Genomic DNA, 1,104,513 nt, shown 5'->3' on the forward strand with positions numbered 1-1,104,513 from the left:
TCTTTTTTTCTTCGAGTACTTATCCAAATATTACCTAAATTAGTTTTCGGATCCTTATGTAAACCAGTCCATATTTGGGAAATGCGCCTTAACAAAAACATCAATATCTCGGGAACACCTCATCGTAATGACTTCAAATTTTGGCAGGGGAGTTTTTACAATAAGGGGTAAAACATATCTAACAATGAAGAAAATCTTAGATACTTGGTTTGAGGGCTTGGCTGATTTAATTTGGAAGGACTAGATGGATTACAGAATAGTAAAGGTGCATGATTGCTAGTGATGTGGGCTTCTCGAGTTGGAACCCTACTTCCATTAATTTTGCGACCACAACTGCTGAGTTATGAGCTGTTACATTATTGTGATGGAAAAGGACTATTTTGTGTGCCAATCGTGGGCGTTTTTCTTCCAACTCGATCAGCTAACGATTAATAATATGCACCTGTAATAATTTTACCTTTTCCCAGATAGTCAATGAGGATAATTCCTTGCGAATCGAAAAACAGTCGCCATAATATTTCCGGCTTATCCTTCGATTCAAACGAATAGAAAATGTTTTGATTAACTTCTTCAAATTTTCCGACTGACTTACTATTTTCCCGGCTATAGGGAGTCACATCTTCCCATGGCTACGGCCCTGCTTAAAGGGGCTTCCACAGAGTTAAAAGCTATCTTAGAAATTTGGTGACTTTTTTTATAAAAGATAATTTTGTGAGGGGGTTTAGGTAAGAAATTTAAGGGTTTTGTCATCGGTGGGCCAATTTTTTTATGTCATAGTGGAATTGTTAGCACTGTTTTCAATATTTTTGCACTATAGTACTAATTTAAATGCTTCAGTACCGCGGTGCCACTAAAATCTCTATACTGAAGCCTCAAAGTATTTATTTTATCAGTCCGAATTTGAAGTACAGGGTTGATCTTATCTAGTGTTACACATTATATTTTATTTTATTTTTTAAGAGCAAAATTTAAAAGAGGATTTATGAGGACGTTTATTTTACAAAATCATCTGAAATAGTGCTCGTCACAACTTTTATTAAATATGTGAGCCCTCAGCTCTAACAATTGACTCAATACGAGGACAAAATCCATAGTAGCCCTAGACTATGTAGTAAGACTCGAGCTTGGTCCACTTATTCTTGATGGAAGCCTCTAGATACTGGACACGCCTGTGAGGAGTAACACAGACCCTCTCCTTCAGAATTGCCTAGATTGAGTAGTCCAAGGGGTTCACGTCTGAATAGGAGGGTTGAAGTCTCTCAGATAAGGCCTGGATATTAGCGGCGCGATGACACGGAGTGAAGTGAAAAAAAAGTTTTCCCAAAACTTTCTTTGGCCGAAGGTAGCACTTTCTTTTCCATAAGTTAGATGTAAGCATCTGCATTGAAATGTTCCTTCCTGTCAACAAAAATGGGAGGGCAGACTCCCCAACGCCGAAGAAATTGGTTCCTGCTAATTTTTTTGTTCTAAAGTCATGTCTCACTGAATTGAAGACATTGTCTGGATGTTCGGTTGTGATGTAGCGGATGTTCTGCTTATTCACAGTGGCGTCAACGGAGGGGAACTTTTCCCGATTTTTTGTTGCCCTTGAGAAAATTTAGAACCTTCTTGGTTCTTTCCAAGTGACTCAGCTTGCAAAGTCCAGAAATAAGATGTATTGTCTTCCTACTCTATAATTTTTCACTAACGTCATTCCGGATTCAAAATAATTAAATGTGTACAACTAGATAAGATGAAACCTGTATATCCATTATGCCACAAGCCTAATAGATCAAGATTCTTCATTTCTAAAATTAGGATATTTTCTATTAAAATACAATATGAATAAATTAACATGAAAAAAAAATTATAACATGCATGGGCTTACAACGTTATTTTGAGCATGGCCGCACTCGTAACGACAAATCAGATGAAAATGGCAATGTGAAATTAATTTTTAACTCGTTCATTCAGAAACTAAGTAGTTTCTATCATAAATAAATACATATATCAATGTGACAGATTTTGGAAAGTTCATCTTTATGTATATTCGATCTAAAAATATTTTTTTATCATTAAATAGTTTCTAAAAATTACAACTTGATGAAAAGTTGTTGAAACGATCAAGGGGTATCATAGTGAATAAAGAGATGTGATCTTTACAAATAACTCAAGAATCACAGAATGAACAAATAGCTTCATTTAATTGTTGAATGTTGGAATGTATATTTTGTGTAAAAAAAAATTGGACCACTAAATAATTATGAAATAAGTATCTGAAGTAATAATGCCATAAGCACGATTTTGTTATTGAGCCGATTTTTTTTATAACTTCCCCCAAGTACATTATACATTTTAAGATTTCGAATAACTTACTTGGAATCCCTCTTTCAGATGGGTATAACTTAAAAGCTGAGTCCATAATTTATTATAACTAATAAGGATATAAAGAAAAGCATTATTTTTCCTCATGTTTCAGTGATAAAAAATAATCTCACATATCTTGAACAAGATACAGAAACTGTAAAAACATTTTTGAAATCAGTAAATACTTTAGCATATAAGCTTTTATGTTTAATTTTATTATTGCTTTAGTTGTGCAAAATGACTCTGAACAATATTAGTTCCGAATAAGCACACATCACAGGGTTACCTCAAGACATATAAATTTACATTGTACTTTGTCGTCAGCTATCCATTTTTTACATATTTTCTCCTTATCAGTGTTCCAGGGGTTGATTGGTTGAATTTGAATTAGCGTTTGTTAAAGTGCTGTGAACAATGGGGCATCACCATAGAGATAAAATACATAGATTAATGATGTGAATATGTAGTTGACCCCTTATAAAAAAAATAAATAGTTGACCAAAACATTTTAATTGTAAAAGTTATGTATGTTAAAACATAGACTTTCTCCATCTCCCTAACTATATGAGTTTAGAGATGTCAATTAGTTAATATAGTATTGTTGATCAGATTATTCTATGAACTATACCAATATTTTATTACAATTTTCAAATTTAAAAATAATTTTATTCAGTCTTTCAAAATATTAGTGATGGATTTGAGAGATTATTCTGAATATATCTCAATTCAAAAGAAACAATAATGATTGATTCTGAAATAGAATAAAATTCGTGAGTACTGAGTATGCTCCCAACTTTGGTCCCCTGAATCCTATCACTTTCATGTTTTCCAAATAATATAGTTTTATCACTACACAATATTTTGAAATAGGTTTAATTAGTATGAATATATGGTTTGATTCAGGAGAATAATCAAAGAGATGATCATTAATATATTGCAAAATTAATGTTGTAATTATTTTTCTTAAAACCAATATTTTGCGAAAGTTGCCAATCTGGAGGTACAATTATAGGGCCCACAAGTCGGCATGTTTAACGTGGGGCTATATAATACGCGTGTAGTAATGATGTGTGGATTGATGTGATGTAATGACCAATTAGATGCAAATTATGACTATATTTAGATGATTGTACATGATAAGATGGCCGGTCAAAATTTACTTGCGGACCAGTGGTTGCCTACGTCTAGTCTAGAAAGAAAGGAAACATTTGGAAAAACATATGAGAGCTAGCCTTCAGTATTTTTCTTTTGGCCAACTGTTAATTATTATTATAAACATTGAAATCGATAATTTTATCAAAATAAGAATCAATGTCAAAGTATGAAATGACACGGATTCTAAACGAGGGCCCTTGATTGATTTAAATTAATATGAAATCCAAATCCTATGTGGTACCATTTTTGAGCTCATAATGTGAGTCAGCTACCTTAAATCATGCAAGAGTCAATTTATGAAAATTAATGAAAACATCTGAAAGGAAAATATACTGCAGCTGTGGTAATTTAAAAAGCGACCCGTGCATGAGCACTGTTTCCTTATATTGGTAAATAAAGAAGGCTTCAGAGAGTGGCGGTGTCTTGCAGCAAAATAATACAACTGATGATGACCCAATGTTACTAGAACATTGGGTGTGACAGTCCCTGATTATAATACATGAATTGACAAAAGGTCCTAATATTAAATCAAGCCCTGTAGATATGCTGTATACAGCCTAACCCATTGCCCGAGCATCAATTTGTGTCTCTGGAAAGGATCTCGGAAGATAATGTGGAATTTATTATTTCAATGATTTTGCACATCTTTTTCAGTTATTATGCAAATTAAAGGTCTTTCTCAGTTATTTTGCAAATTAACGGTCTATTTCAGTTATTATGCAGATTAACGGATTTCTTACTTTAACTGCAACTTTTTTTTTTTTTTAGTTTGTTTATCATTAATAAAAGATAACACAAAAAATGATAAAAAGTTGTACAACTCTGATCCCAAAGTTTCTTCAAACAAACTTTATTCACAAACATAATACTGTACCTAATATTTAATCCAACCTAATTTGTCTTAGTTTATATACTTTTCTTATCAATATAAGTTTAAAAGAAATGAATCCTTATTTTCTTCCATGCAAATATAAATATTGTACTGCAGTAAATTGCAAAGAATGGGCACAATGTCTATTTTACTGATAAGGAATAGGAATATTTTCCTTTTTTTGTTATAATGAAAATGAAAAATGCAGCCTAGGCCAATCAAACTTTTATTTCTTATCGCCGAATCAGACCGTAATCATTTATAAAAGTATCTCAGTTATTTTGATTCAAAATTTAGGGAGTGAATACAAATATTTCATATGATCAATGAAATTATAACACATTAAATTCTGTTATCATTGATCTAAATAAACTTCAATAAATGAATATTGGAAATTTGAGTAGATTTGTTTGTTAGTAAATTCATCCCTCACAGCAAACTAGTTTTTTTTGATTTTTTTTTTCAACAAAAGCTTAAAATTATTGAGCTTTTATATCAAAAGAGTTACAAAATATTTGATAGACTGAAAGGTTTAAGTCTTTTTATTTGTTGGTTCCCTTTTGACTTACAATTGATAACTATTCTCCTTAATATTAATGAAAAGTGGAGTTTCATTGTTATAAAACTTGGTTGAATAGGTCCAACAATGCTGACATCAAGAATGCTAACTTCATGCTACTACTTCTGTTTAATTTATCTACATAAAGGTGGATACAAAGAGATAAAATTTGTCAGACATAAAATTCCAAACGAATTACAATTTCTACGTCTCATATTTACATATAAACTGAAAATTACTTGGTTCTTATGTATTTATGGACAATATATCTGTGGGTATTTGAACTTTATAGTGTGGCACATAATAATTATAAACTAGCAAAAAAAAAAATAATAAAAATGTTAAAAATTACGTCATGAATTGTATATTTACCATACATGGAATATTCAATTGCATTATTATCACCACTCGTACTCCAAACTCTTCATCCCATTTGTACAGCCTGTACTCGACATATATGTACCTTTAAAGCCACAAGTGTCTGGTTAACGATTGTGCAAAAAAAATTGCATACAACATCTTTAGTTTAATATCGCTGCGTGGTAAAATCGTGGTGCACATTATCATTGTGAGACAAATTGTTGAAGGTATTAATATCATCGTGAAACAACATCATTGTAAGTAATATGATTGTGAAACAACATCATTGTAAGTAATATGATTTGAGTAATTTCATTGCAAGGCAATATTAAAAGTTGTTTTAAGGGTATAAAACGGATTTGCTTTTGGAACCTTGGTGTATTAAACCCTATTATAAGGGTTCCTTAATGCTTTGAAATGCAGTGGAGTTTAAACTAACTTAGGACCTAGTATTTCACCTGCACAACCTGAGGGTCGGGATATATTTTTGGATATTAAAAAGGGACCATGATACTCAAGGAAGGGGGGCTGCAGTTAATTTTTTTTTATCATTCAATAGTTTGATAGTCCAAATATGTATTAATCTAATTGCAATGAAATCGCAGATCAAAATATTGTCTTGCAATGAAATTACTCACAATCATATTGCTTTCACTAAATTTGTTTCACGATGATATAACCCAGAACAATTTTGTCTTACAATAATAATGTAAGCCACGATATTACCTCAACAATTTTTATCGTAACCTTTTTACCGTGCAATCCTTTTACAGTGAACCAAAGCCACTACCTTAAAAAATCTTAACGTTAGCCTTTTAGTATTTATTGATATAACTTTAATGTAAAAAATGAAGAAATTTTATATCCTTTTTCTTGTAAATATTATTTGTATTTGTTGATGTTAAGAGAGAATTTGAGACTCTAAATTAGTATAAGGTTTAGATTCCTTCTTGGGTGTTTTTAGTATTGCTGACCATTGGTACCTTATGGTATCAAAATAACATGAATAGTTTTATATTTCATACATATGGAATTAATAAATTCAATTATTTCCATTTCAAAGATATGCCCAAAATGCCAAAATTCACCGTAACTCATATTGATCATTTGAATACCGACGGAGATAACGTTTGAAATTTGATTTCTAACAAAATATCATAAGGGATATTAAGTAGTTAATCATTCAGAGCATTTTCACTGACGTCATGAATGGCATCATAATTGAAGGATACGCCAATTTAAGGGCTCAAACTTAAAATTTTAATATAAAAAATTGATAAACTTGATAAAACTCCATAAATGGTTTCATGAATAAAAAACAAAGACCCGCATTGAATACTACTTGATGCCAAGGCTGAAATATATTTGAATTAAATCAAAGTAATATTTACTGAAAATTCCTAAAAATGACTAGATTTGTACAATTTTCTTTATATGAATTTGGAACGAGAAAAGTAGGATAGTTAAATAAAAATATCTTATTTAATCACTATAATAGTTAATTTCATCTACAACACGGAAAAAAGATTGTATAACCATATAATGACATAATTTTAATCCATTTTAGGGTCAGATAAATAATAAAACTAGGCATCAAATTTGGATAAACTCTAAGGTGTATTTGTTTGGTCCCATTTTGAGATCCAATATTTTCTTTAATATTTATGAAAAAAGGATTTTCAATATTAAAAAAATTGGCTATTAAGGTCCCCAAAATAGACATCAAAATTGTAACTTCAAGTGAAAGTGTTCTATTGAGGGTGATCTCATTTGGACACAAATTTATTGTGAAATTGAATAAAAATGAGGTGGGCAGCTCTGCTGGCCACCACTTTTTGAAAGAGTTAATGGCTACTACAAATATGGAGGCCCCACTTATTCATAAGAGTATAGTCTTTATAGGGATTAAATGTGAAATTATCTCCCCCTCTAAGTCTGAAAACCTAACCACACTACTGATTATAACAAAAGAAATGGTTTATACCAGTAGTGTATTAGAAAAGGAGAAACAATAGAAAATGTCTTTGATCAAATCATAGTTTTATGGTTAAAATAAAATATTTTCTTTTCAAAATGAAATAGTAATTTATTTGAGGATTTAAAGATTCTTTTTATACATTCAATATAACGGAAAGTATATCTTTTTCTATCTTTTTTTTCTCTAAAATCATGACTATTAAATACAAAATAAGATTGTTATGATACTTAGTATCATGAATTCAGAAACCCCTTTAGGCACTGCAGACAGACATTGCCTCCTCACGTTCTTCGCAAAGTTCCTTAGCAGTTGTCTCTAATTTAGCTTTAGCAAAGTCAGACATGGAAAGTCCCTGAACAATCTTCCACTGCTTGGTATTTCCATCAATTTGTACAGGGAATGAGAACATAATCCCAGAAGGAGTATTATATGAGCCATCAGAAAATACTCCCATTGATACAAATCTACATAAATAGATAAAAAAAATAAAACCCTTCTAAAATACGCATATTAGTCTGTACTTACTCTCCAGATGGAGTACCACTCCACCAGGACTTGACATGGTCACAAGCTGCCTTAGCTGCAGACATGGCTGAGGAAAGCTTCCTTGCAGCAATTACGGCAGCTCCGCGTTTCTGCACTACTGGAAGAAAGGTTTCCTTGAACCAAGCATCGTCATTGATGACGCTACATGCGGGTTTTCCACCAATTGTAGCATGAGATGCGTCAGGATATTGAGTGGAGCTGTGATTACCCCAGATGATGGTGTTCTTAATATCTCCAATTTTAACACCTTCGAAATAAATAAAAATATTACAATTTATACATGACACTTGCTATTATATCTTAAAAAATATCTGAAAGGATGGGATGTATGTAAAGAAAAAACCAAGTATACCGATTAGAAAAAGAACACAATTGATGAATAAGCTCTTTCCTCTTTTTTGTTCATTATTTAATATAATGGTAATATATATCAGGATGACTAGAGTAGTTTTGCCGGCGTTAGCCGGTAAATTAAGAAATTAAAATTAATGAAGAACTATTTTACTTAATATAAAACAAAAAATAAAGACCGTAATATTTTAAGAATTATCCTCATGTTGGTTTTATGTGTATAAGTATACCAATATATGTATTATATAGGCACTTTTCTTTCACGCGATGAGGAAGTTATTGCTATATTCTGGGTCACACACTGAACTCGCAGACTCCTGTCTGAGCATCTAGGAAACTTTCTAATATCCCAAAATACACCCCGGCTCTCAGGTTGTACATGTGAAGTAACAGGGCAAAATACAATATAAACTCTACCACAGCCACGTTTCGAGGGACCAAGCAATCCTTATAATATTCTATAATACACCCCCGCCCACGGGTTGTGCAGACAAACTGCTGGGCCTGAGTCAGGTTAAATTTATCCGCCGCTGCTTCTCTGAGCATCAAGAAACCCTCCTAATATCCAAAATACACCCTGGCCCTCAGGTTGTACAGGCGAGATACTGGACATAAATAAAGTTCAAACTCTACCACTGCCTTGTTTCTAAGCACCAAGAACCCCTTCAAATATACTAGAATACACCTACTCCTATGGGTTGTAGGCTGCTGGTCCCTGAGGGAGGTTAAATTCTTCTACCAGCGCTTTTCTAAACATCAAAGAATCCTTATAATAACCAAAATATACCCCAGCCCTCAGGTAGTACAGGCAGAGTGACAAAGATGTTATTTAAAGGCTGCCATGGTCCCAAGGACCCAAAAAAAATGTTACCAGAACAGTTTCTGGAACCATAAAAAATTTCAGTAAATTCCATTTATTGGTTCGGCCGTGATTGAAGGACATAAACACAGAAATTCACATTTAACATATAGATAATCCTAACTTTACCTGCTTTAATAGCCAACTGAGCAGATGCACGGTTTTGGTCCAATCTGGTCATGGCGGAGAAATTTTCTTTTGGAATGGAGGGTGCGTAGTGTGAACAAATAAGTGCATTAGTGTTGGCAGGATTACCGACGACAATGACTTTGACAGTCTTCTTTGCAACTTGGTCCAGAGCTCCACCCTAAAGGAGACAAAAATGATATTGTTTCCAATATTTAATCAAATAATCTTTACTTGAGCCTTGAAGATTTTAACATTGGCAGCAAGGAGATCCTTTCTTTCCATACCCTCACGCCTTGGCATTGCACCAACTAAAAATGCGGCATCAACGTCTTTGAAAGCAACAAGAGGATCATCACTAGCAATAATATCAGACAAAAGAGGTAGAGCACAGTCGTGAAGTTCCATCACAACTCCATTGAGGACACCCATGGCAGGTGCAATATCCAACAATTGGAGAATGAGGGGTTGATCATAGCCAAATACATAGCCAGATGCGATTTGGTAAAGAAGAGAGTAACCGATTTGTCCGGCAGCTCCGGTGACAACAACTCTGATGGGATCCTTTGCCATTTTAATTAGATATAATTTAGGAAGAGATAACTACAAAATAGATATTATGTATTAAATAAAGTTGAGATACTAGATAGAATCGAGAGTAAACTTAAAACTATCAGGTAGTGAGAATGGATCACAAGACTAAACTAAAACCTATTTTTTCAACTTGGGAATAAAATCGTATTTTTTTAATAAAAAAAGGGACAGGAACGAACATGTGACTTGTAAGAAATAAGAACTGGTTTCCTGAATATGCTGTGGTTTATAATTTGGGATGTATGCACGAGTAGCAACTTGTATGATCACATTAAACAAGTTGAAATTTCTTCGTCTTGAAATGCATTATTTATTCATTACAATATTCTTCATTCTAATTACCAACTATTAATTATACTATCATTTCATTTTGATATATTAAAATTACAGTATGTATTTATGAGTAATATAAGTGTGGGCATTTGAACTTTATGATGTGGGAGAGAGTACGTATATATTTGTATTAAAATAGTCAAAACTTAGACCTCTAATATATATGGAACATCCGTGGAATATTCAATAGCCGAATGACCTTCATCCCGAGGACTGTCAATCCATAATTTAAAATTATTCATCTCATTTTTGGGTTGCACTTTCTACAATTTGATTGTACAAATTACAACTTGTGCAAAATAGCAACTTGAACAGAACCCATATGTAATCAAGTCATACAATAAGTGTTCAAGAAAGACGTAAATAAAAAAAATAGTGTCTAGTTATTACATCATACAAATGCAAGCAAAGATCCGAATTAAAATGTTGTCAATAAATAGTTTGACTTTTCAATTTTAATAGTCTTATGACATGTCAGGCAGTTTAAATTAAAAACTTAAATATCACTCATTATTTGCCAAAAGTGCAATTATCATTCTATTAACAAATAGATTATAAAAAAATTAATTTATATATTTATAGGCTCAAGATACTTAACAAGATTGCTTAATTTAGCAATCTATTAAGCATCTATTATTAACTATTAAGTCAAAAAATAGAACTGCTAAAAAATGGTTTATTTTTTATATCTCTTTTTTTAATCAACTGCATCACGAGTAAATATTTTCGACGTAATACGGTCAAAAATATTATAATATTTAACACATAATTAGTTAAATTGAAAAAAAGTTGCATCATCTAATGATAAGATAAAACTTTACATTATTTCAATATGGCGTCTTGCATAAATAAATAATATATATATATATTAAAAACAATTCTTAACACTTTGATATCTTTGATTGATTTTAGTTAATAATTAGAAAAATAATAATAATGAGATCAGGCAAATATAATTGTGTCATGTGGTATTAATAAAAAAAAAGGAAATATAACTTACTCAGAATAAATACAAATATGGGTCTTTCAGTAATGACCTTCAGCTACTGCTTGAAATTAAAAGAACATTTTAGTCTCTGTACTTGTAGAAAACTCTTATTTGTTTGACTTTCACTCCATGACATCAGTTGCAGCGCTGGGATTTGATAAATACAGAACTTAACTGCTGCAGCAGAGAGTAGGCGTGCCCGCTTAATATTATCAGCTGTTTCCATACTCACTTATCGATTATTTATATTAATTATATTCAATTATTTGTTAGTAAATTTTGAACAGAGCTGATAAAACGTCAAAGTAAGAAAAGTTGAATGAAATTATGGGAAAATGACGTAACAAAATAAATTTGACCAATCATAGCTCTTCATATATAGAGGTAGCAAAAGAGAAAATGTACAGAAGTCACGAGGGAGAGGAAAAGATATTCAGAGACTATTTTACGTAGAAATAAAAGAACCGAAAAATGTTAGCTTTTTCTTTTAACATCATACTTCTCAGATAATTTTTAATTTAAATATAAATCATGTTTTAGGTAAATTTTTCATACTATTTCAATAAACGATTAATCATAGATTTACTAATTAATAATAATTATTAAAAATAATCTGTAACGGCTGGTAGTGTAAATAAACAAACATGGCGCAATAATTATATTTTGAATAAACACTAAACCTATTTGTTTACATTTGCATGAGGATTTGATTTCGGCTAAAGGATCTTCTTTTTTCCCCCAGAAAGTGCATTAAAATAACATCTAATGAATCATAATTAATTATTAGGTTTTTTAGAATTGAATTAGTGATGGGCCATTATTAATAGTGCAAAATCAAGAACTGAAAATGGCATATTGAACCTAAAATTGAAGTTGTATATTCTAATTAATTAGTAAACTACTAATATTTAATTAAATATAATATTAATTTAAGTTATTAGTTATCGTGCTAACAATGAATAAAGTATGCCCCTGGTCTACTTCAATCCATGCTGCAAAGCAGTTGTTTAAAAGTGGCCGCCAATCCACGAAAAGTGCATCCCTTGTACGACCTCACTTCCAATTAGATAAGTCTGACCAAGAGATACTCCATAATTTAACATCCAGAGGCTGGCCTGAATTCCCCATTCCTCTTCCGACACTACGAGAAAAATTCCACGAATGGCAAAATCTCAAAAATTCTTCTTCTCGTCTTGATAATAAGTCAAAGAATCAAATGTGGGACATTGAAGAGGAATTCCTTCCTTTTGTACTCGCCATTCCGAATGATTTGTGCGAATTCACACTGAGCCATGACTCCCTTAGCTTTAGCCATGACTCAACCTGTAAAACCACGCCTTTTCAGGGAATTGAGCCACTAGAGTATGAAGATTACTTGGCAAAGTTGGAAATTCGAATTTATAATGAGCTACAGGAAAGATTCGTTGTTCAAGAGGGCTATTTCTCCATTTTAGGACCGGATTTTATTAAAAAAACAGTTGATATTGGCTTTCAGTCCAATGTACCCTTCCAACTGGATCATTTGAATGATTTACTTATTGCTGGAGGGGCTTCAATTCACTCATTAGTCGGTTTCTTAATCAAAAATGAACTTTATTCCGAATTTCCACCAAAGTTATTTGCATTTGGACGTATATATGATGCTGGACATCCTTTTCCTCAACGAAGTATAGCCTCGACTCTTTGTTTGAGTTATAGTCAAAAAGAATCATTACATGATAGAGAGGAAATTGTGGAATCCTTAAAGGAATACTTCAATGTTAATCATAATATTTCCTTCGATATATTTTTTAAAGGTGCTCCGGATTTGACGGGATGTGAGAGTCACTCTCTCGTCTTTAAGACAAAGGATGGAACAATTATTTCAGAAATTAGTACATTTAATGACTATCTTAGTAAGAGGTTTTCCATCATGAATCAAAATGGAACTTTTTGTCACTTGGTGGGTGGAACTTTGTGTGATGTGACTTCCCTTCTACATTCTTGTTATTAGGATGGATAAGTTGTGTTGTTCTTTTCGATACATTTCTTGAGTGGATAATGTGCATGGTTGTTTTTATTAATTAATTAGACCGTGTTATTATGTATCAAAGGTATATCCTTGTTAGTTAATAAAGTTAAAAAAAATATGCTAATTATAATTATTTTTTTAACATGGATACTTAAGAAGGAGAACTAGTCTAAAATTAAATTTAAAAATTTTCATCATATTAACAGATATCAATTCTTTAATATTTTAAATAGTAATAAAACATACCATTTTGCTATCAGGGGCGCCCGCAGGATTATATTTTAGGGGAAGCTTGGTTTTTGAACTTTGTTTTTTTGAAAAAAAAATTTAAAAATTAAATAGTTATTCACAGAAAATTCATTTTTTTTTTAAATTAAATTTCAAATATTAAACAATATAAATATTACATTTTCTAGTAAAAATTCTTTAATTTGGGGGATGGCATTTTTTCATAACTTAGAAAAGTGATATATAATAATCGGAATCCCAAATTAAACATAATTTTTCCAATGCCGATGCGGATTCCAGAAAAAACACCCGATTTCGATTAATCGTCTCATCACTATTAATTATATATTTAATAGTTAAGTCATGGACCATAATAGCCCAGACATGTTCTATTTTCACATTCTGTCCGGCTCTTTTGGTACTTTTTCATATGTTAATGATATACCCGATAATAAGTGGAATAAATAGTGTCTGTTAATAATCTACTTAAGAACAAGGAAAATCAATGATCAAATTTCTTAATTTGTTAATTTCAACATATTAACCATCTTCTCTCTAATATCCTCACTGATTTGACCCTTTTTGGAAATTAAAATGTATTATATTTAACAAAGATGATAGTGAACTATTTGATGTCGAAATTAGGCCAACAACTAATACTTTATCCTCTATCAAAAATATATCGCTCTATTGCCTAGTTTTATTATAATTTAAACATAAAATATTTTTTTAAATCGCTATACAATCTTATTTCCATATTTTAGATATAAATTAACTTCAATAATAAAAAGAATAAGATATTTTTGTCAAACTACCCTACTTTTTGTGTTCCTAATCGATCCAAAAAAAAAAAAATTGTAGAAATTTAACAATGTTTAGCGCATATTAATTGGATTTAATACATTTTTTGTGTTCATTATCGGTATAAATTAGCATTCGCTCCAGATTTTCCTATATAAAATTGACAAATTTCCTATAAAGCTCAATCAAATGACTATGAATGAAAAGATTTGGATTGAATACTACTTGATATCTATGATGAACAGTGATGTTTGAATTGAATCAAAGTAATATGTACTGAAAATTCCTAAGAACGCCTAGATTTAAAAATATATACATATCTATATTGTTAAGGGACGAGAAAGTAGGATAATTATAGAATAGTATCAATTTCTTTTCAATATTTCATCTTTATCTTCAACACGAAATAATATTGTATAACGATGTAATAACACATTTTTAATACATTTTAGGGGCATATTAATATATTAAAGCAATACAATTAAGCAATGAAAATTTATAAAGTAAGGGTCAAGTCCTTCTATTTGTTGATCCCATTTTGACATGCAATAGTTCACTTAATATTAATGTAAAAAGGGTTTTTATTGTTATAAAACTGGGTTTGTAGGCCCCAGAATGGACGCCATCAAAATTAAATTATGATATCAGATGAAAACGCTTTGTTTAAGTAACAAAGATCAGGAAGAAGTCGCTCAAACCAAGTTACTTAAAAATTATAGAGAATTTGAATAAAATAGTTTATTTTTTTCTTGGATGGCAACAACTTTGTTATTGTTTTTTTTTCTTCTTCTCTCGTTTGAGCTACTGCCGCAGCTTATTTGTTGGTATTTTCTCCTTCTTTTTCCTTTTTCGTTTTGGATCTTTCCTTGCTTTTCTGATTGTTATTATTAATTCTTTTTGCAGCAGACTCACACTGCATTGAATTTTGTGGAGGGAACAGATTAGGCAATGTCAGCATCGAGTAATTCGGGTGGTGAAGAGGGGGCTAAGGAGAGTCGGAGTAAATTTTCCATTCTGGCCCCCTCAAAGTTTTCCTTCGATGGTTCAAAGTCCGTGTCCTCTGGATTCACGGGGCTCAAAGCAAGCAAGTTCAACTTTGGAGCCCCTCAGAAGAAGGATGTTCGGGACTTTGGAAAGGAGAAGGAAGAGGAAAAGAAGGAGGATAAAAGTGAGGCTGATAATATGAAGAAAGCTGATTCTGTGAGTTTTCTTCCTTTGACAAAGAATAATGAATCCTCAGATTCCTCATCTCATAAAACGGATGGCGATGATGGCCCTTCAATTGGAGGAGTCTTCACCTTTGGCGAAAAGATTGAGTCTCGCATCGAAAACACCTCATCGAAAAGTGGATTTACCTTTGGGGAAAATCTAAAGGACCGCTTTGCAAAGGATGCTACTATAACAATGGAGGAATCCCTTTCAGCCCCTGACACAACTGCAGGAGCATCCTCTGCCACGACTACACCTACAAAGACGACTCAACCCCCAGAATCCAACTACTTCAAAACATCCGGTACAGCCTCCTCCTCCTCCAACATCACAAACTCCCCCAACGCCTTGAAAAATGGAAGTAAAAAAAGTCTAAGTGAGGCTGCTGCTGACTATGAAGAGTCTCACGCTATCAAACGGAAATATGAGGAGGTGACTGTTAAAACAGGGGAAGAGGATGAGTCCAATATTATTCAATTACCAGCCAAACTTCATACATTTGATAACGCTAAGCGGAACTGGAGTGAAAAGGGTCGAGGGATTTTACGCCTTAATGATATGAACGATACATCACGACTTGTGATGCGCTCCGTTGGAGTTCTTAAAGTGACTCTCAATACTAAACTTTTTGCAGGGATGTCTTGGGAAAGACCGAGTGAAAAGTCTATTCGTTTCTCAGGGGCGGATGACGAGGGAGGTGTCAAAATATTCTTGTTGACTGGTTCTGCTAAAGATATGGACCGCTTATTTCAGCTCACGCAAACACGACTTAATTCCTTACAGAATAAGAAGGCTAAACAATCTCCTTAAGCTAATTTGGTTATCCTATCACGGTTTTTATACTTTTCAACGTCTTGGTTACTATCTCAATAATATCCCGTCACTTTTTTTGTCCGTGAATAAAGAACAAACAAAAACTCAAATAGTGTAGGACATTAAAACATCCTCTCTCCTACTAACTATGCATTTCACTCTCAAACTTCTTATCCCCCCCTCCCCCACCCCCTTCTATACAACAAGGCTGTATGTTCCTCTTAAAGAATACAAGATCATAAATTGAAGTTGTACTGTGTGAAGCTTCCTGGATGGTCGTTCAGAAAATATATACTAATATATTAGACATATTTATTTAAAACTATTTGTGTAACGTTTTAAAACAAGGAAAAGTTTACTACTTAGCTATTAAACAACAACATACAAAGATAAAATTTGTTTCTATGATGTGCTCACTTATTCCGTTCAACTTTTTATTTCCCCCCTCCCCCGGAAGCTTGAGGCTTTATTTGAATGTACTTATGATGCTTGTTTGATCATATCACCAATTTTTTCTGTCGAAATATTAAAATTTTACTTTTTTGAATTAAGAGTTTTATTCGGTGTAATTGAACATATTACACATACTCTGGATTTGAATTTTACATTGTGTAATGTCTGTGTGCGTAGAACAAAAGTACTCTTTGAGAGGGAATCACATTTCAAACAACTTTGTATTCGCACAAAATATCTTCAAAATGCAAAAATAAATTATGAAATGGGTGTTAGTAATAATATTGTACAATTATTATAGCGTAAAACTATTTGTAAAAAGTAAAAACATCAATTGAATTGGTTTGGGAATATATCTTTTCACAATCTGATGTATAAGATATTTTTGAATTCCTATAAGCTCGACATATGGAATTTTACAATAACAATATAATATTTTGAGGGGTTTATTAATAAATCAATGTTTTGATCAGCTCCATTAGCTTCAAGTTATTTCTAAGCTAGTCTTGATGATTCTCTTCTTGAAATCAATTTCGAAAATTATATTCGTGACTACATTTGCATTTTCCATAATACTATTTTTTTTTTTTTAAATAATTTCATTATCTAAAGCTCGATCCATAAATCAGCAGAATGATTACATTATAGACGGTTTGAAGGTAATTGGATAAATTTTGTCGATTATTCTCGCTATTTTTTTACCTTTCAATACAAAAAAAACGAGTATGAATATCTATATACATTAATTATTTATATATATATTAGGGAATAATCTTATTTTGGGGTATTTGTTGCCTTTTGATTTCCATCAGCCTTGCTTTCTCATGATAATATTCCATTGCTAGTATAAGGAAGGAAATTTAGTGTTCTAACATTAAATGCAAGTAACTTTCCTATTTTGATATAGTTTTTAATTATTGACAGATATATCTATAGGCGGAATTTGTGGGAGGGCCCTCAAGATTTATTAAATTTTATTTATATATTTGGTATATGAATTTAAAAAAATTGGCCTTCCAGAGCAAATTTCAAACTCCGGCTATGATGAGGGGGAGATTGGCCTCCCAAATAAAGCAAATTCGGCAAATTAATTGCCTAAATATAGGTAATTAACTTTAGTTTTGAATTTTAAACAGGGAAAAAATCAATAAGTTGTTTTCTATAAAAAAAAAAAGTCATGGAAAGGTGTCTCGTAGAAAATAGGTCAAAAAATATATAAAACCCTGGTACATAATATGTTGATATGTAATTATACGCGTAGAAAACATATCACTGTTAAACTTTATATCTAGATTAGTGAACTTTAGAGGGAGTAGAAATTATAGGTTAATCATTTCAAAGTACATGGGTTGATCCTTGAATTGCAAATACAAAAAGACTACATTATCAATATAAATTTAACATAATACAATACAAAATAATCGAGGGATTATTTTTAGTAGACATTGACTAGTGGTCTTCTAAAAACAAACTACAAATCCGTCTTTTTGTGGATTCAGAGTAATAAAACAACAACATAATAAACTTGAAATTTTGCATCTATACATGTGCTATGGACTTCCTCAAAATGTATTTACTGCATCCATAACATTTATAATATTGAGATCTCCTGATATTATAGAGAGTAATTGTTGAGAGATGAATGACTGAAAGAGATTAACTAATAGTACGTAAATAATTATTTATAATATCTACATACATAATTTGAAAATTTTAATTGATATTAATGGTTAATTAATGAGCTATATATATAGGTATTGGATAAAAGCTTTAAAACAAGGAAGAATATAATATAATGAATTACTACATTTGATTCGTTAATCCACACTAATATTAAGAAGGAAGCGTAACAGTTAATTTATGGATGGGAAGTTAATCTTTTCTTAAAAGGAGAATTTCATTGGAATGTAATCAAATACTCAACCTTATAACCTTATAACCTTATTTATAATATCTTATAAAGCTAATATACATATATGTAGTCTGACAATACAAAAACAATCTAGAATTATTTTTCTAAAAATAGAGTTTGGATTAAATTTGTGTTCTTCAGCAAATTATCTTCTATTTCTATCAAGAAATTATTATGATTAATCTTTGGGATGTGCCTCAAATTGCACTTAGAGTAGCAAAAATTCATGGTTACATTCAAAGAATTAGAAATTTATAGATTCTATTTAAAAAGCCAAAGGAATTTGGATATTACTTATTTCCTTGATTTTTTTACAAGATTGATTTTGTGTTGACAGTCAATATGATATAACTTATAAGGATGCATCGAGTCATCTAGATATATTTTCAAAGCTCTCTTTCCTTCCTTGTCTTAAAAAACCAAGTTCTTACTTACATATATACTGCGAAATAGGTTCGCTCTCTTTTGATCATGCCGATCGGGCCTTTTTTTTTTTTTTTTTTGTACCTTTGATTCAAAGTTAATAATATTTTTTTGAACACCTATCTTAGGCTTATAACCTTGGTTGTTAACCTACGCAAACGTCCATGTATTATTGTAAACCACTCCACCACCTTCAAAAATACATATATACTTTTTTTTGTACCTGAGGATCGAGTATGTAGGAAAAAGGAGTCATCGCAGGCAGTGTATATTTTTAAGGGAATCCAACATCTGTTGCTGTGATATTTAATATACAAATAATAATGTAATTGAATTATTGAAAAGGGTGAAGGAAAACCAAGAATAAGATTTAAGAGCCCCTGTGTTTTAGGGCATCCTCGATTTGCTGTGCTTTTGAAGTATCTAAAGTGTTTAATTGTACAAAAAAAAAAGCAGATAATTCTCAAGGTTAATCGTCAAGCTGCCATATTCTGATAGTGTTACAATTTATAAATATCCCTTCACATCTACTCAAGAAAGAAGGATGATGTCCATTCTAACTTATATGACGATATACTTTTCTTCTTTTCCTTCACGGATGCCTTATCCAATTACGATAGACAAGGAATATCACAAAACTACACAGAAGGCCTTCCCGAGTTTGCAGTTGTCAATGGCTTAGAGTCCAACTTGGGAGACATTCCTAGCGGAATAAAATTGAATAAGACACAAGTCTATTTGGATTGTAGTTCAGATTTTATGAACATTACTCTAACCTTTCAACAAAAATTTTATGGAATTGTATATGCTGACTACAATAGTAAAAATAATGATTACGATAGGACATGCACAATTAATGGAAATGGTGAATTAAAAAAAGAACTCATTTTGTCTCTCAAGGGATGCGGAACTGTGCAAGTAAGTTGATCATAGGTTTTTTCTTCTTAGAACAGTTATATTTCTTTCTTTATAAAGGCATTTCGTTTTCTTTGTTTGATAATATGCCTACATTCACCTCATTTTTTGCCTTAAAAAATTTCATGTTCGTCCCACGCAAAGAATTATGCCAGTCACAAATTATGGAATAGAAAATTTTGCATTCTGTTACTCTGACACAAAGTTTGTTGAGTGAATAATATTTGAGAAAATACCATTTGGCAAATGACACTTCTTTTTTGGACATAAAAAAACCATGAAAATTATTTAACATCAACAGATATTTAAATATTTCCCTTGTAAACATAAAATGTGTAGGCGGTTAGGTACCCTAAAGATACACGTATTGATGAAAAAATTGTATTTATAATTGATCACTTGTAAAAATGAATTAAGGGATAGGTTCAATGAGATTACAAAGGCCGTTGACCTATTCTATTATTACCAATAATAATGTATCTTATCTTAGGCCTTGATAACTTTTTTTTAAATCTAGTTCAAAATATCTGGGGTCACAAAACGTTCATGACATTTATTTTTTAGTGATATTATAAGGAATAAAATCGATTTTTATGATTTTTCAGAGTCCTGCTCGAGTTTTTATGAACAATATTATTGTTAGATTTCATCCTGGTTTAGAAATGGATGGAGATGAAGTCATTACCACCATTTGTCGTTATCCAGAGCCTAGAGTAATCACTCATCCTGCACTCCCTAGTAGTCTAAAGTAGGAAGCAATGATCCCTAATTGGGGTTTAAACTAAAATGTTATTTCATAATTTATTTTTTTACTATTACAGAGCAGGAAATTTGGTTCCCATTCAAACTTTTCAGCCCTTAAGAGATTTTGAAGTGCTTCTCATTATATGTGCTATTATATTTTTGGCACTTCTTCTTCTTGGATTTGGATGTTCCTATTACTGTTTGAAGAAGAGAAATATTAAGGTTGTTAGAAAGAGGCCTGCATCAACTCTTGGATCCGAAATTACAAAGATGTCTGATCCGATGTCAATGTTCAGTGGTCTTAAGATACCTCGTGCTCATGCTGTAGAAAGCTCTGGATCAGAACAGTTGACCGAGTCTATTCATACAGAATATAACTCAGAAGAAGCTAGCGGAACATCAGAAGAAGAATATCATAGTACCTACTCTGATCAAGCTTGTGAAATCTCAGAAGGTGTCATTTTCTCTCAAGTTAAGGATCCATCTATGCCTGAATTTGATGTGAAAGCCATTATTAAACGTAGTGAAATACCAAGATCACCTGAAAGCTCAAGAATGAGCTCAGACTCTGAACTCATTCTCAAGGCACAAGAACAATTTTTAACCACCATTTTGGAAAGAACAGAAACAAATACTAAGGAAACTTTGGAGCGTGTTCGACGTCTCGAAGCTAAAAAAGGACCCCCACCAGTTCATGCACGAATTAGAGTTCATAACAAGCAACTTTCGGATACGTCTGAAATGGAATCTGAGTCTGAATTTTCTCAGGTACAAAGTGAATACTACGAAGATGATATGTGCTTAGAGAGTAGAGATACTACGAATGCCCTCATGGAACAAAAGAACGAATTTGATGTCAACATAAAAACCCGACCTAAGGAAATACATTACACCACCGATGAAGACTCATCTGTCATGTTTTCGGATAATGAAAGTATTCACCCCTATAGATCAAATCAAACTGTACTGTACCCTCCAACCGTAAAGATCCCATCCGATATGTCCAATACAGTTACTCAAACAACTACTAAATATAGTTCCAGAGAGCCACCACAACTGCCACCTTCAAGTTCTCAAACGACTACCCATACAAGAACAGACTATCATGTTAGATCCAGAGAGCCACCCCAACTGCCACCTACAAGCTCTCAAACGAATACTCATACAAGAACAGATTATGTACTAAGATCGAGAGAGCCACCACAACTGCCACCTGGAGAGCCTCAACAATTGTCGGCTGGTGAACCTCAAACAGGGGTTTATACAAGAAGCAACTACCCAGGTAAACTTAAGGAGCCAGAGAAACCAACACTGCCAAGAACAACTCATCATACTTCAACTTCTACGAACTACACAATTAATGAACAAAATCGAACCCATATTGAAAATTTGAATATTAGCCCTCGTCAACCCGATGAAATGTCACAAATTACCACTTCTGGTTTGAGCATTACGGATGTACATGCACGTGACAGATTTGACGTGTTTATTCGTGTATTGGATCCACCAGAGTATACTGATACTTATGATGAAATTTCCTCTATTTTCACTGAAGATGAAAGAATAAGAATCAGGGAAGTTATTTTGCAAGATGTGAAGGTACAAAAACTCATTGAAACTGCGACCACAACCAACGATTTCATTCACATTAAAAACCAAAAGAGTCTCCAAAGCGTTGTTGAGCCACAAAAATGGGATGTATTAATCCGAATTCTTCAAAATCCTGTGATTTATGACGATCAATTCGAGAGAGAAAGCTCAAGATCTACAAAAACTGGTTTCTCTAATCAGGAATTAAGGTAATATTATGTTCATAAAAATCAAAAGATATTGGTATTAAGTATTTATTTCAATTATTTACTAGGTCTCTTAGTGAGGTAATGGTAGATTTAGATCGTAGAAGCATCCCTGGTAGCTCTCAAATTAATACACCTACTGTCATTTATGATGATCCTCATGGCCAGATGCTGCCTCCATCCAGCGGATTAATGATTCCAGGAGGAGGTGTAAGAGATAAGCCTCAAGGAGGAAGATTAATGCCTCAAGGAATGAGAGATAAGCTCGAAGGAAGAAGAGATATGCCCCAAGGAGGAAGAGATATGCCTCAAGGAGAAGTAGATTTGCCTCAAGGAGCTCATTATGTTGTAACTGATACTTCTAGGCCCGGAATGACTTCACACCAAGTCAATTACTACTCAAGTTCTCCAACTCGTTCTCAAACTATTATGAGAGAATTTATGAGTGGCTCTCAACAAATCCAACATAATCCATTTACTCAAACTACTACAACTACCGGAGTAGATGGAACTACTACGACTGTTCGAAGAGAAATTGTAAGTAACGCTCCAGACGTTCTCGCTCCCATAGTTCATCGAGAGAATGATGAAATATCTTCAACAATTCAAAGAGTACTCCAAACTGTTTCTCAACAAGAAGGATTTGATATTCGCTATGGATTCCCAGATGGAAAGGATCCAAAGTCATCAAAATAATGTTTGCATGAATGATTTGTCGGGTGGAGGATAATTTTTACTTAAATATGCGTGATAATAAATTCATTTTATGTACTCATCTGGTCTTTAAGAAAGCATTAATTGTTATTTCGTTAATTTTTATAGCCATTTATGTTAATCAATTTATTATTATTAATTGAGCAAATACACATACATATTATATTTATACTAACTAATTATTATATTATATAGACTTTATTACGAAAAAATAATCAAAGGAAATTTATATGCTCAATAGTCCATTAGCCTACATTTAAAAAAATATATGTTTCTTGCCATTTGACTCCAAACCAATAATGTAATATTCATTGTATTTTTCATATCAGCCACACAACATATTCTGTACTTTTAAGGCGATTAAGCTAACAATTAATTCTGTCTCATTAATTAATTATGTATGCCGTATGCTATTGTTTAGATATTATTAAAATAAAACTATTATTGTGTCAACTTTTTGTGGTTTTGCTTTGAGATTGAACGGAAAAATGAATAGCGTTCATTTCCTTATTGTCTCTTAGAGATCGTTATAATAAGTAAACGAACTAAGTAATAATTTATAAGTGGTGATGAATGTCATGTTTATTTTGGGCATGTTAAAAAAAGAAACCGAAACTCAACATGGTAACCCTGACACTTTGAAGAATGTTTTGGAGGAGAGCAGCTTAGCTTTCATGACGTTTCATTAGATCAGCTACAACCAACTGTGAGAAGGGAGGGAGGAGTAGAAAAAAAAACCAAAGACATTGGCAAAAATTACTACGATGTCTATCTCATTTCTACTCTGAGTTCAGCAAGGACTAACTATTATAACTCTGCAACAAATCCACAAGGTTACTCTCCTTCTTTTATGAGCACACACGAATGTTTAATCAGTTTTGGAATGTAGTTGGATAGGAAACTCAATACTCGGGAGTTAAAATAATAACGACAACAGATAAGGAAAAGAAAGATCATTGTTTAGATTACTAATTCAAAAAAACCAGACAAGGTAAAAAATACACATGATTTACACCAGTAGTTATGACTTATAAAAAAAATAAATTATGAAATACTAGCCCTGAGTCATGACGTATCAAGTGAGACGAGGAAATCGACAACTAACAACAAAATAGACAGGATATATTTATGTTAGCAAGGTAATACCGTGAAAGACCCCTACTTAATCGTCGTTATATCTCTATTTTTTCCAAAGATTACTACATTTCTTTCTTCTGATTATAGCTATAATTATTATCTTTGAGGGTGCAAAAAATAAAATTAAATATATTGCAAAATCATGGATCTGATTTTGTGTCTACAATTATCAATTATTGTGTACATAGATTATTTTATTTGAAATGTCACTCATTTGCAATCACTGGAATCTGGAATGGTCTTGCCTGAAAAAGGTATTCTAGGTTAGGTAAAAGTGTCATTTTCTACGTTCCCATTCATTTGTTATTTATCTTGCTATATATTTAATTTAAGACAATTTAATGTATGTAGTGTTAAATCAACCAAATTCAAGGGATTCTTGTAAGCATGTAAGGTAGCAATTTATTGGGGCCCCAAAGTGATTGGTCTCAGATTATATATTATATTAGGAATAGACAAGGCCTGATATATCGGATCGAAATCGAAAAACAGATATATCGGGGAACATATCCAATATCTACATCGTATCTGTATCCAAGAAAATTCTTAGAAAATTCGATATTTGCTCCAATATTTTATATAATACGATCAAAAAAATATGGGGGAATGGAAAATAATGCAGTTTAATTATACTTAATAACGGTGCTACTGATCCATAAGAGATGTCCTGCAGTATGTACAAATAAAAGAAATAGAAAATGAACGTGTTAATCTGGACGATTTGAAGAATGCTTGAGAGGAGAGCAGCTAACCTGTCATTATGTTTTATTAGATCAAATGCAAAGTGTCCGTCAGAGAACAGAAATAAACACAAATCCCAACCGATATATAGCAAGGACAAATATGCTGGAATTACTTCAATTCAATTATATTATGAGTCAAACAAGGACTTACACTTACAACCAGTGATGCTAATCGGAAGCCTGTGGGCATGCTAAAAAAAATCCGAAAATTAACATGGTAACTCTGACAATTTAAAAATGTTTTAGAGGAGAGCAGTTTAACTGACATGAAATTTCATTAGATTAGCTACAAGCAGCTATGACGAGGAGGAAAAGGAAATAAATAAGGGCATAGACAAAAATTACTCCTACGTTGATCCTCAATTCTACTCTGAGTCCAATAAGGAATTTAAATACAATTATAACTCCGCAACCAGTCCTTCCGTTTTTTATGAGTACACACAAATTTTGCCTCGGGGTTTGTATATAATTGTATGTAGTGGAAAAGGAAGTTCACTATTTTCATTATTTTATTTTTTAATAATAATTTTAGTTAGAACTCATATTTCACAATATAGAGTTTAATAGAATATGTGTTAGCCTAAACACCGGCAAAATTTAATTCATTTTTACATACCTTTTTTGTACAACTTTATGTATATTGTCAGTTTTTGATAGAGATGTGTTTTTTTTTTTGTAAGAGTGTAAGGAGAAGGCGGGAGCGAGACATTTGGTATTAATGTATTAAGACCATTGTAAATATCAGCTGCCAGTTATATGATTTCGGGGGTAGAAAATGAATTACTACTATAAAGAGAAGATCCTCCTACATTTAAAATAGCATTAGTGTAAGAAAAATTTTATAATCACATTTGAATTCATATACATTTATTTTATAATACATTTTTAAATCAATTTAGACCAAAGATAGGTGGAAATTCTTCTTGTAGAAGGGTATGTTAACATCCCTACAACTTATTAAATAATGAACAAAAAAGAAGAAAGAGCAGAGACAACAGCCGTTTTTCCTTTTCTAATCAGTATATATACTTATTTTTTTCTTTACAAAAATCCCATCTTTGGTTATTGATATATATGTACTCCCTTTTCTTTTTCTGTTCATGTGAACCTCACACTCGATACTAAATGCAGAACACATGAAAGATATAATTAATCATTTATATGACTACATTGTTATTTCTTAGATAAAAAATGACTGTTTGTATATATACGATTACATAATTCTTTTTTTACTCAGTACACGGCTCTTAAGTTGAATAATTTTATTTTTTAAATACTTTTTCACGCCAAATAGCAAGATTTATTCCAAAAGAACAAATGTTTCACTCAATTCAGTCAAGTTGTATTAAATCATAGAATACTCAAATTGTATGTCATGGTCACATAATGAAATACCCTAATTTCCTTTATGAAACATCTGTTTCGATTAAACGAAGCAAGAGGTGATGTTATTACCATTACCCAGGAGTGGAATTTATACAGTTCCCAACAAAATAACAAAATTTCCTTAATATCCTACATTTAGAAGAATAAATATCTGGAATTTTTAAATGATTAATCAATTTCCAGATTAAAATATAAATGATTGCGAGTATGTCGGTTGAATTTTATAACTTTTAAATGATCAGATCGGAGGGGGAAGTAAATTTTTAATTATATGAATTTATAAATATTTTGATATAAGGGAAATAAATTAAATTTTGGGCTTCAAAATAATATAATAAAATATTTTAATTCCTACACTTCCCATCTGAATCAAGTGGCTCTGAACTAAAAAAAAATTTACGCTATTTACTGTTATTAAGGCTTCTATGCTCTGAATATCACTAAGCAGTTGCAAAAGAAACCCAAAAATAATTGTCGGCTACAGTTTCCAATTTTTTACTATAGGTTTCAAAAAATATATATTAAGGGGTTTCTTGAGAGCACTGTATGCATAATATACAGTGCTCTCAAGAACTGTATTTACATAATGTAAATAAAAAAGAACCCGAATTAATAAAAAAAAACTCTTTAAACTCTCAGGTCTTGCTCATTATGGCCAGGGCTTTACCTCCAGAGGCCCCAAACGCAAATACTATAAAACCTGTATTAAGCTGTAAGGCGAGTGAAACAGAAAAATTGACTACTTACTGCAAGTAACCTTTCAAAATCGGTTTTCTATTTTGTAGCCATTCTAAATTTGAGAACTGTATATGACCGCTTGATGAGGTGACAAGTCGTTAGATCAGGTTTTACTGATATTTTTTTTTATGAAACACTAACAAGAGTTCCATAATAGGAAATTTATGAATATTATGTACATGATATTGACCAGCTCCGAATTTACTGGACTTGTTGCCTTGTACTCGTAGGAACAATCATTTTTACCGTTCTCACAATATGTTTTTTTTTTACATGTTTTTTCCACAGTCCAAAAATGAAGGGGAAAAAAGTGAATGAAGGAACGGGGAAAAGTTGGAAGGTCCATATTTAGTTATTAATTTGCTTCTGTCTGTTTGTATGTTCGTCACCATAATTAAGGCAGCAGCTAATGATCACTTTTTTGGTAATAAGATTATTTTATCTAATTATCTTAATTTTATCGTCCCTAATAAATAAATAAAATAATAATTATTATTGTACAAATCTAGCTATTTGAAAGGGGTTATTGGTACATAATACTTTGATTGAATTCAAATATCAGTGTTTATCATTTGCATCAAGTTGTATTTAATTTGGATGTTAAATATGTTTAATATTAAATTCAACCTTGCCCCCCAAGATGGTGTCTCCCTCAATTATGATGCAATTTATGTTGTCAATGAAAACACTATTCCATTGCCGTTTGTTTCTACAACAAGTAGGGGAGACAGGATTAGTTACACCATGGAATTATATAATTCCATAACTGTCACTGACAACTATGGACAACTTGTCACTCACTCTATATTGAAGTGATAGGATTTTTATTGGAATGAACTTCTTCCATAAATTAGATTTTATATCCTTATATATCAATAATGTTAGTATAAAATTATGTTCTCGAATCCACAAGTATTATCTAAGATTAATAGAAATGCAGTTATACCATCACGCTTTTACGACTGATGTTTGACTACCACCACGCTTTTTATTAGTGACGTCATAGAGTATAACTGTTACAAAGAGTTGTTATATATCGTCTTCCTTTATTGTTACTGTTAGAGTATCACTATTATACTCTATGATTTCAAAATATGAATATCTTGCTTAGTAGTTGGTATGGTAAATCAAATTGAAAATTCTAGCAAGCTCGACTACATGATGGTCTAATCTTGTATTTCTATTAACCTTGGACAATACTAGTGGAATTTGACAACGGAATTTTATCAAATTATGACTCATGACAGTAATAAATTTCAACTCCTAGAGTAATTTTGTAAGTAACAGGTTCATAATGATAAGAACACGTTAATTTCGTACTAAATAGTAAATTTTTAATCTTTTATTCTGTCCAATTATTTTTTGCTCAGAGTGCCGAATCGAAATTATTAGCATTTCATAATACAGGGGCGTCTCCAGAATCCAGGAGGGGGGGACAGATGCTGGAGGGGCTGTAGTCCCTCTCCAAATCTAGGAATTTTTGAAAAATTATGGATATGAAATCAAAAAATTAAATTATTGATGTTGTAGAAAAAATTATCAGGAGAAAAGGCAAAAAAAAAAAAAATTTAGAATGATTGTTTAAAAAAAGGTCAGTCAATCAAATTATGACCCGGAGCAAAAATTTAAATTTCTAAAAACCAAGCCCCTGAGGGCTGGGGTACATTTTGGATATTAGAAGGATTCTCTGATACCAGGGAAGCGGCAGTGAAGAATTTAACCTGCATCAGGGACCAGAAGCCCATAACCCCTGGGAGGAGTGTATTATAGTATATTAGAAGGGGTACTTGGTGCTTAGAAATACGGCAGCGGTGCAGTTTAAACTGTCCGAAGGCCCAGTAATTCATCTACAAAACCTGAGAGCCGGGGTTTATTTTGGGATATTAGGAGGGTTCCTAGATCCTCAGGAAGGGAATTTTAACGTTTTTATTTTTGTTTTATATTAAGCAGAATAGTTCGTAATTAATTTTTAATTTCTTAATGTCCCGGGCAACGCCGGGCAAACCTACTCTAGTATATATTATTTTCAAGCTGAACCAAATCATAATTAATACACATTATTGTTGCAACTGTCTCTAACAGCCAACCACATGGCCAGTGTATATATGTTTTCAGATTTAAAAAAAAATACTTAAAATTAATGTTTCATGAAGAAAATACATCAAAATTGGACTCTAATAATTTGTAGATAAGACATTGAAGTATCGATGAATTAAATTTCAGGTCGAAGCCAGGCCATTTATTGTCATAGTCATTGAATATATAAAAAATATTACAACCAACCCTGTCCACCCTTACATTAAAAATATCCTTGAATGACGTACCTCTCTTTTTAAATATTGAAAGAACTGGCTAGTATTATGTAGCTTTTGTTTTAACAGTACTTATCTATTGTTAACACTTGTTTAAGTGCTAGAAAAAATATTATTTTTAATTATGTAGTATATAATATTATATTATTGTATTAAACATTGTACACGGATCGTTTATCCTAATTCTTAAATGTAAAATATCATCTATAATAAAAGTTCAATTATTAAATAATTACACTTCAACTATTAATTCATTAATATGTATTTTAATTTATAAGTAAATAACTGTGGTTAATATCAATTTATATCTAATAATATAATGAAGAATTAAAGAATTTATTTTATCATCAATAATAATTAATTAAGATCGAATTAACCACAGAATATTTATAAATTCATTCATTGTATCCTTATAATGTAATACTTGTATAAATACTTTGTACTATTTATTAAAAAAAGATTTGATGTGTCTAGATGAAAGACATTGTCCGATCAATCTCTTTCCAAATCTAAATCTTTATCTAGTAGCTAAAAGAAGATTTGAATAACCTCGTATGGAAGAGCGTGCACGTAACCTCTTTGTTCTATTTTGAAAAGAGGGGCACAGTGACACAGCTCAAGAATAACATCACCTACGTTAACATGAGGCAATAATTTTTTCCTCTTCAATTGGCGGGAGATTTCGTATTATTTATAATCTTAAATTCTTCCTAACATAAAAGGGGATTCTTGATTCTCAGCAGTTTTTACTTTCCCATTATTTAAAACACGACCATGGTGGATGTGCTTGATACTCGTGTTGAATCCTTGGTTTCCCTTCTTGTCGAAACATTGGACTCTGATGAAATACACTGTGGTTTATCTTACATGTCCGAAATAGGGAAAACACTTCGGTTCCTTGATTTTAAGGATACAATTCATCTCGACTATATAAAGGTACGAATTGAAAGATTTCCTTTACATAATTCATTATAATTTATATTAAAGTTTCATCTGATTTTTTAAATAAATTTACGTTTACCTAGGTGGCTTTAAGCCAATTGCACCCAGATAAAGTCATCGTTACATGTGAGCACACCAAAACGCGGAATGCTGTTTTAAAAGTCCTTGGTATAAGAGGGATAAAATCTGTCGAAATACCAATTCCCTCAGATGACTATGACAAAGATGAAATTACAAAGCGGATCAAAACCCTCTCCAATGTTTATCCTTTTAAAGTTGATCTTAAAAAGACTCCCCTTGCATTTCATTCATTTAAATATTTAGACGCTAATATGTGTGATGATGACGAAATTCCTGAGCAGTATGAAGTTTCATTTCATCCTTTGGAGGAATACATGACTCTGGGTGAGCGTGCCATACAATCTCTGGATCTATTTAGCGATATTCCGGCTAACCTTTCTCTTTATAAATTACTGAACAAGTGTCGAACACGTGGTGGAGAGCGTTTGCTTAAGGATTGGATTCGGCAACCTTTAAAAAATGAGGAAAGTATACGAGTAAGATTAGATATTGTTGAGTTATTTGTTGACAACACGGATTTAAGGGATACTCTTCACAATGAAACTCTTCGAAAAATTCCAGATTTTGAAAATTTGTCAGTTCGTTTAGCTAAAAAGAATTGTAAACTACCTCAATTATTTAATATTTTCACGGGTGTATATGAAACAAAAAAAATTATAGAACAACTTGAGCCTCTCTCAGAAAAGTGCTTAAAGACTAACTTTCTCAGCACATTAAAGTCAAATGTCGATAAAATGAAGGGATATCAAGCCATGATCAATAAGTCTCTTGATTTTGAAGCCATAAAGGACGGTGAGTTCTTTATTAGACCTACGTTTGACGAAGGAATGGTAGAGTTGAGAAATCAAATGAAGGATTTGAGAGGTGAAATGGAGTCAGAAAATGAGACAGTGATTTCGGATCTGGAAATGGATTCTACAAAACATATGAGATTGGAATATAGTGATACCCATGGTTATCATTTCAGAGTTACTCTTAAATACGAACTAAGCCTCCGAGATCATGAGGATAATTATAACATTATTGAAGCGGCTAAAAATGGTATTAAATTCCAGACCAAGGCATTAACGAGAATGAGTGAAGACTATGAAGCCATGAAGGCACAGTACAATGTACTTCAAGAGAGAATCCTTGAAGAAATCCTCGACATAGCTTTTGGCTATTCAAAGTTCATATTTCGTATAGGACAAAGCATTTCTAAACTTGACGTTTTAGTTTCATTTGCTGTGTCAGCTCTTGCATCTCCCATCCCTTATATTAAGCCAACTATTCGTGAACCAAGCTCTCATAGAATCATTAAGATGATGGGAGTTAGGCATCCAATCTTGGAAATAGCTGCTTGTATGTCATCATACATCCCTAACGACATTCATTTTGACTCCATGGTAAATCGATTTCACATTCTAACTGGACCAAATTTGGGAGGTAAGAGTACTTACATGAGGAGTATTGCAGTTTCTTTGGTGATGGCTCAAATTGGATGCTTTGTACCTTGTGATGAAGCTGAATTTTCCATTGTTGATAAAATTCTTGTCAGAGTCGGAGCAGAGGATCGTCAATTTGAGGGTGTTTCTACTTTCATGGCAGAAATGTTGGACGTTGCCAACATACTCCGTAATGCAACAAACCAGAGTTTAGCAATCATAGACGAAATTGGGCGTGGAACTTCAACATACGATGGAATTGGCGTTGCATATGCTGTAGCCGATAAAATCATAAGGGAGATGAATATCTTTACTATTTTTGCTACCCATTTTTTTGAACTTACAGAATTGGGGGATATTCATGAATCGGTGAGGAATTATCACGTATCCGCAGATACAGAGTCTGGTGTATTTACTTTGTTATATAAAGTTTTGGAAGGGAAGTGTAACAAAAGCTTTGGGATTGAGGTAGCCAAGTTATGTAAGCTTCCAGATAAGGTAATTGAAGAATCCGAGGAAATTTTAGAGAAATACGAAAGAAATAGTAGCATCGGAAAAATGTTAAATTTTGACGACGATCAACTTATTGAACTTGAAAATATCCTTGAATCGTTACCTTCTGGTTCGGAGGAAAGAAAAAAATGTTTAAAGAATGTCAAGGAAAATTTCTTTAGTGAAGAAAAGTGGAAAAAATTAATGGACACTATTAAATCTAATCAATAATTATTTTTATAGGATTAATCCCCCCAAATTGCTTCATATATAAAGATATAGCCAATAAGTGATTGTGACTTTGAATTTAGGTGCTCTCTCTAATTTAAATCGTGAGATTTTCTTCAAAAGACTCATTGACTTTAGTTTGTGTTATATTTATATAATAATATAGAACCAAAATTAAAACTTTTATTCATAAGTTTTTTTCTATTGTGTAAAATATATAAAGACGATAAAATCAAATTAATTTCTGTATATCTGACATTAATTATTAAATATTATTATAATTTATCCAATAGTGACACCAAATAGGGTATCTGTGCGCTGTCTAATGCGGCAGTGTTCCTCTTGTAAAACATTGGACAATCTATGCTAACACACTCATTATTAAATTTGTTCAATTGAGTACATTTCAGACATTGAAGCATGGCCTGAGAGAGCTCTCCACTCCATTTATTCATCTTTCGATTAAGTATAATCGCAGAGCTTTGTGGGTTGAGTTTACAGGAAGAGCAAATCCCATCAGAATTAGACATGCTTTTATCACAGACAGCACAGAAAAAAGCCGTAAAATATCTTAAAATAGCTCTTTTGTCCTTATCACTACCCTCTAGTCCTGTAAAACGGGGCTTAAATCCCTTTGGTAAGTCGTTATACCATGAATGTATATCCACTCCTAATAGAGAAAAACATCGATCCAATGGAGGTCCAATTACTTTGGAAACATAGTACGTAGAGTTCGGTCTTAAGCCTGACTCCATAACTTCCTGAGGAGATCGAACAGATTGAATCAAAGGGCGACCCGGTTCTCCATATATTATTATGTAAGGTACTCTTTGTCCTATTCGAGGAACGTTCATTCTATCCTTTTTCATAAGGCGCCTATAGAATAAATATGTATTTAATATGCATTAATTATAATGGATTAATTAAGAATAATGACCTTGTTAATTCTAGTGAAGGAACACATGCTCCAGGTCGATACCCCTTCAAACCCCTAAATTCTTTTGCAAATGTTAGATCTTGTAGAGGAATTTTTCCCGAGAGAATCTTATGAAATTGTCTTTGTACATAAGTTCTTACTTTTATCACGTCTTTTGTTTCGAATAAAATTCGCAGTGATTTCTCAAGTATCTAGGGGACAAGAAAGAAGAGAGGTCACGATAATTAACACGAATGAAACATTAGTAACAATACACCTTGGACATTAGGCACAACTCATTAAAAAAGATGTGAAACATGAAGTCAAATAAGTCAATAATAAATAATTATTTTTCCTACCATGAAATTTATTTAGCATAGATATGATTATTAAGGTACATGAAGTCCTTCGAGACAAAGTAATTATACGGTAATGATATCATAAATGAGTGTTACAACGCAGTACATGAAACGATCCCTATTTATTTAATAAAAAAAGAAATTTATGCAAACAAAATACGAGGAGATAATGTAAAAAGATCCGATTTGAGAATATTAGAAATATATTTGAATATAAAGAGGCGTGCCGAAGATTCCTAATGACCATACTTTTGGAACTCCCAATCCCGGTTATCTAAGGGACACACTTGACGTGTTTTGAGCCAACGCGAAATGCAGTGGAAATGGAAGGCATGATTACATACGCCCCAAGCAACAGTACATTCGTCAGAGGTAGCAGAGGCCTGGTTCGCCTGGCACTCGATGCAGAGATCCATGATGTGATTACGACAAATCGCGCAATTATCAACCACGATATCCCAGGCCCAGAGTGCTACTGCATTCCACTTCTTCACCTCAAATCTCTTCTTATCGTTCCTACATCCACTAGACGTGGGGATTTGATCCTCATGATCCACTTCCATGGACATTTTGTGGAAATGAGAGAGCGACCTAAGTTTTTAGTCCAATATTAAATTAATATATAAATATGCAGCTACTCGATCTTATTCACCAAAGAACTATCGTCTAAAAATGACAAAGGTTTGAGCAATCATTCAATAAATCAGAGGGAGTTCAATGTGTTTTTATGACGTCATAAATTAATAGTCTAGGATTAACAATTTTCCCTGTACGTCATATTTTCTCTTTCTCTCTCAAAATTGGAGACAACAAAATGAGCAAAATGAGGAAGTTGAAACTCAATCCTCGCAACCTTTTCATAATAAGCGAAGCGGCGGTAAGTAAGAAGAGAGGGATCTTGACTCTTCCCAATTATTCAGACATTTAGCACTTGAATAGATTGTTTTATATTCATCATGCAATGTATCACGTTTATTTCTTTTATCTATCATGGACCATGGACCACCCATCCGCCTGTAATGTTCTCCTGTCTTGAATAAAAATAATATATTTCCTCCTTATTAAGAGGTTGCAATGATTGAATTGCAACATTCACCTTACGCTGTCTCCAATTTCAAGATGGAATGATAAAATATGACGTAAGGGCCAACTCGTAATCCATACCCGAGAAACATTCCATCTCACTTTCCATTCGCCGTCTTTTTAATAAGAATTCAATTAAAATTTAAATCTCTCGTTAAACATGGAAGGGCCCATTAAAGTCTTGGAGCTATTTAGTGGCATTGGAGGAATGAGATATGCTCTTGAAAAGGCTCTCGAAGGAAGAAGGGGAAAGGCCGTGTTCGAAGCCTTAGAAATCAATCCATCCGCAGTGGAGGTCTACTCTCACAACTTCCAACCCATACGGAGCAAAAACGTTCATGGACTTTCTAAAATGGACTTGAGGCAGGACATAAGTATTCATTTTTAGTATGGCTTAAATTCTATTGATTTGAAAGTAAGCATCGCTAGTTAGTAAATACTAAATATTATGGAAATCAATATTTTCAGATCCTATGACATTCTTCTCATGAGTCCGCCATGTCAACCCTTTACGCGTCAGGGACATCAAAGAGGCCTTCAAGACAAACGAAGTGAGCCTTTTATCCAAGTCATGAATATTATTCCTAAACTAACGAGTCTAAAAGGGGTTTTGTTGGAAAATGTTGCCGGTTTTGAAACGTCCGAGGCACATTCTCTTCTTTTATCAACGTTTTCAAATTGGAAAATAAGAGAATTTCTCATATGCCCAACATCATTCGGTATTCCCAACTCACGTCTAAGATACTATTTCTTGGCGGTTAAATCCGATCAAGATTTTACATTCGGATCTCATAATGAAATAATGACTACACTACCTGAACAAATTACGGCTATTTGTTCCCTTGGAGATTTCTTAAAGGAAATAACTCCTTCATCCACAGAAGACTACCTCCTAAGTGATAACATTTTGAAGAAATACGGAGAGGTTCTAGATATTGTCACTTCCACCTCTGTTAGAACATGTTGTTTTACAAAAAGTTATGCTCGTTATGTAGAAGGAACCGGATCCGTACTTACCCCAATGACAAAAGAAGATGTTAAACGAATATACATGGATGCTAATTCCAACTCAGATGAATATCTAGACAATTTGAAGAAGCTTCAACTACGTTATTTTTCACCAGAAGAGATTGGAGCCCTCATGGGCTTTCCAAGTGAACACTTTGAATTTCCAAACTCAATTTCGATTGCTAGTCGTTACAAACTATTAGGCAACAGCCTTAATGTCCAGGTTGTTGCTCACCTTTTAGGCTATATACTAAATCTTTTAAAAGTATAAAATTGATTACCTTTGCTACTGCCGGACAACCATCTCTGCGAACGGTCTCAATACCTTTGGCATCGTAGATTGGGTCTGATTGGTCTCTGCTTTCATACATGTAGCCTACATATCTCTTTTTGGTTTGTAGGATACAACCCATATATACCTGAAATTATTTTAATTATTATCTAATATTTGAATGAGATTACTATAATAAGATAAATATTACTTTTTCAAATTTAAGTTTCACTGGTTTTGGATTGTCTAATGTGACTGCTTTTGCCATTTCATCCCCGATATTAAAAGCTTCTTCTTTTGTACGACCCTTGAGTAAAACAAAAACCGAGTCTGTGTCTCCATATACAACCCTTCCATTCCAACTTGGATGACTTTCTATTAATTTAATACATCTTTCCAATGTTTCCCTTCCTTTGCTCACCACACTATCCCCAACCTTTAAAAAATATTACACAAATGTTTCAATAACCCTATTAAAATAAATATACTTTATAACTCACTTCAATACAAGGCATTCTCCCTGAAAAGTTTGCAGATGTGTAACCATAAGTGACGTTTGCTATTAATTTTAGTCCCAATTGTCTTGCATGTAATGTTCTCTTGAGAATATTGTCATCTCTGTATAATTTCATCGATCTCTTTACCATGACTCTTGTATCCAATATCTTATGTAACATCTCTGGTAGGATTCCTTTCCTCACAGATGCTTTTAAAAAAGCAATTCCTCCTGGTGAAAAGGTCAAATGATCTTCAAGTCTAGCTAGTTCTGATAATGTTGGATGTGGAAGCACACTGCATCCAAATTCATAGCTATCCTCATTGTCTTGGCTTTGTAGTACACGTCCCAAACAAGTTGTAAAACAGTAATTGTAAGCCATAATAATTGAAGGGTACAAGCTCTGAAAATCTAAAAGAATAACCGGATCAGTGTAAAATTTAGACTCAGGCTCCATTACTAAAGGAATGTATTCCCCTGATCTCATCCGAGCTCTTTGACGAACTGAGGGAGATAAGGAAACGTAATTTTGGGACTTTGCTAAGCGTAGCATCATTGATTCAACTCTGAATTGAGACCCTCTTGAAATTACTTCATAAAATTGAATACCAAAAAGACGTGCTAATTCAGAATTACGACCAAATAAATCCAATTGTTCAAGGATCGAAACGTTCCCTTGAACTCGTTTTATAAAATACTCAATGACTTTCCACCGATTACAACCATAGTTCCACCATGAGCTCAACATTTCATCATCATATTTTGGAACACGCTTATGTAGAATATGAAACATCATATTTTCGAATGTATAGCTATATAGAGAAGCTTCTGAGCGAAGGAGTTTCCAAATATTAAGAATGATTCGACCTTCTATTTTAAAGTCCATTTCGTATTCGTTTTCTCCTTCATATAGGTCAATAGTTTTTTGATCTTGCTCTTTAATGATTCGTGATAGAGCTGATATTAGATCTATGTTGATAAATCGGGCTCTCTTGATTATGTAGCCCCAAGATAATTGATGTGTTTCATACCCAGTTATCATGTCTGGGTCGTGTTCATAAACTATCTTAACAAAATCCTTTATCAAATCATATTCTGAAGAAGAAAAATCTATGCTGATGTTCTCCATGTTTGCTTCTAATTTGATTTGATTATCTTTATCCGTGGCAAGAACCTGAAGTCCTATAAAACAATCATAATGAGCTCAGTGAAAACATATTTATTAGTATCATAGGTTTTTGTACCTGTGATTTGAGTATTTCCACTCGATTCTGGTATATCATTCATTATGTGATAGAAAATAGCTCCTATCTCGTCAAATTCTGGATCTGGCTTTAATTTAGGACGCGATCGTACGTACACTTCCACAGACATAATGGTCAAGTGTTGATACTAATACAATTTTAAGTATCATAGTTAATAAATTGGTGAATTTATAAAATATAATATACAAACCCTATGAAAAGTATGAGCGTTTTGTAAATTATCTAATGGAATAGCAGGACAAATTGAAGGAGCATCAATTAATTGCGACTCAATCAATGACGATTTTCCACTATTAAATGACGAAAACTTTTTTTTTTATAGTTAGTATTCATAAGTTTTCTTCTTAAAAGAATAGAGGAACGTGAGAGTTGAGGAGTGGAACATTCCATTTGACTTGATTGAATGATATCATCATCCTCACCATCACTCGAAGGAATCTCTTTTTTGTCTTTCAACTTGTTTATGGGCGTAGTATTTGGAGATTCAATGACACTCCGTTCTTGAGACATTACTGGACTAGGGGGGTGAACAAGATAGTTCACTACCCAACGAATCTTCCGAATTTTGTCTCACTCTTAGTACACGAGTTGTGTTTAATTGAGTAGGCATGTCTTCTTCATTGTCTGAGCAATCCTCCTTGGCTGTTGTTTCCTTATTCTTTGTCTCAAATAATATTCTCTTCGCTTTGATCCAATTTGTAATATCCTTGTTCGTCGGTGCTTTGTCAGGAGGTTGTAAAACTCTGAATTTCTTAGAAAACATGGATTTAGCCTTTGAATCATCAATTCCATAAACATCTCTTACTGACTTTCGAAGCCCATTGAGAGATTCATTAGATTCGAAACTTGAAATAAATTCAGGCGCATTGAACTTATCCTTTTCATTTAAAATCACGGGTACTTGTTTAACTTTAGGAATACTGAAGTCAGAGAGGGATGCGCGTATTTCTGAGCTGAAGGGTCCTCGAGTTGGAGGTTTAATAACTTTTTGAGTTATTTCAAAAATGTCCTCATATTCTTCATCACTCTCTCTAAAGTTAAAATGAGTCGTGGAAAAGTCGTAGAAACTTTTGATATGAGATGTTTGGTTTAGTAATTGATTCGACTTATCCGTGAGCAGACTCTCATTTGAGCTCCTTGCAAAAGGTGATGTGTCCCTATTTGGTGAAGATAGCACTATGTCATCTTCATTGTTTGAAAGAGAAGGATTGCTTATTATACTAGCTTCTGAGTCTATAGTTAGACTCCGAGAATGCGACGGAGTCTTCCTCAGTTTTTCCGTTGTTAGACTACCTACTGCCTCATTCTGTGTATTATCTAATGGAGTTAACACAACTGAAAGTTGTTTACACTTTAAGAGCTTCTCCAAATCACCATCACTCAAACTATCCTCAACCCAATCTACAACAAACAATTTTTAGATATTTTTAACAAAACTTAACTAACCATAAAATATTGACCTTTGTTCCGTGATGAGGATTTCCTCCTCTTTTGATTACTTGACATAACTACTGGATCATTAATATTGTAAAATTTTGATCAAACTGTAATAGGAAGAAGAGTAATACTTAAATAATATGTGCGGAAGTTTTTTAAAATATACTATAAAAACATTCTGATTAGTGTTTTTTTATTCATCGATAAAGTAACAAGCACGTTTTAATAGAATAATACAACCCGAATGTGTATTTCCCCTAAATATGTATAAAAGTTATTTAGGATCCAAAAAGTAGGGAACATCTGGCTTTCCAAGTCTTGCCGTTAAAACATCCGCACCCTTACTCGTAACAACCATAGTCTGTTCAAATTGAGCAGACAGCTTGCCATCCGTAGTGACCGCAGTCCAACTATCCGGCCAGGTCTGATCTGACCAAACCCCTTCAGAAATCATGGGTTCTATTGTAAAAGCGTGTCCTGGTTTCATGAACCCGACTGCCTTATTTTTGGCATAGTGAGGCACATTGGGTGCACAATGGAAAAGTCGATGAATACCGTGTCCACAGTAGCCTCTCACGACACTGTAACCAGAATTTCCAGCATGTTTCTGAATCACATTCCCCACTTCCCTATATTTGACACCAGGTTTCACACATTCTTTAATAGCCTTATCCAGGCATTCCCAGGTATTTAAAACGAGGGCCTTGGCGGTTGGAGTGGGCTCTCCAGCGAAGAGGGTTTCATTTAAATCCCCATGGAACCCCCGGTGAAAGACTGTCACGTCCACATTTACAATGTCTCCTTTCTCGAGGACTCTCTTGTCTGGGATTCCATGGCAAATCACTTCATTCACACTTGTGCAGCAGGACTTGGGAAAGTTGTAGTATCCGAGTGGACTTGGGTAGCAATCCCGCTCTATGCATGCCTCGTGGACCACACGATCGATTTCCTCAGTGGTAACTCCAGCATCTACCACAGCGGCGGCCTCGTCTAAAACTTGTCTCCCAAGTCGACAAGACACACGAAGAGCCTCAATTTCCTCCTCGTCCAGAATGCGCACGTACGTGTTGCCCTTCATCTTGGTTTCACTCAGCGGAATGCCATCCGGGTGCACCGCGTAGTCTGGCCGAGGAATCTTCTCGGGTACAAGACGCTTGGGGGTCTGTGGGAAGGGTCTCAGATTGCCAGTGAATTTAAAACGAGGCCAGGGGTTGTACGTGGATTCTTTGGCGCGTTTATGAATGAGTTTATGCGTGTTCCATGAGGATTTAAAACAATCCTGGGAACAAAAGAACGTGCCGTGTCCAAGACCCAGTTTGATACAGTTGGGGCATTGAAGGCTGGCTGGTTTGTTACAGCCCACCGTCTCGCAAATCCGTTCCGACATCCTCCAAGTCAATCGAGTACGGGTACCACAAGGAGGAGGGGAAAAATACTAATAATAATTATTTATCAATGCTAAAAACTAATGAATAGATTTGAGCAGACGGGGTGTTCAATTTTTATTCAAATCTCAAAACCTAGTACCGGTTTATTAAATTGCCATTACGTCATTCCAGCTACAGTACTAAACATACATTGTAGAAATATATTCAACTCATTGCTCTCCTCCCCATTGCCCATCATTTACATATGCTAAAGGATAGACTGTCTCCATAAAAGAAAAACAACACCTATTAATCTTGAAATGATTCCAATATGTTGCTTAAGTACCTAGTCAAATACTTTTTTAAATGCCATGCATAAACATAATAGTTATATAAACACACAATAATTTGTAGATGCTGTACCTCGTGTAAACAAATTGTACAAGTTACGCTTTGTAATTCTTAAAGTGTCTTATTTAATAACAATATTTGTTTTTTAATTACCAACTTGAAACTATCTTTTATTTTCATCGATCAAAATTACTTATTTATTATGGTTTTACCAGTGAGATTATTAATAATCTTACTAGATGACGTCATAATTTTAATGAATCGTTCAACCACGAGCAGTTATGATCATCATTAGAGATTTGGTTTTAAACAATGACTCAAGCAAGTCCTTGTTGGACTCAAATTAGAATTGAGGACCGACATCGGAGTAGTCTATTCCTATATCTTGTTTATTTCTATCTCATCTCCCTCTTCTTCACAGCTGCATATAGCTGATCTAATCAAACATCATGACAGCTAAGCCACTCTCCTCCAAAACATTCTTTAAATTGTCCATGCTGATTTTTGCCTCCTATTGACACAAGCTGCTTGTAGCTGATCAAATTCAGGAAAAATATCATAATTATATTAAAGTTTATATAAATAATTTTTTATAAGGATTTTTCAATAATTTACACCTAAGATAAGCAAGAATGCTTACTTTAGGGGGAGAATTTAACATCACGACTACTTATTTAATAATGATTAAAAAAAGGAAGAAGAAGAAAGAGCAAACGCAGCAACCGTTTTAACTTTTTCAATTCTAAACTTTGTTTTTTCATAACAAACATGAAAAAGTTTATAAACATGTACCCTATTTTCTTATCTTTTTAAATATGACGCGCTGAGTTTTGTCAGACTGCTTCCAAATATTCTGAAAAAATACATCGTTCAATTCGAGGGCTGTTGATCTGATTTATTTGACTAAAATCCCATTTTTTTTATTAAATTTTATTTTTATGAAGCAAATTGTAACAACAGTAATAATAATATATTTATTAATTAATTAAATATTGTTATTCACACATTCACAACACAAGATACTAGAGCTGGGGAGTCGGAGTCTAACTTGCCCGGAGTTGGGGCTTTACCCCGTATTCGAAGTCGGACTCGCTAGTTGTTGTGTAACTCGTGAGTTTGAGTCCGAATAAACCTGTGTGGTCAGTAACCTCGTAAAAACAACAACACAATCATGGCTGTTGTAGCAAATCTATTATTTTAGTTTAATTTTACGTTAAATACCTAAGTTAGCAAAGCTACAAGTTTGTTCTTGTTCATTTCGGTTCTTGTGCCAAACAAAGGAAGAGTATAAAGTACTTTTCATGATCCATTCACACCTATAATAATATATTTCCTATGAAGAGTGATTAACTCAGTGCCTCAGTTCCTCTTGAATCACACAGTAAGAATGCCAACTGTGCAATTAACCCTTCTGCACCAAAGTGTGTTCCAGTTTGGCAATATTTTGACAAATTACAGCAACTGGCCAATTTTTTCTAATTGACACTGTAGACACATCAGGCAATCCTCACACTGCTGAGTACCATCTACAACTTGCACAATCTTCTATCAAGAAATGTGAAGATAATTTTGGTTGTATTGATGGCAGTATCGTGACAGACAATGCAGCAAACGTTATCAAAATGCGGAAACTACTAGAAGAATCAACAGAACATAGTATAATCTCCGATGGTTAGGGTTGTGGGAATCGTGTTTTGAGCAAGCGAATCCGCAAATACAACTTCAACTATACTTGATGGCCGATGGTTAATTTCGAACATACTTATAAGATATCTCAATTATAATTTTTTTAACATTACAACTTATCTGAAAATTTACTAGAAATAGCTTTCCTTCACCAAAATATAGCTTTACTTGGTAATATTTAATCAAAATAATATTATCTAGAAAATGTCTTAATGCTAGTTATAATTTATTGTATGATACAAATAGTATTAAATATTAATTGTCATAATATAAAAACTTTGGTATGCAAGTATAGAGAAGCACAATTAAGATTATTTGATGATGCAAATAAAATATGATAAGTTAATGGAGAATAGTAGAAACGGCAAAGAAGAATCAAAATAGTCCAAATGATTTAGTATCAAAGGGTGTTAACGCAAATACAAAGTCATGTGGATTCAATATATATCAAAGAAGTCAAAGTTGTAGGAGATCGTGGATCAAGAGCCAAGAAAGATTGTGTAGACAGTGGTTTCGAATTTCCTCATAAGAATAGGAAAGTTTGCCTTCCAAAAAGCGTCGAATGCACAAGATTTGGTAAGAGATGCCACTATGCTAGAGTATGCAGGTGTCTAAAAGAAAGCTCTATTTCGATCAACTCAATTCAAAAATTTGAACTGAATAAATTAACCATCGATGCATTGAATGCCCATGGAAGTTACTTCAAAAATATAATATCTTCGTGTTTAATCCTCCTAAAGTCAGCTCCTATTTTAAAAACTTCAAAAAAATATAATAGGTACATATGAAAGTGGTGCAATTGTACCTGTCGCTGGATCAAGAGTTCAAAGTAAATATCGATTCCAACCCAATTAAAAGAGTATCGTATAGAATATATCTTTAACTTAAATTATTAATTTATTTACACATGAAGAGATTGTTGTATATTATTAATATATAACTTCCCTATAAATACCTTTATAAATGTATATTATATTCTGTAAATTTATGCAAGACAAAATATATTGTTAGTTAGAGAACATCAAACCCATCATTACAGGAAGTGTAAACGTAACTTCTGAGTGACCACTGACCATAAAGGATGAACATATAACTTTGGCACGAAATCTAAAGAATAGAAATGAGGCAATAAAGTAACAAATTATTTAAAAAATATTGTTAATAGTTACGTGCTGACAATTAAATGATAAAAAAACATTCATTCCTTTTGATGATCAACAATTCCCTCAAATCCTTATTACTTAGTTTGGACCTCCTTTTCGTATTGATAATATTCGTCATACTAAAGACTCTCTCAGCATCACTATTGACAATTGGAGTATTTTTGTATACAAAGTTTTCACTTGTTGGAGAGTTCCTTTAGTTTTGTGTAGCCAGGATTCTTTTGAAGCACTTCTTTTAACTTGGTCTTGAATGGTTCTTCCTTCAAATCTTGAGTCAGATTTTCTACTATGATTAGGCTGGTAAAAAGAGGAAATTTTTCCTCAAGTGCAGTTATTGCCAAAGGTATTTGAGGAAAATTTTCCTGCATAAATACGACTTCTTCTCTTAAGGAATCAATATATATTACTTCTTGTGCTCTTCTGGTTGCTGCCAAATCATCATCAAGGCTGTTTAAATATTCTCTGAAGACGTCAAAGTAACGGTAGTAGTACTCCACTGCTTTTAACCATGTTCCCTCTCTTGTTATAATTGGTGATGGAGGGAGGGGAATTTCGTATGAAGCAGTAAATACTCTCTTTCTTCTTCCAGAATTCAAAAACATCTTCTTCACATTGGAAATAAGTTCGTTCGTTGGAGGAAACTTTTGTTGAACCATAAATACAACTCTATGTAATCTATAAGCAATACATTTAATGTGAATCAATTCCGGATTTTTTTTTTGGAAGATCTTCTCCTGCTTTGAGACAATACGAGGCGGTATCATTGATGAAAACTTTAAGTCTACACGGGACAAAATTTTCTCAAAATAACTTATAAACTGAGCTTATGACAATGTTATTTACATTGTTTGCATTTGCAATCTCAATATCAATCAAGTCAATAAGGTAAAGTCTCCCACAGAAATGTCCGTCCAGAGGATCAATCAAAATTGAAGTCATTGACGATGATCTCTTGTCTCATCTAGTACAACGAAAACATCTTTTTCTTCCACCTCTTATTTATTCTATTCAAAACTCCTTGACATACTTCCCCAACCAAGTTGTTAACGACCCATTGCCCTGGATAAGTTTTTCCAGTATATTTTTCAATAAACTTGGAGAAATTAGGATGATCCAGAACATTTAAAGGGATGTTACACGACACAAATAACTTTGCTACGTCCAAATTGAATGATGAAACGTTTAATTCTCCTTCAATCTTGTGTTTAGTGAAGACTTTTAAGTTGTTGATGTGATGGGAGGTTTTGGAGTGGCGGATTACTTGCCATAAAGAATGAGATGGCCACGAGAAATTGCAAAACCGGCAAGATATACTTTTATTTCCAAATCATAATTCCACATATCAGTACCTCCGTTGTTAGAAACCCATGGAAAAAGGCACGTTTTCTTCGGCATGATGATGATGCACGTGAGAGAGCAGTAGGGGAAGTTGCTTTGCGGATGATTAGTACGATACTGAGGAAAAGTCGTTTAGAAGATGGAATGATACCAACGTATTTTATTCCTTTTTTTATATAAACTCTTCCAACAAATCAAATTCGTTCTTTTTCAACGATTCCATCAACTCTACCTTTGGGTTTTGCAACACACCATCTAAATGAACTGGCTCATAGTCATGATTCATGACTCATGAATCACGACTATAGTTCATAATAAAAGTTGATAATATTGTAGAGAAAAATGCGTACAAGGAGAAGGGGGGGGGGAGGGGTTATTCATTAACATAAATACTAAAGTTGCTGTCAAAATATAACAAGACTGGAGAAAATAATCATGTTCTTCTTGGCTTAATACACGTAAATCCTTAAACGACCAAAACACTTTTAACAGAACACTCCTTCATTTGAATGTACTATCCTGTGCTGTAGTCGAATCCATATTTCTCGAGTTTAAGTTATTTTAAGGATTCCCAGAGTACTCTAAGTTACCATGCCTTCTTGTGTTCCTGCTATCTTGTCAAGTTGAGTCTTGTTAATTATATGCCGGGTCGTCGGAAAAAATTCCTCCACAACTTTCTGGCTTTATATCTTGGGTTCTAGATTAATAAAGAAGATTTGTGTAATTCTAAAGAAAGCTCCGAGGATTCTGAATATATTTTTTTTGTCTATTACGTTAGTACGACTCGTTTTTACGATAGAGTTCCGACGAGAAAAGATCTCCGCCGTTTTCTGATTTTGTCTTTCCTATTTTTAGATTGTTTTAGCCCGTAGGAAATGAATAAAAACGACATGAGTTCATTTAATGACAGTCCAATTATTAAGAACAGCTCGAAGCTGTGAGCAAATTGACAAACAGAAAGAGAGCTCTATAGAAAGTTAAGATCCAATACTATTTTTTATTGAAGAATGATTCAGATTCATCAGTTTACTCTCACTCCTAATTGATAGTTGTTAATTTATTTTATTGATCATACATTACATAGGCCACGTCACCATCTTTCAAAAAATTCCCTTCCTACGATTTTTAGAAATCTTCAACATGTTTAATTTGAAAACTAATCTCTAGTGTAATGGCAAGAATGGAAGTTTATATGTTAACTTCAGATACTACCTTCTTTGCATCGGTTACAAGACCCCCTCCCCTCGACATTCACCAAGTCCTATTTACCCTCTAGAAAAAATGATTGTATAATTAATTAGCTTTTGTTATTTTTGACAAAATTCAGATTAACATTTATCTATTTGAAATAATTGTTCCACTATCGTAAAATTGCATAATCCTCTATTACTTAGATTTCCATAAGAATTATGTAGGATGAGTGTTTTGATAAACCAAAATTGGATTGGTTATAAGTAACTATGTATGAGAAACCGACTTTGCTTAAGGGCAAGTGAGATGAATCCATGAAAAGTGCTTCACGTGTGTGAGCTATTAAATCTTATTGATACCAAAAGTAGATACGGTAGTAGAAATAAGAGGCTACCCAACATCTTTGGACAAGCTATGATTCATCAATAAATATTCCTTTCTTTCTTTCGATGGAGCTTCTTCCATTTCTTCAAGCCTCAGCTAATGCCAATACTACGATTCATTTAAGTGCCACAAGTCAACGAGTCCTTTCGAAAAAGACTCATTATCCCGGATCCTTGATTTCTTATTCCTTATTAAGTATAAACAGTAAAGATTTCGGATTACTTCTTTATCATTATTTATGAATTATTTCATAAATATTTTTCTTTTTCTTCTTCTCCTAGTTATATAATTAATCTGATCCAGATACAACGGTAAAGTTCGAACCGATTACTAAGGGTGATAATTTTGGTAAGAATAGAAAAGCGTGCGAGGAGAAGAGAAGAAATACTTATGGCATCATTAATTAAATAATATACATCTTCTATCAATCAAGAACGTTATCATTCCCACCTTTATTATTCAATATTAATATAATATTAGATGGTGATAATCGATAGAGAACTGAATAAAATGCATAAAATAACGGCGCCTTCTGTCTGGATTTCTGAAAATGGAGGCCCAGGAATTTGGAAAATACTTACCGATGAGAAACAGATGGTTTGTCGGATTTGTCGATATAAATGTGCCTTTAGTCCCCTGTCTAGAATTACACGCCACTCATTATTCTCATCTCATATCATGAGCATGGATATTCATCTAAAAAATCAAGTTAATGATGAATACATCAAGTCAGACTTTAACTCTGATCTCACAAAGATGATTATTGCATGTATATACCCTTATCCATTGCTGATCATTTACGTTCAAAAAATCTATGGAGAAATACACGGGTAAACCTATCCCTTCCCAAGGAACCATCATTAAATTAATGGAGGATGTTGGTACTGATGTCATTTATAGAAATACATTTAAAAATGTTTTGAGTCATCCACACCAAATGACGATCAAGTTATCAGTAAAAAGTATTTACTAATATCGAAATGGAACTCTGAATTTTGTACTATCTCACAGTAAGTATTTCAATTTTTTAAATCTAACCATAAAATATGATTCTATTTTAGCTAAACATATCAAGGATTATGATACACAACTCATTAAATGGCAAAAATAACTACTTAAATGGTCACAACAACAGGGGTAGTAGCTTTGTATGGTTTGCAACTAGTTTGTCTGAGACTAGTTTCTTCGCTTAAACACTTAGGTATGATCATTAGGTTTTCCAATATTACATAGTCAATAAATATTATTTTTTTATCACTTAAGGCTTAGCTATGGTTGATAGGCTCCAAGAAATAGTGTTCAGAAAACTCATAAGAGGCAAAAATAACTGTTTAAATGGTCACAACAAGGGGGGTAGTTACATTTGGTGTTGTATTATAATTAACAATTGTCTATATCCTTCATGATAATAGTACGTTGTTATATAAGCATAAATAACGGGGAATAAATCTTTTTTGATGCTCTTAATAAGGAGTAATATCGCCGGACATTACTACATAATTCGGTTTTGCTCTAAATCTTTAGGATGGGCTTATTTCTAACATTTTTTTTATTAGTATATTTATTGTCTAATTTTATGATTTTGACATTTACTTTATTATTAATAATTAGTTAGATCTCATCGGGTGAGATATATCTATCCTGTGCACAATTGTATATAGCAACTTCCACATGAAGAAGAGGGGTGGATTATCTTTTTGATTAAACTCCACGTCTCGCTTGTGTCTTGCAAGCTAAAGTTATGACATATTTATCTGAATTCCGATGTTAAAACAAGAAAAAAATTATCTGGATCAATCTATTATTTCAATATTCTGTATTTATAATTTATTGCGATTAGTTATATGATTCCAATTGTTTAATGTTGTATATTTAACATAAATGTATGTGGCGTATTTTTTAGTATGTAGATTATATTTCATTAAAACCTTCTCTTTTAAACCTGGAACTTCAAATATATTTCGAAATACTCTACTTTGTCGTTTCATTTGTTATTATTATGAGAATAAGGTTCATAATGAATTACAATTTCATGGAGTGTGACGTTTTCAAATCTACTGTAACGGATAAAAAACGTCTAAGTCAATTATACGTAGTATATCTTCATTAACCATTTTGCTAATAAATACTTTCGTTATACCCTCAAAAGTATAATAAAGCAGGCAGATGAAAATCAAATCAGTATTTTAAACAATGATACCATATGTATTTTTCCCCCCTTCTCCTTGCACGCGTTTTTCTCTACAATATTATCAACTTTACCGATGACATAAAAACATGTCAAACGACAAAATCTCCAAAATGTATGGTGAAAAAATTTAGGGGGCGGAAATGTTAGCGACAAAATTACCTAGAACCAAAATATTGGGATGTATGTAACAGTGAGATACTTAAAATCATGGAATTGACTTTAAATCAATCTGTATAGGGTGAATATTTTGAAGTACGAGATTACGTTATTAAAAGTAAGGACTATTGGGATTCCTGTTCATAAACAATATATATATATATTTAAATCAACAGGTGCCAGCATGGAGGCGAAAATGAAAATGCAAAGGTGAGTGTTGAGGAGATCATAAAGGTCGTAGGGTGCTCCCAGAGTCTAGTTTAAAAGATTAAAGGGAAGGTGGGATCAGAGCCTGGAAAGGTATGTGGAGGATTTAAGGAAGGCTTCTTATGTACGACGACATCAACAACTGCTTTCAACTGCAATCAAAGCCAACCAGGACAAGAGAGACAAGAAATGGTTTTGGTTAAAGCATAATGGGTTAACAGTTCTCATCTCTTCCCCAGATTGTTCCACTTGACTATGGCGCTTGAGGGGTAGTCGAGAAGAGAGCCTGTGCTACTCCTCACCGAGATTTGGACTACCGCAAGGCCTCCGTCGAGCTGCAGTGGGCGGCCAGATTTGATACCTTCATCAAAAAGTACTGAGGCGCCTTTAGCCCAGGTTGTAGTGCAATTCATAAAGCCTCAATGTTGTACTCCTTTTCATTCTTGCAAAAGTTTACCCTAATTTTTTGTTATCTAAAAGTACATGATTTTACCTCGCAGACAGTATATGAAGGGAAAAAAAATACGTTGGGAATTTCTCTTTTTGTGTTTTTTGTTAAACATTGTTTTCATATTGACACACCACATATGAAGGTACAAAAAAAATATACTTAGTAGTAGCATATGGATGGAATCTGTATAATGCTCTGACATATTACATAAGTCAAAACTAAGTAAGAAAATAACTTTTTTAATATAAAGTAAGGAAAGAAGGTTGCGTTAGGAAAATTTGATTATAGCTATAACTGAGTCTTAGTTCTTTTTTTCTTTACTATTATAAAAAAAAACCGCGCATAAATTAAATGAAGTACATAAACAAACTAACTAAGTAAGTAAATAACTAAATGAGACAATCTTGAAAGGAATATTGCTGCAATTCATGAAATACATTAGCAAACAACACAACAACCTGGTACGTTGTACACAAAATTTGAAAACTTAGGGGGGTTATGTTGATTCTATTTTTTTTTCATCCCAGTCCAGTTTAAAGAATAGAAAAATACTATTTTCATTGGAAGGGAAGAATGATGATAAGAGTTGTATAAAATATGACCTAAACGCCAACGAGATTCTTTCTTAGTTGGTAATCTGAACTCTGAAGAGTTTTTTTTATTTTTTAAAAGGTGTTATCATTCAAGAATCATCAAAGTGTCAAGTAATTACTAGTTGTTGTACTCATGGATGATTTAGAGTAACTCTGAGGATTCGTTGGTGAGTTATAATTGATGGACTCAGATTAGAGTTGAGGATATACATAGGAGTAATCTTATAATTGTCTATATCCTTGTTTATTTCCTTCTTTCCCTCGTCATAGCTGCTTGTAGCTGATCTAATATAACGCCATTACAACTAAGCTGCTCGCCTACAAGACATTCTTCAAATTGTCGGGATTACCATGTTGATATCGTATTTTTTTTAACATGCCCAAAATAAACACGTTTTTCATCACTAATTATAAGAAATTTTGATTTTTTATAAAAAGATACATTGAAGTAATTTCTACCCATGTCCCCGCTAGATATATAGTGGGATTAGCGTTAACTGATGTACACTCTTAGATTATTGCAGCTAATCTAATGAAATGACAGCTAAGTTGATCTCCTACCAACCATTCCTGAAATTTTCAAGGTTACCAAGTTGATTTTCGCTTTCTTTTTTATACAAACCGGCAGGTTATATTTCTCAAAACTCTATTTATTTTAGTGGTCTCTGTTCTATACGTAGAACTCGCATTCTTCGAACTCATGTAACTCCCAGTTCGGTTATATTGTCGGAGTAAACCCTCTCATTACCACGATAATTATTGGTACTGCAATGTTTGTCACGCCTTATTAAACTTAATTACATAATATGATAAATGCTATAACTCATTGCGTTAATAATCATTAATGAACTTAATTGTTCTCTATACATAATACATACACTTTATGAATTACTATTTATAATTTATTCAATAATGTACCTGTTAATAATATTAGTGTATTTTTTCCACACAGAATATGATTTTAAAATGAATTTAATTTGGTGTGGAAAAGGTTTGAGCATTAATATTGTTTGAACAAAGTAGGTACGAACAGGGACGGCACTATAATTTTTCTTTTGATGGGGGATAGTCGAATATTTTTTACAAATTTTCCGACTCTCATATATATAATGACTTAAAAAAAAAATATGGACCCTTTATTTTTTCAAAAGGCAATATAGAAATAAAAGAACTTCCTTAACAAGATTTCTGTTAATATTTGTCGAAGGAGAATTTTTTTTAATAAATGAATATTTAATTTAATTTTTGAGCCTTTTTAATAGGATATGTATTATTTTTTTTTGGGCTCAAATATTTTATTAAAGTGATATTAAAAACTTTTTTTAAGTCATTACATAAATACTCCAATTTTTCCAAATGCCATTCCATTTTCTGATTCTGTTAATCGATAATCAATTTTTTTTTCTGTAGCTGTTATTATTATTCTTTCATTATTGAGTACATAGAATTTAAGTATTGAGTAATTACGTTTGAGTGTGCTCTTGGAAAATATAAAGTAACTCTAAGGATATCTTGTGGAGTTATCTTTTATATTATTAAAACAAAGCTCGTTTTTTTACTCGTCCAGATGGTGGTAAAAAAAACTAAACTAATCATCTAATTTTAATAAACACAAATGCAAAATGAAGGCTGAATAAAAAAAATATTATTAGTGTCAATAACGGCCTAGACACAACCTCGTAAGCAGGAGCAGATCCTTATGACAGTCTCCTTTGATAGATTCCGGTAAGAACTCAGTAATCCTGAGCATTAACTCGAATTTTGTATTGTAGGAGGATCTATTAGTCTGTTTCTGAACAAAATCCGTGGGGCTTAGTTTCAGTGAGCTTGCAAGCCAAACACTGTGTCAGACAAAGTCCAAAAAAACAAAACTGTTTTTTTTTTTTTTTTTTTTGCAGTGTGACATGGAACCAAGTCTTGCTGTCACCTCCAGACCCTTCTAGTTCCTTCCTGACTCTCCAGACAAAAGATTTGTCTAGTTTGAAGCAGTTTGCAATCTTACCAGGTCCTTGTCCGGCCCAGATTGCAACTACGAATATAGTGTAAATAATTGGTTGATCGATGGCGTTTTTTTAACTGACGCAAAATGCTTTTGGCTACTTGTTGTCAAAACAACAAACCTAGCAACTGTCACAGACGCTCAAAAATCGTTGTTAAACAATAGCTACACGCTGTAAATGGAATACGCACCCTTTTCTTCTTTTCATTTTTTTCACCAAATAAGCGTGATTTTTTAGAGAAAAATGGTTATGAAAGGAAAAAGAAAAATGGTTATGAAAGGAAAGAGATAATTAAATTAAAACAATTGTTTTATGAATGTTTTAAGGAATTAAAAGATTTTTGTTTTGTTTAATATATTTTCATTTTGGTTCAACATAATAATAATTGTAAAATAAAAGTTTGTTGAATTCCTTAAGACACTCTTTAAACTACTGCTTCAGTTCAATTTTCTCTTCATTTCATAATCATTCTATTTTTGTAGAAAATTAGAAAAAAATAGCCTTTAGTTGGTCAAAAAAAAGAAAGAAAAAAAAAAAGGAAGGGAACAAAGATTGCACATTCAATAAAGTATGTCTTGGTCGAATTAACATATCAAGGATCAGTAATTTTACAATTTACAATTTTTTTATTATTTACGTCATCAGTAATATTATTAAAGAAAAGTATATTTGACTATATGTTTATAGATTTATTTGTGTGTCAAAATGAGGACACATTTTTAACAAGGTGCCCATATTTAGAAATAAATGAAAAATGAAGTACATATATAATGTACAAAATTTTGAATGTGAATTAATGTTAGATGAGGTTTAGCAACGAGCGTGTCCTGGTAAAGTACAACAGTGAGCGTTCTAATGATTTAAATATTCCCTGGCTTGTCACATCATATTTAAAAATATATTTAGCTGTTAATAATAATATTTCATTCTTGAGGAGAGACCATCAAAGTATTAAGTGGCTACGCGTGAGTGTGCTCATGAAAAACGCAGTGTAAGACTCATAATTTGTGAAGGGGTTACCTTAAGTGATGAAAACCCAGCGTATTTATTAGCTTACCCATTTTTTTGGAGTTGCCAATCTCAAGAAAAAAATAATATACCTCAGCTGTTGTCATTATTGTTTAATTGCTGAGTAATGAACTTCCTTTCCTATAGCATTCCATTATATTTAAGGCCTGATTGAACATTTGTGTGTACTCATACAAGACGGAGAGTAACCGAGAATTTTTTGTAGAGTTATGCCTATTTGGATGTCCTTGTTGGACTCAAAGTAGAATTGAGGATCGGCATGGGAGTAATGCATACCAATATCCTTATTTATTTCCTTCTCCTCCTCGTCTTAGCTGATTGTACCTAATTTAATGAAACATCATGAGAGCTAAGCTGATGTCCTCTCAAATATTCTTCTAATTAATTGATTTTCGGTTTCTTTTTTAAAACATGTCCGAAATATACAGGATTTCCATCTCAAATTATTCTCTAAATCATAAAAGCAAAGTTAGTATGCTATTCAATGCATATTTACTCTAGTCCATGCTGGGTATTATTTGATGGATATTAACTAATTAAATTAAATTAATTGATTGTTCATGCATGATACTATGTAGCAATTTGTGAATAAATGATAATAATTATCAAATTGTGATAAAGAAGATTGGTTGAATATTAAGCATTTTTTTGGTCGTATCTACAATAAAAAGAAAGACGATCTCTCTATCGTATTTAGATATGTTTCAATGACTGTCTACTGTGCTCGCACCTGATATTATTGATAAATAAATAACATCAAAAATAAAAGGTATAAAAAGGTTTTTTTAAGCTTGAGGAATAAAGCATTTTCTCCTTTATTTTTTTTAATAGTAATCATGACAAAATCATTAACAAGTCCAAAATCATTGTCAAAAATAAATAAATATATATAACCCTTAGTCCCTTAAAAGGACAGATATTTCAGACAAACATCAATTTTTATGTGTCAAATTTATATTTAAACATTAAAATATTTGATATATTCTATTGAAAATCCTTTTTTTTTTTCACATTAAAAAAATAAACAAAAGTGCAATTTACACTTGCCTCATCGTCTGAGTATTTTAATTCCAAATGTGTAGCCAAAGAATATATATTCTCTTTTTTTACCACGTATTACGTGGATTTACTTTGATGTTTCACTTCATTTTTATTACTAAAATCTCATTTTTTGATATAAAGTGTAAAAAATTTTAGTATCAAATATACTGTTGTGGATCCTTTATGCCAAATAAGATAACTTATTTTACCAATTTATAATTTTGGACTAAGAAAACTCTCAATTAAACTCTTGAAAATACGACCATAAATTTATTATTCCTAAATTTCTAAGATTGATTTGTTTTTATTTAAGCATATTTTTATTTTTATATACTATGAGTTTGATATTTTTCATTTATTATGCATATTTAATTCCTTTTTTTCGATAAACTTTCAAAAAAGAAACTATGAATAATTAATTGCTCTATTTATTTTTTTGTTTCATTAATTGGGGAAATTAAACGTAATTTTAAAATTGCTTTCATATAGCCTTTCTTGTCTACAAATTTGAGCTGGAGTGTTAGTTAGTTCTTTACTGCACGTTCAGAACTTTGTCTGTGGTTTGGCATTTTTAGAAGTCGAAGCGGTGAAGAGACAAAACTAATCTGTTGACTTACAAGAATGACTACTGTGTTAAAAGGTCCAGTTGTGATGTTCCAATTCTGGATATTAATAATTGAAGTAGCATCCCAATGGAGGTTAGGTGAACAGTATAGCAGTACACTGATATCTCCCAAATCACTTCCATCTCTTATGTCTCTTATTTAGAGCTTAATAGTAAACATACTCAGAGTGAGCATACCACACACCTTTCTCCACAAATTTCATGGCGATACTTTTTACTTTTTTTTGAAAGTGTATCTTTTTTTTTGTTATTTTTTACTATGAATTAATTGTATTTTATGTAACGTATGTGATGGACCAGTTAAAATATTTAAATCTACTTTAATTTGGAACAACATATAGAAGCAAAAATTCACAATAAACTCGACTATAACGTTCAATTTTTTTGTTTTGTATCAAGCAAATGGCAGAATATTTGTAACTAAAATACTCATACTATGAGGCAGGTTAGAGAATGATTGTTTAAATATTGTTTCAAAATATATGTGTCATCTATAATACTTAATTATATAAAAATCCTGTAGCTGCACTCTAATTAAGAACCATTGAAGGACCATTTTTTTGGACGTGTAATAGTTATTTTCTCATTTCTCATCTCATGACTTTTGTCATTTTGGTACAGTCTAATATATATACAGATACTAAATATTAGGAGTGTATCAGCCCCAAAATTTTGACATCCCTTCCGGTCTCATCTTAGATTTGTAGGACGTTTCCGAATCCAATTAAAAACCGTATATGGAACAACCGTTACTAAATGATGTCCTTATTATAGATATTCGCTAATGACGCCATCATGTAAAAATAATAAGTATCGTATTGCTAAAAAACATCTTTAGAATCCTGTTAACTGATGTACTACTTTCTATAGCCTGATTATCTCGCATTATAAAAAGGATGTTATTGTGTTGGACCCTGTAGTTTAGCATAATATTAGAGGAAATAATGCCTTGCAAATACAAAAGGCGTTTTAAATTTTGAGACTTTTTTCAAAGACCGATACCTGGAGTGGGACAGCCTTTAAATTCCATCCTAAAACTGATACAACTGTAATAAATGAATTCAGACATGGAGCCTTTCCACCTTTTCCATTAATTAGAAAAAACAAAAAAAAAACAAAACAATTTTGACCTAAGAAAGTTAGCTACGAAAAAAACCTTTTCCCACGCGAGATGTTGGTTTTGAGCTACCAAAAGTAATGACGTCATTTAAACATCTGACGTATGGAATTTAATTGAATTTCATAATAATCGATTTAAAGGGTTCATTTATTGAGATTGCGTGGTTATAGTGTATTAATTCACGGTACATTCAGCCCCCCTAGTGGACTCAAAATAATTATCATAGCAAACAAAAATTTAGACAACAGTTGTTGTCGCTTTTGTCTTGGGATAAAATATTCTTTTGAAGAAAAATAAAAAAGAAGGAAGAAATGAACGGTATAATGAAGGCTGTTCAAAGATTTTTCCGTTCAGGCGCCCCGGCGTTCAAAAATGAAGATTAACATTGCTCATTTTCTGGTCAATATTCAAGGCTGTAAATAATATATAAGGACATTAATAATAATCATTAAGACAATGAAGCAATTCGTCATGGAGGTCATTTTTATCATATCTAAATGATTTTTAATCCTCAGAGTATCAATCCAAAGTACCAAAGTAAAAGTATAAATAAAGTAGATGAGAATAGATGTTTGAATATCAATAAATTTCAAAGAATCAATATAAAACTCCTTATCCCTATATAGAACGTAGGGAGATATCTATAATTGGTTACACATTCCTGAAGATACTTTAAAGAAGATGAACAAAAAAAAAAAAACTTTAAGAACTTGTAACCATTTTTTTAAATTAGATGAACATGGGTAAATATTAAATAGGAATAAAATATAGAAATAAGTAGGTAGGGTTGAGGGAGAGGTATGGGGTTTCAAAATAATATGTACAGCCTTCCCTATTTATTGTCTTGTATATGCAGTAGTGTTAGATCGTTAGGGATGAACGAACTTCAAATGTTGTCGATCGACAAGTTTAACTAAATTCTAGAGTTATTTAAATCTTTAATAAGATAGTTCGAAATAAAATATATGAAATGGGTACGTCCTAGAATTATTATAATATTATTTATTTACCATCAAATTTATGGATACAAATATTAATTTCAGAGGACGTTTTATTTATGTTTCAGTTTGTTGTTAACTCTGTGAATGGTACGAGTTAAGTAATTAAGGATCGACTCGAGTGGATCAATTAGAATAGGAAAATAGAAAGATACAAAATTTAGTAGCTGTGCATTATCACTCCCCTTTATTAATTTCTATAGGGACTATTTAACGTCCAGCTCGATTTATCTTCAAATCCAAGGCGTAAGTATCCCGGATTATTATAAAAGAAAACATTATGAAATGTGAAAAATCCAAGCTTAAGGCAAAGTTTGTACCTATCACAAGAAAATGATACCACGGAGTAATTTGAATTTTTGTATATCAAACGATCACTATAGGTGATATATTTGTAAGAAAAAAAGAGCGCGAGGCGAAGGGGAGAGCGAGATATATGGTACTATGGCATTAAGACCCTTGCCAATATCAACTACATGTTATAATAGGCGAAGTAATAAGTTCTGAACTCTTTTTTGCTTTATTTAGACAATAAGACTAATATATTAAGGATTATCCGATTTAGATGGTTTCAATCGGTTTTCTAGGTAATTTTTAGTTCCGGGGCAGAGGAATAAGTGCTCACATGCTGGTCCAACTCGACGATTTCTATTATTATATCAACATCTTTGACGTACATATTACAAGAACAGAATCGTTGGAACTACCATTTTGCAGTTTCATTCAATATTGTGTTTGGTCGATAAGCAGAATAAATTTTTTTGCCCGCCTGCACCACTTTTTCACCATGCTCCTATTGATACTTAAGAATGTACCCAATTTTATCTTTTTACTTCTTGTATAGAACGCTATAACGCACAACTGGCTTCACCAAACACAAAACTGAAAATTAACTTTTTTTAAGTGTACGATTAACCTTTAAGAATTACTTTATTAAATGTATTAATCCTGAGATATGGCTCACTCACGACATATAGCAAAAACGGTCAGAACTTTTAATTTAACCTAACATGATTTTTAGGGAGAAAATGAAGAAAAGAGGAGGACCTTCAATATTAAAAATAGTATTAGTGGAGGAAAAATATTATAATGACATTTAAGTTCCTCTATTTTTATTTTATGATACATTTTTATTAACAATTTACATCAAAGCTAGGCGAGAATGCTTACTTATATCAGGTGAAATGCTAATACCTCGATGATCTAATAAGTAATAAACAAAAAAGAAGAAAGAGCACTCGCAACAACCGTTTTTCCTTTTGTAATTTGTAAATGTAGTTTTCGCATCACAAACTACTCAACTCTACTTATATGGACTGTTTGATGTACATTCTACACAATTAGTTATTAGGATTCCCTCTAACCAATCAGAACTAGACAGTATGTCGAAATTTAACCATTAAGAGAATGCCAATTTTTTGTCGAATGTTTAAAATTACTCTATGTAAACTTTGCATTGAGCTTGTATTTCTCATATTTCATAATGTTTTTAGTGACGTTGACGTCAAACAGTTCAAATTCAATGAATTGTTTTAATTGTGTATTTTGATCGTGCAATTCGTTAAAAAATCTTTGGTATATATCTAGTCTGTCTCCCTGGAGATAAGAATAATAACATTAGAAATTGTGATTGTATGATTAAAAAATGAGATAATACGTTATCAGATTATCTAAGTATAATTGCAAAACTTAGACCCTGTAAACAATATTTGGGCAAATAAAGATGGCTACGGGTTAACTTTTTGTCCGCTAGGGACGTTGAGTAGACTTGAATATTACTCTTTGACTAATCTAATCAGCCTCCTTGAATTTGAGGAGGTTATCAAGTTGAATTATACAAAGGGAAGTAAAATTGGCAAATTTCATGAGCATAGATATAAAATGCATAGTGCGAAGAAGAATTTGTCAATCTTGTCAACTGACCAAAACATTCCAATTGTATTAGTAATAGACAGGTATTAATAAGACAAGGAATCTACTCAAGCTAACAGGTGCGTTTCGCTACAATGTTGTATAGCTTTGAATACACCTACATTCGGTTTGACATGATTCAAGTTTACTTAACGCTATTGTTATATCAGTCTAAGATATATTTTATTTCTCAAACGTCAAATCAAATTAATACTTCTCCTGAAACAGAATATAAAAACTCTACATAATGAAAACGAAAGATACGTTATTCAAATCTACTTTCATCAAGTCCACTTGAAGAAAAAAACACCAACAAAAAAAACACCAAGGTGTCATAATACTCCTCCGAAACAGGATTTTTTTCCTCCTTAACATTGATTTTCTAAGAATTGAATGATTCACTTATAATACAAATTTACATATTGATTAAAAAAAAAAGAAAGATTATAATTCAGATATTGAAAGTTTGGTTCTATTTTACATAAAAGACAAGTAATATATTCTTGAATACAAATGATTATAAAATACACAATGCTCTTATTAATTAAATGATTGTAACAATTTAAATAAAAAAAAATTTTCACATAGTAAAAAAAAAAATATATATATTTGTCACTCATTCTTTTTACACTTTCAAAAAAATCTCAAATGTATTCATTCAATTAATAAGAACATTGTTTATGTTATAATCCAATTGTTTTGCTTTTTGAAAATTAGCGGGAAAAACAAAAATTTGTTCAAATGCAGCGAATTGCACAACAACCATCTTCACAAAAATCTAGGAAAGGATCAATCTCCTACATATATTTTTACATCATAGAGCCTAATATTTCATAGGCATATTTCATTCAATTATAGCCTTTGTATTAAAAATTATGGGATAAGTTAATAAAAATTTAAAAATTTTATTATATTATAAAACATTTTTCGTAACATACTAAATTTCATTTTTGGCCCCGATTTAGTCTTTGAAATATAATCCATCAATTTCTGATTATTTCATTGTAACTATGAACTTTTACAACTTTAAATAGTGCAATTTGCGGTGCCTTCAAAGGATTAAAAAAAATTGATAATATAAATTGACGATAATTTGTTAAAGAATCCAATTGTAATCCGGGCTCAATCGTTAAAAAAAATAATTCCAGCTTGTTTTTGTGCTAACGGGCCACATATATATAAATAACATTTATGTTAATAAAGTAAAGTTAATCTGTATAAATCTTTGAACCAAATGAATGAATTTTTGATCTAAGACATAACAATGTAGTCAATGTAAACCTCATAGTTGCTTATCATGTATCATCGTTGTACTGTATATAGTGATCCTTTATGTATTTCAGTTACATATTTTTGACCTCAAAATAACAATATAGTCGTATTAATAAGATATTGCAGACTTTTCTTTGTAGCATTGAGTGTTTTTATACATATAGCACAGTTTTATTAAGTGAGTGCTCTAGAGACTAAGTTACTTCCTGGCTCATCTGTCATCTCATCATATACATATCTATATTTTTTCAAACTCTTAATACTATTTTATTTTTTAACGTTTCTTTAATTGGTTTGTCGGTGTTCCACTGATTAAGTATAAGTAAACATTACAATTACTCCATCTGAACTAGGAAACAACCAATCAACGTTCAAAAGACTGATGTTTGGGGGAAAAACAATCATCAACAATTGACAACAAAATACATTATATATCTTTTTATCTTAGTGAGATAACACCATTTTCTACAAGCCAGACACATTTGAAATCACAGAAACTTTTAATTATATTTATTTAAAAATTATATTACAGATGATTACAAAAACTATATTCTTATTTTTTGAATTTATCCCTTAACTTCCTTATACTCAAAAATTGATATCAAATCTTATGAAATGTCGGAGAAGCACAAAAAATAACTTGATATTAGAAGAAATTCTAAATTTGTCTTAGATGTGCCAATTTATTTGTAGTAGGGGAAACTGGAGACATGATTTTAGTAAATTTGCGTATCCTTTAATAAACATTTCAACTTTTGTGCATGTAACGACAGTTGCGACACGCGAGAGTTGCAACATACCCCTTTTCCCAAAGCATCCAAAAGTCTATAGTTACCTAATATACATTATAATTGTATAATTTGAATATTTTTTTTCGATAATATGTATAAAAACTGATTTTGAGTGGTAGAAGCAATTATTTGGAGTAGCAATATTTTTGTTATAGTAATGAAATCAGTTTTACAATGTTATTACTGTAAAATGTATCCTATAAATGATGAATTGTTTTTCTATTATTTGGTATTATTGATAAAAAATCAAATTCACTAATTGAGGAGAAATTTGAGATATTCTTACGTTAATTACAAAAGTGTAAGTTATGAGTATAACAAATATTGTATTATTTGAGGGGAAAAAATGTATTTAATATTTAATTACTTTGTTCATAAGGCATATTTAGCCCTGGTTAAACTAAGTCGAGTTAAATTTAAGTAATCTTAAATGAAAATACATTAAATGTTTCTGGTATAAATTTTTAGTCGAGTTGCTAACAACATAAACACAGTATATTCCTCCTCAAAAGAGGAACTTTCCAGGAAATCTATCAATTGGAAATAGATTGAATACAAATCAAAATATAGAGAATTAGTTTGCTACAACCGTATTTTCATAGAACTCTCTTGAACATTCATATCAAATAGGAATGTAGCGCTATCTAAATTTGGTTTTATCCAAGAACACGTCCGAATCAGACGCAAAAGCCGTTCCCTATAAAAATCTTTGATAAATGATATCATTATGGATAATTAGGTATAAGCCAACAGACTCATCATCAATCAACCTTTTTCAATATTTTTAATCCCATTAGTAAAGATGGGATTTGTGTAAAGAAAAAAACTAAGTAAAGTGATTTAAAAATGAAAAATAGTTGATACTTGCTCACTTTTTTTTTGTTAATTATTTATTAAGTCTTGGTATGTTAACATTCCCCTCCGAAAGAAAGAATTATATCCCATTTTTGTTGTAAAGTGATTTAAAAATGCTTGATGAAATAAATATATATTAATTTAAATATTATTATCATATTTTCCCTGTACTATTGCTAATTAAATGTAGAAGGTTCTATTCTTCATAGCAGGAATTCATTTTCTCCCTCAAAAATCATAAAATAGGCAGCTGATATGAACGAGGGTCCGAATTCATGTTTACCATATGTCTCCCTCCCGTCTTTCCCTCGCGCTCTTACAAAAAAACCCATCTCTATTCATACCTTAACAAGAGCTCCTTTGAATTAAGAACTGAGAATACTGGTAAGGAGAAAATATGCAGAAAAATCGACAGCTGACTCAATATTAAAGTCCAAAATTGTGTGATAATAATTATAAATTTGATAAAAGTTGAATTATAGACACATGTAGGAGAAATTTGAGAAAAATAGGACGCTTCTTGAAAGGAATGTAATTTGAAAAATATAAAAAGACTAGCGGTAGTACCTGGTATGACCCACACTTATTATCCGTCAAGTAACAGACAAACGTTACTTTAATAATATAGAAGATAACTCCCCAAGAAATCCTTAGTTTTACTTTCTGTTTTTCTTGAGCATACTCAAACGTAGTTACTCAATATTTAAATGTTCTCTCCTCAAGAATAAAATAATAATAACAGCTTCATATTTTTTTTAATATGACGTGGTAAGCAAGGGAGTACTTTAATTTGTTGCCCGGCCTCATCTAAATTACAGTTAGTATTATTTTTTATTATAAGTTGACCTAAACGCCTGCAAGATTGATCCACTTTCATATATTGTTTTTATATTTACTTTTTTAAATATGATTCGCACTCTCGATTGAATAATTATTTCTTAGATCAAGTATTTAATCTCAAAATTGACTTACAGATAGATACAGACAAACCTTACTTTATTAATATAAATAATATTTCTTAAAAACGTGATTAAATCAAAAATAGAGACAAGAAATATAAAAGACCAGTCCTTTTTAACAAAAAGGTAAATAAAAAATAAAACAAAAACACATTATTTTCATAAAGGTTATTCGTCATTCAATAAGCTTTTTATTAAAATTTGATTGAAAAGGATCGTTTGAGAATTAATTATAGTCTAAAACAAACAATTTTGGATATTGTATTAAAAAACACCATCAAGTAATGCATTTTCTAAAAAAAGTCATCCTAGGGAAGTCTCCCCCTCCCCAAGCTCAGAAAAAGTTTAAAATTTTTTTTAGTAACAAATATTTGGACAAAATTAGAATACCCCTCTTCCAAAAATGTATGTAGAGGACTTTCTAAAGTTTGGGATGTTAGTCAATGAGCAATAACAGTGAGACAGAACCGATCGTAAGTCTAACAACCTAAGGATACAACCCTATTAATAGCTGTTTCTTACAATTACAACAAATGTGGATAGTACCAATTGCAGGCCATAGATTAAATTGCTTATATTATTAGCGAAATAAAAATGTTTGTAAGTATTATTATTTTATTTAACAGGTGCATAACTTTTATTCCTCACAATTATGACATTGAATACTAATAATATTATTAGGCTAAAAAATAGATAGAAACATGTATGCAAAAAATCAACTAAATAGGATGTATGTATAACAATAAAATCAGGCCCATTTGATATGTATACTTTAAATTGAAATAAAATTGTCATTTTTTAAGAATGATTAAAAAATAAAATAATGAGCAACAGTTACAATTGTAGTCACTCAATGTAGTATCCGTTGGCTTCCATAACGACCTCAATTCGGGTCTTGAACGGCGTGCAAGCGCTGTAAACTAGATCCTGATCTAATTATTGCATTCTAGGACGATTAAGTCGATAAGGGACGTCTTGGCAGTGTGATAATCTCTATTGACTTTCCGACTCAAAGTAACTTTGGACAAAATAATCCATCGAATTGAGGTGAGAAAGCTTCGGGCCAAATACCCTTGGAATTTAGTTATAGCAGTGCTCCTGGAGCCAATCCTGAGTCTTTTTGTAGGTATGGTAGGGGGCAACATCGAGTTGTCAGACTCCCGTCAATTCCTGTATATCTTTGAGACCTTGGTATGGTAAATATCCAGGTTGTTGTTCACTAAAATCATCACAACAACGCACTTGCCTTCTGCCTCTGAAAATGTAATAGGCTTGAAATCTTCTGTTATTGACTCCATGCCGTGTTTTGGCTACTGAGTAAAACGTTTATATATATATATTTCACTACATAATAGCTATGCTCAATTTTGTAAACATATTTGCCGGAAATATTCGGAAATCTGAAGCGCCGAATTTCATTATTACTTCCTGTATATATATATATATAACCATAACATAAACATCATTCACTTTCTTATTTTTTACTAGAGCCTAGACATGTAAGGTCTTCTTGAATAACATGGTTATGTTTGTGTTATTCACAAAACGAGCTTTAATTTGATGCAAAATATGATGAGGCTTAAGCGTAGAGATGAAATACTTAGAGTGATACTGATCAATAGCTAGGGAAATTTTTTTGACGGCAAGGACAGCAGACGAGAAAAAAAAAGATAGTTCACCAATATAATAAATAATATAATATTAACTGCTATAGCTTTATCTCCAACAATTTTATAGTATTAGTATAGCCGTTGTAAAAAATATGGGTCTTAAGAAAAATAATTAGGGCTTTCTATCTATTAATGATCATTTCTTAAATTCCTTTCCTCAATCAAACCATATATTAACACTAATTAAATCTATTTCAAAATGTTACGCCGACATAAAATTATATCATTTTGAAAGCTTGTAAGTGAAAGGATTCAAGGAACCAAAATTTGGATCATACTCACACATTTTATTCGAATTAAGAATATATAGTTATTGATTTTTGAATTAAATAATAGTCAAAATATTTTCCCAATTCCATCATTAATGTTTTGAAAGGCTATATAAAATTATATTTTAGTTTTAAAATTGTAATAAAATTGAATATACTTAATTAAATAACGTGTTAAAAATACTTTAATAACCTATTGAAATATATAAATATATGTAGTATATTATTATTGTTAAAATGAAAACTTAAAAAATATAATATTTGAAGCACTATATATGTTTTTAACATACCAAACTATAACAACTCGAGTGTTTTGGTCAATTATTTCTTATTCTTTGACGGCGTCAACTACTTTCACATCATCACTCCATGTATTTTATTTCTATTGGTATAAGGTATGATGAAATATATACATATAGACGACAAAGCGTTTTGATTGGTAGTTTGGCATAGTAAGACTTTAGTAGGTTAAAATCTTGAGTCTGGAGCAATTAACTTCAGGGGTGGCAAAAGAGAGAAACAAAAGATCCAACATACTTTTTTTAAAGATACGAGCTGATCCAAAGTTGGAGACGGAAAAAACTTAATTTTTTTGTTATTTCTTTGGGATAAATTGCTTTACTAACGAACTCTGGTTTAGGAACAAATTAAAGTCGTATATCAAGGTATAACAGAATATTATTTTATCTCTGGGTATAAATATGTATTACAACTAGAGTTGATATCGTTGTAAGGAAAAAAATTGATGAGATGGTCTTCACTTTCCAGTTCTTTCCATACAGACAAAGCACGTAGATCTGATGTCTTTCCACTTGCTTAAGTGGGATAGAAAATACAATTTCTAGTGTAGGGTTGTACAACGAGTCTCAATTTTTCTCTTCCGAGCTTGATACACTTCGACTTCGGCTTATTAGGTATAGTATGGGTATGTTTATTTTATTTGATCTTTTTTTATATCGACCACGTCAATATTGATAGAAGAAGTCATGAATTACCTTCTTTATGTAACTTGGAGGCGTCCCAATAATGCAAGATGGTCTGCAAATTCATGTCCTGGAATGTGTACCATTCTAGATGTATATTTTTCTTACTCATCCCTTTGATGTTGGTTTCTTTACATTTTAAAACTTCTTTACTAGTACTAAGTGGATTAAAGATTGCAGAAATTACTGATTGGGAGTCCGATCTGATGATTACATTGTTCATTGTTTTTTTGTACTTGAGAAAAGCTTCTACAACTTCTGTTATGGAAAAAATCTCTGCTTGAAACACAGAAACCTCTTTCTTCAATGAAACCATTGAATGAAAAATTAAAGCATCATCTTTGATAAAGGCCCAGTGTTTCCGTATTCGTCTTTAGAACCATCACGTAAGAAATACTTCGTTCTTAATCTTGATTTCGTTGCGTGTTCCTTAATGTATATTTCCAGATGAGAGCAATACCCAAAACTATCTCCGTTCCTGCGGTTGGTGTTGATCAAAATGTATGAGTCATTGTCAAGAGTGCTTTCCTTTGAATGGTGTTTAATATTTTCTTTGCACTTTTCTTTGTGGAGGTTGTATGTCCCCATACTAGACACCCATTGGAGATGATAGGTCTGATCATAGCTTTATACAACCAGATAACCTTGTCTGAGGTAAGTCCCCATTGTTGTTCTATGATTGTCTTGGCCATATTCGATATTTGAGAACACTTAGATGCTTCTTTTTTTCAAATGCTCTGTCCACGTGAGTCCTAGATCAAATGTCACACCTAGACACATCATATGTGTGGCATATTCCATTACTTTGCCATCCATTTCTAATTCTGGAAAGTTTATAAGCATTCGAAAAGACTAGCGCTTGATTTTGATGGGTTAAAGGTAATACCATTTTCTTTATCCCATTCAATAACAGTATTGAACTCCCTTTGCATTGCATTGTCAAGGGTGTGGGGATATTTATTATATTTTAATTAATAGGAGGATGTCGTCAGCGTAGATAACGACCTTGATTGCTTCTTTTTTAAGTATTATAATTATTTTTAAATACATATTTTATTATGTATTTTTAAATCAATTTACACCAAAAATAGTCGAGAATTCGTAATTCAGAGGGATAAGTTAACACCCCACGATCTATTAAATAATGATCAAAAAAGAAGAAAGAGCACACCCAAGAATTAATTTTTAAACATAATTTTTTCATTAGAATCTAATCATAATAATCTTTAATTATTACTTACATGTCTGCTAAAGGAAATAAATTCACTATTCCTTACACAATCAGAGGTGAATATTATTTTTCTAGTTAAAAGCCGACTATTAAAGTAAGAAATAAAAATGTTACATCATAGTATACTCTTTTTGTCAGCGGATACGTTTTGCTCAATCATTCGCGCATCAGGTCTCCTTTATGTATTTTTTTCTCTATGGTTTAAAGTAAAAATAAGAAATTTAAGGATGGCTTTGTTATGGCTGCGAGTATAAGAGAGTTTAGAAGCCTTTTTATGATTACACATAACTACCTCCAATTCTCCAATCTATTAGCAAGTGTCACAAGTTTATATATTTATAGCCAAATGATGTAATAGCAAATGCAATGCTACAATTATAGACAATTAATATCGGAATTCAAGCGATTAGTAAATATCGCAAAAACAACAATGTATGGATGTAACAATAAATTAATAGGTTTTGTTATTAATAATATAATTCATTGCTGTTTTACAAGAAGGAAAGAGACAAAGCAATTTCTGTGTGTGTGGTTTTTTTTATTTTTGCAAAAAAAATAAATTATATAATAGTTATTCCAATTTGTGGGACTTCCTTTGATTTGAAAAATGTGTATATTTAAAAAAATATTCAATTTTACGTGACGTCATCATTAGAAATGTAAAATGGGTCGAAATCCTGGCGAGCTTAATTAATATATACACAAAATGTCCTTGGTTATTGTAGTTTTTGGGAAGAAGAAAAATCCACGTAAAACGTGGAATTTTTTTGTACTAAAACCCCAAAATTATTTTACAATGTCCACTTTTTTCTATTTTAATTTTTTGTAGTATGGTCAGCATAATCCGAAAATTTTATTCATTATAAATTAATTTAAATAATGTATGCCAGACAAAACAATTTTTATTGACTTGCTTTTTAATTTGGTCATTTAAAAACTGTATCAGTTATAGAATCGGAACTTAACCAACATTTATTTAGATATTTTTTCAATTCCGAGTTTCTATAATAATTAATAACCATAAGTTTAAACTATAGGTATCGAATCAAATACTTACAGCACATGCCCTCCTCCCCCTACGCAATATTATATGCTTCCAATATATCCATATTATTAAAAAACTAATCAACAACTACAAAAATTCTTTTTTACCTCAATATATAGTATTTTATAGTTTATCATCATAGTATTAAAAATGCAATATGAAGGGAATATACGAACATATATGGGGAGTCAGAATAATTCCAAATAGCACAACGATAGCGAGATACGCAGTGTTTGAAACTGTATTATGTGGGGACCTCCTGTATATAACATATTGGCTTAAAAGTTCTGGGCTTCACAAAGGAAATACGGGTTTTTTAATCTTTTTTAAATTATTGTGATTATTATTATTATTTTTTTAAAAATTATCTTTATAGACCAGAGTCCCTTATAACACTTTTCATGCAATGGCTCAGCTTGAAAGGTATTTTTTTCTATCAAGAAGGAGTGTAAAATTAAAACAGGAAATTGTTTTTGATCCATTGTTCTGGAAATAACAAAAGTAGCGTCAAACTTAGTACAATAACTTACTAAATAAAGCACAGATTGTTATGAAAATTTAACAGCTGCCTTTTGAAGATTAGTACTAAAAATAGCGCAATCCATATGAAAAGTCTTTTACTTTTCAGGGCATGTTTTATGTGTTCAACCAAATATCAGATTTTTTTTCTTTTTTTTGAAATTGGAAAAAATCGAAAAAAATAATTTTTTAAATATATTTTTAAACTTATACATAGTAAGAATCAATACAAACCCATGTGTTTTCTTTTTTTACAGTACAATATTGGGAATAAATCTAAAATAAGATCCCGCAATGAATAAAGCACTTTTCTGCGCTAATTTGAATAAGATTCGTAGAAACCTGTCAATCATTGGAATAAAAAAAGGAGATGCCCACTATTTTTTCTTTGTTTTGAAAGCTTTTACAATCAACATGGTATTTTGAAATATTCGTGTTTCTAAAAACGAATGAATAAAGACTCCACACCATGCTGTGCACCACTGTATGGTGGATAAGCTGGATATCCAGTTGTCGCTGCATACACGGGAGCGGCAGTTGGAGCTTGTTGACCTCCTACTGCTCCATAATAGCCGGAATATTGGGCAGGATACACCTAACCACCAGTTAGAGATGGTGTTGCACCACCAGCCACTACAGTTTTGGTTTTCATTTGTATTTCAATAGCTTCAGCTGCTTTTACCTTCCCTAAAACTCTATAATATTCAGCCCATTCACTGAATAGTCTGTAATTTCACCAAATGTCATAATTAATATTCTTAACTAAAATAAAATTAGAAACTCAATATTTTTGCTTCTTTAATATTTGTAGAGTTGCAAATTTTAAGCATTTTTTATGGTACAAGATTTTTTGTAGATGCCGATCTCAACAGTGTATTTATAGTTTCCATTATTCTGTAATTCTTGAGTAAAGAATATCTAACTATAGAGTAACTACACGTGAGTTATAAGTATAATTTCTTTTTAGACTCGGAGTAAAAAGATCAACATCGGAGTAGTTTATGTCTATGTTTTTTCTATATAGGGAGGATGATTTGTGTTTATTTATTTCATTTTACAGCTGCTTGAAACAAATTCAATAAAACGTGTTGAGAACTAAGCTTTTCAACCACCGAAAATTCTTCTAATTTCTTTACATTTCGGTGCAGATCCGATTTGAAAAAATCACTTATCACTCAGTCTCAAAACTACTTTTCACGTGACGTCATCATTAGAGATAAGAGAAAGATTAAGATCAGGGCGAGTGTATATCAAAAATTTATGAATGATATATTTGAAAAATGTCCCTTGTTAATTTAATTAAAAGGAAGAATTCACTGAGTTTGTATAGCTACAGAGTGTAGACCCAAACCTTACAGTAGTATGAATAAATTACAAAAGATGTGATTTTTATGAAATCAATAAACGACACCACAAAGCTAACTTTTAATGTGTTTAAATACTATACTTACTAATATTTTTTATTCTTTATTACCTCTATCACAAGAAATAATAGCCTGGATATTCCCACAAAGAGATTGGCTGCCCTTGACTATGAAAACTGTTTTTATAGCGTACCACGCTATGATGATGGCAGCTTAGAGGGAATCCAAATGTGGAGAAGAGTTGCAGCAGAAATTATTCTCCATGATACGTAAAACTGCAAAGTGCAGGGGGTTGAGGTCAGTGCTGGATGAGGGCCACAAGGAGGCTGTCCTGAAATCAGCCTTATAGTTGCTACATAATTTTTGTTCCTTCTCGGCTATATAGGGCTGCAATGGATTTCTTGATGTTGTGAGCAGTCAGAATAGCGATACCAAGAGTATTTGCGGCCTTCTCAGCACTGGCAACTGACACCAGAGCATAGGTCTGTGCTAGGAGGCTAGGAGTACAGTGTTGGGAGGATCAAGCAAACTCAATATTTGATGCGTTGTGCAGGGAATTAACAGGAAGCTGGTCTTGGTAATTGTCTTCAAAAGCCCTGTGGCCTCCATTCGCACCTTTGCTGCTCTGGGTTGGGCGCCTTCGATCCCTTGAAGTAAGTGGATAATGTTGTCAATTGATTTCAGGATCACCGTCACTGTGGCCAGGTGGCCTATCCATCGTTGCTCAAGCAACCTCTTTAAGTTCTCTCCCGCGTGTACTGCAGCCACTGTAGGCTTCTTGAAGTACTTCTAGAGTGAGGTGCTTACACTGAAAAAGTTTTCCAGTGCAAAATAACAAGAAATGGCGTGCTGATGATTAAAGTAGTGTACGTATGGCACCTCTCTCTGGAATTCTTCCTACACAATTTTCTGCAGCTGAGTCAGAGACTTCGCATCACATTGTTTGGTAGTGACCATTGAGACAAGTCGCTCCCTAACAGTGTGCTCCTGTCCACGTAGCGAAGCACTATGGATATATTTTCGCAGCCAGTGGGATCTCTGGTTCCATAAACCTTCAATGTGTTTCACTATTTCCTCTGTGATGATTGCTCTCATGATTTCAGTAATTTCATTTTGTATGTGATGTGGTGTGTATGTGATATTCGCAGGAATATTGCTAAAAATCCTAACAAGGTACATCTCCTTTTTAAGAGTATAGTCCGTCAATGAAACAAAAATGCCACTGCCCACCTCACCTCTTGCATCCAAAGCGGTATCTGAGCCACGAAAAGGCAGCTGCTTTAAAGCTATAAATTGAATGATGTCAACAATAGCTGCTACATAAGTGCAGTTCCTCTCCAGTTATGCTGTATTTACAAGTGTCGAGATCTCTTTACCAGTCACACTCCTTGTACGCCTCTCCTTCCACAATGCCACTAACTAGTGTCTTCTCATCCCCTTTTCACGTACTAGAGCATGGCCTCAGTTGTTGTAACAAGTAATTGGGAAATCCTCAATATTGTTTTTATAGCTGATGTTGATACAAGCCAAAGTAACGTCAACTGTTCCGGCTGCCGCGTGCCCCACATTGTCTACATCCTCCTCCCTGCTCTGGTTAATATCTTCTGCTATGTTCTTTTTTAGCCATTTTCGGATATCTATTTCTAAATTGATATCCAACGGATATAGAAATGTTGCTCCCGAAGAAGTTCAACGTCACTACCGTGCACGCCATAGATATACTATCGGTGCTCGCATTTTGCAAACGACGCTGGCCAGAAACCAATGACAGCAGCGCTGATAGCTGATATAGAGCGACAACATTGCAACCTCAAGTGTGATATTGCTTTACAACACAGTATAAAGCAAAATATCTACTAGTAAAATGTAATTCTTTTTTTTTTGTACAGAAGTACAACAACTTTATTCTAATTAACTAAATTTCTGTAAATACAATATAAACATTTGATACAAAAAAACCAACAAGTTAAACACCTTAAAGTGAACAAATGTCTGCATATTTAAGCGTGTCAAGCGGGTTTTTGTACATTTAAATTTATAAAAAACCATAAAAACTTTTGAAATAAAATAGTTAATTTTTTTTTGGTAGGGGCCAATATAAAGAAAAGCAAAATGGCCAGTTCTTAAAGTTATTATATATTTTTCGTATACTATTTGAATTTTGTATTCTTCTGCGGCACAAGTAAAATGTACTTTTAATAATAATAATTGACAATAGATTGTGATTTGTTTTTTTATTTAATTATAAACGAATGAAATTGCTCCCGGCAACAAAAATAGATTCCCACGGAGCGGAAAGTTGCCAAGCAACATATGTATAAACAAACACCATATATAAATACGGACTAATTTTGGGATATTTCAATGGCATTTAATAAAAATTATCACAAATCCCAATAGAAAAAGGTTTTGTGAGCAAGTATTTTCATATTTTTATCATATTTATATTAAGAAATATAATTGAGGGTGCAAACAATTTTTTTGAGGGTACAATGCATGCTTATGCACCCCCGTAGTCTGGCTTGATCAGCGCGTATCGAAAGGTTCTTTGGGAGGGGAATAATTTTAAACTGAAGTGTTTATTTAGGTTTCTTATAACTGAATTTCTCTACCTACACATTTTATATTATTATATATTATTAGTGTTTATGAGCCTTTATAAAAAATCCACAGCAATTCACAAAAATTAAATTTTTTGAAAAGAAATCCAAAAATTGTAAACTTTCGGAAAAAATTTTAAAATTATATTTTTTTTGAAAAAAAATAGAGAAATTAAATTTTTTGGAAAAAAATTTCTAAAATTAAATTTCACATATGAAATATTTTGAAAAACAAATTTCAAAACTATTCACAAAAATTTACATTTTTGGGATTTTTTTTTTCATAATCCACTGGTATTCACAAAAATTTCAAAAGTTCATTGTCAAATATAAAATTGTTTGAAAAATAAAATAAAATATTAAATTTTCTTGTAAAAAGAATAAAATCCTTAATTTGGGGAGGGCTATAGAGCCTCTAGCCCATCCCGCGTGGGCACCCCTGAAATATAAGTTATATCAACGATTTTGTTGGTGTAGTTCTTAAAAGAACCTGGTCCATATAGGGTCAGAGACATGATATAACAACACAACTTGCTTATTTTTGTTTCAGGGTTCGTTGGGTTGTGTAATGAAGCCTCTTAATTAAAAATAAGGGGAATAAAATCGTAATTAAATATTACAGCAAGTTTTTTGTCCTTACTTTGTAGTTATAGGATAATTCATGATACTCTTAAGGTCCCTAGTGGATAAAAAATTACTCACGTACTCAACTAAATATGGCCAAAACCTGATCCGGTGCTCATTTTTTCGTTTTTAGCTTTGGACCTAACCTCATTATAAACAATATGCCCAATTTACATATCATAATCAAGCTTTCATTTTTTATAGACACAAAGTCATCGTAATTAGGATTTAAGTACTCTTTTTCTTGAAGTACTTTAAATATCTCTGCCAAATCCAATCCCTTAAAGACCTTGCTGAGATAAACATTGCAAATCATACTGAATACATTATATTTTGATAGTACATATAATCTGTACATATTTGATGACTATATTGTACGTATAAACAAACATGCTTGTATGCATAAATATTATTTATTGAATCATCTCATATAAATGTTTTTTGGCAATATAAGTCTTACTGCATTCGCATTAAAAGTTTCTTCATAAAATACAAAATATTATTGTTCACATAAATGTCAAATAAAATATTTGTATCATTCACATTGTACACTCGAGTCATTCCAATCCTCAAAATCAAATGTTCTCTGTGTTTTTCATCAGTATAGTTGATATTTCTGGTGTATCAACATAAAAACAAGAAAATCCCAAGTATTTTTTTATTTTACATGTCATTTCAGTTCATAAACATCTTTGAGTGAAATATAGGCTTCTTAATCAAATTTGGAGGATGAGATAAGATAGCCAAGAAATTTACATATAGGTTAGAAACTTATTTGATTTAAGTGACTCATATAGTTTTTGATATAACCCCTTTCAAAGAAAATGAATTAATGTGCCATTTTTCATAGTAGAGATGAATTTATGGTAGTATAAGTGTAATATGAGCTATTCCAGAGGGTTAATAAGTGTAATTTTTTCACAGAAATTGACTAGAATTAATAAAAGAATACAATTGCAATCCGTACTAAATTTTGAGAAAAAATATTCTAGCTTGCGTTTGTGTTGATGGGTGGAGATGTGACAATGATAATGATACCAGATGATGTCTTTAAAATATGATAACCCTGAAAGGCAACATATTCGTCGACAGAGATAAATCTAAAGCAATTTGTAGAACGACGTATCTCAATAGACAACACACTCGGGGGAAATTATTCTCTTAAACTCAATGTGGTTCAAATAGGTTCACGCGCCGGTCGTTCCTAGAGAAGGTAATATACAATATGGATAAGAATACTAGTATGAGCTTGTCCGTTCCTCCGGATCCGGGGGGCACAGACACACACGACACATTTCGATTACAAAATGCTGGCTGTATATACTGTATTATTGTGATACTTCTACAATTACGCCTGTATGTTGCTATCATCAATAAATTTTACGATTTTTTTGTTAATGTTTCTTTTTTTATAACTATAAATAAAAAGTTTATATTATTACAATGTATTATAATGACCTCTGTTTGCTAATTTTATGTAAATTAAACCCTGTTTAATCCAATGTTAATAAACTAACCTACTCCTAACTTGCCTTGTCACAAATTTATACCAAATTGAGGATCGTTTAAACATGCAAAAACTACATTTTCTCTTCTCCGTCTTTGTACAACTGGAAGTATTTGCCACCACAAAAACAAACAAAAAAAATGATTGTCTAACAATTCTCAGACCGTATGAAAGCGCATTATAGTCCTGATGTCTGCTGATGTTGTTTGAATCTTCAAAATAAAGAAGATTAATTAATAAAAACAGCAATATTTTGATAAAAAAATGGAACAACCTCCTCGATCGAGCCTTGAAAATAAATAATTATTCCATCATATAACAATTATAGAAGTTAATAATTCATTCCTTTTAAAAAAGTATAAAACATGAACGCAGAGACAGGGACTTATTTCATCGTCCATTAAAAACCCTCATTTTTGATTTATGTAATCAATTATGGAATTGTGGATCGTCTGGTGAAAATTTTTGTCAGAAAATTTCTTTTTTCGAGGATGAAACTCCAAATGCAATTATCAAGTATGTTTAAATTCTGTCGAAGAAAGAGCTAATCATTTATACAAGATTTCGCTCTGTATAATTCAAATCTAACTTCTGATCACAGATCTCCTTTATTGATGAGTATAGAAGAATGACCTCTTATTAAACCTCATTGGAGGGAGACATTTTTTCAGGAAATATCCAGGACAATGTAATGAGATTGTCCGGTTCTTCGTAGTTCATAATATTTCTCTTATATTGGAGTAGAAAGTCTCTTGATGAGCCTGTTTTCATCTATCGATGACTTCCCATTAAGTAATTGATGTCTCAACTCTTGTAACATTGATTTGATCTACCTTTTTTAATTGATTATAAGGGCTAAAAATAGTGTTTCTGATTTGAATTTTATGTTAAGTCAGAAAATATGTTTGTGGTTCATTTTTAAAGAATTTATTATCAAAGATGCCTCATCCTCCCCTTTAGATATACATATATTAAGGATATCTGCTTGAACATGTACCTTTAACCTCATAAATTTTAAACTTATACTATAGATTCAGAAACTAAATATGAATTACTAAACCTGTTGAACATAAATTAGTCCATCTCTTGCTTATTTTAATGCAACAAATCGTTAACATCGCTACTACTCATATTGAAAACAGGCCACATAATGAAGTTGAGTTGATATTTCTTTCAATAAAAATTGATTTCGATAATTTATTGTCACAGAAAGTTCAACTTTTACTTTCGGATATATAACTATTATATTGTATTTAGATATGACTGACATGAATCTTTTTCCCTTGGAATAACTCATGATCACATTAATCAATAATCACTCGATTTAGACTAATTCACTTATAAAATAACATGTTATGATAAACTTTTATATTATTTTTCAATTTCATAATAATTATTTTTATTTGAAAGTCCTATCTTGGATTACTCAAAATCAGTGTTAAGTAATCCATAATCCTATTTATTATAAACATTGATACCTAGTCGTAAATTTTTTCATAGATTTTAACTTCATTCTTTTTCGCTGGGATGTAAAGTTTTTATTTTTCTAGAATGAATAGACATTTCTCTTATTTTCTCATTTTGTGGTACTAATTTCTTTACCCTAATATTAAAAAATTTATTGGATATTATAGACAAAAAAAGAAGAAGAAAATAAATTGCCTGATTTACAGTACATGGAAAATATTTGGCAAGGTGTAGGGCAAGGCATAATAGCTAAAACATAAGATTTAAAAAAAAGACGTAGAAGGAATGGAAAACATAGTAATATTTGGATGCATGATATTTTTTCAAAAATATCTTATTATGAAGCTTCATACAAGATTAATATTCCACCCAATCTACTCTTATTTTTGTAGGTACACAATTTATTTATAATTTTTGTTTGAGCTCCAACAAATTTGAAATGTCATCTTCTCTCAAGAACTTTTTCGCCCTTAATTCTATTTCATTACTTTTCCATTTACGCCTCACCTCAGCCATTGACATTAAACAGCTCCTTTGTTCAATTGTCCCTTCTATTTTTAATCCTAAAAGAGGGTAAAGCATTTTTTGTTATGATACGTCTTTTTAATTCTCCATTTGTCTATTTAGTTTATGTTTATAAATCTTCATGTTTATAATGAAGAGAGCAAACAACTTTTTTTCAGAGTTATCAACGGATTTACCATTTATATACACAATAATAATTGTATATAAACAAGCATCAGATCTTAATAGAATAAATATATGTATAGTATTTTTTATTAGCTATATAATAAATGGGTAGAGCTGATTTCCATTTATTGAAAATTCCCAGGTTTTAACTAATTGACAATAAAATAATATAACCTACTGAATAATGGTTATTAATTTATTTTCTACCAGCGGCGATAATCAAAACCTATAAAATTCAACTATATGTATTGTTTACATAATATAAAAATTATCATTCTTAGTAAAAGTGATGCATTTAAGATACGAATATTAATTTGTCTTAAATAACGTAATAGTGCAAAGATAAAATTATCATAATAAAATAAACCCAAAATTTAAATTATATAAATGTATTACGCAAAAAAAAAAAAATACTAAAAATTGTTTGAGGTCAAGATAACTTCCCCGGGAAGGCATAATGTATAGAGTTCCAAACACTAGTCGATCTATAATAAAAACTATGGCTTCAAATGTTTAAATTTGGTTTTGGGAGATAGATGGTGCTGTAATCAGAAATTATTGTTTCATGGGGGGAGGGGTAGCCTTTATTTAGTATCCAGGGTGAGGGAAATTGGTGTATCTTTTTGTTTAAAATTTGGTGGAGCTTAACAATATCCTTAATAGTATGTCTATACCACAGAGTATTGATGTTTAAGTCTTTTGATTTTGCATTGATATTTGTCGTTATCTCGCAATGAAAGAAAAAAACAACACAAACCTAGCTCGCACCACGTAGTTTCTGGAAGGATTCCAGATCTGAAATCTGTACATTTAACCCGGTATGACATAAAGTTCTACCATGAACGAAGGCTTACGAGTTTTGATTTTTTTTTAATAATTCCCAAGTTTCAATTGTCTTTTCTTATAATGTAGTGTACGATTAAAAACTTCTTAAATCTCAGATCTCGAGAGATCTAAATTCCTTAGAGTAAGTAATAATCTGTAACCATAAGGCTTGGGGGATGAACTCTTTTTTGGAGAAAGGAAGCAGAACACATTTATAGCCATTCCTGAAATAACACTCCAGTGAATCAATTTGGTATAAACATCACCGACAGAGTTGAAATCAGAGCAGATGATTTTCGTATCATCCACGTATAAGAATATATCTTCCGAAAAATTATTCTCTAAATCGTCAATGTAAATGTCAAAAAGTAAGGGTTCAAGTACGATACCTTATGGAACAGATGAAAAAACTCCACAAAGCTAAGAAATAGTAGAATTGATCAGTACATTTTATATTCTATTCGTCAACTAGGGCAACTACCGCTATACGAACTGCTGTATACACTTCACGGTACGTGGTTTGTTACCGTATAATAGTAAAATGTTTTTTAATAGAATTAATGTAGTTTTTTGAATATTTTATTCTTCAATAATTTATTTTCTGTACAAATAAATTATTCATAAATATACTTAACTTCTCTAAAAAACAAAGATGATATAAAATATACATAGCTTACTATTATTCATGAATTTATAAATTTTTTACTGAAATTTTTTGCATGTCTACATTTTCCGTTAATAAACAAAACCAATTAGCAGTCACAATATTGCAAGCTGTCATAAAAATTATTCCACTTGATAAAAATGTAGCTGTAGTTTTGAATTATTGTGAATCTAACATGGAAACCTTGGTAAATTTATTTAAATTATCCCTCCGCCATTCCACTGGGGTTCGTCAACATGGATTAATTTTATCATTTTATAAGTCATTATCTTTACTTCTATTTATTTAGGTTGTTGTTTTATTTCTTTTGACTCAGATTCGTAGGTGTAAATATCGATACTTAGGGCGGGCGTAATATACATTTCAGACGCAAAATGTATGTTCAATTTTGTAAAAAATAATCAACAACGGAATTGGTCCGGTTTATTTAAGTATGTACGTTATGTGTAATATATAAACCAAATAAAGAATGATAAAAAAATATATCCAAAATTTTATAATTTTCAAAATTATAAAAATATTGAATATGTTATTAATATCCAGACTGAGGGTAAAAACGTACCAAACAGTAAGGGTCCTAACAGACCGAACTGCGTTACAACTCCGTACGGTATCAAACCTTGTAACAACCGACCCTCTATACCAATACAAAGACAATTTCAGTATTTGTTGCAACTTATATCTTTAAAGACTATCAAAATCTGACTGTGTGTACTATAAAAAAATATGCTCCTCCAAGATTTTAATACTACCCCTCAAAGTCAGTTTTTATCAATTATATCTACTAGAGTAGTTTGACTAAAATTATTGATTTTTGTCTTAATAGTGTTATGTTTTTTTCTATTCAAGCGAATTGTAATCGTGGAAAAGGTTGATGATACCACAATAGTTTTCATCATAAATGCAATCATCTATGAATATTTTCAGAAGGGAGTTCATGTGTAAATTTGAGCTCTTTGTTAGGTGAGTCTGATTTAAAAAAAAAAAAAAAATTCCGATCTTCTTTCGATATGCTGTCTGTCCCCTTCATATTTTTTTATGTTTCTGGGCGACGGTTTTTTTTTTTAAATGTAATGGCAAGTGAAAGTATTCCAAATGAAGCATAAAATTTTTGACGAACTTTGTTTATTTCCAACTTTTAAAAATACAAACTACTATCACACAAGAGTGGTAAGATAATTAGAGTTTTACTCTGTTAATTGTAAAATGATTTTTTTTCAAAAATCACAGATATTAAGGAGAAGCTGGATAGAACATACATACTTCAGGAGGCATTCATGAAATATCAAATGAAGAATAGAGAATTTATTTTGCTCTATTTAAATACGATCTTGTTCCTACTAGTTTATTTGGCTTGAAAGTAGAAAACAATTTTTCTTATTCGATTTTGCCCAATAGTTTCCCGTTATCTAACATCCAAGTGAATCATATTTTTTCTTCAAATATCTTGAGCCGTTTGTCCAATGTTGGTCTCATTTTTGCATATCTAAAGTCTAAATCAGGTCAATCCGAATCGGCATCAAGTTTAAATTATGCAATTAAACTTTTGGAAGACTCCTTTAATAAGAAAGAATTACATATCCTCAATCATCTTGGATTCTTTATTGAATAACTCAACTTGTTCTCTGTCGGAGTGAGAACTGAAAATTGATTTACAAGTTTAATCAAAAGGGTTTTCCCCTCAACCGATCGAAAGTACAATTGTGGATTTGTGACTGAGGTTTTTCCACGCATCTACTATTAACACCCTTAATCATTATGCTTCACAAAGGAAAAATTTATAAATTTCAAAGAAACAACGTTAAATACAATATCCAAAAGAGGGATGTTCCTTTATAACCCATATCTGATAATCAAAGAGAGTACATACATTTTTAATGAACTTTGCAGAATGGATTGAATGCTGGGGGAACACTCTAAGGAACATGGAAGTGGACTTTCTTCAGACGTGTCTTGTTAAACTTCAACTAGACCTGCTCATTTATCTAATTATTTGTTGGATAAAAGGAGGATCAAATTCATTTTTCTTCATAAATCAAGTCGGAACCAATAGAAAGACCCTTTGGATGGTACAAAACACTTTCGGGTGGCAATTACTATATAAGTAGTAGACAATTCTTTGAAGGAGAGAAAAAAAAACGAATCTTGTCAGTCAACTTTTAAAAGTGGAGCGGAAGTTTCCTCATTTCGATCCTTGATGATTTCGCATAGTCAAATGGAACTACCATCTCTGGATGTAATGGAGCCATTTGTTTATTTTAAATGTGGTTACGTCGTTCACTCACTTATAAAAAAATAGATCGCCAATGTTGCAGCAATCTTCTGATGAGGACATTCATTTTTCAATTGATGAAATGGTGCAATATCAAAAAATATAGTTTTTCATAAATCAAATAGATAGAGGAGGGCTTAAGAAGCCTAGTGATGTCCTTTACTTTCTTGGAGGACACCTTTATGTCTTTTAAAATGAAATTTTCAAAAATGAAGAAATTTACTATACAATTTTATCCATGGATGCTCCAAGATTTACCTTCATAGAAGATTTAAAAATACTTTTATCTGATCATAGCACTAAAAGCTGTATTTTAAATTCTTTGTGCGTTAATAATCACCCTCTCTACGATTTCTTAATCAAATTGCATCAAAAAAATTTAATATTTTTTCCAAAAACTTTGTTTCGGATGCAATTTGAATTATGGTTTGACTCCATTTTTCGCCTTGCATATGTATATGTATATATAATTAGAAATTTATATATACTTCTATAAAATAAATTAAGTAATTCATATTAAAAAATAAATAATCTTTTTTACTTGGGAAATTATTCTGGGCAGTTTTATTTGCGAATGTGATTTTTAAGATGTAATTAGTCACTTTTTATTGATTAAATTTTTTTTTCAACTCTACTATATATAATTATTCATATTGATTTCAGAATTTCCTGGGTAAAGCGAGGATGTGTGTAAAGGAAAAATTGAGAAAGTGATTAGAGAGGGAAAAGGGTTGATGTGTGTGCTCTTTCATCTTTTTTATTCATTATTTAAAAAAACTTTGGTGAACAAACATCTCCCTCTAAATGAAGAATCCTATTTTTATTGTAAATTGATTTAAAAATCCATAGTAAATATATGTGTTTGAATACAATTAGGATATTTTCCTTACAGGAATGCTTTTAAAAAAATAGAAAGTTCTCTTCTCTATAGCAGTAATTCATTTTCTTCCCCCAAAATCATATATCATACAGCGGATATTAATAATAGTCTTAATTCAGTAATACTATATATATCACTCCTGCCTTCTTCTCGCACTCTTACCCAAATCCCATCTCTAGGGTTGTGGGAATCGCGTTTTGCATAAACGAGCCCGCAAATACAACTTCAACTATCTGATTCCTCTGTTTTCTTTCGGACATAAACAAACTTTTTTTTCGTAAATCCTACTTGATGGCCGATGGGTAATTTCGAACATACGTATAAAGATATCTCAATTATGGCTTTTTTAACATTACAGCTTATCTGAAAGGTTACTCCATATAGAAGCTTTCCTTTACCAAAATATAGCTTTACTTCGTACTATTTAATCAAAATAATATTATCAAGAAAATGTCTTAATGTTAGTTATAATTTATTATATGATACAAATAGTATTAAATATTAATTATCCTAATATAAAACTTAGGTTACGAATATCAATATACAAGGTGGATCTAATCATCGTTAGACCTGAGATACAAGTATATAACTTCTACTTGAAATAACATTCAAGGATGACGCCTAACAAATTGACTGCATGTATAGAGAAGCACAATTAAGATTATTTGATGATGCAAATAAAATATGATAAGTATATATTAATGGAGAATAGTAGAAACGGCAGAGAAGAATCAAAATAGTCCAAATGATTTAGTATCAAAGGGGGTTAACGCAAATACAAAGTCATGTGGATTCAATATATACCAAAGAAGTCAAACCTGTAGGAGATCCTGGAACTAGAGCCAAGAAAGATTGTGTAGACAGTGTGCTTTCCAATTTCCTCATAAGAATAGGACAGTTTGCTTGCAAAAAGCATCGAATGCACAAGATCTGGTAAGAGAGGCCACTATGGTAGAGTATGCAGGTGTCTAAAAGAAAGCTCTATTTCTATCAACTCAATTCAAAAATTTGAACTGAATAAATTAACCATCGATGCATTGGATGTCCATGGAAATTACTTCAAAAATATAATAGCAACATATGAGAGTGGTGCAATTGTATCTGTCGCTGGATCAAGAGTTCAAAGTAAATATCGATTCCAACCCTATTAAAAGAGTATCGTTTTGAATATATCTTTAACTTAAATTATTTATTTATTTACACATGAAGGAAGAGAGATTGTTGATTAACTTTGTCAAAGAAATGAACAACCTTATATATTTATAATATACCTAGGTCTATTAACATTGAGATCGCTTTAATTTCTTCTCTTAAAGTCGCAAGTATAACCTATTTTAAAAGAGATGAGATCCCCCGAATGAGACGTAAAGAGGCAAATTCCCTTAAAGAGAACATGAAGTTGAAGAGAGGATCACAAGACTTGTAGCTAGAATATCCCAATTGTAGAAATATGAACCACTAATCCCATTTATTGCAATTCATACATAGGGAAATTTTCTTAATGCATATCCGAAATATTATTCATCATATTCAATATTGAACTAAGGAAGCCAAACTATAGATCTTATATTAGAGGTAGATGTTATCACATCAATAGTTTAGCAAGTAATGGAGACAAAAGAAAAAAGAGCACACACTACACTGTTTTCCTTTTCTAATCTCAAAAAAGTTATTTATCGATACTTCTTGCCCGGCCTTACGGTAATAAGTAGTAGGTAATATCCTACATATGTATAGGTATATAAAATTTCTAATTCATATTATTTTATTTTTGAATAGTACGTTTAATGGGACCTATCTATCGAGTATCTTCGTGAATCAATCACCTTTCTCCTCTCATCGCTGCATTTTTGTGTGTCCAAACATTAATGTCGTGCCAAACGGTCTTACATCACTAATAGATAAAAATACAGTCTGGTTTGTTGTCAGCTTCTTTTCACTCAATCAGTGTTCTGAGTGTTGATTGGTTGAATTAGAATTAGCTCTTTTTCAGTTGTGAAGAATTCATAACAACTATCGAGTTATAGTTCATAGTTAGGAAGAAATTGCGAACAGGTACCAACAGATTTTATGACTGAGTACTCATTTTTTTGGACTTGTATACAAAGTACCCATCCGTCCTATTGCTGATTGCCCTGGGCTAGCTTCTATACGTTTTTTTAGTTTTTTTCTTTCTATTTTGTGAGTGGAAGCTTCGAGTGGACATAAAAACTTGATATCCTTATTGTTTTTATCTCAATTCCGATTTACAAAAGGGAAAGAAAAAATACATACGGTAGTTAGTCTTCTGTTTTTTGTCCCATTTTGACATCGGGTCGTTCGCTATTTTCCTTAATATTACCGAAAAAAGTTTTTTTATTGTTTTAAAACTTGGTTGCTTAGAAGCCCCAAATCGCTGGCGACAACTGACATCACATGAAAACGCTCGATAGAAGAATCAGCAAAAACATTTTTAAGTTTGCAAGAGTTGCGTAAATTACAATTATAAATTAACCAATAGTCTTTTTCTGACCCCACGTAAATACAACTGTCGACTCTCTTGATACGTCTTGGCTATTTCATAATGTATTCTTTTTGGTAAATATATAAAGTATTAAGTTATACAATTCTATGAATAAATTTTGAGTATCATATAGAAATACAAATGTATAGCTACGCTTTTAATAAAATATTACGAAGCAATATTTTAATACAGTATCTAATGAAATGTAGGATTTTAATATTATGAAATATATATTTGTAGTGTTGCGTCAGTCCTTATTTAGGACTGAAGGCCGCAGTCTCTCAGTCTAGTTCAGTCATTTATATACATATCTTAAGACTGATAAAGTTCGATCCTTGATGACGTTACTCAACTTTATTTCTTCTTTTTTCAATCACTTCTAGCACTGAAAGTCCTAAGGTCTATCGAAAGAAAGGTTACATGATTTAATATAGGCAAAAATGTGCTACTACGTATTTATAAAATATATTTTTTTTCCACATATGTAGTCACATATCACAATTTAACATCTTTTAAATGTATTATTCTTATTAAGTGTTGCTATAAATAAGTATAAAAATATATATTACAAATGAAAGCATATTTGTTTTTAACTTTTCTATTATCCTTCCCCCTCCCCCCTTACCTCTCTCTTCCCTCTAACATCAATAAACAAATATTGCAAAATAAATATTTAACCCATAAAAACACATACAAGAAAATCTAAAAAAAAAACCTCCATAAATAATAATTTAGAATTATTATTCCTTTAGAAAATTTGTTAAAAAAATATGTAAGGTATACATTATATGAATATAGTTATACCTTTATAGTTTATGTAAAGCTGTATATATGTATGCTATTTGCGATAAAGTTTGCAATGTATTAGTTTTGGATTGGAGTAGTACTCGAACTCGAAAAAAAAAACCCTTCAATTTTTTTACTAAAGCTGACAATTATTTTAAAATTACTGGAAGTCATTACTTGAAAAACAACTAACTTTGAGCTCCAATGATCAAAACTCAAAGTATTCGCTTATTCGGTAATGCCATCTCTAGTCGAAACGCACAATAAAATCCTATAAACTAGAATTGCCACTCGGTGGAGTGGCAAAACCTACACCTAAAATCAAATTGAATTATCTATTTCAATGCGTCCAGTTCATTGAGGTCCTATACAATACTGGTCACACTTTTCGGTCCTTTAATAAGATACAAGTTTGCTTCATTTTATTCGATTAAATAGTGGTAAGTTGATTAAATTGCATCGTTTGATAGCTTAGTAGTTTTTTTAGACATTTGATATGTTTTATTCATGATTATGACTGATAAATAGTAGAAATTGAGCATTAAATCATGAAGTTACCCTAAAAACTTTTGTCTCCTTTCAAACTCTGATTTAGATGTATGACCTTAAGATGATATGATTGGATAATTAAGTTATACATTGATGATTTACTTACCATATCCCAATTTCGATTATGAATGGTGTGGAAAAATTTCCATATGGAATGAAAATGACCTTTACAAAATTTCAATTTTCTATGGTGCCATCTTTAGGTAGCACATCTTGTTCAAAGTTTGACAGAAGACAAAAGTGTTTTATTTTGCCAATAAGGATTAAAACTGTTGACTCCTTGCAGTCTTCCATTCTCAATGCAGTGGACAACATAACAAGGAGTTCCTCATAATGCTCAGTTCCAGTTTCGAGGTTTGGACTAAGCTGGAGTTTGTGATTGGGTTGAGTGATTTACTTCACTATGAAGAACAAAAGATTTGTAAGCTGCTGAATTACTTTTGGGAAATAAATTGTAATATGGATTATCCATAAATTTTCTGGATTTAAAATATCCACCCTGTAAATTACTCGGGTTGCAACATTAAATTGGTTTTCTTGTAGCTTTTGGGGAGAAGTGGTTATCAGGTTGGCATACACTTAAGATATCTTGTATCCCACTTGAAGGCAATTTTCCGAGAAATGATATATCCAAATATCTTCCTATCTAGATATAAAAAACCCTTCTAAAACAATGTCTATCTTTAGAAAAGAAAGATTATGTCCAACTCTCTAGTAAATAAATAAAACAATTTCTGTAGGTATCTATATACCATATAAAAATGTGAAAACAAACGAAGAAAGAGAAGAGCACGTAATCCTTTGAATACTCTTAATCCAAAAAAAGGCGTGAAATATTTTTGTATTTAACATTATTACATAGACCATTAGGTTTAGTGCTCCTGAACTTCCACCCTTTTATATGACAAGAAAAGCCATACTTTTACCATTCTTGGTGTGCTTGTATGTATTAGTAAAAAATAATTACATTCATATACTGAGTGTAACGTACAAAAAGTATCACTTATAAAAATCTACATAATTTTTTTTTCTTAAACTTCCTTGCAATCATTTGTACTTTTCATAATATTATTTTTCGAGGCTAGTTTAGAAATATATATTTATTTAAATATTAATAAAACTTAATAGTGACAGGCTAATGAAACACCATGATTATAAGATCATCGATGATAAGTCGTCCATTTATCCAATAAACCTTCATTAGAAAGGAACAACGTAGCTCAATACACTTGGGATACATTATTCTCATGAAATCAATGTGTGTAGGTTCTCCCTTGGTCGTTCTTAGAGAGCTCAGGCAGCATAATTGTAATACTATAATGTTTATTTATACTTAATCAGAGCAACTCCATCTGACCAATACAAGGAACATTTAATTAGAGGCTTAGCGAAATCAACTTTGGAAGAGTTTGATCCATGTTCATTCCCGGAAATATTTTTCCACAATCCACTTCAATGATTCAGAAACGTCTTTCAAGTACAATTTCTCATACAAGCATTTTTTGATCCTAGATACTCCAACTAAAAGTTTATAAGAGAAGCAGAAACGGCCATTTCCTTGCAGACAATGTTTTTAAATAATGAGATAGTGGATTAGTCACTTTGAATGCCATAAAAAGACTGAAAGATGTCTGTATTAGTCTCTCAAAGCCTTAAAAATCCATTCTTCATTTGAGTGAGGTCGGATAATTGTTCGTTTAGCGAATAGATCTTATTATGAGCGGAAAAGTTGGAACTGATATACATGTGGAAGCAACCAATGTATCATTTTATCATCCCAGTCTGGGCGTTTTTCCTTTTGGAGTGAGTTTTTGTGATTTCAGAGACACAATTGACTCTGAAAGGGGCCTTCTTGCTCCAATTATAGATTCACAAGAAACTTATTGGAATGTTTATGATTTCAATTATTTCCACCTTAATTCTTTTAAGCAGCATTCTGTTTGAAATAACCTCAATAAAGAAGAAACAATGTATACGAGCTTTAATTGAAGTAATTTATGAAATGTCCTTTCTGTTTTGGGGTTTCGTTGTTCAATGTGATCATTCAGTTAATATTAAGCAAATGTTATGTATAATCAATAAGTTTGTCAGATGAAAGATGTCTGAAGAACACAACATAACAATTTGTATGTAAAAATTTAACTATGGGTTAATGACTCCTTCAGAGAGCACAAAGCGTGTAGGAATAATCAAAACTATATTTAGCAATGTCAAAGGAGGATAGCCATACTGGCTCTAGAAGGAAGCTTAAATTGGACTCCAAGGTTGGGAAGGGAGTTATCAAGGACGCCCAACTGAAGAGTATCATTAAGATAACTTCAATGTTTCCAAGCTGACAAAGTCCAGAACCATAAAAAATAGGTTTGAGAATTTGCAACAGGTTGGTGTACAACTCAACACTTCAAAAGTGCCCAAGAATTTCTTGAAGAACAATGTGCCTTTTGAAGTATAAAATTAGAATTAAAAAAAAAAGATGTGATCCTCTTGGATTATGCCTTCTGGTCTCAACTAAGAAAAAAGCCAAGAAACTTCACCTCTAAATGTTTGAAGGCCAAAAAGAGCACAATCTATGAGATGTGGGTAATGATGTCCGGAACCTATTTCAAGGCTTATACTAATTTACGGGGTAGGGTAGCAAAACGTGGACTGTTATTTTATGTTTATTTTGTCAATAATGTGAAATTTTATAGTTAGAATTTTTTTATATCCTGTTTCCGCCGGCCTTATTACATAAACAAACTATACTAATCATTTAGTCATTTCATCATCATGAGCGAGTAACAAGTAAAAAGGCCGTGCATTTCAGATCTTCTAGATGCTGGAGTTGATGGGATGAAGATTACAGACATTGTTAAGTGTTCTAGAAGCCTGGTTTTTAAGTTGGCCAAGATTAAAAAATAAAAATAAAATAAAGAAGACCTCTCCAGGATATCAGAAAGTAGAAGGCATAATTTAAAAAGGGATACGAGTTCTTGATAAGTTTGGAAAAGAGTAAAAGAAAGATCCTGCTAAATCGATAAATCACCTCGCCAACGACTTCTCTGTGGCTCCTAGTACCATCAAGAGGGCTATAAAGCAGAACTTGGGATTAGTTTCTTTTACAAGAGCCTCACATCACCATCTGACAGAGAAATGAAAGCCAAGAGGTTCGAAAGGTGCAAGAAAATAATCACATGGATAAAGGCAAATGTGTCAATTGTGAAAATATTGTCTGACAAGATCATTTTCGCAGTTGATCAATTCCACAGCCACCGGAACGACTGTTGTTTTGAAAAAAAGAATAGAAAAGGTCTAAGGGGATTATCACACCGAATATCCGGCCCAAACAATTGTCCCTGGCGTTGTGGCCTTTGATTGAAAGAAGATGCATCCATTTTTTTTTCAAGGATGAACGGAAAATCGCCCGGGAAGTATATTATAAGGTTCTTAGGTACACCATCTTGCCAAGACCGAAAACCAACTACCGAGAGAGTAACTATGTGTGGGCTCAGGACGGCGCCCCTTCACACGTCTACCAAATGCCAAAAGTTCTGGTCAGATAATGTGGCTCAATTTTGGCCCACTTCCTCACCAGATTTGAACCCACTGGACTTTTCTGTATGATGCACATTGGAGAGGGAAAAAAACAGGACCTCACACCTAAATATGGTCTCACTGAAGTCCTTCATAGTGGCTGCATGGGACAACTTGAAACATGATTTGTCAACAACTCATGTATGTCCTTCAGGTGACGTGTAAAGACTGTGATTGATAATGAAGGTGGCCATATTGAATGAAAAAAGTTTTGCATAAACCTTGTCTATATATTTTGTTCATATCATTTTTTTGTCTATTATTCAAAATATAAAATTATTGATGTATTTCAAGATCCTTCTCTCGAGTCCACGTTTTTCTACCCTCCCTTACTCAAATGATCAATTTCAATGTTTTTATTTTCTATGGTTTGTTGTTTTTCATGAAGTCAGAGCGTAATTTTTTTCCGTCTACACCCTTTATGTACAATACATATATCGACCTTTTTTATATTTTGCTTTAAAAAAAATTACACTTTTTTTTCACAAATCTCTTCAAATGAGGAAGAAGTTCTTAATTTTTTTCTTTTCTATTTAAATGGAAAAGGCTTATACAGAATAGTAATTTATGATGGGATTAATTATTATTATAAACTAATCTCTTTAGTATTTAATAGTTCTATTAAAAATAAATTGAAATTGTATGTTTAATCCAAAGTGATTAAATTATTATTATTATATGTAAAAACAAAATATTTTTATAAAACTTTCTTTTGATTGTATTCACCACAGTGAGGCTTTGATTTGAATTTATGTATGTAATTTGCATGCAAATAGGAGTTCATAATCCTTTCCATCTGTTGATATATTGAAACAATGTAGGAGTATTTAACTTGCACAAAATAGACTGTAAACGCTTCCTTGCTATTTCTCGGATCGTTTCGTGGTTCTAAAAAAAATATACTAGTGTAAATGTATGTATTGTACATTAGCTACAAAGCCACAAACCAAGTTGGAAAACGAGGATCAACGTGATCAATATGTGTTCATATATAGCTGTCTCCAACCTTTTTCGAACTGCAGGACGGTCAACGGTTGACATGCAGACCGGAGGGAGGGGTGAAATAATAATTAACGTGTATAATATGGAACTTTATTAGCATATTGATATAACATTTACAATGCTACTATAAAATAAGGAAAAAGTAACTTCATTATCACTCAGACTGGGACTTACTACTTACTCACTCTATGGTTGGTAACGGAAGAAGATATTAAATTTGACTGTAAATAACGCAAGAGGGCGGAGAATATGTAGTAGAGAATTTAACTTTTTGCCTTTTAAATCTGATGAGTCAATTAAAAATTAGGAACCCAAAAATAATTAAGAAATTCGTTGCATAATTAATTTTCTTTTGTAATTTGCATTTATAGTTAATATTTTTTTCTTTCTTACCAAATGTAGAAAAAACAAAATTATTTTTGATATTTATTTCCAGAAATTTCAGTCTTTTGCTAAACTTTAATGTTTCAAGTTTAATTTTAGAAATTTTTTTCCAAAAAAATTTATTTTTGAGTACTACTCCAGATTTTTAAAATTTTTTGCTTGTATAAGTGTAGATTTTTTAAAATTTTTGTCGGAAAATTTTATATTCTATATATTTATATATGAAATTTAATATTAGAATTTTTTTGTAAAAAATTAAGTTTTTATAGAATTTTTAAATTTTTTATAAAAAATAAATTATTTTTTTTCTGGAGGCTTCGATCAAGAACGAGGGGAGCAAGCTCGAGTCTGACTACATAATCAAGGATTTTGTTAAATAACTATCCTCAAAAAACCTCTCGTTTAAATTTTACTCTTGAAATTAATAAAAATGTACAACTAGATAAGATCAGCCCTGTATAAGCTGTACTTTATAGGAGCTATTAAAACTATTAAATCGACAAATTTGAAAAGACAAAATCTGAAATTGATAAGCGTAATGAGTAAGTATAAGAGTAATAAGCGTTTATGTCCTTTAATATAACTTTTTATTTCAACACTAATATATATATAAATTTTTAGTTCTAATTGACCTACTACCCTCGTTCTTGATCGAAGCCTCCAGAAACTGTATATTTCTTCAAGGAGTAGCACATAACCTCTACTCCTGATACAGTTAAAAAAAATCATCAGAAAAGAGCTAAGCTGTGCCGGAATTTTTGTTGACCTTGAGAAAATTTATAATCTTCTTTTGCTCTGTTCTGAGAGAAGATGTTTTTTTTCATTTATTTTCGTTATTATATAAAAATTCGTATTGTCATCTTCAATCTCAGTGATATGTAGTCTTAAACTGGAGAATTTTCGAGAATATTTATATATGATTCAGATAATTCATAGCCTTATGGTTCATTGGAGTGTCTTTTGAATACAAATAAATCTATTCGACAATAATCTTCTTAATTCAAGGGAAGACTCCGTAGGAAAATTCTAATAGACTAATCATGAAAATGCAATGATCACCTTCTTGAGTACGAAAAATAGTCCTATTTTCCATTAACATGTTTAAGAATGACATTAAGAGTCTAATATCGTCTTATACTTTTTTCATCAAAAAAAGAGACTCACAAATTGAACTAATAACTATTATGAATTTGGTTGTGAGAATTGAAGTGTACTGGATGTGTAATTGTCCGTGCGGACTGTATTGCACAAATTCAGCCTTACAAATGGAACTGATACCACTTACTAATGTGCTCTAGATGATAATTTCTTTGTTTTGTGTATCTAGGGCTCTCAAATTGATTGATATTGTTTTCTTAGGGTAGAAAACAATGTATAGTTGAATTTCAGAGGAATAGATTCAGGCGTTTCAATGAAGAAGGTGGAGGATGATAACTCCCTCTATTTCTTACTGGATTTTTATTTCATTGATCTGGCTCTATATTAAATACATCCCTCCTCAGTAGTCAGTTTTAATAGGAGTATAATGTATTTTCACAATGAATCATCTTTAAACTAATGGAGATGAGAGCTAAGAAGTAAAGCAAAGTCCTTTCTCTCATGGAGGAAACCATGAACATCAAGTTGAAAGTATGAAGCGGGCTCTTATAATAATCAAATGAAAATATATGAATTCATTACAGCAAAGAGTCAATTCATATTCATACATAAGAATGTTCCGTCTAAACAATCCATATATATATATACAATAAGCCGATACACCAGAGCAGCCAAGCAACACAATTCAAAATCTTCCCTCTCATAATCATACACAAAACGTATTTTTGCCATATGAGGTTTTGTGGCGATTCACACTCCTAGTTACTAAAATAAAGATAAAAAATCCTTACGTGGGGATGAGCCTAGCGAATTATTTTCTTTCATTAATACAGTTATCCCTACGAGTGGCCGTAATGAATTGGAGCAGTGTTTTAAAGTTTTCAAATCTGTTATAATTATTCTTTAATTATTACGAGAGAAAACACTCAAGTAAACCACACAATAAAGGTGTATGTCCTTTTTTGGACTCAGAGTAGAATTAAGGATCGACATTGGAGTCATTCTTGTCTATGTTCAATTTTCATGCTAGATACAGAGTGTAATTTGTGTTTATTTTCTTTATCCCATAGGTGACCTGCAGTTAAAAAAAATGAAACGTCATAACAACTAAGCTGCTCTACTCCAGAACATTCTTCAAATTGTCAGGGTTACCATATTTGAGTTTTTTTTTTTATAAACTGGCATTGCTATAAAACAAATTGATGAAAGAACGATCATCTGTTCAATTTGTTTAAACATTTTTAGTAGTAAGCTATAAGACCCCCTTTTTGTCCGCAAGTAAATTGACTTAAACAAGTATAAAAAAACATATCTATAAATTTATATATGATTATAATATTGACGTGCTCTAATTGCTATTATAAACGTAGAAGGTTCTCCTCCTTACAATATTAATTCATTTTCTCCCTTCAAAATTATAAAACAGGCAGCTGATATTAACAAGGATCTTAATATGGCTCGCTCCCGCCTTCTTCTTGAGTTACATGGACTACAGCATCAGAAGTCATCAAGTTAATTTCATCTATGGGATCCAACAAGGGAAGAGTTTTTAGCAGAATAATCAAGAATTTAGGAAACCTTTGTCATAGTATTATAATTTCATCGCTTAATTTTATGTATTACATTTAATTTGGAGATTTTATTTTATTTGATGAATTTGTTCTGCATGTATAATTATAGTAGATGTGGTTCAACTCCGGGCACTAAATTTAAACTGTATTTTTTTTTCTTTTTGTATCTTTACGTAATTGCCCTGGACTTTATTATTTTTGTATTTATAATATCTTTTTTGTTTATATATATATATATATAGTACGAAGGAACCGAATAATAAACAATATATGTATGGGCAAAAAGATTTATTTTGATGCTTTTCGAGGTAAAAGTAATCCGCAACACCTCATCTCAATCCAAGGGGAAAAATAAGGGACTAGTGCAATCAAACCATAATAAATCTAGTAATTTTAAATCTTGACATTATTTTGATTTTTGTTCGATATTATTAATAAAATTGGAAACTTGTGAATTAAAAGAAAGTACAGATGCATTTCATTTGGAGAATAGAAGTCCTACTTTGATTGGCCGAGCCGATTTTCCAATATTTTCTTTACCATCGCATTTATGCATTTGTAATTGTCGTTACATATAATCAAACAAGTGGTTAATTAGCACAAGTTAACCAAGCCCATGAATACGGTGTATGGAGGTACTGACTTTGATATTAATTTAACAAATTTGTCTATAAGACTACATTACTTGTGCCGATTTGATCTTAAAACTTTGTATATGTTATTGAAATTATAATTGAAAAGTGTCTTAATTACAATGCAACATCTGCTATAACTGAGGTAATATTCAAAGTATTAAAAATTGCCATTGATGAATGAAAGGATTTTGTCTTTGCACACATTTTCTGATGATATTAAATTTATCAATTACATTTGGATAATAAAAAAATAGATAAAAAACATCAATAAATGTTATCTGAATGGTTTTTGATGGATACATACATAAAAAGAAACGTTGATGACAGATGTCCAAGTCATATCAATCAAAAGGAAATGTTTTTGCGATTCATCTTGCAAGTTTATTTTTTAGTCCTTTTGAAGAATCACACCATTGATGCATTATAAATATTTCAAACAAATTTACATCATGTGGCAAGCTTTAGAATGGAATATGATTTTATTTTTTCTAAGTAATTACTCTACTTTTCTATTTTACTAATATCCATTTAAATTTACAAAACACATTGTAATCACAGTCAAATTTATAGGAAAAATGATTTGTTTATATAAATTGAGGATAGTTCACCAAAGAATACAAATTTTATCCAGACTCAATTTTGAAAAAAATTTATCAGTTCTTATAACATACTTTTAAATTAAACCAGTTTAATATACTTATATTCGGTGGCTGGCCCACGTAATTCATCTGCAAGGATAAAGTAAATACAAAAGAAAATTTCAATTAAATAAATATTTGTAATACTACTTGGAGCCAACAAAGAATTCAGACTATGTTTTTACTTAATTAATATAAGGATATATTAATATCAAATTATTAAATCACATGTTTCCCAAAAAAAGAGGGAACTAATTTGACTGTTGTAAGTAAAGGTGAAAATCCAGTGTGAACTGGGCATGTTAAAAAAAAGAAATAGAAAATCATCATGGTAACCCTAACAATTTGAAGAATATTTTGGAGGATAGAAAGAATAATACCCATCACGTTTCATTATATCAGCTGGAATCACCTGATACAAGAGAGGAACGAGAAAAGGATATAAACAAGGAGATTTGCTAGAATTGCTCTGATGTCGACCCCCAATTCTACTGTGAGTCCAACAAGGACTTACAGTTATAAGTCCGTGACAAATCTTCTGGGTTACGCTCCGTATTTTATGAGCACTCACGAACGTTCAACAGATTTTGAATGTGATTGTTATTTCGGAAAGGATGTTTACTACTCAGGAATTAAATTATAAAGGCAACTGCTCAGGAAAAGAAAATTCCTTCTTTATAATAAAAATTAAAAGCCAACTAAAAAACACCCCAGATTTACATCATTGGTTATAAGCAATATATATAGATATATATTATAGTTGGGAGTGCTATGCCATACCCTCCACGAAGAATTGTCTGATGCCAGACTGAGCAAATGGAAAATAATACAATTAAATAGGTTTAGTCCTTCTTTTGAGTTGCACCTCTGAAGTATGTTCCCCTCGGCCACATGGTGGAAGAATGAAATATGTTGACTCATGAAAAACGTCTTCCTAGTCTTCGTACGTTGATTCTTAGAAATAGGTAGAATATAATGTATTCAAATTTTCGCTGATCTTTCAGAGTTGCGTTATTCCCAAGTTTTGCCCACACTTAATAATTATTAATGATAAACTAGCACTTCTCAACGCACTCAATCAGACATGATAACAAAAACAAAAAAACATAAATAGACAATGATTAAGGTACTTTAGGTCTGAGTTCGTGTTAATTAAAAGAGAAAAGGAAGGACGGCACTGTCCTCCTTTGAGATCTTCTTGGATTAGCTTCAAATGTATCATTTCTTTTTAAAATACAGTGTCGAAAGCACATTTTTGTTATAAGGGGGGCTGCATGGAATGAGTATCGTTGAATCACTATTAATAGACTGATAAATCCTACTAGTGAAATAAATGGAGGGGGCGGAAGGCCCCTTGCAACTGGTGATTACTGCTCTAAAGTATGAAAACATACAAATTGTAGCAACGAAATCTAAAGCTCCAGATAGCCGTATTTTTCTGGTATATATGATGACAAAATTGTGCAATGTTTTTTTTAGTTACAAATATTAAATTTTTTGGAGAAAAATTTCAAAAATCCATAACTATTAATAAAAAAATTAAATTGTAGGAAATAAATGTGATAAGTTATTTTTTGAAAAAAAAATAATTGAAAAACTAAATTAAACTTCATATATTGAATTAAAGATCATGTTTTTTTGTGGGGGCTACATTTTGTGTTAATTTAAAGTAGATAGATCAATAGCACTCGCTGCTATACTCTGTATAAACTTTCCGGAAACCCACTTAACGAGGATTTTCTGGGAAAATGATACACTCTAAAAGAGACACTAATATTCAAAGAGAATACATTTTGAAGTAAAAATAAAATAAAAGATTCGAAACTCCAATCTACTCATGGAAAATAAATGTATATTTAAAAAAAAAAAAAATTGTTCATCAAAATAGATCACGTAGACTCATCTCATAGCAAGGCAAGTACAAGACTAACTCATATAAATACTAACATGAGTAATTGAGAGAGAAAGAGAGAGAGAGAGATACGTTCATTCAATCCTGCTATAGGTACATTTATTTGTATGTGTAAAATTTTAATTGAATTTCAAATGATGTAAAAAAAAGAAAAAAGCGCAAGGTTTTTTACTTATTTATAAAGCTCCACTTTCTTTTATACCTGGTTCAATTTTTGTCTATTTTTTTTATTTATTCAATTACCAGTTCATATTTCGTTTGTATTTTTTTCTACTTTATATATTTATAGTACTATCTATGTAAATTAAAACAACTACAGAAATAAATTGATACCCCTTAAATGTGTACTTCTTTTTTCAAAAATAGAAAATACAGCTTGCTTGTAAAATTAAAATGAGTCGATCTAATATCAATATAAAGATTAATTAACCTAATAATATATTACTTTATATCTAAATATACCGGGTGATCCATTAAAATCTGAACAACTACTAATTTAATAATGAATGAAAGTTCAGGAATTGAAATTAATTCATATTTCGATAGATTAAAGTCTAAACAATTATTTACCAAAAAAAAACGACAAAAAATTCTAGTTTTCTATCTTACGTACAAGTCGAGAAAAGGACACTTGAACGTGATCGATGAATTTTCAGTTGAATACTCCAGGCAGCGTTGGAGTGGAAAAAGGTCTATATCAAAAAGGCCAAACTAGGTCCAGAGGAGTGAAATAAAACAGCCAAGGCCAAATCTCTCAAGCCCATGGGGCAAGAGATCTCGGGGTTCACACCAGACTGTCCAAAGAAATATACAAAAAGTTGGTGAAAAGAGCCTTGTGAGGGTGGAGAGGCCCCTTATGACACCTGCAATGAAAGAAACCTATCTTCTTCTGTGCAAGCCTATTTTGAAAGAGTCTTTTGAATTCTTTTTCGATACTTTTGTCCTCCTTACATCCCTAATGCCAATACCCTCGACTACTTTTTTTGAGTGCATGTCAAGAGGAAGGGCTGTAGTGTCCCTCATCCAAGCACCAAGGCCCTCAAAGCCACTGTCAGCCAGCACTGGGATGCCTTGACAGGGAGGGTACCAGAATTTCTGCTGCCGTATTGAAGCCATAATTGCCACTAAGGGTAGGTACATTGATTATTAACAAAGCTCAGACACACATCTAGTCATAGTATAAATTCTATTGTTAATTGATAACTTATATCTTGTTGAAGTTTAAAATTCAAATTGCTCATATCACATTTGAAATCACACAACCTTTCTAATGTAACCTTGCTGCTTTGATTGGATTATGTAAAAGGTAATACTATAACTATTTCATGTAGACTAGTAGATTTATACTTACATTTGCCAGCCTAGTTGAACGAAGGTTATGTTTTCACCTCGGATGATTTGTGATTATGGTTAGGAAACTCGTTACTACCTATTTTGATACAATTTTGTAAGAAAATTATAAAATATCGGTCAATAAGTCCCGAGCCTAACTACCAGATGGTGCCACTAACAAAATATTTTTCAGAAATGCAATCATTCAAAAGGTTACTGTCAAAATTTCATGACGTTTGGTTTATTATTTATCTAGTTACAGTGGTTTAAGTGACGGTACTTTTGTGATTCTTAAAAACGATGGATTCAAAGAAATTTTGTGTGTTGATTTATCATTGCTTTTTGATGGGAAAAACACCATTAAAGCCCAAGCTTGGCTTGAAAAATGTTATCCGGATTCTGCTCCATCGAAAACAACCATCAAAAAGGTTTTAATCATTGACTAATTGGAACATGGAAAAATAATATGCAGCGACTATTATATCGGTTTAATTGGATCATTTAAAGGCCGAAATTACCCAGAAAATACCTCATTTGAAGAAGAAAAAGGTGCTATTTCACCAAGACAATGCATCGTGTCACAAGTCAATAAAAACAGCCGCAAAATTGGTCAAATTGGGTTTGAAATTGCTACCACACCCACCGTATTCTCCAGATCTGGCCCCCAGCAACTACTTACTCTTTGAAGAACTCAAAAGGATGTTCCGTGGAAAGAAATTTGGCTCAGATGAGGCAGTGGTTGTCGAAACTGAAGCATATTTTGAAGGTTTCGATAAAGTGTTCTACTCCCGTGTTACAGAAAGATAGATAAACTTTGGAATGATTGTATCGTTTTAAAAAGAGATTATATTGATGAATAAAAATGATTTTTGGTAAAAAATGTTGTTTTCCTATCTAGGCCCGGGATTTATTGACCGATGTTTTATATGGTAACTGTGAACGGTGATTAAATTTTGATAGGGAAAGGTCAAAGGTAAAGGTCACTATTACAAACGCATAATCCACTATAACTTTGGAGCAAATTTAGATACGTAACTCAAATAAGTGCCATTTACTAAATATCTATTTTAATAAAAACAAGGCCAAGGTCAAATTTTTGACCAATAAAATACAACAAAAATTAATGATAATTTTCATTTATTTATGTTTCTCTTATTTATCAATTCCCTTCCTTTGACGTTCATATAAATATCAATAGATTATTATTGGCCTATTATGTATCAACAATTTTAAAAACGAATTACATAAATATAATTCGTAATATTAGACCCTATATAGTATTTCATTTGATAGTGTATTATAACATTACTTAGTATTATTGTAACAAAAGCTTAGCTTTACAGTTGTATTTTTATATGATTATCAAAATGTCTACATAGAAATAATAAGATGATAATTTTTCAAAAAGAATAAATTATGAAATAGCCATGACCTACCAAGTGAGATGATTGAATCGACTGTTGATAACAAAAAATACCCTGTTATGTGCTTAGTAATTTATGTATAGTTATACCTAAGTATTTAGTGATAATTTTTCGATGATCATTGATGAATAGCTCAATTTTATTTCTATTCATACTTGGTGAAGAAGAATAAGAAATGTGGTAAGACTTTTTTTGTGACAACTTCTCTATTTTAACTTCTCATGATTATTTGAAAAAATGTCAATTTGGTACATTTTGAACTAAAATAACTTGACCAAATAAGATATTATGAAGCAAAGTATACACTAAGTAACTAAGATATACACTCATTATCGTTCAACAAAACTAGAAACTTTATAATATTCAATTTCATTGGAATGGGTACATTAATACGGATATTTCGTTAATATACCTATGAATTTGTAACAATAAACTATGTTTTCCCCTATGGCATAGCTGCAAAATGAGCGTCTGATGTCAATATCATGACAATAATGATAGAGAATGAACTAATTCATAAAGCATCAAACTAAGGTCGATTGGATAGATACTAAGTAACTAATTAATTACTTAATGCTCTTGAGTTATGGTCATTGATACACCAAACCTGCCGGTATGTAAAACTAAAAGAAACCATAAATAATGTTTTAATACAAACAATTTGAAGAATGTTTGGGAGAAAAGTAGGTTAGATATCATGACGTTGTATTAAAGCAGCTGTAAGCAACCGTGAGTTGAAGGAAATAAACACAAGTCCCACTCCGTATATTGAAATGACATATAATCTGGAATTACTACGAGTCTAGCATGAACGTACTCTTATAATTCCAAAAGCAAACCTTCATTATTTCTCTCCGTCTTTCATGATCACAACCTCTAGCTATTACTTGAATGTTTCCTTCTCAAGAATTAAATAATTATTGTATCAGCTTTGAAAAATAAAAAGCTTGTTCAGATTGCCAACTAGACAAAGCCGCTTCCGCTTACTATTACATATTTTATTCCCCTCTGCTTATATGTTCTCTCTACAAAAATAAAATAATAATGATAACAGCTGTGGAAAATTCAGGTATCAACTAAAAAAGGCCACTCTCTTTTCCATGATCATATTTTTTCATCTATACTTCCTTGGGTGTTCTTTTTTGTAGATGCTCATAGCACGTCATATGCACAATATTATAAAGAGGAAATTGATTTAAAAAATTATGTAATCCACGTTGTCTCAAGAAATTAAAAATAACTTTTTATTTTAGTTTGATAAAATAAAATAAACCGTCCGTGGATAAAACGTCGACCGTCAAAACGTCCAATAGACAAAACATCGACCGTAGGCCCCTAAATTTGGATCAACCCCACCACTTTTACATATTTTGAAATCTAATATTTTCTGGTCGATGTTCTGTTGGTCAACATTTTGTACATTCGATATTTTGTCGTTGGACGTTCTGTAAGTCGACGTTTTGACCTATCTATCAAATAAGTAGATCAATCCAAGAAAATATAATTATTTCTTAAGAAGTTGATTACACTATTGTTTAAATTTAATTTCCTTTTTCTTTTAATAACTCTTCCACTCTAAAAAATAGCCCAAAGTTAGTCAAAGAAAGAAAAGGAAAAAATAATGTGTGTTACTTGGTTTAGTGGATTTATGTAGTAGGAATTAAAAAGAGATGAACATAAAATCTTCGTAGTCAACGTTTAGAAGTACATTTATTTATTCAATATAAAAAGAGCTGTACTAAAGAAAAATAAATTGATTTTTGGAAAAGGGTTTATATAATGTGCATCAATAAAGTACATAATTTTTATTTATGCTTTTATTCCAAATTCACATTATGAAATTCACTATATAGAGTTGAGACACAAAATTTGCAGTTGCATTTATGTAAAATTTAATCCCCTATATTTTGGATTAAAAGGTTAAATTACACAACTAAACGACAGCTGAAACAAACAAACAAGTTTTGTTTTTATCTAATCACTCTATGTTTAAAAATGTTGGAGCAACATTAAAAAAGGCAACACGTATAAAATCTCCTCTGCGCCGGGGTCATTGATAAGATGGCTGCAAAAATCGTTAGAATCTCCATCCGGATGACCCCAACATCAAGAAGTCAATTACAGTCCCATAAAGCAAAGAAGGACTAAAACTTCTGTTGCAACAATATGGCTGATTTCTGGCCTGCTTCCATGCGGCTCTCCTGAATTCCCTGAACGTTGTAGTTAAGGCGTTTTGTATAAGAATGTCTTCCACACCTCTCATCGAAATACGGATTCTGCCATCAACTCTCAAAGATCATAATAATTATCCTCATAATGAAGAAAAAATAATTGTAGTAATCTTTAGAAAAAATAGTCACAAAATGACCTCTTAGAGACAATGATAAAATGAACAAAAAGTGTAAACACTGTTCATTTTCCCGTTCAATTTTCAAGCCTGGGTAAATAGTTACATTGTATTTTACTAATTTTATATCTTTCATTTGCCCATTCTTCTTACTTACGACCATAAGCTATTTTAAAATGCAGAGTAGGTTCATCCCTGTCGTCGGTTTTGTTCTTATATTGTGTGCGAACGTCCATATTTATCTCTTTAATTTAAATATATCCGAAACTCTCGACACCAGTACTCTAACTTAATTGAACATCTGTTTGCAACCAAACGTCATTCACTGTCTTCCTAAAAAAATATAGTTTTTGAGAAGCCTTCTGCTGTTTATGTGTACAATTGTACAATTCTACCCCCATATCATTAACATTTTTCAACAATCTATATATGGCTACGATCTTATTATTTCCTACACCCATTTCTAGTATACCACAGTGTGTTTTGAGAGGATAATTTCTCATTATATTATTATGACCTATATATTAAATACGAATGTCTGTGTATTTGAAAGAGTCTTGGAATCACGGTCAAACCAATTGATGCATTATCCTAACAAAATCATGTATGTTTTTAAGGCTCGAGAAATGGTTTTGGTAACATTTTTTTGGCCTTCAAGGCCATGGTTGTATTAAAAAAACATATTTCTAAAAACGATTTTTTTAATCTAACAAACGACTATTTCATATCAAACAAAAAATAAAAAAATTTTAAGAATGATTTTCCCTGCATAATGTTATTTATATCTTTGAGCACTTTCTCAAAAGGATATTATATGATTTTGTTTAAAAAAAAACAAGAAGAGAGAACAGGGCAAAGGATTTTTGACAATAATATGAAAGATGAGCGAACAATAGTTTAACTTAAATATTTTTTCTTTATAAAACTTATAATCTCCTTTAAAAAAAACCAGTGGAGTCCATAATTAGATTTAATTTTTTAATGTTCCTGGCAATGCCATGGAAACTTACTCTATTTCCTTATAAAAAAGGCTGCAAAGATACAAACTATCACCAACATGCAGCGAGAATCATTCCTACAAAATTTGAAGGGATTTATTTTCTATTTTATATTAAGCAGAAGATTTCTTAAATAATTGAAATTTATCAATGTCCAAGAAAACGCTGGGCAAACCTCCTCTTGTGTTTATAAAAGCTTAAAACCATGTTTTTATAATTTTTTTATATGTTAAATTACTTCTAAAATATATTTATATTCCATATCCGTATGATGGATACATTTAATTTAGTAAACATTCTAGCTACTTAAGAATTAAATATTTTTGTTGCACAAATAAAACATAAAAAAAAAATTAAAAACAACAACTTTATATATAATATTTAACTTAAATGTGTCAAATTACAACTTTTTTTGATATCTGAAACAAACTTGTTGGTAAGTGTGAGTAGATATTAGTATGATTTTGCATTCGAGAATCCGCTGAGTAGGTAATTATTAATTTAAAAGAAAAAAAAAATCCATTTTTTTCCCCGTTATGTTACTTCTAGTGATAAAATTATTTTAAGGCCAAAAAATAAATAAAGCCCTCCAGGGTTAATAGGCTACAAATGATCTTATTCAACTTATTTGATCCTTCAATTTTATAAAACTGGTTACATTTTCTTTGTTCCTGTCTCCTGAATATAGAGCTTACCAAACTCTCCTATGCCGTTATTTTGGAAGTTTGAACAAAGGATAAGATTTCCTCAACTCAAATAATAGACGTTTAAAATAAATAATTAAATTAAATACATGGCCATGTGTAACTCTCCAAACATTATTTGATAGTATTTATATACGTAAAAGTAAATTAGAATGATTTTTATTTTAATTTTTTTCGAAATGTTGGTGAAACACTGTCCTAAAATGTTTGTTTATATAAAAAATAAAGCAAGATAAAGTTTGTGCTAGTTTGATATGTTTTTAGAGGTTGAGTGAATCACTCTTGCACTTGAAGTCTCTAAATTTCACATTTTTGATGTTGAGAAAGTAGCACCAAAAATAGTCAATATAAGTCAAAGTGGAGCATTTTACAAAAAAAACAAAAAACAACAAAACTATTTCTGAAGAATAAACAATGTTTCAAAAGTTTCTTTTAAATAATCTCCTGAAACGAATATTTTTTTAATGAAAAGACGAAAAACAAAGAGTTATAGTAACGCGTTAAGCACATAATTTTTGATTTAACCTATTTTTTTTTTTTTTAATCCTTTCTGAAAATAAAAAAGTCACTATTTTTATAATCCTTTTTATTTGATACTGTTCCTTCATTGATCAAGCGATAAACATTTTTTTGGTTGATGTAACATTATTATCGAACTGTATAATTTAATAAAAATGTTTAATTAAATAATAGGGATGCACCGATAAGTCATTTGGACGATTACCGGGTAATAGACCGATTATTTATCAATTTTTCTATTAAGTAATAAATATCATTAAAAGAAACCCAGTAAATAGCAGTAATACTCATAAAATAGTAATATCTCACTACAAGTACGATACTATATCTCAATTACTTACTTTCAAGCTGTGCTCATGAAAGACAGTGAACTTGTTGGAGAGTTATAAGTGTTAGTCTTTCTTGGGCTCAGAATAAAATTATGAATCGGTATGGGAGTAATTCCTCGGTATGTTCTGGTTTATTCTTCACGATCACAGTTGTTTATAGCTAATTTACCTCACAAAAAAAGTTAGAGAGGAGGTATATTAGTCATCATTGTTTCAACCGTGCTAGTCAGATCTCATGAAAAGAAGTAAATAAGTTGAGCGTTCTATAGCCATTGATGAATAGAACATATCCTACCAGTATTTAAAAATAAAAGAGATCGAAAATGAATGTTCAGAAGGAAGGTAGCTTGGCTGTCATGACGTTTTATTAGAATGGAAATTAACACAAATCCCTATTCTTAATGCTCCGATGTCAATCCTCGATTCTGATCCCGATTCTCGGCTCATACATCCCGAGGAGCAAACTCTCATTGTTAAAAATCTGTCTTTCACGAGCACACACATTAGTTATTACTTTATACTTAGACGTTCCTTCCTCAAGAAATAGTTAATAATTATAGCAGTTTGGGAAAATACAGAGTGCGACAGGCAAATTTCAGCGTCGTTCAAATTAATTTTTTTACGCTAATTAAGGTTTTAGGTTTTATCTCAAGCAATGTTCTGATATATGTGAGATTGTTTTCATTTGATCAAAATCGGACAAAAAATAAGTGAGCAGGAAGAAAAAAAGGCGAAGGGTTTGATCCAAAAAGAATTTAAGACAGTGTCGGCGTGACCTTGAGGACAGTCCGGAACATCCGGGTGGCCAAAGAAAATGGGAAAGAAGTCAAAAGGAAGACAGGTAGTGGAGGAAATGTTTTGAATCGAGATTACATATTTCACTGGAGGCCAAAATCAAGGGAGATCCAATAGCATCAATGCACCACTTAGCTGATGAGTTCATCGTGGACAAGATCACCATCAGAAGCAAAATTCATGATGACATGCGCATTAAGAGCTTGGTGAGGACTCCAAGTCATCTCCTCATCTACAAGATGAATGCCTTTAGGCTTGAGAGATGCAAAAAAGTCCTTAATTACCTGAAGAGTTATCTATCGACTCTGAAGATCTTCTCAAAAAAGAAGATCTTCAATGTTGACAAGGTTTTGAACCACTGAAACGAGCATCACCTGAGGAAGTTAAGGACACCTTCAGGACAAAACATCCAGCCCAAACAATGTACTTGGGAGCTGTAACCTTTAATGGGAAGAAAATGGATTCCTTCTTCATGAAGCCAAATGAAAAAATCGGGGTAGAGGCCTAATATAAGGTCATAAGGTAGAAAATCTTGCCCTGGATGATGGCTAACTATCCTCAGAAAGTGTATGTGTGGATCCAAGAAGGTGCCCCCAGCCATACGGCCTTGAAGACTAGAGTCACAAGACGTTTTGGCCATCTTCCAGTCCTGATCTCAATCCCATTGAGTGTGGCGAGTGTCTTATAAAGCAAGGTTACGAAGATTTAACACATAAATTTGCGGGAGCTCAAGGCCACCATCAAGAAGCAATGGACCATCATGTCGGATTGATTTGTGGCAACCTACACCAAGTTCTGACATCGTGTAGAGGCTGTGATATAGGTTGGAGGCGTGCATATTGAATAATTCTTCCCAAGATTGATTGGTAAAAGTTTTTTAAATAAGCTTTTTCATTATTCTTCACTAATAAAAAGTTATTAAGGTTTTGATATTGCTTCTTGATCGTAGAAAATTTTCCTGTTCAGACACCTTCAGACACCCTATGCACTCGATAAACTATATAATGTTCCTTTTTTTATATGTGTAAGATTTATACTTATTACATCACAAAATAGCACGGCTTTTGTATATTTGTTTAATAAAAGCAGTGTCTCTGATATACATTTTCTAAGCAGCTTGATCAAATGAAACGTCATCTTTAAAGCAAAGTGACCCATTCGAATAGTAATCAGTGGCTCCCTGTTATGTAAAAAGGTAAGAACCACTCTAACGTAAGTATACTCATATTTCATAGGAGACTTAGATATTTATGTCAATATCGTCAAATACTTCAGTATTTTCGTTTACATATGTTTGTTATATTTGAATAAATGTACTTGAGACTTTCTCCAATTAAAAAAGAAAAAAAAGAAGATCATTACTTTTTAATAGTCTTGTATTTGTTCTTTAACTATAGAGTTCTAGTAATTGAATATTGAGCCTAGTTGAGATCAAGTTTTGAGCATTGTGCCAACTATGTTTGATTGGATCTCAATAAGACTAAAATCAAATAATTTATGTTTTCGTATATCGTTATTGTAACACTAGTAAAATACTGAGTTATCTTCAAGAGGGTTGAAGTGAAATTCATTTACTTAATTTATTGGGCCTTAGAGTATGATGAGCATTTAGGATTTCAAAGCTATTTTTAAAATAATGGGGTATAAATTAGAGAGTGTAGTTTATGTAAAATTTGGGGGAAAAATTGTTTTGTAAATTTGAACATTATCTATTTATAATCAATGAATGTCTTAAGTAAGAATTATGAAAATATCCTTTATAAAGTCAATTATTTTTTTTGATAGGATTTTTTTTTTCAATGAAAAAAATAAGTAAAATTGTATATGAAGTTAAAGAATTTCGTGACCGGGTGTACCATTATTACCAATTCTTCTTTTTGCTTTCGATTTGTAAAATTCAAAAAGAAGAAAAAATAAGGACCAATTAGATAAAAGAAACAAAGACGGAAATAATCAATAAAAAAGTAGAAACACATGAAGATGATATTATTTAATACTCAAATATTTTAAGTTGTTAAATTATTATTTTCAAGCAAGTTTGAGTAATTTTCCGAAAATAGTCGACTTTAGTAATAAAGTTGCGTTATTATTGGAGTTAGAGTATTACTCGAATCTGACACTAATTTCCTTCACTGGATCATATATTAACATGCAACTTGTACAGTTTATATTCAATTAGTTCAACAAAATATGTAGTAATTGTTTCATAATTAGACTGGAAAATTATGTGTAATATCCGTACATGTGGACTTGTATCTGGAACTTTAATAAAAAAATACCTGTATATTGACTCTGAATTAATTATTTATTCAATTTTAACACATACAACCAGTAATAAAAATCTTTTCTCGATGAAGTATCAAATAAAAGGACAAGTACTTTCTTTACTTATATTTACATATTTAGAGACATGATTTATTCAGCTCCAATTATAAAAATTTTTATATAATTTTATTTTCAAATCAGTATCTTGATAATTTTTTATAATATCATATATATAAGTAATTTCTATTTTCTTACTGTAAGTTTTAGACAAATGCTAATAACTTTTGTAAAGTATTTTCTTATTGGTGTTGGGGTAGATCCTTCAATGGCATTCCACGAATTGTATAAGACATTGAAGTTGTGACTCGTCATTTCTTATTAACCCACTATAATCTGTGATGAGCACCACTCATTTTTCAGCAAGATCATTACCTACATGGAGAGAAGCAACTATTTCTAATGCCTCCATTTAGTCTTCCCTACAACTTGTCTAGTATGCACAAGATAGGTGTAAGTGGGTCAATTTCTAAAAAAGTAACAGGCAGCTCCACAATTTCATGATTTTTTTTTTTTACTTCTTCGTGACAAAGTCTTCAATATTTTTATGCATAAAATCAATGGTTAAGTTATTTGTCCTCCTGTGCTTAACTTCGAAAGAGCTAAGCATTTTTCTTTTTGTAGTTAAACTAACTGTATCATCGAATAAAGCGAGTCGAACCAGTTCCTCCGACAAATACCATAAATGTTTGGAAAATTTGCAAAAAGCGGATTTGTAAATATGTCTATTAATTGAAGAATATTCGATTAACAACTTTATTAAACTGAGATCGTTCAAATGAGAATTTGAGGCTTGAGATACATTAACTCAAGTTTTGATACATAATCTTATAATGGAAACACAAACATCACGTAATCTTCGTTCTTTCCTTGGAGTAAATCTGATTTCTTATCTAAATATCCTATTATTGAGACTATATATCACTTTTGAAAGCCAACAGATATAAAACATTGTACCAGGCGACATGAAATTAACTCCACACTCAGGGACATCACTGAGAAATGTAATTAATTGTTTAAATAGTTCTCTATTTTCGTCTCTTTAATATCTTGTTTAAGATTATCTTTTATAAATTCAACAGTACTATCTCGCATGTCTTCCAAAAGACTGGCCAGCTCTTCATCTGCGGTTCTAGGCTTAAAGTTAGTTGTGTTAATTAATGACCATTTTTCTTAGAATATTTTGAACAAAGGAATATCTGGTGACGATGTGGCACCCATACACTCTTGGAAAACAGTTCCAATAACTAATTCCATTATATGGTGTCTTCAAGTAAATGGTAAATTTTTTTTTGCCTAACAATTTTTCAAGTAGAACAGAATTTCCATTATTGTTGCCAGTATTTGAACTTATAGCATAAAAACACTTTGCTTTATTTTACTAAATATGTATGTACTCTTTGTTCAATTTAAAACTGGCTCATCATTTATTTGATGCATAATTAAGAACAAAGAACAAAAACGTATCCAAGTGATATATTTTTTTGTAGTTACCATCTTCGACTAGGATGACTTATATTTTTATTTATAGTTTTATATGTTGGAATTGAATTAAAATGGTCACTTGTCGTGAAAATATCATAAAAAGGTCACTAAAGCGATGTTTATTAAAAATTTAAATTTTTTAGCTGAATTTAATCTGATTTAAACGTAATTACCAATTTTCATATTTATTAGTCCAATAGTTGGGATGCAATATGCTGAAGAAAAAAAAAAGAAGTGCAACGAGCTAAATGTCAATCAACTTCAATTGGCGTTATTTTGAACATATAAATATTATTTTTGTTGAAATAATATTAAAATATATTTTATTATACATTTAGTAAGTTCAATTTATTGTTCTTACAAAAAGCTTTGATTTGAAGTATATGGACAATATTCAAGAAAATACTCAGTTGTTTCTATAAAAATGTAAATTTTTAAAACTTTAGGGCTCTTGACCTGCCTTTAAATATTTTTAAAACTGTTGAAACTTTCCTTTAATGTTTTTTTTGTACAATTACGAACCATTTTTAAACCTAAGCCATTTACTTTTCCAAAAAAAATGATTTTATTGTCACCCTATTGTGTATTCTATTTATGTTTGAAAAAACTGATAATTTGAGAGCTATTGTCCATTCAATGCATGGGGTTCAATATATGTGAACTACATAACTTTGGCTAATTATGTCGTAAGTACTTGATTTTTTCTAGACAAACTAATAAAGAAATAGCAGTATCATAATGAAATATACTGCTTATTTTTAGTCCTATGAAATATATTTTCCTCATTAACTTAATGGATCAATTATGAAGTTATTGGATTATAAAAAACGAAATTTTTTCAACAAAAAATTAATATTTATTTATTGAAGGGCTAATTAGTTCTATCAGCGTCCAAAGTTAGGGGAATCAAATAGTTTTCTTAAAAAAAACAGACTCAAAATTTGATTTTTTTAAAATTGTTCTTTAAATTGGGTAGATAGAGTTGCACTGATTAACCATATGTAAGTAAACATTATAGTATTACAATTACTTCCTCTGACCTAGGAATTGTCTTTGAAGTCCATATACATTAAGTATATTTCCTTTTCTAGGAAAGACTGCGATGCTCCTGAGTGTGTTGTTTCTAGAGCTGCATCGTTACATTAATTTGATTAGATGCTCACTTCAAGGGAAATAAATTGTTCAATTTTTATTAAATTATGTTTGTGTGTAGATTTATTAGAATATTAATTCCAAGTTTGTTAATTTGTATGAATGTAAAAATATAAAGTCCTTAAACTATAAACAAAGTTGTAAACCACTTAGTTTAATTAGATTCCTTGTCTACATGAAAATTTATACCTTCCCAAGATTTTGCTTCAAAGAGTTTAAATTGTAAATTATATCAAAAGGGTGAATTGATTGAGATTGTGTAGTTAGCTTTTCCACGACGTTTTAAAAAAATATACATTGTAGGATAAATAACAAAATTATGAAACAAAAAAACCAGAAAATGGAGTATGAATCATTGGCAACGAGAATGATTGGCGAATGTGAACCCTTTTTCAAAATCTTACTCCACGAAGACCCATTGATCTAAGGGTTTGGAACGGAATATCATACTCAATAAATTTATCAAATTCTTCCATTCACAGAAACAAACAGAGTTGGGAAGAAATCGGACCAGAACCTCAGTTCCTCTTGCTAGACTTCTTCTATTTGATTTTTAACACCTCCCTGATAAAACATGACGTCATTTATATGTTATACGTATACCATGCGTCACTGTCTGGACAGTGTCGGAAACGAACACTGAGAAAAAAGACCATGATTATGCGTGTCAAAAATTGTCTAGCTAGAAATCCAGGGAAGACGATTCGCAGAATGGCCAAGAAGATAAATTTGCTCAAGGTTTTGCTCCCATGGATAATTAAAGATGACTTAGGAGCAAAATCAAGAGCAAGGAGAAAGAAACATCACATTAGGACTGCCACCAGTGAGAAGAGGTTGCCTAGAGCCAAGCTTCTTTTGAATGTGTTCAAGAACATCAAGCCCCCCAGTTCTCCTTTTCTCAATCCTTTGAATGATTTCATCTAGGTATAGGTCGAGGGTGCTGCCTGCAGCAAGCCTCATGGGTCAGTCAGATCTTTGGAGTCATCCATCAAGGCTGCATGAGCTAATTTGTCAGAAGACTACCTCCTTAAGATTTCTGTGGCTTTCAGAAAGAGAGTAGAAGTCTATATTATGACTGATGATGGTCTTAATGAACAAAAAATGTAGATTTAAGTTATAATTCACTGTAAATAAATTTAATTTTGTTTTCATTGTCTTCAAGGACTAGTTTTTTAAAAAGTTTGAAGAACAATCTGAATCGTAAACTTAAATATGACACGGGAGGTATTGTGTGGGAATGTTCCTCAATTACACCCCTTTGAAATGAGAGTACACAAAATGCTTTAAACCATGAAAGAATGAGACATGAATAAACGATATTCAATTATATTCAAGAACCCGTGAAGAGAAAAAAAAGTGAAGCACACGCCACTTCTTTAGAAAAATATTGATCAAGTGATCTTCATTTCGTCATGAATTGATTATTTAATTAAAAAAACCTGTCATACATTTTATCTTTTTTTAATTTCAGAGAATGAAGTGAAATACTTCATTTTATCTTTTTTTTATGAAAATATTCTCTTTCAGAAAATTAGAAAGTTTTTTTTATCACTTTATTGAGACCTTGAAAAAGATTATAAAAATTCTTAATTTTAAATTTTCTCTCTTTCTTTTTAATAATAGTAATTTGATAAATATTACAACTTAAACCATATTACACTTGTTAATGAAAAAAACAAATCTAATAAGAGACTTAATTTAAATACATAAATAATATGCCTAAACTCTGGGCATGTATGGGGATATTAAAAAAAACCTTAGAAAAAACAAAGGGAAGCTCTTTATTGCATTTATTCAGAGATTTAGCGAGTTTAAAAATAAGTTGGTACTTTAAAACAAAAATATATGATTAAAATTTTGATCAAAATTGGAGGCTATTCAAATTTTAATTCTAGTAATAGTGATTTAATATTCAATGTTTGTTTTTTAACGTTGAAATATTAAATAAAAGATATATTAATTACCCAGAAATTATATGAAATTCAAATTAAAAATAATCGCACAATGATTTCAAATCTCATGTTTATTTATTTATACAAAACACTACTCGTATAATTTTTGGTCTGGGATTGAAATCATATACTTTGATTGCTTTTACCTCAAGAAACATGAAAATGATATTTATAACCGTAAATATCTTGTATAAATTATTATTATTATCTGATATAAATTATATTTAATACATTATCATAGTTAGAGCTGTAAAAAATATGACGTTAAGTGAGTAAGGTAATTTATTAGTTACAGCATGAACATTAATTTTTATTCCGAAAGCTGTTAGGATTATTGTTTCATTCTTAAGGAGAAAAGATTTTAGTATAGAGGTGCTATTTTTTGTGTGTGCTCATGACAACGAAATAATTTATGCTTTGTTTCAGAGCATTAGTCCACTCAAGAAATCCTGAGCACACTCCGGCTCAGTTACTAATTTTGTGAGTGGACTTCCACTCGTTTTTAAAAGCAATGAGCGCTCCCACTCAATTAAAAATCGTATATGTACATATATTTGAATTTGACAACTCTTTATAATTGCAATTAAATTCAATATATATTTCAAGTTCAAGTGTACTGTAAGATTTGTGACAACCATACATTATTTGCAATAGAATAAAATAATCAAAATGATTGGTTTCATAAAAATGGGTATCTCAATAAATATTTATTTGTCTTTTGGTGTGCCATGGCACAAAAAGTTAAGGAACCACTGTCTTAGGAGACATGTATTTACGAGGTTTTGTGTAGTATCATCTAATTAAACCTCATAATTAGTTTGATCTTGTATGTAGATTTCTCAAGTTTTTGAACTTATACTTGCATGAGATTTCCAGATCTTATGTCAATTTACTATGTCGTAAATCAGTTGGGAAGATTCGTTAACATAATAAAGATTTATCTTGCGACGGTATCTAGACACAGGATGGAGCTGGCGGTATCTTTGGGGGAACCGATATCTATGTTTTCTTAAAGTGGCTAGCTACATGAAAGGTAAACTTGTCAACCGAAAACAGCAGAAGGTCACAGATATAGCATGGAATTCAATTTTTAAAATAATTTATTTCTCAAATATTTTGATGTTATCTCATAAGAGGTAGAAACCGAAAAAATAATACAAGCTTATATAAATAAGCGAAATTTTGAGCAATTTATCGCTCTTCTGAAATGATGAGTGCACTACCGGAAAAACCTAATCTGGGACGGAGTTACCTATTGCAGCTAATTAAAGTTATAATTTTTCTCAGGTAACTTTTTTTCCATTAAATTAATAATTTATTTTTTCAGCCAAATAGAAGGCATGTTGGAAGAGTGGTCCCTTGAGCCCACAGTGGGAGTAAGTGACCGAAGGTCGGTCCTGAATCTCCTAGGTAAAAGTTTTAAAATTATACAAAGTATAATATAAGTTATTTGGTTATTATGTATTTCATTGAAATGTTTCCCATTGCCCTGAGATAATCTTTACCTTTAGTTGATTATGATGAACAAGGAGAGGTCACAACTGATAATGGGAACGAATGATGTAATTATGATCATTTTTATAATAATTGTGTTTTATTATACTCTTAAGCTATAGGCATTGAGTCATCAAACATGTCCTACCAATATGTAAAAATAAAAGAAACCGAAAATGAAGGCGGTTATCTTCTCAATTTGAAGAATGTTTGTGGAGTAGAGCAGCTTGGCTATCATGACGTTGTATTAGATTAGCTACAAGCAACCGTGAGTGGAAACAAATAAACACTGAAAACACTCAGAATATTGAAAGGACATACAGGCTGGAATTACTCCGAGTACTGCAAATACTTACACTTATAATTACCAAGGAGCAAACCCTCCATGTTACTCTCCGTCTTTCAAGAGCACATGTACTAGTTATTAATTTATACTAAGATGTTTCCACTAAAAAACTAAATGGTAATGATAGTAGCTTCATAAAATTAAAATAAACTTGCTCAGATTGCTAACTAAAAAAAGGCCCTCCAGCTTTATTTATGAATGTAAAATTAAGATATATTACTAGTATCAGAATAATATTCAAAAAATATAGTTATTTAAAATCCTTAAAACAATTATCTAGTATCGATATATCTTCTTCCCTTTGTATCAGGGCTTATCAAATCAAGCAATCCTCAGATATATGTATATGTACTTTATTCTTCTATATGCACCTCATGCTTCAAACAAAACAAAAGCAAAAAAACAAAAACAAAAAAAAAACTGTATATAAAATTTATATGCAAAAACAACATAATATCGGAATATTAACAATAATAATTGCTAAATATCTCAAAAAACAATATATCGGAATATCAACAAATATCAATCACTCAATTCTGAAAAACAATTATAAGATGATTAAATTTATCTTTCATATAATAGAAAAATATTATAAATAGCCTTAAGTACGTCAAAAAAAGGTATAAGAAATATGGAGGGTGTATAGATTATTCCTTGCTAGAGGTTAATTCATTATCTTTTGTTTTTGGTCCATTCAACGTTTTCTATATTTCCAAATTGATTATTTGGCTTTGGCTTTGTATTTTCATTCTCATAGTCCTTATCTCTCAAAGTCTGACAAAGATTATTTCCTGGATTGTCCAAATCACAGCAGTTTCCAGTTCTCGTATTACATTCCATCTTTATTCCTGAGACTTTTAAATTTATGTAAAAAAATAAATTAGGTTTTAAACAACATGATTACAACATAACTTTTCCATACTCTCCGTTTGAATTACTCGTTTGTAGGTAGGATTATTATATACGCCATATAGAACCTCTCTTAGTTGACATTGAAAAGCATAGGGGCAATGTAATCCTTGTTGACAGGGATCTTTCACATGTCGACACAGATCTACGCTAGGATTTAACGCGTAGCATACTCCCTTATAGCAACTAGATCTCACTCCAACAACTGTATATGTATATAAAACATACGAGGTCTCTATAATCAGCTATTTCAGCTCAGTACTTACTCACTGCAATCCCTGAATATAATAAAACATTTGTACACGTCAAATCACATTTAAATGGAGCCTCATCATCCATGCAGCCTCCCCTTTGAGCATGATGTCGTATCCACTCCATATAACTCGTAATCCGTGTATACACCCCAGGAAGAAATTTTTTGACGCAGCCAAAACCATAGGAGACTAGACCAATCAGTGTACAACGGCCGTTTTCATTCAATATAAGTGGACCTCCACTATCTCCATAACAAGAATCCCGATCCCATCCATAGCCACATATTTTTGAGGATCGTGTAGATTTTAAAGTTGCAGACTTGCAATACTTATGACTATTTTTTAAAACAGTTAATGCAGTTTTTCGAAGAATATTGCTGACTGTGTTGTTGACACTTGTATTTGTCTTCCCCCAACCAGACACTATGTATTATAATTATGTATTAAAGTTATTGATTAATAAATACTAAATTATTACCAAAAGCTATACGTTCTTCGTATTTCTCTTCCAAATTTGAGGGTAAGCAAATTGTTTGTATAGCCATACTGATTTTTGGTCTACTCCTTAATTTTATTAGGGCTATATCATTTGAGACAATTGATGCATTATACTGGTGATGAGGTATGACTTCCATAGCCTTTGTTACAAACGAATTATTTGTTTTTACAAAGAACAGAAATGTGCCCAATTGTACCTACAATAATCCATTATCCATTTTTTATATTAAAGACTAACATGGCTATAATACACATAGAACCTACATGGACCTTTGATGGTTTAGCAGTCACGCCATCCCGCTGTACACAATGTGCTGCAGTTAGCACGAACCACCTATTAATGAGAACTCCCCCACAAATGGAATAAAGATCTTCCTGTTGTTTTACAGCAACTAGGGCCGACCATGGCATTTCAAAAGGACGTGCCACTTTTCCACCAATGATTCTAGATAGGGAATCACACGACGATTTGCCATATTGTGAATACCCACATCCTGTAAATTTAATAAGGACGAATGACGTGGAATTTATTTTTTTTACTAAATAAAAGAAGAGAAAACTTACCACATTGATCCAAGGATCGTGATTTGACTGCTTCCCTTTCTTTGAGTCGTTTTACATCAAGTCGAAGTCCAAATGTACATGATACTACTATGAGAAAAAATATAAAAGTTATGATATCTTCAAGGATCATGTTCAAATGTACCTAAGTTTATATACATGTGTTTTTTAATGTCGTCTACATGAATAGGTACTTTATAGACAACTGTTTTTCAGTATTTGACAGTGCTTAGAATGACTCGCAATAATTATTTTGAAAGAAGGATTACAGTTAATAAAGGCCTCTCAGTATAAATTCAACATTTTTTTAAATGTCCTATTTGTTATATTTCGATGCTTAACCCTTATAAAATTTGATAAAAAAGCTGTAAACAAAAAATAATCAAAGTAAACCTACAAACAAGAGCGTCATAACCAAAAACATGGAACAGTACAGAGCTGCAATTCTGGAGCTCTACACGAGTGCAGAATGACTACCAGAGATGTCTAAAGGGTTGGGTTGTAACCGAACATGTACTTTCCTTTCTTTTCTTTTTTTGATCAAATAAGGCCGACTTTTTTTTAATACTTATGAAATTAAATAGGGAATATAATCGTGAATTTAAATATTATTTTTAAAGTTGAGTTATGTATTTTATGTTATCAGAATAAAAGTTAATAAATAAAGTTACATAAGACATTCATTACACGGGAGGCTTTAAATAAATACCCTCTTTCATTTAATAACTATTCTACCAATCCTTTGAAAAACTTTGTAAATACCTAAAAGCCTTAATATCTGAATATACTTTGGACCTATATAGTTTGTTTGCTCAGCCTTTATATAATTATAAATCAATTTTGCAGCGGACGAATCTTAGAAGTTGAAGCTCATATATTGTTATTTTTTATCGAAATTCAAATTTTTGATATTTAATAAATATTATTCATTCTAAAATAGTTGATTTAAAATATAAAAAGTTCAAACTATCCCAAATATATTATTGATTTATGACGTAAATTAGAACATGAATTGGAATCGATAGTATTGCTATTTCAGTACTTTTCTATAATTTAGACAAAATATTAAAACAACCAGAATGGATAGAGAGCAAAATCTTGGCCTTAAATCAAATTGAGTAATGTATCTCAATTTGTATCAAAGTTGTGGTAGAGTATGTACTTTTTACATTTTGTGCTAGTTTGAACTTTGACCTTGACCTCCCAAAGTTTAATGGTCTCTTTCCGTGAGGCCGTATTTAGAGCTCAAACTGTATTGGGTTTTTCAAATTATACTTTGGACGAGTTCGAGTAATTTACAAAATATTTTATTTACTTTTGACGAGTTCGAGTCATACTCGAATCCAACTCTAGTTAAAACTATGCAGGGAAAAAACCCACTTTGTAAATATATTAATATTAGAATTATTATTTTTTGTAATAGGATTATGAAATGAAGGAAGACATTGAATTAAAACAATTGTGTAATGAACAGTGATGGATAATAGTGTTGGATCGGTCCATTATCGGTCTGAGTCGATCACCTGATCAACTCAGTGGGACAGTCTAAAAAAATGAACCGATAATAAAAGTCACGTGATTCGATTCTACATTGGTTTGCGGAAGGATGACGTAAACCACAAAAAAATAGCTTTTAAAATTATATAACGGTCCTGCAGAGACATATGAATATTCTATTTGGAAATAGCAAGGAAATTAATTATCATAATTCATATAAATACAATTTGAAAAAAGTGAGTGACGACACATATTTTCCTTTTCTTATTTTTGTCGGTCCAGACTGCAGTTCATCGACTCACTCAGTTTAGACCGATGGATAGCCGGTCCGGTTTATTCGGCCCTGACCGACCCATCACTAGTGGATAAACCATATGCTGTGGGTAATTATAAATATAAGAAACCGAAAATAAATGAATGTGGGCATCTCCTCAATTTGAAGAATGTTTAGAAGGAGAGCAGCTTCGCTGTAATGACAGCAATATTAGATCATTTTTAAGCAACTGTAAGTGGAAGGAAATAAACACAAAAACTACTCCTTATATAGCAATAACATATAAGCTGGAATTACTCCGAGTCCACCAAGGACTTACACTTATAACTCTCGAGCAATCCCTTATTGTTACTCTCCGTCTGTCTGCCCAATCCAACTAGTTATTACTTTATAATTACTACACTATCTACCCATGTACGTGTCTATTATTTCAAGCAGCATTAAGCAGGGCTGTCAAAATTCTGCAAAGAACTGTCGCCATCAAATTCAAGTGTCTGCAAAATAGACCTTTGTATTTAATCAAAGCTTCTATACTCTTCGGATTATCATAAAGGAAAAAACAGTCTCCACAGAAGTCTACAGCCATTTATTTTGCTTTATTAAAATCTAAGGCATTAATTGATGGAAAGCTTACATCCTATGAGCCAATATACCCTTACGAACTTAGAACAATTAATTTTTTTAAATTGAGGACACTTAACTTCCCCCCACTAAGATACGCTGCTCAATGAAATAGACTATTTTGTGTGCTTATTTTTCAACTGGCCTCTTTGATATAAATTTTTGAAAGTTCTCATATGAAGGAATAACTTGAAAGTATAATGTTTATTTATGTAGGTGCTTTGTACATATAAAAGGAACAGTGATACTTTCAATATAACTCATTTATTATGAAGATTAGTAAGTTGCTTGAACGTAAGAGCTTTTATTTTGCTAACCTCAGTGTCTTCCTAGCGTAATAAACAAACAAACAGTGAAATCCTGCAGGAGTCAGAAAGAAAATCGCTGCGCGTATTAACGCTGGGGACAAGATCAAGGGCATTACCGAGCGTTTCTGTGTCTCCATAATCCTGGTGTACAAAGTCAAGAACAAATACAATGCCACTTAGAGCTTTTCCGATCGTCCTCAGAGTGAGAGGCACGTTCAGGAAGTACAGAAGCCAAAATTAGTGCAGTTAAGACAAATTTGAAGATGTTCCCTTTAGTAAGATCTGTCAGATTACCAGGGAGTTAAACATCGACAAAATGTTGCGACCTGCATTGTGAGGCATAAAATAGGCCTCAAATCAAGACTCTTTACAAAATTTCAAAGACTGACTTCCCAACAACACGAGAAAAGACTTGAGAGATGCAAGAAAATTATTAACAAACTAAAAAGAGGCCAAAGTTCTTTTTTGGTGTTCTCTTATGAAAAAACAAAAAGTGTTGCTGCAGTGTCAAACTCAAGAAGTACTGAAGATTTTGTAAAGAGACCTAAAGATGTAGAGGCATCCATTTGCCATGTTGGGAAGACAATACACCCTGTTTCTAGCATGATTTTGGGTATTGTGGGTTCTGACGGAAATATGTTTCCACCATTCTGGACAAAGGGACAATTGATATTGTGCAGTACTAGAACTTGCTGTGCACACGGTCTTTCCTGCCCTTAACGTAATTTATAGGGTTGGTATTTGGTGCTGGTATAAAAGGGGCTCCATGTCATTAAAGCAGGGCCACACAGAAGTACATCTTGGACGAATTAAGATACATGGGAGGTTGTTATTTAGAGGTTTGACCACCTAATTCACCAAACCCGAATCCCTTGAATTACTTTATGTGGAGCACCGTAGACTCCAATTCCTGTGCAGCCTACCAAAAATACCAAAAGAAATAAATTAAAAAATTATTAGTGGTATTTTTTTTTTTGAATATTTTTTGGGACATACTTATGGTACACCCTTTAGTTGTTGTTTTCTCAATAATTAAAAAATAATTCTATCAGCTTTGCATAAATAACTTTGTTCAGATTGCCAACTAGAAAAAACCTCTCTTACTTTCTAGGACATATTTTAGAAACCTCTGGTTATAGTTTTGGAATTGCATATCGCAGAGCGAAAAAAGAGAAAAAGTATTGAATACAAGCATCGTGTATTGTGTTCACTGCCTACTCTTAAATTAATTTAACGGAGGTTTAAGTGTTTAGAAACTTATGGGGGTGTCTTTTCCTAGATTTTTTGCCTTTTACTTCACTTGAAGAGGATTCCTGGGCTCGTTTTTACTATTCTAAGATTTCCTTGACAAGGTTGTGTTGTCCCACAATTTCTTCAGACGGAGATTCATCTTTCTCATGAAGCATCTTAATACATTAAAAAAGAACTTATCTATATAGGTTCTATTAAGATGAATAGAATTACTATTCATCTTAAGTCTTTACTTAGCTAACCCATGGTTATTGACGTGGAAATCATCCAATTTGACAAACTATAGTCAGATTGGAGTATGACCGAAAGAGTTGTGTGTTTCAAAATATACTGTTTATTGATATGATTAAAGAATTGGATATATGAGTTAGCTTTGCCCAATGTGAGGATGAACTTATTATCCGGATTGTTAATAGTAAATTCAAATGGTTGAAGGGCTCTATAAGACGCTTTAAGGCCCAAAAAAAAAGATATGGATTAGTTTGGAGCTGCAAATAAAATTTTTTTTTGCTCCTAAGACGTGATCCCTAATATTTTTAAGTATTTTAAGTCTTTGTAAAGATAAGGAGATCAAGGATAAGATTCCCACGTCCCTTACCAGAGAAAGATTAGCTCTAATTATGAAGGAAGCGAATGTTAAAAAACACAGCCATTGGGGAGAAAAAAAATATGTTTCACTCATTGCTATTAATTTTACAAGGTGTTTGACACAATTTCCCATTTATTCTTCCATAGAGTTTTGAATGAATACTTCCTAGACGTTTTTTCGACCCCATGGTGCTCTTTTTATAATGGAACATCAACCATCACCATCAATGGAATACAGAGTAAATCGAATGAGTTAGGAAAAAGTTGTAGACTCTTCTCTTATTTTTTGTATCAATGGAATTAATTACTTCTAATTTATTACGTAAATACCGAGGCTTTTGTACCTTCCTGGGTAAGAAACGCCATTTAGTCTATTTGTGATATCACCCTTATGGGGGAGGTGAGCTCAAAATTCAAGTGGTGAAGATAATATGTATATATTCTCCTTGCTTTCTTCAGTTCTAAGTGAAATCAAGATTGAAAATCAATGAGAATAAGACTTAAATTATCCATTTACACTAAGGGAGACCGTTAAAATATTTTGTTATCAACACGTGTAAAGTGAGCATTAAGGTGAACATTTTGGGGATATTCTAGAACTTTGAAGTACCTTATCCCCCCTAATAGGTCGAACTAAAGTTATTTTGCACAAAGATTTCGATCTGAATGGCATAAATTTAACTTCCAAAGATGAGTCAATCCATATAATACCAAGCTTGTTTCTCAAATAATATATGTATCGGCGGCCATTCTCTCAGTAACTGACAAAGCCATGAAAGGGTAATAAGTTTGGCTGAAAATACTTTTCCATAATATATATATATTTGGCTTAAATATTCTGCATAAGCAATTGGGAGGGGCTTTGGAAAATAGAAAGACTATTCTATTATCATATTTTTCTCATATAGAACTATTTAAATAATAGGAAAAAAAATCAAAAATTTCCGTACGTCTTTGACTAGTGAAAACTTTGAATATCCATTAAAGTATTTATTGAAATACCATGAGATTTTTATAACATGTTCTTATAAGCCTTAAGATATTATAACTCATAAAAATTTAAAGCAAAACTATATTTTAAAATATTAGTTAAAGTATTAAAGATTCAGCATTGGGAATTTTACAATAATCGCGTCGGAATCGGCATCACGTTTTTTTTAGGATCGTCCCATTGTTACTGATTACTATTTACTCCATAATCCAATTGACAAGGAAACGAATTTATTAAAAGGAACAATAATATGAACATATTGCATCTTTGGCAGAAGTATTAAAGAATATTATTTGGAATAATATCTTATATTTTCTATTGAATCCCTACCCCTTTGTTTCAGTATCCGGAAATTATACGTCACATAACGGAAATGTCTGTATATTAGGGTGTTTTTTTTGGTTCATTTTGAGTAAGTTACTTTTAAATATGAATGTTCATTCAAGCATATGAAATAAATTGAACCAAATTCATTAGATTAACTGCATGCAGATATAAAATGAAAGAAATAATAACAAATCCCAGACTGTATCTAAAAGAATCACTAGGTTGTCGATCTTCAATTTTTATGGTATGAGTCCAACAAGGACAAACAAATTTTATAAGTTATAACTCTCAATTAAATAATCAGTTTTACTCTCAGTCACCCATGAGCACACACTTTTTGCTAAGATGCTCCCTCTTCAACAATGACAGGATAATGATAAAAGCTTAGGATAATAAATAAAAAACACTCTTCAGGTTGCAACTACAAAAAAGTATCGCCTAACGTCATATTTTCTACAGCTCCAGTTATAACAAATCAAAAGTAACAGCTATAGGGAGTCCTCAATTATTGAGTAGCATATAGTTCATATTTTTCTACTTATTCTGAATAAATAAATTGAGCTTTTCACTTATAAAATATACTTTTTAGAACCCTTGGTATCTAATATATATCTAGGGCTTTGCATTAAGTTTTCCCTAACTTATCCTACAGAACAGGTTATAAATTTGTTTAGTTTCTCTAGCAGTTTGAAAATTATTTGTGCTTGACGCATGCACAAGAGCTATAAGGAGGAAATAATGGCTCTCGATGTAGATTTGTTAAAATCAAGCAGAATCTTATGATTATACTATAATACAACTATGTCACATATCAAAACTAACTTACTTTGGGTCAATTGGGACCCCTTGTACCTTTGAATAGCATACACCCTGTATTAACCTCTCCGACAGAACAATATGTCTTTCCCAAACGGTCGGGCAAATATTAATATAAAGCCCTGATATCCAGTGAGAAAAAGGCAATGTTTGTGAGCGAAAAAAATAGTTAAAAATAGTGTAAGCCCAGTAAAGCCTCAGCTTTGATCCCGAGTCAAGTTCTAAATTTTTGGTTTTAGGCACTAGTTTAGTCTTTAAAGTACAAACTTGTATCCAAGCTCTTATGTCTGATGTTTATTGAAAGAAACAAAAACTTAATAGACGGAAAAACTTTTAAAATATTTATTTTACACCAGGGGTGTCGATTATATGGGTGAATATTAGTGTAGTTTAGTGTAGTGTGTATTATAATAACTATACAACCTCAACGAATTAACCCAAGTTGTAACTGAATTAACAAGGTAAAAGCTACGAAGGGAAGAAAAAGTTGCATACAACATAAGGAAAAGCACAAAGAATGATATATAGTTACATTTTCTATGGTTGCATAAATATTATTGCTAGGACAATTAATCGGAAAATAACCCCCTCCCCCCAAATTACGGAACTTTTACTTTTTAATAGAAAATTTAATATTTAAATTTTTTTTCTGGAAAACTTAATTATCTTTGAATTACTATGTATTTTTGGAAATTTTTCTACAAAAACTTTAATATTTGAATTTGTAAACTTTTTAGTATAATACTCAGCTTGTACATAGAAGTGATATTGAGATCATGAGTTCTTTATTTTTACATCTTTAAAATAAGCTGCAACAATTTTATACGAATTTCATAACAAAATATGTGGCAATTTTTTGAGTATTGATTATCGATAAAAAATAGCGCATATTGATATAATTGAAACAAAATTTAATATAACCAAAAATATGTGCATCAAATAATCTAATTAACATACATTATAAAGAAATAAATAAAAGGAGAAAATAATAAGTTAAACATAAACTTATGAAACATATTTACCGTGATATCACAATAGGTTTACATAAATTTTAAATATTCCTTTGGAGGATTTTTGTCTATATGGTTTTTTTTAGCCGTCTAAACCTAGCTGCGTGAGTCAACTTCCCATCTCAGATAGCTATTATTTGACTTTAATCTCACTGATCACCTAACCAATGAACTCAATTAATAACACAAACTAATAACAAATATGTAGATTGCCATGGTTTGTTTTTTAAATTATGCTCACACTTGAGTTTTGAAAGAAAATTAATGAACATAAAAAATTGTTAATTCATAAAATTAGTCACAGCTCAGGACTGAGTGCTTTCTAGTGCTTAAAGGGGTCAAGCCGCCATCTTTAAACAAAGAAGCCTGCTAGGCTATAATAAAAATCGCCTTTGATATTTTAAATACACAAATTGACTATTGTCGATTAATATAGTGTAATTTATGATAAAACTATGCAAAAAAGTTCAGGTCTAGGAATACCCTCCGGTTAAACCACATATCAATTAATGTTATTGAAGCCATAGAACACAAAAATAATTTTTAAAATTTACAATTGTGGTAGATTTAGACTTTGAACCTTTTTTACAAATCACGTTTTTAGAATATCATTTAGATTCAGAGCCATATTTCGAAATAAAATAACTATTGAGATAATATAATTTTTAAATTGAAGGAATAAAAAATTTGATAAACACATTCGAGTATTCATTAAGTTATCTTGAATACGCTTCCAACAAAATGTGTCCTATCATACAAAGATACAGTTAAATGAAGGATCATATGTGGAAATTAATATATTTTTTTTCAATAGCATTATATTATGCCTAAAACAAAATAATAAATCGTATATTACAACTTCAAAAGATTTGCCTTTAAAAAAAGTTTAAGTTTGACTGATTTTTTCGGTTAAACTTTTAATTTTCTTATAGAATATTTAATATATCAGTAATTTAAGTTTGCTTGAAAATGTTTTGAAGTTAAATATAATTATGTCAATTATTTCAATATTTTTAAAAAGAAATGAATAATTTAAAAGCAGAAAAAGTTCAGAAATAAAAAAAAAACAAATAATCCGACTTACATCTAATCAATAAATATTAATTAATTACATTGGTTAAAATATTAAGGGAAGAAAGTTTAGGAAAATAGCATCTTTTCATAACAGTTAGCTTGTCGACATCGGTACAAGGCTGAGTTCCAAGACTGTGATTCTAAAACTCTCCTCCCTGGAAACCATGATTTATTTATTGAATACTTTTAAAAAAATAAATAAGAGATGATTGTTTATTTTGACTTTCAAGTTTATCAAATAGAAAACATAAAAAGTATCACTGTTTGTGTTTGGATATTATTTATTTGTATAATTACTCCGTATTTACTTATAGGACCCTGTATATTAGAATATTCCCTTTAAAAATTTGTTAAGTGTAATAAAACTATTATTTTATTAAGTACTGAGCATAACATTAGATACATATCAAGGAAAGAACATTAGTGAAAGTTGACAGGTAAGTGGATTATTGAATAACGAATGTACAACAAAAAAAAAAAAAAAAAAAAAAAAAGGTGTAAAAGCATTGTATTATTTTAGAATAAGGAAATCCTAGAGGCTTTTTCTCTCATTTTCCACTTCATCTCTTAAGAGGGAAATCCAGTTATTATCTATGCTTAGTTGTATTGTGATAGTAGTAAGGAACTTGATTAAAGAAAAATATATGTATGGCAGTCGGTTCATAATAATATACATTTTATATACTGACTCGGTGCTTTTTCTTCTATCTTATATAATGAAAATATAATCATTTTTGACCCTGAAAAAAGTGATGATTATATAATTGAGATCATCTGAAATTTTACTTCCTTCTTTTTCACAAGAAGATGGTTCTTTTAACATATTCTCTTCTTGACTCCACGATGTGAGGATTAATATGTTTGCTTAGGTACTGGGGCACTAGGACATGGTTAGAAATAAAAATATTATAAGGAAGAAAAGAGTGCAAGGAGGAGGCGGGAGAGACACATATGGTACTACTTAATTAATGGTCTTGTGAATATCAGCTGCCTGTTAAATGATTTTGTAGGGAGAAAAGGAATTATAGTTGTTAAGAAAATAACCTTCTACATTTAAATAGCATTAGTGCAGTGAAAATATTGTAATTATATTTAAATTCATTCATATTTATTTTATTATGTATCTTTAAAACAATGTATATAAGAGATGGCAAAAACTTTTAATTCAGATGGAGAAGTTAACATCTCAACAACCTATTAAATAATAAACAAAAAAGAAGAAAGAACACACACAAACAACTGCTCCTTTGCTAATTTTTAAACATAGTTTTTTATTACAAATATGTCAACTCTAGTCATTACTCATGGAAAAGTAGGACAGGATCAAGTATCATGAGTCCTTTTTTAACTATTAATTTTTAAATGCCATTGCAGCCTTTTATGGCTTTATTTTATAAAACCAACATACCTCCTCTTTATACATTATCGTTTATGTAAATCCGGACCATCTTTAACTACAACTGAACAAGTAAGAAAGCATTTAACTCGGTTATTTCAATTTTAAAGTTAGAGGGTGAGCCTTAGCTATAAGTTAGTTGCGCAATTTTTAATTCAAAACAAGTATTTACGATGTAGGAGTCTGGGAGGAACTCCATAATTGAATTTACTTGCGCAGAACATAGCACCCTTTTTTATACCCTTATAACTAAGTTTTATTAATTGTACTTTTAATTTGGGGATTGTCTTAAGAGTAAAATATTACTCTGAACAATTACAGTCCCAAATTAATATCATCCCAGATATTTCAGAATTCAGATGACTGAGAGGAAAACTGAGATCAATTTGGGATTTTGTGCTCATGGACAAATTCTGCCATTGTCTTCAATTCATTTCTACAAAGTTTGTAAACCCATCACCTGTGAGTAGCGCCCCATTGTGGAAAAATAATAAGCCTCATTGTACAATAATTATTATTATCCAGCCAAAGAATACTAGCTACTAGCTAAAGAAAGACTTCAGAGAAATTTCAGTCACCTGTTTACAAAAGTCCTTTAGTTTTATTACTCATTATTATTACTTGAGACTTTATGAAAGTGATTTTATTAAGTGATAATAAAGTATTCTTAACTCAAAGTGGTTCTTCCAAAAATGAGTTGGACAGCCCAAGAAGTTAGTTTCGAGAATCTACTCTTTTTAAGAAATAAGAAACGTATGAAGTCCTTCTCAGTTCTTGCTAGTAGTCCTTGAATTACAATTTGGATTTAAATCCATTACAACTAATTCGTCTATTAGTCAATGTTACTATTACAAGGTTAGGCAATCAGAAAATGGTTTTTTTTTCTTTGGAAAGAGTTTCTAGATGAGTATGGACCACCTCTCCTCATTTCGATGTTAATATCAATTAAGTTAAATCCTCGGAATCTATTTCTTTAGTGAGCAAGGACTGACTCACCAAGATAACTAGGAGGTATCATCCTTTTAGATAAGGATCTTTCAAGATAATATGAATGTAGTCAATTCATAAATTGCTCATTCTCATGTAGTTGAGGCAAGATAATTTTTATTGAGGAATGATTACTTTCTTGCTCCTTTAAATAAAGACAACAACAGTCAACATCTATAAAGAATTTATCTTCATATAGTTTATATAAATATAAATACTAGTATGTTTATGGGAGCCCGCTGATCTCTTATGCAATAGAAAGACATAACTATTTTTTAATATTTTGATGTAAATTCTCTAGTATTTTTGAATTAGATACTCAGGATTCATACTTATCACTTCGACTTTTCTTTTTTTATGTTAATATTTCATGCATACATGATGATATCCATATGGTCCTTATAAATATATTTTTGTATTCTAAAATACATTTCAATTAATCAATATAGTATTTACCTTACAATTGTTATTATTAAGTTAGGAGTTTAAATGCAATTATTTATTTTAGAATCCATTGGTTGTGGCTAATACCAAATTATTTGATTTAAGTTTATTTAATCCCTTGTTTAAAAAAAAAATAGTGATTTTCATACTACGCATACAGTTTCATAATTTAGGAAGATGAAAGGTATCATGAAATTGATGATGAGGATTATAACAGTTCTTTTAAATATTTTATAAGAAATCGATGAGATCCAAGATCATAATCGTATTTGGAAATTTTGATACTACGATAACTCTTCATCAATTGGGTGCTACGAGAACTTATCTTTGACCTAGTACCTTAAGAATTCCACTCAGACTTGAGGTTAAAACTTATCCTGGATTAACTATACCTAAATTATGTGCTACGAGAACTTATCTTTGACCTAGTAGCATGAGGACTCCACTCGGACTTGATTTAATTATAACCCATCCTATCCTCATTGCCTACCCTTGCAGTAGATTATATTTACTTACTCAAATATCTAAATAAATATATACCCTTTTTGTTTCAGAATCGATATATTCAAATTATTTGAAATATTGAAGATATTCTGATAATAAAGTCTTCCTGCTTACTCGCTGTTAAGTTTTTTTTTAACTTTTTTGATTGTTTATATTGATATCCAATTCTTTTCTTGTTCTCATGAATTTTATAATATACATAGAGAAGTATTTTTTGCCATATAGTTGAAAATTTTACATGCTATACTTAAAATATATTGGTTAAAAGTATGATTCTCCTCACACTCTACTTCGGCAATGCCTGAAGAATAAGGATCATGTTAAAAAATAATTTATTTGATTAAATATTGTCCGGTTATTTTTAAATTTGAAAGAGTTTGAAAAACATAACAGCAAGTTAGTAAGGCTAAGTCCATCAAAAATGGTTGATATCGACCTCATCCAATAATTTTTGAGACATTATATATAGTCCACTCGATGTTTGTTTAGCTGTTAAAAACGTATCATTGGCGATACTTCTTACTTTGTCTCTGAGTTTTTCCTATTCAACAGGCCAACATGATAAATCTTTTAAAAAGTGAAGCTGAGAGCTGTCCATGGTAATTGGTTTTTTCCATTCATTACTCTTGGTAACTTCCAATTCGGGGAGATCGTGTATTTACAATCATCCACCACGTCCAAAATACTGCCAATAAGTCCGCCGTGACAAGCCAATCTTTTGTCATTTCTTTCTCTATAATATCTAAGTGCAGTGATCGTTGACTAATGAAACAAACTCAGGGCATCTTTGCGGAGCTCTCCGTATAAAGTCATTGAAAAACTTTTCCATAACATAGACAAGGCATACATCCATATGCTGTACCTTCTCTGCAAAGAATCTTTTGATGATGTTTTTCAGTAGTTGAAATGAAAGTTCCATGTTCCTGTACCTGAAAAATAGAAATATCATCATGATCATTAATGCATGTACATTTTAAAAGACTAAAATAATAACCACATTCTAATTGATAAGCCTAAACTAACTTTGTCACACAATCTGATGAAAAATCCATGTGAATCCGAAAATTTAAAATCATGAAATATCAATGACTAATCAATGGAGTCAAAGCGCTCATAAAATCCATCGGGTAGGCGAGCTCTGTCCAGTTTTAAATTTAGTTTTGATATCGAAGAAATAGTATCGGGCATATTGAATGCATGAATCTTATTCATAATATTTTCTTTTTCTTTTAAGATCCGAGTGGAAGAGAGATATGCATTGCTCCTCCCTATTTTGGCTGGCTTGGAAATTTAGGAAGGTATGTTTGGAAACTGTGTTGATGTATCATCCTTGTTTAATATTTTTATAGAGATATCCTTTTCGTGGATAGTTATTCTAATCCTCAGATTGAATTTTATAGTTGGAAGATAAAAAATGCGAACCACATATAGCAGAATATTTTGAAGGCTCCTAATGACTAATTGTTCAAAGAGAGAGCTTTGATCCATAGACTTCGTAATTTCTTATCATTTGGAAAAATATGGAAATGTGTTTTGGTGGGAAGAGGATCCTTCTTCTCAGACTTACTTAGCCTGTAGCCACTAAGGAATCCCGGCGTGATACAAAGTTTCCCCATTACTTGGATGAACTTTTACTTAAACAGTTTACTGTGTAGTCAAATTTCCTCCGTGAAGTAAAAATGAATCCTACTTGGTAGCCTTGCATTGAATGGTTGCGAAAGTCTTCCCGTCCTTATCTAAGAATAAATTGTTAAATCAATAATAATTAATAACTATCTTATTACTTATAAATACCCCAATATTGCAATTTGTAAAGATGAAATATTATTAAAATAGCTAAAAAATACGCTGGCGTCAGACAACAGTAATCTTAAAAGATAGTAGCGGCCTTTAGCAATCCGGCCTGATATTAGGCCAAGCAACAGTGAGTAACACCCTTGGCGAATAATGTATATTTTTTTGTTTGCTTGTGCCCTCTTAAATTATGTTAGTTTAATCCGACGGAACAATTGTATAAAACTAACGCAACCTCGAATCTATTAAATGTATGGAGGTTCAATGCACATGCTATAGCGTTTTATTATTTCTAATATAGTTTCTATTTATTTCAACTACCTTTAATGTTTTTGTTGTTTTTAATAATAATTATATTATTTTTTATATTTTCTTTATTAATTTATACCATCGATATTGGATTACAATAAATGTCAATTTAAAAAGAAAAATAACTTGGAAATGACAAATATTTCCGTTAAATTTCAATTTTTATTTGTCAAATTTATAGTTCATATTAAAACTAAATTTGTATGAACTGACATTTGTATGAAAAGTTATATATTATGGTGAACTTTACATAATAAAATCAGGTGTCAATATCGGTAACGCTGTGACCAAACCTTTACAAAATTATAGGATTTGTAAACTATTTTGCATCAACGATGCAGATTTACTAACGTCTTTTTAAAAAAACGACTTGATTTAGGAGAATTTTGGCTCTTGCATTTTTTTTATAAAATATATTTCGTAACTTATTTTTGTTTCCTAATATTTGCTTCTCTTCTTTCAAATTAGGCCTCCCCTCTAACCATTGGCGTTGATTCGTCACAGGAGAGGCTTTTGGTCCTACACCCCACTTCCTGATACTACACCATTGATCAATATCAATTCTTCAAGCCGATAAATATACAAGAAGTGCTTTTTTTCCGACTAGCCCTGTTCCCTCTTAGTACAGCAACAATGAAACGAACAAACTTATAAAATAGGGAGTGAAATCACAGTCATCTCTTTAATTTTAATCTAAATTTGTAACTTGTTCTATTTTTTATTTTCTGTTCTTAATCTCTCTTTTTTGTAACTCTACATTTTCCACATCATATTACTTATTGTAACAATTTGTAACCATCTTTTATTTGGGATTTTGAAGGTAATGGAGCATTAAAATAATGACTTCCATTTAAGAAAAAGAGAGTTAAAAAAGTTAACCCAAGTTTGTTACATAATAATATGTATGCATGCATCTTTTTCTTTTATGGTTACCATGACAATTCGAAGAATTTTTGGCATAGAACACTTTTCATTGGGTTATCTACAAGTAACTGTGGATGGAAGGTTATAATTATAAGTCTCACTGCGTATCAAGCATAGAATTAGAAACGAAGGACTCCGAGGGTGATCCTCAATTCTACTTATGACCCAACAAGCTAGTCTGGCGAGTCGGATTTGTTTTGTGATTCCGAAAATATCTCTGAATTGACTTATGTAAATAATTCGACTCTGACTCCGACCATTTGAAATTATGTTACTCCAACATCGTATATTGGATTTACCTAATCAAGAAAAACGGATTTAAATTCGAAGATAAGTCGATCATTCAGTAAATACTCGTCCATCTTGTTGCTTGATCAATGTATTATTGCACGTTTCTTGGCTCTTCTTTTAATAATAAAATCCGTTTTAGGAGTGTATGTGACGTCATAGAATACAATAATAGTAGATGGAATCTGTTCTTGTTTCTGAACCTCTCTTGGGCCCTTTCAACTATTTAGTATTATACAAATCCGGTTCCAAACTTTGTAGAATTCAACGACTTCGACTCCAGCACCGACTCATCGGCTTAGACTCATTTTAAAATTATGCAACTCGATGATTCCAACTTCAATTTCATAAGCCTGCAAACGAGGACTTGCATTTATTGTTCTCAAACAAATACTAAATGTTACTCTTCCTGATTCATGAGCACAATCCCTCGTGTTACACTTTATATTTATATGTAGGGCTGTAAATCCTAAGCATATTTTAGCATGTAAGTTCATCTCACCTCTTTTTGCTGTTAATTTATTAAAACGTGATGAGAAGGGAGCTGCTCTCCTCTCAAACTTTTTTCTGTTTTAGGGGCTATTGTGAACTTTCCATGCCTCCGTGGTAGATTATCAGAATCCACAAATTTTAGATTTAAAAAAATATTTATAAATAAATTAAAAAAAAAAAAAAGGATTCGAGATTACTTCATAAAGAAAAAGGTACCTAATTTATTTTGTTAAAAAAACAAAATTATAAATCAAATTTAGCAAAATAAAATAAAGGGGGACAACACATTTAGCAGGTTCTGCTCACGATAAAACTAGCGCGGCTATGCATTGGGAGGCTGATGGAGAATATGATTAGACTTCTGTTTGGCGTCCGATATGATGATGAAGTTGATTTTGTCGTCAGAGAAATCTGTAAGATGCGATTGATTACTGAACCCAAGAACAGTCAGACTCAAAAAATAATGGAATTATGAATAAGTTTTGAAGTCGTGGTTGATAAAAAGGAATAATAACAATACATTGGAACAAGTTTCTTCACGTTGAAATCAGAGTTTCCTTAGCAAAGTAACTGAGCAAAAATGGAAATAATATTGAACGTTTTACAGCTTTCGTGGCCCATGACCACAAAGCCAAGAACATTTGAAGGGATGGACACTTAGGTAAGACCAATATGTACGAGGTGAAGGAACTTGAGGATTTACGAGAATAATTCAGTTACAAGTAGGGGATGCCCTACCGATCAATTAGGCCTGGAAGGTTGCAATAGTGGCCACTGTGTAGGAAACACCCATACAGCTTGCTCAATATTGGCTATGGCAGTTGGGACGTCAAAGACAACTTTCTGGCAGGCTATGAAAGAAAGTGATCTTAAATGTTATGTTTCTCAACAATGCCAGCTACTTTCTGCAGGATCCAAGCATTTTTTTCATTAAAAAAAAATACTATTTGGGTCTAACTGTCATCGAGTTAGACCCTAACGGCCTGAATGGTGTAATTAATAGCGTTTGATAGATTTTCCTCCCGAAAGAATCAACTTAATCCTGAAATCAATTGCCAACGAGTAGTTTAATTTAAATTAATATTGCCTTGTAAGGAATTAAAGTAATTTTGTTGATGTTGAATCTTCTATTTTTTTTATGTAATATGAATGATAATTAATAACAACAGATATTTACATTTCCTATAAATGTTCATGACACGATTTTTTTAATTCACTTATCTCTATCATTTCATTACTATTCTACAAATGAAAAAATAGCATTTCGTTGGTCAAAAGTTAGGAGGGGAGCAAAGAGTGGGCGTTCCATGCATAAAGTATTCATTGTCTAAGTACATATAGGCAATTTTATAATTTTTATTATTATCATGCCTTCACATCTACTAAATTCGCACAAAAGATCATTAATAAAAAATAAAAATAAATAAATAAATAAAAAATAAAGTTTATTCAAGTTATTTAAAAGAGCATCATAGATTCCAAAGTTATTAAAAGGATGGGGTAACAATCCCCTTTATAAAAATAAAATATAAAAAAATTGTCCTGTTTAAAATTCCATTGTTTCAATATATCTTTTGACTAGTTTGTTAAGCCTGCAGGAAGTGGAGTCCTTTTTGTTCTACAGGCGTAAATAATCGTGAGTGTCTTTGCAACTATTGCTTCGACTTTAAAATAGTTATCTCCTTTCTATTTAAGAGGAATGAGCCAGTCTGACGCCTTTAGAGCTATGTTAAACTTATTGGTGATTATAGTCTCTTCCATCAACAATAGAGGTACATAAATAAACATGATCACATAAACAAAATAGGTCGAACCAAGATTCTACCACTTTTTTTGTATTTTGTCAATAATGACAACTAAGTCAAACAGTCTACCTTTTTTGCTTGCTTTATACCAGGTCGTGCAAAATGGATGTATGCCTACTATAGATTAATTTTTCGAGGTATAGTGTTTGTAATTCATAAATTTCCTATTTTCTCGCAACAGCTGACTTTTAAGCTTTCGAATGAGCTATTGCAATCCCTTCTATCACTTTTGTAAACAAAAATGGAAGAAAATTGATTTGAACCTGCCACAGCACACCTGAAATTGTCAAGATTGTTGGAATCGAAAAGCACATCTTCTACAGGTTCAAAAGCTCATGAAAGAAGGGAAACCCTTAAAATCAAGCCCAGTATTGGAAAGCCAGCCAAACTGACCCTCAGAAGTGGGTAAAAAGGCATTTGAGGCCTAGCCCAGCATGCTAATGGCCAAATTTGCCAAAAATAAGTCAGTGGCTCCCTCCTTCGTGTCCAGGGCGACCAAGGTCGACAGAGGAAAGTCCAAGAGGTATATGGAAAGCCCATTAATGACTCAACAGCTACAATATGTCCTTTTGGAGTGGACCAAATGCCTTCTAAATGACCTGAGACATCATGACAAATCATTTGATCTTCTTCTTGGATGAAAAAGAATTCACTGTCGACCCCTTCTTCAACAAGTAGAACAATCGGGTTGTTTGCTTTGAATACACTTCTGAAGACCTCCACTACGTGTCCAAAACGGGTGGGCGGTTGCCCCATCCTTCAAGAATACAAAGGACCCCTGCCAGACTTCTTCGAGATCATGGTACCAAGGTACTCCCGTAAGTCCTCAAGATCACCAAGAAGTCAGACAATGCGTCCTACGTCTTCCAGAGAGATGGGACATCCACCCACACAGTTAATGTCGTGCAAGCCTGAATGGAAGAGAACATGGAGTGTTGGCACAAGAACTTCTGGCCTCCCCAGAGCCCGATCTGAATCCTTTGTATTATTCTATCTGGTGGTAAGTCGAGTCCAAGGCCTGCACATCATGCCACAGCAACGTCACCGACCTGAAGTCCTCTGTGGAGAAGGAGTAAAAGCTTATGAGAAAGGGAATTCATTGCCAGAGTGGGTTCCACCTTCCGTGGCTACTTAAAGCCCGTCATTGAGAGTAATTGACGTCAAATTAATCTATAGTATATGTCATTGTGTGCTTAATAAATGTCTTTAAATAATCTATCACGTCTGACTTAATTGAGACTCAGGAGGGGCAAAAGCTTTCTCATGTTGATTAGTGGTACATACATTTCGCACGACCCCGGACCTTGTAACCACAAACTTTTCGATCATATATATCTATAAATAGCTGCATACATGCTTATACAGTTGAACAAAAATAAAAAATATATTGCACCTCAAAAAAAAAAAAAAAAAAAAAGGAAATGAAACAGATTTTTCCTTTAATTTGATAATAATTTATTCAACTTTTTACTTAAATTTTAATTAAGTTTTTAACTTTTTTTAATTAAAGACAACGAACGTATTGAATCAAAGAAAACTTATGGTTTAATAATGATTTTTTCTAAAAACTTTTATGTATATTTTTATATTAATTCAATTTCTTTTTGATATATACAGTTGAATAACCCCCTTTCATTTCAAGGATTGAGGGAGATAATCATTTTATAATCCATTTTATGGGTGCATATATCATCAAATAAAATATGACAAATTTTATTTCATTATAAAATGTAATATTAAAAACTAGGAATGTAGAAATACTACATTTTCAGCCGATTCCTGCTGCAATTCTGTTACAATGTTTATAGATATTTCTGATTCATTTTAATGTATGCAGGAATTTCATAAACAAATATCAATCTTTTTTTAATGTGTAACTTTTTTTTTAATTATGAAGAAGAAAAAAAATATATAAATTTATCAATAATCACTAGCCATTAATAAATTTAAATTGAAAAAAGTTAATTACTGTTCGTGCTCAGGAGTCAATTGATTTCTAGTTAGCTCATATTAGGGAGTTTGACGCCTCTCCTTTCTTGGATATTTAAAGTCAACCTCCCCACCCTTTGGCCTCTGATCTAATTTCAACTGCCTCAATGATAATAGGGCCTTTTATAAAAATTTTACTGGTTTGTCCCAGATGATATCAAGTGGTCTTGAACTGTCTCCAGCTTCTAACTGAGTTTTATATGCCTGCTCTACGAATTTAAATATTCATAAACCAGTGCTTGAGTCCGGATTGTTGTATTTTCTAATGGACCTGGGACGGATACTGATGACTCGAGTTTGACTCAGAAAATATGAGCTCGACTTCAGTTTTGCTATAAACAAAATACACAACGAAACATTTAGTGCAAAAGTTGCTGAATAGTTTAAGAGTAAACCGCTCAACCCAACTCCTGTCGTTAAGGACTTTTTGAACGACTCATGATACAATTCAAATGTATGAATCACTAAAAATGTAGTTATTTCTAAATTGTTACATTCAAGCAGATTTCCTGTAGAAACCTGGAAAGTTGAATAATCTCTCCTCCCTTTTTTTGAACTTTTCTGGACGACGTCATCTAGTATAGCTATTTTATTGATTTGTAACAATAATTTTGTCTCCAAAAATGAGCTCAAATTAGTCATATTATCAATATAAATAATTCTACAAAGGTATCGGTGTAATCGGCAGATTTGAGCCAATTCCTATTCCAATACTTCAAAAAAGGCTGATTCTTGATTAAAAACGTATTTTTATGCGTTATAGATTGTGTACCCTGACCCAAAATATTTTATCTAATTTAACTACTCTAGAAAATTTGAAGAAATGTAAAATATTGAATCGCATTTACATTCAGATATGGGTCCGGGAAAGGCATTAATACGTCTTAAAATACCACAAGATATACAAAAATTTGCTAATTTAGAACTTCTTATAAAATACGAACAACGTATATCACGAAGATTGTTTTCAATTGATATCAGAAACCTTAAAAAGGCTATAGATTTTAGGCTAACTAAAGCTTTTAAATTGCAACTATTCAAATGTGTAGGAAGAGTAGAGGAAAATGATTTAATTAATACCTTGAAACTTTTTGGGGAAGACGTGAAAAAGAAGGATATGTTCGATCGGAAGTAAATTGGGAAAGTATTGACATACATCCATCCCTTAAGGGATAAGAAAATGTTATAGGGAGTAGTTCATTCGTATTTCAAGTGTCGGGTCAGCATAGAACACATAAATCCAAACATCATTTTGAAGAACCCATTAACCGACACACGTCAAAAATGGCTGAGGTACAGACTGGGGACGTCTAGTATTTTTACAAACAAGTTCCAGAAAGATCTTAACTAGAGAAAGTGTTATTTTTGCCAAAAAGAATTGGAGAACTCTATGTTTAAAAATTATAGTGGAGGAACAAGTGTAGAGAATGGATTTACATGTGAGATGGAGCCCCTCGGATTGTCTCATTGTAACATCCTCACGATATAAGAATATGTGGAAAATTGAGTGGTTCATCTCTAAAATACAATGTATAATATACGCATTGAAGGTCAAGAACCAAGAGCTCCCTTCGTTGCTCCATGATTACGTCTCTGAGGGAATAATAATCCCAATTCCTTCTCCATCGATGTGAGATATTAATACACTATGTTTTAGAATGTTTAATAATAATTATTTGTTAGCACTAGCTCAAGAACCTCCCTTCATGATATTATCAGATCTCTGGATTTGACAGTTTTTCTTATTTGTTTTTTATCCTTGTATCGTACGACCTAATATTAATTAAATATGCAGTTGTTATTTCTTCTTTTTATGCTTTTTTAAAAAAATCAAAACGTGATAATAATGTTTCCATTGTTATATAAATGTATTGTTTAAAATGAATAAATATGTTTAATCTTTAAAAAAAAAAATATATATATATTAATGACGTCATCTGTTTTTTCAAAATTATGAACAATAAACTACAATTACGTCATATGAAGATTATTATGTTGTACAAATCATAAATCATCAGAATATTGGAGAAAATAGGTCCTTAGATTGAGACGGAAAAAAAATATATGTATACGTTTTGAAAACAGTTAAATTTCTATCAACTGTCCGAGATCACGGTATGGACCATAAATATAGGTAAAAATCCCTTACTCTTAACTAAATAAAAAAAATCGCTTTCTGATCTATTCTCAACACTAATCATTACCCAAAAACTTTTTTACTTATAATGAAATACTTTCTAAATTCTTTTTTTTTGTGGGGCATAACTTTTTTTGTCAATGTACTTTCTAACCTCCCACAATCTATATATCAATTTATCACATTAAATAGTAGATCTATGTAGCTCTGTTAAAATGCGCCCGTAAGAAGTTATTCTCTTGAAATTAATATGCATAGGAACCCTCCACCCTCAAATGTCACAGTCAATGTTTCTTTCGTAAAAATTCCCGTTACGTCATGTTCAAGACTATCTTTTCTATTATTGAAAAAAATAAAATAATGTGTGCAAAATTCAATGTGTGGCATAAAGGATGGATTTGCATGAATTTCCAACCTATTGTGTGAGATCCCATTGGGCTGGAGTTGAGACGCTTTTATTTTGCTTGAGTTTATAAATAATATGAAATATGTCATTTAAAGCTTAGAAAAATATAACTAATAAAACTTGACGAACAAACTGATTCTTATAGGAACTCTGGGGTTGGAAAAATGCAGTACACCCAATCCGTCCGTTAAAAGTGAACCTGCACATCACTTTGGACATACAGATTAGGGATTTTATATCCAGAACAAGTTCAGACCTCAATATATTGGCAACCTCGAGATCTATGCTTATGAAAGTTTCTTGATTAAAAACGTATTGTTATGTGTTCTTCAGATTCAACCGACAAAACAGTATCAGAAAAAGTACAAAATATATAGTACTTTGAGAAGTCCTCCAAATACGAACGCCGTGCAGCTGCTATTATGTACGTCTGTGTTGGGCGTACGCCTAAGGAGATTATTGGGTTCACGAAGCTGATCAAATAAACTTTTTACGATGCTGCCGAGGCTTTCAAATAGTCTGATGGGTCGGGAACATCTGCAAGGAAGAATCATGATTGTTTTGAGGGCAAAATGCACTCCAGACTTCCTTTTTTTGGACTCCTAGTTTTGCCGGATCTGAACCCCTTGCAAAACTATGTGTGTGTTTATTTTTTATTTTTAGAGAGAGAGAGAGTCTAATAAACGTGCATATAACACTGTTTACTTCTTACAAGCTTCAATTTTGAGCCAAGTTCAAGGCTATATTAGAGGTTGAGATGGAGGTTGTGGGGTCCCTATATACCTTTTGATTAATATCAAAAAATTTTGGAATGCTTGAATTTATTTTGAGAAATAAATTGTAATATACATTATTCTTAAATTTTCCGGATTTAAAATCCCAACTCTGTATATTTAATTTCTTATTAAAAAAATAAGTCTTCTATTATGCTATGATATAACATTTTATTTCAGTTTGATATTTAGAAGTCATCAGCAAAACACCAAATAATATTCGGTATGAATTTCTTTGTTCTACTAAAAGTATATTTTTGTCTTTGAATTATGTAATTTTTTTATTATATGTTCAAGAAGAGATAGAAAAACCCCGAAATTAGTTGGAAATTAGTCTAGGTAAAAATCCCAAGGGAGATATTATTCCCCTCTTTATGAGAGCCATTCCCCTTCCTTTCAAATAATTTGAGACACAATTAACTGGGGGTTACTTTCCCTTCGCATCGTAACCTGAATACGTCTGTGGGGTTTTTAAACATTCAGAAACAAAAAGTCTTATAATGAAAAATACTTTGACACTTCCCCCAAAAAAAAAAAAATAATAATAATAAATAAATAAATACATTCTACAGATATATGGCATAAAATACTAAAATTGAGTTTCGTTTTTTAACATGTGTTTTGTGATTTTTTCTATTGTTCAAATATTTGACTAATCCTACATTGGTGTAATCAAAACTTAAACTTATTGGTCAAATCCTATTTTTGATTATGTTTTTTAAGTAAGGTGTTTTTTTTCTCTTATTTTGTGATTGCTTAATTTATATTTAGTGTCAAATTATAATAGATTTCTTGTAATTCCTGTAAACTGACTTAGATTATAAATGTAAGTCTGATGGCTTGTTAAAAAACATAATCACCAAATAAATTTGGGAAACAAGTCAGAATTGATTTTGAAAAGACTCTGATAACCGTTCTTTTTTATCAGAGTAATATATATATTGTATATATATTTAATTATTATTTTTATGAATACCCTTCCTAAGACTCACATATGTTGCTTTACGACATCTATAAAAGAAGAATATAAAAATCACCTTAAAATGTATGTAGATATATAATATGAAATAATGCAAGAAATTCACCCAAAATATACTTTACTGTAAGAATTAATATATAAAGCAACACACTTGATTCTCTTATATTAAAAAAAATAAACCAACTTATTAATTGCTTCCTTCAAGGATGTATATGTTTTTTTGTCTTCTTCTCTATTTTTGTGTGGCAGAAGGATACAAAAGTTTAATACATTTTCATTTTTATAAAAATATAAGAGGTTGTGCGAAATTGTAAATTGTTGTCAATTTTATTTTTGTAAATGTAGACTGAAACTATAATGGGCATTCGGTAGATTGCTAAATCTCCACTTATAATCAAATTTAGTTATTTTTTTCGATTAGTTCCAAAGTAATGGTCGATTATGCATTTTTACCTCCACCAACGAAGTTGGCCAGAGATTATGCTTTTGCCTCTCCTTGTTTTTTGATAGGTTTTTTGTTTGTTAGTCAACAGGATTACGGCAAAAGTTACATATAAAACTTAAAAATACGATTATATATGGTCAAAGTAAGACACCATTAAATTTTGAGATGTTAAGGGTCAAGATATCACAAAAAGTTAAAAATTGCACAATCAACCATAACTTTGTAACAAATGTAGAAAAATAACTCGATTAGATTTTAGGCGGAGGTTTTGTGCTCTACCGAGTATCCATTCTTGTTTACCAAGTTCGATCAAAATCGATCTGTAACCTTTGCCATAATCCTTCTGATTAACAAAAAAAAAAAAAAAAAAAAGACGCTAAAATATAACTTTTGTTCAACTTCATTGCAGAGGCCATTATAAAGGAGGTGAAAAGCGTTTCTATGGGGAAAAAATCTCCTAAACTTGAAAACTTTTTACTGTTGATTAAATTTTGCTCTGTGTCATTAGTAGATTTCAGATTTTTGTAGATAAAAATTACAGTTTTATTCTCCTTGTACTTTACAAATGTCCCAACTCTAATCACTGTTTTTCTATTTTTGATCAAAGTTGACTGAGTGAACATAATTTAGGTACATTTTTTTCGACTATATTGTCAACTATTCCCTTAAAGTATTTTAAAACAGTTATATAGCCCATTTGTTGTTGGGTGGCATCCAGGGGCAGTGCTAGTTTTAAATGTTTAGGAGGGGAGGAGGGGGGAGGTTCTAAGGCCCGAAAATTATCAACACCGTATTATAATTACTAATATAAATAGGTTTATTTATAACAATTTCGACTGGAGGGTTCAGAAGTTATTGAGGACTGCAAGGCTCATTTCTAGCAAAATATTGACTCGATATAAATGATGCAGATGCTTCGATTTTACAGAGATATCAAATACAAATTATATGGTAAATTGTGATTAGAAAGCCTTCATAGCACGGATGGGCAAGTTCATTGGTACTTTTGCGTAAGTCTTATAGTTTTTTTTACTCATACTTAAATATTCATAAACCATAATTACTGATACTTGGCTTCAAAAGCAATAATTATGAATACTTTATTACTCCTAAGTAGGTTGATAATTTGGACAAAATATAATGTATAATAATTTCGCTTATTTCGTATAAAAATATTTTCAAACAATTCATTTTTTTAGGAAGACATTTAGTCTTAGACTAGTTGCGTTAAATAGACAATATCCACAATTGCTACTGATTTGTAGAAAGTTGAAAAGTGGTTTCAGTCTGACAGTACCATAACATAAAAAGGAATTCTCAGCTTAAGATGATAAGATTTGTTCTCTCCATTTTGAACGATAAATGGTCTTCTTTTCAAAAAAAATTCCTTAGCTAGTTTCCAGTAATTTAGTTCTGATAAATCTGAACAAACTTATCAGGGACGTCTGCAGAGTTTGGGCTGGAGGGGCAGAAACTCCCAATCCCAAATATTAAAAAAAATTATTCAATTTTTATTTCTAAAAATTACATTTTCAGTCAACAGCTAGTCTTTCTGATTTTTTCCCGCAAATATTTTAATATTTCAATTTTTTTCTTCAAAAAATTATATTTTTCTATTAACAAGGGAGAATTTTAGAAATTTTTATAGAAAATAATTAATTGTGTGTTCATAGATAGGGATTTTTGAAATTTTATTTTTTCTGTGTAGTGTATTTTTGAAAAAAATATTAATTGAAATTTCACTTTCAATTTTTTTAATAGTTATATTGTTTGTCTACAGCTGTGGAATTTTGATTTTTTTTTCTCAAAAGTTATTAGTTTTTGGTTTTTTTCCAAAAATTCCCAAAATCAAGCCTCTCCTACCTATATATTCCTGCGGACGCCCTTGTTTAAAAATGAGGATTGACACACAAGAATCCGTAAATATATTTTAAATACTTAAATACCTCAAAAAATAGCCCTAATATTAAAATTAAATTTTAGTAAATAAGATGTACTTAGCTTAATTATACTTGGCCCTATGGACCCTGTTTAAATGGTTGTAAAATATTAATGGTCATGGCATTATTATGCCATCACTAGAGAAAGGATAATTAATTCAAATTCATTATAAAAATTAACTCATCCTCTTGATGACATAAGAAATGATATGACAGCTCATTTGCTGTAGACGTCAAACTATGAAAGCAAGGGCTATCACCGTATTAGGAATACCTCTTAAGATAATTACAAAGAATTCTTCTCCTCTTTTCCCTTGGAACTTTGATCTCAGGGGGTATATTGCACAGTGAACTTTTGTTGTATCTTTAAATCTTTATCTTTGATGCTTCATAAAAAAATGTAGCTTGGGGATGTATCCATTTTCTTCCACAGATTTGAAGGTAATGTATTTTACAAAAAAAGTCCATTTTAGAAAATGAAGTCCGCCATACTTACGATGACCATCTTTATAAAACTCACTTGTCGTTAAACATCACCCATATCAACTACAATGATCTCCGTAGGAGATAGAATGGTGTCATAAATGACAAAATCGATTAAATTTAGTAAAACCTTCTTGCTGAACAAAATTTTTACAAGAACACTCTTTTGTAATAGTCCAAATTCTGAAATTTCCACAACTTTACCTCATGGAATAACTTTTTCTTTTGTGTAATAATATATATGTACTTATACATCTTTATGGATTATATAAATATCACTTTTATTTCTTAAATAAACGAGTCTCATTTCTTATAAAAAAAAGTTTTCCTCGTTCATAATAAGTTATAAAAAATAAACCTTTGACTGCCTTAAATAATAACTTCATAACGAATGAAAAGTGTTTTTAAATTATTCTGAGAAGCAAGACAAATATAAAGTTCATGAGAAATATGTACATAAATTAAAAAGAAGAAAAATTGAAAACCATTTGAAAGTTTGTTGAACATTTATCATATTATTTAAATAAATAACCATTTTGATGTAACTCAAATCCCATGTTGACAAAGTTTTTAAGATCTGTGAACTTAGAAACTTGACTATGTCTGCCTATATAATGCTATATCATGTCTTCTTCTATCACGGTACTTTAACTTTATCAAAAAAAAATTACACAATCTTTTGTTGACAGCTGTCGATTTCTTCGTTTTACTTAAAGTTATAAAGTAACATGGCAAAAAAAGCTGTTAACTTGAGTAGATTCCTTGTTATATTAATATCTAGTGATGATGCTGCCCCGTTTTTTTTTTTTTTTTTTTGAATTGGAAATTTTCTTTTCCTCAGCTGTCAACTTCCTTTTCTTCTACATTCAAAAAGATTATAAGACTTGATAAAACATTTGTGTGTGCTTATAAAAGACGGAGAGTAACCATGGGGATTTGCTTGGGATGAATTGTGATATCCAAGAATGTTAACTATTGTTTAAACATCGTGTGGTTTGTACTACTTAATTTGTACCATATATGACCTTTAAAATAAATTCTATCAATTTCTAATTGTTTCATTATGACAATGAATTTGTTTAACTTTGATTTCAATATGTTGCATCTTCAACAGAATAATCAAAGTATTTTGTAGATGGAAATTAAGGATAATTCATCGAAAAATGCAAATAAAAGTTAGATTTGATTTAAAGAAGAATCATTATTGCTTGCTTTTGTTTTGACCTGTATTATTTTATTATTATTTCAATAAAAGTATTTGGGAAATATATTCTAATTATGAGCTATGCACACTTAAAACCCGTCTTTTAATTTGAACAACCTTCGGGCTTATTCCTTGAAATACATTGTCCATACCACACTTTTGTCGAAAAATACCTTAACTTGAATAATTACTTAATTTGTATGATATTCATTAGTGAACTGTAATGTTAAATACATCAAGATTTATTCAAATAGTTTGATTCTACAGTTGATCTGCAATTTTAGTTTGTTGTTTTAATATGCTCATGAAACTTTTAATTAGATTATTTGCACTTCTAAATTTATTTTGATAATGCTATATTTAGTATTTAGTCGTATATTTACAAATTTTTAATTATGGTTTTGCTAATTTTTTTTTTTTTTGCTTCTAAGTTGTTCCTTTGTTTTTCTGTTCGATTTTTCTTTTCTCCAATGTAAAGACTGAAGCCTAATACGTTCGCTACTAAAAAAAAAATACTGCATCTATTACGTTATACTATAAACGCAACCTAATCAAAAATGATAAAATCCACTAATTTGATTATCAAAATTCGGATAAAGAAATAAATATTTCTTAGAAACTTTGGTCAAAAATAAAAAATTACCATAAGAATAATACATTACGTCTTTTTGAAACCGAAACTTATGTTGTGAAGATTTTTTAAAAATAAGGATGTTTTACGATATTGAGAAAAAAATATTTTTAGCATTTTATTTTACGTTTGCAAAATTGATAGAATTGTTAAACAAGGGATACAAAACTTAAATGATGGACTTATAATGATTGATCAACTGTTTATCATGAAATTAAATACATTTTATTTTTAGGGTATTTGTATACACATTTTACTATCCGTGTTATAAAAAGGATGTCCACTAACGGAGGGTTAACAGCGATAACAAAAATTGATGGGATAGTCTTATTAGGCTAAATACTTGATGTTGGGCATTTTTTTTCTTTCTTTTTAGATGTAGAATAAATGGAAACAAGATGGAATATGTTGAGGGTGAGGACTCAAAAATTAGAATCCTCTTCAAGCTTGAAGTCTAGTGATAAAAGTCTGCAATTGTTGGCCCAATTCGAAAGATATCACAAGAAGCTAAACTTTAATGTTTGTTTGGTTTTTGTGCGATCAAAAATGTTCGAACAACAAGAAAAACGGCTGAACACACTCCTTTGTACACAAGACAAGAAGATCTTCACACTGGACGCTGTTCTGAACAGGAGAAATGCTCTCTTTTTTTGATGAATCAAGAGCTCAGGTCGAGGGAACCTTCAGGTCAAAACATTCATCTCAGTTATGGTGCTCGACATCGTGGCATCCCACAGCAGCAAGATGTCTCCCTACTTCTTCAGGGTCAGTGAGAAAGTCAACACAGAGGTCTACTGTAGTCCAGTAGACTGCAGTAGGACTGTTTGTCCCCGTATTGAAGGCATCATTCAGAATGGAGGGGGGTATATTTTATAAAAAGTATTAAAAATGGTTAAATTACTAACTTTTGATTCTAAAGTTTGCCATAAAAATTGTGCAAAAAATAAAAAGAGAAGGAAACAAGGCTTTATAATTTTTAGTCCTCACCCTGTACAAAATGAAAAACGCTTTAAAACTACACCAACTTTTTTTTGCATGAAAGGGTGAAAATACACATGTTAGAAATTGTTTTTTCTTAACTTTATTATGTACGCATAAATCCCTACTTATCAGAAAGAGATTGACTTGATTAGATTTCAGTGGGAAAAGATGTTGAGGACAGACAGCAGTGTCGTAATTCTTTTCTTGAGTGATAAAAGTAGAATTGCTTCTTCGTAGATACTTATATGCAGGAAGTGTATAAAACTTATAAAAGTATTAATCAATAAGCTTGAGAAATAGAGACTAAGAAAACTTTTTAGTAAACTTTACCTTCTTTTTATGTACACTCATAAAAGTACGGGGAAAAAATAGATGATGAAGATTTTATGGACCGTACATGGTTTTACCTTGCTCGGATCCAGTCTTTATGATCACTTTTAAAACAGAACTTTACATCTTCATAACATCACATGTAATTGGCTTATTACATGTTTTCACCTCAGCTCTTTTTGTTTGTAATTAGGACTACTGAAAAAGTTAGAATTCGATTTTGTTAAAACTTTTTACGAAGGTTAACAGTAATATGCATTAAATTTTGGTAGGTCATGGTTAAAAACAAAACAAATTGAGACTCATAACTCAAATTAGTATAATTTGTTGATAATTTTTAGAGGAAATTGGTTGAGACGGAAGATAGTGTATTACTCTATTGAGTGCTTATTCTAGTTACTAGTGTTTTGACTTTGTTTGATACCAACTTTTTGTGGCTTTATTCTTTTATTTGGAAATTGTTTTTTTTTCATGTTCAATTACTTAATGTTTAGAAGTTTTACTAATAAGGAGAATATAATTAAAAAATCTACAGTTGACTAAAACGTATAAAGTTCAAACCTTTTATAATAGCGGGATAACGCTGTAGTAATAGTCGAAGATAAATTGACAGTTACTAAGAAAATATCAATTACTGATGTTTTGAGCCACAAGAAGTACGGCGCAAGTGGAGCGAATAAATATTTTACTCAGGCGGAAGCGGAATTTTTTACATCCTTTCTAAAATATCTTTAGTCTCAATTTAGAAGACAATGAAGGGAACTACACTCTCGTCACCTCTTCTCTCTCTCTCTATTTTGGGGTTACCAACTTGTGAGCCATGAAAGTACATATTATGGAGTGCACTAAAGAGTTGCAGAAGTCTTACCTTAAATTTTACTTGAGTTGTAAATTCTAAATATTTAATTGGCAATAAAATTTTAGTAGTTGGCAATCTGGGCAGGGGTATTATTTTCCCATACTGTTATCATTATTCTTTCAAATCTTGAGGATTTACATCAAAGTATAATGTAACCAGATATAATGCGCTCATAAAAGACATATATTAGTTATTCTTTGTTCTTTTTTGGAGAGTTAAATACAGAGTAATATTGAAGATCGACATTGAAGTCATTCCTATCTATGTTCTTGCTAGATACGGAGTGGGATTTGTGTTTATTTCCTTCATCCAATATCCCCCCGGCTAATCTTAGAAGTTATTTTCTTGCCATCTCTGTTCTTAAAAAATGATAAAAAGGCTATAATCAGTTAATAGATGTTAAACAATTATTTCTTTCAATGATAATCTTCACAGCTTAACAAAACACAATTTTAATTCAACCAATCAACGATGTTCAGAACAACACTAATAAGGGGGCTGGGGAAGCAGAAACATCGACAGCTGATAATAAACTACAGTATAATTTTTTTTTGTTATTTGTTTTGTCTGTTACACCGAATCCTAGATATTTTTTTGTCATGGGGGTTCTTAGCTCTTCTATTGCAGCTACAAAGAGCAGGGGGCCGAAGGACAATCCTGCCGGCAACTTTTACTCAAGTAAATCGGTCTTTTTACTTCCAACAGTAACTGCCGATGATTCTGTAGCTAGCAATGCCATGACAGGGTTAAAAAACGGCTTGGTAGTAGTTTTTTCACCGATCTCAAAATGTGAGAATGAGAAAGGAAATTGAATGCTTTTGAAAAATCTATCGCAATAATAGCTCCAAAACGCTTGTTCCTCTCCCCTGCTTCAATTGCTGTCTCAATATTTCGGGAAATGTCAGATATTTTTCTTCCTTTTAGAAACACTTTTTGCGCTGGGCCTATCTTTTTATTAAAAATAGGTTCAATCTGACTTGCTATCCCTCCTGAAAGTATTCTGTATGCTTCGTTTAGTAATGTCATTGGTCTCCAATTGTCAAGGTTTAAGCTTTTAGGGGATTAAAACTATTCGTCTTTTAGTTATAGCTTCTAGCAGATATCTCTTTTTTTCCATAAAGTTTCCCATTTTATATAAATACGGGACGATCTCTTCTCTGCCTGTTCTAAATATCTTTTCCCAAATTCCAGCTGGACCAGTCGCCTTATTATCTTTAAAGTTTTTCCTCATATATTCAGATAATATCTCGTTAGAGAATAAAAAGGTTCTTTTCCTTTTAGGGAAATTACTACTGAACCCACCAATTAACTTCTGGAAGGTTTTACGAAATGCCTCTGCAATGTCCTCCTGCTTTTCTAAAGTATTACCCTCATACTCTATTCTCTTTATTACTATAAAGTTATTTTTCGTTGAAAAAGTGAATCCATGTTCAAGGTACGTTCTAAATTATTGTTAAAATCATCCATCAGTTTTCTCTTTTCACTAATGCAGCTTTTAGCAGTACTATGTATTGTGAGTTTAAGGGAAAAACTAATTTGTTTACAGAAAATGAAGAATTAAAACTATTTGCAATGTTAATAGTTAAGTCAATCAAATTTAATTCAAATATAAGTTTCTCCAGATATTTTTATTTTGATATGAGTTGATGACATAATGTAGGTCAACGTTAAGGTCTCCTACGAGTGAGATTTGTAAGTTATTACCTTTACAATTGTTAATAATGACCTGGAAGAATGATTGACTCTTTACCTTAGGACCATAAACATTCATTAATTCAAATTTAGCCTGTTCAGTAGATATTAAGATTTTATGCCAGTCACTCGCACTTGAGTTGTATTTGGGACATGTGGGATCATCAAGAGATTTAGAAACCAAGTACAGAACGCCTCTATTTGAACACGAGCTGGTAAAGAAATAGTTATACTGTCTTGAAAGAAAGATGGCGCAATCATACTTACATGACGGGGATACTTTAGTAATGATGTCCTGAAAACATATAACATCTGGATAGAATGATAATAGTCTTTTCAGTAAATCTTGGCGTGATAAGCGATTCTTGCTTCTTCTCGTATTTAGCGATAGGATCTTTCCAATGCCCATACTCTTTTCAATATTGCTATTATCAAACTACTATTATCAGCCATTTTGGTATTACTCAAGAGAGAATAATTTAAAAAAGACAAACAAACTCAATCAATAAATAAAAAAAGACCACCTCTCATTTAATCCGAGCTCCTCAATTGCTTAAGGCAGTTCTCCTTCTTACTTGGTGATGGCAATGTATCCGGCTAATTTCGTTTAACAACTGATTCTGAACGAAAAAACTGGGATAAAATTTGTTGTTTATCAATATCAAAAAGAGGATTTCGAGGTTTATTCTCCCTTTTCTTTTCATTTGGGTCGTTAGAGCTACTAATACCATCATAGATTGAACTAAATCCTTCGGAAATATTCGATACTAAAGTGATTGTTTTATTACCATTTGTCTCTGTCAGAGTTGTATTTTCGCTTATTGTAACCTCTTCTTGGTCAGTAAAAGGGTTTTCAACAACAACAACGGAACCATTATCAATTTTTTTACTTGTTTTATGATTATCAATTGCACTGTCTTTGGATAAAACGTCCTTAACTGACTTAAGATAATCTTCCCATTTGACAAACTGATTGATACAATTTTTTGCTGAAAGACCTGTTTTGTAACATTTTGCACATGTAATTGATTGACCTGTTTAGCTAATCCGAGTCTTTAAACCTCTAAAACCTAAAAATCCTGGAAGGTCACGCTTTGGTATCAATTCAATTACAAAATTCCCCGTAATTAAGGCCCCTTCATCTTCCATCAATAAAATCAGTCTTTTTTGCAGGTTTTACTATTTCGCTTTAAATACATCATCTATCTCACAGGGTGCAACATCCTCTTCAGGAGAGTGAATAGTTATTTTCTTTTCAAACACAATAGGATTTCTAGACTCATATTTATAATGGGTTCTTAACCCTCTTACAACTCCTTTAATTCCCCCTTCCCTGTCATTGGATTCCCTTATTGGAAAGGTATCCTCTACGTAAGAAAAGGCAAAACTAATATAGAATTATTTTGTTAGTACTGTAACTACAATAAGGCGAGAACCAGGACAAATATGAATTCCTTGAAGAAGGAATGTGTCTATCTTCGAAGTTCTCAACTTCTGGAACAGTTTAGGAATGCGACCTCCATCATTGCTTGTAATATCAATGAGTATCTTTCTTCTAATTGATTTTGAAGCCAAATCTTTTTTCAATGCATTTAAATAGCTATGTTGCCCACTAGATGATTATTATTATATTATTGCCCATTATATGATGATTAAAACGTAAATTTCTCGGAACTTTTTCTTCTATGAAGTGATAAACAAATATATGCAACCTCTTACAACCTGATCGATGTTAATAAGAAGTTATAGATGATATGTGGAAATTACAAAATGACTTTTTTTTCTCACAACTATTGCACACTGTACGATATGTATCCCACTAAAAATACACACAATATAACTAGGGTCTCACTTATGCACAAATTCAATGCAAAATCACATTATAATTATATTTTGAAGAATAAAAAATCAGATCCCCAAATAATATGAGTAGTTACTACTCTTTTCTTTTCTTCTTTCCCGGATTTTAGAAAATGTCTTCCATAAACTTTAATTTTCAATTTGAACTTTCAAAAAAAAAAAAAATTCAGCGAATATGGATTTTTGAAATTTTTTTCCTAAAAATTTAAATTTTGTGAATAGCTATAAATTTTTTCCAGGGAATTTTAATTTTTCGTTTTTTTTTACAAAAAAATTCCAAAACCTAAGCCCTCTCCCCCCTTAAAAAAAAATATAATCCTGCAGACGCCTCTGTAGACTGTCCTGTTTTCGTTGAACTCTTTTTGGAGACTTTTGGACGCCCTAAAGCCCTGACGCCAACACCCTCGACTACATCTTCTGGGTGCATTTCGAGGCCTTCAGTGTCCGTCATGCAAGCACCAATGCCCTCAAAGCCACCGTCAGCCAGAACTGAGACCCCCATGAAAGAGGACCACATCTGCAGCAGGTGCTAGTACTTCCGCCGCCACCTGGAAGCCATCATTGCCACTAAGAGTGGGTATATTAATTAGTCAGAGAGCTCAGACATACATCTGTTTATAGTATTAATTTTGTTGAAATTCAATTGTTCATTCATAAATAATATCTTGTGGAAGTTTAAAATTAAAAGTGTTCTGATTTTTATTGACCATTTGGTGTAATTAGACTATGCTGTTTTAGGGTTAATATTTTTCTGCTCCTGCTATAAGGCCTTTTCCGCTGGGGAAAATCGAAAGATGAATTTAACAAAATTTGATGCATTTTGTTCCATTTTTGGGGTGGTACATACCTTTCAGTTAGACAAATTGTGTTTTTGGGTCAATGTTCAGCTCTTTTAGGCCTCTTGTACAATCTAATTTATGATTAGGTTTATCAATTAAATATATTGTATACATTGTTTTTAATAATTTAATTGGTCTGAGATGTGCTCAATGATTTTCGGTTTCCCTGTTGTATCCGACATAATACAAGATAATGTTTCTTCTTCTTGTTAAACATCCAACTTTTCAACTAGGTTTCAATTTTGTCATTTTATATTAGGTTCTAGGGCACTTTGCCGAAGAAAATAATAAATATATTTAATGATAAATGAGGCTGCATTACTATGTAATTATTTAATATACTACTCCAATTACTTTGGGATGGAGAAAATTATATCAGGGCTTAACCAGGTACATTAGAACTCCAACACATTCTATCCAAGCGATTGATTAATTGGCATTGTCCTTTGAATCTCAATCAATTAAGCAAAAATGGGAATCATAATTACATGGTATTGTAGTTTGAATTATCATCAAATACATTTCTTCTTTTTTTCGGCAAAGTGGTTTTTCGGCAAATTGTCCAGACAGGGCTATCTTAGTTGGGTTGTGCCAGTCCTTATTTATTCGGTAAATTCCAGCCCTAGGACTGGCCTTTTAGACTATCAATACTAGAAATGAAAAAATAAGGGAGAAACATAGTTTAGTAACATCATCAAAGACAAGAAATGATAAGTTTTAGGACTCATTTGAAGAACTGAACTGCACCAGAGCTAAACCTAAATGGAAGGGACTACAGTTCCCAGTCGTCCTAAATAAGGATCGACAGAAAAGTATACGTTAGACCTCTTAAAGTAATTTTAAGGGGCGGATGGGAGGAGCTAATTCATGAAAATGACCATATTAAATTTTACCCCAACTTTTCGGATGCAAGAAGATCTGTTACGTACTTTTGAAAATTAAAAAAAAAAATTCGTTCTGCAACCCCTCCCCCAGAAAAGTACTTTTTCACCCATGAATGAGTATTTTTTTATTCTATTTTCAAACTAATAAAAAAATACTTACCAATAACGTGATCATTAAAGCCTTTCTATACTTAAAGCAATAGTTTTTTAATATTTTAAGTTCAGAGAGTATAGTTTAAGGTCACAAAAAAGGTGAAAGGTGAAACTTTTAAACTCTTATTTGAGCGTGTATACTAGGGTGTCCAATTTTAGGTTACCTGTTAATTCGATTATTTGTTGTATTTTAATGAAAAAGTTATATTTGTAAAGTTTCAGTCTTCAAAGAGGTTTTTTTCCTCTACAGCCATTTGAAAAGGATTTTTGTAAGTGACATTCTCTATTTGTAAAGGGATTCAAAAGTTTCAATTTCAAAGTTGTGTTACTGAATTTAAGAAGTTTGGTTTTTAAAGTTTTGTTGTTGAAATTCAAAAGTTTTGTTGTTGAATTGCAATAGTTTTGTTGTTGAATTTCAAAAGTTTTATTAAAGTTCCTTTTCTCAAGTTATACATAAGTCATATTGAAGAAAAACAAATAGTAGCACAATGAAATACTTTGGATACTCAAACGATCAGAACTTCTGTGCTTTCCTCCGATTAGCAAAATCCATAAATCCTGGTTGTAAATAATTTTTTTTATTTTTGACAGTGATTAAAAGATGCTTTTGCATCAGAAAAATTGGGTTAATTTTGAAATGAATTTTAACAGCCCCCCCCCCAAAAAAAAAAAGTATAAGTTTTTTTTTATTAGAATCCAAATACTAAACAACATAAGATACAATTTGTAAAAGGAACAAAAGACCCAAAAATGCCCAATTGTGACAAAAAATTAAAATGATACGTACTACAGATATTTGATTGTCTTCAAGGACTCGAAGACATTTGAGGGCGAATATTTATTTCGTAAACAACACGTAGTAGTTTTAATAAACTACTACGTGTAGGGGCCTAATAATGACTCAATCTCAAATTTCAAAATTTGGACAGTCTAATTTACATAATATTACATATGTATATAGGTAAAAAATAAAATTTCAGCCCATTTTCTGTCTTCTTTCTTGTTGTTTATGGTAGCAGTCATTTATTTATATTATACTTATTGTAGACACAAGATAGAAATATAAATATATTCTTCTCATGACAAAAAGTTGCCCAAAGTAAGGCGTACAAACGTATACTATGTAGCTATATAAATTGTTCTCTAACATGCAATCAACATAATCATACTTTGTAGACGAAAAAGGGAAATAAAGAAAGAGATTTTGCACATTTATTTAGAACTAAAAAAATCGTAATTTTCGATTATTTATTGACCTATTACTTATTTATAATTTTCTATCCTTTTTCGACCTCTTTGAACAGGAGGGAGGCCTAAGTATAGGATGTAGGCTCATCGTTCTATGCCTTCGTTTCAAATGTATGTATACAGAGTGCTTCAGTATTAGAGTCCCATTAAATTTGACGTCTGTATTATCAGGGTATGCCCCCGCACTGGGGCTGGAAAGTATTTGATAATCAGTGGAGGAAATTATATAATTTTGAGCGTTGGTATAAAATTTTTAGGGGGGGGGGGAGCTTGGCAATTTTAACATTTTTTTTTTTATAAATGACAAATTACACAAATAACTTTTTTTTAATGAAGAGACAAATCACTTATTAAAAAAAAAAGCGATTAAATAATTTTTTTGGATATAATTTGAACGAAAGATTAGGTGTCTGAAATTTTTTCAAAGAAGACGAACACAGTTTTTCCTGATAAATATATAAAACTTTTTAAAAAGTGGAGCTCTATGGTTCCAACGCCACTAGGCCCGAGCACTCTCTTGAAGAATATACATCATATTCAAATCGGAGAACATGCCTTGCGTCCTTAGTTAAGCTCCCTTCAAATCGGCAACAACCCATTTAAATTGACCCCAAATGGAGTAATTTAGAAATTTTTTGGGTAATGGAGCACTATTTCTTAGTGTTAAATAAAATAAATAAGATGCCACTACAGGGGTGTCCACAGGGTATGGGATGGAGGAGCTGTAGCCCTCCGCCCCCCCAAAAACAACAACAACCTAAAATTCAATATTTGAAATAAATAAAAAAATATTTTTTTGAACAACTGTGGATTTTTGAATTTTTTTTTTAATATTTTGAACTTTTTTTCTAAAAACAATAAAATTTTACGTGAAGTTATTTTGGGATAACGCTAAAAAAGTTATCCGATCTCTGCCTTAGACTAAAAGTAGCCAACTATGGTACAAAAGTGGCTATATTTGGAGTACATAGTTTATCATAACTATATTACGTACAGTGTGGTAAAAAATTAGAGAATTATTTTCTTTAACTTCATTAAATTAAGAGTATTATGTGTAGAGATTTCATTATCCAGTACAGAAATATTAATGAGAGTAGGAGGGCCGAAAACTTCCGTACAATTGAAGTGCAAAAATGGTGCAAAAAATTTAGACCCCATTTTCACTAGACCTGAACCCCTTGACTTTACTATGTAGAGTCCTTCAGTTTCAAACCAAGGGCAATCCAGTTTCCAGGTATAAATTCAAGTAAACATTGTTTATACTAGCACAACAATGATATATAGATTAATTGTAGGGCAATTCTAGGTATTTTTCCCGCATAGATTTTCGCCTGTAGAAATTTTACTGTTTAACAAATTCGCCGCCTTTTTATGTTTTATATTTTAAGCTCAACTTTTACATTTAGCTTTTACTATTGATACTTTTCTTATATCTTGTTTGGTAAAAATGATTTGCGGACATTATTGTGCTGGAAAAATTCAGTTGTAAATTATCGTGCGTCGAATATGGAGGTCTCAAATGAAGATGAAAATTTGGCCTCAATGGAGACCTGAAAAATTGATTTGTCCGTGTTTTTGTAAATATGGACAAGGGTTTCTAAAAGAAGGGCAGTATGAAGTTGGATTCTCGTTGCCAACAAGTTATCAAACAGATTTGGGCATATTTGACTTAAATTGGGTGATTGTAACAAAAAAAATTGAAATAAAGTGAAAAATACGAAATTACTTATTCCCCAATATATATATATAAATAAATAAATTTGATATATTTCAAGGGAAAGTCATTTAGACTTTATTAAATTTTAATTACTGAGAAAATAAATATAAATATAAAAAAAAAAAAAAATTCATCATATTTTGATTTTCGAGAAAGATTAAAAAAACACCTTTCATATTAAATGTACTAGTACATAGGTATACAAGTACTTATATAATATATGTACATAATTGTATACATTTTCTACTGTGACCAATATATGTATGTATATATACCTATATAGTTCATGATTTTTTTCTCCTTTGAAAAGGCACATTAACTTGAAGTAATTTATATAACATGTATATTATAGGTATACTCATTTAATAAGTACTTATACTTTTTTACCGAGTGATCCATTAAAATCTGAACACTTTGACTTTAAACTTCAAAAAAGATATAATTGATAAATTAGCAATAAAATTAATACAATAAATAGATGTTTGTTTGTTTGTCTTAATCAATAATGTAGCCTCCTTTAGCATCAATGATGTCTTGCAGGCAGCGCTAGAAGGCATGGCACCCGCTGCGGATGTAGTTCTCTGTCATGACGTCCCAGTGGTTTTGAGAGGGGCTCTGTGCTTGGATAACAGATACTGCAGGCTTTCCCCTTGACACGATCCCAAAAGGTATAGGCAAGGGGGTTTACATCAGAGCTGTAGGATGGGGGCAAAAAGTGGAAAAGACTCATTTAAACTCACTCACAAGAGTCTTGCAACGGAAGAGATGGGGTTTTTTCATTGCTGATGTCAAAAGTGGCCTCTTCGTCCTCACATTGCTCTTTCCACCCACTTTTTGATAGCTCTCTGGACAGTCTCATGTGAAATCCCGAGATCTCATAGACTTGAAAGAATGGACCGTTTTCTTAAACTCATCTTTGTAAAGTTTGGTCTTTTTGACGGAGTCCTTCATCTTATCCAGCGTTTTGGACTTGCTGACGGTGTAGACAGTGGTCCAGGAGATGCCCAACTACTTGGAGTGAGCGAATGGAAATTCGTCGATCTCGTTCAAGTGTCAATTTCTCCACTAGTACGTAAGCTAGAGAGCTAATATTTTTTGTTTTAAAATTAATTGTTTATGCTTTAGTATATCAAATATGAATTAATTTGAATCAGTCAATGTTCATTAAATATTGAATTAGTAATTGTTCAAATATCAATGAAACACCCGATATAAACCTAGCTGTATATAACTTTTAGCTTCCAGTATATCCTACTTATATAAAGAAGAAATGACTCATTTGAGATTTAACAAGTTTTTATTCATATTAATTACCATGGGATTATTAGTTATAAGAACTTTTTTCTTGAGGATCTTAGCTTTTTATATATTACATCTACTTACCTCAGTCTGTCTATGGAATAAATAATCCACTTGAATATTCAAAATTTTTGAAGGGTGAGGGATCTTTATGGATGTTATCTCTCCATGGGGTTCTATATTTAAGTGTTCACATATTTATATAGAGAGTAGGGTTTTTAAATATGGAACAACTCAGAGCTCCATATCTTAGCAATCCTGAGATCTATGTATCTCAAAATGTGCTCATCAGATTCAGCTGACAAAACTGTTTAAAAAAAACTAAATTTTTGAGATAGTCTTCAAATACGAATGCCGTGTAGCTATTATTGTGTCCCTCCCTTTTCCCAAGGAGATTATTGAGTTTACAAAGATGCCCAAATCAACTGTTTATGATCTTGCCAAGGCTTTCAAGGAGTTTGATGGGTATGGGAATCCTACAAGGAAGACCCATGATCGTTCTGAGGGCAAAAAATGAACTCCACACTACCTGAAAGCCCTGCAGGACATGTTTTAGTCAATATAATCGTCGGATCTGAACCCTTTGGACTACCATGTGTGGGTTTTCTTGGAGAGAGATATATAAACATGCATATAATACTGTTAACTCCTTGTTGGGTTTTTTTTTCTCGAAGCAGTGACCAACAGAAGCAATTAGTTCCTTATCAAGGTCTCTACCAGGGTCAGAGATAGGTTGGAGGCTGTAGTTGAAGCTGGAGTTGGTTGGTTTGAGTGATTGACTTCACCGTTGAGCCCGTAATGTAAGAACAAAAGATTTGGGAATGATTTAATTAATTTTGGGAGACAATTTGTGAAATATATTATTTTTATATTTGCAGGATTTAAAATGTGTATGCAGTGTAAATCCAAAAAAGTTGGATGAAGTATTTTAAGTGACCGATTTATTGTTTCAGGGATGAAAATAATGAAATAATAGAAACTGTCACATGAATGTTAGATATATTGAAAATGTAATTTATGTCTTTTTTGACGAAACTTATTAATTGATAGTTCATGCCCAGAGTTATATTATCAGTGATACAAATAGAAAGAATTTTAAGCATGTTAAAAAGGAAACCAAAATCAACATCTTAACTCTAATAGTTTGAAGAAGTTTTTCAAGGAGAGCAGCTTAGCTGTCTTGACGTTCCATTATATTATCTTCAAACCGCTGTGACAACGGGAGAAAGAAATCAGCAAGAACATATGCAATAAGTCATTTTTGGACGTCGATCCTCAATTCTACTATAAGTCCAACGAGGACTTAACAATTATAACTTTGCAACAAATCCTCAAGGTTATTTTTCATCTTTTATGAACACATATAAATATTCAATTTGGTTTTGTATATAATTTTATGGAGTAGAAAAGGAAGTCCACACCTCTGGAATAATCGAATAATGAAAACAGCTTAGGAAAAAAACCTTTACTCTTCAGTTTGCCAATTCCAAATTACAGGTGTACCTGATTTTCATCACTTTACATTACTTATAAATACATAATAACAAAGTAACTTTCATAGGTCAAAATAAAATGTACATATTTTATGATTATCAGTTTTTCAAGAGTACAATTTAGTCGAAAGGTTTTGTGAAGACATTTACTTGACAAAATCATTGGAAAATAATACTAACACAACTTTTATTGAATAAATGATATGTCAAATAATTGCTTCAATACGATAACTAAATCCCTTGCAGTCTTTGACAATGTAGTCGGACTCGAGCTTGGTCCACTCCTTCCTGATGGGCACTTCTAGAGACTAGACACACTTGTGAGGAGTAGCATACACCCTTTTGTCCAGACGCACCAACATAGAGGCATTCTCCTTTGGAAAGGAGGGTGCTCACATGTTGAGCTCCCAAAAGTCCGGAAAGTTATCTCTCTGGAAGACCCTTCCGAATCCGAATTTGAACATCTTTTGTTATGAATGATCCAATTTGAAGTATGTTTCTTCTATTGCCCCGATTTTCCTTTTACGGAGTATGAAGTCATTATCATTACATTGAAATGGTAAACATGATTAAGATAGTATTGCATATTTGCTTGTACACTCTCATAAAAATAGGATCACTCAAAAGAATAGAAAAAAACAACTTTTCAGCCTAAAAATGGAAATATATGGAGTTCAGAATAAATAAAACACTTTTTAATGATAAAAAACACTTTTACTTAAGTTTTATTAATCCTATTTTTAATTTGAGGATTGTGTTAAGGGTAAAATATGACTTTGAATGATAAAAGTCCCAAATTACTATATTACAGGATATTTCAGAATCCAGATGGTTGAAAGAATAACTGTGATCCTTTTTGGATTCTGGACTCAAAGTTAAATTTCTTTTTGTTTTGAATTCATTAGTACAAATTTTTTACAGATTCTTCTCCATTTTTTAAATTTTTTTTTTTTTTAATATTTATCTCCTTGGAAATAAAAAAACTGTCTCAATGACGGTTGGCCTCGACAATTTTCATTATTTTATCCACATTTTAGACTATTGGCCTCGAGTCTTTGACATCAAAAGTACCAGAACAGAATTGACCCACCAAAATTCTGCGTGATTGGCTGATAAAGTTATACCATAAACCCTATTCACTTTTTTAGCAGTATGGCTAGAAAAACTGCAAAATATGGCGTATTTGATCTTCGCTGGTGTCCATCTTTGATTTGTGTTCAAACAATACAGAGTGGAATAATGACATAACTGTCATTTAATTTATTTTAGTACAAAATATTATCTTTATATTACCCCCTGCCGTAAACCGATTTCAATTATACAACGCGACTTACACATTACTAATGTTATCTATTTGAAAAAAAGGGATTTTCTTTTACTACTCATATATATTACAAAAGGTTCAAATTAATTTAAAGTAGTATTGAATTCTTCTCAATAATGATACTTTTCTTCATTTAGTAGTATGGGTCTGTTTTAAAGCAAATTTTATTCAACCAATCAATACAGTGATTAACTGCTGACAAAAAATATACAAGAATATCCCTATTCATTAAAAAATCTAATTCGCTCTGTTTAGAACGACGTAATTGGTGATTTTTAACTCCAATTTAGAATCAAACAAAGTCAAGAAAAACTATTCTTAATGATATAAGTATATTTTTGAATAATTTCGTAATCTTATCTATTAATTCGTCGTCACAAAAAAAGTTTCTTTCATTCTATTTTTAAAACTATATCACAAGGGTTAAAATTGTAAAGTGTAATTTTGAATATGATGGTTTTAAAATATAATTAATTAAATTGTTATAAGAGACTCAAAATGTTTGATCGTAAACTTCTTATTTCTAACATGTTGCATCCACATTATAATCGTGGGACAATGCATTTCTTTATGAGCAACTTTTATTATGCTCACAATAAACTTATTTGTAGAAAAAATGAAAATAGAAAAAAAAAAGTACAAAGAAGTAATCAAATCGTCCAATAACAAAAATGTCATTTCTCCTGTTATTTGAAGGATCATTAACAAGGAATTTGCAAAAAAAAACTCTTATCTGAACAAAAAAATGAGCATAACTGCATGGTTTCAACTCAGATAATTTATAAATCATTTGAGAGCCTAACTAAAGGTGTATTTAAATTGCAACTTCAGCCTTGACTCGGTCTTCAAGTGAAAACACTCACGACTATAGATAGGATGGGTCGTTGACCTGGATCTGAAGTACCCGGGTATGGTAAAAGAAAACTTTAATATTTCGAAAAAAAAAAAAAAAAAAAAAACGATACCCGAACTGGCTAGGAGTACTTGAACTTTTACACATCTTAAAAAAGATCCAAGTGATTTTTCTTATCTTAAAAAACTTAAAACTTTTGCATAATCCTAGTTTAAAAAAATATATATTTTCAATATTAAACGTTGTATTTCCATTTATACTTTTTAGTAATGGGAGCTAATTTACACAAACAGTTATGTCGTACACATTGTTACCTTTTTTGTATCACACAACCTCTATTTAAAAAAAAACAACACAGAAAAAAGGTTCAAAATTCATTGGTAGTTACAAGTTAGCTTATTGTTCCCACTATGTAATTTTTATTCAATAATTGTTGATAATTGTTTTTTTAAAGCCTTTAAAAAAATCAAGTTTTTAGGGTATAGCTACGATTCAGTAGAAAAAATTATATACATGAAAATCAAAGTAAATATCAAATTGATACAAATATTCAGCATTTGAAATATTAATTATTTATTACTTTATCTTGATCACAATAAATAAAAATGTATATAAACGCTAAGAAATCGAGTAAAATGAAGGACCTTACTTAGAAGTGAATATCTTTTTATTTTTTCTGTATGTCCATTATTTCCTAGCTGAAGTTATAGAATATACCTTACATTAAAAAAAAACACTAAAAAAGGTTTGATTTTGATTGCTTTTTGGTCGCTTTAGTTTTTAATATTAATTAAGAAATTTTTAAAGTAAGCTAGTTAGGTTGTGTGAATATATATTACTATAGTATTCTAAGAGAAATATCTATCAATTAATCAATTATTTTGAATAGGAAGTATCTATAAACTTATTTAGAGTCCCTTACATATAAATGATTTATCATATTCGTATATATTATTACTTAAAAACTCATGGAGAGTTCAATTTTTTCCCCCGGAATATTATACTAATCTATATTCAATGCAACCTAACCAGCTTATTTTATGAAAATTCCTTAATAAATATTTAAAACTAGATTGACCAAAAATAAAATAAAATCGACCTTTTTTAAAGACAATTTAAGAAAGAATAAAATGTAAAGTCTATTCTATAACTTCCGCTAAGATATAAAGCACTTGAATAAAAAATAAAAATATAATTGTTTCTAATTAAGGTCGTTTATTTTATTCGATTTTAGGCCAAAATAAATCGGATTAGCACTTTTTGAAGTAGGAATGAGTTATGACGAGATCTCCAGCATTGTCTCCTGCTCTAAGAGTCTCATTATTAAAATTAAACAGCCGAAGGATGACAACAAGAGAGAGAAATCTAGAAAGTGATGAGCAAAAGCGGTTAAGAACATCGGACGCTTTTGTTTACTAAGGACTTCAAGATTGGAACCAATGTGTAGGGTGAAATTTGGTAGGAATCCTCTGAGCTAGGATAGAGACCATGTTGGAGACCAAGGATGGGTACTTTGAGAATTAATTTTTTTATAAAAATCTCATTGTCTTTCAGCTTGTACTTTTTGAGATCTTGATAAAGTTGAGTTAGGGGAAATTCGTTCACAATTTAGAGCAATATATCGTATAGTAAACTTGATGCATTAATATAGATCCTCTAAATAATTATTTTTCATATCATATCAGATTTTGAATTAAGTTTATCTCAAGAGATTTCAAATTATATCAATATAAGTTCTGAACCAGGGCATCTAGAAGGAAATATTCTTTAGAAAATAAAAGTTGAAATACTCACGCTTCAAATAAATTCCATTTGCTCTTAAATAAATGAAAAACGAAGACATTTTATTCATCCCCTATCAATAGACTTAAAAAAGTTTTTTGACCTGTATATTGCTTTTTGTTTGAACTGAATAATCTTATATGTATACCATAAAAAAACCTTTTTTTAAATTAATTTTAAACTTTACTGGAACAAATAAATATACCATTTTTGTGATATATGTATAATTTTCTTCCTCTTCAATAATTGGTTCAAAACAAAGAAAACATTTCAAAAACAGAGAATAATAATATTGGAAATGGTCAATAGCTTACTCGTACCTGGTACATCAATGTACAAAAATACTCGTATATTACCCGTAAAAACGGGCATCCTAATTACTCATTGGCTGGTAAAATTTTAAAAAAGTATTTGGATATTTATTTTATTTTTATGGTAATTGTATTTACATGGGTATTACTCATGTATCAATCACTATTGACGGATAAGTTTGAATCTTTCTTTTTTCATCGGAAGTCTTTTATACAACCAAGGAAAACTAAAGAAAAGGACAACAACTACCAATTATTCTTTCAGGAGGGCTTACTTAAGGGGGATTAGTTATTTAATCTTGAAAAGTTGATATCCTCTAAATTGAAACTTTTATCTTTTAAAAATAGTTTCATCTTCATTCTTTTTAATCTTATTTTTTACTTTTTTAGTGATACATAAACAAATATTCGGGTTGGAATGGTAAAGAAATGTCATGTTTCAAGATGTGAGAGATAAATTATACCTTATCCTTCCCAAAAAATCATTTGATAAATTTCCAATCACATATATTTCAATATTAATATGAATTCGAAGAATTTGTTGATAATTAACGTAGAAGCCATCTAAATATTTCACCGTTTTCTCCAGGTGTAAGCATTTTATTGAAGAGGATTTACTAAAGAGAATTAAGATTCTCTTACCCAAAAGAAAGTCTAAAGAAATAATTATAACAATATATCCTGGAAAAGAAATCTTTGCTCAACATCCATATATGAAGGGAGTCAATAACTACAAAAATTAGTAGAATCAAGCATTTCAATACATAAAATGAAGCTTTTAAAAGATAGAGAATGTAATCATCACTCAAAAGTTTATATTTCTGAATAAAGAAGACAATCTCATCTTCCAATATTTAGCTGAGGATTTACAGGGTGAGGACTCAAAAATTAGAAAATTTTAAAAGTTGTTTACACTTATACAAATTTTTCTTTTGTGCCATTTCTATGGGAAACTTTTCAAGTAAAAGTTGGTAATTCAACAATTTTCTACACTTTTTATCTAATATGTCCCCCTCCATTTTGAATGATGGCTTCATTACAGGAACGAACAGAAGCACATCTGGCCTTGACGAAGTCCAAGGATAAGTTGTTCCACTCCTTTGTGATCACAGCCTTCAGGGCATCGACATTCAGCTGATAAGTTTTGTTTATCTTACCTTCGAAGATGTACCAAATAGCGAAGTCCAGAGGGTTCACGGCGGGTGAGAACGAAGGACAAAAGTATGCCGGCCAGAAGGTAGCCATTTTCTCCTCGCATAAATACTGCACCTTCTTGAACGTGGGTGCCGGGGCTGTCTTGGGTAAACATATAGTTCTCCCTGGGGAACGTGGTCTTCAACCATGGAAAGACATGGTACCTGACGACCTTGTAGTTGACTTTCTCGTTGGCCTTGAAGAAGTAAGGAGGTATCTTGTTGCCGTCGGATGCCGCGACGCCAAGAATCATGACTTGAGCTGATTTTTTTTCTCAAGAAGGTTCCCTTAACCTGAGCTCTTGATTCAGGCAAGAAGCGATCATTTCTCCTGTTCAGAAAGACGTCCACTGTAAAGATCTTATTGTCGGAGATCGACTTGTGCGCGGAGGATATTAAACACCCTAACTTTTTTTTTGTCGCTTGAACATTTTTGATCGCACAAAAATAAAACAAACATCAAATCATAGCTTTTTGTCAGTTCTTTTGAATGGCCTCAATCGCAATATTGTCAGACTTTTAGAACTAATGCTAGACGGCCAACAAGAGGATTCAAATATTTGAGTCCTAGCCCTGTAGATATCCCCAAAATATTATATTTAATTTAAGCTAATTTACTAATCACTTCTTCCTGCCAAGGTCTCATACGTTTCAGGAACGTACTGGCCATTAAAAGATTATATGATATCCTTTATTTGAAATCGATATCATAGAGCTATCTACAGGTAATTATTCAATTCATACGTAATCTCCATGGAGAACGTAAGTATACCCGCTTCGACTGCAGACCATTAAATCGTATGATTAGTAATATCCCCCCATTCTATGAAAATCCTATCTTTTTAAGAATATTCACGATTTTCTGTATCTGTAACTAAATAAATGTCCTCACTTTTAGAAGCCGAATTTTTGGTCTGAAAACGGCACAGAACTGAGCCCATGCAATTTTTATTTTTGGTGGAGGGTTGAGCGTGAGGCCTGTGTCAAGTATGTCGGTAGAGGCTCTGAATAAATCCGTTAACCGTACAATTGCAAAGCTGGATCCCAACGAGGTCGTCTAGGCCTGCCAAAGTTTCCAGCGCCGTATGGTCAAGGCTTATAATAAAAGTGGATCTCATTATGAGTAATTAAATGTAGCTTTCAAAAAATAAAATAAGATATAGTTCGACCTCAGGTCATTCGTTTGTTATAAGACTTCATTAAAAATATTTTATGAAAAAATAATTTCATCAGATCTATACCGGTCCGTACAAAATTATTTACCAATGATGTAAATATACTTTTTAAGAGGTTTTTTGGCAACCAATCTGATTGTTTCGTATTTTTACTGTTAAAATAAACAAAAATCCTTCCTGTGAGAGCGTAACAACTTCCACACGTGAGACCATGTCCAATCAGGAAACAAAGAGGATCGAAATTGCAGCCCTCTTCCGAGCAGGAGTGCCTCATAACAACATTAAGGAACAGGTTGGGGCATTGTTGAAGACAATTTACAAGCGCTTGGAGGCTGGGGGTGATCTCAAGCATCCCCCTAGGGCTGGCAGGAAACCCACTGTCTCAACAAGGCAAGTAAAGGCAGTGTTCAAGAGGACTCCCAACAGGTCCATTGCCAACATGGCCAGAAAGATGGGAACGTCGAGATCAACTGTTTCAAGGGCATTGAAAAGGGCTGGAGGAAAGTCCCTGAGGCGTACTGAACGCCCTCTGCTAACTGAACGTCAGCTAGAAGTCAGACTTGAGCGTGCCAAGAAAATCTTGAATGATATCAAGATCTCATCTGGACGCATCATCATTTTTTCCGATGAGAAAACTTTTACGGTCGATCCTGTTTTCAACAGACAAAATGACTGTGTTGTGAGCTTTGAGATGTGCAAGATAAGCACCACTATGTGGCAACAACAAAGCACCCTGCTTCGGTGATGATGTTGGGTTTCGTGGCCTCCAACGGGAAGGCCATGAAGCCGGTATGGTTCCCCACTTGCTACAGATTAACAGCGGAGGATTATGTGAAGATTCTGGCGTCCAAGGTCCTTCCGTGGATCAAATCCACGGATTTGGCAACTCTCCTTGGGGTTTTCAACAAGATGGAGCACCCGCCCACGCTTCCAAGAAAGCTCAGGAGTGGCTCAAGGACAACATTAACTTTTGGCCCAAGGACTACTGGCCCCCTCAGAGCCCATATCTGAACCCACTAGACTTCTCTATCTAGGTGCACGTAGAGACCAAGGCCTGCAAAAAACGACGCAAGAAAATAAATGCCTTAAAGGCTGCTGTCAACAAGGCTTGGGCCTCCATGGACGCCGATTACATCCAGCAAGTCTGTGGCAGCTTCAGACGTTGCCTTACCAGTGTCATTGAGTCAAATGGTGGCTATATTGATTGTATTTGATCACAAACTATTTTATTATTCTAAAAATGTATGAATAAATTCTTTCTCAAGTCATTCGAAATGTCATTATTGTCCGCGATATGTTCTAAACAAAAATCGGTAAATAATTCTGCACGGCCCGGTATAGTCATATCAAAAATAGCAAAAGACAATATTTATACCAGAAAAACTTTAACTTATCCTGTTTGTGAAAATAAAAAGAATATTTTTATGTCTTCCCTAATAATAACTCATTTTATTGAACTACTCATAACTTTATAAAAAAATGTTAATAGACAATGTTAAATATATTTATTTGTAGTTATAACTCTTCTCTTCTCATGTAATATTTAGTTCCCCTCTTGTGTACACATGTAAAAATGCTTGATGCCCTTCTCTGGTGTTGCCCCTGTGTACAATTTACACAAACATTTTAGTTTGTCGACTATTGTAAAGTTTCATCTGTCATAAAAGTGCCTAGAGTTTCGTCACATATAATTGTGCATGTGGGGAGAGGTTTGTCTAATGATAATGACACCCATATATTGTTGGCAACATAATCCCGTAACTTTTCATTGTTATTGTATTTCATAAAACCTTCTAATCCCACATTTTTGTGTGGCCCAGGTTTATAATTCATTACTTGCGATGAAAATACGGTGCATTTTTTTTACCTTGCCCGTTTTTTTAGGAGGTGGGAAACGGAGAAGCAAAGCTGACGTTATTAATATTTAATTCCAGAGGAGTGAACATCCTTTTCTACTACATTCAAAACCTGATTGAACATTCGTGTGTGCTCATAGAAAATGGAGAGAACCGTGTAAATATGTTCCAGAAATATAATTGTAAGTTCTTGTTGCACTCAGAGTAGAATGGAAGAATTACTTTAGTGTAATTCTTGCGAATGGCCTTGCTTATTTCCTTCTCGCACTCCCCTCCCGTCACAGCTGCTTGTAGCTGATCTAATGAAATCTCATGACAGTTAAGCTACACTCCTCCAAAACATTCTTCGAATTATAATGGTTACCATGTTTATTTTTGGTTTCTTTTTTTTAACAAAAGCCCAAAATGATCCCAATTAGGAACAGCAAAAGCAAAGACAAAGAATAAAATTTAATGTGTTTTATTATTTTTTCCAAGGGGCAACTCTGAATAGGTTCCTGTTGGCCTATTAGAGGAAGACAATCAAACATTATAATAAATAAAGAAGCCAAATTATCAATATCTAAACAATAATGTAATTTAGGCCTGTGTTCGTTGAAAAGAAAAGAAGAAGAACTGCACTGGTCTCTTTTTTGATGTTCTTGAGCAATTATGTCAAAATTTTATAAAAAAGGAGACCTTTGACTTCAATCACTTAATCGTTTCAGCATCGAGGTTGTCCTCGAAACTTCCATCTATTTTCCAATTCTTCCCATGGACATCGTTAGATCATCTTGGTAGGTCCTTGGAAATCCGTACGAGATTTACATTTTGCTTTCGAATAGCTGACAGTCTTTTCATAGTCTTTTTAATTGTTATGCTTTTTTGATCAACTGGACAGATCCGATATTTACTTTGTTAATATTGTTAATCGTACAATTTGACCATTGTGCATCAATCAATTTAATTGTCCACTGCCTTTGATGTGTTGGCGTTAACATTTTTACTCCAATTGGAATATCACCGGGAAGATGAGAGCCTCAAAAATGCAGTATAACAAATATTCGTATTATTTTAATCTTAAAAAAATGCCACTGTATGTGGGACACACTGTACATTTATATAAACTTTCCTAACTACTACCAATTTCCTTTTTTTAATATAACTTTTTGAGTAATTTCCGGTTTCAGCTTTTTTTTTCTCTCTCAGTAGACATTTGAGACGGGTTCACAGTTAAAATTTTTATTCTTTTTGTGTAAAGATATACATATTACGTTAATTTAGTAATTTTTTATATAAAAATACATAGATACATTGTATTTATCATAAAAAGTTCTCTTTGTTCTTAGATAAATTAATTTTTAATACAATTTTTTGTAGAACACTGAACTGACGGTATATGTTTTTATAATTTTCAAGTAATCAAAAAATTTATGCAATTAACACAAAAACACACCTTATCATATATTTAATGATAACTGTCAAAGGGGAAGCCATTTTTTTTGTACAGAAAGGTCACGCTCCCCTCTTTTTATTTTAAAAAGGTAACCTATAGTTCTGAATTTTGATAAAAGAAACAATAATTACTAACCCTTTGCTAAGCATGAAACTTAATTTTAAATCATTTCAGTTGTTTTAATACTTTGAAACAATTTAATCTAAACCAAAATAAATTCAAAAATTTATTTTTAAAGGAAATAAAAAAGTTTGAACTCTCTCAAAAAGAAGTTAGTGACGCTGCTTTGTACGAAACTTCCTCAGCATTAACCTTCTACCAGATGAAGTTGAACCTTCATTTAACCAGAAATTTTACAGATTCTTATAATTGGATTCGAGTCAAATTTTTTGAGTTCGACCTTATTAGTTCTGCAACTACTTGAATTATTGTTGATACAAGCTACCAATTTTTGAGTTCCTTGAAGTTCTATTTTTTAAGAATTTTGCCATATTCATAGGTAATATGTTTTCTCCGATCTATTTAACAAAATATTTAGTAAGAATGAAGCGTATGTAGACGGTCTAACATATAAAACTGACAAAGTTTGAGTTCATGAAGACGCATTTCAGTCGAGTCAATGACAATATATAAACATTTGAGAGTCTTAGTAACCATTTGATGTCAATATTGCTGCAAAATATCAATACTAACTATGGATGCATCACAAAGAGAGGCAATTGCTGAATTAGCTCGAACAGGAAACAGTGGAAGAGATAACTTCGACATTACGGCGTACAACAACACGACTGTCTACGATGTTCTAAAGTACCTAATGATTCGTGAAAAATCACCAGGGGGCATTTAAAGCTCGGAAGCGACAAGTAAATGACGCTGACAATCCAGGCCGGACTAAAGAGGTCAATTGGGGCAAATCCAACGAAATCCATGTAAAATCTAGGGATGGACAGCACTGTAAGCACAATGACGTTAAATAGGGCCGTAAAGGGCTTTGGTCTCACCTCTTATATTCAGAGCCCGACTCACCTCTTTTCGGCCGAATTCAATAATAAAGGGCGTAGACCTTAACCATGTTAATCTCGATATTCATTAAATCAGATTTTGGATTCCATGAAAATTTCGCAGAAGAAAATTGTCAGCGAAAACTACCATCGGGGAAAATTGCAATTGGGAAAATTTCTCGTCATTTACTAACAAAATTACAGTGCCTCGGACCAAAATTTGTAATGTGCAACAGCAGAGTAACCAATCAAGTTAAAAACCACCTCAAACACTTCACAAATCATAGAATCCCCCTCCAAATATTTCGAAAAAAACTCTGGGCAAATGGGGTGATAAAGATTGCACCAAAGACACCAAGCAGGTTAAAAACGATGGACCCAGGGCTCATTTTGAAAATTTTTGAGGGAGGGTAGTTGCTGTGTGAAGTTTTGGTAGTGGTTTTTAATTTGCTGGGTTGGCCTTGCTGTAGTCTTAATCAGCCCTTGGTCATGTTGCTTTTTTTTAGCTTTTGAAAAGGATATATACGACTTGTGATGCAGCGTGGTGGCTTTTAACCTGCATGGTGTACCGGCCGTAGTTTTAAATAACCCATGGGCTTGAGATTCATTATGAAGTATTCTGAGGGGCTTCAATACTTTGTGAAGTGACGGAGTTTTTTTTAACGTCCTTGGTGTCCCTGCCGAAGTCTCAAAACACCAATGGGATCGATGTTCATTTTGAAGTTATGGAGGGGACTAAATACTTTCTGAAGTAGAGGTGGGTTTTTTTAAGCTGATTAATTTCCCTCCTGTAGTCTTAATCAACCAATAAGCACAGGGTTTATTTTGAATCGTTTGGAAGTTGTATTTACGGTTTATGAATCAGCAACATTGGTTTTTAACTTGCATGATGTACCCGTTGCATTCTTAAACAGCCCATGGTTAATTTTGACGTATTTGGAGAGTCTTTCATTACTTTGAGAAGTTGCAGTGGTGGTTTTTAGCTTTCTTGGTGACCCTGCCATTTAAAAAAAAACAACTTTTGGGACGAGACATTATATTTTTCTAGTAAATGACAAGAAATTTTCCCAATAACAATGATTATTTTCCTCAGGTAATTTTTTGTGCATCCAAATTTTGTACAGGGTTATCTGTTAAATCCTGTATCCATCTTTTTATTGTTCTGTTTTGGGTGATACAATAAATTTTGATAAATTATTATTATTCGTACGTTTCGAGTTTTGATGATGACACTAGCCAATAAAATTTCAATTTTTTTGCCCTTTGATTAAGATGGTGTCTAACAGAGTTCTTTTTTTCTGAAAAATATGAAAATTATATTTTTAACAAATGTTTCCATAAAACAGATAAGCTCATACTAGTATAGTAAAAAAATAAAATATATCAAAATCTCGGCTAGTATACAAGAGAGTCGAGTATTTACTCGTAACTCGCACAAACTGAGAATTCACTTTTTTTTTTTTTTTGAGTACATTATAACTTGGAAATCCTCCTAGAGTGACTACTTTTTAGAAAAATTAGAATTATGTTGATTGTTGTGCAATATGTACCCTCAGCCCAGTCCACAAAGCAACATTTTCAAAACGATTTTTTATTTTTTTTGTTTGGATTTAAAAAAATTATGTTATACAAAAGGCAGACATCTGCTTAATTTGATCTGGTTAAGAAGATTGATGTATCTAATGAGAAACTTTATTATTATTTATTAGAAAATGCTTTCTCATTGTGAGCTATTATTTAAAAAGTAAATGTTAGCCGTTTGAACACTATTATTTTTTGATAATCATTATACATTAATATGCATTCATATTCATAATCAACTATGCTTCTAAAAATATATTGGTTATATCTAGATTATAGTAAAAGAGTGACACCTTTATTATATAAACTGTTAAATTACGCTGATGACTATGATTTTAAGATTATGAGTTGAGATAATTTTTAAATAAATCTGTTCTACATAAGTTATGGGGACAAAGTTGAATTTGATATTTTTTTAAATCTTTTAAAAATGGATTTTTTGACTGACTACTTTTTAAGGAGCAAAATGTCTTGGGGTGAGTAACGAGTATTGGAAACAGTATCAAGAATAGCTCATAATTCACCGAGTTTTTCTTATATATTTTAATATACTTGACCAGCACAATTCAGCTTGTGGTACATCACTAATTTCTAAATTAAACTTTGCCGTAAATATATATTTGTTGCCTAAACCAAGGAAATTCCTATATTTCCATTAAAAAACTATGTTGTGTTATCTACATTAAGTTTGAACGTCCATTCTAGCAAGGTGTGTCCAAAAAATGTTCAAATTTCACTTTGCACCATTTTTGCACTTCATTTGCAGTGAAGACGTGAACCTACTGTACCAATATTTCTAACTTATTCACTACCTCAATATTTGACTGTGGCTTACATATATATTCAACGACAAATTATCGTCAATTTCGATGGAAAAGATTGACAGTCATTTTAATAGGATAAAACATTGAGGGTTATTATCTAGAAAGTAATATCGAACCCAATTTAACTCTATTAAATAAGATAAAGGATCTAAAATATAGCTAAAACTATTAAAGATTGTAAATCATCCCACAAATTGAAATAAAATGTCTATAATTTGCTCAAATATTGGGATGTATTTACATACAAGAGATGTTTGCAAAGTCCGTACAAATTCTGAGAGATCGCACTATTGGCGCTCTTGGCGCATATCAAGGTTATGTTTATTTAGTAGCATCTCTTGGAAGAACACACACCTACTTTCAGCTAGGTCGGTCTATTTCTTTCTGTTTGGCATTCGATGAAACAAGGAATCGACTGGAAAGATTATGGCGACTTTCTTTTGGATTCCCAAGGAGTAATTTTCATCGACTATCTGGAAAAATGTAATACTATTACAAATGCATATTATGCATTGTTATTGGACCGTTTGAAAACCGAGATGCAAGAAAAACGCCCACCATTTGTCAACAAAAAAATCATTTTATATCACGTCAATGCACCAGTTTACACCTAAACAGTTGTGGTTGCAAACTTAATGGAAATAGGGTTCCAACTCGAGATGTCCATATCAGTAACAATCACTTGTAAATCACTCTTTTATCATTCATCCCCATATCATGGATTTATCAATGATCTCTAGAGTAGTAACTTCAACAAAGCGTCCAGAACATTCAGCGTCACTTGTGTCCATATGACCACTTCGAAAATTTTGAAACCACTTATAAACTAAAGAAATCGAAGGTGCAGAGTCTCCTTGATGTTAATCAGGCTTCTTTTTAGTCTCTTGATGCGTTTTGCTTTTCTTAATGAAATGTTTAATCAACAAACGAAATTATTTTTTGTCAATATTTTTTGAAAATCACTCACTCCACTTCCTCTATTCAAACAAATACAAAACAGAAAGAATTAGACTGATCTGGCTGAAAGTTGGTGTGCGTTCTTCCAGGAGATGCTACTAACTAAACACAACTTCGATATACGCCAGTAGCGACATATATAAAGTAAAAAAATAAATTGGGATTTACTCCGTTGCTTGATTTTTGTTTAATATTGTTTTTATGTTGACGTACCATCTATCAATTATTATTATTTTATTTCACCATTATTCGATCAGAAGTAATTACCATGATTGACATTCCACCTTGTTCATTTACTACTTTCCTTACTTGTATCTATAAAAATAGGTAGAATTTAAAGAACTCCAAATTTATTTTCTTCTTTGTCATTTGTAAATTACTCTGAATAATTCATTTCTTCCATTCTTCGTTATTTTTTGTATAAAATATTAAACTCAAATTGTTCGAAAAAAAAAAAAAAAATCTCTCGCTTCAGAAGAAGTAACAACAACTTTAATAACAACACTGAGTAAGGATAAAATATAAACAGCTCATAATAGAGGCAAAAGTAAGAAAATGAAAAAAAATACATTTTTAAATCTCATCATTTCTATTCTTTCATTATTGTACATACGAAGGCTCAGCTCAGCTAACTCAACATTTACATGCATATATTATTTAGTTTGTACATTTATTCATATAAAATATATGAACGTGCTTTCTCTTTTTTTTTTTCTCTCTCTCTCTTCCAAACATCACGATGACTTTAAAATTTAATATAACTTCTTCTTTTTTATTGAATAAGTATGTAAATATTAGGTGGAAAAAACCTCAGATGGGAACCTGGACCTGGCACCAAGTGACTACCATGGCCAACGCACTTGGAGGTGTATAAATTTGTCTTTAATATAGGACTGTAAAAATTGGTAGTCCGAGTTTTTTTGCCAATAGGATCAATGACTTCTACAAGAAGGGCATTGAGAAGTTGGATTCTCCTTGGCAACAAGTTGTCTAACCGATGGGTGCATACTTGGTTTAAATTGGATGATTTTAAGACTTTCTGTAATTATTGAAATAAAGCGAAAAATACGAAATTACTTTGTCCCCAACCTATTTTAAATTTTTTATTATTCTTATTTTAGTATTTATATCATAGATTTAAAAGATATAACAACCACAATATATGTATATATAATATGATAAAAGGGAGACTGGAAAGACTTGCGAAATGAAACAATTACAACTGGCCTATTTTTTTGAAGTATCAATAAGTCTGCGATTGCATTAAATCGACCAAATTTTTTTAGAGAAGTGTTACTTTCATGAGTAGAATTGACGATCGACCTTCCTGTTATTCCTGTCTATATCATTAATATATTTGGATTGGGTTAGTGTTTATTTCATAGATACTTGTCCATAATCTAATCAAACGTCATGACAGCTTAGTTGCTCTCCTTAAAAAAATCAGACTCTCAGGTTATCATAAAGCTCAATCAAATCAAAACTATAATCATCAGTTATGAAAAATATAACATGAGGAATAATGATAATTTTTGTAATTAAAAAATAATAATCTTTTTTGTATTTTTGAAAGCTATTATCATTATTTTTGAAGATAGAAAATCTAGGTATTTATAAAGTAATTCATATTGCGTAAAAGGTAAAGAGTAACACTTATGATTTGTTTGATAATGATAAGTGAAAGTACAAGTGGACTCGGGGTATAATTGAGAATTGACAATGTTGTGATTCCTGCCTATATCATTGCCAGATATGGATTGGGGCTTCAGTTGATTCCCTTGATCTCATAGCTTCATGAAAATAGTAAAATGAAATGTCATAACAGCATAGCTGTTCTCCATCAAAACGTTTTTCAAAATGTCAGGTTACCATGTTACAAATACAAATTCAAAGCAAATCAATTATAATGATCAGTTGTGAAAAATATATGACAATGAAAAAGTGCGTGTCATTTTGTAATTTCAAATTTAATAGGTTTTTTATCACTAATATTTAATACTTAAAGACAGGACATCTAAGTATAAAACAATAACGAAGGCTTGTGCTCATGAAAGACGTAGAGTATCAATGAGAGGGTTATAACTGGGAAATTATAAGAGTAAGTCCTGGTTAGACTCGGAGTAGAATTGAGAGTCGAACATCGTTGTAAGCCCTGCCAATCTCATTCAGTTGCGTCCACAGGGGGAGGGCTGGAAGGCCTATAGCCCTTCCCCCAAATCAACAAACTTTTGATTTTTACTAGGAAATGTAATATTTGAAATATTTAAAAAAAAAATTAATATTTGAAATATTTAAAAAATAAATTTAATATTTGAAATATTTAAAAAATAAATTTAATATTTGAAACTAATTTTAATTTTCCATTATTTTTTCCATAAAATTTAACTGTCTGAATATCTATAGTTTTATGAAATATTTTCTCGCAAAATTTAATATTTGAATTTTTCTTTCAAAAAATTTTATGTTTGAAATTTAATTTTTGAAATTTTTTCTGAATTTTTAACAAAATTATTGGATTTCTGAAATTTTTTTCCAAAAAAATTAAATTTTTTGTGAATAAGTATGAATTTGCAAAAAATTCGGAAAAAGATTTAATTTTGTTTAAGTAGCTGTGGGTTTTTGAAACTTTTTTCCAAAAAATTATTTTTGAAATTTTTTTTCTAAAAAGATTGAAATTTTTGAATTCCAAAAACCAATCCCCCACATAATGTAATCTTTGATACTCCCTTGTTCTATATAAAAAGTGGGTGTTGTGTCTACATCCTTCATCTCATAGCTGCTCGGAGTTAATCTAATAAAAAGTCATGCCAACTAAACTGCTCTCTTTTTAAGCATTATTCTAATTGTTCGGATTAACACTTTTGTTTTTTTATTTTTACATTGCGGAAAGAGAATTATTATGTATCACTGGCTGTTCCTATACAAAAAGGAAAATTTACCTACGCTCACCATTGTGTCAACCTATTATCAAAACAACTCTGAACAATTTAGTCAACAACAAAAAGTGTTCTAAATGTCTCTGGTCTTCCTTAGTACTAAATTGAATATATATTTATAAATTCCGTCAAGAGTGATGTTTAATGAAATGAATAGAGCTATTGTTGTTGTACAAACAATTTAAGTATTATTATACAGAGCAGATGTAAATATATAATATAATTAAGTATAATTTTTTTCTTATCTTTTCAAGTATGAAAGTACCACTTTTTGAGAGTCAACATCAAAGATACATTTATGTAATATAATATAAAGGTTTGATAACACAATAGTGTGTAGGTCTATAAGTGGAACATATTTTGTGACAGGGAGAAAAAAGTGCGTATGAAGTACTCAACATTAAATAAAATATATAACTAGATAGTTTATTTTATTTCGTTTTATTATAAAAAGAACAAAAAGTGTACATACATATATGTAGTACGTCAAAATAAAAACAATCTTGTAATAGAATCAAGAAAAAAGAGATGTCCAATCTATTTATTTACATCTTATATTTTATATATTAATGCAGATTTTAAATCCAGAGCAAGTTTAGACCTAAATATCTTGGTAACCCTAAGATTTTTGTTTATAAAAAGTCTGCTCATCTTTATTTGCTGACAAAACTGTATAATATAACATACAAAATCTTTGAGATATCTTACCAATATGTACAACTTGCGTCCATTATTGTGTGCCTCTGTGCCAAGCGCACACCACACGAGATTATGGATTTTACGAAGCTGTCAAATTCGAATGATATTGCCCAGGCTTTCAAGGAGTCTGGAACACCTGCAAAGAATACTCATGATCGTTTTAAGAGCAAAAACGGATCCCAGACTTCCTGATGGCGCCTCCTAGCACGTCGATTATGAACCTCTTGGACTAATATGTGTGGAGCGTTTTCGAGAGAGAGTGGAATAAACGTACACATATCATTGTTGACTCCTTGTATGCTTTTATTCCCGAGGCAGTTGCGAGCATGGACAAGGAGTTCCTCATCAAGGCCAAGGTTCAGGCCCAGGTTGGAGGCTATGGTTGATGCTATTGGTGGTTGGTTTGAATTATTTACTTCACTATTTTTTTTTTTTTTTAATTGCTTAATTAATTTTGTGAAATTATTTTTGATATACATTAACCTTAAATTCTCCAGATTTAAAATCCCCACCCTGTATATACGATATACATACAGCAAAACATTTTATAGACATATTTTGCCCGATTACTGATCTTCTTTTCAAATTTTTGGGAGGAGTCAAGATATACAAGAATATGAACTATAATTTAAATCAGACATGGCAATTTTATTACAATGTGGCCCGGTTTCTTGTAGTTGGTAACTGAATGCATGTTCTTTATTTACCAAAGCTATTGTCATTATTATTTTGACTATTAAAGATCGAACATCTAAGTATAAGATAATAACTAGTGCTTTTCCTCATGAAACACAGCGAATAATACAGAGTTACAAGTGTAAGTCTTTGTCAGATTCTGAGTATGGTTGAGGATCGAAATCGCTGTAATTGCTACGTATATCATTGTTCGATATAGAGTGCGGGTTCTATTTATTTACTTCATATTAAGTAACTAAGTTAATTAAACGTCATCAAAGATTAACTGCTCTCCTTCAATATGTTCTTCAAACTGGCAGGTTATTAATTTGCTAAATCAAATAAAAAAAATACCAATTATAGTTATATGTATGAGAATAGATAATGATCATTTTTTGTGGTTGTAAACTGAACAGTGTTTTTTTTCAAAGCTATTATCATTATTCCTTTATTCTTGCAGAGATAACTTCAAAGTATAAAGTATTTCTTTTTGCGTGAAAGACAAAGAGTAACACTGATGATCTGTTTAATTTTAAGTAAGAATAATTTTTTGGGACCCAACTATACCGAAATTTTCCTTTGCACCGATTTGACCAATTTTTTCAATAGGACCTGTCCTTTTTTTTCATTCAGCACAATCTACATAATCTATTTTTTTATGAGACCGGTCTAGACCGAACTTTTTTAAAGGACCTAATTAGTTTGGTCCAATAAAATTTATAATGTTCTCAGACATGTAAGGATACGTTGCGAGAGTCAGAAACGTTATAATTGATCACTACACTGGAGCTGATCCCCATCAACCAGGAACGAAGGCACTCTAACAATAGACCCTCTATACTGATGTTGAACAATCTAAAGAAGAGTTCCCGGTGGGCACTTTATCGAAAGCGTTGCTGAGTCGATGTATATTACACCAAAGTCAAGATTACTGGTGCTTCAATTTATGATAGCGTTACAAAAAATTAAATGGTAACCACAAGACATATTAGAACAGCATCTATGTTGCTTACTAGGGATAAGTTTATTACTCTAAAAAAATGATAGTAGCTTTTGGTTAACTATCCGCTCCATTACTTTCCAACATGGCTGGTAAGGGGCATAGGTATACAATTAAAAGGATGAAGAAGATCTCCCTACTTAAAGGTGGGAACAACATTGGCACTTTTCCAATCATTTGGCACATAACCAATTTGGAAAGAAAGATTAAAGAGCATAGATATAGGGAAGGCAACCCTATTAATAGCTTTCTTCAAGGACAATGTGTCAGTCCTGAGGAAAAAACAACAACAGAGATTTAATATTACGCAACAAAACTTCTCTGTAGAAAATAAACACTCAGATAGGAATTATGTGCTAGGAATTGCATCAAGAGGATCCAAATGCAAAAAAATCATTTCAACTTGATAAATTGATGCAAAATAGGCGTTAAAATAAGAAGCTATTCCATCATCATCTTAGATGAGTAGACCTTTATTATTTCTTATCAAACCAATTCCCTTGTAATCATACTATATTCTTCATGTTATATGCTTACAAAAGTTTGATATTAGAGTGAAACTTTTTGTTAGTAGCTCAATCTCATTTTTAATTTTCTTTTGTCGCATAAGTTCCACAGCATTCTTTTCATATTTTTTGTAGCTAATGAGATTGTCTTGACTTGGAAACGATCTGTCATGATCCCAAGAGTGTTGTTTTAAAATGAAATTTCTACAGTGTTATGAAATATTCAATGTGCTTATCTTTAATTATGCCCATCTCTAAAAAAAACTCACCAGAACCTAGTTTCAGATTTTACACCCTGTCTGTAGGTAACATGTCGTAATTAAAATGTTTAGGTGGCCCGTTTCTTTGGAATTGGTAATATGAAAAAACAGCTGGTGTCATCATTACTTAACTCCTGTGCAGTAAGGTTCCTTGTCTACTACATTAAATTATATTCAAACTGATTGAACATGCGTGTTTGCCCATGAAAGACGGATAGTAAACTTGAGGATTTGTTGTGGAGTTATAATTGTAAGTCCTTGTTCGACTCGGAGAAGAATTGCAGATCAACATCGGAGTAATTCTTGACAATGTCCTTATTTATTTCCTTCTCCCTCCTTCTCCCTTATCACAGCTGATTGTAACGAATATAACTAAGCTGCTCTCCTTCAAAACATTTTTCAAATTGTCAGGGTTACCATGTTGATTTCGGTTTCTTTTTTGAACATGCCCAAAATACGCACGGGGTTCATCACTAAGCATATACCTGTATAAGATAATATTAACGTTCATGAGCTGTATTGCTTTTCCTGAAAACAGTACCACTCTCAAATGTTTTGTAAAAAAAACTAATATACGTAAAAAGCACTGATGTCTAGTATTGTGTCGATCCTTATTTAGGACTAAGGACTGCAATTCTGTTCAGTTCAGTCTCGGTATTATCCAGTTAAGTCCTGTAAATCATTGTTTAAATTTATAAAGTTTTATCTTTCATTACGTCACTCAAATAGTTTTTTTTATCATCAGTTCTAGTACTGACAGTCTGCAGGGCGGACAGTCTTAACGACAGGTCCCAAAGACTGATATGGCTAGCCCTAAGACTGGACTGGATCCAATAAATCAGGACTGACACAACTTTACTCTTGCCCCATTATAAAAAACAAAATTTACCCCTCCCCCAAAATACGACAACAAAATTTAAAAGGATTAACTGAATAAAAATGTAGAAGCAATGGATGATATGATTTACTAATACAGACTAGGGCAGTAAAACATGGACTCGAGAGATGGATTTAGATTAGAAATATATCAATGATTTTATATTTTCAATAATAGGCAAAAAGTTAATATGAACAAAACATGAAGACAAGGTTTATGCAAAACTTTTTTCATTCAATATGGCCACCTTTATTATCAATCATAGTCTTTATACGTCGCCTGAAGGCCATGCAGGAGTTGATGACGAGCTCCTGTGACAAGTTGTCCCATGCATCCACTATGAAGGACTTCCTTGAGTCATGATTTGGGTGTGAAGTCCTGTTGGTTTCTTTCTCCAACGTGCATCATATATAGAAAAGTCCAGTGGGTTCCAATCTTGTGAGGAAGAGAACTCTCTTTGGGAAATAATCGAGCCATGTTATCTGTTCAGAACTTTTTGCACCTGGTGGACGTGTGAGAGGGGGTGCCGTCCTGATTCCACACATAGTTAACCTATGAGTATTTGGTCTTCAGCCATGGCTAGATGTTGTACCTAAGCGTCTTATATTAGGCCTCCTCGCCAATTTTCTGCCTAGCCTTGAAAAAGAACGGATGCAACTTCTTTCCATCAGAGGCCACAACGCCAAGGACCATTGTTGGGCTGCATATTTGGTGTGATAAGCCCCTTTGACTTCTTTTATTTTTTCTGCTAGCTAGCAGTCATTCCGGTGGTTGTGGAATTGATAAACTGTGAAAATCTTCTTGTCTGAGAATTTTTTCACAATAGACCCATTTACCTTGGTCCATGTGAGTATTTTCTTGCACCTCTCGAGCCTCCTGACTTTCATGTCCTCTATCAAAAGGTGGCGTGGGGTCCTTGTGAAAGAAACTAATCCCAAGCTATGATGGTCCTAGGAGCTACAAAAAAGTAGTTGGCTTAGTAGTGTCCTCACTTATATATTTCTCCAAACTTAACAAGAACTTTGTACCCCCTTTCAATTATGACTTCCACTCTCTGAAATTTTGAAGAGATCTTCTCCATTTTTTTTCAAATTGGCCAACTTAAAAACCAGGCTCCTACGACACTTAACAATGTCTGTAATCTTCATCAAATCAATTCCAGCATCTAAGAGATCTACCTTTTTGCTTGTTGTTTGCTCATTATGGTGAAATGATTAAATGATAAGTATAGCTTACTTAGGTAAATAGGATGGCAAAAACAGAATATCAAAAAATGATCACAAAACTTTTTCATAGTAATGAGAAAATAAACCTTAATTAACAGTCCACGTTTGCTGCCCTACCCTGTATATGAAGAGTTTTGATAAGTTGAGTTAAGTCAAGTTTTTCTATTATTATTATGGGCGAGTTCGAGTAATTTTTTTATCCAACATTAAATTAACAAAACATCTTCATAAATAAAAGTTTATTTCTCAATTCATAAATTCCTTATGGGTTCATGTTATTTTGCTTACTTTTTCATTGCAAATTAAAACTACATAAGAAATTATTATATATATTTGTTTCATCAGAAAGGCACACAAATATTAAATTCAAGGCCATTGTAAATATTATACTCATTTACTTGTAAAGTATGTACAACTCAACTTTAATTAAAATATCTACCTAGAAAGCTTGTCTAATTGGATTTTTATATTAAAGGAATGAAATGTATACTAGAACGAAATATACATACATATATATATATATATATGATGCGTCAATATAAAGTCAATCTTGAATTAAAAATTTAAAAAGTGATAAATTTTCAAACTAAGAGGCCTTTTTTTATGTCCAAAATATAAGTGGTCCAATATTTCATTAACTTAATATTTCCGTTAATTGTCAACTTTATATTCAAATTTATGGGATGGTTTGAAATATTCAGAGCTGTCAAGTATAGCATTCAGTCTATATTTGCCTCCAATCTAGACTTGACTTGAAAGAAGATTGGTTTCCTTGAGAGTTGACACGGATTTTCGATTTGAAATATCGCACTTAACTTGAGACTTAATTTAATTCCTTGTTTAATCAAACAAGGCAAATGACTTACGTGTGACTTGGTCCACTTTTTGCCGATAAAGGAAACAAAAAGCTCCTTTTCATGATCTATCGAAAGAATATAAAAGATTCAGTAGTGTACAAGTGCTTCATTACGTGCTATATATAAAAAATTTATTTATCCAATACATCTTCCAACTATTTATTTTCTTTTTGGAATAAATCAATACTGAAGGAGCTATTTATTCTAAATCTGTCTCCATCTAAACATAATTTCTTTTGCAAATAAATTACCTAATATTGCCTATAAGTTATAAATACATACAAATATATACTACTTACGTTTATTATTTCCTATTTTGGCGATTTTGTTTGGGATATAAATCCTTAGATATTTAGATCCTAAGCTTAAAGCTAAGACTATGCTTTTATTTTCCCACAATCCCTTCATTATTTTCCTCATTTCCGTAGATTTACCCTTTTTTAAAACATATTAAATAAATGTTGGTTAAAAATATGCAAAGTCTTGTATTGGCGTGAAACGCAATAACAATCTTATTTAAAAAGATATCAAATTAAAAGTAAGACGAAGATAGACAACTAATGAATTACTGCATGCCCCACTCAATCAAAATAGTTTTCTTAACTACCAATCTGCTTCCTAAAATAAGTGAAAGCCTTCTTCACCAGAGACCTTTTTATTTAGATAATTTTCTTTTTAATGAATCTACCCACAGATGGGGCCTACTGGTATGAGGATGTCTATTGGTATGATATTCATGATAGCTCCACGCAAAAAAGTACTGAAAAAATAACACGTGGGGTGAAAAATCTCGGCCTTCACACAATGATAAGGTTTTTTTTTTAAATTTACCTCATTATCAGTTAGTACCAATTTTCAAAAGAGAGCCCTTAAAATTTCACAACAATCTTTGTTTGTTTATATTCCCTTAATTGGTCAGATACAGCTGGAATGACTAAGTATAAGTTAACATTATAGCACAACCTTTACTCCATCTGACCTAGAAATCTTCTTTGAAGTGATGATTTTCTTCTTTAGAAAGGGGCACGAACTTACGGACATTGAGTTCAAGAGAACTATTTCTCCTGAGTGTGTTGCCCATTGAGCTACGTCGTTCCATCTGTTCTTTATTGTACACATTGTTCGACGCTACTTTTGATATTTCCCAAATCAATAGATTAAACACAATTTTGTGTTTTAATTTTACTCTGTTTTCTGATGAAAAAAATAATAATAATACCAGTGAAACTAAGCAATGCCTTGAAAAGTGTTTTTGGGACTCTGTTCTATATAGCAAAAAAAAAAAACATCTTTAAAAAAAAGTCAATCAGGAAAAAAAAATATGTTGTCTTTCTTCAGCCAAGTACTTTTCAGCCAATGTGTTAGGTGGCCATATCTCCGTACCAATCATGTCAATCCAGTTTTCTTTAGTCCGTAAACATCCGTTGTGCCTTCGAAGACTTTTCATTTTTTGCTTCTTAAGGGCGCATATTTCAGACACCTCTTTGTTGTATATTTTCCCTTCCTTGGTTACCAAAATCATAGTCACGATAGTAATTCTTATTCATTGAATTGAATTTCTTCTTCCTTTTCAAATACTCGTGCAATTTTGACAAACTAAATATTCGTATAGAGCTAAGAAGCTACAATTTTTAACAACATATTAAATGGATTTCTAAATGCTACTTGCTATGAAATAGGTATTATGGATAAAACTTTACACATATTTTGTTCCAAGACCCTGTATTAACCTTACTCCAAAAAGTTAAATTGCTAAAATTATGTATGGGTATATGTACGAGTATATTCCTGCTAAGAAATTGTATAATATATAATTGTATATTTTATTTAAAAGTGAGGACCCTTCTTACAGATTTTTTAATATATAAATAACATATGAATGTAAATGAAAAGGGGAGTTACCCCCCTCCTTCTCCCCTTCAACCTAGATATTCATACAATTTTTGCATAAAATATGAATATGGTCCGTTTAGAAACACAGGCAAATATTTTTTTATATGTACAGTGTACATATTTATATGTAAGTTAATTATTATAATGTTACCTTTCTGTCTTGGAACTCTTATGGAGGAAAATATATTTTTGTGGAATTGATACCATATACTGAAGTTAAAAAAGTTTTAGACAATTTTTAAAAACTAATAGCTCAGGGTATTCTACAACTATTTAATTTTTTCTTCTTATTTAGAGAGCCCGGATAAGTTCAAAACAATATTTATTATCATGTCGCAAAAACAACAAAGGCAAATGATTGGAACCTTGATTGACGTTGTAATGCCCCAAAAGCAGTTATTGCGGTCAAATACGGCTCAAAAACAACCGTCTAACGTGTCAAACAGTGCATGAGGATCTCCTAAAAACCCGCAGGAGTGGTCGTCCAAGAGTTCACCACATCAAAATACCCTGGATTATACAGGGCAAGTAGAGTCCTAGACAGGGACGAAGACAGGGAAAAACAGGAGAAGACAAGGGGGTCTCCAATTTTCTACATCTAAGAAAAAAAATCACTTTCTATCATCTTTTCTCCATTTGAATCTGATTTTTACATTCCTTTTCATATTTCTATTGATGTAGTATTCATTTAAATATCAATTAGATAGCTTTGACATTGAATTAACAGGTCGTTTCGATACTTCCAGCACATGAAGTTTTGATACCTGAGTTGAATTTTTGAGGCAACTTCTTGGGAAATCAATTAATTATATCATATTTTTAGTTATATCTCTATGGAACAAATAGCTTCAATAAATGGCTTTGTGATTTTTAGCTTGTTATGTATTGAGAGGTTTATAAAATTGTCTCCAAATAAAGAGGGATTTTATATTTCTCTTTGCTGTCCTAGATGCCAAGTTGGTTGTTCAAATCAGTGCTGGTTCATAGTACTGAAGGAATCAATAAAATAGTTAGTTAGAAAACAAAAATAATTGAAATTACTTCAGACAATAGCTGTATACGGACATAACTCTCGGAAAGTTGGACAAATTTGGTATCCAATTTGATTTTTCCTGTTATTCTCTGATAAAGTAGTTTAAAGTTATCAGTCATGACACTTACCATGTAAGGTATGGGCTGAGGATCTTTGAATTACGATGCTTGCCCTTGAACTGCTGTGCTATGTACACAAAGTATGTAACTCACTGAACTGATGTCTACGCAACAAGTTAAAAAAGAACAATCGGTTGCAGGCTTACCTCTTGAGTGGCCTGGAAAGAGCTAGATCTTTGAACAATAAATATTCAATCAGATTGAAAGAGATTATGTCACATAGTTCTAACTTTTACTTTGGCATTTTCTTGTATTGATACATCTTCATCTATGCATAAAACTACTCAATAATGATAACCTTTATGTAATGGTTGTATCATGATGATGTAGGGGCGTGCGAACAGATGCCTCTTTATCTCAGGAAGGAAAGAGGGGGTTAAAACGCCTTCTCGAGTTTCCCAAAAGCTTAAGTTGTTAGTTGGGCACACAATCCTGTCTCCAGCTTTGTCCCAAACCTGCATCACAAACGTTGAAGACTTCAAGAACTTTGTCAATGAGGAATGTGCTGTCATGATAGAGATCAACATTAAAAGTCCCTGCAGCAAATTCCATTGCCGTCTAAAATCTATTATTTCTGCCTACGGTGGTCCTATTCAATATTAATTCTTCTTAATATCTTTATTATAAATTATATGAATAAAATTGTTTAGGATATTAAATTATTGTTTAAGTTGTAGATTTGTAGTTTCAAAACTTTTGCGCTACCTGGTATGTTCAATATAGTAGATTATTTGACATTCTCAATGTCCACAAAAATACAGTTATTTTTGGTTACTTAAACGATCAATATGACTACATTATTATTCAAATATAGCCTTTCTTTTTTTGTTCTATCAATCACTTCAATCTACAAAATCAAGTTTTCTTATCAACCATTTCATCTGATAATATTGCCATTTCTTCAAATTTCTACATGCTAAATTTCACAAATATAAATTATTTTTTTTTGTATAGAAGGGTGGTTATGAGATATTATAAGTGTGTTTAGTAGAGCAGTTTATATTTTTTTTTATCAATTTCGATTACGACTAGTGCGGAAAAGTTGTCATATCGTAAGAAAACAACCTATACAAAATGTCATTGACATATGATGTCATCAAAAGCTTAAACATTTTGAGTAAATTATAAAATAAGGGGGAAAAAATTATATATTTAGTCAACAAATAACAAAACCAAATTTTGAAGGAATAGTTTGATTTTTTCTTTCTGAAATGTATGAAAAGATGTCTGCTATACACAAATCATCCCAATTTCCTTGAGTTATTCTCTCTTTTTTCTCCATTCTATGATTTCAAAAGAAAACTTCATAAATTAGAGTAATGTCTATCAAAGTGATTTACTGCAAAATAAAGAATAATATTTTGATTAAATTATTATTAACTAAATACATGAGTTTTGCTTTTTTCAAACTTTGATTGACATATGGGATCTATGGACGACATTATACTGGGTGGTCCATTGAAGTCTGAGTACTTAGTGTTCAAATATCAAGGAAGGTTGAGTTATTAAAATTAATTCATAGTTCGATATATTAAGGCATACACAATTCGTTATCAAAAAAAAGTAACCTGAGCTCCCTAGCTTACGTAAAAAATTGAAAAAAAATCACACTTTAACGTGATCGACGACATTCCATTCGCCAGGACGACTGTCTATCTTGTCAGCAAGTCAGAAACGTTGGAGAGGAAGAAGGGATCTGTCCAAAAGGGAAGACTGGACCAGGAGGAGTTGAGGAAAACATTCCATGCGAATTCTCTCAAGTATATGTGGGAACATGCAAGAGATCTTGGGAGTTCACACCTGACTGTCTGAAGAGATTTCAAAACAGTGTGTGAAAAAAGTGCCTTGTGATGGTTGAGAGGCCATCTTTGACACCAGCAATGAAATACACCTTTTCCAAGACTTTTTTGAATGAGTCTTTTGAGTTCTATTGAACTCTTTTTGCCAAAGTTGCCCCCCCCCCCTACAGATCTAGTGCCAACTCCCTTGACTACACCTTTTTGATGCAAGTTGAGGGTAAGGCCTGCAGTAGCCCTCAGAGGTGCCAGAGCTTCTGCCGTCACCTGAACGCAATCACCGTCTCTAAGGACGGGTAAATTCATGATTAAGAGAGCTCAGACACATACATATTTATAGAATTTATGTGGGAATCTTCATTGGAAAACTGTTCAAAATTGCCTCATACAAAATAGTCCAAAAGGTTCAATTTCGGCAAGTTAGGAGTTCAAAAAATCAGCCCTACGTATAGCAAATTATCAGAATCAAGAAAGTCAAGTGTTCTTTTGGTGGTTTGACAGGGTGCCCCCTCTTGCTACCAGATGCAAGGTCGGTCTTTCATGATGCTGTAAATCCAAGGAAATACTTTGTTGTGCAAAACATTTATATATACCTTGCCATTGCATTGTCAAACCATGTATTGTTCCTCGAGTTATGCTTCTGGGTTTTACAGAAATTTTATCATCTGAAAAAAAAAAAAAAACCGACAAGATCCATGATGGGAGTACTTTGTTTTAGCTTGATCAAAGGCTCAGTTCGGGATTCACTTTTCTCCATATTTGACGGGTTAGAAGTTGTCCCTGGCTATGTTCATAGCTGTGGTGCCGTAGGTGTTCATTGATGATACGATGGAGAGCTGAATGTTACGCTACGTCGATGTTGTAAGTAATTGCTTTCATCAATTGGCTAGGATTCTTCTCAATATTTATTTTTGTCAACACAGCAAAACTTTGCACGATTTTGGCGGCTTTTGGGTCACAAGGCTTTCGAGAAATAATTCTCAGTGGGTACTCACCATCCTGCTAGACATATTTCCTAAAATGTTGGACAATTCAAGTATACCAACGACTATATTAGTTAAAAACATGTTGTCTCTTTTAACATTTAAATTGCACAAAAATAAAAAAAAAAAAAAATAATACATAATGTTTTTGTACAGAATTCAAAGGAGACGGTGGTATGTTGTCGTAAAGAAGCAGAATGAGCAACTGACGTGGTAGAGTGACATTTTTACATGACTTTCTCTCCATTAGTGTGTGTTTGTATTTAAACCTATTTGTAGGGGAATGGGATGAGACCACATAAATTTGCAAACGTTTAAATGAGCAACCCTTAAAATAAATGCTTAAATACAGATTTGTGAGAGGGTTTGTTAACCGACCATGAAATGTTTAGTGACGCATATACAATGTGTTTTTATTTACTAGTATGAGCCTATCTGTTCCAAGGACGAGTGAGGCGGAGACGCATTTCGACACAAAATGGTAGTGGTCAAACAATTTAAAAATCATTCATAAATAATGTTATTCATAACTTATGTTTGTCTATTTAAATCGTATGTTAAAGTACCTAATTTATTCCAGAACAATAATTTAAAAACGCAAGAACACATTTTTTTTTGGTAGCCTTCTAGTTTTGATAAAAAAAAGACGGTTATATTCGTCAGAATTACTCCTAAACAGGTATTGTTACTCCCACAGTTACGCATGCATTGAAGACAACCGAACAAATTGCAAAGATACCAAAAAATCAGTAAAAATAAAAAATCAACAGATAGGCTACGTAACAATCCTCTAAGTATGTTGCTAAACCAAATTTATGATTAATAATATTTTTGACTTTTTGTTCATGTTTTTTATTTCATAAATACAATGTTTATTATATTTACCCTTGTAAATTAAACCTTGTTCAATCCCATGTCCATAAACTAACCTAATCCTAACTTGCCTAAGGTGAAGATCCCTTAATACATGCAACAATTACAAAACAACTTTAAAATTATTTTACCTCCAAATAAATTAGTATCCTGCATAATATCCAATGCTTCCATAGAATGCTCTTAAGTGTTCATTTGAATTGTAGCAATCCAAGACGAATTAACTGGTTAATGCAATTTCTCTTCATGTTATTACCTAAAAAGTTATTGAAGAGATTGAATTCTCAGAATCAACTGGCTAATACAATCTTTTCTTCATTCTTATTTTTAATAGTAGATAGAGCTAGAAGAAAACAAAAACTGTTGCTAGGCACGAAAAACGTAGGAGTATGATAGATATGTTTATTTTTGTATATATAAGATTTTCCTTTTATGTGAGACTACATATATGTTAGTGCATACATTATACACAACCCTATCCTGGCTTAAATTGTCAAAAAAAATGAAATAAACATACCCTACTTTTTAATGCATGAAAATAGTGCTGATAAAATCCTTTGTATTACATTAGAAGACAATAGGAGGGAGACAGAAAAAAATAATTTAGTAAAATGAACTTAATTATTTTGTGATGTCACGATTAAAAGAAATCCTATGCCGATTCCAATTATTTAATATTTTGAATAGTAGTTAAAAAATACCATTTATTATGAGAGACGTCGACTGAATTAATCTATAATATTTTTTTTTTTGGGAGGCTAAGTTTTTGGAATTTTTTGGAATTAATTAAAAAAAAAAAAGGAAGGATCCCTGCAAAATAAGTAAGTACAGGCATATTACATTGTGAAATAAGTCCTACAAAATACTGCTTGGAATATTGAACGATATAATTTTAAAATTCCTCACTTTTATTATTGGTGTGGATCAGAGAGGTTGTATCAAAGGCTCTTTGCCAGAAGACATCTCCCAATCAATTCAGGATACAATCGACCAAATCCAACACAGTGGAGAGGACTACTTAACTTTACTCATAGATTTTCAGAGTGCATTCGACACAATCTCTCATAGATATATCATTGAACAATTTGACATGTACAAGTTTCCCCTCAAGTTCTTCAACATGATTTCAACAATCTTACGGTAATCACACTGTTCTTTTGACTTACCAGGGAAGAACATTAAAAAATTGAATGTGGATGTCTCCAAGGAAGTCCAATGAGTGCAACACTATTTCTCAAAGCAGTTAATGGTCTTAACGAAAAAATATCTTCTTCTGAAATAATAAAAGGAATGAGTTCTGATATGGGAAAAATCAAGGCTCAAGTATGTGCAGACGAGTTAACCTCAGGTACCCCAACCGAAATCAAGGACTCAATTGAAGCCCTATTAGAGATAATGAATAATATCAAAAACAACTCCTATCTCAAAATAAATAAAGAAAAAATATAAGTTGTAATATCGTTGAATTCTTATGTTAAATTTTTTTTCCGAGTTTTGCAGTAGTAAAACATGCAACATTATTTGGGATTTCGATCCCTTACAATATCATTTCATCGTTCGAAGAGAATGAAATATAAACATATTTTAAATGTATCGACGTGCAATTACCACCGTATACTTTTTTACTATTCCTAATATAGTTTCTATTTATTTGAACTGACTTTAATGTTTTTATTGTTTGTAAAAATAATTATACTTTTTGTACTAAAAAATAAAAAAGTTCAAAAATCCACTGTTTCTCACAAAAAATTAATTTTTTAAAAATCCACAGCCGTTCACAAAAAATTAAATGTTGAAAAAAAAAAAATTGTGAGTTAAATTTAAAATATAATTTATTTTTCACAAATGTTTAAAATATTAATTGCTTTTCAAAAAATTTTCAAAAATTAATTATTTACAGAAAATTTAATTTTTTGAAAAAAAAAGTTGGAAAAATTAAATTAAATTTTAAATATGAAGTTTTTGATGCAGAAATTCAAATTCAAATTTTTCTTGTAACAAGTCCTTAATTTGAGGGGGGTTGGGTTCAAAATGTGTGGGTTCTCTTGAGGTTAGTTTGACTGGTCTATCATTTCAAGGAAGATCCTTGAGGCTTGGCTCATCTTCCAGGGCCTTACAAATAAAGTGGATATTATTGCTGTTGACCATAAGCTGCTTGTCCGAGGTATCATTGCCAGTGCAGATCAAAGTTATAATCTGCATCCTTTTTGTTTCTATCTTTGTTAAAAAGTGTGATATATTTGTTTGCAATAGCTAATTTAAAAAATAACAATAACAACTTCTCATTAATGATCGACTTGATGATTTAAACTCTCTAAACATTTCAAAATTACCATTTAAAGCGATGGTGCAAGGAATATTTACTGCCTGTAACATTAGCAAAAGTAAATGTTCCTAAATATTTAATATGAAAGAACTTCAAAAGACTCAAAACAACTCAGAAATATAAAAAGAATAGAGTATTATTTTTTACATTTTCTGAGAAATTTGCAACGACATGCCATATATAGATTATATTGCTCCAAAATATGAAGCCATTAACAGAGAGATTGGAAAATTGTACAAACAAGAACAATTACTAAAATTGTAGGTCACATACACAAACACATATTTAACCTATTTTTTCCGCAATTTTTTTTTTCAATTCCTAACTGTATTTTCGTCTTTTTTTATGCAAGACCGTGTGCAAAAGGGGAAAGGACAATATTAATTACCCTGTCCATTGGTAGGTTTTTCCCCCATGCTCATACAAAAATATGACTAGGGTATAATTAATCGTTTATGCAATAAATTATCTCTTAACAATGTTGTTAAAAAATCATTCGAGTTTACCAAATACATATATATATATATATATACAGGGCGTCCACGATAAATTGGAACTACTTTAAACTTCATCCAGATCCATAATGTTGATATTCGGGGTTAAATCATACAAATATAAAAGGTTGCGTGAACAATACACTATAAATTCCACCACAATTTTTTTTGACAACAAACAATAGTTATCATGGAACAAGCAAGGAGAGACGCCATCTTCGAATTGGCTCGCGCACGACACAAGCCCTCTGCTATCTACAAGTGTACCGGGTCTTCAATGCCTGGTAGGTTGAGGGGAAGGTCTGCTCCAAGGCCTACAACATGAGAAGTGACCGAATCCGCACTCCCCACTTCCTTGAAGGCCTCCGGAAGTCCATCAAGGCTTCGCCAGGGACTTCCTTGTCCAGGTTGGCTAAGAACCGTGGAGTGAGCAAGCAGCTGGTCTCCAAGGCTGTGAATGAAGACCTCGGGTACAGGTCATACCGAATGGCCAAACAATACATCCTCACGGCATCCATGAAGGCCATCAGGCCCACCAACGGTAAGCGTCTCCTCAATGACCTGAAGAGCCATGGAGGAAGAATCATCTTCTCCGACGAGAAGAACTGGACTGTCAATAGAACCTACAGCGTCCAGAATGACAGGTGGCTTGCCAAGGAGAGAGAACAGGTCCCTGCGGTCTTCACCACAAAGTTCCCGGCCTCCGTGATGACCCTGGGTGTTATCTGCAGCACCGGTAAGGTGATGCCTCCTTTCTTCTTCAATCCCAAGGAAAGGGATAATGTGATAAGGTAATGCGAAGTCATGGAGGAGTTCGTCATCCCCTGGATGAAGGATACGGCCGCTGGGAGGGAGTTCATATTCCAACAAGACTCAGCGCCCGCACACATCGCCATGAGGACCACGAACCTCTTCAACTCCCACGACATCCCTTTCTGCGATCGCAACACCTGGCCCTCCAACTCACCCGACCTCAATCCGTGTGATTACTACTGGTAGGGGAAGTTGGAGAGGGAGGTGTGCAAGGTCAGCCAAAAGAGCATCTCGGCCCTCAAGGGATCCATTACGAGGGAGTGGAATGCTGACGATTACGCGGAAGTCATCAGGGCATGCAAATCCTTAAGGGGCAGGATGGAGAAGATGGTGGCTGCTGAGGGAGAACATGTTCAATATATTTATTGTTTAATATCATTATTAACTTTTTCATATTAACAAATACACTCCATATTCCATTTTTATCAAGTAGGTTGAATTTTAAGATAGTTCCAATTTATCGTGGACACCCATGTAAAGTAGGGTAGCAAAACGTGGACTGGTAATTAATGTGTATTTTCTTTTTGATATGAAAAAGTTCACTAATTATTTTTTGATATTCTGTTTCCTGTCCTTTTTATATAAAGAAACTATACAAATCATTAATCATCATGAGCAAGTAACAAACAAAAAGGCAGCATATGTCCGATCTCCTATATGCTAATGTGATGAAGATTACGGGTATTGTTAAGTTTTCTAGGAGCCCGTTTTTAAGTTGACCAAGTTGAAAAAAAAAAAAAAATGGAGAAGAACTCTTCAGGGTGTCAGAGAGTGGAGGGCATAATTTAAAGAGGAACACAAAGTTCTTGTTAAGTTTGGAGAGGAATATAAAGGAGGATCTCACTATGTCGATGAATCGCCTGGCCCAAAAATATATATAGGTATACATACATTTTTTGGCTTTTTTCCTAGAGATTCAAAGTTTTTATTTTTGTGTTTAACCTTCTTTTTATTCCTGTTATGTGAGAGCACATATTATAAGTATAAACTTTTTATTATTTTTCTGTGCACGACCTTTGTATTTTTTTTAAACATTAACTTTTTTTTTATCCAACATCACTTTTTTTTATCTCTTATGTTAATTTTATTTTGACAAAATATCCATCGGATAAAACTACTACTGTAAACCAGGCCCTATACCGTCTTTTATTATTTATTTAATAATTATTTTAGTATGTATGATTTTTTCACTTCAATTTGATGCTAGTGCAGAGGGGTCGCCCCAGATCTTAAGTTTTACTTTGGGTTGTTAGGCCTTAGATTAGAAAAAGTATATAATTGTTGGTTTTTCTTTTATAATAAGCTTATAAAAACAATAATGTTACTTAATTTGTAAATATGTTTTATTTACTTATTAGATTCAAGCTTACAGCGGGTAATGATTTTAAATTGGATAATTTGAGGATGTTGTATATTACAATTTATTTCCCAAAATTAATTTAGCATTTCACAAATCTTTTACTCTTACTACTAGGGATCCATAGCGAAGTCAATCACTCAAACCGACCACCTCCACTTTCAACCACAACCTCCAACCTGGTCCTGAATCTGGCATAAGCCTTGATGAGGAACTTCTTGCCATGCTGGTCACTATCTCGAGAATGGAAACCTGCAAAGAGTTCACAGTGTAATGCTATGCTTATTGGACTCTCCCACCAAGACGCGCAACACATAATAGTCTGAGCTATCCACATAAAATATTTTATTGTCAGAATAGAACCGAATCATCATGCTTTGCTTCAAAGAGATTGACCTTCAAAACCTCCAACAGAATCAGCCTGACTTGAAAGCCACACCTGATTTTATAGGGACGGACGGTGGTTGAAATGTTTTGTGAGACCACGTTCTTCCTGCCAGTCGGCTTCCTCATATAGATGTGGAGGTAATTATCCATCATGTCCTATAGGCCTTTTGGACGTCGGGAGTGCGTTTTTTGCTCTCACAACGATCATGAATCTTTCTTGTAGCATTCCCAACCCATCAGACTCCTTGAAAGTCTTGGAAATATCGTAAATAGTTGATTTTGGCAGCTTCGTCTACTCAATCATTTCTTGGGCGTACACTCGGCACGGAGGCACACATTAATTACCACACGGATTTCATTTTAATGTGGACATCTCAAAGAAATTGTATTTCAATTTGGAACTGTTATGTCATCTGTATCTGATGATCATAATTTGGTAAAAATACATCTCAGGCTTGCTAAAATTTTAAGGTTTAAGTTGTTCCAGATTTAAAATCTTTACCCTGTACCTATCGTGGATACAGTTTTGTGTTTTATATTGCATACACGAATGAAACCTTTTCCAACATGTATGTTTTAATGCGTATTGTACAAGGATACACTTTTAATTAATCGATTTGAAACTATAGTGATGCTAAGATACTTTTCAGACTTTAAGTATTCGTTTTACTCTGATCACTATAAATACACTCATATTGCTTGTTAATCATCTGGTTAAACTAATAAATAAACAACCAAAATTTTAACACTAATTTTTGCAATAATTAATCCTCATCAATATGACAGATGAAAACAGACTTCGTCAATTACATAGATTGATATATATACAGTGTTTTAATACAGAACGGTAAGTTGACACTAAATTTAAAGACTGGTCATTACAAGATAAAAACGATGTTGATTTTTGTTTTTGTTGTTTCGTGCTGTTACTCTAAAAAACGCAAATAAAATCATGCTTATGAAACATAAAAATTATGAAAAACATCGCATTTTTTATTTAGTTAAAATATTGTAAATATAACATAATTTATTACCCAAAAAAATCAACCGAAAGCAAACCAACTGCAAAGAGTAAACTAATATTTGCTGCATATTTTGTTAACAAAATATCCTATTTGCTAACATGGAAAATCTTCTACTACTTTGTAAATAAGCATTTAAATTTAGTAAAATAACTCATTATTAGGGGTTGGACAGTACGTTAAACCAGCGTTTTGGACGACCGCCGTACATATTTTACGGTACGCGAGTTGGTACGGAATTTTGTAAAATATTTTTTTAATAGAATTATTGTAGTTTTCAAGTTTTCTTCGATATTTTATTCTGTAATAATTTATTTTCTGTACAAATAAATTTAATATCTCTAAAAAAACAAAGCTTGTTATATAATACTACTATTCAAGAATTTATAACTTTTTATGGAAAAAGATGAGCTAGTCTTCATTTTCCGGTAATAAACAAGACCAATTTCTGGTCACAATATTACCAGCTATCGAAAAAATGATTTTGCTTGATACTGATGTGTCTGTAGTTTCAAGGTATCGACCATCTAACTTGGACACAATGTAAAATTTATTTGAAGGATCCTTCCACTATACCACTGGGTTTTTGTCAACTGGGATGTATTTTATCAATTGTGAGTCATGATCTCTTTTTTTGGATAAAAAAATGTATAAATTATTTGTTATATAATAGGATACATATGGATTAAAATATTAGCTCACTATCTAATTCTATTAATCGAAGAAATAACCAAAATTTATAGCATCAAAATATTTAACATATGATTATATATTATTATTATTTTTTAAATTTTGGGTTATATATAGCTAGGTCTGGGGTTTAGTTGGAAATTTTAACGGCATTTCTGGCCCTGGTTAAATAATTTTAGCAAGGATTTTAATTAAATTAGGAGGTCTTTTTCTATTTTTTTATTTAAATTCTTTAGCCTTAGACAGGTTTTTTACTTTATGGTTGTATTTTTTCTATAAGGGGAGGGGATAGTTTACATATTAATTTTGAGTTATCTTAGTATTAAAAAAACAACAACATAAGTTGTAAATCTAATGATTCTATTGCAATTATTTTATTATATCCATAATTTTAATCTAGAAAAAGGGCTTAAGCCAGCAAAAATAATATTCTAACATATTAACGACGTTATCAAAATGAATAAGAGAAGGGCATGTAAGCTAAAAATCCCAGAAATAACGGTTACAAAGTTCGGAGACATAATTATAATATAATTTTTTTGATGTTTTTTTGTGTGGTAGTTGAAAGAACATAATTTGATATTTGATATTAAATCAATGCTATAATTAATAAAATAATAAAAACCATATGAATATCAACAATTGAAATATTGGACATCATTTCTGATAAAATATTTATAGTTAGGGACCCTTTTATCTTGAATGATTCTTTCTTGACCAATTTTGGTACAGTAGGTAGTAGGAAATATTGAACCAAAATATAAATATAGGTACAATTTATTTTTTTAGATGTAGTAAGATATAAAAAAAATATTACAAAATCAAAACTATTCCATTTTATCTAAGAACTGCTTTTGAAGCCCTTATACATAATTTATAATAATGCATTTGTGTTTTTAGGCCGCTTTTTTTAGGGTGGGTGGGTATTGGGGGAATCGGTGATCTGAAGTAAAGGTTCAATTTTCTTTGCTTTTGTTAATATTATTCAACTATAGTGTTTACCCTATACTTAATCATTGCAATTCCATCTAACTAATTAAAGGACCATTTAAAAAATTAAAAAATTGATTTCCTTTTCAGATACTTGCAATTATATTCAAAACCTATTTGAACATTCATACGTTCTCTTTAAGGACGGAGAGTATCATCAAGGATTTGTTACGGAATTACAATTCAATGAGCTTGTTTATTTCATTCTCCCCTTGTCACAGCTGATTGTAGCTGATCTAATGAAACGTAATGACAGCTTAGCTTTTCTTCTCCAAGACATTTTTCAAATTGTCGGGTTTACCGTGTTGATGCTCTGTTCCTGTTTTTTAAGATTCCCAAATTACACAGGATTTTCATCAGAAATAATTGATATTTTTTTCTCCAGGATGGAGCAAATATCAAACCAGCGCACATAGAGTGTCAGAGAATCATTTCTCTCGAGTATGTTGCTCATTGAGCAATGTTACTTTATTCAAATCTCAGGTTACAGTTCAAACAGCGGTTTGGACTGAAATATTGGACCAAAGAAACACTAAAAATTGATTAAAAAAACAAACCTGGACCAACTTTCAACACTACTACCTATATATTTACAGGGTTTGGTTGAAGTATCCGGACAATATTTACATCTTTCTTGTTAAAACAGGACATGTTCCCTTTCAAAAGAGCTTCAGGGAAATCAAGGAACTATTTTAATCTTCATTTACCTTCCTTATCAGCTCTGACCACAACTAAAAATCAGACGGGTGAAGGTCAGGGCTGTGTGAACACCACACATCAGCTTTGATAACGAAGTGCAACTGCTGGCGAGGTAATGTATGATAGTTTGGTAATATGACAAGGTGCCAAGTCTTGAATCTGCATTACCATTGTTTCTTGAAGGTATGTGGCTTCCATCCATGGTATCACAGCATTCTTAAGAAGGTCCAAATACATTGAGGAGGTCAACTTGTGAAAGTTGTCAAAAATCTGAGCCGACATGACATTCCCGTCACTGGTAATCAACCCAAACACCATTACGTTGGAAGGGAACTTGATCTTCATCAAAGGAGGAATATAATCACTGTCCTCTGCCACTCAGCGGTCATTCTTTGGGCTGTAGGCCGCGTCAAATATGAAGTTTTTATTTTTTTAAATGTTCCTTAAATTAGTTAGATGGAATTGCACGGATTAAGTATAAGTAAACACTATAGTATTACACTAGCTACATCTAACCTATGAATCTTGTGTGAAGTCTATCTACATACTATATGTCTCTTGCTAGGAATAACCAGGGCAAGAACCTTCGCACATTGAGTTCAATAGAATAATTTCTCCCGAGCGTGTTGCCCATGAACTACACCGAGTTTGACTCATCACTGAATAATTTTATGATGAATGGATTTGATTTACAAACTTGGTTGAGGTTATTCCTCTTTGTAGCGTTGAGGTTATTCCTCTTTGTAGCCTGATGTCCTTTCATTATTGTGGTAAAAAGGTGATGCCTTCCACTAATGTAGGACTTCAAGCCAAGGTTGTCCTTGATGGCCTTGGCCACCGTTTTCCTACTGATATACCTTTTCTAAAAATGAGTAGCCATTGAGATTCCAGAATTTGCTTTGAGGGCCTCTTTGTGTCCAGCCAGAAGATGGCCAGTCTGCTTTTTGACTTTGTGTAATCCACATAAGGAATGCAAAACCCCTTATCTGCATTCAGTCCTTTGTAGACGTTATTTGCACTGCTCTTGCAATTTATTGTGACTTTTATTATTGCCTTAGCAATAACTGACCTAAAATGACTTTAAATTTGTCCTCTTGATACTTCTTGGTGAAAATGAACAGATTAAATATAAAAACTAAAGTTGTTTCAATAAACAGTATATTCAGACGAAGATACAGCTCAGCAAGATAAACGAATTAACTTAAAAAAACCAAAACAAAAGAACAACAACATTAGAAATATGTCTAGATACTTCTGCTCAACCCTGAACAATACATGCATCTGTATCTAATGGTATATTGGTAGAGGTGAACTCACTTCTACTCATATAAAGAAACTTGTTTTGATCTCCATCTTAAATTTTAATGGAGCTATGTTATTATTACACAAAGAAAGCCTCACTTATATTTTTCTCTCTCTAGCCCTCTCTCTTTTAATTTTACTTTACTTTTTAATTTAAAGATATTATCTTATTGTCAAGTGTTTTGAAGTACAATTAATAAAAATTCTTGTTTCACAGAGGGCAAAGAACCATGGCTTTAAAAAAACCCAAATGAATAAATCTTACATAATAATAGCGACCCTTCATCCATACAAATGTTAATTTTTTAAAGACTTTTTAACAAAACCTCGCGTTTTCAATAACTTAATGTATTTTCTTCTCCTTTGAGAATAAAAAAGAAAAACGTCAAACGAAAATTAGAAAAAAAAATAGAAGGTTTAGATAAAATTGGAATGCTTTGATTGGTTTAATGTACGAATTAGTGTGATTTACTCACAAATACCAACCCCTTGGGTGGTACATTGATGTAGGGGGCGGTAATGGGAAAAGGGACGATTGAGGGCGGTAGAGCAAAAAAGTGGTGATTAAATATTATAGTATAAAAAACAAAATGATCTACAAAATTAAAAAAAAGAACTGATTATATGGTAGCAGCAATGAATATGTTGAGTATTATTCGTTTGATAGAATAGAAGTATTTTATATCGATATATTATTATTGTACTTCATTATTAATACCGTTATATTTTATCCTACACTCAGTATACTATTATTACTCTCCAATCAAAATAGACTACTCAGAATAAATACTTATACTTTAGATAAAAACGCCGGATTACAAAAAAGTAAGACCCATAAACTAAAACTCAAATTTTATACCTTAAAACTTCATACAAGTACTTAAAGGACGTCCCGTTATTATAGGACTGTATTTAGTTATTTTTTGTATCAATAATCTATAAATTCTTAACTATTTAAGCAAAATTCCCTGAGATTCATGAAAACTATTACTTTGAAAAAAGTTAAAGACATGAAAAACTATTGGAAATATGGTTTTAGTCAGTTCAAAACAATCCACTAACGGTTTCCGTGCTTCCTAAAACATATCCTTGCTAATTGCAAGATCTGGTAAGGCTTACAAAATTGGGCAGTAAGAAAAACTATGCACACAGTTGTACATCAGTCAACGGGCTAAATTAAGAAGTCTATACCACTTACTAATAACTCAGTTCAAGGAAGAATATAATAAATGGCTGAAAACATAGAAGATAAATTGTGCAGTATTTTTGTTTCAGCATAGTTACAGTTAGATGAGTCAATTTTCCTAGGAAAGTAATATGTACTTATTGCTTATGTTTATTTTTGTCGAAGGTAAGGAGTTGGTTCAAGATACGATATTTGTAAGAAATCTTTTAATAAATACTTAAGGAGAATCAGTATTTGATAATCATTGATACTTATTTCCATGAAGGGAAAAAAACCCACATGGTGACATTCTTGTGGTGTGATAGATTATGCACCATTCCTGATAGGTCACCATTGTTGCTTCATGGGTTTTTTGAAAAACCATACCTGGTGTACTTGCAGTGATTTGTTCAATCCATAGGCAGCATCTGATAACATAAAATCTTAATGGTCGACTTCAAAAATTAATTTATACTGTTATCACAGAAGTAAACAAGATCCCGTTACCTTCCCACAATGCCAAACAGTTTCTACAGCTTGGCATTGATAATGATAAAGAGTTTAAATGTATATTCCTACAGACAAAAGTTACATGTCTATCAAAAGGAAACTTCCTGAAATTTTTTATTCTTTTTTTAAACTATAAAACTGGGATTTGTATTGATATAAAAAAACAAAATGAGTTGCTGATTGTCAGATATATTAACAAAATTAAACGAAATTAATTTACAGTTGCAAGGAAATTATACCAATCATTTCTAAGTTAGATCAGTTATCTCCACTTTCCTATCTAAGTGTAAGTTATTCAAAGGAAATTTAGCCCACCATGAGCTTTACCAGGTTCCAAGCCGTTGTGAATTGGATAAAGAAAATAAGATATCAGATTATCACCTTCAATTGTATTGTGTTCTCCTGGAAGAGTTGTAAAATAAATGTCGGAATGATATTAGGATTTTGTATAGATAATAGTACCAGACCGGGCTTTCAATCCATTCTTAAAAGTATGCAGTGAGGAAAAAAGAGAGGTAAAACAAGTATGATTTTTAATCAAGAATGACGAGTACATTGTATAAGTCATACTTTCACTTTATATCTAGAAATTGGAGACAACGACGGTGGATAGTTGAAATTCAATTATTGCAACCTTTTAATGATAAGGAAATTAGTTTGCAAAGCGAATAATATATTATAATTTCCGGAGAAGAGAGATCTCGACTTTTTTAGGGATCATGAAAGTAAATGGAAGGTCGCATTATGTGGAAGAGGGTATCCTTGGACTGAGGAATGAGACTGCAGGAGATCATATCGAATTAAGGAAATCACTACTTCTTTTTCTTGTATCCAACATTACAAGATGCATGTAATTGGTATCACAAAGATGAACTTCTATGTTATCAAATCCAATCCCGCTCTTCCTACTCCAATAATATATTCTTCCTTTAAAAGTTATTTCGATTCATTCAAAGGTTGCAATAATTGATTTTAGGCAATCCTTTGTCATTGTCGTCAATTTTGAGAAAGAAAGAGAAATTATATCGTGCGGGGAAACTTATACAAGGTACCAAAAAACTACATTGAGCTAAGACTAAAATTTAAGATATAATAATAAAATTTTTGGCTACAAAAAAAAAGTAGCTGACCTTTATTGGGTATTATGAAATAACCTGAAAATATATTTAATTACATTTCCAAAATCATATTTGGTAGAAGGGGCCTTCAGTTTAATTACTTTTTAACCAAGGAATTACTTATGAAGAAAGTGAAGAACTCTTCACTTTCTTCATGAGTCGAAACTCATCTTAGAGCTCTTTCTGAAGAAATAGGAAAACTGAGGCTAGGAGACGAATAGAGAGAATCTTTTTGGCAGGTATTTTCATGAATACATGAGATAAATCCCCAAATATGATGTCTTTTGGTCGAATAATTAATTAAATCACTACCCATGGCCATAATCTTATGAAATAAGTATTGTTTTTTTTTCACTTCTATGCTTTTTGTATTAAGCAAAGGATTTATTTGTCTTATAATGACAAGTTTCGAACTAGTGATTAAACCAATCAAAAACGTTTCAATTTCATCCTAACCTATTCTATTTTAAATTTCCGTGCGTTTATTTCACATGAGGAAGAAGAAATCATGAGAAAATACTTGAAATTATTGAAGAAGGAGAGGTTTTGTCAACAATTCTTCAATATAGAAAAAGCTATTGCAGTAAAGATGGACTGAAGGATAATAATATCAAAAAGAGAGAAATTATGGGGGTTAAATGAGTGCTTAAGCACTTTGGTAAACCCACCTTAACTCTTTAACAAAATATCTTCTAGTTATTTTAACAAAAATTATTTTGATTCACATTTTGAGAGTGAACTCGGATTTTCTATACCACAAATTTTATAACATATTTTAATTATTTTTTACAACCTCGTTTCCTTTATTGTATCTCACAACCTTTCCTTTAAAAAGAATGGGAAAAGAGGCACAAAATCATCTCGCAGGTATCCAATTTAGCAAATCATAGCAACTTCTATTTATCTCTGAAGTACTCCCAAACTACTATTGTCGTATTATTACTTTACAACTTTTAAAATCAATTAGAGATATATATTATATTTCATAATATTAAAATCCGAAAAAGTTTTCACTCGATACTATATCATAATATTGCTTTCTCATATTTTATTGCCATAAAATGTAATAATATAAATAATAAAATGGACAATATTTATATATATATGAGGGATCAACATGAAAGTTTGGAAACAGAGCATAAATATACTAAGATATTTTCCTTATATATATAAAAATAAATAATACCCTAGCATATCAAGTCAGACGTGAGAATGGACTGCTGACAATAAAATACATTGGGTATTTTTGTGTTAGCGAAGGTAACACCGTGTAGCTATATTTTAAAGTCATAACTTTTTATTAACTCCCGAGTTTTAATTAAAAAAAATGCATTTATTTTTGTTATGTGTAAAAATGTCTTACCTTAAAATTATTTTGATATATTTTGCAATTTTTAAATAAGGTTGAGTGAACTTAATTGACATATTTTCATTAAAATAAATATATATATTCTTTATAAATAGAGACTATTTGATGTACAAGAATGGATGCTAGTGCCCCCTCTATCCACTCAAAACCTGAGGGGATCTCAAATTTTGACCATTTAGAAAATGTTAAAACTCTTTCAAAAATTCAAATTTGTCTTTGCCTCATTTTCATAAAATGTAAACTATATACTGAGCTTGGATTTGTCATATTTCGTAATATTCATTGTCATAATTGTCGTTTAAAATCGTATTGAGTTTTTTCCCGCCGTACTAGAGACAGGCATCTGCAGACAAGTCATACCAGATGTTAAATAATCCCGATGTATATATGCCGCATGAATTGCTTCTAATAAATAAAAATGTTCTTTAATATAGCCTGTGCAACATCAACTTCTTTAAAACCCAAAATTTCTTAAAAATAACAGAATATTTTATAGAAATGTTTATGTTAAATGATATCTTTGTAAATTTGTAGCACGTTGAGATCTCAAATAAATGTTGTTACTATTTATTGTGGAAAAAATGATTTTTTCACAATGCTTTGGTATACTGAGACCCAAGGATATTTTATTTCAAGTTCCAGCAAATATTAAGTATTTTATTTCGAGATTTACTAACTTTGGATCGTCTCGACATTTCGCATATATCATCTCATAAGGTAATTTTTTTAGAGAGCTTTTGAATATTAAATACCTTCATTATCCGTCCCCCTCCCATATTTTCTTTAATCGAGGTATAAATTGTCCTTAATTGCTGTACAGTGAATAGATATATTAATTATTCAATGGATTAATTAATTATTCAAATTTTCGATTATTTTTCCACAGCCCATTTATAAAAGATCCTCGAACCCCTATTGTCTTGCATGGCACCTGGTAAAAAACACTTCAACATAGTATAGCTAACAATCCAGGGTACTTCAATCTATCTCAAAATATTTGCATATAAAGCACTAAATTAACTAGAATCAATATTAATGAATCAAAGTTTGTGGTATATTGACGTTTGAAAAGTGATCCTTTTTGAGCGTGTACTTAATATCTTAAAAACTGGTGGCTACTTGTTCTAAGATAAAAATCAGTCAAACAACTAGCGTGTAGCTAAAGCTCAGAGTGTCATATTAAAAATAACACATAACATAGATACAAATAAAACATTAAAAAAATCATGGTTAGTTAGTTACACGTTGCATCCCTTAGTATATATTTAAAAAAAAGAAATACATATCGTCTTTATTAAAAGACCAAAATTTGTCTGTCGGTCTGTTGTCGACGCTGAATAATTCCGATCAATGGAGGGTAACCGTACTACTATATTTATAAAGTAAGGCAAAATATATTTTTCATGATATTGACAATTTTTTCTTTTTTCATTTTGTGTTGATCGCAGTGAGCCGACACAAACGGTGGCAAAATCAGGATTAATGAACAAGAAGATATTTCAGTGTATTTGGTGGGATTGGAAGTGAATTATCTACTATGAGCTGTTGCCAAACTCTTACTTCAGAGTTGTACATTGAAAAATTAGACTGTTTGAAGGAAGCAATCGCCCAAAAGCGTCCATCTTTGGCCAATAGGAGATGAATTGTGTTCCATCGGGACGGTGCCAGACCATACAAATCGACATTGACTCGCTGTAAGCTCTAGGCGCTTGTTTGGGGGGCTCTTATGCATCCACATTATAGTTCAAACCTGGCACCAAGTAATTACATCCCAGTTATTTGCTAATTAGGCTAACCGGTTATATGAAAGAGGTATTAAACAATTACCTTCAAAATGGCAGTAATCTATAGAACAAAATGGTCTATATTTGACCTAAATTGGATAACTCTATCAATCCTAAGTGAAACATTGAAATTAAAGAAGGATTTCTTTTTACTAGATCTTATATTTCTGTAATTATGTCTAATAACATAAAAAACTTTACTTTTTGATTATAACAAATACAAACCATTTTATAAAATTCTAGACATGTAACATTTACTTCATTTTTTCCCCTCCTTTTTGCTGTCCAACTAAATGCTATTTTTTTCTATTAGTAATTAAATGAAAGAAAGAATTTAATGAATATAATCTTGTAATGAATATTCCCAGGAAGAATTAATATAATTTGTTTTATTAATTATGACTCTGATAAAAGAAAATAATTAGATCGATAAAAAAAATCTTATAATTCCTTAAGAAAGGGATTTTCAATCTTTTTTCAGTGATTTAGCACTTGTGAAGTCTTTTTCCAGCCCAGTATTCTCAAACCAGCACAAATTATAAAAGAAATCAGCGAAAGAAGACGTAGAATACTGTGTCAACACTTTCTGTTTCGTAGAACTTTCAATACTTATATATGAGTCATACTCATTCGAAATTTAATTGTTTGGAAAAAAACATGGAAAAGTCATAACTCATCATAAAAATTATTTTTTTTTTGAAAAAAATGTGAAAAAATATATTTTCTTACATTAATAATGCAAGGGTTATTATTTATTTCAACTAATGTCCAAAGTAAAATATACGGATATTTTTATTTAATATTGACTAATTGTCTTGAAAATACTAAAAATCCATTTTGTTTGCTCATAACTCAAATCTACATATGCGTCTACTCATTTATAGTACAAATAACTCATACCTATAATTAAAAAAAAAAAAACCATTATGATGGAAGAAGGGTCGCATTTTTGTAGTTGCTACAGGAATATCCATATATTTTTTCATTTTCCAAAAGCTATTGTCACTTTTTTTAATCTTATTTTGTTGAAAAGTATAAAGTAATGACTAGTACGTGAAAAATGAAAAGTAACACTGATGATTTGCCTTAGAGTTACTTGTCCTTGTTGGACTCGGAGTAGCATTGAGGATAGCCAATGGGGTAAATCTTATAGTGTTTTTTTTTCTCTGGAGATAATATTACTTTCATAGGTATATCCTTATTTTCTACTTAATAAAGCACGACATATTAATTTCGTGAATTATCATGTGAACATAACTATGACTTTTGATCTACAAAATCAAACTTTCCTTTGTTTCACATATAGGAGAGGTTTTGTGAAAATTAAAGTAAAATAATGATCTAAAATTCAATTGATACAAGAAACTAATTTTGAAAACACATCAGCCTTTTTATTTTGTCTTCAAAATTTTATCCCCAAAACAGTTTTTTTACAAAAAAAAAAAAAAAAAAAAAAAAAAATAAGCTGTAATCACAAACTCCCTTATTTTGTTAAAGATATAGAAAGTTTAGTTTAATCTAAAATTTAAAAAAATAGAGAGTGCTTCAAATTATATTCCTCATTTAGGTTAAAAAGTTATAACACGATGTTTTAATATATGAAAACAAGCTATAATTTTATACAGCGTGTAAACTTTTGGCCAAATTTATACAAAAAAAATGTTGTTACACAAACTGGAAATTGGATCAAATTTAAGATATTTAGGGGAGAAAGAGGAGGTTTCCGACGATTAAAATGGATTTGTATATCATTGCAAATTGATATGCAGTATTTTATCTTTTAATATTTATATATCAAAGTATCCCTTTTTTTTAAAATATTTTTCCACTGTTTTTCCAATCGATTTCAAATCGTACTGAGTAATTATGTCCAAAAGCACTCATATATACGTAAAAATTGTAAAGGGTAATGTTATTCGCTAGAAAGTGTATCGTAAGCTTAGATATGTATGTCCTTGGTATGATTATAATTTTTAATGCTAAAACGCTAAATAAGCAATAAAATATAAAGTTTTTTACATTTTTTAAAACATTTTGTACATACATCAAGATTCATGAGTCTTTGGGAGACATCAGACAGTGTACAAAAGCACCACTATACCTGTCAGATGTAACCTTAATTATAAAATAATAATTAAATTATAAATACTCTATCAATTACTCTAAGCTAGGCAAATTACACTATGACTCACATATGATTAATGATTTTAATTAAAAAAATCGATATATACTTGATAGATGAAATATGAGGGTGACGTGATATAAATAGTAGTGCTTATGTATTTATTTTTCTTTTATTTGTTAGTAAATATGACAAGACAAACATGTAACAAAACAATTTTTGTACTTTAGGCCCATTTTTTAAAAATTATCGTCTTATACTAACCTTGTCCCTTCTATCCCACCTTCCCATACATCCCCCCACTCTCATATCTCTCCTCTTCTCTTTGAGTCAAATGCAAGATATTATGCCTACCATTAATCTAATGAGTAATGTGACATATCTTTAGACTATAATGTCCAAAAAAGATTAACCTGTTTTGAAACCGATCGTAAAACACGTAAAAAGTGTCGTAGTGATGATTTGTTGACATAAAAATGATATTATCGCAAGCCAAAGATTGATTGTACCTACATCATAACAAACCATGATTTCATATTACTTTCTGAGGGGTTTTGGTATAAAATAACAAATAATAACTTTATTTTTTTTCAGGCAACATTTCATTCGAAATTTTAAATCCTCTATCTGCAAATCGAATAAAACTTGTGTAGACAGACCAGTATTCAAATATTCCAATAATAGCTCTAGTCACTATTGTTTAGCAGAGTGATAAAAGTTTATATTTTCTTCAAGCAGCTGATTGATATATACCCTGTTAAAGTTAAAACAAAGTTTTCATTAGGAAAATACATTTTTTGAAGTTTTGACCATGTTTCTTTTTTATTTAAAAAAAAACAAAAACAAAACTTCACTTTTCATAAAGTAAAAGATTTGTTATTTTTCTACATTCGTCAAAATACTCCATTGTTATCATAAAAGCCTTATTTAAGGATGACAATTTGGGGTTGTGTTTAATTTATTCATCTTGAACGTCCTTTTTTTATGAACTTTTTTTTTCTAAATAGTGAACTTATACAATTTTTTTCTTTAATAAGTGATCAATTGTACTCTCTAAAACCTTAAACAGAGAGGGACCCATAACTAGAAGTAGCATGACTAAACTTTAAAAAACCGTGATTCGTATGGAATCAGGAAAAAATAGCCACATTTCAATGTTCAAATATTATAGTTAGCTATATTATTTATTCAATATGTTAACTTTCAAAAGTAATAACATCCTCGACACGCCAGTAAACAGATTGGTAACTCTTGAGAATGAAGTCCATATCTATGGACTAAGTAGCTTGGATCAAACCCAAATTTGGATGCCAGGTGCAGCAGACATCCTTCTCCAAGACCCCTCAAACTGCAAAGTAAGTCCAAGGGTTTGAGGTCAGGGCTGGAGCTGAGCTGTACGGAGGCAGAACAGAAGTCAGCCATATTGTTGCTGCGTAAGTTTGGGTTCTTCTTGGCTGTATAGGACTGTTTTGAACTTCTTGATGTTGTAGGCAGTTCGGATGGAGCAGCCAACGGTCTCTGCAGTAACCTCAACATTGAAACCGACAAGGAGATCGCACACATGTTCCTTTTTTTTGTAGCCCCGATATTTTTACACTTAGAAACATAGGTTTAAAACATTATTTATTTATTATTATGGCACTTTTAATGAAAAGTAATGGGGATCAAGTCGTAATTGAATATAATTGTAAGTTGTGGGCCCCCACAATAAGAATAAGATCATATTTGGGTCTCAGGAAAATAATTTATATTTCAGATTAAAATTAATATAGCCTCTAGACCAAAACGTGATTGCCATGTCTCCATTTAGTTATTTTTTAATTTTAATCCACGGGGGCACTATGAATACACAAATATCTTTAACTTTTTTTACAATTATCCATGGTTTATTTGTTCAGTTATAAAACTAGAAAACCAAGCGTGAAATATCAATTAAGCAGTCATATTTTCACTAATATGTATAAATAACTATTGTACAACTTTTTTTCATGATTATTTATCAAAATTAAATATTTTAAAAGACTCAAATAGAACCCTTATTAAATAATCAAATTCAAAACTAATAATAATAACCAATTGTTCCATAATTATATGTGTAATTTAACAATGCTTGTGAAAGCTCATAGAGTAACTTTAATGGAATAACCCTCAACAAAATAAATATTAATTACTATTTTGCTAGTCATTTTTTGATTATTTATTTTATTCAAAAATTTAGAAAATCCGTTGTGAAACTTCAATTAAAGAATCATGTATATAAATAATGTTTTATGACTATTGTACAAGCTGTTTCATTATTTATTCATGTGATTTCGAAGCTTTATAAAGCTACACATGTGACCACAAATGAATAATCATATTCAAAATTAATCGGTATGACTTGTTCAAATATCGTTTAAATTCCAAATTTAGTAATACTTGACACGCATTTACTGAATCTATATATATTTTTTTTTCATATCAAATCTAATTTAAGATATTTTATAAAATATTTTATTTTATGATATCTAAATTTATTCAAAGAAGAGTGAAATTATACAATTACAACATAATTAACAAGACAATTCGGAATAAAATAAATTCTATACACAATATGCATATATCAAATAGTATAAATATAAATAATTATAAGGATCACCGTTTTCCGTTGCTAAATACCATTTTTCCTCTATAAAAAATGAAAAGAAACAAAGGTTACCTTCTTTTTTTCTTTCCTCTTGACAACCACGTTAGTCCGGATAAACTGGTATCGGACCCTATAATTCTCCGAATGGGCTTGTCATAGGACGAATAACTATACACTACACAAAGCGCACAAGTCCTCTTGAAAAGTAATACGAAAACTATTCATCCAAGAAATCCAAACATCAATAGCGGATATTTGTGTGTTAGCAAAGTAACACCGTGATTCATTAGATTTTTTTATAAATATTTGCTACAACGGTTCTACTAACGGGTCGAGCACACTGTTGAAACATCCTAATAATAAAATCATTTCATAATTATTAATTAATGAACACTTAATAACTGCAACTCGTGGCTTATAATTAGTAAGCACATTATCTTGTAAAATTGGAGAAAAATGAATGTTACTCAAAGCTACTTAGTATTGCAGCATGAATCATAATAATATATACATAATATTTGTTTCGGCAATGTGGTGTTTCATTAAAAAAAAAATGACGGCAATGTGTCTGCGCAGATTAGAAGATAATTCAAACATAAGAAATTACTAACAGACCATATGTCTTATATAATCATAAATATGTTCACTTTTGTAGCTATTTATAGCGTATACAATTCAAATTTTTAGAAAGGCCCAAGTTTGTACTTTAATTCAACAGTCAATAAACTATTAGTTTGATATGTCAGCAACATGACGGCTCTTATTATTATAGCTATTCTCTATAAACAACAACAATGAAAAATCAAAATATTTTTTTCTATGTAACATTAAAAAAATGTTACATACGTTGAGTTAAAGAATACAAAATGAAATATTTTTGTATATGCACAAAGTCATGGACAGTAAAAAAGAAAAAAAAAAAGAAGGCCCATGTTGAGTTATCTATATCTATATATTCTTCACCTTTGTGACTCAAAACCATATACTATGCACACACCATATATAAAAAGAGGATAAATAAGAGAAAAGGGATATATATATATAGATATAAACCCTGAGGTAAAACAATATACACACATATCGAATCAACATTGTAAGGAGGGTTGTAGAAGGTGATTTGTGGAAGAAGTATAGCAGCAGCAGAAGCAGGAGAAGAAGAAGATGTGAAAGGAGAAGACACTCACACAAAAGAGGAAGAAAGGAAGAACTAGAAAGAAGAAGAAGCGCCTTACAGAGTCATTTTTTTCTTCTTTGCTTCTCCGCTTTGTTGTTTCCCCCGAGTGCTCCTTTCCCTTCTTTTCACCCCTTTTTTTGGTGTGTGTATTTTTTGGAATGTTAGTTGGTTCTCGGATCTTCAAAAGATAGAAGAAACAAAACGAGAGACGCGCCTATTATTAATATACCTATATTATGTGTACAATAAATTTATAAATAGAAAAAAAAAATCACATTTCTTGAATACGTCACATATTCATCTCAACAACACTGTCTTTCCTTATTAGAGCCTCTGCTGCTTTTTGTACGTTGTTTTGTTTTGTTCAGATATAGAAATATCAGAAATAATCATTACAAAAAAAAAAAAAAAAATGTTAACTCTTATTAAAAAAAGAAGATTTGTGTTTTAATTTGCAAAATTATCTACAAATAATAATAGATAACGCGGCATCTTGTATCCAACGTGTCTTTCAAAAGTCTGAAACGTATCCTTTATTTGTGTATATTATTTAGTAAAAATAGTTTTTATCTCATAATTAACCCATTTACGTAATATTAGCATAATTAATTGTGCATCATAATAAATCACCTAATAACTAGCGGGTAAGAGTCTATTTATTTATTGGTTAAAACCATACTTTTTGTATCAAAATAAATATTAGAAAGCACTCAATTTTGGATGGATTGTCAAATTATTAATGTTTTATTTTATTTTTCAATTGCCCTGTGTCGATTTAATTCCTTACATTTCTCTCTATCTTTATTTCCTTCTCTCTCCCCCCTCCCTCCCCCACTGACTAAGCAAGAGCAACCAAACGCGACTACCACCACCTCACCTACCAACTACCTATTTCTTCTTCTTCAGCTATCGATATTCCTTTTCCAATACAGTCACTTCATCATCAATTCAGACTCAGTTACTATTGACTCTACCCATTATTCTGTGTGTATTACTTTTCTCTGCCTTCAGTGATAAATATTGGGTTATTTACATTGCTACATAATATGTACCCTTCTTAAAATTAAAGAAACCAAAAAAATTCAACAAGTTGGCGTTTGACTCGACATATTTCTCTTCTTTAACCCCCCTTGTCCGTTGAATACATATATAGTGAAGAAATTACATTTTATAGTTCCGCACTAAGACGATTTCTTCAAACCATGCTAACATAAGTAAAATAAAATAATAATAATTATTGTGATAAAGTTATAACAGTATGACTTTTAGAAAAATAAAAGAAAGAGTGAAAAAAGAAAACGAGGAGAGGAAGGAAAAGTGAGAGAGGAATAGAGAGCTTTGTATGCCTGTTGATTTAAGCAATGCATAATTTTGTTTTTTATATTTTATACATATGATTTTTCGGGGGTTTGTCTCACCAACACGATCCAGGATAACAATATATTCTTAAGCCTTGGACGTTTTGAGTGAGTCAATTATTCATCAAAAATGTTTATTAAAGTTAGATTTGAGAAACATTTTATTCAACCATTTTTATAAGACAATTAATGAACAGAGTACAAAAGAAACTCCCACCAAAAATAAAACGTATTGATTAAAATATTAATCAAGTTGATAATTATAATCATAACGTCATTTAAATTTTGTATCACTTTTCAAAACTATTTTGTACTCGTAAATTTCAATTCAAATGCTAAAAAAACTGATATTAGAATAAGACATCCAGAAAAAACAAATCCTTTTTTTTTAAATCATGGGTTTTGATTTCAACAGATAAAATTTGTTATTGTTATAGTAAAAAAATTATATTTTAAATGTTGATTGGGTTTAATGAGATTGCATTTATTATATAAAATAATAGCTATAAAATTAAAGTTTTGTAGCTCTTGTTGTAAAGAAAAATCCTAAAAGTCAAAAGAAAAATAGTTAATCAAATTAACTAAACCTCAATTAAAAATTGCTAAATATATGAATAACTTCTAAAGAAGGCATTACCAAGATTAATAAAGAAATTTATATAATGATATTTAATGTTGTGGGATTGACGATAAAAAAATTAGATTAATATGAATAAGTGTATACCTTCACAGTTCACTAACGGAGGGTTAAATATATTAAAAATCTCTAAGAAGTGACGCATTTAAATTTTTACTTTACATTCATAGGAAAAAGTAAGTATAAATAGAATATTTAATCAGAATATCTGAAAATTCAAAAAAATAAGTTGTATACATATATTAATGAAGAGCAATCATTCAAAGATTGAGCCTTCAGTCACGACGCATATCTCTAGCCTGAAGTGGACCATATCTGAAGAATTTAATGTTTTTAAGACGTCAATATTGGAACAATGGACTTACCAAAACTTCATTTCGAATACACCCCAATTATAATCTAAAGAAATAACTCACTGACCTTGAATTTTGTTGTCAATAAATAACTTTTCCTGGAGATGTGGGATGGACAGTGAGGCAAATGGCTAACATTTTGGGCATGTTAAATACAACATAAAACAACACGGTAATCATGGCAATTAATTTTTTTTTGGTGAGAAGAGTAACTTCACTTTATAATGACGTTTCATTATATCAGCTTGAAATAATTATGACGAAGGAGCAGAAGGAAATAAAAATATTAAAGGCAAAAACTTCTCCGATGTCGATACTGAATTCCATTCTGAGTCCTACAATGACTTATATTTATAACTTTGCAACAAATCCTCAAGGTTAATCTCCGTCTTTTTTGTGCACGCATGATTTTTCAATCCAGTTTTGAATGTAGTAGAAATTTCTCAAAAATTAGAAAACAATGACAACAGCTTTAGAAAATAAAATTTACCCTTCAGTTTGCAAGGCCCCAAAAAACAGTCGAACTAAAAAATAAAAACTTTTTAAATTTTTATCACTAGGGGTTTGCTAACAAACTTACCCCTCAAATTTCTTTGATCCTGGATAAGATGCCTTCTTTGGGGACTGATACGTTGAAATTAGAGTTCCTTTTTGGCCCATCCACCGTTTCCACAATTATCTCATTCGAATTATATCTTCCTAGAAATTCCAACTTTTTTTTTCATCCTAAGAACTCTGTTTTATTCTTTTCAACTTCTTTTAGTTAATCACAGATGTTTATTACTCTTTTGAGGTTCATTCTCATGATGTTTTTCTCCAAAATGAACACAGGTGTAAATCAATTGACGATCCTAATTCTTTATCTGGAACGTCAAATTAAGAGAACTTCACCCTAATCAAAAGCTTGTATCTTTAGCTATCAAGTCACGTAATTTTAAATTATATTGGATTATTATTCCTAAGCGTCATCCTGTACATTGTACATATCTTGAAAAAGAATTCAATCTCTCTGCATAATATAACAATACCTTAACAACATACGCGTGCAAATACAAATACCTATCTATGTGAAAAAATATACACATCATTGAAGCCTCCAGCTAAAAATAAATAATCATATAAATGTTGAAAAATCCTACGAATTTACAATATATAATTTGATTTTTTTGTATACATTCATAATATACTATCTACGTAATATAATATTTTATTTGACGACTCTTTGGTTTAATATTGGAACTATCGTTTTTTTGTTTGTTGAGGGAGATTTGATCAAGATTTATCACTTTTTAAAAAAAACTACTGATTAGCTTAAAGACATTTTTATTCGCTTCTTCTTTTTTTGGTAAAAGTAATGGAAAACACAAAATGTGAAATGATTTCAGCAGTAAAAAAAATGTATGTAGTTACAAAAGTTTATCATTGAGTCATCAATACGGGTTTATATAAATACAGTTTTAAATTGTAAGCAATTTTGGTTTTAAAAAACCGAAAACTAACATGGTAACCTTTGACAAATAGAAAAATATTTAGTAGAAGAGCACTTTCCATGAAATTTCATAAATTCTTCTGCAAGCTGCTGTTTGAGAGAGAAAAAAAAATCAATCCATATCAATCTAGGGTATAGGCAGGAATTGGATCCGTTCTTGATCCTTAATTCTACTCCCAGCCCAACATAGATTTTTTACATATAATTACTAAACAAATCATTAGTTTTACTATCAATTATTCATGAGTACTCACACTTGTAATTAATTTATGCTTATATTTTTCCTCTATTATCATTAAAGAAACCCAATGATGATGATAAATGAATAATAATAACAGTTTTATAAAATAAAAAACACTTTGAATTTGCCAAAAACCACAGTAAAAGATTTTCCCTCCTAAATAATTAAAGAAACCTAATGATGATGATAACAGCTTTGGAAAATAAAATAAAACATTTTTCAGGTTGCCAACCACAACAAAACTTGCACACAAATAATTATTAAGATTTACAGCTCATCATATATACTTACACGTTCTTAGATTGAGTTGAAAATGTGAAGGATTTTTTGTTTGCAAGTTTTGTTGTGGTTGGCAACCTGAAAAATGTTTTTATTTTATTTTCCAAAGCTGTTATCATCATCATTAGGTTTCTTTAATTATTTAGGAGGGAAAATCTTTTACTGTGGTTTTTGGCAAATTCAAAGTGTTTTTTATTTTATAAAACTGTTATTATTATTATTTAATTATTAAGGAGAGAAAATTTAAGCATAAATAAATTACAAGTGAGTATCCTCAAGAATGATGGAGTTTATAACTGATGATTTGTTTAGTAATTATAAGTATAAGTTCGGCGAAGAATTGAGGATTTTTAATTTTATTTTTTTATTATTGAGGGGAGAAGATCTAAGTATAAGGTGTAACTATGAGTGAGGTTGCCCATGAATGACGGAGAGTAAATAAATGCTGAAGGTTTGTTGGGGAGTTTTATACGTAAATCTGTGTTACACTCAGTTTAGAATTGAGGATAAAAACGGAGTAATTCCCGCCAATGTCCATGCTTGATACGGAGGGAGATTTGTGTTCATTTTTTGTCTCTCTTATCTAATAGCAGCTTATCTAATTAAACATCCTGATAGATAAGCTCCTCTTTCCAAAAATTATTTAAATTGTCTTCGTTACCATGTTAATTTACAGGTTTTTTATTTTTTCATACCACAAAATCTTATGATTTACAGCTATATTAATAAACACTGTGTACAAGAAAGGAGTTTTACAAGTTGTTACATGCATAAGTAGATTATACCAGTTGAAAAAAAAAAAAAGTATCGAATAACTTTTTTATGTCCGAGTTAGTGAACTGGTTGTAAAATGATTCCTTTAAAATAAAACGAATTTTATAACACAACCACATATTAGACATATATTGAAAATAACATTATTTAAATTTGTTATATGTTCATTCATTTTGCACTCGTAAATATCAACTCAAATGCTAAAAATACGTGTATGAGCTCAAAACATAAAAAAAATGACATCCTATTTTATGAATATAAATCTAAACAACATTATTTTTACTCAAAAAAATAAATAATTTGTTATTATTATTGTCAAAGTATTATTATTTAATTTTTGGTAAAAGTTTCATTTTGTACATAACTAACAGTAGTTTCTGGAGTTATTAGGTTGAAAAACAGACAAACTTTGCTATAATAATATAGAATATAACTCCCCAACAAAGTGTTAGGGTTCTTCTCCATTTTTCAGAAACACAGCCATTCGTGATTTTTACAATACCTAATTGTTCTCTCCTCAATATTAATAAATACAGCTTTGGAAAATAAAAAACCACTGTTCAGGTTAAAAATATAAAAAGTATCACTCTCGTTTAAAGTCATATGATTTAAAACTCTATTGATCGTCTATCCTGCCTTTACTTAACAATCTTAACTTTTCCAAATGATGATTGATTAAATTCGAATAACTTTTGATCAGTTGGGAAAAACTCCTTATAACTATTAAAGTCCCACAATTAGGAGAAATTGGAAACTCCACAAACTAATTTTCGGCCATTATAACTGTTTCTCTCTGAAGGAAATATTAAAAATGTAACAACGGATAATAAAATGTTGTCACTGAAGTCCTAAATTGTACAAAATAACCCCAAATTTCACCTTATTGGAGGTCTAGTTATTGATATGATCAAAGCTTCAGGAAAAATAATTAATATGTTTTGATGAGCCAAAAAGTTTTATATATATTTTCTAGAGCGTTCCCTGGCTGAGATTTAGTAACACATGCTCGTTTATAAACTTCATTGTATTAAAAATGCACATGCTTAATGCTACATGGGAAACACCATCAAGATGTCATTAATATCACTAGATTGTTATTAATTAGATCAGAAATGGCTCTACAGATTACAGGAATAAAAACATATATATAGATAAACTTTGATTTAATAATTGTAATGAATATAATATTTATTACTGGAGAACATTTTTAAGTATTGTAGTAATGACGATATAAGCTTTATTATGTGGGATATATAAAATAATAGCTTATATTACGTTACTTGTGTACGTATCACATTGAAAGCTGATTAAGGAAAACCAACTGCAAAGAAACTAATTAAGTTGCCTATACCTTTATTAAAATTGTAAATTATACGACTAACTCTTATAAATGACATAATTACAACTACAAAAATAAAAACTGTATCTATTCTTACTGGGCGTTTTCATGACATACTATTATTTTAAATTATGGCAAGTCAATGTAGTTTAAATAGAAGAAGAAGTACTTATAAAATTTAGAGTATATATAAATAGTTAAATGAATCAAAGTGAACTTGGGTGCAAGTAAGGAAATCCCATAGCTGCGAATTATTCTATAAATCCTTTGTTATTTCGGATAACGGACAATGATGTATTAAAAAACAAGGATTACTGAATACGTGTATACTTATTCAAATGACCACCAACTTCTACCATAATAGTCACTAGACAATTCTTAGAAATAGCATCCATCATGGAATTATGTAGGCTTCTGAAAGGATTCGAGATATTGTCGGCCAGAGAATAAATGTAGGAAAATTGGAGCTGATATAGTAAATGCTAAATCAAAAACAAATTGTGGCAAGATTTTTATTTGGATGAATGCAATAGAGTCCACTAAATAAAAGATGATTAATTGGATAAAGAAAATCAAAATATAATTAAGTATTATTGTTTTTATAGCGAGTACAAATCTTAAATTCATTTGTAGATGCAAAACTCAACAATAACTCATATTTTACAAATATGCATGTTTGACTACAAAGTCTGCTCAGAGATAGATAAAGTATTCGTAAATCTTCAACGTAAACGAAACATTTAAAAAAAAGTATCACATCTCCCAATAACTTGGAGCTATAGAAATCAGCACATTTGGAAGTATTTTTTAGCGGAGTGGATTTTAAAAATGTTTAAAAAAAAGGATTTTTGAGCAGTTTTATAAAATTTAGAGTAGCGATAAAATGTTAAATAATATAATTAAAATGACTCATAGGTAGTTAAACGTAACTTGTATAATTTTTTTATATAAGTTACAGAATGTTCAAAAGCCCAACTTGTAGTATATAAATATTTACTCCAATAAAGTACTTTTCTTAACACAAGAAAATCTTCTCATAAAAAATTCATACTCCTCTCCTTTTTCAATTTAAAATTCATATTCTGTCTCAAGGACTATGACTTTTTTGTCCTTTTTTTCGTTAGAAAAAAGGATTTTTTTTAAAGGGTATGATTTTTTTTGTTTTTCTTTCCTTCTAAAAATAAAATATGTATAGATAAATAAATAAATTTTGTTCATAGAGAATAAATTAGGATAATATACTGTGTAGGTGTATAGATGAGTCATTTTAAAGCATATTTGTGTCTTGTCAACACAAAAGGAAGCTGGGATAATTTTTCTCTCAATTTCTACCACCGAAATAGTCGGATCATTCCTTTGGTGTTGGTTCAAATTGCATATTAAAATAGAAAATGTCTACACTTTTGTAAGGGAAACAAATTTCTTTATTTTGGAGGAAACAATTTTTTTCTTTACAACTTAGAAAAGTAACAAAAACTAAATACCAGTAATAAATAAGAATCGGAATCGCCAATTAAAAATGATTTTGAAATGGGTGCCATTTGACCGAAACAAGGCCTTAAACCTCTTGACAGAACTGGTATGCACCATGTCCTCAAGGTGGGATGTTTCTCCATTCAGCCTCAGCTGCAACCATTAACTGGTATTTAATGATTCTTGAGACAGCATTGGTCTTCTTCTAAGCTATTGCCTACATTGTTAAATCCAGGATATTGCAATTAACCGAGGAAAGAGGCCAAAATTATTTTGGTAACATTCTTTCGAAGTCCACTGTTTGGATATTTTTGTTTTGATTAAAATGATTTTTTTAATAATACAACCTAAGGATATGCGAAACAATTTTTTATTTTTTTCTACACAAAAAATAACTTGTAAATGATTTAGAGGGCATTGAACTGAATGCTTCACTATTTTAGAACAACCCCGTATACAGGGTGGGGATTTTAATAAAGGGAATATTTAATGATAATATATTCTATAATTTATTTCTCAATATTAATTCAGTATTTTCACAAGTATTTTGCTCTTATATATAATTTATCATTTCCATAGTGAGGTCAATCACTCAAACCAACCCCCTCCAGTTTCAACCATTACCCCCTTTCTGACCCAAAATCTGGCACAAACTTTCATGAAAAGCTCCTTTTCTATGTTGGTCACTGCCTCCAGAATGGAAGCCCGCAAGTAGTCGAGAGTATTATGTACATGTTTATTGGACTCTCACTCCAAGACGCTCCACACATAGTCGTCCAAGAGTTTCAGATCCAGGTAGCTGGAAGGCTACATGGCCTGTCCCCAGAACCTAAAATTCTTCAAATGATAGTTACACAATAATGACCATATGGCATTCGTATTCTGAGATCATCTGATGAATTTTTCATTTTTCTTAAACAATTTTGATAGCTAAATCTGAAGAACACACTTTCATATACATAAATTTCGTCCCGTAGCCAAGATATTGTGCTCTAAACATGTTCCAGAACTAAAATCCCCACCTTAAATATCATAAAATGTTCATAAATTTTACATTTTTACTTTTTCTTCAAGATTGTTTTTTGTTGACACACACAGTTATTTTTTTAATGTCCAATATTTTTTATGGATTTACAGCTGTCTAATATAATTTTGAAAGTTTCCATTTGGCTAAGATACTTACAAAGTATGACGATTTAAAAAAAGAAAAAAATTCTTCTCATGAGTCAAAAAGATATAAAAAATATATCTCTCATCTTACCTTATCATAAAATTCTTTCAATAAAGTATTGTATTCATTCCTTCATATATATAGACTCTATCATGGTACAAAAAACTTAATTTTTTTAATATAAAATAAGGACGTTTCAAAGTCTTTTTTTTTTTTTTTAAAAAGACTGTTGAGTTATGAAATAGAATTTCAAAAAATTTAATATTATTAAATTATTATTTTTTTTTCTTAAAAAATTTAATTTTGGGATTTTTTTTTGAAAAAATATTGAAAAACCAATCCCCCCCCCTCCCAAAAATTAAATAAATAGATTCCTACGGACTCCTCCACTGTTGCTGAAGCTAAAAATGCTTTGTGAAAGAAGGGAGATACTTGTGTGAAATAAATATTTTACAAGTGGTATACAACTAAAATAAAGTTAAAAATCCCTGATATAGGGAACACAAACAAGTTTATAATTAGGGATAAATCATAATTTGCGTAGGTTGTAGTGAAGTTGATTAAAAATTGCCCCCCCCTTCTTTGCTTATTGTATCAAAAGTTTTTTGCAATTTAATTAAATTTTTCTTTCTCCAAAGAGGGAAAACAATCATTTCTATATAAAATGAGTAAAAGTGAGTTACCATATTTATAATTGGTGTACCCCAGATCAGTTTTTCTCAAACTTTTTCAGTCACATCACCTTTTAGTAAATCTCAAGGCACTCCAGGGTAAAATATGACCAAAAATGACTAAATACAAGTTTCATTTTTACTTAAACAAGACAGAAATGATCAGATCAGTATATACGAACTTTAAATAATAATAACATAACCCTATAAGACCCAATATGTTTTACAAGCTTGCTTGACCACCCATGCCCATTCAAGTACCCAAAAAAAAAAGACATTGAGAACACAAATTAAATACCAGAAGTAGATATTAAGCTCAATTTTACAGAAAGTCATAACTGGTTCTTGATGGACCCTTCTTTTTAGAAAACGATTCATGATGCAGTTGCTTGTTCCTTGTACTTTGTGAAATCAAATGTATTAAATGTGTAAAAAAAGTGTACTTTTTATATATTTTAGTATTGTTTTAGTGCCAATAGCACTTATTTATTTTTCAGAAAGATGCAACAATATATATCAGTTGTAAATATCAAGTTAATTACATTCTCTGTATTCCAATCTGAAAAAAAAACATTTTAATTAAAATATAAATACGATACAAAGTTGAAAAATGCCCAAACTTTTCATAATTTTTAGTATTTAGTTTATCAGTTAAAAATATTGTTCAACTTGATTTTAATAGATGAAGGGGTTTAATATTTCCACTATGAATGATTTTCAGTATACTTAAATATTGCACAAGATAATGAACTTTATATTTGTTCAACAGCTGTCACGTCCTCTATAATGCAATTCTGATTTGTTATGCTTGATAAAAGAAGGAAAACGCAAATTACTGAGTATATATTAGCGATTAAAACAAAGTGGCAAAATCCGCCTGTTGGAATGAGTAGATTCATGTTCTTTGATAAAAAAAAATCTTCACGCAAGATTTTATTTATTAATAAACCAAGGACGACGTTACTCTTTTATTTTTTACATTTTCTTATTGGTCTATGAAACTTTTAGTTCCCTTTACATATTTTACATTGTTAATTCTATTAATCGAGGAATTCATGGATGAATAGTAGTTATAAATTAATATCCAACGCTTTTTGCGGACAAACAAATGTGTCACTACACACATTATCTGGATCAAATATTGGTAACGTGATTTTCATTTAGCGACTTGGTCTATAGCTTTAGTCTGTTCAGTGTTATGTGTATAGCGAATTTATTTCTATGAACTTTATTTAACACAATCTTTACACCTCGAAAACTCTCCTTTTTGGAAGGAAAAGGTTTTGTGATTTAAAAATGTACATTTTTTCTAAGAATGAAATATCATAATAATTTTAAATTGGAAAGTACGAAGGAATATTACGTGTTATTTTCTTTCCCCCAAAACTAGACTCATTTTAAATCACAGAATCTCTCTATATGAAAAGGAGAATGGTTAAGTTTTGAAGATTACAAATAATATGCAAAGTTCTTAGGAATAAATTTTGTGTACATAAGTGTATATTTGGTAAGTCACTTTTTTAGTTATGTCAGAAGTGACAGAATTCCATCTTCCTTAAGAAATCAACATTCCTTGCACGGAATCTACCTGATAGTTATAGGTCCCGCATAGTTTTTTTTTCAAAAGGAACCAATTGCAAAACGCAAAAATAGATAAACAACTCTTTTTGACAACCTATTCAAAAAGAAATGCTCTTCAATTTATGTACTTTTGAGTACAATCAGTACACTGATAATGAGTAAATAAACTGAAAGTCTACAACTGGCAACAAAAATAAACCATATGCTTAGATATTGAAGATGATAAATCATAAAATACCTTCCATTTATTAAAAAAATATAAGGATAGGTCATTCGAGAGACAGAAGTAACATTTTGTAATGATGCTCTCTAGTTACCCTTCTACAGTGTGTCTCGGCAAATCGTGAACAAATTTTCCCAAGCTCAACTTTATCATGATTTAAAAAAGTACATATGGTAAGACATTGAGATTATATATTTTACTTTTAACTTAATATAAGCAATTAAATCTCAAAAGTGAGCACGCTTGCCCCTCATTATGGCCTCAATCTTGAGGCTTCTATTCTTCATGTATTCCCCCAACATGTCATCCCACTCCTTCTCCATGATAACCTTTAGGGCATCCACATTCATTTCAAGCCTTCCTCTCGATGATACCCTAGATCCCATAGTCACGAGCATTGCAGTCTGGTGAGGACAGAGACCATATTGACCAGAAATTCCCAAGTTGTTCACTACTTTTGAGTTGTTATCTCGTAATAATTCATTCCCGTTTCATGAAACGCTGACACACGAATTTAAAGTTGACCTCTATCTTTGCCTGATGAAGAAATTTGTTTCACAAAGATTGTTTGTCTTATTGCTCTATCAATTTATATCAGTTGTTTTTTGAAGGGTACATCAACCATTTCTATAGATGGAGTAAATAACAAACCAGTAATGTCGAATAAAAGCTGAAGGCAGGGATGTCATTTGACTAAATTTCTTATTATTCCTGGGATAACAGCTTGTAATAGAGATAAAAAAAGTATGGTAGTTTTAGAGTATGTTCTGAGGGACATAAGCATCTTATTTACTTTGATGCAGATGATGTAACTCTGATAGTGGTCAAATTCAAAGGTTCAACCAATAAAGAAGCAATAAAACCTTTCTAAAGTTTCAGTCACGATTCGTTGATACACGCTTCATTTTCATCATATATCGAGAGTAAATAGAGAATACATAAAATACTAGTTTGGCAAATTTTCTTAATACAATAAAATTTTTATAGATGAGTTCCATTTTATATTAGAGATACGAGGTATATTCAAAAAATAAGGTAACTTTGTATTTTTAGCGAAAATGTATATTTATTCTGCAATGTTCTATGTTATCCCCTTCATATACGTACACTACACTTGTGCCTACGTTTTTTTCGATCCTCGAACCCTTTTGGGTATAGGTATTTCGGGAACTTAACAAATGTATGTTAGCCTCAAATTTGAAAAGTCACCTTACTTTTTGAACACACCTCGTATGACAAAACTAAAACACTATGATAGGAAAGGGGCAGCCTAAGGAGTCTTGGATCTCTAAAAGGCACTCTCATAAAGTTATAAGCCTGATAGTTTACTAAATGATGGAGAATTTCCCTTGAACTGAACATTTCATTAGGGGCAATTAAAATATTGATTTTATTTGTCGATCTTTTCCCAAGACATGATCTGTATCATTATTTTTTTTAAATATATCTCTGTATTCATAGCTAAAGATATACTATTTTGTATGATAATATTTCAATTATATAATTAAACCATCTAAAGTTTTGGGAATCATGTAATCATAGTAAATAGAAAACTTTTATGTTTAAATTTTATTTTTCAAAATAAAAATAAATCTTTCTATTCTTGGTCATGAATACTACCGCACATAAAAAAGTATTAGCTATGTACATATATAAAAACTAATTTACTAAAAAAGTAAAATAAAAGTTTTTTTGACATTTTTTCTGCTTCGAATTGATTGATAAATGATTTTTTTGTTTGAATGAAGCAAGTTAAACTCTGGTGTAGTGCTTTTTTTATTATATACCTAAAGATATTTTTCTTTATTTACATCAATTAATGCTATTTATATCATTATACATAATTTAATTAATATTTGAAGAGCTGTTCAAATGAACAGTGGGTTTAATTTAGTATATATTGTATATATTTTGATGTAAACAATACAGTCAAGCCTGGTATAACGGCCATCCGTTTGAAGAGTTTCATTGCACTAAGTAGTCATAGTCTTCAAATGTAGAAATGGTACAAAATAGGGAACATGGTTTATGAGGTCACTTGGAGTAAGCAGTTGCTTTTTCAGATTTTATTGCCAAGCCGCTTTTTATAAAAGTTTAACTCTCTTTACAATGGGTAAAAAATGTGAAATGAAGTTATATGTATAATAGTAAATATCTATCTATATATTTCCAGATTCCATAATATAATGTTAGGATTACGCTTTTTTGCCTTGAAGAGTACACATTTTGTCAATATTGTAATGGATTAAAAATTAAGGAAAGTGAAAATGGTATACGGAAGATGGCGTCACTGTATTTAGCTATAATTAAACAAGCTACAAATAATTATATTAAAAAGAATTTATTTTATGTATATAGTTTCAAGCTGTCCGTTGCAAGACGGTGCCACTAATTGCAGCTATGGAAAGACACTACTATTAAGTAAAGAAGATACAACCCGTGTTGTAAAAAAAAAAAGAGAACTGAAAATTAACATGGTAACATACATAACTGTCATGACGTTTTATTACATCAGCAGCAAGCAGGCGTAAAAATAAATAAATAAACACAAACCCTTAATCGGTATTTAGCAAGGATATATATCCAGGAAACACTTCAATGTCGACTCTCAAATCAACTTTGAGTCCAACAAAAACTTACATTTATTACTCCTTAACAAATTTTCAGTCTTACTTCCCATCATTAATGATTATCCAAATTATTAGTTTCTTTGTATTGCGATATTTTTTCCTCATTAATTAAAGGATAAATATATATAAAAGAAAAAACAGCTTCAATTGTCAATTACAAAAATTTTACGAGCGAGTAAGGACAACCAATCTTACCACTGCCCCTTTACTCGGACTGTTAATACCATTGCTGTAATTTGTCAATATCTCAGATTATAAATGATATTGAATAGTTTTTTTTAAAAACTTTAAAGTATGAGTTAATGAAATATACAAAAAAGTGAGGAATTGAATCTGTCTTAGGATCTGCAAATTTGCAAAATGTATATAATTTCCATACGATTAAATAAGAACAATTAATCAAATGTGAAGCATATTTTATGTAAATACCATTAGTAGCTAAATACTGCAATGCATAAAACTATTGAACCATAGGGAGTAATCTATAGTCAATAATAATGGGTTATAAACGATTAAATATTATACTTTAACACGTTCGTTGCGTATAATGAGTACACATGACATATATATACATAACCCTATTACGCCCACTATGTTAATGTGTGTTAAAAACATACATATTTAGTTTATAAGAAGAATATTGTTTTACTTTTTTGGAAATTGGTCAAAACCAAAGACATTCTATATTTTTTTAATATGGTCTTATTTGTAAAAAAGTAAATGATTTTCTTCCTATAATCCTACCTTTAAAATTGAATGGATAAATATCCAAAAAATAGTAGATTTAGTACTTTTTATTTCAGAAAAAACTTTTGCAACAATGGTGGTCATAAGTAAGAAATTCAATTCTTTGCTTTGTTAAATGATCCATTGATTATATATCTGTAATTGCATTCATGAAATTATTGATTCAAATTCTTTGAAATGGTTTAAATTAAAAATTTGAGACCTCTTGTATCAAATATGATACGTATTGGGTTGTAGCTAGAGTTAAAATATCAAACACGAGTATTCTTGTTTTATTTGTTATAGATAAATAAAAATTTAATATACGTAAATATACAAATTATTCATGGCAAATTAAATGAATGTGATTGATTCAATTGGTCAAATTTTGGTTTGATTGTTTTATAGCTTCAAAATTTATCAAAAAGCATAGGTATAAGTGCTTAGTGGATATTAATATATAGTTGTAGTTGTAGTTTGTAAGCATTTTCGGTATGTATGTAAATAAAAAAGAAACCAATAATCACAACTGTTACCATTGTCAATTTAAAAATGTTTTAGAGGAGAGCAGCTTATCTATCATGACGTTTCATTAGATTAGCTGCTAGTATATATTAGAGACAGAAAATATACATAAATATCACTCTGTATAAATCGAGCATGGATCTATTTAGCAATGCTCTTTTCGTCATAGATGACTTTGGCCTGCTTCTTTTTAGACGCAATAAGATTTTGCCGTAATTGAAATATATTCCAAATATCATAAAATAACTTTATTTTTTAATAGGAAAAAGTTCAAAGGAGACTAAATATACATGTTTTAATATGATTTGATATAAAAAATATTTAAAGCTATCCTTAGTTAATATAAATTAACAAATTAATAAAAGCATAAATACTTTGAACATATTATAACCCGATGGAAATGGTGTGAAATATAAAATATTTTATTAATGTTAATCTGTGAAAATTAACAGAAAGATAGATAATATTGATTACCTGAATAGAAGACGTGCTAAAAAAAACCTGCTTCTAAAAAATAATTCTGTAAATGAATGAGCACTATAAGCTTTTCTTAATGGTAAGTAACATCTCATAGTTCATATCTAAATTTGGAAAAAGTTTATTAAGAAAATAACTTGTCATATGATTAAGTTTTTCTTTTAAAAAACAAAGGAAGAAAGAAATAATCCTAAAAAAAAATAATCTGATAAAATCTTTTTTTAGGAATCATAAAAAGTTATATAGAAAGTCTAATTTAGAAATTTTGGCATGTGGCATAGAGAGAAATTTGTGGTTATACACAAAATCCTTCCAATGCTTCTCTACATATTTTATTATATTATAATTTTTTTTGACTTAATATATATATATAAATTAGGGTGAGTCATTTTTAGGAGATTTTCTCCATTTTTTCGAATTTTGATATCGGGGGTTCTGAAAAAGTTGTACATATGTTCGGTAAAAAATAATTTGTGGTAAATATGAGGTCAAGGGAATAGGATTGCAGAGATTCCCAAAAACCATATACACTTTAAAAACATCTATATTTATATTAGGTTTAATGCTATTGCAAATTTCCCATCATCAATTTATCAAATTCTATATTTCCACCCACTCTAATATATATACAAATAAAATCGACATCTACGAACTTCTGTGAAAACCATATTGCCTATATTCATTGCATCCTTATTTTGTTGATCGTTAAAAAATAGTAATATCTAATTAAAACTATTACTTCAGATATATCAGAAACACTCCGTGTCACTTACAGTAATTTTCTTTATGAGTCAACTGTTTTATAAAAAAATAATTAAATAAATATAAATTAAAAACCACTTTCTTTTTTTAATTTTTAAAGTTCTGTCTATTACACGTTAAAGTTTGTTCAATATCAAAATCAATATACTAGGGTTTATCTATCATATCCCGGGACACATTTTTAAATTTCGGGATCCTGGAAAAAATGGGATCATTTGAACAAATAACAAATACTGAGTAAGTTGATTTTTTTTATTGCTTTTATATTCTCAATTCTCATTTTCTTAGTCTTGAATTGTGATCCCTGATTGTGCAAGGATTTTTTTAAAGGCTCGGCCTACTTATTAAGTATTAAGTGATGAAATAGCTAATTTTTTGTAGAGCTGGGGATTGTATAGTTTTGGAATGCACAACCCAATCCACGAGCTAAACGTCAATTTGGTAAATATTATCTATATACTAAATGCGAATGTCTTTTTGTATGTGTGAAGGATTCACGGTCAAACCAATGAATGGGGGTTTCCTGAAATTTTTAATATAGATTTTTAAGGCTCTAGAGACGGTTTTGGTAACATTTTTTTAGGCATTTAATGCCATGGGATCCTTAAAATAGCATCTTTCTATAAAAAAAATTGACAAACAAAAAAAAATAAAGACTGTCAAACTCTGAGAATTGTCCTTGCTCAATGTTGGTATGTATCTTTGCACACTTTTTTACAAGGAGATTATAGGTCTTAGAAAAGATTTTTGAACATAACATAATAGTTGAGCCAACTACAGTTTAGAGGTCGGTGCTTCAAGCCCGTAAAGTGGGATAAATTATTTTTCAAAGCCCACTTTGAACTATTTTTCCTTTTGATTTTGTGTATGATTAGGACGATAAAACATTTCATTCATTACAGATTATTTTAAATAATGTATCGCAAACAAGAAATTATAAAATAATAGTCATATTTAAGCATTATCAATTATTTACTTGATTTTTAATCCTGTCATTTCAATACTGTAAAGTTTAAATAGTTCATAAAAACTTCCAAAAAAAAAAAAAAAAAGCAAACCTTATAACTGCAAGTTTGTCTAATAAGTGTCATATCATTCCAAGCATTCTTCAAACTATTCCAACACTCAATCTTACTTTTGAGGCACTGTTCTGTCTAGGTGTTCCCAAAATACCTATAAGGTTCAAATTAGGAGATTGAGCTGGCCATTGCACAATAGATAAGATGTGAGAGGCTTCTATCTTTTCCAATAAGTTTTGAAGAGCTTGGAAGTATGTATTGGGTCGTTGTCTTGTTGAAAAAAAAGTTGTGGAACATTTTTGAGAATGCTTGGAAATGATATTACATCTGCCTATCTTGAAAAACTAACAGCAAGAATACCAAAATTCTGTAAAACAGTTTTAGTGGCAAAGGGAGGATTTTTTGATGAAGCCAAAATTTAAACAAAAATACTTTGAACATTTACAAATAAATGTTTGTACCCATATTAGACCTTAATTTTTTTTAAATACATTTTAATAGGCTAATTACTGTGTTGATGGGAAAATTTATGGAATAACTTTTATGCCGTTTTAGTTTTTGAAATTTATATGTTTACGAAAAAGTTTATTTCTTATCAGCTGACATGATATCATGCAATAATAGTGTGCGTTATCAATCTATATTTATCTATGGAACATATACATTGTTATCGGTGACTATTCTCTGTGGATTTATTCATATGAAGGAAGGTTCAATATGGCTTTTTGTATGTTAATACAGAAACACTCTAGTACATTACATCATTTGATAGTTAAACGAAGGGAAATAATGAGAAGAGAGAGAGAATAAAGAAAGATAGAGACAGAAAGAAAGTAAACCGACATTCATCTTAAGAAAGAAATATGAAATAAAATAAAATCTTTATAAATTATTCAGATGTCAAATACAGGAGAAGTAGACAGTATTATGTACATGTACATATATATGATTTTCTTTTCTTTCATACCCAAACATACACACGTTCGTGTATATAAGTACGTTTCTTAAATGTATAACCCCAATAAAAATAAACAAATATGTAGAGCACTTGAGGCCATTGTGATGCCAACAAAGGGGCGTCCGCAGGATTATAAATATATATATATTATTTTTTTGGGTAGGGCCTTGGTTTTTGGAAGTTTTTTGAAAAGAAAATCAAAAAATTAAATTTTTTCGTGACAAAAAATTTCAAGCACAAAAAATAACTGCTTTGAATAAAAAAAATAATTGAGAAACTAATTTTTTGGAAAACAATTTCAGAAGTAAAATTTTAAGAAATTTATTGTTTTGGAAAACAATTATAAAATTAAATTAAAAAAACAAAATTTTTGGAACAAAAACTGAGAAATTAATTTTAAAAAATTGAGAAATTAATTTTTTTGGAAAGGAATTTCAAATATAATTTTTTTTTTCTTTAAATTAAAAAATTTATTGTGTTGGAAAATAATTATAAAAATTTGATTTCAATTGCAATATTTTGGGAAAAAATTTAAAATTCAAATGAAACTATTAATTTTTTTTAAATGTACAGCTATTCACAAAAAATGGAATGTTTTGGAAAAAAAACCTATAAGTGACCTGAGAGGCCTCAAATTTTCCCAAAGTCAGTTTATATTTAATTTTTTCTAGTAGGAGTAAATCATTTTTACCCAAATAGGGGAGAGCTTCTTATAAATTTTCTTAGAACATATGTGCAAGATCTTTTCTAGTTGTGAAATCTGTGTAGTGCTTATATTTCCATAGCCTTTACTTCTTTTATTTAATTTTTGAGTATAATATTTAAATATAATATACATATGCTGGCAGGGGCGTTCGAGGGGCTTGAGCTAAAGAGCTGTCACCCCCCCCCCTATATTTTTGTTATTTACTATAAACTTTAATATAAACTTTAAATTTGAAATTTAATTTTTGAAATTTTATAAGAATAACTTTGGTTTTTGAATTTTTTTATCCATAAATTTTATTTTCTGTGAACAAATGAGGCTTTTTAAAAATTTTATCAAAAAATTTTTTTTTTTTTTTTGAAGAGTTGGGATTTAATTAATTTTTTTCTAAATAGTTGTGGTTTTTTGAAAAATTTAAATGTTAAAATTTTTTTCCAAAAATTAAATTTTTGAATTTTTTTTCTCCAAAAATTCCAAACTTCCCCCCTAAAAATATGTATACAGACGTACCTGTCTTGTGAAAGAGGGACAGTAACACTAAGGATTTGTTGGGGTGTTATAATTCTAAGTCCTTGTTGGACTGGTAGATAAATTGAGAATTCGCAACAAAGTCTACCTATGTCCTTGCTATATACCGAGTGAGGTTTTATTTTATTTGGTTTTTCTCAAAACTGCTAGCAGCTTATCTAATAAAATGTCATGACAGCTATGCTGCTCTTCTCCCTAATTTTTCTGGAAAGATAATTTATTTTTTGGGTGCTTTTACAACTCTACCAAATATATACACAAAATTTTTATCCCTCCAACTTTAAATATTGTCGAGTCATTTTGGTTTCTATACAATATACATTCAAAGAAGAATAACTAATAAATGAATTGACTTCCAATCCCTTCATCCACTTATTTCTTTCAATTAACATCTCATATAAAATTCATGTGCTTCCTCTATACACAACATCATCAAACACATTCACGAAGAAAATCTCCTCATTAATTCACTTGAGCCACTTCATAATGACGATTATAATAATAATAAAATTATACAGCTTTTCTCTTTCTTGCCTTACCCTATATTTAAGGGTTTTCTTGTAACGAGATGTAATGTAATTTAAAAAGGAAAGAGAGTAAAATAAGGGATATGGGTATGTATCATGAGCCTGTGTATAGGTGATAATCGTAGTAAAACAGGAGTAAAGCTGGGTTAATATATCGTAAAACACGCTTGAATTAATAAACTAAGTCCAAGTCCCTGAGATGTGGGGACTCCGATATAGCAATTTAATTTGATTCTTATTAAATTGCAATAACATCATACGCCCTTAAATTATATTTAATTTGAGCTGGGGTAAACCCAAACTATAAAATATTGATGAAACGAAGACTACTTGAGGGCTTCGGTGTTTATATTACAGACACTGCAGTCCCTCCCCTCGACATGAATCCAAAAAAATTCGTCAAGGGGGGTTGGCATTCGGGCTGTAGGGAGGCAAAAATGGTCAAAAAAGAGTTCAAAAGAACTGGAAAGACTCATTCAAAAGAGTCTTGCAAGGGATGCAATGGGTTTCTTTCAAATAGGATGTCATGAGTTTCTTATCTACCCTCACAAGGCACTTTCGATCTACTTTTTTTATAGCTCTCTGGGCAGTCTGGTGTGAAATACCAAGATCTCTTGCATGGGCCCTCTTGGTCTTGGGGGATTGGCCTAAGTTGTTTTATTTTACTCCAGTTTGGTCTATTTTCCAGAGCCCTTCTTCCTCTCCAACGTTTATAGACGTGCTGAAGGTGTAGAAAGGGGTCAGTGGGAAGCCTAACTACTTAGAGTGGGCAAATTGAGATACATTGATTGAGTTCAAGTGCCATTTTCTTGACTTGTACGTAAGCTAGAGAGCTCAAATTTGTTATGTTTTATAACAAATCTCGGTGAACAATTATGAGGAACTTTGTCTTTAATATTGACTTTTTTTTGATACCTCTGGAATCTTGAGTAGGATTCTTATAAATCCCCATCCTCCTACTATCTATTTCTCCCCTTCTTTTATTTAAAAGATGGGGAGAAAGGTGGAGGAACAAAAGATAAAAAAAAGAGTAAGGATTGTTTATCAATACAATAAAGTATGTAGCTCTGTACATCAATTTTAAACGAAGGATCTTCGTTGGTAGTTGTATATATATAAGATTAACCAAAAAAGGCTGTTATGAATCTTTGTACCTTGGTTTCTTAGTTAAATATACACACCAATGTACTTTTCTTTACTAAAGATAGTTGAAAATTCGAAAAAATAAAAACTTTGTAAAAGTTTTTCCCCTTATTATTTTATGATTATAATGATGATTGAGAAAACAAGAGAAGAAAAAAACAACTTCCGTTAGTAAAGAATAAATAATAAAGTTTTGGTCACAGAGAGAAAGAGTTGAAGATAATAAAAAAAAAAAAAAAGAGTGGAAAAAAATACCCCAAAAAACTTCCGTTGATGAAATTGATGGGAATTTAGGTTTATAATTGTATGTTCTCTTAAATAGTAAGGAGAGGACAACGACTCCGGAAATTGCATTGATTTAAGAGTTTGTAAAAGGAAATAACTTTTACGTATGTCTCTGACATTTCAAAGAACTTTCACTGAATACCAACGTTCCTTTTCTCTCTCTCTCTCTCCGTCTGCTCATGACTTTTACGAATATTTATAGAGATAAATAGGTATACGTAACTTGTTAGTAAGGATCCTTTCTATTATCGTCTCATACCATGTATTGATCCTTCAAAAACGTCTCAAATTTTTAAGCACCCTCTACATGACATCATTTTCAATAATATGATAGTAAAATATTTAAATTTATCGGTTGACTCGTCGTAATCTTTATTGAATCACGCATCTTTCCTCAAAAAGAAACCAAAAAAGGCCCAAAATCATCTGCTTGTTAAATCAAGTTAGACAATCATACCACCACCTGCTCTTTATGTCCTAAGTACTCCATTAACTGTGTCATTGTGAAAATGGACAAAACGTAAAATAAGTTCGATTTTTGGGGCCGGCGAACTAGATAAAACGCAGAACCACCAATATACGCCCAAAACAAAAATACAATGCAAACAGCGGACTGCAAATATTTTCGTTAAACGAAGAGGCTGTCACCTTCATGAATAATTATTTTGCAGAGAAAAACGCGAAGTACTGATTGGACGTGATGCAGAGATGAGAGCATTACTGGAAGAAGTTACAATGAGACTATATATAAGAAGATAAAAAATGTCTTCTGTCTTTGTTGAGTCCGAAACTATTCTTTTCTACGTTAAATAACTATTTTCGATAGCCTGTTTAAACATCTCAGTATTCAAACTTGTTTAAACATTAAATTTCGCAATGAATATTTCTGATTTGCTAACCACGTTCATGATGATCTAACATTAACTTCTTTTATTCTTCTTTAGATATAAAGTACTTTAAAAATTAATACTTGTAGCTTTATTCAAGGGATTTAAATAAAAAAAATGGCGCACTCAACGCACGCATGAGGATACTCTTTAAAAATCTTATTACATTTTATATTGGAGTAGTTGTGCATTATGTGTACAAAATATGAAACTTATAGAGAAAATTTAATTTATAAAAATATCATTTCAGTAGAAAAAGTTATTATCAAATTGCATCTAACTTGGACAATAATTTTTGCAATTTAAAAAAAGAAATATACTACTTTTTTTATCTAAATTACTACAATTAGAATAGTCAACGAGTTTGCGTACAAATATTGAGCAAAATGGATTCAAATTATTACAAAAATATATCATTTCAATAGAAAGAGTTGTTGAAATATCTAAAATCTTTTGGATATTTGCCCTTATTGGGTGTTAACCTTTTGCTACAAACACATGTTGTTAAAAACGTGTGCTCTTCATAAAATTAAACTTTTCTTTATTAATGTAGAGACCCATATTAAACAACTTTATCAATAGGTTTTTCTTAATTATTTCTTTATATACAAATTTAAACTTTAAGGATTGATGTAAAATATGTTCAATTGTTCTTAATCATTATTTTACTTTATTTATATATCAAGAAGAAAAGCTCAAAATTCACCACGTTTTGTATCTTGTTCTACAAGAACTTAAAAAGGATTGAGTCATAATAGCAAAAGTGTTACAAAATATCCTTGTAGAGTTTTTTTGTATGGTAGCGAGTTTTTTTTTATATACAGTAAGTTGTCAAACGGGGGAGAGGAGGTCCATAATATTTCCATCCTCCAAAATTTCCTAAATCTTGTAAGAGTTTGTGTACCAATAAAAGTAAATGAAGGGAAATGATTCTAATTATCATTATTTGCTACAATTTCATGGGTTGATTCTAAGAAATGGATTAGTTCGTGGTACATTACATTGAGAAAATAATTATGTAAATAGTTAAAGTCATATTAGGTTGATTTTTGACGATGCAATGGGCAAAGGAGAACATTGACTCATTGCCCTATGGAACATACCCAATTGTTGGTATCGTTTTTCGTTGAGTCTTTAGGTCCATTTTTGGTGAAGTATCGGGCAAAAAGTAGAACTATGAGATCATACTCTACAAGATCCAAGATTAACGATACAGACAATAGAGAAAGTCCATAGCACCATAAGACATGATTCTACTTTGCCCCTTGCTCCACCAAACCTCCACAATAACCTAACATTTCACTACTAAATTAATTTCAACATTTAAAAACACTAATAATAAATAAGTCTACGATCACCAAGAAAAAAACTTTCCGTTATATCATTTGGGGCATTTATTTACCACATGAGACTGAAATGTCTTTGTGTATCTTGTACGTATTATATTTTTCCTGTACTTTCTATATAAATTCTTAATTTATTACATACTTCCTGTATCCATTTGTTGGGAGGATAGTAGATCATTAGCTTATGATTTATCAAAAAATAATGGAATTAATTATAGAAGCTTCAATGAATGTTATAATGCATTCCTATCATTTGTCTATCCCAACGATGAATATAAAAAAATAGCTTGAAGGAGAGTGGGAAATTTTGTATAGAACATGTTTTGTATGCTGATAGTTTTATAGTTTATAAATATTATATCCTCTATAAACTACAAAATGTTTTTTTTTTCATAATCTACCATTGTAAATTTTGAACTTACAATAATAATGGTAAAATATATTTTATTGGTTCACTGAAACTTGCTTCTCGTCTCATACATAACTACAGCTAAAAGTTTTTTAATTTGCCTCCCTATGAAAAAAAAAAAGAAACATACTTAGGTCTAAAATAGGTGTTTGTCAGTTTTGATTTAAGATACCCAATTCTAAAAAGAAGAAGGATGGTTATTAATTCAAAGAAACAAAATATTTTTAAGTCATTTTATTTAATGTTAAAAAGGTCACAAACATATTAAATTAAATTACTAATTCCGCCTTGACAAAAATATTATGTTTGTTTGAAAAAAGTAAGTATTTTGTGGCTATCTGAAAAAAAATAAAAATATACAGTTGCATTGCTCCTCCCTCTCAATTTGCTCCTCGATAAGGAAATTGTGCTTATCCAGCTCCTGCTTTTAATACCACAACTATGGTTATGTCTGGAGCAAATTTTTGTCATCCACCTTACTTTAACAAGAGAAGGACATTCTCCCAGAATATTTATTTGTTCCCATACAAATATTTTTAAACAATTAGAAGTAGTATATGACAGTATGGTTACTAATGACACATATAGTTGGCTAATTGATGCCGTAATTTCATTTGTATTTGCCGATATTGTCGCCACTTTGAGGGTAGGCAGTACATTTTTTTTCTTTTTTCATTTTATGGCAAATTATATTTAGACTTTGATAAATTGACTGTAATTAAAAATTGCAGTCAATGAAAACTGTTGCATTTTTACGACATGGGTTTCATAAACCTTTCTTTTTATGTTCATATGACCTCAAAAATGTTTGTCATTCATTTGTGATTATCTTGATTATTGAAGAAAAAATGGTGTCAAGTTCAATGATATTTCCTATGAATTTAACATTTTGTGCTTGGAACTCACGTCCACAACTTGTGTTGTTCCGAATTAAAAAAAAGGATGTCTCCCTGGATCTGTGTTCCCTATTTCCTTAAGAGATGCTTATATTTTTCTTTCATTGACACTTTGCTTGTTGCGCGCTCTATGAAAAGGATGCGTACCTTTTTCTTCAAGTCCGTCACTAGGATTTCTAATAAAAATTTTTGAGAGTTACTTTTTGACAATTTTTGGAATAATAAAACTGAATTTGTTTGAATTACTTTTGTTTTATTATAAAAGTCATGTCCTTTATGTCCTTTGACAACATGTATTAAAATAGTTTCCAATTAATTCCCTAATTTTGAGAAACAAAATTTCATTTTTGAAAATAATGTCCGTTTTTTACAAAAAATAAAAAAATATTACAAATATAACGATAAAATTTTATAAAAGAAGGGAAGTGCTTTCTCTTTCCAAAATTAGTGGATCCTTATGTTGGAAGAGACTTCAACTATTATTGTAAAGGTTAGGATATATATTATAGTTAAAATATGTCTAAAAAGAAAGCTGTTGGTGGATAAACGTAGCAATAAATGACCGCTACATCACTAACCATAAAATGCAGGATGAAAATCTACGTATAATGTTGTCTATTAGAGTTTTTATTTATGTGTTTAGAGGGGCATTGAGTTAGTGGCATAAAAAAAAGGAAAACCTCATTACACCAATTTGAAAGAAGCTCTCCAACAAAGTACTTTTTCCCTAAGTACATATATAATATAAAGTGTAGGAATACATTTGTATGTACAAATAAAACAAATTCCCTCTTCCCACAAACAAATCATTATGAATTCCCCAGCATATTTTGACGTCCTGTAGTTCATTCGAAGGGACTCTCTTCTTTTTTGTTTTTTTGTTTTTAGATCCTCTTTGTTTATTTATATGATGATGAGAGTTAAGGAACAAAGAAGGAAGAAAAGCTAACATCTCCATGATTTTTTTTTTAGGAAAAAGAAATAATCCTATATTTATCTTCATTTCCGTTTCCTTATGTGTTATTTATGTGATATAACTCTCATTCAACCATTCCTCTCTCTCATTCTCTCTTCCATTCCCCCATGCTGTGTCGTACAAAACGACGACATAATATATTAAGAATTATACTCGTCTTATGAAACAACAAAAAAGTGAGTTATGATTTCTCATTACCTCCCTCCCCCCACCTCATCATCATAATTGTCATTTCATCATTATTACTTACACACATTTATATACAGAGAGTTGTGAATTGTAAACAATTTGAGTATGAAAAATAATTAAGAAACACTGAATGAACAAACAACAGTGACATTTTTAAAAATGTTCATGGTGAGAAAGAACTAAGCTGCCATGACGTTTTATTAAATTAGCAGGCTGTAGCCGTAAAAAGAAGTAAATAAACAAAAGATTGGCAACATGATCAATGTTTGTGGGTCTTCTCAAGTTGTTATCGATATTAAAAAGGCAAAGTATTTCTGTATCAATGCTGAATGTAAGGAAAATTGAGGATCAAAATAGGGGCAACGAGGTAAAAAAAAAATCCTTCCAATTGTCAGAGTTACCATGTCAATTTTCTAATTAGACACTCAAAGGTGCCTAGAATTTACAGGGTTCGGAAGCAAAACGTGGCTGAATTACTGATTTTAGAAAAATGTAAATAATTTTATTTTTTGATAATTAGTTTTGAAATTTTTTTTAAACAAAACTTTGAGACACAACCTTTGTGAGCATGTTCAATCAATATGATACCCCTCAGCAGCAATCACATCCTCCACACGGCGACAGAAAGCCTTGTAGGAGATAATGATGAACTTATCGGACAAGTTATTCCACTCCTTCACAATGACCGCCTTCAGGGAGTTCACGTTCCAGTGGATATCTGGTTATTCTCCCTCTCCAAAGTGCACCACACAGCAAAGTCCTACGGAACACTTCCTTAACCGCCTCTGGTGATCTACCAAGCCAACGGTCGTTCCGTGGTGAAAATCTTCTCGTCGAAGGAATTTTTTACTGTGGATCCATTTCCCTTGATCCACGCACTAACTTTCTTGCACCTCTGCAGTCTTTCCGTCAACAGGTGGCATGGAGTCCTTGTGTAAGAGGACACCCCAAGTCCTCCTTCACAGATCTCCTGATTTTCCCGTCATTGATTCATGGATTTTGTGGGGTCCTCCTTGATGGTATTCTTCAGGTCCCCCAGAAACACAGAATCCCTTTTCAAGTTGTGTCCCCCACTTCCTTCTTTCCTTGAGAGGTACTTTCCATCCTTTTTTCATCACACCCACCTTGAAAATGAGGCTCCTGGAGCGCTTCACAATGTTCATAATCTCTTTCACCTCAATTTTGGGATCCAGAATGTCTGAGATCCTCTTCCTTTTTGGTTCTTGCTCACTCATGATGAGAGATTTGAGGAATGTTTCTTATTGTTTACTTATACAGAAAGAACAGGAGATTCTGAATATGCAGGAAAAGTCACAAAACATCTCTATTTTAATTTCATAATTAACATTAACTATCAGTCCACGTTTTGCTTCCGAACCCTGTACAATTCTATTTTTTTGCAATATAATTGACAGTTAATGTTTCCCAATATGCTGGAGTTTAAGTAATGGTGACGTCCTGTATTCATACTTAATATTGTTGACTTTATGACGTTTTCGAAAGCAAAGGACCCTGTTTCAAAGTCTCAGAATGTCTATGGAATATTATAATTAATTTTAATCCTTTATTTGTTAGCAAAGTTAATCTTATAAAGGAATTTTATATGATTGCATGAGGGGGGCGGGGCAAAAAAGGAAAACTGTGAGCAACAAACAAAAAAAAAAAAGGGGGGGGGGCTCTTTATATTTACAAGAGCTTAATTAGGAGAAGAAAGATGATGAAAGAAAAGGAGAAAAAAAGAAAAGAAAAAACACATCATACAAAATATAGAAAAAAATTAGCAACTTTTTATTATTTTGCTTTCTATATTTTTAACAGAGTAGGCTACTTAGGGTTAATTAAATAATATACTTGTACCATAAAAAACTCACCTAAAAAGAAGTAGAGTATCGACAATCAAAATGCATTGGAAGATATACCTGTAAATTCTAAGCATGTAAAAAAGAATAAAAATGGAAAGTTTCAGCATTAGTTTACTCATTACCAGTGATGTAAATCTTTTGCATTTGAAGAAATGATTTTCTTTTCTACAGCTGTTGTCTTTACTTTTAAACTCCTGAGTAGTGAACTTCCATTTCTCCTAAATTCAATTATTACTAAAATCTGATTGTGCATTCGTCGTTGCTCATAAAAGACAGATTTTAACCCTGACGATTTGTTGTTGAGTTATTATCGTAAGTCCTTGTTGGACTCAGAGAAAAATTGAGGATCAAAATCGGATTAATTATTGCTAATATCCTTCTTTCCGTCCTCCCTTGTCACAGCTGATTGCAGCTTATCTAATGAAATGTCATGACAGCTAAGCTTCTCTCCTTCAAAACATTTTTCACATTGTCAGGCTTAATATGTTGATTTACAATTTTTTTTCTATTTTTAACATGCTCAAAATGAAACGATTTTCATCACTACACGCTAATACAGATGAAAATAAATGGTCATAATTGTAGTTGCTACCCGAATATATTTTTTTAAATTTCCGATAGCTTATATCATTATTCTTATTTTATTGAAGAGAGAGAATATACCTTATAAGTATAAAGTAGTCACAAGTATTTGAGAAACGAAAAGTAACACTGTTAATTTGTTGCAGAGTTATAAGTTTAAGTCCTTTTTGGGCTTGGAGTAGAATTGAGGATCGATATGTGAGTAATTCCTGTCTATGTCATTGCTAGATGCGGAGTGGGGTATGTGTTTACTTCCTTCTTCTCACAGCTGCTTGTAGCTGGTCCAATGAAACGTCACGACTGCTGCTCCTCTCTCTCATATTTTTTAAATTATGAGAGTGACCACGTTAATTTTTAAACAAACCGGCGTATAATCTTATACATTACCCTCAAAAGCCGTAATCAATTCAACACCAATACGGGGATATTCCTCAAATGTTCTGGAGAACAGTATGAAGAACCTGAAAAAAACCAACTGTCTCTCCTCTACTATATTTTGGATATTTGAAAAATATTCGAAAATGGATTCAAGAAATCTTAATAAATATCTTATTCATGATCTTACAGATAAATCTGAACAGACTAATGTTTTGCTCAAATAAATCATAACTATATTTTTCTCAATATCAACTAATTAATTGGTATTTTTTTTGGATTAAAATGCATAAGAAGGCCTATCTTCAGACAGTATGGCCTTCAGATGCAACAACTCTATGAACGCTTGGATTGGCCATAATCAGTGATGAAAATAATATCATTGTTGGTTCAAAATGAATTTGAAATTTAACAAAGTCACCCTGACAATTTGAAGAATGTTTTGAAGGAGAGCAGCATAGGTGACATTTCGCTTCATTAGATTAGCTTGAAACACTCATGAAAGATAGAAAATAAACAAAAATTCAATCGGTATTTAGAAAGGACATACGAAGGCATAAATTATTTTGATGTAGATCCTCAATTCTGCTCTGACTCCAACAAGGACTTCCAATCCCCCACTAATTCTCAGATTAATACACTGTATTCCATGATCTCACGTACACTTTATAGATTCGATGTTCCCTTGTCAATAATTAATGAAAATAATTGCTACAACTTTGGCAAATTAAAAACACTGTTTCGATTACCAACTACAAAAACTATCACATGAGTTTTAAGTTATATTATATAAAAGTCTACTTATAACTTCTCCAAAAACTTTTTAGAACACAAACAATCGGAGTTACTTTATATTTTTTCTTCTCTTATCTAGAATAAAATAATTATTAAAACAGCTTTTGAAAATACAAAAATCAGTTCATTTTGTCAACTAAATTTTTTTTAAACACATATAAATGCTTAGAGTTTACAACACTACATATCTAAAATAGAAACATTGTATATGATTTGATCACACTCCGACTTCTGAACCCTAAATTAATTTCCTTTAAGATACTAATGTAAAAGCATTCGTAGAGGTCTTTATACACTCCCAACGCAGAAAGTAAATAAATCATCACATTGATATTCCAGATTATTGTATTATTACAAAATATGAACATTTTCGACCCTCCATCACATTTATTTTTCAATTTTAAAGTTAATTCAGATTGGCATATTATAGGGAACTATATATATTTATATATTGGATTATTAAGAACAATAAACATATCAATGTTTGTTGGTGTCATATTTCTGAGAATAGACTTTTTAGAGAGTTCTCATAATTTTTATAAATATATTGTACATATATTTGGTATACAATGATATAATCAAATAAAAAACAGTAAAATATAGTAACTTTGATATGGATCTAATATTGAATGGAACTCTTCCTTCAGGATCATATTTATCACATCTCTTAATTCATAAATAATCCTTTCAGTCTCCGTCGAGTACTTTCATATCCTATACTGATTATTATTATATACGATTAAAATAGCTTCCTCAATAAATGTTCCAAAATATCGTTCCATAACCTTATAGCGGTATTCCATTGAACTGATGAAGGTCGAGTGATTGACATTTATTCATATAAAACATAAAAAATTAATTACAAAAGAAAACAAATCTGGGCTTTCTAGTTCACGTACTAGTCAAGAAAATGACACTTGAACGGGATGGACGATTTTCTTTTTTTGCAATTTTATCAGTTGGGTGCTTCAGGACCAACGTCTACGCCGTCATCAAGTCCATAACGTAAGAGAGAAAGAAGGGTTTCTGCGAATCTGCTCAAGTTTATGAGGGCACATGCAAGAGATCTTGGGGTTTCACACCAGATCGTGCAAAGAACTATCATTAATGTACGTAGAAATAGCTTTGTTAGGATGACGATAACACTTTTGACACCAACAATGAAATAAACTTATTTCCTTCGTTGCAAGACTCTTTAGAATGAGTCTTTTGTGTTCTTTTGAACTCTTGTTCGACACTTTTGGCCTCTCTACGGCTTGATATAGACCTCCTTGACTACATTTTTTGGATGCATGGCAAGTGGAAGTCCTTCAATGTCTTTCATCCAAACACCAGCGCTCTCAAAGCCACTGTTAGCTAGCCCTGGGACGCTATAACAGAGGACTACATTTGTATTGGGTTCCACTCCTTCCCCTGCCACCTTAAAACCATCTTTAGTGCTAAGGGCTGGTACATTTACTATTAAGAGAGTCCGGACACACATCTATTTACAGTAATAATTTTGTTAAAATTTTATTCTCTGTTTATAAATTATATTTTGATAAATTCATTGTAATCAGATTTTTTTTCCTCATCAGGAAGGTATTTAATTCAAGAATGTTTGTGTTCATGTAAAAAAACAAAACATAATTAAACATTATAGTTTAAAGTTAATATGTTAAAATCAAACCTTATTATTCATAAATTTAGGAAAATACCTATTGAAAAAATAAAACAAAAGCAATCAAAACTTCAATAGGGACAACATCATCCACTAATGTGCATTTTATATTGACGAATAATTAACTGAGGGATTTTTCAGTTACGAATTTATTTTAATTATTATTTATAAAGGCTTTTTCTCAATTACTTTGATAGATGTAGTTTGTAGTTACACTAGCAGTACTTGAACATTTTATTCAGAATTTTAAACTAGATTTTCGTATTCAAACTGGTTTACAAGAATTTTCGAGGAGGGAGTTTCAAACACGTTTGTTAGAATTGGTGTTTAAACAGACCCCACGAAAGCCATACAGGGTAAACTAGAGTAAGTACTTAGAAGAGTGCAATCCTCCCCATAGATTCATTTTTCTAAAAATTAGCAAAAAATGGTATTCATTTAAGTTATATATCTCAATTTATTTTGTGTGACTTTTAACATGGACCCCTAAAAATGTAATTCTAGTTTTATATATCTCAAATTTGATCTTTGGTGTTTACATAATGTGTGATGTTGACTTTTTAAAATTTAATGACGTCTTACTTTTTATAATTATAAACTTCCTACAAAGTTTTTACCAAATTCAATTAGTATTTTGATCCGTAAACCTAATTTAAACATAAAAAAGTAACGTTCTGTGATACCTTGACCTTTCAAAGTTGAGTGGGGTTGTACTGTTATCTTATACAATTATAACTGGATAATTGGATCTTCTATTTATCAGATAAAAACTTGACCTTACCCAGATTTTTCTTTCATCCGAAGTATGTAAAAAAAACAACTATTTTTGGATAATTATGTAAACAATCTAATACTAATAAATTTTTAATATGCAAATGAAATATTTATTTTGGATATTTATGAACTTTTTTGCTGTTTTGTATTATTATTAGTGTTTTTTGGGAGAAACTTATAAAATGAAGTGTGATTGATTAAAAGGTAGTGTGAAAAAGTTAATAAACAAAGAAACAAGTAGAAAAAAATGTTAGTACATTTTCTTACAATTTGTAGCTATGAAAAAGAAAAAAATATCATGGGAATCCTTCTTTTCAATGTTTTCGATCAGACTCATGAACTCCTATGAAGTTTAGTATCATAAAAGGGAAGAACAAGTCACTGTAGGCGGATTTTTTTTCTTCATGTTTCATCCTTGTTACAGTGTTATTTACATATACAATTTATAGGACCAGCATCAAGAGCAAGTTCTTCCAACACTGGCCATGCCGTGGCATGGTCCTTACCATTACTATATGCTAGTTTCAGGAATTAGCTTATTTAGCAGGTCACTGATTGGCACTATAAGGAGAATAAACTAAAGAAAAAGAGAGAAAAGAAGGATATGATGGACGGACCGAATATAGGCAAACACAGACAGAGGAAGGTATGAAACGGGATTTCCCGATCATTCACCGACTATTTTGGATATTATCTGCATTTCCTTAACTTAGTGTAAGGATGTATGCTTATTCTGCATGATTGGACAAACTTCCAGAACCTTTTCCTGCAACATAAAATTAGAAACTATTAAAAAAAGTGGCTGTCCGAAGCGCCATTCAAAAATATAGCATTCGTCTTCACTTCCAAGATGGTGATATTAGTAATAAGGATGATTTTGATGGTTTTGAGAAGTTGAATAAAAATTTAACTTTAATTTTGGGTCACTTTTCATATTTAAAAAAAAAAAAAAAAAAAAAAAAAAAAAAAAAAGTTAGCAATGATGTATCTAACTGACGGCTAATTGAAACAGTTTGTTGAAATGAATTCCAGAAGGCTAGCATGACGATTGTCGACAAATAGCCCTTCTGGATTGAGCCAAAACAGCTGGTGAAATCCCTTGTCGCACCAGATGATTGGTAAATAGCATAGTAAGTACCAGAATTACTTTACCAGTAGTTCTGGAAATCAAGAGGATTGTGCATATAGTCCAACTAATGATGACTATCACACCCATGGAGTGGGTGGATGGTCTATTCTGGGTTATACAGAGATATATTTTAGCAGTATTTAACATCATAGAGCAAATAAAATGTATGAATAATGATTATAGTAATGGTTTTTTAGTGGTAGATCCTATACTTTAGGTATAATATTTTTTCTAGGAAGAATTCAGTGTTACTATACACTCCTTACAAAAAAAAAGTTTGATTGATTTCTCAATATGATGTATGCAATTAATTTTCTCATTTATTTAAGTATAAATGTACACAAATACAATTATACTTAAATTGTTAAAAAAAGTATGAGATAGTGTATAAAAATTGGTTTCTGAGAGAACTTTGACTAAAACCGTTTTTTTTTTAAACACAACTTCTAAATGGAAAATCGATCTGTAACTTTTTCTATAATAACTTACAAACAAACACACAAACAATTCGAAACAGAAATATAGTCCCCGTTCAACTTTGCTGGCGGAAGTAAAAACGATTTTTTCTTCTAAATATTGTCCACCACCTTGGAAATTTTGATCATATATTTTGTTTATTTTTTCGAACCCTCTATTCTTTTGTATGTATTTATGAAGCATAAATGAATAAATGGAAAGATATTGCTCCCCTTCCATACACTTTTTTCTTATCATTGAACACTATCTTAACCTTTTAAAGAAAGAAAGAGAAAATCACGTTCCTTCAATAGCAGATGTCTTGGCATAATTTTCTCAAAAAGTAAAAAAAATCCCCTTGAATTCATTTTGCTTAAAATTAATTATTAATGCAACCATATCTACAGACCATTAAACTACACATAAAATATAAAAATTTTAACATGAAGGTTAATTGATATTCAATGCCTTTCTTCCTTTCATTTTTTCCACTTCCTCTTTATTTGAAGGTTGCCCTGATGGAAATGAATTTATATTTTGATGTATTTTATAAGTTGAAATGGATATCCTAAAAATCCCTAGAGACCAAGAAGACTTTTAGTCATTTCTCAAATAAAAATATATATATATGAAACTTATGAAAAAAAAGTTGTAAATTTTGGTATAGATAAAAGGATGCTTTCTAATGAATTTGTATATTGAATGAATATATGAAGTGTAAAATAGAGAAAGTTATTCGTTTATAGATACAAATCTTTTTTTATTTTTTTTCATGTAGAGTACTTTTTTTTTAAATAGATATATATTCATAAATCGTATATTGAAATGGTAAAGTTACAATTTTCTTATATCCATGCTATAGAACCTTCTGCTGATTTTGTGCTGAGATCTAAATTTGTTATTGTTAATATGATAAAAGTTATAGTAAATTAGTAGTTTTAAAAAATCAAATAGCTTTGGTACTGTTTGGTAATTCATTATTTTCCCAAATAAATTGAAGATTTAATTAAAAGTAGTGTTATTTATTCATTTTTTCGATGCTTCCAAGCTACATAAAGAAAGGGATTCATGACTTCTTCTATCAATATTGGTGTGACGGATTTAAAAAAGATCAAAGTATTAACCATACACATACTATGCTTAATAAGCCGAAGTAGAAGTGTTTCAAGTTCGAAAGAGAAAAATTGAGACTCCTTGTTTAAGCCTACACTAAGTATGGTCCTTTTCTAACCCACCTAAGCAAATGGAAGGACATAGTACAATGTCTGTATAGAAGAATGGCAAAGTACAGAACATTTCATCGATAGATGTCCCACCCTATCTTAAGAGACACATCACTCAATGAATGAGGAAAACAAAGACTTTCGTATTTTAAAATATATGAAAAATAGAAAACAGTATTCAACAAAATTTTAATGTAAGCTAGGTTTTAGATTCTACTGTAGTAGCAGAAATACACCATTCTGTGGTCTAGTTCGTAGCCTTCTATTTGTACAATTTTATTTTATGTATGTAAGGCAAGCAGTAATAAATATTCAACTTACTAGGCTTTATTTAGTATTGAGGACGGCGGTCTAGTGTAGTTTTATCCAGTTCAGTGCCACTTGTTGGTCCTAAAAGAAGGTAAACCAAATTCCTCTTGACGTCATTCAGGTTATTTTTCGATTTTATATATTTTTTTTATACTACCGTACCCAAACTAAAATTTGATTATATGAAAATTAACAAATTTAGTTGCCAGTGAATAAATTATGATTAAAAAAAAAGAAGATATAATTGAATTATTATTATTTTTTTAATTTATGTTAATTAAATTGTCACATATTCTATTGAGCATATTCTTTTTTTTTTTTGATTATGTCATATTGAAAAAAAAACTGTTTATTTTGAAAAAAATTTACCTTTTGTTCTAATATTTGTAGTTTTACTTAGATTTTAATAAAATTTGTCCATATGATTTTATTAACTACATATGTGTACAACTTTACCTGCAAACAAGTATTTGTTTTCCTTTTATTAGGTAATATATGAAGTCAGTCAAATCGTCTTTAACTTAACTTGTTGTATTACTTTCAAGATAAATATATAAAGTATTGAATTGACATTTAAATATTATATATCCATAACTTTAAGATTTTCATTGATAATTAATTATGTGAAAAGCCATATTTAAATAATTTGTCAAAACTAATATTTTCCATGCCAAGAAAATTAAAGCCATTAAATCAATATTTATCCTAAAAATAACTTATCTACATTAATAAACTCTTTTGACATTAAATGATCAATAAATCATTTATAATTGAGTTGCTTTCACTTTTAATAGAATGAAAATAAGATACGTTATATTTTCTAAGAAAATTATTTATGAAATAGTAAACTTTATTTAAAAATTTCGGTTTATAATCAAATAAACTAATTTCTGAATATATATCCAAAAATATATTTTAAGCTATAACAGGGGAAAAAGTTGTTTAGAAGGCTATTAAATTAGTTCCAATCATAATATGACTTGTTTTAATTTGGAGGGCATGCCAAACTGTGATTACTCCTAGATTAATTTACAAAATTTGGCACTTCTTTAAAATTTATTTAAAAAGAATATAATAAGATTTGCATACTTCTTATATCTCTAACAAATATCTACACTATTTGCTATCTCCTAGAAATTGCAATGCAGGGAAAGGGGTTTTAGCGCCCTAAGCTCAAAATATTGACCAAATATCAAAAAATTAATTTTAAAATCGTGATCTATGTTCCCAATACAATTTGCATAATATATTGAATGTTAAATATTTACAAATAAGTAAAATGGGGTATTGAAATAAAATAAAAGACCAATTGTTGCTTTGATCAATTTCAATAGTATTGTATAATATTTATTGCCAACACCAGTGACCACTTAGAATGAAAGAAAAGAAAAAGATAATAATTGCAGGCCTATTCACTCATCTAAAAAAAAGTCGCAATACTTACTATGAATAATCTTCACTAAGGTCTGTTTGAGAGTAAAAATATCCTATTTGATCTTTCAAAACTGTTCAAAGGATGCAAATTAGATTTTTGGGTCTCTAAAATATACCCTGGTTATTAAAAATGGGAGATTATACCATTAATACACGCTCCAATTATATAAATAATGAATCATTTTTTCAACACACCGTAAAAGATGACCTTAATATTAACGTAGACTTAAATGAGAAATTTGGCGAGATAGGGAATTAAAAAAACACAAAATAGAATTGAGGATCGACATTGAAGTAACTCCACTCGTGCTTATATCATTACTCTAAATAAAGTGGAAATTTGTGCTTATATCCTTCTGCTGAAAGCAGCTGTAAGATGAAACATCATGACAGCTAAGTTCAAAATATTATCAACTATGACAGCTAAGCTACTCGTCCCCGAAGAAAACATCGGATTGTTTAAGTCAGGGATTCTCAACCTTTTTTTTAGTGATGCACCAATTGTAAATATTGATATAACCCAAAACAAAAATTCTAAAAAAATAATTAAAAAATCCATATCTATTCACAGAAAATGTAATTAAATTAAAAAAAAAAAGTAATTATAAAATATTTTTTTGTAAGATAAGTACTAAAATGTCTTATTTTTTGGGGGAGGTGTAGGGCTACAGCCCCTTCAACCTACTTCCTGAGGACGCCCCTGAGTTATCTACCACTTGTAAAATATTCTTTCAAAATCTCAAGTACCCCCATTTGAGAACCACTGGTCTAGGTGACCACGTTAATTTTCAGTTTCTGTAGAGTATTTATTTAGTATGTATATTTATGTGACGTTAAAGGGATGTCAAAGAAACTCAGGGCTTCATAACATTTAGAACGTGTAAAATGTTAGTCAAGAATACCTGGGTTACGATACAGTTTCTTTTTTCAGCATATTGACAGATCCTATTATTTTCAGCTACTGCTGCCGTGGACAACAACTACTGTGTGCTAGAGCATATGTGTACACACATATTCTAATATCTTTGTAATGTATGCACATTACAAATTCTTTATGTAAAATAATAATAAAAAATCTACAACATAGGTATACATATCCAATTTTATTTTATATTTACGCCGCTTGTTTTTATTTTTTATTTTTTTTTATAATATACAAATTTCATCTTTTTTTTTTTTTTTTTTGGACCTATTTGTATAAGTGTATTATAGGAAAATATTTATTTATACATATGAATATTTACAAAAAAGAAAAAGAAAATACCCTGTCCACTTTTCCTGGATATGGTCAAACAAAATACTTACCCTCCCCCCTGTATGGTATGGACAATAAGAAACTCTCAGAAGTAGATTTGTAGCCCTTTTTTCCTCTCAAGGTCAGGGATTTCCCCCTTTTACATACTTAATTTATTGTTATTTTTTACTTTATACATATATTTGTGTACGTTGGTTTAAAATACCTAAATACAATCCTTTTTTCCAAATAATTTGGTTTATTGTCCATATATAACAATATTATTATCTATAGCAAATTATATAGTATTCATAGTCCAAATATAATGCCATTAGAAGAATTCTGGTTAAAGTTGTATACATATTATTATTTAGTAGAATTGATTCATTATTCAATGGTTTTTCTTCACGCAAGTTTCTGTCATAAACAACATTAAAATAATGATTCAAATAATATATATTAAAGGAGGAGCTCTTTTTCAAATTTGGCGCAGCTACTAAAAGGAGCTCTTCAGTGATCCATCATACAATATGTCCTGTTAAATTACGAACTTTTGTTTCAAACGTTTACCTTAAAAATGGCACAAAATAAAAATATGTAAACGCGAAAACGGTTAATTTCTAATTTTCGAGTCCTGACCCTGTTAGTACTCAGTTTCTACACAAGATCACCTCTATTTTGTTAATTTTTTGCATACACTTTTATAACACCAATCGTCGCATTTGAGAGAATATGTAAGAAAATTTATGATCATTGTAGGTGGATAAGACAGTTTCTCTTTTTTATTGGCTCAAGTAATATAATACATTGAAGTAGGAATCGACCAATATATTTGTCAGTTTGCTAAATTGGAATTTCATTGGCCCCTTGAAAATAGTCGGCAATAAGAAAAACACTTACCTAGTATATTTAAACCAATATTTTATTTTATTTTTTTATTAACAATTGCTTTATAAAAAATGTTCCATTTTTTAAAAAATTACTTTACACTTTATGAGTTATATTTATATGCATTAAATAATTTTTTTTTTCTTTCATTTATTTGCCTATATATAGCGCAATAAAACTATGGAATAATTTTCAATCCAAAGTTTTGACTTTCCTTTCAATTGCGACGTATTATTTAATATAAAAATATCTGAAAAATGAATAAAAAAATTTATAAGGAAAATGTATAATTTAATATTTTACTGAACCATATACAAAAAATCAATGAAGGATATTTTTTTTTTTTTTTGTAATACGAATCACGTTTTTTCTTATTTCGTCATTCTAACCAAAAGTGTTGTGTCCCTAATCTGTATGTGAAATAATTTTCCCCCTCGCAAATTTTGTTTTATGAGACTGCAGATGACGTCAATATGACATTATTCTTTATGTCGCATGCAACCGTTTTCCCTTTTCACAGAATTCAGTTTAAGGGTAAATTTATGGAGGTAGCATAATTAGTTATAAAGTAATATTCAATGTATACTAAGAACTTTACCCAAACTAAATTATCGCTGACATCATTACTTTGCACAAACACTGATTAAGTGATCTTTGTTTTAGTATTTGAAGTATAGATATATTTATAAATATTCTAATAAAACATTATGATAGCCTAGCTACTCTTTTCCAAAATATTTTTCTAATTGTCAGGATTATCATGTCAATTTTCGGTTTCTTTTTTATTTACATGTCGAAAGTGCTTAGAATTTACAATTTTACATATACCCACATCTCTCAGAGATCAACAGAGGGGAAACCAAGTAGTACTTTAATAATGCTTATAAAGACAAGCAGTAAGTAATTACATTTTTTGCTTAGATAATGTGTTTAGATCATTAGCTCCCTGCTTTTTTGGTTTTTTAAATTCATGTTTTTCATGCTATGTATTGTATTTTTGTAATTATCATATTACCTTGTGTATATTTTGAGTTTAAACACCATTTGTATAAAGTAATTGGACGATCATCTCATAGGTGATACAGTCATTTAAATAATTATTATTTAAATGCATTTTCTATTAAGGATATTAATAATGATTTGATAGCTATAATGAAAGGATATGTTTTGAAACCCATAATTAGTAGGTGATATCATCATTTTTTTTAAAGCTTTCAACTTTTAGTTTATTCAATTAGTATTTAAAAATTTAGTTTGATTGTCATGTGATAATATAATCGACAAAATGTCAGATTAGAATTAATTTTATAATCGATTTGAAGGCGTACTTTATTTTATGAAGTTTTTTTTTTATAAATTATTATTATTATCCTTCCACATGTACAAAATTCCTACTAAAAATTAATAAATTAAATTATAAAAGCAAATCTATAAAAAAAAGTGTTTTTTCAAGTTATTTTATAAACTAAAATATAAAATTTGTCCGGTTTAAAATTCCATTGTTTCAATATATCTTGCAATTGTTTTGTTTAGACCTACAGGAAGAGGAGTAAATAAATTCAAGGATAATACGGAGTACCATCGTAAATAATCGTGAGTGTCTTTGCAACTATTGCTTCGACTTTAAAATCATTCTCTCCTCTCAATTTTTGAGCAATAAGCCAGTCTGACGCCGTTAGAGTTATGTAAAACCTATCGGTAATTATATTCTCCATTATCAACAATAGAGGTCTCACTCGATCCCTGTTGTTTAATTTATACGAATAGAATACTAAATATAGAAGTGGATGAAAAGGCATATTGATTCGTTTTTAGTCATTACTGCAGTTTTAATGAATAATTAATTCTTGTGAGTAATTTCATACCTTGTTATTTGATTGTTTAAAAATACCTGTGTATTTTGTTTATATGATTCATTCGTATTTTAAATTACAATATTTAAATTTACAATTACGATTATCCACTTCATGTATAAGTTAATCTAGCCAAACGATTTGTCAATGGTGAAAAAATTGTAGCAAATAAGAAATACTTCTATCATAATTAAAGTTGTAAATACAAATAATTTATGTGACATTTTTTATAATTGCCAGTCTCTAATGCATTATTTTATTCTTTAAAACTCTTATCATTACTTATTAATGATGAAGGAGAGGACATCTAATTATAAAGTAACTGCGTGTATTTGTGAGGAAGAAAGACGGAAGTACATTGAGGTACTTGTTGCATTCAGCGTAGAATTGAAAATCGACATCTGAGTAGTTCCGACCTATACCATTTCTAGATATAAAGTAGGATTTGATTTCTTTTTCTTCCTGTGATAGCTGCTTTTACCTAGTCGAATAAGAAGTAATGACATCTAACCTACTTTCCTTTCAAATTTGTCAATTTGTTAGGGTTACCATGTTGGTTTTTTTATGTTCCTTTTGTTGTTGAAATAGAGTTACATTGATTATGTTAAAGTAAACGTTATAGTATTACTGTTATTCTATTTAACCTAAGAAATTACTTCGAAGTGCATTTATATAATGGATATTAAATTCGAATCTATGTAAATTGGATTCAAGAAAATAGTTTCTCCAGAGCGTGTTTTTCAATGAGCTACTACATCAATCCATGATATCATGTTTTTTTTTAAATTTCCGGCAGTGCTTAAAATTTATATTTCCAAACATCATTTGGCTCTATGTAATTTCAGTAACGATTAGTTCAAAGTCATTTTTTTTTATGAGTAATATGAAATTACATTATGATTTTAACCTATTAGTATAGACCGTTTCCACATGAAACATTAATTTCGGAAGTATTTCATCTTGAAGGCGTAAAGTATTTTATCTTTTAAGGAATAAAATATAGTTCTCCCCTCAACAGTTTCCTTATTTTTTTATCATTTTTGAAAGCCATAAAATAAAGCTATAGTCACTTTGTTTGATGACCGTATATATGTATAAAAAATTACATCTCCCAGATTAAAATTTAAAAAAAATCCTAATATTACTTGTTGTTACTGTTGTTTCTGGACATTATTATGAGTTATTTCTATGTTTGGTTGGTAAAATCTGATAATATAAGATATAACATAAATATATCCATCATTTTTTATGTTTTTTTAATTTTTTTTATTCTCTTTGGGGAATCAAAATAGTGCTTAACTGATGATGGGACTCGAAGATTTCCATTATTTTATGTACATTTGTGACAATTGGGGTTGTTTGTAGGGCATTTTGGACATCGAAATTACTAGAACGGAATGAACAAAACCAAAATTGCTCCTGATTAGCTATTACAGTATCAGGACTACCTGGTCTGCGTTTTCGCCTTTATCAAGGAGAAACTCTAAAATATAGCGTACTTTCCCTTTTTTTGGTGTCTATCTTTGATGCATGCTTAAACAATACGGAGTCAAACAATTCCAAAAATATTAAACAAGTTTTGGAAAACGTAATTTCTCTTTATAACGCCATCTAGTGTAAACTGATTTTACTAATATAATGCAAGATACACATTACAAAAGCAATCCAAGGGAAATAAAAGTCTATGTATTGTTAGTACATTTATTATTTAAACCTAAGAGTAATTCATTACAATGATTATTAATTGTTTGTTACTTATATACAGATCGAATCTTACAAAAAAAAAATTTTTTTTCAGTTGAATTTAATAACTCCATTTTTTAGTTGACTTTTTTTATAATCTTATAATTTTGATTTCATTGTTTTAGAATGATTATTATTTTGGATTTTCTATATAGAATAACCAATTTCTCTAACTTAAAGTGTACTTCTTTTTTTTTTAACGCTAATTTTATAATTTTTGAACTCTTAATAAGTAAAATTATTGCATTTAAAAAAATTGTGGTCCAGATGCACACGAGCTATTTTGAATTAGTATTATAATTTAAAAAAGATAGTTATACTTACTATTATAAAATATAAGAGGACAAAAATACTTTCATTAAATATTAACCTTGAGATTAAACTACTATTCAGAAAAGTTTTATCAATATATGAATTATTGAGGTTGTTTGGACCCCTTGTTAGTGTACCATATTTATTTCTATTGTTCTTTTAAAAAACTAAGTTATTTCAGAAAAAAATCTATTATCACATTTTTTCTGGAAAAGTATTATTTAAAAGTAAGCATATTTCATTATTGTTGAGATACTCTGAGCAGTCCCTTAAATCTCTTAAAAATGCCTTTATGCTCTAATTTCTAATGAAGCCCCTAATAAGTGCTTTCTAATTAATTTTACTCTCAAAATAACAAAATTTATACATATTTCATAAATTGTCATTGACAAGTGTAAAATCATATTTCATCTTTTATTTTTAACATGAAATAGTTATAATTATATTTTACATCTTTCACAAAAATATTCATATATTTATATACATTAAATTTATAATTTACTATAACTTTTTTATTCTTTTCAGATCTTGTGTGTGTGCTTCATTGAAATTCAAGTTACAAAAATAACTACAAGAGACTTTATTAAATTAAAATTAATTAAAAACAACGTTTAACAATAACGTTGTGAATATCCCACTCATTGCCTTTCATCAACAATTTTCCTTACAATTTTTAAACAAAAATTGTTTTAAGTTTTTTTCTATAGTGTATTTCTTTGACTTTTGTGTTTTTTTTTAAAAGTAATAGTTCACTAATTATCTATCTACATGTTCCCCTGTATATTACAAGTGTTCTTCATTTAAGAAAAATTTAAATTACTACCTTATTAATTTTAACAAAAGACTATTTTTTTCCTTCAAAAAATATTTGAATAAATCACTTATGAGGAAAACCATCATCAAATGCTTGCATCAAAATATTTATACTTTTTGAGGACATCTTATATCTAAGCACGTCAAAGTGTTCGCTGTAGCTTCTGTTGGTCTCTTTTTGATTTTGTTAGCATTTCGTATTATCATTTATAATCATACGGTAAGGGATTTATATTTTTTCTTACTTATAAATTAATTTTGTTTTTATATTTTAACTTGTATAAGCAAATTGTACAAGTTGCAACCAAAACAGTGATCTAAATGAATGATTTACAGTCTCTGAAATGAGAATAATGCAATGATTGAATATTTCACGGAATATTTATTTAAATAAAAATTACTAAAATATTAATATTATATGGCCAGTTAGTGTCGATGGTGTGTTTAACCACTACAATACTCAAACTAGTTTCAACATAAAATGTTTCCTTAAATATTTTTTTTTTGCTAACCATGGGATCAGGGATCAGCAAATTGTAGCTCCGGCATCGCATGCGGCTCTTTTTATCCTGATACTGTGGATTTTGGATGAGGTTAAGTAAATAGTAACATTTCAGGTTAGTATACAAATAATTGGTTTTTTTTTATTCAAGCGCTGATGCATGTCTCAAAACGCCCAATGGATGAGAGCTAACAGCATTTTTTTGTTAGCTACATATATAACTTGAATTATTGTCCAACTTTTTTATTCATTAAAAAGATATTTTAACATAGGGTTTGTTATAAGTTTTTTAAAGAGTAAATCGTAAAGTTAAAATAAAAGAATTATTAATGCATTATATACTGTCTTAGGTTCATTTTAGATGTCAAGAAGTATTTGCGTTTCTCAGTTTTTTCATTTCCGTTGTAAACGGGTCCAAATGGCTCAATGAGTGTAAAAAGTTGCCAGCCCAACTTTTCAAAATAATATTTTTTTTAAATTGTTTTTAAGTATGAAGTAATTTAAAAAATTAATATTTGCAAGTTTATTCATGGGATTTAACTAAAAATATGGCACGCCTGAACGTGAAAGGAGACTATTTTTTTTTGGGGGAATTCGTTTTTGTCTCTTTTTACATTTTATACTAAAGGTAGAAAATTGGAGACGTATAGATCAAATTTTGGAATACAAGAATGTCATTTCAATCGTAGGAGTTGTTATTAAATTTTATCTAATTTGGACAACATTGTTTCTAAAAAATAAATTTGCAAACAATATATTGTTATACTATTTACTACTCTAAAAAAAGTCAAGGAATATTTTTACTAATTTTGAGATATTTAAATAACTTTTTTGTTATAGAAAATATCCTTTCAATAGAAGGAGGTGTTAAAACATGTAAAAAAAAAAAATTAAAACTATCGACACTAATAGGTTATAAAGTTAAAATACGTATGGTGATACCCCTCATAAATACATAATAAAGACGTAATTTTAATAGATCAAAATGAAATGATAATATTTTTTAAAATTTGTTAACCAATGTTGTAACTAAAGAATGTATTTTAATACGAATACATTGAAACTTGTACAATTTGCTTAGACAAGTTGCAACTTGTACAGATCATATATATTTCATCATTTTTATTATATATTAATACTGTCTTTATTTTAAACGTTTCAAATAGAAGGATTTAATAAAAAACTTTTTCCATTAATTTAAAGTTCATTTTTGCTATGTGATTCAAATCATATGTACTTTTGTAAATAAAATATTTATGTAAAAATGAGATCAGAGGAGTATTTTACCTCCAAAACTTGATATTTGCTTAACTATCTCTTTCTATATATATATGTATATGTAAATATCCGTCTATGTTTACACTTATATTGTATGGAAAGTCCTTAGGCAAAAAAGTGAATTAAATGAATAGACTTAACAAAAAGATATAGATATATCATATATAAAAAAGAAAGCTTTGATTATTATATTTGAGATGAAAAAAAAAGAGATCCAATTATTAATACATTTTTTTGAGCTCTGCTTTCACCTCTTTGTGACTAGACACTTCACATATTGTACATAGAAGAAGAGAAGGAGAAACAAAACATAATCTAACTCCTTATATTTTATTATAATAGGTGGAGAAAAAAAAAAGTATAATCGTCCGATTTAAACCGAGTATGCCTTTTTACAAGAATAGACATTTATAATGACCTTCTCGTAGAACTGTTTGTCCCTATTGGCAAAAAACTAGGAAATCAAATTTTTACAGAAATCTATTATAGACATATATGTACCCCCAAATGGCGTTGGCCATAGCATGGAACAAGTTGTAGTCACTTGGTGCTAGGGTTGGCCTGTAGGGTGTATGCATAAGAACTTTCCATCTGAGCTCTCGGAGTTTCTGGCGTGTCATCAAAGATGTATGGGGGCTTCCCTTGTCTTGATGATGTCTTTTTGTCTCCCGTTCGCCAATGCCAGCTGGTTCTGTTTGATCGCCTCTTTCCAACGGTCGAGATGTTCACAGTAGAGGACAAAATTGTTTTGAGAAAAAAATTGCTCGAGCCTCTGCTGTGCAACACTAAAAACAACACAAAGAGTACTCGACCCTTATACATCGTAAATTTTATTGGTTGCTTTTGACGTGTTTTTCCCTTTCAGGTAGTAAAAATGTAAAATATGGTGAATTTATTCCTTTCAGGCCCCTATAAGTTATGCACAGTAATTCACGACTGAACCAGCCAGCCAGCCAATACTGTGCAAAAATAGTTCACACCTTTTCAACACCTTATCGTATGATCCAGTCTTACCGATAATGAGCAATATCTCTGGGTTTTTTTTATATATATAAAGAGTAGAAAATACGTAATTACTGTTTCCTCTACCTAATAAAACATATATATATCAAAAAACTTTGATTCAAAAGGATCTCTTAGCAATGTTGATTCAATGTTTGTTATACTGTGTACATAAATTGTGAACATCCAAGACAAAAGTGACTTAAATGTATTTATAATAACAACCAAAAATTATTTCGAGTACCCACTATCATTTTTTTTAATGTTTAACAAATATTAAAAGAAGTATAATTTTTTTGTATAAATACAGTTTGATTTCTTGTATAACTTTGTCATCTAATTTGTGTTTTAACTATTTTGAACTTACTTATGTATAGCCAAATCTTACAATATTTTCAAGTCCACTATGACCACACTGTGAAGACTACAACCAATGGAAATCCTACTAACAATGTAACAGATACGTTTTTATTCAATAAATATATTGTCTATATATAAATTATCCTTCTACTAAGATTTTCCCCTACCCTGAAGTAATGATATGTGCTAACCATATCTAATTTTCCTTATAGTTATAATATCAAAATTTACAGAGCAGGGACACAAACCTTCAGTAGTATTTAATTACGATTATATAGGTTACATTATTTTGAACGATGAGGTTTAATAAAGCTACCAAACGACACATGAAACAAAAGTAAACAAGTTTTGGTGTTATACCATGTCTCTAAGTGTAAAAATTTAAGAGACACAAAAAAAAGGGAATGTTTATGCGATCTCACTCGCGCCAGTTTCATTGCCGAGAAGGTTGCAAATACCCTTACCGTCTCGGTACATCATCTGGAAGTCCATTAGAGCCCCGTACAGCAACAATATGAACGACATCTGGTCTGCCTCCTTGTGGCCTTCCTCAAGTCCTGATCTCAACCCCTGGACGTTCCAGTTTGGAGCGTATTGGATAAGAATGTCTCAGCACTTCTCATTCCAATTTGGATTGCCCTGAGCTGCTATCATGACAGTATAGTACGCCAAGGACATGACCTTCAAAAAGATGCCAATTTGTTTGTCAACGTGTAGAAGCTGTTATTGGTTCTTAATCAAAAATAGATAAATAGTGTATTTAAATATATTAGAAACTGGTTTTTAGTCTTATTTTCTTGATTCCATTAAAGTCATGTTGTTGTAATTCAGTCATTCTACTGGAAGTTTTGGGCCATCACTTTGTAGTGTTATTGTGTCTGAGAGTAAACTATTTTTTAATAAAAAACTAATATCTTGGAGATTTAAAATAGGCAAGAATCCAGTTCAGTGTAAAACCTACACTTGAGATAATGTCCTAAGAAAATGGAGTTACGATATATCTGATGACAATGATAAATAGGGCTATAGAAAATTAAGTTGAATTCAAGGGAAACGAGAAAAAAACAATTAGTACTCGTACTTTGATCTATTGTATCTTGATTATCTATTAGGTATTGTTTGTAAAAACATCTTAAACTGAGAAACCAGATAGCAATTGCAGGCGTGCTCACCCACTTCAACAAAACTATCAACCCTAGAGATAACTAGAGTCATCCATGTCACCTGATGACATTTCAATTTTAGAAAATAAGAAGGAATAATAAAATAAATCAAAATATTTAGCACGTTGCTAATTTATGTACTTTTTTTATAATTTATACTCGCTCGAATTTCGCCTTTTTAACATGTCTACAAATTTCCCCAAGTTTATATCTTTTATTTAATCTATAATGATTACATCTCTCCGTGGAGTCGATCTGAAAGGGCTATCTCTAGTACATAAAAGGTTTGCCAATAGGATATCCATATTTCTGTTTCAATAATTTCGATGTCTAATTGAAAATTTGGATAAAATGTTGGAAATCGTCCAGTTCAAGTGTCATTTAAGAACTGTTTTGATTGTCAAGAAGATAGACTTTGAGGAACTAAAACAATCTGATAAAAATAAAGGATTTATTTTTACTACACCTTAATTTAAAGATAATTTTTTTCTTAAAAATCGAGAAAATATCAACGAATAGTTCATCTATTAAATTGGCTAGTGACTATATGTTACCACAGTTAATTAAATGCCCACCTGCTGTTTAAAGTGTTTGTTTTCATAGTGAAAGTAAAAATTAAACTTTTTTCACTCTAATAATAATAATAAATAATATAATTAGTAAATTAATATTTTCATTGTTAATTTGATATTTTTCCTCGTCTTCAGCAGTCACCTGCTTTTCTTTTCTTTCTTTTTTTCTCCATAATTTATATTTTCTATTAATTATTCATTAATAATATTTGGATTATGGCACCCAAATTGCGACAGTTTTAAAATAAATACAATTTCTTGATGGTTATACGTACATAATAAAACATAAAAGGGGTATAAATATGACTTTAGGGAATTGGAAGAATTAGGTTAATTAGTAAATTGTCATTCATGACAGAAAGAAAGAAAAATGGGCTTTTATACTATGTATAAGCAAATATCAGAATATAGCATATAAAATACTTTGTTTCAATTTACCAACGTGGGCTTTTGTAATATGAAATGTCATTCTAATATTTTTACGTTATCAACTATTTTTATATTTAAATTTATTTGTGTTTTTACTCTAAACGAGGGTCATACTTTTTGTATTTACATCTTGAACACTGTTTTTATTTTATTTCCCAAGGCTGTATTCATTTTTAATGAGGAGATAATATTTAGAAGTAACTACTTGTGCATGCGTTCATGAATGTTGGATTTGTTGATGAGTTAAAAGTGGAGCTGTGAAAATTGTAGAAATCTTTGACTTTGATACTCGACGTATCTGTTCTCAGAGATAATTAAATACTATGGTTTTTTTTTATCGTTAATACGTTTGAATTTTAAAAATAGAGATAGATAAATACTGAAATAACCTATATCTGGCAAGCCACAAAAATATACATGTAAATATAAACTCACTTGGATTTTGATGATTTTTAAAACTCTAATTATAAGGGAAAACTCTTGTTCGACTTGGAGTAGAGTTGAGTATCCACATCAGAGTAATTTCTATCTATGGCCTTGCTGTTAAATACACAGTGTCCTTTGGGCTATTTCCTTCTTCTCAGGTCGACAGACCATATTTTGTACAGGTCAAACGTCAAAAGGGAGTTATGAGATAATTTTTTTAAAGCACTTTAACAACAACTATTCCTTTTTTTTCCTTCAAACATACCTACATATATGCATTCATTTATAATTAATGAGACCCGTTAATTATTGCAACTCTATTAAAGAATGCACAAAAAAATTAGAGAAATAATGAAAAATATTAATTGTAATTAATTTTAATCATCATAATTCGAAAAGTATTTTAAATTTATGCATCGGAAGATCATATTTATCTGCTCTGAAAATATCAAAAAAGTCATTTCTTCTTTATTAGAATATTTGACTCGTATAAGTAAGCTCTTTCATCTCATTTTTGAGACCGATAATACATATTTATTCATATAATATAATTCCCATCATCCAAAATTCATTACAAAAAAATTTATTTATTTGAATATTATCGGTAATTTGTATTGATACGCCAAACTCAGAAACCCAAAGACTAAAAATAAAATAAAAATAAGAGCCACTCTTATCGTAATCAAAAGCATAGCAATAGTTAAATATTGGCATTTTGGGCCGCTAAATCTTTTTGATCAACACATTTTTGTATGTATGTTATAACGTTTTAATCTACTCAAAAAACATATGACACCAAGTTTTAAGATTTTGTACTTTGAGGCTGATAACCTGTGATACTAATCGATAGCTTTTTAGGGATATGAAAAAATCTCAAAAATGACCATGGTAACCCTGATAGTTTGCATAATGCTTGGAGGAGAGCAGATTAGCTGTCACGACCTTTCATTGGATCAGTTACAAGTAGCTTTGACTTGGGGGGCGGGAGGAGAGAATGAAATAAACAAGGAGATAAGAAAAAAACCCTCCACCATCGACGCTTAATTCAACTATGAGTCCAACCAGGACCTACAATTATAACTCTAACTTAAATCCTCAGGGTTACTCTTCGTCTTCAATCCAGTTTCGTATGTATCAATCATAGCTTGTTTATTGTAGATGAGGAAGTTTACTCAACATAATTTAAATAATAATGATAGTATCCTAGTAAATTGACGTTTCATGTAGTTGTCAAAAAAAAAAAAAAAAAAAAGATAATCAATTAATTCATATTTATTACATATTACAATTACAAGCCTGAAGCAATAGTTGGGTTAAACCATGAAAAACACACTTCTTTTTTTCCTTTTCTTTTCCTTTCCCGTAGTCAATTTTGTTCTTTACGTTAGACCCATGAACAGGGCAACTGCATGTTCTGAAAAATATCAAGTTGGTTCGAAACTGCACTCTCAGTAAATTAATCAAATGAAAATTTCCAATTTTTCCAAATAAACTCTCAGAATAGCAATATATATATTTGTTTTTGACAAAATGATTGATGAAGAAGCCATCATTTTTATAGATGAGAAATAAAGCAGCGAAGATTTACAGCAACTTTTGTTTTTGACTATACTTTTTGAGGCCTTTTATGTCCTCTAAATGAGTTACAAAGTTTAAGTAATTAGTTTTTTTTTAAAATCTGAACTAGTTATCTCTACTTGTAAATAATAAATTGTCTATTTTTTCACATAAATATATAGAAATTAATTTAAAGAAAAAAAAAACCTTTTGTTTTCTTGGCAGCCTCTGTTACATAGCTTTTCCTCCCTCCCACTTATATAATTGAGATATAATCATAGCAAATAAAAAAAAGAGAAAAAAAGTTTAATAATACCATTACCATATATGTACATCTTTTTTTTATTGTTTAGTGAGGGGCTTTTGAAAACATCATCTAATAATGATAATACCACCACAAGCCATATTATTTAGCCTCTTTTCGGAACTAATAATATTGGTTCTTGGCAAATAATATATATCTATTAAAATTTATGTAAATTGAAGTAGTTTCTTTGCATAATTGTCCTCCTAACGTGACTTTATCTTTCGTTAATAGATGTTTAGATATTTTGCAACATAAATTTGGCCTCTGCAAAAAGAGAAAAAAAAAGATTTTTAATCCTACATAAATAATCATGAGAAGTTTTTGAACGTAAAAACTTTAAAAAAAAGTGTCAAAAATTTCATTTAATGTGCAAAAACAAGTTTTTCTGTTAAATTGAATTTCTCTTTTATCGTAATAAATCTTCAATATTATTATAGTAGTTGGCAAAATTTTAACGTTTCTTGCCTTTGGATTGCAATTATCTCAAGAAACATGAAATGGATCTTTATTTACAAATTTTGGGCGGTGTAGTGGCTCATGCAGAGCTAGTTTTTAGTATTTTATCAATAAACCTTATTTGCTTAATAAATATACAGAAATACTTTTTAGGTTATTCTTCGTCAATAACTTTTACAAAATTCATTTTTAAGATTTTTTAATTTGAAAGCATCTTATATATGTATAAGTAAACTTTAGTAAACTAATACAAAAAAAAATCTCAAACAAGAATGCAGAAAGTGAAAAATGTCCTATTTACTTTTTTATATCATATATACTGTCCAATAATTCATAGAAATAATTGTACAATAAATACTTTGTTGTTAAATTTCCGTAATAACTACATATACTCAAGAATGTAGGCTATAGTTTACAACCACCATATAATATATACAACTTAATTTGCACCTGATATGACCCTTTTCAAGTAAAATCTATAAATTTTGGAACTCTTTTATTATGATGATGAATTTTTCCTACTTAATGATCCGGTTTCCTTGACTCAATTTAAATTTAATACCGTTTAATTGTCGAGATTCATTATTTCTTCCCTTAAAATTAAGTCGAGTTGGTGGTTAGTTTTGCCCGCTGGGAGCGTAAATTATGAAAGGTGTTGTAAAAAGAAATTCATTCTTATCATGGATTAATTTTTTTTTAAATACCATAATGTTATCTCATAAGTAATCAAAATAGTCCTTATATGACGGTCAAACCGTATCCATCCTTGACTTGCGCTCAACCTATAATTTTGTCTAAAACTTACAAAATTGTCTAAAAACTTTTTTTAAGGCGAAAATACTATCTTTGTAACGTCATTTAGCATAAACCAACCGCATATATAAAACGCGAGATACACATAAAACCTATTATTTAGTTATTCTACAGAACTGGCTTTAGAGCATCAGTGAATTCACCCTTTTAACTGAATTGATAAGGTGAATTCTGCGAAAGGAAGACAAAGCTGCATATGACATCAGAAAAACAGACAAGAAATGATTTAGTGACATTATCTGTAAAATTATAAATAGCGAAATCTTGCGTGAAAAAAACAACAACTAACACCATGACCATGAATCTTCTCAAACAAACAGGTGTATTTCGTAATTTCATTTTAAAGCTTTATATTTACCAACCCTTAGATAAATTATTAGGCCCTTCAAGTCACTAATCGTAATAATTTGTCCATAAAATTGACGAAAATTCGGCAAAGAACATAAATGTAATCTTGATTCAATTTTCAAAAAAAAAAAAATCATCCTAACTGTTTTGTTGTTGACTGGCCACATTCTACTTTATTTGACTTATTGACACAACTTTATTAGGGATAGGAAAACCCTCATATATTTTTGGGAAAACAACAACAGCTATAACCATTTTTTTTTTATCCTTTTTGACTCATTTTGTTTTTTTTCGTCCTTTTTTTGAAAGATTTATTGACCTTATTTTGTTTCTAAACTAATAGAAACACACACACTCACTTATATATTATACATATATAATATATGAAAGTAGAATCAAGATGAAAAAAAAATATAAATAAATAAACCATCAACTTCTGAATAAATTATCAACTAAAATATATAACAGACATTTATGAAGGCTCTTATATGTAGTAGTACTGAGTGAATAATAGTAAAATAGGAAAACAAATTGACGTCATTAGAACTACATACTTATATTCAGACCCCCCCCACTTCCCCCTACATTCTTATATATATACATTATACTGTGCTTGTGTGAATACTCCCCCCTCTACACATATATTAGAGTTGAGACACGGATCGACACCAATTTTTTCTCTGGTTGGCTTTTAAGTTATTTTTCTACACCAAAAGTTCAACAGAAATTGTAAAAAAAAATCATCACCATTATTATTTCTTCAAATTACTTTTTGTAAGTGGATCAGATGGAATTTGTTTATCAGCCAAGTTTTACTACGAAAGCAAGACTTCCAAAAGTCATATGTAGATACATAGTGATGTAAGTCTGGTGTATTTTTTAGATGTGCCGTTTTTGGAAATTTGTTAGCTGAAGAATGAATCTTCTTTTCCTCTGATATTGTCATCTTTATTTAACTCTTGATTACTGACTTTTCTTTCATATTACATTAAGTTATATTCAAAATTGATTGAACATTTGCGTCTGCTCAGAAAAGACGGACCGTAACCCTGAGAATTTGTGCGGAGTGATAATTATAAGTCCTTTTTGGACTCAGAGTAGAATTGGGGATCGTCATCGGATATATTCTTACCAATGTCCTTTATGTTTATTTCCTCCTCCCCTTCTTCCCTTATCGCAGATGATTATAGGTCTATCTCTATACATACACACGCCCAACCATTATGAGGGATATTCAAAAAAATTATAGCCAATAACCAAAAATTACAAAACTGATTTGGTGTTTTATACCCCACCAAATACCATGTCTTGAGGTAAAAAGGGGCGGGGCGTTCATGTGACTGACATCCAAAATCCAGTGGTTTTGGGTGGTTTAAGCCTTCCCCACATTAAAATTGCCTCAATCGTCCAGATCACTAAGGGTAGCGTGCCAGAGCGCAACTATTTCAATAAAACGCGTCCCATTCTAGCTTCATCTGTCTCGTGGCCTGAGATAGTACCTCTCTCTTATGAAAATTGTAGACATTCATATTCAGATCAAATTTGATCAGTCTCTACATGGCTTTTCGACAAATTCAATAGTTTTTGGCCATTTGGTGCTTGCTGCAGTTGGGTTTTCTCCAGATCTTCTCATTGATGCACTTTATGAGCTTAGGGGTGCTGACTGTCCTAAGTCTATGTCATTTAGATTTATCCTCAATTGTACTTGTCTCCTAAAACACTTAAAAAACCTCACAACTGTCGATGTCTACTTTAGAACCCTCCTCCCAGTCTCACAAATTGAGAAATCCCCATTTGACACATGTATTATCTTTTCTTTTGTTCGAATTATGTCTACCATTATTGTCTTAGAAACTTGAAAATTTCGATATTAACGGGTGAATATATTCAAAATCAGCTGATATAAAATAAAAACTAGCTCTCTCATTTCATAGGAAATGATATGAACAAAAAACCAGGTTTCTTTTTTCAATGGAGTCACCTTGTAGATATTTATGTACATTTGTTTTTTTTAACTTAGAAAACTTGAAAAATCCAAATGTTCTATTAATGTATCAGGAATTACCTTTTAAAAAGAAGTAGTTTAGAAAAGATGTCTTTTTTTGCCTTTTGTTATACTTTTTTTTATTAACGAGGTTGAGTATATGTAGAGTGACATCTCCGATAAGATATAAGTGTGTTTTAGGAGGATTTTACATACATCCATACTGATAAGCTAAATTATAAATATATAAGTTTCCATACTGAGAACTTCTAAATCATCATAGGTATTGGTATAAATATGTTTAATTAAATTAAATTGCTAAATTAAAGCTACACGAGTTGCTATTATTATATGTGTTTTCTTTCTAAAGCTGTTATAGATATTCTTGATTCTTGAGGAGAGACCATCTATTTATAAAGTGTAAGGCTATAAAATATTTAGGGTTTATAACCTTAAATATACTTACTCTCCTGTTCTTTTCTTTTTATTATGACGCACTGGAATTGTCTATACTCGCTCGTTGCTCCTTTTTATAATTTAGATCACGTTGTTACACTCAAAAATGAGGTACTGGCAAACATACAAACATCCAGACAGATTTTTTTATGTAGATGTGTATTTCTCTGTTCAATTATATAAATATTGTACAACTAATATCTCAAAGATTGCTACGAAAATACTTATATTGTAATGCAAATTAAAGAAATATTGTTCAAATATAGTTAAAGGATAAACTTCAGATGAATAATATAATATCTCATACAAATAATGAATTTCAACTCAACTTCCTCATATAAGTAAATAAAAAAGTGTAAAAATAATCTTAATATTCCCTCTGAAATTTGTCATGTAATACCAAAATCCGAAATGTTGTTATTACGTTAATCTCTAATATATATTAATATATACACATTAGATTCATCTTACATTAGTTTAAAACACATGTGGAGAAAATGCCATGACAATCATATAAAATATATTATGCCAGTATTGATTGAAAAATATTAAAGACAGTCCATATCTAAAAAACAATTCAAGTAACTACATAAAATTATTCTTTAAAATCCTAATCTTTGTTAAATTGCATAGCAATCAAAGAGGTATCTCTTCATTAAAATTCTTGTTGATGGTAACAAAAAAAAAATAGTTTTCTGTAGGTTAATAACATGAAAGTAACAAACTCTTCATTTATAATTGCAAATTAGAGTGGTCCTTAAATTAGTACTTTTACAAATGTTTAAACGACATAGTTCAAAAAGGTTCCAGTTAAAATCATATTGGTCTAGGTTCAGAGATAACATATTGTATTTGAAGTTTCTATGTTTCCCAATTAAACTAAACCAAGTAGCATATAATAGATAATACTTTAAAACTAGCTAAAAGCTATGACACTAAGCAGAAACGAGGACTATGCAGTAAGTTGACTCTTGAGTCAATCCAAATACAAAACTTAGGTTCCCTTTCGCCATACTTCTCACATTGTTGCATTCTTTCATTCCCAACTTTTTGAGGCCTGTAGGAAAATTGCACTTATTTGAACTTGAATGTAGGACTTTTGTAATGATTAGTTTTATTTTAATCATTTTTCATCAGTCATAAAGATCAATGATTGAAACAAAACCTTCAATTATGTTTACCATGTTACTTACTTTCGAACATTCGTAAAATAAATTAGATTCGGCCACATTTGTTTATTCTAAGAACACTGTTATTTCCTTTTTCTTATTTTAAACCAACTAATGGCTATTTTTTCTATTAGTAAAATAGTTATGAAATCAAAATGGTTATCGGATTAAAACAGTCGTTTAATGAATCGTTTAAAGAATTAAGATATGTTTCTTTTTATTAAATATTGCATACAGGGTGCACAATCCATTTGTACCGCTGGTGCACCATTTATATATCAAAAAATCCATATTTCATGGGGAAAATTATGAAAGGAGTAGCTGCATATCTTTAAGCCAAACATACCCACGTAAAATAGGTTTTAGAATAGAAATGCCGGGTTTCATTCGGCCAGTTATAACGATAAGACTTCCACTCACAATGAACCTCACTAGCACTTTGTGGAATCTTCTGAGGAGTTTGTTCACCTATTAGGTATACTATAGTCGTTACTTCTTCCGGTGTACTGTATAAATAGTAATTTTGTTATTATATAAGTGAAATCTGTGTGAAAGCAGTGTCATTACAAGCCAATCTTCAATTCCTCCATATATTTCATAACGAGTCTATCTATAAAATAGCTTACTGTAGTCAAACTAAAATGGAGCAAATAAAGAGTGCATATCATTGAGTATTCATTGTTTAATGTGAGATGGTGGAGTTAGTTTTTTCCTCTACTGTTTTTTAGGCTAAATGAATACTAATAAAAATATATTTATATAACGATTACTGTAAACTCAAACACATATTTATAAAGACTTGACATGTACCATATAACACCAACAGTAATTCTTTTAAGGTGTATTATTGAAATATATGCATAAAATATATGTGTATGTACCTACGTATACATATATTAATGGTGCATAACTGATGGCTTCAATTTTGGATAGGAATATATCCTCGTTTTCTTTTTTTCCTTTTATAGAAATATTAATAAAAAGAGCATGTTATTTTTACATAGAAAGCCCAGAGAAGAAAAGAAGATAACAAGAAAGGTAATATCCGGTAGGTATCAGCAAGAGTTCTATTCCTCACATTTAGTATTTTTTGTTTTCTTCTTCTTGTTTTTGTTATTATTGTTTTGTAGGGGTTTGGACTAAAAAACAAAAGAAAGTGTAAGATGTGAATTTGAATTAGAATGAAAAAGACTCACGTCTTCTTTTTGTGTTCCTTCGTCCCTTTTTAATATAATTGTGGGATGTAAAAGCATAGTTCATACCAAAGTTTATCAAAGTGAGTCAGTCCCCTGGCAACTTGGAGTACTGTCTGACCGTTCTTAGGTAGGCTACGGAGTTGGTACATCAAATGCCGACTCCGACTTCAATACTTTTGATATCTCACCTACTCCGACTCCAACACACAATTTGTTATTAATATATTTTGTAGCCTAAATAAGTACAATTGAGTCATTTGAGTCTAGAAGCTATAAATATAGATTTCATAATTCATAGCTATAGATAGTTATTAGTAAAATATAGTAAATAATTGTGCCAGGTAGAAAGCAAATATTTAGAATATAATAGATGTATAAGAACAAATGAAACTTATTAAAATCTATTTATTGCTAATTTATTCATTTCATAACGTAATTTATACATTCTAATTTAGACTTTAGAGATGTTCAGGAATTGTATTAACTATGGAGCAGTTTTGAAATTTGTAAAAGTAAACTAATTATTGAGTTAAGTTTCAAGTTTCATAAATTAATACTACATTAAATAATATCTATAATTATTAAGCATTTAGGAAAAAAAAATACTTGTATGATTTGGATTATAAATAAGTTAGATTTATATAAATTCTAATAATTTATGTAGCCCGAGTCGGTACAAATTTTGTAACTCCTCCAAAGAGGAACTAACTTCGACTCTGCAGTGATAGTTTCAGGGGTGCATCCAAAGAATTACCCATTCTGACATTGGAGAAATCTCTTCTTGTCATATGAAATTGTGTGGCTTTATATCTAAACTCACACTCTGGCCTTTCTTTGTAAAACAAGCAGGAAAAATAAATTTTCCCCGTGGAATATCCATGTAAAATACATGCAGTTGTAAGCTTGCACTTTTCTATGTTATTTAAAGTTAGTAAAAATATTTACATCCTCTGTTCCTTAATTTCCTGCTTAAATAAAGAGAACATTTTACATTGTTACTTTAATCATATTTGACATAAGGGTGCCTTGAGATTTTATAGACAAATAAATAGTACCCTGATAACAAAAAGTTTGAGAATCAATGGTCCATACAATCATTTTCGAAATGGTAAAATACTGTCTTTTTTTTACTGAAGTACAATTATATTTCAACTTATTATTGTATAATGAACTACACACTATGTGGAGGTAAACTTGCACCCACAACCTAAAAAATTACAAAAAAGAAAGAATTACGTTGCTATAAAAATCTTTTTATGAATCTATCAATAATTATCAGGCAATAGCGTTTAAGTGGCTCTAAAAATGTATAAGATGCTCCGAAATATTTGTGGCAATAATATTAATTTATTTTTGATTAGGGCCAATATAAAAATATGGTAAATTTTTAGTATTTAATCTATATTAAAGTAGGTTGGCCGGCGTTGTCTAATTAGTTATTAAATTAAAATTTATTAAGAACTCTACTGCTTAATAAAAAATAAAAAATAGATACTGCAAAATATTAAGAATCATTCTCATTTTAGTTTATTAGTAGGAATATATTAAAAAATAGAAATTATTTAGTGACTCTTCTTTCATGCAATTGCTTTATTCTGTGTCTGACAATGTGATTTCCAACATATGACAGTCTATTTCCCCTCCAGTCCTGACCTAAACGTAATGGAGTACTCCGCGTGGTCCATTCTTGAGAGCAGAGCCTGTGTGGCACCCAGCAAGGATTTGGACCAACTGAAGCCAATCTGGTGGCTGCTTGGGACTCCATCCCCGTGGACATGGTGTGTGTAGCATGCAAGTCCTCTACAGACAGACTTCGGGCTGTGGTCAAAGCTAAGGGTGCCCATTTCGAATAAAAGTTCTATCACATATTTTTGAAACTTGTTTTTACCTATGGATATAATTATATGCAAATTTTGTAATTAGTTATATCATTAGTACATTAATAAACATTTAAATGAGCTTTCCACAGACCCTGTACATGTCAAATTGAGCCTGCTTTGAGAATAGGTTATTAGAGGTTTGAATATATACCTGAGGATAAAGTGACTCCAATAAGAGGTAAAAATAATAGTTAATCAAAAAACATCATATCAATTATTCACGTACCTTTGATCAAAAAATGATTACGTATGGGACACGAATTGTATAATGCGGGGAGAATATAACTGTAATATTCTGTATTTACAAATATCCCTTCTCTAACAATACCGTGAGTTAAAAGATATTCATCACCCAAGTAACATAGAAAATTGAATATCCATCAGTAATCAATATATCCTATATTCAATTGAATACATATTCGCATTGCAAAATAAAAGGAACATTTTTAGTATTTCAATTGTAACTATCCTATTTCTCTTTATGTTTCAAAGTTGAATGGTCTTGGATACTTTTTTCAATTATTTTAGAGCAAATTGAGTCCAAATATTTGACTTTATGGGTAAAGAGCTCAAATGAGTTACATATTTCCTTAGTGGATAACAAAGGATCCTTGGTCTAAAATCCAGAAAGGTTTGATTTCTAATATACTTTTCATTTCAAGTATGTCAACACAAAACTCTTCTCTTGTTGAATTATGTTTTGGTATATTAATGGAAACTTGATATTTTTAAACTTAGAAATGAGATAAATAAGCTTCACGAGACCTAGAATGGCCCTTCCTGGTCCCATTTATGTATTTAATTAAGAAATATTGTATGGTGGAAGATCGAATTTGTTGATGATAATTTCATAATTATACTGAAATCCGGAAAGGAGCCGTCCAATTTTCTTATTTTTAATCGAACAAAACCCCAATTACCTTGGCATCCTGTTGATGGTAATTTTACAATTATACTGAAATCCGGAAAGAAGCCGTCCAATTTTCTTATTTTTAATCGAACAAAACACCAATTACCTTGGAATCCACTCAAGGTCATCTTCATTTCAGGCCTCGTCTTCATTATCCCTGGAGAGCAGTTCAGATTCTTCACTCTGAGGCGGGATGAAAGGGTCCCGATTTGGAGGCAAATCCTTCATCGGGGAAGTTGAAATTATCTCTGAGGTTGATGGATGATCAAGTTATTACTTGAAGGAGAACAATTCATTTGCTCTATCTCGTCTTAATTAATTAGGAACAACAACAAATGATCAACAAACACGACGAGTATTGAACACAATCAAAAAATTAATATTAAATAATTTAAAAAAAACTAACTTCATGAATGTAATTTGTGTTATTTTTGTTCAAACAAACGTAATGTGTCAACTGAACCACAGTTTTGAACAAAAATCAAGAAACGGACAAAAGCCTATATAAAAACTACGCAATATTTCATAGACATATTAAAAGTACATTTTAAACATTTTATTCAAATTTGTAGAATGTATGTAGAAATTCAAGAATTTTATCCATAACTTATAAACTTTATTTGATTTGATTGCCCCAATATGGACTTTTAAAGAAAAACTATATTTTATTAAATTGGTCGAAAAATACAAATTCAATCCACACTCACTTTTGAAAAAAATCTTACCTACTTGCTTTTAAGTTGACGGGCTACAAATTTTAACTTCCCAATTACAAGAATGAAATTAATCTTTCAAAATACATTTTCTAAAAAAAGTATTATAAACATACACATAAATTTTTTATCAAAAATATATAAACACACAATTTTTTAATATATATATTTTTTGCAAAGTTTTTCCTTCAAAAACTTTTTTCGAAGTTTTTTTTTACTTCAGAGTAGTAAACTTCAAATAATAATACTTCCAGTAACTATAAATATATGTTTTCATTCATATGAAGACGTCAAACATAATTTTTTTTTAAGTAATAGCATAGTAAAAAACCGAAAAGCTTAAAACAGGAAGGTTTTTCATTATCAAAAAATATAATCTGTAAGAATATGTTTACAATATTCTTTTCTTTTTATATAGTATGAAAAAGAAGAGAATTCTATTCATATATCGATAATTGAAAAAAAAATGTTTAAATAGTAATAATAAACTTTTTTTTAACCTTGTAAGAGATTGTATAATATGCCTTAAGGAATCATATTGAGAGCTATGAAAAAATATTATTTATAGCGCCTACGAGATTTTTCGTTGTAGACCATCGGAACAGTGTTTTTTTATTTCCCAAAGCTGTTGAGAATATCTAAAATCTAATTACAAAGTGACACAAAAAAACCTCCAAAAGGAAAGAAAAAGCTGGATAAAGGCTTTTTGGAGTCTATAAGTATCAAGCAGAAGTTACTCAACTGCTAGAAGCTTACTATAAAAATGAAGAGTGTCAACGAACCTACTTTCCAACTACTCCTATTCCGCTAACCTCAGCTTTTAAGATGTTTACCAAGAAAACTAATGATCTAAATTGGGAAACAGAAGTTATGACAACTATTGAATAAATGTGTCCACTTATTTTACATTCGTAATACCTAGAGAGACATACTTATATATTGAAGTATCTTTAGAATTAAATTCATTAGATTCATGATGAACCTGATACTGTCAATAGTCATAGCTGTTATTACAATCTGTGTTTGAGAATGTAACTTTCCGGGTGGAAGGTAATTAAATGTATGTACGAGAAAAGTTGGTTAAACAACAATTCCATGGCAAACTTTTCCTACAAGAACGTGTAAAACTCTTGATAATTTGAGAAGTATAGTCTGCGATGCTGTTATCATCATTACATGCCCCATACTTTCCATAGAAACTTGTGTCTTATAACTAAGTGACACAGATGAAGTTTATATTCATGTTGGAGATGGAGCTGTCTTCAAAGAAAGGTTCAAACATCTAAGTATAAAGTATCCACTGACGTGTTCATTTGCTCATTAAACATTCCATAAATTGTCATAGTAGTCGTTTTTTTACACACCTGATGGAATAGTTTTTACAAATCTACTAACATACAAACGACATTTCCCACCCTTTACCCTAAGAATTAGTCTCATCATTTTGGCTTCTACACAATATCAACTAGTAAAGCAATAACTAGAATTGCTTGATACAGAGTGGCATTTGTGTTTGTTCACAGACAATATAACAAAATATCATAGCAGATTAGTTGCTCACCTACTATTGAATTCAATTTTTGAGGGTTACCATGTCAATATATTTACATCACCTTTTGATGATGCCAAATACAATATGTAGATTTGGTCAAGTGACTAGAATCCTAGAGAACATAAAAACGTCGCATGAGATAATAAAAAAATGGGCTTCGTCTTCTATCAGAACGAAATATTTGCTCATCAAAATAACTATTGTGTTTAATATCCGCGGATAAAGTTTGAATTTTCAAAATAAGGAGTTATCAATCTTTTTGTATATATTTAGATATCTAACAATTTAGTAATCATCAGAAAAATCATTTTTTGTATTTATAATATAGAAGGCTAAATAGGTATATCTGTAAGAAATGTTGAGATAGATTTTAGTATATGAGGAAAGAAATAAAACAGATGGTAGGGATATTTTGATCAATAATATTAATATTGTTTATAATTTATTGTCATTAATAAGTGGCTCATAGAGTGACACAAAGAACCAGATAGCAATTATGAGCGTGCTCACTCATATTAATAAATGTACAACCCTAGCGATAGGTTATTCTTTAATCAATTTAAATTGATTACATGTAACCAACTGACAATATTTTTGAAAGCATCTTTGCTCACCGTGAATCTTCTTTTTTTTTTTTTGACAACTTTATTTATCATTCTACAAAGGAAATAAAAGAAAAACAATGATCGTATAGAAAGTTTTATTTTTCATACATATCACGAACAAAATTGACGACTCGCCCCATCAAAAAAGATTGTTTTTTGACTTCTATTATATGTATGAAGCAATTATTAAAGAAAATATTTTTTTTAATATTTCGGACATGTTTCTTTTATAAAAATGATATTTGTAATAGTTTAGGAAAAAGGTAATTTAGTATTTCCTGCACTTTTCTTTTTAACATAGCACATTTTGTGTATTATTAGCCACATCAGAGCATATGATATAGCATTGTAATGGTGTGCGTGTATACTACAAACGCTTTGGACAATTTGAATGATCATGCGTCCAGTATGGAGGTCTCAATGGAAGGAAATATTATAATATTTGCAATGTCCAAAGGGCCAATACACTTTCCCTTCGTGTTGCACAACAGTGCTTCGACGAATTTTGTTTTGGTGTATTGGAGGTGAATGATGCGCCACGCACTAGGAGTCATGTCGCCAAAATATCGAGATATACCCTCATTTTAGCAGTCGAAGAATCGCTAAGGAGCTGAAAATCGATCATAAAACCGCCTGTGAAAATGGGCTGGCCGAGTTTTTTTGGCAATAGGGACAAAGGCTTCTACGAAAAGGTAATTATAGAGTTGGAATCTCATTTGCAACAAGTTTTCAATTAGAACAAAACATACTTTGCTTCAATTGGATGATTATAACATATCTTATAAAACAATTAAATAAAGCAAATTATACAAAATTACTTTTTCTCTAACCCATTATACAAAATTAACATATGTATGTACCTTTCGTCAAAAAAAAAGATCACAATTTGTTGAAAGAAAATAGATATAAGAAATAATTTAAAGGAATACCAGATATTTTAAAGATATATGAATGTACTTATTATTGATTTAATATCTACATTAATGTACATAAATATTAAATTATAAGAAGTTGAAAACATATATTTATATATACTAAAAAAAGGGGTTATAAAAATGATTTATATAGGACTTAAAAAGTCAACGATGAATAATTTCATGCTCCTACAAAAAATAAATCTTGTCGTAGTATCTTTATGATTAATATATATTGAATGAGAATAATATATTCTCATATATTTATTTCACTTACAAAATTTGGAATGACTTTTCTTTTTTATGGATACAGATCAAAGGGGTAGCCCCATATCCATGAAACAGCAATAAAAAAGTCCAAAATGTATTTATAAGTAAAGAAAAAAACTATTTTTTTTTTCAAATCACAAATAATATTTGCTCGTATTGGAAAAGGATGATAAAATGTTAGAGAAAACCTATTTTAAAAATTCTAAAACTGATTGGTGAGCATGAACCTTTGGCTTTTAATCACAGACTCCCAACTGGTGACGATAAAGCGTTCCAAATATGGTGTGTGAAGGATTACAGAAAGTAGAGACAGGAAGCCTTGTTCTCGACTTTTTTCATTAGTTGTATAGTGAATAATGTCACAAAATCATCAAAGAGAGTAACAGTATCACCACTGACGAATTATTACATTTGATTGAAAAACATCAATAAGAAACATATTCGGAGGAGTATCCCAGTAAAAGGAAACATATTGTATATATTTGGTTCACTTGTCTAGGTCTCTCCAAAAAAGCGGTCTGTTGCAACATTATTTTTTGAAATCTATTTACTACAACAATCCAAAAGAGGCTGCATTGTCGAATTGCAACATTGTCTCTATCTACCAACAAACCGTACTCTGAAGGAAGAAGCAAAACTTGCTCTTTCTGCCAAAACAATATTCAAATTTTGTTAGACTTACTGTTTTTCTGTCCTATAGTAAATACATTAGAAAAACTGGTTAGAAAGCAAGGATAGCAGATGTTTACCGATTCATAGGAACAATTTTACACATACTTTCAGAGTAGAAGTGACTCTAATCAAAATTGAAGAAATATATACAATTAGCTTCAAATGTAATATATACAAAAAAGTCTAAAGAGCTCAATATCAGGGTTTACTTCTTACCTAAGATTTCCTACATCCTAGTATTAGAAAGTAGTATGAAAAATTCTGCAGTTTTACTAAATAATACAGGCTATAATTTATAACATATTTTTCCATTTATCTCCATGTCTAAATATCTATTCTTTAGTTTATTTTTTACCAATTAGTGATGTCATGTTAATTATGTTTATTTTTAATAATTTTCAATAATAGTTTATTTTTTATATCTTGGTATTAGTATATTTGGAATACATATTTTTTATTAGAGAACAAATTTAAAAAAAAATGTGTTTAAAAATTGGGGAATTTAAAAAATTTGAAATTTTCAGTGTTTATACTCTCAATCGACTAAAATATTCATCTTATCTCTTGTGTGTATCATATTTTTCCTCCAACATCTACATATGTAGCTTTTTAATTTGTCATATTATATTTTTAAAACAGTACCCCAAGGATTTCTTATGTGATAAACAAAGCTCTATAATTAATTATCGAAGTTTCCCTTAATGTTTTTTATGTGTTCTCCTTATTTATTTATCCCAACGATGAATATAACAAAAACGATATGAAAGGAAAGTGAGATATATTTTATATGATATTAAAAATGTATGATTTATCAACATAAAAACAAGCTAGATAGAATTGACTTAAAACTGAGTCTGAATACATTTGTATTCATTCACAAACTACCGTCAACTTCTATAAATACAGTACGCAGATGAATTGCTTACTGGGACCAGAAGTTACACATAAACTACTAAAAATTTATCATCCCAATGAAATAATTATAAGTTAATGAAATTTATTTAAAAGGCTATATTAGGGGAATATCAAGTAATATAAAGACATAATTAAGAATCTACACGAATTTGAATATCTATACTATAATTGACCAAAATATTCATATGTTTTTGTTATGATGTAAAACAATAAATGGACATGTGTTCTTTTCTGTATTTTTGTATAAATTTTTCTGTATTAACTCATAAATTATCATGGTGGATAATAATTTATATCAAAATGCCCAGCATTATTTGCTGGTTGATATTTGTTCGAGTTGAACGATTGTCTTTTTAATTTGAATGACTATGCTCCCCAATACTTCTTTGCTCAGATTATTTTTGAAACTAGGGCTTTCTGTTTTTGTTTGCAGTAAAGTATACATTGCTAGCTGTATCACTTCAGGATTCCTAACAATCTTTCACTTATTGAAAAAAAAATATATATATTTCTTCTCCATTAAGGTACGCAGCCTTTTTTTTAAGGATTCCCAGTTACGATGAAAGAGAGTGGAACTATATCTGATGACTTTATGTTAGTCTGTTTGTTTTAAGTCATATTATTTTCTTATTGTATATACTCATATTTCGTAGAGCTGGAGTTTAATAGACTTTTACATAGTTTGTAAAACATAGATCTTAATATTGAAGGGTTTGGCTTTGATCTAAAGGTTTAATTTGAAACTAAAACGATTATTTATGATTAATGTTATCACAATCTCTCTTGATGTATTTTATTATTTGATAATCTTTATGTCTTATAACCATATTGATAATTTAATGAAAAGCCCCATTCATAAAATATTATGTTCAATCATTTTGAAACAATCTCTGCACTACATACAGTATATAAATTTCACATTATTTCCTCAAACTACTGCTTTTATCTATAACCTCAGAAGTACAGAAAATACACTAGTAAGATAGTATTGAATTTGATGACTGACAATTATACTGTCAATCATTTGTAACAACTACTGAGCGAAATAATTTAAGATATTTATTTATTATTTTTTGTCGTGTAGTAATTTAAGAAAAAAAAAATTAAATTTTTATAAATTTCTCCCTGTAATTTAATTATGTATGTATATAACTAAAACCTAATGTATTTTATTATTACCTTTCCTTCATATTACCTCATCTTTTTTCTTACTTCTTTCATTTTTCTCACATATCCCCAGAGAATGTATATGAAATATAAAAATAATAAACATTTATTTCTCTTTCTCGCTCTCTCTTTCTCCTGGATAAGAAGAAACAAAATACTGATGTAGAAAAAAAAAACATGGCTCAACACAATTAAGTTAATAACCACAAAAAAACCATTTTCATGGTAGGTTATCTCAGTAAAAAAAAATACCTTCAAAAAATAAAATTATAATTTACTGCAGAGAAACAAAACTTTTTTTGGGTTTTTGTGGGCAGGATCAATCATTGTCATATTTTGTTTTGTAACAATGTTTATCCCTTCTTGTTATGCTGAATAAATCCCGAGAAAAGTATTTCCCTCGGGTATTGAGCCACACCAAAGCTAAAATTTCATTTTAGTAATATACAACAAAATTTGTACTAAAAAGTTGTTACTTAGGTTGTATCCATCCCAAGGCGTCCCTGCCCAAAATTTTAAAAAAACATGTCCAAATCAGAATCAAAAGTTGTCACGAAGAACTACATTTTCTATATGGTGGAGGGCCTTATTGATACCAGGCAGTAGCGTTATCCTCAATCAATCTTCAATAATTTTCATACGGATAAAAAAACTGGAAACATATTCTTGTACATGAAATGTATAGATAGTTAAGTCTTACTACGCTAATTCCAGATGACAGTTGTTAACTTATTTGTGGTTTTTTTACATACCCAAGGATTGTAGCACCACCTTGCGTTAATTATAGTTAACTATTAATGTGTATGCTAATTACGATAACTTAGTAAATCTTAACCTATCTTTTAAATTTGCTCAAGTCCTATTTGGGTCACTCCATGTCAAATGAACGAAAATAATTAAAAAATGTCACCCGACTCCCTCACATTTTGATGATTTTTTGAGATATAGATTCTCTTCTCTGACCATAATTTTCCAGGACGCTTGTATGTCTTTTTACACTACGCTTCTTTTTCTTTTTTGATCCTCTTGAAATTTGGTACTTAACTATTTTGAAATGTGAGGATTCCAAAAATGAAGTAAAACTTAGAATATTTAAATTTCTTATAACTTCAATTTTGATTTAAAAAAAAAATCTGAAATACACTAGCAGGTGCTTGATCAAAAAGAAAAAAAATTGCCAAACTCATATGAATATGAAAACTTTGGGAACATATTTTACAAAAATAGGGGTCCCAAAAATCGTGTTGGCTTTTTTATTATGTCTCTCAAGCTGGGATCTCAAAGTTGGGTTACTTTTCTGCGGAAATTCGGTCAATTTTACTTACGTTTTTGTATCTTAAACTTATTTTATGATTAAGAAAAAAAAGAATAAAACTGAGCTACTATAATTCAAATTATTGATTAGGAATTAACAAATTAAAAAAATACATATATATGAGTAGTTTATAGTATATCACTTATCTATTAAGGGTTCAGGGGCTTCACTCCATTAAAATAATTATGGAATCCTATGCAATTGAATAAGATTAGGCATAAATAAGAATAGATGCTGTTCCTTAATGAGGCGTCTTCCTTTAAGCCAGAAAATGTACGATTAATCGTAATCCGAATCGGCATCGAGAAAATAATATTTAATTTGCAATTCTAATTCATAATTATTATAATTTCTTACTGGTATTTAACTATTTATTACTTTTATAAGAAAATAAAGTTAAAATAATCGTTCCATTGCTTATTAAAATTGTTAATATTAATTGAAACATCGAAAAAAATACAAACCTTTTAAAATTGATTTCAAAATTTGCTAATAACACAGAAACTAATGAATAGAATAAAATAAAATTTGATAATAAATAAATAGTATATATAAAAGATGTTACAAAAGTATGATATTTATAAATAATTACATGGACATTTCAGTCATTCGGGTTGATGAACACCCAAAAGTGTTTAAGGTAATCATTTTGTAGTTTTTTAACATGTGAAATATTATTTTATAGAAAAATATTGTTATAATTTATTTTCTGCCATTCTTTGAATGAATAATAAAGTAATCTAATATAAATTGCACAAGAAAAAAGAGGGAGAGAGAATAAAAGAAGAAATAAAGCGTTGAAACTTTATTTTTTATCTTTATTTTCTTCTTCATCTAAAAAATAAAGGATTTTCTTAAAGAAAAGATGAAAGAAGGGAGAAGGTTGGATTTGTACAATTTTGACTTAGAATGTCATAAACTGTCAAGATATATAAATGAAATAGAAATGTGTACTATATTTAAAATGAAGTATGTAGTCGTTAAAACGAATGTAAGGCTATGTAAGAAGACATATGTTCATCTTATGAATACTTAGACATATTCATTATCAATGATGTACAGTAAAATATATTTTTGTTTTATGAAAAATAAAACAAAAATAAAAAAAGCTGGAGTATTACATATTTTGCATGTCAGCATAAAATTAAGCTGGTGTGAGTTTTTCTCTTAAATACATATATTTCATTTGTAATTTTCGACGAATTATTGTCAATTTCCACCAATTTGCACATTAAGTAGTCAAAATTGATTGTCAAAATAAAGGAAGGAGAAGTTAAGATATTTCGTTTGGAAGGCCTTACCGGAGCGAATATAAGTCTCTGAAATCAAATTGAGATTATCAACTATATTTTAAATTTTGGTGCATTTTAATTCATCCCAGAAACTTGAATACGAAGCCTATAATTCACTCAAATGTGTCAAATGATATATATGAAGTAAAAAAATAAATTGGTTTTTTTTTCTGCATTATTGTTCAAGATTGCTTATATATTATTGCATCACCTTTTAGTAAAACGTGTTATTTATATAAAACCAAGAAATGCTTTGCAATATAACAATGCTAAAAAAATTGTTTTTTTCACAAATTTGACTCCGAACATTAAATTTTTTCACTTAAGTCCTTTTCTTTATTTCTTTATTAATTAAACTATACTGTCACAATAATTTGCAAAATATTATTGTTATGATTAAAACATAAACAATTAGTTACAATCTAGCTTACGTACAAGTGGAGAAAATGATAGTTGAATGTGGTCAACGAATTTCCAATCACACAGCTCAAAAAGTTGATCGTCACCAGGACGACCAACTATCCCATCAGAAAGTACAAAATGTTCAAGAGGAGGAAGGGCTCTGTTAAAAAGGCCACAGACACAGACGAGTTAAAGAAAGCAGCCCAGACCAATCCCCTCAAGACCGAGAGGGCCATGCCAAAGATTCCGGGATTCACACCAGACTTTCCAGAGATCTATCAAAAAGTGGGTGGAAAGAGCCTTGTGATGTTGGAGATACCACGTTTGACACCAGCGATGAAAGAAAACCATCTCATCTGTCGAAAAACTCTTTTGAATGAGTCTTTTGAGTCCTTTTGATCTCTTTTGATACTTATGACCCCCTTACAGTCCTAATATTAACCCCCTCGATTACACTATTTGGATACATGTCGAGGGAAAGTCCTGGAGTGTCTGTCATCCAAACACCGAGGCCTTCAACTGTCGCCTGAAATCCATTATTGCCGCTAAGGACAGCTAAATTAATCATTACTCGAGCTCAGTTATAGATCTATTTATAGTATTAATTTTGTTGAAATTCTATCTTTCATAAATAAGTTATACTTGTTAAGTTTTCAAATTCAAAATTCTCATATTTAAATAGACCACTCAGTTGTTTGAACCAAAAAAAAATTAAATTGTTTCAGACAAGTCTTGGGGTTTCGGACGGAAACTTAATATTTGGATACATCATAAAAAAATATTTTACTTATTAAATCTGCTCTCTTGATATCATATATGCTCCAACATAATTAATAAACTCAGTGACAACGTGCTTGGGAGAAGTTATTTTATTGAACTTACAGTTCGCGCCCATATGATTCCTAGAGAAAGAAATATACTTAGTGTATATGGAAAAGATTCAAACAGATTCCTAGGTTTGATGAAGTAAATATAATACTATAATGTTTACTTATAACCTTTTTTTGTAACTCCATCTAACCAATTAAAGGAACATTAAAAAAAGAAAAAACTTTAAGAGGTGTTGTGATTATCTCACCAACAAACATCTTTAATAAAGAGTAGCATTAACTTAAGGAATTAATCTCAATATAAAATTAATATTATCCAGAGCTTCCTTCTTATGCATTAATTATTTAAAAGCATTGATCACAAGAAACAAAATGGTTTTAACTAAGGTGACCATTTGTTGATCTTTTAGCAGTATCTAAATAAATAAAATGCCCTACCAATTACGTATTTCCTCATCATTGGCTGTCTGAGATTTAACTGTTAATAAGTGTATTTACAAGGTGCACATATCAAGTCCACTGAGTTTTGAATTTCCTAGCAAAAACCATTTACATAACAGAGAGAGTTACTCGACCTACATTAGGTTATTAATCTTCATTGACCATATCATAGTGTACAGAGTGCTATTAAATAAAAACTATCCAATGATAAGAGTATAACCATGATTTTATTTCTATTTGGTTGTGACATTATTCACTTAGCATGTTACAAACAAAAAATAAAAATGCAAAACTTTGACAGTAGGAACCAAAAAAAAAGAAAATATATAAAAGTTGTATAAATTTTTTTTCTGTGAGGAAAATGTCAAGAACATATCACCCATAACTGACCCCCCCCCCTCCTCTCTACTACCCTCTTTCAACCATGAACCTCCATTTACATCCATATACACAAAAACAAATATTAATTAGTGGAACTATCATGTAACTGGAAGAGGGGATCAATGTCTCCCCTGATCCTACAAACATTTCTTATTTTCTAATTTGTTTCCTCTTTTGTATGTAAGTAAAGTTGATTGATTAAACGATTTTACATAAAAGGGTATCGTGACAACAAACAAAGAGATATCATAAGATGAAAGGTGCCAATTGGCAATATGTAAACTTGTATGAAAATAGATTTGTCGAGGATGATCATGTGAATGAACAAAAATGCTTTATTATTAAGATTTTTATTTATATCAACCAGTTAAATGCCTATAACGGTCGACTATTAATTATAACTAGTAAGATTTATAATTTTATTAAAGTACCGTTTCAAAAACATCAATTCCCCTGGAGTTGTTAAAACATAAATATATTGAACAAAGTAAAATGTGTTTCATTTTTGATATCAAAAAATAAAAAATATGTTCAAACTTACAAATATATGTAAAAATACCAATTACAACAGGTGTAAAAAAAATTAAGATCCAAAATTAACAAATTTTTAATTTCATAAAAATTAAGTAATTAATTTTTTTAATGTTAGAAAAAATATAATACCATTAACTAGTTGAATTAATGAATTGAATTTTTTGTTTTAAATTTTTACATAGTTATTTATGAAATATTTTGTAAAATAAATTTCTATCTAACACACACGAGAAAAAATTATCATTATTGTACATAGAAAAATTATTTACATATAAATAAAGTTTCTCTTATTCATATAAATAATATTATTTTTGATAAATGGAAAAAATAATTTTTTTGATGTTTTCAAAATATTTCATTATTTATTAGTATAAATAGCCATAATTTGATATTAGAACCCATCATGACTGATATACAGGTTAAATCTATTACAAAGTAGTCTGTAGTAATGGTTCTCAAATAATAAGAAAACTACCTCCGGAAACTTATTGAAATCTGTAAGTACCTCTATTATGACTAAACTGAGAGAAAGTTAGATGTATTCCTCTACCTACCACTAAATAAATCTCGCATATAAAAGTTTGAGAACCACTGATGTGTTGAAGTAACAAACAAGAATAAATTTTTTTATTTAATATGTATTAGTATTAACTTCGTCAAATATACATATGATTATATGTTGCCTTTGAAAGTTGCAAAATATTTCATTCGTGCAAAATAATTGTTATTTTATTGGCTACAGTGCAAATGTTGATTTATGATATAATAGCGTATTTTTTTAAATTAATATTGGGGTCTTATATATATTAAAGCTTAGAAAAGTAGTTTGTTAAGTTAAGTTCTTTTTATTTCTAAGTCCCATTTTAACATTCAAAACCACGGACGTAATTCACCGTTCTTCTTAATCTTAATCTGAATGATAAAATAGTAGTAATTTTTTATAATTTATTTGTTTAAACCCCCCCCAATATAACTTAAATAAATAATGTTGATTTTTAGTAAACTGTGTGGTTTTTGGACATGTTAAAAATACGAAACCAAAAATCAACAGGGTAACCCTGACAATTTGAAAAATATTTTGAAGGAGAACAGATTCAATCCGCTCTGAGTGGAAAGGAGGGGGAAGAAGAAAGAAACATAAATTGGCAAGAATTACTCTGATATCAATTTTCAATTCTACTCTGACTCCAAGAAGGACTTATAATTAGAAATTGGCCTCAAATCCTCAGAGTTATTTTTCGTCTTCTGTAGCAGACACGAATATTCAATCAGGTTTTGAATATAATTAAAGGATGATCCCTTCTGAGGAATGTACTAATAATCATAACTGCGAAGGAAAAGATAATTCATACTTCAGATTAACATATCCAAAAAATAGGGCAACTAAAAAATACACAAGATATACATAACTTCTGATTCCACATTTAAATACATAATATATGTCTAATTTAAATAAAAAAAATTACACATGTAGTGTCTTTTGTTTCAAGCAAATGCCATTATGGAAATGTCTACTACAAACATTAGTTATATTTTTAATATAGAATATATAATCGATATTTAATGGCTATTCTTTAATAGGATATAAATTACATGAGAGATGACTAATAACAGGATGTGTATAAGGTGCTTCCTTCTGTTGATGTATTTCTAGGGAATCCTTTATACTATGACGAGAAGATTTCTTAAGTTGCATTCGGCACTGCGAATAGGATAATACTTTCAAAGTAATTTGAAGATTAACCCCAGATGTTCAATATAAAAGTATTTATTTGGTTTGGTCTGGTACTAGCTTACTTATTACTGCTAGATAATATTGAAAGGTTATTCAACCGTGCAATACAAACACAAGAAAATTAATCTCAATCTTAAATACTTTTCATAATTTGTGTAACACAAACATGATGGTATTTATTTCAAGTCAGCATTAAATCATAGAATAGTATATGAATACAAGGTGTAGCATCATAGTTTGCTTCATTATAATGCTGTGCAATCAGTATGTAAAAGTAGTTGCAGGATGGATGTGGTTTCATTCTAGAAGCAAGATTCTGAAAAAATATTGGAAATACGGTTAGTTGCTATCAAGTATTGGAACAGTGAAGAACCTGCATTTGCCGTCGAAAATAAATATTCACAAACACTACTATAATATAATATTATAGCGTTTGTCTGCTCATCTAAAACCTTGGTCATTTATTTCAAAAAACGTAGAGAGATACATAATTTCGCTATAAAATAAAAGTTGGTCAGAATTCTGAGTTATATACCAAAGGCTATTTTTCATTTTGATTCGACCAGATTTCTGGTCTCTGGAGGGGGAAGTTTGTTTTTCCTCTATTTTTTTTTTCATAGACACAAGCTCGATTTCCATTGTCTCAAAGTTTTTTAAAGGCATGGGTTAACGATTTGAAAATATACAAAAAAAAAAAAATGATAATGTACAAACAGAAATTTGGAGAACGTTGAATATTGAATACGAATTAAAAAAGAGAATTAGGGAAAGGATTAGCAAGTTAGTCTTAGTGAGTGTCTTCATTATGGTTGAAGGAGGAACATATTTCTAATTATTATGTTGTCTTTTTACAAGTTTTATTAAATTCTTGTTAATTAAATAATTCGAAATAAAATATATATAACACGGCTAAGTCCTTTTATTTAATAAAATAAAACTTATTACAATTTAGCATCCAAATTTTTGTAAGTATAATTTATGAGAATCAGAGGATTGCTCCAATGTATAATTTACAAAAAAACTACTAATTAAAATCACTTTTATAATTTGAAATTGACAAGACTCTTTGAATGCAAATAACTCCACAAATAATTATGTTAAGCCGCCATTACATGCATTTATTCTAAATTGATGTGGTTTATCCAAAGCAAGGTATTAGAGCCAACATTTCCAAGAATTTTTCAACGTCGTCAAAAACTAATAATGTAACTATAAATCAAGATAAGTTGATAATATAATTTCCTATCTTTTTATATAAAAATATTATCCCTTACAAAATTTCTCAATTAAAACTTATACCAAAGTTTGTTGTATGGACAATGGGAGACGTAACACTCCTGATATGTTTCTCAAAACTCTATGGAACAAAATTAAAAATGTAAATTATTATTATGAAACAAAATATAACTGTTCTTATTTATAAAAATTGTTGTATTGTATTTTTGAAAGAGAAACTTATGTTTTTTGCCCCTTTCTTAATACAAAAGAATAATACACAATTTCGTTAATATCGAATGCCACTACACTACCAATAAGAAGACTCTATAATTAAGATTCTAGGTAAAAGTAATGGCATTACCTGCAACATTCTACAAAATATAAGTATAAACTATTCATTACATCATTAGAGGTGTTATCAAGATATTATCCTTAGATAATATTTAATTGAATGCCATTATGTGGATAATAATTGATATAAGCTTTTTTTTTGTAGGTTTATGCGATACCCTTGTTAGATTTTTATGCATGAAGGAACTTTATAACGAAGTTTCTACTTTTCTCCCCTTCTCCATTTCGGTTGGGTTCTTTTATATGAATAAATGATTAAAAAAACAACAACAGAAGAGATAATTGATCAACCAATCCCGCCATAAATGGTAATTTATCATATTCGTAAATATTTTTAAAAGTTCCATAATTTGTAGTATTATAATACAAATATAATATCCGGACATTTCAAAAAAGTTGAAGAGAAGCAAAATAAAATTTAAATTACTGATTTAAAGATTGACTAAATAGGACATTATTACACGTCGTTATCTTTATTTTAGTTCCAAATTCTTTCCTTCAATTTTTCCCAACAACTGAATTGTTATGCATAATTATTATGAAGCTATAACCAAATATCTTAAATTTAACCAATCAACATTACAAACATTGATTATGGTAAAAGAAACTTAAACCTCGACAGCTAACAACATTATACATTTTTGAGCAAGTAAGGTTGAGGTTGACCCTGTGATGCTAAGAAAAGTATTTGAAAATATTTTTTTACATATCTATAAATGAAGAGATAAACTGAATATGAACAAGGCAGAGATAGCTCAATTTTTCAAATTCGGCAAGATATAAAATTTGTATCCTAAAGCAGCAAATGGAGGATCATCATCTTAATGTTTTTTGAAGTATTATAGGAGAAAAATAAAAACCTTCAAATGTTACAAAGGCGGTAAGAAGGTAAGGAAAGAGATACAAAAAGGTATAGAGAGATTTCTGATACGTTTAAAAAATATTTTATCTTCCCCCTTTCCTCTCTAAAAAATGTGTATATATTGTACCCAGATAATTGAAATGGTTATACGTACTACATTCCTTTATACATAAGCTTAAATGCAGTCAATTAAAAATGATGTTAATTATTTTTACCAACAGAGTGGAGACCCAAAACTTGCAGAAGCATTTTCATTACAATTTTATCCTCCTTATTTTTAATTACAAGGTTTCATTACTGAAACTAAATGACAGTTGTGACAAAATTAAACAAGTTTTTGCTTTTTACCACATGTCTTTAAGTGTAAAATTGTAAGAGGAAAAAAAAAAAAAAAAAAAAGGCAACGCGTTTTCAATTTCCTCTGAGCCGTTGTTAAAGCCGAGAAGGCTGCAGAGACCGTCGGCAACTCCATCCAGACTGCCTATAATATCAAGATACCATTATATCACTATACAGCTCAGAAGAACCAAAACTTTTGCAGCAACAACATGGATACCTTTTGACCTTCCTCCTTGGGACCCTCTTCCAGCCTTAACCTCAACCCCCTGGACTGTGCAGTTTTGGGCGTCCTAGAGAAGAATGTCTGTTACACTTCCCATCCAAATTTGGATTTGCTCTGAGCTCCCATGATGATATGTAGGTACGCCATCGACACTGCCTTCAACGCAAGGAGCTATCAATCGCTTCAAGGGTGTGTTGAGGCTGTTACTTCTTGTGAAGGAGAACATATTGAATAAAAAATAAAGCTAGATGAAGTTTTTAAGAATTTCCAAATTCGGTTTTGGGTTGTATTTTCTTGATGAAATACAAATTGTGTTTTTGTATTTAAGTTTGTTACAAGTTTTGGGTCACCTCACTCTATACAGTCAAATCTGGTCTAACGGTCACCTCATATAAGTGTTTCACAGTTGTTAAAACTTAAATTGATTACAACAAAACAAAAAAAGTTAATTATAGATTATAGTATAAGGTTTTGATTAACAAAGAAATTGCTTCGAATGAATGGATGCGATCCAGGTTGCTGTAAAAAGTGTTTACTATTTACAGAAAAAGGAAGTTACAACTGTTTTCTATAAATAAAATATACAAAGGTGAGCAAAAGGGATTACCCAGGGAACGCCACAAGTAACCGTCCATGGACTTATGATCAGTGATGAGCATCGTATGTATAATGAGTATATTTAGCGTGGTAACCCTGACAATTTGAGGAAAGTTTTGGAGGATGTCAGCTACAATTGCATGGCACAAGGAAGGAGAGGAAGAAATAAATAAAACAAAACAAAGCAAAAATAATACCGATATTAATCCCCAATTCTACACGGAGTCCAACAAGACTTATAATTTTGACTGTTCAACAAATCTTCAGGGGTACCCTTCGTCTTTTATGTGCACACACAAATGTTCAATCAGGTTTTCTATATAATTGAATATATTTAAGAAAGGATGTTCATTAACTAGGAAGGGAATAATAGTGACTACTGCTAAGTGAAAAGTAAATTCCTCCTTTGGATTACCAATTCCAAAAAAATGGGCCAGATAAAAAAAAATGAGAAGATCTCTACTTATAATAGACCTTCTCTTGACGAGTTAATAATACATATTGAATTATTTTCCCACATCACTGCCGTAATTTAATTTTTTAATGTGTTATTTTACGCTGTATTTCAGCCTTTGAACTGTTACGAAATAGGAAACCTGGCTTAAGAGGCTGCTTGCACTAATCAGTCACTTTTTTAAGTTTATTTTGACTGACTGTTTAATATAGATTTGATTATAATTGTAGTTTGCAAAGACATATTTATTTAGCTCCTAACAAAAAAAAAAAAAAGAGTTCCATGAAGTCAATGTAATTATAGAAACGTTATAGATAAAAAATAAAGAAGAAAAAAAGCCTGGCTTTTTAAAGAACAAAAAAACTTAAAGTTTTATCCAACTTAAGTTGTTTTTTGTTATTGTTGAACAAAGTTTGTTTTTCATCTCTTCACTGTCACTGACATTTTCATGGTCATTCTGTATGGGTTCAATTGAAAATACTTTTTTCATTTATACGAAAAAAAAAAGATCCAGAACATCTAATATAATCAAAATAGAAATAAATTTTAATACTCTTTGACAACATTTATTTTTTGTTTATCTGTTCTTTTAGACCTTGTTTATCTAAGAGTAAGAATTTGAGCTCTATTTACAGGGCAAGGGCTCAAAATTTAGATTCCTCTTCGAGGCCATCTAGCCTCAGTTTAATTTTCTGATAATTTTGTACTTGTCGTCATTCGAAAATAGTGACAAAAGCTACAATTTGATGTATGTTTTGTTTTTTATGCGATCAAAAATATCAGTGCAACAAGAAAAACGGCAGAGGATTTGCAATCTCCTTCTCGCACAAGTTCACAAGTGGACATTGTTCTGAATAGGAGTAATGATCGTTTTTTGGTTGAATCAAGAGCTCAGGTCCAGGGAACCTTCAGGACCAAACTTCCATCTCAGGTCATGGTCCTCGGCGGCATCGTCGCGTCCGACGGCAGCAAGAAACCTCCCTACTTCTTAAATGCCAGTGAGAGAGTCACACAGACGTCTGGTACCAGGTCATCAGGTATCATGTCTTTCCATTGTTAAAGAGCACACTCTTCAGGGACACGTATCTGTTTACCAAAGACGGCGACCCAGAAAACACGTTCAAGAAGGTGCAGCATTTTTGCAGGGAGAACTTCTGACCAGCAGACTTCCATCCATCGTCTTCACCTGATATGAACACCCTGGACTTGGCTCTTTGGTGCGTATTGGAGGGTAAGACGAACAATTCTTGTCACCCGAATGTAGATGCCCTGAAGGCTGTGATCACGGAGGAGTTGACATCTTGTCCTCGTACCTCATCAATGTTTGCTGTGCTTTTGTACCTCCCCGTATAGAAGTAAATTAAATGAGGAGATTATTGGCCGTTGAATCGTTATTACTAATTGGCCATTAAGTATCAAAATGTTCAACAACATTTGTACCTAAAAACCAACTAACAATAAATGGTTTTCCAAAAAATCTGATTTCCAAAAAAAAAGGGAATATAAAATATAATATATATAACTTTTGATCAATTAATTTAAAAAACCCGTAAAACTTCCTTAAAATAGGACACATCAATAAATGCAAAACAGACTTGTGTTCTATGTAACAATTACTTTACATATAATATGGTAAATTATCAATGAAATGATATGAAGAAAATTAATATTAGTTTGCCAATAGTCAATATTCGTAATAAAAAATTACTTTTTTCTTCAATCTGGAAAAAGTCACATCATATTATTTTAATGTGGTCCAGTAATATAAATATATTAAAGATAGTGTTACAAACTTGCATGATTATTTACATATTGTTAGCTCACCTGGAATTATATCATTTCTGTAAAATGAAACGGATATTGAGGAAAACTGAAATGCACGTCAATGCACCACCAAAGTTTAAATTTCGACTAAAATATTGTGCCCTTTTCTGATACATTACTATTTAAAAACGAAGACAGAACATGTTTTTTACTATTTTTTTCTGTAAAAACTTCTGCAGGATTATATTTTTTGGTTTTTTTTGCAATAAAATTTAAAAGAAATTAAAGAAATGAAGGTTAATTAAAAAAAATATTTGCAAAATTAAGTTTTTAATATTAATTTTTTTGGGAAAAAAAATCCCAAAATCCATAGTTACACATAGAAAAAAATTAATTTTTTTTGAAAGATTTTCCAAAATTACCAAGTATTCGCAAAAAATTACAAAAATCCATAGTTATTGAACAAAAATTTCAATGTTAATTTTTTTTGCTCTGGTGCATCTTTTGCCGGAATAATAAAAAAAATTATATTAAAGGATAAATATCCCTTAATTTAGGGGAGGCTATAGCCTACCCCCTGTGGACACACCTTATCTGTTTGTGAGCTCAACTCATTTATATATTCAGGACAATGGTATTTATTTTTTTAAGAGTGGGAAGAATTCGTCATATACGGGCCTAAAGGGTGAAAGGCATTTAATTGCAAGGACCAATGTACTTGTCCCTGATTTAGTACAAGTATAAATGTAGTAAATCCTTTATTTCTTTTTATTTTTTTACCAAGAATTCATCTTGCTCTTATTCCGTCAATCTGATTGATAATGACTCCTCATGGAGCCAAAAGCGTACATGAGGAAATATATATAACATATTTGTTGAAATCCTTTTGAACATTTCCTTCCGGAAAAATCTGAAGAGCACTTTGTTGATAGGCTTTCCTTTATTTTTTAACATCCTTTCTTTTTTAACAAATATATGATGTAATTGAACTTATAACAAATTATCCTTACTTATTAGTATTATTAGTAATAGTGTGTCGAGTAGTATAATACAATCTACATAAATTAATATAAAAACTTTAGTTTATATTCTCTACTTAAAAATAATGGCTACTACTACAGCTTTCTGGGACATTTATCTCTCCTTTATCTTCTTCTTTATTTATTTTTTGGGAATGTCAGGGGATTAATTCAAAAAGCTTTAATCCCGTTATTTGTTAAATTGTTCTATGGATTAGTTCCATTACTGATAACGAATGAGAGAGAGATAAAGTTAAAAACGAGGAGGAAAATAAAAAAAATCTTTATAATCAAGAAATATAAAAAATTATGCAAGATTTATTACCTATCTCTTTACATAGGTGGATTGACCTATATCATAAATATTCCCTAAATTTATCATTTTACTTTTTCTTATCATTCTTATTAAAGTTAATAGATTGAAGATAATATTTTATTAAATCATAAAAATAGTACAAAGAAAAAATTAACAAAATAAAATAATCCCATAAGGATTTTATTATAAAATTAAAAATTTCTTGCGGTCAGCTTCACTATGGTTGAAAATGTCAAAATTTGATTTTGGGATGTAAGTGGTGGTGTGAACAGAGAGTTTCATTTCCTGGAATCTATATTTAATGTCCAGGGTAAGGGGAATTAGTGTATCTTTTTATTTAAAATACGGTGGATCTTAATAGCACGTCCATGATACAAAGTGATAATGTCAAGTCTTTTGATTTTCTTTGATATTATCTTGTTCTGATCTTAAAAACAAACATAAAAAGGACAAGTGCCAACTACATGATTAATTAATATGAGGTCAACGACACAAGAATAAAAAACAAAAAACCGGCAAATTCAGAGATCTGATAAATAAATCATATCATGAAGGGAGGATACTGAGCTAGTATTGACAAATAGTTATTAATAAACATTCTTAAAAATTGTGTATTAGTATCTTCCATGGATGGAAAAGGAATTCAGGACTATTATTGCCTTAGAGATATAATCATGGAGCCAGGAAAGGAGGTCTTGGTTCTCGTGCTTTACTGCGTAGATTATAAATTGAAATGTGGAGATGAGCCTTTTCAATCATTCTCCTATCTTTATGTCCTGAGGATGTTCCAATGAGTCAATCTGAGAGACTCAATCTCACAGGAAAATTATTCATCCACCATTCCAAAGATCCAGGTAATTTATAACATTGGTAGAATTCTTTTTGTAATAAAATAACAATTTTCTCCTTATGATCTTCCTAAGACTTGTCATTATGTAGGAAAAACGCGACAAACCTAGCTAACAATTTTTTAAAGGCCTTAATCAAATTGCTTTTGGAAGTATTCCAGATCTCAAATCCATACATTAAGATCGGGAGGACATAAATTTTTATCATAAACAAAGGGTTACAAGTTTTGAAACTTATTTTAATGATTCCCAAGTTTCGACTGGCCTTCCTTTTAATGTAGTGTATATGCTTTTTAAATCTCAGATTACGAGAGATGTAAATTCCAATGTTTAAGTAATCATATACCAACTTATATATTTTTTATATAATTTATTTATTTATTATCTACATACCTACATAGATTGATTGTCCTTTATCATAAACCAAGAATGGGAAAAAGTGAGCACATGGTGAAGTGAAGAAAATCCCCTAGAACCATTTTAAATCCATCAAATAAATTTTAACAAAAAAACAATATGTTTTAATTAATTTGCTCAGAGTCTTCTTACTTCATTATTTATTCGTATCGTATGTATATATAAACCCATCCACTACCACCCATTCAATTAGTTAAATTAATGAACCTACCTTTCTATATATAGTACCTATATCATACTCTTTTGCATAAACGTACATGGTACATACTACCTCATTTTAACAACCAATAATCAAATTAACGACCTCACATTGAGTTGGGTTGTTTTGTTTGTTCTTCAACTTACATGAAACAGCAACAACATGTTTGTATAGGCTCATACATTAATTCATTAAACATGTTGAAATAATGGAAACATACATTTATTAATTACTCTCTTGGACATGATAATAATTGTCTTATATATTTAAAAGTGTTGTGACTCGGTGCAACACCGAATTTGTTTTATGTTTCGCTTTTAAGTGATTGTTTTTATATAACCGACTTTTTGGTCAGGAACACAATGTCAGACCGTCGGCCTATGATTTTTGGTCTTACTCAATGAATCAATTTTGTTTTTCGTTCTCATATGAGAGACACAATTTCTTTTTTTTTCGATCATTATATTAAACAAAGAAATTATAGCCTTTAACCTCCTTTGATGTCTCCATACTCAATGCACAATAGTTCACAACTGAACTTGCTAAGAGAAATACTATGAAAAAGTGTTTGTAATATACAGTCATACCTTCACAATAATTTATTGAATGATGCAATGAGACCATTAAGGAAGAAGATATACTTTGTTTGAAAAAAAAGCGGTAAATACGAAATTACTTTTTCACCTATCTATTGTATATATTTTCGCGGGAAATTGATGATTTATCTACCTCAGCGACGAATACGATAAAGGGAGCTAGAAAGGGAATTAACGGGGTCAAACTAAATCAAACAGTTGTCTTTATTGTCCCTATGGATGCACCGATAAATGCTCTTGAACTATCCAAAATTGATTGTCATAATAAAGGAATAAGAATATAAAATATTTCCTTCGAAAAGGGCATATAATGTAGAATATAAGTCTCTTAAATCAAGTAAAGTTTTTAAAATATAGCTAAGATTCTTGAGCATCTTAAGTCATCCGACAAATTTGAATAATAATACTATAAGTGACTTAAATAATTCTACAAACTATTCAGCTGTGTGTTTGTATAAATTATGCAAATAAATAATTTGTCATTTTCTCTTTTTCTTGATTTTGTACAAGATCGTTTAATGTTGATGCACCAAATATATAAAATATAATAATAAAGTATTTAATTTCTTCATTGTTAAATATAGCCAAAATCCTATGTTTCAACTTTATAGAGGAAACAAAGGTTTCTTTAGCTAAAATATCCACTTTGAATTTGATTGGCAGCAACGATATATTTTCCCTCCAGACTGGATTCACAAATTAATTTATTATATCAATCATTTCAAAAGGAAAAAGCTTTAACAGAAAATGCAAATCAATATTTCTATAATAAATAAATTACAATAAATAAGACATGTTACATATTGTTGTAATACATTTACAGAATTTGTCAAAGCTTGTTCCTAAATAAATATATATTTTTTTTTAAACGCATATGTAGAATAACAATAATAGTATTATTATTATATGAAACAATTCTGTTATTTATTACTTCTGTTTTGTTTTTTCATTTATTCGATTTTTTTTCTTATTCGAAGATTTTCTTTTACTTCCGTCTGTATACAAATAATAAAAACAAGAAGAGCACATAGAAGTACATGTACTACATATTAAACTGTTCTCAAGACTAATGACATAATTGTATCTGTTTCAAGAAGAAGAGGAATAGAGAACCTAAGCGTTGTTTTTGAGGTTTTAATACACGGCTCGCATTTTCAAATCAAGAAAGACGTTGCAATATTGGACTCGACGTTAGTCGACTTCGACTCGACGATTTTCATTATTTTATACATACTGTTTACAGATGGCTTCCAGAGCGTGGGTACATCTTTAACATCAAAATTGCCGAAACGAAGTGGTCAAAATCAAAATACTGCATGATTGCCTGTTACACTATCAAAACCATAAAAAACGTTTTGCATAATTTTATCAACCTGACTTAGTTTTGCAACGTTATCGAAGAAAAAAATATAAAATATGTAGTTTCTTCTCTTCGATATACGCTCCTCAAACAATACAGAGTCAATCGTAATGATCATACATGTAAATCCAGTGTGTGTTTTAGATGGGACATTACTTTGTAAATGGTAGTATAAATAACTAATTTTCCTTTCCTTAGCAGTTGTCATTATTATTTTATTCCTGAGTAGTGAAGATCCTTTCCTAAATAGCTGCAATTATATTCAAAACCTGATTGAACATTCGTGTGTGCTCATAAAACCCAAAGAATTTGTTGCAGAGATATAATTTAGGTCCTTGTTTGACTCAAAGTATAATTAAGGGGTAACACTAGCAAATGCCATTGTTTATATCATTTTTTCCTTCCTCTCTTGTCAAAGCTGATTGTAGCTGATCTAATGAAACGTCATGAGCATTATTCTAGCTAGCATATGTTGTTTTTTTCCAAATTTTTCCTCTCCCTTTTAAGAATCTAGGTTGATAGTGTATAAAAAGCTAGTCGTGATCATAGAAAAAGAAATTCAAAGCGACAAAAAAGATGGGCAACTGATTGAATTAAGATATCAACAGACAATAGGGCTATAATGTGACGTTACATATGTTTGTTTTTGTACCATTAATAATAGGCAATCCCTTTATAAGAAATATCATTCAACTCTGATTGACTTTGATGTTGTAATTAAAAAAGTTAACATATATACTTTTGACTTTAGCTGACGTTGAAATAATAATACATCTTTATGCACAGCCATAAAATAAAATAGAGTAACACTTTGTAATATAGTTATGTAAATAACTAATTAAAAGTGGCTTAAACTGGCTCCGTAACCAACTCTCAACCAGCTTGTATAGGGTCCGCAGTTGGAATCTGGACACATATAAAGGAGATAAATAAGAAAAAGATATAAGAGGAATGGATCATTCCTCCCAACAGCAGACAACTGTGTATATTAACAGGCCCATCTAAAATAAAATTACACAATCAATCGAAAAATGGCTTCACAAAGGGAAAAAATGATTGAGATTGCTTTCCATCTTCTTGTGGAACACGCCAACAGTGATACAAGACTTGATTTGGGTAATTAAACAACATCAAGAAGTTCACTAATGACATTATTGGCATCGTGACTAGGTTCCACGATATAGTGTACCAGGACACACAGCAAAAGTTACAGAAACTATTCTGGCCAAAAACAATGTTACTATCATACTTGCCATATCACAACCCTATCAACTTTTCATTGTGGTTGCATATTGAGTCCAAATAAGGGGACGGAAATCTGAAAGCTCTCGAGGCTTCAGTTGAAGAACTCTGCAACTCCATGATTCTCAATTACATTATTATCGTCTGTCAGACTTTCGAGTGGTACATCAAGATCATTATCTAATTTGATAGAGACTAAATTGAAGATTAAATATGACAAAACATCTGCCAACATCTATAGAAAGTTTAGTTAATATAGCTCCCTGGTTTTGGAATCAAACTTATCAAATTTCCCGATTCAAATCTATAGTTTTCAATTCAGCACCCAGTATCATAGTAAGCATTCGAATGTTAAGGCAATCCTATCTTTGTTTCTACCCTTTCTCATAGCTGATGTTCATTTTGCATACTGAAGATTTTAATCACACGGCCCACCGAAGTAGTTGGCACTGTAATGTTCTAATATTGAAGTATAAATTAGGACAAAATAAGTTTCTCGGGGAAGAACATTTGTCATATATCGACTTTTTTCTTTGAATATTTTTTGGAGAATTATATGTATAAAGCACATTTATCAAGTTGTTAAAATGGGCTGCTCAATAAAATGGTAATATACATATTACATAGGTACTTTGAATTTTTTTTAAACGGTCGAATATTTTATGGTTATTGTTTGAGCAATAAAATAATTTATTTTATATAATAATTTTGAATTTATTACGTCATTATGACGTAGAAATATGTATTTGTAAAAATTATTCAAAACTGTATTTCAAATACTTTTCCAAATAATTTCACTTTTCCAATCCCCCTTCCCCCCCCAAAATAGACTTGCCATGTTGGAAGAAAAATTGATTAATTTGGCACATACTTTCTTTGCTATTGTCTATCTTAAATGCTGGCTTAAATAATCCGGGATCAAACAATGACCAAACCGTCTTACAAGTTTTTTTAGTAGATAATGTAATCTTTTTAACAGCATTTAGGGTAGTAAGTTTGCAGATATACAACGCGTTATACACATTACTCCAGGCATTTAATTGAAAAAAAAATGAATTTCTTTTTACTACAGCTATTATAAGAATAAACCTCGGAAAAATGATTCCTTAAAAAGGATAATATGATTTTTTTACAGACCATTATGCACCTTTGTATAAGAAAATATTATTAGACCCTATTCAATTCTTAAATGCTAGGATTTGAGCATTTCTATAAAGTTTCTCATTTAAAATTTAAGCCTATAGAAGTAGCGGTTTTTTTAAATTAGAGGCAATATAGTTCCATAGTTTATATTATATATTGAATTTTGGTCACATTAGCAATATCAACACACGTTGTGTCCCCCCAAATGAATCAAATACATTTCTAATGTATTTGATTATTTTAGCTTACTGATCAACTTTCACAAAAAAACAAAATAAATTCTAACTTGCTTTTATACTGAAACGACACTTATATTCAATTGTAGTTATAACTTTTTTTAAAGTGTGGTTAGTAACGACTTCAAAAACACATTTTAATTTTAAGTATTAAAATTTCATTTAGATGAAGAAACCCAATAAATAAGCATTAAACAATTCTAAGCAGGGATATTTTTTAATAATACCCGAATAAATCATGTTTGGGCATATATAAAAAAAAGGAAATTATTTTTTTTGTGTTTTATTTATAATGGTTCCAGTAATAAATTCCTCTTTAAAGCATAAAAAATTTAAATACACATATTTTAAATTGAGCTTACATAGAGATAAGAAAGTATGGAAGAGTAGGGAACATGTTGTAAAACGGTTGTTGTTATGTACAGAACGTACTAAATGTTTTTTGATGGCACACATACTTTGAAACAGAGAGCCTTTATGTGTAATTCCAAAGTTTTATAAAAAAAGAAAAAAATATGGTAAATGAAACTTTTCCCATAACTTGCGTTTTAATTAAGAAGAAAAAAAAATACCAAAAAAGTTTTTTTCTTTGGTCGTTGCTGTAGGGAATGGCTTTTTGGATGAATGAATCACACGTACAAATATGATCTAAAATCGTCAGAGTGGGTAACAAAATAACGTCATTATAAATTCTACAAAACAAGTTAATAATTTTTTTTTACAGATGTTACTTTAGAGTTAGTCAAGGAATGACTTATACATTTTCTCAAACAACTTCGGGTTTTAGAGTAGTATAGATATTTAATGAAAAATGGAAAAGTTTCCACATTAACTATCAGGGACAACATCTCTCGGCAAGACCACACAAGTAAATTTAAGGTGGCTGCGAGAGAAACAAAAAGAGTACAGGAATTCATCAAGCGCGTTTTTTGGATCCTATCTCACACCAAAACAAATGTACTTGAAATATTGTATCTTGTCTTGGGTCTTTTTCACAAAAAGGCTCTTCAAGGGGGTCCAGGCAATCTGCAAGGAATGTAATCAAGAAAAAAAACACAATATCGCCTAATTTCATTGTATCATGCAATAAATTAGCCAGGGTGTAGAGTCAAAACTGGGTAAGAAGTGAACCACGAACTTTGGTATGGTTTTGGGAGAACTAATGGTCTTGAGCGAGTGTCCTCGAAGGTCGTAAGTACCTTGCAGAGTTTACTATCTGTACCGCAAGATCATATTGCTTGTCTTACGAGAAGTTTTGCATTGGCTGCTCTAAACAAGTTTATGTGGACAAAATTGGCCGAGAGAAGAGAAAAAGATAGAAAGAGAAATGAATAGAATAAGTAAGATAAACTATTTTTATCATTGTGGCAGCTAGGCGTCTAGGATTTATATACTAAGAAAAAAAGAGTCATTGAATAAAAGCAATCGTCTTATAAATGTTTTTTGAAATTAAACTATTTTTTGGAGTTGATCTATTTTTTTATCTTATCATATTTTTAGTTAATAAATAAATTTCACCTACACTTTTTGTTATCACAAAGGCAGACTCTGTGATAACAAAAAGTATGTAAAAAAATATATATTTCAACTGATAAACAGACTCAGTTATAAAAACGTCTTACCTAATTGACTTTATAAATAAGGATTTTTTTAAATGTACAGTTGTTCTAAAACAAAACAAAAAAACAAGAAAAACAAATTACCCCTGGGCTTTGATAGACATTTGAATGTTCTTTTTCAAATCTTCCGAATATTTAGTAAATACGGTCAAAGTCTGTTTGGGGATTACACACGTCCAAAGGAGTATGTTTTCCTCTAAATATTCAATTAGAAGCATTGTTAATGAACATTAAACACGCGGTCTACCAAATAATAATAAATTAAAAAGGATATTTTTTTTGTAATCTGGAACTCTATTCTAACAATTATCAGTTGTTTTATATATTTTTTAATATATTGATTTACTTTGATGAAATTTGAAAAAAAAAACGAAAATATGGTCAGTTATTGTATATAATATTAGAAGGAACTTTATAAATAGAAAATCCATTTTACTAACAGAATTTGTTGGCTGACAATGACTTATCAATATGATTTGACATTATGAATAATAATGTACTCAATGGAGTCATTGTCCAAAAACTACTAAAATAAAATCCACATAATAATGTCTAAAATCCGAATATAACAGTTAAGACAATCGGAAACATTTTAAACGGTTTTGGAGGAAATCAAGAGCAATTTAAAACATATATTTTTTAAAGTGCCACAAAGTACCTCGGCAGTATTTTTTATAGATATATTGTATTATTTCAAATATTTTGAGCATTTGATTTGGTATTTACGAGTGCAAATGGATTAAAAAGTTAAAAAAGGCACAAGTGACATAATTTTTATAAACTTTCAACTTTTTGTCATGTAATTAAATATGTTTTATATACTAGATTTATTTTATTCCCATCTGACTAACCATGTTATAAAATATATGTTCACTAACAGAGTGTTAAACAAAAAAAAATTGTGTTCCACTTATAAAAACAAACCATTTTTACGTTTAAGGTTCAGATGTTGTAATTTATGCATAACAAATTACAAAGAGTATATATTACCGGGTTATTTCATTGAAATCTGAAGACTTATTAATTCAATTATTAATGAAGATGGTTGATTATACCTATTGTGTACGTGTCGAAGAAAAACCTGCAGTGTTTATCATCCAAATACCTAGGTCCTCAATGCCACTGTCAGCCAGCAGTTGAACGCTATAACAGATGACTATATTTGCAGCGGGTGCCCTTATCCCTTTGACTACACATTGTTGGTGCATGTCGGGAGGGAGCTATGCAGTGTCCTTCAAACTTGCACCGATACTCTGAAATTCACTATCAGTCAGAACCGGACACCATGCCAGATGGGTGCATCCACAGCAGGTGATAAGTCTTACGATGCCGTCCAGAAGCCATCATTTCTGCTTAGGACGGCTAAACTAATAAATCTATTTATAGTATTAGTTTTGTTGAAGTTCTATTGTTATTTAATAAGTTATATCTGGTTAAAGTTTGTCAAACTTGTCCTTCAGCTAAACTTTGAATGAAAAAAAAAAGTCACAATATCACAGATACAAAAAAAAAATCAATTTTTCCTTTTACTCAAATACTTGAAATAAAGAGGAAATATATCCTTAACTATTCCTAAAATTAAGGCCTGTAACTGTAATATATGTGCAATACATAGTTTCTTTGCTACAAGTTAGCAATCAATAAAAAAATTCTAACTTTTATAGCTAAACTTTTCTTATTAGAAACAATTTCGAAGAATGTAAAGATCTTTTAATATAATAAGTTATTTTTTGTTGTACATGTGTACGTACATATGAGAATCTAAAGGGATGAAAGCCAGAAATAAACTAGTTTATTGAACAAAATGAATATGAAAAGATACACAATAAGATGATTTCAACGGTTTAGTGTTGACATAATCATTTGGTTAATCTAGAAAAAATATATTAAGCTTAACTAGTTTTAAAATATTTCTTTTTTATTCTTCCTTTAACTAGAGATATAAGCTAATATTCATGAATTTATACACATTCTCTAGTTTTAACTGATTTAAATCATATTTAGATGAATTTAATGTATTTATTTTGAGAATATAACTGATGACATTTTGGAAAAAGTGGCGTATAACTATAAATATTACATTTTGTATTCTTTTATGTCTTTTTGTTGCTTTTTTTGCATAATATAATTTAAAATATAATTCATTGATTAGAAAGTCTTAATATAATTTTTCAAATTTTTTTGATTTATTACAAAAATATGGAATAGACTTTCAAAAAATATCAAAATGTTTTTATTTAGCTCTATAATACATTTTTTGGCTAATTTTGTTTCTTTTCTGACTTTTCTTGTCTCTTCTATTCGGAGATTTAGTCATCAAGAGTGAAAAACTCCTTTTTAATTCTAATAACAGAATAATTCTTGTTCGAAAGGTCTCTTAATAAATTTAAATTTAATTCAAATGATTTTTCCTTGGCTTTTCCAAATCTGCGAAATTATTTTTTAATTAATTTAGTCTATTTACCAAAGCTCTTTTGTTCCTTGGCCCTTTCATTAAGAATTTGGATGTAAAGAGTGAGACAAATTTTTTTAATAGCTAAAAAGGAATTGCCATAGAAAAAACGAAGGTCAGAAAATAAATTAAGAAGAAAATAGTGATGGAGCTCACTTCTTTCATTTGCAGTGTGGACTTGGGAAGGTCAAGGAAAATGAAATCTTTGAAAACCAAAGATTAGGAACAACTTTTTAAGCAATTTTTTATTAAGTTTTAACCTTCAAAATAGATAGACTGCAGAAAAAAATTACGTATTTCCTGCCATTTTTTTAAACAAAGTATATTTTGTTTATTATTGATCATATCGGATCATACGATACGTGTTGTAAGGGTTTGAGTCCATACAACAACAAAACTTCTTGAACGTAACGAGAAAGGCAGGTTCAGTCTTGAATTATTGTGTGAGTCGCAATTTTTCATATTTTTACTTCCTGAAATAAAAATAAGGCCCTGTAAACGATCAAGAAAATTTGCAATGTATACATGGCCAATACTCTTTCTGTAAGTACTGCATAACAGTGGTTCGAGCAATTCCCCCCGCTCAATTCTACCCTTTACTGTTAACAACTCGACCGTATGAAGCTGGCGATCGAACAGAAGCAAAGAATAGGAGACAACAAATATTTGAAGACTCCATAGAAGCTCCGGGAGCTAGGTTGGGAAGTTCTTATACATCTACCCTACAGTCGGAGGTAGAACCAAGTGACTACCACCTCTTATTCTCTATGGCCAACAGGGTTGGGGTACAAATTTGTCCTCGATAGAGGTCATGTGAATATTGGTTGTGCGAGTTTTTTGGCCATAGGCACCAGTGCTTCTAGGTGTAGGGTATTATAAAATTGGATTCTTGTTGACAACAAGTTATCAAACGGAACGGGGCTTAAATCAGATATTGTAAGACTTCTTATAAAGCATTGAAGAAATTACCAAAATTATTTTCCTTCAACCTATTATTTAATAAAAAACATTCAAAAGCTCAAAAATGTAATTGGTATAGTTTTTTTTCACTTTTTCCAAAAAATTTATTGACTCTATACTCAAGGTTAATATGAATACCATTCCATCAAATTACACAAATATGTTCATTCAGTCCATACAGAATACCAAAAAAACAAAAACCCGTTGCGACATTCCTTCCAATTTGTATTTCTGTTCAAGATTGTTTTAGTGTTAACTTACCAGATATGTATACATGTTTTCATCATGCTACAAGAATAGCTATTTTCTGTATTCCTTTGTACATGACTGATTTATACAAACATCTAAGGATATGTTTATTTTTAACTTTGTATTCTTATATAGACATTTGTCAAAAGAACAACATCCTTTATTTTGTTCTTATTCAAAATCAGCCCTCAAAAGATTTTTCTAGTTGTATTGTATTCACACATTTATTTCGAGAAAAAGATAAGATGTAGCTTATATTTTTATGCATATACAATATATATATAAATAGCTGCCTAGCATAAGGAGGGGAAAAAGTAAGAAATTGAGGGGGGAGAATAGAAAGAAAAAGTTATTTTTATTCATAAATAAAAATATATTTATTTAAAAACTCTTTTGAAAATATCAACAGTTCTCTGTTTGCAATTTCAGTATAAATATCGTTAATATAATATTTATATATACATATATAATAACAATATATTCTTTTGTTGAAGTTAGAGATTAGAGGGAATTTATCAGAGGGGGGGGGAGAGGGCAAAAAGGTATTGCATATGGTCCCATCAACACAAAAACATTGTATAATTTTTTTTTCTTTCAAAATAAGGTGTGAACTACATTTGTATTCTTAGAAGGAATTATCTTCAATTACTAACAACAACTGTTTCTCATTAATTTTAGAATGCAATGTAAATTTCATTTGAAATAGCCAAAATTTATCTATATAAAAAAAAATGATAGATTTTATTCAAAAAGGCTATATCAGGCCAATTTTGCTTTCATAAAGCAAATAAAGATTTTAGAATATAGCAATAACTCTTGGGTATCTTAATTCATCCCACAACATTGAATGTTACGCCAATAATTGACTCAAATATCGGGCGGTATGTATATAGGAAGTAAAAGTAAAAAATGGGATTATCTCCTTTTTGATCAGGATTGTTTTTATGTTGACACAACACCTTTGTGCATAGTATCAGTAAAGTTATACATCACAAACAATTTGAAAAACCAACATAATATTTTCTTTTATTAGCTGCTAGCTGTTATTAAAAGTAGGAAAAAAGGCAAATCCAAATTAATATCTAGTAAAAGTATAGACAAAAATTATTCCAATACGTAACTTCAATTCTAATCTGAGTAAATATAGTACTTTAACCAATTAAACGATGTTTATATATAGAAGACCTATTTGAACATGTTAGTAAATGACGAGAAGTTAATTCCAAGACTAAGTATTTCCAAATGGCCTCTCCCCTGTTCAAAAACATACCAGACTGCCTAAAGAGACTAAAAGGGAAAGAGGAGATAAGTTGTTTGAAATAAAAATTAAACAAAACTATGTACAGGAGTCACGTAACCTTGAATTTAAAAAATTATATATATACTATTCGTAGATGATTAGGGGTATGCATTTTTGTTTTCAAATAACTTTGATAATTTTTTAGAGGATAATTATGATTCAGATACTATGAACTATGGTTTTAATTAATAGTTTATTTTTCTAATTTATTCTAAAAAAAAAACCCTATGCTAAACGTTGACGTAAATTTTAATTACATTAGATGAACCTTAATCAAAAAACGTGATACAACAATGAACTGCACAAGAGACGAAAAAGTGTATAGTCAAATTTTTGACAAATAATAATTAGAGATAAGAAAAAACATTCTTTATGGATATACACGACGCCTCTTTCCCTTATAATCTCTTTAAAGATGTCTAATAAAGTTCAAAAGTAATGTTTTAATTGAAAAACCAATAAAATTGTCATCTTGACAATACAGATTTTAATATCCATGTGGTAACATGGAGAAAAACATGAATATAAAGTACAGATGATATTTGAATCTTTGAACAGATGACAAATATATATATATATATATAAAGAAAATACCAAATACACAAAAATCATGCAAATGACAACATTTTTATTTGATATATTTAGTCTCAAAAATATCAAAATACCCATACTTATTTTGGCACCAGAACTTGTAAGAAATTATTGGTATCGTGATAACAATTTAAAAAAATTATCTAGGGGATAAATATTGTTATACAAATAGATGCAAAATAAAATGGGCAACATATCTTATTTTGTAACAGTAAATGATTCATAATTGCAGAAAAGTCTTAAAAATATTGGGTTTTCCAGTATAAATATAGTTTCAATTACCCAACTTACATATTAATTTAGAATTCGGAAATAACTCTAGATCTGATTGGTTACAACTGTAGCTCTCTCAGATTATTATATATTGAGTGTTTCTAGTTAAAAGGACTTTGCAAATTTCAAATCATGAAAATGAATTGAAAAACTCATTTCTTTTATAAAAAATTGAAGTAACTAACTGATTTCTATAAATCAAAAAGTTAGATGCTAAATTGCAATAAAATATTCTGTCAAATAAATTTTTGACAATACTGATTTTGATGGTAAACACACGTTTCTTACTACTCCAACGCATGATATTAACAGACTATAATCCAAAGAAAATATATAACCTTACCTCTAAAATGAAACTAGGGCAACCCCACTACTAGTTCTAAAGCTTGGTTGCCATACAATATAAAGATGGGCCATGTATAAGAACCGGGAAAACTTGAATAAAATATTCAAACCCTTCCCAAAGAGAAAGCCTACCACGGGCCTTGTGTCTAAGCTATGGGTGCAATGAACCAAAGTTGAGTCCTTGTACATATCTAACGTTAGTACTTTCCGACATATCCAAATTGATATTTTGTCGAATTAAAATTACATTGCCGTTAGTGTTTGCTAATTATGTTACCTACTACTTTAATCATGAGCGTATTTCTGATGCCGGAATCCCCTCTGGAGCACAATTTAGTTGATAAATAAATGATAATAAAGCTTTCACTAGGAGGAAATAACAAAAAAAATAAAAAATGTATAATAATTCCTTTGTTCCACCTTTTGACTACTCATACCAATAGTATGCACACCATATATAGCACACAGTATTTAAGGAAATTCCTTCATCTATAGTAGAGCATACATGTAATATATACATATGGAACTAATGACACATATATGTACATAAAATAAGGACCTCTGAATGTTATTTATTCATCTTTAACAACAAGAGTTATTTATTACTTATACAAATACGCATAGAACATAACATATGTCTGTTTGGTTCACCCTCCTTCCAAATATGATGATGGTAATGAGGTGCCAATCAAGTCTCTTGAGAGCCCCTTTCCCCTCTTAGAAGCTGAATAATTTCTGACATCCATCCCCATTACTGTAAAAAACAAATATATGTACATACATTTGTTTCCAAACATATGTTTGTAGAACTGCTGAATGCAAAGTAAAATCGTGGATTTGACAATCAATCTGGATACTTTAGGGTGAATATTTTAAAGTACGAGGTTGGCTTATTAAAGGTAGATACTAATCCGGTTTATAAATAATAAAAAGCAAATTTTCAAAATTCAACACTTTTCATGTATCGATGAGTCTCACGCGAATAATCAGATGACCTACGTTAAATTCATTGGAAAAAAAGAGGAATCAAAGGAACTTAATATCAACTTGTTTGGCATGCTTTACGTGGATCTCCTTTTATTTTTACTTGAAATTTAAACTTGAAAGTGTTACTGGGGATTTTTCTCATGACAAGATATTCAGATTAATGTATTTATGTCTATTAAAAAAACAAAACATAAACACTTTTTAATTCTCTATCTAATTTATTGTTTGATCAAAAGTATTTTTCAGATTTTAATAGTAAGCAAATGGAACATTCTAGTTGTAATAATGGTATTAGTTGATTGAGAGGTTTTTGTGATCACTGCCTCATTTATATATCAAATTCGTATACTTTTCTCTTTGGTTATTTCTTGTTAATTTCAAATCCAAAGGTCAATTACTATGGAAATACTCACTATTTCTTTTTCACATAACCTCCATGAGAAAGCACCAAAATAATGAATAATTAATTCTTAATAACTACTGTAATATTTTAGATAAAGGCAGGAAACTAAATGTATGTAGAATAATGAAGATAAAACAGGAATTTCCGGTGAAAACGGAGGAGCAAAATAAGTGTATTTTCTTATCATCATAAAATATTAAATGCTGCTAATTAATAATTTTGTCACATGCGATAAACATAGATTATATCTTTTTTGTTGGCTTTTTTTCCTAGGAAATGAAGAGGAGTTAATATATTATTCAGATTAACCTCAAACAAAAATACCACCACAAATTGATCATAGGTAAATGTAACAATGTTCCCTCAACCAAAATTAGGTAAACAAAAAGAATATTTTATTTTAAAGGCCATATCAAAAGCCAAAAAATACACAATAAATCAATTATAGGCTTTAGATTAATAAAACTATATCAAAGCCTATTCCATAAATATGAATATAAAGACGGAAATTGACTCAAAATTGATTTAAAAAAATATGTATAGTTTTTCGTTTTCTTAATTTATTTTACCTTATATGTATATATTTTTGTGAATATTTGTCGAAAAATATCATCAGTCAAAAGAAGACGCCAAACAGTTTGTTTATATTACATTTATAGTCACAAATTTAAACCATACATAATTTCTTTACTTCAATTAATTTATAAATTACAAAAAATCTTAATATCCACGGATAAAATAATACTTGGGGAATTTTAAATTTGGAACAAGTTTATTCTTAATATCTTGGAAACACTGGGGTCTATATTTATGAAAGTATGCTTTTCAGATTTAACTGATAAAGTTGTGTAAGTAAATATAAAAAATCCTTAAGATGTTCTCTGAATACGAACGCCGCATGGCTATTATGGTGTGCCTCCGTTTCAGGTGCTACAAATAACTTTATAAATAATTATACTATAGAGCTTAAAGTGATGTTAAGAGAAACAATATCATGCTAGAATTTTCAATTTTGCACTTTCTACAAATTGGGTAGTTGGAAACGAAAATATTTCAGAAAAACCAACATTTTTAAAGACTTAATGTTTTGGACAAAGAAAATATGGCCTCCTAGTTCACTGTATCTGATCCCCTAGAACTACTACGTGTGGGGTGTCTTGGAAATGGAGTCCAATAAACGTATAAATTCCACTGTTGACTCTTTACGGGTTTTTATTCTAGACACACAGTGGCCATGATGGCCAAGGAGTGTCTCAACAAGATCAAAGCCAGGTTTATGACCACTTTTGAGGCTGTGGCTGAAGACGGAGATGGTTGGTTCGAGTGATTGACTTCACATGGAAATATTTGTGCATTAATTTTTGAAAATAAATTGTAATATACATTTTGCATAAATTTACCGGACTTATACTGTGTAACGAAAAACGTTAGAATAAGAGTTTAATTTATTCTTTACCGCAGTTCATATTTCAAATCAATTTATCTATACAAAATTACTAAAACACTTCAAATGCCTATTGGATTCCTTCTCCAACTCTCGACCAGCTCGTTTCTAATACAAATTTGTATGTTGTGGCACTTGTTTATCAAGCTATTACAGTATCTACCCTTTGCATTATGATATGTATACTGCTACATAATTGATATTTTAGACTAATACTATCCTAAACTGACAATCAGATTCCCTTTGTGGTGTCTTTGTATTTTTATCTCTATAATTGAGTTGAGTGGAATTAAAGTTTAAAAACTCCACTGAAACTTTGTATATTAAAAGATAACACATATAAAAACCCTTTCAGAATCCTTAATTATCAAATTGTTAATTATTACATCCTTTAGTCTCATAGCCAAGTGTTTATTATTGATTCGATAATAATTTAATGTATAATAATCATTTATACATCTATTAGTAATATATATTTCATACACGTCCAATGAGAAAGCAACATAGCTATGCTCATTACAAAAAATAGGGGAACAATATAGTTATTTTTTTTATTGGAATTCAATATTATATAAGAATGTATATAAATATATAGAAAATATTTGAAATTATATATTTCAGTCAGTTAGGAAGAGGACGAAAGGTGTTGAATTTATGATTATATATACTTATAGTAAAAATATACAAACTTATATTTTCATTAACATATTATTTTAATACTTTTCAGATTTCATATTTTATTTTTGCCTAATATATTCATATTTTTGTTCGGAAACAATTGTGTATTTTCTAAATAAAGGGTTATTTAGATTCTTCAAATTATGTCTTTATTTATATTAAAACTAGTTGTTACTTTTTTAATGTAGTCATGAATCCCAATTCCTCAAAAAGAAATATATTTTCCACTCCTTATTCAATATAAATTCCTTTTATTTCTTCATAAATCTAAATTGGATCCAATCCCTTGGTATAATATCTCTTAATTCCCAACTATTTATACCATCCAGGGCTCTCAATTTGTTTATTAAATAAACACGTACAGGGTGGTTGAAAATAAATGACTTTAATACAAATTTAGGACATCTGGCAAAGCATTTTTTAGTTTAAATATTTTTTTTTATTAAACTTTTATAGAAAAATAAATGAGCTACAAAGTTTCAATACGCTCTCAAAGGGTTAATTAATACACATTCATTGACTTAAAATATCTTGGGAAGTGAAATCTTTTTTTTATAATGGTCATTATAGGATCTTTTTTTGTGTTTGGGTGTCACAACCCCCATAAAAATTTTTATGGTTAAAACATTTTCAAATATCTATGTAGGCGATAATTAGTAAAAAAAATGTATAAATGATTATGAATGATTTCCTCGTCACATTTAAAGTCAAATTGCACACTGGGCAGTGTATCAAATATGTAATTCAAAGAATAAAGACTGTTGATTATTCAATACGGTTAGATTTTATTATAAAATTTATTTGAGTTTTTTACATTAAATGCTTTTTTTGTATATTCTTATGGCGTAAAGAGATAAACCCCAATTTTATATTTTCTTCGTTATAATTTCCTTTTTCGAACAAAAATTTACAATTTGAAGCTTGCTAATGAAAGGTAACTCATTCGTGTAGAAAATAAATAAATATGAAAGCCTTAATCCCCTCCCCTTTTAGTCATTAATCATTATAAATTTTAATGCAACAACTAAATTATCCATATTTTTCCCGTTTCGCTCCTTCTAACAGGATGAAAAAAAGTGGGCATTTATGTCAATTAGCTACACTATTTGAAGAAGTTTACATTACTTTACTCCCAGAAATATTAAAGAATGTCTTAAATACATAATAAACTATTTTAATAAAAATAAATTTATCAGTAAATTTAGAAATTTGCTTTCTATTTTTGACAATTTATAATTATGTATATACTAGGGATAGTACTGGCAAAACTAGAAGTTATTAGGCGTCGACGAAAAAATAAATATAAGGACTTAAGCAGTGGATTTTTTAGTTAGATTGTTTAAACCAACACCAGTTGGAAAAAAATGAAATTATTTGACGAATTTGTTCTCTTAAATATATGGAAAAGGCACGGAAACCTCCTTGGATTCTGCACCGGGAGCGAGAAAATAACAATTTATCGAACTCTGGGATTCAGTGAGACGCTTGTTTAAGGTTATGAGGGAATTGGATGCCTTTAAAGGACTTGACTCCATGCCACACCTCGAAAAAGAGTCTTTCGGACGACTTTTTCTCGCGTGATTTTGACCTCAAACTTTCAAGATCTGATCGACAAACCAACCGAGCCCCCTGGAACAACAAAGATAATCAGTCATATACAGAAAGAATTCCAGAAAAACCAAGTTGAGTAGTTGTGCTCAAGCTTTCGGACTTGCTTAGACACTTTGATTAAAACTGCAGGTTGAATGAAATAAACCAGAATCCAACAAGCCTTGAGACTATGATTTCATTTTTTAAATTTGATAACTGTTTGGAGAGAGAATTGAGTTTGAAAAAAAATCATTTTTGCAGCCCAGATAGCTAGAAAATCTAAATATATGTATATTCTTTTTCTTTTTGAGAGTAATTTGAGATTCAGGGAAATAATAAAAAAAATATCAAGTAATGAAAAAAAAAAAAAATATTTCACTAATGGATTTAGAATATTGTTTGACAATGGAGTAGAATATGAAAAGATTCATATATGTACACCATTTGTCTTCTTTCTTTCTGTTCCTCCCGTTCCCCTTCTATCCATTCGTTTGCTTAAGATGGAGAAGATATGAAAGCCTTCACAATATACATCTATTCATAACTACTAAATGTATTGTATGTATTCGTGATATATCGAATGTTTGCATTTGCTGATAATACTTATTTTTGTCATATTTGCAACCGCAGAAGCCATATATACAATATTTGAATTTGACACACTGTTAACCAAAGATAAATAAATAAATGAATAAAGGTGGCAAGATGCGTTAATGATTGAGAAAAATTTTAGCTGACAAAAAATGTATATTATGGTGTTATATTTCTTCATTTTTCTCCCAATTTCTACCGTAGAAAGGATAATCAATACTGATTACATCTGATGTTCAAATACATAGTTTATCAATTAACTTGTTTCCTTAATCTGATGTTTGAATTATAATACAGCTTTATAAAAATTACCGTAGCTTATCGCAGTTGCCAAATTAACATAGCCTAACTTTATTGATTTATCAATCAAAAATCTTTTGTTGTTTTTATGTCTATATTTCTTCTATTGGAAACTAAAATAAATACTCAAATTGGGGTCGGTTATTTAAAAATGTAGATTTTTTATCTAACTTAAACAAAGGCATCATGAATAAGCGAGAGTGAATGAAAGGAAAAAATCGCCAATGGCCATGTCTACAACAGTCCATTCGATCATCAACAGCTGTATTGAATATTCTTGTTGACTTCCATATTAGACATATTCTCTTTTGTATCTTCATCGGAAATACATTCCAAAAACACATTGGCAGTTTGAAAATTCTCAGTGTGTTAGGAGATAATGCCCTCTTATTAATCTTAATCACAATATGATAACCACGGAAATAAAAAAATATTGGAGATATCAGATAGTTTGTTAGGGAAATAAATAACGGAAGTGCGTTTGTCTATAAAAAAATATTAATATCTAAAGTGCAGATTATCAAATGAAATAGTAATGGAGTACACAGGGCTTGTTGGTACTCTTAAACTCTGATCTACATTCTATACCCCTTTATTAATCCGCAATTTATATATGATCGATATTGCAATATAAATATAATAATAGCATCCATATAGTTATTGGCTCTTAAATTACATATAAAACGTATAACATTGTTTGACTATATCAGATAAAAAAGTTAGAAGCTGAACATACCCATTAGGCTCTAAAATATTATCACCTTTAACCAGATATGCATGAAAGGTTCGCATTTCATATCATAATTATTTGTATTTTATTTATGTTGAGCGTCAACATAAAAACAATCTTGAACATTTGTTCATAAAAAAAATTTTTGAAGTAAATTTTAAAAAGCCATAGTTTCTCACAGAAAATAAAAAAAAATGAAAAATAATATTTCTTAGAAAAAAAAAATTAAATTTTTAATATTAAATTTTCTTTTAGAAAGCAAAAAAATTTTTTTTTTGCAGAGTCCACCCCTTGCAGGAGCCCCTTAACAACTTCATATTTTTGTAATATTTATTTGATTGATTTGGCTCCTTTTAAATATAATTTGTTTCATTAAAATTACCCATTTTGACTACTTTAAGGGCAATTTGCAGTGTACCTAAAAAGTAAATATTCATTATTTATTAGTAGAAATTCCTTAAGAATACAATTGTAATCGATACTCAATTTTATCAACAAAAAAATGCCGTCTTTTTTTTTGTACACAAATATTCCAAACTAGATTCTTAGATGTCGGATACATCTCTACAGTAATAGTGAAATAACATTGAATCAAGGGATTCTTACAAATATATATCTTTGTATGTAAGTGATGCAATATATCTTACAAATGCATTATTCCCCCCCCCCTCCCTCTCTTTGCTACACACATGGCTACAAAACATATCTTGAATATATTACATGTAAAAATTACTTATCTGATAACTCATTACACAGGAGATATAGCAAAAAAACCAACAAAAAAACACTAATACTGTACCTACTAAGGAAATATAAAAAATATATATATAGCAGGAGAAAAACACAATTGTTGCAATATGAGAAGGACAATCCGGGAATACTATTCAAAGAAAGATGGTAAAGAAGGAGGATTTGGGGGGGGGGGAGAAATGAAAGCTATGGTTATACTTTAATCTTTAAATGAGTTTAATAGCTAAATATGTGTTATTGTAGCTGTTGTTTTAAAGTATGAGAATGGAAAAAAATGGGCCGACAAAGAGGAAATTAACTTTTTTCTTGATTCTTTCTTATACACACAATTAATATGTGTAACATAGAACAAGAAAACTATAGAGGTAATAATGATTTTTAGATTGCCGCTTGCCTAAGTTAAGAAGATGGAAAATATATATTCTGATCTTGATATGTTCAATACAGCTGTACTTTTGGGTCAACTCAAAGAGTAGATATTATGTTAAAATCCACTTATTAAAATGATGGAAGATACGGCAAAATACTATGCTCTAAAGTCAAGGTTTCTCAAGAGTTTATGGATGTTAGTAAAATGAAATGAATATATCATCTTGCGGCTATACTAATGAAACCTCCCCGAAAAAGAAGAAATATAAAGTTTCTAAAACATCAGCATTGTGGACATAGAGCACCTGTGTAAGGCATTCAAAGTAGCAAACATGACAGACAAAGGATAGCTCTTCTTGAGGAGTCACCATTCATTTTAATAAAGGCTCCTCTTATTCAGATCTACAGACAGTGATGAACATCGGGTGCATTTTGGGCATGATGAAAAAATATAGAAAACCAAATGGTGAATCTTAATATTTCAATAATGTTATAGAGGAGAGGAGCTTAGCTTTAAATACGTTTATTTAGATCAGATTTGAGCAGCTGTGACCAGGGAGGAGGTGGAGAAGGACATTGGCAAAAATTACTCTAATGTCAATCCTCAATTCTACTCTGATTACAACAAGGACTTACAATTTTAACACAACAAAAAGTCTTCAAGGTTACTCTCCGTCTTTTATGTGCAAACATGAATGTTTACTCAGGTCTTGAATATAGTAGGAAAATAAGTTCATTACTAAGGAGTTAAATAATATGGACAAGAACTGAGGAATAGAAATTTAATTTTTCAATTTATCAATTCCAATTAAGCGGGCCAGTTCAAAACAAACACGATTGACATCAATGGCTATAAAACATAATTATTTAAATAAATTGAATCTTAGCATGTCCGTATCTATCATAAATAAAAATATCTTAACATACCAGAAAACTATGAAATCGATCGTTTGATCAATTTTACTTCTGAATAGTTTAGTGTGGAGGTAATGTTGATTGATGTAAAGACGTTTGATGAAAAAAGTTGGAAAGTTGTAAAAAACCATTGTTGGGAATTTATTTACCTCCTCCTTAGATTATCGGGTATTGCATGTCAGTTTTGCCATAAAAACAAAATTTAGGTTTGTTATATTAACATCACGTGCATCAATTCATACACATATTTTTGCCCTTTTTTAATTATTTATTATTATTAAATAATTTACGCGGTCACATGATGTGAATCCCTGCCTTAATCATACTAAAGTTAACTACAGAAGGTAACAGCTCTAGTCACCTCTATACTTTTCTTCTACTCACAAATTTGAAAAAAACATTTTGATCACGAATCTCTAATAATTATATTTTAAATATATGACCTAATCTTGTTTTAAAAGAATATATAGTTTGAAATACATTTTGAATAACAAAAAAGTAAGTTACCTGCATAAAAATATGAACCCTTCTTTGTAAAATTATTTGTTATTTTCAAACATGAGAGTATATTTTATGTGGGGTCATCAAAAGTTAAAAAAAAATACTACCTTCATATGATGGGTGGATATAAGTTTGCTATAGTACTCTTCATTTGATAAAAATATGATACAATAGTTGGTGGATTGATTAAAGAGTTGATTTTAGGAGCACATCTAATGAGCAATTAGTAATCTCCATGATTAGTTTTTGATCAGTCTAAAAAGGCTGTAAACCCTTCAGTCTTGTTCAGAATAATTTTGCCAGTCCTAAGACAGGTTTTTATTTGTTAAATACCATGGCTAACATGACATAGATACAAAATGTCTTCCTTTGAGCCGCTAAAGTTTTATAATGGCCTCTTTCAAAGAAACGAAATACCTTAATTTAAACAAAGTAGAAAGTGTGTGGCTAGAACATATTTATTATTCTCATTCTTATGAGCTCAAGCTATTATTCATTATTTTTCATTTCCTTCAATTCTAGCTAGAAGTGATGAAAATAAAAAAATAGGTAGGACTGTAGGATTGAAGGAAATACTTTTCGATCCTTTGGGCTGATGAATGGTGAAATGGGCATTTCGGAGTAAAACTAATTAGAAAAACAGCCTTAGGACTTGTCAAACACTATCTACGATACAAATATGACTCAGACCATGCGATACATAGTTTGAATTCTAACGACGGATTAGAATACTTAACAGTTCTTTCAGTGGTGTAATTACTTGGAAACTGTTGGTAGAGCACTGCAAGTTTTTCCATTTATATTTACATAGCAAGCTTTATGTAATTTTTTTGATTTACGAGCACCTTTCTAAAAGGGATGTATATCACATAAACAAAGTATTTATTAGGCATATTTTTTATTGTATCAAAATCAAATATTTATTGGCTAATTTTTCATATGAAGTGTCATAAAATTATCTATGTTTTTGAATATGCCTTAAGGAAAAGAAAAAGGGGAAAAGTGCTGAATTTTAATGTATAGTTTAGAATATTTTATTTAAATTATGTAAATATTATACAAAATAGTTAGATTATATATATGTATAAGTTATTAAAATTAAAGTTATGCATATTTGGTATTTGTATCACTTTTTGAACAGAAAAAGGTAGTGGGCTATTTTAATTTTTTAACCCGTAATAGCTTCATGTTTCAACAAAAGGCAAAGCTGCCATATTGTATAAAAATTACACATGCCAAATTTCATTACCATGTGAGGTGCTCTGCGACCCTCTTTAGGTGGCACATCTTTATCAAATAATTAAGTAATGACAAAAACTCTTTATTTAGTAAATATATAGATACTAAAAGGACATTTTTAGTTAATTGCATTAAGTAATTTTAAAAGAGATTTTTGTAAACTATAAAAAATGTAAAACAGTTATTTTCTAAAGCTCTCCTATGGAACAAATATAGTGCAAAAAGTTTAAGAAATTTAATGATTAGCATTACGTGCAAAACCTTATTTTCATATTTAAAAAAAGGAAAAATACAAAAATTGCTTTAATTATTCTCCTTCCTTGATCCATGGAGTACCCGTTGGAAATTTTTGTTTTTTAAAGGTAATAATAATGCTTATCATAATTTATTTATGCAACATGATGATTAATGATGTATTTTAATCTTTATTGAGAAAATGAATAACTTTTATCTCCTTTCAAACTTTGAACTAAATGTGTTACCTAAAGATGAAATTGGGTTTTGGTTATTATCGGACCAAATCACAACTTTATCTAACTTGACGTAATAGAAATTCCAAAAAAATGAACAATAAACTGTCTTACTGTATACTAATCTTAAGTAAATCAAAGTATGTTTATCTGTGTTCCACATTTATTCTTATTTTTAGAAGAGGTAACTTTTGTAACTTTTAGACGTTTACCACTAAGCATACTACCTTTTTTAAGGAACTAATTATATTTATGTACTTATTGGATGTACGATGATAATTTGTATGTTTTGAAAAGGATAACATAAGCCTTTGGAATTTAAAACTTTAATATAATGTTTGACAATACTGGTTTACTTTAACGATTTCCTCCAATGATTGTTGTATGGGACACTAGTCAGGTGATTCCAAGAAAAAGGCTTCTAAATTCTTATAAAAAATATTCTTAAATTAAAACTCTAATATTTAAACTATATATACTTTTTTAAAAGTCGTTTCTCCATGTTTTTTATAAAAAAATTTGATTGTGTTCCATATAAAAAAATTTAATTAGTTTCAACTTCCTCCCAATTTAATCATTCAATTTTTTTTTTTAATTTTGCATCATTTAAAATACTGGCATGGTAATTTTTTTTTAAATTTTGAAACAAAACTTATTGAAATAACCTAACGTAATCCTATAAATAACTGATTATACAGAGTTTTTATACTTAATATATTTTTTGGCAGAGGGAGTAGCTAATTTGGGCAGAATATTAAGGTTATTTTTTTTAAATAAATTTTTTCATGATCTTTTTGTAGAATAAAAATATTTCTTGATTACCTGACAATGTCCTAAAGGATTCACCATGGAACCCCATTTAGAATTGCTTCCCAAATACTACATAACACGTTTAATAATAAGATATAAAACAAGATCAAGAAGTCCATCATGGAGCACCCCTAACTAAGAAGATCCAAAATTTAAAGATGAAGGTTAAAATTCTGCAGGAACAATATGCCTGACTTCTTGACTGCTTCTATATGGATATCCTCCAGAAGGACGTCTAGAGCACGTCTCATTCAAAATGGGATTAACTCCGAGCTGGCATTATGAACGTGCAGTACACCATGGACACACCATGGATGATTGTCAACCAATATATTAATAATTCAATTATACATGACAGCTTTAGTTTCATTAATAATTTCACTACTTAGTGTACTGTTTCAATATTCTTTATTAACCCACAGTTCTAATCATTTTAACCCATATTTGAACCTCAATCCCGCAAGTTCTACTTATTTTCTTTCATTTCCTTCTCTGCATCGGTGATGTACCTCTATGATTTAGACTGGTATACACAATTCTACATTTTTAAAAGTACAGTTTGATTGGCGGTGTTCGGAACCATCAAAGAGAAGACAGCACTTTTTGCAATAGTTGTGATGATCACAACTCTTGGCAACAAAGTTTCATGATTGCATGTGTATAATTATGAAGTAAATTTTTTTAGGAGAGGGATAATTATAAAATAAAATGTTTATTTATGTTATTTTTTTACATAATCCTTTTTCTTTCATTTCTTTCTTATGACATTTGTGCTTATAAATGAAAACCTCAATAAAAATAAATATATGTTATCAAAATTTCCAAAACAACTTTACTCTACCTTTCGTATTATATAATACACTTGGATTTCAGAGGTTAAAATAGAAGAGTTATTTACCTTTTTTTCAGTAGTATAAATATAGGAAATATACTGACAGGCTTTAGATTAATACAAGATAGTCGAAATAATGATAGATTAATATAAAATTATATCTGTATATTCATTTTCCTTACATAATAAATATATATCCAGCTATAAATATTATCTTATTTTTATTCATTTATTGAATTTCATTAATTTTGTCCTTATATATGTACATATATTCAATTTAGGCAGACTTTTATTTTTTGCATATTTAAGTAGCTTTCTAGTTGGTGAAGGATAAAAAAGAGAATAAAGAGTGGGAGGGGGATGTGATAAAAGTAGATATATGAAACGGGGGTGTGTGAGGGGGGACAAGTTTCTGACAATAGATTTACACTCTTCATCCTTATAATATTATATGTAAAAACGATATTAACAAAAGAGAATCAGCTACATATACATACTGCTTGGAATTCTAAATATAATAGTTTTCCTCAATTTTTCTTAAAAAAGAAATAGCAAAAGAAGAACCTTGAAATGAAAGGTTATGACCATAAAGAAAGAAAACATGAGGCGTGAAAATGTGGAATAGGTTTAGAAAAGTGTTGAGGTGACAAAAAATATATGATATGACGCCACATTAGTTTCTCATTTTTTTTTTTTTTTTTTTTTGCTTATTAGTCACTAAGTGCAGGATAAGTTACTGAACTATTCAAATCAAACTTGGTAAAATGATTATAAATAGTCCACTTTTAAATTTTTCATGGTCAAAGGTAAAACTGAAACAAAAAGATTACTAAAAATGCATAATTGACCATAACTGTAGAACATATTTAAATACAAAGCTCAAATTGATTGCATTATGTATGTTTATTAAAGATGTTTCATAGAGCAGAAAATCCAATTTAGGATATATGACGTTTCACCTAGTTTTTTCACATTAATAGCATTACTAAACAAATTGTTGAGATTTTCACCTCTCATATTAATATTCTGTGTTTCAGGTTGTGTTTACCTCGAGTATCATGAAAAATCTATGGCATATTCACATTTTATGAGCTATTAATACCCTTGGATTTTCAATAAAATTAAAGCAAGGGGGATTGCATGGCCGCTTCAGATCTTTTATTGTAGATTCTTTTAATAATTGTTGGTTTTCTTTGATCTAAAATACGAAAGAATAACATGTTTATTAAGCAAACAAAGATATTGATACTATACAAAATGTCGGCCCTTGTAGGTCACAAAAACCAGAAATTTTGAGGTTTAAAGTCATATTCATGTTTCTCGATGTAAAAAGAATCGGTTTTTTTTTGCTTTCTCCTTTTCTCTCTTTATCCCCCCGCCCCCTTATAACCCCTTTTGCTGTGAAAAAAAGAGATATTCATTTCAAAAAGTTCTTCATCTATTAAGAGAATGAAAAAAAACTCCCCCTAATGAATTGATTAGTAGTTTCTTATTTTTAAGAAATTTTCCTTCTCTGAGATTGCAGGACACTAATTTTTAAAATTTGGTATGAGATTTAGTAAATAAAAATAAATTAGTTATTTGTATACAAGAGGCTAACATTTATTGCCATAATCTTTCTGGCCGATTCTTCTATTCAAACAAATCCCAAGCAGAAAGAAATTGAGTGATCTAGCCGAAAGCTGGTGAATGTTCTTCCAAGAGATGTTACTAACTATACATAACCTCTGTACGTGCCAATAATGCCATCTCTCATACTGTGCAAATACTTTTCAAACGACTCTCGTATATATTTACAGATGTAATATGAATTGCTTATAGGAATCTTTTATATAACTTTACTCATGAATATGAATCATCTAATATGATGCAAGATTATAAAAAAATTCAAATCTCTAACTATTGTTCTATATTGCTATTATTATTATTTTTTTTAGCTTTTTTTTTGCCTAAGCTTCCTACTAAATAACACAAAAATCGTTGTTGGAAGTTAAATATATAACAAAGCTCATAATTTAAAAATTTCATGATAAATAAATAATCATAGTTCATAACGTTCCGGCGGTTCTTAGATGCCACTACTAAGCATCTATATATTATGTTTGTTATAATAATCACATGAAATATTATACCTAAAGAAAATACAAAGAAGAAGTAATGTAAAATATAAGTATTTGCCTTTTATTATACAAGAAAAACATATACAAAATATTAGACTGAATGTGTTATAAATCTTAAAAAATATATAAAGGAAAAATGTTTTATTTGACAAGAAATACTGAAATATAATAAGTTTAGGATAAAAAAAATGTTACAAATTTCATTTTGTATATAAATCATTTAAGTTAAATATATTATTTTGTTTTTGCTACACCAAATATATATTTGGTACTTTTCTTTATAGCTAAGGTAGACTAAGGAAAGTTTTGGACACTTTGAAGTCTTTATTTCATTAAAACACGCCAATATTTAACAGATTATATCAATATCTGTCTGCTATTTTTTGAACAATTGTGTGTATCTCAACATAAATGGTAGCACTATCGTTACCAGTTACACTAAACTGCGAAATATTAAATTTTCGTTTGCTCAAACGCCTCTTTAAGGCCTGTTGTCCTTGCTAAATATACTATGTATTCTAATAGAGCGTACATTTATAAAAAGTTGTAGAATAATGAAAAGCAAAGCATTAAAACTATCCCTAGTGACCTGAGTGTTACATACCCTCAAAATTATGCTTAATAGATGGGTTTTGATTTTTGATCAATTATATTAAATGATAGGAAAGTATCTAATAATTATCCATGTTATACATATTATATGGCAAACAATGAAATACTTACTACATCATTTCAAAAACATAGCTCCTACAAAAATAAAGCAAAACAGTTTTTATCTGTTTTCTCCAAGAAAATTTATTTATTTTCCAATATAATATTGTGGTTTTGACATATAAATTTTGTTGTTATAACTAGGAAAACTAAGACTTTAAGGAAAGAGGAGACAAAAGACAGTTGAAATACTAATAGAGTCTAAATTTGTATCTTAATTATGTTTGCTCATTCACATGCGTTCAATCCAAAACATAACATGGGGTAGGACATTTGTAGAGTGCAACAAAAATAAGACTACATTGTTACTCTACAACAAAACCTTCCAAAAATGATGCGAACCATAAGATGATAAGTAGACAATTTTATACCTATCAGTATAAAGGGTGATATTTTTTTAACCTATAAATAAGTATGTTTGGCGCCTCTTTCCTTAGAGTTTACTTACCATTGAAAAACGTAGGCTGTTGAAACTAGTAATTAATTGTCCTTTGTTTCAACTGTCCCTGTCTCCCCCCTACAAAGTGAGGAATTAAAAATTGTAGAAGCATTTAATTACGATTTATTCCTATTAATTTTTGAGCTAAGTTTAAGTTTTGATTTAAACGCATATCTTTAACTGTATAATTATTGCATCAATAAATAAAAAGAGGCAAAGCATTTGCAATCTTTTCGGCGCCGGTGCCAAGAAAGCTGCAGAGACCGTTTCCATCTCTATTGCGACTGCGTTCAACATCAAGAAGTCAATTAAGTTGCACCCTTTCCCATACAGTCAAGAGGACCCAAAAATTATGCGCCAATAAAATGACTGGCCTATCTCCATGTGACTCTCATCAGCCCTGACCTTAAACCCAAGGACTTTGCAGTTTGGTGTCTTGCAAAAATATCCTTGACTCACATCTCATTCAAATTTGGGTTCGCTCCGAGGTTAAACAAAAAATATTGGAGCAGGAACTAAGCGGCAATGCGTGTGAGATCTCCTCCATACCGTTGTAAGTACAGAGAAGGCTTTAGTGAACATTAGCATCGTCATTTTATTACAGTTTTTTTAATTATTACATGTTGAGGCTATCAGCCCGAGCAAATATTTACATATAAATTTATAATTATTTATATTAAACCCCACTGCGTAAATCGTAATTACACAATCATTTAAATTTATACTTCACTAAAACTTAAAACACCCCACTGTCAACGGACTATCCTGGGGAATACGGCTAGGTGGATGGAGCAAGGTATAAAACCAGTATAAGTGGAATTGGGTTTATAGAGTTAAAGTATTTCGCAGTTCCGAATACTTCCAACAAGAAGATTTATATAAAGCTTCAGGTCTCTATCTACTTTATCTAGAAAGGTGAGCAAATTTGTTAAGCTCTGTTGGGCTCCCTACCTCTGATACTGATCATCCTTTGAGCTCCTCACTGATCCTACTTTTCAATGCCGTTTATAACCCGGACTTCTTCCTCTCCCTTAGGAGTACTTCTAATAATATTATTAGATTTTCTGGTGAAACTTCCAATTTTCTCACTACAACTATGGCTACACCTGGCTCATGTCGAAGCACCATTGGGATGCCTTCTGGCTTGCCTCCATGTGGACCTTGGCCAGCCCTAACGTGAACCCTTGCATATTGTAGTTTGGGGTATCTTGGAGAAAAAATGTCTGCCTCACCTCTCATCCAATCTTGGATTTGTTCCGAGGGGCCATCACGACAGAGTGATACGCCATGGACACCGCCTTCATTGTCAAGAGCTGTCAATTTGTTTGCAAGGGTGTCGAATCTTGGGAAGGAGGATATATTAAATACACAATTTATTTAAAGATCGTATTTAAAAATATTACTAATTGGTTTTTAGTCTGCACTCTATATTTTACATTATATGAATAAATTTATAATCTGCAAAAAAGAAAATTAATGATACACAAATCCACAAAGAAGTTGATGGGTATTTGTACATATCTTCAAACTGGTAATTGATGACGTTAGTAGTATAAAAAATACATTTTGCATGATTTCAAATGTATTTATGTGCTATATAGAGGGAGAAAAAGAAATAACCAGTCAAGTCAACATACTAAAGAGTCATCCATCACCTCTTTTTCTCGAAAAAAGAAAAGAAAAAAAGAACCTAAAAATGCAATGATTCTTTGAGTACAATATTATAAAATATATAATAAGTAGTTATTATTTCTCGGTTACTTAAAGAAATAACGTGTTTAAAGAGTTGAATAAGTTGTGTACATACATAGTATATATAAAACTTTAAAGCATAGCTGGAGGACCCCCCCTCCCTTCTCTTTTTCCTTTCATTCATTCCATACTCTTTTTTCCCAGTTTCTGAAAGGGGGGTGAACATCTGGTGTCATTTTTCTTATATAATTTGTTACAAAGGGAACATTCCTTTAGGGGCATTCGAAGAATTTTTTTCTTTTTACTAGAAAGTTCAATATTTAAAAAAACAAAAATCCAAAAATTCAATATTTCAAATTTAATTTATGTTTTTTATCCTTAAAATCTAAATTTCCTTATTTTTTTTCCATAAAAATTATTTTTCTATTAAAACTATAGATTTAAAAAATATTTTTCCTAAAAACATCCTCAAAACAATATTTTTCTGTTAATAGCTCTGGATTTAAAAAATATTTTTGCAAAAAATTGAATATTTGAAATTTTTGGAAGAAAATTTTATATTATAAAATTCAATTTAACTTTTTTTGAACTGTAGATCTTTGAAATTTTTTTCCAACAGACTTGATTTTGTAAGAATAGTTATGGATTTTTGAAATTTTTTTCAAGAAATTAATTTTCATCATTTTTTTCTTTTTAATCTAAAAATAAATATGTAAACTTTAAATTTCGTATCTTACAAAAAAAATCCTCAATGTTGTTTAAAATCCATATGTATCCAATTGCTACTTTATTTTATAGAAGAATAAATTGTGCTGTAGTTAGGTTAATTGAAAAATATTTTTTATGCATGTTTATTTTTCCATCTACTCCCGGTATTTTTCAACACTCAACAAAAAATATCATATTATGACAGTTTGAAACTTTTTATTCTAAATCACAGTATGTTTATTGATCAACAATTTAAGCATTTCTTAACTTTGTACCTCATTTTCTTTTGAAATATAAATGATATTTTTTGATTTTAATACAAAGGATGTAGTAACATGATATTTACAACTGTTTTTAAATTAAATATTCTTGTGTCTTTTAGATAAAAAATATTATATTTGGGCAAAAGTATTTTTCTCAGTTTCTTAAAGAAAATGTATGCCAAAATTTGTATAATGCAGAATATGTGGATGAAAAAATATTCCAAATTTGTTAAAACGATTTTTTAATAGCTATTTTTCCAGCCGTACCAATGAAAATTGTAAATAATTATAGAACGAAAGCTACAACCAATACAATTGCATTGCAAAACTAGCTTAGTATTTTTCTAAGTAAGGGGGTCCGTTTTTGAGGGTAGTATATCCACATTTTTTACATCAGTATTCCAGATACAAGCATTACTCACACCCATTTTTAGGTACCGGGTGGTACATTGAAATCTGAACACTTACTAAGTCAATAATCAATAAAGGTTGAACTATTAAAATTATTTCATTTTTTGATATATTAAAACATAAACAATTTTTTACCAAAAATAACAAACTTGAGCTTTCTTGCTTACGTACAAGACGAGAAAATGACACAAAATTCAATTAGAGCACTCTAAGCAGTTGGGGGTATTAATTCTATATATATATTCTAGATTGATTTGTTTCAACAGATCTAATCTACATTTGAAATGTGTACAATATTTACTAAAATTGTTTATTGAGTCTTTTTTTTAAATAAACAAAACAAAAAATGCAGTTAATCAAGCTTGAAATGAGTTTCTTCTGCTATTTTTAAAATATGAATAATCCAGGGAGTGTTATTTTTTTTCCTCTTCATAAAAAATCTCTTAAAATATATTTTTTTCTTGTAGCTGTCACTAAATTGTCTTATTTCAATATAAGTAAACTCATAATTTAAAAAATCAGCTATATGAATAGTCTGATTTAGTAGGGTAATTGGTTTTGCACAGATATATCAAACAATTAGAGTCGTAATTATTTGAAATGATATGGCTTGGTTACACTAACTGACTTCAATTAAAAGTGAGTAACAATTACGTCACGAAAGTAAAAATATTATACCTAATTAAAAAGCTATGAAATAGCCAAATATAACTTGTTTTCCCGATTTTTGGTATGAAAAAAAACAACAACACCAAAACCTTTGTATGTGTACTTCAATTTTTCAATGTTTGTAGACTTTTATTTTTATTAAAAATTAGCTGTGTGAAGATAAAACACTTAAAAATATATTTGCTTTAATGTGTAGAGTCGCAAAGATGTGGAATTAAAAGTAATGGTGTGATGTATAAAAATCATAACTTCCTTTTTATCATATTTTTTCGTACATTTATTCTTTATTGCTATGCACCTTTTTTTTAAAACATAAATGAAGTTAACATTTTGTTCAAAACGGACTCATATTGTATTTATATATTTTTGAGCATAATATGCATATTTGAAACATTTTATTAAGAGTATCTTGGAGAAGTAATAACTGGTGATACAAATTGTGTGTATTTTGAACATATTAAAAATAAAGAAACCAAAAATCCACATGGTGACTCTAACATTTTGAAGATTGTTTTGGAGGATATCAGTTACCAGTTGAATCTGTCTATGAAATGAAGTTCGCTAATCAAGAGTTGAATAATAATTAGAACGATAAAGTAAAAGAAAACTCATTCTTCAGATTACCAAATCCAAAAAAAAAAAAAAAAAAAACGACCGGGGAAAAAATAGACAGGCTTTACATCACTGCTTATGATTCTAAAAATGTGAAGGATCTATTTTTTCATATTAATCTACTCAATTCAACAGAAACTTTCCATTGAATAATTATTACTTTAAATCTTGATTAATGTTTAATGGTATGAAGTAAGTTTTTAAGCCATTTGGTTGGATTATATATCTATAAAAACAAACGATTAGTAGGGAATGTTTATTTTATTTTATAGATAAGAACATGTACCTTCTAAGCTAATAAATTCATATATATAAGAAAACTCCTAACTTGCCTGAAATATCTATTCTACGGATATGAATCTACTATATATTGTTCAATAAACGTAATATACTTTTCTACCAACCTTGGAAAAATACGTAAATTATGTGTGTTTTTTTACTCTAAATAAACTGTAATAATTTATATATTAGTAGAAATGTATCATTCTGAGTTGGACTGGTATTGAAATCATGTCTGCTATAAGGAGATTAAATTAAATAAAAAGTAAAACTTTCCTTATTGTACAAGGGAAAGTAGGGGGGGGTACCCTCTGGCGGCTTCACTTGATGTAGTTTTATGTCTTTTAATATATAAAAATATAAATATGACTACGCTGCAAAAAAACGACAAAAAAAAACATGAAACAAAACACATTTAATATCTTATTTATTTATTGATTTAAAAATAACGAATAGTTGACACATCAGCTTCTTGGATTGCATATATGTATGTAAATTGTATATATATTTTTAAAGGCTGTTTATAAATTCCCTTTCTCTAAACATAAAACAAAAGTATCATAATGTTAAATCCCTCTTTTGTGAAAAGAAAGAAATATAATTAAATATTGGATTCAAAATGCGGTAAGAAAAACTCTTGATAACCGAACATAAATACAACAATCATCCTCTCTTTTAAGACACAAATTTTGTTTAATCAGTCTTATTCTATTCTTCTTGAATAAATTGTGCTATTCAATCGCTGCTGGTCAAATGGAAAGAGTGAAAAATTCTTCGTTGGAACATATGTTGGATGATCCTAAAATACGTCAAAAATTGGTACAAAGATTATTTCTGAATCCAAATGAACCTACATCGGAAGCACTTGAGCGAATGAATCAACTCCTAAGGAGGCGTGTTTACAACACTTTTGTTCAAAGGGGAAATAAGGAGATGGCAGATAAACTTCTTTTACGCTATAGAAGAAATCATATTTCTAGGTTCAATGCTAATTCAATGTAAACCTGGGTCTATTATATATGTACACTAGATTGCTCATTAAATTATCAAAAAATGTTTTTCTTGATAAAAAAGTATAATATTTTAGTCATATTGATCCACATTTAAAAGTTGCACATCGTAATTAAATACTCTAAATTTCAGAATGTTTTGGAATAAATAGTTTTTTTAACGTAAAAAAGCATATAGAAGTATAATATTAAATTACAAACAATTTTAAACAAATAAACAACTGTTCTTAAGTTTATGTATAATTCTCCCCTAAAAAGATATTATTCAAAACCAAATGATAAATTAAGTTTTCTTGTATCCCATATAGCCTGCAATTTTTCCCCTTTATCTATAATATAAGATCTTAACCCGTTTTTGACAGCGATAACTGTCAAAAACCTATATAATATACATTGATCAATATGGCTCAAATTGAATGGATTTATAATATTTATCAAAAAAAAAAAAAAAAAAAAACATTTTTGAACTTTTTCCCTTCAACATTTAAGAAACCAATTTTTTTGCACCACTTTTTGTACATAATAACCCTATTTAACTTGCTTAACAATTAGAAGGAATCGTAATAATCGAAATTACACAAGAATTGATGACACAGCCATGCATATCAGCTCTGAAAAAGTAAACATTTAATACAAAACTGGGTATATTTGAACCTTAAAAACAGTTATTTGACCCTTAGACAGCCAGCGAAAAAAATGAAGAAGTAGAAGAGTTGCACATGCAGAAAAGGTAGAATCGATTGCATTTTTTTATTCTCTACAAAGGGTATACCCTTATTCAATGATCACCAAATCTAGGCCTCGCATTCATACGGACCCGATCAACCCAGTAAATCCCATTTCAGAAGACAAAAAAATAGATTTAATTAACTCAAATGAGGGAAATAAAAACCCTGTTCCAACAAAAGAGGGAGATGCAGTTTTTGACGAAGCAGCCACAAATAAAATGATGAATAATAACCGTAGCCAATTCTCCAGTTTAAACAATAATTTCACCCATCAACCCATAGTGAAGTTGAATCGTAAGTGTTTATTTATTTCTTCTTCTTCCTACGTACCTTGATATCATTTTACTAATTCGTAATTTGAGAAAATGTTTTTCCGAATCCAGTCAAGATGCCAGAAAATAGTTCTCAAAGTGAGAGTATTGATTCGAAGGAAAATGAAGAAACTACGAATAAACCGTAGGTTGAAATAAACTTATATATTGTTTTTGAATATATTTCTTGTTCAAATGGAGTTTACTCTGATTTCCAGTCAATTCATGGATATAAAACGTTTAAGAAAGCGTTTGCAAATAGGCAGTTTGAGACGATTTAAAAAGGTGTGTTTACTTTCTTTGGAAAATAAGTTTTGTGGACCTAGTTAGTAATATATAATTATAATTAAGTTTCAGCCACAAGTGTACAATTCAGCAATAGCGATTAAGGATAATAGTTCCAAAGATACCATAACTATAAATCATGTATGTGTCACATACTATAATAAAAGTTTTATATCAACCTAATTTAAGCTGGAATATATGTTACATAGTACTCATATTTATTATAAAAATACATTTTTATGTACTAGGGAGTAAAAGAAACAACAACGAATTTTCTTGTAGAAAAGGTTTGTCTATGTAATTTTTTATTTATTTGCTAATTAAAACTCTTAGTTAGGAACAAAACCTTCATTAACAAGAACATCTACCTCTCAAGAAGAGTTTATATCTGAAGAATCGTTAAATACTCCAAAAAGCAATTGTAAATCTTACTATTTGTTAATAACATAATTATTATCATTCAATTTTTAAGCATTAGAAACAGTTTCGACTACAAAGACAGGGTCCCAGACGAATGGTAGAAAATCCACGTCTCTTCAAATGACCACAATAATAACAGATGTTTCAACAGAAACAACTACGGTAAAGGATGCAGAGACGTCAAGAGTATCAAAGATATGGGGAAATATTCCTGTATCGTCAAAAACGCAAGGAACTACCACAATTGAAGGTGGAGATACAACTGAGAGTTCTAAGGTAAAGGCATACACAGAAGCTGAAGATGAATCAAATGAAGTGACTACAGCCTCCTCCACTTCTGAAACTCAATCCACGCATTCATCCACCACCAAAACAAAAGGCACAAATGAAATAGAGTTTGATACAAGGGAGTCAACTACCGAATCAACAATAAAATCTACTGAAGATGAGACAACAACCGATTCAACTCACGATACTCAAACGACTCATTCCACAACATCCACTACAAATGAAGATGAAAAAGAAACAACGACAACAACAGATTCGACTCATGAAACACAAACAACGACAACAACAGATTCGACTCATGAAACACAAACAACGACAACAACAGATTCGACTCATGAAACACAAACAACGACAACAACAGATTCGACTCATGAAACACAAACAACGCCAACAACAGAGTCGACTCATGAAACAAAAACAACTGAGAGTGAGGAAGGAAAGGGCACATCTGATGAGCAAACTGGATACACAACCTTCAACACACTGAGTACAGCTACTGTTAATATTGTACGCAGCAATATGAGAAAACTTGGGATGCCTGATTTTATGCTTCAAAGGTTTTATGATTTTTATACTCCTAGTTTGATTTATTCTATCATTTATTCTTCCTTCAACGCAATTGAGTAGAATATACTCTTCTAATGTGAATAAGGTAAATTTTGTATTTAAATTTAGTGCTGTATGCTCTTACATTATATGAACAGGCAATCAATAGTGGCAATTCAAGTTCATCGGGCAATAATATAAGTAAATGATAAAGTTTAAGTTAAACATATATTATATTAATTATCACTAATTGAATCATTCAGCCTCAAGATTATCTAATTCCTTTGATCAAGGAGCCAATGTACAAAAATCATTACATCCAGATAAATCCTCCAATAGGACAAGTTCTAAAGCAGAAAAAAACAAAGGGATAATTAAGTCATCTCCTCCAGGACACAACAACAACAAGACCTTAACAATGCTCCCCCAACAAGAAAAAAATAATATTAACGACTCACCTGTGTCCTTAGCGTTAAAGAAAATTTTTAACAGCTTTCATGTGTAAATCCTTTACACGTAAGGGAGAATTTCCACATCAATAAGACGTGTGGACGTACGCCAAATTTTTAATTTAAGAAGGCAATAGGTCAATTTATTCCTAAGAATTCTACATGTTACAGAAACATTAATTTACTAACATAAAATGAAGACATTAGTGTCAATTTTTCTGATTTTCCCCTTTTTCATTGTTTGGTTGCGTTTTAATTCGCTACTTTTAAACTGTGAGTAATTTCCAACCATGATGAAATGATAATTCCATGATTGGGAAGAATTATTGGGGCTTTATATGTTTCTTTTTGATTTAGAGTTTACAAGGAACGATAAAAGTACATGTAAGATCTACATACTTCAGGCAGTTCTCGTTTTCAATAGAAAAAGATTTGTTCCATGTTTGAAGCTTGTTTGTAGGAGTGGAAATGCAACGATAAATTAAACTTTCGAAGCACAAAAGTACTAAAACGTACACAAATTTATTTTTTCACAGTTCCTCTTTATTGAAAAATCATCATTATTGAGATTTGAAATTTATATGTAATATGCATAGTTTAATAAATACATTGTCGATTACAATACACGCCATGACTTGTAACGTCCAATGTATGTGGAAGCTCACCTATAACTTTCTAAAAGATATAAATTGTATATATTTTCTTTCTTGTTTTCAACAGATCCAAAGCAGATGTGAGTAACTTGAGCCAACTCCTTGTTCCATGGACTCCTTCAACAACAAAAAATAAAAATATTTGAGGATATGAATAATTGATAACTCCTTTTACATCCCCCTCTCTCCCTTTTATTATTTTTTCTTTCTAACTTTTCCGGATGGTGACAAACTGCCCGGATGTTAGTAATGCCTCTATTTGCTTTAGATGTTGTTTCTTTATATATATTTTTTTCATACTATTATTAATAAACAAATTTACTTTTCTATTATCAATAATTATATTTGATACAACAGTTTATTGAAAAATTACATTTATATTTTTTTTATAATGAGGAGCTTTCTCTTATTGATTGTATTAAGAATATTACACATTAATATAAGGGTCAATAACTTATATAAATATCAATAAGTACTTGTATTCTTGTTAGTGTTATTAATGTTATATTTTAGTGTTACTCCAACTTTTAAAAAAAACATCAGCTTTAAAGTCGATAATTTTCTAAAAATCTGAATTATTTGAACAACTACTCTAAATTTGAATGATCAAAAATCCAAAAATAATGAGGTGTATAAATAGGTCTCAGAAACAGTTTTATCTACATTTATATTTTATGATTCTTTTATTCTGAAAGGGAGTGTTTTTGAGATAAGAATATTTTAATAGTCAAAGTTCAAAATTTTGCTAATTCTATTTTAAATGTAGAAAGTTCTTCTCTTTATGGCAGTAATTCATTTTCTCTCCAAAAAATAATATAACAGGAAGCTAAGGGTCTATATTCAGTAGTACCATATATCTCACTCCTCGCTCTCTTTTTTTCTTTACAAACATTTCAACAAAATGCATAATGATGTAGAAGTTAGATTTAAAAAACAAAAAAAAAGTTCAATTCCGTAACTCGAACAAAACTAATCCATATTAATAACTATATCATTGTTGAATATTTATAAACCTACATAAAATAACATTAGACCTTCTCATCCTTTTAATGGTATTATATACGTATATATTAGGGTGTTTCAGTACATACACACAAATATTAAAATGTAAGAAAGTATAAAACCTCATTGATTAGCATGTTTTCTTGCCTCCAAATAAACTAGTCTGAGCGCATTTAAGCTTGAATTGAATACATTTAGGTGCCCCATAAACTATATACCTTCTATACATCTATAAAGGGATGTCTTTATGGAGCATCCTAATGTATATATATATATATGAAGATGTTCGCGTGTATGTATTTATATTTTCGCATATATTTATATCATTCATCATTTTCATTATTCCCCCTTGTGTATTCTTAGACTGACAAACATTATAATTAAAATTAATTATTCTTCATTCATAATAATAATGAAAAATTATTGCATAAATTTGTCATTCAATTGCATAGCAACTCTACTACAATGTAGTGGTTTAATGATACCAATATTTTTATATTTTCTTCGAGAAACCATAAAAAAAAGTTCTTAGCACAGAAATTTAGAGACTACATCATTCGCAAATTATAGCGTAGTAGTCGGTAACAAGTGTATTGCCAGTTTAGTACAGTACCGTTCATATATGTCAAAACTCCCTAAACACTATAGGGCAGGTATACCGAACAAAACTACTGCATTGTTGTGACACTCGATCTGTGATAGATTTTTTCTATGTTCCTTTAATTGGTTAGATAGAGTTGCACTGATTATGTATAAATAAACATTGTAGTACTACATTTACTACATCTATCCAGGGAATTTTGTGTGAAGTCCATATACATTAAGTATATTTTTTTGTTTGTTTAGGGATCACCTAGACACGAACCTATGCACACTGAGTTCAAGGGAATAATTTCTGCAGGAGTGTTGTCCATGAGCTATGTCGATTCCACTATATCTTGAGTTTATAATTGAATTATTTTTATAAATTAGTTATAACCTTTATTTTGATAGAAATTTGCTAACTACAACCGTGAACCGATCTTGGTCTCACTGTATAGATTGAATATCTCCCAAAAAACCTTAATTATACAAATTGGACTCATATTAAACACTTTTTTACCTTAATATCTTAGGTATAGTATGTGATAATGAGTTTTGAAATACTAGAATTCCAAAGTGAAAAAGTATTTAAATTTTTTTTAAATCATAAATTTCTGACAAATTAACAAAATGAGCATTACATATAGAATTAAACTTTATTTTATGAATTCATTCTACCGATGTTTAAATTTTGTAAATATATATGAGGTCATTAATAATTCATCCATATATAAAATCTGTATATGCGGAATTGAAATTAAACCTATCAAAACAGATCTATGTCAAACTTATTTAATGGATCAAATGAGTTCAGTCAAAAAAATATCTATAATGGTTTCAGATCAGTCTTGAGTTTTGAGGTCGAATTTCAAATCTAATACTAGCAGTTCACATGAGGGTTGCTAGAAAAGTATGTGCAAAGTCCGAGAGACGCCACTACTACACTATTTCTTTCTGTTTGGCGTTACTTTGATTGGAGGAATGAGCTGGAAAGATTATGGGGACTGTCTTTTGGATTCGTAAGGAATAATCCTCATCGACTATTTCGAAAAGGGTAAAACTATTACATGATCATTTTATTCATCGTTATTGGACTGTTTGAAACTAACATGCAAGAACAACGCCCACGATTGTCTCGCAAAAAAGTCATTTAATTTATTTATTCATCTTCTTCAGAATAAAAATAAATCATGTTCAAAATAGATTGCTATATATTTAATAAAATACGTATTGGAGAAAATACTCCATAATTTTTTTTATGGAAGTAAAAAAGTTATAGCCTTGTTCTGTGCTAATTACTCATTAACTATATTTAAATAAATGTATTCTTTATTCTCTTTTTTCTCTAAAAATCTTGTTTTCTATTATAGGTAAGTCTATCAAAATTTTACCTTTGACGTAAGTTCTTCATTTTTATTCGGGACATCTCTAAATTGTACGAGTTAATCATAGCTAATTTAAAGCTCAAATTAATGATTCAAGCTATGTAGGAGAAGATCCTAAATGATAGCAGAAAAATAAGGCTTACATTTACAACTTCTACAATTTTCTACAATTTCAAATCGACCTTTCTCTCATGACATTTTACTAAAAAAAAGATCATCCGCAACTGAAAACAAATTTTTATGACGTTCAGAACAATTTTGTTTTACTTTTTAGATAAGAGGAGTCGATTGCTAATATTGTAAATAAAATTTTACTTCTCAAATCCAGAAAAAAAAAAACTACAAAGAAATTGGTAATACAAAAATGTCACCATAGTTTTTGTGAATCAAGATAAATACCACCTAGACTCAAAAAAACTATCAGTAATAGTTGGATTATCAACTTTAGATTGATTAAAAAAACATCGAAATGAGTTTAATTTGGTAATAATTATTTTTTTTTAATGTTTAGTTCAACTATATCTGCACTCAAGTATACAAAATAGATTTTCTAAAAGGTGGTATAGTAAGTTTAAAATAAATCAGATCTAAAAGAACGAATTGACAAATTTAAATTTTTAATAAATTTTAAAGATTAATATCTGTAACAAAACATATATATTTACAAATATAATTCAAATATCCACCCTGTGCTTTGATGGCGGTAGAAAAACGCTTTGATTCGCTTTTGGATGTAGCCTGCACCACAGTTTTTCCTTGGGCTATGTACCAAAATGTATTTTTATATGTAGGTTCAAAGACTGCCTTTGTTGGTGTTAAAAACATCCTTACTCTTTCTCTAAACTATTTCATACAGAGAAAAATGAAGGGAGGACCTGTTAAATAAGGTGAACAGTTAATTAAGTTTAAAAAATTTGTAGATTCATTTTTACACGAGGATTGCACTTTCAAATCCATATGAGCAAGCATTAAATTCAGTTAAGGGAAAAAACATTATTAGAGAAGGTTCAACGGAACCATGATAGTACACTTGCCTTTAAAATCCCCTTGTAGTGTTTTTCACTGTATAGAATCAGATGTTTGTAGACTATCATTACTTCATATGCTAATCTTTCACCTTCCATATAGACTCTTTTGTCCATTTTATATAAAATACATTTAAATGGTTGTGATTTTATCAAAAAATCTTTGTTATGAGGCCAATTAAAGCGCCAATCTTTTTATTGGTGGTGATATTTGTCATTCAAACCAAGAGTCAATTAAAAAAGCTACCCTCTATATCACTCTTTATTGAGCATCCATATTTTTAAGTACAATGTAAGTATACAATGCTTTTGGGCATAAAATTCCTTTTACCAAATTTTCTATAATCCAAATAAGGTGATCAAATCGAACTTTATATGTAAAATCCATGCAAAAAAACGAAAAAAAAAACACCCACACACACAAACTAACTATATGACGATAAACTAAAAGATAAAAAAATGAAAAAATTGTTAAAGCAAGGCAAAGTAAAAAGAAAAAAAACTATTATTATAATAGCAATGTCACGAGATATCTTCATCATTCTCCACTGTTGTTTTTGTTATTATTTTGTTTAAGTTATTATTATTGTATTTTTTGATGACAAACACACAGCAAGAAGGGAGAAGAGAAGAAGATCATTCCTCATGACGCAAAGGTAACTCCTATTTTCCTTCCTTTTCTTACTACCAACTTATTTTTCTTTTACAATCTTAACATTCTAATATAATATCTACCTATAAAATATATGAGGCCCTGGAACACAAAAGTAAGCTAGGGCTTTTACTACTCCTGAACTAAAAACCTCTTCCCAGCGTTTTCTTACATTTTAGAGGCAAGGACGTGCCTAATTCACAACACAAATAAATTAGTGGACCGTAATTCTAATTTTATTAAAAGCGACCACATGCCACCTTCAACAAACATACATATATATATATAGCGTAACTCAGTCGTGTACATATCATGAAAAAACGATAACAACATCAAAAGGAGACATATTAAATGAAATGAATATAAAGGATACACGGAAACACCAATGTAACGAATCAATTGTTATGACTTCGCTATCCAGCTCCAAAATAAATTTGGATTATCTAAACTCTTCAACTCATGGGACATAAATAGTATTGTTTACTTAATAGACAATAATAATGGCACCCGCTTACCGCTAAGAGATTGAAACAAAAGGATAAGCCCTTCCCCCTTTTTTTTTGTCAAATGGAGTTGCACACACTAGGCAGACATAAATTAGTCAAAGGCTGATAACAAAATATTTTTCAATTTGATATCATTAATAAATATTTCCTGATTTGATCCAATACTTTACACATATTTAAATTTGTTTTATATAATTTGTATAGTCTAGAGGGTTTGCATTAGGGTTGATGGGACACAAAGGTGTAAAAATAGAGTTCAAAAGAGTCTTGTAACAGAGGAAATGAGTTTTTTTATTCTTCGTGAAAAAGTGGCTTCTCAGCTCTCACAAGGCTATTTTCATCTCCTTTTTTATAGCTCTCTGAACAGTCTGGTGTGAAATACCGAGATCTCTTGCTTGAGATACATAACTCAGCTAGATTATCGGTGCAGGTTTTAATCTCAACTGAATACCCATTGAAGGATAAATATAGAATTTTATATTAAGTATAATTATTCTAGTATACTAACACTACAAAATTCAAAGCAATCTTACTCTATTCGATAAGGATCACCAACTAGGACAGTTTCTAGCAAGCATATAAGGTTTTTTTAAGGATCAAGGATTTGTTTAAAAAAGGTTATTTAAAATAAAATGAATTTTAACTTATTCAAAAAGCAGTATTTGATGAAATATGCGTATCATATATATACAAAAGGTTGTTTGAGATAAAAAAGTTTACATCAATTGAAAACAAGACCCTACATCATATATAATTAAAAAAATAAGTGAAATATTTTGTTGTGAAAAAAGACAAAAAATAAAATATGTAAAGAGAGAGAAAAGCCTTGCACATTTTCCTTTCTCCTGAAGCTAAAAACTTCCCTGTGACCAACTGTCCAATGTTTTTTATTGAAGATTGTTTTTATGTAAACACATCACAAGTTGTCATTTTTTTTGTTCTTGATCTTTGTTGTTACATAATTGAAACTACGTCTTTGCAAATATAAATGCATAATATATATGCAATCACTGCTATATCTTTGAAGGTTTCTTTTAAATTATATAAGTAATAATTTAAGTTATGATTTTTGAGACAAAAAATCGAAAAGATATCACGTAATCAGATGTTTCATAAATAACATTTGTAAAAAAGGATATTAAACTTTATATTTTTACTTGACACTATTGTCTCAAATGAATTGCATCAAGAGATGTAAAGAAGTCTGTAATATTTGTAAGGGTAAATTATATATTTTTTAGACAATGGTCCCATGTTAAGGAACAAATAAATATCAGAGTCTGCAATGAAAGGAAATATATATATTTTTTTTTTTTTGACATACAATATTTATCAAAGCTTTGATTTAGGATATTTCTGTATATATTTGTCATAATTTTTTATTCCGATGCGAAAAACGATGAAAAAAAGAAAAACAGCTTTAAATTAAGTTGCTCAAAAAAATCTCTTCCTTCATTTCATACTCAACAGCAGAGTATCAGCTTAAATGATGCTCCTAAAGTTTATCATTAGAGTTGTATAAAAAAGGACCTGTGCTTACATGTGGCTTCTGTATTCTGTATATTGACGGATTTTATTTAGCTGTTTTTGATTTGTAATATGTGCGTAATCATTAGGTAGGTTTTTTAGGGGAGGGCTTTCTAAACTAAAATTTGTATTTATGTTATATTTTTAGTTGATCCTTTGTTTATTTCTTTTACAGTTTGTGTATATCAAAAAATTAATAATAAAAACAAACGTCATGACAGTTTAGCTGCTCTCTTTCTAAACTTTCTTCAATTTGTCAGGGTTGATTTTCATGTGTTTTTTTTAACTGCCCAAAATATATACGATTTTCATCACTTCTTATTTCTTCCAAACAAATCCTTAGTGGTTCTCTCTTCCTGTCATGAGCACACACACACTCATGGTTATACTTTACTACAGAATAATGATAAGAGCTTTCAAAAATATATAATACACTATTCTGACTGTCAATTACACAAACTTTGCAGACCTTTTACTTTATATGATTCTTTATAGCATGAACATGGTTTCCACACTAATTGGGAAATATTTTTTTTTACATCTCTACTCTAACATAGCATAGCATATATATAAGGATGAATCATATATATTTTGTTGCTGTTGTCAATGAGGATAAGTAGACTGTAAGGGAATTACTAATTATATAAGGATATTTGCTTATACAATGGAGGATAATAATATTGATGTGATGGAAGAAGGGATTTGATGTCTTCATATGAATGATTAATTCATGTTTGTGGCATTAAAAAGAAAGGTTTTTTTTCATATAATAACTAAATGTCTATACAATTATCTCATTTCTCCCCCCCCCCTCGTCTTGTGGTATTAAGTTATATATAAATATACAGAAAGAGATAGATGTTGGAAGGAAGGTTTTTTGCTATGTAGTGCTTGGTGAGGTAGGAGAGAGAGAGAGAGAGAGAGAGGGAGAGAGAAAGACTGGAAGAAGCGAAAAAAGAAAGAAGATGAATAATTTTCATGAGAAAACTAAGGTAAGAAAAAAAAACATAAATAAGAAAGGAAAGTAAATCGAATCACCTTGCCGTACCCATATATATATATAAAATGGGGTATATTAATATATTAAGCATATCCATGAACGTATATGTAGTGAACCCGCTTTTTGCAAAGACTGAAAGACTTCAATGAATCATGAAAGTAAAAGAAATACCAGAGGTGGTAAAATATCATTATGGGACAAGTCCAAATTAAGTCTCAACTCTTTGCTCACAAGTCCTAGATCGATAATGGATTTTTTTTCTATGAATGATCATCTCCTTGGCGATTAAAACTGTGCTTAAGTGACGGTTGGACTCGAAAATTTCGATTATTTTATCCACATTTTTGACAATTTACATTCCTGAATGTGGTACATCTTTGACATCAAAATTACTGGAATGGAAATTACGAAACTACCGTGTGATTGGCTGTTACATTATCTGCACCAAAAATAATATTCACATTTTCAGCCACCTGGCTATTGTTTTATTTTCATTTTTAACATTATCGAATAAAAACTGCAAAACATAGTGTACTTTATTTTTGTTTGTGTCCAATTTTTTTTGGCTATTAGCCGAAATAAAAAATGAAGTTATAATATCACAGGCCCTCCTTATGAAAAATTTGCTCTAATTTTAATTGGAAAGTAAATAATGTAAATATGATATAATTAACATTGGATATTTTTATATAAATTCGTACACATTATAACACTAATGATTGTAATTTACTCGTGAATGCGGATCCCTCTTTTTAAAATTTGCCTCCAAACCAGGGAAATGAAGTTTAGTATCCAGACTATAGTTTGAAAATATTGATAACATGGTCTTTATTACGCTACTTGGTTGATATATTTGACTTATATTAATTTGATATCTCATAAATACTATGAATTAAATAAATCTGTAGTATATTTGTAATACTTTATCTTGATGTATGTTGTATTACATAAATATGTACTAAAAAAGGAAAGTTTGTCCATCTGTCTGTTTATCTATATTGCCAAAGTAAAGTTGTTCTGTTCGTCAAAATAATTAGTCTGGACAATTCTGGGTACAACCACCAGTATATTACAAAAAGATGAAAATATTCCTTTTATATTTCGATTCTTTTAAATATTTTTCAAAAAAACCGTTCTTTCTTGATGAAATAATCTTTTTTTAAATAAAAAAGAAAGCTAAAAATACTTATTATAAATGAATGAAGTTATTATTACAGCCTTATTCATATGTACATTTCATTTTTAGTGCTTTGAACTTACTTTCTCTACGAACTTTATACGTCATTTAATTAAATAAACACTTTTATTTACATATTTTATAGCATCAGAAACAAATAAGGTTTTTATACTCAAATAAATTCGATTGTGTATAGCGAAATATGGATTTTTAACTGATATTTATGTATCCCCAAAATTAGTCATAATATACTGATTTGTTTTCAATGACATTCGTGGTTCATTTTTTAATACAAAAATTGTTTTGAATTTTTTATAAAGCCTATCGAAATCGAAAAGATATGAACAATAACTTTTTTTCAAATCGATATTTTTGAGTTTTTTGGTAACAACTAAAAATATAAATTTTTGTATATTTGTAGTTTTTAGAACTGATTTTGTTTGGCTAATGTTTTCAAAAACAAGTGAACTACTTTTACAATTACATTTTCTAGCCAATATTGTGGATCCCAATAAATCATAAAGGATACAAATGTTATTAATTAAAATATAAGTTCGACTTAGAACTCACATAAACTCTGTGATCGAACATACAACTTACATAATTATACTTAAAACTGTCATGCAAACAACAAGTGACCTGTGAAAAACATAAAATATCTTATGAGTGTAGATAAAAAGATGATTTCATATATTGACGATTGTTATAGATAACTTGACATGGTGTCAAATAATATTACATTTTTTTCATATCTTTTTTCTTTATTTATAATATTTTACGCAACATTTAATTTATTGTATACATGAACCCATGTTGACGCTTCAAAGATAATATTTGTTTGTTTAGTTATGGATATGAGCCAGATTCCTTCAATGTGTAGAAGGATTGAAAGAAAATATTATTTTCAAAATTCAATTGATTCTCACAACTTAAAGATGCGCCTCATATTTAAAGCGTAGAGCAATTTGAATGTGTGAAAAATAAACTTTCTATTATGGTGGTACTTCTAGATTATACTAACAAAGAAATGACTGGTTCAAAATACAGAAGGCTCTTTAATATAATCACTACAACTTTTAATCTTAAATATTAAAAGCATATATACTGTAAAAAATGGTTAAATTAACAACTTTGGATGTATTTTTTTTTTGCAAAAAAACAGATATTACATAATGTTAAATTAGTTAATTTTAACTACTCAGTTTTATGTTGTAATACAACAAATATATTTTACCTTTTTTTCTAAAAAATTATATCTAGTTCACACAAGAGAAAAAACATTAAAAAAATATTTTTCTTGTACAATATTGATTGAATAATATTCATTTTTATACCAATCCAATTAAAATTTAATTAATTAAACAAAAAAATAATGAACGCCAAAAAACACACATGTAAAAAAATACATTTAATATATCCCTGATGTATAATTGTAATGTTCCCTAGTAGTTCAAATATGCTTCAGTCTATTATACTAAATTAGACAGGCATAACTAAAAGGAATTAGTCGGACATATTTGAACAATTTGTATATAATTATATACAGTAAACGTCAAGTAAACGTGGAATATCATATTTTTCATAATTGTACATATTTAAATGAGTATAGTTATGGGTTGGAAACATGGATTATTTATTTCTAAGAACCTGATATATTATTATCTTCAAACCTTCCAATTCCTTTCAATATACAGAATTTTTGTCACTAAAAATATTTTAGTTTGTGGGAGAGAACAAAACATGATAAATTAATGGATGTGGTAACCTAACTTAATTCAAATTTAGCAATACTATCTGGAATGTAAAATTCCTTCCCACATTATTGCGAAATATTTGCTTCTATCTCTAATTTTTTTTTAAATATAATAGGTTGTCAATATTGAATTTATATTTCTTCTCTTTCTAAAGCAGTCCCAAATCACGAAATTTTCTTTAATGTAAATGTATTTTGAAAATATGTTGCATGTTTACAAAAACGCAAGGTAGAAAGATTTGATTAGATTTAATTCCACCGGGCAGTTAGAAAGTCATTGAATATATAATGAACGTTTAAAAGTTAATTACACCTAGCTGTTCTCATTGAAATTTTATGTATGTAGAACTTGTTTATTACTTATTAGAAAACATTATTTATGAATTCTAGCACCTTCAGCTTCAATTACACGCTCAATGCACCCACGGAACACTTTGTCCACGTTGAGAACGTAGTGATACGACATTGATCGCCACTCTTTCTCAACCAATGGCTTTAGGGACTCAATACTATTGTCACCTTGTCGAGAGGCCTTGCTTTCAATTTGCCACCAGATACTGTAATCAAGGGATTCAGGTCGGAGCTCTTCAGTGGCCGGAAGTCATTTGACAGAACGTCCCTTTTCATTTGCCATCCAGTCTTGCACGATTTTTGCCGTATGATATGGAGCCCTGTCGTCTTCAAAGCAATACTTGATTGAAGCATTGATTGCTTTGTCATCTTGTGAACCTAGGCAAACAATTTTGTTGTTAAAATTATTCAGTTATCATTGTTAATCAACCAAAGTGGCTTCATTTTATTAAATTTTGGGAAATATAAAACAATGCATCATTACTGGGTCCGGATGTTTGGTGGTGGACGCTTCATGGAGTTTGCGGCTAACATTTCCAAAAACCTACAAAAATTGTCTATTGTACACTGGATCCACAGTAAATGCCTTTTTGTCCCAGAACAACAAGTTCGTTTCTGTGATACCTCAGATCATTGTAAAGTTTTTGCATCAATCAAACCATAATTGTTGTTATTGCTTAGTAAGCAAGGTTCGTTCAATATGTCGGAAAGACCTGCCACCAGATTTTTTACGGCATTGGACACGTGGAACGACTCATCGAGCACATTTTCGTTATGAAGTTATCTTGATCTTCAGATTTAAAAAAAACAACACTGTTTTTACCGTTTCAGGCTTTAATTTGATCGGCCTTCCACTTCTATGACGATCACTGATGTCATCACCATTGTTTACCATAACCCTGATCCTCCAAACGGTGGTTCTTTAGACATAAAGGGTATTTACCATATCAGAATTGCTAAATCCGGTGCGGACTAGACTAGTCACTTTTTGCCTTTTTTGCTCTATTTTCATTGATAATTATCCAAAAGACTTACTAAATTAGGAGTTCAAGAGGTCAACAATCAGTTATTTTTTTTTTTGTAAACGCAACTTTTGAGATAAAATTAACCAAAATATCTCAAAACTCTATTTAAGTCATGTTTTAAAACTTTTGACAGCCCGGCAGATAAAATTCAAATAATTAGCGTTCATTTTTATTTATAAGTTATTCATTGCAGACGTCGTAAATTATGTATGCTTAAATCAACACAAAATTCATTGTTGCAATCGAATAGTAAAAATTTGATAACTTAACATTGAAAAGGACATATATGTTCTTATAAATCAAATGAGAGTTTCAAACTTTCAAAGCCTCAAAATGACTCAGTTATGTTTATGAAATATTGGATTGTATTTTTTTAGGATGCAGAAAAATAAATAGGGAATAAGGAATAATTACTTTTCTTGATTTTAGTTCAAGATTGCATTAATTATCCACATATTTATTTTTATGTCTTTTTTTCAACTTAAAAATTCCTCAGTTGACTTAAGTTTATAATACACAATTTAATTTGTAGAAAAAGTATTGAAATACAAGGGCATAACGTTTTCGAGGCAAGTCTTTATCTGTTGTAGGTCCTCCCCTAATTAATAATATTATTTTTTTAAATTTTGGAAATACTACTTGAGAATGTTATAAAAAACAATTAAGCCATTAAAAGTTTTTTTTTTTTTTATATCGTACAAGAGGAATAATTCCTGATTGATTTTATATGGATGAAAGGCCGAATAAGAACTGAGGGTTGAAACTTTTTATTCATTAAGGTCACAATCAAAATAGAGGCTCTCTGATGGAATTTAGACAGATAATTCGGTCGACATTTTCAGTTTCCTACCAAAGGTTGAAATTTAATTGTCCTTATGTCGTATTTATAATAATATCATTGAAAAACTACATTCGTGGAAACATTTCTAGTAATTTATGGCAACTCTAGTTATCAGCCTTTTCTCTTGTCTGTCTTACTTTGATATTAAATTTGTCATTATATCACCCATTAGTGCCGATGGCATGTTTAAGCACCCATGTATTTAATGTAGTTTAAACATTAAATTTATTCATGAATTTATTTTTATGGGTAACGACACTCAGGATAATCTAGATAATTCCCTTTTCTTATCTTCATTATTTATGAAATATTTAAAAAATTATGTTTCTAGCATTATTCATTGGATTTATTTAAAAAAATAATATGGTGTGTATCAACGTACAAGGATACTTTTTCAAAAAAAACTAAACACAATCTTTCAATATACAGAATTCGGAAGAGTCATACAACAAAATATTTATATAACAGAGTAATTAAGCATTTCATTTTGATTATCATCTCATGGCGAAACCCCATTTAGATAACGAAGATTGAGCAGATGAGATCTTTTTAGACCTTTCTCGCCGAAGCAAGATTTCGACAGAATTGACCAATGACTTTTGTGTTTCCAGGAAAACTATCTATCGGATCTTGGAGATAAAGGAATTCTAAGGCTCCTAAAAGTGTTAGGATACGTCCAACAAGACCAGATGTGAGTGTAAAGTCTGTCAAAAATGCCACTGAGGAGAAACAAGAGAAGGTCACAATCAATTGACTCTCACAAGAGTTTGACAATGACATGAGTACTTTGTAGAAGTATGGTCATGAGGATCTAGAGCTTATGAAATACAAAAGAACACGGATACAAGCCCTGAACCCGATCGATTGCAAGAAAAGAGTTACAGCCGGAAAAAAGGTGCACAAATTAGATTAAGAGAATGTAGTGATGCCCTCAAAACTCACCTGAGGCTTCACCAATGAACTCACAATATTTGGGCATTTGAAAGGAAGTCTCAGTATCATCCCTTTAATGATCAAAGACCAGTTGAAGGCCCCCGTAATTGACACTTAAGCTATTTTGGACCAAAGCTTCATCAGGAATAGCTGTAAAAAGTACATAGTCAAGTTGGAACAGAATATTGCCTTCAACGGTGGATGGAGTTAGTGAAAATGGTTTATCTTAATATGCAAAATGAAATAACAATGTATTTTACAAGACAAAAAACCAAGAATAAAAAAGAGCACACCTGTATCATTAAAAATCTAAATTAGTAGAAACATTTATTGTAGTTAATGGCGAGTCAAGTTATTATTAATATTCGGTTATTCCATTTGTTGTTTAAGCCACCACATATAAAATGGAGTATTTCACTACTACCTGGCAAGAAAATATTTATTTTTTTCTATAACCAATGATAAATTCACAACATATAATGCTCATACAAAAGAATATATATAATATGTAGAGAATGAACTGGGGAGAAGTAGTACCTAACAGCGAGGGGGAAAAAGAGATTTTTTTCTTTTCTTCTTCTCTTGTGTCTGTGTGTATTAGTTGGAAGAAATGAAAGACAGAAGGAAGATAATGTATCAAATTTTTCAAAAAAAAAAAAAAAAAATGAACTGATTACAGTTTAAGAAGAAGAAGGTAGAAAAAGATCTTTTCTATGTACGTTCATAAATCCTTCAATTCTTACTCTACTTATATCTATGTATGTAGTGTGTGAAGAAAAATGATGTATTCAATATGTCTTCCTTTACAAACGATATCAGCTTCTACAAACTCGCAAACAGGCTGGCAGATATTGACGATAAAGCCCCTATACATGGCGTACCACACCGTCATGATAACAGTTCAGAGCGAATCCAAAATTGGATGTAAGGTGTGGCAGAGATTCTTTCTATGACAGCCCGAACTGCAAAGTCTAGACTGTTGAGATCAAGGCTCGAGGAGTGTCACATAGAGGGAGTCCAAAAGTCATCCATACTGTGACTGCAGAATTTTGGCCTTTTTTTGTTTGTATGAGGTTATAATGGACTTCTCAATGCTTTAGGCAGTAAGGGTAGAGATCCAAATGGTTTCTGCAATCTTTTTGGCACGTGCACTGGGGGTGCCTTTTTTATTGTTGCTCTCACAGTCTTACCAGCAATAACAGTATCCAAACACCCGCAAACAGATTGGTAGCTCTTGCAGATGAAGGCTGTGTCCATGGCATAACATACTGACATGATATCAGCTCGGGCTGAATTCAAATTTGAATAATTGGTAAAGTAAATATTCTTCTCCCAGGCGCCCCAAACAGCAAAGTCCCAAGTTCTGTAGGTCAGGAGAGGACGAAGGCCACATGGAGGTAGGCCAAATTCGCCTTATCGCTGTATTGACTTTTTTTGTATTTATGATCATTTATATCTCTATATAGATGACAAGCAGACGTTCATTAACATTGTAGGTAAACACAGATCAAAAAAGAAAGAAACATAAATAAAATATACATGAATAAAAATAAAAGAAAAAATCTTCCTTCCTTTTTTCCCAAATTTGATAAATTGGCTATACAGGCCCATTTTTTATCACCCTTAGTCAATCAGTCAGATAGGTTCAGTCTCTCCTTATAATACCTCCATATCTCAGCCTCGACACTTTCACCACAGGGGCGATACAAGAACCAAAATAGAAAAGGTGGAAGTAAGTCTTAATGTTAGTAGAACAAAATGTAATGAACCTCTTGATGTTGTAGATAGTCTGGATGGATATGCTAATGTGCCTTTTCGGCACTGATACATAGAGACGAAGGATTAATCCCAAACTTGCATATTTTGTTTCAGCTCTCTATTGCTTGTGTAAGGAAACTTCACTATGAAATATATTGTGGATAAAGTCGAAATTAAATGCTACTGCAATTTTTTAATCTCCACACTGTATATATATACATATAAAACACACAATGACACTCTTAAAATATCAACAGCTTCGCTGTTTTCTTTTGACAGCAGTCGGTTTATATAATCAATCGTATAGATTAAATATATGTAAATAAGAACTTTCCAGTGTGTCACAATCACTCTCCAAAATCATGTTAATTGACGAGATGTCATAATTATTATTAGAGTTGTCAATTCTAAACACTTTCGATATCTATGAAAAAATGCAAAAGAAGTGATTTAGTAACTTTTACCTTGTGTAGTTTTTTTTGGAGGAGAGTAGCTTAGCTGGTGTTATATTTTATTGCAAGGAGCAGATACGTGTTGATACATGGAAGTATATCGACAAGAATAAGATTCCCCCCCCTCTTGAGTAATAGATCTTTCTACATACACTTTCAGTCCTTGGATACATTTTTTGGAGGTAATTTTTTTGTTAATAAACCCATTCAACTATATTCCTGGTAGGTAATGAGTTTTATTTTTAAAATTAAAATTTATGTCCAAAAAAATTGTTACAATTAAAATTTGTAAGAAATTTTTTTTTAAGAAATCTTATCTTTGTTAAAATATAAAAAAATATTAACTGAATTGTTTTAATTTAATATATTATTGTATATATTAATTGGAAAATGACTCATTAGGGAGTAGGGAAAATAAAAAGTGTTAATTCCAGAGATATAGAGTTCCATCCGTATCTAGCAATTGTTATTACTGTTATTATTGTCTTGTTATTACTCCAATATGGATCTTCAAATTCTAATGTGAGTCCAACAAAGACTTACATTTATAAACCCACATCAAATCTTCAGTGTCACACTTCCTTATTCATTTGCACACACACTCCTGCTTACTGTATACTTTTACGTTCTCTTTTCAAACATGAAAGAAAATTGACACGTAACAGCTTTGGAAATTAAAAAAAAACAGTTCAGATTACCAACTACAAATTAATAATAAGGAGTGGAATAGTAATATCATTGTTACCATATTTGTGTTAAAATTATCTGAGGTGTGGTTTTTTATGATCAACGGGATTCTTGTAATTTTCACATCTATCTATACATACTCGTAGATAGGGATTTCATCTATTTGTATTAAAAAATTATGATAAGAAAAAGAACAAAAATTGACACTCTTTTTTGTGGAGAAAAAATTGTTTTTAATAGATTGGTTTCATGGAAACATCTTCCTCTAAATGAAAAATTAATGAATTTCCACCCTTTTATTTGAAATTTACTTAAAAGGGCATGAAATAATCAATATATATATACTTCCGTTCATACATTAGCCTTGAACTAATGCTACTTCAAATGTATAAGGCTCTCGTTCCTATAGCTGTAACTCATTTTCTATTAGCTTAAGATATATAATCTTTTTAAGCAACCAAATACATATCCATATGATAATGTTCTGAATGTTGAATTTAAATGAGATCTAGCTTAGCTCTGAATAAGTATTTTATGGAAAAAGGTGAAAAAAGTGAGTACACTATTTTTATAAATTTGCCTCGATGTCATATTTTCTCTTTTCATCTCAAAATTGGAGACAGTTTTACTTATCGAAGTCATTTCCGTATTATGAAAAGTTTGTTATAATTGAATTTCAACTTTCAGCTGTTACTGTGTCTAATTTTGAGACAAAAAGAGAAAGAATGACATGTTGACAAAGTAATACAGTGTACCTCTTAAAAATTTTCTTTTAATTGATGGAGCATTCTTAGTATCTTATGAAGAATTGGAATCATGAGGCATCGTAGATTGCTAATTATACCAATATTGCATACCCTTACTCTTTTAATTCGATGTTGAAAGTTTCATAGATGCAAGACTGTATGTGTAACAATATTTATATATATTTGAGAACATGTAGAAGCTCCTATTTACTAATTAAAATACACATATCAGAGTATGAAAGAATATTAATATAGATAAATTTCCTCTCTAACACGACAATAACTAAATAAACGTAACAAAATAATTAATCTATACTGTTTCTTTTTTTTAATTAAATTTTTAAATCTTTAATATAATTATGGAAAAAAAAAATATGTGCACCTAGTTTGTGCATTCTCTTGAAATTTAGTGAATCAGAACGACAATAAATTGGTTTTAATTGACATACAAAAGTTCTTTATATATATATATGTGACATTCATTAGAGATACTTATTTTTTTTGTAGTAATTAAATAGGGTTAAGTAATTAATGGGACATTATTACAATTTTTAAATATATGTATGTACATAATAATTGCTTTCTAATTTTCTAAATAAGATATTCAATTTCTATATTTTAATCTTTGGTTATTTCCCTTCAAATCCAAATGCAAGTACTTTTATTGGGTGGTATAGCCATACCAATCCTTTGTATTCTACAAAGTTGTCTAATTGGTAAACTTATAAAAATTATACAAAAAAATAATTTATTTCTCACTCACAAGAATGATCAGAAATTAGTACATGACTTATTCATTTAATTACATATGAACAGAGTGGGACCCCAAAACTTGTAGTAGCATAACTAGATCACAATATATGTGATTTTTATAGAATTAAGAAAAGAGAACTTAAAAGCAATTTCAGATATGTTTAAATATATAATTTTTTTATGAAACATACACTCCTTTACAGGCAATAACAACCTCTACGCACCCACGAACAGATTGATATCCCTTAGCAATTAAGGTCGTATCGATGGAGTAACACGCTGTCATGATATCAGCTCGGAGAGAATCCAAATTTAAAAAAGTGTTGCAGCATACATTCTTCTTCTAGATACCCCAAACTGCAAATTCTGGAGGTATGACGTCAGAGCTGAAGGAGATCCTTATGGTGGCAAGTAAGAAGCTGGCCATACTGTTGTTTCAGAATTTTTAGTTATTATTGGATGTATGGGATTGTCTTATACTTCTTGATGTTGTAAGCAGTACAGATGGAGATGCCAGCGGTCTCTGAAGTCTTCTTGTGTGATAGCGTGGAAGAGATCATAAAAACGTTTTGATTTTGGTTCTTGCTCATACATTTTTATGCTCAGATACATTTGTGAAAAGCAATATTGTTTATTTTTTATTAAAAAATGAGGATGAAATCGTAAAAAAATGATACTGCAAGTTTTTGGTTGGTCCTCTGTGCAGTCAAACCTGTTTGTGAAGCTACCTGTTTTAAGCTTGTCACTGTACTAAGCTGTCATATCCAGTTTTCCAATTTAGAAAGATTACTTTTAGTTAGGAAACCTTATTTAAGAGGTCACCTGTACTAAGTAGTAGCTTTGTTCAGTGTCCTTTGGCTAACCACATAATACAAGTTTGACTGTTGATAAATAATCTATGATTAATTATTTATTTCGGCTCCATTGCAAGCTGCCTTTAATTCCCTTCAAACTCTTACAAGAGTACTTCCCTACGCTGTTTTGCCCCTTCAACATTAATTTGGATATTTTAACGATATGTAACTCTATTTGTCTTTAGTAGTTGTTGAGTTTGATACATAGTATTATTAGCAGTGTACAAATAAACTACTTATGTAACAAAATAATTAATGCATGTAAGCTCATACTCCAAAAATAGTAGTTGAAGAAGTAATAATAATATAACCCGTAGAGAATATATAATTTTTAATTTATTAAATTACTACCAAACACAACATGATCAGGACATTCATTTCCTTTTGATGTACATACTAGATAAGTAAAGGAACGCAGTAACTTAATCAAAATTGGAAACTTCAAAAATAAACAATTTAAATAGTTTATTTATAAAATTAAGTAAATCATGTGATTTTAAATCAATTCATATAAAATATTTCTTCTTACAAATGATTATTATAAAAATTTATTTATCAACCATAATCTTTTATTTAATTGAACCATTGTTTGGATTAATGTTACGAAACCCATAAATTATCAATTTTACTAACTAAGCAATTCCCGTAGTACAATATAAAGCCTGACAATATTAGAGTATAACCATTATTACTCCTTTACAAAGAGACCAATTATAAGGAAAGAAAAATTTGTGAACAGATTAAACCACTCATATTGATTAAAAAGTATTTTCAATCTTCAAATGAAAATATTTAAACATTTCGAAATTAAATATTTTTAATCACAAATGGTGTCGGTAGAATTATTCCCTTATCAAACCCAATGATTCAACTAAAACATTGGTTGCTTAACCAAAGAAACCAAAAAAACATGCATGATTCAATTTTCACAATAATTATCCAATTTAGGCCGAACCATTAAAAGATTTGCATAAATACTTACTAATATACCAATAAAAACCATTCAATGTTACATTTTATTATATAACTATATATACACTAACTAAACCTCTTATATCTGTCATTCTCATTCACCTACCACTTTAATATTTTTTGTAAGTTGTGTATTGACTTGATTTGGTTCTTATAAGTTTTTTTTAATCAAAGGTTATGATGTTTGCCATATTTAAGAGTAAATAATACGGTCTAAGTAAATCATATTTTTTTATAACATTATAAAAAAAGTAAAAGGTACTAGTTGCATAACTCAATAGATAGTAAATAATGTATTATAATCGTATGCATCTATTAGATAAGTAATTTACGAACTACAATCCAAAATGCAAGGCTCTTGGAGTCGATTTTAGATCAAATTGTCAAAGAAAAGGAGCTCATACATGGTATTTATATTACATTTTTTGGAAAAAAAATTCACAAATCCACATCTCTTTACAAAAAAAATGAAATAAAATTCAGAGAATATTTGGAAAATATTTCATACATTCATTTTTTATAAACCAATTTCAAATATCTAATTATTTGAAAAAATAGTTTGGCAACCTACAGCAATTCACAAAAAATTAATTTATAAAAGAAAAAATCAAATATTAATTTTTTGGAAAAAATTTCAAAAATCCACAGCTATTCATAGAAATTTCAATTTTCTGAAAAAAAATTTCATTAAATTTAATATGGCTGTAATTTTTTTTTAAATATTAGATTTTTGTTGTAAAAAGCAAAAATTACTTATTTTTTTTATTGGGGGAGGGCTACAACCCCAATAATAGGATAGTTGATATATTAAATTTAATTCAGATCGATAAAAAAAGAAAAATCAGTTTAAATTTTCCATGAAATAACCCATATATATAAATACAACGAGTGGCCGTTATTTAACAACAGACTTTGACCACATGCGCATGTTGGGCATTGTTTGTAGTTTTGGCGTCAGTTAAGAAAATGTCATCCATCAAAGAAATATTTATTCCACAATAGTGAAAAAGTCAGAGTGTCATTATTGCAATCTGCACCGGACGAGATAATGTTGAGATTGCAAACCTCCTGAAGCCAGGCATGCATTGTTTCTTGAGAGTCAGGAAGAAACTGAAAGATTTGGGAGGTGATTATGAATCAACAGAAAAGAAAACGTAGACCTGGTTGTGATTATATTTTATAACTTTATCGTACACAATGCTTGGCATCTAAGCTCATCGGTACACCACTCTTTCTACATCAAAAAATTTGTACAAAGGTCAAGGATCTGTTATAAATTTTAGAATCTGCCAATAAAGACTGTCATCAAGTCCTCCTCCCGTTTCCCAAGTCAATTCAAGGTAGTTATTGACGTGAAGGGCAATTATACAGAATAATACTTTAAAAAAATTGATTCAGCTATGATTGGGTATGATTTCCATTAAAATGATTTACTTTTAGTTGATTGTAAAATAAAGTTGGCTCCCTGTTAATATTAAAAAAATATTTTATTTGCCTTCTATTTGTTCCAATGGGCTGTCTAATTTGTGTTTTTTAAAGAAAAGATTTACAACGATTTATTTATAAATAATTATAAAGATTAACTTTTATTTAATATATTGTTTTTTGTTAAAATATCGATTTATGTAGGTATTCATGCAAACGAGAATTAAGATGTACCCATCACTAAAGTATTTACTTCATTAATTTCACTTTTTTTTGTTTAAGAAAAAAGTGTACACAAGAAACAAGTGAAATAGTTTTAAAAATAGTTTATTTTTATTTTTTTTCTTTAAAAAGTTGCCTTCCTAAGCAGCACAAAGATTGCATGTCTTTTAATACTTTTATTTTTCTTCTTGATTCTTCAATTAGACTGACTCTTGATAGTTTTTTTTTCTTTCGTATTGCCCAAAGAGTTTGAACTACATACAATAACAAGAGGAAAAAACTAAAACAGTTATCATGAAAAGTTTTGTGAAAAGTTTTACGGAGGATATAAAGTATACGAAATAGAGTTGTCTCTGAGTAAAAGAACAAAAACGTTCGGTAATTTTTTTTTTTTCCAAGTAAGAATCAAACACGATTTGTTGGCAGGTACAAAATTAATTACTAAATGCTATTCGTGTAAGAGTGTCTCGTTACTATTTTCAAAATAACTGCTGAAATGCTAATGGTCTTTGAAGTATTTTCATTTTATCAAAGAAGCTTATTTTGAGGGTGATCATGAGTAAAACATACTCACGGTTAGTGAAAAATACTTGTAAGCTAAAATGATGACCAAGACAAGATTTTCTATTTGTAGAGAGGGTCAAAATCATTCATGATTTATCTCAAAAATGGTGAGACTAGACTAATCTTTATAAACGATACTGTTGTATTAAAAACTCAATGATAAATTACAAGACAGCTATCTATGTTAATATATTATAATTATTTTCGAACTATGTATATTTGAAATATGAGATAACTTTTTTCAAAGACAAAAAGACAGGGAAATTTTTATATACGTACGATTATATTACATAAATACATATTCGTATAGGTTAAATAACTATGTAATTGAAACGTGAACAGTGTTATTTTTTTCCAATGCTTTTAAAAATTATTCTTCAATTTCTGAAAAAAGAACATTTGTATAATTAATCACTAATGCGTAGAAGACAAAGAGTACACTAAGGATTCATGCAGTATTTATTGGTGTAAGTCCTTGCTTGAATTGAGGATCGACATCAAAGTAATTCCCACTTATATTATTGCGGTATACGGAGTAACGTTTGTGTTAATGTTCATAGTTTAATATCGTTGGATAGCTTAACCCTCATAACAGGTAAACAGATCACCTCCCAGACATTCTTCAAACTGTCAGGGTGGCCACGTTAATTTTCGTTCCTTTTTTAAACATACAGTCAGATAATGTTGTGTTAGCCTATATTTCGGACTGCTGACTGAAGTCCCGACCATTTTCGTTTTCAGTACGGTCTAGTTCTGTCTTAATTATCAGATATAAAAACTTATTAAGTTTGATCCTTGATGATGTCACTGAACTTTATTTATTATTTTTTTGATCAGTTCTACACTGAGGGTCTAAGGAGAGGTTCTAAGACTGGACTGTACCAAAAAAATAAAGAACAACACAACACTGTTTACTGGTCATAATATTTGAAACCATACAATAATGAACTACTCATTAATACGTAATAATTAGGAGAAGACATGTTTTTATTAGGATTTTTTCTTCTGTAATGTCATTAGATAAAGTTTTATACATATAAATTAAGTATTAATTTTCCATTTTGCATAAATATATAAATACCTTCAATATTGTGTTGTTTTATGTTTATCATGCAACGTTTGACATCAGAGGAAACGCTCTATTCTACTCAATAGGAAATAGGTCCAGTTAGACATATTCAAATGATTACATAAACAGCTCCAGAATTTTGTAGCAACTTGGGGTCTAGGATCCAACTACAACACTTAGAAGGCCCCAATTGACCACTTGAATAATCTTGCTATATTCGATATACTAAACAGATATTGGAGCTGTTAATTGGAGTTCCACTACGTGATACAAAAATTGGCCTTTAGATGATGTCACCTCTCAAATTTCGGATCCCCTACCAGAAAAAAAATATACATTAAAAAGTTCATTCAATTTCTGAGCTAGCCTTAATTTAACATAAATAAAAAATTTCAAACACCCTTTTAAATGCCTGTCAATTGCCCTAAACGACCTTTTTGCTTTATTTTATTATTGGAAAAAGTATCAAATAAGTACGAAAGTATCAATATCTATATTCAGACCAAACTTGTGACGAAAATATTGATATCATGGCAATACATCTCTATTAAACTTTATATATTTTTAAATTACCACACCTATAACATCAAATAAATTAACTTTTAAAGTACATAATATATAGAACACTTTATAGTCTTATATAATTAATTAATTGACTTATTAAGGGTTAACAGAACAAATATAACCTTATTTATATTATAATATATATATAAATATATAATTAATGGATTAAACATTCCTGGATATATAAAAAAGTTTTATTGAAACATGAACCCTCTCTAAATAACTTTGACCTCTTTTGAAACCCTCTCCTTTCTCTCAAATATATGCAAGTACTACGTATATTGACTTATGTTGTACTTTCGACGTCTAGGAGTACACCCTTTTGTAAAGGTAATCTATAAATGAAAGTTGGGGAAAAAGCTAATTTATTGACTCCAGCTATCTCATCGTGTCTTCTTGTTATCCATGCTGTCTACTTGGGAAAGAAATATGAAATTTTAATCAAAAAATGTTAAAAGAAGTACTTGAAGTCTCCTTCTACATATATTATTATATGTATAAGACTGTACCGAAATGACAAAAGTTCGGATCCTGATATCGAAGGATTTGAATAGTAAAAAAGGAAGAAACGAATCAAAATATATGGACAGGAATCGCTGTACTAAAAGAGTATTTTTATTTACTTACGACATCTTTAAGACTAACATATCATTATATGAATCAAATTTGAGCAATGTTGTGCTAATATTTTTGAACAATATCCTTTTATTCAATAATTCTTAAGTTTATTAAAATTGTTTATCTCGATTTAACATGATAATTTCTAAGGAACAAAATGATTTTTTTTTTCTCGATATGTTACAGATTTTGAAATCAGAATGCGTCAATGAAATATTTTTTTATGGGTAATTTAAGGTTAATTTCTTGTTATAGTGTATAAAAAGTAAAAGAAAAAAAAAATTGGCTTTTAACAAATATCGAACTTTTGTCATGAATGTATAGTCTAATCTAGTATATATTTTTTTGACATATATTGTATAATTTTCTCATTCGAAAATTAAAGTCATTAGTAATAATGAAAAAAAAATTATAAATTTTATATTCTTCAAATATTATATTTACATGTCAGATATAAAAAATAAATCATTTTATTTTTAAAATCTGCTAAGGAAAATATTTAGGACGAATATTGATTTAAAAACACAGAGTGTATATTAAATCATCAATACACTTTAATTATTTTTTTGCTTACCAAAACATTTTCAGGTATTTTTTAACTAACAATTATTTACCAAAAACCTATTTGAAAAAATTTAATTTCTTTAACTCAATTACTCTAAATTATAGCTATTTAAAAAATGAAAAGTCACATTTTAATTATCAATCATTTGTAGAGTGTTAAAAAGTTGTAAATATTGTTCTGTCATATCAGACCAATAATTTGAACCATACTTATAACGCCTATTTGATTAAAAAGTAATAATACTTTTTTTAAATTAAGTCTTCGAGGGTTTGAATTTTTTATAGTTGAATTTTTTGAGTTAGTGTTTCAAATAATTTTAATGGAATTAGACTTTCCCAAAAGAAAGAACATGTAAAAAATAACCATAATCTGTTTTATAACGTGTTTTAGATTAAAAGAATATTTTTTTCCAATGGCATGTTGTTATAGTATTTTTTCAATAAGGCAAAAAAGTTTGTAACACTTAGAAGTAATTTCTCTATATTAAAACATATCTGTCTCTGTATAGAGACGGATTTACCTAATTGGACGGCCTATGTAAAATTACGTCCTTTCTACTTTGATTTATAAATTCAATTCAACAATTGATATCACACAAAAACAAGAAGTATCATAAATTTTCTTCTATGAAAAATTCCTCTTTATGGCAATATTCAATCATCTTGGGGAAAAAAGGAAGCATTTATTTAGTTTAATATAAAACAAAATATATGTTACGAAAATCATCCTTTGTACTTGATACAATAGATAGTACGTATTGGGAAAGGAATGGTATTCATATTTCAAGAACCATTGTTCAAAGAAAACATGAAATCTCTCCTTGTCAGTAACAAAAGGTGGGATCTCTAGTGATGGGTTATTAATAACTGTTATATCATTAAATTTATTTTTTTAAGATAATTAGATTTTACTTATATATGGTACAAACAGAGGTGTACATTAATACAATGGAACCCGCATATAGCATACTATTTTTTTGTGGGTGTAGAGGGGGGGGCTTTAGCCATCATAAATGTTTCAGAAGCCCTTTCAATTGACCTCTTCCTTGAACATTAAGGACCCTTTAGAATATTTTTATAATAAACTGTGGCCCACATAGTGTACCAATTGAACTTTATGTACAATATAGGGTCAAAACTCCTCACAACTGTCGTTTCCCTAAACCTCAAGGACCGGTTTAATAGTCCTATAACACCCCCCCGGGTTGTGTAAGAGACACGGACGTCTAAACGTTTGGTCATTACCCATATATTTTATTGGAGATGGAGATAATCGGGGATGGTGGGAATTGTACCAGGTTTAATGCAAGTAGGGTATATTATAAGGGATCCTTCATGACTACATGTTTAGTTTAAAAAAAATGTTCGGAGGATTAAACGCTTTCATTGGCTGATTACTACATGGTGCGTGGACAAAATCTGCCGCTTCAAAAAACAACAACTACAAGATTATTTTATAATACTTATTGATAAAATAAAAACGAATATCTTTATTAGGATATAGAGCAGCTATCTATTTAACGTAGTCGCCTTCTGCGGGCAAAATCCGCTCAATAAGGCTACGAAACCGAGAACAGGCATTTTGGATCTGCGCTGCTTCTATGTCTCCTTGGTGCAGGTGATGAGAGACTGCTTGGTGTTATGGGAGGAGCGGTTGGTTATGTTCTCCACGTAGCACCTGACAAAGTAGTCCAACGGGGTCAAATCCGGTGATGAGGGAGGCCAAGAGGAGAAGGGTACGAACGCAAAAGCATTGCTTTTCAGCCATTTTTACGTCCGCTTAGCTTTGTGGGGCGGAGACGAGTCATGCTGCCACCTCCACGGCCTGTCGCTGACAACAGACTTAATCCACGAAGATGTGGGGTGGCATGACATGACCCTCACTTTTGAACAAGTGGTAAACAATAACTGAAGCCTATGACCCAGTAAAATTTTTAACACCACAAACAGACGGATCAGACATCAGCTGATGGAGTAATGTCGTCTTTAAAATGCGGCAGATTTTGTCCATTTTGTAAAATATTTACCATATGACTGTTTTATTTAATTTTTTTTGCTTGTCTTATTAAATTGATTGATTATCTTTAGTTCTAAGACATGCCTAGGAGGTATATTTTAAACTAAAATGCTTATTCATTTATTTGTAACGTAATTCCTTTAAACCATTCATATTATAGTATATCTTTTTTATATATCTACATGTACTTATGATATGAATAATGATAATTCAAAAAAGCAAAAAAAATTATTATTATTACTTTTTTTAAAAGAAATTGTCAATAAATTGTAGTTTTTTGCTCACAATATCCGAATCAATTATTAAAAAATAATCAGAATTTGGACTTTTTGTCACTATAAACGGTTGTTACGTTACAACAGAGAAGTTTGCAGAAGATAGATAGGAGGGGACCTAGCCCCTCTCACAAATTAAATACTTTTTGCTTTTCTACAATGAAGTTTAATATTAGAATTTTTTTCCCAAAAAAAATAATTTTACGTAAATTGCTCATTGATTTTTTTTAAAATGAATATTTGAAATTGAATAAAATGTAATCCTGCAGACGCCCCTAAAGACCTTCCGTTGTTTATTTTGATCAATAAATACATTCGAACTTTAAAGAATAGAGATCCTTTTCAAAAACCTCCGAGTCTTATTTAATTCCCTGACACTTCACGACTCCACAAAACCATTCTCTCCTAGTCAATAGAATTTGGAACAAATCAAGTATACAAACTTTTATCCATTGTAACCCAATTCTTCTTCCAACTTACCAATAGAATAATTTAGAAGTACCTTTCAACTCTACCCTATCAATAAATATAAATTTATCTTAAAAAGTGAAGAAGAAGGAAGTTCAATGGTAGGATATGAAAGAAAAAAAAGCATTGTTGTAGTAAGGACTAAAAAATTTATTAACATTATTCTATTTGTACTTTTGCAAAAATAATTTTGCATTTTTATCAGACATATAACAAATTAACATTTGCAAAATAATAAATTATTTGAGAAAGGAAGAAAGTGTAAGCGAAAAATAACTGAATCTTTTTATTAACTAAAGTAATTGAGATTGACGATTCAAATTGTATTAGTGTACAAGGCTGGCCTGAAAAGTTTCCGACCTGTACAAGAAGATGGCAGCACTCATTTATAAAATCTAGTCACATTTATCTTGTACCTGTTGACAGTTACTCACTAAAGTTTTTGCCATTTTGGAGGGGCAGATGATATGTAACTGTCGTTTGAATGAGTAGATCGAGTGTTTTGGTTAATATGGAATAAATTGAGGTTCAAATTGTCATTAAATAATTAATTTTGACAAGGGTGCTGAGTCGGTACATAAAATTCCCAACTCTGACTTCATTATTTTGAATGTCACTGACTCCAACACACATAAATATTTATGAACAATTTGTTTTAAACCCTATATTAATTCTATTGAGTCTAGAAACTATTAATATAGAATGAATTTATAGCTATAAGTAGTTATTAATTAAATGTATTAAATAATTGTGCCAAGTATTATCAAAAATATTTGAAATATAAGATTTTTAACAATATGAACGACATATGAAATTGATCAAAGTCTATCTATTGTGTTATATATAGGGTATCTTGTATAAGTTACACGTCCTACTTTCTCTTTTTATTCCCAAATTGGAGACAGCGACTGAGGATAGTTGAACTCCTACTATCGTAACCTTTTAAGAATAGGGAAATAAATTTGTTAGTCAACCGTAGGGACGCGAAGTGAAGGGAAAAATATAATTGGGTGAGGAAGAGAAGACGCACAGTGAAGCGAAGAATACATTGATCTCGACTTTTTCGAGTTATTTGGTTAATTAGACCTTCAAGGGGTCACGAAAGTAGATGAAAGATCTCATCGTGTGGATGAAGTTGTGAATTTGGTTCTCATGGAGTAATCGGAGGAGGGGGGGTTCTTTCGGTGTCCATCTGTTGACTGAGAAACAGGCCGGATATTTAATTATGTAAGGCATTAAGACTTTTGCATATATCTACCATGATCATGACGGTTGAAGTAATTTCAGGAATATTTACGACGGGAGTCGTAGTGTGCAAATTCGTAATATATTCTTCACTTCGCGTCCTTACGCTTGACGGATCAAATTTATTTTTCCTTATTAAAGGTTGGGAGAACTGAACTTCAACTATCCTCTATCCCCCTCTTCAATTTGGTAATAGAAAAATACAGTATGTCGTGTGGGCCAACTTATACAGGATACCCTATACATATATTCAAATACATTCATAAGTTTTTGATCATAATTTACGCCCTCGTAACCGAAGAGCAGCAATACACAGAAGATCTCTTTTCAATATTTCACTTTTTTCTCATAACTTTGACTATTTATAAGACTAAGACTTCCCAACATAAAAATTAAATTTTTGAGAATTTCCGGAAGTGTGATTGTAATATCCATAGAGGGCTATTGAAATTTGTAAAATAAACTTATAAATGAGTTTACTCTCAAGTTTCATAAACTAATAGTACTTAATATTTATAGTTTATAACCATTAAGAAAAAAAACTTTGTTAGGTTGGAAACAGTTCAGACCCTCCTCGTATCAGTACACTGACTTAATCAAGAAGCCAAAGCTGTAAAAAATAGATACTTTTAAGTTTAACTGTTTTTGTGCCACGATTTTTGTAGATTTTCTTGCACCCCACATAAAATTCTACAAAACCTTTTTTTACTTATAATTGTGATATATTCTGCAGGTTTGTGTTGGTTACTAGTTTTTATTAAGTCTCTGGAGAATAAATTCAGGATTATTTTCCCCATAGGCAGTACTAAATTCCGACCGCCACCAATTTTGGCTAAAGCTACCTATTATAACAAAATGGAAGTGATCGTCACCATATTCAGCTGAAGGTGTTCAGCCAAACTAGCAAAACGGTCCAACATTTCTGAAAGTTAAAAAAAATCTGCATTTTCACAAAAACCAATCACTTAACATCTTTCCATTTTAAGTAATATACATTTTTCACTAAATAGCTCCATTAGCTGCATTTGAAGGATCTAATCTCTTTCGAAAGTCATTGCCAACATCATGGCTCATTGCTCATAATCTGTATTAAATGTAAAGGTTTTTTCTCTTATCAGACCACCTTTGTATTTTTTTCCATTGATGAAAAAAGGTTAACTGTTGAGTTTTTCTCCCCTTTCTTTGAAAATTTCTTTTCTTTTTATATCCATATAAAAGTACTTGGAGTGATATTGGAGAATCCATAATTCACTGTATCGTCTTTCCCAAAGGTTTTTTTTTTTTTGAGGGAGAAGGGATATTATAGAGTAACTTCAAATGTACCAAATATGTACCCTACATACTTACTATAAACTACTTCCACCCTACGTAGGACATTCTCATCTCATACATAAATAGATTGTGAAAGCCATTTACAAAGGTAGTTGATCTGCAGGCTTTCATTTCATACGTATGTATGTATGGTACATCTACATGTTTAAATGTTTCAAAGACATACAAGAGTACGTCTCTGCATACTTACAAATATATGTATTTCTTTTTTTCCCTTACATAATACATTTTTTTTCCATATTTAGCTCTAAAAGAAAATGATTCCGAGGGCTGTAATTGAATATTCTTTATGTAATTTAGTTCATTTAATTTTTGAATCATTTAAAATAATGGTTTTAACACGGAAAATACCATAACGTTTTCAATTGCTTATGAGACCACAATCCTCATTTTGATGCCTCTTAATTACCTCCTGCAACGAAGTTGAACTAAAATTTTGTTTTTACCTATGTTAGTTTATTAGACACAAGGATTACGTCAAAAGTTACATATCGGTTTTGATCAAACATTGTACGAAGATTATCTGGTCATAGTAAGAAGGTAAATAAATTTCGAGAGGTCAAAGGTCAAGGTAATACAAAACCTAAAAAATGCATACTCGACTTTTACTTTCGAAAAAATTGAGATACATAAGTTCATTTGATTTTAGGTGGAGGTTTTGGCACTCTAATGAGTGCAAATTCTAGTTTTCTACTTATTCTTGTGTATTGTAATCAGAGTTATTAAGCTGGAGTCGTTAAATAAGAACATTTTGTAAGGAATATTAGATTTTAAATATTTGGAGTAGCAGTCGTATAATAATAATAATAGGAGTTGGCTAGGGCTAAAGATAGCTTCAAAAAAAAAAAAGATTTCATTTCTTATTTTAGTATATATAGACGTCACAGACACTCCTTAAATTGATATTATAATTAAAAAAAGAGACAAGAAGGGTGCAATAATGAATCAAGCAACAACCAGGTGGATTACTTACTTTAATGATCGACCGTATCCTCGAATTAAAATCAATTTTCATTGATATGGCAAACACGGATTTGACAAAAATTTCAAAAAGTTGACCTTAGTGTCAAATAACTTCCAATAGCTGGAGTTTGATTTAACTAAAATCATGTTTATACTTAAACGGTTATTGAAATTTACTATTGTGTTTTATATTGTGTCTACAAGTTTTAACACATATTAAGAAATTATACAATTTGCAGCCAAAAAAAGAATAACTTTTATATTTCATAATATCAAATGGATTTGTTATGAGAGTAATGCAATAGTTGAATTTTGTAGTTTTTATCAAAAAAGTCAAAAATGATAACGCGTATTCTGCTGCACATTATAACATTAACATGCAAATAATCATGTTAATCGTAATAAATATTTCAATTTTAACTTGTACAAACAAATTAGGATAAATGAAAATACACAACAAAGAGATGAAATTATTTTACATGAAAAATTTATATTAGACTAATAGTTAGGATAATGAAATAGTTTTATTTTCCTTGGACGCTAAATATATTGATGGTGTATTATTTTTATTTCTTGAGGAGATAACATCTATTATCTATGTACAAGTGTGTCGATGAATAACGTTGAGTAACATTATTTTCTTGTGTAGCTATCTTCTACATTTTAAAACAAAGTTTGACGGTTCGACAACGCCTAATAACTCTTAGCAATCCCATGTAGTACTGTTAGAAAAAAATAGATGATTTATTAGACCAAAAGGAAATTATAGCAGCCATTAGTTATGAAAACCACTGATTTGATAATTAATTAAGACTTTATATGCCGTTAGAGTTGTAGCTTGAACAATTGGATTATACAATTTAAAAAATGTGCATAATATATAATATTCACAACGTTTTGATTACAAAAAAATTCAGTTTATATGTATAATTGTTGTTTTAAAATAATTGTGTTTTTTTTATTCTTTTTTATTCCTTTTCGTAAGTTATGATCCTTTTTTTTCAACATTACATCACTTAAAAAAGGATTCCTTTTAAATTTCTTTGTCATTTTTATATTCTTATAAGCTTTGTTTTGATAATTTGATGGTATTTTTATTTGTGAGTCTTTAGATAGAAATTATTTTTTGGCTAAAATGCTATGTGACGTTATTATAATGAACTTCATTTTCCATAAAGGTATTTATAACCCATGTCGTAACATTTAAGTTTCCATTGAAAGAAATGCTCATACCTAGAGTTTTGATAGGATTTTTTAAAATATAAAAGTGAGGTAGCATTATACTAATTGAATCATCAGCAATAGTTTTTACTCATATATAAGCTTCTTTGGAATGAGTCCCAGCTCCTCCCAATCTTAATTTGTTAGATTATTAAACATAAGGAATGTTGCTGCCTTCAATAAGCTTCACAGATCTCTTAGATTCCTCCATTAAGGCTACATGGGTTTACTTGTCATAAGAATATATCCGTGAGGTTCGGGGGGCATTCAATAAGAGGGTTGTCATTGAGGCTGAGGGAAGCCTTATTGAATATAAATTTTGTTTTCAGTATAATTCACTCGGTTCATACTGTCTTCACGAAATATTTTTTAATAATGTTTGAAAAATAAGCTTAAATATAAATGTAAATATGAAGACGGGCATATGCTCAATAATTATTGTTAAAAATTTTGCTGTGTGAATAAAAAAATATTTTTTCAAACCATTCATTTTTATAAGAAAACTACTTAATTTGAAAACAAATATAATCATGCCCTTCGTTTGGCTGATTAATGGGAATGTACTAATTCTAAAGTATTAATTGTGTAATAAGATAAAAAAAATTGTAACTTAGTAGTATTAATTTCAAGTATAATTACAGGCCAATACACAGTGCGAATAAGTGTTGTCAGAATGACAGTTTTTAGTAGATTTAGTCATAACCATCTTATAGTTTATAATTCTTATTAAGATATAATTTGAAGTGGGATTTCAAAATTATCTAGAAAATGTAAAAATTTATTGTAACAAAGTAAATTTAAAAACTCTCAAAATAAATACTATTGTTGTTCTAGTGTTAAAAAGATACTAAAATGAAACATATACAGTGCATAGATACAAGTACCAATAACTAATATCGGATCTTATTTTCATGTTAGTTCGTAGTTATAGTAACATTGTTATAAAAAGCTTTCTCTAAATGATAAAAAAATTGTTTATACCCACATATTTAAAAATAGACATTACATATAATCAGAGAACTTAAAGAGCTTTGAAGACTTACTTGTTAAGTTGTAAGTGCAGTGAATATAATACAAAACAAAGAGACTTAAGCCTCCTTTCAGCTTTAGTGTAATATGTATAAATATTTTGAATATGATGTTGATATATTTATATATACGTTCTGTCAGTACAAGAACGTTTGGTAACCGTCGAAACTGCGCATACATATACAAGGGAAGTCATTTCTAGATATTAGGTGGCAAATAACACAAACAGTGTTTTTTTATTATCTATAAAATAATCAATTGTTAGAATCCAGGTGATTCTTCCTGGTTAGAATTTTATCAATATAGATGTATAAAAATACTTAATAAATATCCCTGTAAAATAGTAATAATATATTCAGTTGGTAATTTGCATACTTTTTTTTTCTTTTTTCTGTTCTTGTTCATATCATTGCTTAACTTTAAAAGCAATAAAAATAAATTGTTATTTTTCGACTAAGTCTTATATATACAACTATACAACAAAATCGGACTGTTTTAAGCACTAGAAAAGCATGTCTCCATTTGATATAGTTTTATCCTGTATGGATTTGGCCTTAATTTTTTTCTGCTAGCCCTTAGCCTTCAAAAAAAGGCTATTTTTAAGGTACAAATCTTTTGTATGCACTGGATGTTGAACATAAGAATACATTCTGATAATATATTTAAGAGGTCAATGTTAAAAAAATCTAAAACTATTTTTAAATTATTTGTATCATGCCTATAATCCAATTTATCCTTGTTTAAAGTTGATAATAGTTGCTTTTTATGCAGAGGCCCATAGTTACAAAACGAATATATTCAAAAAGTTTAAAAGTATTTCATTGGATAGCTTAAAGTCTTAACTTTAATTTTTAACAAAGCCTCCCCAAAAATGCTCTATATAGTCGTCAATTTGAGATAAGGCCACGACAATGTTTCTAGGACAAAACACATTTTAGAAATGATCTCATAATTTATGTCCACATATTTGCATGACCTAGCTGCAGAAAATAAATAAAGGGAAATTATTTTTTGCAGACCCTTAGTGATCGAGGGATTCCAAGAGAAGGAAATTCGACGGAGTTTTAAAAGCAGACCTTGCAAAAGGAAATCCCAGCGGCTAGAGACTGTTCAAAAGGAATTACATACCGTAAATGCACCCCCTTTCTTAATTGATGAACACAAATCCCGAATTCGGGATGTTATTCTCAAGAGAGTTAAAATTGTCTTGTTTCTTTTTTCTCTATGCTTCTCTTTCTCTCGTCTTCTTCTTTTCTTTTCCAGCTTGGGCATGCAAAGTTATAAACTTTTCTTATGAGATCAATTAATATTTATTATTCTTTTAAAAGCATCTTTATTTATTTTTTGTGTAATTATAATGTTTGATAATGAAGCCTTTTTTTGAGTGAGCTGTTATTTTGTCAAAACAAAGTTATATTATGCAGCTATGCATATAAGCATGATGTATTAAAGTTTGCAACTTCATAAGTCAATTTTATAAAGTATTAAAATTGGATGTACTTTGAACCCTGCAGCCCTCAAAACTTTATAATTGCATGATGTACCTAATTTTAATCTAAATAAATTCAGAGTTTTATGCAAATCAATAACATAAATTTCTCAAGAAAATCAAAAAAATAACAAATCTAGCTATATTTAAAGTAATTATATATACATATAAAATAACAGTTATTCAATTTGAATTTAGCCTTTTAATTAATTTTGATTTATATGAATCTGTCAGCAAATATGGAAAGTATGAATGATTCAAAAACTCCTAAAGGGTGTATACATATATAAGAATGGTAAAATCTGTAAACCCAATACGCTCTGATAAAATTGGGGTTAAGAAACTGAACATTTATCTTCAATCTACATCCATTTGCTTAATTTGGCCGAAATAATAGGAAAATGTTATCTTCCATTAAAATCCAATCGTGATTTCAAGTCTGAAACAGTCTTAAATAGAGTGATTTCAAATAAAAATGTAAATAAATATAATTTTCAGTTATATTCATATAAGTATATGTATTTCTAAAAAATAAGTTTTTTACAAAGTTAGAAATGTGTTTTTAAACGTTCAACCAAACATTTATTTATTGATGTATTTTTTTCTAGGTAAGTCAACCTCAATTAACCGTAAGAGAAAGTGATCAATTTATATAGGTATGCGTTATGTATAACTAGTAAGAAACAACAAGGAATATAAAAACACAAATGTTTGCTAAAATGATTTTTTTATAAATAAACATTTGTGTTCTACTGCTATTTATCGATAAATGTTATACTCAAATTATTCTTATTAATCCTTAAGTTGTGTCGCAAATTTCACTTAAAGAATTAAAAATTCATCCTCACATAATAGGTTTATTTGAAAGACCATATTGGTGCCAATATAAAGTATTTAAAGTCAAATAATGATTCTAACATATATCTAAAATTATTGAATATTGTAACTTGTCCACAAAAATATGAATAAAAATCCTTTAAAAGACTCAAATATATATATGAATTATTGGGGTAAATGTATATATACCTTTTCTTAGGTTTTTTTCAAGATTGCTTCTATATTGGCATAAGTTTAAAGTAATTTTTTTATATGATACACACAACATAAAATTTCTTTCTACAACTCCCCTTGCATTCTTACATCCATAACATATTAGAAAAAGAATGCAAAGTACTGAAATAAACAACAATAATTTCCATCCGAAAATGAACCGAAACAATAAAACTTTCCCTTTGTTAGAAACTTTTCGTCGAAATAATTACTTTCTTGTGAGTGGATTCAATTGTATCTATTCATGGCAGGTAAATGTTTTATTGACTCTTTACTTTTTATTTCGCCATATGAAATATTAACTATCACTACATAATAGCAGTGTCGTTACGGTATCAATATTTCCGTAGTAGTATTTTGATACTTTTTCAACTAAAACAGTGTACCAAGATGTGTGTTTGAGACATGAACTTACATGAGTATTTTGTAGGATTTTGACTTTGGAAAAATTGCTAAGGCACCCGTTTTTATAGCAATAAATTTATGAACTGATTCCGAAATTCGTGTATTTATGTCGTAATGATGATGCAATTTTCAGTTACAATGCTGATTTATTATTGTATCATTTTAAATACATCAGTACCCATGTAAAACTGTTGAACATCTAAACTAAAGAATCGGCACGGAGTGTAGGATTAATTTTTCGAATGATAAGAATCGATAACTAGCTAAATAGTCGATTTTTTTTCTTGAAATTAACCTTTGAGTAAATATAACAAAAGGCACTCATCTCTAATTAATAGGTGTATAACTTTTGATTCATTAAAAAATTAAAACCAGATCGATAATTATCTGCCAAGTTCTTAAGAAATAATATTCTGAAAGTTTTTTCCCTAAAAACTTTGCTTTATGGATGAAAGATGTCGATATAAAGTGTTGGAGATTAGATTGTTTGAATAAAAATAGTTCCCCTTTTTGTTGGTCCAATAAGAATACTACTTGACCAACTTTCTAGATAATGTTTTCATTTTAACTCACACAAACTTAGAACACATTTATGTTCTTTAAGTATATTCTTAGATAATTAAAACACCTATAACTATAAAATTACAATATTTTGCCAGAAAAAAAAACATTGTTCTATAAACACATGTCAGTTGTTGATATTCTTTAATCAAGCAGTTTTCCTTTTAATAGATGTTCCTTCCTTTGTTCGATGTAGCAACTAGGTTATGACTGCCACATCTATAGCATGACGTCTAAAGTTACTATGCTGAATCCATAACAATTCATATCTTTTTTAATTCATCAAAAGACCAAGTTCATTTTTACATGCCGGATCAGTTGAAATATCTTTTTTTACATTTACTGTGTAAAATTTTAGACGCAGAGTAGAATTATGGATCAAAATTTTGTTAATTCTTGCTTATGTCCTTGTTATTTATTTTATTAATCTCATAGCAGCTTGCTGCTAATGTAATTAAGTGTCATGACAGCTATTCTGCTCTCCTCCAAAGAAGTCTTTAAATAGTAAAAGTTACCGTCAATTTTTGTTTTCTTTCTTATACACACCAAAATTGTGTTTATACGACACTCTAATATGGTATATAGATGAAAATCCAGTGTGGAATGGGCATGTTAGAAAAGAAACAAAACAAACTAAAAATTAACATGGTAACCCTAACAATTTGAAGAGTGTTTTAGAAGAGATAAAGATTAATCCTCACTACTTTTCATTAGATCAGCTACAATCGGCTGTGACAAGAGAGGAATGAAAAAAGGATATAAAAAATGACATTTGCTAGTATTACTACGATGTCCATCCCCAAATCTATTCTGAGTCCGATAAAGACTGATAATTATATCTCCGTAACAAATCCTCAGGTTTACGCCATTTTTTATCATCGCACACGAATGTTCAATCCGGTTTTGAATATAATTGAATCTATTTACGAAAGGATGTTTACTACTCAAGAATGAAATAATATTGACATCGGCTAAGGAACTTAAAATTCGTTCCTTAACCTACAAATTAACAGGCCATCTAAAAAACAAACTGGATTTACATGTATGGATATAAATCCAATTTACCTAAATTAATACCCTCTTCTAATTATCCTATTTATACTATAATATCTAATTAGGTATGTGAGAAGAAGGGAAAATAAATTTTCCTCAGGTATTAATGATGTATTTGGAAGATAACTTAATTAGAGGATATTGTAATTTTAGAAGAACCATGTTGTTCCTGCTATTTTTATATTTGAAAATTTCTAAATAGTTTTTCAAATTAAATAACATGGGTTAATGAATTGACGTACGCTATCCCACATAAAGTCCCTATAAACTAGGGTGAGGCAGATGCTCTGACTTTGAAGGAACAATTTCATTAGGCACTATGTATCAGCCTTATAAGACCATTCGTACCATTTTCACTTAAATATTCTAATATTTTCCTTAATATAGATGAGACAAAAGAATGTTAATGAATATTTGATTAGTGAGGTATCGTCAATCAAATTAATGATAAAAAAGTATAATACATCATAAAAAAGCTATTACCTCACTAATTTAGCAAATATTCACAACCTTAATAATGTGGTTATATGATTGCGTGGTAATATGAACTTGTACATTTTGATTATGACACAAAATGATTGCGAAGCAAAATTATCCTTAGTAATATAATTGCTAGTAATATTATTGCAAGACAATTATTATAGTGTGTAATTTGATTGCAATTGATATTTACAATAAAGCACTTGAATGATTAATGTGAACTGCTTGACTTCAAAGAAGGATAAATCTCACCACTGCTGCTTCCCTGAGCATCAATGACCCCTTCTACTACCCCATAATCCACTCTGGACCTCGAAGGAATTGATTTTTGTACATTCAAAATCAGCAGAAGTGGAATTTATCATCCAAGAAGCCAATAAGTTGACCAACACAACTCGAGGGCCGAGGTGTATTATGGTGCATTTGATAGGGTTCTCGAGCTCATGAAAGCATGGCAGTTGAATTTAAGCCCCCTTGAAGCCAAACAGTGCACTTACACAACCCATGGGTTGGAATAGATTATGGGACATTTGAAGGGGTTGGAATATAAGTCGACCTTGATAGGCTTTGTTTATCACCACTGGTCGAAATAAATATAAATATGGTTTTTTTAATCAACATGCAATATTTATTAATTAATTTCTGTTCATCTGTCGTTCAAAATACTTTACTTAATATTATATTCAAATATATATATACATTTATTTACTGGAGAGCTGCATCACTCAAGAGTTTAGCTGGAATTTAAATTGTAGTTTAATTAAAATGGTTGGTTCCAATAAAAGGCAAATGTCTCGTAAAGTAGAAGATCTACATATTAATTTTCAAAATTTATTATTGTTTTTTGTGATTTTTGATGTTTCTTACTATCTTTTTTTCATCATTTTTTAGAATTTTATTTCATTTTGAAATTAGATGATTAGAAAGTAAGCTTTTGCTAGTAGAGTAAGTACAGTAATTCATAAGAACATATTGTTTCTCAGAAAATAGTTTAATCAAGGAAATTTTAGAGACTGCTTTCAAAGATATCCCATTTTCTAAGGCACGAGGATGGAATAGAGAATAGAGAAGAACACAACTATTTCCTGAAAATGTTTCAAAATATAATAAGGACATAGAAGGGGTTGATCTTTAGGATGCAATAACAACTGTCTATAGAGGAAGAATTAGACAAACAGAAGGGTGGATACCTATATTTAACTGGTCAGTAGTGATTCTGCTGTTCAAGTCTGGTGATTCATGAAAGTTAGAGCAAATGTATATTTTTATTGCTTACCATTTTTTCGTCATATTTACGAGGTCTCCATCTATTTGAGACAAGCAGCTGGCAAAACCTTGAGAGGCAAAAATGGGAATCCTCTTATTAAGTCTACCTGTCAGTTAAGAAGTTGCATAGGTTTAATGTGTAAAGGGAAGGCGAATCTTGGATTTTTCAAATACAATATTAAACGAAATCTACATTTCTTTTACTATAATTATAAATCATAGCCAACAAGTTAATATCAAATATGTCTCCAAATTCTATAACCCGTATAATATATAAATTCTATTGATGATGGCAAAAAGTCAATTAATTAACCGTCCTAATCGAGGTCCAAGAGATTACATACAAATGTATATATCCCAAATTTATGTCCAAAGTATTTATCTCATGTAAGGGGTTAAAACAGGAACAAAGGCCTAAAAATGGCAAATATCTTCCCAAAAATTCCAATTTTTCATAAGTAAAAGGACTTGTACTACGCCAAAAATAGCTTAAGTACATGTAAAAAAAAAATCCCTGAAAGAGAGACGGTCTACTATGTTTGATATTCAATCCATAAAAATATAAGTTGGAATGACTGTTTTATTACACTTCCTTACCTATAAAAAACATAGGTATAATATACGTATGTACGTTCATACAATATATGAGAAAAATCTCTGGAATATTAATAATTAAACGTCCCTATACAGCATGTAGTAATAACACAATTCAGTAATAATAATGGTATTTATTCTTTTCTTTTCTTTTTTACGAAAAAAAAGAAAATATTATCCCTTACCTTCAGTCCTTTTTCCCCCTCATTTCTATACTCATTTTTCATGAGTAATTGTCTGTAAAAAGACTCATATAAACGTTACTACACTTTTGTGGCTATATCTATTGATTACATTATTAATCAAGTTAATATTACTTCTGATGGTAGCTTTAAGCTAAAAATTTAAATATTTATTTTCTCGCGTGTAATATTTTTTACAATTGATAATTTCAGTAATATTTTTGTTTTTTCTTTCCAAAGCTGTTATCAATATATTTTTTCATTCTTGAGGGAAAAAAAATTAAGTATAAAGTATTTGTAATATATAAGAGCGTATAAAATATGCCTAAGAGTGCGGTATTTTACACTCCTCTGTCTTTGGTACAAATACCTAATAGTTAAACTTTCTTTTCTCAAGAATAAAGGAATATTATACAATTTTGCCAAACATTTTTCAAATCGTAAGAGTTACCATGTCGAATAATCTTTTTTACCATACTGGCAGATCATATTTTCTACAACTCTGAATATGCCAGTATACATTCCAAGCAACACGTGATAAAGTACATAAGGGTTGTTGTTTAATATTTCCGTTAGTTGCCTTTTTGTTTTATTTTTGTCACAAAATCGTTTGCAATAGTCTTTTATAAGCACAAACCATACTGATAGGTATTATAGAATAAATATATACTTATATAGTAGAGCTCTAAGTAATAAAATGTGTATATGCAAACACTTAAAAAATTATTGTTGCCAAGAAAATCCGAATTAGATATAAGCTGTCTATTGTTAGTTCATTTTTGAAACAAAAAAAGTTATAATTGATTTTTTTTTGTCGATAGTTAAAAAAAAATCCATTTTGGTACCTGGTAGCTATGGATGCATGATACAAACAGTTATATAATAATTATTGGAGTAGTAGCTTTACTGCACAAGGGTCTAATAAAACCTACTCACTATTACTGATAATGATTTAAAAAAACAATGTACAACATGCTCGAGAAAAACTACAACTCAATGTGCGTAGGTTCGTGCCTCGATAGAAAATAAACATTATGTATATAAACTCCAAATAAGATTTCTAGGTCAGATGGAGTAAATGTAATATTATAATGCTTACTAATAATTCATGCAACTCCAACTTGCCAAATAAAGGGACATTTAAAAAAAGAAAAGAGAATTTCTGATATATGTATTAGAATAGCTTAAAATGTTATGTTTTTTAAATAAAAATAAATAGTTAAATAGATTTGTATTTATTTTTTACTTATAAGATTACAGCTTTTGGAATTTTTTTTCGAGAAAAAAATCTAAAAAACGGAATCCCTTTGAAAAGATAGTTAAAATGATTTTTTTTTCCAAAAAAATTTCACTTTAATTTTAATTATACAATTTAATACAAATAATTTTTAAAAAAATTCAAAACTTTCCACAAAAAAATTAAAATGTTTGGATTTTTCTTCTTCAGAAATTGATGTTCCTTCCCAAAAAAATTAAATTTTTGGAAAAATATTTCAAAAATCCACAGCTGTTTAAGAAAAATTAAATTTTCTGGAAAAAAATGGAAAAATGCACAGGTATGCACCAAAAATATTTCTTTTGGAAAAAAATTTCAAAAATCCCAAGCTGCTCTCTACAAAATAACAAAAAAATTCAAAAATAAATCAATAACAGGTCACTTTAATAGAATAATATATACAAGATTTTTAGAAATTGAAAGTTATACCATTATGTAATCGCACTTGCTCGAATTTTCGATTTCATGTATCGTACCGACTGTTGAGCAAGATAAGAAGATTTTGACAAAACACGCAACCACTTATAGACTATAACATAATTATTGCTAGAATTTTCAATTTAATGTATCATACCAACCTTGGATTTATACCATACATTATTATATATATGGACTTCAAAGGCCATTCTTTGGTAAAATGGAGTAATTGCATTACAAATTGCATTTGCAATGTTTACTTATGCTTAATCAATACATCTCAATCTAACCAATTAAAAGTACACTACAAAAATACTATGTCATTATCAAATATATGTTTAGAAAATATTCGCGTATCTGATATTAGAAGAAGAAATTCCAACGAATATTCAGAGTGAGGACGCAAACTTTGAGAAGCATGAATTAATTACGTATTAATTTAATAATTTTTATGGAACCAAGAAAAATTAGATAACACTAATTGGTGATATGTTTCTGTGAGACTTGATGTACAAACACAGTATTGCAATCTCAAGTTGAAGCTACAAGTAATCTGACGTTTCACAGAACGAATGGCAAAGGGATATCAATTTTTATCAAATAGTCTTTCCGCTATAGATTGTTTAACGGAAGAAATTTCTTCCTATAAAAATAGTATAAAAGATAATTCCAAGTTTGATATTACAGATGGATGGATCAAGGGCCATAATAATACCACAGAGAACGAGTTTGCTGATGCTTTGGCTTAGGAGAGTGCTGAAGGGGTACACCAGTCTCTGTCTCCAATTCGGTGTGTGAGGCTAAGGCAGCTCTCAGAATAGCCACTTTGAATGAGTGGCGAACTATCTTGCAACAGATGGATAGCTGCCACCGATCTCATCACTTTATCGTAGAGCCGTATATCGGAATTATGATTTATTTTATAATAATAAAGTTAGAAATTCAAAGATGCACCTCTACTGGCTGATACCTGATTGAGTTCCGGAGTGGTGGGGTATATATAGGAGCTAAACAAACTGACATGTTTCCATTTAATGTTTATTTATAAATTTTGTTATTTATGTCTTCCTTCACAAACAATAACATATACGACACGCCGGTAAATAGATTGGCGACTATTAAGGCTGAATCCCATTTTCATTCCCTGCCAGTATGTCAAGATTCAAGCTTGGAGCTAATACTAAATTCATGGGGCGGAGAAGACATTCCAAACTACAAAACACATTAGATAGTGGGCAATGCTCGAGGAGGTCGCATGAGGGAGGTCAAAAGTGTCTGTGGTGTTGTTGTTGAAAAAGTGTTGATTTTTCTTGGCTGTAATGAACTTTTTGATGTTTTAGGCAGTCCAGACGGAGATGATAACTGTCTCTGTAGCCTTCTGGGCACTGCCACTGGCGCAGAGGAAATTGCCCACGTGATATATTTTATATAGTTGCTCCAACATTTTTACATTTAGAGATATGGGATTTAAACAAAACTTGGGGTTGTTTGTTTCAACTGTCCTTTGATTTTGCCATAAAGCTTCGTAATTAAAATATTGAGGATACAATCGTAATTAAATGTGCTTTGCTTGTTTTTGGTCCTTACTCTGTATTTAATTATTATTGTCTTCAAATCTATTTTTTGTTGGGAACTGTGCAACAAATCTATCATCATGTAAATGAAAGAAGATTACAAATTTTCTATAACATTTATCAAATATTTGTTATTTTAATTTTAAAATTCTTTTTTTCGACCGTAGTTCCTTTCTCTTATTTCATTATTTATTACTTATGGAAAAGAGACAGCAAATAAAGAAGTTAAATGTCTGATTATATTTTTGAGCTGATTTTACAGACCAATTATTTCTATGTACTTTCGGGTTTTTTAACATAACGGTTAATATATTATATTCATTTATACATATCTTATTCATATTAAAGGGCATATCGGCTATGCCTTGCAACTAGTACACACATTGGCTTTCGTATATTTTGCCCACGTTCCATCTGTAACTGCTATCAGAGAGTTTTTTCTAAGCTGCAAACTACAATCGCCCATATACTACAATAAAAATTTTGGTGTCAAAATATAATAAATAAGTCCGTATAACTAACTACTAAAAAGAAATATTTATTAAATTTGATGATAATGATTGGAGCCAATACATAACTAGAAACAACCCAAAATTTGAGCCCCCAGTTTCCTCGCATTTTTGGAGACAAGGAAGAAAACTCAATCACGCCACACAAATTTCTTACAGTTCATTTTGGTCCATTCCTGGATTAAGAAGTCTATGAGTGCATCATTGACACTTGAATGGTGGAAGTAGCAAGTATTTTTCTCGAAGACACCCAAGAAATTGAAAGTCAAAATATTTAGGTCCATTAATAAATGGGGCCACATCTCCTTTGGCCAAAAAATTTCCTAACTGTTCAGAGTAGGACTTATAAAACAGTCCTGAGAGTTTTAGGAAGTTTAACAAGGAGCACCATTTTATTGCAAATCATATATTGCATTTGGATAATTGGTTTCAAACCATGGTTTAATATCGACCTTAAGCAAATAGATGTAGGCATTAGAGTCGATTATCGGCCCATTAAAAGAAAACAAAGTGGGTTGGCTTGACTTTATCATCTGATAAGAAAACATCCAAAATCATAACTTATGCTGGAAACTTAGTCCAAAAAATGCTACATCCGGTGTTTTTATCCCTTATCAAACGTTCCAGACAGTCATTTTGATCACTGTGACGACTTTTATGTAAAATAAACCCACATTGGCGTAGAGTTGATCAACAGTTAGTTTTCTTAAATGTAATTCCTTCAAGATTAGAGCAACTGCCACGTGTCACACCTCTTTTGAAATCTAAAAATTCCAATGACATCAATGGAATTGAGGATATCAACTATTTTACGCCTAAAAAGCTAACTACTTTTTAGGAATTTTTTTATCAAGCCACCCTGTACGACTTTTTTATGTTTCTTTAATTGGTCAGATGCTACTCCCCTGATGAAGTAAACATTACAGTATTACAGTTACTCTAGCTGACCTAGGAATCATATTTGAAGTCCATATGCATAAAGTATATTTCCTTTTCCGGGGAGAGAACCTATGCATAATGAATTCAAGAGAATGATTTCTCCAGAGTGCGTTGCCCACCCTGTATTTATATGTTTTATCCAAAAATTACTCAAAATTGACTTTGCAGGTCATATTTTTTCACTTCATTTATAGTTTGGGCTGGCGTCATATCATGCTGTTACAATATGATTCACAAAACACGCAATACACTTAATTTTATGACAATAAATTATTTGATACTCTAATTTTGGAGCATTTTGTATATTTGAAAAATAAGACACAAAACTATTAAAATTTTTTTCCAGGTAATATATTTTTCAATCTCCTTATTTTTATCATCAAATTTAAATAATTTTTTTTCTTGAAATGACATAAAGTCTTTTAAAATTGAGTTTGCATCAATATAATTTTCCACTTCTAAAAAAAGATTCTTATCACTGTTACTCATCTAAAAAATAAATTAAACTAATTTCCCTTTAAAAAATGAATTAAGAATTTTATTTTTCCAACATACAAACTAGATTACAAATTACGATAAAGTATGTGTATTTACTATAAAAAAGATAGAACATAAGTTGTTTTACTGTTTTTTTTTCTTGAAAATAAATATAAATGTACATACCTTTATGTACATAAGTATTTTTCTTAGATAAATTACTGCACATAGGATATTAGAATAATTATCTGTAATTTTACTTTTTATAAAAAACACTATTTTTTTATAGGCAAAAAGGGTATTACAAATAGAAAATTTGGGTTATAGAATATACAACCCCCCTTTACCTAGCTAGCTATCCATATAACCAAAAAAAATACCAATCAAAAAACATTTAAAAAACAAAAGGCACAAGTGTTATTGAATATCTCATCGGATATTTATTTATTTTAAACGGTAGCTATTGTAAAAGCCTTTAACGGTCGTCTTATAGTTAGTACACCTATTTCAGGGGGGAGGGGGACCTAAAAATATCAGTAACTTGAATATATTACGAAAACCTGATTTTTATAGAATCAAGAAAAAACTACTCAAAATCAATTTTTGAGTTATTTAAATACTATATTTAACTATAAATTTTATTAAATATGCCCAACTTTTCAAGCAATACCAGTCTTAAGACGCCTGCAAACATATTGGGAGCTCTTCATGATGAAGGTTGTGTGCATGACATACCACGCTGTGATGATGTCAGTTTGTTACAAATCCACATTTGGATAAGAGGTAACGGCGGACATTCTTCTCCAAGACATTTCCAACTGTAAAGTCCAGAATGTTAGGATCAGGGCAGGCCAGGAGTCTGGCATATTTTTCTGGAGGAGTTATAAATTCTTAATGGTGTAGGCAGTCCAGATGGAGATGCAAACTGCTTCTACTTTTCTCGGCACTAACACCAGTTTTTGTTCTTTCTCCAACATTTTTATACTTATTAATTGAATGCTACTTCAAGTTTTAGGTCCTACTCAGTGTTGTAAAAACTATGTTCGAAAAAATCCACAAGTATATTTGGTTTTATGAGGTAGATGGTGTTGTGATCAAAGATTCTCGTTTCTTGGAAAGAGGTACCTTTTGTTAAGTTTCCAGGTGTGAGGAGATAGGTTAATCTTTTGTTTAAAGTTACATATATGGTGCGTAATTACATTTTTAAATACCTGTCTATCCTATAGAGTGATGGGGCTAGGTCTTTTGATTTTGCATGGATAGTCATCGTTATCTTCAAATGAAGGAAAAAGCGACACAAACTTAGCTTGTACCTTTTCCAAAGACATAATCAAATAGTTTTTTGAATGATCTCAGATCTGTACATTAAAATTTGAGAGTACATAAAGTTCATAGAGAACGAAGGGTTACCCTTTTTAAATCTTTAATACTTTTTTTATACTAAACATTACCAACTGAAAAACGTTTCAAATGGGTATTATAATTGGAATTAATTATTTTTGAGATTTTCAAAAACCTTTACAAAAGAAAGATAACTTCACAACTTAACAAGCTATTAAATAATGTACAGAAAAGCAGAAAGAGGACACAAAACAACCGTTTCTCCTTTTTTAATTGCTAAACTTAAATTTTTCATTATAAAAATGACATTTTTCATAAAATAGTTGTTCCAGTTGTAAAACAAGTTACAGTATGACAATTTTTTGTTGAATACTATATTAAATATAACTTATTTTGGAATGTGTCATATTTGCAACGTAAATGTATAAATGGACTAACAATAAACGTTCAAGGATTGCAAAATGACAAATCTTGTTTCTTCAAATCCATATAACCCTAAAATATTTTTTTGGATATAGCTGTAATTTAGGATTTTCTTTTTTTATTAATTACTATAATTTTAAAAATGATGAATATGAAGGAGAGCAAATAACGGTAAAATAGCCGTTACTTCCTATAACGGCCAGGAATATAATTTAGCATCACCTATTATATATAGGTTATAAGAGTGATAGACCCGTCAAAGTGGTACGAAACTATTGTTTTAAACCTTTCTCTTCTTATATTTTAGGAAATTATTGTTACAACTACCAATATATTATTTTAAGTGTAATATCATATACCAATGGTTAATATCTACATTATTTTCCATTGCCAAAAAATTGTATAATTTTTATTTATTTTTAAATAAAGATTCTTAAAAAGGAAAAGTTATAATCGGAATTATTTTTGATATTATTTATTACATCTGTATTATTATAATTCTTTCCAATCCAATATAAATCTAAATTTATTTCTTTCTTATCTGATTTCTGAGTAATCCGGATATTCAATTCTGGAGTAATATTATTTAAAGTTGATCTTCAATTCAAAGAAATTTGAAATTTAAAAAAGTATTAATAGATTAATTAACCTTATGTTATTGAACTGGGATATTATATACCATAGGATTTACATAAATACTTTTTATTCGTTTAAATCTAAATTTTATGCCCAATATTTTTCGGTATGTTTTTCAAACATTAAATCATAATCTTTATGTATCTTCATATTGCCTTGTTTGGTATTTATTTGTATAGTTAGAAATTTTAATAAAGGTTAATTGAATTTAATTAAAAAGTTGTTTCTTGGTTTTTTTCATTTATTGGGTTCTTTTTTTCCAAATAGACAACTAAGCAGTACAATGGTACAAAATTATAATACTGTATCTATTATTTTCTGTAACTTACGCAACCTCATCAAAAATTGATAGGTACTATTTTGATTCCTAAGATTCGCACTATGTAATTAATATTTTAAAGACATTTTTATTCCAAATAAAAGTGTTATGTTTTTAATATAAGAATAAAAAGTTAATTATGTATATTTAACCTAAAACTCATAAAGATGATATTATTTTAAAATAAAAATTTGTTTTTTCTTGATGTCATGTATTCGTACAAGTATTTTTATAAATTTTATAAATATTTACATGTGAAAAGTGAATGGAAAAATTAAAAAAATGATTCATAATGGTAAATAATGAAGTTGTTATAATCGTTCAACTGTTGATCCAGTAATTACGTAGGTTTATTTTTGGGTCATCTTTTTTACTTAGTTCACTAACTGCATTAAAAGAAAGATATTCAACAAAAGAGAGTTAAAATTGTTTCACATCTGATTTATTGTTATATTATTTTTTAATTTGACATGTCCCCTTCTGGCATTGAAATATGCTTGTAATATCTTTTGTATATCATATTGTTTTATCAACCTTCCACAATCATTTTAATCTATCATACACTTCTTTTATACCATTTTTTGGGGGAGGTATCATCATTTGTTCCTGAGTAAGTAACAAATTCTGGAATTAATTATCGAGGTTTCAAAGAATATTTAGTATGTGTTCTTATTATTTGTTTACTATAACGATGAATATGACAAAAAAGGAGATGGAAGAAAAGTGTAAGATGCCTTATTAGTATCGATAATGTCTTATTTTTTAATAGTTCACTAATTTAAAAATAAAGTTTATTTAAGATTTTGAAAAAACTTAATAATATATCAACATGGTCATTGAGGAAAGCATAGCCAAAGTCCAATATCTAAGTAATTGGTATATTTTGATACTTTAGAATTTGAAAAAAATGGTAAGAATATCATTCTGCATAAATTGGGCGTAAAAAGTCAAATTTGAAGAGGCCTATTCTACATAAATAAATTCAAATATAGTTTGAGACTAAATGAAAGACTCCAAAGAATGTAGTATAGCTGCAATGATTATTAATGCGTTTACATACTACCATACATAATAATTAATTATTATCAAAAAAATAAAAGGCGTCACCTTTTAATTTTGAATGCAAAAATCTTTAAAAATCTATATCTGAATACTATTAAGCGATAATTCGATTTAAAAAATTCTTTAAAGGCTCAATAAAAACAAAAAATAAAAACTACAATACTGAAGGGGCGTGGTTGTTATAATATATATATCTATAAATAACACTGATATACTGAGCATCTTTTACAGGTTTAAGTATGTGAAAAAATAAACGAGTCCTATTCTAAGTTTTATTTTTGACATTATTTTCAGATATTTTTATTTTTTCTGAATTATATTATATATTTGTTATTTGACAACTTAATTTATGAATTAAATTTCCACTCTACTCTGGGCTATTTATCTATCCCAAAGAGTAAAATATCATTGAAATAATATTTGTGTATCATATTTTTGATCTACCTATGCACATATATATATTCCTAATTTAATCTTATTCTTGCTCTAATTAATAATTTTTGGAATGATACGTCATTAATTTCTAAGTAATTAAACAATTTTGTAATTCACTAAGAATGTTTCAAAAACGGGTTTGAATGTTTCCATATTATTTATCTACTTCCAGCAATGAATATAGAAAATGGAGATGAATTTTCTTTTCCTCAGCAGTCGTCATAGTTATTTAATACCTGATTAGTGAGAATCCTTTGCTAAGGAGATTCAATTATATTAAAAAACTGATTGAACATTCCTGTGTTCTCATAAAAGACAGAATGAATCCGTGAGGATTTGGGGCAAAGTTCTAATTCTAAGTCCTTATTGGATTCCTATAAGAATTGGGGATCTGCATCGGAGTAATTATAGCAAATGTCCTTGTTTATATCCTTTTCTCCTTCCTCCTTATTTCCATCTGATTGTAGCTGATCCAATGAAACGTCATAAGCATTATTTTTTATCTCCTCCAAAACATTTTTCATATTATGAAGGTTACCATATTGATTTTCAGTTTCTTTTGTTGATATGCTTATTCTACAGTGGATTTTTATCATTACTGATTACAAATGGTCAAAATCTAGTTTTTTTATATTTAGCATTTTTTTTTGTAATTAGTGGTCTAAAGAATGAATTTTCTTATCGTCAGCAGTTGTCATTATTACTTAAATCCTGGGTAGTCAACTTATTTTCCTAAATAGATTCAATTATATTCAAAACATGATTGAACATTTATTTGTGCTCATAAAAGACGGAGAGTAAACCTAAGGATTTGTTGTGGAGTTATAATTGTAAGTTCTTGTTGGACTCAGAGTATAATTGGGGATCGAGAATGGAGTCATTCTTGTCAATGTGCTCGTTTATTTCCTTCTTTGTCACAGCTGATTGTAGCTGATCTAATGAAACGTCATGACAGCCAAGCAGCACTCCTCCAAAATATTCTTCAAATGTACAAGATATCATGTTGATTTTGGATTTTTTAACATACCCAAAATGCTCTGGATTAGCATCACTGTCTCTGCAACAAATTCAACATTATTGTCGGTCAATGTTCATAATTTTTTTCTTCAGACTTGAACCCGGTGGCGGGCTTATAATATTGCTTGGATATGTTTCATCCTGCTTTGCCTTATCGATCTTACAGTTCAAATGCATACGTCGACATCTGAATAATTCTTGGCAATGTCCATGTTTATTACCTTCTAACTCTCCTCCCGTGTCACAACTGATTGTAGCTCATAACTTCTAAACCCTTCTTCCAATTTTCAGGGTTACCATGTTGATTTTCCGATTTTTTTTTTTTTTTTTTTTTTGCCTTCTTCATTATCAATTATTTTTTCGTCACTAATTATGGAATTCAAAGACAAATCCTAACTCATATGACGTAGTTGTAATAGAATAATGCTTACTTATACTTAATCAGTGCAACAAAAGGATTAATAAACGTTATAAAAATATTTATTTAAGTGTCTGAGTATAGTACTGTTTTATAAACGTCAGTAACCCGGTTTCAATATATCTAACGAGATTACAACTAAATACCTATGGTGATTTTTTATTTGAAGAAAATACTTTCTATACATATTAATTCATTCAATGTAATAATTTGCTGTTATTATAATGAAAAAGTTTGTTTTTGCTGTGATGATAGAAATCAAGGAAAAAAATATTTTAAATAACAAAGAAAGAGAAAAATGTAAAAACGAAGAAAAGGAATTCATCTAAAAACTTTCTTTATTTCGTTATTTCCGATACCAAAAATATTAAATTAGAATAACAATTAAAAATTGATAGGTAAAATAAAGTTAACAAAGAGAATATAAGGGGGGGATAAACTTACAAAAATATATATCTATATCGTTTGTTTTTCTTCTTTTAGGTAGAAAGGATAAGTTAATCGCTCTCATTTACCTACGAATTTATATGTATTTCTATATGACAAGTTTATATTAAAACTTTGTTTTTACTCGAATGGTTGAGAGAGGATTTATTCAAACCCCTTTCTATTTGATGCATTTACGTACAAGGCAAATTTTCAGTTGTTGAAAATCCTCCTTTCATTTGTTAGATGGAGTAGCACCACTAAAGTATAAGTAAACAATACAGTAACCTAGGAATCTTGTGTAAAGTCAATTTATATAAAGTTTATCTAGGAATTCAATGCACGTACCTACGTGCATTGAATTCAAGAAAATAATTTCTTTTGAGCGTGTTGTCCATGAGCTATATCGATTCCACATTAAAAACAGAAAAAAAAAATCTCGTATGTCCAAAAGACGATGGTCTTTGATGCTCATGTGAGAGCATTATTTATTTTATAACTATCTATGTAATTAATAAGTGAGCGAATACTAATCAATTATTTGAAATATGAAGAATCTTTTTTTTTTAATCCCAGTATATCTAAATTATTAGTTATATAGTTACTTATAAACTCATAAGCAATTCAATTTCCCTCCCTAAAATTCTATATATCCACACAACCTAACCAACTTATTTTATTAAATTTCTTTATAAGATTAAAAAACTAAATTGACCAAAAATCAATCCCAATTAACTTTTTAAAAGTACTTTTTTTTTAAATTGAATAATAATGTGTATTCTATAACTTCAACCATGATATAAAGCACATGAAGAAAAAATAAAAGATATTGCTTGCCTTATAAGTTCTTTTATTTTAGTTATTGTTTTTGGTGTTTAATTAGTAATCAGGATAAAGTAATAAATGATTCATCTTTCAAAATGCAAACTATTTGTATCAATTTAATATTTACTTTGATTTTCATCTATACAGTTCAACAAAGTTAAAATGTGGCACTGAAATACCCTAAAAATATGATTTCAAAAAAAAAAAAAAAGGTTCTAAAGGCATAATCTGTCAAGGTTAAAATTTTTAATGTTCCTTATCGTGTACTACGATTTAAATAACAATAATGAACGTCGTTTTTAGCCTGTGGCGAAATTTTTGTCGCATCCTGCTATTTAAGTCAAAAGTACTTTGCATTTTGTTTCCCCCAACTTTATACACAAATACATCGTAGCTGTCATTGCAGGGGGCACATATGGAAAGGGCTAGTGGCCCTTAGAGGAAAACGTAGTTTAGTCTAGAGGCCGAATTGTGTGTTCTTTGATCCTTTTATATATGTTTAAAATTAAACCCTCTGGTCTATGGTGTTAAAACAAGAAGGAAAGTGTTCACGTTAATGTTTCAGGGTAAGTAACAAAGGTGTATGTGTGCTTGTCAATCTCGTTCTCTCTAACTATGTATCTAATTTAATAATACAAACGTATAAGATCGAAAATGTGTGTACATGTATATGACAATAATTTAACTTATTTGATAAACTTTCGTTTGTAGTTGCAAAATCAAATACTAAATTGTACTTCACACTACAATTTACTTATTCTAATACATAATTTTTTTAAATGTTCTTTTTTCCGCATAATTGTGTGTACTTGTAAAACGTTATTCTTACTTGTAAAAATGGTTTTGTTCAACGAAGCTTCTTAGAATTATAAACTCTTTCTTAAAAAATGAGAAATGAATTATTTATGTACACTTCAAATAAGCTTCTTTTGCCTTTTGAAAAGTTGAATAATTGATGAGTTATTCATCCATCTTTGTAGAAATACCCTCAAAAAGAAAATAATAATTTTAGACCTTATATTTCTTTTTCCTCATAATTAGTTGTTTTTCAAGATTCTTATAAAAAAAATACTTATACAGAGTACATGTAATTTTAATAAATCAAACTAAAATAATAGGATGAATTAATATTTGTTAATTAAATAAAGCAAAATTGACATCATATGATACAATTTAAAACAAAGATATAGCAAAATAAATAATATGATTCTACAAGTTGCAACTTGTACAGAAGAAATATAATAAATGTGTTGTCTCGTCTAATGAAATTGCATAAATGATCCTTGTTATCAATTTCCTTTCTTTAGTTAAGGCATATTTTTCAAAGAGACGTACGTATTCATATGTATGTATGTATAAGTATGCATTAAGGCATATAAAAAGAATTGAAAAAAGTACTAGTTTTAAAGCACATATGTGTATACCATATTCACAGAAACTTGTCACGTTTCAATTTTATGACTAATTCTAATTTTTGCATAGAACAAGAAAATCTTTCCCAAAAATACTACCATAAAAAGAAATAATATTTATATTTTCTCCTCGGTTTTTTTTAATTCAAAAGTGCTGATTTTTTCAAATATATATTTTGTATGTACGTACTTTTTTTTTGGCATTTGCAAATGCTATTATTTACAAAATAATAATATTTGCGAGTCATTAATTTTCTCTTGAGATAGTGCAAAAAAAAAACTCAAACTTTGAAAGTTGTTGTTGTTTGTTGTGTAATTTGATAAATTCAATACTTCAAGTGCTGATTCATAACTTTTTTCATACTTCCCCCTCCCCCAAAAAAAAAAATAGAAATATCTTATTTCTTGTGTTTCCATGAAGATAATTGAATTTAAATTGTTACTTGTGTTTCTATACTTCATACTTTTTTAAAACTAACTACCCTTTCTAATAATTGGACTCTTTTATTAAAAGTTTTAAATATTTTAATCCATGTGTGGATTTGTATAGATTTTTTATTCAAAAAAAAAGGGGGGGGGGAGCCTGATATTATCGTCCTTATTTGAAACCATTTATCCCAATTGACTGAAAATTGATAATCCTTTATGGATTAGTGGAAAGAAGGAGTTCATTCAACCTGTTTTAGTTTGTGTGTGTTTTTAATAATAAGAAGAGACTCAGTAAATTATTTATGCGTCCTGTTGAATTTTTATTTAAATTGTTAAATTGACTGAAACATAATTATATATAATAAATTAGTTATTTCCTATTAGACCACAAACAATTCTAATTTAAATTGTAGTATTGTGATTTAGACCACATTTTCTCACAAGCGTTGTCAACATGGGTCACCTCGGCAACCTTCATACTCCTTGAAACATTATCGGAAGAATAAACACGTTTTTCAAGGGCTTATGAAACGTTTTAGTGTCATCCATTTTCAGGGCTAGTTGCTTGCAAAAACTACGGACCCCTTCCTAGAATATGCTCCGATACGACAACATAAAAATTGTTTGAGCTCTGGGACTAAGTCAAACCTTCGATCGGAAGATTCGGATTGAACGTAAGGGAACATCATGGCATATATTTCAGTATTGGTTACTGTATTAGTATTTCAGTGCTATTCAATACTCTTTTGCATGTTTTTACAGGGGCGTCCGCAGGATTTCTGTTTTTTTTTCTTTCATAGATAAAGTAAAACTTTTAATTCTTTTTTTAGACATTCAAAGTTAATATATTCATCTCATAGGCTCATTGAATCAATAAGAAAACATGTCATAAATTAAAAATAAATATATTTTAAGATATTTTAATACTGTTTAGTATTATTTATTAAAAATGTAGCCACATAATTATACATTACTATATTATCCTCACTTTTAATTAAAATTAATCAATCGACAAATACCCCCAATTAAACATGAATAATATACCTATACAGAGTGTGAGAACTATCTATGCCGCCTCTTTGGCGCGCTCTCTTGGGCAAATGATGGCACTTTAACAGTTGATTTTTTATTTGAAGATGTTGATCAAACCTGCAGAAGTTAAATGCAATGAATTGACGAATTCATTATCCCAAATATTTGGTAAAGACATAAAGCCTTCCTTGAAATCAAATCTGAGAGCGACAACATAACAATTGATCGAATTTTGGGATTTAGGAAAATGTTCTTTCCGAGGTTAGGAGTTTATTTGAGGCCTCTAATCGTACAGATAGCTTTTTTACCAAGTAATAACCTAAAAATGAGTTGTTGGAAAAATCTAAAAAACAAAAATAAAACACTTGAAATCACAGTTGCAAGTTCATAAAATTAAAATAGCCTGTTTTTCATTTAATCCTAACTTGTTAAAAGCTACCTTTACTATTCTAAGAGAAGGGTATACAGTCCTGAAGTGATCGATGCATTAAGTTTAATTATTATTTCAGATGCGACTCCAAATATTTTGTATATTCCCTTAAAACCGTATTGGAGTTCGTGTGAAGAGAAACAACTTCCAATCCCCTGCTTTTTTAGGCCTATTTTTTTTTTTTTTTTTAGGGGGGTATCATATAATATTGTATGGTACATTATCGGGGATTCAATTTTTTAAAATGTTATGAAACTGTTAGTATCCTTTTCTTTTCATATAGCACCGTTTGAAAAGCGACAGTACCATGAATACTAAAGTTGACCTGTCTGTAATGAAAAAAAAAAACTCCCTTTGAAGTAAGCATTTTTCCCTATCTTTAGCGTAAATTGTTTTGAAAAAGAATAATAATGTGAATATAATGTAATGACAATATTTTTTTGCACTAATTCTATTTTAAATGTAAATGGTTCTACTCTTTATGGAGTGTAATTCATATTCTTTCCATAAAAAAATGTAACAGTCCTTAATTCAGGAGTATCATATGTTTAGCTCATTTTCTGTCCTTGCACTCTTTTTTCCTATACCAATATATCAACTCTACTGATCAAACTATAGTACCAGTGTAACGAATAATCAATTTTTTTTTGGGCTAAGGGCACCAAATTATAGCAAATTGACAGCCAAAAGTTGATTTTGAAATGACTATTTAAGTTATAGGGCTTATTTCATAGATACCTTAAAAAATGGAATACAAAAAAAAAAAAAACTTTCCAAAAAAATCCCCAAATTAGGGCCAAATATGTATAAAATTTTAATTTTTATGCATATACTGTCAAGATTCTAATTATAATAGCATGTCATGTTTAGTAATAAAAATGTACTTCAAGATTAGATAAAAATAAATACTAATGTTTTATCAGTTAATTCAATGTTTAAATTATGTTTAATTTATTTTGAATGCTACTATAAAAAGAAAATACTCAACTGGAGATGTCAAAAATGAGACTTTGGTCTTTAGAGGTATATTTATAGATACTTGTTTTTTTTTAGTGGAGCTTCAAACATTACTTTTTATGCTTGCTTAATCTTTCTTCCCATTAAATCATAGTACATTGAACAATTCAAAGGATATATCTGAGTAATTTGGCCTGAAATGTTAAGACAAAAATTATAGAGGAAGGGGGATGTTGATGGCGGATTAAGTCAGAGGATCGTATATAAATAAAATGGACAAGAACAAAATTTTGACATCAATGAATAAACTGTGCTTATACAAAACGCTCAAAATATTGAATCCACGTTTGTAAATATACAGTATAATGAGCAGTATAGAATATACATTTATGACAACTAATAAATTAATATGAATTGTACATTTGCAAATTTGAAAATAAATGTGTGGTGTTATCATTAAGTTATTCTTTTATTATGTGATTTAACTAATGGTGACAAAGTATTCATGATACAAAAAATGGGAAATACTTTAAATTACTATTTATAGATTCCTTAATCCTAAGCAATTTTTAGCTTACGGACTATGTTGTTTTTGTTTATAGTCTCAACAGTGTTTTATATATTCCTATGCTATGATTAACATTCTTTTAATTATTGAGAAGAAAACATCTAAGTATTATGCACGACAAATTATTTGTTTTTTTATCTTTTTGGCAATTTGAATAGTGTTTTATATGTTCCAAAGCTGTTATCATTATTCTTTGATTAATTATTGAAGGCAGGAGATTGAAGTAAAGAGTAATTACAAGTGCGTTTGTTCATGACATATGGATAATAATAATAATAAGGGCTTGTTGACTTCTATAATTGGGAGTCCCTTTTAGAATAAGAATGGAATTGAAGATCAACATGAGAATAATTTCGACCTATTTCCTTGCTTAATACAGAGAGGAAATTTTGTTTATGTCATATTTTTCATCACTGCTTGAATTAAATCTAATAAAACGTCCTGAAAGATAAGCCGCTCTTTCACTAACCATTCTTAACCTGGTCATATATCCTTTCTTAATCAGGAGTGGAACTTGTGTTTGTATGTTTTTCCTTGTATATGATCACAGCTAATCAATGAAACACCATAACAAAAAAGTGGCTTTTCTCTGGAACATTTTCAATCTGTTGGGATTACCATGTTTTAACGTACCAAACATGTTTACAATTTACAACTCTATTGATATATAAAAAGTACTGGCATATAAATGAGTACTTGTTTTTATATAAAATAAAAATAGTATTATTATAACTTTACCCATTGACACTTAATAATATACTAGTTTTTTTTCGGGTAATATGAGAGTATTTTATGTACATTAAGGTTCCAGAACTAAGTACTATCCTGATTTAGCTCAAACATTATTACTTCGAACTTGATTCATGACTTTCAATAGATTAATGATAGCACTTCTATTACTTTACTTCTTCACAAATACTTACTCCTATAATCAACTTTTTCAGTTAATCAAGTTTTATTTTACTCATTATATATATATATATATGAAAATGTAATAGAATCGTTTATTCTTCAATAAAATAAATTTTAATGTAAGGTTTATGCGTTTAATAAAAAATATATGCTTGGCTCATAGAACTAGAAAAAACAGACACACAGAACACAAAAATTGGAGGTAAATGAAATCAAGAGAATTAGAAAGCATATTTTTCTTCATTTAAAAAATAATAGAGGGGCGGGAAAAAGGAAAATAAAGAAGGTTGAAGGTAGGGGGAGTTGTTGTTGTTGTTTTTGAAAAAACAAACAAAAAAACCTTTTTTTTCTTCCACAACTTATTTTCTATAAACATACATCTATATATATTTCTATCAAAAGTTGTGCTTGTTGGAAAAATAAAATTAATTATAAAATATTAAGAAAAGTTCAAGTAAGATATGTTCCAAAAGCATATCCTTCCTGTATGAGGCTACATAAACGAGAGTGGTCTGAAAAGTTTCCGGCCACAACGTGAAGATGCCAACACATGTAAATAAAAGCTTGTCACATCTATCTAACATCTGTGGATAGTAACTAACCAAACTTTCACTCATTTTGGACACACAGCTGTTAAGTATGAAGCTGTCATTCGATATATGATTTTGAAAGGTTATCCTTTGCATAGAATCAAACAATATAGGACATTTAAAAGCTTGATTTGTTAAAATTTGACGCGTCTTAGTCAATCCAACTTGGAGTAATTGAGCCAAAAACAAAAAGTGTGTTGTGAAAAAAAATATTTTGCAGAGAAAAAGACCAAGTAATATTGCAACTGGTTACAGATATGGCAGCATCACTGGGAGAAGAGTGTAGCACAAATAAATATATATATATATATATTAAATATGGGTAAAGTTTTATTCATTTATAATTTCTATAAAATAAGTTTTTACAAAAAAAACCTATAGTGTTCAAGTCATGAATTGTAAAATAAAATAAAAGATACATCTGGGTATTGTAATCCCGTAACCAGATCTCTTTCTACTGGGGAACATTTCAGCTGGAGAGGCCGGAATAAGATTTGATTTTATTCTTTTTTTGACATACTATGATATTTTATAATAGCATTTTTGTACTGCAGTACAACAGTATTTCTGTTTATTTTCTTAGCCTAACATTAGTCTTAAATCTTTTACATATTACTTATAATTTATTTTGTAGGTATCTTACTAAAAAATAAAAATTGTATATTTTTCACTTTAAGCTTACTTTATCGAATAGATAGTTGTAAAAAATACATTTCGATACCAAAAACATGTTTCTATCTTCAATATTAAGAAAGTTAAGATTAATTTCACTCCCTTTTTTCCCTTGAGTTTTTGTTATAACCCACACCAAAATCGGTGATATAATATGATATTTCAAAAAAAGAACACAACTTTCCTAAACACTAAGAAAATTGAATGAAATTTTCAGGAATTACAAATTACAGTATTTTGCAAAAGATATTGCTTTTAAATAGCTGCAATAGCAAAAAAATAAATAATACTAGGACAATGTACTTTTATGGTGTGCAGGAATAAAAATTGAAGGTACTAATGTCGGGTAAAAACTATTTTTCTTAGCATCGACAAATTTCTTTTAAACTTACCAAAATACTGAATACTTAAATGTTTTGACGCCCATTATATCTTTTATTTGATACAATTTACTTCATTTTGTGATTTTGAAGGTTATTCGCTATTTTCCAGAGAATAGTAAGATTAAACAAAACAACCTATTACATTTTGTTTTAGACTGGATGGAAGATTAAGAATCTATTGACATTAAACAAGAACGATCTCCACTTTATTTCTACCATTTAATTAATAAAAGTCCAGTATTTCTGTGGGGATCCATAAAACATTCTTAGACTTTTGTGCACGCTTCCTCCAAGTAAATCGACATTTTGTAACATACTTATATTTTTTAGTATTCTAGCAGCATGTAAAAATAGTGAAGTTCTGAAAGACCAAGGCTCAATTTACACTTAATAAAAAATATCAATTAAAAAGTCAATTATATTAACTATATCTCTACATACGAATAAATAAGTTTGGATGTATCAGATTGCTGTATATTTAATAACAAAATTTATTTCTAACGTTGTCCTAAAATAGAAAATTTATGTTATTATTACCTTCCTCTGTAGCTATGGGTCTCGAGAAGGGGCACATTTGAAAATAAAAAATTCCATCTCCGATCCTTATTGATGTTGTTACAATTCTTTAGTTTTTTAGAAGAATTAATCTTAACTTTTTTATTTACATATATAAAAGTTGAAAGTCAAAGACAGCATTTCATTTTCTTAATCTGTGGGTTGGGTTATATTATAGTATATAAGAAGGGGTTCTTGATACTCAAGATAGCGGAGGTGATAGGTTTTGACACCCCGGGGACCAGCTGTCCACCTGCACAACCTGTTGGCCGAGATATATTTGGTAAAATAAAATGGGGTCTCTCGTGACAATTTCTTGTCATACATTAAATTGATTGTCCGAATATAATATAAATTTGTATCAAAGTTCACAAAATTATCAAATTCCTTGCAATGAGATTGTATCACAATAAAATCCTTAATTATCAAATTACATACAAATATTTTACTTGACAATGTAAATAAACTTAGAATGACCACTCTATTGAAAATTTTATAGACTGCTCTAGCATTAATTACATGGATATAGTCAAATCTGAAAAAAAAAAAAAAGTTGGCTTTGATCAACTTTTTTTTATAAAACATATTATTTTTACTCAATATATCAATGTGCATAAGAGTTACATGAAGGATTGTGCAGGTCCTTATTATGGAGCTGAAAATCCGTGCTATTATACCCTGTACAGTTTTGCTCTTTTTATCAGTCCTTGCCAATAGATATTATGGAGAATAACAGATTAGGCATAATTTAAATTTGTAATATCCACATAATAATTCATCATGTTTATAAAAAAATTGCTTCAGAATAAAAATAGATTATTTTTTTCGAATTTGAAAATAAAAATATCAATACTATTTAATTTATATTAAATAGTAAGTAATTATATGTAATAATGTAATAGTCTGAGTAATTTTATATATATTGAAAAGTTTTTCTTGTTGTTTTTCTTTCTCTTTTGAATAATTTTAAATGTCCAAATACGACATTTTTATTTTTAAAAAGCAAACATTTCAGAACATATTCATACGTGTAATTTTATTTCTTGTACAACTCATAATCATTGTGCAACATATCAGCTGTAGAAGAAGATTATATATAAAAATATAACTGGGGTCATAGAAAAAATATGTCTAAAGTTTAATAATAAATTAAGTTAAAAATTTAATTATTTTTTAAATTAAGTTTTTTAAGCACATTGCTGAAGAACAAAAGTCAGACAAGAACGGCAATGGCATCCAAACTGAAGTCTTGGCCGTAGATTTAGAAAAAATGAATAATTCAAAAAAAAAAAATATTTACTCAACTCTTCTCAAAAAAAAAAAAAAAAAAAGAAGAAGTTGCATTTTATAACTTAAAGTAGAGATTGTAACTGTACAAAACCTCCAATACCCTATTTCAGAATCTAAGCAAACAATTAACCCTTTCTTCCCTCCCCCCCAAAAAAAAAAAAAAAAAAAAAAAAAACTCCAAAAACTTTATGCATTGCTTATAAACGATATTTTTAAGCAAGATCTAACCCCCTTTACTACCGGCTTAAGAAATATTGACCTCTTGTCTTTAATTATGATGCACATATTTTGTTGAAATTGTTTTTTGAAAAAAAATTCCATGTGTCTCTTTCAAATTGGTAAATACTTAATTTTGCATTTTTTTTGTCCAACTTTGCCATGATAATATCAAACCCTACAATTCACGCATACAAAGGGGGTTCAATTTAAGTATTTCTATATTATAAACTGTATAGAAATAATAAATAAAGAAGAATATTGATCTGAGTTTATCTTCATTTCGAAGAAAAACATTAATGGGGAACAGTATGCTGCACATATATGTTTGCAGTAAATAAACGAAATGGCAAATTTCCAAAAATTCTTAAAGAACCACATGAAATGGAAAAAGATGAAGTATCTCATAGGAGTAACGGATTTTATTCTTATAAAATTTGATTGGTGATGCAGTTTCAAGATGGTCAATTTTCAGAATAATTATGTAAGCTAAAAACGCTATATAACATATGGTGAAACTACACAATTCTATAATTTCAGTAAAAGAAAAGAATCGAATGGATTAAATCAACATTTAATATTGTGATATATTTGAAACAAGTGTTTTTAAATGTCATTGATATTCCCTAAAAACTAGTTTAAATATTATAAACTTAACATTAACTGTTATAAACTGGGTTTTAGATTTAATATCGTTGGTTTGTACAGCGGGTAAATACTCTTTTACAATAATAATACTCTTTATAATAATTTTTTTTATTTTTATTATCTAAATGAACAAAATGATGGGGACAAATCAACTCCAAATCGGCTATTTGATTCTATATTGTTGAGATAGATTGTTTACCTTGAACTGCGACGCATCATTACTTTGGAATTATATCCAGATATAGGCAAAATGTCGAAAACATTCTCAAATTTAAGATATGAAAAGGAGAAACGATTGGTCTTAACATATTTATCATTCTAAATCATTCATTTCCGTCTGATTATTGTATATTAAATAACAAGGTATATTCAATCAATCAACATATGCTGAATATATCATATGATATTTTAAATGCTAATTAAAGTTCCCTTCTAAAGCATTAATATATTTTCTACATCCCAAAATCATATAACAGGCAGCTGATATTCACAGGGTTCTTAATTCAGCATTCTCATAATCTCATAAGTCGCACTCCCGCCTTCTTCTTGTGCTCTATTCCATACTCATCCATAGTTTCACCCATTTTATAAAGTATATCAATGACATATTTATTGTTATACAATTTTGAATAAATTTCTGTTGTAAATGAATTAACATACTATATTCCAGGAATGAGCAAATTAAGGAAATTGGTTGAAATTAAATTATCTGTGATTAATCTATGAACAATTCCCTACTATTGCCAGAAATTGGCAGAATTGGGGATGTATACTTATTAGTAGCTTTTTACATACCCTAGGAAGGTAGCGCCATCTTTGTTTATTATGATTTAGTAGTACTGTATACTTACTAATTTAATACGACAACTTAATATATCTGGACCATTATGAGGATATTAATATTTACTCATGTCCTATTGGCTAACAAATACTAACTTTTTTTTTTGGATTAAAATTACTCCTTGTGACCTAGATTGTTTTTGAAGTACATATTTATAATCTATACTTCCATATTAAGGAACAACCGGAGCGTGAACCTACGCACCGGTTGTTCCTTAATAAAAATAACAAAGTAGCTCAATGGACAATGCGCTCGGGAGAAATTATTCTCCCGAGCTACTTTGTTATTTTTTTTAGAATGAAATATATATAAATACGTTATATACTTACATTTAAAACTAAATATTGTAATCAACGTAATATGGTTTTTTTAAAGTTTTTGTGGTGTGAGATTAAATATTTGCTAGGCTATTAGGAACTTATGGCCCGTAATTTATCCAGATCAAGAGTTAAAAAAATATGGAATTTGAATATGTATAATTAGTAGTATTTTATAACTAACCATAGCTACCATCAATAATACATTTTCTTGAAGAGAGTACAATAAGTATAAAATAATAAGTGTGTAAAATCCAAAGAGTAACTCTTTGGATTTGTTGTGGAGTTTTTGTGAAGGTCCTTAATGGACTTCGATTAAAATTGAGGGTCGACATCACGGTAAAAACTGCCTTGATCATTGCTAGAAACAAAATGGGTTTTTTGTTTATTTAATTCATTTCATACCTCCTGGCAGTTAATTTAAAGAAATGTCATGAGAGCTAAAATTATTGAAATTGTCAGGGTGACCACGTTCATTTTCGTTTCCTAATTAACATACCAGTGTTTATTTAATTTGATTCTCTGGACATTATCCAACCTCCTTATATTTACAAAAGAAAATACAATTTATCTGAGGAATGTACAATAAAAAAACTTTCCTATTGTCTAATTGATATTTGCTATTGAATCAGATTACACAGTAATCAATGTACACTAACAAACATTTCTCTGATGTTCTTACAATAAATAGAACTCTAAACTCCATTTTCGTATATGTAATTTCTTGTTACATATATATGTAGGTGTATTTATTATAGAGCTTTCTATTTTATATGTGGACCTTAGAGAAATGCAGACTAGATTTCATATAAGTATATCTATTAATATCAGATTCAGCTTGAATACTTTTCTTTTTTTTCAAATTTAATATTGTTTCAATAAAAAATACAAATATTTGCTAACCAAAATACTTTACTTATTTTATCAATAAAGTTAGAACTACGCCAATTTAATTTTTTTTCTCAATACATTTTATGTATTATAGGTACTTTAAAACATCTTTGTGTAGATAGATTTTTTTGGTTTAAGACAACCAATGGCCGTTATACAATAAAGCAAAATATTGAAAATTCTACTCTCCATGGTTGAAGATGTATTGAAGTTATCCTTTTCTTTTGATATTTCTGTGAGAAGCAAGAATAAAAATATTTCAAAGTATTTCTTTCAAAGATCCATATAAAGTCACTATCAAATATATTGATTTTTTTAAAGGGGTATTATAATGGCTTATTGGTTTAACGTTGAAGATTTAAAAATAAATAGAAAAATAGATTCAGTTTTGCTTGAAGAGCTTATAACAGATACATATTTTGATAACAAATATTTCACCAATATTATCATTTTATTGGATCAAATAAATATTAGAGATGGTTTAAATATTTGTATCCGATAGAACAATACCTGTAATATATTAATATCCGTGTGAGTACTGAAGGAAACTTTTGCATCTGTAGTTTTAAAAGATGGATGCTTTTTTCAGAGACCTAATAAACAAAACTTGTATTAATCTGAGATTCATAACTTTAGATGGAGCTACACTCCAGACCACATATTCTGAGTACCATTTTGCTGAGTTGTAGCATAGTAGAAAAATGACTCAAGCCTATTTTATCATGGAAGTAAGCCAACCTCAGAAATATGGAATTAAATTTAACCAAGATTGAGATCCATATGATAGATTTTTTGTCTACTGCACATTTTCTGATTCCTTTTCTCAGAGATGTAGTAGTATAATGTTTCAAGTGTGTTTTTTTTTTTGTTTTTATCATGGGTATTTACCATATTTGTTAATAATATGGATTTACACTTGACAATAAGTTATTACCTAAAGCAGAGATTTAATCGAGCACATTTGCTCAAATTAAATCCTTATTAATAAGATTCAATCCGAAATCAAGTTCTATAGTTCTAAATACGGACTGGTTATTGAACCAGCCATGAAATTAAAAAGCATATGGATTTTTACTTGATGAAGACTTAAGTTCATAATCTAAAGTTGTAGCCAAGTCCACACATTCTTATGTGTTTAGAGTCACGGGTCGGAGTCCAAACATGTGAAGCCTGATACCGATCTGAGTTTTTTTTTTTCCAAATATGATTCTTTATTAAATTATGGAATGATTGGAAGGTAAAAAGATGGTCTTTGGTTTTCTTTCTATTAAAACATGCTATACATTTACAGCTGCGAATTTTTCTCTAGTTGATAAATATCTATATTCGTATTTGCAATTTTCTGGAAGTTGATTTTCGCATAAAAAAGAACCAGCGATCCAAAAAATATGTCCCATCAGTATATATAAGCATGAAAAAGCAAAAAATATCGTAGTAATTATGAAAATTTGAATAATTATTTGGAAGAGAGCAGTTTAGCTGTTATAATAGTATATTAAATCAGCTGGAAGCAGTTGTGAGAGGAAGGGAATAACCATAAATCTCACTCCTTATATAACAATGACAATAGATATACATGGAAGGAATCACACCAATATCAATCCTCAATTCTACTCCAAGTTCAACAGTAACTTACACTTATAACTCCCCAACAAAACCTAGTTGTTACTCAACGTCTTTCGTGAGCAGAAACTTCAGTTATTACTTTATATTTAGATGTTTCTTTCACAAGAGTTAAATAATAATGAAATCAGCTTTGGAAGATAAAAAAACCGTTTAGATTACAACTTAGTAAAGAAGATCCTGCATTCTACGACGTTTTCTTTACACCTCTGTAGATAAGTTCATTTTTGAGGGGGAAAACTAATAATAATACTGCCATGATCATTTACTTGCGCTATTTAGTCAAGTCTTTTAAATCAAATATGTAAAAATAATCGTCTATTTTGGCATGTTCAATTAGTGTCAACGAGAAAATTAATAATGTCGTTAAATTCGAGAGTTAAACTTGACACACTCTAATATTTTATTATGAATATACATATGTATAAATGAATCGGATTTTTGTATGTAGACACATACATTTAATGTGTAAGATTTGTCAATATTAATAGAGTTTGGAAGTTATTATAGCTTTCGTTTAATTTCTGATTAATTTATTGACATAAAATGTCACCTCTTTTTTTCCCAAATAAATAATATATTTTTTGATTATAATTAATTATTACTTAAAAGCTTTTAAAAAATAGAATTACAGCTTTCGGAGATACTTCTAACAAGCTATTCACATATTTTTGTATATAAAAATTAAAAGGGATGGGAATTTTGTAAAGCGCATTGGAAGACGGGGAGGGGGGGGCAAATTGTATAGAATAATTGATTTGAGGCCTTAAAAAAATATAGAAAAAGGTCATGAAAGGTTTTTAAATAAAAATTGTCATTTTTTAGGATAATGATGGTGCATTGAGGTTTACATTTAAAAAGTTGGTTTTCTATCTATTTTTTTTTTTTGAAAATTACTGTTCTAAGAGTATAAGATGATGTTCTTATTCTGAAGATCTAACAAAGAAGGAATTAATTTCATATAAATAGCAGTAGATAGCATTCTTTTTTTTTTTCATTTCTCTTATAACAAAACTGTAGGTCTTACCTACAAAAGACAATTTCCTATATATTACTGCTGAAAGTCATAGAGATAATAAATCGGCTACAAACTTTTGAAAAGTGTTGTATAAAATATGGACTACAAATATGTAAAATAAAAGAAACTAAAAAATGGCATTATAACCCCGGAAGATTTGAAGCATGTTTTGAAGGGGAGTATCTCAGCTGTCCTAGTTCAACATGGATTACCATTTTTAATTCCCCAACAAATAATTATAGTTATTTCTATCTTTCATGAGTAACCAAACTTTATACTTAGATGTTCCTTCTTCAAGAATAAGAATAACAGATATGGATAATAAAAAAAACCCTTTTCAGATTTCCAACTAATAAAAGTATAAGACGCATTAAGGTCAAAATGTTATGTAACTCTACATTTTAATATAAAAAATCGGATGAAAAATAATAATAATAAAAAAAAAAAAAAGATTAACAATTACATTTTTTTTATCAACAATTCTCATTAGTTTCCCACTTTTTTATATCTGTACTGAGAAGAGAACTCTTCAACTCATACAATTTAGTTTTAACCCTATATTATTTTTCTGGAGTCATTGAAAATCCGAGTTTACAAAAAAAAAAAAAAAATCATAAGGGAATCGCCGTAGCTCATGGACAACGCGATTAGGAGAAATTATTCTCTTGAACTCAATGTATGTAGATTCCGCCCAGGTGGTTCCTAGAGAAAGAAATATACTTAATGCATATGGACTTACACAAGATTCATAGGTTATTTGGAGTAATTGTAATACTATAATGTTTACTTATTCTCCATCAAACAAATTAATTGGAATATTAAAAAAAATCGATAAATACGTGGTATATGTAAGAATAAATCCTTATCCAAGTATGTAGTCATGATTAGTGTTTTGTCGGTCCTTATTTAGGAACACAGTCCAGTCCCGTCCCAGTTATTGTCAGTCCTTAAAGAAAAAGATAAAATCGATCCTTCATGACGTCAATGAGAATAGATTTCTTATTTTTCGCTGAAGTGGCTGAGTGAGTACTAGTGACTAGTGACTTCATTAGAAAGAAAATATGCACCCCTGGCAGTTTGGATCTAAATGCAATAAATTATTGTGTCTGAAGCTATGTTAAATATAAAAAAATCAAACATCTCATGCCATCTCGGACACCATGATTGCCTCTATCAAGGTGACAATGGCCAACACGACATAAACATTCCTGGTCAACGACTGTTCCTCCTTCTAGAAGCGTATCCAAGACACCATGATTAATTATCGACGCGGATACATCGAATGAACTCTTTTTTTTAACATTAAAATGTACAATTCAAGTCCATTACTAAGTAAAGCATCCATGACAATTTAACGATTTTTGAAAAATGTACTGATTTGATTTGAACACCCTGTATAAAATAAGTTGCTTCGATGAAAATATGTTCAATCAATACGTCAATAGTAGGGACGGGTTGTTAGGGAGATAAATTTGTTTTATTTTTGGCTTTCTCCTTCTTCCATAATCTAAACTGTAATTACTGTTTGTACATACTTTCATACAATACAAACATGAGGCCTAAAATTCAATAAAAAGGACTGGGAACTAGTATTTTTTCCCTCCTTCATTTATTATTAATTGTGTTTTTTTGATTCGATAATTAGATATTTAAGAGAGAAAGTCACAAAAATATATTTACCTATGTTGTATTGCTTCCTAGTCTAATAAAAATACTTTCCCTAAATGGTTGACACATACTTTATATTAACAAGTTTGATAATTAATTATTCAAAGAAAAATCAATACATAAATACTTAGAGGGGAAATATGTGTAGCTATAAGTTTTTTATATTCACAATAGATAAATAGAGATGTAAAAAGTATGCACTTAAACACGTGTAAGATTTTTACGGGTTGGGTATCTGAGCAGTGTATACTTTTGTCCAACCTCATACATCATCCGTAAATCCTTCAACGACCGATGTCTTTCAATATTTCTCAAAACAACCGCCCAGGATCCAATTTCCCTTGAAAACATCTAAGTAAACATAAAGCACATGACCTCATAAATCATAGCAAGTAAAACTAATCAATATGTTGTAAATTTGTAAGTCTGAGTCATGGATGGACTAATTACTCTGGGCAACGCCGTGTACTACCGTTTGTAAGCAATAGTTGATTAATTAATTAATGGAAACATTTTGTGGATATTTTTGAAGGATTTTTAAAACATTTAAATTTAATTTATATTGTTGTTCCCCATAAAAAAAATCATCAAATGCAAGTGTATTTGTCATCCCTTTTACAATTGTAGCCATGCACGCTTTAAAACGTGCACATTTACACTTCAGTACCAATTATCTCTCTAACGTACACAGTGAAAGTATTTAGTACCATATAATATTTAATGTAGTTTTAGAATTACTACCTTTTAAGAAACCAAAAAAAAAAGAATAGTAATAATAATACAAATGACAAAATTTGATGCATTAGGGATTAAAATAAAAAAATAATTTTAATGAAACATATATGAAAATATGCTGACATTGTAAATATCTTTTAAAGGTTTTTTTCTGTCACTAACTTCATCATATATATATATACCATATAATGTTTTTGCAAGTTCTTATTTAATTAAATTTATGTTAAAGTAGGAAAAGAAAAAAAATCATTTTTTTTTGTATAAGTGATAAATATGTATATATATATATCAGCTTTCATTACATATTATTTATAATAACCCATTTGGAAATCAACAATTAGTACATAAATATATTTAGCAAAATTCATTCAGATTCTACTCAAAAATAATTTATATGTATATATAATACACATCAAGATAAAAGCAAGTTAGGATGATATTCCCGAAAATATAGTCTGGATTGAATTTGTATACTTTTTATCAACAAAATATTTTGATTAATCTTTTAAAGGTGTTATATTTTGCATTATAGGACCAAAGGTTGATCGTCACAATGAAACTTAGGAATTAATGGATGTTATTTGAAAGATCATGTGATCAGCTCAAATTAAAGTCAAATAAATAATATTACTCAATTAAATAATATTTTATATTCTGGGATATCTCAACTAGTTATATAACAGATACTTAAATTGCAGTTCAGAACTTTATACCCTAATGGTTCTTATTTCTTACCATTTTTGGCATCTCTAATTGGTTTTCGATTCATTTCTTTAATTAAGCTGAATATCAGGTTTTTCCTATTTTATTTTCTGTAATAGTAGTCCGTTATAATATCAGAGACTACAAGTACTGTCATTTGAAGCTTAATTATGTAAAATAATTCTTCTTCTCACTATACACGGAGTAGGATTTCTGTTTATTTAATTTCTTTCGTGGCTGTTTGGAAATTATATCATTTGAGAGCTAAGATATCCATAAGAGCTTCCATATATTCTACCATGTTGATTTCCATTTTTTATGTTTTTACATACCGGCAGTACATAAATATTATTTTTTTTTATCAGCAGTTATTATTATTATTTAATTCTTGAATAGCGAACATCCTTTCCTAAATAGATTCAATTATATTCAAAACTTGATTAAACATATGTGTGTAACCAAAAAAAACGGAGCATCACCATGAATATTTGTTGAAGAGATATAATTGTGAGTCCTTGTTGAACTGAGAGTGGAATTGAGGATCGACATCGGAGTAATTTTTGCTAATGTCCTTGTTTCTTTCTTTCTCCCTTTTCACAGCTGATTGATGCTGATCTAATGAAACATTATGACAGCTAAGCTGCTCTTCTTCAAAACATTCTTCAAAATGTCAGGGTTGCCATGTTGAGCATACCCAAAATACAGTCAATTTTCATCACTATGCATCAGTGGGTAAAACAATATATTGATTTTTTTTGTAAATTCTTCTTTAAGATGTGTATTGTCTTAACATCCACATATACACGCACAAACAATAACAGGAAATACATTGGTTTTATTTGTTAAGAATACCTTACATACAAAAAAGAGACATAATTAGATACCTGATTCTATATTCATGTCTCATTAATATAAAGCAACTAAACATCATAATAATTACAGCAAATACACAACGTTTATACACATCCATAATAAAAGTCTAACAAAACAGCAGCCTAACTATATTTATTTATCATAATATTAATTATAAATATTTCACATGTGTAACAAAGGATGGGGAAAATATATATAATTATTTTCTGTCTACAGAAAACAACATAATTTTAATAACTTTCTCATTATAATCATTTCCATTAATGATAAAATGTAAAAAAAATAATGAAAAAAAAGAGTGATGGATTGAATCTTGTTCAAGTACATCATTTATATACAGTTGTTACTCGGTTTACAAGTTTACATATAGTTTAGGAGGAGAGCAAAGTTATTGTGCGTTCTGGACAAGTTTGAATTCTCCCAATTATTTTTATTGTTGTTCAATTTCATTCGATTTAATTTAATATAATATACAAAACTTCTTCAAAACTGACATACCTACTAATTTAATTCCCAAAATTTAGATAGAATAAGGAATATTTATATAAAGTAGCGGTTAAGCCGATACAGTAAAATGATCTTACACGTTTAGAGACGTTTGTCACGTCTCAGATATGATACAATACGTTTTTATATAATACAAACTTTTGTACTAAAATAACAACTGCATCACTGACTGCATGTGTTATGTTTCTTCAACATGAAAATTGGACAGCTGTTTTTTGAAGATTAGTCCTAATTGAAAATGAGGTGAGGATAAAGAAATATTACCATTTATATGTGAAGCTCAGGACTTTTAATTCAGCCCATGTGGTCAATATATATTTTTTAAAAAGCCTGTTCTTAGAAAAAAGAATTTTCTAATTCTTGTCAATCATTATTTTTTGTATTAATAACATTAATAATGATTTACAATAAATTTTCCACATTAAAGATCCCTTTCTCTTTCGGTTTCCTATAAAAATTCATCTTGGAAGAGGCGGGTACCCCATTTTTACCTCCCACTCTGGCACTTTTTCTGAGAATAGGGACTACCTGACTTTTAATTCTTATTAATTAGAACCTTTCTCCCCTTTTTAATCATAACTTTTTTCTAAAAAAACTTTTAAAATTTCTTGGGTATACTACTATAAGACTAACTTAGTTTGTAAGAGTAAATTAAAAAAATTCTAAATAAATATTGACTTATATGTAGAACAAAAGTTACAAGAAAGCAGGTGGATAAACTGTTGTGTAATAAAATAATTATTTTTTATTAATTTATCGTATCAGACTACTAGCAAAAGTAAATAACATTTAATATTTGAATACAACACATTATATATACTTATATAAAATGCTTCGATTAAATAACGTAATCTAATATCATAAAAGAAATTATAGAGTAATTAATTACGATGTAACATGATAACTAATTAATTAATACTTACACAACATAAAATTATGTTCCTACAAATAGTCATTTTATATTTTTCTAAATTACATATTAGGGCTCCTCTTCTAGGATTCCAGAATTTCTCAAGGCTTTTACAAATACTGCATTTAATCATTGCATAAAATAGGCTTCCTTAATTTATACGTTGAAAATAATACTAGGGGCTGATAAGTACTTAACTATTAGTTCAAAATTGGATTTAATTTTAAAATTTTTATTTTAATTAAACACTTTATGGACCAGAGTACCCCTACACTTTTTAAGCTCTTTCCTAGCATGAACGATATTTTTTCCGCTCAAAAAGTAGTGTAAAATTAAAACACGGAATTGTTTGTAATCCATTGTTTTGGAAATAATAAAAGTTGTCTTACACTTGGGAAAATAATAAATAAACTAAAGAATATATTGTCTTTTGAGTAATGGTATTAACTGAAATTGAGATGAGTAAAAAATAGCGCCTTCTATTTGTGAAGCCTGAAACTTTTTACTCCAAATGTTATTTTAAATGAAATGAATCACTTGGTTGCAAATTTCTACGATTAATGCTTTCGAAACGATGCAGTACATATGGACTGTTACTGAAAATGCCTAACAAAAAGAAGATCTGTACACTTTAAAATAAATAAACCGCGCACTATTAGTGATATTGATAAAAAAAAAATACAATTAGAACATATGGGCTTGTCCAAAGCTAAGTGGGAGAAAAAAATCACATGATCCACATTTATAGGGGGCACAATTTTTTGTCCCCTAGAAGCGTTGACTTTACCGATGCAGTTAACTATATCATCCTCACGTCTTGCATATGAAACAGATATATCTGCAACCATGTATCTACGAACATCGGTCGTTCCTAGATAAGAAATATACTTGATGGATATGGACTTCAAAGACGATTCTTAGGTCAGATGGAGTAAATGTAATAATATAATGTTTACTCATATTAATCAGTGCCAACTACATCGGACCAATCAAAAGAACATTAGAAAATTAAATTTTAAAAGCCCACATTTACATGATACATAATAAATACATAAAAACTATGTCCTTTTAATAGAGCAAAATAAAATGAGTTTATCAACTAAAAGTTGGTATTGAGAACAACAAATATTGTAATCCAATACTGCATTTAAAGACAAAGGAATTTCAATTTGTACAATGTGCTGAAACATTTTCTAAACAATAGAATTAATATGTCATTTTTAGGCGTTCAAATAGTTACCCTAAAAATAGCGCAGCTAATGCATAAACCTTGAACAAGACGTTAATAAGGCACTCAGAGAAGATAAATAATCAATAAATTAACTAATTAAAAAAGAAAAATACAAGGAAACCTCAACTCATTTTATAAGATGGTATTAGCAAATGATGTTGATTTTTTAATTTAAAATATAAAAGACTAGTTTGGCCTTCACTTTTAAAAAATATCCTTGAAATAAGGTAACTTAGTACATAATAAAGGTTTATCTTTTGAGTTCAGGCATGCCATGTTTGATGAAAAACGTTATGAATGAGAAAATGCTTAGTACATGAATTTATATATATATAGGGAAAATCAGATTTACCCCCTCCCCCCTGCTTTTTTTTTTTCTCCTATCTGAGAGCGTAGTAATTGAATTTTCCACTTATATTTTTCTATTTATCTTGGAATGAGTACATATATACACATACATATGTACATTGAATAAGCAAAAAAGTATTTTAGAAATATGGGATAAAATCCTTATCAGTTTGTATACACAGAAGAAAAGTCCATTTCAATGTCTTTTTTTATTTATTTACTGTATAATCAGACATAGATATACATCATTCCTACCCAGTTTGTCGTTATTTTGCAAAAAAAACAACAACAAAAGAATAAAAAAAGAAAAGGATGTTCGATGAACAAACCAATTATAAAAGTTAATGCTTTAGTTTGTACAATTGATAATACATAATGAGATAACTCCCATTTAAATATTAATTAAATAGTGATAGATCTGTCTGAGGACTTTGTTTCTAATACTTTTTTTTTTTTTTTTACTTCAATCTTTTGAATTCAGTCCTGTCTTTTTCCTCATTCATTAGTCCAAAGGATCAATAAGTCAATCTTTCAGCCTTATGCTCCTAGCTCTCTCTTAATTTTCTTCACTCTGTGCTAGGATTGAAGAAAATTAAAATAAAGGCAAGAATGAAAAACAATGGACACTTGATAGGTTATAAAACCTCCGCCTAAAATCAAATTGAATTATGTATCTCAATTGGTTCCAAAATTGTGGTTGATAATGTATTTTTTACGTTTTGTGTTAACTTTTCTGTGATCTTTGACCTCTAAAAAAATGAATGGCATCTTACTGGGACCATTCATAATCTTCTTATAAAGTTTGAACCTAATCGATTAGTAACTTTTGCCATAATCTTGGAGACTAACAAAGAAACTTACAGACTAACAAAAAAAAGAAGAAGCAAAAAGCACCACTTCCGTTCAACTTCGATGACGGAGGTAATTCAAGATAGAACGTATAATACTTCTGTATTACACGTTGTAGGTTCTTTTTTTTAAAAGAAGTTATGATAACAATGGCTGCGTCATTTAACTTGTTCTAGTTACTATTAATGATTATTAATAAAGACTAGCATTATGACTGAAATAATGAATCAAGACTGAGCAGATAAGATTGCAGTCTTTATAGTTTTTTTTTTTTTTGTACAACACTAAAATAAAGTAAACATGACATGTTACATTTTTTAAGTATTACTTATGTTTAAAGTTATATGTAGACAAGCTTGTATATTAAGCAGTTAAATGGTCTAATGACTGGGTGAGGCTAATAGTGATAGCAAAATTGGAATCTTGTAGCTTTCATATTGGCGAAGATATAGTCACCCAAATATTCGAAATTAAATATTATATAAAGTTCTTGTCCAGATAGCATATTTTCGTGCTTAGTCAACGATATGATATATTTAAAGGAGTCTTTTATTGTCCCTATCTAAGTTAATACCCCTAATTTCATTATTATTATTTATGCCTGTAAAGCACATATTTTCAAAACTTTTTTATAATTTTAAAATAATGATATAAGTAGTATTTGTTAACCAATATTTACTTACAAACAAAAAATAAAAAACATGCTACGAGATATACCATTTTTTTTTTTTTTTTTAAATAAAAAAAACTTTTTTTTAATGTTCAAAACTATGTCCCTTAAGGCAAAGGTGAGTAGTTTAATGTTAAACTTTGTTCTTTTAATGTCACTTGTACATATACATAAAATTTTTGGAAGCAAAATGTTTCATATAAAAAGTTTACTTTTTTTATATACAAAATTTATAAAATAAATAGAACATTTTAAAGCATATCTGCCATTTAACTAATTTTTTGTTTGTTAAGGTGTTTTTTTTTTTTCGTGAGCATTTATTATATTTATATTTTGTTCGCCTAACTGTCAAAAAAAGTAAATTTTAATGTACTTTTTATGATTATAAGTAAATATTAATTTAGAATGTTGTTTCCTGAATAAAACTTCATAAAAGATTTTAGGTCCTAAAGATACAGCAACAGTTGATTTGAGTAGCAGTAATACCCGGCGTTGTTCTCAGATATAAGGCGTCGATGAATAGACAAAAATACAGACTAACTTAGCTTTAATGATATGGATAGTATTGTAAATCCTAAGTATTTTTTGTATTGTAGAATATATAACACAAGATACACATTACTAAAACCATTTATTGTAAAAAGAATGAATTCTTTTTACTACAAATGTATGGAAAAAAAACCCCACAGAAACAGAAAATATTTCGTGGTCACATGCCAACTAAAATAATATTTTGGAAGAGATCACTTGAGCTGTCATAACGTTTCATAGATTGTAACTGAAAGCACCTATGAAAGATTGAAATTAACTCACATACCATTCTTTATCTAGTAAGGGTCTAGGTAGGAATTATTGCAATGTCGATTCTCCATTCTACTCTGAGTCAGAAAAAAATTCTCCTCGGTAATTAGACGTCGACTAACAGACAAAATGTGTTTTAATAATATAGAAAAAAAACTTCCAAACAAATCATTTGTGTTACTTTACATAAATATTGACTATGTATATAGTTTGTTGTCAACTAAAACTTTTTGCACTTATTTTCCTGTGAGTATTGCGAAGGTTGATTGTTTAAATTCGAATGATATCTTGTTAGCCATTCTGAGAATAATTGTATAATATTTTCGATTCTGGGAAGACTGACTTTTGATATTTTATTTCCCTTAATTTTAGGAAAAAGAATGCAAGATAAATGTATAACTTTTTATCTCTTTTTCAATTTTGAGCGTGTGCTAAATATCTTAGAACTTTGTGACTATTTGGCCTAAGAAAAACAATGAATCATTTATGACTTTAGCTCAGTTGATCATATTAAAAAAGACAACGGGAGTATCAATTCAATTATAGACCATATGATTAAATAATTTTTGTTTTCTTTGTTCATCGACACCAATGCTCGTAACTCTCCGAGTATATACAAACACATGTTGTATATAGTCAAAGTAATTTTTCTTAAAATTAAGTGTGGATTACATTTTTAATCTTTTTCTAGAATTACCGTCTGCTTCTATAAAAAAATACTTATTTTGAAACCTTTGGAGGCACTGCAATCTATTTTCTTTTTTTTTTCCTTTAATTGATTAGATAGAGTTTCACTAACTCAGTATATGTAAAAATTATAGAATTACAATTACTCCGAATAACCTATGAATCTTGTGTGAAGTCAATTTACATTAGTATATCTTTTTCTCTAGGAATAACCTGAGTGCAAACCTACACAAACTGACTTCAATAGAATAATTTCTGCCGAGTGTGTTGTCCATGAACTACGGTGATTCCATACGTAAATTTTACTTAAAGTCGCCATAATTCATAAATTGTAATGGTAAGGTCATATGGGGGCCATTCTAGGTTTTATAAATCAAATGAAGACTGTAGGCTATAGATAAACTTTTGGGTATCGTACAAACTTGAATACAGAGCTTAGAATGGAGTAAAATATGTGTATGATATATTAGGCCGTTTGTTTATTTAAAGTAAGAAAAACATAACAGGATTTTCAACTCTTTTTGATTTTTATTCCAGATCATTTTCATGTTGACCCAACACATTTGTCATATAAAATATAACGTGTAAACAACAAAGGTAGCTCTGTAGTTTTTTTCTGACGTATTCTTCAAAAAAAATTGTAAGGAGGTCATATGTTTTATGTTTATTAACATTAATGAGAGAAAGGACTCCAAAAAAATCCTGAGGAGTAATTTATAATTCATTTTTCTCTGGAACAACCATTCACTCTCCTATCTGCTTTCTTACATGCTTCGAATATCATAAATTTATTTTTTATGATACGACTTTGACTCAGGAGAGTTGAAAATAATATAGGAATGCTTCTTATTATTTACCTTAAGTATTTTACATTGAATCAAAGAAATGAATCAGTAGTCTGTAATTATTAAAAATTTTAAAATGCGTGCAAGGATACAATTGTACAATAGTAAATCTCTTGTAATTGTCACAATGAAGGTTCTATAAAATATTGTCTCTATCTCAGTTTTCTGGTTAGCAATTCTAAGAGCTATTTTTTAATACTTGAAGAGAGAAAATCGAAGTTTTCATAAAGTAATTAATAGTGCATGAGCTCATAACAAGCTAAAAGTAACACCAAAGGATTTATGGTAGAGTTATAAGCAAGGGTTAAAAAAATATATAATTTTTAGATTGGACTTTTTTTTATGATTGCTACCAAAAAAGAACTTTTTATTCACTGAAGCTGCCATCATTATTATTTTATTTCTAAAGAGAGAACAATAAGTATAAAATAATCACTAGTGTGCATAAGATGAAGAGTAACTCTGATGATAAGTTGTAAAGTTACAAGTGAAAGATTTCTTTGAACTCGGAGTATAATTGTGGATCGGCATGGCAGTAATTTCTGCATATATCATAGCTAGATACGGAGTGTTATTTATGTTATGCTGCTCTCAACGAACTTAATGAAACGTCTTATATCTAGGCTCTTATCCTCCAGGGCATTATCCCATGCAATTTTACGTTATTTTGCTCTTATATACCCGCGTATCATATTATTTGAATCTCTAGTAATAAGTGTGCGTCCCTGTTGGACTTAGAGTAGAATAGAGGATTTACAACAAAGTCATCCTGTCTATGTCCTTGCTAGTTGAATAATTGTTTGTTTCATTCATTTTATCGCTGCTTGCTAGCTAGTGAAACTGCCTTGTTAAACAAAAACCGCACGCTCTATGTAAGGTACGCACTATTATTTATCTTTTTGCCATTGGCGCATATAAACTTTTTAGTCAGTCAAGGAAATGAACAAAACATAAATACGGAATTTTTATTCTGTATGTCTTTTTTTAGCGTGAAATTAGATGGTTAGATAATGCTGTATGTACTCCATTTGGGGTTTAAAAATTTGTCCTTAATTAATGATCCATGAAAATTGTGAACAATTTTTTATATAATATACGTAAAAAAAGGAATATTTGAAAGAACATAATGCGACAGCCAAAAAGATTAAATAATGAAATGCAGAAATATTTGAGCATGGAACAAAAAATGTATCTTCCTATTATAAATAGTACGAGTTGAATTAATTGATATTATTCACTGGCATTGAATATGTATTAGGAAATGAAAGCTTTCTATCGTGACATAATTACCTTTTTTAGTAATATAACAAGTTTTATCAATCATTCAAGTTTTATATTTGTTTGATAATTTAAAGTTTTGTTTTAGACAGTTTTGAAAATAATATTATAAAGGTGACGCCCACATTTTCCATGCACTAAATTTTGGTATTTAAATAACCAGTGATTTATTTTTTTCTCTTTATAATACTTATTTTCATAAATAATAAGTTTCAAAGGGATAGTTATTTTATTTGGGAAAATATACGTTCCTTACTACTCTAAAACAAAATACGTATGCTGCACGTACCATGTCCACGGGGATGGAGTCCCAGGAAGCCTCCAGATCGGCCTTTAGTTCGTCAAATTCTTGTCACACGGGCTCTGCTCTGAAGAATAGACAACTTGGAGTAAACTATGACTTTAAGGTGCGGCTGGAGGGGCCAGACTATTCCAGAAGCCACTCAAATTGGCATCAAAGCACTACTGTGTATCTCTGAATCTGTGGGAGGGATATACATCTTGTTGGATAGTCTATTGCTCATTCTGGAAGGGCCCAGGGAACAAAACCTTACTCCAGGATAGTACCGATGTATTCTTTGATGTTGATCTTCACCTTGGGGGAGCACAAATACCAAGGGGGACTTCCCTGTCTCAGTCAAGGCCACCCAAACCATCACAGACTGTGGCTTCTGCACTCTGTTGACTTCATGGGCATCCAGATCCCCTATTTTGGCCAGAATTGGATCATTTTGGGGGTAAAAGCCTATTCCACAGTGAAAATCTTCTCATCGCTGAACACAATGTTGGGCATTCTTTGATAGCTTTATAAAAGTATAAAAAATCTTAAATAACTTTAAAAATATTAATTTTTTGAATGTAATCTATTTTTTTTTTCAGAAGATGTAGGTTTTTACTTTATCACAAACTACAATTTTTACCATTTGGATAAAAAAATAAAAATATTAAATCTTCTGAAAAAAAGGTTTCATATTTTGTACATTTACTCCAATTCAGAAAAATATAATAAAAAAGTAATTTTTTTTTAACGTATGTATCTACAAATTATAATCTATAATTTCTATATATATATATATTACGCAATAAATACCACAAAATCATGTGGATGTTCTATTGTTTTTATTCCACAAAATCAGAAATTTTGATTACTAAAATAATTAAAATAGAGTATATATTTTTATGCTGTTAAGGTAACGCCATGAATAGAGCGTAATGTCATTATTCAGACATTTGGACATATTAGGAGACTATAAGGATAAAATTTAATAAGAATCAAAACAATTGTTTCTATAATATGAATAAAATTAAAATCAAAAATTAAATCTGATAGCAAAATTCAATCCTCGAATTTATCTATATATAATATAATTATTATCCAAATTATACGATCCTCAAACAGTTTTTGTTGAAATCTTGATGACAATATCCCAATGAAATGGTAAAAAGTAGTTGAAAAAATTTCTAGTTCCATATTTTTAGAGTTGGATGCATTTATTTGTGTGTGAAATTTTTGGAAGTCGGAAATCTAAATAGTGTATTTTAGTTATGTTTATTATTATTTAAAAATCATATAAGAATAAATTTAAAATATTCACAATTGCGTGCGTGTGATCTTAGAAATATGGATTGTAAAAATAGTTAATAGTTTGGTTGTTTTATGAGTATTTTACTCTTTTTTTTTTAATACAAATAGTTTTTTGTTTGAAATATTTATCAATTCTGAGAAAATAAAACACAACAAATATGGCACCTAATTTCTTGAACCGTCTTATAAAGTTTTATATAATATACAAACATTAAATTATACTAAACCTATATAAGATCGCCACTTGTAAAAAAAGTTAACAAATATTAGCTTTGTTTGTATTGATGAACCCCTGTCCCGTTTTTTATCTCATTTTTTTGCATTTCGTTTAAATAATTTATTTCAATATAGTAAAATATAAATTATATTTTTTTCTTGTTAGTTAACCAACTTAGTAAAAAAAAATTTAATATATTTTTATATGAATAATGTCTTATTTATTGAATATTTTAACAAGTAAGCAAATAACTATAAAATTTATATATTAATGAAAATTTATATTAATATTAATACTCTTTTATAATAGAGTTTGTCCCCATTGGCAAAACTTGGAGAGTTGATTTTCAAAAGATTGTATTGAGTATAATTTTTCAAATTTATAGTGTATAGCCAAGAATATGTTGAATGATTTTAATGGTAAAAAAAACTTGTGAATATTAATTGCCTTGTTATTTGACAAGGATTATTATAAACAAATCAAGGAGATAAAAAATAATTCCTCTTTGTAACGAGCTGTTCACACCACCGGCTAAAAGTAAAATGCGAAAACTTCATTTAAATATGCCAAACTAAAATTAAGTTCTGCTTCACGACCTATAAGTTTTAATTTTGTTTTGGATTGCGGGCAGGGTAAGACTTTTACAAAGTATCAGGTTATTGATCTAATTTAATAGACTGAATTCACAAGGGACTCTATATATTTTTTATCTTTACAACTTATTTAATATCCTTTTTAAAATATAGAGATTATGCTAATACAAATGTTGAAGGAAATTGCCACATTTAGTGGCTGATGTAACTCCCAAATTTTCATAATTTAATAGAATATGGATAGTTTGACAACTTTTAGGCATTTATTAAATTTGTTGAGTATATGAAGCTCTCAGGCTAAGCTCACTATATATTTTATTTCTATGAGTGAGATATACAACAGTTGCTACAAAATTATAATATTATAGTTATTATAGAGGCAATCTCATCAAAAACCAGAGGGTACTCATATGATTCCCAAAATTTACATAAAATAATAAATATTTCATAAGTATATTTATCAAATATAAAAATTGAATGTGTGTACTATAAAAGTAACCAATTTTATATTGTTGAAACTATGAATTTATGTAGTAAATATAATTTTTTATGCCTTATATTTGTACAAGTATTTTTAGTATGTTTATTATGTAAATACATAAAATATTTACGCTTATTTATCCAGTTCACAAACTGTTTTAAGAAGAAAGGATGTTCACTAACGAAGGGTTATATAAAAAAATTAAACCTTTATAAAAGAATAAGCTATTAGTTAGGATATTTAAGAATATGCAATTTAGATATTTTGAAAAGTGAAGAATATAGAGACAAATTCAAACAAGATTATAACTTATTCATAATTCACACACAAAGAAAGTTGAAATATTATTCAAAATTGACATAAAGAAATGAAGAACACTGAAGAAAAAGTAAAGAGGTCCAAAAATAGGAGCCAATAGTAACATATGTAAGTTAAAAATTGTATGTGAATACCAATTGGATTTATGTTTTCATTCTGTAACACTTCTGCAATAGAGTTAACTCAGACATTAATCATTTCTGTATACATATAAATATATGCTTAAATTAGGGTGAGTTTGTATTCTTAAACATCTAAGGAGATCTTCTTTCTATGGTACGGCCTTTTAACTATGAATATTTTTATCCAATTTCGTTATTTAAAGTTGTATAAAATATGACCTAAACGGGTATGAGATTTTAATCTAGTTTGCAATTTTTTTAATGTTTTCCTAAGATACTATCCTTATCTTTTAATTCTTGTAGTAAAAAAATCTAAGTTTATAAATACTCATTAGTTTTAGCACTTTTTTATGATACAACAGTACGTTTCCAACACTAGAAGTTCATAAATAAGAAATTCACAATTTTTTTGCTGCATAATCCATTCATAGATTATAATTTTTTTTGATTGTATTCATGATGTTTAGAGGCAAAACAGCTCAATAAAACGATTTTAATGCTCATGTATCAGATATGATATTTATTGGATGAGTGTACGAGGAATTTTTTTGTTTTTTTTTGTTTTTAGACAGAGGGTTTGTTTTTTGGAATTTCTTTTGTTACTAAAATTAAAAAATTAATATCTACAGATAAAAAAATTCAGTTTTTTTGAATTTTTTTACCAAAATCCATAGCTATTTAAGAAAAATTAAATTTCTTAGAAATAAATAGTTCCGTTTTAAAAATCCATAGCTATTCAAAAAAAATAATAATGCTCAGAAATAAATAGCTTCGTCTTAAAATCTATAGCTAGTCACAAAAAATAAAAATTTTAAAAATCCACTTTTATTCATTGAAAAATTAATTTTTTGAAAAACGATACTTAACCTTAAATTTTTGGAAGACAAATTTTAAAAATCAATAGCTATTGAAAGAAAATTATATATGTCTTGGAAAACAAGCAATTCATAGAAAGTAAAACTTTTGGGAAAAAAAATTGATAAATTCAATTTATTAGTAATTTTTTTCAAAAAAATAATAGCTGTTTACCCAATTAAATTAAAAAAATAATTTTAAATATTAAGTTTTTTCAAAAACTGTCTGTCATTCATAAAAAATTTTATTTTTATGATCAAAAAGTCAAAAATCATATTTCAATTATTAGTTTTTTTGTAAAAAAATTTGAAAAATCAATTGTTATTCAGAAAACATTTATAATATTAAATTTTCTGGGAAAAAGTTTTAAATAATAAATTTTTTGCCCTGCTGTATCATTTACCCGAATGAGGAAATAAATTACTAATAAAAAGCAAGAAATCCTACGGATTTTTACATAGAGTTTAAAATACAGTTACCTGTGGGACAAAGCCGTTGTCTCATCCTCACCCTAACGTACATATGGCATAAAATGAAATTTTATAAAAGTATATAAAAGCTTCCAAATATTATATAATATATAACTTATTTAAAAAGACACATCTCATGGGAGAAGAAGGAGATACAAAGAAGACAAAATGTCCCTTTGGTTCATTTCAGAAATTTATTTCTTCTCTTTCCAATTCATATGAAAGATGAAAATATAAATAAGTTATGATTTTTGTATACGGACCCCAACTGTAATTTCTATAAGAGGTAGTTTTCAATTCACCTATGGTGGGCTCCAATAATTAGATTTAATAATCATGAAATTAATATATCAAAAAAAAAAAAGAGAAAACATTTTTAATGTCCTCATTTCAAACCAAACTGTGTAAAGGTAATGTATTAAATTAGTAAATAAGTAGCTTAGAGTCGAGTTAAACTCTTTTTTGCTATATGTTAAGAGTTGTTTTTCTTTTTCTTTTTTTTAAATTCGTTTTAATAGATCTGTATTTTATGTAGTAAGTTTAGGGACTATTGGCTTTTTTATGAAGTAAAAGACTGAAGAGACGAATATTTCTTTTTTCTCCTTCCTTAATTTCTTAATAATTTTGGCTTCTATCATATTTATTCAAGAGGTTGCGCTATTATTATAGTAAAAATGTTGCGTGAATATATAATTATATTTATTTATTTATTTTTGTATTTCAGGGGAGAATGCAACCTGTTCACGTTATTTCAAATCCAGTAGCTCCATCTGTAGTTGAGCCTGTTTACAACTCCGGGTCTGGAGGGAGTGGAGGATCAGGATACTCTACACCAGTCCTTGTACCAACTCATGATCCATTACAAATAACTCAGCAACAACAACAAGTCTCTCAACAACAGCAACAAATTCACATCGGGCAGCAGGGGCAGCCCATTAATCTACAGCAGCAACAACAACAACTAGCTCAGCAGCAACCCCCACCTCCACCACAACAACTACCAAGACAAGCTCAGAAACCTATACAGCATCAATCTCGACCCCAGCATTTACACTCACAAAGTATGAATATCCATCAAGGAAATACTAATACAGTAACATCTACTAATCCTATTATCACAGAAACATCAGTCAATGGGAATCATAATCAGCACAATGGGAATGGAGTCGCAAATCAACAAAGCGCTGTCATTGGAGGTAAGTCCTTTTAAACATCATATAAGATGTAGATACTAGAAAACGGTTACCCGGCGTTGCTTGGGCTCTGGGCAAATTGAACATATTCAATGTTATTTCTTCTTAATGTGTTTACCCCTTCGCTGCAGGCAAACATTATCATATTGAGCCTGTATGATAAATATCACCATTATTTAACATAAAAACAGGTTTAATAAATTTCAAAAACATACCAACACAACATTTGCAAAAAAAATCAAAATTCGCCCAGAAAATAACTTTTTGTATTAATTTTGCAAAAAAAAAAGTAGTAAATGGGATTATTTGGCATTGTAAAGAAAAAGATAAAGCAAACAATATTTGATTTTGTACTTGCAAAAAAAAAAGTTATGAATAATAATGTCGCCGAAAAAATAATCCTCAATAACATGTTCATTTTTGGAAATATTTCAAAAATTACATAATGAAATGTTCCCAAAATTGAAAATGCTACATTGTATTTACAATTTTAATTTTATTTGCGAAATTTATTGTTTTGTGGCATTTCTTTTTTAAAAATTAAAAATTTACGAAGAATAAAAAAATTGAAAAATTATTCGAAAGATGACAGATATTTGTGTAAAACATCATTTTTGATGCATCAAGTTTATATGTATATAAACGAATCTCTAGATACATTTTATCAAACTGTATTTAAACTACAAATAAAATATTCTATTTGAAATCTATTTTTTTCCACCTGAAAAAAACGAAAATGCAATTTTCATGGATTTCTTTTTTAACTTTTTGATTTTGAATAAATTTAGAAAATGTCTTAATTGTATTGTCACTTTTTAATTTATATTCCAAAGGCTTGTCTTCTTGAGCTTAAAAAAAATAATTTTGGTATTATTGTAAAGATTCGCCCCCTTCCCCCCATAAAAAAAATGGTACCCGCCTTTGCCTGACCAGGCTCAAAAGAGGCATCCAATCAAAGGTTCAGTCTTTTAGGGCCAATAGTGTGGGGACCAATTAAGGGACATCCAAACTGTATTTTTTATATATACACATAAGTAGATAGGTTGAGTGAGTATTTAAATAATATATATTCCGTCACTTTATAAAATACTTAGATTCACAAGGTGGCAAGTTACTATCAAAGAAAACATTTGTTTCAATCAGTATGGATATCAAAATAATATACCCACGGATATGCTTAGACAAGCCCAGGTAACCATCTGTGTTACATAAAATTGGTTTTTCTATAACATAAAGTGGAGTATATTTAAACTAATAATCAGCATAGTAATGCTATATTCCAGACCCTCAGATCTCATTTCTATACCACTTCTTCCCCCTTCTATCAAGCAAGATATTAGCCATAGAACTCCTAGACATATTAAAATATCAAATGAATTGGATCCAATAATATTTGAAACAGCCATAGTTCCTCCTTCATTGGCTGTCAAAGCTCTTATCACTAAAACAGAGCTAATTAATTCCGGCATGGAAGTACCAGCGCTATAAATGTAAGACCTGCTACAGAATCTGGTATACCTGTGATATATGTAAGGATTGTGGTCATCCATGTTAGAAGATATGAAAGAATGGAGATGTAAGCAAAATGAACGTAAATGGACTCATAAACTTTTTCCATCCATTAGGTACTCTACTCATATCCGGAATGGTTAATAAGAAAAGCATTCGAAGAGGAAGGAGTACTTATACCTTTCGTATTCTTCGTCTTCATCCGAGTACAAAGGATCGTCAATAACCCTTAGTAAAAGTGTTTTTTCTTAAAATGATACATCATTCGCCAAATATACTGAGAAGTTCTGAGCAACTCATCAACCCAACTGACAAAACCGTCACTTAGTATCAAAAATAAAGTAAGGATGGATAATCCATGAAATATAATCTCTCGTGTGATGGTATAAAATTGAAGCTGAAGAACATGATGTCTTTGACAACTCACTAGACCAATGGTTGCGAATATGATAAATATTTTTAACAATGCAGATCCCAGAATGGTTCCAACTCCAAAATTATCACGGGCCATCACATTTGTAAAGAACTCAGGATAGCTACTACCTATATGGGTGTATACAAAATTATAGAATCCCATTTGTATAAATTTGTTTAAAAACCCTTACTAATTGCCATGAGGGTTGCTCTTACAATATTTGCCTGTATTTTATATTCGGTTCAGACATATTCCAAACAAGGAAAAAATACTCATGACAGAGTATTGTTATTCCAGATACGCAGTAAAATGTCAGCCCGATCGAACCAAGGAAACCACCTGGGAGTAATTGATCGAAGGAGAAAAGTCCATTGGGCTAGTTATCAAAGGCAGGAGGAGTGCAGTTTACTTCATTTGGTAACATTATACAACATAAAGTTCTTTTCTAGAAACACTTAATATTACTATTTTTTATAAAATTGAAGTATCCCTTTATCCATTTAAAAAAAAACATATTTTAAATATGATAACCACAAAATACCTGATAAGGGAACTACTATATACTCAATAATTATAAAATAATACTTTATTTGAATTGAATTCATTGCATACTACATTATTCGTAATTTAACAAAATTTAATTATAATTTTTTATTTATTTATATCTTTCAATTAAAAAAACAGAGGATTTTTTGATTAGTATAAAGATGATTAAAAAATAAGATGTTGAACATAAATTAGATGTTGGCTTTTATTTGTACGTAAAGAAAAGATGCAATTTATCGAATAACATTTTTGCATATAATTTTTGCGATTTATGTACATTAAGGTAAGTTTGGTGTCCTAAAATTCTGAAATTTTGACAGATATTTTATTATTTCATTTATAAATTATGAAATATTCATGATGTATCTAGTGAGACGAGTTAATCGAAAGCTAACAACAAAAAAACCATTTTTGTGTTGGCGAGGTAAAGGCGTGAGAGGAAGGTGTTAACATTAATTACATCTATAAAGGAATGGACAAAAAAAAAAGAAGAGAAGGTTAAACGATAGTATTAACCGTATTTTATTTTCTAATATTAGAACTGTTATTTTTATCGACGTTTTGTCCGTATATATATATGAGTATCACCTGAATATATTTATAATACATACATAAACAGTACTTCAAACATAAATAGTTTTAAATCACCCTGCTTATTTACTGAGCAAAAAGAAAAATAAAAGAAGAATAAATATATATACGAGTAGATCCCTTTGACAATACTCAAACATTAATCAAAGGTGATACATGTACTCATATTTCATATCACTTGCTTCCGAAATAAGTTGGTTGATGTCGTTAGCCATGCAAGTAAATATCGCATACAATTACTGTGAATCCATACATAAATTGAACTTGATGTTCTAGTATTCTCGTAGATACATAAATGGGGTATGTGTTTACATTGTACAAATTTACAGTATGTTCGAACAAATTGTGCAGAATAAATTTGTCTCGAGATCAAAGAAATAAAATAATTCATTTAATCAAAACAATCATGCTTAAAATAGAGAGGTTGTTTAATTTTAAAAGTGAATAGTTTATCCAGATGTTAAGTAATCCAGGGTTTTGTAAAGTATGTTTTTAGACATTCTAAACTTTACTAGAAAAGTGAACATGCAAGAATTTATAAGAGTGTGAGGATACATTATACGAGTGCAAGTGAATTGTACAATTTCATCATCACAAGTTTAAAAATATGCCCATTTTCACTTCTTTAAAGATGAAAATACCAAAAAAGCATCATTTAGATGCAATTCACTGAAGTTTCTCATTTTTCAAGACAATATTTACACAATATCATTTCATTTTTCAATTAATTATACCAATAGACAAATGTTGGGGACAATTTTTTTTTTGTATATATATATCATAAATTGCTTAAATATCAATGTATATTTTAATTGATACGTCCAATTCACGTTTTGGTTCTTCATAGTAATCATATATTGTCGTTGCTTTTAGTGTTAAGTCTTCTGATCCTAACTAAATAGGAAATAACCTCTATGGATGAAAATAGACATTTCATATAGAAGTGGTAATGTTCTATAAATTTCATTAAATACATGATTAAAATGAGTATTCTGTTGAGTGATGAACGTTGCTTAACATTTTTGCACTTATCGCTAGCTACAATTATGAAGTTCACTCAATATATATTACATATATAATAATAGATTAAGAAGTAGAACATAATAATTTTAATAGCCTAACAGGTCATTCGTTTTCCTTTTTTTGGCGATTCATAAGTCTCCTAGTTGCTAATCTACTGACTGATGTAAAAATCTATTTAAGATCAGCTTTCATTATTTTTGAGGTCAATTCCTAAAGTTAATTGTGACACAATTAAGGGCAAACCAAGGGCTATCAGTCCCTTTCATAATATTCTAATATATTTTTAAATTAACAAATTATTCATAAATTTTCAAACATTCTTGAAACAAGCTATTTTTAAAGAAAAACACACACAAATTCTGCTTAAAGAATAAACTGAACGAATAACATTCAAAAATATCAGTAGAGTGGAGCTGTATAAACAACTAGAAGTTTGTTAATTTCGTTTAAAGTTAAATGCTAATTTCAAACAAGTGGACTTTTGATAAAGAAAAAATACCCAATCCAGAGAAAAAGGAAAGCTATCTTGAAAAATCTTACTTTTGGTAATCCTTGGGGAATCAAAACTCATTTGTTTTTTTTCCGTGCATACTATTTTTGATGTTAAAGAAGCATCATGAAAAAGCTTCTTTAAAGAAACCGTCCACATCATTATAACTATAAAGTTATAAAATTATACATGCCTAATGTAAGCATTACTTGGTAATTAGTTTTAGATCAATCATAGTTAACTGTATATAATTTCTGTGTAAATATCTAATCTATGTTACTTTTATATTATTGCATTGGTTAAAAACAATTACTCAACCCAAGAAAAAATGAATTCTTTTTTCCCCTTTATGAAAATCATTAATTATCTACCAAATCAATATTCCTGAACCCAATTATTTTTTACCAACTTTCTACATAACAGTTAAAATATAATCTTATAATTAAGCTACTTCTTAGACTATGGTGATAACAAATCAGCCCCTGAAGCCCTAAAACTTTGTTCTCGAGAAAAATTATAGGCATCGAGGAAACTCTTGTTGTAGATCTATTTTTAAACACAATTAATTAAGTTCATATTCATTTAGTTATATCACAGATAAACAAATAAATCTATTTGATATTGATAAAAAAATTTTTGTTGTCTATAAAAGATTGATGTAGGTAGTTAGGTGACGAAAAAAATATCCAAATAAATTAGTATCATCTGTAGGTCATATATATATATATAAAGGAAAACTGTTTTATATTTTCAGAGATAATGTTAATCACAATCGCTATAATGAAGAAATAGGCTTAATATATTACCAATTTTCAAAAATATGTTATTTACCTTAAAGTATCTAGAATATTTATTCAATATTTATCACATCAATTATATCAGTATAATTTCAAATTAACAAGTTATTTTATTTTATTAACAACTGTATAATGCGTATGTCCTACTGGTTTGATATATAATCTAACAACTTCATCCGCAGTGTATTTATGTAAACACAGGGAATTTAATGGAAGGCACACTCATATACGGGTTACTCTCGCGGGATTGGAGGTCTGACTTCCGCTGTAAATGTATGCCGTGTAAGGGGTGGCTGACAATAGCTTTAAGGGCCTCGCTGTTTGGATGAAAGAACCCGCAGTTCTTCCATCGACCTGCACATAAAAGGTGGATTCGAGGGGATTTCTTTGATTGCTGGTATCAAAAGTGACCTTTTCGCCTCTTCATAATCACAAGTCTTTTTCCACCCACTTTTTTGATAGTTCACTGTGTAGTCTGGTGTAAAACTCCAATATATCTTGCATCTCTTCTTGGAGACTCCCAAATGCTTGGAGACTCCCCAATGCTTGGAGACTTCCGTCGTGGTTTTTCCAGTCTCAAGGAGTTCGCTATTTGAAATTCGTGAATCACGTTCTAGTGTCATGTTCTCGACTTGTACGTAAACTATAGAGTTCAGCTTTGTTTTGTTTTGTAATTAATTGTTTATGCTGAAATATATCAGAATATTTCTATTTCAATCAGTCAACCTTCGTTAATTATTGAAGATATAAATGTTCAGATTTTAATGGACCACCCGATTATAAAGTATACCCTTATGGTTCGTAACCAAATATAGAAGTTATGCCAATATATCCCAGTCTTCCCTAAATATTGATTATTCTCTATTTATATTTTATTATAACATTGAATTATTTTTCGATATTTATCAATATCGAAATTGTACTTTAATATATGGTTTGTACATTGTGATAGGTATAGTGCTTTCCCTACTGGATTCGACCATCTAAAATGAAACCCTTGTTCCAATACAAAAGTTTAGTTGTTGTTTTTTGAGCATTTATATATATTATACCATGGATTACTTAACATCTGGATAAACAATTTACTTATAAAATTACGCAAACTCTCTATTATAACCATCCATTACTGCTTTAATTAAATGAATGATTATTATTTTTATTTTTTTTCCATTACACCATAACTGTAACTTGATACAGAGCAACTAAGTTAAAAGAAGTTAACACAATAGTAATTAAATACATTATTACATTCTAAAACATCTTTTTAGACGTCTATAAGAACATTCTATAAAAATACATACAAATTATAATTTAAAATTTGTCAAAATCTAAATAAATGTATTATGGGTATTATCAAAATGAAAGTCAGTATATGGAACTAAAAGTGTTGCTCTAATGAGTGATGACTGCTTAAATTTTAAACGTGAGAATGAAGAAATGTCAGGCTTAAAGCGTATTAAAAGGCTTAGAGCTTTATTAGAGAGAGAAATGGAAACTTACTATAATACATTATTATAGTTGTAGGTATGTATTTTCTTAATAAAAACGCATAGTGTTTTTATTTGAAAAGGGAGCCAAATACTTACTTAACACATAAAATAAAAGTTGTTTAGAATTTAGAACTACGTACCTAGGGTGATGTTTCATTCTAATCTGACCAGATTCCTGGGTTTCTAGAGGGAAGTTTATTTTCTTTTCTTTGAAGTTGATTTTTCTCATAAAATAAGACCAATTCCCGTGTCTCAAAGTTTTTTTTAAGGGATGGGTTGTCGGCTCGAAAATGCAGTAAAAAAATAAAAAAATCCAGAAGAAGGAATGATTTTACTTACGGAAGAAAGGAGAACGTATATTGAAAATAGAATTAATACACGGAATTAGAGAGAGGATTAACGAGTTTGTCATAGTAAGTATTTTCATTATAGTTGAAGGAGAAACATATTTCTAATTATCCTTATTATAATGGTCAAAGGGACGAAGAACTTAAAATGGTGTCTATCGACAAGTTTTACTAAACTATGGAGTTATTTGAAGGATTACTGAAATAATTCGAAATAAAATAGATAAATACTACGGGCACGTTCTAGTGTTTTACAAGTTTTTAATTATGAACTCAGTCTTTTTGTTTTTTGACAAGATATTTCTTTACAAAACTCGATAATGTTTCATACATTATCGAGTTAATGATCCAATAGATCTTATTAACCTATCTTTTTATTCCTTTAATGATATCCGACAAATAAAATAATTTACTTTTTTCAAAAATTATGAGAGTTAATTTATTAAGAGTCATAAACAATAAAATAATTTATGATAGGACTAAATGTTTTTTTTTCTTAATATTTATTTCTATTAATACTCAGAAATCATGTTGTTATATGTATAATAAAATAAAAAGAAACTGGAAATATATAACAAAGCAGATGAGCCCAGATGTGTTTTCTCTTTGTTTCTCTATAGAGTATGCTGTAGCTTCTTATATCCTTTATTTTTTCTTTCCTTACAATATAAACATAAATATATGTATAAATTATCATAAAAAAACTGTATATAATTTATAATACAAAATCTTGCTTTATTAAAAAAATCTACGCATAAGAGATACAAAATTCATGTTGTAAATGTATTTTCTAGAGCCAAAATTTTTTTTAGAGTTGTTATAAATTTATCAATAGTCTTGGAATGAGATATTATGTAGTATTGGCTATTATTCAAAAATAAATGCAAGAGTAAAAATGAATTTCTTATATATATTGTATTTCATAGAATTTAACCCCAGATAATTTTCCAGGGGGGGTCATTGAAAACCACAGGATTATTTAAAAAGTGCGTGTTTTTGCTTCTTTTTCATCCTATATTCTTAATTTAATTATCATTGTACGCAGTTCCATAAAAATTTAAGAATGTTTTGTTGTCAGCTGGTCATTTTATGCTTCTTTTCCTCTTATCGGTCTTTTGAACGTTCACTGGTTGAATTTGAATTTATTCTTGTTAGTTTGTGAACAATTATGAAATAATTGTTCCATAATTGAAAAGAACAGAAATTCCGACCTAACCATTCGGATTCTTCTCCTTTAGACACATAAGAAACGAATATAATCTGGAATTTTAATATGTTAAATACAACCAATCAATTCTGATGATTATCAGAGGAACAAACTCAACCTTGAATGAAGTTTTATTAGTAGTTTAGTAATATTTGAGGAATAATTCTTTGGTCGAAAAAACTGATATCAAATAAATTTATAGACTCTAATAGAGATTATGATACTTGTAAAATGACCACAATTATACCTTGTGATTATTTATTTCTACTAATGTAACTTAAAGGCTAAAGCTCATTTGCATTTTTATAATTTATATATTTTTCTTTGTACTTTTATTCTAATATCAGTCCTTTGAGTTTTTAATAGACTTTAAAAAAAGTTATATAATTGGAAGGAGTTGGTTAACTATTAACTAATTTAGGCCTTTTTTAATTAAATTTTTGTAATAAAGGTTGTTGGTAGATGCAAGAACGTAACAATGTGTGCATTCATGATGACAAACCGCTATCAAAAAGTAATAAAACATTGACCGCGTGATTAGTTTTGGAAAAATTTTAGCTGGCTATGTTACGACTTTTTTCCCGTTAGACTAGAAAAGTGATGTTGTAAAAAATTACTTTATATTTATTTAAAAAACTCAGTTAATTTATCGTATATTTTCAAAGTAAAAAGGCAAACTTTCGAAGACAATGAAATGTTGCTTATGTCACGATTAATAATGTTTCTGTATATTATTATTTCTTTGGATAAAAAGTTGTATTATAATATCAACTTCATATAATGGAAAAATTTGATTTGGTGATGTAGATATATCCTTTTTCAAATTGATAATAGCTATTACTATTGGGGAGGGGGGGGACGTGACGCCATACTCCACCTCTTTTATTAGCTGATACTATTACTCGACCTTTCCTGCATCTTGCAGCCTCTATTCATTTATTTATTTATCGTTGTAACGTCATTGAGTTAGAGAGCCTTTACTTGAATAAAGGTTCTTATTTGTTTGATTAATCAGATAACTTTGTATTAAGAAAGTAATTGCGAATCTTTTAAATTTATTCAATCGAATATATATACCTAGATATCACCAGCTCATTCAAAATGCCCGTTTCAAAAAAGAAAAATGAGAAGTATTTATTTTAAATGAACGTATTAATATAATGAATCTCAAAGGTTATATGGCAAGCATCCAAGATCAATTACAATATTAATCAAATGAAAAAAAAGAGCACAAATAAAAATACCAAAAAAAGAGATCGTAAAAATGTGTCTCTCATCAATCAATAAGATGCTTTTAAAAGCTTAAATATATTAAAAGATATATCTCTAGAAGTAGAGTGGTCCTATTGTTTATATGTGATTGATACATTTTGAAGTGTTGGATTTCGCTCTGAAAATTACATATTGGTCTAGAACCGTTGTGATTTTTAGCAGACCGAACTAATTCCGTCTTTTCAAGTAGTTTGGTCAGGAACATTCTTACATAAATATTCGACTTATATCTCTGGATTGGTCTTTAAAAAAATGATCTAGATCGGTCTCATTTAAAGACAGATTTTGTAGATCAGAGACCTGTTCACTTTTTTTTTGCGTTACCTTAAGATAAATATAGAAAAAAATTAAGTTCCTTCAAGCTAGTCCAGAGGCATCTGCAGGATTATATTTAAATTAAAAATAAAAAACTTTTGAAATTTTGTTTAAAAACAAATATGGTCAAAAAAATAGAAAAATTAAATTTAATATTTTGGAAAAAAAATTTAACTTTTGGAAGGTATACATCCATTACCTCAAAAAAATTCTAAATTACCCCTCCCATGCCCACACATATCCAAAAAATTACACTCTGAGTGAATTGCTCATACTATTATTTATTACAAATTATTGATATAGATTTTCAAAGTTCTATACTTAGAAGTAAAACAATGAAATCTTCAAAGGCACCCACTCAATTTTTCTTTCTCTAAAAAGGAAAAGAAAAAACGTCCAAAATCAGTTACGGAATACTACACTAAGTTTCAAGTGTATTTTGTTAAGAGCTGTTCATTCCTTTGTCTTCTTCGATACGTCATTTTCTATTTCATAATGTATTATTTTCATGAATAATTGAAGTTAATAGTTTTACTCATCGATAAAGAAAAAGTTTATATTTGACAAGGCAACTTTTCCATTGGCTTGTATCTTTTACTTTAGTATAATTTAGGGATATATTATATATTTAATTTGAAATCGCAGATTAAAAAGTGACTTGTTTTAAAGAAATATATAAATTGTAATGTTTTAAAGAAAACAGTTTGTTTCTCTGCACACAGAGTATTGTTCGTCTTGCCCTCAAAGACACACCAAACAGCTAAGCTCAGAAGGTTCAGGCTGGCCGAGGGCAAAGGCAAGGAGTCTGACGGCAAGAAGGCAGCCCTGTTCTCCTTATAAAAGTGCGGTACCTTCATGGACATTTATGCCGAGGTACCGTCTTGGGTAAATACATAGTTGTCCCTGGGGAACGTGTTCTTCCACCACGACAAGATATGGTAGCGAAGAACCTTGACATTCTCGTTTGCCTTGAAAAAGTAGGGATACATTTTGCTGACGTCAAGGTGGATGTTTGATCCTGAAGGTTCCCTGGACCTGAGCTCTTGATTCAGCCAAGAAGCGATTCTTTCTCCTGTTCAGAACTGCGTCCACTGTGAAGATCTTCTTTTTTGGAGATCGAATTGTGTATGGAAGAGATCGCACACCCCCTGCAGTTTTGCTTGATGCCCATACATTTTTGATCGCACTAAAACAAAACAAGCATCAAATTGTAGCTTTTTGTCAGCTCTTTCGAATGGTTTCAAGTACAAAATTATCAGACTTTTAGAATTGAGGCTAAACGACTTTTCTAATTCTTATTTTTGATTCCTCACACTGTAGATACTAAAGAACCTATGAAATGGGATGTTTTTGTGATTAATTTTGTTTTGTGTCGATTAGGAACGAGAAAATTCGTTTTATTTGTACGTCACAGTAATTTATTATTTTAGTAAATAAAAATGGAAAAAGGGCTTGCTTCTACTAATACAATCATGTTGTTTATGCACAAGGGTGGCCAACATCAACAATGCTGGCTTCACTTTAAAAAAATATTTTATTTATTTCAATAACATTTTTAATTTAGTTGTTTATTTACGTAAATTTAGTTTATACATGCGATTTGATCAACTTATGGGGATAAGAACATTATCATTGTCAGTAAAACATATTTATTAGCAAAATGCATAGATCTTAGATATGTCACTAAACTCATCTAGCTCCAGTTTATGTATGTTATTTTTATATCTGTATAAGCTTATATATATTTTACAAATATAAATATCCAGTTCGTGGAGGAAAGTTCATTTGACCATATGATAATTTTAAAAAGGAAAAGGATAGAGAGCACTCATGTACACATAAATATTGTAAATGTAATATTCATAGGTTGTGCAACACATATTTATTTAGGTATATACAAAAATTATTTTTGATCTATTAGATAAAGCTTCCATTAGTTTTTTGGGATATTTAAAGTTATTTCCAAAAAAGGCTTCGCTTTCAATTCTCTTTGTGTTCAATAACAATAATATTTTTCACAAGGCTCGTCAACAGATCGTTATAACTGACACCACCAATTCCATAATGAGCCAAAATGACACTAGGTACTTTTTTGAAGTATCAGCAAACATTATAGTATTACATTTACTCCAACAATGATCAGAGTTGTCTTTCAAGTCCATATATATAATGTATATTTCCTTTTTAGAAGTAATCATGAATCGAACCTACACATTGTGTTCATGAAAATTATTTATGCCAAATACGTTGTCCACTGAGCTACGTCGCTTCATCCAGATGTCCTACTTTGTATTAATTCTACCTTTGAAAAATCAATATGGCCCCTTGGTACTACTTTTAATATTCATCAAACTTTGTTTTTGACTCTAGCGTAACTAGTATTATTTACCTCAACAAAAAGATACTGAAATGATAAATTCAAGGGCATTGTAAAAGTAATTTTCTTATTTGCTCCATACAGTGTATCACTGCAAATGCTGAAAAGATTTTTCTAAGCTCAACATTATCAAGTTTCCCAAAAAGTGCAACTTTAAGACAGGAAGATTTTATATATTTATTTTACTTTATATAATCATGAATATGGTCACCTTAGCATCCACAATGGCCTCGATCCTTAGGCAAAAGGCTTTAGAGATCTTCTTCGCAGCTTCCTTCGATAAGTTAGCCACTCCTCCACGATGGCAACATTTCAGACAACCATCTCACATGGAGTAGGCTTTTCTCTTGATAGAGTCTCAGATCCCATTAAAATTTAAAAATAAAGATAATAGTTTTATATAAAAAGGAGTTAAGATGCAAAATTGAAAAATACTCAAATTATTTATAATTACATACACATTCATGTGGCATGTTTTTATGTTGATAAAGCCTTTTATAAAGACTCCGAATATGACATTTTCTGTTGGAGTGATAAGTAAACAGGATAAATCTACCACTATTTGAAGGAAAAAGAACGTAGGGTTAAATTCTTAGATTTAATGATGCACGTATTTTTTGAGTAAAAAATTATTGTGCTTCGGTTTTTTTTTTTTTTTTTTATGCGTGCTCATTTGTATTTAGTATTTTAATTGATATTTATGAGCGCAAAATGGATGGAATAGCAAAAAAATATTAAATAATCTAAAAGAGTTAACTATTTTAACCTTTTAACTGTATATCATGCTATTAAAGCATGTTTTATTTGTGGGTTTTTTATACACAGTTTACTGACCGCGTTATAAAAAGGATGTTCACTATCGAAAGAATACACCTGATAATATCCCTAAAACTCATAGTTCGAATTTGTATTTTTTATGAAATATTGTCCATATGATATTTTATAAAGAAATTTAATAAGAAACGAGTTTGTAGCATTGTAATATGATGTGAATTCAATAGTAAGACTTCAACTTTCATAGCTCAATTATCTCAAACAAGTTCAATTCTGTTTTTTATACATGTAAATTTTAGACATTGATAAATGACTTTAATATTTATTCCCCTACATACATTAAAAAACTACTAGTTAGATCAAATATATGTCTTATAAATCACTAAACTACACACTAAAAATATACTGCAATATGTAGTACATAAGAAATGTAAAAAAAAAATCACGAATCGAAATGTGACAAATTGTATTCAAGGTTGATTCGTTCTTCGAAGGCTTTAGCAACTTCTTCACTTCCCTTCTTATAGCAAGAAACAGAGAAAAAATTTTGAGTATCAAAGGATTAAAAACTCTTTGGATTTTTCATCTTCTCTCTAATATAATTTATGCTTTTATTTCCATTTCATTGCCTAAAAATATTATAGAAACCTTAATACAATATTGTTCAAATAAAATAAAATAAAACAAATGAGGATGTTCTACCTTTAGCAAATAAATAATAATTAAATTTCAATAATGCTGTAGATTATTGGTCAAAGCTTCTAAATAAGTTAGAATCGTTCATTTGAAGAATATATTATTATATCGGTTTGCTTATGATACTTTTATTAATTTAAAAAAGTAGAAAAGTTGTTTATTTTCCAATTATTATTGTCATATAACTATTTCACAAGTCAAAATCTAAAAATAACTTCACGCTATTATTTTTCCAAATTATTTACTGGCAAATTATTTAACTTTTTAAATTATGCTTTTAGGATTAATTTGTGTATTTTATTAAATAACTAGGAAAAAATTAAAATAATATAAAATTCCCTCACTTTTAATTGGAATGGATCATAGATGAATAGATAATAAAAACATTCACTCCAAATGACAATTAGTAGATTAAGTTAAAAAAGTTAAATGCGATTAAATATTATTATAATTTTTTCTTGTCCATGGCTTACCTAATATCGGAAATTATTATTGGACCTAAGCTCTACAGTTATTCCTTCCAATATCAACAATAATACAAAGAGTTTTTTTAATGAATGAAATGATTTTTTTATGTTAATGTTTCTTTAATAGGGTCAGGTAGTGTTGTAATAATTAGTTATAAGTAAATATATAAACAATGGAGAATTAAAAAAAAAATTATAATATTTTTATATATCCAAAAAAATGTTTATTAAAATTATATTTTGCAAAATAAGTAAAAAAAAATTCTTAGTAGCAATATTTTACTAAGTAAGGATTTTTTGTCTTTCATCATAATTTAATCGAGATTTGAGGCCTAAAGATGACGTCGTAGGTAATATACAATTGTGCATTGTTAATGTTCATGCCATATTGTAACTTTTTTGCACTTGTGATAATCGAAATTCGGAAAAAGTGGGTGGGGGGGAGCGGGAACTGTCCTAATGTATACGTGCATATTTTTTATTCCTAAATTTTTACTTTAAAAATAATTACCTATTATTTTAAAACTAAAGACTCTACCTATTGTTCGTACATATAATCATTTCATCTCTTTCTATAAATTAAATTTTTATAGAAGAATGAAAAAAATAAGACTCAATGAATAGAAATCCATTCATTATATATTAATTTCCTTATTAAAATAAAACTTAATTTAATATCAATAAAAATATATGAGGAAAAACAAAAATAATAAAATCAAATATGATTTTTTTTTGCAAATATTTGCACATTTCTTTATTAAAATTCATATTATTATAATGATTTACTTATCTACTTTCAAATAAGAATGATTTGTTTGTCTATTTTACTCGTTGGTGATGATTACTTGACGTTTTTGATGATTACATTCACAGAAATAGACTGTTAGTAATATTACTGTTTATGAATTAAAACAGTGGTCCTCACTTTTTTCTAACTGATAATTTTACTTCAGATTAGGGTTGAAATAATAGCAAACGTGAATCTATTGTATCCTCATATTGAACTTTATGAGCGTATTGATCCCAAATTACAATGATAATATAATATTACTTGCACATTGCTCTAACATTATAGCAATACCATCACGTCACAAAACTGTTCGTTATGCTAAATTAATGGGAGTTTGTTTCTTTGCATCTGTATGGTACCGTTTGGAGGCCTTTTTCTTTCTAATTTTTCAAGAAAAATATTGTTTCCGCACGCTGTAGCTAATTTTTGCTAAATATTTTTTATGATTTATGTTTTATTTCAATTAAATAATTCTGAATTATATTTTATTAATTTAATTTGAAAAAAGTTTTGAAAAAAAAATATACATAAATATATTTTTAGGTTTGGCTCTTGTTCATAAAATATATATTATATATCACTAAAAAGATGAGTACTCCAAACAAAATACTTACAATATATATTTTTTTTATTGAAATATGTAGTCCTGATGACAAACTGGCAAAATTTACTATAATTGAAAAAATAGCTGTTCTTTAAGAGTCTTTATGCCTTCTAGCAAATTGTTTTTCATTCGGTAATTTGTATTTAATGCAGCTTTCAACCATTTATAAAAATGGGGTCTCATTTAGATCTTAACATGTTAATCTATTTCAATTACTTACATGCTGTGTTCTATCTTTAGATAATATTATATTCTTCTATTCCAAATATAAGAAAAATTATTATACACTTTTTATCTCATATTTCGATCCACTTCACAATAAAGATATACATAAAAATATTAAAATATTGGGTAAATTGAGTCTCTTGGCTTACATTATTGATCATTATCCACGAGCTTGTAATCGTTCTGCTATTTTGGCGTGCCTTAAAAAAAATCCCATTGAGCAATTAACCATTATTCCTGTTCCATTATGCATTCCAAGATGTTTTTTTATTTGAGATGAAGGACTCATAATACAGGAAGACTTAAAAGCAAAAAAGAGGATTGATATCCAAAACCTTTAGTTTATATTCGAAATTATTGTCAATAATCAAGTTTGTGAACGTTTCATGAAACGTGGGTTCAATTTACGGATCGGATTTTTTTAAATGCTAAAAATGAGATTGTAGCAGTAATATTAGTCGTATTAACATAGGGATGTTAACATTCACCGAATTATTGTTTTAAAAAATCTTGTGACAAAGTTTTCAAATGAGGCTTCCCTGACATTAGCAAATAGAGACTTTTACTTTGATAGTGTCAGGGAATTATTGACTATAATTTCGAATATAAACTAAAGGTTTTTGATATCAATCTTCTTTTTTGCTTTTAAGTCTTCTTGTATTATGAGTCCTTCATCTCAAATAAAAATTCTTTAAAAATTATCGGTCACATCTTGTTTCAAATGAATTACTTAGATGAAAAATATAATTTATACGATTTATAATCAAAGAAGAAATATTGCAACAAATGTGTACGTTTTTGTATCAGAAATTGACTTATATGTCTTGAAATAAAATAAACTTTTGAATGATGTAATTTTTTTTAAATTAAGACATTTTATACGTATACATTCATATATAAAATATCATGTTTATAAATATCTCAAAGTGTATTTGGGAAACAGTTGCTTGCAAAATATGTATACGTGTTCAACAGAAGACGATAGTTCAGGCTATAATCATGTTGAGCAATCAAATTATTTCGTTCATGAACAAAGAGAAATAACTTTCATGGTATGGCAGTTTGAATTAACCTCTGAATTAATTTTCTTTTTTTTGGATTCCCATAAAGTCAAACAAAAAAGTAGTATTCACAAAACTCGTAATGAGTTATCACAAAAACTACATTAAACAAAAATAAAAAATAAGGAAATTGTCCAATATAAACATACTATATGAAAAATATCAAACTTATATAATATATAAATAAAAATAAGCTTAAATAAAAACAAATCAACCCAAAAATTAAGGAATAATAAATAAAAGTTCTTATTTTTACGAGTTTAGTAGACAGTTTTTGTAGTTTTAAATTATAAATTGGTCAAATATGAAGTTGTTATTATTATTATTTTTTTTTTTTGATTAAATGAACAACGAATGTATATTTGATAATAATATACTTTATAATTTGGTATCAAAAACGAGATTTGAGTTGAAAAAAATGAAGAGAAATGTCGAAATAAATCGCGTAATACACGCTATCAAAGAGAATATTTAATTATTGGCAGGAGGTTGGGATCAAAATTACTCATAACATGAGCGAATTAGATAAATATTGTGACAAAATAAATGTTTCATCTATTATACTTAATCAAATAAAAATCATGTAACTGGATTCAAATCGATAGTTTTTTTGAAACAACATCAAAACTTCTTTTTGTTTACATTTTAAAGATTTTTAATCAAAATACGTCCATGAAAGACCATAATTTTGAACGTCTGATGGTTATTTTTTTCTTTAGAGAAATAAAATGTAAAATAAAAAATATGCCGTAATACCAAATTCCTAACATTTGTCATCACGGTACAGTTTAACATAAATATGTATTTATACTCTCCATTATTTGCTTTGAATTGAAGTGTTAGGATAACCTTAGGTATCTTAGATCATTTCCTATAGCTTAAAGCCTTCTTTTGATTTAATTTGGTAATTGGTTTAGATATAGTCTTTCAAATAAATCTATAAATTTCTTTCATTTTTTATTACGATAATCAATTTCTTTACTATTTCAAGTGCAATTTCCGATGCTTTCAAAGGATTTTTAATTGTAGTTTGTCGATGAAAATGGAAGATAATTTGTCTAAAAATATAAATCTACTGCAGAATCAATTTAGTTTATTTGTTTCTACGCCATATTTCCATAACTTTCGAGTAAAAAATGCACAAACTTGAGACAAAGTATAGCAATTATGTTATTATTTATGATTTATAACATCTAAATATTTATTACTAAACTTCATTGTATACATCCAATGCTAAATCATCACATTATTCTTATTTTTGAGATACATTATATGCACACGGTACTTTTAATATAATTATTAAAACCTTTAAAATGTCACATATGCAACATCATCTTAAATTATGTCAAATTTTTGTATTTTTTATTTTCAATATGTTTTTTAAGACTTTTCTCTTTTTTACTAAGGTAAATCTACTTTTAGCCATAAAGAGACACTAGAACGGTTATTTTTGATTATATCATTATAACTTTATTGTATCATATTAATATACATGTGAGAATAAATTATTGTCAGAATGTTACGTTCTCGGTCAGATATGACATCTAAGTACATAAATGTAACGCCTTTGAAAATCAAAGATATATATGACAAAAAACTTAGAATTTACTTTTATTTTTTATTTCAGTTATTAATTATTAATAAAAACTTTAAAAAAAAAATATATATATAACCTTATGAGAATTTTAATAATCAAATTAATACCCATTTGAAATTTATAAGGTTGTTTGTTTAATATAGAAAATGGGTAGAACATTTTTTTTTTTTTTTTCGTAATTACCGATTTACATCTCACATTCAAAAAAATAAGAATGAAAGAAAACGAAAGGATGAACTTTTATGCAAAACAGCCAATTTAATTAACTAAACCTCAACTAAAAATGGGTAAATTGTTAATGTTTCTCTATTTATTATATAAATAATAATTCGAGATGTGGAAAAAAATCCTTTCCGGTGCACTTCAATCACAGCCCCATAATTATTTTTACTGGAAAATTGTATATTAGATACGTTTCTTGTAAAATGTATTAAATACTTCTCCTTAGAATATCCTTACATAATAATTCCTTTATTACATTTAGAAGAAAATTATAATAGTACTCTTTTAAGTTAATTTATTCACCTGAAAAAAGTTATGAAATAAATAAATAAACTACATATATTGCCATAAAATAGGATGACAATTAAAGAAAAAATAGAAACTTTTAAAAAACCCTTTAATTTTCTCAACTTCAAAGACTTTGAGAAACCTTTTTATTTTATTTGTGCAAGGCATATAATAATTTCCACAACAATGTTGACAAACTTAAAGGTAAAGAGGTAACTTTAGCCTGAGCAGGGCCAGGGGTAAAGATCAATGTACAAATCTGAAAATATATATTTTTTTTCTCAAATAACCTTTATTTAATAAAATAAAACACAAAAATGTGTATTGTTATTTTAACATGACCTCCTTTTAGAAAAAGGCAATTCTTTCATTACAATGGTTTTGTACGTCCATATTTTATTTAATTACGTTATTTTTTAAACAAAGGGAAATTCACAAATCCATAGGGGGGAGGGTAGTAAGGCCTTAAACTTAGTCTATGTCTATCTACGTTGCCTTTGAAGGGGGAGGGTAACGAAAACACAGGTGGTTCTAGGGGGGCAAAGAAAAGAACGACATAAAATGATTTAAATAAAAACCATATGGTCTTGGAATTTCCCCAAAAAGTATTTTTATATATTTGTAAACGTTCATTTAAAATAAAAAGACATCAATCTCTTTTCTATTTTTATAGTGTATTTTTAATTTTCTTCTTCTTAAAAGGTTATTTCCAGGACGGGGACTCCTGAAACTAGCCCTGGTAACACCTTTAAAAAAGTTTAAAAAAATTGAATACACACAACATTTTCATTGGCACAGCTTTAATTAATATTCAAGTTAATTTGTCACTCCTTCTTTATTTTAATTTTGTTTTTCTTTGTTTTTGAATATCATAATAGTATGAAACTCAGTATAAATATAACAATGTAAAAAGTTTTTAATGTAAAAGTTGGTGTTTAAATATATTCAAAATAAATTTATATAAAAGTGAAATATCTCTAGAGAATATACTTTACCTATCTACATATATAAGAAAGCACCTTATACATAAAAGATACGAACATATGAAGAAATAAATTTCATTTTTTTATTTTCTCTCTCGAAACTAAGCCAATTTTTACATACCTAGGTTTAAAACAGATCTAGTAATTGCAATTTGCTCTAACAGTTTCCGGGTATCAACTGATCGTCATCAAAAATGAGTCTTTTCTTCTTTAATCGGGTGTTAACTTTTAATCCTTTTTTTTTTAATTTTCTTTCATTTATTTTCACAGTCGACTTCTTGAATTCTTCTTTATTTTTTTTATGGAAAGGACTGATGTTCAGAATGGTTGCTACAAAAACGCAATATTGTAGATATATTATATAATACTTACAACTTTCTAAAAACTTATGGGTATTACCTTAATTCCCAAAATTCAGTATAGTCATGAATATTTCATATATGAATGTATAAATGAGCTCATTTGATGTATTCTCCTCCAGCATCAATCACTACTCGGATCCGGACCTGGAAGAAAAGGCAGACGTTGAAAAAGTAGTTTCTTATTATGCTGATCATTGTGTCCATGATGGAGGCAAACAGAGAGTCCTTGTTGCATGATTCAACATAGATTAAGATCCAAACTGCTGGTGGATCATAATTCCTTCCCAATAAAGACATTACAATGCTCTCTCACTCTCTCCGCCACTTTAGTGACTTGGCTGATACATGTCAAGGTACTGAGTCTTGTTGCCAGACACAAAGCTACACCTCCAATAGTTTGCTGGATCCAAGAGAACACAATTTCTCAATCACCATTGCAAAAGTCATCTTTATGGCGCAACGCCTTTTGTCTTCTGTAAATTCAATATTCTTTATATCTGGAGCAGCTATTGTTATAATGCCCAAAACTTGGATTAAGTTTGTTGATACAGCAACGTTTCTGCTATTTTGGTTTCGTCGATTCTGTTCGAGTAATTTTGCAATCAAAGATGCACCACGCTCTTAAAAGCCAATTACGGAAAACGTGGACCAAAAAATGGAAGTCGTCGAGTCTGAACGTCATTTAAGCACTGTTTTGATTAGCAAGGAGATGAACATTTCAAATATCTATTAAAAATAAAGGATTTATTTTTTTATAATTTAAATTATCACTTAAATCGTGTTTATTTTTTAGCTGGCCCACTTTTTCAGAAAAGGATCAAGTATTATTTTCCTTGCTGTTATCATTAATATTTAACTCATGAGTAGTGAACCTATTTTCCTTCTACGTTATGTTATATTCAAAACTTAATTGAAGATTCGTGTGTGCTTATATAATACAAATAATAACCTTGAAGATGTGTTGTGGAGTTATAATTGTAAGGCCCTGTTGCACTCAGAATAAAATTGAAGATCAACATCGGAGTAACTCTTGCCCATGTATATGTTTATTTTCTTCTTCCCCTAGTCACAGTTGCTTGTAGCTGATCCAATGAAACGTCATAACAGCTAAGGAGCTCTCCTCCGGAATAATCACAACTTTTATCACTAAGTATGCTGATCTTACAAGGAAAAAAATAACTCTAAATCTTGGAGATATTGAGTTGTTTTTCCTTTCAAAAAAGCACTCTGTATACCACAGAAATGTTTCACTAGATAAAAGTAATTAAAGAAAACATCAACCTAATTCAAGCGTTCAAAAATAGTTTAAATTGTGTTGACTAGTGCCATCACAATTGTAATTATACTTTTTTTGTTCTTTTGTTAAATATATGTAGGTATAATTTTGCAAATATATGTTGAATACCGAAATATTTAGCCATAAAAGTAATTGTATCTTTTGTTTTAATTATATTACTTATTTTAGAATAGTTTAATTATTTAAAAATAAACAAATTCTTCGAAAAAGTTAGGAATGGAATCTTTGTTTTAACTTCCCCCCCCCCCTTTACATGTAGATATATACAATTATATTAAGCTACATATATGTACATAGTTTATATATTTAAGTATACATATAAAGAAATGTTCAATCAGTAAAATTATTTCGAAACAAACTTTGATTAAAGTTTAGTATGAGACGCAGAATAAATGCCTTCATAAAAAAGTGAAGTAAAGGAACAAAGGGGAAAAACTGAAGGAAAAAAACTTCCTAACAAAAACATTTTCTTTCTTCATTAATTGATTTCCAAAAGACGACCACTTTTTTAAACATATGTATTGAAGGAGGTAGGCTTCTTATATCATATTACATTTTGATAGGGATCATCATCAAGCTATTATGAACCACAATTAATTATTTATGCTTAATTTAAATTGCATAGAGTGCCCCTTAACATATTTTCTTATATATATTTTTATAAGGATTTATTAATGTATTGAAAGAGTCACATCTTGTGACATTAGTTCCTGTTATTTTATATAGCATTTTTCTAAATTAAATATTTGTTTATATGTACAAACATTCTTATACAGTCAAATCTGGTAGGTCATCTGAAGTTAGCGTGTCACTGCAGTAAGCCCTCATGTCTATGCGCATAGTTCCCACTCAAGAATTGTATAATATAAAAGAACTATAGCCTGCATTTCCCTGCAATTATCACCCAGCGATCCCGCAAATTGTTATATAGCTACTACATAAGTCAAGTCTATAAACGAACCTGCTTTTAACGGTTACTTTTTTAAGCTTATATATACTGTTGACTCCAAATCACAGGAGGAGTGACCAGCTATAGACTTGTATAAAATATTAACTCAACACGTGCAATACTTTTTTCTAGTAGAGAGAAGAGTTCATTTCGCAAGTTGTTATAGTTATTCTTTAATTCTTGAAAAGAGATCACCTAAAAATATAAAGTCACCACAAGACGTGTGTATATGAAATAGGAAGAGTAATACTGAGGAATACTTGGGGAGTTTTAAGTGTAAGCCTTTGTTGGACTCGGAGTAAATTTGTAATTATTTTATTGCTCTCTTGGAAGCTGTCATGAAAGCTAAACGCCTCTTCTCACTCACATTCTTTAAATTGTAAGGGTTACTATTTCAGTTTGCAGATCTTTTTTTTTACTACTCATATTGTATACCCTCTCTTGACAATTTAATGATTGGAGTATGTATATTGAATGTACATAAATAAATATTTTTTCTACATTTATGTGTACGATCTTTTCAGCACCGGTTTCAGTTGTGAGAAGGCTTCAAACACTGTTGGCATCAAACATCAAAAAGTCAATTACATCTCCTATACAGCCAAGAAGAACCAACAACTTTACAGCATAGATATGACTGATTTATGGTCTACCTCAATCTGGCCCCCTCCAGCCCTGACCTCAGATCCCTGAACTTTGCACTTGGGCATATCATGGAGAAAGATTTCTGCTGCATATATAATCCAAATTTGGATTTGCTTAAAGCTGCCATCAAGTAAGGTGGTACCCCATGAACAGGTTATTCATAATCAAGAGCTGTCAATCTGTTCACCGGCGTGTGTAGGTTGTTTTCTAGCTGGCCCGTTAGTTGGTAATATGAAGAAGGAATTTTATTTTCCTCAGCAGTTGTCATAATTATTGAATTCCTGAGTAGTGAACATCCTTCGCTCAATAGATTCAATTATTTTCAAAACCTGATTGAATATTCGTGTGTGCTCATAAATGACGGTGCGTAACCCTGAGGATTTTTTGCAGAGTTATAAATGTAAGTCCTTGTTGAGCTCAGAGTTAAATTTTGGGTCGACATTGGAGTAATTCTAGCAAATGTCCTAGTTTGTTTGTTTCTTCCTCTCCTTCCTTGTCACAGCTGATTGTAGCTGATCTAATGAAAACTTCATGACAGCAAAGCAGCATTCCTTCAAAATATTCTTTGAATGTACAGGTTATCATGTTGATTTTGGATTTCTTTTTTATAACATGGCCAAAATGCTCTGGATTAGGATCACTGTCTCTGCAAAAAATTTAATATTATTGTCGGTCAATGTTCATAATTTTTTTCTTCAGACTTGAACCCGGTGGCGGGCTTATAATATTGCTTGGATACGTCAAATCCTGTTATGCCTTATCAATTTAATACAGTTCAAATGCATACGTCGACATCTGAATAATTATTGTCAATGTCCTTGTTTATTACCTTCTAACCCTCCTCCCTTGTCACAACTGATTGTAGCTGATAACCTCCAAACCCATACTTAAATTGTCAGGGTTACCATGTTGACTTTCAGATTTTTTTGTTTTTTTAGTCTCTTTCATAATAAATTAGTTTTCCATCACTAATTATGGACTTCAAAGACAATTCCTAAGTCATATGGAGTAGTTGTAATAGTATAATGCTTAGTTATACTTCAACTGTTAAACCAAAGGATTAATAAACGTTATAAAAATATTTCTTCTTAATGAATGGTCACAGCTGATTTAGTATATAATTATCTAATGAAAAGTCATGAACATTATTCTATCTCTCCTCCAAAACATTTTTCAAATTGTAAGGGTTACCATGCTTATTTTCGGTTTATTAACATGCCCATTCTACAGAGAACTTTCATCATTACATACTAAATGAAAAATAAAGACTTATATAGTATTTAAGAATACAATAAACTGATTCTAAGTTGTCCTTTCTTGATTTCATAAACATTACGTAATTTGTAATTTTGGGTCTCCACTTTGTAAGTCAAATTTTTAATTTATTTATGATTATATATATAGTATTGAACTAATGATCTTTAGAATAAATAATGTTATTAATAAAATGGATTGTGATCTGTCATACAATTATTTTATTATCAAAAAAAGTCATTATAATTCAAATATATAATAAGCTCCATATACTTTTTTTTTATCTTATCCTTAGTTTTATCCTTTTAGTTTATTATCAAAGTATTTAATTTATAATAAGAAAAAGTATTAATAGATGAAGAGACCATATATTGATATTATTTTACATAACAACCTCTAAATCACTGATTGACATAAAACCATTAAGAATTATTTAAAAAATAAAAAATGATTTATCATCAATGTTTAATACGACATATTTATTTTGTCCACTAATTATTTAAGAAAATTTAACAATGAGACGTATTTGGAAGAATATAAAGAAAAATAAACTCATTTCGGGACTCTGTTATCTCGTGTCCGAGTGATACATTGAGGATACTTTATGTAAGATATTTGATACATTTTTACGTGCGAGAATAAAAAACCTTTACATTTATTTATAGGCATATTTATCAAAAGTATCACCCTGCTATCCAACTAATATAACAATTTATAATGTATGTACTTGGTAACTGTCGATAATTTTCCTTTTATTAATGTACTGAACAACATTGCTAAGTTAAAATCGGAAAAGTTTTAGTATTGTTAAAAGGGGACTTCTTTTTAATGACAGTTCTTGTATCAAAATAAATAAATTAGTTTTGGAATAGCTGAGTTATGTTAAGAAGACGCAGTTTTATTAATTTTTTTATTAATGGTTATTTTGTTTGAACCAAAATCCCTATGACACCTTAATAATTGTACTTTTTTTGTATATGCTCCAATCATCAAAATAAAATTATCAGCTGTGAGTTGAGTTACTGGATTTTTTAAATTAAACTCATTAGAACTATGAAAAAGGGCAAATTAAATGGTAGGAAGCCTTTTTACCGTCCAGATATTTATAGGCAATTGAAGTTGTCTAGGTCTATTGCTTATAATATTATTTTAAAGCAAGGACATCAAAAGAAATTTTGGAAGTGGTAGAATGGCTTTTAATCTGGTTGATCTGCAAACTAACTTTTCTGTTTCTCCTATGGTTGTCGACCCAATACAACTACAATAAACTATTGTTTATTTTTTTTTAAATATATGGTATAGAATGAAGTATTGATATCGTAAACCTGCCCTATGTTCACACATTGAGAAAGAACAAAGTCGTCCTTGCGAGAAACATTGAGTTTTGGAAAAAAAAGATGTACTACCTGTAATTTCCAGATACTAACCCATTGGAATATGTCATAGGCCGCATATTGGAGCCTAGTCCTGTCACGTATGGTATCTACAATCTTACGTTTTTAACTGAATTATTTGTTTTACCAGTTTGACACAAACAATATTATCATTATTTTCATTCACGAATTCATAAGGTAAAAACTTTTTTTACCATTGTTTCAAATGTTATTTTGTTCTAAAGCCGCCCTCGAATAAAAAATTGCTTGTGTTTCAAATAAAAATATTAATCCAGCGTTTAATATTTGGAATCTGTATCAATTATTGAATATTATTTTTTTTTTTTAAATTATCAACAGTAATAATGTTTTAAAGAATAATTGCGTTCATATATATTATTTTCTTGAACTTGATGTGCGTAGGTTTGCGTCTTAGGGAAGAAAATTTACTTAAGGTATATAAAATTCAAGGACAATTTCTAGGTATGATGTATTTGCTTATACTTAATCGGTACAACTACATCTAACCTATAAAAGGAACATGGAAAAACAAAAAGAACGTTATATCTTTATATTTACATAATCTAGTACAATTTCACTATTCATAAATAAAATTAATCAAGGTGCTTATCCAAAAACATAAACAATTAAACCTACAACAATGTAACACAATAAACAGGCTGAATTGTATACAACCTATTCCAATAATTAACATCATTCATAAATGTATTTCCATGTCGCAGCAACATCTGTTACAACTATTTTATCGAATCGGATGCATAATTTTACAATACCCCATCTGATGTAGTGATCTTCAATCAAAGTGCAGTGTACATTGAAGCAGTTGCAATTTTTATAAATCTATTATCCATAAGAGGATTAACTGCGATTCATTATTGTTCAGTATCAGACTGATGGCTACTATGAGACGCATTTCTCCTTCTTGAGAGATCTTGCTCCTTGAGAGGAAACACCAAACATCTTACACGGACTCTTCTTGAAGGTTTTCAATGTACATATAATTGAGCATATAAAATTACTTTATTATTGAAAGAACTGGACAGTCAAGAAAAGGATGGATACGATCTTATAGATTTTTCCACAGTATTTGCAAGGACTTTTAAACTTTAGCAACCATTGTCAACAACTAAGCTGTAAATTTCCTGCCATCTTTATCTTCGACCCTTTTGTGGATGAAAGTGTTATTTTCCTTGTTTATTTTGCATAAGCCGATTACCTCTAATGTCCTTTTTCCCCGTCAAAATAAATAAAATAATTCTCTTTGTGGACGTGTATATATTTATACTTAATCCACCTCCAAAGATATAACTTATTTTTATCTCTTATGACAGGTTTTCATGTTTATTCTCTACTTTCATAACTTTTTTTTTACATTTTAGTTTATTCAAATTCTAAGAGGAGGCTCTTTGAATATCAAAATAACAAGAAGAAAAAAGGTATAAAGAATCTACCTAATTATAGAAAATGAGTATTTATATGAAAAGGCTTTCTATTTACAATGTTCCTTTCTCTCTCTCTGTCTTTCTTTTTTTTTTTTTTTTTCATTTAACGGCAAAACATAATTAATACTAATGATAAAGCATAAAGAAATGCCTCGTTCATTCATTTACTTTATCTCTCAGAGCTCCAAAATAGATAGTAATAATAATAATTATAGAGTGAACAAAATGATAGAAGCTGAAGGATCTAACAGGAGGGATGGGCTAACAAAAAGACAAAAATAAGTCAATTACTTACATGTAGTAGTATTCTAAATGGATAATTTAATTAATTAATCAATAATATTATTTTTCTATCTCTCAAGGGGGATAAATAATGTATATTTTTGTCCATCAAAAGAAGAATTGATAATTCTTCCCATCAGCTAAAAAACTGTATGTATTGACCCCCCTACAAAAACTGAATTCAGAAAGAGACAAAAGAATCAAGATTACTGCTATACTTTGCACTGAACTTACATCAACAGAGAGTCAATACTGGACTTAAGCAAATATGCAAACTATGTTCAACGTAAAGATGGTAATTAATGACAGTATTGTCATCGGGAGATACTTTAAGAAGATAGAGCACGGACACACACAGTCCTTTTTTGAAGACTAAAATTCAATTTATGGCCAAAAATAATGTAGTCTTGAAGCACTCTAGGCTTCTGTTGATGAGCACTGGAGCTCCATGAGTCTGAATTACAAAATTATCACCTCTTAGGGCTTGCAGAGGTGCATCAACATTATAATCAAATTTGATTAATGATAAACTAAATATTTAGTTTGGTAAAGCATGTTCCAACATCTGTACTACATTTTTTCAGTGTAGCTCCCATAGTTTCCCAAATTAAACTAATATAAATTATAAATTCTAAATGTCTAGTGTTCTATTACGCACGTGGGGTTATGTAAAAAGGCGTATATTTGTTATCTTGAAACAAAGAAGTCTTCTGCTGATGAGCATTGGAGCTCCATGAGTCCCAATTACATAATTAAGTATAATCTATCAGGGTTTACAGAGGCGCATCAAGGCTATTATCAATGTAAATGTTGGCTACATTGATACAAGCTAGTAGAAAACGCAAGAGTGAGAGACTTTATACTTACTTTTTATGAAGTTATTTTATTTGGGATAAATTGATTTGACGTATGAGTTCTGTTTTAGGGGAAAAAACCTCGTAGGTCAAGGTACTACCGTATATTATTTTTAATAGTAATTATCGGCTTGATTAATAATTTAGTACCTTTTATCAAGATTTACTTCTTTATAATATAATTACAAAAATTAATTTCAATATATTTTTGGATGGCTGAGACAGTGAGACATATGTTAATGTATTATTATGTAATTATATTAATTGAGAGTTTACAAATTAGGAAATGCTTTCTCAATTAGAAAATAAAAATACTAGAAACTACAAGAAAAAAATATTCTATTTTTTAATACTAAAATCAACGTCTCTAATGATGTGTCAGAAGCAAAAAAAAATCTACTTGACTATTCCCAAGTTTCTGAAAGAATAAACCTAGAGCAATCACGAGTTATAAAATGATTTTCTTGAAAAAATAAATGATTCATTTTCAAAGAACCACAAATAAAGTAAATTTCGTATGATATTAAAGCTTATACTTTCTATTTTATAATGACTAAAAAAATCTAAATATAAGAGATGAAATAAAATGTTAAGTGTGCTTTTTATTTTCCAATGCTAACAACTTTGTTTTTCAAAGTGACTGTGTATTTCTTTGGTTGTTACAAAAATTGTATTTCAAATAAGCTACTACCAAGTTAAAGGAAACAAGTTATTAATTAAACTTATTAAAGCTTTTTTATAAATATAATCATTGATATCCAGACATAAAGATTGATGGAGAAAAAAAGTGTTAATTTACAAATTATAAGATTGTATTAGTTATAAAATGGTTTGGATTTATTCATTCTTAGATGTAGAAAATCTTAGGTTAGAAATATACGCTGTACGTTTTCTGAAAAGTTTTTCACGGATATTAAGCTCCTTTTCTACGACTTTTAATATATGTACCGAGTGGTCCATCAAAATCTGAACACTTTGAATTTTAAACTTCAACAAGGTATAATTTATTAATTAACAATAGAATTTCAACAAAATTAATACTATAAAGAGATGTGTGTCTGAGCTTCTTATTCATTAATGTAACTGCCCTTAGCGACAATGATGGCTTCCAGGCAGGGGGCAGATTGCCTGAAATTTTCTATGAATATAGTCATTTGTCATGGTGTCCCGGTGCTGGCTGATAGTGGCTTTAAGGGCCTTGGAGTTTTGTTGAAGGACACTGCGGCTCTTCTTCTTAACATGCACCCAAAAGGCGTAGCGCAGGGGCTTGGTATCAAGAATGTAGGGAGTGTAATTATTGTACACTTAGTGAGGAGATAATTATCCAGTTATTGTTGTGACGGAGTCCCCCTTATTCTTCTCTTTTCACTGGAGTAACATGGAGCAGCTTCTAATTTTAAGCCAATTAGAATTGAGTACTACTAAGGCCTACAAGTGTATAACCAATAACGAAATTAAACAAAAATTATTCTCTTGTAAATTTGTTCTCAAAAGTTTTAATAAATCCATGTTGGTACAATTCAAAGCAGTATTACGTCCTTCAAGATGTGTATCCCTCTATAACACATAATGAAAAACAACAGCAAAAAAAGTTAAAAACAAAGTTTGTTTATAAAAAAAAGAAACCTCAAAAGATACAATTAGAACTAGATACATATGCTGGTTGTTAAATCAAATTTGTAGCAAAGTGTATAAAATATATATTCTAAAACAGTAGATAAAATTAGTATAGAAACAGTCTTGAAGCTAATCTCTTTCAACTCACTTATTTGTAGTTATTTAGTCCTTCTAAATACTTTTTTATATGTACTAATTTCCATTATTTCAAAGAATCATATATATTTTGTATATCCCCCTTTTTTTAGTCGGGATGGAGCTCAAGGCCCCCTAAAAGTTTCCGAAGCCCCCTCCCTTGAAAAAAGAATTATAATATATATATTTATTATTATTATCTTTTTTGGCTGTTATTTCATATGATACCTAAAATGGTCGAATATACCAGTCTGAAATTTAGGAAGTGGAGGGTCAAAATAACTTTTTTCTCCTTGCTATATAAATTTCTTTGTCTCTGTCCCTTCCCCATTCTCTACTCCCTCTGTCTATTTTCTTCTACCCTCATTCTTTGTTTCTATTCAACACTGCAACGTGGGCACCATCTCCTTTCATATATATATAAATGGAAGGTATTGTGTTTTTTAATGCATAAAAAGTGGTAAAATTTGTAAATGGTTATAAAAAGTATAAAGAAAATTTCACAAAAACAAGTTCCAATGATTTTTTTCCAAATTGAGTTCGAATTAGATTTGTATTTCTTCACAGGTTATTGTCAATTTCCATCAGTTAATTATCTTGTTTATGTATCTAAATTGCTCCAAATTTTGTAGCGAAAACGCATCGTCATAGTGTCATAATTATAAATTGATAGATGTAATAATAACTAATAAGTGGATTTTTTTAGTGTTAAAAACTCATATTCACATATGTTCAGTCAAAAGAGCAATATCTTTTAATTAAGGCCTATTTTCATAATAGTTTCCTATAAATAATGGTTTTACAACATAATTTATTACTAACTATGTGTGTAAGGGCTTATATGAATTATAAACTACAATACTTTTATTTTTACTAAAATTAAAGAGTCAATTAATGATAAATAAGGGGAGAAAGATGTTTTCTATGGTTCAATAAAAAGTTTTTTTGTAGGTATATTTTTTTAAAAGATTAAAAAGAGTTAATAGATCTTTTCTTACGAAAAAAATAAATATATAGTTGTAGATTGTAACTTCTTATAATATAGAAACCTTTGTGTTTTGGGGTACAGTCAGGAATAAAGGAAGTTCTTACATCTACAGAAAAGTAATGTAATTTAACTTGTTTGTGAAACTTTTTGAGAAAAGGAAGTAGAATTGTTCAACTGGAAGTATACCTACAAGTATGTTAAATATTCCAAAAACTTGGACTACACACATAATTCTAATTTAGATTAAAATAAAGCCCCTATTTGTAAGATAGTTTTTTATCATTAGACAAAAAAGAAAAAGTTTTATTTTTGGATCATGTCCAATTAATATCAGAAAGTGGTATGGTCACCTAATATACACGGAAACTTACAGGTTAAGGAAAAAGTACAATATTTTTAGTTTATAAATTCAATCTAATACATTTAGATATTTTTGTAAAAATGGTCCAATTTGTAATATAAACTAATTAGAAAAACTTAAGTTCAAAATAGCAGCTCTGAGCCCGGATTATATGCCGGACAAGAAGAAGCACTTGGACAGGGGCAGCACAAACAGTTTATTCAGAGCTATTAGTCTATTCTTTAATAAAGGTACACTTTAGAGTGTCTTTGGTGGGGTAGTGCTTGGAACTAGCCCTGACCTGATCGATGGATCCCATTGAAAAGTTCATAGGATTCAGCTCGGGGCAAGAAAGAGGCTACATATTTGTTACCTAAAAGCCATAAAACTTTGCTGTTAACTAGTCTTGCATATTTTTTGTAGTGTGAGAGGGTACCTGTCTTGGCTGAAGATATAAAGGGCATCACCTGTTATTTGTCCGGAAGCCAAGGAAGGATTTGTCTACCAACATGGCCTAGTAGACGTGTTGGTCGATCTTCACACCCTCCTTAATCAAAATGAGGGGGTATCTTCTTCCAACTGATCTAAAAGGACCCAGTCCATGAAACTGAACGGCTTCTGGCAACAGGTGATGATGTGTTGCTCCCAAGGGATATTGCCACTGATCTAGCCAAAAACAAAGTCATTTTTGAACGTTGTGGATGGCCTCAACGGTAAACAACTTTGCCCGTGCTGGTTCTGCACTAGAAGCAGAGGCTTATATGCCATGTAAATGGTGGTTATATTGAAAAAATGTTTATTAAATTAATTAATATTACAATTCGATCATTTTTATAAAAGTTCATGCTAATTAATAAGTTCAAATTGAACTTATAAACTTAAACCTATCTTCACAAACTTATTATTCACCCTGTATACAAAGAATAAAAAACATATCTAACACTTTTCCCATGCATCTGCTTTAAATTAACATAAGATAATCATTTTTTAAGATTTCTTATTAACAAAAACTGAGTACATAGAATTCATGTGCCCTTTGTTGGCACAATAACGGCCTCAATTCGAGTACTGAGCCCCACCAAGGCCTAACAACTAGATCTTGGTCAAAATCCCTGGATTTCTGACTAATGGAGTCGATCAAGGATTTCTTGGTGGTGTAAGGACCTCTGTTGGCCTCTGAGCTAAGGGTGTTTCAGACAAAATTGTCCATCAGATTCAGGTCGGGGAGCTAAAAAAGTAAATACCCTTTGCACCCAGTACTTACAGTGCACCTAATTCAATCTTGAGTCTCTTTGGAGATGCACGCGGAGACAGAGTCCTTTGTCAGAACCTTGGACGGTCTCCGTTGACTTTCTTGATCCATAAGAGCACCACAGACTCCAAAGAGTTCACCAAAATCATTCCAACTAGACACATGCGTTCTACCTTTGAAAATATAATAGACGGAAAAGCTTCCGTTGTTGTCTCCATGGCATTGTTTTCTATCACTGGAGCAGTATGCCAAACCACAGTTCGGTATAAAACGTGGTAGACTCTTCACGGTGCGCGGTTTGTTAAAGTATAATTATAAAATATTTTTGTTTTTTTAATTAAATTAATGTAGTTTCTCAAGTTTTCCCTATATTTTATTCCTTAATAATTTATTTTTTGTACTAATAAATTATTCCTAAATATATTCAACTTCTTAAAAAAAAGGTTGATATACAATATACACAGTTTATATAATACTATTATACATGATTATATATATATAATTTCAAAAGATGAGGTTATCACATTTTTTTGTATAAAACAAAACCTATTAAGAGTCACAATATCCATAGCTGTTGAAAAAATTATTTTGCTGATACAAATGCACCTGTAATTGAGAGGTATCGTGTAGCTAACTTAAAAAGATTGGGAAGTTTATATAAATTATTCCTTCACCATACTACTGGTTTTTGTCAACTGGGCTGTAATTTATCATTTTGTAAGTCATTTTCTATTTTTTGTACACAGAAAATATTTCTTATATAAATAGATGTTTCTGGATTAAAATCCTACCTCACCATCTAAATCTATTTATTTAAAAAAATAATCCTCACCAAAATTTTGTAATATCCAAATATTTAATATGTGATTATGTAAATATTTAATATGTGATTATGGAGTTTTATCAAACTGCGGTACAACTCCATAACGTACCAGTCCTAGTATTTTGACTACAAAATGAAACATTTTTTGTATATTTCACGAAAATAAAAAATAAATACGCAATTTTGTCATCACAAATGCTGGAAAAATCCAGAAACCCGGAACACTGAATTTCCTTGTTACATCTTGTTTGTATATACAAACAAAAGGCCAATAATAGAATGTAATTCAAATATGCATGAAATTTAAGTTAGAAAAAATAAAAATAAATGTACAGTACTTATCCTCCTTACAATTGAATTAGCTTAAATTGCCTTTCCAATTTGTCCAAATTGCATGAGGAAATTGTATTATTCTTTTATTAAATTTCATGTTCTATATATTTTCTATTTTGATATGTATATTGAGTTGAATCCAATAGTTTCCCAATGCAAACACGAAATGATAAAATTTCTGTTAAAAAAAATAACACTTGAGACTAGTGTGTGTCAGTCCTTATTTATTCGGTCCCTTTCAGTGTTAGGCACAGTCCTATCAGTTCTTCGGATAGGTCTTTAAGATTGTAGAACTGTGCTAGAACTGACTAAAAAAGAATAAAATAAGTTAATTGACGTCATCAAGGGGACTTTATGAGTTTTACGACTGATATCCAGGACTGAACTGGACGGGACCGAGGTGGACAGGACTGCAGTCTTCAGTCCTAACTAAAGACTGACAAAACACTACCTGAAGTTATGTTTTATTGAAAAAGAGTAGACAGGATATCAAATAATTACATCTGAATCATAAAATAGGATTTAATATCACATTTGCAAATTCAAATAAAAACTAATAATAATTAGTTATATGTTTTTGAATGATTGCTGCATACCTGAAATCCATTTTTCTTCACATCTATACAGATGACTAGAGATATGGAAAAGGTTCAAACCCAATCACTTTAGAAATTAAACCTAAGATAATGTCATAAAAAAATATAAAAAGTAAATCTTAATCTTTTAATATTTGTTGATCTATCAAAAAATTTAATAATACGTAACTGATCAAAACAAAAATATTTAGAAGCATCTTAACATATCTATACCTTTTACTAAATTTAATCTATCTAGGTTAATTAAATCTATAAAGATGAATAGACTACAAGGTTAGGTAATTACACAATTAACATGAAACAATTGACCTTTTTGTTGTTGAATTAAGTTGATTATTTCTGCAAAAAAAATAATGTATACTTCACGAGGATAAATGATATAGTGATGTCAGCTGATGTACTACAATAAGAAACATCTGCAAGTATGTGTTTGTATATATGTAATATAATATTAGACTAAGGAAATTTTAAAAAAACCTGTGTTTCGCTTAATTTATAGAGATAAACAAAGTTACAATATCATAGTTGGCTATGACAAGAGGGGTAGTAGAAAAAAACAATCAAATTCGTAAATGTATCCACTTTGAAGAGTGAGAACAAATTTTGGTATATTATCTCAAGTTGATATGACCAGTTTTTAGGAAATCCTTAATTACCAGTGGGACACGGCCCACAATCTTCCATATACGTATTTATATGTCTATTAATCGTATAATTATGCATTGTCACTCAGTACATACCCCCTATTACAAAACCTAGATTACGACATCCCTAAACCCTCTCTTTGAGAGCAGGGGTATGGGAAGACATTCAAAAATTTACATAATTTTAGTTTACTCTGATTTTTTTATATATATATATTACCTATGATTTTTTTTTTTTAAAAGAAACAAATTTAAAAAAGAATAAATAAATAAATTTCACATAGGTGTCCGTTTTTCGTACATATAGTCAATTTTGGACCTTTCTTTTATTTATAAATAAGTAGTTCTTGGATAATTTATAGATTTAGTGCCAACAGAATAGGATTATTGACAATACGTGTGTTGGGAAGTTAATACCAGGTGCGCCGTTACTTTTTTTAAAAGAGTTCCCTCTAAAAACAAGGATACTTTTTTTTTCATTATTTACCACTTAAAAAATAAGTTTTCAGCCAAGCATGCCGTAACCATCACCAACAATTTTTAATTTCAGTGATGTAAAACTTATAAAATGTTTTTTTTTAATTTTAAGTACCCCTGTAGCACTTTCAAGTACTACAGGGGTACGTGTACCTCCATTTAAAAAACCATCGGATTAAAGGGTACATATATGTATTATTAAGGTATTAAATTTGAATAACCAATAAATGTAGAAAATTTATAATTAAACTACTCGTGAATGTTTTGGGTAAAAACTGTTGGTAATGTGAAAATTGATTACTTATAGCTATAACAAGTGATACAAATCTGCTGTGATTTTTAGCTCGGCTGTTAGCTTTTTCAAATGGTAATTTTTATAATCAATTTTCATTTCACGTACTATTGTTATTTTATTACACTGAGTAGTTGACTTTCTTTTTTACTACATTCAATTATCATTCAAAATCTGATTTAGCATTTACTCATAGAAGAAGAGAGAGTAAAACCTAAATGATTTGTTGCGAAGTAATAATTATAAGTCCTTGTTGGACTCAGAGTAAAATTAAGGATCAACATCCGATTAATTATTTCCAATATCATTGTTTGTTTCCATATTCAGCATCAAAGCTGATCTAATGAAATATCATGTCAGCTAAGCTGCTCCCTTTCTAAAGACTCTTCCAATTTCTAGATTCACCATAGTGATTTTCTGTTTCTTTTTTTTAATTTGCCCAAAATACACTCGATTTTCACCACTAGTTATAACTGTATTTACAATGAGTATTATTAATTTCAAATTGTAACAAATCAAATCCATTCGAAAAATTCCACATCACTATGTTAGTCAGGAGGGAGATGTAAGCCCCTAACTCTGTAGTCACAGACTTACAATAAGCTCAATTTTTCATGTCCGGCTTTACACTATACAACATCATCCGTAGTACCTCAAAAGCAACAGCGTGGGCGGGGTAATTCTTATAATATAAGTAGTATAGGCGGATTTTAATCCAACATATACTTACATATATGTATTTATAAACTTTTTTTTCTTTAGGAGACATGTAGATGCTGCTTCTTGAAGGAAAGAGAGGAGAATATGAGAGAAAATAAAGAATGAAAAGTATGGGAGTATAAGTTTATAAAACAATAGACTTCATACCATATAATAATATTTATATGTATGATGTATATATATGCATCTATTCATTTCTTTGAATAATAAGAAAAGCTACACTTAATTAAATTAATTTGAAAAAAATATATATGTATAAGTTTATAATTTTCTTGAAGGAGGATGGGATGAAGTTTTATTATTTAGAAAAAGTTGGGAGAACGAGAAAGAGAGATTATTTTTCAGCTAGTAAAGAAAACGAACAAATTAAACTGCAGTAGACAGATAACGATTTATTTTCATAGAACAGCTTATTTTTTTAATTATAAAATTAGGAGAAGAATATTTTTTCTTTCCTTTTTTACAACTTAATTGGAGGATTATGGGAGTCCATATTATTTCAGTAATGTATAGATGTCTACTTTTTGGACCCTTAACACGGCGTTATCTCACTAACCCATAAACTCACAGTAATTTGTTGTCAACTATGGATTTTCGGATACTTATTAGTAGTATTATCAATGTTAATTAGTTGAATTATAATTAGTTACGTAGCTCTGAATAATTCCCAACAGTTTTTGAATAATTATTCCATATTTGGGAAGAATTGACAAATTACTAACGTAGTTTGGGCCCTTATTCTCTTTCTTTTTCACTGAAAATAATAATAACTCTACCTTACAATAAACAAGGAGAAAAATACAATAGTATCAATAAAATCAAAATACCACTCAATCGATCAAAGTTTAAACTTCACACGCTTTTATTTGCACACTATCAATTTTAGAAAAGTGTAAATCCGTTTTTTGCAAATAATAATACATATTTTTTGTTATTACATGTCTTAACCATACGTGAACGGAAAATCCACCTCGCCTTAATGCTCCGTTAACCCCTACTAGAACTGAACCCATGTAACTTATACCCTTTAATACTGGGATATATTTTAATCTATAAAAATCACATATATTACAAAAAGAATGGATAAAACCACAACAAGACCCTCAAATAGTCTTTAAAATAAAAGCACCGACTAAAAAAACATCATTGAAATATCCAGTCTTATTTATGGCATCTATCACGAGTAAGATTTCTATTTCAAATAGCCGAGATATCAATATTCCTCATCTACATAATGTTTTCCAGTGCTTCACACTCTGCCCACAAAAGAATTGGAGTATCTCTGCTGTATCTCCATATAGCCCGCATGAGGCATCTTTTTCTATTCCCATGTTCTTTAGATGCTTCCTTGCCGGTATATGCTCTATTGTGAAGCCAATTATAATTGGTATACATATATTCTGTAGTATTATATAGGTACAATATATTTTTAAACCATATTTATCTGATATAGTATTAGTTTTCAACTTGAAAGATGTAAATACAAAAAAAAAGGAATCAAATATCGTTCATAAATTCATTTTTCTATATTCAATAAATCTTTTAATAGTTTATGTATTTTTTCTAAATCGGAGAAAATGAATTTTAAGTACAAAAAAAAAAAAAATTACTATTAAAATACCTTCTCCTTGAAAGTCTAATAAATACTAAATGTTTGATCCCAAGACAAGAAATATTACTTCATATACCGTAGAAACATACAACATTATATTAAAAGACAAATCACCACAAAAAATTAATATGTTAAAAGCAATTGAGGATTTGTTGCTAAAATTTGTTTTGTATGTTAACACAAGGATTAAGATGTATTGATTGTAGATTTATATAATTTTTCTTTTTATAGGGTACCAAGGCAGAATTGTTTCATTATAAAGATCATTTCATTTTTTAAGGTATAATAAGGAGCAAACCATTTCAATCTAAAGTCTAAAATATAATGACTAGTGTTATCAGACTAGGAAGTTTACGTGAATATTTAAAGACACTTTCTTTATTGAACCCACATTATTGTGTCCAGAAATTTATATAATTCCTTCCAATTTCATATAAACTTAGTTTTTTCGTAGCAGTGTATAAAAAAATATTTTGAAGACTTTTGGTACATAAATACAGTACTTATTTATATTCAAAGTGGGTCGTATTTTAATAAAGGACACAATTTGTAATATTAGACAGCCTTCTAATTTGATTATCAAGTATCAAATTTCCATCATTACATCTAAGTTAATTAGGTATACATATATGCATTAATAAAAGTTATTCAGATGTTTTACGAGGTTTTAATGTTTATAGAGCTTAAATGCTCTCCTTTAATATTTATCTTAATTGATTTTTTTAGCATTTAACTCCCACTAAGGTGGAGAGGATGCTATTATTCTACAAAATCTTATTTTGACAGCTAGAGCTTCCCCTTAAAAGTTTACTTAGGTCATGTGGTTTCATTTTTTTTAAAATATGAATCAACATAAATTCCTGGACAAGGGGTGGCGGATACCTCACTGAGGATGGCCCTGTAACCTCTCACCCACATTTAGATATTATAAAGGATTAATTAAATTACTGTTTGACAAAGTTGAATTTGTTTAAACTGATCAGATAGGTCACAACTTCAATGTGGATTAATTAGGATCCTATTTTTTATACACTCAACACAAACTTGTCTATCTTTTCTGCAATGTTCACCCGATTTTTTTGCTCAATCATATTATCATACTGTCAATCATCAAATATAAAGGACGTTTGGTAGAGGTTAAATATTATACTATTTTTTTCTTCAATGTAACAACATTTAATGTCAGGTCAACATGCCTAAAAGTGTTTGACTTCCTTAATGAACCATGACTTTGGATACAAGTCTCGTGAATTTGGTATCGGTATTGCATCAAAAGTAAATGGTTTGGTCAGTCTCAAGGATGATCAATTCCATCAGCTTGACACTGATATGTGATTTTGCTCAGTACCATATATAAGTTGTTGCTTCTTTTCGTCTTAAGTAGGAAGATGTAACTAATCAGCTAGTTTGTATTGTAAGATGATTTAACCACCTAGAGTTACATTTTTTACATGTGCCACATTGAACTACATCTGATACAAGCCTTTCCTTTCTTTGACTAGATCGGCTAAAATAACTTACATCAAAAATATCTAAGCCTTCCAAAACTTACACAAAGAATTATTAGATATAGATATAGATATCTTTTTCTACCAACAGAGGAACCAGCTTTTAAATTATTTTCATAATAGAAGGCTTATAACTGAAAGTAAGAATTAGAGGGTTGCAATTTTATACTTGATGTAGCAAGTATAATTAAACCTCAACTACTTTAAATGATACTTCCTTAATTTTTCAAAGAATTATAAAATCAGAATAACGACATTTTTTTAAACTGGAATATCATGAGTCTGATTAGTAAATCATTCCTTCATATGAACCCCAAAAGTTAGAACTAGTACCCATATACAGTTTGAAGGCAGCGTAGCCTTTATCAACTACGAACTGTACAGAAAATAAGTCTTGCAACTAAGTTATACATTATAATCTCAAGTAAAGGGTATATCAATAGATTTAATTGATGAAAGACTTTTTATTTGATTGAAACCAGCATTCGGAGTCCAAGCTCACTGGATCTCAAGTTTGTAAAATATTTTTTAAGTAAATATGCTCACTAACAAGGCCAACATCTGTAGGTAAAAAACGTTATGGAACACCCATTGTCATTGTTACACTTTTTTCCTAACTTTAATTTAAATCTTTTGTTTAAACATTTATATTTTTCAACAAATTATGCATTATTATAATGTTTCTCCACTTCGTTTCAAAACATATTAACATCTGCATTAAGTACATAATACGAGTATGTATTTTACAAATTTTCTTTATGCTTAAATTTGCATTAAATATGGAGAGAAAGTAAGAGAGAAAAAATGCTGTGTATTTTTATGTGTATTTAATGTGTGTAAAGAAAGTTCAATTTATATAACTGTGTATAAGTTTTCTTTCGATGAAAAAAGATAAATACGGAAATACTAAACTCCATTTATTTGTTGACCAGTTTATTGATGCAAAAAACCATTCATATATACATTGTACATAAAATTGTACAATGAAGAATTTATTCAATTTGTAATTATTTTGAATGATACATGGAGTGAATTGAATCATGAAATATTATAGAGCAGAAAAATGCATTGAAATAAAAATGTTATGATGGAAATTAATGTTTTTGTTTCACATCATTTTTTTTACCGCATAATATTGAGCCATTTGAATGGGTTATAAAAAGATATTTTATTTATACTAATGAAAGAATATTCAAATTTATGGATTTCATTTAATATTTAGGTCGTGTAAAAGTTGTAACTTGTTTAACGTTTTTTCATCTTAAAAGCCAGTATTTAATTACAAAATAGGTATTTATAATTGATACAATCATTTCATTTTGTTCTATTAAAATTAAATGGTCATTATGTATTTATTAAATATATAACTGTGAGTATTTCAACTATATAAAGTGTCTCACGGCGTTATATCAATGAGTACAAAAATATCCAATGTATTATACTGTCAGTTGCCAATCACCTCGTCTCACTTGATACGTCATGGCTATTTCATAATTTATTATTTGTGACAAATAATGTACTATTTAGGATTTTAATATTATGAACTATATATATATATGAAGCTTGTTTTAAAAAAACTTTGGATCAATAGTATCTCAATGATAGTCTGGGTACTGGGTAATGATAGTACTTCAGACGCATTCAGAAAAACTTCAATTCTCCTGATTAGTTGTCTATCTGAGTTTGCAAATAGGGTAATATCATCAGCATACGCATTCAATAAATGGTACTTGGAGTTGAAAGAAATTCCAAAGCCTCCATATTTTCATTGTAGGAACCTCCAAAATTATTCGATTGGCGCAATAAAAACTAAAGGTGACGGAGGGCATCCTTGTCTACAGCTTCTCTTGAGAGTGATTGGTGTACTGGAGTGACCCTCCATATTAATAGTGGATGATCCATTATAAAGCAAAGCTCTAACTGGATAAAAAAGCGTTGTAAGAGAAACTTTTTAACACAACTAAGAATGTGTTTGTGTTCTAAGGAATCAAACACCTTTTGAAAGTCTACCGCAATAATTGCTCCAAATGTATTTCTATCAATTACATAGTCAAGGGATGCTCTTATGTTTGGAGAAATGTCCTTAATTTTTCCATCTCATAAAAAAACCTTTTGATGATGCCAATCTTGGTGTTAAGGGTGACTTCTATGTGTTTTGCAATGACTCCCGTCATAATTCTATGTCCAATTTAAAATTGTTATTGGCTTCCAATGCTCAAATTTCCTTGGGATGAGTGTAATTTTACCAAGAGTTAATTTGGGGGGAAGTTATCCATATTTCTCCATCGAAGCTCCGAATTTAAGAAGATAAGGCATAAATACATTGGGGGAAAGACTGAAAACTTTTAGACCGATTCCATCGGCTCCTGAATCTTTATTACTCTTAAAATTATACCTTATATTATTTAAAATATTTTTTGATGTAAAACAAGAATCGAGCATTGAATTTTCGTTTTTTTTGGGAAATTATATTGTTGTCTGCAATGTATATTTTCAAACTTTTGATGCAAACATTTAAGAGTTTCTGATGTTTCCACAAGAACTCAGTCCTGTAAAATAATTTTTTGAAGTCTGACGGACGAATGAGCGTTCTTAAACAGGAAACCTCTTCTCCTGACAATTGTATCATTTTCTTTTACGTTTTCTTTCCATTTCTCTCTCCGCAATGTCAGATTTCTACTGACCGTTTTTATTATTTCATTTTTTTTCTACTTCTAATATTTGAAATTTCTTAATTTTTTTTTTTAGATCAGAGTACTAAACGATTTAATTTAGAAAATTACACGAGGAGCTCAAAACATAAGGATCGGCACAATCATAACCATAAATTTACAGCCTGTATTACATTACTGTTAATGAGTACACCCCTTAGTGAAAAAGAACTAGTTAAATAAATTAATCCTACCTTCATAAAAAGCTCTAAAGAATACAAATAAGTACATCCAAAAAAAAATTCAAAGCAACAAACTTTTCAAAAACAAATTTTCTAACAAAGGGATCTGTTAGTTATCACCAGAGAATTCCAGTATCATACTACACATTTTTTTATATGATTGGTCAGTCACTTAAGAGGGAATAAACTCGCTTGATTGAGCAAAGCATTCATAAACATCAAATATTTAGTCCTTCTATTGCCTATATCTTTACTCTCTATTAACAAATCAGCGGTGGATAATAGAAACTATACTTTCTTTGCAAGGGATAATTCAGAGTACTTCTTCTACCTAAGTCCCTCTTTGTGGAAATTAATTAGAGGTAGAGAAACAATTGTACTTCAGAATCACGAAGGGTGTTTGGCTGGTGTAAACGGCGTCAACTCACCTATAAAATATCAAAATGAAAGCCTTGGTAGCAAAAATACAGTCTTTTAAACAGCAAGAATTAATAAAAAGGCAATACCTCAGGGGATTGAGAACATGTTAAAGAGAGCAATACCAACAATGGAGAGTTTCAGTGAGAATAGAATGCTAATTACTTATATAGAAAGAACTAGAAGGTGAACGCGCGTCTGCCAAATTAAAGTAGGGAGAACTGGAAAAAAAGAACAGCTGTTTTGCTTTTCTTGGAATTTACTATTCTGAGGAATGAATTTTTTTCATCAGTTGTTGTAACTATTATTGAACTTCTTTTTCTTCTACATTCTATTTCATCCAAACCTGACTGAGTATTCGTGTGTGCTCATAAAAGACGGAGAATAATCTTAAAGATTTGTTGCAGATATATAATTCTGAGTCCTTCTTGGACTCAGAGTAGAATTGTGGATCGATATTGGAGAGTCATTCCTGCCAATTTCCTTTTTTTCATTCCTTTTTTTTTTTTTCTGTTGTGGAGTCTTTAAGGAAGATGTAAAACAATAGTATAGAGATGCAATGAGGAAAGGGAAATTTCTTTGTCCTATCACCTCATTGGCTAATTTTTACTCTGTCTTATCATTTGATTGGCTTAGAAAATCGAAGACTAAATAAAAAATTAATTATGAATATCTGTTTAAGAAAAAAACAAAGAGTGGATAGAAAATTAAATGAAGATCTAAGAGAGGCAATGATTTGGAAAAGTTCTTATTCTGCAAGTCCAACTACAGTCTCTAGTCTTTGCTCACGTATCCAAGTTGATGAACTTTTTATCGAGTAGTTCAGGGCCTCCAAAAAATAAACAATAATTTTTTAGAGTATCTGAAATTAGATCCAGTGACATAATTGAAATAACTTTCATTTTTAAATGGAGTCGTGAGTCTTAACTTTTTTTATCGAGTAGTTCAAGTCCTCCAAAATTAAAAAATACTTTTTAAATTATCTTAAATTATATCCAGTGACATAATTGAAATAAATTTCGAGTTTCAATGGAGTCGTGAGTCTTAACTTTTGAGCCCAAGTCAAATTTTGAGTTTTAGTCTCCACCTTTGGTTTGAGCTCTACAATATAAAAAATCCTTAAGACTTTCTAAAATGAGCAAAACTAGATGCTAAGAATAAAATTCAATTTGATGTAAGAACATGTCAGCTTGAATTTTCTGATTCCTCATTAAGTTGTAGAACATGGAAAGATACCTTAGAGTAAATTGAGATTTCATTCTGATGTTTGAGAACATGTTCTTGACCTGTATATGTTGGAAACTCCAACATCAAATGACATCAATAGACTTATTTCGGAATCACATATATATATATGTATATAGAATCTTGATTAGAACATAAATTTATTATATATAATGAACAAAAATTGAATTTTTTTCAATTATAATAGGTATATATCATATAGTTGTACTTGTAATAGTTGTAATTTTTGGATGATAAACTAAATAACCCCAGTAAAAGTCAAACATACGTAGTATATATATTTTTTGGAAAAGGATGGAAGGATTGTTTTGTTTGTTTTTTTATCTTCATTGTCACTCTCAATCTTAAGTTCAAAAATAGTCCAATCAATTTCTAATCCAATATTTGAAGAACTATTGGAGTCCTCATTATCACTTCTTGATGCAGTTCATCTTCCTATATTTGAAATTGTTTGCATAATGTGAAAATAAAAATGAGATTAATTTTTGCTAATAGTAAACATTAACATATTAAAACAGCTGATCGAATAAACTTATATAAACTAATTTGTAATTAACCACAACCCATGGATTACAAAAAAATGATTATAACTCTGCCTGAATGAAAAAAAAAAAATACATTAAATAAATAAATTTCAATATACAAAAATAAATTTAAGAACACCATCTGGATATCATCATATACGTATTAAATATTCACATTATCTGCAGAAAAATATGATACTCAATCTGATAAGAAGAATGAATCAGAAATTCAAAATTGCTTATAAATTTTCAATAAATGATTGAAACATCGATATTTGCTTCCAATGTCCAAGAGATCAGAGGTATCTGAGAAACATAGTATTTAGATATCTGTAAATTGTACGAAGAGAAATTTCTTGATAGATGTTGGTGTCTGTTTTAGTTGCCTTTTTTTTTAGCTATAAAGTGATTATTCTTCAATAAAATTATCTTTACTTTCTAGAGAAGAAATGCTGCTCACATACCTTCAAGCTCCTCAAAAGTACTGTCATGGAGAAACATTGTTTAAGTTGATCATTCGTCAGTATGTGCCAAGAGTAATTTAGGAGTGACTATATTCATATTCTCTTGAAAGATCATCATAGAAAATTAAATGAACTCTTCTTTTTGTTCGTAAGCCAGTTCTTGATCGGTAAAGAGACAGATTCTGAGAGTTTAACTTCTTTGACATTACTATCTAAATGATAAGAACTGTAAGCATAAATTGAGATAAAAGCTATATGTATAATCGGATGAAATCAAAGAGTTTTCTTAGCCACGTAGGAATCACAAGTATAGCAGTATAGAGGAGTTGATAGTTCCCTAACAGATAACATGATGAGTTGAATAGAATTTATTTCCAAGCAGTTCCAACTCTTTTCTTCTCATCTCTCAACTTCCTTCCTATTCTAGCCGAGTAATTCGAATTTTGTACGAAAAAGGATGATGAAGAGGGTTTGTGAATGAATAAGGGGGGGGGGAGATCGACAGCATCCTCGGTATAAGTAGGCGAGTGACGCACTAAAGTGTCGCAGTCGGGAAAAGGGGAAGAGTTTATCCAACAAAAATTGAAAAGAGAAGAGGCAAACTGGAACATTGATTTTATAGTTCGACTTTTCCTGATGCTCCACCAAAAATTTACATATTGAATTTATAAACTGTGTTTTCGAATTTGGGAAAATTTGATTTTATATTCTTTTTAAATATGTCAATTCATTTTTTGTTTTTTAATCAGATTATTTACATTTGTACATTTGAGTTCAACAGACTCTTAATATTATGCATTTGCTGAAAGATGTAAACAATTAGAATACATGAGTGCTTTTTCTTCAACTGAAAAAAAGGTCTTGAGTATTTCATTCACTAATGACGGCATCAAAATACTTTTATTTTTTAATGTTCAAGTAGTATCTGTTAAAACAAAATACAAAAGAGATCCTTTTTTTTTTCTTCTCCAAAATACAATAGAACATTTGTAAAGCGTTTTTAATGAGATGGCTTAAGGAGAGAAAAAGAGAATATTTTTTCTTATTATAGGTAGTGTGCTTTTGGTTGTGTGTGTTTTTTTTGTTTTTCTTAAAAAAAATGTTAATTATTAAGTAATTATTATTTAAATGTAATTTGCTAGGACAGTACTAATTTAATGGACTGAAATAGAACCACTCATATTGTTATTATTTTCTACTTATTACTGTAATTGTAGATTTTTTTTTGTGAAATAGCCTTTTACAAATAGAAAATTATTAATTCAAAACACAAACATAACAATTGTTATGTCAAAAACGTATTCAACCGTTTAGTACCGAACATTTTTTAAAAGAAGTAAATATAGATTTTTTTTAATTCGGCAATTTTAGCAAAAAATGTAAATAAAATAAATAATAAATGATTTGCTTTTCCTGAATCAAGCGCTTTATATGCTTTAATTTCAGTGTTTTGCATTAGGAAGTGAGGAATACTTTTAATTAAAATAACATTAAGCCCTCATGCTCCTGGAATTCACAAAATAATAAGGCATGAGCGTTGTTCATTTATATTTGTTTGTGAACAAAACGACAGAGACATTGTGCCATCCAGTTACAAAATAATAAAACACCAAAAATGATAATATTGTTGGATATAAATACCATAGATGGCGCTGTCAAAACTCTACTGATCATACATTTTTTTAGAATAAGAAGCTAGAAAATTTCTCACGACTTTGCAGATAATATTTTTTATTAGTTCCTCACATAAACATTATCAAAAGTCAGTTAATTTTGAGATAAATAATATTCCTCGTGGACATATTGATTTGTTTACAGCTTTACCTTCCTTAAAAATGATATCTACACTTTTGCAGTACGTTATGCCAAAATGAAAAATTATTGTATGGAAGATATTTTCAACTCAGTCATATCGTAAAATGAACTTATATGACCATATATTATTTCAAAGTCATTTACAGGTGCGTGCGTCTAAAACTGAACACTCCTTTATTTTACGCCAGGCACATATTCGTCATTTTATTGAGTTGAAACCGATTTATAATTTGAAGCAAGGGGCTTGACTAGTTATAAGCAAAACTCCATCAAAATATAAATAGCAACAGTGAAACAACAGCCGATAATATGGAGAGACGTCGATTCGCAACTTTGGGACTTTCTGCGTGGGGAAAAACTCCCACTGAAATTGCCAAGGTTCTGAACTGCAGCCGCACCACTGTTTATAGTGTGGTAGCCAAAGGGACTCCTGAGGCGACCACAAGATCTAAGTCAAGGCCTCGAAGGTCGGGCGAAATGGTTGCTGCCGTGAAAAAGTCTGTCAAGCCCTTAAGCCAGTAGAAAGGAAGAACGTCTAAAATTTAAAAGAGTGTTCAGTTTTAGACGCCCACACCTGTATAATCAAATTATTGGAACTTTTAAATAACTCATTATTTAATCAAGTCCTTGTTTAACTTTTTGATTCGTACCTCGACAGATAATATTTGAGCTTGTTTTGTTTTTGACTTCCTTATATGATACTTAGCGATAATAAAGAAATTAAGGTATACTGGATGGTTCATTAAAATCTGAACACTTACTAATTCAATAATTAATGAAGGCGTAGATATTGCAATTAATTCATATTTTGACGTATTAAAGCATCAGCAATCAGTTACAAAACAAAACAAACATGAACTCTCTGGCTTATGTACATGCCCAAAAAATGACACTTGAACGTGATTTACCAATTTCCATTTGCATACTTTTGTTCAGTTGTGCATCTCCAGTATTACCGTTTACGCCGTCAACAAGTCCAAAATTTTTGAGAGAAACAAGGTATTAGTCAAAAAGTTACAAACTGCATCCGAAGGAGCTAAAGAAAACAGTCCAAGGGCGTCCGCAAAAGTCTATGAGGACCCATGCAAGATATATCGAGGTTTCACTCCAAACTGTCCAGAAAGGTATAAAAATGGGTAGAAAGAGCCTTGTGCGAGTGAATAGGCCACTTTGAGCACCAGAAATGAAAGCAAACCATTTCCTCCTTTGCAAGACTCTATTGAATGAGTTTTTAATTAGTCTTTTTGTGCTTGTCGAGGGGAAGGCCTGTAGTGTCCGTCATCCAAACACCTAGGTCATCAAATACACTGTCAGCCAGCACTATGCCCCTATGACCGAGGACTAAATATACAGCTGATGCTAAGCTTTTCCCCATCGCCTAAAAGCCGTAATTACTGCTAAGAGCGACTACATTAATGATTAAGAGACACACATCTACTAATTATAGTATAGAAAAGGTTGAAATTAATTAATGTACGTAGGTTTGATTCAAGGTATCTCCTTGAGAAGGAAATATAAAACCCCTAGGTCAGTTAAAGTAATTGTAATATTATAATTAGTGATGCTAATCAGGAGGATTTTGGGCGATCACAACTTTTTTAAAGTAGCTGCATTGACTCTATAAAACCAATACAAGCATACTGAAATTGTAACATACTTAATACATACCAAATCAGCTTTGATCATAACAAACATATAGATAATAAGAGAAGCTGAAAATACACAAAACTAATTTACCAACTTAGCCTATTAAACACGCTATCAAAATAAACATGAAAGCGTTAATCCCTATTTTTAAATTACTTTTCTTTGTATATATGTATTATTAGATCTCAATCCTTTTCGGTTAGATAGTAGTTCATTACTATTCATTTCCTATACATTCATATACACTATTAAAATGTCAATTGTTTCTAATCATTATTATTTCAGAAAAAAATTTATATTAATAATAAAAACTTGATTTGTGGATCTATGAAACTTTTTTATAATAACAAAAATAGAACAATTGGATTCATGTATGTTGTCAGTAAGCAAATCGTACCTCGCCAATTAGAGCTATAAAAAGACATTATTACTAGCAATCAATGTTAGAGTATAAAAAAAATTGTTTTTTTAATTTATAGCCTTTCATATGTTATATTATTAATTACGATGCGTCAATTAACAACGATAATGTAGGAAACAAATTGAATTTCTTCTATGTGCTGTAAAGGAGATCACGAACAATGAGAAAGGCTCTGTTGAGCTTGTTTGAAATGTCAGGAAGCTCATTTACAGTGGTGATAGCCTCTCCAAGAAGACAGGATGTCGAGGCAAACCAAATACTTCTGTTACAGGGTGGCCCTTGAAATTGAAGCCTCGTCATCCAGGACGTGATAAAATAGGTTGTGAAGCCCTGGATCGATCACAACTATTCAGATGGGATTACTCTTGGCAACAAAGCTCAACACCCAAGAATTAAGCCATAACAACACAAAATTTAGCCAAGTAAAACCTCACCAATTTCTGGCCTCACAACTTGTGGCCCCCTCATCACTGGACTGTGGCCAATGCACTATGGCTTCGTGAAGAGCAAGGCAGTCATTGTTCCCTACTGCAATGTTGAACCTGAAAGTATCTGTTGATAAGGATAGGGCCTATTTGTAGAATGACAAGAGGGTGTTCAAGGCTTCAGCCGAGACTAGAGGCCATGATGTTCGTATAAAGAGAAAATTTGGAGAGACAATTGTTGATGTTATAAAAGTTAATTATACAATTAAAATATCCCTGATACTATATAATAGTTGTTGTTTACGAAGTTGATATAAATCTTACAGGTTAGGTTTTTCTAGGAATGAAATGTATGTCTATAATTAGCAATAACTGAGAAAATATAATAAAATTCACAAAATATGTTTCAAGTTACAATCGAATTGGGGGTCTTCAAATTACGTTTAATCTTCCAGAAATTTGGCATTATGGAATAGTCTGTCATAGTATTATAAATTTCTTAATCTCCCCCATCATAGATTTTGAAAATGCTGATTTTCAACCCACTCTAATGTACATCATATATATACATATTCACATAAATATACAGTTGAAATTCAATGTATAATGCAGGTAGTTAATAGTGCATATTCTAGTCATAGGCGTGGATTTACGACTAAATGAGGTTGAATTATGGATATATATTATGGAATGTTATGTATACTTAATGTACGTATAAATCAATTATTTTATTTTATAGCTTATTGAAACTGGCTTTCTCGTAGTGTATATAAGTACAAAAATATACCATGTACAATGTACATTTAAGTCTATAAATATAAGGTTCAAGTAATAATACAATAGCTACTATATTAAGAGGCTGCTTAAAGATGGCAATTCCTAAGTTTTTCCATGGAAATTAGGACGCTTCTATTAACTCCTATAACTTAAGGTTATAAGAACTCCAAGGAAAGTATTTAAACTATGATTGAAAGAGAAATTAACAGAGCGGTCAAAACCTTTTATATTTCAATTTTTTTTTGAAAGTTTGACACACTATTTTAATTTTGAGGAGGACAAGAGATTCAGGACTTTTAAAGATTCATACTCACATCTTCTCAAGTTCAATTTGTACTTAGATCTCAAATTAAAATTACAACTTCTTACACAGATTCAGTATGAAAATGAAAATATTAGGAGATTGACTATCTTGAAGCAGTTTGAACACTCGAAACCTTACTCGAAAACCTAAGCAATGAATGCTAAAGTAGGATCAAAGCTAATATACAAATTTGTCACTTCAACATATGAGGTCAACAAGGGATCATTTTGATATTTGTTAATACAAAAGCAAGCTAGAATTATTTTTCTCAAAATCCAAGTGTGTATTGCATATGTATTTTTTGACGACCCATCGTCAATTTCTATTCAGTAATTATTTTTCAGAATCCTTTAAAGGTAATTCAAATTGTACTCAAAGTAGCCAATATATATCTTCATATTAAAAGAATGAGAAATCTATATATTTTATGATTGAAAAGCCAATTTGGGGTCAACATAAGTCTCTTAAATGAAATAGTTTTTTTAAACTACTGCTAAAAATTTTGAGTATCTGAACTTATCCCTCCAAATTGAAAAAAAAAACCTCTATAAGTGACATCAATATATTTCTGAAATTTTGGCCTCTACGTGTCTATGAAGTACAAAAATATATTGAAGTTTTCTCCTTTTGTTGATTCTTGTTCAAGATTGTTTTTACGTTGACAAGCCACATTCCTTATTGAATTTATGTTGCTTATTAGACTTTAATAAGTCCATATATATAATTAATAAAGCAATAGTCAAAAAAATTGCCATTCACCTATTCATATTGAAACATAACCTCAATTCAATTTCCGAATAAACACTAAATAGTACTAAATAAAAAGTTTTTTATCCGTTATTCAATTTGTCGTATCGTGAAGAGAAAAAAAAATAGAGTAGTCTCTCCAACAAAGAATCATGCTTCAAATACTTATTTAAGTAATATATATAAAATTGCTGCATTAAGATCTAAAGGAAGAAACTCCCTCCTTCATAAGCCGTACTTATAACAAGTGATGAAGATCTGAAGAAACAAAATTGATTTATGGAACAAAAAGAAGAAAATGAGAAAAAATTGTTGCATTAGTTTTATTTTATATATGGATATAAGAATAACAAAAAAGAAGCAAATGGTTTTTGCTTCTTTTTTGTTTTGTTCTTGAAAGTTATGTTGAGCTCAAATACATACATAAATAGATGAAAAATACTTTGTAATTTAATGATAAATGTCTGTGACAAAGACCAGAAATATCTTAATGTCTTTTTTTTACTATTAAAAATTATGAATAATGTATTTATATGTACATATAAAGAAAAACAGAGTCTTACATTAAAAAAAAAAAAGAGACTCAACAGATCTGTTTATCAAAATTTAGCCATTTTTGACAGTTTTTAGATTAATTGCTAATTTCCAAAAGTGGCCCTTCACTTCCAATACTTTATTGTAAATAAAAAAAAATTATTTAAAAAGAATAATAATAAAATGTACAATTTATTAACTATAAAAAAAATGATTACACTTTATCAACTATTATTGAACCTTTAACTCAGCAAAAGTGTGCGTTGCAGCAGCTATTTTTAAAAGTTTTATCACCCTTAAATAATCATTTTAACCCTTAGAAATCATAAAGAAAGAAATATATAAAAACCATAATATGTGCCAATTATTGTGCTGAAAAGCTTCAACTAACAAACGGAGTAAAATATGATGTCATATTTGTTTGTTTTCTAACAATATCCATCGGCAATTACAATTATATAAATGATATTTAACTCTGATCCGATTTGAGTGTGTAATAAATAGGTAATTTAAAAGTAATCTTTAAATTATTGTACACCTTTTTACCTCCAGATGAAATAATATTCAGTTATTCCTTGATATACGATCTTAATTTGTTCATTAAGAGTGTTGGTAAGTGAAAGTGGTTCACCCCCAAAAGAAAAAAATTAGCAAAAATTAAGCTAAAAGTGACTCCTGCGTTCTGTCGCCAACTCTTGACTAACTTGTATTATGATAAATAATTGTATATGGGACTTTTGTCCCAAGTTATTTCTCTATATTTGTGTTACCATAGCTGACGTTCATTTCTGTAGATTAAAGAATTTAATCTGTTACAGCCTTATAAATGTCTTTCTTTGTCTTTTATCCCAATTTAACTGCACTTTAAACAAGGAAAAAGTATAAATATTCAATAGGGCGGCAACATTCATCGAGGTGTTTTAAACATTTTATGCCATGTGTTACCGGCAAATTAAAAAACTTTCTAAAATGGATTTGTCCATTAAAAAGCAATGTTATTCCTTAAAATAACTGATTGACAGTAGATTAAACGGCACACGACTCATCATTGGATCTATGGCCTTTGTTCGTACCACCATTATACAAACCATTATAAATCTTTTTATTTATAACAAAAGATTTATTCTGATAGCCGCCCTTTTGCCTCCTTCAATTAGTCCAAAAAGAAACGTACGCAGCATTTCCTACAAATCTTAACTCCAATATAATATTGGTCTCAAGTTTTCTAAATGTCCATTGTTTTGACAAAAATTTTAAAAATACGAAATTGTAGGTCCAGTTTTTCACATTGAAAGGAGCAGCGATTTTCCAATAAAGTTGTACAATAATAAAGACTAGCTGTTGATTAAGTTTGTAAATTTTGATACACTTCCCGCAATTCTTTTTTTCTGGATCAATTTATTTGTCTCTCAATACTTACAAAAAAATAGTTACTCTGATAATGTTTATTATATTTGGTAAACGGGTACTAAAAAGGTACCGGGATACTAAAACATTTAAAAATGGAATTATACCATACTGATATAGAAACTGGTACTTCAAGTTCCACTACGTCTTAGAAAATTTAATGCCATCCCTCTAAACTTATGATTTCTTTCCCTACACTGAACAAAAATTGTGTGGTTGTTCCTGTTAGTGCATCTCAATTGTTCTTAAGAAGTGTCATTAAGAACAATTGAGATGCCCTAACAAGAACGACCACAGTATTTTTATTCATCGATATTTGTATCAGAAGTAGTATAAATATAGATATTATTATTTCGAAAAGCCCTTAAAATCAAAAATTTAAACTCCTTCATTTAACAACCATTCGAAACATATATTTGCGATGATAACTCACAGTTTGTACACATTATAACTTTCATCCTAATGATATATCGAATGGTTTCATATATCAATGTAGACAGGGTAAACAAGCTATCTGTGCCACGAAAAAGATATTTTTTCAAACGCAAATTTCATCTCCAACCAGATATCAGATTAAAAAAATTAAATTAGATTCTGGGAGTTTGATGGATTTTGATTTATTTTATTTCACAAAATTACCTCCAGTCTTTTTTACAGTCTCTACACGATGATAAAATCAAAAGAAGGCCTTTGCCACTTGTTCCCTTGGCGAATCCTGGAATTCCTTCCTGATCCAAATCATAAGTTCGTCTTTGATTTTGCTAGAGGTTAGGTTTGTTTGTCGTTTGATCAGACCCCACACAAAAAAAAATCAGTGGCCAAAAGTCTGTCGAGATGAAGTTGTTAAAATTGTCTTGTACCCATTTGATCTCAGCTTCCATTGATGTTGCCTCAAAGTATATTGATATCTTGCACACCCTGTATAGTGTATAACATATATATTATACTATCTTTTTAATATTACATTAAAAAAACAAATATTTTATTTTTATTTTGTATGAGGAGTAAGTCTTTATTAGGTATTGAGTATTATTAATAATTATTATGTCAGAAAAGATTTGAAATATTACTATTTTGCTCTTGATGCATAAAGATGAAAATAAAACAAAATTTGATTTATAAAACATATAACTTTTTTTTATATCAATAAAATTTGAAAAAGACCCGTCAAGCTTCTCAAAGAATCAAATTTCTCACAATATTTTTAAAAATAGAAATTTTTTTTCTTTTCAAATTCACAAGATATACATATATAAATAAAGTTTCCACCTTTAATGTACAATCTATTGTACTAAAATTCGGCATTGAATATTCTCTGATAGCATTATACATTTCTCAACACCCCCCATAAAAAAATTAATATAATTTGGATTTTTGGGCCACTCCAATATGTATCCCACAAATGAACATAATATTTTAAAACTTTTATATATCCTCATATTAAAGTTATTGTTCCTCATTTTATGGATAAATATATCAATGGAAGAATAAACTACTTTCCATTAAGGTCCATTGTAAAGTAGATGGAGAATCATTGTCCCTGGACATGAATATATATAATACCTTACAATAGATTTAAGAAAGTTATTGATTGCTCATTAACTACAAACTTGTAGATAAAGAAAAGGAGGATCCTTATCGAAATATTCGGACCGTTAATACTTTAGAGGATCAGGAAAGTAGACGGAAGCATTGAGCTTGAAGAGTCAAAATCTATTTAAGCTACAAGAAAAAGTTGTGGTGTTTTACAAAATGATTTCCTCTGGCCTCATATCTTAGCCCCCCCCGAGAAAATCTACTCACATACTCCTTCACATATCGAGAATCTTCCATCTACTTTCATAATCCTCCAAACTGCTAATTGTCCAAATATCTTAAAAAGTCCAGATCCTCTCCTCCTAATGAAATTATTTTTCTTATTATTAAAAGGACTGCCTTCATTAATTTCAAGTTTCTGGTTATGGGGTTTCAAATTTCAGGACAGAATGAGATAGTTTGACGTGCGGCAAAATTGTTCATCAATAAAATCAAACTAAATCTATAATAAAAACTATTTGACTTGTCTTTTATTATTTTAAATGTGATGAAAAGATTTTAATTTTAATTTTTCAATAGGCAATTAGATTGCTTATCAGGTCTTTAACCCTCTATAATATTATTATCCTCGTCTATATAAAACTTTCCTTTTTTAAAGAAAAATGAGCAAATCATTATTTTTATTTTTTTAAACCTTTATTTATAAAGCAAATAATTTATAAAAATTATAATGATCTAAAATTTGAAATTGAGCTGTGAATTGTCTTCTATAAGCTATTCAGAAAGTCAAATACATAATTTTATGCCTCCCATTACTAGATAAATTTAATTCCTTAATCAATTCATCACGCAGAGTCCTCTTCCGAATTAGAAAAAAATCATTTTCAAACGCCAAGGAATAGGCATTATTTTTTCTCTTAGCATCGTCTTGTATTGTCCATCCTAATATTTATATGCATAAATATATTTGATATTAATTAAATAATTAGGAAAAATTATAAATATATACACTATCCTATAATATATAAATATTGGTTTCTTCCTCTTGAAATTATTAACATAGTTGCAAGTAACATTTTATGTAGAAAGCGAGGAGTAAAAAGAGTTTTTTTGCATCTTAGTGAGAGTACATATATTGTTCAAGAAAGGGGGGAGGGGGCCGAAGCAGCGCTTTGAAATAACTAGGGAGCGAGAAATAGACGCATGATTTGGGGGGCTGATACATTAGGAAAAGAAAAACAACAAACGATAATTTAGTATATTATTGCAAGTCAAGTTCTATTGAAGTTAGATATTATATTGTATATTGTGAAGTTAATTATGTGATGGAAGTTTTTAGTGGTGATTAATTATTTTACTGTTATATCATGATTAATATATATATTTTCTTTTAAAAATAAAGGAGCTATCAAATTTGAAAGTGTTATTGTTATACATATAAAAGCCTTTTTTTGTAAAAACTAAAACAACATAATTTTTGATTTATATAAATTACATTACATTACTAAAAAATCCTACCATTTATAAAGTACACATGCCATTAAAAGCAAGCAAAATACGTATTAGATGTGTTTTTAAAAGGTTTCTAAAATACTATATATGATGCTCAAATATTTACCTTTAATGGTATTAAATGTATTGGAATATACTTGATGATAAAAATTGGCTGATATGAAGAATTTATTGATGCAATATTTTTCTTGGACTTAGGGCACATATAATTTATTATGATCCTTAACTTGGATAGCCTTTTTGTTTTGTTTTTATATCTACTTGGGCCATAAAATATTCACATTTCTAAGTTTAACCATAGATGTTACAGTTTTAATATTCATATATTATGATATCTACTTAATAGTTCATGAAATACTAGATTTTGCAGTTTAAGCAAAAATATAAACAATAAAAGGCTTTTTTTTTTTTTTTTTTTTTTTTTTGAAAAATAAACTTACAACTGATTTTATTATATTTTTAACATTAGAATGAACAAACAGTCATTTTACTGTTGTTCTTCATTTTATATCAATTAGTCGACTTGTTCGATACTTGGTGGTTTTTACTATTCTTGATCTATTGTTACAGTTATTGAAGGGGTGAAAAGTGATTTTAAAAGAAATATGACAATTTCATTTGAAAATAAAGAAATTTAATTTACCCTTGAAAAAAATTATAGTACACTTAATCAAGTGTCCACAATTTTCAATGAAATAGCGTGAATATGTATTTGATACAAATTGAAATGCTGTACAAGTTTTCAATTGTATAAGATGACTGTAAATGTTACAGGTTATTCGTCATTAATTACCTGATATGATTAAAACATGAGTCATTTGATTAACAAATTATACTGATCTATCAATTTACATATTGATTTTTACTTAGCAGTAATACAACTTTGAACCTTATAATTTGCCACAGAAAAAGTATTTTTAATTATTAATTTTCATGTAAAAAAAGTTGATAATTAGACCATTATTATATCAATCAATAAAGTGACTTTCAGTTATCAATTTATCACTGTACGAAGTCATGAGTACATATAAAAAAAATATTCATCAACTTATAAAATTTCAAAGTTTGTACAGACATATGTAAAATTATTGGATTTGGCAATAATCTATGAATTAATAATTAATTAATATTCGTTCGAAATTAGTCGATTTTTAAATAGATAAAAGTAGTATGAATTATTTGCATCAATTATGTAAGACAAACCTACTTAAAAACATTTAACCTACATGCCAGTCAAAATGACTAAACCAGCTACAAAAATTTAGCTGTTCCAACACTTAACAAATAAACAAACATATATTTATTCTTATCGTGTACTAAGGTACTGCCTTAATCCGCATATATATTTTATTGAAAATAGTGGTTTTTATGGTTACTCCTTCCATACCCATTTTAAACCCTTCAATAAATATGATGAATTACCTCTTTTTCTAATATCCATAAATTTTAATAAATATAAAACCAATATTTAAAATTTAGTATATTTAGATGGTTTTCATTCTTTTCTTTCGAAACATTCTACCATATATACATGGATAAAAAAAAGGGTTTATTTTTTAACATAAAACATTTTTTATTTATAAATTTTAAAACTTTTTAAAAGTCATATTTAATTATGTCAATTGGAGTTTTAAAGGATATGCAAAAATAACTAACTTTTTATAATGTAGACTTTAACATTTTCCATTTCTAAAAGAGTTTTTGGGCAATAGTTTTAAAAGAAAAAAACATCTTTCTAATTACTTCTACTACTTTTTAGTGAGTAAAAAATATTTAGATTTTGAACAAAAAAAAACATTAGGCATACATTATTAAAACATTTTATTTGAACTCTACAATTTATATCAAAAATGTCCAAATGGTTTTTATATAAAATGGCTTCAATATTATTTGACAACCGAATAAAATCTTTTAATACTTGAGAATTTTATTCTTCATCTAATATTTTAAAAATATTTTTTCATTTTTTTTTAAAATCATCTATTACCTTTTATAACTTGATGACCAATATGATCCCAAATTTAATATTTTGTGTGTATACTAATTTTACTTTTACCGTGAACAAAAGTTAATATTTTTATTTTAATAATAAGAGATGGAAGTCAATTACGTCTGATATTAAGATTTATAAAACTAATGTTTTTTTAATACACAATGGTCTATTTGTCTTTGTTCTTTTTTTGCACAAGGAATATGCATTTTGATTTTGCTACAAAATAAGTAAACTAAATGTATTTATTATTCAACACTATGTTATATTTCGTTTTATCATTCTAAGCCAGGTTATTTCAAGTTTTTTGGTAAATTTTTTTAAGCTTTATCCGTCAGTATACAAATGATATACACTCTTTTGAAGGCTTAATAAAATGTAGGGGTTTTCCGAAATAAATTCAGACTTTCAAATGTAATACTTGCATTTCAATCACTTTGAATTAAGTGAATAATATAATTAGTCATAAAGTTTTTTGAATATAAATTATTAAAGCCATAACATATATCATCATCTAATTTCAATAATTTAATACTTAAAATAAATAAATAAATCTTAACTCTCCGTTTACTGATCATCATTTTTATAACGTGATTAGTGGACTAGGTAAAAAAGAAACCCCCAAGAATGACACGTATTTAGTTACATTATAAACAGTTGAACAATTATTATAAGTACATTCTTGAAATTTTGTATCATATTTTGAACAATTCCATTCATTTGGCACTCGTAAATATCAATTAAAATACTAAAAATATTTGTATTGGTATAATTCCGTATACTATATACGATAATAGGTACAATATTATGTTTGTAGCTACCATTGTACGACTCAGCCCTTCCATTAAAAAAAAATGCAATAGATAAAGGAAAAAACAAAGAAACGATTTTTTTGACAAAAAAGTAAATGAAATTCACTAAAACTCAATATATAAAAAATAATTGGATATTGGGTTATGTAAATTGAAAAAAATGTTGTTTATGCTATAGAAGAAGGGATTCCTCGAATTACTTACATACCATGTTTTCATGGATGTCTTAAATTGGATCATAATTAAAGGTGATGCCATTTTGGGAGCTCATAATTGATATATATATTACATAAAATAGTCAAATTTCCAATAAATATACATGAAACTTTATCAAATACTACTTTATGCTATTTGAATTTAATAAAAGTATTTGGAAAAGACAATCTTCATTAAATGACTATACTTTTACATTTTTGATGGACCGATTAAGAACAAAAAAAGTAGGATATTTGATTAAATATGTCTAATTTTTCCATTATAATAGTAAATTTATTGTCTTAACTACATAAATAATAATTTATTAGAAAATATAACATATATAAAACTAGATATGAGGTAGATAGAGAGTAAGGCTTAAGTCATTTTATATCTTGGTCCCATTTTGACTAGAGTTGACATGTTTGTATTGAAAAAACTACCCTTAAAAGTTAGAAAAGGGGAAAAAGTTGTTGCGTGTGCTCTTTCTTCTTTTTTGTTCATTTTTTAATCGGTAGTCGTGGGATTAATTTACCCCTTTGAAGTAAGCATTATCACCTATCTTTGGTTTAATATGATTAAAACACTAAATATTAGAATATTTTTCTTGAACTAATGCTATTTTCAATGTAGAAGGTTCTTTTCTTGACAGCAATAATTCATTTTCTCCCAATAAAAACAGATAGGAGTCAGCAGATATTATCTTGCTCAAGCCTTCTCTTTGCCCTCTTTTGTTCCTTTCAAAAATGTCAACTCTAATTATGACATCCGAATATTCAGCAATAATGGACTATTTTCTTTAATATTACAAAAATAACAAGACTCTCATATGACTGACATCAAAAATAAGGAGAATCATTACAGAAGTTACAGAATCTTTATATTTTTTGATAAGCCTTGAATTTCATAAAATGCCTAACAATTCTTCAAAATAAAGTGTTTTTTGATTTATTCCAAAATTGAAGTGTGCAGGATGTTACATACTAAAATCCACCTGAGCATAACTGAATAATGATTTCTAAAAAAATATCGCGATATAACAGTAGAATAACACATTAGAAACTGAAGATAAATGTGCAGTTAAGTAATGATATACTTCATCTGATTGGCTATCTTATTAGTTACAACAACATGTGGAGCTTATAAAACAAGAGTTTATAAATCATTTTTGTAATCACATTATGAACAAAGTTCAGGATATTACATCTACTGAAACAGGACAGCAACAAGCCATGAATCTTGAAGACCGAAGAGCCTCGCGTTTTTCTAGTGGTCCTATGGGTAAGCGTTGATTAATTTATTTATTAGGTTGTGAAAAAATTAATGTCGTATTTTCTGCCCCTTTTTTTAAACAAAATATATCTTGTTCATTATTGGTCACATGGGTTTCATACAAACGTGTTGTAAAAGTCTAAGTTGTAACAACCAACGATTTTTTAACAGTTTTGTGCTTGACTAGTTCAGTCGTAAATTATTGCACGTCGAGTATGGAGGTCTCAAAGAAATTATATCGTTATATTTTACATTTTTACTACCTGAAAGGAAAACGACTAAGAAAATTTGCGATGTATAAGGTGCCGATAATCTTTCGATTCTTGTTGCACAAGAGTGGTTCGAGTGATTTCCCCCCTTTTTCCATTCTGTCATCTACAATGAGCAACTCGACTGTTTAAATCGGCCAACATTGGTAAATGGGAGACAATAAGACATAATCAAGACAATGCCAGGCCGCATTCATCTTTGATGACGCGCTAGAAGGTTTGAGAGCTTGGATGGGAAGGTTTTATGCATACACTTTACTCTCCCAACCTGGCACCAAGTGACATGGTCAATGCAGTTGGAGGTACAAAATAGGTTGTCTCCGTTTTTTGCCAATAGGAGGAACGGTTCAACGAGAAAGGCATTATGAAATTGAATTCTCGTTCGCCATAAGTGAATCACCAGAACAGGGTATACTTGGAATATTCAGATGATTCTAACACTTCTTATAACGCTTTGAAATAAATTGAAAAATATGAAATCACTTTTTCCCCAACCAATGATATACATATATGATTGTATGCCAATGATACGAAGATAAAATAAACATTTTTAAACCTTCGAGAAAAAATATGTTTTTGCTATGTATATTTCAGAGACATTGGCATTTTTAGCTCGAATTTGGACTCAAGTATTAAATTTTGAGTCAACATAGAAAGCAAGCCAGAGTTTTAAATTGACTCTGAATATAATATTTATTAAAAATTACCTCAAAGTTATATCAACAAATGATTCAAATTTAACCTTTGAAGAAGCTAAAAAACCTAAGGCAGGAAAAAAATTCCTCCACAATAAAAGAATTAAAGTTGACATATATTTGATTCCAAAGTCAATAAAGTTCCGAAAGCCTAATCAGGGTTCTAATCTATATTAATCAATATTTGTTATCTCAACTCATACATTAAATTTGAATACAAAGTCTATAATTTAGCAAAATATTTGGCTGAATATATATACTTTGTTAAAAAAATTAATTGAAAATGTATTATTTAAAAGCTTTTCGTTAAGGATTGTTTTTGTATTAATTTAAGACTTCTGTCAAAAAAAAAAAGGAGTTTTAATATATTTATGAAGTAAAATAGAATTTTACATTTTATTAATTTATATACAAGATTGCTTTTTGTGTTCACACACTTTTTACATTTATGATAAAATCATGACAACCCGGTGTGATATGTAACAGATGTGACACAAAACTTAACAGATCCTGTTCCCATATCTTTGTAAAAAATATATAATATATGAAGTAAAAAACGATACAAAAAAAATAGCAGTAACTTTTTTGGCAAAAGGAGAGATTCACAAAAAAAAAGTATTTACTTTTTAATGTACAAGTACCATTATAAATTAAATATCTAATTCATACACATACAAATGAAAAAATAAAACCATTGGATTTGTAACATATTTTAATAGGTTTTTTTTTAATTATTATTATTGAGGCTCATTAACACTTATATTATAATATAAAATAAGCAGGCAGAGGAATTGAGTGATAAATAAACATTTAAGTTTAAAATTATTCCCCTCCCGAAGAACCTTTCAGTACGTGCTGATGGACGGCAATAAATTTGGCCAATTAATAAAACATTGTAAATGTAGTAAAACAAAAAAATAGAATATGACGAGTAAACTAGCAAAAATAATAAAACATTTGAAAAAACAACAACAATTAAAAACTTAGTCAAGAGTCTAAAATCCGTAACCCTTTATATGAAATTTTTCATTACCGAATCAATTAAATCACAAGCAATATTGTCGCATCTGGGACTTGGAAAACCCTAGATTTATTGTTGAAAAACATCTCCATCCTCCACGTGTAACTGTTTGGCGTGGTTTATGGTCCGGTGAGGCTGTTGGATCTTACTTTTTCGAAAATGAGGCTGGAACAATAGTTACAGTGAATCAATTGCGCTATGGAAAGATGATAAATTATTTTTTATGGTCGTAATTTGATGCTATTGGTCTGGACAACGTTTACTTTCAACAAGATGCTGCTACATACCACACAAGTAACCAAACCATCGTTATTTTACAGGAAAAGTTTCCGGATCGTGTTATCTCTCGAAGAGGTGATTACAATTGGCCACCGATAACTTTTGATATAACACCTTGCAACTTCTTCCTTTGGGGGCACGTGAAAGATGAGGTATACGTCAATAGCTAAGTGTCCATTAAAGACCTCAAATATGTAATTCGTGAAGCTATTTAGGGCATACAACAGCCACTTAGCAATTTGGTGATGACAAATTGAATTAAAAGGATACAGTCATGTAAGTGTAGCCGTGGCAGGCATTTAGCTGATATTGTTTTCAAATATTAATGGCATATTTTTTTCTTAACTTTGAAATAAACATCCTATCATTTATCTCATAAAATGTCATTTTTCTTTGAATATCAAAATAACACCTTTTATTGGAAAACCATTCATGTTAAAAAAAAATAGTTTTATGCGCCTTCGACATGTAGGAGACTCTAGACATAAATTTAGGTTATTCTATATTATGTTCCTCACCTCCTTTTATTGGTTGACCATTTGAAATACTAAAAATTAGAAAACAATTGATTTATTTTGTGCCTAATAATGTATAGAAATAAGAAAGCATAGGTATTGTTGGAATCGGTAATATTGAACCGATTCTGATACTTCAAAAAAGACGGATGTTTGGCAAGTCCAATACTGATTCCAATGTCTCTGTACATCCATAGTGTTCTTTTATATTTAAACTGTGGTATAATTGCTAAAATTAACAAACACAGTATGGATTTATATCCATTGCAAAAATGTTGAAATGACACCCCCTACTCCTCAGTAGTGTTTAAACATAAATCAGAATAAAAATTAGATTAAAACATACTTATTTTTACAAATTAAAGTAAAAAGAGATTTTATGAGCATAGTTAGGTATTTTATGTTTGTCTGCTAATGGTTTTAACCTCAATTTCTACATATGTATACCTATGCAAGATTATAATAATCTTTAGGGACAATAAATTTGTCAAGAGGGAGCAAAAAAAAGAGTTGAAAAGCATTATTTTTTTGTTTTTTTCTTCTTTGCATAGTAATACTATTCGTGAAAAACAAATGGAAAGTCTTTTGAAGTGAGATTGATTAGACTAAAACTGAGTTTATTTTTGTAAATAAATTAATCAAAATAAATAATTTATCATGAAAACATTGGGTCAAATCAATATTTTTACTATAAGGTGTTAAATATGACTGTAAAATAAGAATTTTATAGTAGCTGTTGTCATAGTCAAAACAATAAACTATGAAGAAACACTAGTTTCAGTTGAAACTGTATCTTTGGCTAATACAATACTTTACATTATAATAAAATATAAAATAAAGCACTTTAGATTTTCAATAGAAATAATCTTGTTAATAGATCATTTAAAAAAAAATTATTCTTAAAAAATCGCAAGTTTTCTTTATTCATCGAATGAAAAATGTAATTAAATCCGGTCACAATATCCGAGTAAATTTATGTTAGACAAAAATCGGAACTTTGACTTGGTCCCACTAGATTCAGGTTTCTTCTCATAGATAATTATAGACTGCTTGAGGGCGCTAATCTAATTAAGATCACATCAACGTTTTTATACCCCCCTCTTTCTGAATGATTTACTAATACATATTTAAGTATTCTTTTGAACAAAACGAAATAAAAAAACACTAAAATTATAGAATATTTTATCATAAATATCATGGACGTCATCTAGAGTTGATGGCAACCTCCTTAATAAAACTTTGTTGCTCTATATATTATTTATGATTTCATAGTACTATAATGTTTACTTAAACTTAATCGGTGAAACTCCATCTGACCAATTAAAGGACTGATTATGACTTTTTTTTTTTAAATAATTTTGTGTTACGAAACTGTTTTTAATATTTGGAGAAATAATTATCTATTAATATGTATTTACAAACATACAATAAAATGTGTAAAAATTCGGCTCGAGACCAATTTTTTCTACAATTCAGTCTTAAGTGATGTTTTCTAGCTCCGATTTGGACTTATATTTCGGTTGAGACTGCCATCTGAGTCCATAAACTTTTTTATTCAATCGTGAACATATTTCTTCTGTTTTATTCCAAAGATAAATTATCCTTGTTATACGTATAGTGCGCATATGAAATATTTTCGACTTTTTATGATGTCATTGTACCGATGTGTTGCAAATATGAGCCTCATCTTAGCAGAAACCAATAAGAAGAAAAGGTGAAAAGGAGATGAAACAACTTGTTTCTTGTCGTTATTGGGGTCATTAAAAAATATCTGTTAAATAATATATTTTTTAGTCCAGTATGGTGTAAAATAATTAAAGTTGTACAAATATTCCCCAATTTTTTCTTCTTATTCCACAATTTGACTGCAATTTTATTATTTAAGAATTATAATATGGATTTATGCTTAGACATATAAATTATTTGGTGATTTCAGACGCAATTAATCAGATATTTGTAGCCGATTAATTAGTATATTCTGTACATAAAGGACATGAATACATGATTATAATTACATAAGAAATGCAGTCCTACAATGTTAAGAAAATAACATAATCAGCTTTTTTTACATTTCCAGAAAGATGAACAGTTTCCCTTCTATTTGTGATAAGCAAATGCTGCCATATTTATGCCCCAATCAGGTTTTTTTTAGAATGACCAAGTAATAGTTAATTGGATGGTCTTTTATACAGCGTTAAAACTTTTTCAATACAAGATTTTACAGTATTTTTTTCGTCCATTGTTATAGGAGATTAAAATTCAGTATCTCTTCAATACAAAAGCAAGTCAGAATAACTGTTCTATAAATTGAATGCAGATAACATTTTTTATTTTTTGACAAATAATCGTCACTTTCTATCAACAAATTATTCTTGGTTACCCTTTGGGTTTCTCGCAAATTACACATAAAGTAGCCAAAATAGATCGTCACAATAAAAAAATAAGATATTCATCGTTTTTATATTTTGAGTGGCGATTTGGGGAGCAATAAAGTCTCTTAAAACAAATAAAGGTTACAAATTATAAACAAAAATGTATTTAAAATAGCACACAAATGTGAATATACTGCTTATAATCGACACTAATATGTCAGTGACATATTGGGTTCTATGTATATATGAAGTACAATTATAAATTTTTAATCTGGAACAAGTTTATACCTCAATCCCTTGGCATCCATGAGAAATATGTTTATGAAAGGTTGCTCATCAGATTCAGCTAACAAAACTATACATGAAAAAATACAACATTCTTGAGATGTCCTCCGAATAGGAACGCCGTGCGGTCATTATTGTGTACATCCGTGCCAGGCGCACGCCCAATGATATTTTTGATTTTACGAAGCTATACAAATAAACTGTTAACGTTGTTAACTAGACTTTGAAGGAGGAAACACCTCAAAGGAAGACTCCTGAGCGTTGTGAGAGAAATAAAAATGCACTTTATACTTCCTCAAGGCTCTTTAGCGTACGGAAATGTGTCCTTCTAGCTGGCTTGATCTGAAACCCACGGACTACAATGTGTGGGGTATCTTGGAGACAGAGTCCAATAAACGTCTATATAAAAATATTGGCTCCTTACGGGCTTCCATTCTCGAGGCAGTGGCTAACATAGACAATAAGTTTCACATCAAGAACTATACCAGAGCCAAGTTAGAGGCTGTGGTTGGCCTGCTGTTGGTTGGAGAGATGTACTTAACTATAGATCCCTACATCTAAAAGCAAAAGATTTCTGAATTGCAAAATTGATTGTTTTCATATTGATGCTCCACATATTTTATGAAATCTAATGTCTAATGGCGGGATAAATTACTATAAAAAAAAGAAAGCTTAAAGCATATCTATGATTAATTTGCTTTCAATAATATAATGATTTATGAAATAGTTAATCTCTCTTTTGTTTGTCTCAAGCAGATTGAATTTAAATTATATAAGTACTAATCAAAACAATCACTATTTGATATCCTTATTTTTTTAATACTATAATCTCAAGTTGTTTTTAAAACTCTTATTAACAAATTATTAATGTATTTTTTATGTTTATTTCAGGTATGTACTTTTTTTTAAATAGAATCGAAAGAAAAAATATTATGATCAATCCTTCTCTTTTTTTAATATTTTCGAATTATTGATATGATATCAATAATAATTCAAAAATGTAGAAGTTCATAAATTTGTAGGATTGAATATTACTTAAAAAGTATTTTTTGATAAATGCTTTAATTAAAATAAGAATATTGTTTGTACTTATTAGATTTAAAGCATCGACGCATTTTGAAAAGAAGATAAAAATTTATTAATAATTATAAAACATATCACTTGTGATAAATAATTTTTGCAAATTTAATTATAAAGATTTTTTTGTTAAACTTAATTTTCTTTAAATCATGTTCGCTCATAATCAATTTAAACCATTAATATAACAAAAGTTAACAGTAAAAAAATATTTTATATTACATATTCAATTATAGCAGTGTTTGATAAATGGATGATAAATAGTTTCTATAGTTTTTAGTATTTTTACACTTTCTATAAAATTTAATCACCCCTTGATACAGACAAAAATAAGAAATACAAATGAAAAATAAAATGAGGACTCGATAGAGTACAAAACCTCCGCCTACAATCAAATTTAGTTATGTAAAGTGAGCGTAAGTGAAAATGTATCATGGAGGACAGCATTGATAAAAATCATCAAGCGCTCAAAGGTAATTTAGGTTATCACCTTGAATAAATCAATTATTTAAAAGTAAATCCTCCTTTCTTAAAATTCAAAATGTTCACCTGCAGTTCCAATTGCAGCCTCTACGTGAGGTCGAAAGGCATTGTTCACTCTGATTGCATACTCATCATCAATCATACATGACCATCCAATCCCACTCAACGGAGGTCTTCATCTCAAAACTATTTATGTGGTGGACAGCACAGGCCTTGGCCTCTATAGCGTTCAAAATAATATCATTAATTGGGTTCAAATCTGGTGAGGAAGGAGTCCACAATATCAAAGGCCAGAAATTGCCCTTCATCTAATTTTGGAGTTTTTTGGCCTTGGTTAATCTGGTGGCCTTTACCATTGATGTTATGAGCTTGTGCTTTGAGGCTTGAGAATTTCTCTCAATACTGTCTCCCAATGCACTCATGATCTCCTCCGATCTCTATATGGTGTGACCCCCACTCCCAGGATTCTGCTCATAAGCCTCAAGCGCCATATGTGATCCTCTAGAAGGTGGGCCTGTTCACTTTCAAAATCTTGAGCACCTCACAAATCGGAACAACCCATGTGGAGAAAATAAATAACTCTATGTTACTTTCAAGACATCACAAAACGTACTTGAAAAAAAATTGTATGACATAGAAAAGGAAGATCTCAAGACTGTTTTTTTAAAACAATGTATTCCTACTTATCCTACGTTAATTTGTTTGAAATGTATTTAAGTTTTAACCCATGATGCATTTTGCTTACGATCACTGAATCTTAATTTGCTCCAAAGGTATGGTCAATTATACATTGTCAACGTTTTTTGTTACTTTGACCATAACTTTTCGAAATTTAATGATCTTTTACTATAACCATTTATTATCTTCGTACTAAGCTTGATCAAAATCTATCTGCAACTTTTGGTGCAATACTGGTGATTAGTAAACAAACAATCAGAGGTAAAAACATTGCTTATGCTCAACTTTGTTGACGGAGGTAACAAATCAATGTTAATAATTAACTGAGACCCTAAGAAGAAAATAATCTTTAATTAATAAAATAATATTTAAAAACACTTTTTGATTTAAAATGTTTTTTTTACCTTTAAAATGCATTTTCTCATAATTGGAGGATTTAACGAGAAATATAAATCCATATGTCTTACAAATATTTCAATGTTCATTAGCCAAAGTATGTCAATCTTTTGAAAGCTAATTTATTGATATATATCTACTAGTGTTAAAAGGCAAAGACAAAACTATTGATTGTATGCTAGCATTCACATTCAGGTAAAAAAACTAGTCATTTAATTGTTAATATTTGAATGATGAACAATTAACAAATATTGTTAGAAATAAGAATGAAGTAGTTGCTAAATAACACTAACATAGAGTGAATTTTTTTTTTTTTTAAATTCAAAAGTTGGGTGACATCGTTAAAACGGACAAAAATACTCCAAAAATTAAAAAGTCAAAATTTAATTAACAATTTGTGGCCAGCACGGAAACATAATTAAAATGTATTATGTTGTATGTGTTATTAGTCTATTTGACTTCATGAGCTGTATATATAAATTAACTATTTTCAAAAGCTAAAAGTTAGCAGAAAAATTAACTAGATTAATTATATAATCCATAGCATTACAACTATGTTTGGCAAATAAATTTAAGCTATAAAATGTACTTATACATTATATTACTGCAGAAAAAAATTATTTTCTAATAGTAATTAATATAATCAATAGTCTGACAAAAACGCTGTACAATGAGCTATTTTATTATTGGTACCAACAGATTATAAATGGCGTGGATAATTAATTTGAACAGGGAAATTATTAAATAGGAACCCTCTTTTTGATATTAAACATACGAACAATACGAAGTTTTTATTATAAAAAATAATTTGGTATATCATCTCCCTTTTCAGAATGGAGAATAACATATTTTTTACAAGATTTGTTCATATATCATACATATTACTCATATTAATAAACCATTGAACTTTGCAGGATAGATTTGAAGGACCGAGACAATACTAATTACATGCCCAGAAAGAGTTGCAAATCTTTGATAACAAATCTTTTGTCGATTTTTAAACATGTTCTCACAAGTTCAAGTCCTTCAATAATTTAATTTTTTTTTTTTTTTTTGAGCTCCTTTCATGTCCATAATTGCATATATTTTTATTGAGTTAAATCTAAAGTTTTTTTTATGTAAAGTACATATGAATTATAATAAATAAAAGGTAACTTTCACAATCAACTATTAGTTGTGACAACCTTCAATCACACTTAAGTTACAAAACTATGATAGTTAACAAAAAAAAACGAATGTTGGGGTCTGTTTTCATTAATATACAATAAGTACAATACAAGTATTAATTAGCGGCAGTTTATTAAAATAATAAATTTTTATGAATCTCTATACAGTTTGAATAAGTAAAAATCGGTGGTTACAAAAATAATTTTATTACCGTGAAAGTAACATGAGTTGTTTTAAGATAATCAAAATTTAGACGTAGAGCACATTTTCTTCATAAAGTATAATTTGGGCGAGGGGGGGATATATAGACATTGATTGATAATATTTTAAGGCAAAGTCAAAATGATATTAAAATGACTCATGTCATTCACAAATAAAACTAATCAATAAAAAGAAGAAAAAAATAAATAATAAATGTTGTACTTTTCATCTGCTTCATCATGAAAATCAATGCTTTGTTAAAGATTTATAATTATAATCAAATATTTCTTATATAAATTTTTATTGACATTTTCTAAAAAACTTTGTTCTCATATGAACTAATTATAATAAGTACTTTCAAAATCGGTCAACTTACTCAAATAATTCTTCATTTGTTGTAATGCCATCAAAAGAGTTATTATTTTTTTAATAAAAATCAGCAAAAAATAACTTTAATTTTTTTTTTGATAGTTTTATCTCTAATTGATAATAATAGGAAGCATTTTTGAAAGTATATTTTGTATTTTAAATAAAAATTCATACTTTTATTCGAAAAACACGATTTTTGTAGATATTTTTTCCATTAAACTGTAGATCTCAGAATAAAAAATATATGCTAATTAAATGCATATAACATAATTAGACATTAAACAAATAGTTTTACAACCTAGAACATTTTGATTCAAATGTATAAACTTCCGTTAGTTCGATCTACAGCACCTATAATTCCAAAAAAGTTTAGTATTTTAAAATTAGTTAATAATGTAAAAAACACATTATGACTTCACCAAAAGAATCATAACTTTAATATAGAAAAACCAGGTAATTTTTTAAAACAGGAAATAGACTCTCACAATTTAAGGTTTATTTTATCTTGTGCTAGTTTTATTAGTGTGTTGAGTAAAATTCCATTGTTGGTATGAATTTGATATAAACTGCAAACTGATTTAGAGACTTTTTAGTTAATTTGAGAAGGAAAAATTGCAAAACGGAATAAACATAACGACGTGTAGGACTTATTTTGATTTAATTGTTGGAATATTGTAGGTTTTACCAGATTTAATTAAAATTCAAACAATCTACGTCAGCATATCAATTAACATCATTTTTTAATTTCATTACTTTGTTTTATAAAATAAAGTTATTAGTCGTCTCTTCTTGCACCTAATACAAAGACTCATTTATCTCATATAATCAAAGGCTGTTGTTGTCCCTTAATATATAATAACTCTGTGAAATGACATGTGTGATTAATGACAAAGATACTTATGTATCTTAATGGATTTTCCTTTCCAAAAATATATTTACACAAATGAAATAATCATAATTTATAAACAGTGTGGTCACATATTTAGTTATGAATAATGATTCAAAATATTGAAATATGTACATTTAGTTGCTCATTGAGGGGACACAGCATAAAGAAAAACATAGATAGAGCAAAAAGATGTGGAAAAATAGCAGCTGTCAAAAAATCGTATACTTTACCGTCATATTTGTTTCTTTTTCTTATATTAACAGGTTGAGAACTTCATTCATGTAATAGTCAGCAGTTCCAAATACTGGGTGCGATGTTGAAATATGAACCGTCAATAGTTTTAACATTAACAAGATATAATTCCATAGCCACTAAGCATGTACAAAATATTCAGAAAACAGCTGTTATGCTATATTATCTAGTATTATCTTTGATGTAGCCTCATCAAGACGCCTTCTGAAGGCTTGGCATGTCTTTCCTATGTATTCGTTTTATATATTGGGTCAATGTTCGTTTGTAGTGGTCTTCATGGCCATTATGTTTTTGTACCTAAGGGTAGAGGTTCTGAATGTCTAGAATGAGTAGGGTTGTCATCAGATGAATACGAGGCTAAATTTCTTTTGGTCGGACATTGACGTTTTTGTTCAACAATCTTTCTATAACTTTTGTATTATGGCAGGTCTTGTTGCAGGACCATATTATCATCATAGAAGTTATCCCAGACCAACATGAAGAAGAGAGCCACCATATTTTCTTCCCTGGATCAAGAAGCAGAGGATTTTCCTGCGAGTGTCACGTTTAGATGTAATTTCTTTGAAAACGTAAAAAAAGATAAACAAATGAAATTTGTAAACATTGCTATGAAACGTTCAACGTGTCTAAGTTTATACATATTAATATCTGAAAAACTCACCAGACTATCTCAATTTGCCAATAACATAGTGTTTATTTTTCAGCATTGCACCCAGTAGAGGAATGATATTAAAATTATGATTGACTCTAATGCTGTAATAAAAAGTTAACCAATGAGTGTTTTTTGTTTTTAGGTTAGCTTACGTTGAATTTATAATACTAGATGAAAATAGTACTTTTAACTGTTAAGTTAAAAAAAAATAACGGGTTTACAATGCCAATTTGGAACCATCTTATGGAGGAGATCAACTTAGTCAAAACGTTTCAGTAAATTAAGTGCGAGTACCCATGAGAATAAACACAAATCCCACTCCGTATATAACTATGACATAGACAGGAATTACTCCCATCTCGGTCCTCAATTCTACTCCGACTCACTCCAACAAGGACTTACACTTTTAACTAATCTGTGTTACTCTCTGTTATTCTTGAGCAAAGACATTCCTGCTTAAAATTTATTTTATCTTTCCTGAATAATGAGAAAAGCTTTAGAAAAAAACAACATCATGTATTTAAATAGCAAATACAAAAAGATCTTCCATAATAATATCATTTTTATATATTCTCATAAATAAAGGTTAATTAAACATGTCCTAGAATTTGGTATCGTTTTTTTCTAATTTCTTATTCACTAAGTTGGGGTTGGAAGAAAAAGAAAAAACTCTCCTTCAGCGCTATAAACGCATGCTGAAATATCTTAAATATAATCGAAACAGATACATTTTCTTTAGCAATGAAAAAATCATCAATATTGATCTATCTATTACATGCAAAGTAATTTCCTTGATAAATCCCATCAAAATGGGATTTTGAGAGAGAATCCCATTTTTTGAACCTCCAGACTGTCTGGTTGCTGACTGAGGGCTGTGTTAAATTTTTGTGTCTTCAAATCAAATAAACTTTCAATTATCTGTCATGAAGTCTAGCAACAATTACCGGTCTACCTTACAAACTTTTTATTGAAAAAATTATAACTTTTACTACATTATCTTTATGGGATCGTTATTTCTTTTTTTATATACCATATGTATATAATTAAGTAGGAAACCTGCTCATACAGGTGCAATTATATGCACATATACTTATATAAGTCACGAAAAAAAGTGCATTAGTAAAAAAAATGTACCGATAATTAAAAAGATTTTGATGAAAGAAAAAACCTCATTTTATTATTCTATTGACGTTTAAATTTAATTGAGGGAGGTTCCCTAAGAATACAATAACATACCTTTATGAACAATTGCAATTTATATACATATCTAAAAATATCTAGTTCAAAATATTTATGTATATTATTGGATGGAACTAATTTATCAAAAAAAAATATCAATACCCTTTGCAAGTATTCCCATTAGCATTTTTTCCTAATGCAAAATACTCAAATTAACATTTTGAAGGAAAGAAATTTCTTTTATATTACCACGCAAACTTTCTTTTAAAAAAGGCCCTAATTCTATTGGTAGTGAGCCAATTCTTCTCGACTATGGAAGAAGTACTCAAAAACTATAGTGAATTGTATACAGCTTAAAAATAACTTAATCTAACTCAACCAATCAACGCATATAACTTTTTTGTGGACTCTAGAAGCAGAAACATCGAACAAATATTTATTTTCTTGTTCCTGATTGGCTTAAAATTAGTTGCACGTGATGCCAAGGCCATGGGAGCCGAAGAACCATTGTCCTTTCCAACTTTTTTGGAATTTATATATTAAACACAAATAAACATTTACTCGTGTCTTAAAAATTTTATTATATTTTATAATTTTCTAGAAAAAAAAATCATTATTTTTTTATTTATTAAATTATCGTTTAGTCTACCCGATTAACGACTGCCGGTAAATTTTTAATTGATCAAATCGCTAATTGGTTCATGGCTAATATATAAACTTTTCAAAAAAGCTTCATTGCTTTAATATCTCCTTCATTAGCAATAACAGCCTCGACACGCCGTAGAATAAATTAACAGTTATTGATCATAGAGCCGGTTTCCACTACGTACCACGCTGGCATGATGGTAGCTCATAGCGAATCCAAATGTGGATGAAAAGTTTGACAGGCATTCTTCTCTAAGAGGCTTTAAACTGCAAAGTCCAGAGAGTACAGGTCAGAGCTGGATCTGGACACAATGGAGGTAGGTTTTTTGTGCAAACCAATTACCACCATGTATATTTGCATACCATATAACCCATTGATTATAGACAGTAAAGTTAATTGAGAAAATCTTAATGATGATATTTTAAGAACCCTCAACATTATGTACTGGTTTTGCGCAGATTTTTCCATTCTATGTAGAATATTGTAAAGCATTAGATGATTATCCGAATGCATGGAACGTTAGTAGAAGTTTTGTTCTTCCCCTTGGTAATAAAAGCACATTCCAAGACATCATAAACATTGTATTGATAATCTAATGCTCACAATTTCTCTGCGAGTATTTTTCACGCTCCATTGTATAATAGACATCATATATCTTACACATATCCATAGAGTTGACACATTTCTAAACCTTCAACATGATTATATATATATATTTGTTGTTGTTTTTTTACTTATAATAAAAGTATCAATAATTTGGTATTAGATATACAAAAGCCTTCCTCGTTCTGATTGGCTCATCGCTACATCCTCACGATACGTGGAGTCAGGCAAGATATGAGAGCCTCATATCTGAGGGTCCTTTATGTGGCAAGGGCTGTGTGGTCCACAAAAGTATGTTTCTAGGTCTATCGAAAAATTAGCTCATGATGGGCACGGCAGGAGAAGAAAATATGAAGTTGGATTGCATAATAACAGATTTTCTGCGATCAGTTTATCTACATCAATTGGGCAGTAGTTGTCTCATAGCTTCCTAAGTAAAAACATTAAAAAATTACATTCACCTGACCCTACTCAGACGCATCCCTTGTTTTCTCTTATTGTCTGAGATGTATTAAATTATTATTACACGGTCGAAATTAAATTAAATAATATTTTTAAAAAAACTCGTTTTTTCTATGATTGAACAGTCTATAGTCTAAGGACTTTCAAGTTACTAAATTTTTCGTTTCGGTATTTAAACACTTCTTTAAAAATAAATAAATAGACAACCAACAAAAACAGGCTCTCCCAAGGTCGTCTTTAAATTTCTATTTTAGATAGGAGTTATGTAAAAATTTTCAAAAATTTATTTCACAATCCGTTGATAATCATCCTTTTTATAATGCAATTAGGAAAGTGTGTAAAAAAAAAAGAGTATTTATTTACATGAAAAACAACTGAACAATAATAATAATTACATCATTCAATTTTTGTATAAGCTTTGTAAATATTCCATCTATTGTGTATTCATAATTATCAATTAAAATGCTAAAAATATTTATATAAATAGAAGAGACTAAGAAAAACAAGGCTTTATTCTAAAATAATATTTAAAACATGGGTAAAAGTTTTGAAACCCCAATTTTAACATTATATTATTCGTTATTCTAATAGTAAAAACATATAATTTTTTTGAGAAACCAATTAGAACCCATAAGTTTTTGATACGTCATTTCAGCAAAACAATTAATGAAATTCACTCAATCTCGATTGAAAGGGATAAATGTACGAATCAATTCTAAACAAGGGATTTTCAAAATAAATAAAAAATAGTTTATAATCCTATCAAATGTTGTAGAAACATAATGAAAAATATTGGTGATAAAATGAATATTCGATGCAATGAAAAATATTTTGACAACAATGGGCTAAATGAATATCCACAACAAAATATATCTAGCGATGTTAAGCAAAATTTAAATTACAAGTTGAACATAATTTTTTTTTAATAATAAATCTGTTGATATTATAAAAATCAAATAATTCATCTCTTGACATAATTATATTATTAAAAATTAGAGATTGTCAAAGTATTGCTAATTGAAAGCTAAATTCTAAGTTACTCATGCTCAAAAATACGTTTCATAAGGGAGAAAAAGCATTAATTTATTCACTATACAAATTAAAGCGCCTTTTACTTCATTTTCCTTTTTTTAAAATATCATAAATAGAATAAAAAAAGTTTTATCAATAATTTGTCAAAAAGAAAAAAAGTTATTCCAACAACTTTTTAAAAGAAAAAAATCCGTCAATATAAAATATAAAGATATATATTTACAGGAATCAATAAGTTTATTAGGGGCACATATTCATTTTTTACACTTACAGAAATAGTTTTAAGCACTTGTGCGTATAAAAAATTGACAGGGCCTAACTTTTTTAATGAGGTTGTCATTGGATAGAAAATGTATTATTCGTGGGACTAAAGTAACTTTTGTACATTTATATGCAATCTCTATGTAACAACCTACTTTGTTATTTAATATTATCGCCTTTGTTGTCAATAACGGCCTCGCCCGACCTCAAACAAAAGAGCAGGTTTTGATGCTATCTCCTTTGGCCGATTACGTGATTTTTCCTTTGAGGAAGAGCTTATCATATCCATAGATCCTTAGGCGTTTTCTTATTTACTTTATTGTTCTATATAAGCACCTAATACTTCCAGTACAAGGGAAAACTGCACACAAAATATACATGCAAAACAACAAAATATCAGAAAATTCCCTTTATTAATCGCTTAATATCTAAAGGACAAAACAATATATTGGAGTATGAATAATATTAAGTACTCAATTTGAAATAATAATCATTACACTATTCTACTTTTCCTTTATTTTATTGATATTAATCTAATAGAAAAATAGAAAAAAAGGACGGGAAATAGAATAAGTGTTCCATCTATAGAGTCATTTCATTTACTGCAAATTTGGGGGCCCTACTCTGTAAAGTTCTTATAAATAATGGGCCAAAATATGTCTGTCAAATATTTCATTGTTAAGATTAAAAATGTTAAAAATTCATGATTTTACTCTTTTAGTAGATTGATTTTTTGTTAGTGATCCACAAGTTTACACTGTCATAAATAATTATGTTAGCTATTGATTAATGCTTGTCGTTTTGTTCATTGTTATAGAAAAATGATAAAAACGGTACTACCTATCAAATATTTTGTAATTTCTTTCAAGGAATGACATGATGAGAAGTCGATACTCGATAAAGATATGTTGTTCATATCTTTCAAAAATATTCATATGAATATACAAAGACCAAATGTCATTTCCTGGGTGTTGTAAATAAGGAAATACAAATATTTTGTTGAGATATATGAATAAAAAACATTCCAAAGGGGGAAATATACATATATAGGAATACATATATGTACAACAATAAACCAATGGTGTGTAAAGTTAAGAGTTGAATGACTATTTATTTACATGCAAATTATACAAATATAATTTTGTACACCTAAATTTGAAGCAGCAATATACTTGCTACACGAAAATTTTTGACGCTGAGAACTGCTTTCATTAAATATGTTTGAGTAATATGTTTTCTCCATCATTCTATATCTTGACCATCTTAAAAACAAGTCTCCTGGAGCAATTCTCAATGTAAAAATCCTCCCAACTCAGCTCCACTATCTAGGAGATCGAAAATCTACTGCCTTTTGACTTTTTGCGTACTCATGATGACAAAATGACGAAATGCTTATAATTGTTTGTTTATACACAAAGAATACTTGAACCAGAATAAAAAAAATCATAAAAACTTTTTCTATTAATGAGAAAATTAACGTCCCATAAGGTATTATTTAGTTATAACATAAGCCATTTTAATTACCAACTTTTTAGTTATGTCTCAAAATCTAATCTTCATCTACAATATGCATTTGAACTTCATAGTTTGCATAGAGTCCTAATCAATAACTGTTTTCTATCAATATGAAGTGAAAAAATTACAATATTATTTTATTACATGCAGTAAAAAGAAATTCATTATTTTTCATGGATTTTTTAAAAATTAATGTTTATCTTCTTGGCACGTGATGGTGGGACTTGACGATTTGTATTATTTTATCCAAATTTTGACAATTGGCCTTCCAGAGTATAGTGATGCATTTTTGAGATCAAAGTTACTGGAACGGAATCCAAAATTGGGCGTGATTGGCTGTGAAGACAAACAGTAAAATATGACGTATTTTCTCTTTGTTCGTGTCCATCTTTGACAAACACTCAAATAAACCTGATTCAAACAATCACAAAACTGTCTGAAAAGTTATTCTTATCTTTCGTATAGCATCGAGCATAAACTGATCGTATTTATACTATGCGAGATATACATTACTAAGGACATCCATTGGGAAAATAAATTAACTTATTTTTCCTATAACTATTATTAACCACCTACAGAAGAACTCAACTATTACATTATCCTCATTACAAGTCCTACTCTAAATTCATTATTTAAAATCATGCACTTCATAACTTAGATGCAACCTCTACAATATTGCAAATTGTGCAGAACATGTATATGTTAGTATTTCAAAAAAGATTGCAAAAAGGTTTTGAAAAAAAATAAAAAAATTGTTGGTAGGGTAGAGTTTAATCTTAGAAAGTTATTAAAATGTATATAATTAATATTTATTAATATCTCGTCAAATTTATCTCATTCAAAATAGACTAATAACTAATATTTTATTTTTTCCAAAATATGGGCAAAATTTAATGATTTATTTATGTAAAATCTTTTTTTCTTTTCAAACTACATAATATGATTTTTGTGTTATATAACTTTGAGTGAAGATGGGATCTACATAATAAAATATATATTGTATGCATAAAAAAAAGTATTGACAAAGTACTTCTAAAGTACACTCTGAATATTACCATACATATAAATCAAAAAAATAAGTTTCACGTCTATTTTGTGTGGGGGGATATGTGTCTCCTTCATTGTATGACCACAAAGTAAGTACATGCCATTAGGGTGCTGCAAACCTTAAATCCTCTACCCTTTTTCAGGTACTCTCCAATTTGATTAAGTTTAAAGATTGTATATTTTTTAGCTAGCTATTTAAACAAGTTAAAAATAAAAATATATCCATGAATAACGCTTAGCTGAGATGATATTGCATTAAATCAGCTACAACCAACCGTAAGAGACAGGGAATAAACACAAATTCCCCTCCGTATATAGCAAGGACATATAGACCCCGATACCGATCTTCAATTCTACTCTGTGTAGAACAAAGACTTACAATTATAATTATAGATGAAAATCTTGTATATTTTAGTGATGTAAAAAAAGAAAACTTAAATCCAGAAGAACATTGCCAAGATTTAATCCGATGTCGATCCTCAATTCTACTCTGAGTCAAAGAAGGACTTGCAATTATCCCTCCGCCAATAAATTATCAAGGCTACTCTCCATTTTTTATGAGCCCACACCAATGTTCAATCAAGTTTTGAATAAAATTGAATATAACACGAAAAAAAGTAATCTGGAGTTAAATACTAACTTGAACAGTTGAATAAAAGAAAATTAATCTTAAGATTACCAATCAAAAAAAATGAGGGCCCGCTAAAAAAAACACACAATTTATATTACTAGTTGTAACTTCAGAGCCAACCTTGGCTAGTACTTTATTGTAAGATGTTATTTCTTCAATAATTAAATAATAATGACTAAAGTTACAGAAAATATAAAATCCTTTCCAGATTACAAAAAAGAAAAAGCCGTTTTCACCTTATAGAGTATATTTTATACACTTTTAAATATAATTATGAAAGAAAATCATATATTAAAAAAAAAAAAACCCAAATTGTACACGGTAACCTTAGGTAAATCAACACAAATTGTTGTGACTAACGAGCCCCATCCAGGAACGAACTAACATCAACTCGTATATCAAAGTATTACCGTGTAGTATTAAATCATTGAGTATAAAGATTACCAGCCAAAAAAAGCCACTTCCACTTACAATGCATGATACGCATGATAGATGAAGTAAACAGTTGTGCCCGCAGGATATTTATGCATATTTATAAATATATATATATATATATTTATTTTTTTCAAAAAAATGCAATGCCACATGACTATACATTTGAAATTTTGACTAAAAAAAAATTTAAAAATCCAAACCTACTCTCAGAAAATTATTTTTTTTCCGAAAAAAATTTTAAAAATTAATTTAAAAAATCTAATATTATGTATAAAAATATTTTTTTTTGGAAAAAAAAATTCAATGCCACATGTATATTTATTTCTAAAAAAATGTGAAAACTCCACAGCTATTCACCAAAAATTAAATTTCCAATTAATGTTTTTTTGAAAAAATGTGGAAAATTCACAACTATTCAAAAATAATTAAATTTATTCGGAAAAAAAAATTTTTATGAAAAAAAATTAAACTCCATAGCTTAAAAAATTCTAGTAAGAAGTAAAAATTCCTTAATTTGGGGGTCCATAGCTTCTCCAATCTACGTCCTGCGGGCGCTCCTGGTAAACTACATCAATTTTTAAGATTTAATAATTTTCTTGGAACCAGCCTCACCCTAGCAACGGACGGTTATGAAAAGTAATACAATGTCCATTGTACATATGTATATAATATATAGAGAGAAGATCTTGCAGCAAACATAATATTAATGGATCATTGTAATTCATTTGATAATCTCCTTGAATGAACGACTAGATATAAGATATACCCTAGCCTTTGTTACAGTATGATTGTCCTTGAATATTGAGTTAAGTATATTCATAGAATTCATACATTATGTTATATCTTCTTACTTTCATTTGTAAGCCCTACGTAGGGTCCATTATGAGTAAACTCATTCTGAATAGTAACTACATACTTTGATATAAATACGAGGGTCGTTTTAAAAGTACATGCAAAGTCATAAAGATGGCACTTCTGGCACGTATCGAGGTTATGTTAAGTTTGTAACATCTTTTGGATGAACACAGACAATCTTTCAGCCAGATCCTATTATTCGGAAGGGATCAACAAACTTGAGCATCATTTAACAAAGTGTATAAGTCTAAAAGGAGACTATGATGAAAAATAAAAAAGGTTTAGCCTAAACAACTAAGTAGTTTTTATTTTTGTACGGACTTTTCAAACAACCCTGGATATTTTATAATATAATATCATACATGATTTGATGTCCGCTAATGACGTACAGTATGTTTTTTAAGAAAATAAATTAGATACAGACTTTGGACATAAAATAAAAGTTGTTCAGAATTCTGAGTTACGTATCTAATTTTCTTATCATTCCTGATTCCTGTGCTCTGGAATACAAATTTGATTTTACGCTAATAAGTTGACTTTTTAAATTGAACCAGATCGACTCCCCGTTGTTGTTTTTTTTAAAAGGTATGGAATGTCGACTCCAAAATGCATCAAAAATGAAAATCAAAAAATGAGTTATTGTTCAAGTGGAAAAAGGGAGAATGTATATTAAATACCAATTAAAAAAAGGAATTGGGGGAATGAAGGAAGAGGAAGATTAGCGATTTAGTCTTACTATGTATATTCTTTATGGTTGAAGGAGGAACATATTGATAAGTATTTAACTTATAATGACCAAAAGGACGGAAGGACTTCAAATGTTGTCTATCGACAAGGTTTACTAAATTCTGGAGTAATTTAAAGCATTAATAAAATAACTCGAAAAAAGTGTATAGTATAATACGGATACGTCTTAGTATATATGTTGTATTATGAAACGTTGACCAAAATATGGAAATAATTAAATTTTTTGACTTATATATAATTTGTATCTACAGTGGGCACAATGAAAATAAGATTTTTTTTATAAATTTTATTGCTCGAAAACGATAAGGCAATTCTAAAGTATTTTTGAGGGATTCCTGAACTGTCCGAATTTACACAATTTTTCTTAATTTTTATATTTAAATTCTGCTATTATTTGTACTTTTATCAGAGCTGTGTGGTTCCGTCTTGTTACAGAACCAAAATATGATACAGATCCGGAAACATCTGAAAATACCGTACGAGCTAATGTGAAATTTAGTCCGTATCAAATCTACAAATATTGTATTTTAGCTATAAAATTATACCTCTTTATATCTGTACAAGTTTAACATCTCTAAATTTTTTGAATATTCAAATGTTATCAGCAGTCTAGGAACAACATGACACGAACTCTTTTAACAGATATATCGTGACATGAAGTTACTATAGTATTAATGATGTTCTATGGTTTTCCATCCACAGGAATTCTAGGCATTTTAATATATCAAGTCATCTTTTAAAGTTGATATTGCTAGAGTTTCAAATCGTGAGCACATTTGTTATATTGAAAAAAGAAATTTTAAATTTATATGGTAACTTTGACCATTTGATGAATTTGAGTGCAGTTTAGCTCTCATCAAGTTAATTAAACGCAGCTGTGAAATGAACACGAATCCTTCTACTTATTTATCTAGGAAGTACATAGGTAGAATTAATCCTTTGTCGATCCTCCATTATACTTTGAGTCCAACAGGAACTTATAATTATAACTCCACTACAAATCCTCAGAGTCACTCTCAAACTTTCATTATCACATGTGCATGTAATTACTTAATACTTATATGTTATCACCTCAAGAACTTTAAACTAATGAGAGCAGCTTTGGAATACATCAGCCTTTAGAAAGTCATAAAAATATCTTGTTTGGTGTTTTTCCTCATAAAAAAAACAACTGTGCTTTGAATATGAATATAAACCTTCATTTTATTCAATATTTTAATATCCTTCAATGTTGTTGATAAATGAATATTAATATCATTTATAAACATATGAATATTTTAAAAATAGATTCATTACTCATTCTACTAATACTGTTGGTGAATGGCTTTTTCTTAGAGTCTTCAAAGGATACATAAACATTTCCTGAATATAAAAAATGATGCGTACATATCTCTTACATATGTGGAATGAATTTTGTTTGATCAACTTTTTCCCATATAAATTTTCAATATATATTAGTTGATACCAAAGTTTTTGGTTTTTTGGCTCCATGAATATGGGGAGCTTTCACAAATAGTTATTATTGTTCTAAGGTAAATAATATAATAATTCCCATAACAATGGATATACCTGTAAAAAGGATGTAAAAATATTTTTTTTGGGAATAACTATGGAGTATGGATTTTTTCCTATTTTGCTAAATGATTTCCTGAGCTTTCACAAATTAATACTATTGGTTCAATGTCTATAAAAACAATAAGACACTTCTCATAAATATATGAATATATTCATACTATTATTTTGACACATATTGATTACTTTACATATGGCTCTGAATATATATCCGTTATCGGATATACCTCTATCAATTTCTTTTATATACATCCTTCTTTTTGTAATAAAATAGATTTGTATTTTTTTTACATAGGTTAGAGTCATATAATTTATTACATTACTCTCTGCGTAGCCATTTATTTGAGAGTTTGGTAGAAAGCTGTTTTCTTCTATTACTTTGTGGCTATCTAAGAAGTTTTTTATTTAATTTTACCTTTTGAAAGGGGAAAGAATATATTTTTTCGCCAATGATGAACAATCTTTATTAAATTCAGTATGAAAGGATGGGTAGACCTTTTTTTATATTCAAATGTCTTAAGAAAGGCCGCTCTTAGAGACCAGAAAAAGTATTATATTATTATTAATTTATTTTACATCAAAAATAAAAAAATTGTAAAGATTTCAAAGTAAACTATATTTCTATAAATATTTGATTTGACACATTTTATTTCCTCAAAATGGGCTACCATGTTTCATTGGATAATTAATTTTAAAAAATATGAACAAGTACGAACACACCTCTGGTATAGGAAATTTATTACACGGTTCTTCATGTTGAACTTCGATCCTGTTATTCAAATCTTCATTTTCACTTTTCTGTATTCAATTTTGTTTTAACTTTTTTAAGCATACAGAGCAGTTGCTTTTTGAAATTTAGAACTTAACTTTACATATCCTGAATAATTAAAATGGTAAGAAAAAAATACCCTTCTCCCCCTGGGAACGAAGAGAAAAAAGGTCCCAAATTTGAGCTTGCCCATGGAGGAACACCTCCTTCTCAAATAATTTACATCAGAACCGGAAGATTGAGTGAGATTTTATAACTATGAGGGACAGATTATTCAAAATAAAACCAATTATTGTTTGTTGGCAAGTGTTTGGTTACATTTATATACATAAAGGATGTCTCACATATTGTAGGGGTATACTTACAGCATAAATACAAATATGAAAATATATTAATCAATAAAAAGTACTTCATCATGTAAAGTACAATATATTATAGAACGATTTTTATATTATATAGTATTGGCATACGATATGTTATGTTATTATTAACTTATTAGCTTTCTGTGGACATTCATACATTTATTATGTATGTAGAGCTTAATTGAGTTGGATAAACTAATAAATATATGATTCAGGGAGGACTTGCTTTTATATTTATACGTACTGGTGTTGTTTGATATACTGCCTATGTCTGGTAAACAATGTATTGGACTTTAATTAAATTTTACAGGAGAACAAAAACGCAGGTCTAAATTAATCCTATGTTTTGTCTAGGTTGAATGTTAAATTGTATTTACTGGATGGCCCATTGAAATCTGAACACTTACTTATTCAATAATTAGTAAAGGTTGAGTGTAAATTATTCAAATTTTGATATATTAAATCATAAGCAATTAGATACAAAACAAAACAAACTTTAGTCGTCAAGACCATATCCTACGCCGTCAGCAAGTTCGAAACGTTGGGTAGAAAGAAGGGCTCTGTCAAAAAGGCCAAACTGTATCTGAAGGAGATAAAGAAAATAGCCAAGGTCAATCCCCTCAAGTACATGAGGACTAAAGCAAGAGATCTCAGGGTTTTACACCAAACTATCCAGAAAACTATTAAAAAATTAGATGGAAAGAGGCTTGTGAGAGTATAAAGGCCGCTTTGCACAATAGCAATGAAATAAATCCCTCCCTCAATTACAAGACTCTTTTTAGTCCTTTTGATCTCTTTTTACCAAGTCCCAGAAGTACCTTAATGTTTCCAAGTCATCGGTCCATGTACGGTGAAGCTGTACATGGAGTCCAGGAATGTATTATAGGGCCAGAACTAGTCACCCGATGTCCATGAGGACAACCACGTTGAATGAGGCAACAAGGTTGAAGATCATTTGCAAAAAGAAGCGCTCCATAGCTCATGAGGCTGATGCGTCTTGAGAAACGAGCGTAGTGTGCTCAGGGAGGCCCTGAGGATAAAGCCGCATCGTCTACAAAAGTGGAAGCTTCTCAGCAAGGCCACAGCGGACAAGAGGCTGACTGGGCTAAAGTGCTTTTGAAATTCCTCCATTCTTATATGAACGTTTTAATCATTTGGACTGATGAAAAAAATCTTCACTGTGGCTTACAACAGCCACAACGACTGGGCGTTGGGTCTGAGCGTCGAAGATATTCCTGAACTAAATACGCCATGGGATTTGTTTGTATTTCCTACCTTACTCTCTCTTGCTGATATAATAAACTACCATGACAGCCTTGCTACTGTCCACATATTTTCAGAGTTACCACATTAATTTTCACTTCTTTTTTTTTACCTATTTATGAAACTCTAGATATTAGACTAATGTTACATGTTATAATTAAACATGATAAACATATTTAGTTAATTTAACAAGTATCAAAAGAGTTTCTCCAATAAATTCATATAGCCAGGGCTTTCTGTAACTATACATTAATGTAATGTAATGTTTATTTAAAATGATAGAGATATATCTCTGTCTATTTATTCCTGAGCATGATATGGAACAGAGAAAATGTATTTAATGAATAAATAATATCCAATTTCTGTCCTTCCAGAATATATATAGAAAGGCAATTTTTGCTGTTATGTCCATTCATTTGATTTGAGCTATAACTTTGAAAGCCTTCCTTTTTTATGCATGTAGATGGGGGGTCATAATGTATTTTTCAATGGATACAGTAACCAATATATGTATTTATCGTATTCTTCTAATAAAAAGTAATTATTGGATTTTAATAGTTGAATATATATATATATATATTTTTTGTCTATTGTTGTATTTTTCCCCTTCTTCGTTTCCAATAATAGTTTAAAAAACAAAAAAGTTTAGTATTACTTCTTTCTACTATAAATATGTGTTTCTTATATCCTATTGTTGTTTTAATTGATTTCATACATTATATATCTCCATGACATACACTCATTTCTACATACATATCATATTTACAGTGCAAATTAAATATGTAGTATAAGAAAATATATGAAGATACTAATATATATAGTAACTTCAATTTAAAAGTTCCCTCTCAAATTAATTTGTATAAAAATTAGGCACAGATATAGAGTTGTAAGTTAAAAACATTTCCCCGCATGCAAAGTTTCTTATGTAGTTGTCAGTCTAAAGAAAGTTTTTTCTTAATTTTTAAAGGCAGTTATCATTATTTTTTCATTCTTCAAGAGAAAACAGTATACAGTTAGACGGAGAGTAACGTTGGGAGTTAAAAGTGTAAGTCCTTCTACGACTCGAAGTAGAATGGAGGGCCGATATCAGATTAATTCCTTGCTAGATATGGAGTGGAACTTCTGTTAATAAAACAATTTTACGGCTCAGTTGTTCTCCCCTCAAATATTCTTCAAATTAAAAAATGACGGATAAAAAAATTGAACGAGAAAAAAAAAATTTAATAAACAAAAATTTCATTAAGGAATTTTTGCTTTTTACAGAAGCGATTTACTCGTACTAAAAAAAATTACCCTGTTTATTTTTGGGTATTTGTATTTATTGCAAAAGTGCTGCGAGCTCACTGCTCTATACACCTATATGATTGTAGAGATGTAAAATTGGTAGATATCCCTGTGAGCTTACACAACAGCATATCTGCTCACAAAAAAAACACACTTTTGAGCTCCTTCCTTCTTAACAACGTTTGAATGTTCAAAATAGGAAGGGCTAACATAAGAGATAATAAACATTTTGCAAATAACTAACATACACGTTGTATAGTCAATTTGACCCAAATAACTTTTACCTAATTTATAAAAATTTTATTTGGTTAAGATTAGTACTAATTTAATGTTTCTCAAGCTTTAGCTTGTTTTCTTTTTTTTCTGATGACTTACTCTTGATATAGAAGAGAGAAGCATTAAATTGACTTATCATTATAATAATAAATCAGAGTAAAGACTGAAAAAGTCATGTAAAAGTAATATTAGAAGGTTTTATTGATGCTTCAAAACGTAAAAAAATGATTCTTTCTTTAGTTAATAATAAATGGTGTAACCCCACTTGTCAATTCCAATGTGAGGAAAAATTATTTTTTTATACACGTGGGTATATGATTTTTTGAATACAATTATAGCATTACAAGGTCAAAACAAATTAAATTGAACTTTTTTCTTTAAAACAATCAATTAATTTAATATTTTGAGTTGTTTTAGTGTAATTTTTGAACCAACAGATTATCAAATGACTCAAATTGAGGACTCAAAAATAAATATTTAACATAATACGTATGGGTTATAAGGATGAATATATTTAAATGATTCTGTTTTCGGGGCACATCTATATATTTTTTAGCCTGTAAGTAAAATAAAGTACTCAAGATAAATAAAAGCTGAATAAACAACCATCCATGATTGCTAATTGTATCTTCAATTCATTTTTCCCATGACCCAGCATTAAATCACAGTATTTATGTTATATTTAACTCTATATTTAACATATAGAGGGTGCTACATTTTCTGAGCTTCACTTTGCTTTCCTTCAAACGCCCTCTATTTTTCAAATATAGACTGCGTGAGTCAAGTTTATGTTTAACGTGTAATATATACAAATTTACAAAAGAGAAAGATTGTAAAAAGATATAATCTTAACTACCAAGAAAGTATATATGTATATCTGTGTACTACGGATGTTTTTTATTTTTTATATTATTATTATACCTGCAAGTAGTATTGTTATTGGATCGTACTGAATTTGATGGGTATTTTTTGGATACTTTTTTGACCAAAAAATATGAAACAAAAAATGGTAATTCACTTTTACTCCCAGGGGAGACCCCGAGTTTTGGCTTTGAGTAGAGAGTGAAAGGTGATAGTAATTTTGAAATCAGAAGACTATTTTAATAGCAGACAATTGTGATTATTACTAGTATTTTTTGTTCCTTAACAATGTTCACATTGTATTTTTATATTTCTTATTATTAAAGAAGGAAAATAAAGCGCATTCGGCCTTTATTAATTAACTCATCCTATTAAGTCGTACAAGTTACAACATGTAAAAGGCAATTTATTAATTCGATATCCTTTACATAATCGGGCCAGATTATAAAATAATACTAGTTCTTTTTTAAGTACCTATATATCATAACAAGAGTCGTTTAATAAATAATGTCATATTAAAAATAATGATGCATAACTACAGAAGGGAGCTTTGTAAAGAAAAAACTATGTTTACCAATTACAAAAGAAAAATAATTAGATGCGTGTCACTTTCTTCTATATTGTTCATTATTTTTCAGTTTGATGGCGTGTGAACATATTCCTCTATCTTTGGGGTAAATTTATTTAATAATTTGTAATAAAATTAATACATATGTATTGAAATATTTTTCCTGCACTAATACTATTTTGAATAACAAAGGGTCTCCTGTTTATAGCAGTTATTCATTTTATTCACCCAAAATCTTATAACAAGCAGCGAATATTAACAATGGTCATAAATCAGTAATAGCATATGTATTGCACCCACTTTTTACTCGCGCTCTTATAAAAATCCCGTTTCTATGCATACATATATACCTCATCGCTATGGAAAATCAAATAACCAAAAATGAGCATAGTACTCTTGACAATTTGAATACAGTTTCGGAGGAAAGAAGATTAGCTGTCTTTAAATCTTACTCGGTAAGCTGCAAGCTGAACAAAATGTAGCGAGGACATCGACAGGGTGTTCTCGGATATCGATCCTTAATTTTACTCCGACTCTCCCACAAGGAATCGCTTCCCAACAAATCAAAAGTGTTACTCTCTGTCTTTCGTGAGCGGCACACACTTTATACTTCGATGTTCCTTCCTTAAAACTGAAATATTAATGATAATAGCTTTGGAAAATAAGAGAACCACTCTTCAGGCTGTCCACTAAAAAAATTCCACACGAGAAAGTGCTTTGAATTTAGAAATTTATTATTTCGTGTATATTTAGTGTTTTCTTGATAATTTGATGTGCGATTGGGATGAGAGTAGCTTAGCATTCATGATTTTTCATTTGATCAGCTACAACCAACCGTAAAAAAAAGAGATGAAAATTTATATAAACCTTAGTCCGTATATAGCAAGGAGGTATTAAGCTTTAATGACTCCTACGTGGATCATCAATTCTACACTGAGTTCAACAAAAACTTACACTTTTGACTCTTGATCAAAAACTCATTGTTACAATTTCTCTTTCATGAGCACACGTTCTAGTTATTAATTTATACCATTATGTTATGTTGTCAGTAAAAATGACTAATGCTACAGAAAATCAAAATCCGTGTTCAAATTATAAAAAGATGTCCCCAGTTTCTAGTACCTCATGAAATATTACAAATATTGTGACAGCCCAATTAGTTTATTTATGCTTAAGTTGAATAAGTGACTTAATTTATTAGACAAGATATGAAAATAATTATCTACTTATTGAAAGTGAATCCTCATAAGGTAATGTGATTTTTTGAAAGATATCAACATCCTTTCATTCTCTCATTGCGGTGAAAAAAAAAACATGAAGGAAATGATCCTTAATTTCTTTATCTCATGTAAAAAAAAAGTAAAATACTTTTTTTTCCTTTACTTCACTTCCTTTTTATTTTAGTTTTTTTTTTTTTTTTTTCAAAAGTACTTTATTAAAACTTTCTCCCTAACATTTTATTTGATAAAAAAAACGTATGCTAAATGCTTTGAGGGAAAAGATAGAGTTTTTATTTTTTGCCTACAAACTCTAGAGATACTCCCCCCTCTTCTTTACAACATGGAACGAAAAGACGACCAAATTTATAATAAACCAAGAAAGAGAGAAATAAATAAAAAGGTACCCAGACTTGTTCTTTATTCTACTTCTCTCAAAAATATTTCCTGTATCTCTTTAATGTTCTATGTTAGTTTTTATTCGGAATTTCTACCTCTGAAGTTACAATATATACAAACTATGTATGCATAAATATATGTAGCTTGCCCCATCAAGGATGAAAGACAAGGGGTAATCAGGCATACATCAAAAAGACAATTGTCACACTTGGGTTAAAAAGAATTCATATTAAACTATTTTTTCCGTAAATTATTATCCTACAATCAGTAGTCAATTGGGGTTTGATTCGCAAGCGAATTTATTTACTGGTTGAGTAGCTGAGTATAGACAGTGTGTCATACTTACAAAAAATCTTGAAAATTATCAAAAAAATGACCAACTCCCAATATTTTTTACTTCATATATGCTTAATACTTCATAAAGATATTTGATTCAATTATTGGCTTTGTATTCAAATTTGTTGGATCAATTAAGATACCCAGTTGTTTTAGTTATAGTTGAGAACTTTTATTTTATGTAAAAAGCATGTATTGGCCCGATATAGCCCTTCAAATAAAGTCCGTCAGTTCTAAATATTTTACTATGATGATTAATTTTGCCTTTTTTAATAGGAATTTGCAGCACACACCAGATATTACCAAAAATAATTTGTTACTAAAAATGTACAAAATAATTGTCAAAGAATATGAAATATGTAATCCACACTCCATTTGGAGAAGAATCATATTAACTTGCCTTTGTTCAGGTGGGGAGTGTTTTGTTGGTCTTTATTTATGACCGAGGACGGTGGTTCAGTCCAGTCCTACTTCTCGGTTCTTAAAAAAGGAAAAATCGATCTCTCGTGACGTGAGTGTGTGTGTTTTCCCAGATATAATTACTCCGTTATATAGCAGAATAAATTATACAACTAAGTAACAGTATAATTATAATGAAAAAAAATATTTTTTTCTCAAGATATGTGCAATAATCTTTCTGAATATTTCGTATATCTTATTTGGCTTAATAAAACATCGATATTCTTATGAAAAGTCCCAAGGGCCAAACCCCAAAGACCGATGGTCCTAAAGACCGTTAAGACCGGTCTTAAGACCTGACTATCCACATAGTATACGACAATGTTTTTTTGTTTTTTTTTGGGTCTACCTTGCAAAAGGCTTTAAATTGGGAAAGAAAAACTTTTGTTCAAAATTACTGCAAGTTATGTTTTGAGTGGTTATGTATATGTATTAACTCATGGGAGAGGTAAATAGCTTGTATCATATAAATAATCTACATAGGAAGAAAAATGCCATGGATATGACAAAGAAATATAAATTGAAAATCAAAATGTTAATCCTAACAATTTGAAGAATAACAGGAGGATATCAGCTACAATCAGCTGTGACAAAGGAAAGAGGGGGATAAGGCAAAAAAAAAAACACATTGGTAAGAATTACTCAGACGTCGACTGCCGATTCTACTTTTAGTAAAAGAAAAATTTACAATTATAACTCTACAAGAAATCCTCAGGTAATTTTTTGAATTTTTTTTTCGGAAAAATACTATTTTTTCGCAAATAACTATGGATTTTTGAAACTTTTTTTGAAAAAATTGAAGATTTGAAATTAAATTTTTGAAATTTCTTTCCAAAAAATTGAATTTTTTTTTAATAAAGCAACCTCCGACCCCCCCTCACCACCACCACCAAAAAAAAACATATATATATAATCCAACAGACGCCTCCCCTTAAGTTTAAAACTACAGCTAAAAAGTAATATAAATAATTTGGATCTTCCTTCTTTTTTGAGTTTTGACAAACTTGTTTTTATGTTGACGATTCACATAGGTGCATAATTATTTAAACACCTCAATAAATGCCAAATTGTATAGATTTTTTTTATGTCCTAATGCTTTCTATATGTAATTTATACTAATGTATAGGAAATGCGGGAAAATATTATATTTGTATACATATATTTGAAAATTGACACTCTTAAAAGTTATGAATATATTATGTACGTTTGTTGGATATAATATAAAATATTAACGTCAGGTCTTTCAATTCCCATGAGGATCTGTAAGCAGCTTGCCTTTTGTTGTATATATATATATTCACATAATAATATATTCTTTATGACTATTTTTATTTAATACAAAACTTTTTTCAAAACTCTTTCATTTGACAAAACATGTTTTAAATTATTATTGTTGAAACTTATGTTATAAAATACAACATACCATTTCGTTACCTTTAGTGTTACGTTAGTCCTCATTTAGGATTGAAGTCCCTTACACCTCAGTCCGATACAGTTCCATCCTGCTTAAACTAAAGATTACAAAATTTGGTCCTTGACAATGTCACTCAACTTCATTTATTCTTTTTTTAATCAGTTCTAGTTCTGACACTCCAAGGGGCCGACAGTCTTAAGGATATCCCAAGGACTGATAGGAACAGTTCTAATAGAGGATTGGACTGGACCAAAAAATTAAGGTCTGACACTACACTAGTTACTTTTATAATGTCCTCCAACCTTTCTATTAAAAAGAAAAGTTGGTAGATGTTTGCTTATTCTTCTCAATTATGGATTTATTTATTTTTAGTTCCATTAATTGATTGGATGGAGTTGCACTGATTAAGTATTAGTAAATATTATAGAATTATATTTACTCAATTGCGCAAAGGAATCTTCTTTGAAGTCCATATACATCAAGTATATACTTTTCTCTAGGAAGGATAGCCCGAACCCCTACGCACATAGAGTTCAAAAGAATAATTTGTCCCGAGCGCGTTGTCCCTAGAGCTACCTTGTTGAATTTCTTTTTTTTAATTTAAACTTCATTTATTCCAAAACTACAGATGTATTTGCTTTGTTTGTAAATATATATCTTCCATTCCTTGGTATTTCCATTCTACTTTTTCCTCGTCTTTTAAATGATATCTTTTGATAATACCCATATTTTGTAAAATTTTAATATGAGTTCTGAAAGATATAATACTATTATTATTGTAATTTTTTATAGTCAATCTATTAGTTGACCATATGACCACATCTCACGAGTTGCTTCGTATTGCTAATAAATTAATTTTGTGGCTTCAATGGAAACTTAGAATGGTTGATGTCGTCAGGAAAATTGAATTATTGCACAATAATTGTTCACAATTTAACCATTCGAATTCAACCAATCAACGTTCAGAAAACTGATAAGGAGTGTTTTCACCATTATATTCCAAAACAGCAAGATTGGGCAAAAAAAAATTATTGTTTACTTAATCAAAAACGGTCATAAGTATAAAAAAGGGCTGCATTTATTTAATTAAAAAATAAACAATATTTTTGAAAATCAGATTTTAAAAAGAAAAAAGCTTTGCAGATTAATCTTTGCCCAAGGCCTTGCTCATAGCAAAAACCCAACACGTGTTTTAATAAAACAAATAAACAAAAGAAAAATATGATCCAATCAACACACACAAAAAAAAAAGAATCATTAACAATAACAAATTATTTATATAGATAAATAGAACAAACAACAGGTTTCTTTACTAGTTGAAAGAGCTCTTCATAAAAGAATTGATTAATAGTCACAAATCTCTCATAAAAGAAGCTCATATATAAAAACACCTTTCAAATTATGGGGCAGACTTGAATCAAAGATCTGTATTCCAATGCAAAAAGATTTACAAGAGTATTTTTTTTTTTTTTTCATACATGAAGTGTCCATCATTTGTTTCAGATTTTTTTTTGTGTGTGTCTTTTTATGTGTACATGGTATTTAGAGCATCGTCCCTTTAGGATTTTTTGTGCTTTCGTAAAGTTGAAAATCATATGGAAAAAAAAAAGAAACTGAAAAAGTAAGCTATGAAAAAAATATCCTTTTTCTAACCCCTCTCACATGAAGGAATTTGTACCTTTACTTTAAAATTTAATCATTGAAATTTATTTTAATTTTTCCCAAAAAAATTAATTTTTTTTTAAACTATGTTTGTAATTTAATATTTGAATTTCTTATTGGAAAAAATCTATATAAATATTACATTTTTGATATATATTTAAGCTCAATTGGGAATTTTTTAAATTTTTTTCCCAGAAAATTCAACTTTTTGAGAATAACCATAGTTTTTTTAATTTCGTTTACAAAAATTTAATTTTTTGGCGTTTACAAAATCAAATTTAAATTTTTGTTTTTCTTCAATAATTGTAAAAAAAACAAATATCAAATTGTAAATTTGAATTGTTTTTCTTCAAAAAATGTAATAATTGAAGACAAAAATTCAAAATGCCTAATTTTTACTAAAATTGCATGGCCATCAGATTTTTAATTTTTTTTTAGTCGTCCCATCACTAAAATATACAAAGATCCCACGTGCTATCTAGACAAGTCATTATTTGGATTCATATTGGGCTATTTGGGAGGATAACTTGAGATGAATCATTTTAGCAGTTTCCCCCTGGAATATCTCTCTCCCTATGAATCTCCTAAATTAGGATGTAAGTCGTTAAATTTTTCCAGGAGAGGAAATCCGGTACCTCATAGAATTTTTTTTTTTTTTTATATTTTCAGAAATATTTGACGTGATTTTTAAAAATTATTTTGTTTAGTTTGTTTACTGCCTGTTTTTTTTAGAGATTGCGTCTAAGAATATGAATATAAATTTTACCCTAATATGCACAAACAAAATTGGTTATTTATGTCGTTAGTATATTTACGCAATTCCTTCTGATTATTTGTGATTCTATTTATTTACAATATATAAAGCAAATAAACTTTGTTACGGTCTTCGTTTAGGAGTAAAGACTTCAGTTCTGTCCTGCTTCGTCTCAGACCAGTTCAGTATCACTTTTTTAAAGTAGGAAGTTAGATCCTGGATGATGTCACTCAACTTTCTTTTTTTTTAAATCAGTTCTTGTAATGGCAGTCCTAAAGACCGACAGTTTTAAGAACTAATAGCAAAGACTGATATGATTGTCCCTTAGACTTGACCAAATAAATAAAAGATGACACAGTACTCGTCATAGACATGCGTACGTTGTTAATCTAATTAGAATTAAATTCGAATGAGAGAATAACGGTTTCTTTTTTATCAGAGCAGTAAATTAAAAATAAACCTGATATGCCAAAAAAATGCTGTATTTTAAGTATTGTTTTATTATATCATATATTTATACATATGTTTGTTTCTATGGGTATACATATACAATTAAGTAAGAAAATCGTATGTTTTTCTATGAAAAAAAAACAGCCTCTCGAATAAAAAAGACATGAAAGAAATTATTCCTAGTTTGATTAATGTTTTTTTTAGTGAGTAAGTGAATAAAATACCATTTATTAAAAGGGAAAAAGGGAATGTGGGAGAGAAAAATATCAAAAAGAGAGGGGGGGGGGGACATTGACGAAAAGGGGGAGGGGGCTCTTAATAGTCAATTAGTTCAATAGAAGGAGAAGGGTTCTAAGTATTTTTCACTTTTTTAAAAACTAAGTGCATTTTTATACCCTTTGAAAAGTTATATCCCCTTGTACCTACAAAGTTTTCCATGTTTTCGTAATTCTTTGATATTATTTATTCATTTTTTATGTTGGTTTACTTTGTTGAATGATGGTCCAAGTAAAGGGGGTGAAGCTCTTTGCAATTGTTTTCCATGTAGACATTCAAACGTCATAACCGCTCGTCATTATTTTCTTCTTCATTGAGAAATGATCCCTTTTTATTCAACCTCAGTAACGAAAATAATAATAATAAAGGTAATCTATCAATTGACCAAAATATTCTTGAGAGTTGAAAAACGAGATATCAACTACAAAAAATGTCTGGATAGCCTTTCTTTGTGACAAAATTATTTTCCTGGAATACGTTTAATTTAATGACATACAGTGAGCTATTGGCTTGTATGTTTGAAAAGGCTGAAAAGTCTTTGGGTTCACATATGGTTGGCACCTTTTTTTTTTATATTTATTATTATTCATTTAATTTTCAGTTAGTACCAATCTTCTAATTTCATGATAATATGTTCTTTAGCTTGTGAGTAATGTGTGACGCTACTTTTGTTATTTCCAAAGCAATGGATGAAAAACAGCTTTGTGTTTTAATTTTAAAAAGTTTTTTGATGGGAAAAAATACTGTTTGAGCTAAGCAATGGCTTGAAAAGTGTTATGAGATCTCTGCTCAATAAAGTAAATAAAAAATTGTTTGGAAAAAGCCGATTGGGAACAGAAAAAACGTATTTTCTTTGTTAATCCTAGGACTTTTGAGGCAACGTGTTCAACAAGTATATACTAGTAGGTTTTTTTGAATATATAGTTCGTCAATTTATACAACTTATCAGCATTTGGAAAACGAGATAGCTACTTCCAATAATGTTTGGATAGTCTATTTTTATGACGAAGTAAATTGCCCTAAATCCCAACATTATCTTAGGATATAGTAGGCTACTTGCACAGCGTTTAATCAACTATATACCAATATTTTTATCCATGAGTTAAAACATGACCACTAAATTTATCTCAATAATTATACTATTGAAACACTACGCAAATTCTTTATAAAAACACTTTTTAACGTTAATTACTCTTAGGATCAGCATTGGAATGCTAGGAAGTAGATATTAATTAACGAAACATCTAAAGCTCAGCATTCTTTAGCTAGCTATATCCTAGTGTTCAGCATTCAAATGTTTTTTGACTATCTTAATTATATATTTAATTTTGGAGTACAAGACCAATCGGATCTCTCATCCCTGTGTGGAGTACCTGAAGTTCCCCATCATCAGGGAGTGAGAAACATTTCTGATCAGTTTATCATTAAGGGCTGCTTGAATTTTAGACCTCGTGTGGAGGCTATAGTTAAAGCAAAATGGGGACATATGGTTGAAAAACTTTCCATAAGTTTAAATTAATCAGTTGTCTTTGAAACTGTTCGGACATGGCACATTTATGAAAACAATACGAAGTATAAAACAAATATAACTTTTATTTTTGGACCTTGTACTAAAATAATTTAGTTTATTTATAAAATAGGCTGCACTTCATATATAATTAAAATATTTCAGAAACAGATAATCATAATCAATCCATGATGAAATAGTTTGTAAATAAGGTTCAATGGTAACAAATGAATTCCATTTGACAATGCTACAATTTGATCAATAAGGTCACATTAAAATCCTAAAAATATTTTATTTGTAGAAATTAAAGAGATTAAAGCAGGTTTTAAAAATATCTGTTTATTTAAAGTTTGATGTCTATCAATGGTACTTTTTCTAAAATTGCAAAACTTAAGAAACTGATTATTTGAAGGAAAAGTTATATTAGGAGTTTGCACTGAAAAAATATTTTTGTTTAAGTTACAAACTAAAAATATCAATTGGAAGTAGAATTTTCCCTAATTTATGATGTCAAAATGCTGACTGAATTATGATCGGATGGGAATGATCTAATCTAAGCTGCACTAGAAGATTATTAGATTGAATATATTATCTAACACACTATTTCTCCATCAAAAGGCTCATATAAGTACTTTCAAAAAGTGCAAAAAGGGGGAATGACAAGAGAAAAGAAGGAGGAAGTCGACACATTGAGTTTACGATAAATATACATATATGTATTTTATACGCTCCAATTACGTTCCTTCCATTTCGTTCTTTCTCTCCATCCTTTTTTTTTTTTTTTTTTTTTTTTTTTCTTGAAAAGTAAACAATCAATTGTGTTATTCCTTGTAAAATAACATTTATACATTTTGACGAAATAAAAACATAATTTAATCGTGTATACAACAAAATTTTGAAGTAATAAAAAAAGACTATATTACCTTTTAAATATCTTCATGAGTAGACTCTCGGTTGATTTAAAGTAGCTGATGTATTACTGATGTTGTGAATATTTTGAAGGAGAGCAGTTTTGCTGTTTGGCTACAAACTTATATGATTGGAATGAAATCAACAAAAAACTTCACTCCGTATCTAACAAGAATATAGGAAAGAAATACTCCATTGTCAATCCTCAATTTTAGATAGAGTTCAACAGGGATCTACCTTATAATTCCCAAACTGCTCCTCAGAGTTACACACTCCATCATTCGGTACCTTTATACTAAAATTTTATCTCCTTCAGAATGAAATTATTATGATAAGTCTTGCTTTAAAGATCCATGCAACCAGTTAAAAACTTTATTTTCTAAACTTAAAAAAAGAATATATAATTTTCTCTAAACCTAATCTTCATTTTGGATTAGGTCTTCCCAACCACAACATTCTAAAAACACTAAACATTCGCCAGCAGTGCCGTGGCACTTGTTAATGAACGATGTATTCCCCTGAAAGAGAAGAAAAACTAATAGAATGTGATATGATTTTTTTGAGTTATATTTGTCTAATTAATTTTTAATATCTTGAAATAGGTACTGGTAACAGTTATAGTATGTTACAATACAGGGGGTCTACAGGGGGTTGGCTGGAGGGCTGTAATTTAATAATTTTTTGTTTTTTTAATAGGAAATTTAATATTCATTTCATACTCAGTCATTGATTCTTATATTATTAATTAATACTAATTAACAGCTGGGAAGAAGGTTAGGTATTAAAAGATTTTTTTTTTTTCCTCTCTTTTTTAACATTCGAGGTTACTAGTGGATACAAAATGTTGATCTGGTTATCCATAAAAATATAAATTTATTATTGCACAAATAAAGAAAACTAGCGTAATTATTTCCAAATTTGATTTGTTTGATAAAGTCACGGCCCATCCCTCAACACCCCATCCTGTCCATACTCAAAGTATAGAGGCTTTCTAAAAGTGAATACTTATAAATTTGGTCTGGATAAATAAGCTCAAAATTATAAGTCTTCTGCACATTTGTTCAGAAAGTATTTTGCAGAAGTTGTTGATTCAGTTAAAACTCAATGTATATGTACTTTGAAATAAAGACTTTCAATTCTGTTATCAAAAAAATGAGACCCGGATTTATTGTTCACTCTTCGATATAGAAGTTTGAATACCATTTAGAGACAAACATTATATTGAAAATGGAAGAAAGATTTATTATATGTACTTTAAATTAGGTATATTTGCTTTTAAACAGATGAATCACAAATGTACTACTTGCGGTGGATTATGCTATTATATTCTGCAGCTAGAAGTCTAAGTATATATTTTGTTAGAGCAACTCCTCTTTTAATATCATTTATCTACATGTGTATATATTAGGACTGGGTTAGTACGCTAAACCTACAGTTCGATACGATAAAAAAGTAAAAAGTTGTTAATAATATAATTAAAGTAATTTTTTTAAGTTTTTTCGATATTTTATTCTTCAATGATTTATTTCCTAAAAATATAAATTATTCCTAAATATACTTAACTTCTCAAAAATAAAGATTATAAAATACTATTATTCAGCAATTTTTAATTATTTTTCCAAAAAATGAGTCTGTCTATATTTTCCATTAATAAACAAGCCCTATTAGCAGTCTCAATATCGCCAGCTGTCGAAAAAATTATTATACTTGATACAGATGTACCTTTAGTTGCGAAGTATTGTGAAGCTAACTTGGAAATATTGGGAAACTTATTTAAATTATGTATCCACTATATTATTGGGGTTTCGTCAACTAGGATGTACTTTTTTATTATTTCGTAATTATTATCAATTTTTTGTATCAATAAATCGAAAAATTATTTTTATACAGAAGGATGCATCTAAATTAAATTCTTATATCACTTTCCAAATCTATTAATAAAAAAATATAGATTATATCAAAATATTTAATATGCGGATATATATATATAAGTACTGCAGCCTGGGTAAAAATATACCAAACCGAATCCCCATACAACCCCATATCGTACAGTCCTAGTATATATTCACTTATACGTGTACATGCAGTTTGAAGTGGTAACCCTCCTTTAATATCTTCTGATTCTACCAATTATAAAATAAAATGATCGTAATTAGAGGTTCTCAAACTACTGTACACGTAACATTGAGGGTATGTGACAAACTCCCTTTGATGGTACGTGGACCTTTGAGTGGTAATTTTGTTTTAAAAAATTACAAAAGTAATATTTTTTATAAATTGATCAAAAGTAAAACATTTTGTCAAAATTGTGAAAAAGCTAAATAGAAGTGATACGTCATATTTCCATATTTTCTCAATTTGTACATAAGAAGTTTGAAAACCACTGATTTACTTTAAAAGAACTAAGAAGTCAAAAAAAAAAAAATGGTTTCCTTCGTATTTTGTTTTTTCTATGTGTGATCATAAAATTACTTTATTTTTGCTATTTCAAGGATTTTTATTTATTCAAGAAAACAAGAAATTTATGCTTCTTCTGAGGAAAAAAGGAATACTAATACTTATAACAAGAACAACAAAATAAAAACACGGGAAACCTAAAGAGGATTTCCTTTCATATTGAATAAAGCAATAAAATAGAATCTTTAGCAATGATAATAGATAAAAAAACGGAAGTATCTACTATTCTATGTATCCTTATATATATATATATCCATACAACATAAATGTGTACATACATTAGGGTGAGCCTGCTGTCCAACAATTTTTGATAAATAGTGCTTAATTTTTTTAATAGATTTTTGTACATTGAATGGACCTACCTAACATATTTCTACAATTTAGTAAAAATATATCCAGTTTTTGGGGTTTTGAATGAGACAATAATTTTTTTTTTACTTTTCATATTTTTTTTAATTAAGATGCAATGATTATAAAATATGCTTATGAGAAAAGGGACTTTAAAAAAATATCCATATTTATGTACTACCTCATTGGCTGTGGGGTATCGATACAAAATAATATGTTCCTCTTTTTTACATCATATATGTGACATAATAACATAAAAGGACTGTAAAAAATATTTTGCAAAAATCAATCAATGAGCTAAACTATTGAAGTAAGTTCTGCTTGTTAAAATATAGAACCAATTTTTTGATGAGTTTGGTGGAAACTGCGCTTTTTACAATTTACTTTGAAAGTTAAATTCAAACTCATTCTGCTATTTTTTTTTCTCAAATGGATGTTGATAAAGATAAATGTACGTATTTAATGAATTATTTTAGGCATTATTTTGTTTGCAGTTTGGAAATTTTTGTCTTCAGTATACAGGGTGGCAAGTATTTATTGTCAAAAAGAAAATGTAAGACTGAATTTCTAAGGCTCTCATCTTGCAATAAGTATATCACAAGTTTCAATTGGGTAAAGATATCAATGCTTACAGAACAAAGGAAACAAATAAACTTGTTCTCAATGACCTAATAGAGGGAATCTACTTTCTGCTGGGATCTATAGCCCCAAGAACTATGACTAGATCTTGATGTTTTGTCTAATACAGTCCAGAAAAATCACTTATGGATCATTCGTGAAACATTTGAACATGGAAACTTAAATGTTTCTCCTCATTCTTTTCATCGACATCGTTGGATTCTCTTTGATGGCCCCCGGAGATCCATAAGAGGTTTACTAGAAACCTGACTGACAGTTTCTTTAAGATCATTTCTATCTTTTATACGTTTTTTGATCAGCTGGATGGTCTTTTACAATGTGATCCCCTAGGATCAATAAACTATCCGTTAATCCTTTTCTCGATCATTAACTATTTTGGATAAACTATAGAAGAGTTACTACACTTGTCTTTGGTTAGAGTGTATCTGAAGATTAATGAAGAAGAAATTTGCTTATTTTGTAAAGTATCAGGGGAAACAGACAGGCATTTTTTATTAATTTATAATATAATGTGTGGGAAGACTTAAGGAGTGTTTTTAATTGAATTTGATTATATTATTAAATGCGAAAGATTTTACATTTTGTTATATTGATCCTAATCAAAAAGAAAAAATTTTATTACCACAAAAGTTCAGAGTATCCTATACAAATTTAAATCCACTAGAACGTCATTGCCGGATAATTACGTCCCAATTAATGATAGATGCATAATTTTATGAAGGGTTGTGATTATCCTTTTTTTCCTCTATGTTTTAGGGGCGAGTTTACATTCACATTGTATTTAATTCATGATGTGTTAATAAGTTCAAGTATAATTATACTTTGGTACAAAAAAAAACACCTCTCTGAAGTCTTAGAAATGTTGGTATTATTATACTTTCTCCAGTTGAAACATGTGATACAACATTAGAAAGCTGTGATTCTAAGAAATTTAATGATAGAAATTACTTTTATAAATTTTCATAACGAAACGTTTAATTAAAACTAAATGTATATCTGTGGACCTCTGTATATCTAGTAAAACAAATATTAGTCTCAGTCAAAAACTTAAAATGTCATCAACTCTGTTCTAAAAAAAAAATATAGATATAATTTTAACAAAGTTGAAGAGATATGATCATTAGAACCAAAAAAAGTAGTATGTACTAAAAAAAAAAGGTTAAACTTGTTTGGACAAAGTTGGAACATTAGCCTCATCCTAACATACATAGATGTAATTTGTACATTGAGCATATACAAACATAAAGAGATAGAGAGAAATACTCTAGATAAATATTTATTGTATATCAAATTTGTTCCTTCTGATCTCTTCCCATAAAAAAATCTCAGGTAAAGTTATTTATTTATTTTTCTTTTTGAATAGTTGTAAAAGTAGAAGAAAAGTGTGAATAACAATTTTTGTCTTACAATTGTTATTAGGCAAAAATGAGCGATGAAAAAAGGGTCAAAATCTTGATGAAAATCTCTCTATTACACCGAATCCCGAAATTGATTCCTCGTCATATATATACATAAATATTTTGCCTATCTTATTATTTCTATGAAGTAATTTTGGCTATCATATAAAAAAGAATGTTTAGCTGCTCGTGTTGGGTTGGTCTAAAAAAAATAAAAATAGTCTGCAGTCCGGTCCGAACAACATTTGGCAGCCCTACTCTCGATTTTTATTAGTCTTTTATGGTAACTGCAACAGCTGAAATGACATAGGCCGACTATATCCTTTCATTTGTTCAACATAACCTATTTCAAAAGACAAGATAGCTGAAGTTTGAAGTGGAGATATGTAGCTAGAACTAATTATTATACGTTCTAGCTATCATTTATTAGTTTCTTCGTTTTTATATTATACAATCCTAGCAATGAGTGACGAATAACTATTAAACTAGCTAGAACCGTAAAACTGAAAGACTGCAAAAAAAAATTCTGATTAGGCAATCAGTCTTTTGACACATCCAATACTAATACCTACACTTTTAATAATATACTACCTAGCAATATTATACTACAATATCATCGAACAAAATACTCTTTAGGATTTTATTATTAGGAAATGTATGCATGTATAAAATTTATTTATAAAATTGTACCGAGATGATATGAAAATGATAGATGCGAGTAATTAAGAGATGATAACTGTTGGTAGGATTGACTTATTTTGCTAACTACCAGATGATTTTGTACTTTTCTTTTATTTTTTTGAAGAAAGGTTGCAAGACACAAAAAGTTAACAACGTAAATCATTTTTAAAATATATTACAACGAAAGATGTATCGATACCAAGATGTCACCCGATACGAATTCAATTACTATCTTTATAAATGATTCCCATTACTTATTAATTTTATGTACTTTATAATTAAATTACCCAAACATATAACAAAATGATTTCCTTGCTTCAATGTTGAACTTTTCCATTAGAGATTGATAAGAAAAGACATAGATATATCAATCATAACTATGATTATAATTAGTTGAAAAAATTGGAATTAAGATTATTTAAAAGTTAGTTCTTTTCCGTACTCAGGAGCCAATGTATTCTTTGTTGGCTCATATATATTGCCTGCACTAATGAATCGACATTCATTTTTCAATGGATGGACCTGAATTTTATTGTTATACAGTTATATTATTATTGAACTTATCATATTTTTTTTTGGGCCCCTACAGGTTGGAGTCCCTAGTCTGGAACCTAGATTAATCAAAACTAAGACCTTCACTTCCTTTTATTGGTTAACCCTTTGAAATAATAAGATTACACCTGTTGTTGTTGTTTTTTTTGCTTACTAATGTAGATATACCGATGGAATTGGCATTATTGAGCCAATTCCAATACTTTAAAAAAAGGTCCATAATGATGAATCAGCACACCCCCAATTACAACATTTGAAGAAGGAAAAAAAGATTTGGAAAGTATTAAAAAACCCAAATAAAGTACGATTAATAATATGCTCAGAGGGGACTGTACATAAAATAGTACTTCTCTATGACCAATAAAATGCAGAAGGATTTTTTGCCTTATCAAAGAGATAAATTTGTATATTTGACAAAACGATAGTTAAATTAATTTTATGTCAGATGGTTGAACATTTACAGTCAAAGACTCCTTTTAAAAATATCATTATTGGCATTGTAGACTAGCCTTTATTTTATATTTACTTAGCCACAACATAAATATTTTAGGTCGAGAAAATATTTCTTTAATTTAACAAAATTATGGTCAAAATAAATTAGGGGGAAAAAATGAAAAGAGATTTTATTGACACTTTATTGTCAATAAAAATGATTTATAGATTCGGGGTTTTAAGTACTCTCAATTATTTGGTTTTTATTCCCAAGTGCAGTTCCTTTTTCGTCTTTTTTATTAATGACTTTCTAAATGAGATGAATTATTTTATATCAGTGTCCCGTTTTGATAATACAGCTAAGCTTTTCTTGTCTTCCTTTCAAAAATAATGACTTTGTAAACTACATTTATGTATACCAAACAGATTCTTTCAAAAAAAACCTTTCAAAAAAGATGATGATGATAAACAAAACAAGCGTAGCTTTTTATTTTTTATATGCCATAAATTACTTTTTGATTTGAAAAAAAAAAGTTTTTTAATAGGCAGGTAAAAAAGTTTTTGGAAATGGAAGAAAAATTGGACTTGAAATTTTTATTCTTTATGTAGTTAAATCAGCTTTTCTAAATACGATTTTATAATATTTATTTTTCGTAAAAAGTAATTAATCAGAAATATTATTTAAATCATTTAACCCCTATTTCTAACGAAAGTATTTAGTAGAAAGTAGTTTTTAGAACCCCAACAAAAATGGATATTTTAGTAATATACTAGGTTATTTGGCCTTAATGTTTTTCTTACAAAAATTTTAATGACTATGAACGAGCTTTTTATATTTCATCCTTATTATTTACCACAATATAATAGTCAACAAAAAAACAAACACGCAAACAGTCCCATAAAGATGACGATTCTACGAGACTAAAATCAACTACCCATAAAAACCAACTATTTTAACAGTTTTAAAAAAGTATCTGAATAAGTAATTTTATTATCCATGTTGTATCTAATACATCTCTTTGTGTAAATAGTTTGCTCCATCTTTGTGATTGTAGATTCAATTTTATTAGATATTCCCCAGAGAACATGCTAAAAACTATTGTATTTTTGCCATAGTTTTATTATGGGTTTTGCAAATATTCAAGGATCATTTTGACGTTAGGGTTTGATTCTCCTTCTATTTAAAACACATTGAAAGACCACACAATCTGTCAAACAATTGCTTTATATGTCTCTCAAAGTCAGCGATATAAAAACCTTTTTTTTTGGCTTTGGTCCATTGCAAATCTACTATAAGCATTTATCAACAAATTGAAAACGTTCTTACCATGAGGATTTATAGTCTAAAATAATAGTTGGAGAATATATGATATATTAAATTTTATAAACTGTAGTCTATTTCTAAATTATATATCAATATTTTAAAACAAGATATAGTGATGATTTAAAAAGAAAAAGGATATATCCTTCTCCCTGCCAACGTTCTTTTATATGTATATTGTTGGAGGGGGAATTACATGCAAAAAATGTACTATTTGGAACCTGGATAATTAATTCCAGAGCTTGTTGGTAACTTAAAAAACTAATGAAATATCCTCCCAGAAAAGTGGGTATTTAGATATATATAAAAAATTAAGAATTACATTAGAAGATTGAGTCAAAAATTTATAAATTATAAGTATATTTTAGTCTCTTGGATGGATTAACATCTCAGAGAAGTAACAAATGTTTAACATTTACTAAATCCTTTCACGTTACATTGACAGAATTTGAACTATTAAAGTAAAAGGCTTGAATTTACAACTTTTTTCAACTAATCTAGTAGGTTAAAATTGAATATTTTAATTTGATAATACAAGTATTAGACACCGTGAAATGTATAAAAAAATGATTTATGGAAAACCATATACCAATGGTTTTCCCGTTTGTTATTAATTGTTTATTATACATATAAAAAATATATTTCCTTTATAAAAAGTCGATTTATGCTTCTAATTCGTGCAATTTTTTTAATGAATAATTTGCTGTGTCAATACAAAAGCAATATTGAATAAAAATTAAGAAAGAATGATGAATTCTCAAATAATTTTATTATTTCATATGTAAATATTTTAAAAATACATAAATATAATTAAAGAATGTATATTAAAAAAGGGGTTGTAAATAGTCAAGAGACTTTATTTTATATATATAGCGTTGTTCGACTTCCATTAAGGCCTCTAACAACAATAAAGTGTGGAATTTGATTATTATTTGAAATAGTTTTTAAAAAAAACTAAATTTAACTCAATTTCTAGGATTGCTCAAAATGACAGCTAAAAAAGTCGATTTTTTCTCTCCATAATTAAAATAATAAAAACAATATTTAACGAAACCGAAGACCAATGCTTTTTAAATCACAAGTTACTACGTTTTTATTTATAATTTTATATACGCTCAATCTATAATAACTTATTTCAATACTTCTTAAATGACATGCTTAAAGACACATGATAGATCACCTTTTCTATGACAAAAAAAAAAATACTATATAAATAAGAACTTGATTCGTTGCAGATAATACATAAAAAATAGGAAAAACCTCTATTTTTAAGCAGGAGCAAGGACTATTAAGCAAGTTTGATCGATGTTGGACTTTTGTAATTATTATTTCAATTTTATTGAAGCTTCGAAAGGAAGGGGATGACATCACCAGTCAATCCGTAATGGAGATCTATGTTTGAAAGGAGGCCTCAAAGACCCCAACATTCATCAATGTTTTACTGTATTGTTTGTTGTTTAATCTTGTTGTTAAGTTGATGCATCACATCTAGAGTGTCTTTCAAACTTGAGCTCCACAGAACTTGATAAATGTTTCCCTTACAGGAAATCAACTCGACGCAGAAAAAGAAATCGAACTTGACCAAATCCGAAAAGGTTAACTTATATCCAACACTAACACATTATATATTCAGGTCTTTGGGAGCAATTTCCAACACTTCCAAGTGGTTTAATCAAAATATAAGATAATTTGTTGTAAATGCAAAAGTAATTTACACTTATATATATATATATATATATATGTATATATTCTCAAAGTTTTATTTTTTGCTTGTTCTTATGTTGACGAACCAGGTTTGGGGAAAAATTACATCTGCCATAGTTACTACTCTACTAACACTTTTTTTTTAAACTGTAAAAACTTTTATTAATTTCATAATATGTTCATATACATATACATATATGTATGCTATACTCATTTCCAGAAGAAATGAAAATAAGTTGTAAAAAAAAATAACTAGAGTGTAATTAAAGCCTTTTCTTACAATTGGTTAGATTTATATTCCTAATTGTTTCAAGGATGTTAAAAACTATGTATGTTACTCGAAGGAGAGAAAAAAACCGGGGGAAAAATCCTTTCTACAAATGAAGAAAGCTCGTTACTAGCTTTGTAACATTTTTTAACAAAAAAATTGAATTGCGTGTCTTTTAAATTATACTTAAAAATTGTATAGAATTTGTTTCTAATTTTTCATGTATTCTAAGAATTTGTGTATATGTACAGTGTGCGTAAGAAAATCGTAACTCGTCAATTAGAACACCATAGAGCTATTTTCACTTTGATCAGAATTGATGTTGGGCTATGAGAAATAAATTGTTTCAAAATGTATCAGATTTTTTACGCTGTATTATTAGGAAGCGGTAAATTGCTCTGTTTAGTTTTTTTGTGAGGTGAGGAAGCTCATTAACAGCGGCGAGAGCCTCTCCAGGAACCCAGGAGTTAAAAGACACAACAAGATTGTCACTAAAGACTCCTTGACCGTTATGGTCTTTGAAATTGAAGTATAAGGAGTACCAGAAAATGATGAAAGAGGTTGTGAATATCTGGTTGGATGCCAAAGACCCCAAGGGGATTACTCTTGGCAACAAGACTCATCATCTAGCCATTGACCAATAACAACTCAATCTTGGTGCAAGGAAAACTTCATTGATTTATGGTATCCTCATCACCGGACTGCTCGCAACTGGAATATGGGGATCTACATGTTGTTCATGAAGAAGTTGATTGAAATCTTACAATCAAAAACGGTACAATTTCCTAACCCATACTGAAGCATAAGTCTTTGTTGCATTTAAAGTAGAATGGAGGATGGATGTCGGAGTAATTCTTGACAATGTCCTTTCTTATTTCCTTATTCCCCTCCTCCCTTATCACAGCAGCTTGTAGTTGATCGAACAAAACATCATGAAATTGTTAGGGATTGGTTTTCGGTTTCTTTTTTTTACATGCCCAAAATGTTCCTTATAAGCATCACTATCACTCGGTATCCAATAATATAAACAAGCTCTTCATGGTATTAGAAAATTACAATTGGAAATCTTTTATGTAGACTGTAGCTAATAATATATTTATTTATGGTTAACTCTAAATTTATTTTTCTAATACAATTTTGATTATTTTTGTTTTTGAAAAATGGGGTAAAAAATGTTAGAGAATAAAGCGATGATTCAGCACTGAATTACAATATAGCACAATTTATAAGTATATATATTTTTTGTCTATTGATAAATATATATATATACTACTACAAACTTTCACTTATTCTTAGAAAAAATGGAAAAAGTCATCTAATAAGATTCATAAATTTAAAAATCCCAGTAGCAATGTTATTTAATATATTTGTATATGTAAATCAAATGTACATTAGAGTGAGGCTGATTTCACGACATTGTCCCAATAGGGTTAACCTTACTTTAATACTATGACCGAATGAAGATAGTTGTGCAAATTTAGTGAAATATATTAATATTTACATAAAGGACAAGGCTTAATTTCTTTTTTTAAAGCGTCACAAAACTATACAAATCGCATAGTTGGGTTTTTGGATGTGTCTAATAATTGTTTAATAGATATTGTACATCATTACTTTTATTGTATCACGGAACCTTAATTATATAAAGAAGCAGAAAAAAAGTACAAAATTATTATAGTCAAATAAGTGAATCATACCAACTGCTATTTATCTATTAAGTAGTTCAAAGTTATCATTGTCATACTATTTCTCCATTATATTTCAAATTAATTTCTTATATATATAATTTATAATAGTATAACATAATTTTACATAGTATTTCATTCGATACCCTTTTATAATATTACTTAGTAATATTTTATTAAAAGCGTTGCTATACATTTGTATATGTATATGATATTCAAAATGGCATCATACAAATAATGAGATGGCCAATATATACAAAACAAGGGCTTAACAAACATTATAACCCTGTTCTTTTTGGAAGTGGTGCATATGTACTAAATTTATTTAACCAAAAATAATGAATTATGAAATGACCATGACGTATAAAGTAAGACAAGCTAATCTACAGCTTACAACAAAATACATGTGGTATTTTTGTATTAGCAAACTAACACCGTGAATTATTATAGATTAAAAATTAAATTTTGGCCCTGAAATATTATTAAATATGTTAAGTAAAAAAAAAGAGCAAACTATTATGTATCTTTTGTGCATAGCCAATAAAGTTTTTTGAAACTTGCATCCCTTTTTGGGTAATAAATATGATTTTTTTGGAAAAATGATAAGAAATTTTTCTAATCATTGTATTTTTACCCTTTTACAGATTTTAAACGATATAACTCTTTAGCGACAGGCGCGATATATCTACTTTCAAAAGGGATTATTTCAGGGAGGTTTGACTGGGACTAAAGTATGCAGAAATATTTCCAGTTGGTACCGGATTGAATTGTAAATAATGAGTCCTAAATATGTCAAGTTGACAAATTATACTAGGCCTAGACTACAAAGGGAAAGTATTTTCATACACATCAGGGTATCTTTGCACCATGCGAATCCATGATCATGATGACTTCAACGTATATAAACGCAAGGGATGGATGGTTTTTTGTAAGGATTTAGTCATCCCAGAAGATTAAAACATTCACTAATCCAAGATTCATATATCCTCCTCCCATATGCCCACCTTATTAATTTACTATCTGCAGTAGTTTGATGATGATTAATTACTCCACCCCCCTTCTCCAAAATTCAAACATCGATAGCTTATATGCTGTATTTCAGGAATTAGGCGTACCATATTTCTTTTAAATTATCTCAGGAGGGGATATCTTTTAGAATTTGTTTCCACCAGAAATTAAAATGTATTTGAAAAATTGACGTATCCGTTCACGGGTTTTTAATCAAAAAAAATATACCAAGGAAAAAAAAAGGTTAGACACTTTTAAAACCAAAAAAAAATATTTTTACATTTTTTGTTCACTCTTTCGAAAATTTAATCAACCATGTACTCAAAGCTAATATAAATATATATTTCAATAATATTTGTTAATTATTTTCGTACACAGTATCAAAAAAAAGGTATCCTATTATTTGTAAAAATTTAAGGTTTTGTTAGACAGCAAACTCATCCTAGTGTACATATAATTACACATTGAATGGATAGTTAATCCAAGCGTTTAAAAAGAGGCCATCATGATACATGATACATTTATAGAGCGATATTAATGAAGGATGGAAGAACAACAATTAAATTCTATGTATGTAAGAAGTATGGAATGAAATGATCCATGATGTGTCATTGCAATGTATATCACGATTTAGTACAAGCAAAATGTATATAAGACTTTATTGTCTGGATACATACGAAAATTGTAAATTGTTTTAAAGCTTTTATGATTTGATTTTTTTCCAATAGAAGAAGCTCGTTCATTGAGATTTTACAAGAGTTACACTTACAAGTGTTGTTGGATCGGTCCCAGGACTGATTTCATAGAAAATAATAAAGGGCCCTGTATGCTTTTTTAAGTAAACTTTTAAAAAAAATTGCATTTATTAACTTTTATTAATAATAAACTTTTTACAGGGCCCTTATATATATATATATATTATACTCATGTGCAGTGTAGGAGAAAATGAGCTCTCCCCGTAAAACCAGCTCCCCAGCTTTGATGCAAAGTAAAAGAACTAATTTCGGATCGGTCCTAGGACGGATTTCCACTCCACCCTTTTAGTCTTTTCTTTTTGTCAGCCTGATCTTTTTACAACTCAACGGTCCTAAAAGGACCAATTCAGTCATAGCCTTATTTCTTTTTCTTTTTTTCAATCCTAGCTATCTTTTTCATTAGTTCAATCCTAACTAGGATGAGGAATATAAAAATGAAGAAAATAATGAATAATAGCTAGAACGTATACGTGCTATCCACACACCTCAAATTATGTATTGTAAACTTTAGGTATATTGTCTCCTTGAAATAAGTTATACTGAACAGCTAAAAGGAAGTAGTTTGTAATATGTAACTATGTAATTTTAGCTATTGTAATTACCATAAAAGACCAATAAAGGCCGGACCTACGAAATACAAATTATATTAGGATCGGACCGATAGGACTGCAATTTTATTAGACTAATCCCACACTACATTTACCTATATCTCTACATCCTTGATAAACCAACTCAACAAAATTCCATCTTTTGTTCGGCTAGCTAGTAAGAGACATCTTCATAGCAGGCTATTTCCCTTGGATTTCTTATAAATATAAGCATATTTTTGGAACCCATGGCTTTGAAGCATATAGTACATTATAATTTATTTCCCAGAATTAATTTAGCAATTCAAAAATCTTATGTTCATACATGTAGGGATACATAGTTAAGTCAACCCACAGCATTCAACCTGTCCCTGAACTTAGTAGAGGTCGTGATGAGGAACTCGTTTTCCATGTTGACAACTCCCTCTAGAATGAAAGCCCACAAGGATTCAACTATCATATGAGTATCTTTATTGGACTCTCTCTCCCAGACGCCCTACACATAGTAGTCAAGGGGTTAAGATCCGGTGAGGTAGGAGCCCACATGTCCATTCATTTTAATCTTGTATTCCATAAATTGATTATCAGTTATTAGTATATTACGATTATGAGTCTTCCTTGCAGGTGTTCCTAACCCATTAGACTCCTACAAAATGCTTGACAACATCGTAAGCATTTGATTTGAGCAGCTTTGTCAACTCAATAATCTCTTTGGGGTGTGAGCTCGACACAGAGGCAAACAATAATGGCCGTACGGCGTTCGTATTCGGAAGACATCAAAAGGATTTTTTTCTGATAAAGTTTTGTCAGCTGAGTTTGATGAGCACACTTTCGGTAAACAAAGATCTTAGAGTTGAAAGGGTATTCAGATCAAAACTTGTTCCGGATTTTAAAGTCCTATCCTATATATATATAATTCTTTTGTATTGTTTGGAGAAAAAAAGACATATAAAATAATATGAAAAGAATTCCGTCATTTTAGTGACATGTGATATCCCAAAGCTTTTTTTTTTTTTTTGTGGCAGTTTTCTACCATCCGCATTTGTGGTCTTACAAAAGAATTTATGTTTGTATATCCTAATAAATGTATTGTTATATGGTCCCTAAGTAAATAAGGGAGTGTAATTGTGTCATTCTAAAACTATACCTCGTTTTTAGACTACTAATACACATTAGTTACTTGCACAATCCCTTCTTCTTAAACTTATTAATGAGTTTTAATAAAAAAAGTTAACATATTGTATGTATACCAATATGATTTTATATGTTAAAAATATTAAAAATATGACATCCCTCTCCGATGTATTTTTAATTTCATAAAAACCCCTTAAACGATTGTAATAATTACGTCATTTAATTTCTGTGTCACTTTTTTTACTATTCCATCCATTTTGCATCCGTAATTACCAATTAAAGTGACAAAAATACTTCAATGAATATGAGACATCGATATAAAATCAAATCATATTAGCAGCATGAGTATGGATTTGCAGAAATTATAATTTGTTGTTCTAATAGTAAGGAATATAATTTCATTTCTAGTAAAAAAATTTATCAATCATTGATTACTTTATGTAAATTTTGTACGTATCAGCGTTGATAAGGTTGCATGTATTATATATAATACAATAATATTAAAAAAAAAACAAAAAAAAACGGATTTTATACAAAATATTTTATCAAATTAACCAAACCTCGATTAAAAAATGCCTTATTTAAGATTTAATCTTAAATAAGGCATCCAAAAAAAAATATTGATTCAAAAGAATATGACAGTACTTTGATCTACATATGTAGTCACTAAACATCATTTCCCAACAAAAATATATGCAAAATATGCAAGGGCTAATGTTAATTTAGTTTTTGATGCCTTCAAAAAGATATAAAATCATAATTATGACGTCACATGACAACGCCCTATAGTTATAAATATTTCAATTAATAATTTATTTACTTTTTATTTTCCAGGTATGTTCTTTAAGTAATTTTCAAATGGATTTTAATTCGTCCCTCATGATCCATGAAGGGTAAATTATTTTTTTAGAAAGCCATTGTTACTTAATGAGCAAAACTTGACTTTACAATATGGGATACATAACAGATAGGGATGGGACTTTTGTAAAGGGCAAGGAGAAAGCAGGAGCAGACATACATTTGGTATTATTGATTTGAATAATTTTTCTCCCTTTCAACTGCCTCTTACATTAACAGGAGGGAGAAAATTGTATAAATGTTATAGGGAGTAAAAGCTTTAACATTAATAATAGCAATAGAACAAGGAAATATTATCATTATATTATAAAACAGTCAAACCCGTGTGTAATAAAATACGCTTATAGCCACCCTTTTCTCAGACAATAGCTTTTTTAATACATAAAATACTTTGCAAGGAAGAAACACGATGTAAAAACTCCGCAATGAGTCTACTTTTTCTGATCTTTTTTGGAATCAACTTTATAGGAAAATTTATAATGTTTCTTCTTTTTCATGAAGATTTTTTCTCTGTTATTTCAATGTTCCCTTATTTTTATATACATTTCAAATTGTTTTTCAATCAATACGGATCCATATCATGAGTATTACCCGAAAACCCTTTTTGCTGAAAGATAAGGTAGAAATTCTCGATCATATGTCAAAAACAGGACCTAATCAAACTTTGGTGTCCTTGCAATATGGAGTTTCAAAATTACTTATTTATGTATATAAGTATCCAAAAATTGTTTATATATAGACCAGATATAAGAAAAATCTGGATATAGTCGACTTTTCATTTGATAAATAACAGTTTTCCTTTATCTGGATTTGACTGTACCATGAATTTAAAAAAATATTATGACAAAGGCACATGGGAATTTTTCATTCTTCTTTTGGAGGCATATGTTTTCACCACAAGGACCCAACATGGAATCAACGATTGAATTCTAGATACATGGAATAATCATTAAGCATTTTTATTGTTCCTAAGACTAAACTCTTTATCAGTCTTTTCTCTAATCAGTACAATATTTGTCTCCCATTCACCAAATTATGGTCCTAACTAAGACTGAAAAACTGTTATAATCTACAGTTTTATATGGCTAGATTATAAACCCTTATTATGAATCAATGTCTTTGTTATGAATGATGATTTATAATCAGAGCTATAGATGAAACTACAACACTGTACTAAAAGACCGATAAAGATAGGGCCTAGTACTAAAAAAATTAATCAAGATAGAACTAAAATGATGACAGTCTTAATAGGTTTTTTTAGAATGATCCAACAAGGCTAGAAACTAAACCTATATGGTCTTAACAAACAAGTTTTTCATATATATATATATGAATACATCATTTTAACTTGATCATCTATCAATAAACGCTCCATTGATTTAGAACAGCAATTCATCACAATTTTACAGCCTTTTTCATAAAAAAAAATCATCAAATGTTCATAAATATAAAAAATTAATAAAACTCTATCTTTCTACATACGTAGAATAATATATCCATGTATGTACTAAATATGTTAAGATTGATAACCTCTGATTCTTTTTATATGTCTAGATTTTTTTTTTTTTTTTTTGACGAAAAATGATTATTATAAAATATGTATATTAAAATACTATAAGGAAAAAATTGCTTACTTATTAATATATATATAATATGAAAAAAAAATAGATTGAAAATTCAAAATAATTCAAAGCACTAAAAAAAATATTATATTATTTTTTTAAATTAAATTGTACATATTATCAATATATATATGTATATATATATGAACTATGTAATTAGCTACAAAAATAGAAAATATATTTCCCTTGGCATGACTCCAAACATACAAAAAAAATGTGTACAGCATATATTAATATAAAATCTTGTCAAAAATGATAAGTTATTATTTGTACGTTGCTGCGGTGTCATTTTACAACCATTTTTACACATAGAGGGGCATTCATATACCTTCGAAGGATTAAAATTCAGAAACAATTGGTTGAAGTAAATAATGTTTAATAAATGCAACTTTTATCGACTTCCTTTGTTTAGACTAAAGCTGTAAACCAAAATTGCAAAACGCGACTCTTATCTTGAGTAGAGGTCGTACGGACAACGCTTTTCTCACGTTGGCTGTCGTTTTTCATTCTATGACATATAACGTCACTCATTCTTTTCTGCCATTTTCCCATCATCTTTGCAACTCTTTCTTTGCCAAATTCACATTGTTAATTCAGTTGAGAGCGGGAATATGTAATGGTTATTTATAGAGTAATATTCAAGTATACTCAACGCCTGATGCAAACAATTTAGCTACGACCACAACTTTAAACAAGCATTGATCACTTGATCTTTTTGTTGCTACATACCGTATAGCCAGTTATGCTTATAGGGAGCATTTTGGCCGTGTTTAAAAAAAAGAAAAATCAGCATGTTGATCCTGACGATTTTAATTATGTTTTGGAGGAGAGCATCTAAGCTGTCATGACGTTTCATTAGAGCTGCTACAAGCAGCTGTCACAAGGGAAGAGGAGAAAAAGGAATTAAACAAGGAAATTGACAAGAATGAATCGCCAATTCAACTCTGAGTCCAACAAAGACTTAGAATTAAGTACTCTGTAGCAAATCCTCAGGATTACTCTTCCTCTCATATGAGCACTCACAAATGTTCAATCCGGTTTCGTATGTATCAATGATAGCTTGTATGTAGTAGAAAATAAAGTTGACTCCACGGGAATACAATAATATAGACAGCATCTTAAGGAAAAAAATCATTCTTCAGTTTTAAAATTATTTTTTTTATTTGTTATTATTCTGATGTCATAGAAAAATAGATGAAGCCAAAATAATTCCTTAAAATATTCATTTTTTACGATTGTTTTAAATTCCTTCTTTCATTTCATAACTATTCATCTCAAAAAAAAATTGCTCTTAATTTTTATAAACTTCAAAAACAAGGGAAAATTGAAAAAATAAATTATTTCTTTTGTCTGACAAAACAAACAGCAAACTGATGTTTAGCTGATAGCAGGAAAGACATTTTCAAGGCAACTTATTTGTCAACAAATTCAATTCAACTATATTAAAAAAACCAGCGTCCAGAAGTGGAGTGCAGAAAAGTATTTGAATTTTTTCAAGTAGGAAAATTGGTCTCCTTCTTTAACCATATTCTAATGTAATGAACTTCCCTATGGATGTAGTCTATTTTTGAAAAGAAAGTTGGCTGGAAATAACAAACCTACTTTTATTCAACATTAAGCTTACAAGGGTCATTGGTCACAGAATATCATCTGTGCCAGCAATAATGTTATCCTTACGAGATTGAATTTTGACAATTTATTTTTATTTTTGGGAGTAAAATACACCAAATTATATTATATTTTGGTTGCTGAACAAGTTTTGATAGTTGTTCAAACAGATATTTACCCTGCAGTTGAAAAGTATTTTAGTATGATCTTTCATAACTTCATATACATATTCATAATGAAATGGACTAAATCTTTCTTTGTTTTTTAAATAAAATTATCCCTCTTGTTGTCTTAGTTGTTATTGTCGTCAACACACACAAAACATCCGGTAAAAAAAAATCCTATATACATGTTCAAAAATACTCATCATCAGATGGAGGGAACATTGATAACAAAAGGTTAAACATGTATTCATTCGTAATAAATAGGTAGATATAGAAATTTATTGCAAATGTCATTTTATCTTCTTTTTTGGCATAGATTTTGCCATTTCTATGAACATATATTTATATACATATACCATATTACTTTCAAAATAAATAAATGGATGGTAATTGCCCTAATCTACATTACATTCCTCAATAAAAGCTTGCTACAAAAAAAAATCACATAAGGCTATATCTACATGTATAAATGTATATATATGTAGGTATAAATATTCATATATATAGATAGGTAGATGTGGTAATCCGTGGTAAACTTTTAATATTCCAAATTGCATCAGTGATTCAATTAAATTCAAGAATCAAACCACATGGCAACAAAGAAAAAAATAATACCAAATAATTTTCGTTTTGCTTTTTAGAAGATTCAACATGTTTGTAAGCTGATATAACAGTAGAAATTGGCGCATTAATTAAAAATATGTAGTTGAAATTTTTCCATCATGTAAGATTCTAGATTTACTTTTATTAGAAGAGGCCGTATTGAGGACGTTATTGATGCCAACAGTGATTATATCGAATGAATGACTACTCTATACCTATATGCTCGTTATAGTTTTGATTTTCAATAAAAAAAAGTTAAAAAATGTATATTTTGTGTTGTTTTTTGTAGAAAAACATTTTGGTGACAATTTGATCCCCGCTCCCTGTAGATTATCTTGTTAAAGACATAAACAATCGTAAACTTGACGCAATAATTAGTAATTTTTATGTTTCATTTTTTTTTTTTTTTTTTGAAAGTATTTTTATGGTCTTGTATCCTAATTTTTGAGGAAGGCAAAAGTTGATAAAAATAGAAATCTACAAGAAAATATAATCTTTTTCACATTACGTCATTATTCTAAAATTAGACAGTCCCATGTTTCTCATCCAAATTAAAAATGATTCAGTTACCATGGGACTTTAAATCTCAGTTTAATATTCAAATAATTGAGCTTAATGTTTTTCGTTATATTTCATTATGTAGTTAAGGATGGTTCCGATTTACCTGAACCACCCTGTATATATAGAACTTTAAATTATAAGCCCTTCTTGGTTTAAAATAAATATTGTGCAATTTGTGTAGTATTTTTTGAAGTAGACATATAGTTTTATTTGATTAGCTTCGAGTAGATATGAGCTACAGGAAAATATAAACACGAGTCCTACTCTGTACACGCCATTACTTTAATACTTATATGTTCTCTCCTCAAGAATCAAAGAATAGCGTTAATAGAAAACATTGTGAAGATTGCCAACTACGAAATAACTCACAGGATAGATAACACTTAATATTTACAACTCTTTCTATTAAAATATCTTGGAATAACACTGAGAGATTGAAATATTTGTAGGAAATAGAAATTTATTACTCTGACAGAATATATTTTATTGTGATATAAACAAATATTGCAGATGGAGCCTCCATGAAAACGTTGATATAGATATACAATATGTATACATATCCATAAATAAAGATTCCATTAGTAGGATATTCTAATTACATAAGTGTATCCATTTAAAAGCAGAAAATAAATAAATAAAAATCCTATTTGAAATGTGAGATTATCTCTAATCTACCTTTTCAATTCATAAGTTTTTACATATATGTAAGGACTTATCATCTCTCTGTCTCTTTCTTCCTCCTCTTCTCTGAAATGAACATTTTATGAGATATTTTTTTTACTGCAGTCCATACATTCTATACAACCATATCCAGGGTCTCTTCATACATGGCTCTTCTGTACATGAATATATGTATAGGATTTTTTATGTAAGTTCAAACATATATGTATGTATTTTTACGTATACGTATTATGTAGATATGCTTAAATGTCGAAAGAGGGAAAATATGATTATATGATACAAAAAATTGCTAGAAATTAATTGATAGCAGGAAATAATACCTAAAGTGATTAAAAGAAAAGAGGAGACAAGACGGTTGAAAATATAAGGAAATAAAAAAAATATTTACAGGGCTGGGAAGCAAAACGTAAACGGTTTATTAATGGTAATTATGGCACAGATATAAGCTAGTTTAGTGACTGTCTTTTGATTTTCTTGTTAAATATTATTTATTCATAAACAACCTAAAATAGACATCTCGTCCTCATAAGTGGAAAAAAAGCCAAAGACAGCACATCTCAGAAATCCAAAATACTGAAGTTGAAGTGGTGAGGACTTGGGCATTGTGAAGTGGTCCAGGGGCCTGATTTTCATGGTGGCCAAAATAAAAAAATAACTCTCTAGATAAATATGAAGTAGAGGGACCAATTCAAAGAGTTCAGACTTTTATCTGGCTGCTAGGACCATCAAGAGGGCCTAAAGGGGGACGCGGAATTTTGCTTATTTCGTTGATATCGAAAATTGAAATATATTGAAGAATTTAGAAAGCGCCCTATCGAGTCCACGTTTTTGCTGCCAAACCATGAATATATGTTCAATCAACCACGCACATACACCCCTATCAACAAAGAACCTGCAATAAGGGATGTGTTGAGAGAGAAGAGAATGAAACTGTATATTTTCTCTACAAAAATCCACCACAACAAATGAATCAAGTCAAAAGATGAACAGAGCGTAAGTAAACAATCTTATACACTATTCAAAAAGATCATTTTTTTCCTATTGATATGGGTATCACCTGTTTCATTAGAGTATCTTTAATAATCCATCTGTAGAAATAGCAGAAGTGGGGAAATGCCAATACACTACAATATCGATTATATTACCTTATTTCCATCAAGCAACCTTTTTTAATAAAATAATTACGGAACAAAGGCACAAAATCAAATTGATGGACGTTAGCGAAATCTTGACAGCTATGGTTTTATTTTTCAACAATTATTAAAGTCAAATGTTCACAGTTCTTAACAAAAGGTAATTTGAATTCAACCAATCAGTGTTTAGAATATTCATTATGAAAAAAGAAGAAAGTGACAGCTGACAAAAAATAAATTATATATTTTTGTGATTTTAGTGAGACAACGCCTTGTTCTGTACGCGTATACTTCTTAAACTAAAATAATTTGTCCTTTAGCTCCGAATAATTTCCGTTCTATAAACTCAATAACACATAACGTATCATATTGATTCGGATACTTTCTAAAGATTTAGGATGGGACATAAATAAATTTCGGACCAATAAATGTCTTCAAATTAGTTTAATAAACTGATAAATCGTTATTTATATTTGGTAGAGTAACTTTTTTTTATAGTTTAATCGAAATTGGACCCATATAAATGTCTGGTCCTTTCTATTCATTCAATAAATATTTGAAAAATTCCTTCAAATTCAATTCATTCAAATAAGTGAGATTAACTAATCCTTGGAGGAAAAATGAAATATTCATTGCGTTGAGAAAGCAATTATAAATACCCCTGAAAGAGGGCTGGATGAGAGAAAAGGCTTAAAAGTACTGCGTATAAAAACTTAACCATGAATACTAAATTAACGCAGTTATGAATTTTGTTTAAACTTATTTCTTCTTGATTGTAAATTTTAACCTCAAAATCTAATATGTTAGAAAATATTGGATGGCGTCAGGGCTTAAAGTTGGTTTTTTTTTTAAGGCTAGTATTTTTTTTAAATCTATAATATTTTACTTCATGCAGAAACCTTCTGGCCATACACACTGCGTTAAGGGGGTTGGGTTTCGGACAAATTTAATTTTATTTTAAGTCTTATTTTTCTAAAAGGCAAGACCCCTAGGGATTATACTTGTGATCTCTGGCAATTATTTATACATGAAACCTCTTAATATATACACATTTTAGTTTTTGAGTTTGAAAATCGTAGACCTATCAAAGACTGTAATAACTTTTGTGAGACTGACCTAATTTGATATGTATCTATCTCGTAGAATAATTCAGACTGTTCAGGACCGATCCAAAAAAGGACTTTTTCTTGGAAAGAAAAATCTATATTTGTTTTCTATTTTTTTTTTTTTTTAGAAAATGAATTTCTGGTCTATGGTTTCAGGCGGCAGTGTAGGACAAAATATTGGTATATATTTACCTGGAAAAACACAGGAAAAATATTATTTGTTTTCCGTACTACAAGATACCATACTAGCAGAATCTCCGGAACCAATGGAGTAAAGAGGGCCAAGGCCCCCACTTTTGGCAAATTTTATGGTTATCACAATTAAATAGATTCGTCTTTTGTTAACAAAAAAAAATCAAAATTTTCAGGGAAAAAAAAATCCCTTTTCAAAAATAAAAATAAATGGTTTTTAGTTTAAATTTTGTATTTTCACAAAAATGTTTAACTCTAAAACCATCTGAAAAAGATGTAGTGAAAATCTGAACGAACAATGCTTTTGAGAGAAATTATTATATTTAACTCAATCTGTGTAGGTTCAAATCCACTCACTCCTAGAAAATTAAACATACATTATTTAACTGGACTTCAAAGACAATTCCTTAACCAAATATAGTAATTGTAATACTATAATATAAACTTATGCTGAATCAGTTCAATTCCACCTGACTTATTAAAAGAGCATTTAAGAAAATCAGTATTGGACTGAGTTTCTTCACTACTATATAAAACTAATTAAATCGTTCTTTAGAATAATAATACAAGGCTATAAGTCAGTTGTCTGGTTCACTGTTATTTCACCTTTGTTGTTTTTTTTTCTATTTGTAGCTATCAGTAGAACCTTTCTTGTTTTTTTCTCTCTAAAGTACGTGTTAATTAAATTTTTACTATAAAAGAAAAAGCATGAGCCTTTTTCTTGATCCTACATCATATGCAAATAGGGATAATCTGTTTGCTACTTTTTTAGCCCTATTTGTGAATTTTTTGTATTTTCTATATGTATGTGTATTTGTTCAAGTATATCAAACAAAGTTCATAAGCATAAGTAATCCCTATTTTAAAATTGAAATAGTATGAAAGTGTACATTTAACGTGTGAATGCAGCTGAGGGTTGCAAACGTACTTTCGGTTTTAGTGCAAGTCTTTCCCAAATTCTTCAAGGAAATTTTTAAAGATTTGAGCTAATCGTAGTATAAGTTTGTGATAACCTATTGCTTTTAGATGAGCCCTGAATTAAGTCAAAGTCGTTGTCAAATGGTCATAAATCAGAAAATAAACATTGATAACTAAAGGTCTGGTCACTCACTAATCTCGTTTCGATTTGATTTGAAGCACACGTGCCAAATGTTCTTCTTCTTTGAAAATTTTCCATTGCAATTTTATTTATGATAATTATTGTGTAAATAATTTACTTGTTTTATTGACTGTTTGTTAGGGTTCTGCAAGGAACATTTGCTCAGAACATATCTATTACCAATATATAATCGCAATCTCATCCCAAAATCTTTAACATGGATGTGTAAATTGTGGAAAGAGTTAAGGTGGGTACAAAGTATGTTTCAAAACGCATTTTATTTCTAAGATATATGCATATTATTATCTTCAAACTTCATAAATAATCTTCCATTCTTCCTCTCAAAATTAAGAGGTTCTGGGATTTTACATGAATATGGTTTCGAGAAGAAACAATTCCACGTTAATAATTATTTATCATAGTATTTTCACTTCTACAAGCAAGATTCATTTTAAATCACACAACCTCTTTATTTGAGAGGGGGAATTGTTGAAGTGTTTGAAGATTATAATAAGCAAAATATAAAAAATAAATTGTGTGCACACTTTCAATCAGCCTTAAGTCTTTCTTAAACTCACCAAGTCCATTTTCAATATTTTGGCTAATTTTTTAGTAATATATTAATTTTAGATATACTCCAAACACAAGATTGATGTAAAAAGTCCAACTTCGGCATCGATAATTGTCATATAAACTATCAAATAACTACCATTGATGTCTGAAAGTTTTAAGTTAATTTAAATCACAGAGTCTTTTTATTTGAAAGGGAGAAGGGCCGAGCTTTGAAAATTATAAAATGCAACGTTTTAATTAAATAAATATGTATACAACTAAATATAATTATATAGTGTACAGACATGATATATATGTTAATTGATGTTCTGTCTTTTTTATGGGTTTTATTCTGCCGAAATAAATATCAAACATATTTAACATAATAAAAAATAAATTAATAGAGAATGCGAAAAAAAATCATATATAAATATTCTAGTTTAAGATTCTTGCCCTCAATTATAGCTCAGTTTCCCATTTGTATTCCTTTGAATGATGAATCATCGAGTGAAAAAAATTCATAAAAAATATAAAAACATTGAATGGGCTAAAACAAACAAGAAATTATGAAAATTACTTTCTAAAGACAAAAATACACATACAACTGAGTAACATAAACAATATAACCGCAACTTAGAAAAACTAAAATATTGTGTCGGTTTTAATTTATGACTAAAGTTTGCAGTCAACTCCAGTTCAGTCCAAAAACATATATAGTTTGCTCCTTAATGACATCACTAAACAATATTTCTTATTTTTTTTTAATCAGTTCTAGTACCGATACTCTGAAGGACCGACGGTATTTAAGGATTGCTCCTTAGCCTCAACCAAATATATAATAACTGACACAACACAAGGGTAACTATTGTTCAGTCGATATTTATTTATTCGGCCCAGTATAGTATAGTTGTTGTTTTTTCCTATAAATGTTGATGGTATATTAAGCCAAATTAGATACTGGGTTCCGTTTTTTTTTACTCCTACATATTATCCAAATTTTGAGAGGTTAAGAGTCATTTTTTTATCATTTTTCTAACAATGTTGTAGAACACATAATTAGTTGTGGATTTTTAGGAAAAAACATTGTCCCAGTCGCAAACATTGAGAGAGTAGCCTTGAGAGAGTTGTCCCAGAAGGCCATCGGGGAGCCGACTATGGGCTTCGAGGAAGACAATTTACAATGTCTTCCTTGCATGGAGAACAGAAACAAGTCATCTCTTAACCTTTCCAAATTCGTATGAAGAAAGGAGTAAATAATAACGATTATCCCAGTAGATTAGATATATATTAAGATCACTGCACATATCTTAGAAAAAATATTCCTATTTTAGTTAAAATGCAATATAATACGAATTTATTATATTTTTACTTAGTTTTAAAGTTTATTTTGTTATATAACAAGATAATTAAAAAAAGGAAAAACACTCTAATTGACGTTACGAGGGATAGATTTTACGTTCTTTAATGACTGGACTGCAGTCTGAGGGCCTATATAGATACCGACACATCACTTGTGCTGGCCCACGTTTGGAGTAAAGCAAAAACTATTTTTGTAACCCTTAGACATAGCAGGGTCATACATTCAAAGGGAACTTTTAAACTATTTCGTTACGAAAATAGGGATCAATCTAATATAAAAATGTATGAATATATGTTATACTAACTTTTAAATTATCCATCCAAAATAATTGTTAGGAGAAAAAAATATAATTATTGTTTTTGTTTTGTTTATCCAATGATGGTATTTCAATATATTTTTATTTCGTTGGTTGGATAGAGTTATGTAATTCAATATTATCTAAATTACTTATAAGAAAAATAAAGTAAATTAAGAAGAAGAAGAGAAAAATACCGGATATATATCTTTTCCTTAATAAGTATTTTTAAGAGGTTTTATATCTACCTTCATGTATATTTATTTAATGTGATATATAGTATTATTGGTTGATTCAAATGACCTTATTTTTAAAATTTTGATAATTCCGAATTATTCCCAGTAATGTTTGAACTTGATAATATACACATGTATTGAAAATATAATCAATATCCGAGGTGATCATGGATACCAACTGGGAGTGTCTGAAAAAATATATTATTATATAAGAAGGAGAGAGATCTTGACTTATTTGAGATATTCGAACAATTAGGACTTTGAACAATCATGAATATTCGTGAAAGTCCTGCGTATTTTGGGCATAAAAAAAAAAAGAAATTGAAAAAGAGCACGATGATCCTGTTTTGGAGGAGAGCAGCTTAGATGTCATGACATTCCACTAAATTAGTTACAATCAGCTATGACAAGGGAGGAGGGGGAAAAGGAAATAAACCAGGTCATTGGTAAGAATTCCTCCGATGTCGATTCTCACTTATACTTTGAGTCCAATAAGGACTTACAATAATTATAACTCTACACCAAATCCTCAGGGGGGGCTCTCCGTCTTTTATGAGCACACAAGAATGTTTAATTAGGTTTTAAATGTAATTGAATATAGTAGCAAAGAAGGTTCACTACTAAAGAGTTAAATGATAATAACAACAGCTAATGAAAATGAAATTTATTCTTCCGATTACCCATTCCAAAAAAAAGGGACAGGCAAAAAAATGTGCAAGATCATGAAAGTAGATTGAAGGTTTCATTATGTGGAGACGGTGGTGAATTTGTCTCTCATTGCGTATTTTCGGGAGGGGAATCTCAAATTTGATCGGTAGACTGAGGGATGAGGTCGGAGGAGATCATGATGTAAGGGACTACGACTTTTTTTTGTATCTAGCACGAATCAAGGTAACATCATTATTTTCTGCTTTCAATAATACTTCAAAGGATTAAATAAAATGAAATGTTATAAAATTAAATATCGACAAAGATCCCTCTATCTCAATGAGAACAGGCAACACCAATTGAGGGATTTACATCTGTGTTTCTGAGTTGTCTTTAGAAGGAACAAAATAGAATTGGTTTCTTGAGAGGCTGCCCCAATTTTAATATATTTTTATCCATTTATTTTTTGATTAATTTATTCATTTACAAGATTTAATCTTCTTGAACTTCACTGTATTCATATTTTTTAAATAAAAAACTTGTTTTAATAAAATAAATAATATTATAATAGTATAACTATATATTTTTTATTCATGACGATTGAAGTTGATCGCAATTCTCAAAAAAGTCGATATCCTTCCTCTTTTAATCTTTTAATATATTTTTCGCGTCCCTTTGCTTGGTTTTGAATTAAATATGGAAATACAAGAACCTGAGGACGATGGATGCAGACTAATATATATATATTTGTACCTTTAATAGCTTATAGTATATCGAATTCATTATACAGTTGTTGATAACACCCTTTAAAAAAACAATTTAAAAGAAGCATTTTTTATTTTTTGCAATTTAAAAAATACTAAATTTCTTATTCAAAAGTAATTACAAATATGCTTTCACAGTTTTTTTATTTTATTTTGGTTATTTAAGTGGTTGTAAAACCTTCATCGCATAAATAAAATGAATGTAGAAAGCTAAAATGAATTTACTTATAAAAGTTATTATAGACTCTTTTTTATCCTACATGCACAGATAAGTTAAACTTATGCATTAATTTTGTAGGTAAAGAAAAAAAGATTTGTTTCTATATTGAACTCTCGTGTCAGAGGATTTCCAAACTTAAATTATAATATATGAATTTTTATAGCGTATAAAATTAATTGTGGATAGGATTTTATTCTTTGTTGAAATGGTGGAGACAACACCGACATGTTTTTCAGAGATTAACTAATTTAGCAGCATACTCCAATGTGTACAATGGGTCATATTCTTATCTCAAACTATAACTTTAGTTACAAATATAATATGTCTCAGATCAAAAGATTTCCATTTTTTCACAGATGATTATAATAATAATATCTCATGTAATAATCACTAACGGAAATTAGAGTTTTATACCATTAAAATATTTATTTAAATGATGGTGAACCCCCTTAAAGAAATCATTTTAGGATTTGAAGGTTAAGAAATTCATTTAAGACTGATAGGCTTTCAGTAGAAGAAGACATTTCGTAGAGTACGAGGAGGAGACAAGAGCGAAACTTATGGTCAGGGGTATAACAATATAAAATTTGAAGATCGTGCTCTTTTTTTTTTGATATTGCAACCTTGGCATATTATTTATTTATCAAAACTGCCACCCTAATTTTTTAATTAAGAGGAGAAAAAAATAAGAAGAATAACTAGACGTGGATTTGTTATCCAGTTATCAGGGTTGTATCCTTGTTGGCCCTGGAAAAGAATTTATGATCGACACCGAAGTGATTCATGTCTATATAATTGCTAGATACAGAGTAGAATTGGTTTTTATTTACTTTGTCTCATAGCTGCTCGTATTTGACTCAATGAAACGTCATGAAAGCTAAGATTTTCTCCTCCCATACATTCTTCAAATTGTCCGGGTTACCACGTTAATATCTGGTTTGTTTTTTTTAACACACCGGTTTTTAATATTATTTTATTCTTTGATTAAATCTTAGATCTTTTATTAAATGATTTTATAGTGAGAAAATGTATTACTGCTAAAGAGAGGATCCCTCTACATTTATTTAAGCATTAGTCAGGGAAATTTTCCTTAAATTTAACAAACAAAATCTTATTCGACTATTCATTTTGAAAAAATTATAGCAAAAGTAGGTAGGGATTCATCAATCCGAGAGAGAGAGAGAGAGATATTAACAACACGACGATCTATTAAAGAGTTTCAAAAAAAGAGCGAGAGCACCAACCTTTTTTTTAATTTCTGAATATTTAACCTATTAATTTTCTCTACGTTTAACTATGACCAATGATTGAATAGATGTTGAATAGTTGAAATTAACATAGAATTTATTTGTATTATTTATCTTTGTTCTAAAATACTTCCGAAAAGACACAAACTAAAGAATTAAGAAGCCTATCTTTTCAAAGGAAACCTAATGTAGATAATTAAGTACATATCAAAACTGTTAAATACCTAATCCATAATCAATTAATGTATGTCAACACATAATCAATCTTGAATCAATATTATGATTACGACAAATTTATCCATTCATTTTTTTTTTCACTTTAAAAAAAATCTACGCTCCAATATTTCATGAGGATACTATGTTCAAATATAAACAGTATCTTTAATTTTTTGAGATAAGTAGATATAAGCTAGAATTTATAAGCTTAATTTGATTTATGAAACTTTGTTTGGCTTCGATATGCCTCTTCAATTAGAATTTATCGTATTCTTAAATTTAAAAAGGGATTATTTGTAATCTTTACGTGCAACTGGATGTTTTTTGAAAGATAAATAATTACCAAATTAAATGGCAATTAATTTCGTAAAAAAAACAATTTATTTCTAGGCATGTTTAGAGAAAAATCGTTTTAGGTTGGTTCTTTTATTTGAAACATTTTGAGAATATTTACTACAAAAATCAAATCGATCGATTATAAACAGTGTAGACTGTGTAGATCTAACATCAAAGCATCTAATTACAGACATACCCATAAATATCTACTATATTTTGAGTGCCAAGCTCAAATGTAATTTATAATCTAAAATGATAAAAATAAATGTCGAACGTTTTTAGCCATTGGCTCTCTTTTGATATGAGCTTATGTTTGTTTTTTGGTGGTATAACTATAAAATAAGACTTGTGCATATATATTAACAATCCAATGGTTTTGAATGGAATGTATACATAGATATCAATAAACATGGAAAACCCCATAAATTATTAAAAGATAAGTTGATATAGAAAAAAAAAGATATCGAGTAAAAAAATATATATATATAGAATCCACCAGTATAGCCTTGACCATGTTTATTTTTCATTTTGCTCATTTTTTTTTCAATTATTATCGGGTTTTTCAATTTCAGTTTAATTTATTTATATATTGAAATATATCTATCTATATGGTTAGAAAGGATAAGAAGGGGTGAACAGTGTTGTCATAAATTTTTCAGCACATAAATAAATACTTATATTGAAGGCACATAAATAAAGTTGGAAAAAAAAACTAAATACTTCCCATTACAGACATTGACCATGCAGAGCTGCACACAAAGAAGAAGTTTCACTTTTAATACGTACTATACTTTAATTTTTCCTGCAAAGTTTAAATTAGATTTTTTTTAAATGTGTGTTATTTTTTAATGAGACTATTTAGATTACATACAGCACGGCGTTAAAGCAGGTTACTAAGTCTATTGTGCATGTACAAATCAAAGTGTAAGTGTATATACAGTAATGAAAATCCAGTGTACAAAAATGTTTTGGAAGAAAGAAAGAATAATGCTCTTGACCTTTCATTAGATCAGCTATAATCAGCTGAGACAGCTGTTGTATACCTGGAGGTACTGTTCACAGGATCTGTTCTTCCGGAGTGGTGAACTTCAAGAACGATTTCTCTCCGGGGTGCTTCATCTTTTTTTCTTGTTAAAATATATTTAATAGTGTTATGAAAATATGCAAAAATCATACTTTTTGGAACAATTAAAAAAATGATAAACTTTTCATTTCATCATGAAATTCCCTAAATAAGAGTCTCAATTAATCCCGTTGGCCCTATAATTGAATTAGAAACAGATAAGAGTAAAAATGATACCTTCTACGGAGAGGATGCTTGTATGTTTGGGACTTTTTCAAATGAGAAAACAGGGACCATATTAAGGACAGATACAGCTTCTCACTCAAATTTTATGACATCTCTAATAAAAGAAACCTGGCCCTCCCTCACTAAAAAAGAATAGACTTTTATGTAGTTTTATCCAAGATACAACCCCCCTTTACCAAAGAATAGTTATGTGTGATTATTACTGTTTCATATATATTTATTTAATGTACCCATGATTTATATATTATACGGAAAAAGTATTTTACAAATCTATCCAACAGAATTTTCTCGAATATCCACAGAGATCTTTTTTTATAGCAAATCAATGCCTTATCCAAAATTCAATTATACAGGTTTTTTTTACGATTATACATAATAATATTATTACAACACATAATCCCATATACCCATATAATAACATGTATATTGGTATTGAGCGTAATAAAAAAAAAACATAACGATTTTTCTTTATTTCTTCTTCTTAATCAAATATTGAATTGCTAAAAAAACATTAAAATACCTTAATTCTATTAGAAAATTGAACGTTGATAAGAGATATTTATGCTAATATAATTTTTACTTTTGATACGTTCATAAGAAGTTTTTGAAGAATTCTTCATCACTATGAATACCAGTTGTAGTTTACAAACGATGTTGGTATGAAAATTTTTCCAACCTCAACTTCAAGATGCAGCACGCGTAAATAAAGCTAGTCACATTTATCACATAATTGAGCAAAAAACAAAAGTTATCTTCTGAACAATTATTTTGCAGAGAAAACGCTGAGTACTACTTAGACGGGTTACAGAGTTGGGAGCATTGCTTGGAGAAGTAATTGTTCCTCCGTGGATACATTTTAAAATACGGACTATTTTGTCGCATGTTTTGGACATCTTTGATCTGAATAATTTTTCCCGTATCCTCAATTAATTTTAATAAAGTTCCAAGAAAAAGTAAAGTAAAGCTAGCAAAAATCATTCCTACAATTGTAAAAAAAACAAATCGCTACACCCGTTATATCGAAAAATGGCTTTTCTTTTTCATAATGTTTCTCCTCTTTGATTCTTCATACAATGTAATGATTTTATATATATATATATATATAAACAGCCAAAAAATGTTTACAGAATTATTTCATGTCTTCCCAGTCACCAATAAATCAATATATGTTAGTATGTCTTTACTATTAATAACGTACCGATCAAAAAATTGTTTTCTTTTTTTACTATGTAAGAATGAACAGGAATTGAAGAAATGGAGAGCTTTCACGTTTATTTATTTTGTTATTTTTGTTTGACATTTTCTCTGTTTTTTTTTTTTTTTTTTGCCATATGAGGAGTATTAATAATATATATATGAATAGAACCATATTTTGTTAGAATAAATAGAGAGTTTTCACAGACGACATAGTAAGTTGTTGTTAAATTAGTTATCTCAAGAATAAAATGAGTACATTTTTTATGAAAACTTTTGAACGAAATTTTATAAAATGTCTATAAATATGGAAAAAAGACTTAATTGTTTTATAGTGTATATCCTTATAAAATTTGTTTGTATCTATTTTTTATATAAAAATCCCTATTTCTATTATTATGACGTCATTTAAAAGTGCCCTCCATATATAAGATATTAAGAACAAAATTTAGTTTATGTCCACTGAATTATAAATAAAATTGACATTTTTATTTCGATATATCCTCCTTAGCCCCAAAAAAAAAGGCACCCACTCTCTTCCTGAAGTCTGCATAAACCTTAAGGATGTACTCTTGTGATAAGTCAGTCCATCCAGCCTTGATAGTGGACTCTAAATATCTCACAGACCCGTGAGGCTTGTTGCAGCAAGTTCCATCGAACTTGCCTAGATGTAATAATCCGAAGGATTAAGATCGGTGAAGCTGCAAGGCCATATGTTCTTGATCACACTTAAAATAAGCTTGGCTCTCGAAAACCTCTTCTTTTTTATTAGCAATCGTAGTTAGATGTTTATTTCTCCTTAATATTGTTTTTGTTCCCATGTCATTTTTAATTATCATTCGGAGCGTAACTTTGCTCACAATTATGCTCTCATCCGTACCACAAATCGTCCTTACTGTTCCTTTCAGACCTATGCCAGACTTTCTAGTGAATGTTCTTTTTTGTTTAAAATACTTTTTTAAAGCTGTGCCAGGCCGTTCAGATGATCCTTAGGTCATTGGCTAATTCGGTTGGGGTCTTCTGGTGCGTGACTGTAAAATAAAATCAAAATATTTTGTCTTTCATTTTGTCGTTTTTAAAAATACGAGTACAACCAACATTTAAATATAAAACAATTGCCAATAATTATTAGAAAATAGTGAAACCTCTTCATCATTTTTATAAATTACAATTATCCTATTAGAATTGGCCTCTACCCTCTATGTCCACATATATATCCAATCCTAATGGAAGGTTTACCTCTCATAATATTTGTACAATTATCTTAAAAAAATATTATTAGGACCAACTGTTTTTCTTGACTGATAATAAAGATAATATTCTGTTTGGGTAAGCAAATAGTACTGTTATTATTACTAAGATTTACATCATTTTCATCAAGAACAAAATGCACCTATAAAGTATTAGGAGTATTTCTTTTATTTTAACTATATCTTATAAAATCAACAATTAGTTCTGAAAATGTCCTCCATCTGCAGCCAATATGCCCTCAAGTCTGGAAGTGAAGTCCTTCTACACCTTAGGGACGTGGTGGCTATTGGACATATCAGCTCATACTTTTTGAACAAAGGGACTCACGGAATCAACACAGCGGTGGGAGAGTTTGCAGATTCTGCTCTAGACAAACTATCATATTATATAGTCCGAGGATGAGGAGGCCACAAGTTTGGAAGCAAGAAATAGGTAAGGAGCTTATTACAACAAGCTTAAGCTATTATGGCAAGGTCGTTTAGTCCTGTTACCAATATTAATCCCCTTCGGGATAGCTGGCATTCAACCAGGACTTCACAACCTCTTTCATCACTGTTTAGTACTCATTGGACCTCTCCCTGAGCCCTTGAAGTCAAGATTGTCTTCAGAGACAATCTTGTTGTGTCCTCCACTTCCTTTTTTCCTGGAGAGACTGGAAACACTGTTAATGAGCCTCCTGCCCTTAAGAACAGACCAATTCATAATGTATGTTACCTTCTTTACAGATTGAAGGAATTGGAGAAGATCTAGGATACGTTGTCTTTTAATCTCCATAGTCCTTGTTTGTGGATGTATCGCAACCAATATTACAATGTATAAATGAATTTAAGTTTTGAAACAATTTTACTTTATTATCCAACATCGATCACTAGTAATAATGACTTTAAAGAGCTCTAATCGGTGCAGTAAGATTAGTTTTTGTAGACTAAAGACCAGTCGGAAAGGCTTAGGTTACAGATAATTATGTGATTTTGGAGCGCTAAGTCTGTGCCTAAACTTTTATTCGATCTCTTAAGTTTGAGTACTGATTCTCCATTATTACACTTACGAATAGCCTGAAAGGAATAAATCTGACTTAAAATACGTTCTCAAATCTTTATTAAATTGTCACATCCCTGGGCAACCATAGAGGCCTCCTCTTTCCCAGCTTTATTCATACTGGTTTGCACAAATACAGTATTATTTTGTCAAATGCAAAATAATAACAAAAAATTCCTAATATGAATTACCATTTAAGAGTAATAGTAATATCAATGTCCATCAAATATAATATTATCCAATTAAGAAAACTTTGCAAATAAATAACTCTCATACACCAAATCTGCTGAAGGCCTTAATCTGGCTTCTTCACGTTTCTTCATTATATTAGATTCCTACTTATTGGAGATACGATAAAGAAAAAAAAAAGAAAACACTGCGTTCATTTATAACTTTGCATGCTTAATTTCTTTAAATAGGTGTTCCTACATTTATCAAGAAAACACTGCTTTTCTAAAACATGTAAGAGACATATACCTATGGTTGTAAAAATTATCAGTCCCACAAGGATTTACACATATAACTCCGAAATAATGTATCTGCAATCAACAATAAGAAGTGAAAATTACACGAATCCCTCTCCGTATCTAGCAATTATACATACAAGAACTACTGCAATGTCGATGCTCTGATTCTGCATCTAAAAAGGATTTACACTCTTCAATAATATATATAGACAAGAACTATTGCGATGTCAATCCTCAATTCTACTCTGATTCTGACAAGGATTTACACACATAAGTCCTCAACAAACTATCTGTGATCATCTATGAGCGGAAGGAAGTAAATCAAATTCAACTCCGTATCTAGACTGGAATTACCCCGAAAGTCGATCCTCAATTATACTCTCAATCCAATAAGTGTTAACACTTTCCAACAAATCATCAGTATTACTTTTCCTCCTTTATTGGCATACACTGATTATTTGCAACTTAAATCTTAATTCACCAAGAATACAGGAATAATGGTAACAGCTGTGGAAAAACTGTGGAAACAGTTCAGATTGGCAAGTATAAAAACTTGTGCACAGTCATATTTTCTACAACTCTAAAGTAAATAAAAATGAGGTCCTGGAGACAAATTTCCAGTCATTGGAACACGTCTAACTTTGTTCATAATTGTTAAATAATCATTCTCTCGCAAGTCATGTAAAGAGATATGGAAAATAATTATTCCAACTATGCTTTTGGTTATTTAAAAAAACAAAACGAACTGACTAATAGCAAAATTGTGGCTAATCGTAATATATTGAATTTTTTGAGTTTTTGAAGAAAAGTCAAGTTTAAAAAAAAAAAAAAAATTGGAGCGATTTATATTAATTTTCAAAAAAATTATTGACAGAAGCATTACAATGGAGTTTATTCCGAGTTGGAATAATATTCTAATCCATCACTAAAAATAAGTAATTGGGAGTCATTAGTCCCTGAAACAAACTTATCTTTTAAAAATATATATTTTAAGGAAGAAGATAAAAAAACATTACCTTTTCTAAGCTTTTTAGTGCCAAAAATAAATATTATAATATATATTTACAAAAATATCTTGTAAAAGATCCTTTTCAACCAGCGAAGAATAAAAACAGAAGAAAAAATAACGGAAAATTGCCTTCCATATATATATATATTTATATAAGAAAGTGTCAATAACATTGTGGTAAGGCTTGAAGCACAAGAGAAGAAGGAAAGGTAACAAAGGATTGGAACATGGTGAAAAAAAAAAAAATATATTATAGATATATAAACACGAAGTTTTTAATTTTATATATTTCTAAGCTCTTATGATAGTATATATAAATATCAAGATATAAAACTTTACTATCTAAAAAGCTTAAGACATATTTGTAGACTGAAGAGGAACTACTATTTTACAAATGAAATAATATGAAGGTACCCATCGAAAAAAATTGCCTTTGCAGAGCACTAATAAGTAGTCGATAAAGCAAATCCATAATTAATACACAATAGATTTTATAACATTAATTCAGCTTTTTGTAATCTAGTTTTTTGTCCCACACTCGCTTTTTGAAAAACATATTTTTATGAGTACATGGTTTAGTGCTACTTTTCCCTTTAAAAGATAAAAACATGTAATATAGTTTTATTGATAAATTTCTTTAAATTCTAAAAATATCTTAATTATTTATGTATATTCTTTTGAATTCGAAAAAATTCCTTGTAACATAAATACAAAAAAAAAGGCCAAAAAATGACCCTTTGATTAAAAAGATAATAAATTTCTCATTTTTTAAGACAGTAACAATAGTTATTGATTATTTTAATGTGAAGACACATAAATTTATGATTGAAAAAAGATAAGTTTAAAAAAATTATTTAAGATTGGTTCTTTGAAAAATTGTATACATATATATATATATATATTTATTTGTTATACTATTAAGGCTTATTGTTAATTTTAAAAATATTGATCTCTAATGACTAAAAACACAAAAATTATGAACTATAAAGGCTACATTTATTTTTTTGGGGTTAAAGTTAATAAGCAACTTACCATCTCAATCCCAGAACAAAAATTTGTTGACTTGTATCATCAAAATTCAATTAACTACGTTGAAAATGTCATAAAAATAAAGTATTTTTCAGGGATAGTTCAAATCAAATTAAGACAGGATAACTGAGTGATCAAAACTATTAGATGTCATTTGGTAGGTAATGTGACCATTGGATAATGACTAAATGGCTTCTTTACACCAAACTTACAAAATATTGTTTTGAGCATATATAAAATCAATATATCGAGTGCTCCATTAAAATCTGAACACTTTTTATTTTATACTTCAACAAGAAATAATTTATTAATAACAATAAAATGAATAACTCTTAACCATTAATGTAGACCCGCTAGCGGCAATGAAGGCCTGACATCCACTGCTGATATAGTATTCTGTCAGGGTTCCCGAGTGCCGGCCGAATGGGGATTTAGGGCCTCGGTGTTTGGATAACGGACATTCCAGGTCTTCCCTTCGACATCCAAACAAAAGGTGTAGTCGAGGACTATAGGGGGACAAATGTGTCAAAAAAAAAGAGTTCAAAAGAGTATTGCAATGGAAGAGATAGGTTTATTTCCTTGCTGGTGTCAAAAGGGGCCTCTCCACCCTCACAAGATTTTTTCCACACATTTTATTGATAGCTCTCTGGAAATGCTGGTGTGAAACCCCGAGATATTTAGCATTAACCCTCACGGACTTGAGGGGATTCGCGGGGGATGTTTTCTTTAACTCCTCCGTTTTCCAGTTTGGTCTTTTTGACACAGACTTCTTCCTCTCCAACGTTTCGAACATGCTGACAGCGTAGATAGTGGTCCTGGAGATGCAAACTGCTCAGTGTCAGCGAATGGTGATCGTCAATCACGTTCAATTGGCATTTTCTCGACTTATACGCCAGCTGGAGAGCTCATTTTTTTTTTTTTTTTTGTTTATTCTTTAATATATCGAAATATGAATTAACTACAAGCCCTCAAACTTCATTAATTATTTAATTACTAAGTGTACATATTTCAATGGACGACGTAGTCATATAGCAACTTCATGCTAAACAAAATCATTCAAAATCATTAATACAGACCTAGTGAGTTTTGGAAAGACTTATGGTGGGGGCAAAGAGTTTATTTCTAAAATTTTGCTTATTATAATCTTCAAACCTCCACATTTCCCCCAATCAAATAAAGAGGTTTTATGAGTTAAAAATAATATTGTTAGTAGGAGTAAAAATGCCTTGAATAATTAAATTTTGGAAGCAAGAATACTAAAAGCTTGCCATTGTCTCTCCCAACAAGTTATATAAAAAATTACAGAACATCTTTATTTTGACAGGGAGAATTGTTGAGTTTTGACGATTATAATATGTAAATTTAATAGAAATATAAGGAGTGTGCACGCATGATAGATGTGGTAACACATTATATTTATGACTATCAAGAAGGACTTATTGGTAAAGGTTGTCTGGAGCTATTGAGGAGGAAAGAAAGCTGAAAAGGTTACAGGTTTATCCGTATGAAGGAACTCATTTGTATATATGATCAAGAACGTTCTTAAGCCACTGAAGTTATGAATTTTCTATGTAAAACAATAGTAAACAGTCAACAAAATATATTTATATATCGCAGATGTAAAAATTAAAATCAAAAACTTTCAAAATGTTCCAAGAGAGAAATAATTATTGCTGGTGCTTCAAATCAAATTAAAGCAAGCTTAGCGAGTGACCAAAACTTTCAAATATGATTGATAGTTATTAGATTACTTTTATGAATATATGGCAATCGACAAAGTGAAATATTCTTTACAACATAACTAAATTCAATATATTAATATAAGCTCATACTAAAGTTTTTAAAAAATTATATATAATAGTTGAAACAAGTTTTGGAAGGGATTGGAGTAAATCCAAAGCTACAGGGTCGTTCAGATAAATCCATACAATTTTTCACTACACCCTGAATAATAATGAAAGCATTACCCTCGGTTATTTCAATTTTAAAGTGAGAGGTTGAGCCTTAGCTTTAAGTTAGTTGCGCAACTTTTATTTCAAAACAAGTATTTATGATGGAGAATACCCGAAAGAACACCATTCTCAAATTGGCTTGTGTTTTAAACAACCTAGCGTACATCAAGAAGATGGTCTGGTATAAAAAAGAGCACTTACTAGAAGTCTACAACCACGGGAAGGAGAAGGGGACGTATAAAAGAAAAGCCCACAAGTTCCAGAGTGATAAAAAACGAATTACCCGATTCCTCGTAGACCTGAAACGGTGTGTGAAGGCATCTTCTTGGACTCTCATTAATTTTCTTGCCAAAAAGTGCAAAGTAAGCCGTCTACAAGGCCATAAGTACAGACCAAAGAATGAAATCATACCGCTTCTACAAAAGAAATATTATTACAGACAAAATAAAGGCCACCTGGGAAGCTCGCGGACAAAACCTGCGAAAAGACTTGAAGGCCATGATAACCGAATTATATTTTATTCGGATAATAAACAATGGACTGTAGACAGATCCCACAGAATCCAGAACGACAGATGGTTGGCCACAGAGAAAGCAAGAAAGTTATTGCCCCCAACGTCTTTCAAACCAAGTTTCTGGACAGCATCATGAACTTTAGGGGTCATTTGGGCAACGGCAGTGCCATGCCCTCCATCTTCTTTGATCCAAAAGAGAAGGTTGTAACCAACAGGTACTGTTAACTCCTGTCTTAGCACGTGAAAACTTGGATGAAAGCTGAGGCCAATGTTGTAGAGTTCCTGTTTCAACTAGGCTTGCCCCTCTCTCACATCCCTGCAACACCTAAAACTTGTTGAAAAAATATTAGTTGCTATTTTGGGACCCCCAGACCTTGTCTTCTAACTTCCCCAATACCAATCCCATGGATAACTTCCTTCAGGGGGAGTTAGAGAGGAAGGTCACTGCCAATTTAAAGATCAGCATGGACTGCCTGAAGGTATCCATCATCAAGTACTGAGACAAAGGGTCCCTACGCACGTGGTATAGGGTTACAAATACTTTAGGGCCCATATTGAGCGAATAATTTGCGAAAATGGCCGACACATTGAATGAATTTTTTCTTTTGTATTATTTTAAGATGTAAATAAAATTTCAAACCTCTACTTGCCTCCCTTATTGATGAGGTTGCAGTTTAATGTGGTCCGGATTTACCTAAGCGACTGGGAAATGCCATGTTTATACTTTAATTGGACATATTCCTATTGTTTTCATTTTGGAAATAGTGATCACTCTAAAGTAAACATAGAGTAAATTAATGGATTACTTTACGTTACTTTGAAGATCATACATACCATATAATGTTTATTGAGGAGTACATATTATATACAATTATTTATGGATAGACAATAATCATCAAATATTATCCATCCACACTATGTATATAATCAAAGTAATATACATATATATTTGAGGATATAGAGAAATAATAAAATAGCTTATCTGAATGTCCTTAAGGCATAGAGGCCTATTTTTACATGAATATATTATAAATATATGTAAATGTTTATACTGAATAATCCATGTGAGACAATTAATTTATCCTCAAAATATTGAATCAAAAAAATATTTTTGTCCATATAGAGTTAAAAAAAGTTTGTCTGCCTCTTTATTTGTTTGATGATGTCTCATTGGTAACAAATAGCTTAAGCTCAGCGCTTAATATTAAAAAAGAAAAGAAAAGTATAGTATAATAAAAAAATAATAAATTAGATTTCAGGTTAGACTTAGCAACGAGCGTGTGTAGGATCAGCGCGTCATTAAAAAAAGAGAGGAGTTCCAAAAGATCTGGTTGGAAATTCATTGTATTTTTTAGAGAGTGTGCGACTTTTTCTGGCGTTGGCAACCTTTACAATATTACAACTAGATGAAAACTTATCAAAGATGTTTGTGCTCTAAATAAATTACAACCTTGAGTCTGTTAGGTAATCGCTGTAGCAGGGACTACTTTCATGGGAAAAGAATTATTCCCTAAATAGGGAGATTTTCAGTACATAAAAATTTCAATGGTGCTTCTTGTTGACCTTTTTGCCAAAATGGACCAGATTCAAATACAGACTCAATAGATACTAAAAGTTGTTACTCTAAATCTAGGGAAATGAGTATTTGCATTATTTTGTAGAGGCTAGATCTTTTTCCAAAATGGTGCTCAATTACTTAATGCTGTTAATTGAAACCCCCAAGGGTACAAATATATTGAGCGACTGAATAGACCTACTAATGGCATCCTATACCATCGCATACTCTGATTTTTGCTTTCAATATATCCTTTAGGGTGTCTCGGATCATTTTTTAATCGATTAAAACAGAACCATTTAGGTTAGTTGAATAGGAACTCTACAGAAAGAGAAAAAACTGTATCATCACTCAAAGCAATGTTAGAGTTTTGTTCCAGACTTCAATAAACTGAGGGATTTATTGCTTCTGCTCACTCTTTTCCTTCTCGTTTATAAAGGATTACCAAAAAATGGCTTAAGCAAATATTGTTGACATTTTACCAATTATTTCTTACGAAACGTTTGAAATAAAAATCTCCAAACTGGTATGAGTTATATAAGTTAATTTTTTTACGTTATTTAGGGTACACTTTGTAATTATATAACCTCATTTCATTTTATTTTTTCTTATTATTGTCATTATTTTGGTATGCAATTACAAACATTGCATTTATATACACACACACAAAGACATAGAACCCCCCCCCCCTTTATTTCACAAATACAAAATATTATTAAAAACACCTCATAAGGGCTAAAGAAAATAAACTTACATATTTATGCAAATTAGTAAAAACATCAATGGTGGTACAACCATATTTTTATTTTATTTTTGTATTCATTTTACTATATTTTTTCTCTATCTATAAGTAAATTCTATTTTGGAGTGCAAAAAGTCAAATTAATAAATATGGAAGGATTTTACAAGAATGAAACTTCAAATAATATTTCATTATTGTGATTATATCAACAAAATAACAGTGTTCACTTAAAACAAAGCAATCAAAATAATGAACTGCAAATATGCTTGTGTATGTTTAAACAAGTAAAAATTGAATTATAGCAAAATAATTCCACTGTCCATTGAGGTAATAGGACGTACTTCTTTTAGTGTTCTAAACAAGAATGTGGCTACGAAACTTCGTCCTGACGTAGTGTTTGCGTGCTTAATAAAATACTTTTTTTAAGTCTACAACCTTGGAAGAACATATTACTCTTATTTAAGAACCCCAAGCTTTATACAGTGATCATTTGACGCCAATATCAACATTGTAATCAAGTTGCATCCCATAATTGTTGAATCTGGGATTGTCAATTCCCTCAAAGCTATTGGAACTGATAGTGATCCTGTAAACACGGGGTATCAAAGTGGAATAATCAGAAAATTTCGAACAACATTGCCATGGATTATTTTTTTACTTCAAAAGAATGAATTGAATAAAAAAAAAAAAATACAATAAAACGAAAACAACAGAGCTTATATATTTTTCAAATTTTAAACTTTTGAAAAACGGACACTAACATTTGTGGCTATCAAAGGAAGCGTACCAGACAATTATGAATAAAAAAGACTTCGAGTTTGAATATAATGATTAAGTCAAAATGGAAACAAAAATATGATCTAGTGTTAAAGATAGTATCTTCTCTTCCCAAATACGTAACAATCCAAAAAGGATGTAAAAAATATGTGAGATAAAAGCAAGAAAACTTTTTTAGGAGTTTTCAAGGGCAAGGACATATTATGTCTTTATTGTACCAATAACATAACGCAACCCATTCGGATAAAAACAATTTACTAATTAATAAAATATTTTGCTTTGAGCGTGTATAGTATAAATAAATTATCAGAATCCAAACAAATTAATATTAATACCATATGAGATTTGTCAGGAGTGTCCGCAGGTATAAACATAAATATATATTCTTTTTTTTTTTTTTTTTTGGGGCTCAAAAATATTTTCTTTCACTAGTCCTTTTTTTTATAAAAAGTTCAAAAATCCACAGCTATTCACAAAAACTTAAAAAATCACAGCTACTCACAAAAAAGATTCAAAAACTATATTTCAAATATAAATTTTTTTTTAAATGTTTTAAAAATGAAATCTTTTGGATAAAAATTTCAAAAATCATTAGCTATTTATTGAAAATTAAATTTTTGAAAAGTTAAATTAAATATCATATTTTAAATTCTTTGAAAAAAAAATTAAATATTAAGTTTTTTGAAAAAAATAACAAATTATAAATTTTTCTAGTAATATACAAATTTCTTAATTTTGTTTTTTTAGGGCCCCTAAGAATTAAGAATCGGAAAAATTACAAATTATTTTTTTTACTTCAAACATACGAACGATTCAATATTTCATTTACATATTTGAGGACATATTCGGAGGATAAGTAAAGATACCCAATTATTTTTAAGTATAATTTAGAAACTTTATTTAATTTTAAGACTTAGATTGGCCCTGGTATTATCCTTTAAATAAAATCTGTCCATTTTTCATACTTTCATTTTGACGATCATTTTGGCTACTTTAAGTGCAATTTACGGCCTCTTAAAAGAGTAAATATGAATATTTTGTTCATAGAAATTGACGATAATTTCGAGAAAAATAAATATAGCTTCTAATGAATGCCAAGGACGATTATAAAAATTCCAACATATTTTAATCTTACTTATGAACTGAAAAAATAATTTTTTACATGTATTTCTTGTTGGAACTGATTTTATTTGACTTGAATGTTCTATATTTGTTTTTTTTTAGTTTGGACTATTATTTAAATAGACTAATTACTTTTCATTTGGTAAATTAAAGCCTCTTTAATAGACTAAATAATAAATGTATGGAAACAGAATGAGTGGAAGAGAAAAATGTAAAAACAGGGTATATTTTTGCCCCAAAGCTAATGTATATCATCTATCAAATAACTAAAAAAATCTTATCATAATATGTTACCATAAAAAAGAAAGTATAAGAGCAAAATTTGGAAGCAGTTCCATTAGACTCATATTTACTCATTGCCATTTTTATGCCTTCATCATGAAATATGGACATTATTACGAAATTTATTCTTTAGCAAAGCCTTGTTCATAAGAAAGATAATTAGATATAAAAATATGGATTAACCAAGTCATTTTGGAAAGAAAAAAGAAATTGGGTTATAATAAAATAATCTTGTATTTCCTGTTATCAGTAGCAAATAGCTTATTTTTGGTAGAAGCAACATCAATATTACTTTTTGATGTTTATTGGTGCATAAGTTTGAATTAGTTAGCCTTTATTCTTTATATGTTGGATCTTCTATAATTATATTTATTTTATAATAGGTTTTTAGTTTGGTAAAATAACTGTGCATGCGTATACTGGGGGCATTGTGCCCCTTGGTATGATATGTTATGTTTGTATATACATACAAGGTATAACAACAAAATCCGTGTGTGTTTTTTTTTCATTTTTTAAAGATTTATTCTAAAAGCAAAAATAGACCAGCTGATAAAATCATTGTAAATATATATAATTCAATGTAGACTCTGTTAGTCTCAATAACGGCCTCGATTCCGATTTTAAACCACCTACTGGCCCTGGAGACTAGAACCCTATGTAAATTGCGTCATTCTAAGACGATGGAGTTGAATGGAGGGAATTCTTGTTGGTGTGAAGACATCTATTGATATTTTACTCACGGTATCTCTAGACCAGGGGTTCCCAACCTGTGAGTCTCGTCCAAAATGTGGCTACGATGGCAATGCCAAGGTGTTGTTCATTGATTCTGAGCTGAATGTGCGTATTATATCAGATATATACATATTAAGACAGTTATATAAATATAACTAAATGTAACAGTTCCCAAAGTTACTCAACACAGCACCAGAGCCATTATTGAACATGTTTGGGTTCTGTTATGTTTTAATCACGTCACTGTTGTTATTCCTCCCATTAGTATTGTCTAATAAGCAAACTTTTATCGTGAGTAGTCAAATTTGACAGCATCTTTCCAATTTTTTTGTTTTTTTTCATGCAGGGGCAAAGTCCCGTTGCCACACCCATGATCAATCCCTTTCATCTTTGAGACCTTAGATACTTCTAATATCCGTACGGTTGTTAACCAAAATTATCCAACATCTCACCTGTATTCTGCCTTTGAAAATGAAATAGGCTAAAATCTCCTGTATTTGACTCCATGGCGGTGTTTTGGTTATTAATTGAAATTGTTATATATTTATATATTTTAACACAAGAAGAGGATTTTTCAATTTTGTCATCCTATATGCCGGAAGAATACGGAAATATAAAGCACTAGATTTCTTTGTTAGACCCTATATAGTTAGAATATGTATCAGTATCATATTAGACTGAGAACATAAAAAACCAGTGATTCAATTGATACCTGGAAGTACAAACAAAGTCACATAAGTAAAGTTGGCTGGGATCTGTAAAAATATTTGGCTACCCGATATTACTTTTTATTTGCTAGAAGTTTTGTAAATTTTTATTAATAAAGCACTATATTGTCCACATAAATTCCACCATTTAACTGAATTTAAAAAGTGAGTTCTGGAAAAGAAAGAAAATGTTTCAAAATGATAAAGTGACGTCATTTATCGTATAAAAGGTGCATTTTGCCACATGGCTTACAGCTTTAGGTGGAATCAATAGGAGAAGTAGACTCAACAATTAAATTGAAAAGTGGATTCATTAGACCAAGTGGTATTTTAGGGGTTATAAGATCATGATTTTAGTCATCCATCTTAAATTGTGTGAAATCGAAAAAGAAAGAAAATAATAAGGTGTTTTCACTACTCGAATAATACAATTTTGCAATGTTTTTATCTATTTTATTTATATTTTTTCAATAATGGGTCTATTGAATTTCGATAAACTAAATAATCAGTAATTAAAGGAAAGATACTCTCAAGAGTCAATGAAAAAATAAAATGCTTTTTTTTACACAAAAATAAAAAAAATTAGAGAGATAGATCAATGAACACATAAATTGATATCGTATAAATATGAATAAATAATAATTGAAACTCTATTTTTTAAGTGGTTGAAAAAAATAACAACCAATTATATGCTTATCTATTTTTTCTTTCTAGTTATATACATACAGGTTTGGGCAGCAAAATGTGTACTCTGGAGCTTCCTGGTTTTCATGACCTCGTATATGAGAAAAATCCCAAGCCGGCCTTCACAACCCTCTTGATGGTCCTGTCAGCCACAGAGAAGTCGTTGACCGATTTGGTGAGGTCCTCTATGATCTTCTTCTCCACGCTGTACAGGAAGTCTGGATCCCTCTTTACATTGTGTTATCCAATTCCTGGTTTCCTAGAGATGTCTTCTTCATCATTTTTTATCTTAGCCGCCTTGGAAATCAGGCTCCTGACACACTTCACAATGTTCATAGTCCTCACCACCTCAACTTCAGCATCTAAGAGATTTTAGATGCGCTGCCTTTTAGCTTCTTGCTCACTCTTCATGACGGGATGACGAAATATTTATTCATGCGTACTTATGCACAAAGACTGGTTGAGCCAAAATATCAAAAAATGATCATTTAACCTTCTTATATTATTGAGATAATTAATAGTACACATTTGGCTGCATAACCATGAACAATGTACATAAATATTATATTGTATATTTTTCTCCTTAGTACAAAGTTCCTTCCGTACTAGAACCTTTTAAGATGTGTTCAAGGATTTGTGGTTTCTCTGTCTTATTAATATTAGCATAGTCATACTCTAATTGAAGTGATTGTTTTTTAACAAAATGGAGGAACATTTTCTTTGATAATACAGGGAAGCCACAAATGATTAATAACGTGATTCATAATATATATTTTTTAAATAATAAACAAGGTTCAATTGTTAACTCAAATAATCATATTTGTTTTGGTATGGCCAATTTCAACAGAAAACATGCCACTTTTTTAAATAAAAATGGGTTTTAGCACCAAAAAATTGGGCGATGAGAGACTAAAAAAGGAACCTTCTAAGGCCAGGGATTTATTTAACAATTGGCCAACCGTTCGGGAGAGGCAACATGTCCTATCCGACAGGTTAATATAGTGTATATTCTGTCCGAACGAACAAATAGTCCTAATTCATGCAAACGAAGTTCTTTTGGGCATATGACACAATTGTATTATCGTACAATTCTTGCTTTCTGATATATTTTAATAATAAATCTCTGATATGCATCAAACAAAACTACTCAAGCTGTTGGACAGGTAAAAATATTTCTCAATCTGTCCTGGAAAATGTAAAAAAAGTTAACAGCCTTTCACAAAAAATTTCAAAAATTAATATTTTTGTAAAAAAATATCAAAACTGAAATTTCAAATATTAAATTATATGAAAAAAAAATTCTAATATTAATTTTTTACGAAAAAAATTTCAAAAATCCACAGTTATTCACAAAAAGTTATATGAATCACAGTTGCATACAAACTGTCAAATTTTTTCAATAAACATTGCTAAAATTCTTAGCTTTTCACAAAAAATATAAAAATAAAATATTAAATTTTTTGGATGAAAAAATACAGCCTCTTACATCATAAACAAGTGTAAATCAATTATAAGTCTTGTATCAAATTATTGGGATGAGTTAAGATAGCCCAGAATTTTAAATAAAGTCAAAAAACTTTATTTAATTTTGACGACTTATATTGGGTTCGATATGGCCTTTCAAATAAAATCGATTTATCCTCCATTGTCGTCACATTAAATTTTGGCTAATCGAAGTTCAATTTGCAGCACACCGAATAATTTGTGGATAGATAATGACTCTGATTTGTCAAAAAAAAAACATATGCAATAAACACTCTTTTAAAAGAAATATTATTTTACATTGCTTTTGTGTTGACATTCTACAAAAACACAAAACATAGTCTGTGAGTAATTTAATTTGTATGATGATATCATTATTCTGGAACACCTTGTAAGACAAAAAGCTTCTATCTTCTTTTTTTTTCTGCACTATAACCGAACAAATAATTGAAGTTTTTTTTTAAACATGGTATGGATTTTCTTATAGATTAGAGGGACTATTTTTTCATGTAAAAAAAGTAGACAATTCTACAGGAGGATTTAGAATAAAATTTAAAAGATCTTTTATTCTTATCACTATGTTGATTATATTGGTATAGCGAATGAATGAGTAGATATTTGTTTGGATAGGTAGATGAAGCAAAAATTGAGTTTAAATTATGCATTGGGATATTTTACCTATACAAAATAAAACAGAAAAATTAATAAAAAATGTCATAAAAAAATATAAAGTTTTTCAAGTGACTTTGTTATTCTAGAAGTCAGGCAACTTATAAAAAGTATAAACATAGATGTAGAAAATAAAACATAAATGCATCAAAGTTTTTTTGATGTTTTCCAATCATTTTATCATTATTCTTTAGAAAAGATCATCTAACAAGGATTATAAAGTGATCATTATTTTGTGGGCTCATAAAAGACAAACGTTATCACAAAGGATTGGTTGTGGGAGTTCAATGTAGTAGTCATTTTTGGTCTTAGATTAGAATTGATGATCGAGATCGGAGTAATTCCTATCTATTCGTTTTCTATAAGATAAGTTGTGTTCTTTTCATTCCTCCTATGGGGGCCTGCAGCTCATCTAATAAAACATCATCAAATCTATGCTGCATTTATCTTACTTAGAATAGTAAGGGTTACCATGTAAATCGGGAAAATCTGTAAAGGCTTTTAAAAAGAACAAACAAGGTAAGTTAGAACAATAATTTTTTTATAATATGATAGCTACATTTAATGTCCTAGAATTACCTGTAATGAGATCCGCCTTTTGATAACAACATTCACCAAAAGCATTGGCAGGCCAGGTGACCTTATGCGGTTCCAGCATTTCCATTGTACTGATTTTGTACTTTTACATAACATTCTCTGGATAGATGGAGCAGCCCGAAGAAAAAATTACATATTCCACCAAGAGAGTTTACAGGTCCAGAAGGCCAAAAAAGTCCAGGGGTGTATTGGCCACAAAATGACCTGTCTTTCGGAGACGGATTTTTGGCCAGCAAACAGCTTGGACATGAACCAATGTGATTTCTATCTCTGAGAGCGAGTCGAGCATGATGTTGTGTCAAGTATCTTTATCTGTGAATGCCGAAAGAAGTTCATTACCCGTAAAATAACAAGGATCCAGAAGTGATTGCCCGGGGCATGACAAATCTTCTGGCGTTGCGTGGCCTAGGTTATCAGGAAAGTCGGATGTCATTATAGACAATTAAATCTCGTTAACTGTAGATTTCAAATAATTCTAAAAAATTATTGTTTTACCTCATCTGGTTCGTTCGTTAAAACCCTTTAAAGATTTTACCATTTTATTAGGACCGTCATAAATTTTTTGGGTTTATATTTCTTTGATAGCCGCAAACCATACTTTCTACAACTTTAGATATAAAGGTATAAGGAAGGCAAATTGATTATAGTAATATACACTAGTTCTGTACGAAAAAAAATTGAATTTGAATTTGTCAAGCATGCAAATATAAATATTCATAAACTGATACATTTAAAAGTATACCTCTGTGTAACTTCTGTGTAGTGTTTACTCATCTCAGAGATGGAAATATCCTTGTAATATCTAATGTTTTTGCTCCGTCTTCTATGTAAATTAATATTTTCTCTTAAATTCCTTGATATTAGTATAAATATAATAATATTGTCCGAGGCAATTACGAATTGATAGATAAAAAAACACATTTTAGTTTAAACTTAGTGCCTTGGAGTAGAACCTTATATACTATAAATATACAAACAAAATAAATTCATAAAAATAAACTAAAAACTCGAAATTAAACACAACACATATAAGCAAAATAATTAAAAAAATACCTTGTCAAGCTTTTCCTAAAAAAATTTATAATTCTGTTAAAAACTCTTGCCTTGTTTAGGTGAGACAAAAAACTTTTTTAATGTTAGAGGTTTGTCTGAAGTTACTCTAATTAAGTATAAGAAAACATTACGGTATTAAAGTTACTCTATCTGACTTAAGATTTGTCTTTGATGTTCGTAACTAAAATGTATACTTTTTTTCGTAGGATTGAATGAGTATCGAACCTGCACAGATTGAGTTGAAGAAAATTAATTATCACGGGCGTGTTGTCCAATAAGCCACGTCACTTTATTTTCAAATATGATTATAGATTTAATATTTTTAGGAAAAGGCAAAATTTGAACAAATAACCAGTTGCTTTATTTTTTTTAAAAGGAAAATTGAAACTATTATTTTTAAATTATGACATTTAAATCATTTTATATCATTTTTATATTGTTATAACTATAAAAACTAATGAAACGTGGGTGGGCAAATTACACTTTGGTTTCTATGCCTCCGATTCCACTTCCCAGTACAATAGCATGGTAACTTTTATTACGGAAAACAAATATGCTCGTAGACCAATATATGGTGTATATATTAACGTTAACGTTATCTTCCCCAATGGAAGATAAACAATTTATATTGTATTTTGTTGTCAAATGTCTTAACTAGTGTAGCTTTCAGGCTCTAAAAATTCGTATTAGGCTTCACACATGCCTTTGTCCCAAGAATGGAGCATAAAGAGTAACCCATAGGATAGGAAATAGGTTAGTTGTGAAGCCATTCTTCCTTTGTGTTTATTTCCTTCCTCTAAGGGCAACAAATTAAAAATGTCAGGGCAGCTAAGCTGCTTTCTTCCTAAAAGTTCTTCAAATTGTACAGTTTTCTATTTTATTTATTTTTATAAATTTAACGTTGCCTTGGAATTTTCCCTTTTAATTAACTAAACGATCAATTTTCGTTGGTTCTCAGAAATGATGTTTATGATTGATAAAATAATGTTTTCGATTATTACGCAGAAGATCAACATGATATAACGAAACCTCGACGAGCTACATAAAAATATATTTAATATTACCCTAATTTTGGTAAACTCTGTAAAAAAAAGTCCATTGTTGGAAAGAATTGATTGACTATATATTGGTCTTTGTTTCTATTTCTTGTCCGAACAAAGTTTGAATAACTGAGTAAAGTTGACTACATGTATCGATAACTGAAGATCTCAGAATTAGCTAACTACTAGTTAATTAATTAAAATATTTATTGCTACACTTAATATAAAACATACAATCAATACGGGGTCATGTAAAAATAACTTTAACTTATGGTGCCCTCGAAATAGTTTGCGAGATTAGTTATCCTATCAGAGTTCATTAAAAAATTGGAGAGGCTAGAGACAGAATGTTATTGTAAAGGCCGAACATTGTCTAAAAGCTGTGTCCGCTCAATCATAACGTTAGGAATTCATAAACCAGATGAAGTGGTTCTTCATCTCTTTAAACACACCCGATATAGCGGGCTAAATTCATGGTGCATGAGGTGATAGTGTTGGCTTGGGAGACAATGCCTATTGGTAAACCAAGGAGTTCAGTTTTCCTTTCAAAAAATCAAAGAGATGCTTCTATCTCCCAAGTCTAACTCTTGGGACAATCGTACGGCTTTGACGGCAATCATCAAGGTTCACCAAAGTGTCTGCCATGTGTCTATGTAATGGGCAGATACCTTCCCCTAAGATATGACAGAGGGATACCCACAATTCAGGTAGGAGGTTGATCCAGAACTCCAGCTTTGGCTATCATATCAGCCAACTCATTTCAAGTGGCATTACCTCAAAAGAGTTTTCGTATCTCGGAAAGGAGCATCCTTTATCTCTATCAACTGCAATCCTCCAATTACTGCTTGAGAGTCTGATGTGATGAAATCACACATAGGACCCCATTTTTCACGATTTTCTTTAATCCAAGAAAGAGCTTATTTTATGGAAAGCATCTCGGCTTGGAAAATAGTGTTTTGAGGATTGAGGGTTACGGATGCTTTCTCCAGTACTTGATCACCTTTAGTGATTACAAATCCCCAACTAATATCTGGGGCACTCATCGATCCATCTGAGAATATATGATTTCGATTTTCAATCTCCTTATCAAGAAAGTCACATTTCTATACTTTCGTTCGATTTATATCGTCCTTTCAGAGGTTAGGAAACAGATTGGAGATAATTGTGTCCGCATTAAAAATAGATGGAATATGTATTCTTTGTTTTGAGATGACGCCATTTATTTATGCTCGCGTAGTAGGTAATGAGGACTGCAGACGAGCCATTGTTGCAAGAAGCTGTATCTCTTAGGAAAGGGGGAGAATTCCAAAGAATACCTCCCAACCCCATGTGGGCGTGGAACGCATAGGATAACAGAGACTAAGCAGTCCGAATCTCTGGATTTTTTCTAGAAGAGTTTGTTGCCCTGACGTAATATTGCATGAATTAGCTAACTACTAAGAATTTATTTAAAGCAAGCCTACCCGCCCCTCTCCCTTGTTTCTATTGTAGAAATGTTGCAGGATACAAACAAATAAAAACAATTGCAAATGGAATAAATCCTTCCCCCATTGACTCATACATTCCCAAACCCTTTTTTATCTACATATATTACAGTAACAGTATAAAAAAGGACATCTTAATGAAAAATAATCTCAGAATGATAGAGATAGATTCCATTAAGGGTCACTCTTAATTGTCTTTGATTTTGCCTCTAATAAACTTATAACTAATGATTTTTTGTGAGTTCCTTTTACGTCCTTAATTAGAAGATATTTCTGTGCAATTATTTTTTCTTTTCCAAACCAATCAATTTCTTAATCGAAATATATCATGAAGATAAATTAAGTAAATTTAAAATGCATTGATTTCATATACTGTATGTACGTAATAGGATCAATCTACCTTTTCTTTTTGCCAATTTTCTCATAGTTTTTAATTCACAAATAATATAAATAATTATTTGAGGCTCACAGAAATGGAACTCATATTTATGTACAACTGTTTTTGAATTGGTAGAGCAAATATGGGATGTACATGTATAATTTGTTACTTTTGGAGAAGGTAAAAATAGGGTGAGCCCGTCTTGATTGCACATTTAAAATAAATACAAGTTTTCTTAATAATATAAAAGTTTAACAAAAAAAATAGGCAAAGAAGTTGCGAATTAGAAAGGAAACAAAAATGAAATTTGATATTGAGATGATATAATTTGAAAATTTGATTTAAATGAGTGGGGTATAGTTCACAACTTTTTCTTGGTATGTGGACAGTTGACATCCCATAATTGTAACCTTTTAATACTAACAAAAAACTGCTTTAAGTGAAGCAAAGTGAATGATATATTATCTGACATTATTTTCTAAGAAAAGTACTTCATTGGATTCTTGTTGCTCGGAGTAATTAGGCGTCAGGTACCAGACAAAATTTGTTTTAATAATAGAAAGGATAGCTCCCCAAAAAATCAACTCCGTTATTCTCCATGTTTCATGAGCCAACTCCCACGTAACTACTCAATACTTAATTATTTCAATTCATATGTGTTCTGTCCTCAAGAATAATAATAAAGCATTGAGAAAAAGAGAAAATATTTTTTTGGCTTAATTTTATTTGATATGGGAATAAATATTTAAATATGTATCTCAGCTGATAACTCAAATATTTTGAGTTTTATATTCATTTTGATTTAATGCTTTCTTTTTAATTATTACTTTTGTCAATGATTACTGCATTTGAAATTATATTATTTTGACTTCTTTGAAGAAAAAAAAACACATTCATTTATGGACTATGCTGTCTTGAAATGAAATATGTGCATACATTTATAATACCAATTTTTAACGAAAAACACAGTTTGATTGATTAGTTATAAATACAATATATATTTAAAATTTTATATTGCCGTCTCAAATTAACTTTCTTTTGAAATTATATATTAAAATGCATTTTAAAATAGACATTTTAATTCAGAGTAAAGAATAAATAAAAAATTAGTATATTCAGATATATTTATACAACTGAGACCGACAAATGGTTAAGCAAAAAATAAAAACAATTGTATATACAAAAAAAAGCTCTTGCGTTAAGATGCATTACAAATTTTCGAAAAATATATTTCTACATATATGGAAATTTTTGTAATGTACAAAAGCATTGCTTTTATATTTTGGACACGAGTTCCATAAGAAGGAGATGCTTTGAGAAGTTACAAAGGGAATAAATATGCAGAATATGTAGTTTTTTGCCAAATTAGTCGATTTTAGTCGAGACTCTGAAATGTTGATCAAATGTAAAAATAATTTATATTCAAATGATAAATTTTATATATATTGTATATTAAATTGTATTTTTCAAATTTTTTTAACTATTGTTTAGCAAAACACCATAACTTCCGTTTTCTTAAATGATGAATAAAAGTATTTCAGGTTTTAATATTCTACCCAGTTCGAAAAATCAATATCAAATTGATAACATGACTTTTTGTAAAAAAATTGCATCAGAGTGTAATAAAAGAAAAAATTAAGTAATTAATTTTGCTTAAACAAGTTAAAGTAAGTTTATTGAATGGTTTACGCATCTATATTTTCTTCCTTTTAATTTTTATTTGTAAACATTAGTTCTTCGTCAATTTTGGTAAAATGTAGTATGACTAGATAATCATATTATCAATGAGAAAGAGGAAGAATATATGATGTCGAAATTGCGTGCGTAAGCACATTATTTAACCCGCCTTAAGTCTCCAAACTAGTAAAGATATATCCTTGAGTATTTTGATAAAATGCCTCACTATTTTAAAACAAAGTATACCCGAAAAAAAAAATACAGACTAGACAATGAACTGTTGTTCAATTTAGATTAAATGTGATAAAACCTTCTTCATATTTTGAAATTATATTTTTTAAATTAGTCTTAAGTCTTAAAATTTGTCGACATATTCTTTGAATGTTCTAATATAAATAGTAGCGAAATATATAAAAAAACCTTTTCCTTTTTTTTTTTTTTTTTTTTTTTTTTTTGTACCAAGGATGGGTTATACAACATTTGTAAACCAGCCTTCATTTTATCCTTCTTAAACGTTAATAACACAATGATCGTAATTCGAATGTAGTACCATCGAAATTAGTGGAAATTAATTTATTTTAAGTTAACATATATTTTGAATTTCTCACTATATTCTTCCCATATCAAACACTATGTCTATAGCTCTCTAATACCATCCAATTTTAAAAATAGGCAAAGACGCACTCATTAATTTGTTAGTTACCCCCACACAGATAAATATATATATATATATTTATTTTTTCAACATTCTTTATTTGGTTTATATATTATATAGAACATACATATAAAAATAAACCGGAGCAATTGCGTAAAAAGTACATAAATAAACAGTATAGTTTATACTTAATGCTCCGGGCTAGAATTTCAACTAAGATTCTAAAAATCAATCTTTAAAAAAAGAAACAGTAAACATGCAAATTAATAATCATTATATATATTTGTTAAAATTTTTAACACCCTTTTTAAAAAACTTCTATGATTCCGTGAAATTGATGGAAGATACCGGATTTCTTCCCCTGCAAAATTCCATGACTCACATTTTGATTCAGGAATTTTCATATTGAGAGAGACTTAGCGGGCTGAAGCTGCCAAGATGATACCTCTCAACTCATCCTCCCGAATATGCTGATAATTAGTTAAACGGCTGGGGATGAGGGCTTTACAATAAAGAATGTCTAAAGTCCAAATACCCTGTTACCTCAGAAGTTCTACCCTTCTTATTTGAAATTCCAAAAAAAACAAGACCCTTAACATATTTTTCTTCTCCATTTGTCAGCCCTTTTATATTTATGGATACAAAATATTAAAGGATATAGGTGGAATGGCAGTCCACAAACCCATGAAGTGTGTTATCGTATAGTTTTCTCCAGTCCTTGCAGGGCCTAGTATATTTAATACAATCTGTGAAGATTTGTAACTGTACAGTAAACTTTTCATTATCTTATATTCGCCTCAGATAAGACACAATTTTTCTTTTGCAAACACATACAAATGCGGCTTCTAGAGGTTTAGCTTCACAACGTTTTGCAAGACCACGTGGTTAGAATCCCTCCTCTGTATCTTCATGAACACCATTAGCAAGAATGAAAATTTAAATAAAAAAATCATGGAGATTTTTAATGCTTAAATTATTTTAAACACTTAGGTGTTTAAACAGCTAATATTCTATAATAGGTTGATGGAAGCCCTGCTTTATTCCCAATTAATTTTTGACAAAATTATATTGAATTAGTTTCAATGTTTTAATAATTACGTTACAAAGATGATTTTTTTGTTTTTGTTTTTCGGAAGTCACGCGGGAGTTGCTTTGTTGTTCTTCTTTTACTTCTCTTCTTCCATACTCACACAAAGAAGAAGTAGCAGAAGAAAGAGAATTTTGAGCGTGCGCTTCTCTTAGTGTATATATTATAAAAAATTCTGAGTTCTTTTCCCCCGATGATTTTTTGTAGTTCTAACTAACTATATGTATATCTACAACAACCATTTATTCTCGGCTTTCGAAACCAAAAAAAAAAAAAAAAAGAAGCGCTTCTCTTGAGTCTTCTTTCGGAGAAACATTCTAACGATATTTGTATGTAAAAAAAAAAAAGAAGATTTCTTTTAGTGGGCTACGAGCTGTGTTAGTAATGTCGTGAAACTAAGTCAATATATGTAACTATTTACATATACTTGCTTTTATATAAAAAAAAGCTATATTTATCTTACTGCCTTAACGAATATTTTTATATTCGTTACCTATTATTTTATAAATCAGTTACCTTTAAATATTCATCATTGATTTCAACACGTCTTCGTCCAAAGGATCCCAAGGGAAGCCGTCCGCTACCGAGGGGAATCGGGGAAGGAATATGGGCGACTGTTGCTGCGATAATGTTGGGGCAAGAGCTTCAGCCCTTTTAGATAAAGTCCCTTGTACATGTAAGACCAATGAAACCTTTGTTTTCTTAGCAAAAATAAATGATATGAATCAATTTGAATTAAATTTTTATATGCAGTATTCTTTAGAAGGCCGTCATATATATTATATATATATAGGTAATAAATAATTATATATGATGTTCATGCAGTATTAGGTATTATTTCAAAGTTCATTTTTTACATTTTAAAAATAAGTTCATTTTTTATATTTTAAAAATAAGTTCATTTTTTACATTTTAAAAATAAGTTCATTTCCTAACAAGAGAACATAAATAAAAAAATTTATAAACAATGAAAAACGTCCAACTAATTTTTTTTACGCCGTAAATAAGTTGTAAATAGATAACATTTATTAAAAACTCTCTTATTAGGCTTATAGTGAACTTTTTTCAACTAATTTTCATCAGAACAATATAAAAATATTCATTATACATTTGTTAAATTAAAAAAAAAAACTTGCCCATTAATTTACATACACTAAGATGTAGTTCTGAACATAAATAGTTATTTCTATATTCTATTCTTTTAAAGACCTTTTAGTTAAGACATATACTTTGATGAAAAAGCTTTAAAAAAATAATATTTAGTTGTACATAAATATGTAAAAGATAATTAAAAGTAACTCATCTTAGCAAATATTAAAAGCTATTTCATGTCTACAGTATTATAAACATAAATATTTCAGATGTATTGGGAAAAAATTACAAAAAAAAAAATAATATTTCTAATTAGTAGTCCTTATTCATTCAATGATGTTGCAATATTTGATTATATATTTTTTTAAATAGTAATTTCATGTAACTGCAAAATAATGTCATTATCAAACGTGATCATTTGCCAATAATAAAAAATATAAGGGGCAAAAAATCAATTATCTATTGTTTCATATATATATATATATATATTGCATCTTAGATAAAAAAATTTAAAGGAATTGGTAATAAAAATTAAAATTTGTGTGCATTGTATGGCCAAAAATGGATATTTCTGTCTCTTCGACATCATAAAAAACTAAAAGGGGCATTGTAAGACCCAATATAGCTCTTTTTGTTAAATTCCAAAAAACAAAATAACAGTGAATATAAAAGAGAATTTATATTCTATTTTGAATCTCTCACTCACATTCGTGTCTACTTTTTGTGTTTAAATATGTCTATGATTGCATGTCTTAATTATTATTTATTAGGAAATTAAATCACGATAAATAACTCTTATTATCGGTGTACTAAATAGATTTAACGAAAAATGTCTTTAATTTAAATTAAAGAACAAAGATTGAAGAGTAAGGATCCCGTGGAGCAACTCATTTTGTGTGTCTAAAAGATTTTACCTTATCGTTCATTACATGCAGTCGCCATTTTTAGAACAATTGATGCACAGCAATGTGTACACATTGGCTTTAAAATTGTCCATGTGAACATTCATTTATTCATTCATAACCAGACCTTGTGCTTCTCGATTATACTATGTGCCACAAAGTATTGTGCGAGACTTCAACCAGATTGTGTCAGGTCTCAAAGCTACAATTGAAAGGGTGTGGGACAATATGTCCGAATTTTTCTAATTTTTTTTTTTTTTTGTGCGAGGCGTTCCCTGCCCATGGAGAGACCAAGTTTTCTGTAGAGGGAGGCATTTTGTATCTACAGTTAATCTAAGGATAGATGTTTTTATTGGGTTTCCAGCACTGTACTAATAGGATTGCAGAGTAAGTTATTCTAAAAATGTATCTCCTGAAATGATTCAGGAAGATTAGTTAACGAGTAAGGACACTCAATTTGGTTGCTTTAAAATTATAACTTATTTTTATGTTTCTTCCTTACATATATGTTTATAAGGAAAAGGTATTCAGCCCCCCCCCCTCCCCCCTCCTCAATATCTTTACCAATTCTATAAAAATATATATGCAATAAATATCCTTTCTTTTTTTTTTCTAGTAAAATGGTAAAAAAAATCCATACATAATAAATCTGGAGATTTTTATTATTATTTTTTAATTATATACGTTCTATAAATTATTTCTTGGAATTAATTATGTTTTAATTTATATTCAACGGTGAAAAGAAAAATATTCTATTTTTTGCTAGTATTATTATTATGAGAAAAGTTTATGGCGTGGTGCCTGGCTATAGTTACACGAATTAAAGTTCTTTTTAATGAAGAAAAAAATATAGTATCAGTAATTTTATTAAAGAAAAGTAACAATAACTAAATATGCAATAATTTTGATAAAAATGTTTTTATATTGTAATATAATCTTTAACGCAAATGAAACAAAAATGAGAAATCCCTAATTTAATTCAGTAATTCATAATACATGTTTTGGTACATTATTAGCCTTATATTCGTGATGAGTTGAGATACTTGAGAGTATAACCAAAACATGTTTTAACAGTATAAAGACGAGAATCATCTATAACATATGAAACAATGCAAAAACATAATTGATCAATGAGAAAAGTAAGTTAAAAAATGTCTCTAGTGCCCAATAGGATGTTTTAATTAATTAACACATCGCCAGTATCAGTAGAATTTAGATGTTAGAAAATCTTGATTTCAAAAAATGTATATTTTATATTTATTGTTTGGAGAATAATTTGAAATCTATAATAAACGCAATGCTTCCAATTCTATCTTGCTAACTTTATCAAGTTGGATTACCATATCTGTCATACATGTACACTAAACTTGTTCTTTTTCTAATGACAATGCAATACAAAAACTTATGATAGATTTTATAGTTGTATATGTGCTCAAATTTGACTTTTTTTAGGTAAAAATTATATTTTCTCCCCATATAACAGAGAAATTTACAAATTGAAAGACTATCCAAAAAGCTCTAAAGATTGATCAATATGGGTCAAATTTTATGTCTTTTCATTTGACATCGAATGGAACATTTTGGAATTAAGTCGGCCTAACTTTTCAACAAAAAAAAACAAAATGGGGAATTGTATGTAACACAATTTATTTATAAGAATTAAGCATGATATAGTCTTCCAACTTTAACAAGAATCCATTTAAAAATAAAGAAATTTTGTTATTTCAAATTATTTTTTTTTCTGGGGAAGATAAAAAGGGGATGGCAACTTAAATTTCGGAAGCACTCTAATTACTAATGTGACATCTTCTTACGCCCAAAACAAAAACATTTTAAATTACAGAACCTTATTATTTAAAAAGAAGTAACTCTTGAGATCTGTAAATTATTATATGTGAAGTTCTTACAATAAGCTGGGCGTATACGTATGATAGATGTGGTAACACTTTATTTTCTCCACTATGAAATTACAAATTGTAAATATCATCACAACTTTTCTTTCATTGTGACCGGCTAACTTTATGTGTGTTATTTAGATTCCTAGAATAATTTATTTATAGAATGTGAAGTACATACAATTCATTATTTGTTGTAAATTAATATTTTAGATAGTTTATAATGGCCAGAGCAGGAAATACATTCATTTTATGAATATATTTTAAAAGTTATTTTGGAATATATTTTTTTGATAACTCTATGTAGATATTTTTAGAAGTAATATGGGATATTAAAAGTTACTCGTATATTAAGATTATTTTCAAAATAATTTTCTTTTAGTGAATCTTTATTTAGTAACTTAGTTCGTAAACTGGGGTAAAATATATTCTAAAAACAAATTAATTTTATAACATGATGCACATTCGAATGGACTTAAAATTGCACCCATTAAGCATTTGCGTAAATATCAATTAAAATGCAAAAAATAATTTGTCAAGTTCAAAAGAAGGATTCTTCCTTTTTTATAAATTAATATTTACAACATTAGGTCATTAGTAGTTACTAGTCAATTACTAGTCAACTAGTCAATGAAACTATTATTCAATCAATCATTGTTGGGAATTGTTTACAACATCTACAAAATAGTTAATTCGAACTCAACCAATCAACTTTCAGAACACCAATAGGGGAATTAACCTATAACTGACAACAAATTATAGTACAAATTTGTATGTCATTAAAGTAACGCTGTAAATGAGATAACCTATAAATGCAGTGCATCTATTTGTTCAAATGTTTTCACAATTAAAAATGGGTCTTTTGAGGAAATTTATATAAAATTTCCTCAAACGAAAAGTCATTTATAGAGTAGGAATTTTTTGACCATAAGAAAAAATTGCTAATTAACGAAATTTGCTCAATTTGATATATGACCAGGGTTTATTCTAACAATGACGGATTAATAACTTCATAGCTGGGAAAAATTGGATAACTACCAATTCATTTTGATCCATTATTCTGTTTCTTTTAAATTGAAAGGTTGCATGATACAATGAAGGTAGGGATGTGAAAAATGAGAGTGTGATCGGGATTTATGAGTGTAAATCCTGGTAAAACTAAAGTAGAATTGAAGATATAAAAAAAATTTACCCCTGTATCTACCATTACTAGCTATGGAGTGGGTCTTTTGTCGAATTACTTCTTCTAATAGCTGCGTTGAGCTAATTTAATTAATATTCATTTCAACTAAGCTGCAAATATTCTTGACACGGTTAGAGGTATAACGTCGACTTAGGTTTGATATTACATACCAAAATACATACAATTTACAACACTACATATCTGTTTGAATACAAACAGCACATATTAAAAAAAGACAATGACTTGATATGACATAAAAAATGTGATTTTGTAGCAAAATACATTTTTATACATACATAAATTTATAAGAAAAAGTCATTTTATTCCGTCATATTTCTTTGCTGCCAAAATCATAAGTTTTGACTTTATCTTCAAATAAACTCAACTCCATCTATTTTTTTTAAAGAGATCTCATTTGACAAAAAAATTGTGCATACTTCTTGATAATAAAGAAAAAATACTAATACCCTTATGCCGGTATAATAAGAATACAATACTAAATTGACTTTATCAACGCACAAAAACGCCCATGACATAAAACTACAATAAAATGCATATATACATAATTCCCATTCTTTTCATAAACAAAATATAACGTCATTTGAAAAGCAATATATATAAAATTTCACTCCCGGTTAATAATACATTAAAAAATTATACTTATTTATAAATACCCTATTTTTAATTGTAAATATAACCCGTAGAATAACGTTTGACGTTTCAGGTGACATCAGAACAAAGTGTTTTTGTTTTAATGTAAACAATATTTGTTTAGTCGGTAAGGAGGATTAAGAAATGAAACCATGATGCTTCTCAAACCTCATATTCTGCAGGGAGTGCAAATAACCCATGATGTCTGTTTTGAAACAAATGTACTCCTTTGGGAAATTATTTAAGCCTTTGCAAATGAAGAAGTTAGCTAACAACAGAATGGGTGCCTACTAATACGATTTTTATAGTACAAAAACAACAAAAAACCTTTATGGCATGAACAGTTCGCCTCCCTTCTCACCAGATATCAACGAACTGTTTTTTGTTTTCTTTTTTAAACCAAACATAATGCAACGTCAGTTGAAAAGGATAATACATTTATATATAAAGATAAAATAATTTAATTCCCAGTTAGTAAAAAGAATGGTATTCAAAAACTTTTCTAAAGCGATCCCAGGGTAAATTTGTAATTAGTCAAATCTAAATGAATCAATTTGTAAACTTTACTAATAAATTTTGTAGATTTAACTATGCAAAAGAATAAATACAAAGGGTATGTGAAATGTGACCTTGATGAGCTTGGTCAAAAGTTTTGTTACTCCTTTGGATGTAGGTCACAAAGTTTCTGCTAGAATTTTGTAACAAGATGGGTTAATTTTAACGAAGAGGATTTTATCCTTGGTAGTTCTGGAGACTTTATTGGCTTCCTTTCAAAATATTTCTTAAATAGAAAAATCCAAGTGGGCTCAGGTCTCGTGAAAAAGACTCAATTTTTCTTGTCTCAGAGGTGTTTAAAGTCATTTCGACACGGTGACTGTACTTTCAAAATGGTCCACTGGTCTATTGAAAGTAAACATTTTGGTTAGGGCAATATACCTATGTGAGTAATTTTGTTTCTACCGCACCAAGCAGACTCGACGTGAGAAATATCAATTTAACTTATCTTCCTCCCTGCGTTGAGTATCAGATAAATGCATTCCTTCTATTAAATTTGTAAGAATTATACTCATTAAGTCACAAAATTGAACATGTTCTTCAATCTTTTTTTCATGAAAACAACGTCTGTAAGTAGGAATCTTGGGTTTGGGAAGGCTTTACAGATAATACACTTGCCTTCAAAAACTCCATATAGACCAACCTGTAGATTTCACACCGTACAAAATCCCTGTTTGTGAAACATCATCACTTCATTCCTTAATTTTTCAGATTCTACTCCTTCATTGAAGGGGGAAGATTACACAAATTTTTGTGTACATTCAAACAACAAATATTTGTGATGATGTGAACTGAATCGTCAATATCTTTACTAGTGGTAATATTTGTCATTAAAAATCTATAGATGGTTTAAACCCACCCTCTATTTTCAAAAATATTCATTTTATGTGTAGTTAAAATAAAACTTTAGAAAGATTGTTCATTTATAGTTTGATTGCATGTGTGTGAGATTAAGATCGTAGGAGAGACAAACCAATTAATCATTCAGAGTAGATATTTTCCCTAAAAACTTTTTTCTTTTACTTGCTTTTAATGATTAGTTATAAGATAATAATGCTCTTTACAATTCATTCACTCATCCTTGTTCGCCAGGTTACATTTCAATGAAGACTATTTATCTATTTATAAGAGTTGGATTCGAGGATTACTCGAACTCGAAAAAAGATCAACTTTACGAAAGTCTACAATTTTTTAAACATTTCAATCGCCCAACATATTACTGGGAAATACTCGACTAAACTTGAAATAAAACGATCAAGAATAAAAATATTCGATTATAAATTAATGTGTCATATATAGAGGTTTCTATATTTTTATTGACTAATCTTTTTATATTAATGTGTATGGATGTATCACGGTTTTGTAATTTAGTGTAAACACGTAATCGTTCGAAGTGGTCAATCAGAAATTTACAAACTAAATACTAATTTACCAATTTTTGCACTCGACTCTTAAAGTAGCAATATGTATTATCTTTTTATTGTCAATTTACTCATTAATCATAAAATGTATTAATATAAACTGTTGATTCAAATAATCTCAAGGACGTCATTAGGGTCCAAAAAATATTATACAAATAAAGTCATCAATATTTTTATTTTTTTTAAAAAGCTGTGAAGATTTTAAGAACATTTTGCTTCAGTTAATATTTGATTAGGGGTCCTTTATGTCCACAAAACAGGCCACAAAGTTAAATAGATCCCTAAAAATTTCTTTGTCATATTGTTATACAATGGAATATATTGTATAACTAAGTAAAATTAAATATTTCTTATTACATTTCAATATACTGAAAGCAAGAATATTTTTTGCAATATATGTGCAATGTTCCTAATGAATATATCATATAACTAATACAGCTAAATAAGTCATCAATATTTTTATGAAGAATTTCATTGACTGAAAGTTAAAGACAAGTACCAATGACTGACGGTCAAAAAGAACGGTCACAAGGACCAATAGTCCTTAAAAAAACAGTAGGACCGGTCCTAGCACTAGATTGGACTGGACCGAATAAATAATACATGACACAATACTAGTTATAACTCGAATCCAACAATAATATTTATTAGTTATTATTTTTTGAAGACTTTTGGGAGGAGAAGTATGACGTTAGTTAACAGCAGTCACTTCATAATATATAAATAAGTTGTTTTTTTTCTAATTTCTTACATATATGCTTCCATAAAATGTGTAGACTTTTAATCGCTCCAACACCTTGTGCCTCTACCAATCTAGATACAACGTTTTTGTGGAATTAAATAAGTTCTATTAAGAAATACAAAAACCTAGGGAAAGGCATTCTAAACCTTGTCTCCTTGTTTTATGTCGATCTCTAATAACCAAATAAGTTATATTTATATATACGATACAACTACATATATGTATAAGTATAGTTTACCAATAATAAAAAAAAACAAGATACTTAGTAGCTTTTTTTCTTACCCAAGGATAGATAGATACAAGTTTGATAGTAAAAAGTTTTTATATGAAAAGATTTTTGGTAATCTGAGAGGGGGGAGGGGAAGAGAGAGAGAAAAAGTTCCCAGTAAATTGAGTTGTTTTATTTTATTATTGAAATTTTTTTTGTTAAAAAAAAAAGGTGCAATTCTTAATAAATAATTTTAAAAATTAATTTTCCATTACCCACTAACTTTGTATTGTACACAAGTATTTGTAATTTCACAGGTTCGAACAGTTTTACAAATCGCTAAAAAGAAAAAAAAACTTGTTATCTCACAATTGCTTTTGAAAATATGTACAATAAATTGCAAGATGAATTGGTACGTGAAGACTGATTTTTTACTAACCAAATAGATATAGTAGAGGTCAACAGCTGGCGAGATTAGGACGCCATAGGAAAAATTTTACTTAAAAAGCAGCCCGAAAATTATTATGTTTCAAAACAAAAAAGAGACTCAGTAATAACAAAATGCTGTGCAAAATATATTTTAACCGAAGAATAGTCTCAGTCATAAGAACGACTGACCTCATGACTTTATATATAAATAATTTAAAAATTTAGAGTCGTTTTAAATCGTATATCCTTAATTCTTTTTAACGCGTATGCTTAAGGAACTGGATTGTATACTTTAATAATTATTGAACTCTTTCTTTAATGTGACTAATTACCTTAGGGGCTGTGGCGAAGAAAAACAGAAGAGATTTTATAGTATTACTAAGCATTCGTTATATTGAACATATATTTATAGTTTTTATGTTCACTTACAAGAGATATTTTAATTACTTTTCTTAGATAGTGTGTTAAATCAAACATACGATCAGTTATGTTAAATCTAAACGTTGTCATTCATGTAAATAAATAGAAATGTATTTCTTAAAAAAAGTCCAAAAAACTAATATATAAAAAAAATGTTAGTCACAAATATTCGTACAAGACTTATCTAGGACTGAAGAATACAGTCCTGTCCTGTATATCAGTCTCAAAACGAATAAAGTTCTGTCTTTCATGATATCAGTGAACTTTCTTTTTCTTTTTTTAATCAGTTCTAGGCACTTACCGTCACACGGACCGAGAGTTTTGAGGACCAGTCCTAGGACTGACCTGAGTGGAATAAATAAGGACTGCCAACAAACCAATAAAAACTATTTTTTCAAAAAATATGTTGAAAAAGAACCAAAGTACTCCCACGAACCCGGAACTGCAATTGAACGATCCGTTTCATCACTAATAGCTACAAGTTTGATAACAGCAGATTAATTTATCTATACAAATAAGAATCTTTTTTGACGGAAAACTATGTTCCCTTATGAGTAATAATTTTGATTTATATAATCTCTTCCTAGAAGAGAGAAAAGGAAGCCAGAGGAGGGGGGGGGGAGCCTTGTTTTTTTGCCATAAATCAGAGATAATAATTTTGTAGAAAGACATACCTTATATAAGCAGGCACGTAGTTTATAAATAAGTGCAAGTGAGGGTGGACCCCATATTTTTGTTTTTGCTTTTTAAATGGAGTCAGTCTTCGAAATGCAAACTTTATTGGTTTGTTTACATTTTTGGACACTGATTCTTTGTTTTTCTGCAAGTGATGTCTGTGTATGTAATTATCCATGTTTTAATATCGTTAAATACTTCATTAGCCCATTTACATAAAAATGTATAATGTATTTTGTTGCCAGCTATCGATGTTTTACTTATTTTCCCTTTATCAGAACAAAATTGTGAACTTAAATTCAAATTAGTTCTTCTTAGCCTCTGAACAATTCTAAGCAAACCTGTATATAAAATTAAACAAAGTGTATCTGTCTAAGTTTATGAAAATAAGTCAGGGAGTGAGTGCCATGTATATAGTGATTCATAATGAATATCATTAAAATTGTGCGTAAGAATGAACAATGCGGGTGTATTAATGAAGTATTGTATGCGTATGCATACAGTGTCTGAGGTGTATACAGGGTGCACTGTATATAGTGTTCCCTGATGTCAATCATGCAAATAATTTTGATATAAGAAATAATCAGGTAGTCGTATTAATGAAATATTGCAGGTGTGTGTGTATCAGAGCACTGTTTTTTTTTAATTGAATTAAATATTAACGATGTTTTGTAAAAATTAATTTTCTTTGTTTTTATTTTTGAACACTGAAAAAACTTAAGTCATCTGTCATCCCTTGGGTGACAATATGTTTGGCTTTTTTGTTGTTTTTTTTGGAATAGCTTAGGTTAAAAAATGGTTCCTGATTATACAAAAAACATTCAAGAAAAGTTTGAACAGTTTTGAAAAATATTTAGAGGAAGCTCAACGGCCTTAAAGTTTTTTAAATTTACCTTTTCAAAGAAAAGACTGTGTAATTGCTTGAATACTCTCCAAACACCTCAAGAAAAGCTTTTTTTGTGAAAACAATAATTTGAGATTATTAAATTTAAAATAATGTATATTAATAATTATTTCCAAAAAAAATAATGTATACATGTTCAAAATAACCTCAATTGAAGTTGATTAAAATTTAGCTCAAGAAACTTTTTTTAATTTCTATAGGATATTGCAACCCAATTATTGGACTGGTAAATATGAAAATTTGCAATGACGTTTAATTTACACTAAATTCAACAGAAAAAAAATAATAGTTACCATGACCTTAGTGACCTTTTTATGGTCTTTTCAAAGAACGTGACCTATTCAATTAAATTTGAACACATAAATACAACAATAAAAATCTAGGTCATCGTAGTCGAAGATGGCACCTATAAAGAAAGATATCCTTCGGATATATTCATGTTCTTTTTTCTTGATGATAGTTATCCTATGGTTTTATTATTATTATATTTTCTTAATATCATTCTTTTCATTCTTGTGGACAGAACACATATAAATTGTTATAAGTATTAAGTAGTTACGTGTGAGCGTTCTACTAAGAAACAAAGAGTAACAACTGAGGTTTTCTAAGGGAATTATCTTATATATTATTAAAGGAAAATTATTTTTTTATCCAACCCCTAATTACTTGGGCAATGGCAGGCTCTACCGCTGGTTTAATAATTATTTTATAGTGAAGAAGAATTGGGTAACAACTTTTTTCCTTTTTGGAAAGGTTGCGATACACCATAAAGATTTTGCAACACAATATTTTTGGTTTGGGTAACAAAATATCTAAACACAATAACTTGCATTTAATGACACTCAAGTTAAACTCTTAGTCTGAACCGACCTGAAATAGTCTTTAAGAAGTGTATCCAACAAATTAAGTAATTTTTTACTTCGAGAAACATTTAGGCTTTTGTGACATATCATCATAAAACGGTAATCAAGGACTCAGTTAGTTTTAATTAGGAATCAAAAGGACAGAATTTGGTTTGCAACCCACCATGATAATCGGTGGGAACTACGTGCAACTAGAGTCCAGTAGGTTGTCAGGGGAAAAAATTAATTCTGAGTGATTATCTAGATTGTCAAATATATATTTAGTTTCATGTTCTGATAGAATTCAATTGGTTGCACATTTGGTTATTCGTTATTATACATTATATTCTGCTCCAAGAGATTGGTTTTTTAATAAACTGTTGGTTTATATATATATATATATATATATTCTTTCTTTCTAAGGCTGCATTTAAATGCAAGGATGATTTCTCTAGAGCAGGAATTACTTAAACATTTTTGGATAATCTTTCTTATACAAAAGCTATATTTGTTAATTTTTCATCCTGTTCATGCTACTTAAGCCTTTGCATACCATCTGTGATATGATTATCACACTTTGATAACCATTTACTTAAAAACACTTTGTCTTTTTTGAGTTATTAATCTCTTCAATTGCTTTATTATCCAGATTTATCTTATCTGATATATATATATATATATATATATGTAGATATAAAGGGTGGTCCAGATAATTTAGTAAAATCTTTAAAGCCTTATAACGAACGAAATAGTTGGGTAGACGCTTCCAGCTCCACATGGTCGAAGTTAACAAGAACTGTGGATCTCATTATAAATAATCGAATCCCATTAAATCTAGCTTTTAAGTAATAAAAAGTTGATGGTTCTTCTCCCATCTAGTTCGTTCGTTATAAGCCTTTAATTATTTTCCCAATTTATCTGGAGCATCTTTTATACTTAAAAAATATTTAATGAAATACCTACGTCTGTAACTGTAACTCGTATCCACAAAGAATGAACCTACACAAAATGTACCCTAAGATCAGTCTTGACTTGTGATTTGTCAAGCAAAGACATTTCATTTGAAGTGAAGTATCTCAATGAACAACACGCTCTAGAAAATTGTTCTTCTGAACTCAATGTACATAAGTTCGATTCATCGTCGCTCCTATAGAAGGAACTATACAATATGTACATGGACTTCATAAAGAATTCTTAGTTCAAATTGAGTAATTGTAATACTCGTATGTTTACTTATACTTAATCAGTGCAACTTCAGTTAAATCAAGTAAAAGAACAAATAAAATATTATAAAAATATATTTGTCAATTTGTGTCATTCACTCATGATGGCATCCCTTATTTTGAGGATTTTAAGTAGGAATTACACTTCTGATAAGGAGATTACCATAACCTAAGATATTACTCTACTCTACAAAAAAAAAAGCTTAAAAAACGACTGAATAAATATAGCTTTATGCGATGGAATAAAAACGTTCAACACTTGGGATGTTTTATTTTATTCAAGGTTTATCAAGGAACATGATTTAAATGGTAGTTAAAAAAAAAAAAGTAAAGTGAAGCAACGAAAAATATAACACCAAAAAATACTTATGCAAATTACATGGAGCACTCCAACTCCCCCCCTCCCCCCTCTTTACCTTTCTTTCTCTTCTCCCCATGACTTTTTTTACTCATTTCCTTTCAAAAATTTATCTCTTTTTTAACATACATATAACAACAAGTCTATTTTTTTTTGGAAAGAACACAAAATCTTTCTATTCTACTTACAAATGATTTTCCATGCATTGGTATAGAATCCATGTGGGTTTTTTTTACATCTCATATTATTTCATTGGGTTCAACATCAACTTACGTGTCTTTACATTCATAAGTTATCTTTTTTAATTTTTAACTATTTTCAACAACCACTGACATTCAAATGGCTCAGTTATCAAACTTCAACCATATCTAGAATATATTGTAGAATTGCATGAAATAAAGACAGTATTTTTCATTTTTACAAATAAGTCATTTTTTCTTATATTATTCAAATAACAGATCTGATTAAAATACGGCCCAAATATAATTTGTTTAAAATTTTTAAGATGTCAAACTACAAATTTCAGGAAAGATTGGCCGTTCTTACATTTTTTTTTGGTGTTTAACTCTCCGTTAGTGAACGTTCTATTTATAAAGTGGTTATTGAACTGGGTCAAAAGTATGAGAGTGTGTTTAAATACCAAAACTAAAGTTGTCAAATGTTGCAATCTAAACAATTATTTTCGACAAAAATTATTATATTTCAAAATTTTGAATTAAAAACTCATTACTTACCAAGACATTGTTGAATATATTTATTTTCAACGAATTACCAACAGAAATTGTATTTAAGTACAATTTATGCACTAAGAACTGTAAGTGTATAGAGTATATATAAGAAGAAGGGTTTATTACTGAAGTGAAAAAAAAAAAGCAAAAACAAAATGGCGTAGATGGATTTCCATGGAAATGGAATTTAGAATTAATCCTCACTAATAAAGTGCCTGTAATTGGTCCTTGAATATCATATAAATTTTTAGAACGCTTTCACAATTTTATTAATATTATCGTAAATTTGTAATAATTGAATTAGTTTAAACAAATTTAAATATCTTCCAAGCAAAAAACAAGTTCTCCATTGCTTTTAATTCAAGTATTTATTTTTAAGTTTTATAGAAATTGGTAAAAACTGATTTATGATGACGTCACTCTTGATATCTATATGGACATAATGTAGCAAAAATTGTTTATGGGGAATGCTTTCGGGTCCAATCTGGGCATGTTGTTATAATTAAAGACAGGACATCAAAATACATCCCTACTAGAAAGATAAGATAATTAGGAAATTTCAGAATATTGTTACTCCATAAAAATCTGAGGGAACTAGCCTATAGGATTATACACAAACACTTTTATACCCAACATCTCATTGAGTTATAATGATACATCAATGCATTGTTGCATTTTGTCAAACACTTTTCAATTCCTCCTCTTTATACATACATCCTTTCTTAAAGAATAGAAAATATTTAATACAAACATTATTATATCAGTTTAAAATACAGAAAAAAAAACACATTATTTACAAATGATGATTTTTTTAATGTATGATAAAATTGTAAGAAGTTCTAGCCCGGAATTTAACTTTGAAAAAGTTATTTTTCTTTGGACGTATTATTAATATTTAAATTGTCAGATAAATTGACAACTATTCTTTAGGAATATTTTGTCTTCAAATGATAAATTTGGCAAGTCAACACAAAAGTAATTTAAGAATTATCTTTTTCAAAATTTATTCTAGGTTACATTGTATATTCTTTAATGAATTATCGTACATTGATATCCACAAATCATACTGATTAAAAGCATCAAAAATTGTAATTAAAGTAAGAAAAATTAATTACCAAAATAAAAAAATTCGAAACTGATAGATGTGAAAGACCATATCGTAGTCAGATACCTTCTTATTAATCAAATTAAAAACCTTAGCTATAGTTAATACTTTTAAGTATGTATAGGAATCCACAATTTGGAATATCAATCCTATAATTGAACTAAATAAGTCTATGAAATATTGAACAGTATACATTTGCAAATTTTTACAATATATTATTTTTTTGTTAACTCATCACAAATGTTTTATGGAATAAGTTTAATTATATCATTAGTAAATAATAAATACAGTATATTTAAATTCTATATTTTCTGATAAATGAAAAATTGTTTCCACATTTTTATTACTATCATAAATGAACACAATGCTACTCACCAATAATTTTTTTTAAAGAAACCGAAAATCAACATGGTACCCCTGATAATTAGAAGAATAGCAGCTTAGCTGTCATGACGTTGTATTTGATTAGATGCAATCGGCTATGATATGAAGGAAATAAAGATGAACCTTACTCCGTATCTAGCAATGATATAACCAGGATGTCAATCTTCAATTTTACTCAAAGTCCAACAAAGACTCACACTTATGACTTCTCAGCATTCATGAGCAAACACATCTGTGGTTACACTTTATAGTTTTTTCTCTCCTCAAAAATGAACGAATAATAAAAACAGCTTTAGATAATAAAGAAACATATTGTATGCAAATAGCAAGTACAAAAAGCCGGTCAGGATATTCTTCAATAATAACATTAATTTTATCTATGATTAGTGATGTAAATTTTTATTTTTTATCTGGGTCATTTTTTCGGGCTTGGTATCCTCAAGAATGAATTTTCTTTTCCCCATACAGTTGTCATTATTATTTAACTACTGAGTAGTGAACTTCTTTTCCTACTAAATTATACTCAAAATCTGATTGAACATTCGTTTGTGCTTATAAAAGACGAAGAGCAATCTTGAAGATTTGTTGTAGAGTTCTTATTCTAAGTTTTTGTTGGACTCAAAGTGGAATTGAGGATTGACATGGGAGTAATTATTGACAATGCCCTTTTTTTATTTCCTTCTCCCTTGTGCCATCTGATTGTAAGTGATGGCATACCATGTCATGACAGCTCAGCTGCTCTCCTCCAAAGCATTCCTCAAATTGTCAGGGTTATCCTGTTGATTCTCGTTTTTTTTTAACATTCTCAAAATAAACACGTTTAACTCTATCTATGACTTTTTTTTGTACAGAGGTTGTTTTTTGAAAGCTCATGGGACCTGCTTATACAAAGTGTCCTATCTTAATCCTATTCACAGTAACAAAAAACTTAAGTATTATGCGAAAAAGATATTTTTTTGGGTGGAACTGGAGAGTTGTAATATATATACAACCTGACCGACGGGCTAAAATACCACTTTGTATTCATATATTTATAATTATATTTGACGAAATAATTAAATGCGGGATTTCCAGGGGAAAATGAATTTTTTCCAGGAGTTTTATGTATGTAACAACTATAGTTTATTTCTTATTCGATTAACAATTTAACAATTAAACACTCAACATTTTGAGAGTATAGAACGCAGGCACATAAAATAGGATGTTCCTTTTTTTCTTTGTCTATCTCCAAGACAAAGAAAAAAAAAAAAGAAGACACCAAAAAATAACAACAATAATTAAAAAATAACATAGAAAATAAACAGAAAAACTTTCTTGTACATTTAACTAACACTTTTTCCCCCTTACTTTACTTCCTTACTCCTATCATTTCCCCTTCTATGTTAGAATGAAAGAACTAGTAGGTTAATGTAAAATACAGTTTTTCAAGGTCAAAAAGAAACTTATATATATATATATATTAGGGGGAGAAGGGTGTTCAACAAAATCTTAAATTTTGATGAATAATCTATTGATAGTACGGTGTATGAACCTGATGAACAAATACGAATATGTCCAATTTCCTTGAAATATTTACTGGTTTGATGCAATTTTTGGAAAAAGTGGCTAAAAAACTACATACACTTAGTTGAACAGGAAAATGTGGACTCCAGAGGTTGCTTTCGCAATACTTCAATATATATATATTTTTTTTAATAACAAAAAACAACTTTTTTTTACAAAACTTGTAAACAAGATATATGCAAACTTGGTCACTCAATATACCTACCTTCAGCATCAATTACAGCCTTTATATGACACAGGAAGGCCTTGCAAGAGTTGACGACAAACTTATCCTACAAGTTGTACCACACAGCTACTATGGCGGCCTTCAGTGAGTCCAGATTTGTGTGTGGAGTTTTGCTGGTTTCCCTCTCCAAAGTGTCCCACACATTAAAGACCAGTGATTTCAAATCTGGCGAGGAAGGGAGTCACATCTCTTTGTCTATTTACCGCTAAAACATTTTGGGCTTCAAGCCACGGAGTCGTAGTTAGGGAGACGACATATCGATTTGATGGCGTCCTCCTTCAAGCTAGTATGGAACACAGCATTCCTTTTTAAATTGTGCAATCCATTTCATTTTTAATGGAGAGGTCTTCCCCATCATTCTTCATCTTAGCCACCTTGAAAAGGATCCTGGAGCACTTCATAATAACCATAATCTTTGCCACCTCAACTTTTTATCTCAGGTTTGCAATATATTAGATTAAGTAAAAAGTTGGGGGCGTTTTTTGCTAAATGTATTTAGTGAGCTATATCTCACGATTAATAAATTGCCTCAAAAATAACGTACACTTTAAAAAAAGTTAGTTGACAGTTTTTTGTTGGGTGGAGCCAGTTGTGTGTTACAACGATCCAAAATGGAAGTAAAGTCAGAGTAATTTAAATACATTTTTCAATATCACTACGAAAAGTTGAAAAAGTGATAATTTAGTATCGAATGTTAAAGGAAAGCAATGGGTCAAACAATTCCGTTCTGGCAATATAGACGTTGAAATTGTGGATAAAATCATTGAAATTGTCGAGTTGGACCCAGATATGAGCACTTATTCCATTACCCAGGAACTGAGGATTAGCCAAAAAAACTGTTTTGAAACATTTAAAGTAGATCATCCTTAATATATTAATTTTATTGTCAAAATAAAGCCAAAAACGTTCAGAAATTTTAACTTCACATATTATCATGTTATCATTTTTATCACCTAAGTATAAAATTTGATAATGTTTTCTTCTAAGTTACGCGGGTAACTAATTAAGAGCAACCCTGTAAATACATTCGGCTCAAGCACTTCAAAGATGACAAAATGGAAGGCAAATAATTTTTGGACTCAAAAAATACTCGTGCACCAGTCGACCCCATCTGAGTTTGAAAATGACCTCAGAATCAGCCGAACAGCCGTGCATGATATTAAAAAATGACTTGAAATCCAGAGAACAATATGAACAAAGGCCATCCATGATTATGCTAGTCAGAAATCGCCTTTCTAGAAATCCAGTGAAGACAATTCGTGTTATGGCCATGAAGATAAATATGAGCCAGTTTACACTCCGAATGATCGGTCTCAAAGGAGTAGAGGTTATCTAGAGCTAAGCTTCTTTTGAATACATCAAAGAACATGTGGCTTTCCCTCTCCACCGATCTTTATCCATGCAATTATTTCATCTAAGCAAAGGTAGAGGGAGCTTCCTGCGACAAGCATCATGGGTCTGTGAGAGGCTTGGAACCCACCATTAAGGTTGTATTGGCTGACTTGTCAGAAGGCTACATCTTTAAGGGTGTGTACACCCTTCTGGAGTTGAGCAAAGTTAGGTATTAGTTTCCACCTAATATATATTTATTACTAGATAGGTATACATAAACGATATAAAAGGCCCTTCACTGCACATAAAACTCCAAGAAACATCTACTTTTTTTCTTAATATCTTATAATTAATTAAACAACACATTAAAAAGTAAACGGTTTTATTTTTCATCGGTTTCCCATTGTAGAGAATTGAATTAAAAAAAACGAATGAGTGAAATCCTTTATGGAATTTCTCTAAAAAGGTTTTTTTTTCCTCTTCGTATTAAATAAAAAAAGATTTAGTTGTTTCCTCAATCAGAGGGTCTCTTATGGCAATCAAACTCTCCCAGACTCTTCTTAGTCTTTCTTTTGTGTAGCCAAAATATATAAAATGATTAAATTGAATTTATTTTAGATTACCTTCAATAACTCTTAGAAATAAATAACAGTAATAAAAATTGTTTGAATTTTTGTTAAAAAAATATTTCAACTATTATTATAATTATTTTGTTTGTAAGTCAATAGATTTATTTGTACATGCATAAATCTGGAATAATTTAAGACCTCAATATCTTGGCAACCCTGAGAGTTATGTCATTGGAAGTTTGCATTTCAAATTCAGTTGTAAAAGAAAAAATACCAAATCCTTGATATGTTCTCCGAATACATGCCTTTGTGCAGAGCACATGCCCAAGGACGCAAATAACTACGTTGATAATTTTTCTAGAGAGCTTAAATTTGTGTAAAAAGATTTGATGTCCTGTTTAAATTTAATTCCAGATTCAAGAAAAAAATGATTTTTAAGATCTCTATGTTTTGGATAAAGTAAATGTTCCCAGATCTGAACTCCTAGGACTACTGTGTGTAGGGACCCTGGGAGAGAGATTCCAATACACATAGACATAAGAATTTTCACTCCTTGCGGGCTTTTGTTTCAAAATGGTGCTCTATATAGACAAGGAGTTTCTCATCAAGCCCTGTGCCAGGTTTGAGGCTGGGGTTGAAGTTGTAGGTTATTGGTTTGAGCAATTGACTTATTATGGACACTGTCATGTAAAGAACAAAAGATTTGTGAATGTCTGAATTAGTTTTGGTATAAATTATCCTTATTAGTTACAATATATATAGTATGTGGCTGTAATCCGCTTCCGTACTAAATCTTAAGGAGGAGGCTTAAGTGAATGTAAAATTTATCTCAGGAAAAGTTTTGCTGAATGTCATCTTCATCAATCAATTTTCACTTTTTTTTTCTTTTTTGTACAAATATGTAGATTATACATGCTTAATTTACTTTAATTGAGAATGATAATAATTTATTTTTGTGAATGAAGGATATTTAAAGTTTTACAAAACTAATTTAATTGTAAATTTAAATGAAACGTCCCTTTAAACAAGAAAATTAATATAAGTGAGTCAACATTCATAGATGCATTTGCACTTCCTCGTTGGGATGATCTACTTCTCTCAAACTTTTTATAGCAGATGTTATTGGCAAATTAAAAAACTTTGTATAATATTTTTGTCCTTTAAAATTAAATTTCTTCGATTAATTAATTTTATTGATATCAGTTAAAATACTCGACAATTATTCAGTAGATCTATGGGCTTTATAACTCCATCGATTTTACAAAACACAATAAATCTTTTAGTTCGGCTCAAATTTGGCCCCTTTTGCATATTTCGATGTGTCCGAAAAGAAAAGTCCATTACTTTTCCTACAAATCCTAACACCCAAAAATCATTGTCTCAACCCAAAAAAAAAAAAAATTGGTTAAACTCTATTATAATATCATTGACAAAAATACTTTGGAAAAGAAGGGAATTTAATATTATGTACGTTACTCAAGGACCAACAACAGGGACTGCTCGTAGAACAGGACCAAATAAAGTCCCATATTAAGGATCTATATAACTATGATAAATATGTGACCTTCAACAACAAAAGATTTCATATTTTTTAGTATGTTATTTTAAATTGGTCTCTAACTACATCAAAAAAAAAAAAAAGTCTTCTAAAAGATTTCTCTGATTCCTTTTTGTAAAGCCAACATCAAAGTTAAATATAAAAAAAATTATATATATTTTGTCCTTTATACAATAACAACAAAAGAAAGGTAATTTATAATAAATCAAATACTGAAGAATATGAAATAAGGAATATTTCATAAATATAATTTATTTCATATTTTATGTACTCGTACATAATAGCGTATGTATCTATTTTTAGGAGGACTTTTTGTATAGAACATGACGTCATGATTGGGAAAGTCAGCCATCATGAAGGAGGCATACAAGCCCAATTTGTATACGAATAAGATTTTCGCTAATAACTGTATCAAGAAGTACATCCAATTAAAGTTTTTCAGACTGACAATGAAAGACTGCGATTTTCAGTTATAAATTATTTCAATTTTGTACATAATCTCCCTTTACTGTACACTTGGTCCAGTCTTACCCAGGGGGACAAAATTAGCGCACAAACCCAGATTGATCCCTATTGAAACGGTCAAAAAAACATTGCTACGAAAAACGTTACTGCATTTGCTTTTGATCAGCATTAAGCTAATGAAGCAACCATTTTGCGCAGGGCTTTGGCATCCCTAATTATTTGTACTAAATGTTTAGCACCCTTTTCTTTCAATATCCCATTAGCCTCAAACATCTCACTCGTATATTGTTCAACGCAACATTTACATTGGTTTCCGATGTGGTTGCAGTTGTCGGCCTTCCTCTATGGGGGTCATCTACAAGGAATAGGCAATCACTTTTAAATTCAACTACAGTATTATTAACAGTTGGCATGGAAGGAACAGAGTCCCTGTAATCTATTCTCTACATTGAAGGAATTTTCTTAGGGATTAGTTCATCTAAAACGAAGAATTTTAGAACGGCACTATATTCAATTATATTTATTTAAACAAAAATACACCAAAGATGTTTACTGAAGCAGTTCGAGTAAACAAACTACTTGAGCATACCAGTTGAAACTAATCAAAAAAAAAAAAAGTATGTACTCAGCAGGAAATATATTTTTTTGTCGATTTTTTTTATTTTCTAAAGCTGCTATAATTATTATTTTTTAATTATTGAGGTGAGAACTTTTAAGCATCAAGTAACCAGGATAGTTTGTGTTGATCAAGGTTAATAGAAATACAAGGTTAGACCATCATGTACTTAATAGAATTTTTAATTTGATGTATTATACCGACTGCTCGGCAAAACAGGCAGATTTTTACAAAACACACAACCACTCATAGTCTATGACGTCACTATTGCTAGAATTTTCAATTTAATGTATCGTACCGACTGCTGGGCAAGAAAAACAGATTTGGTAAAACACGTAACCACGCATCGAAAGCATGGTGGAAGTCAAACATCAGTCGTACACACATTATGGCATAACCTTGTATTTATATTAACCTTGGTGCTCATGAATGACGGAAGGGAATACTGAGGATTTGTTGGGAGTTATAAGTAGTGATACGACGATTCCAAAAAAAAAAATACAAATGCCGATGTGATTCTAGTAAAAATGCCCGATGCTTCAAAAATTATATTTCAAAGATCAAACTTTTGGAAAAAAAATTCAAATATATAATATAATATTTAAATTTTTTTCAAAAATTAACAGTTATTTTCTACAATTTCTAATATTCACTACACTTTTCTAAAATCCACAGCTATTCACAAAAAATTAAACTTTAGCGAAAAAAAATCCAAATCTATTACAAAAATCTTCAGCTGGTAACAAATGATAAAAAAATTGGGAAAGAATTAACAAATATTAAATTTTTTAGAAAAAAATTAAAAAAATTAAATGAAACTTTAAATATTAACTTTGTTAGTAAAAACCAAAAATTCCTTATATTGGAGAGGCTAATTTTTTTTTATAACTTTGAAAAGCAAGCAATAAATAGTTAAATACCAATTATAAATAAGAATTGGAATTGCACATTATACATTTTTTTCCTGATACGGATCCCGATTCTCCGATTCAAATTAATTATCCCATCATTAGTTATAAGTGTAAGTCCTTCAGTAGAATTGACGATCGACTTCGCTGTAATTCCTGGTTATATCATTCTTAGATAAAGAATGTGGTTTGATTTTATTTCCTTCATCTCGTAGCTGCTCACAACTAATTTAATGAAACGTCATGGCAGCTAAGCAGCTCTCATCACCCCAAAAAAAAAAACATTCGACAAATTGTTAATTTTTGGTCATATTTTATACAACTCTAGGGATATTTATATATTTTGTAGGGAAATTTTATTATTTTGTAGATAAATTTTATTATTTTGTAGGGAAATTTTATTATTTTGTAGGGAAATTTTATTATTTTGTAGGGAAATTTTATTATTTTGACAAAAAAATGCACTTTTTTTAGAGTGTAATAAGCCTTTTTTGTGTACTTTTAATGGCTGAGATATATTGTTGGGTCGGTCCTTTTTTATTTGGTCCAGTCCAGTCTGAAGACCGGCCTTATCGGACCTTAGTACCCTCAGTCCTTAATACCTTTCCTTAACTGTCGGTCCTTGAAATTTTTCATAAATATATGATTGTTTATTAAGGCAAATAAGATATATGAAGTATGTACTACCATTATTGCACATATCTTTGAAAAAATATTATATTTTGCACTATAATACAATATTATATTGTTAATTAGTCAAATAATTTATTTTATTATATAATGAAATAACAAAATAATAGGAAACCACAGTCAATTATGTAACGAGGTATCGATTTTACATTCTTTATGTACCGGCAAGTGGGACCAGACTGAAATGGTCAGCGTCCTACATAAGGACTGACACAACACTAGTGAGATGTCTTTGTACTGATTAAGTTTAAGTCTTCGAACTCTATATATATAAATTATATATCCTTCTCTAGGAACGACCGAGTATCAAACCTACGCACAATAATTTTGTTCGGATGGGGTTGTCTACTGAGATACGTCGATCCTATCCCATACTCCTGTGCCCTTCTACCATACTGCAAGTACTTATAATTTACAACTCCAGCTATATTTCAGTCAATAAAGAAAACAAAAAGGCTAATTACTTATAATGACTTTGTAGTTACCTTCATACGAATTAACCTCCTCGTTAATACAAATTCAATTAAAGACTTCAAACAGAAGGTCTATTCATTCAATTACCTTGAAGAAGACATCTGAGCCAAAACATAATGTACCTTTGTAAAATTATATTTGTTAATCTGTACACACATGTGGTAATAAGGCAACAGTTTTCATTAATTAATCAGAGCTTCTTGCCAAAAAACAAAAATATATATATATGTAAGATGATTACGTAGTAATAAAAAAATAAAGATTATTTTTTACACGGGTATATTTAGTGATATTATCAACACAAAATTTTGAGAAATCATGGGTAACGTGGTAGAATAATAAGACTTAGAATTGCGAGATAAATACAATTAAATATTTTGATATTAAAAATTTTGGTTTTAATTATTATTTTTTTAAATTAATAGATTTAGATAGTATGTTAAAATTTTAGTCCATAAGTATCCTTTTATAAATAGAATAATTTATCTGTTTGAGTATTAAAAAAAGAAATAATGAATTACAAAATGATAAAATATATCCCAGTTGACGAAAACCCAGTGATATGGTGGAAATATAATTTTAATTAAAACTACATTAATTACTATTAAAAACATTTCACTAAAATACCGTACCGAACCCTGTACCTTGAAAGGTTTACCGCAGTTTGTAACGAACCGTTTAGTCTTACTTGAATGATGACGTCAGTCATGTAATGATAAGAAGTATTTAGTTTATATCATGCTATAACTTATGGGCTTTCTAATCTCCTTGAGAAATGAACGATAAAAAATAAAAGTTAAAGATTAAAGAAAAGAGTATTATTATTTCATCTACTTTCTTATCCGTCTTTGTAGATAGAAATGCACTCAAGAAAAACATCCGGCACTTCAATTAATATAAATTATTGAAGTACATCATTCTATAAATGAGTCGGCTTTTTAACAAGTGGTGAACTAATGAGAATTCCTTAATTACTTTAAAAATTGTAAATGGATAAAAAAAAATCTCCCATGTCCTTCAAATCCCATTAACTAGCTTTTTTCTTTAATAGATAATAAATAATTATTATTATTTAATATTTATTAAATGTTCATCATACAAGCTTATTGTTAAATCTTTATTTTTTAAAGACAATTTTTTTTAAAAGCACGTGTTATACTTAGAGGAGATTTCTTCTTTCCCGGCACTAAAATTTACCTTGCCATTAACTAAATTAAAAAGATCAATTCATAGCTAAATTTGCATATTTAGCTATGAATTAATGTTTATGGCACTCTCAGCACCTATAGAATACAAAAAAAAAAGTATTCTTATACCTAACTAAATTTTAAAAAAAAGTTAAAAACTTTGTATTCCTTTTGCCATTTATAGCTAGGGTAAACAGAAAAGAATGCTCAGTTGATGCTCCTTAAATATGAGATTAACGATACAATCCATCCGTATTCTCCAAATAATATTGTGTATTTATCATTCCTTCATAGATGTCACAAATTATGCAAAACTCCGGATATGATTGGTTTTATTTAAAGGGACATAACGGAGGTAAATTAAGGCTTATGAATTAAATAAAGGTCATTGCAGCCAATTGACTCTTAGGACCATGGTGTATTAATGAAGATAACCTCTGATGTTTCATATTTTTCTTAAAAATAAGGTGCATTTAAAGCAAAATTACACAATTTAATCCTTCGTGCACAGTTTGATAATTTCTAATTTAACTAACAATCCTCATTATCATACTATATCTCAAAAATAAGAATATAAAAAACATTATTAACGGAATTAAGATGTCAAAACGGTTTTTTAAAGTAAAATAGTCATAAATTAAAAATAAGTAATTATTAAAATCATTATTTAAAATTAACGCCAAATAACTTAATAAAATAGTTTAAAACAAGATGTCATCGCTATTCAAAAATTGATGGTTTTATAGTCTGGATATTTTAAAGTTTATTTGTTACGTATTTTGTTATTGTACTGAGCCCATTGTCAATTGGGTAATATTATAATGAATCGATAGACAAGCAATTATTGAATTTCGACTCAATTTTCTGAACCAAAGAAACGCGTTTTAAGTACAAAAAAAAACCCAAATAATATACCTTTTCTTTTAAATATCTAATAAACTCTTCATTTTTTAATCACAATAATTAAAATGACAGTTTGTCGTAAATTGACGATACACAGCCTTATAATAAAAATATACTATTAAGTTATCATGGCTTATTGATAAGGAATAAAACGTTGATCTCTATAAAACACAAAAACATATATTTTTGATCTATAAATTTTATTTTAATGTTTTATAGGAATCGGCAAGCAGGAACAGACCTTTTTTTAATGCAAGGGCAAGGATTTTTGGACTAATTTTATAGAAATATAAATCTTTATTATAGGATTTCTACTGTTTATTTTACCTGAGCTGTTATTATCATTTTTTTATTTAATTTATATGTAGTCCTTTAAATTTTAAATATTTGATATTTTTTTGATTTTTTCTTTTTGTCAAATTGTTAAATTTTTAAGTAAAAAGCATTTTTTTTAAATTAGAGGAGGGATTACAGCCCTATGCTATTACATGCTGCTAAGATAAATGTTTACTAACGAAGGAGCAAATATTTAAAGTTTGAATAGTCTTCCCCTTCCGCTTTTATTCTAGTATTTATATGTAGGCTACAATTTTATTCGATGCTTATTATTCATTGATAATTTTTTAAGAGAGAGGGAAGGAGGAAACTCATTTTCCTTGCTCTAAGCAGGAGGCATTTGCTTAATCAATCATGTCCAAGTAAGCTAATATATGGTACATGTTGGTTTCAAAAAAGTACTATGTTTTTATAGATGGATATAGCTTTAGAAAAAAAAAAGAATAAGAATTCCCTCAATGTATGTTTATTCTGTTATTTCTTTTCTAAGTGATAGTCTTGCTTTTTACATTGTAGTAGATATAAATAATATTATTTTATTTCTTGGCTTGTACGATCCATCTCATTCCTTCAAGATCACTTTTTATATATGTACATTAGTGTGAAGTGGATGCCCACACTTTGTCCAAAAAAAGCCCTAAATTTTTTTGAAGAAAAAAATTAAATATTACATATTCTAGAAAATGGCAAAACCCCCTTAATTGGGGGGGGGGGTACAGCCACTCCACCGTAACTCCTGCGGACGCCCTTGCTCATGTATGAGTACAATCTCATGTCGACCTTTACAGCCCTCTTCATGTCCTAGCAGCCACAGAGAAATTGTTGGGGAAGCGATTCATCAGTTTGGTGGGGTTTTCCTTGATCTTCTTATCCAAGCTGGAACAGAAGTCTGGATTCCTCTATAAATTTTACCTTCCACTTCCTGCTTTCCTGGAGATATCTTCCCTATCATTCTTCATCGTGGCCACCTTGAAAACGAGCTCCTGGAACACTTCAGAATGTCCATAGTCCTCACCACTTCAACTTCAGTATCTAGGAGCCTTTTGGCTTCTTGCTCCCTCATAATGACGATATGACGAAAAGTTTATTTTAGTTTGTTTATGCACAAATGATGGGTGAAATTAGAAAGTTTTATTCTTACTAGAAAGTTTATTTTTTAAATTTAATTTAATTTTTCAATTTTATTCAAAAAATTTAGTTTAGAATTTTTTCCAACAACTTTGAATTTTTGATTTTTTTTCCCCCAAAAAATTTAATTTTTGGTGAATAGCTGGGTATTTTTAAAATTTTTTAACAATTTTTTAAAAAAATATAATATTTGATTTTTTTTTTTCAAAAATTTAATTTTTCAATTTTTTTCGAAACATTTTCAAAAACCAAGCCCCCAAAAATATAATCCTGTGGACGTACCTGATCATATGCATGAAGTCCTTGAAAGTCATATTATGGTTTTTTCCCCTTCATTTCCAGAGTTTCATCCACGATTTGCTAAGCCACGCTTTATAAAGTACTCAGATGTTTAAAAAACTTTTAAAAAAATAAAATAAACTAAGTAAAAATTATATGTATTTGTTACAAGTCGTTGTTATAAGGTAACCTCTTTTTTAACCTATAAGTGAGCCTAATAAATACACTATACAATTTTAATGAAATACATTAAAAATATATACTATGAGTATGGAGTTGATAAAATTTTGGAAAAAGTGACAGAAAACTTTTTTTCAAAAATCAATTTAGTGTTTTGAATTTTACGAACAATGTTATTATTAGACATATATTATAGATAAAAATATAAATCTACTCTTAAAATTATGCATATAAGATGTAAAAAAACAAAATATAAAGTTATGAACAGGTAGACTGCGCACTGCAAAAGAAATTGCACATAAATATAGATTTATTTTTTTTGAAAATCTAAATTTTCGTAAAAATGATATTTAGGTGGTGGGCATCCAAAACTTGCATTTAATATCGAATTGATCTTCCTTGTTTTAACAAAAATGTTTCATTACGCAACCAAACAACAGCTGAACAGCAAGAACAAAAGAGGCAATGCATGTGCAATCTCTTCTGTGTCGGTTTCAGTATCGAGAAAGCTGCAGAGAATGCTGTAATCTCCATCTAGACTGCTTACAAAATAAAGAGTCCATAACAGCCCCATACAGATAAGAAGAACCATTACATCCTCGCCTACAATATGGCGGACTTCTGGCCTACCTCCATGTGGCCCTCCTTTAGCCCTGGACGTTACCGTTTGAGACGTCTTGGGAAAGAGTATCTGCCTCACATCCGTCTCATGAATTTGCTATGAGATCCCATCATAACTGTGTGGTACTCCATGGAGACGGCCTTCATGTTCGAGATCCTCCAATCTGTTCACCGGAGTGTGTAAGCTGTTTTTGCTTTTAAAGAAGGACATATGGAATAAAAAATAAAGTTAGAAATAGTATTTAAACCTAACTCAATTTGGTCTGGAGTAAGGATAGGTTGATTCCATAAAAATTACGTTTTTCTTCATTTAGTCATTCTACTCTGGGTCCTCACAGTATATATTTCTCCAACATAATGTTACAGACCTTATCTTTATAGGTTCATACATAGACCAAAAAAATATACAGCGTTATCTGTCAATATGAAAAAAAATATTGGGCATCATCCTCACCCTAGAATTATATTTTACATTATATTTTGTTATCAGAAAAAATATTGTGGTGTTACTCTAAATGTCGAAAAAATTGTTATAGAACGTACAACTATTAATTTATTGCTTGTAGTTACTGTTATATATAATAGGGGGGATGTACACACTTAATTCTTGTGAAAATCAGTTAAAAGCTTTTTTTTTATCCATTCTTTTGTGAGAAATCAGATTTGGTACATCAACAAAAAGTAAGCAAGAATGATGCTTTTTAAAAAGTGAGCCTGAATTATATTTAATGTATTCTCCAAAGAATAATTATCATTTGATAATATTAAAAATAACTATTCTGACTAATATTTGGAGACGTACTTACTTTCACTCTAAAGGTCCGGTAGAAACATCTTGGCTTAAATTCAAACCTGAAACTTATAACATCACAGCAAAAACAAAAAATTTAAGTTCATCTTGACTTATATACTATTTTAAGGCTGCCACGGCATTGTTACACCAACAATCTATTGAGCTTTAAAAACCAACATTAAAACTTTCATCAAAATCCATAATTTGGTTTGTCTGGGATTCCCGGACACCCAAATACATACACACAGATTGAATATATAGATTATTATAAGTTTGAGAGAAGAAGAAAAAAGAAAAGAGAATAAGACAAAGGATGTTTGACACTAACATGAACGTTGAGCGAACGATGGTTCAACATTAATATTTTGTCATAACTTGGAAATTTGGTCATCTCTGAGCCTTTCAAATATAGTTTCATAAAAGTTTTTAAGTTCGTGCTACTTATTCAAATTCAGTTATTGGAACCGGGTTTACTCCGTAACAACCAACATTTCTAAGACCTTTGCAAAATAGACAATTACTAATTATCTAATCAATTAACTATCTACAATTATAGATAAGATATGTTCCTTTTAAATATAACATCTTTTTGTATAATGTCCCTCTGAAACATCTCTGCGAAGAATTATTAAAACTATGGACAATGGGGAGGACGTCATTTATCTCATATGATCTACACAAACAGTGTAAAAAAATTTAAATTTGTACCAGATCATAATGAAACAAAATTCAAACTTGTTTCATAGATAAAATTTGTTTTATTGCCTTTTTAAAAAAGAAGAATTTATGTTGTCGATCCCAGTATAATGGTAAATAAATGCTACTATTTCGCAGAAATTAAATACAATTGTTTAAATATTATTTTGTTTGTATTTAGTTATTTATGACAAGGGTATAATCAAGCAAGTTTCACATTGACTTTATACACACTTATCAAAATAAATGTGTAGAAGAAGGGGGGAGGGGATCCTACCATGTCAATAAACCATATTATATACAATGGGTATAAATACATGAACAAATATATATATATATGCGAAAATTATATAAAATTATAACAAATGTACAAGACGAAGCAAAAAAAAAAAATATTTCACTGATTCAAAATTTATAAAGTGAAGTATACAATATACTCGTATAGTGTATGTATATATATTTATCTTTTATCTGAAAGAGAGTGACATAATTTATGTTGCTTTGTTTTCTCGGCTGAAATGTTGACATTAGATGTGTACATTTATGTACACACATAAATGATTTATAGTTAGTATGTACTTGAGACGTTGGAAAAACTTTTTTCCTCTTTCTCGTATATGTGTTGAAGTAACCTCAGAAAACTTCTACTTAAAAAAATTGGAACTTTTTTTCTATATGAAAAAAAAGAGAAAAAACACTGTTTATGAGAGCCATTTATTAATTATAAAGACTAAGTAATTAATCTATTTCCGTCCAACTATCAACATAATTTAGTATGAATAGGAAATTTTATTAAACAATTTTTTATTTATTTTTTAAAAAGCTTTATGCTTGTTTGACAATTACCGGCCTGCCGGGCAGTTTCATAAGGCTTTTTAGTAATTAAAAAGATATAATATGTCACAGCAGTAAAACCCAAAATGTCTTATATAGTTACAGAGTGGGTACCCAAAACTTGCAGTAGTATTTAATTACAATATTATCCCTGTTATTTTTAACCACAATGTTGCATTACACAAACAAATGACAGCTGAAACAAAAATAAATAAGTTTACTTTTTACCTCATTCCTCTAAAGTAAAAATTTTCAGAGCAATAGCAAAAAAGTCAACGCGTGTGCGATCTCCTCTTCACATGTGTCAGTGCTGAAAAGGTTGCGGAGACCGTTTGCATCTCCATGACGATTGCCTTCAATATCAAAAAGTGCCACACAGCCAAGAAGAACCAAAAATCATTCAGCAACTTGACTTCTGGCCTACCTCCAGGTGACCATTCTCATGCCTCGACCCCAACCGTCTCGACTTTTCAGTTTAGCGCGTCTTAGAGCAGAATATATACCACATCTCCCAATCAAATTCCCTGAGTTTCCATCATAACAGCGTGATACCCCCTAGAGAGAATTTGATTGAGAGATGTGGTATAAATTCTTCTCTACGATGCAAATATATTATTTAAATATATCCCAATTTGAATTAGAGATTTTTCCTCGAGTCCATAAAAATCAGGTTTTCAGGAAATTAAGTTAATCTTTGGGTACCCATTATATAGACATGTTAAAAAGGTGTAAATTATGTCGAGTATCGTTTTTTTTTTTTTTTTTTTTTAAAGAAAAAGGATAAGTTGTTGGTGCAATATTTTGGTACTCTTAATAACTTTTCATTCCTATTCAATAAAAATTCAAACGTTGAAGCAAACTTCTTGTGATGGACTTCTTATAGGGATTTATGTCAAGGGATTTGTCGTTCCTCATTATTACCCTATTCTTTATGACAATTTATAAAGTTTTACAGACACTGCGATTTTGAGATTTTTCATATTTTTATACACATATATAACATAAAAAATTTAGATCTTGGAACGCATGTGATCTCGTCATCTTTTCCGTTTTGTTATTTGAATAAGAAAACGAAGATAAGTTATTACCTAAACAAATATGTTTGATAATTGAGTATAAGGTTTATAGATGCATTTTAGTTGGCAAGTAGTACATAATATATTATAACACATAATGTGATTAGTCATAATTGGTAGTTATGTTCACTTTTTTGAAAATTTGATTGAAAGAATGACGTTTTTTGTTTTTTTTATTGCATAATCCATTGTTTATAAATATGATAATTCTTACCAGTCAAATTATTTTGCCCAAAACATATTCTTTGTTTAAACAAATTATTCAAGTTCAAGTAACCAAAAGTGTTTGCTGTTGAGAAACATATTTATAAAAACTTTTGAGTGATGCTATAAATTTGTATAAGCAGTATTAATCTATTTCTTTTTTTTTTTTTTTTAAGTTTTGATTATTTGAATTTAAGTAAAATCAATTTTTTTGGAAAAACATCGGAAAATGAAAATTTTGGAAAAAAAATCAAAAATCTATAACTATTCACAAGAAATTTAATTTTTTTCTAAAAAAATTCAAAAATCCAGAACCCTTCAAAGAAAGTTTGATTTTTTCGAAACAAATTCAAAAAACATTTTTTTTTCCAAAAAATTTAAAAATTAAATTTAAAATATTAAATTTTTTCGAAAAAAATTTCTAAAATCCACAATTATTCACACACAAAGAAAAAATTCAAATATTAAACTTTTACTAAGCTAAATAATTTGGTCGAATGACGAAGAAATTTTCTAGTAACATGCAAAAATTCCTGTATTTTGGGGTCTACAAACCCTCCGGTTCACCTGCCACGGACGCCCCCCTTATATACGTTTTACTATTCTGCGTATACTATAATATACGTTACCTATCAAAGTAATTCAAATATCCACGTGGAGAAGTTCCTTGAATAGAAATTGTGCTTATTGATATTTTTTTATTATTATAGGCATATCTACTTAATTGGATATATAGATATACATAATATGAATAAATTGATTCGAATTTGCCTACCAAAATAGTTACCATTACACATAGCATGCAGTAAATCTTATTATCATTTACCTTCGAATGAGAAGATTTATGTTCAACCATTTATTTCTTTTGATTGACAAGATATGTACACATATATCTCTCCTGAGAAAAAGAAGAAAAATAAACCATACCCTTTATGTTAGACATATAGATATACAGCCCACTTTTAACAGTTGTTTTTGTTTTTCAATGTATGGTCTATTATTATTGTTATGAAAAATATATTGGTTTTATTGTAATTACATATAAATTACGATAGGGTTTGAAGTGCAAAAACTTTCTTTTTTGTGAGGAAAGTATTTCATATCCTTCATAATAAAGCAACAATATTTATAGCTAATTAATCAACTATTGGGTATGCATGGGGATTTAAAAATGTAACTTCGTATATAGGGTTGATCTTACCTTGTGGTATACATTTTTTTTTTTTTTTCAAGAGTAAAATTTAAACAAGAGGTTTTGTGAGGACATTTATTTAAAAAAATCATCTGAAAATATTACTCGGCACAACTTTTATTGAATGTGTGAGCCCTCAACTCTAATAATTGCCTCTATACGAGGCTTGGTCCACTTCTTCTTGAAGGAAGCCTCTAGAGACTGGACAATTCTGTGAGGTGTGGCACACACACTCCCCTCCAGACGTGCCTTGATAGAGCAGTACTTGACTCAACGACATCGAAAACCAAGAGTAGCTACTTCACAACCGAACATCCGGACAATGTCCTGGGTGTTATGGAGTCTGCCCTCCCTTTTTGTGGAGATGAAGGAGCGGCTCAATGCAAATGGACAAGAAAATACCAACTTAGGGGCGAGAAAAGTTCGGAGACAAATTTGTTTTCACTAAAGACGGAGCTCTGTGTCATTTTCACACCTAAGATCCATACCTTCCCGAGAGAAAAATATTCAGACTTTTGGGCCTCAACATGTGGCCGCCCTCCTCTTCAACGTGAATTCCTTCGGACCATTCTGACCTGTCTTTTAAATTTTACTTCTGAAAAATTGAAAATAATGAATATATACCAGAAGATAAAATCAACCCTGTATTTAATTATTGAGAAGTGAATATCTTAGTGTAAAGTATGGGTAGTACCCATTACTAAACATAGTACGTGTGCTTATAAAAGACAAAGAGTAACAATGAGGTTTGCTCCTCGGGCGTAAAACTATAAATACTCGTTAGACTCAGAGTAGAATTGAGGATCGACATCGGAGTAATTCCACCCAATATGGTCTTGGGATATACGGAGTGTGATATGTTTTTCTTCTCACAGCTACTTGCAGCTGTTCTAATAAAACGTAATGACAGCTAAGCTGCTCCCCTTCAAAATATTCTTAAAATTGTCAATATTACACAGTTAATTTTCTGTTTCTTTTATTTTTAGATACTGGGATAAATTGTTTTATACATCACTTCTCATTACACATAATCTATGTCAAAGGGCAATTGTTGTAATTTCCTCTGGTAGCAATATGGACAATTTACTTAGGGTAGAGAGTTACATCATTTACTGATCAACTTTATTCATACATAACACGAGCATAAAAATGAAGAACTATTGAATATATATAAAAAATACAATATTGAATATAGGGCCAAATTTCATAGAAGTCATTTCCTTCCATTGATTTATGATTTCTAAACATATATTTCATTGTCAAAACTGTTTATCCATCCCTTTTCTTGTTCTTATTTGTGAGGAGTCACATTTCCTTCTTTATCATTATTGAAATTGGCAACTCCAATAACTAATGTCCTATTTTTAGGTGGTAAAATGTATATACTTATACATGTTTAAGTCACTAACTTAGAGAGAGATAATTTAAGAATAAATTTTGGGTAAGAGGGAAGGATTTGATTTATTTATGACGGTAATGCATTTAGTAAATACATCTTTAAGTATTATTATGAATACTATAGAGATATTTATTTATGAAGTAACCTATTAGGCCGTATACAAAAGTTTTTCATCATTGACATTACATATAGCCTAATAAATTTGCAGTGACGTCACTTTTATGTAAGTTAGAGTCTCGAGTGGTGTCACAATACTAATATTTTTGTAGGAGTTCCGGTACCAAAATTGGCTGATACTTTTCCTATGTCATTAAGGAGATACACTTATTGTTAGAACTGTATAAAATATGAGCTTAACGTGTGCAAAAAAAAATCTAGTTTCTTATCTGAAGATTTTTTTCTAAGGCTATTATCATTATTCTTTGACTTTTGAAGAGAGAATATGTAATTAACTTCTGAGAGTAAAAATACAAATTTGCTCTAGAGTTATACGTGTGAGTTGTTGTTGGACTCAAAATAGAATTCAAGATTGACAGGAGTAATTTCTGGCTATGTCCTGCAATATGCGGAGTGGAATTCGTATTAATCTCCTCCTTCTTACGACTGCTTGCAGCTAGTTTAACAAAACATCATGACAGCTTAGATACTCCCAACATTCTTCAAATCATCAGGGTGATCATGTCATTTTCATACTTTACATACCGGGAGTTTTATATAAATCTACTTCGAGCACTTACATGGGTATTTTCAAGAGTTTTGGTAGCACACAATTTTAAGAACTTATTGTATTTATAAAAAAAATTAATTTTATGTTAGCTCAGATATTTTGGGGTAACGTCATATATATTTATCACCTAATGGTACTGCTTGTATATGTTCCAATATTACATTACATTTCGCAATAATAGACGAGACTGAGAACGATATTATCTCAATACCATAAGCATTTACATCGTATTTTGTGGTAACCTGTGAATTTTTTAATTTAATGATAAGAACCATAGTTTGTGCTTTATATTGAGTCATAACTTTTTTCGAAAATCCTAAAAAAATTTATATCAAATTAAAAAATTAGCTAACAGTTTGCAACAGTTTTTTCTAACCCCTTGTTAGAGTATAATTTTTTTGAACTTCACAAAACCTTTTATTCAGCTATGAACCATTTTCTACTTTTTAATTAAAGAATAGGGTTACTACTAAATGATTTTTGGTCTTTAATACTTTGTATTTTTTAAGGGAAAAGATAAGATATAAAATACAAATCACATTGCGTATCTGTAAAATAAAAGTCGTAGGGGGAAAAAAGCAACATTTGTTTGTGTGGGTTTTTTTTAAAATGTCAAATAAGACGTTTTGTTTCATGGTATATGATTTAATCCTATAGAGAGTGCCATAAGAGAGCCTTTCAAATCTATTTTCAATTAGAATTAATGGATCTTCATTCGCTGAACAATCATTAATTTAAAAGGTAGAGTGTTTATACTAATCTCACAGATTTCAAAAAGAAACCAGAGCGAGGCCATGTTGAAAGAGACAGCTTTCGACAAATGAATATAATGATAGAACAAAATGAATAAATATTTTCAGGGAAATTTGTAAGGAAAATTTTATCTAAGCTATTGAATCTACGAGTAAAAGTTTTTAGGATAAAAAATTAAGGGGACTGACTGGAGTTATAACTCACAATTAATTTTCCGATAACTCATACTGCTAAACATAGTTATTGGTATGCCCAGCTCCCCCCCCTAGGCCCACCAAAATTACAACCCTGTTTATCACGACGTTGCATCACTAACATAAAATCATACACTGTACTTATAGTCATATGTCTGGTTTTTCTACTTCTTTTTTAGTTATTACTGTTTTATACAATAATTGATTGAACTCCAATTAACTCTTTTTAAATTGTGAACAATTCCTTCGAACTATTGAACGATAATTCTTTTGTTGAGAACAATTGGCTTACGTTTACCAACTGATTTTGGACTTCCTATTTGGTTTGTTTTTGAATTGAAAAGATTGCAAGATACAATAAAGACTAAAACGTGTTATGACTCCAAGCATGTTTACATACAGTAGGATTACGTCATGTAAAAACCCTTTACATACAATATATGTTTTAATCTTACAACACCACTAAAATAATATTTGATAATATTTAGAATCTTCAATTTGACAAATGTTTGGCACAAAAATGTGTGAAAAGTGAAATTGCAAATATATAATCATTAGATAATTAAATTTTAAAAAATTAAATTTATTTCTTATGATCTATTCTTGATGAGACAAACTTATTGCCTCATCAAACAAAATATGAGAAGCAACTGTTCTTCAAAAAATTATCAATCTACTTTATGAAGTGTTATATGGAGGAAGACTTTCATTTTATTATTATATAACAGCAAGTATACTTAGTCAGTTACTTGATTTATTTATTTTTTAAGTTTCCAGGCAAAAACTTAAACATCTCAATTCAAAAAATGTTGAAGCTTTTTTCTCTTTTCTTTAAATTTCGAAATGTATTTTATTATCATAGGGGAGAAAAGCTAAATAGGTTTTAAAATCCATGAAAAAAAAAACCTCAAAGTTTAGAAACATAGCTATTTTGATATTTATATATTCCTCTTCTAAATTTATTTTCGTCACTATACTATAAGAAGTGTTATTTAATTGGTCAAGAACGACTTGAAATTAAAGTATAATGAATCATGAAAAATCTTCCATTTTAAATAATTATCAAATAAAAAAACACCTTTGTGTTTTTAGAAAAAGGTAAAAATTATAATTTCACATCAACCTATGGTATGTTAAAGTGCTAAATGATTATAATGAAGTGTTTAAAAAAGGAACATCAAAATGAAGGTTTTTAACAAAATGCACCATATCACAAAATAAAAAACCTCCAAGAAACACAAAAGCTTCTCAAAACACACAAAAAATTAGGGGTCGTTCATTCTTTTATATTTCTATATATGTTTATTCATGAATACTATTGACATTTGCGAATATTGTAATTTCCTTCATATATATTCTTTGACTGTTTTTTCGTATTTGTTTTTCATTAAATATTCAAATAAATAACAAGAAAGGGTGAAAACAAGAGAGAGAGAGAGAAAGAAAAAAAAACCACATTGAAATTTAAAATGTTTAACTCCTTTAACATATATTTATTTATACAGAACACATCATGTATGGCGTATATACTCACACACATATTATTTAATTAAATTTATTACAAAGTTATGAAAAGTTATTTTAAAATGTGTATATTTGCTCTAAAAACAACCAACAAAATTTGTTCTTATAGAGTGTTTTTTTTCTCCCTCTCTCTCCAAAGAGTACATAGTTACATTTAAATGATTTATGGATCCTAATAATAACATTAGTGTATCCTATTTATGGCTCTGCGTATCTACTTTTGGCTTTTTTTGTTCTTGCAAAGTTGCTATTTAAAATTATAGGTTGGATATTTATTTAAACATGTTTTTTTGTGACTATTTTGCAGTTTTCAAAATTGATTTTCTTTTCATTTATGGCCCATTTGGGATTATACATACTTACAATAAAAAAAACCTTACAAAAGTATGAAGGAAAATAATATGAATGGGCGTATACGCGGATACTCTGTTACCATTACCTTGAACTCTTGTGAATCAAATGAACTCCATACATGTAAAATATAAAAAGAAACCAAAAAAGGAGAGCTAAATGAACTGTACGGGGGGTCCATTGGAATCTGGCCACTTACTAATTCAATAATTAATCATGGTTGAGTGATACACTACAGCCCTGATACCATCATTTTTTGGATCCAGGTCGAGGAGAAGACATGTAGTGCCCATCATCCGAACACTGAGGCCCTCAAAGCCACTGTCAGACAGCACTGGGACTCCATGACAGAGGGCTACATCTGCAGCGGGTATCAGGCCTTCCACCACCACCTGGAAGCCATCATTTCCGCTAAGGCTGGCTACATGTATGATTAAGAGAGCTAAGACAATACTACATTTATTTATAGTATTGATTTTATTGAAATTTTAGTTTTAATTAATTAATGATACCTTATTGAAGTTTAAAATTCAGAGTATTCAGATTTTAATGGAATACTCAGTATAGCTAGTTACCTATAGAGATCGATATTAAATCATATCCTTGTTGCAAAGTGGTATTGCACAAGAGGTTAATGGGTCTAGGAAAGGGATGGAATATGGTCAAGAACTTTACTCGTGGAAGGTTCATTACGCCTTGACTCTAAGAATCATTTATTAACAGAATTTATCATATCTACTGTATGTACATGTTAATAAGAATACACAACCCTTACCTTGACGATTTGAAGAACTACAAAAGGTTTCACATACATTTTAGGTCATATTTTTTACCATTTTACCTTAAACCATTAGGATAACTAGGATAAGAGAAAATATTTATTTTTTAAGTGTGTTAAGAGATTTAGAAATACATGGCAATAGCTAAATTATAGTTATTATAAATAGTTGTAAAAAGTTATGACATGAAACAAGTGGTAGACATTTTGAAGAAGCAACAAGAATAATGATTTGGTTCTTCCAAAAATTTTATCATTAATCTAATTCTACTATGACCCTTGCACATAGAATATCAAAAAATTACAATTGGCAAAAGTAATTTTTCTTGTGCAAGGCCCCACATATTTTAAAATCGGCTCTCTTTGATACTTGCATTAGTAATTTGATTATCGAGATCTACCTTGGTCTCGAGACCAATATTTAACTGTTTTGAAATTGAGACTTATATTTGTTGGTCTTTGTCTCGTTTTGGTCAAGAATTCTTGAAGTTCCTGATCTCTGAGTCAATGCCAAGTAGCATGATTAATATTTTCCTGTGATTGCTTAAGGACTTTTTTCTTTCTTAGTCTCGGCTTCCCAAATTTTTGGACTTGTCATCATCTCGGGTTAGGTGTTTGATACATAAGTTGTATAATTTTGGACATTTTGAATGCCAAATAGCAATTGATAAGCGGTCTAAGTTAATCATTTTTAAATATATAATTTATAAATAGTTTTAATAGACCTGAATGAAATGATTGCATCAATTAATAGTTGTTAATTTAATACTTACAAATGGTTACCTGTACAATATGCTTATACAAGCCACATGATATAGAATTTTTAACTAATGGGATTTCCCTACATATGGATTAATGTCTTGGTACAGTAAAAAAAGTACATACATAATATAAATAAGAAATAGTTAAATACTATGGGAATGCACCTAATATGATTATTCTATTATTAATAATATCTAACAAAGTTTGTAGTACATTAAATTATTTCTTTCAGATATACATATAAAAATATAAGAACAACTCCCTTTTTCTTTTAAATAACCAACAACCAAAAAGCTTTCTAAAAGACCCAGCTAAATTATCATTAGTATTATTTAAAGCAAACAATGGATAAAAAAGATGGGGAAAGAATTGCTCCTATTATTATTGTTTTGTTTTCTTCATTTCTAACTTGAGCATTGTTGTCCCTCCATTTCTTCTTTCTCTCTCTGGTGGTAGTTAATGGTCTTTGTTTTCATGCGTGTGTTTATGTTGTTTTTCAAACAGCAACTCATCATGATATAAAAATCATCATAATGATTTGGAGAGCTCTATTTATTATGGTTACGATTATCATTTCTCTTGTTAAATAATTCCATAAAAGAATATATATATATTATCTATCCATCTTCGCTAGGGATGAGGATTTATAATACATATTTGAACTCGAGATGATTGATCAGGCTATCTTTGTGTCTAAACAATATGTAGACAATGGATGTTAGAAAAGAGACATTCCCGGCGATCGTAAAAACAAAAATGGATGACGACAATAATAATCTTGAGAGCAAGTCGTTATTTTACTTTAAAAAACAAAAGTAAGAGCTCCCCATATGTATGGATCGGATTTTTGTGGAGGTTGACGTTGTTAATAAATCCTCAATTCTACTTCAAAAATAATTACAAATCAAATATTGAATATCATCCACCATCGTTCATGAATACACACACTTGTTGTTACTTTATAATTAGATGTTCTCTCCTCAACAATTAAAGGATAATGCTAACAGCTTTCGAAAATACGAAAATAATTATATTGCCAACCACTAAAAATCCCACATTTAACTTAAAGATTAAGATTTACAACTCTAAATGTAGATTAGAAATTATCAAACTTCTGCTACTGAATATGTACAATAAAAAGTTATTAATTTATGTTGTTACAACTCTTTTTATTTCTGCTTTCTACATATATTCTAATTTATTATTGATCAAGTCTGCTAGATACCTTTATTGGAGGAAATAAATTCTGATGGATGTGCACATCTGCATTATGACTTCAAATTTGCAAATACGAAAGTAGTTATCGATCAATATTCAAATGGATGTATGTATGAGTATACATAGATATTTCTCCTTAAATGATGATGAAAAGCTTTTATTCTTTTTATTTTCTTGGCAAACCATTTGTACATACATATATCATAAAATATATTTTGAAAAATAAAATATTCATTTTTGAGCTAATATGATCTAATACAATAATATATTCTTTAAGGCATATTTATATTTTAATGATGTCTAGTTGGTTGATATATACAACACGACTAATTATATAAATCTTGTGTATAGGTGACACTTCAATTCAATTCAACACCTGATTGAATATTCGTTTGTACTCATAAAAGACGGAGAGTAACCTTGAGGATTTTTTGTGGAGGTATATCCTTGTTGGGCTCAGGGTTGGGATCGACATCAGAGTCATTCTCACCAGTGACCTTGTTTATTTATTTTTCCTATCCCTCTTGTAAATGAATTAATGAAACGTCATGACAGTTAAGCTGATCTCCTGACCATTTGGAGAATTCCAATACATTCTTCATATTTTCAACGTTACAATGTTGATTTTGAGTTTCTTTTTATTTACCTCACCCAAAATACACACGATTTTCATCACTAAACATGAGGTTACAAAAATTTACACTGTATTTTATTGTCAACTGTCGGGGTTTCTGCTTCTTTTCTCGCATGTGTTTTTCTTATCGTTGATCGTGCAAATAGAACTAGCTCTTGTTAGGCAATGAATATATATCAATCCCCATCAATTATTTGTGCAAGTAGAAAAAAATACTATGTAGTACCTTTACAGCTATATGGCACCATTATTTTGCCAAGAGTTGATTCTTACTCGACCGATTTTTTTTTTTAAATTCTCTACATTCAACTCTTGGCATATAGTTAGTAGAGCTTAAATTGTTTGACGGTGCTTTTATTGCATGATTTTATATCAGCTATAGCATCGATAACTTTATACTCAAACAAAAAAAATTACCTTTTTACTAAAGTTAAGCAAAATAAGATATAACTTCTCCCAATATTAGATGACATGAAATCATCTGATAACATCGCCTTACAGTAAAACTTTGCCACTTTATAATATCTAATATCTATGATATCTAGTGCCATATAAAATATGTCCAGCCGGTATGTAAAACTAAAAGAAACCTAAAATGTCTTAATTACGAACATTTAAGGAATGTTAGAATCTTGCTATTAGTGGTGTGTCAGTCCTTATTTAGGACTGAGGACCATGTTCTAGTCCTATCTGGTCCCATCCAGTCCAATCCCGAGTGTTGGTCCTTAAAGAAGATAAAATTGATCCCTCGTGACGACCATCAAGGTGTTTTTCCACCTTTTAATTATTCTGTTATATAATAGAATTAAATTATATAACTAAGTAACAATATAATATGTCCATATTATATTGTATTATAATGAAAAATATAATATTTTTTTCCAAGATAATATATCATATTTGCCTCCATAAACCATCAATATTTTTATGAAAAATTCTAAGGACCGATAGGACGGGTCCTAAGACAAGACTGGGCCGAATAAATAAGGGCCGACACAACACTACAGTCACTATGTATTTAGCAAGGACATTTAGGCTAGAATTACTCCGATGTAAAATCCTCAACTCTACCCCGAGTACAGCAAGAACGTGCAATTATAACTCTCGAGCAAACCTTCATTGTTACGATCAGTCTTTTATAAGTACGCACATATGTTCATTTCTCAAAAATGAAATGATAATGATAGAAATTAGCTTAGAAAAAAAAATATCATGTTCAGATTGTATCTAAAAAAGTCAAAAGCTTATACAGCTTTACACTGATGGGTGGAGATTACAGCGACACGCTTCATAGAGTTTTATATTTTATGAAATTCCAAGTGGAAACTGAATATAGCCACTTATTGAGGTGACACGCTCAAATTTGTCACCATACCGGGTGGTCCATTGAAATCAGAACACTTAATTCATATTTGTATATATTAAAGCATAACCAATTAGTTACGAAACAAAACAAATCTGAGCTCTTTGGCTTACGTACCAGTCGAGAAAAGGACACTTGAACGTGATTGACGAATTTTCATTGGCGCACTAGAAGCATTTTTCTTCCAGGACCACCGTCTACAACGTCAGCAAATCCGAAACGTTGGAGAGGAAGAAGGGATCTGTCAAAAATTCCAAACTGGACCTGGAGGAGTTAAAGAAAATAGTCCATGTCAATCCCCCAAGTCCATGAGGGTCCATGCAAGAAATCTCGGGGATTTCATAGCAGACTGTCCAGAGAGGTATCAAAAACGTGGGTGGAAAGAGCCTTGTGATGGAGGAGAGGACACAATTGATACCAACAATAAAAAAAAGTCCTTCCTTGCAAAACTCTTTTGAACTCTTTTTTATCTTTTTGGCCCCTTACAGCCCTGATTCCAACCCCCTTGACTACACCTTTTGGATGCATGTCGACGGGAAGTCCTGCAGTGTCCATCATCCAAACACCAAGGCCCTAAAAGCCACTGCTGCCCATGACAGAGGACTAAATCTACAGTCGGTCCTTCTGTCGCCGCCACCGCCACCTGGAGGACAATATTACTGCTAAGAGCGGTTACATTAATTATAAAGAGAGCTCAGACATACATCTATTTATAGTATTAATTTTGTTGAAATTTGATTAATAATTAATAAATGATTTCTTTTTGAAATTTATAATTCAAAGTGTTTAGTTTATGATGGACCACTCGTTATACCGATACATTTGGAAGGAATCCAATGAAGAAGAAATTCATTTTAATTGATACAATGTATTGATTTTTATAGCTAAAAGTTTGAGAAATTCATGTGGTATGTACTTTTTCTCTCAAAAAACTCATCTAATATGATCATTTTTAAAAGGCTATTTAATAATAGGCGTTTTTCGGAATGGATAACCCGTTCTTAGCTTTTTGAATTAAACAAATAAACATAATGTACTTTACCTTTAGCTGTTTTCATGATTTGACTCTTCTTCCATTTAAAACAGCTTTATATTAACAACTTACAAAAGGTTTTATAAAAGATATTGTTTTTTGTATATAATTTGTATAAATCAAGGACATTTGTTTATCATTCGTATCATTTTATTAGTGCGTAACTTCATATTCTGCCCTGGACTACTAATCAATTAGAATTTTACATGAAATCACTCGAATGTATTAATAATATTTATTTTTTGTATATTTCTCAATAGAAATACACTAAATTCTCCATTTAAAACAATTTATCTCATTCTTAAATATCCAATTGTACAATTTCGGTAGACAAGTTACAGCTTTTATACGACGTATGTAAAAGAATGAAAAATAATCGTCTTTTATAATTACAAAAAACATTAAGATTTGACCTAAAAATTCTGGTGTTGAGAAGACTCTATTGAGCTTCTAAATGGAGTAATGGAGATTACAAAGAACAGCTGCTGTCATTGTTATTTACACAGTGATCAGAAATTTTTAATTACTTATCAAATTTATTTTTTGAATTAAAAAAGTTTGTGATGATTTTTTGCAGCTTTGACCTAGTTTTTTGAATTTGAAAAATAACTTATTATGTGCAAATAATTATTTGCTATAAAATTATGGGGATAAATATTTTTTCTGAGACTATCTGTTTTGAAAAAAAAAAAAAAGAATCCGTTTTTGTGAATTATTTAAAAAAAAAAGTCATAAGTGCTTAATATTATGTTTTATATTCAGTATCAATAATGACAGGATTCCAATTTTTAGAGAGCAAATATTGCTCAATGGTTCCCAAATTATAATAGGAGAAAAATATAGGAATTGCTATAAAACTATTTAGTTTTAACGAAGCAGAATTCGCCAAGCGTCGGATGGTTTGCCCGCTAATAAGAATGTTTTTAATGAATGCTGAAGGAGAAATTGAATCTCTTTGACGGAGATTTAAAAGTCTTAATGTTTTTCTAAACTTTGTCTTTTTGAATAGGGTTTGTTTCCTATGTATTTTATATATGTGGGGAATGAATACATTTGTCAAGTATTATTTACATTACTGCTGCTGTTAAATATTATCTAAGATCATTGCTATATAAATTTGTTTTATATCATATATTTTGGTCCAATAGGGAGAGATACTATCTATCCTTGTGTAGAAAAAAATCATATTAATGATAAATTTAAAACAAAAGGAAAAATTGAACAAAAATTTGACTATTAATTGTAACCCAATTTTGAGAAATATTATTAAATTAATGAATGATATTAATAAATAAGAAACCTGAATTTTTTTTTTTTTTTTCAAAATGTAAAAATACAGAATGGATAAGGAGTCGAGTGTCAGTGATATTGTAAATTAGATTCAGAGTGACATTAAAGGCAAAACATTTTCTTTTATCTATATGACCCCCATCAATAAATTATTAATTTCACCGTTAAAAAAATAACATGCTTTTTAAACTTGGAAGTCCGAGAACTCAATTACAAGTAGATATCTTAAACTTTGTCTTAAATTTACAACTCCATGAATTTAAAAAATTACTCATGTAACGTATGAATATTTTTTTATACTTTATAATTAAGAAAATATATGGATGAATGAAGTTGTACCTTCGTACAATAAATAAATAGATATATTTTTTAACATTCTTACATAATTAATAGAAAACTCTATACATACATACGGTACAAATAAGACTAGACAGCATTTTTTCCATTTGAATGGGATCGTGTGCTCCAGATTGGTCTTACTTTGAAATATATCAAAATAACTTGAATATCTCAAAAAATATTCATGATGAAGCGATATGACTTTATTTTATAACAAACCATTATTCTTGCCATTGTGATAAAAAAAGAGGAATATTATTAGACTTTCAAATAAAATGGTCCATTTTTCGTCATTTTTTTTTTTTTTTTTTTTTGTACTTACAAGACATTTTCTCCAGTACCGTAAATGATACAAGTTTTTTGTTTGTGTTTTTCAGTTTTATAATAGTCATAAGAAGCCACGTCAAAATATACTGAAATGGGATATCAAACTACAGAGTTTTCGAAAATAAACATAAGATTTTGTCGTTGCTTATATATGTACAACTATGCATAAATTGAGATTGTATTTTTTGTTTTTTTAGAAATAGAGATTGAGAGAGTTATTATGTAATATGTTTGGGTCCATAGGGAATATCTTGCAGGAAAGTATATCATACAATACATGTATTTAGGAATTAACTTCTACCATTATTATAAAAACCATCATTTGAGGCTTCACAAAGTAAGCATATATGCATACATTAGGGTGGGTCGTTTTGGGATGCATTGAAAAAGTGTGTACTACAGAGGTGGGAGTTACGAAAAAACGTAATCCGTACGGAATCAAGAAAGACAAATCAAAACTAATTCGCGATATGTTTCAACTCTATCCTTAGCTATATTTTTTTATTCGATATTTTCTCCTTCACAAGCAGCAACAGTATCAACACGCTGGCGAACAGGTTGGCAGCTCTTTATGATGAATCTGTGTTCATGGTATACGATGCTGTCATGGTGGCAGATTCTGCGCCACCCAATTTGCATAATAGGTGTGTTATACATTCTTCTCCACAACACTTCAAACTGCAAAGTTAAGGTCAAGTCTGGAGGAAGGCCACATGGAAGCAGACCAAAAATCAGCCATATTGTTGTAATAGAAGTTTTGGTTCTTTTTGGCTGTATGTTAATTGACTTCATGATGGCATAGTCAACGAGGTCCTCTAAGAGGGGCTGAATATCGAACTTAATCACATTGAGCTCATGAGAATAATTAGGCACGAGTATGTTGTTCATTGAACTACGTCATTCCATTAAGCAAATATATATATTATTTTTTTCCAATTACGAGTAGAATCAAAATTGTACAATTTGATTGTTGTCAGTTAAAACTACAAATCGAGTTTATCCAGAAAACAAATTTCCAACCATTTTTTGTAATAATTAAATAAATATTTTTTCAAATATAACAGATATACATAAAATAAGATTGAAATGAATTAGGGAACCTCCAAAATAAGTTCAACTTTCTTTAAATTTTGCATGATGTAGTCTTTTATGGTATCAGAGATTTTTCACAAATTCTGTATTTCGATCCACTCTAATATACATGTATCGTCCGGAAACTATCCGAAATGACTCTTTTTTGTTCTTACACAAAAAACAATACTCATAAAATATTTCCGGTACTCTTAGTTGTACAGAAAGAGTCAAGGTTTTCGTGTTCTATAAATATATATTTTTTTGTTAAAACTCCACAAAAACTTTTTTTTATTTGTTCATTTCTTCTTTACAAAAAATAAAGTCTTTAAATTTATTTCTGATTCACTAGTTTAATTTACCTTTTTTTTCTTTGCTTTTCTTTTATGTATTTGTGAAGAATAAGTAATAAAAAAAGTTGAAAAAAGAAAGCGTCTCCCCCAAAAAAAAAAAAAAAAAGTTCTCCAAAAAACTTGAACGGCAAAAGATTAGCATATAAATACAATAGAAATTATTATAAATAAGCTAATGAAAACGACAATACAACTCATATGAGCAAATACTTTTCCTTGTTTTTTCATTAATAATGAAAAAAAGAATAGGTTTTTTGTAGGTAAAAAATCCATACTATTATTGTTCAAAAAAACTAGGAAATAAGAAATAGATTCGAATGTAATTGCAATTACTTAAACTTCAGTCTGTATTTTTCATTTTTGCCCATTGTTAGTGTAAATACTTAACATAAAAATAAGCTATTCTAAAAAAAATAGATATAATCCATTTGTTAAGGCTTGTAAAGAAATTGTCAATGTAATAAGTAAGTAGGCAAAAGAAACAAAAAAAATACAATACAAAAAGAATTCACTTGACCCCGATATTTATACGTATTGTATACATATACTTCTATAAGTGAGTCTCAGATATCCCCTTTTATTCTTCTTCTTCTCCTTCATTCAAACATATTCAGGGATGAACAACTTGAAGAAGGTGAAGAAAAAAAAAAGAGTATCTTGTTTTAAGGGGTACTTTTGCACTTTATTTTCGGCCATAATAAAGGTAATTCAAAGGACAAAAACCATTCGTCTATATGTTTGTACATTAGTGTGCATCATCATTTCCCACGTGGTCAAAAATATTACACACAATGTGGTGCTACCAATGGGTAAAATAGAAAAAAAGCACTCGGTAGAGTGCAACCTCTACATCTAGTTATGTTTCCTTCATTTTTTTTTATTCCTAGTTGAAGTATCCTTATTAAACTAAATATATTTGGGTTATCATGACCTTGACTTCTCAAAATTTAATGGTTTCATAGAGTGATGCATTCAAAAATACGCAATAAATGGGTCATTAAATCATTTCTACTTATGACCTTCATCTGTTTTGTGCTAAAACCAATATATGTTATATTTAGACAAATTTTGTGAAATATCTGTACAGTATATAAGAGGAATAATAATTTTGGTATTAGAACAAGTACAAAAATATTGATATCATGACAACTCTAATCCGAATATCTTCACTGATTATAAAAATGTATTTTAAATTTTACTTATTACTGATACTATTCTGACTATAGATTAGACGGGTTTTATATTAAAAAAATGTCAAATTTCGTTTAGGGGTAGAGTGGAGAAGTTGCCTTGGGATATAAAAATTACCTATGCAAAATTGCATTGTCCTACAAAGGCATCTTTTGGTCGCACATCTCGATCAAATTATGAAAAAGGGGGAAAACTATTTACTTAGTTAATATCAATACTGAAAATAATTTTGTAGTTATTTTGTATTAAATAGTTTTGATATACATTTATTCAACCTAAAAGTATTTATTGTCTTTTTCATCTAAAATGATCCAATAGAAAAAAAAAAATAGTTAGGAAAATTTGATGCTCCGCGTATAGCGCGCATTATCTTAATGAAAAAAAAAATAATCTTATATTCACATCCTTTTTGACGAAATACAGAACTTTGGTCTCCTTCCAAACTTTTAACTAGATGTGCCACCGAGAGATGACATCGTATAACAATGAAATGTTGCTCAAACATTTCCATACCGTACGACAATTTATCTACACTACCCGTAATCGAAATTCGAAAAAAATCGAATCAAACCGGTCTACTATGCATAGTAATATATCTAAGAGGACAGGAGTTAAAAGATGTGCACAGGACAGTTCTCCCTAACTTTTGTTCATCACAGCAGAGCTCTATAGCATTTTTTAATATCTTGTGGCATTCAAAAATACTTTTTGTTTAAGTAGTAACACAGGGAGTACAAAAGGCTTCGAGGAGCTCCGATTGAGAACCTCTGACTTTGTGATGACTATAAATTGTTATATTTCAGTCAGAAAAGAAAGGATTTATGGATATGTAGAATCATTTATTTGTAGATAAGATTCTTTTCTACATGCTTAGTCCACAAGTAATTTCTTTTAAAGTATAAAGAGAAGCTTACCATATCATATTACAGTTTATGGTCATTCCATTTGCTTTCTACAATCATTTACATACAATTGACTAAAACATCTTTCTTAATTTTTTCTTATTCTTCTTCATTTTGAATGCATGCCAAATAGATGTACAGTAAGAATGAATTAGACTTAAGAACCATCCAATAGTCTATTTAAACATTAAATTTAGACAACTTTTGTGTTATAATTTATTGGATTCATATATTTTCTTCAATTTGGCAGTGTTTGTCCTTAGACATATATAATTATCTTCCTCTCTATGTTTGTTTTACAAAAAGCACTATAAACAATTTACATATTCATAGAATTAAGATGTTTATTCAAAGCTCTCATCTTTACATATATATATGTAAAGAGTGTTACAAAAAATCTGACGCTTCAGATTTCCAGATTTTTCAGAAAGAAAGGGTTTTTGGTTGTTGTTGTTGTTTTTTTGGTCTTTTTTCTGTTGAAATATATATAAGTCTTTAACTTAGAAGAAAAAACTCTACCACGGAGTCAACAACAGAATATTTCAAGCCTATTACATTTTAGAGGTAGAACGCAAGTGCGCTGTTGAACAAGAATCGCCATATTAGGAATGCTGAGCTCTCAAAATGTTTAGAATTGTCTCCATGAATACTGCTACGACAGGCTGTCCATAGATATATGGCCTCCTAGCTCCCACGACCTGAATCCCATTAGATTTGTCTGGATGGATTTTTGAAGAAAAAAATATGGTGAGGTATACAAAAGTCCTAACACCACCTAGAAGTTCCTGATCAGCTCCATATTCCTGGAATCCAAGAATTTAGAACCAATTATAGTTTCCAGGCCATGGACACGGTCCATGAGCCGAACCAAAGCTTTTTTTGAGGCCAACGGAAGGTACATTGATCAAGATATCCTATCAATGATGATATCTGCTCCTCATTTTTTTTTTATCTTAAAAAATGTTCGCGTTACGATAATTTAATGTAAATAAATCAAAATGCCGGATTTTATGTTATACCTTGTCTTCTTCTAAGAAATAATTAGACAAAAAAAATTATTATATAATATATTGTTAAATAATAAAACATTTTAACAATGATGTATTATGCCATTGTGACAATGAACGAATATTTAATAAAATAAATAAATATATATATATAATGGTGTTCTGAAAAGTTTCCGCCCTAACAAAGATACAAAAAAATTGATTTTTTATTGTATTTTTCAATTTCTCTTCGATTCTATAATCTCTGTAAAGATTATATATAATAGTACTCGACGTTTTTCTCTGGAAAATAATTGTTCACGAGACACTTTTTATTCTTAGCTCTATTACTCGTAGTTATCTATAGACCTAGATAAGTCAAGTTTTAACACAATAAGTCTTTATAAGACTGCTATTGTTTGAATATATATAAAGATTACACTTTTAAAAAAAATAATAACAACTCAATACTCAATTTTGTCCTTTTTCACGAAAACACGCACATCAACTTAATCAAACGACTGTTACATAACAACTGTGGTTCGAAAATGGTTGAAACATGCTAAATAACTGTCAGCAGATTTTAGATAGATGTGACTAGCTTTTATTTATGGGTGCTGCCATCTTCTCATTAAGTTACGAAAATTTATAGACCACCCTCGTATATATATATACATATACATAAACTGATTTAGTTTATCGATAAGGAAAATTAAATAGTTTCTCTCTTCTTTTTTTAATTTTAAACAGAAAAAAAGCCTTTCACGAGGTTGTTCTTTGATTAATGATTATGTATATAATCCATGTAATTATAATTAATTAATAAACAGAGTATTTTGGATAGTTTTACATTCTTTCTCTTATGGTTGTATTTACAGATGAAATAACAGTCAAATGTCATTAAATGGTTGGTTGTGTGTAGGCCATTTGAAAATGGAAATATGTTTATATATATGTATATATGAAAGACATGCATGGTTCATTAAGTAAGAGTCTCCCCCTTATAAAGGATAAAAGGGGAAATCATGGTTAGGAAAATCTATGAATAAAATATCCAGCTCTATGTATTTTCGAAAATTAGGTACTAGGTCAGTGGAATGTTAAGTTCAAAGAAGAGTAAATTCTATAAATAATTCTTCTCTCAAAGCAATTGGTTGTTGCAATCAAAATTCAGTTTTTTTTATTTTTGTTTTATTTACCATTATTTGAATTAAGATTGATTTTGATTTTAATTATAATAGAACAAAAGCTGGGGTAAAGTGTATTACAGTTTTTATGTAGGTATTTACGGTGTACATTTACATGTTCAAATATGGGAAATAAATTATTCCCACTCTAACTGTCCAACTATCAAGAAGTAAACATTTTTTATCATCATAAATCCATGAAACATACTTCTAATTGCCAAAGGTACAACGTCGATAATAGAACGAAGTACCTCAATGGACAACGTGCTTGGGAGAAATTATTTTCTTGAACTTAATGTTTCTAGGTTTGCTCCCCGGTCGTTCCTAGAGAAAAAAATTCAGTTTATGCTCATGAATTTCAAAGACAATTCCTAGGACAGATGGTGAAAATGTAATACATTAATGTTTACTAATACTTAATGAGTAAAACTCCATCTGACCAATCAAAAAATCATTAAAAGAGGAACGTTAATTTTTCTATTTCATTGTATAAAAGCATAGAATAAGGTCATTTTTTCTACATCTCTATTATAATTACTCTGGGGCAAAAAAAAAAAAGAAGCCACAAAAAAAAGAAAATAAAGAAAAAATACAACTTTTTTCTTAAATAATCTTAACAAAATGAGTTTGGGATTCAACAAAATTTAATTTATAATACTTAAAGTAAAAACATGAGATTTCACTTTTTAATAAAAAATGACTATGAAATATTCCATATTTTATACAAATATTGGGATTCCAATAGTGAACATCGGGTATTGATGAGTTTTGTGTATTATACATGATATTATAATTTTGTAGATACAATTGTACACATTAATCTTCATATGGGGAAGAAAAAGAATCCAGGAAATTATATGGCAAAACAAAGGAGCGATTATTAACTCTTCAATAGGGAACTAATTTTTTCTGCACCCCAAATTTTGATGAAATTTCTTTAAATCTGTTTAAAATAGATTTTATTGCCGAAAACGGTATAAATATTCTCTAGAAACAACTTTCAGAATTATTGCAACTTCGTGTCGATACAAAAATGTATTTTCTTGGAACCATGTGCAAATTTTGCAATTTAGTATGAAGGTTTGGTGAATTTGATTAATTTGTTTCATTTAAAGTCATTCTTTTACTCTGTCAATTTATTTATTTTGAATATATTCAAGATATACACATTGCCACAAATATTATATCAGCTGTTACCCTCTATATCACACTCAAATTCATCAAAGTTAATGAGGGCATTTTTAGTACCAAAGGCTGTGTAAAAGTAATTCATATTTAATAAAAGTTTTTTCAAAATGAAATTACAATATTTCAAATAAAATAACCACAAAATATACATTTTCTTGATACTCAAGTTTAATGTTATCAAAATTAATTAACGTAATTTTGAGTATATGTCAACTGCATGTCAAGAAATTAAGTTCGCTTAATATTTGGTACATTAACTACGTTAAACAAGGGAATAATCAACCAAAACAATTAATCAAATTAACTTAACTTTTATCAAAAATTGTGAAATATACAAATTAATACCAAGTAAGGCAATCCAAAGTTAAACAAATAAATGTATATAATCAGATTGAATGTATAGGAGTATACTGAAAATTATTCCCGTTAAAAAAAATGCAGACTCAAAGGAATTAAAATCTTTTTATCAACATTGGGGTGTAAAATATCCCCATTCCTTAACAAAAAGTTAATAAATGTAATCTTTCCATGGATAATTTACATATGTATTAATTATGTGGAGGGATTAGGTCAAAAATTCTTCTTTTTTTCCCTTCATATTTTATATTAGCAAGGACAAATATGTTCATGCGTATTATTTATTTATTTGATACTGAAAAAAACACAAAAAGTATTGCATGATTTCTGTTTGCTATATAGTCTGCTATTAAAATGTATGTTATTTGCTTTGTTTATTGTCAGGTTTTGCTTTAAATATCTATATACTTTTTTGAAGTAGTAATTTTACAAGATTTTTTCATATATATTTTTTATTTCAGGTAAGAGCCATAATATAGTAATCATATTATTATTATTATTATGTATGATATCCACAATGTCAATCAATTGTCGATTTGTCAGGATGAATGCTTTGTTGTGAGGGCACAGCAAAAAAAAAAAACACATTGATAACTGTTGTCAGTAAGGTTAAAAACATATATTTTAGTTTTTATATAAAGAAAAAACTCTCCCTTTTATTAAAAAAAATAATAAGAATAATGTTATTATTCTTATTGATAAATACTACATATATCGATTTGAGTGTTCAATATATAGTCTAGTTAGTATTGTTCGGTATACTCGTACCATAGTGATACCGGGGTACAAATGCATTTAAAAAAATACTATACCTGTGTGAATTTCTTCTTTTTTGTTACATTTCGTCTTGCTTCATCATAAATTGGTTTTTTTCGCTAAATTTTTTTTATATTATATTTCGAAGTCTCGTCCAGTCATAAATTTAAAAAAAAATCCTTTCGCGTTCGTCTTGTAATCTTCATACAAAAACATTTCTTGACGTTCAAAATTAGATGGGGACTTTTTTAACGTAGTTGTATATCTATATCATTAGACAATGATAAACTTTTTAAATTTTAATTCTAATCAAAATACTAAAAGACCTTCCAAAATACTCAAGTAATTACTTAACCATTATAAAGTAGTAAAGTGCATGCTGTAGAGTGTAAGGTGAAGGCGGAAGTCAGACAAAATATGGTATGTACATAAATTGTAATTAATAAATAATGCCATTATTAACACTATCTATCAGTTACAGCACGACGTTAATTCACTATCTCATAAATTTAAAATTATATGTTATTGTCAGCTGTCAATATTTCTGTTTACTCATCTCATATCATTGTTCTTAACGTTAATCGGTTGAATTATAAATAGTCATTGTTAAACTATGAACAATGCCAAGCAATTATTCTATTATTATTATATAGATGGGAATATGAATGGGTGAACTACCATTTGATTTTGGGTTCTATTTTAAAGTTGCTTATGAGAGAAATACACTATACACAACGGTCGTAGAAAATAGTTGTAAATAAACTATCAGTCGGTTTAGGATTTTTATAATCGCCGAGCAAGTGCTTATTGTAAGGATGTCAGCTAGACGTTTTTTAGCGCTAATAAAGACATTCTCATAAGTATTCCCTTTAAATTATATTTTTAAGATATAAATTTATTTTTCTTAGTAGCCCCTTCCATATCTAACATATCCGTATACCTATTAAATTCCCCTTTAAGATTCATATCTAGTTTCATAAACATTCAAATAAACTATATGTATATATATCTATATATTTAATAGGCTATGCAATAAGATCCATATAGAGGTCTTTATTCTTAAAGAAATTTGATACAAAGTTTAAAATTCATTTTATTAAATTACAAATAGGAGTACTACATAATACAAAAGCTACTTACTACGTAAATTTGAGCTAACTACTCTTGTCTACTTCAAATATGTATGCTAACTACAGAATTAAAGTTATAAGTTCTAAGCGTTGGCAATTATTGTTGGCAGTCTTTTTATTTATTTTTCCCATTGTTTTCATTATTATTTAATTTTTTAAAGACAGAACATCATAGATTAAAGTAATAACTAGTGTGTGTCCTCATAAATTAAGGACTTGCCTCAAACTCAAAAAAAGAATAGTTTATCCCTATGTCCTTGCTTTATACGGAGTGAGATCGTTATTAATATCCTTCGTCTCATAGCTAATTTAATCAAATGTCATGAAAGCTCAGCTCCGTTCAAAATTATCCGAGTGACTATGTTCCACCCATTTTTGAGAGGTATGGTGACTGGCGATGAAAAATGGATCACCTAATAGAACGACAGCCAAAAAAAATCGTTGTCAAAGCACAGTGAAGCAACACAAACGACAGTCTAGCCCAGATTTAAAGCCAAAAAGTGTATGCTTTTTATATGGTGGGATCGAAAAGGAATCATCCACTGTGACCTGCTTAACCCACTTAATTTGTACTTATATTATCAACAACTGGCCAGATTGAAACAGGCGATTGACCAGAAGCAGCCAGAATTGCCCAATAGAAAGGGTGTTGTATTCCATCAACGAAACGTCAAGCCACACACATCTTTAACGACGCGCCAGAAGCTCATAGAGCTTGGATGGGAGGTTTATATTGCACACACCGTATAGTCAAGGCCTGACACCAAGGGATTATTACCTTTTAAAGCATTTGCAAGATTTTCTGAGTTGTACAAAAGTGCCTCAAGAGAGGTTTGGACAAGTTTTTTACCAATAAGGTCAAATATTTCTTCAATCTTCTCTGCTTTCAAAATTGGCAAAAGTTATCCAACAAAACAGCGCATATTTGATCTAAATCGAATAATCCTAACTGTGTCAATTTTATTATCAAAATAAAGCGACAAAACGCTCTGAACTTTTTACTTCGCCTAATATGAATATATCATATCAGGAACATAGTTTCTCTTACGGAAACTTCCTCTAATCAATTAAGAAGAGTTAATATATACACATATATGTGAACACGCATGATAGATGTCATAGCCCTTCTTTATTTTTCTTCTGCTTCTAAGTAAATGTGTGCGTGCGCTCATAAAGTGCAAAAAGTAATGATGAGCTTTGTTGGGAAGTTATAAGAGCAAGTCTTAGTTGGACTTGAAGTAGAATTAGAGATCTACAACAGAATATTTTTTTTCCAATGTCTTTGCTAGATACAGAGTGTTTGTGTTTACTTCTTTCATTTTATAGCTACTTACTAGCTGTAAGTATAGGTATCAAATTAAACTTCATGACAGCTCAAGTCCAAATTGGTTTTGGCATTATTTTTTTTTACGTACTGAAAGTCCTTATAATTTCCAACTCTATATAGGTATGAATACATAATATCAGAGTTATGAATAACAAAATGAAAAGGAGGACAAAAAGTGAGCAAAGAAAGAAATAAGAAAGGATTCAAATCTTATTTGAAAGATGAAATTTCTTGGTTGAGTACACATTTCTGGGAGGGGTGAGGGTATATTTTTTACATTGACTGTATTACATTTTATGTATGGTAATATTGATAAAAAATAGGGGATAGTTATTGGAATTTCTTATGATAACAATTTAAATCAAAAATTTTCAATAGATGAACAGCATTTTTGACGCGTAAAAAACAAAAACTACGTACTTCCAAATCAATACGGAACCGAAATATGATATAGAATCATCAGAAAAAAATGGTAGGGTTATACAGTAGGGGCTAAATTGAAATTAAGTCTGTATCAAATCTAGAAATATTACATTTTAGCCATGAAAATGTATCTTTTTATATTTTGTATTAGTTTAATCCCTCAAAACCTCCAATAATAGTATAAGGTAATGATTGGCCATAAGTTTTGAGACCCTCAGTAAATGATTTTTATTTAGTTAAACTCGTCAAATACGAGAGAGGTCGAACATTTTCTACCCTTAATGTGAAGATAGCAGTACACATAAATAAAAGCTAATCATATCTATCTAGCATCTGCTTGCCAGTTACTCACCAAAGTAACAGCCATTTTGAACGTGCAGTTTTTATGTAACATTTGTTTGAGTGAGCTGATGCGAGTGTTTGTATAAAAATGAACAAAATTGAGGTTTGATCTGTCGTTAAATATTTGTTTGAGAAAGTGTACCCTTTAAATATATTAAAACATTAGCAGTCATACAAGGGCTTCTTGTGTTAAAACTTGACGCGTCTAAGTCAATCCAACTCAAAAATAGCTCGAATACTCCCATAATAAAAAGAAGTGATTATTCATATTTTTTGAGAGCTTCAGTAAATGAGTAAAAATTCAAACTCTTTGAGTGGCTCCAGGATCCCCGATTCTTAAAAAAAATGACACGAAAGTACGGATAAGGAAACACACGAACTCTTGGTACAGAGCTACGGATACGTAATCAAAAAAAATTGTACGCTGCCCAGCTCTTTTAAAAACTATTAAATTCCAGTCCTTGATGACCTCAATTCACTTTATGTCTCTCATTTTTAATCAGTTCCAGTACTGACAGTCCAAAGACTGAACTGTACCGAATAAATAAGGACTGTCTCCAAAAATTAGATCATAATTGTCAACAAGAAAAAACAGCTCCCGCTTTCTAGGATATATTTTATACCCCTTTGGTCATATATTTCTCAGATTATGCAAAAAATACTTGTGAATAAGAATAAAAGTTCATTCATTCACATATGTTGAGATATTAAAAAAAGTATAGAAATAATGTGTTTCAGTATAATGTTTCTACATAGGTACATATAGCTACAATACGTATAGACAGATACCTAGATGGACAAGGAATGACAAGAATGACGACAAAGGATATTAGTCCCTTGAGAATCTTCAATACAAACATACATCTGTTTGTACGTGTCCTTTTACGGATGTTAAACTATTATTATTCTTATGTAGTATTATTCTTATTAGGAGTATCATTTTAAGATGACGATGATGATATACAAAGGCACAAGAAAATAGACACACTTTTTATTACCTTCTTCTTCTTCTTTTTGTTATCTTCTGTAGAAAGGTTGAATCTGATATACATAATATGTACAATGTACATTTGTAGATAGATAATGTTACATGATATAAGAAGTATTGAGTAATGGGCTATTACTTAAATTACTTAAAAGACTCATTAACTGTGTCTCACTATATATACAAAAAAAACTATAATAATATCCTATCTCTGCTTACATAATTTTTGCGTCTCTGCTCAGCCTTTCAGTCTGTCCTGGTCGATGCTTGTCTTCAATGCTCTCTCCTTGATTGTAGTGGTTCCGCCATCAAGATATATCCAACTGCTGTCCCACACATTGACACCTAAAGAAGGGCAACAGGGCGTTCACGAGTAAATTACCTATGGTGCATGACTTGAAGTAGAGGCTTGATCTTATTTAGTAGGACAGAGTTGATTTTTTTCAATTTTTCATGAGTAAAATTTAAACAAACGGTTTATTGAGGACTTTTTTTCACAAAATAATATGAAAATAATGTTGAGCACAACTTTTACTCAATATGTGAGCCCTCAGCTCTAATAATTGCCTCAATATAATCCTTATATTCCTAGGAGACCTTGTCTATATAGTATGGCTTGAGATTGGTCCACTCCTTCTTGATAGAAACCTCTCAAAACTGGACGCTCCAGTGAAGAATAACACACACTTTGTTCTCTAGACTTGCATAGGTAGAGTAGTCCAAGGTGTTCGACCAGGAGAGGATGGCGGCCACATGTTGAGGTCCAAAAGTATAGAATGTTGTCACTCAGGAAGGCCTTGGCTTAAGCAGCGCGAGGTCCGTTTTTGGTGAAAGCAAAGTTATCCCCGAATTTTTCTCTGGCCCAAGGTAACTCTTTCTTATCCAGAAGTTCACTGTAACAATCTGTATTGAGCCGCTCTTTCGTCTCCACAAAAATGGGAGGGCAGACTCCACAACAAGATCATGGTTCCTGCTGGATTTTTTAAGACATCTCTCACTAGAATTGATATTACTAATATTATTCAATTATGTCATACACGAATTCTGAAATTAGTGTGATGGGTTCATGTTGGATAATTAATCCGGAAAATCAATAGTTTTAAGATCTTTGTGGAATCGCCAATAACTAATTACTTAATCTACTAATCATCGACAGTTATAAAATAAGATATATTATTAATTACATTTTGCATCTTTTCGTTAACAAAATTAATATCCCTTCATAATATATAAATAAAAAATAATTTAAAGAGAAAAAAAGTATGAAAAATCCCCGAGTATTAAAATAGAAAAGTTTGGTTTATTTAGTGTATGGACAAAGGGGGACGTCGTTATTTATCCAATATTATTTTTAAACCCTTTAATTTTAAATGTGTATTATGGTTATGAAACAAAAGTAAATCTTCCATGATTCATAAAACTGGTTTTGATGCCTTGAGAGAAAAGAAAGTTGTGTTGTCCCCGCTTCTATTATGAAAGTAATTATTAAAATATTATTTTTCTCGATTAGTGATTGTCAGTATATAACCCCAATTGCAAGTTGAATTAAGAGATAGACACACAAAAAACCAGCATCTCATGTTAGATAAGAGATTTGTATAAATAGACTAATTAATATATATATCTACATTAAATATTGGTATATATTGATAGGGCTTTTGTAGTATTTTGAACACATCTGTGTTGATGTTTATTTTTCCTGCATTATTATATAAAGATAGCAAACTTTTGTTTATAAATTACTAATGGTATTTGAATACTTTACTTCTCTGCCTATATTTTTAATATGAAACTAAAAAAATACCAATAAAAACTTTTTGATTGTAAAACAAGCAACGCAACAAAAAAAGCCTCATCTCACCAGATGGAGCCTCCCTCTTTTTTACATTTTGTTTTTTTTGTATCATGTTATTTTTCAAGATTACGTCTTATATATATGTAGATAGCAAGAGTTGCAAAGAATTTGCATTTCTGTGTGAATAAATATGGATACATATATAATTGCAGAGAGTAATTTTTTGATCTATTGTATAATTTATTTCATTTAAAAAACTTTTTTTTATACTTGAAAAACCTTAAAAGCCTTATACCTTTCTTTGCATTTTGTGTACATACTCGTATCTATAATTGACATGATATTAAAATTAATTATTTAAATCGGCTGGGCTGAAATATCATTGGCTTTGGAGTATACAAATCAATTTACAAAATAATATAAAAATAATAATTAGATTATATACATACATACATACAAATGATTAAAGATGTGAAAATTGTGGAAATCTTAGCACCCATAATTCTCAAAATTTGAGAATAAAATATTTCTATGCAGTGGCGTCTGCAAGATTATATTTTCGGGCTTGCTTTTTGAAATTTGTATGAAAAAAATCAAAACAAAATTTCAATATTAAATTTCAAATATTAATCTCTTGAAAGGAAAATTGAAATCTTTAATTTATGCAAAAATACAAAAAAATCCTTGGCTATTCAAAAAAAAATTTTAAAATCTACTGTTGTTGAAAAATAATTAAATTTTTTGCAAAAATATTAAAAATACGTAGTTTTTTTTGTTTTTTTTTTTCTCGGACAACTGGCATTGCTTTTTTCTATTAGTTTTAATAGTCATCAGAAATTATATGAAAGTTGAAATGGTAAAACAATTAGAAAATAAATAGTCTCAACAATATTTATACTAAAATGAACGCAGTTATCATAAATAAAAAAAGGAATACTTATACATACACAAAACCGAAAACAAAATAACAACTGCCTAAGATAAAATCAAAACAAAACACAAATTAATTTTTTTTTTTAACTTTAATTAATAATTTGATCGCTGGGATGATGCCATTGATATCTGATTTCCCTAATTATCTTTTCGCGTTAGTTATCTGCTAAGTTTTGGCAATTATGGCATTAACCTTATTTTCTCCCTTCCTATTGTAGTGAACAAGCAAATCATCTCTGCCGATCTTAGCTCCAAAATTCCGAAGTAATTCGTAGGCGATCCCGTCATATAGTTCCTTTAGATAAGCACAATTCCAAAAAAGATGGTCTGTGGTTTTACTTTCCCTCTTGCAGAAGATACACTGACTTCTTTGCTAGCGAAAAAATTTTTAAACCACTTTTCAGCGGACGACATATATTTATTTTTAATAGCTTTGATGCTATTGTATGCCCTTTTTAATGTGCATCTTCTGACTAAATAGTCTATGAACGATAGAACGGTTGACCTTCTTTCAGAAAATTATCAAGGACATAGAACCAGGGAGCCTTGCATTTCTACATCTTTCTGACCCAATCAAAGTTTAAAACCTTCCACATTTCGCCTTGGTCCATCAAGGATAGTCCTCCGCTCCTCAATGGAGCATGGAGTCTGTCATAGGAAATATTCTTTTCTTGTCCATTTTGATTAATGAATCTTTAATAAGAGTTATTTTTTGAAAGGTTTTCTCTGTGAATGGTGTTACTTTTAAAGGATGTATCACTCTAGGAGCAACATAGGAGATCCATACTATGATGTTGTCCCAAACGTTCAGATTCAAGTTCTTGAAGAGGGTGTAGGATCGCTCAATAGTCTTAAGGATCTCTGTGTTGTTCTTCTGGTATCCATTTGTTCCAACCCAAGACACTAGGAGTTTGATTTCCGTAGAGATTCGGAAGTATAGCCAGCCTTTTCTTATTAGATTTTCATATGAACTCAAAATATTTGCTTTCTCTGGACTCCTTTTTAATCCTGAGGAAAGGGCAAATCCTGGGAGAAGAGTTAAGGCTCTTTCAATTGACTTAATGGTGTCTAGAGGACTCCACCACACAATTAAAATCAAGCCATCAGCGTAACATTGACACCGAGGTTTGTTAGGAATCGATGAGATACCAACAATTTAACTATCTCGATGAATTTCTTGCAGAATTCCATCAATACCGATATTGAAGAAAATTGTAGATATGGGGTCACCCTGTCGGAATCCCCTTTTGTTCTTCAAGAATGTCTCTTGGTTTCAATATCTGACAACAGTAAGGGAACCTCCTGGAATTGATCCAACCATCCTTATCATAAAGTCGCCAAATCCTTTCCGATATAGAGAACGAACGATGTGTTCGTGCGATGGAGAGTCAAAAGCTTTGGCGAACTCAATGGCCATTATAGTGGCGTCATTCCGTGATTCAAGTACTATTTGTACTGAAAAGGGTATGATGGCCATCAGTTTACCCTTTCAAAAACCATATTGAGAAGGATGGATTATTCAATCTGTTTGCAATTACATATGAATAGATTTTATAAAGACAGTTTTGCATGGTTAATGGTTTATAGTTCTCAATATATCTAAGATCCTTATTAGCTTTAGGGATCAAGATTATTCTGCCTTCAGAAGCAAAATCAGGAAAGAAACCAACGGCTAAAACTTTTTTATAAAAAGTGAGAAGATCTGGGACCAAGTATTACACATATTTCTTGTAAAACTCAAAGGTGAAGCCTCAAAGGCCCTGCAGATTTATTCCGCTTAGCATTTTTAAGAATACGTAGTTATTTAAAAAAATCTTAAATCCACAGTTGTTTAAAAATCATTGAAAAGAAATTAGAAAATTCACTGCTATTCCCAAAAAAGGTATGTTTATGAAATTCAGTTTTGGAAAAAAAAATTCCGAAAAATTTAATTTTTTGAGAACAGCTGTGGATTTTAATTCTTGTTTTTCTTTTTGTGGATAGCTAAGGATTTTTTTTTTTTTTCTAAAAAAAGACCAAAAACCAACCCCTGGTAAACTAATTTTACTACTAGTTATTCTGGGATCATTCTGATTGAGACTCTAAGAAAGGAACACATTATGCTGATTACAACTATATTTGAAACATTTTTTTTTTTTTTCTAAACCCTAATTTTAAATTATAATGAATGGTTTTTAAGAGTTGGGAAGTTAACGAAGTCTTTTTTTTATTATTTGAAAAAGTATTTTTTTTTTCTCCTATGTACTCCGTTTTTCCCATTCCCTCTTTTTTAATCCAGACAAAGGGGTTATTATCAGATTGTAGAAAATAGACGTACATATATATAAATAATTGACAGATATTTCTAAGATGGACATTTTGAAAATTGGAAATAGAAAAGAGAATACTTTCTTTCCAAAAATATATATAATTTTCACTCAGGTCTTGGTCCATATCACGGGTAATACACAAGATAGTTAGGAGGTCCTGTTGTGTACTCTATATTCGACAAAGTAGGGATCTGCATTTTCGAATTTCCTTATTTGGGTTATAATATGAGAAAGTATTTGTTCTCCTCAAAACCGGTTTTAATACAAAACACACACTAATGGAGAGTGAATCCGGTACGAATATTACTCTCTACCACGTCAGTACCTCAGTATGCTTTCTTACGACAACATACCTCCCTCTTCTATCAAGAACAAAAACGTTCCGCACTTTTTTGCAGTTTAAATGGTAAAATAGGCCATTTGTTTTGTTAAAGTGGTCTGGTACACTACTCGATTCGTCCAAGAGTTCAGAAAACATGTCGAGCAGGATGGAGAGGACCAACTTACGAGGATTTCCTGAAAGCTTTGTGGCACACAAGTAGCCAAAATCTTCCAAAATACTTTATTGTTCAGGGAAATAAAATAAAAAATGGAAAATAATCCCGGCCAATCGATGAATGCAATGGCTGATGGCATCGAAGTAGCGTCCCGATCAACGGTCCATTGTTTCATCAATTAAGACTTATGGCACCACATTTATACACGTCGCAAGTGATAGCTTTAAACCTCTTCAAACAGGTAAAAAAGTATCACCGAAACCAAGGCTTTCATCAAGCTTCAACTGATGAATCCCGGAAAAATCACTTCTCAGATGATAGAAATTTCTGTCAAACCTGGAATCCTAACCCGATGAACAATAAATGGTTGGCAAAAAGTCCTTATAACTTTGCAAGGATCGTAAAGTCCAAGTAATCAATGCCAGTTATAATTCTTAACGCTATAGTTAGCAGTGAAGTTGTCCATTTTGAAAAAAGTAATAGTTATGAGAGGACATACTTTTACCTTCCCAGGAACCAATGAATAATAATATCCAAGGATTTCATTCCTACTCACTATTAAAGATTTACGATGAAATAATTTCTAATACATCGTAAGTACATGTCGCCAATAAATGTTATATCTTTCCCCTATTCATCATTTTAAATATCTAGTGCAGTCTGCCGTTGGCCCAGACCTCCCTGTACAGCATTACACAGAAACTACTAACGAGCTTAAAAACATAAACCGTATGACGTATCTAGATATAACTCTTCAAAATGGGAATAAAATCTCTGTGGATGAATTTTACAAAGGAGTATAAGAACTTATGTCAATAATATTTTAATGTAACCAAATTTTAAATTTTTTTTTTTTTTTTTAAATCTTATTTTTAATGTTTTTGGGAAGAACTATTAACATATAATATTTATTTCTTATTATTCCGCTAGTTGGTAAGATAGAATTACATTGATTATATAAGTAAAACATTATAGTGTTGTACAATTACTCCATCTGAGCTAGGAATTGTCTTTGAAGCTCATATAAGTTGAGTAGGTTCCCTACTCTATGAACGACCGCGATGTATGCCTATCATCGTTCCATATTCTTCATAAGTATTTTTTCCAGCACTTATGAATTCTTATGTAGTTAATACAAAAAAAGGAAGAAAAATATGACTTCATGCAAATTTTTTGCTTCAAATTTCTTCTATGTAAAGTATTTTATGCGATAAAATCTGAGAGAACGTTTACTTTAAATTTATTCTTACTATATCCAAATCCAATATTTCAAATTTAAAAAACCAGCCCTGGTCAATTCTTTTAAGTTCATGATGGTCCATGTATAAGATCTCAGGTTTTCACACCAGACTGTCCAAAGAGCTATCAAAAAAGTGGAAGGAAAGATCCTTGTGAGAGTGGGCAGGCCACTTTTGACACCAACAATGAAATAAATCGATCTACGCTGTTGCAAAACTCTTTTGAACTCTTTTTTGACACATTTGGCCCCCTACAGCCCTGATTCCAACCCCCTTGACTACACATTTTGGTGGATGTCGTAGAGAAGGCCTGTAATGTCCGTTATCCAAACACCGAGGTCCTCAAAGCTAATGTCAGTCCGCACAGTGGGTGTCAGGAAGCCATCATTGTTACTAAAAGCGGTTAAATTAATAATGAAGAGATATCAGACGCACATGTATTCATATTATTAATTTTGTTGAAAGTATATTCGTAATTAATTAATTATAACTTATTGAAGTTTAAAATTCAAAGTATTCAGATTTTAATGGACCCCTCGGTACATATACCAGAAATTTGGATATAAAGCACATAACTGACCGGAATAGGGATATGAAATATTTGGCCTTCTATGGAGTTTTCAAAAAATTGGGCCGTTCTCTTTTTTTACATTGATTTGTATCCAAGATTAATTTTGTGTTGACACACACCACATATTTATTTAAAGAAAATGAAAAATGATTAGAAAATAAGAGGGGTGTGTGTCTATGCTGGCATAATATGTTATGTAATAAATTGTTTCTCGATAAGAAGTTCAACGAACATTAAGGGGCAATACAATATATTGTTACTATTCCATTTTTGAAGGATAGATAAATATGTGTATGCTCTTTCAAAGGCATTGGGGTTTGGACAACTCAAATATGTATAAATAAATAATGATTATAACAGAAATAAGCTTAACTTGAGTGGAGAAAGAACTTTTTTATCCTTCTCTGCGTATAAATATATAGATTCACGCAGAGATAAGATATTGCTTTTTATCAGTGTATATAGATATATGTACATATTTGTTAGCCGTAGAGGATTATAGCGAATGTTTAAGAAATAGGGTCAGCAACCTTCTTTTCCAAATGTTTCTCTCCATTGTTATCAAGGGATTGGTATTAGGGTGGTAGGTTTTTTCAACTTTTATCGAATTTCGATTACGACTAGTGCGGAAAAGTTGTGAATTGCTAAGAAAATAACAAAATTACATTGTTCTATGATGCCATTTGTAGGTCGTCGCATATCTAGGTGTACAAAGGCGATGTTTAAAGTTCAGAAATTGACACAGAGATGTGCAGCAATCGGCAAAGAACTATGTACCCTACTAGGTGAAAGAGGCTAAAATATTTTGTTTATAACAACTGTGTCAGTAAACATTTCTGTTTGTGTGGATCTATAAAATTGAATACCATGCAGTTATGAAATTCTTAGTTTTAGACGTATTAATCCTTATGGTAATTCATCCAAAGCTGACAAAAGCTTAAAGGAACTCTACTCATTCTATGTCAACTGTTAATAATTAGACAAATCAATTTAAATGTGGTTGCACATCCGTCGAAGATAACGGGCAAAAACTACACCCACACTGGAAACCATCGAACAAATACATGTTATCGTATTGGACAATATACGAGCGAGACAGCTGAGGCTGTGGGGATATTGGAAGAAAGGGTGTAAAGAATCTTGCACGAAGAATTAAGGCGGATTACCACCTCTATTGTGCGTTTACATATATAACCAATGTATACATTATTATGTACAAAATTAAAGTCATTTTTTAAAAGCAAAGTATCAGTCTTTCATTGTCAGTCCGAGAATAACTTTTTACTTTACCCTCTTAAGTTTGAAAAAATAAAAATAAAATCGTTATTCAGTCACTAAAGATTAAAATAAATAATTTATTCTATATTTACATAATACAATTTAAGTATATATATTTCTAACCTATAAAAAATATCATAAATGTAAGGATATTTTGATGATCCCCGATTTTTATTTTTTTTTACATGTTCAAAAGTAAAAATAGATTTTCAAAATTCCCTCACGTGATTTTCCCTTTTTGCTCCATATGGTAACTTTAAAAAGAAAAAAAAAACTTTATTAATATATTTTAAAGGTTAAAAAAAGTTTATCAAAATAACCATTTTTTCACAGTAGCCGTAATCAAAATTCGAAAAAAAATTGGAAAACAAACCACACTAACAGATATATTTATCTATAGACACTTGTTCACGGATGATTATTATCATGTTGAATATATCTTTTATGTAGATAATTTTTCCTTTTTTTTTTTCAATGAAAACTAAATATTATTAAATCCGAGTGTAAAAGCTACTTTTCTTTTTCTGCTTATTTTTTTTAAACATGGCTTATAGAGATTAAAGTTAAGAAGGGGGGGGGGAAGGGACTCCCAACCAAATAATATTTCCTACAGGTTTAAGCCAAAACTCGATAGTTTTTATTACACTGATGGCAAATAAAAATTTATTAAAAGAAGAACCACAAAACAAGCCCTTTCTCTACTAAAATAAAAAGATGGGGAAAGGGCACAAAATCAGTTGATTGGCACATTAATTCTTAAAATGGAATGATTATTTGATACTTGTTTAGTCCGCAGTTTGTTACATTTATTATAAATCGTACTCTTTCCTTTAGTATTGGGCCAGTCCTTACTTATTTGGTCCATTCTAGTCTTAGGAACGTTTTTATCAGTCTTTGTGATCGGTTTTTAGACCGTCGGTATTTCGAACTGTCAGTACTAGAATGTATTAAAAAGAGAAAAAATAAAGCTAGTTGAATTCATCAAATACCAAACCAAACGTTATCCATTTTTAGGACTGAAATGTACCAGACTGAGACTGAACTAGTCCAAACTGCAGTCTTCAGTCTTAAATAAGGACCGACACAACACTACTTTCCTCCTCAAAGAAACAGCAAAATGAGCAAAAATCAGTTAGTAAAATGTAATTATTACTAAATTATAATTTTTTGGAATATGTTTTCCTTTTGGCCCGGTACATAGGATTGTCAATCGTCCCTTGAAAAACGGAATTGTCCTGTATAAAAAAAAAATCAAAAATATGCATGTAATTCAATTTAGGGTCAAATACTTTAAAAAAACGTAAACAAATCACTGCTCAAGGAAAGGTGAGAGCAACCCTAACAATGAGGTGGCCCTTACTTATTTTTCATAGAGTTGGAAACCCTACCCATATAAGAATCTAGTCCTTTCTCTTCACTAACTAAGTACTGCAAAATCTCCTTGAATGATAATTCAATTTTTGGGCATTGGTCCATTCCCAAATTGTACAATCACAATCAGAGCTAAGGACTTGGGCTCAGAGATTTGCTGCGTATTTTTAGGACTCATCTAAGTTAAGTGCAAGTCCAGGGGCCACCCTTCTGTTTTGTATTATTCTTAAAAGTATATATTAAAGCCCACTTCAGTTTGGTGGTGAATAGTCCGTTTTTTATGAAAATCAAAAGTATATTTCTTGAGTTTTTATCACTCAAATAATTTTGTATGTGTACCACTATGCAGGGTATGGGAGTGTTTTGCCATTTTTTTGTCGTGGAGTCTTGATCAAGATTAATAGAAAAATTTCAAAATACGTATACATATTCTATCCATGTTTGGGACCTACAAGTTTGGGACATCCAACTTGAAAATTCTTGTTATTGTCGTTACTTGGTCTTGAAGTTCAAGTCAGACTCAGATTGGCTTTTCTAAATATATAGATGTCTATCGACGTTCCTTCTTTTCCCATTTTTGAAAAGCAGTTTTCACTTATAGATATAATTTTGAATGGACGGAAGAGAACCTGGCCTTGATGAAGTACGAGGACAAGTTGTTCGACTCCTCCGTGATCACAAGCTTCAGGACTTCGACATTCGTGTGAGAAGTCTTGCTCGTCTTGCGCTCCAAAATACTCCAAACAGCTAAGTCTGGGGGTTCATGTCGTGTGAGGACGAAAGCAAGAAGTATACCTGCCAGAAGGAAAACATGTTCGCCCTGCAAAAATGCTGCACCTCCCTGGGCGTGTGTGCCTGGGCGCCGTCTTGGGTAAACACATAGTTGTCCCTGGGAAACGTCCTCTTCAACCCTGACAAGACATGGTACCTGAGGACCTTGTAGTAGACGTCCGTGTTAACTTTGAAGAAGTTGGGAAGCATCTTGCTGCCGTCGGAGGCTGCAACGCCGAGGAGCATGACCTGGATGTTTGGTCCTGAGGGTTCCCTCGACCTGAGCTTTGATTCAGCAGGAAGCAATCATTTCTCCTGTTCTGAAAAGTATCGACAGTAAAGATCTTCTTGTCGGAGATCGACTGGTGCGTGGAGGAGATTGCACAAACCTAACATCAAATTCGTAGCTTTTTGTATTTTCTTTTAAATGGAGTAAAGTAAAAATTGTCCAACTATTAGAAATGAGGCTAAACGGCCTCAACAATTATTCCAATTTTTGTGTTCTAACCCGTATACTTTACACACTTACAGTTTTTAGTTTTATATGTAAATACGTTATTCGTTGGTAATTCCTTGAAAATAAACATATTAAAGGACATATGTGTCCAGTGATTAGTTTTTTATATAAAATTATAAATTAATGTGGTTTATAAAAGTATTCAATCATTTCGTAGAAATAAAATTGAATTAAATACACAAATAAAAATGGAAGTTATACATAAAAAGCAGTTGATTAATATTTTAATATTAGTATAAGTACAACTTTTTCTTTCCTTTCAAACGCAACAACAAAAATTGTCAGAATCAGAACCATAGTGTACATATACTTAGAAAGTTGGAACGAAATTGTTGCCCTCCATTATAATAATAATAATCCATGTTTTTGATTGCTACCCTTTGACAGAATATATTTATTTATTTATTAGATAGATAAATTGAAAATAAGGGGTATTCTATGTAGTGTGTATGTTAGGGTGAGTCTAGTGTCCAACAAATTCTTACATTTTGACGGATAAAGCTGCACCTTTGTGGGGGTACTCTGTATTGATATAATTAAAAGATATGTTCAATTTCCTTCAAATGTATTTATACTTACTTTGAAGCAGAGGATCGATGGGGACATCTTGGAAAAACGGCAAAAAACTAAAATTTAAATATTTTTTACTGAAATTACACAAAATAAGCTCATTCTTAATTAGTGAACTAAGTGAGCGGATAAGTGGAATACTTACCTCTAAATTGCACAGCAGTGTACATTATATCCATACACAAAACTCACTAGCAAAAAAGAAGGAACAGTTTTTTTGAAAATTAATTTTGTTTGTAAATCAATGTGGTTTTTTAATTTTTTTTTCAAAAAATTCAAAAACTAAGCACCCCCAAATATAATCCTGTGGACACCCCTCTCCCCTGTTAACTGAGCTGTTCTTTTCGTAATTTTTCGTAACATATATACTGGGTGATTAAAAACATGTTTTTTTGTAATTACCCGGTACATGTATAGCATTAAATTTTCGTAGGGTTTAAAATAGTCTGTGATGTCCATATGTCAGAGCTCCGGTGCGTCTATGCATCCCCCTCACCCTAATGTATGTATGAGTCACTGAGTCATTGACCATTTTACTTTGTCAAAATAGAGTGCTATGAGTGATTTAAAAGAGGGGAGAGGGGGGGGGTAGCACTCCCCTCCCCTCTCCTCCCACCATCAAATAGAATGATGAACAGGGACGTTTATTCATGAATAATAATATTCAATCTTGTTGAATAGGGACTTTTTTTCATATAGATATATAGGTTCTTATGAGGGGTCCTGGACAAAAGAAAGTACTTTTATGACTGCAGATTTTTCCATGATTTCATCAAAAATTTATCTTTTTTTTTTACTATTAACAATGGACATGAATGAATGATCATTAATTAGACATAGAGTTTTAAAAATATGACCAAGCATGAGTAGAGGAACTTTTTGTAATTGCAACCTGAACAGTGTTTTTTATTTCTAAAGCCGTTGTAATTATTTTTTCATTCTTGAGAAGGGAACTTTTAAGTATAAATACGGAAGATTTGTATGGAAATTATCCTTTTTCGACATAGATTTAACATTAGGATCTACATCGGAGTAAATCCTCTATACGAAGCAGGGGGTGTGGGGGTAGGATTTATTTTGATAAATGCATTTTTCGCAAAAAAATATCAAAAGTTAAATTTTCTGAAAAAAGTTTCCCAATATTCAACTTTTCATATTTTTTTGGAAAAAAATCAAAAATTCACAAAAAATATATTTCAAAATCCATAGTTCTTTAGTTCTTCGGAAAAATTCCTTTTTTCTCCAGCCTAAACCTTCCCACCGACTGCGGACGTCCCTGTAGAGGGAGATTTGTTTTTTTTTCTATTTTAATGCAACATATATATAATAGCTAATTAAATGATATGTCACGACAGCTCTTCTCCCAAACTTCTTTGTCATATTTTGGTTTCTTGTTTTAAGCATACTGACATGTCCTATTTTATACAACTCTGTCTATAGCTTTTTGTAATATCATGCAGCATCGAGCTTTTTTATACACTCTCAAAATTGACTATCAAAGGGGGAAAAAGAAAAATAGTAATTTCTGTTTATAATTATTTCGAGAATTATTATTTTGAATTGATAATCATATCAATGACTGAGAATGAAATGACCCGAATTCTAAACGAAGGTCCTTGAATTATATAAATCCAAATACAATGAATTACCTTTTTTGAGTTCATAATTCGTAGAGTCAGCTCCTTTAAATCATACAAAAGTCGACTCATGAAAATTAATGAAAAAAGCTGAAAGGAAACAATACATAAAAACATCTTCATTTATTTCGAAAGCTGATTGCAATATAAATACGCTCAATTAAATGTATATATTCTTTTGTAGAGACCTTGAATGCGATGCACTACGAAGCACAACCTCCAGAACGGGTCTTTGAGCCAACGTAGAAGAGTCCAGATATGGAATAAATAAACTTGTATTATCTGAAAAGATCCAAGTCCCAAACAGGTTTGGGGTACTCGAACTTTTATGGATCATAAAAAACATCTGATGGATCATCCGGATTTTAAAAAGCTTATACTATTCGCTAGTTTAAAAAAAAGAAGATATTTTCTATATCGAACGTAGCTTCTCTATTCATCTTGTACTTGGAACTACATCCACATGCACAGTTGTATCGTGTGGTTATTCAATGCAGAGTTTTCTCACTGTTCTCCTAATCAGTATTCTAAACGTTGATTGGTGGAAATAGAATTACCTCCTTTTAAGCTGTGAATATTTCTCCAAAATTATTAAATAATAATTCCATAATTGGAAAGAAAATTGGCTAACTACCAACTGATACTGGGTCTTCTTTCAATTTCTTTGAGGAAGAGAGGTTGCGAGGTTTAATATAGAAAACAGCGTGTCTAATTTTAGTATCACAATCATTTTAACAATAACTAAAAATTATGATCTAATTGAATTCCATTAGGTTATACGTTGCTTCGATATCAGTAATCAGTAAAAATTTAACCTTAGTCCCGATCCTATTTTATTAAGGTCCAAACTTTGAGTAAAATCCTCATAAATTTCGAAAGTTGGGGTACCCAAAATTTAATTGAATGTGTACGTCTAAATATGCCACCTGACACGTATCCCATAAAATGTGGATCCGTCCTATACTTAAGTGCACATGCTATTAAGTAACCTGGTTGTAGTGTTGGATCGGTAACATCAATCCTATCAATTTTTTCCTGTAAAGTTTGCCTGTTCAAGGACCAGTCCTTATCGGTCTTTTGTTGTAACTACAACAGCTGAAATGACATAATTACTAACTATGTTATTTCAGCTGTTCAAAATAACCTCTTTCATAGTGACAAGGTACTCATAATTTATAATTATATGTTTGTGACTAGAAAGTACAATATTCAAGTATTAAAATTCTTCAATTCTAGGCAGCAGCAAAGCTGCGGAGTCGGATTCTGTGCATTTTTTTGTTGGAGTCGGAGTCAGGAGGCAGAAAATTTGTAGCGACTCCGGCTACAAAAATTATTATAATATATGTAAATAAAACATATTTATAATCTAAGGCTTATATCAAGTTTTCGTAAAGTTTTTTTCCTAAATGGTTATAAATTATAGATACTAAGTACTATTAATTTATGAAATTTGAAAGTTTACTCATTTATAAGTTTACTTAACAAATGACAAGCGCGTCCTACAGTATATACGATCAAAAACATTGCTAAAGTATAATTTATTGTGTTGGGTTGAGAATAGCAACTAGCCATACTAGTTCATTACTCAGTCTTGTGAGTTGTGAATAACATCAGAATAAAGGGTAATATTGCACTGAGAGGTTGTTTCTATTGTTCTTCCTCGGTTAGAATTACATAAATTATAATAAAAAAAACTTATGAATGTATTCACAATAGAAAGATTTTGATCCATTTCATTTGTTGTTCATTTTGTTATTACAAAGATTTTATTTTTACAAGACACAATTATTTACTACATATAACTAATGAATACTTATAGTCATAAATTAGATCTATATATAGTCTCAAGACTCAATAATTCTTATATAGGCTATAAAATATATAATTAGTCGGGCATTTTATTTATTTTCTTCACAACCCTGGCCAGGAGTGAAGAAAATAAAGAGACTGCTAGGAAAATAGGACTGAAAGATGGGCGTATCGGTCCTTAGGACCGTTAAATGGTTAGAGAATCAGTCATAGTACTGATCAAGCACTACCTATGTGGAAACCATTGAGTAAGGCCTAAATGGTTTGTTACGTCACATATAATGTATAACTTAAATATCATTGATTATATAATTAACCACATAATAATCGGGTTTTTTTATAAGATCCTAAAATCCCTGTAAATTTCTCCCTTCCTCTGTATCTCTTCCCTGTCGAAATTTTCTCACTAGATAGAAAAAATTAAGGACATTTCCTTTTTAATATTAAGGATTTACCTGCCTTCCCATCTACCTACTATAAAATAACTCATTAATTTAACCCATTAGGACTCAAGGTTTATGACCTTCATAAATCCAACATTTTCTTATCTCCCCCTCCCCCCTCATTTTTTCCACTTGTGTAATACTCCTCCAAAACCTGGCTATAATTATCACTAATATTATTTATTAAAATATATCCCACTCCTTCTTAGTATATACATATACCATACAAGCATAAATTTGAAGAAAAAATCAAATTACTCACACCTGCGTGTAATCTTAATTAATGCAGTCTCCTATGCATTAATAAGTGATAGTATTTTGAAAGCCGCAAACATGAAAAATAACTAAAATATATAAATGTCAAAATATTCATGTTAGGTTTCGCGATTATTGAGGGGGAAAGTTCCGTAGACTTTTGAATTATTAGATTACTTTATAATTATACAACTACAAGCAGAGTTTATAGCGTTGGATTAATTATATAATATTTATGAGCCTTAGGGCTCTTTTATATCTAATGGTACTAAAAGAATTTAAAAAAGTAAGTGGAAGGATGGAGAAAGAAGTATGTAGACTATAAAATAAGATCTCTTTGAAAGATTTACTTTCTAAAAATATATAATATATACTTTTCTTGGGAAACTACTGTGTGAGGCTTTTTGGCTTAATTGCTATAGGATATTAGATAGCTTTGATACGTTTCAAATCTCTTAATCTCTTTTCAATATATATTTTCTTAGGAAAATGAACTTCTTTAAAGTGTGAGCAAGCAATCTTTCTGTTTCTATGTAAATATATTTTAATTCCCTTCCTTTGATTTGATTTGATATTCATGTAGGAAAATAGCTCGAGGTTGCTATGTATAATGGCTCTATAAGTTTGTTTAGAGCATTTACAGAAGACGTCAACATTATTAATGTCCGTTTTTTGGAGGATCGAAACAACCGAGTTCTTCATAAGAATGATAACCCCTTTATAGAAAATGGAGAACTATTAGGATAATGTCAAATTGAACCAACAAATAAAAGGACAATGTCATTTAACATTATTTCCATAGTGTAGATTGTAAATTAACCATTAACATAGAAAGATTAAAATACTTTTTTGGCTCTAATGGATCAAAAAAACAAAAAAACAATGAACAAATCTAGCCGTTTTTAATCAATATTACTTTGATTTAATTCACACATATCGGTTTATCATAGTAGTCAATGCAGATATTAAGTCTTTTTTTATTTGTAGATCCATTTGATGAAGTATAATCCAGAATCGTTGGGATTTTTTTGCATTTGATGCGGTAAAAATATCAACTTTGAACCCACAAAATGGCGTCTTCTTCAACTATGCTGCAATGTATGACGTCATTGAAAGTGCTCTATTAGAGTTATTGAATAAAAATGTTGGTAATTTCTGTTTAAAGTAATTTATTCGGATTTTATGAAAAAAAATTAATTTAATTTTTCAAATTTTTTCTAGATTTTTAGAAAAAAAATTATAGATACTAATTTTACATTTTGAAATGTTTTCCAAAAATTTGATCTTTTGTGAACAGTTCTGAATTTTTGACATATTTTTCCCAAAAAAAATAATTTTCCCCTCCCCCCATAAAAAAATAAAATCCTGCTGAGGCCCCTGATTCCTGTCTATTTTCTTGCTTCTGGATATGGAATGGCCATTGTGTGTATATCCTTCCTATCATAGCAACTCTTAGCTAATATAATTAAACATCATGACAGCAAAGCTGCATTTCTCCCAAACATTCTTCAAATTGTCAGGGCTACCATATCATTTTTTGGTTTCTAATTTTTTTACATATCGGCAGATCATATTTTTACAAACACACTAATGTTTTATCATTGTATCCTAGTTGATACTTTTTCTTCGATCCCATTAAAACCTTTATGCATCTTTTATAACTGTGCTTTTGAGCATACCTACATAATGATAAATCTCATTCCTTCATTTATGCCTTTTCCTTTTATGAGCTGACTATGACATTCACATCTATCTTATTTCAACCTTAATTTATTTGGGGCTTTTATATGAAAGGCACGTATGATGCATCTACTTCTTTGACGATTATTAATCAATCTTGAATGCTTGCATTGAATCAATTTTTATGATGTAATAAAATTATGTTAAAACAAAGGTGCTTGATTAAAAAGTTGCTCGGGTAGGTTTTTTCAATTTATAGATTCCATCATAGAAAGCTGTCTCTTAAAAAGATTTTTTTTTTTCAAATTACATGCATTCAATCAATCGAAATAATTTCCTTTAACCACAATATCCTCCTCATTCTGTTTTTGCAAAACCATTCTTCGCAAGGTTCCTATTGCTTCTGTCCATCTCCTCCTTGATGGAGTCTACCAGGGATACCTCTAGACTTTTATAGCGCCTCCCCCAACGAAATTGGTTTAATCTACAATATCATCTCGATAATAAATAGTGCAGAGGTGGGACTCGAATCTTGCTGTAGTATGACTCAAACGTGATTTTTATGGAATCAAGAAAAAACAACTAAAAACCAGTTTGTGATTTGTTGTATATTTGGCCATTTTATAACCTCGACACGCCGGTGGACAGATTTGCAGCTCTTGACGACAAAGGCCGTGTACATGGCATACGTCGCTGTCATAATGGAATCTCGGGGTGAATTCAAATTTGAATTAGAAGTGTGGCAGACATTCTTTTCTAAGACACATTAAACTACAGAATCCAGTTGATTGAGATAGGAGACCCACATGGAGGCAGGCCATATTGTTGCTGTTTAAGTTTTTCTTAGCTTAATGGGCTTTAATGAACTTCTTGATGCTTTGGGCAGTCTGGTGAAGATGCTTAAGGTATCTGTAGCCTTCTCAGCACTCACACCGGTGCGAACGTTGTTTTTGTTTTTTGGTTTTTTTCACATCGACATTATTACACTTAGAAACATGGGATAGAACAAAATTTGTTTATTTTTGTTACAGCTGTCGTTGGGTTGCATGATGAAACTTCGCCATGAGAAATAGCGGGGATAAAGTCGTAATTAAATCCTACTGAAAGTTTTGAGTCCCAACACTGGAGATGGCCAAAATGGATACGAGTGTCAGAAGCACCATTGAGAAGTTTATTGAGGCTATAGGGCATTATTTCGATTGAAATAAGACAGGAAATCATTTACTTTTTATCGTTTGTTAATTTAAATAAAGACTATTCCCCGCTGGACCTTGCAGATTTTTTAGTGTAATAGTCTTCTGCTCCACTTCTTTCCCCCTTGGAGGGAAAAAAATAATTATTGCCTAGTTTTTATGAAGAATCCAATGAAGTTTAACGATTAAAAAGCCCCTCAAAAACTTTATTACAATAAGGAACAATGACGTGGATGATAAAAGATGTTAGTTGGATTATATTGATAAGCATACGACTCTATATCAAAAGGCTATACAAATATAGAAGTTTTAAATGGAACAAAATAATCTAGCACTGTATTTTATGACCCATTCTTCTATTATTTGTTTACAATTTCATCCCATAGTGACTAACAATCATTCAAAGTACTTGGTATTGTATAGATCTAGTTTCAAATGATTAGTAAGCCAACATAAAAACAATTTTGAACTTGAAATTGAAGTTCCATTTATTTTTTTATATCATATAATATATAACTATTTTAATTTTCGAATTATTTTATTAATGCTTTAAATAACTCTAGAATATGGATAAATTTGTTTATAGACAACATAATAATTAGAAATATGTTCCTCCTTCAACCATAATGAAGATACTAAAGTATACATATATCTGTCTCAGTTTTTGAAATAAAAACCCGATGCTTTATGACCCTTTTATAATTTATCTACTATAATATTATATTATAGTAGATAAACCCTAATATTTCATACTTTGGTCAATTTCAGGTTTTCTATTCAAATTTGGAAGATTAGTTAAGATAGCCCAAGAAGTTACTATAGTTTAAAATCTTAATTTCATTAATAGAAATTAACTTGGCCCCAATATAGCTTTTCAACCATAAAATCTATCAAATTCTAATCCTTTTATTATGAATTTGATTTTTTGCTACTTCAAGTGTAATTTGCAGTGTTTCTAAGGAATCAATCAGAAAAATTTGTTGATACAAATGTAAACAGACCTAAAAAAGACCTGTATCTTTTATGGATTTAATAGCTATTCAGAATAACAGTTTGGGTATATTTTAAACCAGGGATGTACAATCCCTCTTCCTCAAAGAGACAACGCTTAGTTATAACATTATAGGTATAGAAGACCTACAAGCCTTACAATAGTATTACTTACATTTATTCAAAAACATTTTAGTTAATATAATTTTAGGAGAAGGGCTGCAAGTAAAGCTTTAAATGATCGCAAGTTACACACCTCTATGTAAACTATTTACGACACCATTTGATTAATGAAAATATATGTAGAAAATAGAAAAAGAAAAAACTTATATGGTAACAAATTAATATAATTCACCAAACCTTGATTTAAAGGTGCAAAATGTACAAAAATGTAATTCCTAGAAGAGATATTATTACAACAAGCAAAAAATTGCATCTATTCTGACTAGACATTTCACGAGCATTCTAAAAGGTGCGACGGATAAAATGTGGATTAAATGGAATAAAAAACAGATTTATAGGAATTTGGATTAACGATAATCCAAGTTTACTAATTAAGGGTTAAGATATTTTTACAATATGTAGAAGATATCACATACTTTTTAGTTAAAAATGTGACTGGGTTGATTTTATCAAATTTTACATATTGTATTTTTTTCACTTCTTTTTTTATGGAAGTCTCTAGAGACAAAACACTTCTGTGAGAACTAGCACAGACCCTCTCCTCCAGAAGCGCCTAGATATAATAGTCCAAGGGAATCGGGTCCAGAGAGGAGGGCCGGAATGTTGATGTCCTAAAAGTCAAGAAAGTTGTCTCTGAGGAAGGCCTGGGTCTTAGCAGTGCAATGACACGGAACTTTGTCCCCAAACTTTTTTTTGGCCCCACGTTCCACTTTATTATCCAGAAGTTATAATTATGCATTTACATTGGGTTGTTCATTCCTCTCCACAAAAATGATGTATTTTTTGTTCTCAAGACATTGTATGGAAGTTTGGTTGTGATGTAGCAGCTGTTTGGCTTATTCACAAGGGCATCAACGGTAAAAATAAATTCATCAGAGATGACCAAAACTTTGCCCAAATTTCTGTTGGCCTTGAGAGAATTTAGAATCTTCTTTGCTCTTTTCAATTGTCTCAGCTTGCTCTGTTCATAAATGTCTTGTCGTCCTCCCCTGTGATTTAGCACCAATATCACTCCGGATTGAAAATAATATAATGTGTACCACTAGATAAGATACAAAACATAAAATAATATTATAATTACATCTCCTTGCCAATACCTACACCTAAAAACAATCAAACATTTCAATAAAACAAGCAAAAAGTTATAATTAACAATCTCATACTAAATGTTTCAAAAATATAGCAATAAATCTATGTATCTCCCTCGATGAAAGCGTTCATACTTATGAACAACTCTCTTAAACCAGTTATGAATATAGCTGAATTAATAAATAAGTCTGACAACTTTAATACTTTTGTAATTTTTTAACCAAACTATACTTTATATTGAAAATGTGATCCTCCAGCATCAACCATAGCCTCAACACGAAACATGAAGGCCTACAGACATTGACAACATAGTTCTACGGTATGTTGATTCCCTCACTCTGTACCGTAGCTTAGATGTAGCCCACTTTCCTGTGAGGATATGCACACGCCTTTCCCTCCACGAAGTGGTAAATAATCTGATGGCCACATTGATGCTGACAAGAAATACTGGAGATTCTCCACTAGTCACTTTTGTGTGTCCGTGCTCTTATGGCTAGGGGCATCATCTTGTTGACACACAAAGGAGATGCCAGCATAATTAGCATCAATCCAGGGCCTCCACTATCATTTGCCTTTTGAGCTCCTTCATTCTTATCCTACGTCTGATTTTCAAAAATTGTTGTTTTGAAAGGTTTAGAGAGTATTTCAATGGCCTAGTTTTTACATATACTTTTGTAAGCACAACAATTTTGCTCGTACGGACTATATACATCATGGTTCTTGAATAAAATTAGTAAGTATTTTCTTAACTACTATAAAATGCTATAATGCAATTAAAGCATTTTATATATTCTACACAGATTCTTATGACGCACTCCCACACGGTCAACATACTTGTCCAACGGCTCTTCATTTTTATGACTCGAGTTTTAAACATACATATATGTTTACAAACATATGAAGAAGATAATTTGTAATTGCTTTGCGTCTATTGACAGAATTCATCTTTTTTATTGGGTTGATACATATACTAAAAGAATATTAACGATCTATCTAGGGGCATACAACATTATATCCTCACGTTTTACATAAATGTATGTAAAGTGTAAATATTCCGCATTATATTATTTAGTTTTAAAGCTATTTGAATATTATACATTTATATTTTTATAATCTCATACAAATTATTCTTATGTAAGTACATGAGTTTATTTTTATAATACAACAAACTAGGGGAGACCCGTCATTGCTTGAAATTATTAAACGTCGATAAACAGACAAACAACTTATTCATTAATATGGAAATATCTTCTTTAATATGACGTGTCTAGCTTTAGCCACACACGTTCGTTGCTGCATATTAATTTCTAAGATCAAGAAGTCACATTTAGAGTTGTAGAAAATATGAGCTAGCGGCAATTTAAAGACACCAAAAATTAACATACAACTTTAACAACTTTTTTTTTTTTTTTTGAAAGGAGAGCAGCTATGCTGTCATGACTTTTGATTTGATTATCTACTAGCAACTATGTGAAGAAGAAAATTCACACAAATCAAACTCCCAATCTAGCAACGAAATCGGCAAGAATTAGTCTGATGTATATCCTTAATTCTACTCTGATGTGCGTCCAACAAAGATTTACTCTCATGACTCACTTTAGTGTCATGTGAATTATTATTTAGGACTAAAGAGCCAGTTGAGTCTCAGTTTGGTCAAGTTAAATCCTGCATATACGTCCTAAAAAGTTATGTTCTTGATAACGTCACTCAACTTTATTTCTTCATTTTTTTTTATCAGTTGTAGTACTGACAGTCAGAAGGACCGCCCGTCTGAAGGATCGGACTAATAAGACAGGTCCTAAGACTTGATTGGACCGAATAAATAAAGATTGACCCAAAATGGCATGTTGTACTTTCTATCTTTCATGAGCATATAAACTTTATACTAAGATTTTCTCTCCAAAAGAATTATCACCACTTTAGGAAATAAACAACACTGTTCAGCTTTCAACTACAAAAAGTATTGTGTTTGTCTGAGTTCATACTTTTTTTCAAAAACAATATATAATGGAGCTTGCTTCAAAAAAATACATAGTCTTGTAAATACAAAGCATATTTTTGCCTGCTAGCTTTTTTGGTTGTTGACAATCTGAACAGTTTATTTACTAAAGCTGTTAGATATTGTCTCCTCAAAGATGAAACAATATTGAAAAGTATATATTGTAACCACGATAGTTTGTATTCATTAATGACGGAGAGTAATAGAGACGATTGGTTAGGGAGTCCCTGTTGGACTCTCAAAGTAGAATTGAGGATCTGTATCGGAATCATTAATTGTACATAATATAAATTTTCTTCTATAGGAGGTACCGTGGATCAAACCTTCGCAGATTGATGTCAAAGAAGTACTACTTTCCCTCTTTAAAATATTCTGTTTATATTTAAAATTGTACTAAATGGCTTTAAATGAGCGTGGGACTTTTAATATTTGCAACTTGAACAGTGTTGTTTTATTTTTCCTCATCCTAAGCTAATATCATAGCGGAACATCTAAGTATAAAGTGAGTGTGCTCATGAAATTAATGAGAGTTAAGTTAGTTAGTTAAATAATGTATTAATGTGTATCATATACATGCACCATAATAAAACAATACAAGCATAAGGCAATTATGTACACGAAGGGGTAATTGTGCTACTACAGCAGTTCCTTAAACCTATTTGATCATAAAGTTATTTTGAATAATTTTTTTCATCATTATACATGAATTTTAAAATACGAAGTTTTCTTCGTCAATTGTTTGATGTCTTTCATATGAGAGGGCGGGACATCTATTGATGAGGTAGTCTGACCGTTGTGGCTATTCCTAACATACACTCCACGTTGTACCTGTGTTCTTCTATTTGCTGAGGTGGGCCGCCAAAAAAGAACCGTGACCAATAAAAGCTTGAACCCTTATTTTCATGCTTTCACGTCCAAGTTTGATAAACTTCGATTTCGGGTTTTTAGCATGACATGAGTATGTTTCATACCTTGATCTTTTTTGTATTTATTGGACCAAACATCAAAGAAGAAGTCAGGAATTAATGAGAGTAACATAAATAATATGTTGTAGAGTTATAAGGGTAAGTTATGTTCGCCATCGGAATTATTCCTGCCTTTATCCTTGCTAGGAAAGGGCCACGGTACAGGGTTATAGACGCCACAGTCACTCCACTTTTTGAAAATTTACCATTATAAGTTTGGAAATATTATTGACTTCTCCACTTTCAAGTACATTACATGGAGTTTGTTTGAAGCAAATGCTGATGGATTGATATTAATCTTGACACAAATCATTATTTGCTCTGTAGGCAACAACTAAAGACCATTTTCCCAAGAGTGCCAAAGTTCTATAAATCTATCTGCAAATATTTTTAACCAAATATATATTAAAACTAAAATAAATTTATTAAAAGTCCCCCAAAGTGGTTTGAAAATAAGTTAAATAGTTACAACTAGGTCTGATGATCCGATCCATCACTTAATTGTAAATGTCAATATTTGTTGAGTGAATAAATTTATGCCAGTGGATAAAAGGTTCATTGTAATTGTATATCCAGTTATTATAGTCTTGAATTCGACATTAAAAAATATAAAATTTAAATTAATTAAATAAATGAGTTTAAAGGGATTATGTCAATATTTGCACACTAGTATACGCAGTTATTTAAGTAGATATATATTCAGCTTTTAAATCCATGATCAAAAAGGAATTGTAGAACATGTTCTTTCATGAACTTATATTCGATTTTTGGATGAGTGGTTACGAGTCAAACAGTACAACAACATAATATGTAAAAAAAAAAACATATAAAAGTTAAATTCCTCCCCCTTCCCTCCGGTCCCTCAAAGTGGGGTACCCTACATATTCTTATCCTTCAACTACTCTTTAACATTAATATCAGATATTTTATGAAAAATCTATTAACTCCGTTGATTAAGGCTATTAATTATGAAAATATATAATGAAAAAATACGAACTAAGTCACATTTATGTGAAAAAAGTTCTAATTTTTTTCTACAGATCCATACTCTTCAACTAATACTTTCCATATATCTATTGTAAGTTCCCATAATTTGGCTTATTAATCAATATCCCAATAAATAGAAATTAAGAAATATAACACATCACTTTAATAAGTCCCCAGTCTGACAAATAGAGGGCAACATTTTTGGAAGTAATTCAAGGTTATAACTAATATTCAAACAGAGCGTGTTAAAATTGCTTTGAATTCTTACCGTTAGTTTAGAAACTATGTAACCTCTAAACTAACGATCCCGTTCGGTATTAGTTGAATGCTGGTATTTCTCCTTGAGTCCTTTAATCACTTGAGGCATCTAATTTTCTTTAGTATTTGGGGTATCTATCACACAAGGGACAGGAATTAAGTCTAGTTTCTTTTTATAGATGCCTTACTACGCTCCGTTTTGAGTTTGTATAGTTTTTAGAACTGGTAACTTTTCATAGATCTATAGGAATGTCTCCAAGTACGGAAAATGAATAGTTTAAAGTTTTAATTTCAGTGCTCTTCTGAAACACTTTCTCGTCTGTAGAAAATGTTTCACTAGCTGTGACTGATACAGCTTCAGGCAACCTAATAATTTCCTGCATTGATATTGGAGATTCCTATTTGTCATTATTTTTTTATTTGGTGAAGTTTTTTTCTAAATGCAGAGCAAAGCCTGGGAACAGCCTTTAATAGTGAAGGAAATTGTATCAACAGTGCCTTGAGGCTATTCAAAGATATTTTCCATAATATTTTCTGATGTGAATTGTCTGTGGGATCTACATAATATTAAATGAAGTATCTTTTTTTTTTGCCAAAACCATATTAACTAACAATACAAATAAGCAATTTAATACGATTTTATATTGAACGAATTATTCACTTTAAATCAATCTCTAAAATATTATACTTTATTACAAAGTTTGTAAGACAAATGAGTCTATATGTAATCAACAAATAATGCAAATAAATTATAACATTCAGCATTTTAGTCAATAAAAGTCGATAGTACTCACTGTCACATTCAAAACCAAATTCCCGAAATAAAAAATAATTAACCAAAATATGTCTATGACGTATTGTACAGTATTTATGTATGGTGTTATGAATCATACATTTCTCATTTTGGTGATTTTGTGTAAAAATTACCAATGTGTTAACTCACTAATATTAATGCGTGGGTTATCTATTTTAATAAAAAAAACTATACATCTTATTCTCTTCAAAATCATTTGTTTTCAGATTTGAAAGACCTTATGGTATCGTCTTATTTATTAAACGTAAGAGTCCGTATCCATGAGAAAATTGACTCACATCCAGACTTTAGTTCAAATCTAGTCTCAAGGTCTACACTTAAAAAATTAAAATTTCAAAAAAGTCAAATATTGCAAGTGAATTTCCATTCCAACCCTCATTATAGAAAAAATTTAATTGTAGTCAGTTTTTCATATTAGGTCATGTTCTTGACTTTTTATTTATTTATTTTGACGTTATTTTCTCTCTATTTTAAATGTAATGCAAATTTACAAGATTAAAAATAATTTCAAAAATATGTTTATATTTGATATAAAACTATCTAATCCAAAGAATGAGCTATGTAAAATTTATAATGAGTTATATCTTTAGAATATTAGCTAATGGCATATTAAGTTCAGACTTTGAAACAGATATACTAGGGGAAAAAACAAACTTTGTCAGTGTGTTAATATGTCATTTAAATTAAGTCTAAACCAGTTCAAAAAAGACTTCTTCTACAGATTAACACTACATAATATATGAACTCTTTAAGATCAAAGTCAAAATCTCTTGAGATTAAAATAATAGTAAATAAATAAAATTTCCATATTATTTGAACTGTTTTATATTCTTAAACTTTCAATTCCATTCAATTCTACATAAATCACTTTAAATATCGGAATCCAATACAAACTAAACTTGTGCTGGACCCTCTAGGGCCACACTTATACACTTTTAAAATAAATGATTAATTATTATTTAAGCCTCGAATGAGCTTTTTTTAGGATTAAATATTGAAACATGATTAATCTTTAAACAAAACCTTAACTTTTGTGCCTTCAAAATCTAATTAATCCTGGCAAAATAAGAAACGATTAAATATTTTCATTTTGAAAAGGATACTGTTGAGGTTGGGAGATTAAAACATGCAAAGTTCCCATAAATAAATTGCCTATAAGTATAAATGTACACGTTTGATTAATTTAGTAACTCAATTTTAAAAAATCTTAATAAAAGTACGAAAAACTTGTCGAGAGACTAAGTTTTTGATTGGTATAGGCATTTTCTTATAACTCAGCTTGTCTTTAGCTCTCGCTGCAAGCGATTAATAGTTAAATAGGGGATTTGTGTGAAGTAAAAACTAAGTATAGCAATTAGAAAATCAAAAACGGTTGATTTGTGGATCTTACTTATTTTTTGTTCAATATTTAATAATTATGTGTGCATTAACATCTTCATTTAAAGAAGAATTCGTATCTCTCTTTGATTTAAATGGATATAAAAATACAACAAAAAAATATAAATATTTTTTCTGCTAAAAAAAAATGCAAAAAAATCGTACAACAGGAAGCTGATGATTTATTTCAGATGGTTTTAATTCAGGTGTACCATATGTTTCACTACCACCTTTTCCTCGCCCTCTTACACAAATCCCATCTCTACTTAGAGTATAAATACGGGGAGAGGCGAAAAAGTAAAACGCAAGAGAGTTTTAACATTATTCATTACATGAAAATTGCGTTGGAATCAATCCCGTGACTAACAGAATCTTCTTTATTTTTATTGCAAAATATCGACAGTAAAGTATGAGTTGGGGGGGATATAATTGTTGCAGTTTTCCATTAAATTAATCAGCACAGAGACTATAAATGACCTCTATTCTAATATAATATCTAAAAATAAATTATTTTTATGCGAAAACAATTAACTATATCAATTGTACTCCTTTCTTCTCCTTGTTTTACTTATTGCTTTATCAGCTGTCACTTTTTTTATATATCTTAAGTGCTTATTTAAAGATGAAGCCCCTTTGGTTTGGAACAATTCACTTATTTGATTATTTTGAATTATTGTTCAGCTACCAATTGTCTTTTTTCGTTATTTTTTTTGTCTCTTATTGATGAGGAAAGATTGCGAGATATCATCAAGATAACACGTAATCTCTATCATGGCGTTTCCTTACTAAACCAAAAATTACACCGTAATCTGTTGTCAGCTATTGTTTGTTTTTGCTTCTTTTACCCCCCCCTCCCCATCGTTATCTTGCTAACACAAAAATATACAGTGTATTATTTTGTCTGCTGTCGTTGTTTCTGTTTTCACCCCCCTCCTAATCAGTCTTCCAAACGTTTATTTGGTTGAATAAGGATCAATTTTAAGGAAAAAAGGCTGTGAGATATAATGAAATAACACGTGATATATGTATATGTACATTATTTTATATAATTTTATTATAATGTTATACTCCAATTCATTTTTATGAGTGAAGTTGATTTTCCGTGTAATAACTTTATAAATCCGCATTTTCTTACGCAAACACCAAAAAACATTCAAATCACTCGATTTATGATAGAAAATGCATAGTATAGATCCTTAGTTATGCATGAATATAGTAGGTATAATTATTCAGTCTCTTCTTTTCGTGGGACGCTCAAAAAAAAAAAAAAGATTAAGAGAACAAAAAAAAATATCCTTCCTTTTTCTTTTTATGTGCTCAACATATTCACCAACAACACCCAACCTCACAGATATACAAACAGTTTAAAAACAGTGACTGAGTAATACAAATATAAATAGAAGATATTAAAAAAATCGTGTCCAATTCGTTTTCTCCATCACCAAAACAAAAAGTGAAGATTTTTTATACACGATAAAAATTAAAATAAAATGAAAAGACGCATAAAAGGATATAGTTTTTTTCAAGCGACCTCATTTACAATATATAGATATACGAGCTCTTTGTAAAACTATGGCAAGTAAGTGAAACTCTGTTATTCCATCACTAATTGAACATATTCATAAACGGGCATCAGTATAGCCTTTTTACCGATATTTAAACAAAATGACTTATTGGTTATTGACTTTAGATTATTATTGCACGTGTATGCAAAAAAAAAACCCTCAAAAACAAAGGCAGCCTTTTGAAAGTTTGTTATTGAATAACTTTTTATTTATATTTTATTTTTGAGAAGGGGGGAAGATCCAATATACACTTAATTAAATGATGCAAAAATTTTATTGTATATAAGAGAATTGACATAGAAATAACATCTTTGTTTGTGAAATTGAAAACAATGAAAATCTTGGAGCATGAGTTTTGTTTTTAATGAAACATTCAAAGCTAATATAAATACAAAAGAAATTAGCTTCTTTAATTTTTTAGAGAGAGAAAGAGAGTGAGATAAAAAAAATAAATAAATTTTATTTGCTTATAATAACAAAAATAAGCAAAGCAATAGGAGCACAAAACAAAAAATAGAAAACTTAATGACACGGAATAAATGTTTTTGTTTTTTTTAGATATCAGTATCGTTTTTAACATGCATATAATTTAATTACAAGGTCATTTCCTTTGCTTTAAAATATATGAACATATTCAAATTTATATACTTTGAATCCCCCCTCCTATGCCTCTAAGAGAGTCACTATTCGGAAAATGTATAATATGAACTACTTCCACATAAAAACAAGCGTGAACAAAAAAAAACCTAGAAAACCCCAAAGTATTTTTTTTACTTTATATACACTCCTATATTTCATGACATATTGGAGTTAATTATAGGCTTTGTATTCAAATTGTGGGGTGAGTGTAGATAACAAGAATTTTATCTCAATTTTAAAACTTTATTTGATTTGAGAGACATATAATGGTTCAAATATGGCACCATTCAAATCATCTATCAATTTATCTCTTTGTTTATTGTGACAATCAATTTTGGCGTCTTTAAGTAGCATTTGTGACACAACCAAAGGTCTAATAAGAATTATCTGTTGTTAGAAATTGACGATCAGTCGTCGAAGAATACCAATGTAATCCACACTCAATTTTGAAACGAATCATTCTAGCTTGTTCTTTGTGTTGATGGGCAAATTTAGCTTTCATGTTTTGTTTTGTTTTTTAACCATTATTCTTTCAGAATGTAGAATTTCTTTGCTAGGACAATCAAAAAACTTAATCTGGGAAAGTTTGAGGACTTTCTTGCACCGTCCCAAATATAAAAATGTTATCAGTCAAAAATTGTTGTTTATATATTATCAAGTATCGGATTTATTTGACGAAAATATTGTGAAACTTGTTTTTAATAATTTAGGGGATCTAAAAAGAAACATTATTTTTTCATATTTATGACGTTAGAAGAGAGCTAAAAAGGGCCGATTTCGAATTACAAGTCTCATTTTTATATACCCATATATAGTTGTATATTCTAAGAATGTATTCACGAGTGGAAATTTTAGTTGTTGGCAATTTAAACGGTGTTTTCTTTTTATGTTTTGTTTTTTAAATCATTGTTCAATTCCTAAGGAAAAATCCTCTAATATAAAGGAAGGAGAAGAATGTGTGCTCCGGAAAAACGTGAGTAAGGCAGATGATCTTTTGGGGAGCTCAAAGTATAAATCAATTATTGTATTTGTTAAATGTTATCTCTAGGGATTTCAAAATTGTCCAAATACTCCTGAGCATACATTTAAAGAAAATTATATGATGGTAATCTGCTAGATATTAGTACATTTATTAATTATTTCTCCCTATTTGGAAAATTCAATGGTATGGGCAAATAAGGAGCACAATAATATCATTTTTTTATTGTTATGATTAATTTTATAGCTTTAAATGCAATTCACAATACAACCAAAGAGTTAATAACAATCATTTTTTGATAGAAACTGACGTTAATTCGTCGACGAATACAAATGTACTCCACACTTAATTTTGAGAAAAATCATTCTAGACTGACGTTGAGTTGATCTTTCTAAGAAAATCACTATTTCGTAATTATATAGAATATAGTACCTCAACATAAAAACAATTGTGAACAGGAAAGGAAAAGAATCGTACTGTATTTTTTTACTTCATATGCGGTTTAATATTTAATGGAGAATTTTGAGTTAATTATATGCTTTCAAATTAATGGAGTTAGTTAAGATACCCGAGAACTTTAACTATAGTTTATAACCTTGATTTGATTTAAAAGACCAATATTGGCCCCAATATGGCTTTTCAAATTTATCATTTTATATTTTGCGACTCCTCCGAAGGGGTAAATATAATAATTGCTTGATAGAAATTAAGGATAATGCTTAGAAGAATACAAATGTACTCCACACTCATTTTTGAAAAAAAAAAATCCTTCTACCTTGAATAATTTGTTGATTGAAATGTACGATAATTAATTATTCGTTGAGACAAATCATTCTAGACTGATTTTATATTGATAGGCTACCGTAAGAACTATTGCTCAAATTTAGCACATGTTATTTGTCAAATAAGCCATTTTCATATTATTAGACTGTTTTACATAGAACATAATTGAAATAATACAATTATGTGATTCCTTTTTCTGATTCATCCTACTTAAAATAGAAACGTTTATAGCAATAACTTTTTGTTTAGTCGTATTTCCACAATGCAATTCAATACATCTTTTGATCAAAATAAAGTAAAAAACTTGTATATACCGAAATACATAATAATTAATTTCAAATATTGAATTTTTTGGAAAAAAAATTCAAAAAATATATTTAAAATATACCATTTTATGGAAAAAAGTTTCAAAAATTATACTTTAAATATAATATTTTGTGGAAAAAAAATCAAAAATTATATTTAAAATATAAAATTTGAAAAAAAAAAATTAAATTAAACTTCTATTTTTTTTAAACAAAATTAAAAATGAAGTTAAATTTCAAGTATTAATTTTTTTGAAAAAAAGAGTAGATATTAAATTTTTTAGCAAAAAGCCAAAATTCCTTAATTTTGGGGGAGCTACACCCCCTAAAGGCCACTCACTGCAGACGCCCCTGGTACATTATTTTCATTTGTCCAAAAACAAATCCGATTAAATTTATACTAATGAAGCAAAGTTTATATTTTTGTCAGTCTTTCTATTTCTGGAAACTCATTTTTAACAAAAAATTTGCATAGCTATAGCTCAGTACGTCAGATTAAAAACAAAAAGCAATGGGGAACAAATAAAAAATAAAAAATAGTGAATATGACTTTAGATGTGTATCAAATTACAACTATTAAGTAATCAACACTCATTGAAACATTTGAATTTATGTTTTAACTAGATTAAGAATTTAAATTATAATCAGTTAGTTGGTTATGAAGTTTGAACTACCATACTTTTGATCTATCAAATGCTCTGATGAATTGCATTGTGGAAATTTAAAACAATATGTATATTAGTTTTTAAGCATAGTGAAGCAGAAAATGATATCCTTTCATAATTATAAATTTTTAAGCATACTCGTATATCTATGAGTCTCAATTGTGCAGTAGATATTTTTGTTATTTAAAGGATCATTTGACAGGTGAGATTTCCTTTTAAAGAATCTACTGATTTCAAATGTAATCTTATACATAGATTAAATCCAATAGAGTAAATATTTGGCCTGTCAACATGAAAATAATCGTGAACAAAATTCGAAAAAAGGAGAAAATCTAAAATTTAATTTGAGTCAATTTTAGGCTTATTAATGAAATTTATGGTATAGTTGAAGATACTCAAGAACTTTATCTATATTTTAAAACCTTTATTGGATTTAAGAGACTAATATTGCCACCAACATAGCCTATATTTAAAAATCTGTCAATTTTATAATTTTTTTTTTTTTTTTTTTGTGATGACGATCAATTTTGGCTACTTTAAGTGCAATTTGCAGAGCTTCTAAAGATTTAATCGGAATAATTTGTTGTTAGAAATTCAAGATAATGTTTCAAAAAATACAAATATAATCCCCACTCAATTTTGAGAAAGATGATTCTAGCTTGATTTCGTGCTGAAAACAACATATTAAAATAATTGCAAATTTATATTGACTAAATTTATAATAGCGTTGAAAATAAATATATCATGGTGTTATTTTCATATAAAATCGATTGAAACAGGGTATACAATCGATATTATTGTGAAAAAAAGTACTTATAGTTCTCATTTGATATTAATGACAAATATTTCTTATTTTTGTCCCTTATTTTGTTTCAGTAGCTAAAACTTGACATATGTGAATTTGTAAAATTAATATTGCTATATTTTATTATAATGAGAACTAATTTATGGCTGAAAAGAAATTTCTTCAACAAACTACAAAAAAATCATTATAAGACCATGCATTAGGAGTGATGAAAATCCGGTTTATTTTTTAGCTGTCCCTTTTTTGGAATTGGTTGTCTGAATTTTCTCTTCCTTGGCAGTTTTCACTATTATTTCATTCCTGAATAGTAAACAACCTTTCCAAAATAGATTCAATTATATTCCAAACTTGATTGAACATTCATATATGCTCATAAAAAACAGAGCCTATCCCTGAGGATTGTTTATAATTGTAAATCATTTTTGGGGTTTTTTTTTTTTTTAAATATCCAAAATACACCCAATTTAAATAAAATATGTATCACATTTGATACATACATAAAATTAAATCCTGAATTTCAGCAGTTTCACAATTTTTTGGAGCAAAAGTATCACTAATGATATTTCAAATATATGTTATAACTAATAAATCATGAAACATAGAAAAATTCGAATTTCTTACGTATAGCTTGGTCCAGCTATGCAAACATATTACCCCATCGAAAAAGTCGTAAAACTGCGTTTTTATTTTTTTTTTAAACTACAAATCTAATTTTAATGGTGTTATTTTAATGTTCTCCATTCATTTTTATAACTCTCAATATAAAAATATTCATTCAATTAATTTGTATTTTTCTTTTCCATTACTAACCAAAAATACAAAAATCTTGATTTAAAAAAAAATGGCAAATACCAATTTTTTATTTTAATCGATTTTCAGACATAAAAAAAAAGTTCTTAAAAATGAACATGGATTCTAATGTTAAAAAGTAAGACAATTCTAACTACAAATTAACGTTGTGGGTGTTATAGGATTACTACTTTTTTTATATAAGAATTGATTTAATACTCAAAAAAGTAATACTTTTTTGAATTTACATTACAATTACATATAGCTCGAAGTATATATAGACGAAAACTATATTCTCTATTTAAGCTAGAAAAGGTTTTTATTAGGCTTTATTATCACTTCAAAATGTATTTATTTTACGCACTAATATGTAATAAATGTTTTACCTGTATCAAATTATTTTCGTAAGTATTTTTAACAATATTTTTTTTATATGTAATACTTTGTATAGTTGAAAAAATAAGCTCACATGAAAAAAAAACTTATTTTCTTTAAAAAAATAATATTGATTAGATAAATGAATATAATTTGATAAATTAAACCGATCCCATCCAGAGAAAAATTTATTTTAATCTAAGATGTCATTTGTGTCAAATTTTTTTGTTTATACGTTGAATATTAAATGGAAATCATTTAGACCCGGTTCTACCAACATCACTTAAATTTAAATCAAGATTATCCTTAAAAAAGCTTTAAATGTAGTAACGTCATAACATTTTAGTATAATTAGAAGTCAAATTGATGCAACAGGATCTTAAAGTATCAGATGGAGATGTCATCTATCATTTTTTTAAAAGATCATAGTTTTAAAAAAAGAACAATCATTCTAACTGTTTTTTACTTTTCTAATCTTATAACTGTTATTTTTCTCTACGTTTTTACCATCCATAAATTCATTTTAATTCTATCAAGTGGACCATTAAAGATGTCATTGAAAGTAGCGTTTGATATTTCTCACTTTTAGTTTTGAAAAAATATTATGTTACCTTCTTTAATTCTACAACGAGAGAGCCTCAATTCATTTCGTTTGCATTAATTATTTGTATGAAAATTTATCTATACATATTTATCATGGCTTAGTTTTTGCTTTACATACAAAACAGAAGTTTCTCCTTTTTCCCGTCTCTATCTGCTAGTAAACGAAGATATTTAAAAAAAATATTAAACGTAATTTAGAATTCTCTTCAAATTGTAATCCTTTGTGTACTAAAAAATGATGATATAAATTACCCGTTTGATATTTATAAATAAATAAAAATACTAATTATATAAGTGATTTTATCAGGGATACCAATTTTATTGCTTTTCATAAAAAGTAGTAAAACCTTGTAGGTAGAATTATATTTTGATAAAGAAGAGTACTATGGCATTTCATATCAGAATGCTTTATTATCCACAAATTTTTTTAACCACTCAGAATGGAAAAATTGGACGAGACTGAAATGTAATTGTTTGTGAATATCATATCTTCAATAGGGCATAGTTTGTAAATAAAGGGATAGAAAGTAACATCCTCTTGCGGTTAAATAATACAACTTCCTATATGATACTTTTATTAAAAATAAAATATAGGTGTATGTTTACTAATGGAAATCGTGTATATTTTTTAACTTTCTTTTTTTTGGAATTTGTAATCTGGAGAATGAATGTTCTTTCCCTTAGTTGTTGTCTCTAGTATTTAACTCCTGAGCTGTTGTGAATATTATTCAACACCTGAGTATTAAACTTCATTGCTTACTTCGTTCAATTATAATCAAAACCTGATTGGAAATTTGTGTGTGCTTATAAAACACGGAGAGTAACTTTGAGGATTTGTGGCGGAATTTTACCATAATTGTAAGTTCTTTTTTGACTCAGAGTAGAATTGGGGATGGAAATATAAATAATTTTTACGAATATCCTTATTCCTTTCTTTCTCCCCCTCCTTCCTTGTCACAGCTGATTGTATCTTATCTAATGAAACTTTGATAGCTAAGCTGCACACCTCCAAAACATTCTTCAAATTGTCAGGGCTACCATATTGATTTTTGCTTTCTTTTTGTTAACGTGCCCAAAATACAAAACGATTTTCATCAATATTATGTTACTGATATAGAGGGCATTGTGAAAACTATTCTCAGCGCCATTTCTTAAAGCACCAGCCTACAGACAGTCACACCACTTTGTATATAATATATTTATCTTAGTTTGTTCACGCACTATTGATTACAATGTTACTGGATATTAAGGTAGCTCACTACCCCCCTCCCCCCACTATCAAACACGGAGAAATTTCTGCACTCATATAAGAGAAATAGCAGTTTATATAAAAAAATATCTCTCAAAAATAGGTTTTATAATAATATAAGCAAGATCAATTCAAAAAAATCAATTTAAAAAATGAACAATTTCTAAGAGTAACAAATTTTGTAAATTTGGATAATAAAAACAGTATACTAATGAATTATGAAGGGGGCACTCGGAGTATACATAAAAAATATGTTTTACCCCGGTTTTTGTAACATTTTTAAGGTTAAGCTCACACATAATGTTCATTCAAAGCAGAATTACAGATAAAGTTAAAAATCGATTGTGGTGAAACTGTTATGTTAACAGTTAGAGGCCAATAAATTTAGAGAAGTTAAAGTCACACAAAATGTTAAAAACGCATGATCCGAACTAAGTGAGAATCCTAACTCAAGTTGGTGTCATTTGTAGTGATTAAGACCGAAAATCAACATGGTAACCCTTATAATTGGAAGAATATTTGGCCTGAGATCAGCTACAATCAGCTGTGACAAGAGAAGAAGGAGAAAAGGATATTGGTAGGAATTACTCCGATGTTGATTCTTAATTCTACTCTGAGTCCAAAAATGACTTACAGTTTTAACTCTGCAACAAATCCTCAGGATTACTCTCCGTCTTTTATGAGTACACACGAATCTTGAATCAGTTTTTGAATATAATTGAATGAAGCTTACTACTCTGGACTTAAATAATCATGAAATAGATAAGGAAAAGAAAAACCATTCTTCAGATTACCAATTTAAAAAAAAAAGACTCGGCTAAAAAATACACACGATTTACAATACTAGCCATTTGTTGTTAATTTTTAGGGATATGATTTTAAGTGGAGTTTAGCACTCTTCCGATTACCCAACTTTGTTTGCTTATGATATCATCAAAATAAGTTGTCAATTAAAATGGTTAATGCTATATTTGTATAAAGTATTCTAAGACAAATAAATTTGAAACATGTAAATGGTATAACTTATCCAAAAAATACAGTTTGGTTCTCTACTATTGTACGTAGATATAAAAAATTATTGATTTCTTCCCAAAAAAAGCACAGGAAGGGAAAAAAACGGATATACACTAAATCAAACACGTCAAAATAAGTTTTTTTGTTATTGTTTCCTCAGAAATAGGCTTATACATCATTATAGTAGTAGCTATTCTTATCGTTTATTTCTAGATTGGGTACATTTACCCTTTTTTTTACTACAATGTGAGTGTTACAGAGAATTTCCCTGCTGAAAACAAGTATTTTTTTTCTTAAAAAATTATACAAAATAAATTCAATCAAATCTTTATTTTACTTTAAATATACAACTCTATAATATGTAGATTGTTTGTATAGTGGATGAAATAAGTATTGGGTCCCTTGTCAACTTTATAAGTTTGCCCACTGATAAAGAGGTTCTATAGGATTGAGGTCTGGAGACTTGATAGCCCACTCTATGAACTTCATGTGCTACTTCTTAAGCCAATCCTTTATTGCTTTGGTCTTAGCAGAGAAAAATCCCAAGACATAATATTGGCATTTCCATCCATGCTCGGGGATGCATAATTAGAGATGGGATTTGTGTAAGAATGCGAGGGCAAGGCAGGAGCGAGATATATATATTACTGAATTAAAACCATTGTTAATATCAGCAGTTGTCACATCTTTTGGGTGAGGAAAAAAATTACTGATATGAAGAGAAGAACCTTCTACATTTAAAATAACATCAGTACAGGAAAAAATATTAGAAATATATTTAAATTTATATATACTTATTTTATTATGATTTTTTTTTAAATTACAAAAGATAGTTGAGACTTTTCTACAGTGTCCGTCATCCAAACACCAAAACCTTTCAAAGCCACTATCAGCCGGGACTGGGAAACCATGACAGAGGACTACATCCCCCTGGAATCCATCAGTGTCCTAAAAGTGGCGACATTAATGATTAAGAGAGCTCAAACACACATTTACTATTAATAGTATTAATTTTGCTGAAATCAAAATGTTAATTTATAAATTATATCTTATGAAGTTTAATTCAAATTGCCCAGATTTTATTGTACCACTCGGTACTACATTTTTGTACATTGTATTTTTTATCAGCAGTCATTTTTTGTATACTTTTTCCCTTATTAATATTTGAAGCGTTCATTGGTTGAACATGAATCATATTTTGACAAACTGTGAGCAATTCCTTACAACTTAATGTTTACAGTTCCGAAGAATTTTACATACAAAAAAAAGATTGATTAATTGCCTAAAAATATCACAATTAATGCAAATAGTCCCTTTTAATAAATGAATGTTCAAAATTAATTCATTTGTTGACTTTTATACATATATATATATAAGCTTAATTTATTGCAAATGTATTAGTTACATTTTTTTTTTTTTTTTTTTTTGCTTTTAGAGTTTCTTGCTTTTAGAAATCAATTTTGTAGAAAATAAAGTAAGCTTTCCCCCCATTCTATCACAAATTGAATTTATGTTAGGAAAATATGTATGTCTATGGTTATATTATATTAAAAGTGAAAAAAAATAGCTGAGTAAACAACTTGAGATGAAATCATAACCCTTTTATACAAAAGATAAGGAATGAGCAAGAGCTAGTAAATTAGAATCGTCATTTTTTCAAGAAAAAAATATTCTTTGTTTTTCTCATGATCAGTAATTTTTTTATTTAAAAAAACAAGCCTTTTTATAAAAAAGAAACCCTTAAAATCCTTATACTGTCCATAGACATCTGTGTACTTTTTTTATAAATAATATTTATTAAAAAGTCATTGTGGATTGTGTGGATATGAAATATCGTTTGCTGAATTTTAATATTCCTACAAAAATGGGTCCTCATCCATCTTTTAAGGTAATTATTACAACCTGAAATGGCGCAGTGACTAAGTCCTTTCAACCGTTCAACATGACCGCTTTCAAAGAGATGAGATACAGATCGAAAGAGTCAAGATCCATCTCCTCCTACAATAATAATAATGTATAATTTGAGTATTAAAAGGTTGCAATGATAGAATTTCAACTTTTCAAATTTACACGGAATGTAATTTCGAATAAAAGAGGAAATATGTCGTGCAGGCAAAACTGTGAGTCATGCCTATGGAAACGTTTGTTGAATTCAAATCATCTAATGTTAAGCTGCAAGCAGTTAATTTAATTAAAAAGGAAGAAAAATCATTAAAGAGTATTATAAGCTGCTAATTATATAGATTTATTTTTTGGGAGGGGAAGAGAGGTTGAGAGATTCGTTCATTCAAAAACACATCCTGTAACTAAACGCTCATAAATTGACTCTTTCAATTTTATTAGTTTTATCGTCTTATATTTTCTAATTTTTATATAGGCAATTATGTATAAATAAAATAAAAATAGAGGATTTGAATTATGATGATAAAGTTACTCTATTTATTATACATTTTTGTACATATTCGAAGGAAAAACAATTTTTAACAGACTTTTTAATAGTTAAAATATTGCAGTAGAAGTGTTCAATATTTCACATAAAAAATAAAGTTATAAAAATTTACTACAAAATGAAAACTAATATAAGGGTATAGAAATAAGCAATGAATATTTTAGCTATGGAACACGTACTCTTTCTTTTTTGACCAACTAAAGGCTATTTTTTAGAATAAAATACTTGCAAAATGAAATTGGGGATTAAATTAAAACAATTGTGAAATACATGTTTATGTGAATATATTTATATTTTTATATTAAACAAGGGTTTATATTAGGGTCATTCTGTACAAATGAATTCATGCTAAAAATGAGTTTTTATTGATTCTTTATCTTGCTCTGAACTCAATATATTTCCATTTTGAAGCTATGATGAAAAGCAACACTCTTCTTTAGACCCTTATAACTTAGTCATAGTAGATACTGATGAGGAATATCATATCTTCTATCATAGGAAAATATTCAATGTATAATTTTTTTTTTTAAATCTTTTCTAAAAAATATGCATCTCCAAGGATTTTTCTTCCTACTTATATTTTTAAAGTGATCCCATTTTGAAAATTAAAATTATCTACTTATAATGAAGGAATTACATTATTGTTTCGATTTTGATATCTTATTCCCAAAGGAGAAGTCCACTCACCTCCCTGAGGTTTGTTAGTTTTCCTCGAATGAATTCTCCTCTCATCGTCCCTCCTAGAATTTGGAATTAGATTAATCATAAAAAACACTTGAACCTATTAATCCTACTTTTAATTTGGGGATTGTTTAAAGGGTGAAAATGACTCTGAACAATAATAGTCCCAAAATATTAAAATCCCAAATATTTCAGTTATTCTTTATGACTGAGCAAAAAACTGAGATCAGTCTTGAATTCCGTACCCATATATAAATTTGATTATTGTCTTTAATTAATTGAGCAGAATTCCTCCTATTTTTTCCACTGTGTTATTAGAGCAATAATTATCAATGAATAAATTTAGTTTCATTCCTTGATAAATAAACCCGATTGTTATTATGATATTATTTACCAAATATTGTTCCATGGCAGATCTAATTCGCACTCTTACTTAGAAAGGGGCTGAACCAGCATTGATTTTGAACCGGCTTTTGTAAAGGTGCTGTGAAAAATCCACAAGAATTATAGAATAATAACTCTATAGGTTGAAAGAATTTTTGAGTAATGATTACGAGATACAATAGAGTTAGCACAGTCCTAAGTGTTGACAGGTTATACTAAAATATATATAATTGCAAGCAATTATCTTATTATTATATATATCCCCAGTTGGAAAGATTTGACTTACGTTTCTCAACTGATTTCGGGTTGTTATTTTTTTCTTTTTTGCAGAAAGGCTGCGATATACAAAAAAAAGGGTAGCGACGTTCTAAATACCGACTGCTCATACCCGAATTACCTCTTTATGCGGGCAATTGACAAGGAATGAGGGCAAGGAAGAATATTTCCACAGTTGTTAAGATTTGGCAAACGTCTACCAACTGATTTTTTTCCTTAGATTGCGACTTACTTTAAAGTAGCAAATTACAAAACGTTGACTGGATCCACACGAATTAGTTCTTATTGTGAACAATTATTTTAGATAAGGAATAATATTTCCTTAGTCGGAAGTATTTTACAAATATCGACTAACTGATGTTGGGCCTCCCCTCTTGTCTATTTTTGAAGGAAAGGTTCCGATATACAATCAAGGTAACAATCATTTATTGATGAAAGAAAAGGAAAAAAATTTGATATATTTTTTGCCTCACTCATATTTACTCAGTTATGACTTGCACGTTCTTGCTGGATTATTTTACACACTAATACAACATAAAAACCATATATTTATATGTAAGAAGAGGAAAAGGAAATGATGTATTATCCTTCGTACTTTGCAATCTCACCACCCACTACATAAATACATGCATACCAAAACACACACACCATCTTAAAAAGAAAGGATTTATCGCGTTAGAATTATAGTTAAACCCATAATATATTTATTTATATAAAATTCCCTTCTACAAAAAAAAAAAAAAAATACAAGAAAAGAGTAAACGGTCAGAAATGATTCACATCTTTTTTATATGTTTCCCCTTAAAATAAAGGGGGCTTCTACATATTTGTGAATGTAATATATTTACATATGTAAATATATAGATCTCCATATCCATAAATCGAAGGAAAAAGAGGTAACAGTAAAACGTATGTACATTTTTATTCTCCATTTTGAAATGACAAACTAATTTTCTGTTATCTCATATTATGTATAGCAAACACTATAGTAATATCTACAGAGACGGAACCCAAAACTTGGAGCACCATGACTAAGTTACAAAAAACGTGATTTTTATAGAATTAATATAAATTTAAAAAAACTTAAAACAAAAGGGCATAGTTTTAAATATTATATTTAACTATATTTTGTATTGAATATGTCTTCCTTCACAAGCAATAATACTCTATACACGCCTGTAAAAAGAGACGATAAAGTGACTATATCCATGGCATATCACGCTGTCATAATGGTAGCTTGGAGCGAGTCCAAATTGAAGAGTCCAAGAGTTTGAGGTCAGGACTGAAGGAGGACCACGTGGAAGCAGGGCAGTAGTCAGCCGTATTATTGCAGAATATTTTTAGTTGTTTTTGGCTGTATGTGATGGACTAGTTGATATTGTAGGCAGTCCAGAGGGAGATGTACTAACACTCTTTGTACAACTATGTGGAGGAGATTTGCAAATGATTTGGCATTTTTTTATTGCTCCAATATTGCATACACTTAGAAATATCAAGGGAAAAAGAAACTAGTTTATTTTTGTTTGAGCTCTCGTTTGGTTGTGTAATGAAACCTCGTAATCATACATAACCAGTTTTTGGTAACCAATCTGCAATGTCTACACTGTTGGCTGAGGCTGATGCCCAACAAATTCTTTAATTTTGAAGGATAAGACTACATCTTTTTTGGTGAAACTACTCTTTAGTGACCTACTTAGAGTTGTATAACCTACTGTCTTTTAAAAAAATTTAATAATGTAGTCCAAATTCTGCAATCCCCTAACTACCCCCGTAATTACAGAACAGGATGCATATATCTAAAAAGCCATCAATTTTCCTATTATTATATATGTAAGTCAATTGTAATTATGGGTAAATATTCCACATTTTGTATTTCTCATAATTAGAGAGGGAGTTGATAACTATAATTCCTTGAGAGAAGTAATCAAGCAGCCACGAAGGAAGTTCTTGGTGTTCTTATGCTTCACTATGTATACGATACTATGCATTTTGTAGATAAGCCTCTCAATTTTCCATCTACCCTATTTCGTGAGGTCCTTACAATCAAAGTTTTTCCAGATTTCTTCTTCTACCATCCTAAGGACCTGAGTACACAAACTATGATAAACTACTTGATTATCTGTAATACTTGGAAAACATGAGGAAGGGCTAAAGAATACTTATCGGGAGTTTAAAAACCCCAAAAAATATTGACGTCATAATTTGTATGGAAATTAATGAATAATTAAGGCCAATTGGTACTGAATTCAAGGGCAGTACAGTTTTAAGTATTTATAGAACAGTATATTGAAGTTTATTTTAAATATATATATTTGCAAATGTTGCAATATGGAAATATAGATGTACTTTAATAAATCTCATATTATTTTTGCAGACTTTCCATATTATTCTTTTAAATCCTAGCTATAAAATAAAAGTAATGAACAGTCTATATATTTTTTAACTGCCCAGTCTTCATTACTATTGTTATTATTATTATTATTGGAGGCAGTGCAATGAGAATTAAAGTCGTTTTCTGGCTTTTTGTGATAAAGTCAAGTTTTTTTGTTTTTTTTTTGAGCATGACCTAAATTATAGTTATTAAAGGACAATATAATATTAGTAGAGAAATGTTACATTTTTTATAGCCTTACTAGCCAGAGATAAGTATACAATGTTTATACTGACATCACAGACCATCATAAAATTGGGCTCGCTATCGTTTTAAATTGGTGTAACATACCGACTGCTGCCAAGACAGACAGATAGAGTATCACAACGACTAAAAAAGTGTAAAACTGCTCTTCCCTAGCCATGCACAGTCTCTCACTTAGTTACTTTCTAGCTTTCAGAAGAGGACGAACAATAGGGTTGTAAAACCAATCATTTTTTAGATAGGGCGTGGGTTTTTTTTAGTTACCTGAACAGTGTCTTTTATTTTCGGAAGCTGATATTATTATTATTTAATTTGCACATAATAACATGTAAAATTGAAGAAAAAAATAACTTTAGCATTTAAAAATGTAGATTTAATTGCAGAAAACCTATTAAAACGTTTTAAAAGCTAAACTGCTCTCCAATATTTGTCAAATTGTCAGGGTTTCTATATCAATCATTATCAAAAATGCTTATAATTTATAATCCTAAAGATACATATCACTGTACGTACATGCCTTAACATATAAAACTAACTTGAACAGTCTCTTTTAACGTTTGTATTTAATGTTATACTCCATTTTCTTATAAATTAATTTTATGTTTTGCAACTGAGTTGTAAATCGTAAGTATTTTTTTAGTGATCGACTTAGGTTATCCTTAATGCAAAGGTCTTAACTCAGTAGTAGCTAAACCACAGTGTGAACTTAATTAGCAGCATTTACCAGTTAGTTGTTAATTATTTGGGGCATCCCCTGTTAAAACGGACGTCACAGATTACTTGATATTTATATATATTAAAGACTAAACAATTAGTTACAAGACAAAACAAGCTTAAGCTATCTAGCTTTACGTACAAGTCGAGACAATGACATTTGAACATGATCGACAAATTTCCATCTGTAGACCCCAGGCAGTATCCTGGACCACCATCTACGCCGTCAGCAAGTCCAAAACGTTGGAGAGGAATAAGGAATATGTCAAAAAGGTCAAACTGGACGGAAGGAAAGAGCCTTGTGAGGGTTGAGATACCACTTTTGACAAAAGCAATGAAAGAACCCCATCTCCTCCGTTACATGACACTCTTTTGAATGAGTCTCTTGAGGCTTTTTTTAACTCTTTGTCGGCACTTGTGGCCCCCTACAGCCCTAATGCCAACCCACTTGACTACACATTTTTAGTGCATGTCGAGTGGAATGCATGCAGCGTCCATCATCCAAGCACCGATACTTGTAACAAAAAAAAATAATAAATGCTTGTTCCTAAATATTATTTGTATAATAAGTCCTGACGAAAACAAAAGGGAGAAAGAAAATCAGTTTAAGTGCTGAGGATGAGTAACCATGTTGGTTCCTTCCATTTATACATATACTATATATATATATAAACGAAATCTTAAGTTTTTATTCAGCTTACCGCACTGCAGATAAACGGAGAGTTGAAAGGGGGAAGGATGGAAGAAGAAAGAATGAGATAAGAACGTAGAAAGACAATAACACACACACACACACACAAAAAGTTAAATATGAATATAAAGTCAAATTGAAACAAAAAGACTATTATTGCAATTTTTAAAATTGTTTTTTTGTTGTTTTTGTTTTGGTAGAGCTGTTTTTTTATGAGGGGAGGGGAGGGGGACATATTCCTTGCATCAGGGTTTGGTTATGTTTTCTTCTATGTACATATGTATTTACTATTTAATTAAATCACTACACATACCTAGAATGAGTACAACATTGTCTAGGCAAAGGCAAAAAGGCCACGACATTTTGTTCCATTTAACTAATATTATTAGAATAAAAATTGAGACCTATAGATTGAACGTATGGCTTCGTTTCTGCTTCTTTTTGTATAAAAAAAAACAATTATTACTATTGACAATTTTGATTTTTTTTAATAAACTTAATTTTATTGATTAAAGTCTAATTATAAACGCACATTGAAAAGCGACCTGTATTATGGTTTTACATGTATATAAACCCTTTATTTTTCGTATTACTGTTTAGTGTTGTGGCACCTCTTTTTTATTCGGTCCAGTCTTAGGACTAGTCCGTTAGACTGTCAGTACTAGAACTGATAAAAAAAAGAATGAATAAAGTTATGGAAGAACGTAGCACAATGGACAATTCGCTCGGGGAAATATGTTTCTTTAACTCAATGTCCTTAGTTGAATTAAGTCATCAAGGACGAACTTAATAAGTTTTTTGCCTGATATGCAGGACTGAATTGGACGGGACTGCAGTCTTTAGTCGATACAACAATATTACTGATGTTTGTCCTCGTGGCCAGATTTTGTGACAATGACCTCCCCTCCCAGAATCTTATCATCCACACACAGATCCTAAAAACAACATCGTGATACGGAATACCTGCTCGTTGGGGCGTGAGGAGCAACACCTCATGCTCCCAGAATATTTTATCCATAAGCAGATTGGGAGTATACTGCACAGCGATGGGACATGTTTTTCTTTCTCCAACCACACGGACGAAAGGAGGCAGCAGATCACTGGTGGATCCAAAATTAGACCTGCGACAATTGAAACGAATCTCACCAACAGCTTCAGCCTCTACAGGCCCAGCTCTAGGTACAACCATTTCCACTCCATTTAAATACTTTTCCCTATTGGGTTAAACACTTTTCCACGTGTGTGGAAAAAAAAAATCAAAAAGTTTTTTTAAAGATATAAAACGGATTTGACCTTGGATCCTAGTGGTTCAACGGCGCAACCCGTAGGACGGGGTGTATTTTGGGACATTAGAAGGGTTCTTGATGTTCAGAGAAAGGGCGACAGAAGAATTTAAGCTGGCTTTGGGTCCAGTAGTTCATCTGCATTACTCGTGGGCTGAGCTGTATTTTTGGATATTAGAAAGGGACCCATGATGCTAAGGGAAAGGACGGCAGTTGATTTTTTTTATCATTCAATAGTTTTATTACCTAAATATAATATAATTGCAACGAAATTGCAGACGATAATATTATCTTACAAAGAAATTACTCACAATCCTATTGGTTACAATGAATCTGCGTAAAGATGATATTACCCACTACAAATTTGGCTCACAAAAATAATGTACTCCACGATTTTACCAGGAAACAATATTACTCTAACGATTTTGTCCGTAACCTTTTTACACAATCATTTTTCAGTAAACCTGTTCCAGCTTCTATGTTTCAACTTATGAGGATGTCAGGGAAATTTATGAGTATTGTTAATTTGGCATACCCTTGTCATAATTTCTGCACTGTAAAAATGATCTAGCTGTTTTAATAATAAAAAACCTGGATCATTTTTCATTTGACAGGAAACAGATAATGGGTAAGTTTTATTTTCATTCTATTTCTGGTTCAAAAACCGGACCGGACCTACAACTTCTGACATCACTCATTTATACGTGGTAGAATTATTCATACAAACTGATTAGAAAAGTTACTCCAGCTTGCCCCTACATATTGGGGTGAAAATCACAAAATTTGTCTTGGCGTCTCTTTTGAATAATTATTTCCTAAAAGAAAACATTCTTTTAATGTACAATAGTTGTTAGTTTTTGGATACATTTGAACTCTGCCAAAAAAAAAAATTATCTTATTTCGTTATAACTCTTAGTAAACTTTTAAAATTAATTATGAAAAAAGAGAAAAAATAACAACTTGAAACAGTTTAACTTGAGATTCACATAATAAGACTAATCAATAAAATTTCCAAAAAAAAAAAAATATTTGGATGGTATAGTTAGTGGGTTCCTTACTTCTTTGACATTTGAAAACATGATTTTTTTAACTTAAAACTTCTAGTTTTGTTGCTTGCAAAGTTTTTTTTTTTTTTTTTTTGTTTTTTATTTATTTCGAGTTCGAATAACATTCCAATCCAATATTAGTTATGAATGGCTGTGTGTATATGTGCATGTGTCCAAGATTCACAGCCAAAACAAAGAATGGATTTTGCTGAAATTGTTCATGAAGCTTTCTAAGACTCCAGAAACAATTATGAGAACAATTATTTTAACCTTGAAGGCCATGGTGGCCCTAAAATAGGATTTTTCTAAAAACTAACTTGTTGACTAACAAACGATTACATTATATAAAACAAAAAATTAAATCTTTTAAATTTCTTAGATTTATTCTCGCTGCATGTCTACTGATGAACGTTTGTTGGTACAACCATCATGTTACCGTCAAAACCTCTTTGTCCCATTCTCTCTACTCTAAACATTATAACCTCCTTTCAAAAAAAAGTGTGCAGTAATTAGAGTAGTTTCAGTCCTTATTTATTCAGTCCAGTCCAGTCTTACGGGTCAGACTTAACAGTCATTTGTACCGTTCCTTCAAATTGTCAGTATTACAACTAATTAAAAAAAAGTTGAGAGACGTCATGAAGGATCGAACTTTATAAGTTTTAGGACTAATATGTAGGACAGAACTGAACGAGACTGCTGTCTTCTGTCGTAAATAAGGACTAATATCCCACTTACAAAGATACATAGCAACAGTGGCGTCGCTAGTTCCTTTTGGAGGGGACTTAAGCCCCCCCCCCTTAAAAGTATTAGAAGTGCCCTTTCCAAAAAATTGTATCATATATTGTATACATGCAGTGCCCAATTTGCAATTTCTGCCTCTAAAAATATTTTATTTAATTACAACATTAATTACAAACTATTAATTGATGTTATAACTTCATTTAGTTCTGTTAAAATGACTCCATATTTATAAGTACTATGTCAGGGTTTTTCAAGTTTATAATGAGTAACGAAATGCTAATTTATATTTGTGTCATTTGGATTAAAATATTCAAAAATGACACCATTAATATATGGATCATCCATGGAATATTTAATTATTGCATATTTTATCCCAAGTACTGTAAATCCTTCATTCAAAATTAGTCATCTAATTTTTTGATTTAACATGTACACAACATATATAAAATAAACCTATTTATAATTACTTTTATATAACAGTCTTGATAAGTTTTGGCGCTAAGCCCACCCAAATGATGAAGCTAGCAATGTTCCTGCATACCAACATGTAGCAAGAATAACTCTTAATATTTTACGGTCTTTATTATATGTTTTATATGAAGCGTAAAAGTTCAGAATTAATTTTAATTTCTTAACTTGACAAGCAACTCCAGGCCTACTCTAGTTAGTTATGAATATCCGATATAAAATTATGATTTTCTACAGAAAACTAATAATAAAATAAAGTAGTTAAATGAGCTGATTTTTGGTGGAAGGAAGTGGGGGATAGAGGCTTTCCTTGATTGGAGATTTGCCAATGAATTACATCCATACATATATATTTTCATATATGTAGATATACGTAGACATAATGATCATATTATATTTTTTCTCATTCACATTAATTGACAAGTAACGCATATAAGTATATAACAAAAGAGAAAATCTTTATATATAGCCTATTGATATGTAGATTCAGAGTGTACTATACTGGTAATTGAATAGGGTAGAGAGGACTAAAAGGCATATTGGCTAAGTTGTAAGCCTCATTGAATGATCTTACAGGAATATACATACATACGTTTGTACATGAGTATTGTTTTCTTCATTCACATAATGCTAAATGGCCTTCAAAATACAAAAAAAATCATTAGTTCCTGTAAGTCATAGATACATTTAAGCTTTAAGGTTCTGTTTGAAAATCCTATACCTATCTGAGACTGCTATAATTTTGTGTTGGGTCCTGGAACATGGTCAATGAAATTAAAATACAGATAAACTATAGTACAATAACCTCTTAGGGATGAAGAAGAATATCTAAGAGTCCTAAAACTATTGGAAATCTGAATGAGCAAATACTAAGATCGTCGTAAATTTACGACTCTGCTGTATATTTCGGCAGGATGCAATTCCTTTTACAAGCCATAAAAAGACTTCTGAGAAGATTCGAACATTCACGAGTTCGCTGTGTGCTCTTGTCTGGAAATACTTAGAATAGTTGTATCGCTAAAATTATGAAGGGTCTGAAAAACACAAAGCTATTAGCTATTATTTATTTTGGATTAGCAGAGAAAAGGAATTCCTTTAAATAAATAAATTTAAAACTACTGAAACATTTAAAACATGCAAGAGCAGTGGAAGACCCCGCATAGTCCGTACCGAGGACAAGATCAAGAAGATAAACTTTGTTATTCACAATTATCCTTCAACTAGCATAAGGAAGCTTGCAAGAGACAATAATATCGCTAAGAAGACAACGAGGAACTTGGTAAAGAAAGATTTGGTTTTAAAAAACCATGGGAAGTTTCGAATCCAAATGTTGACTACCTTAAAATAACAGAAACAGAGCTGGTCGAAGGGGTTTAGGGCACCATCAATCTACTTATCATTACAATGTCAACAGACTAATGTCCTCTATTGTAAAGGAATTGAATAACATATAGGAAGATTAAATCAGAAAAGTATGCTAAACCGTTCGGCCTAGATTGGAGGCTTGCATTGCTGCCAAAGAAGAGTAGATATTAAACATATAAATAAAAAACTTTAAAAAAGTATTGGCTTAATTCGTCAAATCTTTTTGCAATAACTTTAAATTTGAATTATATTTATCACTTACAAGACGTTATGACGCATATGGTATAAATAACCTTCCATACCTTTATTAAATCTGGCAAAAACAAAAAAAGGCCCATAATCAATTACTAGCGATGCTTATTTCGTCTTGTTTCGTCACATTTCGTCTCGTCTTCGTTATATTTAGGCCCAGTCCTCAAGTTTGATTTTTCTGAGGAAAACACAAAAAATGTATTTATTTTCTGCTTGCATCTACAAAAAGCCAGAGCTGTTTCACTTTAAACAATATTTTCTGAAAATCTGACAACGCCAAATGCCAAATTCTCACTTCTCTAATTACATGATTCCCCTTAGTAAAGAAGGGATGTGTGTAAAGAAAAAACTAAGAAAGCGTTTCTTGTTATTTTTTCATTATTTAATAAGTCGCAGGGGGTGTTAACATCTATCTCTAAAAGGATAATTATCCCCTATCTTTGTTGTAAAATAATTTAAAATGTATGATATAATTAATACATATGAATTTACATATAATTAAAATACTTTTGCTGTAATAAGGTTATTTCAAATGTAGAAGGTTCTTCTTTTTAAAGTTCTAATTCATATTCTTCCCCCCCACCCTTAAAAAAATATAATATAAGAGGCAGCAGATAGGTCTTAATTCAATAATACTACATGTCTCACCCCTGCCATCTCCTCACGCTCTAACAAAAGACCCATTTCTATCTATTTGATACAACATTTTTAACCTGCTCAGATTAAGGAGATTTCTTCCACGTTTGGAGAAGAAACTTTTTGAATCGGAAGGTAAGATATTGTTCAAAGAGGAGGGTTCATTTTTTCTAGATACAACATCGTTTTAAAGACACTAACCTGTAGAAGGGGTATCAGTCTCTATTTCGTCCATTTTCTTTATTAAGACAAAACATTAAATAAACATATTTCCTTTCGTCTTTGTGATGCAAAAACCATTAGTTGACGAATACATTTTATCTAGTCATAGCAGACAAAATTAACACTGGTTGATAGGTAGCCAATTCTTCTTCTTAACTATGTAATTATCATTGAATATTTGTGGGCATTTATTCAGAACTATACAATAGTTAATTTCAAATCAATCAATCAACAACGTTCAGAACAGGGGTAGGGAAACGTTGAAAAATGGCAATGGAATACAAAATTGAGGAACATTTATTTCGATTCAAAGTTTGAGATCTCTGTCTACTGTCCCTGATATTGGTCCAAATCGTCTAAAAAAATTAAATAAGGACTGAACTGAAATAATCAACTATCTCAGATCGAGTCTCAACTCGAAAAATCAATGTCATGTTTCTACTATAGCATTCTTTTTCTGCTCTTGAAGCTGTAACGCATTTTTATGCGTTATATAATTATCTCTAATCAAAATTTGTTATATATTGCATAAGTAAAAAATAAATAAATAAATGGATTATTGAAAAGAACAAAAGCAATCATATAAAGTATATACATTTTTGATTTATGGGCTCGAAGAAGAGTAGTGCTTTATGTTTTGTCTGCTGCTGGTGCAACAATCACTTATCTAGCTTTCAACTCATTTTTCTTTTACTTAAGATACCCAAACTTGTTTGTGTTATTTGGAAGCTTAGAATAAAATAAGTTAACTTTTACGTTAAAACTTTGTGATCCATTTTGACGGCATAAAAGCTCCGTAATCAAATATTAGCAGAAACAAAAGTTGTTTGAAATATTCGATTATATTTGATAATTAAAGATCTGTTTTATGTAGGCGGGAGGAAGAAAAAAAAGAAAGGTAGAATGAAAAGACCAAAAAAATTTATCATTATTAATGAAGGGAGTGCTTTAGTACTGGAGTGTGCATTATATTTTACACGCCCTAATATACAAAAAATTGTGCTACCATTTTCAGTTAGTTCAATTTGTGTGACTATAATTCCTTATTAATTGTATGAACAATTACATTTATAATTATGTTATGATTTATATATCTATGAAAATATTATTTTAGAAAAGATTGATAATCACTGGCAGATAAAGTTCATAATAAATGCTTGTATGTTGGGCTTATATAATGTGTATTTATGAGTATAATTAATAAAAAAATTATTTAGCAAAAAAACACTGATTAATTTACAACGCGTATGAAAAATACCTTTTTTATCCTAATATCATATTAAATTGAAGTAATATATCGGATATATTAAATATCATTTTTGTCCAAGGGTCGCAAATTGTCCTTCAGCGAAAATTCATTCGATAAAAAAGTTTCAGCCAAATAGTCGGATCACAATTCTTGCAAGATACGGAGGGGACTTCGTGTTCATTTCCTTCCTCTCATAGCTATTTGTAACTAATTAAATTAAAAGGCCAACACAACTGCTATCGTCTCAGACATTCTTCAAATTGTCAAGGTAATCATGTCAACTTTTGTGTGTGTTTTTTAGATAGTAGAAGTACATATAATTTACAGCTATATAATATATATGGGAATAAAAGTTTTCTAAACGTAATGTCATTTAATTGGCTGTTTGATGTATAATAAGGGTAAATTAAAAGCCCATTAATAGAACACTTTATTATCGGCATGGATATAGGTATTATTTCAATATTATAATAGGTATATGCCTCCAATGCACATTTATAAATTAAGCCCATCATGTAACCTTGTATATTTAGAATGTGCCTGTCATTGAACAATAAATTATATCAATCAACTTATTTTTCATCATATGATAATCATAAAAATGATAAACCTATATTTTATTCCTCATAAAAATATCTAAAAAAACTTTAATGCACATTAAAGAGAGTAAAGATAGTAAAATTCATTAATTTTTTTATCACTTATATGTAATATGTATGCTAAAAATGCAAAAAAAAAATCATAATATAACCAAAAACTGTTTTTTCTTCCGTTACTTCCCTGGAGTGTTTAGTTATCCCAACATTAAAATGGATATTTGAGCAATATAAAAGTCAGTTTTCCATTATATTTTATGGTAATCTAAAATATAAGTAGGAGAAAAAAATATTAATTTTTTGACTGCAGAGGATATTATTATTCTAAATTATCAAACAAGTTATGTTTTATAGTGAATGAGACATCTCCAATTTATTATCTTCCATGACCGTTCTTATTCATATTTATCGTTGAATTGGATAAATAATCAGAATTCATAAAAAAAAATCTTGGAAACATCGAGGATTTTTTTTGTAATTAGTCAATACATCAAAAAAACTAATAAAAAGGTTTCATCCCCACAAAAAATTGGATATAAAGAATCTATGATAAATTAAAATGTGGAGTTATCAATATGGTACACCAATGTTAGTAGAAATACAATGTTATAACAGGACGCTTTTCCGACTGATGTTTGACTTTCATCACGATTTTTAATAGTAACGTCAAAGAGTATAACTGTTACCAAGAGTAGCAATATATCGCCTTCATTGACTGTTATTGTTAAAGTACCGCTGTAATACTCTATGACGTCATATACGTCTGTCTTACCTAGCAGTCGGTACGGTATATCAGATTGAAAATTCTAACAATTTTGATTACATGAAGGCATAACTTTTATTTCGATTAACCTTGGTACACACAAAATATTATCTGACTCTGAGTTGGTTTACACCTCAGGGAATTAGTGAAAAAGAAACTATACATTTATTTTACAATATAAGTCATAATTAACTAATTATGACCTGGTACCACGCCATGCAGAACTAAGTAGATTGATTTTATATATTTTCATCTTTGTATTACTCTATAAATATTAGATTATTCATTTTTATATTTGTCTTCCACAAAAAAGTCATGGGTCAACATTAAAACATAGTTTTAGACACTGAATCATGTCAATGTCCTGTGACAAGCCATTATATACGACTTCCTGGTTTGCATAATACAATTAATAGTTCCATAGGAGATACATAAGAATATGAAGTGTTTAATGACTTAGGAAATAATACACTGCCAAAAATTGGATAAAAGAAATATATATTAATAAAGCGAAGGTTGTCTACCTCTATGAATGTATAAAAAACAGTCACAGGTTGTATATAGTGCTCTCTGATGTATATCATAAATAACGATGTGAGCATATTAATGAACTATTGCAGGTGTGCGCATATTACATCGAACATGTATATAGGGCGCAATGTATATAGTATGTTTTATTAATATTCTTTATCTAAAAAATGACAAAGTAGTCGTATTAATGAAATATTGCAGGCGAGTGAATGTACCGCTGTTTCTGTCTATTCATGTTTTTGTTCTCTAATGTATATCATAATTCTTATGCATTTATAGTAGATGTTAAAATTTGAATAAAATATATACGTTGGTACGTAAAAATGAATTAACTCTTGCATGCATTTTGTATTTAGCATAGCCCTGATTTGATTGTTTTTATTAGTGAGCGTGCTAGAGACTAAACTACTCATGACTTCTCTTCTTTTTTTCTCAAACTCTTATTATTATTCTTTCATTCTTGAGGAGAGAAAACATGTGAATTTATTCAAGAATTAAGTAGTTACGTGTGCTCATGAAACAAGGAGGAGTCACTCTCAGAAGTTGTTGAGGAGTTATCTTATATATTAATATATCAAAGTTTGTCTGTTTGTCGACACCCAATTACTCTGGGCAATGCCGGCTATTAGTAATAGTACATGATATAGTAATAATGTACAAAGAAGGTCAAGCAAAAAAAAAAGTGATAAAAACCCAACAGTACTAGGATATGTCTGTCCATGGGGTGGATAAACACCCCAATGAAGTAAGAAAGTGTAAAGGATCATATGGATTTATTCAAACTAAACACTTCCTTCTCTTTTTGACTTTCTTATTTTCCGTTTCGCTCTCTCTCCCTCTCTCTAAAATTAGTTTATATTTAATGTATAGCAAAGACTTACAATTTGACTCTAAATCTTATATAAGTGGAAGTAGCACATCCAAATACATATAAATTACTTTAGGAGTGAGTTACAGACAAAATTACAGCATTTATATTTTGATAAAAGAAAATTCAATTTGTATTAAGTAGATTCTGCTGGCCTTTATTTTCTTATTTTATTGCTCTTGTGCGCTCATTTTAGACAATTAATGAATTAGGGTCCTACATTCATATTATGTTTAAGTAGTACATATTTTTTTATCTTATATCTAATTTTCTGTACAAAAACAAAAATTGTGTAGGGGCTTAAAAATTAAGGATGATATTCCATAAATACATTTAATTAGTTCTATATTGTCTAAAAACTATTCATTTACAAAAAATATCATCAACATGATGTGGGTAAAAATAAAAACAACCTTGAATAAAAGTCAAGAAAAAGATAATCTTAGACTACATTATTTTTTACTTGAAAAATGTGAATTTTATTGATTAAGAAAATATACGTCAAAACAAATTTATGATAAGTTTAAATACTATATTTAGTTGGATTTGTGATTCAATATGTCCTCCTTCACAAGCAATAATAGCCTTGTAACACCGGCAAACAGATCGGCAGCTCTTGACGATGAAGGCCGTGTCCATGGCGTACTACACTGTCATGATGGCAGAAGGTAGCGAATTCTCCATTGGGATGAGAGGTTCGGTAGACCATTCTTTTCCAGGATACTCCAACCTACAAAGTCGAGAGAATTTAGATCAGGGCAGAGCACCATGATGGCAGGCCAGAAGTCTGACATATAATTCCTATAGAAGTTATGGTTCTTATTAGCTGAATAGATTTGTAATGGACTTTTTGATGTTGTAGTCAATCCAGATGGAGATGCCAAGGGTCTCTTGAGCCTTCTCGGCACTAACACTGGTATTGGAAGAGATCACAGAGGAATTCTCTTTTTTTGTTGTTTCTCTGACATTTTTACACATGAGTGAATATAGCCGAGAATGTAGGATCTGATAAATAATTATTATTAAACATTCTACATTTTGTATTCTCCATCAATAAAGAGGGAGTTGAGGATTGTAATTGCTTGAGATACGTAATCATGGAGCCACGAAGGGAACTTTTGTGCTTTCCTGCGTATATGATACTGTCCAATGTTTCATAGTTTCCAGTCAATTATATTTGTTGTACGCAGCTTTCAGTTTAGAGCGCTTATTTGATTTATGTCACTTAATTTGACCCTTTGTAAATAAAATCTATTAATTATTTCATTGTGTCGTTGAATTTTTGATACTTTAAGTTCAACTTTCAGTGCCTCAAACAAATACAAATGTAATCCAGACTCGAAACCTTTTCCTTTTTCTCAAATTACTTTCCTAAGAAAACGTGAGACCTGATAAAGAACAAAATTTGTTCTACATCGAATTTGTTTACAAGACCGTATTGATTTAGTCTAAAAAAAAATTATTGTCTCTGAACGGTATAGGATTTCCAGATAGAATCCCAACACTAGTGTAAACGTAAATTTATTGAATACTTAGAGATAATGACGTCATTGATTACTACAATATATTTTATGCTTTCTCTTTTTGAGAAGGAAAAGTTGAAATATTCAAATACGCTTGGTTTGCATAAGTACACTGATCTCTAGTCCTTATCTCCTTTATGTATGTACACCAATAGGGTTGCAAGTTTTCTTGAGGTTCTGGGTAATGTATATTTGGTTCTACTGTTTCATTCTAAGAACTACGTGTCATACTACGGGTGATTACAGTACTAGTACCAAATGTTATTACATTTCTTTCCTTAAAATCAACTTTATCTTTTTATGTTTCGCAGTCATAAACATAACTTATACATACAGGAGGTCTGAAAGCATTAGGGGTGTTCCAAATAGACTTTCACATCTTCAAGCCCCCACATTTTGTTTAAGATATGTCTTTCTACCATAATAGCCATTGATGAAAGCAAAATTGGATTGTAAATGACAAAAAATTTATTTGGTTGTTTCGGTTTTTAATAAAGGATTAAAATCTCTCCGGTCCAGTTCTTTTTATCAGTTAATAAGCCCTCCCCAATTTTAAAACACTCTCTAAAAAGTATATATTTTAATAATATTCAAGCAAATTGCCTAAGTTTGCCTATAGAATTAGTGTAGTAAAATTTAAGTATTTTTCATGCAAAAGAATACTTTGTTGTTATTCATCATTTAGGCCTAATGTAAATATTGCACCCTTGGTCCTTGAGATTGTTTGATGAGGACGTCAGTTGCTGATCTTTAATCGATGTCATTTAGCAAATATTGTTTTAATGGACAATATTTAACGTCCAATTTGGACGAGTTCTTAACGCTTACGATGTCAAACTTTCAGGACCGTTACGTTCTTACAAACTACCAACTCCACAAAATGCTTTCTTACATATTTTTAGAAAAATCTTTAACTTAATTAAATAAATTACAGACAATGTATAGTAAAAAAAAAGCAGCTAATCTTACGATAATCTTGAAATCAATCAGTATTGATTAGGTATTGAATGAGAGTTCAATAGTTTTCAACACATGTATAATTTAATAGATTATTTTAAAAGTTTGTGACCACTAGAGGATTTTGTAGCTATTGATGGTACTTCACTACCATGAATAATTGTTATTGATAAACTAAATATGTGTGGCGAATATTTTTATTGCTCTATAGAGTTAATCCCTAATTATAGTCATTATCATAGTATATGAATGGTAACCTTGTGAAGTCAAACAAATTTTATGCATTTACACATAGAAATCAAAAAAGAGAATATACTCGTATATATAAGGAAAAAAAGACTGAGAGGAAGACCAACAAATGAATATTAAATATTTGTAATCTTTGTTCTGTTATGATCGTGTTAATGTGCTCTGTGCTGTGTTCCTAAAGAAGATAAAAAAATGACATAACTTTTTCCACGATTTGCCATTTTTTGCTCCTTTTGAAAAGACTGAATAGCAATAGTCATGAATTTTGAGCAAAAAGACAATCGTATGCTGAGTCCTAAGAGACGAAGTTACTCTTCAGGCGAGGCAAAGAGAGTACTTTTACAAGAGATTTCCAAACGACAAAGTACAACTAGTTTTATACCCAAGTTAAACAAAAAGGCTCAACAAACACTCCAGCAACAAGTGCCAATACAATCCCAGCAACCACCAAACTTTTTGCCAAAAAGACCCCCAGATGATCAAATCAGACGCTCTATACAACGTCCGCCTCTACAGGCAACAAATGTTGTTCGTGAAACTTCCATTCGTGGACGGACTTTTACCACCACAATTGACGTATCTGCTTTTAATCATTGTAAAGCCATTGAGTTGACTATTTTTTAATGTGTTTAATATATTTGTGTCTCTAATAATATGGCAAAATGACTGATTTATTAATGATTTTTTTTTTCTTTGCAGCGGATGAATCTGATAATGGAATCGGCCTCTGCGGTTGGCTTTTGACTATGATCTCTTGGTTATTGGTCGTTGTTACTCTACCCTTCTCACTCTGCGTTTGTTTTAAAGTAAGGAATTCCATAATTATCTAGTAACTTATCAGATATAACCAAATTATATTAGGTTGTTCAAGAATACGAAAGAGCAGTTATATTTAGACTCGGTCGTCTTCTCTCAGGTGGATCACGAGGGCCTGGTAAGTATAAAGGAAAAGTAGTTTTTGGGGAGTAGGAAGTTATATGAAAATATATACTTTTTAGCTTCTCACTGTATCTGGCTAGTAATAAAGCCCCAACATTGATAAAATTCATCATTTTTGCCCCCTCAAAAAACAATTGTCATATTTTTTTTTCTGACCTAAGTTTTTTTTGCATGACGGCACACTCATGTGGACAGACAAAGAGACAATTTCATTATGTGTTTTTAATTCTAATAATAATATCCTTCAGTTATTGTTTTTTTCATTTATTCCATTGTGTTATTTTCTTTATTTTAACTTTATTTTGCATATATTATGAAAATAATAGCAGAATATTTTAATGTCTCGGTGTATATACCCATCTCATGTTTTGTTTGTATAGAAGTTAAGGGTGCCATATATTTAGGAAGGGCCTTCCTACCTATTATTAATCCTTCTATTTAAAGCATGATTTATGTCAAGTATAGCACAAAAATACAACTTCGGCATATCTTGAGATGTGAAAAAGGAGACATTCCTGGTGAGCGTAAAAAAAGGGGAAAGGATGTCACCTTTAACAATATGCTAACTCTAAGAAACATTGTACCAGTTGATATGCTGTTAGACCTTGTATAAGGGAGATAATGAATTGAACCTTTATCAATTTGCTGTTTAATTTTAAAGTAGCATTTACTTAATAAATTTGAGTAAATCGCTACGATTATAAATTTTTCATCTGTGCCCCTTTTGCCTAAATATTAAGTGAGTAGTAAAACCCTACTACAGAAAATTTTTATATGTATGACGTAATTATTAATCAATATTCCTCAATATTTCAAGGAGTAATACATTCTAAAATTAGGCCTCAAGAAAGAACAATGGCCTGCTATTTCAAATTGTACATTACTGAAATACCTATTAGTGAAAAATGTTCCTTGTAGAAGACGTTCCTAAATTTGGAGATTTTTGAAGAACCAATAGTAAGGACGGGACTGGTTGTAAGTCCCTTATTAAGGACTGATAGGACCTTAATATAAAAATATCACAAAAAAAGTAGAAATTATAATGATTTTAGAGGGATTCACTCACGTCGGGAAAGTTTCTTTTTCATTTATCTACCCATCAATTTTACAATATTTTCCCTGCACAAATGCAATTTTAAATGTTAAAGGAACTCTTTTCTCTTGGAGTAACGCATTTTCACCCTCTGTAATTCTATAACAAGCAGTAATTCAGAGTCATAATGTAGTAATAGCATAAGTTTCGCTTCCACCTTCTTCTTATTCTCTACAAAAGTACCATCCCTGTTTACATATGTATATATATATTTAAAAATGGATATTAAAAATCATTTAAATGCTATACAAAATATTAAAGACTTTCTTTAATCTTATATTTTATCGTTTTTCTTCAGAATATCCTCTGATCTCTTTTAAATTACTCTTTAAATATAAAAACGGGAACTTAATATTTCAAAATTGATCCTATTTTAATGCATATTTTATATATATATATACACAAACACGGTATTGATACACCCCCTTTCCAAAATAGAGTTTTGTATGGCTTTATGCAAAAAAAAAAATAATAATAACACCACACATTTTATAATAACAATAATTATTCATTTTATGTGAGGCTTGAAGGAGTTATAAGTAAATATGTAGTACACAACATAAAACAGATTTTAATAATATATATATGGTAATGAAGATTTTCTTACTAATTTATATATTTCGTAATATCAGATTTGGTCAAAAAAGCAAGGAAATTTGGAATTTTACCTTTGGTTTTTATAGCTAAGGTTGAGTTATGACTTTGGAGCAAAAATTTGCTAAAAGTCAGGAAAAAATAATCTACTGAATTTAGTGTACGTGAGTTCGAAGCCCTGTCAACCCTAGAGAGGGAATTATATATTATGTATAGTGATGTAAATCGTTTGTATTTTATAGCTGTCCCGCAAATTTGGTAATTGGTAATCTGAAGAAAGAATTTTCTTTTCCTCAGCTGTTGTCATTATTATTTAACATCTGAGTACTGAACTTTTTTTCCTACTAGATTTTATTTATCTAAAACCTGATTGAACATTTTTGTGTGACCATAAAAGACGGAGAGTAACTTTGAGGATTTGTTGCGGAGATATAATTGTAAGTCCCTATTGTACTCAAGTTCAGTTGAGGATCGTCATCAGAGTAATTCTTGTTAATGTCCTTTTTTATTTCCTTCTCCCTTCCTACATCTGATTTTAGCTGATCTAATTAAACGTCATGACAGCTAAGCTGCTATCCTTCTAAACATTCTTCCAATTGTCAGGATTACCATATTTATTTCCGCTTTCTTTTTTAATATGCCCAAAATTCTTATGTCAGATGGTTGAATTGTTGTAGCACCGATAATGTATGCTTATATTTAATCCGTGAGACTCCATTCTTCCAGCTTTTATGGCATTGCTTCTAATAGATTTTAAGAGGTATGTGGCTAGAATGTATAATACTCAAGTATTATACGTTATAAAAGGCAACTGATAATAACAAAGGTTTTAATTCAGTAATACCATATGTATCGCTCCTGCCCGCTCCTTGCTTTTACAAAAATTCCATGTCTACTAAACAGTTGTCCTTAGGACTGATGAATGGTAAAAAAGACTGAAGCGATTAGAAAAAAGAGTAAAAAGGAAGAAAAAAATAGACTGATTAGGAGTGTAATCCTGCGACTGGTCCAAAACTATTTTAGAGTACCAAAAAACAAAAACAAAAACATTTTCCACCTTTTATAAGTCAGTTTTATGTTGTTTTTATACACAATGGCGTCACTAGCCCCATTTGGATAGTTTCTGAAACGCCCTTATAAAAAATTAAACTATGTATATAAGAGGTTATATTAAGGTGTTGATAACTTTTGGGGCTAAGCTCCCCACCCAAAATAATGAAAGCTATCATCCCCCTTGGGTCCACATATTATTAATTATCTTCCCCGAAAAGTCCATTCCTAATTTTGGCCTTTATCCAACACGGCCGCATTGCATGAAATAAAATGGTGCTTTAAAAAAAGTGTAAAAAAATCATACTAATTACATGTACGCAAAATAAAAGAGATCATCTACTCTGTCTCTTTATATTCTTATGTATAATATATATTTTTTTGCAAACGAACAAAAATTGTATTACGGCACAAGTGACAACTACTACTAACTAGAAACAAACTCGACAAAGACATTTGACATAGTTTTTTTGATTTATTTATTTTTGTATAGTTTTGGATAACCATTTTTTTTTCTTTTTTTTTTTTTAAATAAATATAAGTATTTATTTAAATACCGACGAGAACACGTGTCAATGTAATATTTCAAGCAAATTAAAAAAGTAATTTTTATTTATTAAATATTTCCATATTTTTGTTGGAAAAAAAAAAAACCAAATATTTTACTTTCTTCCTTTTTTAGGAATATTCTTTGTTCTACCATGCATTGAGTCATATCAAAAGGTGGACTTAAGAACAATCACACTCGGTGTCCCACCACAAGAGGTTCGTTTTACATTCCCTTGAAGAAAAAAAAACCTTCATCATAGTTACGGCCTTTTAAGGAGTCTTACATATATATTTTTTTCCTAACTAAAAAAAACCATCACAAATTGGCATGATCACTAAGACAACGATTTCTTGTCAATAAAAACCGCTTAGTTTTCGTAATTAAAAAGATGTTTTTTAAGTAAACTTTTTGTGAAATTACGAAAAATACTAGTAAATAACACCAGTCAACATATTTTTGCCCTTGGATTGAGAGAGTGTGTTTTTGATTGAGTTTACCTTTATAAACATGAAAATAACCTTTACAGACCAAAATTTATGTTTGTTTTTTTCTCCAGAGAGCAACATTTTAGATACAAGTAACAATAAGGCTTGATAGCTTTAATTATATACTAAAATATTTGATCTAGCTACAAATCGTAAATAACTTTTTAGATAAGAACTTATGTAAGATGGTTTTTTATGAAGCTGTATGTCCTTACTTTACAATAAACTATCATTTAAATCATTGTGATCAGAAATGAAGAAATTATTAGATTTCAAAAGATAAGATCATAAATATATAAAATATTTGTTCAAGCAACAAATCTTAAATTATTTTTTGAATATTAATTTTCTTAAGATCTTATTTTCAAGGTTTGGGACAAACTATCATTTGTGTCATTGTGAACAAAAATCAGGAATTTATTATACTTTCAAATATAAGGCACATTTTTTTGTATTTTCTGATGTAGAAAAAGATACATAAATAATTATTATATTTTTGGAATCACATAACATGTACCTCTAAACTATATTTTTTATGATTTTTTCATTGATTTAGATCCTTCAAGGGGAAAAATAACACTAAATCATGAAATGTTAGAATTTTTAATATCTAAGACACAAAAAAACAGGAAGTTTGTGGTATAAGTCATTTGAATGTTTTTGTGCCAATAAAGTAAACAACGTCTCAATCATAGAGCAAAAACAGTTGAAATTGGGTTGACTTGTGTCATTTGAGAGCCACAATTTGCCTAATAGAACTTTTTACACTCCAACATAAAAAAATATTATTAAACTTCTTAATTTAGTTAGCATTAATTAGTTACTCTAAACTTAGATATATAATTAATTGATTAATTAACTTAACAAGGAACTTTTTCGACGTCTTCCTTTATTCTATCTTTTGTTGTTCTTCCATTGTCTTTCCGTTTCATATTCTTTTAAATTTTATTTTACACCTAATCTAATTCTGTTCAATGAAAATTGGATGTATTTTTAGTAGGGATGTCACGGGACTAAACCTGGATATGGGAAAACTATTTAGTATTATATATTTTTATATCAAATATTCGTTCAAGTTTTTCAATTAATAATAAGTTTGGTGAGACTGTCAATACTTTAAACCCTTATAACGGCCTCTAAGTTAATGTGGGATTAGAACTTTCTCATTATTGATAAAAACTAAAACCTTGTTTGTATCTAAAAGCAAAATGTTATTGATTTTTTTTATACTCGGTCAAAATCGAAGATTTTGGATTTTTAGTTCGATTAATGTAATTTATCGAATGTTTTTGTTGATGTTCTTAAGGAAGAAAGAAATTACAAATTTTTCCATAAAATAACAGCTCTAAAATTATATTTGCAACATTTTTGAACACGTTGCTTAGCATTTTTTCGAGGATTCAATACATTTGCAACAAGTAAATGTGATAAGTAAGAGTTTTGCTTATTTTCTATTTAATGATCTGTGGATAATTATTAATTCACAATTGTATTCATGAAGTTTTTTGATCCAAAAAATTGTCAAACTGCTCAAATCATGGATTCCAAAACTCCTATATTATATAGGATATGTACAGTGTTAGTAAGTTAAGAGATGTTCATATCCCTATTAAACTTATTAGTTTCATATACAATTTCTTTTTTTTTTTTTTAAGTAAATAAATAAATTGGGAAAAGTTTTTTATCAACTATTTTTTTGTAGTGAAAAGTCATTTGTCAATGTTTTTATAAATATAAAAAGTATCAAATCCGAACTGCGACTCGTATCTAAAGAGAAAATCCGGAATGGCCAAAATGTTGGATAAGAAATGGTTGGTTTTAGAGTGAGTGGGGTCTAGGCAAAGATAAATATATTGGGCCTTTTCTTTCCTTTTATAAACCAGCCTTTCTTTTAGAAAAGATACAAAATTGATTTTATGTAATGCCCTTTTTTAATCATTGGTATGAATATACCATCTATACCATCAAATGATCTTCTTCTTTTTTTTTAGTTCTTCTTGATGTAAATAATTGTATTTGAAAGAAAATATATACAGTAAAGGGCTCCTAATAAATACCTCACAGAAAGGAGCATAAGTCTCTCGAATTAAATATCCCTCACAATCCAGGCCCGTAACATCCCTAATTCTGAGTATTATTGATCAGCTGTTAGATATTATAATCTTTTTATTTTCCCTTTTATTCTATCTCATTTCCGTATTCCTATATTTAGAAGTGTCACATTTTATCAAAAGGGGGCCAAAACACTCAACAACAACAACATATTTTGTACTTTGAGCCTTAGATTATTAGTAGAATTGCAAAAGTAAAGTTGCAGAAAATTAAAAATTAAATTTTTCATAGTGGAATTTTTGTTTTTTTTAGTCTTTATTTTTTTTTTTCTCTCTTTTTTTCTTCTTCATCCTATCATTTTTTATTCGAATATTTTAGGCCTTTTTTTCGTTCTGCCATGCATTGAAACCTACTCTAAAGTGGATCTTAGGACCATAACACTGGATGTACCACCGCAAGAGGTAAACCAAAACACACTACCAAGCTACTACCAAAAAAAAATATCTTTAAAAAAGATCATTTCGCTTAGCTACATTAATACTTTCAGCCATTTTTTTAGCCACATACATATTCATTACAGCTGTTTGTAGTTCCTTTTAAATTTGTTCATATATTAACTCGCTTTGTGCATTATCAAATAACCACATCCCTCTTTATTTGCGTTAACATCGAAATCCGAACAAAATCGGAGGTGTGTTCTTCAATTCATAAAATTTATTATTTCAATTTTTGTCAAAGGATTTCAGGTATTATGAATGATATTGCATTTGCTCTCTCATCTTCAAACAAAATGAAGAAAAAAAACAACTTTATGAACGTCCCTCTTCCTTAATTTTCTATAGTTTTTTACCTATAAATAACCAAATCTCTCTTTTTTTTTTTTTACATATTCATTAATTATTCATTCATGTCAAAAAGTGCATTAATTTAGTTAGCTTTAAAAGGCCGTTACATCATTCTCCTAACCTTTTTGCTATTATTTCTTATTATTATAAGTATATATATATACATAAACTATTATATATACCTATATATCATCAGTCCCAATGTTCATTGTTTCTATCAAGACTTAATTTCCTCATCATGTGTATTTTCTACTTTTTTTTGAACACTCATCTATTTCTAGGTACTAACCAAAGACTCTGTGACAGTGTCCGTGGATGCTGTTGTATATTATCGTGTATCGAACGCAACAGTATCTGTTGCTAATGTCGAAAATGCGCATCACTCTACGAGGTTGTTGGCCCAAACCACTCTACGAAACATTCTTGGCACAAAGAATTTACACGAAATTCTCAGCGATAGAGAAAGTATCTCAGGATCCATGCAGGTATAATCCGCTAGATAAGGGAACTTCTGAGTAAAGGCTGTACATTTATAAGTAGTAATAATCATTGTGGGACACTTTTGGCTATGGTTTATAATCTTAGTCATACACCATAGTTTCTCTTTATATTGTGAAAGCTCTGTTGTATTATAGGCGGAGTTTGAAATTGGTACTTGGGGAGGCAAAATTATCTTTATTTACAGAGTAGGGACTCAAAACTTGTCGAGGCATTTAATTACTAATTTAACCTCATCATTATTTTTAATGATGAGGTTTTATTGCATGATCAAACGATAGCTTAAAGAAAAATAAATAAGTTTTGTTTTTATCCACTGTCTCGAAGTGTAAAAATGAAGGAGGACCATCAAAAAAGGCAGCGCCTATGCAAGTTCCTCTGCGCCGGTGTAATTGTTGAGAAGACTACTTACTGGATTGCTTACAACATCAAGAATTCCATTACAGCCCCACACAGCCAAGAAGTATAAAAACTTATAAAGCAAGAATATGGCTCACATCTGGACTCCCTCACTGTGGCCCTCTTACAGCACAGACCTTAAATTTCTGGACTTTGAAGTTTAGGGTGTTTTGAAGAAGAATACTTGTTGCATCTCTCATCCATAACTGGATTCGCTATGAGCTGCCATCATGACAGTGTGGTACGCACTAGACACGGCCTTCATCGTCAAGAGCTGTCAATATGTTCGCAGGAGTGACGGGCAGTTATTACTTCTGAAGAAGGACATATTAATTAGAAAATATACCCATTTATTTTTTAAAAATCACAAGTTGGTTTTGAGTTGTCTTTTACTTATTCGTTAAAAATCTCGTTATTTCTAATTAACTCAATCTACTCCAAGTTTTGGGACCCACTCTGTACATACTAAATATACATGTTTATATAATAAATCTTAAGATTCAAGGGACATCCAGTAAACTCCACCTACATATAATGAGACCTTGAATCTACTTTTAAGGCCTAACATCATATTTGTGGTTTACGACGAAAAACATAGCTGTATATTCCTATCCTGCAATCATTGAATGTCAACTTTTCATATTATAACGACCTGAACGCTATCACAATATCTAAATAGAAACAAAGGACCCTAGACAAAGAGTAGACATGAATGTCATTTTGTTCTCCTCTCTGATTGGCTTCAAATTGTCAACAGTAAATTGCTCCCGATTGGAGCATATCCATATTGCAATTCCTTCATTCAAATTTAACAAAACATTGATCTAAAAGTTAAAGGGTTTTCCTGACTAAACATTAAGGAATGCATTTTTTTCTTTATATTCCACAAAATCTCTGATGTTTATTACTCTATTCCTTGAGTCCTAAATTGATAGAAAGAGAAAATGGGTAGGTATGGGTATGAGTTTAAACCGTATCCTTTGATTATATTGCATTGTACAGTCATTATTCCTTGATTCTTTCGACTACCAAAAAAATGTTGTATACGAACAACATTAATAAAAATACTAACCTCTGGGGAAAATATTTGATACAGTAGGTCCCCATAATCACGCTACTCATATACTTTCCATCGCGAAAAAGTTGTGCAATACAATAAACGGAAAACACTATACTTGAAATATTACGTTTTTCAAATAAATATATCAAAATATAATATTAATAATAAGTACAACCTTTATAATCGCAAAAAAAAATAAAAATAACGAAAATTATATTCTTCTATCTGAAGGTCTTAAGAATTAGAGAAACAAAAATTGTTTCGACTTTTTTCTCATTTTTTAGTAATGTGAGGTATGCATGCCAATAAGCAATAGGTCCTTTTATTACATAATAAACAAACAGTATAACTATATGTGACGCATGTTTAACGATACACTTTAAAATAGCAAAATAGTATTTCAAAATTGCGAAATTTAGTTTAAAATAAAGAATATTTTATACTGAAGCATATTGGAAAGGTTAAAAGTTATAAGCTCAAATTATTTTGTAAACTTATGGGATAGCTGCATGCTGCATGAAATAAATTTAAAACATAAGAGATCAGCATCAAATTAAAAGTCTTTGAGCCTATTTTATGTACAATCACAAGACTTCCAGTAATGGTTCAAAATAATAAGTATAAAAGTATGTATGATACATCTTTAAGCATCCTGTTACACAACTGTCCCAATGGGAGCTATAGGGGATTAATGAACCTTGTATTATTATCAGTGATGTAAATCCAGTGAATTTTTTAGCTGGCCCTTTTTTTGGAATTATCCTCTCCAGTATAGAGAGGAGATATATTCTTTGACATATGGCAAATATACCACACCACTCTACGGCACTCAGCATCATCTGCCATGTTGGTGATGATGACTCCGTAACTGCAGCACACTACAATGTTTGATTGATTGGAGCACATTACTACAACACAAAAAATAATTAAATTATTTTTAAATAACTTGTATATACTGTAAATACCTGTACATCTATAAAAGGCAACGGTAGAGAAAGGAGGCTGATATTAGGTACTTTTTATGTAATCTAAATGGGGGGAGGGCTTCAGTTGCTGAATAAAACTGATAAAGAAACTTGTAGTGTAACTTAGTTACTTTGACAATCAAGTAGTCAGTAAAGTAATTAAGTTTCTTTTTGAAGGAGTAGTCAGTAATCACTAATCAGTAGTCGGACTACTTTTTCCAAGATGCTGTGGCAACTATAAAGTAGAATTGGGGATCGATATGCCTATTGGACTAATTCTTGCAAATATCCTTGCTTGTTTATTTCCTTCTCCTGCCTTGCCACAATTGATTGTGATTGTAGCTGATCTCTTGCCTCATGTTTTTTTGTTTTTTTACAAGCCCATATTCAGTGTATTTCCATCACTGATTATAATTATACTTGTGTCTAATATGAAGAAGAGTACAAATATTTTAGCGTGCATTGTGGGGGATTACTGTTGATTGAGATTCAAATTTTACCGTCTCGAAGATAGGGCTTCAGACTTAAGTTATACGTGAATATAATGCATATTTATTGTTTTGTGAGGTCCTCAATTGAAGTGTACTTATTGAATTAAATTATGGGGATTTGAGTATTGATTATTATAAAGGTTCCACTTAAAAACGTTTGCACTTTTTTTTCTTTTTTTTTTTGAGCACATGGACATCTAATATCTAAAGTTCCAATAGTTAATACAGAGCAAAGCTATAAATCAAAGTAGAAAAATATACCAGCTGGTATGAGGAGATTTCATTGTCTATGAGAAAACTTATCCACCACAAAATGTCGCTTTGAGATACGACAAATGACATTGATATGTCATTTTTATCCATGATTCAGCTCATATAATGAAACAGATACACCAGATGGTAATCACAGTCTTTCTCACTCTCCTAAACAAAAGTGACACCCTTAGTTATGTTCTTCTGAACCGTAAAAGTGATATCCCACCCATCATGTTTTTCCGAAAGAAAATCCTAAATATACCAAAATTATAAATTTTGATTGATAAATGCTGTTGAAGTTTATGATAATAGCAACTCTGTCAAATCAAAAATTATGTGGATATTTTTATTTGAAAATGTATTACTCAGTTTTCTCAAATTCTTTGTTAGTTTTTTTTCATCTGTTTCAATTGAGGGGGGAAATGCTGTTTTAAATAACACTAATAGCTCAAACATTTTCAGGTGGGAATGAATTATAGAATCATTCATTCCCACCTTGAGTGCCCCTGGCAGATAAAAAAGTATTCTCATAGCCAACTAAATTGGCACAAAAGTTGATTCGCTGGGTCATAGTTTCGCTACTTGGTTTATAGCTTAGATTTAGAACACAACGATTCATGACAAAATAATAATTGTAACAACAGATGTTGTAGAATATGCGAGACTCATTTTGTGACATGCTGATGTCTCGTACAAATTTATTTTTTTACCTTACAAAATAAAATAGTAATATATTAAATGAAAATGGTGATGTCAACAGATGATTCATCGTCTCATGTTATAATCAATACGGGACACTCATGACAAAAGTTTTTTTTTTTTTTTTTTAAACATAGCATTTTTTCTCAAACTCATTTTACAAAAACTATGAATGATTTACAGATAGTCCTCGATGAAGCCACAACGGCGTGGGGTATTAAAGTCGAAAGGGTTGAAATGTAAGTTTGGCCGTTTACAACTTTTTTACATTTTTTTCTTTTCTTTTTCCCTACTACCAAACTTTAGTCTAATTTGGATGAGGCGACTGCTGCTTGGGGAATTAAAGTGGAAAGGGTCGAGATGTGAGTTTTGTTCATTCATTTAGTTGTTTTGTTAACTTTTCGTATTTAAAAAAAATGTATATAATTTTTTGACATCTTAAAAGGGTTCAAAAAGAACAATGATAAAATTATTTCTGTATAAAATTATATTTTTTTCTCCATTTAATTCATTATTTATTTTTATAAGAACACACATTTAAAGTAGCGATTATTTAATTTCATTCTTTCATCGAATCTATTCACCAAACTAAGTGATAAACTAACTGGGTTCTTTTATAATTATAATCAAATAAAAAAATTATAAAAATAATGTTAATTTATGAAATTTTGCTTATTATTTAAAATATTTCATTCTTATATTAATCATTTAAAAAATAAAGGTACAAATATCTTCAACAACTATTTAACCACAGAAGTTTTCTTAGTTAATATACCCCTCTGATCAGAAAGAAAATGATTTTTTCGTATTTAATTCTCATTCGATTCTAAAATTTTTACTTTTTAATCATGCTGATTGATACACATGTTCACAACATTTGCTGACAATATCAGGCTTTTTGAATGTTTAGTTTGTTTTTGACTGATAAAAAGCTTCGATGTTTTTTGGTTTGCAATTCAATTTTCTACTATAGAAAAAATCAATTTAGGCAATTTAGGAGAAAATTCTTTCTAAACTTTTGAAAGATTGTTTTTTTTTCAAGATTAAAAAATCTAGAAGCACAGCAAAAAAATTATCTTTAATTTTATCTTTAAGAAAAGCTAACAATGTGGAGATGCATACTAACATAATAAGAAAATAAATTTGAGAATCGAATGAGAATTCAATTTGGAATAAGAAAATAATGGGGTTTTTTTTTAATTCTCAGAGTAGTATGTTATGTACTTCATCAATGCAGTATTAACTTGACATATAAGTTTAATTTGTTCCTGGGCCTGGTTTATTTCTCCAAAAAATCAAAACAAAAAATCCCATAAGAGGGTGCCAAAAATAATTATTTCCCTCCAGCTTAAAAATTAACTTAACTAAACATAGATATATATATTTTTTTTTTGTTATTAATTACGTCACTGCTCTTTACTTTTCTATGCTTTCTGTATTTGTTTCAATTTAACTTAAACTGACACTCAATGTAACCAGTTGAACACAAATATACCTAATGAAGTTTGTTTGGTTCTCCTTTTCAAAATTTTGCGGAAATGTGTAAGACATGAGTTATTACAAAAACCTAAGGCACACCCGGTAGATATTTTGACAGGGAGTCAACCAGGTCGTATCTTAATTTATAAAAACTTGTATTTTGGGTACTCGTATCTCAATGCATTACTTTATATGTATATAGTATGAATATAATTATAATTCAATCATTAAAAGAGTTATTTTTTACGTAACGTCATCCTTCTGAAAGTCTCCCACATTAAGCCCATGTAAAAACATACAACACATATTAGTCTTTGAAAAATTGCCAACAGTTATAATAAAATCATAATTCCATAATTTGGGAAGATTTGGCCCAGGATTGGCTAGCTACTACAGGGGTGTCCACAGGATTATATATGGATTTTTTGGAAAAAAAGTCCAAAAATTAAAAAATTTTGAATGTATATTCAACAATCCATAGCTATTCACAAAAATTATTTTTTTGTAAAAAAAATTTCGTCAAAATGTTTTTCAAAAATTTCAAATATTACATTTTTTGAAATTTTTTCCAAAAATTCACAGCCATTTACAAAAAAAAATTGGAAAAAAATTCAAAAATTAAATCTGAAATATAAAATTTTTTCTAACAAAACTTAAATTTGAAAAATAAAATTTTTTCTAACTAAAATTAAATTTGAAATATAAATTTTTTTCTAACAAAAATTAAAATATCCATAGTTATTCACAAGAAATTAAATTTTTTGGATAAAAATTTCTCAAAAATTCATACCTATTACCAAAAAATTAAATTTTTTGCTTTGATGTATAATTTGCCAGAATGACGATTTCTTTTAGGTAAAAAGCAAAAATTGCTTAATTTGGTAGTCTACCGTCCGCCCCCCCCCCTCCTTAGGACGCCACTGTACCACTAACTGATTTTGTGACTTTTCCCCCTGTTTATTTTTGAAGGAAAGGTCGTGGTATACAATAAAGGTAACGACTTGTTAAAGTCATATTTATATACAGTTTCATGAAGTTTTTTTCTAAAATTTGTACAATAGGACATGACAAAACTAAAAAAGTATAATATCTGCAAGGTAGTGTGCATTCTATTCTTTGAACTAGTTGTTTAAAAAAAAGGGCGCATACTGAGAACAATTTACACAGCGTCCCCTATGTGAGTAACATGGAACTATATATTATATTATATAATGCAGGAAGTTATACAATTTGCGGCAAGGCAGTTTCATTCTCAGTCGCTTTGTTCACAAACTAATATCGGTAAATAACCCTCATGAACCATTGATTTAACGTGTATGTCTGTGTGAAAACGCTCTATAATAACATTTTAACAAGGACTCCTGTGTTTACTTAGTTGTCAAAGTTAAAGAAAAAAACTCTTTAGGCTCAATGGATGTCATTTCAAAAAATGTATAAAAATTTTTAACTCATATTTAGAATTTTGCATGTTACTGTCGTAAGATTTTTTATAAATTCAATTAATGGAGTTTTCAGTAATTATTTAATTATATTTGTCTACACCTACATATTTTTAACATGTCATTTTATCTCACATCGAAAACTGGATGATTTTTTGTTCCTCTGTTGTGAGCTTATTTTTTAATCTTCTTAAACATTTTTATAAAATAATAATAACGTAATGGTCAAAAAGAAGAAAAGGAAAATAAGAAGCAGGGGCGACCAAAGGGAAGGGCTACACAGCCTCTCTCCCATTAAGGAATTTCCTTTTTACAAGATTTTTTTTTCCTCATTCTGGCAAATTATGTAGCAGATTAATAAATTTAATATTTTAATTTTTTTTTCCTAAAATTGAAATATTTTAACTTTTTGGTCCTAAAAATGTCACTTTTAAATTTTTGGTCCTAAAAATGTCATATTTTAATTTTTTTTTCCTAAAAATGAAATTTTTTAAATGTTTGGTCCTAAAAATGTAATATTTTAAATTTTTTCTATAAATATAATATTATAAATTTTTTTCCTAAAAATTTATTATCTTAAATTTTTTTCCTCATAATTTAATATTTCTATTTATGTTTCCTAAAAATTTAATATTTTGTGAAAAGGAATGGATTTTCGAAATTTATTTCCGAAAAATTGATTCTTTTTTTTTTTAAAGGTATGAACTATTGCAAATTTTTTCGCAAAAATTATTGCTTGAAATTTAATTTTTGAGATTTTTTCCAAAAAATTCAATTTGAAATTTAATTTTAGAATTTTTTTTTTTCAAAAAGAATACATTTTTTGTCAATAACTATACATTTTTGAAAAAAATTCCAAACATTTCAACTTTTCTTTTTCAAAAAAATTCCAAAAACTAACCCCCCTTCCAAAAAATGTATTTATAAAAACATGTGGACGCCCCTGAGAAGGATTAAGAGCCCTTAGTTAACCCTGGAAAGAGTAAGGAAAGTAATGTATGCATTTAATTTGATACCTTAAGAGGTACAAAATTTTGTTTTTTGACAAGTTGTACGATGTATTTGGAGAATCTTTTATTTTATGTACCTGTTTCAAGGGAGGATAATCTTCCGTATGGAAGCTAATATTTCTTTCAATTATTTTGCATTATAATTAACACTAAATTTTTCTTCATGTTATTTTCAATTACTTTATGTAATAGGTAAAACTAACCTTATATTACAGCTTAAAAAGAATTGTTGTCATCAAAATAATTCAATTTTGATTAATTTTTTCATTTTATACTTTAATTTTCTAATAGAATATTTAATAAATAAGCAATAATGCAAGGTTGTGTGAAATGTTCCGAAATAAAATATAAATAAGTCAATTATTTAACTAATTGTAGTAAGTTATTAATATTTTATTTAGAGGTAAGTGATATTAAATCCAATTAGAATATGTTTCTTATCCAATTATTTGAGTAGCATTTAAAATAGATTAAGTCATTGAACAGACTTATTAATATTTTCACGCAACCTAGTTTATGTTTAATAAATTTGCTATTCGTATTATTCAAATAACATTATTGGGAGAGACTTTGGACAGTTAAATCCCTTTTCGCTCAATTATTCGGAGATGGTTTGGAATTAGAAATAACATTTTTGGGGGGGTAATACTATAACTAAAAATATCTTTATTGATATTCATATAAATTAGTTAAAAAATATATTTTGCAACTACTGATACTTCAAAAACAACTTTTCTACAAACTATCAAGCAAAATTGGTATACGATGTTTTTGCAAAATAATTGCTAGGAAATTAGACATGCTCAATGTTAATTTCAGGAATCTTTATTTAGAGAAAAATAGCGTTTTCAGATGCTCCCAATTACATCTAAGTATTTTTTGCAGTCATCGATTCACTGTTGACGGTACTTTAATCAATCATTTCTAGCAATTTAAGCTCTGTGTAGCTGTTTTACAAAACTATCTTCAGGATATATTTTGAAAGACGCTTCAAATTTTGGTAATCAATTAAACAAAAGGACGTATCGTAAAATAACGAAAGTTAATTGAATATTGCAAAATATTGAAACACAGACAACAAGTTTCTATAATTTCCTTCTTGCGATAGTTTTCTTATCCAAAAATACATCCAAAAGTCTGGATAATTGGTTCAACAGATATGCAACTTTTTAAATCTCAAAAGTTCGTCAGATTTATGTAATAAAATATATTATTTGCGCGTTTGAATGGTATATATTAAAACTAAAAGAGTTTTGAAATAATGGCAATGCATACTAACATATAAACAGCAAAACCAGGGATGTATTGTTCCATAGAAAATTAATAGAAAATCTTATTTTTATTTGTAAAAAAAATTATGAAAAGTCCATACAAATTATATCCTTGAATAGTTAAAAAAAATACAATCTGACAATTAAATAGATTTAATCAAACCTAGTAATATCCTCACGGATTCAACAGTGTTTCTTCTTTATCAAAAGCCAAAACTCAAGAGTATAAATTAATATTTTAGGTATTTTTAATAACTTTTCCAGGGTTAAATAATCTTTTTTAGGTACATAGATACTATACTGATGGTATCTTTATATCAGTGTCTAGCGGCAATATTTCATTCACACATGTAAATCATGGAAATCTTGATATCTGGAATACAGACGGCCTTTTTCATATTTCCCATATGAGTAAGTTTTTCTTTTATATGTAAAATAATCAATATGAGTGAAATAAGGAATCTATTTAATATTTATAAAAAAATGTCTTCCTCAGATTTTTACACTGCAAATTTTTATTTTTGGAGAAAAAAACTTTTAATATGTTAAATATCCTTGAATGCCAAGTATATATGAATTATAAAGACAATTGATTCATGAATCATGTGGGAAAAATAATAAAGTCGAAATACTTTCATGTATCAATAATTCTATGGCGGTGACCTGCAATATATTTAAGGCAAGTCTCGTTGATCTCCTTCTTAGTTATTTTAAATGCATGTCTTTGTTATTAATTCTTAGTAAAATATAACACTTTTCTTTAACAAGAAAAATATGAGTTTCTTCATACCATTTCTTTGACCATTACGTTATAGAAAGCAATGTTTCATTCGTATGTAAATTTAGATATAGAATATAAATGACCAATTATTTTATCATTTTGGAGAGTTTAAAAATAAAAAAATTACAACGTTTATAAAACAGTTTTAAACATTATTTTTAAAAAATCAAAATAATTTTGTCATTGTCGACAATTGCATATTTATTTTCTCTTTTGAACCCACTAGCGAAATAAATATTTTTTGATTTAGGAAAAGCTTTTTTTGTATGCATATAGCATTCCAATTTTTGCAGGGTGTCTTTCTTTCTAAAAATGCCCTATTCTTGTTGTTTGTTTTTTCTCCCCATCAGTAAGAAACCCAAAGCAGTAGCTGCTTCATCTCTTAATCATTTGTTTACAATTTTATTTTCTCTACCTCTTATTTATGTAACTGTTAAATTAATTAATTAATGCTGTCCTTTTTCTATTAGTTATCATATTTTTATTATTTTATTTTTATCGATTTCTTCATTTATTTTTTAGTTTTCAACCAATATTTGCCGCTCGGTCAAAATATGAAACTATACAAACCACTCTAATATATCCATCTTTTTTCTTTTTTTTAACTTATAGTAAAGACGCTCGACTGCCAGTACAACTACAAAGGGCTATGGCTGCAGAAGCCGAAGCTGCAAGAGAAGCCAGAGCTAAGGTACTTAAATGTACTTTTTGTAAGACTTTGATTAACTTTTTGTTTATTCACATATTTAGGTTATTGCTGCCGAGGGAGAGCAAAAGGCGTCCAGGGCATTGAGAGAAGCTTCAAAGGTGATAGCAGAGTCTTCATCTGCCCTACAATTACGTTATTTACAGGTAAATAATCACTATATTTGTGGTCTGTGGAATTATATTTTTTCTTTCATTTCAGACATTAAATTCAATATCTGCGGAGAAAAACTCAACTATCATTTTCCCACTGCCCATCGACTTTCTTAGTCATTTTCTAAATCGAGGTAATGGGAACTCAAAGGAGGTTCATAGTGAGAAAAAGGACGATTAAGCTCTATTTATAATTTCAAAAAGTTACCACGATTTTGCCTAAAGAATGCCAGCAAAAAAAAAAGGATTTTTTTGCAAAAAAAAAAATTCCAAAAAATTTTAACAAAGTTATCACAGATGAAGATATATTTATATATGTGATTTATATATATATATAAGTGTATTAAAATTTTTGAGGAAGAAAAACTCTGGATTTTTGAAGACAAAAATAAAATATAAAAATCTGTTCCTATTTTTGTAATAAAAAAATATGGGGAAAAAACGTCGAAAAATACCATAAAATTTTACAATTTACTATTTAAATGTTATGTCTTTTCGCCAAAAAACTATTTTCATTAATATCTTAGTAATCACTTTATTCTGAATAATAAGTCAAGAATAACAACACCCAATAATTGTACTTTTTAACGAATTATTATCAAAGCATTTTTAAGACAAAGCACGTAAAGAAAAGTTGTGTTTAACCTAAAATATTTATTGATATTATATTATGTATGTATATATAGTTAATTAATTATATACAAACGATGACAAAACGCTCAAGTTTTTGTTTTTTTGCGAAAATTGGAAAAAAAAGATATTTTTAGCAGAAAAAAAATATCTTAAAATTATCTTTAAAAAAATAATGTTATGTGTTTTTATGGGTTCTAAAAACCCTTTGAAAAAAAAAAACCCTTTTTTTTTTTTTTTTAATTATTATTTAAAGAAACAACTTAAGAGTCTGTCTGCAATAAATCACTTACAAAATTCACAGATAAATTAATACAATGTTAGACTTAATAATTCAACTAAAGACCCCCAAACCCCTTCTATTGCCATACTTCAGTCTATATACATATATATATATATTTCGTTTCTTTTCCTATTTTTAATTAATTAATTAGGTACTAGTTATCATAAACGATTTGTATCTTTAACTCCTATTAAAAAAAATTAAATACTGTGATAGAATTCATTTAATTTATGTGTTCATTTATTTTGTGAATTTTTCTTCTTTTGTTATTACAATAGTTATTCGGTTAAATCTTAAAACTTTTGCAACTTAAAGTGTAATTGATTATTTCTGTAGCTCCAAAAAACAGTTTTTTCTTTTTCTTTAATTAACCTTTTTTACCACATAATCTTTTCTTCTATCAAATCCCCCTGACCTGCCCCCCCCTTGCAATTTAAAATATACCCATATTCATCTTTTTATCATTTCTTTCAATAAAAATGTCTAAAAACTTTACAATTATTAAAAATCTTTAAATCTTCATTCACTAAATAAATATTATAAATATATACTAAATAATACTATTGTCCGATTGTTAATTTTAAAAGAAAGCAAAATGCAATTAAATTATTATGTATCTATATATATTTAATTATATTACATTATTATGAATTTATTAACTTAAAAAATACATTTCATTATTTCTTAATTTGTAGTATTCAATTGTGGTTTTTTAAGGGATGCACCGATACATTACTATTTGAGCAGTCGTGCACGGAAAATTGCCAGTGTGGAAAATTATCGTCGGGAAAATGTATCGTCATTTACTAAGAAAATCAGAATACCTCGGCCCAAAACCACCAACCAAGTTAAAAACACCTGCTGTCACATTACAAAGCATTAAGACACCCTCCAAATACTTCAAAATGAATTCCAACCCCCTGGGTCAATTAAGAACCCGGCAGGGACACCATGCACATTAAAACTACCACTCCTACTTCACTAAGCATTTAAGCCACCTAATAAACTTCAAAATGAACCACAATTTCTAACTGTTGGAATAGTTAAAACAAGCCCAATAAATGGTAGTAATATTTTAAACAATGTATCTGGAATCTAACTAGCAGTACACCCCTAGCCTTGCACAGTCTTTCACTTAATTCCTTTCAAGGTGAAGCTATAGAAAAAGTGCTCAAACTGAGACCACGTGATCAATATTTGTACAAAGAAGAGATACTTTTTTGTCCACAGCACGACTTTGAAATATATAAAAATATAGTGTATTTTATGTCATAGCGTAGCTATACATTTGTATTTCCGTTCTACCCTAGATATTTTAGAGGCAGACACCAAAATTTTACTATAAGAATCTGGCCACCCTGAATCTCACACACCTTTAAACATGAATGTCTGAACTCATCCTCTTTCTGTTTCTATCTCTTTGAGAGTCAAGACGTATAAATATAAAATTATAAATAGGCAATTGTTAAATTTAAATTTAAACAATATGAGTGAAAAATCCGTAGAAATAACGACGCAGGTCAAGCTATCGTCCTTCTATACATGCTGCATTAGCGACTCCTTATCATCTTCAGAAAAACGTTTTGACAAAATGCGCAACCACTCATCTAATATGACGCAAAATTCAAACTCTTTATGGATGCATTTTATAAATTCACGGAGTCTATCGATTAACAATAGGCTATTCCGATGGCAAATCCGCAAATTAAGCGCCTGGAGGCAGTGTCATAGTTCTCAATCTAACTGACATACAGAAGAATTTCAGATTGTGTTCTAGAAGTATTATGGGGGCTTATGAGAAAATAAGTGATATTTCTTTAAAGTTAACTGCGATTCCTAGCTCTGCCGATCTTTTGGACAAAGCAGCAAGCAAGCAAGGTAACCAAAAAAAAATGGAAGCCATGGCCATGTTATTAAAGGAATGGCAGAATTTTCATGTATCCTTCATAGAATCCTTCACTTCTGTAGAAGGATATGTTTATTACTTGATACAATCCCTGAGAAGAATGGAAAAGCTCTTTAAGAGCACTAGAAAGATACTTTTAGTCTCTGCCTTTAAAGAGCACCTTAAAACATCAATCCTTGAGAAAGAATCAAAAGACTCGGTTCCAAACAATTTTATATTTGGTCCTTCATTAATCAAGATGATGTTGGACAATGTTCAAATGAAGGATTTAATACGATATGGAGGGTTCTGGTATCTAAATATACTTTTGGGAAGACGACGGCTAATATGCCTTGGAACCCTAACCTTTCCTTAAGGTCAACACTCCTACAATGAATTTTATGGGACCTCCAAGAGAAGGATACAGAAGTACATCTCCTTGAGTTGTTCCTCATTTAGTTGCATTTTTGATTTTGAGACTTTAGATAAAGCAATTCAAATACTTTTAAATTTGGGGTTTAAATATGTTTCTGATAACTTTTTCCAACTACTCACAGAAGCTAGGACTATATTTACATAATTTTTCACTTTTAACAGAAACTAAATCCATACATAATATTTTGAATATGGTTATGAACCACAATTTTTATCTAAACCTTCTTGTTCCTGTGTGGGATATAATCCCACATTATACTCTGAGGCTAAACAAGCAATGGATAAGAAAGTAGCAGAAATGTTGCTTTCCGGAGCTTTTGAGACAGTTACTAAAAGTGATTAGTCTCCTTTCTTCATTTGCGGAATATTCTCTGTTCCTAAGAAGGATAACTCTCGAGGGAGAGTAACAAAACATCTCAACACCTTTAATAAGTTTATTCTAAATTTAAAGCGGAATGACTGGATTCATTGAGATTTTGGCTAAAACAAGATTCCTTTTTTAGGATCTTTAGATCTGTTGGATAAATAACATTCTTTTAATATTTTTCCTGACCACCGTCGTTTTTCAGAATTCATTGCAAAAACAATACTTACCAATTTAATGTTTATGTTTTGGTCTGACATCAGCACCGATAATTTTTACAAAGATTTCGAAAGCAGTGATTTCATATCTAAGGGCACAACATAAGATAAGTTGTACTATCAATTTAGATGACTTAATTTAACGGGACAATGCCATTGCACACGCCTCGCTCTACTCGTGTTTAGCCTCGTTGTTATTCACAATCCTAGATTTCAAGGTCAATTTGAATAAAAGTTCTTGGATTCCAAGGACACAACTTACTCATTTAGTGTTGTTATGGGACTATGTACCCATGACTATTACCCTTCCTGAGGAGAAAGTGCAAAAGATCCAAGATCTTGCCGCTAAATTCCCCCATAAGAGAAGATTGTCGGTCCAAGACCTTCAAAAAATAACTGTGCAAAATATCCGAGTTCTTGCCACTTAATTCCTCCTAAGGCGATGTTTGTCAGTCCGAAACCTTCAACAAATAGCTACGTATAAGATCCTAGAAATTGTTGCTAAATTACGGCAAAGGCGAGGGTTGTTGACCCAATACCTTCACAAATTATTACGCAAAAGATCCGAGGTCTTGTTGCTAAATTCTGCCAAAGGCGATAGTTGTCGGTCTGAGACCTTCAACAAATAACTGGGTAAATTGAAAGTGTAAGACCGGCGTTTGAGTACCCCCATTCTTTCAGAGAAACCTCCAGATAAATTAATAAAAGAGAAATTTTGATGACCCTTTCAATCTAGAAATTCATATCTCCTCCGAGGGAGAGAAAAAATATATTATGGTGGGAAGAACTAAGAGTAGCCAGTACACCAGAGGGAGGAAATTTATTCGAACGCTGGAAGTTTTTACGGATGCTTCCTTACCAGGTTATGGCATGTCATTATCCTACGGCTCCTTTGAAAAGGTTAGGTGGGCAGGTAATGATCGAGATCTTCATATTAACGAGCACGGAATATGATCTGTAGAGAAAGCGTTATTTCTATATCATGTCACTCACAGATATTAGTTCATGTGGATAATAAAACTGCTCTTTTTAAAGAAGGGAGATACCAAGGTGAAACGTCTGAGTGATATCACTGTGAGAACGGGAAAGCGTTTTTTCATCAAACGGAGGAATTTGGACAGATTTTGTCTGGATTCCTTTAAAAAAAAGAACACACAACTGGACTTTTTATCAATGAAGTCTCTTCATATTTGGAGTTCGGATTGAAGGAAGAAGTATTCAAACAAATAACCTCCTGTTTGTTCCACCCCGAGATGGATTTCTTCTTTTCAAGAGATTTCCACGCAAAGTCAAATAACGTATCTTCGATGAGAGACGATCAAGCGGAGGCCTTAGATGAATACTCCATCACCTGGAAGAAGAAGGGTTAAATTCTTCCCTACAGTTCCACTGCTTCCAAGAGTTACAAGCAGACGGGAAAAAAAATTACTCCCCAGCAATTCTGATAACTCTCTAGTGAACAGGGACAAAACGGTTCCTACAATTGCAAGAGGTATCGAGGGAGTCACAATGATTGGGGGAAGCAAGAAGAAATCTCTTGTGCCTAGACACTCAAAACCTCGCAGAATTACGGATAGCATGGTTGATTTAGAAGGGCCTTTATTAAATCAAGGTTTCGATTCTAAGACAATTGATATTATTTTTTCTGACTTTTCGGACTTGATTTGGACTAGAAAAAATAAATTTCGGATTTGATTAATACTCAATATTAAAGACTTGTAACTCGACTAAAATGCGTGGGCAGATCGACAAGGTTCAGATTTTAATAAGACTCCGGGCTTGAAACTCATTTACTCACGTACCCAAAAACACACGACTTCACTTGGAGTCGTATTATACTGCCTTTACTTTTGAGACTTCACTCGAGCTTATCTCTCAATAATTCAAATTCACCTAGTGGTCGTAAAACTTACTTGTGAACAGGATCGTTTACGATATACTCGTAACATTGAATTTATATTTAATATGTATCGAAATAATTCTAAAAAAGAATGATCCTTATCAGATACAATTGTTAATATGGAAATGAACTCTTTTTGCTCTTGAATTCGACTTATATATATTTGAAGATAATACATTTGACTGACTGAAAGAAAAAATCATGCCCTTGTTTCATCATGTTCATAATTCCGATACAAAGTTTTACAGTGAAGACACAAGATATCTAAATTATATTAGAAGGTGAAACTAATCAACCTTTATTATTTCTTTTAAATGGTTGAGCTCTATCAACTTGCGCACATCATTGGATAAATAAAAAAATGTTAGTAGTTTATAACATTCTTGGGCAGCGATTGATTCAATATTTTTACAAATTCATATGGATTTTTTTAAAAGCAATAATTATCAGAGATTAGAAGGTGGCCAAATGACAGCATAACAATAAAAATCATCACAAAATAAACTAAGGCTTTATTAATAACAGCGAATACCTAAACTCCAAAAATGATAAAATAGACTTGTCCTAAATGAAAATATTTGTCGTTGGAGAGAAATACTAAGACATTATTATATTATACTAATAGATTCATTATAGATACAATAAATATTATTGAGTAATAATCATTTTTATAGTAATTTAATTAATGAGTTTCGATGTAACTGATACTACATTCAAGTATTATACCTGTTGCCTAATTTCTTGGAATTGCTCTTTTCTATTATAAATCATTGTTTTCGAAAACATAAAACATTCTAAACATAATGATAATATTAATATAATATTGTTTGCTTGATTCTAAGCGGAATACTAGCTATGAATTTTACGACAATAAAAATTCAATTAATCTGAACAAAATTGTGGCTTATGAACAGTGAATGGATAATGACGATAATTAATTAATTAATAGAATAGGTATACATTTAGCGTTAAGTAATATATAAATAAATTATATTAGTAACTACTAATAAGAAAATGAATATCACGTAGTTCTTGTAAAATACACATGCTCGTTTTTAGCGTTCAAGTCCTGTACTAAAATATGTTTTTGTTTACATTTACATAAATTATGTAGATATCTTAGAAAAACAAAAATTAATTCATTTTTTCCTTTACACCTATTTTATTTAATTGATTATGGCAAAAGGGACATTTTGATACCAAAATCATTTCTCTAGCTTCAATATTAAGGAAGTTATGACCAATTATAATTGCAATTTCACGCTTTTTTTTCGTAGTGTTAAATCTGTTAATGAATAACCTACACCAAAATCTATGATTTAATAAAATTTCAATAAAACAATACGACTTTCTTCAACATCAAGAGAATTGAATGAAATTTTCATGAATGCGGTATTGTTGAAAAGATTATATTTTTAAATACCTGCAATTTAATTGTGAAATTCGAGTACATGAATATCTTCCACACTCTCCAGACAATTAATGACAGCTATTTGAACAAAGAAAAGGATAAAAATTAAGACAAAGTACTTTCATATTGTGAAGGTGCTAATGTCGGCTTGAAATTGATGTACGTCGTCGCATCATCAGATTTTTTGCAAACATACAAGATAATAGAAAGATTAATATTTTATAGTCCATGGTATTTTTTATTTGATCCATTATACCTATTTTTTGATTTTGAAGGCTATCTTGAAATAACTTATTTTATAACAAATGGTTCAATTAATCAAAGCAAGCAACGGATTGAAATAAAAAATAGACTGGGTTAAAGATTTAAAATTTATCTACATTAAGTATAAATGACATCAAATTGATTTTCTGAATTTAAGTAATAAAAATCCAGCATTTCAACGGGGATTACCCAAAACACTTCTAGACTTCCGCGCACGTCTCCTGCAAGATTTTCACTCGCCGTAAATTGGCATTTTGTAACATACCTACTTTATGATTGCAAATAAATTACGAAAATGTATCCCAAGAAATGAAGACAAATAAGGTACAAGAATAAATAAAAACTTAAAGACCTAAAATTATAAATAAAATAAAAAAATCAATAAAATCATTTAATACAATGGTATAACTATGAAATTAATGTTACTAATGTTAAAATTGATCACACCCTCGTTTTATTTTGTTCTAGATTGATCTGTTCCATTAATTAAGTACTTTGTAACAGGGAATAATGATTATCAGTAATATATTATTGCGTTTTTTCCTGTACGGATTCAGGTGAATTTGAACAATTTTATTGTTACTTATTCTTCCTTTTTTTTAAATTACTTTTTTGGTACAATAGGACAGTCTAGATGAGTCTGTTGGCGTCCTTGAAAAGCGATATTCTTGTATTTGTTCTTTCTGATAAATTGATATACAGACATTTTATTAAATTGTCTCCTTTATTCACAAATTGATATAACCATATTATATATATTTTATTTTCTAAAAAGTGATGGAAAATGCATACAGTACATAATCATACTAATGTATAACTGGTGTAGTTGCTTTTCTTCTCTTCCCTATGGCTAAGGATGTATTAGAATTTTCATGGAAAATACGTCTAAAAACCATGAGGGAAAACGCTTATATGAAATAAATTTTATTCTAATGTCAGTCTTTTAAAATATTTCCCCACCTTCAAATGATAATAAATAAATTGAATTATTATCTATTATTCAGACGAATGTATATATAAATCAGAAAGGAACGTTTGTGTTTGATTAGATCTAACGGCAATCCTGCTAAATATTCAAATTACTATTAAGAACAATTATTAAATTGATAGAATTAACATTACCACAAGCAAATAAGATAACATTAAGTACTAATGGGCAGTGGTTTCCCAGCGGTGTATCTTGAGTCAAGTTTAAGTGTGCAATATGATTTATGACAACTATACATTATTTGCAATAGCTGATAATAATCAATATGATTGGTTTAATTAAAATAGGTGTGTCAAGTAATATTTATCTGTCTTTTGGTGTGTATTGGGCACAAAAAGTTTGGGAACCACTTTCTTAGGGGACATGTAATGATGAGGTGTCGTGCAATTTCCTCCAGGTAAACCTGATGTTTAGTTTGAGATTAAACAAAGGCTTGTCAAACTTTATAACCAAGGCTTGCGTGAGATTTTGATGTCAATTTACATCTTGAAAATATTAGAAAATCGTATTTCAGTTAGGAATGTTTGTTTTACAAAAAAGAAAGATTTATCTTCCAACGTAATTTCCACATACGAAGGAGAAAGCGGGGTCTCTGTTTCTCAGAAGATGCAGAAAACTGAAAAAGTAATACAAATTTATATCAATGAGCGAAAATTCAAACGATATTTTCGCTCTTTTAAAATAGCGAGCGCACTCTCGCTCAAGAACTTTGAGCAGCGATCAAAAGAGCGCCGCTCACTAATGCTTAGCATATCGGGGTTTTAAACATTCTTATAAGTTTTATTTAGGAGGGGGTTTATCTCCCTTTAACGTGTCAGGGAATTTAGCATCACATCCCACGCCTTCCTTGTCCTTGCCTTGCAATAACAAAAGCGGCTTTATTACAGAATCAATTAAGGCTGGAGGTGTTGTCATCAGATAAACTGTTGATCAGATTCTTGTAAGGTTCATTCAATTTAAATCCTCTGTTACTGAAATATCAAGATACGTGGAATCTTAAAATGATCCTTAATAAATATAAAGGTTCGAGATGTCCGGATAGTTTTATCAAATGAAATACTTGCAAAAAAGACCCTTACTTTAATAGCTTTGGCGAGTATAGCTAGAGCTAGTTCTTTAACTTCAAAAAGTTCGAGCTATAAGTAGAATTTTCTATTTTTCTCCCAAATTTGGGTCTAGAAAAATTTCAAGTTTAGGCCATATTAGAAGTGGAATTAATTTAGCACGTTTTTCTCAGACGAGAGACTGGATCCAGTCATAAATATCAATGAATATGAAAAATAAGACTTGAATTGAAAGATAAACTGTTTGTAACATTGAGGGGGAATTGTCACACCTTTGCAACTCAGACTGCTAATAGATCGTTAAGAGATCATGCAAATGACAGATATTAATATTGAAGTTTTTAAAGCTCATAGCTTAAGAGGGGCTGTTGTAGCTTTAAAAAGAGCTAAAGGCAGTTCAGTTCAAGAACTAATTAAGCAAAGGTTTTTAGTCTGAGGAATTTTCAGAGGGCCCTCTACGACTGTTTACAGATGAGCTAATAAAATGTGATGACAGCTAAGCTGCTCTCCTCCTAAATATTCTTCAAATTATCAAGTTAACCACGTTCACCTTTTGGTTTCTTTTATTCGTAGATACCGGCAGGACATCAGTATCACTGTAAATGAATCTTGATCCTCTTAAGGTTGCCGACCACTCTATAAAAAAAATTGATCTATTTTTTTTCTTGTTTTTTAAAGATAATTTTAATCGAGTTACTATGATCTTGTTCTTCTATAGCGGAGTTGGCAGAATTTCAAAGCTGCTACCCTTTGAATGTTCAAATACTCGTTGTACCACCTACAGACAACAGATGTATATAATTTATTGGTTCTTAACATTTTCTAAAGAAAATTGCTCTTGTTTTTTTTTAATTTTTTTATTTGTCATTACGTATGGGGGCCACGGTATAGGTGGTGTTTGACTCCGATAAGTCGAGACCCAAAGAAAACAAGATCATTAAAAATTGGTATCGAGAAAGCTATAACTAGTTATCACGATACCGTGTCTGTCCCGTAAACACAGTTTTGTTATTAGGAGCCTGATTCGTTGCTATTGGTGGTGCCAAGTTGGGATGACAATGAATGACTCACTATTAATAAGTCGATAAATACTACAACTCAAAAAATATTAGACCCCCCCCCTAACTATGTTGCCGGTTATTACGGCCATGCGTATTGCTTAATGAGGTGTCATCATGGTGTGTAATACTATGGGATCCTTAAGCAAAGGGCCAGAGAACCCACCACTATCACCTATATAGACCTTTTTGCTTGGGACCGGTAGTTAATATTGTTTACGGACTCTTGATATTAAAGTTACGCCACCATGATACATATCAATAAAATATAATACATGATACAGCATAATGATTAAATAACTCGTCATCCAAAGAATAAAAAAAATTGGGGGCTTGAATAAGTTTTTACTTCATAAAATTTTAAATTTTTATGAAGTGTACTCTTTTATCTTTTTTTGGTTAATTATTTAATAGGTGGTGGGCGTGTTAATATCTCCTTTTGAAAGAAGAAATCTCGCCTATCTTTGGTGTATATTGCTTTAAAATGCATAATAAAATAAATATATAACAATGAATTTAAATATAATTATAATATTTTCCCTACACGAATGTTATTTAGAATTTGGAAGGTCATCTCCTTAGTAGTAATTCATTTTCTCACACCTCCAAAAAAAAAAATAATAACATAACATGGAGCTGATGTTAACAAGGGTCTTAATTCAGTAGTACCATATGCCTTACTTCCGCCATCTTCTCGTGCTCTTACAAAAAACCATATCTCGCAATAACTTATTGGTAGCAATAACTATTATGAAAAAAAAATCCCTTTTTTTCCTGATAAATGATAATTGTAAATTATCTGTTGCGTGCCCCCTGGTAGGGTTAAGAAACACTGCATAATCTAATCCCAAATCCTTTAGGATTATCTAATAATAAACTCAAAAATTGGAGAACATTTTATCCGTAATTATATTATATATAATCGATTTCCCAAGAGTATAATTAAATTCGAAACAATTAATGGATTGGAAAAGGTAGATCTTTAATAAGGATTTTAGTATTTGAATATTATGTCGGATATAAATATTTTTAGTAGATTGATTAATTATATGTTCAAAATTAGTTTCCTCTTTGAGCCTATTTTTTTCAATTAAAAATAATACATATTTCGATAAGCTTAAAAAACCTAAAAAAGTGGTAACTTGTATAAGCAAATTGTACAAGTTGCAACCAAAAAATGAGATGAAGAATTTACGTTACATGGAATAATTGAATATTCCATGGATGATCGACATATTAGTGGTCAAAGTTTTAACTATTTTGTAGTATATTTATGTATGTGTATTAATATATTATTGTATTATATTTATATGTGTGTATTAGTTTGTGTGCAGTTGTATTATCGGAATGTTTTGTTAATTCAATATCATCCAACCTATTTGGTATGTTTATATTAGTTATGTTAGTATAGATTTATTTAGAATATCATATATTTCAATACAAATTACTAAAATATAAGTATAATGTGGCAGTGTGGCACATTATAAAGTTCAAATTCCTACACTTATATTACTCATAAATATATAATAACCATGTAATTTGAATAGATCAAAATGAAATGATAGTACCAATTAATAGTTGGTAATAAGACTATTGAATGTAGTAATTAAATAATGCATTTTAAAACGAATTCATTTCAAACTTGTACAAATTGGGTATACAAGTGTCAATTTATATAGACATCGCAAATTAAACAAATGTTATTTAGGAAATAAGCCTATTTATATTAAAGTGGTGATAATTTTTGGGACTAAGTCCCCCTCCCGAAATGATCAAAGCTAGCATGGTTGGCTCTACGGATAAAAATGAATGCTTTTGAAAATAAAGTAAGAATAAATAGGGCATATTTCATGATTATAATCCTACTTAATTGGTTATATACTACGACGTAATATAAAAGAAAATCATTAATTTAATTTGAAGCGCTATTATTAGTATTAATTCATTAATATTATATCCTCTTTATATGTATTAGTTACAGCATAGTATTTACTATAATTGTATACTAATTATTAAATAATTAATTCAGTTACTTTTATTCCTTTAATAACTAAATTCCCCCTACATATAATTTATAAACACGTAGTATTAAAACGACAATTGCTCCTTTTGTAGTCAAGGGAGCAAGTTTTTCCGTATTTTAAATTTTATTCTTATTTTTAAGAAAAGAGAATTAATTATTGATTTATTCGATTCCATCCCGTAAAAAGTATGTCTTAAATATTGTATTATGAAGGTTGTATTAATAACATGTTGAGATTGCTTTTACAACTCGTAGTTATAATTATAATGTGAATGGAAGGAAATACCAAAAAAGAGGTGCAAAGCTGTATATGATTGGACCTTCAAATCCTTTCTCAGCATTTTTTTTTCTTTCTTTTTTTATCTCTCTTTTTTTGGATTAATCTGCTACGTATCGCAGACACCTATATTTTTTTTCCCCACTATAAATATCATAGCTAGTTTAGTTGTTAACTAAGCTACGAAGTATGTCATAAAATATAATAGAATTACATCAACGACACATCAGTGAATAAATAAGTAGAAAAGTAGGCCTAAAAGTGCCGTCATCATCAAATCCATAGTGATAATATCCTCAAAATTGTTGTAGCTCCATCATGATGGTTAGTGAGTCAAGGGATTTCATGTCACTCTTGGTCTAAAAAGTCATTTTGTTGTTGACAAAGTCGTATAGAATCATTACAAAATGGGGTTCCAGGATATTTGGACGTCCTTGTTCCTAGTAGTCGTTCCTCTACTCATTTCAAACTCTTTTGCCATGAGTCCAAAAGAAAAAATGGAGCTAAAGTATGTTTTTTCCCCTGAGTGTCTTTTTATATGATCCTTGATTAATTTGCTGTTATTATTTGAATTTACAGATTGGAGGCGAAGGACATGTTTTACCACGGTTTCAACGCCTATATGGACAACGCATTCCCTGCAGACGAACTTATGCCTCTGAGTTGTAGGGGCCGTTTCCGAGGGCTAGAACCGGATCGGGGAGATATTGATGATGCCATGGGGAAGTATGTTGAGCAGCTTTTGAGCCCCGTATTCTCATATGTTTAATCTAATATTGCTTTTATAGTTTTTCTCTCACCCTAATTGACTCCCTGGATACCATTTTCTTACTCGGGGATTTAGACGAATTTGAAATAGGAGTTTTGAAAGTGATCAATACCGTTACTTTTGATCATGATATTTCTGTATCAGTTTTTGAAACAAATATAAGGGTTGTGGGGTAAGAAATTATAATTATAAATGATATGTATAAAATATATCATAATTTGCTTTCATTTTTCAGAGGACTTATTTCATCTCATATACTCGCAGAATTAGTCAAGGATAAATTTTATCAAATGAAATGGTATCAAGGAGAGCTCTTAAATATGGCTCTTGATGTAGGAAATCGTCTTCTTCCTGCCTTCAATTCATCAACAGGTCTACCTCATCCTAGAGTCAATTTACGACACGGAATTAAACCTGGTAAAGTCAGACAAGTGGGAGAAACTTGTACAGCATGTGCTGGAACCATGATCCTTGAATTTGCTGCTTTGTCACGCCTCTCTGGTGAATTTGTATTTGAGGAAAAGGTAAGAATGGCATGCAGGAGAGTACTTACATCCATTCCAACTATCCATTGTTTAGGCATCTGCTGCAATGGACGTACTTTGGTCTGCAAGGAATCGTATGTCTAATTTGGTGGGTAATGTTCTTAGTATAAATACAGGAGATTGGATCAGACGAGACTCTGGTGTTGGTGCAGGGATTGATTCCTATTATGAGTATGTTGCTAAAGCATATATCCTTCTTGGGGAAGACAAATATTTGACTCGCTGGGAGACTCACTATGCTGCAGTCATGAAATATTTAAGCTCAGATTCTATGCCTGGATTATTGCAAGACGTTCATATGCATCGGCCATCATCTTATTCAAAACACTTTTTGGATTCTTTAGCTGCATTCTGGCCTGGTTTGCAAGTTCTCATGGGGGATGTAAAACCTGCTATTGAGGCCCATGAAATCCTTCTTCAAATCATGGATCGTCACAATTTTATACCAGAAGCCTTTACTGCCGATTTTCAAGTTCACTGGGGTCAATACTTTTTGAGGCCTGAATTTGTTGAGTCTACTTATATGTTGTATAAAGCAACTCAGGATCCTCACTACTTAGAAGTAGGTAAAAAAGTTTTAAAAGCCATTCAATCACATACGCGAACAACTTGTGGCTATGCAACTATAAAGGACGTTCGAACCCTTCAAAAGGAAGATAGAATGGATAGTTTTGTCCTTGCTGAAACATTCAAGTATCTGTATTTACTATTTGCTGAAGATGCTGATTTGCCTGTAGAAATTGATGACTTTGTATTCACAACTGAGGCGCATCTACTCCCCTTATCTTTAGCAAGACTTTCGAATATTACTCGTGTTCCGGTAAGTCTATTTAGGTCCATCTCAAGCATTAAAAAATAATAATAATAATATTATAATTGATCCCATTAGTTGCCTGAAAGAAAGTCCGAGGATATGCAACAGTCGATATATGATGAAGATGTAGAACTTGCTTGGTCCTGTCCAAGCACGGTATATTTATTCCCCGAGAAATCGCCCAAACAGTATGCTTCAGAAATAAGAGAACCTTTGGCGAATATGGTAACGGACAAATGTCCTCTTCGAAGTACTCTAACAACACGACGGATCACTGGCTCAGAATTTCAACCCACAAACCCGGATCATATCAAGTTACTTCTAGAAATGGGACTCTCTGTCGTGTCTTTACCCGAAGGCGGTATTCAATTGCTTCACACGGCTGGCAATGTAAGCCCTAGAATTAGAACCCTTTTTCAAGTGTTGTACATTGGAGTACTAGCCTTAGTTGTAGGAATTAGTGACAAGCCAGTTGAAATAAAGATTGGGGCCTGTATTTTTTTTATTTTTTACCATTTGATAAGACGACAATTTTGGTGTCGAAGATGACTTTTCAAACACTGATTCTCTCATATCAAATTTTATCATGCATGTGATAAGTGAGTTGGTTATATAATATTGTACATATGTGAGTATACAATATCTATATAGAGAAAGACTTATGTTTACATATTGTGATGAGTGTTTTTGTATTCAGCTCTACACATTGACGTATATATATAGTTATATTCTTTTTGAAAAACAATATTTGAATTACTTCATTCACTCATTTTCTCTTATTCAATAAATTTGAGCTTTATTTATTACTAATGAAGAGATAAATTCAAGTCAAGTTATTCATCAGAATCCCTACAGACATTCTTTTTTTTCTTCTTCAATATTACGTTTATAATGCATACAGATTGTTCTATTATTCATATATGTTTTACCGTGTGCAGGACCCTTTTCTTTCTTTTTTTTTAATTTTGACTTTGAAAGACTTTTTTTTTTCTTTTTTTTTTGCGAAAAAAAAAATTCTGATCTTTTTTAGAATGAACATTTTTTAAGAAAGGGCTCAGCCTTTTTTTTACCCTTTTAAATGATTCATTGGTTAAAGGTTTTTAGTAAAAAATATTTCTTTATATTTTTATTCTCTGAAACTTTTTCTTCCTCTATGTGTTCATAAATTCAGAGTGCGGGACTAGGGAAAGGCCACCCTAAAACCGACCCTGATGTTTCCCTATTATTTGGCTTTTCTACAGTGTTGAAAAAGCTTTCATTATAGTACCCGATAATAGCAGTATTTGGTAGCAAGAAAAATTCGCGTAGTACGGTGAGGTTTTTTTTTTTGTACTAAACGCCGTATAATGTGATAAATTATTTTTCAAAGTCCACTTTTTACTATTTTCCCGTTCTTTTTTTTAGTATGGTTAAGACAAAAAAAAAACCCAATTTATTCGTCATAAATTATTTAAAATAATGTATGCCAGGCAAGATACCTGTAAAATTTAAACTTAATCGGGTATTTAATTGACTTTTAATCCGGTCATTTCAATACTATAACATTTAAATAATGGGAACCTAACCAATATTTATTCAGCAACCTTTTAATTGCAAATTTTTATAATAAGTAATAACCAAAAGTCTGGTCATGAAAACAAATACTTGAATTTTATACTTCTATTATATGAATATATAGGCATAATATTGAAAAACATCAACAACTACTAAATTTTTGTTTACCTCAATATATAGTTTTTTTATAATTTTTTATCATAATATTAGAAAAACGCGATACAAGGGGAATAAAGCACACTATATGAGGAGTCGGAACATTTCCGAAATTCGCGGTGTTTGAAATCATGTATTTTAATAAATGAAATATTCCCCTGATATATGTTCTTTGATATATAATTAATATTTTTATACAGCAATTATCAATTTGTTGAGATATTTATTATAAAAATATATATATAACATAACTCATCATTGAAACAGACCTACACATTAATGTGTTTGTCACATTTATTTTATGTATTTATACATTGGGGTTGCTTCTAAAATATAACTACATTAATTTTCAAAATTTGCAGGCCAAAAGCCCTGAAGATGCTGAAGAGGGTCTTCTATTTATGCAAGAAATCATTGAAATATCCAAGACCTCAATTACTGATGTACAACCTCGAGTAGTGACCTTTTATAATAATGAAGAGAAAAGGATGGAGAAAATATATGCGGGCCCTGCCCAGTTTGGAAAGGAATTATCAAATGGCTATAAAGTAGGCCAATTAGAATTTTATCTACTAATATAATGTCCACACACTTTATTAATTATGAACAGGCGAAAGGAAAGGCCGTGGTAGCATCTCCCTATAAGGCATGTGGTGATTTAGAAAACGGAAAAGAATTCTGGGGCAAAATTGGTATTGTGGAGAGAGGGGATTGTATGTTTATTGGTAATTTTTGATTGAGAGTCTTAATTGGGGTTTTACTTTTGTAACAAAATGTTCTTTTATTATTATTATAGAAAAAGCACGACTACTTGAGAGCTTAGGAGCTGTTGGTGGGATTGTGATTGACGCAAATGATGGATCTACTTCAAAAGCAAGTCCGTTATTTGGGATGACAGGAGATAAAGGAAAATCTGATGATGTATGTATTTTTTGACAATTTAAATCATCATAATAATGTGATTTCATTTTTGGATTAGGTAAGCATACCCCTAGTTTTCCTCTTTAACGAAGATGCAAAGCCTTTGTTACAAGCCATTAGAAATTATCCAGATATGGAAGTCACTCTTCAAGAATATATTGGTAAGGCATTATTTATTTTTTGAATAAAAGATCAATTAATTAATCTTTTGGCTTTAGATAATGGTGATAAGAAAGATTCTTCATCTCCAATAGATATGAATTTCGACTTTGCTGGTCCGGTCAAGAGCTTCTTGGAGAAATCCAAGAAGCAAGTTCAAAAATATTTTTCAACAATAAATAAAAGCAGCTCAAATATCCAAAAAGGTCAAGTGGAGGAGGAGGAGGATGAAGACGAAAAGTACTTTCTTAAGCATGATGAGCCTGCTATTGATGATGACGTTCGGAAATTAGAATTGGATGAAGATTCTATATCTGCAGAAGAAGATGAGTTAAAGAGTCTTCCCGACTCACCCCATGAAGGTGATGTATCTGTCTTAAAAGACGTTTTTCGTATGGCTGATGATGAGATAAGAAATTTAATTGGAAATAGTCCTTGCTGCCGCTCTCCTGAGAGATTCATTAACAACATTCTTAACATTCCCATCAAATATCTTTTTGGAAGATTCTACGCAATGACTGCGATTCATGGTGGCAAATATGCCCTGTCGCAGAGTTTACATTATATTGATATGGGCATTTCTCCAACTGATGGGGAAAAGTCCATAGGGAAGTCCGAGGAGAAGGAGACCTTGATTCTCTTAGCCTCTAAAGCCTTTCACGAAACACTTTATCCTTGCTATAAAGACCTTCTCACCAAAGAATCAGAGGAACAAATTAAATTTAGTCATTTACTAACACCGTTTAGAACGTATCTTATTTCAATTAAAGGAATAATCGATTCCATCCGAGTGACCTCTCCCACACTCCTCGTAAGTCAGTTGAGGGAGATATCCTTCCAGGGACAGAGAAACAAAGATGAACTGTGATGATGATAAGGAAATCGATTTTATTTGTTCATCCTCATCAAATGAAGATTCATACAGGCTTTATTTAATTTTTATTTTTGGGTATAGTTAAGTGAAGAAAGTAATTGATTAATTATTTTCTCTTTGTTTCTACGAAACTTTTATATTTCTTACAAAATAAGAACATATTATTGTATTTATGCGGGTTTTCCCCCATCCCCTTGAAATTCGCAAGAGTAAACTATTTTTATAAAAGGTGTCTATTACTTATTATCCTTGTTAGTGTTTTTTATATATAATACATAATTATTTAACTATATCAGAATGTATAAGCTATATCATCTTTAGTGCATTTATTTACCATTTTTTAGGGAAGTTAATTATTACTATTATTATGATTTGTTAAGTTTATTCATCAAAGTTATAGTCTGAATTTATATTATTATTTTAAAGTGTTTTTAACTTTTATTATGAATTGATGAAATACAATAAAAATTATGTATAGCTTTATTGCTTATATTCCATATTTTGTTTGGCATCAGGACTATTTCCAATGATTTAACTCAAACTAACGATAATTAATTAATTATTGATTTATTACTAATAATGAAGATTTACCTTCCCAATGATTAAATCATGTACAAAATACATTAAAGTTCCTCAAACCTGTTTTTGTTTGAGAGCAAAAATATTTTTTTTTCAAATGCGTTACTATCTGAGAGAGAGAGAGCACCTAAGAGTGCATCATCCCGTGATCATCTCCTCCGTCATCCTAGGAGAGAGCAAGCGAAGGCGCATGCGGGAGGCAGGTACTACCACTAAATGCTTTAATACTAACCAACTAACTGCTTACACAACTCAACGTGTTTCAAAAATTCAAACGCAGGTCATTCAGTCACAAGATCCTCTTAGTTCTCCTCATTCCATTTACATTTGAGTCTACTTCTCCTAGGTTCCCTCAAAATGTCTTTTGTTCAAGTTGATAAAGATTCCCATTTCTCTTACCAGAATTTGCCATATGGTATATTCTCTACTCCTGAGACACCAAAGAAACGGATCGGTGTTGCCATTGGGGCCTACGTTTTGGATGTGAGCAAATTATGGAATCGATTCAAAGGTCCCTTCATGAACGCAGAGGCTCAGAAAGTTCTTGGGGAAGCCGAGACGTTAAATGCATTGATGGGGTTGACGCCTGAGCATTGGGTAGAGACGAGAGCTGTAATTAAGGGTCTTTTATCCTCAGATGATCCGTTGTCAATTAAAAATGAACGGGATAATTATCTCATTCCTATGGATAAGGTCACTATGCATTTACCGGCTCAAATCGGAGATTATACAGACTTTTATTCCTCTATTGATCATGCCACTAATGTGGGAACAATGTTCAGGTTAAAAAAATTTATATATATTATCTTGTTTAAGAATCGAAACATAAGTAATCAATATGAATTTTAATTAATCTCTTTATGCACTATAGAGGAAAGGAAAATGCTCTCATGCCTAATTGGAAGCATTTACCTGTTGGATATCATGGTCGATCCAGTTCTGTTGTTGTCTCAGGAACGCCAATCAGACGACCCAATGGACAAACAAAACCTGTAGAGACTGAACCTCCTCAATTTGGCCCATGTAAACTACTTGATTTCGAATTAGAAATGGCTTTCTTTGTCGGTGGTCCAACTAACGAACTAGGAAAGCCTATTTCCATCGAAAAAGCCCAGGATCGAATCTTTGGAATGGTGGTTATGAATGATTGGAGTGCAAGAGATATTCAAAAATGGGAATACGTACCACTTGGTCCTTTCCTTGCTAAAAATATGGGCACAACCATTTCACCCTGGGTTGTTCCCATTGAGGCAATGAAACCCTTCTTGACTGAAAATTACCCTCAAGACCCTGCTCCACTTCCCTATCTTAGACATAATGACTCTTTTAATTTTGATATTAAGTTGCAAGTCTCCATCAAACCTGAAGGTGCATCTAAGGAAGACGTTGTTACTAAATCTAATTTTAAATTCATGTACTGGACAATGAAGCAGCAATTGGCTCATCACTCCGCCACTGGGTGCAATATGAGACCAGGAGATCTCTTGGCCTCCGGAACCATTTCTGGGCCTGTAAGTACTTATTTCAATTAATTTATATTATACATACAATGATTGTTTGTTTCCACGATCTATAGGAAGAGAGTTCTTATGGTTCTATGCTAGAGCTTTCCTGGAAGGGATCCAAAACTGTCAAGCTTGAGTCCTCTGGTGAGGAAAGAAAGTTTATCAAAGATGGTGATGTAGTCAATGTAAGTGGTTTTTGCCAAGGGAATGGATATAGGGTGGGATTTGGTGACTGCTGGGGAAAAGTTCTTCCAGCTAACCCACTCTAAATGATCTCAATTTCATCAATCAAAAAATCTTATATTTTTTTATTCTCAAGTTTTATAGTTTTAATTTTATGGGCGCATTTTAGTTTTAAGAATGAATATTATATAATTTTTAAGATACACTTGTATGTGTTTGAGTTGCTGACTGGATGGATTAATAGTATTCTCTATCTTGAGTTGAGTCGTTCCAATTGTTGTCGCTTCTCTCGAAGCCCCTCCATTTCTTTTGCTATTTGATCTAGTTTAGTACGAGCCTTTTCTTGTTTCCTCCAATTTTGGAGCTGTGCTTGATACTTTGTTACATCACGCTGCAATTTAAGTTCCCTCTCTTCAATTCTTTGTATCTCCTTGCTCACATTCAAAGTCCCTTCTAGCTTAATTATATCTCCCGTTTCTGGAATCGTACTCTCAGACCAACCCAGGGTTTCATTTGAACTAGACAAGGTAACAACGCTCACTTCACCAGTGTAACTTAAAATCTGTATGATGTCTTTAAAAGCTTGAAGATTTTTATAGTTTTGAGTATAGATACTGACGTTAGGGCGATCCTTATTTGTGAGATTGTAAAGCTTTTTTGAAGCTCTAATATAGGTTACAATTGATAGGGACTGCTTCATTGATGCATTTACTTCATTGTTTATTGATTGATTCCATTCTTCCGAAGTTGGATATGAATGAGTCATAACTGAGGAAATGTCTTCCTGCTCAAAACAAATTTTTTGGCGTATTCTTTGATAAATTTCTTCCGAAATAAATGGACAGAATGGGTGAATTAGTTTCATGCCTGTAAGGATTACATTCTCTAGTACTTTTAATTTCATTTCAAATTCTGGATGGGAGGGATCAGATAGAATCGACTTGATTATCTCCTTTAAAAAAATGTATTAATAATAATCTTATATTGTCTATATATAAATCTTGACTTACAATATAAACATCGCAAACTTCACCATAAAGAAATGACCTCAGTGTCCTCGTGGCCGAAAGAAAATTATTAGTTCTTAATGCTGAGTTAACTGCGTTTACAGCCTCAGCAGTACAACTGAGGATCCATTTATCTTCCAAATTATAATTATGGACGGTATTAGAGGAACTGTTACCATCACGTTTATCCAAAGCCATTACAAAAAATCGACTCATTTGCCACATTTTGTTACAAAATGCTCCGCTACTTTTAATTAAATTAATATCAAGATTTATCATTTCACCTGGATGAAAAAAATAATATTATAATTTGCTAAATGAATTATAATTTGATGAACTTGCCCGTAACGTCGTATGATAATAGACCGAACCGAAGCCCATCCGTCCCAATGTGAGGTATTCCTTGTGGAAAGTCTTTTTTCAATCCCGTAATAGCTTTTTGAGCTTCAGATGAGGATATGTATCCTAACTTCTGATTGTTTCCAATATTTGAAACCATGTCCTTTAAATAGGATATAAATAATTTGTTACTTGTACATGAATATGTGTAATAAAATAGAACTTACAGACAGAGATGTTCCATTTATGACATTGTAAGGATCGACTACATTTCCCAAGCTTTTGGACATTTTCCGGCCCTGAGCATCACAAATCAAGCCGTGTAATAATACGTTCTTCAAAAAAAAAAATTAAGATTATAAGAAATAAATAAGTTTAAAAAAATAAAAAGTTACATCAAAGGGTAGCTGATGTGTCAACTCTGTGCAAAGCATAACCATTCTTGCCACCCAAAAGAATAATATATCATGACCCGTCTCCATGATGGAAAGCGGATAATACTTTTGAAGATCATTACTATCCTAAAAAAGATGAATACAATTCAGTAGGTATAAATTTAATTGCTTTATTTAATTACACTATGAGGCCAACCCAAACTGGATATTGGAAGTAGAGCAGAAGAGAACCAAGTATCCAGAACATCAGGGTCTTGTTTCAGGGATATTAACTTCCTATCCTTCAGTTTACTCCTAACTTCTTCTTCATTTCTTCCAGGAATCCATTCTTTTGAACCATTATCAAAACAACAATGCCACATGGGTATCCGATGTCCCCACCAAAGCTGTCTTGAAATACACCAGTCCCTATTGTTCAAAGAGATCAATTAAAATGTATCTCCTCTTGGGGAATTATAGTTAAGCATACACACATTTCATTACTAAGCCATTTTGACCAAATTTTTTTAAATTGATTGGGTGATAATATGAGAGAAGAATTTTCGCTCAGAACTTTTGCCCTCTCATACATATCCTTAGTTTTGATGAACCACTGGGGTTTGATAACTTTTTCAATAATATCTCCACTACGAGAGCATTTGGGTAATTTCATTGCATGCTCAGTACAAACACCACGTAGTAGTCCTTGGCTCTCCAACTTTTGTATCACAACTTTACGAGCAGTAAACCGAGGTATTTCATGAATGTCCGGATCACTGGGGAAATCTATACGTCCTCTATTATCAATAATATTCAATATAGGAAGATCATGCCTTTGTCCTATGTCATAGTCATTTTGATCGTGGCCGGGTGTAATTTTAAGAGCTCCTGTACCCAATTCCATACTCACATAATTATCGGCGATGATGGGTAGAGTACGTCCAGGGCAGAGTGGATGTTGAAGTCTAAGGATACAGATGATACGAATAAATATCTGAAGTTGAGTAATATTGGCTATTTTGACGTATTACCTGGAACCAATGTATTTTAAATATCGAGGGTCGTTCGGATTAACTGCAACAGCAACATCACCAGGAATTGTTTCAGGACGCGTTGTAGAAATGACAATTTCCCCACTTCCATCTGTTAGTTTATAGGCAACATCATACATGATCCCAAAGGGAATAGGTTTGTCATATCCCGGCACAGATATACTCCTTTTCCCATCAATATTGATCCATTCTACCTCAATATCAGAGACAGTGGAAGATAAATCACAAGATAAATTAACTAGGAAATTTCCTCTGTAAATAAGACCCTTGTCATAGAGTCTAAGGAAAGCTTCATTGACGGCAAGAGTTCTTCGTGAGTCTAGAGTAAAGTATTCATTTCTCCAATCTAGTGATGCTCCAAGAGATCGAAGTTGATCTAGAATGACTCCTCCTTTCTCTGTTTTCCATGCCTCAATCTCTTTAACAAAATCCTCTCGACTCATGTCTGTTCGTTGAAGGTCTTGAGTTGCTTTAAGATGTTTCTCAACCACAGCCTGGGTTGCAATCCCAGCATGATCTGATCCCGGTATCCAAAGAACAGAATCCCCACACATACGATGCCATCGGGAGAGTGTGTCTTGAATCGTAACAGTGAGTGCATGCCCCAAATGAAGCGTTCCGGTCACATTTGGCGGAGGGAGAAGGAGAGAAAACGTCTTGGACAACTCCCTTTCCGTCTTTCGTGGAGCAAAGAGTCCAGAACGCTCCCACCAATCATACCAATGTTTTTCTACATCCTTTACTATGTAACTAGAGGGAAAAGGGCCGGATATATCCTTGGGAAGCCGCGATAAGCAACGGATGTTTGCTCGTAGTAAATTCATGCCGCTACATTAATGTTGTGTTTTGTTATTTTAGTTTTACAGACATTCAATGACGTCACTATTTAAATTTCTGTCATCATTATATATTATTTAATACATTCTTGTAATATCAAATTCCAATATTATACGCATACTAACAGGGGGAGCTGAGGAGGTAATTACTCCGACCTATGAATTAATAGAAGAGAGAACATCAAGGATTAAGTGTCCTGGTAGCAGGATTCTTTTCCTCAATATCTGATCAATATTGACAATATTCAATCATAAATCTTATTCAAATGAATGATGTCACAAATCTTCTATCTTTGGGCGCGCCTTTACGTCTTTGATTTCATTTTAGAATTTGGCACGCCTTTTTCTCTTTCTCTTTCAATCTAGTATTCATCTCCTTCATTTGAACATATTTAGATATTTAGAGGCTGGACACGAGAGAATCTGTTTCGTTTCTTTAGTTAATCCTTTTGCGAATCCTTGGTCCTTCTTCCTTTCAACTACTATGAGTGAGAGAACAGTCACCTCAGCTGCAAGTTTATATCATTCTGTGATTGCTGATGTGGTCAATGCAGTACGAGAACCTTTCCTGGACGATGGTGTTGACGAAAACGTTCTCCAAGAGCTTAAAACCCTGTGGTCCAACAAATTAGATGCTTCTAAAACCATAGAGCCCGTACGCGTCCCCGCCTCTTTTTTTTTTTTTTTTTTTTTTTTTTTGTTGCAATTACAGTATTTATTTATTTTTAGCCTCAGCCCCCAGCGCCTCCTCCACCTCCATCCAAGTCGGCCACAGAAGCACTCCTGGAATCTAAACTTGCTGCTAGTCGTAACTCAGGTGCTTCCGCGCCACCTCCAAGTATGCCTCACTCATCTTCAGGCACGATAGGACAGCAATTGGTCATTACAGATCCCAATCGACTCGTTCCCGTACAAATAACTATTCCTGCTCAACCCGGGAATCCTAACTCTGTTCCACGCTCCATTACAGTTCATGTACCTGCTCATGCACTTCAACAAAATGGTCCAACAAGTGCCATGCTTCAACGAGTTCTTACACAAGCTATTACTAAAGCCTTAACTCTTCCTGAAACGCATTCTGCAGTATTTCTTCAAAATCAGATCAACACTGCATTTAAACTGACGTGATGATGAACTTGCCTAGCAGTTCACTTATTTTTTTCGTCAATTCATTCGGTTGAGTTTTTTTTTTTTTTTTTTTTTAACAAGTAACAAATTCAATTGCTAATATTCGAATCATGGTGATGAACACATATTATTTATTCTTTAAAAAAAAAACTGTACTTAGCATTTAATAATATTATTATTTGCGAATTTGAATAATTAATTATGCAGGAATGTATAAAATAATATCTGTGAACGTTGTGTAGCCTCTTCTACATAAATCTCTTTAGAATTGTTAATTTTAATACTGGATAAACAAAAATATAAAGACTTTGAGGTTCTTTACAGTTTCATGTCAATTGATGTCTAAAACGAATTATTTTCTTCTTTCTCGAGTAGTAATGAAGATCACGGCCAATGGAGTTGAACACAAGTGGGATCGAAATGAGGACTTATCTAGACTTCCTGGACATGTAACCCCTCTAAATTACAAATTATACTTTGATTTCCAACTACCAGATCACTTTTCCTACAAAGGAAATGTTGAGATTGAAGTTAATGTCTCTAAGGCCTCATCCATCATATGGCTTCATTCCGTGGGCCTTAGTCTTGGAGATGTTTGTTTTAATGAAGAGAGCGGAGTCAAACATAAATGTATTGAGGTGAAGACTATCAAGAAAAAGGGGGTGGTAGGCCTTATTTTTTTATCTTCCATCTCTGGTAATGGGTCCCTTCACATTCACTTCACTGGTAATATCAAAAGAGAAACCCTGAATGGAATTTACGAAAATCCCTTTGTCAATGAAGATGGGGATGTGAGTACTGGTGTTTGTACTCTATTTGCGGCCACAGAGGCACGCTCTGGGTTTCCTTGTTTTGATGAACCTGCATTAAAAGCTACATTTGATCTGAGAGTTTCTTCTCATACTTACTTAAAGACTGTTCTCTCGAATATGCCTGTGAAAGATACTATTGAAAATATCTCAAAGTCAGAGTATAAGGTAACTACTTTCGAAAGAACTCCTCTCATGTCAACGTATCTACTCTGTATAGTACTTGGTCACTATGATCGTATCAAGGCTTCTCTTGGAAGTACACTCATATCCGTCTATACTCCTCTCAAAAGAAAGGACCAGGGTACGTTTCCCTTGGAAGTGGCCATAAAATGTGTTGAATTCTTTTCATCCTACTTTGATGTACCTTATTCCCTACCAAAATTGGATCTCATTGCCGTAAGTCGGCTCAGCGTTGGTGCTATGGAAAATTGGGGTCTTATTACGTATAGAGAAAGTGGTCTTTTGGTTGATCAAAACCACACAGCTCCATCTCATCGACAAAAAATAGCTTCACTTGTTTCCCATGAAATAAGTCATCAGTGGTTTGGGAATCTTGTGACCATGTCATGGTGGTCAGATCTATGGCTCAATGAGGGTCTTGCCACCTTTGTGCAGTATATTGGTGTTCGGGATCTCTTTCCTGACTATCCTGCTCTTCCAGATCAATTTTGTGTCAACACGAGTGTTCCTGCTCTAAGACAAGATGCATTGGAAAGCTCTCATCCTATACGCGTATCGATAAAGGAGTCATCAGAAATTTCCTCTGCGTTTGATAGAATAACGTATTGTAAGGGAGCTTCTGTCATATTCATGCTTCACAATTACCTTGGAGAACTTACGTTTCGTGATGGAATGAGACTTTATGTCAAGAAGTATTCTTTTAGCAATGCTGAAACTGAGGATCTATGGGAGTGTTTGTCAGAGGCAACAGGAAGAAAAATTAATGTTGAGAACATTATGAGAGAATGGACGACTCTAAAAGGATATCCTCTTGTTCGGGTATCCTGTCTTGAGTCTGAGTCCGATTCCACATCCATTGTTTTGAACCAAATTCCATTCACATCTAATGACGCACAAGAAAATGAAATCATTTGGAATATCCCAATAACGATTCATTCATACAGTCCTTCCAACGGCTTAGATTCTCGCTCTATTTTACTTGACTCCAAGGAAATTGAGCTTAAGTTTGACTCTTTAGATCTGAGTGATCAGAATTCGTTTATACAAATCAATCCTGACTTTAGTGGTTTCTTTCGAACTGCCTACTCTGAGCGGTTGAGTAAGGCTTTATCCAAAAATATTTCAGAAATTCAAAGCCCGGTAGGTAGACTTTGTCTCATCGACGATCGTGTTTCAATGATTATGGCAGATGGTGGATCCACTGTTCGACTCCTCGAAATGATATCATCTCTTAGAGAAACCGAAACAAGTTTTGTCGTATGGCAAAATATTTGCGGCTTCTTTTTTGTTTTAAGGACATTTTTTGATGATTTTTCGAAAGCGGAATCGGATATGTTTGATAGATTTTGTATTTATATCATGGAGCCTTGTCTCGAAAAGATTAAAACCGGTGGCTTTGTCTCTGTAAGATAATAATTTTCAAATACTCTTCAAAGTTGTAATGGTGTTCTTTTTTATTATTATTATTATTATCCAGAATAATCATCATCCGGACGCTATGCTTTATTCAACACTAATTGGGCAAGTGGGAACGAGAGGTCACAAAAAGGTCCATGAAGAAGTATCTAAAGCTTTAAAAGGCCATTTGGATGGAACATCCATAATTCCAGCAGCACTTAGAAACTCGCATTTCAAGATAGCAGCATCCTCTGGATGTGTAAATCTTTCACAAATGCTAAGTCTATATCGCGACACGGATTTGATTGAAGAAAAAAATCGGGTTCTATATGCGATGGGTTATTTTAAAGATGAAAATGTACTTTCTCAAGTCCTGGACTTCTCACTCTCATCTGAAGTTCAGCCTCAAGAATCTCTAGTGGCAATTTGCTCAGTTTGTGCAAATAAGCATGGATACCGTCTGGTATGGTCATTCTTCACAGCAAATTTTGATGTAAGTCATTGGCTTTTTTTGTTGTTGTTTTTTGTTACAAAAAATGTATTAATTAAATTACTTTTTCATGGATAGAAATTTGTGGAACGTTATGGAAGAGGACTGTTCCTCATGGAGCGTCTATTAAAGGCAGTGACTGAGAGTTTTTGCACTGAATCGGATCTGAAAAAGGTACGAGAGTTCTTCATAAAGAAAAGCACCTCCTTGGAAGGCTTTGAGCGTAACATTAGTCAAGCAGAAGAGACGATTAGACTGAATATCACCCTTAAGAATCGGGACTTGGAGGGTGTTAAAGACTTTTTATATAATTGGCACTCGAATATTAATTGAAGCAAAATATTTCTTTCTTTCTTTCTTACTTTACACCAAAGTTTTAGATTTTCTTTTCTTTTTTAATCACTACTTATCATTAGAATAAAAACACAATGAAAAATTGTTAAAAATGACTCAAGTCTAGATGATGATACAAGTCTGGATTTACCCATTTTTATTATTGGTTCATTTCATGACATTTAATACACTATACTGTATATGCATCGTAAATATGTACGTATATATTTAGACATTTATATATTATATTAATCATGGTTTATGGAGTAAATAGTAAGAGAGATTTCAATGGCAAGAACAATTCATTCAATTTCTTCGTCCTGGGATTTATTTATTAATCATAATTAATATTATTATTTGTGATGTGGTCATTTAAGTAATAAATTGATTTAATATGTCAACTTTTAATACTGGCAACATTTTTGGACTATAATATGTATCAAAATAATGAATCAATGTTTGAGTCGGTTTGTTCATTTTTCAATATTAATCACAATATACATATATATACAATATGTATAATGATCCATCGGGTGCGATGATGCCCTTGGTGTAACTATCAATACGTCATTGAAAGTGTTAAGTATTATTGATGTGTTTGTTGTTTATAAAGTAATGGATCGTTATTCGTTAAAGTAAGTTGTATATTATGAAAGATTGTTGATAATTTTTTGTTTTGTTTTATTCACTTAAATCTTGGACAAAATATGAAGAAAAGAAGTAGGTATGAGAACATCAATTTTTTCAATGAGATATTGAAGTGGAGTAGCGATCCAGGCAATGACTGTCTTGGCCACAACCCCCATGGATTCGGGATATTGGTGAGTGAGAAGAGCAAGTAGGGCTGTGAAAGAGCATAAACCAGCAGTGAAGAGAATAAAAAAGGGGAGTTCCTTCTTCGGATAAACAGATACAGTATGAAAAGAGGGTAGAAGCTCCCTATCGGCACACTCTGTACAACTTGGATATGGGTAAAAGAGATGTCCCTTTTCAAGAGGATAGGGAATAAGACGGAAAGTCCCTTCCCATGTACAATGTAGAAGAGTGAGAGCTCCAGCCACACGCTTCCAATGCTGAAGATGGAAAAAGGAATAGGAAACCGCTTCAGAGTCTCCTCTTTTAAGTACATGCTCAGGTGGTAAGATAATAGGTTTCTTCTCAAGCAAATATTTCGGTACATGAGGATTGAATTCGACAGCACGATGAACTGCCTCCACGGCTGACATTTCTGATCCTGATAAACCTCGACGACCTGCTACATCTGCCGAAAATTTATCAGCTACAGATCTTGCTTTCAGAAGAGCAGCAGTGTAACAGATAGCTGCTGACTTTGGAAGAGAAAAGTCGTCGTATTTTGCTAACACAGCCTGAACATCTGCATAATTGCCCATTTCTAAAAGAGCTTCTAAGAGATTTTCATGGATATTAAGGACGTTCATGATTGGAGGTACCTCTTTCGTCAAGTCTTTAAACATTTTCACAGCCTGAAAAATGAAAAAGGTAAACAATCAAGAATGATTCATATCACTTTTATATATATATATATATACTTACATCTTTTAGACGACCCAATTTCCGAGCACACATGGCCAACCTTCTTCGTATATATATCATGACATTTGTATCTCTACGATGTTGAGATTCCAACATGGCATTTTGATGTTGCAACTAATAATAAAAAATAATACATAAGTAACTGAAGAAGGGAATGTATAGAGTGGATTCTCACCTGTTGAGACCTTCTATGATTTTGCTCAGCTATTCGATAGGCTTCTCTAAACTTTGCTTCAGCTTCCACAATGTCAGTGGCCTCTTCCTCCGCCAACAGTATATAGCCTGTAGCACATTCAGGATTAGATGCAATGGCTTCTTTCGCTGCTTTAATTCGTGCTTCTGTATTTCTTTCTCGCCAAGCTGTTTGCATGAGTTCATACTCCGGCTTTCCTGCTCCAATAAAAATAAAATGAGTATAAAATTAATTCATGATTGATGAATAATATTTTACCCGCATCAGCTTCACAAGTGAAAAAAGTCTGATGATCCTGGGCTGATAAATTCATATCATAGTAAGTAAGAGGTTCTTTTTTCGTGGTATTCTGAAAGCGTTGATATTCTGCACCTCGGAATAGATTGAGTGGATTTCGCCACACTTTACACTCTGGAACCGTACTTCCTGAGGTGGAACTTCCTGCCCCTCCCGAGTTATTCCCTCCTCCAGAGCCAGTCCCATTTGAAGCAGCATTGAGGTTTCCATTCGCATCGTTGGGATCCCCGCCTCCCAACCATGGACTAATATGATTGAGAGAGACTTGTTCGATAAAGGACGTTCCATAGCTGCAACAAGAGTGAAGGAATATTGTTTGCATTTAAAAATGGAATGTGTTCCTCATGAGGATTACCGGCGATAGTACCACCATTCGAAAATAAGGATGAGACCCGATATAAGACTTGAAGTCCCTGTTAAGGCAACATAGAACTTGGGGGTCAAAGTGGACAGAAACATTGTCGCCATGCTCAAGTTTTCGCCTATTTTAAGAGGACCACGTAGATAATAACACACAAATACAACCTATAATTAGATAATGATGAATGACTAGTTAACGTGTCAGACGTGTCAACATGAATTACCAAAAGAGACCACACAGCCCAGAGATACCTCCAGGACCAAACGATGTAATCCTTTAATTTATGGAGTGGGTATAGAAAGAACATGCTAGTCCGCCGAAGGAAGGGAAAAGAACAAGAGTCGTCGCCCAAGTAAGGATCATGCTAATGATGCTAGTACACAACGAGGACGGACGACGATGAAGAGGAGACTCTTGAGGATGCAACCAACCACACGCACCACAAATCCAAAGGAGAAAAAGTCCGCAAAAGTCTTCAACAATTGCTCTTATATTTATTGCCTGATCAGTCCAGCTCGGATCCGAGAGAGAAAAAGAAAAAGAGAGAAATGTCTGTCACCACACAGCAAAATTGGATTGAAAACTTGTGTAAATAATAAATGTAAATACTAAGAGAGAAAGGGGGGAAGGAAAAGCCTTTTTTTTTCTTACAGCTAGTAACGAATATAATATTAATAATAACTAGTAATAGAAAGAAAAAGTGGTGTTGATTTTATTCAGATATTCTATATGTACGAAGTACTTAGAAGATGAGCTGCTGCTGAGAATGGAGCTCCTTTTTTATGCAAGTCTTTCTTTTTCTATCTCTTTATCTCTCTTTCCCTGTGTTCCCACTTTTGCTTTACCTTCTGGAGCAGTAGTTCTACGGATCTGCGCGCGCGCATGCGAGCCAGCGTGGCTTACATCCACTCACCTTCGGCTTTTTTAAAAAAATATATTAATATATAAAATAAAGCAAAACAAACGAGGGCAACCCCATCTGCTGGAGCATCTTTCATCTTCCTTAAATTTATACTCTTATTTATGAATTATGATCCTTCAACTGTAAAAATGATTTGCAATTTTTCTATTGCATATTATTATATCGTTAGAATCAATGCGTACACAATGAAATGATGTATTTATTCATTACGTATTTCAAATAATGAATAATAATCATCATTGTACAAATATCCCTGCCTCTTTTTTATAATATAAATAATGGTATTTTTCCTTGACGTAATAATGCATATAAATGAATTCAGCTTGTATTTATTAGGGTTGTTGATTTTCATCTAGTTACAGCTTGCTTGATTCGAGTTTGTGAGCTGACCCTATCGATTAATGAATCGCGATGAATTATATATATTGTATCCATAAAATACCGGTTAATAAGCCGGGTCCGAAGTATATTTTTAATTCTAATATTGTATAGTCTAATAATATGGCGAATCGAAGAGTCACTAGGCTTTCTTCAGGATCCATTGCTCCAGTTTTATATGCTCCATCTCCCCAGTATAGTTCCAATCGTCTCATTGATGCGAATAAAACGAAGACATGGAGTCAAGCAATCAACTTGTAATGAAGTTTTTTATTATTTACTAACATTATTATATAATATTTTTAATTTTATGTATTATTATGTACTTGGGTTAGCCCAAACTCGGAAGGATACATTCGTCATGAGTCATCGATACAAGTTAAAAAGTCTATCCGAGTCCTTCTCACAAATATTAACCCGGATGTTGATGGACCAAAAATATATCAATCTCAGCCCATTACACTTAAACAACCTAAAAAAGTACAGCCCCTTCATGATCTTCCCCCTAGTTATCAGGAGCCAGAAGGAGATGAGGAAACTGAATTTGTGGATGTATCCTCTCTTAATCGTTCTCCCTTAGAATTTGTAAAGAGAATTGAAAATGCCGGGCTCATCGTCTCCAATCATTTGATTTTTTCGGGTAAAACCCTGGATAAAATATCCAAAAAAGCCTTTGAATGCTCAATTCAAGGAAGAACAAATCATCATGCTCAAGCCGAAATTGTATATCGTAGTGAGGAAATGAGAAAAAGGGGTATTTTTCTTCCTTTTGGATGGACCGTAGTGAGGGTTCAAACAATGAAGTTTATAGGTCATTTCTACGTTTCCCCTGAGGGTAAAAGGTTTTTGAGTTTCAAGAAGGTTTTATGTTATTTGAATGATCTCAATATATATCTACCCCGTGCTGCAAGAAAGTTTCCTTGCGGTATGAGGAACACGAAAGTGGTAAGGGCTTGATCAATGTAATGCATGTTCTATCGAATTTAATCAAATTCTCTCGATTTATTTAGAAATTGAATGCTAAAATTGTGCTAAGAGTTACGGATGGCTCCCAGAGCCGACAGAGTCAATGTATCAAACAGATTCATGAGATATACAAGGAGCTACAAATCATTCAAGTGAACTCGACTCAAAGATGTATTCCATCAATCAGGGATATCCGATCAGCCAGAAAATATAGAAATAAAAAGAAAAGGATTCTACTTAAGAAATAGATTTATGATAAAATTAATAGCGCACGAACTAATTTGTCATGAAGTGGTGTTTCTATTACTTGATTATGTATATTTTATAATCGCCTCTCCATTTATTTTTATTATAAATAAATCACTTCATCTAGTTACACTAATTAATCATTTTCATCAGTTGTTTGATGTTTCTAGTAGTATTGATTTGTCTTTTAATTAGACTAGAGCTATCAGAAGGAAGATGGGACACGGAACTACCCCTTCTCCTTTGGACCCAGAGCAATCCTGTTTCTGAAGATGTGCTAAATATTGTCGAAGGGGGTGAGGAGTTATTTCTCAATGACTTGAATAGAAGTCACTTTAATCCTCAAGTGCCTATTAAAATACTTTTACATGGCTTTATGGATCAAGGAAGAACATCCTGGCTCCTAGGGATGAAGAATAGTATTCTCGATATCATGGACGCAAATGTATTCTCTCTTGATTGGAGATTTTATGTAAGTTGACTATACTCATCAGTTAGGAAATTATAACTTATGACTCAAGTCAGGATCCATGCCACTATATTATCCCATGTCAGTAGCCAAGATCCATATGGTTGGGAATCTAGTAAGTAAATTTATGGAAGCCATGATCAAGAAATTCAACATCAACTCAAAGGAGGTGCATATCATTGGTTTTAGTTTAGGGGCTCAAATAGGTGGAGTCATAGCAAATAGTCTCAGCAGCAAGGTTGGACGTGTAACTGGATTGGATCCAGCAGGTAACAAAAGATTATTTTCAATTGTAAATCCATTTACTAATAAAAGAAAAAGGTTTTATTTTCAAATTTATTAACAATAATAGCCGAATCTCCTCTAATTCTGCTCACTTTGTCGATATCATTCATACAACATCCGCTTTTGTTGGATTGTTTAAACCCATAGGACACATTGACTTTTATCCAAACTCAGGTAGAGTTTTTTATATATTATTAAAAAAAAGTATTAATTAAATTAAGACATCTAGGTAAGAGACAACCAGGATGCGAATCTGAGAACATGTTCACAAAGAGATGCTCCCACTTTTATTCCGTTAAGCTCTTCTATCAAAGTATAGCAAATCCACGTTATTTCACTGCAAGGTTCGTTTGTAATATGATGATACATCGTTTATTTATTAGCTATTTAATTCTTATTATAAAATAGAAAATGCAAGGATTGGACGGAGTACAATAATGGAAAATGTTGGAATGAAGAGAAGACACATTTAGGATTCCACGTCAGTAACACCTCAAGAGGAATATTTTTCCTCCATACATCCCCGAAGCTACCTTACAATCTACAGGAATCCATTACAGATAAAACCCCAATCCATGAGACATTTTTGACTCGCTTCGTCGATAAAATTGCCTCATTTTTCGGAAAATAAAGAACTATTTCGCAAAATATCGACTAATTTGGGGCTGAGTAGCCTTTTTGGATCCCAAGGTTTCGTTCAAAATCCCTTCCAAATCGCTATTTCCCTCCTCTTTCAAAGCAACCACGGCTGTCATGAATTCTCCATGGCAGCTAACCCTACTATAATCACGCAGCATGAAGGAACGCGAATCGGGTTTAAAAGGTTTACAAATAGCTGCGATTTTGAGGAATGAAGATTCTATTAATAGAGGCTTTGGAGCTGGAGCTTTCTCAAGGTTCTCTTTAGTTTGCGTGAGGCGTTCGCTGATGTAGGGAAGAAGTAACCGAATGCTTTCTTTTTGTTTCTCCTTATTGAACCAATTTGGAGGAGAGGGTACAAATATTAGATCGATTGGAATGATGAAGGGTTGACTAGGAATGACATCATTCGTTATTTTTAGGTACTCACGTATCTTTGGCGGTTTCATAATTTATTCTAAATAAAAAGGTTTATGAAAGGTTGCGATTTGATTTATAAAAAAAGTTACGAGGAAAAATAGGAAATATAATTCTCCTCATGTCAGATTATAATGGAAAGGAAAATAGAAAATTAGTTCGCTTTACATGCAAATATAATTAATAATAAATCAATCAGAACAATAATCCCAAAGTGCTTGCTGTTTATATAATACTTACCTGTCCATAATTGCATTTAATTATGTCATAGCCCATAGGGAAATAACAGTTTATATTTGTCTCACTCCACGATTCATGAACCGCATGAACGGAAGAAGAAATAATAAGGGCTCGCTGTAGTTTAAGTCTGTTATATATTCATATCGTTTCCATTCCTGGTTCTTGCCATAATTTATTTTTAATTAATGATTTTTTTTTTCTAAAAAAAAAAATTTCATATTTTTTTTTAAAAAAGAAGGAAAAATTAGTCAGTAAAAGTATCTAATATACAGTTAAACCTCTATCTAACGGACCCTACTGCAACGGACAAAATCCTTAACACTAAATTTTGTCCATAATAGAAGCACTTATAGGCTTAAACAAGGAAGTGTATAGCTAAGATAACTATAGATTTCCTTGTTTTAAGTTAGATTAATTTATTTAGAAAGTTAACTTGCATGTAAACAAGTTTTTAATGCGAACGAACCCCTTTATTTTGGAGTTCGCCGTCGAAGAACAAGCACGCAATTAGAAACCTAAGAAAGTAAGCAACACTAAATTCTCAGATATATTATTATCAATGAGAGGCAAATGCATCAGAGGAACGCACAGCCTCGCTGTAACGGATACCCTCTCCTGTCAATTACTGCGTTAGATGGAGGTTTAACTGTATTTAGAAAGTAATTGAACAACATGCTTCGTTATGTGATGATAAGGGATATTTAGAATTGTAAATCCTTAGCATTTTTTAGAGTGCAAGTTTTGATGTTGGTAACCTGAATAGTGTTTTATATACTCCAAAGATGTTATCATTACTTTTTGTTATTGAGGAGAGAACGTCTAATTATAAAGTGTAACCACGATTGTGTGTGCTCATGAATGACCAAGAGTAAATAAGATTTGATTGTAAATTATAAAGGTAAGTCTCTATTGGACTCAAGAGTAGAATGGAGGATCGAAAAATGAGCAATTCCTCCCTATATCCTTGCTTGATATGGATTGGGACTTGTGTTTATTTCCTTCATCGCATTGCTGATTGCAGCTAACCTTATACAGCATGAACAAACTGAAAAATATATATTATCCTCATGGAACTGTGACTTTCTGTAGTTTGGGCTAATATTATAAGTATAGATTGCTTGAGGGTGCTGGTGTCTCCTCTATGTGATAATGATAATTATTAATAGTGTGGCACGAGCAAAATTTGTAAATTGCTACTCGAGTTGTATGAGGTAAACAAAAAAAGATACAATAAACTCGGCTCGTGTGTCTAAAATATAAGTATTTACTTGTAACTCGTCAAAAATAAAGTTTATTCCCTTCTTCTTTTTTTGAGAATATTAAAACATGTAAATCCTCAATAAAAAAATTTATTCGGATTCAAAAAGTTTCAAGTCCACAAGAGGATGAACGCAGCATCATTCGAGCCGATTAAAAATATGAATCTTATTACATTAGGTATTAGCGAAAGGAAATATAATTGACGAACTTTCAATAACACAATATAAAATTTGATTTTTTGACTGACGAATTAGTTAGTGTGCAAAAAGTGTTAGGTAGTGCCATGGGCGTCCGCCGCAGGAGGTGGACTGAAGGGTATGTATCCCCTAAATCAATGAATTTTTATCTTTATCGCTACATAATTATCAGTTTAGGAAAAGTTGTATTATACCCATGGGCAAATTATATTGATAATATAATAATGATGGCCCATCCTCTTCTTGCAGCGTTTAAAACGCAAAAAGGAAAAAAGTGTTCTGTGACGTGATCGAAACGGCAAATTTCGATCATTTAATATAATATACATATTTTAAAAAAAATAAAACAAATTTACGTACGCTCACAAATGAAAATCAAATAATGAGGACAAAAGAATTCAATTTATAGGTCTAACACTGTTCATTACTCTATTAAAAACATCAGAGTTGCAACAAAATAGTAGACATATAATGGTATAATAATATGGACAATTACATATAATAAATAACTTGTCAGATTTAGTGATATGCTGAGAGGAGAATTAATTAAATGATATATGAGTATGACTTAGTAATTAGTAAATTTCCTTGTGTTTCTTGCTTTAATCTTTGAGTCTTTAGTTTTTTTGAGAAAGTTTAAGTACTTTATACGATAAAATGTTCTTGTTCTGACAAATTTATTAATGATTTTGACATTTTGATGGGGGTATTTTGTAGATAATAAGTCAGTCAGTCTTTTTATTACAAAAGGATCATAGTCAGCTCTAGGATTACGAAATTTTAAAAAGTAACTTTCCATTTCTTTACAAAATTCCAAGAATTCTCCTGAGGGCTGCATGATACCTCCTTGAGATCTAGAAACTATCCATGGACTTGCTTGTACGAGTTGATCAGAATCTAAATATTTTATCTTTGTACCGAGACTTGGAAATTCTTCATGAAGTTTATTTGCCAAAAATCCAGTGATATAAGTGAATGCTTCTTTTTCACATTCCTTTGATGGACCCAGTAGTTCATCATCTTTGATTTCGTTACCCTCATCTTCTAAATATAATCAATGTCCTTATCTTCATGGTTACAACTTTCATACTCATAAGTATTAGGGTCTTCAGCTATCATTTCACCTTCTTCAAGCAGCAATTGTATATAATTTCGTATGTCAATATCATCTTCATCATAGTTATTTTCTTCTGGTTCATCTACCAGATAAATTTCATCAAGGGCACTTTTTCTCTGATCCAAAATAGAGGAGTCATATGATGCAGTTTCTAATTGATATTTAACAACGGCGGTTGAAGCAGCAAATTGTGATGAATTGGATATAACTGTATACGAAATCGATCCATAAATTCCACAGAGTTAGGATGCTGGTGAAATCGACCAATTCCTCGGATACGTGAGAAAATTTTTTCAATTATATCTTGATTACATCGAGTCGACAGAATATATTCAATGGGGGTATTTTGAGAAGTAAGATGACCATGCAAATTTATAAGAGACTTGGATGATATGATAATTCCTTTATGATAGGGTTTTAATTTGGTTTTCTTGTTGCTCGTAACCGGACGTTGTCTCATGGATGAAATTATCTTGGTGTCCACGAGAACCTTTTTTTGTTTTTCAAGGTACTTTCCAAATCCGCTTCCAACGTCACTCTTGGAACTGTAAGGACCATGACTGTTCATAACATGAAACCAAGAATGGATTAAATCCACAAAATTAGCAATATTTTGAGAGTCTTCTTCAAGGGGAAATAATAAACGAAGACTCATAGCAGAGCTCTTACTGAACAATTGTGTAGCCAAATGGACGCGTTGTCTTTCATTTTTCACGCAATGGAAATGTTATGGGGTCAATTTATAATTCATTCGTAACTCATTATTGTCAATTTGTGGAATTCTTTTCGGAGAGTCTGGTTTTATGATTGCGCCATCTCGTAGTTAGAAGCCATCATCGATGAAGTGATTTCCTAATAGCTTGATTAAATGAGGAACATCTGCAAAAACGTGAATTGAACGACTGGAATCCTTTGGATTTACGAATGACGTTTGATCAACCATTATCCCCATCTGTTTCCACAATCTTTGATTTTTCGTTCCCATGTCAGAAACCATTGCGTATATTTTGATTCCTATTTTTTCTAACTCGGAAATAATTTCGAACAATAAATCTTTGTTCCTCGTTCTATCGTAATCATAAAAAATCGCTTGTTTCCAGGATGAAATCAAGCCTCGAACCATAATGACCTGAAAGATTAAACAAAAATATTATAATTCAATACAATAAGAGTTTTGCAAAGGGAGCTAATTGAAAAGGAAATAGTTGAATAGAAGAGAAGATAAGGAAATACAAAATACAATAAAAAATTTGTTATTACCTTATTCTATTGTTTATATGGCTGTAGTAATATTAAAATGGTGGCTGTTATCATGATAAAATAGGTAAGCTGTATAATGAAAAAAATCTGCAATGATAAATAAATTTGCTGTTTTCATTTAGTAAGATAATGGAGTACCAGAGACTCTGCTTTGATATCAAATATTTGCTCATTTCTTTGACAAATAGTAACTTCTTTGGATAATGACATTTCTTCAAAACACAGGACACCATATTCATAGTTAGGCTCCTTACTGACTTCAACTTGTTTTTCAATAACTTTTAAGATATCTCTTTGTACTCCAGGAAGTGTTTCAAAATCTTTAATGCACCTTTTGAGGGTTGTCACACTCAGTAAAGGAAATAACTTCTTGTCCCTTATGTACTTTTAAGTCCTGCTTGAGAGGCTATTTAAAGCAAGGCCATTAAATAATGTCTTCCTTTTCCCACTGTGTCTTTAAGATTTGTCCTTAGCTATGAGTATGTTTGTTTGAGAAGGTGTCAACCATTTAAGGAGTTCTTTTCTCAAGAGTTGTTTAATACTCTTCTTTGACTTGAATCTTACATTTGCCTTCTTATACAGATTGAGGGATTCTGTAAGTGATTGTACCTGGTTCTACAAGACTTTGGTTTTGTTTTTCATTGTCATTTCAGGTTTCACTTCAACACTCTTGGTTTTGTCAAAAATAGAATCTTCTTTGGCTTTAGTTTAAACTTCTCTCATGACTTGATGAAGCATTTCAATCTTTCACCTCTTTCATCCTCACGAGCATTAGGATCTCCATCATCCACCACAGAGTTGAACAGTTTCAAACTTGGAATGACATCCTTCTTTATTTTTTCCCAGCGGCCTTTCCCAACAATTTATTTCTTCAAATCTCTCATAATTTTCATCAGTAAAATAACTGAAACCGATTTTAGGAAACTGAGGCATATTGTTACTCCTTCTCCAAACTTGTATCCATATATCACGAAAATGAGAATCCTTAAGGAATCCAAAGTAATTCATTCCATTTGGACAATTGTATGAAGCAACGACACAAATAGTTTTTTTATTCTTCCTTTCTATATTTATTCCAAAGGCATTGATGATTGATTACATATGTTAATTAAATATGTATTGTATAACTACTAATGCTATTAAAACGGTTTTGCCGTTTCGATACGTAACTGATTTTTACACGAAAAAATGGGGCAAAAATACGAACGACACATCATCACTATATTATCATTGACCCAAGGAGTAATGAGTATTCAAACGAGTATCGAGTATTCAAGCGAGTAAAGAGTATAATTTGTAATTCCTCGAGTGATATTTTTATAAACTCGAAAATACTTGAGCATCAAAATTCAGCTTGTGGTACATCACTTATAATTCTCATTAAGGTATTGTATTATTTTATACCAATACATGGTGATTTTTTTTTTTTTTTGATGGCTCTCTCTCTCGCCTTATTTACAAGCTAATATAAGTTAACAACAAAACATAGAAAAGGTCTAAGAAGGCTTGCCATTTCTAAAAAAAAAAGATCAAAAAAGATCACTTAACTACATTTGATGAAAATTAAATGCAGAAGTATAATAGCTATATGTAATTGTTAATGTTAACATTATTAGTTATAAAAATCGCGAGTATTTTTTAGCTCGCTCGTTTTTGGTGGGAAAAAATGATTTTCGTTAGCTGTTATCATTATTATTTAGCTTCTGATTAGTGAACTTCCTTTTCTACTACATTCAAAATCTGATTCAACATTCATATGTGCTCATAAAAGACGGAGAGTAACCCTGAGGGTTTGTTGCAGTTATAATTATAAGTCCTTGTTGGACTCGGAGTAGAATCGTGGGTCAACATCGGAATAATTCTTGCCTATCTCCTTTTTTTATTTCCTTCTCTCCCTCCTCCTTCGTCACAGCCGATTGTAGCTGATTTAACGAAACATCATGAAAGCTAAGCTGTTTTCCTTCAAAATATTCATCGAAATGTTAGGCTTACCATTTTCAGTTTCTCTTTTTTTAACATGCCCAAAATACACACGATTTTCATCATTAAACATTACATGATTTTTAAAAGTTAAGAATTATGAACCAAAATCCCATTTGACCCCACTATCAGGGCTGGTTTTTGCCATGATAGGCCATCCAGGGATAGTTGCCCACAAAAGCTGCCCAACACGTTCTTCTAACTATAATATTTAGAAAATCCTAAGGACGGCCCTGATATTATGAAATGTTCATACATACAAATTCATTGGCCATAATCCATAGACTAGGCTGGATTTTTTACATCCTCTAGATGTCGTCAGAAAAACTGTTTTAAAAATTCATGAAATGTCCTGTTTTTTATGGGAAAATGACGCACATAATATGTACTAAAAATCGGTTTTAAATAAAAAATAAAATTTATTTCAAAGAAATTGAAAAATTAAAAAATATTTAATTAAAAAAAAGCAAAATACAAAATATTTTTTATATCTTAACAAAAACAAGAATGAATATAATATATTATGACTATAGTTGATAATATTGTAGAGAAAAACGCGTGCGAGGAGACAGGGGGGAGAAAAACACATGGTATCATTGTTTAAAATACTGATGTGATTATCACTGATAATCACATCAGTATTTATCAGTTGCCTGCTTTATTATGATTTTTGAGGGTGTAACGAAAGTATTTATTAGCAAAATGTTTAATAAAGATATACTACGTATAATTGACTTACACGATTTTTATCCGTTACAGTAGATTTGGAAACGTCACACTCCATGAAATAGTAATTTATTGTGAACCATATTCCCAGAAAAATAACTAATAAAACGACAAAATAAGAGTATTTCGAAATATATTTGAAGTTCCAAATTTAAAATAGAAGGCTTAAATTAAATATAATCTACATACTAAAAAATAAACCATCATACATTTAAGTTAAATATACAAAATTAAACAATTAGAATCATATAACTAATAATAACAATAAATTATAAATACAGAATATTGAAATAATAGATTGATTCAAATAATATCTTCTTGTTCTAACATCGGAATTCAGTTCAATGTGTCATAACTTGAGGTTGCAAAATACAAGCCAGACGTGGAGTTTAATCAAAAGATCATCACCTCTTTTCCTTATGTGCAAGTTGCATATATAATTGTACACAGGATATATATATTTCTACCGATGAGATTTTAATAATTATTAATAATAAAGTAAATGTCAAAATCATAAAATAATGTTAGATTTAAATCAATATCTTCTTCCAATCTTAGTAAGAACAGCTTTTAGAATCCCACTTTCATTTATTTCATATTTATCTAAAAAAAAGAAAAGTTAATCCATGCAGTCAAATTTAACTGATAAGACAATTCAGGCAACCATTCTTGACTTATTGTAGTTTTCTAACATGACATCGTAAAGATTTAGAGCAAAAGCTAATTATGTAGTAATGTCCGGCGATATTACTCCTTATTAAGAGCATCAAAAAAAGATTTTTTTCTCCGCTATTTATGCTTATATAACAACATATATACACAATTGGTAATTATAATGCTACAACCAATGCAACTACCCCCGTTGTTGTGACCATTTAAGTAGTTGTTTTTGCCTTTTATGAGTTTTCTGAACACCATTTCTTGAAGCCTATCAACCATAGCTTAGCCTTAAGTGATAAAAAAGTAATATTTATTGACTATGTAATATTGGAAAACTTAATGATCATACCCAAGTCTTTAAGTGACGAAACTAGTCTCAGACAAACTAGTTGCGAACCATCCAAAGAAAATTATGGTAATGACATTTTCTTTGTCTGAAATCACTTTTATTATTTTTATTGCAAGTCCTAAAACCCAAAAATGTCCTTTAAAACCTATAACAGATTCAGACTTGGCCTTAAGACCTTTTAAAATAGTTCAAGTTTTATGATATTTTCAAGATTCAGAGCTATATTCGGCCGTGGAAGAACCATATGGACAGAAATCAAAGCTAATAACGATTGCTCAATAACAATATGTAGCATTTCCTGAAAAAAACTTGCACAAATTGTACGCCGAGATAATTTAAAATTTGATATCCCTGTAAATACCTCTCTCAATGTATTTGATGTGCCTTTCTCAGTTTGACTCCCTAAGGTATAAGAATTATGTGGAAAAAAACCCACATGAATTATAAATGATCCCTTGGATCAGTAGTTCCAACATCAGGGCTGTCATGTCTCACGCATCTGGGGTGATATTCAGTTTTTTTTCTCTTTGAAAAACGATTTTTTATGTTTTTAGTGAAGTAAATTGACATAAAATCTCCCTTTCTCACGCAGATTCAAAATTTAAGAAATCTGACTTTACCCAATCTGAGCATGAACCAATTCTCAAATATCCACACAGAAAAAAAAAGTATCCTCTAATATTTTAAACGAGTGAATGCGATGCTAAAATCACAAATTTTAGCATAGAATTCAATTTCAGTTAAATTAATACAGATTCATTATTCAATAGACCTTGAGTTGATATATTTGACTTATAAAACACATATGTAACAAAAAAAAAAGTGGTGCTAGAAAATTGCTTGTCAATACTCATCATGCCCACCTTTATCCATTGAAGGTGGAAATACTATTCAGTAATACTAATATATATTGGCCAACCAGAAATAAATTGACTCCTGAATACAGAAAGGAATTAACTTTTTTAAATTTCAATATAAAGTTATTCTCAACTTATTATAATCATAACTATGATTAATATATTTTTTTGCCTAACCCTAATTAGTAGAAAGTTAAACATTAAAATAAGTAAATCTATTCGTTAATGTAATTTATTTATACGTACATAATAAAGAATCAGAATCGTCCATATAGATGTTATCGGTACATCCCTAATTATGACCAGTGATGAAAATCCGGTGTATTTATTTTACATTCCTTAGCAGTTGTCATAATTCTTTAATTCCTGAGTACTGATATTTCTTTCATGAATAGATTCAATTATATTTAAAACCTGATTGAACGTTCGTGTGTGCTCGTAAAAGACGGAGCGTAACCCTGAGGAATAGTTGCGGAATTATAATTGAATGTCCTTGTTGGACTTAGAGTAGAATTTGGGATTGCCATCGGTGTAATTGTGCCCTATGTCCTTCTTTATATCCTTTTTTTCCTTCCTCTCTTGTCACAGCTGATTATAACTGATCTAATGAAACGTCAAGAGCATTATTTTTTCCCTCCTCCAAAACATTCTTCAAATTGTCAGGGTTACCATGTTGATTTTCGGTTTCTTTTTTGTCAACATTCCGATTGTACTGAGGATTTTCATCACTAATTATCAACTTTGTCAACGAAGTTGGAAGGGTGTAATCTTCTCTGTTTGTCAGCAGGATGACGAAAAAAGCTACAGTAAGATTTGGGTAAAACTTTGTAGGAAGATTATATTTAATAAAAGTAAGAGGTTAATCAATTTTGATAGCTCAAGGTCACACAAAATGTTAAAAACGTATATTTGATGATTAGTTTGGAACAAATTGAGATACATTACTAGAATTAATACTATTTTTTAGGAAAAATGAATTTAGGGGGAGGTTTACGCTCTATCGAATGCCCATTCTAATTCTTAAATGTATTATTTTCAAAATATGAACCCCTTCTTTCTTAAGTCAAGTGTCCTCCTTTTTGAAAATCAAAACATGATAACCCTAGGCATTTGGACAGTGCCAGCCTTAGTTATTGCGAAACTTCATGCAAAACAAATTTTACGCAAGGTTTAAATCCCAATCTAATTTTTCTTTTTTTTTTTTTTATATTTTCACTTTTTTATAAAAATAAAATGCAGGCCATTCTAAAAAAATTACCTTTATTAAGATGGAAATGTTCTATTTAATTCATAGAATAACCTTATTTATTTTTCGAGATTCTTTTTCAATAAATTGTTTCTGTATTTCATGTAATGACGTTTGTAAAAGAAAATAATATTCATTTCTTTAAACGACCTTTTTTAGAAAGTCATATTACTCAAATGACCTTCTTTAGAAGATAATCATATTTTTTTCAGTAATAATGGTCGGAAAAAGTTATTTTGAAATAAAATTCGAATTTCTGTTCTAAAAAAGTTTATTTGAAATAAAAATCAAATTTCTGCTCTAAAAAAGTTTATTCGAAATAAAATTTTAATACAGGGCCGTTAGTCACAAAAAACATCCACCCCAACATGCATATTTGATGGGCCCCCAGCCCCTCTACCCTCTTTATAGATAAATATATCCTTGGGAGATTATATGATTGTTGAAATTATTCTGTATTGATCGAGTGAGTGTAGCTGGCTCATTTCATTGCAGAAAATATAACTTTATTTTTGCACAGAGTTAATATGAGTAATTTCGAATTAATATCTTCTTATGCCCCTACCTTTTCATTATCCAAACGCGTCGTCCTTTATGCACAGTGCTGGCACCAATTGCAACTAAATGACTCTAGGGAAAGAGCGGTTAAGGGAAAAATAAACAATTCAATCAAAAGACTATGTTCCAAACACCGACCTTTAATTAAACAAGTATTAGGAAAAGAAAATACAGTGATGAATTTTTAAATTATGGATTTACTTTTATAGTTGAAGCAGGCATTGAAAAGCCACAATGGGTCATTTGCAAAGATATTATATAAGCCGAATCGATGAAACCCAACAAAATAGCAGGCCGTTTTGACTCTAAATTTCATGGCCTTGCAGGGCCCGTATATCAAGTATTTTAAGAACAAAGCTGATGGGGGAATTCAAAAATTAAATTATAACTTTTTTTTTTCAAAATCCACAGCTGTTCACAAAAAAATTAATTTTTTGCAAAAATTTTAAAAAGTTAAATTATAAATAATAATTTTTTTGGGAAAAAAATTTCAAATTTTTTTTTTTTAGAAATTTACATAATAGGGAGAACTGCAATCCCTCCAGCCAACCCCCTGCGGACGCCCTGCTTTACCATTATCTAATAACACGTTCACTCATGAGCTCTAAAAATGTAGTGAAGGATTTTTGTTTCCTTGGGGTCACCGCAACTTGGTAAATGTTATCATGGGTTCACATCTCAAATAAAGCCATGAATCTATATCAATGAGAAAATAAATATATAATGTATATCGATCGAGATAAATCGAATTACTTCATTAAAAAATGAATAAACTAATTAATTATAAAAGATACTGAAAAAATAGGGATCTGAGATAATTCATTTTAAATAAACGATGAACGATTTCAATGTGTATTTTTCGTATTTTATCGCTCACTCTTTTGAATTAATTCATCATTTATCCTTCATTAATGATTTTTTGAAAAATGAACGATTAGTTATCAACAAGGCTGCCTATATGTTATATTACTTATATTAAAGTTTTTGTCGATCAAGCACAGGCCGAATCAATATTTGAAATCTTTTCCCAAAAAATGTATTTCTTTTCCTACAAATTTATTATTCCTTCCCCCCCCCCTAAAAAAACAAAAATCAAAACTGAAATACTATAATTACTTGACTCCACTCTAACCTATATAATATTTGGAAAACCTTTTGGACGCCCCTAATATTACGAAACGTAAATATTATTTCCATAGGTATTTGTACCTATATCACATACTTTGTAATTATTTTTACATGTATGTACCTAAAATTTGGTTTTCTCTTTCTTATATTAGTGCATAGGCAAAGTCTGAAATGTTATCAGTGAGAGTTGGCAAATTATTTCTATGAACATACTAGGTACGTATATAAATAATATTCATAAATATGTTTATTTTTACATCTTGAGGATCAGGCGGCCAGGACTTCCCGCAAATTCCGCCATGAATAGGTGGTGAACAACTCAGTGGGGATGGAACTTATTCGGTCCAGTCTAGTCTTAAGACCTGTCCTATTTGTCCTTAGGAGTGGTCCTGAAGATTGTAGGTACTAAAACTGATTAAAAAAGAATAAATAAAGTTTAGTGACGTCGTCAATAACGGAACTGTATCTGTTTTAGGACTGATATGAAGGACTGAACTGGACCGTACCGAGACTGAACAGCAGTCTTCAGTTTTAAATAAGGACTGACGCAATACTAGGACCAAGTACATTTAAATGTAATTAAATCAAGTACAAGTACTTCATCGATATCTTAAGTACAAGTATTAGGCTCATTTTTTGAGGTATTTGAGTAGTATTCATAAGTGCTACTTTATAAACCAGGTATCAGTATTCGTTTTTCATGAATACTTAAATATAATTACAGGACTTAGGGACACTTAAGTACAAGTACAAATAGTGAAGTGAGAGCCAAATTGGCGTAACTAAAATATTTACTTTACATAATGAAGCTGTGAAACTCCATTATTTCATAGTGAATAATGGTGTTTTCCATTTTTTACAATAAAATGAGCCTTAGAAATTCCTTTCAACAGCCTGAATTACTGTGTTTTTAAGTATCAACAATAATTATTAGGCTTAAAGGATTTCATATTGGCAAAAATTCAAATATTTTTCATTTTTGAGTTACAATAATTTGGCCCTCAACCCTCAAAATATACTTGACCCCATCCCCGTCACTCAGGGTCTTAATCACTCTGAGATGGCTTGGGTACCCAATATTTTTTTTCAGTAATAGTATTTATCGCCCCCTTAATTATGAGTAGTCAATCCAGTGAGGGTCCTATAAAAAAATCGCATTACACGTACAAAATATACTAATATATTTTTAAAAACCACTTCAAATTCTTTTTACATTTTATTTTTATGACCATATCCTGTCTCTGCTGCAACACTCTAAATGGTTAATGTACGGTTTCTTTTTACATAGCGTTATTGCCACAAGCAAGTATTTTTCCTGGTTGTTTCACACATGAACCAAGATGAATGAGAGCGCTCATGCCATAACGAAACTTCAATTTTTACTTTACTTCCAAAACCAATTGAATATTTATCTACACAAGTAAAGTTTTTGCTCTGTTTTACCTAGCAATGATTTCACTTTGTCAAAAAAACAACAACAACATAAGAAACACGTCAGATTCATCCTGCATGAGAAGAAATGAGATATAATTACTGATGAGTCCATGGTAAACGAACCAAGCTAACGATCTTTTGTACAAACTACCACAATGTTCATAACAGTAAGCAAGACCTCAATCAATATTTCAAATCTAATTATCATTTTTTCACTTAAAGATCAAAAGGATTCTTACTGTTACTTTAATTGTTTTAACCATTCTCCTCATTTCGGAAAAATTTCTAAGTAGCTCATATTATAAAGCACAAAACTATGAAGTAAACAATTATGGTCCAAATTTAAATTTAATCCTTCAAAAAGATCGTCAAAAAAACGTTAACGAAAAGGATTTAAAGATCATACTAGCATGGAATGAAGCTTATGGTTCCAAAAAGTATGATATTGGCTTTGGACGAGAGCCGTTCTATAAATATAAATGTCCAGAGACGAGATGCTACATGACAGATCAGCGAGATTATAAAAATGTTGAAGATTTTGATGCAATTATTTTCCATCAACGTAGTTTTAAATGGAGTGATATCCCAAAGAAACGCAAAAATCACCAGAGGTAAATTGTGACCATTTACGTTTCTTTAATTTAAGGTGGATATGTTATAATTACTTAATGTGATTTAGATATATTCACTGGCTTGTAGAGAGTGCTCAATACATTTACATGGATATTTCAACAATGAATGGATTTTTCAATTGGACAATGACCTATAGAAGTGACTCTGACTTTTACCTTCCTTATGGACGTATCGTCAAAGTTAAGGAGCATACATCTGATCCGATAGAGTTGAAACAACTAATTGAAAAATTTGGAAAGAAAAACAAGTATATAGCCAAGGTAGAATTTGAGTTGCACATGTTTACAAAAGCCCAACTTTTTATCGTATTAAAATCTATATTTCAGCGTAAAAATGAGCCTCAAGCCGCATGGTTTGTTTCTCACTGTGCAACAATGGCAAGGAGAGAACTCTATGCAAAGGCATTAGGAAGATCCTATCCCTTACACATCTACGGAAAATGTGGAAAATATAAATGTGATCGAGGGAATGAGACATTTTGCTATCAAATGCTCGAAGAAAATTACAAATATTATCTCAGTTTTGAAAACTCTATATGTAAGGACTACGTAACTGAAAAGTTTTTCACTATTCTAAAGAAAAATATAATTCCTATTACGTTATCTGGCGCGGATTATAAGTCCATTGCACCCCCACATTCTTATATTAGCGTTTATGATCATGCAAACCCTAAAAAAGTGGCCAAATATCTGCAGTATCTCGATGATAATGATGAAAAGTACGCAGAGTTTTTTTGGTGGAAGGATTACTATGAAATACGAAATCAAGCTGAAGACAGAGCCCAATCATATTGTAAACTCTGTGAGGATCTTTGGAACTCTCCTCCAAAGGTCTATGATAATATAGAGAATTGGTGGGTACGACAGTCTTTCTGTAAGAAAATTACCTTGAACTATCCTTAAAAGTCGTCAGCAATTAGCAAGTTCATTCAGATAAGACAATCAAATCGATGGGAATGTTGTGATTATAATTTATCCATAACTAATATGCAATAATAGATTATTGGAATAAGTACCCATTTTTCAAATCCTCGTTATTATATTTTATAAGTTGTAAGTTATGTAATAATAATATATTTATCGAATATTCAATACTCATATACTTCGAATTGATGCATTAATTAAATAATGTTTTATTAAATTTTTTAGGCTAATCAATTCGATATAATAATGTATAATGTACTGCAAATTTTAATCATGGGTTAGTTAAAACTTGAAGGAGATGAGTCTGAGATTGATAAATATTTCAAGTATATCTTTAGCTTGAGTACTTTATTGCTCTCTAATTAATCAGTGACTCGAAATGTACTTTGGTTTTCTTCCATTATTGAAACTTGATAAGAGTATGTAGATGCATTTGGTATGCCTGATGAGTGTTTATTTGTAATTCGATCATAGTTTTGATAATTTCCAAAAAACATTATTTGATGAGATCTTTGGAATAATATGGCTCGTCCTGCCGGATTCTCAGACAGTGAAGACGAGTTCGATGACTTTGTGAATCCTGATGATGATGTCAAACACAAAGATGATAATGAATATGGCTTTATAAGTCCGAAAAAGGATCTTTTCCAAAATATTCAAGTCCCTTCCTTCGTAAGTCGCTTATGAATCATAAAATTGTTAATAACATTTCCCCCCCATTTGAATCCATTTTCGTAGAAGGATCTAAACTCGGACGTAGATGGTTTCCGACATGCCCTCACGGAGGGTGATGTTCCTGTGGTCAAAAAGTATTTAGAGACCCATAAAGTGGAACTGAGGGCTCCAATTGTCTCTGCATCGGATAATTGGTCCGATATGAGTCCTTTAGAAATTGCAGCTACAAATGGCCATATCACACTGCTCGAATATTTGTTGAAAGAATCCCAAAATGAGAGCAAAGGAGATGGTCCATGCCTGTTAACTTCTATTTCCTGCTCACCAGGTGATAAAAAACCACTAGTTGAATGTGCCAAGTTACTCTTGCCAGGAGAGGACGTAAACCGTGTCGAAATTACGAGTGGAATGACTCCACTTATGTATGCCTCAAAGTTTGGCTTTATAGACTTAGTCAAACTCTTTGTGTCCCATGGTGCTGACGTAGATTATCGAGATTACAACAAGTGGACGGCTCTTTGTCATGCTGCCAATACGGGTCATGGCGACGTTGTACGTTACTTGTTGGTGGATGCTGAGGCTTCTAGTAATGTTACGACTACTGAGGGATTTCAACCCTCGGATATTTCAGAAAGAAAGGGGCATAAATACGTTACTGAAGTATTTGATACCTATTCCGATTATCGCTCTGTTTTTAGAGGGATGATGCGGAACGAGGACGATGCCAATCAACATATGCTTATGATACTCAATGGGTTTGCCTTGACCAAGGATGAGATTGATGCCTTTTTTCGTGAAGGAGTGCGAGATTTGGCAACTTTAATTACGCTTACTGAGAATGACTTAAGCCACAAAATAGGAATTAAGCGAGTTGGAGTCGTTAATTCAATTTCTGAATTTATTAAAGACATGCACCGCAAGGAATGGAAACGCTCCTGTCTCCCTAAATTTCAGGTATATGACCCTTCTCAGGGCCTTAAGTTCTCATGTCCAGAGTCGATTGCTGTGGTTGGGAATATACGGAAGCAGTTGGTGTATTTGCGAAGTTCTGTAATTTATCTTCAGCGTGGCATTGTAGAGAATCCCAAGGTTCTGCAAATTGGTAAAGACGTTGGGAATGTGTCTGATTTGTACAAATTCTGTAAAATAAGTGCGTCTGAAACGGAGGGACTGGCCATGGATCTGATTAAGTTGAAGAAAACTTTATATCCATATTTAAATAGTAAATATATGCCAGTTGACGAAATTAAATTTGATGGGATGTTATCAAGGAGGACGCAATGGATCCTCACGTCATTAGCTTCATTATCAATAGGTGTATTAATCATGAGAAAATGTGTCTCATAAAGAGTTTAATGATCATTTATTATAATACATATTAATTATAGTAATATTGAAAGTTATAATAAAAATATGTAAATATATATTTTCGCATTCATTAATTTGGTTTATTTTCGAAAAAAACCTCTAAATTTAAATATCTACACACAAATAAGTATCATTCTTTCTTTTTCTAAAAAAGTTGAAAAAATTTACTTAAAATCGTAGATGGGACTTATTATTTGTCATGTATCTGAAATTAAGAGAAGGATATCATTACTATTAAAATTAAATTTGTAACAACATACTTATCCAATGCTTCCCAAAACAACATCAGCTTGGCTCGATCTAAATGTCTTTTGTTTCGAGAAAGTTCAATGATATTTACTGACCAATTAGCTATATTCTTCTCTAAATTACTCTCATCCCATTTGACGTGAAAAGCTGCGACTAGAATGGAGAAGTCATTGTGTGGTTCATATAATTATATTATAAACTAATCTGGTTTTATAAGCTTACCTTTAGAGAAAATAACTGTGGGATTCCCATCCCAAGGCCATCCCTTAAACTGCCATGCTTGTCCCATGACAAAGACTGCAACAACTCTGTCCCAATCTGCATTTGATAATTTCGCTGGATTATCGATAACTCGGTAGGGTACAGTGTACCCCCCTTCTTTTCGTCTTTGAATGAGAAGTTCATTATCCCTTTTAGCTCCTTGAGCCTTCTTATCTTCCGTGGAAACGAATCTACAAACGTAAAAGAAAATATAAGTATTATGGTAAACACAGTTCTAATTCCTTGGCTTACTTTAGATCTTGTAGAACATCCTTTGCGTTGTGCATGGATATGAGGGACTTAGGTGCAGCGGGAATGATAATAATTGGAGTTTTGGAGGGTCGTTTCCCAGAAGAGGCAGGGGGAGGAGCAGATTGGTTTCGACTTTGAGATGAACTTGAGTGAGAATTGGGACCAGCAGATGAAGAACTGGAACGATTTCTATTAGCAGCAGAGTCACTGCCCTCAGTCACACTCTTGAGAGTCATTCCAGAGAAAGTCCCTGTAGTCTCAATATTAAAGCCATGAGTGTCTTCCTTCCCACGAAATCTTTCTTGATCGTAACGATTGTAGTTAGGGAGTGATTTTTGAGGTGCATTCATAACAGGGCCACCAGGACGAGGTGTATTTGATGGTAATGGCCCAATAGAGGAACCAGGCTTTCCATTAGACATTTTCCCTTCCTCTCGAGCCTTCACTGACTGTAAGATTGCCATAACACTTTTACTGAATGTCTGGAAGAGATAGTACAAAGGAGTTTATAGATATAAATGGATTAGGCAATTAGAGAGAGATAAAGCAAGTCAATACCTTCCCAGTACTTTGTAGAATGGTCGTTCGTGTTCTCCACTGTCTTTCTCGACTAAATATATCCCTAGTGCGATCTACTTCAAGGGCTCCAAAGCCCATGCTCGTTCCTTTGGATTCATCATCTTCAGGTTTAATACGTGTACGTTTTTTAGATATAAATTTAGCACGGATTTCTGCTAATTTGTCCTTAGTGAGCTCATCTGATAGATTTCTGCAAAAAGGCGTAACTATAAAATGATTTTTGTACATATGAATATCAACATACTTTAGGTTTGCTTTATTGATGGACAGTTTTCCATCCTTGGGAGCATCTAATTTGGCAGCAAGTCTGTCCTTAATTTCTTGCGACTGATTTTCATCATAGCGAGGTTTTTTAGCAAGAGATTCCAGAGCCTCTTCCGTGGGTCTCTTGACATGGATGGGCATCTCAAGCCTTGCCGACTTGTCGATACGAGCGGGTGCAGGAGCATCACTTTTGGTGAGGTACAGTAAGAGATCCTTACGATCTGGACGATGCACAACAGGGATGTCTTCTGACTAAGGAGGGAACAGAGTTAATACATGCAGAATAAGTCGTAAGCAGAGAGGAGGAACTCACAGCAGCCTGTCGCACATAGGCGGGATGGGAAATATCCTTGTTTTTCAGGAAATAGAGGAGACATTCCAGGGAATAATATTCGTCACTCCTGCAGGAAGGGCAAACGAGAAAGGGAATAGAAAAAAACAAAACTAGAGTGATTTGGAGAATCCCTCGGATACTTTTACCCGTAGATCTTATGATTCGTTTTGACATTTTTGGGCCAAGAAAATTCTCCGAATATGATGTGAGAATCCCTCTCGAGAATTTTCTTTCCTTGGATTTGGTATTGGCGGAGAAGACTCAGGGGATCCGCCATTCTGGAGATCAGGAAAAAAACCCACAACAACAACAATTCAATAGACAATAATAATAATAGAACCACAATCACAATCGTCAATCAATGTTTTGAGAGAGTGGGCCGAAGGAATACTCTGCATTTAAGCGCAGCAAATTCTACAGCTATTTTAATAAATACTCAGCTACCCAGGAATAGCTAGCACTGAAATGTATCTTCTCTTAGCGTGCTCTTATTTTTACTGCAGGATAAAATAATTTTCTCATATTCATCATGTAAGTGCTGTAAATTTAAACATTTAACAACTCATATTTTACCCATTTATTATAATAAATAAATATCTTATTAAAGAAAGGTTAACCATTGAACAACTCTCAATATAATGACATAGAATATGTATACTATATTTTTGATTTAACCCAATATTTTAATGAAACACATATTTTATGTACAATAAACACTTCAACAACACAAAATGTAAAAATGGAGTTAATTCATAATTCTAACAAACTTTTGGATGAACAAATGAGCAGTTAAATAATTTTTTGAAATACTTGTCATTTGTACAAAGTTGGCTGTTTGCTTCTGAAAAAAAAAAAAATTCTTAGACTAGATATTGAAGAATTTTTGATGCAATTAGATTCTAAAAGTTGTTATTACTGACATGATGGTTTTTGATACCATCTTAATTGAACAGGAAATTTATTTGATTGCCCTCATTTACAGAAATTGGCTTGAACACAAATTGTGTATTTAGTGTTTCATTTCAAATCTTGTGTTACATTGCCAATTTATAATACATATTCTATATCATCAAAATGATGAATGTTTAATAGTTAAACTTTCTATAGAATGAATTTTAATTATTATAAAAAATGAGTAAGCTCTTAAAAGTTTCAATTTTCTCCATTTGCGTTACATTTTGCACTTACGTCACTTACAGAAAGAGAGCGTGTTTCATATTCATTTTTGTGTTCCTAGCTAGCAGCAGCAGTAGTAACTTCATGGCCCACAACAGCTGCAGTTGATGAAGAATCCATTTATCAGCTGACGATCATACTCAATCTGTGCGCATGTCTACCATATAAAACATGGACACCAACCCACCATGGCCATCAGCTACATCCTTTCATAATTTAATCATTAAAATGAACTAACAATAACTAAAACAAATTTGAATTCGGTATTTAATCGATCCTTCTATCATTCCATGACCCCCCGATTCAATGCCCTTCAAAGGGCAAAAATTACATTCCTCTCTCTCTTCTATAATCATTTCCTCTCGCCTTCCTATGTCTTCGACGTATTAATGGAGCCCATTTTATGGATTGTCGACCATTTCACGAAAGCATTAGGACCCATTTTTGTTATAGCGCTCATTTTACTTAATATATCCGTCATTTTTGTGGCATATCGTGTTGGACTCCCCTTCTACTGGAAACGGAGTCCGCCTTTTGCAATTTTCCTTGTCATTTTAGGTATTATATCCATTTAATTATAAATAAAACTCCTAATTCTATTTTTGAAAACTCAAAGACTCTCAAAATCAATTTTATGCACTATTTAGGACAGTATTTCAAATTCAATGTGATGTTCTACTACTACAAAGCCTATACAACGCCCCCGGGTGCACCTCCCCTGGACTCTCCTCCTCCAAACATTGCATCCATCTGCAAAAAATGTGTGTATCCCAAGCCACCTCGTACACATCATTGCTCAGTTTGTAATGTCTGCGTTCTCAAAATGGACCATCACTGTCCATGGCTCAATAGCTGTGTGGGGCACTATAATCATCGCTACTTCTTTCTATATATGGTGTTTACAGTCCTGGGTACGTAGGTCTTCCTCTCTCCATTCTCGTTTTAAGGAGACATATCACACATCTTGCAGGTTGCATTTTTATCATGATATTTGGAGTGGAGCTTCTCTATCTTCAAGTGTTTCACGAGTCGGGATCCAAAACTCAATTTCGACTTCTTTCTGATCGTACCCTCATATTTTACGCATGTTTTATGACTGTGGGCACCACATTAATCCTTGGCGCTCTTATTTTTTGGCATGGACGTCTTATTTCGAAGGGTGAGACTTCTATTGAAGCACATATCAATAGATCAGAGACACTAAGACTAGCGAAAGATGGGATGAAATACGTCAATCCATATGACTTTGGGATATGGAACAATTGGTGTTTATTTCTAGGAATTATAGATGGTCGGGGATGGTCTGATGTTTTGTTCCCTTCCATCTATCCTCCTCGAGGAAACGGGCTTACATGGGACACAGTCTACTCTTGCGGTATACTCTGGAATGAAGCCCCTTCGGATGGGAAATATTTTAAACTATGAATTTGTCATAATAGTCATCAAACATAGTGAACATTCTCGCAAATGGACATTAACTTATTTATATTATATACTTAAATAAAATTAATTAAAAAAACCAATTTACTTAAAAGAACTCTCTACATTATTGATATTTTCTTTATAAAGTCTTTTTTCTCTTTTATCATACCACTCCATATATTTCACGTATTCATCTTCTAATTCGGCCGTTTCCTTGGCTTTTTGAGTAAATGGCTCTCGAGGAAGACTTATAAGGAGCTCTCTATCCTCCTCAAAAATGGGCTCTCTAAACTTGTACTGAAACCCAAAGGGGAAAACCAAATTATTCATTCCAAGTGATGTATGCTTCAGTACGCATCGCACATGAGCCGTTTCGAAGCCATTTATTTTGACTGTTACGTAAAACTCTTTGTCCTCAAGTAGCTCTCTGTTGGGCCCTGCAATTTCTCTCGGGATACTTATGACATCAGGAGGAACAATAAAGCCATAGAGAAGGAAGGAAGAAGAGATGTGCTTTGTTGTGAGGGTCCAAGGATTTTGTCCTGACATTCGAACTCCTAGAGGAGGAAAAAGCAGGATTATATCGAAAAATTTGACACCTAAAAGTTAAAATCCTCACTAACCAATGCAGGTTCGAGATAGTAATTTGTGTGTCTCTAAAGAAAACTCTGAGCTTTCAAGTGGAGTGACTTTTTCGTCAATGAGAATATCTTTATACTTGGAAAGAGCTTCTTCTGTGGGATAGATTCCAAGTTGGGGAAGAAGGATTTTTTGTCGCGCCACATCCTCTGATAGTGATATAACTGAGCCCTTCCTTCCGATCCCTTCAACATTCGCTAAAAGAAGAACAGGCACGTCTCGGCTCTCATCCTCTTCTTGCAATATCCGATAAGTTTGATGCTTTTCAAGTCGCTCTTGAGCCGTGAGACGCTCCATAAGCTCTTTTGGAGTTCCATCAGGGAATCGACGTGGTTGATGTACGCGTTCCACAACGATCAGTCTCCTATTCGACTGAATGAAGGAGGGAATTGTTCGCCGAAGTAGGAACATCATTTACTTTAAAGCTTTGCGTGTTTTATTTAATAAATATTTTATATTAAATATTCATAAAATACTAATTGTTTTTATTGGTTAATTGTTAGGTTGATGTTTGTTACTTCTTTAATATTTATTATTTTACAGAAATGAGGAAGAAGTGGCACCTATGAGTTAACTTATGACTTATGAGGCTATGTGTGGATTTGATAAGTATTTGTGACGTTATTATTATTTATTATGAGTATGACGTCATATTATTCTACAAAATATACAAAATATTCTTTTCGTCTGCCCGCCAATGGCTCAAGATGTAAAATAATAAACCTAAAGAAATGGGCACCTATGGCTTTTCCCCCTTCTTTCTTGCTGTCTTCTTCACCCCAGGAGCTGTAAGGTAGATTCTATCTATACGTACAATGTATTATGTCGTGGTGGGATGGAGCTGCTTAAAGTTAAACAGGTTAGTATGTTAAATAGCGCGCGATGGATGGAAATGGGTGGCTCAAAATTACTCAAGTAAACAATTCTACCAAGAAATGGTATTGCTAATGATTGAAAGAAGCTGAAAGGAAAGAAAAGAATAGGCATAATAATTAATAATACTAAATCTAACAGAAAGAAATGTTGGATAAGAATGGGTTTCCCTCATTTCCAACTCCAGTTTTTCCATTTCCAATTTCAGAGGCATCACAAAGGCTTCAACCTCATCAAAAGTAAGGATATTTCATTCGTTATTTCTTCCTTTCTCACTCCAAGGGTTTTTAATCTATTGAATCTATTTCTAGTGACGAACATGGAGCTCCTCGACCCCCTGAACCTCCTCCACCACCTCCGACTGAAGGATCCTATTTAAGCGCTGCTCTTCACCATCAAGAGTATCTTAAAGCAGCACAACGTCTTGGAGAGTTACAGCAAGTTGCTGCTGCAGCCTCTTTTGTCGATCCTTTTCAAGCCGCATCCTCTCTACGCGAGAGCATTCGTGCCAATCGTAAAAGAGCTCTCTCAAACTCACCCTACTCCGATTTGGATCTCACTTCTTTCCTTCGTTACTCTCCTAATGCATTTCCTACTAACTCATCAACCAATTCTCCACTGCCAGGTGTGTATCTGGAAATCCTTGGCGTTTATAAAGAATAATAATACATTAATAACTAAATAATGTTCTTCTTGTCTTGCAGGTCCTGTGAGTCCTTCCTCTTTTCTTTTACGGGGTAATCAACACCCGTATCAAGGAAATCCTCAACTACAAGCTGCGATATACAGTGCTGCATTTTCTTCATCCACTCCCCTCACAACCACGACTACTGTGGCCTCGTCCTCCTCTTTTAATAACATGACCTCAACTCTATGCTCTAAAAGGACTGGTAAAACAAAAGAAGAGCCTTCATCATCATCCAATGTCGTATCTTCGAGTACGATAGAGGATGTTGAATCCTCCTCCTCTTCTCGCAAAATCTACGAATCAAAAGTAATTGAATAACCAGCTTTTTAATAGTAGTTGTATTTTTCAACTATTTTCTAGGTGATTAATTCCTCTCTTTATGTTCCACCAAATAACTCTGGCGATGTGAAGGAAGAGCCAGACTTTATCGAAACTCATTGTCATTGGTTAAACTGTGATCGAGATTTTGAATCTCAAGATGAATTAGTAAAAGTAAGAACGAATTCCATCAACATAGCACTCTCAGTTTTTTCCACATGTATATTTTTTTAAATTTATAGCATATAAATAGTTACCACATTGGATCAAACAAGAAATCCTTTATTTGCCAATGGAAAGATTGCACTCGAGAAGAAAAACCATTTAAGGCACAGTACATGCTTGTTGTTCACATGAGACGACATACTGGCGAAAAACCTCATAAATGCACTGTAATTCAGGAATCATTTTCAATGGATCTTTTATAAAAGTGTTTTTATTTTTCAGTTTGAATCATGTAGTAAAGCATATTCAAGATTAGAGAACCTTAAAACTCATTTGAGATCTCATACTGGAGAAAAACCGTATATGTGTGAATTCCCAGGTTGTAGCAAGGCCTTCTCAAATGCTTCAGATCGTGCAAAACATCAAAATCGGACACATTCTAATGAAAAACCTTACGTGTGCAAGGCACCTGGGTGTACTAAACGATATACTGATCCCTCTTCTCTCAGGAAACATGTCAAAACCGTACATGGCTCAGACTTCTTTGCAAATAAACGGCACAAAGGGAATAGTTTTGAGGGTAATAATGGAAATAGGAATACTAATCAGTCTGGAAAGTTTAATCATAAGTTTGAAGAAACTGGCACAGCCTGGTCAGATATGAGTAGAAATACCACAACAGAATCAAATGCAACTGAGTCAACTTCAACTCATCCAACTAGCTCTAAAATAACCCATGTTGACGGCGAAAAAACACTTCCAATTAGTGATAATATTGTAAGTACCTCAAGCGTTGTTAAACAAGAAGAAGATGAAGAATGGCCTGAAACTGAAGATGACATACAGATGGCAGTTGCTGCAGCCATTGGGGGAGAATCTTCTCTCAATCTCCATCGGTCCTGGAATTCTCGTAGACTAAACTCAAAATTGAAAGCCTCTGTGAAAAAGTCTCCTGCAGTTGTTACTGAGGAAATTGGTGAAATTAATAGAAGCATTGAGAAAATGTCTCTTGAATCTGTCTCCAATGGAGAATCTACAGCTGTTCCTAATCGAAGGGGCAGTAATTGGACTGCCAGTACTGAAGGCTATGGGTCAATGACGTCTGAAGAAACGAGTCGGAGACACAGTGAGCAATCACAGGTATTTATTTTTACATTTCATCAATGGTTTTGGCTTGATGATGATATTTAGTGACATTTCTACATATTACCCCTTATGATGAAATAATTTTTTGTTCTTATTTAGAATTCAGAAAAGGAGAGCAAAGACAGAAAAGTTTCTCACCCAGAAAATGTATCTGATGAGAATAGTTCAAGAAGATCCAGTTTAGGAGCTAGTGGAAGTAGAGCCACTTTGGCAACAAATGTAGGACCAGCCTCTGAACATTTAAGTAGATTGCATCGTAAGGCTCAAGAATCGATGCAGTCCATACGCCCTGGAGCAGGCGATTCATTTGTGCAAACGAGTAGTGAGCTTAGTAGAAGAGCATCTGATCCTGTCCGACCTTTGGAAAGAAATTATAATCTCGGAGGATCGAATATGTCCCGTCATAGAAGTTATACTCAACTCAATTCTCCATCTCAAAGGTTACCATTACATGGACAGGCCATACAAGGGGATCCTAACTTTCAAATGGCTTCTCAGGTGGGTCTTTGTCGTATAGATTTTTTATTGCAGCTTTATTTTTCCATATTTAATTCCCATACTTTTCTATTTTTCTACATATAAAGATGTACTCCCAAATTCAGCATCAAGGCCAACAAGTCAGTAGCAGATCCCCCAATGTTCAATATCCCTTTAATAACTGTTACCATCAAAATCAATCTCAACCATCACAGCAACAGTACTGGCATCAATTCAATAACCCCGGCTACTCCCAATACTCAGAACATCAGCAACAAAATCAGCATTCCTCCTACAACCATTTTAATACTCAATGGCAGCAACAATCACAACAAACTCATCATTGGCCCTCAAGTAATTGGTCTCAGGATCGAACCTGGAATCGAGAGGGAGGGGAGGTCCAAAACCATGGACCTGAAAATTATTCTCGAACATTAGAATATGTACAGCAATGCCAGTCCTGGACAGATACTGGGGGTCAAATCCATCATAATTCCCTTCCTCAAGTCCCTCGACCCTGATATGATAGTGTAATCAAAATGTGCTATTTAAATATTATGTAATGATCCTTGTTCTTCCAGTAGACTTATGAAACCATTTTTTTTTGTTATGAACTGATTGATTGGGAGTAGTTTATCTACTCCTGCTTTTTAATTTATAATTTTTTTCTTTCTTGTGAGAGTTGTAAAATCCCATGTTTTCCCTTTGAATAATTCTTGCGAAATGAAAGAAAAATAATATACAACTTTCGATTTGAAAGGAACTGACTGAGCTGTTGTCGTTGTTACGTCTTTATTTTGTTCTCCCTTTATAATTTATCATCTATTCAAGAAACGTCATTGAACGTGAAGGGTTGCTCAAAATTAATTAGTGTTTTAATGTACATCATATTGTTTTGAGTGGAAAGTGTTGTTATAAATTAAATATGGCACTACATCAAAGAATTTTATTTGGAAATAAGGATACAACAGACTACCCAGAAATAAAGACTGTAACACTAGGAAATACAAACTGCGGAAAAACCTCACTTATTCAAATGTTTATTAGACGAAATATAAAGCAAGCGGAGATACAAGCAGGGTCTGCATTTAATCGTTTCAAATTCCTTCTTGGGAACAAGGAGAGAAACCCCAATTCAGAGAACGTTCTTCTCGGTATTTGGGACACAACAGGAGATAAACACTTTTACAGCATTTCGACTTACTATCAACGTAATTCCTTCGTTGTCCTTGTAAGTCAAGAAGCAGGACCGGGCTTAGGCCACTCAGGCCGCAGTGGGGATCCGCTTGATTAAAAGGAATATTCTATTCTAAACAAAACGTCATTAAATGAAATATGTACACAATTTTCAAAAAGACTTGACCTGATTTCTTTCTAAAAATGGGTCATTTGAAAAAAAAAAAAAAAAAGAGAGAGACCCGCATTTTTTGTCAAATATTTTGTTAAAAAAATTAAATTATCCTTATCCCTACCCAGATAAGGATTTAGGCCTCGTGCAATCCATTTTGCATAGAGCCCCACAATAGTTAAGACTGATCCTGAAAATAAGGATTCTTTTTAATCATTTAATAGTTATGTGCGTAATATTCTGATTTTCTTTTACATAGGTGTGCTATGATATGAGTGACTCAAAATCCTTGGATAACGTTGCGTTCTGGTGCGAAAAAGTGCGGAAATATTCAGAAGATCGACTCATCTATATTGTGGGATGTAAATCCGATTTGGAAAAAAAGATATGTCCCCTTGAATTAAAAGCCTTGGTGCATAAATATAAGGCTAAAACTTTTGAGACCTCGAGTTACACGGGGGAAAACTTGAAAAAACTTTTTATTCAACTCTATTACGATTACCTCGAGGAGAAACGTCGGCAAGATCAAGTGGTAAAGCCGAGCCCGAGCGAGTTGAAGGAGTTAGAGGCGTTGATACGGGCTTCCATGAAGGCTTTGGATACTTCATTATGCGTCGCATATGCATAAGATTTGGTCGTTATTTACAACGGGTATTTTTGTACATATAAGTATGTATATTATGAAAAGATATTATTTTTGAAATATACTGTTATATATTTTTAAAGCCGAGCAATGGAATGCAATCAATAAACTTTGTTAAGTATTTAATTTCGTATTACAATTTATCAATGTGAAAGAATGACGCATGAGGTTTTATTTCATAAATTAATATGTAATCAGTTAATTCTCATAATTGTTGAATATTGCTCAACAAGAAAAATTGGCCGACCTCTATTAAAACTAACTTAAAACTTTGCATCAATTTATAAACTACAACTTCATAATCTCAATGATTATAATAAAGTAATTTTTAAGACAAAGTGACAAAGAAAAGCTCATTTCCTCGTTTCTTTGTTCATTTTTATCTTAATCTCATATCTTTATTGCAATATATACCTATGATTGAGTTCTTAAATTCATCTCTATGATGTTTTATAATTTGCTAACAAAGGCTCATAATTATTTTTGCTAACATACTGATAACATAAAATATAATATGACATAGCCCCTCATTAACTAAAGTACTGACTGAATTATTGATCATGTGTGTAGATATGGCAATAATCCGTCTCTGCCTGCTCCATCAATAAAAGATCGATAAATCGGTTGTGAAATATATTCAATACTAGCGGGAGTAGCCGGCATTGCTCGGAGTTATTACGGGTCGACAAACAGACAGTCAGATTTTGTTTCAAAAATACACTAGCAGTAATACCTAGCATTCCCTGGAGTAATTAGGCGTCGACTAAAAAATTGCTTTAATAATATAGATGGTAATATAATAAATAATATAGAAGAACTCTCTTCAGTGTTAATATTCATTTTTCATGAGCTCAATCACACGTAACTACTCAATACTAACATATATCAATTCATACGACGTGGTCTGTCCTGAAGAATCAAAGAATAATTAGAGTTTGAGAAAAAAGAATATGAAGGGATGGCTGATGTGTACTTTAATTTTTAGAGTGCTGGCTCATAAAAACCGACAAAATCCATAATAACATCAAGCGTTTATATTTAATTCAAATCTTAATATATACTGGAAATGGACATGAATATTTCATTAATACGACTACGTAGTTATTTCTTAGATCAAAAATATGTATATTATATACATCAGGGAGTACTATATCCAGTGTACCCTGTATACAGATTCTATGCTATATGCACACACCTGCTTACACCCTGTGACTATTTTTCATACATACATTCGTACAGAAAGACAAAATTTGTTTTATTAATATAAATAAATGTACTCCCATTTTATTTCTTTTAATATGACACGATGAGCTTTAGATACACACGCTCGTTTGGTTATTTTTTAGATCAAGTAGTCATACAGTTCTTAGATTTTAAGCACACTCTCAAAAGTGATGCCTCGATAGACAAAAAACTTTGCTTTATTAATATACGTAACATAACGATCGTTCATCAATCCAGAGCATTTAGCCCCAGTAATTTTAAATGTTTTTATAATCAATATTCTTTCTATGAATAAAGACACATAATATATGCATAATGCCTTCTATGGAAAAGATTTTTGGATGGCACACTAGCCAAGTATTGAAATTCAAAAGTTGTATTTTTTAATTTTAAATAATTAATAATTACCAAATTAATTAATTGATATCAGGCATTTTTTCTTTAATCTGTTGATTCTTTTCAGGATTTATAAAATAAACAAGCATGCTCCTATGATATTTTTTTGGACCTCCGAGGTCATTAAGTGCCTGTTTTTGACCGAAATATACCCTCTTTTCCATCTTTTTTTTTATATCTCTCTCTTATTCTGTCTGTCTTTTCCATCTTCTTTTCTCTTTGGGTCTCTTTCTATATATATATCTCTCTCTATCTATTTTCTTCTACCTTCATTCTTTGTTTCTATTACGCTCAATTCAACCCTACTACGGAGGCATTCTCTCTATATATAAAATAAACCTATTTATATAAGTAATTATATAACGGTGGGGATACTTTTTGGGCTTAGTGCTCCTAAAGGATAAAAATTAGCAATGCCCTCCGTTAATTCATAAATGAACATTAATTTGATTGTGAAATTGATTTTATTTTTCTGGAAATGTTGGAGGGACATAGTCCAAAAAATTTCCTTCTGATAAGAAATGACCCATATTGATCAATGCTAAGAGGTTGCGTATTGCCCTTGAAGTTTCAATATTAGACAATTTTTGTCTTTTTTGAAATGACGTAGGTAACAACTACGTCATTTGAAATTTCATCATGGCCTCTTTCAAAAAGATGAAATACCTTAATTTTTAAGTAAGGGGTGTGGCTATAACTTATTATTATACTTTTAGGTATCATTCATTACTTCCTTAATTTTAGTATTCTTCAATTCTGGCCAAGATTGAAGAAAATAAAAAGGTATCTAGGACCGCAGGACTGAAGAACCGACTAATTTGTCCTTAGAAGATCATTGAAAGTTAAGATGATCGGACCGATTAAAAAAAACTGATTAGGAAATGGGATCCTTCGAGAGATCCAACATTATCTCTAATTTATTATTATGCATGGCTGTATAAGAATTCATGGTATAAGTAAATTCATACTTATTTGGAGAGAAAAACATTTCACATATAGATGTTTAAACGCATTATATTCTTTATTTGAAACTATTTCACTATGTTTTTATAGATTTCTGCATAATTTAAATACGAGCAGGGAAAATAGTATCATATTACATTATAAAGTGTGTGTTGAGTTAAATGCATATCATTAATTATTAATTACCGTTTTACAGATCTAGAGTGAAGGTCTGTAAAAATGGCTTCTCTGGTAAATTACTATATTTTATTGGTTGTATTTACATTAAAAACAAGAGACGATTATCTGCTAATTAGTTACTGAACGTTTTCACCAAAATAATCTCAGAACGTAAAAAACAACCACAATTATTAATGGTATATATTCAACAAGATAATAGATGTGTATCTGAGACAGTGGCTTTGAGGGCCTCGGTGTTTGTATGACAGACACTGCAGGCCTTCCCCTTAACATGCACACTGAAAGTGTAGTCAAAAGGTTGGTATCAGGGCTGTAGGGTATCCAAAAGTGTCAAAAAGAGTTCAAGAATACTCAAATGATGAAGAAGATAGGTTTATTTAATTGATAGTGTCAAAAGTGGCCTCTCCACCCAGGACTTGAGGAGATTGGCCTTGGTTGTTTTTTTAACTTTCTGGGTCCATTTTTGCCTCTTGACAGAACTTTTCAACCTCTCCAACGCTTCGGACTTGCTGATGGCGTAGACTTTATTCCTTGAGACGCCTAACTGCTTGGAATGCGCAAATGGAAATTCGTCGATTACGTTTGATTGTTATTTTCTCGACTTGTACGTAAGCTAGGGAGCTTAGATTTGATCTGTTTTGTAACTAATTGCTTATACTTTAATATATCGAAATATGAATTAATTTCAATCCCTAAACCTTCATTGATTATTGAATTTGTAAGTGTTCAGGTTTCAATAGTCTACCCGGTAGTTATAACAGTCCGAAGGACCGGTCCCAAAGACTGATAGGAGCATATCAAATAAGGATTAAGACAACACTAGCTACCAACTGCTTCTTCCATCCAAACAAAATCCTACAAATGCCCCTGACATTGCACGTCGTTACCTTTATAGTATCTGGAAACCTTTGCTTTTTAGCAATAATTTCTCCGATGTCGATCCTCAATTCTACTCTGAGTACAACAAGGACTTACAATTACAACTCCCGAACAAAATAATTAGGCTTACGCTCCGTTTTTTATGTGCACACGCAAATATTAAATCTGGTAGCGTATATATCAATGATTACTTGTTAGCAGTAGATAAGGAAGTTAAATAATAATGATAGCTGCTTAGGAAATGAAAATTCACTCTTCAGGTTGCCAACTTAAAAAAACCGGGCCAGCTAAAAATACAACGGAACCAGAACAGCATCACCAAAGGGTCCAAAAATGTTGAAAAATTCTCTGATTAATATAAATTTTAGTAGATAAAAAATATTTTGAAATCCCTCCTCTCCCTCCAAAAAGAAGGGGAATAAATACAAATATAAATCTAAGATGAGAGTTGGGAATCTCAACTTCAAAATATCATATTGAGATAATTTAATAGGGCTTTAGAACATCCAACATTTTTTCAATGGTGGAGCTAACTATTGCATTAACCTCTACGAGTGCCTACCAATGTAAGTTTTAGAATATGAGGGGTATTTTCTTCAGTAGTTATAATTTAGACAGCTCAAGTAGGAATTTGTATAAAATATTTTTTTTTTTGTTTTATAATTGAGATTTGAAAGGTAAAAGAATACAAACATAAGTGGGTTGTATATTTCAGTAGGGAGTCTAGGGCACTTGCCTGAAGTGCCCCTTTGTAAAACCGATCCCGACCGTGGAATAAGTTTCAGTGCAATAATCGGAAAGAAACGTTTCAAAACTCTACTCAGCCCATAAAATACCAGACAATATACTAGTCGTATATTACCTCTTGGGTCTATAGGATCCATATTTACTCTTCGGCATCTTTTTATGCTTTCATCATGAAATATGGGTATGATTATAAAGTGTTTTTTTTAGCAACATATAATTAATAATAAATGCAATTACATGTTTTATAATATATGGATTAACTCATTGATATCCAAAAGAACAAAGAAATTTTGTTATAACATAATATTCCTTTGTCTACTCTAAGTAGCTAATTGGAGAAGCAGTATGGAAATTAGCTTATGAATCTTATTGGGACAAAAGTTTGCATTAGTTAGGCTGTATTCTTTGCAAATAAGGGAACTTCTATTTATCTACTTATTTTGATACATAATAGGCTTTCATTTTTGTAAATAAGTGTATAAGCTTTAAACCCATTAGTAATATATGTTTTTGGGTTTATTTGTATCTAGAATATAATATAAGACTAAGGAAATAAAAAAACCTGTGTTTTATTTAATATTTAGAGGTACAAACTAAGTCAGAAAATTATGGTTGGTTGGTTGGGACCCAGTAGGGCTTACAATACAAGTAATTGGATCAGGGATAGTGCCACAAATTGAAACTTGGACTTAGATAAAACTTCATTTCTCCTTTCATGTTAAAAACAATGGAAAATCGTAACATATCAGAGATGAAAAAAATAAGATAGTTGAAGAGAGTGTTGATTTGTAGTTGCAACCTGAAAAGGTGGTTTTGAAATTCCAAAGCTATAATTTTCATTATTCTTGAAGAGAGAGCAATAAGTTTAAAGTATTCACCTGTGTGTTATAGGCAAAGAGTAACACTGAGGATGAGTTATGCAGTTATAAGTAGTGATGAAAATCGAGTGTATTTAGGGCATGTTAAAAAAGAGAAACCAAAAATCAATATGATATCCATGTCGATTTGAAGAATGAGTTGGAAGAGAGCAGCTTAGCTGTCATGACATTGCATTAAATTAGTGCATTAGAAAATGAAGTTTGCTACTAAGGAGTCAAATAATAATGACAATAGATTACCTATTTTGGGGAAAAAATAAAATGGGCTAGCTAAAAGATACATCCGATTTTCATAACTATTTATAAGAGTAAGTTCTTGTTGAACTCGTAATAAACTTGAGTATTGACATCGGAGTAACTATTTCATTGCTAGATACGAAGTGGAATTTGTGTTTATTTACTTCCTCTCATAGCTGCTTGGAGCTAATTTAATGAAACATCATGACAGCTAAGGCCCCAATCATTCTTCAAATTAATTGTTTGGTTTCTTTTTTTCTAGCCTACCGGTAGATCATAGTATTTTCAACCATGCTAATTAGTATCCCCTCCCTCCTAATGACCCCGTCCCTATCGATGATCTCATGATGTTCTATTTGATGATCACGACAATCTCAGTTTTAATCTTCAAGAAGCAGTATTTATTGTCTATTGAATTTTTAATAAGAATTAATGCATGCTCAAACATGAGAGTCAATGTGATGAGGATAAATAGAAGATTCTATTGAAGCGTTAAGTGAAACATACATACATTTTCGACTTTCTATAAAGACTCAGTTATGCGTCTTTGTAAATTTTCATTTATTGATCAATAACGTTATAACTGATTGACAAATAATATATTAATTGGACAAAGGTTTTCAAAATTGAATAAAGATATACTAACACGTCGTTGCCTGTATTGTATCACGCACCATTTACTCATAAAAGGAACTGAAAAAGGCCCAAAATCATCTCGTAGTTAGGCAAATAAATCATTAATACCAACTGTTATTTATCTTTTAAGTCCTCCCAGACTATTATTCCAATATTATTTATCTACAATTTGTAAAATGCATATATATTTCATAATAGTAAAATCCTAAATAGTATTTCATTCGAATCTGCATTATAATATTACTTAGCATTCATAAAATTAGTATAAAAATAAATAAAAATAAAAACCCGGACAATTATTCAAAAAGAAGTCTCTTTTTACATCCTGTCTGGAGCGTCCCAACCTTTCATAGGCAGACTTAAAATAAATTGAATGATGTGACTGACAAACCAAAAGAACCTTTAAGAAAAGGGTTGTAAAGTAGTATATTTCTTGTTTTTCTCTAAATTAAGGGGCTGTTGTGTTAAAAATTGTGAAAACCCCCTAACACGCCGTTACTTTTATTTTATCTTGCAATCTTTCCTCCTAAGAAACAGAAAAAATGATCAAAACCATTTGGTAGCCAATTCTTCCCGACAATGGCATTATTATGGAATAATTGCTAGGACTTCACACCTTAACAAGAGGTAATTCAAACTCAACCAATCAATGTTCAGTACAGTAATAAACGCAAAATAAGTGGAAAATTGAGAGCGACAGCAAAATACATTATATATAAAAATCCTATGGCAACTCAAAGGCGTCCATAGTATTATGTATATATATATATATTTTTTTTTGGGGGGCTTGTTTTCTGGAATTTTTCGAAAAAAAATTTCAAAAATTAAATTCTTCTAAATTTTTTTTAAAAATCCACGCCTGTTTACAAAATTTTTTAAAAATTCCACAGATGTTAACAAAAAAATTAAATTTCAAATTTTTTGGAAAAAAATTTCAAAAATCTACAGCTATTTAATAAAAAATTATTTAAAAAAAATTCACAGCTGTTTACTAAAAATTAAATTTTTTGGAAAATAATTTGAAATATTAAATTTTCTAGTAAAAAATGAAAAATAAACCCCCTCTAGCTCACCCCTTGCGGATGCACCTGTTACTAAATTAACCTTAGATAATTGATTAATTATTTATCATGATTATTATTAAGCTCTATGTTGTGTTACAGATTTATCGATAATAATTAGAAACGATCAGGTTTACAGAAGACTTAAAAGTTTGTCTATTTTGTACGAGTTACTATTTTGCTATAATACTTTCGATCTATTATAATAATTAATTATATTCCATATATGGGAAAAATGATTGAATTAGCAAATCAAGTTTTTTAAAGAGGGTCCAGCAAAAGACATCACGTCATCGAATGAAATTACAAAAATATGTATGCTGATATAATAGAATACATTTATACATACTTGAAAATAACAATAACAAATCCATTGAATTCCTTTTTAGAATCATGAGTCAATACTAATAAAGGGTTACTCGACTTTCCTGAGACAATCGAAGGCCATAACTTTTATTGATTTGGAATACATTTAGAAAACGACCTTATTTGTATAGTTGTTTTGAGACGCCAGTTCCTTTTTGATTTACAACTCAACTCCTTATCTAGTCTCCATGAGCTCCAAAAAACAGTTTTTGGTTTTGAGTATAGAATAAGCTCCCCTTGTATAATCCTCCCAAAAATCGGCACCTATAAAGGACACACACACATACTCTATTTTAAATATATTCAGATTATTATCATCGGCAATGTCTTTATATAAGTGTTGGACTCGAGTACTACTCAAACTCCAAAAACTCGACTTTAGAAAAGTCGAGTTTTTTCTGAAAGTTACAGGAACTCGCTCGAAATATTATTTGAAAAATTCGCCTAAACTATAACACAATGATCAAACCTTAAAATATACTCAGAAAAGGGAGTTGAATAAATTTCCACAACTACTTTGTATTGAACGATTCCATGAACCATGACTGATAAGGTGGAACAGTAAAGGAAAAGGGGATATTCTTTAGGTTTGTATTCACCGGGGGGCCTGGGGACACAATAATTTCTTCAGTAGTTGTATTTATTGGCCTATTAATCGTAAGTCATCTAAAGTCACTTGATTCATTCTTCTCAATAACACAACACTGCTGATTACTGCTATTTGAGCAAGCCATGAAAAAATTATCCATTCAATCAACTTCGGTGCTGAGTGAAAGAGTATTTTCTACTGCCGAGAAAATTACATCAGAAAGAAGAAATAATAGAAAAATACGCTATGTATTTCCTTCTCAACTGTAGATGACCTCGTCTCACTTGATACGGCATGGCTATTTCCTAATTTATTCTTTTTGATATTTAAACGAAGTAATAAGTTCCTAGGGTTCCAATAGCACATGGAATACTGTTGATCCCTAGTAGTCGTAGTATATTTATATCAAGGCTAATAGAAATACAAGATTACACTAAAACGCGTGTACGGGTGATGTTTGACGTCCATCACGCTTTTAATATTGACGTCATAGTGGATGAGTGGTAGCGTATTTTCTCAAAATCTGCCTGTCTTGTCCAGCAGTCGGTACAATACATCAGATTGAAAATTGTAGCAAGCCCGATTATATGATGGTCTAACCTTGTATTTCTAGTAACCTTGATTTATATAATATATATTGGCCATTTTACTATTTCTATGAATAAATGTTGGCTATCATATTCAAATACACTTATTATAAAATATCACTAAGCAATATTATAATACAGTTTCGGATAAAATACTGTCTAGGGTTTAAATATTATGAAAATATATGTGATTCATTTTAAAAATTGTGGATAAATAATATGAGAATGATAGTCTGCCCTAAAGTATTCAAGAGATAAATAGCATTTTGTGCAATTGACTTATTTGGCCTACTACAAGATGATTTTGGGCCTTTTCCCCGATTTCTTTATATAGGTAAGGTTGCGTGATAAAATAAAGTAACGATGTGCTAGTAATAGATTTTAATAACAGCGTGGATTCATGCGAATGAGGATTTTGTTTGGCTTACGGGCGTCGTCAACTTCTGCGACATTTTTATATAACAAACATTATAAGATGAGGGACGTCAATACTCAATAGAATACTATTTAAACTCAAATGGGAGAAGTCATGCTAGAACAACTGAGTCTCTCGTCGGATTTCGTACTAACTCTGTAAGTTTCTCTGAGGGGAATACGTTTAAAAAAATCATTAAGTGTGATGGTGTTCAAACACATCGATCGATGGGTCTTCGCGGAGTAAGATCTTGAAGAATGCTGCAATTTTAACAACATTTACATCTAATTTCTACGACATTTTCATATAATATACATTACAAGATGAATGACGTCATTATTAGACAAAAAACAGATGGCTCGTGAATCAAATATTTAACTTTATAACACTCACAACGAGATTAAAGGCAATAATTAACGTCACTTGATGGTGCCTTTTCTCTTGATTCGACAGCGAAGAAGTAACTTGAATTTTTCGACGGAAACTAATACTTCCTTTTCTCCACTTCTTTTATTATTTGATTTGATATTTTCGTGATACAATATCAAACAGATGAAAATGTTTGGTTCATGAAATTTTGTCAAATGATAGTTGAAACATTTTAGTATGTGTGCAAATTTCAAAAAATAAAATATTGATAGAAAAAAATGATAGAAATATATACCTAATATAAATATTTTTTCAATCTTGAAGAATTGAATTAAATTTCCCCTTCAGCCCACCACCTGCAAATTTTAAAAATTATTTCATGTAATGAAATAATTTCTTTTCTTAAATTATCTAAATGAATTGGTTAATTGACTGTCATATTATTGAGGAAGTCAAAAAAATTAATTGTTAAGCTTGGGTTTTATCAATTTAATAAAAAATATTTTTCTTTGTCTGATCCCTTTACTCAAACAACTCGATCTGACTCAATTACTCAAACTCGATAGTTATAACTCGAATCTATCACTACTTTATATTATGTTCATCAAGTTACAAATTCATTATGTAATAAAAACAAAAAAATAATGACCGTATAATCTTAAGAATGATTCTCATGTTGGTTTTATGAGTATGCGTATACTTATATATAGGCACTCTTCTTTGATGCGATGATGAAGTAATTGCTTTATTCTGGGTCAGACTCCGAACTCGCAATTTCACCGCCTGTTCCATGATCATCAAGAAATTCTCCTAATATCCAAAGATACAACCAGCTCCCAGATTCTACAGGTGAAGTTGCTCGGGCAAAATACAGTTAAAACTCTACCGCTGGCATTTTTCTGGGCACCTCGAACCATTCTAACATGCTATAATACATTCCATCACACGATTTTCACACGACTGCTGGGCACAAATCAAGTCAAATTTATCCGCCGCCCCTTCCCTCAACATCAACGAAGCCTCCTCATATTCCAAAATACACTCCGGCTCTCAGTTTGTACAAGTGAAATACTGGGCCTCAAGGCAGTTTTAACAGCCCTTACCACTACATTTCTGAGAAATAATAACCCCTTCTAATATGCAAGAATATAAGAGGCTTCTGGTTCCTGAGGTAGCTGACATTCTTCCACTGCGGCTTCCAAAATACACCTTCGTCCTCAGGTTATACAGGTAAAGTGCTAAAAATATATATTTAGAGGCCGCCATGTACCTGAAAGCCAAAAAAAATATATTACCAAAACCGTTTTTGGATCCTTAAGAACCTACATGAAAAAGCAAAATTGGTCGGCCGTGATTGAAGAAAATACAGCCACACACAAACACACATTCACAAAATATATATAGATACGAATTATTTTTTTGCGGACATTTAAGGAATTTATAAACAAGTCCGAAGCGTCCCTGATCAGATGTAAAAAGACAGGGGCGTTCCAGGGGGTCTTTAGGGGTTGTAGCTCCCCCAATCGATAATTTAAAAAAATCATTTATAAGGAAAATTAAAGTCCCTCAAAAAAAATCAATTAAAGGATTTATTTTCCAATATAAAAATTAGGATTTCTTTTATAAAAAAAAGTCATTGAAGAATAATTTTTTTAAGGACTTTGTAAAAAAAAATGTTATCCTGGTAATTTCTTATCTATTAAAGGGTAATAAGAAAAAAAAAAAAAAATATATATATATAAAATTTTGCGGATACCCCTGAAAGAGTACATAAGATTCCCTTAAAATCGAACTTGCTATAATGAACATTGAAACCTTTATATACTAGTGAACCAACATACAATTCGTTAATTATAGTGTTGTTGTTTTTTGACCTAAAATAACGAGATTTATTAGAATTACGAGCTGAATATGAGCACCATGTGCGTGCTTTGATCAAGCCTTTATACTCAACCGTAAAAATTGATTTGATATAAAATGTATTTGAGTTAGCGTCAGTGTTAATTTCGGCAACAATTTTTCAATTCGTCTCGTCAGATTAAATCTCATTTTGAAGACGTCACGTTTTAATTCGTGAAGGAGATGTCTTTTGTTTTAGTGAGACGAAACCGAAAAAAATATTTTTGTCTTGTCTTTGTTTAGACAACGGGGATAAAAAAAAAATCCTTGGTTGACGAATCTATTTCGTGTTGTTGTCTCTGACAAAATTAATACATGTTACTACGGCATCGGTCAACGAAGGAATTAAACACGTATGACAAGATATCAGAATGTATCAAAAATATACAATGAATGAAGTCTATTTATTATATTTGATGATAGGGGCTCAATATTGACCCTAATGGGCACATATATTGTGGCATATATCATTTTTAATTTTGTTGCTTTTATTACTTCTATACCAAAGAGCTAATAGCAACAACTAAACTAGAAGGAGTAACTCAGTAGAAACACTTGAAGTCCAAAGCATTTTGCTTGTAGCCTACAAGGGGGGTCTGAAAAGCTAAGGGGGGGGGGCATCCTCTTCAGCTCACCTTCTGTGGACGTTACCGTTAAGATATATTATTTAGATAAAAAGGATATCCACATTTTCAAACTAGAGTTAAACCTCAATCTAACGGACCCTGCTCCAAAAGATTTCGTATACCAATTTTGTTTTCTTAGAGGGGTGTGAGTTATGTTTTGTTTACAGCGTGGTTTTAAATGGCTTGTGTTAAGCTACATCTATCTTTTTGCAGTGTAGTATTAGTAAGAATGAAAATTCGGTGTATTTTTTAGCTGGCCCGGTTTTTTTAAGTTGGCAACCTGAAGAACCTGAATTTTCATTTCCTAAGCTGCTATCATTATTACTTAACTTCCTTATCTACTGCTAACAAGTAATCATTGATATATACGCTGCCAGATTTAATATTTGCGTGTGCACATAAAAAATGGAGCGTAAACCTAATGATTTTGTTCGGGAGTTGTAATTGTAAGTCCTTGTTGTACTCAGAGTAGAATTGAGGATCGACATCGGAGAAATTATTGCCAATGTGCTCGTTTATTTCCTTCTTACCCTCCTTTCTCGTCAAAGCTGTTTGTAGCGGATCCAATGAAAGGTAATGAGCATTAAACTTTTTTTTCTTCAGAACATTCTTCAAATTGTCAAGATTACTACGTTGATTTTCGGATTCTTTTCTTTTTAAGATGCCCATTCTACACTGGATTTTGTCATTGAGTATTAGCATTTTTTAGTACCCTCTGTAATATTACTATGGCACCTGTATCTGAGTATTGCTGATAAACTATAACTAATTAAAAAGTTAGAATGTGATGATTCTGTATGTATGTAGAATGTTTGACATGTCTCATGTGCTCTAAAATACAATGCTACGAGAGCATTTACGCACTTTAAATGAGTCGGTTATTAGAGAAGAGTATCAGCGAGGCATGCAGTCAAAAATTGATTATTTTTTTAAAGCACAATTTAACATTTAAATTTTTTTACAATTATGTACTATTTTTTGTGAATAGTTGTAGATTTTTGACCTTTTTTTACCAAAAACATTCAATTTTTTGGGAATGATTGAGAATTTTTGATTTTTTTTTTCCAAAAATTTAATATTTGACATTTCATTTTTGAATTTTGTTTTTTCAAAAGGTATTGTTTTTTGTAATTTTTTCAAAAATAAATAATTTCCGTCGAGTAACTATGGTTTTATGAAATTTTACCTAAAAAAATTTGTATTTGGATTTTAATTTTTATCCGCGAAATTGAATATTTGAGTTTAATTTTTTTTTGAATAAATATGGATTTTGAAATTTTTCTCAAAAAATTTTAATTTTTGGATTTTTTTTCTAACAAAAATACAGTTTCCCATAAAAATATATATATAAACCTGCAGACGCCCCTGATATATATATATATACCAATGCGATTAATAAACCTTACCGTATCTGTACAGATGCAAATATTATTCCTACACGGTAAATATTCGATACATGCCTAATGTGCATGTGTTCTGTAGATATATTACTCAGGAATGACATATAATAATAAACTGTTCCTGAAAGGACCATGACTCCAATAATTATTGTAGCAGGACTTAGTCGTGTTATTTAAAAGAATATTTACATAATTAGTGTTATATATCATATAAAGAGGGCCGGGTCATAATTTAAGTGCATTGTGTAACAAATGTACATATATGGATTAGAGCTCTGTGCATTGTGAAAAACCATTTTTCCTTAGAGTGCCACACCTATTCCTTTGCTGATAGTGATAGGCATATCATACATTTAGATAGACATACAGCTTTAGATAGTCATTTTATGATTAAATGCAGATTATTATGGGGGGAGGGGGAATCCATCCTTTTTGTCAACTATTGGAAACAAATTGTTATGATAAGTAAAATTAGTGGCTTGAACTGGGACTCGATTGGGACATATTTTGAAGACTTGGGATTGAACATGATCCCACAATCAAAGACTAAATACTTATTTGTACTAGCTTATACTGAAGCCCCTATACAATTATGGACTTGAAAGGAACTCAAAAGAAATGTGAAGACTCAAACCATGCTCCACAAAAATATTCTACAAATGAGATTTGCAGTGTAAGGACTTATGTCTACCCACCTCTGGGTAAAAATAATTTTTTGAAAGAACAATATTTGTGTAATAGTTAAGTCAATGTTTAATAGTTTTTCCTGTAACTTATATCCATTAAATTATGAGTGATTTTACAATCAGAGAATATAATTTTATAACAATTCATTCATGTAGGAGAAATTTTAGATGTTGTAACATTCATTACAAATGTTAGACGGGTTAGTTAGGAAGAATGAGCTAATAATTACCAACGGATTTTTGTCATTGTTTTTTTTTCGTTTCCTTTTGAAAGAAAGGTTGCGAAGTACAATACAGATACAGTGTTTTGAAATCTGAACCTTCATTGGTTGAATTTTAATTGGCACTTGTTAGGAATTGTGAATAATTCCTAACAATTATTGAATAAAAATTATATAGCTAGATCTGAATTCTTTCGAGATATTCGGACAATTCACACTTTGGAGGATCATAAAAGTAAATTGAAGGTCTCATTAAGTGGAGTAGGTTGTGAGTTTGTCTCTTATGAAGTATTCTAGGAGAGGGAGTGGGAACTCGGAGTCAATCTGTGAACTGAAGGAAGAGGCCTGAGGATATCACATGCTTGATAAAAAGTACAATATTTGTCTAATCCTACGTGGAAACTTATTGGAGCAATTTTGATCGACTGAGTTGAGATCCCTCTTCTCCGTATCCAATAATATAATCTTGGCATTGCGAAGCTATTTCTTTATTATTAAAAGGATGCGATAACTGAATTTCAACTATCCGCTGTCGCTGTCTCCAATTTCGAGATAGAAAGAGAAAGTATGACGTGCAGGCAAACTTACAAAATGTACCCCCTTTTTTCTCCTGTTTCTTTTCGGAAAAAAGGTTGGAGGATACAATAAAGATAGTGACGTGTGATGTATGGGTGGCATAGTTTCATTGTAATGAAGAATTAGCTAACTACCAACTGATTTTTGGACCTTTTTGAATATTTCTTTTTGGATGAAAGGCTGCGTAGTACAATAAAGGTAACGAGGTGAGGCAACATGCCTCAGTTTATCCGTGGGGGACAATATGGTACCTTTATTGAATTACTTAGCCTTCCTTCAAAAAGTGACAGAAAGGCGGATATCCTAAAATCAGTTGGTAGCAGAAAGCTAATTCTTACCAACTACAACCCTGTCTTTCAATATAATTTTCATAGCTTAACAACAAAAGCTAACTCGAGTTTAACTAATCAATGTTGTTGCAGTAGAAAAATCGACAGCTACTCCAAATATACAGCCTTCATACTTTTTATGTTAGAGGGATAATGCCGTAAGTAGAGACTTCCAATTTTTGACAAAGTCCCATAGTAATTAATTGATTAAAAAACAAGGATATAATTTGTTTGAGAGAGTAACAACCTTGATATAACATTAAGGTGTTTTATAAGTTCCGTTTAATCAACAATCCATGTTTACATATAGCTAGTGGAAGCAAGGGTTTTTTGTTGTTCGTACATATTTATTTATCCACTATCATGTTCTCATTTTATGGTAGTAAAAAAGGATAGGTATAACTAAGGTTACTTTTATTACTCCTTAGATGAATACTTCCTCAAAGTGGTGTCCTTCCTTTTAAAGCGGTTATTCATGTAGCATTTATAAATGTATCATCTACATATATTATTATACTATTTATATTATTGGATCAAACAAAGACGACACTAACCCGTTATGTAAGCAAAAAAGTTGGATTCTATTAGTATTACATAACTAACTAACTCCAAAGATATCCCATAAATAAGTTACCTTACAATGGGTATTTCTTTTACAACTTTTAATTATAATTTTTGCCAATAGGAGAAGAAAGAAAAAGATACGGGTTAATACTTATTAGGAATCATAGACGATGAAACGTGGCCAAATGAATGTATAGCAAATGATATATTATTACTGAGAAATGAGAGATAAACATAATAATATTATTCTCTTTTTGCGTACGCTTGCGTCATCTTACGTTCATATTTTATGTTATATTCTTCTATGTTGAATGATAATAAAAAATAATGCGATAGCGCATGATAAAAACAGAGAGTTGCTATTATTATTATGAGTCATGCCGCTAGAGGTCAGCACTTATTGGGTTGTTGAGGGCCGACCTTCCTCTCTGCTAGCTTCATTTATTATTTTTGAGAGAGAGAGAGAGTGTGTGTATATGGACTGTATAGTAGAACGGTCGATGAAAAAAGAAGGAGTCCTCAGCTACTACTTGCTAGTTGCTGCTACAGAGTCCCCTTTATTTTTTTGCTTCCTTACATACACCTCTTTCTTCTTTGACTTATTTACCATTTATTCTGCATCATCACGGGAGGAGTAGGAGATCCAATACGATTTTATCAAATGTGTCATTGGAGCTTGGATAGACTTCCCGAATATTAAATAGGAATAAAATAATATATACTGCGTTTGATTTCTCATGTGAATATATAAATGATAAAACTATTAGTGAATAGTGAGAAAAATGGATGGATAATTGGGAAAGAGAAAAAGAAATCTGCAGAAATCTGAAAGAGTTTGGCCGGTTTCCAAGAAGACAACTAAGTCAAGTAAGAAGTATCGTTGCTATTGAGTCGACGAAGGAGGACGACGCGACACAGCAGACCCCCCAACAGGCAACAACAACAACCCCCGAGTAGAAAGACGTCCGCAGACATGCCATCCATCACTTCAGTGTTCCTTCTGCTCTCATGCCTTTTTATCGTGACTTGGGTGAGTGGAGGGGACTTGGACAAACAGTTTCGAACGCTCCTGGCTTCCACAGAGGATAAAGAAGGTCTGGAGTCCATTCGAATGCTCCATTCCCATTTAGATGATGATAAAGACGGAAGCATCGAGCCTGCGGAAACTGGAGAATTCATTCGTGGAGGAGAGCTTCGTGGAGAGGATTATATCAAAAGGCAAAAGCTCTTTCATCGCTCAGACGTAGAAATCACGGTTTTGGATCTTTGGCAAACATGGACGACCTCCACTGTTCATAATTGGACTGTGGATCAAACTATAGAATGGCTTTTAACCTCAGTGGATCTTCCTCAGTATAAAACTACTTTTGAATATCATTCCGTCAACGGCTCTCGAATACCACAAATTGCCGTTAATTCCTCATATCTCACTAAAGTCCTCAAAATCACTAATCCTATTCACAAGTCCAAACTTTCACTCAAAGGTGAAGTATAACAATATTTTTTTCAAGTTTTTTTTGTATAGTCAATTTTCGTAATTAATTTCTTGGTCTGTTTTTTTTATTTATTGATTATTATTTATTAATGATACTGCAAACATGATACTAAAATCCTAAACTAAATCATAATAAACTTGATTTTCTCGTGTTGCAAATAAACATGTATCCGATCAAAAAAGGAGCCAAGTTATCTCTTCTTGTAAAAAACAACAACACAAACTTAATGTGGATAATTGTAAAAACAACATAGTAACCTACATTATTATTACAATTTTAATAATAAAATAAATTAATATTTTAGCTATGGACGTTGTGCTATTTGGGCCTCCTAAAGAGCCAAGCTCTTTCTTCAAAGATGTCATATTTACAATTATTATTCTCCTGGCTGGAACAGGTCTTTTCTATGCGTATCACAAAAATAAGAAGTCTCAGGATCAATTAAAAAAAATGATGGAGGACATGGATAAGCTCGGTGTGGCTGAGAGGGATCTCCTTGATCTTCAATCAAAACTTCAACAAAAAGACAAAGTTATAAAAAATATACGTTCTGTGTCAAAGGAATTAAATCAAGTGTCATTAGAGACTGAGGAAATCAAGAGAATGCGTGAAGAAATAGAGGATCTTCGTAATCAGTTGTATGCTGCAGAGACAGAGTTGGAGGATAAATGCTGGTCTGCTCCTCCAACTCTTCAACTTTGGTTGCAAATTTCTTATGAGATTGAGTCAATGGGTTTTTCCGCTAAAAAAAAAGAGGCTGAGAAACAGTTAGAACTTGCTAAGGACATGTGTGAAAAGTTAAAGAAGAAAAGGTCCTCATTTGTGGGAGCCTTTGTCTCTACTCATGGACATTCCATTAACGATATTGACAAAATGATATTGGAGGCTCGTGCAGGACTTCTAGAAGTGACAAAAGACCTTCAGGAAAGGACAAGTCGCTGGAAGCAAATTGAAATGCTCTGTGGAGTCTCCATTGTCTCAAATCCAGGCTTGAATGTCATTCAAAAGCAAGTTCGAACTATAGGAGGAAGAGGTCGATTGACTATGAATTCTCGTATGTCTTCTCGTATGTCTGAGGAATTTTTAGATGATAGTGACACTCACTCTGTTGCACCTTCCATGTCCTCATTAGCTTCCATTCGTACACCTGCCGTATTACCACGTACTACTTTCATTCGACCACCGTTGTCACGAGAGTCTTCCAAGGAATCTGCTACCTCTTCTTCAGTAAGTGGAGGATCCTCCGATGAAAAAGAAATGGAGAACTTTGTCAAATCCTCATCTTCCTCTTCAAAGGAACCAGGGGAAGTTATACCGGAAGAAATTACAACAGAGCCCAGACTTGTACAATTGAGCTCAATTGATTCAGGGATTGAAAAAACTCCTTCTATTGAAGATACTACTCTACCTTCGTCACAACAATTAATACCACAACAGTTGTTATCCACATCGCCTTCACTTGTGGAGGTTAGTTTAAACAAGCAATCGCTTCATTCTTCAGCTTCTACTCCAGCTAATTTATCTGGTGCTTTTGATAATACCTCATTATCTGCATCAGACTCTGGCTCTTTTAGTGATTTAAAGGCAAATAAAAAGAAAAAATCTTTTTTTAATTTCAGACGAGCAAGAAAAATAAAGAAAGATATCCTTTGATGTGAAACTTTAATCGCAAATACATGCATACATAATTAACTGAATGAACACACAAAGTAATCCATGCTGAGCATTGGAAAGGTCATTTTTCATAGATATATTATCATAAATTTATATACATATGAAGCTTGCATTTGCCTAACAAATTCAGGAACAACTACATAAGAAAAAGTATTACATTTGGATTTACAGAGTTTTTTTTTCTCCTTAAAAATTTGTCTCTCTCTTCTTACCTTGGAAATAACAGAAAGTGCTGATATTAATTTATCTCAATACATTTCCGGTTAAGTTGTATTTTGTCTCCTTGGAATTTAGGTCAATTTTTCTCTTCATTATGTTTTTGAAAAACCATTGTTTTAAATTATTATTACAAATATACATTTATATTTTAAATTATTATTCTCTTCCAATATATAAACACACACAAAAATCATGTAGATATTAAAAAAGTCAGGATCGTGTCATATATTCCTACCTATTATCTTTTATTTTATCTATTTTTTTTGTGTACAAGAAAAAATTGACAATGTTAAATACTTTTTTTTTTTTTTGAATTTTTATCTTATAAAAAGTAAATTATATCTCTATATATAATAATTATTAATTAGTTATACGTACGCTATTATGACATTTTAATTACTATTATTATTATTATTATATGATGTTTGTTACTCAGTTAGTTTTAGAATTCCAAAATATAGAATTTCTATCCCTATCAAAGGGGATCTTTTTAATATCCCTTGTTTATAAGTGTGCCAAGAAAAAAAAAAAAAAATTGACCAAGAATCAAGGAACTGAAAAATGACACTCATTGTTTTGAAAAACATGTTTGCCCAGAATATTAGTAACATAAGCTTTAGTTTCATTAAATTACGAATATCTTAATGCAGATGTTTTTTAACTCATAAGTCATAACAGGAGGATAAGTTCTTAACCAACACTTTGAATGAAGTACAGAGTAGAATCCGCTTAAGCAGGATTTGAAAAGACTGATAAAATGCGTCTGCAATAAAATGAATCCGCAGTATCAAATTAGTAATGTTGCTCATAATTGGTGCACAATAAAAAAAATTAAATTTTTCAGGTATGCATAAAAATATGTATTAATATTTTTATACAGAGTCAATACTATCCCACATACAATGGACCAATATCTCATTGAAAGGGCTTGCTCTTGTTCTGAGCAACTTCATGGAGACGTCTCGTAACAAACTTGTAGCTAGTATTCTTCTTGAATATTGTCGATAGTAGACAAAATAACTTAAAGCAATGTTTTAAAAATAATTTTGAGCACTCTTGTAACAGAACCTTTTGGCCACCTGATCTTAAACGGCTTGACTTTTTTATCAAATAATCAGTGATGTGAAAATCCAATATAGAATTGCCCTGTTAAAAACAACACAAAAATTAAAATGGTATCCCTGACAATTTGAGAAATGTTTCAGAGGACATCAGCTACAACCAGCTGTGACAAGGAGCAGGGGAGAAGGAAATAAACAAGGACATTAGCAAGAATTACTCCATTATCGGTCGCCAATTCTACTCTGATTCCAACAAGGACTGATAATTATTACTCTGCAACAAAATTCCTCAGGATTACCCTCCGTCTTGTATAAACATACACGAATAATGACTAATGCTTAGGAAAAGAAAATTCATTCTTCAGATTACCAATTAAAAAAAACAGCAACATACCAGCTAAAAAAAATCATTGGATTTACATCACTGCATATAATACTAGAAACCTGTAAGCAAAGGCTCAAGCGCGCCCAATGCCAATGGGGTAGAACTGGGAAATCAGTAAAATATAGAACTTGAGATCAAAAGGCCATTTTTGACTATTTGTCCTACTTTTTTGCGAAAAAAAGTATGAACTATATCTAAATAGTCAAACATATACCTCTATAAAATAATAAGATCTGTAAAATTCATAAATCACAGTTTTTATGAAATTATTTAATTCCAAAATCAAGCCTCTCAATGTCATCTTTTTTAGGTATACATTCGACTATTTAAATGGTATGTATGTGTGATTATTCCATAAGATTACGGCAAATTGTTGACAAATGACCTTATGAACACAATATTCTGGAAGAATATCAGATGCAAGTTGGTGACGAGGCGTCAACACCAAGCTGTTCAAAACAATGGTAAGCATATTGAAAAGGATATTGTTCAATTGTAATAGGACTTGCCGCTAGTATTCTTTCGGAATATTTCAATTTTGAGCAATCTTGGAACAAAAACATTTGGCCTTCCTTTTTACCTGATCTTAACCCTCTTTTTTTGTGAACAAACCTGGATTTTTGAAACTTTTTAACAAAAATAATTCATTTTTGGAGAATAACTTTGGATTTTTGAATTTTTTTTTCTAAAAATTTAAATATTTGAAATTAAAAAAAAAAAAATTAGTTTTTAAATTATTTTTTCAGAAAAATATAATTTTTCCATTTTTTCCCCCAAAAAATTGTGGTTTTTGGATTTTTTTTCCAAAATATTGTAATTTTTCCATTTTTTTTTCGAAAAAATTTCCCAAAAACTAAGCCCCCCTCCTACCCCCCAAAGAAAAATAAAAAACAATTTCCATAATCATGCGGACGCCCCTGATTGTAATAAGACAATATTAAACCTGTAAAAATGTAAGCATGCATATTCCAATACAAATCACAGTCTGTGAACAATTAAACTCTTCTGCTGGGACTCTAATTCTCAATATTCCTTTATAAATACAAAAGAACACGTATAATTATGAGGCATCAACTTCTAATACGAATATTCATTTAGAGTGGATATTCATAAAATTATAATAGTGACGAATTAGTTATTTACTAGTATATTAGTAGTTCGACACGGTTAATAATTCTTTTTATAGTTTACAGATGTCAAATTCAATTTTGTTGGATGGATTTTTATTACCGAAAAATGCAGCCCCTACATCCCTAGTGACAAATTTTTATTTGTCAAATTTATAATTAATGGAATTAGCGAGTTTAATGTCAATGCTTGATGTCAAACTTATACTAACTTTGTCAAAAAATAAAATGATGTTCTCAAACTTATGGGCAACTTTGCTTCTTGTTAAAAGACACTCTAAAACGCTAGTTATAGACTGTATCACAATTGCCAGCAAAAAATAAAAAATTTATAAACTATCGACCGTTTGCAGGTAGTTTAGAAAAAAAAAATGGTACAGAATTGGGAGTTCCAGCCGGTGGAGGGTCACTAGTACTTGATTTGTAGATAGACCAGTTAGTAAGTAATTAAAAAAAAATTATTTCTACATGATTCAGGGAAAACCAAGGAAAGAGGTTTCAAATGCCAAGTGGTTGATATCCACTGTTTTAAAATGTGAATCAAGGATATTGTTGCTTGCTTCATGATAAAAATACCCTATCTGGTCAAATTTAAAAAATAGAGTTATGAATGATAGCTTATCAGTTATCACTAACACTGTGTTCATGTTTAGGTTATCCTCATCAATATGTGAAAAACATATTTCAATTACTCTTATTATTGTGATTTTTATCAATATAATATCCTATCTGGAAAATCGTTTATTTCCAAGTTACCTATAGGCTATAGCTTGAATGTAAGAGTGGCAAAAAAATGTCCGGAACAATTTTGTAATATTGAAATAGTACATTTTTATTCTAAAGTAGTGTTATCCTTAATAGGGCATACCTACATAATCTTATATATCTGCCCAAAAATTTATATAACCATTAACATTTTATAGAAATAAACAAATCAAGTAACATTCATAATCAGTGGGAGAGTTTCACGACTTTCACAGAGGAATTTTAGTGCTTCTAGGACACAAATTTACATAACGTTACCTATTTCCAAAGAAAAGCTCTACCTTAAGGAAATTTCGGATTTTGTATTTTATTAAATAAGAAATTTCCATTCTTATGTGTTCAAAAATCCTAACTTTTGCTACAAATCTATATTAATAGAGTAAAGTTTATCTGTATGTTTGAAAAACAGTCACTGGATGGACTGTATATAGTGCTATTTTGTTGTCATCTGCCCATGCCCTCGTCTCACTTGATAAATGATACGTCATGGCTATTTCATGATTTTTTTTTGATAAGTAAACTAAGTGCAAAGTTATAATATATAAGCTCCGTTTCCAAAAGAACAGGAATACAATTTCTTGTTAGTCCCTCGTCGCTTATTTGATATAAATATTGGCCATTTTATTATTTATATGAAGAAATTTTTGGCTATCATATACAAATAGAAATGTAAAGCAGCTCTTATGAAAAAATATTACTAAGCAAATACATATATCGAATAAAATACTATGTCGGATTTTAATATTATGAATATATATAACTCTTTTTAAAAATTGTGGAGATATAACAATATGACGATGATAGTCTGGGACTACTTAATAAATAAATAGCACTTGGTATGACTGCATTATTTGGCTAACTACCAGATGATTTCTGGGCTTTTTTGGTCTCTTTTTGGAAGAAAGGTTTGTGTGTAATATAATAAAGGTAACGACGTGATATTAAAAAATAAATAGGGAATTACTTTATATAAATTAAAATAAAAAATGAACATGACTTTACATGATGTAGAATATCGAGCCCTGGTCCAGCAAATCATATTTTAATTTTTTCTCAAGCTTTTGTTGAGTAACACAAAGGATTTCTTTTATATTTTTAAAGCAAAATTTGTATGTTTATCGACGCCTAAAAACTCCGAGCAATGTCTGGTTATTACCTTTAGTAATTAATAAGTGCAGGAATATCTTGCAGGTTACCAGCATATATGTTTTTGTATATGTATGCTAACGAGGATTTCGGCAATTTTCACATTCCTATGTATCTTTCATCACTCATCCGTCATCTCCGATGTGATATCAATGACAAAAGTGTATTAATAACATTTCTACATAACTTTTATTGTTTAAGCCTTAGCCGCAGTTGTATGAATGAGGAAAATAGAGGAAGAGGAGGACTAATATGTACTTTCGGACATGAGTACTTCTGTATATCATATGGTTCCATCTAGGATGTCAAATAATTATGAAATATGAGAGCTGTGTTTTTTGAAATAAGCAAGGAACATATTTTATAGTTAATTCAAAAAGAAATTAACACATAATTACTAAAGAATGTGAACAATATCATAATATGAAGGAGATGTGTTTTAGAAAGAGAGAGAGGAGATGTCAAATTGAGGTCAGGGATGTGGGAAGGTAACACAAAAATGAAAAGAAGTCTGTACCTAGTACCTATGTAGGTAAATATTTCTTCCTTATATCACAATATAAAATGTATATCTTACATAAGTACAGTGTGGGTACGCCTAATTCCTTTTCTATCTCTTTCCTAGCATGGAAAGTTAATATAGTTTATTCTGCTTGGATAAATCAGTGTTTTTATTCTCCTTTAAAGAAAGGAATACCCCTCATTTGAAGCAATATTGATTATATCATTGAAATTAGCCACTAGCCCAAAGGACTTGCCATTTTTATTTGCTAACCCTATGAAAATTTACTAGCCCAGAATACCAGAAAAAATAAAGAACCGATGTACCAATGTCAATATAAAAACAAGGTTAGACCGTTATTGAATCGGGGTTACTAGAATTTTAAATTTGATGTACCATAGGGACTAACAGCAAGACAGATAGATTTTGACGTCATAGAGTATAATAATGGTATATTAACAGCATAGTATACTTGAAATTATATGATTAATAGTAATAGTATATACTCTTTGACGTCACTATTAAAAAGCGAGGTGGAAACTGGTTTGAACTCAAGATTTATGTATTTTTTAGGTGATCTCATTTTTATGGGGGTGTACTAGCAAGCAGTCAACCTGATCATAATATTTTTTCTGATTTCAATGCCAATTTCATGAGATCATGCCCGTAAAAGGAATATCGAGGCAATCAAAGGAAAATACTTCTAAATTGAACATCCATCTCAAGCGATGTTCGAATTTGGATTCCGAATTCGCTGAGGGACAACGGGAGGAAAATTCCCCAGAGGAAAACTATCAGACCTCATAAGGGAGTAGAGTGGACTACTTCCTTGTGAATGAGATACTAAGATTGAAAAATAAAATGATCCATTCACGATGAGTAGATAATTTTAATATTGTAAAATGTGATCACTTAAAAAATACAAAATATCTTTGTAGATGTATATTTTTTAAATAAAACATAGAATATTTTGTATAATATAAGCTATGATATTTCTTATCACTATTTGTTATGAATCAGTTATCACGGTCTAAAGAAAAGTGTCGTTTTTCATCATTTTTCAATAATATCACTCTAAACGATAATAGTTCCGAATTACTATAATCCTAGATATTTTAAAATTTAGATGATGGAGAGAAAAACTGAGATCAGTTTTGGATTCTGCACTCATAGATAAATAACTTTTATGGCTTGAATTCGTTTGTACAAAATGAGTGTTCCCCTGTGTTATCCTTTAAAATCCTATTGAGTTCGCCACGATACTAGCGCATTGCATCTGCACGAAAATTGTGCCTGTATTAAGCAGTCACTATTTTTTTGAATTTGAGTTTTTTATTCTTAATACTTTCCATACAATTATTGAAAAATAATTCTACCAATTCGAAGAATTATTTAACCACCACCTGACTTTGAGGCTTTTTCTATTTCTTTTTTAAGGAAATGTTGAGAAATACAATAAAGGATATAGGTGTTATGTATTTAATTAACACCCATACATTTAGGCATGATTATCTTTAGAGATGTTCTAAACTTATTTTATTCGTTCACTTTATAAAGAAGTTAATTTTATATTTGGAATAATGTAATTTAAAAAATATTTGAGAAAAAAAAAATAATTATAATAAATGTCTTTTCTTATAATAAACAGATGTTTGCTAAAAAAAATATATTTGAAAATAATTTCTTAGAAAATTACTTTCTAAGAAAAAAACATAACTTTGACAATAGAAATAAGAGGTCTGCTATTTTCGATAAAAAACGTCAATTCAAATCTTATTATCCTCCAACAAATATGAAAATTTACGCAAGTCAATATTTCCGGATAATTTAGTAATAATAATAATAATATAATCAATATAATATTACGTCATTGAAATGGAACTGCCCTTTCTTCACTTTTGGATTGGATACGGCTAGTGATACGTGAGTCCAGTACAGTCTTAGGATCGGTCCTTAGAAATTTTCCTACAAATTTCAATGGTTTATTAATCTAAATATTAGACATAGGAGTTATGTATTAACAGGGGCGTCTGCAGGGGGGTTGGCTGGAAGGGCTGTATCCCACCCCCAAATTAAGGCACTTTACATTTTTACTAGAATATTTAATATTTGGAATTTAATTTGATCTTTCGGAATTTTTTCATTAAATTTAATTTTTTTTTCATAAATTTCATTTTGGTAACTTTGGTTTATTTTGTAATATAAATATTACTAGGTAAGCGTCTATGAAATGAGACTTTCACCTATTGGTCCCTAGGTGTCGCCAGTTAGATATTATAAACCTGTCCAAAAATCTAAATACTTATTTTGACATGTGTCAGCAATACTTAATTCATTGTTTGTATAGTTTTATTCAACAATGCACTTTTTTCGCTCGTAAAAATGTCTAATTGTGCCTGCAATCTACAATGTGCGGACATCATTGATTTTCTGTTACCAATGGAGAAAAAAAAACGCTTCTCAAGCCCATCAAATACTTGTGGAAGCTTACGGTGGACATGCTCTAATAATCAGAGCACAGTCCTTCAGGTGGTTTGAAAAATTCCAAATTGATGATTTTGACGTGAGAAATGAACATGAAAGAAATGAAGGCAATGCTGTGGGTGTTCTAGGACCAGTGTGGTTTCACATGGTATGCCCTTCTACAACCCGATCAAACCGTTAATGGTGATCGCTACCAACAACAATTGGGGGATTTGAACCATGCTATACGCCAAAAATGCCCAATATATGAAGCGAGGCAACAAAAGTAATTTTTCTTAATGCCAACGCACCACTGCATCGCTCTATGGCCACCCGCCAGCTTGTTGAATCGTACAACTGGGAACCTCTTGCTCATGCGGCTTACTCAAGAAACCTGGGGCACCTTCCGATTATCACTTGTTTGCATTGATGGGTCACGCACTCAATGATTTACGGTTCAATTCTCACGCTGAAGCCAAAAAATGGATCGATGGGTGGTTTACAGCCAAAGACGAACAATTTTATTGGAAAGGCATCCATAAATTGCATGGAAGGCGGAAAAATGTGTGGCTAGCGAAGACGCATACTTTGCAATAGCCAAATAAATTAATCAACAAAAGAAAAAAATCACGACAGATCAATCTTTAAGGACTGACAAGTGGGAGAGGACTGGACCCTGGTCCTCGGATATACATAAGGACCAACACATCACTAGTTATGGTGCCGCGGATCCCTCGCTATCTACTCACCGAGGGAAGAAGAGGGATGGAGTTACGGCTCCCGAGTGTCTTTCAATGTAGCTTTGGTAACATTAGAGTATGAAACATTGAAAAGCAACAGAAAAAAAGTGTATTGTGTTGTCAGCTGTCAATCTTTCTGTTTCTATTCCTCTAATCAGTGTTCTCAACTTCGATTAGCTGAAATAGGAATAGTTATCTTTAAACAGTGAGCCATTCCCGGTAATGATTAGATAATAAGAATGGGCTCACGCTTACCAACTGATTCTGGTTACCAAATAAAATAAAGGTAACTGATAATTGATAAATGCAATAGGTAATAAATTATCATCTACTTATGCTGACGTTTCAATAAGGCATGAATAGAATTTCTTGTTCATCCCTTGAAATAAATAAAATGACGTATTCGTCTTTTGATTATTTTTGTATAGGAATTTTAGCTAATTATCATAATTTTGAATTTTTGCGCCCTTAAAACTTTTTTTTTAGTTCGTATATCCTTTGGAATTAGTGCTTATTATTAAAACAAAATATTATTTTCATTGAGAAATGCCTCACGTTTTTCATTACTTGAGTACTATTATAGTCAAGAGATTTTAGATATAGCTCCTAATTTTGAATTTTGCGAGCTTACAGCTGGTATTTTAGTTTGCACATCCTTTGGATTTGTTCCTTAGAATTAAAAAATACAATTTTCATTTCCCCAAGTTCTTCATTACTTGATTATCATTTCATTTTCATTTTATGGATATCTATCATATTATGATTTTAATGCTTTTTCCTTTCACTTTTTGAAAAAGAGGTGGCTCATCACAATAAAGATAAAGACGTGTTGTACATGATCTACATACGTGATATCAACTCGTCAGAATGAATGCGTCTCTTATTCCTTTGATTTACTTTAGTTTATTTAGGAAGATTAATTGGAAAGTGGAATCGGAGAATCGGGTGTATTTCTGGAAAGGGGATCGGGAAAATTATGTTTAATTTGCGATTCATATTTTTATTTATGATTTATTTATTAACTTGTCTAGGTTTTGAAAAATAAAAAAAATAGCCCCCTCCAAAATTAAAGAATTTTTCCTATACACAAGAAAGTTTAATAGTTGAATTTTTTTAAAAATCAAGAATTTGAAATTTAATTAAATTTATCCATTTTTTTCCAAATAATTTAACCTTCTGTTTAGAACTAAGTATTTTTTAAATTTTTCTTCAAAAAAAATAATCTAAAAACTTAGCCCCCCTCCTTAAGTATAATCCTGTGGACGTCCCTGATAGCAAAATTTCATTTTTTAACTATTATTTAAAATATTAAAGAATCGGAATGTCCATCAGGAATTTTTACTAGAATTGCATCGGGATCTCTAATTTACTTCATTCTTCACGGTGTTACAATGAAAAGACAAAAATATACAGTGTATTTTGCTCTCTGTGTTCGATGTTTCTGCTTTTTCTTTCTCTATAAGTGTTCTGAATGTTGATTAGTTGAACTATGATCAGCTGATTAGCTACTTTTAAGCTAAAAACAATTACTAATGATCATTGAACAATACTTCTATGGGTGGGAAAAAACTAGTTAGTACTTATTTTCTATTTTTTAAAGGAAAGGTTGCGTGGTACAATAACAGTAAGGATTTTTCATATAAAAACTAAGAAGATACATTGCACATAAGTTAATAGTATAAAATATTGACTCAAATCGATTTATGACCCATTTTGACTGACATAAATTGTTTAAATTTTTGTAATTGATATTTTCTTTGTGAAATTTAAGATAAATGAGTCAAGTCACATTGACCGTGTTTCTTTTATTTAACATTTGCTTCATTTTTTTTGCTTGTATATAAGCACTATGAAGGTATTTTAAGGGTGATGGGTTTCAAGTATTTAGGTACTTGTTATACATATTATTTAAAAAGTAAAGAGCACGATGGAATTTTTGAGTTCATTGAATGATAAACAAATGTTGTTATTATCCTTAAATTGAGCACTTTGTCAAGACTGACTCAATAAGGAAAGCATTCATATTAGGAATATTATTCTTCAATGAGTCATCATCATGTTCAAAAATTCCCCAATGTTTATTTCTCTTTTCCTGTAATCATAATTCATAAACCATAGAAAGAGTTGTAGATCTTTAGCATGTTCTGTAATTGAAAAAAAAAACAACAACCCATAATGAACATGATCATTTTGACAATTTAAAGAATGTGTAGGATAAGAGAGCTTAGCTGTCATTTTGTTTCATTAGATTAAAGCTTTACACCAAGTAACGAAACGCGACCGTTAGCCCAAGGAGATACAATGATGCAGCGTTCAACACTTTTTCGCAAGGTGTCGTTTTTTATATGGTGTCAACCCTGCCATATATGGGATATTATAAAGAGTATAATTTATGGAATTGATGCAGCCAGGAACACTGAAGTTCACACTCTAAAATTGCTGTGGAAAAAGAAAAAAATATTTTATTCTTTGATTTCTCCTTTTTTGAATATCCCACCAAAGAGAAAATAAGTTTTCAATAATACAATTATGATTTATTGGGTGCTATTAATCATAATAATTAATAGTATAAGAATAAACAAATAGTTTAAGACGCAATTGCCAATTATTGTCAGAGGTTAGAACTTGGAGTCGATACTAGATATGGACTTCATAGTTTAATTATAAAATACTCGTATATATTTTTACATTAATTACAATCATCATCTTTTAACTCGAATAAACAAATTAGTAGGTTAACAAAGCTCCATATGGTAAAAGTCTTCTCTAGCTCAGTTAAGTCTGTCTTCCGGACCTCAAATGAACATCTTTTTTAAAGTAAAATATATTAGATAACTCCTAATTATATCTCAAAATAATAACTAAACAGTACCTTTAGCGGAGAAAAAAAAAGTTTCTGTGCACCAAGACATTTTTTAGCTATTGATCACGTGGGTCCTCGTTTTGCTACTTGGTTTAAAGCTTTACACTAGATAAACTGCAAGCAGCTATGAGATTAAGGATATAAATGAAATATCTTGATCGCACAAATTGGCCATATCCAGTTTTCTAATTTATAACTGTTACAAAATAGGAAACCTAATTTAAGATGTTACCTGGACTAAGGGGGCATTTTTTCATTTTTCCCTTGCCTAACCACTTGATACAGGTTTGACTGTATATACACTTTTTCCAAACGAGTTCACAAAAATATAATGATTTGCAACTTTTTGACGTCATGGTTGAGAAAAGAGAACTACACTATTCTCATTGTTAATTGCTTTAATTTTAATTATCCCCATTTAAGCTACAATTTTTCAATAATAATTTAATAGTTGGCAAGAATTGAACGAACAAATGATATTGAGTTCTTCCTAGGTTTCTTTTCGTATGAAAGGTTGCGTTTGGAATAAATTTATTTTAACTGGAATAATATTGTACAATAATAAAATAGCTAATATTTTTTAGTAGTTGTTGTAGTGGATATTTCTATATTAATGGAGTAAAGGATATCAAAAAACTTAGATTTTTGAATTATTGTATTTTTTCTGCAATGCCATTTAATTTTAAGGTGTTAGAAATAACAAATTTGCAACAAGTGTACGAAACTAATGCTAAGAGTCTCATGAACAGAATACTTACCACTTGTATGTTAAAAAAACAACTGAAATTGACATTCATGTATGTATATAAATCACAATATGCAATATTTATTAGTATAAAATATATTAAATCTTTGTTTTCTGTTGGAATATTAATGGAATTATGCTCTTGCCACATTTAATGCTTGCTCTTTAATCCATGAGTCTTTTCCAATATGAATAGTCCATCACGTCTAATGGTAATTGATAACCGAGAAGTGATTAGCAATTCTTCGATTCGAGTCGCTGCCTTTCTCTTATCATTCTAATTTTATTACCTACTTTGTTTCTTGTTCGAATTACATTACATAGTGAGATTCTGTTCATGTATATATTAAATTTTTGGGAATTGATTACACCATTTTTCCAACAGAAAAAACAAAGCCAATTCAATGGGTTATATAGTAAGACACATTACACATTTTGATTTAAAAAATTGAAAAGAAACATTAATTTCGACCAAAAATAACAGTTAACGACGTATACACCTCATTTATTTACATATTAAGCTGAAATAATTTAAGGCAAAATTTTGTAATGCAAAATATTTTAATACATACAAAAGTACCTAGCGTTGAAAAAAAATGTTTTCCTTCTGCAGAGTGTCTACTCTTTCCCTTGAGTCCTTTACTATGAATATTTTCAAACAATTATTGCATAGTAATTCTAAAGTCTGGAAAACTTGACAAACTACGATCAAGTATTAAAATATTTTTATACTTTTACCCTGTTGGGTTTTTGAGTAAAGGTTGCGAGATATATCATGCGTAAATCCGTGCACTCTTTCAGCCTGTTTTTCTTATAGGTAGGATTACGGCGTTACCGCACTAAAACAAAACTACCTATTGTATTTTGTTGTTGATGGCGTATTATAAATATCATAACATTAAACCAACAAAGCTAATGCATTCCTTGAAGTACCATGTCGTTCGGTATATAATGAGAAACAACATTTGAGACAGCGTTATAATATTTTATCCAGTGATGTATCCGTCCTTTTTTATTTGGTCCTATCAGACTTTGGGACCGGCCCTTAATAATGTCGGTACGTTGGACGTCATCAAAGATATAACTTTATAAGTTTTTAAGACTGAACTGTATGGGGCTTCAGTCATTAATAAGGACCAACAAAAGTACTAACTTAATCCCTACGTCTTTCTTTTTTAAATGTATTTCCCCTTTTCCCCTTATCCCGTCGTTATCTAAATTCTAACACGCAATCCTTCCAACAAAAATAGTCAGGAAAAATGACTAAAAATATCAGGTAGTTTGCCAAATAAGTCCATCACAACAATCCTATATATTTCTTATGTATTTCCTCACTATTATTGTTATGTCATCTCTCAAGAATGTTTAAAATGAAATACATAATTATACAATACATATATTTCCTAATATTAAAATCTACATAGTATATTATTCGATACTGTATTATAATATTGCGTAGTGATTTCTCTTAAAAGTGTGGCTATAAATTTGTATTTCTATAGAATGAGAGCCAAAATTTCTTCATATAAATAATAAAATGACCAATATTTATATATTATAAACTACGAGGGATTGACAAGAAATTGTATTCCTGTTCATTTAGAAACGGAGTATATGTATAGAATACCTTATTACTTCGTGTATTTATGGAAAAGAATAAATTATGAAATATCCATGACGTATCAAGGGAGACTAGGAATGGACAGCCGGGTATTCTGTGTTAGTGGGATAACGCCGTGTACCTCTCTCTCATGTCGTAACTTAATTGTACCTCCCAACATTTCCTTCAGAAATGAAACAAAATAAAAAATATTTTGCAATATTTTCCTATCTATGTTTCTATCATTTGGCACTCGTAAATATCAATTAAAAGCTAAAAAATAATATTTGCATGAGTTCAACAATAAGAAATTTTTTTAATGAATTTTAATAACAATCTTAGTTTGGGCTATCAATCAAATATAGTTGGTTAAATTTATATGAAAAATACATTATACTTTCATTTTGGATACAAACTTCTATTAAATATTAATTACTTTTAAAGAATTTTAGGTACTCAAAATGTACTCATAAGTTTTGATTAATTGTTGAGTAGGATAAATAGAATAATAGCTTATAATTAATTTGTCACGTTGTTACGTTTATTGTATCACGGAACCTTTCCTCATTTCATTCCCCTTAGGAAAATATCCTAGAATTTGTGAGAACCATTTTGAGGAAAATGCTTATGAAAGGGATTTAAAAGGTGAATTGCTGGGACTACTTATAAAAATAAAATTGAAAAAAAGATGCTATCCCTTCCAGAGGTCTCATACCTGGAGAAGGATTTGAGCAAGCTCCAAGGGAAACCAAAAATTTGGATATACAAAAGGATATTCTCCAAATGATGATAAATGTGATTGGAGCAATGAAGCAAATTAAGAGAAATTTGAAATGGTGAAGGGGTGTTGCTTAAGTCATTTGATTTGAAACCTTAACAAAAGGGCATAAGTATTTTATAAAAATCTTTGATATCATTTTATCAATACATAAATAATGAAATTGGCCTTCCATACATATTGACATTTCGTTTAAGTCAAGATTGTCTTGATTTTTTTTTTCTAGAATAAGATACATTGGACGAACCCACACTCATCCTAATGCGGTAAATACCATGGATCGATTTCGGATATTCGTAATAAGTGGCTCAGAAAAAATGGTTGTTGGGAATGCTCCTGTCAGATCTGAAGGAGACCAATGTTTTGTTTCTATGTTTCAACAAATTACAGGTTGTATTATCACCAATGCACCAATGTATATATACTAATCCTGCATCTCCTTTTATGTCCTATTTTGAACGAAGCAGATTCAGAAGATAACATAGAATTTTATCAAGACTTTGAGGATATAATTTATCCTCAAAATCATTAAAGGTGAGATTGACCAAGATATAAATAATGATGGAAATACAATAGAACAACCATCTAATGATTTACATCTTCCTAAAATCTGTAATAAATGAAGGTTTTATTGATGTTGCTGGGTATGTGGCCAAATTGTTACATTAAAAATTTTCCAATCTGAGGTGTAATACTTCCAGCATCCAAATTCCTCCAAGTATATGGCTTAAAACATTGTCAAGAGGGGGACTGCTTCAACCATCGGAATCTTTTTTGGAATTTTGCAAAAAAGTAGAGAAGCATTTGATTAAGTTCCATGACGGAAATTATATATATATTTTAGGGCCATTATTCAATTTTAAACAGTAAACTTTCGAAATGTGAGTGCTTGTGTTCTAGCTAAGTCTAAAAACCTTGTCAAGCAGTTCCTCGGAAATTGGATGGCCAACATTTTTTTCGCAGTAAAAGAGTTCTTCTGTTAATTACAACTGTAATGCTATTGGGAGTGAAGTTTTCTTCTTGTGTCAAATCCACAAAGAGTAAATATGAGAACTGTTTAACTGTGGATTAATCAGTTCTATTTCAATAAAGTATTCTTTCTAAGATACTTAAGTTTAATTAAATCATTACATAACAATGCATTTTAAGATTTTTTTTTTAAAATTCATGATCCCTTGCATATGTAATTATGTTGCCCTTTATCATAATGACCTATTCTTTAATGCCGGGAGTGACGAAGTAACACGATCTTTTGTTAGATTGAACTCCACACATTCTCCAAGGAGTCTTCATCTAGTATCTTCTATTTGATAAAGAATGGATAATTTATAGTCATCCTAACAAATGACAGTCAGTACAAATAACTTATAAGTAATTACAATATATACATATGTTCTTGGATTGAATGATAGAATTGATGATGACAAGGATGAAGAGTTAACACAGAATAACTAATAAGCCTTCAATTTAATTTTCCTAAATGGATTTGAGTGAAATCCGACAATCTTCTTCGTTCCTCGCTGTAGTCCACTATGGTAAAGTGATCCTCTGTAGAAACTGAGACTTAGCTTCATATGCTTCACTACGACGTGGAAGATCCTCAATGGGTTTGAATATTATTTAATAAAATGAAGACCTTGTCAAATTGTAGAATCAAGAATGCAGATTGTTTCTTCGATGTCGATTGTTTTTATACGATGGAAAATGTAAATAAAACACGCAACTACTTATACACTATGACGCCACTATTAAAAGCGTGGTGGAAGTCAAACATCAGTCGTAAACACGTTATGGTATAACCTTGTATTTTTATTAACCTTGCTTAAAAGCATCGAATTAATCAAACTCACCAAACCTTGATTAAAAATAGCAAAATTTACGATTAGTTCGAAGAAATGCATATTTACTTAAAAAAAAAGTTGTAATTATTATGAAGGATGTTTCAGGAGCATACTAAAAAGTTCTTTTTTCTTTTTTTTTCTATTTTAAACAGATTTGAAGCAATTGTCGAAAATTTGGGGTACATAAAATCCCAGTTCAATAACACAGGGTTAAAGAATTTATGAAAATAAATCTCCAATTTATTAACTTTACTATTTGAATATAATGAAATCCAAGACGACGGGACTATGACACGACTCGATACTTACCATTCGACTTAGACTTGAATCTATGATTTGAAGAACTGTGACTTGATTTGGAATCGAAAGCTAAGACTTACGACACGATTTGGGATGGAAAGTTAGGCCTCAAACCATTTTATAACAAATTTTCTCAGAATCGTATAATTTTTTCAATAGATATCAGGGGCGTCCGCAAGGGGGAAGGACTGGAGGGGCTCTAGCCCTCCCCAAATCAATGAATTATTGTTCAACATGATTTTTTAAAAAATTGCATCAAAATATAAAGCTAATTTTTTTTTTTGATGATTTTTAATCTAAGAAAAGGTGATTGGATCCAAAACATGCAATAGATAATTTTTTGGAATGTTTTCGAAAAAATTCTACAAAACACAGCCCCCAAAAAAAAAAAGAAGTATGGTTCCTTTTTTTTATGCGGATGCTCCTGGATATACGTATACAGAGATTAGAATGATATTAAAGGCCGGTGTCGTTATGTCTTTGTCATTTTGAAGAATGTTTCGAATGAGAGCAGCTTAGTTGTCATGTCGTTTCATTAAATGAGCTGCAAGCAGAACTGAGATTAGTCAAATAAACATAAAAAAAGGCCATTGCATATCTATCAATGATATAGGCAGGAACTATTCTGATGTCGATCCTCAACTCTACTCCCAGTCCAAAGAGGACTTACAATATAACTCCACAACAAATCCTGTGTCCTCCTCTCCCACTTGACGTACTAGTGATTAATTTCTACTTATTCTTATTTCTTCAAGAATAAATGAATAATGATGATCTGATAGCAATTACAAAAAGTCCCTGGACAAACTACACTTCAGAGCATTCTATAAAGTCTACATAATTCTAAATATTAAGCAAATTTTCTCAGAGTCATTTCAATTTTTCACTCGATGTACGAGGGGGGTCTGAAAAGTATCCAACATAATACAAATTCTTCATTTTTTTTTTCCAACATAGTCCCCTTGTAACCTTGGAATTAGTGTATAGAGTTTCCGACGTTGCAAATACGCAAGACATTATTTCTGAATTTTTTATTTTATTTTTCAACATATTAACTCTAACAATTTGCCCATCGTTGCTTCTATCTCTGTCCAAATAGTACTCCGTGTTTTTCTCTGCAAAATAATTGTTGTCAAGACCCTTTTTGTTTTTGGCTCAATTACTCCGAGTTGGATTGACTTAGAGGCGTCAAATTATAACACAACAAGCCTACATATGCCTGCTATTGGTTGAATCTATTTAAAGGTTAAACTTAAAAAAAATAATGGCAGCTTGATTGTGTCTATTTTCATCATCTTACTCAAATGACCATTACACAACAACTGCACGTCCAAAAGGGCTGAAGCTTTAGTAAGTAGCTGTCAACAGATGATAGATATATTTGACAATCTTTTATTTACGGGGGCTGCCATCTTCACGTTGAGATCTGATACTTTTCAGACCACACCCTTAAGGTACTCTTTAAAGGATCTTTTATAGTCAAAAAATTCTAGAGTCCGATTATTTTATAAATAATAATAAGAAGGAAAATTGTCTTGCATTAATCAAACTTGCCTACCTCCCACACACCCATAAGTTTGCTAAATTGACTATGATTTCATTTGAACCTCAAGATTAAATATCTATACGGAACTCTCAAGAACAACTTTAACCATATTTCAATTATGGACTTGAAAGGAATTCTAATATTTCTGGGGACTCTGTTTAAATATTCAAGGACTTGTGAGCAAAGACATGAGACTCGACTTTGACTTGCAGTATAATATCTTTTTAGAAACACTGTAAAATAGAGTCTATTCTATGTTCTCTATGAGTTATTACCAACACTCTCTCACTAAATCTCTTCCTCTTCCCTATTTATTTTCTCTCTTTTTATGAATAGAAAGGTTCTTTACTAACAAAGCATGAATTTTCATGAAATAAGAGTTACTATGGGAAAGCTCCCCTTGAAACAATTCATGAACAATTCTCTTCAAAGACGACGTTTTACACAATATCTTCTCATGAATAACCATCAGGATATCTGCACTTAATTCTTTGATGAAGCTTTCTCTACGACTCTCTCCATTAAAAGTTGAACCAAATTACAGTAATAATAGGTTGGGAAAGTAATTATTTCGTATTAGCCTTCTTTTTTTAAGTAAATATATCTTGTTCATTATTGGTCACATGGGATCATACGATAAAGTGCTGTAAAGGTGAGAGTGTAAACTAAAAACTCTTTTTTTACACTTTTGCCCTTGGTAAATTCAGTCAGGAATGATTGTGCGTCGAGTATGAAAAGTCTCAAATTAAGAAATTCGCCATATTTTACATTTTTACTAACTAAGAGGGAAAAACGCGTGGAAAGCGACTAAGAAAATGTGCAATGTATACAGGGCTGATACTTTTTCTGTTCGTGTTGCAGAACATTGTTTCAAGCAATTTATTTTTCCCGCTCAATTCCGCCCTGAACAACTCGATCGTTTGAAGCTGGCCATCGAACACAAGGGGTAAGAATTGGCGAATAGGACACAATAAGACATCATAAAGACAATGCCAGACTGCACAGATCTTTGATGACACGCCAGAAGGTCTGGGAGCTCGGATGGAAAGTTCTTAAACATTCCGAACCTGTCTTTAAGTGACTATTACCTATTCCTGCCTATAGCCAACGCGGTTTGGGGTTCAAATTAGGACTCAATGGAAGCCTTTGAAAATTGGGGTTCCGATTTTTTGCCAATAGGGACAAGGGCTCTACGAAAAGGACATTATGAAGTTGGATTCTTATGGGCAAAAAGTTAATTGTTATTTTTTTTAATATCTAGTTGAGTTAAAGTTAATTTTGAGTTTAATTTTTGTAACTATTTAAGTTTAAGTTTATTAGTTTTGGAGTAGTTTAAGTGAAATTAACTCACCCAACCTTGCTTAAGTTAACATTAATTACGATATTCAAAAATAACTATTTAAGTTAGTTCGTCGACAGATTTATCAAGACTTTATAATAAAAATTATTCTATCGGTCTCTGTGTCTGGGGTTTTCTCTGCCTCCAATTGAACAATCAAGAAAAAAAATACAGATTCAAACTCCCTGCAACTTCTATTTCGAAGCAAAAAAGAATATAAGATAAATTAACTAATTAAATGGAGATTAAAGAATGCTAAAACTTTAGATTTTTGAGTTATTATGTAATTTTGAACTGTATATAAAATTATATCGGAGATTTGGTGTGGAATGACCCAGTTCCAAAGTTTGATAAGCAAATATTGTCGACACAGTGTTTAACTAAATTATCGGGGAATTAACTATTATTTCAAGAAGGATTTTTTAGTTTTTCAACTGAGAATAAAAAAAGTAAATTTAACTTTAACTAAATTTAAAGTTAAGATGATGCAGTTGAAAAAATTAAGTAACTAAGTTAAAAGTTAAAAAAGTTAATTTTGATAAAAGAATATTAATTAGTTATGTTAAAGTTAAGATTACACTGTTTAAATAATTAACTAGTTAAGTTAAAAGTTAATGAACTTATCTAAGTTAAGTTAAGTTGCATTTGCTTTTTCCTCAACCTAATATTATATGATTAATTTTTTTTTCAAGTGGAGAAACAATACGAGAATGATAGTCTAGGAGTAATTAGGAGGTAAATATTTTTTGATATGGTTGACTTATTTTGATAACTATGAACCATAGAGAAACACAAATGTAGAGATGACAAGGATTTTTCTTGTTTAGCGAGATAGATAATAAACATTCAGATTTTGAGAAGCTTAATACAGCTGTTGTGTTGGCTCTACTAGTAGATATCATGTTAAAATCCAGAGTAAATATATATATATATGGCTGTATTGAAAAATATAAACCCTTAAGCATGCCCAAGTTAACAGCTGAAGGCAGTGAAACAGTCTTTCGCAGCATGTCACAAGTTTTTCTATTGGTCCTTATTTATTCTGTCTAATCCAGTCTTAGAAACAATCCTATCGATCCTTGGATTTTTTTTTAATATAAAATTTCGATAGTTTATTAAGCCAAATAAAAAATATGACATATATGTTAAGAAGTGTGTTAGGAGGATTCGCCTTGAACGTTTTTGCCTTTTACGTTCTTACATTGTACGTTTTCGATAACACTTTCGCCCTGTACTATTTTGCCTTGTGACGTTTTCGCCTTGGATAATAAATAATAGAGGGAATAATACTTCTTCTTAGTTAGATATTTGTTTTTGATTTTTACCGTTGTATTCCAGCTTTGAGAAATTAGAAACAAAAAGGTAAACAAGCTAGACAATAACAATTTTTCAAACTTTAATTATGTATAATACGTAGCGAAAGCGCCACAAGGCGAAAACATACAAGACAAAAACGTAACAGGCAAAAATGTAGAAGGCGAATCCTACTAGAACCGTTAAGGAGATTGCACATACTTTGCAAAAAATATTCATTTTTTGATTATAATACAATATAAAACGAACATCTTATAATTTTACATGAAAAAAAGTAAAAACACCCTAAATGACGTCATGGGAGATTTATTGTATCTTCTTTAAGGACCAACAAGTGGGACTGGACTGCGGTTCTCGGTCCTAAATGTGGACCGACACAGCACCACATGTCACCTCTATGCTACCAACAAATTTCGGGCTTTTCCCCCTGTTTTTTTTTTGGGGGGGGAAGGTTGAGCGATTCAATAATGGTAAGGACGTGAAGTAGGATTCATTTATCGGTCATGTGTTAAATTTATATATTTTTTTATCATTTTTTCCTTAGTCAATAGCCATTCTTTTAATCTCTGATCACTTGGTAAGAGACCTTGCAAACACAATTTTCTCTCTAATTTGTTAGAAACTCTTGTATAGAATATTAGTTAATTGCGTTTTCGAAGAAATCCCTTTGAAGATTTGACATGAGGAATGCATAGAATAGGCAGTACATATGTCATCAATAGTAATACTTATAAGATATGTTTAATCTTGTATTAGGGAAACATTTAGGACATTTGATGTAGATTGTAGATACAATCTATAAGACGTAGATCATTTTTAACAAAAGAATTCATTTAACAAAAAATTGAACATATTTTGATATTAGTATTTTAATGTACAAATTATGCCGTATAGTCTATAATAGGGAAGAAAAAAACACGGAGGAGTCAAAATATGTAAAAGACTATCATCTATTACCATAAACTGACAAAATGGGCATAAGGGCTGTTTGATCTATAAGAATAGGTACTAGATCCCCCTCTATCCAATCAAAACCTGATAAGATCTCAAATAGTAAAATAATTTTTTTCCAATATTTGAAGTTTAATTTTTCAAATTTTTTCATAATAGTTATGGATTATTGAATTTTTTCCCCAAAATTTTGTTTTTCTGAATAATTGTAGTTTTTGGAAAAAAGAAATTAATATTTGAAATTTTTTTCAAAAAAAATTAATATTTGGATTAAAAAAAAAAAAAAATCCAAAAAGCAAGTGTTCCCCCCCCCCAAAAAAAATATGATTCTGGGGACGCCCTGAAGTAGTACATATAATCTATTTTGTTTTTGGTAAAGTGAACAATGTTTTTTATTATCTCAATCTGTTATTTATTTTTGAGGAGAGAACATCTAAGTATTGAGAAACTACGTGTGACAGTTCACATGAAAAACGAAGACTGTAACTTTTAACTTATGATTTGTTGGGTAGCTATTTTCTATATTATGTAATACAGGAAAGTTGTTTTTTTCCAGACGGATAATTACTACAGGCTATACTGGATACTATTATTAGTCACTTGTAAGTGGAAGTAACTGTTGGATTATGGGAAGAATGGAAGATCGGATCAAATATCCTTGCTAGAAACTAAGTGGGATTTTTTTTTATTTCCTTCCTCTCTAGTAAAGAAAAGAAAGAAATTACTCCTGATGACAAACTTCTAACGATTCACGAAACCTTTGATCACCTTTGGATGTGAGACAAAAGAAGAGTTTGAACTACATGAAAAGACATTTAATTCATGGTCATTTGGATGGATCTTTCCTAAAGAACAATAGGATTTGGATCTTCGTCTACCCATCGTTCCTAGACATTCCTATATTTCCATTTGAAAATCCTTGTCAAACACCTTCTGATTTTCTCTTCAACTTATGTTCTGTTCAAGAAATTCTTGATTCTATTACTCATTAAGGCAACTCTGCTTCGTCCCCTAGTCTAAGAAAACTAATTCATTTATTAGAGTCCTTCGCTGTCCTTGATACATACAACGCAAAAATCACTCCTCTGAATCACAAAGATATCAATTCTATTGATATTTAAAGTTTGTAATGTAAGGTCGATATAACTAAATTTCATATCTTGAACACTTCAATCCCATCCCTGATTTTTTTATTGCGTCTGAGTTGCTTTTGTCATTGAAAAATAAGTGGAAGATTATTCTAGACTCTCAAAAATAAAATGATTCTCTTTTTTTGACTGCAATGCATATTATATTATAAGAACTACTATTGTTTTGTATTACAAACTATTGAAGCAATACAAAAGAACGGAGGCGGCAAAATAATTTCATTGAACTCTCTATTGATTATATTCAAGATAAGTAACCACTTAAGATCTTATTGTTAGTTCATTTTTTTCAAATGATCATGTCATGTTTAATACATAATAATATTCACTTACTATATTATTGATTTCTCCGCTATACTGATGTTTTTTTATTGCAAAAATAAACATAGTCTTGAAACTATGATGTATATTCCCTAGAAATACTCACAAATGACTTTAATGCAGTCTTTTAATGTTGCAAGGTAGCTAATAGTAGTCTACCGTAGTAAATATGTAGTAAAAATTTCTACATGCTATGAAGATTTGTAAATCTCCTTTTCTTTTCTTTTTCATACAATCAAGCGTATAGCATGCAGATCTTTTACTTTAGTGGTTCACGCAACATTTTCTCCAAAAAGAAACAGAAAAAGGTTGTGCCCTTAGCGGTCTTGCAGTTCAAGCGGTTCCGGTTGTTATTGAATTACTACAAACGGACCGACAAAGTCGAACCGAGACCGCAATATATGCCTTATCGGCCTCGGTTCTTGTGCTTGCTTTTGTTCCTATATAAATAAATAAAAATTTATTCAATAAAAAATATATTAGCATTAATCAAGTAGCCAACTTTCTGAGTTTTTTTTCCCTTCTGAATTGCAGTGTTTTCACATGATTTTTTTACGTTGTATGGTGAACCAGTTATATCTGAGTTCCAAATAGCTAAGGGCTTCTTATGGATCTAGAAAAGGGGTTTTAGGGACCAGACAGTGTAAATACAAGAGAGAGGGGTGGGTAGATTATGGACCTAGGTCCACTACTAAGCTTATCGACCCCCTATAATATGATAAATATAATATTTCTTAAGCCAGGGTTTCTCAAACTTCAGCATGCCAAGCTCCCCTTACATTAATACATTTTAAACTGAGTTTTGTATTTATACGAGTTTTCAGGGCCCCTGCTGGACTCTGCGTATAAGGTAGCATCAGACCTGTTTGTATGGAATATCTTTTCCTGGGTCGTAATTTTCTAGAATCGCCCCTTGTTTTAAGTCCCTGTTACTAAACTGATCATTTATATAAAAAAAGAATCAAACAAAGACAGGAACCGTTGGAATGAAAGAACTGATACCGGGATCCACAGAACTACTACACCTAAACCGGTACAACCTTGCAGAAATTACCTGCTGGTAGTTAAGTCAATCATACCAATAGCTATTTACCTCTTAAGTAGCCCCAGACTATCATCGTTATGTTCTTTTTCCACAGTCCAATACTTTATTTTAATATTGCTAAGTAATATTTTTTTAAAGCGTAGCTGTACATTTGTATTTCTATATGATAGCCAAAATTTCTTCATAGAAATAATAAAATGGATATATACATATACTACGGACAATGTAGTAAAAACGGTTATGCGGGGATGCAGCGGCAGTGGTTTTGACCCAGGTTTAGACCAGCAGTTCACTTGCACAACTCGTAGGGTGAGGTGTATTATAGAATATTAAAAGGGATCCTTAATGCTCAAGGAAGCAGTATTGGGGGGGCGGGGTAATGCCCCACCTTGCGGACATGCAGTCCACTTGAATAACCGATGATCTTGGGTATTTAAAAGTGTATTAGAAGTGGTTCTTGATACTCACGATACTGGAGGTGGTAGGTTTTGACCTCCCTTAGGTACCAGCTGCAGAACCTGCTGGCCGAGGTATATTTTGCTAAATAAATTGGGATCTCTCGTGGCAATTTCTTGTCATACATTAGTTTGATTGTCCGAATACAATATAAATTTAAATGAAAATAGATACCATTATCAAATTGCTTGCAATGAAATTGTATGAGAATCAAATCATTAATGATCAGATTGCTTGCAATGAATTGTTTACTAATCAAATAACCTACAATCATTTAACTAACAATGTTAATGAATTTAAAATTATCACCCTATTGGGATTCTTATATATTGCCCTGGCGTTTTGCACGTTTCCCACTCTAAGAACCATTTTACACATTCCCCGGTATATTGACATAAACAACGCCTACTCGGGATCAGTTTCAGAAATTGTATTCCTGTCCTTTTGGAAACGGAGCACAAGTAGAATATTCTTTCTAATTTTTTTATTTATCAAAAGAATAAGTAATGAATTAGCCATGACGTATTAAGTGAGACGAGGTAATTGAGAGCTGACAACAAAATATATGGGTTATTTTAGTGTTTACAAGTAACAACATGTATGAAAATAAGATGCTAGTCTCCCTTTATATAGACCCAATTTAAAAAGGACCTTCATTTTTAACTCACCCCCACCAAAACATCAGTGAAACTCTTTGTCATTCATGATCACACCTAGTTTTATTTAGATGTTATCTCCTCACGAACAAATTGTAACTCGTCTAAGGTCATATTTTTAAAACTCTACTAACTTCCAGGGTTAACATTTTTCTTTGGGGGAGGGAGGGAGATTTTGATAGGATATGAAGCAAAAATTAAAATATTTAAAAAAAAAAAAAAAATGGAACAAGAGTTAGCGGTTAGGGTAAATTATATGTTGGTAAAAACGAGATATTAATGTTTTTATTCATTATTCGTACTACCAGTAACGTATCAGTGAGCGATACAACTATATTTTATCAGGGGGCGTCCGCAGGATATTATGTTTTTATATATTTCGTTTCTTGAATTTTTTTGGAAAAAAAAATTCAAAAATTAAATTTCGTCAAATCATCTTTTTTTTTTAAAACATCATTGTTCAAAAAACATTTTTCTTCCAAACAAAGACGGCCCTGTTTATAGTGATCCTTGTCAACAGATATGTCATTTCTCTAAGTTACTGTATTTTTTATATCACATTCCAGCGGCGTCTTCAAGATTATATATATAATTTTTTATTTTTTTTGGCTTGAAAAATTTTCCATATTAATTTTTGCTTTCCAAATCAATCATTTTTCTTGGTCAAGACATAAGTTCTTTCCTTTTTTTTTGGTGGGGGATCCAGCCCCCCTCCAGCCAACACGCCCTAGCATTCTCTGAAGTATGATTACTACACCTCAGTGCAAATTGGACAATTTTCGCATCTTTACTAATTACTTTTTATATTTATAAAAGATATACATTTTTGTAATTATGGAATATTGTTAGCAAATATGAAATACTGTGAAATTAATATATATATGGAGAAAATAAACTAGTACACGATAGAAAGAAGAACTTTCCACATTCAAAATAGCATTAGTGCATGGAAAATAATGTCAAATTATACTTAGGCATATAAATTTTTATTTTTATTATGTACTATAAAATAATAATATTGATAGATGAGAATTATTCTTTAAGAAAAAGATTTTAAGACCACCACGATCCACAGGAATGTAAATTGTGTTAATTTGTTTAGAGGCCCCATTTTTTAAATCAGCAATCTGAAGAATGAATTTTCTTTTCCTTAGCAGTTATCATTATTATTTAATTCCTCAGAAGGGAACAAAATAGGTTTAATTATTTTCAAAACCTGTTTGAACATTCGTGTGCTCTCTTAAAATATGAAGAGTAATCTTGAGGATTTATTGCTGAGTTATAAAAGTTGAACAGAGTTGAATTGGGTATGGACATCGGAGTAATTCGTGACAATGTCCTTATTTATTTCCTTCTCTCCCCCTCCCTTGTCAAAGCTGGTTGTTACTGATCTCTTGAAAAACAATCTTCAAATTGATTTTCCGTTTTTTTTAACATGCCCTAAATTCACATCATTTTCATCACTGACGATCTTTTAAAGAATGGAAGAAAAGAAACACACACCCACCGGTTTTTTTTTTTAAATCTATAAACTGTTTTTTTTTCTACAAAAATTCCATCCCTATAAATAAATATATTGTCTCTAGGTATCATCAGAACGAGAAAACTGTTTCCTTCCCGGAAGATGTGGCCTTTGAGATCCCACATATTTTTCTGTTTGAACATTCGTGTGTGCTCATAAAAGTAACCTTAAAATTTGTGTTAAAAAATTCCAGGTCCTTGTTAGCCGCAGAGTAGAATTGGGGATCGATATATGAGTCATTGTTTTGTCAATATCCTTGTTTATTTCCTTCTCCCCTTCCTCCCGTGTTACAGCTGATTGTAGATAAGTTGCTAACCCCCAAAACAAACTTCAAATTATTACCATGTACGAACTTCGATTCCCATTGTTTTTTATATGAATACACTCGATTTTCATCACTTGCTATATATGAATATAATTAGATATAAATATTTTTTCCCATGTAACGCTAACTTATTGTGCTGGCATAATTTTCTAATTCTTGAAATTAGAATCATAGTCGTATCAAATTATTTTAATTTTTTTTTTTTTAATATATAATAATTCTAATATAATTCTGTGGACCTCCCTGCACTACTTTGGTGTAAATTAATTTTACTACAAGTTCTTTTGGGGTAATGCTAAAAAAAAGTTACGTGACCCCTGCATTAGACTCGACTCTATGTATATAGGAAGTACAAAAATGAATCAGTATGTCCTCCTTTTTTTTTCTCTTCAAGATTGTTCTTATATTGACGCAACACATATAGGAATATGATATATTAAGGGTGTCCGCAGGGGAGAAGCTGGAGAGGCTGTATGTAGCTCCCCCCATTAAGGAATTTTTGCTTTTTACTAGAAAATTTAATATTTGATTTAAAAAAAAAAAAAACTCAAATAATTGAAATTTAATTAATTTTTTTCCAAAAAATTGAATTTTCTGTGAATTTTTGAAAAAATTTCTAAAAAAAAAGTTAATGTTTGAAATTTTTTTGTTAATAGCTGTGGATTTTTGAAAAAAAAAATTTCTAAAAATTTAAATTTTCAAATTTTTCCCGAAAAAATTTAATTTTTAAAGTTTTTTCCCCGAAAATTTAATTTTTGAAATTTTTTCCTCAAAAATTGTTTTTTATTTAAGAATAATATTCCAAAAACCAAGCTTTCATCCCCTCAAATATAATCCTGCGGACACCCCTCTATATCTATCCTTACGTCAAGACTGCCTGGTGTGGTAGAAGAAATGATGACCAATGTACCTTGTCTCTAAGAATATCTCTCGTAACTAAAGAAATCTACATTCTTAAGCCAAAATGTACGTCACTTTGTGTCGTGGTGTTGCTGTTCCCAGACTACTTTATATGAATTTTAACAAAAGAATAAATAATATTTATATTAAAATTTGAATAAGTCATAAAAACCAATTACTTATAATAACTTTTGAACAAGATACAAAAGATCAAGGAGGAGGTTTGATAGATAAATTAAATGTATTCCTAAAGGTACATTGTACATAAGTTTTGAAACAACGTAGCGAAATGAAGACCACGTGATCAATATTTGTACAACACTTTTTTTTTTGTTTACGAGGGGACTCGAATATATTTGAAAGTGGCTGTATAACTAACTAACTATACAATAGTATAAAATTGATTTTTAACTTTTTTCGAATTCCAATTATGACTAACTTGGAAAAGTTGTGATTTTGTATAAAATTACCTATGAATAATTTCACTTTCCTGCCCTGTCAACTTTAAGTAACACATCTTGTTCAAAGTATAAAAGGAGAGATAAGTTTTTAATTTTGCCAATAAGAATCCAAATAATTATTATTTTACATCAATTAATTATGAAAGACATTCTTGGAACCTATACACACCATTTAAAAAGCTTAAAAAGAGAATAATATTTTTAAAAAAATGGATCTTTCCTTTCTAAAAAAAAATTTCTCAACTTATTTCTCTTTTTTTTTTGCTCCATAGAATTTTTTTTTAAAACTTTTTATAGGTTAAAAAATCACTATCAAAGCTATTTAATGCCAAATAACTAAAAATGTCGTCTTAGTATCCATATTGACTATGTACAGAGTCTTTTCACTTTTGCATAATTTGATCAAGATGTGCGACCTAAAATGCATAGTGTACTAACCGTAATCGAAATTCAAAAAAAGTTGAACCGCTCTACTATATTCATGAATTCACCCTTTTAAATGAATTCACAAGGTAAACTCTGAGAAGGGAAGAAAAAGTTCCATACTCTATAAAGGAAAATGACAAAAAAATGATAAAAACCGTCATCTATGCTATAATCAAGGGCTTGTGCAAGATCTTATATATCATATATGATTCTTAAATTTTTTTGAAAAAATAATTTTTTGGAAAATAAATTTTAAATATTAAATTTTTTGACACAAAATTTCAAAAATCCAGTTATTTAAAAAAAAAAGTTTTTTGGAAAAAAATTTCAAAAATCAACAGCTATTTACAAAAAAATATTTTATTGGAAAAAACATTCAAAAATCCTCACCTATTCCAAAAAAAATAATTTTTTTGGAAAAAAATGTCAAAAATTTTATTTCAAATATTAAATTTAAAAAGTCTATAGCTATTTAGAAAAATAAATACTCTTGAAAAAATTTCTAAAATCCACAGCTTTTGATAAAAAATTATATTTTTATGTATAATTCAAATATCCACAGCTAAAAAAAAATTTAAACTTAAAAAAAAAATCGAAAATTTAATTTTCGAGTAAAAAGTCAAAAATTCCTTCATTTGGGGGGAGGGAGGCTACAGCCCCTCCAGCCCACCTCCTGTGGTCTCCCTGATAATATAAAACAACATCTTGTATGGGGAAAAAGATAAGCTAATAGGTAGGTTTTGCTACTTTGTTTTAAAGTTTCTGTTTTGTTTTGTACTAAAGATACGAATTTATTCATTTTTTAAAAAGAGCATGACTGGAGAATTTTTTCCTCTAAATAAGGTTTGAACTCGAGATAAGGCTCCTGGAAGGTTATTGATATTGGAAATTGGAGATACTGTGTTCCTTTGAGACTTAGTGTCATCTTTTAGTTTGATGGTGAGAGAATCAATATTATACTGATTCCCATAGTTTGGTTGATACCTTTCGAAAAAAAATGAGGTTTGTTCAGGCTCTGATATCCTTTCTAAAAGGATTTCCATAAGCGACATTTTCTTTTTGTTCGGCATTTGTCCTTTGATGCCGTTTATATTTTCACCTGCTTCCTTCAGCATCACTTTATTGGTTGAGGTTATTACTTTATAAAGATCATCAACGTTGCAATTATTTATTGAGTCCCCCGTGAGCTCTATGACTGAGAGAGCCACGGATTGTGCTACCTTGGTCAAAAACTCATAGCTTCGAGGATGGATTTTTTCATTGTCGAATGAATCGCACTTGTGGTGATAGCATTTCTTCATATAGCCCCGGTTACCACCTATTCATCAAAGCCATATAAATACAATATAAGCAAAGATATGAAATACCTATATTAAATTCAGTACCTGTATCCGTGATGAGTACTCCTGGAAAGGAATATGCCCTTTCGTTGTCATGATAGAACCAAAATCGGGCATGATCACTTGTGAGAAAGGTAACGTGATCTTTCAAGTCCTCTAGCTCCGGGAGGCTATTTTCTTTGAGAGATTTTAGATCTAGTTCAATGCACTTCACTTTAAGAAATGAACTGTCCAAGAGTTTCATATATTTTTTAAAGGTATAAGACAGTCTAATTTCTTCAGGTATATGCTTTCGAGAAATCACGGATATGAAATCTCCTTTTTCCTCATTATCCAATATTTCTTGAACCACATTCGGTATGATTGCGTCCCAATTATAGGGTATTCGTTGAGATCCTGGAGAGTCATCATAGTTACCAATGGTATCTAAAATATAAGCACCTCCAAGGTGTATTCCCTCATCAAAAAAATAGGGCTTTAAATAGGATCTGATAAATTCCAAGCTTCCATAGCTACCCTCTTCTTCTGAGTCAAAGGCTACAAACATGACAGAATGCTTATTTTTATAGCAAGCTGCTGATGTGAGGACAGAAGCAACCTCTAACAAAGCTGATAATCCAGAACTATTGTCTCCGAATCCAGACGTATCCTCCACCGTGTCCCAATGAGCTCCAATGATAATGGGCCTATCAAAAGTCGTTTTCCAATGCTCACCCGGTAAAATCCCGATTATATTTCCTCCACCACCTTCCTTGGAAATTTTCCCATCTTTATAAATGACTGGAACACCTTCATAAAATGACTGCATATACATTATGAGCCCTAAAGAACCCATTTTTTGAAATATGTACATGCCAATCTGTTCTTTCTCAATGGAGAGTTGACCTCTAGGAGAAATAAAAACCTTCTCGAGCATAAATTTTAAGATTTCTTTGTTCACTTGTAGTGGATTTTTAATCAACTCCTTTGGTGAAGTCATTCGAATCTTCTTTTCCATTGGATATGATTTTGCAAATAAATCAACATAAACAAGACCAGGACCCTGAGTGACACTTAAGTCCTTGAAAAAGTTTACTTCCATAAATGTGTCTTTAAATGGAAGAATTTTGTTGTAAATGGGATTGATGAGGTCTCGTGAGGGATCATGAAGTTGAGCACGGTATGGGAATACAATGGAATCATCTTTTAAACTGGGGATCACTGGAGTCAAATAGCGTTGAGTAAAGTTTCGAATGAAGCCCTCAAAATCTTTAAAGGAAGAAAAAATAAATACATTATAAAATCATATACACAGATGATGTGAATGGTTTCTGACCTCAACGTAAAGATGCCATCACTCGTAAATGAAAATATGGCACATCTATTATGTGTATGTAAATGTATGTGACAAGCTTTTATTTACAAATGCTTCTATCTTGTCGTTGATTCCAGAAACTTTTCAGTTCACCCTCACAGATTTATTAGTACACTTACCCGTAGTATTCTCTGAGGAGATTGAGAATTTACTCCTATGATTTGGAGGTCCATCGGCAATCACTATAAGGGGTATTCAATTTTAAAGTTAAGCCAATGTAAGGGATATACTAAAAACCTACCATGGGAACCCACATAATAAGTCCAAAGTGGTAGGGACAAAATAATAAGAGACCTCCGATGCATTTCTTTCTATAGGCACCACACAAAATTCATCAACTGCAAGGATTAAATAGTTCTTCCACACATATATACTTTTTAAAAAATAATAGCAATAACGTTTAAAAAATAAATAATAATAATAAAAAAGTTTCTAAGTCCGTGACCGGAGCAAATAGGTAGGAAAATAGGGGATGTGTTTTTGATAAAAAATAAATAAAAAAAAACCTGCCCAACATACGCAAGAAATTGTACGAAAAAGTACTGTATTATTTAATCCGCGTCTTATCTTACATGATTCCTTAGAAGGGTTCACAACAGTCAGTATTATGTAATATATAGGGGTTTCATCTGACGTCTGCATGATTGATGTCAGTAATTGGGGGTGGGAGTGGAAGGGGGGCGAACTAGCTTTATAACTATAAAAACACTTTTTTTCCATTTATGAAAATATAGAGAACTATTGGATACCAAAATGGGACTAACAAATATAAGGACTTACATCTTACTGGTTATTAAAATCCGTACAGCTAATGACTGTTAAATTATGACCATAGCGGTCATTAAAAATATGTTATTTCATCGTTCTACAGTCTTATGTCCACATCGTAGATAATGAATTAACTACATGTTAAAATAACAAATAAATAAGATGTTTTTTTTTTTTTAATTATCCAACTATATAAAGTAATTTTCAATGCAGATGTTAAGTCTTTTTTTATCATTAAAGCCATTTGATGAAGTTAAAATTCGTCCATTTTATTTGTTTAAAAAACATCCCCCATGGCCAGTTATTTAAATCCGGTGAATTTTGTAACTTCCCCGTTTTTTGGAATTGGTAATCTGAAGAATGAATTTTCTTTTCCTTAGCAGTTGTCATTCTTATTTAATTTTTGAGTAGTTTCCTAAATAGATGCAATTATATTCAAAACCTGATTGAAAATTCGTATGTGCTCATAAAAGACGGAGCGTAACCCTGAGGAGTAATAATTGTAAGTCCTTGTTTAACTCAGAGTAGATCAATTTCGGAGTAATTCAAGCAAATGTGTTTTCCTATTCTCCTTCCTTTTACGTCACAGAGGATTGTAGCTCATCTAATGAAACGTCATAAGCATTATTCTTTCTCTCCCCCAAATCATTGTTCGAATTGTCAGGGTTAACATGCAGATTTTCTGTTTCTTTTTTTTAACATACTCATTGTACACAGGATTTTCACCATTACCTATGACTCCCCTAGATAGCTCGCCTTCAATTATGACGTCAATGAAAATACTCTTTTGGTGGCTCTACGAATTCAAGACGAATACATTGTTGAGGCTACATTCTCTAAGAGTAGATATATTATTATATGATATTTATGAATGAAAGTATTTTCTTTTGGGGAATTACCAGAGTCAAGGTAGGAGGATAATTTATGAATTATGAAATGATTTACTACAGTGAAAATATATTGTGAAATTATTGTACATAAGCAAATAATTATAAGTACCGACTTTGTCATACCCTTAGGCATTAACTACAATCAATTTATGCTCAGATTAAAATAAAGATAACAATTAAAATGAACAGCTTTGGGCTAATAGTCAATACAATAAATTTTTCTAAGGGTCGATTAGATACATCTGGACGATTTTGAATCTGATTAAAATATGAATCTAGAGCAAATAGTAAGAACTAGTATTTTTTTAAGTTTGAGATTAGGTCTTCGATAACATATCAAATAAAATATCAGTGTAAAGGTAGAAAATTTAATCAAAATAATTATAAAATCTCTAAACCTCGTGGTTTTACATCAGCAGAACAATTTGTATTGTCTATTGCCCCACACCAACAATGGCTGTAAAGGATGAAAATTATGTTAGGAAATGCTACAAGCCAAAAAATGTTAAGAAACAGATCCCCATCCTAGTGGCTGAGGTAAAATGATCAATCCGGTCAAATTCTATAATCTTATCAGTACAACAACATCACAATCAGAGTCATTCAACTGTCTCTAAAACCATTAAATTCAGTTAAATAGAACATTTTCACTGACGTCACATATTTCATAATAAACTAAAAGTGAGGCCATATTATTGGCATGACTATTGTCATCAGAGTTATTAATTAAGGAGGGTTTCAATAGTTGAAAATATCGGATTTGAGTTAGAAAACAGCCGGCTAGCAAGGTTATAGGATCAGTATTCTGGGATACACATGGAATAATATTTATTGATTACTTCGAAAAGAGCCTCACCATCAACAACGATTAGTACACAGCATTGCAAGAGCGTTTCAAGGATGAAATCAGGAAAAACGGGTTTATTTGAAAAGGAAAAAAGTGTTATTTCATTACTGTGTCACAAATTGCTAAAAAGGATGTCAAAAATTGCACAGATTAGTGCATGAATTGCAGCCCAATCTGGCGTATTCTCCGAATTTGGCTCTCAGTAACTTTTTTTGTTCGCAGATCTCAAAAAATGCTAGCAGTGAAAAAATTCAGAGCTAATGTTTCAATAATCGTCAAAACTGAAATTAATTTTGATACTTACTATAAAAATGGCATCCGAAAATTGTATTACCTCTATAATAATTGTTGTATCGCATGTGAAATGTAATAATATAAAATAATAAAAAATTTCATACAAATGGCGTCACTGGAAGCATTGACCCCTTTGAACTGAGCTGTACAATACCTCAAATGTCTCCCTCTGTGTGAGCTTTGAATTTTAATAGAATATTATGAACTGATAGTAAAATATAGTAAATAGCTCAAATGCTATTAGTGGCAGGAAAAACAAAGGATTATTACAAAAATAATTAAACTTAAAAATTACTTTATCCCCTCAAAAAATTATCCAATATCTCGAAGAAAAGCTTACAAAAATTATGGACTTTTTTTTTGTCAATCGTAATTGTGTTACAAATTTTGTTGACTTAAGTTTTTTTGATCTTCAAGAACTAGAGTCTGTTACAACAGAGCTCATAATTTTAAAAAAATATGTATGTAAGGACCACTTGGAACAAAATGCATTGGCAAGTGTGGTGGGGCAAATTATATAACGTTTATCTCGTGAGGGGCACCCACAGATGAACTTTTTTGCTGTTGGGGCATTGTGACAATTTCGACAGAATGTTTAAGATCATTTTTATCGAGACAAAAAACTTTTTTTGAAACAGTTTAGAGTTAAAATTTTAATAGGGATAAAATTTGAGCACATCACTTTTTATTTTATTTTAGAAAATGATCATAGCCCTTACGTATTTTTAGCAATCGTTTGCAAAAATTGTTATCAATGTTATATATGTTTCAAAAGAAATATAATGGGAGGGAACATATAATTGATGGGGAAATTCCTCAAATTGTGACATTTAATTTTTTTAGCCTAGCAAAAATTCTTTATTTCGATCACTATAAAAATTCCGCGGCAGCAGGGAGGGGGTAATGGCTCCTTGAACCCTATGGCTACAGTACCGATGCTTAGGACACTTGTATCTCAAGTTATTACAGTATTTAGTGAATAATTCTAGTATAAGAAAAATTACCACAGCTAATCACTTCAGGAATTTGAAAATGCAATATTTTTAAAATAAATTAAGTTCCGAATACATGGATATGGGGCCCTAAAAGTAGCTTTTACTAATTTAATGGATATACTACAATAAGTTATCTTTCATACACACCTATAATAAAATCTATATGAACAAAGCAAAGTTTGTCCGGATGTTTACCCTATAGTCATTTTTCTATATGTGCTCAAAACTTATTGACTACTAACCCATGGATAATTATGCTAAAGTTTTAAAGCAAGAATTTAAAATTAGTACGGTCTGGCCAAAATTATAAAATAAAATATATTGCTAATAAAATTTTGCTTAGTTATCAAAAATAATTATACCTTAAAACCTTTAAATAAAAAGGCATATATAGAGAAACAAAAAAATTGAAAAAGTTAGGGGTATTAAAATACCGAATTTCGGTTTATTCAGTGTTTGTACAAAAATCAAATTGTATGAAAATGATGGGGAACAACAGGCTGTGAGTGCTTTTAGTGGACAAATCAAAACGAAATCAACTTTTAGATCAAATAAAGAAGAAGATAAATATGATTGGGGTTAAAGCCTCAGTCGGTGATATAATCAGAGGGGTTAATAGGATGATAGACTATTCAGTATTTTGGATGAAGGTCAGAGTGATTACCAACTTAGTGACCTTGGGTAGTTTATATGGTAGAACATCGGAAGAGAGAACATGTTTCTTCTTCAAACAATCACTCCAGATATCCCAACACTCTTTGTTCCAGTGTGGAGTGTTATAATTATTATAACACGATTAAGGTTTTTCCATTTTAAATTGAGTTTTCAGAATTAAGATTTATTTATTTTTATAACGGCCCAAGTGAAAACAAATTACATAATTGTACAAGTACAAATTATGATACATATATGTATACAGATATATTCAGATGCACAAGATAACCGTTACCTAAGGATTATACAGTAATATTGCACAATATTGTATTCAATTCATATTTTTATAAAATAATAAGTGGACACACTTAATAATAAATCGGCAAAGATTTTGAGATATGCAATAATTTTTAAATGCTGCATTTAGTGTTGCCTAGAGAACAAATTCATTTAATTTCAGAGTCTGTAAAACGTAAAACTTTTTGGTATTAAAGAAAAAGAAACCGAAATTGAAAAATATTTGAAGACATTTTATTAGATTAGCTGAAAGCAGCTATGATATGAAGGAAATACAGACAAACCCCACTCCGTATCAAGCAAAGACATATGCAGTAATGTCTCAGTAGTGGATCTTCAATTACTCTCCGAGTCTATCAATTACTTATACTTTTAATCATCAACAAATCTCCAATGTTGCTTTCCATCATCATGAGTAGATGCACTCCTGGTTACTTTATAATTAAATCTTCTCTCCTCACGATTGAATAAAAAATGACAACAGCTTTAGAAAGCACTGTTCATGTTGCCAACATTAATAAAACTCACTTGCTAAGAAATGTTTACTAGTTACAAACGTAATTATTCATGAACATAATTGGTAAACTTGGGTCAATTATAATTGATATTTGCAAACAGTTTATAAACGTTCCGCGGATACATTGTCCAAGCCTTATTTATCTATAACATATGTACAAGGACACTTTGAAAATGATTCAATTGTTCGTAAGAATGTTTTTCATTGTTTTTAATGGTAAATTTGTCATAGTACAATGTATGTACGTAAATTCAATAAGGATATTTCCAAATATTGCACAATCCACTTGGTTCTTTGTTTGTTTGTTTGGAAATATGTCTTCAGTTATATTTAGAGCAATCACTCAGAATATGTATTCTTATCATATTATATTATGAAATAATCTAAAATCCCTTCCGTTTCATCTTAATTATTATATCAAATTAATATGTATGGTATATGAATGTATTTTATATCAGCTGTTAATTTATCACCCTTTCCTCCAATTATAATTTATTAGTTAACTAGCGGTAATACTCAGCGTTGCCTGGAATAATTAGGCGCCGTTAAAAAGTACAAATTTTGATTTAATAATATAGAAAATAAATCCCCAAGAAATTCAAAGTGTCACTCCAATTTTTTCATGACCCCACTCACACGCAACTACTCAATAATTATATAAATTCATTTATATTATCTCCTGAAAAATAAAAGAAATATAACAATAAGATTTTCATAATTATTTAATTCCTGACTAATGGACATCCTTTCCTAAATAGATTCAATTATATTCAAAACCTGATTGAACATTCGTGTGTGTTCATAAAAGACGGATCTTAACCTTGAAGATTTGTTGCAGAGTTATAATTGTAAGTCCTTGTTGGACTCAGAATAGAATTGGGGATCAACTACGGAGTAATTCAAGCTCTTGTTTTTTTCCCTTTTCTCCTTCATTCCTTGTCACAACTGATTTTAGCTAATCTCCTCCAAAACATTCTTAAAATGGGTTGATTTCTATTTATTCATTAGATGTAAGTAATCTAATCAACATATATATTTTTAATTTTCTGAACTTTTTTTTGCTTTTAAAATGTTCATTACTTAATTATATTTGTCAAAGAATTGACTGATTTATATTTAATTTCAAAACATTTTCACGCAACCTTAGGTTAGATATTTATCAAATTTTAGAAATTTTTATAATTGTAATAGTTGATTGAAAATGTTTCCAAGAAGGAGTGAACTATATTTTAATAGACTCAAATAATTGTGTTTTTTCTTCTAAGTCCAACTAGGAGAATGCTTGGTTATCTTACTTCAATATTATTCTTCACTTTATTAAATTTTCCATAAAAAACAATCAAAATCAAACTATTTTTTTAAAATAAAATCTTTTTAAGTTGTAATATAAGATTTATTCTATAGTTATAGGTAATATACATTGAAATTGACGAAAATATACAAAAAAAGACAGTTCCAAATTAGACCCTTCAACTGACTTTATTTTTGTATGGTTAGACCCAAAATGTGGGAATTGTATTTAAGAATACTTAAAAAAAAGGTGTCTTTTGAATACTATAATGTTTTTTATAAATTGTTATAACGTTTAATTTTCATTTTTATAGTTATTTCATTTGGAAGTATGGCTCTGAGTCAAAATGATCTCTAAAAACGTGATTTAGATATAAAGGCTTTAAAGGGCAACCCTACTGCCATTGACAATTTTAAGGATCATTCTCGTGTTCTGTGGCTTAAATAACAATAATGTGGTTTTATCCGGTAGTCGTTCCATGACCTGAATTTTGTTGCCTAGTGTTATCTCTGCAATCTCTTAATTATGTTGTATTCAGGGATTAATGAGACCCCCAACAGCAAAAATTCACTTGACAAATATTGTATGGCGCATTTAGAAAACAGTATTGAATCCGACAAGAAATAATCATGTATTTCATGATAAGATAACAAGCTACGTGTATTACATGATAACTGATGCAGATTTAAAAAAATCTCATTATATGTCTGGTTTTATTTATGTTTAAAACGATAAAAATGACCATGTAATGTTTGAGAAAGATTTCAATAAAAAAATTCTTCCTTATAAACTACTTATACATATTAAAGTAAGTGTGCTATTTTTACAAGTTGGTCACTTTTTTTTCTTCTTCAAATAATCGGGATGTTTACATATTGAAAGTCCCAAGCTTGGAAATTGAACGGAAAAATAAACGGCGTTCAAGCTTTCAGAATAATTTGCAGCTATACATTGGTGATATTTTGTCAATGAATATAAAAGTAATCCACATTCAATTTGAGAAAACTCTTTCTACCCTGCTTTTGTTATGAAAAGTACCTGCATAGCACAGTTTCAAACACTGTGAATTTTGCATTCTGAGTTTGCATTCAAATAGTGGGTATATTTCCCAGCCTTCGAGTCCCTCGCGCGGATTAAGTTGTCTATGAGGCTCTTCTTGCCTACATCGCGATATAGGCATAATTTTTGTTTACAAATGTATCAATCAAAGGCTTAGAATCTAAGCTATTTAAAAATAATCGGAATTTTAAGATTTAATCAACAACACCTATTCAAAACTGTATTTTTAGAAGGTTTTGTTACTTATTCTAGACCCAGAACTTCTATACGCGGTGATTTGTTCATTTTTGCTTTTCCTTGAAGGGATGGTTATTTGCTACAAAAAGATACTAAATTTAATTAGTAATATATTTTATTTTTTAGATATGTACGACTAATCGATTGAATAACTAGTAATTGACGATTCTGGAAATTTCTAAGAAATATTGGGTTTTTTAATATAAACCCTGTTACAAACAAAATTTGACTAACTGTGCCAATTTATAACTCTGGCATGAGATTGTATATTATGGCATCAAGAGTCAGTGGCGAACGTAGGATTATATTTGGAGGTGGGGGAGGTGGTAGGCTTAGTTTTGATTTTTTTAAATTCAAAAATTAAACTTTTCGGGAAAAAGTTTCAAAAATCCATAGCCAATTAGAAAAAATTAATTATTTTGGAAAAAAAATTCAGAAATCCATAGCCAATCTCAAAAAACTAAATTTACATGAAAACACGCTCACCTCCCTACTAACTTTTAAGCCTGATGACCAGCATTATAAAAAAGTAAGAAATGTGACCACAACCTATATATGAAGAAATTTTAAACGATTAATAGTCTTTGTACTAACTTTCATTATTAATTAAATAACTTATTTTCTTGTTTGTGATTTTTTTATTATCCTTTTTTATTTAATATATAAAATCCCTTTCAATACGGTGCATATTCAACTATCTAGTTCTATAGGTATTACCAAAGATATTCATTGCTCATAATAAAGTGATATGGGTAGGGATTGCTGTATTTTTTAAGGAGGAAAATAATACAGAAAGTACTACAACAACCAGTTCTATGCCTTTAAAATAAACTTGAATTTAGCTTTAGGAACAGGTTCAAAATAAGAATCAAATCTTTTCTAATAAGTTTCACACACCTCCTCAGTTTTAGCGTAAGTCTAAGCTAGGGTGAAGCATTGAGTTATAGTTAGATTCATGGAAGCAGGGGTATTTCTAACTTTCATCATTTGTGGAAGGGGGCCGGGGGGCTTGGCCCAACAATTTTAAAACACTGAAATTAAATAGGCTTATTATATATATATGGAATACAGTTTGTGTGTGTGTGTAAGTGTCTTTTCTGGATGCCCAGTGCCACACCATTGGCCGCGGCGTCTGCAGCATTACATTTTGGTGGGAAATAGGTTTTGAGTTTTTTTTTTAAACAAATTCAAATATTATAACAAAAATCCATAATTATTCCAAAAAAAAAATATTCAATTTTTTGAAAAGAAATCTCAAATCTCAAAATTTTTGATTAAAAAAAATTCAAATATTACATCTTTTGGAAAAAAAATGCAAAAATCTATAGCTATTGACAAAAAATTTCAAAAATAAAATTTCAAACAATAAATTTTAGGAAAAGGGTTTCAAAACTGAAAATTTCAATATTATATTTTTTGAAAAAAAAAATTAGAAATCCAAACCTATTTTATAACCTAAATAAAAAAAATTTATCTGGAAAGATTTTTAAGTATATTTAATTTTCTGGCATACTGCATAATTTGCCAGAATGACAAAAAAATTCTGGTAAAAACAAAAATTCCTTGATTAGGGGTGGGGTTTATCGTCTCACCCTCCTACCCCTACATACGCTCCTGATTGAGGTTAGGAGGATGAAACTTTGCATGGATGTTTCTTTTGAATTTGGACGGGCTAAAATGGCGATGTTGATTTTCAGGGAGGATCAGTTAAGGGGAGCTAATTCTATAGACACTGCACAAAAAAATGTATTTTTTTTTTTCAAAATAGAATAAAAATATAGGCAAAAATGAAATCTATACAAATTGCAGTTTAGTAGTTGTTGTTTTTTTCAGGTGTAAAAAATGATATTCCAATGGAATATTGTATTCATAGATGAAATTAAGTTTCTTGAAATTTGTCTGGAGATTCGTTTGAATATAAATTTTAATAGTAAAAATTAATTTTTAACTAAAATAGTTGTCATTTTTTTAATCCTTTTTAATTTTTTTTTTTCTCTTTTTTTCATCAACGTCATTTATCAATTTTTAAGAAGAAAAATATATATTTTTTAAAGTGAACTTTAAACTTATTTATTATTTTAACCTAGAAAAATACCGCATTTATTTTGGAAAAAAGCTAAAAGCAAAACAACTGTAACCCATTTTGGACACTAATTTGAATTATTTAATTCAATCACGGATAGATAAAGAATTTCTCTGGACATTACTAAATTAAATATGGGAATAAATAATAATAATAAACATAAATGATATTTGCCGCCACGACCTCTTCATTCAAAATTATATACGTCATAACTCATATGTACGTCATTAGTAAAGTTATTGTATTATTATAAAAGTATAAAGTATTGTATAATCACTTCATGTTTTCTTTCCTTATAAAAAACAATGATTGATGTACTTCCTCCAACAATAGCTGACATGAAATGCTGCAACGACAGTGCCCTTCTGCAATCTATAGTTATATCTCATATGGATTAGAGTAGTGCCCCTTGGACCAAGCCACAGTGCGGTCTGGTCTTGGAAGACATTGCTAAATACCAATTGATTTTAGGACTTTTTACCCTGTTTTGATTTGTATGAGAGGCAACCTGATACAATCAAAGTAACTACGTGCTCAGAGAGTAGTAATTGAATTTTCCACTTATCAAGATTCATAGAAATACAAGGTAATACTATAACGCGTGTACACATGGTGTTTGACTTCCACTACACTTTTTAATATTGACGTCATAGTAAATGCGAGGTTGCGTGTTTTGTCAAAATCTGTTTTTCTTGCCCAGAAGTCGTTACGTTACATTTAAGAGAAAATTCTAGTTATAGTGACGTCATAGACTTTAAATGGTTGCTAGTTTTGTCAAAACCTGCCTGTCTTGCCTGCAGTCGGTACAATACATCCGATTGAATATTCTAGCAAGTTCAATTGCATGATGGTCTAATCTTGTATATCTATTAACTTTGCCACTTATAATGTTCAATTTCTCTTCCATTGATTATTCACTACAATACTACATATAAATATGATTATGTAAAAAATATTTTAGAAATATGTGATAAAATTCTTACCCTCAAATATAGATGTGCATTATTCCTTTGCAGTTTTTTTTTTTTTTTTTTTTTTTTGCAAAAAGGAAAGAAGAGAAGCTTTAAGTATGACAAGCTTAAAATGTATTCTTTCTTTTTAAAAAAAACCCAAACATTTATGTAAATATCCAGGAGCGTCCAGTGAAGGTTGGCTGGTGGGGATGTATCCTCCCCCCTTCCCAAAAAAAAGGAAATTATCTCAAGTTCTGAATTTTTTTTCTTCAAAAATAGAGGTAAAATGTTTTGTCCAAAAAATTTAATATTTAATTCCTGATTTTTTTTTTGCGAACAGCTGTGGATTTTAGATATTTTTTTTCAAAAAATTTAATGCCGGATAATAATTTTTTTCCCTAAAAATTCAATCTTTGAAATATTTTGTGAATAGTTATGAAATTTTAGAATTTTTTTCCGACAATTTTTTTTTTTACCAAGACATCCCTCTCCCCCATACCCCGGAATATATATATATATATATATATGTAATTCTGCAGAAACCCCATTGAAATTGCATGATTTATTTATTTACTAACGGGATACCAAAATGTAAAAGAACTGGGTTCGGCTCAATAACAGTTTCGAAGAAAATAAGAAATCCTAGCTCAACCTAAGTATTGAAGAAAGTAAAACGTGTTTTTGTTGGAAAAAACATTTTTCTTTCGCCTCAGGTCTTTTCTATTATATTTTTTCAAAAATCTGAGACTAATTTTGCAAGATGTACATGTATATAATACACATTCTTACATTGTGCTTTAATAAACTTAACTCATGTAATACGTTAGAGGAGCCCGGAACAGTTGCAACTTGGGGCATTTGGAGGAGCAACTTTTCTTCGATATATCGGATAAAGACTATTTTATGTGAAAAAATAGTTTCAGTTATTAAAATAGTGATTATTATTTTTATAATATTATAGTCCGTTTGAATTGTTTTATATCATTTGAATTATTGATTATTTTACTATGAGTTGATATTATTTTGTCAGAACTCGAAAGTCAATTAGCGTGGATAAATTTGAGATATTGTAAGCTCAGTTCAAAGGGAACAAATTGTAACAAGTTACTCCATTTTTCTGGTAATGCGTATTCTACTTAATTTTTCTACTAGCGATAGTATTCTTGATTACCCGGAGTTATTATGTACCAACGAAGAGACAAACTTCGTTTAATAATTTAGAAGATAACTCCCCAAGAAAACAACAGGGTTATTCATCATTTTTTATGAGCACAATCACATATAGATACTCAATCCTTGTATGTTCTCTCTTTAAAAGGGAACTAGTAGTGACAATATTTTGCGAAAAAAAGAACCATATTTCGTTATGACTAATGAGTTAGGGACTAATTTAGTCTCTAGAACAATAACTGACTGAGCCTTAGCTACACACGTTCAATGCTATATGCCCAATATCTGGGATATTTTGTTGATATGCCATTATTATTTCTTAGATAAGAAAATATGATACAGTACACATCTGGGAGCACTATATGCAGTGCACCCTATATAAACGCTCGATGCTACATGCAAAAGGCCTGCAAGATTGTACTAATATGCCTATATTATTATTTCTTAGGTCAAAAATGACTGTTTTTCATTCCAACATATAGTCATAGATATAAACTTTGCTTTATTAATATATCTACTACATATAATTGCACTTCAAATCAAGATTTTGTATAGAGTTCCCCAATCAATAATAAGGATTGTGATCTTTATTTATAAGTCTTATATTAAACTTAATCTAATATAATACATTTAAATTTAACAATACAACAACATTCATTCATCAAAAATATTCTTTGGTCAAATTCTTACAAATTTATAACTCAAAGTTGGGATTTTTTTAACTGTTGCATCATTGGAGGAGTTGTATTCAAATCCAAACTATTGACTCGTACAAATTTTTAATAGGTTCAAACAATTACAAATATCTGTAAATATATTTTGATAAAACTTGACGAGTCTAAATTTAACCAGCCTGGAGTAATTGAGCAAAAAGTCTTGAAAACTGAACATGATATCCTCTAACCACATTTATAAATTAATTAATTTTGTGTGACATGGGAAAAATCTTGAAGTCAATTTATGTACATATCATGTTTAATTTCCTTCTGGGGGAGTGACCGAGATTCAAACACACGCACACTGGTTTCAGGGCATTCCTTTCCCTCAGGTGCACTACTCACTATGGGATGGGTTGCTCCATTAATTAATAAATAATTATACAGGTTTTATTTATAAAAGAGTAAATTGTTATAGCAAGTCTAATTGCAATATTGATTTGAATATATATTCATATATATTTTTAAGCAGGAATGTATAGAGGTTATGTGATGAAATTTTAAAAATCCTGTGATGCCAAATTATCTGTACATACATCATAGAGTTTGTGTGTCCCTCTTTTAAACCTGGCCACGTTAATCAGCGTGCCGATTTTCGGGAGGGGGGAGTAATATAAGGAGGGCTTATTCTACACACAAGGCAAAACATTAGTTTCTTAAGCTCAAGGAGACTAGATAGGAGCTTGAGATATAAATCAAAAATTGACTGACGTCTCAAAAACAATAAGCCATAAAGAAATAATTAAAAAATGTAGAAGTTATATCCATTTAAACAAAACCCATAAAATAGAGTGATTTTTTAATCTTTCAATTGTTTTTATCAAGATGTGGTGATCAAATATCGACATTAATAGAGCAAAGTTTATATCTATGCTTGTATGTCTACAAAACAGTCACAGGGTGCATATGTATAAAATGAATTTAATATCCCAGGCTTATAGTTTAGAGGTGGATTCTGTCTAAGCCACAGCCCAAAATCCCACCGTTTGAACCTCATTTTGCCAAGTCCGTGGCCTGAACTGTCCCAGTCGACATTTATTTATATTGTAAATAAATTCCTTCACAACTAATCAATGATTTCATCTACAATTTGATACCTCATGAAAAATATGCTGAGGATGACGATATTGATTATTTTTAAGTGTTCCATTTACAAATATAAATGATAATTGATAACATATGTACATTCATTACTGTCCTCCAGAAATGTAGAAAAATTATGAAGATATAAAAGGCTATTTTCATTTTTAAATTACAATAAAATAGATCTCGAGAACTTTTATTCTCTCCTGAACGACACAAACGATCAAGAATTTTCATCTTAGAGTAAAAATTTAGGAAATTCTATCGAAATGGGAGATCAAAATAAATGTGAACCCTTTTCATCATCAAAATGTCTCTTTTTATCTTATAGAAATAGAAATTTAGAGTGAAAACATTATTCAAACTTTCACAAAAAATTTCAATATATAATAAACGATGTCCATTACTAATAGATCATTTAATTTTGTATCGCAGTTCATCAATTATATACTTATATGTTCCATTCTATATATCAATATGTATGTATACTTTAAAAAAATGGAAATATTTAAAAGAATAAATGCCTAGTGTCTTAACAGTTTTTGCTTTATTACAATATCGATTAATTACTTAAAATATCGTCGGTGACATTAAAATCAAGTACGACTTATTAGGAATATATTATTTTGAAGATAGTGTTTTTATCATGGATTTCGTACAGACATATTAAAATGACTAATCAACCAACTTCCAACATTATAAATGGATAGTTTCTAAGATCGAAATGTCATAAATACCATACATTTAAAAATGTTTAGCAATATGTACGGATTCAAAATTGTAACCTTTTTATAAAAATTTCATTGTGCAGTATTTGATTTCATGAATTAGTTATTACATCGTGATGTTTTAGGTATATTTAGGTCTCATGAGTCTGCAGACTAACTTGAAACATCGTAGTCCGACTTAGCCCAAAAATTATCATCCCGATCCACCTCTAGTTCAGTTCAACTCATATTTTTTATTTTTTGAAAAGGAAAAAATTTAATTAATTGTAAGCTGTGACTATTATTTCTTCCTTGGTCAGAGAATGTCCAAGTATTGAGTGAATAGCGACGTGTGAGTTTGCTCATAAAAATGGAGAGAAAAACATAGGATTTGTTATGTATTTATCTCTATATTATTCAAGCAAACTAAGTATGTTCGTCCGTGCCTAATAACTATGGGAAATACCGGGTACTACCGCTGGTGAAACATAATGACATATTTGAAATCAGATGAAATTTTGCAAAGCTCAAATTCATATTTATGTGAGTGACCGATTTTGTGTCAAACCTATAAAAAGGTGACATCAATAAGTCCCCTTGAATTGAATTGGTTGTCAGTATAGGTCCAAAAACATAGCGGGGAAACAGAGACAACGTTTTCAATATTTGTTCAATTTTACCTGACTATGATAATTTTTTTTATCCGTTAAAGGGCGTTGAGAATTTCATTAGTATTACTTTATTATTAAAGCTGTAAAAAAAACATGGCCTAGAAAGCGGGAGCGGCTTTTACTAGAAGGTAATCTATATAATACCTAAGGGTGATAATTTTGGTAAGAATACAAAAGCGTGCGAGGAGAAAAGAAGAATTACTTATGGCATCATTGATTAAATAATTTACATCTTCTTCTATCAATCATGAACGTTATCATTCCCGCCTTTATTATTCAATATTAATATAATAATATTAGATGGGGATAGTCGATAGAGAACTGAATAAAATGCCTAAAATAACGTCGCCTTCTGTCTGGATTTCTGAAAATGGAGGCCTAGGAATTTGGAAAATACTTACCGGATGAGAACCAGATGGTTTGTCGGATTTGTCGATATAAATGTGCCTATAGTCCCCTGTCTAGAATTACACGCCACTCATTACCCTCATCTCATAACAAGAGTATGGATATTCATCTATAAAATCAATTTAACGATGAATACATCAAGTCAGACTTTAACTCTGATTTCACAAGGATGCTTATTGTATGTAATATAACCTTATCCATTGCTAATCATCTACGTTCAAAAAATTTATGGAGAAATACAAGGGTAAACATATCCCTTCCCGAGGAACCATCATTAAATTAATGGAGGATGTTGTTACTGATGTCATTTATAGAAATACATATAAAATGTTTTGAGTCATCCACACCAAATGACGATCAAGTTATCAGTAAAAAGTATTTACGAATATCGAAATGGAACTCTGAATTTTGTACTATCTCACAGTAAGTATTCAATTTTTTTAAATCTAACCATAAAATATGATTCTATTTTAGCTAAACATATCAAGAATTATGATACACAACTCAGTAAAGGGCAAAAACAACTGCTTAAATGGTCACAATAACGGGGGTAGTAGCTTTGGATGGTTTGCAACTAGTTTGTCTGAGACTACTTACTTCGTTTTAAGACTTGGGTATGATAATTAGGTTTTCCAATATTACATAGTCATTAAATATTACTTTTTTATCACTTAAGGCTTAGCTATGGTTGATGGACTCCAAGAAATGGTGTTCAGAAAACTCATAAAAGGCAAAAACAACTGTTTAAATGGTCACAACAACGAGGGTAGTTACATTGGGTGTTGCATTATAATTAACAATTGTGTATATCCTTCATGATAATAGTATGTTGTTATATAAGCATACCTAAATAACGGGGGGAAATATCTTTTTTGATGCTCTTAATAAGGAGTAATATCGCCGGACATTACTACATAATTAGCTTTTGCTCTAAATCTTTAAGATGAATTTATTTCTAACATTTTTTTATTAATATATTTATTGTCTAATTTTATGATTTTGACATTTACTTTATTATGAATAATTAGTTAGATCTCATCGGTAGAGATATATCTATCCTGTGCACAATTGTATATAGCAACTTCCACATGAAGAAGAGGGGTGATTATCTTTTTGATTAAACTCTACGTCTCGCTTGTGTATTGCAACCTAAAGTTATGACATATTTAACTGAATTCCGATGTTAAAACAAGAAAAAATTATCTGGATCAATCTATTATTTCAATATTCTTTATTTATAATTTATTATTATTAATAGTTATATGATTTTAATTGTTTAATTTTGTATATTTAACTTAAATGTTTAATGGTTTATTTTTTAGTATGTAGATTATATTTCATTAAAGCCTTCTTTTTTAAACTTTGAGCTTCAAATATATTTCAAATACTCTACTTTGTCGTTTCATTAGCTATTATTCTGAGAATAAGGTTCATAATGAATTACAATTTCATGGAGTGTGACGTTTTCAAATCTACTGTAACGGATAAAAACGTCGAAGTCAATTATACGTAGTATATCTTCATTAAACATTTTGCTAATAAATACATTCGTTATACCCTCAAAAATCATAATAAAGCAGGCAGATGATAATCACATCAGTATTTTAAACAATGATACCATATGTCTTTTTTTCCCCTCCTCCTCGCACGCGTTTTTCTCTACAATATTATCAACTATAATAATACCTAAGGGTGATAATTTTAGTAAGAATAGAAAAGCGTGCGAGGAGAAGAGAAGAAATACTTATGGCATCATTGATTAAATAATATACATCTTCTTCTATCAATCAAGAACGTTATCATTCCCGCCTTTATTATTCAATATTAATATAATAATATTAGATGGGGATAGTCGATGGAGAACTGAATAAAATGCCTAAAATAATGTCTGGATTTCTGAAAATGGAGGCCCAGGAATTTGGGAATTACTTACCAGATGAGAAACAGATGGTTTGTCGGATTTGTCGAAATAAATGTGCCTTTGGTCTCCTATCTAGAATTACACGCCACTCATTATTCTCATCTCATATCAAGAGAATGGATATTCATCTAAAAAATCAAGTTAATGATGAATACATCAAGTCAGACTTTAACTCTGATCTCACAAAGATGCTTATTGCATGTAATATAACCTTATCAATTGCTAATCATCTATGTTCAAAAAATTTATGGAGAAAAACACGAGTAAACCTATCCCTTCCCGAGGAGCCATCATTAAATTAATGGAGGATGTTGGTACTGATGTCATTTATAGAAATACATATAAAAATGTTTTGAGTCGTCCACACCAAATGACGATCAAGTTATCAGTGAAAAGTATAAAATATTTACTAATTTCGAAATGAAACTCTGAATTTTGTACTATCTAACAGTAAGTATTCAATCTTTTTTTTAAATCTAAGCCTAAAATATGATTCTATTTTAGCTAAACATATCAAGAATTATGATACACAACTCATTAAATAGTAAAAACAACTGCTTTAATGGTCACAACAACGGGGGTAGTAGCTTTGGATGGTTCACAACTAGTTTGTCTGAGACTAGTTTCTTCACTTAAAGACTTGGGTATGATCATTAGGTTTTCCAATTTTACATAGTCAATAAATATTACTTCTTTATCCCTTAAGGCTTAGCTATGGTTGATAGGCTCCAAGAAATGGTGTTCAGAAAACTCATAAAAGGCAAAAACAACTGCTTAAATGGTCACAACAACGGGGGTAGTTGCATTGGGTGTAGCATTCTAATTACCAATTGTGTATATATGTTGTTATATAAGCATAAATAGCGGAGAAAAAAATCTTTTTTGATGCTCTTAATAAGGAGTAATATCGCCGGACATTACTACATAATTAGCTTTTGCTCTAAATCTTTACGATGTCATGTTAGAAAACTACAATAAGTCAAGAATGGTTGCCTGAATTGTCTTATCAGTTAAATTTGACTGCATGGATTAACTTTTCTTTTAGATAAATATGAAATAAATGAAAGTGGGATTCTAAAAACTGTTCTTACTAAGATTGGAAGAAGATATGGATTGAAATCTAACATTATTTTATGATATAATAATTAATAATTATTAAAATATCATCGGTAGAAATATATCTAGCCTGTGCACAATTGTATATGCAACTTGCATATAAGGAAAAAAGGTGATGATCTTTTTGATTAAACTCCACGTCTGGCTTGTATTTTGCAACCTCAAGTTATGACATATGGAACTGAATTCCGATGTTAGAACAAGAAGAAATTATTTGGATCAATCTATTATTTCAATATTCTGTATTTATAATTTATTGTTATTATTAGTTATATGATTCTAATTGTTTAATTTTGTATATTTAACTTAAATGTATGATGGTTTATTTTTTAGTATGTAGATTATATTTAATTAAAGCCTTCCTTTTTAAACCTGGAACTTCAAATATATTTCGAAATACTCTACTTTGTCGTATCATTAGCTATTTTTCTGAGAATATGGTTCACAATAAATTACTATTTCATGGAGTGTGACGTTTCCAAATCTACTGTAACGGATAAAAATCGTCTAAGTAAATTATATGTTATATCTTTATTAAACATTTTGCTAATAAATACTTTCGTTACACCCTCAAAAATCATAATAAAGCAGGCAGCTGATAAATACTGATGTGAATATCAGTGATAATCACATCAGTATTTTAAACAATGATACCATGTGTCTTTCTCCCCCCTGTCTCCTCGCACGCGTTTTTCTCTACAATATTATCAACTATAAATACCAGAGACTTGTAATGGAAAGCGCGCCCGCTACAAAACTGAAGAAAAAAGAAAAAAAGCAGAAGAACTGAGAAATTACTTCAATGACATAATTCGAATGTATACCTAAAAAAAGATGACTTTGAGAGGCTTGATTTTGGAATTAAATAATTTCATAAATACTCTGACTCATGAATTTTACAGGCCTTATTATTTTATAAAGGTATATGTATGCCCAGAGTTGGGCAAATTAATGCAACTTAACTTAACTTACATAAGTTAAGTTAGTTAAATTTTAACTTAACAAGTTAATTACTTAGACACTGTTATTTTAACTTTTACTTAACTAGTTAATTTTTAATTCATCAAAATTAATTTTTAACTTAACTTGTTAATTTTTTAAACTGCATTATCTAAAGTTAATTAGTTAAAGTTAAATTTATTTTGTCATTTTAAGTTGAAATTATAAAAACTCTCTTTATGTAACCGTTAGTTCTCCGATGATCTAGTTAAACACTGTGTCGACACTATTTGTTTTATTAAAATTTTCATCTGGGCCATTCCACATCAAATCGATAAAAAACTTAACTGTCATGACGTCATATTATATTAGCTTCGAACAGTTATGGGAGAAAAAGCATGATCATATTTTTCACTCTGGATTTATGCAAGAATTACTCCGATGTCGATCCTGAATTCGACTCTAAGTCCAAGAAGGACTTAAACTAATAAATCCCTCAAAATTATCATCTGTTTTTCAATAGCACAATTTCTTTATCAACGGCATCCACAGGATTATATGATGTGGGGCTTCGTTTTTGGGATTTGTTGTAAAAATGGAAAAACTCATAAGAAAATGTAATTTTTTATTGAAAAAAATCTCAAAAATCCACAGTTGTTCAAAAATTAAATTTCAAATATAAATCTTCTAGTAAAAATCAAAAATTCCTTAATTGGTGGGAGGGACTACCCTCCCCCCTCCAACCCACCCCCTTGGCATATTAAAACATATTTCCAACAACTCGAAAAATGAATATTATAATTTTCTCATAACACTTTCTTTTAAAGATATCTCTCTTCCAATGCCAACTACGCAATGAGGTTAAAGAAAACGATGAGTAGAGTTGACCATTGGAATCGGACTGACAAATACATAGTACAATGATTATAAAAACTTTCTCTCCCTCAAGATATGGATTTATAAATTGCTCTATGTACAACTTTTTTTTCATATTTACTCATCTCATTATTGTTATGAAAAGTAAACACTTTGAATAATGATGAAATTTTCTCATTTGTAGCTTTTATATTCATTTATAAAATATTTTAATCTAATGGCATAACGTGATAAATGGATTTTAACCTGATTCAATGCTGTATACACAAATGAATAGGATTTCTCTCCTTGGATCTCGTTTTCCCAGGATTTCTCATAATTGGACACCTACGGGAAATTCTACGGAAATCTCGAATTAAGTGCTGGCGGTAATTTCTATGCTCTTCAGCTGCTGATTTTACTACTTCCCCTCCAAAATCATATTTGCATCCACCGGACATTACCAAAACTAAGAACTATTCCAATAATTCCTTCCCCATTCTCTCCCTGTCCAAAGAAATGTAGGAGGGGATTATATTTTGTGGCGTACGGTTTTCGTAATTTGTCTGAAAAAAATACAAAAATTAAAACATTTGAGAAAAAAAAGTTCAAAAGTTAAATTTCAAATATTTAATTTTTGAAGTAAAAGTTATAAATCCTTAGATATTCAAAAATTCATAGTTATTCTTAAAAAATTATAATCTTGGGAGAAAAAAAAATAAAAATCCTCAGCTGCTCACAAAAGACTAATTTTTTTTAAAAAAAATTTTAAATATTAAATTATTTAGCGAAAAATTTAAAACGTCTATGAATATTTACAAAAAGATTAATTTATTTGAAAAAAAATGAAAAATCAATTCAATTTGATATATATAATTTTTTGAAAGAAAAATGAAAAATCAATTCAATTTGAAATATATAATTTTTTTAAGAAAAAAAATGAAAAATCAATTCAATTTGAAATATATAATTTTTTGAAAATAAAAATGAAAAATCAATTCAATTTGAAATATTAAATTTTTTGAAAAAAAAGTCAATTATAATATTTTCTAGTCAAAAGTAAAAATTTCTTAATTTCGGTGGGTGGGCTACAGCCCTTCCATCCCACTCCTTGGAGGCACCGCTGAGAGGACGATAATATTTTTATTAAAAGGTATCATTCTAATAATGCTCAAAAATGAATATATGTAAATATATTGTAACTGACAATCATAGCAACCAAGATAATTTGTCAGATAAAAAAAATAAGGTTTAGATATTGTTGGGTTTCGGCCTGGAAATTCTATATCGGTCTGAGAGCGTTATGACTTTTGTTCGACCGAACTAATTCGGGAAATACATTGTAATAGTTTGCCGGCACGTCATATCTTCTCTTTCTATCTCGAAATATGAGATAGCGACAGCGGATAATTGAACTTCAAATATTGGAGCCTTTTAATAATATGGAAAATGGCTTTGCAAAGGCAAAAATATATTATTGGATTAGGAGAAGAGGGATCCCAAAATGGAATGGGACTTCTATGTCAATGGTTCTACAAAAAATTGAGTTTTACCCTTAAAATATATGACTAGACAATATGCGACAACTACAGCTTTAATTGACATATATTGAGAAATATAAGAAATAAAACGATTAAATAATCGAATATATTGCCAATATAAAACATTATATATGTACTACTTGAAATAATTTATATGCAATTAATTCTCTTTTTTTGCAGAAAATAAAGTCAAAATTTAGGCTTAGAAACAAAGAACATTACAGGTTCTGGATGTGCAAATAGGTTTATGAATGATTCAAGGTCTTAATTTGACGGATGTGCATTGAGCAAAGTAGTTATATTATATATTCATTTTTGGATACGGCAATTCGAAGATTATCCTCGCGTTAAGTCGTAATATGTATAAATTTTTGTTATAAGTTAATAAGGAAATTATTTTCTCTCAGAAACAAATTGTGCTAAATAGTATTAATAAATCTAAAGCTGTATTAGCCAGCAGTTGGTACTCATTCATCACAGAAGTCCAGAGCTCTTCAAGTGTTTTTGAATCAAAATCTGTTTTAATGTTTGATCACATGAAAGTTCGATAAGCATTCTATTAGCTGTGGCGGTAAAGGGAACGTACACAGTTATGTATTGGTGGAGCACCAATATATATACTGGGGAATACATTTTCAAAAGATCAAAGAGACTTATAAAAGGTATGTACAGTATACATTTATCATTATATAAGATTTTTAAATTTCGAAAACCCATATTTATTCAAAGAAAATTAAATTTATTGGAAAAAAATTTGAAAAATTATATTAGAAAATAAAAAATAATGAAAATGTCATCACTCGAGGTTGCAGAGGTCATAGAAGAACTCCATGAATGTGAGGGAACTGAGCTCATCAAAAAAGTGTGCACCATCATTGACCGGTCTCCCACGAGGTTCGAAAGGAATTTGAAGTCAGCGACAAGAAAGTCAGTGCATATTCTAGCCTCGTGACCATGGAAAAGCATCCTCGATCTTAATCCGATTATTTTGTCTTGTGCTACCTTAAGGCACACACTAATAGACGTTCACACACATCTAAAGCAAGTCTGGTGGCACTTCGCATCTATGCCCGCCCAGGGACCCCTTCACCAAGGTCACCTTCCACTTCAGAGCCTATATCAAGGCTGAGGAAAATTATATCGACTAAGCCCCAAGACAATGTGATTATAGTCGCAACTCTAAATATATATTTCATTTACAATTTTCAAATGCTATCAAAGAAAACAGATCCTTAAGATCTTAACGGAGATATCGTCACCTTTTGGATTTGAATGCAAAGTAATATGTATTGACATGTAAAAAATAGGAGCTGTCAGTATTCTTAAAAAAAAAAGTATATATATATATATAATAAAAATAATAATTATCACAGCTTTAAAAATAAAAATATTCATTTTCAAGATTCCAACTAGAAAAGTCTCGCTCTTGTCTAGGTTCATATTTTTTACAATTCTAAATATTTGTGCCAAAAACTGAATTAATTGTCAACTAGCCTCTCATCTCTACATAGGAGGGGTCAGCAGGATTATATTAAACTTTTTTTTTAGGGACGGGGGGAGGCTTGGTTTTTTTAATTTAAAAAAAAATATATCCAAATATTTAAAAAACCCACACCCATTCACGAAAATTTCAAAATTCCATAGAAATCCTATTCATAGAAAATTCATTTTTGTGGAAAAAAAATTTTTAGAATTAAATTTAAAATATTAAGGTTTTTGGAAAACAATTTAAAAAAATTAGATTTTCGCAGAAAATTAAATTTTTTGTGAAAAAAATCAAAAAACCACATGCTTTTTTTTTGTGAATAGTAACAAAAAAATTGCAAAATTACATAATTACTCAAAAAAAATTTCAAATATTAAATGTTTTGGTCTGTTGGATAATTTAACCAAATGACGAAAAAAATTATTAGTAAAAAGACAAAATTCCTTAATTTGAGGTCGGGGGAGGGGAGGGGTACAAGCCCCTCCAGCCCACCCCATGCACACACTCCTGCTATAAGATAGTATTTAAAAAATATACAAATAGGAATAATTTGACTCCAAAACTTACTATTTTGATACAGCTTCTTCAATAAAATTTCAAGTTGACGACAAATAATGTCTTAATTCCTATGTAAAATACTATTACTTTAATTATTAACAAGTAACTACCCTTATCCTCGAAAGAAGGCCTTTATAGTTTAATCAAATAATGTATATAATAGAAAATTAAAAAGTAATGCAGAGATAAAGGAAAATCCTTTAAAACGTATTTTTTCTTTTCTTGCCTATACTCGTATGTGCATAATATTCATGTGAGGATTTTCTCTTTTGCTTGAACCCCTGGAGATGGAACAATTGAACAAGTTCCTGACATGAATATTTACAATTTTATGTTAACATGAAACTCAATCAAGAGTGACCATTATTTGATTTTGTCCGTATCAATGATATTTATGGTAGTGTTTTAATGCATTTGCAAATCAAAGTATACACAAGTTATTGCACCAGTATTTTTAGAGGGTCGATTATTAAATTTTTCTTGAATAATCATTTCATCTTTCTCACGATCCAGTCTTTAATAAATCTCTCAATAAAATATTTATGAAAATGTTTGTGGTGTACAAATTTTAAAAACGCATTCGAATCGGACACAAAAGTTGTCCCTTACAAGAATCTTTAGTAAATGCCACTGATATCTATCACTCTACAATTTTAATACGCCTAAATAAATAACCCTTTCAGTAAGCCTAAATTAACAGGAAAAAAATTATTACTAGCAAGTTATTACTCCTTTTTGGAAAAAAAATTGAAAAAACCATAGCTATTCACAAAAATTCATCTTTTTGGATAAAAATTAAATTTTTCGGAATTTTTTTTTCTAAAATCCAGTTTTCACAAAAAATATGGAAAATTATTTTTTTTGAAAGAAAATTCAAAAATTCATACCCATTCAGAGAAATTTCCCTTTTGTGGGAAATCAAAAAATCAAAAATTCATACTTGTGGAAAATAATAAAAGAAAAATTTTTTTGGAATTTTTTTTTTCAATTATTAAATGTTTTAGGAAAAAATAGATTTTCACAGATAGTGTAATTTTTCTGGGGGAAATTTTTTTAAAAATCCACAGTTATTTACAAAAAATTTGAAAAATTAAAGTTTTTGAAATAAAAAAATCCAAAAAGCTATAGCTATTCAGAGAAAATTTATGTTTTCAAAAATAATTTAAGGAATTAAATTTTTCATTAAAAAAATTTAAAAAATGCATAATTATTTACAAATAAAATTGGAAATTAAATTTTGAAAAAATTGAAGAATTAAATTTCAAATAATCTTTTGTAAAAAACATTCAAAAATTAAATTAAGAATAACGAGGAAATATTTAATGCTAGTGGTAGTTCTAGAACGGAGTCATTAGGCGTCCTAAAACAGATAAACTTTGCCATTCATTTGCTTTTTTATCTGGCCCTTTGTTTTTTTCCTGTTGTTATTATTATTTAATTCCTGAGGAGTGAATATCCATTCCTAAACAGAATCAATTATATTCAAAAGCTGTGAGTGCTCATAAAGACGGAGCATAACCCAGAGGATTTGTTTTGGTGTTATAATTATAAGTCCTTCTTGGACTCAGAGTAAAATTGGGGATTGCCACCGGAGTCATTCTCGACCATGTCCTTCTTTATTTCCTTCTCTCCCTCCTCTGTTATCACAGCTGATTTAGCTGATCTGATGAAACGTCATGACAGCTAAGCTGCTCTCCTTTAAAACATTTTTCAAATTGTCGAGAATATAGTGTTGATTTTCTTTAACATGCTCAAAATAAACACAATTTTCATCACAAATAATAGAGCTAAGTATGTCTGTATGTCTTTCTATCTGTATGTAAGCTGGATCTAAGAAATGTCAATATAAAGCCATATTAATGAAATATTACGGGCGTTCTGCATGCAATATCCCAGATACTTAGAGACAAGGTAGGCCCATCATTTTTTCAAAGGCACCAGACAGATCGAATGTAAAAAATATCAATAAAAGAGCTCTTTGAATAAAAACGTAATAGACAAAAATATTCTGTTCCAATGGCCGGCATAGTAATCTGTTTTTGTATGCAAGTTGATTAAGGATATAATTATAATAACTAATTTGCTAAATTGCAATATTAACAAATTGTTGATAACCCAAAGTGTTTTTCTAAAAGGGGCGTCGGAAGGATTAAAAATATATATAAATTTGGGGAGAGGGCTTTGTTTTGGGAAGTTTTTTTACAAAATTCAAAAATCCATAGCTATTCACAAAAATTATATTTTATGGAAAAAAAAATTCCATATTAAATTTGTAGAAAAATATGCGAGAAAATGAATTTTCTCATTTTGGAATCGGAACATTTGCTCTCAGACTCGTTAAATTTGGTTATATCGTTCACTTTGAAGAGCTTTTGGGGAATAACAATCGTCAATAATTTATAAATCATTTCAACAGTATTCTCTATGAATAACTCTAGAAGGATGAGGAGTTCTTTGCTTATTATTATAGCAAATATAAAATGGGTCGGTCTGACAATTAATCGTAAGTAACTTCCAGACCACTTTTGATCTCTAGTCCCTTTCTCCCAAAACTCCATTTACTCTTTATAATTGCTCTAAATTCAACACCTATCTTAACCAAATACTGAGCTACTAAATTATTGATAATATTATTATATATCACATCGGTACTTTTATTGTATCAAACAACCTTTCCTTAAAAAAGAAATAGAAAAAAGGACAAAATCATCTGGTAGTAAGCCAAATAAGTCAATCATACCAAATGCTATACATACATAGTATTTTATTCAATACTGTAATATAATATCGCTTAGTAATATTTTATTAAAGGAGTATTTATATATTTGTATTTGTGCAAGATAGCCGAAATTTATTCACAGTGTCATGTATTTTATATTAGCTGTTAGCTTGATTAGATAGGTTATCCCAGTTTTAGATTTTTTTGTTTTATAAATTGACTTAGTTTCATCCTTTTATATACGTACGTAATCTTTTTACCTTTTAGTCAGAGAGAAGAGATAGGGACAAACGTATTGTTGTTACATTGATACATTTGTGCTAAGAGTAAACAACGAGGTTGTGTTGTTTTGGGGGCCTAAAAGTTATGTACTGCAATAAGTTATTATAATAAATTAACTATCGTCTTATGTTAAATAATTTCATACTGTTAAAGTTCGAGACTTCTGAATGCCCTTCAATATATGAATACAGCGAGGCTTCATCTATTTTTTAGTCAATTCTATACATATAATCATGCATAGTTTAAAATCAAATCCTGAAATAATGAGGCTTGGATGATCCTGGTATGATCAAAAAGGATCCATAATTTATCATGAAAGGACAGTTATTCTAATAGTCGTCATGTATCAAATATAACTATATTAATAATGGACTCAAACCAATAGAACAATGCTACTTTAATAATTAGTCAATACAAAGGAATTTCACCCTATATCAAAGTAATTCTTATTATATATTCAAATGTTATGAAAGATTTACAAAGCTTGAAATATCCTCTGGCGATGAATGAAATAACCATCAAAGTTTCTTGACTTGCTATGTTTGTTACCCTTCTTATTTTCCTTCCTTAATTTTTCAATTCTTTGAAACCTACTGCTTGAAAACCAGGGAGACAGGAGAATGAGCTTAACCAAGTTCTGAGAGATGATGGTGAAGGTAGTGCAAATGTTTTACGCAAGAATTCATAAGCTCGAGAATAATGGAAATGCAAAGTGTAGGGAAATTCATTTACTTCCTCTGAACAGCTTCCAGTTTTTGATTTCTTTTTGAGTAGTGCCTTCACGAAATCCACTTCTTCTCCATCAAAATTATCTAGGGCTGCAGCAGCTTCCATGTTTCCTGGATTCCTCAAATAATAATAATACACAATACTCGATTTGAACTTAGTCACAAGTATCTATTCCTGATTTCAAGATCCCCCCAACCTCTCTGCTTTACTTCTTGGACATCATTATTCCTCCTTTTGTCCCTCTCTCTTCTCTCGGCTTTTAGTACTGGATTGCTCCTTTCTCGAGAATATACCCTTTTTCTACATTATCCGTCACAACTCTCTATTCACTCATAAATTGACGACGATCTATTTTACGTTCCATCTTAATACATAACACACACATATATATATTTATATATATTATAAACGACGAGAAATCAACATGAAATTGTATTTCTGTTCTTATGGAAACTCAGCATAAGTATAGAATAACCTATTAATTTTTTTATTTATCAAAGAGAGTTTCCTCCCCCCCCAAAAAAAGGTCGAAATCATCGTGTAGTTAGCCAAATAACTCAATCACACCAACTGCTATTTATTTTCAAGTACTCCTAGACACCATCCTTGTCATATTATTTCTGATACAATTTTTAAAATGAATTATATATATATATTATTTCATAATAGTATTTTATTCAATATTGTATTATAATATAATTTTTTAATATTTTATTAAAAGTATAGCTATATATATATATATATTTTCTATGTGATAGCTAAAATTTCTTCATAGAAACAATACAATACATATTACTTTGTTTATTTATGCAAAATAATAATTTATGATATAGCCATAACGAATCAAGATAGACGAACGAATCGACAGCTGACAATAAAATGCATGGATCATTTTTGTGTTAGGGAGGTGACGCTGTGATATATATTTACATTGTATAGAAATATTATAATCTATTATATTAATGGATGAAAATTATAATAATTTGTTAAAATATTTATAATTTTTGTTAATATTAGAAAGAATTTTATAAGATAGATTGATGACTTTTCTTGGAAATATTATGTACATATTTTTCTTTTAATTCTTCTATTCGAATAAGTCTTCTTAGTCTGTCCTATTTGTGCACGACATTGGCTGGTAGCTTGTCCATGTTTTGTTTGGAATTTGATGCATGTTAATTAAGTTATTTAGTTATATTTTCTTCTCTCTTATAAGATATCCATAGAATAGTTAAAATAAATTAATAATAGTAAAATTTAGAACATGCTTAAATAATTCTCATTGATTCATTATTTTACCAGACTATTTTAACCCCTAAACTGATTTTATATGGGATATTTTTTTTTTCAACTTCTACTTTATTGTTTGCGGTAGAGGCAATATATCGTCTTAAAAGTAAAAATTTGGTAATATTATAGAGGGATGATTTTAGTGAGCTTAGACTTGGATTTGAGTTCTCCAAAATATAACGAGATAGTATAAATTGAATTGTATTATAATGAGTCCTTAATATGTCTAATTTACAAATTAGATGAGGCCAGACTACGAAGCAAAAGATACTTCAGTGAGTTCAGGCACTCTGATCGATGAGAATTAATGATCCTCATGATTTCTACAGGGATGTTCTAAAGCGATTCATGGATTGTTTTAAAGATGTAGTCTTTTCAGACGACAACTTAAGAAAAGAAAATTGACTCTTGAGTTTGCAAACGAGCTCGAAATACACCTGATTTTAATCAATCATCAATATACATTACAGCGTGTATTTGCAATTTCAAAAACAACTATTATGAAGGTTTTACTGAACAAATTTCATTTTTAAACTCATATATGTAGGGACGAAATGTTTTCGTCAATGAATGTTTTATCGAATGACGATTACGAAACAAAATTGAATAATTTCCTTGAATTATTCAAACAAATATTTTACTTTCTTAACGAAACAATGACAGTATGACGAAGACGGCACGAAATGTAGCCAGACCAAAATCCATTGAACTAAATGCCCTCTCAGGATGAACTATATGAAGGGAATTTCCAAACTTACTTTTTGGACCATTTGACTGGGAATACTAAGTACAAGGTGGAAACTTGAACCTTACACGCTTATATTATATTAATTTCAGAGGTTATACTTGTATACGTACTTATATATCTCAAGCACCTGCTTCTTTTTGAATTTTCTTAATCAGACAAGAAATGTCATCTCAGTGAGATTCAAGGCTTAGGATATCATCTCTTTTTCCTGAGTGTCACCATCTACAATGTTAAGAAGAGCTAGATCTCAACGACACCATAGAGAGGAAGGAGGCTCAAAAAAAAACCCAAAAACATGATTAATGGACCCTCAAAGGCGCCCCTGATCTTGTCCCCGGAGGATTACAGGCTCACAGCAGACATGTTGTTGACGTTTTCCAGACCAACCTGTTTCACCGGGTTCAAGCAAACTTTTCGGCGGCAACTTCGTCTTTCATCAAGATTTGGCCAAAGCTGACACTCAGAAAATTACTCAGACCTTCTTAGCTGACAACATTGCATTCGGAGAAAAGATAATGGTGACACCATTCAGTCCGTAAGTCAATCCGCTCGACTTTTCTTTCTGTCCCCAAATCAAGATGAGGGCCTGTACCATATGTCACTCAAATGTTGAAGCCATGAAGGCGTCCGATCAGGAGGAGTGGACTGCCATGGACCCGAACTTCATTTGCAATACTCGCAACCCTCTTCCCAAGAGGCTTGTTACCACCTGTGAGGACCAATGGTGGCCGAATAGAATAAATCAATTTGACATTTGCTATGTATCAGAATAAGAGTTTAAACTGCCTTGGATCCCAGCAATTTATTTTTACAACCTGAGGCCCGGGTTGTTTTTTGGAATATTAGAAGAGTTCCTTGATGCTCAGGGAAGTTTAACTTCTTTCGGGGCCCATCAGTTTACCTACACAATATATGGGCCAGGGTATATTATAGCATATTAGAAGGGTTTCTTTGTGCCTAGAAACGCGATGGCAGGGGAGTTTAAACAGCCCTGGAACCCAGCACTTCACCTGTACAAACTGAGGCCTGTGGCTTATTTATGGAAATTGGAAGGTTATTTTTATTGTTTATTTATTTATTTCATATACATATATATATATATATAAATACACTTACATTAAAGAGATGTAATTCTAATATTTTATAGATTTATAATAAATAAAAAAAACCATTCCCAGTTATTAATTTAAAGTCGTAGAAATATATATATATATATTTTTTAAAGTACTAAAATATGTCACCTATTCCTTCTCTCGCTCGCTCCCCATACTATTCAAGAAGCATTCTAAAGTGCTCCTTGGACTATTTGTCCACACTTTTCATCTCACACAACAGAGCACTTACACACATACTGACAGTAGTACTTGGGCCCAGTACTTCACCTGTACAACCTAAGGGTCGGTGTGTATTTCGGGATATTATAAGAGTTTCTTGATGCTCAGGGAAGCGGCGGTAGATAAATTTAACTTGCTTTGTGGCCCAGCACCTCACCTACATAACCTGTGGGCCAAGGTGTATTATAGCATATTAGAAGGGTTTTATCCTGGCATGTTTCTTCATCATTCAATACTTTTATCGTCCCAACATATTATAAATTGCAACAAAATTGCATCCGATGCTATTTTGTTGCAATTAAATGACTCACAGTCATATCGCTTACAATGATGTTGCTTTGCAATGATATATCCACAACGATTTTGCCTCACAGTAATAATGAACAACACGATAACACACCGCAACGATATTACCAAACGTTTCTTCCCGCAGCCTATTTTATCACAACCATTTTACCGCCCTATACGTAGAGGTCATAAACCTTCCATTCTTAAGTACTTACGACTTATAATCATAGTTAAAATAATGCATTACATGAAATGACCTGGAAAAAAGGAGAACATTTACCATGATATTATTTTTCTGGTATTTAAAAAAAAAAGAAATACCTTCTTCGTGAGAATTATTTAGATACGACAATAACTTCATGACAAAAAACCCTCTCAAAATAATTCTGCATATTATATAAAGTAATTTTAATATATGATACTTTCTATATAAACAAACTTCTTCTAATAGTTCTATGTATATTAGGGTGGATCCTCTTTCGAGTATTTGATCAATAATTTAAATTTCGAAAATGGAGTATCGGAAAAAGGGCTTATTCAGGGGTATGTCCGGATTTTTTTTTTTTTTTTTTTTTTTTTTTTTTGGAGGGAGGCTTGGTTTTTGGAACTTTTTTGAAAAACAATCCAAAAATTATAACTTTTTGGAAAAACATTTCAAGTAATCAACTTTTTAGATCAAAACTTGTAAGAACCCAAAGTTATTCAAAAAAAGTTAAATTTTGTGGAAAAAAATTTCAAAAATAAAATTTCGAGTATAATTTTTTTTTTAATTTCAAATATTAAATTTTTCGGAGAAAAATTTCAAAATTAACAGTAATTGACAGAAAATTAATTTTTTTTTTTTTAAATTTCAAAATTAACAGTAATTGACAGAAAATTAATTTTTTTTTTTTTAAATTTCAAAAATTAAATTTTTTGAAAAAAAAATTCAGATATTACATCTTTTGAATTAAAGGTTCAAATATTAAATTTTAAGAAAGAATAATTCAAATATTAAATTTTAAGAAAGAATAATTCAAATATTACATTTCCTATTAAAAAATAAAAATTCCTTTTCTTTATTGGGGAGGGGGGCTACAGCCCCTCCAATCCAACCACTGCGTTCACCCCTTTTATTTGTAAACAAATAGGGTAAATATGAGCTCGAGAGAGTGGGTTTCAGATGTTCCCCAAAACACATAAACTTTTACAATTGATTTATTTTGTGAAAATGATGATTGTTCACAAACACTATTCACTCCATCGTGAAAAGAATATCACTCTGATTACCGAGCGCTCCATCTGAACCCTTTGAATTTTAAACTTGAACAAGATATAATTTATCAATTACCAGTATTAACTCTATAAATATATGTGCCTGAGCTCTCTTAATCATAATTGTAGCCGCCCCTGGCGGCAAGGATAACTTCCAAGCGGTAGAAGGCCTGACAGCCACTGTAGATGTAGTCCTTTGTCATGGTGTCGGAGTGCTGACTGACAGTGGCTTTGAGGGCCACAGTACTTGGATGACAGACACTGCATCCCTTTCCCTCCAGGACTTCAGGACTGCCAAAAGTGTAAAAACGAAAGAGTTCAAAAGAGTCTTGCAAGGGAAAAGATGGGGTTTTTTTCATTGCTGGTGTCAAAAGTGGCCTCTCTATCCTCACAAGGCTCTTTTCATCCACTTATTTATAGGCTGGGCTGGTTTCTTTAACCCATTTGAGTCCATTTTTACCTTTTTGACAGATCCCTTGTTCCTCTCCAACATTTTAGATATGCTGACGTCGTAGAGGATGGTCCTGGAGACACCCAACTGCTTGGAGTGCGCGAATAGAAATTTGTCAATCATATTCAAGTGTTAATTTTTCGACTTGTACGTAAACTAGAGAGCTTACGTTTTTGTTTTGTTTTGTAACTAATTGTTAATGCTTTAATATATCAAAATACGAATAAATTTCAATGTCTCAACCTTAATTAATTATTGAATTAGTTAGTGCTCAGATTTCGATGGACTATCCCAAATTTTAATAAGAAGATGATCATGATGATAAGCAATTGTAATATAATTGTTTCACTCATGATGCATAAAGATGAAACTAACATAATGTTTGACAGAAAATAAAATAAAAAAATTGCGGGACTTATAATTTTTTTTTCAATAAGAATAAAACTTGAGGAATTTGCTTGTTATTATTATATTATAGTTTAAATATACGAATCAAATTTATAAACATAATTGGTAATAATTATATAAAAAAATCCACAAAATATATACAAGGTCTGATCAAAAAGTAACTGCTATTTCATCATTCCGAATTCAATTATCAAATTTATTGTTTTATTACGTTAATACACATGTCTGCATTGTTAGCTTGTTTATTACTAAATCACTCCTTTTTTTAAAGACATGAGATATTTGTTTAATTCATCATCTCTTTTATATGACTTATGAGTATTTGTTAAAGAGCGCTAGGAGAAGGTGGGAGCAAGGCATATGGTACTACTGAATGAAGACCCTTGTTAATTTCAGCTGCTTGTTACATGAATATTGGAGGAGAAACCCAATTACTGCTTTAAAGAGGAGAAAATTCTACATTTAAATTATTTTGAAGGAAAATATACTACTATACTTAAATTCATATATTTTTTTTAATCATGCAATCTTAAAATAATTGATACCAAGGATAGGCAAGAATGCTTACATATGAGGAAGAAGATAACACAACGACAAACTATTAAATAATGACCAAAAATAAGAAAGCGCTCACGCATCAAACGTTTTCCCTTTTCAAATTTTTAAAGATGACCTTTTTATTAAAAAACGAATGATACTTTGTGCAGGCCTCATGCTCGACACTCGCCTTGAGATAGAAATTGCATGGGCTCAGATCCAGGCTGTTTGCAGGCCAAAAATCTGGGCTTTAAAAGCGAGGACATTTTTGTATCCTTGTGAGCATGTGCACTGTCTCGTTGGAATGTGCAATTTCTTCCTTGGGATACTCTATCCATCCAGGAAATATAAATTAAATGTGCAAAACCAGAAACAGTATAATGATAAATCTGGATCCTGACGAGGTAACTTGAGCCTGCGAAAGCCGCCGTTTGGACGAGGTTATCAAGAGAGGCTAATTTCATTATAAATAATAGAATTTCATGAAATGTAGCTTTCAAATAATATGTGGAAAATATGGTCCTACCCCATCGAGTTCATTCGTTATAGGCATTGAAAGATTTTTCCAATTTATTTGGTATTTAAAGAATTTTTCTCAACATTTTTTTTTTTTTTTTTTTTTTTTTTAATAGTAGAAAATCTTGGAGCCTACCAAAAGAGGTCTAGCCTTTTTATTGATCATAGACAAACTAAAAAGTGTTTGGATATGTATTATAATAAAAAATTAAATTTCAGAATCGAATTTTGTATATGAAAATAACAGTTACCTTTTTATCAAAGTAGTATAAATAAAGTTTCGAATGAATTGAAGAACCTCCAAAATTCGTTCAATCTTCTTGAAAGATAGCTTGAAGTACTCTTGTATAAAATAAAGCATTTTCATTGACGTCATAAAATGTATCATAATTGAAGGAAACGCCATTTTTATGACTCGAAGTTGATTTTTTTTTGTACCTAAAATGACAAAAAATTCCAATAAATTAACATAAAATTCCATCAAATGGCTTTACCAATATTAAAAAAAAACAAAAAAACTTAAAGCCTGCATTGAATGTCAATGATAAGCAGTATTAAATGTATTGAATTATATCAAAGTAATGTGAAACCAGGGGATTCTATAGGATTATATATATATATATTTTTTTTTGTTTTTAAATCAAAAAATTTGAAATATTATACATTTTGAAAAAGTATTTCAAATATTACATTAATTCGAAAAAAATATTAAATATTCCCAGCTATTCACCAAAATTAAATTTTTTGTAAAAAATTTCAAAATCCATATCTATTCTCAAAAAGTCACAGTTGTTCAGCTAAAATGTCATAAATCCCCAGCTGTTCACAAAAACATTAAAATTTATTTACAAAAAAATTTTAAAAATTATATTTTAAATAATGAACTTTTGAAGAAAAATTGAAAAATTAAGTGTATGGGGAAAAAAGATTTCTAAAATCGATAATTATTCTCAAAAAATTAAATTTTTATATTAGATATTTAATTTTTGAAACTTTTTTCTAAGAAATTAAATTTTTAGTAAAAAGCCATAGATTTTTGAAATTATTGTTTAAAAAATTTAAGATTTTAACTCTCAATTTTTTGTCAATAGTTATGAATTTTTGATATCTTTTCCAAAAAATTGAATATTTCAAATTTGTTTCCAAAAAATTTAATTGTGAATAAACAATTTTTTGATATTTTTTTTTCCAGAAAAGTTAATTTTTTCTGAATTTTTGAAATTTAGAAAAACAAAGCCCCCCCTAAAAAAATTATATATATAATCCTGCGGATACCCCTGTAAGGTCACGTGAAAATGCTCTATCACAAAATTCCCAATTTCTAAAATTATGATTTTCGACCCACTCTACTTTACATTGCACATATTTTGTAAGTACAATGTACCCATTAATTTCACGAGGATTTTACCTGTATAGATTCAATTTACATGTAGGTAAATATATGTGCATACCAGTCTAATCAGAAATGCATTTTCAGAGTAAGGAAACGAAACAAAATTAAATTCTTGTATCCACGCACTAGCATCCCCTTCAATACTGGGCATTGAATATAATCCTTCGTAATATAATATTGCAATAGATAAATATATAAATGTATGACTGTATGTCTCGTCTCGTTACATTATTGTGTCTAGGAATTATATGCTTTTATATTAAGGCCCACAGTTGGAACGGTCATGTTTATCTTACATCAAAATTAAAGCTTTAAAACAAATAATGACTTCAAATTTGAGTAGATTCCTGATTGTACATGCCAGTATATATTTTTATTCACGTAAGATGTCGCTTTTTATGATACTACAGATACCACAGGAAGACAAATTGAAATCCCTGACTACAACATCACACCCAACCCAGCAGACACAAAGAAACCCATTTTTGGGGATGTTAAAATAAAGAAACTGAAATCACCATGGTATCCCTGACAATTTAAATAATTTTTTGGTGAAGTGCAGCTGAGCTGTCACGACATTTCATTAGATCAATGACGAACAGCTGTGGCGAAGGAAGATAAGTAAATAAACAAGGGCATAGGAGAGAATTACTCGGATGTCGATCCTCAGTTCAACTTCTCATGTCCCATTCACTGAAAGACCTAGATATTTATATCTTAAAATTATCATGTTTCCAAATTACCTTCATTTGTTACTCTATGTTTTCACTGTCCCAGCTGTCACTGACCTGACGGGTTACATTCAAATCCGATTCGTGGAATAATTCTTACTATTATAGGTAAGCTCTAAACTGATTCAAACAATAACGATATGTAGTAGGTTTATTGTGTTAAATTTGGTTGTTTCTAACAAGTCAAGCCAGCTCTGAGCAATTGAACTCAAAACAAAAACTGTACCAATTATTTCCAGCCTGACCTACTTAAAGTAATGACTTATGCCATAAAACAATATTTTTCGTAGACAAAAAAAGTTGCATGTCATCAAATATATCATCATAGTTTATTGTAAATAATTCATACCAGTGACACTGACATGAGAAATTAGAAATTTGCATTTACGATTAGATACATGCATTTTATTCAATAAGAAAGTAGGTCAACACAAAATGCATCCAAAATACAGTCTTTTTAAATCGGGCACAATAAAATCATATAAAATATTTCATAGAATAAATCATTATAAATTAATTAGAATTATATATCAATGGCTCATGTGTGGTGAAGAGTTGTAGAGTCCTTTTAGAAATCCTCATACTTTTTGTACATCGAAGGAGTTTTACTCTCTAAAAACCAGGAGTTAACCTCCTCTGAATGAGTCCAGCCGATATGTTTTGGCTCCACTTTGATCCTTTCTTCAGATAAAGGCTTTACTAAATCCTCTGGATGTAAAGGCCACTCATACCGCTTATAATGCTGCACTTCTTTCTCTTTGGGCAAGGGCCTCTTCCACTTGGACTTCATTAAAGTGATCTCTGCCAACTCGGAGTAGGGATCAACCTTTAAATAGCGATATGAATTGTTGGTCAGCGACCGTTCAAGCCGTATAACTTTACTATGGAGTTTGTAGTTGTCTCGTCGATATGTTTCCCATTCATCTGCGAGACAAATGTATCCGCTTTTGGGCTCCATTGTGTTTTGTAAGTAATCAACATAATTGCTCCAAAAATAAAAGTCCCTTCCCGTCCGATAATCGATCAAAGTTTTCGAAGTGTTCTTAAGAGGAGCGTTAAGAAACTCATGTGTGTATCCCTGGATAGATATATCCGGTTGAGAGCGAGTGTGGATTAGTGGATAGCGTCCGAATTCGTAGGAACCATGAAACGTTCTTTGTACTCGAGACATTTCTTTTCAATTAAGGATATGAATATTTTTCAGAAAGCTATGTCCTTTTGCTGAGTCAGCGAATTCGTGAAAACTGACATTGAAACTAATAAACTGTTAACAAGGTCAAAAGTGCTGAATGAATATTTGTTATTGGAATCATTTCTGCCTCTACATAGACCAGGGCCTGTTTTACTGTTAGTAGGGTCCAAAGATAAATGAGCGGTCCAGTTTCTTACCTTTTTTGACATAATAAAATGTGGGATCCTTTTTTTTTTTTTAAATACACTTATAACTTTGTTTGAAATGATGGTCTTATAGACGATATTCATTAATTTATCAAATATTTTACGGGTTCTAGGTAATTTTGTCCCTGATATTTTCGCCCACTACATTTTTTCCGCGTACATTTTTCCCGTTGATAATTTTTCCTCGAGGACATTTTGTCGCATGACAACTTCTTCGCCTTTTTATATTTTTCTATTATCGGTTCGAACTTTACAATTGTACTTCAATCAGATAAATTATATAACTAAGAAGAAAAGGAAAATAGTGATGAAATAATTAATAAATAATAAAAAAGTAATCTGTAATCTTGTCCTGTTTATACTTTACCTCCATACATTTTAGAATTTTATCATAAGTCATGTATTATATATTTTATGTGTCTTCTTATTTTAATAATTAAAATAATGTATATAATCGTTATTATAGAAAAGGAAGAATATAAAATTATGTTATTAAAATATTGAATTTATATGAATGATAACTAATGACTTGAGTATATAAGTATATACATAAGACAAACTATCAGCTTCTCCAGAGCTGATCTATAAATAGATGTCATAAAAATTGCAAAATCCCTTTAAATAAAAAGTAATAAATTAAGTATTAAGAGATAAAAAGTCGTACTCCACAACGCAAGAGTAATGAAAACATGGTATCCTCCAGGGCTGATGTTTTTTTCCAATGAACAATGATCCAAACAAGGTTGAAAAGATAACCTTCTTGATTGATTATGATCGAGAGAGACAGAGACTTGAAGATTTGATCATAGAGGGCTGTACTAACATTTTGCCATAGGGGACAAACAGAGAGAAGATAAGATGGAAAATTTCCTTCTGTTGGGTCTCTTGAAGAGTAATGTCAACTGTTCTATGATTTCAAACAATTTTGAAGAATGAATTAGCTACAAGTCTGGGAATGCAAGTAGTTTGTTCAATGAGCTCATGATGATTTCATAAGTCTACTCATTATTCAAGAACTCTTTTGATCCTAAATACGTAGCAATGATGATTATTTCAGTTATTGATTTGATGACATTAGAATTGATGGTTAGACAGTGAGAGACTGAACTATTGCTTAGTGTATGATGTCTTTGAAAAATTCAAAAGCTACGGTTTTCTCTTGGATTTCGAGGCTTGCCTACCTTTAGTGGCTTCCAGCTTAACAAGGGCCAATTTTGGGGGATTTAATTAGTATAAACCCAAATGATAATGTTCAAGTAACAACTTATCAAAAAGCTCGCTAACGGTTAGCACCTCTTCTTCCACAAACATTTTGAGTTCCAATGCTTCCTAACGCTCGTTTTTGAGCTGGAGTCGTATGCCACTAGTAAATGCTCGGGTGGATCTAGGAAGAGGCAGATGAAAAAAAGATATAGAGCGGAAGGAGATTTTCCACACTGAAGGCACAACATTCTATTATTCTTATTTATTTATTAAGTCTCCTGAAAAGTTAAGTAATTTAATTAAGTACATATTTCAATTCTTGTATTAGTTGTCGGAAGGTTTATATATGTTCAGAAGACGACCTTTAATGGTAGAATATGGGTCTTGGAGGATTTTCTATCAGCCGTGCTACTCGAGAAGCTGTTTTATCGTCCAGTGACTTGCAGATATAGTCATACTTCGTTTCTTCTTCGGTTATACCCCAAACTGGCGTTCAGCTTGGGTAAACCATAATGATGGTTGTTTGGTATAAAATATAGGAAGTTTAACAGAGAGTGCACTGACGATATGTGTTGCTTCGTTGTCGATTTCACTCCTCTATACTTGAACGTTCGGGGTCACCAATTTAGGGATATAATTCATTATTCGAAAAGAGATTCTTATATGATTTATTATCAACCTGTCTATCTAATAGACATACACATACGACTAATTATTCTTTTTCTGTATAGAGGGTGCTACAGAGTATATATAGAGGTCTCTACACATCCAGATTTACGTACCTTATAGGGACAAACTTAACGAGCTGCATACATATATGGAATTCTTTGATTCTTCTCAAGACAGTTCATTTGTTGAAAATCACACCATTCAATGAGGGGCTTGCTAACAGAATAGAAGAAATATGTCTTAAATTTGTGAGAACGAGAGGGGAAGATAGAAGGATAACCTAGAAGAGAATTAGTTGTCCGAGGAAGTATGGAGGATTGGGACTACTTCCGATCAAATACTTTTGGAAATCATTGCTTTTTTCTTGGTTGAGGAGACTGTTTGTCAGGAGCACCTTTTAGAACATGCTAATAGAACATTACCTAATGGAAAAAAATGGAAGTGAAATTGATTTCATGAGGGGAGAAGTTCCTGAGGAAATTATTGAAACGCTGAAGACGATAAATCCGTTCTGGGGGTAGCATTGCTGCCATAAGCAAAGACATATCTTCGAAAGTCCTCCCACTTATGAATTGGCAAGAACCTGTGCAGAAAAACTGAAGGTGTATTTACTTGGCTGGAACGTCCATGAAAGGGAAGCTAGAGTACGTTGGTGAGATCTTCAATAGTGGGATTAATCTAACTGAATGTAAAAAAATGGAAAGGCGAAGAATTAAAAAAATATTAAGTTTCACAGGCTTGAAATAGGTCCCCGAGACAAATTTTTCTACTATATAAAAGGGATTAAATATCGTACAGTTCTCTTCCTACAAGTTGCCAAAGTGATCAAAACGTAATACAATCAACAGATTAATCGCAAGAGAGACTCGGTAAAAGAGGAAGCACCAACTCAAAAAATCCTCAAATTTTTATCGAATGGAAACTTTAATTATTTCGTTTATTGGTTTAAATACAGAGTTGTCACTAATACGCTTACGACAGGAAGTATTTATGAAAAGAGCCTCGAAGAAAGAATTTGTTTTTACTGCAACGCCTCTTTAGAGACACGGGTTCATTTTTTGTCAGAATTTGAAGGTACAAGATATATAAGAAACAAAATAAACTGCTCATGATTTTCCATAAGTACGGAGTTATTTTATATCAAAGTTATTTTTCTTTTATTTAAAATGGATCTCTATCATTACAAAAATAATGTTTTTATTACGAAAGTTTTCATAATTTTGTACGAACTTGGAAGTAGTCGAACTCCTATACCATATAATTTTATTGAACATATAGAAGCAATTTTTACGCCAACCAAGACTAACATAAACGACGATTAGTCGAAGAATGATTTAATGTTTATCTTTAGATCGTAAATAAAGTTGTACGTATGTATAATAAAAAAAAAAGATCCAGATTAAGAGGTACATTGAAACCAGGAAAACTATGTTATAGGGTCTTCAGATTCTTGGGGATGTAGCCATAGCCTTAACGGCATCCAGGGGCACAATACTTCCATCTCATCACCTTAAATTTAACAGTCACGATCGGAATCCTAAAGCTATAAGTAGAGTATCTATAATTAAACGATGACTAATCAATTTTAAAAATAAGCCGTATCTTGGAGCCGGCGCTTTTTAAAATTTATTTACATGTTGTCGAGATAGCTCGAGATGTCCATGATTTGAATATACAAGTATATCAAGTTGGGATAAAGTTAAAACCTGCAATTCACACATCAACACTTTAGAGACTTGGCAACTGGACAGTTTGAGTTATTCTCAAGTACTCAAAAGTTTTGCATAGTCTTCAAAACTAAAGCTTTTGGAACATCTTCTCTATCATAATGAAAACGTTTTTTCTTTTTTAGGCTGAGTATTCTTTTGACTTGAGCTGGAGTTTGAGTCAGTTTAAGAGTATATTGAAGGGAATCGTTTTAGTATTTTTTAGACTGCAAACGTTTAACCTCTTTTTTCAGATTTTATCTCTTCTCGCAGTGTCCAATTTTTTTTTCTTTCAGGGCTTGTGTTTCTTCTTTCTCGGAGAACATGTCACATTCAACACCAACACTGACATTAAAGAGCTGAACTTGAGGGATTATTTCACTTGAATTTAGATACTCGACTGCCTCCAAAGGTTGAATAGTTTGGTGGATCTCCATATTACAAGACCTTTCTGTTCCCTCAGAAGTATAGTTAAGTCCGATTTCCAGAAAAAGAAAAAAAACAATACAAATAACTACAGTGGAAAATAATATATCAATTCTTATGAATAAATTTAAATCCCCGTCTACACATTTGTGCAATCAATAAATATCTGAAAGACTATTTTTTGTCATTAATTAACCTACGGCATTAGCCCATTATTTGCTTCCCGAAAAATTGAGTTTCACAAGGAAGGAAATAGTAGGAGTAGATGAGTGCACAGATGAGGACTTCAATGCAGACAAGACTTTAGGCGTCACCGTACAAACAAACTTTTTTTTTAATAATATAGATTTGCTTTATTAATATGGAATATTGACGTTGATTTCAAATCTTTCTTTATATTTCCTGTAGCACATACAGTTTTTAAAATGAAGCTTATTTTGCTCGCTTTAAGTTTGCTAATTTATTTGTGATAAATCAATAAATTGGATCTACTAGTCTCAAAATTTGTATCATCATGCTCAAGTCAGTCAAGATGCCTTGACATTGTAAAAATCATCCAGACAAGTTATGTTACGTATGCGGGCGGAGCACAACTAAAACCCAGCTACGAATTATTACATCCGATAGAAAGAAAATACTTTGTTTGTCATTTCGGTAACCAAATTAAAATATGAGCACCAATTCAAATATGTTGGGGTTGTACAAATGGATTACGGCATTCCTGTAGTGTTTATTTAGTGGGTTTTTCTGCTAAGAACAAGTATCTGATTGAATATCCAAGCGTTAAGTCAGAACGTACACAATTAAAACATAAGGATTCATTGCCCATTTCAATCCTGCCTCTTGACTGGCTAGATCCCATTGTTTGGTGACATGAAAAGTCCTGAAGGTGCAAATTTTGTTTGCACACCATGAGCAAATACAAATCACATTTACGAGGTTACAACTTTAGAGCCTAAACTTCACAACCAAGAACAGTTGAATGATCAAGTTAGAAACTTGTGATTGTTTAAAAAAAAAGAACTTCTGGCATCAAGACTTAAGGAGAACAATTTACTCGAACCTAATATTCACATTAGCTATTACCGCAGGTTGCAGATACGTTATGTTACTGTCTGGTTACAGCCATGTTTCAGACTTATGGGACCTATGTATGGATGATTTATCTTGACAATTTAGGCAAAATATACAAAAGGAAGACACATTCACAACGCTTCTAATATATAGCACTATACAATAAAAATGAAGGTCTTGGAGTACCGGTAGGCTGAATCCCACATTTATTATTGTTATTTAAACCATAGAACACAAATATGAGCATTAAGACTTTCATCCTATTAAGGTTTGGCCTTTAAAGCCTTTTTTTTAATCAAGTTTTTAGGGTAAACTACGATTCAGTTTCCTATTTCGATTTGAAAGAACTATATAGATAAAAAAATCAAAGTAGATAACAAATTAATATAAACATTTCAGCATTTGAAAAATGAACTATTTATTACTTTAACTTGATTATAATTAATAAATAATATATATAATAACCAAAAAATCGAGTAAAATGAAGGACCTTACATAGAAGCTTATATATATTTTTATTATTAAAGTGTTTTATATCTTAGCTGAAGTTATAGAATAAACCTTATATTTCAATTTTTTTTTTAATGCATTTAAAAGTGGTCGATTTTGACTGAAACGGGGGTTAGATTGCGTGAATATAGATTACGGTAATATGCCAGGCGAAAAAAATTATTCGCTTCTGAGTTTATAACTATCAATAATAAATTATTTTGAATGTTATTGTAATCAATATTCACGCAACCTAACCAGCTTAGTATATTTAAATTATCTTAATAAATATAAAAAACTAAAATGACTAATAAACAATCGAAAACACTAAGTGCTACAAAGAAAAAAAAATTGAGACCACTGAAAAAAATGCATATAGAAAAATACTTTGAAATTTATGATGAGAAAAAAAAGTTTCATTTTGTTGACCTATGATAATTAGAGTTTGAGAAAAAAATAATCGGACAATTTCTTTGTTTTCACATAGCCGTGACTGATGTTAAATACAATGGTAATTTTAAATTAATTTTAAAAAAGTTAAAAATGTAAGTCATATAAAAAAGATCTAATATATTATATAAAAGTCATTATAGAAATGTTTTTCATTAAAAGAAGTTGCCATCAAATTGTAGTTTTCAAATTTATAACAAAATAAAATCGATATAAAATTTTCTGGAAAGAAAAAAAATTGACAATTCGATACATAACAAAATTAAGAGCTGGTAACCCAATTTAATGACACCTTTCCCCCACCCCTCTGCCTTAATAAGGTTGTCAAATTTGTCGAAGAAACGGCGTTTTTTTTGTTAAAAAATGACATTTCAATGTCAAAATTTTGAATTGTGTGTCACGCTTAAGAATCAATAATTAATTGTTGTCAAATGTTGTACATGTCATTTAAAGATAAAAAAAACTATCATTCAATAAGGCTTTAAAAAATTACATACTCTTAAATTGATTTAAGTTATTCATAAACTTCATAATAAAAAAAATCTTAGACCCAATTTTTATTGGATTATCATCGCTTACGCTCAGTAGTGTATAAAATATGTAAAAGAAAAAGAAACCGTTAATGAACGTGGAACTCCTAACAATTTGAAGAATGTGTGGAAGGAAAGCAGCTCAGATATCATGACTTTTAATTTCAAGCAGCCATGAAAGGAAATAAACACAATTTTCACTCTACTTATATAGTAAGGACATACTACTCAGATCATTACTCCGACGTCAATCATCAATTCTACTCCGAGTTCAACAAGGATTTAAATTTATAACTCCCGAGGAGAAAAACCTCAATTTTACTCGCCGTCATTCATGAGCATTCGCACTAATTACATCTGTGTCCACAGGAGGCGGGCTGGAGGGGCTGTAGCTAACCCCCCGTTGTTGTTGTTTTTTTAATATTTATTTTCTAATAAAAAAATGGTCATTCGGGCAAATTATGAAGCAGAGCAAAAAATATATTTGAAATTGCATTTTTGATTTTTTTTTCCAAAACATTTTATATTTGAAATTTAAATTTGGACTTTTTTTCCAAAAAATTTTTTTTTTTTATTTCAACTATCCCTGCATGGATTGTGGAAAGAATTTTAACGCAGTCATCTATGCATTTGCTAGATGCCCAGCATTATCTGGTCTTTGATATTTCTTCGATTTCAATCTTTTCAATTTGAGTGACTACTTTCCCCAGTAGTCGTTTGCCTACATTTTTTTTTTTGAGCGCCCAAAGGTCAGGAAAATGCGAGCCCAGTAGGTTGTCTGTTTTGCTCAAGTTACCGCTAAAGCATACATAGCTAGTAGCTGCCTCACTTCTGGGTATCTATTAAACTTTAAGTCTATGAAGAAAATTTTGATTCCATCAACAGCGAGATATGCAGCCTTTTCCTTAAGGATCCCCCGTTACGAGGATAGAGAATGGATATACACTGCAGGCATTTTTCAAATTTTTCCCACAAGTATCATGTAGGTTCTACTCAACCCTTAAATGTTTAGTAAGTAGATATCTTATGAGAAGAAGTACATCGAAGACATAGCTGTTGTTTGACACCAGCAATGAAATAAACACAACTCCTTCGTTTCACAACTCTTTTGAATGAGCCTTTTATGTTCTTTTGAAGTCTTTTTTGACTCCTTTGGCCCCCTACACCCCTGATGCTTAGGCCTTTGACTACACCTTTTGGTTGCATGTCGAGGAGAATTGCTAAGGACCCCTACATTAATGATTAATAGAGCTCAGACACACTTCAATTTCTAGTATTAATTTTGTACAAATGATATTCTGAATTAATAAATTAAATTTTGGTGAAGTTTAAAATTCAAAATGTTCAAAAATGTCAAAAAACTTATAAAAATATGAAATACAGTCACACCTGTATTAACGATCAGACAAGGGAAACTGAAAAAGCGACCTCTTACAGCAGGTGAATTCTTACGCCAAGTGTTCTATTTTTTTCACCTCTAAATTTGAAAACTGAATATGCCCGCTAAATAATAACATTTTTGAGGGAGGAAGAATTTAAATAGGTATGTTTCATATCCAATGTATATGGTTCGTACTTATTGACTACGTTTTAAGTAATCTAATCTACTTATTTATATTTAATTTCTTAACTTTTCCAGCTTCCTGAATACTCACTACTTCTTACAATGTGTCTAATAAATGACTTATTTAGATTTCATTTCAAAAAAATTTCATGCAACCTTGCAGTGGATAATTATTAAATATTCTATAAGAAAATGAAAAGTTAAACTGAAACAAAATCGAACTTTTTCATTACGGCAAATATTTTTAAGTAGTAATGTAAGGTTAATTCTTTAATTTTTATTTATATATTTATTTCACTTCGAAATATGACTTTGAATCGGACTTATACTCGAAAACGTGATTTTTAAAAACAGCTTTACCGCGATTGAAAATTTTAAATATCATTTTCGAGTTTTATGGCTTAAATAACAATAAAATAATAGTGGGCTATAGGCGTCAGGCATTCCAAGACCTGAGTTTTGTTGGATGGTGGTATTACTTCATTACCTCTCAAGTAGTGTTTGGAAATTAACATTACAAATTGAATATATCTCAACAAAAATTTAGGTTAAAAAGTTTGCTACTCTTTTATACATTGCTACGTAAATACCTCCTATTTAATTGCTCAGTCACAAACAATAGTCTTTTTGAGAATAATATGAACGGAATGTTACTCAGAAGTAAATGCAGGATTAATAATTAATTAATCAATCAAAAAATGATAGCCTGAGCATAACTTCCCTAGTATATTGAATTTAAACCATTCAATTCATGTATTTAGAATGCATTAACGATATTAAAATTATTAATAACAAAATCTATAAAAGGGAAAAATATGTGGATATACCGGGTGGTCCATTGAAATCTGAAAATATACTCATTCAATAATGAATTAATAAACAATTAGTTACAAAACAGAACAAATTTGAGCTCTCTAGTTTACGTACAAATCGAGAAATTGACACTTGAACATGATAGACAAATTTCCATTCAAGAACTCAAAACATTTGGACGACTCCAGGACCACCGTTTAGGCCATCAGCAAGTCTAAAACGTTGCAGAAGAAGAAAGGCTCTGTGAAAAAGGGCATACTAGATCAAAGAGTTAAAGAAAACAGCCCGGGCCAATCCCCTCAAATCCATGAGGGTCCATGCAAGAGATCTAAGAGTTTCACACCAGACTGTCTAGACAGCTATCAAAAAAGTGGATGGAAAGAGCCTTGTGAGTGTATTACGAGAGGAAGGCCTGCCAGCACTGGGACGCCATGAAAAAGAAATACATCTGCAGTGGGTGCCAGGCGTTTCACCTCCTCCTGGACGCCATCATTGGCAGAGTGGTGGCATTAATGATTAAGAGAGCTATTAATAGTATTAATTCTGTTGAAATTCTATTGTTCATTAATAAATTATATCTTTTTGAAATTTAAAATTCGAATTGTTCAAATTAATATAATGGAACACTCGTTATATGAATATTAACGTGTCAGGAGGATTCGCATGGAACATTTTTGCCTTGAACGTTTCCGCCTTGTGACGCTTTTGCATTGAGACACTTTCGCCATGAGACTTTTTTGCCTTGGATAATAATAGAGGGAATAATACTTATTCTTAGTTATATATATTTTTTAGTTGAATTTTTACCGTTGTATTCCAGCTTTGAGAAATTAGAAACAAAAAGGTAACCAAGCTAGACAATCCCAATTCTTCAAACCTTAATACGTAGGATTCAAAGCATTGTGAAGGAATCACGGAATGCTACTCCTACTGTCCGTTCCGAGGAATCATTGGCATTCATATCCAGTTCATTTCTTCATCTAATTCATCAATAACTATTCAAAATTTTCTTAATTGTTTTTTGTAGAATTAGGAACCATATTTTAACTTAAGCCATTTATTTTTCCAAAAAAATTTTGTCCCCTATCCTCCACGAATAAATGTCTGACGCTGGGCTGAGCAAAGGGCAAGGAGTAAAATTTAATATGTTCAACCCTTCTTTTGAGTGATGATTCTGAAGTACTACGGCTCCCATCGGCCATTTGGTGTAAGAACTCATGCAAAAGGCTTCTTTGGACTTCTTACGTTCCAATGTTGATCCTTAGAAATCAGTAAAATATAATGGATTCGAACTATTCCTTGATTTTCCATGGTGGGTTTATCAGCTAATTTCACAAGATATAACAATGATAACCACACACTTTTCAACTCACTCAATCAAACATTATAATAAACAAAGAAATAACAAATTCAATAGACAAAAATGTACTTTAGGCCTGAGTTCGTAGAAATGAAATGAACTACACTGTCCTCCTTTTAAAAGTTATTGTGTAGGCAAAACATCGAGATGCCGTGGATTGTACCCGGGACCTCTCACATGTAAAGCAAACGCACTACCACTGCGCTACATCCCCTTAACGATTTATGACATTTTTTAAATTATATATTAATTGAAAGTAGAAATAAAAAAAGAGATATGAATATAAGATCCTAATCTTCGGTCGTCTATTATTATAAGAGCCTAGTGTTGGGTCGGTCCATTAGTGGTCTAAGTAGATCTCACGATTGACTCACTCGGTCGGTCCAAAAAATGCACCAATAGTAAAATCATTGTCTCGTAACTTGGTCTTGCATCGGTTTGTGGACCACAAAAGAAAGAAGCTTTAAAAATTATACAACCGGCTGCGAAGAGACACAGGAATGCCTTATTTGAAAATAGCAATGAATGATTTATTATAATTCATATTTTTTATATTAAAAAAGGTGTTTTACGTCACACGTTTTCTTTTTCGAATTTTTATTGGTCCAGACTGTGGTCCATCGACTCACTCAATTTAGACCGATGGATAGTCGGTCCGGTTCATTCAATTCAGACCGAACCAACGCTAAATGAGCCCCCAAGCTCAAGTTCAAATCACTTTATTACCAAATTACAAATCTATGATAGCAGCACCTATAATAATTTTTTATAGAGACTTCTAGCTTAACTTACTATAGGATTAGGTTCCGATTAGTTAAAGGCAAGGATTAATCTTAGAAAGCCCTCAGGCTATGGGTTTCATTAGGCTATAAGGAGATTGAGGGCCCAGAGGGATACCCTAAACTAAATATATTTATCATCTATAACCCGTAAGCTAGGATTCAGGCTACTAAGAATAGTAAGGCTCCTCCCATGTTAACCAATCCCCAAAGGTTTTAAGCTACCCTAAATCTTGTGGAGAGAATCCCCAGTTGTATACACAAAATAGTAATTGGCTTAATCCTCTCCATCCCTTCTAGCCTGTGGAATGCAATTGATTTTTTAGGTGTATTATTATCGTAATAATAATAATCAATTAGTAATAATAGATATATATTGTAAAATGTAAATAAGATATAATATCATACTCCAAAGAAAGCAAACTTTGCTCTCTTGACCCACAACGTAGTCCCAGTTCTTAATTTTGGCCTTTTGTGAATTTGTATTTGGTACCCTTTCTATTCACTATGACGTCAAAATCTTCCTCTCTTGCCCAGTAGTCGTTACGATACATCAAATTGAAAATTCTAGCAAGCCCGATTACATTATGGTCTGACCTTGTATTTTTATTAACCTTGGTATGTACGAAGAATATAACTTATATAAGAAGGTCCTTATATCATATAAGGACCTTCTCTTCTTCCCCTTCTTCTTCGACTAATCATTATTAGTATTATTTAATATGTATATATAAAGTACTGTTTGATCTTAAAGTATAAATAGGCTGAGATCCGTACTGTATGTCAGAGTAGTATGTATTATGTCTCAATATAATATAGGTCATATGTTCCTTATAAATCATACTTAGTCTTATTTCCTCCACGTTACTCCTGTGTCGTCCCCGTTTCTTAGATCGTGTCATAACACACCCTATCACCTATTATCACAGATTATTATTTATTATGGCGTTATCTCGCTAACACCAAAATTACCCCATGTATTTTGTTGTCAGCTGTCGATTCCCTCTTCTACCTTGATACGTCATGGCTAAAACATTAAACCAAGTAGCGCATCAAAGGTTTTGATTTGACTCAGTAGCGCATCATAGGTTTTGATTTGACTCAGTTCTGCTCTTGCATTCTCGAACACTACAATGACCCATTATTTTGGAGTAATTCGCTTTGTAATAATATGTAAATATAAAATATTTAAGACAAGAAGAAATTATATACATACTATTACTTATTCAAACTTATTATTAATAAGTTATTAATACTACGTACAATAAATAAATGAGTGACGTCAAAGAAAAGCGACATGTTGCGAAAATATTATGACAAATATTGACAATACTATTTCCTCCTCAGGCTAACGGTGCTCGATGTGCTACTTGGTTTAATACTTTAGTCAAAACAATTTCATAATTTATTCTTTTTGATAAATACACGAATTAAAAATGTATTCTCTAATTGTGCTCTGTTTTCAAAAGAACAAGAATACAATTCACTTGTTTATCCCTCGTTGTTTTTATAATATAATATCTATTAGCCATTTTATTATTTCTATGAAGAAATTTTGGCTATTATTTCATAGAAATAATATATACTTATCATACCTACTCTTTTAATCAAATATTACTAACTAATATTATAATACAGTATCGAAAGGAAAAATTAGAACTAACCTTACGAAATATGTTCATAGTAGGTTCTTTGCGAGGCATCTGCCTATGAATGAATCAGCCTTTATAATGAACCCTGCTATATATTCTGATCTGTAAAAACGACTTTTTGACATCTTCACATCTTTAACAGTGTCATTGATGTCAATAATATTGGGCAGCGCTTGATTCACTGTTTGTGCAAAATCATAAGGATCTCTTTTTAAATGCATTAATTATTATCAGAGCCTAGAAGATGGCTAAATGATAGTATAACAATAAAAAATCGTCACAAAATATGCAAAGGCTTTATTAACAACGGATACCTAAACTCCAAAAATAAAAATATACACTTGTTCCTTAGTCGTTAGAGAAAATAACTTACACATGCTATTATAATATTATAGTAATAGATTTATTATGTGCAACTCTGGATAGATACAATAAATATTATTAAGTTATAATCATATTTATACTAATTTCATTGATGAGTTTTGATGTAATTATTTGTCCACGAAAACTTATCCATAAAAACAATCCTCAGAAAGGTAATATTATTGAGTAAACTTAAAATTAATATAATTTTGTTTGCTTGATTCTAAACAAATAGCATAAGCATATTGAAAAATACTAACTAAGAATTTTACGAACATAAAATTATTATTAAACTAATACAAACGAAATTGTGGTTTGTACATACAGTATAACGGTTGTTATATGAGTTAATGTGTAACTCCATATAAAACATATTCGTATAAGGACAATTTGCATAAAACAATTTCGTTTAAAAACCATTTCGTACAAATTTATAAGGAAATGGGGGCATAGACTTTATGAATTGTCATTTTATAACCCGAATGTTGGGGGTATTTTCGGATACCGCTGGATCCCAAAACTGGATATAACCCACCACTGATACTTACAGTAACTACTAAGAGTCCCTTATAAGCCCCCAATTGAACCCCGAATGTTAGGGGTGTTTTCGGGTACCGTCAGGTCCCAAAACGGGATGCCACCCACCATTGATATTTGATACGTATGCAACTTACATGCTCTAAGACAGCCTCTACCTATCATCGTCATAGTTGTTTAGTTTTTCGATTTCTAGATGTGTAATATATCCTCTATATTGGAGTCTAAATCTTGTGAAGAATGTCTCAATTAATTTCATATTTCTCGACAAATTTAAAACGTTTAATATGTTCTTTGAAATATTAAAAATTTATTGTAGAGTCCTCTAGCACCAAATAATATTAATACCTACTTCTCAAAATATTAGAAGAAACCTCTTGCTACATATTTAAGCTTATGAGGTGAAATGAAAACCCAATTATTGAATTGTATAAGAGTCAAACCATGTGTAGAAGTAATGGCTATTGCCCAATCCGTCGATGACCCGACTTTTTCCTTGTGGCGTAGAACAAGATAAAGAGTCTCAGATTGTAAATGTCTTCCATTCATTTTAAGAATATTTCTGGCCATCTTCATCCTCCAAGTTTGCAGATGAGATTCAGATCGAAAAGACAGATTTTATCAATTTGAGCAAAGACTCACACCATTGCTGAGGTGAGAAATGCGTATGACTCAATACATCCTTCACAAGATGAAAGCCCGGTCGCCTAGTATCACTTAAACCCATAAGAAAACATAGTTCTGGGATAAGTGCAATGTGCTCTGGACTTACTTGTTTAACCAATCGCGCCTTAAGACGATTCTATAAAACTGCTTATGGGTCAAAATTTCCAATTCATAGCGTTACTTGTAATTTTCGAGAAGAGCAACCCGTGTTTTATGTTGATTTGATAAACAAAGGAAGACATGCAATTGTATAAGAAGAGGGAGGTTATATTTTAAATTTACATTTTAAAGTTATTGGCAGTGTAACAACATGTCTCGTTCGTAACTCTCCCCTAATCATTACTCAGTATTTAATATTTATACACACGTTCCTAATAGATTGGCGATACGCCTATTAATTTCTGGAAAATAATGCTGATTAATTATTTATTGTATAAAAATTTGGGAATTTAAATTGTTAATTACAACTGCACTCTTTAGATAATTAATTTTCACATTCGATTGAATTTATATAGCTAATTGGACTATTTAATCCACTTGATATTTTCAATCGAAAAGAGTTTCTTCCATCCACTAGAGAGCTGGCAAGACATTATAAAGGTAAAAAATACGGTAAGCAGAGCACTAAACATCTCTGCCTTCAAAAAGTGTTCTTCTCCATGGGATTTTATGATCAGAAAAAGAGAAGTAAAAAACTGTTGAAAAAGAGTTCCTCCAATCGCGATAGAAACAATGAGGAAGTAGAAATCAACATCTAATTTGGTAGATTCATAACTGCCTTGAAATCTATCAGTATCAACCAAATGTCGAATAACCATAAAGAGTAATGCAAATACTGTAACCCAAGGACAGGATACTCCAAGGGCAGCCCCAATAAAAAAACTGGACAATAAAGTAAGCATACTCTTGCCCAAACCATATTTTCCCCATTCCCTCTTCATCCCTTACTCTAACTTCCAGCCACGAAGATGAGATGAGTGAGTTTTTAATTAACTTAATGATATTCGTAACTTTACGTAAGTGAAACACATTTCCGATAAAAGCACTCGTGATAAGATAGTCAACTGAAAAATGAAGCAGCACATAGTAAGGTTATAAGTTAGCTTAATTCTAATAGGTATAAGATCAAGGGCATACACAGTTAAGGAATTGTTGCATTGTACTAGAAAATGTTTTCGTCATTCGGGAAAATTATGCAGGAGAGCAAAAAATTTAATATGTGAATTTTCTGTGAGTATCTATAGATTTTTAACATTTTTTTCTAAAAATTTAAATTTTTGTGAAAACTGTGGATATTAAAATTTTTCCAAAAAATTGAATTTTTGAAAATTTCCTTGCAAAAAATGTAATTTTTGATGAATGGGTATAGATTTTTAGATTTTTTTTGTCAAAAAATTCCCTCCCCCCCCAAAAAAAAATGTATATATAATCCTGTGGACGCCCCTGAAGATATAATCTTACTGAAAAATACTCCGGAATTTGGTAAAAAGATACACTCCCATCGAGACTTATTCTTTTCACTTCCAACGGATCCTTGAATAAATAAATTCCAGTATAATTGAAGAAGACTTTCTATTGATAGTGATCCAAACGCTGGAAGTATCAAAACTATTAGCAAAAAGTACGCGGAGCCTCTTGTCAAAATCTTTTTATTTATTCGGGTTTGAGTTGTATAGCCTAAAAGACGAGTACTTAACATAACGAAAAATATTGCAGATTTTCCAATAATTGACGTTAATATAATAGGAATATAGGACTTAATCAAGGATGGTACTTGAACATTTTTCTTGTGATAAATCATGGTTGATATATCCTCTAGATTTCCCATTACAATTTGTGGTGTCGTAAAGAAAATAAAGGTGAGGATAAGAGCTAAATTAACGAATATCTCTCTCATAAGTGCTCCAAAGCCAGTTGTAAAATTTCCCCACTCGATATCTAGATTGGAAAAAAAGGTATCAACTGATAAATATACATAGTTATTATAACAATCATACTATCTTTCTCTGGTGCCTGAAGGATCTCAAATGTGGTTTCTTTAATTTCATCATACTTTTCACACTCCATAATGAATTTGGCATGATCCTCTCTTTCAAATTCCACAAAAGCCCAATCCAAAGGACCATCAATTATTCTTTCTCGCCTTTCGTTATTTATATCTTCAAGGGTTTGATATCGCATCGTCTCATAGAAGGATTTTACTTCTTCCCTACCAGTTCCACAAACACAACCCAAAAATTTTGTTTTTTTAAAAGTTTTATCTTCCTTTGAACAAACGCTTAGAATTTTTTCAATCCTTTGTAATTTAATCTTCATTTTTTCAATCAATTTGATTTCATAGACGAAGGAAACATAACGGATTCTTATCCAAGGATATTTTTGAGCAAACCAATCTCTCACCCCAGATTCTTTGCATATCGAATATGGCAGGCCTTTCAATAACACAAGTTTTTTTATGTGAACTTCTGAATCTAATGGAATTTGATCAAATTTTCTAACAAATCGACTCATCACCACCATTATAACGATCGTGTGCAAATTTCCAACTATTATGTGTGTCCATACATATGGAGAATGGGGGCTCAGATTGCCTAACGTGGAAGCACTGAATGAATCGGGGTATTTAACGTCCCCATTTATAACATTTATTGGCATTATAACGCCGAGGTTAATGAATGACATTAAAACAAGTGAAATAAGCAAATATCGTTGAAAACGAAGTAAGTGATAGCCCTCCTGGCCATAGAGTGGAAGAAACACCTCTTCCCTCATATACAACCAGTCCCTTGAGAACACAAATCTTATAAACTTCTTTATCCGTACTCCACAATCGACAATGTACTCAGTGTAGACCAGTGGAGAGCTATAATCTTCAACTCTTGTTGGAATTGGTAATAAGAGAGTTAATATAACCATTGACACGGTGAAGTTGAATACCAACATATCTGGGAGGCCTTCGTATCTATTCTCCAATGAAATTATAATATCTGAGTGCGACACGTTCAAAGTTGAACAATGAGCATGATCCTTCTTTATATTCTCAGTCGCGGACATGGTGACAACAAAAAAAAAAGGTATTTATTGTGTTACTTTAGATAATATTAATTATTTTTTTTAATAATAAAATTTATTAACAATTTTTATTTTCAAATTTATCAATAGTGTTATTTATGATTTGTATTAGTTATTTTATTAGTAAATTAGCAGAGGTGTCAGCAGGATGAGGGCTGGAGGGGCTGCAGCCCCTCCCCAAAAATTAAGAAATTTAAGATTTCCGTTAGAAAAATTTAATACTTCAAATTTTATCCAAAAAAAATTAATTTTCTGTGAATAACAATGGATTTTTGAAATTTTTCTCCAAAAAATTTAATATTTGGAATTTAATTTTCAAAAAATTTAATATTTGAAATTTAATTTTCAAAAATTTAATATTTGAAATTTAATTTTCAAAAAATTTAATATTTGAAAAATTTAATTTTCAAAAATTTTATATTTGAAATTTAATTTTCAAAAAATGTAATATTTGAAATTTAATCAAAAAATTTAATATTTGAAATTTTTTTCTAAAAGTTTTATATTTGAAATTTAATTTTAGAAAATGCCTTTTTTAGAAAAGTAGTTTCGTTTTTTTAATAATATATTTTCCTAATTTGTCCCCCTCTAAAAATCTTGGGGATACATGGACCCTGTGGCCTCTTGTACAACTATGCCACTGGATATAGGGACGGACTAATTAGTATTTTATTAATTTTAAACATTGGTAGTTCTATGCAGTATTTATTATTTATTATATATTTATTTTTAAGTAGTTTTATCGTGGATAGAACGTAATTTTGGACAGATTGAAAATCCTAGTGGTTAATTTCCAAAGCTATGTAAGCGATGGAACTTGTCTAATTAGAGTTGGTTCAAATGTAGCACCTTCATGATATATATTAATTATGGGGTTCAACTAAAACACTCAAAAGGTCATTATTTGGACCGTGTGTAGTCAGTTTAGAGGATTTTGGCATACTTTAACTTAAAAAATATAATTTGTAACATCGATATATATATTACCATCATGAATGTCTAAGAAATTCATATCGATATATGGAATGGAGCTAATTACCAGTTTGAGTCACATCTGCTTCGTTTGACTCAACTTGGACATCAAAGTAGGTGACTTGACATAAGAAAACATAAATTTAAAAAAATAAAGTCACGAAATATCAATTTTCAAAATTATACGTTATTTTCAAAGATATATAATTTAGGGCTCTAGGAAGATTGCCATCAGCAGAAAATTGTCTACAGAAAAATGGCCATCTGCGGTAAATTGCCTGAAGTTATACTATATATGTAGTCATTCCTTTACCAATCTGTCCCAACTATAGGTGGATGGATCCCATCTAATGATCCGTAGAAAGCTTTCCCATCTGCAACAACAACAAAAAAATTTTATTGAACATAAATAGCAGCCGTAGAAGTTTACGTTCTAAAAAAGTATCGATAAATTAGGAGAGTTCCTGTATTGTTTTTGAAGTGACGGTGGTGGCTGTTGTGAATCTGCTTCAATGCCCCAAGTTTGTATAGCACAGCCCGCCGACATCGAGAATAGACGATTCTATCGGGATTCTTCCAATAAGTGATTGTTGTTTTTAACGTGTCTCGAGGTGTCACGGTGGTCCTAGACAAACCTCGTGTATCTTAAGTGTATTGGGAAATAAGGAAGTTCATTTTCTTGTCCTCATCAGTACAGGGTAAATCTTATCTAGGGGTACACATTTTATTATTTTCAACTTTTCAAGAGTAAAATTTAAACGAGAGGTTTTGTGAGGGCATTTATTTAACAAAATCATCTGAAAAAAGTGATTGGCACAACTTTTATTCAATATGCGAGTCCTCAGCTCTAATAATTCCCTCAATACGTTTCCTAAATCTCTTGCGCACCTTCATTATGTAGTCAGACTCGATTTTGATCCATTCCTTCTTGATGGAAGCCTCTAATGCAAAGAGTAGCACACCCTCTCCTCCAGATGCGCCTAGATAAAGTAGTATCTGGCGAGGCGGTCGGCCACATGTTGAGGTCCCAAAAGTCCGGAAAGTAGTCCCTGAACTTTTCTCTGGTCTAAGGTAGCACTTTCTTATCCCGAAGTTCGATGTAAGCATTTGCATTGTGTAGCTCCTTCCTCTCCACAAAAATAAGAGCGTAGACTTTGCCTGTACCGGGCACCCGACTTTTTGTTCTGAAGACATGTCTCACTGAAGCTGAGACATTGTTTGGATGTTCGGTTGTGATGTAGCAGCTGTTTTGCTTATTGAGAGTAGCATTAATGTTGATAAAAAATAGTCATTTTTTGAAAGCAACTTGTACTCTATAAACCTGGATATAACTTGTACCAAATCGCAACTTGTAGTCCACTGACAACTATTAAAACAGTATTTGAATGTATGGATTGATATTATAAATGTTATCTTCTCACTTCTGTGCAGACAACGAGAATGGTCTTATTTTCTAGCAATATTTCAAAGACAGTCATCAAACCTGATAAATTAATATATTCCCCTTAAATATATCTAAGTTAACAAACTTATAACTCAGAAGTCACCAACTCTATGCTCGTGGGCACTCTTTAGCTTCTTCTTAGTGTTCTATTGTATGCTTTTGATTTCTAGGATTGTTTATATATTTTTTAAGCTGGTGGCCCTCAAGTCTTTTTGGGAATCTCAAAGTAGCCCTCAGATTTAAAAAAGTTAGTGACCCCTATTATAAGTTATAAAAAGGAGATCTGGGCTTTTTGAAAGAGCGCAAGGAGAAGGCAGGAGCAAGACATTTGGTACACCTGAATTAAGACCCTGTGCATATCAACTGTCTGTTTCATGATTTTGGATGGAAAAAAAAATTACTGCTATTCAGAGGAGAACCTTCTACATTTAAAAGTGCATTAGTCCATAGAAAATATTGCAATTATATTTATATTAATATGTAGATTTTTTTTGGTCAAGATGAAAAATAAATTAGCGAAAATAGGGGTAATTTTTTTTTTTTTTAAGATTTATTTTCTTTAAAACAAGGTTATTCGAGCAAATTATGCAGCAGAGCAAAGAATTTAATATATGAAATTTCTTTCCAAAAAATTTAATATTTGAAGTTTAGTTTTTGAAAACTTTTCAACAAAAAAATTAATTTTGCAAATTTTATTCCAAAAAATTTAATTTTTTATTTTTATTGTAGGTAACTATTCTTTATGAACCAATTTACAATTATATGTATTTTTATTTTTTCTTAAATCGACTTTAAAAAAAAAAAAACTGTTTTTGGTAAACTTCCAAAAGTCTCTGGTAAAATACAGAAATGATTAGGTAAACTATAGGATTTTGTCTATCAAGTAGCAAAATTTAAAAAAAAAAACGATCGACTGTCATAAACATTATTAGACTTGGAAAATTGTCTTTCTACATCAAAAATTTAGTATATCCATACACATAAATAACTAATTTAACTATGGCTATGTACACTTTCTTTTGTGAGCTACAGTTCTGTGTAAATAAAAATCAAGTTAAAACACTTTTAATAAATTTAAATTCGTCATTAATAAAAGTCAATTTCTGTCAACTTCCGGAAATCTCGAGTAAAATATGGTTATCATCTGGTAACCTTTAAGACTTTATTTATCAAATAGCAAAAATTTTAAATAACTAACATAGACACTATTGGACTTGCAAAATTGTGTTCACAATGACTGATAAACAAAATATAAAATATTGAAGAGACGTCATCTATTAAAAAAAACCTTCAATCGAAGTTATGATGTTATAGACTATAAGGAAGTGTGTTCGTATGTTATATTTTTTTAAATTGTTATTAACCAATGTATTTTAGATATTTATTTTAAATACAATAATATATATTTATTAATTTATAATTTGAGAAATAACCCTTAGATTCAATGAAAGGTTACGTTGTAACGGTACATAAAATTGAACGGCGTTCAATGAACGGAACGGTATTTTTTTGGAACGATGAGCACTGAAAGCTAAAAATGACGTTTTAGTGTTCCGTTCCAATAGGTGATAGTAATTTCGGAAGGGCTATAGTTGTCCACGGTATACGTATCCTAAAAATACGACTATGCAAATTCAGGGGCAATTTGTGAAATTGGGAGGAACCTGAAGCCTCCACTCCAGCAGACGCCCCTGATATTAATATTCATGTAAATATTAATTGAAGACTCTAAAAAGTACATAACTATCATTTATGTCCCTTTTACTCAGTAATAATTTAATTTATCTTGGACTCAATGAAACGAATTCTCACCCTCTTTGTTTTTTAATTTTTAGCTCTATTTTTTGTATGGATTTAAGGTACTTCACATTGAGTGGATATTTGAGTTACATATTATGTTTAACATTTCTGTTTGCAATCAAGGGTAATAGTATTTCCATCAATCTTGGCTGCAATGTATTTTTTCAATGTCTACTACATGTGGAGATTTAGTTGAAAAAACTATTTATTTTTATTTAAAAAAAAATACGAATCATATATACAAAGGTTAAATCATTTGTATCTACAAAATGACAGGCAATATTTCAAAGAGATATTACGGTACATTAAGCTATTGAATTCAAATTTCTGGGATGAATTAAAATAGTGCTAACTGCAGTTTAAAAACTCCGTTTTATCTATCTGTCTTAATTTGGCCCAGTATTGTCTTAGAAATATAATTTATTAATTTCCTAGTTCTATAAATGGGGCGGTGAATTTTGGCTATTTTAATCACAACTAGCGGTGCCTCCAAAGGATTAATCAGAATAATTGAAATTAACTATAATTTGTTGGAAAATGTATTTTATATTCAATTTTGAAAAGAAAATATGCATCTATATTGTACAAGCCTGGCACTACCTTATAATTGGAACGCTGAACAGAGCAAAAATAATGACAGAACGAGGAGCACTGAACGAAAAAAGAAAAATTGAACGGAACGCCAAAATGACGGAACTCTTGCAAGCCTGTAGTAATACATAAAATTAGTAAAATAAACGTAGAAAGATGTAGCATCTACCTATATAAACATAAAATTCAAAATAACAAGTGACGTCATTTTTTGAGGAGGTATGCGAAGAAAATTCAATTTTCTGTTCAGAAAAAGTGCAATAACTCGGTGTTCATCCAACAAATAAAAGTAATTTTGGTATCAACAAAATTCTACACTCATTATACATCGCAAGAACCTATTTAAAGTCTTTGATTCCGTTATTTTTGATTTTTTGTAACCTACCTACGAAAAGGATATAAACAAGGAAATTTGCTAGAATTACTCCTATGTCGATGCCCAATTCTACTCTGAGTCTAATAAATACTTACAATTATATCTCTGCAACAAATCCTCAGGGTTATGTTCCGCCTTTTATATGCACAAACGAATGTTCAATCAGGTTTTGAATATAATTGAATCTATTTAAGGAAAGAATGTTCACTACTCAGGAATTAAATAATAATGACAACTGCTCAGGAAAAGAAAATTCCTTCTTTAGATTAGCAATTACAAATTAACAGGCCAGTTAAAAAATGTTCATTGGAATTTGATCAGTCTAGGAGTTGATTATATTTTACGATTAGCTGGAAAAATTATACTTTAATTATTTACAATCAAAATGGGACTTTGGATTAAAAATGCACTTGAATTGGTGCTTTTTTTAAATTGTCCCATATTTTAAAGTCTTGTATAAGTGTTGCATAAAATAACTGTCTCAGTAGTTTTATTGTTAAATACAATGTATTGATATATGATATTAAACAAAACATTAATTTTTTAATTTCTATAATTACCCTGGAACAATTTTAGGAAAAAATAGTAACCGAAAAAAATGGAAGGAAAAAAAAAAGGATAAGTGTGTAAGTGGAAAAAATGGCAAGATTCTTTTAAACTGATATAGTATCTATCACCAATATAATATATGATAAAAGAAAAATAAACAAAAGTGATAGTAATTTTAAATGAAAAGGTGCTAATCACTCTGTTATCAATTATAATATCATTAGACATCATGGATTATTCATATCCGACAATACTCTTGGATTAACGGACATGCATACATTTGCAAAATACTAGGCAAGAGCAGCGATTTCCACTTCGTTATGATCCAGGATGTGTCAGAAGAAGAGGTGGTTGTGGCTGAGGCGCGACACACCACTGAGAGGATTCGTGTAGGTAGTCAAAGGTCGAGTCGATGGAGGGAGCAAGGAAAACTGTAAAATTCAGTACAGTTGGTGTAATCTAAAATTGATTTAGAACGATGGTATTCATCTCTTCATAAACCTTCTTTCTTGTCCAATGAGAACAAAACAGGCTACATTACGTAATTACCTAAAGGACTTCAATGGTTCATCTAGGACTGTGAATTCACACGTCCAATGTATGAAGCCTAGTTATGAGAGACATAACAAGTGACTTTCAAGGAATTTTTATGTGTATTTTTCTAGTATGATATAATGACATCGAATATCAATAACACTATGCAACAAAATGAAGTTCTTAAATCGTTCGCTGGCTAAAACCCACATTATTCATTATCATTTAAGCCATACAACACGAATATGACCATTAAAACTTTCAAAGAATGTAGGTTTGGCCTTAAGAGCCTTTTTTTTTCAATCAAGTTTTTAGGGTATATGGTACGATTCAGTACCATATTATGACATGAAAGACCTACATAGATGAATTATATTAGATAACAAATTTATGTAAACATTTCAGAATTTAAAAAATGAAATATTTTTTAATTTATCTTACTTTCAATTAATAAAAAAATGTATATAACCCCTAAAAAATCGAGTAAAATGAAGACCCTAACTTACAAGCGAATATCTTTTTCATTTTTTCTTCAAATACTTTATATACTATCTTATTTTGAGAATAGTCCTTACATTTTTTTTTTTTTTAAATTACAATAAAACAGGTCGAGTTTGTTTTTATAATTATTAAGGGATTTTAATATAATACGCTGGGGAGGTTGCGTTGAATACCGATTACGATAATATTCCGTGAAAAAATTAAACTCTTCCAATCTAAAAAATCATAGTCCCAAATTGGTATTCAACTAGTAATTAATACTCTGTAAAAATTGAAGTTGTCCCTCTTAAAAATTATCCTCTCCTACTAAGCTATGATGTGATGGAATGGTTCCACGGTCGAATATATTTAATTTTTGACACTAAGGTGTCACAATCAAAATTATAAAATAAGTTTCTTCAATAGTAACAAACTCTAACAATTTATTAAAAAATTGTTATAAGTATAGATAAGTATGCTGTCATTCTTTCCTTTGTGTATTAAAACAATCTCCCAAGTTAAAGACTTTTATGTTGTGAAGGGGATTTACCTATAGAGAAAACAAGGGACCATAAAGAGTATAACCAAATGTATTTGATTAATAAATAAGGCGTATGCTTCTTATAATAGCAGACTAACTATTTATTGAGAAATTAATTGCACATAAATAACGAAGTTGAATTAAAAAGTTAACTCGTAACCAGGATCCATAGAGGAAGTACTAACCAACGTTTTAAAAAAAAGTAAAAAAAGAGTGGAGTCGTCTCTTAACAAACAAGTTCTGTATTTCCATCCTTGGTGATCATTTGAACAAGGCTTCCACTTGAAGGGCGTTCCTGATTGAGACTCCATTTGAATAGAGTATCTGAGACATACTCAAGACTTGTCCACGTAGAGAAATCTGCCTTGGGCATAAATTTGCGATTCATGGGAGTATCAAGAGTGATGGGAAGAAGGCCAAGGGTAACTACTTTTTCTGGAAGACCTGATTTGGGATCTGAGAGGGATTGAATGAGTTGATGTACGGCAGCTTTAGCCATTCCATAGCCCATCATGCCTACAATGATTATGAAATAAATGATGTGCATGCTTGTTTTGTTTTTTTACGAAAAAGGTCCTATCTTTCTCACCTGCAGTTCCTTTGAGAGCTGCTTGAGCTCCTGGAAGAACGAGAAGGCCACCAGGTTTGAGATGTTGTGTAGCCAGTGCAGCAGCAATACTGGAACTCCACACGGATTGCTTCCACATGAGATCAGCATTTTTTATAAAGTCTTTAGAGTTTGCGGATCCACCGGCCCAGCCACCTAGAATTAATTCACACATACATCTAAGATTAATACTAAATCAGGCATAATTTATTATTACCTGCAACATTGATGATGGCATCCACTTTGGAATCGGAGAGCGCTCCGCTTACGGATTGAGTCACAAACTTCTCTTGTTGTAACCAATCCATAGTTGTATCTACAATCACGTTGGAGTCTGCATTTTCATTCGATTTGGTGTCAAGGGACATAACCCACCAACCCTTGGACTTGAAATGAGAAACAATGGCTTGACCAAGGCCTCCCATTCCTCCGTAAATGATTACTTTGCTGGATGACATTGTTAGTAGACGTATTTGGTATTTTGTAGTGGTCAGAAGATATACCTCTCAGAGATGAGTTGGAGGAGAACACTAAATAAGATTTATTTTGTTACGTACGAATGGATCTTATTAAAATAAAAAAAATACCTTGAGGCTCTCCTCGCTTAAAAAAATAAATATTATTTGCTATTTGTATAGAGTGAGGCGTGGGATATTTCTTTCTTATCAAATCAGTAGTACATCGGCATAAAAACAACCTTGAACAAAAATCTAGAAAAAGATATATTTTTTTACTTCATAAAATAAATTAGGTCAATAGTTTATAGACATAATTTAGTCAATTATAGACTTTTCAAAAATTTGTGGGATGAGATAGGATAGTCTATGGTTGTGAATCTGTATTTTTCAAATAAGATACTTATTTGGGGCCCGATATAGCCCTTTTCAAATAAAGTCTATTATTTTTTTATTCTTTTTATCTGAGAATCGATTTGGATAATTTAAATTCAATTTGCAGTGCATCCACTAGGTTAATAATAATAATCTGTTAATATAAGTCGACGATAATTTGTGGAAGAATACAAATGTAATCCACAATCAATATAGAGAAAAACCATTCTAGTTTGCTTTTGTGTTGACTAACCATATTCGATCCATAAGCCACTTTTAACATAATACCATTGTATCACGAGACTTTTTATTTTCTTTACTACCCAAATTGGCAATAAATACACCATCTGACTTGATATTACCCAATACTTTTTGAGCAAGCAAACACGCTATTTGATGAAAATCACAAATAAATATGTAAAAATATACATATATTTTCTGTGATACTTATATACATAATTAATTATCAAAGTCATTTAAGGGAACCATCAGTCCTACAAATAAGTATTAACAAGTGAAAATGAAATGCTTGCAACTTAATCATACAAAATCTCAAGGCACACCTCAAAGATAAAGGCTGAAAAACAACTTGTTGCTCCCTGTGAAAATGGACGTCAGAAAAAAATCACGTGCATAGTCTTTTTAAAAATATATAATAATACCTAAAAATATTAGTAATACTTTTCAGGCTAATTAAAGGTCATCATGAATTTTGTTCGCATTTTTCAGAGGGCTATAGTAATACATCATAATATAAACCATATCAAGGATAGAAAGTGCATACTATTTAGACCTTCCAGCTTTATCATATAGTTTTGTATGTAATCGATCATTTACACTCATGCGTATTCCATGTATTGTGTATTTTAATTAAATTTTTAAAAATAGTCATAAAAAAATGACGTCCTTTTACAAAAGTCATGTGGTAGCACTGAAAATATCGAGACTAGAAAGAGGGAGAGAGAAAATAGTAAATATTATTTGTTATAAATTCCCCGTTGTGATTGTTTATTATTATTTGTTGTTAGGACTCGATAGCGTGGCTGCAGCCGGACACAACAAAAATAAGACGGACTCGAGTATGTCGACATTAACCTCTCCCAGAGCTGGATGGCCTCGAGGAACCCGCCCAGAAGTTTCTTTAGTGAACCCTAGTTTAACGTTGAATCGATCAGTGAATCTCTTTCCATTAACCAACTACACTTTTGGTACCAAAGATCCTCTTTTCGAAAAGGACCCCTCCGTTCCAGCTCGATTTCAGCGTATGAGAGATGATTTTGAAAAGATGGGGATGCGAAGGAGTGTGGAAGGAGTGCTTCTCGTGCACGAGCATGGCCTACCACACGTTTTACTACTCCAATTGGGCACCACGTTCTTTAAACTCCCAGGAGGAGAGCTCAAGCTGGGGGAAGACGAAGTTCAAGGCCTTAAAAGAATAATGACAGATACGCTTGGGCGTCCTGAAGCTAAAGATCCGGATACTTGGATCATTGAAGATACTATTGGCAATTGGTGGAGGCCCAACTTTGAGCCTCCTCAATATCCCTACATTCCTCCTCATATCACTAAACCAAAAGAACATCGGAAACTTTTCCTTGTTCAACTTCCAGAGCGTTCCTATTTTGCTGTTCCTCGAAATTACAAGCTCGTTGCAGCTCCTTTATTTGAACTTTTTGATAATTCTCAAGGCTATGGACCTATCATTTCTTCATTACCTCAAGCAATGGGCAGATTTAATTTTATTTACATGTGATTTATGACTAAGATTGATTCTGTATAATATAGTTCCATTTTATATGTACATCATTATATAAGATATTTTGATCTTCTTCTTATGGGTATTCACGGCATACTCATTTTAGATATTTTAATTGTATATTAATATATGTTCTTCTCTTATACTAAATGCTCATAGGAGTCGGTATGGAACTGTTTCATATGAAAAGATATTATGATGAAGAAGATGAAGAATCTCAAAATGCGGAGGAAAGTTCCGTCAAAAAGTTAAAGGGAAAAATCGTAAGGAAAAAAAAGAAAAATCGCCTCTAATGTTGATGATCAAAAGGAAGAAGAAGACAAGGCCATAGACGATGATGATAAAGGCTGTGCTGACTCTGAGGCTATGGACACTTCTATCCCATCCAAAGACGATGACAATAATGTTATAAAAGATTCACTGAAGGTAAAAAAACCTAAAAAAAGCGTCAAAATCATCTGATTTCATGATCTTGGGGGCCGATTCCGTACAAAAGCAGTCTAAAAAGAAAGCTAGAAGAATTCTTCCTCGATGGCTAGCGGAGCCAAATATAATATCTGATGATTTAAAAGATGATCAAATGTTAGTATGTGACATAGAAGGAATATCCGAGTCACTTCGCGATAAGTTAAAAAATAACGGAATTCGTTACCTTTTCCCAGTTCAAAGACAAATCGTTCCACATTTGTTGGATTCTTCTCTCAAGCATTACTATCGTCCAAGTGATATATGTGTGTCTGCTCCAACTGGAAGTGGTAAAACATTAGCCTTTGTTCTGCCAATTGTACAAGCTCTTCAAAATAGAGTTGTTCCACGGATTCGTGCCTTAGTCATTCTTCCTGTCCAAGATCTTGCACTGCAGATTTATAAAGTTTTTAAAAGTTACACAGCTGGAGAGAAATTGAAGGTGATTCTTTTATCTTCTGGGCAAGGTAAAAACGTCAAGACGGAGCAAAGTGAATTAGTTTGTAAAGGCCTGGGCGGAGATAATGATTATCATTCCCTTGTTGATATAATTATTGCTACGCCTGGAAGATTAGTTGAACATTTGCACAACACTCCCGGCTTTTCTCTACAACATCTTCGATATCTGATAATTGACGAGGCTGATAAAGTCATGGAGGATGTTTCGAATGATTGGCTCTCACAAGTAGAGGCTGCTGTGTACTCAGGAGTTAATAGAAGACGTCCTGGACCATTGACCGTTAAAAATGCAAATATGAAATCACTACCCTTGCAAAAACTATTATTTTCCGCTACACTTAGTCAAAGCCCTGAAAAGTTGCAGGAACTGAACTTATATGAACCCAAGTTGTTTTGTTCTTATGTGAAACCAAAGGATATAGTTGGGAAAAATGAGATGAATATTTTGGAGAGTTTCACTACCCCCATGGATCTTAGTGAAAGATATGTGTCTGTTCATAATTTGATGAACAAGCCCCTGGTTCTTAAGAAGTTGTTGGATACAGAAGGAATAAAAAATTGTTTAATTTTTGTAAAATCTATAGTAAATGCACACTTTTTGACAGTACTACTTAGGCAATACGGAGTCACAGTCGGGGAAATGTCCTCCAACGTGAAGAAGAGTAGAAAGTTGATATTGGATAAGTTCAAGAAAAAGAAGATTGACTATCTGGTTTGCACTGACGCACTTGCTCGTGGCATTGACATTGGTATAATAGATAATGTCATTTCATACGATTCTCCTCGATTTATCAAAACCTACATTCATCGAGTTGGTCGTACAGCAAGAGCAGGGAAGCCTGGTACGGCCTACACACTTATCCACGAAGATTCTGAAAAAGAGTCATTTAAAGAAATTCTGGAGGGAGCAAATAAAGACTTCGACTCCGTTGTCGAATACAAGATTGACGAAGAGAATCTAGACATGGATAACTATGAGCTCATACGTAGCCAGGCATCAAAATTCCTTCATGACGAAAAAAATAGTAAGAGAAAGAAGGGTAGACGTGGCAAGAATGTGAAGAACCCAATTAAAAAGGACAAAATGATTGATGAGATATCTTAAATAACATCATTTATGAATAAATATGCATCCTTGGAATATTTTATAAAATTATATATTAATTTACGAGTTATTATCCGTATTTTTATTGGATTGGTTAATTTTATCTTCAGTTCTTTCGTTATGCTTATCGATATATTTTTTGAAAGACTCGTACTCTTTACTTTCCTCTTCGTCATCGTAGTCTCGCCCCTCTGCTATCTCTTCATCGTCCTCGTCATCGATTCCATGAGTTCTAAGATACACATCCTCTCCTTTCCTCTTAACTGCAGACTCATCGACTTCCCTTTGCATGCTATGAACAAGTGGAACGGACTCACCATAGCCTGATGATTCATCCTTTCTTATCTTTTCCAATTGTTTTTCTTGATTTTTCTTTTAAGAGAAATAAAAAGCATATTGTGATTTTATTAATTATAATTTCACTATTGAGCAGTATATTTATTACCTTTTCAGCCTCCTCCTTTTCTTTTCTTAACCTCTTATACTCTGCTTGATACTCTACTTCGTACTCAACCTTGGCCTTCCCCACTGCCTCCATGAATTCATCATAGCCTTGACCCGTCATGGCCGACACTCCAACTGCACTCAATTCACTATAGAACTCATCCAGTGCAAGGGACATGGATTGAGCTAGATTGGAGACGTAGGAGGACTCATTTTGTAAAGAGTCCTGAAATGCTTCAAAGTCCCCCATCCAATCCAGAGCATATTTATGACTCACGACGTCTATTTTATTCATAGTGACGATGAAGGGTAGCTTAGTTTTGTAGAGAATGGAACAGGCATATAGCATGTTGGACATAAATGTGACAGGGTTAACACTTCTTGCTGTATCCATAACATAGACAACAATTGTGGGGAATTGAGACGCAAGGGCCTCTGTGATGATGTTACCGGAGGCGGACCAGGTGAAGACTTCAATTTGGCCTGGAGTATCTATGACAACGTAGTCGCAGGACTCAGATTTTTTATCTATGAGATTAAGTACCTATGATAAGTGTTATTTAAGAAATGGAGAGTTCTTTATGATTTTCTGTAACTGTGTAAGTACCTGGTCGAACTTTGTGGCAAAGAGATTGAGAGAGGTAACAATGCCTCCATTGGGGCCAAGTTTATATTGTTTCATGACTTCCTTGTAATTGACAGTGTCTCTAATGTCTATATTAGCAGGGAAAGGAACTTCTAAGCAAGCAGGGTCCAGATTGATGGAATAAGGAGGTTTGGATTGATTCAGATATGAAATCAGTCGACGCACAAAGGTCGTTTTCCCAGATCCAGCCATTCCCAGTACAATGATACAAGTAGGGGGGTTTTTCTTCTTAGTGGATAAAACATCTTCTTCTTTTTTAGGAAGAGATGACGCACCATCAGGGATTTTGAATACAATGGGATCACCGATTTTTCCCGACTCTGCCATGCCTTGAGTTTGTTTTGATATAATATTTTATGACTTATATATTATTTATTATTCTGAATGTAAACAAGGTTGCTTACCCTGCGTTTCATCATGTATTTTCTACTACTCCCAGCATCCCAATCCCTCACACAATTCTGATAGTCATTTAGTTTTGTAAAAAAAAATAGTAAGTCACTCATTGCATACATATAAGCTCAGAAGAACTCAAAATTCACTTTTACTTCATTTTTCCTTATTAGATAAGAAACATTTAAGAACATACGGTATATTCTATGAAAATACGTTTTGTTTGAAATTATATCATCCTCACGAAACCTTTACTCAATACTTATTTCGCAATATTAATAGTCAATATTATTATTATTTTGAATTTTTTTCAGGGTTCGAACATCATAATTATAGATGAATCGTGTATCCCTTATTCTTTACCATTATTGGATTTATGGTGTTTAATGTTCCAATGTATTTATTTTATTAGAATTATATCTCCTGAAACAATTTGGCCAAGGAAAACATTTATTTTTCCAATTCAAAATAAATGTTGCTCGCAAGGAAAAGTAGATCCTTGGTATCTCAAGGTAATATTATAAATAATACACATTATGTATGAATATTAATTTTTTTTGAAAGGCAATAAGCTCTATTATAAGAGCATTAGATACTTACTTTTTGAGAAATGGAGCATTTGGGCAACATTATAAAAGGGTAGTAACAACAAAAACGAGTTTGTTGTCTCATGAATATTTCACTCCTGGGCCAACAAGATTTGTTTTATAAACTATTAAATAGAAATACAGAAAGAAGAGTTCCCCAAGTCTGTAAAGTGTAGCCACAATTGATGCAGTGTACTCCTGTTGTACCTGTCAAAAGAATTACATATAATATATAACATCATCATATCAATTTATAGTCAGTGGCCACTTCCTCAGTCTTTTTTTCTATTGTCTATTCAACACTAGGTCTCATCACGTCTTCTCTCTCAAGAAAAATGTCCAATTTAATTGAAGAATCCAAGAAATTTGCAGCAATTAAATCCGTCAACAATCATGTAAAGAATGGGTACGTTGTAGGGATAGGCAGTGGCTCAACAATCGTCTATGCAGTTCAAAGACTCGCCGAAAGAGTCAAGGAAGAAGGTTTGAAGGTCTCTTGTATTCCTACCTCTTTCCAAGTACGCATATCTACATAACTACATATATAAATTATAATAACACATTACCAACCATTAAAGGCTCGTCAACTTATCATGGAAAATAATTTACCCATGACGTCGTTCGAGTCTCATGATTGTTGCGATGTAACAATTGATGGATGTGATGAGGCGGATAGCGATTTAACTCTCATCAAAGGTATTTATTAAAGAGTAATGTGAGATCAATGGTGTATTTTTGTGTGTCGAGGCTTATTGCAAAAAATTGGATGGACTTTTCAAATTTTTCATGTTTGATTGTTAGCAAACCAAGTTTTATCTATCAATTCCACCTTGGCAGGATTTATTTGGAAGGAAATAAAGTTCTGAAAATTTATAAAAAATATATAATTTTTATCTTCATCCAAAGACTTGAATTTTATCATCTTTTTTATAATGAAGTTTATTATTTTTAAGCTTAGCCTTTTGTTTAGTAGTCTTTAAAAAAAAAATTGTCAATTTTTAAAAAAACGTTTAAGTGAAAATTTTATTATTTTTGAAAGTGAAGAGTTTGAGAAAAGTGAACTATGAACTGAAATACAAATCATTTGACCACATCCTATCATATATAGTTTCGATGTGTTAGTGATCATTCAATCACGTAAAACTTATGCATTTTAAAATGTTATTTTCAGGTGGCGGTGGCTGCCTTGCTCAGGAAAAAGTTGTGGCACAATTCTCCAAAGATTTTGTTGTAATTGCAGATTATCGTAAAAAGTCCACAAAACTTGGAACATCCTGGAAATATGTTCCTATCGAAGTCCTTCCTCTTGCATATAAGCCTGTACAAAATTTTATAGAGAGAACCTTTGGTGGTGAGGCACAATTACGTATGGCTAAAGCAAAGGCTGGACCTTTGGTTACAGATAATGGGAATTTAATTTTGGATTGGTTCTTTGATTTGAATAAAAACTACGATTGGGAATCTGTCAATTTAAAACTCTGCTCTTCTGCTGGTATTGTAGATACTGGCCTCTTCATTAATATGGCCAAAGCTGCATACTTTGGGCAAAAGGATGGAACTGTGGAAATTCAAACTAAATGAGTTTGGAATATACATCTTGATACAATTTAATGAGTTTTCGTCATAATGATCATATTATATTAGCTCTAAACAATTCTAAAATTAATATTTCGTTAAAAAATATACATAATCTATGTGTTATCTAATCGTTTTGATTGATGAATTGAGATGCATTTGCGTGTAAATAGAGAAAAAAAAATCAGTTAAGTTATTATAATTTTGACTATTGAAACGGACAATCTTATTAAAATTACGAAAATCCTCTCTTACGAAGAAAAGATTTAAAATGTCATTCTTAGAGCTTAATATGGAACAAAAGCATCATATTTCTAAACATTTTTGTTTTAATATGTGCATACTCGATTTAATATTTCACAGATATGATATCATAATTAATCCACAATAATTTGGCAAGAGTTACGTAGGGAAATTTTATAATTAATTCCGATCTAATAGCTTTGAAGGGCATATATTATTATTTCTCATAAGTATAACATAATCAACGATGTGAATTAAAAGTTGTTCAAATACTTAAATAACAATGTTAATACATAGTACAAAAGATAAAATACATTCATTAGTAGTGTAATTTGATAAGGTATTGTTAATTCTTTTTTTTTAGGAAATTGTATCATCACCTTTTGGGTGGTTGGTTAATTTGGTGAAACAGTGCATATAACAGTTATATTATGTGCAGGCAAGCACAATTGATCAATCTTACCACATGATTAACCAAAAGTAGTTCAAATGAAAATCTATCATTTATGAGCAGGATCAACCTATGAATATAATCAAAGTTACAAGTAACTTAACACGTCGTTACTATTAAGTTTTATCACAATCATAAAGATATAAATAAATATTTAGCAATGTTGTGACCGGTTCTATTGGTCCCGGTCTCGTTTCTTTCATTTCAACGGTTTCGGTCTTGGTCTCGGTTCAGCTTTATCAGTCTCGATTATTTTTAATACAGGCTCAATTTGGTAACAGGCACTTAAAACAAGGGGCGTCGTTAAAAAAATCGGACCCAGGAAATGATATTAGATACAAACAGGTCAGTAGCTACCTTATACCATGCAGAGTGTGTAGTTATCCAAGTTCCAGGAGGCGCTTCGAAAACTAAGGCTGCTTAAGACAATAGTTTTCAAAGTGGGGGTCGTGAGGGGATACAGGAAGATGGACAATTGAGTATTGCTTACACTCAACACATACATAGTACACATGTTTCGTATAAAGGAGGCCTCTGCTAAAAAGTATTAGTGTATGATGGTCTTGGCATAGTAAAATTTGGTAAACTCTGGCTTAATAAATATTATAATTATCTTATTATAGGGCCTGATAAGTAGATGACTTGGTGTTGTTTTTTTTTGGTGGAAAGGTCGCGTGATACAGGAAATAATAATGGTAAAGGCGTGTTTCATTTACGTAAAATTATGTAGATGAGATCAATGTTAGTAGAACAAGGGTGGGAACATTTGCTGGTTTCCTAACCTTGTTCTAGTAACATTGGATGGGGTATGGGCTGCAGCTAAACTCATTATTTGGTAAGCTGTTCCTTTATTCACTAGGTATTTTATTCTGGATATAATCCGAGCCAAAGTTAAGATGCCTTTCTTATTTAGTAATCTTAGCACTCCAAAGAAATTAGCAAAAGGAGGTCTGGAAAAAAATATTGTAACCTTTCATGACCTAAAGGCGCAAACCCCCTTTGGCGAATGTCGTTTTTACTACCCTTTAAAAAGAGGAAAAAAAATATTTTATTGTTCCTAGACAATGGCATCTTAAAATGACTTTTATTAAACTAACAGACGAAGCTCAATCTATATCTAAATACTATTTAAATTTGTTAGGACTTGGAGAAAAATAATTTTATCTTCCCGTACGTATATTTTGGATGGTAAGAAATTTACCGCTCAATTTCATATCTTTGGTAGCCTTTGGGTAATAATATAACCCATGCAAAGATTGTGGGAAATTTTTTATCCGAAAACGGTATGCCTTTGTGGATTGCAGGGGTAATTCAGCAAAGATTCGTCGTCATAATCATCAAGGGTATAAAAAATTGACCTTTGAATTTAATCAAAGCTTCTATACTCTTCGGATTATAAGTTATTCTTGTTTTAGCGTTATAGGATCTGAATTCTTCAACCCGAGCTTTATATTCAAAAAGACATCTGCCTCACAATGCCAAGCTGCATCCAAAATAACTTGTTAAAAACTAAATATATATACTATAAATTCAAAGTTGATAATCCTGTAGAGAAAAACGAGTGAAGGAGAAGGGGGAGGGAGGGAGAGAAAGACTTACGGTATCATTGTTTAAAATACTGATGTGATTATCAACTGCCTGCTTTATTATGATTTTGAGGGTATAACGGAAGTAGATAATAGCAAAATGTTTAATGAAGATATACTACGTATAATTGACTTAGACGTTTTTTATCCTTTACAGTAGATTTGAAAACGTTCACACTCTATGAAATTGTAATTTATTATATATTCTCAAAATAATAACTAATGAAACGACAAAGTAGAGTATCTAAAATATATTTGAAGTTCCAAGTTTAAAAAAGAAGGCTTAAATTAAATAATAGATTGATCCAAATAATATTTTCTTGGCCTGATATCAGAATTCAGTTAAATATGTCATAACTTTAGGTTGCAAAATACAAACCAGATGTGGAGTTTAATCAAAAAGATAATCACCCCTTTTTCAACATTTGGAAGTTGTTATATACAATTATGCACAGGATAGATATATCTCTACCGATGAGATCTAAATAATGATTAATAATAAAGTAAATGTCAAAATCATAAAATTAGACAATAAATATATTAATAAAAAATGTTAGAAATAAATTCATCGTAAAGATTTAGAGCAAAAGCTAATTATGTAGTAATGTCCGGCGATATTACTCCCTATTAAGAGCATCAAAAAAGATTTTTCCCCGTTATTTAGGTATGCTTATATAACATACTATTATCATGAAGGATATACGCAATTGCTAATTATAATGCAACACCCAATGTAACTACCCTCGTTGTTGTGACCATTTAAACAGTTGTTTTTGCCTTTTATGAGTTTTTTGAACACCATTTCTTGGAGCCCATCAACCATAGCTAAGCCTTAAGTGATAAAAAAGTAATATTTATTGACTATGTAATATTGGAAAACCTAATGATCATACCCAAGTCTTTAAGCGAAAAAACTAGTGTCAGACAAACTAGTTGTGAACCATCCAAAGCTACTACCCCCGTTGTTGTGACCATTTAAGAAGTTGTTTTTGTCATTAAATGAGTTGTGTATCCTAATTTTTGATATTTTTAGCTAAAATAGAATAATATTTTATGGTTAGAATTTAAAAAAATCAATAGTTCCTGTTAGATGGTACAAAATTCAGAGTTCTATTTCGAAAAAAGTAAATATTTTTACTTTTTACTATAACTTTGATCCTAGTTTGGTGTGGATGACTCAAAACATGCTGAAAATTATCTCAACTTCACAATTTACAATGGGGGTATTTCTATAAATGACATCAATACCAACATCCTTCATTAATTTAATGATGGTTCCTCGGGAAGGGATAGGTTTACCCGTGTATTTCTCCATAAATTTTTTAAACGTAGGACGATTAGCAATAGATAAGGGTATATTACATGCAATAAGCATCTTTGTGAGATCAGAGTTAAAGTTTGACTAAAGGCACATTTATATCGACAAATCCGACAAGCCATCTGTTTCTCGTCCGGTAAGTATTTTCAAATTCCTGGGCCTCCATTTTTAGAAATCGAGACAGAAAGAGACGTTATTTTAGACTATCTGTATCTAATAAGTAATAATACATAAATATTGAATAATAAAGGCGGGAATTGATAACATTCTTGATAGAGGAAGATGTTTATTACTTTAGTCAACGGACAATGAATTATAATATAATATTATAGTTGTATGCCCTTCATAAAAATATATATGGTATTTATTTCAAAAATAGAGACAGATACAGACTTAAGAAATAAAAAATAAGTTGTTCAGAATTCTAATTTACGTACCTAAGATTATGTTTCATTCTGATCAGACCAGATTCCTGGGCTCTGGACGGCAAGTTTGTTTTTTTCGCTAATAACTTGATTTTTTTTTTCATAAATCAAGACCGATTCCGCGGGTCTCAAAGTTTTTTTTTACGCATGAGTTGTAGATTCGAAAATGCACCAAAAAAACAAAGAAAATAATTATCGTACTAACAGAAAGAAGAAGAACGTATATTGAATACGAATTAAAAAAAGGAGTTAGGAAGAGAATGAGAGAGTTAATCTTAGCATGTATCTTCAATCTTCTTTATTGTTGAAGAAGGAACATGGCAAGTTAGCAATGATAATGAGAGTAAATAAATTGCAGGGTCAAACTTTTGAAAAAATTGCTTTATATTTACCAAAATCAGTATTTTCAATTATATGTTGCATTTTCAAGAGTGTCAAAAGTTGGTGAAGGTTTGATTTTATTTACGTCAAATGGACAGAAACAACCAAAAATGTTGCATAAAAAGAAGGTTTTACAATAGAAATGCACCTATTATATAATTATAGGGGCATTCCATGTCAAATCAGCAATTTTTTTTCAAAATTTACACCAAGATGTTTAGATTTTTTTCATTTTTAGATATGTTTTACCTCTTATTCTAATTACTCTCCTGCCAAAATTTGAAGTCATTACGATGAAGCGTTCCCGAGTAACTGATGTTTTCGTTAAGCACCATTCCCCAAATATGGACTGGTTCACATAAGGATCCGAAAACTAATTTAGGTAATATTTGGAGAAGTACTGGTAGAAAAAAAAAAAATCCATGTGAGATCATCTTTGTATGTAGAATTAAAAAAGAAATACATCAGAAGACCCATAAAGTAAGGCATTACCTTCAGAAATTACTATTTCTGTTTCAGAACTTTCAAAGACAAAATGTTTAATTATTCTCAATGAATTACATTATGAAGTTCATTCTCCTCTGGGGTCCATATCTCAAAAACCACTATTTTTTTGGACAAATTTGTTAACCATATACTCAAAACTAACCTGTTTTTTGGAGTACCTAAGGGATAAAAAAATACCTAAAAACGAAGAAAATCTGAGATACTTGGTGTAAGGTCTTGGCTGATTTGAGATGAAATAACTCTATAGTTTATAGAAAATCGTTTTAGTTTAGAATTTTAAAATAAATATTAAATAAGCTAAATATAAATAAAATCTTTTTAATTTTTCATTGGCTATCTTTAAGATAGCGTATTTGTGCAAGTAATATACTAATATATATTTCTTTCTGTTCTAAATCACTTTGCCTAATTGGACACATTTATTAAAAAAAAAATATTTTATGATGATTCATACTACAATACTATTTAGTTATGATTCCAATTAATGTTACTCCAACTTTCAAAGACAAAATGTTTAATTAATCTCAATGAATTACATTATGAAGTGTTCATTAATTTATTATCGTCTCTGACTCTATAACTCTAAAGATGGTTTTGTAATTGGATGAAAAACTTACACTACACAATTAGCACAAATCCTTGCTAAAAGCAGTACAAAAAATATTCACCTCAGAAATAAAATCATCGACAACAGGCAACAAAATACACTGTTTAATTTTGTAGTATCAAGGTTTATTGGCCGATTCTCAGGAGTTTTGTTACAAACGTTGAATCCAACTGTTGAAGCATCATTATAAATTAAATGAATCAATTAATTATTAATTAGTCAACACTAAAGGATTGTAATTTGTGTCTAAAAATTAACATTTTATCTTTTAATATTGGAGTAATATGAATGGAAATCATAAGTACATTATTACAGCATGAATAAAATAAAATATATTTGTCATTTTTCCGGCAATATGTCCGTACACAATTTATTTCTTCTAGCTCTCACGGCGTTACCTCGCTACCATAAAAATAACACATTTATTTTGTTTTCAGATGTGGATTCCCTCGTCTGACTTGATATCAATCAATCATATCAATTTATATTTATGTACTTACATACATATAATATTAAAATTTTAAATATGAATTAGTAATCTTGTATAAAGCGTAGCTATCTATTTTGTCTTCCTATATCATAGGAGTTTTGGGCATTCTTCTATTTTGTTTCGGAGAAAGGCTGTGTGCTACACTAAAGGTAACGACGTGCATAGGTAGTGTAATCAATGATGGAAACCATCATTTTTGTAGCAGTATACGGTATGGCCTTAGGAGGTATATGGCGCTTACACCACATGGTCAACTACCCATGTCATTTTACTCCCGAAGAAGCATCCCAGGTACGTCATTCCCTAGCATTTCACTCCCCCAACCATTTTACCACCATCCTTTTTATCATTATCATTATTAAATACGGTTAGTAAACAATAGAGGGCCAAAGTCATAAATTAGTTATATGGTTATTAGTAGGGCTATTCAGGCAATGCTACTTATGAGTTCGAACCAGAAAGTTACTGCTAATTAGAAATGCAAAAATGATCAATAAACAGGAGCGTCATGTTTCAAAAATCCATAGGCATTCAAGGAAAATTAAATTTTTTGGAAAAAAATTCAAATATTAAATTATTGTGGAAAAAATTTCAAAAATCCATAACTACTCATTGAAAATTATGTTTTTGTAAAAAATTTTAAATATTTATAACTTTGAATTTTTTTTTCAAAAATCCATAATTACTTACAGAAAATTAAATTTTCTAGAAAAAAATTAAAAAATTAAATTTAAAAAAATAAAATAAAAAAACTACGTTTTTACCAAAAAAAAAAAAATTCATAACTATCTACAGAAAATAAAATTTTTGGAAAAATTTTCAAATATTTAATTAGTTGAAAAAAAAATATAAATTAAATTATTTGATATAAATTTCAATTATGAAATTATTTGAAAAAATTTCAAAAATTAAATCTTTCGGAAAATATTTTCAAAAATTAAATCTTTCGGAAAATATTTTCAAAAATCCATAGTTATAAAATTAATTTTTTCCATAATTAAATTTTTTCGAAATTTAAAAAAAAATCTATACATATTTACAAAAAGTAACATTTTTTTTTTGGAAAGAAATTTTAAAAAGCTATTCACAGAAAATTATTTTTTTTTCGGAAATTGTTTTAAATATTAAGTGTTTTGGTTTGTTGCATAATTTGCCCGAATGACGAAAAAAAATCTACTAAAAACCAGAAATTCCTTCATTTTGAGGGTCTACAGCCCATTCAGCCCACACTTTGACGCCCCTGATAAATATTTTCATGCAAAGGCGAAATCATTCTACTCCAAGTTTGAGGGACCTCTTTCACTAGAGAGGCTAAGACAAAATATATAAAAGAACTTTACTCCTTCAGCCTTGGGGATCACATTTCTATTAAGATCATTGTAAAGGTACATGGTTGGCATTATACTCATCAACGGCCGAGATTTAGGGGACGATTTAAATCTTCACTACCTCTTCAATACTTTTTTTTAACTAGATAATATGTGAGGTTTACCTAAACCTTTGGCGAGCTCACAAGAAAGCCAACATTCTTCCTGTTCTTTTCCATGCTCAAAATATTGCTCGTAGTATGAATTGGGTTGGATGCTTTCCAGATCCAAAATGAAATAATAATACACTGTAAATAAACTCCATGACAAGTGATGAGATCAGGAGAAGTCCAATACATCACTAATACCTACGTCATTAAGTTAAATTAATATTTATGTTTGTTAAAAGATTGAATGTTTCGTTGAATGGTAACTATTTATTGTAATACGGGGTAATCCTAGTGGGTAAAAAAAAGAGAGGGGGGGGTTACTTACTCGGGGTTAAAAGGGATTGAGGGTTCGGGGCTAAGAGTCCTAGAACCGTCCATGGGATATATCAAAAAGTCAGAATAAACCTTAGAATGATTCACATAAAATTACAAAGTAACTACGGTAGAAGAAAACTGGATATGATTTTCTTATTTAAATATATATTAAAACCCAAATATTAATATTATTAAAACAAATATGAGAGTGAAAGTGAGCAAATTAGAGTATGCAATAATCCATATGCCTCAATTAACTAATTCGCCTGTTTTGCAAAGAATGAAATGAAAACAAAAAATGAAATAAAGAGATTTGAAATGTATAAAAGTAAAGTCTTTTTGTAGGAGAATTATTAGTCGAATCTGGGTGTTTGAAAGGATCCTTACGTATTGTATGGGATGATGACAGTCGCTATTAAATTTGCATACGTAAGAATGTATTAGATTATTGTATTTTTTAATTAACTTGTATCGAATTTAGATTGTTCTCATTTGTCTTATTAATGAATCCATGGAAATAACCATTCGGCGAGGAAAGAACATTGTCTATCAATCCAAGAGTGAACATCTTACCTCAAATGTAAATTCCAAGCATCGGGATTGGGTAAATGAAATCAAAGAAGAAATTAAATTGTCAAATTTAGCTAGTCCTGTAAGTTCATATCCGTTCGTAGTTCATTATTATTAATGGGGTATTAGAGTTGTTTATCTTTAAGTAGTAGTTTATTTACAAAGCCAAATATAGTAGCTAAAAATAAATAAGCTGTTTATGTTTATTTGTAGCTAATTTTTTACTTACGTTTATTATAATTTTAAAACAAAGTAGCGAAACGCAGCTGTTAGCTTGAGCAAGTACATGGGCGTAGTGAATTATAATCCCAGGCAAGATGTCAGTTTTATGATACCACAGATGACGTAATATTAACCTTTTTTCTAAATTTTTCTTTGACTTTCCCGAATTTTGCCTTGTAAATTCAATTAAAAGTGGTGAGTTCATGAAGCCTGGATAGTTACATATGGAGTACATAATAATATTACGTTCGTAGCGGGCGGAAAAAAAAGTCAGCAGTTTGTACAGACATTGATCACGCGGTCTTTGTTTGACCCCTTTGTTTAAAGCTTTAACTATGGCAAAGTAAGGGGCGCCACCTTCTGGATGTTTTTATTTTATTTTTTAATTTGATGACACCCCATTAAAGAAATAAAGTTAGGATATGTTTGCAATTTTATTTCATTAGAGAAAAGAGGGAGAATTGGATCCCCCAAAAGGTCCACCGAAGAAACTCCTTATCTTTGGATCTTCAGAAACCAATGGTGAGATTTGCCAAAGAAGAATCGAATTGGTTGCGAGCAAAATGTATGATGAAAAAGTTGAGTGCAGAGAAACAGTCTTAACTGAATGTGTACAAGGATATACAACCAAATATGAACCGACAAAAGTGGGTTATGATGAAATTTGATGCAACAAAATCTTAATATGATTTCATTACTTTATCATTCTAGGTCAGACAATGCACTGAGGACTTTAAAAAGAACTGCCGTATAAATTATATTCCTACAAGTGTGGAACAAGAAGTGAAAATATGCGAAGAGAGATACAAAAGGGAATGCGATCCTAGCGGTAAAAGAGGAGAAGAGATTTGTGTGACGGTTCCGAGCACAGGTATTCTTTTCGTTCCTAACTTTCACTGATATATAACATTATATTATAACTTTAGTTTGTATCAGCTCTGTGGACTCAGAATCTTCACAAGAAGAAATCAAGGTAATTTTCTGTCTAAAGGTGAGTTTCCACATCTATTAAATGTGTACACGTAAAAAAGGATGTTTCAAAATGAACACCATATTTATAAGACATTGCGTTTAATATATAATCTACGAACCTCAGGAATACTTCCTTTCAAAATGAAGAGGTTCTGTGATTTAAAGCTTTTCTTGTTGGGAGAAAACTGAAAAAGCCACGATAAATTAAATTTTGGAAGAAGAAAAATACTCACGTCTCTGTAAATTTAATATTTATATTCTTGGTGGCATTTTCTCTCCCCCAAATAAGAAATACTCTAAAATATTTTGTTTTAAGATTAGAGCTTTAGAAAGCTCTTATAAATAAATAATTCGTTGGTCCGATCCACAAAGACCGTGCTGTTTTAGTGTACACGTATGATAGATTTGGAAACTCACATTACTGGGTACTTCTTTATAATCCTTAGTATAATACTCATTTCTTTTTTACATAGTGTACTCAAGAATCAAAAAAGATATGTGGACCCGATACTTGTGCCCTTCTAAAAGAGGAGGTTTGCGTCACAGAAGTAAAGGATGTGATTCAAGATGTTCCTAGAGAGACATGCAGAATTGAGCCCACACAAACATGTCGAAATGTAACTAAACTTGTACCAAATCTACATTCAAAGGAGGATTGTCTAGATATCCCCAAAGAAATTTGCGAAACTTTAAAAATTAACTTAAGGACTGTTGAAAAACCCGTCGCAAATCTTATTTGCAGGGAATCTAAAGGTGTGGGGATTCTCCACTTTTCATTGTAGTTAAAAGAAATCAATTTTTTAAAATTTATTTCTTTCCCCATTCCATCCTTGGCAATCAAATTTTTTTCGACAGTTAGCCTTTCAAAGCGTGGTGTATCTTTGACACCAAAATTACCTTAACAGAATCGACGAAACCAAAATTGCACGTTTTTGGTTGTTACAGCATCAGAACCAAGAACCCTATTCACATTTTCAGGCACCTGGCTGGCGTTTTCGCCTTGTTCGAAAAAAACCTGTAAATAGGCTTATTTTCTCTTTGTTGGTGTCCATCTTTCACGCGCACTCAAACAATACTGAGTCAAATAATCACAAAAGTGTTTTAAAAACATATATTGCCTTTCTAAAGCCATCCAGCATAAACCAATAGCCCCTATACAGCGCGAGATACACATTACTAAAGCGTATCTATTGGAAATTAATGAACTTCTTTTTACTACAACTATGATATACATTAGTTTTCGGGTTAATATTTTTCTCCCCTTCCATAAAGATTAAAAATATTTACCTGAAAATGTGCAAGTCTAATATACGAATATAAATCCTTTATTTAAATATAATAGGTGGATGGGGAAGCTTTGGAGAATGGTCAGAGTGTGTGGGTACATGTGGTGAGGGTATTCAGTTTAGAGAAAGGGTTTGCGAGAGTGGAAAATGCAAAGGTTTTGACAAGGAATCTAGAAAATGTGATACTGGGATCAAATGTGAAGAAAAAGACACAATAGCGGATTCATTTTTAACTGAAACCCTAGAAGTTACTATACCCCTAAGTACCGGATCTGACGATTCACCTACTAACGATTCACCTACTGATGATTCACCTACTAACGATTCACCAACTGACGAATCACCTACTGGGAATTCACCAAATACTGATACTGATACGAGTATCGTCATCTCTGGTGACGATACCCTTTCCCTAAGAGGATCTACGTCTAACAAAACGGACGATAGCGACGGTTTGTCGTCTCAAGTTACAATAGAAGTAAGTGTATGGCTTTGCTATATTCATTTCCTCAAAAATTAATCATTTAAAATTCAAAACAGCCTCAAGATGCATTTGACTGTGCAAGAAATCGTATTCGCTTCATATCGAGTGACCACATTAAAAACATCGCTCTACCCCCGAATGGAGAAATGCGTGACAAAGTTAGACTCTGTCAGATTTTATGTGTTCAAAAGGATGGATGTCAGTTTTATAATATACATGTGAGTGCAGCACAGAGTTCTTGTACTCTTTTTAGAGCCATTTCAGATGTTGTTGAAGAGGCAGAGGGATATGTGGGAGGGATAAGACATTGCCTTGAAGAGCCAGTACCTGTTAATGACGATGAAATTATAGAGGATGCTTCATAATTGTTTTATATTAAAATATCTATTGTATATACTTAATCCTCTTAACTGTTAGTTTATTCAATAAAGATATTTTTATATATTTTATGTCTAATATTAACGGGGCTATAATTAATTGCTATTATAAATATAATCTACATAATTAATTACACTGGGGAACACAAATTTTTTACAAATGAATTGAAGCCATTAATCCAATTTATCTTTGAGCTCAGAATCCATAACTGATTTCAATCAACGCTCAGTTCTTTAATATAGAAAAAAAGAAGCAGAAACATTGACTGCTCACAACAAAATATAGGTTAAATTTTTGTTTTAGTGAGTTAACGTCGTGATGAGCAATGTGAATACAAATTGTTGTACATTCTTAGAGATGTGAAAAACGTGAGTGTAAATTAAAAAGGAAAATAGATTTTGGCAATTTTAATAGATAACATATTTGCTGACAGAGATCACTATCAGAACTATAGTGCTCCTTCCTCACTCATATATTTGGATTTTCAAATAGGGAGAATAATTAGTAAGATGACTAATATTTTAGAGTTTAGCAACTTATATTTTTTATTAAATGTATGCTCACGAGGATTTCGACAATTTTCGCATCCCCATACATGGTACAAGCACCAAACCGCTTACAAACAAGCAAGCAAACAGATTAAAAATATAACCTTCGTTCAACTCTTCAACTGGGACAATAGATGTTATAAAACTCGAGGAATTTCTTTAACAAATATTTAGAAGACTTGAAGATTTCGTGGGTGTGGTGGACTTTTGTTTCACGAAGAAATATTCATCTTATAAAAGCTGTACTTTGTGAAGTAGAACTTAGCGTCCGGTTAGCAATGTTACTAGAACAAGGTTAGTCAACAAGAAAATGGCTGGGCATGCACAGTAGACTTATAAAATAAATCGCTCTCTCTTTCTATTTGAGGTGATGTCATTGGGACGAGTCTTGGTTATTGATACTATGTAAATTTAAAAAGCAAAAATTTAATTAATTTTATAAATCTACTGTGCATGCCCAGCCATTTTCTTCTTGCCTTACCTTGTTCTAGTAAATTGCCTCTTAGTCCCATTGTTTCTTGTCTAGTATCGTATTTCGAATTCCAGTTGGTAGATGTTGACACATCATTTAATTAATTTTTTTGTATGATTTTAAGTGATCAAATCTGTAATATTTCTTCCTATCTCTCTTAATGCATTCAATCAATTTTTAGTAAGTTTTCCCCAAATGATCCCTCTTTAAAAATCACATTAACTATCAGCCTTTGTACATTTTCTTAAACATTAATCTGATTTTTATAAACTGGATTTCAGACCTGGGACGCATGTATAAGTAATCATGAAAATCGGTTACATTTTTTAGCTCTTTTCTTTTTCTAGTCTGCTGTCATTATTATTTAATTTGTGAGGAGTGAACATCTGCACTCAACATAATTATCAACTCGGTTATTTCATTTCAAAGGTTTTGGTCTCGGTTCAGTTTGATCAGTCTCGTTTTTTTTATACAGGCTCAGTTTGGAAACAGGGGCTTAAAACAAGAGGCTCCGCTAGAAAATTAGGGCCAGGAAATGATATTAGATACAAACGGGGCGTATCTATCTTATACACAGAGTTTACACCGCCCCAAGTGCCAGAAAGGCCCCGAAAACTAAGGTGCCTTAAGACAATGGGTTTCAAAGTGGGGCCGTGAGGGGAGACTAGGGCGGGGGTGGGGGAGTGTAGGATGGTGGAGAATTAAGGATTGTTTTCAGTCTATACATACATAGTAGATATAAAGGGGGCCTCTGCTAAAAATTTATTAGTGTAGCGGTGCTTGGCATAGTAAAGCTTGGGAAGCCCTGACTTAAGAAATATTATTGTTAAGATATTATAGGGCCCAACAAGCTTAGTAGCAGACCTGGATCCATAATCTACCCTAACCCCTTTCCTCTTTTATTTGCACCATCTGGTGCTTAAAACCAGTTCCCAGATCCATAACAAGCCATTAGCTATTTGGAAGTCAGATAAAACTGTATCACCCTGACAACGTAAAAAAATTATTGGAAAACGCAAAAAAAAAAAAAAACTTCGAAAATTGACTTATTGATGAAAACTAATTTATTTTACTATATTATATAGGGGGAAAAAGCACAAGAACGGAGACCGATAAGCAAAATATTTTGGTCTGAGTTCGACTTTGTCGGTATCGGTTCAAAAATCAGGACCAGAACCGATAAGGACAAAACCTTGATTAAATATCACGAGAGCTAAGCTGTTCCACTCCAAAACATATGTCAATGTTACCATTTTGATGTTCAATTATTTTCATTTTTTTAACATAATGCCAAAATACCCAGATTATCTTTTCTGTGTATGAGTGTTGGTATTACATCAATTTCATAGACTCATAAAGTCTTTTCATCAAATTTCCGTCTCTGAATAAAAAATATCTCATCATAAAATCCAACTCTTCGTTTGGATTCTTTGAACATTGTGAATGACCTGCTTAAATATCATGTTGTTTAATGTTAGAACTTATAGGTCTAAGTATTCATTGATTATTTTTAGTCCGTCAATATCAAGTTTTCCTCCACAAAACTGCACACAAGATGAGTTGATAGTTTTAATTACTTATATTGTCTTTATAGATACATATAAACAACGCTTACTAAGAGTGGAACTAAACAGAATAAATGTTTACAATTATTTGTATTCAGAGTATGTAACTAATTATTTTCCCCTTTATAAGGATGACTGAACTTCTTTAATGCTGGCAGTGACAAAGTAGCACGGCCTTTCCTTACATTTCCACAAGAAGTCTCTATCTCCTATTTGATGAAGAAGGCTTATGAATGATGAACCATCCGAACAAATTACAGTCAATACCAATTACAACACATATAAATTGATGATATTTGGCATTGCATGGAATGATTCAATTAATTATTACAAGGCTAACACAGAATAAGCCTTCTATTTCATTTATTACTTTGAGTAAAATGAGAGAGAAGTCTTCTTTGTTTCACAGCACGCTGCGACGGGAGTGCAGTCCATTATGAGAAAGTGATCCTCTTGAGTAACTGATACCCAACTTAATATGCTTCCCTACGACGTCCAAGATTATCAATGGACTTGAATGTTTTTAATAGAATTAAGGCATTGTAATGATTTTAAAAATAAAGAATGAAAAGAAGAGAGACTCATGACTCTAATTCTTTGAAATAAAGGAGCATTAAGAACTTTGACAAGAGGTTTGAAGTTAATAGGGAAGAGCCTACTCCAAGAGACTCATGTGGTTCAATTTATTAGTGGATATTTGAATTTGATGGGAAGGATGGATGAAATTGATGACTGAAAAAAAGTAGAAATTAACAGCTGACACATTTTTTCGCCTCAAAATTGTTGAGACGTAGAGGAAATTCAATTTTTTCACCAAAGGTATGAGGCATAAGGGGTGACAAGATATTAGAAAGACCTTAGCTTTAAACTTTGGTATGTTTATAGGATCATATTTTGCTAAAAAGTAACGACGGGTTTACTCTTGTATGATTGAAAACAGCTAACTCTTCGTTTTATGAAATCAAATAGGTATTACCTATAAGGTTTTAATCTTTATAGTAATATATTTGAATCAAGGACTTCAATTCAAAGTGTATTGTATATAATATGCATAGATAAAGTCATATTTATTTCTCTATGATTATATTCAAATAATTAACAGTTGGGAATGAGATAAATACAGAAGGCTAACTTCCATATGTTTTGTTTATTCACATTTTTGATTTCCCTTTAGTCAGCCGAGGTATCGATTCAATCAAAAAGCTAGACCAGATTGTAATTGTATCTTGGAACAATTCTACTAAAAGGGAACAAAAAAAAGGCCCAAAATCAGTTTGTAGATGTTAGCCAAACTTCCCAATATGGAATTATTATACAATAAATGTTGACAATTATTCAAAATTTAAGGAGAACTAGCTCAAATTTAACTATTCAAGGCTCCAAACACTAATAATAGAAAAATATTAACATATATATATTAATTAACTAATGGAGTAAAATATTACATAATAATATATTCTTTTCACTTAGATGAGCATTTATTTATATATTAATTAAGTGGAATATATTTTTAAAAGCGAGACATTGAGAAAACATAAGTAATATAATATTTATTACGATAAATGCAGAAATATCAAGTCGTTTTTGACTATGAAATGAATATAAAATATATTGCGTATTATATAATATAATATAAATATGAGACCATTCAAAATAAGAATATGCGATTATTATAATTAATACACTACATGACCTATGACCTAGGTTTGATAATGGAAGAGCCTCCAATTTGAGCATCATTCAAATCATTTAAAGGCTGTTCAACGTCTCCATCATACCCTGGCTTGGAATGAGGATCTTTGGGAGCAAAACACCACTTTTTGTACATATAAGTCATTACGAGGATCGTGACAAGAGTAATGAGCAAAAGAATTAGCGCTATGGATATAACGATCCCTGTAACAGTACTTGATGATCCAGTGTCACTGGATCCACCTGCAGTTGACGTTTGTATGTCAAAACTATTTGAAGAGATGATCATATATTAAAATAAAAATAAAGTCACTTATGATAAATGACTACTTACGTGTGAACTGTTGAAAGGATAAGATCGTTGGAATGTTTTTTACGATTACTAATTTTCACATCGTAAGTTCTTGCAAAATCCTCTTCAGTAACGTTTGAAATAGTAAAACCAATGCTATACATTTGATCTCCAGCATTTTTAATTGGATCCAAAATATATTTTCCATCCATAAATACGGATGGATCCCTTGGGTTTTTTGCTTTTAACTATTAGGATATGGCGTTTTATTCAATAATGAGCATTCAAATTAATAATTAATTTAGAGTAGTAATTAATTACCTCAATGTTTACATCCTCAGTTCCCTTAATTCTCCATATTATGTCTTCAATTTTTGGCTTAGGGTATGAGCCAAAGATGTAAGATATATGAAAATCCTCACCAAGCTTTTATTATAAGTATAAAAACGGATTTAAAATGTGATTGAATTTGAACAAATATAAATATGTGTAATGTACAAGTTGTAATTATAAACGAGTTGCAATTTATAATTCCTTGTTTAATTATATAACATTTGTCATTAAAATTACCAACTATTAATTGGTGCTATCATTTCATTTTGTTTTATTAAAATCTATCATGGTTATTATGCATTTACGAGTTATGTCAATGAGGGCATTTGAACTTTATAATATGTCACAAAATGCTTATTCATTAGTAGTTTTCATACAAAAAGTCCAAAATGATAGCATTAAAATGGATAGTCTATCCAAGGAATATACAGATATTGTACATTCCTCCTCACATGTACTCTAAATTCTCCATCAAATTTTTTGGTTACAACTTCTACGCAGCATATAAACGTATAAAATCAATCAAATCACTTACATCCACCTTTGGAATAACAGTTGCTGCTGCAGGTTCATTCAAATAGTAGACATCAAAAGAAATATGATCACTTGTACTATGAATAACATTTCCATCTTGATCATGTTGATTATAGATGCAGTAGAGATTTTTCGCATTATGTTCAATTTCAGGATTATACCAAAAGCTCTGTAAGAAAAAAACATTGGTTTTGATTAGTCGGAAGAAAGAGAATGGCCAATGGATATATCAAATAATCCAATTTATATACATACTTGAGACACCTTGTAATAACTATTTTCATCTTTCACAATATTCATTGGGGATTCGTTATCAAAAAATACAGCATTGTCCTCGTCTTCTTCACCAAGTCGCCAAATGAACTCTCCAACGGGGCGTCCATATTCGGCAGTACATGTGAAATTATTTTGCTTGTCTATGTAAATTTAGAATAATACGTATTAATTGTAATGAATTATGTCTATCAGAGGTCAATTGTGCTTATGTGGCCCTCTAAAAGGTTTTTATGTGGCTATTTTTTTTATAAATGATAAATACAATATTGTCTTGCAAGTCTACTCTACTTGTGGTATAGGATCTGAATCCGAACCTTCTAAATGTTGTTGTTCAGCCCCAAGCCCAGTACAAAACAATATAGTTCAGCAACATGGATGGAAGATTTACAGAGCTATTCATTGTCTAACCTGACATTTGGTTATAATATTTGAACAGACCTGCTATAGTGTTTCATTTCATAAATTGAAATTTTCGAATCATACTAACAGTAACGTGATTATAAAGGACATTTTAGGAAAAAAAGTTGCACATATCTCTAAAGTAATACCATAATATTATTTCGAATACAACTTACTAACGATAACAGTAACAGATCCGTAAATATCATCGAATTCCACGTCAGCAGGCGTTGATACAATTACTTCAATATCTTGGGCATCTGACGTAGCCTTTCCCCCATCATCGTCTTCAAATGTAATAATCTCACACTAATATTCAAAATAAAATAATTCAAAAAAAAATCATAATAACCGAGTGATATACAAATAATGTACCTTGTAAAATCCGTTGAAATCTGAACTTGCAGATTCAATATCAAGGGCACAAGCGTTAGGATCCGTCTTATCAAATTTAGCTCCATCCTCACAACTTTTCTCGGATTCTCCTCCCTTGATTGTACAAATAGTTCCTTGCGGGAGGGTAATCTTGCATATTGAGTATCTGAGGCATACCAATAATAATTAATGAAGGAGGCAATCATACGTTTGGCTAATTATAATTAATAACTTACGGACGACTCCCTTGACAAGAAACGTGTAGAGGATCTTTTTCTTTCACAATTATCAAGGAACTTTCAATTCCATGAAGAAGGCCAATGTTCGACCCATAAAGGAAAAGAAGAGACCAGAGAATTTTCAAATTCGTCATGTTCGTCTATGATTAAATGAAAAGGGGATATGAAATGTGGAGTATAGCTCTTACCTTATCACTTAGATAAGACAAAATTATTATCTATCATTTCTTTTATCTATAAGATATGGATATATAATTATTTCCTAGCAAAAAATATATTAATAATAGCACATAATATTAGTGTAAAAAGTTACACAACTATTTATCTTTGTATGAAGGACTTACACCTTATTGTTCTATCGTATTATGTATGGTGCGAGCGTTTAAGAGTACGGGAAAAACATGTATTGAACACATTTTTTATTACTCATGGATTGTTGTATAATATTGATATACACCACAATGACGTCTCCTAACATAAATGAATTCAACAATGTCATGTCTCGAAGCATTCTACATAATATTGATCCTCCCTTGATTACAACTCCCATCCCATCCTTTCTCTAACGACTTGAGTTTATTTAACAACTAATAAGTCATCCTTCTCTCTCTTCCAGATTATTTGTCGACTTACATTATGCATGTAACGACTTAGAAAGGAACACACCCATTTTATAGAATAGATACCTAAATACATTAAGATCAGTTATTTATAAATTTACAATAAAATATTATAATAAAAGTACTCGACAAAGATCGTACGACTTCAATCTTATGTATATATAGCTGATTATTCAACGATCGACCTAAAATATATGGTCAAAAATCTGATTTTGTCAATTTCATTTATTTAAATATATTTTTTGTTAAATAATATTTTAATTAAATCATATTTAATTCATCAAAATTGAGGACTTGTCGTATTTATAAATAGCAAATTAATTTAGTGGATTTGCAACAAACCGAGTAAATAGATTAACTTATATTATCATGGACTCCAAAAGCTTTTTCCAAAGTAAGCAGGACGTGAAGAATTACTTGGACTCAATCTACAATTCTGTCAAGAGCCAGGAGATTATTAACTATCAAATAGGGATTGGATGTGCTATTCCATCCCTTGTTGCCGTAATTATCCTGACCCTTGCACTTAGAAGTCCTCTAGGACAGAAACTTCTCCGCACAGGTATGAAAAGCAAGAGGAATAAAGCCATGTTTGGAATTGGATTGTCTCTTCTCATTTTGGGATTGATTGGAGGGATTGGAGGATATAGTTATCAACTCTATTCCATAGGTTGTAATCTTGAAAGAGAAAAACTTTTGCAAAGTGGGGCTTATGCATCTTTGACGCTACTAATTGGCACTGCCCTTGGATCATTCATTATGCATTTGACGCGTCACAAGGCACTCCCTTGTGAACCTCGCTCAAGAAATATAATATCTCAAGAAAATTAAAGTTTTTAAATACATTTTATTAATACTTTACATAGAATACATAAATTGATTACGAGTGAATAACAATACTTTTTTGATTCATGTAAGGAGGAAATGATTAATCCCTAAGTAAATATTTAGTTCAGAATGGAATTTTAGCAATGCTTATCTTTTTTAAATGAATATCCCCTCACAAGCAACGAATACATATTGCCTAAGACATGATATGTCTTAACTCTTAGGCAAACGAGGGCGGCGTGCATTAATTCCATATTAATGTTTCCTAATAACTGATTGCCTTCACGCGCAAACAAATCTACAAACTTAAATCCTGACTGTATTTATTATTTCTAATAGCCGTAACCTTGAGGGAGAAAAGATAGATTATGTTCCTCAAATTTAAAGCATGTTTTAGCTGAGTATATTGATAAGGTAACTAAAGTTGACTTCTAAGGGATCGTACAATTCAATATTTTTTGATTTTATTATCAATAACGGTTAAAAATACAGCAGAGAGCATCAACCTAATATCTAATATAATAACACTTGGGGAATTTGCCAATTGTATAGGCTTTAGCTAGTTCGGCTTCAGTAGGGGGAGAAAGAGAAAGGGAGGGAAAGGAGAAAGCACGTCTTAGATCTTTTTACTTTCAGTTCTTGGACCGTTCCTCGAGAACATATATTTTTTTATAATTATAGCCGAGAACAGCAAAAAATCGAAAAGGGATCCTTATCCAAACCCCTTGTAGACAGTATATCTCCTTGTTTTCAACTCCTCCTCTAAATCTTATCATGAGTGTGTCAAAAGGATTTATCAAGGACCTATTGTATTGGGAGAATCCCAGGGAAACTGGAGTAGTGTTTGGTTCAGTACTAGTAGTTCTCCTTGCAATTAAATATATTTCTGTCATATCTGTTGTGGGTAATATTTGTCTGGCTCTCGTTACATCCGTTATGGGCTTCCGTATCTATCATAGTGCGTTGGCTGCAATCAATAAAACTAAAGGAGGACATCCTTTCAAGGTAATGTATCCATCAAAGAAGGAAGGTAGGCCCTTATTTTACTAGACTTTGAAAAGTTATCATAATGACCCCAGTATTTGAGTCAAGTATACCCCAAAGAGTATTTATAGAACAATTATTTCATATTTAAATTCCGTCCATCAATGGCATTCATACTTTTCTGAACCCATGAGTACGTTTCAGTTTGTACCTTTTTTTAAAATAATATATGAATTCATGAACTCCCTCTTGCGACTCTGAAAGTATTCATACGATGATGTAAATAATATAAATAAATCATGTTTCAAAATGTATTAAATATCTGCTTTTTCTCTATAATTTTAGCCCCTTTTGGATAAGGACATCTCCATCTCGGAGGAAACAGCACTTGATTATACACTCTGTTTTTTTGAGAAATTCAATGTACTCGTCATGAAATTCCAGAAAATATTCCTTTTTGATGATATCATTGAAACGGCAAAATTTGCTATTCTCATGTATTTTATGACTTATGTCGGTGCTTTTATTAATATTGGAACTATTTTGATTGTAATTTGGTTTGCAATTTTTTCTACTCCTAGAATTTACAGGTAATAATATTTTTTTTTTTTCAAAAAAGGTTTTGTGGTTATCTTTAGTAATGTTCCGTTTTGTTTTTATATTGCAGAGATAATCAAAAGCAAATTGATGAAGCTCTCAAACCCTTTTTGCTCAAAGTAAATGAATTAACATCATTGATCAGATCATTTACTGGGAAGAAGAAGGAACAATAGATGTAGTTCATTCCTCCCTCACGCACTTCTTACAAGAGTATTCCCTCAAAAAGAGAAGACTCCCAGATGTATTCATTATGAAATATGATATAGTTTATAAAAATGTTGGATAATAAATTAATGATACATGAAGGAAAATCTACGGGTCTTTCACTCCAAGAAAATGCAACTGCTCCCCCTATATCCTATTAATATGACCTAATACAACAAAGTTATTGTTTCTTGGCAATGAGCCCCAAGGATAATACACACCAGGTCAAACACATACAATACATTACATATTAAGAATATTAGTCCTGATAGTTCTATAATATTTATGTTTCAACAAACTCAATTATTTGTTATTCTTGACCTATCCACTTTGCAATAATAAGACGTTCCTACTCAAAAAGACTATCCCTCCTTGCCTCTCTTTTTAACATAAATAACTACCTAATTAGTGCATCATAATTAGTGATGAGAATCCTTAGCACTTTGGGCATATTAAAAAAAAAGAAACCGAACATCAACATGGTAACCCTCACAATTTAAAGAATGATTAGGAGGAGAGCAGCTTAGCTATGATGACGTTTGATTTGATCAGCTACAAGCAGCTGTGACGAGGGGAGAAGGAAATAAACAAGGACATAGGAAATAATTACTCCGAGGTCGATCCTCAATTCTACTCTGAGTCCATCAAAGACATACAACTATAACTCCACAACAAATACTCGGGGTTACTCTCTGTCTTTTATGAGTGCACACAAATGTTAAATCCCATCTTGTATGAATTAATAATATGGTTTTAGTTTTGTCTAGTAGAAAAGGTAGTAAATATTACAAGGTATATCAGCTATTGCAATTTTGTAGGGAGGTGGTAATTGTCCCCTGCTTCCCACCTCCAACCCCTATGTCCTCAGCTTAGAGCCCAGAAGGTTAAAAGCCCTGGGTATTGATGTATTTATTGATCGTTATTACAAACAGAACAAACTCCGTAGCCTGTTATTTTAGTACAGTGGTTCTCAACCTTGGAGCCCCTGTGCTCCGTGAGAGATTACATAAATATTAAATATAACATTTGGCTGATTAGATTTTTAACCTACGAAATATATCTTCTAAAAAAAAAGCTACAGGGTTCCACAGTGATGAATAGGTAATCACTATTGTAGCTTAATGTATCTAACTGCATCAGAATCTGTGTTCTTTTTCTTTAGAGGTTTTTGGCTATTTATTGCACTACCTCTCCTATATTTTTGTACAAAATAAATGTTGATATGATTAGTTAAAAAAAATAAATATTTGTTGCTATTTTTACAGTGACCCTGGTTAAAGCACTGGATAACTGTTAAACCATTAGTTATTACCATAAGGCTACTATTATGATGTTGTCGTCTGATTGAATAGCTATTTTAATTAGCTCGCATTAAATATAAATTTTTAACTATATTTACAAATTCATTAGTTGTAATATACACAATTCAAAAGAATAATTAATGAAGTGAATAAATTAACATTTGGCAAGGGATGTTAGTTTTACTCATGTTTCTTTCCATTTTGGGTAACCTCGGCCGCTTTAGACCTTCCTCCTTCTCTTCTCTTTTTATAGGCTGAAGTATAGAAATCGTAAAACAAATAGAAAAATACGATCATGAGAGCCCCAGTGAGAGCAGACATTTCCCATGGGAATCCACAAGAGGCTACTCCACTCACTATAATAGTACATTTTATGAAAATAAGTACAAATTGCACCATTTGTGCTTGAGTCAAATATCTCTTCCACCAAAGATAGGGCTGAATCCAATCCCCTAAAGCGGAGAGAAAGTAATAGGAATACATAAGAACATGAATAAATGTGTTGAGGAGTCCTCCAAAAGTTTCTTGTCCTCCTGGGATCCATCTGACCATCATCCAAGTGTAGAGTGGCATGATTGCGTGATGAAAGACATGAAGGGTTGTGATTTGCGAGTTTTTCTTCCGGGCAACAAATAGAAAAGTGTCCACAAAATCCAGGAGTTTACTCATGTAAAACCAGTACATGGAAGTGGCCATAATCATTGCTCTAGATCCAGGACGGTCATCCAAATCTACTTTTTGACAAACTACATAAAAACAAAATTGTAACAATTCGCCAGAATGAATTAATGAAGAAATAATCTACCACTCACAATAATTGTAGTAAGTTCCCCAACCTCCGATCCAGAACTGTCGAAGCATCCACCCACATGAAGCTACTTGAACTATGTTATAAGCCATCATAAAGTTTTTAAAGTCTACTGGTTTTTTGCGACTCATATAAGCTGGTCCAAAAATCTTCACCATGAATATATAGGCTACAGACATGATCAGTGTTGGCCAAATAGAGCCAAGAAGAAACCATCCATCCATTCTTTTATCTCGATGCTCCCACATTGAATTATACCATTCTACCACCATGGTTTTAAGTTGATAGTTTAATTTTAGAAACACTAATAAATTGACAGATTGAACTGATCCTTCTAATCAGAGAAACAAATTACAATTGAACAACTTGATATTTTTTGTATATGAAACATTCCAAAATGAGTGTACATATGTCATACAGTTTAGTAGAAGAGAGATGAACTTTTAACGAAGAAATATATAACGAGTTTAGTCCAACAAAAAGATCTACAATAACTTCCATTAATCATATAATAATTTCCAAATGACCATTTCAAAAGACCTATTGCTATGATCACATTTTGTGATGATCGTAAAAAGACTCCTTCCGCACTCTTCATACATAAATAATCATAAAACCCTTAAATTATCATCCATGAGCTGACGGATTTATATGATATTATTTTTTGTGTGTACGCAAAGCATTGATTAGTTCAAATCGAAGAATATCATTTGACATTTTTAATTATCATGATTCATGTAACATCTGTGTTATTTACACGGAATGATGTTAATATTGATACAACGGACTGAAATTCAACTGTAGAGATATGCACAAGTCAGGGAGCGCTATAAACGGTCTAAATATATGTACAGCGAAGTCCACCTTTAATAAGTTAAGAAATATTTAATAACTTCCATTACTATCAAAGTCTCTCTAAAATGAATTAATCTGGCTGGGGAACTAAGGAATCAGAGTTCATATGATTATAAATATTAAATAATCGTATGAATAATATTTTTCAAGAGAAAGCGAGCACGTCCAATAAGTTAATTACTATCTGGAGGAGCACAAGATTAAATCACGCAACCTGTTGTGGTGAAAAAATATCATTATATACGTCAAATTCCTGTTGGTAAACTCATATGATCAATTATAAAACAGTTATAGTTTGTCGTTATTATTGTTTTATAGCAACATCTCGGGGTATTTTATTTAACTCTTCTATTTTAGGGTAGCATTTAAATACCCCAAAAATTGTTTTTGTGGCGAAAATGATTGACTCCCTTGACGTTCACAGCTCAAAATTAAAGTAAATATTTGTTAAAGGATTTTCTAAAGTAAATTGTCAAAAAATAATTAAACTAATTGTTTAAACTGATGAATTTTCTATTCAAAAATAAAGTGTCAACTTCAGATCGGGTTTGTAAAAGATTATATAGTATGGTTCATTCAAATAATATTAAATATTAATATCCTAAATTGAACTTTTAATAATAATGTATTAATTCATAACGATGATAATGTATTTATATGTTAGTTGCCGAACAGAAAGGGATATAACACTTCATACAGACTATTGTATCGATTATTCATATCCCCAATTCATGAGTTTAGAAGTAACAAAATAATGTTATTTTAAGTAATTATATTTAATTAAGCCGGCAGTAGTTAGTAAAGTCTCATTTGTTTACGGGCAGAGTTGAATAAATTTGTAATTAATATAAGTTTTATTCAAATAATATGAAATATTTCCCAGTTAATGTTGCATAAATAAATGTAATTATTTTATTGGGATAAACAAGATTCCTATATTTGGTGGTGAAATGAAACCAACTGAAAACAGCAAGCAGACTGTATCAATTTCTAATATCCCCATTCATGTCCTTAAAAGGATAAAAATAATATAACTAGGTACATCTAATTCCCATGAAGTAATAATTATGACTGATGAGTGAACCGGAAGTCAGCAGAGTCACATGTATTTACTCACAGAGTCGGTTTGTAACCAGGGATGCGGAATCGGAGTCGTGGAGTCGGCGCCATTTTTGTAGAGTAGGAGTCAGGAATCGAAAAATTTGTACCGACTCGAACTCTGCCTACAAAAATTATTATAATTAATCTAAGCGAAACTTATTTACAATCTAAGACTTATATTGAGTATTTGTATAGTTATTTTCTAAATGGATATAAACTATAGGTGTTAAGTACTATAAACTTATGAAAAAGTTAACTAATTTATAAATCTACTTCAAAAATTTCCAACATGTTTTATAGTCCAAACAATCACAATTCTCAAATACTTCTAAAGTCGAAATTATTATATTGGGTAGAGCAGAGCCACTAACTGGGTTAGTTCATTATTAATTAGATTTATGAAATGTCAATCAATGTCATCAGAAGAAAGTGTAACAATGCGCTGAGATGTTGTGTTTATTGTGTATTATCCTAAACTAATGAATGTATGTATTAGCAATAGATAGATTTTGATCCATTTCGTTTCTTGTTCATCTAGTTAAATATCTTATATTCCAAATGTTTTCTTTATACATAGCACAATTATTTACAACATATATTTAATAACTACATATAGCTATAAATTAAATCTATATTTCAAGTATATAGACTCAATAGTACTTATATTGGCTATAAAGAATATAATAAAAAAATAATCATGTATGTTGGAGTCGAAGTCAGTAACATTAAAAATACTAAGTCGAATTTCTGAAAAAATAGGGATATTTATCACCCTCACAGGTTACGTGATTGGGGTTTGTGCTGCTCCAGATAGTATTAGAACTCATTGGTACGTTGTTACCTTTATTGTATCACGCAACCTTTGTTACAAATAGAAACTAAAAAAAGCCCCGAAATCATATGTTAGTGAGCCAAATAAGTAAATTTTACACAATGCTATTTATCACTTAAGTATTCCTGGATTATCATTGCCATATTATTTATCTACATTATTGAAAATGAATTACATATATTTATTTCATAATTATTAGAATCCTAGATAGTATTTGATTGAATACTGTATTATAATATTGCTACTAATATTCTATTACAAACGTAGCTATACATGTGTATTTCTTTTTCATAGTAAAAATATCTTTAATAAAATCTATGTATATATACGACTAAAGAGACTATAAAGGAATGAAGATACAATATGGTTGAACTAAAAAGTAAACAAAACCTATGTATGTCCAGGATTCACGTAACCTCGATCAAAAAATATAGAATATAAATACCCCTCGTAGATAATTAGGGTTATGTATTTTTATTTTTAAATAACTGTTATAATTTTTTAGAGTATAATTATGAATCAGATTCTATGAGCAATAGTTTTAACTAATAGTTTATGTTTCTGGTTTGTTCACCGAGCTTTTTAGAAGCACTGAGGGGTCCACTATAGTCTATAAGTTAGGCATGGTCAATTTAAAAAGATAGTCTTTCCCTACGAATGAATGCAGTTATGTTGAAAATAAATTCTACAGGATGTTTATTTATGTTTATATAGAAAAAAAATCGATTGTAAAAAATTGAAATGCCTTTGGTGGCATATAATATATCTTTGAATATCCGGGTACTTTTCCCTTTATAATTCATGACGCGAATTTATTCAACTCTCCTATTACCGTCATATATGGATGAATAATAGTTCATGAGAAATCTGAAATGATAAATATGTAAATGCTATATTCTCTGTGCTCTTATAATTTCAGTAGACTTATATTGGGAAATATGAATTTCGTTTAACATGTTTCAAAAGTTAGTGAGTCAAAAGTACTTTTCCGAATTACTAAATCATTTGTCATCATATTTGAATATCACTCTTGTGAAATTCTCCACATTAATATTCAATAAATAAATTACGGATTACACTAAATACTTACGATCTGATAAAACTCAGTATTCATTGAAACTACATAATAGATTATGTTCTTCGATAATTGTAAAGCATATTTATATGACATTAACACTTAAAATTATGTTCTTATTTATCAATTGTAAACAATGGTGTAATGCAAATATGTATTTATGTATGTGCTTAATTGATTTAAGTGTATATTTTTATTTTGACTTAATTGTTTAGCCTTATAATATATTTGATAATTGAATAGTTTACTACGATTTTCACTTATTACAATTATATACTTCTAAATATTTAGGTATGTAGTAAAAACGTAAGCTTTTTGGAGACTACTCTCATTGATCTAAGGTTTGATCATAAGTCCCTTGCATTGAAATACACCGATATGGTGAATAATTGTTTAGTTCCAGAATGCCGTAGTGGTTAAAATGCATCCAAGTACAAAAAAAGACACGGTAGTGCTTACTTTTCGGAGTGTGAACGATTTGTTATTACATATTTTCATCAATTAACAATACAACCTGAAAATATTCAAGAAAATTATTAGTGATGGAACAATTAAAAAAAAAAGAATCCTAATGTCGATTCCGATGTGATTCCAGTAAAAATTAAATTACCAATTCCGATTCTTCAATATTTTAAATAATAGTTAAAAAGTACAATTTTGCTATTTGTGGCGTTAACAGGATTTTATTTTAGGAGAGGGGCCCTGGTTTTTGAAATTTTATGGCAAAATAACTAAAAAAATTGAATTTCAAACATTTAATTTTTGGAAAAAAATTTCAAAAATCTTTTGTTGTTCTCAAAAAAAAAATTTATAATATAAAATTTTTGGAAAAAAAGTGCAAATATTCAATTTTTCGGAGAAAAATTAAAAATAAATACATAATTATTCATAGAAAGTTAAATTTTTTGGAAAAAAATTTGAAAAATTTAATTGAATTTCCAATATTAAATTTTCTTGAAAAAAACAAATATTCCTTATTTTTGGAAAGGGCTATTTTTTTTTTTTTTTTAAATAATGAATAAAAATTGGAAACGCAAATTAAACATGATGCCGATCCCAATTACGATTCCAGAAAAAATTATCAAATTCCCCGATTCCGATTAATAGTCCTATCACTAAAAATTATATCTTAAAAAAACGTTCTCTAACATAAGAAAAATTAAACTTCCTGGAAATTATTTACGTTGAATTTGATGATCGTTTACTATTTCTGTAAAATTTTCAAGTCCATGGCAAAATAATTCCTTTCTAAATTTGATACAAGAATAACTTCTATGAAAATGAAAACTCAAGAGCAAAAAATTGAATGGCAGAGATCAATATAATGATTAACTAGATTACATTAAAAATATTGAGAATGTTCTTCAACCTAGATACAATATTGCTTGACTAATTGTATTATACAATATATTATTAATATTCAATAAATTGATAAATTCACTACAATCTACTCTTATTTACAATAATACGTTGGGTGAAGGCTGGAGAGGCAGTAGCCCCCAAATTATTTTTTGTAAAAGATTGTTTTTGTTCTGTTTTCAAAAATTTAAGTTCCTGAAAATAAATTGGGATTTATTAGTTTTTTTTAAAAGAAAATTTAACATTCGAAATTTAATTTTTGAAATTTTTTTCCAAAAGATTTAATTTTTTGTAAAAAGGATTGTTTTTTTTCGAAAATTTAAGTTCCTGTGAATAAATATGGATTTATTAATTTTTTTCTAAAGAAAATTTAACATTTATAATTTAATTTTTGGAAAAAATTTTCCAAAAATTTTAATTTTTTGTAAAAGATTGTTTTAGTTGTTTTTCAAAAATTTAATTTCTTGTAAATAAATATGCATTTATTAGTTTTTTTTAAAAGAAAATTTAATATTTGAAATTTTTTTCCAAAAGATTTAATTTTTTGTAAAAAGGATTGTTTTTTTTCAAAAATTTAAGTTCCCGTGAATAAATATAGATTCATTAATTTTTTTCAAAAGAAAATTTTACATTTATAATTTAATTTTTCGAAAAAAATTTCCAAAAATTTTAATTTTTTTTGAAAAAGATTGTTTTTGTTTTTTTTCAAAAATTTAAGTTCTTGTAAATAAATATGGATTTATTAGTTTTTTTTAAAAGAAACTTTAACATTCGAAATTTAATTTTTGAAATTTTTTTCCAAAAGATTTAATTTTTTGTGAAAAGGGTAGTTTTTTTCAAAAATTTAAGTTCCTGTGAATAAATATGGATTTATTAATTTTTTTCAAAAGAAAATTTATAATTTGAAATTTAATTATTTGAAATTTTTTTACAAAAAAAAATTAAATTTTTTGTGTAAGGAATATTAAAAAAAATTCATACAACCCAGCTCTCTCCCATACAAAAAAATAATTCTGCTTACTTCCCTGATAAATGAAGTAAAAACACAAGAATACTCCATATTGTATCTCGTCCTTCTCTTGCTTTTAGTTTAAATATTTATTGATTAACTTTTGTGATTTCGACCGGTTCTTAGTATCTATACACATATATTAACGAAGGAGAAGGGCGGGGCAGGGGCGGCAACTATAACATTTTCCCACTCTTTAGTCTCATGTAGATATAAATATCAACTGGTATATTCGGGGAAGCAGGAAACCATTTCAAAATATCAATGTTAATATCAGCAGCCTGTTTTATTATTTTTTGGGGAAGAATTATTTTCTTCCTGCTATTAAGAGGATACCTTTCTACATTTAAAATAGCTTTAGTGCAGGGAAAATATTATAATGCCATTCAAATTCATATATACCTATTTGTGTATGCATTTGAAAAATAATTTACATCAAAGATATGCGAGAATTCTTCTTTTAGAGGGAAATGTTAACCTCCCCACAACAAAATTAAATCATTAACAAAAAGGAAGAACCATTTTTATTCATTTTCTAATCGCTACCCTTTATGTTTTTTCTTTACAAGGATCCCTCCCTTAATTAACACTTATTACTTCGCTTATCTATCGAAAAGAATATATTAAGAAATAGCTATGAATAAAGCATTAATCCAAGTAGCGCATCTAGCACAGTCAGCCTGAGGAAATAGTATGGTCAATATTTGTCATAATATTTTTGCTTTTCTTTGACGTCACTCATTTATTTGTTGGACGTAGTATTAACAAGTGTGAATAAGTAATAATATGTATATAATTTTTTCTTGTCTTGAGTATTTTATATTTACATATTATTATAAAGCAAATTACTCCAAAATAATGGGTCATTGTAGTGTCCAAGGATGCAGAAATAGAACTGATTCAAATTTCCAAAAGCTTCAAGGAAATATTCACATTTATAAATTTCCCATTCCCAAAAATCCAAAAGAAATCGCAGGAAGAAAAAAATGGATATCAAATCTTAAATATCTTTTTTATTGAAAGCCTGCTGTCCATTCTGTATGTGAAAACCATTTTGAATCATAATTCCCTGTCCATAATTGTTCAAGCAAAAAGTATATGAATAATGAAGTAAATAAAAGAAGAAACAGTACAATACTTGACTCATTCACAAGAGAACAGGAAATGATTCTCCAAAATGCTTAAAATAATAATACCTCTAGCGGTGAAATAAAGTAAATTTTGACCAAAATATTTTTTTCTGCTAATAATGACGTTAGTATTCGATGCACTATTTGGTTTAATGCTTTAGCCATGACGTATAAAGTGAGGTGAGGGAACCGGCTGCTGACAACAAAACACATAGAGTATTATGTCTTATCAAGGTAACGCCGTGATGAATTAACAGTGTCCCCTCGATTTTTTTCAATTTTAAATAAAAATATTTTTGGGCCTAGTCGAATCATATAAAATGACCAGTTTTTTATTTTTCTGTAGACACCCCTGATTAACTTATATTAGGAGTCTATTGGATTTTGATTTGTAAATAAGTGGGATATTTATCATATTTTTTGAACGAAATTTGATTATTTAATGATCAACATCTCGTGGAGAATGATATTTCTTAAGAAAAATTTATTTAACGGAAATCCGTTTATATAATTTCATTTCATTTTTAATTGAGGTATTGAAATGGAATTGATTGATGGAGTTATTACGTCATTATATAGAGGGACTCATGACTGACTGACTGAGTGAACTTCCTCCAAAATGAATCCTTTCAAATCAAATCTTTTTCGTGATGCAGTTGTTCTTACCAATTAAAATTATTATTTATTCATTTTATTAACCATGAAGGGCGAAAATTATACGATCAAATATTTTATAGATTCTTGTTAAATACATGTAGTATCAGAGTCGTTTCCAAAAATATATAGGGAACATTTTTGTTTCTTTTATTCAATATAATATACACATCATTTTTCCTATTACATAATAGCATCAATAGTTTCCTGTCTTTCATATTTTCTTTTGTAGTGTTGGCTTGAGGTCACATCACATTAAAACTCGATACCCATACATATATACTATGGTTATTTTACCTTTATTGTACCACGGAACCAATCATCTGGTAGTTAGGCAAATAAGTCCATCATATCAACTCCTATTTATCTCTGATGATATCCTACACTATCAATCCCATATTATTTCTCCACAACTTTTAAAATGAATCCCATATCCATATAATAAAATAATTTATACATATATATAAATGTTTGTGATGTATGTATCACTTAGTAAATGAAAAAGGAAGAATCTAACATATTAAATACGAATTAAAAAAGGGAGTTAGGAAGAGGATAATTAGCAAGTTAATTTCAGTACAGGGAGCGGGGATCAAATTGTTGCCAAAATATTTTTCTACAAAAAACAACCCAAAATATACCTATGAGGAGCATATAGGTATAGAGTAGCCATTCATTCGATATAATCACCGTTTGCATCAATAACGGCCTCAATATGGCCTCTGAACTGGCCGCAGGCTCTTTTGACCATCTCATTGTACATGTTGCCGAATACCTCCTTGATGGAGTCCATGGCCTTGGTGCTATGGGGATGTCTGTTGGTATGTTTTTCGACATAGCCCTAGACAAAATAGTCCAAAGGATTAAGGTCGGGAGAGTTAGGAGGCCACAAATCCTTGGTTACGACGTCATAACAGTTCTCGGTTAACCACTGCATGGAGATTTTGGACACATGGCAGAGTGTTGAGTCCTGTTGCCACACCCAGGGCCCAGATCTATCGCCATGGCCTTCAGGGACCTGGTAGGGTCATCCTCAACCATCTTCTTCACCTTGTCGACAAAGTCGGTGTCCCTGACCTTCCTATCGGCACCCTCCTCCTTGGGTGCCCACTTTATGGTGGCATCAACATCCCAGGTGTCATCTAGCTTCTTACGGATACGCTGAACAGTCCGTAAATTCACTTCTAAGGTTGAAGCAATCGTTGAATGGGAGATTTCACCTCCATTATTAACCAATAGCATAACTACGGCGGACCTCGAAAGCTCCTCGTTCCACTTATAGCCCTTTATCTCCTCATATGATGACAGCATGATGCTAACTGAACTACATATCGTCAGTTGACAAGAATAGCTTTCCTATTTGGTAACCGGTTTTTTATTTGATAATGCCGTCTTCAAGTTATCAAGGTTTAAAGTAGGCGAGCATCTGATCCCCGCTCCCTGTCTGTATCTTCAATTTTCATTTTCTTTACGGTTCAAGAAGGAACATGGCAAGATAGGAATGAAAATAAATAAATCACAGGGTCAAACATTTGAAAAATTTGAAAATTAATATTTCCAAGAGTATCCAAAGGGGGTGCAAGGCAAGTTTGATTATATTTACATCAAACGGACAGAAACAAAAAAACAAAAAAATTGTAATGGGGAATGCAATCAAACTAGATACCCAAAGTTGTGTGCCGGAGAGAAGGGTATTCAGTCACTTCTGAATTTATGTGAACTTTGACAAAACCAAAATTTAAAGTAGAGACTGGAAAGAGACGTCCAATCAGGAACGCAAATATCAGTCCATAAATCCTGTCGAAGAGATTTTACAGATAAAAAAGGAAGAACAGTTGACGCGACTGCTAAAGATGAGCCTCAACCAAAACTGCTACGATCAGGCAGTGGATTGTTTGATTTCAAGCAAGTTTGTCCTGCAAACTGCTGGGTCGAGTGAAGGCCATGAGACCTACTATAAGGTGCTTAGGTACACTATCTTGCCATATCCGAAGAACAACTACACGGAGGGTAACTACGTATGGGCTCAGGACGGCGCCCCCTCTCGTACGTCTGCCAAGTGCCAAAAGTTCTGCGCAGATATGTTTACTCCAAGTGAACAACCCTTACAAATATTTTTTTGTAGATCTGCTCTGGCATGAAATTTGAAAATATACCAAAATGTTGCAAAAAGAACAAACATTTTTGAAATTTTGATGACGTCAACAAAAACTATTTTAAATTTTTGAATTTTTTTTTGGGGTTTTTGTAAGCTTTATAATACAAGGTACTTATGTGCACAATTTCATGATCATAGCATTTCTGGTTCAGATTTTAAGCGGGATGTTGGAGGGTGGAGGACAATGGAAAAAGTGAGTTTTCATAAAATTTGGTGAAATACCACATTTATTCTAACTGCAATCTTTTTTCCCCTCCAAAACCAATCAATGAGGATTTTGGATATGTTAATTAATCTACATAGAATTGTGCCTCTTTTGGTACCAAATTTTTCAAGTTACGAATTTTTTCCGGCTTGACCATTTCTTAGGGTTTGTATGACTACAGGGTTCTGAATTTTTTTTTTATTTTTCTGAAATTGGTTAAAAGGAAATGAAAAGATGTTTAAACAGTGACCGATGAAAAATTCAACGGATTCAATATGAACGATTTAGTAAACTCAACGAGCTCGAAAGTGAACGACTAATGTGAACTAAACGATTTTAAAAGGTGAACGACATACAAGGCTACAAAACCGAAAACTGAAAGCAGTTGTAATACTAATATTGACTCGCAATTTGTGGTGTACAACCACAAACTAATAATTTGTCTACAGGAGAACTACTCTTGAAATATCTAGAGGAAACTTTGATTCCTATGGTGGTTAATGAGATTGTTAAGGAAATTCTAAAAATTTTAATATATCGGGTGGTTCACATTGTCTCTTCTTTCAACCAGTTTTGGGTATTGCAGACCTCGTGAGAGGAGGATGACTCTTGTTGAAACAGGTACTCCACCCCATTAGCCTTAGTTTTTATCCAAGGTATCACTTGGTCAGACAGGAGGTCAACCAATCCCTCCTTTAGCTCAACGGAAATTTGGGGATGAGAATATCGTTGCTCTTAATGACACCATGGTTAATGATAATGTCCAGAAACTTGTTTTTAAAGACGTGGGTAAGATTAGCTCTCTCCTTGTCCAACCATCTGTCGTTCTGGATGTTGTGAGATCTGTCGACAGTCTATTGTTTCTCATCTGAATAAAATGTGATTCGGTTACTATGGGACTTCAAATCGTTTAGCTATTTTCTTCCGTGAGCAGCTCGGATGGCCTTCATTTTGTCCATATGGATATTTTTTTTATAGAAGCGGTATGACTTCATCCTAGGCATCATTTTAGGCCTTAAAGATATATATGAGTGAATTTTTAGCAATATGGGACTTGTGGGCTTTTCTTTTATATTTTTGGATTTTATATTTTATATATTTGGATATCTGAGCATCTTCGTGATGTACCCCGGGCAGTGTCCCGTGCAATCAAATTCAATGATAGTGTTACTCCGGGTCTCCTACATCCTAAATACTTGTTTTTAATTAAAAGTTGCTCAACTAACTTAAAGGTATGCCTCAACCTCTCACTTTAAAATGTTCTTTATTGATCAGGATGTAGTTAAAGATGGTCCGGATTGACCTTATTTACCTTTATGAATATTAATCAACAATATGAACGAACAATAAGTAGTATTTTTGACCTATAAAAATTATATTGTCAATAATTATTTGAAGATTGTTATCATCTACAATTAAATTGTCACTCTCAATCTTTGGTTGATAAATGACCCTATCGTATCCATTTCTAATCAAATATTTAAAGAACTGTTGGAATCCTCACCATCCCTTTTCTAATTATCTTTATATAGTATTAATTTGCAGTGTACATTTTTTTTCTATTGCAATAATTCGTATTGGACTCGAGTTAGAACAGTAGAGTTGGAGTAATTGAATATTGAGTTTAGTTGAACTTGAGTAACGGCATCAGACAAAAAAAAGTATTTCTCACTGAATTGATTAATTGTAATTATTAAGTTCAACATTAGGGCATGAGTATTGAGCATGCTAAAAAAGGATTATCTGTAAGTTGGTGTGATAGTTTGGAGCTTGTAGTTCAAACTATTTGATAAAAAATAACGGCGCGGGCTGAGATGAACGTTCACAGCATCTTCTATGTGAGTAACAATCACTTATATCCAATAATGAATATTATATTTCCACTGGTATGTTAAAAGAAACCAAAAATTAACGTGGTAACCCTGGCAGTTTGAAGAATGTTTGAGAGTAGAACAGCTTAACTGTCATGGCGTTTTATTAAATTAGCTGTGATCAACCATGAGATAATTGGAAAGAAAGAAAATACTAATCCTAATCTGCATATATATATATAGGAAGAACTAAGAATATACTCATAGACAAAAATCATACCGATGAATATCCTCAATTTAAATCTGAGTCCAACGAGGAATAACACCTATAACTCAAATCTCAGTGTTACTCTGCCTCTTTCATAAGCTAACGCAAACGTTCAATCCGGTTTCGTTTCTATCAATAGTGTATAGGTATTACGGTTTTTCAATGGTGTTGGTATTAATTAAGTATTAACACATGATCTAACTTTGTGTTTATCAAGGATGAACGCCTTGTCAAATAATATGAAAAAGACTCAGTGTGGATCATTGGTTCTATAATGGTAATGCTTTGAACTAATGAATGGAGAGAGTTGATCGTATGGATCAAGAAACTGCTGTTTATCTATCAAATCCTAAGAAAAATTGTTAAATATCATAATAATTTCGTTCTTCTCAATTGCAAAATTGTTATTGCCGAGAATCGAATTTGATATTATGATGTGCCCAAAAATCACTTTCATTGTCATGGTTGAGACCAATAAAATTATAAACACGTTTCTATATTCATTTCACATATTTACCCGAGTTTTATATAAACATAAATGAAATAGTTTACTACAATAGTTGAAAATAAATCTTTATCTTATGTTAATTTGATAGTTTGTAATCTTCCTTTACGCATGTCAAAATAAAAATAAAAATATTTCCATATCATGCACCTATTATATATATATTCAAAGAAATTTTATTATTGTGTTTATTCAATATCACTTTTCATTGTACTTACAATTCCAAGATTAGTTATTTTTCCATTAAAGAAAGTATAATGTATTTAAAATAAGAATACACATAAAATTATTTAATATAATTTTATTTTAAAATTATTTAATTGCTGATAATTTATGTAAAAACATATAGAGTTACGACGAGATTTCTGGATTCTTTGGCCTCCCGTCTTTGTAATTTGGAACTATAGTCTATGTATGTTAATAAAAATCAAAACAGTATATATTTGTATTTTTTTATATAATACCAATTATGTATTTTAGCTGTATAATGCAATTATACCAAAATGACCTTAATTGGTTGGATATATTCCCAATTTTTCGTTGCAAAAAATTAAAACCTTTTCTCGTAATCCTCTCCCTTTGTTTATGAGCAACTTGTGTATGTTTCATCTATTTGAACACTAGTTGCTACCTCGGAGTTAAGTTTATCCAGTAAGTATAAATTTTCCGATTTTAATTTATCCACCATAGATTTCTTTTCCGAAGTATTAATTTTGTATAGTTAAGTGTAGCTCTTGGAAACTGTGTGGTGTAACTTATTTTTAGACTTGATTCGTTTATACGATATTAATCTGTAATGTTTATTTTGTATGTTTTTCAAGCTTGATTTGGTAATTAGAAATTCTTTACTTAGTGTACTTTTTCGCTCAAATTCTTCATTTTAATTTTACAAGTTGTTTCTGTTTTCTTCTCAAAATTAACGTTTTTCTTAGTTAATTCTTTTAAGTGGGATGTCAATTCTTTGATTTTGTCCTTCACTTTCTTCATTTCCTCAGTGCAGAAGTCAATTGCTTGGTCATTTGGAGCCAAAGCAAGTTCCAGTCCTTCAGACTTTGCCTTATATTTTGATACTAAAATTTCTAAGTCTGTGTTTTTCTTTTTGAGTGAAGAAAGTGAGACAAATATTTCATTGAATGTTAAGGGCACTTTGGGAAAGAGAAACTTGGGGTTCATTTAACTCGCAGGTATTTTGAGTTGTTTCGGAGGCACTGAGAAAGAGAGGTCTGAGGGTAATTTAAGTTTGAGGTATACGGAGAAGGATTTATAGGCTCAAAAGCGTTAGGCGACCGAAGGAACGGTTTGTTAGATTCGTCTGAGAATCTTGCCATCATCTTATTTTTATCCGAGATTTTCTTGAACTTTTTATATATCCTCAAGACAAGAGAGAGTGAAACAAAAAATCTTTTCATATTCCATATCTTGATTCGTATATTTCCTCCAACTTTCGTGAAGATTTCATTACATTATAGTTTCCAGATGTACATAGAGATCAGGAATGTCCCTCTTATTCTTAGAAGGAGACATCGTTCATTTTATTTCAATGCCTTTGTAATAAACGGAAAAAATCAAATTAATTCAACTTAAATAATTATGACCCTAGTTTGCAGACGACCCAAGGATCAATAACCAGTATAAAGTATGCTGAAATTTAGACAGATAATAGGTAATACCATACCACTTATGTAGAATGTATTCAAAAATACATAATTCCTGAAAGTGTTCAAAGTAGAACAACACCTTATAACCAAAGTACACGGAAGGAATTTGGAACTGCATACAAGTCATATAATTAATTCCAATTCTGAGCATTCCAATTTTACTACAGATATAACCAAAATGATTATCTTGTGCCATATTCCACACCATATTGTTAATCATCTCAATTTGGTCAAGTTCATGGAAGTTTACACTGGAAAAGTAATTCAATCTCGCTTCTTCCTTACCAAGTCAATGGATTCTCAAACTAAATAAGTGATATCCAAAATCCATAAGGCATATAAGTGTAAGGATACATACATTTCTTGTATTGAAGAAAACTACAGAATATAGCGATTCAGGACTGCAGAGTTGGTTGGTCCTTGAAATAGTCCTTTTTGGATCGTCTTTATCTCACTAATTCGTAAGGTATCCAATGATTACAAGTGTTGCTTCACTTCGTTTTTGTCTCCGATTTCAGGGACAAAAGACTGAAGGTTTTCAGTATCAATTAAATATAACCAGCCAAAAACCTTAAACAACATTTTCCAATTAAGTTGCATATCACTTGTTTTGCTCATAGTCTGAATAGAATAGCAATGCCCTGTCCTAATTTCTTTTAGAAATATATCCTTTCCTTCAAGTTTTTTTTTTTTATCTTGGTCAACACTTTGTACTTACAAAACCAAATATAAATTCAATACTTTATCTCAAACTTAATCAAAAAACAACTCAACTCGTTTCTAAAACTTATTAAAATAACTTATTATTCGTAGTTACAAGTGACTTATTTTTATATGATTAATGATTATGAATTTTGATGTTTTCTCATCAAGAACGAAAAAATAATGATGACAGCTTCCAGTATTATAAGAATTACCAACTGCAAAATCCTCTTCCGCTTATGAGGACGTATAATATTCAAGGAATAATAGAACTACTGGAAAGGAAAGAAAAATATCACGCTCACACTAGGAGGCTGACTCTCTCTTTTCCTGTAACTACAAATAGGAGAAATGACTAGTATGATTTATGAACATTGATAAATTTATCCGACTCGTAACAATTTATCACAATCTTAAATTAATCAATTTCTTAATTTATGTAAAATTAAATTTATCCTTTAACTCAATAATTTAATTTTATACCAAAACTTACTTTCGACATTCATTTAGCAAATATTATTTTTACAGTAGTTTAAAAATAGTTTTTATTTCGTATGTAATAATAAAAATATAATATTGGAAGTACAATCATCTGTTTGTTCGAATGCAGTTTGGTAATGTTTTTGTTGGTGCATTGATGATGGCAAATATTTTATGTTCAGTAAGTAACACAGAATTCTTCATCACAACGTTGAAAAGTTTATTGACAATTTTAGGAATATAGGTAGAGAAACAGTGATCAGATTTGCAAGTTGTTGATGGTTTTTAATAGGATATTAGATAAAATACAGGGTCAATACTCAATTACTATTACCTATTAAGAACTATTATAATACCCTCAACTAAAAGTAATGTGATTCTAGAATATAACTACAAATAGTGTAGACATAATAGGAATCTCTGATCATTGCTAAAAGACTTGAACGTACCTCACTTCTACATAAGTTTCTAAGAAGTTCATTTCTAGTTGAAGGTATTATGATAACTAACGGTAGTTGAGTATTTACTTTTATTATTTTCCTGGTCATATCATAGTTATATATTTTGAGAGATGTGCAGACATAGCAAGTTTTTGGATAATGATTCTGATCCGACAATATGAATACTATTCCTTACTGGTGTTGAAGATCCTCTAGAGAAAGTTATATAATAGGGAGATTCCCCCATAATGTTCTCAATTTGAATATCGTACTGAGCTACTTTCAGGGATAAGATTTTTGAAATTATTCTTTCTTTAGCTTTGTATGGATCGACTTGAGCAAGTTGAGTTGTGTCAAATAAGGAAACTATTTACATTTCAGTAGTTTCCTTTGGATATTTGTTAAATAAATGATGGGATTATACAGATTAAACAGGAACTCGGCTGTTAAGTTTATCACTGGAATGAGGGCAACAACATCCATGTATTTACCCGAGACTGACTTGATCGTGAAGGTGAGAACAATTTTAGAAGTTTGATTATTTGTAGTTCCTAAAAAATTTTCTTCTAACAAACTACTCTTTGGACCGAATAAATCTCGTCGATCATAAGAGTTACATTTTTTTCTCTGCTCTTCAAACCTCTAATTCGCGTTTTTAAGTATTTTGTCGTGGATGAAGGTAATCCTATTTCTAACGTAATCACACTGGATACGTTCCTAAGATATCTGGTAGACGGAAGTGACAGAGCATTGGCTGTTTGAAGAGATGAGAAATTTTGCTCCATTATGAAAGCGAGCTTGGAAGATTGAATTTGGTCCATTTCTGCCGAGTTAGAAAAATGAAGGAGAAGTTTACAAATGTTGTCAAATGTTTCTTTCTCTGTCTGACCGTCCGTGGAACCCAGAAAAGTGTAGTGTTGATGACTTCAGAGACAGAGTTAATTTTATTTTCTGAATTTATGCAATGTCATACTAAGATCTTCTTTAGCTCGATGTTGTTACAGAAAATTCTGAAGGAAAGGTCTTCTTCCCCCTCCAGGCAAGGAGTAATGTCTAGCCCTTTCATAGCTGAATGTATGATTTTGACAAGTGCACCTTTTGGAGTTTTGAGCAACAAGAACCCCGAGGGCAATGATTCCGAAGAGAGTTTGTCATAGAAATCTTGTGCAGAAAGAACGGTCTCTTGCATAAACATTGCATACTCCAAAGCTTCTTGTCTTTCATTCTCCAAATGCACTCTATTGGTGCTAGTTGATGTGTGTGTTGGTTTTGGAGGTGGAGATGGTGGTGAGAGGTAGCTTGCCAGATTCGCCCACTTTGATGGGATACTTCCTCTTTCAACCGCCTGTGAATATATATCATTTATAAGTATTATTGATTACTAAAATTACAAGGGAATAAATTGCAATATTGTATTAAAGTGCATAATTTAGAATTTGAAGGAAATACTTCTGAATTATGCAATAATTTTGTTGTCCAGACATTTGAGTGCTTCTAAAAATATTTGAAAGGAAATTTAGCAAAAAACGAGTCGTCTCAGATATTCACAAGCAATATTCATAGTATTGGGGAGCATTGCTTACCTTCTTTAGAGTGATTTTCCTTTATCACAGGATTGATCTAAACATTCAGTAATACAATCAGTCACTGTAAAATGCAGACTGCATAGTCTTGAATTCGCTGTTGGCGTCTAGTAAATCCATCATCTTCGCCGGATTTGAATCCGTTGGATTTTGTTAAGTAGGGTACATTGGAGAGGGAGACTAACTGTTCATGCCACCCGAATGTGGACTCCCTGAAGGCAGACATTGCGAAGGGATGGAACAACTTGTCGGATATGTTCATCATCAACTCCTGCAAGTCTTTCTGCCGCCATGTAGATGCTGTGATTGCCGCGGAGGGCAGTCATATCAATGAACATGTTCACAAATGTCGTGTCTCAAAGTTTTGTTAAAAAATTTCAAAATTATTTCCCAAAAATAAAATTATTGATATTTTTCTAAAATTAGTCATTTAGTCCACGTTTTGCTTCCGAACCTTGTATAGTATTGGAGAATATTGCTTATCTTCGTTGGAGTGATTTTCCTTTATAATGGGATTTATGTACCAATTCAGTGATAAAGTCAGTCCCTTTACAATGGAGACTTCATAGTCTTAAATTTGCTGTTGGTTTCTAGTCAATCGTATCTCTAGGCATGGTCCTATGCCATTTGCCCAGGTTTTGGGAGTCTTTTATGGGAAATCTGTGAAAGCTTACCCCCGGATCCTATGAAATGGAGACATAGCTCTGCTTGTATAAAGTAGTAGACCCTTTTTACACCATAATGACTTATTAATTAAGAAATAAATCAACAAATTAATTAACAATTGTGAACCACGTCCCCCTTTTTCTTGGTTTTCGTTTGGTATAATTAATAAAACAAAGGAATAATGTATCAGCCTCATCGGGTGGAAAAAAGTGAGCACAATTTTAAAACGCACTTATGGTTATTTTAATATTCCTTGATCTTACATAGTCTTAAAATAATTTATCTGTGTGTTAGTGTGTCATGTACGAACCGCTTAGAAAAGCAATGATAAAAACGCTTTTATTTCAAAAACGGAGACAAATACAGCCTTTAGACATAAAATAAAAGTTCTCAAGAAAATTATAAGTTACGTATGTAAGGCTATGTTTAGTTCTGATCAGATTATATTCCTGGGCTCTGGAGGGCAAGTTTGTTTTTTCCCAAATAAGTTTTTTTTCCTATTTTTCATGTAAAAAGATCGATTTCCCGTATCCAAGGTTTTGCCCAGCTCAGGTTCAGCTGTTCTATCGGTCTGGGTTATTTCATTTCAATGATTTCGACCTCGGTTCAGTTTTATCGGTATCGGTTCCGGTCTTCAGTCTCAGTGTTTTTTATACATGATCATTTTGGTAAGAAGCACATAAAACAAGAGGTGTCACCAGAAAATTCGGACCCAGGAATTGTATTCCATACAAACAATGATGCAGCTACCTTCTACGCAGAGTGCATTGTACCCCAAGTTCCGACAAGGGTACTGAAATCTTGTATAAAAGTTGCCTCAGTTCATGCTTTGCATAGTGAAGTTTGGGGAACCCTGAATTAAGAAAAATTATAGTTCTCATATTATAGGGCCTTGACAAGTATAGTAGCAGACCTGGATCCATAATCTGCCACAGCCCGCTCCTCTTGTATTTACACTGTCTGATGCCTAGAACCCCTTTTCCATATCCTAAAGAAACCTTAGCTATTTGGAACTCAGAAACAACTACATATATAACCAATTTATACTTGATAAATAGTATAACAGAGTAGATAGGTTGGTAATGAAGGGATGTGTAACTTTTTCTTTCTTGTTCGTCTGCATTTGTGAAGATGAATTAAAATTTATAAGGATGAATAGTTTGTCTTATACTGAATAACTCTCAATCCATAAAAAAGATTCTTCTTTCTTAAGCCTTTTAGCCTTCATTAGGGATATAACGTGATGCAGTACACATGAAAGAGATACTATCACACAATATACATATATGAAGGATATTGTCATATTGTCTCTTTTGTACTTAAAAATAAATATTTACAAATAATTAATTAAGTTTTATGTAGATGTATCAGAACATCAATAAAAAATACGGTCATCTATTTTTAAATGATCTGAGAAATTAGAACAATTTACAAAATTGACCCATGGATCTTTCAATTGTTAATACTCCAGTAGAAGTAAGTTATTCGATGATCTCTTGTTATAGTGAATTCTTCTTGGGTCATTTCATAAATATTGGTTCTTCGTTGTTTACATCTGGTCAAGTTTTAGTCTTTTTTTGGGTATCCTACACAAGTTTGCCCGTACGTCATACTTTCTCGAAATTGGAGACAATGACAGAGGAATTTAATTCTCGCAACCTTTTAATAATAAGGAAGTAACTTATGTATGTCAAGCGTAGAGACGCGCAGTGAAGATAAGAATATATTGACTGATGAAGAGGAGAAGGTTTTCAACTTTTTGGAGTTATTCGGATCAGGGCCGTACGTCAGTATTGCGCTTTGTCCGCTTCAGCGGACCAAAAAAACAAAACACCTTACTCAACCGTCCACCAATCATATAGGTATGTAAATATAGATGAATTAAGTCATAATTAATTATTAAAATCTATTATATATATGTAACTTATGACCAACTCATAATAGTACTGAGTCATTATAATAAAATTACATATTTGTAGCACGTCCACCCAAAAGGAAGCTAGATAATTTTTCTCAAAATTGAACATGGAATACATTTTCCAACAAATTATAGTTCATTTAAATGAAAAAATGATTCTGATTAATCCTTTGGAGGCACCACAAATTGTACTTAAAGTAGCCAAAATTGACCGGCACATTTATAGAATTAGTAAATTAATAAATTATATCTCTAAGACAATATTGGGGCAAAATTAAGTCAGATAGATAAAACGGAGGTTTTAAACTACAGTTAACACTCTCGGGTATCTCAATTCATCGCAGAAATTTGAATTGAAATCCTGTAATTTACCGTAATATCTCTTTCAAATATTGCCTGTCATTTTATAAATATAAATGATTGAACCTTTGAATATAAAACGCGTTTTCCGCTTCCCGTGATACATTTCTGATAATTAATCAATTACTGCAATTATTTCAAGAGTACTTTACAGCCAAAAATAAAAAACAAAGACCCACACAACATTTTTCGTATGGATTTAAAGTACTTCACATTGAGTGGATATTTGAGTTAGATATTACGTTTAACGTTACTGGTTGCAAATGTGAAGTACTTTACAGCCCAAAAAAAAAAAAAAAAAAGACGCACACAACATTTTTCGTATGGAGTACTCTTGAAATATTTAAGAGCGTGAGAATTTGTTTCATTGAATACAAGATAAATTAAATTATTACTGCTTAAAAGGGACATAAATAATAGTTATGTACTTTTTAGAGTGGATTGTTGCAGTAATTTATTAATTATCAGAAATGTATCACGGGAAGCGGAAAACGCATTTTAACAGAGAGTTGGTGATTTGTTCTATCTGTCAGAAGGAAATACAGAAGGACAACTTTAATTATCACAAAGTTAAACTCTATAACAATTACCCCAGCTGCAAGTATCAAGTGAAAATTGATCATAAGAACCCGAAAACATTGAGCTTTACTGTTAAGAAAACTTCCTCTACTACATCCTCATCCTCAGTCACTGCCTCCTCCTGTCCCGATGAACCTGCTCCAGTTGAGGCCTTACTGCCTGAACCAAGATCTGAAAAGTCCGTTTCTGCTGAAGAGAAAGTTACTGCAGACGCAGAAAATAATGGCGACTCATCAAATTACCCCAGCGGACGGATTTCTCATGGTATAAGACTTCCTAATCTCGATATCGGACCAATCTTCTCTCCCGAGCAACTCTCTGTAGTCAACAACAACAATATTCCCTCTCCAGAGGACTCTGAGACTAGCGACAATGTCCAGGGAGGTGAGAAGAGCAAGACTAAGGAGATGGAGTTTGTGGACGGAGGTCCAGAGTACCCTGTCGTCTTCACGAGCCAGCTGGGTGACCCGATACTTACCGGGCGGGAGCCAAAGCGGAAGGACATCCAGACCAGAACCAGAGTGGAGACTGAGCGGGTAACTGTGCCTAAAGTCGAGAGAGATCATCCTCTACAGCCCAAGTTACAAACATACAGTCCTCAGATAGATGACAAATACTCCAGAGACTTTCAATATGATTGGTTCAGTAAGTTCTCGTGGCTAGAATATGACGAGGTTGAAAAGTCAGTCCAGTATTTCGGCTGTTCCAAATTTTCCATTTCCAACCTTGGGAAAATTGAGTTCAAAACATGGAAAAACAGTTCCTCGTTGAAAGTTCATTCTAACAACAAAAAACACAAACTGTCGATGGAAAAGTGGATCAATTTCCTCACATCAAAGAGAAAGAATACCTCGTTTCTCGGCCGTGTTCAGTCTCAACATGCTGAGGAAGTGGTGAAGTGGCGAGCTTATTTGAGGTATCTTTTCCAAACTGTTGGGTTCCTTGCAAAGCAAGGATTGGCTTTTACGGGCGATTCCGAAACAAGAGAAAAGTTGACGGAATCTAATGAAAACAATCGAGGAAACTTCTTGGAGCTTTTGTCCCTGCGTTCACACGACAGTCATATTCTCAAAGATAAACTGAAGGCCGAAGTCAAAAAATTTGGTTCAGCTGGGCAGGTTTTGACAAATGGACTTCACCTGACATCCAAAATGAGCTGATAGAGATTATAGCATCCAAAGTGACGGAAAATATAATTGAAGATGTCAAGACTTGTGCCAGCGATGATGACTACTGGTTCTCTGTGATTGTTGATGAGACATCAGATATGTCAAACACGGAGTAGTTCAGTCTGTCACTGGGATATCTGACGAGTGAAGGCATGAAGGCATTTGTAAAAGTTACCCAGAGAAAATATTTGTTTGAGAGCTTCCTTAAGTTTGGCCGTGGAAAAGTTACCCAGACTGACGGCAAATCTTGTATTTGATTTGAGACGTACAAATTTTATACACGAAGGCATCAAAGTCGAGGAAAGATAACTAAAGATGAGGAGCATGCCAAGGTGATGACCCTGAAGAACCAGTCTGCTACCCAGCAATACAAGAGCAGAATCATAAGACCCTCATAATAATGAGAAAAGATAAAGATACATTGTCGAGATTCTCTGCTCAACAGCATCTTTAGTCACGAATTTGTTTACGGCATTGAACTGTTGAAGACATTCAAGGCAGAAAGGTTGACTAACAAAGGATCTTAAGAATGAGAAAATCTTTGAATCAATCTGAAACTTGCTGAGTTGAAGTCGTCTGAGATGAAATCAGTATTTGACCAGGAGGACTCAATTGATTTGGAATTCAAGGAGGCAAGATTCCAAGAGAATAAAGTGGAAAGGAACAACTGAATCCTACTTCCGTGATCGACGATACAAACATCACTATGGATCTTATCCTGGCCATTATATGTTTAAAATTTATGTTTCTCACAGAAGACATGGTTTCGTCAATGCCCATCAGCAGCTGTGAGGCGGAGCGTTCATTCTCCTGTCTCAGAAGGCTCAAGAACCACATGAGGACCACCATGGACCAGGAGAGGCTCTCCTCCCACACCCTCTTGAACATGGACAGGGTGATGGGGGACAAGGTGCTCCATGAAGACATGGACAGTTTGATTGACACCTTTGCGTCAAGGAAAGAGAGGAAAAACTTCTTCTTCTAATCATGATAAAGAACACATGCATTTTTTTTCTTCATTCTTTTCAAACACATCACCACGTAGACATGCGAGTTAAGAACATCAAGACTTGTGAACATAATTTATTTTCTGTCGATGTAACCGTTTCATGGTATATTATAATCTCGTTCATTATCTTCATCCGTTATTATTTTAAAAATATTTAAGGAGGTTTAAATTGTTTGACTTAATTGTATAGTTCAAAAATTTTCTCTCATTCTTGCACCGTGCATTTTATACTCCATTATACTCCTTCCTTTATGAATAGGTCGGCATTGACTTTCCGTCTAGAGTTTTTCCTTTTCATTTTATTTTCCCAATGTTTGCCTGAAGAAAATAATGGTCAGACAGTCCATTGGACGATATTCTTGCAAGATTTAATCTATGCTGTAGCATTTGCCCTGTTTAAATATCCCACGTTCCCCACTGAAAATCAACCGTTCACCCATGTAAAGCGGACCGAAAAATCTTCCTGACATACGGCACTGATTCGGATAATTAGTACTTCGAAGGGTCATCAAAGTAGATGGAAGGTTTGATTGTTTGGAAGGGCTTACTTTAATAAAGAAAAGAGGATATTTAATATAAATTAAATCTGTCTTCGTTCTCTTGGATTATAGTAATGGGTATCATTGTCATCAAATCAAATCCAATAAGTCATTAAACAGAAAAAAAAAATGAAGCATGAATGAACTTTAAAAAAATAAATGAAAAATATGAAATAACCGTGAATAAAAATAATCTTGAAATACCAATATATTTCAAGATGATTACATGCTAAAAGAGATTTACAATTAAATATTACTTGTCATTAATTAAATAATCAATACACTTACTAATAATAAAATGTATAATTATGTGAACAAAGCCTCCACATGGAGTCTCTTTTAAAACAGAACTTAACTCCCTTCAGAATTTATTATCATTCGAATAACCTGTAAGGCCCCTAGTTAAAGTTATATAACACTTCATCCCCCTCCCTGATATTTTAAGACGATAAAAACCTCTTTTTTTTTTTGTAAATGTATATATCAAATCCTTCTTAGGCTTAGGTATATTCCAGTGTCAGGTTCATAAAAGTTTTTTCTTCTTCTATTTCTCAACGACCTTCTAGATATTCATTGTGGTATCGTCGTTGTTATACCGTTTGTTCAATCACTTTGTGATTCCAAATTGTTTCCTTTTTTTCATCCCAGATTTCCCTAATGGGCCGCCAAGTTTCTTCAGGAAGTCCCTGTTCCTTCTTATTTAAGCGTCGAGAATCATCTACCATTATTGTATATTGATTATGCCTTCCAACTTATATTACTTTACCCGACCTATCCTATCTACTTGGCCGAAATCCATGCATTTTCCCGTACTTGTATCTTCCTCCTTTTCTTGATTTATCCTGGACCGTCGCTTGAATGTAGAAACTGTTGCCAATGTTGGGTGGGTGCTCGTTGCAATTTTGGCTTTTTCTCTAGATTCAATAATTTGAGTCAATTTTGATAGACTTTTCGTATCAATTACTGTTTTAGTGACAATCTCTCTGAATATTTCTCGATCATTAACTCCTGTCATTAATATTATTCGAACTATTTCTTCTGTAAAATCAACGATCCTATTGCATTTAGTTAATAAGTATCAAATAGCCGCTTTGCTTCAAACTCTTGACCCGAACACTTTAATTGGTTCTCCATGTAATTGTAAATCTGTTTGTTTTACACAGCGAATTTCTGGAATTACTACCAGGGATTTAATAACTGACAGAACAACATTCCCATTTTCTTCCAAAAATATTGGACTTGATTTAAGTAAATTATTTCCCAGTGCAACCTCTGGAGGTTTAAAGATGTACTCGATTTTGAAAGGAAAAATTGCTCCAAATTTTATGGTTTTAGCACATGAAAACTTTATACTTCAGTGAATATGACTAATTGTTATTATTATTATTATTTTTTACCTATATTTTCATTCTGATATAACTACGAATCAATATTGTACTTTATAGTGTTTTAAACTAACTTTTCTTCTATATTTTACGGTAATTTTTGTTTAATTTAAGCCTTTTTCTGGATAAATATACTAGTTTGAGTTCTTTATATCAACTTTAAAGTACTACTAAAGTTTAACATTTTAACATCCTTTTTATATATTGTTACCATTTGTCCAAGGTCATACTTCCTGCATTCTCCATTTATAGATATTTTCATTATCTTTCCTTTGGTCTTTGTTTATCCTATTTTTAATTGGCGATACTACAGTTCATTATGGCTAAAGTTAAACCTGCTACTAGAAGATTTCTGGAAATTCCCTATTTAGGCCAACCTATTTCTGTAAAAAAATCATAAGCCTTAGCAAGAGTTGGTCAAGTTTTAAAATATTTTCATAACTTAAGTATTTTTCATTACACTATACACAAATACCAGGAAAGGGAAGTTTAGATATGAAGCAAGCTGGAGTCGTTATCAATGAAATCCAATTATTTTGGAAAAGGTTCAACTTACGGACAGTTGCAAAAAATTGTTGTAAGAACAAACTTATCAAGTGCTATAAGGAATGGCAAGTTCTAAATAAACACAAAGAGAGGTCATCGAAAGTTAATCTACAAAAAGTGGCGAAATTTTTGAAAAACAGAGATATGCTTTTAGATATCTCTAATCCCAAAACAGAAGAACTATTGCATTCAACGCTAGGAATGGATGAAGTTCAATAAAATATGGAGTTTTTAAAAGTGATCAGAGTAGGAGAAATGTATATCTGGGATCAAAAGATAAACCCTCCAAAAAGGAAAATAAACGGAATAAAGGAAGCGAAGCAACGTTTCGAAAAATAAAAACAGTGTGTTGATAATGCGAACTATAACAAATTTCCAAATAAAGAATGTCTTATGATTAAACCAGGAAGTTCAGTTCAAAAAAATTTACAATTTGTTCACAAAAAGAGGAAACTCTCTGATCAACTTGCTTCAGAAAATCATCAACTGACCTTCCCCAAAAATGTTAGCGCATTTCCAGAAACAGCCAAAGTCATTGATAGAGGATAAATTTGATTACAGCAACAATTAAAGGTGGTGGAGGAGGAATTGAGGATTTTTTTTTTTCTTTCAAAGTCATCAACAGCCCGGGTACGGGGGAAAACACGCACATGTATATGCAAAGAAGTGAAAGACTCTTTCAGAGAAGTAACATCCAAGTCTCCATGGTGAATAACAATTCACTGTGATTCCAAAATGATATTAAATGTAGAGAGATTAGCAGTAGTTGCAACTGGAGCTTGAGCTTCTTTTAATGAAAAAATCTGGAAAATACTGGAATTTATAAATGAGCATGTCTTCTTTTGGAAAACCCTAGAAAAATCGCTTCTTCATATAGCCTGTAGGCATCATAGTGGATAATTAATAATTAAATCTGCATGGCAATCTATTTTTGATAAGAGTACAAGACCGGAATATCCGGTGTCTTTGGAGCTTTCAAAAAAATGGGGTGAAATAGATAAAGAATCTATAAAAACTTTGGATATGGAAGAAGATTCAGTTTTGAGCATCATGAGAGATCAAGCCAAGAGGTTATATAACTTATTACTTAATAAAAATTATTTTCCAAGACGATTATTTGGAATATGTATAACCCATCAGAGTTAAAACATGTTAGAAAAATAGGAGTTACTCATAGGTCTCGTTGTATGGCATGTCAAATTTATGCAAGTAAAGCAGTTTTGTACTCTGAACAACTAGACTACAAGTAATGCAACTATCAATGCTTTAGAAAGATTTGTCGGATTCACAAGTATTCTTTATGGGCCTTATTGGTTTAAAACAACTTTATCTACTCAAGCTCCACTTACTGGTTTAAAATTTACATGCAGTTATGAAACTATCCAAAATTGAATCAGGAAATCGCTATTGCTGGAACCGATGCATTTCTAAGACACAAATGGTACCTCACAGAAGAGCTGGTTGTGTTAGCTTTATCCGGTGATGAAGTTGACAATGTTACCAAGAAATCAATGACTTCAAAGCTGCTCCTTTTGAAATTCCAAAAGTGTTTCCATATAGTAAAGCCAAATTTCCTGAACTGAAAGGAAAAGTTGAATTACCCAATTTGATAGAACCCCTGTCATGCAAAGTATTTAAAATATCGAGTATGGAGTAGAGCTGGTTAAACAATTCGTTGGAAAAATGGAGTGATAATTCTAATTTTAATCATGCGAAAGAAATTATTACAAATCATCATGCTACTAATGATACTGCCGAAAGAGTAATTAAATTAATAACTGACCAAGCTCCTACTGTTCACACTGACGACCAGCTTCTAGCAAAAATTCAATTGCTTGAAAAACATCTTTAAAATGTAAAGAGCTCCTCTTCAAAGCCTTACTTTTCCAACAATTATAGTTTTTTCAATAGTTTATTTAAATTAGGTATTTAGGTATAAAAGGATTGATTAAAACAAGCTAAATAAGAAAAAGATATGGAAAAACATGGAAAAAATGAAATAAAAAACAGATTGACAAAAAAAGTTAAAGAAAAAAGAGAAAAAAATATAAAAATATTTACAAAAAAAAGTTTTAAAAAAAGATAAAAAAAAATATATATATATAAAGAAACATTGACGTGGTTCTATGTCTTTAAACTAAAGGGTTGCAAAAAAATAGTTATAGTTATATATTGAAAAACCAAATAATAAATTTCATTATATATTCAACTTTTTGAAGAAATAAGGAATTCCAACATTGTTTAAACGTCTAAAACCTAAAGTTCCAAGGCTCACCAAAAACTCTAACAAACCCATTTTCATTCGGGAGAGCAATGCTGATGCTAAGAAAATTTAATAATTAAGGAAATCTCAAGCAACTTTTTTATTTCGAATTTCAGGTAAAAAAAGATCTCCACAATTTCAAGATCATACATATGTACTTAACGCCTTATTAGGAGCCTTCTGCTTCTAAAAATAGAGAAATAGACTTAGTGGACATGAATCTAATTTCATCAACAATAGAAGATGAAACTTCTTATAATGATATATATATATATTTCTCTTCCATTAGTTACTTTATCGTTAGAAAATAATATTTGTATGCTGTTTTACAGATATTTCTCCTAAGGTAAAACATATAAAGGAAATAAATACCAACATAGAAATCCAACTTGGACTCTGTGAAGCAGGAATAAAGGGATTAAAGAAGAAGTTGAAGGAGAAAGATGTCAAAATTTGGGACACAGAATCAAAGTTTAAGTCTTTAAAAATGGGCCTCTCTTCGGTATTTAATTCAAACCATATAAACTTTTTAAGTTGCAAGTATTCACATTCCAAAATCCGCCTTTGATCTAATAAAACTTCAGTTAAGATTCGTTGAGGAACTATATGTTGTCCAATTAATCTATTGTGCCAAGAACTGTTTGGATCAATTTGCAAAAAAAGAGGCTTGATTCAAATGTTATGTTAATCAATTCAAAAAAATGAAAAAAATAGTTAACTCAATAACTGAAGTAGTGGTTCCATTAATTATAAATGTGCCCAAATGTCATAAAATTTAAGTTTTATTGTGTCTTAGTATGTTAAAATAAGAATGCACATACCTTTACGAATGCAAAATGCGATTATCAAAGAAAATAGAATAGCTTCTTCTACTTTTGGAAGACGAAGCATGTGTATGCGAAATTGAGTAAGTTAAAGAAATTATTATTAAAGTAATTATTCCATTTTTTAATTATAATTAAGCTTAATAAAATTATTTTTTTAGTATTCATTTATTGTATTAGTTCTTTTTAGACCATTTGATATCTGTCACAAGGGGGCGCTGAAATCTCATAATGTAACTCTTCTTATAGGTCTTTGGACGTACTGAAGTTATTTCCTTATTATTAAAAAGTTACGATAATTGAGCTGTTTTTAATTTTGAGATAGAGCATACTTGTACAGGATATCCCTTTTCTTTTTGGATCTTTAATGCCAGTCTATACAATTTCCATCAAGGGAGATGTCATCACGAATAAAAAAAGAGGAGATCATAAGTGTAATCCATAATTACCCAATTTGGTAGCTACAGGTTCCAAGACCCACGATTTTTAAACACTAAACTAAACTCGTATATCATTTACGTAAATAGATTTTCCATGATTAAAACAATCGGAGCATATTTTCATTTATTGTTGATATTACTGATTAGTGATTATCGTCATCCGTTAGCTCGCGAATCAATAATGACGTCACATTAAAATGCCTATGTCGTAACATATTTTCGATAATTCCTTTTAACAACCGGTTATAATCTCTATCAATATTCGCAACTAATATCAATATGTATACGTATTGATATGTATCGCAATATCTCATGATATCAATACTTTTGACAGTCCTATTTTTTACTATGAGAGGTGTGTGAAAATTAAATTAATGGGTTCTTTTATGAAGCTGTCACTGGGCTACATATGGGAGTGGCTCGGTGGAAGTCTCTTGAAGGACGGTGGCGTAAAGAACATAATGTATTCCTAATTTATTTGAACATTCTAAGGTAAAAAGCAAGGAAAGCTCCCATTTAACCAAAACAAAACAAAAGTTGAAGTATGCATAAAATTGTGCAACACATGTCTCGATTATTGGATACATTTATTTATAATTTATTATTTAAAAGTATTATTTCCTAAAAAATATTATTTAAGTTTATGCTGTAAAATTTATTTAATATATAAAAAGTACATTCTGTTCTTTTTTTTACTTATATTTAATTTATTTGTGTTCTTCAAAAAAGAGAATAAAACAATGTATTAACAATTATTTTATTAAAAAAAACCATTTTTAATCATGGATCATTAGAGAATAACAACTAAGTATATATCAGTCGGTGTAATAGCTGTAGTTTAGGCTTTATTTATTTCCTAATTATTTTGGTTGTTGTTGTATATTTCTTGTCTGTCCACTCTTTCGCTTGAGTCCTTTAGGTTAACATTTGAAAAAATTACTTTATTTTTACCAAAATCAGTATTTTCATATGGTCATTTATATGCAGGCTTATGAGCGATAAGCGAAAAAATTCACTACGATATAACGATCAGGGCCATTTGCAATCAGCGATCCCATCAATTCAATTGCCATCTAATTCAAATGTACAATTTCTTTAAACCTAGAACTTAAACCTATATATATATACCCTTTTAACTTAAATTATGGATTTATACACCTTTTTCAAATGTATTTATATACAAAATTTTATTATAATTATAAAATATAATATATGTAGAAAAAACTAAAATTTATCTGAAAAAAAACTGAAATATAGTCTCCTGGCGAATAATAAAATAACTAATTAAATTATTTCTCTTCTATTTCTTTATTTGACATTAACCAAGGGTGACCAGACGTCCTCTTTTTCCCGGACATGTCTTCTTTTTGAGACCTAAAAAATGCGCCCGCGGCAGGGATTCCAAAAACGACGGGATTTTGCTTCGTCAGATATTTGTGTTTCTTTGGGTCTTTCATATACTAGTTATTACGTCCTTACAGGTTTTGGAAATGGTATATCCCTTCCACCTTCTTGCGCGAGCTCTGACTCTAGAGAGAGCAGTCATTGGTCGACCGATCTCAGTGTTGCCAGATAAACGATAACTATCCTCCAAATCCGACCATTTTGAGCCTTTGATACGATACTTCACTATTTCCAATATGGTAACACTGAGCACCTTGCCGCCTCCACTAGTTGCATTGTTTACGGCACATGACATCTGCAGCCATGCCAAAGCGTAAGTGTAAGTTCACGGACGAACTATAAAAAAAAACCCATGTTTTCGCCTCGGCCGTGATACTTCGGAAGCTGAGTGCATGACCTGCAAGGCAGGCAGGTACTTGTTAGTCGCAAATAAAGGTGGCATTTATTTGGAAGCTCACGTGCACTCTGCAAAACACAAAACTGCAGAAAGAGGAGAGAGATCATCAAGTAAAGTGACTAACTTTTTTGTTAGTAAAATAGACACTTCTGTTACGGCTGCGTTTCAACAGTAAAACATCACAGATCGATGGACTGCACATCTAGTTTGCTAAGAAAGATTTTCCCAGATTCGGTGACATCTCAAAAAATTTCAAGTGTTTGCACCAGGACTGAAACCATATTTAATGCCGTGATAGCCCCACATTCTGTCGAAGTTGCTGTGGAAGCACTTGAAAAAATCCTGTACTGTGGCCTTGTCTACTGATGTCAGAAATCATCGAGCTGAGAAACTATCATAAACTATCATAATTCTGATTGAAAAAATGGTGTCTACAAGGCAAATTAGTTGAAATTAAAAACACCCCAAATGATCCGCTGAAACGGTTTCAGAATACATCAGAGAAACACTGGAAAAGAAAGGGATATTTTCGAAATGTATTGCATTTAGAGTTGACAATTGCAGTACAAACTTTGGGGAAATCCGGCGTCCCGAGGAAGGGAGGGATGTTTTTGCAAACTTAAAAAAGCAGAATAAGTCTCTAATTGGCGTGGGTTGTCCAGCACACATACTCAACACTTGTGTTCATCATGGAGAAGACACACTGGATGTTGACATTGAGAACATCATCTTTAAAATGTATCAAAACTTCCACATCTACACTGTGCGGACCGAGAGTCTGATTGAGTACTGCGAGTTTGCTGATATTGAGTACAGAACTCTTCTCTCTGCCAGCAAGATACGATTGCTTTCATTATTCCCAGGCAGAGATAAAAAAAGAGCTTTCTTTTTCTCTTGGAAAACTAGCCATGCTGCTCAATAAGTTTTTTGAGGATGAGTTTAGTGAGATTTACCTCTCGCAAATGCATTCACTGATGGGTATATTTCCGACTCACATTCAGGAGATAGAGAGGGAGAACAATTCAGTTGTGGAGGTAAAGAAAATTCTGGACAAGGTCCTCACCATGCTTCATGAACGTAAGACAAATATATCTCTTAATAGCCTCTTAAAGTCAAAGGTATGCTGGCACAAAAGCAAAAGGATGGATTTGGTCACAGGTGTGCCCATTTCAGTGCTGAAGTACAGTACGGTGTGTGTCTGGTTATTTAGATAGATGTATGGTGCCCATAGAAGAGTTCTCCACTTTCATGTGGATGGATCTGAGTGAGATACCTGATTGGAATGATGTTGAGGGATGTATCAGGCACCTAGGTGAAAGAAGGGTGGAAATTGATGATGTTATGTGCTTTGATCAGGTCACCAATCTTAAGAAAATTCATTGAGAGGAGTAACAATGATGAAGATGTCAGTGATCTACAAGCCCACCCGAGGTGGACCAGCTCTTGGAAAAATCCAAAAGTGTAGATTTTCATTCAGAGCTGCTTAAGATTGCACAGTTTTTGTTGTTGTTTTTTTTTCCATACCTGCTCACAATGCAAATGTCGAGGGAATTTTTTCGCTGATGAAAACCCAATGGACCAAAGAGAGGAATCACTTGTCTGTTGAATCACTGAAGGGGATTCTTTGCACCCAGTACAATCTCAAACACCTGATCTGCAAGGACTTTCATACCTATTGGTCTTTGATAGGTAATCGCCAACTCTTGGGAAAGATTAAGTCTTCAGAGAAATATGCCCCACCATATGAGGAGGACTGAACAGTGTCTTACTTTTCTTATTTCAATATGTGGCCGAATAAAAAATTTATTGTTCAGAATTTTGTGGACTAAATGCCACAAAAAAAAGATTTTTTTTACATTTGCACTTCTGTTAAAGTTCAATAATTAGATCTTCATATAGTCCTTTGTGGCATTTATATGCATTCACATGGTCATGGTGCACGGCATGCTATACCCTACCCCCCTCCCACGACGAAGTGTCGTCTTTTGACAAACTCAAATCTGGTCATCCTAATCAACCGGAGCTGCTTATAAAAGCTGTTGCATCTCAGCCTCTGTCTAGTCATTCTCAGGATCTCGTTGGCCTGGGAGAACAAACGCTCGCTGCTGGCACTACAAGGAAGCACCACAATGTATCTTTGAAATACATTTTTGGCCCTCCAGTAGTCCAAGATCATTTCTAGATCTTCAGAGTCATCCGGTAGGTATCCTTCTATTTCCTACTTGCCCGTATCCATCTTTCTGGGACGTTTGCTGAAGAAATTACATTTCAGTATTTGCAGTGTCAAAAATTCATATTTATAAATTTCGGCAAAAATCAGTTCCCACGACATATATAAGGATAAAAAAAAGTCAAGCCCGAGGTTATAAAGTTTGAGACGAAAATCAAGACTGAGTGTATTAGACTCAATACCAATCACCAAGACATTGATCTCTCAAGACCGAGACGAGACCAAAACCATAAAAAACAGTCTGGAGAGCAGTCTCAAGGCATGGACCGGTCTCGAGAACCACAGCAGTATTACATCAAATGTAATTGGTATAAATTGATCGGATCGTAATTTTTTTGCTATTTCTGTTGCAATATAGCAATATAAAGATCAGGACCAATTTCGATACTGCGAACAGCGATATAATATCGTCTTATGGCAATTGACCACCGATCAGAAACAAACTCCGATCAACAAGCCTGATTATATGTTGCTTTTTCAAACGTGTCAAAAGGTGGTGGAGATTTGATTATATTTACATTAAATGGATATAAACAACAAAAAATGTTCTATACAAGGAGGTTTTACAATGGAAATTTACCTATTATATTTAGATTTTTAACATACATAACCTAAATATAAAAAAAAAAAAAAAAAAATTTTATCGGCTATCTTTAAGATAACATGTTCGTGTTAGTTTTGTATTAAATAATTATAATATTATCATTCAGGGAGTTGTATTATTTTGCTGCAAGACGGTGTCATGAGACCTCAATAAGGCAGTAAATTATTATTAATAAATTAAAGTGTGTTATTTTTATGCAAAGATATATGTTTGCATAAAAATAAATTATTTCAAAGGGTTGTATCATTATAATCACAAAAAAAAGGATAAATTAAATTAATTTATGTAGACATATTGTAAAGTTATTATTAAAAGTCTCAGCCGCATCCAATTCTACAAATGATATTACTTTTTTTTTTTAGATATAAATTGATAACTGTAAAAAAGACCCTCTCCCACATCAGCAAAGTTACAGGTATTACAATTACATGGCTTGCTCAAACTAGAGAAGTGCATACTCCAGTCCTGTCCCATTTAATCCAGTTCCACTTGCCGCTCCTTAAATAAGATAAATCGATAACTTATACCGTCAGTGAAGGTGGTTTTTTTCTGTATATTAATTATTCCGTTATATAATAGACCAAATAGAACTAACCTAATATATAATATGTTCGTATTATATTTTATTATAATGAAAACAGGAATAACTTTTCGCAAGATATGCGCATTGTACGGGGCTTTTAATACATATCCTATTTTGGCTTAATAAACCAGCGACATTTAAAAAAACAAACATTCCAAGGAGACTCAGTTTAAGACACATGGTTACCTTTATTTTATCACGCAAAAAGAAACAGGGGAAGGGGGGAGGCAGTTTGTAGTTGCAAGGGTGTCTATAGGATTATTTGTTAGGGAGGACTGGGTTTTTGATATTTTTTGAAATAAAATACAATTATTTTTTCTTTTTTAAATCCATAGCTATTCACAAAAAAAATATTTTTTGGGAAATAAATTTCAAATAATAAATTTTTTGGGAAAAAATTTGAAAAATCCATATTCATTTACACAAAGTTTTACTTTTGGGGAAAAAACTTATTTTCAAATATTAGATTTTCTGAAAAACTACTTATATTAAATTTAATTTTTGGAAAAAAATTCTAGTAAAAAGCAAAAATTTCTTCATTGGATGGGGAGGGGGGGGCTATATCCCCTCCAGCCCCACCTCTCTGCAGAGGCCCCTCCTTTCCAACTATGGAATTATTATGCAATAATTGTTGGGAACTCTTTAGATTAGTCTTTTGAACATCAATTGTAGAAAATATGTAGAAAAATCCATAGGCAACAGCAAAATACAATTTAAATTTTTCTGTTAGTGAAGCACAGGCGTCAGAATTTCCGGAAAATAATCCAAAACTTTTTTTGAAAAAAATTCCGAAAATTCACTAAAAACCTAAAACTAAAACGAAAAAACCTATTCACAAAAAATAAATTAAAAATTAAACTTTTGGAAAAAAATGTCAAATATTAGATTTTTTGGAATTTTTTCAAAAATCAAGAGTTTTCAGAAAATTTCAAGAAGTAAAAATTCACATTTTTATACCAAAAATTTTTTTAAAAATCAACAAGTTTTCATACAAAATTATCTTTTTTCGAAAAAATTTCACTATTCACAGCTATTAACAAAAAATCATATTTTTTGGAAAAAATTTTAAAAATTAAATATAAAATTTTTAGGACAAGTTTTTACAGCAGCATACAAATTGACCAGTATAATTGTTCAGAGTTATGAATTTTTACTAGTTTCCAAAATAACAAAACTAAGACAAATTAACAAATAGGCTGATGTGTATGTTTCTTTATTTTTTATCATTGAATATTCAAATATAGAGGAATTGTATTATTACCAAATGCCAGCGTCCTTCAAGAGACTTATGCAGAAACATTGATTGTTCAAAGCGGGCCTAAAGCAAATAATATAAGTATGAATAAGAAGAATATGAAGCCTTGTGACATCCTTATCAATCAACCTATTCATTTAATTTTCACATTCCTCATATAGTAAAAAATATTTGATAATATTAGTAGGCAAACTCTTGGGTCTTTAGTGAGGTTCCACTTCGCGCCTTTGATGGCATTGATCCACAACTTGGCGTCTTTTGGGAAATTAAAACGTTGTCTTCGGCGATAAGCCAGGAGACTTTTTAGTCGAAGTTGATCTATTATTACTATACACTACACGTTACCATTATGAAAAATATTTCAATTATGATAAATGATTCAATCAAGCCCACAATGTAGTACATAAATTTTAAGCCAATCAGCAAAAAAAAAGGGAAAAAAATACTCTTCTTGTACTGAATGTCTACTCTTTCCCTTGAGTCCTATAGTTTAGATAATATAGCGTAAAGGAACTATTAGGAAAAGAGGGATCATGTATATAAATCAAGAATGCATTTTCTTATCTCTAATTCTGAATCGTCTAAAATTTTGGATATGCGCTATTTCATCTGTAGCGCAGTTAATTCGTCTTTTGACTAATATTCATTTAATGTAATTTAATTTAAGTCAACGTTTGGGACAGGGTTATGTGTGTTTCTTTAGAATAAACTATTAAATAAATCTATAGTTCAGAGTATCTTAATCAAAATTCTGCTCTAAAAAATTATAAAAGTTATTTTAAAACAAAAATACATAACCCTAATTATCTACAAAGTGTATTTACGATTTATTAGCAAAAACTCGACAATTGGTACTCGAGTTTTATGAAATAAAATTTTTAAAAAACACACAAGAAGCTCAGGTTGTGGGTATAAAAAGCCAGAATATTACACGGAACTCGTTAAAACTCGGGTAAATCACACTAAACTTACTTCCTTTCTGTGCTAAATTTAGAATTTATGTTGTCCCACATGTAGAAATGTGTTGAATTTTCTGCAATGTGTACTCATAATCCCAGTTTGTTTGAAAAAGAATCCTTGTTTGGTTTTTTAAAGACTAGCGGGAGCATGGTATTACATTAGAGTGCAAATTTAATTTATTGACTAAATAAACTGTTGAATTACGCTTATGACCACTATTCAATAAGTTAAACTAATTTATAGATTAATTTGTTGAACATAAATTATAATAACAATTTTGTGTGGTCATCAGTACCTTATTTTAAATGTGTTATAGTCCTTCTGATATATAATAGTATTATTGTTATTACAAGATTTTTTTTATATGTATATATATAGTATATTGAGTTAAAAATAAAGAGTTCCCTAGAGAACTACACAAATTTTGAAATGACAAGTTTCAATAATTCATTAAAAAATATGATTTTTTGACTGACGAGTTTTAAGGGAGGAAGAAGTGTTTGGGTGAGTGTCGAGTGTTGATGCAAGTATCGACGAAAGCACGTAACTCCTCAAGTACTTTTTTAGAAACTCAAAAATACTCAATTATTAAAATTCAGCTCGTGGGACATCACTACTATTTTTATTCTATACATTCATATACATGGTTTTTGTTTAGTTTTTATTTCAGCCATCTTGTCTCCTCTTTCCTTTTTAGTCTCTTGAATGTAGTGTACCGCTCCAGACCAAGGAAATTTGATGGTATGATTAATTATTGATCCATTTTTATCCAACTTTGCTTCCTTTAATAATTATTATATAATGATTAGAATTAGGTAACCAAACAAACATGCAATGTAATTCACAATGAAATGACCTGTATAACAACAATGTAATAAAATAACAAGGTTGGACCATCATGTAATCGGGATGGCTAGAATTTTCAATTTGATATACCGTAACGCGCCTGTTGGGCAAGAGAGACAGATTTAGACGTCATAAAGAATAACAATAGTATATTAATAGTAGGTATATAATATTAAAATTATATGAATAACAGTACCAGTATCTCTTTGACGTCACTATTAAAACCCCTGGTGGAAGTCAAACATAAATCTGCAGGTGGACACAATTAAGGAAGATTGGCTTTTTACTAGAATTTTTTTTCCAAAAAATTTAATTTAAAAATTTTATTTTTCCTATAAATTTTTTTTTTCTGTAAATATCTATAGATTTTTCAAATTTTTCTCTATAAATTGATTATTTGAAATTTAACTTTTTGGGGATTTTCATTGTTTTTTTTTCTAAAAAATTAATTTTCTTTGAATAGCTATAGATTTTCGAGAAAAAAAATTCTAAAAATTTTACATTTGAAATTAAATTTTTTGTGAAGGGCTGTGCATTTTTGAAAAAAAAAATTCCAAAAATTTAATTTTTCGAAATCAAAACCAAAGAAAAATGTATATATATAATACTGCAGAGTACAGACGTCCCTGTTTACTGACACTGAATTTCTATAACAACATAAATCAATTAGGTTCATAAGTTCATTGGCATATTACAAGAAATGACAGTTATAGGGATCTAATAACTGTAAGTAAGTAATGTTCTCCTCTTCCTGAAGCTGTAACTAAGGAGGTTCTAGGTTTTCTTGTTGTTTAAACGGTAACCACTCAGTAACCACACTGCATATTTTTGTATTTTTTGATTTACATGTATGATGATGATATAGGAACAATACATATATTGGCAGGAATGGTTAAAGCAAGCCTGCAAAATCTAGAATATAGACTTTTATTATTCTTGGATTCATAAAACCTTCCGTGCTCGTCTCCACGACCCTTAACATTTAAAACTTGGATTTAATGAGATATATAATATTAGGAGTTATAAATAATCCATCCTTTATGAGTTTGGTTTGGTTTTTTTAAAAACTCTTAATGGGATTAAACTTGAAGAAACGGTTATTTATTTCCAAGACACAAACTTGTATTACTAGTAGAATGACTTCAAGGCAATAGCGTTATCAAAAAAAAAAAAAATTATGTACATTTTATGCTTTGTGTACTCGAACCTAGTGATACACTAATTATATATATGAATGATAAAATTATTTACTGTCCTCCAGAAATGACGATAGTTCACTTTTAAATTATAATACAATGGATCTCGAGGACTCTTATTATCTCCTAGACGACACAAACTATATAGAAATGTCATCTAATTATTAAAATTCGGAGAATTCTTGATTGAGGCGGGATATCATTATATGAAGGAACCCTCATCATCATTAAAAAAAAAACTCCAATGGATTGGCCCGAAACCTGACGCCTCGTAGACCGACTTCGCCCGAAACCAATATTTTATAGACATATCCACCTACAGACTAGACCGAAATAAGGACCTACACAACACCCCTTCCAACTTGGAAGAGCTAAAGGCAGCCCCTCTCCTATTGTTGTAAGCGAGTAAAGAAGAATTTATTGGTCATCTGTAGAGTTTTTTTGTTTATTTTCTCCTTGTCAGAGTTCATGAACAAAGTTGATTGGTTAAATTCGAATTCGCTCTTGTTAGGGTACAGACAATACTAGGGCCAGAGCGGTGTTTGTCTTCAAAGCCAATAATGTTTTTATCCCTAAGAGATTGGAACAAAAATCTATAATCCATAACTCAAGTATAAGTTATTCTTGTTTATTAGGTAGCAGCTTATTTGTTTATTACTTTAGCTGAGCACATTGGCTTCACCTTGCAAACTATAATTTTTGAAATATAGTTGGGTAAAATATTACTTTAACGCTGAAGTTACAAGGTTGTGCCTGGTTGAGTTTCAGTGGTTCTATTTTTCCGGGATTGGTTCTTTCATTACAACAGTTTCGGTGTCGGTTCAACTTTATCGGTCCCGGATCTTTTAAATTCAGGCTCAGTTTGGTAACAGCCACTTAAAACAAGGGGTGTCGCTAGAAAATTTGAGCCCAGACAATGATATTAGAAAGAAATAGGGCCAGAGCAACCTGATACATAGAGTGCCCAAGTTCCAGCAGGGGACCCAAAAAATAAGGTTGCTTAAGACAATGGCTTTCAAAGTGGAGGCCGTGAGTGGAAGCTAAGAAGGGGGGAATGTAGGAAGATGGAGAATTGATGATGACTTTCAGACAGCACATACATCGTACACATATTTCGGATAAAGGGGGTCTCAGCTTGTTTATTTTAGGAGGAAAGGTTGCGTGACATAATAAAGGTAAACGACGTGCTTCATTTAAATAAAATTATGTAGATGGAATATTAAAAGGTTCAAATTGTATACTTGAAATGTTTTTTTTCCAAAAAATTTCAAAAATTGAAATTTAATTTTGAAACTTTTTTTCAAAAAATTGAGTTTTTTGATGGCTTTTTTTCAACAAAAAAATGGTTGGCGTTAGCTGACTTAGATGACGTAGTGACTTCACTGTTACTACAGTTCAGATAATTTCATTAAAGTAAAGATTTGAATCTGTTTAGTAAAAATGGCATCATCTTGAAGTTCAAATTGTGTTTGTTCCATGCCCTTCTGTTCCAATCCATCCACGGTATGCCCAGTATTAAGCATTTACTAAGAAAAATTTGATGCTCCAGCACCTTTGGATCCCAGTCTACAGAAGAACCTTTCAAAGCTTTTCATTGTAACCATGAAGACGCAATTGATAAACCCCCAACATATTTGAAAGTCTGCATAATCCTCTAATTGAATTATATCCGAACCGGCAAAAAGAAGTCATCATATCCTTTGTGGAAACAAGGACAAGAATTGGAGTGAATAGAATTAATAAAAAGCTCAAACTGAAGAACACAAATGTCTTTTATTCACTTATATTATGAAATAAAATGCCAAATTAGATAATGTAGATAAAACATATCAATATAATCTTTCATACAGATTCATACATTATTATTACAATATACTCTGTGCAAATTAATGTTAGTCTATTTAAATAATTAGTTCTGAAATTGATTTTATTATTCTGTAAAGTATCAAGCAAGGATATAGTCAAGAATCAAATTATGTATTGGAAAAGATTTATTTTTTATCGATAATTAATATCAATATTATTTGAATATTTTTGCTCTTTACACTTTTTACCATGGTCTTTAGTTTCCATTGTGTATTATAAATGAAAATTAGTTATATTTATTTAATTTATTCACTTAATTTGTGTTGCCTTACAATGAATTAAGCCTAGATTTTAAAATCATACCTTTACAATTATATAGGATGCTATATTTAGCAAATATGACGTTATTAAATTTTTTCTCTTGGTAATGAAAAAAAAAACACAAGCGTAGAATTTCCTTGCTGTTTCACCTATATATAGAAAGTGCGACAGGGAAATTTTCCACGATCAAGAAGCAAAACCAAAACATTCATAAATTTTTATCAGAAAAGCATAATGAAAAAATGTTAAATAAAAAGGGATATATTTTCTTCTAATCAAAGGCTACGACTCCCAAGTACATTGTTCGGGCCGGATGTTTTGTCTTGAAGGTACCTGGTACTTCCTTAGATGATGCTCCTATAAATCTGTCGTTTCTGCGGCTCAAAACCTGTTCAATTGTGAAGTACAATTGTACCCTGATATTACAAACTGTCCCCACGGTCACGCCAACAATGTCTGAAATACTTTTTGGATCTGCATCCGTGTCGAGAAGATCCTAGACCCTTTGCCTTTTTTTTCCTGTTCACTCATTTTTCATCCGATTTTGCCCAGGACGTCCCTGAAACTTAGTATTTCAAAAGCCCATAATTTATATTCTACAATGATTGATGATATTGTGGGAAATGTTTCCCGAATTAAATCAAAGGATTTAACGGGTATTATATTTACAAATTAGGAAAACTAACAATGTATTTTGTACATAAATCATAAAAATCTGGCTTATGGCTCAGAATATAGAGAAGGATAAGGACATGAAATGATGAGGTAGGTAAAAATACTTATTCCACTAAAGCGGACAATTCATTCTTCCTGGTTCGTTACCAATTTGCTCCATAAAGTCTTGCATCATGTCTGAGGTTGACATAGTAGAATTACGAGAGTTTACATTGGTAGCCAGATAAGGATGGATTTCTGTAGGACATAAGAAAGGTGTATCGGGTCTGTAGTTTCGACGCTTGAGGCCAACTGGCTCAAGGAGATTATTCCAGAGGGCACGACTTACTAGAATCACGAAAAAGAAATATAAAAAAACACACTACCTTGGATTTGAGTCAAAAAAATTACCCATAGCATGTAACTTTTGAGAAAAATGAAAGCAGTCAGGGGCCAAGTAGTCTAAATTTGGTTGAAGAACTCCTCGTCTGGTTTTAGAGCGAGGAACATCTCCTTCCACAATTGAGGGTTGGATAACGACTGTAAAGTCTGGCTTTATATCATAACGTCCGCTACTCACTAATTTTTCCAACTCGTACAAGTATTTCCGCTCAAGAGCCATCATTTCCTTTTTTGAGAATGTGTTCGAGAAAAAGGGATCAAACAAACATGGACAGAGGTAAAAGAATGTAAAATCACAAGGAATAGGTTTCTCGACAATGTCTAAACTGAGGGAGACGTCTGCGAAGAAAAGATAGAATAATTGAAAAATTAGTAAAAACTGTTCCATAGCCAGGGGAGTCCGCAGGATTATATATATTTTTTTTATTGGGGGAGGGAGGCTTGGTTTTTAGAAGTTTTTCGAAACAAATTTCAAAAACCACAGCTATTCATACAAAAATTAATTTTTTTGGAAAAAATATGAATTTTTTTTTGTCTCTGCTGCGTAGTTTGCCCGATTGACGTTTTTTAAAGAAATGATATTAAAAAATAAATTACTCCCATTTTTGCTAATATTTTTTTTACCCGATACAGAAAAAAATAGGAAAAATGAAAAATTACATAATTTGGCCGAGGGTTACAGCCAACCCCCTGCAGACGCCCCTGATAGGAGCCCGGTGCAGTGCCGTAATCACTAGGGGACCCTCAAAATGTTGGTCCTATTAATGGTGGGGCATCCCTAGTCACTCAAATCAGAACTCCTCACAAATAAAAAAAACTGTGATAAGGGCACTGAAGTGTAATCCTCATACCTGCCATTGGCATAATGCTGACAAACGTTCGAGGAAGTTCCTTTTGTAGAGTATCAAGTGCTTTTCGAATAAATGAAATATAGACCTCTGGAGATGAGACGAATTCGCTATCATGGAATTTAGGATGACGCTGACATGTATGGGAGCAAACATCGTTATGACCGATGAAAATTGTTATCATCTTCCAATCTTTCCCATAGTCTAATACAAACAAGAAAAATATATAAAAAAGACAATTAAAATAATGAAGAATCACGTATTAAGAGGCATTCTCACCAATGTGGGGATCCCTTTTGATTTTTTCTATGAGTAGATGGACTTGACGAAGCAGGTCTTTGGACGTTGCTCCGGATCGAGCCATGTTATAGTCAATGTTTTTCTCATTTCGTACTTTATTTGTTCCGGTAGAGAAACCATAGAGTTTAGGGTTAAAGTTTTTCAGGATATTGGGAACTGTGAGATATTCTCTCCAAGTTCCAAGGCCACCTAAGGAAGGAAATAAAGCGGTGGATAATTACTTGAAATGTGTCTCTTTTGGAAAATACAAAAATCAAAGTTAAATTGCATGTAATTCATAATTGATATATTGAATGTTCATTCCTGAGTTCTCACAAGCATTGTTAATAATTTATAAATCAAATGCAAACACTGTATATCTACATTATTAGTTTAGATTATATTAATAGATTCAAATTCTTCACATTAATTGAAGTTTATGAGGACCCGTTTGACCAGTTGAGGTTAACTATTATTTATAACAAGAGGAGAATAACTGTACATATACTCCCATTGGTGAATGTAACTTGTATAAGAAAATTGTACAAGTTTCAACTTAAAAAGGAGATGAAGGATTTTAAGTGAAGAGTTTAGAGGAGATTTGTGTTAAGGAAAGTACAATAATTGAGTATTCTATGGGTGGTCGAGATATTAATGCTGTCATTTAAGAATCTTTTTGGATAAAAAATTACTGATTGATAGAGGTTATATTGCTCCTAAATACTCAATAAAGGAGTTGTTATAATTGATCAAAATGAAATGTTAGGATCAATTAATAGTTGTTAATACAAATGAGTGATGTAGTAATTAAATTAGACGTTATAATATAAACAAATTGTAACTTATACAGACATTGCGATTAGTGCACAACCTCTAAAATATACAGATTATCCCATTATATTTGCTTCTCTGGTTCAAAAACGTATATAGTATACAAATATTTAGAACACCAACATCGTAAATCATTTGTAAATTGTAAAAATATTGTACAATGGCAAAGCCAAACATATTTGCGGCATTTATTTTCTATGCTGACTTTTTTTTCTTTCGTTTTGGGGATATTTCTAGATGATTGTATTTTTAGGCTTCTATTGATCAAATAATTAAACGATTATTATTTATGATGGCCATTCGACCTTGACAATGACACTCTCGTGGTAAAATAAATGAAACACAGCAGAAAGTTGTATTGAGTTAGTGGAAAGAGTACGTTGGCATGACTTTTCATTTATTAAGATGATCAGAGAGGAAATATTTATTTATGTATGCATGTAGACTTAGATAAACAAGGGCCCTTACCTGCTGAGAAAGAGACTCCCCGATATTCCCACAACAATTGAAACAAATTATCTGCAAGTGCTCCTGTTCCTGCAGTGATGGAGTCCCCTAGCGCCCCAATGACTTTGATATCTCCTGGTCTTAAATGATGCACAGAACTTGGAACGGTGGATGAGGGTCGCAGGTTTCGACAAGGGAATTCCAGGGATCGATGCATACTGCATTGCTGCCGATCTCTTTGATTAATGATAATTTGAGACGTTGTTCGAATCCCAGTAGACACACTTGAGAAAAGTAGTCGACTCCCGTTGTTGAATACATTTGCAGAGTTGCGAATTGTTTGTGAGAGGGTTGGAGGAGAGATGGATTGAGGGTATGAGAGGGCAGTGGAGATAAAGAAAGTGAGGAGTAGGAACACTTGGAGTAAAAGAGAAGGATCTCTGAGACTCATTCTGAGTCATGGTCTTTTAAAAACTGAGAATGATGATATTGATCGTTTGAAGGAATGAGAAGAAGTAGGACCAAGGAATAATATCATCGGACACTTCTACGCACTCTGTCTGCCTTGACGTAAGTTGCGTACAGTCCAACATACTTTATTATTAATAAGTTATAACGTTATCTACCCTCCGCAAATTATTATTTTCCTATCAATTATCATGTAGATATGTTACATGACTGTATTGGCTGCAATACAAAAACGACAACAAAAAAGTACGAATTTATTTAGCCTGAGTGAACCACGCTTTTTATATATTACATAGGTGGATGAATGACGCTGTTGTATACTCTAGTAGAAGAGGTCAAGAAACCTAACCAAATATGTAGAGCTAATATTAGCTAAAAATCCATAGCACCTACTTATGTATTTTTGTAAATATATACTTGAGAATCCGAAAATACGAAATCGAAATACAAATCATTCGACTCCTTGTCTGATATACTCCTTTTGTTAAAAATCCTTAGGATCCTAAATTTTAAAATCTGTTGATAAATTAAAAAAAATATGATTCTCTATTCTATTATAATTATTTAAATGCAAATATTTTGTTATATATGTAATATTTGATGGGCCTTTTTTCTTATGTAGGAAATGTGCAACAAAATCAATTAGAGGAATTTTCGATAAAATTTATCTTGTTAACCACATATATTTATGATGAATTCATTTATAAAAATAAGGCGGTATCTTCACTTCGTAAGAAACCAAAATATTACCTATCCCTTTGTTGAAAATCATAACAGATTTTATAAAATCCACTCTGTCGTTAAAGAGAGCCTTAGTATTGGTAAACAGAAGTGGGTCAGAAAATGTAAATGTTATTTCAAACAGTATATCCCAGCAAAAACCTCATAAATGCGACATAAAACTTTTCTATTATGTGGTGCCTCTGGATATTTGTAACAAAATTAGGAGCATTCTCTAATATTGTGGTGTGGTTGAGCTGAAAGATTCCAAGAAATGTTGGATATAAATTGTACTTCTACAATTATTTTACTTCATTGAATTTTATGATGTGGCTTATATTTACACTTAGCATGCTTAGGGTTAATAGGTAAAACTATAGGCAAACAGTAAATTACAAACTGAAATAGATATGAAACGACATAAAAAAATGTTGTTGTTTTTTTCTAAGATGGTTAGATACTTCGATGGTATCGATGTATCAGGTGTACAAATGTATGATTGTAATGTTGTATTGTTGCTCTCATCTCTGACTGGTGAAACTTCTGTTTCTACAGTTCAAAGGTTTGATCAGTCAAAGATGCCGGGATGTCAGTTAATCACTTTATGTATATTACAGTAAATATGGCGTAACACTTTGCTTTAATAAATAATAATTTAATAATTTTAGATGCAGATTCTTATCACTGAGAGTTGTTCTTGTATGTACGAAGAATATCCCTAACTCCGAAAGCCGTTTTCAAGCGGTGGATTGACACAAAGTAGGTTTGATGTCCCCTTTTCAGACTAAAGGCTCTGTCCGACTTAGACGGGACTTTAAAAGAGCCCAAATATGTATGAGCCAGGGATGGTTTAATTGGCTTAGTTCTGACAAAACATAATCCAACTTTTTAAGAGCTTCAAACACGGCCCTCACTCTCGCCTGAGGCTTGACATAACTCTTGGTGTAGCATGCTTCATCTCATGGAAGCTCTGAAAGAAGCTCTTATCCTTGGGAGCACCAGTGCGTTCGGTTAACAATAATGGTAGCCTTGGAGCTGAACCTAAGACGTAGTGCGTTGGAGAAAATGTTGCTCCTGGAATAGTCCAACGAAGGTCCAACATCACGAATGGAAGAGCGTCTACCCAAGATGCCCCTTCCTACTTCATTTTTTTCAAAGTCCTGTGAAACCTCTCAATAATGCCATTTGACTCTCAACCAGTAAATTGAGCTCCCGATCTGAGTGTATTGTCAAAGGCCGAATCTCGATACGCATCCTGCGAAAAAGGCGCTCACTATAGTTTCTGCTTTAGTGTCTTGTAAATGAAGAGCTTCTGTTCATCTCGTATCCCTATCCAAAACCGTTAGTAGGAATCGATATCCCCTTGATAGAGGCAGTGGCCCAACGAAGTTGACGTGGATGGTACTTAGTCTACCAGGATTCTAATTAAATGGCGTTGTGCCAAGGTTTTGTGTGAACTGATGGCTAGTTTCTTTGACCGGACAAAAACTCACCAGTCAATGACTTGACGTCAGCTCTAAGACATGGGCATGTGAATGCTTTTGCTATTTCACGTAGAGCCAACTTAAATCCAGGAAGTGAGAGAACATGTAGAGTTTCAAAAATTATTTTCTTTAGTTTTATAGACTACACTATAGCTCTAAAGTTTTATTGTGAACCAAACCCCAAGAATGTTTTATTCCAAAAATCTCTTGTCGTAAATTGCTTGGATTTAAAATCCCAGCTTGTAGGATCAGAATATATCTGGTCACGTACAAGTTCCTCGAGGAAAGGAAATGCCTCTGCGGCGACCTGTGCTAGGAGCCGTAATAATGTGAATAATATGTCCACCACGAAATTGGACTTGCCGGATTTATGAAGTACATTGCAGTGAAACTCTGTTATGAGTGCAATGTATCTGAATTGTCTCGAAGTCCAGGATGGATTACGAGACTCCAGAGCCGGTACCAACGGCTTGGAATCAGTAAATACTGTGTATTTAACCCCCCTCCCTCTAAGGACCAACAGAAGTGGAATAACGCTTCCTTAATATCCAGTAGTTCCATGTCGAACGCATAATAACGGAGCCCACTACTCAAGTCACACACCCATACCTTTCAACGAGGCGTCAGCTGTAAGTGCTAGTGGCGCACTTTCGACAAAAACAACTAACAAAATCCTCTCCAACATAGCAATCTTTATTTTCTGAAAGACATCATCCAGCTGAGGTTCCCAATAAAATTTTGCATACTTGTGCAACAACGGATGCAGTGTGCCTGTATATTGGACATGATTGGTATCAAATCTGGAATATTAAAGCACCATACAGAGAAAAGCCTGGAGTTATTTTCGAGACTAGAAGGAGGAAGATCCCTTATCCCTCATTTAAAGGGGAAATTCCCTTTGCTGCAACTCCATGTTCCAGGAAATTCATTCCGGGTTTTTCGCATTAACACTTATCCATTGGAGAGACGAAGTCTAGCCTCCTGCAGTTTTGACAGCACTTTGAACAGTAGGTGCCGATGTTCCTCAAGTGACTCGGAAGCCACTAGAATTTCATCGAGTTAGACAAACACACCAGGAATACCACGGAAGAGCAAGTCCGTAAAGCGCTGAAAGAACTGGGCCGCATTTGTCAATCCGAATGGCAGTCTTGTGCACGTCCAAGGAGAACAATGACGAGGATGGAAGAATTACTCCAGACTTGATCAATCCAGATGTCTTCCTCTTAAGAAAGATGAGTTTACACCCGAGGAGTCTTCTAGCCTTAGCAAACACGGGAGGTGATGATATTGTGTGTCACACAGGGTTTTGGATATACATGTGCAGTAATGTAAGAAAACAGCGAATGAAAACTCAAAATATACCTTTTGTCAAGATGAAAGGTTGGAAGATTTTTAAGTTATAAACGTTCCGATATTGGAAACAAGTGTTTATTTTTTTAATTAAATTTTCTCTCTTAAGAAATCGGTACCCAAAATAGGTTGTGCCTAGTCAATAACATAAAAGGTATATTCACAGATAATTAATTTTTTGGGAAAATATTTGTAAAATCCATAGCTATTCACAAAAAAATTAAATTTTAAACATTAATATTTTGCTCTGCTGCATAATTTGCAAGAATGACCTTGATTTTAGTTTTGTTATATCATACAAAAAAAAAATTACCCCTATTTCTGTAATAAATTTTTTCATCCTGACAAAAAAAAATATCTTGTAAAAAGCAAGAATTCCTTCATATGGGGGGACTACAGCCCCTCCAGCTTACCCACAGTAGACGGGCCAAATATATCAGTTTGTCCGTACGTCCTACTTTTTCTTTCTATCTCAAAATTTGAGACAGCGAGAGGGAATAGTTGAAGTTCAATTATCGCAACCTATTAATAACAAGGAAATAACTTCGCAACGCGAACGATATATGATAGGATTAGGAGGAGAGGGTTCTCGACTTTTCGAGATATTTGGAAAATTAGCACATTGGAGGATCATTCGATTGAGTCGAAATCTTTCTCCTTCTACTCTAATAATATATTTTTCCTCGCTTTGTTGCACTTACTGCAGTTATTTCCACATTTTTAAAGGGTGGCACAATTGAATTTCAATTAGTTTCTGTTGCTGTCTCCAATTTCGAGATAGAAAGAAAAAGTATGACGTGCAGGCAGACTATTACAAAATACCCCATCATATGACCTATATGATATGAATACATATATACTTTATTTTACAGTAGGAGAATCCAGGATGACTCTCATATTATTATATATACATATTCACGGAACATCTATATTGACGGTTACTAAACCTATTAGGTAGGAAAATATGTAACATACCCTCTTCCCCCCCCCACCCTCAGGACAATGATTACAATATGTATATAAATCTAAGGTATTTGAAAGGAAATTTGCGTGTTCCCTTCTGTGGAATATAACGGATGAATCTCCTAATATGATGCCAAATACGACCATTTTTTATTCGTTTGAGATATCGCCTTTGAGATTCCTGTGTTTTAATTGTACCTAGATGGGTCCACCTTTTGCTTATATGATCTTGTATCCGAACCAATTCACTTACCTTCAATGCAGATCCCCATCTTCTTTTTTTTTAAATTGGTTTTGGAACACTACAAGTATTCTTGGAGTATTTCTTATTTCTAAAATTCCAAGATTGATTTTTAACTGATCTATCTTATTTCCAGTCATATTTATCTATAATAAATATTTTAATTTCTTCATACAAGCTTCAGCCAATCCATTGTATTGTGGGGTATGTGGAGAAAAACATCGCCATTCAACTCCCCAAAGGGATAGAAATTCTTGAAATTCCCTGGACGATAAGTCCAGTTCCGTCATCTGATTCTAAAACTTTGGTTTGTCTTTATCACTCTTGATGTTCATCCACTATGCTCAAAATAGTGTAAACCAGGATATCCAGAAAGTATACCTACATATACCAAGAAAATATTTCCACTTACGGAAAATATATCAGAGCTACTGCTTGAAACGGCCTCGTCATTTTCGGCCCTTTAATTTGAGCCTCCATTAATAAACTAGGTAATAACTTCTGGAATTCTTCACACTTTCTCACCATATCTTTGATGTCCATATCTATTGCCCCCGATAAATGATCTCTCTAGGACGCTGTTTATTCTTCACTATGCCTTGATAAGATACATCCATATTTTCCAATATTTCTTTCCGGGCCTCTCTTGGTATAACAATTATTTTATTATTGACGATGACCAAACTTTCATAAACCGATAGACTATCTCTCAAATTCAAGTAGAGTTTTAATTCTTCTGGGAGATTTTTGATATTATTTGCAAAACCGTCTTTAATAAAATTTATCCATTTTAGATAATTAATATCTTTTTGTGCTTGGTTCCTAAATTTTCTCAATCTTTGATCTCATTCGTCTGAATTTTTTTACCACATACAGATCTAATTAATATTCTTCTTGCAACCTCATTCGTATGCACATCCTCCAATATGTCGTCCTTCCTGGGATCCCAATATGGATTTCTTGACAGATTATCATCTGCTAACATTTTTCTTCCTAGTTTCCAAGCAACGGTGAACTTATAACGTATTTCCATCCTTTCTTTGATTTCTTTTTGTCTTGGATTCTCAATTTCGTCCAAGTTTTTTTTGTTGAGGATATTAACAATTACCTGATGATCTGTTTCATTATGAAAATCCTTGAAGATTTTTATTCTGTTTCCCCCAATATATGGCCATCATCTCAAGCGTTGTCATTCCATAATTATCTTCAGCTGCACTTAGCTATCTAGAATTTGCTTTAATAAGGTGTCATTTTCCTTTACTGTCTTCTTGTCTTAAGATATTGTCAAGACCTTCTTTCTTAGAAGCATCAGTCACTAAAACAGTATCCAAAGTATTTCGTTGGGATACAATTTGTTTTCCTTTAAAATGGAAATGAAGATATTATAATATATCACTTGAGAAAATTATCCTTAATGAAACTTTTGAAATTCAACAACATAACTTTAAAATTCAAACTTCAGAAGACCAGCAACATAACTTTTAAATTCAAACTTCTTAATCCCTTTACAAATAGAGAACGTCGTGAAAAAAAGTCATTTTCAAAATGCCTATAGAAGTAAAAAAACGACTTTTGAAGACTGAAACTTTAAAAACATAATTTTTTCGTTATAATACAAAAGAAGATCGAATTAAGAGATCATACTAAAAATTATCTCCTTGGGATTAGTCATAGGATATATAGGTCTTTTGACAAACTTATTTAATTTTGTTAGATCCACTGTTAGTCTAACCTTACCATTTTTCCCCACAACAACTATAGGGTGGCACCATGCCGTAGGTTTATTTCCTAGCGGCTCAATTATTCCTTTTGTCAACAATTCTTCTAATTTCTTCTTCGTAGCCTCTCTATAAGCAAAGGGAATCGCCCTTGCTGTGTAGATTTTCCAAATTTCTACTTCTTCCAATAAAGAAGTATTTTTATCGGTGCGCATTTCATCTTTTTTAATGGTTGATTTCCATCAATTAACACATGATGATACTCCTCCACATGCTCATGGCTTTAATTTTTTCATCGGAAATACATTTTATTTCCTTGATTCCACAAACACTAGATTCTTTGGCTCTTTTCCATCTACCTCGCTCAATTTGGCTTGGATAATCTTCCTGTAAAATTCTTATTTTTACAAAACATCCACCTCATTAGAAATTTAACATTTTCCTTCACAATTATAATCTCTTCTTTAATCTCCTGATTTCTAAAACATACATTTAAAATGATGGATCCAAATTGATTAAAAGTAGCTTCAGTAAATCCATATAAAATAGTGTTTGAAGGTCTATTCATATTTTTAAGTTGTGTTTCAATTTCTTTTAAAAAATGATCATCCTCAATAGATAATTCACTACCAGAATCTGGAATTGCACAACTATAGTTCGTACACTGAAGACTGCCCTGGAGAAAATTGCCCGTGGAAGACTGCCCTGGAGAAAAATGCAATGCAGGAAAATATCTTAACATATTTGTTGTTCCATCCCCTAAGGAAATACTTTCAAGTGTGAGTAATGTTATTGCAATATAGGAGGAGGAGGTGGGGAATAAATAGCTTAGGGCTCCTTCAAATATGGTTGAATACTCTCCCCCCTCGGATTGGCCAATCTCCAGGGGGTAGCGTGGGATTTTTAAAAACCACCACCAATTCATCCAATACTTCCAAGGCACCTCTCTAACAACACAAACTAGATCAAAGCTCTCGGATAGTCCGGGATCCCAGGGGTAGTGTGAGATAGTTAAAAATCACCACCAAAGTATCACATACACCCATGGAACTCTTATAATATCAGAAAATAGTTCCAAGCCCTCAGGTTGCGCGGGATACTTGAGGCTACCCTGGATCCTTAAAAACCACAGCCAATTCATCCAAGGAACCTTTTATACGCCAAAAAATAGTTCCAAGCCCTGGGATTGCGTGGGATGCTTGAGGGTATCCCTGAATCCTTAACCCCCCCCCCGACAATTCACCCAATACATCCAAGGAATCTCTCTAATGACAAAAAATAGTTTCAAGCTCTGGAGTTGCCCAGAGTACTTGAGGGTATTCCTGGATCCTTAAAAACCACTGCCAAAGTATCACATACATCCAAGGAACCCCTCTAATATCAAGAAAGAATTCCAAAACCTCAGGTTGCATGGGGTACTTGAGGGTAACCCTGGATCCTTAAAAACCACTGTCAAAGTATGACATTCATCCAAGGAACCCAATACCAAATAATAGTTTCGAGCCCTCAGGTTGGGCGTGGAAGTCTTGATAGTGTCAAAAACCAAGTGTCATGGACCAAATCAACAAGGTGCATGTCTCACATTCACTAAAATTTTTAAAATTGTACAGGCTATGTTTGTTCAATGTATACTTCTGTAATATTACTTCAGCCTCCATATATTGTTGACATTTTATTTAACCCTCCTTCATGGTATATGCAATATAATTATTATTTAATTTTTTTAAAGATTAAAAGTGTGAAGCCCTATCGTGAAGCAAGGACGGTATTCTATATTTTGTACAATCCATAAGATGGCTCTGACATTACCTTAGTACCATACCTTTTACAACTTCCGTGACTCTCAAGGTATCCCCACAAAAATCCGAGAACTTGTGTCTAGTTCGTGATAATAAATTTATCAACAGAATTGTTTGTAACATACACATATTCATATATAATACCTTCAGTGTACTTTTCAGAGCGATCTGAGCACTGAATATTTTCATTGTTTTACGATCTGTGCATATATATTTGTACTATCAAAGTAAGTATATCGGAGTACTTTTGAATGCAATCTGAATACTACATTATTTCTTTGTTTAATGTGTGATGCATTAATTTATTGGGGATTCTGTTATTAATTTGCTTTATATACGGCATGTATCATTCAAATTAATATTCAGCTTTATTTTGATTTCATATTACTTATTTCTACAAAATGGCAAAGTTAATCAAACGTGGAAGGAAGAGTTGGTTGCTATTGGATGAATTTCAGTGCATTTATCACAAAAATGGCGAAAATTCGAATCGAGGATTTTTTTTTCTGGAATGCTCGCGAAGAAAGTTAAAGCATTAAGAGGCAAGAGTTCATACTAATTCAGACTTAGAAAATGTCACAACTTATAAATTTATCAATGAACACTGTCATGAGGCGACAAATGATGAATTGAAGACTATTGAATTTAAAAAGGATCTGAAAAAAAAAATTTAAGCATCTTATATTTTATGTATAAGCATTTCTTATACATCAATCAACACGCTATCTTGTCTCCAATAACATGTCAAATTTTAGTCGGGGAACCATTGCCGAGCTACCTGCATTAAGAGATCTATCCAGACAAGAGACTCACAATTTTCCATCTGTTCCTCTCTCTCTCTCGGACAGGATATTCCATTCCACTCCAGTTTTCAGCATTCGAAGAGAATGGAGAAAATTTTCTACTATATGATTCTGGCGAAAATTACCACAATAGGATTCTTATATTTGGTACAAATCCAGGCTTGGAAGACCTTTGAAAAATCGCACCTGACATATACTATCAAGTCGTTACAATTCATGCAATCGTTCAAAAAACTTCTATCCCAATAATATTTGCACTCCTACCGAGTAAAATAGAAGAGATATACTTAACATTTAAAGGAAATGATTTCAGAAGCTCCTGACTCAGTTTGAACTGATTTTGAAATTGTTCCTATTAATACACTTCAGACAATTTCCCCTAATTGTGAATTGAATGGGTTTTTTTTTTTTTTTTCATTTCTCTCAAAATTTGTACATAAAAAATTGTCGATCTTGGCTGTAAACAACGCTATCACAGAGAAAGGGACTTCAGTTTAAGAATGAGACTATTTTCCTCGCTGGCATTTCTACCATCAAATAATGTGATCGATATATTTGAAGAACTAACTGAAGATGAAACAATCCCCACTGAATTTATTGCATATTTCAAATTGACATAACTTGCAAAAATTAAAAGGAAGAAGAAACAACATGCGAAGAGATGCACCAAGATACCCCATCAAATTATGGAATGCATTTGATCAAACAAATGAGGTGGAGGGATTCAATAAATTAAATAATAAGTATACTACATTTTCGCATCCTAATCTTTGGCATATAATTGAAGCATTTAAAAAAAAATGTCCAGATCGAAGCTTATTCAACACGATAGAGGTGATATTTTTCAACAAAATAAAAAAATATAAAGAAACTAAAAAGCGTACTCTCAATATTGTTAGAAAATATGACGAATATGATTATGGAATTTTTATTCTTAAAAGATTTATCATATAATTTGCATTTATTTAAGGTCTATCAAAATTATTTTAAGAAATTTATTGTATTATTTTATGTAAGAATTTATAAAATATAGATATTTGTCTAAACAAAATTGTAACCATTAAAATTTTATTTTATTTGGCATTTACTCACAGGATTAGATTAATTATTTCCAACGGAAATCACTTAGATACTCCAACCTTTCCAAAAAGAAAAACAAAAAAGTAATTTAAAATTGAATGTACTCATTACAAAATTAAAGAAAAAACAATTATTTGTATGACTATTGAAATATAAATCATGTAACCATAAGAGTATCCATAAGAAAAAGAGTTAAATGGAGTAAAAACAGAGAAAAAATGCGGTTTTCAATTTTCAAACCAAGGCCTTAAACTATTTTTTGGTATAAAAGAGGTTTCTTGGGTGGTTCCTTGGCAGGGGTTTTACTTCCTTTTAGGATCAATAAGTAGGACGGGGGTCCTCGGTCTTAAATAAAGACCCACAAAAGAATCTTTATTTGTACGATTTGTGTTCCACCTTTTTTTTCGAATTTCGATTACGGCGAGTTCAGAAAAGTTGCAATATGATATTCAATCATATTGACGTCAATAGATATTAAAAAAAAGCTTTATCCATTATTTTGAATTTATTCTTTATGGTAGACAATATTCTAATCTATAAAACGTATTAATAAAGCTTTAAATCTAAATCTTCTCCAATGGAGCAAAAAAAGAGTAAAACAGAGATTTCAATTTTCCGAAAATTTAAAAAAAATGATTCATGGCAAACGGGGGTCATCAAATTTTCCTAAATTTCTCTCTTTTTTTTCTCTCCACATGGCAATTTAAAAGAAAAGCTTTTTAAATAGTTATTATAGCTTAGAAAAATATCTATCAAAAATATTTTATACAAAATAACTAACAATATTTCCTTGGTATCTCTACCGGGCCAACCATTATTATTTACCCATTTCAACAGACAAAGTGGTCAGTCAACAAAGCAAAGAAATACGCTACATAAACTTTCCTCCTGCCTTTTTAGAGCCCTGGACACCACTGCAGAGGACTTGTTCATCTTCCTGGCCATGAGGAATTCGGCTTTTTTCTTGAAGGACAGTTTCAGGTAGGTGACGGACACAGATGGTTCCTGCCTTCTTCTGGAGAGTGACTGAGGTCTTCCCCGACCTGTAAAAATGAAACTGCTGAAGATATGATAGTAGTGAAGGTGTCCCTTGAGCTATCAACTTTAAAGAGGAGTCACGAATGCACATTGTACACAGGTTTTGAACCATTGGGTTAAGCCAATACTTTGGTGTCTTAATATGTATGTATTTAAAAACGAAGTAGTCTTTGATTGAAAAGTCTGGCCTGTAAATTTATATTACATAAGAACCCTCATTATAAATATATATATACATATTTTTTTATTTTTTGGGGGCATTGGTTTTGGCAATTTTTTTCGAAAAATGAAATTAAATTGTCGGAAAAAAAATTAATACATTAAATTTTATATTTAAAAAAATCAAAAATCTATAGTTATTCTCAAAAAATTAAATTTTCGCAAAAAATAATTCAAAAATTTAATTAAATTTTCGGGAAAAAAAGATTCAAAAATTTAATTAAATTTTCGGGAAAAAAATTCAAAAATTTAATTAAATTTTTTACTCTAAAGCAAAAATTCCTTAATTGGGGGAGGCTACAGCCCGTCCAGTCCAACTACTGCAGACGTCCCTTGTATTCTACAATGATTGATGTTATTGCGGGAAATACTTCCCGAATTAAATCAAAGGATTTAACGTGCATTATATTTACAAATTAGGAAAACTAACAATGCATTTGTACATAAATCATAGAAATCTGGCTTATAGTTCTGAATGTAGAGAAGGATGAGGAAATGAGATGATGAGGTAGGCAAAAATACTTATTCTACTAAAGCGGACAATTCATTCTTCCTGGTTCGTTACCAATTTGCTCCATAAAGTCTTGCATCATGTCTGAGGTTGACATAGTAGAATTACGAGAGTTTACATTGGTAGCCAGATAAGGATGGATTTCTGTAGGACATAAGAAAGGTGTATTGCGTCTGTAGTTTCGACGCTTGAGGCCAACTGGCTCAAGGAGATTATTCCAGAGGGCACGACTTACTAGAATCACGAAAAAGAAATATAAAAAAACACAATACCTTTGATTTGAGTAAAAAAAAAATACCCATAGCATGTAATTTTTGAGAGAAATGAAAGCAGTCAGGGGCCAAGTATTCCAAATTTGGTTGAATAACTCCTCGTCTAGTTTTATATCGAGGAACATCTCCTTCCACTATTGAGGGCTGGATAACGACTGTAAAGTCTGGCTTTATATCATAACGTCCACTATTCACTAATTTTTCCAACTCGTACAAGTATTTCCGCTCAAGAGCCATCATTTCCTTTTTTGAGAATGTATTCGTGAAAAAGGGATCAAACAAGCATGGACAGTTGTAAAAGAATGTTAAATCACAAGGAAAAGGTTTCTCGACAATGTCTAAACTGAGGGACACGTCTGCAAAGAAAACATTGAGTAATTGAAAAATTAGTAAATTTTTTTTCATTTTGGGGGGTGGGGGGGCTTGATTTTTAGAATTTTTTCGAAACAAATTTCTATTACCACAGCTATTCACAAAAAGTTTTATTATTTTTTTTGTCTCTACTGTGTAATTTGCCCGATTGACCTTTTTTAAGAAATGATTTAAAAAAAAAAAATTACTACCAGTTTCGCTTTACTTTTTTTTACAAAAAAAAATATATAATATTTGGCCGAGGGATGCAGCCCACCCCCTGCGGACGCCCCTGATAGGAGCAAAGTGCAGTGCCGTACTCAATAGGGGGCCCTCAAAATTTTGGCCTTATTAATGGTGAGTAATCTATAGTGACTCAAATCCGTACTCCTCCAAAATAAAAAAAAACCTGTGATAACAGCACTGCAGGTAATCCTCATACCTGCCATTGGCATAATGCTGACAAACGTTCGAGGAAGCTTCTTTTGTAGAGTATCAAGTGCTTTTCGAATAAATGAAATATAGACCTCTGGAGATGAGACAAATTCGCTATCATGGAATTTAGGATGACGCTGACATGTATAGGAGCAAACATCGTTATGACCGATGAAAATTGTTATCATCTTCCAATCTTTCACATAGTCTAATCCAAACAAGAAAAATATATATAAAAAGACAATTTAATATAATGAAGAATCACGTATTAAGAGGATTTTCTCACCAATGTGGGGATCCCTTTTGATTTTTTCTATGAATAGATGGACTTGACGAAGCAGGTCTTTGGACGTTGCTCCGGATCGAGCCATGTTATAGTCAATGTTTTTCTCATTTCGTACTTTATTTGTTCCGGTAGAGAAACCATAGAGTTTAGGGTTAAAGTTTTTCAGGATATTGGGAACTGTGAGATATTCTCTCCAAGTTCCAAGGCCACCTAAGGAAGGAAATAAAGCGGTGGATAATTACTTGAAATGTGTCTCTTTTGGAAAATACAAAAATCAAAGTTAAATTGCATGTAATTCATAATTGATATATTGAATGTTCATTCCTGAGTTCTCACAAGCATTGTTATTGGTGAATGTAACTTGTATAAGAAAATTGTACAAGTTTCAACTTAAAAAGGAGATGAAGGATTTTAAGTGAAGAGTTTAGAGGAGATTTGTGTTAAGGAAAGTACAATAATTGAGTATTCTGTGGGTGGTCGAGATGTTAATGCTTTCATTTAAGAATCTTTTTGGATAAAAAATTACTGATTGATAGGGGTTATATTGCTCCTAAATACTCAATAAAGGAGTTGTTATAATTGATCAAAATGAAATGTTAGGATCAATTAATAGTTGTTAATACAAATGAGTGATGTTGTAATTAAATTAGGCGTTATAATATAAACAAATTTTAACTTATACAGACATTGCGATTAGTGCACAACCTCTAAAATATACAGATTATCCCATTATATTTGCTTTTCTGGTTCAAAAACGTATATAGTATACAAATATTTAGAACACCAACATCGTAAATCATTTGTAAATTGTAAAAATATTGTACAATGGCAATGCCAAACATATTTGCGGCATTAATTTTCTATGCTGACTTTTTTTTCTTTCGTTTTGGGGATATTTCTAGATGATTGTATTTTTAGGCTTCTATTGATCTAATAATTAAACGATTATTATTTATGATGGCCATTCGACCTTGACAATGACACTCTCGTGGTAAAATAAATGAAACACAGCAGAAAGTTGTATTGAGTTAGTGGAAAGAGTACGTTGGCATGACTTTTCATTTATTAAGATGATCAGAGAGGAAATATTTATTTATGTATGCATGTAGACTTAGACAAACAAGGGCCCTTACCTACTGAGAAAGAGACTCCCCGATATTCCCACAACAATTGAAACAAATTATCTGCAAGTGCTCCTGTTCCTGCAGTGATTGAGTCCCCTAGCGCCCCAATGACTTTAATATCTCCTGGTCTTAAATGATGCACAGAACTTGGAACGGTGGATGAGGGTCGCAGGTTTCGACAAGGGAATTCCAGGGATCGATGCATACTGCATTGCTGCCGATCTCTTTGATTAATGATAATTTGAGACGTTGTTCGAATCCCAGTAGACACACTTGAGAAAAGTAGTCGACTCCCGTTGTTGAATACATTTGCAGAGTTGCGAATTGTTTGTGAGAGGGTTGGAGGAGAGATGGATTGAGGGTATGAGAGGGCAGTGGAGATAAAGAAAGTGAGGAGTAGGAACACTTGGAGTAAAAGAGAAGGATCTCTGAGACTCATTCTGAGTCATGGTCTTTTAAAAACTGAGAATGATGATATTGATCGTTTGAAGGAATGAGAAGAAGTAGGACCAAGGAATAATATCATCGGACACTTCTACGCACTCTGTCTGCCTTGACGTAAGTTGCGTACAGTCCAACATACTTTATTATTAATAAGTTATAACGTTTTTACCCTCCGTCAATTATCATTTTACTATCATGTAGATATGTTACATGACTGTATTGGCTGCAATACAAAAACGACAACAAAAAAGTAGGATCCTGAGTGCAATGAGGACCCTCGCTTTTTATTTTATATAGGTAGATGAATGACGCTGTTGTATGCTCTAGTAGAAGAGTTCAAGAAACCCATTCAAATATGTAGAACTAATATTAACTGTTAGGGCGGTGAGTTCGAATCAGAAAGTAATTACCGATTAGGAGACTCAAAAATGATCAATAAATATTTTCATGTAAAGGCTAAATCATTTCACTCTGCGTCTGAGAGATGTCTTTCGTTAGAGATCCCATGGCAAGAAGAATAATAGGACTTGAATCTTGCGGATCATTTTTCTATTAAGGAAGGAGCATCTGCAGGGGGGTAGCGAGGGGTCTGGAGTGTATTCATATGTTGAAGAAAAAATTATCATGAGAAAAAAAATTAAGGATTTCTTTTCTAAAAAGGTCATTATATCAAATTATGCTGTAGAGCAAAGATTTCAATTTTTGAAATTTTGTATAATTTACAATTAAAAAATATATAGGTATATGTAGGTTATATATACTCCTACAGACTTGCCCAGTGAGGTTTATGCAAAGATACGTAGTAGGCATTTGTCCTTAATTAAGTCATCAACAACCTAAGAATAGGGAACCAATCCCATCGTCACTACCTCTTTACCGCTTATTTATTTTTATGAAAGGGATAATCTGTTAGATATACCTCAATCTTTGGGGACATCACTAATACCTACGGCATTATGTTGAACTAATAATTACTTTTGCATAGTTGTTAAAAGATTGAATGTTTGCTATTTATTATAATAGGCTCGGAGAGTGTAATCCTTAAGAGTAAAAGGCACTCACTTGGGGTTAAGGGGGAGAGAGTAGATTAAGAGCCCCAGGACCAGGGATTTAGATTCGGAGTCAGGAACTGGAAAATTTGCAACGACTCCTGCAACAAAAATTATTATAATTTATCTAAATAAAACTTATTTATAATCTAAGGCTTACATTGAGTGTTCGTTAAGTTTTTTCCTTACTGGTTATAAATTATAGGTATTAAGTACTTCTAATTTATGAAAGTTTACTCATTTATAAGTTTACTTATCAAATTTCAAACGTGCTTTATGTTCCACGCAATCCCAATCCCCCAACACTTCTAAAACCTAAATTATTAAATTGGGTAGATCATAGCTACTAGCCATACCATTTCATTACTTAATTTCGTGAATGGTTAATGTCATCAAAGTAAAGAGTAATGTTGCAATGAGAGGTTATTTTATTGTTGTTCCTCTGTTACAAGTAAGTAAATTATGCTCAGATACTTATGAATGTGTTAGCAATAGATATATTTTGATCCATTTCATATGTTGTTTATCTTTTTTCATTTTTGTATGTGAGTACATCCACATATACATATGTTACTTAATTCATAAAGGGTTTTTCATTAGGGGCGTTTAATTTTTTCCATTAGAGAAAAAACGACGCCATATTTCTTTTTTTCCTTTGACATTTACAAACTTTATTAGTATATATATTTCATCTGGAGTGATATACACTTGATCAGCAATTGCAAATTATTAAAATAATCGTTCAAAGCTTACGCTGATTTTCATAGCAGTGATGAAGCTCTTTTTTGACTTTATTATACATGCATTATTGGTCTGTCAGCAATCCACAAGTGCTTCACGATGCATCATTAAAAAAATTACTGTTTGGTTTGGACTTCATGCTGGAGGGATCATTGGCCCATATTTTTTCGTTGATGAGGAAAATTGTTACGTTACTGTTAATGGAAATCATTATTTCTCCATGATAAAGGATTGTTTTTACCCTAATTTTAAGGTATAGAATTACCAAACATGTGGTTTCAACAAAACCGTGCCACTTGTCACACAACCTCCTCGATCCCTCAATTTAACGCCTTTAGATTATTTTCTTTCGGGTCACGTAAAGTCATTGGTCTACACCAATATGGCAGAGACGTTAAAAGAGCTCAGAGAAAATAATGAATGCAAAATTGCTGCAATATCAGTCAATTATTAGAAAAAAGTAATGGGAAATTGGGTTCAGCGATTGGACTTCTGTAAACGTGCTTGTGGTGGTCACACTAGAAAAATTGATTTTCATTCATAAATGTATATGTTTATAATTTGTACTAAAATAATATATTCAGTAAAATGTTCAACCTTTTGTATTTTATTTATATAAAAGTCGAAGCACTATAAAACGAAAACCCTTTATTATTACCATAATTTCATTACACATTTATCATATTCTTAACTTTAAAAATTAAATTTTCTGACAAAGGGGTTTTGGTACATCTAAATTGGTGTAAAATACTCTGCAATTTGGTAATGATTATATTAATAAATTCCCTTTTTGGCTCAGGTATAAATATAACAGAAACTCTTTACATTAAAAAATATGTCAAATGGTCCTATATTTTGCCTGTCTCCTTGCATTCATATAAAAAATACCTCGTAGTCTATAGTTCTCTTCTACAGAAAAAAACAGTTCATCTCCTCATGAGTCTTGCCGTAATTACTACCAAGAGAAATAATGATATTAATTACCCTATACTTTGACTAGTATAGAGAAAAATCCACCAAACCACTCCCCAGACTACTTAATGGCTGTGCAGTCGTGATCTTCATGTCCTCTCAAACAATCTTTTCTTTTATCTGGCCCAAAAAAAAAAACCACTAACTAGATTTTTCAACCAAAACCCGCATCAAGTATCTATTTTCCAGTCCTCTAATGAAACTAAAGTAACTGCTTCTAGTTCTGTATATTTTTTTTTCTCCCTTTGCTAATACCCTCACTCTCTCCAGACTTTCTATACAATTATAATTTGATATATCATTAAAGACCTTCCCCACAAAATCTATTTTGTTCTTAATTGAGTTGTGTCAGTTAGGCACGTAAGCCTTCCATTATCTTCTGATACGCGGGTATTCAAATTTTACTAAATTTCTCTCATTTTTTTCTCCATAAAAAAATTTTTTTTTATATAGTTATTATAGCTTAGAAAAATGACTATCAAAAATATTTTATACAAAATAACTAACAATATTTCCTTGGTATCTCTACCGGGCCAACCGTTATTATTCACCCATTTCAACACACAAAGTGTTCAGTCAACAAAGCAAAGGAATACGCCACATAAACTTTCCTCCTGCCTTTTTAGAGCCCTGGACACCATTGCAGAGGACTTGTTCATCTTCCTGACCATGAGGAATTCGGGTTTTTTCTTGAAGGACAGTTTCAGGTAGTTGACGGACACAGATGGTTTCTGCCTGCTCCTGAAGAGTGTTTGAGGTCTTCCCCGACCTTCAACCGCATGGAGACATTATAAATCGTCTTTCTCGAGGCCCGAATCTACTCCAAGATGACCTCCCGGGACAATCCCGTGTTGAGGAGTGGGGTTGCGATCTCAATCCTCTTCTTGTACTGTAGTATCATTGATGCGACTATGACAACCTACAGCTAATTATGTCTTTAACAACATTGTTTGACGAAACATTGTAAAAAAATGACTCTTAATTTGCATAATAGAGATGAATAAATAATAAGTGTTGCCTGGTATATACTAATTAAAGAGTTTTTGTCTTTTTCGATAATTTGATCTATATCTGCGACGTAAAAAAGGACCTCGAAGGACAATTCATTTTTGCATAGGTAGTATCCATACTATATCAAAACTTTTCCACACTAGCCGTAATGCAAATTCTAAAAAAGTTGAAAAACATACAGCCCTACTCTTCATTTTGGTTGCTTGGATAGATGGATGTGGGAACTCACCTACAGTGATGCAATGAAGATTGCAGAGTACATACATATATCAGCAGTAAGAAGAAGGTACACAGCCAGAGATCTAATAAAACATTTTCTACGTTAGCATTGTAAATATCACAATTTCAATGGCACTTTGAACAAACTAACAATAAAAGGTTAGATGTTTGATTCTTATCCATTCATCAACCAACAGAAAATAATATTATTTTTTGAATTATTTAATAACCTGCTATTAAATCCGCAAGCCATCAAACCATATACATATATAGACATTATATATTATGATATATACATATATGACGAAATATGAAACCAAAGGATTTCTCGTGAAATATTCACACGGAGAGTCCTTCAAAAATATTGATGAATGATGATTGACTATGGCTTTGGACTTATATATATATATAAATGTTTTGTACAACCTGAGATTTTGTACAAGTTGTAAATTGTATAATCAAGTTGTACAAGATCAAATTAAAGATGAGATGAATAATTCTAAATGAAGGATTTACAGTACTTGGGATAAGGATAATCCCATATTTGAATATTCCATGGATGATCGATATATTAATAGTGTAATTTTTGACTATTTGAATACAAATCACTCAAATATACATAAGTATTCAGTGGCACACTATAAAGTTTAAATTCCTACAGTTATATTACTCATTTGTAAAGAGGCAAAGCGTTAGTAAGCGACGCTCATAATTCTTGAGCGAGAATGGGAGCACGCTCATCATTTTAGAAGAGTGATAAAATCCCTCGAATTTTTACTCATTTATTTAAGTTTGTATTACTTTTTCTGTTTCTACCTCTTATGAGATAACATCAAAAAATTTGAGGGACAAAGAATCATTTTAAAGATTGCAAAAATAGACGGTTGAAGTTATATCTCAAGATAGTTTAGAATCTTTTTTTTTTTTTTTTGCTGTATCTATGACTCTGATGATTTCGGCTAACGAGTTTGTCTCTCATGTAGCTGGTCACTTAAAAAAAGACTCAGATATCGGTTCCCTAGAGAGACCGCCAGTTCCTACCTTTGTGGAGATAACGTTGGAAGATATTTTTTTTATTATTTGTAAACTAATTTTCCAAACTGAAATACGATTTTCTTATATTTTTATTAACTAAATTGATATAAGATCTGAAAATCTCACGCAAGTTAATTAACAGACTTAACTGGATGATATTGTACGTGGCCTTGTAAATACATGTACCCTGAAACAGTGCTTCCCAAACTTTTTGTGCCCAATGCATTCTAAAATAAAAAATATAAATTTCTTGACATAACTATTGTAATTAAACCAATCATATGAATTATTATAAGCTGTTGTAAATAATGTAGGGTTGTCACACTTGAACTTGTAATAAATTGAAATTAATAAAAATCATAAAAAGTAGTCAAATTCATATACACCTATACGACCGAAAAAATAAGCACCGCTCATTTTTAATTTAGCAGAAGCGCGCTCAATGCTTTTAAAAAAATTATTAAAAGAGCTCAGGATTTCTTGAGTGAACTATTGCTCTGTAAAGAAAGGATGTGTTAAAAGAAAAATCCGGGATTGTTTACAGAACACAAAATTGAACAGCGTTCAATGAACGGAACAGATTTTTTTTTTGATCGATGAACGCTGATTAGTAATTACGTTCCAATAGTAGTTACAAAAAATTCAAGAAATCAAAGTTTATATATTTTAAACTTTTCTAAATATGGTTTAAAGGCTAATAAAGCAAAGACGAACACTTGTGAGACCTATGTTTGTGTCAATGCCACGTAGGGGGGGGGGGGGCATTTTTTGAGTTTCTTATCGAACATGAAAGTCTTTATGACTCTACCTTAACTAGAAACATATGAACTTGACCAGTTCAATAATTCTGAATCATGGGGCAAGGCTCATTATTTGGATTTCAATACAAATAAATGGGCCAATAAAAATAATAAATTATGCCCTTGTTTGTTTCGAGGTGTGCAGTATAGTTTCCTACTAATTTTTGTTTATAATGGCAATGTTGCTGGAAGTTATTTTCATCGAAAAGAGCTGAATAACTGTCGTAATTGAGTGATATGATTTTTCTGTCCTATGAAAGAGTTCTGGCTCCTTCGAGGGTGGTTTTGGCCCTACTTTGGACATAGCCTAGATATCATAGTTGAGAGGATTCATCTCGGGCGAGGAAGGAGGCCACAAATCGTGTTTCCGGATATTGGAAAAATTCTCCTTGAGGGATTCTGCGTAGTTCTGGCTTTGTACCCTGAGGGGGAGTCCTGTTGAAACACATAGTCTCCCTCTGGATAGTTGCACTTTACTCAGGACAATACCCATCCTTGAGGACGTCCTGATACTCCTTGGTCTCGGTTTTCAGACATTTTGGGAACCTGTTGCGTCTTGACGAGGGAGAGACACAAGCTTATTTATAATAGGAGAGATCCAGGATGACCGAGAGAAATGAGGAGAAGAATTCACGTGGAGGAATAATGTAACACTAGATCATGTGTATGCTAACTATACTCTAATATATTTACAAAAGACGAGACTATTTATAATACGTAAAACACAGTACTTATAATACATAGACGAATATACAAGAAGATAAAAACATGTAAGGAAATATTAAATACATAACAGAACCCATCCGTCTGATAGTACGATTCTCAAAATTCTCAGAAAAAGGGAGTTAGCGGTCGTTCCAGGAGTGTCTCTACTACTCCACTGACCAGTTTATCATGTCTTTTTGTTGTGCTAGGTGCGAATCAAATTGGTTATACCTTGCCTATTGGCCTCCACCTCGACAATAAATGAACCGATTTTAGTCAATAGTAACTCATTTGAACCCTAATAGTGACCAAATTATTGTCTTAAAAATACTTGAAACCTAGTTCTCAAATTAGGCATCTATGTGAAGTCGCAATTTACTATCGTATAGTGTAACTTTATTATTGAAACGTGAAATAGAATGGAAGTAATGGATTAACACAGAAAGATTAACTGAACACTGAACGAAGCACCAAAATAGCAGAACGCTTACAAGTTTGAGAAAGACTATGTATAGTGATTAGAAAAGGAAAAACGGTTGATGCGTGTGCTTTTTATTTTTCATTATTTGATAAGTCTTAACATCTCCTCTAAAAGAATAATTATCACCTACCTTTGTTATAAATTGATTTAAAAATACATAATAAAATAAATAGATGTGAATTTAAAAATTTTCACTATTTTCACAGAACTAATGATATTTTAAATATAGAAGATTCTCCTCTTTATAGTAATAATTCATTTTCTCCCTCCAAAATTATAAAACAGGCAGCTGATATTAACAAAAGTATTAATTCATGGGTACCATATGTCTCGCTCCCGTCTTCTCCTACAGCTCTTACAAAACAAATGATCTCTACTCTTATGTTAGATAAATAATCACCATGTAATTTTAATAAATCAAAATGAAATAGTTGTATCAATTAATAGTTGGTAATTGGAACGATCAATATTTCAATAAAAAATAATGTATTTTAAGACGAAGAAATTGCAAATTGTACAATTTACTTTTACAAGTTGCAACTTGTACGGGCATCGCCTCATGTCCGTATAAAATTTACACTCCATGGGCGTCCACAGGACTATATATATATTTGAAGGAGCAATTTTTGGAATTTGTTTTAATGAGCTCTTTTTCATGATGAATTGGATCAAAAATCGAATTGAAGACCCTAGCATATTGGATTGTAGTTTGTAAACCACTCAATTGATGAATGCATAATGATGGCATTATTTGATAGCTATTGAGTTATGTAACAAAATACTTAAAACATTTTTATTTTGTTATATCAAAGTATGGTTGACCTTGACTATGAATTTGACCTTAAATATCTCAATTATGATTTGATCTTGTTCTGATAATTGTTTTCATCAGAACAAGATCAAATCAATATTTCACTCTAAATAAAAGTTTAGAGTAGCAGGTCTATGGGCTTGGGAGTTATGACAGTTTTAATTTGTTCGCAATAAAATAAAATTATATAATTTCGTATTTAATGGTTTCTATTGGTATATTCCTTTAAATTCATGCAAATCTTCCAATTATTTAGTGTAAACTGGCTAATTATTGAGAGGTATCATAATGGCATTGTGTTTCTTTCGATGGGGTTTATTAATGCAATCAATGGTTTAGTTGAACCATTGGTTTTGATCAAGGATAAAATCTACCTAAGGCATTTATGTAAGGGGCTCTGCAGGATTATATATTTTTGAAAAAGGGTCTTAATTTTTTTTTTTTAAATTAAACTTTTTGTAAAAAAATATCAAAACTTAAATGTCAAATATTGATTTTTTTTGGAAAATAATTGAAAAATCCATAGATATTTTCAATTTTTTTTTTTTTTTTTCCAATTTCAAATATTACATTTTTGCGCAGCTGTATGATTTCCCCGAATGAGCTTTTTTTTAAAAATGAATTTTTAAAAAAAAACATTTTCCCCTACATTTTGCGTAAATTTTTTTCATACAGACCAAAAAAATTATAGTCAAAAACATTAATTCCTTAATCGGGGGTGATCACTCCCTGCAAACGCCCTGTTATGTCGACAAACATTAAATATAAAAAGGATTATGCACAACAGTTAAAAGATAAAATTTCCTTTATAACCCATATGAGAGGTTTCATTTATTTCTATATTCTTGTTTTCACATATAACGGTTTCTATAGGGGTTATACTTATATAAAAGCGTCAACCATTACATTTTATTACCTGATTTTTTTTACTTTTAGAATGGTAGCATAGTTTTATTATTTATGGGTTTGTAAAGCATATTTACAACCAATGGTCCAACTAAACATTGGTTTTGATTGAGAAATAGATTTTATTAATAACCATTTATGGGAATGTATATTACATGTGAATGAGTAATTCACAATAAACAGTAATATTTGAATTAAAACAAAGTAATATTTACTAAAAATCCCTGTGAATTGGCTACATTTGTACAATTAATTTTGTGGCTTTTATTTGTTGGTCCTTTATTGGTATTCAAATACACAGTAGTGTATATTTAGGTATCCTACATAGTATTAAATTAATATGTGTGTGCGTCTGATTTCCGTTCGTCCCACTTGGAAAACAATGATAAAAACTTGAAAGACGGGAACAAATACAAACTTTAAACATAAAATAAAAGTTGTTGAGAATTCTGGGTGACGTGTACTACATTTCATTCTGATCAGACCATATTCCTGGGCTCTGGAGGGAAAGTTTGATTTTTTTGTTTTTTGGAATTTTTTCACAAAAAAAAAATTCCAAAACCATGATCCAAATTTAGCTGACGGCGAGTAAAATACATTTTCCGTACTTAAACGCCCAAGAGATTGTTAGCAGAGGCTGGGCTGGTGGGATTGTAGCCCCCCCCCAAAAAAAAAAAACAAACAACAACTGAGGATTGCTCATAATAATTTTTTTTCTGAAAGACTCAAAAATTTACGGAAAAAAAAAAATTCCTTTTTTGTGAATAGCCCTGGATTTTTGAAAAAATTTCTAAAACCTATAGGTTTTAATATTTTTTCGAAAAAAGTTAATATTTGAAATATTTTCTAGAAAATTTAATTATTGAATTTTTTTCCAAAAAATTTAATTTTTTGTGAATAACGCTAGATTTTGATTTTTTTCTTCCAAAAAAATGTAATTTTAGAAATTTTTAGTAAATAGCTATGGATTTTTTAAATTTTTTTCAAAAAATTCCCAAAACCAAGCCCTTCCCAAAATATAATCCTGAAGACTCCCCTGGTTGCCCCAAATTAGTTACTTTTTGGCAAAGGACTATCATCCCTACCAAACATGCATGCCTATTTATGATGATGCCAAAGCATTTGCAACAATTCCTAACTGTAAAGTTGTGCATAATGTATGATTCATGCCGTCGACGACAGAATTTGTGGTTTTAATGAACTACTGCATTTTATTGTCAAAATGCTATTATCATCCAATCTGTTATTTTAAATATTCCGTTGAATGATAGTAAGATTTACATTAAAGCAAAACACTTATTTATTGATAAAGAATTAATTTTATTAGAAGTAACAAATAGATATAGACATCTAACTTAGATGGATAATGTTAGTTACAAAATATATTTTCCAAGGTCATTCGTTCAAACCCCCAACAAACCTGCGTTTCATTTTTATGGGTGAATGATTATGCTATATAATATAGAAAATACTCGGTCCTGATAAATTTTATCTGGTTTTGCTTTTTTGTTATACTTATTTGAGTAGCCACATTCCTCATCTTGATTTTGTGTTCTTATATTTATAATATTACTAATGGTAGTACCAGAGGCGTTTGCAAGGGGTGGGCTTTAAAGGTTGTAGCTTCCCCTCCCCCCTCAAATTGATAATTTTTTCTTTTTACTTGAAAACTTTTTGGTCTGGCTGAAAAAATTTAAAAAATGTTTTGTTTTTTTTCAAAAAGTTTAATATTTGAAATTGTTTTTTGGAAAATTTAATTATCAGATTGCCAACTCCAAAAAAACGGGCAGGCTAAAAAATTTCATTACTATTTATATTGTTCTTCTCTGTGGTGTTGGGACCTAAAAAAAATCAGTTCTGAATTTTGTCATAATAGTATTCTGTCTCTTCTAAGAAAAGAGTTATTTGTAAATTTGAAAAAAAAAAAAAAAAGCCTTTCCCTTCCCTAAATATAAAATCCTACGGACGCCCCTGATGCTCTCACCATTTTATAGTTATTAAATTATACATTTTTAGTCAACAAAAAAAAAGTGGGCTCTATACGCGATACAAAAATGTTATTGTTTTTTAAAAATAATAGTTCAAAATAAAGCTCAGGACGTCATATTAAAAAAGAAAAAGAAAGTGGAGTGCATATCTATATTATTAAAGCAAAATGTGTCTCTCCCTTTCTCGGGGCCTAATAACTTCGAGCAATGTAGAGTATACCTGCTAGTTCATTATAAATTTAAGAACCATTCTAATGTATAACAATAATAACATATACTTTTCAAGGTCATGTATATACCTTGTGTTACGTTGTGCCTCACAACAACCAATGCTGTTTTTTCCGACCCTACTAATATATGTTATGTTATGCAAGTAGGTTGTATCAACCATATTTATATGATTTATATAATATTCTACTCTCCTCGTCACTAGAGGGCAAATCGTAGTCATCATAATATGTTATATAAACGGTGCCCTTGTTTGTAGGTGGGGCCCCACTTCTATTTTTAATTATGTATGTTCAGTCCACTGTTGATTTCCTTTAATGCAAGGATTCTTCTTATACATATAAAACAGTAAGAATTCATAGTACGTGTTATATTTGTTCCTATACGGAGCTTGTTAGTCAAAGCAATCAGACATTTTGATAATTTAAAACTAGAACAGATTAAAGAAAGAAGAAAAAGAGTTGAGTGACGTCATCAAGCACAAAACTTTTGAAGTTTTTAGGACAGAACTAGACCGGACCAAGGATGAACTAGACTGCAGTCTTTCGTCCAAAATCCGGACTGATACAACACCCACATTGAACACTTCAATAGTTCAATATTTTTAGCTTAGTAAAATTTAAGTTATAATTTTGATTGTGTGCCAGAGGTATCATGATTTTTTTGGTAATGGCGGGAAAATTCCCTAATGGCTATCTTCTAAATGACAATTTTTCACTGGTACAATTTTCGCCAGGGTAATTTTCCCCCAACCGTAATAAAACATGGCCGAGTACATTATATTATTAGTTACTTTCTACAGCCAAAACCAAAAAATATTGAGCATTTTCACTTATGTTATATTATGTAGATAGGGTAGGAAACCCAAAGCCTACAGATGACATTATTTTATCCTTTTTCCTCATGACGTGTGTAATTTTTACTTCGCTTCACAGAATTTAACTCTTTAATTCACAACGGTTGCGTGGCTAGTTATAGAGCATTTCATAATAGTCCTAGTGTACTCTAGCAAGGGAAAAGTACTCTTGTAACCAAATAAACGTGGACAAAAAAATCACATGATCATGGTTTTACCACTTGGTTTAGGTATCCACCCCACTCATTTAAAGATTTACTCTGTTACACAGAGCAGAAAAACTACAGGTCTAGTTAGAAGATATTGTAACTAATGTTGATAGTAACTCCCTCGAGCGCCAGGGGTGTTTAAGTAATCTTAAGAAAAATCACAATGATGAAATAAAGTATTACCTAAAAGGATATTTATTGCAAATTTCTATGACATGATGTCAATTTGTCACAACAGTTACGAATGCTGAATAATTTCAAGTTTATTTTGGCTCTTTTCGATAGTGTTCTTTAGTTTGTTATTTATCAATTTTACTTAATAGTGCAACAAAGTACGGACAACTGTTGAGCTAACTTTTCACAAACTTAGTCTTGGAAAAATGTTGGAGTCCATATATACTTAAGAATAGTGATTTTTAGGAGCTTAAGAGTCCCATTGCATGATAAGTGACGAGAGAAGCAGAAGTTGCTCACAAGTAAAATATTCTTAACATATTTTGTCATCTCAGGTCCTGCACAGAAAAGGGTTGATGAGTCTCAATCGTATCTTTTCGATCACAAAAACATTTAACTAGTTTCAATCTCAGTTGTAAACACAAATTAGTTTGCCTTAGTCCAACAAGTTGGTCAAAGATGGGGTGAAAATCTACATATTTGCGCAATGGTATCTCATCAACAATTAAGTTACACACTCGATCCTTTTCGTCTAAAGTGTTAAATCTTAATGCCAATAGCATCAGCAAGTTAGGACAGAACCCCTCATTCACGTGGAAATTTGACATTCAGGCCTGCATTGATGAAACAGTGAGTAGTTTGAACTTTGCCGAGAGAAATATGTAGCAATGTAGCATGTTGGACGTTTGTAGTCGGGACTGACAACAAAAATCTTGACTTCATTTGTATAGGAGCGTTCGATCTTTCCACCTGCATCGCGGAGCTAAATATATATAAAAGAATAAAGAATATTGCAGTTTACAAAGGCATGGCTGCATTAAAAAGTTGGGAGGTTTGGATTCCATCTTTAGCAGATATCATCGCTAAGAGGAAATATAAATAAATGCAAACGGTTGGCTTTCCAATTGTTGGAACAATAAGGCACGAGCAAACTAAAAAATATATATTATCAGCCAGGGGTGTGACTTACTGTCACTTGAGCAGGGTGGCCCATCTAGCGGTGTATTTTGAACTACCACTTTTTTGACGTCTAACAGCTGTTGTAACATTCTCATTATGTCTAATTTTTTGTAAAAGGCCGGTTTACGAAATGGTTAAGTTTACGCTCGAAGAAAATTGGGAAATACTGAAGACTTACTTCCAAAATGGAGAGTCTTCAAACGAAACTGCAAGAAAATTACGTGGGTCGAAATAAAACGCCTTCCAGTTAGTTTGTGGATAAATTTGTGAAGCGTCTGCGCAAAACTGGTTCGTTAATGGATAAAACAACGCGTTCCCGTGTTCGTCCAGTGCGCTCAATCAAAAACATTGCTGGTGTTGCCGAAAGCGAAAAAGCGAGAAAACGAGCAAGGAGCTGCCGTTACGGTCAATGGTGAGCTCTATCGGGCCATGTTGTAAGATTTTTGTTTCCCAAAATGGAAAAGGGAGACATCGACGACATTTGGTTCCAACAGGAGGGCACTACGTGCCACACAGCCAACGTTACAGTGGATCTTTTGAGCACTGTCTTCGACAATCGCATCATAAGCCGAAACGGCAACGTCAACTGGCCACCTCGTAGCTGCGATTTGACTCCGTTGGACTATTTTTTGTGGGGAACCGTCAAGAATAAATGTTATGCCAACCATCCAGAGACGATTGTCGATTTGAAACACGAAATTGGTGTCACCATTGCAGCTATTGAAGCTCACACAATTGAAAATGTATTAAAAAATTGGATCGACAGAATGGGCTACTGTAAGGCCAGCCACGGCGGCCATAAGAATGAAGGGGTATTCCCTCATTAACCGGAATGTTAAGGCTTTCAAATAATAAAAAATCATTGAAAAATATACATCCGTCTTTTTTTTTATAGCGATTTCGAAAGAAAAAAGTTTCGTGGGCCACTCTATATCTATATGGATTGCTTAAGAGCGCTAGTATCGCTTAAGATTACATAAACTGTTGTGTGAATGCTGTGTATTTTATAGCTATTTTAAAAATATTTCATCTTTACAAATTGCAATATTGCTGTATTTGTAAGTTGTAAGATAGTTATTATTATAATTTATACATATGCGATCGTCTTGTGTTGTGCCTGGGTTCTAAAATAAATAATGGCATTTAAACTCCTAACTTAATAAAAACAATTATATGGTAAATACTAAATATATAAATTGAAATGGATTTCAGAATAGAAAAATATATTTAAAAGGGCCATATATACATCATTATGTATGCATTAAATATTAACATTAAAAAAAAACAACTCGAAGTGATAAGTATAAGTCATGAGTATTTAATTCAAAAATGCTAGAAAATTTACGACAAATTATTAAAACATAGTTATTTATTCCCATTTCATAAGAGATCAGAGGGCTCCCGTAAACATACTAGTATTTAGATTAAGATAAATTCTTTATAGAGGTTGACTGTTTTTGTCTTTATTTTAAGGAGCTAGAAAGTAATCATTCCTCAATAAAAATTATTTCGACTTTCATGAGAAGAAATGTTGGTCCCTTTCCTAAACTTCATGAGAATAAGTAATTCATGAATTGACTATATTTATATTATCTTGAAAGATCCTTATCTAAAAGGATGATAGCTCTTCGTTATCTTGGTGAGTCAGTCCTTGCTCACTAAAGAAATAGATTCCGAGGATTGAACTTAATTGATATTAACATGGAAATGAGGAGAAGTGGTCCATACTCATTTTGAAACTCTTTCCGAAGGAAAAAAAACCATTCTCTTGTTGCCGAACCTTGTAATAGTAACATTGACTAATAGATGGATTAGTTGTAATTGATTAAATCAAAATTGTAATTCAAGGACTACTAGCGAGAAGGACTTAATACGTTTCTGATTTCTTGCAAAGAATATATTCTTGAAATTAACTTTTTGGTATGTCCAGCCCATATTTGGAAGAACCACTTTGAGTCAAGAACACTTTTAAATTAATTATCACGTAATAATAAAGTCTCAAATAATAATGAGTAATAAAATTAAAGGACTTTTTTCTACAGGACACTCAACTTCATCTGAAGTATTTTTCTAGCTAGTAGCTAGTATTCTTTGGCCGGAGAATCATAATTATTATTCAGAGAGGTTTGTTATTTTTCCGCAATGTGGCGCTACTCACTGTTGATATATTTAGAAACGAATATAAGTATACAACTCACATGCCCTATTCATCGCAGCACAATAAATTCCCCCGGACGTTTTTATTTGGATTAAGGACACCGAAAAGTAAATAAGTTAAGTCTTCTTTGTTGATGTAGAGAAAAGCTTTATCAAGCCCTTAAAATGTAGAAGTGATATTAAAGTGTCCTTTTGGGGACTTAAAGTTTATTACAACCAAATTACCGAATTAATGTTCGTTGAAATATTTAATTTTTTAAAAATTTATTTACTTATCTGTCTTATTGATACACACCGAACGTTTGGGGTGCTACCTGTCGTACATTTCTCAATAGCACTTGCCTGTAGCTAGATCTCTATATGTGTATGATCTGTGACTTATCAGCAGTCAATTATTCAGCTTCCCCCCCTCACAGAGTTACTTCACTAACACAAAAAATTTCAGTCGATTTTGTTGTACGCTGTAGATGTTTCTGGTTCTATTCTCATAATGAGTTTAGTGAACGTTGATTGGTTAAATTTGAATGATCTCATTTTATGCTGTCAACAACTATCAACAATTATTGAATAATAATGCCATAGTTAGTAAGAAAATTGTCTAATTTCCCACTGATTTTGAGTGTTTTTTTCGGCTCTTTTATGTGCCTTTTATAAGTGTTCTGAACGTTGTTGATTGGTTGAATTTTAATTATCTCTTGTTAATGGCTGCACATCAATGATGTAAATCCGGTGTGTTAATTTGTATTTGGTAATATGAAGAAGTAATTTTCTTTTCCTTGACAGTTGTCATTATTTTTTACTAAAAGGACACTATCATTAAACTAGATAGATTAAAATTGATACAATGCACTGGATAACAACAAAATCTACGACCGATGCTCCTATCCACGATTTGCAGTGGATTAAAAAGCACACTTCATTATCAAATATTAATAATGAATTCCCAACCTCTGTTGTGAAGAAAATGAGAAATCATGGTGGGTATCTAACTCATGAAACAAAAGCTGGCAAGCAAGCTATCAAAAACCGAAAAGCCGGAGTTTGATATAAAAGGCTAGGCAGTATTTCCAGTCATCACTCAAGCTATATCTCTCACAGACTTGGTAGGACCTGACTAACATTTTCTTTTTGACGCTACCGGATTGAAAATTGAAAGGCTTATTACACCGGTTGATACCTGGGAAAATAATGAGAAATAGAGTAGCATGGGAGTTTGTGAAGTGAGTAAAAGTGCGCAATGATGTTGATGAAAGAGGAGTAAAACTCATGAGTGACTTCGTAACTAGGACTATCGCCGACCAAGAGCAGAGAAACAGTTTATTGCAAGTTGTGGAATACCACATAAATAAATATATTAGTTTCAAGAAATATAATTTCAACCATTAAAAATCAATGTATTTCTAGTATCTTATAAGGTATTGTTTTTTAGTTTAGAGTTTAGTATAGCTTTTATTCAAGGAAAAAATGTATTTGATTGTATTTTATTCTATTGTATCCTATTTTTGTATACATATACGTCAAGATAATAATAACTTAGAAGAATACCTAAAAAGACAGGAGAAAAAACGGGAAAAAAATAAAAAAACAAGCATTTCTTAATATCTGGAGTAAAATTTACACATGGGCAAAACTAAAGGATTAATAACATACTTATACAAATTGAAGCACATTTTATTGCCTTGAATTTCATACCCATATCAATGCTATACGATAAGCTATTCCAAAGCTTCAGTCAAATGAATACAAACAATCACGTTTTTTTGCCTTTTTTTAGACCCACAAATAATAAATTTTCAAGGACTATACGGCAGGTCCAAAATCCAAATGACTGTTATATTTAGTTTGTATAGAGCCTGTAGAACGGGAAAAATTTAAATATTAAAAGGTTTGAAAAAGAAAAAAGTTAAAATTTGAACAGCACATCTTTATTGTATATCGCAACCTTCGAAAACAAACAGAAATAGCGCCTAAATCCATTGGTAGATTGCCAATTTTCCCAACTTTGCAATTATTATTCGATAATTGTTGTGAAGTATTCAGAGTTTAAAAGGAGCTCAATCGAATTCAACCAATCAACGTTATGATTACTGATTAGAGGAAAAGCAGAAGTAAAATTTACAGCGTACAACAAAATACACGATATATATTTGGTTTTAGTAACGCCGTGTCTGAGAACAACTCCCAAAATTAATGTTGAATAATAATTCCCTAGTATGAAGTAAATACCAACTGATTTTGGGACTTTATTCCTTATATTTTTTGGAAAAAAGGTTACGAAATACAGTAACGGTAACGACTTAGAAGAACAATAAAAGGGAGCAAAAAAAAGGAACATCTGAATGACAGGCTCCGTTCATCTTTTTTGAAAGTGGAGAGGCCACTAAGTATAATGAAAACAAATCAGATTTTTCCCCTGTAGCATGTCCCCTGAATGAGAACCTTTCAAAGATTTTTAAAATCAATTTTTTTAATCTCCATGCGTATGCCTGGGACGTAGTAATGAAATGTATATTTTTGATAGACAGTAAAAGTTTAAGTCATAGGTAGTAGGTCCTATTATAACATCCAAATACACGGCAGTAATTACCTATTTTCTTTTATTAATAAGGATCCACTCTTATAAAATGCCAGACTTTCAGAATAATGATTTTACACGAAAACTCTTAATTAATGAGGTATTATTTCGTTGGCAGCAGTGTTGTATCCGTGCTAAAACAGAATGCTAATAAGTCTCTTTTTTTTCTCTCTTTCAGTCTTTCATCGGTCCGATCTTTTTTACCTCAGTCTTTCAATCCTGTTGTCTTTATAACTATTCATCACTCATAGGCGTCATAGCTAGGATTGATTAATATATATAAAATTAAATGAAGAAAATAATAAATTATAGCTAGAACGTATAATAATAAGTTCTAGCTCAAAGGACATAGTTAGTAACTACATCATTTCAGCTGTTGTAGTCCCTTCATAAAAGACCAATAACGACCGGTCATAGGACTGACAAATTTCATTTGGACTGTTTTTTTAGACTGATCCAAATACTATCTGGCAGATATATTAATATAAAAATATAATTAATAAATAGGAATATAAACAATCGAGGTTGAGCAAATTTGCATTAATAAGACGTATATATACAAGGAACATGGATTACATTTTGACTACTAGTATACCCAATGGCAATGTGCCACCCATGACTATAAACAGTTCATAGAGTACATTGAGTCATTAATGTAATCACGGCTATGTAAATTGTAGGATAGGAGGGGTTAGAAGACCTGTAGTCCTCCCCAAATAAAGAATTATTTGTCTTGGTGAGAAAATTAATATTGTTTTATAAGAGAATTTAGATGGGAAAACAGGGGTAAATAATTTTTTGAAAAGGATTTTAAAAAAGGGAATTCCATCAACTCCATGCTACGGTGAAAAAAAAAATTACTATTACAATGGATAATTATTTTTCTTTAGTTATCCTACTTTTCTCATCTCTAATCGATGAAAAAAAATTGTACAAAAAAAGCCCATTCTTGGAGATTTCCAGTCATCACTCATCAATTATCATTGACATTAAGTAGTATTCGTTGCAGTTCTTAAATTCGTTTAAGCTATTTCATGGAGTTGTATCAAGATTTATTGGAAATTTGCCCATTTTATGTAGTAAAAATATAAACTTCCCGAGTTCCCAAGATGGTTTTTCCTTCCATTATAATGGAATTGATGAAGTCGGTGAAAATGCTCTATAGAAACGAACATCCCATTTTATAGTTGAGACTTGGTAGAGGGTACAAATAACAGTAAAAAAGTTAGAGAATATTTTTCAGGAGGAACATGGAAGGAGAATATAATAGTATGTAGACGTCTGTTTTATATTAATTGTGTCTCAATTTATAATTTCACCTCTAGAGAAAACCACATCTAAAATTTAAAATAAAGTAATCCTTTCAATTATAACGGAAAATCGATAGATAATTTTCTCTTTTCTCCAGATTTACATACTGTTTAAGGGCTTCAACTTAAAAAATTAAAGATACAAAAAATCAAAATGTTCTTATTTTAAAAAACGACATCATCAAGAATATATTTTCTATAAAAAAGAAATTAAATTGATTGATACATATTTTATACTTTAATTTTAATGATATCTAAATATTAACAGTCTCTAAACCCTTTGAAATAGACACTGGGAAATGTGACTTCTTTTTTTTAAATCAAACTATGCTTGTCATAATAGATAACCTTTTTGTCGGTTTTAAGAGGATCTTTGAGGTTATTTAAAGAACATAAAAAATCGGGGCTCTTCAACAAATAGATTTTTCATAAATTAAGTAATTTTTTCTAAGATAAGGTCAAATAAAAAAAGAATATATTAAAAGGGTTCACCATTTTTTTGTTCTAAATAAACAACATTTGAAATAATTTCAAATTTTATTTAAAGGAAAGAGCCCGCAAATATATCTTTGGTATAGGCCCCACTCATGGTAAAGCTTATTTCTGTGGTCTACAACTGCATCTACACTAAAGTTTGAGAGCCTACAGTAAATAAAAAACACTCGTATTCATAACACAACTGATGGCTCTTTTAATCGGTCTTGTCCTTGATAATAAATTTTGTTGGCAGTTTCCTCTCGTTCTTTACCGAAGTCCAATGTGTCGTATCTTGTTCTCATGAGTTCATAACCAAAACAACTAGATAGATAAACGTTTTACTTTTATCAAACCAATTAGATTAATTGTTCTCTCTTCGTCTCGGATAAGGTGGTCCTGAATACAGGACTAACAAAACATGGAATACTCACAATACAAAGGCTCATGATAGTAACACAAAATACAAAGACGATACGTAATTTCATTTTTTATATTATTTTTTGTCAAACTTAACTAATTATTCATAACTATAATAATATATGTTTATTCATTCTTAATAAATAAGAGAAGATCAGTTGAGCTTAAAAAAAGTGAGATATCTATAGGTAAATGATTGTTGATTCAAATCAAGAAGACATAAATAATGAATGAAAGATATCTGGCCATCACATAGTTGGTAACTTGGGCTATCATAGTCATAATGATACTTGAATAATTAATAAATGCACATAATTGTAAGTCATTTTAAGAATGATTAAGAGAAAATAAATAATTTTAAGTCTTGAGAAATATTGTCAACAGCATAATTACAACCTCCAGGAAGGATCGAGAAAACACCAACGATGAATACAGCTTCTTTTTTTCTCTTTCTGTTCCTATTGAATAAGTTAACTTTTCCATTGAGAAAGATAAGAGAAAGAGCCTCTCCATTAAGTCATCATTTCACTCATTGTTAGTTAGAGAAACCCACATCTAAAATACACATTTAAGTTATTGAAATCCTAGATACAATTTTACGAGCTCTTTTTTAAACTGAGATTCCCTAAGGAATCTAAAAGATCCTGAAGGTCGATGTTAACTTGATCCAGAGTCTGATGTAGATTGAAACGACTTGAAAAATTATTGAGAAGGTCATCGTAAGCATCAATACCCGTTTTAGTCAAGTATTCTCGCATCATTTCAAGAACTTGACCGACCTCGGCTTTCACCTATAATAAACATATGTACATATAGCTACAATTATACATTGAAAAGGATTTTCGAAAAACTCACTTTTGACATCTCTTGTCCTCCACTTGAGGTCTTTTGAAGTAACTTGAGTTTTGACTGAGCTAGTTGAATGGGAGTACGACCGTTATTATCAAGAGTGGTGACGTTGGTTCCAGCCCTAAGGAGTAATGTGACTACATCAATATGATTGGTGCATGCTGCTAAATGTAAAGCTGTATTTCCGAGAGCATCCTTTTGATTTGGATCTGCACCCGCTTCAAGAAGGGCACTGACAACAGGGGCATAGCCTTTTGCAGCTGCTATATGAAGACCTGTTCTTCTGTGCACATCAGCAGAATTAGGGTTGGCGGATTTACAAAGACGTCGGACTGCTTCCTCATCATTTAGTCCCACAGCCGTACGAAGTCGTTTTTCAGCCAGAGTTGTTTTCATAGCAGTCCATTCCGAGTGGGAATGATGTCGGAAGGATCTTGTGTGATGATGATTATAACATAAATGTTTCATTTTTCGTGAGTGACTAGTCCTCGCATACCCATTGGAACTAACAGATTTAACATGCTCAAAAGCAATTCCGGCAGGTGGATCCTCCACATCAAAACGACCAAAAAGATCAGAGGGCATGGGAAAGTTCTTTTCATTTCCACCGTCTGATGAGCAGTCCCCTAGATAACCATCTTCAGAAGGATTTGTTGTAATTAATGAAGTGGGCTCTGGTGTAGCGGAGGCGGAAGGAGGAGCACTTGATTCACCACCTGTTGAAACATTGTTGGGTAATCGAGGAGGAGGCACTGGAGTTGATTCAGGCTCAGTATCTACGCCTGAATCCATTGTAGGCTCGCAGGAGAAGTAGTCTACTACAATTAAATGTCTTTAGGCAGATTGATTTGTCTTCTACTGATGTGAGGGATGTGAAGGATGTGAGGGCTGGGACGCTATGTCTACCAAGACATGTGCGAAGACGAGGAGTCTAACCCTGGAAAAGAGTAAATCAATCAATAAATACTCCAGTTGGAAACTGGGAGGAGAATGAGAATGAACTTAAAAAGAGATCTCAATCTCAGTGAGACATTCCAACCTGGATTATAATCCACGTAATACGGTTTTTTCTTTATTGAACTATCCAACAACTTGAAGCGACATCGAAGCCTGTCCAATTCCGTATTTAACTCCGATGAGTTGTGAGTGGGGAATGCCAATGCGCACTCCAGGAGTTTATCAGCCTTTTTCTCAATAGAATCGTCAAGGGACTTCCATATGATGGCCCAAGCCGCATAAAAACCAACTTCGGATCCGATTTCCCGCCCTTTGGCTTGACCTTCCTCAAAACCTATGTCCTTATTTTTCACTTTGCCCAAAGACACCCCTTCAGAGAATCCCGTGCTCCGACTCTTGGCTTCTGCTCCAATTAGAGAATCGAATAAATCTTCCTCAAAGTCATTAGTACACATTGCATCCTTCATTCCTTTTTCTTTATTTCCCTTCCTCCCCCACAGTCCACACATGGCATCATCCTACCTTCTCAAAATGAAACAAAAAGAAAGAACCAAAGAGAGGAAATATCTGGATTTCTTATTGGGTAGTGCGTTCCTTTGCTACTACGCCATTTGCTCCCCTTTCCTCTTTATTTTTTTCAAGTAGGACTTAAGTAGGATTCATCCATTCCTTTTTCTGGCAGTGTTTTTTCAAGGGGAAAAGAGATTATGTGCCTTCAATTAACTATCTCTCCCTGTAGGTTTTTATATCTTTATGTTTCCCTAGCTCTCTTTCAATTTCGGAGCCGGCAGCACTACATTGATAAATATACACAGTAGCAGATAGATGAAAGAACAGAAAGCTTTTATATAATATCATCGAGCGCGCAATTCTACGTACCGATAAAATCTCCTTTCGATATATTATTAAATATTATTATTTAGCTAAGCTACTAAATAACGATTTTTGTTCACGTAAATAAATTGGAACTTAGTAGCACTACGATAAAAGGATTGGGGCTAGCGCAACCTGGTATTATTTGTTATTTGCTCATTGATTAATTTGATGCTTAATATGACACTACGATGTCAGAAGTTTACTGAGTGTCTGTATGTTCATTGCCATTGGTCCAGTCATAAGTTTTGGTCGTTAAGAACATTAATACGTGCTTCAAGTATCACGTAATAGGAGCACCTTTAAATACGCGGCAGCATCGAAGCCAGTTACTGTAGATAATAAATATATTAATTAATATTTTGATAGTAGCCAGGCTAGTATTACGATAATCATAGGCCATTCCGGTCATTTACAATATTACAAAACGTTATAATTTAATTACTGCAACACTCTATGCTGTAGGTCATATTCATTCATTATTATATTAGTTATTTCTTTTCAGTTTCCAATAAAGTTGCATCAGAATTATTGAATAAAAAATGCCCAAACAAGTAGGAAAAAAAAATTCCATCGAGATGGGAGACTCCTGGATGGATGAGGCAACGAATCTTGTCAAGTGTCCCTATCAACCAAGTCATAAGATCCTTCCAGAGCGATTTGCTCTTCATTTGATACGTTGTAGGAAGTCCATATTAGCAGACAAGACATCCCCTTTCTACAAAGCCGCCCTTGATGTCAACATTTGCCAATTTGACACTACTCATCATATCCGTGGAGGAATTGAAAAGCTTCATGAACATATAAAGGAGTGTCCTACTGCCTTAGCACTCCAAAAACCAGTTAAAAAGGTCGAAGTCCCCGAATGGAAAAAAGTAAGGACAAGTGTGAATATTCAAAAAACTAATGTGGAAGAAGATTGGGATACAGAAGAGAATATTGGAACTTATAACCCTGTGAATAAACTACTTGCCAATCCTAACATGATACTAAATCCACAAGGGCTGACTAAGTCGGAAAGGAAAATATTCCGACAGAATCAGCGGGAATATTGTAGCCTAAATTCTAAAGAAAAAGACAAGGCTGGCTTTGATCAAATGTGGGTTCCTCCCATTGCTGAAGATAAATAATAAATTAATTCCCTTGATTTAATTTTATGTATATATTAACAAAATGCTTTGACTCAAATATTTAGTAATAATATATTTATATTGGCGTAATAAATAGAATCTTTGTATAGTTTGACCTATGAAAAACCAAGTTATTTTTCATTCATAAGAGATTTGGCTTGTGTCGATAATTGATGCACTTGATCACCGATGTCAATCAAATGGGTCTCTTGATATGTTGTAGAGTTGATCTCAAGTTTATCCATAAAGTATCTGTAATTCACCATCATGCCGCATGAATTGGAGAGTCCTCGAATGGATGTGTCCCCTTTCCAATTAAGTCGCCAGAGAGTGGCGCCATTCCTTAGGTGAAAGTTTGCAACAGAATCAAGTGCATTTTGGCGATGTTTTTCTATGTATAAGTATCTGGAACAGAGTCTCATGAAAGGAAGCTCAAGCAAATACTGCAATTCTTCAGTGTCAACCCATTTATCTGCTTTGATGAGAGAAATCAAGTCTGGGAGTTTATTAGTTAGCTCAAGAGCAGATATCTCCGACTCTGTAAAAAGTGCTTCAAGGGGTATTTCTTTACGATTAACAGAATGTAATGTGCTCAGAAGCCAAGACTTGAATCCAGGAATTGGACTTAACGTCGAGAACGTTTTCATTTTTGGGAATTCTTCAGAGAGAGAAATTACAGCTTGTTTAATCAACTGTGTCCCCAATTCAATACCTAGGAAGTTAAATATATATTTATTTAATTCATGTCCAACACTATCCGAATAATTTTGTTTCAACCTTTTAACCCCTTTTGTGTAGATGTAATGGAGTAAAACGTTGCAACGTTACAGAGATCTGGGTCCTCATATCCTATGTCTAGTTTTGATCTATGTGTAGAGCTAAATGAAACATCCATGGATGCAAATTTTCTAATTTTTCGATAATGCTTCACAACTTGACTTATATCCCCTGGTACAGAGTCTGCACTGAGAGCAACGTGAAGAACAACTATGGGCTCTTCAGGCATTGACCTATGTGTATACACAAAACATCTACGATATTCACCCACTCGAGACTTTAAAATAAATGTAGGGTAGAATTAAAGCGTTAAGGTAGAATGAATGCATAATTGTAACTGTAGACCTACTTTTAAATCTGTCCAATTCCTAATTGGATGCACAGCCTCGTAGTCAGAAATTTTTTGCAGCATCGCACATGAAGATCCCCATGTAACTTGCTGAAGTTCTAAAAATCCTACAGCAAACCAGTGACCTAGGAGCGTCTTTAGTTGTGAATTTAAAAATCTTGTATTGGATGGAGACAAAGTGATCAAATCTGAACGAAGATCCACCAAAAATTTCACACCACCATTGAGTTGAGCAATTTTTTGAAATAGCCATATATATGGTGGTATCAAAGAGGATCGAAGAGTTTCTTCAAGCCTGGAAAACTTTTCAGTTTCAGGATTTTCAATGTATTGAGATGCTGTATAACAATTTCAAACAAATTAATTACAGCAGGTAGATATTATAAAAATGTCATTCCTACCAATGGATTTGACTTCATCCTTGTTAATATCATAATTCTGAGCAAGTCCTTCTAAGAAAGAGCACTTGACTTCATTAGACTCTGATGCAAGCTCAAGATACAAATCACAAAAATTTCGAACTTTTTTTTCCACCGTAATCCCACTTGTTTTATGGGTTCTTAGACCCATTAATTCCTGAACGGATTTCTGAATGGAATCCAAACTTTCATTCTGATTGGGTTCTGATTTTATTATAGAATTAATGGAGGGAGTCGTTGAGAAAGCTTCAGCAAAGGGATGAGTCCAGATTTCCTGATGGTTATTCATGAGGAGATATTGAGTAGAACGTTGTCTCTGAAGAGAATAATTGTTCATGAATTTCTTCAGGAGGAGCTTTCCCATATTTATTCTTATACCATGAAAACTCATGACTTTGATAATAGTAAATAACCTTTCTATTCATTAAAATAGAGCAAATAAATAGGTTAGAGAGATAGTTGGTAAATTTATAAGTAATAAAGAACATTGAATAGAATGTATTTTACAGAGGTAGAAACAAGTTCTTATATAAGTTCAAGTCAAGTCTCATGCCTTTACACACAAATCCTTAAACATTTTCATCGAGTCCTATGATTGATTAGAGTTCATTTAAAGTCCATAATGGGGAGGTCGGATTATTTTGTAAAAATATTTAGATAATAATTATAGAATCTAAAGATTGAATTGCTTTTTTGATTATTTTTTTATCTTATAAAAGAGACAACTTATTTTATTTCTAATTAAGACAATTTATATATTTGTTTTTATTAGATAAAAAAATATTCTAAAGACTAAAGGAACAACTTTATGTCCTGATTCTGAGATGTATTCTATATTTCCCAGGCTGATAATTTACATCTAATTAAAAAAGAGTTTATTCTCTCTATAAAACATACTTTATACATTTAAAAAATTGAAATGGATGATTATTTTTTTTTTGTGTGTGAGCAAATATTTGCAATTCCAAAGTATTGGACCCAGTGATTTATGAAAGTACTTTGTATTTTTGTATTTCAAAGAAAAAATTGAAACGATTTTTTATATTTATTGTAATAAAAGGGTTCGAAGTCGAGTTGCAATTATTGAGTCCAAGTACCCACCTCTGTTCCTTGATAACATTCAAATAGTATATTCATCTATCATATCTATTAATTCCTTTTAATTAATTATAGATTCATTAAATTGGATATTGAGTATTTTATTTATAATTGCGATTTTGTACGGGTTGTATTAATATAAAGCAAAATTAATTAACTAGTATTTCATTATATACTTACATTTGGAAGGAAGTAACAAAATAGTAGTTAATTAACGATCTGTTCTAATATAAGTATAATATGGCATGCTTATTGCGATCGACCTAATTTGATTAATTGGAAAAATAAAAATATTGAACCTTATTAACAAACTGTCTAATAGGTAGTATAATAATGACGTCACATTACTATTCTACGTCATATCATTGTAGTTTATCTTAACGCTTTAGTTTATCCTTAGTTTAATTCATCTGAGATGACTTTTAATAAAATAAATTTGGGATTTGGTACGAGTTGAAAAAGTTTCAATATATTAGTTTTATAATGTCATATTTATCGAGATGCATGGTGAGTCAATTAGAAATGACGCTTGAAGTACTTTTCCTCAAAAAAGTGTGGGATGGATTTGTATTTTTCAACTAATTATTTTCCATTTCTTTTAATAAATTATTTTGATTGGTCCGACAGAGGCCCCGTTATACCTACTTAAAGATTGCAAAAAGTTACGGTCACAATAATATAAGATAAACATATGGTGTCCTTGATTTAATTTTCTTTTGACATATGTGTTGCGTCAACATACAAGCATCAAAAATCACGATAAGGAAAAAATCCCAAATTATTTTTTACTTTATTTGACGATAATTTTTGACAACGTAATTATACTATCTTCGCGAGTTGATGCAAGGATTTATTAATGAAGATATATTTTGAGCCGTTAATCTTCAATGAAACACCTAATTTGGAAATTTTTCCTTTTATATTATTTGAGGTTCGTAGTCGATATTAAAGAGTGAGATGCTTTTTTGACTATTTCCAATGAATCCTCTGAATCCCTTCACTTCAAATTCTGCTCTAGCCTTTGACAAATATAATTGTATTATCATTCAGAGGAATGTCAAATAGAGTTAAGATATAAGCCACAAATTGCTCTTTTGAGAATGAGGAGGATAGTGATTCCTTAATTCTAAGCATATAATAAGTGTTTATTGAAGCAGCTGAGAGGATGTTTCTGCATTCATAATTTCCTTGATCTCTTCAATGTTGGATCATTCTGTATTTATTATATTAGATTGACTTTTTTTTTGCACTCCTGTATCATATAAATTATACATGACTGTCAACATTAAAGACGGAATCAAGTAAAAATAAGGGGTTGAAGAGAGGTAAAAAAAGTATGGGACGTACAGAAGTTGACTTTCGAGTTCCTCTATTTTTATAATTTCAAGAATAGAATGACGATACTTTGGGTCTTATTGGGTAATACTTCTTCTTAATCATCCGTTTGATGTTATGCGTTTTCTATTATAAACTCAATTAAATATATATTACTTGTGAGTCATTGATCTTTGTTTAATCAAAGAAAAAGAATTAATATGAATATAGTTTATGATTATTTTTATAAGATTTCAGATTTTCCTATGTAAGTAAAGTGTTCACAGTGATTCATTAAACCTGTGCAATAGAATAAATTATTCGGTGATTTCGGTTTTGTGTCCATAACTTGTATCTCAATGTGTTCTGCATTACGCATGTTTGAATTTTTGAACATATAATTTTTTTTTTTTAAATAAAAACATCAGGATCGAGATAACGGAGATTCAAATATTTATTAATATTTTTACATATAAATTTTATACACGACTGTTTTAAATGTTTGTCAATGCAAAATTTACACTTTTCGGTCTTTTTTTTTAAATATTTTAAAAGATTTATAAATCAGCTCATTTCTTTAAAGCTGATGATGAGGAAGGAAGCTGATTAAATTAGGGGCTCTCTACTAGAAAATGATACAGATTCAAGTTTGAAGGATTATATGGGGTAGACGAAATTGATACAAGTAGAAGGCTTGAAGAGTGCTCCTTAAGTTCTAATATAAAAATGATCCTCGTTTTCTGACAATTGATCAGAGGAGCAATATTTTTTTGAAGATATTATTTCCTTTCTTCTGTCGAAAAAGTTTCTTCAAAAAACTAATCAGGTTGAGGAATCAAAAATTTTAATTGCTTATTTCAAATATAAATTTAATAGCCTTAACTATTTAAACCTTTACTGTTGGACCACTCATTTTCCTGTAATAAGTATAAAGACAAGTTAGAATATATGAATATATTTTTTTAAATTACAATATGTAAATGTCCCTTCCTTCATCTTCAACAGAAAATAAATTGATTTTATATAAATATAAAAAGTGAGTCTTTATTCTTGGAATAGATGAATATGGAATGGACTTAGCCTCCAAAAAGTCAATTGTCAAAAATTGAACTTCACTCTTAATATATTTGGCATAACTGACTCGAGTGTTGTAGTTTTTTCTTTCCATTTGAACAAAATCCAAATGATTTTTATGGAATTATCAATTTTTAAAGTAATAAAGGACTTTATTTATGACGGACTCCCTAAACAAGGAGTCTAAAGTTTCCGAAAGATCTTAATATATATGGTAAACGTCACTCTGCCTTCTCATAGTTCCTATTTGTGGACATGCTTTCTTCCACTACTTTATAAATATATTTTTTCAATTATAATCTTTCATATCAAAAATCCTGGGATGATTGAACACATTTCTGGTATAAGATGAATTGACTCCAATGACTTGGAAAACCAACAGCTTTGAGGTCTGAATGATAAGGTAACCTTCGAGGAATAAAAACCCCCTTCTTATCATAGTTTTCATGAAATATCTTGATACCTTCCCGTCGCTCATATTGTAAGGGTTGTTTGATGGATTCTCAATAGATCCATTTGTCCTCAGAGTAAGACCATTTTCCAGATAATGAGTATGTAAACGACCAAGGTTACTTTTGGATATTCCCATCTAGAAAAAAAAGTGATTGATATGCATTCCTTCAATCAAGAGCTTCTTCCTGTCTTCTTTTTCGCCCATTCAAGAAAAATGTACAAGAATACACATTTCGAGACAATGTTTAGAAATTGTCGCCATTTCCAAGGACTGATTCCAACAAAATGTAACTCCTTGGAGGAAAACCCCAATTTTTCAAAAAATTCTTGAGGCCCTAATTTGTAATTTACAATTAGAAATTGCATCCCATTTTGCAAAAGTGGGGAAACAATGTATTGCTCTTCCTTGTCCACACAACGAAGGGTCACGTCATGATGAAAAGGTCGAATATCGAAATAGGAGGAGGTAAAAATGTTGTTGGAAATCATTTATAACGTTTGGAAACTTAATAATAATTGTGTCTAATCGTATAAATTAATACTATAATAGTGTATAATACAGAGATAATAATAATATTGTTCTTCTGGGAGTAAAGCTAGAAGGGATCAACTTGCTTTATTTTTGTGCAACTCCGTTTGAATAAATATTAACAAATATCTGAGGCTATGAATATGACCAATTATATTCAAAAAGTCATAACGGGGCCAATTGGAGTCACATTAATTAATGGAAGGCTCTGAATTATAGCTAATATTCTTGAGTATCTCATCCTATCCCCCAAATTCTAACATAAATCCCATAATGGAACAAATATGCCTATAAACTATTTGGCCATTATTATTTATTAAGTACATAAAAAAAAGATGAATTTCTCAATAACTTGATTTTTACTCAAGCGTCATTTCTAGTTAACTCACCACATCTATAAAATATCATATTTTAAATATGTTCTAGAAAGTGGAGCGACTATTTCTAGTTGACAATCAGAAAAATCATTTTTTATTTTCCAATAATTCATTTTATCAATATTATTTAAATATGTAAGACAGAAAATATAAGTATGAAGTAATGACTAGTGCGTGTGCTCATGAAAGACGGAGAGAAACAAAAAAGGTTTGCTTGAGAGTTATAAGTAGTCAGGCCTTGTTGAACTCGGAGTAGAATTGAGGATCGACATGGGAGTAAATCTAGCCAATTTTCCCTTGATAGATAATGAGTGGGATTTGTTAGTTTTTTCCTTTTCTCAAGGCTGCAAGCAGATGATCTAATAAAATGCCATGACAGCTTGAGCTGAGCTGCTCCCCTCCAAACATTCTTAATTCAACTTGTCATTTATGGAATTAGTAATTACTACGTTCATTTTCGGTTTCTTTTATTTTTATTTACTGACAGGACATATTTTTGCATCACTCCTTGTTTAATAACAAAATTGATCATTCTAATTGCCTACTATTAATTGATACTAACATTTCATATTGTTCAATTAAAATTACTTGGTTATAATATATTTACAAGTAATACCTAAATGTGCTCATTTGAACTTTATAATGTGCCGCAGAATACATATTTATTAGTAAGGTTTATAAAAATAGTGAAAAATTATATTATTGCCACGAACGAATGTTGAACTATTCTCATTGCAAATACTCAAAATGATTTATTTCATTTTTTGGTTGTCACTTGTAAAACGCATTTTTAACTTAAATCCTCCTTTTCCCAGCTAGATATGAAGATACGGGGATGTTAAAATGCTAATAAATAAATTAAAAGATTTGGGTTCTCTAGATAGCTTATCATGAGAGATGATTACAAAAAAGATCCTTAAGTTAATAGCTTCGGCAAGTACAGCTAGAGCTAGTTCTTTTACTTAATTAGGATCAGGCGATTGAATAAATAGTGATGGGCCCATCTTTCTTCCCTTGTTGGGTCTGGAGAAGAATTCGAGTTTAGGGTACTATATAGGCATACAATTGATACAAATTAATTTATATATTTAATAATAATTAAATGACTTTTTACATTGGCTTTACTATTATTTAAACAGTCTTTGATCAATAAATATTCATATAATTATATAATGGTTAAGTCCACTACACATTGAAAGAAATATTAAGCTATTACTCTTAATGTATTTTTTTTCATTTTAGATGAGTAAAAAGCCTGGAGATCTACAGGTGCCGAATTAGTTTTGATCCAATCTCCATTTCGTGATCCCCCAACAAAATTTCCTTTATAACGCTCCCCATTTGGAAAAATGAAGAAAGTTTCTCCCTCCAAATTTCCTTTTACCCAATTCCCTTGCATTTTGTTTCCATTTTGAAATTTAAGAACACCTGGGCCATTCTGCTTTCCATTTTTCCATGCACCGATAAAAACATCACCATTGCTATAGTAGTACGTTTCATTACCACCATGTCTCCTATCATTAATAAATTCTCCAACATATTTAGAGCCATTGTAACGACCTGAAGTCCACCAAAATATTCCAAACCCCGTTTTACGTCCCTTAACGTAATTTCCCTTGTATCGATTTCCACTTTTTTTAAACGTATAAAAACCATGTCCTGTACGAACCCCTTGAACCCAATCTCCAATATACTTATCTCCGTTTGGGAATGTCATTTCCCCTAGAGAAAAGAAAATGTTACAAATCTTCTAAGACTCTTAAGAATTAAGGCCATTTACCCCTTCCGTCCCTTTTTCCATCTCTAAACTGTCCCACATATCTTCTTCCATTTTTCCATTCAAAATCTCCATAGCCATGGAACTTGTCCATAAAATAATTTCCTGCATGAAGATCTCCATTTGAAAACTGTGTTAATCCTTGCCCGTTTCGTTTTCCTCGTGCCCATTGTCCAGAGTAATGATATCTATTACAATTATAGGTTCCATTGCCATCAGGTTCTTCCTTATCGTTCAATAGTCCAGAGTAAACCCCTTTGGGACAATGTTTTTTGGGATAAACTGAGGACTATAAGTTAGAATCATATATTATTTTGTGCAAAAATGAAATGCGTATATAATTGTGTTTCTCTGCAACTTACATGAGTATAGAGAACTTGGGCCTCAGATGCAGTATTCAAGTAGAAGAATAGTAGAATGAGTATATTATTCCAAAATAGAGTTTTCATTCCAGTGTATGATAATAATTAATAATTCTGAATGAAATATTAATATAAATTGGAATCCGGAGTGAAGGAGAGACAATTTACAATTAGTGTATGTCTATTGCTAAATATGTCATTTAACCTTGAATATGCTTAAGACTTTGATGTATATTTGCAAATAAGTGGCTTTCTTTAGCTTGTTCCTTGTCGCATTAAAAAAATTACTATTTTTTGACCATTACACATTAACACAAAGAACTAATGGGCTAAATTGTATGTATTTCACAGGGGCCCATCTGACTAATGCATTTCGTTTAAGCAGTACTTAGTCTCTTCTTTGTTTTTTTCGTTAATTCGCCATTTTATGGACGTCTATATAGTAATTCAAACGTAATATTCGATTTATATATTGGAGTGCATAGCATGAAGATATCATTTTTTTTGTACAAACTTCTTTTAATCTTTAATCGACCTAATTGCTCAGTCCAAATAAGATGTACAAAGCCCCGTTAATTCATCCTACTTAAATTAATTTATGTATATACCCCTTCATAACATAAAAATAATGTCCCCTCCCTGGAGCGTCCGCAGGATTATATATTAGGGGGGCAGGGGCTTTTTTTAATAAAAGAAATCATAAATATCAGACATTAACAAATACGTCTACTGTATTAATGTCATATTTTATTAAAAACGTAGCTATATATATATACCTTTTTTTTTTTTTTTTTTGAAAATAAATCCTTTAATTGATTTTGAGAAGGTAAGAGTGACATTGAATTTGTCAGACACACTCCTAAGAGTATCTTTATATTTTACATTAAATTTAAGGGAGACCGGTACACTTATTAACTTAGGCTCAATTACTGAAAGCTGGTTTGACTCAAAAAACGCAAGAATTTTTCACAACATATGTACATATGTCTGCTATTGTATGCAACAAATTACATATTATACCAGTCATTAGTTTTTCTACAAATTGCATTTGAATATTATTGACTGTTGATTTTTTATGATGGAGAGACAGAGTTCCGGTCTCCCCTACGTTTTTTGAAGTTCAGCACTTCGGTAAATAATTAATTTGATTGATTAAAGTCATTATAGCTACAATTAATCATTAGTAATAAAACCTCAACTTGGGCAAAGATAAATATAATTTAAAACCAGATTAGAGTAAACACGATGACAGATAAACATTTACCAATGACCGAGCTACAAATACTTTGTACGCGTGTACTTTTATGATGCAATAGCTAAACAAAATAGCTCGTATATTAATTTGTCGCACATAGATCATAAATCCTTCCACTTGTTTCAACATTTCTTTGATCAGTGTACATCAATTTGTTATAATACAAAAAAAAAAAAAAAAAAAAATTAGAAATCACTTTCATTAAATCAATGTAAGTACCTATGAATAACATACAGAAACTGTAGAGCTAACTAGACGTTATAGTCTTATAGAGAAACTCTTGATCGAATTAAATATTATAAATTGTATATAAGAATTTGTTAGTGGTGGTATGTGAATTAAAAAAAAACAGATTAAATATTCGTTGTTAAATATTAAAACGAAAAGTAAGGGGTATACTACACCAATTTGCGTCAAATTCAAAAGAACATAGTCCTAAAAGATACGATATATTCTTTCTAGATTTGATACTACGAAGAAATCATTTAATGAAAATATTATTCATATAGTTATTACTTTATCTAGTATATTTTTGAATGAGGTAAAAGTTCGGTTCGTGTTTGAAGTTCATAGCTAGAACCGTTGTATATGAAGATTCTCCTTTTATTCTTACTATGTGACGTCAGTCATCGTCATGGATAAAATGTTTTTTATTTATCAAAAACATTTGACTTTAGTCGGAGAGCTGGTCATCGATCAAGAAATATTTTTTTCTCGAAGGAGGATTATCTGTAACCGAAAAAAATTAGCCCGGTGACTCATGAGTGAGTAAGTAAGAAGTGGAAGCTTATTGGGATCTCCATCAATGTGTATTCATATCTTCATCCCCTAACCTAACGAATCTGTGATTGATTTTATCTTTATGTATGCTAAGAATAAATAATACAAGAAAAAAAAATGAAATCAAAATTTGGGATTTGGTGAGTTTGTTTATTTTTTAAAAAATGATTTGAGCATTATTTTTGTATTTTGATGAATGTAGTCAGGGCTGGAATATTATGGCATGGGGAGGGGATCACCCTATTCAAAAAAGTAGTATTGCTTGAACGAGTACCGAGTGTTCCACTAAAATCTGAACACTTCGAATTTTAAACTTCACAAGATATAATTTATTAATTAAGAATATAATTTCATTTAAATCAATACTATAAATAGATGCGTGTCTGAGCTCTCTTAATCATTAATGTAGCCACTTTTAATGGAAGGGTTGGGACCCACTGTGGATGTAGTCCTCTGTCATGGCGTCCTGAGGTTGGTTGACTGTGACTTTGAGAGCCTCGGCGTTTGGATGACTGACACTGCAGGCCTTCCCCTCGACATGCACCCAAAATGTGTAGTCAAAGGGGTTGGCATCAGGGCTATAAGGGAGCCAAAAGTGTCAAAAATGGGTTCAAAAGTGCCCTTTCTACCCTCACAAGGCTTTTCCCAACCCCTTTTTTGATAGCTCTCTAGACAGTCTGGAGGAAAACCCGGAGATCTCTTGTATGGGTCCTCATGGGTTTGTTGAGATAGCCTAGGTTGTTTTCTTTAACTCCTCCGGGTCCAGTTTTTCCTTTTTGACCCTCCAACGTTTCGGACTTGTAGACAGTGATCCTAGAGACGCCCAAATGCATGAATGGAAATTCGTCTATCACATTCAAGTGTCATTTTCTTGACTTGTACGTAAGCTAGAGCATCTCAGATTTATTTTGTTTTGTAACTAATTGCTAATGTTTAATTTATCGAAATAGAAATTAATTCATATCACTCAACCTCCATTAATTATTGAATTAGTTGTTCAGATTTCAATGGTACTTACATAATTACTATTGAATATATGTCAATGTGCTGTCTATCAATTAATAAATAACGACTCGTATTATAATCATATAGTGAAATCAGAAATGGATTTCAAGGCTTAACGACTAATGCATACTCATTTGAATCCATTCCGGATGTGTTGCTTCAACTTCATTTTCAACCAAGTCATAGAGGCGTTTTATATACATGCATATTTTACTTATATTAATGTACCACTGTTAATTTCATCAACGAATGTTCAATTCGTCTCGTTTTCCTTTCGTCGTATTTTGTCGAAAGGAGAAAATATTTTTTTATACAAATATGGTGAAAGTGTTTATTTTTAAAAAAATATGTTTGGCGAAACAGTCACTACTGCTGGGCTTACCCTGAAATGTAGCTTTTGGGGGACGGGGATACTAATTCACCCCGTACATTTTTTTTTGTTATATAAAACTGATAAACAAATTATAAATAGACAAGTCTAAATATTTCGTCTAGTTCAGTTTGACTTCGAATTAAATGATGATAAGATATTCATTTTAATTTAATTATGTATTAAATATACAGTCAAATCAGGATACGAGAAACTGCTGTTTTTTTCAGACGAAAAATTCATATTATCGGATTATTCTCCTATTTGAAGTTAATAAATAAACGAATTTTTTTAGAAACTTATGAATAAAATAGTATTCATAATTTAGCATTTGCAACGCAATGCTCATTTCGTTAATTCATTTTTGTTGTTGTTGTTTTTTTGCCGTTAAAGATTAATTTGTAATAGCAATTTGAATTTTATTTACGATTAGATTGTTAAATCTGCTTAAGAAGTCGATCATATTAAGTTATTCCGTCAGAGTTTGCACTTGTTAGATTTCTTCATTTTCTTATTTTTTTGTTAACATTCTCGAAATCGACTGCATTTAAGAGAGATACATTAGAATTCACGAGGAAAAAATTATGGCATTGATTGAGAGACATGAGGTTGGAAAATTCAACATTATTTAAATCGTTTTGGAATTGAGGATCCTTATCCTCTGGGAGTATGAAATCACTCTCTTGGAAAACAATTATATGAAATGCTATTTTTTTTTATCAAATTCTGAAACAGTAATGAAGTTGATACCAAAAAGAAGAAATGGAAAAAATTGATTCTAATTTTTTACTTCATGTAATAAAAGATTTGTGCCGGAGAAAAAGTTGTTTTTAAGCGAATGTTCCTCGGATCCGGATTTGATTGTAGATTAATGCTGTAAATTTCATTAAATTAATTAGTTAGAACTAAGTTTTGTACATGCAGATCAAACAATTTTCATACCAACATAAATCAAAACAAAATGACAAAATAAGAAACTACTTCAAAAGAAATATTTCATGTCGTGTACATCTTTCGGGTTTGTTCAAGTGGTATAAGCAAATTTACTGTAGAAGTGATTATAAAAATGTGAAGAATTTAGAGCAGTACATTTGATGAAGATAATGAAATGATTGAATGTTCATCAATATATAATAAGAGCCTAATTTTTCATGGATCATAATCAAATTTATATATAGTTCTTCATTAAAATAACCAATGATGTTATTAAATAACTGCGTACTGAGACGTAGAAATTGTAACTTGTACGATCTACTTATACAAGTTGCAGCTTGTACTCTACATATATATTAGGATGCTAATTTAATCATTTTTTGACAAAAAAGTGAATGTTTGTTGGTTCAAAAATTACGATTCACAAATTTTGAACCCTTTTTATGAATATTTAGAGATCGCTCAACGCCTTTAAAACTTTGAAACGTGATTTAGTTTTAGTTCCATCCGTATACAGATTTTGAGTCAAATAAACAAATTAAATTAAATGGCTATAAAATGTTTATAGACATTTTTTAATAGAAATCCGTTTTTATTTGTCTAAAAGAACGATAATAGTAATTAAACGAAATGTAGTCGTTGTGTATTGCATTTTAGGTCTCTCAATGTTATTAATGATCTTACCGAAAGGACTCATACTATAATATAGTGGTTCTATAACAAATGGTAAATCACAGCTGCAATTTATTTTTCAATTAGTTGAAGACCATGGACGGTTGTATCCTAACTCAAAGAAGAAAACTTTAACAAAAAGTTTTAGGCCTTTTTAATAAATATGCTCAATATTAAGTAATAAAAACAATACATTTTGTAAACATGAAATCATTATGAAAATACAAAATAACTATTACACGAAAAATATAATTTAAGAATTATAAATAAATACTTTTGATTTGTTATTAAATCTAAGACAATGTGCTATATTGCAAGATTATTTAGATATAGTAAAAGTCAAAGATTTACATTTAGTTGTATTATCGTATAATATTGGATCCTGCTTTATTTTAACAAATTTACATCGTCAGCCATTATTTACAAATAATTGGAGAAATATTAATTTTAAATAAAATTTACCATATGTTTACAGATATTAAACCCAATATACAAAATTTAATGCTTTATTTCAGACTCGTAATATGAAAGTACGATAAAATTGAATATGTTAACATTGTAAAAACAGTTCTTACAATAAGTTTCAACAAATAATAAGATCGGTTAATTATACATTGATAATTGTCATAATAACATTTGTATGAATTATAACTGCTTCTGAAGCACTATTTACCGGTTGGTCCATTGAAATCTGAACACGTACTAATTCAATAATTAATGGAGGTTGAGTGATTGTAATTAATTAATATTTCGAGATATTAAATTATAAACAAATACAAAATAAAACAAACCGGAGCCATCTAACTTCTCTAGCAAGTAAAAAAAACTGGCACTTAAAAGAGATCGACGAATTTCCATTCACACACTTCAAGCAGTTGTGCATCTCAAGGACCACCGTCTACGCCGTCAGCTGGTCCGAAACGTTGGAGAGGAAGAAGGTATCTCAAAAAGGCCAACCTGGACCTGGATATCAAAACAAAATCACGGTTTTTTCTAAAAAATTAAAGGCTGTTGATCTACCTCTAAATATTAATAGAAATGGTTCAAACTTGCCCTAATATACATATATATTTACCTCCCCTATGAAGTTAAACAGAGGTTATGTTTTTGCCTCTGTTTGTTTGTTGTTCGATAGGATTACACCAAAAGTAACAGATCGATTATATATGCCTCTTACTGTGACCATAAAACAAGTAACTATACATAAATTTGTTCCGGTGGCAAATATAGGTATATATAATATTTAGAATACAAACAGGACTATGTAATTTTTTAATGTGTATAAATTCCAAATGTTCTGATATAATTATATATTCAGCCATTCAATGAATACTTTGGTTAAAGTCTTTTAGAGATTTCTGCGCAATTACACTTTCATACGTAGATACATGATCATTAATTACTGCGTTGAGTAAGGATACAAGTCGAGGATTTTTACTATACTATTAAATTGGATTATTATATACTTGTCCGACTTGAGTCCATATTTTAAAGACATGCAACTCGACTAGGACTTGAAAGATAGTTTATACAGAACTCTAAGACAAGACTATGTATACTGTATTATAATTATGGACTTGAAATGAAACTCAACTCGATGAAAATATTGAAGGACTTGAACTCAGAGTTTTGATACTCGACGTGTATTTGCTGTATAAAGACTTTTCCCCGCCTCTTTGTAAATAGTTTATTGATATAATTGACTATATTCGGTTGTAAAGTGGTTTTTTAGACTAGTAGGACGTAAGATATTGCAAGGTTGTTATTATTGTCTATACATAACTTTATTATTAGGCACAAATAATAATAAAAAAAGAACACTGCAAATGAGTAGGTAATCAAATGGAACTTATATGGAAATGGGAACGATAGTGAAATTTTTATTTAAAAAGAAAATGTAAGAAAAATTGCTAAGGATTTGTACAGAAACTGCATACGGATTAAAGTATATAATTAACCCTTCACAGAAGGGTCGAGAAAACAAAAAGAGTTAGATGAAATGAGGTAAGATAAGAGTCTAAGATCTACGCTAAATATGTAAAGGGAGAGGTCAGGAAAGAGTATTTGCAAACTAGTTGTACAACTTTTTTGAATGAGATAATATGCACTCTTAGAACAAGATGCAGTTTTCTAAGGTAACAAAAGCAAAAAATCAACCCCTTTTAAAAAAAACAGGGAAATATGATATGTAATGGGCACATAACACGTCGTTAAGAGGAGTGCACGTAGGGGGGGGGCCTAAGAGGGCCAATACTCCTAAAAAAATAAAAATAGGAAGATTAATGTCAAAAATTAGTTAAGAAAGCCCCCCGCCAAAAAGAAAAGAAAAGAAGTTATGCGGCGAACGCCCTTTGTTATATCACGCAACCTTTTGAAAAGAAACATGAAAAATCAGTTGTTAGTTTGGAAATTCATCTCAACTATGGAACTATTATTCAATAATTGTTGAGAATTTTGACAGATTAATACGACCTAATTTTAAATCAACGTTCAGAAAACTGATTAGGGGGATAGAAGCAGAAACACCGTGATAAAGTACATGATGACAGACTTTAGTAGAGTATTATTATGAAAAAATGAGATGAAATGTTGTATGATCTCCATGAATGGGTTCAAGGCTGAATAGCTCATGGACATAACATACCAAAAAGGTTACAAGGACAACATAGTGGCAGAAGCATCAAGGAAGGTATGGATTCAATTATCATCAATAGTTAGGCGAATGTCAGCGTTCGATCTAAGACCGATTTTTTTCCGGTTGGGTCTAGGGGGGGGGGCTGAAAGCAATGGAGAAATTTAAAAAAATCACTTCTATGGGGAAAAAATTGACAAAAAAAGAGAAGGTTAATCGAGGAAAAGAAAAAAATTAGGTTTCCTGTGCACGCCCCTGAAAGGTCATACATACGGTTATAAATCTCTAGCATTCTTTAGCGTGCACGCTTTGTTATTGTTGTTTGAAATCTAAACAATGTTTTTTTTGGGTTTTTTTTTCTATTGCTGTTATCATTATTCTTTCATTCTTGAGGAGAGAACATCTAAGTATACAGTCTAACCACGAGCGTGTGTGTTCAGGAATGACGTAGATCAACATTGGTTAAGGGTTATATGTAAGTGTAATCCATTGATAGACTCAGAGTAGAATTAGGGATCGAATAAGGAGTGGAAATTTGGGTTTTTTCTCTCCCTTTTTGTAACTGCTTTCAACTAATCTAATAAAACCTCATGAAAGCTATGCTGCTCTCCTCTTAAACATGATACAAGTTGTCAGAATTATCATTTCCATTTTTTTTTTTTACATACCGAAAATGCTTACAAATTACAACCCTAAACAAACATTATAATTTATATATTTTGTGAAAGAAACTTCATTTTTTGTGGGACTGATCAAGGATGATGTTTTTTCGAGAACAAACTTAGTCCAAATTAGTTCGGTAATTCAAAAATTATAAGCGTCTCAAACCGGTCAAGAATTTCTGGACTGTATTGTTCCCTTCATATCATAGCTGACTGTTAGAAACACATAAAAAAAGTTATTGTGGGCTCCTAAAGAACATGCATTCATACAGTTGGACAAAAAAACCTAGTACTCTCAAGAAAAATATAATTTTTATGCAGGATAATATTCCTTCATATGTTTCTTGCGATATAATTACTTTGCTAGTACAATAAGGTATTTAAAATGACCTTCTCATCGAGGATCGATAATTTTAACTGTAATCAAAGTTATATTTTGTGGAGAAGAAAAACATTTAACATTACTCTCATAAATACATTCAACTCTTTAGCAAAGTCTGCAGATCCTCAGATAAAAGACTAATTAACCGCGATTAATATATAAAAAAGGAAGATATTTCTTAAATAAAGTTAATAAGACATAATTTTCATTTCTTTTTCGAATTATTATAATTTTTTTGTTAATTTTATTCATAATAATGAATCCAGCTTGAATTATTGACAATTAAAAAAAAATTCAATGCAAACAATCCTGTATTATGATTAGTATTTAACAATTATGCACAGGAAATAATAGCAACCTTGTAATATCTTACGCTCTATAAGCCTAACAATACAGCTTTGCAGTCTAATATAGTCAAACTATTTAGACTAATTGACCGGTCAATAATAACTCAGTTGTCTATAGTAAAATTCTTAGTAACTCTTCACACAATTTATTTTGATAGAATGAATAATAGGGATGTGACTATCCAAATCGATCCAAGTCTCGAAATTAATGAATAATTGGTATCAGAGTTGTTCATGAGTCAACTTATACTAGTTTGCGAGTCAAATTTTTAGTTTAAAATCGCAGATTTTGAGGTAATTTTAATTCAGCCAATCAACGTTCAGAATAATGATTAGGAGAAAAGAACCAGAAACATCAATATCTGACAACAAAATAGCCTGAAGATTTTTGTGTTAGCGAGGTAACTGTATTTTGTTGTCTGATTTCAATGTTTCTTCTTATTTTCCTCTATTATTATCAGTGTTCTTAATATTGAGAGGTTGGATTCGAATAAGTTATTATTAATTAATTATTAACTATTACTGAATAATAATTCGATAGTTTTGACCTTCTTTTATTAAGGTCTGAAGGTTGGGTAAAATACTTATAGAATTCGAGACAAGTATCCGTCTAATTTTGGTTTCGTATCTGGATCTGAAATTGCGAGTACTCGAAATTTACTCGAAAATTCTAGAAAATGTAGATCACTCGTATCTTTAAGATACGAGTCCCAGGCTCTGTCAATTAATTGTCATTCTAGGACAGGGTTAGTTTTACCTTGAGTGAAGCCTATGACAAAGATACATTTGTAGGGCCCTTTTCTTTCTTTTCTTTTTATTTAGAAAATAAACGCCGTATTTTGTTAATTTTGTCTTTCTTGTCTAAAATAAATAATTTCGCGCGGGGATCTATAGTTTACGTGAAAATAAAGAGCCTAGGGTATGTGCTCCCATCACCCCTCTCTAAAACAGACTCTCATCTAAGATATCGTGTTATCTTGGTCCTTCAAAGCAGGGTCGGCCTTTAGCCAATACCCTGCACTTCCATTAGGTCCCTTGCAGGGTAGATTCTTTTATTTATAAACATCATTAGCAGGGGTGTCTGCAAGGGGCGCGCTGTATGGTCTCTAGCCCCCAAATTAAGGAATTCTTGCTTTTTACTAGGTCTTTTTTCCTAGTAATTTAATTTTTGTGAATACTTGTAGATTTTTGAAAAAAAAATTCAAAAAATTTCTTCATTTAAATTTAATTTTTGTTTTTTTTTGTAAATAGCTGTGAATTTTTTTCCAAAATATTTAATTTTTCAAATTAAAAAAAAAAAAAAAAATTTCTGGAAATAGTTACGGATTTTTGAATTTAAAAAAAAAAAAAATATTTTTCAGAATAAAAAAGAAAATCCAAAAACCAATTTTCAGAAGAAAATTTGCCTTTGTCCCAGGCCCCAAAACTGCCTATGTTATTATGCTTATCCATTATCAAATTAAGATTTGGGTCCGTGCTATCCGTTTTGGATGGAGTATTTCAATAATTAAGGTTGGCCCTGTCTCAAAGTATGTGTATTGTTCTCAAGGCATAGACCAAATCAATTACGTAGATTAAAATTGTACAAATAAAAAGATCATTAATGATATCTCTTATTCTCGATCCCTCAAAGTCTTGGTCACGTGTAAGTCGGTTTTGACTAAGTAAATAGTTTTTTGTTTTTTTCCTTTATAATAATCTATAAAATTGCGTGTTATGTTGTCTATTGATTAATTAATAAAATGATTGGTTGATTGACACATTGAATATTTTTTCATGATTAACTCTTCAAAAAACATTATATCAACTCTAAGAGGGAGTAGTAGTGTATAATGCCTCTTCAGTAAATTAATTGAAGGGTATTGAATTAATTTATTATTCTACGCAATAAGTTTTGTAAAATAAATAATTGATACACATGTAGCCATCATTAGACGTTTATAATATGTACGTAGCTACAATATATAACCTATCATTGTTTGAGTATACATATATTCAGAGATCACAAATAAATACAATGTGCGCCTTCTATTTAACAGCCAACACGATATTAAAAATGGATTCCCTCCTAAACTAATCCTCGGAACTTATCAATGCCAAATTAAAAATATTTTTATTCAATATAATTGCTATTGGTGCCAATAACGGGCTCGACTCGACCTTGGAACCGGGTACATTTCTCCTTTGACAGATTCCGGATTTCCTCGGATTTTTTGTTGCAGGAGGATCTGTTAGTGTGCCGCTCAACTGTGCCCCTCACAATTTTCAGGGGCCTCCGCAGGGGTGGACTAGAGGGGCTGTAGCTCATCCCAAATTCAGATTTTTTTCTTTTTTAATAGAAAATTTAATATTTGTGGATTTTTGAAATTTTTTGACAATGGCTATGGATTTTATAAATTTTTTTCTTAAAAATTAAATATTTAGGAAAATTTTTTCACAAAAAGTTTAATTTTTTTGGTAACAGCTGTGGATTTTTGGAAAAAAAGTTCAAAAAATTAATTTTTCAACCAAAAAAATTGAAAAAATTAATTTTTTTGATTTTTTCTTCAAAATCAATTTCCCCCAAAAAAAAACAACAACTATATATGTTATCTTTCGGACGCCTCTGAGTGTGTGCCTCCAATTATTTATATTTATTTTTAGACGATAAAGTATATATAAATGCATTTCCCTCTTTCAAGGAGAAAAATGCAATAAATCTGAAGCCTTTTTAGTAAAGACCTTTTCTACTTTTTTTTAATAGGCTCCTTCTGATTGCCCAAACTTTCGCTATCATGGATAGTGAGCTCCACTATGTCTCCAAAGAACAGAAATCTAGACTATCAAACATAATACCATCATTTTCTACGTCCCAATTCTTCGAGAGAAATCCATGTTTTTATCTGTTTATTCAGTAAGTATATGTATATTTGTTGTGTACAAATTATATTGTCTTATTTATTTACTAACTTGACCATTTTCATTAATTATCAACTACCATAATTAGGGGCGTCTGTAGGGGCTGTAGCCCCCCCCCCAATAAAGTAATATTTGCTTTTTATTAGAAAATTTAATTATCCAATTTTTTTTTTCCAAAAAATTTAATTTTCTGTGAATAGCTATAGATTTTTGACATTTTTCTCCATAAAAATGTAATATTAAAAATTTTATATTTGAAATTTTTTTCCAAATAATTTAATTTTCTATGAATTTATGAAATTTTTCTCCACAAATTTTTATATTTGAAATATAACTTATGAATTTTTTTTCCAAAAAAGTTAATTTTATGTAAAAAGCTGTAGATTTTGGAATATTTTTACACAAAATGTAATACTTTATTTTTTTTGAAAAATTTAACTTTTTGTGATGGCTGTGGATTTTTAATTTTTTTTTCCACAAAATTAAATATTTAAAATTAAATTTTTTGAAATATTGCTCGTAAATACATAAGTATTTAGGAGCAATATCAAATTATGGGCATTTGAACTTAATAATGTGCCACAGAATAATTACTTATTAATGAGTAATATTCAATAAAAGTAGAAAAGTAAATATTAATTAAGGAATATTTCATTATTGCATTCTCCAACTATACTCTCCATTTCTACATTTAGTATTCGTTTTTTCATTTTTTGGTTGCAATTTGTTCAATCTGCTTATACAACGTAACTTTCTTTGTAACATACAACAAGTTTCTAAAATCAAAAAAGGTTTATTTTTGTTTAGAAGGGATATTACAAATTGATAGTTTTGTTTAACAATTTTTTTAGTCATATCTGATAGGTGACGTCCCCTGTTGTCCATACACATAACTTATTTATTTTAATAGACGTTGATTTTTTCATTTTTTTAAATTTTTTTTCTCTTTAAATAACTCTTCATTCAGAGGTTTTAGAGTGATAATTGTTTAATACAATGACGTGCTGAATTTAATAAAACACATATCTTATTTTATGAATGTAAATGATAAGCCCATAAGGTTATTCGTTATTGGCGATTCTACTAAAGTCTAAAAAATGTTGGATTTTCTAGGATGATCTCGTTTTCAATCATCTGATCTGTACAAATCGCTCCAATTTAAAATTCTTGCATTACATTGTATCTGATAAAACTGTTCTCTCATTATTATTCGTTGAGTTATTCACGTTCAAAGAATTTTGCAAATTTCAAATTATGAAAATGAATTGAAAAAATGGTTTTTTTAAATTAAAAATTGAAACAATTTACATTAATTGTTCCTCACTACTCCAACGCAAGATAACCACTGACTGTTTATCCAAGATAACTTTAGACTCTCCCCTCTAGAATGAAACCATATCTAACAAATTACTACAACTACAGCCTAATTGCCACGCATTATAAAAAGGAAGTTATGTTGCCGCAGCTTGAACAAGTTACAATATCTGCAGGGGTGTCCGCAGGGGGTAGCCTGGAGGGGTTAAGCCCACCCCAAATTTCCAAAAAAAATAACTTTTTGTGAAAAAATATGGATTTCGAAAAAAAAAAAAAAATCCGAAAAATGTAAAATTTATAACTTAATTTTTTTCTGAATAGTTGTCGATTTTTGAAATTTTTTCCCAAACATTTAATATTAGAAATTTTTATCGTAGAAAATTATATTCTGGTTTTATTCTAAAAATTTTATTTGAATTTTTTTTACAAAATTTTTTATTTTTTATGAACACCTGTGGATTTTTAAATTTTTTTCTAAAAAAAAATCATTTATTTTTAATAACTGGATTTTTATTTAATAAACAACAGTGGATTTTGGAAAGAAAAATTAAAAAAATTTTTTTTTTTTTTGAAAAATTCCTCCCACACAAAAAAAGAATAAAAAAACAATATATATATATAATCCTCCAGACGCCTCTGAACTTTGTATTACAAAATCGCCACTTTTAAATGGCATGATTTATATTTTTTGTGTCGTTTTTGTAATGCTTCTTTCGTGGTTAATAATGAAATAATCGTGTCTTTTTATAGACTGAAGCCATGATCGAATTTTTTTTTCTTTTTGAATAATATAATACAAATGTTAATACCAATTCCCTCCTTATGCATTCATGTGATGGTAGACAGTCTATTTATTCTTTGTTCTGTATGAGAATGATATGTAGCCTTCTATACAGAAGAACCTATCCTTGTTTGGTTTTTTTCGTCAGCACCATCTTAATAATGATTGCACAACATTTATTGACTATTATGATAATATAACTATTTTGAACTTCAATCCTAGATAAATAAAAATCTATTTTAAAATATTCCAAGTTATTATTCTTTAGTTTTGTAGTTCACAAAGAATTTGATCGGTTTCAAAATTACAGGGGCGTCCTCTTGGGGTTTGGATTGGAGGGGAGGTAGGTCTCCAAATTAAGACATTTTTGCTGTTTAGTAGAAAGTTGAATATATGAAATTTAATTTAATTTTTCAATTTTTTTCCAAAAATTTTATTTTCCGTATATATGTAGTTATAGATTTTTTAAATTTTTTCCCCCAAAAATGTAATATTTGAAAAAAAAAATTATATTTTAATTTTTTGTGAACAAGTGAGGATTTTTAAAATTTATTTCTGAAAAATTTAATTTTTTGAGTACAACTATGGATTTTTGAATTTTTTTGTGAACAACTGGGGTTTTTTTTAAACATTTCTAAAAAGAATAGTTCTTTGGGTATAGCTATTGATTTTTGAAATTTTTGTAAATAGTTGTAAAAAAAAAAGTTGAAAAAAATGTCCAAAAAATTTGATATTTGAAATTTTTTCCTACAGATTTGATTCTTTGTAAATGGCTGTGGATTTTTCAAAAAATTTCCCAAAGAAATCCAGAAACCGAGCCTCTCCCCCAAAAAAAAAAAAAAAAAATAAATAAAATATATATATATATAAATATTATCTTGCGGATGCCTTTCAATTATTATGCAAAACAGTCGGGGTGATGACTGATAATACGCCTTGGAGAACTTGCACACTTGTCAATTACAAGTATACAAGTTCTCAATTGTTTACTTATATTCGTTTGTAAACAATGCGAGAGAGATTGGCGCTGTCTTGTGGCAAAATAATAATACAGATCCTTGAATGATAATATAATTTATTGTACAAACAACATGTACGTAAGTTTCTCATATAGGTGGCCCTGTCAAAATTCTTCTAAGCAAGTTTCATTTTTTAAACAACAACCTACAAACTGTCACATACTGACATCAACTTGCGGATAATATATATTTTTTAGTTAACTTCAAGAGTCTAGCTTTAATTTTTACTCATGCCTTTTTGTTTTCCACTTGTTTTTAAATGCATTTTTCTACCATTTGAAGCGTGTGTTCTTGAGCGCAGGAGAGCAAGCTAGCAGTATAGCTGGGACTGAGAGCCACGTAACACATTCATTAATTGTCCATGTCTGGCTCGTACGCGCTTACAAAAACAAACAGCTTTCCTTCACGACTACATAATACTAAGTACTGCGGGTTTACTTATATAATAATACATACTTCTTACTTTCATAGTAAATTTGCAAACAAAAAATAAGGTTTTCTTCTTTTTCCAAAATCCTACCCGCTCGTGAGTAGTGGTGCAGTGACTTGTGGACATCGTTGTGGTGAGTGCTAGTCTTTCTTGCTGAGAAAATTGACAACTGAAAATGGTCGACTAATGAGTATAATATATAACACTATTATTTGAACTTTTGCCCAAATGGATCAGCAAGGAGCTGTGCAGCAGACTGTCGTGCATGTAGATCAGTCATCATCATCACCATTATATGAAAAAGTTGAGAGGAATCCTATAGGATCTTGCTATATCCCAGACTTTCCCAGATATGTGGCAAAACGTATTCCTATGGATGTCACTTTTGCCTCTGGATATATTAAAGGCTCTCAGAAATCCAATAATATGTCCTTCTACAGTTTCCTTGGATTTCTGTTGACTTTCCTTTCTTGTTGTGTTAGTCTGATCATTGTGTATTTACTATTGAGCAGGTAACTAATACGTTATTCACTTTCAAGTTTATGAGTAGTGAGGTGTAGGCGAATAGAATTTCATTCTCAAAAGTTCATAGACATAGTTATGGTAAAATGAAATAAGCAACGCCTCTTTTTATATAAGATATGTATCATTTCTTGTTTCGTTTAGATTATAAATCCATATTTCAATTTCAGGCATTTCTACATGAAGAAAAGTTCGGCATTTTCTTCAGCGTCGGATAATAAAATATTTTATGAAAAAAGTGTTGGCCCGCATGGATCTCTGATCTACTTATCTCCTACTCTATCACAGAACATTTTCACGATTCAACCTTCATTAAGTTTACAAGAAGAGGAGGAGAAGAAAGGGAAAAATGAAAATTTCAAGCATGAAGATGAAAAAGAATCTAAGCTGCCCCAAGGCAGCAAAATGAATACCTTACTTCAGGATGAGTCTGAAAGCAAGGGAAATGAGCTCTTAACAACGACTAACTCTCAAAGTATTGCATTATCATCATCTAACCAAAAATATACCAAAGAGGAGGAAGGAGGAGATTCGATTAAGAATAGAACTTTGGAGAATCCTTCAACTGGGATTCCTGAAGAAGTTGTTGCTGTTGTGGAACAGCTAGAGCAAACAGAAGGTGATGATATTCTAAACTCGACGGAAATTGAAGTACCAAATGTAGAAAATAAGACGGAGGATATTCCATCTTTTAGGTAAAGCACAAATGTTTAGTTTTTTTCATCATAATAATTATTTTTTTTGTTTATTAAAATAACAAAAGACTTTGAAAAGATGTCATTAAGTGATGATGTGTTGTAAGGGCTTAGAATTCATGCATTAGTAGTACACTTGTTTTCTTAAGTAATTTATTTATATATATTTAATCCATGTACACTATAACTCCTGAAACCTTGTATAATTCCTAAAACTCAGAATATTCACTTATATATGTATAATAGAAGGTAAAAGGTTTTTGGAGGGATTATATATCTATAAAATTGCTTTTAATTAATTAGAAAAGACATAAATAAGACAACCTTCATGACCATTATATGAAGGAAATGTTAAAGTTCAATAACAGATATGAAATAAAACATTTTAGGGTTTTATAGAATACGCACACCTGTAGAATTGATAAATATTATTAGTTAGCAACTTAACTTATTGATAATTATTCTCTATACTTGTTTTATATAAGTTGCAACTTGTACAAGTGGCAATTTCTTCGTCTTAAAATGCAATATTTAATTAAAACATGGGGGCATTCGGATGACCAACTATAACTTGATACTATAAAACTACATGGTGACTATGACAACTATAAATGTGGTCATTTGAACTTAATAACTTGCCAGAGAATACATATATTTTAGGCATTTCTATAAAAATAGTCAAAAATTACTTTATTAATAAATCCATCATTCATGGAATATTCAATTATTGTATTATTCTTAATCCATGTACTGTAAATCATTCATTTAATATTATTCATCTCAATTTATGGTTGTAACTTGTACAGTTTGCTTATACAAGTTACAACTTGTACAAAGGTGCAATTTGTACACAGCATACATACATTGTCACAGTTTTTTGCCATTTTTTGTTCCTCTATTTCTTTTCTTCTTATTATTTTTAAGGGCTCAAAGTAATTGAACTAGGACTTTTTAAAATAATCTAACTTATTTTGACTTTTCTATTGTATGACTTAGTGGGTCATTCCATCTCAAATCACACAAAAAAACATAATTTGTAATCCCTACCCTTTCCGATATTGATGAAACTTTGCACAATTGATGCCGGTGGGTAGAAACTAAGTCCTGTGAAATTCTATTCAATTTGGATCAATTGTCTAGGAGATATGCTCTTTTGACTTTTTCGACTAATTTGACCTGGACCCCAAATTTTAAGATCCCATATCTCCGTAACCACTTGATCAATATCGGTGTATTAACTATCATTGAAAAAGTAATAAGCCCATAAAACCAATTCCGGTATCATTTTTAGACTTGCACTTTAAAAGGGGGGTAATGACATTCTAAACTATAATTTGACCTTGCATGAAAATAAATGTTTATACTGTTTACAAAACACATCAAAAAATTGGAGGGGGTTATTCCTTGTTCTCCTGTTACTTTGAGTTGAAGTTCAAGGATCGCAACCAATCTACTATAACTTAATTATTCGGTAACTATACTCCTTCCACAATACAAAGCATACAAAGCCTATAACTAACTCAATTATGTCTTTGAAATATTGGCCTGTATGTATTAGGGTTTACCATAAATAAAGAGCTAGGTTCGTTATCTCGAAAATTAAACAAGATAGCTCAAAATTTCCAACGGCATCATCGTACTTCTCACATATTTTTTTTACTGGGAGAGGTAGAGTGATGTCACACAATTGTATATATTGTTGACAATCGCAGCATTTCTATCTATCACCACTCTCGCCGCTGCAAATGGAGACACCTGATTTTCGCTTCTACTTCTTGATCCGGTACAAGCTCGGCAAGACAGTCAACGAGATACACACAGACCTTTTCTGTAACTTCCTTGACACCTGCCCTGGCCTCTCCACTATCAAGCGGAGGAAGGACTTCGATAGAGGGAGTTTTGCCCTGGAGAAGAGGACACGCCCTGGATGTCCCCGGGAGACAAGGACAGAAGAGAACGACCGGAAGACCATGATAGAGTACCTGAAGACGACCGAGAAACGCTTCAACAGTCTCAAACATCACAATATTAACCTGAAGGATTGTCTCCTGATGTGGGACAACGCCCGTCTTCACGCTGCCCCTGAAACAAGGGACCTTCTGGTCCGAAGGGACGTGGAACCGGTCAAACAGAGTCCCTACTACCCAGATCTGATCGGATGCTGTTCCGGAAGTTGAAGCATCTGCTCCGGAATGACGAGTTTGGGGTATGAGGAAGCCACTACTACCGTGCAGCGGGCGATGAAGAGGTTGAGCGAAGACGAGCTGTTCTACCAACTCAAGAAGCTCCGGGAGCACTGCCACGACGTCATCGCAGTCGGAGGGGATTATATTTTCTAATTTAGATGTGAGTTTTTATGAATTTGATGAAAATCCTGAGTAATAATGGGCCAGGCTCAATATTTATGGTACAACCTAAACCTATATATGAAGTAATAAAAAAAATTAGGGTTTTCTCATTTTCTTGATTTTGGAAATTTTGTTTTTATGTTGACATATCACATATCTAGAGGAAATTTAATGTGAATGTCAATTGATAAAAGCATAGCAGAATTGAAGGATTTGAAGCTAAGGTAGAACGTAATTACAAAATTATAGCTGCAATTTTAATAAAATATGACATAAATATAATAAACTTAGTTAATGTCTACTTGTGTCGCTAAATTGAGAATCTTACTGGGAAATGAATGTGTTTTTTGTTTCTTTGTTTTTTCCCCCAACTGTTTTTTGGCATAGCTAAAATAAACATTATATTACAACTTTGAAAAAATGCCTTCAAAAAGGCCGATTTTGATTCTTTTTTTTTTTCTTTTTCTTATGGGGTATTTAATAAATAAGCAATGGAAGGTTGCGTCAACAATTTTGAAATAATACATAAGTATCGATTTTATAAAAAGATTTCAGAATTTAAAAGATATTTCGTCGATCGTATGACTAATCTAATCTTCTGTATTAATAAAGCAAAATTTGTCTTAAAATGACTCATTCTTAACAATGAGAATGTGAAAGTCATATTAAAAAGAAAAGAAAGTACAAATAAAAAATAATTAATCTGAATTTAGATGGGGTTTAGCAACGAACGTGTATAGATAAAGGTCCGTCAGGGAGCGCTCTAGAGACGTCAAGTAGTCCCTGGCTATTCACATCCTATTAAAAAAGAAATGGGGACTACATATATTTAGCAGAGTAAATGCTAAGCATTCTTTACAACGCGAGTTTTTTGTTATTTTCTCAAGCGGTTTTCATTTTTCCTTCATTCTTGAGGAGAAAACATCTAGGTGTTGAGTAACTAAGTGATAGTGTGCTTATGAAAAACAGATAGTGACTCAGGATATCTTGGGGAGTTATCCTATGTACATATGTTTGTCAACTCCTTAATTACTCTGGACAGTGCCAAGTACTACGGTTTGTTTTTAGTAACAAGGCTGGGGGAGTAAAAATATACTTAATGCTCAATGTAATTGATTAGCATTCATTACCTATTTAGCCATATAATCGATTTAACAGTTTACCACACATATAATAACTTTGAGTTTCATCTAGCAATATAGCATGTGACGTAAGCATTATTGATGTCGGCCATTTTGGGTCCCTAAACGACCAAGTTTTACAAAAATAAAACCCCTCTTTTCATTCAAAGTAAGGAAAATAGTGAACCATAGCTTTATATTTGGATAATTAAATGGGACAAAGAAATAAAAGGACTTAAATCTTACTGTCTATCAATAAGGCATGCCTCTAATGCCTAGTTTTATTATACATCAGACCTGAATGTGTGCTAAAAATATGTTATTAAATTGTTGTACAATCTATTTTCTATATTTTAGATATTAAATTAATAATTAACAAGGAAAAAATTATATTTTTCTCTAATTATCCTACTGTTATCGTTCCTAACGATCCAAGACAAAATTACTTTTTCAAATCTAGGCATTTCAAAGGGATTTTTAATGTTCATATTTCTTTGATTTAATTCAAATACCACTGTTGATTTTTGACAAGGTGTTAAGTATTTCTTTAAATATTAAAACCCTTTGATGAAGTTCCATCAATATTTATTGTAAGTTTGTCAATTTTATATATTAAAAACTATGAGCCTCTAAGATGGCGTCGCCTTCAATTATAAGCTTTAATGACACTATCACGTTGAAAGATACGGCTCTGAATTGTAATTATACCCTAAGAATTTGACAATTCTTTTTAAAAGATGGGAAACCCATGTTTTAATGGTCCTTTTTGTATTTTACGGCTTAAACAACAGTAATAAACTTGGATTCCAAACGATAGACAAAAAAGCTTTTGTAGATGGTTACATAAAAATATGCACTCCCTAGATGTAAATAAAAAATGACGTCTTACAAACAAACCTTGTTACGTTTTTTCGCATACCTGCTTATGAAAGATGATCTACAATTCTAAAAGTGCATAATATTTAATTGGATTACATTTATCTATATTTTCATTATATCTCTACTTTTTTTATATATAGAGAATGGACTCAGAAAGCTTTAGAAAAAGAAGAAAAAGAACGGAAGGAAGTAAAAGATAAAAAGAAACAACTTCAAAATCAAGTAATTTATGATCAAAACTCTACAAATAACTCCATCCCATCTCAACTACCCGAATCCCAAAATGGTTCCATCTTATTAGATGGTGGTTCATCCTCACAAAATTCGGGTGGAACGCAGAATGGAGGCTCCTCATCTCCTTCTTCTGCCTCTGCCTCCTCCTCATCCCAATTGTCTCCTGCATCCGTCTCGACTCTTCGACTTAAAAAAAACTATGTGAGCGTTGACTGTGGAGCTAAAATTGTTGGAACGAATCCTGAGTCAACCGGAGCAAATTATATTATCTCATCATCTAGAGATGAATATATGCTTAACAAATGCTCTGATAAAGTATGGTTCGTTATAGAACTTTGTGAGTCCATCAAGGCGCGTAGAATTGAAATTGCGAATTTTGAGTTGTATTCCTCTGTTCCGAATGAATTTCGTGTTTCTTTAAGCAATGTGTATCCGTCCAGGGATTGGACTCATTTTGGGACGTTTAAAGCCCAGGATTCCCGAGATGTTCAAGTATTTGATACTCTTGAAGATAACATCTTTGGAAAATATGTTAAAGTTGAAGTTTATTCGCACCATGGATCTGAGCATTATTGTCCCATTTCACTTTTTAAAATCTTTGGTATTTCTGAGATCGAGCTTATGGCTCATGGTGATGAAGAGGATGAGGATGAAGTAGTGGTCCATCCACCACCAGAGCCGGAGGAAGAAGAATCAAACCAGACAAAACCTCGGGGGAAAAGCTCTATCGTTAGTTTCATCAAAGAAAAAGTTGATGAAACGATTGGAAGGGTAGTAAATGTATTTCAATCAAAAGAATCAAAGGACTCCAACAATCAGATTAATAACCCTGAATTGAACACCAAAAAATATCCAGTTGAGCAACATCAACTAACTTCCGTGAATGCATTTCATTGTCCGCACTGCAATGGGACTCTATTTCAAGAAGTCATGGGAATCATGTCGAAAGAACTATCCTACTTGCAGAATATTCTCAAATTTCATCCCAAGTTAAAAAGTTTTTTAACAGCTTTTGCATGTGAGCGCTTCGGGTTTCACTCCTTGGCATCATCATCACTTAATACCACTTGTACAATTGGGTCCTCTCTGTATGGTCTATACTCTTCTGTTTATGGAACCGGTCGTATGATTGCCCTCTGCAATATTGCATATTTTGAAAATACCCACTTGAGTATCAACGATACAAAAGGGGTTGATGAATCTGATGAAAAGGGGAGGACCCGTATTGAGAGCAATAGTTCATCGTGCCCTGAGGGCGATGTATCTAAGCAATCCAAAGAAAAAAAATCTCAAGATACAGAGTCTCCTCCATCAAATTCATTGAATAAAGATGATAAATCCGATAAAAGTAATGTGAATGACATTTTGCCTAGTAAAGTGAAAAAAAGATAACTCAGTTCTCGAAGATTCAGAGTTGAATCATTCTTCATCATCTTCCTCAATTAATTCAGAACCCATCTCATCATCATCTCAACCTAGTCCAACCATGTTAGATCCTCCATCAGTTGTTCATGTTCCTCCTCCAGCCAGTAGTATGGTTAATTCTGTAGGGCAAGAAGACGCAGAGCAAAAAACTAACAACAATGGTGCTAATACTGCTAGTCAGCGTGAATCCGTTTGGCAGAAACTGACCAACAGAATCAAGGTAAGAACGTGATATATAATTTATTATATTGTACAATCACTAATATGCTCATTATTTCAGTCGTTGGAGAGGAACGTAACGTTTAGTAGTGGTTATTTAGAGGAATTAAGTGTGCAGTACAAAAAAACAAATCGAAGATTTACAATTGTCGGTTCGACAATCTGCTGAGTCTCTTAACTCTGCCCTCAAGTCAATTCTTGCAGAAAAGACGGAGAGGAAAAAATTAGAATCTCAAATTTTGGAGCTTTCATCTACATTATTCATTTTGTCCGAGAAGGTGGAATCTTTTACTTTATGGGTAATTCAAACTATTAATTACCATTATTACTATTATCATATTCCTACATAATTATGCTTATATTACAGACTTTTGGAGCTCATGTAACGTTCATTATTTTGGAAATCCTTGTGGGTTGTTATTGTATAGTCTCGACAAATAATCAGATTTCTGGACACTATAAAAGATATTCTACTTTTTCGATTAAGCAGAAATCCCCTGGAAGAAGAAAAAACAGCTTGAGTAGTATAGCTCATCACGAAAAAGAAAATATGCAAATTCAACATGAAAAGAAGGATGATAATGAAGAATCACTACCATCCCCTTGTGATGAGTCCATACCTATTGAGGGAAGACACTCATTTGATAATGGGCCCTTATCCTCAACCCCATCATCATACTTAAGTACTGCATGTAAAGCGAGGAGAAGTATTGACTGTACGTATTCATAGTCGAATATGTCTTAAATGACGTATTTATTTTGCTCATCCTTAATATTTCAAATCTTTATAGTTATGACTCTCAAAGCTTCATCGCAACTAATTCAGTCCCAGTTAACTCGTCGCCAACGGCGTAGAATTCAACAAAATCAAAGGAGAAAGATATCTGCTTCTTCCAAATTAAAACGTGGATTTGCACCTCTTCCTCCACCTTACTCCAAAGATGAAAAACTCATGCCCGAAATTCGAGTAGAAAATATTTTTTCACACATGTTAACTTCGATACAAACTGATAATAAATTTGGATCTCTTAATTCATCTGTTCACGGGGATCCCACGCCTTTCAAAGAACTTTCCTCCTCCTCCTCCTCAGCAAACAAACAAAGTGAAAATAACAATGTAGATTCTTATCTAGATGTCAACTCAAAGAGTCAATATAAGCCTCCGCTGACGCCGCAAGTCATGCTGCACCAACAAATGAAAAGCTTCCTTAGGAGCAAGTCCACATCACCTACGAGGAAAACAGAGGCTGCTAAACAGAGAGAAGATTTTGAAAACTTTAATCCTGATGACTTTAGATGCACACATTCCCCTCTGCCTCCCTCCACCCTAGACCATAACTAGCAACCAGATTCATTATCATTGGCACTTATATCTAGTCTTTCTAGAAGAAGTTAAAGCCGGATGTTATTGATGAATTAAATACCATTAATTATTATATACATACTGGAAAAAGACTCTTCTTTTCCGTGAGTAAATCCCGGGAGCATTTGTGATACTTATGGATGTTATTATTATTATTAGCTGTGGGTGGTATCTAATGATTCAATCTCCTCCCTCTTTGTTGGATGTATATCCTCATTCCGTGATATTATTTACAATACAAAAATTGTTATCAATGCAGTATAATATACTATTCTCAAAATCATTTTTTTATGAAGTAACTGAAAAGTAGAATATTTATCTAAGTAATACTTTAGATAACTTAAATAAGTTGTCTTTATTGTTTTGAAGAAAAAAAGGGGAAATGAAGAAATACGTTGTATATCAATGGTAGGTCAGGGCTTAATTAGTTGGAGATAATGAGGTTATATTACCTAAGAAGGAGCATTTTTAAGCTTTCAAAATTCTAATGCATTTACCAGTTTAGTCCATCGTCATTTTCTACATGGAAACTTTAGAAAATTTAATGATTACTCTTAATAGTCATTAATCTTGTACGTCAATCATTTTTGTCAGAGAAGATAAGTATTTTTCTTCCAACTTTAGATATGATTAAAAAATTATAAAGCCGTAGTAGCCTGAGTTTAATAAAGACCTTTTTTTATTAATGTTATAACTTAGACAGTAACGTTTTCTTCACTAGCATTTTATTATAATAGAATTACATAGAAAAAATTATTATCTCAATCAATCGATAGCCACTTGTACAAACTAAAAAGAAGGATAATTATGAGGATAATGTATAAACGAATATCTATATATAAATATATATCTGTACCTATATAATATTTGTCAGAAATAAAATACTTATTGTAATTGATGACTTGATTCGTATGAATATTTTCTGAAAAAGTTACAATGTCGTTGAACATAGTTTTCATAGCCATTTTTGAGTTGAATGTCCCTCATTTCAAATTTGTTTCCTTCAAGAAGGAGGAGGGAGATCTAAGTAATAAATTAGTATAAAAATAACGTAGAAAGAAATTTAAAAAATGGCAAAGTGTATGCCTTACTACAGTGATTCCCAACCTTTTCATCACTGCAGAGTATAAAATATACTCAAACAATTGGTTATTTGTGTAATCTCTCGAGGAGCCCTTGAAAATGGAGCACGAGGGATCCAAAGAGCACCTGTTGAGAACCACTGCCTTAAAGGATCGATATAATTACTTGAGAGTCGGAGAGTAGCTTATCAGGAATGGATGACATTGTTAAGCGATTATTTTGAAGTCGGAGTGTTCGAAGTCTAGGTGATGCCGCAAGATCCTCAGATATTCTATACAAATAATTCTCATTTAGATTTACATCCACTGCCTGAAAAGATTATAGATTAAAGATTATATAAGATCATCATACAGTTATTATACATAAGAGGATAATGGGTCTAGCTACTCACTGCTAGTCTATCCAACCCGACAGAGTCATTAAGAACTTGGATACGATTATGAGAGAGGTCTACAAAGTTGAGATGAACCAAATCAAGGAGCTGTTCAGGGAACTGATCCAATTTATTCATTGATGCTTTAAATTCTCTTAATCGAATTAATTTCCGAAGGGATCCTGGAAGTGAAATGAGGAAATTGTAGGAAACAGAGAATGATTCGAGGTGCAGTAAGAGTCCAATCTCCTCTGGTAGCTCAGTAAGTTGATTTGCATTGAGGAACAGACTCTTAAGAGTACGGAAGTTTCGTATGTCCGGAGGGATGGACAAAAGACAATTTCCTGAGAGATCCAAGAGACGTATTCTTTCACAAACTGTAAATACTGAACAGAAATTTACAAATTGAGCCAATATTTAATAAAACAATTTATAATTCTGCTTTACTTTTGTGTGGTATGGACGACATGGACTGATTTGTGAGGATAAGGAGACCTGACTTTTTAGCAGAGTTGATACTTTCCACTTTAACAACAGAGGGTACGGATCCCATAGTTAATTTGCTTCGTAAATAATGGACACAACATTCCTTGAGCTCTTCAAAATGATTGACGGTGAGTCGATTCTTAACTTTAATGATGAAACAAGAAATTACACCTAAACTCGGAACGCTTCATTATATTGAGATAATACATAGTCATAATGGGAATGAATAATTAATAATACATTATTTGTGTTATAATCACATTAATCAATAGTGTACAATTCCGTATGAAAAGGCCTCATAATATATGTAGGTTTAAAATAATAGTATGTAGTAAAAATATTTCGTGAATCCAAAAAGAAGGAATAATTAAAAATAAATGTATTTATTCACATACCAATAAGTCTATTGAATTGTAAGATTAAAAGAACACTGGAATTTGATGTGATTTGTCTACTACTCTCATAATGATTAATGTGTATATGTTATGTATGTGTATACATTATTATTGATTTTTTAGTCGGATTTTAGAAAAATCTCTTGAAGGGTATCATGCCTCTTGCTCTCTATCTCTCTCTATTTCTCTAACATCTTCTGACTCTTCTCTCACTTAATTATATAGTATAACTTAGTTAACTTATTAATATTATTTCTTAACACAGCTTAAATGTGTACGTATGTTCCCTTCGCTATAATGAAACTAATCAATTTAATAATACTTTGCAATATAAGAGTATTCGACATTCGTATCGGTATATCCTACTTTTAAATGTACGTACCGGGCCAACTGTTATTATTTAACTATTTTAACATACAAAGTATTGAAGTCCATGGAAGGATCCACACTGGATTCATGGCCTTTCTGTTTGATGCAACCAGGCCTAACATTATCACTGAAGCAGTGTGATTGGTGGTGGATAAGTATCGGTGTTCAGTTACAACCCCCCAAAAAAAAAAAAAAAAAAAAAAAAAAATAATAATAATAATAATAGAGTAATTTTTTATTTTTACTAGCAAATATAATATTTGTAGTTTAATTTAATTTTTCATATTTTTTTCCAAAAAATTTGTCAGTGAATAGCTATGAATTTTTGAAATTTTTCTCTAAAAAATATCATTTTTTTGTGAACAACTCTAAATTTTTATTCTAAAAAATTTAATTTTTTGAAAACAACTATTGATTTTTCAAAAAATTTGGGTAAAGAAAAAAAATATTACAAAGACCAAAAAAAAAAATATATATATACATAATCCTGGGGACGCCCGTTTACATCCCCAAACGTCACTACTCGATCATTCTGCTGCCTGTTGAAGACAGAATCAACAGGAAAGATGTTCTCATCAGAAAATGTATCATTGAGTCCACAGGTTCCCTCCTGCCTTTTTAAAAGCTGTAGATACGGCTGATGAAGACTTGTTAACCTTCCTGGCCATGTCAGCAATTGAGGAATTTGGTTTTTTCTTGAAGACCGACTTCAGGCGGTTGACGGACAGGGAGAGTTTCCTGCCGGCTCCTGGAGAGTTTCTGAGGTCCTCCTCGAGCTTCAACCACATGGAGACAGTGTAAATCGTCTTCCTTGAGGTCCCAGTCTGTTCCCAGATGACTTTCTGGGACAATCCCGCGCAGAGGAGTGCTGCGATCTCAATCCTCTTCTCGTACTGTAGGGTCATAGTTGCGACTCGAACAATGTTTTTCTTAGCAATCGACAGCTAATTATGTGTTTTACAACATTGGTCCTCATAATATTGTATAAAAATTACTCTTAACCTCTTAAAATTTGCATAATAGAGTTGATTAAATAATAACGGTTGGCCCGGTAATTTGTAATAAGGGAGACTGGGAACAGTTGAAATGTATTATTTTTCTCGAATCACAATTTAAACAGGGCAGTGGCTATAGTGGCTGATCGGGGTGGAGGGGATCACAAAAAATTTTAATGTCAATTTTTTATTATTTGGTGTAAAAAAACAGTGGTTGTCGTCGCAATTTTAAAGAATGAGACAAAAAAAAAATGAAATTATGTTGTTAAAATAATACATAATAACCAACAAATCATCCAATTAGTCAAAATTCTAAATAAATTTGTATAATATCACGTCGTTACCTTGATTGCATCACGCAACCTTTCATACCAAAATTAGACATGGAGAAAAGCCCAGAATCACTTGGTAGTTATGTAGTGTCCTTAGACACATCAAAAATAAATTCACTTATGAATATTCTGAGTACTAAATTATTACTGATTCTCAGATACAATGATAAAGAATACATAAAATAGAAAAGAAGAACAGTTAGAAACACCAGAAAATCCCCTTACTGATATTAATATAAGATACATATATCGCAGTCACTACAGTTAGTCAATACCGGCTCAATTCTTACCAAACTTTACAATTATTATTCAATAATTGTTGGGAAGTTTAATATTTAAACTAATTCTAACTCAACCAATGAACGTTCAGAATACTGTTTAGATAAAAAGAAGCAGAAACATCGACAGCTGACAATCAAATATAATGTACATTTTTGTGTTAGTGAGTTAAGGAAATGTTAAATAAATAGGAGAACAACGTGCTCTTGAGAAATTATTCTCTTAAACTCAATGTTCGTAGATTCACGCCCTGGTCGTTCTCAGTGAAGGAAATTTCATGATGTATATGAACTTCAAAGAAAATTCCTAGTTCAGATGAAGTAAATACAATCCTACATATAATTTTTACTTTAATGAGTCCATCTGACCAATTAGAGGTACATTAAAAAAATGACAAAATGTCATTTTGATAAAATAAACACTTGGCTAGACCCTCTACCACAAAGAAAAATATTAGTCAAAGTCCTAAACCTAGTTAGTAGGTAGGAAAAGGGTGGACTTTAACTCCAGACTTACGGGTTCCGACTTGGACACGAAGGCTAGTTCATTCTGAACTCGAGAAAAGTCTTAACAGTATTATAATTATGAACTTAAAATGAAGTCAGAAAAAATTTGAGGACTTTAACTGGACTCGATAAAATAAATTAAGGACTTGAGGTTATGATCAAAGACTCGAGAATCGACTTAGACTTGCATTATAAGGACTTTTTCCCATCTCTAGGTGGTAATGTCATTAAATGTGATTTCTTCTAAATGTTGTGGCTAAAATAAATACTTTATAGAGGTGAGTCCGTGATTTTTGTATCGAGAAAGTGTTTTCGTTGACTAGCATTTCAATTCATTCGTAAATTAATACATTTTATCAATTATTTTTCCCCTTCTCACCCATTAATGACCGTTTTTACATTTCATAGCCAAATCAAAAAGGGGGAAAAAAAGTATTTACTTATCGTACGCCCCTCTTAATTAGCTCAATTTTTAGCGGAATAATGATGTAAATAAAGTTTGTTGAGTAAGAGTTTGGTATGACTAAAGCTAAGAAGAAAGTATGGATAAATAACTGTTTTAAGATTAGAAAATGAAAAACGATATTAAATAATCACTAGTGCGTAAAATCAGAAGAGTAACTATGAGGATTTGTTCCTGTGTTATACGAACGTCGTTTGAAAAGTCCGCGCAAAGTCCGAGAGATTACTGACGAGTAATGAGGTTAGGTTTATTTAGTAACATCTCTTGAAAGATTACACACCAACTTTCACCCAGATTGGTAAAATTTCTTTCCGTGTTGCATTCGTTTGAATGGAGGAAGTGGAGAGATTTTCAAAAAATGGAGGAAAAAGAATTTCGTGCCTTCATTAAATATGACTTTATGAAAAGGCAAATCGCCTCAAGAGACTAAAAATAAGCTTGATAAACATTATGGGGACTCTGCACCTTCAATTTCAGAGTGGTTTCTCAAGTTGTTCTCAACTGTTCCTAGTTTCCTTCTCATATTACTTATTTTAAGTACGATACCTTCAGAAAAGAGAGTACATTTTCTAAAGACACAGGAATCCCCTCCAATTGATGGTGACGTGGTCTGGCTCCTAATACTCACCGATCCAGAGGAATATGATGGTAAACTACATATATTATTCCCTAGTATAAAAGATATTAATGAATTGATAAATAAATATCGACTGCCTTGTTTTGGGATTACTACTAATAATTAATTATTTAAGGGGTTTAAGATGTGTACAATGATTTGTAATTTCACTCTTTTGTCAGGGATAATGTTCTCTCTTCTTGTACGAAAACTACTTTTTTAACTGGTCCTCAATTTTGCTATGCCATATTATTTATATATGTCATAGTAGAGATTGAAATCCAGTAGAATCGTTGATTCTCCTATAAGAGATCATGATCGTAATCTGTCCTAGGACAAATTCTACAGGATTTCAATCTCTACTGCGACATATATATATATAATAGAGTTTTTGTCATTTATGGGTGCCCACACTGTTCAACACAGGAGGCTGAAATTTTGCAATGGTGCCTTTTTTTAACCTGGTCAGGCTGAGATGGGGTTGCCCATTTTTTTTTTTTTTTTTTTTTTTTTTGTGTTTGTCTGGGAGTGGGGATTCATTAGACCTATAATATAGTAATAAAAGTCTAAGAATATATATTAAAAAATATACAATGTATATTATTCTGATTTTCAAATTGATATTAGAAAAATTGTTCATAAATAAGAAATTTAGGTAAGCGTATTCTCTTTCGAAAATATTTATATACTTTCCGTAAAAAATGGCTAAGTATAAGAGAAAAGGACATTGATAGGTGGGAGTATACAATTTGGTACTGCGGTCAGCGCGCACCTACATGTTTCTCTTTACCTTAATTTCACTGGTTAATCTTGATACTTCGAAAATAAAATATATGAAAAATATTATTCAAAAATGGTTATATTTTAGTTTAATGTCTTTTTGGCATTCAATGGTGTGTCTTATTTATACTTTTTGTCCAAAAACTACGCAAAATCATCAAAAAAGAGATATTGGAAAACTTTAAGGGAGATGAAATATTGTATAAGACATACTTAGATCCCTAAAAAAATAATTTTGAGCTTCTCATATCTTAAAACACAGTGAAAAATGCGGAAACATATCAAAATTAAAAAAAGTATATTTTTGAATATGTCTAAGGTATAGAATAAGGAGGACTTATTCTATACCAAAAACACAAAAATTGTTTTTTGGAGCTCGAAGAGACTAGGTACGGGGTTGAGTTATGAATTAAAAAGTGACTGATGTCTAAAAATAAAACCATTACGAATAACAAAGTTTCCTAAATTTATTAAAAATCAAAAAAGTTATAGGCAAAATAAGAAATTGGTGAAAATCTCACTTTCGCTTATTTCAGGTGCAAAAAAATAAAAAAATGGATTTCCAATGGAATATTGGATTCGTATATAAAATAAAGTTTGCAGAAATTTGTCTGGAAATTCCTTTGCACATAAATTTGGCACATAAAAATTGATTTATGTCTGAAATATCTCTCATATTCCGAATAATTTTTTTAACTTTTTTCTATTTTCTTCTCTTTTTTTCATCAAACATCAATTTTCAATTTTAAAATAGAAATGTCACAAAATGATTCATTTTGTATATAAAATTTTAGACTCTAACATATATAGCATTTTCAATTTCTGGTATATTTTATTAGATAATTTTCCCAATATTTGCAAATAAGAGCCATTTATGGAGGTTTATTTTTTAGACAACATTATTCTCCATGACTTTTTCGTTTTTACATGTACGAAAAAATATTGTTAGGTTTGTGTTTTCCTGTTTACAATGATGTATTGCTATTGATATTTGATGTATAGATGATGGTATGTTATTTGAAGTATATAGCACATTTTTTTAATACATATATTATAATCAGTAATGAAAATCGGGAGTATTTTTAAGCTGGCCCGGTTTTTTTCTTGGAATTAGTAATCTGAAGAATGAGTTTTCCTTTACTCAGTAGTTGTCATTATTATTTAATTCCTGAGTAGTAAACATCCTTTCCTAAACAGATTCAATTATATTCAAAACCTGATTGAACATTCGTGAGTCCTAATAAAAGACGGGTTGTTACCCTGAGGATTTGTTGTGGAGTTATAATTGTAAGTCCTTGTTGGGATCAGAGTGGAATTGGGGATCGACATCGGAGTAGTTCTAGGAAATTGCAATTTTTTATATCATTTTCTCTTTCCTCCCTAGTCACAACTGATAGTAGCTGATGAAACGTCAAGATAATTATTCTTTAAATGTTCCAAAACATTCTTCAAAGTGTCAGGGTTACCATGTTGATTTTCTGTTTCTTTTTTTTTAACATAACCATTCTACACTGGATTTTCATCATTAATTATAATGCTCACCCGCACTGAAGGTGTTTGAATATTAAGAAGACATAATATTGGCCATTGTCGTCAATCTGATTTCTTCCTCTCTCCTTCGGACGAGCAACGCCGAGTAACCTTTTGCTATTATTGGATAAAACAGGGAAACCGCAAATCATTGAACACATCCTAAATTACTATTAAAAACTATGCGTACAATATCTTTTACTTATAAACCAAATGCTTAAAAAAATATACTTTTGGGGACAGTGGTACAAGAGGATTAAAAATGTACAATTTTATTTTTAAAGAAATTTAAAATGGACTGTACGACACCAAAAAATGGCTGGAGAGTCCTAGATCAGAATCCAAAATAAGTTTTTGATTGTCTCCAAAGAAAAGGATTTGTGCAGGAATAAAAAAAAAATATTAACCCGTTAACGGGAGAGTCTAATTTAGTGTTATGCCAGTCCTTATTTATTCGGTCTAATTCAGTACAGTTTTAGGACTATCAGTACTAGAACTGGTTATACAAAGAAGAAATAAAGTTGAGTTATATCATCAAGGACCGAATTTTAAATGTTTTTAGGAGTGATATGCATGTCTGAACTGGACCGGACCGAGACTTAATAAGGACTGAGACAACACCATAATAAAATAATTGACTTTACCCTCTTCAAAGGATCTCTCAACGTCTGGAACTTTTCTGGAAGATGATGATGGTGCAACTCTTGTTGAAGTGGACATGATGAAACGTATTTTACATAATACAACTTATTCAAGTACATAATACAAAATAGAGTATATTCCTCCTACAAATATGAACTCAATGATGGATAGAGTTTGAAAGGAAAGAGGGACTACATGGGTCCATCATGCTTCGTGTCAGATTTGTTAATGCCTGCTAAACAGAGCAAAAATAACAAATTAAAACAACCGTAGTAATAAAAATAAAACTCATGTTGTGTGTTGTCGCAGGTTGTAGCTCTCTTTCCTGATGGTTAATCAAGATAATTAAAAATAATAATCTAACACTGTTATAAATAATTATAATTTATAAGCCAAGTAGTAAGTATATTATTCAAATATACGGTAAAACTCAAAAACTCGATACTAATTCTTTCTTATAATTGCATCGAGAAGCAATACATCGATTTCTGAATCCATTCGTAACTGAACTTAATAACTAAAAAAAGTTATCAACCGTTAAACGTTTATCCTCCCGTTGCCTTTCGAGAAATATGCTCAGAGTTGTTTTTTAAATTGGAAATTACCTGCTTCTCTATGGACAGTAGACTGTACGAGTAACATGGTTTTTAAACTAGAATTTTAGGTCCTGTCTAATGAACTAACTTATAATTTATAAGTTTTTCTTCAAAGCTGACAGTCATACATTTCATTTTAAGCACTGATATCGTTTAAAAGACTGAATGTTACTTTTTGCATTCAAAGTTATGTATATGTAATTCACGCATAAAGTAAATGCTTAATGCCATTATGATAATTCATCAAATTTTCTGACACAAATTCCTGTCTTTTGATAGGATTAGTTACATCTGACACGAGCAAGCAAGTATTTTTGGCAACCCAAAGCTCTAGAATATACTAGTTGAGGAGTAACTATTATGATATTACAGCTAATTAAGAAGGCCAATAAGGAAAGTCTGTGTTACATTCCTTAGAAACATTATTTTGCCAGACAATCGTTTAGGCCTTAAATTACATGCTGCATTCTTTCACTAGTAAAAAGAATCATATCCAATGATTTTTGTTTTGAAATATTTTTCAAAACGATAGAACTCCCTAGAATATTTAATCTATGCCAAAAACTAAAAATAGAAAATTTTGCAGATACAATGTTTTGACAGACAGGGCTAGTATATTATATACCTACTATCTAAACTGAAATATATTTGCCCTCTTACCTTATTTCAATTTCAAACTCTTAATTTCACGTTCCCGGAGTCTTTGCCGAAAAAAATAATATATACATTTTAAAATTATTTATGCTCTAACAATGTGTGATTATTGATTCATTTCATTATAAGAATACCCTAACAGTTGCCTCGAATAGCTCCTAGAACAAAAATCATGACGACCGTTCAAAATAATCAATTTATATAAATTATTTAAAAAGCGTGAAATTGTTTTAGGAAGAGAAGGAGTCAATATAATCAATGATTGAGATTCAATAGACAATGCGAATAAATTAATATCTTATAGTAAATGTGTTGGAGCTTTTATGTAGCCGCGTAAATTCCTGATGGACACTTCTCTCTCCTGAGGTATTCTCTAACTCTTTAATTAATCATCAAGATGTGTTTGTCATTTGGAGTACTTTATAAGAAAACAACTTAGTATTTCAGTATGAATCATCATCAATTTTTTTTTTCGGCAAAGTGTTTTAGAACTTAAATTTCAAACTCTGCCTATAGACGAGATCAATATCCATCAAAAATTGGTGTAAAAAAGAGCAATATTGGTACGAATTAGGGAACAGAAAATTTAAGGGGCTGAACTTATAATTATACTTAATAGTGATCAAATTAGCTACTTTTAAACTCTTTATAGATATCAACAAGCCTCGATATCAGCGAGCTACGCTCAAAAATTCTTGAGCAGGAGCGCACTCGTTGTTTTAAATAACAATCAGGAGCGGTAGTGCGCTCATCATTTTAGAAGAGCGATAAAATTTTTCCTCATTGATATAAGTTTGTTTCACTTTTTCTGTTTCTACCTCTTATGAGATAACAACCACAAATTTGAGGAATAAAGAATAATTTTAAAAATTGCAAGAATAGAAGGTTGAAGTTATATTTCAAGATAACTTAGAATCTTCTTTTTTTCCATGCTGTATCTTTGACTCTGCTGATTTCGATTGACGACAAAATAGACTGTTTATTTTTGTATTCCTGAGGTATTGCCGTGTGTAGTATTCAAACCTCTCAAAAATACTCTCTTGTTCAAAATAAAGAGGTTCTGTGATTTCAAATGGGTCTTGCTTGGGAGAGAAAATGCAACATAATTAAGTTTTTATAAATTGTAAGCACTATAAATATATATATATTTATTTACAGTGCTTTTTAGCTTGTTTTTATTACATTGCATATTATATTTTTAGCATATTTAAAAAACAAGGATACCTCATTTGAAAAAATATAGGAATGTGACACTTGAAATTTTATTTAACAAACAAAAATTATAATTATTTCTAAAAAATAAAAATGTCCTTATCACGTCACGCACTTTTCTATAAATACATAATATGTAATTATCAATGTACTCTTTTGGAGGTTGAGCCTGAAGGAATGCGATTTCCATCTTTGACCACACTTGTAAAAACTTTTTCTTTTTTTAAATTGAGGTAGGTAGCCTTGTGCCTTGTGTCCAGGAATTGAAATAAAGGTATGCATTTCATTTACAGCTCCCTGTTTAAAAGCTTTCACATGAAGTTCTTCAATTTATCATGCATACAATTATTTGGGGGGAATAAAAAAAAATCTATGTATTTCGTGATCCTTGGACATCTAGAATGATGTATGTACAATGTACATAGATAGAATATATATGAAAACGTACTCTAGAAATTAAAAACACAACCCGTGCAGATTCAACTTGCCCATTGTTCGGGTTCTTCACTTTTTAATTTATATTCCCTGGATGGATTGCGTAGCGCAAGGAAGAAATTAAACCTTCCAACTAGACAGTGTACAGGATCACAAGGCCAAAAAAGTTCAAAATACCATGGGCACAAAATGTCCTAACTTTTGGAGTCCAGATTTTTGGCCTGCACACAGTCGGGACCTGAACCCACGCGATTTCCTTCCCTGGGAGTGGATTGAGCATCAGCCCAGTACCAAGTATCATTCGTTTGTGGATGTCCTGAAGAAGTGCCTTACACGTACAATGGTAAAACTGTATCTTCATGAAGTTACCAGTGCCTGTCAAAGCCTCCGGCGCCGTGTGGCCAAGGTTATCAAGAGAGGAGGATCTCATTATAAATATTTGAATTTCATTAAATGTAGCTTTCAAACAATAATAAAAAAACATGGTTCTAGTTCATTCGTTATAAGCCTTTAAATATTTTGCCGATGTATCTTAACCATCCTCTATATTAGAAGAACGAATTAGTTTTTAAAAACTTATTATTATATACATGAAATACAACTTTAAGTATAATCTTTTTGAACGATGATGTTTAGCACCGGGGAAAAGTATTCCCTGGCGTATCAAATCATATAATTTTTTCTCTCAATCTGTTATTATTATTTTTATAGTCTAGAAGAGAGAATATCTAAGTATTGAGTTACTAGTTTTTGCTTGTGAAAAACTGAGAGCAACACCAAGAATTTGATGGACGTTATCTTCTATACTACTAAAGGAAAATGTGTATGTTTTGTACGCTTAAAAACTCTGGGCAATGCTGGGTTAGTCTGTAAATAAAATAAATAATTATATAGGGTTTTTCATTAGATGTTAGCATTGTCCAAGTCGGTATTCTTGGAGGTCTATCAATCAAAGTTTAATATATCATTAAGATTAAAACCAATCGTAAACTATTGCCATTTTGAGAAAAGAACGGTATTGTACCCGGGTACAGAATAAGTAAAATAATAATATCTTAAAAGTTCTGAAACCCGAACCAGATTCGGGTAACCAAATCTTAAAGAGCTTATAAAAGTATTGCTTAGTACTTAATCCCAGTTATGAAATAAGATTTTAATTTAATAAAATCTGTATCAAAATATGTTTATCTTGATTAGTAATTAGATTTTTTATGAAAAAAATACAAAAATTAACAAATTTTCAGTAAAATTTCAAAAATCCATAGCTATTGAAAAAAATTGAATTTTTCGGAAAAAATTTCAATATGATTTTTTTTTTTAAATTTCGAATATTAATTTTTTTTTAAATTTCAAATATTAATTTTATTGAAAAAAAAATTTCAAACAATAAATTTTTTCGAAAAATCCACAACCACTCACAAAAAATTAAATTTTTCCAAATTTTTTTTCCAAAGTCCATAGTTGTTCATAGAAAATTATATTTTTGGAAAAAAAATTCAAAAATACTGAGCTATTCATAGAAAATGTTTTGTTTTTTTAATTTCAGAAATGAAATGACCCAAAATATTAAAGTTAGTGGTAATTTTTTTTTGAAGGGGGACTACAGGCCGTCCTGCCAACCCCTGTGGACGCCCTTCATCAGTTTTGGATTTTTATATTTATTTATATCAATCATGGCTTACAATTATCATTTATATTAATCTTATTAATATTCATTAATAAGATTATCAATTCAAGGTATATAATTATTTAAGAACTATTTTCTGAATAATAATGAACAGTTGGCAACAAAAAAATACAAATATATGAAAATGTGATCAAATATTAATTGCATCGTTTTAGTTGGGCAAAACGTAGAGAAAAATAACAGCTTTGAGATTACAAAAGAAAAAACGTTCATTTTTGTGACAAATATACCTTTGTTCTACATTTTTTCTTTTGTTCCAAAGCTCTCATTGGATAGGATTTTCTGAGTGGCCAAAAAATAAATTTTTTATACTTTAGTATTGGGAATCTGTATCAATGTTTTAGAGTTCCTTTCTCCAATTTTAGATTGTTTGGTATAACATTTGAATCTGTTCAAAAAACAAATTTGGGCAATTTCAAATAAATCCATGTAATTTCTAAGCATTTAAGTTCCATAGATAGTCTTCAAATCTTTCCACAGAGACTTATTATTTTTTAAATACCACATTTGCAGGGGCGTACATAGAATTAAATATACATAAATCTCTTGTTTTTGGTTTGGGGGAAGCATGTTTTGTGATTTTTTTTTATTTGAAAAAAAAAAAAAAATTGGAAAAAAATCAAATATTAAATTTTTTTGCAAAAAAAGTGACGATATTAAATTTTCTCCTTTATTAATTTCTTATTAAAAAATAAGAAGATATTATTGTTTGTTAAAGGTTGAAGATAAATATGAATTTTAATCATCTTCCTTTATTTTCAATCAAACGCTATTCAAAAGTGCAAAAAATTAATGAAATTAGAAACTATATTGTAAATCAAGTCTTTATTGTTAAAAATAAGTGAAGCAAATACACTTGCCAAAAAATTAATTGTCCTTGAGACAATTCATCGTTGATTTCAGACAATTTCAAAAGTTACAGAGATTTAGTTATAAGTAACCAAAAAAAAAAGAATAAATAAATAAATAACCAAAAGTTAGACTTTTTGGAGACATTATTCGACCAGGGTCTATTTTTTTAACACTATATTATATGTATGTAGATACCGGGGGTTAATTGAAATCTGAGCACTTACTAATTCAATAATTAATTAAGGTTGAGTGTTTGAAATCAATTCATATTTCGATATATTAAAGTATAAAAAATTAGATACAAAATAAAACAAATCTGAGCTCTCCAGAAGTCGAGAAAATGACGATTGAACATGATCGACGAACTTCTATACGTGGATTCCAAGCAGTTGGGGGTCTACGCCGTCAGGAAGTCCGAAACGTTGGAGAGGATGAAGGCTCTGTCAAAAAAGTAAAACCGGACCTCGAGAAGTTAAAGAAAAAAATCATGTTAATCTATTCAAGTCCATGTGGGCCCATGCAAGAGATTTCACACCAGACTGTCCAGAGAGCTATCAAAAAAGTGGGTGGAAAGATCCTTGTGAGAGTAGAGAGACCACTTTTGACATCAGCAATAAAATAAACCCATCCCCTTCGTTGCATGACTGTGTTGAATTAGTCTTTTGAAGGCTTTTTTTTTTTTTTTTTTGACACTTTTGGACTTCTACATGCTCTGATGCCTACCCCTTCGCCTAAACCTTTTGGATACATGTTTAGGGGGGAGGCTTGCAGTTTCATATCCAAAAAAACCAAGATCATCAATGTTACTGTCAGTCAGCACTAGTACTCCATGACAAAGAACTACATCGGCAGCGGGTGTCAGGCCTTACGCCACCATCTGGAAGCCATCATTGCTCCTAATTTGCGTCTACATTAATGATTAAGAGAGCTCAGATACACATCTATTTATAGTACTAATTTTGGTAAATTTATATTATTAATTAATAAATTATATATTGTTAAAGTTTTAAGTGTTTAGATTTTAATGGACTACTCGGTACTTAACTTTTGACTTACCTCAAACGGATTCATGTATTTGGACTATCGAAAACATGAGGGTGTCTGAATAAGTACAAAATGTCTGATTCAGAAGGGTTTTAGTCAACTGTGTACGTAAATAAATATATTTATAATATGTGTAAGATTTGCAAAAGGACGGAAGTAATTAATAGGAATATTTCTTTGATGCTGGTTGCACAAATAAGAAAATGCACATTTTTCCAATATACTAAAAATAAACTATAATTATTTAATATCATATACAGGGTGTCGCAACAACATACTTTTATAATACATGACAATGAATCAATAGAAATAATTGTCACTCAGCGAAAATTGTGTCAAAAATATCCTAATCGTCTATTGCCTCACAAAACCACAATTAATTGTTTACATGCGAGTTTTCGACAGGATGGTACCACAGCAGACAAACCTCGTTCTGGAAGACAAGGGACGTCTCGTAACGCTGAAAATGTGGCTTTGGTGTGTGATAGTGCTGCATAGTCTCAAGTAAACATCAATTAGGAGACGTGTTTCCCAGTGATACATTTCTGCACGCAGTTTAAGGCGAATTTTGAAAATTGATTTGAAAATGTTCCTGTACAAAATTCAATTAGTCCATAAATAGCTACTGAAAGATCATGATCAACGAGTTGAGTACAGTAATATAATCCTAAGGCTGACTGGTGAAATTGAAGATTTTTCGTCTAAATTGATAATGAGAAATGAAGCCCATTTTCTTTTCAGTGGCCACATCAATAAACAGAAGAGTCGATTTTGGGGGAACACACAATCCTCAATTAATTCATGAAGTATCATTGCATCCACTAAAAACAACTGTATGTTGTAGTATTCATGCTAGAAACATTATTGGTCCCTATTTTTTTGAAAATGACCGTGGTGTTCAAGTTACTGCTAATGCTGAGCGGTACCAAGATATGATTCGAAATTTTCTTTTGCTGGAAATGGAACAGCAAGGACTAGAGGTCATATGGTTCCAACAAGATGGGGCTACAGCACACACAGCCCATTCAACAATTCAATTATTGAATGACATTTTTCAACGTAGACTAATTTCGCGAAATGGCGATTTAGTATCACCGGATTTAACAGTACTAGGCTTTTTCTTATGGTGCTTTTTTTTAAATAAAAAGCATATGTGAAAACCCCCAAACAATTCAACATCTTAAAGACAACATTCGTCACGAAATTGAAGAAATTCAGCCTGAAATGTTGCAGGATGTCATGAAAAATGCCTTAAAAAGAGCCGAAAGTTGCATAGCGAATCGCGATCACCATTTAGCTGATATAATTTTCCAATCATAATGGAAAAAAAAACAAACAAATGTAAAGACCAAATGAACTTTTCATCAAAACCAATAACTAATTATTTAATTAAAAAATCATCCACAACTATCAAATAAGGTAAATTTGTAATGAAATGTGACATTTTTTGTATCCAACAACTATTCATCTACGGCCTCTCAATAAAAGAGTTATTTGAAGAGAAACAAAAACTTTAAAAAATCTCTCCGTGTTAAAATAACGAAGCATTTAAATCGTATTTTTTAGCACTTCACTTGTACAACTTCAGAATCGGGGTGGGGTGTATTTTGGATAATAGAAGGGTTCTTTGATGCTCAGGAAAACGCCGGTTGAAAAATCTAGCATGGCTCGAGGACCAACAGCTCATATAAACAACCCGTGGGAGGGGGGATGTATTCTAACATATTAAATAGGGTTCTTTGTGCTAAGAATTGCGTCGGCGATGCAGTTAAAATTAACTTCACCTATACAATCTGAGAGGCAGGGTATATTTCAAGAAGGTGTCTTGATTCTCAAGGAAGGGGTGGGGATACATTTAATTTGTATCGAGCCCAGAAGTTTACCTGATCAACCCGTGGACTGTAGTGTATTATGGCATATTAGAAAGGTTCCTTGGTGCCTAAAAATACGGCGGCGATAGAGTTTAAACTGTATTTTGACCCAACAATTCACCTGTACAACTTAAAAGCAGGGCTGTATTTTGATATATAAGGAGAGTATCTTGAGACTCTGGGAAGCGGCTGCAGGACTGCGGATTCGGCGTCTGACCCAGAATAAAACACACTTCTTCATTGTGTAAAAGAAGAGTATTTATATACATAAAAACCTACTTCAGTATTATATGAATATTAAAAAAGTTATGTTTACCTCATACTGACTGATATTACACAAATGTATTATTTAGAAATAAAACTCAGAAAAGGAATTAAATGCAAAGTGATTAATGATTTTTATTATATTATATAAAATCGTGTTTTATTAGACATATATTCAGTCAATGTATTCATTTTTCTTCTCTTTTGGGCTATAAATTCGTTTTTTTAAAGCTAACAATATATTTATTACATATTCAAATCCCTTACTGATATGTTTCCAAGATTTTTTCATTGATTAATTGATACATTAACTATTAATTATTTTACAATCCTAGTCCCAATCCTTTTTGATATATCTAATAAGAAGCGTTCAACATTAACAAGTTATAAAAAACAACGGAAGGTTGCCTTTTTATTATCTATATATAAAGTTCCGTAACTTTTTGAACGTGTATCACTATTAATGAAGTAATTTCAATGTTAAATTATTCATGATATAAATTGAACAATTAGAGTGGCAATTAGAGGATATATGGACCAGCAGTGATCAGTGTTAGGCATAAATTGTCTGAATAACACGTCGTTACCTCTTCATAATTAAATAAGACTTGTTTACATTTCCGTCAAAAAGAAGAATTTTCGCATATCTGTGGTATAAATTGATTTAAATAATCTATAATAAAGATATATATATATATGTATATTAATTTAAATATTTTCCCTATACTAATGCTTTTCAAATGTAAAAGGTTATCTATCCTCTTTTACATTGCTAATTTATTTTATCCCTCCAAAATCATAAAACAGGCAGCTGATATTAACAAAGGTCTTAATAGAGGTTTAGCCTGCATATGTCTTAATACCCACCTTCTCCTTGCACTTTTATAAAACAATCTCTTATTTTACTATAGTTAATAGTTATATAGAGGTGGGATTTCAAATCAATTGTGATCATGGCAAAGATGGGCGTGCTTTTTTCTTTTAGAGGGAGTTGTGAGCAACTTATTGAATAATGAGGAAAAAGTGCGCACAACAATCGTTTTTCTTTTACACGGATATCTTTTCAAAGTAATACCTATTACTTTGGTTTTTTTTTGTCAAAAAGAATAAATTATGAAATGGTACGAAGTGAGACAAGGGAATCTACTGCTGACAACAAAATTCATGGGTTATTATTTTTTTTAATCATTTAGATTCTTGTTTTTTACCATGTTGCTATGCTTACAGTATTTGTAACCTTTTAATAAATTAAAAAAAAAACAACAGAAAAAAGGCCCAAAATGATTGTAGTAAAAAGATTGCAGATAAAATCCTTGAGCCATAGGTTGTACAGGTGAATTGCTGGGCCCCAATATTCCACTGTCGCAGCTTCTCTGACCATCACTGACTCCATCTAAACTCCGTAAATACACCACTACCCCAAGTTTGTACACTGTACAGCTAAAGTGCAGGGCACCAAGGAAATTTAAAGTCCACCTCTACCACGTTTATTAGCATTCATGACCCTTCAAATGTTCTATAATGTACTCCGGCCACAGGTTGTACAGGTGAGCTGATAGGCCTAAGAAGGTTAAATTTCTCTGCCACCGCTTCCATGAGTATCAAAGAACCTTTCCAATGTCCAAAAATACACCCCAGTTGTCAAGTTGTACAGATCTTCATCTGGCCCCAATGCAGTTTAAACTCCATAGCCACCACATTTCTAATGTACTACAATACACCCGGCCCATAGGTTCTGCAGGTTCACTTCTGGGCCCGAAGTACGTTAAATTTCTCCGCTACGACTTCTTACTGCATCAATGAATCGGTTGAGGTTTTTTTTGGGATATTATAAGGGGTAAATTATGCACAAGGAAGAGGCAATTGAAGTATTTAACCTGCATTGGGGTCCTACACAATCCTTATGCCAGATATAGTATAGAATATTAAAAGGTATCTTCGATGCTCAGAGAAGTGTTGGTGGTGGATTTTAACCAATCTCGGTGCCCAGAAGTTCACCTGCACAATTTGTTGGCCGGTGTGTATTATAGCATATTAGTTTGGTTCCTGGATGCTCATAGAAGTAGTAGAAGTGGAGTTTAACCTGCCTTGGGGCTGAGCAATTCATCTGCTTAACATGTGGACCTGGGTGTATTATTACATGTTAGGGAAGTGGCGGCGGTGGAGTTTAAATTACTTCGGCCCAGCAGTTCACCTGTATAAGTCGTGGGCTGGGTATATTATAGCATATTCGAAGGGGTCCTTGATGCTTAGAAATGCAGTGACCGTGGAGTATAAAGTACTTTAGGTCTCAACAATTCACCTGTACAACCTGAGGTGTGGGGTGTATTTTGAATATAAGAAGGGATCCATGATGCATTGGGAAGCGGCTTTGTTGGAAAATTATTCATCATCAAATAGTTTGATTGCACGAATTTACTAAAACTGCAATGAAATTGCCCACAATAATATTGTCTTCCAATCAAATTACTCACAATCAACTTGCAATTATGTTGCTTCACAATGACATTACCCCCAACGATTTTTTCCACAACTTTTTTACCATAATCATTTTACAGTCAAGCGAATATTTATTTGATAGTTGTTGAGAATTGTTAATAGCTTAACACGTCGTTACCTTTGTTGTGTCACGCAACCTCTCATTCAAAGAAAAATGTAAAAAGTACCTATCTAAATCTGTGGTTAGTATTCAATAATTGGTAATAATGGAGAATAGCTTCAAAGAAGAGAATACTAATTTAACCAATCAACGTTCAGCTGACAACAAAATGAACTGTTTGTTTATTGTCTTCGAAACGTAGTGCTTTGAAAAGGATATAATTCAAATTCAACATATCAATATTGTTCAGAACACTGAGGGTTGAAAAAAGTATAACAATCGACAGTTAACAACAACATATAAAAACTTAATTTTTTGGGTATTGAGGGTTACGCCGTTGTAATTTTATTTATATATATTGTAAGTCGATTTTCAATTTTTCTCTCACATCAAATGGGAGATTTATTAACTAATTCCTTGCATTCAGTGTCCTTCTGCTAGAAAGGACAGTGGGGATCCGTTTTTCAGTAGCAAATAATTAATTAATCAATTTGAAAAAGAAGTTAGATGTTTATTCATATAGCTTATTCTCAAGTATATTTAGCAAAAAATATGACATTGATATTATGACAAAGTGTAATTAAGGTTCTTTACATTGACATTCTTTGCAATATTTGTTCCAAAATTTGTAAGAATGATTACAGCAGTCTCCATCATCAAATCCACAGCCCGCATTGTTGTTCTCATCATCGCAGTATCGATCTCCAACATATTCTGGTTTTGCACAACGTTTGTCATCTTTGGACAGACATTTACATGTCTGTGAAAACGTAAAGAAAATTAGGACTTTTGTATCTATAAAAATAAAGACCAACTTACTTTGCAATACAGGTCCCAGAGCTGATTCGTGTTATCACAACAATCCCCTCCATCGAATTGACACGCCTCATTATTGTTGACATCGTCACAATATCCATCTCCAATGTATTTCCTTTCTTGGCAAATGGAAGGACCGGGTCCCTCGTTTATAACTGCAAAAAAATCATATATATATATATAAATAAAGCAAAGTTTGTTTGTCGACGCCTCATCTCTGAGTGTGTGCTTCATATCATAGAACTGTGTGACTACTTGACCTAAGAAATAACAATGTAGCAACCAGGGTTTGTAGCTGGAGCTGAGTGCGTCATATTAGAAAAAGAATATAAAGGGTGACTACGGATATAAATTATTTAAGCACAATTTGTATGTATCTTTGTAAACACCTAAAAACTCTGAGCAAACCAGGTACACCCAATAGTTATCTATAAATTGGAAATATATGTTCCAAGTAATATATACTAATAAAAACATACCCTCGAGACAATGTTCTTTTCCAGAGAGTTTAATTCCAAAATAATGATTTCTAAAATCTTTTTGACTACAACTCGACCATGTATCTGGGGTCTTCCCATAGTCCATGATCCCAGTGCATCCCTCTCCTGCATGACTTGAATCAAAATCGTGACTCATACCCATATTATGGCCCATTTCATGAGCTACTACCTTTGCTGTTTCAGCCTCTGTTTTTCGCCATTCATTGATTGAAACTTGATATCCATTTGTATCACAAAGTCCACCAACGTAGCCCACTCCCACGGTACCACTCAACTTGGAATCTGCACATAAGAAAACGTAGAGATCCGTAACTTTGTCACCTTTTGCATATTTCGATACACGTCGTATTGAGGTTTCCGCTCTCCATGTATCTTGAGGGTAGTATTTAGCTGTTCCAATGACTTCGATGTCGATTTTAGTAGGGAGAGAAGAATCATATAAAAAGGCTTGAGTATGCGTCATTACTCCAGATAACCAAGGGAGAACGTTCTTTACTTTAGCCTTGAGAGATGAGTCATAAGCTATTTTGATGGTCATTTTGTGATGAGAAGGAATGACACAGTCGTCAGAGCATTCAAGTGATGCGGCTGTAGCCATTTTTTCGACACCCTTTAGGAATATTTCATCACTTGCAGTAGCATTTGTGAATAAAACGGCGGTTCGAGTGAGTTCTTGATTCCAGGGAGAGGGAATCACCTCAGAAACATTGGAGGACTCATCCAACATGTATTGCGCCGTAACTGATTTAGATATAAGAGTAACCTGAACATCTGGTTCACCAGGACAACCAGTGACTCCAATTGTTATACTATCATCATTCTTAACTTTTCCAATATAGTGACATAAAAACGTTTCCTTGGATAGCTTCAAAAGATCCAATTGCTTCAAATTCACACTTTGAAAATTCCCACTTCCTAAATGAAAGGACATGATAGGAGCCTCTGGCTCTCCAGCGTAGTAGAATCGTGCGTCACTTGGATCATATATTCTTGGAGAATGTGAGGTTATCTTCATTTTTATGGGCTTTCTAACCGAGTGAGGAGGTATTCCATGAGTCAATCTCAAAGAGAGGAAATAGATTAAGAAAATCTTATTCCATAGCATGATTGATTTGAATACTAAAAATCTAAGAGATTCGAGTTGGAAATCAAAGTACAAATATGTACCGTAGATTAATAGTGATTTTGTGGAGTGAATGCTCTCGAATGATTTTTCTTTTTCTGGTAGGTTTATAAATGATAAAAAAAAATAATGTCATCGATGATAGAGGTTATGAATACGTAGATTATTTGATGCGGGATTTATTATTGATTGATCGATGAATCTCTGTGCTGAACGTATATTTATATACTTAATTATTGCTCTATATGGTTATTAGTTTTAGCCTCATTCTTAACTTTTCGAAAGCGTAGTTCTTCAAATGATTATAATCCTTGAAATACTTTGAGTTGAACCCATATAGTTCCTTGATAAAGTTGATATCTTAACAAATAAATATTATTTATTATAACTAATGACTAATAAATTGAATACAATCCTTCTTTGACATTTATTAATAATTCTAATGATATCTTTTGAAAGCAACTAAGAATGTGAACGCCACGAAACCTCGTAGGTTAAAAATATATTATGAGAGATCAAAAATATGATAATAGTTTAGAAGGCATTTAAATTAGAGTCTGAGTTCTGATTCATCAGGAAATTAAGATCCAGGGATGTTACTAAAATTCTTTTTTTTCATTTCGTTCTTACCCAAATAAACATTTTAGTTTAGAGCTAAAGCATTGGGACAAGATTACATCGCAATGCTACAACTGTTTACCAAAAATTACGTATGTAAAACTGATGAAATCAATACTATCGGAGTTAAAAAATACGACCTTCGGAATAGAGCTCAAATAATTGATGAAAATACACATTTACATATTTTTGGATTGTCTTAAAATCCTTTACAAAGTCTTTAAATGGTGCTTTCAAATTGACGGAAGGTACTGGATTTCTTCTCCAGTCAAATTCAACAAATTATTCTTCTCAGTGTGGTACCTTAATGGAAAGTGCTGTATATTTTTCTACTGCAGCAATAGCAATTGCTCTCATCCCTGGAGGATGTAACATGTGATTGTTTGTTATTCAGTTTACCAATAAGGCTTTAGAGTTTAATAAAGCAAAATTTAAAGCCTTGGTTTCTGATGATACTCCTCTGTTCCTTTGTTTCTTCGGAAAATGTTTCTGAATTAGTTTCGCTACCCCTCATTCTCATTTAGATGTTAATTTCAAAGAAGTGTATACCCTTGTGGAATCTTTATCTTTAGTGTTTAAGACTGACTCACAAAGATAACGAACGTTTTGGATCAGGATTTTTCAAGAGAACATCACTGAATATAGTCCATTTATGATTTACTCCTTGACAAGTAGTAACGAATGATTAACTTAAATTGAGTTCTTTGTATGACAGAATTTCGAGGATCATGTAGGAAAGTTACCAACATTTCTACTCATGAAAGTAAAGTTAATTTTATTTAGGAAAGATTACATTTTAGCTTTTGAATAAAGGCAACTACAATAGACGAACATCTATCAAGTCTTTCTCTTCAGACAGTTTTTAGAAATCTAAATACTAGGTTTATTGTAGCCCTCTTATCCTTTGTGGAATGGAAGGAAATATCGTTTGTTTAATAATTTGGCAAACATTATAAAACATTTTTGAGTTAAATACTCTTGATTCATACTTTATATATGTTAGACAAGTGTTGTTTTTTGTATAGATAGTGAATTTTTATTACATATCATTTAGTTACCTTTATTGTATCACGCAACCTTTGTTCTAAAAAAAGAAGGGGGGAAAAGTAGCCAAAATCATCTGGTAGTTGGTCAAATTGGTCAACCTACTTCTTTTAATCTTTTAAGTAATTCCAGACTGTCATTGTAGTATTATTTCTCCACAATTTTTAAAATGAATTACACATATATTTCAGAATATATCATAACAAATATGGTATTATATTCGATACTGTACTATAATATGCCTAATATCTAAGAATTCATTGGCCTTAGTAATATTTCATGTAAAGTGTAGCTATAAAAACGTATTTGAAGATGATAGCCATAATTTATTCATAGACATAATAAGATTACCAATATATATGTTACGGGCAATGTGCAAAATGCTCGGGCAATCTATAAAATTTACTATAGAGTGGGCAATGGTCCTTTTAATTTCATTTACATTGTCAGGTAAAATGATGGAACAATACATTGCAAGTAATTTGATCATTATGGATTTGATTAAGATACAATTTCATTACAAGCAATTTCAAAGTCTAGGTCAGAAATTTCCAACCTGTGGATAGCGGGCAACCAACCGAATGTAATTCAGTAATGATCCACCTCTTGAACCTGCTGGTATTTCGCACAAACCGTGGGTGGGCTTTATTATAGGATAGTAAAAGGAAGCCTTGATACTCAGTGAAGCAGTGAGTAATATTACACCCTTTGGACCGGGGGTTCACTTGCACAACCAGTGGGCCAGGGTGTATCATAGGATAATAGAAGGGTCCTTGATACTCAGGATAGCGGCGGCGATGAATTTTGATCCCCGTGGTGGACAAGCGGTTAAATTGCATAACCCGTGGGATGGGTGTATTATAATATATTCGAAGGGGTCCTTGATACTCAGGATAGTGGTGGTGATAGATTTTGATTCACTTGCAAAACCTGTTGGCTGAGGTATATTTTGCAAAATAAAATGGAGTATCTTGTAACAAATTCTTATCACACTGTGATTGTTTGATGCAATATAAATTTCAATAAATATGTACTAGATCAGGGATATCTAGCCTTTTAATATGATGGGCCACATTGCCACTTGAAATATTTTTATGGTCTACCAAAACTACCAACTCTTTTAGAGTTTCAGAGAAAACAAGATACGATCCAAATATTTTTTTATGTTAGTATGTATTATGAGCGTTTTACGCGTTTGGATGATATTGAGACAATTTCGCTATAAAATACTACTTGAAGTGAGAATGAGTAGTAGGCCGCACCTAAACATTCGGCAGGCCACAATATTGCCTGCGATCCACAGGTTAGAAATCCCTGCACTAGATTATCAAATTGCTTGCAATGAAATTTCATCTTAATCAAATCCATAATGATCAAATTGCATGCAATGAATGGGTGCGAGCAAAAAAATTAAAAAATTATACCGCCAGAATACACGGCATACATGGGCCTTGTTCATATAATTGAAAGAAAGAAAAACTACGCTGAATAGCATTTACATAAGTAGTAATTACTAATGTAGCTCAACAGCAAAAATGTCACAAAATTGAAATAGTAGAATTTGATCCCTAATTCCAAATAGGGTCTTATTTTTACTCAATCATCTTCAGGGTCTACAGAAAAATGCTATAAAGTTTTTTTTTAATTTTTGGTTATTTTTAAGATTCAAAGATTTTTTAAACGCTTGTTGTTGAAAATATAGAAAAATGATATTAATATATTTCAAAGCCTAATGCTAAGCAATTCCAAAAAAAAAAAAAAAAAAAAAAAAAAAAAAAAAAAATGTATATATTATCTTTAGAACTTGATTTATCATTGTTTAAAGTTAAAAACCGATTTTTTATTTTCAGAGGCTCATAGCTCCAAAAAAGATAAATCCAGAAAGTATAAAAATATCTCATTTGATAGCTAAAAGTCTGAACTATAATTTACAAAGCTTCCATTCAGAAAACCCTCTATATCTTTGTAATATTTCGGGGATACAGCTCATTTTTGAATTATTTTTTTTTAAGATCAATTTATTTAATTATTAAAAGGGTCATATGGAAAGACAAGTCGAGATGAAAAGGCTAAAAAAAAAGTAGGGGATCTCAAACATTTTGTCGCACAGTTTGACATAATTTATTAAATGTGGGCCTTCGTCACAGGGGGAATACACGATTTATCAGATTAAACAGTTGTCTTCAATTCAGATGAATTTTCCCAATTTGCCATCGGAATCTGTTGTATATGACAATATCTGAATAAATAGATATAATTCATATCGTATCCCCGACGCCCAAGTGATTATGAGGGCAGGAGCACGGGACGCTCCGTGAGGAACTTAAGAGAGGAAGGAGCAAGAAGAAAGAGACCGGAGGAACGAAAGTAATACTCTGATAAAGGGTTAAAACAAAACTGTATTCAAATAATGAAATATTGTATATTAAAAGGGAATACTTAAAATATGAGATGAACATTAGCTATATATGTGGATGCAACAGAATCAGCTTAGGATTCTGAACTACTGATCCTCCAAAAGCATCGTTTCTATCATATGATATGATCAATCAGAAGTAATTTTCTCCCATGAGTCCTACCATCTCGTTTTACGAGTTCTCGCTTGAGTTCCATGATTGTCCAACCTGAATAATTTTGGTTTATAATATATCAACTTATGGATAACTTCTGTTTTATATCAAATAGTATTACTTATTTAAGTGATTACTATTTAATTCTCCAGTAAGTAGAATAGTAGAGTTGTTCATTTATGGTGGTGTTTTTGAAAAAAGTTGAAAATGAATATTGGTTAGATAAGAAAACTTGATGTAGTCTTTCTAAAATACTCCAGATACGACCGGAGAGCAAGAAATCGGAGAAAGAGTTTTCAATAATGACTACTTTATTAGGGGTACTATCTAAATATATTTCTAAGGGACTAAAAAGTAAAATGTGCACATACTCATAGAATAATAAAAGATCAATACAAGTAAGAATTAATGGTAAAAGGTACATAAATGGTTCAAAAGATTCCCTACGTCAACTTAATAAAAGTAATTGAAAATAAGAATGACACATACGTGATTATTGAAAAGACATATATCAAATTTTAGTTAAATTTAAATATTAAAAGCTTCAATTATTCTGAAAAAAAAACGATTAATTTATACTTTTTTTGTAGTTTGCATCGAAATAAACAATAATGTTGTGCAATTAATCGTTGTGGAAATTAATGATATATCTAATGACTGTATCATAACAGTATTTAAACTATGTTTCGTAGGATTTTAAGGGGTTCCATTTTTCGAATCATCTGCTTAATAGATGAAAGATGCAGAATTAGTATTTAAAATTCTTATGCTTAATAATCATATTATTAACAAGAATATCAGTATGAATATACATGCTTCTGGAACTATGCAAATATTTTTTCTATAGTAACAGCTTTAAAAAAATTAAATATATAATAGAATTTATTAAAATTCTATTATATAGCAATGATTAATAAGATAGTATTTACACTTTTTGATCAATATATTAAATTAATGATATATGTATTCAGTTTTCTAGGTTCGAGTATGACGCGCCAACTATTGGATTATTTTGAATCACGTTGTTTACATCTCACACACCATTGTTTAATAATCAAATTACCCACGATCATTTTACCTAACAATGTAAATGAAGTTAAAATACTAATTGACCACTCTATTGGAAACTTTATAGATTGCCCCAGCATTTTGGTCATTGCCCGTTCTGACGGGCATGTTGCACATTGTCAGAGTCCATGTTTTTGTCTATCAAGTATCAATTTAAAAATTCAAATAAATAATATAATTTATGTTTGTCTAATTAAATCGAATGTAGAAGTATCTAATTTTTTCCAGAACAATAATTAAAAAACCGAAAAATCCAAATAAATTTTTCAGTAAAACCCAAAAAATAACGAAAACCAATGTTAAAACTTTTGCGTGATAGCCTCCTGGGGTTCATAAAAAAAGTTTAAGTTTGTAATAATTATTTGTGAACAGGTACTCTGTACGGTGATATTCCTAATGTTACACCTGGTTTGAAGATGACCAAACGAATTTGAACTCACACGTGAATCACTTTAAAAGTGAAAATGGCAAGATACAAATTGCTAAAGATCGGTAAATCAAATAATTAGTAGCAGTAAACAATCAACAGATTGCTACGTAAGAATAATCTCAATATGTTGCTAAACCAAATTCATGACTAATATTTTTTTTGGATTTTTTTGTTGATGTTTCGTTTTTTTTTAATTACAAATAAAAAGTTTATTTCATTACAATATATAAAAATAACCTTTGTTTAATAATGTTGTGTAAACTCTTGTGCCTGTTTTTACAACTGAAAGTATTTGTCACCACCAAATAAAATTACTTTACCTTCAAATGAATTAGTATCCTGCGTAATATCTTGAAGTGTTCGATCCAATGCTTCAATAGAATGCTTATGAGCCAAAGGACTTAAAAATATTACCAAAGTATTAATACGCTTTTTCGAATTAATTCTGCAATGTTACTATTTGGCTTTATTGAACAGGTTAAATTCTCATCGATGTTAATTGGAATCTCTTCTACGACTTTTCATAAGATTTGCAGCAATCCCAGACGAATCAACTTGTTAATGCAATCTTTCCTTCAATTCTAATTTACAATAGTAGAGTGTTGGACAAAAATGTTACTCCCTGAAAAAACTGCACAGCAGTTTTAATTAATAAAACAATATTTTATGGATAAAAACACTAATTAATTTACTTGACATATGACATATATAGCATATGAACAATAACAATCCGGAAATTTATCCTACAATCTTTTTTAATTGAGTTTAAATATGCATTCAATCCCATATATCAATACGGCAAAATGTTCTTTCGGCAAAAATGTTTTCGGTCAATTGTCCTAGAACCTCTGTCTACTGTTGAGAAGGGGAAATATTATTATCACTTGACTTAGCTAATAGTAGAAAAGGAGAATGGGCCCTGAAAGGAATGAAAATGGTTGATTATTATTGGATCGGAATTAAGTAAAAGTATTCATCCTTAATTGACTGTTACATATGTAATTGTGCACCAAAGTACAGATCAAGTTACTTCAGTAATCCAATGGAGGACAATTTTTTTATTCAGAAGCTACCTATTAAAAATAAGTCATAGTTGCATCAGGGCTATACCAAGGAATCATTTAATTATACGATTTCTTAGCAATTACTATTATCTTATTTCTCTTTGAATAATCGTTTGGGTAAACTTTGAACAAATGTATCAATACTAAAAGTTTCTATTAATATACTTATAGGAAAGATTAGGAACCAAATAAAAGTTGAAGATTGTTCAGGAAACATTTTAGTCAATCTGAACGGGTTTTTTCACCCTCGATTCAGCCCACTATGGGAGAGTGATCCTCTTGAGTAACTGAGTCCCCCTTTTTATATGTCCCAGTATTCAATTCATTTATTGTATTCAAATTATTTTTTAAAAGGAGCATAAAACATAATTTATTACATTGTTTATTTATCATGAAGGTTACGAAGTTAACGCCGTGGTATGTGATGATATCCAGATGGTACTTTTAGATTTATTTTTGTACTTTGGAATCCATATCATTTTTTTTGAATTAATCTATATTTTTCCCATTAATTTAAAACTGTAATTATTTATTCAGAATGTTCTATCTATTTCGTCTGCTAGCTCATTTCTTTGTGTCCTTTAGATATAGCTGATTTTCCTTAAACCCACCTGGAAATATTGTTCCTCCCTCAAACTTGATATTAAGGGATCTTGTCCATTTGGAAGAAAAATATAATTGCTTCACTCTTTGGATCTCATCTATTTTTAATGGGAGGATCATACCATATATTATGAAGATCCATTAATTTAACATATAGGTCCGTAATAGTGATATTGCAACTTTTAAGCAAGGTGAGTGGTTTTTTATTCTTACAAATATGCATTTAAAATCAAGAATTTTCAACCGATTTTTCAATTTTCAAGCAATTACTTTGCTTCTTTTAGACACTGAGGCCTAAAATTTTTCCTATTTAAAATAAGTTTTAGTCAATCCTTCATCGGGGAAATCTATCTGAATCCATTTTTTAAAATTAACTACTGCTGACCCATAGGCAGGCCAGAATACAATTTTTTTCACTAAATTAGATGACATAAATTCCTCTCCTTTTGAAATGCCTTCATCATACATTACGAGGGTGATTAAAACTATACGTATACAAGAATAATGAAATAGCTGTGGTAAAAAATAATCTATAATTTTCAAGTAGATAGCTTTATTAATGTATATTTTGCATTGTATAAGTGCGATCGTGTTTTGTTAGATGACATTAGAAAGATAATATTTCGTACAAAAAAACTTTAGTGATTGTTTGACTCTTTATTAGTGCTGGATGGGTCTAAAAAAGACTGCAGTCCTAGGATTCCAGTTACAATAAAATTTGTCAGTCCTAGGAGGGATCATTATGGGTCCTTTATGGCAATTACAAATGCTGAACGGACTTAGTTACTAACTATGTCCTTAGAGCTGTTCAATATTTACTCTTTTAAGAGATGATATGTATTAAGTTTTAAAAACCTTTAAGTGAAGTAAATAAAAAAATAGCTACGACCGACGTGTCAGTTTTTTTTTTTTTTTATCCCTAATTGAACGATAAAAAAGATCGGACTGATAGAAAAGACTGAAAGGGGGAGTGGAGCCTAATTAGGAAATCAGTACTAAGACCCATTGAGCGAACGTCAAAGAGAAAATACGGAACATTTTACAGTTTTCGACTTTGAACAAGCGAAATTCAAGCCAGGTGGCTGAAAATGTGAACAGTGTTTATGGTCCTGATACTGTAACAACCTATTACATGGTATTTAGATTTCGTTCATTCCATTTCGGTAATAATTATGTCAAAGACACACCAAGCTCTGGAAGGCCAATTGTCTAAAATGTGGATAATATAATCAGGGGGGTATGCAGGATTTTTTTTTTTTGGGTGAGGGATTGGTTTTTGTATATTTTTTGAAAAAAATCAAAAAATTAAATTGTATCTTGAAAAAATTTGGAATATTAAATGTTTCGGTAAAAATTTCAAAGATTTAAATTTTAAAAATTCACAAATGTTCCCAAATAATTAAATTTTTTTGGAAATAATTGCCAAAAAAAATCAAAAATTAAATTTAAACTATAAAATTTTTTGGAAAAAATAATCATAAATCCATAGCTATTCTCAAAAAATTAAGTAATTTGCAAAAAACAATTCAAAAATAGAGCATTAAGTATAAACTATAATGTTCATTTATGTAATTTTTTACGCAATTGCTCGAGTTTATTTACATATATATATGTTCTATATAATATATAAACCAAATAAAGAATGTTGAAAAAAAAAAAGCAAAGAACTATTTCACAGAAAGTTAATTTTTTTGGGAAAAAAAATTGAAAAATTAAATAAAATGTCAAATATTAAATTTTCTTGTAAAAAAACAAAAATTCCTTAATTTGTGTTGGGGAGGAGGGCTATAGCTCATCCAACCCATCCCCTGCAGACGCATATGCATATCGTTAAGTCCTTCGAAAATCCATTAAAAATAATAGATTTATTTTTACTACACCTTATAGAAGTGTATTTTATAAAGTGTGTTCTTCACGTATTAATATTTACTGCTAATGGGTATCAATAATATAAATTTAGTCCATGTTTCCAGTTATTGTTGTTGTTGCTGCTGCTGCAAAAGCATTGAATTCATGTTCAGTGTTTTTTCTATATTCACCACGAACATATATATCTAATTTGAAGAAAGTGTAACACATGGTAAATCAAGTAATCAAACAACAACTATTTCGCGCATCATATAATATTTACTATGTTTCGAGAGATAGATTATAATATTTCATATGATTTATTATTAAATAATAATTATTCTCTTATAAATACAAACTATTATTATTAATTATTATCAATTAATAGTAATATTAATTAAATATTTTTCTTAGTTTCCTATCACAAATAATGAATATATATTTATAAGACAAATCTATCTTATCACAAATTATTTTCTTTCGTTTTTTTTATAGATAGATATAAAAGACAACAATTTAAATAGGACAATATTTTAATCCTAAAAATATTAAACTAGAAGTAATTTAGCCTAGATGAATGAATCTCTTTAAGTGAATGATAATAATAGGGTAATGTTTGGATTCAGTCACCAAATCAGTACACACACTTTTACACAATATCATGGATAGGATAAGAATAATGACTTTCTTCTTCCTCATGCTCTTCTTCTTGAACAAGAACTTCATCCACATGAGTATAATTATAATTGACATTGTGATCATTTAAAAGTGTTCGTTCAATATCTAAATTACATTGTTTTCCGAAGTTATCTTTGGATTCAAGGATAATGACTCCACCATTACTACTTCTTTGGGAATCAGAGTGTGAATGTGAAGCATTCTTTTTCCTTTTTCTTTTAGCACTCTCTAGCCATCGAAGATGTAAAGCAGTGTGAGATTTTCGCTCTTTATTATCCTCTTTCGAAATTAAATGAATGGGGTAATGAGTTGTTGATGATGAGACACCAGGAGGACAATCATCCTCCCCTCTTTGATCTACTTCATTATGCATGTCACGATGAATATTAATGTTCTCATTATCACTCTCAGATAAAATATTTTGAAGATATGGAATGGGAGATGCTGGTGAGTATATTAAAGTATTGGGTGAGCGATGAACTACCATTTGATGGTGATCATCACCGAGAGGTAAATCCTCATTGCCGCCGCCTCCTTCACTCTGCTCATTCGTCTTTAAGAAGTCTTTAGAAGAGTTGAGAATGAGGGATGCGCTAGCTTCATCAGCTTTATCAAATGTCAATGAGCAAGGTGCACTTAGATTTAAATTACGCTCTTTGCATGGATTACGGCCTTGGTATGGTTGTAATCTAAGAGTAGGTCGTTGATTACTCAAAATATTGTCATTTTTACTAGCTCGGACTTCTGTTAAGCGTACTGACATCGTCGTTGCCCCCGTGGAGGACTTTGAATCGTTTTTGGAGAAATCTAAAGTAAATAATATATACAAATAATATTGAAGTGAATATGAATAATATAAATGAACCTACCATTGGTATGAAAGACAGTATCATTTTTGATTACAACTTGAGAGCTTGAGTTTTGCTCTCCAGGTCCACCACAATAATTACTATTATTATTGAAGACATTGTTACTATTATTGACGGGTGATAGATCATTGTTTTTAGTTTTTTTGTATCTTTCCCAAAGGGGAAGCAATTCGGAAATTCTTTCCCGAACACAAAAAGCAGTGAGCCGAGCTTCTCCATCTTGATCCCAAGAGTCTTCAATTGTTTCTCTCAAAAGCTGTATTGCAGGATTTGAATCTTTCCAAACGGATGGAAAAAGAGGGCGTGACTTGTAGCGAGACACAAGTACTTTCATTGACTCAACACTGATAGAAGATCGTGCTTTAGTTTCTTTTTGAAAAGGGTATTCAAATTCAGGGACGCCCGAACCCTGATAAAGGTCTTCACATCGTCGAGATATCTCCCAGAAGATAAGTCCTAGAGAGTAGACATCTGCCTGTTTGAAGGCAGACTCTGCATCTCTAAAATTTAAAGTCCCCTCCAAGAACTCTGGTGCCATATAGCGAGGATCCCCTATATTGAAAGACATATTTGAGGCAGGGACTTCCTCGTGGTTCTCTCCAAGGAGAACATTTCCTCCGAAAACACGGACTGCTCGACTAAAATCTCCGATACAAACTGATAAGTCCTCACTTCGAACGTAAATATTATCACTTGACAAATTTCTGTAATCGAAACGTAAACATAAATACAGAAATGCCACAAACCATATATATATTTATCATTAATTTTCCATACTATCTATTAATTCCTTATTACTTAGTTATTATTATATACCTGTGACAAACGCTGCCTCTTTGATGACGACTGGGATGATAACCTTGAGAATCTGAATGAATATGAGCAACACCGTCCGTGATAGAAGATAGAAAAGAGACGAGACTGTTCCAGGAAATTGTATTCTCTTTTAAAAATGAGGAGAGGGGTATTTGAGTAGATGAGTTGGTGAATACGAGTATGTGATCCTACAATTTAAAAACATAATATTAGTATCAATCTTTCTCGGTATGGACTATCAAAAAAGTTGACATAATAGTAAAATGAATCAAAATTTATTATATATATATTTTTAAATGCATAAACCTGCCTTGACGACATACGAATAAAAAGATATTATTCTGTTAATAGTAATAACTAGTGTTGGATTGGAGTTATCTCTATTGAGTCGAGTTATAGTAATGGCATAAGAAAAGGAATTTTTTTATATATTGAATTAATCGAATCCAACTTTTAAGTTCAGCAATTAACTGGTTACAACATCTACTTCAATAATTAAGTAGACAACTATTAATCAATTAAAGTAGGTAATTTTAAAAGATAATATTTGTATAATAGGAAATTATTAATATGATCACAATAAAGTATAAATTCTATTAATTTAGGTAGCCAATATATTATTTATAAACATATTAGCCACATCATTACCAAAATCAATTTCTTCTTTTTGATACAATTTTGATTTTTTGATGAGGTTAATCGCATAGAGAAACAAAAATATAGAGGTGACAAGGGTTTGGCTATTCAATGAATATTCTAAGAAGTTGAATACAGCTGTTGTATTTGGTCTACTTTTAGATACTAAGTGTGTTTAAACTCAAAATCTGGAGGGAAAAAAATCAGTCTATTAAATCTATGGCTGTTTTGGCACAATAATATCAATGTCATATAAAGAGCATGTTAACAGTCTTTCAGAGTCCTTCACACCTCTATAATTTTCTATATTCGATTATTTCGAGTTTTGATCCTTCATGCGTTTCAAATAACTCAAGTTATGGTAATTCAGTGGCGTCTGCAGGAGGTGGGGCTGGAACGGCTGCAGCCCCCCCCCCAAAAAAATGAAAGAATTATTCCCTGTTACAAGAAAATTTAATAGTTGAATGTTTTTTTCATAAAAATTAATTTTCTCTAAATAACTATGGATTTTTTGAATTTATTTTTCAAAAAATTTATTTTTTTCAGAATAGCTATGGATTTTTGAAATTTTTGTCCAAAATATAATATATTTATAAATTTTTTTCCGTAAAATTTCTTTTTCCCAAAAAATACTAAAAACCAGCCCCTCTCCCCACAAAAAAAAATATATATAATCCTACGGACACCCTTGTAATTTACAGTACAAAAATTGTCGACTTAATTAGTGTTGTCGAGTTTTTTTTTCTTTCGAGTTCGAGTAAGCCTCGAATTCAACACTAGCCATAGCTATGTAAGTAAACTAGACATGCTTAATGCAAACGAAATTTTGCTTAGAAATTGCACAAACTGGTTAGGAGAGAGAAAAATAGGGGGAGGCAAGAGGTGAGAGCATAAAAATTAAAGAACTTTGTCTTATATGTGTGTGCGTATACCGAGGGAATAGTGTAAGTTCAATGTTCATACGAATAAGTAACCTTCTCATAAGAAAATGTATTTCTACTAACATAAATGCATCGAATGCACTCTAACAAAAATTAATGATACGGCTTACTTTAAAAAAAAAAGAAGTTCATTGAGAAATAAATCATTCTTGCTCTATCACCAACTGATATAGAATGCATTTAATGTCTCAAAATATAGTTTTAAAAAAGGCAAAACAACGCCGGTTCGAGCACTCAAAGTCGAGACATGTTAGTAGAATAAAAAGAGAAAAGAAAATGGCGTCCAAGAGTTAAAAAAAAAAAAAAAAAAAGATAGACGTCTGATATATGTGTACTACTTCGTCTTTTACTGCTTCTCCTCTCCTCCTGCTCCCAGCTCCTAACGCAAAATGTGATTATAAATTATTATTATAAATAATAATATTTTTTTTGAAAAGGAGGAAGCGCCATCTGTAGTATCTGATTTGAAAAAATTCAAATGATATATAAGTTACTTCAAGTTAAATGCAATGCATATTAACTTAACTAAGAGAGCAAGGAGACAATCAATTCTAGTCAATCTTTCTACTTCTGTACTTATATTACTCCTAAATTCAGATCAAGAAGGAGTTTAAAGTAGCGGGGAATGCAATTTCTACAATTAATATGATTGTAGGAGAAAGCCATAGAGCATAGTATAAACACAGAGACATATCCCAAATGGAGAAAGTTTACCCTAATGAATGCAATGGGCATATATATAGTATTGGATTCAACAATAAAAGGAAAAACAGCTATGCCTAAATACTTACCAAACTCACTCCACGACAAATATAATTCTCTGTATGATATAGCAATTGGAGAATGGATTTATGCGGAGATAGAGCCTCATAAATCCTTGCTTCATTTTGATAGGCCTCAAATGAACCAGGTACTTTGATCAAAACTCTTCGTCGACCCGACCTCTCAATCCCCGAATAGGCAACAGTTCCAAAACCTCCATCCTCGATGGATGAGCCTAGATCAAAATGTACTTCTAGCTCATCATCTAGGATCTTTTTAGATAGATCTGAAAGAGGGGAGTGAGGAAGGAGTTTGGAGGACTCGAGTGTAGCGGTAGTAGAGGCTTTGTTATTTCTTTCGTGACTATTACTGTTATTTTTGTTGTTTTTGAGGAAACTTGATGGAAAGTAGGATCTGTAGTAGTATTGGTGGTGATGGTAGGAACCACTTTTATGAAATGATCGTTTCCAAAAGAGAAAGAGGACTCTACACAGAGGAGAAAATGTATAGTAAGTAGGGCGCAAATGCAGAAATACATCATATTATTGTTCAAAGGAAATATCTTTCATTACCTAAGGAGTATGCAGATGAGGGATAAGAGAATTAGAGCGATACAGATAAAGATGAGATACACTGCTGGGTAGGGTAAGGGACTTTCATCATTAACTCGTACTATGGAATAATGGAGAGAGAGAGAGTGAATTAGAAAGATGAATAAACTAATAAACATTATCATCATTGATTGTACAATAAAAAAAGTTCTTACAAGGAATGATAGACTCCTGATACGGGACGAGGGTATGGTTTTTGGAGGAATCGATAGGAACAATGTGACCATTGCATGAGTCAGCTGTGCAACAACATAATTTGGACTTTGTTGGCGCATCTGACAGAGCGTAATCATTGCATGAAGATTCATGACAATCCTCGTGACTAGACCAACAACCCTTCAAAGAAACAGAAAGAGAGATTGAGTGATTTATTATTCAAGGATAAATGCACTTTATATATAATACTTACTTGTCCAAGGATAAGAAGTGAGCCGTCATCTTGAGGATTCCAGAGAGTAAAGCAGGCATTACATCCTGATACAATAAGACGACCTTGGGAATCTTGGATTAAATCCCTCTTTGGAACTTCCTCACGATGGAAATAGGGATTTGTTTTATTACTATAAAACAATATCAATAATAGAATTAATTAAAATATAAATTCGTAAAAAGAGACTGCAATAAAATTAATTCTGTCCCTATTTTTTCTTTTGGGGGAGGGGGGAAGAAAATTAATTAAATAATAAATTCGCCAAAGTAAATAACTGGAACAAAAGTCATTGAGGGAAGGGGGTGGAGGTTAAAGAGAAAACTCACTTATAAATACAATTAACAGTTTCTGAATTGGGATTGGATGAAACTAGATGTATAATTGTTCCTAAAATGAGGAGAAGAGTGCTGAGTCGGCGTCCGCCACTAGGTTTCTCCATCATTATTCACATATAATCACAGATAGAGATTTTAATAAGCTAAAAGAGATTATTAGTATCCTTCTTTTAACCCTCATCAATCACAGGAGGAGGAACAACACACATAACACAATGACAACGACAAGTTCGACATAGCGCCCTTCCTCCCTGAATCATTTATTCTAAATGAAATTAATGTAAGAAAAAAAAAGTAATTTTATTCATTTTTCTCCCTGTCTCCCTCCCCCCCGTTTCCCGGCCTGCATACTCAAAAGAAATACACTCTCTATTTTAATGTCATTAGAGTCAGAAGCAAAATATTCGTCACTTTTATTATATGGATGAACATAGAATGAGGTTTGAATACTTTTGAACATACTGAACAATGGCGTCACTCCTTTTTTTATTTTTTATTCTTTTTATTATTAATCTAAAAAAAGATTGTCTGCCTTTAAGTCGCACGTCCGTTAGGTTTTGCATTTTTTTCTCTTCCCGACGTCGGCTGCAAGTGTGGCGCGATGGACTTGAAACATTTTTGACTAGATATTTTACTCTCAGACAGACATTCAAACTAACACTCATTCCCTCACATATAGATATTCACTACGTGCTATATTTGTATAAAAAAAACATTACTACAATTTTTTTAATTCGTGATAAAATAGTTGTGAGACCCATGTGACACCCGTTATTGTAACCCCTTTTTTCTTTATTCCCCTCCTCCTTCTTCTTTCTTTATTACCTCCCTCCAGTCGGCTCTGCTGCTGCAGTTTCCTTCTTTTTTTCATTAAATGTCTGACGAGTGCCCGCTTTTCAACTCTTTCATTCTATTCCTCTAGCTTGGAGATCAATAAAATGCATTAGCAGCAGAGAGCATCATATCAGATCCATCTTTATTTACTACTATCGTGGTGCTTGTCTGTCTTTATCCATTCCTCCCTCTTTCCTTCCCTCCCTCTTCATGAGAAGGGTTGAGTGAGTTAAAGAGAGAGAAATAAGATATATTTTGTATGAATTATCACAATAAATATTATTGTTTCCTTTTTCCGTTTTTTTATATGTATTAAATTATAATTATTATTCAAACCTCTGCAACGCTGAGTCATGATTATTTAGTAGAACTTATAAGTTAACATTATATAATATATAGTAGATACTCGTTCAGTCAATCATTTGATGTGATACAAAGTAGCTAAAGAAGAGCAGGACCAGGTGCTTCTACTGTGCATATCTTTTATTAAATTATACTACTAATACGGGCCTCTTCAGCCTGCGTTCGTGGATGCGTGCGCGATGAATGTCTGAGTAAAATGCACATTGAATTACAATAATACATACAGTCATTTATAAAAATGCACTTTACTCAAATAATAAAAATAATGAGACTGCAGTCGCGGCCACCCTGTTGTCTGGTTGACTACGAGTACATATGAATATTTACTCTTAATGTATGAAATCTTGCGTGTGTCTACCTCCACCTCTCCTCTCTATATCTAACGGCCCCCTCCTCCCAATTTATTGCATGCATTTCTTCCTATTTTAGTTTTTGCTTCAAAATGTTAGTGTTATGAGCGTTTCATGGATCCGACTCGCTATGCTTCACCATCTACATAATAACACTTATTTTTATGAGGTTCATGACCTTTATTTTTATTTTTTTATATCACCCGCAGAAATTACTTATGAGGGGGTGAATAGCAATAATAACAAAAATAATAAGAAAAAAAAGCCGGATGAAAATGTTTCAGCACTTGGTGCAAATTCTATATTTCATTCCACTTGACACTAATTTTTTTTTTGCTTTTTCCAAAGTATGTAAAAAATGACCGAATATTAATCATTACCAGAGGTCTGTGCGTGTATGGAGGGGGGTGGGAAGTCTATATTTTGAATATTTGAAACTAGCCTTGATCATACAATCAGGGACTCGCAACTTGGCTTGGACTCAACTCCATATTTTAAATATTTGAGTCTTCCGTTGATCATACAATCAGGGACTCGACTTGACTCGAGTCCATATTTTGAATAGTTGCAACTTCCCTTGATCATACAATCACGGATTCGCGACGTGTCTTGGACACTACTCCATATTTTCAATAGTTGCGACTTCCCTTGATCATACAATCAGGGACTCGCGACTTGACTTGGAAACTACTCCATATTTTGAATAGTTGCGAATTGCCTTGATCATACAATCACGGATTCGCGACGTGTCTTGGACACTACTCCATATTTTGAATAGTTGTGATTTCCCTTGATCATATAATCAGGGACTCGCGACTTGACTTGGACTCGACTCTATATTTTGAATAAATGTGCCTTGTCTTTATAATACAATCAGGGACTCGCTACGTGTCTTGTACTCGAGACTATGGTTGGAATAGTTGCGACTTCCCTTGATCATACAATCAGGGACTCGCAACTTGATTTTGACTCGAGTCCATGTTTTGAATAGTTGCTATTTGCTTTGATCATACAATCAGGGAAATTGGATGGATGTCTCAAATCCCTCATTTCCTCCCACCCTGCGGACCCCCCTCTAAAAAATACAATTTAAAGTATTTTTTTATTTTCTTAGGACTTTAACTGGACTTGAGGACTTCAAAGACCAGAAAATTGTAAGTAAAGACTTGATACTCGATTTGAACTTGCAGTCAGTATAAATACTTTTTCCCACTCTGATAAGTATAATTGTTTAATATGAAGTTTGGTGTGTTATAAGTGTGGTTTTATACCAAAGGTAGAGTTTGCCAATGAACCAGGCCTTTAAATTTATTATATGAACATAAATGTCTATTTTATATACTTACTAGCGGGAGTAAACGGTATTGCTCGGATTTTGTTATCAGGCGACAACAACAGACAGATATAAAAATTTAATTTCATTAATATAAATATATTAATTTTCTCGATTTTTTTTTGTTATATCCTTTAGAATCCAACGTATAACCAACCTTGACTTTTTAAGAAACTGGATGGTCCATTGAAATCGGAACACTTAATAATTAATGAAGTTTGAGTGATTTAAATTAATTCACCTTTCGATATATTAAAGCAAACACAAACCAGAGCTCTCTAGCTTACGTACAAGTCGAGAAAATGATACTAGAACGTGATCGACAAATTTCCAAGCAATTGGAAGCCTCCATGACTACTGTCGACCTCGTTAACAAGGCCGAAACGTTGGAGAGGAAGAAGTTTTGACGACCCATGCAAGAGATCTCGAGGTTGCACGCCTGACTGTCCAGAGAGCTATAAAAAAAGTGAATGGAAAGAACCTTATGATGATAGAGAGGCCACTTTCAACCCTTTTTTGACACTTTTGGATCCCTACAGCACTGAACCCAATCCCTCGAATACACATTTTGTATACATCTATAGGGAAGGCCTGAAGTGGCCGTCATACAAACACCGATTACCTAAAAGCCACTGGCTGCCAGCACTGCGACGCCATTACAGAGACAACATCTGTAGTGGGCGCCTGTCCTTCTGCCGCCGCCTGGAGGCCAGAATTGTTACTAAGAGCGGCTACATTAATTTTAATTAATAAATTATATCTTGTTCAAGTTTAAAATTCAAAGGGTTCAGATTTTAATGGACCAATCGGTTCATCATACACACTCAAAATGAAGTATCTACAAATATCTAAACATGCAGACACAATTTGCTTATTTAGTATGGATTAGGTATGTGAATAAAAAAATTGAACATCTCTTCTACAAATTTCCAACTCTTGGACCCTGCCCCTAGTATACATTTAAAACTCCGCCTATGCTTTAGGTCCCTTCAAAAAACTTTAAGCTCTACAATGATTGGATAAATAAAATTAATTAAACTTTTTTTTTTTAAATTGTCTGGTGCAAGACTTAGCCATTGACTTTTGACGCCCTATTTTTAATCTCCATTGATAAAGTAGTCATATATCTTGTTTAGAATAATTAACTTCTGCGATTATTTCGATTTGAATATAATATGTCAAGCTGCAGTTCTCCCATTAGCCCGGATTAAATCATTTTTGGAATTAGTTATAATATATGAAACAATTTTTGATTCCAATATTCTTCATTTGTATGCTATTTCGTGGCACACAGAGTCCATGAAACTAATTATTTGGGACACTAGGGCACCATGTCCTCATCACCAAATGAAGATTTCGGCTCTTCCTAATCTATAATAAAGGGTTTTTCATTTACCTTTTCATAAATAAATGCAACTTTTAAAAATATTTGGTTGGTATGACAGATAGGCAATATGGTTCTTAAGACTAAGTTAATAAATACATCGATAATATGTACCAATATATTTTGCAATTTTATAATATTAAAAAATATTACAATAATGGGTTTATCTCTATCCATTCCAGACACTGAAATATTACATCATCTCTACCTTTTACCAATTTAAATTCTTGATTTATCATATTTAAATAAACAGGGATGTCCAGGTAAATTGGGACATTTTTTAATGGACCATAATTGCTGAAATTTTCATTTTACAGAATTTTTTTATGTACAAAAGTTGTTCATCAATAAATGGAGAAAAAAAATTATTCGATGTGTCCCCCTTTGGCGACGATGACCGAGGTGGTTCTGGAAGGAGGAGCACACTTAGACGACGTGTACGTGATTTAACTAGCCTCGGGTCTTCACGATCGATTTCTTGAGCTAGTCTATAGTGTTTAAATCAGGAGAGTTAGAAGCCAAGTCTGTAGGTACCAAAAGTCGACGTTTTCCTCTTTGAGCAAGTCGAAGGTCATCTTAGCTTTGGGAGTGGGGGCTGAGTCCTACTGGAAGGTGAACCGGTTGCTCCCATCTTTGGCTTTCATCCACGTGATGACTTTGTCCTTCAGCACCTCAAACTACTTTTCATGGCCGACCCTCCCTTTTTGGTTGAAGAAGATTGGCGGCATCACCGTCTTGCTGGATCTGATGACCCCCGACAACATGACCGAGACCGGAAACTTGGTTATATAACCATGGGGACATTCAAATTCTTGTCAGCTAAAAAAAAGTCGTTTTGGATGTTATATACTATGTTTACGGTCCACTTCTTCAAGTCATTGAGAAAAGTTACAGGACGCCGCTTACCTTTAAGGAGATTCAATAATTTGTGGCTCCTGGTCAAACAAACTTCCTTCACTTTCCTGTCAAGATTTGTTTCTTTGAGGGCTTGTAGGAGGACAACTATAGGTCGGTCTTTACCACTCTCTGGACTGTCCACGTGCTGACTCTGCAGTTTTTTGTGAGCACATTTTTGGTTCGCCTCAATCGATCGTTTGAGGCCATAAAAAACTGTGGGATTCGTCTTCTTATTGCTTCTGGCCTTGTGGGAATTCCGTTTACACTGGCCGGTTAGCTTCCACTTGTCGTAGATCCTGTAGACTATGGACCTGGGGTACACTAGCGTCTTGGCAATCAGAGGAGGCTTGTATCCTGCATGAATAATTTCGACAACCGCTGACCTTTTCCCTTGCTCCATGTTTGGTTTGTTTATCTATTTGATCGAAACTTTTTGTGCTTAAACTAGACATCCAACCTCACATATCTTGTCAAAAAAATAAAAAGCAAGCAGCCGTCAGAAGATGGGGAAAAAATCTCGATCCTCAATTCTACTGAAAATCAAAGGTGGACTTTCACTTATACGTAAGGTTGATAATTTTGTTAAGGATACAAAAGTGTGCGAGGAAAAAGGAAGAAATACTTATGGTATCCTTGATTAAATAATAAACATATTCCTCTATCAAGAAAGTTATCAATTCTCGCCTTTATTATTCAATATTAATATAATATTAGATACTCATAGTCGATAGAGAACTGAATAAAATGCCTAAAATAACGTCTCCTTCCGTCTGGATTTCTGGAAATGGAGACACAGGAATTTGGAAATACTTACCAGACGAGAAACAAATGGCTTTTCGGATTTGTAAAAATAAATATAAATGTGCCTTTAGTCTCCCGTCTAGAATTAAACGTCACTCATTATCCTCATCTCACATCAAGAGCATGGATATTCATCTAAAAAATCAAGTTAATGATGAATACATCAAGTCAGACTTTAACTCTGATCTCACAAAGATGCTTATTACATGTAATATACCCTTATCCATTGCTAATCATCTACGTTCAAAAAATTTATGAAGAAATACACGGGTAAACCTATCCCTTCCCGAGGAACCATCATTAAATTAATGGAGGATGTTGGTACTGATGTCATTTATAGAAATACATATAAAAATGTTTTGAGTCATCCACACCAAATGACGATCAAGTTATCAGTAAAAGGTATAAAATATTTACTAATTTGGAAATTGAACTCTGAATCTTGTACTATCTAACAGTAAGTATTCAATTTTTTTTAAATCTAACCCTAAAATATGATTCTATTTTAGCCAAAATTATCAAGAATTATGATACACAACTCATTCAATGGCAAAAAAAGTGCTTAAATGGTTACAACAACGGGAGTAGTAGCTTTGGATGGTTCGCAACTAGTTTATCTGAGACTAGTTTCTTCACTTAAAGACTTGGGTATGATAATTAGGTTTTCCAATATTACATAATCAATGAATATTACTTTTTTTATCACTTAAGGCTTAGCTATGGTTGATAGGCTCCAACAAATGGTATTCAGAAAAGCGTGCGAGGAGAAGAGAAGAAATACTTATGGCATCATTGATTAAATAATATACATCTTCTTCTATCAGTCAAGAACATTATCATTCCCGTCTTTATTATTCAATATTAATATTATATTAGATGGTGATAGCCGATAGAGAACTGAATAAAATGACGTCGCCTTCTGTCTGGATTTATGAAAATGGAGGCCCAGGAATTTGGAAAATGCTTACCGGATGAGGAACAGATGGCTTGTCGGATTTGTCGATATAAGTGTGCCTTTAGTCCCTGTCTAGAATTCTACGCCACTCATTATCCTCATCTCATATCAAGAGCATGGATATTCATCTAAAAAATCAAGTTAATGATGAATACATCAAGTCAGACTTTAACTTTGATCTCACAAAGATGCTTATTACATTGCTAATCATCCTACGTTCGAAAAATTTATGGAGAATTACACGGGTAAACACGTCCATTCCCGAGGAACCATAATTAATTAATGGAGGATGTTGGTAATGATAGAAATACCCCATTGTAAATTGTGAAGTTAAGATAATGATATGGTTGATAGGCTCCAAGAAATGGTGTTCAGAAAACTCATAAAAGGCAAAAACAATTGCTTAAATGGTCACAACAACGGGGGTAGTTGCATTGGGTGTAGCATTATAATTAGCAATTGTGTATATATGATGTTATATAAGCATAAAAACAGGGAAAAAATCTTTTTTGATGCTCTTAATAAGGAGTAATATCGCCGGACATTACTACATAATTAGCTTTTGCTCTAAATCTCTACGATTTCATTTTAGAAAACTACATTAAGTCAAGAATGGTTGCCTGAATTGTCTTATCAGTTATAAAAGAGTCTTATTTTTATATCTAAGATAAGTAATTAAGGCTTAAAATTTGACTGCATGGATTAACTTTTTTTTTTTTAGATAAACATGAAATAAATGAACGTTGGATTTTAAAAGCTGTTCTTACTAAGATTGGAAGAAGATATGGATTTCAATCTAACATTATTTTATGATTTTGACATTTACTTTATTATTAATAATTATTAAGATCTCATTGTTAGAAATATATCCATCCTGTGCACAATTGTATATGCAACTTGCACATGAGGAAAAAAGGATGATGATCTTTTTGATTAAACTCCACGTCTGGCTTGTGTTTTCCGACCTAAAGTTATGACATATTGAACTGAATTCTGATGTTAAAAACAAGAAAATATTATTTGGATCAATCTATTATTTCAATATTGGAATAATGCAGTCGAAAAAATATACCTCGATAACTGGTTCTTTTTTGAATATATATATATTTGATATTGAACAAATTATTCAATAAAATGTTCCGAAAATTTAAATATTTTGGATTAATGCTAAGTGTCCCTTATACATCGTTTTGTGACATTTCGTTTTCAAAAATTGAAAGTTGACGTTCGATGAAAAAACAAGGAAAAAAATTAAAAATTTATCTAGAAAATGACAGGTTTTTTTTTTGGTAAAACATCGATTTTTACTTGTCAAATTTATATACAAACGAATTTCCATACAAATTTCTATAAACTTTATTTAATATACGAATCCAATATTCTATTGGATCCATTTTTTACACCTTAAAAAGAAAACAAAAAAGAACGAGTTGCAATTTTCACCGATTTTTTTTCCCCATAAATTTTTTGATTTTGATTCAATTTACACACAAACATACTCTATCATATATTTTACTAAAACTGCTGAATTGTAATGACGAATTGCCAATGGGAATATTAAAAAAAACCTCTGACTGTTCTATACTTTTCTTTCTCTATCGGCTAGACCTTAAAAAAAATGTTTTTATTAATATAGGAGTAATTACTTATAATTTCTCAAATATACATATTATTAGGGTTGGATTGAATTTATATATATGGAGTTCGAGGTTTGACATTGAGTCAAGTCGAGTTCGAATAAAGGCACCCATTAAATTTTTTCATTGAATTGATCAAATGTGATTTTAAGGGGTCCTTCCGTTCAGTACTGATTAAATATCATTTTCTTTCCATAATATTACTTAATTAATTATCGACAATATGGAAATACGATTGTGTAACGATGTCATAATATTTTTTAGGGCCTGATATATAATGCAACTAGGCAATAGAAGGATAGATAGTTGATAGGGAGTAAGGCTTAAGTCATTTTATTAGTTTATCCCATTTTAATATCCAAGCGTTAACTATCTTCCTTATTACAAATCAAAAAAATGATTTTTCTTGTTATAAAACTGGATTGTGGATACCCCCAAAATGGCCCACATGGGTACATGACGTGAAAACGCTCTATTACATATAACTTACATTCAGTTCTATCATCAAATGTTAATTACTGTCGCATAAAGTATTTTTGATAATACATATATTGTTGGTATTTAAATCAAGGGCCTCCGCAGAGGGTGGATTGAATGGGCTGTATTCCCAAATTAAGTAATTTTTATTTTTACTAGAATTTTGTTTGGTCAGGATGAAAATTTTTTGCGTGAAAATAGCTATTGACAAAAGAAATTAATTTTTTGTCAATAGCTATGGATTTTTGAATTTTTTTTCGGAAAAATTTAATTTTTGAAACTTTTTGTGAATAGCTTTGGATTTTTAGAATTTATTAAAAAAATCCAAGAACAAAGCCCCTCCCCCCACAAAAAAAAAATATAGATAATCCACCAAACGCCCTTGTCAAAGTATATATGTATCCCCCCCCCGAGGACTGAGTCCCCGATCAGACTCGAGAACAGTATGCTTAACAGCACATTGCGTACTTATTATGCAGACAGTCTTTGGTTTAACGAAACAAAAGAAAAAATAATGAAAAAAACAACTCAGACAATTATTATTAACATTTTTTATTTATTTAATCATAATGGTTTTATACACATATAATGTTATATGTCTTTTATAATTTGTAACTGCTTCAAGCAGACTGTGAAGTTACATTCATAAAATAATATACATAGCTATGAAGTACTAAATTAAATAAAGTAGTTATAGTGGTGTTGTGCCGACTCGATTTAAGTGGTGATGACTTGAAAAAAAAACAAAAAACGAGTAGACTTCATAATAGGTTTAGTAAAAAGAAATCCATTATTTTTCTGATAGACATATTTAGTAACCTGGAGTAAAATGCTAGGGGGTAAAAGGAAGGGAGTAGTTATCAACGTGTGTAAGAGCCCTAAGCCCCCTCCGACAATGCAATAATTATTTTTTTAAATGAATAAAGTTTTTAAAAAAAAATGTATCAAGAAATTTTTTTTTCTAAATAAAAGGGCGTCATGAAAAATCATTAAGAAGAAGAAAAAAAAAAAAATCAATAAATTTAAAAAAAAAAATATTCGGGCAAAATGTTCGTTTCCAGAAAATATTCAACTTTGCTACACTCGTTATGAAAATGACTTATGTTCAGTTAAGATGATGTATTATTAACCATCCTCTTTTACCCCGAGATATACCATCTTTTTACAACTTTTTCGAATCGGCTGTTGACTGTTTATAAATTCATGTAAAGTCCAGTTTTATGTGGTATAATTTAAAAAAAAGAAAGAATGAAATCAGGGACGTCTGCAGCATTATATTTGGCTTGGTTTTTTGAATTTTTTTGAAAAAAAATTCAAAAATTAAATTTGAAATAATAAATTTTATAGTAAAAAGCAAAAGTTCCTTAATTGGCAATCCCCCATACACCCCTTAGACCCCCTTAGAAATGACATTGATCGAGTTAAATATTATCCTATTTTTCATTTGGACATTTAATTATAGATAGTAGACACTACAATTATTAAATAAGACGCTATAAAATATAAGACGACTATTAACAGTTTCAATACTGTTTGTTTTGGCTCTAATAATCGAAACTCCATTAACTTAGCAGGAGTGTCTGCAGAAATATATATTTATTTTTTTGACTTGGTCCTTTGTTTTCTGGAATTTTTTAATAAATATTCCAAAAATCCATAGTTATTCAAAGAAAATTAAATTTTTTGGGAAAAAATTTGAAAAATGAAATGTTTAGAAAAAATAAAGTCAAAAGTTATGCTATTTCGAAAAAAATAAATAATTAAATTTTTTGGAAAAATATTCCAAAAATCCACAATTATTCACAGAAAATTTTAGTTACTTTTATTTTTGGTAAAAATTTCAAAAATCCAGTTATTCACAAAGAAACTAAAATTTTTGGAAAAAAATCAATTTAAAAATTTTGTAATTTTTTTTCAAAAATTCATAGATTTAATTTTTGGGAAAAATTTACTTGTTATAAGCAAAAATTCCTTAATAGAGGAGGAGAGCTACAGTCCCTCCATCCCACCCCCTGCGGACACCCTGCTTAAAAATGTCAAAATTTAGCAATCATGCTATGAATACTATTATTTAAATATGTCAGTAATTTTTCCTCCCCCACAAATTGCATTTGAATCTCACATGTCAAATGTAGAAATTCATCATTAAAGATTGAGTAAATTAACTCTCATAATCCTCTTCACGTCCTTGCCCTGAATAATAAACATGCTTACAAGTAGTGAGGTGTAAATATATATATATATATATATACAATAATAAATAATGCAAGGAAATTTGTAACACTAGTTCCAACGGACCTTTTTGCACTGAGTGTTAAAATATATTATATTTCTCTTCACTGAGTGAGTTTTGATAAAACAATATCAACGGATAACAAAAAAAAAAAAAAAAAAAAAATCAGATGCTATAAATTGCAAGAAAAACAATTATGAACGGACTTTAATGTCCCATAGGAAAGTTGTCAAACGTTATTGATTTTCGTACACAATAATCTGCATTACATTATACTACTAGAGACAGTACTCTGCATTGTCCAAGGCTATTAGATGTCGATGAATAGACAAACTTTGATTTAATAATAAGGGTAAAAAATAATTCTCCAATAAATCCTTAATGTTACTCTCCATTTTTCAAGAGCACACTCTCATGTAGCTATTCATTTCTTAAATGTTCCCTCCCTAAGAATGAAAGATAACATTTTGAAGGAGTGCTTTAGTCTCTAGAGCGCTCTCTGGCTGAGCTTTAGCAAAACCTAATTGAAGTCTCATTCATTATTATATACTTTTATATAGTGTACTTCCTTCTTTTTTTTTTTCAATGTGAGCTTTAGTTACAGATACTCCTCGTTACATATGAGTCCTCAAATCATTTTTGTTTTATATCTACGCAGGACAATAAATATGCAGACATTCAAACTTTGCTTTAATGGCCTCTTACTCTTCGTACCAAGTTTGATCAAAATCAGTCTTTAACTTATGGAGTAATACTGGTGACTTACAAGCATACATACAAAGGCAAAATATATAACCTCCTTTCAACCTTGTTTGCCGAGATAATTAAAATAATTCCCTGCATTAATGCTATTTTAAATGTAGAAGATTCTCCTCTTTATACCAGTATTTCATTTTCTCCCCCAAACAAAAAATAATACTCATATAGCAACCAACTGATATTAAAAAGGATATTGATTAAGTAATAACATTTGAATCGCTCCCACCTTCTTCTCGAGCTATTTTTTTCCTTACAAAAATCTCAACTCTACCTATAATTAACTAAATAGTGGTTACCAAGTAGGTATAGATTATGAAAGACCTACAAATTGTAAGTTGACCCTTCAATTGACAGAAGTAGCAGATACAATTTATCCTAATTTATAAACGCCATTTGTACAGGGTAAGGACTCAAAAATTAGAAAATTTAATAATCCGTTTTCACTGCTACATATTTTTATTTTGTATCATTATTATGACAAACTTTTGAAGCAAAAGTTATTAATGCAACAATTTTCTTCACGTTTTTTTCCATATGTCCCCCTTCATTCTGAATGATGGTTACAATACGGGGACGAACAGAAACACAGCTGGCCTTATTCTTCTGGCCATCTAAGACACACCAAACAACAAAGTCCAGAGGGTTCACGTCGGGTGAGGAAGAAGGCCAGAAGGCAGCCATATTCTCCCTGCAGAAATGCTGTACCTTCTTTGACGCGTGTGCCGGGGCCCCATCTTGGGGAAACACATATTTGTCCTTGGGGAACTATATCTTCAAACATGGCAAGACATGGTATCTGAGGACCTTGTAGTAGACGTCTGTGTTGATTTTCTTGCTGGCCTGGAAGAACTAGAGAGGCTCTTGCTGCCGTGGAATGCCACCGGACCAAGGACCATGCCCTGAGCTGGATGTTCGGTCCTGAGGGTTCCCTTAGCCTGAGCTCTTGATTCAGCCAAGAAACAACCATTTTTCCTGCGTTGAACAGCGTCCACTTTGAAGATCTTCTTGTCTGAGGTCGGCTTGTGCGCAGAGGAGATTGCACACCCTCAATCTTTTTACTTGTTGCTCGGATATTTTTGAATTCACAAAAACAAAACAAAGATCAAATTGTAGCTTTTTGTCAGGTCTTTTGAATTGAGCCAAGTAAAAAATTGTCAGACTTTTAGAACGGAGGCTAAACGGCCTCGAAGAGGATTCTAATTTTTAAGTCCTCACCCTGTAATATTTAATAAGTATAAAATAAGGTATTTTTGTCTGCCAACAGAAATGTCTGTCTTGCATTGAATTGAAGCAATCGCGACAGTGTAACACAACGTCTTTTCATACAATGTATTCCTGGTATATTGATGTACATACATATTTCTATGCTTTTTTGTTGTTTTTATTCTTAATTCTTCAAGAAAAATGCACTTATAAGAATGTGCATACTATGTGTTTGTACTTATTTTTTCTCTCTTTTTCAAGACTCTGTCTGTCTGTCGCTACTTTTTTGTTTAAGCTTCATTTTATATCTTATTAGTATATATGAATGTACATTAGGGTGAGAACTATTTTTGAAATGAAATATTTGTAAGGGCCCATTGTAAGTATGAATGTGCCATGTCCCAGGACTACAAAAAAAAGTTTTGATTTTACTTTAAAAAACTCGTCAGAGTGTATTAATTATTTTGGCTACTTTTGTTACGTGTGAGGTTCCGATAATATATTGATTTGTGATATGCTACAAGCAATGTTTTACTTTTTGCTGTGAAAAGAGAACTTAGTCTTTGTCAAATGCTCATAATAATCACCCATGATTGTTGAAACTTTTGGTCAATCACTAATCTTGTGGAAATTTCATTTGAAACAAAGGAAATGTTTCTTCCTTCTTGGAATATTTTCGAAATTTATAATTTTTGATATGTGCTATTGATGGATTTGCTTAGTTGATTGTTACCTCCGCAAGTAAGTTGAACGGAGGTTTTTGCCTTTGTTTGTGACAGTATTGCGCTTGGCCATTAAAGTTGTGAATTATCGTGCGTCGAGTAGGGAGGTTTCAAATGAAGAAACTTGCCATATTTTACATTCTAACTACCTTAAAAGAAAAAACGCTTCAAAAGCACCAAGAAAATTTTCAATGTATATTTGATATTCTTTCGGTTCGTGTTGCACAAGAAAAGTTCGAGCGATTTCGTTCTGGTGTAGTAGAGATGAATTATGTGACATGCACTTGGAGGCCTGTTGTCGAAAATTTCCACAAAATGAATGAAAATATCGGGATAGACCGTCATGTTAGCAATCGTAGCATCGCCCAGGAGCTGAACATTGATCATAACACCGTTTTGAACCATTTGCAAAAGACTGGATACAAAAATAAAAGCTTGAATATGAGAGGAATTGTGTTTTATTAAGAGAACACCATCTGTGAGGACGTGCCAGGAGCTTTGAGTGGTCGAATGGGAAGTTTTTATGCATCCACTCTACAGTTTGGACCTGACTACAAGTGACTGCCATCTGTTTTTGTCTATGGCAAACGCGCTTGGGAGTACAAATTTGGCCTCAATAGTGGGCAGTGAATGTTTTTTGTCCAAGTTTTTTGCCAATAGGGGCAAGTGCTTCTACGAGAACGGAATTATGAAGTTGGATTATCGTTGGCAATAAGTTGATTCTACTAGTTATTTAGAGGATAATATTTCACTATCTTGATGCAAGAAGGCAAGATAGTCTTGATTGCCAATTGGTCGAGTTACCTCAATTGGCATAAATACTTTGAGTGGATTGGACTGTCAGCTGTTGATGTTTATGCTTCTTCTTATTTTCCTACCAGCGTTTTGGACGTATATTCAGCGAATTCGTTTCATGCTTGTAAAAACTACTAGTTAATCCTGCAGTAAACAATTCCTTGATTTATAATTGAACAATAATCCCACAGTTGGAAATTATTTGTTAATTACCTCCACCAACGAATTTGAACGTAGGCTATGTTTTTTGTTACCTATGTTTGCTTCTTTATCTCTTGGTTACCAGGATTAGGGCAAAAGTTATTGATCGATTTTTATTTGTCACCTGGTACGAAGATACTAGATAATCATAGTAAGACGTCATAAAATTATTATACTTTAAGGTCCTATGTCAAGATATCACAAAACGATAAGAATACCGACAATAATCGACAATAACTTTGTAACATGTTGAGCTACAGAGCTCAAATTGGCGTAGTTATGTAGGTTTAATATAAATGCTTCATATAGCAAAAATCCAAGCTCATGATTAAACGTCAAAGTAATAAAAAAGGCCAGAAAAGCATCATTGACCATCACTTTTGAACAAATTGAGATACAGAGCTGAAATCATCCCTTAAATAAAGAAATAACGCTGATATCATCACTACTTAAAGGAATATAGACATGAACTCTAGCACAAATTGTTATTTTTAAAAGTAAGTTTGGAATCAAACTCATATTTTTAAAAACTGATGATGGATTTCTTTGCACTCCATGGCACACAATACATATACATTCATAATACATATTAAAGTATAAATGCAATAAATATTAAATTGATTTGAACTCTTTATTAGTGCTCTAGAACGCCATCTCTAAAATATATATATTTTTAAACCTCACACTAAATAAAACTATCCGCAATCTTTAAAATGGCTCTTATGAGATTTGGAAAGGGTTAGAGTGAAACCTAAACTATATACGTAATCTTGAGACATGGCATATGCATACTTTAAATGAGACCCTTTACACTATTTCATTTCAGAAATAGGGTTCACCCTAATTTATGTAGTTGCAACACATTGTACGGATCTATTATTCATATACATTATGTACAATTAAATAGGTAGACTGATCCGTTGTTAACAATGAAGAAGAGGATTCATGATGATGAAGATAGTTTGTAAAACAAACGTCTAGACAAAAAATCTCCTGGACTGTTTTGGGATCTATATTACATATACACATATGTACATACTAGTGATTTGATAGTTGACTTTTACCCTCAGAACCCGCGGTTTACTAGTGGATTGGCTTGAGTTGTGTATTTCGAACCCACAATTTTAACAAAAATCAGATCCTTCATCATATAGTATTTAACTATTTTATACTTGAGAGCCTTGGAATGGATGCAATTTAGTTTAGTTGTAAGAAATATGACACTGAAAAGGTTAAACATTTCAGTGTCATATTTCTCACAACTAAACTAAATTACCTCCATTCCAAGGCTCTCAAGTATAAAATAGTCAGCTTAAAAGTCCTGCAAGTCCAGCCTTTCTCACACTTCTATACCCCAAATTGAATTTTGCACACATTTTTCTAAATATGAAAAACGTAACATTGAATTTGATACAAAAACCTTTATTATTAATTTTTTTAAACTAATATTGAACGTGAGGGTCGAATTCAAAGTTGCCGGTTCAAAAACGTTACCTCATAGTCAAAAAAGAAGAGTTTAGCAGCTAATATCATTATGAAACATGTTAAATTCTGAGTTCATAGGTGTATGGGTAATTTAGGGGTATGAAATTCTAAATCTCGATTAAATACATCGAAATAAAATATATTTGATAAATATTATATTGCATGAAATAATTAAATATTTTCTATAATAGTCAAATTAGATCAAATGTTGGGGGGGGGGCGGGTTACGGAATTCAAAAGAATGGAAGCTGCCTCAGAGCACAGCAGTTCAACTGCACAATCCGTGGATCGGGTTGTATTATAGCATATTAGAAGGGTTCTGTGGTCCCTAGAAATGCGGCAGTGGTACAGTTTATACTGCCTGAGGGCCAGGGTTTATTTTTGGAGATAAAAAGGGATCCATCATGCTCAGGGACGCAGCAGCTATGATGAAATCTATTCTATCATTCAATAATTTGATTGCCTGAATGTGATATAAAGTGACATGAAATTGCATGTAATAAAAATATTGTCTTACAATGAAATTTCTCACAAACGTATTGCTTACAATACGTAATTTGTCTCCCGTTCAGAACCCTCTCAAATAGCATATGTCGACTTGATCGTGAATGGAGAGTTGCTTACCTTATTAATTGATTTGGGTACCAATGTGAACATTCTTCCGAGGAGTAGAGCCCCTACGCCCCCAATCTCTAAAGTTACTGGTCATTTCATGGCATATGGAGGGAATAAAATTCCAACTAATGGCCTTGTTGCATTACTTGCCTAAACATGAAGTTGGTCTCCTTACACTTGCCTAGTTTCCTGCGTCATGCTGTCGAGGAATGTAATGGAAAAATGGAATACTATAACCACGATTTTGAAGAAATTGTCATGGAATCCCCTGGTCATATTGCTATGCACTGAAAGGCTGTGGTTCACGTTGAAAATGAGGCTAAGGCAAGTTATTATAAGTTGTCCACAGTTACAATCGGAGATGCACAATCTAATGTATTAACCCTTGTGAAAGTTCCACGCTTGATAATTGTCTGCAACTCATCTCTTCGCAGTCAAGTAATTGATGAGTTGCAGGCAATTATCAAGCGTGGAACTTTCACAAGGGTTAATACATTAGATTGTGCATCTCCGATTGTAACTGTAGACAACCCAGATGGAAAGGTCCGTGTCAGTGCGGATTTCACAACTACCCTTTCACATATTATTAACAAGCAACTCTACCCTTCATCTCATCCTGAAGAACTATTTGCTGGCGTGGGTGTAGCACAGTTTTTCTCTAAGTTGATTTTTCGACATTGTTATGAACAATACGAATTGGATGAACGCTCTAAAGAACTCATGACAGTCCATATCCCTTTTGGGTTGTTGAGATACAATGTACTGCTTTATGGTCTACCCTCAGCTCCAGCTATAATACCAGCATCCCAGAAAACCTATTTGATGGCATTCCTAATGTGAAAGTTTATATCGATGATCTTCTTATTTATTGAAAGACCCAATCCGAGGATTTATCAACACTACGTAAAGTGTATGAATGTATCCGTGCTGCTGGTGCTCGACTTAATAAGAAAAAAATGTGTTTTTGCAAGGCCTAAATTAACCTAACTTGAATTCAAAGTCTCAGAACAAGACCCCTCACTGGACCCCAGACAATTTGTCCTCTTATTGATTTTTTCTGTTCAAACCTCTGCTGTAGAAGTCAGATCGTTTTTGGGTCTAGTTCAATTATGTGAATATTCTCCATTATGTGAGCTCACCAAGAGTAGTGTTTAATTTATGGCAAGACACACAGGTTTTGACGTCATAGAGAATAACAGAGGTACTCTAATAGTAACAGCCAAGGAGGGGGATTTATAGCTAATTTTAGTAACATTTATTCTCTATGACGTAAGTATTAAAAGGTGTCAAACATCAGTCGGAAAAACATTATGTGTATTTCATTAACCTTGTATTTCTATTCATCTTGATTCTAATCACATCTAGACTTTTCCTGTCTCTCATGACAAAAGACCTGCCCACATATAAGAAGTTTGCAATCTCAACAAGGATGCACAGACTTTTACCCGATTTGTAATAATTATTTTGTTGATTGATGGCCTTTTTTTTAAATTCTAGCTGTGCATGCGCTCAAAGTTCGTCGTTAAACAACGGCTGGCCGCTCTAATAGGATGTTAAAAAAAAAGGTCTGGGAGTTTTATCTTTTATAGATTTTCGTTCAAGATTGTTTTTATGTTGACGCACGACATAAATACAACCAATGCTTGAGTGTAGATTCTACATATTAAATATATTACTGTATTTAAGAAAAGACAACGCAAAAACGTGAAGCGTTGCAATTTGTTGAGACAGGAAACAAGTGTGCTTGCTCCATGAAGGCTTTTGTGTGTAAGTAACTTGTTTATTCTCATTAATTATATTTATTAGGTAGTAAAAAATAACAAATAATGATTCAGCAAAAAAAGAAAATTGATGAGTCTTTTCTCCAACAGTCACAAAAAACAAAACACACAGTACAAAAATGAATCAAGTTTTATTTATATCAAAATGCGATACGAAAACCACTTGTCAATAATTATGAAAATATAATTGGCTAACTGACACTTTTTTTTCCTCAGCTAGAGGCAATCAAGTGACATGAATAGAACTATATAATTAGTCACGCAACCTCCATACGTTTACTTTGATAAGGGGACCTGCATTGATTTGATCTGTTTTCCTTTTCTAATTTATTTTATAATATAACTAGAGTTGTGTAAAATATGACATAGAAAGCAAGAGCGACTTTTAGAAGTTAATACCTGAACAGGACTTTTTATTTTCAAATAAATTGACAACTCTTCATGATTCAAATAAAATTCAATATATTGCAATTTCAAGTGTTTGTTATCACAATTTGTGACAACTATACATTATTTATAATAACTTTAATTATCCCAATGATTACTTTAATTAAAATATGTGTGTAAAGGAATTTTTATTTGTCTTTTGGTGTGCCTTAGGCACAAAAAGTTGGGGAACGACTGTCTTAAGGGACATGTATTTACGAGGTTTCGTGCACTATCATCCAGATAAGCCAGATAATTAGCTTGAGCTTGAACAATGTTTTTTTCAAGTTTTTGAACTTATGTTTGCGTCAGATTTTGAGATCTTATGTCAATTTACTATGTGAAAATATAAGAAGATCGTATTTAAGTTTACGAATAAAAAGATTTATCTTTCAACGGAATCTCTCTACAGGAAGGAGTCTCTGGGGGAACGGATATCTGAGTCTTTTAAAGTAGCCAGCTACACAAGAGGCAAAATCGTCAACTGAAATCCGAAGAAAAAAAAGATTCTAAGTTATCTTGAGATATAACTTAAACAGTTTATTCATGCAATCTTTAAAATTATTCATTATCTCTCAATTTTTTTTTTGGATTATATATGTGTGGCAATAACATAAAAGGAAACTGTGATACTTTTCTCAACATTGCAACAGTATGATAAATGTATCTGTTGATATGAGTACTATAATTTATATTAATTTAAAAAAGTGATAAAGCCCTCCAGAGCCACAGTTTTTAAGGTTAACTGAACCCGATAAAAATCAGTTATTTGGTAACACTGATCATACCCAGACGACATGACGTGAAAATTATTTTTAAAGAAGACTGTAAAAATATGTTACTATCATTGCGTTGCGAGAATAATGAAAAGAAAAAAAGAATTAGCTGGTCAAGAACATGCCTCACCAACTCAAATTGATTATATTATTGATCTCAAAATTCGATTTAAAGTTGAAATACCGCACAATCAAATTTACTCATCTTGTATATAACATGTTTATGTAAAAATTTTAACAAAATATCAATCATATTAATAACTTGTTCGACAGTTTTTCGGTGGTTTCATATTGTATTTGACTCTAAAAAAATCCTTTTCGGTTTTTCATCTGGTTCATCAAAAAATTTCAAGCTTCTTTTAAGTTATCGCTGCATGTATCTTATAAGAGGTAGAAACAGAAAAAGTAATACAGTCTCGTGTAAATGAGAGAAAAATCCAGGGATTTTATGGCTCTTCTAAAAGGATGAGCGCTCATCGGCTCTCGCTCGTTATTGAAAACAAACAGTGCACTCCCGCTCTCTCTCAAAAAAATTGAGCAGTGCTCAGGGAGCACCTCACTAATGCCTTGCATAGCACGGGGATTTTATGTTCAGCTGTTGATTTTTCTCTCTAATCAGCATTCATTGATTGAATTAGAAAAACTTTTCTTATGTTGTGACTCATAAATAATTATCCACAATCATTAACAAATAATCCATAGTAGGAAATAATTATTGTTATTGGCTAACTAGCACAAATAGATTTTTGACCTTTTTTTTCTGTTTCATCGCGGAGGAAAGCATCAAATAATTCCCTTTTAAAGTCCAAACTTTGCCCACTAAATTCTTATATTTTAGTCTGTAGGTAATACTAATGATTGAGTATACTTACTACCAGGGGCGTCTCCATGATTATATTTGGGGGAGGGGGGCTTGGTTTTTGAATTTTTTGGAAAAAAATTTCAAAAATCTATAGTCATTCTCAAAAAATTAATTTTTTGAGAAAAAATCGAAAATCCATAGCTGTTCAGAAAAAACTGCAATTTTTTTGAAAAAATATTTTTAAATTAAACTTCAATATAATAATAATTTTTCGAAGAAAAATTTCAAAAATTCATAGCTATTCATTGACTATTAAATTGTTTGGGGAAAAAAAAACGGAAAATTTAATTAAATTTCCAGTAAGATTCAAATTTCCTTAATTTGGAGATCTAGAGGCTATAGAGCCTCCAGACCTCCCCATCGACAGCTGACTTTAAAGTATTTTTCTATTTTCCTTGCTTCAATATGCTTAACAATTATAACTATCTTCTATAAATTACCTCTTTCATTGAAATAATTCGGCGAAAAGAATAAAAATTGCATATGTCACGAGGGAAAACGATAAAGTTACATATCCCATTTTTTTATTACTATCATAAAAAACAACATCCTGCGAGGAGGGGGAGATTTGACGTAGACAAGGAATCTACTCATGCTAACAGGGGCGTTTTGCCACTTGGTTTATAGCTTTGGTTACTTCCTTGGTAAAAATATTTGCAATTTATATATTATTATATGGTAAAAAAAAACAGGTTTGTTTGATGTTGATATGGAGCTATATCAGATATTTTGCAAAATAACTTGTAGGCTGAGTTGCAACAACCCTATTTATAGTGGATCAAAAAATATATAGTGATAAAATTTACATGACAATAATTATATTATATAATGCATGTCATTATGGAAAAAAAAACTTAGTACAACGAGTGTTTGTTGGAAATGCACCTTGTATAGTTTATTCTTTTTTTGTTTACACTTCACTGTAAGTATATTTGTTAGCCAGGAGAGATTTGTGAGAGTGAATTTGTGCAAAAACTACTCTCGAGTATAATCTTTAAATAATAGTAGACATATATTTAGTTTTTTTTTTTTTCAAACCAGCTAGGGTGGCAATTGTCCCCAGTCTTGTTTATATATTATGATTAACTTATAAAAATGAGTCTGTAAAGAAAAAACTAAAAATAGCAATTAGAAAGAAATATAGTTGATGCGGTTCACAGTAAAATGACTGTGGTAAAGAGGTTGCGGGCAAAAACGTCGGGGGTAATAACGTTGCGTGGGAATATTGTTATGTACATTATCATTGTGTGACAAAAACGTTGTGGGTACTATCTCTCAATAGTTTTATCGTCATAATATAAAATTTTATAAGAATGAAATTGCACATGATAATATTGCATCTGTTCTTTCTTTTTTTTTTTTTTTTTTTTTTTTTTATTATTTAACAAGTTGTGGTGTGTGTTAAATTATCCCTCTAAAAGAAAAATTATTGCCTATCTTTGGTCCAAATTGATTTAAATATAATTACAATATTTTTCCTGCTTTAAATCTAGAAGGTTCTCTCCTCTTAACAGCTGTGATTTATTTTCTCCCACCAAAATCCTAAAACAGGCGAATAACATTAACAAGGATCTTAATTCCGTGTTACCATATGTCTTGTTCCCGCCTTCTCCTCGCGCTCTTACAAAGAAAAATCTGTACTTATAAGAAGGGATTTATTGTTAGGTGCATCCCTCAGTTGAGTGGTGCAAGAGGAGAGTCTATGATTGTCAAAATGAACTGCATATCCATATTACTTTCTCCTCGATCATACTCATGCTTAATAGTGTTCTACTATTTTGGCGTTCCGTTCATTTCTTTTATTTGTTTAGCGTTTATCGTTCAGCCATTATTTGTGTTCCGTTCCGCTTTACCATCATAAGATAGTACCAGATACAATGAACAACAGCAAATCGTAGCATTCCAATTTGATCTTCATCTCATTTAAGAACTAGGTTACAAGCTTTTTAATTCACTAATCCGGTGAATATTAGCGTTCAAATGAGATACAACTGACTAAAATCGGTTCATTTATTGTCGCGATGGAGACCAAAAGGCAAAGTATAGCCTGTTTGATTTTGCAACCAGCACAGTAACAAAACAATCAAAAATGGACTGTGAACTAGTCTAGAAACCCATGGAACGATCGCTACCTCGCCTACGTGGTCGAATAGGTTCTACTATAATCAGCCAAACTAAGTTATCAGCCTGGGATGTTGGGAATCTTGGCATTAGAGGGGAAGATGATGCCCCCATATTGATTCCCGAAAGGTCATTAGATCCATACTGCGGCCCTCACAACGCACAAGAACAGAATTTATTATTTTTAGTTGCACATTCACAGCTAAATTATGAGCCTCGGCACCATTATTCAGAATTATTGAACTGGTAAAGTTCATATATTCGAATTAAGGTATAGTCCTAGACACTTTTATGTTTAGTAAGAGCATTCAAAAAGTTCCCTCGGCCACAAAAATAGGTCTCCCTTATGTTCATATTTGCTTTATCCGCCCTTTAAATTATATTTAAAAAACTAAAAAAAATATATAAACTTTGATTTCTTGAATTTTTGTAATTACTAGAGGAACAGAACGCTAAATCTAAAAAAATAAGAAACACTTTTTCTACAAGATGAGCTAAAAATCCTCGAGGGTCTGTCAAAAAACAGAATCTAATCAAACACTAGTTGCCCCGAATGGAAAAGTTTCAAAATTACTTATTTACATGAGATGAGTATCCAAAAATAGTGGGTTTTTATATACTTTGGATATTAAAAAAATCGGGATATAAACAATTTTTTATTTAGATCTGACTGTTTTTGTTAAATACCTATAAAAAAAATCCTCCAGAGTACAATTTTATTTAATAAATCATATTAATTAATGTTATCCCACTAACATATAATATAAAAATTTAAAACTTTGTCATATGCAATATTTCCATTAATATCATGCTCCTATTGAGTGGTTGAATAATTAATTAACCAAATGAGATCACCTGTGTTACTTAACCTTAGTTCAATGATGGGCGTAAAGAAGTTAGCACCTCATACACAAATATAAATGTATGGCTACGCTTCAACAAAATATTACAAAGGAATATTTTAATACATTATCGAACTATATAAAATATAAACATACATATACGTTATTCATTCTAAAAATTCTAAAGAAATAATATAACAGTGATAGTCTGGGTGTACATAAGAAATAAATAGCAGTTGGTATGATTGACTTATTTGGCTAACTACCCGAGGATTTAAGACCTTTCTTTCCATTTCTTTTTGGAGGAATGGTTGTTTGTTAAAATAAGTTAACCACGTAACTGTTTTTCCCTGATCAATTTTTGTGTACAGGGTAGGACAAAAAACGTGGACTGGTAATTAATGTTTATTTTCTCATTGCTATAAAAAGTTTTAGTTATTATTTTTTGATATTCTCTTTCTGCGATCCTTTTTACATAAACAAACTATACTAATCGTTTAGTCATTACATCATCAGGAGCGAGCAACAAGCAAAAGGCAGCGCATCTCAGATCTCCTAGATACTGGAGTTGATTGGATAAAGATTACAGACATTGTTAAGTGTTCTAAGAGCCTGGTTTTTAAATTGGCCAAGATGAAAAAATGAAAAAAACGTCTCCAGGATGTCAGGAAGTGGAGAACATAATTTTACGCGGGATACGAAATTCTTGGTAAGTTTAGAGAAAAATAAAAAAGAAAAGCATACTAAATCGATGAATCGCCTCGCTAACGACTTCTTTGTGGCTCCTACGACCAGCAGAAGGGATATAAACCACAATTTGGGATTAGTTTCTTTCACAAGGATCCCACACCACCTTCTGAAAGAGGGCATGAAACCCAGAAGGCTTGAGAAGTGTAAGAAAATCCTCACATGGATCAAGTCAAATAGGTTAATTGTGAAATTTTTCTCGGACAAAAGATTTTCACAGTTGATCAAATCCACAGCCACTAGAACAATTGTTGCCTTGCTAAAACAAAAGAAGAGGTCCAAGGGATTTATCAACCAAATATCTGGTCCAAATAATGGTCCTCGGCGTTATGGCCTCTGATGGAAAGAAGATGCCTCAGTGATTTTCAAGGCTGGACAGAAAACCGACCAGGAGTTCTACTATAAGGTACTTAGGTACACCATCTTGCCATGGCTGAAGACCGACTACCCGGAGGGTAACTACGTGTTGATTCAGGACGGTGCTCCCTCTCACACGTCCGCCAAGTGCCAACAGCTCTGTGCAGATAACATGGCTCGATTCAGATCCAAATAAATATGACCCCCTTCCTCACCAGATTTGAACCCACTTGACTTTTCTATATGGGGCACTTTGGAGTGGGAAACCAAGAGGACCTCACACCCAAAATTTGGACAGACTGAATTCCTGCATAGTGGTTGTATGGGACAAGTTGTCAGAGGAGTTTGTACTCAACTCCTAGATGCCTTTCAGGTGACATGGAAAGGCTATGACTGATAGTGAAGGTGGTAATATTGTTTGAAAAAAGTCTACATGTTTTGTTTAAATTATTTTTTTGCTTATTATTGAAAATATATAATTATTGATGTATTTCTAAATCCATCTTCTCGAGTCCACCTTTTTGCTACCTTCATAATAGAAGTAAAGGAACAATTTCACTTCTTCTTATTTGTGGTTTTTGTCGATGTTCCTTAAATAAGTAAAGGATAGATTCGAATCTATTTTAATAAAATTATGTCATTAATTATATGACTACATTGAAATAACAACTTGGAATCACGAATTCAAATTATATAAACATTTGATATTTAAAATTTAATTTTTTGTAAACAGGTAAAAAGTTTAATTTCTTGTGAATAGTTGTCCAAAAATTTAATATTTGAAATTTTTGGTGGACAGCTGTGGATTTTTGGAAAAAAAAAACAATCCCCAACAACAAATTCCACCTCAAAATGTAATCCTGTGGACACCCCTGGCAGTAGCTGGGATTTGTCCGTAGCATGTGTTCATAATATCTCCGATCTGTGTAGTTGTTAGATATTTTTACCATTTAGGAAATGAATAGAAGCAACATGAGGCCCTTGCATGACAGTCCAATGATCGAAAACCCCTTCAGGGAAAGTCTTTAGAATACTTTCCTTAATTGCTTCTGTCTCGTTTTGAGGAAAGGTTGAGATATATAGAGAAATTTTCAAAGCGACATCTTGCGTAAAAAAGTTGTTGTAGGTATGTTACAAAAAATTTCAAATTTAATATTTTTATTTAAACCCTGCTTTATCTAATAGATAATAGTAAAAAATTTTGATACCAAAATTATGTATCTGGCTTTAATATTAATAAAGTTCTTACCAATTTATCATCGGAATTTTATTCTTTTTTTTTTGCTACTCTTTATCTTATAACCTACACCAAAATCTATGATCTAATAAAATATGATATTTCACAAAAACAACTTTCTTAAACATCAAGAGAATTAAAGGAAATTTTCAGGAATTACAGAATATAGTATGCCTGCAATTACCTGCAATTGAAAAAAAAATATTAATATGACAAAGTACTTTCATCTTGTGCAGTAATGAAGATTAAAGGTACTAATGTCGGGTAAAATTTATGTACTTTACAATGACAAAAAGTTTGGAAACTTACCAAAATGCTATATAAATTAATGTATTAACGTCCATTGTACCTTTTCTTTGATCCATCACAATTTATTTGTAATTTTGAAGGTTATCCTGAGGTGACTTATTTTTAGGCAAAATTGCAATTAAACAAAGGAACGTATCAATTTTTTTTTTTCAACTGGTTGAAAATGAATAATTTACCTACATTAAATATAAATGACGTCATATTGATTTTTCCCATTTAAGTAATGAAAATTTCTATGGGAATCTCCAAAACACTTCTAATCTTCTGCGCACACTTTTTACAAGTTTTTTTTTGTACCGTATATCAGCATTTCGTAACATACAAACCTGTAGGCATTAATATCTAATCAAGTTAGGTGCTGTGTTCCATTGAAATCTTTTAAAGCCTAGGATTTTGTTAAATAGTGAAACAATTCTCTAGAAAGAACACAATGGTATCTCTAAAGTATGCAATATACTCTTTTGTTGGCTGATAAATTACTAACTATTTTACATCATATTTATTTGTTGAGTGTTGATTGATTGAACTCCAATTAGCTGTTTTTCAGGAATGGTATACATGATACAACTGTAAGCCAGTTTAAAAAACGAGTCATATACGGGTCATTCGACACCAAAAAGTACCGGGAGTTAACTACATATCTCCCAATTATATAACATAACAGGATGTATGTAGATAATCAATTATTAAAAGAATAAACTGAAATTGAACTACGCTAACTAGTATTTGATCGGTCCTAGGACTGATTTCCTAATCAGTCTTTTATCCCACCCTTTTCAGTCTATATTTTTTATCAGTCCGATCTATTTTATCATGTGTCTGTTCTAAGGACCGATATATCGTTGTTGTTTTTTTAAGACTACATATAAGAACTAAGAATATAACGAAAGATAGCTTAAACGTAAATAATATGTTCCAGTCACACATCTCATACTTTTAACATCTTGTCTCTTTCAAAAGAAAATTTAAGACTAATGATGAAATTTTATTTACTCAAATGATGTAGTTAATAGTAATTACGTAATTTCAGCTGTTGTAGTTTCCATAAAAGACCGATAGGGAAATTTTTTATTATGACCAGGCTGATAAGACTGCAGACTTTTTAGTTTTTTAAACCGATCTAAGACTTAAGCTAACAATCTTTAAAAAGTGTGTAGAAATGTACAAACTCAAATTAACACCGATTCTTTATTGTGCAATTATTTCACCGTAAAATTGCTGGAAGAAAATGTATGCTCTTTTAAGCATGGAAATCTGGTCACAGTTACATATTTTACAGATTGTGTGCTAACAATGGAATTTAAAAGGGTTAAGACCAAGATGTTAGGGAGTTTAAATTAGCAGGAAAATACGTAAACTTTTCTTGTCAGACCCACAGACGAAGGGCGGCTATCGGAAGATTTTTTTTTGAAAATAAATTATTATGGTCCGTAAAAGGGATGGACAAATAAAGCCCTTAGATATAATGAAGATCCGTCTTATGTTTCACCTGTTGCCAATAAACTATTTCAAAGAAGAACTTTTCCTTTTATTGGACACAACAATATTAGAACACTTTTAAATTTGCCAGTAATATTGGCATAAAAAGCTCAAAACAAGAAGATCATCCCAACGAGGAAGTGCAAACGCCTCTGTAAATGTTGTTATTGAACTTATTTTTGTCTATTTTCTTGATTAAGTAGGCAGTTACATTAGGATGAAATATATATATATATATAAACACTAACGCTAACAGATAAATATCAATATGCCCCTCAATTTTGATTTAATAATTCTCAAAATTTATTAATAGGCTACTTACAACGTATTTATTGTAAGGGTAAGGGTTTTGTCTGTAAAATCAAGATATGTCCACTCAAAAAGTGTCCTTAAGCAATATCCTGCACAAATATTTATGGTTTTTTTTTTTTAAATGACGGAACAGGGTAGAAAATAAACATATAATCTCGTCAATTACATGTACATAGCTGTTTTATAGTAAAAATCACCATGGGAATCCAACCGAGTGGGAATTTATTGTAAGGTGAATAAAAATAGGATTTTTATTCACCTTACAATAAATTCCCATAATTTTATGGGATTTTATAAATTAAAAAAAATGATGGAATCATGCCTCAAAATTTCAATTCAAACACCAACAAAATCTCAATATTAATGAATTCGAAACTGTTACAAAATATTTAATAAAATAGTACAAAAAATACAAATATAAAAAGTGTAATTTTGAGTATGCAAATAAATTCCTGAAATATTTAGGATAACAGTTTACCCGAGTTCACTAACTACGTCTAACCAGGATGTTTATTAACGTGTGGTTCATTTGGACAAATTATTTTTATGTTTCATAGTTAAATAACAGGGGAGTCCACAGGATTATATTATTGAATCGAATAACCTTCTTTTTTTTTTGAAAACATTATTTTTTCCCATATTAATGGTTTATTTAAAATTTTCTTAATAGGAGGGGCCTACAACCCCTTCAGCTCCCTTCCCCTGCGGAAGCCCCTAAATAAACAAACATCAAAAATACTTTTTATTAAATCTATAATGCGTTTAATTTAATTGTTCATTCTTTAGACACTCATATCTCTAAATTTAATGAACCAAATGACCATAAATTTTAACAATATTTAGTCTATTTATAATTAATATACATGCTGTTTAAAAATTGGCTAATTTTAAGGTATGTGTTTATAAATGTATCTCTTCCAGAAATAGGAACGTGTAATGAATAAAGCCAAGACTTTGATTTAGCCTTGAATAAATTAACAATCGGTTGGATTATCAAACTGATTAGTATAACAAAAATAGTTTATTAAAATATAATTTTAACGTGGAATGACTCATAAACGACTAGCTTTTTAAAGTCCAATAAAAAAAGTATTAACTTTTCTGTTGACTCTTTCGTATTTTAATTTTAAATTTAGATCTGCCGACTTTACGTATTTTTGAATTCAAATTGTAGTAATTTAGAGTTTTAAATTCTAAGCACTGCCGGTATGTAAAACAAAATGAAAACCGAAAAATGATATGACATGATAATATTTTGGGGAAAGAGTAGCAGCTGTTACGACTTTTTATTAGATTAGCAACAAAAAGCTACGCTAAATAGAAAAAAACACAAATCCCACTACATATCAAGTAAGGGCATTGACAAAAATTGCTCTGAGGTCGATCCTCAATATAACAAAGACATATTAGTTATTACCAAAGATGAAAATCCAGTGTAGAATGGACATGTAAAAAAAACAAAAATCAACATGGCAACCCTAGTAATTTGAAGAATTTTTTGAGAGAATGAATAATGCTCATGACGTTTCATTAGATCAGCTACAATTAGCTGCACCGAGGGAAGAGGGAGAGAAGGATATAAACAACGACGTTGGTAAGAATAAATCGATTTCGATCCCCAATTCTACTCTGAACCCATCAAGGACTTACAATTATAACTCTGCCACAAATCCTCAAGGTTACACTCCGTCGTTTATGAGGACACGCAAACGTAAATTAATTATTTTATATTCATGTATTAATAAATAATAGCTAGAGTTAATTACTAGAGTGATAAATATTAACTTATCACTCTAGTGATAAGATCTGGTTTTTCATTCTTCCTTTTTTTGTTATTTCTTTGAATACTTTTTTATTTTGTATTTTACATGACAAAATAGTTAGTTATAGATGATAATATTGCAGAGAATTTAGTAATAATTTAGCATAAGCAACCAAATATTATTTTTTTAATTTTGTTTAGTATGCCATACCTATAATAAAATGGAAATTACAAACTTTGACCACAACATACTCACTTAGCAGCAGGAGTTTCTCCTCGATACATGTTACTACTCAATTAACTGTTAGTGAGGTCCCACTTTCTGCTCCAAAAATTAATATAGCATCCTCATCGAATTGCCCAATGTCGAATAGCAAGAAGTTCACTCATTGTCTAGCGAGGTAAATTCGAGAATGAATGCAAAAATAAATTACAATGTCTTTCGAGAATGATCTGCATTGAATGCCCTGCAACTTGTCCTTCAAGGGAGCATATGTTTCTATGTTTTTAGTGGAGTTTCATTCTAAAAACACCCAGGAGGTTTTTAAGGAGGATGAATAGAGTTAAGACAATCAAGTTGTGAAAGGGTTTTTGCATCCTTTCCTTAGGGAGACGTCTTTTCTACGGCCAAAAAGGAGTATGGTACGCCCGGTGTTCTCTTCCTCCTAAGAAACAAAGGACTCCACAAGGTTCTTTCTAATCTATTGGGCCAACGAACCGGCAGTTTCTTTCTCAGAAGAGACCCTGGGTTTTATTAAGAAGGAAATTCACTCTTCAAACTTCAAGACTCTATTTTTAAATTCTTCATAAAATAATTTGTTGGGGTCCCTCCGGAGGTGGACAAATTGATGGGGTTAAATCGGAAGTTGGGACCGCTCAAATTGTGGCCTTGGAATACATGCGACAGAGCTTGACGGAGCCTCCAATAGGAGGCAACAGAAGAGGTCGTTATTAAATTCGGAATTTATTAAGCTTCTAGAGTTTATCTCAGAGGAAGGATATATATATATATATATATATATATATTCCATAATAAATTAAAAGAAATACACTTTATAAATTATGAATTAATTTGTGTTCCTTCTTTCCAACTTGTTTTGAGCAATTATTTTTTAAATGTATTTGTGGGAACATACTCACTCCACACATGTATCACCATCAGAGAGGATTCTCTCATGAAGAATCCGCCTACTATGTTCAAGATGTAAAACGATAATAAAAAATAATTGAAATAATATATTGACAGTTTTATTTCTAAATGAGTTTGCTATTAATGCTATGTATGTTCTTTTACTTTTTATTAAATTGAGTATCTCGTTCATCACTATTTACCGTAGCTATTTGTAATTTATATTAAAATATTATGTAACGCGAGCTCCTTGTATAAAAGAGCATTTAAAGACAATTTTTCATAAAAAAATTATTTATAAGTAGACAATAAGGGAAACTTCGTGTATACCACTAATAAAATTCCATGGGAAAAATTGCTACCAAATACAAAGATCCAGAACAAACATTAGCAGACAATGAGAGCGAGTGGATCACTTCAAGGAACCAGGGAGGTTAAAATTCTGTTATCTAAGGGAATACGAAGGAATTATGACCTTAACAACATGAAGGATGCTTTAAACTTGAATGAAACAACAATAGCGATGCTGAAATGGTGCCTGATTTATCTCTATATGTATAAGGTATATAATTGTAATTGTAATTCAAAGAGGGTAAAAGCAAATTTGCGAATAATTTGACCAAAAGTAATGCTTTTAGGCATATGGATATGCAATTTCATCTCCTTGCTTCAACTTCCCCTCCGAAAAATGATATGCCAAATCCAGATGTTGAAGCATTACTATGAAATTTATAAATATGGATCGAATTCCCGGAGGATGGGAGAACGAGAGTTTCTTAAATTTGACCAGCATTTTAAGTCACTCAGATGACATTCTGATTGATGACTTATAAGGGACGTGAATGTGAATTCCTAGCCTTTGCTTATGTCATGGTTATGATCAGGTTCTGGTTTAAGCTCAGAGGATATGGTTGGAACAGCATCGGTTTTTGGCCTTTGGTCATGATCTTGAAAAAAAAAATCTTATTCAAAATGTTGAAAAAGTAAGATAAATAACAGAGTGACGTCATGGAAAAAGCGACAACCTCCAAAAAAATATCTCCTCAAGCTAACGGTCACATTTCGCTTTTTGGTTTAAAGCTTAATTCCCAGCTATTTTTGAATATAATTATTCCAAAGTTGGGAAGAATTGACCAACTACCAGATAATTTTGAGCCCCTTTTTTGATAGCTTCTTGAAATAATTTTTTTCATTCCAATTTTTTTCATGAATTGGCTCTTTTATTGTTTATAGGAGCTGACACTTTGTATTATGAACTCAAAAAGGGTATTACATATCATTTTAACTTTTATATTAGGTTATATAAATAAAAAAAGCACTGATTTAGAATTGCGGTGTCATTTCAGACTCCGTCATAAATGTTTATATTGATACATTAGGGCATGAGAACACAAAAAAAACATCAATGTGTATAAGATGGCGCAGACAAGTTGTTGAAATAAACAAAAATACACGGAAGGTGGCGCCACTATCCTCAGGTATTAATACAAACTACTTATAAGTAATCATCTATGATTTATTTAGTGAGTGTAGATGTGTTGTTCATGACCTGGGTTGTGCCAGTCCTTATTTATTTGGTCCGGTCCAGTTCTTGGGACTGACCCTTAAAACCGTGAGTCCTTCGGACTTTGAATACTAGAACTGATTAAAAAATGAACTTGAGTAATATCATTAAGGACTTAACTGACCTGGGACTATATATATATATCTTATATAAATGACATACGTATGTAGTATTGATGTGATGTAATTACTAATGAGATGTAAATTATGCCTATCATTTGAAAAAAATGTTGGATCTGATAGCCTATAGTCTAATACTTTACTTGCGAATATTTTAGTTAACTATCAATTTTCTCTTGTCTCCCGTCGCAGGGTCAAAGAATGCCTCTTTCTATTGATCAGTATCGTCACTCTATGCATTTTATCCATAGGGATAAAATACTGCGCCCGTTAATTTTGCCTTAAACTATTTTGCATCCGGATATTCTGCATAGGAATATTTTGCCTTAAACCATTTATCCTTACGGTTATTTCCCCCCAATATATAAATAAATGAGGTTAATACGTCGTTATTGTATATTTTTGGATTAATTGATGTTCCCTTTGAATTTTTTATTCTAAATATGTAATGCTAATTATTATTAAAGTCATTAAATGATCATTTTCTCTTGGAATTATGCTCTTGCACATATTATGGTTGTATTTCAATCATAAATTTTTTGAAGAGGACTCATACATCGTGTCTAGTTAGGTGTAATTAATTACGGAGAAGTGACTAACAATTCTTAATTTCAAATCTTTACCGTGTTTTACCGTTATTTTTGTTTTTCTTATTATACTGATTTGATTACCTTCTTTGTTTCTAATTTGAATTCATTGTATAGTGACATTTTGTTGGTGTATGCATTGAAATTTTGGTGCATTATTCCATTATTTTTCTAGCAGAAAACAACTATTAAATCCGTTTTATAGTAATACATTTAACATATTTTGATTAAAAAATTCCAAGAGAATATCAATTTGAACCAAATATGTAAAAAAAAAGATCTATAAATCCAATTTATTTTTAGGTTAAGGCGAAATATCCTTAATGCAAAATTTGGTATCTTCCTTTCAGTTATTGACTTATTTCAGTTGACTCTTGTATTATTTAAAGCCGCTGACTCTACATATTATGAACTCAAAAAGGGTATTCTATGGGATTTGGAATTGTACATTAATTTATAAAATTTGTGTCAGTTTATACTGGATGTTAATAATAATTAACAGTTGGCAACAAGGAAAATACAGAAGGCTAGTTACCACTTATCAGAGTATTTTAATCCAAATTTTTCATTTCCCTTTGGTCACTGGAGGCTGTGTGTTTATTCAAAAGCTGAGCGTGTTTATCTTTGAAAGAAAGGTTACGAGATACAATAAATGTGTCCTACATTTTATTTTAAATGTCGTGTTATGGTTTGCACTTTTGAGAAATTTGATAATCTACATACTGAATAGCTCTGGCCCTCCAGCTCCCAGTCCATAAATATTTTCCTCTTTAGTTCACAAACGTAAAAGGATGTTCAACTCCTTTTATGTTTGTCATGGTCCAGAAAATTGTTGTAAAATGATTCGTTAAACGTGTGCTCTACTTTGTGTAAATCATAGATAGTATATATTTTTACACAAAGTTACATTTGGTGTAAATGATTGTAACTTGGATTTTAGTACTGTACAGATGTGTAGTTTGTTGAAAAGGTGAGGGATCCTACATTTTTTTTTTAAATTTTTTGATGGACTATTGCTGATAAAGTAAATATGATACATTGTTATAGCAATTAAGTATTAATAAATCACAGGGCACTAAGTGGGAACTCCAAAATATATCTAGCAAATGACGAGACAAACTTACACATATGTAGTATGATATTTAATTTCCCTTCGTTTTCCATTCAATTGTTTTCTTTCTTCTAGTTACGAACGAGATATCTACATATCTATTGAATTTTAAAACCTTTCCTCCGTAAAGAAACTTTAAAAAATGTCTAAAATTAGTTTGTAGACGTTAGCCAATTCTTACAAACTATGGAATAGTCGTTGGTAATTATTTACTGTTTAACAAACATCTCATTCGAA

At 30.8% G+C, this 1,104,513-nt stretch overlaps 48 protein-coding genes and 4 long non-coding RNA genes across 67 annotated transcripts; 27 read left to right on the forward strand and 25 right to left on the reverse strand.

Moving 5' to 3' along the window:
* Nucleotides 1–7,351: 7,351 nt before the first annotated feature.
* Mdh1 (malate dehydrogenase 1) lies at nucleotides 7,352–11,387 on the reverse strand. 3 transcript variants are annotated; one of them, XM_040718846.2, is made up of 5 exons: nucleotides 11,079–11,387; nucleotides 9,386–9,754; nucleotides 9,155–9,332; nucleotides 7,795–8,062; nucleotides 7,352–7,733 (listed from the first exon to the last, which is right to left on the reverse strand). In XM_040718846.2, the coding sequence occupies exons 2-5, from the start codon at nucleotides 9,722–9,724 to the stop codon at nucleotides 7,523–7,525; spliced, it is 996 nt and encodes a 331-aa protein (XP_040574780.1). In that variant the 5' UTR covers nucleotides 9,725–9,754; nucleotides 11,079–11,387; the 3' UTR covers nucleotides 7,352–7,522. The 3 variants fall into 3 exon arrangements, with proteins under 3 accessions (XP_040574780.1, XP_071745624.1, XP_071745623.1); XM_071889523.1 differs by lacking the exon at nucleotides 11,079–11,387 and adding an exon at nucleotides 9,816–9,884; XM_071889522.1 differs by lacking the exon at nucleotides 11,079–11,387 and having other exon boundaries at nucleotides 9,386–9,809.
* A 369-nt stretch (nucleotides 11,388–11,756) lies between these two features.
* LOC121123728 (uncharacterized) lies at nucleotides 11,757–13,201 on the forward strand. Its single transcript, XM_040718856.2, has 2 exons — nucleotides 11,757–11,938; nucleotides 12,001–13,201. Exon 2 carries the CDS (start codon nucleotides 12,022–12,024, stop codon nucleotides 13,057–13,059), a length of 1,038 nt encoding a protein of 345 aa, XP_040574790.1. The 5' UTR covers nucleotides 11,757–11,938; nucleotides 12,001–12,021; the 3' UTR covers nucleotides 13,060–13,201.
* A 409-nt stretch (nucleotides 13,202–13,610) lies between these two features.
* RanBP3 (ran-binding protein 3) lies at nucleotides 13,611–16,675 on the forward strand. Its single transcript, XM_040718830.2, has one exon. It carries the CDS (start codon nucleotides 15,055–15,057, stop codon nucleotides 16,123–16,125), a length of 1,071 nt encoding a protein of 356 aa, XP_040574764.1. The 5' UTR covers nucleotides 13,611–15,054; the 3' UTR covers nucleotides 16,126–16,675.
* Nucleotides 16,676–19,004: 2,329 nt separating this feature from the next.
* pot (zona pellucida domain protein papillote) lies at nucleotides 19,005–23,538 on the forward strand. Its single transcript, XM_040718821.2, has 4 exons — nucleotides 19,005–19,834; nucleotides 20,437–20,579; nucleotides 20,653–22,374; nucleotides 22,440–23,538. Exons 1-4 carry the CDS (start codon nucleotides 19,676–19,678, stop codon nucleotides 23,065–23,067), a joined length of 2,652 nt encoding a protein of 883 aa, XP_040574755.1. The 5' UTR covers nucleotides 19,005–19,675; the 3' UTR covers nucleotides 23,068–23,538.
* A 6,389-nt stretch (nucleotides 23,539–29,927) lies between these two features.
* On the forward strand, nucleotides 29,928–32,805 carry spel1 (DNA mismatch repair protein spel1). Its single transcript, XM_040718776.2, has 2 exons — nucleotides 29,928–30,337; nucleotides 30,427–32,805. The coding sequence occupies exons 1-2, from the start codon at nucleotides 30,176–30,178 to the stop codon at nucleotides 32,569–32,571; spliced, it is 2,307 nt and encodes a 768-aa protein (XP_040574710.1). The 5' UTR covers nucleotides 29,928–30,175; the 3' UTR covers nucleotides 32,572–32,805.
* On the reverse strand, nucleotides 32,734–39,566 carry LOC121131992 (DNA polymerase zeta catalytic subunit). Its single transcript, XM_071889528.1, has 8 exons — nucleotides 39,427–39,566; nucleotides 38,157–39,367; nucleotides 37,946–38,093; nucleotides 36,706–37,883; nucleotides 36,417–36,641; nucleotides 36,216–36,353; nucleotides 33,506–33,696; nucleotides 32,734–33,444 (listed from the first exon to the last, which is right to left on the reverse strand). Exons 3-8 carry the CDS (start codon nucleotides 38,073–38,075, stop codon nucleotides 32,844–32,846), a joined length of 2,463 nt encoding a protein of 820 aa, XP_071745629.1. The 5' UTR covers nucleotides 38,076–38,093; nucleotides 38,157–39,367; nucleotides 39,427–39,566; the 3' UTR covers nucleotides 32,734–32,843.
* On the forward strand, nucleotides 34,944–36,430 carry Mt2 (methyltransferase 2). Its single transcript, XM_040718795.2, has 2 exons — nucleotides 34,944–35,289; nucleotides 35,395–36,430. Exons 1-2 carry the CDS (start codon nucleotides 35,087–35,089, stop codon nucleotides 36,203–36,205), a joined length of 1,014 nt encoding a protein of 337 aa, XP_040574729.1. The 5' UTR covers nucleotides 34,944–35,086; the 3' UTR covers nucleotides 36,206–36,430.
* Nucleotides 39,567–39,579: 13 nt separating the features above from the next.
* LOC121123648 (methionine aminopeptidase 1) lies at nucleotides 39,580–40,923 on the reverse strand. The gene has a single exon (XM_040718784.2). The coding sequence runs from the start codon at nucleotides 40,788–40,790 to the stop codon at nucleotides 39,678–39,680; it is 1,113 nt and encodes a 370-aa protein (XP_040574718.1). The 5' UTR covers nucleotides 40,791–40,923; the 3' UTR covers nucleotides 39,580–39,677.
* A 72,956-nt stretch (nucleotides 40,924–113,879) lies between these two features.
* Nucleotides 113,880–115,905, reverse strand: LOC121131911 (chymotrypsinogen A). The gene is made up of 6 exons (XM_040727346.2): nucleotides 115,768–115,905; nucleotides 115,468–115,697; nucleotides 115,184–115,400; nucleotides 114,718–115,128; nucleotides 114,465–114,656; nucleotides 113,880–114,396 (listed from the first exon to the last, which is right to left on the reverse strand). The coding sequence occupies exons 1-6, from the start codon at nucleotides 115,895–115,897 to the stop codon at nucleotides 114,215–114,217; spliced, it is 1,362 nt and encodes a 453-aa protein (XP_040583280.1). The 5' UTR covers nucleotides 115,898–115,905; the 3' UTR covers nucleotides 113,880–114,214.
* An 11,985-nt stretch (nucleotides 115,906–127,890) lies between these two features.
* Nucleotides 127,891–129,816, reverse strand: LOC121123632 (uncharacterized). Its single transcript, XR_005866046.2, has 3 exons — nucleotides 129,637–129,816; nucleotides 128,876–129,588; nucleotides 127,891–128,781 (listed from the first exon to the last, which is right to left on the reverse strand). It is a non-coding gene; the product is annotated as an uncharacterized lncRNA (long non-coding RNA).
* Nucleotides 129,817–209,941: 80,125 nt separating this feature from the next.
* LOC121123592 (band 7 protein AGAP004871) lies at nucleotides 209,942–707,231 on the forward strand. 5 transcript variants are annotated; one of them, XM_071889564.1, is made up of 12 exons: nucleotides 209,942–210,423; nucleotides 253,512–254,019; nucleotides 415,506–415,842; nucleotides 415,903–415,977; nucleotides 688,136–688,242; nucleotides 688,298–688,370; nucleotides 691,795–691,877; nucleotides 695,326–695,529; nucleotides 699,718–699,773; nucleotides 706,004–706,082; nucleotides 706,142–706,243; nucleotides 706,299–706,678. In XM_071889564.1, exons 3-12 carry the CDS (start codon nucleotides 415,512–415,514, stop codon nucleotides 706,428–706,430), a joined length of 1,242 nt encoding a protein of 413 aa, XP_071745665.1. In that variant the 5' UTR covers nucleotides 209,942–210,423; nucleotides 253,512–254,019; nucleotides 415,506–415,511; the 3' UTR covers nucleotides 706,431–706,678. The 5 variants fall into 5 exon arrangements, with proteins under 5 accessions (XP_071745665.1, XP_071745653.1, XP_071745662.1 ...); XM_071889565.1 differs by lacking the exon at nucleotides 691,795–691,877 and adding an exon at nucleotides 694,578–694,660 and having other exon boundaries at nucleotides 209,943–210,423; XM_071889552.1 differs by having other exon boundaries at nucleotides 415,506–415,977; nucleotides 706,299–707,231.
* On the forward strand, nucleotides 326,329–330,860 carry LOC121123609 (uncharacterized). 5 transcript variants are annotated; one of them, XM_040718731.2, is made up of 15 exons: nucleotides 326,329–326,455; nucleotides 326,512–326,829; nucleotides 327,394–327,460; nucleotides 327,522–327,571; nucleotides 327,640–327,863; nucleotides 327,932–328,025; nucleotides 328,099–328,165; nucleotides 328,232–328,306; nucleotides 328,414–328,452; nucleotides 328,499–328,586; nucleotides 328,638–329,430; nucleotides 329,501–329,525; nucleotides 329,578–329,620; nucleotides 329,683–329,920; nucleotides 330,589–330,860. In XM_040718731.2, exons 1-15 carry the CDS (start codon nucleotides 326,451–326,453, stop codon nucleotides 330,665–330,667), a joined length of 2,205 nt encoding a protein of 734 aa, XP_040574665.1. In that variant the 5' UTR covers nucleotides 326,329–326,450; the 3' UTR covers nucleotides 330,668–330,860. The 5 variants fall into 5 exon arrangements, with proteins under 5 accessions (XP_040574665.1, XP_040574679.1, XP_040574669.1 ...); XM_040718745.2 differs by having other exon boundaries at nucleotides 327,953–328,025; XM_040718735.2 differs by having other exon boundaries at nucleotides 327,397–327,460.
* Nucleotides 707,232–719,169: 11,938 nt separating the features above from the next.
* LOC121123497 (ER degradation-enhancing alpha-mannosidase-like protein 3) lies at nucleotides 719,170–725,318 on the forward strand. The gene is made up of 11 exons (XM_040718623.2): nucleotides 719,170–719,557; nucleotides 719,629–719,775; nucleotides 719,838–719,990; nucleotides 720,054–720,342; nucleotides 720,398–721,183; nucleotides 721,253–721,567; nucleotides 723,250–723,435; nucleotides 723,498–723,612; nucleotides 723,684–723,808; nucleotides 723,867–723,969; nucleotides 724,027–725,318. Exons 1-11 carry the CDS (start codon nucleotides 719,457–719,459, stop codon nucleotides 724,833–724,835), a joined length of 3,129 nt encoding a protein of 1,042 aa, XP_040574557.1. The 5' UTR covers nucleotides 719,170–719,456; the 3' UTR covers nucleotides 724,836–725,318.
* A 184-nt stretch (nucleotides 725,319–725,502) lies between these two features.
* On the forward strand, nucleotides 725,503–727,313 carry Faa (fumarylacetoacetate hydrolase). Of its 3 annotated transcripts, none has more exons than XM_040718665.1 (4): nucleotides 725,503–725,623; nucleotides 725,767–726,202; nucleotides 726,292–726,931; nucleotides 726,997–727,313. In XM_040718665.1, the coding sequence occupies exons 1-4, from the start codon at nucleotides 725,518–725,520 to the stop codon at nucleotides 727,192–727,194; spliced, it is 1,380 nt and encodes a 459-aa protein (XP_040574599.1). In that variant the 5' UTR covers nucleotides 725,503–725,517; the 3' UTR covers nucleotides 727,195–727,313. The 3 variants fall into 3 exon arrangements, with proteins under 3 accessions (XP_040574599.1, XP_071745705.1, XP_040574606.1); XM_071889604.1 differs by having other exon boundaries at nucleotides 725,521–725,623; nucleotides 725,701–726,202; XM_040718672.2 differs by having other exon boundaries at nucleotides 725,578–725,700.
* On the reverse strand, nucleotides 727,214–731,001 carry LOC121123505 (valine--tRNA ligase, mitochondrial). The gene is made up of 8 exons (XM_040718635.2): nucleotides 729,860–731,001; nucleotides 729,323–729,793; nucleotides 729,032–729,257; nucleotides 728,850–728,975; nucleotides 728,682–728,789; nucleotides 728,458–728,617; nucleotides 728,119–728,399; nucleotides 727,214–728,060 (listed from the first exon to the last, which is right to left on the reverse strand). The coding sequence occupies exons 1-8, from the start codon at nucleotides 730,702–730,704 to the stop codon at nucleotides 727,359–727,361; spliced, it is 2,919 nt and encodes a 972-aa protein (XP_040574569.1). The 5' UTR covers nucleotides 730,705–731,001; the 3' UTR covers nucleotides 727,214–727,358.
* A 66-nt stretch (nucleotides 731,002–731,067) lies between these two features.
* LOC121123570 (transcription initiation factor IIA subunit 1) lies at nucleotides 731,068–732,179 on the forward strand. Its single transcript, XM_040718700.2, has 2 exons — nucleotides 731,068–731,371; nucleotides 731,446–732,179. The coding sequence occupies exons 1-2, from the start codon at nucleotides 731,201–731,203 to the stop codon at nucleotides 731,842–731,844; spliced, it is 570 nt and encodes a 189-aa protein (XP_040574634.1). The 5' UTR covers nucleotides 731,068–731,200; the 3' UTR covers nucleotides 731,845–732,179.
* A 3-nt stretch (nucleotides 732,180–732,182) lies between these two features.
* On the forward strand, nucleotides 732,183–735,465 carry LOC121123516 (puromycin-sensitive aminopeptidase). Its single transcript, XM_040718645.1, has 3 exons — nucleotides 732,183–734,240; nucleotides 734,314–734,727; nucleotides 734,803–735,465. Exons 1-3 carry the CDS (start codon nucleotides 732,183–732,185, stop codon nucleotides 735,055–735,057), a joined length of 2,727 nt encoding a protein of 908 aa, XP_040574579.1. The 3' UTR covers nucleotides 735,058–735,465.
* Nucleotides 735,186–737,818, reverse strand: LOC121123526 (protein ST7 homolog). The gene is made up of 6 exons (XM_040718655.2): nucleotides 737,686–737,818; nucleotides 737,457–737,626; nucleotides 737,063–737,391; nucleotides 736,787–737,001; nucleotides 736,612–736,725; nucleotides 735,186–736,541 (listed from the first exon to the last, which is right to left on the reverse strand). The coding sequence occupies exons 1-6, from the start codon at nucleotides 737,767–737,769 to the stop codon at nucleotides 735,747–735,749; spliced, it is 1,707 nt and encodes a 568-aa protein (XP_040574589.1). The 5' UTR covers nucleotides 737,770–737,818; the 3' UTR covers nucleotides 735,186–735,746.
* Nucleotides 737,819–738,444: 626 nt separating this feature from the next.
* Nucleotides 738,445–740,104, forward strand: LOC139905834 (uncharacterized). The gene is made up of 3 exons (XM_071889608.1): nucleotides 738,445–739,019; nucleotides 739,098–739,707; nucleotides 739,773–740,104. The coding sequence occupies exons 1-3, from the start codon at nucleotides 738,886–738,888 to the stop codon at nucleotides 739,974–739,976; spliced, it is 948 nt and encodes a 315-aa protein (XP_071745709.1). The 5' UTR covers nucleotides 738,445–738,885; the 3' UTR covers nucleotides 739,977–740,104.
* Nucleotides 740,105–740,109: 5 nt separating this feature from the next.
* Nucleotides 740,110–741,495, forward strand: LOC121123555 (lipase member H). The gene is made up of 5 exons (XM_040718684.2): nucleotides 740,110–740,446; nucleotides 740,496–740,712; nucleotides 740,765–740,902; nucleotides 740,958–741,072; nucleotides 741,137–741,495. The coding sequence occupies exons 1-5, from the start codon at nucleotides 740,135–740,137 to the stop codon at nucleotides 741,357–741,359; spliced, it is 1,005 nt and encodes a 334-aa protein (XP_040574618.1). The 5' UTR covers nucleotides 740,110–740,134; the 3' UTR covers nucleotides 741,360–741,495.
* Nucleotides 741,496–741,625: 130 nt separating this feature from the next.
* Nucleotides 741,626–742,160, reverse strand: LOC121123579 (uncharacterized). The gene is made up of 2 exons (XR_005866033.2): nucleotides 742,025–742,160; nucleotides 741,626–741,824 (listed from the first exon to the last, which is right to left on the reverse strand). It is a non-coding gene; the product is annotated as an uncharacterized lncRNA (long non-coding RNA).
* Nucleotides 742,161–748,680: 6,520 nt separating this feature from the next.
* Nucleotides 748,681–751,030, reverse strand: LOC139905823 (uncharacterized). The gene is made up of 3 exons (XR_011780894.1): nucleotides 749,935–751,030; nucleotides 749,574–749,871; nucleotides 748,681–749,511 (listed from the first exon to the last, which is right to left on the reverse strand). It is a non-coding gene; the product is annotated as an uncharacterized lncRNA (long non-coding RNA).
* Nucleotides 751,031–754,635: 3,605 nt separating this feature from the next.
* On the forward strand, nucleotides 754,636–756,526 carry LOC121123450 (alpha-(1,3)-fucosyltransferase C). Its single transcript, XM_040718576.2, has 4 exons — nucleotides 754,636–754,963; nucleotides 755,019–755,407; nucleotides 755,476–755,689; nucleotides 755,756–756,526. Exons 1-4 carry the CDS (start codon nucleotides 754,952–754,954, stop codon nucleotides 756,329–756,331), a joined length of 1,191 nt encoding a protein of 396 aa, XP_040574510.1. The 5' UTR covers nucleotides 754,636–754,951; the 3' UTR covers nucleotides 756,332–756,526.
* Nucleotides 756,527–756,782: 256 nt separating this feature from the next.
* On the forward strand, nucleotides 756,783–758,451 carry LOC121123443 (uncharacterized). Its single transcript, XM_040718564.2, has 2 exons — nucleotides 756,783–757,024; nucleotides 757,091–758,451. Exons 1-2 carry the CDS (start codon nucleotides 756,875–756,877, stop codon nucleotides 758,372–758,374), a joined length of 1,434 nt encoding a protein of 477 aa, XP_040574498.1. The 5' UTR covers nucleotides 756,783–756,874; the 3' UTR covers nucleotides 758,375–758,451.
* On the reverse strand, nucleotides 758,374–760,780 carry hyx (cell division cycle 73 hyrax). Its single transcript, XM_040718553.2, has 8 exons — nucleotides 760,481–760,780; nucleotides 760,314–760,401; nucleotides 759,981–760,252; nucleotides 759,716–759,926; nucleotides 759,158–759,639; nucleotides 758,867–759,096; nucleotides 758,656–758,797; nucleotides 758,374–758,600 (listed from the first exon to the last, which is right to left on the reverse strand). Exons 1-8 carry the CDS (start codon nucleotides 760,609–760,611, stop codon nucleotides 758,564–758,566), a joined length of 1,593 nt encoding a protein of 530 aa, XP_040574487.1. The 5' UTR covers nucleotides 760,612–760,780; the 3' UTR covers nucleotides 758,374–758,563.
* An 885-nt stretch (nucleotides 760,781–761,665) lies between these two features.
* Nucleotides 761,666–763,033, forward strand: LOC121123460 (palmitoyltransferase ZDHHC16). The gene is made up of 3 exons (XM_040718584.2): nucleotides 761,666–762,068; nucleotides 762,158–762,421; nucleotides 762,481–763,033. The coding sequence occupies exons 1-3, from the start codon at nucleotides 761,801–761,803 to the stop codon at nucleotides 762,933–762,935; spliced, it is 987 nt and encodes a 328-aa protein (XP_040574518.1). The 5' UTR covers nucleotides 761,666–761,800; the 3' UTR covers nucleotides 762,936–763,033.
* mRpL9 (mitochondrial ribosomal protein L9) lies at nucleotides 762,979–764,153 on the reverse strand. Its single transcript, XM_040718601.2, has 2 exons — nucleotides 763,556–764,153; nucleotides 762,979–763,489 (listed from the first exon to the last, which is right to left on the reverse strand). The coding sequence occupies exons 1-2, from the start codon at nucleotides 763,983–763,985 to the stop codon at nucleotides 763,035–763,037; spliced, it is 885 nt and encodes a 294-aa protein (XP_040574535.1). The 5' UTR covers nucleotides 763,986–764,153; the 3' UTR covers nucleotides 762,979–763,034.
* An 83-nt stretch (nucleotides 764,154–764,236) lies between these two features.
* Nucleotides 764,237–768,006, forward strand: LOC121123421 (uncharacterized). The gene is made up of 8 exons (XM_040718546.2): nucleotides 764,237–764,683; nucleotides 764,756–765,069; nucleotides 765,149–765,438; nucleotides 765,493–765,624; nucleotides 765,693–765,842; nucleotides 765,898–766,755; nucleotides 766,861–767,259; nucleotides 767,346–768,006. The coding sequence occupies exons 1-8, from the start codon at nucleotides 764,592–764,594 to the stop codon at nucleotides 767,757–767,759; spliced, it is 2,649 nt and encodes an 882-aa protein (XP_040574480.1). The 5' UTR covers nucleotides 764,237–764,591; the 3' UTR covers nucleotides 767,760–768,006.
* A 40-nt stretch (nucleotides 768,007–768,046) lies between these two features.
* Nucleotides 768,047–769,311, forward strand: LOC121123487 (ras-related protein Rab-24). Its single transcript, XM_040718612.2, has 2 exons — nucleotides 768,047–768,469; nucleotides 768,846–769,311. Exons 1-2 carry the CDS (start codon nucleotides 768,164–768,166, stop codon nucleotides 769,212–769,214), a joined length of 675 nt encoding a protein of 224 aa, XP_040574546.1. The 5' UTR covers nucleotides 768,047–768,163; the 3' UTR covers nucleotides 769,215–769,311.
* A 16,210-nt stretch (nucleotides 769,312–785,521) lies between these two features.
* Nucleotides 785,522–788,940, forward strand: Stim (stromal interaction molecule). Of its 2 annotated transcripts, XM_040718535.2 has the most exons (3): nucleotides 785,526–786,541; nucleotides 786,858–788,020; nucleotides 788,173–788,940. In XM_040718535.2, exons 1-3 carry the CDS (start codon nucleotides 786,031–786,033, stop codon nucleotides 788,209–788,211), a joined length of 1,713 nt encoding a protein of 570 aa, XP_040574469.1. In that variant the 5' UTR covers nucleotides 785,526–786,030; the 3' UTR covers nucleotides 788,212–788,940. The 2 variants fall into 2 exon arrangements, with proteins under 2 accessions (XP_040574461.1, XP_040574469.1); XM_040718527.2 differs by having other exon boundaries at nucleotides 785,522–786,541; nucleotides 786,858–788,940.
* Nucleotides 788,941–817,580: 28,640 nt separating this feature from the next.
* LOC121123381 (uncharacterized) lies at nucleotides 817,581–820,274 on the reverse strand. The gene is made up of 4 exons (XM_040718507.2): nucleotides 820,108–820,274; nucleotides 819,986–820,048; nucleotides 818,558–819,760; nucleotides 817,581–818,490 (listed from the first exon to the last, which is right to left on the reverse strand). The coding sequence occupies exons 1-4, from the start codon at nucleotides 820,169–820,171 to the stop codon at nucleotides 817,964–817,966; spliced, it is 1,857 nt and encodes a 618-aa protein (XP_040574441.1). The 5' UTR covers nucleotides 820,172–820,274; the 3' UTR covers nucleotides 817,581–817,963.
* Nucleotides 820,275–872,940: 52,666 nt separating this feature from the next.
* Nucleotides 872,941–875,381, reverse strand: LOC121123372 (CSC1-like protein 1). The gene is made up of 3 exons (XM_040718497.2): nucleotides 874,279–875,381; nucleotides 873,743–874,219; nucleotides 872,941–873,345 (listed from the first exon to the last, which is right to left on the reverse strand). The coding sequence occupies exons 1-3, from the start codon at nucleotides 875,333–875,335 to the stop codon at nucleotides 873,077–873,079; spliced, it is 1,803 nt and encodes a 600-aa protein (XP_040574431.1). The 5' UTR covers nucleotides 875,336–875,381; the 3' UTR covers nucleotides 872,941–873,076.
* Nucleotides 875,382–882,717: 7,336 nt separating this feature from the next.
* On the reverse strand, nucleotides 882,718–883,952 carry Dhpr (dihydropteridine reductase). The gene is made up of 4 exons (XM_040718470.2): nucleotides 883,835–883,952; nucleotides 883,465–883,777; nucleotides 883,230–883,403; nucleotides 882,718–883,156 (listed from the first exon to the last, which is right to left on the reverse strand). Exons 2-4 carry the CDS (start codon nucleotides 883,703–883,705, stop codon nucleotides 882,867–882,869), a joined length of 705 nt encoding a protein of 234 aa, XP_040574404.1. The 5' UTR covers nucleotides 883,706–883,777; nucleotides 883,835–883,952; the 3' UTR covers nucleotides 882,718–882,866.
* Nucleotides 883,953–885,158: 1,206 nt separating this feature from the next.
* LOC121123341 (cleavage and polyadenylation specificity factor subunit 5) lies at nucleotides 885,159–888,306 on the forward strand. Its single transcript, XM_071889649.1, has one exon. The coding sequence runs from the start codon at nucleotides 885,159–885,161 to the stop codon at nucleotides 885,828–885,830; it is 672 nt and encodes a 223-aa protein (XP_071745750.1). The 3' UTR covers nucleotides 885,831–888,306.
* Nucleotides 886,300–888,306, forward strand: Dbp73D (putative ATP-dependent RNA helicase Dbp73D). Its single transcript, XM_040726756.2, has one exon. The coding sequence runs from the start codon at nucleotides 886,300–886,302 to the stop codon at nucleotides 887,860–887,862; it is 1,563 nt and encodes a 520-aa protein (XP_040582690.1). The 3' UTR covers nucleotides 887,863–888,306.
* On the reverse strand, nucleotides 887,899–889,321 carry LOC121123318 (GPN-loop GTPase 1). Its single transcript, XM_040718442.2, has 3 exons — nucleotides 888,914–889,321; nucleotides 888,308–888,850; nucleotides 887,899–888,234 (listed from the first exon to the last, which is right to left on the reverse strand). Exons 1-3 carry the CDS (start codon nucleotides 889,277–889,279, stop codon nucleotides 887,923–887,925), a joined length of 1,221 nt encoding a protein of 406 aa, XP_040574376.1. The 5' UTR covers nucleotides 889,280–889,321; the 3' UTR covers nucleotides 887,899–887,922.
* A 246-nt stretch (nucleotides 889,322–889,567) lies between these two features.
* Nucleotides 889,568–891,694, forward strand: Rpi (Ribose-5-phosphate isomerase). Its single transcript, XM_040718451.2, has 4 exons — nucleotides 889,568–889,857; nucleotides 890,239–890,450; nucleotides 890,511–890,628; nucleotides 891,104–891,694. The coding sequence occupies exons 1-4, from the start codon at nucleotides 889,818–889,820 to the stop codon at nucleotides 891,511–891,513; spliced, it is 780 nt and encodes a 259-aa protein (XP_040574385.1). The 5' UTR covers nucleotides 889,568–889,817; the 3' UTR covers nucleotides 891,514–891,694.
* A 7,943-nt stretch (nucleotides 891,695–899,637) lies between these two features.
* On the forward strand, nucleotides 899,638–903,285 carry LOC121123309 (uncharacterized). Its single transcript, XM_040718433.2, has 8 exons — nucleotides 899,638–899,736; nucleotides 899,789–899,959; nucleotides 900,546–900,746; nucleotides 900,811–900,970; nucleotides 901,026–901,072; nucleotides 901,545–901,824; nucleotides 902,414–902,835; nucleotides 902,898–903,285. Exons 1-8 carry the CDS (start codon nucleotides 899,707–899,709, stop codon nucleotides 903,204–903,206), a joined length of 1,620 nt encoding a protein of 539 aa, XP_040574367.1. The 5' UTR covers nucleotides 899,638–899,706; the 3' UTR covers nucleotides 903,207–903,285.
* Nucleotides 903,286–907,238: 3,953 nt separating this feature from the next.
* On the reverse strand, nucleotides 907,239–910,324 carry LOC121123297 (uncharacterized). The gene is made up of 8 exons (XM_040718423.2): nucleotides 909,942–910,324; nucleotides 909,706–909,871; nucleotides 909,507–909,639; nucleotides 908,911–909,071; nucleotides 908,657–908,824; nucleotides 908,110–908,214; nucleotides 907,831–908,036; nucleotides 907,239–907,765 (listed from the first exon to the last, which is right to left on the reverse strand). The coding sequence occupies exons 1-8, from the start codon at nucleotides 910,076–910,078 to the stop codon at nucleotides 907,498–907,500; spliced, it is 1,344 nt and encodes a 447-aa protein (XP_040574357.1). The 5' UTR covers nucleotides 910,079–910,324; the 3' UTR covers nucleotides 907,239–907,497.
* Nucleotides 910,325–911,968: 1,644 nt separating this feature from the next.
* On the forward strand, nucleotides 911,969–913,287 carry LOC121123285 (reticulon-1-A). The gene is made up of 3 exons (XM_040718416.1): nucleotides 911,969–912,397; nucleotides 912,722–912,966; nucleotides 913,044–913,287. The coding sequence occupies exons 1-3, from the start codon at nucleotides 912,167–912,169 to the stop codon at nucleotides 913,147–913,149; spliced, it is 582 nt and encodes a 193-aa protein (XP_040574350.1). The 5' UTR covers nucleotides 911,969–912,166; the 3' UTR covers nucleotides 913,150–913,287.
* Nucleotides 913,288–914,558: 1,271 nt separating this feature from the next.
* On the reverse strand, nucleotides 914,559–915,649 carry LOC121123275 (very long chain fatty acid elongase AAEL008004). The gene is made up of 2 exons (XM_040718407.2): nucleotides 915,294–915,649; nucleotides 914,559–915,227 (listed from the first exon to the last, which is right to left on the reverse strand). Exons 1-2 carry the CDS (start codon nucleotides 915,559–915,561, stop codon nucleotides 914,662–914,664), a joined length of 834 nt encoding a protein of 277 aa, XP_040574341.1. The 5' UTR covers nucleotides 915,562–915,649; the 3' UTR covers nucleotides 914,559–914,661.
* A 41,379-nt stretch (nucleotides 915,650–957,028) lies between these two features.
* LOC121123265 (phospholipase B1, membrane-associated) lies at nucleotides 957,029–960,479 on the reverse strand. The gene is made up of 5 exons (XM_040718398.2): nucleotides 959,897–960,479; nucleotides 958,598–958,807; nucleotides 958,322–958,522; nucleotides 957,480–957,809; nucleotides 957,029–957,416 (listed from the first exon to the last, which is right to left on the reverse strand). Exons 1-5 carry the CDS (start codon nucleotides 960,324–960,326, stop codon nucleotides 957,202–957,204), a joined length of 1,386 nt encoding a protein of 461 aa, XP_040574332.1. The 5' UTR covers nucleotides 960,327–960,479; the 3' UTR covers nucleotides 957,029–957,201.
* Nucleotides 960,480–972,160: 11,681 nt separating this feature from the next.
* On the reverse strand, nucleotides 972,161–975,308 carry LOC121123255 (phospholipase B1, membrane-associated). The gene is made up of 5 exons (XM_040718387.2): nucleotides 974,747–975,308; nucleotides 973,614–973,823; nucleotides 973,335–973,535; nucleotides 972,568–972,897; nucleotides 972,161–972,503 (listed from the first exon to the last, which is right to left on the reverse strand). Exons 1-5 carry the CDS (start codon nucleotides 975,174–975,176, stop codon nucleotides 972,289–972,291), a joined length of 1,386 nt encoding a protein of 461 aa, XP_040574321.1. The 5' UTR covers nucleotides 975,177–975,308; the 3' UTR covers nucleotides 972,161–972,288.
* A 20,013-nt stretch (nucleotides 975,309–995,321) lies between these two features.
* On the reverse strand, nucleotides 995,322–997,751 carry LOC121123228 (ankyrin repeat domain-containing protein 54). Its single transcript, XM_040718359.2, has 3 exons — nucleotides 997,151–997,751; nucleotides 996,118–997,048; nucleotides 995,322–996,053 (listed from the first exon to the last, which is right to left on the reverse strand). The coding sequence occupies exons 2-3, from the start codon at nucleotides 996,901–996,903 to the stop codon at nucleotides 995,859–995,861; spliced, it is 981 nt and encodes a 326-aa protein (XP_040574293.1). The 5' UTR covers nucleotides 996,904–997,048; nucleotides 997,151–997,751; the 3' UTR covers nucleotides 995,322–995,858.
* Nucleotides 997,752–997,885: 134 nt separating this feature from the next.
* LOC121123238 (uncharacterized) lies at nucleotides 997,886–999,180 on the forward strand. Its single transcript, XM_071889668.1, has one exon. It carries the CDS (start codon nucleotides 998,484–998,486, stop codon nucleotides 999,069–999,071), a length of 588 nt encoding a protein of 195 aa, XP_071745769.1. The 5' UTR covers nucleotides 997,886–998,483; the 3' UTR covers nucleotides 999,072–999,180.
* On the reverse strand, nucleotides 999,089–1,002,068 carry LOC121123216 (malonyl-CoA decarboxylase, mitochondrial). Its single transcript, XM_040718350.2, has 5 exons — nucleotides 1,001,895–1,002,068; nucleotides 1,000,599–1,001,033; nucleotides 1,000,198–1,000,535; nucleotides 999,849–1,000,125; nucleotides 999,089–999,783 (listed from the first exon to the last, which is right to left on the reverse strand). The coding sequence occupies exons 2-5, from the start codon at nucleotides 1,001,005–1,001,007 to the stop codon at nucleotides 999,203–999,205; spliced, it is 1,605 nt and encodes a 534-aa protein (XP_040574284.1). The 5' UTR covers nucleotides 1,001,008–1,001,033; nucleotides 1,001,895–1,002,068; the 3' UTR covers nucleotides 999,089–999,202.
* Nucleotides 1,002,069–1,006,530: 4,462 nt separating this feature from the next.
* On the reverse strand, nucleotides 1,006,531–1,007,823 carry LOC121123205 (uncharacterized). The gene is made up of 3 exons (XM_040718340.2): nucleotides 1,007,601–1,007,823; nucleotides 1,007,242–1,007,527; nucleotides 1,006,531–1,007,183 (listed from the first exon to the last, which is right to left on the reverse strand). Exons 1-3 carry the CDS (start codon nucleotides 1,007,685–1,007,687, stop codon nucleotides 1,006,666–1,006,668), a joined length of 891 nt encoding a protein of 296 aa, XP_040574274.1. The 5' UTR covers nucleotides 1,007,688–1,007,823; the 3' UTR covers nucleotides 1,006,531–1,006,665.
* Nucleotides 1,007,824–1,022,834: 15,011 nt separating this feature from the next.
* On the forward strand, nucleotides 1,022,835–1,032,792 carry LOC121123190 (uncharacterized). The gene is given in 8 exon segments (XM_040718324.2): nucleotides 1,022,835–1,023,592; nucleotides 1,023,773–1,024,297; nucleotides 1,028,786–1,030,265; nucleotides 1,030,267–1,030,524; nucleotides 1,030,585–1,030,644; nucleotides 1,030,646–1,030,822; nucleotides 1,030,891–1,031,239; nucleotides 1,031,315–1,032,792. Coding segments are annotated over 8 exon segments (3,684 nt in total). The 5' UTR covers nucleotides 1,022,835–1,023,308; the 3' UTR covers nucleotides 1,031,866–1,032,792.
* On the reverse strand, nucleotides 1,032,548–1,040,965 carry LOC121123149 (uncharacterized). Of its 2 annotated transcripts, XM_040718315.2 has the most exons (7): nucleotides 1,040,738–1,040,965; nucleotides 1,037,714–1,037,836; nucleotides 1,033,790–1,033,972; nucleotides 1,033,361–1,033,728; nucleotides 1,033,135–1,033,278; nucleotides 1,032,743–1,032,909; nucleotides 1,032,548–1,032,675 (listed from the first exon to the last, which is right to left on the reverse strand). In XM_040718315.2, exons 1-6 carry the CDS (start codon nucleotides 1,040,811–1,040,813, stop codon nucleotides 1,032,772–1,032,774), a joined length of 1,032 nt encoding a protein of 343 aa, XP_040574249.2. In that variant the 5' UTR covers nucleotides 1,040,814–1,040,965; the 3' UTR covers nucleotides 1,032,548–1,032,675; nucleotides 1,032,743–1,032,771. The 2 variants fall into 2 exon arrangements, with proteins under 2 accessions (XP_040574249.2, XP_071745774.1); XM_071889673.1 differs by having other exon boundaries at nucleotides 1,032,548–1,032,909.
* LOC121123199 (uncharacterized) lies at nucleotides 1,034,865–1,059,869 on the forward strand. 2 transcript variants are annotated; one of them, XR_005865936.2, is made up of 3 exons: nucleotides 1,034,865–1,037,407; nucleotides 1,037,462–1,037,815; nucleotides 1,059,592–1,059,869. It is a non-coding gene; the product is annotated as an uncharacterized lncRNA (long non-coding RNA). The 2 variants fall into 2 exon arrangements; XR_011780981.1 differs by having other exon boundaries at nucleotides 1,034,865–1,037,815.
* LOC121123141 (snake venom metalloproteinase VMP1) lies at nucleotides 1,052,440–1,054,477 on the reverse strand. Its single transcript, XM_040718261.2, has 3 exons — nucleotides 1,053,245–1,054,477; nucleotides 1,052,769–1,052,920; nucleotides 1,052,440–1,052,709 (listed from the first exon to the last, which is right to left on the reverse strand). The coding sequence occupies exons 1-3, from the start codon at nucleotides 1,054,368–1,054,370 to the stop codon at nucleotides 1,052,530–1,052,532; spliced, it is 1,458 nt and encodes a 485-aa protein (XP_040574195.1). The 5' UTR covers nucleotides 1,054,371–1,054,477; the 3' UTR covers nucleotides 1,052,440–1,052,529.
* Nucleotides 1,059,870–1,063,892: 4,023 nt separating the features above from the next.
* LOC121123131 (activin receptor type-2A) lies at nucleotides 1,063,893–1,071,014 on the reverse strand. The gene is made up of 8 exons (XM_040718248.2): nucleotides 1,069,703–1,071,014; nucleotides 1,069,356–1,069,506; nucleotides 1,069,102–1,069,282; nucleotides 1,068,908–1,069,007; nucleotides 1,068,365–1,068,821; nucleotides 1,065,997–1,066,184; nucleotides 1,065,181–1,065,884; nucleotides 1,063,893–1,065,118 (listed from the first exon to the last, which is right to left on the reverse strand). Exons 1-8 carry the CDS (start codon nucleotides 1,069,816–1,069,818, stop codon nucleotides 1,064,283–1,064,285), a joined length of 2,733 nt encoding a protein of 910 aa, XP_040574182.1. The 5' UTR covers nucleotides 1,069,819–1,071,014; the 3' UTR covers nucleotides 1,063,893–1,064,282.
* Between the last annotated feature and the right edge of the window lie 33,499 nt (nucleotides 1,071,015–1,104,513).

Source organism: Lepeophtheirus salmonis, chromosome 1 (genome assembly GCF_016086655.4).
Source record: "Lepeophtheirus salmonis chromosome 1, UVic_Lsal_1.4, whole genome shotgun sequence".
Classification (NCBI taxonomy): domain Eukaryota; kingdom Metazoa; phylum Arthropoda; class Copepoda; order Siphonostomatoida; family Caligidae; genus Lepeophtheirus; species Lepeophtheirus salmonis.

Bases quoted from the DNA above. Each gene is read 5' to 3' on its own strand.
- LOC121123648 (XM_040718784.2), bottom strand. From the start codon at position 40,790: ATGTCGGAACGGATTTGCGAGACGGTGGGCTGTAACAAACCAGCCAGC.
- LOC121123526 (XM_040718655.2), bottom strand. From the start codon at position 737,769: ATGTTCTTTCTATACCCACTCCATAAATTAAAGGATTACATCGTTTGG. The intron at 737,627-737,685 runs GTAATTCATGTT...ATCTAATTATAG, and splicing joins GGGCTGTGTGGTCTCTTTTG to GTTGTATTTGTGTGTTATTA. The intron at 736,726-736,786 runs GTGAGAATCCAC...TTTTATTATTAG, and splicing joins ATCATAGAAGGTCTCAACAG to TTGCAACATCAAAATGCCAT.
- LOC121123381 (XM_040718507.2), bottom strand. From the start codon at position 820,171: ATGCATCGGAGGTCTCTTATTATTTTGTCCCTACCACTTTGGACTTAT. The intron at 819,761-819,985 runs GTAAGTGTACTA...CTTCCTTTAAAG, and splicing joins CTCCTCAGAGAATACTACGG to ATTTTGAGGGCTTCATTCGA. The intron at 818,491-818,557 runs GTACTGAATTTA...TTTGATGAATAG, and splicing joins AGTACTCATCACGGATACAG to GTGGTAACCGGGGCTATATG.
- Dbp73D (XM_040726756.2), top strand. From the start codon at position 886,300: ATGATCTTGGGGGCCGATTCCGTACAAAAGCAGTCTAAAAAGAAAGCT.
- LOC121131992 (XM_071889528.1), bottom strand. From the start codon at position 38,075: ATGTCTGTGGAAGTGTACGTACGATCGCGTCCTAAATTAAAGCCAGAT. The intron at 36,642-36,705 runs GTGAGTTATAAA...TATTTTTTAAAG, and splicing joins GGAGAATGCCTTGTATTGAA to GTTGGGGATAGTGTGGTGAG. The intron at 36,354-36,416 runs GTAATATTTATC...AAATAATTTCAG, and splicing joins TGAAACTTAAATTTGAAAAA to GTATATATGGGTTGTATCCT.
- LOC121123487 (XM_040718612.2), top strand. From the start codon at position 768,164: ATGGCACTACATCAAAGAATTTTATTTGGAAATAAGGATACAACAGAC. The intron at 768,470-768,845 runs GTAAGTCAAGAA...TCTTTTACATAG, and splicing joins GTAATTCCTTCGTTGTCCTT to GTGTGCTATGATATGAGTGA.
- Rpi (XM_040718451.2), top strand. From the start codon at position 889,818: ATGTTGCTCGCAAGGAAAAGTAGATCCTTGGTATCTCAAG. The intron at 890,451-890,510 runs GTACGCATATCT...CAACCATTAAAG, and splicing joins GTATTCCTACCTCTTTCCAA to GCTCGTCAACTTATCATGGA. The intron at 890,629-891,103 runs GTATTTATTAAA...TGTTATTTTCAG, and splicing joins CGATTTAACTCTCATCAAAG to GTGGCGGTGGCTGCCTTGCT.
- LOC121123255 (XM_040718387.2), bottom strand. From the start codon at position 975,176: ATGAGTCTCAGAGATCCTTCTCTTTTACTCCAAGTGTTCCTACTCCTC. The intron at 973,536-973,613 runs GTGAGAAAATCC...TGTTTGGATTAG, and splicing joins CAAAAGGGATCCCCACATTG to ACTATGTGAAAGATTGGAAG. The intron at 972,898-973,334 runs GTATGAGGATTA...TTTTCTTTGCAG, and splicing joins CAGCATTATGCCAATGGCAG to ACGTGTCCCTCAGTTTAGAC.
- LOC121123309 (XM_040718433.2), top strand. From the start codon at position 899,707: ATGATGACAGTCGCTATTAAATTTGCATAC. The intron at 899,960-900,545 runs GTAAGTTCATAT...TTATTTCATTAG, and splicing joins TGTCAAATTTAGCTAGTCCT to AGAAAAGAGGGAGAATTGGA. The intron at 901,825-902,413 runs GTGTGGGGATTC...TAAATATAATAG, and splicing joins TATTTGCAGGGAATCTAAAG to GTGGATGGGGAAGCTTTGGA.
- LOC121123570 (XM_040718700.2), top strand. From the start codon at position 731,201: ATGAGTGAGAGAACAGTCACCTCAGCTGCAAGTTTATATCATTCTGTG. The intron at 731,372-731,445 runs GTACGCGTCCCC...ATTTATTTTTAG, and splicing joins CTTCTAAAACCATAGAGCCC to CCTCAGCCCCCAGCGCCTCC.
- LOC121123318 (XM_040718442.2), bottom strand. From the start codon at position 889,279: ATGGCAGAGTCGGGAAAAATCGGTGATCCCATTGTATTCAAAATCCCT. The intron at 888,851-888,913 runs GTACTTACACAG...CACTTATCATAG, and splicing joins TTGCCACAAAGTTCGACCAG to GTACTTAATCTCATAGATAA. The intron at 888,235-888,307 runs GTAATAAATATA...TTCTCTTAAAAG, and splicing joins AAAAGGAGGAGGCTGAAAAG to AAAAATCAAGAAAAACAATT.
- Mt2 (XM_040718795.2), top strand. From the start codon at position 35,087: ATGGAAGGGCCCATTAAAGTCTTGGAGCTATTTAGTGGCATTGGAGGA. The intron at 35,290-35,394 runs GCAGGACATAAG...CAATATTTTCAG, and splicing joins CTTTCTAAAATGGACTTGAG to ATCCTATGACATTCTTCTCA.
- LOC121131911 (XM_040727346.2), bottom strand. From the start codon at position 115,897: ATGATCCTTGAAGATATCATAACTTTTATATTTTTTCTCATAGTAGTA. The intron at 115,698-115,767 runs GTAAGTTTTCTC...TTAAATTTACAG, and splicing joins ACGATCCTTGGATCAATGTG to GATGTGGGTATTCACAATAT. The intron at 115,129-115,183 runs GTAATAATTTAG...TATAATACATAG, and splicing joins CGAAGAACGTATAGCTTTTG to TGTCTGGTTGGGGGAAGACA.
- LOC121123216 (XM_040718350.2), bottom strand. From the start codon at position 1,001,007: ATGAGTTTTCATGGTATAAGAATAAATATGGGAAAGCTCCTCCTGAAG. The intron at 1,000,536-1,000,598 runs GTAGGAATGACA...ATTGTTATACAG, and splicing joins GGATGAAGTCAAATCCATTG to CATCTCAATACATTGAAAAT. The intron at 1,000,126-1,000,197 runs GTAGGTCTACAG...TTTATTTTAAAG, and splicing joins GGAATTGGACAGATTTAAAA to TCTCGAGTGGGTGAATATCG.
- LOC121123592 (XM_071889552.1), top strand. From the start codon at position 415,512: ATGCAACCTGTTCACGTTATTTCAAATCCAGTAGCTCCATCTGTAGTT. The intron at 699,774-706,003 runs GTGAGTTTTGTT...TTTAACTTATAG, and splicing joins AAAGTGGAAAGGGTCGAGAT to TAAAGACGCTCGACTGCCAG. The intron at 706,244-706,298 runs GTAAATAATCAC...CTTTCATTTCAG, and splicing joins TACAATTACGTTATTTACAG to ACATTAAATTCAATATCTGC.
- LOC121123728 (XM_040718856.2), top strand. From the start codon at position 12,022: ATGAATAAAGTATGCCCCTGGTCTACTTCAATCCATGCTGCAAAGCAG.
- LOC121123555 (XM_040718684.2), top strand. From the start codon at position 740,135: ATGTTTCTAGTAGTATTGATTTGTCTTTTAATTAGACTAGAGCTATCA. The intron at 740,713-740,764 runs GTAACAAAAGAT...TAAAAGAAAAAG, and splicing joins AACTGGATTGGATCCAGCAG to GTTTTATTTTCAAATTTATT. The intron at 741,073-741,136 runs GTTCGTTTGTAA...ATTATAAAATAG, and splicing joins CCACGTTATTTCACTGCAAG to AAAATGCAAGGATTGGACGG.
- LOC121123341 (XM_071889649.1), top strand. From the start codon at position 885,159: ATGTCGACATTAACCTCTCCCAGAGCTGGATGGCCTCGAGGAACCCGC.
- LOC139905834 (XM_071889608.1), top strand. From the start codon at position 738,886: ATGGCGAATCGAAGAGTCACTAGGCTTTCTTCAGGATCCATTGCTCCA. The intron at 739,020-739,097 runs GTAATGAAGTTT...TACTTGGGTTAG, and splicing joins TGGAGTCAAGCAATCAACTT to CCCAAACTCGGAAGGATACA. The intron at 739,708-739,772 runs GTAAGGGCTTGA...CGATTTATTTAG, and splicing joins GTATGAGGAACACGAAAGTG to AAATTGAATGCTAAAATTGT.
- hyx (XM_040718553.2), bottom strand. From the start codon at position 760,611: ATGGCGGATCCCCTGAGTCTTCTCCGCCAATACCAAATCCAAGGAAAG. The intron at 759,097-759,157 runs GTAAGCCAAGGA...TTACGTTTGTAG, and splicing joins GATGTTCTACAAGATCTAAA to ATTCGTTTCCACGGAAGATA. The intron at 758,798-758,866 runs GTAAGCTTATAA...TCTCCATTCTAG, and splicing joins CACAGTTATTTTCTCTAAAG to TCGCAGCTTTTCACGTCAAA.
- LOC121123372 (XM_040718497.2), bottom strand. From the start codon at position 875,335: ATGTCCGCGACTGAGAATATAAAGAAGGATCATGCTCATTGTTCAACT. The intron at 874,220-874,278 runs GTATGATTGTTA...TTTCCAATCTAG, and splicing joins TCAGGCACCAGAGAAAGATA to ATATCGAGTGGGGAAATTTT. The intron at 873,346-873,742 runs GTAAGATTATAT...TTCATTTTTCAG, and splicing joins AAATTCCGGAGTATTTTTCA to TTGACTATCTTATCACGAGT.
- LOC121123149 (XM_040718315.2), bottom strand. From the start codon at position 1,040,813: ATGTCCACTTCAACAAGAGTTGCACCATCATCATCTTCCAGAAAAGTT. The intron at 1,037,837-1,040,737 runs GTAAAGTCAATT...CTTTTATACTAG, and splicing joins TGAGAGATCCTTTGAAGAGG to GGAATAATATATGTAGTTTA. The intron at 1,033,729-1,033,789 runs GTAAAGCAGAAT...ATTTCTGTTCAG, and splicing joins GTCGTCCATACCACACAAAA to TATTTACAGTTTGTGAAAGA.
- pot (XM_040718821.2), top strand. From the start codon at position 19,676: ATGAACATTACTCTAACCTTTCAACAAAAATTTTATGGAATTGTATAT. The intron at 20,580-20,652 runs GTAGGAAGCAAT...TTACTATTACAG, and splicing joins GCACTCCCTAGTAGTCTAAA to AGCAGGAAATTTGGTTCCCA. The intron at 22,375-22,439 runs GTAATATTATGT...ATTATTTACTAG, and splicing joins TTCTCTAATCAGGAATTAAG to GTCTCTTAGTGAGGTAATGG.
- LOC121123297 (XM_040718423.2), bottom strand. From the start codon at position 910,078: ATGACGAATTTGAAAATTCTCTGGTCTCTTCTTTTCCTTTATGGGTCG. The intron at 908,825-908,910 runs GTATGTATATAA...TTTTTCTTACAG, and splicing joins GTTATTACAAGGTGTCTCAA to AGCTTTTGGTATAATCCTGA. The intron at 907,766-907,830 runs GTAAGTAGTCAT...CTCTTCAAATAG, and splicing joins ATCCTTTCAACAGTTCACAC to TTTTGACATACAAACGTCAA.
- LOC121123265 (XM_040718398.2), bottom strand. From the start codon at position 960,326: ATGAGTCTCAGAGATCCTTCTCTTTTACTCCAAGTGTTCCTACTCCTC. The intron at 958,808-959,896 runs GTAAGGGCCCTT...TTCCTTCCTTAG, and splicing joins GGGAGTCTCTTTCTCAGCAG to GTGGCCTTGGAACTTGGAGA. The intron at 957,810-958,321 runs GTATGAGGATTA...TTTTCTTCGCAG, and splicing joins CAGCATTATGCCAATGGCAG to ACGTCTCCCTCAGTTTAGAC.
- LOC121123141 (XM_040718261.2), bottom strand. From the start codon at position 1,054,370: ATGCTATGGAATAAGATTTTCTTAATCTATTTCCTCTCTTTGAGATTG. The intron at 1,052,921-1,053,244 runs GTATGTTTTTAT...ATTTTTTTGCAG, and splicing joins AAAAGAACATTGTCTCGAGG to TTATAAACGAGGGACCCGGT. The intron at 1,052,710-1,052,768 runs GTAAGTTGGTCT...ACGTTTTCACAG, and splicing joins TCTGGGACCTGTATTGCAAA to ACATGTAAATGTCTGTCCAA.
- LOC121123275 (XM_040718407.2), bottom strand. From the start codon at position 915,561: ATGGTGGTAGAATGGTATAATTCAATGTGGGAGCATCGAGATAAAAGA. The intron at 915,228-915,293 runs GTGAGTGGTAGA...GTTTTTATGTAG, and splicing joins GGGAACTTACTACAATTATT to TTTGTCAAAAAGTAGATTTG.
- spel1 (XM_040718776.2), top strand. From the start codon at position 30,176: ATGGTGGATGTGCTTGATACTCGTGTTGAATCCTTGGTTTCCCTTCTT. The intron at 30,338-30,426 runs GTACGAATTGAA...ACGTTTACCTAG, and splicing joins TTCATCTCGACTATATAAAG to GTGGCTTTAAGCCAATTGCA.
- LOC121123505 (XM_040718635.2), bottom strand. From the start codon at position 730,704: ATGAATTTACTACGAGCAAACATCCGTTGCTTATCGCGGCTTCCCAAG. The intron at 729,258-729,322 runs GTGTGTATGCTT...TTTGAACAATAG, and splicing joins AAATGGCTTAGTAATGAAAT to GGACTGGTGTATTTCAAGAC. The intron at 728,790-728,849 runs GTAACTTTTTAT...TTTTTTTTGAAG, and splicing joins CACATCAGCTACCCTTTGAT to AACGTATTATTACACGGCTT.
- LOC121123421 (XM_040718546.2), top strand. From the start codon at position 764,592: ATGTTGGATAAGAATGGGTTTCCCTCATTTCCAACTCCAGTTTTTCCA. The intron at 765,070-765,148 runs GTGTGTATCTGG...CTTGTCTTGCAG, and splicing joins AACCAATTCTCCACTGCCAG to GTCCTGTGAGTCCTTCCTCT. The intron at 765,625-765,692 runs GTAAGAACGAAT...TTAAATTTATAG, and splicing joins CTCAAGATGAATTAGTAAAA to CATATAAATAGTTACCACAT.
- Mdh1 (XM_040718846.2), bottom strand. From the start codon at position 9,724: ATGGCAAAGGATCCCATCAGAGTTGTTGTCACCGGAGCTGCCGGACAA. The intron at 8,063-9,154 runs GTAAAGTTAGGA...TTTATTTCGAAG, and splicing joins TCAGTTGGCTATTAAAGCAG to GTGTTAAAATTGGAGATATT. The intron at 7,734-7,794 runs GTAAGTACAGAC...CTATTTATGTAG, and splicing joins AGTGGTACTCCATCTGGAGA to ATTTGTATCAATGGGAGTAT.
- LOC121123497 (XM_040718623.2), top strand. From the start codon at position 719,457: ATGGGGTTCCAGGATATTTGGACGTCCTTGTTCCTAGTAGTCGTTCCT. The intron at 721,568-723,249 runs GTAAGCCCTAGA...CAAAATTTGCAG, and splicing joins TGCTTCACACGGCTGGCAAT to GCCAAAAGCCCTGAAGATGC. The intron at 723,809-723,866 runs GTATGTATTTTT...TTTTTGGATTAG, and splicing joins ATAAAGGAAAATCTGATGAT to GTAAGCATACCCCTAGTTTT.
- LOC121123443 (XM_040718564.2), top strand. From the start codon at position 756,875: ATGGCTCGTCCTGCCGGATTCTCAGACAGTGAAGACGAGTTCGATGAC. The intron at 757,025-757,090 runs GTAAGTCGCTTA...CCATTTTCGTAG, and splicing joins ATATTCAAGTCCCTTCCTTC to AAGGATCTAAACTCGGACGT.
- LOC121123460 (XM_040718584.2), top strand. From the start codon at position 761,801: ATGACCCCCCGATTCAATGCCCTTCAAAGGGCAAAAATTACATTCCTC. The intron at 762,069-762,157 runs GTATTATATCCA...TGCACTATTTAG, and splicing joins AATTTTCCTTGTCATTTTAG to GACAGTATTTCAAATTCAAT. The intron at 762,422-762,480 runs GTACGTAGGTCT...CACATCTTGCAG, and splicing joins TATGGTGTTTACAGTCCTGG to GTTGCATTTTTATCATGATA.
- Faa (XM_040718665.1), top strand. From the start codon at position 725,518: ATGCGTTACTATCTGAGAGAGAGAGAGCACCTAAGAGTGCATCATCCC. The intron at 726,203-726,291 runs GTTAAAAAAATT...TATGCACTATAG, and splicing joins AATGTGGGAACAATGTTCAG to AGGAAAGGAAAATGCTCTCA. The intron at 726,932-726,996 runs GTAAGTACTTAT...CACGATCTATAG, and splicing joins CCGGAACCATTTCTGGGCCT to GAAGAGAGTTCTTATGGTTC.
- LOC121123228 (XM_040718359.2), bottom strand. From the start codon at position 996,903: ATGGATTCAGGCGTAGATACTGAGCCTGAATCAACTCCAGTGCCTCCT. The intron at 996,054-996,117 runs GTGAGTTTTTCG...TGTTTATTATAG, and splicing joins GAGGACAAGAGATGTCAAAA to GTGAAAGCCGAGGTCGGTCA.
- LOC121123609 (XM_040718731.2), top strand. The intron at 327,461-327,521 runs GTAAACATTTAA...TTTGACCCTTAG, and splicing joins TGCATATCAGCTCTGAAAAA to ACAGCCAGCGAAAAAAATGA. The intron at 327,864-327,931 runs GTAAGTGTTTAT...TCGTAATTTGAG, and splicing joins ACCCATAGTGAAGTTGAATC to AAAATGTTTTTCCGAATCCA.
- LOC121123516 (XM_040718645.1), top strand. From the start codon at position 732,183: ATGTCTAAAACGAATTATTTTCTTCTTTCTCGAGTAGTAATGAAGATC. The intron at 734,241-734,313 runs GTAAGATAATAA...ATTATTATCCAG, and splicing joins AAACCGGTGGCTTTGTCTCT to AATAATCATCATCCGGACGC. The intron at 734,728-734,802 runs GTAAGTCATTGG...TTTCATGGATAG, and splicing joins TCTTCACAGCAAATTTTGAT to AAATTTGTGGAACGTTATGG.
- RanBP3 (XM_040718830.2), top strand. From the start codon at position 15,055: ATGTCAGCATCGAGTAATTCGGGTGGTGAAGAGGGGGCTAAGGAGAGT.
- LOC121123450 (XM_040718576.2), top strand. The intron at 755,408-755,475 runs GTAAATTGTGAC...AATGTGATTTAG, and splicing joins AAACGCAAAAATCACCAGAG to ATATATTCACTGGCTTGTAG. The intron at 755,690-755,755 runs GTAGAATTTGAG...TCTATATTTCAG, and splicing joins AAAACAAGTATATAGCCAAG to CGTAAAAATGAGCCTCAAGC.
- mRpL9 (XM_040718601.2), bottom strand. From the start codon at position 763,985: ATGATGTTCCTACTTCGGCGAACAATTCCCTCCTTCATTCAGTCGAAT. The intron at 763,490-763,555 runs GTTAGTGAGGAT...TTCCTCCTCTAG, and splicing joins ACTATCTCGAACCTGCATTG to GAGTTCGAATGTCAGGACAA.
- LOC121123238 (XM_071889668.1), top strand. From the start codon at position 998,484: ATGCCCAAACAAGTAGGAAAAAAAAATTCCATCGAGATGGGAGACTCC.
- Dhpr (XM_040718470.2), bottom strand. From the start codon at position 883,705: ATGTCATCCAGCAAAGTAATCATTTACGGAGGAATGGGAGGCCTTGGT. The intron at 883,404-883,464 runs GTAATAATAAAT...AATTAATTCTAG, and splicing joins TGCCATCATCAATGTTGCAG to GTGGCTGGGCCGGTGGATCC. The intron at 883,157-883,229 runs GTGAGAAAGATA...TAATCATTGTAG, and splicing joins AGCTCTCAAAGGAACTGCAG to GCATGATGGGCTATGGAATG.
- LOC121123131 (XM_040718248.2), bottom strand. From the start codon at position 1,069,818: ATGATGGAGAAACCTAGTGGCGGACGCCGACTCAGCACTCTTCTCCTC. The intron at 1,069,283-1,069,355 runs GTAAGTATTATA...GTTTCTTTGAAG, and splicing joins CACTTCTTATCCTTGGACAA to GGTTGTTGGTCTAGTCACGA. The intron at 1,068,822-1,068,907 runs GTAATGAAAGAT...TCCTCTGTGTAG, and splicing joins CTCATCTGCATACTCCTTAG to AGTCCTCTTTCTCTTTTGGA.
- LOC121123205 (XM_040718340.2), bottom strand. From the start codon at position 1,007,687: ATGAAAACTCTATTTTGGAATAATATACTCATTCTACTATTCTTCTAC. The intron at 1,007,528-1,007,600 runs GTAAGTTGCAGA...TCTAACTTATAG, and splicing joins CCCAAGTTCTCTATACTCAT to TCCTCAGTTTATCCCAAAAA. The intron at 1,007,184-1,007,241 runs GTAAATGGCCTT...TCTTTTCTCTAG, and splicing joins TGGAAAAAGGGACGGAAGGG to GGGAAATGACATTCCCAAAC.
- Stim (XM_040718527.2), top strand. From the start codon at position 786,031: ATGCCATCCATCACTTCAGTGTTCCTTCTGCTCTCATGCCTTTTTATC. The intron at 786,542-786,857 runs GTGAAGTATAAC...TTAATATTTTAG, and splicing joins GTCCAAACTTTCACTCAAAG to CTATGGACGTTGTGCTATTT.
- LOC121123285 (XM_040718416.1), top strand. From the start codon at position 912,167: ATGAGTGTGTCAAAAGGATTTATCAAGGACCTATTGTATTGGGAGAAT. The intron at 912,398-912,721 runs GTAATGTATCCA...CTATAATTTTAG, and splicing joins AAGGAGGACATCCTTTCAAG to CCCCTTTTGGATAAGGACAT. The intron at 912,967-913,043 runs GTAATAATATTT...TTTATATTGCAG, and splicing joins TCTACTCCTAGAATTTACAG to AGATAATCAAAAGCAAATTG.